The sequence below is a fragment of the Bos indicus genome, chromosome 11 (genome assembly GCF_029378745.1).
Source record: "Bos indicus isolate NIAB-ARS_2022 breed Sahiwal x Tharparkar chromosome 11, NIAB-ARS_B.indTharparkar_mat_pri_1.0, whole genome shotgun sequence".
NCBI lineage: Eukaryota > Metazoa > Chordata > Mammalia > Artiodactyla > Bovidae > Bos > Bos indicus.
The window spans coordinates 27,768,997-28,799,189 of record NC_091770.1 but is presented as its reverse complement, the minus strand read 5'-3'; the positions used below and the strand labels follow the sequence as shown (position 1 = coordinate 28,799,189).

At 44.3% G+C, this 1,030,193-nt stretch overlaps 7 protein-coding genes, 1 long non-coding RNA gene and 1 other non-coding gene across 21 annotated transcripts; 2 read left to right on the top strand and 7 right to left on the bottom strand.

Annotated features, from left to right (window-relative positions):
* Positions 1–15,699: 15,699 nt before the first annotated feature.
* On the bottom strand, positions 15,700–26,842 carry CRIPT (CXXC repeat containing interactor of PDZ3 domain). Its single transcript, XM_019970102.2, has 5 exons — positions 26,699–26,842; positions 24,444–24,509; positions 20,315–20,369; positions 17,063–17,166; positions 15,700–16,582 (listed from the first exon to the last, which is right to left on the bottom strand). The coding sequence occupies exons 1-5, from the start codon at positions 26,712–26,714 to the stop codon at positions 16,518–16,520; spliced, it is 306 nt and encodes a 101-aa protein (XP_019825661.1). The 5' UTR covers positions 26,715–26,842; the 3' UTR covers positions 15,700–16,517.
* An 87-nt stretch (positions 26,843–26,929) lies between these two features.
* On the top strand, positions 26,930–58,729 carry PIGF (phosphatidylinositol glycan anchor biosynthesis class F). Of its 4 annotated transcripts, XM_070798597.1 has the most exons (7): positions 27,097–27,239; positions 29,222–29,470; positions 30,847–30,938; positions 32,940–33,056; positions 47,037–47,145; positions 47,802–47,879; positions 58,410–58,729. In XM_070798597.1, the coding sequence occupies exons 1-6, from the start codon at positions 27,207–27,209 to the stop codon at positions 47,865–47,867; spliced, it is 666 nt and encodes a 221-aa protein (XP_070654698.1). In that variant the 5' UTR covers positions 27,097–27,206; the 3' UTR covers positions 47,868–47,879; positions 58,410–58,729. The 4 variants fall into 4 exon arrangements, with proteins under 4 accessions (XP_019825656.1, XP_070654698.1, XP_070654697.1 ...); XM_019970097.2 differs by lacking the exons at positions 27,097–27,239; positions 47,802–47,879 and adding an exon at positions 26,930–27,051; XM_070798596.1 differs by lacking the exon at positions 47,802–47,879 and having other exon boundaries at positions 27,119–27,239.
* Positions 41,486–47,042, bottom strand: LOC139185762 (uncharacterized). Of its 2 annotated transcripts, XR_011569239.1 has the most exons (3): positions 45,469–47,042; positions 42,887–42,952; positions 41,486–42,295 (listed from the first exon to the last, which is right to left on the bottom strand). It is a non-coding gene; the product is annotated as an uncharacterized lncRNA (long non-coding RNA). The 2 variants fall into 2 exon arrangements; XR_011569238.1 differs by lacking the exon at positions 45,469–47,042 and having other exon boundaries at positions 42,887–43,129.
* On the bottom strand, positions 55,797–95,832 carry RHOQ (ras homolog family member Q). The gene is made up of 5 exons (XM_019970101.2): positions 95,432–95,832; positions 94,816–94,874; positions 63,353–63,517; positions 62,947–63,042; positions 55,797–59,079 (listed from the first exon to the last, which is right to left on the bottom strand). The coding sequence occupies exons 1-5, from the start codon at positions 95,571–95,573 to the stop codon at positions 58,924–58,926; spliced, it is 618 nt and encodes a 205-aa protein (XP_019825660.1). The 5' UTR covers positions 95,574–95,832; the 3' UTR covers positions 55,797–58,923.
* TRNAG-UCC (transfer RNA glycine (anticodon UCC)) lies at positions 91,280–91,352 on the bottom strand. The gene has a single exon. It is a non-coding gene; the product is annotated as a tRNA-Gly (tRNA).
* A 228-nt stretch (positions 95,833–96,060) lies between the features above and the next one.
* ATP6V1E2 (ATPase H+ transporting V1 subunit E2) lies at positions 96,061–121,190 on the top strand. Of its 5 annotated transcripts, XM_019970096.2 has the most exons (3): positions 96,062–96,201; positions 97,200–97,386; positions 120,225–121,190. In XM_019970096.2, the coding sequence occupies exon 3, from the start codon at positions 120,327–120,329 to the stop codon at positions 121,005–121,007; it is 681 nt and encodes a 226-aa protein (XP_019825655.1). In that variant the 5' UTR covers positions 96,062–96,201; positions 97,200–97,386; positions 120,225–120,326; the 3' UTR covers positions 121,008–121,190. The 5 variants fall into 5 exon arrangements, with proteins under 5 accessions (XP_070654699.1, XP_019825655.1, XP_070654703.1 ...); XM_070798598.1 differs by having other exon boundaries at positions 96,061–97,386; XM_070798602.1 differs by lacking the exon at positions 97,200–97,386.
* Positions 121,191–153,813: 32,623 nt separating this feature from the next.
* Positions 153,814–158,952, bottom strand: TMEM247 (transmembrane protein 247). Its single transcript, XM_019969467.2, has 3 exons — positions 158,453–158,952; positions 157,193–157,546; positions 153,814–154,119 (listed from the first exon to the last, which is right to left on the bottom strand). The coding sequence occupies exons 1-3, from the start codon at positions 158,567–158,569 to the stop codon at positions 153,814–153,816; spliced, it is 777 nt and encodes a 258-aa protein (XP_019825026.2). The 5' UTR covers positions 158,570–158,952.
* A 100,706-nt stretch (positions 158,953–259,658) lies between these two features.
* Positions 259,659–352,258, bottom strand: EPAS1 (endothelial PAS domain protein 1). 2 transcript variants are annotated; one of them, XM_019970094.2, is made up of 16 exons: positions 351,659–352,258; positions 299,910–300,103; positions 290,780–290,931; positions 290,281–290,365; positions 286,795–286,913; positions 286,499–286,704; positions 277,484–277,590; positions 270,217–270,364; positions 269,351–269,565; positions 268,112–268,302; positions 267,474–267,584; positions 265,674–266,164; positions 264,589–264,715; positions 264,277–264,394; positions 263,893–264,066; positions 259,659–261,879 (listed from the first exon to the last, which is right to left on the bottom strand). In XM_019970094.2, exons 1-16 carry the CDS (start codon positions 351,682–351,684, stop codon positions 261,728–261,730), a joined length of 2,616 nt encoding a protein of 871 aa, XP_019825653.1. In that variant the 5' UTR covers positions 351,685–352,258; the 3' UTR covers positions 259,659–261,727. The 2 variants fall into 2 exon arrangements, with proteins under 2 accessions (XP_019825653.1, XP_019825654.1); XM_019970095.2 differs by having other exon boundaries at positions 299,910–300,100.
* Positions 352,259–452,367: 100,109 nt separating this feature from the next.
* Positions 452,368–994,773, bottom strand: PRKCE (protein kinase C epsilon). Of its 4 annotated transcripts, none has more exons than XM_019970093.2 (16): positions 994,674–994,773; positions 993,044–993,586; positions 783,827–783,890; positions 650,018–650,177; positions 647,918–647,952; positions 646,477–646,562; positions 643,263–643,392; positions 629,352–629,494; positions 625,643–625,739; positions 622,809–623,008; positions 620,040–620,213; positions 543,049–543,203; positions 490,619–490,757; positions 484,342–484,530; positions 480,702–480,848; positions 452,368–455,655 (listed from the first exon to the last, which is right to left on the bottom strand). In XM_019970093.2, the coding sequence occupies exons 2-16, from the start codon at positions 993,389–993,391 to the stop codon at positions 455,509–455,511; spliced, it is 2,214 nt and encodes a 737-aa protein (XP_019825652.1). In that variant the 5' UTR covers positions 993,392–993,586; positions 994,674–994,773; the 3' UTR covers positions 452,368–455,508. The 4 variants fall into 4 exon arrangements, with proteins under 4 accessions (XP_019825652.1, XP_019825651.1, XP_070654192.1 ...); XM_019970092.2 differs by lacking the exon at positions 994,674–994,773 and adding an exon at positions 993,798–994,415; XM_070798090.1 differs by lacking the exons at positions 452,368–455,655; positions 994,674–994,773 and adding exons at positions 475,467–475,496; positions 993,798–994,416.
* Between the last annotated feature and the right edge of the window lie 35,420 nt (positions 994,774–1,030,193).

Sequence of the window (1,030,193 nt, the reverse complement as noted above, 5' to 3'; positions counted from 1 at the left end):
GCAGCATGGGAAAACACTGTACCACTACTGTGCAGCCACTAACTTTTTATACCTACTCAAGATTTTTCCCAAAATGCTGATCATTTCTAGAACTATCTAGACCAAGAGTCAGCAAAATTTTTCTTGAAGGGTCAGGTAGTAAATATTTTAGCTTTGCAACTCTGCTGTTGTACAAGAAAGTAACCACAGACAATCTATTAATGAATAGTCATAACTGTGTTCCAATAAAGACGTATACACAAAAACAGGCAACTAGTCTTTGGGTCACAGTTTGGGTCATAGTTTGCTGACTCTTGAACAACTACATAGATGTAGAAAAATTGCAAGCTCATTTGAAAGGATTACGAGTTTCCTGGAGCACCTCAGCAGACCAGTTTTGGTGGGGCCGAGATGAGGGTGTATTGGTCCATTTGTCAGCAAACTGTGCCCTTTTTCTGCAAACATTACATAAGCAAACCTGGATGAGGTGCTGTCACGAGGCTAGGTGGCTTGCAGGCAGCAGACCTGGTGCTGGGTTCAGAGAGTGGTTAGTCTGAAGTGCAAACTACTTGCACAGAAGGAGTAAGCACACTAAGCCCATCCCAGTCTTTTCACATTTCCACCACTATGGTAGCTTTGTAAGGTAGCTTGGGGATTCTGGAGCTGACCTGACCAACCTCAAAAGGTAAAATTGTACACCAAAAAGTTTCATTTCTGTTCTAATTCAGATTCATTAAAACAACTCTTTTGTCTGGGTGAGTCAATGTGCCTGCCATATTTGCAGCTGCTGTCGAATGGACAGCACAACCCATCCTCTGTCACTACTGGCCACTGAGGCATGTGTAACGTGTGCCCTGAATTGAAACGTAGAGCTGGGCCCTAATTCTCTTTCAGTAGTCTGAACTGAAACACTAGAGGGAAGAAATAATTGGTGGTAGAGATGAAACCAAAAAGGTCGCGTGACCTCAGGAATTAGAATGGCCCTTTGTGGGCCTTGTGCCAGATGTGTTCCCTATAAAAGCAGAAGTAAAAAAGAGAAAGCGTTTCTGTTCCAGAGGACTGGCTGTTCTTCAGGAATCTTTATATTCCAGTGCAACCACTCTGTGAATTTATAATAGCCTCCCTTTCCCTTTTCTTGACTTGTCTTGATTGGGCCTTTTCTCAGTAAATCACATGGTGCTCAATCAGGCACGTTTCTTGCCACAAATGACATTTTATTTGGTGTTTCAGATCTACCACCCATGAATGTAAGATTCTACACATTCGACTATGATCTAACTTCTATACCTGCTGGAGGTAACAATCAAATTTTCCCTGTCAATGACTTTTAAACCTGTCCTTTCCATTCCCATGCTTCCCAGTATGGCCTAGTTTATCACTCTATCCGAATTTCAGCCACAGTTGTGGAAGGCTCCTCTGCCTCTACTCATTCCCTATTCTTATCCATATGTTGTCAGAGCTCTGAGATTAATATTTATAAAATCTACTTTCATCAAATCACTTCTCAGATAAAAAGTCCATAATGCTTTCTGCCTGCCTCCTGGATTCAATATGATATCAACAAACCAGTCTTTTAGGCTTCATAATCTGATCACACCTTATTTATTATATTCGTATCTCCCATAACCCTTCAAGATGAACTTCAATTTCAACCAGTTAACCTCCAATAACCTCTGTTAACATCTTTCTCTTTGTTCTTACTTCCCAATTATATTATCTATAAGAAAGGGTGGGAAGGAAAAAAAGGCTGTATCTGTTCTCTTCCACCTGATAGTCCACATTCCAAAGGGTTAAGTGTCTGAATACAATTAGAAACATGACAAGTATTTAAAGTACATGAAATTGAAGCTTCTAGATAAAGACAGTTGAATGAACAGCATATCTGGATATGATATCTAGGAATGAAACATATCTAGTTTTCATCCTTCTCAATCTCCCCACATAAAAATACAGTAAAGGAGTGCATAAATCCTAAGGATAAAAAGAGTGAAAAAGGATACCAAAAGAACCAAATTTTGGAGAGTAGAAAGCAGACAAATAGTAATGGACTTGGCAAACTTTGAAAGACCACAAATAAGTTAGTAAACAGACATTAAGTATAAGCACGCTCAGTTCAGTTGCTCAGTCATGTCCGACTCTTTGCAACCCCATGGACTGCAGCACACCAGGCTTCTCTGTCCTTCACCAACTCCTGGAGCTTGCTCAGACTTATGTCCATTGAGTCGGTGATGCCATCCAACCATCTCATCCTCTGTCATCCCCTTATCCTCCCACCTTCAATCTTTCCCAGCATCAGGGTCTTTTCTAATGAGTCAGTTCTTCGCATCAGGTGGCCAAAGTATTAGAGCTTCAGCATCAGTCCTTCTAATGAATATTCAGGACTGATTTCCTTTAGGATTGACTGGTTTGATCTCATTGCTGTCCAAGGGACTCTCAAGTCTTCTCCCACACCACAGTTCAAAAGCATCAATTCTTTGGCGCTCAGCTTTCTTTATGGTCCAACTCTCATATCCATACATGAATACTGGACTCTAGAATCCTCAAAAAACTCAAGGATTGATGGCATCTCCGGAAGAGGGGTTAAATGGGGTGTTGAAACAAGGAAGACTGGTTGAATTAAGGTTGTTTGAGGATCAGGTAGCTTCCTGGATTTCTCCTCTTCCCATACTCCACATCACTGGTTGATCATACCTCCCACACTCTGGCCAAAGTCTAGAGGTTTAGGCTTCAGAGATGGGAAAACAGATGGATTCTGGTTGGAGGAAAACCAGTCATGGTTGAGGGTGGGTAGTACTTAAAACAAGCAAAATAAGTGGATGCATGTATATTGAATACTAAGACTTTCTGCTTCTTCTGCCACTTTATCCTTCAGCCAAGAGAAACTGGAGGACTACTCTGTGCAGAATATGACCATCTCAAAAAGAAGTATCTAAATATACTGATTTTAGGAGTCCCTTTGCAAATACCTTAGATAGATCACTCCAAATCAGTGATTCTAAACTTAAGACACATATGGTGTATGGCAAAGTCTAGAGACATTTTTTATTTTCACAAAACTTGGTGGGGTGGGGCATTCTAGCATCTAAAGGGTAAAGGTTAGGGATGCTGCTAAAATATCCTACAATGTGCAAGAAAAGCCTCCTACAACAAACGATTACCCAATCTAAAACATCAATAGTGTTACTGCTGCTAACCTCTGCCTTACATGAAACTCATGGTCAACTTCTACCAACACGAGCAGAGTTTCCAGTAGTTTCCCCAAGAAAGAAAAAAAGAGCAGACACTTGAGGAAAACAAGAACAGAGACCTAAACAAACAGATAAAAGCACATGGAGGAAACAGAGACTGCGGGAAGAAAAAAACTACAAAACTACACTTGCCTCCCACTTCTGACCACGATGGACTACCAGGGACCAAACAATTAGGAATCCAGGCAAGTCTAGAAAATTGCTTTCTGATATTGGACAACAGGACTGCCTTTCACATCTAAGTCCTGGATTTGGCTTTTGTTTACAAGGATCCAGTTTTAATTTACCGAAGAATTTCCGCACTGATTTATAATGCCACTTGCGTCATATGCCACCTTTCCACACATGCATTCATCTACTCTTAGTTGCTCTGTTTCTGCCTTTGTGCTGGTATAATACTGTCCTAATAATTCAGTTTTATAACAAACTTTGATATTTGGTACATCAAGTCCCTCCAACTTATTATCATTCAAAGTGTCTTTTGGCCCTTTGCTCTTCCATATAAACTTTATGATCAGCTTGCTGAGTTCTGTCTTGTTCAATAAATTTTGTAACTTTCTCCAAAAGGACTTGGACACCTTTTGTTGTATTTATTTTTATATAGTTTCTATTATATATAGATTCAAACTACATTTAGTTTTTGCTGGTATGCTTAAATACATTCTGCTTTTGTATACTGATCTCCTTAGCAATAAATTGCATAAACTCTTTATTCAGTATAATAATTCATTGGGGATTCTTTGGGGAGCCACAACACACTGAAATACTGCAAACACTTGGTTTTGTTTTTTCCTTCTGACCTCTACACTTTTTTCCTCTTTGTCTTCTTTTACTGCACTGGCTAGAATCTCTAGTACAATGTGAACAGAAATGGTGAGTGACTTCCTTGGTGGCTCAGTGGTAAAGGCTGCACTCACAACGCAGGGGGCCTGGGTTTGATCCTTGGTCAGGGAACTAGATCACGTGTGGTGCAACTAAGACCCAGAACAGCCAAATAAATAAAAAGGTAGATTCTTTACCATCTGAGCCACCAGGGAAGCCCAAATAAAAATAAATATTTTAAAAAAGAAGTGGTAAGAGTAGGCATTCTTGTCTTGTTACTAGTTTTAAGGGTGATACATTTAAGACTTGACATGATGTTGGCTGTGGACTTTGATGTTACCTTTTAGGAGGTTAAGAATTTCCATTCTAGTTTTCATTGTTTGTTGGATTTTACCAAAAATGATCATATAGTATTTTTTCATTTATTTGTTAATGTGGGTAATTAATAGATTTTTTAAAATGTTGGCCAATCCTGCATTTCTGGGATAAACCTGCATTGGTCACAAAATACTATCAACTGTTAAGAACTGAGCAATTAGTTTTCTAATATTTTCCATCTTTGCTCATGACTGATAATGCTCTGTAATTCTCCTTTCTTTACAGTACTTGCCTGATTTGGGTAACAAGGTTATACTAGCCTTATAAAGTGAGTTGAGTAGTCCCACTTTTTCTCGTTTAAAAAGGTTTGTGTAAGTCTGGAATCACTTATTAGAATTTTGGTATAATTCTCCTGCAAAATTATCTCACTCTTCATGTTTGATTCTTGATAAAATTTCTTTAGTGACTATAGGATCTTTCAGGTTTTTAAATTTATTCTTGACAATTTCAATCATTATTATTTTTATAGGAAAATATCCATTTCATCTATTTTTCAAATATACTGACATCTGTCCACAGTATCCTTTTTCTTTGCTGTATCTAGAATTAAGCTCTAATATCTATTAAAATTGTCTATTTCTGATTTTTTAAAAATAAGTCTTGCTATAGGTTTTAAAGTACTTGTCTTTACAAAGAATGAACTTTTTGAGCTCTATTTGTTTCCTATTGTACCTTAGTTTTACATGTGATTCATTTATAATCTTATTTTTATTAACTCCTTCCCCTTACTTTCTTTGGATTTGTTTTCTAACTTCAGTTCAATTCTTAGCTCACTATCAGACTTTCTTTTCTTCCTAGATAAGCATTTAAAGCTATACACAACCCTCTGAATTCCACTTTAGTTGTATCCCACAAGTTTTGATAAATTATTTCATTATTTGATCTTAAGTAAATTCTAATTCAACTATGATTTTTTGGACTCAGTTATTTAGAAGCATGTTTTATCCAAATACAGTTGTCCCTCCATATTTGCAGGGGACCATTTTCAGGACCACCCCCAATACACCACAGTTTGCAGATGTTCAAGTCCCTTATATCAAGGGATGTAGTATTTCCATATAAACTATGTACAACAAGACAAGGGTGCCCACTCTCACCACTTCTCTTCAACTTACTTTTGGAAGTTTTGGCCACAGCAATCAGAGCAGAAAAAGAAATAAAAGGAATCCAAATTGGAAAAGAAGAAGTAAAACTCTCACTGTTTGCAGATGACATGATCCTCTACATAGAAAACCCTAAAGACTCCACCAGAAAATTACTAGAGCTAATCAATGAATATAGTAAAGTTGCAGGATATAAAATCAACAAACAGAAATCCCTTGCAATCCTATACACTAATAATGAGAAAACAGAGAAATTAAGGAAACAATTCCCTTCACCATTGCAACAAAAAGAATAAAATACTTAGGAATATATCTACCTAAAGAAACTAAAGACCTATATATAGAAAACTATAAAACACTGGTGAAAGAAATCAAAGAGGACACTAATAGATGGAGAAATAGATTGTGTTTGTGGATTGGAAGAATCAGTATAGTGAAAATGAGTATACTACCCAAAGCAATCTATGGATTCAATGCAATCCCTATCAAGCTACCAACGGTATTTTTCACAGAGCTAGAACAAATAATTTCACAATTTGTATGGAAATAGAAAAAACCTCGAATAGCCAAAGCAATCTTGAGAAAGAAGAATGGAACTGGAGGAATCAACCTGCCTGACTTCAGGCTCTACTACAAAGCCTCAGTCATCAAGACAGTATGGTACTGGCACAAAGACAGAAATATAGATCAATGGAACAAAATAGAAAGCCCAGAGATAAATTCAAGCACCTATGGACACCTTATCTTTGACAAAGGAGGCAAGAATATACAATGGATTAAAGACAATCTCTTTAACAAGTGGTGCTGGGAAAACTGGCCAACCACTTGTAAAAGAATGAAACTAGAACACTTTCTAACACCATACACAAATATAAACTCAAAATGGATTAAAGATCTAAACGTAAGACCAGAAACTATAAAACTCCTAGAGGAGAACATAGGCAAAACACTCTCCGACATAAATCATAGCAGGATCCTCTATGATCCACCTCCCAGAATATTGGAAATAAAAGCAAAAATAAACAAATGGGACCTAATTAAAATTAAAAGCTTCTGCACAACAAAGGAAACTATAAGCAAGGTGAAAAGACAGCCTTCAGAATGGGAGAAAATAAGAGCAAATGAAGCAACTGACAAAGGATTAATCTCAAAAATATACAAGCATGCAGCTCAATTTCAGAAAAATAAACGACCCAATCAAAAAATGGGCCAAAGAACTAAACAGACATTTCTCCAAAGAAGACATACAGATGGTTAACAAACACATGAAAAGATGCTCAACATCACTCATTATCAGAGAAATGCAAATCAAACCCACAACGAGGTACCATTTCACGCCAGTCAGAATGGCTGCTATCCAAAAGTCTATAAGCAATAAATGGAGAGGGTATGGAGGAAAGGGAACCCTCTTACACTGTTGGTGGGAATGCAAACTAGAACAGCCACTATGGAGAACAGTGTGGAGATTCCTTAAAAAACTGGAAATAGAACTGCCATATAACCCAGCAATCCCACTGCTGGGCATACACACTGAGGAAACCAGAATTGAAAGAGACACATGAAGCCCAATGTTCATTGCAGCACTGTTTATAATAGCCAGGACATGGAAGCAACCTAGATGTCCATCAGCAGATGAATGGATAAGAAAGCTGTGGTACATATACACAATGGAGTATTATTCAGCCATTAAAAAGAATACATTTGAATCAGTTCTAAGGAGGTAGATGAAACTGGAGCCTATTATCCAGAGTGAAGTAAGCCAGAAAGAAAAACACCAATACAGTATGCTGCTGCTGCTAAGTCGCTTCAGTTGTGTCTGACTCTGTGCGACCCCATGGACTGCAGCCTACCAGGCTTCTCTGTCCATGGGATTCTCCAGGCAAGAACACTGGAGTGGATTGCCATTTCCTTCTCCAATGCATGAAAGTGGAAAGTGAAAGTGAAGTCGCTCAGTCCTGTCTGACTCTTAGTGACCCCATGGACTGCAGCCTACCAGGCAGGCTCCTCCATCCATGGGATTTTCCAGGCAAGAGTACTGGAGCGGGTTGCCATTTCCTTCTCCAAATACAGTATAATAGCACGTATATATGGAATTTAGAAAGACGGTAACGATAACCCTGTATACAAGACAGCAAAAGAGACACAGAAGTATAGAACTGTCTTTTGGACTCTGTGGGAAAGGGCGAGAGTGGGATGATTTGGGAGAATGGCATTGAAACGTATATTATCATATGTGAAACGAATCGCCAGTCCAGGTTTGATGTATGATACAGGATGCTCAGGGCTAGTGCACTGGGATGACCCAGAGGGATGGTATGGGGAGGGAGGTGGGAGGGGGCTTCAGGATGGGGAACACATGTACACCTGTGGTGGATTCATATCAATGTATAGCAAAACCAATACAATATTGTAAAGTAATCAGCCTCCAATTAAAATAAATTTATATTAAAAAAAAACTAAGTACACCTTCCTACCATATACTTTGAATCACCTTTAGATTACTTATAATGCCTATGCTGCTAAGTCATGTCAGTCGTGTCTGACTCTGTATGACCCCATAGATGGCAGCCCACTGGGCTCCCCCGTCCCTGGGATTCTCCAGGCAAGAACACTGGAGTGGGTTGCCATTTCCTTCTCCAGTGAATGAAAGTGAAAAGCGAAAGTGAAGTTGCTCAGTTGTGTGGACTCTTCATGACCCCATGGACTATAGCCCACCAGGCTCCTCCATCCATGGGATTTCCCAGGCAAGAGTACTGGAGTGGGTTGCCATTGCCTTCTCCATATAATGCCTATAATACTATTTAAATAGTTGTAAATACAGTGTAAATGCTCTCTAAATAGTTGCCAGCACATGGCAGATCCAAGTTTTGCTTTTCAGACCTTTCTGGAAATTTTGGGGGGAATATTTTCAATCCGTGGTTGGTTGAATTTGTGGATGTAGAACCCAAGGATAGAGGGCCGACTATACACACTCTAAAAAAAATTATCTGTTGTTGATTTCTAACCTGTGTTATGATTAGAGGTTGGTCTTTCTGATATCAAATTTCTGAAAATTGTTGACATCTGTCTTATGGCTTAGTACATGATTTTTTGGTAACTGTTGTACGCTTAACAATGCATATTATTCAGTTACTGACATGATCTTTTCTGTGTCCATTAGATCAAGTTATTAACTGTATTGTTCAAATCCTACTGAATGTTTTATATTTTGGCTGTTTGATCAATTAGTGCAAAAAGTATATAAAATATTTCATTAAAATAGTTTCATCAATTTTTCCTTTATATATTTTGAAGCTATTAGCTTATACTAGTTATAATTAGTATATTAGCTGATATTAGTATATAACCAAGACTTGTTTTTATCTTCTTGGAAACTTGAACCTTTTATCAGTATGTAATGGTCTTTTTTTCCTCTAGTAATGCTTCTGACCTTAAGATTTACTTTCCCTATATTAATATAGCCACATCAGTTTTTCTTTTAATTAATATTTGCCTGGTATACTTTCCCATCCTTTTACTGTAAATGCACATTCAGCATATGGCTGGAACTTTAAAAGACCTGTGACAGAATTTGTTTCCTTTAACTGGAAAATTTAGTATATTCACATCATTTGTGTTAGAGATACATTTGAATTTATATCTTCCATATTACTTTGTCTCTTCTGTTCTCTAAATGTCTTTTCCCCACACTCTCCTTTCTTGACTTCTTTTGCACTGATATATTTTCCCTTACTCCATACACCTCGGTTTGGAAAATACGCTTTATTCTTTGTTAAGAAATTTCAACATGTACTGCTTTAAAATGTATTTTTTAACTTAACCAAGTTGAAAATTTGTAATATCTTTTTCTTGAGTACTTAATCTGACCAACTATTTTATTATTTTCCAGTATTTTAGTTATTAACTCCACAAACTACATGTTAACATGTTTCATAATCAATGTTTGTCTATACTTACCTGCATATTTATCATTTTCTGGAACTGACCATTATTTCTTTAATGGTCAGTAAATTAATTTCATTAATTTTGAGCTCATTTTCTTCTTCCTGAAATATGCCTTTTGGAATGTCCTCTACTGAGGATTTGGTTGGTTTAAACTCACCTGCTTGCCTAAAAATGTCTATCTCATTCTTGTTCTTAAGGAGAGATTTTAATTTTCTACCCCATGTCTTCCCAAGGCTAAGGCTAGGATAAAAACATATTCCCGCTGCCTTTTTTGTGTGTAAGTGGGGTTTTATAGTAAATCCACTGAAAACAATGCTTTGTAGGGATCCATGCTTTATGCACCTATGTCTAATCTAACCTTCCCACCTTGCTCAAGTCCAGGGCTTTGTCTTCTGTGCACATGATGCTTTAAGTAGGTTTTAGACACTGACAGATTGTTGGAACTAATGTACATTTTGGACTTCTTTTTCTTCGTTTCTGGGCTCTAAGAATCATTATTTCCTGCCAGTTGATACATATACAGAAATTTTATATACTTATATGAATATGTATACATGTAAATGGCACCCCACTCCAGTACTCCTGCCTGGAAAATCCCATGGACAGAGGAGCCTGGTAGGCTGCAGTCCATGGGGTCGCTAAGAGTCAGACATGACTGAGCGACTTCACTTTGAAACATGTAAATAAATATTTTCCAGGATTTTTATTGTACGACTAAGTTTCTCTGGCTATCTTTTCACAATGCTGTTGGAGACTTAAGTCCATCTATTTGATCTGTATGTCTAAAACTGCAAATCTTTTAGCAGGATGGAAAATTAAAAACCAAGAAAGAACACCATTGCCCCCTGGTGGAGGAACTTACTATGAGAACATATAAAGGAGACCCACTGTAACTCAACTTCTCATTTCCTCATTTAGTCAACAAGGCAGTCAAATCTTTTAACAGCTCATTCGAATCTGTCCCTTCATTTCCATTCTCTGAGTATCACCTTGGTCTAGTTTTGTTGTTGTTGTTGTTAGAATTGCTGTTTTTGAAACAGTCTCTCTCTTTAGTTACTATTCTTTCAATATATTTTCTCTGTACATTACTTTTATAATACTACATTAATTGATGGTTTGTTTATCACATTCTTGCTGATGGTTATGAGCAAAAAACTTGGAGCCAATAAAAGTAGTCTGATTAGGGATGAGAACACAGTATAGATTCAATAAATGTTAGCTGAATCGAAACAAGTATTTAGTATCAGTTATTCACTTACCAAATTCATCTGGGAGGCAGCATAAGCACAGAAGTCCCCAAGCTCTTTTCCTGCACTAACAGACTGATGAATGACATTCACATGTATCATTCTGTTGGCTTACTTAGATTTTTAAGAAACTTAAAACTATTTTTAATTGCAAAATACATGAGCAATATTAAACAATTCAAAGTTCTGCAATAATGATGCTGGAGACCCAGGTTCTCATTGTGGAAGAAGATACAAATATCAAATGGGTAAAGGCAAGAAAGAACCCTGTGCGGCTGGTTTGGAATTGAAGGTATTAGAGAAACTGGGGATTTCTAATAAATGTTTCTTGGTTCTTTCTGTTGATGGCCCTATAAGCAATGACAAGCCAGCAGGTCTAGATCTTAGTTTCTGAACACCATTGTCCACTGAAAGAAACTAAGAATCTTTGGAAAAATGGCTGATTTCCAGGGATGGGTGAAGGGAAAACAACACGATAAACTTGGAACATTTTGTGCTGGAGAGTAAGAAACTTCTCAAAGAACGATAAAAACATGTCAAAAAGACTCAGAAGCCAGCCTAGAAGGTCTCCCACTGACCAAATATGGAACAATTTGACATTAAAACAAATGAGAGTAACAGAGGAATAAAACAGGAATTTATGAGTTCATACTAAAAGAAGTGAGAAAAGGAATCTTTTCCTTATAGTAGAATGCCAACTAATAAATGAGGGGGAATGACAGAACTGGAAAACCATCATTTGGCAGCCATCAGAGTAACAATTCAGCCAAGAAGCATCACCAGATGCTAAACTTAGCATATGAAAGTTTGCTGAGAAACAGAGTATTTACAGTCTTAAAGTATCTCCCCACAAAATGCTTGCTAACTTAAAAGAAAAAATTAGAAACTTTACAGTGGAAAAATCTAGCAGATACCACCAAAAATAAGTGATCAAAATGAACAGCTTGTGATGGAACAACCAATACCATGATTCAGTGCACTCAAAAGGACACAGTGTCACTTCTATGATATTCTTGCCAAAAAGACATAAGCTCAATTTAATCATAAACAAACATCAGAAAAATCTCAAATTAAGGGACACTTCATATACATAAGTAGTCTATGTTTTTCACGCCCTTGACATTTCTGAGAGACAGACTGAAGAAGTGCTCCAGACTGAAGGAGACCAGAGACTTGACAATTAAATGGAATGTGTTATTCTGGATTGAATCCTGGACCAATTCTCCCCGGCCATTACTGGAACAACCAGTGAAATGTGGAAAATATTAGATACGCTGTATTAATGCGAATTTTCTGATTTTGATAATTATGCTGTGGTTATATAAGAAAATATCCTTATTCTTAGAGAATACACATTTAAGTTATTTGGGGTAAAGAGGAATCACCTGTAAGTAATATTCAAGTGATCAGAAAAAAAGCATTTATTCTACACTTATGATAAATAGATAAAGGGAAACCTTTTCTTTAGAGTAGTATGACAACTAATTAATATAGAAAGAATAATGCAGGTAGAAAAATCACAATTTGGTAAACATCACAGTAAAAATTTATTCAGACAAAAATCATCAAAAGATGCTAAATCTAGGAGGGGAAGGTTTGACAAGGAATAGAACATCAATCAACCTGGTCTCAAAGTTTCTCCTCACAAATTATCTACTAATTGCAAAAGTTAAAACAGGAACTTAACGATACAGTGGAGAAACTGGACAACATCTTACTCAAGTGATAAAATTAACATCACCAATAAGAGGTGAGGGGACATTCTGAGAGCCTAGATATGACACTGAGAGGACACATCAGTCACAGGATTTCAGCCCATACTACATAATCCAAATCTAACCATAAGGAAGAATCAGAAAAACCCAAACTGAAGGATAACCTATACTTTAACTGTCATGTATTCTCCAAACAAATACTATAAAAGACAAAGAAAGGCTGAAGAACTGGTCCAGATTAGAGTCATGATAATCTAACATATGATCCTGGGTTAGATCCTGTAGGTGTAAAAAAATTTACCAATGGGACAACAAATGGAACTGGAACAAGGACTATAGATTAGATGAAAATATTAATGTTAAATTCCTGAATTTGATAACCATACTTTACATGCTTGTTCATATGAAGTACTGCTGCTGCTAAGTCACTTCAGTCGTGTCTGACTCTGTGCGACCCCATAGACGGCAGCCCACCAGGCTCCCCCGTCCCTGGGATTCTCCAGCCAAGAACACTGGAGTGGGTTGCCATTTCTTTCTTCAATGCATGAATGTGAAAAGTGAAAGTGCATATGTAGTATTAAAGGGTATGATGTCTGCAATGTATTCATCATGTGGTCAAAAAAATGTGTAAGGAGACAGAAAATGTTAAAGGAAATAGGAGAAACATTAACAATCTGAAGTGCAGAACAATGTATATATTTCTTCTGCTTGAAATTCTTAAGAAATAAATATGTATCTATGCATGTAAATACATATTTCTAGGATATGAAAATTATTAGTACTCTCCTGCTCCCCCAGGTAAAGGAATTAGAAGCTAAAAAGTACTAGGTAGTTGGCATGAGGCTGTAAAGGGGTTAAGTCTCTCTTCTGAACCCTTAGTTCTACTCCACAGAGAAAAACCATCAGTGGCCTTCAGATGTTTTCTATTTGTATATATAAACTTCTGCACAAATATGTAAATCTTGTATTATTTTGATGACTGCATATTTTAATGAGTGAAAGTACTTAAGAAGTGCTCTGTTGGTATTTGTTTCTGACATACATACATTAAATACAATCTGAGATTAAAAAAAATGTTATTTAACTTGATAGAGGCTAGATATGATCTTAATCCTGTCATCTTAATGTTATATTTTCTATTTTTTAATTTCTTTAAAAATATTTTATGTTTATGTTTTATTTGGGGACTTTCTTCCTCTTTTAATAACTTCTATTCAATTTATGGCAGTCACATTGTTATTTCAACAATATGAAGATCTGTAACACTTACACTACTCTGAGGTATAACACTGACAAATATCTTCACAGAACAACCTGAGTCTGGCCATTGGATCATTTACAGTAGAAGGCTAGTCAGGCACGAATAGGAAATATGAGTTGTGGAAATCCACATCCCAGTTGATACCTGAAAAATGTACTTTCCCAAAGTTGACCAATATAGCTTTTAATGGATCTGGGTCACCCTCTTACCCAGGTCCTATTATGTTTCCCTTGTGCTGATTTTAGTTTAAAATCCCAAGCTAAAGCGTGAGAAGATACTTCTTGCCCTCAGAGCTATTGTTATTATATTTTGCAATTATCGCTGTGATATTTCTGGGTAAGGATAAGAACGTATCCTAGGGGGGAAGAAACCTTATAGATAAAATTAAACAGTTAAAACTTTAAATACTTTCCACAGTAATTTTAAAACAAATAAAAATGTGGTATCTATACCATGTGTATCATCACTGTATCTAGTCTACCATTTTATAGTGATACGTATTTATACTGCACTTGGCAATGGGGAATACTTTTCTTGGCCTCCCACAGTAAGCTTGTTTCAAAAGCAGAAGTCCTGTACCTCTGAAGGCAGCGAAAGAAAAGGCTTTGTCTGAAACCTGAAAGTGAACAGACAGCCCAGAAATAAACCCACACACCTATGGTCAATTAATCTTCAACAAAGGAGGCAAAAATATACAATGGAAAAAAGACAATCTCTTCAGCAAGTAGTGTTAAGGGAAAGTTGGACAGCTGCATGTGAATCAATGAAGTTAGAACACATAGAACACACCCTCTCACCATACACAAAAATAAGCTCAAAATGACTTAAACACTTAAGTATAAGACGTGATACTGATACCATAAAACTCCTAAAAGAGAAGGCAGGCAAAACATTCTCTGAAATAAATCGTACCAATGTTTCTGAGGTCAGACTACCAAAGCAATAGAAACAAAAGCAAAATTAAACCAATGGGACCTAATCAAACTTACAAGCTTTTGTATAACAAAGGAAATCATATACAAAATGAAAAGAACCTACAGACTGGGAGAAAATATTTACAAATGATGTGACTGACAAGTGCTTAATTTCCCAAAGACACAAACAGTTCATATAATTCAACACAAAACCCAAACAACCCAATCAAAAAATGGGCAGAAGACCTAGACACTTCTCCAAAGAAGACATATAGATGGCCAACAGACATATGAGAAGATGCTCAACGTCACTAATTATTGGAGAAAAGAAAATAAAAACTACAATGAAGTACCACCTCACACCAGTCAGAAAGGCTATCATTAAAAAAATCTACCAATAACAAACACTGGACAGGGTGTGGAGAAAAGGGAATCCGCCTACAGTGTTTGTAGGAATATAAGTTGGTACAGTCACTATAGAAACCACTATGAAGGTTCCTCAAAAAACTAAAAATTGAACTAACATATGATCCAGCAATCCAACTCCTGGGCATATATTCAGACAAAACTACAATTCAAAAGACTGACACATACAATGGAATTTATTACTCAGCCATTAAAAGAATGAAATAATGTCCAATTAACATGACGGCCTTAGAAATGACTGTACTAACTGAGGTCAGAAAGACGGATACCATATGATTTCACTTAAAGGCAGAATCTAAAATATGACACAAACGAACCTAAGAAACAGAAGGAGACTCACAGACAGAGAACAACCTTGTGACTGCCAAGGGGGCTGTGGGGTGGGGAGATGGACTGGGAGTTCGGGGTTAGCAGATGCACAGAAGGGATGAGCAACAGGGTCTCACTGCATAGCACAGGGAAGGTATTCAGTATCTTGTGATATAGCATAATGGCAAAGAACTTAAAAAGCAATGCATATAGATGTATACCTGAGTCATTCTGTTGTACACAGCAGAAATTAACACAACATTGTAAATCAGCTACACTACAGTTAAAAAAAACCTCAAAGCAGTCTTTTAGCAGTCTACATTATATATATATTAAAAAAAGAGTCAAAATGTTTGCTTTGTCTATTTATTTTTGGTGGGGGAGGGAAAAGAAGAGGAGGTTAAAAAAATGCTTGGTGTCTGCTTCAAAGCACTTTCCCGAAGAATGGTGATTCATTCACTATACATCATTATGGGTGCACAGTGTTCTTCTGGCTTTCGTGATGGCCTGAATTCAAGGTGATATGTGTTTTTCTGAAATCCAGTGTATTTTTTTGGACATATGTGGGTTGTCCCCTGAGTTCCTGTTCTCATATGAAAGGTATTGGCACTTTGGCTTCACAAATGAATAAAAAATAACATAAAAACAACTTTTGTTTAATTTGGGTCTGGGCTAATTTATTTAAGGAACTATTTAACAATAATGGGCTCAGATATTTAAATGCCCTATGATGCTGCCATTAATTAAGGAACTGCTGATCCTAAAACTACACAACCAACAGGGAATGAGGGAAGGATTACAAGTCTGAATGCCAAATTCAAAGCCATATATCAATAACTTCCTTCTTACTTTTGCGCTATCTATAATGTAGAGGGAAAAAGAATAAAAATTATATGAGTAATGATAAATTTAAAAGTGCATACAGAACCAGGAAAATATTTTTGTTAGATTTGTTACTTACTCCAGTTACATAAGATGTTTGTAAAGAAAAGCTTGAGGCAGAAAACTAGTTTCATTGCTCTGAACTTCTTGACAGCAAAAGAAAGAATACCAGTCTGCTTCCCTGGTTTACTTAAGACATGTTATCTTGTAACTTGAACATCTAAGTTATGCCTTGAAAATTCAAAGCAAAAAGTAAAATCATAGCGAAAACCAGAAATTTCAATACATCTAAACAGACGTTTGCTTGTAGTTTTTGGTATCCAAAACCTTTTTCCCACACATAGCGCAGATGCCTGAAACAAACAAACAGAAAACTCACGTAAGCAATCAAGTGTTAACAACAACTAATTATACCAATCAAATATTTAACTAATATCAAGGATTTGGTTTATTTAAGTCACTGCTGAAGGTAAAAAAAAAAAAGTTAAACAGCATCAGAAAAGAGAAAATGAATATACTTTTAACTATGACACATTCTGTATACTTTGCTTTAGAAAAAACAGCATTTATCTGACAAATAAGGTTTATGAAGGTTTCACTTTTCACTTTCATGCATTGGAGAAGGAAATGGCAACCCACTCCAGTGTTCTTGCCTGGAGAATCCCAGGGACAGGGAGCCTGGTAGGCTGCCGTCTATGGGATTGCACAGAGTCGTGTCGACTGAAGCGACTTAACAACAAAAACAACTACTACTCTTATACTGTGTTATCCAAATCAGTATCAAAAGAGGTACATTTGATATGAATATAAAAGTGGTATTAAGAGAAACTCACCCTTTTTGTAGGCACAGCCCTGGCAATAATGAGAACCCGGCTGGTGTACAGAACTTTTACAAATTCTGCAAGTGGAGAACTTATTCTTTCCATACGGATCAAACCTAGAGATTTTTTTTAAAGAAAGAAAAATATACAATACAATAGAAATACTCTTAAATAACCTCACTTGGCAACAAATGTGATTAAACTATGCCCTCTGGTCCCTCCAACTCTACAATTGATAGGCAGAGCACTCTTCTAACTGGCTACTCTCTTAACATACCTGCACACTTCTGCCCCTTCCATGTAAGCTGTATGCTTATAAAGAGTCATCTGTACTTAATCCCAAACCTGTTTATAATAGTTGTATTTGTCAATCTATTCATGTGGTACAATTAAATATTATGGAAACTCATGAAATGAAGAGTACAAAAAAAGTAACTGATTCTATTAAAAACTAAGTGAATACTTGAGGATGACCAGAAAAGAGTGAATCATTAAAACTGCTACAGCATTAGTCATGGGTAAGAAAACTTAAAAATTGAGAAAAAATTCTAAATGGAAGGACTTGGCACTTGAAAAGTTATCAGTTCTTGAGCTACTTTAAAGATATTGAAAATATATATTCTGGTTATGATTTATATAAGGCAAATGATAAAGCAGACTCATATTCAAAAAGTCTTGTCTCAATGTAAAATGACTGATGAAATATATGTACAGTTATATGGTTTGACTTAAAATAAGGTATGTGTATCTCTTCATGACTACCTAGTTTAGCTGATAATTTCAATTAACTGATGTAAACTTCTTTGGATAAAAAGTTTCTATTAAATGAAAATGTCACCTTACTGTAACTGGAGTGCAAAATAATTTCAGAGGAAATACTTCCCATCAAATTGGCAGTAACTTTTTGTAACTGAACTCACATACTGAACACTAACACTGTTGAGACCCGGTTTCTTCTCTTGGGTACAATACGATAGCTCATTTTCAAAGGTTAATTTTTCTAAATCCAAAATAATGTCACTTTACTTCCCACAAGGGAAGTTAAGAGTGAACCTGATTCTTCTTTTGAATAACAAGCTCAATTTGTTTGAACTTACAAATCTAGAGATTACTTTTTCTTAGAACTATATATTTTTCTAAAATGTACATTTTAATATCTCAGAAATCTTATGTACACTTCCCAAAGTGAGACATTTAAAACACCCCAAAGTAATAGCTACTTATTAATGTTACCGAAGTAAGTTTGGGAGCATAAAGGAACTAGGACCTAAAACTGTACGCTCTGTAAAAGGAACAACTTGGTCAATAATAACTGAATGATCTTAGAAGACATCAATAGGTCAGTCAACAATACACAATGAGACAATGCACTGAAGTTTAAGTCTATTATGCTATTTTATACTCATTATTTAATAAACACCTTTATGTGTAAGGAACTTTATGTATTAGCAGCTTTATAATTAAAAGCCAAAGATGAACTTGACAAAGCTTCTGTCCTCATCCAGTTGACATTTGTGAGAGGAGATAGACAGTAAGTAAGGAGACAACCACACTTTTAAGACAGTAATACCTGTTGTAGAGAAAATTCAAAGAGGATACTGTGGTGGACAGGAGGGGAAGGAAGAAGGAAGGAAGACATTTGTTTAGATGCTGCTTAGGGACTGTCTCTGAAAAAATGACATTTCAGCTGTGACTCAAGTAACCAGAAGGAGCCAGCTACGTGAGCTCTTAGGGATGAGTTCTAGGAAGAGGGCACAGTAAGCAAAACCTCTTCCAATGAGAGTGTGCTTGGCAAATCTGATTCAAGAGTTGGCTCAATGGGAAGTCACAGAGGTAGGAGGGGCCAGACCATAAAGGATCCGTGAGAACATGGCACAGGGCCTAGATTTTATTCAATGTAAAAAGAAACCCAGGCAAAGGAGTTACATATCCTTTAAGGAACCATGCTGACTATTTTGAGAATGAAGTATAGGGAATCAGAGAGGAAACAGGGAGACAGAAGTTATTACAGTATTCAGTAAGAAATAATGATGGTTTAGAAGAGGGTACTAGCAGTGAGATGAGCAGAAGAAGGTGGATTCAGGTTGCTTTTTGGTAGTAGAGCCATAGAACTCACTAATGGATATGGGAAGTAAATGAAATGAAGAAATCAGTGAGGAATTTTGGTTTGTACAAGTAGATTGAACCCCAGAGCCATGATGAGAAGACTATGATTAGACTGAAGGAAAAAGAGGATAACTGTCAAACATCAAATTAGAAAAGTCAAGGAGGCAACTGGATATATGTCTGGAGTTCAGAAAAGTCATGATGAGATATACACGTGGAAGTCATTAACATACAGTTTGAATTTAAAGGTGCTAGACTAAAGTCACTTGAGGACAGAGAGCAAATTTATAAATGGGGAAAAAATGTCTAGGATTGAGTCTACAAGTACTGGATTGAGAAGGAACAGTTAGTGAGTTAAGAGGAAAGGAGAATGTGGTATCTCAAAGCCAAGAGAATAAATAGCTGCAAAAAAAAGAGAGAGAGAGAGAGACAGCACGCTGTTCAAGGTTAAGAAAGGTAAGAACTGAGAAGTAGCCAACAGTTTCAAATTTCATGTGTGATCTTGACAAGAGTAGGTTTAGGAGTGTGGTAGAGGCGGAGGCCTGACTACAGTGGCTGAAGGAGTGAATAGAACTTAAGGACACTGAGAAAGTACTCTAGATATGGCTTTTGAAAAGTTCTGCTATAAAAGGAAGCAAGAAAATGGATGGCAGCTGGAAGAATTTATGGGGCTTTTAAAACTGAATATAGTAGAGCATAGTGTCAAAAATTGTTTTTATGGTGGGACACATTTTTATCCCCATTCCTCGGTAAAAAAGCAATGTTCAGGAAAGTTAAGGAACTGTTTTGACTTGCTTAAGGTTCTAGAACTAGACAGTACAACGTCTAGATTCAAATTTATGTCTGACTTTAGAGCTCATGATCTGTCCACATTTGTCTGCTGCCTGTGATTCAGAGAAAAGCTAAGAACTACTAAAAATAAGTACTATTTTCTGGTCAAATTATAAAAATAATACATAATATCTTCATATATTGATACAGTGAAAAGAACAGGGTGAAACCAATAGGATGTAACAGATAGCTTGGTTATACACCCTGGGAAGTACCTAAGTCTATGCTTTATTACAACAGAATGAGGCAAAACAAATTCATTCCAATATACTTAATAGTAAAAAGAGTGGAAATTTATCACTGCTGTACAGATGCTCTTTTACCTACCTTGCTTTTTTTGAGGTCAAAGCCTTATTTTCGTTCAGCTTTCTTCCACCACTTTCTGTATTGAAATATACATACACTTTAGTGGGTTATTTCTACACATTTCACATAATAACATAGCCATGCAACATATAACAATTAGAATGTTCATTTTTTGACTTCTAACCAATCAGTTCAGTTCAGCTGCTCAGTTGTGTCCGACTCTTTGGGACCCCATGGACTGCAGCATGCTAGGCTTCCTTGTCCATCACCAACTCCCAGAGCCTACTCAAACTCATGTCCATCAAGTTGGTGATGCCATCCAACCACTTCATCCTCTGTCGTCCCCTTCTCCTCCTGCCTTCAATCTTTCCCAGTAGTAGGGTGTTTGCAAATGACTCTGTTCTTTGCAATCAGGTGGCCAAAGTAATGGAGTTTCAGCTTCAGCATCAGTCCTTCCAATGAATATTCAGGACTGATCTCCTTTAGGATGGACTGGTTGGATCTCCCTGCAGTCCAAGGGACTCTCAAGAGTCTTCTCCAACACCACAGTTCAAAAGCAACTATTCTTCGGTGCTCAGCTTTCTTTATGGTCCAACTCTCACATCCATACATGACCCCTGGAAAAACCATAGCCTTGACTAGACGGACCTTTGTTGGCAAAGTAACATCTCTGCTTTTTAACAGGCTGTCTAGGTTGGTCATAACTTTTCTTCCAAGGAGTAAGCGTCTTTTAATTTTATGGCTGCACTCACCATCTGCAGTGATTTTGGAGCCCCCCAAAATAAAGTCTCTCACTGTTTCCATTGTTTTCCCATCTATTTCCCATGAAGTGATGGGACCAGACACCATGATCTTAGTTTTCTGAATGTTGAGTTTTAAACCAACTTTTTCACTCTCCTCTTTCACTTTCATCAAGAGACTCTCTAGCTCTTCAGTTTTCGCCGTAAGGGTGGTGTCATCTGCATATCTTAGGTAATTGATATTTCTCCCGGCAATCTTGATTCCACCTTGTGCTTCATCCAGCCCAGTGTTTCTCATGATATAGTCTGTATATGAGTTAAAAAACAGGGTGACAATATACAGCCTTGACGTACTCCTTTCTTGATTTGGAACCAGTCTGTTGTTCCATGTCCAGTTCTATCTGTTGCTTCTTGATCTGTATACAGATTTCTCAAGAGGCAGGTCAGGTGGTCTGGTATTCCCATGTCTAGAAGAACTTTCCAGTTTGTTGTGATCCACACAGTCAAAGGTTTTGGTGTAGTCAATAAAGCAGAAGTAGATGTTTTTCTGGAACTCTTGCCTTTTCAATGATCCAACAGATGTTGGTAATCTGATCTCTGGTTCATCTGCCTTTTCTAAAACCAGCTCGAACATCTGGAAGTTCATGGTTCACGTACTGTTGAAGTCTGGCTTGGAGGATCTGGGGCATTACTTTGCTAGCATGTGAGATGAGTGTAATTGTGCAACAGTGTGAACATTCTTTGGCATTGAAATGAAAACTGATCTTTTCCAGTCCTGTGGCCACTGCTGAGTTTTCCAAATTTGCTGGCATATTGAGTGTAGCACTTTCACGGCATCATCTTTTAGGATTTGAAATAGCTCAACTGGAATTCCATCACCTCCACTAGCTTTGTTCATAGTAATGCTTTCTAAGGCCCACATGACTTTGCATTCCAGGATGTCTGGCTCTAGGTGAGTGATCACACCATCGTGGTTATCTGGGTCATGAATATCTTTTTTGTATAGTTTTGTGTATTTATGCCACCTCTTCTTAATATCTTCTGCTTCTGTTAGATCCATACCATTTCTGTCCTTTATTGTGCCCATCTTTGCTTGAAATGTTCCACTGGTATCTCTAATATTCTTGAAGAGATCTCTAGTCTTTCCCATTCTATTGTTTTCCTCTATTCTTTGCATTGATCACTGAGGAAGGCTTTCTTATCTCTCCTTGCTATTCTTTGGAACTGTGCATTCAAATGGGTATATCTTTCCTTTTCTCCTTTGCTTTAGCTTCTCTTCTTTTCTCAGCTATTTGTAAGGCCTCCTCAGACAGCCATTTTGCCTTTCTTTTTCTTGGGGATGGTCTTGATCACTACCTCCTGTACAATGTCATGAACCTCCGCCCATAGTTCTTCAGGCACTCTATCAGATCTAATCCCTTGAATCTATTTGTCACTTCCACTGTATAATCGTAAGGGTTTTGAGTTAGGTCATACCTGAATGGTCTAGTAGTTTTCCCTATTTTCTTCAATTTAAGTCTGAATTTGGCAATAAGGAGTTCATGATCTGAGCCACAGTCAGCTCCTGGTCTTATTTATAGAGTTTCTCCATCTTTCGCTGCAAAGAATATAGTCAATCTGATTTCGCTATTGACCATCTGGTGATGTCCATGTTTAGTCTTCTCTTGTATTGTTGGAAGAGGGTGTTTGCTATGACCAGTGAGTTCTCTTGGCAAAACTGTTAACCTTTGACCTGCTTTGTTTTGTACCTCAAAGCCAAATTTGCCTGTTACTCCAGGTGTTTCTTAACTTCCTACTTTTGCATTCCAGTCCCCTATAATGAAAAGGACATCTTTTTTGAGTGTTAGTTCTAGAAGGTCTTGTAGGTCTTCATAGAACCTATAGCTTGTTCAGCATTACTGGTTGGGGCACAGACCTGGATTACTGTGATACTGAACGGTTTGCCTTGGAAACGAACAGAGATCATTCTGTTGTTTTTGAGATTGCTTCCAAGTACTGCATTTTGGACTCTTTTGTTGACTATGATGGCTACTCCATTTTTTGTAAGGGATTCTTGCCCACAGTAGTAGATATCATGGTCATCTGAGTTAAATTCACCCATTCCAGTCCATTTTAGTTCACTGATTTATAAAACGTTGATGTTCACTCTTGCCATCTCCTGTTTGACCACTTTCAGTTTGTCTTGATTCACGGACCTAACATTCTGGGTAGACTAGCCTATATCAACATTTTCAAAAATCTTCATTTAAAAGCCAGGTTTTAAAGACACTACTTAAAAATAAAACAATTTTTTACTAGGAGAATAAAATTTGAATAAAAGGCAATCATTATAGGAATTCCCTGGCAGTCCATGGCTAAGACTTTGCCCTTTCACTGTCAAGGGGGTGGATTCGATCCCTAATCAGGGAACTATGATCCTGCAAGCTTCACAGCATGGTTGGGGATGGGGGGCAGGGTGTGGTGGTGGGAAAAAAGCAATCATCTTATTCCTCAGACTCAATGTAGGACTTTGGAAATGGGTCTATATTTACTCTATCTAACGTAAAATCCAGACGCCACTACTTTACTGCCAGTGACATTGAATAGTGAAAATATTTCTTTTTGTTCCCTCTGAAAAAATCCTCACTGTATTTAATGATTATGATGGTGAAAACATTTAAATAATTTGTTCAAGAATATAAAAATCAGGTGAGGAAAAGAGGCTTTCAATACTAACCCTATGTAAGCTTAATCAAATGAGAGTTGGACTGTGAAGAAGGCTGAGCGCCGAAGAATTGATGCTTTTGAACTGTGGTGTTGGAGAAGACTCTTGAGAGTCCCTTGGACTGCAAGGAGATCCAACCAGTCCATTCTAAAGGAGATCAGCCCTGGGATTTCTTTGCAAGGAATGATGCTAAAGCTGAAACTCCAGTACTTTGGCCACCTCATGCGAAGAGTTGACTCATTGGAAAAGACTCTGATGCTGGGAGGGATTGGGGGCAGGAGGAGAAGGGGATGACAGAGGATGAGATGGCTGGATGGCATTACTGACTTGATGGACATGAGTCTGAGTGAACTCCGGGAGTTGGTGATGGACAGGGAGGCCTGGCATGCTGTGATTCGTGGGGTTGCAAAGAGTCGGACACGACTGAGCAACTGATCTGATCTGATCTGATGATGCACTTGTTGCTTAAAATTCATTTAATTATTTTGCTATTTCCTTTCTACCAAATCAGGAACCCTGACACATCACTGAAAGAATGAAATAGAAGAATATATTAAACTGTTGGGAGATCTAGTATTCTTTAATGCTTAATAAATAAAGTATGTTGTACATATAACAATATTTCATTTTACAAATAATGTGAAAATGAAAACATTATTCACAGGAAGTATCTGATTCAATATCTATGTTCTAAAAGGAAAAATACCTGTGGTATTCCTTGCACCATCTTTCCATGTATCTGGAGTAATAACAGTACCAAGTTTCTTTTCACCTGTTATAAAAAGATAGTAAAAACAAGGGGGATTAGTGTTTACTATCTAATAAATACACTACATTGTGCCTAAAGTTCACAATGGTATCACCAGTCATAATATGTACAAGCTTGTTCATGTTGGGGTCAGGGCCACTAAACTGAGACTTAAGGTATTAACTGTGGGCAATGGATAACTGACTCTCAAGTCAAATTTGTGGATAACAGGATGGCTTATAATAGGCTTCCTCTGTACGTGTATAAACAAATCTGATAAATCTATTCATTCCATAAATATTTACTAAGCATCTCTGATGTATAAGCCATTGTACAAAGTACAGAGAAAAGTAAAATGAATTAGATAAAGGTCTAGATTTCAAGTTTATAGCACACTGATTTCCCTAACAGTAGTCCTTAGTCTGAGTCCCACAGGTAGGCCACAGACGATATATGAATAAGACAAAACCATACACAAACTTTTTGTATATTCATTTTTAAGTAGACTATACTAAGTCCATAGTTCTCATCACATTCTCAAAGGGCTCAGAGAACCACCCCCAAAAGTTAAGAACTATTCAACTAAAATATAAGCTGGAAAATAAACAGTATAACAATTCAGAATTGTAGTGTTAGGAGAAATCCCATGGAAGAAAAAATAACCTTGATCAGGGAAATCCAGGAAACCTTTGTTGGGAAGGCAATAGAGAGGGTTAGTGGCAATAGGACTGATAAGAGGAGAAAAGAGGATGAAGGTAACCTGGATAAACAACACATCCGGGGGAAAAGCATGAAAAACTCAGGTCAGGCATACGAAACAGTTTGGTTTGGCTGAAGTGAAGAAAATAAGGATTAGTGAAAATGAAGTTTAAAATGTAAGCTGAGGCTTTATTGTTGGAGGGTCCTCCCGAATGCCAGGCACCAAATATAAAAACACCAAATTATTTTCTGTACTCTGAGAATTTAACAAAGAAACCATCCATGGTCATTCTTTCACCTAATATAAAAACTCTGATTCAAACTCACAGGCGTTTGTGTTCAAAGTTTTATATACTATGGGGATATAAACAAAACGGATCATGTTAATTATCACGATATGAGGACTTGAATCTTTTTTACAGAAGAGTCAGACATACCTAACGGTAGGAAAAAGGTATTTGAGGATATGACAGCTCTTTTCAAACCTATAACCAGTTTGTGACGTCAAAAAATCATATTTTCTAGAACTGTCAAGGGTTAGCGTTAGAGTCACCGAATGGCAACTATAAGGAGGAAAGTGTTAGTCGCTCAGTCCTGTCTGACTCTTTGCGACCTCATGGACTGTAACCTGCCAGGCTGCTCTGTCCATCGAATTCTCCAGGGAAGAATACCGGAGTGGGTTGCCATTCTTTCTCCAGGTGATCTTCCGGACCGCGGGACGGAACCCGGGTCTACCTGCACTGCAGGCAGATTCTATAGATTCTGAGCCATCAGGGAAGTCCATAAGGAGGAAGGACTTCTCTAAAAGCCAGTGAGAACTACAGGGACTTCTTTGAAGATGGTAAGATTCTCCTAGGCCCGTGCCTCAGTACTCTAGGCATTCATGCAAAGAGCACTTAAGTCATTGGGTGGGATCCTCGTTTAGGCTTGTTAGATAAAGCACAGGACACCCAGTGAGATTTAAATTTCAGATAAACAAAGAATACTTTTTCAGTAAAGAAATGTCGTAAAAGTGCGTGCTTTGGGACAAAGCACTTAAGAGTAGTAAGGAGCAGCAAACAGGGCCAAGTCTCAAATACTGCATAGGACATATTCACACTAAAAGTTATTCGTTGTTTACCTGAAATTCAAATTTATCTGGGCGTCCGGTACTTTTATTTGCTAAATCCAGCAACTCCAGATGTTGTGGAAGTGATTTTTAAGATCCATTCCAACCCTGAGGGTCTGTGAAGCGAGGGAGCCTGTCAAGAAGCAGTACAGGATGATAGCCGGGGTCGAGGGGAAGCAACCGAAATAGACAAAACGGGGGCAAAACTGAGACCACCCCGAATCCAACAGATACAGGACTATACGGTCATTGGGGAGGGGCCGGAATGGTCAAATAGCAAGACAGAAGGACAGAGACTAGAATCAGAGGCCTGTGGCCGAAGGAAAAACAAAGGGCAGAGTTCCCGGGGAGTCCGAATTAGGGTCTCCCAGCCTCTTTCTCCCGGAGAAAAGTCTCCTTAACTCACATTTTTCGCACACCATCCTTTCGCGATGATACCCTCAGCCGCAGAACAAGCAGCAGCTGGAAGATATCAACACTACAGCCAAGAAAGAACTCCCCTTCCGGGTTACTAAAACCCACTTCCGGCCCCACGGCCCTTCGCCCCGCCTATCCTGCACCTGGAAAGCAGCGGGAGGAATAAACGCGAGCGAGAAGGCGGGGCTGGCTTCTTGGTCCGCCCCTCCACTTCTGCGATTGGCTGTGAGGCCTTGGGTCTCCGCCCCACAGGCTGCGCCTGCGCGAGGCTCAGGGCAGTGAGAGGCACCTGATGGTGGGAGGTAGTAACCCTCGCTTCCGTTCGGCGGGCGGGAGAGATAGGTAAGCCCAGCCGAACGCCCTCGCATGTGAGCCTCCCGAGGCTGCAAGCCACTTTCGCCAACTGCCCAACTGGCCGGAAATCTCTGTCCCCGGCCAGTTGGCGCCTGCCTGCCCCTCGAGCGCCGCCCTTCCGGCGTTTCCCAAGGGTTGCCGTGATGGACTGGCCTCTTTCAGATACGTCTTTCTGTGTCTGTACCTCTGTTTCTGTTGGTCTCCACGTCTGTGTTCTTTATTATGCTTCTCAGCTCGTCCCTCGCTGCCCACACTCCGGTCGGCTGAGACAGGCTTAGGCAGAGTCCAGAGCGATACAATTTGGGATGAAGCTGCAGGTTCATGTCCCGCCAAGGCTCCTCTAGGAGTCGCTCAGAAGGGCCTTCTCTACCTCTGCAAGGCTTGAGGGCCTGGGTCAGGTCTGACTGCGGATGCCGGGTTCCTGGCCACCTGAGAGGGCACCTGACCAGAGTCGTCCTCGGCTGGCCAGGACCTAACACAGGGCTGGTTTCTCAGAAGGGCAGCACTGGACCAACTCTTTGTTCATTCACTCATTCCGCAAGCTATCTAAGTTTGGGTACCGCTCACTGTTTTAGGTCCAGATCTGCTTGGTCAGTCGGGATTCCGAGGGTGGCCCAGAAAAATATCTGAAGGGTTGTCTATTGAGAGAATATATTTTAGATCTCCCTCCCCGGCCCTCAGCTGAGCGTAGCACCTGTGAGAAACATTTCCTTTCTTGCCATTCATTCTCTTTTCGACCCCCTTGGTGCGTATATATCAGCGAGGCTAGGTTTTGAAATGGCTTTAGCACTTGAGAGCTTGAGACCTTGGAGTATTTCTTAATCTGTTTTAGCCTGTTTCCTTATCAGTAAAGTATTGATATTTGCCTTTGAAAAGTATAGATGTGAATTAATGAGAACGTTGGGATAAGGTGTGGATTCGCCCTTTTGCCCTGGTGGGTGTCCTGTGTGTGTGTATCTATAAAATATATACATATGCATATATATATATGTGTCTGTGTGTGTGTGTATATATATATATATATATATATATATATATATAGGCTTCCCTGGTGGCTCAGTGGTAGGTAGAGTGCTCAGTCACTCAGTCCTGTTCGACTCTGTGACCCTGTGGACTATAGCCCGCCATGTTCCTCTATCCACGGGATTTTCCTGGAGTGGGTTGCCATTTCCTTATCCACAATACCTGCAAAGCAGGAAACTCAGGAGACCTGAGTTCGATTCTGGCCGGAACAATTCCTTGGACAGAGGAGCCTGGCAGGCTACAGTCTGTAGGGTCGCAAAGAATCGGACACGACTGCGTGAATGAGCACATTGTCCATATCTATATGTATGTTTATAGAAGTTTTTCTGGACTGTTCACCACAGTGTAACCTGTGGACTATTACTTTAATAAACACCTTATTTAACATCAGTCCATACCATGTATAAGCTCTCTGTTAGGTAATTTGTAAATATGTACATACATCAAATATGTGTTTTATAGAAAGAAAGTAAATATTTTTCTTCCTTTCATTCATACCCTGCTTTTGGTTGGAATCTGGCATCTGTAACGGACATTGCCATTTTGGTATTTTTGCAGCACTGGGATTCCTTGGTTTAGCATAAAGTTCTTTGAAGGCTCTTAATAACACTGGCTACCATTTGAGTATTCCAGTGTGTACCTGGTGTTACTTGGCATTTGCTAGAAAATGTGAACTTCTGTGACGTTAGACAAAGGTCTATAATGGTAAAAAATGCCAACAGTCCAGCCAAAGTGTATTATGGGGTTCCTAGAATGCATAGCTTATAATTCCAAAAGGGCAAGTTATTAACCTATGTCCTTTGTTTTCACCTCTGATTTTGGCAAAGAAAAAAGGAAAGGAAAAGTACAATGGATGGCTTAAATAGTCCTAGCACATGAGCATGTTGCAGAAACTAAACACAAATATTTAAGAAATTACTTAATGTGTCCTTTTTTAGGCTGTGAGAACAGTTTGTACCATATTAGTCTACATGTATATTTCCACATATACATCTCCCTGTGCTCTAGCACTTAGACATTTTTGCCCATAGAAAACTGACTTTGGTTCATGGCTTATTTTTAGATGTCTAAGCATTTAGGACAATGCAAAAAGTCATTATTGTCTATGCTCTTTTCTTAATTTGTTTTTCATTAGATAGCCACTCAAGAAAACACCATGAAAGATACTGACATCAAGAAACTACTGTATACCCATCTTTTATGCATATTTTCAATTATCCTAAGCATCTTCATTCCATCATTCTTCTTGGAGAACTTCTCAATATTGGAGACACACTTGACATGGTTATGCATCTGTTCTGTTTCTGTAACTGCCGTCAATTTAGTATTGTATTTAGTAGTGAAACCAAATGTGTCTTCTAAAAGAAGTTCATTATCATACAAGGTAAGGCTTATTTCTTGATAAATGATTTTTAGATGTAGGTAATTTTTCTTTTACTTGAAGGATAAAGTATTAGTCAAGCACTCATTAGGCTATTTACAGTGAATAAAGAAGCTGATATTTTCACCCCCAAATCAGTAGTGTATTGCTTGCTGAAAGATTGTCCATAATGTTTGATAGATTCTTGCCATGAGTTCATTGGATATCATAGCATTGTGAACCTATATAGTCATGTTTTATGTCATCATAAAACATGATGAAGATAAAAACATGTAGCAATTGCACCTTTAAACTTTATAAGACATTTCAGTTTATTTTCGTGCATCTTTTGCATTTCTGAAAGATACAATGGGTTTTTTAGACATCATAAAATAATCCACCTTGGTAGCTCTTGTTTCAAACATGGCCTTCCTTGACTAAATAGTAGTTGAAGTTTCAGATATTGGAATCTATTTTCTGGAATATTTATTACAGTGTAACACAACTATTATTTGAAAAGTCCTCACTGAACATTATTCAGTACTATATGTATGCTATTAGGTAATTTAAAACATGTTTACTGCCCTTTGATATAAGAAGCTCAGTGTGTGTTTTACCGTTAGATCTTCTTGAAGTCAAGTAGGTCCCACACCCTGATTTTCAAACATGCAGGCCTTTTTTATAATAACATAAATATGATTTGGGGAATTATTTAGTATTGTAATTTTTTGTCCAGTTTTTCTAGGAATTTTGTTTTAAAATGAAAAAGATTTATTATAGTTGTTATTTTCTATAAGTATTTCACATGTAACATTATCACACAATAAGGACTATTTATTTTTTGTGTATCCTAGCACTCTTATTGGTAAATATTTCATAAATACTGCTTAACCGCACAATTCAGTACTCTTGCCTGGAAAATCCCATGGACGGAGGAGCCTGGTAGGCTGCAGTCCATGGGGTCGCTAAGAGTCGGGCACGACTGAGCGACTTCACTTTCACTTTTCACTTTCATGCATTGGAGAAGGAAATGGCAACCCACTCCAGTATTCTTGGGTGGAGAATCCCAGGGACAGAGTAGCTTAGTGGGCTGCTGTCTATGGGGTCGCACAGAGTCGGACATGACTGAAGTGACTTAGCAGCAGCAGCAGCAGAGGAACAAAAATGTTTTCTGACTCTGCTGTTGATGAGGTGTGTGGAATATGGAGGTCGATTCTTATCTTTTAGGCTTTTTAGAAGTGTTGTGCAAAGCATATGTGATCTGACTTCAGGAGCAAATCCAAAGAATAGTCCCCTGTACCACTCAGTGTGGGACCAAGTTGTATTTGTAGATAAAATTCAAAGTATCTGCTGTCCTTCAGGCACTCTTGATTCTTTAAATTGTTCATTTCTTTTTTTAGGTAACCAGATTTTTGAAATGCTGTATCTACTTTCTTACGTCTTGTTTCTTCTTTCATGTAATTTTTGTTCTATATGGAGCACCACTAATAGAGTAAGTCTGAAATGTGTATCTTAAGCCAATTATATTTTAAAACAGTCATTGGTAAAACCAAATGCTGATTCTGTTGGTGATTAGAGAAATAAAATGGTGTGTTCAGTTAATGGATCACAGAAGGATACTGAAATCATTGCCTTTCCTTGCCAGTGTTATTAATTTTTTTTTAAAGACAGTGAAATAACTTAATTCACTAACTGCTCCTATTACCTAGCCTTCTGTTACCCAGTTGCCTGAGGAGGGAGGTATATGAGAAATTGTCATATACCAGTAAGTGTATGATACTGGTAATCATAAGTCCTTAGAACCTCTAAGGAAACTGATTATAATGATACATATAAATTAGTTATAAACAGCATATCAGTTCGGTCAGTTCAGTCGCTCAGTCGTGTCCAACTCTTTGCGACCCCATGAATCGCAGCACACCAGGCCTCCCTGTCCATCACCAACTCCCGGAGTTCACTCAGACTCACGTCCATCGAGTCAGTGATGCCATCCAGCCATCTCATCCTCTGTCGTCCCCTTCTCCTCCTGCCCGCAATCCCTCCCAGCATCAGAGCCTTTTCCAATGAGTGAACTCTTCGCATGAGGTGGCCAAAGTACTGGAGTTTCAGCTTTAGCATCATTCCTTCCAAAGAAATCCCAGGGCTGATGTCCTTCAGAATGGACTGGTTGGATCTCCTTGCAGTCCAAGGGACTCTCAAGAGTCTTCTCCGACACCACAATTCAAAAGCATCAATTCTTCGGCGCTCAGCCTTCTTCACAGTCCAACTCTCACATCCATACATAACCACAGGAAAAACCATAGCCTTGACTAGATGGACCTTTGTTGGCAAAATAAACAGCATATCAGTTCCTAGTAAATGTGATTCTAAACTGCTCAAAAAGTTTGTTTTCTTAAAAGTCAGTAGATTGCTGTATTGGAGAAGGCAGTGGCACCCCGCTCCAGTACTCTTGCCTGGAAAATCCCATGGATGGAGGAGCCTGGTAGACTGCAGTCCATGGGGTTGCTAAGAGTCAGACATGACTGAGCGACTTCACTTTCACTCTTCACTTTCATGCATTGGAGAAGGAAATGGCAACCCACTCCAGTGTTCTTGCCTGGAGAATCCCAGGGTTGGGGGAGCCTGGTGGGCTGCCATCTATGGGGTTGCACAGAGTCAGACACGACTGAAGTGACTTAGCAGCAACAGCAGCAGCAGCAGCTTGCTGTATTTAATTACATAATAAGCTAATGTTTATAGTTGAAAGGTAAAATTTGACTAAATACCTTTTCTAAACTGAAAAATTTTTAATTAGGGAAAGCAGATTCTTGAATATGTGTTATGCACACAGTAGTTGAAGAAAGTTCAGCTTAGCAGTGATAAATGATCATGGTGAAATGAGTGATGTAATACACATACACACACATAGCTGTGTGTGTATATATTTGTGTGTGTGTGTATCTGGTTATATGTACACACAATAAGTTAATAGGCAGTTATTTTCTAGAGAGGGGACAAGCCCTTGGTAACAGGAAATGGTAGTTTTCTGTCTAATCCATTTAGAGTAGAGTGGATGTCTGGAGCAGTGGTTCTCCAAGTGAGGTTCTAAAACCAACAGCATCAGCAGTTTATCAAAATGCAAATTCTCAGGCCTTAGAAACTAGTTTACTAGTTCTTCATATGGTTCCAGTATAAGCTAAATTGAACCACTGGTTGCATAGAAAGTTCCAGAGACTATTGAGGAAAAAGTTAATGATCTAGAAGTGGGTTTTCTTGCAATGGACAGTTTCAGTGTCAAAGGGCATTTAACACTTCTGAATTCTATAGTTAGAGCCACATATCTGCTAGATTGTTTTTTATAGTTTGCATTTCATTAGTAACATTTTTTATAGTCATCATTTTGGTAAGACAGTAGGTTTATATTATTAAATCTGTTTAAATAAAAATGACACAAAATGTGTCCATGCACGTTTAACAGTTCTTAAAAAGTTAATGAAGGTTTCCTTTTTTCTAGGTTGGCTTTGGAAACATTTTCACTTGCGGTTATTTTGTCCACTTTTACTACCATACCTTGTTTATGTTTGTTAGGACCAAACTTCAAAGCCTGGCTAAGAATTTTCAGTAGAAATGGGTAAGTTTTAATTTTATATTCTAGAGATGTTTGAAGTATTAAAAAAACTGACTAGTTAGTATTAAAAAACTAACGAGGTCCTTTTCTATTCGGGGCAACTGTTTCTCAGCCCTGGATGGTTCCCAGAGATGCCTTCCGGGCCCACTGCAGCTGGGGACTGGGACCAGGGGAGGGTTGTGTGCACTCGAGGGGGACCCAAGCAAGCAGAACTAGGCCTCTCCCTCCACTTCAGCATGAGCAGCTCTGCTTTTCTTTTTTCCCCTGTATGGTAGAATTTCACTTAGTCTTTTGTGGAAAAAGAAAACTGCTACTGAAAGAAAACCTTGGAAACACTCCTTGGGGACAGTTTGTCACTGTGATAAAATTGGTGCCGATAAAATTGCTTCCATACATCTTATTATGTAGAATTGGCATTCATTAGCCAAAAATGTTTAGTGTTAACAACCATAGTTTCTTGTTCACCCTCTTTTGTGGTGAGACATCCAAGTGCAGGTTTTACAGGATTTTATTCCCTTAGTAGCTGTATGTATTTTTAGCATCACTAAGTTAAAATTTTAGTTTCTTAAAAAGCATTGAAATTACTTATATCAGAAATGGTTGAGTCATAACTAAGAAAACTAGAAGTTAGTTGGTACCCATGATTTTGTCCTATTTATCATCCAGCAGCAAAAACTTCTTGAGCCTTTAACTCTGTTTAGAGTTTGTACAGAGTTTGTACAAACAGAGTTTTTGGAGTCTGAATCAGCTGATTCTCTCCCTAAGGGGCTTGGATGTTCGAGGGGCAGGGATGAGAGGAGCAAAAACATAAGACTAAATTTGTGTAAACAGTAAAGTTTTAGGAACTCAGTAGCAGGGGAGATCCCTGAAGAGTGAGCTGTAATGGGGATGATCTATGAAAGACTTAGATCAGGAGTAAGAGATTTGGTGAGACTCAGGAAAGGGGAGACACTGCATGATAGAGGAATGAGTGAAATCATAGAAACTGAAATGAATGTGGTATTTTGTGTGATTTGGAAGAGAACAGCCCAAGTAGAGAGATACTGCTGTGTAGCGAGACTCCATACATTACTGACTTTTTCCTTTGGAAATGCATACTGTTGGTACCCCTTCAGGACCATCTTCTAGTGTTCATAAAGTCTCTAGAAAACAAAAGTGTATCACCGTTTGAATACCTTTTCCTACATCATTACCATATTATTCCAAATAGCATTGATTTCTTTTAGCATTTTAGTTTGAAAATTTTAAACAGTGAAAATCATTTGAAATCTTACTGGTTTGGATTGATGATTTATCCAGCTTTGATTTCTGTTTCTGATGATAGCACCGATGGTGCATTTAGAGTGATATTGTTATCTGATTGGACAGTCAGTTCTACTGTATGATGCATACCTAAAAATCCTTGCATTATACAGAACTAAGCAGTAAACACAGAGCTTGTGAAGAAAATGGGATTGAGGTGCAACACTCAGAAACTTGGTCAGTAACACATCATAAAAGATATTTGGTATTCAGAAGAGCATGTGCCCGCGTGTTCAGTCGTGTCTGACTCTTTGTGACGCTGTGGACTGTAGCCCACCAGGCTCCTCTGTCCATGGGGATTCTCCAGGCAAGAATACTGGAGTGGGTTGCCGTATCATCCTCCAGGGGATCTTCCCAGTCCTGGGATTGAACCTGTGTCTCAAGTAGATATGGGAGGGGTTGCGTCTTGTAAGGAGGGTTGTTAAAAAGTTAAGGCGGATGGTGGAAGGTGTGGCTCAGATATGTGAGGGGAACTGAGACAGCTGGGAGGCAGGTTTTTTTTAAAATAGTATGGAGATATAATTCAGACACCATATATGTCACCTATATAGTGTCCAATTCAGTATTTTTAATGTATTCACAGATATGTGCAACAGATATGTCAGTTTTGAATATTTTCATCACCTAAAAAAGAAACTGTTTCCTTTGGCTATAATTCCCTTATTCCTCTCCCCTAGCCGAAAGCACCCTGGAGAGGGAAATGGCAACCCACTCCAGAATTCTTGCCTGGGAAATTCCATGGACAGAGGAGCCTGGTGGGATATAGCGTGGGTCGCAGAGACTTAGCAACTGAACAAGCCCTAAGCAACCACTACTCTATTTACTGTCTGTAGATTTGCCTGTTTTGGACATTTCATAACAATGGAATCATATAATATGTGATCTTTTGTGACTGGCATTTTCATTTATCATGATGTTTTTGAGGTTTATCCACGTTGTAGCGTGTTGTTAAGTCATGTCTGACTCTTTTGCAACCCCATGGACTCTAGTCTGCCAGGCTGCTCTGTCCAGGGGATTTCCCAGACAAGAATTCTGGAGTGAGTTGCCCTTTTCTTCTCCAGGGTATCTTCCCTTCCCAGGGTTTGAACCCTGTCTCCTGCTTGGCTGGCGATTCTTTACCACTGAGCCTCCTGGGAGGCCAGTTGTAGCGTGTGTTAGTACTGTATTCCTTTCTGTGGTTGAATAATAAGGATGGATATGTACTGCATTTTGTTCATCCATTCGTCAGCTGATAGACATCTGAGTTTTCACTTTTTGCTATTCTGAAAAAGTTGCTGAAGGAGTCTGTGTGCAGATTTTTGTGTGGATATATTTTTAAATATGAAACAGTTTTTTATTTTATGTTTTTAAACTTTACTGAGGAATAATTGATGATATAAAATTATACATATTTAAAGTGATTTGATATACATTGCAGAATGATTTCAAGATCAAGATAAGTAACGCATATGGATAAATGTTTTTATTTTACTTGAGTGTATGCCAAGCAGTGGAGTTGTTGGGTCATATGGTAACTCCACATTTAATCATTTGAACAACCGCCAGACTTTTTCAATGTGGCTGTTCCATTTTACATGTTCATAGCAGTGTGTGAGGGCTCCAATCCCCCTACATCCTCACCAACAGCTGTTAGTATTTGACTTTTTAATTAATGCTATCCTTATGGGTGTGAAGTATTATCTATTTGTGTTTTTTATTTGTATTTCCCTTTTGACTAGTGAGGTCAAGCATCGTTTCCTGTTCCTATTGGCTGTTATATGTTTTCCTTGAAGAAATATCTCTTTAGATCCTTTGCTCATTTTTCAATTGAGTTTTTTATGTTTTTATTGTTAAGTTGTTAGAGTTCTTTATGTATTCTGGATACAAGCCCTTTATCAGATGTATGCTTTGCAAATATTATTTACTCTCTTTCTGTCTGTTGTTTTTTCACTTCCATGATAGTGTTCTTTGAGACACAAAGGTTTTAATTTTGATGAAATCTAATTTTTCTTTGGTTGCTTGTACTTTTAGAGTCATATTTAAGAACACATGGCCAAATCCAAGGTGTTGAAGATTTACTCCTGTGTTTCCTTCTAAGAGCTTTCTAATTTTAATTCTTAAATTTGGGTCTTTGATCCATTTTGTGTTAGTTTTTATGTATGGTGTGAAGTAAGTGTCTCCCACTTTATTCTTTTGCACGTGGCTTCCAGTCGTGCTAGCATCATTTGTTGAAAGGCCATTTATCCCTCTGAGTGATCTTGGCACCTCTGTTGAAAATCAGTTGATCATAAGCACATGATCCATTTCTGGACTTTCAGCTCTTATTCCATTAATGTATATCCTGATGCCAGTATAACACTGTCTTGATTAGCTGCTAGATGTTTGAGGAGTGTGCATGTTGTATGTATTCATACGCTGCTCAGTTCAACTAGGTGCAGTTTTTGTGTTCACTCAGTGTTTCTCACAGACAAAGTCACTCCTAGTGTTCTTTAATATATCAATCAAATTGGAATAAATTCAAAATTTCAAAACAAGCATTATAGCAGAACTGACTAAATATGTATAAATTCCTAATATTTTAAGATTAAATAAAGTCAAACTTTAAAACTGAAGGGAAACAGAGTAACCATTCTTAGTTTCTCATAGTAATTTATCATGAACTTATTATATAGACATTTTCTGAGCCTTTTTCTTTTGATAATTTTTTTGAAGTATAGTTGTATTATATGTTACAAGTGTATAGCATAGTGACTCACAATTTTTAAAGGTTTTACACCATTTTTAGTTATTATAAAATATTGGTTGCATTCCCCGTGTTGTACAATATATCCTCGTAGCTTATTTTGTACGTGATAGTTTATACCTCTTAATTCCCTGCCCCTGTATTGCCCCTCCCACCCTGAGAGTTGAGTGAGGTTATGAAATAGTAAGTGCTCAAGAAATGTTTGTCAACTGGATTAACAGTTGTCAGGAGACATTTGTATACTTCATGCTCCCAGTCCTGACTGCCATCTGTCTTAGTACTTTTCTTGGTTTAGGTAACAGACCAAGGAGTGCTAAGCATAGACAACCACAGGGAAGGAAGAATGGTTTTTACAGTATATTTAATGTAAAGTTGATTTGAACTTTGTCGTGGGGAGCTTAAGTCTTCATGCTTCTACCATACATTAGTGATATTTCAGTTTCCTCCTATCACTTCCCTATCACTTTTATCACACTTGAAGGATTTAGTATAAATATGTCACATGTCCAATTTTGAATGAGGTAGGAAATAATCTGATACAGTAACTTGTTTAATGTTAGAGTTAGCCTTAAATGTTCACTTTTATGCAAAAAATTTTAAAAATTCAAAGATCTGGTGATTCTGCACTGTTAGTATGAAATACCTAAGAAAAACAATGACTTGTGTGTTATTTTGAAATTATTTGAATATATTAACATTATTTATATTGAGTTACAACTTTAATTTAAAATAATGTTATAATTTAAGGAGGTTATATAGAACATATGAATAATACTTTTCTTCCTAACCAGTAATCATTTTCAGCAGAAATTAAAGTTCTGATTTGAAGTACTTATGCTATAGTTCGAATTCACTGAAAGTATTTTAAATACCTTAAAGTACTGATTGAAGATTTTAGAACTTTAAATTTTTATCATTCATCCTGTGTTTTAGTATACAAAACATAGTAGAGTATTTTCCTTTTGTTTTGCTTATTTAAAGTAGGCCCTTGTATTATTTTTGAAATATAACTAATTCAGGTGTTGAGTATGAATAGCTCAGTTTGGAATTAGGCTGAGATCATATGTTCTGTATAACCTCCTTAAATTATTGATTTTTGTAGAGTTTTTTTCCTTTTGTTTTGCTTATTTAAAGTAGGCCCTTGTATTATTTTTGAAATATAACTAATTCAGGTGTTGAGTATGAATAGCTTGGAATTGGGCTGAGATCTTGTTCAGTATTGAATCAATATTTTGTACTATTTTAAGTGAAATATCATTATATCCTAATTTTTAGTGTATTTATTTGCATGTTTAACACTGAGTAGATGATAATCAAATAAAGACTGAAGACACCAAAGCTCTGAATTTGAGAACTATGTAAGAGATGCATCCCAAGAGTAAAGGGCCAGTTGGACACTATTCAGATTGAATATGTAATTAAATGACACTGTTTTCACAAGACTTTTTCTTAAAGGCATGTAAAATTATTGTAAATTTTTTTTTTTTTTTTTTTAAAGAATGCTATTTTAAAGAGGCTTGAAGATAGAAAAGTCATTTGGTTTCCTAAAAAATTCTAGCGACTTCTTTTTGGTATACTTTATTACTGAATATACTCAATTTGTACTGCTGCTGCTGCTGCTAAGTCACTTCAGTCGTGTCCAACCCTGTGTGACCCCATAGACGGCAGCCCACCAGGCTCCCCCGTCCCTGGGATTCTCCAGGCAAGAACACTGGAGTGGGTTGCCATTTCCTTCTGCAATGCATGAAGGTGAAAAGTGAAAGTGAAGTCGCTCAGTCATGTCTGACTCTTAGGGACCCCATGGACTGCAGCCCACCAGGCTCCGCCGTCCATGGGCTTTTCCAGGAAGAGTACTGGACTAGTTTACTTCCATTTGTTGCTTTGGTGTTGTAATTATTGTGGGGCCTTTTTTTTTTTTCCATTTGTCGACTTCCTTATAAAGGAAAATAATAATTCGACTATCTTCATCCTACATTTTTCATTCAAGTTTGCTTTTTCTTTTATCAGTTTATTTTATGCTTTTATTTGAATGTTTCAGAATCTGATCACTTTTCATGAAATGAAAAAGTTTAATTTCTGAATACGTTCCTGAATCTGTGATTATCTTGCCAAGGTAAAGACAGCCTATAAGCCCTATTTGTATAGTGAAAACAATAGGCCTCTTTTTGCCATCTTTGTGTTGAAATGGACTTTATATTGAAAAAAACCACTGTGGACATTAAAAGTGAAAGGATGGTGAATGACCAATTTTTATATGTATTAAAATTAGGTAATTTAGTCTTAATGTGGGTACAAAAATTTAGTAGCAAAGAGGCATTGGTTTTAATATTTATTCAGTGGGGGAAGGGGAAAGTTTATGTAAGATTTCTGTAAATATCTTTAGCCACTAGGAGGAGTTGTTTAGTGCCTCTTTTTTAGATAGAGATCAACAGTTAAAAAGATCAACTCCATCTAAACAAGCACTGTTGTGGTGACAGCCTGTCTGAGCCATAGTATTTATTGTTAACTATCTCAGATGACTGATACAGTGTCTGGAACATAGATAGTAGGCATTTGAAATGGTTTATTTATTTCAATTAAGATTTGATTAAATGAATTTCAGTGGAGTCAAATAATGTGGACATTTACTTAGAACTCACTGTCACGAAGACTGATCTGTAATATTCAGTCACTTCTAAGTTTGTTTGCAGAATAGTGCACTATGTATTCTATTCTCAATCATATATATATATATAGAACTTAACTATGAAGAAATTAGCCATTAACCATCGAATTCCAATGGCTTTATTATGGAAATTTATAAAATGAAAATAAATCAATGTCAGTGCTGCTATAAATCAGTGACTAGAAAGGAATTTATGCTTTTTGTTTTTTACAAAAGAATATTATAAAAATTCAAATAATAGAAAAATATCAAAAGTTAAAAAGAACAGCTGTTACTAACAGATTTTATATGTTCCAGATTTTATCTATGAAAAAATATATGTAATTTAAAAATAAAACTGGTTATACTAGTCACTGCTTTATAATTTGCTTTACTTCTCACTTATGGGGCTGGTAGGGAAATGGCAGCAACTTCTCTTCTCTCCTTAAATCTTCCTAAACTAATCATTGGGAAAGAATGGGATCACCATGATTTAATTAGCCTAATCATCAGAAATGAGATGAATGTTGGCAACTAATCATCATTATAAGTATTCCATGTACCATGATTTAACTCATTTCCTATTGAGGGCTATTATCAAATTTTCATGATATAAATAATGTTGTTATGAACATCTTTGTACCATATAATTTTGTATACTTGTACAGTGATTTCTGTATACCAGATTTCTGGAGTAGAATTCCTAGGTCAAAAGAAGTTGATAGACATCACCAAATTAAAATTCTAATTTGAAATATATACACACACAATATATATACTTTATTATTATATACATATATATATATACACACACATATAGCTTCCCAGGTGGCACAGTGGTAAAGAATTGCCTGCCAGTGCAGGAGACCCAAGTTCAATACCTGGGTTGGAAGACCCCTGGAGTAGGAAGTGGCAACTCACTCCAGTATTCTTGCCTGGAAAAATCCATGGATAGTGGAGGCTGGCAGGCTACAGTCCATGGGGTTGCAAAGAATTGTACACATCATCTGAGCACATCTGACCTTATATCACACAACTGAGCACACACATCATCATCAAAACTCAAACACATGCAGACACCTCAGCAGAGTGCCAGCTTCCCTGAACCCCCATCAGTGCTGTTTATACTCTTTATCAGTCTCCCAGGGCTGCTGCCTACTGGGTTTTACCCAGGAAGCAGACTGTTCTACTATAGTTTCATCTGATTCCTAATGGGATACATAAGCCCTGGTCAAAATTTTTGTTAATTTGTAGAACCACCATTCATTAAATTGCAGCTGAATATTTCTGATTATATTGCAAAGACACCATTTCCCTTGCCTTGGCTCTCTGCCTCCATTCTTTCCTTCTGCCTCATGTCACCGAAAATTTGATAGAAAAGAACATCCAGTCCTCAAAATGCAACTTCAAGACTTAAAAAATTGATGTTGTTAAGATAGAAAGGCGGCTTCAAATAACACATTTGTTTTATCCAAACAAATGGGTAGTTTGGGCAGCCTGACCATATGAAGTATGGGCAAGTTGAAAAGAAATGGTCTGACAATGCCTAAAAACAAACTATAGAAGAAGAAAAAGGCGTGTAGAAGATAAGGAACTCAGCCTGGAAGAAAATACTACCCAAGGAACAAAAACAAAAAAGCTCCACACAGTTTACCACTGAAAAAAATGTTATTAAGGATATTAATGCAATAAAATAAGAGCTCAAAGATGAGATAATTAAAGAAAATGAGGTGGAGAAGGAAATTGAAAAATTAATGAAATAAATTCAGAATCCAGATCATACTATTAGATCATAAATTAGAAACATAGATAAATTAGAAAATCAAGTTGTAGCAGCAGGAAAGGTTTGAGCTAATCAAAATGAATGAAAGCTAATGGGGGTTGGGAAGAATAAAGCAATTAGAGAAGAAATGATAAATATAGAGAACATACAAAGATCACTTAAGACAAGTTCCAGTTCCAGTTCTGTCACTCAGTCGTGTCCGACTCTTTGTGACCCCATGAATCACAGCACGCCAGGCCTCCCTGTCCATCATCAACTCCCGGAGTTCACTCAGACTCATGTCCGTCGAGTCGGTGATGCCATCCAGCCATCTCATCCTCTGTCATCCCCTTCTCCTCCTGCCCCCAATCCGTCCCAGCATCAGGGTCTTTTCGAATGAGTCAACTCTTCGCGTGAGGTGGCCAAAGTACTGGAGTTTCAGCTTTAGCATCATTCCTTCCAAAGAACACCCAGGACTGATCTCCTTTAGGATGGACTGGTTGGATCTCCTTGCAGTCCAAGGGACTCTCAAGAGTCTTCTCCAACACCACAGTTCAAAAGCATCAATTCTTCAGTGCTCAGCTTTCTTCACAGTCCAACTCTCACATCCATACATGACCACAGGAAAAACCATAGCCTTGACTAGACGGACCTTTGTTGGCAAAGTAATGTCTCTGCTTTTTAATATGCTGTCCAGGTTGGTCATAACTTTCCTTCCAAGGAGTAAGCATCTTTGAATTTCATGGCTGCAGTCACCATCTGCAGTGATTTTGGAGCCCAGAAAAATAAAGTCTGACACTGTTTCAGTACCCCTAAAATACAAAGCAAAAAATAACTCAAAGATATGATAGAAGACAGTTCCCCCAGATGAAGGAATTACTGAGTGCATATATAAGGGGGTTACTATATCAATGAATTGGAGTTCAGAACAGAATATAAATACTGTATAAATATCATAGTTATACAGTGGGTGAAGGGAAGATGGAGAAAGATGCACCCCCAACCACTCCGGCTACCCCCAGATCCTGAGCCTAGTTGCTACAACCTCTTCAGGAAGCCTTAAACAAAATTCTACATACTAAGCAATGAGTCTGTACCTTATGCCTAGTCCTTTTTATCTTCTAGGCCCAGAACACTGACAGCCAGGCTTATACCATCTAGACAGAATACTGAAATGATTTCTCTCTGAGAAAAATGGTCCCAAAACACCTATAGATACTGACATTTGAGATTTCTCTTAACAGGCAGGGTTCCTACCCAGTTCCTGGAACAGTGAAGCCCATCAGTTGAATCATGCTATTTGTGTACAGTGATCAGCCAGCCAGCTGTTTAGAGTTTCACTTTTTTTGTTGTCTTTTTAAAAAGCACATTATTGAGATATAACTTCAAGCTATAAAACTCACCCATTTAAAGCGTACAGTTCAAGGGGACTTCCCTGGTGGCCCAGTGGTTAAGACTCCACGCTTCCACTGCAGGGGACAGAAGTTCAATCCCTGGTTGGGTAACTAAGATCCCACATAACGGCCAAAAAATAAAGCAATAAAATGTATAACTCAATAGTTTTTTTGTGTAGGTACTGTTTTGTAACTGTCAGTACAATCTAAGAACATTTCATCACCCCAAAAGAAATACCTGTCAACAGTCGTTCTCCATTCCCACCCTTCTCTCCCACCCACCCCCTTACTCTCCATCCCAGGTAAACACTAAAGTACTTTCTGTCTCTATAAATTTGCCTTTTCTGGACATTTCATATATAGTGTTTTACATTTAAGTAGAATGGTAACTGAAGAATCACTAGACATTTGAAGAACACCTCTAAGCTGAAAACCAGAAATGGAAACAACAAGAAAACTCAGTGGAAATAAAAGCAGTGTAAGAACCAGAAGATAACTTTAAAAAATATATATTTTTACATCCATAAATGTGAACAGGAGGTAATCAAAAGGAATATTCAGAGAAGAAAGCTTCTTGGGAATTAAATTCAACAGAAGTAGGGACAAAGTTGAAAAGATCCTTTAGTCAAACAAAAAGGCAAAGATATGGGAAATGAGTTAAAAAGTAAGAAGATTAGCGAATTAATTCATAAGGATAGTATCCCCAGCAAAAGAGTAAGAAAAACAAAATTCTTAAGGGACCTGGGCATCAAACAGCAAGTCTTCAAATGAAAATTTCAAGAACTAAAAACCTGAGAGTCTAAATTAAGAAAGCCCATGTGTATTTCTGGCATAATGGACGAAAAGACCCACTCCAAGACATGTTAATGTGAAATTTTAGATAACAAGAAATAAAGAGATGATTCTAGAGGCTCCCAGAAAGGATGGTGGGAGGGTGAGGTGTAGAGAACATGTTACTTACAGAGAACTGGGAGCCAGATGGCCCTGAACTTCTCAAGCAGGAATCAGAAAACAATGGAGCAAATGCCTTCAACATTCTGAGACAAAATGATTGCCAACAATGATAGTAAAGTCACTGTCAGACTTTAAACATCTCTAAAATCTGTTTTCCCCCTACATTTTCTCAGGAATATGTTAAAGGATGTACTTTAAAAGAAGGGGACGATAGAAGGAAGACGTCTTGAAATTCAGGAAAATGAAGACCCAGGAGCACTGAGAGAGGCAAAGGGAATTCACGAGATGGTGTAGGGCACTCACAGGAACACAGTTGTGCCTCAGGCTTTTTAATTTTAAAAAGATAGGCTACAGATTTCTTCTAATTTTTAATTTAGGTCTTGGTTCCATTTTTTTATGCATTTGTTGTACGTAAGATCATAAACACTCTTCATACATCAAACAAACAAAATAGAGGACAACCTCTTGGATATTTGCCCTTCCCTGGAGAAGGAAATGGCACCCCACTCCAGTATTCTTGCCTGGAGAATCCCATGGACGGAGGAGGTTGGTGGGCTACAGTCCACGGGTCGCAAAGAGTTGGACACGACTGAGCGACTTCACTTTCATTTTCACTTTTCTTGGATATTTGCCTTTATTTTAACAAATATAAGATGACCACAAGTGTGCTTATAACAATGAAAAAAAAAGTGTGACGACATGGATCTTGCCCCTTAGCCCAAGGAACTTGGAGCTCAGATTAGACGTGTACATAGATCTTATTAGACTTAACTCATATTGCTGACTGGATTTAAAACCTTCAGAGACTTCTTTTGACTTAAAAAATTTGACTTTTAAGGCTTTTATAAAATCCTAAGCCTAAATCTACCACAATGAGATACTGCTTCATCACTACTAAGATGACTATAATCAGTAGTAGCAAGTATTAGCAAGAATCTGGAAATTGGAACCCACATACACTACTGATGGGAACATAAAATAGCTCAGCTGCTTTGGACTATAGTCTGGCAGTTCCTCAAAAGGTTAAGCACAGAGTTATCAGCAAGTCTATTCCTTAGTATATCCCCCAAGAAAAATGTATGTCCACACAAAACTTATACATGAATGTTTATAGTAGCATTAGATGTAATAGCCAAAAAGTCAAAACAACCCAGGTGTCCATCAACTAATGTGTGGAAAAAATAAAATGTGATATATCTGTATAACAAAATATTATTTGGCAATAAAAGGGAATGACATTTTTACGTGCTACAAAATTGATGAACCTTGGAAACTGTGCTAAGTGAAATAATCCAGTCGCAGAAGACCACACATTGATTTCATTTGCATGAAATGTTCAGAATAGGCAAATCCATAGAGACAGAAAGTGGATTAGTGATCTAGAGGGAAGGGGAAATTGGGAGTGACTGCTAATATAAAGGCTTTTGTTTTGTGGGTGATTGTGCAATTCTGTTAATATACTAAAAACATTGAATTGTGCACTTTAAGTGAATCGTATGGCTGGAAAAGGTTTCTCTGTAGCATTTTTTTTTAAACTGTATTCAATAAAGCCATTATTTTTTTAAAAATCCTACTGTAACCTACTTTTCCAGTGTTGTTACCCATTCTTCCACTTGGGCTCAACCAATTTTACTTACGTTCTTTTAACCTACAGTATATCTCTTTCTCCATTTCTTCAAGACCAAATACTGCTCATTCTTCCAAATTCAGCTGAACTTCCTTTCATAAAAAAAGAAAAAAGTAAAACTCTTCTTAGCAGAAAGTAAACTCTGCTCTCAATTTTGTATCTCTCGGCAAATCACTTTACACATTGCAATACCAAGAAGTGTGTGTTTTGGTGAAAGGCAGTCAACATTTCTCAGCAACATAAAGTAAAAAATTACCTTAGACAAACCTTTAAATTGCCTGAATCGTACAATTCTGTCTTTACATTCAACTCACCAGTTTTTTCACCTCTTAAGACTGGAATAGATCTCTGTTCTGTTGAATGTTAGTTGAAGAAATTGACTTTTATTTTTAAGTGTTACACAAAATAGAAAAGAACAATTAAGCCCAACAAATAACACAGATTTGGATGTATGGGGATTGCCTCCAATCTTCTTCCAGCCCCAGTTTTCAATAGAAACAGGCTGAAGCTCTTAACTCGTGTAGGTGAGGGAAAGGCAGTACTGAGATGGGTAGGTGATGGGATGTTGGTTTATGGACTGACTTGTCATTCTGGATGGTTTTAATTCAGTGTACATTTTGTGTATAGTCATTAGCCTGTTTCTAAAGCAGTCATCTAACAAAGCAAATGTTTCCCCCCTTTACCACACTAACGGAAGAAACTGCTTTTCATAAACTTCGGAATAACTAAACACTGCATTTGAAACAATTGAATATTTGGACTCCAGTTACTGCATTTTTGGGGAGTGGTTTACTCCACTGTAATGAGATTCTTATTCCACCCAGTTAAGTGATCCCATTAGGGGCAGACTGAAGCCAAGATTTTCTAAGAGACAGATAGAATTATGTCTCTCCACCTTTACACTGTAAGATGTGCACTTAATAAATAAGAATGGTAGGCCAAAGCAGTAGATCTTTTGTAATGTTTTGTTCTCATTCTCTACTCCTTCCCCACCAAATAGAGTTGATTTTCTTAAATGAAATGTGCCATAAGGGACTAGTTGAATAAATGATGCTTCCTTGGGACAATGGAATACTAGTAAAACTGTTAACAGGGGAAGATACACAGCAAAACCGTGTTTATGACATGGTACATTTGAGTTTTGTTTTGAAGGGTTTATACATACATGTGTGCATATAAGTAGATGTGCATGTATCATTCTAAACAAAATTGTGTTGTTTTGTGTGTATACAGTATTTCTGGAAGGATATGTACTTAGTTGGTAATAGTCATTTCTGGGAAAAGGAACCAAAGTTGATAATAAGGGTGAGAGGAGGACTTAGCATTCATTGCAAATACTCTTTTGTATTATTTGACTTTCAGTATGTGTATATGTTACTTTTCCAGCTGAAAACCACTTATATCTTCTTGTCAATTAATTGTTAATGATTCATAGCAAATATTTATGTGTCAATTTGAGATGCTTATTTGAAATGAACAGAACATGTACGTATGTATGGTGTTAATACGTGCTTTTTGTTTGATTTCCCAGCAGCTGAGATCTGTTCCGCCAATGATTTATATATTTGTGTTTTACAGAGTTACGTCCATTTGGGAGAATAGTCTTCAGATCACTACAATTTCTAGTTTTGTAGGAATATGGCTTGGAGCCTTTCCTATTCCACTGGATTGGGGAAGACCATGGCAGGTTGGTTTCAATTCCTTAAAGCAGCAAAGTAAATGTTTGTACAGTGAGGGTAAAACTGATGACGCCAACGAGTGTATATATAAATTGTTTCATTGTTCAGTTAAGTAGGGATGTCGGTTCCCTCTGTCACTGTAATCTGGGGGACTTATTGGGGCCTCAGTGCTACAGGTATCCAGATTAGCCTGTTTCTGTCTTCCAGCACTGTTTAACATAGAGCAAAGTTGATTTTGAAATAAGTGTTTGTGAAATTAGAGGAAACTTATAAATATCAGATTTTTCATTTTCTATCACAATAGGGTATGGCTATTAAGCTAGGTGAAGCACCGTAAGTATTCTTTTATCTGCATTTTACAGATGAGAAAACTGATACCTAGAGGACGTATGATATTTCCAAGGTCACTGAGCTAGTGATGAATACATCTTTGTCGTAATTTTTAATGGCTTTGTAGTAAATCATTAGATAGTTATTCTAAAATTTAACAAATTCGCTATTGATCATTTAAGTTATTGCTAATAATAATTTTTACTATTATACTGTTATAAACGTTATGATAAAGATCTTTTAATCTGTATCTTAATGGATGTTTCCAATTATCAAGATAATTTCTCCTAAATCAAGCTTAGTATTAAAAAATAAATATACTTTCTTTTTCCAGAATGAGAATTTTTCTCTTGATTACAAAGACAGTATACATTTATTTAGAAAACTTCAGCAGTACTAATAATTATAAAAAGTAAGTAAAAATTATCAAATATCCAGCCACCCAGAGGCAGCTCCCATTTGTGTTTTGGTGACAATCTTTGCAGCTCTCTCTCTGTATACCTATTCATAGTACACATACTATTTTTAATCTGTTTCTTTCCCCTTCAGCAGTATATTGTGGAACTCGTTCCATGTCAGCAACAAGTTGCATGGGTGTAATACTGTATTATTTGTGTAAAATCATATATGAATTTCTTATGAATGGATATTTAGATTATTTACAGTTTTCACTATTATTAATTACCATAATTATCATAAAACATACATCCTGGCAGTTTTGTCCAGTTTTCTCCTTAAATTTTTCTTAGTTTGTCCAGTTTTCTCTTTAAAATAAATTCCTAGGTAGTGAATCTCTGATACGTGTCTCACTTTCCAAAGGCCACTGAGGGAGCTAGATTGTATGCCTTGCACTTAACTGCCTACTTTTTAAGTCCATTCTTTGTGGTTTCTATTAGATGTTGTGTTTCCCTAACAAATGAGTTGTTTTACATTCAGTAAGTCTGGTAGGTTGGCCCTTCCCTGTAATAGTTCTTCACCTACTTATATGTTATAGAAATCCCTGGAGGTTTGGCATGTGTGATGTCACTGATACCATTCCCAAGGTTATAGTATTAATAAAGGTTTCTTTTATATTCTCTTGGCCATCTCAGTGATTGCTGGGAAATAGAGATTCATTTGTACTCAAGTTACCATCTTATGAAACTTAATTTCATTCAATAGTGTCATAATTTCTAGATTGGAGGACAATCAAAATCACTGAAAAGTGTACATAGGAAATTGTGTCTTAATCCCTTATTTCAGATATATGAAATTAAATCTAATACAAAGTATCAGTATATAACGCACCATGGGCCATCAGCTTATGAGTTGGTAAGGTAACGTGTAATTAGCTTGTTAATTTGCATATAGATGGAATATTTTGGAGTGTAAAAGTTTGATATCTTGTTGTTGTTGTTGTTCAGTTGCTAAGTCGTGTCCAAGTCTTTGCCATCCCATAGACTACAGCACACCAGGTTTCCTTGTCCTTCACTGTCTCCTGGAGTTTGCTCAAACTCATGCCCATTGAGTCGGTGATGCCATCCAACCATCTCATCCTGTGTTGCCCCCTTCTCCTCCTGCCCTCAATCTTTCTCAGCATCAGGGTCTTTTCCAACGAGTTGACTCTTTGCATCTTAGACCTGTATAAATCGTCTTAAGACTATGCAGGGACATCCCTGGTGGTCCAGTGGTTAAGACTTCGCCATCTGGTGCCGGGTACATGGGTTTGATCCCTGATTCGGAAACTAAGATCCCACATACTATGTGGTGCAGCCAAAGGTGGGGGGAACGACAGGCAAAAAAGACGATGCAGAAGTAGATGTTGAATTATGGGGAGCAGATGCATCTGTCTAAAATCGGGTTTAGGTTTGTGAAGAAAATATATATTTCAGTTATTTACAATCCAATTATCCATTTTTGATTGTTTAGGCTTCTAGCTAGTGACTCTCATTTTTCTACCTCAATTCTTATTTACAGTAAGAGGTGAACTGGATCCAAATTAATGGTATCAGACTTTTAAAATTAATATAAATTTTCTACTTGAATTATCGACTTTAAAAAAAATTTCTAGCTAGCTAATTTAGTATGTAACAAATGTTGGTCTTCATTAGGAATGTTTCATTTGACTGGACTATTACTGGTTATTTAATAATCTTTACTATTGGGTTGTTTTAAGAGTATTCCAAGTTAATGAGCCACTTATTTACTATCATCTTTCAAAATTATGATAGATATGTATTCACTATCATCTTTTAAAATTATGATAGATATGTTAGAAGTGATATATAATTAATCATCTTTTATTCACATAATAATTACCTGCCCCTCCCCAGTTTAGTGATTATTTACTAATTTAGCAATTATAAACTAGAGAAATGATGTCTTTTTTTTTCACTTTTTATTTTCATCAAAGTTTTCTGTTCTGTTTTTTTTTCTTTGTAAACCTAACTACACAATAAGTACTCAGTGTGGCTCATGATGCTGACAGAATCTGCCAGAGAAACAATAAACCAGATAAAAGATTATGGCATTACTTCAGAATGGAGATTTTTCTAAAGTAGAATTTCAGAAGAAGAAAACCTCTGTCTATACTTTATTATTTAAACTTTAATATTATAGTATTAGGAAGAGATTTTAGTTCTGTATTCCTGTAGCCCAATAAAGATTTGATATGTTTGTGGTAAAGCAAGCTTTTCTGGGTTGTGATCTGATTTTACTCATGTTTAATAAAAAGAAGTAAACTTGGAGAAGCAAGAGTATCTGGTTAAGCAATTACACTTTCTTTAAAAACACATACACACAAACCACCTCACAAAAACTGTCACATATTGTAGTTCCATTTTTCTACTTTGTACTCAATCTGACTGTGTATAAAGTGCCCGAGGCCAAGCATAAGATTATATAATGATGTGAGTTCTGTATTGAGCAAGTTCAAGAATGCTTATAGTTTTTAAGTTGTTTCAGAATTTAGTGACTGGAAAGGCCCATTGAAAATACATAACCTTAATGAAAAGGTTTTTTCACTTAACTAATAGGAATTTTAAATAATTTTAAGTAATGACAATTGACGAAAGATTCCAGGCATCTTTATATAATTGGAGGAAGCCTTCCATTTCTAGGAGGCAGCAAGAGAATTTGGTGAAAGAGAATATGGTTGATGGCTACCCATTCTGTTGTTGGTCATCTTTATTGTTTTCTTTGAAAGTAATTCAAAGTCATCTTGCTTCTCTTCCCTGCCTTAATTATTACATTATAAACATTGAATTGTCCATAACCCAGACTGGCTTCTTCACCCCCAGAGAAAACTTATAGCTGCAGTAACTGACAAGATTTTTGACTATGGAAAATCTATTTACATTATAATTTGATGCTTCCATCTGCCATAAAAATAGCTAATCAGTAAGTATTTGTTGAGTTCTTACTGTGTACAAAGTACATATTAACTATATAAGCTATAACAGAAATATTACCAGGACTGGAATTTAATTGTTTGGTAATGATAATTTAGATCCAGATTGTGAGTTAGATTCTGATTCAGATTTAATATGCTCTAAATATTTTCAGAATATATGGTTATCAGCTTTTCATCTGGAAAATATCTTAATTCTTTACTTATCAAAAATCAGCACTTCACATTATTAAAACAATTAGTACAAAGTTAAGAATTGTTGTTAGTCATTCTAAACAAAGGAAATTTACATGAAGTTTTTAAACCCACATGTTTTATTAATAGGTAGATAACAGGATTTTTAAGAGCTGAGGCATCAAATTACTGGGTTCAAACCCTGGCTCTGACACTTGTTGCTGCTGCTGCTGCTAAGTCGCTTCAGTCATGTCCGACTCTGTGTGACCCCACAGACGGCAGCCCACCAGGCTCCCCCGTCCCTGGGATTCTCCAGGCAAGAACACTGGAGTGGGTTCCCATTTCCTTCTCCAGTGCATGAAAGTGAAAAGTGAAAGTGAAGTTGCTCAGTAAGTGTCTGACTCTTTGTGACCCCATGGACTACAGCCTACCAGGCTCCTCCGTCCATCGGATTTTCCAGGCAAGAGTACTGGAGTGGGTTTCCATTGCCTTCTCCGCTGACACTTGCTAGTGAGGATTAATAATTCTGAATTACTTAGTTTAGAACCCTACAGTTAACTGCTTAACTGATGTTATAGGCATTTGTGACCTATAAAAGGAGTAGGTTAATGACTGTTTTTTCTTAGCATTCCCAAAAAACTGCCAATTCATTATTTGAATTCTCCAGAGAATGTGCTTGTTTTATTCATTCTGCACAACGGTCCTTAAATTGGTAGAGTGGATTGTTAACTCATCTTTTTGTTTCTCTGGTATTTGGGTATTTAGGGTATTTGGATTTCACTTAATTTTCAATCCTATCTGACATTTCAGATGGCAATAGAAGGAAAACACAGTATCTCTTTATGTACCAGGCATGGGGCTTGGCACTGTCACACAAGTAACTTAATCCTGGTAACCATAGTGCAAGGTAGGTTTCATCCTCATTTCTACACATAAGAGAGCCAAGTGTCAGGAGAGGAGTATGCATCTTGTTCAGCATTTCTTGACTGATTAGAGGAAGACTCGGAATCCAGTGCTCCAGGACACCATGAATTCTCTTTATCCCTGTTCTTCTTTAACAATGGCCAGGGCTTAGATTTTTTTGAAAAAGGTCGAGTAATTATTATATTGTATTTCTTTCCCCACATGAGGATCTCATTTAAATGCCACAACCACTCAACTGGTAGTGTATGTTAGACCAAAAAATTTAATATATTTGTAGGAGAGTATTTGAAGCTAATAAATGAGGATTTTGTACCTAGAATACCAACAAATACCTTTAAACTCTGGACTTCCAGTTCTACTATCTCCAAAATGGAATTGAACACATAATCAAATCTCTTCTGAGTGTATTTGTTTCTTATAAAGTTAAAATGTAAAATGGATGGAGATTGTCTTTAAAACAATTTAAAATTGTTAAATATTTGTACTTATTCCCATCAGATACCAGATAAATGAGGCATTGTTGTATTTAAAAATTTTTTTTTTTGTTTTCTCTGGTTTTATCAGGTTTAAAAATTAATATCTGTGAGACATATATTCATTATTAAAAGTCACAGGTGCCACAGGTAATACTTTAATAAATTGATGCTGGAGATCATTAGGAAAATTAAATGAATCACAGCAAATAATGGTAGAGAAAGGGATGAAGCCAAGATTATGGATTTAATTATTGAAAGAGTGCATATTTTTAGGTTAATTGGTGTTTCTGTTACTAAAGGTCTTACACAGTGTTTTAGACAAACCAAAATAAAATACTAATTTATATGAATGTGAGTTACATACTTCAAGCATGGGAAAAATACTAATACTTAACTGATAGAAAGTGGTTTGCGATTTAAAAGGTGGGTTCATTGTAGGGCAGTGATACTGAAAATGATATGCCAGTAGGACTTCCATGTGATAGAGGAGAGTGCTGGCTGAGGTAAAACTCATTTGCATGGTCCTGGCAGGGACCTTACATCGTCACTTTAACAAGAAGTTCCAGCCTGGAGACTGTGGACCTCTCCACAAATAGCTCTTCCTAAATCTGTGTTCTTAGTCACAGGAGAGTGGTAGAGTAATCATGGCTCAGAGCAGAGTACAACCAACTCTGGACCAACCAACTCTGAGTTACAACCAAGCAGAGAAATTACCCCGATGAGTAGACTCATCTGCTCGTGTATTCTTACACAAGACGGCAGCATCTACTTTATGTGCATCTGGGAAACACAGCGTTAAAACCAGGTTCAGAAGAAAATACACACAATCATCTAAAACCAGGTGAAGTTTGGAAGTAAGTCGGTTTTGAAAGATGAATTGTATCAGTCATGCAAATGTAAATCTATGGTAAGCATGATAAACAAAACATAGTAAAAAGTAGTTTGTGTGAAATTTAGAATTGCCTGGGTTTTATCTTCATTTTTATCTGAAAGAGTCAGTAATCCTAATGGTTGTGGGTTGTTCTAAGTGTTTCTAGGTTTTCTGATCTGCAGATAAGTCAGTTTTCCCTTGAGATCTCTCAGATCACATACCTCTCCAAAAATTATATTGCAACACATTTTTTAAAGTTTGTGTTATTGAAATTTATCTAAAAAAGAATCTTAGTTTGCCCCTTAATTGCTTGGTTTATAGTAGGGGCTCTCAATACATAGTTTTGAATGAAAAGAGCCATTCAAATGGAGACTCTTAAAAATGATAGAAATTTCTGCTGTATATATTAGGTGTAGTTTTTTAGAAATACTTTAAAAAATAGCTTTAGAGATGGTGTATTTGAGGAATGATAGTGTTGTAGATTGTAATTACAACTTACTTCATATGTGCCTGTTTAAAAATATGAACTGAAAGATTATCCATTGTAACCCATTGATTGGTCACTTGTCCTATGTGCCAGACCTGTGTTTTAGGTATGATTGTGGGTACCACATAGGACTTTACCTCATTTGGTCATTACAGTAACCCTGTGAGGTGAGTTTTCCAGTGATCCTCATTTTGCAGATAAGAAACCAAGGCACAGAAAGGTTAGGCGACTTGCCTAGGGTCATCTTTTTGTTAACTTTTTTTTTTTTTGAAGTATAGTTGATTTACAATGTTGTGTTACTTCCAGGTATACAGCAAAGTGATTCAGAATATATATATGTATATATATACACACATAGAGAATACTATTCTCTACTACTTAGAAAATGCTTTCAAACTTTGTATATTAGTACATTTTCCTTTTCTAAAATGTAAAGCAGAGTTTTATAGCAGTGCCTGATCAGAAGAATGTAGTGTGGTCTTCAGGTAGAAACAAGCTTATATAATTTTGAAGTGTCTTTCAAGCAGCAATAATAATGATTTTTGTAACAGAAAAACACATATCTGTATTATTTCAAAAGTTTTTTAAAGCTTATTAGGGTGAAATTGTTTTATTTCTAAGAGAAAAATAACCTATTGCCAGTACCATGTACTAAGATCCTATGTATCAGGCCTTTGTTAATGCTGATTATTTTAAGCGAACACTGACTTTTTTCAAGTGCTGAGACAAATAAGGAATTATTTGATTTAGAGCAAGGATAATAGTAGCACTGTAAAGCAGGGCACTTTCTTCACATGATGTAGCTACTCATTTTTGTGAAGTTTTTCTTTTTGACAGTAACTATAGTAATTTTACCCAATTGCACTATATTATCTTTTGTTATGCAACAGAAAATTTTCTTTTATTTAGTGATTTTTTAAAAAAATTTTACATTTATAAAAAATTGGATAAAAAGATGGTCCTTTGGTGATAAACACGTGACTTTTACATGAATGTCTTTGAGTTTTCTATTTTCCTTAAACAAAACAAGATAATTATGTAGCTCCATCTCAGATGACCATCATTTGGAGACATGTTTATAGCAACGAAGTTGAATTGTCTGTTCAATAGATACCGTGTGTGTGTTTCTAATCCTATTTGTAGTATGAGGAACGATAAATAGAAACATCTCTGTATGTGAGATGATAATTTAAATGGAAAACTTCAAAATCTATGAAAATACGTGACAAATCTAGGATTGTTTGACAATTCAGTATGATCTGTTGCCACAGGATAGTTTTTAAATTGTTTTAAAGCAGTTACAAGAAGGTTAGTAGCAAGCTGTTTGAGGAAGGGTGGTTTGTTGGCAGCCTCCCGCCCCTCCCCGACCCCAACTCCCTCCAGTAGCCTCTGTGCCATTCCCTATCTTGGCTTATAAAAATCAGGAAAGTCTGCCCTTATATAAAGAAAATCTCTTGTTAAAAATGACTGTGTTACAGATAAGGATTACTTACTTTAAGGAAAATCAAGCAGGAGAGTGTGACCTGTCACTAGCAAACAGTGTCCACAGTTAGTCCAGCATTCTGATTTGTTGATGGCATGGATTCCTTGAGATGTTGAATAGCAAGTGTTTCAAACTTTAACCCCTCTTTAGGCAAAACTTTTAAACTTTCTAATATCTACGTCATTGCTGGCATTCCACTGGAGGTGAGGTATGGCAGCTATTTGAATAATGTGTGTGTAAATGTATCTTTGTGTTTGGAAACAAAGAGCCACACTGAAATGACAAAGTGATTAAAATAGAATTTAGTAACCCAAATTGGAATCTGGCTGGATTCATGAGGGATTGTGATTCTCCCTACACTTTGACAATGTGCTCTTTACCAAAGTGCAGGCACTCACAATTGGCTGATGATGCATAAACTCACAGCAATGAGAAACAGAGGAAAATCGAGTGTTAGTCCAAATGTTTACATAGAGTGTTAAATAAAAACTACTAAGGTAAGAAGTTCAATACTTTACATAGGTAGTAAACTATGCATATTATTTTATTTGTAACCCCATGTGTTGAGATGGGACACTATTAAAGTAACAATCACTTAAAAAGCAACAACCAACAAACGAGTATTCAATTTGGTACGTAAACTGAATAATTAAAATCAAATGGAAGCAATGCCTAAAGTAACTACGATAATTCACAATAAAAACCATTAGTTCAGGCTCTACGTATTGGAAAGATGATAATTCAACATAGGCTAACCTAAAATGTACCTTTAGAGATCGAATAAGGATATAAGCAAAATATTAAATAAGATGTCAGGAAGTCCCTAAAACTATGTTTAAGGACTTAAAACTGATTACTTACATGCAAAAAAACTAAGTTTGAATTCATTCATACATGATCTTATTTGAAGCACTGTATTTTCATTCACTAGCAAAATTCATGTCAGTAAGATATTTTTGAAGTATTTTATTTTCCAGATATTTCACTATGTTGTTCCAGTGATTAGCCTGAATTTCTGTGGAAACCTAAGTTTTAAATGAAGACATGCTTCTGAAAATAAGGCAACTTTTCTATAATCTGTTTATAAACAGAAAAAAAGAAATCTTTGGTTTTAGTTAAAGTGGCTGAAAGGGTTTTGCAAAAAAAAAAAAAAAAGAGAGATACTAAAGAACCAAAGCAATGGAAAGGCTCTTCATAAGCAATAAGCAATGGGAAACTCCAAACCCCACCAAGGTCAGTAGAGTACCTAAGGCACCTCAGGTTCAGATGATACAATCATCTTTGCTTAGAGTTCTAGTAATCTATATACAGGATTTTTACCATCTTAAGAACATGAAGCCGAAAAGGTAATGTCCAACAGTGATTACTGTAAGAAAGAAGAAAACCATAGCAGTTGCTAGGAAGAGAGATTAGAATCCATATTTAAAAGATGAGAAAAATGAGGCCCAATCAAGAAACAGATGACACTAGGGTTTGTGTTTCTAAAGTCCTAGTCCATTTCTCTTAGGGCAGGGCAAATTCTAGATTTTAACTTTATTGGCTAGGAAACCAAGTGTGAAGAGTTTCAGATATGTGAACTGAGGAAGAAAAAAATTCCCATCAAATCCCCAAAGGCAAGCTGGAAATAAATATATAATACTTTACTGTCTTAATTCCTTTATATCATGTGTTGGACAACTTGGCTAATATACTAATTGAGTTATACAGTTCTTTCAGTTCTATCTAAAAATAGCAGACCAATATTAAATGAGAAAGTTACATCAGATTCCATTTGAGCATACATAAGGCCATGATACTTAACACGAACCACCACTTCTTGGGAGAAAGAAGATATCCACTGTCCAGTTCAGGAGAGAAAGCTCCTGACCAGTTATCCAGTAGATTCTCCACTCTTCAATGGGGATGATGCTTATATTTTTAAAAAAACCTCTACAAAGCTCACATACAAGACAATACATCCTAGATTTGTGACTGCTATGAGCATTTAAGGCTGTCATTTTCAAGTATAAAAGTTTAGTGTTCCATTACCCAATCTGTGCAACAGACATAGCTGTAAGCTCAAATCATGGAAATTAACAGAAGCTCACCAAAGACAGACAGAAATCATAATTTAGGCAACAGCAAGTTTAAATGTAGGAAAGGATGGGGAAAAAAATTATGTATTAGATTATGCTTCTCTGAACTGCATCAGTTGTTCACACTGAATCTTTGTCTAACACACTGTCTGTTGCATGGCATTTGGACTAAGGTAGATCAAGAGCAGACCAAACAAGGAAGCTTAATTAGGTAACAGAACTATCATTAAGATGGTTCACCTCTAACACAGTTATACGGCCTGTTTCCCTAGAGAAAAATTAGAAATGGCTCCAGTATACCAAATGAGCTTCACAGATAAACATGAAAAAAAATTTTTTTAAAGCAGGACCTTTCACCTTGGGACCACCATGCACTGCTCACGGATGATCAATAAATCAATGTTATTTACTTCTGGCTAGAGGTAATATTGTGAAATATAACATGACTGGAGAAAAATGGGTATTTGGAAGCCAGCACATCATTTAACTTATACTCTAGATGTGTACATTAAGTTGTAGTTCTGTAACTTCTACTGTGGTTTCAATATCTATGTCTGAAAGGTGACATCAGTTTTATTATGAAAGCAGCTGCTTTGTTATAAATTCGATGTAACATGCTTGAATTCTAGGTCATTTGTCTTTACATGATTTAAAGTTTCTTGTGGTTTGGTCAGCATACATACTTTTTGTCTCATTTGATATACAAGCCAATGTGGAAATTAAAAAAAAAACTACCAACTAGTTCAGAGAGCTAAGTTGAGACCAGGATTATGACAAAGTCTGACCCAAAGTTTTTAATCTGTAATCTCAGCATGTATCTCATGCAGTCTGGGGAGCATCAAACTAAATCTACAATCGCCAGAAGCCTTGTTACAGTTGAACGCACATTAACTAAAGTGTGTACATTTTTAGTGTTCATGATAAATGCAGTTATGACCTTATTACACTTTTGGCATTCTTTAAGAAAGCACGTTAAGCTTTAATATAGAAATATTTAGGTTACACTTGTGCTCAAGTAATAGTAAAACATTTGTTCTTTTTGATCTCATACATTCTCTCCTCAGGAATGGCCCATCTCCTGCACGCTTGGAGCAACCTTTGGCTACGTGGCTGGCCTTGTTATTTCACCACTCTGGATATACTGGAATAGAAAGAAACTCACATACAAGAACAATTAATTGGAGCAAAGGGAGAAGAGATTTCTTTGTGCAGATTCCATAAAGACTGTGCAGAAATGTATATGGTCTAGGCCAGGCAGTTCCACTTAACAGCACTGTTTTTTTATGTAGTTACATGATGTGATTGTAGCTTTTTAAACTATGAAACCCCTGAGAGATTGTACCTTCTAGTTGAAATAAAGTATTTATAATAGATTGTGGCTTCAGATGCTGTTTGCTGCTTCTTGGACCTTTAAGAAACATTCTTAATGAACTTTTATAGAATTCTGAGGACAGGGTTGGTTTTTTTTTTCCTTTCAAGTTTTAAACTGCTTCATTATAAGAGGTCTGGGTACAGCTGTAGCATTTCATATGCTTTCTGAGAGAAATGTACAGTTTCCTTGGCCACTGAAGATGTTTCTCACGTAATCAAACAACAGTTTATACATCTTGATCCTATTCTTTTTTTTACTGTGTGTTTCTTTGGAGTTAAAATGGCTATGATAGCCTCATCAAAAACAGTCTTCAATCCCTTCTGTGTTAAAGCTGAACATTCCACATAGCAGCACGCACCTATCTGGGAGGGAGAAAAAGAAAAAATCACAAATATATAAAATCTTTTTTACACAACTGGTACCACACAAACATACCATTATAAGGAAAATCATAAAATGCAAAAAGAATGAAATCATATTTATGATTCCCTAGAGATAGCTAACTGTTAAAATATTAGTGTATATCCTTTCAGACTTTCTCTGAAAAATTATTTCAATCATCAAATGTTGACTGGATACCTATTAAATGCCTGGCACTGTTTCTAGGTGCTGGGAATCATGTCTATGAACTGAGCAAAAGAGCAAAACCCCTGCCGTGTGATGCTCACATTTGCCTAAGTTCTACTGGGGGAGGAACACATGAAGGAATATAGAAATGGTGGCACATGCTGTGGGTTAAACATGGAGGGAGAGGGTGCAGATGACAGTGGTGATGGTCAGTGAAAGCTGCTCAGCAAGGTAAAGTCTGAGCAGTGAGGGATACCTACTGGCAGGGTTTCCAGCCATAAAGAGCCACAGACGTAAAGATCCCTGATGCAGGAACGTGCTTGGAACATTCGAGGCAGGACGGAAGCCAGAGTGGCAGGGGAGAGGGTGAACAGGGGTAGTGGCAAGAGATGAGGTCAGTGAGGTAGCCTCAAGATAGTGACTTCGAGTAAGGACTTTGGTTTCTACTCTGAGAGGGGCCCCATCCATCCGTCCGTCTGTCCATTCATTGAAAACTTAGAGAGCACTGATTTGCCAAATCAGAGGAAGGAATTTGTTCCTTCCTACAACAATGAACAAAATTAAGTCCCTATGCAACTCTCAATGAAATGTATTTTAGAGGAAGAACACCATGGATTAATAAATATAGAGGTAGAAGTGGTTTGGAGAAAAATGGGGAAGGAGATAGGGAGTGGGGACAGGTCAGGCAAGATCTCATTGAGAGTGATATTGGAGCAGAGATCTAAAAGGAAGTGCTTTCCTAGTAGCTCAGCTGGCAAAGAATCCACCTGCAATATAGGAGACACCAATTCGATTCCTGTGTTGGGAGGATCCGCTGGAGAAGGGATAGGCTACCCGCTCCAGTATTCTTGGGCTTCCCTGGTAGCTCAGCTGGTAAAGAATCTACCTGCAATGCGGGAGACCTGGATTTGATCCCTGGGTTGGGAAGATCCACTGGAGAAAGGATAGGCTACCCACTCCAGTATTGTGGCCTGGAGAATTCGCTGGGATAGGGAGTGGGGAAAGGTCAGGCAAGATCTCATTGAGAGAATGATATTGGATCAGATACCTAAAAGGAAAGGATGAACAGTGTCTACATCAGGAAGACTCCCAGGCAGAGGAAGCAGTAAAAGGGCAAAGGCCTGGAGGCAGAAAATGGGAAATGGCATGGAGGCCGTGTGCCTGGAGCACAATGAGTGAGGCAGAGGTGGCTGGGCCTGGAGGCCACAGTGGGGGTTTCATTTATTCAAAGTCAGCTGGGGAGCCACTGAAGGATTCTGCACAGAGCAGTGAGCTAATGGAGCTTCTGTTAAAGACTCAATGGCTGATGTGTGGAGAACAGGTTAACAGTCACAGAAGCAGAAAGGTGAGTGAGAAGCTGTTCCAGTTAGTCCAGGCAGAGAGGGAAGGAGCCTGGTCCAGGCTGCCAAAGGAGGGGACAGTGAGGAACATAGGTATTCTGGATATATTCGAAAGCAAAAAAACAGGTTTTGCTGAAGTGTTCACTGTATGGTATGAGAGGAAGAACAAGGTCAAGTGTGACTTCAGGTTTTTAACCTGAGAAACTGGGAAGACAAGCCTGGAGGATAAAATTGGGAATTCTGTATTGGACGTGTTAATTTTGAGATGCTTACCACCAGGATGGACTTGTTGGATGAGAAGTTGGACTACCACGTCTGGAAGTCCAGGCTGCAGATGGGAATTTGGGAAGCTCAGTAGTAGATTGTTCAAACCACAAAACTGACAGAAGCTCAACAGGCCTAAGGACTGAGTGTGGATATAGAAGGAAAGACATCCAAGCAGCTGAGGGCTGATCCCTGGACTCTCCAACATTCAGAGACAGGGAGATGAAGAGAAGGAGAAGAGGCCAAAGAAAGAGGACAAAGCCCAAGAGAGGGCGTTCAAGGAAGCCACGTGAAAGTGTTTCAAGAAGGGACCAATTGTGCCAAATGCTGCTGACAGGTCTAAAAATGGGATCATAGTGTTTTGCAACCATTTTTTCCCGTTAAACTATAAGCATGAACATTGTAATAGGTACATTAGTATAAAATTTTAATAGGTGCAGGATTTTTTGTTTTTTGCTGTTATAAACAATACAGCAACTTTATGGCCATCTCTTTAAGCACATCCTATATAATTTTTTTAGGATATACTCCTACCTATGAATTGCTTGATCAAAAGCGTTCATGCCCTCAAGCCTTCTGCATGTTGTTGAGGCTGCTTTTACTCACTGACCAACAGAACAGCAGAGTACCCACTTCCTTGCCCCATTGTGTGTTAGTTGTTCAGTCGTGTCTGACTCTGTGCGACTGCATGGACTGTAGCCCACCAGGCTCCTGTCCATGGATTCTCTAGGCAAGAATACTGGAGCGGGTTGCCATTTCTTTCTCCAGGGGATCTTCCCAACCCAGGAATTGAGCCCAGGTCTCCCTCATTGCAGGCAGATTCTTTACCGTCTGAGCCACCAAGGAAGCCTTTGCCTGCTGGGACAGTGTTTTTGCCAATTTTATAGATGGAAATTGAACTACAGTTGACCACTAAGGAGTATGAACGTATTTCTTATCTTCTGTGGCAATCCGTGTTTTTTGAAGAATCTGAGTCCCTTTTCCTATTGGAGTGTATGAATATATATACATGTAGAATTCCCAACATATGTATACCTGTCGTTTTGTGATTAATCCATATGCAATGGGGCTCCTGTACACTAAGGATATTAACCCCTTTTTCTGCCATAAATGTCAAGTTTGTTGTATGACTTTTAATTTTATTTCTGGCATTTTGATGTATTAAATTTTTATGTAGTTAAATCATCAATGTTTTCATTTATGACTTTTACCTTTATGACATTTAGAAATTCCTTCTCTCCCAAGATGACAGAATTTAGTACTTGGAATTTGTAAAGTGACTTGTTAGTGAAACTATTTCTCTTTTGCTTTAGGAAACACTATTTTCCAAAAAGTTTTCTTGCTTTTTTCTGCCTCTTGATATTTTTAAAAAGACCTGATTAGATTTCATTTCCACAAAAGTCCTATTAAAGTCATAACATCTAAAAATAGAATCCAATAATGTTAGGGCCAAATGGAGAAAAAAGTGTGCCTTTCTTTGGGGAGAGGAAGACTCTAAGTTAGGAGGCATGTTGTGCATCAGAGTTATATTTTTAGAATCATAATATTTTCCACCTTTCATAAAAAGATTGCAACGCATTTCCTCTCCTACCTAGCCATAATTTTTTTGTTTTTTAACTGCAGATTTAAATTGCCCTCCACCTGCACTCCACTGCCTACTCCATGAGTCTTCACTGAAGACAGGGCCTGATTAAGAAGCCCCTTTTTCTGACACCTCTTTCTACACATGGCTTATTAGGAAAATAGTGTTGGCGGTGTAGCACAGGTTTAAAGGCTGGAGTCAGGTCTTTACTGAACTCAGCTCTGCCATTTATTACCTGGAGGACCTTACAAGCTACCTGACAAGTTATCTGACATTGCCATGCCTCTCTTTTCTCCTCCAGAGCAACTGGTCAATCGAGGATTAAATGATCGAATGCATGTAAAACACTCATCACAGTGCCGGCATATGGTAAATGCACAATAAATATTTGCTTCTATTACTACCTTAGCTTCATTTACATTTATTTTTAAAGTCTGTAAAAAAAAAATACATAAAATCTGTAAAGGTTGCATTACCTCTTTTGCTAGTTTCTGTCCTTGCTCCACACATATAGGTTTTTCCTTCATATCATTCAGTCTTGCTAAAGTTTTGGGGTCATCTCGGAGATCAATCTAGTTAAGAAAAGTTGATAACATCCCATCATAGCGTCAGTCTTTAAAGATAAAACATGTAGTACCATTTAACCCCCACATATAAAAAAAAAAAGATTACAATGGAACTTGATTTTTAGAACAGACTAATACAGTAATTGCTTTCTTTTGACACTACCTTTCCCAAAAGTGTGACAGAATTTATTATAACTAACAAGTGAGATTAAACACGTATCTCATTTGCTAAACCTTGGGGCCATCATCTAAGAGCAACATCATGAGGCAGGCCAGAAAGGTTATTCTTGAATGGGTAAAATCAAAGCATACATACCTGAGTTCCTATTAATAAAAAGGGTACATTTGGTGCGTATTCTTTAAGTTCTGGCACCCACTCCTCTTTCACGTTTTGAAATGAGGCTGGATTCACCACAGAGAAGCATATAAGGAAGACATCAGTCATTGGGTAAGATAAAGGCCTCAGACGATCATAGTCTTCCTAAGGAAGAAAGCAAAACCTCAGGATTTCCATCACTGTGAGTTTACTAATAAATATGCACATTAGATTAGATGGTCAAAAAGCATGCTCGGGACTATTCCACAAATGAAACACATGGCATTCTACATCCATCAACATAATTCCATTCATTTCTGCTGCTCTTCTTTTGGAAGTTCTGAACACCAGGGGGGTAAAAAGATGACAACATCATTAACAACTACAAGGAAACTTGGAGAAAATACATTGTGATGACCACAGTTCTCACTGGAAGCATCTTTAACCGAAAAGTTTGCACACAGAATTGATTGTGGCTAAATATCTAGGTACAGTCATGTATAATAACTAATATTCTGAATGCTACTATGTAAACATACCATGTTACTTATTTAATCCTTGTAACAACTATACAACATAAGAACCACTCTCTCGGTGTTGCATTTGCATAAACTGAGGCGCCCAAGTTAGATGACTTGTGTAAGGAAGCGTAATAAGCAAGTAAAGGAGACAGGATTCAAACACGGGCAGCTTCACTCTAGAATCCACGCCTTAACCACTATACATCTTCACCGAGACCTTAAATCTTTGTTTTCCCTGTTTATACAGTTTTCTTAATTGTGTGTATGTGTTACATGTGCATGTTGATGAGAAAAATTAAAGATAGAAACACATGGAATAAATCTACAGAATCCTTCTTACTCCCCAGTTTCCATTTCTTTCCTGAACTGCGGATTTTTCAGATGTGTCTTTTCTGTTGTTTTTTGTGCATGTATATGCCTACATATACATGTGCATGTATATGTATTTAAACATCTGTACATAGAAGAGACCGTGCAATCCATGTTGTTCTGCACCTTTCAGCATGTCCTGGAGCTGGTCCCAGACTAGAACCCGTTAGACTGCCATACGATTTTAAACTGAAGTGTAGCTCATTTACAATGTTGTGTTAGTTTCAGGTGTATAACAAAGTGATTCATATATATATAATGAGTATATGTGTGTGATTATGTATATATGTGCATGTGTGCATGCTAAGTCACTTCAGTGGTGTCTGACTCTTGGAGACCCTATGGACTGTAGCCCACCATACTCCTCTGTCAATGGAGATTCTCCAGGCAAGAATACTGGAGTGGGTTGCCATGCCCTCCTCCAGGGGATCTTCCTGACACACATATATGTAATCTATTCTTTTTCAGATTCTTCTCCCTCGTAGGTTATTACATGTTGTTGCTGTTCAGTCGCTAAGTCATGTCCGACTCTTGGCAACCCCATGAACTGTAGCATGCCAGGCTCCTCTGTCCTCCACTGTCTCCTCGTATGTGTGTGTGCTAAGTCCCTTGAGTTGTGTCCAGCTCTTTGTGACCCCATGGACTGTAGCCCACCAGGCTCCTCTGTCCATGGGATTCCCCAGGCAAGAATACTAGAGTGTGTTGCCATGCCCTCCTCCAGAGGATCTTCCTAACCTAGGGATTGAACCCACATCTCTTTTATCTCCTGCATTGGCAGGTGGGTTCTTTACCACTAGCGTCACCTGGGAAGCACTATTTCCTGGAGTTTGCTCAAATTTATGGCCATCGAGTCCGTGATACTATCTAACCATCTCTGTTTCTGCTGCTACCTTCTCCTTTTGCCTTCAATCTTTTGACAGACATACAATTTTAAACTGCTGCTTCATATTCTACAGAAGAGCTAACCATCAATGGCTGTTTTAACATCTCTCCATCACAAAAGGCAGTGAATATCCTGTTTGCTTAGATTATTTCCTAGGACACAAAATTCTGCTTGCTTACATTCCAGGGAGTGAGCAGAATCAGGATTCCATTTTTGTCAGGGCTAGCCTCTCATCTGGTTTCAAGGAAATTTTATTTTTGGCCTAAGCTGCCACCCCTCTTAAATGACCCTTCACTACTAGAACTGCATGAATGTGGAACTAAAGGCATATTAAAAATATCTTCCACTCAGAGTTTCAGTGGTAGTATTTCTCTCATGGGACGATTTTCCTTTCATGTCATCTTCTGACATTTTTCTTACTACAGTGTTACACTCAAGCATATTATTACCTCAAACTCTTGACTTTGGAGTTAACCCTTCTGGTTTTTTGCAACGCTTTCTAAGGGCACACGTGCAGTCTGGGGCCAAGAGTATTCAAAGATTTCTCAGGTGCTGGCTCAGGACAGGATGGGAAATGCCACCCCCAGTCTTCTTGAACATTTGTTTTTAAAAGTAGAGGCTTCTAACCAGTTTCAAAAGCAGAGCTCTAGTGTTAAGAAATTATTAATGAAAAAAAAAAGAAATTATTAATGATGAGCTCAAGTAGAATGGGTGTGAAATATGTTGGCACCCCAGTCAGTTACAAAAGGACTATTATCAAAAACATGTTTTAGAATCAGTTTGAGTCCATTCACGTAGAATGGGAAGCTAGTGGGAAGCTGCTGTAGAGGGCCAGGAGCTCAGCTCAGGGCCCTGGGATGACCTACAAGGGTGGGATGGGAGGTCCAAGAGGGAGGGGCTGTGTGCATACACACAGCTGATTCACTTTGTTGTACAGCAGAAACATGACATTGTAAAGCAACTCTACCCCAATAAAAATAAAAAACTAGATAAGCAAAAAACAAACAAACACATCAGTTTGAGTGTTAAATAGTACAATTTGTTGCATTAAGTATACTTTCTGTACTCATGTTAAGAAGGAGAATTAAAGGGACAGCATCTGATCTTAGCATTCTACCAGCAGCTGTCCCTTCCTGAGCAAACTTGCACACAGCATGGTCAGGGGAGGAGGGTGGGGTTCTTGCTACAAATCCCTCTTCCACCATATTTAGAGATCTAGTTTTCACAGAATTAGTAAATGAAGATACTATCTCATAGGATTATGAGGAATAAATGAGATAACGCTACTAAAGCACTCAGCAGAGTGCGAGACACATAAAAATCTCTTTCAATGCTTTAACATACATTCTTCAATCTCATGGGAAACTGGTTCTCCTATTTTCTGCCATCCACACAGGGTCCCATCAATCCCATATCAGTCCTGGCTCTGCATCTCTCTCTCTCCAACCACAGGGAAGAAACTCTTCTAGTGAGAAACACAAATTTTCCACCCTGGCATCAAAACACACAAATGAAACTAAGGTCTCTTGAGGACAGTATAATTTTCAGATTACTATAAAAGAATGATATATTATTACTGTACTAATTAATCATTTGGGGACTCAAGAGCCTTAAGACTATTTACAATGTAACCCCCCAAAAAGAATTATGTATTTTTCAAGAAAATCAAATTAGATTTTTTAAATGAAAAATTTATTTCATCAGGGAAACAGAACACGCATTCTTTCTCGAGGAGGGTATTGAAAGTGAAAGTCGCTCAGTCATGTCCGACTCTTTGCGACCCCTTGGACTGAATTCTCCAGGCCAGAATACTGGAGTGGGTAGCCTTTCCCTTCTCCAGAGGATCTTCCCAACCCAGGCATCAAACCCAGGTCTCCCTCATTGCAGGCGGATTCTTTACCAACTGAGCTATGAGGGAAGACATAAAAACTAACTGAATGGAAAGGTCTCTAGAAATGCTTAACATTCATCCAAATATTCTATAGAACATAAGTCTACTGCAAGCATTCTTTTCATAACCTCAATGAGAGACACGTGGGCACAAAGGAAGGAACCTAGACTAATCATTTCTACATTTGCTAAATTGTAGATTTTTGTTGCAAAAGTTAAAATATGAAGAATTGAGGTTAAAAAAAAAAAAAAAGACTAGTGTGTTTAGAACTCCTTGGAAAGAAATGTTACTTAAGTCTGAACTATCTAATATGAATTTCTTCTGCCTATAGTCTCCAGCTAAACCACCGGCAGTGATTATCAGAAGGAAACCTTTCTGCTTCCATCTAGCCTAAGTAATTAGAAGTCTAATAATAGATAACAAATTAAAAAAAAAAAAAAGATTCCCTGTGCATACTGTACCACGCATCATATACAATTATTTATATCCACTGCACAGTATCTTGAGAGAAGACAATGTGCAATTTTAGATTTGGGGATAAACAAATTGAAGCATGTAACCCTTTCCTCCCCAGCTATATATTTAAAATTTGACAACACAAAGAAAGTTAAATGTGGAACTGCCCTCTCTTTTAAAAATCCTAATTCCTTAAAGTCAATTCTCATGTCCTCCTAATTCACAAATTGATTATATTTTAGTCCAAAAAAACTTTTTTAAAGGTAGATGTTTAAACATTTCAGCCTGGTAATTTAAATATTCTCAGTGTATTGAAGACAACTGTCTTATGTCAAAAGCTGAGAAACAATGGTGAACTTGGTCAACAGGATTGCTGAACTGCTTAGTAAAAGCTCTAGTTTCTTAGAACTGGCTGAGTACCAGTGGGATCCATTTTCTTACAGTGGGTTCTGGTAGCTCAGTGATTGATTAGACTCTCCGTGCTCATCAAGAGTGCTTGACCTGTGAGGATGACCGGCTTCACCCTTCAACAGTATCACAGTTGACGATCTGACAAGAGCCCACACACAATGAGGCCAATGAAACATGCTCTGAGAGGAAACGAAACACCTTCAGTGCGACAGAGAACTGCGGCAAGTGGCCATCAGTCAGGAGACCCCTTTTAACGCCCAGTTCAGCCAGCAGTGCTCCTCAGGGTGCCCACTTTTGTTCCCTTCGTGTGGAGCTGGGTGCTCCCTCCCACTTTAGTGAGTTCTGTTTAAAATACATGTTTTTAGAATGTGTACACCTACTTCAACTACATATCCAAAATATGTACCTTAAGCAAACCACTCACATTGGGTGGTGTAGCCTCTGCCATGCTTTTTGTGGTATTCTATCACATACTGGTCATTGAAAATTAGCAAAGAGGTTCCAAGGACATGTACACACAAATGAAATAATCATCCCCTCTGGAGCTCATATTTCGTTGGGAATTCAAGACATGAATACAGAAAAAGATAGTCAGATACAGCAATGGGAGAAAGAAAAGTGTAGACGGCAGCAGGTGGACATATACATGCTTGATCAAAAAGACACTAGTAAGCAACTACGGTGTGTCCAGGATGTGCAACCATCAGGGAAATGAAGTCAGGACAAGATTCAGCCATTTCTAACTTGTGACACGCTTTATTTGCAAGATGCTCTTAAGACATCTGCATGCTGAAAACGTGGCAACGAGCTTGAATGAGCACCAACACCCATGGTGTGCCCGGGTACCTCACTAGGACTTTGCATACCTCAAAGCCATAGCCTAGAACAGAAGAAACTGTGCTGCTGCTGAGAGAACATGCTAAGATTGGCATTGAGGAGGAAGAATTGACAGAGACGAGACCAAAACATTTATAACGGCTTTTGCTCTTAGGGAGTTCACAGCAAGGGAAACAAACCTATGCGGACATTATATTACAAGTCAGAATGTGGTGAAAACCAAGGGCAGTAATTAGGAGGCGCTAAGAAAAGACAAGAGGCAGCATTTGAGCTGGCCCTTACAGGAGGGAGAGGACTGGAACATGTGTGACGGGCCAGCATGTGCCCCGTGTCAAACCACTTATGTCTTAGAGCTTTTGTTTACCAGTCTGTGAAATGGGAGATTATCAATGACAAGTGCTTTGAAGACTATAAAGTGCTATAAGAATATATTATGCTTCCGAATAATCCAGGATGTTACTTTAGAAAATATTTGTCAAAACCTGTTAAGAGTTTTCCTCTTTAACAACCTGGAACGAGAAGTGGGACCACAATTGAATAATTCTTTTAACAGTCAAGTCCCAGACTCCTACTACTTCAAGATATATAAAATGTAAGGCAACTGAGTAAGAATGTCCCTGACAACTGGTGGCTTGTGGTCAATGAAGGAGGAGTCGTCTCCATCTGAAACATCTGTTTCTGCTGAGAAGCCCAAAATAGGTATCAGGCATGGCTCCCGAACCACTCCAACCCCTGAACGGTGCTCCTCTAAAGCCAAGAGGACACATGGGCTGAAGCTGGCTTCTGAAGACGGAAAGCATTTTGTCAGAAATCTTATAAATGATCAACATTTCTATAACAATTCTCGGTAATAGCAGTCTATGAAACCTCATCTTCTTTGTGTAGCTCTTTTGTTCTTTTCGTGTTCATTTTGTATTTCCCTTTTGTGAAATATCACTTTTCAGCCCCTTAAAAATAACTTTCCAAGGAAGCTGGGTTGGGTTCTTTGGAGGAGTATTTTGGTAAGTTTGGTTCAAAATGCATTGACGATGACTTTATTGGACTAAATAAAATTTAGGGAGAACTTAATCGTTAGAAATTCCTAAAAGGTCATTGTTTTTCAAAAACTTTAAAAAATTTTTTTTTACTTTCTTAACATTGTTTTCCCTTCCTTTCTTCTTTTCTTCCACCCTCTTTACCTCCCTCCTTCCCTTTTTTAAAAAACATCTTCTGTTCAGTTGTGAAATGGTGTTTACTTATCATAAGCCTGATTAGTTCCTGGCGAGAGTTCTTGAAATTGAAGGCTCAGCTTCTAACTTTAAGCAACTGTCATCTTCATATATTTTGATTAGAATAAATCCATTTTCCAGTTAATGTACTAATTATCTAGGAGCTAGGGAACTATATCTTTGGCTTCTTTTCCATTATTATCTTGCTTTTGGCTGTCTGACTGATTGTAACTCCTGTTTAGGTTAGCTGGAGAAAAAAAGAGAGAAATGTAAATGTGTGGTAGCAGAAAGACAACCAGCTGGAGCACTGACTGTGCCGTTATCTAACCATGTCTCATGAACCTGCACTTCCTCATCTCTAGAAGGAGAGGACTGAACTAGATTGCCACATCACATGGTGAGACACGCTCAAACTAACACTTTTTACCCTTGTGAGCAGCCCTAGTAACAGATTTAATGTGGGTGGAGGTTTAAACTACCAAATAAAAATTGAGTTTTAGGGTACTGTTTTATCTAAGCTGACCCCCCAAGGCAGGGGATCAAGACTTAGCTAAATATGGCCCTTCGGCAAGCTTCATTTCCCCATCTGTGAGGGGAGAATAAATATAGCATACACATGTTAAGATAAATGAGAGAGCTGGTCAAGTGTTTTGAGCTCTTCAACAAGACAAGCCTGACTTTCCAAAAAAAGACAAACCACAACTTCAGAGCCAGTGCAATTTCTTTTGTGTGTGGTGAGATGACTTCCTTCATTGTAAAGGATTTAGAGCTGCAATTCTACATTGTCTGGAGCTATAATTGCAAGTCTCTTTCACTGAAACAGAGGTCAGCTGGCCTAAGGCAGTCAGAAGGATGGTCAATGGCAGGTCACACTTCTGTGCAGTGCGTTCCTTTTCTAACTTCTTTCGGTACAAATTTCACATTGATGGAACAGTCATGCATTCCTGTATTCCAACAAATACTACCCACTAGCTGCTAAACCCTGCGTGCTCCAATGAGAAACAGTTGCGTACCCGGCCCTCGTGGAGTTCACCGCACAGCAGAGGCACCCCACTAGGGCAGGACTCCTCCAGGTTCAGGGGACACCGGGAAAATGCAGGAGTTAATTCTGATTGTCAACATGAATGTGGGAACCCTGCCAGCACTTGGGGATTGGGAGCCGGGTGCTACCTGACCTGTGTAATGAAAACTGGCCCTGGTCCCGCATGATTGATGAGTGTATCTTGCTAGGTGCTGAGTGACTCTAGGACCTATCTCTGCTGCATATGAGACAAAGGTAGATTTACCTGGTGTTGCTCAAACATTACAGGAGTTACTTATCACTACCGAAAATTGTACACCACTGGCAATACTACTTCTAGTACCCTAACTTTTGGAATTATTGCTACAGTTGTTCAACTGATGACTTCATTTATGATTTCTTAAGTACTCAGCCCTGGGAACTTAGGAATTTAATACTGAAATAAATGCTTTTATTATGAATTACTTTCCTTTTATTTCTCCTTCTTACTACTGCCAGGATGTAACACTGATTTAAAATTATGTATACAGAGAGGTTATATTACCTATTCATTTGAAGATAAGTATAGGAGAACTCTATTTTTAAAATTGTTATCAAAAGGGGAGAAAGAGATTTCCCTGGTAGTCCAGTAGCCAACACTCTGTGCTCCCAATGCAGGGGGCCCAGGTTTGATCCCTGGTCAGGGAACTACATTCCATATGCCACAACTAAAGACCCTGCATGCTGCAATGAAGACCAAAGATCCTGAGTGCTCCAATTAAGACATGGTTGCTGCTGCTGCTGCTGCTGCTAAGTTGCTTCAGTAGTGTCCTATGCTGTGCGACCCCATAGATGGCGGCCCACCAGGCTCCCCCGTCCCTGGGATTCTCCAGGCAAGAACACTGGAGTGGGTTGCCATTTCCTTCTCCAATGCATGAAAGTGAAAAGTGAAAGTGAAGTCACTCAGTCGTGTCCAACCCTCAGCGACCCCACGGACTGAAGCCTACCAGGTTCCTCTGCCCATGGGATTTTCCAGGCAAGAGACATGGCAGAGCCAAGTAAATAAATAAAAGGTGGGGGGGGGGGGGGCGGGGCGGGGAGGAGCAGTGTGGATCCAATGTATCAATACCAAGGACTTCCCTGGTGGTCCAGTGGTTAAGAATCTGCCTTTCAATGCAGTGGATATGGGTTCGATCCCTGCTTGGAGAAGTAAAATCCTACTTGCTTTGGGGCAACTAAGCTGGCTCCCCACAACCAGAGAAAGACTGTGCACCACCAGGAAGACCCAATGCAGCCAAAAAATTAATAAATAACCACTGGACTGGCGGTCCAGTGCTTAAGAATCCACCTTGCAATGCAGGGGATGCAGGTCTGATCCCTGGTCAGGGAACTAAGATCCCACATGCGGCCAAGCACTAAGCCCACACACTGCAACTACTGAGGTTGTACGACAATTAAAGAGTCCATTCGCCGCAGTGAAAGACCCTGTATGCTGCAACTAAGACCCAAGGCAGCCAAATTAAAAAAAAAATATATATATATATATACATATATATATGAGAGAAACTGAGTCAGGTATTTAACAAATTGGGACAAAAATGATTATGAATGCAAACTGGGATATGCTGAGAAGGAAAAGAGCCAGGAGAGAGGGCAACCAGGATGAACAGCTTCAGCCTGGTTGGTGTGAAAAGACCTCCTGGAGGGAGTGATGTCTAAGCTGAGATCTGAGGGATGCGTTGAGGAGCCAAATATAAGATTGCAGGGGCAAAAGGCCCAAGACAGGAAAGCCCTGACGGATGCGAATGCAGGAAAGGCCAGCATGACAAGGTGAGACTGGAGAGGAAGCCCGCCTGGATCCTTAGAGCTTACTACAATGGAAAGTTATGGAATGAGTGTCTTGTAATTTGTGTTTTGTTTTGTTTTGTTTTTTTAAAGGCAATTCAGTCTGCTTTGTGGTGAATGAATGAGGTGGCCAGGAGTACAAGGAGAGACAGTATAATAGTAATTCAGGTGAGAAAAGATGGTGGTTTAGATTAAGTGGAAGCAGCTGATAGCTAGAGAAATGGTGGGTTCTATTCTGGAATTAGACTCAAGTTTGGGTGATGGATATGGAGGTTTAGGCCTTTAGGTTGGGGAGGCTTCTGGAATAATCCAGGGTTCAGTGTGTGCAGCTGGATGGGTAATGCCTTTTACAGCGATGAGGAAGACTGAGCGTGGAGAAATTGGCCCACAACTAGAGAAAGAGACCAGTTTTGGGCCCATGAAGCTCGAGATACTGAGTAGCCAATGGAAAAGTGTATCTGGAGAAGCTCTCTGCCTCTGAGTTCTGGACTCAGCTCTGGACGTCTCCTTTTGGCTGAACCGGACGCATCTGAAATTTCACATTTCTTCTTCCTCAAATTTTTAAGTCCTCCTAGGTTCACCATCTCATGAAAAGACATCACAACTCAATCAGGATCAAAACAGAACTCTGGAAGGCCTCAGTATCAACATCAAACATAAAGAAAGTCAGTCACTTGCCCAGCCAGTCTGTTGTCCCCTCTCCATATTCCCCACCTGGGTACCTCAACTCACCTTTCAAAGTTTGGTCTAAAAATCGCTTGGTCCAACAAACTTTCTTCAAACCCGCAATTCAGATTAAGGTCCCTCTGTAACACAATGTCATCCCATTTCTTACATTGTAATAGATTGCCTCTTTTCTTTTATCTGTATCCTTCGCAAGACTCCCTGAGGGCAGAGGACGACTCTTCAAAGTCTGGTTTATAGTAGCTGCTTTTAAAGTCTTGCTGAATGAATGAGGATAGCATGTGGGAGGTGAAGTCAGAAGAGCCAATTGCAGCCAGATCACAGAGGCCTGCACGTCCTTCACCAGCTACAAAGCTGGAGACAGTGGATAAAGCATTTGAATTCTCCACTAACAGGTGAATTTTTCAAGTTGCTGTTACCACTTTCAGCCAAGAACCCAACTGCCTGTCCAACCCATCTTCCTAAATAATAAGGTGAGCTCTAAGGAGCAAAGCCTCAGACTGAGCGATTCTTCTCGTATTTTACCTCCTGCTACTGTTTTTCACTGCCACCTTTTTTCCATTGTCTTGACACTTTTTCTACCCTGGATGGAGGAGATCATCGACTGTCTACCCAGCATCCTTTTCCTGCTTGTTCCTTCTTTCCAAAACTAGTTTAGTTCAGGACCTATCTCTCTTCTATCCAGACACATGACCCCATATTTAGCTTAAAATAAGTCTTGGTTGGATTTAAGCCAATCATGGAGTTTCATTCCTTACCCCTTGGCCAAAGTAAGTATGGAAGGATTTACCACTCACTGGCCCCATCTCCAATACTTTGGCCACATGAAGTGAAGAAATGACTCATTGGAAAAGACCCTGAGGCTAGGAAAGATTGAAGGTGGGAGGAGAAGGGGATGACAGAGGATGAGATGGCTGGATGACATCACTGACTGGATGGACATGAGTTTGAGCAAGGTCCAGGAGTTGGTGATGGACAGGGAAGCCTGGCGTGCTGCAGTCCATGAGGTCACAAAGAGTCAGACATGACTGTGTGACTGAACTGAACTGAACTGGCCCCATCTCTGCAGCCCCTGAAGAGTGTTCAGGGACTCTGCCCAATGCTGTGGTCCCTGTATCACAGGGGACCAGTTTTTGCCCAGGGCTAACTATTTCAATGCGGGCATGGATAATTTCAATGCAGGCCTGACACTTCCAGGGGAGCAGCCCTCCTGCCCTTCCAACACCTGAGCTGCAGAGGACCCTTGGACACTGTGGCTGCAGGTCACCTGGGCTTCCCGTGGGCAAGGCTGCCAACACAGAACTAGGAGTTATGGATGGGCCAGATCCAGAGGAAACACCACTTTTCTTGACTGTGGACTAAGACCTACATTCTTTGTCTTTGAGGCTGAGAAAGAGGCTGCTGCTGCTGCTGCTACTAAGTCGCTTCAGTCGTGTCCAGCTCTGTGTGACCCCATAGACGGAAGCCCACCAGGCTCCGCCGTCCCTGGGATTCTCCAGGCAAGAACACTGGAGTGGGTTGCCATTTCCTCCTCCAATGCATGAAAGTGAAAAGTGAAAGTGAAATCACTCAGTCGTGTCCGACTCTTAGCGACCCCACGGACTGCAGCCTACCAGGCTTCTCTGTCCATGGGAATTTCCAGGCAAGAGTACTGGAGTGGGGCGCCATGGCCTTCTCCAGAGAAAGAGGCTGATGATGACTGAAGTCTCTCATTGGCAGACACCTTTACACACAGACTTCTAATACACTAGAGACAAACAGCAAGAGAAGACTCAGGAACTACCCTCTGATTAATCCTGAAACGCTGGTTTTCTCCATGCCCACCGAGGCAGCCACGCTGCACAGAGGAGTTAAATCATAACTAGCAAACATATTTGGAATCTGAACACTTGAACTACACTCCCTGGCCAAACACGCGGTACAGGCCGATGGGGGAAGGAGGATTCCGGGCAGGTAGGCAAAATCAGGATGACCTAATGCCATTCACAAATACTGTCACAGAACAGACCCTTTAGGAAGTACACACAATTTCCGTTGGACCTTGCTGGAGGTGGCAGTTGTGCAACACTGTAAATGTACTGAAAAGAAGTGAAGTGAAAGTGTTAGTGATGTCTGACTCTGTGCGACCTCACGGACTGTAGCTGCCAGGCTTCTCTGTCCATGGAATTCCAGAGGCAAGAATACTGGAGTGGATGGCCATTCCCTTCTCCAGAGAATGGCCAACCTAGGGATTGAATGGGAGTCTCCTGCATTGCAGGCAAATTCTTTACCATCTGAGCCACCAGGGAAGCCCATAAATGTACCACGTGCCACTAAATTGTACATTTAAAAATGCTTACTGTTACGTTGTGTGAATTTCACCTTAATTTAAGGGAAATACATGGGTTTACAAGTGTGCAAAGCCAGGTCTTTGTGGGCACCCCCACACATGTGTACACACATACACACACACAGATTTCTATGAAATTCAGAGAGATGCTTGCACATGGCAGAAATACTCTTCTCCTGCAGAGAGTCCCTGGCAGAAACTCCCAAGACATCCACTCCTCAGGAGGTGAGTTCATCCCCATGACACGCTTCCACGTTGTGGAGCACAACTTACCTTCCTTCAGGCATGTCTCACACCCCCTACTCTGCCAGTTCTGCATAACCTGCTTCATCTTCTCCCTCCATTTCTGGTCCCCTTGTTCTGCAGGAGGCTCCCAGCAGAGCTCTTTGCCAGGCTTATTATGGAGTGACTGAAGCGACTTAGCAGCAGCAGCAGCACCACGCTACTTTAGCTCTATTTCACTTCACAGCAGAGAAAGCACAGCAAGCACAGCCTTGCTTCTGCTACCACACTAGTCCGACCAGCCCACCAAACCTTCGGCTCCCAATATACTGATGAGGAAACTGTGGCTCAGAGAAACTCATCACTTGTCCAAAGTCACAGTTGAGTTGGTCAGAAGTGAGGCAGGAAGGCAGTTTCTTCCATCAACTAGTATAGGACCCTCATGGCCTCTTTGTTCTAAGCAAGCAGTAGATTTTAGACACAGACCTTTTAAATCTCTGAATCATAGTCTTACTGGCTATGTGGCCTCAGGCAAGTTACTTACTGTTTCCATTTCCTTCTTCTATAAAATGGACTCAACTGTTGTAAGATTAAACAACAGACATTGAGCCTGTGTGGTGGCTGCAAACTTATCACCCCACCCGATGGCACACATTCTCTGTTCAGTTTCAGGAGATTTGATGCAAAGGAATAAATTGGAGGAAAAGGAGGATTGAGGGGAAAATCGACTTTGTGAAAAACACACGGAGAAATTTGGCTGCTTACTAAGTGCATGTTTACCACGGCAGGCAAGAACTGAAATTCGAGGTTTTACTAAAATAACTGAAGATAGCTAAATCAATAGACCCCAAAAGTATTGTTTTAAAACAATGGTTAACGAGACTTGAGAAGTGAAAAAGAGTCAAGATGCGTGTGGACTTTGATGTGGCCGCCCGGCCCTGCACTCAGCACAGGCAGTTTTCAGCTGCTGCCTGTAAAAGGTTCATTGGACCCACATTTGCACCAGCATCTTTGTGCTCCCAGAAACTCAGCCAATCCAGGAGCTGGATTGCCCACCACAGAGAATCTGGCTAGAAGAAGATGTGACACTGGCCAAACACACCAAGGGCCAGAGCAACAAAATCAAAAAGCAGCAGATGAGGAAACAACAAAGTTTTCAAGAAAAACCTCAGTCATTTCCAGCGGTTTCGAATGTGCATTCTCTTTCCTAGATCCTCTAAAACACTTGAAGGCAGCGCTGGGACAGGAGCTGCCCCCCAACTAGGGCAGAGAGCAGCAGCCAAGCCCAGGGCAGTGGGTGAAGTGCTGGGAGGCCGTGGCTGGAGCAGTTGGGCCAGTTAGCATGGGAGTGGAGGCAGTTTTCAACTGCAGAGGTGTGGACCCTAGAGTCTGGTCAAATTGCCAGGAATCTGTGAGGTTCCAGCTTTCAGCACCGCCCTAAGTCACCCACTAAGCTGAGTCCCATCCAAGCTGACATGTAGCCCTTTTACGGAGTCTGTGTTATGTGCTTCCTGGAAAATCAAACAGTGTACATCTCCTTTCAGAGAGCCACTAGCTCAGTTAAGCAATCTAGTAAGACCCTGGCAGCAGGGGAAGTCACTAATGAGAATAATGACTTACAGATCTGGAGCCTGTGGGCCTGGTCTGAGGCCCAGCATTGCTCTCCTGGGCTGTGTGTGTAACTCATGCAGGTCATTTCAGTGTGTCTGTTTTCTCATCCATTTAAGCAAACGCAGGAGGAGGGGTAGATAGTATCACCTACTTCAGAGGTTGTTGTTATGATCAAATGGGATACACAGGTCCAAAGAAGGCCCGCTGATGTAGGCAGAAAGAGACACATGTGCTAAGTGCCACAGGAATTCATATGCTATGTCTACCGCCTGAGGACTAGAGAAGGCTGCGAGGAATACCTTGTCCTACCCATCTTCCCTCTGAACCTCAAACGCACATGCTCCCATCACCTCCTCACCTAAGAAAACTGTCCTGACCCTCCCTGTCCCCATCCTCAAAGTGGAATTGCTCCTTCCTGCTTCCCAATGTCAGTATCTGGGGATGCAGTTAATAAATATAGGGGAACTATAGTAGGACATCCTAATAGTTTGACATAAAGCTACATGTTGAGAACTAAAGTCATGAAAATGAAACCATAATCGTCATTAGTCATCTGCAATATGGGTCATTACTAAGAGATCACATTACTAAGAAATCACTGACATGCTTGAAAACACCCGACTCTAATCAAGGTGAATAAAATGTAAGTAAAGGGAGCTGTAACCTAATCAGTTCAGTTCAGTTCAGTCGCTCAGTCGTGGCCGACTCTTTGCAACCCCATGAATTGCAGCACGCCAGGTCTCCCTGTCCATCACCAACTCCCGGAGTTTACTCAGACTCACGTCCATCGAGTCAGTGATGCCATCCAGCCATCTCATCCTCTGTCTGTTTTAGCCTGTCTGAAAAATGTTGACTTAAAAATCATTATCTATAGGGATTCTAAGTAGACTCTTGTTGTTGTTGTTTATTTACTAAGTCATATCTGCCTCTTTTGCAACCCCATGGACTGTAGCTGGCCAGGCTCCTCTGTCCATGGGATTTCCCAGGCAAGAATACTTAAGTGGGTTGCTGTTTCCTTCTCCAGGGGATCTTCCCAACCCTAAGTAGAGTCTAGCAAAGGGGAAATTGCATAACCAGAAATATTCATGCCCATCCAGCTTTGCCCAACAGTAAGATGCTGGACCTGGTGGACAAAAAGAGCCTGGACACTAGAAAGCCAACCTCTCACATGGAAGGGACAGTTAACCATACGGTTCCAGGATCCAGATGAAATTCATATAGCCTCTACCACCTTTTGTTCCAAAGCCTGAATCCCAAGAAAGCTTCTAATGAATTAATTTTCCCTGATACCTTAATACTAAGGGAAGGTACACTGGATAACAGGCACTGAACAGGTATTTATCACTATAGCTTTGCTCTTCTTATGTATGTTTTCTAACTATGAAAACAAATTGGAGAAGAATTCAGTTAAATCTTAGGCAACTGAACACATGCATCTATCTTTGATCTTTCCCAAATCCTCTGACATATATAGTAATTAAAAAAAAAAAGGCATAAAGCCACAGGACAAATTAAACAGCCACATCATTTTAGAAGGTAGAAAGCCAAAGAACAAGTAAGAACTGATATGCAGACCCTGGGAGCCAAATCCTGGATCCTGGGCCAACAACAAGGGGAAGTTATAAAGCACCTTGTTCTGCTCAACAGAACCCTTTAAAGGTGTGGGAGCTCGCACAGTGTGTTCTGAAAGGGGGTTGAAAGCGGCGCCACAAACAAGGGGTGGGTTGATAGTCTGCTTGTAAAGCAGTTACACCCCAGATACCGTTCTCTATCATGATAATGTTCTCCCCAACCCTGACAAAAGGCAGAGAGATTTATTTCCAGCAAAGTGTAGAACAGAGGGTTCCCTGGGTGGGAAGACACAGGGCCCCGTTGAACATACCTAACACACGGGCCAGAACAGTGGAGCCTAGCAGGACCCTCTCAGGCAGCAGAGTAGAAGATTCTTTTCTGGGGAACATGACCAGTGCAAGAGGAAGGACCAGGTTCCCCAGGGAAAAGGCCCAGACAGCTCACCCTACAGCAGTGGTTCTCAAATGGGGAAACAGGAAGTAAGGGGCGATGTTGCCCCAAGGGAACACTTGGCAGTGTCTGGGACATTCTTGATCATCATGACTGGGGTGGGAAAGACAATAGGGATGCGCTCAACATCCTACAGTTCACGGGACAGCACCCACAACAAGCTGTCCAGCTCAAAATACAATGGTGCTAGGCTGAGAAACCCAGACCTTCAGTAAGGACCAGAGTCATCCAGGCCCATGTATACACAGAGCTTTCCACATTCTCCAGTGTCACTCTCATAAATATAATTAGACACTTGAGAAACTGCCACAAAAGGCAGAGACTAAAACAAAAGACTGTGGGAAAACAAAAATTTCAAAAACCTATCATTAATATCCTCAGAGACTTCTGGTGTTTGCTTTATGTAACTTTATCTCTTTGTTGTTAAGGTGTCTAATGGTTTAGGATGTCTACCTTCTTTGTGAATTGTACCTTTTATCATTAAAAATATTCATCTTTATTTAAAATAAATTTTTTCAAAAAGACAAAAAAAAAAAATACCCTCAGAGAAATTAGAGAAGATACTCAAACCAAAAGAAAGCCAAGCCAAACTTAGAAAATGCTGAAGAAAAAAAGAAAGGCACATCCAAAGAACAGGAAAAGGTTCTGCTAGAGTGACATTAAACAAACAAATAATAGTAAGGGTAAACTTGAGGAACTCTCCCAAAATAGAGCAAAAAGACACAGAAAGGGCAAATATAAGACAATTGTGACTCAGCTGGTAAAGAATCCACTTGCAACGCGGGAAACCTGGGTTCGATCCCTGGGTTGGGAAGATCCCCTGGAGAAGGGAAAGGCTACCCACTCCAGTATTTTGGCCTGGAGAATTCCATGGACTGTATAGTCCATGGGGTCACAAAGAGTCAGACACGACTGAGCGACTTTCAGAGAACCACCCCAAAGCTCCAATATCTAAAACCTGGAAGTTCCAGTGTAACAGAAGAGATTAACTGGAAGTGAAGAAATCAAAGAAATAAACCAGGAAAATTTCTCAGAACAGAAGGACACGAATCTCTGGAGTGAAAGGGCTCACAACAGTTGGCTGGACCCTAACCCAAAGACCATGAGTGTGAAACTCCAGAGAGGAAAACCAGGTTCTTGACAATGAATCCAGATCCAGATTGGGATCAGACTTTCTGACAGCAGAAACTGAAAGTGGAAGACAATGGAGCAATGCCTTTAAAGTTCTGAAGAAAAAAATGATTTCTAATCTATTTTCAAAATGTCAATCAAGTATGATGGAAATAAAAACACATTCAAACACACAGGCAACAAAAAATTTGCCTACAACGCACCTTTTCTCAGGAAACTAATAAAATAGATGCTCTACCAAAATGAGGAACTAGACTATGCAGATAAGAAAAGTAAAAATAAGAATGTAATACATAAGATAGAGCCAAAGGGAATCCCAATAATGATGTAGGAAAATCCCAGGATGACAGCTGTGCAGCAGCTGGAGGCAACTAGCCCAGTCTGAAGCAGAACAGCAGGCTCATGGCAAAAGTCTCCCAGAAGAGACGGACAGAAGACTTGATACACTGGAACGCCTGGAAAGGCAAGTTCAGGATGAGACAGACATACAATGAAAACTTAGCAAGGGAAGAAGCAAAATAATTAGTAATTCCAGGGAAACAAAAAGTAGCACAAAGAAGGAAAAGTAATTATAGTACATTACATGGCTCAGCTGTGCTAACACAGCAGTAAGGATATAACGATGGGTCAATAATCAAACGAAAATGACCGTGTTGCTCCTGGGGATGGGTGGATGGGACGTGGAAGATACTCTGAAAGAGAGCTAAAGCCTCATCATTCACAGTGTGAAGGCAACAGAGGATTTCTTTTACCAAAATAAACTGCTAAGAATTGAAAGTGCTTGCCTTGGGGGAGTGGAAGGACTTTTCTACAGAGAAGTAGAGAGGAATCTTTTGTTTTTCCATAACAGGATCTTATAGAACTGTTGACTCTTTAAAACTTAAGCCATTTGTATATATAACTTCAATAAAACAAAGCAACCTTTTTTTATAAATTGAAGGAAAACAGAATAAAGTATAAAGAAGTAAATTTCTAAAAATATTCACCATCACTACCTAGAGCCAACAGATTAACATTTTGACAATTTTGTACCAATTTTTTTCTTACACATTATACATATGTATGTTTTTCAAAGTTGTAATCATGCTACAGTTTTGATTCCTGCTTTTTCACACTTAAAATACCACCAGCCTTTTCATATATCTTTAAATATCTGCTCAAAGCAGTTTTTAATGGCTGTGATTACTCTAATACACACTATGCTATCATTTAACAAATCCCTTTTTACTATGCATTAATGTGTTTATATTTATCACTGTTATAAGTATCACTATGAATAACATCATTTTATGTAAATCTTTGTGTACACTGAATGTTTCCCTGGCATAAATTCATAGAAATGGATCATTGAAAATGTAACTATCTTTGCCAAATTAACTTCCAAATGGACTGTATCAGTTTTTACTGAACTGATACAGTTCAGTACATAAAGCATCCTCTTCCCTGACTTCTGAATATCAATTTTTCTCATGTTCAATTTGATAAGTGAAAAAAGTTTTTATTTTCATATCTCTGCATATTGTGTGTCCATTGGCTATTGGCTTTTCTTCCTTGTGAGCTACTGGTTTATGGCTTGTGTCCATTTTTCCAATGAGACCACATGGTAAGTTAATCCCTCCACAGCCTTGTTTGTATCTGGATCTGTATGAATTAACACAAATCAGACCCATGGACCTGATGATGTGTGAATGCCTCAGTGAAATCAGGTTTCTATAAGTCTCAATGGCCCCACTGAGGGCTGAGCTCTCTGGGAGGCTCCAGGCAAGCAGCATGGCAGCCAGGCACCTCTATGACACTCCTCACACTCCTACCTTTTCTTGGCACATCCCATTTTCTGCTTTCATTTTGTCATATGGACTTCCCTGGTGGCTCAGGTGGTAAAGAATACACCTGCAATGCACGAGACCTGGGTTCCATCCCTTGGTTGGGAAGATCCCCTGGAGAAGGGAAAGGCTACCCACTCCAGTATTCTGGCCTGGAGAATTCCATGGACTGCATAGTGGGACACGACTGAGCGACTTTCACTTTCACTTTCATAGTATACATCTTCTCTTTGCAATAGACTCTAAGCTCCTACAGAGGATGGATCTTTGTGTTCCTCATGTCACCTATATTTAACAGATACTCATGTACCTAAGGGTGTGGATGGTGGGAGGTGGGGGAGGATTATGAACACAGGCAGCAGGAGAACTGGAACACTGAGAGTAGAGGGCGACCAGCCCCGACCCCTTCTGCAGGCTTGGGTGAAGACTGCACCAGAAGTACGTGACCAGCAGGACTTCAGAAAGCGGTTTCTGGGGTTCAGGCAGAATGTTCGTGTAATGAAGACTGACATATACGAATAAAAAGGACAGGCAAAGGTTATTCAGCCACAAAAAGAAATGACATACGGGTATACTCCACAACATGAGTGAACTTTAAGAACATGATGCTAAGGGAAAGAAACCAGACACAGGGTTACATATTGTATGATTCCACTTGTATGAAATGGCCAGAACAGGCAAATCCGCAGGGACAAAAAGCAGATTAGTGGTTGCTAAAAGCTAGGGGGAGAGGAGAATGGAGAGTATTAGTAGGTACAGGGTTTCTTTGGGGAATGATGAGGATGTGTTCTGGAATTAAATAGTGGTGATTCAACTTTGTGAATATATAGAACCTGCTGAATATGAATAATACCTCAACTTTTAAAAAGGAAAGAGGAGTAAACTTATACATCAAGCAGTCTGGCCCACGGGAAACTTCTGAGGAATCGCTTTGTTCATAATACCAGCTTCCCTAGACTGATGCTTCCACAATGCCTGACCCAGCAGCAGGATGTCTGGGCTCCCCACCAACCTCCTGCTTTTAACAGAGGGACACCTAACATAAAACACACTTAAGGGATCCTAGAGATCCAGACTTGCTGGAGAACAGCACACATCGTGTCTTGTATTTTATCCAAATAGGCCTGGAAGCCTTTCTGCTAATGGCATCCATGAGTTACGAAATGAGTTTTACTGTGCTTCAGTGGACACCTTACAATGACCTCCTATAACCTGATTTTAAAGAACTTCAATAACATCCAGACAGATCAGAATCCCCTTTAAAATGAGCTGATGGAGGAGGTGTAAAGTCATGGGAAAAGTACTCTCCATGATTATCTTTCTGATAATCCCCTAAATCCAACACACACCTGGTTGTGAGCTGTGCTGAGTGTACCTGCCACTTGCAGCCTGCTCCTCCCTATTCCCAGGGCTTACAATCTGGGGGCTGAGTAAAGATTTACACAAGAATAAAATGAAATGCTAGACTAGAGCCTATAGATGATTTTCTCAGCTGAAATGCAAAGAAGGAGTTCAATCCTTAAGAGGGCTGGAGCCTCAGAGGAGGAGCTCATGGGATGCCTGGGACTCAGAAGGACCTTCTCACTTTCTGCAGACTGGATAAAGCCCAGAAATTCCCTCCTGCTGGACAAGGCCCCCGTCTAGAGACCGCAAGAAACCCTCTCACCTCCAGCCCTTCCCCATTCCTCCAGGGCCAGGGAGGCCACGAGAAACACCTTAATTAGGAACCCTTCATCAGCTAACTGGGAAGGACAGCTCTTTGAAAATTAGGCTGGGGTAAATGGAATTTTAATCAAGCTGGACAATAAGAATTAAATGCTTTCCCTCAGTGGCAGCTCTTACAGCGGGCACACTTGAGCCAACTCATTTATAATCCCAACCATTAGCTCATTTGAAAGAGGATGGTCTTTCTACACTGGAACAAGTTCTGAAAAAAAGAAAGAGCAAGAGAGAAAAAAAGAAGGAAGAAAGAAAGGAATGAAGGAGGAATTCAAAAGTGGGGGAAGGGAAGGGGAATGGAAGAGGAGGACACTTACACAGACAGCCATGGTCAGCCCGAAAAGTAATTACAGCTGAGAAGAGTGTCTGAGTAATGGCCTGTCCCAGTGACCTGCCTGGGGAGTTTCAACACAAAAGGATGTCATGCTACCTGTTGCTTTGTAACTGATTTAGCACAAACCGAACCAGCATTGTCCTCAGGGGCGGGCCTGTCACCTCCCAGAGTGCTAACCTCAGCTACAGTGAACACAGCAGGGCCTGAGCCTCAAATCCATCTGGCTGCTTACAGTACAGGGGAGAACATGGCTTGACACTTGGGTTTCATCAAAGTATACTCATGGAACCTACTGTGTCCACACCCTGGGCCAGACAGCAGACCACTGGAGCCAAGGGCAGCTTAAGAAGTTCTGCTTCCGTTTTCTGCTGCTGATATTGCCTCGGCCCCATCTCCACCAGACAAGTGAGGAAGGCGGCACCACTGCCTGAATGATTCAATTCATTCCAACATATACAGAGCGTCCCAACTGCATGTAAAGAACTAGAGATGAGGGTGTATGTAGGCGTGTTTGGATGGATAGGGGTTAAAAGATGAGTAAGCTATGTACTGCACTCTGGAGACAATGTGTAAGTAGAGCAGGTATACAGCACGTGTGTGTATGTGTGTGTGTATACACAAGTGTTGGGGGAGAGGAGGTGGCTTGCTATGAGGAGATACATGACGTTCACAGTTATTCATTAATGGTGGCTCTGATACTTCAGTTGTATCCGAATGACCTGGAGGGCCTGTTATACCAGAGTTGTCCCGGATTTTCTGATTCAGGAGGTCTGGGTTGAAGCCTGAGTCTGGATGCCTAAACAAATTCTCAGGAGACACATGTTGGCTCGAGGACCACATTTGAGAATCAGTGTAGTTTAATTCAAGGCGTTCCCAAGTGGCGCTAGTGATAAAGAACCCACCTGCCAACGCAGGAGACGTAAGAGATTCGGGTTTGATCCCTGGGTCAGAAAGATCCCCTGGAGGAGGGTGTGGCAACCCACTCCAGTATTCTTGCCTGGAGAATCCCATGGACAGAGGAGCCTGGCGGCTATAGTCCCTAGGGTTGCAAAGAGTCGGACACGACTGAAGCAACTTGGCATGCACGCACATAGTAATTCAAACCCTTGCTGAGCATTGAGTACATGTAAGAATCCAACCTGGCACTTTGTTCACCTAAAATCGACCTGGAGAATCCTAGGCAGCTTAGCTCTTAGGAGCAGTTCATTGCTTGGGAAGGACAGAACCCAGTCCCCTCTGCGCCCCCTGATGAACAGGCACCTACTCCCTTGCCCCTTGTGCTGAACTGTGAGCTTCTAGCGGCAGGACCTGACCTGTCTTGTAAGCCCCGCCCCTGGCACAGGTACCGGTGGCCCAGACTGGTGCTCAAGGAATGTTTGCTGACTGAGTGAATGAATGTTTTCATCCAGTCCTGGCAGCCTCAGTGGCGGGATGCAGCCCAGGCTGTGGGATGTGGGAGCTGAGGTGGTGCCAACGGGATACTCAGGAAGGCAGGCAAAATGAGGCGCGGGTGGCAGAGGGAGCACATCCAGGGCATACCCAATGGAAGAGGGACAAACAGGTTGAAAACAGCAATTTTTACCTAAATAAGAAAACCCCTAAAGGGAGAAGAGAAAAGCCTGGGGCAGCCCCTATGGGATGGAAAAGACACCTGCCATTTGCTGGCTGTCACGGCCCTGCCCAGTTGCCGCTGCACACGTACTCCAGTCAAGTCAGGGCTGGCAGGCGAGCGGGGGTGGCAGCACAAAGGGGCCCAAGCACAGCCCGGTCCTCCTTCCCGGGAAGAGGCGACACAGGCACCGGCGCAAAGCTTCTTCCACAGCCTCACTGGCAGTGCAGCCTCCGCTACCACACAAGGGACGGCCTCTTTCAGCAAGAATGGAAGTTAATGAACACATGAAGAAAACGCCCTTAATCTCCCAGGTGGGGGTGCGGCGGGGGTCTCCTTAAGGGCCATTTCAGCAGCAGCCCCTGGTGTCCCAACTATAGATACCATCCCACCCACTCTTTCAACCAGAAAAGCAACAGGCCTGGAATACACTGTTAAATGAAATCGCAACGGAGTGTACATGATGTAGAGGAGACATATAACACCGTCGAGCTGATTCACGTGAGCGATTTAACATGAAGAACCCAGGCCTTGGAGTTGGGCGGTCTGGCCCGCAACCTTCGTTTTGCCTTTTATCAGCTGTTATGGTATGAACAAGTTACTTAACTTCCCTGACCCTGCACAGGAGACAGTGGCAACCGGCTTTCTTCACTCACAGAGCAGGTGAGAGGCCTCATGGAGGCATGACATGAAGCATGCTTTGTACCCTGTAAGAATACCATTCAATGACAAGGGTGTCATTATTGAAGCCCAGAGTCCACCCTCAGTCTGGAAAGGGCTGGCTTGTGTGGGGATGGGGACAAGAGGTGGCTAGGCCTCTACTCAGTCACTTGAAATGAAAGAGCAGGCCCTTCCCCCATGTTCTGCTCTTTCTATTAAAATCAACAAGCAACGCAGCACCAGGTTAATATCTCTCTAATTACTAAGCTGTCACTTACCAGGTGAAAAACTCCATAATTTAGTACTCATCCCTACTCCACATGTTGACACTGAGAGCAGGGATCTGGGGTACCATAAAAAGACACATTTGGGACACCCCATGCCTGCACTCCATGCTCTTCCTCTCTATCCAGAATATCAGTTCTCCGTGCACCTCTGCCTGTGTCACCTCATTTAGTCCATTGCTTCTCAAGCTTTCACTCCACAGGAGAGAAAAGAGATATATGTTCAGCACACAGTGGGTGGGGTAGAGGGGCCCTGGGGTAAGTGACTGAGGTCAGGCTGATTGAGCTGGAAGGGACAACCTGAGCCCAGGGCTGTCCATCCTAGGCCCCACCCAGCTGCCTTGAGGCTGAGAAAAATCCCTTACTTGGCAGCTGGAAAGCTCTGATTTAATAATCCCCATTTTACAGATAAGGAAACTGAGGTTTTGAGAGGTCAAGACCCTTGTTGAGAAGTGGATCCTGGCAGTCCAATGTGGGGGCCCACCATTGTAACCAGCCTACTGTGCCGCCTTCTATCTCTTCCTGCAAGCCAACAACTTCCAAAAGCTTGTCTGGACCACCTCCTCTCAGCTGGGACCATGTGGCACTTGGTTTCACACGTGGAGTGTTCCCTATTGCATAGGTGGACCTTTATGCCATCTGATCCCCCTTTTCTCCTACCCCAGAAGACTGACACACAGAGCCAGCCCTGAATCAACATCAGCTGAACTGAACTGGGGTGAAACCCCCAAAGCTGGCCTGGACCATCGTCACAGACTGAGTGCCAGGCCATTTGGGACCATCTCTAATCCTGATGGAACCCTGCAAGGTGGCCATTATCTCCCCACTTTATAGGGAGGGAAGAAGCTGGGCTGCCTGACGCTCTCACAGAGAGAGGAGGAGCGGGATTCAAAGATGTTCCAGACAATTCAATACCCATACATTTACTGCCAAGCCGCCTCCTCCCCAGGGGATTTGAGACTGCGAAGCCTCAGGAAAGATGCTTGAGACGGCATTGGGGGACAGACCCACAGGTGATACTAAAGGCCCCCAGGGTCCGAAAGAGGGGATAACACTGTTGGCCTGCTGCTTACCTACATGCCTGTCACTCCTTTGAAACTTAAGAGACTCCTACTAAATTTAAAAAGCTTTTTTTCCCAAGAAAGGGGGTATGCCAGAAGCTCTTATTTAAGAGCAATAACCCTAGTCTTTGGTTAACCTTTTAGCAGAAATGGGTTGACAGCCAAATGGGAATCAACTCAATTTAAGAAATATTCATTGGAGGCTTACCACGCACCAGACACGGGGCTACGAGCTGGAAACGTGGTGGAGAAAAAGAAATACAGTTGCCTGTCCTCACAGAGCTTAGAGGGAATGGAGCCAGACCTGCAGGCAGCAGATCTGGAAGGACTGAACTCAGGAGGGCTGGGAGACCCGGGGAAGGGCTCTGACGGCTCGCCACGGCCAGCCTGCCATGGCCAGCCTGCCACCGTGCGCAGCCTCCCTGGCTGGGTCTCCCCTCGCTTCCTCGTGCAAAGCAGCTGTCTGCCAGAAACTAAAAGAGGAACAGCAAACTGCTGAGGGCAAGGAAAGCTGCTCCTTGACCCAAGCATGCCAAATTAGGGCAAAACCAAGCCCTCTGACTGAAAAGAAATTCAGCTGAGGCGCACAAATTTTAAAGACATGTGTGGTCTTGGGTTTAGCTTCTTTGTAACAGCCTCTCTTTCCTCCTCCTTGTATATTGCTATTCTGTATCTGAGGCCTCTCAGTAGTACCAGCTGCTGCCAACACATGTGTCATTGCTAGAAACTGATAGCCCCATGGAGAGTGGCTCTGTTTTGTGTTGTTTTAATACCATTAGGGCTCATCTCTTGAAACCCCAAATTCCACAACAAAACCGCAAACACCCAGCTCCCCATAAGGCCTCCGACCCCTGAGCTTTAAAGCAGTGCTTCCCACCTTTTTCACATCCTGGCACACAGAGAAAGGACCGCATCTGCTCAGCTCCCTGGAGGCTGCACACTGCCCCGCCCCCCCAGAGCCGAGCGGATGCTATTTGGGCACACCTGTAACACCATTCCTGATACACCTGCTGCGGAGCTTTGGTTCCCAGAGCGTAAATGTCACCAAACTTCAAGAGAATCATGACAGAAGTGAAGCCAGATGGATCAGAGGACCACATCCCAAACCCGTATCAGAGTCCCAAGCCAGGGGACACAGGACCTTTGGCCACCGCAAAGGCTTTGGAGCCAAAAAAGGCCATCCACCTTCCCCAGACGGAGGTGGAAACCAGCATTCCCTATGATGCAGTGCAGGCTAGAGATATAAATAGCTTCTAAAAAGGTTAGCAAAATGCAGAGATGACAAATCTACAGTAGGTTACTAAGGGAAACCAGGGTGCTCAGTGCCAGCATCTCACCTGTTGCGGTTGATGTCTGAAAGGGACACTGCCGCTCCTCTCAAACTCTGCTCCCTGGCCCCTCAGGACGAGTGAGGGGGTATAGGGACCTGGAGGCCTGGTGACGAGAGTAGGCACTTCCTGAGTCCCACTGATCTTCCCCACAGACCCCTCCAAACTAAGGAAAACCTTTCTCTGGGTCTGGTTTTCACAAGCACACTCCCTCAACTCCCTCGGAAGGTTTCTTGAGGATGCTGGCCTGAAGGCAGGAGCTGTTCCATGAGTGGCGATTCCCTGGGCTTTCCCCTCCCCCTTCCCGTGACCCTGGGCCCTTGGGTGCTGCCCAAGGAAACACTGAAGGCGGGGCATTTCAGAAGGCGGGGCATTCCCAGGCTGCCGGCCCTGGAGATTCCCTTCTGGAAGGGAAGTGCTTTCCTGGGCACCCAGAGGGCTTGCAAGGGAGCCACAGCTGCTGGGTTACGACAAGAAAGAAACAGACCTTGCCTGTCCCTGATCCAACCCCCGGGGACACCTGAGCTAAGGTATTTATAGCTCTCCTGTATGCATCCTTGAACTTGTGTGTGTTCAAGTTAACACATATAGCAACAGTACACCCCAAAGCACACATATGGATGTGTACGCACTGAGGCAGTGACTAAATCTGGAACTCTTGGGAACTCAAACTCAGCCCCAACACACACCCTCTTGAGTGTGGGTATTCCGGGACCTGGGATAAACTGGGCGTCTGTCCTTCCCTCTTCAAGGTATCAAGTTCTGCCTTCCTGCCAAGGATTAAGAGATCAGCCGGGTGCTGGAGAGCAGCTTGCCAGGCAGCTCCCACCAGCTCATCTGCCAGAGCCCTTTCCACTTCCCCCAAGCTCCCTGTACAGAGGCAGGAGGGAAAAATCTCACCCTCTAGCCCCTCTGTGAGCAGACAGAGGGGCTGCAGAGCCGACCTCAGAGCCCTGAAAGCTGGGCAAGAAAGGAGAAGCACTGCAGAGGCCCAGGCCAGAAGCCAGACCCTCCAGCAGGCCCCAGGGAGGAGGAGGGAGTGTCCTCAACTTCCACTCTGAAAAGCTTGGCAGTAAAATATTGGGCCTGCTCCTGGGCCACCCAGGGTCTTGGCCCAGAGAGGGGGGCTTCCCTTTGGCCTAACACTGGTGGTATTGAGGGATGTGCCCAGGCAGAGCGCGTGACCAGACTAACACTGCCCATCACACTCACGTTCTCTCTCTCCCCGCCAGCAGCAGAGGTGAAGGGGGAAACTGCCAGCTCTGGAAGGCAAGAGGTCATCTGCTACAGCCACCTCTTGAATTGTTCTAATATGTTCTTTAATATATAAATTGGGCAATTGTTACATGGCTTTGAACTCGACTGGGGTCAAAGAGGGGACCCAATGGGACTTCCCTGGTGTTCCAGTGGTTAGGACTCATGCTGCCAATGCAGAGGGCTTAGGTTCGATCCCTGGTTGGAGAACCAAGATCCCACATGCCAAACAGGGCAGCTAAAAAATAAAAATTAATAATTTTTTTTTAAGAGGGAACCCAAGAGTAGGTGCCCAGACTAGGAGTCCCAACCAACCCGGGGAAGGTGCTGTTGCTATGACTCAAATACAGAGAGCACCCAAGTATACAAGTGAACAGCATACTTTATTTTTCAAAACTTTTTATATTTTTTTTCTGGCCTCAGGTAGGATCTTAGTTCCTCAACCAGGGATCAAACCTGGGCCCCCTGCATTGGAAGTGCAGAATCCAAACCACTGAACCACCAGGGAAGTACCCCAAGTGAACATCTGAAAGTGCTGAGTTCCTTCCCCATCCCAACCTACCTCCTAAAGTAGCATCAACTGAAACCTACATATCCCACTTGGTTCTCAAATTCTACACTGAACTCTTCATTTTGCTAAGAGTTCTATCATTGGGGATGTAGGTTCTGATCGAGAAAGGAAAACCATCTGACACAACAGGGCATTTAGAGAAGGGAGCATTCAACTGTGTCCATGTACCCATGGGGTACATGTGATGGGGACTGTGGGAATTCTGAAGGACAAAGTTGGCACCATGGCTCCACTCAAAAGGCTCTAGGATCTGGCATCCTAGTGGAATTTCTATCAACTCCAAGTATAACATGCTGCCCTCTTCCACCTGCGACCCCTTCACCCCACAAAACTGCCTACAGTGGAGCACAGTAATTTCTCCAAATATTTATTACACATCTACTATTATGAATGAAGGACAGTGTCTGCTGCTTTTCTACACATTAAACAATTTAAGTTGGCCTACAACACTGCAGTGCAGATTTTAATTATCTACATTCTTACTAGATCACAAAGAAGGTTAATAATGTGGTAAGAATCACAAGAACAGTTCAGCCAAGTAGAGATCTGGGCCCACGCTAATTTGGTTCCAAAGCCCATGGGCTTTTTTCTGGTGCCCATTAGACTTTAAAATTTCTCTATATATGTATATGTGTTTCTTGATCACTATTATTATTGTAAGATTAACCTGATATCAATTCATAAAGGCATGAGGCCTTAATGTCCAAGTATAACACAAGTACCTCCTATATAACACACATGGCATCTAATTCAAACACTTTCACTTATGCTGTCATTGGCCATGGCAGATCCCTCTCTTAAATTTATTCTTTGTAGCCCCCAGGTGCTTAGTGCAGGGCTAGGTATCATAGAGTTGCAAAGAGTGGGATATGACTGAAGAGCCTGAGCACAGACACACACAGGTACAAAGTGGGCACTCATTTAATCTCATTGAGGATTATGTCGCTAAGACTGCTTATTAGTAATAAATGCTTGGATGCTGAAAGATGAACTATTGCCAAGAAAAGTCTTAGACACTGGGAGAAACACCAAGGGGGCCTAGTCCACCTCTTGGTCAACAGAATAGGTGATCCACCGATGGGTAAAAACAGTAAACTTTAATCACTAATAGGTTGATCCCACTAGGTATACAGCTTACAATCTCCACTGGACAGAGCAGTTGACTCTTTGGACCTGGGTTCTTTCCTCTACAGGACTGGCATATAACCCCCAAACAGAGAACAGCTGTGAAGATTCCAGGGACCATGTCTAGAGACATACAAGCAACCCAATCAACCCAGGTGGTATCTCAGCACCTCCCATGGCTTCCTGTGTATATAACCACCTCTAACTAGGGCAGATTCAGACCCATGTCCTAACCCCAGCAACACCCTTCAGCAGTTGTGTGACCTTAGATCAGCGACCTAACTTCTTTAGGCCCCTTTCCTCATCTGCAAAGATAGTGGATTACCTATCTCATGGGGTTGTTTAGTGGAGAAGATATAATATTTGCATGTGGATGACCCTGGCCTGATATGTACGATAGAAGAAAGTCAGCAAATATTAGTCACATTTGAATGTGCACAGAACAGCTCTGACAGATACACGTCCTGTTGAACAGGGCTTGTGGTCAAAAAACAGTCATGGTGACAAGTAACAAAGAAAAGGGAAGAGGCACTAGTAGAGAAGTTAAAATTAGAGACAATCCTTAAAAACCTCTCTCCTTTCAACCCATAATTTCAACCTGTTGTTTACCAGCTGTACTTCTTAAACATTGGTCTTATTTGATTGAATGGGTTCTGCCTCTTGCCGTCCATGACAGAAGGAGTAGCTACAAGGCAGGTAATGAAAAGCGGCCCTGGAAAACTAAGAACTGGTTATACTGGGACTTCCCCAGTGGTCCAGAGGTTAAGACTTTGCCATCCAATGCAGGGAGTGCAGGTTCTATCTCTGATCAGGAGCTAAGACCCCATATGCCTCCAGGCAAAAAAACAAAATATAAAACAGAGCAATACTGTAACAAATTCAATAAAGACTTTAAAAGTCGTCCACATCAAAAAAAAAAAAAAATCTAAAAAGAACCGGTTATACTGACCTGGGTCAGTTTGGTGAGAGGGGGTGGCCTTAGGCACCTCTCTCTGCCAACAGTCTCTCTTTTGAGACTACTCTATAGAGTCTATTCTAACAGTCTCTCTCAGAGGCTCCATTAACTTCACAGTACAGAAACCAGAGGTCACATTGAGGTGCCCCCCAAGAAGACCTTTTCCAGAATCTAACCTGATACTACAATTCTGAAACCCAGATCTAGATGAGTTACAAAGAAAACCTCCTCTTTATTGACCAAGTATGTGCCAGACTCAACGTTAAGCATCTAGCATACAATATACGCCCAGGGGAACGGTCTGAATTTTTTACGCCCCATCTTACGCATAAGGAAGCTGCGCTGTTGGGTATTCCCTACAGACTCTCTCTAAGGCCCTCAACCGCCCACTCGTCCTGAAGAACTCAAGTCAGGATGACACATAGAAACTTCCATCTGAATTTTCAGGTCTAATCACAGGGCTGGATTTTGCAAAACTTCATCACACATCTTAGGCCCACAGCAAAAGTGGGTTTGGGAAAAGGGTGGAGCTGGGACAGAGTCAGAAAGGAGACTTCAATCCTTCAGAAGCCACCTCTACTTTGCCAATAGTGGTTAGAGACTGACAGGAGGAGGGTGCATTTCCTTTCTGCACAGTGATCTCTAGCAAAGAAAACCCAGACAAAGTCACCTGGCCTTCCTAGGGAACAACAACAACAAAAGCTCTTCCTCCCAGGTTCAGGCTGAACTCCTAACCCTTCCTTCCTCTCCCTGACCCAGGGAGTGGCTGGATGGTTGTTGTTTCTTTTCTTTTTTTCCCTGTGGTCCTCAGTAACACCACAAATTACGTTTCCAGGGACTTGAGTCCCAGAGTGCAATGATGTTGTAATAAACATAACCAGGACCAAATGCCTTCCCATCATATTAGATGATGCCATTTCCCACCAATCAGGCTCCTCGGGCAGGCAGACCACTCACCAATGAGGGACCAGACAAAGGCTGTGAGGGGAGACCTGGTCATCTGCAACTAAAAATAAGGGCGCTTCAGGATTGGCTGCTGCCACTTTGCAACAGGAGTTGGGACCCACACACCAGGCACCACACAGGAGGCACACACAGGCAAAAACTTTCAGCCCAGGGGTTCACATGGGGTGGGCTGGTCTGCCTTTGTTGCTGAGGTTTTATCTTTTTCCCAATGTGCTGACTCAAAGAAATACTCGATCCAGAGGGACCCTCGCAGACACACCCTCGCTCCTAGACACCTCAGTTTCTAAAGGCTCTTCGCGATCATCCTAAATTGGGGAAAGGAAGGGGGGTGTTGGCCAGGGCCAAGACACTCACCTGTCCCGCTGTGTCATAGAGTCCCAGGAGGTACTGCTTGCCCCCCACGGTGACGCTGACTGCAAGGGCAGAAGTGGGGGCGGGGAGAGAAGCTCAATTACCTAGACTCGGGCAATTCTGTTCCCCACCAGGACCCTCCCCTCCCAAACCAGCGCTCGCAGGCGGGAGCTCCCAGGGAGATGCCACTCCTTTTCCCAGGCTCACAGTGAAGTGGGGGTGAGGCTGGGATGAAGTGGCCCCCAGCTGCCCACTCCCTTCTCCCGAGTCCCGTAGCCACGTTTCCCCCTCGGGGTTTGACTGTTGGGAAGGCGACTGTAGGAAGGTCAAGGAGGTCGGCCCGGAGCACCGAGGGGGTTGGGAAGTGCCGGGAGCCCCGACGCGGGACGCGGGACTGGGCTCCAGGATTGGGGGGGCGGGGTGGGAAGAGGAGTAGGTCCAGCTGGCAAGGGGGCTGCCCGAGGGATAGCCTGGGGGTGGGGCCGGGCGCCCAGTGGAGGGCGCGGCGGGGGAGGGGCGGGGAGCGCGCGCAGGGGAGGCGGCGAGGGGGCTCATCCAAAGTTGCTCCAAAGTTCCCGGCCTGGGGAGCTGCCCCTTAGTCAGCACTTCCGAAGCTTACCTGCGTAGTGGTCGAAGACGGTGGGCACGTACTCCTCCGGGAAGGCGTCGTTGGCATAGCTCATGAGTAGGCACGTCTTGCCCACCGCCCCGTCACCGACCACCACGCACTTGAGCATCAGCGCGCCGGGCCCGTGAGCCATGCTGCGGCCGGCCGGCCTCCGGGCATGGTCCCCCCGGAGCCCCCGCCCCGGCCCCGGGCTTAGCCCCAGCCCGCCTGGGGGGTCCGCCGCCGCCGCCGCTCAGCGCAGCAGGGCCGACCCCCCGGCCCCATGCAGCGGCTCCCCCGGCCCAAGGGGAGGGGGCGACGGGCCCGGGGCGCTGCCGCCGCCTCGGTCGCTGCCCGGATCCCCGCCCGGGCCCCGGTCTCCGCGCCCGCCCGCTGCCCCCGCCGTTCGGCGCCCGCGCCCTCTCCCCGGCCCAGCCTCCCCAGGAGGATCCACTGGATCATAAGACTGGCCGGCCCCGGGGGAGACGGCAACTTTGGGGAGGGCAGCGGAGGGGAGGGGCCAGGCGGCTCACCCCGCCCCGCGCCGGGCAGGGGCCCCCTCCCCGCTGGGCCCCAGAGGAGGGCGGGCCCAGGCGCCTCCCCCGATTGCGGGCAGCCAGCCTCGCGCCCCCGCCCGCCCGCCCGCCTGCCGGCTCCAGAGCCCCGCGCCCCGCCCGCAGCCGCCGCTCTGCCCTGCCGGCTCACCCTAGCTTGGCTCCGCGCGGGGGCTGCGGGGAGGGGGCGTGGAGGAGGAGCCGAAGAGCAGCGTAGCGGGGAGGAAGGTGAGACTGGGGGAGGGGGGCCGAGAAACCCGCGCTCGGGCGGAGCCGAGGGCTCCTCGCGAAAGTGCCCGCAGCGCCCAGAAGCGTCCCAAGGCCCCGAAGCTGGGAGAAGACGTGGAGCCCTCTTGGGGGACCACGACGACTTTTATGATGACGCAATAGTCGTGCAAAATTATTCGTATATATTTAAACTCCACCCGGAAGGCAGGATCCATTCTATTAGCCTCTAAATGCACAATAGAACTAGAAATCGGGAAGGAAGAAAGGCCGAGAGTTTGAAAAAAAAAATTTTTTTTTTTTCGGGCGCACGGGAGTGACAGGGGAGGGGTGGCGGTAGTCCCTGAGCTGGAAAGTAGGAACTCCTGAATTGAGGCTTGGTTTCCCTTCCTTCCCCTCCACCAACCCAACCCATGCTGTCCACATCATTTGCTATGAAACTGGTGACTAAGGGAGTTACAGCATCTTGAACCACTGACGCACTCTCCACCCCCCGCCCTCCTTGCCAGAAAAGGTAGATTGGGCGACTCTGGATGCTGCGGGTGTACCTGTGCTCCCCCTAGAGGCGACATTCTCTGAGGCCCCTTTACAGTCCCAGTATCCCTCGAAGGTGTTAGGTTGGGATCCCTGAGGAGTGTTACACCCCAGAGCTCAAAGACATGGCCAGTGAGCCAGGCGACAACTCCTGCCCTCCCGCCTGGACGAAGCCTGGAAACACCCATCTGTTCACTGGCCAAAAGTGCTGCTTCTAAGTTTAGGCCTTGGAGGACAGGGGAGGCGGGGATGATACACTCCACGTTGACACCACACCCTCCCTCCCCTTGCTGACGCCAGATAAATCGCTTCCTGTCATCAGTTCACAGGATCAGAAAACGCTGTGTTGAGAGGCACCGCAGAGGTCAACCATACGGTCTCCCTGAGATCTCTCTCAGATTATAGGTAAACAAATTGAGACGCAGACAGGTGAAGTGGTTATCCCAAAGGTCTCCACCTCTTTTCAGCATTCAGGTTCTGGGAACACACCGTGGGAAATGCTCAGTTGGTTATGTACTCATGCCATGCTTCCGAGGCCTCAACCCTCAAATCCCAAATCTGATTTCCATTGTCCTGAAAGACATCCTGGCTTGTCAGAAGTTCCTTGTGGAGTCCCACTGGATGTCTCACCAGACCCCTCCATCGTGTTTGAGTGTGAGTATTTACACTGTCAGCTGCTTTAGATTATGCAGTCAATCTGAAAGACACTTTATATGTACTGAATGCCCGGTTAAGGAAGGCAGTTCAGTGTCTTGAAGTCAGATCTCAGTTCAAGGCCAATCTCTGCCACTTCCTTCTAGAGGGGAAGAAAGGAGGACTTAACTCCTTTGCCTGCAGGACCACTTCTTCAGGCAGCATTTGCTGGGACTAGAATTCTGAAAGGAGTCTATTGAGACAGGTTAAGGAGCTACTGCATACTCTCAGCCGAGAGAAGACATTTGGTTTCAACTTTGACAGTAGTCAATCCTAAAGGAAATCAATTCTGAATATTCATTGGAATGACTGATGCTGAAGCTGAAACGCTAATACTTTGGCCACCTGATGTGAAGAACTGACTCACTGGAAAAGACCTTGATGCTGGGCAAGATTGAAGGCAGGAGGAGAAGGGGACAGCAGAGGATGAGAGGATTGGACTCAATGGATATGAGTTTGAGTAAGCTTCCAGGAGTCGGTGATGAACAGGGAAGCCTGGCATGCTGCAGTCCATGGGGTTGCAATGAGTCAGACATGACTGAGCAACTGAACTGACTGACCATAGTTAGCAGTGTGACCTTGACCATGCCACTCCTCAGGGCCTCAGGTTTCTCATCTATAAATGTGAGCTTGTCCATAGGGTGTGATCAAGGCTCACCTTTGACAACTCTAGAGCTCTTCACAATGTACTCTGAAAGATCCTGGTAAAGGCTTTGGGCCAGTTGCTAGAGACATGGGGGAGGCTTTTATGAGGGATAATGAGGTCTGTTCCAGGACTGGGAGGATGAAGGCTTCCTCCATTCAAGACTCCAGCCTCTCAGTTCTTTTACTGCTTTTCAGAAAGGCAGATATTTACTGGGGATCCAGAGAGCTGGATGATTAGCTCCAAAACCTTGACAGATGGAAGGGTCTCTAGGTTCTGGATCCTTTGGGAGAAGTTCTGGGAATATCAGGACATTCCAAATGGGGAACTGATGTCAGATGAATCATGCAATGGTGACTTCATTGATGATGGTGACCTCATCCCTTTGGCCCGTAGAAAAGCCAAAACAGACTGCCAGGAGTACTTCGAGCTCTGGGTTGATTCCACCAGTTGTATATGGAGGCAGAGGGGAGTATTATCCCAGATGCCCAGGTCAGCCCGCTGATAGGTTAGCTAGAAGGACGAAACAGATCTCAACAGATAAGTACTATATAATGTGTTCAGTGCTGTAGTAGGGGATGAAGAACAGTCTTTGGGAAGTGCAGGAAGGCTGTTTGTACCTAGCTCTGGGTGTGCAGAAGGGTGTCATTGGCCTGGGGTTTAATAGGAGTTAGATAAGAATGCCTGGGAAAGACAGAAAGAAGGAACAGCACGCAACTTCTTGGGAATGCTGAGCCATGTAGGGTGGACAGAATGCAGGATTAGTGGTGTGAAAGAACTGATTTGTGTTTAATTGAGAACTGTGTGGTGCTACCAGGCCATGGGCCTCTGGATGCCACGTTAAGGGCATGCGGGGCCAACCTGGGCTGGGCAGTCTGTGCACTGCACAAAGGCAAAGGGAGAAATAGGATACCCAGAAAGGCCCACGTGATACCTGCAAAGCCATGACCCTAGCCTAAGGCTGTGTACACGGGAAGAAGGGGCACTTTTTTATCACAGAGGCCACTTTTGCTTATCAGACCTGTGCCTGTGGGGTGGCATCCACCCACAGAGGGACATCTTTTTAATTTGTTATTGTAAGTTTATTCACTAAGTCACTAAGACCCTGTGGACTGCAGCACGCCAGGCTTCCCTGTCCTTCACTGTCTCCCAGAGTTTGCCTAAACTCATGTCCATTGAGTTAGTGATGCCATCCAACCATCTCATCCTCTGTCATCCCCTTCTCCTCCTGCCTTCAGTGAGTCAGCTCAGGGTCTTTATCCAATGAGTTCTTTCTTTGCATCAGGTGGCCAAAGTATTAGAGCTTCAGCTTCAGCATCAGTCCTTCCAATGAATATTCAGGGTTGATTTCCTTTAGGATCGACTGGTTTGATCTCCTTGCTATCCAGACAAAGGCAGTAGCTAGGTAAACAGTGGCTCTGGCAGTAAGGATGTGATGAAGGGAGGAAAGGAGGATTTGCTGTGTGCTGTCACTGTGTACTGTGCCCAGGCACTGTCCTGGGTATTTGCTGCTCATTTCATAGGTCATCCTATTACACCCCCAAAATAACCACGCAAGATAAAATTCATAGAGAATACCTACTGGCTTCTCTATCCAAAACAACACCCTTTGCTTGTGTTACATGTTCTTTCTGTGATAGTGTGGTTTATTTTCTTTTTCTTTTTAAAAACATTTACCTGTTGATTTATTTGGCTGCTCCAGGTCTTAGTTGCAGCATACAGGATCTTTTAGTTGTGGCATGCAATCAAACCCAGGCTCCCTGCATTGGGAACATGGAGCCTTAACCCCTGGACCACCAGGGAGGTTCTGATCATATGGTTAAATGGTAGATGCCCTCTTCATACACATCCTGTCCTTGACCTCCATTGATTAGCCCTGGGCACCTGACACCAGATGGGATGACCAGAATCCTTCTTGAGAAGTTTGAATTTGGGATTCAAAACTGGTACTAACTAACTGGAAGATAAGAGCCTAAAGGCAGTGAGTCATTCCTGCTTCATGTTTCAGACATTTACAAAATAGTCAACTCAAGGAAATGAAGCAACAATGCACAGAGAAACAAAAATGGAGAGAGGTGCTCTCCACCCATCCCCCTTAAAAGTGGCAGGGATGACACAGGATATTTATGAGTTCCTGATTCTGGGTATCCCTGAAACTCTGTTGTATACTAGTGGGCTTCAGTTGGTCACTTAATAAGTCCTCCCTTCCTTTTTGCCTAGATGGTGTAGATTGGTTTTCTGTCACTGGTAAAGGAATCTTGTCTATGATAGTATTATCACTGCAGTCAAGATAGATGATGTGCAGAGAAATTAAGACATTTACTCAAAGTCATGTAGCTGCTAAGTGGCAGAGCTAGTTTTCAAAATAATTGGTCTGAGCTCATACTATTTCCCATGTTCCACAGGAAGGAGGCATTAAAAGTGTTCAGTTGGAAATGACAAGTTTAGAGCTATCTTTTGAGATGACCACTCTGGGAGTGGTGTAGAACATGGATTTAGAAGGGACCAGAGTGAAGGCAGAGAAAGTGAGGAGGAGAGAGGTCAAGAAGGTCTGGATCAGGCATGGCTGTGAAAGTGAAGAAGAAGCAGGAAGTTTAGATGACCAAGTTCACAGGGCTTGGTAACACAGAGAAGGGCTGGGGTACTCTGAGGTGTCTATGTTATGATTCCATTGACATATCCCTTCTCTCCCTTTTAAATCTTCTCTGTTTTATCCTCTTTACTTCTTTAGGTTTCTTCCTAACTTTTCGAAATTTACCAATCTCCTCTTGGTGATTAAACATGTGACCAACTGCCTAAATCAAGCTGAGAGTAGAACTCCAGAAGGTCACTAAGTTTCTAAAATGTATTCGCTTTCTGTCATTTTGTTTGTGTCCCCTCACATTTACTCCAGAAATGAACAACTGGATTCCAGTAGATCATTTGGTGTCATGATGCTTTGGGTTCCAAGGAATAGGAAAGTCAGCCCAAATGGTTTCAACAGCAAAGGGAATGTATGGACTTCTTTGATTGAAACAACCAGAAGTAGCTCAGGCTTCAAGTATGGCTTGATCAAAACCCTGAATCAATTTTATTTCCTGCACGTCTTTCAGTTTTTCTCTTCTCTCTGGGTCAGCGTCCTACTTAGGTTGCTTTCTCTCTTGAAAACAAAATGGTTACACCGGGTCCAGGCCTTACCACCCGTATACCACACTGCCCAGCAGGAGAGAGAGCTTCTCTTGATTCGCTTAATACACAAAGTTCTTGGACTTCCTCTCTTCAGATTAGCTGAGTTCATCACGGTGGCCAGCAGAATGTCAGATGCTCATTGCCTTAGGCCTGGGCTACTGGCTGTCCCGGAAACCATTGCTGGGACAGGGGCTTGGAACTATCCTTATTAGGCCGGTCAGGGCCCACCCCAAGGCCAGAGTTTTATTCCCCCTCAAACTCTATGTTTCCTGCGCAGTGGACAGTAGGCATGGGGGGTAATATATGCTGGGGAGGCAACCAACAATACCTATTACTCCTGGATTGTTGCCAACAGTCAAAGATTCAAGGTCTCCCCAAGCTATACTAGAAATAAAGAAAAAGCAAATTTCAAGGGAAGAGGGAGGTGAGAAGGATCCAAGTCAAATCTGTGATTTGTTTTAAATTTCAGTCAGTTGATTTGTCACTACATGAATCCAAGCTTGGTGTGAGTCCCTGATTCTTGGCTGATAGTAGTTACTCCTTTTCCCCTTCCAACTTCCTTCTTAGAGTTATTGGCAAGGAGGTAAAATGGTAATCATTCTTCTACCTGGTCCCTGCTGCTCTTTTATTTATTTGGCTGCACTTGGTCTTAGTTGCCACACACTGGATCTTTGATCTTTGTTGCAGCCCTCAGGATCTTTAGTTGGTAGTATGTGGGATCTAGTTCCCTGACCAGGGATTGAACCTGGGCCCCCTGCGTTGGAGGCCCAGAGTCTTAGCCACTGGACCACCAAGAAAGGCCCTCCTCTGCTCTTCAATTATGCTTCTTTCCTCCATACTTGCCCAGTGTCTTCAGACTGCAGCCTCTTCACTCCCCAGGGCTCTCCTGCTTCCCAGACTCCACCTGGCCCACCTTTGTAGCATCACACTGTGTGCCATACCTATTCCTCTTTTTCTTCCTACCACTAAAACCTCCCATCTGCATCCTTTTCTCTTAGGGGTCAGATGTAATGTATTACACTATTTTTTAGCTGAGATGTTAATGGCTTAAACACTGCAGCAATTTCTTAAAGGTCAGTGGTTTCTGATGATCAGGATGATTTAAAAAATCCAATACATCGGGCTCACTTGATTTCATTTCTACTTATGTTTCTAGAACACATCTAGATCTCCTTTTTTCTAGCTTGTTACATACTAGAAACTCAGAAGTAAATCCCAGCCTCTGAGAATTTTAGCTCAAGCACCCTTAATAATGTTTTCCCATTCTTCATTTCTAACCATCTTTTGCTGCATCCTAGGTCAGGAGACCAGTCATTATAACAGATGGCATTGCCACTATTGCTGAATCATAGAAAAGGACACTTCTTAGAGGCTGCTGGTACAGAATACTTCTATGATCTGGGAGTGGCCACCTCCTGTAAGGTTCAAAGGAGGCCAGATCATAGATCCATCTTCCAGAAATGAAATTAATGATTTTATTCCAGGCTTCAGTTCTAACAGTGCCAGAAAACCATCCAAGATTTGTTGATGATTATTTTTCCATAGTGGATCCTGTGGTCACTGAATGTTATATGCGCATTTTGAATTTGGGGAATCTTCCACTTTGTAAGTCTTGGTGGGAAGAAAAAGATCACTCTTGTGGAAGCTGTTACAGACTCTTGCTTTCCTTGTCGGACTCAAGAGCTGGAGTGACTACAGTTAAATACAGAGCGCACTCTTGCAGCTTTGGTGCTTGGCCCACAACTCAGTGCTGAATACAGGAAGTGGCATATAGGGTGGGTGGTGGTGCTGGTTGTGGTGTAATTGAGTTCCTGGTGCAGAACTGACCACTGTATACACTGACTGTCTAGAATTTGTTGGCAGCAACAATACCAGAAGTGGTTTTCTCATCAGAGCAGGTCCTGAGGCATATGTTGGGCGTGGTTCCTGTAAAGACAGTCCTGAGCAGCTTCTCTAGCCTGCCACTATCCTGTGAGCCACGCATAATCCTTAGAATTTCCTTTTCTGTTCTGTTAACCACTTCCAGCTTCTGTTCCTCACAACTCCAGCCTCCTGAGACGACTTTGGAGGACTGGATCGCTGTATTCAATGTGCCTCATGCAGTGCGAGCAGAGATTCCAACTTCTACCATACCTAAATCCCTGTTTTCAGATATTGAATGTAGTTCAGGACTGTGATTTCTGAAAGACAGGAACAAACGAGGCAAACTCTATTACCCTTTCTGCTGGAAGTACTTTCTGAATCGCAGTGCACAAATGAACCAAAGGTGACCTTAGTGGTCTTGCTGAGTTGAGGAGACTTTTCAAGACTGAGTACCAGAGAGGAGGGAGTATTCTCTTGAGTCCGTTGCTTATGCTAAGTTGCTCATCGTTCAGTTGTTAAGTGGTGTCCGACTCTGCAAACACATGAACTGCAGCATGCCAGGCTTCCCTGTCCTTCACTGTCTCCCAGAGTGTGCCCAAACTCTTGTCCGTTGAGTCGGTGATACCATCCTACGATTTCGTCCTCTGTTGCTCCCTTCTCCTCCTGTCCTCAGTCTTTCCCAGCATCAGGGTCTTTTTCCAACAAGTCAGCTCTTTGCGTCAGATGGCCAAAGTATTGGAGCTTCAGCTTCAGCATCAGTCCTTCCAATGAATATTCAGGGTTGGTTTCCTTTAGGATTGACTGGTTTGATCTCCTTGTTGTCCAGAGGACTCTCAAGAGTCTTCTCCAGCACCACAGTTTGAAACTGTCAATTCTTCGGCAATCAGCCTTCTTTATGGTCTAACTCTCACATGACTACTGGAAATAGTATAGCTTTGACTATATGGGCCTTTGTCAGCCGAGTGATATCTCTGCTTTTTAGTACACTATCTAGGTTTGTCATCACTTTCCTTCCAAGGAGCAAGCGTCTTTTAATTTCATGGCTGCAGTCATGTGTCTGCAGTGAGTTTGGAGCCCAGGAAAATAAAATCTGTCACTGTTTCCACTCATGTGCAGGCACAGAGTGAAACGCCACAGGGAGTTAAATTCTTATTGAGCTCTATGTTCCAAGTTTGTGGGTGGAACAGGAGGAGGTGTCTCCCTGGGGCAACCACTGCAGCACCTCTTCACATTCCTCTCTCCTCCATCTGAAAAAGAGTTGCAGATCCCTAGGATTGTGACAGTCTATACAGAAGACTCTTTCCTCACTATCCATCCGTTTATCTATGAGTCCAACAGATAATGCTTAAATGCTATGTACTGGACTCTGTTGTTGTTCAGTTACTAAGTTGTGTCTGATACTTTGCAACCACATGGACTGCAGCACACCAGGCTTTCCTGTCCTTCACTATCTCCTAGAGTTTGGTTAAATTCATGTTCATTGAGTCACTGATGCCATCCAACCGTCTCATCCTCTGTTGCCTCCTTCTCCTCCTGCCCTCAATCTTTCCTAGCATTAGGCTCTTTTCCAGTGAGTCAGCTCTTTGCATCAGCTGGCTTGGAGCTTCAGCTTCAGCATCAGCATCAGTCCTTCCAGTGAATATTCAGGATTGATTCCCTGTAGGATTGACTGGTTTGATCTCTGGGCAAAGTGTTAAGATGAGCACAGAGGGGGTCAGAAAGAGCTTTTCCCAACTATGTCATATGGAAGCCCCTGTGCACCGTGAGGGACACAGTTGAGTGGATACACTCTCTTCCTTGCAAGCCAGTAGCTTCCCTGCTTCTGGGCTTGAGCTATGTCTCTTAGCAGAGGTGAAGCCAGTCAGGACCTATAGCAGCGAACATTAAGTCAATACTAGAGGAGCATTTGGAGAAGGCAATGGCAACCCACTCCAGTACTTTTGCCTGGAAAATCCCATGGACGGAGGAGCCTGGTGGGCTGCAGTCCATGAGGTCGCTAGAGTTGGACACGACTGAGCGACTTCACTTTCACTTTTCACTTTCATGAATTGGAGAAGGAAATGGCAACCCACTCCAGTGTTCTTGCCTGGAGAATCCCAGGGACGGGGAGCCTGGTGGGCTGCCGTCTATGGGGTCGCACGGAGTCGGACACGACTGAAGCAACTTAGCAGCAGCAGCAGCAGAGAATCATTTGGCATCTGAATGCATCCCCTGAACTGGGAACAGGTAGCAAACATTGAACAAGCAGAGCATCTGCTCTTTCTAGGCTATCCCTGACCGTGGCCCACCAGCTGGAGACTTGGGCAGCCAGCTCCCTTAGAAAAGCTTGTGTCCTGGGGCTCCTGGATGACCTCAAGCCCACCCTCCACTTGCCTGGGGGCTTTCGAGGGGTATGACTACTGGCCTGCTCCTACCTCAAGGCAGCTTGAGGTTCTGGGAAGGGCAGGATGATTGGGGTGGTGTTTTGTGAATGAGGACACCTGTGGTTCACCTAGCATTTAACACAGCATTTGGCTTTCACAGAATTCCTCAGTAACACCCTCTCTGTAAACAGATGAGGCTTTGTGTCTTTATCCAGAGGGAGTTCGAACAGATTGTGAGCCCTTATCCAGATCACCCAGCCTGTGAGTGACATCAGGATTGAACCCTTTACCTCTGATGCTCCATCCATTGCACTTCTCATGACACCAGTTATGGCCCATGGGGGCATCCAGGGCAGAGAGAGGCCTCTTACTTCAGGGGCAGCCTGATTCCTACCCTCAGCTACCATCCCATGATGTCCTGTGACCGCCCAGCCCCTGGGGGCATGCTCAGTAGATATTAGCCATGTAAGTTGCTCATGCTTCCCAGGTGGCTCATAAAGATAAAGACTCTGCCTGCCAATGCAGGAAGACACAGGAGACGCAGGTTCAACCCCTGAGTCAGAAAGATTCCCTGGAGGAAGAAATGGCAACCCACTCCAGCATTCTTGCCTGAAAAATTCAATGGACAGAGGAGCCTGGCAGGCTACAGTACATGGGCTCACAAAAATTTGGATATGCCTGAGTGACCATGCTCCTCATATGTCATGTAGCCAGAATCTCAGACCACTTCCACCCACCCCCATCCCCACCTAGAAGAGATGTGTTTGGGGATGAATACTTCCATAGATCGATTGAGGGAGAATTTCCAGGGTCTGCTTGAGTAACACTGGTTGCCTTCTAAGGAGGTTGGATTCAATTAACTTGAGGTCAGAGTTTTTCGTTGTCACTTTGTTTTTAGAAGTACTATTTACTGGGCTGCACTGGGGCTTAGTTGCAGTATGTGGGATCTAGTTCCCTGACCAGGAATCAAACCCAAGTCCCCTGCATTGGGAGCACAGAGTTTTAACCACTAGACCATCAGGAAAGTCTGGAGGTCACTGTTGTTCAAATGTTTTGTATATTCAGTTCAGTCGCTCAGTCATGTCCGACTCTTTGCAACCCCATGAATTGCGGCATGCCAGGCCTCCCTGTCCATCACCAACTCCTGGAGTTCACCCAAATTCATGTGGATCTAGTTGGTGATGCCATCCAGCCATCTCATCCTCTGTTGTCCCCTTTTCCTCCTGCCCCCAATCCCTCCGAGCATCAGGGTCTTTTCCAATGAGTCAACTCTTCTCATGAGGTGGCCAAAGTATTGGAGTTTCAGCCTCAGCATCAGTCCTTCCAATGAACACCCAGGACTGGTCTCTTTTGGGATGGACTGGTTGGATCTCCTTGCAGTCCAAGGGACTCTCAAGAGTCTTCTCCAGCACCACAGTTCAAAAGTATCAATTCTTCTGTTTTGTATGTTAAATCACAGTTAACAAATACATTTTCATTGTGCACCAGAATACGTATGTATGTATGCATCATATATATGACAAAAATTTGACAAACAGCACTTAAGCTCACTACATGTAATGAATTTTGGATTTTCTATTCCTTTTGGTTTTACAGCCCACACTTTGAAAAACCCTATCTGGGAGCTTTGTTTGCTGGCTGGCTGGCTACCTGGCTGGCAGCTGGAGTGCTCAGGACCACAAAGTGATGAGAACTACAACTAAATGACAAAAGCAACCTGGTTTTTAAAATGGGCCTGAATAAACATTTCTCCAAAGAAAATACACAAATGCCCAATAAGCACATGAAAAGATGTTCAACATCACTAATCATTAGGAAAATGCAAATCAAAACCAAAATGAGTACCACCTCACACCCATTAGGAAGGCTTTTATCAAAAACACAGAAAATCACAAATATTGGTGAAGACATGGGGAAATTGAAACCCTTGTTGCATTGCTGGTGGGAATATAAAATGGTGGAGCCACTGTGGAAAATGGCACAGTTTCCTCAAAAAAGTAGAGCATTGCCATGTGATCTAGCAATTCCCTTTCTAGGTAAATACCTATAATAATTGAAGGCAACGACTGGAACAGATATTTGTACACCCACACTCAGAGGAATGTTATTCATAATAGCAAAAAGGTAGAAGCAACCCAAATGCCACTGACGACTGAGCAAAATGTGATAGGTACATACAATGGAATGTTATTCAGCCTTATAAAGGAAGGAAATTCTGACAAGTGCTACAACATGGATAAACCTTGAGTACATTTTGCTACGTGAAATAAGTCAGTCACAAAGGACAAATGATTCCACTCCCAAGAGGTTTCAAGAGTGGTCAGCTCTAGAAAAATGAGCATCAGAGAACTGATGCTTTTGAACTGTGATGTTGGAGAAGACTCTTGAGAGTCCCTTGGACTGCAAGGAGATCAAACCAGTCATTCTTAAAGGAAATCAGTCCTGAATATTCATTGGAACGACTGATGCTGAAGCTGAAACTCCAATACTTTGGCCATCTGATGTGAAGAACTGACTCCTTGGAAAAGATCCTGATGCTGGGAAATATTGAAGGCAGGAGGAGAAGGGGATGACAGAGGATGAGATGGCTGGATGGCATCACCGACTCGATGGATGTGAGTTTGAGCATGCTCCAGGAGTTGGTGATGGACTGGGAAGCCTGGCGTGCTGCAGTCCACGGGGTTGCTAAGAGTCAGACATCCCTAAGCGACTGAACTGAGGATGGTCAAATGCATAGAAACCGAAAGCAGTGCGGTGGTTGCCAGGAAATGCGGGAAGACCGAATGAGGAGTTAGTGTTTGATGGGTACAGCATTCTGGAGATGATTGGTGATGTCTGTCACACGACAATGTGAATGTATTTAATGCCACTGAACATTACTTCGGAGAAGGCAATGGCACCCCACTCCAGTACTCTTGCCTGGAAAATCCCATGGATGGAGGAGCCTGGTAGGCTGCAGTCCATGGGGTCGCTAAGAGTCGGACACGACTGAGCAACTTCACTTTCACTTTTCACTTTCCTGCATTGGAGAAGGAAATGGCAACCCACTCTAGTGTTCTTGCCTGGAGAATCCCAGGGACGGGGAAGCCTGGTGGGCTGCCGTCTATGGGGTTGCACAGAGTCGGACACGACTGAAGTGACTTAGCAGCAGCAGCAGAACATTACTTAGTGGTTAAAATGACAAAAATTTGTTATGTGTATTTTACCACAATAAGACAAAGAAAAAAAAAGGATTTTACTTTTCAAATGGGATTTCCAGCTTCCCTAAAATATGAGAACTTGTGCCCCCAAGTCCCCATTTCCAGGAGACTCAGAAGGCTGAGCCCTTTAGGCAGCAAAGAAAGGAAGGGGTTTTGTTCTGGAGGTGGGGGAGCCACCACTGCAAACCTTTAGCCATGCAACTTTGTAGCATATTGCTCTCTGGGAGAACTGGACTCCTTCCAAGTAGCCTTCCTGCAGATGTGTGAAAAGGAGAAACTAAGTTGTAAATTCTTAATGTACATTATTTGGGGAAGAAATGTCTCTGACCCTACCTGATTCTCTACTTTATATTACCTGCCTGCCTCTTGTGGGCATTAGCTTTCTCCAGTCCCAATCACAGCCTGCTTTGCCACTGGGATGGATTTCTTAGATTAAAACTGTATGTGTCCTCTTAGTTATCAGCAACTGAAGCAGAGATAAAGCTTTGTGGACACTTCTGATTTCCTCTCTGGGGGGACGGGTCTTTTAATTCCTCACCAAATGAACTCTCTGGCTGTTGCTTTCTCTATCCCCAGCTGGCTCTGAAAGGAGCAGTGTGCCTCACACCTGCTTTCCTGTATCTTCACACTGAGCTGAGCAGCTCAACTCTGTGGGTGGAGCTTCGGCAGGTGCTGCCAGGGCCAGACCCTGAGTCTTCAAACCTGCCAGCTCTGGTACCACATCTCCTTCCACCTCTGTTCTCATGTTCTTGTCCAAGCATCCATGCAGTCTTGACCTGGCATTTACTTCAAGCCAGACTCTCCAGCTTTCACCACCACCAGGCTAATCTTTCTAAACCCGGGTTTGGCCAAGTTACATCCCTACTCAAAACCTTTAATGGGTCTCCTTAGCCTCATGTCCCAGCCCTCAGTCTGACATTTCAAATCTTCCCCAACTGAGCTCCGACTTTCTAGACATCGCTCACTCCCACTGCCACTGGAGGCCTGTCTGCTGCTGCTGATCCAATCTGTTCTCTGCGCTCAGACCTCCTACACATTCCCAGCACAGTGCCTCTGCCCACAGCGTTCTCCCTGTCAAAAGACTCTCACTTTCTCTTCCTGCTTCTCAAGTGTCTGTCCTTCAATCCCCATCCGTGCCTCTCCCTCCGAGGTTGACCCTTTGCCCAGAGGACCACTCCTTCTACTGCAGTCTGCAGTCACAGTCATACAGCCTGTGTCCTCTGCTTGCTCTTATTCCTTCCTATGTTGGGTCCAGGTACCCTTCCACGTTTCTGAGCCAGAGTCCTTCTGGAAACCCCAAGGCATTGCTTCGAGTCAGGTATCCCTAACAACTTGATTGATTCTTATCTATTTGGAAAACCCTCCTTCATGAATATACCAACTTGCTACCTTTTCCAAGTGGTGGTGATGGTTTAGTCACTAAGTCGTGTCTGACTCTTGAGACCCTGTGGACTGTAGCCCACCAGGCTCCTCTGTCCATGAAGTTCTCCAGGCAAGAATACTGGAATGGGTTGCCATTTCCTTCTCCAGGGGATCTTCCCGACCCAGGGATAGAACCTGGGTCTCTTACGTGGCAAGTGGATTCTTTATCAGTTGAGCTACCAGGGAAGTGACCTGCATCGAAAGCATTTGTTGTCACTAATGGTGTGTTTCAAACCACCCGCTACATAGCTTAATGGTTGCAGAGCAATTTATTATAAAAGAGCCCATGGTGAACTTGGGAGGGAGGGATTTAGGCATTGGATCCCTTCATTTGCTTAGCCTTTTTCTTTTTTTTAACTATATATTTATTTGGCCATGTCAGGTCTTAGTTGTGGCATGTGGGATCTTTAACTGCAGTGTATGGGACCTAGTTCCCTGATCTGGGATCAAACCCTGGCCCCCTGCACTGGGAGCTTGGCGTCTTAGGCGGTGGACCACCAGCGAAGTCCTCACCTAGCTGTCTTGGAGCTGCTGATTGCTAACAGGCCACCCTGTAGTGTGACTTCCTGTTGACCTGTTGGTCCCTCCTATGACATCGTGGGCTTGGGAGGCAGGGCTGGTGTTTGCTTGTTCTCTATCTCTAGTGCCTACATGGTGCCTGGCATGTAGTAGATGTTCAGCAAATATTTGTCCAAAGACAGAAAAGGGGACCCCCCCTTTCCACATATTAAGTATTTTAAACCCCCCAGAGGAGTCCTTATTTTTCTGAATTTCCTCACCCACTTCCTGGGCCCTGCAAGTTGCCCCGGGCACCCTTCCCTTGCTCACTCTGTCATCTCTAAGTGGCTGGAGGCCCCGGTTTGGTGCTGTTTGTCCTTAAACCAGGGAGCCCAGACCTGGACACGTGACCTCTCAGACTTACAAATCCCAGCTGGAATGAGGAACAGTAGCATCAGGGTCTGGACAGGGTTCCAGGCTGACAGACACATTTGGCCCCCCAAGCATGCCTGCTTCCCCTCCTCCCTCTCGTGGTGACGAGGATTCTCCAAGGTGCACACAGGCTCCTGTAGGTGAGGACTGGCAAAGAGAGATTTCCAAGCCCACACTTCCTCTAAGAACACCTCTTATGCCTATGAATATAAATCATCAGCTTTGAAATGTCTTCTTCCCCAAGGTCATAAGGAGGGGTTTCTGGGGGTGCTGGTAATGTCCTTGTGCTTGACCTGGGTGCTGGTTACTGCATGTTTGCCTCATAATAATTCATTAAGCTGTATACTTTTCTGAATGTGTGTTATAATTCACGATAAAAAAAAAAGTACTCCCCCCACCCCAGCCTCAAGCCTTTAATCCAATCAATTCATGTTTAACGAGTCTGCATCCAACCCCTGCTAGAGAAGGAGATTTTTGTCCTCAAGGAATTTCCTGGAGGAAGCAAGGTAACTGGAGCATCAAAAGACTGTGAATTATATCTGGAAAATAGGCCATGCTGTCATTTTGAGGAGGAGTCCAGAGGTCAAGGAGGTAGTGGGACTCACATTGGGCCGAAGATGTAGATGTGATTTAGTTAAGTGGAGAGAAGCAGAGGAAGGCTGTTTAGCTGAGGGAACTCTGTGATCACAAGCTATGTGAGTTAGGTAGGGCTGAGCCTGCTGTGTCTGGGGGGCAGTGAAGAGACCTTGGTATTGAATAGTTGATGGGAGTAAGACCATCTTGAGAGCTTTGGGTGCTGTCCCCTACCAAGTACGGGCAGGACAGATGCCACTTACAGTGCAAGTCTGCCTTGTGGGACGGGAGAGTCCTGTGCCCTTGTGCAAGAGCAGACACGTATGTTTCATATTTCTTAGCTCCTTTTCATTGTTTTGTTTGAGCCACAGGCTCATGTGAGTTCATAATCCCCATCCCAGACAGACTGGAAGTTACATCAGCCAGATGCATTATACGGGCAGCTGCGTTCCTGCGGAGACACTTGCTCAATCCCTGACTTCTAGCCCTGCCCCACCGTGCAGCTGCTTTCAAGTCCCAGCACCAAGAGACTGATTAGAAGTGGGAGTCCCAGAGGAGGTATGAGAACTCAGGACTGCAATTTCAGGGACTGTTACAGGCTGTGAGATGACTCCACCTCACCCCCACAGCCCAAGAGCCCTGAAATTCCAGGACTTCACCTCCCATCACCAAGGATATGGCTGGCCACCTGAGATCACGGGTGAATATGCCGTGAAGCACTGGGAGGTTCTCAAGCTTCTTGCAGGGTTACTAAGTTGAATACAAGGAAGCAAGACTAGGACGTGTTTCTACTTACTTTTGAGAATGGAAATCAAAGCAGTCTCTGTACATATACAGAGGGACGATGATGAGGCTTAAAGCAGAGGAGAAGAGCTAGGTATAAAGCAGTAGCAGTCTAGTAGTGACGCTGATGATGATGGGAACTGCCAAGCATGACGATTAACTGTGTGCTTAGCATTATGTTAAACACTCACTTCTTTCATTTAAGCCTCACAATAATCCTATGATGTGCATGCTATTATTATTTCCACTGTACAGATGAGGAAACTGAGCCTTCAAGGCATGAGCTGATTCCCCAAAGTCATACAAATGTTAAGTGCTGAACTAGGATCTCAATTCCAGCAATCTTACTCCAGAAGATTACTTACACTGTGGAAGCCAGTGATGCCCCCTTTGAGCCCTGTCTGGACTTGGAGAGGATGTCCTCGCTTATGGACTAGAGCATGCCAGCACCTGTGGCCAGCGTGCCATTCTTAGAGACCATCTGGCACATTTTGTTTGCCCTGGTTTCTCACTAGACAACTTTTGCATTTGGCTTCCCATGTGACTCACATACAGAGAAAGAGGGCCATGACCTGCCAGCTTGACGGCTGTATCTTTCATTAGTAAATTAAGAAACTGGCTGCCTGGGTTCACACACGCATCTGTCTCTGATGGTTTGGTTAAGGTGGGCCCACCCCAGAGTTGAAGCCCACCGTGTGCCAACTTAATTGAGATTCTGGGTGTGCAAGCACATCCCCCAGCCCAGGCCTGTGTGCCAAGGAAATTCCTCTTGGCCTCCTTTTGGCGGGCTTGGCTCGCCTTCCCCAGTGACAGCCTGGCTCTTTCAATTCGAGCTGCCAGGTCAGACTGAGAGGGTCGTCTGCAGAAAGAAGGAAGCAACAGTGCCAGGTTCCAGTAGGTGTTCCAAGTTCCACATTCCGCCAGCAGACTCCGGCACCAGAGCAAAGGCTGGCCCTTGGCAGGGGGGCTGGTAAGGATTTGTCTGGTACATTTTTTCCTCTATACACTTAACCTGCAACTTCCTGCATCTCCCACTCTCTGTCTTTCATTTACAGTGGCTCTCAAAGCTGGTGATCAGCAGGGTTACCCAGAGAGCCTTAAAAAAAAATTTAATGGACTTGTCTTATTTAGGAACAGAGAATGTTTTGCTGTTTACTTACAAAAGCGCAGTTTAAGAAAAATTACATCCTAAAATAATGGAGAATGGATGGGCTAAATTATTTTCTTTTTAACTTCCGATGACAGTTTGCAAAGTTGAACCCAAAGTCTTGGTCTTTGTCACGAACATGGGTATGTTTTTCCGACAAGCTTTGGTGAGTGGTACATCTTTCGGGGACAGCATTTTTTTTTTTTCCAATTAAAAAAAACAGGTAACATACAGTCTACCCTCTTAACAAAAAATTTAAGTGTACAGTACTAGCTATATACGCATTGTTGTATAGCCGATTTCTAGGACTTTTTCATCTTGCATGATTGAAACTCTATACCCATTAAACAGCAACTTCCTAATTCCCCACCATTTAGCCCCTGGAAACCATCATTATACTTTCTGCTTCTATGAATTTGATTCTTAAGATGCCTCATTTAAGTGTAATCATGTAGTATTTTTCCTGTGACTGACTTGTTTCACATTGCATAATAATGTCCTCAAGGTTCATCTATGATATAGCATATGACAGAATTTCCTTGTCATATTAAGGCAAAATTATATTTCATTGAATGTATATACAACATTTCCTTTATCCATTCAATCATAAATAGACATTTAAGTTGCTTCTACCTCTTAGTTATTGTGAGTAAATCTTCAGTGAACATGAGAATGCAAATATCTCTTTTGAGATCCTGTTTTCAATTCTTTTGGGTAAATCTCCAGAGGTGAAATTGTTGGATTATATGGGATTCTTTAATCCATTTTGAGTTGATTTCTGTGTAAGATAAGGGTCCAATTTAATTCTTTTGCCTGAGGATATTTAGTTTTCCTGGTACCATTTGTTCAGAGAAGGCACTGGCGACCCACTCCAGTACTCTTGCCTGGAAACTCCCATGGACGGAGGAGCCTGGTAGGCTATAGTCCATGGGGTCGCTAAGAGTCAGACACGACTGAGCGACTTGCCTTTCACTTTCCACTTTCATGCATTGGAGAAGGAAATGGCAACCCACTCCAGTGTTCTTGCCTGGAGAATCCCAGGGACGGAGGAGCCTGGTGGGCTGCCATCTATGGGGTCCCACAGAGTCAGACACGACTGACATGACTCAGCAGCAGCAGTACCATTTGTTAAAGAGATTTTCCTTTCCCCATTGCGTATTCATGGCACCCTTGTTGAAGATCATTTTATTGTGTTTGTGTGGGTTTATTTCTAGGATCTGTATCCTGTTATATTGGTCTCTCTACCAGTACTATACTGTTTCAATTACTATAGGTTTGTAATATGTTTTGAAGTTAGGAGTGTGACGCCTCCAGCTTTGTTCTCTTTCAAGACTGTTTTTGCTATGAAGGATTCCTTGTGGTTTCTTTTTAATTTTAGGGTTGTTTTTTCTATTTCTTAAAAAAAATGCCATTGGGCATTTGATAGAGATTGTATTGAATTTGTAGATCGATTTGAGTAGTATGAACAGTATTAAGTCTTCTAATGAACATAGGTTATCTTTCCATTTATTTGTGTCATTAAATTCTTCCAACAGTAATTTGTAGTTTTTAGTGTTCAAGTATTTAGCTTCCTTGGTTAAATTTAGTCACAGTATTTTGTTCTTTTTGATGATATTATAATTGGAATTGTTTTCTTAATTTTCTTTTTAGATTATTCATTTTAATATTACAGAAACAATTGATTTTTGTATGTTGATCTTGTATGTTTCCAATTTTGATGTCTTTCTCTTGTCTAATTGCTGTGACTAGGACTCCCAATTCTATGTTGAATAAAAGTGGCAAGAGTGGGCATCCTTGCCTCATTCCTGATGTTAGAAAAATAGCTTTCATTTTTTCACTGTTGAGTATGAATGATGCTGTGTGCTAAGTTGATTCAGTCGTGTCCGACTCTTTGCGACTCCATGAACCATAGCCCTCCAGGCTTCTCTGTCCATGGGTTTCTCCAGGCAAGAATATTGGAGTGGGTTGCCATTTCCTTCTCCAGGGGATTTTCCTGAACCAGGGATTGAACTCATGTCCTTATGTCTCCTGCATTACAGGCAGGTTCTTTACCTCTAGCGCCACCTGGGAAGCCAGGTGGATGATGTTAGCTGTGCACTTTTCATATATGACCTGCATTATATTGAGGTAATTTCATTCTATTCCTACTTTGTTGGTTGTTTTTTTATCATGAAAGGGTGTCTAACTTTCTCAAATGCCTTTTCTTCATCTGAAATGATCATGTGATTTTATCTTTCATTCTATTAATGTGGTATATTGCACTGATTGATTTTTGCATGTTGAATGATCATTTGTATGATCATTGATTTTTATATGTTGAACCATCCTTGCATTCTAGGGATAAATCCCTCTTGGTCATGGTGTATAATTCTTCTAACATGCTCTTAAATTTAGTTTGCTAATATTTTGTTGAGGATTTTTACATCTGTGTTCATCAAGGATATTGGGCTGCAGTTTTCTTTAGTGTCTTTGGCTTTGTTATCAGGGTAATTATTGTCGTTCAGGTGCTCAGTCGTGTCCAACAATTTGTGACCTCATGGACCACAGCACACCAGGCTTCTCTGTCCTTCACCATCTCCCCAAGCTTGCTCAAACTCATGTTCCTTGAGTCAATGATGCCACCCAACCATCTCATCCTCTGTCATCCCCTTCTCCTCCTGCCTTCAATCTTTCCCACCTTCAGGGTATTTTTCAGTGAGTTAGTTCTTCTCATCAGGTGGCCAAAATATTGGAGCTTCAGCTTCAGTATCAGTCCTTCCAATGAATATTCATGGTTGATTTCCTTTAGGATTGACTGGTTTGATCTCTTTGCGGTCCAAGGGACTCTCAAGAGTCTTCTCCAATACCACAGTTCAAAAGCATCAATTCTTTGGTGCTCAGCTTTCTTTATGGTCCAGCTCTCACATCCATACATGACTACTGGAAAAACCATAGCTTTGACTATATGGACCTTTGTTGGCAAAGTGCTTTTTAATATACTGTCTAGGTTTGTCATAGCTTTTCTTCCAAGGAGCAAGCATCTTTAAATTTCATGGTTGCAGTCACTGTCTGCAGTGATTTTGGAGCCCAAGAAAAAATGCTGACCTCTTAAAGTGAATTTGGAGGTGCTCCCTCCTCTTCCATTTTTCGGAAGAGTTTGCAAGGAGTTGACATTGATTTTTTAATTTTTTTTTTTTTTTTTGGTAGGGTTCTCCTTTGAAGTTACCTGGTCCTGGGATTTTTTCACTGGGAGGTTTTGATTACTGATTCAATCTCCTTACTTGTTATAGCTATGTTCAGATTTTCTATTTATATTTAGTCTCGGTAGGTTGTATGTATCTTGGAATTTATCCATTTCTTTTAGGTTTTCCAATTTGTTGGCATATGGCTGTTCATAGTAATCTCTTATAATCCTTTTTATTTCTGTGGCACTGTTAGTAATGTCTCCTCTTTCATTTTTTATTTTATTTGAGTCTTCTGTTTTTTTCTTAGTCTAATTAAAGGTTGTCAGTTTTATCATTTCAAAAGCTCTTAGTTTTATTGATTCCCCCCCCCTCCATTTTTCTATTTCATTTATTTTTGCCCTAATTTTTATTATTTCCTTCTGCTAATTTTGGGCTTAGTTTTTGTTTTCCTAGTTCCTTAAAGGTATAAAATTAGGCTGCTTATTTGAAATTTTTCTTCTTTTTTTAAAAAAATATGTATTTTTGGCTGTGCTGGGTCTTTGTTGCTGTGAGCAGGCTTCCTCTGGTTGCCGTGTGCGGGCTTCTCATTGTGTTGGCTTCTCTGGTCGTGGAGCACAGGCTCTAGAGAGTGCAGACTTCAGTAGTTGTCATGCACCGGCTTAAGTCATCATGAGGCATGTGGAATCTTCCTGAACCAGAGATAAATCTGTGTCTCCTGCATTGACAGGCAGTTTCTTAATCATTGGACCACTAGGGCAGTCCTTTCTTCTTTTTACTTGTAGGCTTTTAACACTATAAACTTCTTTCTCAACACTGCTTTTGCTACATCCCAAGTTTTGGTATGTTGTATTTCATTTTTGTTTGTCTCAAGATATTTTTTAATTTCCCTTTTGATGTCTTCTTTGAGCTACTGGTTGTTCAAGAGCATTTTAATTTCCACATACTTGTGAAATTTCCATTTTTCCTTCTGCTACTGATTTCTAGTTTCATTGCATTGTGGTCAGAAAAGATGCTTGGTATGATTTTCAGTCTTTTTCAGTTTGTTAAGACTTGGTTTGTGACCTAACATGTAATCTATGCTGGAGAATGTTAAAATTGTACTTGAGAAAAATGTGTATTTTGCCGCTGTTCATGGAATATTTTGCTATGTCTGTTAGGTCTGTTTGATCTGTATCATTGTTACAGTCCTCTGTTTCCTTATTGATCTTCTCTCTGGATATTTTATTTATTATTGAAAATGGGATGTTGAACTCTTACTGTTATTGTGTTCCTGTCTATTACTCTTCAGTCCTGTCAATGTTTACTTCATAGTAGTCTGATGTTGGGTACATATCTATTTATAGTTATTATATCTTCTTGTTGAATTGACCTTTATTTTTATAAAATGTCTTTCTTTTACTCTTAGGACACTTTTTTACATGAAGTATATTTTATATAACTTAAGTACAGCCATTCCTGCTCTCTTTTGGTTACCATTTGCACAGACTGTCTTTTTCTGTCTTTTCACTTGAAAGTAAAAAGAATATGTGTTTCACGGCCTATGTGTGTTCTTAAAGTGAGTCTCTTGGAGACAGCGTAGGATTGGATCTTGTTTTGTTTTTAATTTCATTTAGCCACTCTATAGCTTTTGATTATGGAGTTTAATCCATTTACATTTTAAATAATTACTTGTAAAAGAAAGATGTGCTATTGCCGGTTTGTTCATTGTTTTCTGTCTTCCAGCATTTTTTGTCCCTCTCCTGCTGTCCCCATGTTTCACCGATTTGTTTTAGAGACATGATTTGGTTGGTTTTTCAGTTTTGCTTGTGAATCTGGATGTCCATTGCCTTCCTCAGATTTGAGGAGTTTGGAGTCATTATTTCTTCAAATAAGCTTTCTGCTCCTTTCTTTCTTTCTCCTCACCTTCTGGGACTTCCATAGTGCATATATTAATCCATTTGATGGTGTTCCATATGTCCCTAGACTTTCTGCACTTAAAAAAAATTTTGCTTCTCCAATAATGGATACTTTCAAATGGCCTATCTTTGAGTTTGCTGATTATTTCTTCTCCATAATCAAGTCTGTTGTTGAACACCTCTAGTGAATTTTTCAATTCAGCTATTATATTCTTTAGCTTCAAATTTTCTGTTAGGTTCTTTTTAATATTTTCTGCCTCTTTATTGCTAGTCTTATTTTTTCATATGTCATTTTTAAAATTTCCTATATCATTTGCCTGGGCTCATTAAGCATCCCAGAGAGTCTTTTTTTGTTTCTTTTCCATTATGGTTTATTACAGAATATTGAATATAGTTACCTATGCTATACCATAGGACCTTGCTGTTTAACCATGCTATATATAATAGTTTGCATCTGCTAGTCCCACACTCCCAGTCCAGCCCTCGCCTGCATCCCATCCACCTTAGCAGCCACAAGTCTGTTCTCTATGTCTGTGAGTTTGTTTCTTTTTTGTAGATAAGTTCGTTTGTGTCATATTTTAGATTCCACAGATAAGTTATATATATATGTCTTTCTCTTTCTGACTTACTTTGCTTAGCATGATAATCTCTAAATCTATCCATATAGCTGCAGATGGCATTATTTCATTCTTTTTTATGACTAAGATTCCATTGTATATATGTGTGTGTGAATATATATATACCACATCTTTTTTCCATGCATCTGTTCTTGGACATTTAGATTGTTTCCATGTCTTGGCTTTTGTGAATAATGCTGAAATGAACTTAGAGGTGCAGGTATCTTTTCACATTATAGTTTTGTCTGGATGTGTGCCCAGGAGTGGGATTGCTGGATCATCTGGCAACTCTAGTTTTTGGAAGAACCTTCATACTGTTCTCCATAGTGACTGCACCAATTTACAGTCCCACCAACAGTGTAGGAGGGCCCAGAGAGACTTAAAGATATGGATTCCCACGCAGACCCTACTGGCAGAGATTCTAATTCAGTATTCTGGAGTGGGGCCTGGAAAGCTGTATTCCTGAAAGGTCCACAGGTGATTTATACGTACATCTAGGTTTGGAAACCACTTCCAGTTAAAGGATTAGCGTCAACCTCTCCCACCTCCAGTTCTCTCCAGGGTGCCACTATCTGTCCATGAGTATTGTGTCTCTTCGTATCATTTGAGGCACTAAAGACCTTTCTTTTTCTAGGCAACCTTCCTGGATTGAATCCTGTTTAACCACAAGTTTCTTATGACTCCCTCAGCCCTCTCCAACCTGAAATGTGCCTACACTTTCCATTTTTGTATTAATTTGACCTTTCCATTCTCTCCACTTGTTATCTATGATTGAGCCATTGCTGGCTGGAAATCTTTTGTCTTGATTGTCTCATATTATTTGATGACAAAAAGGTGATGAGTGTAGTAAAAATGGAACTCTGGGAACCCAAGTTTGAGTCTGATTCTACTAGGGTATGACCTTGGACAAGTTGCTTTCCCTCTCTGGGCTTCAGTTTCCTCATCTGTGACATGAGTCGTGAATAAATGGTCTCTGTGATCCTTCCCTTTGGACCCTAACTCTATCCTTCCTCCCTTCATACACTCCACAGCTCAGAAAGTGGAGCTCCAGAAACACAGCTGAAATTCTGCCCTAAGTCAGAGGAACCAGAGGTCCACCAGTTCTTCCTCTACCTCCCTTTCCAGGAGCAGCCATGGCCCTGAGTGATGTCGATGTGCAAAAGCAGATTAAGCACATGATGGCTTTCATTGAGCAGGAAGCCAATGAGAAGGCAGAAGAAATAGATGCCAAGGCTGAGGAAGAGTTCAACATTGAGAAAGGACGCCTTGTGCAAACCCAGCGACTGAAGATTATGGAGTATTATGAGAAGAAAGAGAAGCAGATAGAGCAGCAGAAGAAAATCCAGATGTCTACCTTGAGGAATCAGGCAAGGTTGAAAGTCCTGAGAGCCCGAAACGACCTCATCTCAGAGTTGCTGAATGATGCAAAGCTGAGACTCAGCCGGATTGTGACAGACCCAGAATTTTACCAGGGGCTGCTGGATAAACTAGTGCTCCAGGGTCTGCTCCGACTGCTGGAGCCTGTGGTGATTGTACGCTGCAGGCCACAGGACCACTTCCTGGTGGAGGCTGCAGTGCAAAGAGCCATCCCCCAGTACACCGCAGTCTCCCACAGATGTGTGGAAGTTCAAGTTGACAAAGAGGTGCAACTGGCTACAGACACAACTGGAGGTGTGGAGGTCTACAGTAGTGATCAGAGAATAATGGTTTCTAATACTCTGGAAAGTCGCCTGGATCTCTTATCCCAGCAAAAGATGCCAGAAATACGAAAGGCCTTGTTTGGAGCCAATGCCAACAGGAAGTTTTTTGTATAAGCCTCTGGAAAGTGAAGCTCCTGTTGAACTTCTAAGCCGTAAAAGCATAACCTATTAGGGCAAAGCAAACTGGTAATATCTCCTCCTCTGTTTTGCCCTGGGATTAGTCTATCTTTATCAAATACTCTCTGACTAGCTAAAGGCATTATACTTTGGAATAAAGCCTGACTTAATGCTTATAAATCTAATTCCATTTTATCTATACATTCTAGAGCTCCTGGTCAATTCTACAGTCTGGGCTGAAAGAAATAGAGACATCTGCTCGTTAGCTCATCTTTCAGCTGAGATGTGAATGGTAATCTTGATGTATGCGTCTGAGTGTCCTAAATTTCTTTAATACGCATTTGAAGTGTGTTTTTCTTTTTTTGTTTCAGCTTCTTGTTCTTATTTTACTTAATAAGGTTTAGACCTCTTTTTCAAGGAGGGCCTGGCAACCTACTCCAATATTCCTGACTGGAGAATCCCATGGACAGAGGAGCTTTGTGGGCTATGGTCCATAAGGTCGCAGAGAGGGGGACACGACTGAAGCGACTTAGCATGCACGCCCACACAGAACTCTTTTTCTTGTGTAGAGGGTCAACTTCATGGGCGTATGATGAGTGCAGTCACACAGAGCTCCATGCTCAGAACTGCCCAGCAGTTGGGGTCTATGACAGAGGATGAGATGGTTGGATGGCATCACTGACTTGATAGACATGAGTCTGAGTGAGCTCCAGGAGTTGGTGATGGACAGGGAATCCTGGCGTGCTGCAGTCCATGGTGTCACAAAGGGTCAGAGACGACTGAGTGACTGAACTGAACTGAACTGAGGTCTAATGCTCGGTAGCTAACCGTCTTGAAGTTCTTACTTTTATCTTTGAATGTGTGCTTTATAAGTGAAGTCCAGTAGGACTTCAGTGCATGTGCCAGGGGCTTGGGCCCTGGCTCATGTGTGCAAGTACTAACTCTTGAAGTCTACTCAACTCTCTGGGATGGGTTCTTGAGCACCCACTTCTCAGCTCCCTGGTACTCCAAGATCCTGCCTTCCTCTCCCTCAACCAGTGAACACTAGTGCCCTCTGCCCCTGGTTAGGGCCCAGTGTATGCAGGGAAGGTCTGTATCCTTCATAGAAGCTTAGGGCTGGACATGATGGTGGCCATCTCTGCCCCAGGTTGGCAGCTCCATGGCACATCCAGCAGGGAACTTGGTGAGCATGGGTTTCTTACCCACCAGATACTGAGCACATCTCAGTGTGGAGGTCATGACCCTGGGATTCACCTGCCTACTGTGAATTGGATCAGCTAGCCTATTGGAATGGGAGATGCGTGGCTTGACTTCCCTGACACTTGGCAGAACACACAGATTTGGGGACTGGTGGGAAGGAGGGCATAACATTTGTTAGGGTTGATCTCTGGGTCAGGAAGATCCCCTGCAGAAGGGCATGGCAACCCGCTCCAGTATTCTTGCCTGGACCACCTCCATGGACAGAGGAGCCTGGAGGGATCCATGGGGTCGCAAAAAGTCAGACATGACTGAGCAACTAAGCGTGCGTGCACTACATGTTGTAGTTTCAGAAACAAATTTGCTTTTCTTAGAGTCAGTTCCTCTTTTCTGAGAAGGAGTCCATTTGGCCCAGCTCAGATCAGATGTCCATCTCCAGTCCAGTTGGTGTCTAGGGTCAGTTCTATGAGAAAAGGGTGTCTTTGTTAGCTGGACAGACTCCTTAAAAGATGTCATCTTTGTGGGCCCTTTTGAATTGCAAACTCAGTCATTCATTGAAAATTTTCTGAATGCCAGGAATGAGCTAGGCCCTGTGCTGGCTGCTCGGCTGCAAAGAAGACCATCTGGCCCTGTTCTTTCACTAGTTACGGACCCATTCACAGACGAGAACTTGGTGATGAAACAATGCAGAAGTGCTGTATACAGCATGCTGTAGAAATACAGTAGTAGGTGGAAGGAAAGGGCCACAGAAGGCTCTGGGGTGTTGGCAGTTGAACTGGGGAAAAACTTCAGGTAAAGGTGGGAGTCAGGGGTGGGGAGAGCATTTGGAAAGTCCCTGAGATGTGTAAAAGCAAGTTGTGCTTGAGGACCTGTGTGTAGTTCAGTGTGATGGAGTGTGGGAGTGACAGGAAGTGACGTGGATGAGGCTGAAAAGATGGACAGAGCCTGATTACATGATGCAGTGTGCCCTGCTCAGGAAGTAGATGAATGTGGGTAGGGGAGGCAGGGTGTAGGTGATGAGGGGTCACTGAAGGACTTTATTTTAAATATTTGACCAAGCTGCTTGGCATGCGGGGTCTTAGTTCCCTCACCAGGCATCAAACCCATGCCCCCTGCATTGGACGGGTCTTAACCACTGGTCCGCCAGGGAAATCCCAGAGAGCTGGACTTTCAAAAGATTCTTCTAGCACCGCAGTATGTGGAGGACAACATTGGAGAAAGGGAGAGACTGCAGGCAGGGGCCCTGTCAGAAACTGTTCATCAGCCCAGGTGAGAGATGACAAATAATCTCCCCATCTTTTTGGTGAGGTAGGTTAAATTTTTTGACACACAGGCTGGAAGAGGTCAGAGTCAGTGACCTGTGTCCTACCCACTCTCAGCTCCCTTCCTTCCATCCCAATAAAACCTTACACTTGTCCAGGGCTTGAGACTTTCCATCACAGTTTCATACCATCTGACAAGTCCCATTGGACAACCCCCCCCCAGCCCACCCTCTTCTCTCCCAGCCATCATTCCTGGCCCAGCAAAGAAAGCATTCCCTTTCCAGCTGCCTGAGCCCCCTTCCTCCTCCCCTTATGGGGACTCTAACCCCACTTCAAGCTCTATAACCCAGGAGTGTCTGATCCCCTGCCAACCCCAGTTCTGACCCTCTGAGTTGGCCTCAATCCATTATTGGGGCCCCAACGATCATCCATGTCCCCCAGATTGACATGAATTCATCTCCTCTGCAAATTCGTTGTAATGAAAGGTTTGGGGGAAAGTTGAGAGCTTTACAAAATTTCTCCCAGTTCTACTTCAATGTCTCTCTGTTTTCCAAAATGTCTCTTCCACAACTGCCTGATACTATCTCTCTCTCCCCAGCTTCCTCCTCAGCCTCTCAACCTGTGTGTTCCAGTCTACACCGTCATAATGTCCCCTCCACAAAACAAAACCCAGTGGTGGACCAAGCCTGCCCTCCCAGCCCCTGATTTCCAGGAACCAGAGCCTGGGTTGACGAGATCTTTCCCCTCATTGCCTTTATTTCCGGTCACCAGCTTTGTCTGCTTGGGCCACCATCTTTTTCAACACAGCTCTTTGTGGGCAGGAGTGTGTTTTCATCCTTGTGTGGTCCCTGCTGCCCTGTTGTTTTAGTGCTGACACTGGGGGTGCACGCTGTAGGGTCTGAACAGACATTTATGCTTGTTACAGTCTTCTGCCCTGGCCTGGTGCTGGTTTCTGGATGGAGGCTTCAAGCGTCCGTCTCCTCTTCAACAATGGATTGTGCCATAGAAAGGGATGCTTAGGTGAGGTGAGGGCCAGGCAAGGATGCCCACCCTGTAACACAGGATGGTGTTTGACAAGAGAATCCCTCTCTCCTGCTTCTGGCAGGGAAGGCTGCAGGTGCATGGAGTGTGAATTCAGTCAGGACTCACTTCAGTCAGAGTTGGTTCCTCCTGGACAAATCTGGGTTTTATTGCGTCCCTTCCCTCCCTGGGAAACAAACGGCGGGAGGGGCTTGCTTTGGACCTGGGTGCGAAGGTAGGGGGCTGTGGATGAGCTAGGTCCACCGCCATGAAGGGGCATCTTTCTGTAGCCCCAGGCCTACCCTCGACCTGCGGGGCTCAGTTGCTGGTCAACATCCTGTCCTTTCCGGCAGCTGTACTGCTGTCCAGATCTTTGCTTTAGAAATGTTTGCACTGGGCACTTTGTTCGATTAGTGTTAACCATCTTACCCTCAAGAAGGCGTGTTCCATGTATAAGTTCCTCAGTGCCTGTGAGCCAGAAGGAGCAAACTGTTACAACCGCAGGCAGGCACAGCCCTTCCTCACCGCTCTCCTCATTAACACTTCCTGCCGAGGTGCAAGGGAAGCTGTTTGCTGCTGACGCAGTCCCAGGCTGTGCTCCAGCCGAGGCTGTTCTGCAGGCTCACTCCCTTGCTCTGGGAGAACTGGGGGGAGCTGAACACCGGGTGGCCAGGCCCTGCCCCTCACTGAGGCCTGCTGCCCCAGGAAGGCCAGGATAACTTGGTGGATGGAGAGTGTGGATTTCAGCTGCCTGGAGAGCCGGAAATGGAGAGGGAGCTTTGCACACATACTAGCATTTCGGAAAATTCTGCAGGGCTTCCTCTCTGTCTCTAGGGTTCCAGGAACCCCTGAAGGGATCAGCAGACCTATACTGGGCCAACACCAACCCCCACACATCCGGGGAGCCAGTGCAGCCCTCACTGGACCCCCCAGAGAGGTGCTCAAGTCTTGCCGCCTTCCTCTCTTCTCTGCATCCTGTCCATACCCTCACGGCCCTTACTCTGACTTGATGCCTGTTCATTGACAACACTGTGCGTGCTCAGTCACTTTATTCATGTCTGACTCTGTGACCCTGTGGACTGTAGGCCATCAGGCTCCAATGTCCATGGGATTCTCTAGGCAAGAATACTGGAGTGGGTTGCTATGCCTTCCTCCAGGGGATCTTCCTGACCCAGGGATCAAACCCGCATCTCTTACATCTCCTGCATTGGCAGGCGGGTTCTTTACCACTAGTGCCACCTGAGAAGCCCATTGACAGCACTAGGAAGGACTGACTCTCTCCTGCCACCCCCACCTTCCCAAGCTCTCTCCCCTCCCCCCTTAAGCTCTATTCTAAAGCATGATAAACCCTCACTTTGTCACAGCACCCCAGCTTTCCTACACAACCTCACAGCTCACCTCGTGGGCTTTTCCTGCAGTATGGGACCCCTTTCACTATAAGGCCAGCTACTGCATTCTCATTGCAGATGCAGCAAAATGGATCCCCAGTTCAGAGAGAGTCTTGGCAGACCTTGGCCCAGCTCACCACCTACTCCTGTACACCCTTGGAGTGATGGAATTGAGCACATTTTTTTTTCGCTACTGGGAGATGAGCCCATAGAGGGTGATGTTTGACTCATCCTGGCTGCTACCAAGCCTGAGTGGATTCATGTGCCAAAGATTACACAAGATCTAGAACTTGAAGGGATCTCAAAAACCAAGTGTTCATTTGAATCTGAGGCTCAAAGGAAGTAAGAAAGTAGTCCTGGGTCATAGTCAGCTAATAAGACTCTTGGGACTACAAGCCAAAAACCTGATAAGACCAGGTTGTTGTCATTCATTTTTATGAAAAACTTAGTGTATAGGAACTCTAAAACTTTGACTCCCAAGAGGACAAATATGTTAGCAAATACATGCCTATAGCTGGTTCCTTGGAGAATCCTTCATTTCTCTTTCCCAGGGTGTCTGTCCTCAGAACACACAGGTCCAATGAAGGTTCAGGGAGAAGATGTACCAAGGGTAGGGGTGAGGGTATAAGGGATGTGACTTGAGGGGGCCTAGGGTTAGACTGGGGCCCTGGGTGAGGTCAGGGCACTGGGGACATGTTAGGGAGCAGAGTGGGTGGGAAGGTGGGCTTATCACACAGCACCTAGCCAGAATAGGTGCTCATGAACCTCTGTAAAAGAAAGAAGCGAGGGTGGGAGGGAGAAGACGAGCAAGTGGAAGCAAGCTGCACTGGGCTCAGTAGAAAGGAGGGAAGCAATAGGGAGCATGTGAAGATTCTCATCTTTTCTCCTTTGGAATTTGAGCTCTGAGTGTTCACTCAGTTACGTTCTAAGCAGCAGATCTCTTTTTCCTTCATTCATTCCACAAATATGTATTGGCTGGTTCCCAATGTCAGGCGCTCTGCCAGGCACCACATCCAGTTTAGTGAGCAGGGCAATTAAGCCCCAGGTTTTACAGAGGAACCTGCTGAGGTGGAGGGTGGGGCACAAGTGGGAGGGGTCAGGGCTGGGGGTGGTGGAGATACTGGCTACTGAGCAGGTAGACCACTGGTGACTTGGGCTGATCTAAGTACTATGGAGAAGTAAAGGTTTATGCTTAGGTAGGGAGCAGAGGGAAGCAGGAGGAGGCAGCCGTGCATCCAGCAGGGTGAGGGGAAGGGAAAGGATGGATGTTCTGAGCAGAGGGACCCACAGTGTAAGGCACCAGGCAGAGACAGCTCTGTTGGGTTGAGGAGCAGAGAGGAGGTCAGTGGGGCTTCACTGAGTGAGTGAAGGTGAGAGAGAAGGGGCAGGGCCAGATCCCATGTGACACTTACAGAATCTGAATTTATTCTAAATACAATGGGAAGCCACTGAGGGTTTGCAAGTATGGAATGGACATTTCATTTTACCAACTTCCTGCTTCTCTGTTCCCCAGCACAGCACTTGTACCTCTTCTTTACTCAAAAGAAATCCCACAGACCCCATGGAAATAGCAAAGCAAGCACCCAGTTATCATCAGCTCAGACCAATGGGCAGGTCTCTTTATAGGCAAGATTTTTTTTTCCCCCCAAAGCCTCTTTGTAAATAGCACTTGGGGCGAGTTGCTTCCCTTTTCCTTACAGAAAGTATCATTACCTTCACATTTGTCTTCAGTAGCAGGAACTACTCCCATTCAGGTGTTCTATGCTTTTCGTTCCAGTTTTGGGACAAACGCTTAAATGTACTGTTTACAGAAATCACCCTATCCAAGCACTTCCGCCTCCCATTCTCCTGACTAGGGACCCTCCCCTGACACCAGGATTGGTAAATCTAGGCTTTCGTCCCCCTCTTAACTTTTTGTGCCATTCCCTTGCCCATGGGAATCCTTTGGTTTTCTTTTAACTCTAGAGCACGTGCATCCTGCTGGACCACTTGAGTCATATGTCTGTCTGACTCCTCTTGCTTTCTAGAAGCTTTCCCTACTGGGCCCTGGACTTGTCACGCCCCTGGACTCAGCCCATTGGTTTGTTTCCTGTGTTGCGGAGTTTGAATTTATTTCTCTGGAGGAGTAATTGCCCCCTTGCCTGTGACATCCACATTTTCCTCACCTTGAGTCATAGGGGTCACCTGATCCCCAAAGGAGAGGGGACTGGGGACAGGGTGCTGGCTCTGGACCCATGACAATAGGAAGATCTGATCAGTGGGAACGGCACTGGGTATATCTTGAATGAATTAGTGAAGCCTGGCTCTGTGGAGTTGTGGCCTGGTCTCTGACTAATCCCTTGGTGCTCTGGATTGGGCTGACTCCTGCTCAGTCTGGCTGTGACCCTGGCAAGTCACATCTTCTGTTACATGAGGGACCAGGACCTGATTCCCTGGGGTTCCTCAGCCCCTCCAGTTCCCTACTGCTGGCTTGGCCCACTGTCGCTGAGACTTGACCTCTTCTGATCTCTCTCTCTCTCTTTGTTTTTTTTGATTGAAGTATAGTTGATTTACAATGTAGTTAGTTTCAGACATATAGTAGAGTGATTATATATATTTATTTATATATAAAAGAAAAAATATATATTTGTATATGTATTTTTCTTTTTCAGATTATTTTCCATTATAGGCTGGTTATAAGATATTGAATGTAATTCCCAGTGCTATATAGAAGGTTCTTGCTGTTTATCTATTTTATGTACAGTTTGTGTATCTGCTAATCCCAAACTCATAATTTGTCCCCCCCTTCCCCACCTGTTTCCCATTTGGTAACATAAGTTTGTTTCCTATGTGTGTGAGTCTATTTCTGTTTTGTAAATAAGTTCATTTGTTATCTTTTTTTTTTTTTAGGTTCCACATATAAACGATATCATATGATATTTGTCTTTGTCTGGCTTACTTTACCTCAGTATGATAATCTCTAGTTTCATCCATGTTGCTGCAAGTGGAATTATTTCATTCTTTTTTATGGCTGAGTAATATTCAATTGTATATGATATATATATATATATATGCCACATCTTCTTTATCCATTCTTTTGTTGATGGACATTTAGGTTGTTTTCATGTCTTGGCTAATGTGAACATGCTGCTCTGAACACTGGGTATCTTTTTGAATTAGAGTTTTTGGTCTTCCATATATACGCCCAGCAGTGGGATTCCTAGATCGAATGGTAGCTCTATTTTTAGCCGAAGGAACCTCCATCCTGTTTTCCATAGTGGCTGCTCCAATTTACATTCCCACCGACAGTATGGGAGGGTTCCCCTTTCTCCATACCCGCTCCAGCGTTTGTTATTTGCAGACTTTTCAATGATGGCCATTTTGACCAGTGAGGGGGTGCCTCATTATAGTTTTGGTTTGCATGTCTCTAATAATTAGCGATGTTGAGTATCCTTTACTGTGCCTGTTGGCAACCTGCATGTCCTGACGCTCTTTCCAGGCTTGCTTGTCTGGTGCCTATCTAGTTTGCAACTAACCTCTGACACATGCTGGCCTGTGGGGCCCCTGATCCTCCTCCTCTGGGGACTCTTGGTGAGACTGTACACCAGACTGTGTGGGGGAAGATAAACTACACATCTATTGGCCTCTCTCTCCATCCAAGACCAAGGCATGTTCCCAGGGAGCCTGTTTTCAGGGACATGGCTGGCTGTGTGTGTTGGGGGTGGAGGAGTTTGGAGAGTGAGGGGAAAGCCTTAGGCCTTAGACATTCCCACTCTGAAGACAGAGAGGAGAAGTAGGGCGTGCTCCATGCCCCCAGGCTCTTGCTCTCTGAAGAGAATCTACACTTAGATCTCAGAGTTGGGGGTCTTAATCATTGTTTTTATTCTCCAGGCAGCACCATCAGCCTGTGCATCAGGAAATTGGTGTGGTTTATAGGCCAGAGTTCTGGGGTTGTAGGCTCTGGTCCCAGGGTTGCCGTGCATTTACTAGCTTACTCCAAGTAACTCATTTGCCATCTTAATGCCTTAACTTTTCCATACGTAAAATGAGAAAGAGCCTAGTCTCACTGGGGTGTTTGGCAATGAAGTGAGATAAAACAGAAAGCATTCTGGAAAGGTAATAAAGATTCCCGTGTGCTCTGTGCTAATTTTGATATGGAACCTTAACACAATAAAATATTGTGTTATAAATGTTTATAAAATAATAAAATAAAATATTAAAATAATAAAAATATTTTTATTAGTATAGAAGAAACAGAAGATATTATAGAAGTTCAAAAAAGTTTTAAAAATCACACATAATTTTACCATCCTGATAGTTATCTTTTGATATTGTTTTTTCTTTCAGATTTTACAACAATATTTTCAAATAATTGTGTATAGTATGCCTACCATTTTGTACCTTGATTTTTGACATAATGGTGTCACTTGATCTCCATACCTTTCATTTTCAGTGCCTGCAAATTATTGCACCTAATGTGTTTTTAAATTCATTTAACTGTTCGAAGAGTAATTGTCATGAACTACTTTGAAGTTTTCATTATATTAATAATAAATGATATCATAATTAAAACATGACTTTTTAGTGAAATCAATCTGTATATAACATTTTGTGTACTTGTTAAATTAATACATACATCCTGCATTACTTCATAACACATACACACTGCATTAAAAGATTCGGAATAGTATAGAGAGAGCTTAAATCACTGGTAATTGTACCACTGAGGGATACCACTGTGAGAATGTGGCTGTTTGTCTTTCCATTCTTTTGCTATTCATATATTGTGTGTGTGTACATCCGACTGGCCTGATGGTGTGTGTGTGTGCAGTATTCATACTGATTTCTTGCCAGTTATTACTGTGACAGGCAGTTAAGAGCATGAGGGTTAAAAGGCTGGACTCAAGCCTCAGATTTTGTGGGTTCAAATCCTGCCTTTGTCATTTATCTAGGTCAACCCTTTGGGTAACTGCTAAGCCTCAATTTTCCCACTTTATTAGCTAGTCAGCCTTAGGCAGGTTCCTTCTCTAGGCCGAAGTTTTTAGAAGAGGGATTATAATGGTATCTGTCTCCTAAGGGTGTAAGTATCAATTCACAGAAAGCATTTAGCAGAACGTCTGGCACATAGGAAGTGCTCAGCAAATACTCCCTGTGGCCATTGTCTCACACATTTTCCCATGTCATGAAAGATTCTTGGAAATCATTTTAAACAACTGAACAATATTATATTGTTTTTTTATACTCTATTCACTTTCCTTATATGGTTGGTTAATTTCAATAACAAAGTGACTTTCATGTACCTAAACCTTTGCCCCAGTTTGAATTACTTCCTGAACAAGCACGCTAGAAATGGAATTAATAGGCCATATGAAGAATTTTAAAAGACCGTTTAACACATATGCCAAGTTGCTTTGACAGAAATGATTTTAAGGAGCCTTAAGCATAATTTTCAAACTGCAGCAGCAGTAAGTGCTATCTTGGACTTTTTTTTCTCTCTCCCCTCCTTTCTTTCTAGCCCAGCCCTTTAAATTGTAACATTTGCAGCCAAATCCTTCAGGATCCTACACTTTTGAGACAGTCCCTTGTTATGAAAGGGACCAGAGCCTGCGAGAGAGGGAGGGAGAGAGAACTGGTTTGAATGTCGCACGCCCAGATCGGTTTAGTAATTGTATCACAGTTGACAGATGCGGGAGCGGTCACGTGACCCGAGCATGACCTCATAGCTCCCGGCTCCCCCCACCCACTCTTTACGTCCACGGTTCGGCCTCCGGCACCCAGAGCGGACTCGGCGGCGGCAGCGGTGGCGGGAACTGGAGAGCCTTTCCATCACTCTTACTTGGCAAGCTGTCGAAAGACCTGGGGTTTGGAAACTCTCTTTGGTTCCCTGGGCGGACAAGGAGGACGCTAGGAAGCCCTGACTTCTGTAATCACTGGCCAGAGGGAAAATTGTACTGCGCGATTAGCAAGTATTTGCTGAGCGCAGCTGGGTACCCAGTTCTGGCTGCAGGCCAGGCTCCGTGCCAGTACGAATTTCATCTCGCTGAATTCTTTATATCAGCCTCTTACTGCTGAGAAGAGAGTCTTGGAGACACAGATGAGAAAACGAATGGCTTAGCTGGGGAGTGAGGACTCGCCCAAAGCAAGAGAAAACGAGGAAGCAGTGGGTGCCGCACGTGTACAAGAGGTGTTAGACCGCGGTCAGCGAGTCTGGGGAGGGCAGGTGGGGGCACTGCCCACCTGAAAGCTTCTGGAAGAAAGGAACGGTGACGCGGGATACAAACAAGTCGAAGAGATCTCATACTGACCGGACAGGCCATCTGTAGTGGAGAGAATGGATTTGGGAGGAAAGCTGAAAATAAAACAAGCGAGAGAATAAAGAAGACGGAGGAAAGTGTTGATAGGCTGAAGCGGGAGCGCCTCGGCCCAGTTTTCACCAGTCAGAGGCCCCACCCCCAGCCCAGCACTTTAAGGGTGCCCCCAGGTCCCTGGAGACTTAGGAAATCCTTAAAGGTGCTGATTTTGCATTCACTGAAGGCCATCCCCTTGCAGGCAAGAGCTAAGCTCTGTGACCCTGGTGCTCTAAACGTTTTTCTTGTGGACTCCATTTTTTTTCCGGAAAATCTGTGTACCCCTTTGCACATTTTTAGGAGCAAATGTTGAAAATTTTTCCATAGTTTAAATAGTTACATAGGGTGTACTTTCTGGTGTATGCAAATATTGACATTTAAAGATAAAACTGTTACAGTACTCTGAAAAATGTTTCTAAATGAAATAGTATAGTGATTGGATACCCAGCATAATCCTTTTAAAAAATACATGAAATTCTCCCTTAACAGTTGGAAAAATTTCATCTCTTTTTTCTCCTTGAATTTATGTTTCCTTCTACTTCCCCAACAGAATTTTATCCTAATACATTTTTATGATAGAATATCTTTTATTCACCCAATCATACTTCTCTCCAACAAAGCTATGTATATAAAAATGAATTTATTTAAAAATGTTCTTGTGACCATAGATTCTAAATATTACAGAATATTTTGTCTGGACTTGTACCATGACAACGAATCACAATTAATCAAAAAATGCTATTAGAAAATTTAATAGCTACTTCAGTTCAGTTCAATTCAGTCTCTCAGTCGTGTCCGACTCTTTGCCACCCCATGAATTGCAGCACACCAGGCCTCCCTGTCCATCACCAACTCCCGGAGTTTACTCAGACTCATGTCCATGCCATCCAGCCATCTCGTCCTCTGTCATCCCCTTCTCCTCCTGCCTCTAATCCCTCCCAGCATCAGGGTCTTTTCCAATGAGTCAACTCTTCGCATCAGGTGGCCAAAGTATTGGAGTTTCAACTTTAGCATCAGTCCTTCCAATGAACACCCAGGACTGATCTCCTTTAGGATGGACTGGTTGGATCTCTTTCAGTCCAAGGGACTCTCAAGAGTCTTCTCCAACACCACAGTTCAAAAGCATCAATTCTTCGGGGCTCAGATTTCTTCACAGTCCAACTCTCACATCCATACATGACCACAGAAAAAACCATAGCCTTGACTAGACAGACCTTTGTTGGCAAAGTAATGTCTCCGCTTTTGAATATGCTATCTAGGTTGGTCATAACTTTCCTTCCAAGGAGTAAGTGTCTTTTAATTTCATGGCTGCAATCACCATCTTCAGTGATTTTGGAGCCCCCCAAAATAAAGTCAGCCACTGTTTCCCCATCTATTTCCCATGAAGTGATGGGACCAGATGTCATGGTCTTAGTTTTCTGAATGCTGAGCTTTAAGCCAACTTTTTCACTCTCCTCTTTCACTTTCATCAAGAGGCTTTTTAGTTCCTCTTCCCTTTCTGCCATAAGAGTGGTGTCATCTGCATATCCGAGGTTATTGATATTTCTCCTGGCAGTCTTGATTCCAGCTTGTCCTTCATCCATCCCAGCGTTTCTCATGATGTAGTCTGCATAGAAGTTAAATACGCAGGGTGACAATATACAGCCTTGATGTACTCCTTTTCCTATTTGGAACTAGTCTGTTGTTCCATGTCCAGTTCTAATTGTCGCTTTTTGACCTGCATATAGGTTTCTCAAGAGGCAGGTCAGGTGGTCTGGTATTCCCATCTCTTCAAGAATTTTCCACAGTTTATTGTGATCCACACAGTCAAAGGCTTTGGGATAGTCAATAAAGCAGAAATAGATGTTTTTTTCTGGAGCTCTCTTGCTTTTTCGGTGATCCAGTGGATGTTGGCAATTTGATTTCTGGTTCCTCTGCCTTTTCTAAAACCAGCTTGAACATCTGGAAGTTCACAGTTCACGTATTTCTGAATCCTGGCTTGGAGAGTTTTGAGCATTACTTTACTAGCGTGGGAGAAGGCAATGGCACCCACTCCAGTACTCTTGCCTGGGAAATCCCATGGATGGAGGAGCCTGGTAGGCTGCAGTCCATGGGGTCGCTAAGAGTTGGACACGACTGAGCAACTTCACTTTCACTTTTCACTTTCATGCATTGGAGAAGGAAATGGCAACCCACTCCAGTGTTGTTGCCTGGAGAATCCCAGGGACAGAGGAGCCTGGTGGGCTGCCGTCTATGGGGTCGCACAGAGTCGGACATGACTGATGTGACTTAGCAGCAGCAGCAGAGATGAATGCAGTTGTGCGGTAGTTTGAGCATTCTTTGGTGGTGGCCGAGAGGAGCTACCCCATGTCCAAGGAGCGGCGGCTGCGCGGGCACAGGAGGGCCAAGAAGAGCTACTCCACATTCAAGGTCAGGAGGGGTGGCCATGAGGAGATACCCCTCATCCAAGGTAAGGAGCAGCAGCTATGCTTTGTTGGAGCAGCCGTGAAGAGATAACCCACATCCAAGGTAAGAGAAACCCAAGTAAGACGGTAGGTGTTGCAAGAGGGCATCAGAGGGCAGCCACACTGAAACCGTAATCACAGAAAATTAGTCAATATGATCACACGGACCACAGCATTGTCTGACTCAATGAAACTAAGCCATGCTGTGCGGGGACCCCCAAGACGGGCGGGTCATGGTGGAGAGGTCTGACAGAATGTGGTCCACTGGAGAAGGGAAAGGCAAACCACTTAAGTATTCTTGCCTTGAGAACCCCATGAACAGTACGAAAAGGCAAAATGATAGGACACTGAAAGAGGAACTCCCCAGGTCAGTAGGTGCCCAATATGCTATGAGTGATCAGTGGAGAAATAACTCCAGAAAGAATGAAGGGATGGAGCCAAAGCAAAAACAATAGCCAGTTGTGGATGTGACTGGTGATAGAAGCAAGGTCCGATGCTGTAAAGAGCACTATTGCATAGGAACCTGGAATGTCAGGTCCATGAATCAAGGCAGATTAGAAGTGGTCAAACAGGAGATGGATGACAAGAGTGAACATTGACATTCAAGGAATCAGTGAACTAAAATGGACTGGAATGGGTGAGTTTAATTCAGATGACCATTATATCCACTACTGTGGGCAGGAATCCCTTAGAAGAAGTGGAGTGGCCATCATGGTCAACAAGAGAGTCCGAAATGCAGTACTTGGATGCAATCTCAAAAATGTCAGAATGATCTCTGTTTGTTTCCAAGGCAAACCATTCAATATCCTAGTAATAGCTGCTTAAGGAAGCATAAAAAATAAAGCTTAATTGAAAATGTATCTCTTAATGAGGATGAAGTGCTTTTTTCCCCACCCAATTAGATCATATATCCATAGATGAATATTACTCATTGCCAGGAGGGGTCAAGTTTCAGTATTATTTCTACTTTAAAAAATAGATGCAAGAGCTGAGCTCAGAAACCTTTTCACTTACATAAATACTAACGAATGTAAGGAGTTTTGCTATAGCAGTGTCACTCAGTTTTATAAACTCTTTTTGAGTTATATGTCAAAAATCATATGGGTAATCATTAAAAACCTATCAGTTGACAGACAGCTAGAATAGATTCTCCTTCGCTTTGAATGAAAGCAGAGAACTGGAAGCTAGTTGATTTGCCCAGTCATTTAGCCACCATTCTTCTCCACATGGATACAGGAATTGAGACTTCTGCTTCATTGTGCCATACATGTTCCTTCAAGCCAGTGCACCGTGGGAAGATTCGGGATGGGTAAGAAGCATGATGCTCTTTGGGGAAGTGGGAGAAGGGTGACGATGTAAGGGAAGCAGGAGGGAGAACCAGCCGCCTCCCTCACATGTGTACTCAGATGAGACAGCTATTTAACACAGTGCTTGCGAAAGGTGAGGACTTGTCACGTGAGGCTCTTAAAATGGCCCATGCCAAAATGCCCCAGGGAGGTTCTTCATGTATGCCCAGGAGCACCAGTACCTTAGTTTTTGCTGGTCCATCATTGGAAAAGACCCTAATGCTGGGAAGGATTAGGGGCAGGAGGAGAAGGGGACGACAGAGGATGAGATGGTTCGATGGCATCACCAACTCTATGGACATGGGTTTGGGTGAACTCCAGGAGTTGGTGATGGACAGGGAGGCCTGGAGTGCTGCGATTCATGGGGTCGCAAAGAATCAGACATGACTGAGTGACTGAACTGAACTGAACTGAACTGATTGCTGGATGGATGAGCAAAGAAAGGGAAGGTGATGGGATGAGGGGTCCCTGCAGGGTCTGAAGGTCTCTTTGTAGGAGGAAAGATGCTCTGGGCATAGGAGACATCCCTGAGGGGTGACCACCTCTCTGTAGGGTCTTTCTGAGGAAGGGACAGAAGCAACAATAACCTGAGTCTAGGCGTACTGGCTGCTGTGTGTTTCTGATCCAGACTCTTTTCTTAGAGCTTTCCTTCTTCTTTTGGTTCAATCTACCTTGAGCTCTTGAAAGGCCTTCCTTCTCATTCTTCCATGAAGGGCCTCTGCGGGAGGAGTGGAGGTATCCCCACAGACCAGTCAGAGCAGAGGAGCTTAGTGGGGCCAACAAGAGGCTCAAGATGCTGCAGTCCCCATCTGACCCTGACGGAGGGCTGGCTGCTATGCTGGCTCTCTCCTCTCCATCCCAGGGCATGCTCATTCCTGACTGGCCCTTGGTGCCTTTGTCACTAGGAAATGGCCTTCTTTGGGCAGATACAGCACCATGAGCATATGAGGTGGGGAGCACAAGACACCTTTGTATGAACAGCAGTCTCTCCTCCAGACTGACGCAGCCCAGTGCCAAGAGGCATGGCTTGGCCAGGAGAGGGGAAGTTGTGTTTCAGTCCCTGCCTGTCCCCTTGGCTGGGCACCTTTTGACATTGCACAACCTCATAACCATGTGTGTCATTCTGCTTGTTCTGAGCCCACCCTCCCCCATCTTGGAGGGCTGTCCTTCTAGCTGGATTCACCAGTTCCTACTCAGCCTTTGAGGCCCAGTTGTGGTGCCACTTTCTTCAAGAACCAGCTCTTCCCATCCACAATCATCTCCCCCTCATCTGTTGTTGTTCAGTCACTCAGTTGTGTCTGACTCTTTGTGACCCCATGGACAGTGGCATGCCAGGCTTTCCTGTCCTTCACTATCTCCCAGAGTTTGCTCAAACTCATGTCCATTGAATCAGTGATGCCATCCAACCATCTCATCCTCTATCATCCCCTTCTCCTTCTACCTTCAATCTTTCCCAGCGTCAAGTTCTTTTCCAATGAGTCGGCTCTTCTCATCAGGTGGCCAAAGTTTTGGAGCTTCAGCTTCAGCATCAGTCCTTCCAGTGATTATTCAAGGTTGATTTCATTTAGGATTGATTGGTTTGGTCTCCTTGCTGTCCAAGGGACTCTCAAGAGTCTTCTCCAGCACCAGTTCAAAAGCATCAATTCTTCAGCACTCAGCCTTCTTTATGGTCCAACTCTCACACCCATACATAACTACTGGAAAAACCATAGCTTAGACTGGATGGACCTTTGCCAGAAAAGTGATGTCTCTGCTTTTTAGTACACTATCTAGGTTTGTCATAGCTTTTCTTCCAAGGAGCAAGCGTCTTTTGGGCTGCACTCACCATCCACGGTGATTTTGCAGCACAAGAAAATAAAATCTGTCTCTGTTTCCATTGTTTTCCCGTCTATTTGCCTTGAAGTGATGGGATCGGATGCCACGATCTTAGTTTTTGAATGTTGGGTTTTAAGCCAGCTTTTTCACTCTCTTCTTTCACCTTCATCAACAAGCTCTTTAGTTCCTCTTCACTTTCTGCCATAAGGGTGGTATCATCTGCATATCTGAGGTTATTGATATTTCTCCCGGCAGTCTTGATTCCAGCTTGAGTTTCATCCAGTCTGGCATTTCTCATGATGTACCCTGCTGCTGCTGCTAAGTCGCTTCAGTCATGTCCGACTCTGTACGACCCCATAGACGGCAGCCCACCAGACTCCCCCGTCCCTGAGATTCTCCAGGCAAGAACACTGGAGTGGCTTGCCATTTCCTTCTCCAGTGCATGAAAGTGAAAAGTGAAAGTGAAGTTGCTCAGTCGTGCCTGACTCTTAGCGACCCTGTAGACTGCAGCCTACCAGGCTCCTCCATCCATGGGATTTTCCAGGCAAGAGTACTGGAGTGGGTTGCCATTGCCTTCTCCACATGATGTACTCTACATACAAGTTAAATAAGCAAGGTGACAATATACAGTCTTGACATATTCCTTTCCCAATTTGGAACCGTTGTTCCATGTCCAGTTCTAACTGTTGCTTCTTGACCTGCATACAGGTTTCTCAGAAGGCAGGTAAGGTGGTCTAGTATTCCCATCTCTGTAAGAGTTTTCCACAGTTTGTTGTGATCCACACAGTCAAAGGCTTTGGCGTAGTCATTGAAGCAGAAGTAGATGTTTTTCTGGAATTCCCTTGCTTTTTCTATGATCCATCGGATGTTGGCGATTTGATCTCTGGTTCCTCTGCCTTTACTAAAGTCAGCTTGAACATCTGGAGGTTCTCGGTTCATGTACTGTTGAAGCTTACCTTGGAGGATTTTGAGCATTACTTTGCCAGCAAGTGAAATGAGTGCAATTGTGCAGTAGTTTGAACATTCTTCCCTGGTGGCTCAGCTGGTAAAGAATCCGTCTGCAATGTGGGAGACCTGGGTTTGATCCCTGGGTTGGGAAGATCCCCTGGAGAAGGGAAAGGCTACCCACTCCAGTATTCTGGCCTGGAGAATTCCATGCACTGTATAGTCCATGGGGTTGCAAAGAACAATTTTCACTTTCACTTGGAACGTTCTTTGGCATTGCGTTTTCATTGGGATCGGAATGAAAACTGACCTCCTCACCTGGCTTCCTGTAATTATCTGTCTATAAACATTAATTATACTGGAAATGATGGGGAGGTGTTTATACTAGAGCAATAGTTCTCAGCTAGGGGCAGTTTTGACCCCCATGGGACATTTGGCAGTGTCTGGAGATACTTTTTGTTCTTACAACTGGGGCAGGGAGCCTGTTACTGGCATCTAGTGGGTTGGAGGGCAGGGCTGCTGTTAACATCTTGCAATGCACAGGACAGCTCCCCCTCTTTCCAAGCAAAGGGTGGTGGTGGTGAGAGTCACTCAGTCGTGTCCAGCTCTTTGTGACCCCACGAACTATACAATCCACAGAATTCTCCAGGCCAGAATACTGAAGTGGGTACCCTTTCCCTTCTCCAGGGGATCTTCCCAACCCAGGCATTGAACCCAGGTCTCCCGCATTGCAGGTGGATTCTTTACCAGCTGAGGCACAAGGGAAGCCCAAGAATACTGGAGTGGGTAGCCTGTCCCTTCTCCAGGGGATCTTCCTGACCCAGGAATTGAACTGGGGTCTCCTGCATTGCAGGCAGATTCTTTACCAACTGAGCTATCAGGGAAGCCCAAGCAAAGGGTAATGTTGTCCAAAGGGGCAGCCGTGCCTAGGAGAAACTCTGGATGAGATAATCTCTAGTCTTGAAAATGCTTTATGTCACACTCTGTTATATCGTGGGGGTTTTATATTGTGTGTTTTTTTTTTTTTAATGTTGAGCATCTTTTCTTTCTTTTTTTAATATTTATTTTTATTTATTTCTTTGGCTGTGTTGGGTGTGCGGGCTTCTCTTTAGTTGTAGCACATGGACTCTAGAGCAAACAGGCTGTCTAGTTGAGGCTTGGACTTGGTTGCCCCGTCATGTGAGATCTTAGTTCACTGGCCAGGGATGGAATCAGGGTCCCCTACACTGGAAGGTGATTCTTAACCACTGGACCACCAGGGATCGTTGTGTTTTAATGATCCGCGTCAGTGTTACTTTGCAGCCAGATGATAAGTTCTTGGAGGACAGAGACCGTGTGTCTTGAAGGTCTCTCCTGCAAGGGGCCTAGCACACGATTCCTGCGTTTTTGGCCGACAGGAAGATGTAGAGGAAGGATGTGTGGATATTCCCTGGCCTGCCTCAGTCCTGCTCTCAGGCGTTTCCCATGAGCTTCTGCTAGGATTCTTTGCCAGTCGGACTCTTACTACATGATACCTTAAAAGCAACAACAACAAAACTGAAAGACAAGGGAGCCAGACAGGCACCGACTCCTTAGTAGGGCTCTGAGAACCACTGAGTCTCCAGCCTGCACCTCACCATGTGCCTAAGCTGTGGGCTCAGCTGAGAAGATGTTGAGAGAAATCATTAAACTTCAGGTTGTGGGCAGCTATGTATCAGCTTTCTCTATAGCGTGGAGCTAAGAATCCATGAACTGTTTTGTAAATCCATAAACACAGCCTGGGAAATCCCTTAGCAGGATTCTGTAGAAAGAGCTCTGATAGATTTCTCTCAAGTGAAGCGTCTCTCAGCATCAGATCTCTGTGTTTGCAGGGATCCAGAGCATGAAGACAAATGGAGGTCTACAAGCCACGTGTGTACATATCTTACAGCTATAAAGCAGGCTAACAAATTGTTAAATGTTCCAGCTTTCTGTCTTGAAAAATACATCTTCATGATGACCTGGAAGGTCAAGTTTGAATTGAGAACGCTCATATTTCTCTGGCCACTTGCTGGAATACTTGGTGATTGTGGGGAGAGTGGGCCCCAGGACCCTCCCGACCCTGCCTGTGGCCTGTCCCTTTATCCTTCACCCCCCAGCTCTGCCTCATTCTTCGAGGGGCCTGGTGTGGGCAACCAGCCTGCATATCCAAGTTCCAGTCACACCTCTTGTATGTGCCACCCACCAATTCAGTCTACCCTGTGGAGGATGAACCTGGGGAAGAGGATTTCAGACTCGAGAAACAGGTTTGGGACCTTTTGGGCAAGGAGTTCCTGGGTCCTGTATGCCTATGGTATGTTCTTAGGAGGTGCAGTGTGGTGGGCACATCCATCGGCCCTACAGTCTTTCTACCCTGTGGGGAGGGGTGAGACCAGATAAGAGTCAGCGGGGAGCCCTCTTATAGTGCTGGCTCAGAGTGAGGTCTCTCATGTCATATCTAAGGGGAGACTCCCTCCCAAAGTCGAAGCAGCTTCATCAAGTGCCCTGGGTCACCTGGAATCTCCTGGAGGCTAACCTTTCACCTTTATCTCCCCCACACACAGACTCAGCAGAAACCTCAAGAGCCATTTTGGAGGGTGAGAACTTTATTGAGATATAATTCATATACTGTACAATTTCCCACTTAAAGTGTGCAATTAGATGACTTTTAGCATTTCAGGTTTTGCAACCATCACCACAGTTAATTTTAGCACATTTCATCACCCGAAAGGAAACCCATACCTCTCATCTCCCAGTCCCTCTGTTCCCCTGGTCCTAAACAACTACTAGTCTACTTTGTCTCTCTAGAGATTTGCACATTCTGGACATTTTATATAAATGGAATTACAACATTTGTAGTCTTTTATGTTTGGCTTCTTTCACTTAGCATGATGTTTTCAAGGTTCAACCATGTGGTAGCATGGATCAATGCTTTATTCTTTTTTACTGCCAAATAATATTCCATGGCATGGCTGTCCCACATGGTGATTATCTACACATCAGTTGATGGACACACTTGGGTTGCTTCCAGACTGTTAATGGTCTTATCATGGAGCCTTTGTGATTGTACAGACTATGCTTGTCTATGGTTTTCCACTGGGCATCCCCTCTCAGTGATGCCCTGCCACCACTTCCATTGGTAGAGACATCAATACCTCAGTCGCTCATGGTGCCAGAGCAGGGCTGTTTTCCCTCCAGAACTAATGACTCCCTTCCCACATGTGAGTTCTCATGTGTGCCCCCCAATAGCGCCACTTCTACCCGTGTCTATTAAACTCCCTTGTTTAGGTTCATCTGCTTGGCTTTCTCTATAGGACAGGCTGGAAACAGATGCCAAGTTTCCTCCATTAGCTATCACTGAGCTCATGTTCCAACTCATGTAATTCTCTTCTCCTTAGCCAAATGGGAAAGCCCTTATGCTTCAGAACTCTTGGTTCCAAGTGACAGAAACCTAATTTAAATAAAAGTTAATAGCAACTGAAAAGCTTAGGGATGTCTCTTATTTCAGGTGGATCCAGGAGCTCAAATCATGCCAACAAGGTCTCACTCTCTCTCCTTCTCCTCCCTCCCTCTCTTCCCCTGAGTCTTCTCATCCCTTCTTGGCCCTGCTTTTCTCCATGTAAGCTGTATTCTCAGGTCGGGCTTTCCCAAGTGGAGCAAGACAGCCACCAATTGCTCTGGACATTTATTCTGCCTAATTAGTACCTAAAGGAGAGTTTATCTTTCCCAGGAGTTCCAGCAAAAGTCCTAAGTCTGAGACTCACTGGTCAGGCTTGGGTCATGTGTCCACACCAGAACCTATCATTTGGCCAAAAGATGGAATGTTCTGATTGGCCAGGTCTGGGTCTGGGGCCCACCCTCAATTGGAAGCCAGCCCACTGGAAATTTACAAAGACTGATGAACAGGGAGTTCCACAAAAGAAAATCAATGGGGAATGAACACTGGGTACACGTAGCAAATGTCACTGAAATCATGCTATAAACTGACCTGTCTGGGGTCTATCCTACTAACTTATCATACACGTTTAGATATGCCTGAATCCTAGTAGTAGACATACCTAGGCTGAAGCCAAGACCCCTGCTATATGTGATAAATTAATTTATGAGATTCTAGAAGTTTATATCCAAGATATTACTGTTCCTAAGGAGGGTTTGTAATTGAACATGAACAAATCCTTAGTCCAAGAATTTTTGCCCTGATAGTTGAATTACAGGCTTCCATAGCAGGACAGTGGAGAAAATATTTTTTAATTCAAGAGGCCTTTTGGAGGGACTTCCCTTTTGGTCTGGTGCCTCAGACTCCATGCTCCCAATGTAGGGGGCCTGGGTTCAATTCCTGGTAAGGGAATTAGAGCCCACATGCTGCAATTAAGAGTTCTCATGCCACAACTAAAGATCCTGCATGTTGCAACTGAGACCTAGTGCGGCCAAATAAATATTTAAAAAAAAATTTTTTTTAAAAGAGGTCTTCTAGAGACTGATGCGAAGTAAGTAGTTACACATCCTATAGTTACACATATAGGATCTGAATGTCTTTGACATCAGTTCATAGTATTTTCATTTCATAGTATTTTATCCATGCCACGGTTGAGTGGAATCAGGTGGGGGAGGTGGTAGAGGGCCCAGGAGTTATAGACAAGGCACCTGGATGGAGGGGAGAGACCTGGCTGTAGCAGCACAATATAGCTCTTCTCTGAGATTCCCCCCCTCCCTCCTTTTCTCCCCTCCTCCTTCCTTATTCCTTTGTTGCCATGGCAACTGATGATATGCCCTCATCCTCTTCCCCTCTCTGGCTGGATCCAGTCCCCAGGCTCCATCTCTCTGTCTCACCAACCTCACAGGGCTGTTGCCAGCCTCTCTCCACATCCCTAAGCGAGGGCACCCAGCTTTGCCCTCTGCCTGCAACGCACTCTCTTGCCTCATTTCTCCACCCCAGGCCCAAACCTTGCCCCTTCTTTAATCCTGTCCAGGCTTGAGTCAAATTCCCATTTTCCTTCAAGTTGTATGAAAATTAGATTTTTCCCATTCTAACTTGATTTGAAATGCATAAAGAGATCTGTCTCTTGAAACACCTCAAGGTGAGGCAATTTGTGAAGGGAAGAAACATCTTTTACTGCTGCTTCTCTGCTTAATGCAGGGCTAGAGTGAATCACATTCTATTTTTGTAACTAGGTGTATTTTCTGTTTAAAGAATTCCCCCAGCACATCTCTGAGTGAAACAGAAGACTATATCATAAGGGAAATCACATCTCAAGTTCAAAGGTTGTGAGTTGGTGGGCCTGCAGACTTTTGTTAGGTCCAGAGAGTGCCTAAAAAGATGGAGTCAACAGTTAAAAATCAGCAGGTGTCACTTAAAAAGACTGGATTCCTGGCTGCCCTTAAACTAGACACAGGGTGAAAATGGGCAGGAGGGTGGGAGTGGGGTGGGGGCTGCCTCTTTTGCACTGATTCTTCCTTTCTTGTTAGCTCCACCTGGCCAGCTCCCCTCTTTCACCTGCCCCACCCGAGCCAGTGAGTGAGGACTGACATGCGTGTCCCCTCTCAGAGATATTTCCCTCCACAACCTTTAGTGGGAGGAAGGGAGAGAATGGGCAGAATAAAAGGGCAGATTTTTCAGTTGAGTACCTTTGAAGCCTCTACCCCTAGGTGTGCACAATATAGAGAGATACAGCGGACCTCACAATAGCATTTGAAATACAGTAACATCACTCCTCACATTTATTATCAAAGCAGCTCTGAATCTCATTGACATCCAAACAGACGAGATAGATTTCTCAGCATTCTTTAAAGCCACTTTCAGCTCTGTGTTATACTTGGTCCCTGCTCAGGAAGCTCAGGCAACTCCTGAACCTGTCTGAGTCTCATTCTTATTGGCAGAGTGAGGATGGTTATAGTACTGTCTCACAGGGTGGCTATGGGATGAGATGAGTTGACATGGACGGGAAAGAATATACAGTAGCTACAGGGCAAGTGCGTGAGCCCTTCCCTCCTCTCCAAGACATCTTCACAGAAGGTTTGAGCTCAGAGTCTTCTCTCAGGCCGTCTACTGCATCCTTTTGTTCATCGACTTGTTCATTCATTTGCTCCTCAAGCATTGACCGAAGCCCTGGCAGTAGGGTGGTCCCTGCAGCACACAATTAGCTGCTCCAGCTGGGAGGAGAGTGGCTCCATGGCAGAGAATTTCTGGCATATGCCCTACCTAGGGGTGGGGGAAGCTCCCAAGGACACCCCCCCACCTCCCTCCCGCTGACCCCCACCTTCTCAACCAAGGGTTGCCTTGCTCAGCACTTTCTGCCTGGCTTTCCGGTGGCTCTCTTCCAAGACCTGCTTTCTGCCCCAGGACCCTACAAAGGCTCCTTTGATGCAAAGTTTGAGGCAAAGTGACTGTGTCATTTGATACAAATGAGGCTCATGAGGGTAAAAAGTGTAGCTTTATTCTCTTATTTGGGGATTTTCTAGCCCAGAGAAAAGCTAGCTGCTGAATGGGGCTGGGGAGGAAGCCAGGAGGGAGAGGAAACACCAAGAATTGGGAAACTCAGTGCTTGTGTTAGCCCTGAGATTAGCAGCTGCAAGCCCGGGGTGTGACCTGCACACCAAGAGGTATCTCCCACTCAGCCAGACTCTGCTTCCAGAGCTGGTGGGGGTATGAGCCCCGCCCCCCAACCCCGGACATTGTCTGCGCAGGGACCTTTCCTCCCCCCAGACCACCAGACTCAGCATCCTCAGCAGTTGGGCCTGTTCCCGTGGTCCCTGCCCCCTTTCAAAATGCATAGCACCTGTTCCCCTTCCTCTGGCTGATGGGGTGTCAGGGACCAGAGGGGGATTTCAGAGGATCCACAAAAGCCCCCTACCCCAGAAGGTCTCCCACACTCACTCGAGGGCCAGCCTCATGGGTGGACCACCACAGCACTGCCCCCAGTCTCTATGCTTGGTGGGGGGGGGATGGCCTGCACTTAGCCAGACCCCACAGTTGGTTCCAGGATCCTCTGTCCCCACCTTGAAATCCTCAGTGGTTCTTGAACAAGGGACCCTCACTGTCCTTCTGCATTGGGCCCCGAAGATCCTAGAGCTGAGTCCCGATTGCTTCACTTCTCCCGGTTCTTAAAGTCAGGTCTCTGACCCCTACATTCTCTGCCCTTCTCTTACTAACACCTCTCATTTGTAAAGCTGAGCCTGCACCCTGTTATCACATTGTCACCTTGAGTCCCTAAATCACTGACTCTTGGCAGAGGCGTTTGGGGGATTTGTCTCCTGACCCCAGGCACTTTGATGCCACCCCTTTGTTCTTGAGGAACCAAAATGCTTGCCTCCTAACCCTCTCTGTGATCCCTTCTTTTTTAAAGTATAGGAAATTTGCAAGTCCGAAGCTCTTAGAGAGCAGCAAACCTAGCCCTCCGAGGGTGCTTAATAAATACCAACTAATGAACCTGCCCCTGCTGCTCCTTCGGCTAATTAAATCTAAATGAGTCACAGACTTTAAATTATGCAACAAGGCTTGGCCAAAACAGCTTAAAAATGCGGGAGTCCTAGCTTTTCTACTGTGCCCTGTGGAAAAAAAATCCCGTCTTTTAATCATGCTTAACCTTCCTGAAAGAACAGTGGCAACCTTTAAATAATGAATGAATGTATATTAGCAAGATTTTCCCCCAAGCTACAACAGAGCCAGATCATAAAAGGGACAGAGGCAGAGACAGGCCTGGGGGGATTCCGGAAGTTTCTGGTGAACTGCGGAGTGCTGGGAGCAATTATTTGGTTGCTCAGAAGCCCAGAGCAAGGGCTGGTGAAGAGCGTGGAGGGGAGGGGTGGAAATATGGCCACTCAGTCTGTGCCTGCCAGCTGTGAGGGGGCTCCCCCAGCCCTCGTAGGGGCTGCACGCTCGCTTATCCTCTCTCCTCTCCTTCCTGTCTGGCCTCCACACCCCACCACCCACCCCGCACTCCCCCACCACCGCCCCCAGCCCAAGACCCTCCAGGCCGAGAGCACCATCTTTGCAACTGAACAAAGGTTGAATCACTTCACCTAGAGCAGAGCTTTTGTCACGTCCACATGTACAAGAGTCATTGAGAATATTGTCAAAAATGCAAATGACCAGTGGGTCCAGAGTGGGGCCTGGGATGCCGCACTTCTAAGATACCTGGGGCTGCTGGTCCTCAGATCCTGTGTTGAGTCACAAGGATTTAGTTTGTAATGAAGCTGAAAATGTTACAATCAACTGGGGCGGTGTTCAAAGTCACCAAACTCTCTGGACACGATCTCAGATCAATTAAATTGCAATTTCTGAAATCAGACTCAAGGCTCTTTGGTCCTATTCTCTCTACCCCCCCCCCTTTTTATTTTATTATTATTATTTTTTTTTAAACTGAGAGCCTAGGTAATTGGTAGGTCACCCAAATAAAGCCTAGAAAGCTTAACCAACTTGCTTGCCATCGCCTGTTGAAGTGGATTAGAAACGGAGATGGCAGGGAAGTTGGAAGCCAAGCCTGCTCCTCCTTCCCTCCTTGCAGATCTGAGCATTTCCAGGATCCTAGCCTGTCCCTGGGCTCAGGGTTGAAACCTATGTGATTCCACTGGGACAGCAGGCAAGATTCTTCTATCTTTCTCTTCCTAAGACTGCTTGAAACTTTATTATTAGTGCTTAACTGCTTGGGCTAGAGTGGAGTGTACTGTGTAGGATCTGTTATGCTCAGTCTTCAGCAACATAGTGTGAGTGGGATGACAGGATAGATTTTGGGGACAGGGCTCTGTTCTGCGGGATCTGGGACTCAGGAAGGGGAGGGACTCTAGAGGCAGACTGGCCTCCTCCGGCAACCTTGCACCGAGGGGTGTGCCCCCAGGCAAGGCTGAGGCCCTTGTTGTGTAAGATCCTGGGGCCTCAGGCAGAGGTCAAGAGGATGAAGGCAGAGCTGTTCCAGTCCTGTATTGAGAGAAAACTGTTACCTTCTTGCTGTGGTATGTGAGTGAGGCCTTAAGGCAGAAGTGCAGCCATTGACCAGACCCAGCTTGGCCACAGCTGTGCTCCACCCAATTGTCTCAACCCCGACAGGACTGTGATGCTGGGTCAGCACTGAGGCAGGGAGTGGGAGCTGGGCCTAAGAAAGCAGCAAGGTACTGTAGACACAGTTATTTGCTTATCCACTCCTCTCTTTCCCCTCCTCCCCATACTATCAGAATCTTAATTTTGTTCAAGGCTGCAACAGTGTCCAGGCAAAAAACTTACTATACTAAAGATGTCCTGAAGCTAGGAGCAGCAACATGACCAGTGTGAACCATGAGATGCAAGCAGAAGTCTCTAAGTGGATCTTTCTGGAAAGCTTTTAAGAGGTGGCTTCATTTCTTTTCCCCCTTTACTGACCAGGAGTTGATACCTGGAGCCATGGCAGCCATATTGAGATTATGAGGCTAAAAGCCATGAAGTGAGCAGGATAAAAGCCGTATGCTAAGGATGGTGGAACGAAAAGACGGGTCCTTTATGACTGGGTTCTCTATGACTTCCTAGAGAAATTTCACCATCACGGACTGCCTTACCAGGGATTTTGTGAGACATGTAAACTTCTACTTTGTTAAGCCACTGTGACTGGGTTTCTTTTACAGCTAAATGCAATTTTCACATGGGACGTTAGAACAAATGTTCCTAGATTGGAAATGGGAAGAGAAGGTCAAGGCAAGAACGTGGTCCCCAGGAGAGAGGATGGGTGGAGAATTTCCCCTTTTTAGGGGAGGGTCACAGTTGTTGTTATTCAGTCACTAGGTAGTGTCTGACTCTTTGTGATCCCATGGACTGTAGCATGCCAAGCTCCTCTATCCTCTACTATCTCCTGGAGTTTACTCCAATTCGTGTCCATTGAGTCAGTGATGCTATCTAACCATCTCATCCTCTGCCACCCACTTCTCATTTTGCCTTCAATCTTTCCCAGCATCAGAGTCTTTTCCACTGAGGCGATTCTTCTCATCAGGTGGCCAAAGTATTGGAGCTTCAGCGGCAGTCCTTCCAATGAATATTCAGGGTTGATTTCCTTTAGGATTGATTGATTTGATCTCTTTACAGTCCAGGGGACTCAAGAATCTTCTCCAGCACTACAATTTGAAAGCATCAATTCTTCAGCGCTCAGCCTTCTTTATAGTCCAACTCTCACATCTGTACATGACTGTTGGAAAAATCATAGCTTTGACTATACAGACCTTTGTTGGCAAAAGTGAAGTCTCTGCTTTTTAATACACTGTCTAGGTTTGTCATAGCTTACTTCCAAGGGGCAAGCATCTTTTAATTTCATGGCTGCAGTCATTGTCCGCAGTGATTTTGGAGCCCAAGAAAATAAAATCTGTCACTGCTTCAACTTTTTGTCCTTCTATTTGCCATGAAGTGATGGGACCAGATATTATGATTTCACTTTTTTTAATGCTGAGTCTCAAGCCAGCTTTTTTCACTCTCCTCTTTCACCCTCATCAAGATGCTCTTTAGTTCTTCACTTTCTGCCTTTAGAGTGCTATTATCTGCATATCTGAGGGTGTTGATATTTCTCCCAGCAAACTTGATTCCAGCTTGTGATTCATCCTGCCCGGCATGTCACATGATGTACTCTGCATATAAGTTAAATAAGCAGGGTGACAATATACAGTCTTTCCCAATTTTGAAACAGTCTATCGTTCTATATTTGGTTCTAACTTTTACTTCTTGACCCGCATACAGATTTCTCAGGAGACAGGTAAGGTGGTCTGGTACTTCCATTTCTTTAAGAATTTTCCACAGTTCATTGTGATCCACACAGTCAAAGGCTTTAACATAGTCAATGAAGAAGTAAATGTTTTTCTAGAATTCCCTCACTTTCTTCGTGATCCAATGAATGTTGGCAATTTGATCTCCAGTTTCTCTGCCTTTCCAAATCCAACTTGTATATCTGGAAGTTCTTGATTCATGTACTGCTGAAGCCTGGCTTGAAGGATTTTGAGCATATGAAATAAGTGCAATAGCACAGTAGTTTGAACATTCCTTATTTCCTAAGAGATTAAGTTCACATTCCTCAGACCAACATTTAAAACTATAAAATTTGGTTCCAAATCACTTTTACAGGTCTGTTACTATTCACCAGAGTGAGGATGAGCCTACTCCTCTCTTTGAATTAAGATCCCACACTGGTCTGAATTCAGGTGAGTTCTCCCTGCTCCTTTCTACCTGTCCCAGGCTTACCGGCCCCTGTGAGCTGCTCTTTTGAGAAGACTTCCGATCACCCTGCGCTCCAGGGCCCTCTTGTTTAATCTCCTTCATCACTGAGGTCTATGTGCCTGCTAGTTTCTTTACACTTTAGTGTGTATCAGCTGCATCTCCCCAGCAAGGCTGTGAAATCCTCCGAGGCAGGATTTTAGGAATGTATAAGTGTATAAACATCATGTGTTTTGGAGTCAGACTTGAGATCTAAGATGGTTTTGGGTGTGTCACTTAACCTCTCTGAGCCTCAGTATCCTTGGCTGTGAAATGGGGATGATATACATGTCTACCTTCCAGGCCTCCATAAAGCTTGTAATCAAGTACCAGGCACATTGGAGATGCTCTGGAAGGGCTTGTGTGTTGACTTGTTGCCTGCTTGGTAACTCCAGGCTGTGCCTTTTTCCTATCCTTTGCATCTCTCTTCGTTTTTCTCTCTCCCTTCCTTCTGATTTCCTACTTTGCAACTAAACTGGGAGGCCTATACCAAATCTGGGGAGTGACCATGAGTTGCTCCCATTTTTACTGAGGGCACATCTTCTCTTACTGGCTCCAGTCTTCTATCAGAGTAGGAGGAGGGACAGAAGGGAGATTTCATGCCCATTGCTAAGGGGGTGAGAAGAGATGCTAACAGCTGAAGGTTTATTTAGTCTTTCTCTAAAGATTTAATAGGAAAATGGGCGCATTTAATCTAGTTTTATCTGGCAACAGGCTGATTAAATAAATGGTATTATAGCACTTGTTTTTTTCCCAAACTCTCAATTCTATTTGCTCTAGCAGATTAAACATCTGGACCTTAATCTTTTTGATATTCTGATCTCCTCCTTCAGTTCAGTTCGGTCACTCAGTCGTGTCCTACTCTTTGTGACCCCATGGACCACAGCACACCAGGCTTCTCTGTCCTTCACCATCTCCCCAGGCTTGCTCAAACTCATGTCTCTCGAGTCAATGATGCCACCCAACCATCTCATCCTCTGTCGTCCCCTTTTCCTCCTGCCTTCAATCTTTCTCAGCATCAGGGTCTTTTCCAGTGAGTCAGTTCTTCACATCAGGCGGCCAAGTATTGGAGTTTCAGCTTCAAAATCAGTCCTTCCAATGAATATACAGGACTGATTTCCTTTAGGATTGACTGTTTGATCTCCTTGCAGTCCAAGGGACTCTCAAGAGTCTTCTCCAACACCACAGTTCAAAAGCATCAATTCTTTGGCGCTCAGCTTTCTTTGTAGTCCAACTCTCACATCCATACATGATTACTGGAAAAACCATAGCTCTGACTAGATGGACCTTTGCTGGCAAAATAATGTCTCTTTTTTTAAATATACTGTCTAGGTTTGTCATAGCTTTTCTTCCAAGGAGCAAGTGTCTTTTAATTTCATGGCTGCAGTCACCATCTGCAGTGATTTTGGAGCCCCCCAAAATAAAGTCTGCCACTGTTTCCATTGTTTCCCCATCTATTTGCCATGAAGTGATGGGACCATATGCCATGATCTTAGTTTTCTGAATGAGTTTTAAGCCAGCCTTTTCACTTTCTTCTTTCACCGTCATCAAGAAGCTCTTTAGTTCTTCTTCGCTTTCTGCCATAAGGGTGGTGTCATCTGCATATCTGAGGTTATTGATATTTCTCCCCGCAATCTTGATTCCAGCTTGTGCTTCATATAGCCCGGCATTTCTCATAATGTACTCTGCATATAAGTTAAATAAGCAGGGTGACAATGTACAGCCTTGATGTACTCCTTTTCCTATCTGCAACCAGTCTGCTGTTCCATGTCTGGTTCTAATGTTGCTTCTTGACCTGCATACAGATTTCTCAGGAGGCAGGTAACATGGTCTGGTATTCCCATCTCTTTAAGGATTTTCCACAGTTTGTTGTGATCCACTGGTGGCTCAGAGGTTAAAGCGTCTGCCTCCAATGCAGGAGACCTGGGTTCGATCCCTGGGTCAGAAAGATCCCCTGGAGAAGGAAATGGTAACCCACTCCAGTATTCTTGCCTGGAGAATCCCATAGACGGAGAAGCCTGGTAGGCTACAGTCCATGGGGTCACAAAGAGTCAGACACGACTGAGCGACTTCACTTTCACACACTCAAAGGCTTTGGTGAGTCAATAAAGCAAGATCTTCTCCTTCTTTTGCCTCAATCCTTGCCCCCCAGAAACCCAGATCAAATTAAGAGATGGTGAGAAGTGACCCATAGCAAAAACATTCTATTGAAACTTTAATGAGAAATGACCGTTTTATTACCTTCAAGTAAATACCTGCCACATGCAGCTACAAATGGGAACAGACGCATTGAATGGGGTGGAAAACAAGAAGTCACTGTGGACTGAAGTGCATGATAATGTGTCCTGACGTTGAATCCCAGGGTGGTCTTCTCTTTTCATGTATTTTCACTCAGCATCACTCAGACAGCCCAACAAGACAGAAATGTATTCTTTTGTTTCTCTTAAAGCAGAGCCTCATGCCCAGAAAGAGGAGGGGGTCCAAAAAAAAAAAAAAGATTTGACTGATTGCACAGCTGTGTCCATTCGGTTTGCTGCGTTATTCTTGAAGTCTCCTGCACTGGCCATCATTCTCAGCTGGGGCTGGTGGGGTCGGGCAGCTGACAACCTCCTGTGTGTGTGTGTGTGTGTGTGTGTGTGTGTGTATGTGTGTGTGTGTGTAGGGGATAGGGGAGTTGAACACACACACACTGGGCCACTTCATTTGTGCCCTCTGTGAGCCCGCTAGTGCCCAAAGTCTGTTCCTTTTAGTCGTTGCTGCCTGCTTATCTGTGTACCCGTCTGTTGTAGACAGCTATTAGCTGTGTGTGTGTGTGATCTGAGGGTTGGGCTGCGTGGCCTGTTTGGTTTTGTCCCCCCTCCTTCTACTTTTCCACTTGTTGTGGTTCTAATCAGACATCAGTGCCTCCTCCCCAAGGCCCCTTGGAGTATGCCCAGATTTTGCCCCCACCTCACCCAGGCCTGCACTGCTCAATGATTAGGATACCCGATAGGCCCATCCTGGGCTCCCTGGAGCTTCAGCATCTCTATTCTTGAATTGCATGTTGCTGAGGGCAGGCTCTGAGCCTGTGTGATGGACTGTGTGCAGTCCTGCTCAGGCCAGGGTTAAATGGACCCTTGCCAATGGCATGGCGATGCCCTCTTGACATGTCTGCAGAGCTGGAAGGCGCTTACAGAGTTTTGGCTCTTGTATTAGTTTCCTGTGTTAGTTCTGCTGCTGTCATAAATTGTTACAAATGCAGTGGCTTAAAGCAACTCATTTATTCTCTTACAGTTCTGGAGGTCAGAAATTTAAAATGGCTTTGACAGGGCTGCATCCTTTCTGGTGACTCTAGGAAAGAGCCCATGTTCTTGCCTTTTCTAACTTCTGTAGGCTGCCTGCATTTCTTGGCTCGTGGTCCCACATCACTCCCCGCTCTGCTCCCGTGGCCACATGTTCTCTGCCTCTCACCCTCCTGCCTCCCTCTTATAAGAACCCTTTTGATTACACTGTGCTTATCTGGATAATCCAGGATCACTTCTTCATTTTAAGGCCTTAATTTAATCCCAAAGTCTTTTTTTTTTTTTTTTTTATCACATAAGGTGACATATGGGAACTGGGATGTGGACCTCTTTGGGGGCCCTATCTCCCAGCCTCCCTCAGCTCCCCACACCTCAGACAAGATCTGTCTAAATGAGCAGATTCAGTGGATCCCAAGTCAGCCCAGTCACGGTATAATTTCTATGGTTCTGGAAAGGCTTTCTAAACCCCTTCTCCCTACAGATGCCTCCTTAACCCACTACCTTCTGAAATCCTCCTCTTGGAAAACAAAGCGTCTTCACCCACAGTGAGAACTCAGGCTTAGTACAAGGCCTAAACACGTTTCTTCACACTAAGGTGTAAATGTTTGACAGCAAACCTTTCCTAACAGTGAGTTCTGATTGGGGGAGGGGGGCACAGGTGAGGCAAGGTGGTGCCCAGTGATGGAGAGAGAGCGAAGGCACTTGGAAGTATGACCATAAAGTTTTAATCAAACAGAGCAAAATGGCCACAATGCAGAACAGGTAGTGCTTGGAGAAGAGAAAGAAGATCATCTCCTTGGTGACATAGATTATGTGTATGAAGATGAAGCAGTACAGGAACATGGCGAACTGGTTCTGGGGAAGCAGGAGGTCCTGGAGGCCTCCTGAGAACTGTGGGGAAAGAAGAGAGTGGAAACAACCAGCTGGGGCCTGGACACCAGGCAGACCTGGGCTTCCTTCCTGCTCTTGTCCCTTCCCGAATGTGACCTTAGGCAGGCTGTCTTCCTCACCCAAGGTGAGGGTAATTGTGCCCACCTCACAAGATGGTGAGGAGGAGGAGTGAGACAAGAATGAAAAATTCCAGGCAAGGCTACTGGCACAGAGGGGACTCATCAGTTTTCACTTCTTGAGCCTGGCCTTAGCCCTCCCGAGTCAGGCTGCCGCCCTCCTTTCTCTGTACGCTCCATGCAGCCTGTGGGTCCCACACGTGGGCAGTCTCTCTCCTACTCAGAGATTCCCAGATCTGGACACTGGGTCTTGAGCTAGTTCCCTGGAAGGTCTCCCCTGATGCCCCACCTTTTTTGCTGGATGGTGGCCCAATGAGAGGGCATCCCTTGGGCACAAATGACTGTATCTGATTTTCTGGGTGCTGGTGCGTGTCACATCGGGACAGGCTGCGGTCCTTCAGCCCAGGGTGTGTCTCTCCTGTGGACAGGTAGTAGATAGGGGATGGGGCCTCCCTAAACCCTCGGGGTCTTGGGTGTGGGGAAGGGTCAGTTTTAGCTGTCTGGCTGATTCTGCCTGTGTGTTGCTCTTTTCCAGGATCTATATGATTAAGGTCAAACAGATCCCCATTTAAACTGTAGAAAGCAGTAACATAGAAGTGGAGTAAAAGCTGATGTGACTATTACAGTCTGCAGTTAAGAAGGCATCACACTTATGGTTCATTCTTTAAAATATCTTTTCAACTCATGCCACATTTTTTGTAAGCAGGGTTGGTGATGCTCTGAATTCACTAGAAACATATTCAGAGGTATTTTTCAATACAATAACAACTGTCTACCTACTCACCCACCCACCCAGAAAAAGAGAGTTGGGAATTTAAAAATAAACTCAACTCTCCAAGGAAATGCGCAGGAAGCAAAACGCTTTTGTAAAATATTGTTAAAGGTGGGGTTTTGGACACAATACTGTTGAAACAACTACGTAAAATGTGAGGCAAACTGAATAAAACTGAGCAGGGCAGAAAATGACTCCAGTAAAGCCGCCTCTAAAATGAATGGTACGGAAGGCAGAAGACCAGAGGAAGAAACCCGGCGTTCTGGGCTGGGAGTGGAGGGCTGGACAGATACTGTATTTCTCTGCAGACCTGGTGCGGCTCTGTGTCCATGGACTCTTTGCCACTGTTGGTGGTCTGCAGGCTAATGACTGACATTTGTGATTTTGATAACAAACTGCATTTGTGAAACCTTTTAGACTTTTCAAAACACTTCCAATGGTCTCTTTTTTTAAGTGGAAGACAGAGAGCAGATAGGACTATAAAGATTTCCATCTCCTCCAGCAAGGAGAAAGATTTTCAAACTAAAAAGCAAGGATTTCATGAGCAGGAAAAACAAAAGATAGTTGTTAAGAGGCCATTGTGTGTTCATTGAGAGCAAATCATGCAAAGCCAACCTAATTTACTTTAAAAAAGAACATGGACCAGTCAGTTGGGGAAATGCTATCATATAATATCTTAATTCTGGGAAACCATTTGACTGTGTGTTCAGTACAGTTTTCTGGACAAGGTAGAGAAATGTGAGCTGGAGAAAATGTAACTCAAGGGTGCTGATTAATGGAACATTGCTAACCTGTAGGGAGCTCTTTTAGTGGTATTTACTTTAGGTCATATCCTCCTCAACAATTATAGCAATGACTTGGATAAAGCCAGAAGGCACGTTTCTCAGAACTGAGGATGACTCAGAACTGGGAAGCATAGCTAATACATTACATCCCAATAAAATTAAAAAGTGATGAACGTAGGTTGTTGCATTTGGGTCAAGAAGTGAATTGCATGAGTACATAAAAATGGTAATAGCTAACATTTATTGAGTGCTTACCTCAATGTGCCAGGCTCATTTCAGAGTGCCTCACATGTATTCTTTCATTTAATCCTCCCCACAATCCTATGAGGTAGGTATTGCCTTATAGATGAGCAGCTGCTGCTGCTAAGTCACTTCAGTCATGTTCGACTCTGTGCGACCCCGTAGACCGCAGCCCATCAGGCTCCCCTGTCCCTGGGATTCTCCAGGCAAGAACACTGGAGTGGGTTGCCATTTCCTTCTCCAATTCGTGAAAGTGAAGTTGCTCAGTCGTGTCCGACTCTTCGCAACCCCATGGACTGCAGCCTACCAGGCTCCTCCATCCATGGGATCTTCCAGGCAAGAGTACTGGAGTGGGGTGCCATTGCCTTCTCCGATAGATGAGCAGACCAAGGTTCAAAGAGGATCAGTAATTTGCCCAGTGTCATGAATTCATATGTTTCAGAGCCAGGATTTTAACCTAGAACTGTCTGATTTAAAGCTCAGACAGTGCTGCTTTAAACAATAACATCTTTCATTATTTAGTGCTTATGATGGTCCAGCCACAGTGTTAGGAACTTCCCATCCCATTTAATCACACACAGGCTTTCTTATCCCTGTTTAGGTTAGGGGGGAGTGGCCCATTCTTGCCAAAAGATATCTAAGTTTTAGTTGACAGCAAGGCGGTGTGATCCAATAGAACAAATGCAGCCCTGAACAGAGGAGGTGTGTGTCTGTGTGTGGTGGGGCCGGGGATGGTTTTATCAAAATCCATCAGCCAGGCTGCAGTGGTGGGCGTCGGGGCTGGGGGTGGGGGAGCATTGGAGGGGACATGGTGGGGGGTGTGGAGGGTGGGGGTGGGTGGGGGTGTCTGCAGTCTAGGTCCAGGCATCTTGTTTTAAGAGATGCCGAGAAGAGAGGAGAGGGGTGGGAATCCAGCCAGAGAGGAAATGTTGAGTTTTCCCTGAGGAGGAAAACCGTGGACAAGGTGGTTCTGGGACCAACCTTCCTTGAAGAGCTGGATCTGAGTTTAATTAACATGGAAGCTCTAAAGCTGTGAGCGGAGGTAGGGTGGCACGCAGCCACCAAATGGATAAAGTAGGCTTCCTGTGCAGGTTAGCGACGGGCTCCCCTCACCCCTAGTGTCCCGCACCCTTGGCCTCCGGGCGGGACCTGGCACCTACCAGGCGGGGCGTTGCCTGCTGCTGCAGCTGCTCCATCACCTCCTCGTGCTGCCGCTGGCGCTCGTTCTCTTCGTGCAGGTACTTGAGCCGCTTGAGCTCAAACTCCATGCGCACCTTCTCCAGCTCCATCTCGGCGTCGCGCTCGCGCACTGGGCTCCCCGGCGCCGCCGTGGCTGGGACCGAGGGCAGCTCCGCGAGTTCGGGTCCATCGCCCGCCTGTCCTTTAGTGGCAGCGGGGCCGGCCTTGGAGGACAGTACCTTAGGTGGCCCCGGGCAGCCTCCGTCCTCACAAGTTTCCATCTCCTCCAGGTAGTCGTAGGAGGAGTCTGGCTTCGGGGTGTCTGCCTCCTGGGGCTGGGGAGGCAGAAATGAGGGGATGGGAGGAGTCAGTATGGGGTGGCCCCGCCTCCCACCCTACTGTGCACCGGCAGCCCCAGGCACAGTGCCCCGGGGGTGCTTGAAAGTGTGTTATGAACTGAAAGCATCTAGACTCAGTTCTTAAGAGAAACTTACATGGAGTTATCAGGACCTTGAGAGTTAAGAAGGAGAGGGCAAACTGACAGAGGAATGGAGCCCTAAATTTCCAAGTGGGTGTGGTGGGGGAATTGAGTAGAAGTCTGTCTTCCTGGTGGTCTTCAAATCGCTGCTTGCAGGTGACTCACCCCATCCCCACAACTAGTTTGAGATCAGTTAGATACCCAGTCGTCTAGAGGTTACAGAGGGAGGAAGAAACCTAGGCTCTGCATTGAGTACCTCTGTATAGGAGGACCCAGATCCCCATCTGTAGGAGGAACAAAGCCACTCCCGCCCCCCACCCATGGAGAGGTAGATGTGTGTGTGTGTGAAAGTCGAGTCTGACTCTTTGGGACCCCATGGACTATAGAGTCCATGGAATTCTTCAGGCCGGAATACTGGAGTGGGTAGCCTTTCCCCTCTCCAGGGGATCTTCCCAACCCAGGGATCGAATCCAGGTCTCCTGCATTGGGGGTAGATTCTTTACCAGATGAGCCACCTGGGAAGTGGAGAGGTAGATAGATGGGGGGGATCAAAGCCAACTTCAGGTGACTTCACAATGTTGTGAAGGCTACCTGGTCTCTGGATGCAGCCAGGTGCCAGTGTGGGGACAGGGTGCATGTCACCCCCTCTTAGTAGCTCTCTGGAATCTCCTAGCTCTCAGCCCCTAGCTTGTGGTGTCCCCATTGTGCACTTCCTCCCCTCACTGGGACGGGCTGGGGCAGTGGGAAGAGGCATCCTCCTTACCAATGAAGCCCTTGGCTTTCCTTCAGACATGGGGTCATCAGGCGCCATCTTGGGGAAGGTTGGGCAACTTTCTCCTGCCCCTCGGCCTTCCATCATTTCCCTATCCTCCGTTGCCATCCAGAAAACCACAGCACTGCCAGTTGGGGCCAAAGGACATTTTTTGAGGCATTAACATTTGGCCTCACAAGATTCCACAGCCCAGCCGCCATCACAATCGCCTGTCCTCATAATAACCCACATTCCACTAGTTGCTAGGGCCCCTTTAGCAGAGATACCTTTGAGGTGCCTTTTATGAAGAACTACAGGGTGGGCCTTCAGCACCCCTAGGGACCACTTTGAAAACTAGAATTCCCCCACTTGAAACCCAGAATTCCATCAATTGAAGTTTCTTCTCCTGAAGTTCCTCTTTTAAATGCAGGCTGTATTGAGATGATTCAGAATTAGCTCCACAAACCTTGTTATGGGCTGGATTTTGTCCTCTCACCCCCCACACTCATATGTTGAAGTCCTAGCCCCCAGTACCTTAGAATGTGACTTCATGAAGAGATAAGGGTCTTTACAGAGGTGATTATGTTAAATGAGGTCATTAGGGTGGGTCCTTATCCAGTATGACTGAGGAAACGTAAACACAGAGGTGCACCTGAGGAGATGATGTGAAGTTGAGGGAGAAGATGGCCATCTGAAGACCAAAGAGACAGGTCTCATATTAGAGCTCTCCAGAGAACCAACAGGAGCCCCATCTTATACGTTCAAATAGAACTTATTAAGAAGGGGCTCAGGTGATTATGGAAGCTGAGAAGTGCACGGTCTCCTGTCAGAAAGTGGGAGACTCCTGAAAGCTGATGTATAACTTCCAGCCTAAGTCTGAAGGCCTAGTAACCAGGAGTGCTGCTGATGTAAGTCCCGGTCCAAGACCGATATCTCAGGCAGAGAATCAGTTCAGCATTCCTCTGCCTTTTTTCTCCATTCAGGCCTTCAAAGGATGAGATGATGCCCATCCACACTGAAACAGGCTAGTCTGCTCTATCCAGTCCACCAATTCAAATACTGATCTCTTCCAGAAGCATCCTCACAGACATACTCAGAAATAATGTCTAACCAGATATTTGGGCATCCCAGGACCCAGTCAAGGTGACCCAGAAAATTAACCATCAAAAGACTGGGACAGATCCTTCCCTCACAGCCTTTAGCTGAAACCAACCCTGCTGACACCTCGACCTTGGACATCTAGCTTCCAGAACTGTGAGAAAATAAACCACCGTCATTTACGCCACCCAGTCTATGGTGCTTTGCTATGGCAGTCCTAGCAAACTGATACAACCTCGATTTTTCCTTGAATGCATTGGGTGGGAACAGTAAAGAGATTGGGTACCGGGGTATATTTGTTGTCCAGTTTTGTGGAAATGACAAAAATCATTGTTGGTAGTTGGAGGCAGGGTTGCATATGGAGAGAGAAAGGGCTGCATTTGAATTCTAGCTTTGCTACTGTGTTTAGCTGGATGTCCAAGGGAAAGTTATTTCACATCTCTGAGGTTCCGTGTGCTCATTTGTGGAGGGATAAGGATTTGCCCAATCCCCTGCCCTGTGGCTTTCCCAGTGACTCAGTGGGCAGAGAACCTGCCTACAATGCAGGAGACACAGGAGACGTGGGTTCGATTCCTGGGTCAGGAAGATCCCCTGAAGGAGGAAATGGCAACCCACTCCAGTACTCTTGCCTGAAAAATCCCATGGACAGAGGAGCCTGGTAGGCTTCAGTCCATGGGGTTGCAAGAGTCGGACACGGACACCACTGAGTGACCAAGCTCTATGCTGCACTGTAGCACTGATGTGAAACTAAGCTACTGTCTTTGCCCAGTACCTGCCTATACAGGGGCTATGAAAATGACAACCACACCATCTCTATTACAAGAGGGTTTGTCACTGGAGAGAAGAAAGTGCTCAACGTCTACCTTCTTGAAAGGTGTTTTTTGGCCATGCCAGGCAGCTTGCAGTATCTTAGTTCCCGAACCAGGGATTGAACCCAGGCCACAACAGTGAAAGCCCAAAATACTAACCTCTAGGCCACCAGGGGACTCCCTGTTGCAAATCTTTATCTGAACCATGGCTTTCCTCTCCCAGAATTATGATGGTGACCATGGAACTAGCTCACAGTTACTGTGTAAGATGTTGATCCTGCCTCAAGCACTAGGAGTAGGATTGCCAGATAAATCTATTTAAGGGTGTCCAGTTAAATTTGAATTTTAGATGAATAATTTTTAGTATAAATAGGTTCTGAAACTTGCATGGGACATGTTAAAGAATTCTTTGTTGTTTATCTGAAATTCAAATTTATTGTAACTGGGGATCTTGTGTTTTCATTTGCTAAATCCTATGGTCTTAACTAGGAGAGACCTGCCCAGAGAAACAGTTATATATGACTAATGAGCTGCTATTAAAAATCACTAAGTGCTCAAGTGTATAATAAGTGGTAAATGTAGTTGTATCAGTTGTATATCAAACAACCATAAAATCTCAGTGATGTAACAACAATAAACATTTATTTAACTCAGACATCTAAGAGTTGACTGATCTAGGCTAGGCTCCTCTGGGGGCTTGGTCAAGGCAGCTTCTTCCTCTTCTTGGAGCTAGTGGGCTGGCCTTGACATGCTCTTTTCATGGCAATGGGAGAAGTACAAGAGGTCTTTGAATTGGCATACCATCACTCCCATCTTATGCTATTGGCTTTGGCTTGACCAAACTCAAAGTCGAATGATGGGGAAATGTACTGCATCCTTTTAGTGGGAAGAACTGTGAAGACATAGTGTAAAGAGTATCGATATGAGGCAGTAAGAAGAGTTGGGGCCCATAAAGCAATCTCCTGTTGTAGTCAAGAAGGTTGGTGCTGCTCTGATTGGAGCAGCTGGGGAAGGTTTGGTGGAAGAGGTGACATGAAGGGCAGGTAGGATTTGGGCAAGAGGATCAGCATGAGCAAAGTCTTGGCTGATAATTATTATCCATTTGTCTTTCCATTTCTGCTCTCTGCCCTTCTCCATCCTGCCCTTTCCCTAGGAGGTCATCCTCCAAGAAACTGCATGAATTCATTATGCAAAGCAAGCAAGATGTACTCTCATTTCCCCTGTCCCAAGGTAAGAACTGCCCATACCTGTGCTTAGGGGACTCTATAGGAAGCTGGGGAGATAGCTGTCATGAGCTTTGGGTTGGTTTGGCACTTCTTCACCATGAAAAGAATCTCCCCTCCTCCACTGAGCCCAGGGAAAGGAGGCTATAGTAAAGCCTCTTGAGGAACAAGGAGACAGGATCACATGGGGGCCCTCGGGGACGGTGCTGCCTTCAGCAGCCAGCACTGCTGCGTCTTCCTGTGCTTTGTCATTGTTACTTGGCTGGCTCTGATGTTGCTGCTTCTCTGTGTCACTTTAATCAACATCCTTTCTCACTTTTTTCCCTATCTCATAGCTTTAACATATGTAAGGTTTCTGCTTCTTCCCAATTTCAGCATATTGTAACTTGAGCTTCTAATAGCCCTTCCCAGCCCTGACTGCATGGCCTCTCTCTATGCAGTCAGTGTTGTGTCTGTCTTAACTGCCTTAGTCATCACGATTTCCTAGTTGACTTTCCCAAGAGCAGGAATCAGAATGACCTGCTTTGTCTCTATGTGGGCAGAGCTTCTTATTCTAGCTGCTGGGCAGCCCGTAGATTGGAAAGATGTCCAGCCCAGCTGGGCAGGCAGGGGAACAGTGGGGGGATGGGGAGGCAGGGCCATACAGAACAGTGTGCAGCCTTGGGTGGCTCCTGAGCAGGAGCTGAGGGTGGGTGGGGGGGTCAGTTTCCCTCAGAAGGTCCATTGGGTGCAGCAGGCACTATGTTGAAAGTTGATGGACAGATTCATATAGTAAAGTGTCAATTGTTTTGGCAAATAACCCAATGAGAGATGTGTATGCATATTAGTATGGCACTCACGGACTTCCATGCCCATTATCTCATTTGATTCTCAGAATGCCTGATGAGGCCATTTAAAGCAGGTGTAATTATTGCTTCCTGACAAGCAAGGAACCTGAGTCACACAGAGAGATGAAGTGATCAGTGTCTGAGTGCAGACGACGTTAGTGGTTGAGCTACAGCTGGAATGCGGGCTTCCCGTCTCCTTCCCTGATGTGTTTATACTAGACTATAGGATGGTCTTTGGGGCTCCAACTCTAAGAGGTAAGATGATTTTCTACTTCAAATAAAAGAAAGACAGGTGTACATGGATGTGTATTACAACAAGACTGGAAAAAAGTTAAATTTCCCCTAGAAGCAATCTGGTTAGTGCTGTATCCATATCAAGAATACTATGCAGATTTTTAAAAGAATAAGACTAAAGAAAAAAAATAACAAGGTAGATGCATTAGCACAATTATGGAATGCTCTCTAAGATATATTACTCAGTGGAAAAGCAAAAGCAATGCTTTCCTGTACATTAAAAATAGGAAAACATATTATTACTGGTAGATGCCTAGAATATGCCTGTAAAGCCATACAAGAAACTGGTTCCTGATGGCTGTGCTTGAGGTGGGAGGATGGAGGGATTGAGGATTTGGGATAGGACAAAGATATTCCTAACTGTATAGCGTTTTGTACTCTTAAACTTTTTTTTAAAAAAAGCAATGTGCATATATTATGTTTTCAGTTAAAATTTTTAAAAAGTGTCTGGAAGAGAGAGGTTTGCTCAATATGGGTAAAAGGAAGTTAAGGCTGTGTAATCTGTTCTAGTTGAAGAGGTAGGCATCTTTAAGCCACTGGATCATACTCATCCTACATGCCATCGCCCCACCTCTGTGGCCCCTCTCCCATCTGGGGTTGCCTTCACTTTCATTGGGGACATATGTCCAACTGCCAACATGTCCTCTTCCCTTTCTGGCTGCCTCAGCTGCAGATTGCTGGGATTTTGAGACATTTCAGCTCGGGTGTGCTACAGCATTTAGAGGATTGTATGAGTTTGAGTAAGCTACAGGAGTTGGTGATGGACAGGGAAGCCTGGCATGTTGCAGTCCATGGGGTCGAAAAGAGTCGGACGCGATTGAGTGGCTGAACTGATGATCGGGCACTAACCAGCTACCAGGTACTGGGAACTTTTCATGGATCATTCTGTGTAATTTTTCAGAGAAATCCTATGAGTTAGGTACTATGATTATCTCTGTCTTCACAGAAGTAGTAACTGAGTTTCAGAAAGGCTTAGTCGCCTGCCAGTAGTAATGCAGGTAGGATCAGGTAAAGCCTGGACTTAAGCACCAGAGTCCCTGTATTAAATCCATTCCTGCTGGAAATACTGAGAGCAGTTTCTATTTTCCTGACTGAACCCTGGCTGATATACAGTGAGTATGCAAGAGGAAGAGGAGACCTAAATGCTCAGAGGATTTGTTGGGTGCATCTGACGTAGGGACACATGCCCCAGGGTGTATGCCAGGATGTATATGAAGGAGTGTGTATGGCTTGCTTTCTGCATGTCCCCTTGTCCACCAGTCCCTGCTTTACCTGAACCCTCCTTACCTGACTATCCAAACCTCCTAATCATGGAACTTAACCAGTAACTGCCTACATGTTTGCTTCTTGCCCCAACTAGTGATTGTTCTAATCCTTAGTTCAGAACAGGTCCACCTGCTAGTTTATTAAAGGGAAATGTCCACCCTCGTGATGCTTGTTAACCAAAGGGGCTGTGAGGGCTGTACCCCAGCAGCTGATTTCCCTGGTAACTGATGAACCAACCTGACATCAATTCCACCTATAAATGGTAGCCTCCCTGACTTCAGGCGTGTAAGATCCCCTATCCAACAAACCGTTGATATTAACAGCTCTGTCTTTGTTTCCAGGCTCTTTCTTTGGCCTGCAAACTGGGCCATAACAAGACTTTCAGGCCTGAGGAGTGCAGCCCCACAGTATCTATATGAGCATTTTATCAGTCAGGCCCTGATCAGAAGACAGAAGCCACACAGAAATTCTAACAGGGAAGGCAGAATGTAAAGAATTATTAACTAGTGACAGGGAATTGGCTACTTAGGAGGTAAGACAACTCTAAATAATACAGGAATGAATTTGGGAGCAGTGCCTCTTAGAGGCTGAGATTCAGATCTCGCTGGAGAGGATGTGGCTGGAGTCATCGGGCATTGTTCACTGAGGTCAAGGTCAAGCTGGAAACTGACCATGGGGGTGCCAACAAATCTCACCTGGAAGCTGCCTAGAAGCTGGTGTTACACTTTCCAGGAGGTCACTGGAGAACCTTAGCTAGGAAACCTGTTGGGACAAGCTTCTCCTAAGATGCCCCTGAGACTCTGTGGAGATGAGTACCACGCCTAGCATTGAGAGAGGAAGAAGAAAGCAGAGAGCACCAGAGCCAGGAGAGGAGCCCTTTCTTCCTCTAATGTCTCTTCAGCTCAGTTCAGTTCAGTCACTCAGTTATGTCCGACTCTTTGCGATCCCATGGACTGCAGCACACCTCCCTGTCCATCACCAACTCCCAGAGTTTACCCAAACTCGTGTCCATTGAGTCAGTGATGCCATCCAACCATCTCATCCTCTGTCATCCCCTTCTCCTCCTGCCTTCAATCTTTCCTAGCATCAGGGTCTTTTCAAATGAGTCAGCTCTTCCCATCAGGTGGCCAAAGTATTGGAGTTTCAGCTTCAACATCAGTTCTTACAATGAACGCTCGGGACTGATCTCCTTTAGGATGGACTGGTTTGATCTCCTTGCAGTCCAAGGGACTCTCAAGAGTTTTCTCCAACACCACAGTTCAAAAGCATCAATTCTTCGGTGCTCAGCTTTCTTTGTAGTCCAACTCTCACATCCATACATGACTACTGGAAAAACCATAGCCTTGACTAGACGGACCTTTGTTGACAAAGCAATGTCTCTGCTTTTTAATATGCTGTCTAGGTTGGTCATAATTTTCCTTGCAAGGAGTAAGCGTCTTTGAATTTCATGGCTGCAATCACCATCTGCAGTGATTTTGGAGCCCCCCAAAATAAAGTCTGCCACTGTTTCCACTGTTTCTCCATCTATTTGCCATGAAGTGATGGGACCAGATGCCATGAACTTAGTTTTCTGAATGTTCAACTTTAAGCCAACTTTTTCACTCTCTTCTTTCACTTTTATCAAGAGGCTCTTCAGTTCTTCACTTTCTGCCATAAGGGTGGTGTCATCTGCATATCTGAGGTTATTTATATTTCTCCCAGCAGTCTTGATTCCAGCTTGTGCTTCATCCAGCCCCATGTTTCTCATGATGTACTCTGTATATAAGTTAAATAAGCAGGGTGACAATATACAGCCTTGACATACTCCTTTTCCTATTTGGAACCAGTCTGTTGTTCCACGTCCATTTCTAACTGTTGCTTCCTGACCTGCATACAGATTTCTCAAGAGGCAGGTCAGGTGGTCTGGTATTCCCATCTCCTTCAGAATTTTCCACAGTTTATTGTGATCCACACAGTCAAAGGCTTTGGCATAGTCAATAAAGCAGAAATAGACGTTTTTTCTGGAACTCTCTTGCTTTTTCGATGATCCAGCGGATGTTGGCAATTTGATCTCTGGTTCCTCTGCCTTTTCTAAAACCAGCTTGAACATGTGGAAGTTCATGGTTCATGTATTGCTGAAGCCTGGATTGGAGAATTTTGAGCATTACTTTACTAGTGTGTGAGATGAGTGCAATTTTGCGGTAGTTTGAGCATTCTTTGCCATTGCCTTTCTTTGGGATTGGAATGAAAACTGACCTTTTCCAGTCCTGTGGCCACTGCTGAGTTTTCCAAATTTGCTGGCATATTGAGTGCAGCACTTTCACAGCATCATCTTTCAGGATTTGAAATAGCTCCACTGGAATTCCATCACCTCCACTAGCTTTGTTGAGTGATGTTTCCTAAGGCCCACTTGACTTCACATTCCAAGATGTCTGGCTCTAGGTGAGTGATCACACCATTGTGATGATCTGGGTCATGAAGATCTTTTTTGTACAGTTCTTCTGTGCATTCTTGCTGCCTCTTCTTAATACCTTCTGCTTCTGTTAGGTCTCTACCATTTCTGTCCTTTATTGTGCCCATCTTTGCATGAAATGTTCCCTTGGTGTCTCTAATTTTCTTGAAGAGATCTCTAGTCTTTCCCATTCTGTTGTTTTCCTCTACTTTGCATTGATTGCTGAGGAAGGCTTTCGTATCTCTCCTTGCTGTTGTTTGGAACTCTGCATTCAAATGGGTATATCTTTCCTTTTCTCCTTTGCTTTTTCCTTCTCTTCTTTTCACAGCTATTTGTAAAGCCTCCTCAGGTGGCCATTTTGCTTTTTTGCATTTCTTTTTCTTGGGGATGGTCTTGATCCCTGTCTCCTGTGCAATGTCATGAACCTCCATCCATAGTTCATCAGGCACTCTGTCTATCAGATCTAGTCCCTTAAATCTATTTCTCACTTCCACTGTATAATTGTAAGGGATTTGATTTAGGTCATACCTGAATGGTCTAGTGGTTTTTCCTACTTTCTTCAATTTAAGTCTGAATTTGGCAATAAGGAGTTCATGATCTGAAAAGAATGGAGAAGGAAATGGCAATCCACTCCAGTACTCTTGCCTGGAAAATCCCATGGACAGAGGAGCCTGGTAGGCTACAGTCCATGGGGTCTCAAAGAGTTGGACATGACTGAGGGACTTCACTTAGCTCATGATCTGAGCCACAGTCAGCTCCCGGTCTTGTTTTTGCTGACTGTATAGAGCTTCTCTATCTTTGGCTGCAAAGAATATAATCTGATTTTGGTGTTGACCGTCTGGTGATGTCCACGTAGAGTCTTCTGTTGTGTTGTTGGAAGAGGGTGTTTGCTCTGACCAGTGTGTTCTCTTGGCAAAACTCTATTAACCTTTGCCCTGCTTCATTCTCTACTCCAAGGCCAAATTTGCCTGTTACTCCAGGTGTTTCTTGACTTCCTACTTTTGCATTCCAGTCCCCTATAATGAAAAGGACATCTTTTTTGGGGTGTTAGTTCTAAAAGGTCTTGTAGGTCTTCATAGAACCGTTCAACTTCAGCTTCTTCAGCATTACTGGTCGGGGTATAAACTTGGATTACTGTGATATTGAATGGTTTGCCTTGGAAATGAACAGAGATCATTCTGTCGTTTTTGAGATTGCATCCAAGTACTGCATTTTGGACTCTTTTGTTGACCATGATGGCTACTCCATTTCTTCTGACGGATTCTTGCGCACAGTAGTAGATACAATGGTCATCTGAGTTAAATTCACCCATTCCAGTCAATTTCACTTCGCTGATTCCTAAAATGTCTACGTTCTTGCAGTCTCCTGTTTGACCACTTCTAATTTTCCTTGATTCGTGGACCTAACATTCCAGCTCCAACAGAAAATTGGATTAAAGATTACTGAGCATGGCCCCGCCCATCACAGCAAGACCCTGTTTCCCCCTCAGTCAGTCTCTCCCATCAAGAAGCTTCCGTAAGCCTCTTATCCTTCTCCATCAGAGGGCAGACAGACTGAAAACCACAATCACAGAAAACTAACCAATCTGATCACATGGACTACAGCCTTGTCTAACTCAATGAAACTGAGCCATGCAGTGTAGGGCCACCCCAAAGGGACGGGTCATGGTGGAGAGTTCTGACAAACTGGAGAAGGGAATGGCCAACCACTTCAGTCTTCTTGCTTTGAGAACTGTATGATGTCTCTTCAGCGCCCTCTGCTGACAAAGCCTAATATCAGGGGCTGGCAAGAGAGATGCTTACAGGCCTTTGCTTCAGTATCAGGAGTTGGGCAATTAAGGGAGGATTTACAGTTGAGAGGCAATAAATTGATAACTGACATAGCATGTAGGTGCTAGGAATTCAGTTTGCTGTCAACACAGCTGCTTCAGTACCCCAGGGGAAGGTGCTGCCTTTTGAGAGGTTCACCCAAAATGATACTTCACAAGCCCCTTCCAGGTTCATGACCCTGTGCTGGATACCGAGGCTCATCATATGTACTTCTCACCTTTGTGGAGCATGTGATCTAATTGGAGAGGGACAATGCTTCTTGACATTCCCTAGGCACACTCGAGTTCACATGCCTTCCTGACTTTTTGCTGGCAGTTTTCTCAGCCTACAAAACCCTCTCTCCTTTATCTCTACCTATGAAAGTCCCTCCAGACTTCAAGGCCTATGCCAGCTACTGCCACCTGTGAAACTGTGTCCTTTGTTGAGTCTCCAGCTGCCTTGTGTTAAGTGACCTGGTGCTTGTCTCATTTTCCCTCTAGAGCAGCAGTTGGATGAGGGCAGGACATGCTGTCTCACTCACAGCAGGGGCATTAAAGGGTCAGTGTAGCCGATGGCCCTGATCAGGCTGTGGCTCCCTTCTGGCTAGTGAGTGGGAGGTGGGTAGGCCAGAGGGTCGGCCAGAGTGGCAGGCCAGAGGGTCAAGGAGCTGCATTTTCTCCTTTTCGTCCTTACACCCTCTAAGGAGAACCAGAGGCCTCACTTCTGACCACTTTCTTTGTTTGATCTCTCTACTGTGATATGAGTCAATTAGCAGCAGATGAATCCCCACAAAAGTGGATATAAATTAAATGCCTGGGAAGTATGGTGATGGGTGTGGGAACCTTGCTATCTAAAAGAATTATATGTATCATTTCACAAAGCTGCTTCCCTACCAATCTCTTATTTCTATAAATCCAATGGCTATTTACATACTAGGCTTACTGAAGCAAAGCCCATCAGTGGTGAAGCCTGAATACAGGTGCCCTTATGCTCTAACCAGGTGGAAGCTCCTGATGGGAGGCCTACTCCACTGAAGAGTTGGCATAAGGGTGAAATTCTGGACTTGAATTGTTCAGAGCTGGAAACGGGGCGTGGAGACCCTCCAGCTTGGGCCTCAGGGGCTTTCAGCCCTGAGGCTGAAAATTCAACCAATTTCTGAATAACTCCTCTGGGGTGGCAGGAAGGGCCCAGTGGAGAACTGTGGAAAATGTTCTGACCCAGGGATTGAGGTCCTGGGGTCCTGGGTCCAGCTCTGCCATTGGCTAAGCCAAGACCCTGGCAAGTTATTGGAATCCTCCAGGAATGCAGTTTCTGCACATAAGCACTGGGGCCATGAGACCTGTCCTGCTTCATACAGGCCTATTATCCTTGTCCCCACATTACCACAGGTGAGCTAGGAGCAAGATGGTACAGCTGCTATTACACTTGCCCTGAGCTGGTGTTCTAGAATGTCCTGAATGCAGTATGGAACGTCTCCCCTATGCTAATGCTGAAGTAGCCCCCCAAGAGCCTTGAATGTTTCATCAGACACTCCTTTTTCATTTCATGTAACTTAACATAAACTTATTCCCATAAAGAATGTTCCATCCTTCCCTCACCGCTACAAGAGGAAGGCGACCTTAATTCAGTGAAGCACCGTTGGCCGACATTGCCCCCTTGTGGTCCAGCTTGTCCTTACCGGGCAGCTTTCAGCCTAGGAGTTTTTCCGGAGGTTCTTCCTCCTGGTCATTTGCAGAATTCTCAGGTCACCCCAGAAAAGCTAAATCCACAAGTCCCCTGGGAGGCATTCCAGCTCAAAAAAACTCCTGATGGCAACCTGGATCTCCAGAACTGGCTGTGGAGTCTGTGTTCCAGAGGGGAGAGTAAGGTGGGTGGAACATGTCATACTCAGGAATACTCATCAATTGATTATAAACAGAACCGTGGGAATGAGACCAGCAAAGGAAGGAGCCATTGCGGGAGGGGGGGGGGTGGGTCTTTGTCCATGGGACCTCTAGCAGGAAGGAGTCAGGAGCCATCCAGTAGGAGGAGGCATAGGAGAACTATTTTAGCAGCGTCTGGCTTTGTCCTGGGCCCTGGGGTACAACACCCAATCCTTGCAGGGATGAAGGGCTACAGGGCTGCAGGCCCCAAAGTGGAATGACAGGCAGAAAATTAAGATACCAGAAGGGGTGAATGTGGCAGTGAATCAACTTCTGGGCTTGGAAAATAAGGTGACGGGGCAGGACCAAAGCACTCAGGTCTTGGACCTGGGGTAGCAGGTGGCTGGGTTTCCAGAACTGGGGGCTAGGTTAGAGCAGGCCTGGACCTGAGTGTGACCTATGCCTATAAATGCTATGTCATCTCACAGGAACTAGAGGCCTCTGGATAGACAGAAGTCTCCAGAGGGGAGTCAAACCTGTGGGAAAGGATTAGGGGCCTCTTGCTGTGAGTGAGGAGATGTCATTTCAGGCCAGTGTTTAGATTTTTACAGGGTTCCAGGTAAGCTGTGGGCTTGGCAAATTCTGAAGGAGCTTAGATTGTGATTCTTCTCTGCTGGCCCTAGCAGGGCCCTGGCTCCCCTCTGACGGCTCAGGTCAGCTCCCCCCCAGCCCCCGCACCCCCAGCTTGAATACCTGCTCTGAGCCTCAGAGTAACTTCCCAGCCCAGAAAACAAAGGTGCCACCTGTCACTTGAGAGGGGTCACATCTACTGACTCACACCTTGTGGTGGTGGCTGACGGAGGCTCCGGAGCATCTCCCAGGCATATTTGCACTCGAACTAATGTCAAGGCCTCCACACGCCAATGATGGAATTTAGGTGCTGAAGCAGAATAATGGAAGAGATGGCTGGGAGTTTGGGGAAGGCCCCTGAAAATTCCATGCTGTGCCACAAGATGACAAAACCTCCATCAGCTTAAAATCCCAGCATTCACAGTGGGAGCCTCCCTAAAAACCCACACGTGGGCCATGGCTATGGTGTCTCTGCTGGTGAGACAGTTCACTCTGTCAGGGACTGCTTAGCACCTGTGTCTCACCTGTGGTTTAGAGGTGTTTTTGATGTAATTTTTGCTTTCAGGTGTCATCTTTGAGCAGCATTTCCTGGAAAGCCAAGACTAAGGGATGCGTGTGAAGATCAAGTTCCCAGGACCAGATGGGACCTGGGAAGCACTGCAAACCTTCTCCCCCTCCCCTTCTAGAAACTCCCAGTTCACATCAGCATAATAAAGGTCTAGCCATGAAGGAACCTGTTTAACCTGCAAATTTATTTGCTCTAGACTCACTTTGCCTTGTGTGCTCCGTGCTTCCTGCTCTTAGAACTAGCTGCCTACAAAACTCAAGGGACCCCACCTTAGGGATGCTGGCTCACTATTAGAGGGTGGGCTGAAATGAGCTTTGACCTGCAGAAGCTGCCTGAAAGTCTCTGACTCTGGTGTGCCTGAGTTCCCAGCAGCTTCCAGGGGTTTCCACAGCAGCGTCAAACTACTTCCATTATCTATCTTGGCTACTACCTTGGCTCATCCCCCAGGGGGATTGGAAGCAGATTTAGCCACTAAAAATACAGGAGGACTAGCTAGGACTGATGGCAAAGCTCCAATACTTTGGCCACCTGATGTGAAGAGCCAACTCACTGGAAAATACCCTGATGCTGGGAAAGACTGAGGGCAGGAGGAGAAAGCAGTGGCAGAGGATGAGATGGTTAAATAAAATCATTGACTCAGTGGACATGAGTTTGAGCAAACTCCAGGAGATAGTGGAGGGCAGAGGAGCCGGGTGTGCTGCTGCAGTGCATGGGGTCACAAAGAGCTGGACACATCTTAGCAACTGAACGACATCAAAGCTAAACAAGTAATCGTGTTTTAGCACAAGCATATCTCATGAGGTGTGCCAACCCTATCTGGAAGATGCCTGAGAGTGTGGGTGCCTCTGGGAACAAGTGGACACAGAGCTCTACAGAAGACCCAAACTGGGTCCTCAGTATCACGCCCCGAGGCCTCCCCAGCCAGTCACTGACAGGCCTTGGGCTAGGGCTCCACAGGCGTTGCCTCATTTAACTCCCCTCAGCAGAGACTGTTACCATCACTCCTGTTTATGCGGGAAGAAACCACAGCTCAGAGAAGTTAAGTGGTCTGCCCACGTCAGACAGCTGTGACGCAGCCAAGTTGAGATCCAAACCCAGTTTCCATTTACTCCAAAGTCTGGTGTCTTACTTCCTCTTGGCCACAGCATTTACTGTCTGCCCCACACCTGTGGGCGGAACCAGCGACTCTGTAGCACCCCCTCCCCCAAATCATCTTCAAAAAGATCCTATAACCTTTCACCTCTCCACCTTCTCTAGACTCTCCGAGGTTCCCACCCATGTTCAACACCCTCCAAGTTTCCCAGTGACCAGTTGCTAACAATGTTCCCATCTGCTAACAATGTTGCTGGCCACTATGGAAAGGGGAGGAAGGCGGGGAGTGGCCCGTGACTCTATGAGACTAACTTGAGCCTTCCCTGCCCTCCCTCTTTGGCTGCTCAGTTCAGTTCAGTTCAGTCGCTCAGTCAGTCGTGTCTGACTCTTTGAGACCCCATGAATCGCAGCAGGCCAGGCCTCCCTGTCCATCACCGACTCCTGGAGTTCACTCAGACTCACGTCCATCGAGTCAGTGATACCATCCAGCCATCTCATCCTCTGTCATCCCCTTCTCCTCCTGCCCCCAAGCCCTCCCAGCATCAGAGTCTTTTCCAATGAGTCAACTCTTCGCATGAGGTGGCCAAAGTACTGGAGTTTCAGCTTTAGCATCATTCCTTCCAAAGAACACCCAGGACTGATCTCCTTTAGAATGGACTGGGTGCTCACCACCAGTCAAATGTCACCTTTTCTGTTCCCCTTGGACAATTTCCCTTTCTGCACCAGGCAGACTTCTTCCTTCCCAGGCCTGAGGGCACGTGGGACACCCCCTAATGGCACTGATCACATTGCAATGTTACCCTTGGGTCACAGGTTTCTGGACCTCTGGACTTTAGGTGTTTTTTTAATTAATCTTATAGAGAAATTTTTGGTTTGTCCAAAGAGACTCCAGACTTTTTATTTTCTAAATTGAATTTTAAGGAGAAGTTTTAGGTTCCTACGAAAAGACTCCAGGCTTTCTTTTAAAACAGAGACTGTGTGATTCATCTGCCCCCAGCACCTAGCATGGCCTCTGGCTCATAGCCGGGGTTCAAATGCATGCTTGTTTGGTAATAAGTGAGGCAAGACACACTGGGAATGATTTAAAAAAATAACAAAGAGATGTATCTTTACACACATCTTTGCTGTTGAAAATGAAGTCCGTGAAAGTTTTCTGGGAATTCAAAAGTAGTTCTTTTTCATGGGCCCTCCTTGGTTGGTTTTCAAGTTTGCCCTGAAGCATCTTGTCCAAATAGCCTTTCGCTGGCAGCAGTTCTACCTTCATCCAGAAGATGGCGGGCGAGGCCAGCAAGCGAGCTTCGCAATGCAGCCAGGCGCCAGGCCTAGGCAGGTGACTATTTTTTAACAAAAGATGCGGGCACCTGAAGCCTATTTGCCAACCCCATAAATGCGCATGGGCGACAAGAACTTCGGGATAGGTTCTGGTGTTGATCCCCGTGAAAAGGAGCCTTTTTGAAAGGGTGTTTCAGGGGGAGCATGGCAAGTGGTTAAAGGGTAGGTCCTCTAAAACTCTCCTTTGAATGGGGAAAACACTGTGGAAAATGAACTTCCTATAAAGCAGGCACAGCCCTCAAAGTCTCCGTGACTCAGGACGACGTGCTTTTTTGCCTCTTGAAGCTTACTTGCTTTGGAAATGGTTCCCGGCTCCCTGGCCACCTCCACAGGTGACTGGAAGCTTCTCTTGGGTCACAATTCCTCCTCCTCACAGGTCTGCACACTCCCAACAGGTAAGAGAAGAGCTTTTGACTTGAGCTAACTGGGAAGTGGTGACAACTGAACGAAATGGCAAAATGGGGAATTTCCAGCACAATAGGAATTTGCCAAATAGCTCTTTTGCAGGGCTGATGCGGCCTACCCACATCTCCTCCTAGAGGCCGCAGTGCTGGCGGAGGAAAGGCCAGCCGCCCCATGCGCCTGCCGGAGGAGCACAGGTGTGACCGTGGGAACCGTCTCCATCTTGCTAGGCCAGATACTAAGGCTGCAGCCACCCCCCTACCCCCCACCCCGCCATTTTCCTTCTGACCTAAATCTTCGCTGAGGCTGAGCTGGGCTCCCGGCCAGGGTGTCAGCTGTGGACAAAAGCGCCCTGTTTGGAAGGCTTGGCTACTGTGTTTTCCTATACAGCCCAACAAACTGTGTCCAACTCCCCCAAGTCAATGTGATAACGCAAAAAGATGCAAAAATGGCAGTGGCCTCCGGGCTGCCTTCCAGGAAACCAGAAACACTGCCCCCTCGTGTTTTTACCACACGGCAATGGGCTTGTTTATAGGAAGAGGCCCCCTGCGCGGTCTCCGCCTCTGGCTGATCACGTGGCGGATGCTGTGCTGGGTGCTTCCGCAAGCTGAGCTTGCCCTATTTTTTTCTGGCTGACTGGGGAAGCCGACCATTACTCACTGCTTCTCCCCCACCCTCCCCCTACCTCCTCCTCCTCCTTCCAGCTCTTCTGCCTCTGGCTTTGCAGGGGTCCCAGCAGAGGGCTGGAGTGGGCTGGAGACCAGGCGAGTTGTGCTGCAACTACCCACTGCTGTGTGGACTTGGGGAGACGGCTCCTCCAGCTCTTCGTGTGCAGGCTCTGCTAACGGCAGTAATGACATATGCTCTAACTTGCCAGTTGTTTGCAGGCTGTGTTAGTATGGTTGGTGCACAGGACAAACTGGGTGTGCAGTCAGGATGGGCACCGCTCTCTGCGGACCTGGAAGGAGGAGGGAAGGTGGGAAGGATGAGAGGGACTTAGTTCACGTTATGGGGGAGGGAGTGCCAGGCTGGGGAAGTGGTGGGAACAATGGCACAATGACAGGAATCCATGGAACATTTCCTAGGAACAGTGGGGACGTCATTCTGGCTTAATCAAAAGCTCTGTGATTGTGTGTGTGTGTATACACACCCGTGCAAGTGTGCCCATAACAGGGACACGATTCTGGAAATTTGGTTGGCAGCCCAGTTATGGGGGACCTTGAAGTCGCAGTTCATTACCTTGGGCAACATTGCAAGTTGACGAGCAAGGATCACATGCAAAGGAGTGTGAGGAAGAGAACGTGGCCATTTGTGTGAGAGAGGATTGGAGAGATCAACTGGAGGGACCCGTTCTGGAGGCCCCTGTAAGTTCCAGGCCGGAGAGGATGGTGTGAGAGACCAGGATGGCACCCCAGGGGACATACATGAAAACCATCATGTAGGAAGGGTCAGCAGGACTTGACTGAGGTTAGGCCTCTGAGATGGGAGGCTGCTGGGGCTGTGGAAGAAACCAGCAAGGCTAGAGGAGAAAGCCTGGTGAGGGGAGAACAGTTCAGCTTCAAAGGCACTCCACACAAAGTGACTGATTTCATTTGGCCAAAGCTGTAACCGGTGAGAAGGAGCGTGAAAGCCCTCAACTGATGGGACTCCTCTAGCAGGCTGTCCTCACTCTTCTGGTCTCCTGGGCCTTTCAGAAAGTGCCTTCCACCCTGCGCCTACATCCTGACTTGGCCTCTAGCTACCAGTCCGCTGAAGAAATGGGAGGCCGATCTTGGCCTAAATGGAAAGATCCAGGCTGTACCTGGGCTTCGCTTCACCGGGGGCTGCTGTTCCTCTTCCTGCTGAACCAGATTCAGCTGTTTTTGCTGGATAGGTTGACAGCTGAACCTCATCTGGCAGGCTCTGTTTTGGGAATGGAGACCAGGAGTTCTGCCTAAGAAGCGGGGAGAGAAACAAAGGTGGTAGATTCTTTTCTGGAAGGGCAAAAGGTAGCTGGAGGCGTTTTATCCTTCAATTCAGAGTCATTCAGACAGCTGCTCCTATGATTGATGGAGATGTTTATTTGCCGCAGTTTTCTTGGAATCGCTGATCTCTAGTAAATGCTCAGCGGCCTGCAGGAGAACACTGCTAGCATTGTGAGGTGTGCGTTTTCATTCTAACGGAGTTGCAGATGCAGGCAAGACATGATTAAATATAGAACTGGCAGGAGCAGATAGGTGTAAGTGCCCACAAAAAGGAGCTGGGTGGGGGAGGGAGCACCCGGCTCTGTGGCTCACCAGCCCCTTCCTCCCTCTAGACTTCAGTTTTCTCACCTGTCAAGTGAGGGTATTGGGCTGGAGGACCTCCAAGTTCCTTCTGTACCCGGAGATTCTACAGTTTATTTTGTGTCGTGGTCCTAGCCTAGACGTGGGTTCTGCAGGCAGTGGTGAAGAAAAACACCCAGACTTTGGCATCTGGAAAAGGCCACCTCAGAATTGGCCCTCGTGGGCCTCTCGAGAGCTTTTGAATCCGTCTTGGTCAGCTGAACAGAATTCTGGTCTTGTGTGGGCCGGCGTCGGTTTTCACATTGTCTGCCGTTTGGCTCCTATCACAAACTGGTTGTAAGAAGTAACTTTTGTGAGAGATGAGCAAAGATTAATTTTCAGAAAATTTTAAAAGCAATTAAACCCTTTTCTTCAAAGGGAACTTTATGTGGACTTGAGATAGGACGGATAAAACTCTGGCTATTCTGGGAGAGGGGCCCGAGAGTCCCCAGGCTCCTCTGTGAACATGCAGGCTCTGGAGCACGGTTTGAAAGTGACCAGCCTGAGGGTCAGACAGTCTTAATGACAGCTATGCGGACAAGTGAGGCCCCTGATTCCATGTCCATGTCATACCTTTGATTTTAGCAAAGGCAACTCAAGCACCAGCACATGAATGCCTCCTCTGTGTCTGCTGTGAGGCTTCTGGTGAAGACACTGCGTGCTGGTTCAAGCAGTGTCCTCCACGGAATGCCCCCGTGTGAGAAATTTCCCTCAGCAGTTTGTATGAGGAAAAACTTTCTTTTCCTAGGGACTAAAATGCCCTTTGGGTCTTTGTTTGAAAACAAACAACCGACCAATGAGCAAACACCGTCTCCCCTGAGAGGAACTTTTCCAAAATAAGATGTGTATCCCTTAATACGATGTGTGATTTCCTTGTGCTGTGTGGTAGATGCCGTGTGTTGCCGCTTGGTGTCCATCTCAAGCTCGTATGTGTCTTCCTGTGCCTCAGAGACTGTAAAGTTAGAAACACCGTTTCCGGGGTTCCCCTGCTCCTAGGATTCTAGATTTACATTTATTTCCACTGTTAGATGGTCTAATGTAGTGTGTGGAGGCAGAAGTGGAGGGAAGTCATTTTCATGCTGCGCTGGCTCTTGCTGGTGACCCGGGTGATTCTGGGTGTGAGAGTTCCTGCAGTCATGACCTCATGTCCAGTCACTAGCTCCATGGGTGTTGGTGGGCTGGCAGTGCCTCCCAGATTTTGAAACTGGAGTCATGGCAGTGTGCTCTTGATTTCAATGATTCTGTGTGTTGAGATTTGATTCTCTGCCATCCTGATTATGGCAGAGGCGGCAGCTCCCCTGATGGGCCGGTTCAGATCACTGTTTCTGATGGCCTAGCCTAGAGCTCTCTTCTCACACTCTTTCCACGATCCATTCTGTAAGCACTGAATCCCCTATGTTACAACATGTTTCCTTAACAAGCAAGAGTGATTTCTGTTTCCTGTACTTGAACCCTGACTAAATGTTCCATGGTTGTCAGGATGCTTAGATCCAGGTTTTGTTGCTTCCTGTTGAGGATTAAAGGGTCTTTGAACCTCAGTTTTCATATCTGAAGCTCTATGGTAGTAATAATCTTTTTATTTGTATTGTAATTGTTTCCATGTATCTCTCACCATTGACTCCTGCCTCCCTCCATGACTAAGAGCTGTTTGAGGTTTTACAGCTTACCAAGCCCTTTCTCCTTTTATGTTTTGACTCTTACAACTACCATGGGAGGTCAAAGGGAGGGTTTATTATAATCATCAATGCAAGCCCACAAGGTAATTGGCATGGTGGAGTCATGCACATAATGTGGCTGAAAAATGAGTGGAATGCTCTGGGTTGCTTGGAGGAATTGGACAAGGCTTTAGGAGGACACAGCACCTGAAATGTGAAGAACGTGATGTCTAAAGAGAGAGAGGCAGGGTGAGGGAAAAGCATGTGCACAGGCATGGAAGCCTGCACAGGCGTGCATGTTCAGAGGAGGATGCAAGCGTGAGTTTAGGACGGTTTGAGTGGACAGTGGGAGGGCTGTGACATGACAGGGACTGGGACTCCTGCCTGCGGGCGTTTGTTTTCCCCTGTAGATGGCCAAGGGGCAGGAAGCAACCTGAATGATCATACTGAGGCTGGAAAGGGCTGGAGGGGCGAGTTTAGAAGCAGAAAGAGTGAGCAGCCTATGATGGCAGTTCAAGGACTAGGTGACCAGAGATGGTGCTGGGGGTGGGAACAAGGGTATTGGATATGGAGGGTGAGAGGGAGAGGGAGTGATCTAGGATGACTCCTGGGTCTCTGGTTTGGACACCTGGATGAGTGGTGCTCACTGAGAAAGGGAGCTTGGGAAAAGGAGCAGGTTTGGACTTACTGAGTTTCAGATTATCTGGTAACCAGATGCCTTACATGGGTCTGAAGCTGGAGAGAGGTCTGTCTGGAGGGGTAGGTTTTAGATCACGTTCAAATGGTGGTTGAAACCTCGAGTAGATGAGGTTTAGGGAGAATGTGAAGACTGGGGAGAAAGGAAGATTGAGGACCATCACTGCTTAGAGAAAGAGAAACTTGGAAACAGGAGTAGAGAAAGATATAGAAGGAAAATTAGAGGAGGAGAGAAAGGTTCGGGGAGATGAATGGGGGCACAGTGTTGGAATTACGGGGGTATCTACACAGGTGGAACTCGGAATGTTTCCTTTGGATCACTGGTTGAACATGGTAATTCAGTTCAGTTTCAACAAATATATATTGAATACCTACTATACTATTCCTAGAACATGGGATTTTTCAGCAAATAATTCCATTCTAGTGAGGGGAGATAGCTAATAAAGAATGAACAAATATTTTTATAGCATGCTAGAAGGGTGTGTAAGTGCTATAGATTAAAAAAAAAAGACGTATTAAGAGGAAAACCAGGAATGTTGGGTAGGGGGTTGTGATTTTTAATCTGGTGGTTACATGTGAGCAAAGACTTGAAAGTGATGAGAGCACATGAATATTTGGGCAAAAGCCTGTCAGGCAAAAAGCATAGCCGGTGACAGGGCCTCAGGGTGGAATCTGCCTGGAATAGCAAGGAAGGCAGCATGACTAGAGGTGAGTGAAGGAGAGAAAACAGGAGGAGATAACATCAGGAGGTAAGGGTGGAGTGGAAGCAACCCTTCGAGGGCTTGGCAGACCCTTGGAAGGACTTTGACTTTGGGTAGCAATGGAATGTTTTGAGGCAAGAAATTATATGGTATGCCGCTGCTAAGTCCCTTCAGTCGTGTCCGACTCTGTGCAACCCCATGGACGGCAGCCTACCAGGCTCCCCCGTCCCTGGTATTCTCCAGGCAAAAACACTGGAGTGGGTTGCCATTTCCTTCTCCAATGCATGAAAGTGAAAAGTGAAAGTGAAGTTGCTCAGTCGTGTCTGACTCTTCCCGACTCCATGGACTGCAGCCCACCAGGCTCCTCCGCCCATGGGGTTTTCCAAGCAAGAGTACTGGAGTGGGGTGCCATTGTCTTCTCTGATGATATGGTATAGCTTATGCTATAAAAATACAGATTATTCTGGCTACTGCATTGAAGATCAGCTATAGGTTGGGGGTGGGGAGCTGCAGGAAGACCTGCTATTGGAGTAATCCAGGCAAGAGGAGGTGATATCTTGAGTTAGGATGGTGGAGATAGTCAGAAATATCAAATTATGGATCTGTTTTGTTTTGTTTGTTTTTTTCCCCCTTTTTAGTCCCCTCAGACTCTAAACTTTTTATTTTGTGTTCAGATATATCCGATTTGGATCTGTTTTGAAGATACACACTACAGAATTCCTGGTGGATTGGGATATAGGGTATGAGAGAAAGGAGAAGAGGAGTGTTCTGAGTTTCTTAGCTTGAGCAACTGGAAGGATGGCATTACCCTCAGCTGAGCTGGTGAGGATTGTGAGTGAAGAAGGTTTGGGTTCAGATGTGAGAAGTCTGGTTTTGCACATGTTGAGTTTGAGCTATCCACGAGGTACCTGAGTGTAGATATTGACTAGATATTTTCAGGGGCATGGGAGGGGTGGACTCCAGATTGTCTGTATTGAGGAGTGGATTGGAAGTGAGAAACTGGAGACTGTCCTATAAGCTTGGAAGGAAGGTATACTGTATGACTGCTTAGTGACGTGAGAGGGAAGGGATTGATTGGGAGAATTTTTTTTTAAAGGAGAAGCATGAGCTTGTTTACAGGAAGAAAAAACAAGGAATTCATAGGCTGACAAGTACAGAAGGGAAATTGTTCCTAATGGAGCCAAGGCCTTGAGGAAGTCGATGATAATGGATATATCTGAACATCCGGAATGTCTTGTTTTCTGAAGAAGGGCCATGTGAAAGGTAGACCGAGACAGTTTTCTAGGTAGTGGCAGTGGAGGGGCAAAAAGTTGAGAGATTTCAGTTTATATCTCTCTGAGATAAGAATTAGGGTCAACTAAAAGAGAAGGGAACTGAGGATGGAAGTTGAGGAAAAACACAAAGGTTAGAAACCTTGAGGGGAGTGGGAGAAGTTGAGTGGCTGCGAGTGGTGAGGGTGCAGCTGATGCTGGGAATTTGTGGAGCACACTTTTTCATTGCAGTGAGCTCTTCTCTAGCAGTCCTGAAAGTAGCCATGGTAAAGAAGGCAGAGATTTAGGTTAACCCAGGTTTAGGAGTTTATGGGGTAGATGTGATAGAAAGACAAGCAGATGATAGCGCTGGAGCGAGAACAATGGAAGCGAAACTATGTAGAGTGGGAGGAAGTGAGGTCAGGAGCTGCTGACAGAAGTGGAGAGCCAGGTAGAGTTAGGAGCTCAGAGGTCAAGATGAGGTCAGAGAGTAGGTGTAGTGGGAGGACCTGAGTGAGAGCTAGAGAAATCAAAGATGTGAGAGTGGATTATTAAGGTTAAGACTGTAAGGATGAAGTGGTTTTGGGTGGTTGTAATATAGGAGGTGGGACCAAGGGAATGGGCAGCCCAATGTGGATAGGAGGTGAAGGTCCCTGGAGCTGAGAACGTGAAGGACCTGGAGACTGGGATGCTAGCTATTTGCGTGGATGCAAAATTCCCGAGATGATGCCAGGAATTAGGGTGAAAAGGAAATCAGTGGTCTGCATGATCAACTCCTCAATTTCAGTTCAGTTCAGTCGCTCAGTCATGTCCGACTCTTTGCGACCCCATGAATCGCAGCATGCCAGGCCTCCCTGTCCATCACCAAGTACCGGAGTTTGCTCAAACTCATGTCCATTGAGTCAGTGATGCCATCCAGCCATCTCATCCTCTGTCGTCCCCTTCTCCTCCTGCCCCCAATCCCTCCAGCATCAGAGTCTTTTCCAGTGAGTCAACTCTTTGCATCAGGTGGCCAAAGTATTGGAGCTTCAGCATCAGTCCTTCGAAAGAACACCTAGGACTGATCTCCTTTAGAATGGACTGGTTGGATCTCCTTGCAGTCCAAGGGACTCTCAAGAGTCTTCTCCAACACCACAGTTCAAAAGCATCAATTCTTTGGCTCTCAGCCTTCTTCACAGTCCAACTCTCACATCCATACATGACCACTGGAAAAACCATAGCCTTGACTAGACGGACCTTTGTTGCCAAAGTAATGTCTCTGCTTTTGAATATGCTATCTAGGTTGGTCATAACTTCCCTTCCAAGGAGTAAGCATCTTTTAATTTCATGGCTGCAGTCACCATCTGCAGTGATTTTGGAACCCCCAAGAATAACATCTGACACTGTTTCCCCATCTATTTCCCATGAAGTGATGGGACCAGATGCCATGATCTTCGTTTTCTGAATGTTGAGCTTTAAGCCAACTGTTTCACTCTCCTCTTTCACTTTCATCAAGAGGCTTTTTAGTTCCTCTTCACTTTCTGCCATAAGGGTGGTGTCATCTGCATATCTGAGGTTATTGATATTTCTCCCGGCAATCTTGATTCCAGCTTGTGTTTCTTCCAGCCCAGCGTTTCTCATGATGTACTCTGCATATAAGTTAAATAAGCAGGGTGACAATATACAGCCTTGACGTACTCCTTTTCCTATTTGGAACCAATCTGTTGTTCCATGTCCAGTTCTAACTGTTGCTTCCTGACCTGCATATAGGTTTCTCAAGAAGCAGGTCAGGTGGTCTGGTATTCCCATCTCTTTCAGAATTTTCCACAGTTTATTGTGATCCACACAGTCAATCTAAGTTGGGGAGAATTCAGGCAGGTCCTAGAGAATCATGATAATAGGCAGTTGGGGACAATGAGATGGTTGGCTTAGCCGTGAAGAAGGGAGGAGATTTTTCCCAAAAGCTGAACAAGAATGGCCTGGTAAGTTCACTCCTCTTTCTGAGATTCCTCTGTATTTTTTGCACCTCTATGATAGCCTGTACTTCATTTGGCTGCCTCCTACTGCTGACCTTTTTCAGTCTTCTTCTTTTTCAATAGTGTTAGACCCTTGAGGGAAGGTATGATGTATTCTCATATTGGAGGTACTTAATAGTACCTCCATTTAGAAATGGAAAATTGGCCAGATTGTGACTGGTGTTATTTATGTTACTTGAAACAAATACAGAAATGCTTCATTTTCTGTCCATCAGTGTGTGTTCAACACAAAAACCCCATGCCCTAAACTCAAGGTCAGGATGGCTGGCCTCACATGGAAGATACAAGAGATATGAGATTCCCGTATGTGTCACCTCCTGGGACCTTGTGTCTGGAAGTGTCTCTGAAACCCAAGTGTGCTCAGGCTCCTGGTGACCTGACAACTGATGGGGAAACACAAGGAACTGGAAAAGATGCCAAGCACAGAAGTGGCTGCTGGAAACTGAAAACTCTACCAGAAGATCAGTTGTACAATGAACAGCAAACTACTCAAAGGAAAATATTTAATTTAAGGTGGGGCTTTATTTTCCTTATATCAGAATAATACGGACTTTGGATCAAAGCCTCTGGGACTAATGACAAAAAAAATTAAATTAAGTGTAATTATATGCCACTCAAAGACTCCTGGGAAGCCATTCAAATATGCAAGTGTGCTGTGTGAAAGGTGGTGTTGGTTATTCCTGATTGAGAAAGGCAAGCTGAGGAGGAGGTGGGCTGAGCGGAGGTAATTTCATTTGATAAACTCAATTACCACTTCTCTGCGACTGTAATGGGTTCTGCTCAAACAATGGAAAAATGATTAGGTGTTTTTACCCCTTTGATGATCCAAGTGAATAAAAGAAATAACTAAGTTTCTAGAACCTGGCAACTTTAAGGCAAGACCAGATCCTAAATTGTGAAAGATACTACAGATGCATTAATAAGTATTGGACTGACCCATTTAGCTCCCTAGTGGTAGCACATGTTTGAATGCCGGGGGCAGAGGAGTTTGGTTGCCCCTTGAAGGCAGGTACCATGCTTAATACTCTTTAGTATCCTTTTACCCTTGGCACAGACAATGGCCATAGTTGGTTTGGGGAATGCTCTGTTTTGTTGTTTTTCTGATGCAGTTGGCTACCTAGTTTTCTCCTTAGAATGGTTGTAAAAGGCAGTTTTATTTCCCACCATGATTCCATGTTAGCCCTTAGCGACTTAGGTTTCCATGTCTGCCAGGAAAAGTGAGTTGAGTGACTCCGTTCAAGGGGGCAATAAAATGATGCATAATAACTTCATTTGATTAAATTAGCAAACAAAATTATAACTTTTGCTAAAAACTAGTTATGAGTTGAGTTGGATTCGCCATATTCTTTTCATATCACTATGCATGCTAACAAATGTTTGGCCTCCTCAAGTTTTAGCCCCTGTCTTTGTCCTAACAACCTTTGGACCCACATGCCCAGCAGTTTCCTGACTGTCCCACAGACACTTCAGATTCACTCCTTCTCTCCACCCAGTCTCCTGCTCCCCTCCCCAGTTCTCCTGCCCAGCTCCTTGCAGTAGCCTCGCCTGTTGGTTCTTTCTCAAGCGCAGCGCACCTCTCTCAACTTTCCTTTAACTCTTCCTTTCTTCTCCAACTCCAGGAATACAGCTGTAACTCAGGTATTTGTTACCCATCACTTGCACGGGGGCAGCCGTTTCTCAGCTGGTTTCCCAGACTGTCTTCCTGCTGGCCCATCCTCTGTATTGTTGCTGGAATACTCTTTGAAAGCAAAAGGCAAATAAAACCAAACCTAACGGGATCCTACTGCACTTGGCATGGTTCTGGAAGGCACAGTCGCTGTATTAAGAGGCCTGATTTGAACCCCAGCTGTACCACTTCCTGGCTGTGAACCTTAGTTGCCTCACTGGTAAAACTAGGACTAAAAATAATCCCTACTTCAGAGGGTTATGGTGACAGTTCAGTGAGCAGACCAGTAAAGAGCTGTGCCTGGTACAGAGTTAATGTCCAATAAGGGCTAGTTATCTTTAGCCTTATGAAAACCCTTCAGTGTCTGCCCCCAGCTCACAGCAAGAGTTTTAACACTGTGCTTTAGGAGGGCTGGGGTTTGTGGTGTCTGAATTTTTTGTTATTCTGGAGGAAGGAGGGAGCATTAACACACAAAAGATTATTCAGGGTTTACTTTCATTTCAAAATTTACATTTACACTTTAGACCAAAAACACTAGTTTTCCCCTGGGCTTTTAAGTTTAACCTGCAAATTTCATAATGAGTCTAGCAGATATTTAGAATCGTGTTGAAGGGGGCCCATATAACATCCTCTAAAATATTCAAAATGCCTTTAAAATTCAAATTCTATTAAGTGCTGCAACTATCCAATTAATCAACAGTATCTTCTAAGGTATTTTGTAATTTTTAAAATATGTGAAATTAAACATATAAATAAGGTCATTTCCAATATTATTTTCAAAAATTTCCTGATATTCTTTATAGACCTAATGCATCTTAGAATTTTCAACTTAAAATCATTAGTCTAAAAGTAATACACATTATAAACTAGAATCAGAAGTCTAATTTGCTAGATACTGTAATATGTAAATCCTCTTAAACATATGGACTTGAATATATGGGCTTAAACATTATATGGACTTAGACTAACACATATTTTTTCTCAATTCAACATTTTACCTTTATGGATTTGATTTATTTATTTCTATACTTACTTAATTTTGGGTTTCCCTGGTAGCTCAGCTGGTAAAGAATCCACCTGCAATGCAGGGTACCCCAGTTCGATTCCTGGGTTGGGAAGTTTCCCTGGAGAAGGGATAGACTACATACTCCAGTATTCTTGGGCTTGTATGTTACCTTAAATAATCCACCTGAAATGCTAGAGACCCTGGTTCGATTCCTGGGTTGGGAAGTTCCCCTGGAGAAGGGATAGGCTACCCACTCCTATATTCTTGGGCTTCCCTGGTGGCTTAGATGGTTAAGAATCCACCTGCAGTGTGGGAGACCTGGGTTCCATCCCTGGGTTGGGAAGGTCCCCTGGAGGAGGGCATGGCAACCCACTCCAGTATTCTTGCCTGAAGAATTCCATGGGCAGAGGAGCCTGGTGGGCTATAGTCCATGGGATTGCAAAGAATTGGGTGCAACTAAACACAGCACATATTTAATTTTATTATTAATAAAATGTTTTTTGGCCATGCCACTTGGCTTGTGGGAGCTTAGTTCCCTGGCCAGGATTCAAACCTATGATGGGACATGGGCGCACATGGTGCTGCTGTGGTCACGGCAGCTGCTGGCCAGCTTTGGACCTTGAGAAATCCTGGTGACCAGAGCACCCTGGCAGCAAGGAGTCTGAGATGAGTGAAAGTCGATTCTTTCTTTCCCAGGCCATCTATTTGTGCTTGTTTGAACCATTTTCCACACTCAGATCAACCCAAGCCTTGAGATTCTGGGTCACCTGTGTGGATCCAAATGTTACAAGGGAAATGATGTCACTTAATTCTCTTGCAGTTAGATCTTCTGGGCCCAGGCAGAGGACGTGTTTATTTTGGAAAGGGACAAACTTTCACCCACTTGAATTCCTTTGCCTCCAAAATTAGTGTTAGGGGATGACCACAGGCGTTCCGTATTTCTTACCCTTTGTCTTGCCAAACAGATTGTAAATGCCCCCAGGGCCGCCTTTGACTTCTGTGTCCCTGGGAAAGTCCGCCTCCACAGGAGGTTCAGAGGAGCTCTCAGAAACCTCTAGGACTGAGAGACTGTTCTAGATCTTTTCTGACTTGTGTGACTTAGGAAGGTAATTTAACCTCTTGTATGTTTCCCATTCTTAAATGGGGGTTACACACATTAACTGCTTTCTAAGAGTACTATTATTATAAATTTGAAATGAGCTAGGATTTCAGTAAAACCATGCATTTATTTATTTGAAAAAATTATTGTTTTTTGGCTGTGCTGCACAGCTTGCAGGATCTTAATTCCCAAACTAGGGGTTGAATCTGTGCCCCATGCAGTGGAATTGCAGAGTCTTAACCACGGGACCACCAGGAAGTTCCTATACTTAATTTTTAATCTCCTAGTGTTAGGGTTAGGTCACCTGGTGGCTCAAATGGTAATGTGTCTGTCTATCAATGTGGGAGACCTGGGTTGGAGACCTGGGTTGGATCCCTGGGTTGGGAAGATTCCCTGGAGAAGAAAATGGCAACCCACTCCAGTACTCTTGCCTAGAAAATCCCAGGGACAGAGGAGGCTGGTGCAGGCTACTACTGTCCATGGGGTCGCAAAGAGTCGGACATGACTGAGAGACTTCACTTCAGTGTTAGGGTTGGGAAGATCCCTTGAAGGAGGGCATGGCAATCCACTCCAGTATTCTTGTCTGTAGAATCCCCATGGACAGAGGGGCCTGGTGGGCTACAGTCCATTGGGTCGCAAACAGCTGGACATGACTGAGTGACTCAGGACACACAGTGTTAGAAAGGCACTTATCCAATTGTATTATTTGTATTGTTGTATTTTAATTTGAGTGACTCAGGGCTTCTGACACAAGTTTCTCATCAATCATGGAAAACCCTGGCCAGGCCACAGGGCTTGATTCTTGCCCGTGATGCTGGAACACAGTTCTGTTCCCTGACCTCCAACTGGGCACTGTAAGCCCATTCCTCTACATCTAATAGCAAGTTACACATTGCCTAATTTTTGTGACAGTTTATTACTTTGCCAAGGTTACAACAAACTCTGCCACTCATTCTGTTAAAGTTTGCATTTTTAGACTTACTTGACATGTTTGAATGAATTTTGCTCCTGGCTCTTTGTGCAAAATAACTTTATAACCTCTTTGAATTTTATCATCTAATTTAGGAGCCAATAAACCTTTTTATCCCCTGCATTTTTCACTGTGGCATGGCTTCCACTAGAGCAGAGAGTAAAATGACCCACGGTCCTGACTGCCACTTCTGCCCAATATGGAATAACAGGAACTAGATTGATCCTCCTGCCTGAAATTCCTTAAACAAACAAACAAAAAACCCAGACAAAATACACGAAACTATACCTCTCAAGACTTTGGATATCAGGCAACAAAGAACAATAATCCTTGAAGGACTGATAAATGAGTAAGTCCTATAATTTCCCCAGCTTGCTGCCTGGGGAAAAATTTCAGGCTGTGGATTAGGGAAGGGGAAATCTAGAGACTGTCAGTCTTGAGTTAAGGAGATAGAATTGAAGTCTGGGGAGGCCAAGATGGCTAGACTTTTCGGAACAGTAACCAGAAGACAACTGCACACTGTTCCAGAGATCTATCGAGGGCCCCCCTCAAATGTGCTGTTGAGTATTGATCAAGGCATGTATGTGATGGAACTCCCCGAGGCCTGGGAAAGAACCACCTGAAGGTTTAGAGGATCAGACCATCACCAGACATCACATGTAGTCGAGCACAGTGCTTAGTCCCAGTGGCCAACTAGAAACCCCATAACTTACAGGGTATAGGTTAGAGTAACTGAGAAGGGTTTTCCCTTGGTAATGGGGAAAATGAACCGTAGACAAAATGCAGTTCTGGTTCATAAAGGAAAGGCCTGAATGAATCAATGTTTCCAGGTAACTCCATCTTAGAACAGAGCTTGAAAATTTTTGTAAGGATACAAAATATTCAGTACCCAGCAAGACAGCATTCACAATGCCTGGCATCCAATCAAAATTTTCTAGGTGTGCAAAAGAAGCAAATGAAAATACAGCACATAACTGGTAAGATCAATCAATTGAAACTGACAAAAAAATGATATGGATGATAGACCTTGTGAACAAAAGTTAAAACATTTACTGTAACAATATCCAGTATGTTAAAAAGCTACATAAAAGGCGGAACATAAGTAGACACATGGAAAATATATCAGAAAAGACTTGGATTGAACTGCTAGAGGTGAAAACTGTAATGTCTAAGGTGACTAATACACTAGATGGAATTAATGGCAGGTTATAAATTATAGAAGAAAAAATGAACTTGAGACAATAATGGAAACTATTCAGAATGAAACAGCAAAAAGACTAGAAAGGAGAAAAGAAAGGACAGAATCAGAAGGACAACTTCAAGAGTCAGTTATACATGCACTTAGTATACTGCAAAAAAACATGAACAGTAGAGATGAATGCACATGATAACCAAATTCCTTACTACCTATGGCAAAGAGAAAACCGGCTGAGCAACCAGGGGGAAAGGACAGGGGAACAAAGCTAAGAGTGATAACAGGATTTTCATTGGAAACAATGTAAGTAAGATGACAGTGGAACAATATCTTTAAAGTACTGAAATTAAAAAAAAAATACTGACATAGAATTCTTTACCCAGTGATATCTCCTTCACTGTGAAATAAAGATTTTATCAGACCTAAAAAAGCCTAAAAAAATTCATTACCAGCAGACCTGCACGACAAGAAATGTTAAAGGAAGTTCTTCAAGTAGAAGGAAGATTATATTAGACATTATCCTGGATCAATGTAAGAAATAAAGAACACCAGAGATAGTAGTAACTATGTGGGTAAATGTACAGGCTTTTTTCTTATTATTTAAATATCTTTAAAAGATAGTAGAATTTTAAAGCAAAAATAATAATGTGTTTTATAACTTGTAGAATTAAAATGTACGACAGTGATGGCACAGAGGACTTTCACATTAAGAAAGTAGAATAAGAAGGGCAAATAAAACCCAAATGTGAGCAGAAAAGGGGAACTGTAGAGATCAAGGAGGAAATCAGTGAAAAAGTAAATAGACTCAGAATGTAAAAATATCAAAAGCTAGTTCTGTGAGAAGATCAAGAGAAATGATAAACCCCGTGTCAGGCTTATCAGGAAAAACAGTACAGATGATTCCAATATTGGGAATGAGAGGTGATGTCACTTTGAAGAGTAATAAGGAAATATTATTAACAACTTTATGTCAGTAAATTGACAATTTAGATGAAATGGAAAAAATTCTTTGAAAGATACAAAGTATCTTCTTTTGACTCAATAGTTCAAGTATTAAACTGAATTTAAATGTGCTTTATGTTTTTAATTATTTAAATAAATAATTTATTTTAAAACATAATAATGAATTATGTTTTTAATCACGTACTGATTTTCACTAGGCTGGCTTTCTTTCCTGGTTTTTCAATCAAGCATGCATGCTTCTGTGTTCATGTGCCTGTGTGTGTGCCCATGAGAAACTTTGCACATGTTTTCTATAATTAAAATATTTTAAAAGTTTTATGAAAAGGAAGCTTCCTTTCCATGAATGTCAAGTGCCTGAGGGGAAAGGTCTGTCCTCCCCAAGGACTGAGTGTATGGATTTATACAACTTGAAACCACTGGAGTTCCCTTCCTGTTTAGAACTCCAAGCTTCTGAGTGTTTGCAGGGATCAAGAGAGTGCTGTCACAGGCTCTCGGCTGTGGGAAGTCACAAGTGCTCGTGTTGTAAGGGGCCTGCAAGACACGTGGGAGGGGCAGAGTTAGCACACTGAGTCAGCTGGGTGACTGGGATCTCCCGTGTTTCCTGGGGCTCTGCTCCTGCCCCAAGAAAGGGCTGTCAGAGCTGAGGCTGAGGCTCCAGTGTAAGATGGGGTGCTTTCCCTGGAGTCCTTGACAACTTGAATTTAAGACATCTTAGACTGTCCCACTTTAATTAGTGCAGACTAAGTGTAGTGCCCTCCTCTCTAGAGGGTCACTGGCTAGAAGCTAGGTGACTGCGAAAAGGCTCACCCCTATTGCCTGAGAAATGTTTAAACAAAACAAACAGGACCATTGGAGGAAGGGGATTGAGGGAGACTCAAAAAGGACACTGGCAGTGAGAGAAGCAGGACTGGATACACTGGAGTGAGCTGGGTGCACAGAGTGGGCTTCAGGAGGGCTGTGCCTCTGGTTTCATGAGTGTCCAGAAGCTGGAGAGAGAAGAGGAGGGGGCCTGCGATGCCTTGGTGCTTTCTGACACACGTGCTGCATAATATTCTCTGTTAACTTAAACTTTTAACATTCCTCTGTGGTTAGAGGATTTATTCTGTGTTTCAGATATTCATAGATGATTCTGACAAAGGGGGCTATGGCTGCCAGCTACATTCCAGAAGCTAATACCTTGAAGGATTTGTATGACAAATTACTTGATTTGTGTGTTACAGATAAGCTTACGAATGGCATTCCTATTGGATTATTAAGGGCTACTTAGCTTGTTTGGGAATGCCTCTGTTTGGAGTTTAATTCCGCAAGTCCCTGGGGAGCACACACTATGGGTCCCCAGCCTGTGCTGGATTCCCTGGGCCTGGGTTCCAGGCCCTGCCAGCAGGAGCTTTCTGTCCAGTGAAGGAAATGGGGCAAATGAGAGGAGGATCAATGAGAGACGAGATTGACAGAGTATGACTCACAGGGGCAGGGCCAGTGTTGACTGGAGTTTGGGAAAGGACAGATCCTAAGCCAAGTGGAGGTAGGATGGATACCAGAGGGCAAACATTGGGCTCCATGGTCCATTTGGCCACCATACGATGACTTTCCCCCTGTTATGAAATGTTCAACAACTCCAATGAAATTGACGTGATTGATCAACCAAGTGAATAAAAGTTAGTGTCTAGGGGTTTAGGATTTAAGGGACTAGAAACGCCTATGCGGCACCATCTGGGTAGACCCCTTAGGATCACTGTATGGGGGGTGGGCATCAGGCCCAGTGCGGGGAGGTGAGTGGTCCAGGGCCCCTGCCCATGTATTTCTAGGCACTGTTTTTTCCAGGGAGATGGAAGAGAGGGGGGTGCATTGGCTTTGGTCTACAACGTTGAGGTTATCAGTAAAAGTTCTTCAGCTTTCCTCAAAGGTGAGAGAGATCTCTTCAACTGTCAGATTGTGGGGAATGTTAGGTGATAACTCAGGAACACTGTGGGGAGAGGGTCCTATTTTGAATTCTTTGGTTGTATGCTCTTTTGTAAGAATTGGGGGTACCAGAAGACAGGGATGGGGTCCAGAGAGCCTGACTTTCTAGCACACGTTTCTTCATGGATTTCAAATAATTCTTTCTTCAGGCTGCATAACATTGCAATGCATGAACAGTTCAAACTTTAACAAGATATTAATAATGCCCTTGGATTGGAGAGCTGGGTTGTTACTGTTTATACACAGTATGGCCATGTCAAATTTAATGATTTCTTGAAGAGGAATGTCTTAGGTGCAAATCAGAAAACAATTTAAGAAAGGAAATCTGAGCCATGGTCTCCGTAATTGGGCACGAAAACTGGAAACCAGTGTAAGAATGGCTGCAGTCAGCTGTCCTGTCTTCCAGGATGCTCTGGAGTTTGTTCGGAACCCCTGCCACTGCCCCGTGTGATGTCCACCCAGCTGCTGTGTGCTTGCAGTGACTGCACTTTATTCTTCTCTGTACAGCACAAGAAGGGTGGGCCCCTCTCTATAATAGCCTGGTCAGAGAAACGGAAACCAGCAATGGTATTTTTCTACTTTGAAAAAGGATAGTTGACTTTGCAAAACCTTTAACTGATCGTCTCTATGCATCAAAACTTTTATACTCGATCACACCCATAAAGACTTCTGATTGGGAGAGGAGATGAAAATTAGGGGAAACTTTAAAGCAAAAGCTGGCAAGTCCCTGCCCACTCAATGGAAAAAGCAATGAGTACAGTCAAAGCACAAGATTCAACTGTGGTTTGAACTCTGGCAAGTTAAACACACACATACACACACACACACACAATAGCTAGAAAGTAAGGCAAACAGCATTTGCAGAGCTTCAGTGTCAGTTCTAAGGTAGAACTGCAGAATGTCTGCCTTGACCCCTTGCCCTGCTGAGTGTATAAGGTTTCCTGGTAGATGGGCAAAGAGCCTTTGGGTCAAGAACATTTCCTGGGTCAGGGAGGTCACTACCCCTGTGAGGTGCCTTTGGATGATCTTACTGTGGGCGAGCCCTTCTTCCAGCGGTGATGTCATCTGTCTCCCTCGGAGCTTCCTGTGGTGGCCGTCAGTTCTGCTCTGTGGAGCGACACCAAGCAGACCTCCCCTGTCTGTCCACCTTTCAGCCGCTTGTCATCATTGTGCTTCTCTCGAGTCTGCTCTTGTTCAGCCCAAGTGCCCTCATTCCTGCTTGTTCATTAGACAAGGTGCCCAGACCCTCGCCATCCTATTCTGTGTCCCACCGGGAAGGTCAGTCTGTCAATACCTAGAAAAAAGTGTGAGGCTCGTAATGGTGTTTCGGTGATAGGGCTTGATAAGCAATCCTACTTAAAGCCTCAGTAGGGAGGGGCAGCCTCCCCACAGTGACTTTTTCTTCTCTGTGGGACGGTGAGAGTAACAAACAGGAAAAAGCAGACCTACGATTCCACCTCACTTTAGTTATTTGCTGGCTGTCTAAATGATGGAGCTGGTTACTTTCCCAGGTCATTAAGTGTTGTGAGGGGGAGAATGGATAAAGGAGCATCAGAAAAGAAGAGTTGGGCCTAACCTACCTCTGCCCAGACAGAAAATAGGGTCTCTTTCATTGGCAGTCCTAGAATGTGAGAGTTGCAAGATTCTTGGAGGTTACTTCCCTCAAACAACTGATTGTCATATGACAAAACGAATGTCCAGGGAGCTTAAGTGACTTGCCCAAGATCACAGAGAGATTTAACAGCAGGCCCTAACCTAGAGACCACATCTCTAGGGTTCTTTCTATTAATTTCTGCTGCCTCTCCGTCTCTCCTCTGACGTTTTCAGACTCAACCTCTGTCCCTCTGACCATTACTCTTACCTGAAAGCTTCATTTTGAAAACTCAAACACCCGAGTCAGAAGATGCCTTGGCACTTTTTTTTTTTTCCCATGAGAATATTTTGTGCTGTGGTTTATGAAGGAAGCTGACTTTAGCAATCTAGGTGATGTGGTGGTTATCAAGAGAGAGCAGTGGCCGTTGAGATAGTGTATGTGTCTAAATATGTCAGCAGGTACAAGAGCTGTCTTGTCCCACTGGGGCTACAGGAAGTGTATTCACCCAAATATACAGGTCACAGGTAGGTCAGAGGGACAGCCCAGGCCCCAGGGGTCAGACCAGGCCCAGTGTGCTTTCATAGACATGTGACCTCTCTAGGGTGAGAGGAACAGTACTGCCCATCTCCAGAAAATTCCATAGTGTTCTTGTGGGCACTTGTAGAGAAAACTCCTTGAAACAAAAGTTCCACAGAGTCAAGGGCCATCTTTAATTGTTAACCTCAGGCCTCTCACTGTCTCTAGGATGCGTCGTGGACATTCCAACTCGTTCTTTTGTTTCTCTATGCTTTCCATTCATTCACTCATTCAATAGTTATTTTTGAGCTCCTGTTATGCCAGCAGCTCTCCCTACCTATCTGAATTCTTCTCTGATTCCATTAGGATTCAACCAGAATCACACATCCTTCAGGATGCCTTAGTTGTCCATCCTAGCCCACTGCTCTTGGAACTGCCTATGCCCATCATCTGCTTTGTACACAATGCTCTCAGTGGATAGGCTCTGCCTTACCAGTTGGATAAACAACTGGTTTAGCCATGTATTTGAACATTTGGTTAGCCATTTGCTGTCAATCAAATTTGTGTGTATTTTCACATTTCATTCTTATAACGTTAGGTTGGTATTATCATTCTCATTGCAAAAGGGAGAAAACTGAGGCCTCAGATTAAGAAACTTTAACCAAGAATGTTCTACTGTATGGCACAGGGAACTCTGTTCAGTGTTATGTGGCAGCCTGGATGGGAGGGGAGTTTTGGGGAGAATGGATACATGTGTATGTATGGCTGAGTCCCTTTGCTGTCTACCTGGAACTATCACAACATTGGTAATCGGCTATATGCCAATATAAAGTAAAAAGTTTTTTAAAAAAGAAACTTGCTTGTCACACGGCTGGTGGTAACAGTGCAAAACTCAAAAGTCTGGTTTGCCCATCTGACTCCTGCTTTTTCTCTTTCACCACTTTAATACTTAAATTTCCTTTTATACTGTATTGAATTGTACACATTGTCAACGACATTCTCATTGATTTAATTGTTCTCAAGTTTTCTGTCCAGTTTGATAGTTACAGAAAGACATAGTCACTTGCAAGCCATCACAGAAATACGGAAATTTTGGATTGTATTGTGGCCATTTTTGTTTCTAATGTTACTCTAATTGCTTGGGTTGAGCCTGGAAGAAGATGGAGAAAACAGATGAGATAGATTTTAATACACTACCCTTATAAAGCAGCTTATTAGTATACTATACAGCTATTGCATCATGCCTTACCCTCCAGAACAAGAAGTTTATTTCCAGGGTGAAGGAGGAGAGGGACAGTGCTACTGAGCTGGCCTAAACAGACAGATGACTTGATACGTGGCATCTAGTGAAATTTCTAAGTGCCTTAGCATCAATATTAATGCAGTTCAAGTTTGCTATTTAAATTGGGAATATGGTGGTGGTTGCTTGTTTTTAATGTGGCCTCTGGGAAGTCTCTACTCCAGCATGAGCTTAAGAAATTAGTTCCACTCTAATCTAAAAAATGATAAAATGAACTTATTTACAGAACAAACAGGCTCATAGATTTCAAAAACAAATTTATGGTTTTCAAAGGGGAAAGGTAGGGGGGCAGAGTTAGGAGTTTGGGTAACATATACATACTACTATATATAAAGATGGAGAAGCTCTCTACAGTCAGCAAAAACAAGACCAGGAGCTGACTGTGGCTCAGATCATGAACTCCTATTGCCAAATTCAGACTTAAATTGAAGAAAGTAGGAAAAACCACTAGACCATTCAGGTATGACCTAAATCAAATCCCTTATGATTATACAGTGGAAGTGAGAAATAAGATTTAAGGGACTAGATCTGATAGAGTGCCTGATTAACTATGGATGGAGGTTCATGACATTGTACAGGAGACAGGGGTCAAGACACCATCCCCATGGAAAGAAATGCAAAAAAGCAAAATGGCTGTCTGAGGAGGCCTTACAAATAGCTGTGAAAAGAAGAGAGGCAAAAAGCAAAGGAGAAAAGGAAAGGTGTTCCCATTTGAATGCAGAGTTCCAAAGAATAGCATGGAGAGATAAGACAGCCTTCCTCAGTGATCAATGCAAAGAAAGAGAGGAAAACAACAGAATGGGAAAGACTAGAGATCCCTTCAAGAAAATTAGAGATACCAAGGGAACATTTTATGCAAAGATGGGCTCGATAAAGGACAGAAATGGTATGGACCTAACAGAAGCAAAAGATATTAAGAAGAGGTGGCAGGAATACACAGAAGAACTGTACAAAAAAGATCTTCACAACCCAGATAATCACAATGGTGTGATCACTGACCTAGAGCCAGACATCCTGGAATGTGAAGTCAAGTGGGTCTTAGAAAGCATCACTACGAACAAAGCTAGTGGAGGTGATGGAATTCCAGTTGAGCTATTCCAAATCCTCAAAGATGATGCTGTGAAAGTGCTGCACTCAATATGCCAGCAAATTTGGAAGACTCAGCTGTGGCCACAGGACTGGAAAAGGTCAGTTTTCATTCCAATCCCAAAGAAAGGCAATGGCAAAGAATGCTCAAACTACCGCACAATTGCATTCATCTCACACGCTAGGAAAGTAATGCTCAAAATTCTCCAAGCCAGGCTTCAGCAATAAGTGAACCGTGAACTTCCAGATGTTCAAGCTGGTTTTAGAAAAGGCAGAGGAACCAGAGATCAAAATGCCAACATCCGCTGGATCATGGAAAAAGCAAGAGAGTTCCAGAAAAACATCTATTTCTGCTTTATTGACTATGCCAAGGCCTTTGACTGTGTGGACCACAATAAACTGTGGAAAATTCTTCAAGAGATGGGAATACCAGACCACCTGACCTCCCTCTTGAGAAACCTATATGTGGGTCAGGATGCAACAGTTAGAACTGGACATGGAAAAACAGACTGGTTCCAAATAGGAAAAGGAGTACGTCAAGGCTGTATATTGTCACTCTGCTTATTTAACTTATATGCAGAGTACATCATGAGAAACGCTGGGCTGGAAGAAGCACAAGTTGGAATTAAGATTGCCGGGAGAAATATCAATAACCTCAGATATGCAAATGACACCACCCTTATGGCAGAAAGTGAGGAGGAACTCAAAAGCCTCTTGATGAAAGTGAAAGAGGAGAGTGAAACAGTTGGCTTAAAGCTCAACATTCAGAAAATGAAGACCATGGCATCCGGTCCCATCACTTCATGGGAAATAGATGGGGAAACAGTGGAAACAGTGTCAGACTTTATTTTGGGGGGCTCCAAAATCACTGCAGATGGTAATTGCAGCCATGAAATTAAAAGACGCTTACTCCTTGGAAGGAAAGTTATGACCAACCTAGATAGCATATTCAAAAGCAGAGATATTTGGCAACAAAGGTCCGTCTAGTCAAGGCTATGGTTTTTCCAGTGGTCATGTATGGATGTGAGAGTTGGACTGTGAAGAAAGCTGAGCGCCAAAGAATTGATGCTTTTGAACTGTGGTGTTGGAGAAGACTCTTGAGAGTCCCTTGGACTGCAAGGAGATCCAACCAGTCTATCCTAAAGGAGATCAGTCCTGGGTGTTCATTGGAAGGACTGATGCTGAAACTCCAGTACTTTGGCCACCTCATGCAAAGAGTTAACTCATTGGAAAAGACCCTGATGCTGGGAGGGATTGGGGGCAGGAGGAGAAGGGGATGACAGAGGATGAGATGGCTGGATGGCATTACCAACTTGATAAACATGAGTTTGGGTGAACTCTGGGAGTTGGTGATGGACAGGGAGACCTGGCGGGCTGTGATTCATGGGGTCACTGAGTTGGACACGACTGAGCGACTGAAGTGAACTGAACTGATATATAAAACATATTATTAATGAGGGCCTGCTATGTAGCACAGGGAACTCTACTCAGTATTCTGTAATGACCTATATGGGAAAAGAGCCTGAAAAAAAAAATGGATATAAGTATAACTGAATCACTTTGTTTAAACCTGGAACTAATACAACATTATAAATCAACTATATTCCAATATGAAATAAAAATTAAACAATAAAAACATAAAAAGCTCTTCTTTATTTATGTGAAAAGGTTATCTATGTGAAAAGAAGCAAAATAAATGCATTAAAATTCTAATTTTGTTTGTCACAGAACAGTGTATAAACAGTTGATCTTTTCTTCTACAGGAGTTTAATTTTTGAAACACCCCCAATTTATTTTATCCTACTTTTTGTTATTTATGTATTATGTATTTTGCAAAAAATAATGCATTTCAGTTGTAGAAAAATCTAAAAATATGGAGACAGAGAAAAATGTCTCTACCTTGTTGACTCTAAATGGCTATATCCTATTCCACTGTTTGATGTAGCATCTGTGTGATTCAACCCTTAAGGGTTGGCTGTTTCTCCCCTAGCTGTTGGCCTTTGTAAAGAATGTTATAATAAACATTTTGCTCAGGTTAAAAAAAAAAAAAAAGACATTAGTTCTACTTTCTTGATTCAAAATTATTCCACCAAAGTAGGATCCTTCCTATACTGGGTGCCAGATCAATCTGTTTACATAGGTAATCATGCCATGTATGAACAAAGAGTTTCATTCCTTCCTTTCTCATCAGTATACATTTTATTTCCTTTTCTTGTCTTATTGCAGTAGCTAGGACTTCCAGTATGCTTGTGAAGAAGAATGGTGAGAGTAGACATCTTTGCCTTGTTCCTGATCTTAGGGGGAAAACCACCCACGTCTCACCATTAAATATGTTAGCTGTAGTTATTTGTAGATGTTCTTTATTATGCAGATGAAGTTCCCTTCTTTTCCTGTTTGCTGAGGGTTCTTACCATGGATGGATGTTAGATTTTGTCAAAAGCTTTTTATGAATCAATTAATATGATCATATGTTTTTCTTTTTTAGCCTATTGATGTTGTGGGTTACACTGATTTTTTTTTTAATATGTTGTTGGATTCTGTTTGCTTATATTTGTTGAGGATTCAGATTAAGCTGTTTAAGTCACAGCCATGAATAAATCACTCCCCTGTTCAAAAGCGTCAATGGCTCTCAAGTGCAGTCAACTAAAATCCACATTCCTTAGTCATTTGAAGCCTTCTATTATCTGGCCTTATGTACCTTTCTGTTCCTCTCTCCCACTACTTTCTTGATGTACCCTCTATTTCCCAAAACATGTTCTATACTTTCTCACATCTTGTGTTTGAACATTCTGTTCTCTTCATTTGGAACTAGGCATAATATTCAACTTTCCTCCACTCCCATTTTCTGAAATTCAGTTTTTCTTCTGATACCCAGCTCAAATTATAACCTTTTTTCCGTACTGGGGATTGTCTTTTTCATCTCTATCTCTTGAAACAGAATGTCTCATTTATCAGGTCCTTATGAAAGGACCTGGAATTTAACTTTGACCTCATTTCTCAGAATCAGACTTGCAGTCTTTGTTTTTGTTTTGTCTCCGCCCCTACTCCGCACCCCGCATATATTGAGATCATCTAGTCCAGCTTTTCAGAGTTTCAATTCCCTCTATATTATCTCAGAAAGAAAGTTGTTTCTGTGAGGAAGCATTCACTGTCTCATGACCTATCCTGTTGCTGGGTTTTGTAACTGTTAGAAGGTTTATGTGGTATTTACCCAAGTTTTGCCTACCTCTGACTTCCACTATGGGCTTAGCAGTCATTGGAGGAGCTTGTAGCTTTCGTGATATGCTTTTAGGGAGGCTTCATGGTGGAGTGGAAAGATCTTAGGCTTTAGGTTTGGGCAGTCTTGGGATCAAAGTCCACTCTGCTGCTTATTAACTGTATTGTCTTGGATGAGTCAGTGGATTTGTCAAAGCCTCTGTTTCCCCATCTTTAAAATGGGGACAATGATATCTTTCTAGGAGAATTGTTAAAATGAATGACAAAGTGTTTGCTTGAAATAAATTATGTAAAGCTTCAAGCACAGCACCTGGAATAAATTAAGTATTCATCGAATGAGAGCAATTATTGAGCTCCCACTGTGTACACAATACTAGGTATCAATGAGAATCAGATAAGTGTATAAACTAATCCTTCCCTCTTAAGACGCTTAAGGCTAGTTTCAATTGTGTCCTGAATTTGTTGCTCCAGATGGAGTGAAGTGAAAATTTTGTCCCTTCACTTGCCCAGGCAATGAGTCCAGCTTGGCAGATGAGGGTTGTCATTCCTGGCAGGGACAATGTCACAGGTTTCTGGCATCAAGATTGGCCTGATATATGATCAATTCAGTTGAAGTTTCCAGTGGTGGTTTGGAAAGGCCACACTGTCAGTGTAATGCTTGTGTGGGAAGGGAAAAGTGAAACAGACCCTCAGGGTTTACTGGGTGAGCTGAGTGAGCTGTGGACAGTGGGAGCGGGTCAAACAAATCGAAATTCCTTAGAACTTTCTTTTCACGTCATCAGAAGACTTTGTGGGGACAAGTATCTATTTTCAAAGACAATAATGCACAGTGATATCCAAACCTTTTCTTTCTTTCTCTTTTAACATTGGTGTGCTCTTCTCCCTCTTTCTTACGCTAGCACTCTCATTTTGTGACTTGTAAAGATAACAGTATGTAACTCATTTTTTTGGCTCAATGCAGTGTTTTTTGTTTTTTTTTTTTAAAGCTGTGAACTTGTATTAAGATTCTAAGCACCCTGGGCATTTTATTAAATGTTTTGTGGACTTAATGGCCAGTAGGTAATGGCTGATTTGAACATTTTCTAGGCTAACCTGCCAGTGGCTGATTTCTATGATGTACAGCTCTTGGGACTTTGCCACAGGTTGGAGAAGATGTAGAACTAATTCCTGTGGGAAACTTTGCTGCTTTTCTTGGCCCCCTTCTAGATGGAGGTTCAGTGGATTTTCATGCTGGCTCCAGTCCTGATTAGGCTCCTTAACTTGGCAAAAGAGGACATTGGCCCCACCTTCCACTTGGTTTGTGGCCAAAGCATATTCAGTCTTCCCTTAATGGGAACAATGGATTATCTTAAACCTCAGACTTTTGCCTTGATAACTCCAAACTCTGCAGCTCTATTCTTATCAGAAGCTTGTTTTAAAGAAATAATGTTCAAGGAGGATGACTTGAAGGATAAGCCATTCATCTGTTTCTCTATATTCTAAATATTATCCTAGAGCCAAAGGATATCATCCGATGGGGGCAGACTTGGACTGCGGTGTCTTGGTCATTCAAGCAGTTCATTTTGAGGAGTTGAAATTTGTCTATTCGTCCATTTGGGCCATTAGTCTGTGGGCTTCCCAGATGGTGCTAGTGGTAAAGAACCCACCTGCCAACACAGGAAATGTAACGAGATGTGGATTCAATCCCTGGGTTGGAAAGATCCCTGGAGGAGGGCATGGCAATCTACTCCAGCATTCTTGCCTGGAGAATCCCATGGACAGAGGAGCCTGGAGGGCTGTATTCCAGAGAGTCACAAAGAGCTGGGCACAACTGAAGCGGCTTAGCACACACACATTAGTCTATACTGAAGAAGAGCCCCTTGAAGCCTGCTATTGTATTCGCTGTGGGTCATTGTTGCAGGTGGAGTTCCTTCCAACGCACTACTTTGGGGCCTGAAGAAAATACTCCCTGGTTTTAGTATCAGTACGAGCTGTATTTCATCTGGGGACCTATTTTTACCTTTTAGAAACCAGCAGACTTGTAACCAGTATTACCCTCCGTGTATTTGCCCTGGGAAGCATACTATCAAATTTGTGTCTCTCTGCTTAGCATTGTGTCTTGTTCATTTGCTAAGTCGTGCCCGACTCTTTGCGACCCCATGGACTGCAGCATACCAAGCTTCCCTGTCTTTCACTATCTCCTGGACTTTGCTCAAGCATTCTGTCTTACTCCCTGCTTTTCTCTCGTTTGTCTGCTTTATTTTCTCTTCAATTCAGTCTTCTCATTGAAACCAAACTCTAGTTATACCATATGGATACATATAACTGGCACAAATCCCTTTATAAGCAGATCAGGGCAGGTCTAAATTTGTAAAAGCCTCCTCTCCCTCGATGAAGGTCAGCATGGTATGTGGAAAATTCCAGAGGAAAAAGCAAAGGGGAGGTATTCTCCTTAGAGAACAAAGGTCAGCATCTGTTTGCATCTTAATTCTGCAAAACTGTCCTCTCTCACTGGCTCCATGCAATACCTTCCAGCCACAGGGTTTACTTTTCTCAGGACGTCATGGCAGATGTTCCAGAAATGGAAGATGGGGCTTGGTGACCAGAAATGCAGTCATACTGGGTGGAGATTGTGGTCACAAACAAAGCCAAACACATCTTTTATCAAGACCCTACGTTCCCAGCCTGTCTCGCCTCTTAGAAGACCAGCAGCTGTTCTGAACACCCCTTACCACCCGCTCCCCCCACCCCACAGCATGACACAGCCTCCAGAGTTCCATGTACCTCTGGGGCCCTGCTTGTATCTGATTTTACAGATCTCTATCTTTATTTCACCCACAAACAGAGAGGAGGGCCAGTGAGCTCTGTAAAATCTTGATGAGAATTGGGGATGTACCTGGGATGACCCCTAGGAGAAGTCATGGTCTCCTCAAGCCGAGGATGTCTTCCTCAGCCATGGCCTGTCCTCTTGATGTGTCCTCACTCCTCATGCTCTCTACCCTTTTCTCAGCCAATAGCAGTCTCCCCCGAGTGCTATCCATCCTTCAGGGCTCACCTGAGTCCTTGGCATTCTGTCCACACCACTAACAGTTGCCGCTTCACACCTGGAATTATGGCAGCCTTAGGCCTGGAGCTTGGCCCTTAAATTCTGCTCTCCCTGTAGTTAGGCCGTTTCATTCGTCCATGGTTCCACTCCAGCTAGATTGTAAGCTTCTAGAGAACAGCACCGGAGAAGGCGATGGCACCCTACTCCAGTACTCTTGCCTGGAAAATCCCATGGACGGAGGAGCTTGGTAGGTTGCAGTCCATGGGGTCGCTAAGAGTTGGACGACTGAGCGACTTCACTTTCACTTTTCACTTTCATGCATTGGAGAAGGAAATGGCAACCCACTCCAGTGTTCTTGCCTGGAGAATCCCAGGAACAGGGGAGCCTGGTGGGCTGCTGTCTATGGGGTCACACAGAGTCGGACACGACTGAAGCGACTTAGCAGCAGTAGCAGCAGCAGCAGAGAACAGCATAGACCTCCTAGCCTTGGTCTTTCATCTCTCACAAACATTCACATGATTCTGAGCACCATTGGATACTCAAAAGTTTCTCTTCCTTCTCTCCTGTTCTACACTTCCTGTTCCTCCTGCTGTTCCTTCTAATTGTGGGGCTCTGTTTTAACCAGTTTTGTGGTGGTAACAAGTAACCTCCAAACCTCAGTGGCTTAGAAAACAGATTTGTTTCCATGTCATGAACACTCCAGGTCAGCTATGGCTCTGCTCCCTCTGCCTTCTCATCAGGGACCCCAGCCAAAGGCAAAGCCCTCATTTGAGGTGAACCATGGCTGAAAGAAAGAGCAGGGAAACTGGGAGAAACTCTTGTTGTCCCTAAAGCTTTTCTTCTGTCATTTCCATTCACATCCCATTGACTCAAGAAAGTGACACAGGCCACCCTGACATAGGTGACAATGTGAACCCCACCTGTAGGAAAGCGCTTAAGCCACATGGCAATGGTGAGATGTGTGATCATGTTTCAAGAAAGGGAGCCGAGAGTTGGGAGCAATGACACCTTTTACCACCGATTGCTCCTAGGTACTTGGTCCTGCTGGGAGCATCACATAAGGCAACGTGTGTCCATCTGCAGGTGTAGTCGTTTTCTGGCAGGAAATGGTGTTAAGTCTAGAGCCACCTGTGCCTCTTTCTGTTACCCATCTGCTTGAGGGGGCTGTATGCAGTTGAGAATAAGGGTCACCTTTAGAGAGAGAGTGTGTGGTGGTAGTTTGAGAGTCAGAGAGTACAGTACATACCAGCTTGAAGGCAGCCCTGTTTGAGCTCTTGAATCCATCTGACCTAATGCCTGGTTCATTACAAACTTTTTCCCCAACATACTTCTTTGCTGGAATAAGCTAGTTTCAGTTTGATTTCTGTCCTTTTTATCAGGAGTACTGATCTGTGTGGTGGATATGACATTTGGATGATTTTCTAAAAATGCCACTTCTGTTCCAGATCTGTTAACATAGCTTTTGTTTAAAAAAAAATTCCTTTCTTCTTTCCAAAAGTATTTACTGAGCAGAAAAATGTGCAGGGTACAATGTTAGATCTGGAAATAACAATTGTAGCTCATTATCTGAAGCAAGTTGTCCTTCAAGTTTTTCCAATTTTTGTTTAGTGTAAAAAAAACATTACACTGGGTTTCTCTTCAAAAACTCTTTAACAATGTATTTTTTTTCTGTTTTGTTTTCACCTAGTGTTCCTTTAATATGCAGGATAGTTTTCCATGGTTATAATCATAGTATAGCTCAAATTTAGAATTCTACTTTTGCTCTTAACATGAAATTGTAAGGTCTTCATATTCATAACATTAAATTTCTGTTTCTCAGCATGATTGACATTTTGGGGCCTGTGTTATTCATCATAGCATGTTTAGCAGGATCTCTGGCCTCTTCTCATTAGATCACATGGAATTCATCCTCCATCCCCAGCTCAGACAACAGAAAATGTCTTCAGACACTGCCAAATGTTATTTGCAGGGGCAAAATTGTCTCGACTTGAGATCTATTGCTGTGCAAGACTCCTTTGACTTAACACTGTAAATTTTTTTTTTTTTTTTTTTTTGATTTTGACTGTGCTGGGTCTTTGCTGCTGCATGTGGGCTTGTTCTAGTTATGGTAAACTAGAGGTTGTGAACTGTGGGGTTGTACTGTGCTGTGCTTTTCGCTAAACCGTGTCCAACTCTTTGCGACCCCATGGACTGTAGCCTGCCAGGATTCTCTGTCCATGGAGATTCTCCAGGCAAGGGTACTGGAGTGGGTTGCCATGCCCTCCTCCAGGGGATTTTCCTGACCCAGGAATTGAACTGGGGTCTCCTGCATTGCAGGCAATTCTTTACCAGCTGAGTTGCCTGGGAAGCCCGAACAGGGGCTGCTCTCTAGTTACGGTGCTCAGGCGTCTGATTGCGGTGGCCTCTCTTGTCCAGCATGGGCTTAGTTGTCCTGTGGCATGTGGGATCTTCTTGGACCAGGGATCGAACCCATGTTCCCTGCATTGGCAGGCAGATTCTTAACTGCTGGCACACCAGCGAAGTTCGAAACGGTAATTTTCTTAATCAATCAACTTTTGTGTTTGGACATTTAGATTACCCCCAATTTATTGATGATACAAATAATGCAGAAATAAATACTTTATACTGTACCTTCTTATTTTATACAATTTTTTTCCTGAGAATAAATTCATCAAGATCAGGAGGTGGGAACACTTGTAGGGCTTTGATACTTATTGCCAAGTTGCTTTTCTAAAGAATCCCACCAATCTCCCCTATGAGGTACAATTAATGAATGTAATTGTTTCCCTGACCTCTTGCTAATACAGAGTCTAATATGTTGTAATTTCAATGCAATTTCAGCTTCATGTGAAGAAAGGAATCTAGAATTTGGAGTCAAACTGGTCTGGATCAAAACCCAACATTAGCACTGATAGCATGTTGACCTCAGTGAGTTTCTCAATCTCTCAGCCCTGATGGCCTCTTTGTAAAATCAGTATAACAATCCATACCTTGCAGGGTTGTTATGTTCAAAGAAACTATTAACTGTTATTGTCCATTATCGCCTTGGATGCTCAGAATACCTCTCCCTATGAAGTAGTCACTTGTTTTATGAAGGCTGGAGAGGGGAAGGAATGTACCGGGATCACACAGGAGATTTGTGCTTCCCACAGAGGTGGAGGTTCATTGCATCATAGAGGTTGTTGCTTCATTTTGACCATCTGTACCTGCTTCCCCAGTGCCTACACCTGGAGGCTGTGGGGGCCATCAGAGAAAGGGGTGGCAGAGATTACTGTCCGATACCTGAAATTATAGGAGTGGTAGGCAGAAACGACAAGACTGATGGCTGAGCTGGGTGGAAACCTATAATAAAGGCTGTGGGTGTACCCAGGAGGCTGGGAGTACTGGGGCCCATAGGGTTAGGGGTAGAAAGCCTTATAGGGACTTAGGATGACTGCAGGTGAGAGCTCTGGAGGTAGAGGGGAAGACAAGGAGGCTTGTGGTTAATGAGTGTGTTGGTTAATGGGGACAAGGAGGAGCCAGGACGAATGAGGAGCCCAAGCCAGCACTGAGGGTAGCAGGAGGGTGCTTAGGAGCAAACGGTGAGGGGGTGAAGGAGGGCAGGGAGGGTGGGGCACAGGTAGAGTCAGGACACGGTGACAGGAGTGGCCCTGCATCCTGTCTTGCTGTTGCCGTGGGGGTGTTTGGACTAAGCATTTGTAAAGGAATTGATGGGTGGCTGAATGGACCAGAAATCTGACTTGAGCCCATAATAGCAGTATTATTTTTTTAAACTATATTCCTCTGCATAATTAAAAAAATTTATTTTTTGGCAGTACTGGGTGTTCATTGATGCATGTGGGCTTTCTCTAGTTGCAGCAAGTGAGGGCTGCTCTCCGGTTGCAGTGTATGGGCTTCTCCTTGCAGTGGCTTCTCTTGTCGTGGAGCACAGGCTCTAGGTGTATGGCTTTGAAGCACACGGGTTCAGTAGTTGCCATGCGGCATGTGGGATCTTAATTCCCAGACCACGGATCGAACTTGTGTCCCCTGCACTGAGAGGCAGATTTCTAACTGAACCACCAGGGGAGTCCACAGCAGTATTCTTGATGGAGGTGACAGAAACACAGCGTGTACAACTTTTTTCCAAAGTGGAGTGCAGTTGATTTACCGTGTGTCAGGTATACAGCAAAGTGGCTCCCCAGGTGGCACTAGTGGTACAGAATCTGCCTGCCGATACATGACGTGTCAAGAGATGCGGGTTCGATCCCTGGGTCCGGAAGATTCCCTTGGAGGAAAGCATGGCAACGCACTCCAATATTCGTGCCAGGAAAATCCTATGGACAGAGGAGCCTGGTGGGCTACAGTCCACAGGGTCACAAAGAGTCTGACACGACTGAAGCGACTTAACACATACACATGCATGTAAAGCAGAGTAATTGAGTTACTTTTTAGGTTATTTTCCATTTGGGGTTATTATAAGATATTGAATATAGTTCCCTGTGCTATACAGTAGGTCCTTGATATTATCTATTTTATATATGTGGTTTAGTTGCTAAGTAGTGTCCTACTCTTGCTATGGACTGTAGCCCGCCAGGTTCCTCTGTCCATGGGATTTCCCAGGCTAGAATACTGGAGTGGGTTGCCATTTCCTTCTCCAGGGGATCTTTCCAACCCAGGGATCAAACCTGGGTCTCCTCCATTGCAGGCAGGTTCTTTACTGACTGAACCACCAGGAGAGCCTATTTTTATATATAGTAGTATGTATCTGTTAGTTTTAAACTCCTAATTTGTGCCCACCTCCAATGTGTAAAGTCCATGGGGTCGTAGAGAGTCTGACATGACTGAGCAACTTCACTTTCACTTTTCCCTTTCATGCATTGGAGAAGGAAATGGCAACCCACTCCTGTGTTCTTGCCTGGAGAATCCCAGGGACGGCGGAGCCTGGTGGGCTGCCGTCTATGGGGTTGCACAGAGTCGGACACAACTGAAGCGACTTAGCAGCGGCAGCAGCAGCCAATGTGTAAAACCTTAGGCAAAAATAAAATACTACTATTCGTAGTATTCCTTGAAGTTGGAAAAAATTGCCCTGTGACCCAGAAATTTGACTCATAGGTGTGTGGGCCTCAAAATGGAGAACAGAGGCTCAGACAAAAACATGTACGTACGTTTATAGCAGCACTACTCACAATAGCCGCAAGGTGGACATAACTCAGATGTCCTTTAATGGATGAATGGACAAGCCAAAAGTGGTATATACATATAATGGAATGTTATTCAGCCACAAGGAGGAAAGACTCTGATACACACTATGTGGATGAACCCTTAAGACTTTATGCTGTATGGAAGAAGCCAGAGACAAAAGTCACACGTCGTATGATTCTGTTTACACAACATTGCGAATGCGCTAAATGCCACTAAAGCATGTACTTTATAGTGGTTAATTCTATGTTGTGTGAATGTCACCTCATAAAGGGTCACTCCCACATCTTTAGAAAGGACAGGCACATGTCTGGTCCTTAGAAACAGCCAGAAAGAGGGACTGCAAAGGCCACTAGGAGGCTTCCCTGTGCTGCTTTCCATGCATCCGTGGCGGGCTCTCACCCTTTGTGCAGGGAATGCAGCAGTTGATGGCACTAAGGTGCCTGAGCATGGCAGCCTCCCTGTCTCTCCGTCTCTGTGAGGATGTTTCCTTATTGACCCAACATCCATCATCCGCTTACTCCTGAGCCATTCAAATGCAGCGGAGAGAGGGTCATAAAAGCTGGCAGGGGGTGGTGAACAGGAGGCACTAACAATGCTGGGGTAAGACCAACTCTCGGGCCCAAACACAGATTAGATTTCAAGGGAACATAAAAAGATCTTGCCAAATAAGCCCACTTCACAAATGTATTAGGAATATTCAAAGTAAGCGCCACCTTTCTGAGGAGCTCCTCCTCCTAGCTCTTGCCTCCCGGATAAGTTATTAGATGAGCGATTTTCCTCTCTGTGTGCATCCTGCTCTCCTGTGCCATCATTGTCCAGTGGGCTCCCTGCCAGCACCCCTTCTTTCTGCTGTCATCCTCCCCACAGTCCACGTTTCACAAAACATCAGCCGTAAATGATAATTGGATCACGCCGCACCTTTCCCCAGACCCTTCAATGCCTCCCCAGCATTTAGAATTAATTCAGACCGTGTATTGGGGTCTGCAACTCTGTACCTCAGTGGCTGTCAACCCTGCTTAAGCTTTTGAATCACCTGGAGTGTGTTTAAACATACTGATGCCCCAGCTTTCCACAGACCAACTGAAGCAGAGTGAGAAGATGAGGGCCCGGGCAGGAGTATTTTCTAGATTGTATCTTTGCAGCCAGAGTTGAGAACTGCTGCTTTATGTGGTCTCATAGCTGCCTGCCTTTCTAAATTCTTCTTCATCACTGTCCCCTTCATTCCCACACTCCTGCCACATGGGCCCTCTTTCAGTTTCTCAAGCCCAGATAAGCTCATCCTGACCCCAGGGCACTTAACCTGGAATGCCTAACCCTTGAGTCTTCTCTTGATTGGCTCCTCCTTGCGTTTCAGATCTCTGCTCAAATTTCATCTTCTCAGAAAGTCCTTCTAACCTTCTGATCATTTTTTTTTTAAGTTATCTCCACAATTTTCTTCCCAGTTGCTTTCTAGAGAGTCACCTTATTTTCCTCTTTTCACAGCACTTGTCACCATCTGAAACTTAAAAGAAGCCTGTTCATATCCTGTCTCATAAGAATGTCAATTCCATGAGAAAAGAGACCTTTGAGAACAGTTTCTGAAATTTAAACTACAGTGGAACTCTAGCATCCCAGTATCCATGTCATTTCGACCTGGGCTGTTCATACGGCTGTTGAGCACTTTATATAGGGCTAATGCAAACTGAGATGTGTTGTAAGCGTAAAATACACACCGATGTTTCAAAGACTTAGTATAAAAAAATAAATGTAAAATACCATTTTAATAGTTACATTTTTCTTAATTGAAGTAATTTACGAAGTTGTGTTTCAAGTGTGCAGCAAAGTAATTCAGTTATATATGAATTACTTCCCAGGTGGCCCAGTGGTAAAGAATCCACCTGCCAATGCAAGAGACATGGGTTTGAACCTTAGATTGGGAAGATCCCCTGGAGCAGGAAATGGTGAACTACGCCAGTATTCTTGCCTGGAAAATTCCATGGACAGAGGAGCCTAGTGAACTACAGTTCATGGGGTTGCAAAGAGTTGGACATGGCTGAGTAACAGAGCGTACACACACACATATACACTTGTTCAGATTCTTTTCCATTATAGGTTATTACAAGACATTGAGTATAGTTTGCTATACAGTACGTGTTTGTTGGTTATCTTTTTTTATACATAGTAGTGTGTATATTTTAATCCCAAACTCCTAATGTATCCCTCTCTCCCCCTCCCCTTTGGTAACTCTTAAGTTTGTTTTCTGTGTCTGTGAGTCTATTTCTGTTTTGGAAATAAATTCATTTGTACTTTTTAAAAATTCCACATATAGGCAAATCATGTATTTGTCTTTTTCTGTCTGACTTGCTTCACTTTATATGATAATCTCTAGGTCCTTCCATATTGCAGAAGATGATATTATTTCATTCTTTTTTATGGCTAAGTAATATTCCATTTGTATGTATACCACATTTTATTTATCCATTCATCGGTAGTTTAAACAATTTTACTACATGTTTAAATAATATTTTTGTATATTGGATGAACTAAAACATTAAAATTAATTTAACCTGTTTACATTTTGTGTAATGTGGTTATTCGAAAATTTAAAATTATGTGTGTGTCATCTTAAATTTCTGTTGGACAAAGGGCAGTTCACTTTGCAGTGATGTGTTCCCTACTAGCCCACACAATTTGGTAGTCCTATTCTTGGAGTTTCTGTTCCAGGAATGTTTAGTGACCCTCACTGGTTCCCATTTCTGCAGACAACATCCCATGGAGTTGCCAAGTTAATGACCCTTATTACCATGGTTTGAGAACTCTCCCTGCTTCTGTTTTTTTCCCTCCCTTCCTTGCCATTCAGTTCAGTTCAGTTCAGTTGCTCAATCGTGTCCGACTCTGTGACCCCATGAATTGCAGCACACCAGGTCTCCCTGTCTGTCTCCAACTCCTGGAGTTCACTCAGACTCACGTCCATCGAGTTGGTGATGCCATCCAGCCATCTCATCCTCTGTCGTCCCCTTCTCCTCCTGCCCCCAATCCCTCCCAGCATCAGTCTTTTCCAATGATTAGTTTATCATTATTTTCTCCTTGAGTTTGCTGTAATCTTTTCTATCAACAATTGAAACTGTGCTGTTTGGCAAAAAAATTTTTTTTCATTATATCTTTTCTAAGAGCCACAAAAACATTTCAAAAACAACCAAGGGGTTGTTGAGAGCTAGACGGAACCTTAGAGAATATTTTGTAAATTGTTGTGTGTTGTTGTCATTCTTCAGTTACTAAGTCGTGTCCAACTCTTTGTGATTCCATGAACTACAGCACACTAGGTTTCTCTGTCCTCCATTATCTCCCAGAGTTTGCTCAGATTCATGTCCATTGAGTTGGTGATGCTAAACATCTCATTCTTTGCCACCTCCTTCTCTTTTGGTCTTTATTTTTTTCCCAGCATCAGGGTCTTTTCCAGTGAGTTGACTCTCTCATCAGGTGGCCAAAGTATTGGAGCTTCAGCAACAGTCCTTCCAGTGAATATTCAGGGTTGATTTCTTTTAGGATTGACTGGTTGGATCTCCTTGCAGTCCATGGGACTCTCAAGAGTCTTCTCCAACACCACAGCTCAAAAGCATCAGTTCTTCAGTGCTCAGCTTTCTTTATGGTCCAACTCTCACATCCATACATGAATACTGGAAAAACCATAGCCTTGACTAGATGGACCTTTGTCCATCTAGCAAGGTAATGTCTCTGCTTTTTAATATGCTTTCTAGGTTGGTCATAGCTTTACTTTCATGGAGCAAGTGTCTTTTAGTTTCATGGCTGCAGTCACTGTCCTCAGTGATTTTGGAGCCCAAGAAAATAAAATCTGTCCCTGTTTCCACTTTTTCCCATTCTATTTGTCATGAAATGATGGGACTGGATGATGATTTTAGTTTTGTTAATGTTGAGTTTCAAGCCAGCTTTTTCATGCTCCTCTTTTACCCTCATCAAGAGACTCTTTGGTTTTTCTTTACTTTCTGCCATTAAAGTACGTATGATAGATATGCATCATCTGCATATCTGAGGTTGTTGATATTGCTTCCAGCAGTCTTGATTCCAGCTCCTGATTCATCCAGCCTGACATTTCGTATGATGTAGCCTTGTCATACTCCTTTCCCAATTTTGAACTAGTCAGTCGTTCCATGTCTGGTTCTGACATACAGGTTTAAGAGACAGGTAAGGTGGTCTGGTATTCCCATCTCTTTAAGAATTTTCCACAGTTTGTTGTGATCCACACAGTCAAAGGCTTTAGGTAGTCAATGAAGCAGAAGTAGATGTTTTCCTGGAACTTCCTTGCTTTCTCCATGATCCAACAGATGTTGGTAATTTGATGTCTGGTTCTTCTGTCTCTTTGAAACCCAGCTGGTACATCTGGAAATTCTCAGTTCACATACTACTAAAACCTAGCTTGAAGAATTTTGAGCATTACCTTGCTAGCATGTGGAATGAGTATAATTGTATGGTGGTTTGAACATTCTTTGGCATTGCCCTTCTTAGGGATTGGGATGAAAACGGATCTTTTCAGTCCTGTGGCCACTGCTGAGTTTTCCAAATTTGCTGACATATTGAGTGCAGCACTTTCACAGTATCATCTTTTAAGATTTGAAATAGCTTAGGTAGAATTCCATCACCTCCACTATGTTTGTAGTGATGCTTCCTAAGGCCTACTTGGCTTCACACTCTAGGATGTCTGACTCTAGATGGGTGACCACACCATCGTGGTTATGCAGGTCATTAAGATCTTTCTTGTATAGTTCTTCTGTGTGTTCTTGCCACCTGTTCTTAATCTCTTCTGCTTCTGTTAGATCATTACCATTTCTATCCTTTATCGAGCCCATCCTTGCATGAAATCTTTACTTGATATCTCCGATTTTCTTGAAGAGATCTCTAGTCTTCCCTATTCTGTTCTTTCCTTCTATTTCTTTTCACCGCTCATTTAAGAAAATCTTCTTATCTCTCCTTGCTATTCTCTGGTACTCTGTATTCATTTGGGTATATCTTTCCCTTTATCCCTTGCCTTTTGCTTCTCTTCTTGTCTCAGGAACCACTTTGCTTTCTTGCATTTCTTTTTCTTTGGGATGGTTTTGTTCACTGCCTCCTATACAATGTTACAAACCTCTGTTCCTGGTTTTTCAGGCACTCTGTCTACCAGATCTAATCCCCTGAATCTATTTGTCACCTCTACTGTATAATCATAAGGGATTTAATTTAGGTCATACCTGAATGGTCTAGTGGTTTTCCCTACTTTCTTCAATTTAAGCCTGAATTTTGCAATAAGGAGCTCATGGTCTGAGCCACAGTCAGCTCTAGGCCTTGTTTCTGCTAACTGTATAGAGCTTCTCCATCTTTGGCTGCAAAGGACATAATCAATCTGATTTTGGTATTGACCATCTGGTGATGTACATGCGTAGAACCATCTCTTGTGTTGTTGGAAAAGAGTGTTTTCTATGACAAGTGTGTTCTCTTGACAAAATTCTGTTAAACTTTGCCTTGCTTCATTTTGTACTCCAAGGCCAAACGTACCTTTTATTCTAGCTATATCTCTTGACTTCCTACTTTTGCATTCCAATCCCCTATGATGAAAGGGCATCTTTTTTTGTGTGTTAGTTCTAGAAAGTGTTGTAGGTCTTCATGGAGCCAATCAACTTCAGCTTCTTCAGCACCAGTGGTTGGGGCATAGACTTGAATTACTGTGATGTTGAATGGTTTGCTTTGGAATCAGACTGAGATTATTCTGTTTTTTTTTTTTTTAATTGTACCCAAGTATTGCATTTCAGAGACTCTTGCTGATTATGAAGGCTACTCCATTTCTTCTAAGGGATTCTTGCCCACAGTAGTGGATATAATGGTCATCTGAATTAAATTTTCTCATTCCTGTCCATTTTAGTTCACTGATTCCTAAAATGTTAGTGTTCAATGTTACTATCTCCTGCTTGTGCAATTTACCCTGATTCATGGAACTAACATTCCAGGTTCCTATGCAAAATTATTCTTTACCGCATCAAACTTTGCTTTTACCACCAGACATATCTACAAATGAGTGTTGTTCCCACTTTGTCTCAGCCGCTTCATTCTTACTGAAGCTATTAGTAATTGCCTTTCGCTCTTCCCCAGTAGCATGTTAGATACCTTCTGACTTGTGGGTCTCATCTACAGGCATCATATCTTTGCCTTTTCATGCTGTTCATGGGGTTCTCCAGGCAAAAATACTGGAGTGGGTTGCCGTTTCTTTCTCCAGTAGACCATGTTTTGTCAGAACTCTTTGGTATGACCTGTCTGTCTTGGGTGGCCCAGCCTGGCATGGCTCCTAGCTTCACTGAGTTACACAAGCCCTTTCACCATGGCAAGGCTGTGATCCATGAAGGGGTGTGTAGTGACTTTGTTTAAGGTGACCAGGGAGATAGTTGGAGAGTCCACACTCAAATGCAAAAGTTAATAAGGTGTGTAAAATATGAAGTAATGTACAAGCCACAACCCCTCTGTTCAGATGACCTACATTATCAGTGGGTAGACAAGGCATAAAAACAGAAGAGGATGTTGCAATATGTATGCTTCATAACACGAGAGGGGAGAGCTCCCGGGGAGCTGCAGGCTGGGGCTGGTGCTTAAAGTAGACGCCCAGCTAGTAGGAGGCTTGAATGGAGAACTCTTTCAAGCAACTAATTTGTCATCCTCCCAAGCTTCATTGTGACCCAGAACCACAGGACAGTGGTTTGTCCAGGTTTAGACAGCTCTCAGAGTTGGTCATCTTAGCATATAGATACTCCCAAGGATGTGAGTCAAGTCCAGTATTAAAATCCTTACACTGTCAGGCTGATTGGACTTGTATGTTTATGAAAAACCAGGAAATAAACCCATTCATTCATTTTACAAGGACACTTAGAGAACCTGCTTTGTATCAGGCACTGTAAATTTAAAGTTGACCGAGACACACGGCCATGTGGTGCCCCAAGGAGAAGTCCTCTGAGAACAGGATAGAATGGAGAGGTGGAAAGGACTGGGGCCCTCCGTGGAACTGCTGAGCCTCTGAATACGCCAATCTTGCAGTTTGCTCTGTGTTTGATCTTATTATAAGGCATTATTAGTCAAGGTTCCTGTTGCTTGGAGCTGAAAATATCCTAATTGATAGGAACAGCATTCTTGAGGAGGCATTTCTACTCCTGACTGGTGTCGCTGGGCGAGTTTATCACATCACTTCAAGATCCCCACTGCCTCTGAGTGAGCCAAGCTATAGAAAGGTCAGAATTAGATGAGAAAGATGAAGATAAGGTTTTCCTTGGGACATTCACTTTCCACCAATCCCTTTCCTATCTCCCAGCTCCTTAGCGCCTCCATTCTTCCTGTCCTACCTTATCCAGCTTAGATTCCATTTCCTGCCATTTCAGGATCCCTCTTGCTAGTATCTTAAAACCCCATCCCACCTTGGTTTTACCGTCAGCTATCTCTGTATGTTCATGCTTTCCAACATCAAATACATACTTGGGACTGGTCAGCAATTATACCATGTCTCTCTTGTCAACTGTTCTTCTCACATTCTCCAAGGACAATTTAAATCCTTTACTGTTACAAACTTCCATTTCACTTCTCAATATCTCCTATGTTGCTAAGAAAATTGATGTTGTCATTTGGGAACTCTCTTCAATTTCCCATATAAAATCTATAAACTAACATATATTTATAACCACCTGTTGCTTCAGTCTACACATTTTTATAGATGAGATGCTCACTTTTCTTTCTAAAGCCATTCTTTCTACCTGGCTTGGGTCTCATCCCTTGCATCAATCAACCATTTCTCATTTTTAAGTCTCTCCCATCCTAAAAAAAATATCCTTTCTTGATCCCATGGCCTTTCCCAGCTATCACCCTATTTGTTAATCTCTCTACACAGTCAGACTTCTAGAAAGAGTTGTCTATATTTGCTATAAGGCTGTTGGGATTTTGATTGGAATTGTATTAACTCTATAGATCAATATTGGGAGAAATGATGACATCTTTAAAATATTGTCTTCCTATCCGTGAACATTGTAAAGTCTTTCATTTGTTTTCATCTTTACTTTTTGTCAGTAATGTTTTATGTTATTCTATGTGAAGGTCTTGCAGAACTTCTGTTAGATTAAGTCCTAGTTATTTGATACGTCTTTTTGCTATTATAAGTGATTAAAAAAATTTTTTTTTGTTTGGCTGTGAGGTGTCTAAGTAGCAGCATGCGAGATCTTCAGCTGAAGCATGTGGGATTTAACTCCCTGACAAGGGATTGAACCTGGGCCCCCTGCATTGGGAACACGGAATCTTAGCCATTGGACTACGGGGGAAGTTCTAATGGTATTTTTTTTTTTTTCAATTTAAATTTTCTGTTTCTTGCTTGTATATAGAAATGTAATAAAAATTGTTTATTAAACTTGTAGCAGCAGTCTTGCCTAATTCACTTATTAATTGTAATTATATGTCTGTATATTTTCACGTACAGGGTTTATATCATCTACGTGCTCAGTTGCTTCAGTCGTGTCCGACTCTTTGCGACCCATGGACTGTAGTGCACCAGGCTCCCCTGTCCATGGGATTCTCCAGGCAAGAACACTGGAGTGGGTTGCCATGCCCTCCTCCAGGGGATCTTCCTGACCCAGGGATTGAACCTGCGTCTCCTTTATTCCAGGTGGATTCTTTACCACTGAGCCACCAGGGAAGCCCTATATCATCCTCAAATAACATGTACTTCTTGCTTTCCAGTTCTGACTGGCTTATGTACTTGTTGAGTACCTCCAATACTATAATGGATACAAGTAGCAATAATGTGAAAACTTGTCTCATTTCTGGTGTTAGAGGGAAAGCGTTAAATGTTTCCCTATTAATTATAGTGTTTGCTATAGAGTTTTATTTTTAGTTTTTTCAGATAACCTCTCTCAGATTAGAGAAGTTCTCTTCTATTCTTGGTCACTTAGAAGGTGGTTTTTTTTTTTTTTTTTTCAATCATGTAGAAATTGATGTTAAATTTTATCAAATACTTTTTCATGATAGTATCTACGGTTATAGTTATATTATTTTTCTCCTTTTATGTTATTAAAGTGACAAATTATATTAATTAATCAACTTCATAGTCCTGAAACAAAATCAATTTGCTTATAATTTATCTTTTTGTATACCACTGGATTCTAGATTCAGTTTACTAATATATATTTTTAAAGTTTTGGTTATTTGTATTTTTGGCTGTGCTGGGTCTTTGATGCCAGTGGGCTTTCTCAAGTTGTGCGAGCAGGGGCTACTTTCTGGTTGCAGTGTGCAGGCTTCTAGTTGCCTGGCTTGTCTTTATTGTGAAGCACAGGCTCTAGAGTACACAGGCTTCAGGAGTTGTGGCACATGGGATCAGTAGTTGTGGTGGACAGGGTTAGTTGCCCCACAGCATGAGGAATCTTTCTGGACCAGGGATTGGGCCCCTGCATTGGGCAGGCGGCCTGTTCACCACTGGACCACCAGGGAACGCTGCTAATATTTTATATAGGAAATTTTCATCTATGTTCATAGTGAGATTGGCCTATCATTTTCCTTCCTTAAAACATCCAAAACGTCAGGTTTTGGTATCAAGGTGATGCTGATCTTATAGAATCAGTTTTGAAGCTTGCCCTCTCTTTTGGGTCTATGAAAGAGTTTGTATACATCTTCATTAAATGTTTGGTAGAATTCACTTGTAAGCATTTAGGCTTATAATTTCCTTGTGAGGTGGTTTATAGATTATATTTCTTTAATAGTAAAATGACTCATTAGATTTTCTATTTTGTTTTTTGGTCAGTTTTGATGTCAGTTTTTTCAGTTTCCTATTTTTCTAGGAATTTGTCCATTTCATCCAGATCTTCAAATGTCTTGGTTTAAGTTGTTCAGAGTATCTTTTATAATTTTTACAGTACATACAGAATCAGTGATGATGCTCCCCTTTTAATGCCCCCTTTTTATTCATAATATTAGGTATTTGAAGTTTCTTTTTTTACTTCAGTAATGTCACCAGGATTTATCAGTTTTATTAGTATTTTCAAAGACTCAGCTTTTGGTTATATTTATCTTTTCTGTTGCAAATACCCATCCCAAGCATTTGTGGAGTCTAGGGCAAGAGTACAAATGAAGGCTTACATTGCAAATGTTTACAATATATATTTAAAATAACACCATATATTGCCCCTTAACAAGTAAAACTGTACAACAATAAAATTGAAAACTATGTGAAAGCTGTGGTTTTTAGGGTTTGAGTTGGTAAAAGATCAAAGACAATTGAATTTAGTTTTTATTAGATGTATCTGGGTGTTCTAATAATGTTTTGATTAAGCATTTTTCTTGTTTTAAATAAAATTAATAATTATGGAGTTATAGGCAAGGCTTTCACATAATTGTGTTTGACAGTAATGCCAAATTAGACACCCTTTCTTGAACCTTTATAGTTCTCAATCTTTAAAATTAATTTTAACTGGAGAAGCTTCTCTCTGCTGAGGCAGTAGCAACTGAAATTTTCAATGAGCTACCTATAGCATTAATTCAATTTGGAATGAATAATAATTTGCATATAAGTACAATCATTGTAATGGGGTTGTTTAATATAACTTGTTACTGCAGAAATATAGTGATGTATTTTTATTTCATTAAAGAAATCCTTATAATTATAAACTAAAGCAATATCTGAATCCCTACGGTATGTAAGATCTTCTTTTCTCACACTTTTCAATGCTTAGACTTTACCTAAAAAACCTGAAAGCAGCATTGGTTGCTCATTTTTTAAAAAATTTCTTTCAATCAAGATTATATTTTGAACTATAATTGTCAGAAGATAAATTGTAAAAATTATTTGGGAGCGTATTTGTATGTGAATGCTTTCTTCATATTAGTGCAAATAGTTTTATTATTTAGATTTCTCATAACTTATTGGAGTGTCACATTTTTACATATTCTTATATTCTTATTCTTTTGACTAAAAAATCATTTTCACTACAAATTTTTAAGAGTTTTTAATCCTTTCTTTTTAAAAGTAAAACAGGCAAATGTTGGTCTGCCTGGTTTTTTGGTAAGTTTATCTGCAGTATTAATAGCAAGTAAAAGTTTATGCCAACTAACTGTGGGTTTGCAAATTAAAATCATCTTCCATCAGAGACCACAACGTACTCTTTATTTGAAGGTCTTGTATTGTTTTACTTAACTCACCTAATGTATTTATTATCTTGTCTAAATTAACTATACTTATTCTAAGAACGGGCTTCCCTGGTAGCTCAGCTGGTAAAGAATCCGCCTGCAATGCAGGAGACCCCGGTTCAATTCCTGGGTTGGAAAGATCCCCTGGAGAAGGGACAGACTACCCACTCCAGTATTCTTGGGCTTTCTTGGTGGCTCAGATAGTAAAGAAACCGTCTGCAATGCACGAGACCTGGATTCAATCCCTGGGTTGGGAAGATCCCCTGGAGGAGAGTATGGCAACCCACTCCAGTATCCTTGCCTGGAGAATCCCCATGGACAGAGGGGCCTGGTGGGCTACAGTCCGTAGCGTTGCAAAGAGTTGGGCCTGACCGAGCAACTAAGCACAGAACAGCAGCTTCTAAGAATGTTTAGTTTGTGTTTCCATCACATGTCCTGTTGTTACCACGACGTCAAATTTGATCTGTGTTTTATCAAGACTCTCCATGTATAATGCTATGTATAGTCTTTGGATTTTACCAAAAAGTATCATTATTTATTGGCACAGTTGGACCTGTTTCTCCTAGAAACAAATTCCAACCATATACTCTATGTTGGCACAAAGAACGCTTCTAGGTGTTAGACCAAAATTCTGGCTTATATGTCTTTTTATTTACCAGTCACACTGGTTCCATTGTCATCGGCTTGCCTCTGACATTCTTTTAAATAAGTTCCTTCATTGAAAGCAATTTCTGTAGTTCTTTTCCCTGAGGCAAAATCTATACTTTTCATGACAGGTGAAAACTCATTCCTGGTTTCTTTCTTCTGTTAGCTCAACTGTATAAATTAAAGATTGTTAAATGTAACTTTTGTGTTTGTTATAGTCTAGTTGAATAAAGTAAGCCTCAGTTTTATTATATGCATTTATTTTATGTATAAAAACTTTATTAACATAATCATCTTATTTTGATTTCTTCATCTTAGACAGTGATCGTTTCTTTTAAAAAACTCTCATATATCTTGTCACTGTAGTTCAGTTCATTTCAGTCACTCAGTTGTGTCCGACTCTCTGTGACCCCATGAACTGTAGCATGCCAGGCCTCCGTGTCCATCACCAACTCCCAGAGTCCACCCAAACCCATGTCCATTGAGTTGGTGATGCCATCCAATCGTCTCATCCTATAAAATCCCCTTCTCCTGCCCTCAATCTTTCCCAGCATCAGGGTCTTTTCAAATGAGTCAGCTCTTCACGTCAGGTGGCCAAAGTATTGGAGTTGCAGCTTCAAAATCAATCCTACCAATGAACACCCAGGACTGATCTCCTTTAGGATGGACAGGTTGGATCTCCTTGCAGTCCAAGGGACTCTCAGAGTCTTCTCCAACACCACAGTTCAAAGCATCAATCCTTCGGTGCTCAGCTTTCTTTATAGTCCAACTCTCACATCCATACATGACCACTGGAAAAACCATAACCTTGACTAGATGGACCTTTGTTGCCAAAGTAATGTCTCTGCTTTTGAATATGCTATCTAGGTTGGTCATAACTTTCCTTCCAAGGAGTAAGCATCTTTTAATTTCATGGCTTCAATCACCATCTGCAGTGATTTTGGAGCCCCCAAAATAAAGTCAGCCACTGTTTCCACTGTTTCCCCACATATTTCCCATGAAGTGATGGGACCGGATGCCATGGTCTTAGTTTTCTGAATGTTGAGCTTTAAGCCAACTTTTTCACTCTCCTCTTTCACTTTCATCAAGAGGCTCTTTAGTTCTTCTTCACTTTCTGCCATAAGAGTGGTATCATCTGCATATCTGAGGTTATTGATATTTCTCCCAGCCATCTTGATTCCAGCTTGTGCTTCCTCCAGCCTAGCGTTTCTCATGATGTACTCTGCACTTAAGTTAAATAAGCAGGGTGACAATATACAGCCTTGACATACTTATTTTCCTATTTGGAACCAGTCTGTTGTTCCATGTCCAGTTCTGACTCTTGCTTCCTGACCTGCATACAGGTTTCTCAAGAGGCAGGTCAGGTGGTCTGGTATTCCCATCTCTTTCAGAATTTTCCACAGTTTCTTGTGACCCACACAGTCAAAGGCTTTGGCATAGTCGATAAAGCAGAAATAGATGTTTTTCTGTAACTCTCTTGCCTTTTTGATGATCCAGCGGATGTTGGCAATTTGATCTCTGGTTCCTTTGCTTTTTCTAAAACCAGCTTGAACATGTGGAAGTTCATGGTTCACGTATTGCTGAAGCCTGGATTGGAGAATTTTGAGCATTACTTTACTAGCATGTGAGATGAGTGCAATTGTGCAGTAGTTTGAGCATTCTTTGGCATTGCCTTTTTTAGGGACTGGAATGAAAGCTGACCTTTTCCAGTCCTGTGGCCACTGCTTTGTTTTCCAAATTTGTTGGCATATTGAGTGCAACACTTTCACAGCATCAGCTTTCAGGATTTGCAATAGCTCAACTGGAATTCCATCACCTCCACTAGCTTTGTTCGTAGTGATGCTTCCTAAGGCCCACTTGACTTCACATTCCAAGATGTCTGGCTCTAGGTGAGTGATCACACCATCGTGATTATCTGGGTTGTGAAGATCTTTTTTGTTCTTCTGTGTATTCTTGCCACCGCTTCTTAATATCTTCTGTCTCTGTTAGGTCCATACCATTTCTGTCCTTTATTGAACCCATCTTTGCATGAAAAGTTGCCTTGGTATCTCTAATTTTCTTGAAGAGATCTCTAGTCTTGCCCATTCTATTGTTTTCCTCTATTTCTTTGCATTGATTGCTGAGGAAGGCTTTCTTTTCTCTCCTTGCTATTCTTTGGAACTCTGCAAAGGGTATATCTTTCCTTTTCTCCTTTGCTTTTCGCTTCTCTTCTTTTCACAGCTATTTGTAAGGCCTCCTCAGACAGCGATTTTGCTTTTTTGAATTTGTTTTTCTTGGGGATGGTCTTGAATCCTGTCTCCTGTACAGTGTCATGAACCTCCAGCATAGTTCATCAGGCACTCTATCAGATCTAGTCCCTTAAATCTATTTCTCACTTCCACTGTATAGTCATATGAGATTTGATTTAGGTCACACCTGAATGGTCTAGTGGTTTTCTCCACTTTCTTCAATTTCAGTCTGAATTTGGCAATAAGGAGTTCATGATCTGAGCCACAGTCAGCTCCCAGTCTTGTTTTTGCTGACTGTATAGAGCTTCTCCATCTTTGGCTGCAAAGAATATAATCAATCTGATTTCGGTGTTGACCATCTGGAGATGTCCATGTGTAGAGTCTTCTCTTGTGTTGTTGGAAGAGGGTGTTTGCTATGACCAGTGCATTCTCTTGGCAGAACTCTATTAGCCTTTGCCCTGCGTCATTCCATATTCCAAGGCCAAATTTGCCTGTTACTGTAGGTGTTTCTTGACTTCCTACTTTTGCATTCCAGTCCCCTATAATGAAAAAGGACATCTTTTTTGGGTGTTAGTTCTAGAAGGTCTTGTAGGTCTTCATAGAAATGTTCAACTTCAGCTTCTTCAGCATTACTGATCGGGGCATAGACTTGGATTACCATGATATTGAATGGTTTGCCTTGTAAATGAACAGAGATCATTCTGTCGTTTTTGAGATTGCATCCAAGTATTGCATTTTGGACTCTCGTTTACTATGATGGCTATTGCATTTATTCTCAGGGATTCCTGCCCACAGTAGTAGAGATAACAGTCATCTGAGTTAAATTCACCCATTCCAGTCCATCTTAGTTCACTGATTCCTAGAATGTTGATGTTTACTCTTGCCATCTCCTGTTTGACCACTTCCAATTTGCCTTGATTCATGGAGCTAACATTCCAGCTTCCTATAATATTGCTCTGTACAGCGTCGAACCTTGTTTCTATCACCAGTCCCGTCCACAACTGGGTGCTGTTTTTGCTTTGGCTCCATCCCTTCATTCTTTCTGGAGTTATTTCTCCACTGATCAGCAGTAGCATATTGGGCACCTACCTACCTGGGAAGTTCATCTTTCAGTGTCCTATCTTTTTGCCTTTTCATGCTGTTCATGGGGTTCTCAAGGCAAGAATACTGAAGTGGTTTGCCATTCCCTTCTCCAGTGAGTTTCCCTTGTGGCTCAGCTGGTAAAGAATCTGCCTGCAATGTGGGAGACCTGGGTTCAATCCCTGGGTTGGGAAGGTCCCCTGGAGAAGGGAAAAGCTACCCACTCCAGTATTCTGGCCCGGATAATTCCATGGACTATCTCTAAGAGTCACTCTAGTAGCAAGTTTCAAAGTCATTTCTGCTAAACCTAAAAATTTTCCTTAGTTTGTTGTTTATTCAACCTTTTAAAAAGTTTTAGTAATTATACGTATACATTTCGTGTACAAAATAAATTTTATTTTCTATTAACCAAGAACCTAAGTCTTTCTAGTCACAAGTACTTTTATAGTCAATCTGACCTTGAATATTGATTGTAAAATGGTAGTTATGTAATTTTTTGTCTGTTTGAAATAATTTTGGTATTAAAAATTAATCTTCTACCATGTTTTTCCAGTGGGAAACTGTAGACCTCAGTTTATATCAGATTGTGCTTTGTGAGAAGTATTCTGTTGCTGTGAGAAGATGAGTACCATTTCCTAGAATCATTGTCCAGTAAATACAGTAAAGCTATAGAGGGTTCTTCTTTCACAGCTAATATCCCAGATTTATGAATGCAACTTTTTCCCTTTTAATTGGTAAGGCTAGAGTTTAATTTGTTGCTTCTGAGTTGTGAATTCTGATCAGTTCTGATCAGTTCTTTTCATTGTCATTGTTTTGAACAGCAATCAAATCTTTTTTCTGTTGCAAAAGGCTCATCTGATGTGTTTAGATTGTAGATTTGAGAAGAATCATTTTCTTGCTCATTTTTACTATCTTGATAAAAAATGTAAGACTTCATTAAGTAAATTCTAATGTCTTTTTCTCATTCTGTTTTGGATCATTTGACAGATGTTTATTTAGTTTCATTGCTTCTGTTATTTAGAACCTTAAGCAGACCCTCACTTTGACTATTTTTCTATGACTTTTTTCTTTTCAGTTTTTTTTCCTTTCCTGAGTTCTAGTTTTCTATTTTTAGCATGATCTCCACTTCTACACATTCTCAAAGATTTAAAACATGAAAATTTAATGCATTTAAATGAAATATGTGTCCATATATATAAATATAAAATTGAATATATTTTCACCAAAAATTATAGCTAATATTAAAAATTAAAATTACCTTTAATATATGTGTTTAAAAAGTTACTTATTTTTTCTGAACTATGCTAAATTCTTTACTAAAGATAAAAAATAAAATACAGAGAATAATTGAACTATCAATATTTTAAATTTTAAGCAATTTAAAAATTGTTTATTATATTGAAGTATTTTACAGTTTGTTTAGGACACTAAATTTTTATTAATATATATACGTTTCTAATATGTGATGTTGATCTAGTTGCTCAACGGAAAACTCAGAATTACATTTTGTGCATATAGCATCTAGCCCCACATATATACAAATTTGAGAATAATATGAATGGCTTAAAATTGTAAAATGCTCCTAGGCCATTGTGATTACCTATTGTGAAGTCTTTAGTAATTTGTGAGTACTTCCAGAACTGCTAGTCAGAATATAAAAGAAGCAAGAAAATGTACACTCAGTGCTACTGGAAGATAATATTAATAAATTTAATGCAAGAATCCATTGAATTCATCCTGAGAGTTAGGGTTTGACAAGTTAGGGTTTGACAAATTAATTTGTGTTTCCTTTAGCCTAAGTGCTTTGTTACTTAAATCTTCCTTTCACTATAAAGGAGTATGCATCTTTCATATTGGCAGTGGCAAAGCCTATAAATCTTCCTGGTCATCTGATGCAGGGAAGGAATTCTCTGAGAGCCTGAATGATGTTAGTCACGACAGTGGATGTTTAAATTATGCATTGTGTTGGTGCCAAGCAGCAGATCCTAAGTGACAGAAGTGACCATGCACTCTTTAATAAATTGTGTGTGCGTGTGTTGGGTGGAAATCTGCTTTTTCTGCATATGGATAGCCAATTGTTACAGCACCAGTTGTTGAAGATATCCTTTCTCGACTAAATTACCTTTGCATTTTTGTCAAAAGTCAACTGACCATATCTGTATGGATCCATTTATGGACTCTTATTTTGTCCCACTGGTCTATTTTTCTATCTTTACACTGTCTTGATTATTAGTACTTTTTTTTTTCATAACTTCTTTATTGCTGTAGCTTAATGATGTCCTAAAATCATCTCATGTAGTTTTTCCAACTTTGTTCCTAGTTTTCAAGATCATTTGTATCACCATTTGATTTTTAGAATCAAATTCTGTAAAAAAAAGCAAGCTGGGATTTTTGGAATTGCATTGACTCTACATACCAATTTGGTAGAAATGGCATCTAACAAATAGTGAGTCTTCTATTTATGAACATATCTGCTTATTTAGGTTTTCTCTATTTTTCTTTCAGCATGTCAACACATTGCTTAGTCTTTAGGGTATAGGTCATAAGCATCTTTTGTCAAATATCTTTCTAAGTATTTCATATTTTTGATGTATTAAAATATTTTAAAAACTTTGTAATTATTTATACCTTAATACATAAAAGTATAATACAACTGACTTCTTTCCTACAATCTTGCTAAATTCCTTTGTTACTACTACTAGCTTTTGGGTTGACTTTGAAGGATTTCCGACACAGATAATTATGTCATCTGTGAATAAAGATAGTTTTATGTCCTCCTTTGCACTTTGGAAGCTTTTTTCTATTGTTGTTGTGGTTGTCGTTGCCTTATTACAGTGGCTAAAAGTCTAGTAAAATGTTGATTAGAAGTGGTGAGAACACTGCCTTTTACATTACTTATATTCTTAGGGGGAAAGTATTCAATGTTTTGCTGTTAAAATGTTAGCTGTGATTGCTGTGGCTAGGACTTTCAGAACCATGTTGAATAATAGTGGTGAGAGTGGGCACCCTTGTCTTGTTCCTGATCTTGAAGGAAATGTTTTCCGTTTTCCACCACTGAGAATCCTGTTTGCCGTGGGTTTGTCAAATATAGCCTTTATTATGTTGAGGTAGTTCCATCTTTGCCCACTTTCTGTACAGTTTTTTTTTTTTAATCATAAATGTATGTTGAATTTTGTGGAAAGCTTTTCCTGAATCAATTGAGATTATCATATGGTTTTTATCCTTCAGTTCGTTAATATGGTGTATTGTAATGATTGATTTGCATGTATTGAAGAATCCTTGCACCCCTAGGTTAAACTCCACTTGATCATGGTGTATGATCCTTTTAATATGTTGGATTCTGTTTGCTAGAATTTTTGTATCTATGTTAATCAGTCATATTGGCCTGTAGTTTTCCTTTTTTGTGTGATATCTTTGTCTGGTTTTGGTATCAGGGTGATGGTGGCCTTGTACAATGAATTTGGGAGTCTTCCTCTCTCTGCAGTTTTTTGAAAGAGTTTGAGAAGGATAGAAATTAGCTCTTCTCTAAATGTGGGATAAAATTTGCCTGTGAAGCCATCTGGCCCTGGGCTTTTGTTTGTTGGAAGATCTTTTATCACAGTTTTGATTTTAGTGTTTGTGACTGGTTTGTTACTATTTTCAATTTCCTCCTGGTTCAGTCTTGGAAGGTTGTACTTTTCTAAGAATTCGTCCATTTCTTTCAGGTTGTCCACTTTCTTGGCATATAGTTTCTTATAGCAGTATCTTAGGATCCTTTGTATTTCTGTGGTGTCAGTTGTAAGTTCCACTTTTTCATTTCTGATTTTACTGATTTGAGTCCTTTCCCTTTTTTTCTTGATGAGTCTGGCTAAAGGTTTACCAGTTTTCTTTATCTTCTCAGAGAACCAGCTTTTAGTTTCACTGATCTTTGCTATTGTTTTCTTCACTTCTTTTTCATTTATTCCTGCTCTGTTCTTTATGATTTCTTTCCTTTTCACTTTGGAGTTTTGTTGTTGTTGTTCTTCTTCCTCTAATTGCTTTAGGTATAAGGTTGTTGTTGCTAAGTTGCTAAGTCACTTCAGTCGTGTCCGACTCTGTGCGACCCCATAGACGGCAGCCCACCAGGCTGCCCCATCCCTGGGATCCTCCAGGCAAGAACACTGGAGTGGGTTGCCATTGCCTTCTCCAATGCATGAAAGTGAAAAGTGAAAGGGAAGTCGCTCAGTCATGTCTGACTCTTCGAGACCCCATGGACTGCAGCCTGCCAGGCTCCTCTGTCCGTGGGATTTTCCAGGCAAGAGTACTGGACTGGGGTGCTATTGCCTTCTCCGAGGTGTAAGGTTATGTTGTTGATTTGAGATTTTTCTTGTTTCTTGAGGTAGGATTGTACTGCACTGTTGGTGGGAATGTAAATTGATAAGCCACTATGGAGAACAGTATGGAGAATTCTTAAGAAACTAGGAATAAAACTACCATATGACCCAGAAATCCCACTGCTGGGCATATACCCTGAAAGTGAAAGTCACTCAGTCATGTCTGACTTTTTGTGACCCCAGTATTCTCCAGGCCAGAATACTGGAGTGGGTAGCCTTTTCCTTCTCCAGGGCATCTTCCCAACGAGGGATCAAACCCAGGTCTCCTGCATTGCAGGTGGATTCTTTACCAGCTGAGCCACAAGGGATATACCCTGAGAGAACCATAATTCAAAAAGACACATGTACACCAATGTTCACTGCAACACTATTAACAATATCCAGGACATGAAAGCAACCTAAGTCTCTCAACAGATGGATAGATAAAGAAGATGTGGTACATATATACAATGGAATATTACTCAGTCATTGAAAAGGAATGAAACTGGGTCATTTATAGTTGAACCTAGAGTCTGCTATACAGAATGAAGTAAGTGAGAAAGAGAAAAACAAATATCATATATTAAAGCATATATATAGACTTTAGAAAAAGGATACTTGTGAACCTATTTGCAGGGCAGGAATGGAGATACAGATGTACAGAATGGACTTGTAGAAAGTCCATTGGGGAAATGGCTGGGGAAAGAGAAGGTGGAACGAATTGAGCAAATAGCACTGACATATATACACTACCATGTATAAAACTGATAGCTACTGGGAAGCTATTGTGTAACACAGGGAGCTTAGCTTGGTGTTATGTGATGACCTAGAGGGGTGGAATGAGGGTCGTGGGAGGAAGGTCCAAGAGGGAGAGGAGATACACACACACACGCACACACACACACACACACACACACACACACACACTTATAGCTGACTCATGTTGTTGTACAGCAGAAACTAACACTGTAAAGCAATAACATTGTAAAGCAATTGCTAAGATGTTAGCTGTGTGTTTTTTTTTTTTTTTCCTTTTTTAAAGATGTAGATGCCCTTTGTCAGTTTAAAGATGATCTCTTCTACTACTGGTTTGCTTAGAGTTTTAAAATCAGGAATGGATGTTTAATTTTACCAAATGCTTTTTCTGTGTTACTTATATTATGGTTATTCTTTTCAGTGTGTTAAATCAGGCGATTCTTTGGTCATCATGTTGTTACCCTTTATATGCACCATTGGACTCAGTTTACTGAACGTTTTTAAAAGAATGTTTGCATCTTCATTTATGAGCTGCTGCTGCTGCTGCTAAGTTGCTTCAGTCGTGTCCAACTCTGTGCAACCCCATAGAGGGCAGCCCACCAGGCTCCCCCGTCCCTGGGATTCTCCAGGCAAGAACACTGGAGTGGGTTGCCATTTCCTTCTCCAATGCATGAAAGTGAAAAGTGGAAGTGAGGTCGCTCAGTTGTGTCTGACTCTTCGCGATCCCATGGACTGCAGCCTACCAGGCTCCTCTGTCCATGGGATTTTCCAGGCGAGAGTACTGGAGTGGGTTGCCATTGCCTTCTCCGACCTTAAAGGGTTAAAAGTTTTAGACATTTACTTTTAAAAATAATTTTTATTGGACTATGGTTTATTTACAATGTTGTGTCATTTCGGGTGTACAGCAAAATGACTCTGATATTCATGTGTCTACTCTTTTTTAGAGTCTTTCCCCAATAGGCCATTACAGAGTATTGAGTAGAGTTCCCTGTTTTTTTACAGTAGGTCCTTATTATATATATCTTTATATGGTAGTGTGCATGTGTTAATCCCAGTCTTCCAGTTTATCCCTCTCCCACATTTATGCCCATGGTAACCACAAGTTTAGTTTCTACATCTGTAACTCTATTTCTGTTTTGTAGATAAGTTCATTTGCAGCCTTTTTTTTTTTTTTTAGAGTCCACGTAAAAGTGATATCATATGATGTTTTTCTCTCTCTGTATGACTTGCTTCACTCAGTAGGACAGTCTCTGGGTCCATCCGTGTTGCTGCAAATGGCATTATTTATCCTTTTTTATGGCTGAGTAACATTCCATTGTATAATATGCACAGTATTTTCTTTATCCATTCCTCTGTTGATCAACATTTAGGTTGCTTCCATGTCTTTGGTATTGTAAATAGTGCTGCAATGAATATTAGGGTGCATGTATCTTTCAATTTATGGTTCTCTTTGTGTGTGTGTGTGTGTATATATATACATCCGGATATATATATATATATATATATATATATATATATGGATATATGGGCTTCTCAGGTAGCTTGGTGATAAAGAATCTGCTTGCCAATGCAGGAGACACAGGAGACACGAGTTTGATCCCCTAGATCTAGAAGATTCCCTGGAGTAGGAAATGGCAACTGATTCCAGTATTCTTGCCTGGAAAATTCCATGGACAGAGGAGTCTTGCAGGCTACAGTCTCCATGGGGTTGCAAAGAGTCAGACATCACTGAGCATGCTGGATATATGCCCAGAAGTGGGATTACTGGATCATATGTAGACCATTTACTTTTAATGTTATTAATCATATGGTTTGGCTCTCTTGTTATTTATCTTTGCTCCATTTGTTCTGTCTTCCTTTTCCTCCTCGTCTACCATCTTTTAGATTTATTGCTTATTTTTTATTCTGTTTTCTTGGTTCGATTATAGTTATAATTTTTTTATTTTGTGGTTTTAAGGTTTATAGTGTATATATATGCCTATTACAGTACACCTTCAAGTTATATTACACTGCTTTATGGATAGGATAAAAACTTACCGCATTTCCATTTCCCTCCTCCTGGCCTTTGTACTGTTGTCACACATTTTAATTCTACGTGTGTTGTAAACCTCATAACACATTGTTGTTACTTTTGTTTTAATTTTTATTTATGTTTTAGAGACTCTAAATCTAAGAAAATAAAATTTTAAATGTTTACTTACATATTACTCCTTTCTTTATTTCTCTATTTGGTATCATTTTTCTTCTGCCTAAAATACTTCCTTTAACATTTTTTTTATAATGAAGATTTACTGCTCAATAATTATTTCAGCTGTTATATTTCTGAAAAAGTCTTGTGTGTGAGTGTTGGTTTTTAAAAGGTTTTTGTTGGGTCTAGATTGCTAGGTTGATCTTTTTTTTTCCCCGTCAGTATTGTAAAGATTTTAGTCCACTGATTTCTAGCTGCCATTGTTTCTGATGAAACTTCTGCGTGGTCTCTATCTTTGTTTGTGTTTATATAGTGTGTCTGTTTTTTGTCTGCCTGATTTTCAGATGTTCTCTTTATTGCTGGCCTTAAGTAATTTAATTATGATATTCTTGGTATAGCGTTCTTCATTTTTCTTTTGCTTGGGGTTTGTGGAGTCTGAATCTCTGGGTTTGTGGTTTGCATTGTTTTGGGAGAGCTTTGGCCATTGTTTTTTCAAATAGTATTTCTGAGCTCCCTCTGCCTCTCCAGTTGTGTGTTTTATTCACTCAGTTCACTGAGCCTCTGTGTCTTTGTTTTCTCCCAGTCTTTTCTTCTGTTTCATTTTGGGTACTTTCTGTTGCTCTGTCTTTAAGTTCACAAATCTTTTCTTTGGCAATGTGTAGTTTTTTCTGTTAAGTCTATCCAGTGTTTATTTTTATTTCAGACTTTGAATTTTTCATGTTTCGAGTTTGATTTTTTTTTTTTACATTTTCCATGTCTCTACTTATCATACCCAATCTTTCCTCTACCTTCTTGGACATATGATATATAGTTATACTAACTATGTTAATGTTTTTGTCTACTAACTTTAATTTTTGTTATAGTCATATGTTTTTACTGATATTTCCCCCTGTATGAGTCATACTTTCCTGTTTCTTTGCATACCTGCTGATTTTTTTTAATTGGATCTCAGGCATTATGAATTTTGCTTTATGGGTGCTGGATATTCTTGTATTCCAACAAGTATTCTTGAATATTGGACTGGAATGTAATTAAACTATTTGGAAAGAGTTCAATACCACTTATGCTTGCTTTGAGTTAGGTGGCAATATCATAACCTCTAGTCTAGGCTAGACTAAACTAATGTACATTACTGAGGCAATACCCTCCTGAGTGGGGCTTCCCTGGTGGCGCAGCGGTAAAGAGTTTGCCTGCCAATGCAGGAGACTTAGGTTCGATTCCTGGGTTGGAAACATCCCTTGGAGAAGAAAATGGCAACCTACTCTAGTATTCTTGCCTGGGAAATCATATGGACAGAGGAGCCTGGTGGGCTACTGTCCATGGGGTCGCAAAAGAGTCAGACATGACTTAGCAACTAAAAAACAAACAAAAACCCTTCTGAGTCTGCTACCTTATATATTGTAAATTATAAGGTTTTTATTCTAGCTGATGGGAATACAAAATACTCTTAGCCCTGTGTAAGCTCAAGTGGGAGAAGGCAATGGCACCCTACTCCAGTACTCTTGTCTGGAAAATCCCAAGGACGGAGGAGCCTGGTGGGCTGTAGTCCATGGGGTCGCTACGAGTCGGACACGACTGAGCGACTTCACTTTCACTTTTCACTTTCATGCTTTGGAGAAGGAAATGGCAACCCACTCCAGTGTTCTTGCCTGGAGAATCCCAGGGACGGGGGAGCCTGGTGGGCTGCCATCTGTGGGGTCACACAGAGTCAGACACAACTGAAGCGACTGCAGCAGCAGCAGCAGCAAGCTCAAGTGATTATTTTCCCTCTATTTTTTGAGTAGTTCTTTCCTTAGCCTCAGTATGAATGCATGGATTTGTTCCCTGCTGAAGACTCAAGGCGGGACCCTCTGCAGATCTTTGCATGTCTCCCCAGCCTCCATATAGCTCTCTCCTCTGCCTTGTGAACTCTACCTGTTTTAGGCTTCCCAGATTCCCAGCTCTGTCTCCTCAGATTCTCAGAAAGTCTACCAGACTCTGCCTGGGTTTCCCACCCCACTCTGTGGCTTGAAAATGCGCTTTAGGCAGTAAGCTGGGGCAATAATGGGATTCACTTTGTTTCCTGTCTCCCAGGGATCCCTGCCCTGCACTGTCTGGTATCCAGTGTCTAAAAATTGTTGTTGTTGTTTTTGCCCAGTTTTTTTTGTTGTTGTTGTTGTGGAAGTTGGGAGAGTATATTTAGTTTGTATTACTCCATCTTGGCCAGAAACAGCTCAACTGGATTTTGAGGCCTCAAAAACACTAACCACACTCTTTTGAACTCAGTGGATATTGCCTTTCTACTTTTACAGTGAACTGTCCCAAACTTAGCCCAATACTCTAAATGACACATGGTAATTTGAGCGAAAGCCTATTTTATTTATTTATTTGGCCCCACCATGTGGCATGGATCTTAGTTCCCTGATCAGGGATTGCACCTGCACCCCTTGCAGTGGCGGCACGGAGTCTTAACCACTGGACTGCCAAGGAAGTCCTAAGCCTCTTTTAAAATCCTCTTTGGTTCTAACACTGTAGGTACAAAAAATCCAACTGGGCTTCTTAATATGCCTTTATTCATTCAGTGTTGATTTATTGCCTACTGTGAGGCAGGCCGTGTTCTAGGTACTGGGAATACAGCAGTGAACAAGTCATACGAGACTGCTCGCCTTTCTGAAACTACATTCTAGTGAAAGAGTGACAGATTTAATCATGCGTTGTGTGTTAGTGGCTCAGTTGCGTCTTACTCGTTGCAGCCCCGTGGACTGCAGCCTGCCAGGCTTCTCTGTCCAGGAAACTCTCCACGCGAGTCATCTCAGGGCTGCCCCAGTCTCTCCTTTCTGTATGTCTCTGCAGGCGGTTCTATCTGGTGCTGCTCTGTCCCTGTTAGAAACTGCAACTCTCGACCTCAGCTCATACAAACCAGCTGACTGAGCATTGCTCCTAAAACAAATGTCAGTTTTTTGTGCAGTGAATTATAAACTGGGGCTCCTCTGTTCAACGTTTTACAACGGATGCAGGCAGGTGGCAGGTATAGCTTTTTCATTTTAGACCTCGATTACCACACCTTGTGGGGAGGTCAGTTCAGAATGTTTAAAAAAAAAAAAAAAGGCTGTTGGCATTTGATTCTGGACAGAAATCAGTTATGGGATTGGGCTGAGCTGCTAGCCATGACTGAAGAAAGATCCGTCTGAGTTATTGAGCTGGCAACTTTAAAGCTATTGGACCTGTGCTATATTAGCTTTCTTTTTTCTTTTTTTGGTTGTTTACTTAAAAAAATTTTTTTAATTAATTAACTTTAATTGAAGGCTAATTACTTTACAATATTGTGGTGGTTTTTGCCATACATTGACATGAATCAGCCATGGGTGTACATGTATATCCCCCTCCTGAACTCCCTCCCACCTCCTTCCCCATCCCACCCCTCAGGGTTGTCCCAGTGCACTGGCTTTGAGTCCCCTGTTTCATGCCTTGAACTTGGACTAGTCATCTATTTCACATATGGTAATATACATGTTTCAATGCTATTCTCTCAAATCATCCCACCCTCGCCTTCTCCCAGAGTCCAAAAGTCTGTTCTTTATATCTGTCTCTTTGCTGTCTCGCATATAGGGTCATCGTTATCATCTTTCTAAATTCCATATATTTGCATTAATATATACTGTATTGGTATTTTTCTTTCTGACTTACTTCACTCTGTATAATAGGCTCCAGTTTCATTAGAACTGAGTCAAATGTGTTCTTTTTAATAGCAGAGTAATATTCCATTGTGTATATGTACCACAACTTTCTTATCCATTTGTCTGCCAATGGATGTAACCTAGATGTCCATCGGCAGACAAATATATTAGCTTTTATTTTGCTTAGTCTACCCAATTCAGACTAAGCTTCTTGGGAGATGAATCCTGTTAACATTCAGTTAAAGGAGAATTTGTATTGCCTGCCATATATATGACTACAGCTGGTCCATTCTTGTCTGTTTATACCAGCTACTTAAAAATCCTAAATAGAGGAACTTCCCTGGTGGTCCAGTGTTAAGAATCTGCCTGCCAGTGCAGGGAACATGGATTCCATCCCTGATCTGGGGAGGTTCCACATGCCTTGGGGAGAGTAAGCCTGTATGCCGTGATTGCTGAGCCTGAAGTCTAGAGCCTGCAAGCCACAACTACTGAAGCCCGTGTGCCTAGAGCCTGTGCTCCACAAGAGAAGCCATCACAGTAGGTCCGGGCACTGTAATGAAGAGAACCCCCTGCTTGCTGCAGCTAGAGAAAGCCCGTGTGTAGCAATGAAGACCCAGCACAGCCATTAATAAATAAATATTAAAAATCCTAATAAAATATAAATAAATATTTATATACATATAAATAATTTTTTGGCTTAATTATATATAAATTATGTAGTTACAAATCAATCAAAAATAACAGCAAAATACTAAAGATAGTAAAACTATTTTGGACACTCATCAACATAATGTGGTGACGTGTTGGTCCGATGATTTATTTTATGAAATGTCAAAATAACTTTTGGGCTCAGAAAGTCATTCTAAATTTGTAACTTCTGTTTGAAAGTCCTAATTTTAATGGCCATATATGACTTCGAACAGCTTTTGGCCAATAACCACAAGTCTCTCCCTACCCAAGTTGTGGCTGTTTGAGCCAAAAACTTAAGGGAAATATCAATATTTGGCTGGAGAGTAAGGGTTGGTCTATTTGTTATGTGCACAGTGGGTATATTTATTTTATTTTTATGTTTTCAATCAGGAGCATGAGAACTCTGGGCTTTATTTCTTCTTGCCCATTTTGGGCTATTCATTTGTGTGCTTGGCAGAAAGAAGACCTTGGAGAAATTAGCTGCCCAAATGTATGATTTCTTGGTCTGCCACGCTGGTCACAAAGCAGGTGCTCCCAGGACATTCACGGGCTGTCCGGGTGCTTGTCGGGACAGGAAGGTGTATACTCTGTCTAGACAGTGCAGTGGCTTCACTGTCCAGGCAGCTCTGGCAACCTGGGCCAGTCCAGATTTTTCCAGTTCTCTGTGACAGTCAGTGGCTGCTGATGACATGTGGGGCTGACAGTGACCCCTAAAACTTGGAGACGAGGGAAACAAGGGCACAGGCAGTGCTGTGAGGCCCGTGGAGAGTAGGGGAGAAGGGTGGATGTGGCTCTGGGACAGGTCTGAAGGCAGATGTGGGGTTAGGCTCAGGGCTATCGAAGCCCCTTCCAGTCCTTCTTGTCTGGAGCCTGTGTGCTGCAGGGACAAGAACGCTGAGTGGACACTGAAGGCCTGGATCCTGTGCCTAGCTTGTCATGGGACACATAGATTCCTCATCTGCAAAACAAGAGGGTGGGATGAATGAATGACGCATCAGGTCCCTTTGAGGACACGTATTCTGTGTTCTATGATCCCCACTTCTCTGTTTTTTCTCTCTCTGCTGTCACCACTTTGGGGGCCAAACATTGGTGCTGTGTGTGAGTGGAAGTAGGGAAAGGGTGGCAATGGAGGGTGGGGGCAATTTCTCCTCCTTTTGACTCTCACTCCTTCTCCTTTCCTCTCTCTTTTTCTAAAAATGGAAATACATTGAATAGTTGGTGTCCAGTGTTATGTTGGTTTCAGGTGTACTCCATAGTGGCTTGACATTTGCATACATCATGAGATGACACCACTATAGGTCTAGGAACCATCTGTCCCCATCCAAAGTTACCGTATTATTTACCATGGCACTTACGTGTGTGTGCTAAGTCATTTCAGTCGTGTCCAACTCTTAGTGACTCTATGGACTGTAGCCCGCCAGGCTCCTCTGTCTATGGGATTCTGGGCAAGAGTACTGGAGTGGGTTGCCATTTCTTCCTCCAGATAGTCCTTAGACTCTATATTATATGTCCGTGGTTTATTTATTTTGTAACTGGAGGTTTGTACCTCTTAATTCCCTTGACCTATCTCGCATCCTTCCCACCTGCCATCCCCAACCACCTGTTCTCTGTATCTCTGAATCTATGAATTTCTGTATCTATGAATCTGTTTCATTTTGTTTTTTAAGATTCCATATATAAGTGAAGTGTGGTATTTGTCTTTCTCTGACTTACTTCACTTAGCGTAATACACTGTATATTCATTCATGTTGTTGTAAATGGCAGAGTTTCACTTTTTATGGGTATATATACATCACATTTTTTGTTCATTCATCTATCAGTAGACCCTTATGTTGCTTCCATATTTTGACGATTGTAAATAATGCTGCAGTGAACACTGGGATGTGTGTGTCTCTTTGAATCAGTGTGTGTTTTCTTTGGGTAAATACCAAGAAGTGAAATTGCTGGATCCTATGGTAGTTCTCGGAGAAGGCAACGGCACCCCACTCCAGTACTCTTGCCTGGAAAATCCCATGGACGGAGGAGCCTGGTAGGCTGCAGTCCATGGGGTCACTAAGAGTTGGACACAACTTCACTTTCACTTTTCACTTTTCACTTCATGCATTGGAGAAGGCAATGGCAACCCACTCCAGTGTTCTTGCCTGGAGAATCCCAGGGACGGCGGAGCCTGGTGGGCTGCCGTCTATGGGGTCTCACAGAGTCAGACACGACTGAAGTGACTTAGCAGCAGCATGGTAGTTCTATTAGTAATTTTTTGAGGAACCTCCATACTGTTTTCCATAGTGGCTGCACCAGTTTACATTCCCAGCCAGCAGTGTGCAGGTCTCCCTTTTCTCTGCATCCTTGCCAACACTCTGTATTTGTTGGTTACTTGTCTTTTTTGATGATAGCCATTCTAACAGGTGTGGGATAGTTCTTCCTTCTTTCTTACCATCTCCTTTTCCCCAAGGTGAAAGTGCTGCAGGAATCTCAGAACTTGGAGCACCCCTATGTAATTTTAGAAGCTCATTATGTGAATTTTTGAACCAGGCGAGACTCTTCTTAACGGACAGCTCTTAGCTAGATAACCTGCTGTGCCGTGGAGAGAAATGCCAGGAACTTCACGTGAATTTGGCTGGGGTTGAGGTGACTCAGGGAGCTGGCTCCTGGGGAGGGAGTAGGGTGTGTATGTGTGTGACCTCACCTGGGCCCATGACACACCCAGACAGGACCGGGGCCAGCAGCTATTGGGGCTGAGGTAAACATTTTGAGATGCTTTCGTCAACAGAGCCTCAGCCCTGTCTGCAGCCCTCTGCTTGCAGAAGCCCAGAGAGGGCTGGCGTACTTCCACTTAGAAGACTCAGTTTTGTCTCCAAAAGTGGAGCCTGATCCTTTCAGCTTTCTGTTTCCAGTGCCTCTCAGGGAGGAAGGTAGTGCTGTCCTGGCCTCACCGGGCTCAGAGCGGTTATGCAACCCGCTCCAGGCACTGGGAGAGGGCCAGGCCCGCCCATGTTCTCTGTGGGTTGTGGCGAAGATGGCAGGGCAAGAGGCCCAGTCCTCGGTCTGGATTCCCTTCCTGTGGGCTGGGGTGAAGGGAGAGAAGGATGCTTGCTGGCTCTTCCTGAGAAGCTTCTGGGCTCAACTGATTCCCCCAGGACCCCTGGCATGTCAGAGGCCCCTCTCCCCACATTCAGCCTATGCTGCTCTTCTCCTTCATTCTCATTCACTCCAGACCATCATATCCCCCAACAGCTCTGGTGACCGCTAGCTCCCAACCCATGCCTCCCTGCTAAGCAGTGGACATATAGCCAGCGTCTCAAGGTCAGCATGGAGCCGAGGAGTAGGACTGCAGGCCCTGAGGGACACACCATGGCTCTGAAACAAGTTTTCAATCACTCTGTGCCTCGGTTTTCTCAGCTGTAAATGAGGTGATAACAGTACTTTCTCCAAGTGTCCACGTGAGGATTAAATGAAGTAATTCATCCGCAGCTCCTAGTTCACTTCCTAGCACCTCTTATTGTTGTTTCTCCTCTTCACCTTCCCCTCAGGCCCACCCTTGCTGCTGTCTTCCTCGTCCTGATGGTTGGCTCCAGGTTACGCGAGGCATCTCGGCCTCAGCCTGTCCTCCTGCATTCAGTCACCTCCAGGTCCCGGTGACTCACCTCCCCTCTGTTCCTGCTGCCACCATTTTGGTTTCAGACCTCTTCACCTCTCCTTTCTCCCACTGGGCTGCCAGCTGGGCCTCTTACCTCCAATCTCACTTCTTCCAGTCTCGTGGCCTTGTGACACAACCCCCAGTCACTCTCTGTCAGCTCCAAGGCCATGTCCACCCTCCAAGGTGTGCACAGCCTGGCAGCTTCTGGCCCTTTCCCACCTTCCTGGCTTCATTTCAGCACATGCTTCCCGGTAGCAGGCATGCCAGCCCAGCCCGTGCGTCCACACTTCTGCCTCTTCCTGTGGGTTCCGCTGCCTGGAGCACCTCCCCGTGCTCTTCCTCATCTGCAGAGTGCCTGCTTTTTCACAATCATATTAATAAATACATTTATAGAATCTAATAGTAGACACTGTTCTAAACATGCTTTACATGTATTAATTTGTTTCATCTTTTCAACAACCTTATGAAGTAGATGCTATTTCCAGAATGAGGAAACTGAGTCAGAGAGAGGTTAATAAATTGCCTGAGCTCACAGAACTAGTAACTGCGAGAAGCTGAGTGTAATCCCATGCAGCCAGCCCCAGAACCCGGGCCTGACCGCTGTACACCTTCCTGATCCTCATGGCACTGCCCTGCATGGGAGCCCCGCCCCCGCCCCCCACCGGCCTCTCCTGGCTCAGTTAGGCAACTGCTGTTCCTTTGTCACAGCGTTCACAGTGCTTTCCTGTGAGCCTCTGAAGAGCAAGACCATGCTCTGTTCAGTTCCACATCCCTGTTGCCCACCGTCCTGGGCACTTGGTGAGTGCCCACGGCTGCTGCTGCTGCTAAGTCGCTTCAGTCGTGTCCGACTCTGAGCGACCCCATAGACGGCAGCCCACCAGGCTCCCCCGTCCCTGGGATTCTCCAGGCAAGAACACTGGAGTGGGTTGCCATTTCCTTCTCCAATGCATGAAAGTGAAAAGTGAAAGTGAAGTCACTCAGTCGTGTCTGACTCTTCGTGACCCCATGGACTGCAGCCTACCAGGCTCCTCCGTCCATGGGATTTTCCAGGCAAGAGTACTGGAGTGGGGTGCCATTGCCTTCTCTGGAGTGCCCACTACATATTATTAAATAAACACCGAAGAGCCATAAGTAAAGTACCACCTCTGGGATTTTGATGAGATGCCTTCTCGTTTTCACCAAAGTTTGGCCCTTGCTTTCCAAAACTTATTTGGGACTTGCCTCCTCACCTACTTTCTCTCTCTTCTTTTGCTCAGAGTGTTCCTTCCCCTGTCCAAGGCCCTGGTGCGTGTGGTCAGCTCTTAGTTAGGTCTGCTGATGGCCCAGGAGTCACAGGGAGCCAGCAGACTCGAGGGAAGCCCTGGTTCTCTCTGTTTTGGGAGAAGGAGACTTGGAGGACTTGGGTCAGATCATGCCAAGCAGGAAGCGGGACAGAATGGAGATGGGGGCTGGGGGCAGGAGGCACAGAGCAGCAGTGGGTCATGTAAGGACCTCCCTCTGCTGCCACAGCCCCCTTCTCCCCAGTCCAAATGACAGAGTAGTAAGGAATCCATGTGCAGAAGTTAGGGGGCCAGTCTGCTTCCACATGACTGTAATCAAGGAATCCATATACAGAATAAAGGAAATGTCTTTCTTGCAAAGTATTCATTCTGAAACCAGAACTGTGCATCAGGGCCCAGGCAAGGCATTTTGAAGCCAATATAAAGTTCCCACAGCACCCAGAAGCTTCCGTCAGTCTGAGAGTCTGTGTTTCTGGGGGTGCTGACAACATGGCGCTGAGACTGAACAAGTTCCTCCTGTGTGCCAGGCACTGGGCTGGGCACCCTTCACACTAATTAGTCCCATGCCATCCTCACCGAGCCTCTAGGAGCTGACTCATGCCCTGTGTGCAAGGCGGAAACTGAGTCAACAGTTGGTTTGCCCACCCCAGGTGTCCATTGCCCAGGAAATCTGGTGGCTCGGATGCCAGTCACTCAAGATTTTAGACACGTCTCTTCAGTTTGTTCTGTCAGTGGAATGCCCACCTTGCCCTTTGTCTCTCAGCTCCTGGGAAGAAGTGAGGTCTGTGAGCTTCAGCCCTTCCTCCAGGAAGCCTCCCATCCTTAAACATGTGTTTTTTTCTCAGATGCTCCCTGCAGCCTCTACCCCATGCTTCCTGTGGAAGCTGAAGCTCAGAGAAGGCTTGAGTGCTCTCTTGGGTCCTAAATAGAGTCATTTTGGTTGTGCATGTATGCTAAGTCGCTTCAGTCATGTCTGACTGTGCAACCCCATGGATAGTAGCCCACCAGGCTCCTCTGTCCATATCATTCTCCAGGCAAGAATACTGGAGTAGGTTGCTCTGCCCTCCTCCAGGAGATCTTCCTGACCAGGGATCGAACCCATGTCTCTTACTTCTCCTGCATTGGCAACTGGGTTATTTTATTTTATTTTTTTACCACTAGCACCACCTGGGAAAAAATAGGTTGTGGATACATCCAAATGGCTGTGTCCAAATGTGAAGTGACTGGTTGTTTTTGTTACCAAATAATATGTCCCTCTCTCAGTCATCTCTCCCTCTGTTTGTACCTCATCTGTCCTCCCTGTACCTTGATCCCCACCCCATCCCTGACTTCCTCAGCACCCCTCAGCCCCTGTTTGACTCTCAGATCGCAGAGGATCCTGTAAGGGGTCAGGCAGAGAATAGAGCATTTGCACATTACTTTGTATTTTTTCAGATGCAAAAAGTTTAGGTTCATGTTGCTGTATTGGCTTTAGATGTTACTAAAATGTCCCTAATAAGGCTCTCTTCCAGAGTCTTGAACCTTGGGGATTTCCCTGGAGGTGTCCTTAAGATGGAGGGGCTCTCTGGTCACAGCTGGGCCTGATCAGAGATTAGGCTGGGCCACAGGTTCGCTGGGAAGTCAGTGTTCTCAGCCCCTGGGCCTGCTGGCTCCCTAGCTGACAACGAGAAGGGTGGGAGTGGTGCCAAGAAACCCGCAGGACACAAAGGAGGGCTCAGTGCACAGGCGGACAGGCCACCCCTGGGGCCCAAGTGGGGCCCTCGGGGCAAGTTCAGCCCATTTCTGGTGGTAGCTGGAGGGAAAGCACTCAGTGAGCCATGTGGGCTTTGCACCCAGGCCACTGAGCTCCAGCTTTGCCCCTTACTGCCTGGAGGACCTTGGACCAGCTCCTCAACCACACTGGGGCCTGTGTCCTCGTTCATAAAGGAGAGTGATGACACCTTTCCCTTAAGTTTGCTGCGAGGGCGAAATACCAATACGTTGCTGCAGCTGTTTGCCCTTCAGGTCTCATAATTCCATGGACCTGTGTTACCTGCACACTTATGCCCATTTCCTAGTATTTCTTCATCCTCCTTCACCCCAGACCTAACAGGACTGGCCTGAGAACATAGAAAAGTAATAACTGTGTTTCATATTTCCAAAAGGACTTTCTCTACAACAGTGGTGTTGCCTGGGAACAGGGATGGAAGAAGGGAGGGATTTTATATATATATAAAACTTTTTATTTTGTACTGTGTATAGCCAGTGAACAATGCTGTAATAGTTTCAGGTAAACAGCGAAGGGATTCAGCATAACATTGAGCTGAGTTCCATGTGGTATACATTTGGTTATCCATTTTAAATATAGCAGTGTGTCCATCCCAAACTCCCTAAGAAGGGAGGGGTTATAAGGGGCACAAGGAAACTTTTGGGGTGATAGAAACTTTCATGGTCTTGATTGTGGTGATGGTTTGTAGGCGTATGTCAAAACCAATTCATTTGTGTACTTTAAATATGTGCAGTTTTTTGTACTTCACTGATACAGTAAAATTTAGAGATGATTAAAAAGATATCTTAAATGAGCACAAAGGAGGAAAATATGCTTTAACACTACTTTCACATTTCATTGAACTACAACAGTATTAAAAATATAGCTTTGTCAGGGGTCAACTCAATAGAACATCACAGTTTATCTGTGAGCTGGGTTATTATGTGCTAAACCCACAATCATTGCAGACCTGTGCTTATGCTTGTATTCCTCACGCCTAGCCCAGAGCAGTGTGCCTAGTAGGCATGCAGCAAGATTGATGGTTGACGGATGGTTGAATGAATAGCTGTGAAAACTAAGATTCAGTTAAAAGAAGTGACTGGGCATACAACCAGCTCTTCTGTATCAAGCCTATTTCAAAGCAAAACGTTACCAGTAGTTCTCTCCTGTGTCCCCTGTCTCTGCCCTGCCTAGGGTGCCACGCAGGACCCTTGGTGATGGCCTTCCCTCCTTGCCTTGTCACTTGCACCCTGCCCCAGAAAACCTGCTTTTCCTGTACGTATTTCCGGAGGCCTTAGCTGCTATCTGACAGCTTCATCTGCACACAGGTGGAAGGGTGACGTGGCCTCCCGGAGCATGTATTTTCCATTCTGAAGGAATGCAGACCATGAGTGTCTTGTTCTCCTCATCTGCATGATGAGGAAGTGGACCTGATGGCCTCTGAAAGCCTGCCCTTTGAGGCACGCTATGGTGCTGTTACTCCTGGATGCCATCGTGAGGCCGGTGCCACATTCATTTGGATAGAGTTTAGATTCTGACATGATACAAAATTCAGATGGTATGATAGGGTAATTCTCCTCCCACCCCCAGGGTTCTGTCTCGTCGTGCCGGGTCACAGAGGTGACCACCCCTGCCAGTTCTTCATTTGTCTTCAAGGGGCATTCCAGCATATATAAATCTAGAATGAGACCTGAGGATGTGGGCTGGGTTGGGTTGACAGTCATTTGTTTCTAATGCTGAAATGCTACTATTTAGATGCCCCATAATTTCTCCAAACATTTTCCAACCCCTGATCTGTAGGCCTGAAAATATTGCTGCAGTAAATATCCTTGGACATGTATCTTTGTGCACAAGTGGAAGTGTAACTGTAAAAACACTGAAAGTAGAATTATTGGTTCAAAAGATAAATATGGCATTTCACTGTGTATAGATATGATCAGATTACCTTTCAAAGATATTTACAACTTCTACTCCATTCACAGTACAGAGTGCTCATCTTCCCACATGCCTGTACCAATAATATTTACCCAATATCCAGGTAATAAAACTTTATTGAGGTATAAAGTTAATGTAGAAAAGCACACAAATTGTAACTGTATAGTTAATTATCCCAAAGTGAAACTGCTTTCAAGCTCAGAAAGAGAACATTAGTGCCATCCCAGAAAGCCCCACTCTTGTGCTTTTTTGTTTACTAGTGTTCTGCCCAAAGGTGATCAATATCTAACTTTTAATACCATAGGTTGGTTTTACCTTTACCAAACTTTTGCATGGAATCGTACACTCTGTAATCCATTCCTTCTGGTTTCTAACACCCAGCATTTGTGAAGTTCATCCATGTTCCTGCATGTGGTGGTCGTTCATTTCATCGCTGTACCGTATTCCATATTTTAAATATATTGTGCTTAGTTGCTCAGTCGTGTCCGACTCTTTGTGACCCCATGGACTGCAGCCCGCCAGGCTCCTCTATCTATGGGATTCTCCAGGCAAGAATACTGGAGTGGGTTGCCATTCTCATCTCCAGGGGATCTTCCCAACCCAGGGATCAAACCCAGGTCTCCCACATTGCAGGCAGATTCTTTACCGACTTAGCCACCAGGGAAGCCCAAGAATACTGGAGTGGGTAGCTTATCCTTTCTCCAGGGAATCTTCCTGACCCAGGAATCGAATCAGAGTCTCCTGCATTGCAGGAGATTCTTTACCAGCTGAGCTACCAGGGAAGCCCCTTACTACAACTTATTTGCTCTTTCTTATATTTGGGAATGATATTTGGGTTATTTTAGTCTGGGGCCATGGGGAATCATGCTGCTATGTATATTCTTAAACCTGTCTTGCAGGACAAATTAACTTGTTTCTCCTGGGTAATTCTATGAGAACAGTTGAAGAGTATACTTACATTCGGCTCCCCTAGGTGGCTGTATCAATTCACCAACAGTCAGCCAAGAGAGCCATCTTGGGCTTCAGCTCAGCTGGGCAAAGCAGTATCTCTTTCCAATTTAGTTATGCTGAGATTTGGGGGAATGGCTGGTAAAGGCAGACCTTTTTATCTTGGTAGCACCTAGCTTATGCCTTAAAATATGACAGAAAGTTAAATATACTATTTTTTTTTTTACTGCACTCTGGTTTATTTACTTCCACCAGTATTGTATGAGAATGGCAGTTGCTTCATGTCCTCTCCAGAGCTTAGTGTTGACAGCTTTTTTCAACTTTAGCTATTGTGGTGGGTGTGTAAGTGGTTTCTCATTAGGGTTTTTATTTCATTCTCCTGAATTTGAGCTCCATTTTATATTTTCATTGGCCATGAAAACATTTGTGAAGTGTCTATCCAAGTCTTTCGTTCATTTTTTTATTGTTTGCAAAATTGATTTGAGGAGTTCTTTCTGTATCCAAGACATGAGTGTTTGGGTCGGATGTAAATATTGCAGATATTGGCTCCCACTCTGGATGGCCTTTTCATGGACAAGATGTCTTGCCTACTTTGAGGTCATAAAGATATTCTCCTATATTACCTTCTAGAAGCTTTATTTATCTTCTACATTTAAATCTATATTCTATGAAAATTTTAAATTTGGTGTGAAGTAGGAGTTAAGAATGTAATTCCCCCCTGCCCCTATGGATGTCTTATTAACTTAGTACATTTGTTGAAAAGACCGTTATTTCCTCTTTGGTCTGCAGTGTTAACTTACATCATGGAGTGAGTGTCTAGATATGAGTGAGTCAATTTCTGGACTGTCTTTTCTGTTTTATTGGTCTATTTGTATGTCCTTACATCATACCATACTGTCATAATTTTTTGTCATTTTAAAATAAGTTTTGATATCAGATAATATAAGTCTTCCAATTTTGTTCTTCAGTATTGTTTTTGGATACTTTTGGTCTTAGCATTTCCACATAAATTTCAAAATATGTTTTTTAGACTACAAACACATACACACACTAAATTCTAGTATTTTCATTGGGATTGCATTTGATATATAACTAAATTTGATGAAAATTGACATCTTAGATATATTGACTCTTCCAATCCATGAACATGAGATAACCCTTAATTTATTTAAGTATTTTATTTTTTTCAATATTTCTTGAAGTTTTGTATTTAGCACTCATGTACATCTTTTATATCTGTTCATGGACATTTTGTTTTTAATTGATTTAGCTCATATTACCATTTAAAAATATAATTTTCCAGTTATTTTTTGATAAATAAGAATAGTTGATTTTTGTATATATACTGTTGACTTCTGTAATCTTGCTGAATTCACTAATAAACCATAATGGTTTATCTAGAGATATATTTGCATTTTTATTTATACAATCATGTAGACTGTAAATAGTTATAAGGTTTTCTTCTGTTTTTTCTTCCTAATCCTCATAACTTTTCTTTTTCTTTTTTAATAATTTTATTTATCTATTGATTTATTTTGGCTGTGCTGGTACTTTGTCACTGCATGGGCTTTTCTCTAGTTGGGGTGAGTGGAGGTTACTCTCTAACTGTACTGCACAGGCTTCTCATCATGGTGACTTCTTTTGTAGAGCAGGGGCTTCTAGAGTGAGCAGGCTTCAATAGTTGTGGCGCATGGGCTCAGTTAGTAAGGAATCTCCCTGCAATGCAGGAGACCTGGGTTCAATTCCTGGATTGGGACGATCCCCTGGAGAAGGGAATGGCTACTCACTCCAGTATGCTTGCCTGGAGAATTCCATAGACAGAGGAGCCTGGCAGGCTATAGTTCATGGGGTCACAAAGATTTGGACATGACCAAGCAGCTAAATATAAACATATACGGGTTTAGTAGTTCTGGCTCCCAGGCTGTAGAGCACAGGCTCAATAATTGTGGAGCATGGGCTTAGTTGCTCTGCGGCATGTAGAATCTTCCCGCCCCAGGGTTTGAACTGGTGTGTCCTGCATTGGCAGGCAGATTCTTTACCACCGAGCCAGCAGTTGTCGTTCAGTTGCTCAGTAGTGTCCGACTTTTTGCAACCCCATGGACTGCAGCATGCCAGGCCTCCCTGTTCTTCACCGTCCCAGCCACTTGCTCAAACTCCTGTCCATTGAATCAGTGATGCCATCCAACCATCTCGTCCTCTGTCGTCCCCTTCTCCTCCTGCCCTCAATCTTTCTCAGCATCAGAATCTTGTCCAATGAGTCAGCTCTTCATATCAGGTGGCCAGAGTATTGGAGCTTCAGTGTCAGCATCAGTCCTTCTAATGAATATTCAGGATTGGTTCCCTTAAGGATTGACTGGTTTGATCTTCTTTCAGTCCAAGGGACTCTCAAGAGTCTTCTCCAACACCACAGTTCAAAAGCATCAATTTTTCGACACTCTGCTTTCTTTATGGTCCAACTCTCACATTCATACATGACTAATGGAAAACCATAGTTTTGACTATATGGACATTTGTTGGCAAAGTACTGTCTCTGCTTTTTAATACGTAGTCTAGGTTTGTCGTAGCTTTTTTTCCCAAGGAGCAAGCATCTTTTAATGTTATGACTCCATCACCATCTGCGGTAATTTTGGAGCCCAAGAAAATAGTCTGTCACTGTTTCCATTGTTTCCCCATCTATTTGCCATGGAGTGATACGACCAGATGCCATGATCTTCATTTCTGAATGTTGAGTTTTAGCCAGCTTTTTCACTCTCCTCTTTCATCATCATCAAGAGGCTCTTTAGTTCCTCTTTACTTTCTGCCATTAGGGTGGTGGCATCTGCATACCTGAGGTTATTAATATTTCTCCCGGCAATCTTGTTTCAGCTTGTGCTTCATCCAGCCCAGCATTTCGCATGATGTACTCTGCATAAAAGTTAAATAAGCAGGGTGACAATATACAGACCTGACATACTCCTTTCCCAATTTGGAACCAGTTGGTTGTTCTATGTCCAGTTCTAACTGTTGCTTCTTAACCTGCAGACAGATTTCTCAGGAGGCAATAAGGTGGTCTGGTATTCCTGTCTCTTTAAGAATTTTCCAGTTTGTTGAGATCCACACAGTCAAAGCCTTTAGCGCAATCAATGAAGCAGAAAGTAGATGTTTTTCTGGAATTATCTTGGTTTTTCTATGATCCAGTAGATATTGGCAATTTGATCTTTGGTTCCTCTGCCTTTTATAAATCCAGCTTGAATATATGGAAGTTCTCAGTTCACATACTGTTGAAGCCTAGCTTGGAGAATTTTGAGCATAACTTTGCTAGCATGTGAGATGAGTGCAATTGTGCAGTAGTTTGAGCATTCTTTGGCATTGCCCTTCTTTGGGATTGGAATGCAAACCAACCTTAACAGTCCTGTGGCCACTGCTGAGTTTTCCGTATTTGCTGGCATATTGAGTGCAGCACTTTCACAGCATCATCTTTTACAATTTGAAATAGCTCAGCTGGAATTCCATCACCTCCACTAGCTTTGTTCATAGTGACACTTCCTAAGGCCCATTTGACTTCATACTCCAAGATGTCTGGCTCTAGGTGAGTGATCACACCATCGTGGTTATCATCGAGCCACCAGGGAAGCCTCTCTTTTTCTTCTTGATTATGCTGGTTTGGTTCTCAAATATACTGTTGAATATATATGATGGTAATTGACCTCTTTCATCTTGTTTGTCCTGGGGGAAAAGCTTTTGGTATTAATTTCACCATTAAATATAATATTTTTAAGTCTTTTAATCAAAACCCTTTATCAGATTGAGGAAGCTACTCTGTATTCCTAGGGTGCTGAATTCCTTTTCCCCCCAATAATGCATTTGAAACTTTATTAAATATCTTTTATGCATCTATTGAGTTTTTCTTTATTCAGTTAAAATGTTAAGTTACACGAATCAGTTTTTCAGTGTTAAATTAGCTTTGTGTTCCTGTAATAAACCTACCTGCTCACAATGCAGTTTCCTTCCCATGTGTTCTTGTTTGGGCAATATTTTGTTGAAGATATTTGATTTGATGTTTTTGAGAGACAGTGGTCTCCTATAAGTTTTCTTTTTGTTAAATGTTTGCTATGCATTGGTATCAAGGATATGTTGGCATCAGAAATGAGTTCAAAGTGTCCCCTCTATTTTCTAAATGTGTTTGAGAAAGGGTGATTTTCCTCAAACATCTGGAAGAATTTAATGGTGAAGCCATCTGGGCCTGAAGATTTCTTAGTGGGAAAGTTTTATTTAAGGATTTGATTTCATTAATAAATATGGAATCATTCATATTTTCTATTTCTTCTCATGTCAGTGATTTTGAGTTTTCAAGAAGTTAGTCTCTTTCATCTGGCTTGATGGTAAAGTTTTTTCTCATATCCCTTTATAATCTTTTATTTTTTGATATTAGAAATTTATATCTACTATCTCTTTTGCCTGATACATCTTGTAATGTATTTGTAAATTTTGTCAATCTTTTCAAAGATTAATACATTAGCTTTGTTTATTTTTTTCACTTTTACATTTGTTTTCAGCTAGTGTTTCCTCTCATATTTTTCTTCATTTTTTTCTGTTAGGTTTAATTTACCATTTGTTGCCTAAATTCTTGATATTAATACTTATGTCATTGGTTTTCATCCTTTCTTCTGTTCTAATGTAATCTGCTGCTACTGCTGCTACGTCGCTTCAGTCGTGTCCGACTCTGTGCGACCCCATAGACGGAAGCCCATCAGGGTCCCCCGAACCTGGGATTCTCCAGGCAAGAACACTGGAGTGGGTTGCCATTTCCTTCTCTGATGCATGAAAGAGAAAAGTGAAAAGGAAGTCGCTCAGTCGTATCTGACTCTTCGTGACCCCATGGACTGCAGCCTACCAGGCTCCTCTGTCCATGGGATTTTCCAGGCAAGAGTACTGGAGTGGGGTGCCATTGCCTTCTCTGAATGTAATCTAAAAAGGCTATAAATTTCTCTGTAAGCATGGCTGTAACTGAATCCCAGAAGCTTTGACACATTGCTTTCATTAATATTCAAAATATAGTCTAACTTCATGTGAATTTTTTTTGACATGTGAGTAATTCAGAAGTGTACTGCTTAAAATTCAACATGTGATTCATAAGCTTACATTTGGTTATAGACTTCTCTTTTTAAGTATGTTAATTTTTTTCAGAAAAATTTGATTGGAGTATAGTTGATTTACAATGTTGTGTTAGTTTCAGGTGTATGCAAACTGCAGCAGTTATGCGTATATCCATTCTTTTTAAAAAAATTCTTTTCCCATATGGGCCATAACAGAGTATTGAACAGAGTTCCCTGTGCTACACTGCAGGCTCTTATTAGTTGTCTATTTTATATAATAGTGCGGATCTGTCATTGCCAATCTCCCTATTTGCCTCCCCACCCCTCCTTATCCCCTGGCAATCATAAGTTTGTTCTCTACATCCACGACTCTACTGTTTTGTAGATAAGTTCATTTGTACCTGTTTTAAGATTCCACAGACAAGCAATGTTAAATGTAATATTTGTCTTTCTGTGTCTCATTTACTGGTTATTGATTTCTAGTTTAATTTCAGTGTGGTCAGGAATATACTCTGAGTCATTTTAAACCTTTGAAATGTGTAAGGCTTGCTTAGTACTAATACTGTGACTTCTAGTACATGACTAATTTTAGTAAATTCCCTGTGTACACTTAAGAGTTCTGCATATGTCAATGAGGGCTTCTTAGCTGTATACGTCAATCTTTTATACCCTTATCTACTTTCTTATTGATATATAATTCACAAACCGTAATATTTACCCTTTAAAGTATACAATTCAGTGGTTTTTAGTATATTAACAAAATTGTGCAACCATTACCACTATCTAATTTCAGAATGTTTCATCATCCCCAAAAGAAACCTTCCCTATTTTTTCCTTCTTCCAGCCCTTAGTAACCACTAATTTTCATATCTATGGATTTATCTCTTCTGAATATTTCTTATAAGTTGAATCCTTTTGCATAAGTTGTGGCCTTTTGCTTTGGCATCTTTCACCCAGCATGGTGTTTCCATGCTGTGGCACATATTAGTACTTCGTTACTTTATATGGCTGAATAATATTCCATTACACAGGTATTGTTTATGTATTCATCAGCTGATGGATGTTTGGGTTGTTTGTATTTTTTTGGCTGTTATGAATAATGAATGCTGCTATAAACATTTGTTTAGAAGTTTTTCCGTGAACATTTTCAGTTTTCTTGGGTATATACCTAGGCCTGGGGTTGCAGAGTCATATGGTAATTCTATGTTTAAATTTTTGAGGAACTGCCAGATTGTTTTGTGAGGGGCTGTATCATTTTACATTTCCACCAGAAATGTATGAGGGTTACAATTTCTCCACATATTTATCAACACTTGTCTGTGTTTTAGATTTTAGCCATCCTAGAGGTGTATGAAGTGATATTTCATGGTTTTTATTTGCATTTCCCTAATCACTGCTGACCCTGGGCATCTTTTTCCTATGCTTAGTTTCATTTGTGTATCTTCTTTGGAGAAATGCCTAAAATTTTGCCCATTTTAAATTGGATTATTTTCCTCTCAATTATTGAATTATAAATGTCTTTCATATATGCTGAAATTAGTCCCTTATCAAACATATAATTTACAAATATTGTCTTCTGTTTTCTGGGTTGTCTTTAGTTTTTTTCTGCTTGTTCTATCAGTCACGGAGAGAGATGCGTTAAAATCCCCAATTATGATAATAGTTTTCTACTTTTCCTTGTATTGGTATCAATTTCTTAGGCTTCTTAGGTGTATACAGATATATAGTTATCTTCCAGTGGCATTTTATTGTTATGAACTGCCCCTCCTTGTTCAGTAATGCTTCTTTCTTACAGTGTCCCTAGCTGACATTAGTATGCTGTAACAACTGTTTGTTTAGTGTTTGTCCTGTTTTTCTTCCTTTTACATTCTCCCATCTGTATTCTTATTCAGAAGTCATGTTTCCTAAAAGCAGCTTATATTTATTTTTTAAATCCAGCCTGGCCTTTTACATTTATTTGAAATATTTCACCTACGTATATTTTCTGTAATCACTGGTATATTTAGAGTTAAACCTCGCATCTTATTTGTTTTCTGTTTATCCCACTTATCCTATGTTCATTTTCCTCTTTTTTCATCTTCTTTTGGGATAATCAGATTAAAAAAAAAAGATCTCATTTTCCTGTCCTTTTAGCTTGTTACACATTACTTTAAAACACACATCTTTGACTTATTAAAATCTAACATGAATCAGTACTTTGGCCCCTTAATTGCTGGGCACCGCAGAAACAAAACATCATTTTACTACATTTACCTTTTCCCACCTCTTGTACCATTGCTCTCATGCACAGTAATTTCACATTTATTTAAAACCACACAATATATTATCATTATTACTATTTTAACAGTCACTATTCACTTAGATTTACTCATTTATCCTTTGCTTCTCCTTTCCTCCTGAATTTCTCTGTTTATATCTGCCATCATTTTTAATTAAATATTTTTAAGAATAGTTTCAGGCTTATAGAAAAATTGTAAAGATAACACAGAGAATTACCATCTGCCCTGTACCTACTTCCCCCTATTCCTGGCATCTTACATTAGTGTGGTGTATTTCTTCCTATTAATGAACCAATTCTGAAATACCATTATTAGCTAAAGTATATACTTTATTCAGATTTCCTTGATTTTTACCTAATGTTCTTTTTTCCCCATCCGAGAAACCACATTATATTTAATCATTGTATCTGCTTAGGCTCCCCTGGGCTGTGACAGTTTCTCCAGTCGACTGATTTTTGATGACCTTGACAGTTTTGAGCAATACTGGTGAGGTATTTTGTAGAGTGTCCCTCGATTTGTCTGATGTTTCCATGTGATTAATTGGTGCTGTAAATTTTTGAGAGAAAGAACCACAAAGGCAAAGTGTCATTTTTATCATATCATGTCAAGGTTACCTACAATTAACAGGTCTCTCAAAATCTGAATCTGCCCCCGAAGGTGGGTAACTATGCCCATTGACCAGTTCCAAGAAATGACCACGTGCCCCTAGGATAGGGTGAGGAAGGAGTTGTGGATCGGATCTTTCCTCAAGGAGTCTGTCACCACACCCTTCTCAAAGTGTGAGCTTCATTTAAAGATGTGTCTTGTCTTTACAACATGGCCCTGAGCTGGAAGCCAAGCTATTTCATCTGGTGCTCATCCAGAGAAACCACACTTGTTCTGACTGACCCTGGAGAGGAAAGTGGCTGTGCTGGGTTCAGAGGTGGGGTGCTGGTTTCCAGCACAGTCACACCTTCCATAGAGGTTCTTGAGGGTATTTTGACTCTGGTGGTTTTTACTTTACTCACTGACTTCAGATGTGACTCCCCAGTATCTCCCAAAGAGAAGCAGTACTTCTGAAGAGACCATACGCTTTAAGTCCATATGAAGAAAAATGTTTTAAATATTTAAGTTCAACATAACTTGCACTTTATTCTGCACAGACAGAAGACTAGACTTAAGGTGCAGCTCTGGTCCCCCTCTGCCTGTCCTAGGTTTCATGAGCCACCTTCGTGATCCGATGGCCAGACCTGAACAAAGGTGTGAAATTAAGATTTTTCTTTATCTTCACCAGATATACTTAGATGGCATTATCCTCTAAATAGCTCTCTTGTGTGAGCGAAGTAAATGGTACTTCCTGTTATACTGAGCAAACAAAAGCTGACACATTATAAGTGGAGTGAGGTTTACTCTTGAGTATACTTGCGTTGAGCTGCTGTTTTTCTGAGTCTACAGGCCTAGTTCTCTATTGCTAAAAAAACAGTATTGCTCAAAACTGTCAAGGTCATCAAAAAGAAGTCAGCTGGAGAAATTGTCACAGGCCAGGGGAGCCTAAGCAGATACAATGGTTAAATATAATGTCGTTTCTTGGATGGGGAGAAAAGGACATTAGGTGAAAATCAAGGAAATTTGAATAAAATGTATACTTTAACTAATAACGATACTAGGGGGCCATCCAGAAAAACTCTTCTCCAGATATTTGAAGGCGGTCATTTGAGCTCTCTCAAAGTCTCTAGGACAAACTGTCCCAACTTCTCCAGTCAGTTGTGCTGTGGTTGCAAGTCCTATCACAATTTTAGTGGTCCTCGTTTGAACAAATTCTTGTTTATGTGTATCTCTATTAGAGTATGGTGCCCAGAGGGGGACAGGATATATTAGGGTTGCATCTAGCTCACGCTATTATGGAACTATCAGCTCAGCAATGCTGGTGCCTCAGTCACAGCTCCTTGGTGAGTGGGATGGTGGGCATAATCTCCCCATGGCAGAGGCCACCTTGGTTAGCACAGCAGCCACTCCATGTTTGAAGCCACAGCAGGAGTGGACACGCATGTCCTGGATTCCCCACACCCATCCTGGCCAACCTGCCTGCCCGTCTGATTGCTCTCGTCCAGATTTGAATCTTTAGCTGGAGCCCTGCCTTGGCCTTTAAGCAAGGCCCCCAAATGATGTCAATGTTCATGCTCAGCTGCCCTCGCCTCCACCAGGCTAATGAGGACGGGAAAACATCACTTTGTTTCAGGCCACTGGGTCCTCCGACCGCACTGTCTTTGTTCCTGCAAGTGCTGGGCACACCCACAGGGTTCAAAACCAAGGTCCCAACAGGCAGGGAGGGAGGGAGCCGCCCCCTGCACCCTCACACCTGACTCAGAAAGCAGCAAGCCCACCTTACGTTCAGTGAGTGCACTCATATGATGGTCCCTGGGTTCTGCAGGAGATAAGTAGAGCCTAGAAACCTCCATGGACGTGGTGGAGAAGCTGTGTGCCTCCCCAAGGCTGCAGGAGGGGTTGGCCCCCAGCCTGCCCGTGTGACTCTCCAAGAGGCCTCAGGAGAATACACAATCTCTCCCACTCCCTGAACCTCAGTCACCAGTGGCCGACCAAGGCTTCCAGGCTACGTGCCATCCCCAGGCTCTTGTCCCCAGGGGTTCTGCACATCTATCATTTCCCCATCTCCCACCCTCCCACCCTGTTCCTCTCATGCAGTCTCTGGAGCTCTGTCTGACATTAACCACCACCTGGGTGCCACTTCTCTGAACGCATCATCAGTTTCCTCTTGAACTGGAGCCTGGCTCTCAGCTAACCCTAACCCTGTCCCCCTCCCACAGCCCCTTCTCCTCCCTCTCCCTCTGCTCATGTGACTGGACGTTTGCTTCTCCTCAGCCGTCAACCTCGGCCTCCGGTGGTTCAGTTCTCAGTGCGTGTCTCTCCTTTACCTTTACGAGCAGTGTCTCCATAACACCCACCTCATGACCCTGACAACATCCTGTCTCCCTACTTCCTCTCACCTTCTCTGCTGTGTTATTTCAGCTGCCTCTGAAATCTCAAATTTTGCTTTTATTTTCAAAAGAAATTTACATACCGTAATGTTTTTCTTTCTGATGTACAGTTCTGTGGCTCTTGCACATGCATGAATTCTTGTAATGATCACTATGGACAGGCTACCGAACAGTTCCGTACTCCAAAGAATCCCTGTGCTCTCCCTTTATATTCAGACTTCTCCCACCCTTAGCCCCTGGCGACCAGTGATCTCTTCTCTGTTCCTTTATTTTTGCCTTTTCCAGAATGTCATATAAATGGAATTACATAGAATGAATCTTTTGATACTGCCTTCTTTTACTCAACACAATACTTTTGCAATTCATGCATGTTGCTACCTGAATCAAACATGTTAACTTTTGATTGCTGAGTGGTATTCTATGCTATCAATGAAGTACAATTGTTTTTTTTTAAATCCATACTTCTGTTGAAGGACATTTGGGTTGTTTCTAGTTTGTGGTGAATACAAATAATACTGCTCTAAATATTTGTGGGCAGATTTTTTTGTGTGTAAATTTAAAAATTTCATTTCTTTAAGATAAATACTTAGAAGTAGTATTGCTGGGTCATGTGTAAGTATATATGATGCCCCAATTTTAAGTTTCCTCTCCTCTGACAATGACTGTCTGCATGATTCCTTTTCTCTACACCTCACTTTGACTTCTCTTTGACCTCATTAGGACCTCTAATTCACTGAGCCTGCTTTTTTTCCACTGGCCATCAACCTCTTCATATTTTTTCTTCCCTTCTCACACAGTTTCATTTTCATGGTCTATCATAATAGTCAGTTTCTTAGAAACATTCCTTTCTGCCATCACAACACAAACATTCCCTAATATAGCTCATCTTTAAAAAACTGCCCCTAAAAAATCAGTAATTTTGCAGTGGAGCACTCCGACAAACGTGATCTCAGCTGAGTGATCAAGATTAACATCAACAGTGATAAGTCACATTGAGAGTATGTTGCTCTTGATATGAGGTGATGACAATGGCACCCTTGTGGTCTTCCTCCCTCAAACCCACAACCTCTCTCTAACCATGAGAAAAGCATCAGACAAATCCACACTGAAGCATGCTATTCTGTAAGAATATCTGACTAGCACTCCTCGAAACTGTCAAGGTCATCAACAACACAGAAGGTCTGAATAATGGGCCGTGGACTTATGATGGGATTATGGTGGACCATGAAGCTGTCTTCCCTCATAGCTCGTATGAGTCCTCATATGAGGACTTCCCTCATAGCTCAGTCGGTAAAGAATCTGCCTGCAATGCAGGAGACCTGGGTTGGATTCCTGGGTCGGGAAAATCCCCCGGAGAAGGAAATGGCAATCCACTCCAGTATTCTTGCCTGGAGAATCCCATGGACAGAGGAGCCTGGTGGGCTACAGCCCATGGGGTCGCAAGAGTTGGACATGACTTAGCGACTAAACCACCACCACCATGAAGCTGTCAGTCTAGGGAAGCTGAAGGACGCATGACAATTAGATAGAACGTGGTCTCTTGGATGGGATCCTGGAATAGGAATAAAAGGTAAAAGCTAAAGAAGTCTGAATAAAATATAGATTCTATATAATAAGAAACATAATACCAATATTGGTTCCTTAGTTGTAATAAAAGTGCCATAGAAAAGTTAGCGACAGAGGTAACTCAGTGCAGGAACTCTAATATTCTTGCAATTTTTCTGTAAATCTAAAATGATTCTAAAATAAAAGTTCATTAAGTGTTTAAGAAAAACTTCCCCTGACCCCTTCTGCCAACTCCACTCCATTTCTCTGCTTCCCTTCACAGGGAAATTTTTTTTTAATTTATTTTATTGATGTATAGCTGATTTACAATGTACTAATTTCTGCTGCACAGCAAAGTATTCAGTTATATATATATACATATATATACATTCTTTTTCATATTCTTTTCCATGGTGGTTTATCAAAGGGTATTGAAAATAGTTCTCTGTGCTGTTCAGTAGGCCTTTGTTGTTTATTAGTTTTTATACTTTAATTTTATTGGAGGATAGTTGATTTACAATGTTGTGTTAATTTCAAGTGTATAGCGAAATGATTCATTTTATATATTTACATATATCCATTCCTTTTTTTAGATTCTTTTCTCATATAAGCAATCACAGAATATTGGGTAGAGTTCCCTAGTATAGTAATACTGTGCTATACAGTAGGTCAAGGTCAATGATGATCTCCGTATTGCCAAACCCCAGAGTCATTTTTTTCCTTCTCATTTTGCCTGACCTTTCAGTTAAGTGTGAGACCCAGTTAACTATTCCTACTTGTTGAAAAAAACTGTCTTCTCTTGGCATTTGGAATACTGGAATCCTGTTTTTTTTTTTAATTCATTCATTCATTTTTGGCTGTGCTGGGTCTTGGTTGCTGTGTGGGCTTTATTCTAGTTGTGGTGAGTGAGGGTTACTCTCTAATTGCAACGTGCTGGCTTCTTATCGTGGTGGCGTCTCTTGTGGAGCACGGGCTTCTAGGGTGATCGGGCTTCTGTAGTCACGGTGCATGGGTTCAATAGTTGTGGCATATGGGCTTAGTTGCTGCGCTGCATGTGGGATCCTCTTGGACCAGGGATTGAACCTGTGTCTCCTGCACTGACACGTGGATTCTTTACCACTGAGCCACCAGGGAATCCCTGAAATCTTATTTTTTTTTTTTTTTTTCCTACCTGTTGCTACTCCACCAGCCTCCCTGCTGTCCCCTCCTCTCCCAGACTTCTACCAGCACTGCCATGGTTAGGGCTCTATCTTAAGGCTCTATTGTTTGCTCTATGCTCTTACCTCCCAGGTATAGTGCATCCAGTCTCAGGGATTTAAGTCGTTACCCTACGGGCAACCCCCAAATCCATATCTCCAGCCTCACCCCTACAAGGTAGGAACTGTTATCACACTCCTTTCACAGGAAAGCAGACACAGGCTGTCGGACATGAAGGGGCTTCCCCAAGGTTACTTGGCTAGAAGCATGAGAGGCAGGGTTTGAATCCAGGTCTGTGTGACTCCAGACGGGTGCTGGGAGTGGCCAGGCTGCCCCCACCCCCACTTCCTATCCTCCTTCCATCCCAGCTCCTGGTGCCACCTGCTCCCAGGGTTTCCTGCATGTACTGCTCATTCTGACTTTGAGCCTTTGTCCCCCGTACCCATCCACATCTCCTAGAATGACCCCCCACCTTCCTCTGCATCCTTTTTCTTCCCAGGTCTGATTGGGGGGATTCTCCATTTCTCGGGTCCACACTGATCTGTCCTGGCCTCCTCTGAACTTCCCCAGGACCGAGGATTCACCCTAAAGCAACTGAAGGCTCATTTGTATCTGTAAGATTCTTGTTTTCTGAACCCGAGATGGGGGTTCAGTGTGTACAAGCACACTGAGGGGGAGGGTGTTGAGATGTGATGTCTGTGACTAGGACTGCCTGGGAAACTGTGGGCCGTGGGCTTCCTCATACCCAGGCATACAGGAGTCTGAGTTAGCCAGGGTGGTTTCCTCTACTAGCTGGTAAACTCTTGGAGAGACCATGACTTTACCAAATAAGTATCATTAAAAAAAAAAAAACAAAACTGCTGTGTGTGTGGTAGGGTGTGGGTAGAGAAGTACTTCAAAACCCTTTTTTCCTGGGGTCTGGGAGGCCAAGGAAGCTTCAGTCTAGAAATGAAGGAGGTGGTTTAGTTTTCACTGAGATCACAGAGGCCAAGCAGTTCCTCCAAGGGCCACTGAGCTCAAAGGAATAATTTGAAGAAATGGGGTGATGCTGTGATAGTGATCATTTTAGAGGAACTGAAAGTGCCCTGCGGGGGAGACAGAGGCCGGGGACTGTGAGATGGCAGAGGGAAGGGCTGTGGGTGGGAAGGGCCTGTGCACTGGCTGAGAGATTGAGACCTGATGTCATGGGGCAAGGACGTGGTCCCCTTCGCGTGTGGTGAAGTTGGCCTCAGTCCCTGTGATGCTGGCCTGGGTTCTGCTCCCAGCCCTGCTGTTCACTCACATGTGACAGCAGGCAAGTCCCTTTGTCTCCCTGGGCCTCAGTGTTCTCATCTCTAGAATGAAGAGGTTGAAAAAATAGATGACAAGTTTGGGCTACATCATTTCCAGGCCGATTTTAGCACCTTGAGTCCATCTGGGACTAGTACATCCAGTACTGCTGTCTTAATGGGGACACCACTGCCTCAAGACAGGAAGAACCTGGTTAACCCGCAGCCCCCTCCCCCTCAAAAAAAAAAAAAAGATTCTGTGCTTCCAATGCTGGAGGCATGGGTTCAATCCCTGATTGGGAAAACTTAAGATCCCATGTGTCTTGCAATGTGGCCAAAAAGAATAAAAGTTCTTTTTCACATAAAGCAGAGGGTGGGCAGGGACTGAGGAGAACAGGGCTACAGAGGGTTGAATCTTGTATGTTGTGAAGGAAATGGGCCTGCACTGTATCTCTAGCGAAACCCACACTTCACCCCTCAACTCCAGTTTGAAATCTTCATTAGAGACCATGCTTCAGGAGAGGGTAAATTCTGCCCTACTCAGATCACAGGGAGCCAGGGCTGGCCCTTCTTCACCAAGAGGGGCTGCCTCCTTCCTCAGCTTTGGGTCTGCATGTCCCCACCCCTCAAAAGAGGGACTTCTTATCTGGAGGCTGTTAGGCAAGGTAAGCTCTGGGAAGGTGAGTTTTGCATGCCTGGAGGAGAATGTATTTAGAGTCAGGAGGAACCCCAGTGGCTGATCTATTGTTAATTCTTGCAGGCTGCTGCTCCTGCACACCTGGCCACGTAGGCACACACCTACTCCTGAGTGTTAGTCGCTCAGTTGTGTTTCTCTGCGACCCCACAGTGGTAAAGAACCCACCTGCCAATGCAGGAGACATGAGAGATGCAGGTTAGATCCCTGGGTCGGGAAGATCCCTTGGAGTAGGAAGTGGCAACCCACTCCAGTATTCTTGCCTGGAGAATCCCATGGACAGAGGAGCCTGGTGGGCTACAGTCCACAGGGTCGCAAACAGTCGGACACACTGAAATGACTGCGTGAGTGCAGAGTGTACCCGCCAGGCTCCTCTGTCTGTGGGATTTTCCAGGCAGGAATAATGGAGTGGATTGTCATTTTCTTCTCCAGGGGATCTTCTTGACCCAGGGATCAAACCCAGGTCTCCTGCATTGCAGGCAGATTCTTTAGCAGGGAAGCCACCTACTCCTAAGCCACCTGCATTAAAAAATTTTTTTATTTCTCAAAATCCTTCCCGTAATTTTCTGAAGGCAGGGACCATGACTTCTTTTCTTGGTGCCCTCCTAGAATACAGAAAAAGGGGCCTGTGGCAGAGAGAACAACACCTGCAGAAATATGGATGATGTAGCATGGCTTCCTGGTCTTAGACAGTTGGAAAGGTTTAATAATAGCCTCTTTTTCCTTCATCCAGCTTCCTGTCAGTTGTCTCCCAAAGATCAGTGCCTGTGTTCATTTTCTGTAAACTACTCAATAGTTGACTTTATAATGGTGCAGCCCATGATCAATCCACCAAAAACAAAAGCCACCAGCAGTGGTAGGATCAGAATACTTTAATAAGATATCAGTGTCAAAATACATTTCCTTATAAAGTTAAGCTCCCATATAGTAATAACATTGTCAGTAGGAATTTGACAAAATAATAATGTTCACGAAATCATTATGTTGATAGATAAGGTTAATATGAAGCTTGGAATATTTTTTCAGAGTGTTTTAGTAAAACTGCAAGGGTAAAATGCCCTTAATGCTGAGGCAAACAGAAAATCAAACACCAGCGCTTACACGTCAGTAGCCCTTCAGGTTGTGCCGCCCACTGTGCGTAAGGCAGGCTGCGGTGCTAAAGGACAATTTGGGCGACACAGTGACTAGGTAATTTTTTCTTGTGAAACTTAAATTTTGTTTTGTTTTGGGCAGTAAGTTCATCCAGGCTTACCAGATTCTCGGTTTGCTGTGTTTTGCTTTGTGTGTTTCTAGAAACTTGGTCGTTGTACCCATGATGGAAGAGTTCCATGTGGCCAGTATTCTGAAACAAGTGATACTGTCCCTCTTACTGGGGAGTTACAAGGCACTTTTAGGAGACTGTTTGCAGTGCCTCCTACCTCTATACGTCACTTCTGGGAACAGACAGACCTCAAGGAGGCCCAGGGGCCATCCCCGGAGGTCCGCTTGCTGCACCTTGACATTGCAGGGTGATCTGAGGGCCTGGCCCCATTGGGAAGGGGCATGAGGATGAGGCTGGTCAGGACCAAGGGCCCCCTTTCTACACCTTCACCCCACCCCCGGTTCAACTCCATGGGCTCCAAGGTGGTGAGCGGGACGTGCACTGGATCACTGTACTGTTTCTGAATCTGCACCGTATCGTGAATTCCCATCTAAACCACCACATGGTAGTTCTGGAAGTATCCAAATGTGCCACATGAAAGACCATTAGAGTCACATAGCTCAGTGCACTTGAAGGGCTGGCAACAAAATCTTAAAAAGAGTTAAAGCACTTCCCCTCCCTTAGATCGTCCCACCCCGACCCCTGACGTGCCATCAGACCCTCTTGGCAGTAATAATAATACATACATACATACATACAAAATACATATAGAACACAAGGAGAAGACAGCTCGCAATGCTCCCACTTAATGATTCCACTTTCTGGATTATTTGTCACGCCTATGGCATATCCCGAAAGCAAAAAGCCAACAGCGAGAGACCTTGAGCAAGGTTAGTACAGGCCCGTGGGAGTTCTGTACAATTCTGCAGTGTCAGCAACATCAGGAAAAAGAAGATCAAACAGCTTAAAAAAGATTTTAAAGTGATTTTGTGAGCAGGATTCCATTTCCGTTTCTGATATTACAAAGTACCCATATATATGATAAACACTTAACCCAGATATAAATTTTTTTCTTAAAAAACTCAGTTATGCTTTTGAATAATAATTAAAAAAAAATCCACCAAATGCAGGGGAAAAACACCAGTTTAAGAAAAGCCGTACTGTGCAACTTTCATAGATAACCACACACAATGGAGTTTACCCTTCACATTTCATTTCTTTTTTTACCCCCAAAAGTCATATCAAAATTAGAGCAGAGAGTTGGCTTAAAAAAAAAAAAAAAAAGATGGACATTTACAATACAGTGATTAGTTTTAAAAAAGAAAGGGCTGAGAGAGGCCAAAAATCAAGCTTAGAAAGCAAGATTATTTTGTTTCTCTTTGGCAACAACAACAAAATCTAGTTTTAGTTAAATGAAGCCAAAGCTTTCCCGAAAGGAGAACACACATACACCAAACTTGTTAATATGAATATTGTTTGTGTGTGAGAGAGACCCATGAATATTATAAATTAGGATTTGGGGAAAGAAAAATCTTATAAAATTTAAGAACATTTCCATTGACAGAGCAAAACATAGGTAAAACAATTATATTTTAAAAATATGGATAATAAAGTGAGCATCTTCAGAAAAAGGCCACTACTCGGTGACCTGGACAAGTTTGCCAGGTGAGTATATCTTGTAAAAAGTGTGGTGGTGTTAGAAATACCTAGTTGCAAAAAACAGACGGAGAACGTGAAGCTGGTGGGACGGCGTGGGAAGGGTGCCTGTCGGCGGGCGGCCCTGGCTCAGGTGGCCTGGTCCAGGGCTCGGAGGAGATCCCCTCCTTGGAGGAGCGTGGAGGTTCCCGGAACAGGCACGTTCACCTCACAGTCATATCTGGTCAGTTCCGGCAGCAGGTAGGGCTCAAACGAGGGTCCGAGCAGCCGGCTTGCCATGCCTGAACAGAGAGAGAGTGCTGTCGTTTAAAAGCCCTGCATCAACCGTGTGGGGAGGGTCTGTTCCCTAAAAGGCTAGCAGGGACGCAGCGGGTTCACAGAGCAGGAGGCGCTTCCAGTTTTCCTGACTCCGGGGCACAGTGGGGCAGCCCTCATTTCACTCTTCAGTGTTGTCTTTCCCTAGTCACCTACCCCGTGCTCGGAGCAGGGACCCAGCAGATAGCCCGTCTGCCTCTCTCATCAGGTGAGGGGCTGAGACCCAAGGCAGGGACAGAGTGCACAATGCAGATAGGACCGGGAAGGGCTCAGAGGGTGGGGGGGGCGGGTGGAAGGAGTCCCCACGAAGGCTTCCTGGCCTGGGAGGTGGAGGCATGAGCCAGTGCCTGGGCAAGGCTCAGAGTTGCTGACTGAGCCTGCCCCCCGTGCACTGGCAGCTGGAGGGAAGGCCGAGCAGAGAAATGGAATTCTGAACCAGCTGGTGTCTGCACACACTTGCACACACATCTACATGCACTCATATCATACACATGTGCCACAAGCACATGGGCACGTACATACATACGTGCACACACACACACACAGGTCCTTCAAAGGCCTGACTTCAGTTTCAGGATCCCCACCCTTGGCTGCTCCTCTCCTGCTGAGAAGGAAGATAAGGGGACATTCCCAGCCCACCTCCCACCTCCCACCTCCAGGGAAGAGAGGGCCTGGGTGCCTGGAGGCAGACCCAGAAGCCCTTCACTGGCCCCAGTGATGTGAATCCCTGCTTCCCTTCCTGACTTACGTGAAACATCTCAGCCCCCGGGCCCTCTCTTCCTTCAGTCCTCATCTCAGCCACTTCCTAGGGTCCATGCCTGCCTCCCCCACTCATCCTTGCTCTCCTGTGGACTGGGTGTGTTTCATGGCTGGCTGCAGCCCCACAGTAGAAAGGGGTACTTGCTCATCATCCTTTTCTAATCCCCTCTTCTTTTACTCACCCTCAGAACCGACCTAAATTTAAAAAAAAATTATTTTCCCCTGAAAAGAATGAGTTTCCTAGGTTCACAGCAGGGATAATAATGCTGACTACCACTTCATGCAAACATATACATGAACATATACACTTTGCACAGGTGTGGGCATGGTGAGTCCTTGCCAACCCATGGACTGTAGCCCACCAGGCTCCTCTGTCCATGGGATTTCCCAGGCAAGAATACTGGAATAGTTTGATATTCCTTTTTTCAGGGGATCTTCCTGACCCAGGGATCCAACCTGAGTCTCCTGCATTAGCAGGTGGATTCTTTACCCACAGAGCCAGCAGGGAAGCCCACACTTTGCATGCAGGCCTCTAAATTAAATGTGCAGGCTACTACTCCAACCTAAGGTAGGTAAGGAGCAAAGCTGAAATGTAAGCCCAGGACTATCTTGTGACTCTAAAGCCTGGACTCTGAAGCACTGAACAGCAGTCTGTCTCAAACCATAGTGCTGAGGAAATGACCCTCTTTTGGGGAAGGAGTTTGGTATGTTTCACCCAAAGTATGAATTACATTCCTGTTTACATAGCAACCTTTTTGTGATAACATATTACATAGGATGCTGATAGACTAAGGTGGGTAAGAGGCAGGCATTGGGTGGCCAGTCCTCCTAGAAAGCAAGATCCCCTCCGAGGGCAAGCGTGCCTGTCCTCCCAGCAGTGCGTCCTCATCTCAGCGTGATGCCCCAGTAGGTCACTGCATCAGGCATTACAGTAACACGAAGAACTGAGCAAAAGGCATAGGCTCTGGGGCTCTTACAGGGTATAGCCCTGGGTGTCACCTAGTCACTGGAGGGCTCCTTCTACAGCCCTGTGGACAGGTGGACTTCCAGTCTCTTTGTGGTCCCCTGGGGAGAGGAGGGCTCACCCCTCTCAAGGCAGCTGCCTTGCATGAGCAAGTTCATCCTTGTGCTGAGATTTGCCACCTTCTCCATCCCCTGGCTCCCACCCTCCCACAACGCCCAGGCCCTGGCACAGCACGCCTGTTCCTGAGTGCACCCACCTGACATCTTGTGAGCCGCGGGTAGGCTGTAGTCCTGGTACTGGGGGGCGTAACACTGAGCGGGGAACCCACTCTTGGTGGGCTCCCCCGGGCTCGTGGCAGACGGAGGCTGTGGCGGTGATAAGTGTCTCAGGGGCTGGCTCCTACCCCTCACGGGATTCTGGATGAACTCATCTGAAAAGGCCAATGTCAGGCTGATGGGACAGACTGTGACACCCCCAGCATCCCTCTTCCTCCACAGGAGGAACCCAGAGATTTCTGACCATGTCACCCTCAGGTGGTGAGAGAGAGAAGAACCAGGGTGGGCCCGGAGCTAAACCCCTTGCTCCACTGGCAAATGCCCTCTCCCCACCCGACCCCGCCACGGACCAGGACTGTGCTCACCATTAGGGACATTTGCATTTGGCAGCTTGTCCGGCATCAAAGAGCAGGTCCCACCACCCCTGAGACTCTTCATTCTCTTCCACATCAAATGCGAGGTGCTGCTGCCTGGCGGATCCCCCTGCATGTGGAAGTGCAGACATAGAGGGAGAGGCCAGAGAACCCAGTCCCAAACTGCGCTGGGGTGAGGCGGGCCCTGCTTGCTCTGAGAGACCCTCCCTGTCAGCCCGGGTCTCTACATTCAGCCCCGGCTCCCACCCAGCCTTCCCCAGGGCTATGGAGAACCTGCGGCAATGCCCCCAGGAGATGGCTCACCCCACTCATGTCTTGGAAGGCTTGCTCCTCGTACTCCAGCTGTCGCTTCAGCTTCAGCTTGTTGGAGAGGGCAATCATGGCTGGGCTCATCACGTCTGGACCCTGAGGCCCGAAGCCCTTGGCAGACCTGCCAAGCCAGAGAGAGAGGGCGTGAGAGAGTCTGGGGCGCCACGGGCCCAGGGTCCTCCCCGGAGGGCAGTCTCCCCCAGGGCCGAGTCCTGGAGGAGGGGGCGAGGGCCTGGGCTGGAGCTCTCCCTGTTCTCAGTGCGCTCTGCCTGGTGGACACTGATGGCTCAGCTGTCTGCACCTCCCCCGACACGTGCCCGTCTGCCGGGCTGGCCCCCGGCGGCCTTTGGTCCTGGCCTGGTTTGTGGCTGCCCAGCTCGGTGACAGCTGTCTTTCGAGGGCCGCTTCTGCCCCATCTCCCCTGCTCTGCTTGGACTGCTCCCCACCAGGGACAAGGGAGGATGCCCTGTAAAAGGCAAGGGCCTCAGGGAAGCCTAACCAATGGGCCCTGGGAACTTGAAGTCTGTTCCAACCATGGGACAGCCAGGGGAGCTCCCAGGGGTTGGAAGGGCCTTGTGGGGTGGTGGATACTGGCAGATGCTGGGAGGAGGCAGGACGGGGAGGGCAGTGCTGGGCTCCGGCAGCCAGTCAGGCGGAAGGCAGGGGCATCTTTTCACTTTCCTCAACTGGGCTTCCACGCTCGAATGAGGAAATGTCCCTCCGTGTTGTGTGTGTGGGCGGTCTGTGGCTCAGATAATGAACTCTGAATAAAAAAGCACTCTAGGAGGTAGTTCAGGAAGCCACTTCTTTCCCTGTCTGCAGGCCTCTCTTGGTCTCCAGCTCTGATAAAATGTGTCCCACGCGAGGCCTCACATATCTTAGGGCGAGTCCCCTAAAGCCCAAGCTCTCAGAGTTGAGAGAAGGCTAAGCGGCATATCGCACCTCTGTCGGATGGAAACTGGGGATGGGGCCAGGGGCCTTTTGGAGCCCCATACCTGCCCCTAGTGGGCACCTGTCTGTACCTCCTCCCCCATACTGCACAGCCTTAGCTGAAGCAGCCCAGCATCTCCGTCACTGACCTCTTCTTGAGCATGGCGAGATGGGGTGTGGCGGGGGGGAGCCCCAGGGGCGCTGCCCCCACGGCCTCTGCGTGCCGGTCTTCACCAGGCCACTTCGTGGGCCCCAGCTGTAGTGGTGGGTCAGGGGGCCACTGGGTGTTGGAAATGCCCCCCATGGAGGAGAGGGGGGTGTAGGTCTGACCACAGCACTGCAGCAGGGACACCCTGCTCCCACCGTCAAAGAAGGCGAAGGACACACGCCGCTGCTCAGGCTCCGTCTTCTTGCTTTCCAGCTGCTGCTGATACTTGTCCAGGAGGAAGGTGCTGTGAGAGGCCATCGGAGCCAGTGGCTGGAAGATGTTTGACATGGTGCTGAAGCAGTGCTGGGGGGCCGACTGGGGGGTCTCCGGCAGGAGGCTCTCCTCAGGGCAGATGGGGCTAAGCTGGAAGTCCTCTCCGTCCATGGGGATGTAAGGTGCCAGGGTCTCCAAATCCAGCTCGTTAAAGTCAGTCTAGAAGACACAGAGCAGGGGCAAAGCAGCTCAGCAGTGGGCGCTGCCTCAAGGACGCTGTCTCATCTTAGCCCCTCATACCCCCGCTCCCGCCCGAGGCATTCCTCCTGCACAGCCTGGCAGCGCCAAGGTCTTGGGGGCCCAAGAGAGGAAAACACAGATGTGTCTTCAAAGTGTGGAAGGTCTTCTGACAAGTGCTACCAGCCTTCCTGCGCATCTCCTTCCACTCAGTCATTCTTCCACACACCCCACTGGTGTCGACCCCACCTCTTCCTTCCTGCCTACTCTGATGAGCACGATGGCTCCTGGGGGCCAAGGGCAGCTTTGTCCTCATCTCCCGCCCGTGCCCAGAGTGTATCTGTGGACAGCTCGTAGGGTAACCGTGGCCCAGTGCTCTCTGTGGGACCTTCATTCAGATCAACAAGGACTCAGAGATGGCCCCCAGGTTCCCTGTATGGGCACCATAGGGAATTCTCACAAGCAGATGCAGCAAAACAAACATTTCACCCCTCACTGGGGGAGGTAGCTTATTAATGGTTACAATGACATGAAACGGTTAAAGAGAAGCAGCAGCCAGTTACCCACTTTCTCTTTTCAAGGAATAAATCTTAGAGTTCAGAGAAGAAAGTGCAGGGTTGAAGTAGGGAAAGATTGCAGAATAAAGACACAAACTGAGGAGGCAAGGCAGAAATTTGGATGAATAACCCAGAGTAAGACAAACAGGGATTAATACATTTCCTTTGGGTTTTGTGACATACTTACCATCCACCCACACCCTAGCCTGTTTACACAGGTTTTACAAGACTGTTTGGCCTTATGTAATATGTTTCTGAAAAGTTATATGTAAATAAAAATTTGTCAGATGTCATTTTAAAATGTGTTTAACATACGTTATTTCAAAGAATCCTAAAATGAAAATGTTTGTAAAGGGAATTGTTCCCTGTGCCTAGAAAAGTCTTATGCATCTGGACATGCTTTTTAAATGCAGAGCTCGTTAAAGAAACGTTCAGTTGTAGTTTTGGCATTCTGAGCTCTAATAAATATCCAAGTTAGTAGGATATAAATATATGGAGAGGTAAAAAGAGCTGGATTTGACACGGGTAAAGCAGAGGGCAGAAGTGGGAGGAGCAGGTGACCACAGGCTCCATTTCCCTGCACTCTCACCCAGTTAAGGGACCATGGCGTTGGCCAAGCTTTCCCACTAGTCTTTGCAACAAAGGGCCGAGGCTGCAGAGCATGGACGTAAGCCTTCACCGGCAGCAGCTGGTGGGCCTGGTGCACCATCCCAATCTTCTCCATGGCTACATACCTGGGTGCCACACTGGTCCTTCGCCTCTGTGTCCATGGCAAAGAGCTTCTCGATTGCTTCAATCTTCAGATTGTCATCTAGAGATGTGTAATAGTCTCCAGGGCTACTGGGCTAGGGGCCAGGAAGGAAGGTGACCAAGTTAAGGCTGTGGCACTGCTTTCCCCAGAAGTCCAAGGTGGAAGGAGAAATACATCTCTGAACCCACAGAGTCAACTCCAGTCCATGGAACAGGATTTGTAGAGAGGCCACTCCATATGAGCCATGTGAAACTCTCTAAGCTCAGTCTCCTCACCATAAAATGAGGCTGTCTTGAAGAACAAGCCAGACAGAGGCATGGCTGGCCAGGCTCTTTGCACCCAGCAGGATGGTTACTGTCCTGCATGGAGACTGAGCTCAGGGCTCACAGCTCTGAGTGACTTAGCCCCTGTCTCCAAGGACCTTATTCTGTAGATGGGGGTGGAGTGCCAACAGCAAGCATCTAATATGTGGCAGGCAAGTCTCATGGCCACCCTTGGGGTCTGCAGGAAACCCGAGGAAGAGGAGCACAGCATTGGGGCCTGGCCTGTCCACTCAGCCATCCGGCAGCAGCCAGAGGAGCTCACCCTCTCCATGACCTCAACCCAAGGCGGGGGACTCACCGTGGAGCAGCTGCTGCTGCTGCTGGCACTGGGGGTGCTGTTCCCCAGGGCGGCCGCCTGGGGCACAGTGAAGGCGGGCAGGCTCCCGGCCTCACTGTGGGTGCCGTGGCTCTTCACCTCTCCGGTCCACTGCTGGCCTGGGGGCAGGATGCCCTTGCCATAGGCTGAGGACTCCTCAAAGTTCGGGGTCCCTGTGGAGATAGGGCCTGGCTTGGTTAGCACCCACAACCACCGGGCTCACTGCCAGGACAGAGGAAGCCCGAAGGATGCACAAGAGTTCCTAAAAGGGTCTGCAGTGCACCTGGGCTAGGCCCTGGTGCACTGAGGCTCAGTTGGGTTAAAGAGGCCTTCAACCGAGGCTCTGCTTCAATGTACAGACTCTGTTTAATGGGAACACCCTCTTGGAGCCGCTAACTTTCAGAGATTAAATGTATCAGTTGCCTCTCTTCCCTGAAGGGTAATCTAGAATGCAGAGGAGGAGGTTATGAGAACTGGGCAAGTTACCTTGTTATTGCCACAAAACTGGGACGCTGCATGACTGCTTGGCCCAGGTTTGCCCTCTGTGACTCTCTGCAGTCACAATTCCCCTGTGGCTTCTCAAGAACATGTCTAGCAAGGCCAAGCCAGTTCAGAGCAAGTACAGGGAGGTGTAGCTATTCCTTGAGTGGCCACAGTAAGGCTTGGGGTGATGGTGGTCAGTTGCCACATAGGGAGGAAGGGGCTTCGCAGGTACACAGCAAGGGTCAAGAGCTGGAAACCCTGCTGGGGCCACCAGGACTCGCATCCCCAGGGGACAGGTAAACGTTTAAAGACGTGCATGTAAGGACTTACTGCTGGGCCCAAATCTGTTTCTCCATCCAAGTTTCTGGGATGATTTTTCCCAACATTATTTCAATATAGCAGCCTTTTGCCCCAACACACAATCTGTCTTTCAAGGTGGAGATCTGCCCACTCTGCAAAAATACGCCCATGGCTGCAGAGCAGATCCCTGAGACCTCTCCTCTCAGACTCCTACTGCCCATGATGCAGAATCGACCAGACCCCACCCGGATCAGTGCCTTGAGAGATCAGATATACGGCAGTCCTGAGCCATGGTGAGTGTATGTGCACAGCACAGGGTCTGGCCACACTAATGGATGATTAGCAAGACTCAGAGAAGGCACACGGCAGCTCTGCTTAAGGGAAATCCTCCCACCCAAAGAGAGTTTGATAGCCTCAGCCTAGCTAAGATGCACCCACCGAAATCCAGAGAAATGATGGTATCTCCTGCGGTAGGTGCCAGCTGGGCCAGCTCCTCGGGCTCCTCCTTCAGCTTGGTGAATAGGAAGTTGCTCTTCTCAGACACAGCCACCTTGCCACTGTTATCAAAGATGCTGTTCATGGTCAGCAGGTGCGGCTTAAACGGTGACTCTGTCTGATCCATGGAGAACACCACGTCGTTCTTCTCAATTTCACTGTTGAGATGAGAGGGAGCTTCAGACCCTCCACATTTTCCATCAGAACCCTTTGGCTCTCCCAGACACACTGCAACCCTGACAGCTGAGCCTCTCAGATAAAACCATGGGTATGGACAGGGTGTTAGCATTTTGTAAAGAACTGCACAGTGGTGGTTTGGAGTCCTGGAGCCTAGCGATGCCAAGAGCGCCTCACAGTATGTATCTGTCTTGGATGCTGCTTTTATGTTGTACATGGACTGTGTGGTGTGCACAGACCTGAAGGCTTCTGCCTTTGTTTCACCCCAGCACTGCCTTTCTCCAGCTGTCTTCTCAAGTTCTACATAGCTAGGGTGTTACCTCTTCTCCCCAAAAGTATGAGCAGTTCTCTTCCCTTGATCCTCATTCAGAAAACAGGTTAGGCTTCATCTATGTTCTAGTTGTCTCCCTCACATAGGGTGGAGGCATGACAGATGACAGACGAGAGGCAAGGGGCAGGAAAAGCGCCGTCAAAGGCAAATCCCAATGTCCCATCGTCCCCAGGATGCCCACCGCCAAGGACTCTAAGATGTGGTGCCCGGGTTCTGAGGAGCCTGGTGTCCCTGGGCTGCACTGTCAGCCTCAGGAACACCCTACCCCCAGCCTTGCGGCCCCCAGCCCTCGCACGCTCACCTCAGGACGTAGTTCACACACATGATGCACTGGGGCTGCAGGTTGCGAGGGTTGTAGATCACCGTCCCCTGTGTCTCCAGCCACACATAGCCCCCGTGCTTGGCAAGCATCCGGTACTGGCCGCTCACCACCTGACCCTTGGTGCACACTAGGGGAGGAGAAACGGGGCCTGAGGTCAGGGAGGCGAGGGCAGTGTATGGGAAAAGATGTGGAAGGATGAGCTGGAAGGGCGCTGAGAGCGTCTTGCCCAACACTTCATGTTAAACATGGGGAAGGTGGTCCAGAGAGGTTAGCTGATGTCCCTAGGCTGGCTGTGAGGGAGTGGCCATGGCCAACCCTTGACAGGTCAGCTCACACCGGCTCAGCTGTGAGCAGAAACCAAGAACACACCTGCCCTTTTTTCCCCTCAAGGTCAACGAGAGGAAGCCGCTCCACGGGGCACCAGCCAAATCCATGCATGCACCCAGGGTGCAAGAGCGCCTTCTCTGCCCCACACTGCAGGTGAGGGGAACCTGCAGGCAGCGTGGAGAATGCCTGTTCTCGGCAGCCCCTGGTAGCAGACCCACCATCAACACTCTGCTTGTGAATAAAGGCAGTTTAAAACAAAACAAAGCAAAACAGATATCCTGATTGTTTCAAGTCATTGGTCAGACCCGCCACCTTTAGGGCCACAGAAGGTTTGGGACCCAGAGCAAAGGCATAAACAAGCCTCCCAGGCTCCCAGTGGGGGCTGAGGCAGTACTGGGCCCCCAGCCACCTCCACACACAGCCTCTTCAAAGCCTGTGAGTCCTCTGCACTTGGCCTCCCAGCTGCCCAGCTAGGCTACCTGCATATGACTTCTTTCCTCTCCCAGAATTTTCTAAATGTTCATTTAACATTTGCTTTTCTCTATAAAAACACTGGAGAATGGACCCTGCATCCCAAGATGGTTTTCTTCCCCAGTCTAGAATGCTCTGACTGTTCCCATTAAAAAGGAATCAACAAGTCCCTTCAAATGAAAGTTTGCTAATGTTAGGATTTCTGATAGTTTTCTGAATTGCCCACTTACTTTCATTCCTGGGGAATTCATTCTTTTGAATCCCAGCTCAGAAACCCCCAAATCATACAGAACTAAGATGAGACATGCCAGCAGGATTAGGAAATCTGGGTTTTGGTTTCTTCATCTGCAAAATGGGGTAGTGATAATAATTAACAGTAATGAAAAGGCAGAGGAACCAGAGATGAAACTGCCAACATCCACTGGATCATGGAAAAAGCAAGAGAGTTCCAGAAAATCTGTTTCTGCTTTATTGACTATGCCAAAGCCTTTGACTATGTGGATCACAATAAACTGTGGAAAATTCTGAAAGAGATGGGCATACCAGACCACCTGACCTGCCTGTTGAGAAACCTGTATGCAGGTCAGGTAGCAAGAGTCAGAACTGGACATGGAACAACAGACTGGTTCCAAATAGGAAAAGGAGTACGTCAAGGCTGTATCTTGTCACCCTGCTTATTTAATTTATATGCAGAGTACATCATGAGAAACGCTGGGCTGGAGGAAGCACAAGCTGGAATTAAGATTGCCGGGAGAAATACCGATAACCTCAGATATGCAGATGACACCACCCTTATGGCAGAAAGTGAAGAGGAACTAAAGAGCCTCTTGATGAAAGTGAAAGAGGAGAGTGAAAAAGTTGGCTTAAAGCTCAACATTCAGAAAACGAAGATCATAAGACTGTTCTATACATCAGTGTCTCTTTTGCTGTCTCGTACACCAGGTTATTGTTACCATCTTATGGACTCTGTGGGAGAGGGAGAGGGTGGGAAGATTTGGGAGAATGACATTGAAACATGTAAGATATCATGTAAGAAACAAGTTGCCAGTCCAGGTTCGACGCACGATACTGGATGCTTGGGGCTAGTGCACTGGGACGACCCAGAGGGATGGTATGGGGAGGGAGGAGGGAGGAGGGTTCAGGATGGGGAACACATGTATACCTGTGGCAGACTCATTTTGATATTTGGCAAAACTAATACAATTATGTAAAGTTTAAAAATAAAAAAAAAAAAAAAAAAGAAAACGAAGATCATGGCATCCAGTCCCATCACTTCACAGCATATAGATGGGGAAACAGTGGAAATAGTGGCTGACTTTATTTTTCTGGGCTTCAAAATCACTGCAGATGGTGACTGCAGCCATGAAATTAAAAGACGCTTACTCCTTGGAAGGGAAGTTATGACCAACCTAGATAGCACATTCAAAAGCAGAGACATTACTTTGCCAACAAAGGTCCGTCTAGTCAAGGCTATGGTTTTTCCAGTGGTCATGTATGGATGTGAGGGTTGAACTATAAAGAATGCTGAGCACCGAAGAATTGATGCTTTTGAACTGTGGTGTTGGAGAAGACTCTTGAGAGTCCCTTGGACTGCAAGGAGATCCAACCAGTCCATCCTAAAGGAGAACAGTTGTGGGTGTTCATTGGAAGGACTAATGTTGAGGCTGAAACTCCATTACTTTGCCCACCTGATGCGAAGAGCCGACTCATTGGAAAAGACCCTGATGCTGGGAAAGATTGAGGGCAGGAGGAGAAGGGGACGACAGAGGATGAGATGGTTGGATGGCATCACTGATTCAATGGACATGGGTTTGGGTGGACTCCAGGAGTTGGTGATAGACAGGGAGGCCTGGCGTGCTACATGTTAGTAACTGTGGGGCAGAGGGGCTTAGAAATACTGAGTGATTTGCTGAAAGGCCCCCTCAGTGGAACTAGTACAGGACTGTAGTCCAAACTGAAGACCCCTAATCTGAGTTTTTTTTGGTTTGGTTTGTACTTTTTAAAAAAATCAACTTTGTGTGCTAAATTGCTTCAGTTGTGTTTGATTCTTTGCGACCCTATGGACCATAGCCTGCCAGACTCCTCTGTCCATGGGGTTCTCTAGACAAGGATACTGGAGTGGGTTGCCATGCCCTCCTCCAGGGGATCTACATGACCCAGGGACCAAACCTGAGTCTCTTATGTCTTCTGCATTCACAGGCAGGTTTTTTACCACTTGTGCAATTACCACCAATAGAAAATGCACCCATTTTAAGCATACATGTTTTGATGAATGTACAGACCCTTGTAACAGTCACTACAATCAAAGAACTTTCCTTTATCCAACCTCCCGAATTTCTTATAGCTCTTAACAGTCAATCCCCATTGCTCCACCCCAGTCCCAGGCAACCACCGATCTGTTTTCTGTTAACGATATATTGAAATCATCTTCTCTCCATTTGCATGGAAGTGGAATCATACAAGAGCACGTGCTCTTTTGCATCTGCCTTCTTTGTACGTAGCGTGTTTCCCAGAACCCTCATGTTGTTGTAGATGTTTCTGGCTTGCCCCCTTTAATTGCTGAGTAATGTTCCACTGCACAGAGATACCATTATTTATCCATTCACCTTTCAGTGGATGTTTGTTTTCAGTTTTTGGTTATGATGAATAAAGGTGCTATAAACATTAATGTACAAATCTTTGTATGGACATACAGTGTAGGTGTAGCGTAGGGGTGCGGTGGGCAGGTCTTATGGTACGGACACCTTTCCTTTCTTAGATACTGCCAAGTTATTTTCCAAAGTGGTTATATCGGCCTTGTCTAATCTTTTAAATAAAATCCTGTGCTGTAGGGAAGACAGATATCATTTTTTTTTTTTTTTTTAACATGAGGAAACTAAGGCCAGAGGGATTGTGACCTGCTTTACATCACGCAGGACAATAGTCTGGGCTATGAGACAGCCTTGTGGCCCGCAGCATGGTGCCCTCCTCCTACATTCCCCTGGGCGGCACTTCAGTGGGAAGACTGAATTGGTGGTTGCTGCTGTCCTAAATCATCAGGGACCCCTTGGCCAAAGAAATAATTCTGTCTCCCCTCATCTCCCTTGATCTGCCCCACTGAGGCTCCCCTGCTCTAGCGACATGATTCTTGCACAATTTCAAGTGCCTGGAGTGAACTTATTTATTAACTTATTAACTTGTTCTTAATGCAGACAAGATTCAGGGCTCTTATTCTCTTTGATTAAACAGTGCAGTGAGCGAAGGTTTTTAACTGCATTTCTAGCGACTGCAGGCGAGGGCCTGCTCTGTCAGTAGCACGTAATTACACCAGCTTTCTAATCATCTGCTCGTTAATGCCAGCCTGGGTGAGGGGCCTGCTACTTGGTAGATAGGCTTTTTATGGCCTTAATCTAGTTTTCCTAAGAGCACATACTGTCCTCACACAACAAAGAAAAACCAGCCCCCCTCCCCCAAACCCTTACCCTCCAAGGGTAACAAATGTATAAACTACTAATCCATTTGCAAATGATGGCTTTCAATTATCTAAATCTGGTTTGAGGCCTGAACTTCCCCAGCAATTTCAATGGTAAACCTTCACAGGCTAAGATACACATACATGCCTAAATTCGGGATGCTGGTGTGTAACCCTGGACCAGCCTCAAGCCTGGGCCCCCAACTATTCCATAGTATGAGCATGGGTCTGTGGTGCAACTTTATCTGCATAACTCAATGAGAGAGAAAGAGACAGAGAGAGAGTCGGACAAACACAGAGAAACCAATCGAGATAGATGGAAAGATTGAAAGAAAGGAAAAGAACTGTCTGGCACATGGAACTCTACTCAGTTATGTGGCAGCCTGGATGGGAGGGGAGTTTGTGGGGAGAATGGATACATGTATATGTATGGCTGAGTCTCTTTGCTGTCCACCTGAAACTATCACATTATTAATTGGCTATACGCCAATATAAAATAAAGAGTATTAAAAAAAGAAGGGGGAAAGAGAGACAGAAATAGTTTCTTCTGTTTAGCTGGCATTAACCCCATTTCCAGGCAACCCATGCAGATTTCCTTTTGTGGGTTCAGGCTGACTGGGTAGAGGCCTCCAAACTCAGAGCTGCTTTGCTTGGCTCCATCAGGGAAAGAAGGGAACCTGTGATTTATATTTGGTCTGTGAATTATCTTTAAGTGTGCCTATTGCTTAAAAACACAAAGTCAATAAAAAGTACCATATTGCCCTTGGATTCAGCAGAAAACTAAATTAGTATGACAATATTTTACCCCAGATCTTTTTTAAGGGTCAAAGATTTTCTAAGAGAAGGTAAAAAACCCTTTCATAGGCCTACTGAGAAGTCATCGTTTTTGTTCTTTAGGACAGTAGCTTCCTCCCCCTTCCAACCCCAGAAGATTCAGTCCAATGCTGTCCTGTAAGAACTCTCAGAAACATTTGCTAGTGTCCCTACTTTGATGATGCACCCTTGGCTGAGAAGGAAGGTTAGGCTTTTCCCCAGTTTTACATCTAAAGGAGGGAACCAGAAAGCCAGGCACTGGGGAATCAGTGGGAATCCCAGTCCCAGTATCAGGACGACTTAGGGAGCTGGAACTGCTATGGATCAGAAAAGCATGGGGAATCCCAGAGAGGAGGCTGGTGCCACATCCCACAGTTTCAAAGCTGGGGCAGGTTAGGGCTGGGTCACGTCCATGACACATCCACCTCCCACCCCCATCCCTGTGTCCCTGAATGTGGAATCTGGATTTTGGACTTTTTTTTTTTTTTTTGCCAGAGACCACAGTGAGAAACATCTTTGAGATATCATTAGGGGCCCTGCTGCACTGTCAGATTGAACCCTAAAGCCATGAGGATGAAGCACAGAAACCAATTAGAGAAGATCTTACTGCTTGAGAGAAGAGTAACTGTGCTTCTGTACAGTTTATGGGCTGCTGATCTGTTAGCTGCTCTGAACCTCAGCTGTCCTAACCTTGGGATAGATGGATGGATTTAGGAACAATGGGGAAATAGCTGTATTTCCATTTTCTTCATTGCTGCTTCAAGCCACTCTAATCCCTGGAGTCCAAGACCAGCAGGACCATTGGGAATCTTCTCAGACTAACCCATTTTAAGTCCTTCTGTAATCCTCTCAGCACCTCCATCTGCACTGGGGGCACTTTTTTGAAGCATTCTTTCCAGAATATAGTTTTTGCCCTTGAGTTTATCATTCACTTAGTGCCTATACAGTACCAAACACTACGCTAGATACTGAGGCTGAAGGTACCGGCCAGCTGGCTCCCAGAGAACACATAGCCCTCCTTCTCCCTCAGATATGAGATCCTTTAGGGTAGGGATCAATCCTATAAATTTCTATTTCCCCTAGTAGGCCAAGTGAGGAGGGTATGGCAACCCACTCCAGTATTCTTTCTTGGAGAATCCCCATGGACAGAGGAGCCTGGCAGGCTACAGTCCATAGCGTCACAAAGAGTTGACATGACTGAGCGACTAAGCACAGCACAGCACAGGCCAAGTACAGGGTTATAAACCCATAGTCTTGCATGTTGATGGGCTGTATGGATTCAAGAAAATTGTCTTGGATCATTTGCAAATGAGAAGACTTCATTGGGATTAAAGTCAACTGAAATGCAGTAGAACGGCTCTGTCTAATATGGTATCCATAAGCCAAGTGTGGCTACTTAAAGTTGATTAAAACTATAATTTAAAAATTCAGTTCTTCAGTTGCATTACACATATTTCAAATACAGCAAAGGTCACCCATGACTCTGCAGAGGAAGAACATTTCCACTCCAAAAAGTTCTTCTGGACAACCCTGCTCTAGAATCCTTTCATAATTCAGGTTTTTTTTTGTAAGCTACAAGGCACAATTTCCACATGCCATTATTGGGTTGCCTGGACATTCTCATCCAACTGAGTTCTCTTGATTCAGCAAGCACGCTCTTAAAACCATGGCCCATCTCGACTAATCCAGTAAGCTGGCACTGTACAAGCTCCACCTCTGCTTAGCCCAATGTCCCCATCCTTCAAGGCTCAACTCAAGTGCCCGGTCCTCTCTTTTCCCGAACTGTCCCAGCCCTCTTCTTCTCTGAATGGTGTACTTGCATCTAAAGCATATTACCCAAGTTGACCACGCTCTATGGGGCTGTTCCATACGTTTTTGCAATCTGTTAACTGCAGAAATGTGCCCAGTGGAGGTGGTAAGGGGGGAATGAGATTCAGCCCACCCTCCATTCTCTAGGCTATATGCCTTGGGGTGTTGGTGTGTCCCCTTATCCTATTTGCATCAACATGCCATATAGGCTGGTGGCAATTCTGGTTTTCTAACTTTCCTGAGGACATGAGTCTTGTATGCCGCACAAGACGGTGGGCCCTGTGACGAAAGTGATTGGATTTTCTTCCTTCTCACCAGTCACATTTCACTCAAGGCCAGATTCCACAGATGTATGGGGGTACTCCTGGAACTTACAGTTCTGGTGGCTTTTGGTCATGTTCTCTGAGTCCAGTGCATGGTAGAACTCATAGGCTGAGCGGCCAAGCAGCTCTTCAGGGTGGTAACCAACCAGTTCTGTGATTCTAAATTGAAAAAAAAAAAAAGCAAGGTGGGGAGATCATATGAATATGAACGGGGTGCAAGGACCTATATCCAGAATGTAAGTCAAATGCACACATTCAAGGAAACACATTCCAAACTTCCTGGTCATACCATTCATCCAAACAAACAAAAGTATGGTGATCAACTTGCAACTATGGGTCTACTGAAGCTCACTCTTCCTGCCTTTCCTGAATTGTGTTTGGAGAGGAAGGAAAAACACCTATCTAAGGGTTCCCTAACTCTCACCCCCAGACAAGCACACATGCATATTCTCCAGTGACCACTGGAAGGGGCTCTCATCAGCCCCCTAACTCCTAGTTTTTGTAGACAAGTAAGCAGAGATGCAGAGACAGCAGACAATTTACTTGATGTCTACACAAGTGTCTGGGCACAGAGCAAGAATAAAAATGGGAACCTCCTGATTATTCAAGCTTATTCTAGTAGAAGTCATTATAAATGAAAAGTGAAAATTACGTGATCCTGAGTTAGAAAAGCCCAGAGGTGGCCTTTCCATGTGTGTTAACCACAGGGCAAGAGGAACCCGGGCAGCAGAGGCTGGTCTGTGCTCAAGTCTTCACCCCTCAGGTCCTGCCTGGTGACCTGATACCTCTTAGACATCAGGTGTGCCATTATGGGTTCTCCAATTTGTCCCTCCCCACCTCAAGGAAAGGGGGGAGGGCATAAGGTGCCGAGAGGAACAAATACGAAATCATAGCTCTAGAAACGTGCCCCTTCATTAACACTCTGATAAATAGGCAGCTCTGAAATGACAGGGCTTGGCTGGGCGCTGTACAGTGTCTGCTTTTGATGGGAAGAGGGCAGAGAAAAGGCAGACGTGGAGAATCATGAAGAATCAGGTACCCTTCTAAGAACCCTCTGCTCCGCACAGGAATCATTAAAATAAACAAAGCCCTACCCAAGAACCACCAGATAAGCTGCTTCCCCACGTCATACCTAAACATATTTCTCATAATCTTTGTTCTCTTACGTTTTTTCTAATGGGCTTGCTGTCTTGTTTACTTAGCCTATCACGAGCTAGAAGCGATGCTATCTCCTCATCATTACAAGCTCTGTTTTGGAACACATGGCTTCTGGGGCCTGGCCCGGTCACCTGTCCACGCTGGAGATGAAAGCAGAAGCTGTAACTCCTTGGTCTCCTGTCTCTACTCCTCTCCCCCTCTCCATGTGGGTTTTGTATAGGTCAGACTAAATCATCCTAGAATATTATTTCTGTTCTGTCACTCCTCTCTATAATAAGCATCTCCAGCTTACCTATCACCAGCCACATCCAGAGGAAATAAACTCTGCCTAACTTCTAAGTTCCCCCAGAGTCTTATCTCCACCTTCCAAGCAGTTTAATTTGCAGCTGATCGGCAGCATGCCATATCTCCTGCCCTGGTATATCCCTTTCCTCCCAGTTTCCATTGCTGGCAAAGCTAGGCTTGCTGCAGAGCCTCAGGGCCTTCTTTCTCTGAGCCCTGATGATGACAGGGCCAGTTCAAGACTGCATCTTGTTCACCGAGCTGTCTCCAAGTCCCCCGTCTTAAGCCTAATCAGCGAACACAGTGTCACAAGGAATTATGTATTCTTCTTTCCACATCCTAGGCTGCCAACCCTGAATTCAGGAACCACATTCTCCTTTGGCCTCCGCGACGAGTGCTCAGTAAATGCCAGAGTAGCTGACCAACGGACTGATTTTCTTTGGGGGCCTAAGGTACAGTCAGAGCCCTGTCTAACTCAGCACTATTAAGGATCCCAAGCACTAACAATCCATTTTTCTTCCTAGAACACAATCACCTATCTTAGTGCACGACGGTGCACACACACAGCCTTCAGCGCAGCCCTCATGGTATTCAGTCCATCCTTCCTCCATTCCCTAAGGTGTGTCTGGTGTTGAACTGGGCAGAGAAGAGGCAAATTCTCTGCCTAAGTGAGACCTGGGGGTGAAAGGCTTTGTCAAACAATGGGCAACAGACCAGAGCTGAGATGCTTAGGTCTCAGCTGATTTAGGCCAGCAGAGATTTCTCTGGTGAGATTTCAGCAGTTCACTTGCACCAGCCAACTGGTTTCAGATGGGGAGGACCTGTCCCCTCACTTGGCCCTGAGCAGAGAGATCTTTGATTTCATCACCAACAGACATGTTCCTCAGTGGCTCAACCCTGGGACTGCCAATGGCACGTTAGCCGGAGTGGAGATTCAGGGAGAACGAGGAGATGGTTGAACAGAGCTGGTGCTTCCTTTCTTCCACCCAAGTAGCTTTTCTGATGGGTTCCATGTCTTTTAGGCGTAGCCTGGGAGTCAGAATCGCACCAGTAGGCTGTGCTGACAGTGGGTTGGCTGTTTACAGGCTCACCAGTTTGCCACAGAAACTACTTCCGTGCGTGCACTAGTTGTAGATTTCCTAGAGACCCTCAAAAATGAGGCTGTTCTGGGAAAGTCTGATTCTCCTCCATAAAGAGACTACACTTTCTTTCAAGATTAGAATCTTTAAAACTCTCAAAGTAAATGTTTATTATAATCAACCCCAAATAAAATATTTTCTGATCTAATTAGTATACTATCCATTCAGAGGACACAATGGCATGTTTTGGAAGTGGACAAACAAGGGCTTAGCTTCAGGATTGCCAGCTCTCTTCCCAGTAGCAGCCTTCATTTATCTTGTCAACTAAAATAAATATTTAACGTCTCCTTCTTCATGCCTTTAAACAGACGACTATAAAAACTGGGAAATACACATACCCCAAACACAATTGAAGAACATTCGAGTGGTTGAACTTCACAAAACCAGGAAACCCCAACTCAAAGCTAATGGTCGTTGCCCTCCTTCGGCAGGCACACCGACGCCAGCGGGGAGGCTAACGAACCCGGTTTGTTTATAGGGTCGGCCTCCGCGGCACACAAGGGCCCTCCCTGCTCATTTCCCTCTGTCCCAGGGAAGTCTCCAGAGCTGGGCTGTGATAACATTTCATCTGCTCTCTTCACCAGAGGCAGGGGAACTATTTTTTTTTTTCTCTCTAATTAAAGGTCCCTGACTCTCTGGAGGGGGGGAGAAAGTCATTTTGGGGTCACCCCATAAATTTCAAAAGTCAATTCAGTATGGCTGTTCTGTTTGCAGAGAAGAGGGACATGTAAAGGGGCTTAATTCACCAGACTTCAGAAGTAAAAAAGCACAGAGGTTCCTTTTTAATAATAAAGTAGGAATAGAACCGGATTGAGGATGAGGCCAGGAGAGGGACACAGACATTGACAGGCAGCCACAGGAGAGGCAGGAGGAAGAGAGAAAAAAAGAAACTAGAAAATGGAGAGGGAAAGAAAGGCAGTTAAAACCTGAAGTTAGTGTCGCCCCAAGTTAATATGTGGGTCAGAAGGCTAGGCTCTCTGGATTTCAGAGTCGGGTTTGCCTCACAGCATAAAATGACAGTTACTGGTCATTCATTGCTCTCTACCCTTCACGCTGCGAGGCCCTTTCCACGTGGACCAGCCGCGGCTGAGTGCTAGGAAGACATGGACTCTCCCGCGGCAGCAGGGTCAGGGCCGTGTGGCCTTGTAGGCAGAAGAGAGTCAGTGCGGGCCTGAGCCGGCTCGGCCGCCCACGAGTAACGAACGGGGCAGCGAGCTCCCTGCTTCGCTCCCTGCTTCACACGCTGCGCCTGGAGTCAAACAAGGTCTGGCTGCAGTTGTTACTCATTCCGTACACGGGCACAGAATTTGCTCAGTAAATTAATCATGTAAACAAGATGGTTAGAAGAGTATTTAAACTATTTGAGAGGATGAAAGTTTTAAGTACTTCATAACCACCTATTTGTTTTTGAAAGAATGCCTTTGCTAATAAAACCATCCTTCTATTCAGGCCTGCTTTCTTTCCTTCCCTCCTCTGGCCATGGCCTCTCCAAAGTAACACTGGGCTCACCTCATTTTGGTTTCTGTATGTGCTTTTTTTTTTTTTAGCTTTGAAACTGCATTTCCTTAATAATAACCAGACTATTCACCACCACAGATTTCAATGGCGTTTGTTTTAATGTATTTCAATCCAGATCTTCTTTGCTTTAAACAACACTTTTGCCTTGTGCTTCCCTCCAATAGGACATGGTTAAGTGAATATCCAGCTGGCTCTGCAGTTAATAGATAATTAATTTGCATCCTGTCAGTGTTATGTGTTACTGGTGGGGTGAATATATACATAGTGTGCATAGGGGGGTAGCCTGGTTCAACCCTGGACCGACTCTAAGTGCCACCAAATGCCGAAACCGCCTTACATTACCTTGAAACCCACAAGCAGGAAGGGGAAAGTTGCCTTGGATTGTAGCAAGAGAGAGGCAAATCATGCAGATGAATAACTTTTGAATTGTGAGGTCTATCACACTTGAAATCAATTCCAAAGAACTGCTTCTTCCAAGGAATATTTTGAACAGATTAGACAGGATGATATACAAGCATTTCTCATAAACACGCTCAGTCTTTCTTAGGACTGATTTCAGAACATTGTTTGGAAGAGACGCAGATGCACAAGAACATTTCAAGTGTCTTCTAAACTCCGGGACTTAAAAAACACATTATATATACTCTGCTACATAAGATCGGTAGAGAAAGGCTAATATGAAACTAAAAATATGTAACATATTAAGCTAAAAGATCACTTTGCATTTAAAGATGCTACCTATCCTCTAAAAAAAAAGAAGTAAAATAATTTGTTAAATGTATTTCAGTATGCAATTAAAGTATATAATCTTTTACTATTAATTTGCCCAAAGTCAGTCTATTTTCTTCTTGGGCATTAATACTATCACTTTTCAGGTGTTTTTATGTGTGTATTGCATCTCATGGTTCTCTATAATTTTACTGACAGTCTCCTAAAGATTCTCAACTATCCCTTACTTTTATCATTACCATTCCCAACTTCATCGTAGAAAAAGAGTTAATCATAAATCTGACCCACAGAATTTGAAATGTAGGCATCTGCATTCACTAAACTGTAACTTATGATATTATTACATCCTATGTTGCCCTGATTCAGTGACAAAAAGGGGTTGCCTTCAGATTCTTTATTTTTAAAAATTACATGACCCTCTTTGTTAATCTGAAAATTTTACTGTTATGATAACTCCCCCCACTCATACTTCTCTTATGCACATAATTTTCTTTTATAATTTATTTCTAAGATACAAAAAGACTCATAAAACACACAAAGTCACAGCTGGATTTTGTGTATTACAGATTTGCCCTGCTCTCCCTGATGACTTGGCTTCTTTCTGTTATTTTCTTTTTCCACTAGATGGCGCCTCCACGTGAATTTAAGAACGACCCCATCTTGAAGTTAAATTACTTGGGAACAACTTTTGTCTTCCTTTTGGGTGAATGGTTCATTAAGTTGCTCATGTCTCCAACTCCAGACCTTTGGAGATCAAGAATCATCTCTTTCCTTCTTTGATAGAATCAGTCTATGGCACTGAGTTAGATACATGGTAGATGTTCAATAAATAACACTTCATTAATTGGCTGCTCATTTTAGGAAACTATATGAATTGTGAATGGAGACAAATTCATTACACTGATAATCAGGATATTCTTCTTTAAACTTTCTGCTCAGTTTTACTGCTTCCATTGAGAGCAATTGATTGTATATACAAATAAATGTGACTGACATAAACTGTTATAGAATTCTCTTCTAACAATATTTGCTGTTTCAGATAATACAGGACTTGAGTATGGTCTTGACTCTCTATTAAGAGGAGCAGGATGAATGCATTTTGAACCATCTGCATTCCTTTATTCAATTTTAGATCTTTCAGGACAAGTTGCTTCTGGTTCAACTGATTTTGGAAACCTGAGAGTTAAGTAAGATTACTCTTTCTTCTATTTTACTTCTCACCTCCCTGCTTCCTGTCTTCTCCCTTCTCTTTTTCTCCATGATCCTCTTTTTTTCATTTGTTTGATTATGTCTGTGGTCTCAATACAACTAAGAAAAAGTACCAAACAACCTCAGACGTGATTCTGTGGGTTCTAATTGCCTTACATTTTCACCAGATTCTTTCTAACTTTCCCAATGGAAAAAGAATCCCTTTGTGGGAAATCACAGCCCCTCATGTGTGCCAGATGTCATTAAACCTAGTGAATTCCCTGATTAAAATGAATTGGTCCCCCTACTATGATACGTTATGTGCTGGATTTTGAAGCACTGATCTTGGAAGAGTAGTGTGTGTGTGTGTGTGTGTCTGTCTGTCTGTGTCTGTGTGTGCGCGCGCACGTGTGTGCATACCTGTGAGATAGCAAACATGAATGTGTGTATACCTTTCCCCATCCCAATACAAAAAGTAAAAACAAGATAAGCTACCCAAACGAAAAAATCCTAGTCCTTATCAAAGCAATTGAGAAGTAACACATAGGTGTTAAGGACTTAAAACAGTCACTTTATAAACTGTCTAAGCCATGTCTGTGCCCTTGTGAACTAATCTCCTAATCCGTTAAACACAACTTCTGTGTGGCACAGCCTTCTGTGTCTTTAAACGGCTCTGCATCCATCTCTCCAGCACCATTGAATTCAGAGTTTGGGCCATGTAATTAGGTTTTTGAAAGACAAGATTTTGCTGAAAGTGCACTATATCCAGCAAACCTTACAAGTAATATCCCCCTCCACACTCTGAGTCACAAAGCCCTAAATCACAGGTTCCTTCAAGTCAGGATCAACTCTGTCTACCAGACCTGAAGCAAACTAAGAAGTCAGTGCAGGGTCCCTCTCCTTTCTGGGAGGAGGGTCTTCCACACTCTTAGCCCCCCAATTCCTCATGTTATTTCCCCTTCTTCCTTTCATCCAAAGGATTAGATGCTTTCAGGAAATGATCTGAAAATTCATTCAAAACATGGTAAAGAGTGAGGAATAACTTCAAATTACTCTTTCCAGAGGAATTTTCCCTTCACTTTAACAAGGAGCAAAGTCTTAACACTTAAAAATTTCTTCTTTCCTGTTATCTAGGGATGAGAAGTTATTTTCTAGGACAGTAGGGTTTTCCCAGTGCTTCTGGGGTCACATTAGGGCTGTGCACATTACAAAACTGTATCTTCTGCCCAGAATGGTCCTTTGAATACAAAGACTGCATCTGATAAATAACCTCACACAGCATGGATTTCTTGGGTGCCTGCCTTTGCAATAGTCTTTCTCTCTAATTATCCTCATATCACAATAATGACAACATGAATAACCATAATAACTGCTGGCTGTGACAAAGTGCCAGGACATAGTCTTCATATGGGATATTTTCTCCCTATGAGGTTAGAGCACTTCTTTCTACATCTCGAACCACCCATTACATGCAACAGCCTTGAATCCAGCACTATGGTGGTCAGAAGGGGACAGGAATGACTCAAGGGCATTTTCACCAGAGTTCTTAAATCTGCCCTGGAGTCCAGTTCTAAGGAGTGGTAGCAGCAAACACCAGGTGAGTCCAGAATCAGGGGAGACAGACTCAGCAGAGCTTGGAAAGCAGAGCCCCATCCATGAAGAAACCTGCACCCCTGGGACACCCAGCAGAGGAGAGAAAGGTGGGTGGGCCTGGGGGTTGCTGAACAGGAGCTCCCTCCTGGGTTCTGTGGCTTCCTGCTGGTAGGATCTCCTTCCAGGCCCCCAGCCTCTACATATCTCCAGAAGTGGTTTCGGCCCCTTGAGTTTAACAGGGAGACAAGCTTCAGGGGAGGACAAGGACAGGGAGCAAGATGCCAGCAGGAACAAAAAGCCTCTCATCAGTTAGGGGGTTTGTGCTTTTCAAAGCACTTCCATGGCCATCACTCATCTTACAGTGATTCTGCGATACAGGTGGGGTAAGTGTGGATTTTAGAGAAGGGGAAGCCGCGATCTCAGGGTTTCTGGAGAAAGCTAGAAGGTGAGAGTGGAATGGCTGGAGCAGCAAAGAGTTTCCCCAAGAACTATGACTCTGGACAAACGTGGTGACTATGGATACTGCTGAAAGCTGGAGTCAGGTGGGGAGATTCCCAAGGGCACATCCCATCATGCACTAGATGTCAGGCAGCAGTGGCATCTCCTTGAGCCGGGCCTGCCTGGCCCAGCCCAGCCCCTGGCCTGTCCCTCCCTCCCTGATGGCAGCCATTGCCCATGGCATCCTTGCTTCTTCCACCTCCTGATCCACCCATGCTTCCAATGTCTGGGCACAGAGGGGAGGGCAGAGGCCAGGCAGTGGGGAGGAGTCAAAGCTGTTCTTCCTGCCCCTCCCATGACAACTCAAACCTTTTCCCTTCCTGTTTCGATCCTCACCTCGAGGTAAAACTAGAATGACATGGATTATATATATGGCCTTGGGTACTCTTTCAACTACTTTAATAAAGAAATAATTTAGGGTGGGGATCACAGCTAACACTGAACACTTCCTATTGGACTGGAACTTAGGCCATCTCACTGCATTAAGGTTCTTAACCACTACACTCTCCGGTAAGACAATTTTCCAACTGGGCCTGGCTTCAGGGATTGGAGTCTGGCTTAGTTCCCATCATCAAAAAGCCTTCCAACCGGGGATGGACATTGGCTGGAATGGAGGTGGCATAGGAGGAGCAGAGGAGGCTGAGGAAAGAGCTCACTAATGGAAGAGAACACACAGGAGTCACGTGCCTGCAGGGCAGCTTCCAGGCTCCCAGCGGGCCTCGGCCCTGGGTGTGCTGATGGAGACCTCTAGACCCTCTTTTCCTGGCAAGCGGAGTGGAGAGAGGCTTGGAGATCTAGAACAGCTCTGGGGTGACAACGGGGTCCAGTATGACCCTTGGCAGCACTGGTGGGATGAAACTGTGACCTGCCCCCAACAATACAACGTGTCTGCCGCAGACCTGCCCCTGACCACAGGCACAACCACACGCGCATGCGCACACACACTCCCCGCCAGGCCCCACCTGTCGTCGCAGTAGGTGAACTTCATGTCCATACTGTGGCGGCTCAGGAAGGTCTTGCTGTCCAGTGGGATGTCCATGTGGGATGGGTGCTGGATCGGCTCACACATGATGATGAGGCAGGACAGCAGCGGCTCCTTGCAGCCGCAGAGACTGCTGTGAGGGGGGCAGTTGTTGTAGACCTTCACCTGGCCCGTGCAGTGCAAGACCTGGAGACCAGCCGCGGAGGGTCAGACATGGGGCCGGGGGAGGGGCGGGGGGGGCACCCCGGGACTCCAGACCCAGGCCTGACGCCCTACCTTCCAGGTGGCTGACTTGAGGTTGACCGTGCGGCCTCTGTTGGTGACCGTGCACTTCATCCTCATGAAGAAGTCCCGCTCTGTGGACATGTCTTTGCTTTTCTTCCCAAAACCAGAGCCTGGATGGAGAAGGGTAGTGGAGCCAGCTGAAGTTAGTTCTGTTTGTAGTCAGAAGCGGGGAAGTTTTTCAGGGCTGTGTGTGTGTGTGTGTCCGTGTGTGTGGTCTGTGTGTGTGTCTGTGTGTGATCTGAGGAACTGCCCTGAGTGCTCTGTGCTGTCTGGCTGTGGATCAAGGCTCCCTCATCTCCAGCCTGTCTCCCCTGCAGGGTGAGCTCCTGAAGGGTCGGGGCTATTCCACTGTTTTATTTCCCGCTGCACCTCACACTGCAGAGTGGTCAGGTGATGAGTGACCATCGGCCATGATCTCAGCAAACCTCTCCCCTGGGTGGGCCCCATAGAAGGAATTCCAAAAGGACCATCCAAGCAAGATCACAATCGCTCCAAGGGGATTAGCCTCTCAGGTGGGAAATTTCCCTTAGATGCTCCTGTCTTTCCCCCATTCCTGTCCCTCCAGTGCCCTACTGTTAACCCACAGTGGCTGTGTTCAGGATCCCACACCATGCGCTCCCTTCCCAAAGTGACACAGGTCAAGGCTCATGGAACACTGCTGGTCCAAGTCTCCTGTAGTGAGCAAGTTCACCTTGAGGATTAACTCAGTATGGATCATATCCCTTCTCGGCCAGAATTAAATAAATCACCAAGACAAACAAGATTGCTTCCTTCCTTATGGTCTCCAAATAACCTGCCCACTCAGAACTTCTCCCACTGGAAAAAAAAAAAAAAGTGATGAATGCAGTAAACCCCCGAGGTGTCCCCCTGTCCATGTCTAAATTCTGCCATTCGGGACCTTCCAAGGTACACTCCTGCCCTGCTACCCAGCATCTCAGAACAACCCAGAGCCTTGTTTCTAATAGTCACACCCTCTCTCTGGGCATAGCCTCAGGACTGAAACCCCCAGGGGTCAGTGACTTGAGTGACACAGCCCCAAATCACTGTGTCAAATGAATTGTGGCACTTTTTAATCTGTCATAAACATCAAAAGAGAGCCCACTAAGTAACAGGCCAGATAGTGAATTTTTTTCTTTTTCTTATGAGAGGGTATTCCTCCCCATCACAATCACAGAATCATCTCTCCCATACTCAATGATGTCTTGCACAATTCTAGCTTCCATAGGTGGCGTTTGCACGTCATGAGACGTTCTTGTCTCTTGGGGTCCAGACGCACCACCAGGCCCAGCTCAGGTGCTGTGCAGCAGTGGGCGGGAGGGACCCATCTGTGGCTGTGGCATGGGTTATGGTTGTGGCCTCCTAACGTGTTAACATCGGGATTTTCCCCATCCTGTCATTTGGTTAATCTCTCTCCACACAGCTCCAATCAGATTACCCCATCTCTGCTCAAAAACTTCCAACAGCCCCCTCTGTCTACAGGATGAAGTTCAAGGCTCAATTGCCGGCCTTCAAAGCTTTCCACAAGCAGCCTCACAGCCTTATCTGCCTCTGGGTGCTCACACTAACCCTTTGCTTATAGATCACGAGTCCACTCAGGTCGGCACCTTCAAAGCCTTTGCTGATTCACTGATTTTGATCCCAAGTCCTCAACACAGGGACCGAGAGACCCAACATTCTACGCAGATCAACAGAGTAGCGTCATGCTGAGTCACAGCCCTGGAGAGCGAAAGGTCCTGGACTTTGCCTGGCCCAACACTGTCACTTTGAAGAGAAAGATTCCCAGGAACAGAGTGATGAAGGGACTTGGTTCAAGTTGTATGATCAGACTGAGGCAAGGTCAGAGGTTGAACTGAGACCAAGAACCCAAGGGTTTCCAGGGTAGAGAAGAAATAAGAGACTTTGGGGTTTTCTCAGGCTTCCAGTGCCTGTTTTAGGAAGGGATTCAGAAGGCCTGGCAGCCTTTTTCTCACAGAACTAAACAAGACTTTCTCAGCAACACAGAGAAGACAGTGAGCAGCCCTGAGAGCTCCCCAGCCTGCGCCTGACCAGAGCCAGGTGGCCTTCAGGAGGGAGAGCAGAGGGGCTGCAGGAGGAGGGGGCGGTGGGGCTCGGGGGAGGAGGCGGGAATCCTGCATTCTGCAGGCTCAGGTGGTAACAAGGCTAGAAGTAGGCTAATGAAATGTATGCTTTTTCAGCATGTGTGACAACAAGAGCAGAACCTTGTAGGCTTCATACGGCCACCTTGCCTCTGTCATTCAGGTTGGATAGTACACGCTCCATGTCAGTGACAGGTGAGAGCTGTAGAAAGGGATGTTAGACTCGGTACAATCTGTGCAGGGCAGAGACTGACTCTCAGGTTCAGAAGGGACCTTGAAAGCCATTGAGTTCCCTTTTTCTTAAAGCTTCAGTCCACTTGACAATATGCTCATTAGAGCTTTTGTGCGACTGTCCCCAGTTACAAGAGATGAAGCAGCCAGCTCCGACTGTCCCTGAAAAGTGCTTTCTGCTTGTATGGGCCCTTCCATCCACTGGCACCTGCTGGAGCCCCCGCAGGTAGAGTGCGGTGCACACCACCTTTCAGACTTTCTCCATCAAAGCCGCCTGTTCCATTTTTTATCACCCGGGGACCAGACTCCTTCCTTGGCTCCGGTGGTAGCTAGTCTCTAAAGGTGGCCCCAGTGAGCCACGTCTCACAGCATTCAGGGCCTGGTACAGCCCCTCCCACAGTGAACGGGCCAGGTCTGTAACTCACTGTAACCCAAGAGTGGCGCTGTACCAGTTCCAGGACTAAGCCTTCAGAGGGCCTGGCAGCTTCTACTTTTGCACTTTTGGGGAGTCCTGAGCTCCCCACAAGGGAGCTAAGAATATAAGTATAAGAAGTCTGGCTACCCTGGAGAGACCATGTGGAGAGGAAGAGGCTCCGATACCTTATGGAGTGAGAGAGAGCTCCAGCCTCTAGCTACGCCACAAGGTCCCAGAGGTGTGGGTAAGCCCCCGACATCACATGGAGCATAAGAACCACCCATAGAACCCACCGAATCATGAGAGACAATAAAAGGACTGTTTAACCCACTATGCTTGGGCAGTCTGTTACACAACCACCACACGGACAGCTGCAACAGTACCCATGAACATTTTGGCACAGACAAGCTTATTGGTTAGGATGGTGTCATTCGGAAAAGATGCTGGACACTCAGGTGATGAAACCTCCTGGAGATGGTGTCCTAACCCACAGGAATGCCCTAGGAGTGTGATCTCAGGCACCACAAGAGCCAGCAAAAGATAATTCTGAGTACAAGGTCCTTCCAGGGCCCTTGATCTCATCTCCAAAGTCCTGCTGGATTTTCTATGGGTGTCTGTTTTTTCTGGATCATGATGGCCATGATCTATCCATCCTACATTAGTACACAAAGGGGAGGCAGGTCCCTTCCCCACGTGGTGTTAAGAAGAAAAAAAACACACCGAAGAACACCTTACCATTTTTGAGGCTCAAGTTCTCACGGATCTCCTCATGGTCACAGGGATGAGTGAAGTCAAAGATACTGTGTCCTGTTAACTCTACCTGTTTCAAAAAACAAGGCTGGGATCATTATTCCTGACACTAAAGAAGTCTCCAAGAGGAGGCTGAGTCCCCTTTCAGGTTTGGAGAGAGGGAGGAGGCTGAGTCAGACCTTCTCATATTCCACTCGGCAGATCCATAGACACACAGGTGTAACAGAGGTCATGACAGACTTGGCTGACAAGGGTGGGCCTGCAATCCAGCTGGCAGAGCTGTCCGCCAGGATGGCCACTGGCAATGCTAGCCCAGTGCCAGGGGCTCTACGTTATTTCTAAGGTTTGAGGCTTGAGATCAGAGAGGAGGAGGGTGGGTGCATACAGGGAAAGGTCAGGAGGGAGGTGATCAGAATCTTCCACTAATTTCTACCCCCAAATGGAAACATTTTCCCTTTCTGAAGGAGCCCGAGGAGGGTGTCACCTGTGTGAGTCCCATGAACTTGCTGATGTTCTCCGACAGAAAGATCATGTCACCATCTTGGGTCACCACGGCAATGAAACCCTCCAAGGCTTTCAGATACAAGTTGTCCATCTGCTGGTCAGCGTCGGCTTCAGATTCATTTTCAGAGCAAACTGGAAAGACAGGGGATGGGGTTGAACAGTTTGCATCAATGTGGGGTTAAAGCAGATGTGACTGGTGTGCATGGGTGTCTTCCAGGGATAGCTCAAAGACATCAGATGGATTTTTCTGGAAACACATACTGCCAACCACCTAAGTGTCTGTCACATGCCCAAGGAGCAGGCATCTGATGAGCACCACTGCACGGAGGACACCCTGCTGGGGGCTTCACAGGCAGTACAGTTGCGGCACTGTACTTGTGGGTCACCGATGTCAAGGCAGTTACAGGAGTCGTCGGGACAGTCATTTTCCCTAATGGATGTTGAGCAATGACAGCATATCAGCCTATCACTGAGAATGCTATGTAATCTTCAAAACACCTGTGGGGTAGGTCCTACTGTTTTTTGTCTTATCTTACAGATGAGGCCCAGAGAGATTAAGTCATTTGCCCAAGGTTATAAAGGTTGTGGACTCAGGCAGATGAATCCAGAAGGCACACTCCTAACCATTCATCGGTTTTGGATTCAAATAACCACTGACTCTATTCCTCCTATTAGGTTATGGCTCTAACTGACATAACAAAGAGTAAGTGAAAACCTCGTTGAATATCAGTTTCCTCGTCAGCTAAACGGAGATTATAATGCCCACCTCTTGTAAGGGTTAGGTAAGTATGGAGAATGCCTAAAACATGCCAACTAGCATGAATTCTCTCCCTCTCTGGCTCCTTCTACAACACTGTCAGTGTCTTCAAATTGCTCAGAACCTGAATGGGGGCTGGGTGGTACACTAAGCCACAAATCTAAGTAAAAAATTCAGGGTGACAGAGGTGGGTGCCTAAGAGGAATATAGACAGTCAGTGCTGAAGGGTTCACAGGAAGAGGGGGTCACTTTGAAGTGGTCAGAGACAACTGTTGAAAGAAAGGCATTTGAAGAGACTCATGAAGATCAAGTATCTCACTCTGTTAAATGAAAGTAGGGCTTTCTGGGCCTACTGGCTTGGGCAGACACTGGAAAGCACGGAGGAGGCAGAGCCTGGAAGGAACTCTCTGGGGATGAGAACAGGTCCACCCGGCAGAAGAAGGAGGGTCTGTGCCCCAGGCTCATCGACTGGGTTCATGAGTCCAGTGGCCTGGAGGAGCGGCATCTCAGACCATTGCTTTGGGGAGATTTGTCCGGCAATGGCACGCAAGGTGATTTGGAGACAGTGAGGATCAGAGGTGTGAAGCCACAGGAGGAGGCTGCTGTGTTAGTGGCAGGCTGTGGAGGTGGTTGCTAGGGGCAACCGAGGAAGGCATCCACTCCCCAACCACTCTGGGGGGCCCTGGCCTATCAAGTAGACCTCTGCTGTCTGCAAAATATAGCCTCAACTCTGGCCCCAGCGAATAAAGCTCTCAGGCCCCAGACCCTTGGTTGTTATTGCTCAGACCACAGACTTTAGTTCAGCCCTGGTTCTCCTAGCTCATTATTTAACTCCAAACATACATTTACTTATAAAAACTACAAACATCAAGCCAAGTATGCTTACCTTAATTTACAGAACAAGAGGATCATAGAATAATTTGTCACGAAAGTTAATATTCACTTAACTAAAAAAGAAGTCATTCAAACAGACTATTGGAGGGAATATAAAATGCAACTGAATTTATGGGCCACTTGGCAAGAGACATGTGGATGCTGTGCAATCAAGTTCAAGGGCCTTCCTGCAAAGGCACTGGATTTATTTGGTTCTCTTTTCCCTTCAGCCACTAAATTTAAGCTCTGGGCCATACACTGTTATTCCTCCAGAAGAACAAATCCAAATTAGGAGATGTTCCTACCAAGGGGCTTCAGTGGCATCCCTGGGGACCAGCCACCTTCAGGACACAGCATCAGTGAATGTGCCGGGGTCACTGATGCTGTCCAGGGACAGGCCACCCTTCAGAGCCAAGAGCTGGGCCATACAGAGTGTTATCCTAGTGACTTCCCTCTGTTTTGCTAAAATGGTAGAACAAAATGAGGGAAATTCTTTCCTCTTCATACCCTGATTCAGGCAGCTAGCCTATGGGATGGGAGACTGGGAATGGCCTTTTTGCCATACACATGCCCATACCTGATCCCTGCTTAGGGTCCCTGCCAACCAACTGGTTAGCCGAACTGATGATAATGAAGCAAAGTTCTAGGTGTGGGTGGTGCCGTGGCCAATGTTCACACTCCTGGTTAACACTTAAATTTAAACAGGGGCTTCAGAAGAGACCACGACTTTACCTAGTGCTGTCAAAATGGAGCAAGCACCAGGACCACTGCAGGACTTGCTAAAACAAGGATTTCTGAGACCAGAGCAAAGTGAAAATGTGGGATCTCACACTGAAACATCAAACCATGCCCAGGGCCCTTCTAATGGTGGAAGTCCCCATGGGACCGCAGAGTCACAGAGTCATAGAGCCAGCCCTGGATGGACCCTGTGCCCAGCGTTCCTGATCCAGTAGGTCTCAGGTTGGGGGCAGGGCTTCCCAGGTGGCTCAGTGGTAAAGAATCCCCCTGCCAATGCAGGAGACACAGGTTCAGTCCTTGAGTTGGGAAGATCCCCTGAAGGAGGAAATGGCAACCCATTTTAGTATTCTTGCCTGGGATATCCCATGGACAGAGGAGTCCTGTGGGCTACAGTCAATGGGGTCACAGAGTCAGACACGACTGAGCGAGCATGCACGCATGCAGGTTGGGGGCTGAGAATCTGCTTTTCTAACAAATTCTCATATGATGTGAATGCTGGTGACCACAGGTGGAGACCATCACTGCCTTAACTTAAAGTCCTATAAGACACCCTAATGCTGGGAAACAGAGAAGGCAATGGCACCCCACTCTAGTACTCTTGCCTGGAAAATCTCATGGATGGAGAAGCCTGGTCCATGGGGTCGCTAAGAGTCAGACACGACTGACCGACTTCACTTTCACTTTTCACTTTGGAGAAGTAAATGGCATTGGAGAAGTAAATGGCAACCCACTCCAGTGTTCTTGCCTGGAGAAACCCAGGGATGGGGGAGCCTGGTGGGCTGCCATCTATGGGATCGCAGAGAGTCGGACACGACTGAAGTGGCTTAGCAATGCTGGGAAAATCAACATGTTTTGGCAAGTGGTGACCTATTTGGGGGACATAAGGAGAGATTTTCAGCACTGTTAAAAATCACACCAGACAGGTGAGTGCCTTCTCCAGACAGCAGAGGCCAGTCCTGTGATTCCTGGCCTAGTGAGAAGATTTTTCTTCTCTTCAATTTCTTTGATCTCAGTGGCAACACTGACTTCAAAATCTGGAGTCATCCCAAGACAACCTGATTTGGGTTAGCTAGGCCCAGAGGAAATTGTTCTGCTTAAAGTTTCCTGTTTTTAACAGTTCCAGCACAGCCAAACTGGTTTCCATCCGTGCCCAGTACACTTGCTTCCAGGAGGTGGTGAAATTGGCTGCAACAGCTGGCCAGCTGGACTCCAGGAGGGAGGGAGAGGGGCACACAGAGCCCACGAATGGAAACAGAGCATCTTGGGACTAAAGTCACAATGGCTGGGGGACCAGGAAGCCAGCAGGCCAGCCCCGAGGGGACCTGGAAACAACGGGGCCTCTTTCCTCTGTGGAACCATTTGCTCCCGCAGCACCTGCCTATCCTCCTGGGGACTTCGGACGGAACCTGGCCAGCTTGCTGTCAGCTTGGAGCTGAGGGTTGAAGCTGTGGGGCCGGAGGGAGCACTTTACCCGAGGGGCTGGGGCCCCAGGCACATCACCTGGCTGAAGATGACCCTGCCTTTCCCCTTTTCCTCTCTCGTGGGAGCATCAGGCCTCCTGAGGGGATCACTAATCTCTGACTCAGTGCTGGGCACACAGACAATTCACTCGCCCACAATGCAGCTATCACACTCCTGCCACATGTCTGCCCTATGCTGGGCACGAAGTCAGGCCATCTGTCAGCAAGTGTCACTTACTGGGTGCTCAGCCCTGTCCTCGGGAAAGTCAGGTGTAAGAGCATCCTTTCCCCAGAGGAATCTACAGACCAGTGGGGAAGAGACAGATAAGCCGCCGTAAAGTTGCACAACAATCCGGAAGAAACCCTGGGTGCCCAATGAAGACGAGCACACAGTAGGTGCTTGATAAACCCTCAGTGGACTCTTTAAATAGCCCTGGGCTCCGGGTCTCAGTTACTTGCTTCCCAGGACCCTTCAGGGTCTGACCCCCAAGAAGAGGAGCGGGTCATGCAGATCAGAGGCACTCTGCAGAGACTCAGTACGCTGCACCCGAGAGCACAACAAGATTCTTTCAAGCTAAAAATAGCCCCGGTAAACAGGCTTTGATGACTCCCCACAGCCAGGATATGCGCGGGCTGAGGTTTCGGAGCACTTTTTCCGGAGCACCGCGCATTTCCTTCAGGCAGCACGGCCTGGGTGGGGTTGGACCTGGGGCGGGGGGTTGGGGGGCAGCAGGAGCTGGGCATCTGGGGTGAGCAGGCAGTGGTGGGGCAGACGCTCCTGACCGGGCCCCTGGGGCCAGACAGGCCATTACAGGTGCTGCTGCGAAGGTTGCCAAGGTTATTTTCCCTTTGTTCCTACTCTGAGAAGTTCCAAGTGTTCTGACTGGTCCCCAAACCACTCTGATGTGATCCTCCTGGGGCATATGTGCTTGGCGGGCAGTCACTCCTTAGTTATTATCGAAGGGGCTTCCCTTTTACACTGATTCTTCTCCTCGGGCTCTCCTGGGCCCAGAGACCCATGACACCACTGGGCCCTGGATGTGCTGACTGCAAAAGCAGCCCAGTCAAGCCATGAGGAAACTATTTTTGAATGGCTTACCTGGCCATCAGCCCTACCTGTAAACGCTACCATCACCAGGTAGTAGGCTGGGGTTACCCTCGCATCTTTGGTAGAGGGCACTGTGTTTTATCTGACCTGTGGGCCTCCCAAAGGGCCTTGAAAGTCCACCATTAGAAATACATTTCTCTGTCCCGTACATGACTTACTGTCCTGTCTTACCTCTCTATATGACCCCTCATAACATACGGCACAGGGCTGGGCAGCAAAGACCTGCTGACGGACCAGACTTATCAACTTTAAGCTAAGGGAATGATCTGAACAAAGTATCTCTAGAAGAGACTGTACACTAGGGGCTCTCAGCGATCAAGATCCTGGCATGAATCAACCATTCAGCTCTTCTTCAACAGGACAGAAAGAGGCCTTGGTTTGGAGGGTGGGTGGGATAGGGGGTGAGACAGAAAGAAAGTAGGGATGAAAGCCTGGGAAAAGAAGTCTGAAAGAGGGGCAAAAGAAGGCACCAGAAACCGTAGCTGCCTCCCCAATTTTACCTCTGCTCTCACTTTTTCCTGCACGAGAAGGTCATGGTAAAAAGCTAAAATCACTTGTCCCACATTTTAATGCCTTTCCCTTGGTAGTCTAGAGAGGAGGAAATCATCATCTCTTATTAAGAGTGATGTCTTCACTAAGCAACTGTCAATGAATTAATCATAAACCTGACATTTGTCTTAGAAATCTTACTTCACATTGATCTCTAGCTCTTGTGTTAAATGAATTTGATTTTTTCCTCACGAGTGTGTGTGGGGGGAGTCAAAAATCAATTTCATAGTGAAAAGCCAGTTTTGCATATTTACTGCTGTTGAAGGCCCTTCAAATGCAGGAGTGACCCTCATTTGGGTACAGTTTGTGGGGCTCCTCTTGAAAGAGGATTTAAGACAATCAAGTGGTATTTCCACTGATGTTCCCGTCAGAATGTGTTCTGTTCTCAGCCCAGCGTGGAAGCTAATATCATAAAGCTATTGTTTCAGTTTGCTTCCTGTGATACAAATCTCAATCGGCCGCCGAGACTCCCAGCCTGAATTTCTCAGCGCTGAGGTTTCCTCTCCAACATTCCCACACAGAACAGCCTACTGTGAAAATCAAAGGGAAACGTGTTACTAAGTAAAGAAGAAACTTCTCTAAAGCAAAACCTGGTCTTTTTTAGCCTTTTGAACTCTGAGGTATGCAACCAGCTATTTCCTATCATAAAGGGAGCCAACATCGACGCTCACCTTTGTTAGAAATGCTTCCATCATGGATCTGTGGTTTATTTTGACTTAGGAAGGCTTGGCAACTCTGCATTTTGCTAGAAATTGCTAGAAGGTAGTAAAAGGACAGTAAGGGTTTACACTGGGTTTTCATTTACATCATTTCCCCCAAAAAACCTATACTTATAAATCTATTTACTTGATCATAGTTGGTTTTATCGCTAGGCTGTAACTTATCGAGAGCCTAATACATGGCAGCAAGAGGATAAGGATTTTAACAACCAACATCCTTGGACGGCACTGCAAAGTGAGTACTGGCAGCCACTTTGTGCAGCGGAGAAAGTGAGCTGGAGGGTGGTAAGGAGGTTTTCACAAGGCTGCAGAGAAGGAAGGCAGCCTGACTGAGGTTCTAGGGCAGGTCTAACTGCCCACAAATCCTGTACATCTTTTTGTTGCGCTGCATGTTTTAAACAAGCAAAATATGATTAAGATTGTCTCGCATACAATTTCTAAAAACAACGTCAATAACTGGTCTAAAGAGTGTGTGGCAGCAACGTGGAAGAGGGGCAGAGAGAGCCATCCATCACCTCCTCCCTCAGGTGATGCATGTTTCATGAGAACTGCTCCTTCAAGGACACCCAGATCAGATGACCAAATGTGGACACTTTTTATCCTTTTCTGTCATTTCTTTCCTCCGGACCGAGAGGACCAGAGCCAGCACGCTGAGTGCTCCAGTGGGCCCGGGGCAAAGCCCAGCCAGAGGGCAGGCACTTTGTGTCCACAACTTGCAACAGGCCCTGGGCAGGGATATGTGAGGTCTTGCTGTGGCCACTCTGGTCCCATCTCCCCAGGTGTGTCTGGCCCACAGGGGGCTCTCGCCAGCACATTTGCAGGCAGACATGCTCAGAGCCTCTGATACATGTCCTGTCCAAGCCAACCCTGAACCACTGATGGGGTGGGGTGGCTATGCACGGGAGAGCTTGGAAACCCAAGGCCGTGCACCAAGAGCAGGGTAAAAACAGCCACTGAGTGTGTAAGGACCTCCCCTACAGACCCCACTGCTCAGGGCCAGCCCCCGATGCCTCCGTTTAACTTTGGTTCCCCACCAAGGAAGACCCCCTTTCTCCTCAATCACCAGGCCCCATCCACATCTTCAGGTGATGACGACCAAGTCTGCAGAATGCTCCTGCCCTCCGTGTCTCTGTTCCACTGGATTCAAAAGGACTTGAACTCCAGGTGCTAAATGTGTGCCTTTGCAGCAAAGTTAACTTTTCTGTGCCTCACTTCTAATCATCTGTGAAATGAGCAGAAACATCCTCCAAGCCCAAATTTAGTCAGAAAGCTGTCTCAGGATTAATGTATTACTCCTTTTGGGGACCCCTGTTGGTGGAGGAACAGGGGTGATGGTGGTGAAAGTAGTGATGAACCCCAAGAAATCAGCGTCTAAAAGTGGAATTTCATTTTGTGTCTCAGTGTGGAATTTCAAGTACTGGAACAGGAAAGACGAGATGCTTCTGGGTGTGGGGAAGGGGTCTCTGTCTAGTCCTTAAGTCCTCCACCCCCTGTTCTGTGCAAATGGAAAGATGACTCCAACATGGCCAGACACGGCCCTCACCTGTCCTAGAGGACATGCTTCTTTAAAGGAAACAGGTACACCCACGCCCTGCGATGGCATCTCCAGGCCTTTCTTGGACGTCAGTCCATGGTTCCCTTTCTCTGCAGCATCTATGACACCACGCCTGCCAGTGCCTTGCACTGTTTCTTTCAAAGTATTTTGAGAGCAAGATTTCACCCTGGGTTCTCTCCCTCCTGTCTGCTCTTTTCTGAGATGCTTTAGATTTACCCACTGCGCTGTCATCCTATTTTCCGAGTCTTCCCCCCATATCCTTCCTGTGCTCCTGGGCCCAGAATAGCACATGGCGCTCCGGCCTCCCCGCCTCACACTGGATTCCCTCTGTTCTGGGTTTCCTTCCCAGAATAGCCACTGCATAACAGGATGGCAGAGTCCACCCTGCTCCAAGGTACATGGCTCACTCGGGAAAACTGAAAACCAAGCACGAGAGAACTCCCCCTGCCGCCCCGCTCTGCTCACCACCTCAGACGAGGCTACTGACGGTGCCACGGCTGGGTGGGGGCGGTGGGCACAGAGGGGCGCAGCCCCGTGCCCAGTTCCCTTACAAAACTGGCAGACTAGAAAGGACTGACTGACTATCTGTCTGTCAGATCTGATATTGGCAGAAGCCCCAGGCCTCCTCCTCCTGGTCTGGACTAACAGGAAATGGTATTCTGAAGAAGATGAACTCTGAGCGGGAAAAAAGTTTCATGACCTTGAGACTTGCAGAGATAGCAGGGAAGGTGAGAATTTGTGGGTTCTGAGGGGAGATGGTTATCTGTCTGGGGCTCCCCAGTGTGGCTGGGCCTGTGCTTCACAGACATTATCTCAGTTTATTCTTAAAGACACCCTGAGCAATAAGTATTCTAACTCCTTTTACGGATGAGGAAACTAAGGGCACAGACACTGAATAACCTGCCTGGCATCCTGGCTAGTAAGAGGGAAGGGTCACATGGGCACACCTCTGCCTTCCGGAGAAGGTGGCCGGCGGACAAACACTAAGATGTTCCCTAAAGGATTCATCCAACCTGGACTGGAGAGTGGATCTGCCAGCCGAGGGCATGGCAACTGGGAGCCAGCAGCAGCGGCTCTCACTCTCCCAGCCCTCTGTGTCCCCTCAGCTGCCAAGGGCTTCAGCCCATGATTGTAATCACCGCCAAGGCCACTGCTGGAAAGAGGTGCAATAAAAGAAAACTAAATGCTAAGGATGGCGTTGCTGTGGGTGGAAGGTGTGCAGAGTGGGGGTTCCTGAGGAGGAAAACCCCTGCTCTGTGCCCGTGGCCTTTCAGCTCTGGCTCCTGCATGTGAGAACACGGGGGTTGGGGCGGGGGGACAGAGGGAGGGGGCCCAGGGTTCGCGGCCTCACCAGAGGACAGGAGCTTGTGCGTGCGCAGGAAGCTGATGGCCAGCCGCATGATGGAGGCCTTGTCCAGGTGCGAGCTCACGCTGTGCGGCAGGGGCAGCTCGTGCGCCAGCTCATAGAAGACCTCTGTTTCCTTGCTCCGCCGGCACCTGGCTGCATCTCGGGACTTCTCCTTCCTCCTCTCAGAGCTGCTCCTACTTTGAGAGACAGGGGTTAGTCTCCAGAACATCACTGCCATCCCACCACACCCCCGGTCATCACACCCTCAGGACTCCCCCATCCAAGGCATGGCCACACTCGCCCGCTGGGCTGATGTGGGCTCACATCGGTCACCTGAGCCACAGGTGACAAAGAGCTCTGCCTTTGTGGATCTCGTGTCTTCTCAGCCGCCCTCCCATCCCGCACGCCATGGAGTCCACACCAGGGCTTCCAGTGGGTGAAGTCTGAGCAAAGACTTGCTGGTTGAGTCAATCCACTGGCAATGCCCAGGGCTATCTGGGGACTGAGGTGAGCGCCCAGGACAAAGAGGGAAGTGTGAGGAAGCTGTGGCCAGTGGCTTAGATGGCTGTGTCAAAGCCTCTGGAGAGCAAGATGAAGAACTGCTTCTGGAAAAAATGCTTAAACAACTAAGCCCAGTACTGGACCTTAGATTCCATTTCATATCAGTGATTTCCATCACAAAAATTGAAAACGCCACTAGAGCCCAGGAGCAGTCAACCAGACGGACACCTATCCGTCTGATGTCCCAAGCACACACCTGCCAAGGGTTAAAAAGGACCAAGCACAGACACGATTCCTCTCTGATCTACCAGCAGAGGCTTCCAGTCAGCCTCATCTCCCTTCGTGCAGGAGAGAGGTCCACTTGCCAGCTCTGTACATTTATATTATTTAAACTGATTAGCCTCAGTTTTCTCATTGGTAAAATGATAATACAGTACTTGCCCCACAGAGTTAATGTTGAGGACTGACATGTGATAACACGTGGAAAATCTTTAGTGCCAGGGCTATCCTGATGGTAAAGCAGTGTTAGCTAATAGTAATAACAAATTTGTCCATGAAGAGATGAGCATGAGAGCAAAAATGTTACAAAAGAGTACAGCAGAATCCTATTTTCATGGAAATATATGTTTTATACATAACACCTCTTATACAGGAAAAATCTAGAAATATAATAAAATACTAACGACTATTATTCTTACAGCTGCCCTGTGTATGGTGCTTACTATATTCCAGGGATGGTGTTAATCACTACTGCACTGGCTCCTTTAATTCTCACAACTAACCTTGGAAGTAGTTATTATTATCCCTAATTTACAGATGAGGAAATGGGTCGATGGAGGCTAAGTATTGTAGTCCCTCCTTTATTCGCGGAGATTCATTCCGAGATCCCCAGTGGACGCCTGAATGCACCGACAGTCCAGGAACCCTACAAGTACTGTTTTTCCCTGGACGAATGGGCAGGTAGCATATACGGCACAAACACACCGGACAAAGGAATGATTCACGTCCTGGGTGGGACGGCAGGAGATTTCATCATGCTTCTCAGAATGGCATGAGACGGAAAACTTACGAATTATTTCTAGAATTTTCCATTCAATATTTTCATCCTGGGATTGACTCTGCGGAACTGAAATCACAGAAAGTGAAACCACGGATAAGGGGGGACGGCCATTAATTCACCTGCAGCCTCTAAGACAGCCTCTAGGTAGGGAAGTGGGACCCTACACCAGGCATCTGGGCCCCAAACTCTAGGCTCTTACCCACCAATGATGTCCTGTCTCCCTATCTTCAAAAACGTTCATAGTGTCAGGTCAGTGAGGTGAGGAGATTTTTTAAGTGCTTATTCATATTTTCTTATGTTTCTATAAAGTACCTATATTGCTTGTTTAATAAACAAGTGTCCAATGATGCTCATAGCTCTCAAGGCCTCAACCAACCAGCTCCGACTTGCTCTGTCTATCCTTTCTCCTGAGAGTTCTAAAACCAAAGGTTACTTCTCTTTTTGTTTGGCTTTGCAGCCTGTTATCTGGACAGAAAAAAAAAAAAATCAGTATTTTTGGGATTCCCCAAATGTTGACACACCATCTCTCAAACCCCTCAAGATTTGGGGATGCCATCTCTCAAACCCCTCAAGATTTGGGGCAGAGGCACTGTTTTGACTTTACAACATGCTTTATTTAAAAAAAAAAAACAGAACACCCAGCGCTCCTTGGATGGATTAAGCATTGTAGATTCAGAATGCAAGAAGAAACTCCAACAGCTCTCGATGGTCTGGAAGAACCTTCTGAAAAACTGTGAAATGGGTGGGATTGTTTTTCTTGCCCTATCTCCCTTTTCTGTTTCCTTTACCAAACCTGCTTCCTCTGCGCCCACCACCCCCACCCCACCCCCGATGACTTTCAGCTGTTACAGCTCCGGGCCCTGTGCCCCGCCCATCCTCACACCCATCCCTCAGAGCCTGCCCGTAGGATCATTCTGCTTTCGCTCCAGCCGGTAGTGGCAGTTTGTATACTAGTCCCTCCCAGTTGCCTTTAAATCCTGACCTCTGATTGTGGAGCACAAGCGGTTGGTCAAGGTTTGCAGGTGTTCTGGACCAGGAAGGGAGGGTGGGAAAGAGGCAGGATGCTGTGACTGTACCCATCGCACCTGTGTGTCATGACAGCAGGTAAAGCAGAGCCGGTGTCTTTAGGACATTGAGTCCACTCTCCAGCACCTATGTTCACGCTTTCTGAAAAAAGCATCATCAACACGTGATCAGCCATTAGAAGCCTCTAGAGAAAGCCTGGGCTTTCCTGGTGGCTCAGTGGTAAAGAATCCGCCTGCCAATGTAGGAGATGCAGGTTTGATCCCTGGGTTGGGAAGATCCCCTGGAGAAGGAAATGGCAACCCACTCCAGCATTCTTGCCTGGAAAATCCCATGGACAGAGGGACCTGGTGGGCTACAGTCCATGGGGTCACAAAAAGCATTGGACACTACTTAGTGACTAAACAACAACAGTAACAAGAGAAGGCATCCTGAGTGAAACAGACACCAGCACAGGCTGTGACCTTCATGCCAAGATCTGCATACACAGTGCTTCCCTTTCCCATCACCCTTTCCTTGAAGTGGAAGAGCAGACAGAGAGGAAGAGCCAGGGAAGGAAAAGGCTGTCTGGAGTTGGCGCTCTGTCCGGCAATGGCCTTTGAGATTTGGCTCCTACTATGTTCCCTTCACCCTGCTTATTTAACTTCTATGCAGAGTACATCATGAGAAACGCTGGACTGGAAGAAACACAAGCTGGAATCAAGACTGCTGGGAGAAATATCAATAACCTCAGATATGCAGATGACACCACCCTTATGGCAGAAAATGAAGAGGAACTAAAGAGCCTCATGATGAAAGTGAAAGTGGAGAGTGAAAAAGTTGGCTTAAAGCTCAACATTTAGAAAACTCAGATCATGGCATCCGGTCTCATCACTTCATGGGAAATAGATGGGGAAACAGTGTCAGACTTTATTTTTCTGGGCTCCAAAATCACTGCAGATGGTGACTGCAGCCATGAAATTAAAAGACGCTTACTCCTTGGAAGGAAAGTTATGACCAACCTAGATAGCATGTTTAAAAGCAGAGATATTACTTTGCCAACAAAGGTGTGTCTAGTCAAGGCTATGGATTTTCCCTGTGGTCATGTATGGATGTGAGAGTTGGACTGTGAAGAAGGCTGAGCACTGAAGAATTGATGCTTTTGAACTGTGGTGTTGGAGAAGACTCTTGAGAGTCTCTTGGACTGCAAGGAGATCCAACCAGTCCATTCCGAAGGAGATCTGCCCTGGGATTTCTTTGGAAGGAATGATGCTAAAGCTGAAACTCCAGTACTTTGGCCACTTCCTTCGAAGAGTTGACTCATTGGAAAAGACTCTGATGCTGGGAGGGTTGGGGGCAGGAGGAGAAGGGGACGACAGAGGATGAGATGGCTGGATGGCATCACTGACTCGATGGACGTGAGTCTGAGTAAACTCTGGGAGTCGGTGATGGACAGGGAGGCCTGGCGTGCTGCAATTCATGGGGTCTCGAAGAGTCGGACACGACTGAGCGACTGATCTGATGATGTTCCCTTGGCTGCACAAATGTTTACTGACACTTTTGTGCTGGATGCTGCACTGAGAACCTTACATATAGTACCTCATTATAATCCTCTTAATGGGACAATTATGGGAGGCATTGTGAGCATAATTTACACATGTGGGAACTGAGACCCAGACATCATATTTAACTTCTCAAGGTCACAAGCTAGTGCCTGTATAAGCCCCTGGAGACGGTACAGTCAGGGAGCAGATACCTAGAAGTCCTGAGACACGTAGGTGCTCACTGTCTAATTCCATCCTCACCACCTGCATGTGAGATGGGCAAGGCAGGCACTGCTGTTGTCCCCATTTCACAGATCTGGAAACTGAGGCCCTGTCAGGTTAAGTTACTAACCTAGGACAGTTCAGCTAATTAGCAGCTGGGCTAGGACTAGAACCCATCTCTTCTCAGGCCAAAACATACTCTTTCTATTGCTTAATGGTAGGAGATAGTGGCTTTAGCAAAAATAAACAGCAACGTCTTAACATTGAGAAAAAGAAAGGTTGAGAATCTCACAGAGACTCTCGGTTTAAATGTCTGAGCTCCGCTTCAGGTACCTTGTTTTTACAGTAGTGCTCTGGGACCAGCATGACTAATTGGATTATCTAGGTAACCTCGACACAGCCCAGAGATAGCTGTCTAATGTTGACTCTTGGAAAAACAGACAGACGTGTAGCACTGCCATCACTGAATTAGCAACACGAAGAAATACAGCTAAATGTGAAGTAAGACCTGCCTTGACCCAACTGACGCACCCCGTTGACCTCACCCCATCAACCACAGGCTGGGCCTCTCAAGTCAACAGACCAAGGGACAGGGAGTTAGGAGGACTGGTTTTAATACACTGGTTAATACACTTGTATTAATACTGGTTTTAATACACTGGCAACCCATTATCTTGCTATCTGATGTTGAGATAGTACCCCAATGGCCTCATCTGTGAAACGGGAGCCTTCTCCTGTCTTCTTTGTCAGGATCAAGTGAGACAAGCATAGAAGGGATGGGAGTACTAGAAAGCTCTCCACCATGGCTGATATTAATGATCCCACTGCCAGGCTAACCTGAGCACTCGTCGCAGTCAGACTTTGGCCCTACAGCTGCTGGTCACCAAGTCACCACGTGTCAGGGCTGCAGTTTCATTTGTTGGTCAGGCTGATTTTGACCAGTTTGTTGGGTCATGTTGCTGGTCCTTAGGTCAACGAGGCTTCATGTCCTAAAGTACATATACCTTATTTTCTCTCCCTAGATGGGTCCTAGAATTCACTGCAAAGACCAGAATTTTTATTTTTTAATGATAATTCTAGACATGCCATGTTACAATTCTCTGGTTTATTTATTTTTTGGTAAAAATATATTTTATCTAAGTTTTCCAGATCATCAGAAATGTATTTCTCACTCCAGTTTATCTTTCTACAAAGTCCCTCTTCTTATCCTTCTTGGTGGCCTTCCTGTGACCGTGGGGTGGTCCTGTACAATATGCGGTATATGGAATATATAATTTGAACATGGCCCTGGTTGACTGTGTCCTTATGCAGACCCAGAAGTATTCACTGAGCTCCGTTCTGGACCTTGTGGCTGAGGTGCACATTCCTTGTTCTCAAGGAATATGCAGTCTGATTGGGGTGCCAACTTGAAACATCCCTGTTAACCAGACAAATAAGTACAGACAAAAAGCACAACAGGTGGTTCAGATGAGAGACAAGCTGGTGGCCCCAAGCAAGGTCAAGGCAGGCTCGCCAGGGAGGCTCCAGCTGATCCCAGAAGGACAAACGGCGGTACCCTCACAGTATTTGAGGGGTGCAGACAGCACTTTTTTTTTTTTTTTACATGTTATCTCACGTGAGTCTCATAAAATCCCTGAGAAATAGAAATCATCATCCCCATTTAATAGATGAAGAAGTGGGAGATGTAGACAGATGAAGTGACTTGCTAAAAACATGGTCTCAAACCTAGTTCTGGGTTCAAGGTCAATGTTTTGCCACTGGCAGCAAGGAAGCTGCTATTTTCTGTCTACTTTCAACATGGACCAGGCTGTGTTAGGTATTTTCCCACCAACTGGATGTCCATGTACACTACAGGAAGGAGGGGCGGGGACGATGGAAAAGAGACACTGACATAAAGATTCCTTGGTGGGGTGGGAGGAGAGGCTGCCTTAGGTGAGCATCCCACTCACCTTGGGAAAAGAGCTGGAAGCTTAGGAGTAGGATTAAGAACCAGTTGTTGTTCTGACTCACTGTGATCCCTGGACTGCAGATCACCAGGCCTCCTTGTCCTTCACTATCTCCCACAGTTTTCTTAAATTCACGTCCACTGAGTCAGTGACGTCATCCAACCATCTCATCCTCTGGTGCCTCCTTCTCCTCCTGTCTTTAATCTTTCCCAGCCTCAGGGTCTTCTCCAAGGAGTCAACTCTTCGCATCAGGTGGCCAGAGCTCAAAAGGGGTGTGAGTAGGAAGAAGGGGAATTGGGGCAGGATGCAGGCTGCATCACTCAGGGCTGAGAGTCTGGTGCAGGGCCATCAGAAGCAGCTCCGTGCAGCTCTGTGCTGCTCCGTAGAAGCCGCAGGTTCAGCCTATATGAATGTCTCTCTTCACGCTGCAGCTGGAGACCAAGTGGCATCTCTCACTTTGGGGGGACATTTTCATATACACAAATGTATATTCTTTCCAAGTTAAAATCTCAAAATCTGAAACATTCTATCTCAACTAAGGGAAACAACCAGGCAGCCAGTCAAAAGATAAAACAAAAATGACTGTCCTAAAGCTTCAGCAGATGCATGCTACAGGTTAAACAGGGAGAAACCTCTTTGCCCAGAGCTTCATTATCTTAGAAAGTCTCTAATTTTGGAGTCATTGCTCTAAGGATGGCTTAGGGATCCCTACTTAAGTCAGTAATGGAACCATTATTAGCCTGGCCTGGGGCCCCTGAGATATCACCCTCTACACCAAGGGGGTTGGTTGTTTAATTAGCCATAGTCTCCTGACCTTTAGTGTGATTAGGGTTCCCATGACTAATGCCTGTAGGCCATCAGGGTGTCAAAACAATATACCTGTTCCCTGTAAGGTTAGATGGCTTAGAAGCAGAATGGATTTTTAGCAGGTTAGGGAGAGAGAGACTGAAACTAATTGAGCCGGCTTGAATCAGTCTGTCGGCTGGTGGTGAAATTCTAAGCTGGTACCAATTTGCAGGAGGCTGTAAACGGATGAAACAAAGGTCAAATGCAACGGGGAGGGTGTCCCTTCACTGAGGCTGCACTGCACGAGGGGTGCCTGAAGGGAGGAATGTGCTCCAGATCCCAGCAATCAGGATCCCACCCAGGAGTGGCTGCCCTACACAGAGGGGTTGACAGCTTCGTGGATTAAATCAGAGCAGAACCAAAGCTGGTGCCACTCAATCTTGGCTGCTCATGGCAATCACCAGAGAAGCCTCAAAAAATGGATGCCTGACCTGGCATCTGGGGTTTTAAAGCTTCCCCTGTGATTCTCCTCTGCAGCTAGGGCTGGGAAACCACCACTGCAAAGCAGTGTGCTTTAAAAATAAAAAAGCTTTTTTTTTTTTTGGTGGAAGAAAAAAGGGAACTGATATTTATTGAGCACAGAGGCTAGGTGCATTTCATAAACATTCTCCTCTGATCCTTACATTATGCAGCGACACTGGTCCCAGTTTTGTAGAACGGTGGATCTCAACTTTAGCCTGCAGGAGAATCACTTGGAGGGTCTATTAACAGATTTCTGAGTCTGTGATCACGGGTCTTTGGAGGACTGAAATAAATGCAGATGTACTTAAACCTAACCACATCTCTTCTCCTATCATGGACTGTGTCCACCCTCATTATGTACAACAAATCTGAGGTCATCATCGTAAACCAAAGTTATTTTATCTAGGAGCTCATGTGACCATCAGTGCCCCAGAGGTATAACTGACAGAAAGAGGGAGGTGAAAATAAGGAGACAGATTTGAATCGAGGCTACATACAAGCCAACAACCCTCCAATACAGCCACCTGGGGAGAAGGCACAAACTTTATTCTAGTGAAATGGACATTTGTTGTTGCTGTTTAGTTGCTGAGTCATGTCCCACTCTTTGTGACTCCATGGACTGTAGCCCACCAGACTCCTCTGTCCATGGGATTTTCCAGGCAAGAGTACTGGAGTGGGTTGCCATTTCCTCCTCCAGGGGATCTTCCCAACCAACGGATCGAACCCACATATCCTGCATTGGAAGGTGAATTATTTATCATTGAGCTACCTAGGAAGCCCTAAATGATCACTGCACTAAGTATTTTGGGAGGTCTTTTAGAAAGGACCTCAGAGCCACACAAATCCATCATAATACTTCAGAGAACTAACTTGATTTCAAATTGCAAACAGTATTATCCTGTTTAGCCACCCCTTTTAGTCACAGACTTGGCTGTAGATGGATCTCAGTTGTTTGAAAGAATAAAATATGCCCTCAAAGATAAGGCCTTACCACAATTGAAGGCATTGAAAAGAATGGTCTTTGGCTCTGAAGGCAGTTCCAAAGGAGTGGCAAAAATGCTGTAGAAGAGGGTGGTGTGGCCAACTTTCTGGATGTGTTCTGATGTTTGCCTAGAGGCAGTAGTGAAGTATGGGGGACTCTATTACATAAGTTATATATTATATAGGAAAGGAAAAGGCATCAAAATTATCCAGGTGAAACAGAAGAAATTAAACGAGCAAATTCAGTAGAAACTGGGCAGATCAGACAGAACTTGACAAGGGTGGAAGGCACTATTCACTCTGCAATATGCATGCCTTGGGGAGAGGACTGGCCTCTGCCCTGAAAGAGAGCACAGGCCAACTGGGAGATTAGACTAATACTACAGACTGGGGCATCAAAAGCCCTGAAAGAAGGGATACAAAGAAGAGAGGAGGGCTCAAGAGGCAACAGAGGCCTGCCCTTAAGGAGGGATCCTGGAAGCGTCTTACTTCTCAACCTCCCCACCACCCCTGTCTTGAGGCTAAGCCCCCAGGCTGCCTGACCCCTCAGATGGTCTGTGCCTGGGGAGACAGGGCCTGGACTGCATTCAGCACTGACAGTAATGTCTGGGGCCCACCCAACATGGCCCTCTAATGGTCAGATCTGCTCAGGGCCCACTGGAGATGCTTATCTGGTGGCCTCCTAGGCCCCAGGCAGCCTTGGGGAAGAGAGCAGCAGACCCAATTACTGGGCAGCTCCGTAGGTACAGCCCATCTGGGGCTCCAGATAACCCAGCTCCTCACGTCATCTGAGGACATGTGCAGTCCCCAGCCCAGCGGGGAAAAGCATGCGTGCCCAGGAGTAACAGTGACGATCTGGCTCTATGCTGAGCTTCACCAAGTCCAGGACTTAGTGTCGTTCTCTGTTCAATACATTGCATTTGTATCACTCGTTACAGATTACAGCACACTTTATACATTAATCTGTAAATCTTACCCAGCAGGGCACAAAGAGCAAGTACTGTTATTCCCATTTTAGAGATGAGGAAAATAGAGGCTCAGAAAGGTACTGGAATGTGCGGAGCTGGAACCAAACCCCTGAGCTCTGACTTTTTCCAGGACACATAACAGAGCCCATTGCCAAGAAGCACTTGATGGTTCACACAATTGGAAACAGACCTTCATTATGCATTACCATCGCATAACCTAGTTTAAGATAACACTTTTTAAAAAGGCTTTGGTGGAAGGGTATTGCACATTTAGTGCAGGCAATTTTGAAAACACAAAAAGTACAGAGAAAAAAATTGAGATCTCATTGGATACATGGCTTGTTACTTAACATTTATCACATTTTAGAGAACTCTCTAAAGATACTCCTAACAGCCAGCAATGTCATACTGTATGGGTGGATCACAATGTGCTGCACTGTTGATCAAAGTATGGCTTCTAGTTTCTAGCTGTTATAAATAACACTATCATAACTACCTTTCTATCAGGTGTTGCCTTTTAATTTATACATTTTTATATGATATAAGACGACACATATCCAGCTTGCTGCCAGCTCCCCATGACTTTCTCACCATGATCACCTGTGGAAGTTGAAGAGATGAGTTTGGGAGCAGCATCTTCAGACCACAGCTGCCATTACTGAATGCAGAGCCCCAGAGGAGGTGCTACCACAGGGAAACAGCCAGAGAAGCACAGCGGGATGTGCATTACTGTCTCAGCAACTTTCCCTGTCCTCTGACCAGCTCTCTCAGGCTTCCTCTTTCCCTCATGCCATGCCCAGGTTAAAACATCTGAAGAGAGATGACTAATTGGAACTGAAACTGGAGAATCCAGTTCTGCAAAGATGGCCACTCCTGTTGGTCAGTAGGAACTCAGCTCCAGCGTAAAAATAAGGTGTTATTTCTGTCCGCCCTGATCGCATCATGTCCCATGCACCGAGAGAGAAGACTCCCCATAAAGAGGAGGAAAGTGAGCAGCCACCTGGCTCCCTACTGGTCTCTCCAGCCTCCGATGCCCACTCCTGCCTGCCCTACCGCACCGTGCAGACTCCAGCTGGGGGGACTAGTTAATCCCAGCAAGCTGAGGGGCTGCTGCTGCTGCTGCTGCAGCTAAGAAAGGACCACATGCAACACTTGTCCCTTGCTAAAGAACTCTCACCACACCGCCTCTGATTTAATCCTGACACAATCTGATGAGGTAGGCCTGTATCACCCCATTTCACACATGAGGAAACAGACTCCAGGGATGTTCGTGACGTGCCCTGTGTCACCCAGCAATGGAGCCAGCACTCAAACCTACCATTTGACCCCAAATCCCATACTGTTGATGGCAATCGGGCAACCTTCCCCAAAATGCTCACAGGCAGATCCCTCTCACGGGTTCAGAAGGTTTAGCTGTATTGGGGTGAAGCCCTCTAAGCATATTTAATGTGATGAGTCTTGGTTGGGATGCAGCAGAGGGAACATCACATTCACCCTCTTGTCTTAGGTCAGTCTCACCAGTCCCACAATAACCAACCAGGCCCAGTAGGATCCCCTTTCTCTGCTTGGAGATGTCTGTTTCACAAAGAAAAAAAGTTCCTACTTTGCTATCAGCATCTATAGACATCAGAAAAGACTAGGGCTTCCCTGGTGGCTCAGATGGTAAAGAATCTATCTGCCTATAATGTGGGAGCCCTGGGTTCAATCCCTGGGTTGGAAAGATCCCTTGGAGAAGGAAATGGCAACCCACTCCAGTATACTTGCCTGGGAAATCCCATGGACAGAGAAGCCTCGTAGGCTACAGCCCATGGGGTTGCAAAGAGTCAAACACAACTGAGCAACTAACACTTTCCCTGGCTTTCTACACACACACAGGTTACACATTCCACTCTTGATAAATGCTTTTCCTTGGTGCCACTTCCCTGGGCGTGAGGGTGTTGCCCCACACCCAAGCTGGTACCAGATCTGATCAAGGGTTTTCCCTAGGGCTTCTCTCTGTCAGCAGCCTACTTCCTCTGAATCCCACAAGCTTCCAACAGCACAATCTGTGGTTTGGCTCCAGCCATTCTGCCTAGGCGGCCATCCTGTTCCTACAACACTGCCTTCAACTAAGGGAACTGATAGAGAAATTGCACAGCAGAGGGATAAAGAAAAAAAAAGAAAAGAAAAAAAAGCCCTGCCCCAGATGTAAAATGATTCCCCAGCAGGAGGCAAGCACTTACCCTGGAGGGAGTGGGAAGCAGCTTACTGTCCCCATAGAGGCTAAGACCTAGCCCCTCTCTTCTATTCCCCACACCTTTCTGGAGGACATGGTCTTCATCCCTCGGTTTGTCTAATCACACTCATCCGGCAGGACCTCCCCAGGTCCGTTTTCTCCAGGAAGGCCTCACTTATGCTGACCTCTCCACCTCCCAGTTCAGAGACCCTGCATTGCATCATCAGGCCCTGACTTGTCCTCTACTCACTTCACTTCTGTAGCCTTTGTCTCCTCACTAGAACAACCATTCTGGAGGGAAAGGACCCCACCATCTGCTCCTCTGGTGTGCTCCAAAGCATAAACAGTACAGAGTAGTAGGAACTGGAGACATTAGATAAAAACCACTTAAATGGTTTCCATTCTGTGAATTCTTCAAAATTGCTCACTGTTCTAGATCATTCATGAAAATTCGAACCCAATTCTTAATTAGAATAAAAGATTTCCATCTAAGAAGAGCCCCAGTGCAGAGACACTTCAAGATGTTTGTGTGTTTCCCCAACTCTTTGAATCAGAGTTGAGGTCTAAACCAGTGCTGCTGACAGCCGCCCGTGGAGTCACACAGACCAGCACTTCTCAAACCTGCCTCTGCCTACAAAGCACCCCAGGACCCTGTTACAAAGCAGCTTCTGACTCACAGGTCTGGGCTGGGGTCTGAGGTTCTATATTTCTAACCGCCTCCCAGACGATGCTAATTCTACTGTCCACGTCCACAGTTTAAATAGAAAGAGACCCAAGGACACATGAGGCCTGGAGATCAAGGACGTGAGGGAGATACCAACGTCTGGCTGGGTCAGTGCTCCCCAGAGATGCCATCCTTATCCAGCCATAGTCACCTAAAGTCTAACAAGTTAGGTCTCCTCTTCTGCCAGGAAGCATCTGACTTCTTCTGTTTCTTGATAGGATTTCATCAAGCCCTACTTTGGAGTCCCTCTCCTCCTTCACATCTTCACCACTATCATCTCATCCCTTCTTGTCTCTTAAAACTCCATCCCTTGGGGGGCAGTTCCAGCCCTACTTCCCCAGACACTTGCCCGGCCACTCTCACTCCCTCCTCCAAGGCACCTCTCACCCACATTTCTCACTGGCCCTCCTTAAAGGTTTTCCAGTCTTGCTGGCTTTTCTACACAAATCTCCTGCTGCTATAACTAGACTGCAAGAAAGTGCCTTGGGGTGGGGCACAGACACAACATCATCTACTTCAGTGTATCCTTCAGGGAACCTTGGACCACAGCAGACAAATTAAATATCTGCTACTCGACTTTAAGGACAATTCAAGTGTGCCCTTTACTCATCTCCTTTGCCTCTCAGGGAGGAAAAGAAAGTGATCCTGGCTGTCTTGGCCTCCGTCCCCAGTCCTGGGCCTTGCTCCTCTCCCGGGAGCTGCAGCTGGGCCAGCCTAGACTGTGTTTTGTTCTCCGAGACTCCTTTCCCCTTAAGGGAAGAGTTAAAGCACTGGGAAGGCTGCTTCCCACTTGGAAATCTCCATTTCCTCATGCAGTGTGAACAAGAGAACATCTATGATCAGAGACCGAGTGAGCCAACTGCACAGGGAGTGAACTCGCTCTGAATGGGGCTGCTCTAACGCCAGCCAAGTCAAGTCATTAAGATGCCATCCCTGAGGTGCGGCCCCCAGCGTCACCTCGAGACAGTCCCTCAAATCTTGCCGGCAGAGGGGATGAATGGGGAGCCCAGAGCCTGCTAAAAGCAGGCTCTTTCATGAGCGGGGGGGCCAGGACCTCTGCACTGACACCATGGTTGGGGGGCGGGCGGCTGGGGTGCTGCAGAGGAAGCAAAGGAGAAGTCCTCTTGCCCCTCTACTTCCCTTCTCACTACACAGAACTAAAATTAACCCCCTGCTCTACACCGAACTGCCCAAATGATTGCTCCTCAAAAGGCAACCAAGGAGGGGGGAGAGTAGGGGCAGCGGGGGAGGTAATAACATTAGAGAAAATATGCACAATGCCAAAAATAATCACTGTGTCATGAGAAAACAGAACTGGGCCGCCTCAGGGGCCAGCGCTGGGTATATTCAGGAAGGAGGGGGCAGAAATTCCCCTGGCAGTGTCGTCAGACATTCTGGCTGGAAAAAAAACTTAAAAAGCCCCAAACTGGAACAGACAGTGGTCAGGGAGAACTCAAGTACAGAACATGATTTTAAGGGTTGGTTCTCTGCTCTTTATTTTAGACACTTCAATTTCAAAGAAAGAAGCATTTGTTCAGACTTCTAATCAGAACTGATGCCTGATCATACGTTAATAGTGGAATATCCACAGGATCTGCTTTACTAATCCCAATTTGACACCAGAACTTGCGGTGCCTGGTATTTAAAGTATTTCAGAACAGCAAGGGTCGGGGTGGGGGGAGGCACAGGTTCTCTCATTCCTCCTCCTATTCCATACCCCTTCTAGCCTCCCTGTTTATAGAACGGAGAAAGCAAAGACAAAAAAAAAAAAAAGGAAAGACAGAGAAAGGAACCCAGAAAGAACTCAAGATCCTTTCTCTCCTTTAGAACCACAATTTTCAGCCTGTTTACATGGTCACGTTAAGTCCCTGCTTTGTTCATTTCTGCCTCCTCATACTATGATGTGAAGTGAGATAGATATTCATGCACGTTTAGGAAGCTACATTCCATTTTTTTGTACAGAAGTCATCAAAAACCATGGGAAATGCCAAAGAGTCTTCCTCACATTACTATCATGCTCTCAAGTGATAATATTGAGTAATTTGGGAAATACGTTGTGTGCCCGCCCCCGCCCCCCCCCCCCCCCACCAGCAACCACTTTTTCTCTCCACTCATTCAGTAAGTATTTGTAAATCGCTTTTCATGTGCCGGGGCTGTGAGCAATAGAATGAAAGATGGAATGACCACACCTGACCTCAGGGATCTTGTAGAGAAGTGAAGAGTCAAGTCCTGAAGGAACGGCCTGGGGGTCAGCAGATGCCATGGGAGTTTGAGTGGAGAAAGTATGTAAAGCTGGACAACACGGGGAGAGCCTGTCACCAAAGGGGGAATTCGAAGGAGGAGCAGATAACAGGGAGGTAATCATGAGGGCAGGCGGGGTAAGAACAAAGATACTGCTGGGGAGTGAGCAGGGATGCCAGGGGTCAGGAGACATACTGGAGGTGGGTGCAAGACGGGAAAAGCCCAAATGGGGAGAATAACTTCACTCAGCACACAGGGCTGAGCGGCCAAGCACAGAGGAGGGCTGTCAACGATAATAAAGCTGCTGAGTCGGTAACCGCCGGCCCGACTGACCAGTTAGCGGTTGACCTAGCGGGCGGTGGGCAGTATAGAACCAGCCTGGACCCCTCTTCTTCTGGTTGTGCTTCTGCCACAGTGGACAGCAAATATGAGAACCCTTCTTCCTTGGGAGCAGAGCCAGGGGAAACAAGTCCCTTTGTTAAGAGTTCTAAATATGGCAGCAACCCTTGGGCCACCACGAGCAGGAGCCTCGGTCCAGCCCACAGAGACTTCGGCAAGGCATTCTTGCTGAACAGTTACTCAGACACTGCCCATGGGACAGAAAACAAACTTGAGCAAGGTCGCACGCCTCCTCGGGCTCCAGCGGTGTTGCATTTGTTTTCAGACTTTAGCCCCCATCCTCTAGCTGTTTTCCCTTGCCTCTCACCTCGTTGACCACGGATCAAGAAGAATACACTTCCAACCAGATCTCAGAGAGAGGACCGGCACACCAGCCCACCCCTGTTTTCCCCAAGCTATTTCAGCATGTCATTCCCCTATTTAAAAAAACATGGGCAGCTCCCTACTGCCCTCACCATGACGTTCAAGCTGTGGATGCCCCTCAAGGTCTTTTTCCTTACCTGAAATGCGATCCCTCCTTTCCTACATTCCAAACCCTGTACTTTCAGAACCAACACAGGCCCATCAGATCCACAGGTTTTCCTGGCCACACTACCCAGTCCACACTGATTTCCCCTCTCCTGCCGGCCCTGAGCAACCGGAGAGTTGTGTTGTTTCACTTAACTACAAGTGAGCATCACCTTAGTATTCCCTGTCTTAAGGATCTTCTCTGAGGACAAAATGTCAAGAGTTCATGTATCAGACGCTGGGGCTGCCTCTTACCCCAACAATGACAGTTTCGTCCAGCTCTTTCAGATATGGTATGGCAAGCTGGAGTGAAGGCTAAATCGGTGTGATCCCCCAGCAGTGGGATTAGGACGGCAGAGCTACAATGCTCTGCTGCTTTCCGGGTAGAAAGTGGGTTAATAAAGAGGTGTGAGGGTGGCTGCATTCATCACCCGGTTACTTAACATCCAGTGACTCCTTGTTCCTGGGGACCAGATCCTCATACCCTCGGGACGTTTTCATATGAAGCTGCTGGCTATGCCCGTGTCCACATCATGTTCAGTGTGCCAGACGCCAGGCAGCTTTCACTAACACCGGTGAACAAGCCTGGACAAGGGCAGCCCGCTCCTTCCTTGCCCCCCTGCCCCTCCCCTCCCTCCTCTTGCCTACCCTCCAGATGAGCCCAGGGAGGCTTCTGCCTCTGACCCCACCTCCCAGAGACAACAGAGTGATCTGTTGCCAACACCACCATCACCCAAAGGCCTCGTGTCACATGTGGACATGCCCTTTCGGGAGTCAGATTTCTGGCACGGAGGATGCTGGAGCTTGGCCAGGGTTCCACCCCTTCGGTGATGTAAAATAGAGGTGAGAAAATTGGCCAAGCCAAAAAAAAAAAAAAGAAAAAGGAAAAAACGCTACTAAACACAAAAACCCTAAGAGGGGGGAAAAAAACCCCATTAAAAACCCAATACAACCTTAAAGGCAAGCAAGAAGGGTTGGAGAATGACCTACACTTTGGAATAAACCATTAGCCCACACTTCAATCTTTAAAAATCTAGTCCCCTAACCTCAACCCTGCCCCCTAACATACCCACCCCCGACATACACACACCCCCCAGACTAGAAGGGGTTAACAGAACCCAGCTGCTCCTCTTATCTGGCTAACCTGCTAATGGCAAATCTCTGGTACTGAGATTCTACAAGTGATTTCTGCAAATCACTTTAATTAGAGATAATGTCATTTTTACTTCATTATCCAGCCTAGCAGTCAAAGAGAAACAAGTCAATATTATTTCTGTGAAACACCAGTTCTGCCCTTTAATGCTGACAGGTGACAGGGAACTGAAACTCCTGCCTACACCACTTTTCAGGAGATTTTGGTCAAAAGACTGGGAGGTTAACCCTTGGTATCCTGGGCCGAGCAGAGTGCCCCCAGCAGCCTTTACCCCAGCGACTCTGAAGCAAAGGCTGGTTTCTGTGTTTGGGACGAGGGTCCCCTGACTGTAGCATCATGTAACACCCAGGCAAGCGAGTGGAGCAGCACTGTTAATTCCACTTTGTGGGAAGCAATCATTAACATGTGAGTCAGCAGCTGAGAAAAGACTTTAAGCCCAAGGAAAAAACAGCCCCAAGTCCCTGTAGCCTCAGAGGCCACACTGGGTTTGATTAAACCATTTAGAAGATTAGCTGTGTGTGGGAGACCTGAGTGGCTATATAGTCCTGGTAACTCTCATGGCTTCTCTCAGCTGTGCCTGTGCTGAGTCCCTCAGTCGTGTCCGACTCTCTGCGACCCCATGGACTGCAGTCCGCCAGGCTCCTCTGTCCATGGGAATTCTCTGGGCAAGAATACGGGAGTAGGTTGCCATTTCCTCCTCCGGGGGAATCTTCCCAACCTAGGGATTGAACCCAGGTCTCCCGCATTGCAGGCAGATTCTTTACGGTCTGAGCCACCAGGGAAGCCCAAGAATACTGGAGTGTGTAGCATATCCCTTCTCCAGAGGGGGTCTTACTGAACCAGGAATTGAACCAGGGTCTCCTGCATTGCAGGCCTGGGACATTTCAAATCCTGCTGCCACATTGGAGGAGAAGATTCATTTCTCCAGAATCAAGTAAGAAATGCTCTTTGCTGGGTCTCTGCTTACTAGTTTCTGCTAATTATTTAAAAAAATGCCAGATGCAGCTCTGGTTTCATTGGAGTGACTTCTGATCGCCTTTGAGATTGTGAGAAACCTGCCTGCCCTACACCCACCTAACTGTATAACTCTGGCACATAGGAGAAGTCCTGAGGCAACCAGGGTTCTGACAAGCACTATCACTGAGCTCAGAGAGCAAGGACTCCTTTGCATTTTAGCCTTCTGTTAAGAAGGGTGGCTCTTTGGAATTTAAATCCCATTTGGCATTTATGTTTGGTGAGCTTTTGTTTTCATTGAGTCAACATTTACTGAGTGCCTGCTCAGCGCCAGGCCCTGGGGGATACAGGAGGGAAAGATGGGTTCCTGCCCGCAGTTTGCTGATGGTCTAGTGAGGGAGCCGGACAAGTAGGTCAGGGCCTAGGGCCAGACAGACAGACAGACAGCCTGGGCTTGGGGGCGCAGATGTTTCCTCTGTGACCCGGGGCAAGTCACTGAGGTTTCTCTAAACCCGTGTCTTGTAAAAACAGTTCATCTCAAAGTCCCTGCCTCCTGGACTCTTGGGCAGAGTAAGTGTTACATATGAGCAGCACGCTTAGAATCATGCCTGACGTGTAGCGTTGACTCTGTTGCTGCTGAAGTCAGTAAACAGAGCTCTGGGAGCACAGAGGGTGCCCTGACCTAGGTGAGGAGAAAGGGAGACCTATGGAAGGCTTCTCAAGGAGACAGTAAGGACAAACGGGAGTAAGCCAGGACAAAGAAGGGGTGAAGGGGTTCCCGACAAGATGGACCAGAACCAGGCCTGCTAAAGAGGGCTCAACTCAGGTTTGGGAACACAGGCCTTAACCAATTGGGGTCAACCCAGAATGGGGGGACTGTCCCTCCCGAGGTGTCCCAAGGTGCCCTCAGTAAGAAGCAGAAGCCTGGGTTAGCGGAACCAAGGGGCAACCCTGTTGTGGCATTTCTTCTATTTTCGCATTCCTAGTGCTTTGACAATGAGATGATTGTGTGGATATTACAAGAGGTGATTATCTCCATGGGTGCTGACCCTGTTCTGGCGCAAAGACCTTGCCTCGCCAGAGCCAAGACTTGTGAGGTCACTGCTAAGTTGTCGATTCTAGAGAACCTTGACAAACCTCAAAGCCACCAGGGGAACCTGCTCTTGGCAGGATGGCTTATTTTAAAAGACAAGCTGCAGTAAACAGGTGTAGGACAGGAGGCAGCCTGTACATTGGGCACTTTCAATTTAAGGGCTGTGCACTAAACTTCCCCATGTGCAGGGGCTGGGGAGCGGTCAGAGAAAGGCAGCCTCTCCATGAATCAGCAACCGACATCCACGCTGCTGGGTGCCATGAAGCCCTGGTCCTGCAGATCCTCTGTGGGACTGGGGGTGTGCAGGGCACTTCCTGCCATCACAGGGACAGGGGAGCACAGAGCTGATGGCCTCTGTCATGATTAAAGCCTGAAGATGGAAACTTGGAGGAAAAGTTTCAAGGAAACAAAATGTCACCAAGTCTTCTACATGTTACAACAAACCCAGGCGTCACAAATGTTCCAGGACCTCAAGCAAAATGTGTTGAGCAGTTACACTTTCCTAGTTGGATTTAAGTCCTCCTGTGAATGATTCATCTTGATGTCTAGTGACGAGCTTCTTGGCTGTGAGGAAAGAAGAGCTAAGGAAATGAAAATGTCTGATAATCCATGTGAGGCAAGTAGAGGTTATAGAGATAGCCAACAGTGTTTTCTCTTTGGGAAAGTTTAACAGACATCTTATTATTCCTTCTTGGAGACAAAAATAGAGAGGAGCGCAGGCCAGTGAACAGGCAAGGTCTCAGGGAAAACAGCTCATCTTAGCAGGAGGCCTCCTTGGCCCTATTACCTTTCGGCCATCAGGTTCTCTTGATCATCTTCCTGTTCTGCTCCAGGCCTCCCCTTTCCTCACCCTGGGACAGCCTACATGCTCTGCTCCTGCCTGGAAAGGACCCAGAGTGGAGAGGCTGAGTCCTAGGAAAGTCAGCACATTCTGGAAACCACGTCTCCCCCTCTGCTGTTGTCTAGCACCCAGATGACAATCCCCAAACCAGTGTCAGTAGCCAACCGTAGGTCTCCGCTTTTGGACACGGCCTAATCATCCAGGAATGATTTCTGGAAGTGCCCTTATTAAGGAAAAGAAATGTAATATGTAACTTGACTGAAAAAAATCCAGGAAACTCCAACACTCTATCGAGTTCTTACGACATTTTCTTTCCCCCATAATCCTTGGCCAAGTTCAAAGGTGAGCACTTTCCCAGAGGCTCATTAGGAATAATGTTTATTTCATACATTTGGAGGTTGCAAAGTTTGATTCCATCTTGCTTATTTGGGGAAAAAATAACTTTTTTTATGAAAGGAAAGGAGGGGGGAATGGGGAATGAGACAAGGGTACAACTGGGGAGAGAAGAAAGGTGCCCGGGGTGCAGCCTGGAAGGCAGACCTGACTTCTGAACCGTTCTCATCTCTGGTTTTCTCTGAAGGGTTATAACAGCAAGTCACCGCCCCTTCCACCCTTCTAGACCTCCTGACCCCATCTGTCCTCTCTACCTTGGTGGGTGCCTATGTTGAGGTGTGTTTTGATGGCAAATAGGATACATCCTTGTGCCTTCACAGAGGGTGCTATATAAACGAAATGTACAGATGTGTCGTGAGGATTTGTGGTCTGCTCATCTGAAGCCAGGATGCCCCGAACTGGCCTATCAAGCCAGGCCGTCCCTGACCACTTGGGTGATGAGCAGGGATTCTCAGTGACCAGTTGTTGGCTGGGGGGGTGTTCATGTTTGTGTCTCCTCTGTCCTTTCTATCTGGCTTCCTTTCCGCGCATCTAACTGGCTTTGCCACCTCCCATGTTTGCTTAGCGAGGAGCAGTGGGGGAGGGGTCACTGTGGGGGAATGGACGTACCTGGTATCTCCACCCACCGTATCTGCTGACCTGACCTGGCCTCCACTCATCCTCCCAGGTCCGCTCAAGCCCCCAGCTGAAGCCTTCCAGCAGGAGGTGCCCCTAGTTTCCTGGACGGGGTAACCTTGCTGTCTTTATCAGTCTTCTGGCACCATCAATATGCCAAGTATTTTAAGTTTCCTGTCACCTGTGCAGGCCAGGGTCACTAATGGTCTGGTCTGCATATCCACCTTAAGAAACTACGAGAAAGTAGGGCCGCAGGAGGCAGTTTCCTCAAAACCTAAGTTTAAACACTGTTGGAGAGAGTGGACCTAGAGTCTCCAAGGCATGGAGGGAGGAACCTTAGGAGCAGAACTCATCTTTGATAAGGAAGCTTGAGGAATACTAAGCCTCACCAAAGCTGTGGCTGGAGAGCTCTGCAGGGCCACCTCTGTGTGCTGCCCTCTAGAGGAGGGGCTGAGAACACCATTGGGATGCCCCGGCTGTTAAGAGCGGAGGAGTCCGATGAACTGACCCAGTGTTCTACCAGAACTATGTTCTACCACAATGACCAACCAGGAATACATGGAAAATCAGTGTGAGCCTCTTCACAGTTTCAGAACATAGTTTTCCTTTGAGCAAGGAGTTTTACAGGTCTTATTCCATCTAAATCCTAAATAGGTAATTTCTTTTTTTGATGTGGACCATTTTTAAAGTCTTTACTGAATTTGTTGCAATACTGTTTCTGTTTTGGTTTTTTGGCCATGAGGCATGTGGCATCTTAGCTCCCCAACTAGAGATTGAATCTGTACCCCCTTGCATTGGAAGAAATCTTAATCACTAAACTGCCAGGGAAGTCCCAATTGTTGTTTTTCTACAGTTCAACTTTAACTCAAATATTAAGCAATTTAACTTGTTTATTTAACATAAATATGAAGCAGTGTTTCAAGCTTCAGAATTCTTGGATTTGATAAACAAGGCTGAGCTCTTGTCTATAGTCTCTGTGGTTCTACAGATTGAATTGATGGTTGCTGTGGAATCTCTTGACTATTTTGGTTTGCTCTAAACTCTCCATTTCTATTCTGTTACACCCATATAACCAAGTTTTTAATTTCTAATATTCTCTAATTCTCCAGTACTATCCTGAACATTTATGTCCTCTCCTTACATAGATTATGGCTTCTTGAGGATTATTACCTTTTCTCTTTCCCACCGTGCTTAGCACAGTAATGGATACCTAGAAAGCTCTTCATATAAAATCACAGAATAGTAGAATTTTAGAATAACTAAAATATTAGCATTTATTCAGTCTGATCCAGTTCAAATGAGGAAACTGAGGCCTGGAGGTTGTCAGTCACTAACTCAAGGTCAGCACAGTCCCTCCATTTCTGGTCTTGGAGCTAAAACCAACTTTATGAACATTAAAACATACCCTCTGACATAGTACTAGAATGACTCTCAGTTTGCAGTCAAGGAAACAGAGGCACAGAGTATTTAAGAACTTATCCCAAATGTCTCAATAAATAAGGGCAGACCAGGGCCTGAATGAAGGCTGTGTGGCTCCAGGACTACTCTGTTAACACCACTCTACCCCGCTTCTCCTCTACAGAAGCCCTAAAACCACTCCCCCCACTTCCCCTCATGGCATTCACCATCTCCTGCCTTGGCTGCAATCATCTGTATGCTTGTCCTCTCCATGCCCCGTCCCCACTAGACTGTAGCTCCCATGGGTAGAAACCGAGATGTCTTCTTCTCCCTTGATCCTCTGGGGTCTCCAGCCTTCGCTACAGTGGATGTTTGTTGATTAAAACTCTAAGAAAATGCAACTAAAGTGTGCTAGACTAGATAAAGCAATTGATTTCTTCCTCTTAAAAAGCTTAGCAGAACTTTAATACTTGCTTTCATGGAGAAGATAGGAATCTATTAGGAGTGCAAATACCTTTGCCAAGCCCTCTCCACCCTGGCCAAATGTTGCCCAGTTGTTGCACAACTATGAAGTCCTGTGGGAGGTTTATACCAACCCCTGACCCCAGGCAGGTGACCCAGCCACTCCTTTCTGCAGCCTATTCATGGTTTTTATTCCCTTATCCTTTTAACTCTGTACAGAAAACTTCATCCTGGCCCATGACTGAAGTTAAACCTCTCCAAGAAGTCTTATTTCCCTGATACTAGACCGATGGGACTGGAAGCCACTGTGAAAAGCATATTCGCCACTTCTGGGCTCTTTCCACTCCTCCGAGCTTCTCCTGGGAGCTGCGGCGGGTGGGAGTCAATCCAGCAATGACTACTGGACTCAAGGGTTTCCCAAACCCACACAGGAGAGGAAACTGGGCTATCCCCAGGGGCCACCAGTGCCTGCAGGGAGCTGCCCCATCCCAGCAGCGCAGAGTCATTCCCATTTCTCATTGAATGTCACTCTTTTCTCAAATATTCAAAATAGCATCCATGCTATTCCAAGGCTGCCCCTTATGAAGACTAACTGAGCCCCAATTTTATAATTTTCTTAGCCGGAAATAATCACTACAGCTCAGCTATTTTCTCTCTTCAGGATTAAAATGGGATGGAGATGAGAGGCTTTCATTAACCTTGTACAGAGCTTTTTTCTGTTTCTTCTATATTTGGTGTCCTTGTTTTAAAAGTCCAAGGCCCTAACACAAATTCTGAAAATGATGATGATAATAGTATTTTGCTTTTCACCCATGCAGTGGCTATGGATAACTATAAGTAAGACATTCTGGAAGTGAAGGTGGACATCCTGATGGAGTTTTTCTGTAACAGGAGGCCAAACAGAGAAAACAGTTACGGAACTTATCCTCCAACACCTTCCTGATGCCACTGGTCCACAGACCAGGATGCTCTTGCTGAGAGATGGAAAGGCTGACCAGTGACTACACAGTCACCCTCTATTGACCTGATTCACCTGGATTCTTAGATGGACTACCAGGAGGGTACCACCCAAGTGAATCATGTCATCCTTCACCTGCCTATTAGACATTCTTACATCAAGACTATGAGCGCATTACCATGAAGGAAGCACACCCTCGGTGCCTCTCCCAGTCGCTTGCCACAAGAAAATACCTCCAACAGATGGAGCAAAATAGGACCCCTCCTCAAATAATTATCTAAAAATGTCAAAAAAAAAACCCCAGAAATATTCTAATATAATATTGGGTTGGCCAAGAAGTTCATCTGGGTTTTTCCATATGAACTTCTTGGCCAACCCAACACGATGTTTACTTTTAAAACCCTTTTTCATTTAAGACTCTGACTTACAACATCCAGAGGCACTGATCACTGGGCAGCAACAGGTCAAAGAAGCCACCTTCTTCTCTCTGCTTTCTGGTAGGGAAGTAGGCTTTTCCCAGGGGCCTGTCCTTAGGGGGCTTCTCTGCTCCATCTGGAAGGGTTCACTGACCCTAAATAGATTAACTGGATCATTCATCTTCTCTTTCAATGTCGAACAAGCTACAGAACATACCTAAAATAGTAAACAACTTCTCTATCAACGGGAATTTTCCAATCCAACACTACAGCTAAAGTCTCTACCCACTCTAACAGGAGGGAAGTATGGCTCATGCAGACTGTGAGACTGGCTCGGCTCCAGTTAAATCCATTTCCAGAGCAGAGCAGAAATAATGAGTTTTAGATTTCCCTGGTGGCTCAGGTGGTAAAGCGTCTGTCTACAATGCGGGAGACCCGGGTTCAATCCCTAGGTGGGAAAGATCTCCTGGAGAAGGAAATGGCAACCCACTCCAGTATTTGTGCCTGGAGAATCCCATGGATGGAGGAGCCTGGTAGGCTACAGTCCATGGGGTCACAAAGAGTCGGACACAACTTCACATTCACCCTTGACATCTAACAAAAAAGCCTCCAAAAGAGGGGTCTGCCTGCATGTTAAGCCTTTTATAAGGTGCAGTTAGTTCCCCACTTATGTAGTTGGATTTAATACACGACTTTAAAAATTTACTCTGGAAAAACCTTGGCATTAAAGAAAGATAGCGCTAAGTCGTGTCCGACTCTTGCGATCCCATTAACTGTAGCCTGCTAGGCTCTTCTGTCCACGGGATTCTCCAGGCAAGAATACCAGAGTGGGCTGCCATTTCCTTCTCCAGGGGAACTTCTCAACGCAGGAATTGAACCCAGGTCTCCCACATGGTGGGCAGATGCATTACCGACTGAACTACATAGAAAGCCCCATTGGCATTAAGAAGCTTCCCAAAGATGGACATTTTTCATTCTAACCAATCCCAGTCTTGCCCACCACAGGCATCGTCACAACCAAAGTGGGCAAAGATGATGCCATACCTTTTTTTGAGCACAATGTCTATATGTTAATTCCCAAACCAACGTGGATTTCTCAGGGTGTATATACTATTCAGCCAGGACAGCGGACAGACATCATGAAAGAACCTCCTTTTCCCCTCTGGAGGCCCTATGTTCAAGTTTTTTAACTATTAAATAACCTGTACTTACTAATCTATTTCATTTGATCTGCTTGGCCATGGTAACGGCTTTCAATGGCCAATTGAGTAATCCTTGTGTGATACATGAGACTAACTTTCAATCCCATTAATGGTTTCATAAGAGACCCACAGAGGGACTTCTCTGCGGTCCAATGGTTAAGAATTCGTCTTCCAACGCAAGGGGTGTGGTTTCAATTCCTGGTTGGGAAACTAAGATCTCATATGCCGTGGAGCAACTAAACCCACGCACCACAACTACTGAGCCCACATGCTGCAACTAGAGAGTCCACGTGCCTGCAATGAAAGATCTTACACGCTGCAACTAAGATCCACGGCGGCCAAAAAGTAAAGAGAGTTAAAAAATACACATGGAGCATCTTGGAAAGCTTTCTTTCCAACACAATGTTGGATGAAATATTCCTTCTTCCTTTCACCAGTTGGGCTACAGATAATGATACAGAAAGTATCATTTAAAAAGAAAAAAAAAGAGCATGACTATACACATGTTCATGGAGAAACACAGGTATCAGGAATGTGCAGAGAGAGTTGAGTTTTCTATACAAAGGTGTGGATGCTAAAAACCATAGTCTTTCCTCTCAAAACAATCCAGAAGGCAAGAGTCAGGAACACCCTTCAAGGCAATAAATATAAATACTCCCTGTCACTGCGTACTGGTTTGGCCAGAGACAGCCCTGGACAAATCTGTTCTCAGGGTTATTTTTCCCCATTTCCAACATACACCTTCCCTACTGATGTACTTTTCAGCCCTGCCACTTCATCTCTAATCCACCTCTCAACACAATCATGTGCCCAATTCAGATATGAAATGCAAATCACTTAAAAATGCATACACACAAATGCCCAGACACCTGCTCCCTCTTGTTTTGGATATAGAGGGTAGATGCACATATAAGCTCATCTTTTATGTACACTTATGAACATTACATTCTTTTCCCAAAAGATTTTTGGGAGAAGATCTGTAGTATTTTTAAATGATGAATGTGTGTTGAATATCTGCTACATACAGGTCTTGCTAAGTACTGTAGCACATTCAAAACACATAAAAACATAATTAATCTCACCCTTACTTTTAAAAAACAGCAGGTGAGACAAGAGATCTCCCTGTACACACACTAGCAACAGACTAAATATTTGATGTTGGTAGTGATGTGGGTCAGACATTGTCTGGGCTGGCAGAAACAGGAAAGATAGTGATGGATTATTCTAGAAGACAGGAATCACACCTCAAACAAGCAGCTTCCTTTGGTCACTCACATATAAAGTTTAGAAGATGCCTGACCTTTGTAAAACTCTTCTTTGGCATCCATTGACTCCCTTTGGGAAAAAAATGTATCCAAGGGCTATAACAATGGCAATGCCTCAAATAATTCACAATTTTCAGAGGGAAAATTAATTATTCCCTTGATTGATCAGTTTAATCAGTTTTCCACCACTCTCTTATTTCACAGAAATGCAGAAGATAGAAGTCTGTGGATGTCTTTGGAAGCCCTAGAGGAGCTATGTAAATTCAAGATGTTATCCTGCTCAATCTTATTCATTCCTCCTGTCCATTTACTAAAAGATCTCATCAAGTAAGGATGCAACTGCCTCTGGCACCTACTTTGCCTTTCTTAATTATTTATTGAGCACTGTTTTCTATTCATCACTAAACTTACTGCCAAATACTGGAATAACTCCTTTTTAGAATAACAAATAGTAGATGTAAATTAGACAAATAATGGCAGCTTACAAAAACTCCTTATTGACTTCATCTAGGTTTTAAACTTGGTAAGGGCCCCTAGTCAAGGATCCTGCCTTGCCTGGATGCCAAACAAAGACTAGCTGATGGCCCACAAGGTCCCGGCATACTCTGGGACCGCTATACTTCCCAGAGTTCCCAATCCACCAACCACTTCCCTCCTAGGCAGAGCAGACTTGAGCTCAGGCAAGGGCTCTTTTTCAAAGTAAACAGACCACTTTTGGGTACTGTTTCTCTTTTTGAGAGGATGCATTCATTGGTACAAGAATGACTCATTTCAGTTCCCAGGGAAATGGGTAGGCCTAGCTATCAGGAGCAGAGTAGAAAGGATTCCAAAGCCACCTCTGGGTTCAGAGGTCCTGTGATCGATTAATACTGCCTATCCCTAGGGGTAGATTAGATGAGGGATGCTCAAGGGCTGTGCACCTACCACTCTTGATACAATGGGAATTATATCGATACAGCAGAGGCTTTGGAGTGAGGGCCCCCTGCTTCAAATCCAGGCTTTGGCACTCTGTCTGTAGGACCTGAGGCCAGTCACTTTGCCTCTCTACAATTCACCTCTTCATCTGTAAATGGGAATAATTCCTATTTCATAGGGTCCATGTAAAGCAGTTATCCTCAAAGTGTGGTCCTCTGGCTAGCAGCATCAGTTATCATCTGGAAACTTGTTAGCAAGGCAGAATCTCAGGCCCCACCCAGCCCTCCTGAATAAGAAATTCTGGGGATGAAGCAATCTGAATTTTAATGAGCCCTCCTAGTGGTTCTGAAGCCTGTTAAAGTTTGGAAGCCCTGTTGTAGAAGTCCATGTTAAATTATAAGACCTATAACAGTTTTTTTAAGGACAGAAGTCAGGTCTTTCATCTTACGCACTGACCAGCAAAGTGGCCAGCTTACCACAGGTACTCTATACATTCTATGTCCTTTCCCTTTCTTGTCAAAATACAAGCTGCCAACACAAGAACTTAGCGGGTAGGGAAGAGCAGGGGGTGTGTATGTTGTTTCAGGTGGAGTAATTAGACAGTGGGGTGGTTCAAAGAACTAAGCAAGCCTGTGGCAAGATGTCTGGGGGATTTCCTCCCCAGGGAAAGGAAGGAGGATGGGCTCAGGTCTCTGGAGCTGATGACAACAATGATTATTCTCAGGGATGAGGGCTACTTATGTCTATACAACACAGTAAAGCAGGAAAGATCACACAGCAGGCCTGTCTTAGTTAAACCTCATCCAAAGAGATGACATTACTTCACCCCAAAGCCCTGTTTTTAGGTTTTTTCTTTTTTGAAGTATAAGTGACTTACAATTTTTTTTTTATCAGCTTCAGGTGTCAAGGGCCTCTATTTTAAAATTGCTTCACTTGTCCCCCAGTACAGACTTTGACAACAGGTCTACTGAGGCGGCTGTACTACATGTAATACTCGCACAACGCTCCCCTCCCTTTCACCTCTCACTCCCAACAAGCATTACCACACTGACAGTCTCACTTGCCTCACAAGTATAAACAATGGTGTGGTGATTTCCACCCCCACAGTCCGTTGTGTGTGTGGCAATGCATTTGTAAAGACAAACTGAAAATCATTAGGGAAATGCAGATTAGAACCACAGTGAAATACCACCTTGCATCCATGAGGATGGCTTTTTTTTTTTTTTTTTTTTTCAGTTTTGCTACACTTTAATGGTAGATTTTTTAAGGGATTATCTTTAGGTCTTGTCAGCTACATCAAACAAAAGGTACTGAGTACTCCACAGGGTACAGAGTGCTGCCAAGCACCTCAGAAAATGTACATGACACGGAGAAAATGTGGTTCTTGCCCCTTGAGGAGCTTACACGCTGGGTAGGGGTGGGGGTGGGCTGACAACTCACAGTCTATAAGAGCTGCATGAGGATGGCTTTTATGTGAAAACAACAACAAAAAATGGTGAGGATGTGGAAATGCTGGAACCCTTGTGTTTTGCTGGCGGGAATGTAAAATGGTACAGCTGTTACAGAAGACACTAAGGCAGGTCTGTAAAATATTAAACATGAAATTACCATGTGTGTGCATGCTAAGTTGTTTCAGTCCTGTTTGACATTCTGTGACCCTATGGACTGTAGTCCCCCAGCCTTTCTGTCTATGGGATTCTCCAGGCAAGAATATCACAGTGGGTTGCCATTTCCTACTCAAGGGGATCTTCCCAACCCAGGGATCGAATCCGCATCTCTTGTGACTCCTGCATTGGCAGGCGGGTTCTTTACCACAAGCACCACTGGGGAAGACCACACAATCCAGCAACTGCACTCCAAGGTGTATACCCTAAAGAACTGAAGCAGGGACTCAAACAGATATTTTATGCCCATGTTCCTAGCAGCATTATTCACAATAGCTGAAGACAGAAAAAAAACCAAATGTCCACTTACAGAAGAATAAGCTAAATGTGGTGTGTGTGTGTGTATTTTATATATATATATATATATATATATATATATATATATATAAATCAGTTAAGTTGCTCAGTTGTGTCTGACTCTTTGCGACCCCATGGACTACAGCACACCAGGCCTCCCTGTCCATCACCAACTCCCGGAGCTTGCTCAGACTCATGTCCATTGAGTCGGTGATGCCATCCAACCATCTCGTCCCCTTCTCCTCCTGCCTTCAATCTTTCCCAGCATCAGGGTCTTTTCCAATGAGTCAGTTCTTCATATCAGCTGGCCAGAGTATTGGAGTTTCAGCTTCAGCATCAGTCCTTCCAATGAATATTCAGTACTGATTTCCTTTAGGATGGACTGGTTTGATTTCCTTGTAGTCCAAGGGACTCTCAAGAGTCTTCTCTAGTACCACAGTTCAAAAGCATCAATTCTTTGGTGCTCAGCTTTCTTTAGAGTCCAAGTCTCACATCCATACATGACTACTGGAAAAACCATAGCTTTGACTAGACGGGACCTTTGTCAGCAAAGTAATATCCCTGCTTTTTAATATGCTGTCTAGGTTGGTCATAGTTTTTCTTCCAAGGAGCAAGCGTCTTTTAATTTCATGGCTGCAATCACCATCTGCAGTGATTTTGGAGCCCAAGAAAAGAAAGTCTGTCACTGTTTCCGTTGTTTCTCCATCTATTTGCCATGGAGTGATGGGACCAGATGCCATGATCTTAGTTTTTTGAATGTTGAGTTTTAAGCCAACTTTTTCACTCTCCTCATTCACTTTCATCAAGAGGCTCTTTAGTTCTCCTTCACTTTCTGCCATAACGATGGTGTCATCTGCATATCTGAGGTTATTGATATTTCTCCTGGCCATCTTGATTCCAGCTTGTGCTTCATCCAGCCTGGCGTTTTGCATGATATTCTCCGCATATAAGTTAAATAAGCAGGGTGACAATATACAGCCTTGATGTACTCCTTTCCCAATTTGGAAGCAGTCTGTTGTTCCATGTCTGGTTCTAACTGTTGCTTCTTGACCTGCATACATATTTTTCAGGAGGCAGGTAAGGTGGTCTGGTATTCCCATCTTTTGAAGAATTTTCCACAGTTTGTTGTGATCTACATAGTAAAAGGCTTTGTCATAATCAATGAAGCAGAAGTAGATGTTTTTCTGGAATTCTCTTGTTTTTTCGATGATCCAGAGGATGTTGCCAATTTGATCTCTGGTTCCTCTGCCTTTTTGAAATCGAGCTTGAACACCTGAAAGTTCACAGTTCATGTATTGTTGAAGCCTGGCTTGGAGAATTTTGAGCATTACTTTGCTAACGTGTGAGATGAGTGCATTGTGTGGTAGTTTGAACATTTTTTGGCATTGCCCTTCTTCGGGATTGGAATGAAAACTGACCTTTTCCAGTCCTGTGGCCACTGCTGAATTTTACACATTTGCTGGCATACTGAGTGCAGCACTTTAACAGCATCATCTTTTAGGATTTGAAATAGCTCAACTGGAATTCCAAGACCTCTACTAGCTTTGTTCGTAATGGTGCTTCCTAAGGCCCACTTGACTTCGCATTCCAGGATGTCTGGCTCTATTGTGGTTTTCTGGGTCATTAAGATCTTTCTTGTATAGTTCTTCTATGTATTCTTGCCACCTCTTCTTAATATCTTCTGCTTCTTTTAGGTCCATACCATTTCTGTCCTTTATTGACCATCTTCGCATGAAATTTTCCCTTGGTATCTCTAATTTTCTTGAAGAGATCTCTAGTCTTCCCCATTCTATTGTTTTCCTCTATTTCTTTACATTGATCACTGAGGAAGGCTTTCTTATCTCTCCTTGCTATTGTTTGGAACTCTGCATTCAGATGGGTTTATCTTTCCTTTTCTCCTTTGCCTTTCTTGCTTCTCTACTTTTCTCAGCTATTTGTAAGGCCTCCTCAGACAACCATTTTGAGTCATTCTGTCATTTTTGAGATTGCACCCAAGTACTGCATTTCGGACTCTTTTGTTGACTACGCCACTTCTTCTAAGGGATTCTTGCCCACAGTAGTAGATATAATGGTCATCTAAATTAAGTTTGCCCATTCCAGTCCCTTTTAGTTCACTAAATATGTATATGTAAATATAAATGCATATATGTGTGTGTGTGTGTGTGTATATATATATATATATATTCCCTGGTGGCTCAGGCGATAAACTATCTGTCTGCAATGCAGGAGACCCGGGTTCGATCCCTGGGTTGGGAAGATCCCCTGGAGAAGGAAATGGCAACCCACTCCAGTACTCTTGCCTGGAAAATCCCATGGATGGAGAAGCCTGGTAGGCTACTGTCCATGGGGTTGCAAAGAGTTGGACACGACTGAACGACTTCACTCACTCACTCATATATAATGTAATATTATTCAGCCTTAAAAAGCAATGAAATTCTAACACATGCAACAACATGAATGAAATTGGAAAACACTATATAGGCTAAGTGAAATAAGCAAGACAAAAAAGGATAAATATTGAATGATTTCACTTATGAGATACTTATTGTAATCAAATTCATAGAGAAAAATAGAATGGTGGTTACTAGTGGCTTGAGAGAGGGAGAAATGGGAGTTCTTGTTCAATGGATAGAGACTTTTCAACTTGGGATGATAGAAAAGTTCAAGAGATGGAGAGAGAGAGAGGTGATGGCTGCCCATACCCAACATGTGAGTATGCCTAATGCCAGTGAATTGTACACTTAAGAAATGGTTAAAATGGTAAATTTTTACAATAAAAAAAAGTACTTAACCAGCTTTATCCCATCATGACCACAAAAGGAACATCACGATGCAAACCTTTTACAGTCCTCCTAAACTCTGATCAAGGTAAATGCCCTAAATAAAAAGGACTCCAAAACCTCTGCATGCTTGAAAATCTAAACTGATCATGGCAGCAACACCCTTTCAAGACAAATAGAATTCTCAATTTACTTTGGCTTGCTATGCTATGAGAATATTTGATGTGAAAAAGAGACACAGCTGAAAATGGAGAATTGGCTGTGGCTTTCCGATGTGTTCACTCAGAGGCTTCAAAATGCCCATCCTTCTTCCCATTAATGAAGGTTTGATTCAACCTTTCCATTAGCCCACAAACTACTATTAAAAAAGCCATTTATCAGATTAACACTGAGTACTGCAAAAGTCATCTGCAAGCGTCGTGCTCTTTTCCACGTAGGGGTTGCCATGCCAACGGCTGCTCCATGTTCATTGTACAGGAGTATCAACTTCAACAAAGTCCTGCTTCATAATTCTGAGGACTAGTTCTATCCTGTTGTCCCTGACCACTTCCCAAATGTGCACACATGACAAAGACCCCCTCCTCCCTGCCCCACCAAATCAGGGAACGAAGAAAGGGAGCAATGATAAAATCAGTTTGCTAAATGTCCACATATTGAAAATGTTGCAAGGCAGACCAACATATTATTTCCTCTAACTCTTATCCCCATCCTAAAGAAGTACAGACAAAGAATTTGATGCAATAACAGTTTAGATGTAATTATTGAGAAAGGGTGAATAAACTGAAGGTGAGATTATAATTATGCAAATTGTTGTAATAGACTGTGCCTGAAGAGTGGACAACTATAAACAAAATCAGGTAAGATACTTGGATTCTACTGGTGCTAAATTTTGTTGCAAACTTTTGTTTTCAAGAAGGCCTGAAACCTTTTAAGTAAATGTGTTTAAATTGACTAGTAGTATCAAGCCTTTTGATTTAGAAGAAAGGTCTGAAACAGAGAGCTCTAGGAAACAATTTGTCCTGACTCGAAAGTAAATCTAACAAGCAATTACCAACCACAGTCAATGAGCCTAGCCTCATACTAAAAACTCATTGGTAAATCAAAGAAGTATCCAATCCAGTTTAAAAATGATTCACAGGGAACAAGCAAATGCTGTATAGACAACGGATTCCCAAATGAACAGGAGTCATATTATGTTAAAGTCTGCTGTAAATCTATGACACACTTCCAACCACAATCAGCAATGGAAGAGAAACAGCTCATTACAACTCTTAAACATGTACAGTAAGCTCCCTCCAATGTGAATGAGTTCCATTCTGAGAGTATATTGCTAAATTCAATTTGTTCATAAGACCAACTAAGTTTAGCCTAGGTACCCAACTACTAATGACACAACTGGCTACATAGTGCTGTATTGTAAAAGGTTTATGATACTTTTTTCACATATAATACATAAAAAAACACATAAAGAAATAAAACATTTTTGATCCTACAGTACACTACCTTGAAAAGTACAGCAGGAAGTACAACAGCTGGCACACAGGGCCTGGCATTGAGTGAACAGGCATGAAGAGTCACTGACTGGAGGAGGAGGAAGAGCTGGGAGACGATATAGCTGAAGGACCATGGGCAACAGCAGATGGAGGGTACACTGCAATTTCACTCATGCCTGACGTTTGCATCTTTGAAACTGCAACTTGAAGGTTCCTATGTACTGTACGGCTTTTAGGCAAGAGACAGAAACATTGTATTGATAGCATCTACTCCAGCTAAAAATTATTTTACTTTTATCTTCACCAATCTGAAAGATACTGTATATGCACTAAAGTTTAATACTATGAACACACTACTGTGTAAAGAAGGAAGGGTATCTTGTAAAAAGATACAAACAGGGTTACAAAATTTCAGGAGGGAATAATCAATTAAAATTTTACATGACATTTATTTGGCATCTTGGGCCCAGGAACAACACCACTGAAGAAAAACTTGCTCTTCTAGCTAGTGGCTCCTGGTTCAGGGCAGACATACAGGCCACATGGGGAGACGATCTTACCCAAGGGACACCCAGCCCAGCCCTGACAGCACTCAGTGCCCCAGCCTCTTCTATGTAATCATGGGAATTATTCTAAGCCTAGAGAAAGGCCTACATGGGTACAAAACCTTTTAATTTGTAGTTATTTCTGGGACACTAGAGCTAACACATTTGTCAGGCGTATACAAGAGATGCTGTTTTCCAAGTCTGTGAACATCTCTGGGCTGGTTAGAGCTTGTTTTCTGAACCTGGACATGTCAATGAATCGGTGTTGTATTATGATACATCTGTAAGCGGAAGCTGTATTAAATCTATGCACTGTGATAGCAAGAGAGAATATTGATACTTTGCTGTATGAGAAATCCATTTTCTACAACTGTATATAGTATGATCATATTTGCAATTACATGTCCATAAGTTACTGTATTGAAGAAAATATGTTCACCAAACTGTTTAGTCATTATCTCTGGAAGGTGGAATTTAGGTGATTTTTATTTTCATCTTGATGCCTTCCTGTACTATGACTTTTTACAGGGAACATATATACTTTTTATAATCAGAAGGAAACAACTAGTTTAATACTAATTTTACAGAAGAAACAACTTATAGGGTCTGGGGTGTGTGTCTGTGTGTCCCAGTCTCCCTAACTACCCTAAAGCTAAAATCTCCTTCTAAACATTTTGGGGAACACTGCCTTCCTCCCTTGGAGCCCGGGCACCCCTGGGTATGTCTGCACATCCCCATCCTCCCTCCACATCCTGCTGTCCATCCAGCAGTGTCAGGGAGCTGCCCCCACACTGGGGGCAGCCATTCAAGAAGCAAGGAAATATTATGCAAGAGCACAGGAAGTCAGAGGAGACAGGATTCTGGGCAGGCCTGGCAAGGAGTCTGTGTGAACTCCAGTGAACAAGCGGACTTTGCTCAGCGGGGCTGAAGCCAGCAGAAAGCCTTCCCAGGGCGGCAAGGGAGAGCCGTCCACCTCAGGTCTCCAGCCAGTGGGCGGCCATCCAGAACTTGATGTACCTGATGTAAGGCAGATAAACCTAAGTCTCCATATTTCTACTTCTTGGCCCAAGTTCAAGGTGACTCCCCAGCACTCATGCACCATGACTCACTTCTGTCCCACATCACTCTCCCCACTACTCCCCCCAAATACAGCATGACTCCATTCAGCAATTTCCAGGCCTGTTCCTCTCAAGGCCACCAGCTTTCCGACTCAGTCCTCTCTCTCACTGCCTCAGGCTAAGGGACTCAGTAGCTTCAGGTAGCGTATGTCCCTCATCTCACGTCAGTATCAACCCTGAGTACGCCAGATATGTTTATTTACACACACACACAAATCACAGAAGTAATAACCCCTTCTTTTGCAGTAGTTTATATTTTCCAAGCCCCAATCCAATTGGCAGAGCAGGGGTTATAGCAGCTATCTGACAGATGAAGAAACGGGGCTCAAAGAGGGTGTAGGAATGCTGTGTCTCTTGTTACAGGTGCTCTCATTCACCCCAGAAGCCTGCCCTGCTCTGCCCTGGCATTAGGAGATGAGACATGGCCTTACCTGGTAACACGACTGCTCCCTTTTGTAGAAACTGTGGGATAGAATGTAGAAACACTGTCCCATCTAAACCCACTTCCTCCTTAAGGAGGAGGGCCCTATTGCTGCCAATGAAGTGAGTCCAGAACCTGCTCTCTGGCATCATGCCATGCCCAGGACTGACTCTCAAGGCTCTGGCCCTCTCCACTTTAATAGAACCTCCTCTTGGAGAGGGGGAAATTACAAGGGAACTGGAGAGGCTTTCTTCAAAACCCTCTCTGATCACCTTTAACCTCCCTTTTTCCCTCCCTAAGGAGGCACCTGGAAACAGGAGTTGGGACCAGGCTCCACCTGGATTTACTTCACAATGGAACTGGGTCCCACCTACTGGCCCATTTTAAAGATGGAGAAACTGAGGCTCAGAGGTCACCCAGCTGGTTAGCACTCCTCTTTCCACTAGGCCACAGGAATTTCACTAGACATACAACAGGACATTTCCCAAGCAGAAAGGGCCTAGATTTAAGTGGTAGGATAGACAAGACCGGAGAGAAATGGGACTGAGGTCCTAGGCTCCTCCCAGTCTCCCTAATCTCCACTCCCCTACTCTCCCTTGCCTCTGTCAGAAGCAGACAGTGGTATTTTAACACATAAAACCAGCCACACAGGGGACACCACCCACCCAGTTACTGCCCCTGGCCCGACAATTGCTAATTGTGGTGAGCACCGACAGTGGCATTCTCCTGGGACTCTCTTGTGTATTTCCAGTCGCCACCAACACACAATGGCCCCTACTTCTCTGGTGTAAACATTGCCAAATAAGACAAACAATAACATCACCATGACAGAAAAATAAGGTGCCCAGAGAGGCAGCACCAGCCAGGGGAGAGAAGGTTCTGCTCACATGGGCTCTTCTGCACTCTGGCTTTGCAATCACATTTTTGTGTCTTTGTTGTTTCACCTGTATGATGAGAATGACAACTACTTCATCACAAGCTTTGGGGAAAAAAACTGAGCACTGAACAAATGTAAGAAATGATGCCAGGTTGAGGCCAAAGACCCAGCAACGCTGAAGTAATTATTTCACTTAACAAATATTTAAGGAGCTCCTTATAGGTGTCCAGCACCGCCCCCAAACACTAAAGATATGGTGGCAAAGAAGACAGAATGGCCCTGCCCTCAAGGACCTTGCAAACTAGTGGGGAGCAACAGAGAACAGACAGACAAGTGAATGACAGCATGCGGGGAGTGCTGTCTTTCAGAAAAAGAGAGAGAGAAGAGGGCTGGAGGTCAGCTGAGGGGCTCAGGGGAGGCTTCCCTGAGGACGTGATATTTAAGCTGAGCCCTAAGGCCCTGACAGCTGTCCACCTCAAAACGGGGCTGAAGGAAGGGCCAGCTCAGGCACGAGAGGTGTCAGGGACGGGGCAGGTGACAGATCTGAGGCTGGAGCGAATGCCCTGCCAAGTTTCATGGTCACTATGTGGCACAGCCAGACTCTTCACATCCAAAGCCTCTTCCCACTACCGGTAAGACCAGGATCATAGGCATCCCAAGGCATCAACGGGTCCCTACTTCTGTATCTCTCCTAGCAGGCTGCCTGACCTTTTAAACACCTTGGCTGCAGCACTTGGTCCCTTCTGTGCTGTGCTGTGCTTATTCCTTCGTCATGTCCGACTCTTTGTGACCCATGGACTGTAGCCCACCAGGCTCCTCTGTCCATAGGGATTCTCCAGGCAAGAATGCTGGAGTGGGTTGCCATTCCCTTCTCCAGGGAATCTTCCCAACCCAGGGATGGAACCCAGGTCTCCTGCACTGCAAGTGGATTCTTTACTGTCTGAGCCACCGTGGGCCTACAATTAGGTATTACTTGTAAGACACAGAGCAACAAGTGGGACCCAAGCAGAGGTGGCGCAGACATAGCCCTGTAGGTCTAGAGATCTGAGGGTGCTGAATCAAAGGGCAAATTCCCACTGCATCAGGATGGCAGCAGCCCTAGACCCTGGACCCTCATCTTCACAGATGAGGGGAGAACAGGCCAGGCAGGGAAAGAGGCATACCCAGGGTCAGACCATTTTTCAGGAGTCCTGGAAGGTTCCTTAGTCTCTTGATGCTATCAGATTTTCTCACATCTCAGGATATGGGAGAAATACAACTCAAATGTGGAAATCACTCTTGGCAAGAGCCCATAATCTTGGGGACAGCTGCGGGTGAGGGCAGTTAAAAGCCCTTGATAGGCTTGAGAGCAAGTGAGAGATCTCCACTTAGAGTCGGCTAAGACTCCCTCTCAGTTGCAGTCAAATCACTCCAACAGGCAGTGATGTGCCAAGTGATTATAATGCTGTGCTTGTTAATACCTTAATGGTCTGTACTTTATACTTTTCAAAGATCTTTCTATTGAGATAATCATTGCAAAAATGACTTTCAAAGCATAAAAAATATGCTTTTTAATTTGTCTTTTTTAAAAGTATTTTTTATTGAGGGAAAATTGCTTTGTGATGTTGTGTTAGTTTCTGCTGTACAACAACACAAATCAGCCATAATTATACCCACATCATCTCCCTCTTGTGCCTCCCTCTCCACCCCCATCCTACTCCTCTGGGTCAGCACAGAGTACCAGGCTGTGTTATGTAGCAATTTCTCACCAGCTATCTATTTTTACACATGCTTATTAAAACACTTTTACAATGCATGGTTTTAGGGAATTCCCTGGAGGTCCAGCAGTTAAGACTGCACTTCCACTGCAGGGAGGATGGGTTCGATCCCTGCTTGGGGAATTAAGATCCTGCAAGCTGTGCATCACAGACAAAAAATACATTTTTTTTTTTAATTAAAAAATAAAAGGCATGGTTTTATTGAAATCCTAGCTCATTTCAAACTTATAATAATAGTACTCTTAGAAAGCAGGTAATGTGTGTAACCCCCATTTAGGTATGGGAAACATTACCTTCCTAGGTCACACAAGTCAGAAAAGATCTAGAACAGTCTCTCAGTCCTAGAGGTTTCTGAGAGCTCCTCTGAACCTCCTGTGGAGGTCAGCTTTGTCAGGGACACAGAAGAAGTCAAAGGCAGCCCTGGGGGCATTTACAATCTGTTTGGCAAGACAAAGGGTAAGAAATATGGAATGCTTGTGGTCATCCCCTGACACTAATTTTGGAGGCAAAGGAATTCAAGTGGGTGAAAGTTTGTCCCTTTCCAAAATAAACACATCCTCTGCCTGGACCCAGAAGATCTAACTCCAGGAGAATTAAGTGACGTCATTCCCCTCGTGACATCTAGATCCATACAGGTGACCCAGAATCTCAAGGCTTGTGTTTATCTGAGCATGGAAAATGGTTCAAATGTGCACAAGTGGATGGTCTGGGAAAGAAAGAATCGACTTTCGTGGTCATCTCAGACTCCTTGCTGCCGGGGGACTCTGGTCACCAGGATTTTCCAAGACCCCACGCTGGCCAGCAGCTGCCATGACCACACCAGTACCACGTGTGCCCATGACCTGTCACCAAAATGACCCAAGTGGGAAAACAGCTTGCTTGGAGTTCAACAGTGGCAAAAACTGTCATTTTTAAAGGTAATTTTAGTTTGGAAAGGAAAAGGAAAAAAAGAAAACCCCAGAGAGGAGTAGGCATGGTGACAGTGTCATTGCAGATTAGCCAGCTTAGATCTCCCTCCTTTCCCCTCCGGAGGCCTGTCTGGAGCTGTGGGAGGCAGATGCTAGACTCAAATTCTAGCTCTAGCTAGATTAGGGTAAACGTCACCTCCTGGGCTGTGGGGTGTCTTTGGACGTTCCTTGAGGCTGCTTCCCAGGGACTGCCCAAGCCCCCAGACAGCCCCTGTGTCTGGGCTGCCTGCCCTGGGGTCCGTGGTTCCCCGCCACCTGCGGGCCTGGAGGACAAAGGCTCTGTCCACCTGGCTCCAGAGGGGGCCCTTCCTGGGCTGCTCAGACCCACAGTGGAGGGGGAGGGAAGAACCCCAGCTACCCCACCAGGTGACTCCAAAAGATGTTCTTTGACTACACCTGTCCAAGAACACCAGAGTTCAGGTTTTAGGGAATGGTATAGCCACATAACAGGAAAGGAGTAGGCCAAGGAATAGCTCAGCTGCCTCTTTGTGCAAAGGACACAATTCCCAGTGATTGGTACAAACTGCCAAAAAGCATGGATGCCTCTCTCCCTACAAACAGTGGAGCACTGAATAGCCTTTCACAGTGACCAGACTCAGAAACCTAGAATCTATGATGACAAAGGGCAAGAAGGGAGAGGATGAAAGCCCCCATCAAATTATTAGGGGGAAGCAGGCTTCACCATCAAAATGAGAACGTGAGATGAGCATCACACACTCATCCACAGAGCCTGATGGAAGCTATTTAGAACACAGCAAGTTGTCCCCTTCTGGTCTCCCACTCTGGACCCCAGGAGGCATTTGTTACCCTCAGGCATGGTACAGTCCAAAAAGAAATATATTCTAGAGCAAGCTGGGCACATTTGCAGATGACTGATTTCCTGAGATGCAGAGGGCATTTTCAGTCTCTGAGGTCATTCTTACAAAGGATAACCATGGTACCATCCACCCACCCTTTGGTGCTTATGCTAGAGTCAACTGGAAGATAATAGGTGTGCCCTGGGCATCTTCCTTAGGTTCAAATAACCCAAGAGAAGCAGGCACTGCTCTTGTGGCCCCAAGGCAGCCCTAAGTCCATCACGTCATGACTAAGATATCATGGTGTCCTCAACTTCTCAGCACCAGCCTGGGCCTGACCCCTTTCTCCCATACGTTTATACAGCTCCAGATTCAGTTCTGGAAGGAGCCGATTCACCAGTACTGCTCTGTACACCCTAATTATTCCTACCTCCTCATTTAACTCCAGCTGTTCACCCCACTGGAATGCCCAAAACCCATCTGCTTATCTAAATTCTACCTAATCTTCAAGACCTAGCTCTTAATGCTCCTCCCTTAAACCTCTAACTATTCACAGTACACAAGATCTACTTACCCTTATTCACACTCAATTACTATCAATCTTCCAGTTTGCTCAGTGTTTTGTCTGAGCTCTTTTTAACTTCATAACAAGACAGCAACATCGTAAAGATGGGGTGAGGACAACCTTTAACATCAACCATCTTGCATGATTTTAAACAAATCAGTTTAGGAATTCTCTGACTCACCAACTAGACTCCAAGCCCCCTGAGTGCAAGGTCCATCTAAAGCCTCTCTGAAACCTCACTGCACGGCACAGCACCTGAATTTAGTAGGTAGCTTAGAATGTTTGTACACAGCGATGATGACAGTAGCCCCCCAGACTTTACTACACGCATGGTGGGGGTTCCAGGAGGATGGGTAGGTTGATCTGAACAAAGGTTTCTGCCTAAATCGCTAATCCTCTGCACTAAGCCCAAAGTTCATAACATAAGATCAAGTTACTGAGTCTACAAGCAAATCCTGGGCACCAAGTGTGGGCCTCTGTTTTGAGTGCTGAGAACAGAAAAAGTTAACAGGGCTTCTGTTCCTGAAGGGCTTACTCCCTAAGTGGTAATCAGAGACAGACACAGACACACATACAGACACAGACACACATGCAGACACACACACACACACACACACACACACACAGAAAAGCAAGCTGTAACAGCATCATCCCAGCAGCATGATACAGACTAAAGGCCATGTAAATGCAGGGGGAGCCAGTGTGCTGCACCATTTAGACTAAGGGCCATGGGAATGCAGGGGAGCCAGTGTGCTGCACCATTCAGACTAAGGGCCATGGGAATGCAGGGGGAACCACCGTGCTGCAAATCAGGAAGGCTCCGTAGGGAAGATGATTTCTAACAGAGAATGGGTCCTCCCCTACACACCCGTTCCCACCTGACCATTTTAAACTTTCACCTGAAGTACTTTGCTGTTTGGCTTGCACTTTACCTTGGTGTATTGGGCATTCTTAAAGTGAAGCCCTGACTTCACAATACTTGCCTAATGCTTGCATTTGATGTAAAATCATGAGTCAACCACATCTGTCTATGGTCTTCTGTTTGTTTGTTTGTTTGTTTTTTCCTTTCTCTTTTTTCTCTTGTCAAGGAAAATTTAAAAAGGGCTCAAATCTACATGAACAAGAAAAGCATAGTCCAAGAGGCAGGCTTTCCAAGTGACCCAAGAGACATCGATAAAGCAACTGTATGTTTTTTTAAATTAAGCATGATTTTAGGGACTCAAAATGTGCAAGATGTTTACAAGGCACATAAGAAAATCAGACATCCTTGCCCTCCAGCAACATGCAATGTTGCTGGAAAGACAAGACCACATGAAATGTCATTAGATAACAAGGAAATATAATCAGGCAGGCTCTCTGGAGAAAGCAACCAAGAGCTAGAAAGGAGTGGAGGGGGAGACCTGGGGGACTCGGCCTCACATTAGGAAAGAGGAAGATACTCAAGTAGAGACAGAAATGGGGAGAACATCTGAGATGGAGAGACTGGGCTGAAGGAATAGAGGTGGGAGGGAGACCCATGACATGGGGTGAGAAAGTCCTTAGGGTACAAGGAGGAGACTGGCACATTTGGGGCTCAGGAGGCTCACTGGGTGATGGTGAATGGGGTGCTTGGCTGAAGTGGGGTCCCTTTTTGTCAGTGAGATGAACTCCCAATGCTGTGTGGACTGCCCTTGGGAAGAAAACTGGACCAAGGATCCATTTCCGCATTCAGGCTTTGAGTGTGTCGGCTAATCCTTGGAAATCTGTAAGAGAAACATGCAAATCCACAAAAGGAACTCCCCCGCCCCGCTAAAGACTCTGTGCTCCAAGGACATGACAACCCTGCCTAAAATAGGGCAGTAGCAGCACCATGCAAACCTGTTCTGAGAGGCTAGGAAAGCTATTGTATCTGAGCAGCCAGGCTCCCTCCCAGCCAGTCACATAGCAGGGAAATGCATGGGGGCAGGGGCTAATTTCCAGAGACTACCAGAAAGTTCGAGAAAGTGGGGCAGCCACACAGTGGACCAAGATTTCCCTCTGACATCCTGACCACTTCAAAGGGCCTGGCCAAATGGGAGAGACATGTCAGCTGCGCCAGGACATGCACAGCACAGGCAAGGAAGCCAGAATACTGTGAAGGGACTGGCTCCCAGGCCCCACCCACCACTAATTCCCCTAAATCCTTGGTACAAAAGAAAAGACAGACTCCTGCAGCATGGCGATACGGTTACTTTTATAGAAGTTTCCTTGTCGCCCGCGAAATGTGACCTTCATACTTCTCTTATCTTAATATCTGGATAAACACGTGTTGTGCAAGCACACAAATAAAGGTTCTAAAGGTGAAACGTGGTGTGTCCAGTAACACCATGCAGCTCTTGAACCCAGGCACCAGAAAGCCCTTTCAGCTCCAGAGAGGACTTCTCTCTCTCTCCCCTGGGCACCAAAATTAGCTTCATCAACCTCAGCCAGTGCTGGAGTGAAGGCTGCCATTCTAAAATAGCATCTGAGAACTCTTGGAAACACAGGAGAGAAACACAAGGGTATGTAGTTTACAGACGCCGAAGAGAGCAATTTCACTGGAGTGCTTCTTAAACCAAGTACAGAGGAAGGAGGCCTTATTGTGGTTTATTCTGAAATCTTGATGGAGTGAATGATATTCTTCTAGCTTCCTGAATTCCCCACATGGCATACTTTACATACTGTGATGTACTTAATTAAGCTTGATTATCTTCATTCAGAAAAACAGTGCAGAGGTCACATGTTCTTTAAAAAGTAGTTATCAAGCGACTTGTGCTTTGCTTGCACACTCCTATTCTTTCTAGAACATTCTGCAGAAACATCACGTGTTCCACTCTCCATACATTTGACCGTCCAGAATTGATTTTTCAAATTTTGTTTTCAAGTTCTGAAGAATGGGCCCTTGAACAGACCCTCCCAAGCACAATTTTCTGTTGTTTCCACATGGAATTCATAAACAGAGTGCGTGCACTTAAAGTTAAAGACATTCTTTCCTGCAACTGGGTATGACGTACTTTCCAGGATCTTTCTCAATACTCCAAAGTGCTTCAGCAACAGGAAGTCGTAAAGGTAGGAAGGAGGCCTGTAAATATTTGCTGTAATTACTCATTAGTAATGAGAGTGGTTAGCCCTGAAGTTTGAGTCGCCCCCTTTGTGCTCATGCTTAACTACCTTGTAACAGGAGCCCAAGGGGACACCCGGGTCCAGCTCTAGCTTTCACTGCAGATGGTATGGCTTTCTTCTTTTCACAGCTCAATTTGTCAAACACAAAATTAGGATAATGTGTTGCCCTTCTTTCTCTCTGCCCTCTACACAGAGGCAGTCAGAACAAATCTTATTCAAAGTGGTAACAATATGAAATCTTTCTTTTTTTATCAAGAGTAAAACACACATCTTAAATTGATGAATGCAGGGAAAACTACTAGGCCATTCAGATATGATCTAAATCAAATCCATTGTGATTATACAGTGGCAGTGACAAATCGACTTAAGGAGTTATATCTGGTAGACAGAGTACCTGAAGAACTATGGATGCAGGTTTGCAACTTTGTACAGGAGGTGGTTACCAAAACCATCCCCAAGAAAAAGCAATGCAACAATTCAAAGTGGTTGTCTGAGGATGCCTTACAAATAGCTGAGAAGAGAGGTGAAAACACACGTTTGTTAATACAAATACAGCATTGAGAGAGAGAGAGAACTGTCCGACTAGATACCCAGCATAGTGATTTCAATGATTATTACATAACCCCCCCCCCCACCAAAACCAAACATACACTTTGATGTATTTTTAAAGTATGTATAAAATGCTTTGGAATAGATCGAGGCCATGTGTCCCCTTATTTATAGGGAACCACTGATTCCACACAGTGATAGGTCATAAGCAAGGAGACTCAGACTGAAAGTGAGACCAGAAGAGTCAACTAAAGCTGTTACAGAATCGATGAACTTCTAAAAGACTCTCATATTGGCTGCATCCCCAGCAATTGAGAGCAACCAGCACCACAAGCAGGGTTAGTTAACCTCCAACATTACTACTGTGACTGCAGAAAATGGACTCATTTCCTCACTCATGTATTTTAGTGCATAGTCTCCTCCGATAAAATCATTAATCTGTTATGATTCCTAGCACTAACCTCTCAGGTTTGATTTTTTTTTTTTTTTAATTGGATGGTACCATGGAGATGGGATGCAGAAAGTCACTGGAGAAATATAAGGAGAGATTTCTAACAATCCACTTCCTTGGTTTTGTAGAATTGGGAAAGTAAACCAGACAGGGGCATGGCAAAATCAATATATACATTTTTAATAGAGTTGTTTTCCTTACTGACGTATCTTCTTTTCTGAAATAGCTTTCCACATGAGAAAAGGAACTGCTTCCCAGAGTCATTATCTCGCATAGAAGTTACTTGTAACTTTAAAACCGAAGAATTTTTCCAAGTGGTGGGGAGGGACACGGAATGTGCCTCCTAGGAACATGCAAAGGTTCTGATGGTCATGATAGATAAGTTTTTCTGATGTACAAGTGATCTCTGGAAACAGTCTAAGGTGGTCAAGCTAACTGGTAGTCTTAAAAAATTCGGGGAAATTAAAAAAGACCACTTAGAAGTAGGTAACATTCTAGTCCATTCCACACCTGTCTTGAGTCCAGAGGGCTCATAGGGCCCTGTCACTCTTCTTGAGACCGGACTATTGATGACAGATTGCACCCAATCGCTACCTGAAAGAGCTTCCCTGTTGGCTCAGATGGTAAAGAACTTGCCTGCAATGCGGGAGACCTGAGTTTGATCCCTGGGTGGGGAAAATCCCCTAGAGAAGGGCATGGCACTTGGCACCGCATTCCAGTATTCTTATCTGGAGAATTCCATGGACAGAGGAGCCTAGTGGGCTACAGTCCATGGAGTCACAAGAGTTGGACATGACTGAGTGACTAACATTTCATTTCATTTCTACCTGAAAATCATAGATGCTGTGAATGGCACGCCTTGCATGGCCACCATACACACAATGATGTGCAACCGCCAACATGGCTTGCCTCTCTCCTTAGTGATATATGTTCATGCAATTGTGTTTTAGAGCCCTGGGAAAACTCAAGAAGCCCTTCAAAGTTCACAGTGCAGAGGCCAATGGTGTGATGACTGTGAAAGCTTAGGACTCATCAGAGAAAGGGCCCTATAAAGATGTACCGTACTAGTATTGCAATGATCATAGCTATTCTTTATTCTCCCCTCCATTCTCTCCTTCCTGTGATTACAATTTCAAAAGATCAGTAGAGCCAGAAGCTGTTTTGTGCATCTTGATTTGGAGATGGCTCTTCAAAAGTTATGGAGGAAGAGCTTCTAACAGGTTCTTCTGCACAATCCAGTCTGAAGGTTACAGTAACTACTGAATTACTGCCACCTGTTAAGAGTGGGACATGGAGGGCTTCCCTGGTGGTCTAGTGGTTAAGAATCTGCCTGCCAATGCAGGGGACACGGTTCAATCTCTGGTCCAGGAAGATCCCACATGCCCTGGAGCAGCCTGGGCCTGTGTGCCACAACTATTGAGCCTGTGTTCTAGAACCCAGAAGCCAAAACTACTGAGCTTGCCTGCTGCAACTAGTGAAACCCGCTTTCCCTAGAGCCTGTGCTCCACAACAAGAGAAGCAATGAGAAGCCTGTGCACTGCAAGTAGAGAGCAGCTCCCGGTCCTTGCAACTGGAGAAAACCCCACACAGCACGGAGGAAAACCAATGAAAAATAAAGAGCTTCCAGGGCTTCCAAGCCTGCCCTTCAGATCTTCAATCGTTGTCTGCATGTCAGGGTCAAAACAAGTGATGAGTCACGAAAGAGAAAAGTAATTATAATAGTTATAAATACAGCAAAAGCAGTTATCATTTATAGAGTACTTGCCACAGGTCCGGAATAGTATTTATAGACATCTTAGGTAAGGTAAGGTGGTGTGGATCACTGGTTAAGAGTAAAGGCTCCGAAGGCATTTTGCCCCATTTGAATCTGAGCCTCGGCCATAGGCCATACTACCTATTTGACCTTTGGCATCTCGCCTTTCTATGCTTCAGCTCTCCCATCAGGGAAATGGGGATAATAACAGGGCTTATCTTATGGATGCTTATGAGGATTAAAAGAGCTCGTGCACGGAAAGTTCTGAGGATGGTGCCTACACAAACAAGACTGAGGGTTTTTTTTGTTTGTTTTGTCCTACTGCAGATATAATTAATATTAAGGACACACAGATTCCTAGTATGTAAAAAGACCTCCAGTAACTGTTTGAGGATGGTGGAAAATGTGAAGATAAAATCTCATGGCCATTTTAAGAAGCAGTAACAAAATGAGCCACATGAGAAGTAAGCCTGTGCAGGGCACTGAGCTGCCCACTCGCCCCCCCATTACCGAGGGCAGACGTGTGGGTGGACAGACAGGTGGGTACAGCTAAGGTTAAGCCACACTACAGAATTTTAACTAGATGCACATGCCAACCTCCTCCCCCATCTCCAAGACAGGGAGAAACACTGGCGGTGAAATGTGGACCTCTCTGAGACCTGAACAGTAAGATCCTGAAAGGTAGGGCAGTCACCAAATCAGACATTCAAGAGCAAGGGCTCACCTTCTCCAGATCACAGAACTTATGAAAGGCTATCAGTGCTGAACTGACTTCCCTTGTGGGGAACAATACTTATATCCCTAACACTAGCAGCCATTCAGAGACTCACAGACCACCCTCTGAAGCCCACTCACAAAGCCCAGATTAAGAAGCTCCCTGTCCCTTCCTGGTCTTCCTAGAGTCTAGGCTGTCTCCACGATTACCCTTAATGGGACCAGAATCTCCACCCCATCACTCCCAGACCCCTACTAGGTGCCTCCCTTCATGCCCCTCACCAAAGCAAGTGTGCAAAGAATAGCAAACATTCAACTCTGGGGGCCCTTCTGGCTATGGTGTCGGAGAATACCCCAGGGATGCTCTTGAACCCTCTACTTCTCATCACTCCTGACACTGACTGACTTTCGCTCAGAGCCAGTCTTTATGCTGCTATCAGGGCCTCTCCTGTGTGATTCCAGGGAAAACTAGGAACCCATTCTCCCACTCCCAAACACACAATACTTTTCAATAATTATGCTTATATGTGATTAAGAACTTCTTTAGCTTCAAAAGATTTTATCTCAATAGAAAAGTGACAAGCAAGCTGCAAGCTACCTATATTTTTAGGTAAGCTTCCTTGTATGTCCTTCCCTCCCCCCAAACAAACTAAACAACTTGAAGACCAAGACCACATCCCTTATTCCTTAATGTCTCCTCAACATTTTATCCAGAGAGGGAGTAGGTGTTCCATACACATTCGCATTCATATTGGTTTATATCATGGTATGAAAAGCAGAGCTAATTTCATGAGGACACTAGATATTAGTACTGGGAGAGTGAGGATAAAGGGTACTGGGAATCCTGGGAGCAAACACTGTTAACTTCACAATATTGGCAAAAGCCCTACCTGCTATGAACTACAAATGAAGGTCAGTACCAAAAGCAAAAGGGAAGATTCATTAGGCTAAAACAAAAAGTCATGTTGGTATGGGCCAGAACTGAGGCGGGAAAAAAACAGTACTACTGGAGAGATTTCCTGAGAGGTGGAAAAGCCTAAATCTTAAGATAACTAATGACAGCAAATATTTTCAAATGTATTGGGCTAAAATCCTGGAGTACTAAGAATTATCTAATTGGTTCTATTTGTAAACATTTTACAGAATAGATTCCTAAAACATTGAGGATTACCCTACACAGAGAGAGAGAGAGAAAGAGAGAGACAGACTGACTGATTTACGTTTGAAGTGAATTAAACAGTTTTGTCTCATGGTTTTCACTCCTAGTGAAACTGCCAGCGTATTCAGTACAGCCTCTTGGATGTCTCCACTGACAGGTAGTTCTCTACTTCACAAAGCAATCTTCTCCACTGGGGAACAGTCCTTGCATAAAACTGTAAGATTCCCATCAGCAATACTGAAAAAACCTGTAGTCACAGCATTCTTTAGAACTTCACAAAAGCTGTGTGAGTTAAATTTTATTCACGGGAACCTGTACTGTGTTACATCAATTTATTACATCCAGTAATGCAATTGGAAAGAGAGATCAAATGTTAAAGGGATGTTTATAGAAAACATATTTACATTGAGAAAAACTGCCCAGCAATATTTTTGCCTTTAGATTTGAATAAGAGGTGGACTTGATTTTACTTTAGCAGAGGAACAACTACACCCAGGGACAGGAGAGGAGATTTCTGATCCTCTTTCCATGGAGGCCCCACACTAAGCAATAGAAGCCTTCTGGGAAGGAGCTTTGAGCTGTCTAGCTTTGGGAATGGACTTTGATCCCTGAGCATCCAAGGATCTGATTTACATTTATCCAAACCACTCTCCAATCCCCATGTACGTCAGAACTTCCAGACTGTTTTCTCTTTCAGGGAAGGGACTCAAAAATTGTCTGATTAGGAAGTGAGTAGCCCAGACATTTTCTAGCTCTTCACAGTCCAGGAATCCTGATTAAAGAGACCTTCACTTCACTCCTGACAGGTGAGTGCAAAAAGTGAGTGCAGCACCTTAGCAAGCATCTGGCCATCTCTGATGTCAGCACGAATGCCCACTACCACTAAAAGAGCACACTTTGAAACCCTCTGTCAAGGCCAGCCAAACGTTTAGAAAGTAAACTCTTTATTATTAAACATTAACATCTCCATCGACGCATGAATGTTCTGGAACAAAACAATCCTGCCCACTTCTTGAACGCCTGTTGTTAGAAGGAACACTGTGAATGTTCCGTGCATCTTGCATTTGGGGGAAGAAGAGACTCTGCTGAACCAGAAGAATCACATTTTAAGAATCTATACACAGAATCCTAACCTGAAAGCCTCATACGGAACTTGTGAAGCACTTTGTCAAAGCTAAGGATCACCACTTACATGACACACCAACTTCCAATGCACTGGTTCACATATTTTAATTATACCTTGGTCCTTCAAGGAGCCTGCCCCCAGCAAACAGAGCCAGACTAGAAAAGTAAATATGTCTCAAAACACTTAGCCCAACATGAATTGGACAGCCTCTCACAGGACTCCGGATGGTGAGGGACACAAATGTTTGCCCTGCCGGTCTGCGACATAAAAACCAAGGCCAGTCGCAAAGCAGACAGGCAGGGCCACCGGCTCTGGCCTCCTGGACATCTCATAGGCAATCCCCACAGTGGTTCTGAAACCTGCTGCTCTTGCGAATAATTCAGAGCCTGATTACCCAACTTTTTTCCAGCTCCGATTCTGGCTCCCTCTATCTCTAACAAAAGAGGCACTACAGTTAGGTATGTCGAAATAATTTCTCCTCTGCTCCCAAGTTTCTTGAAACAATTAACATATGTAACAGCACAGAACCCGTGCACAGCCGCGCGGGAGAAACTGACGCTTCACACATCTGTCAAGACTACCTTCAGGCCCCACCTCCGCGATTGCAACATTCGCCGATAGGCATCACAGTTGTAAAATGTACAATAAGTTCCCTCACCGGGTCCGGAGCCCAGTGTGCGCGCAGAGGAGCTGACTATAACTTTGCATTTTGATTGTTCAATCATTGTTATTGGCAGGCTATACTGGGCTTGCAAAATGCGTTGGAATCTTAAAAGTCCCTTCCCTGCTTCGCTGCCCTTCAAAGACAGAAGACTCCAGGGGTGCTTCGAGGCCTCCCGGGGCGCGCGCCCGCTGCGGTCTCCGGGGAGCCCAGATCGACCGAGGCAAGACTTCGTTAGCCATCTCAGGCCTGGGGGTGCCGCAGTGACGCGGGAGGGGCAGCTGCGGCCGTAAACTCGGAGTTAGGCTCAATCCCCTCCCTTTCTCCCCTCCACTCCCGGCAATCCGGGAGCGAAGGGCCCGGGCGCTCTGCCAGAAAGGGCGCGATTTGCTCCTGTTTATCAAACCCTTATCGGTGCCCCGAGGTGGGAACCGCCGCTTTCGACCAGCGGATACACGGTTTCTGGCTCCGGTCCCGAAGTCGGAACACGAGTAAATCGACCCAAGCACTGAGCTCTTCGGGCTCCCAGGTTCGAAGCCGGTCACGCTCGCCCATCGCGGCTGGGTTCCTCATCTCCGAACCACCGTACAACCCCCCAGCAGCTGATCTCCGGAGGCTCAAATCCTTCAGCCGGCCCAGCACGCGTTCGATTACAGTTCCCCGCACCCCAGCCCCGCCAGCCACCGTCGAATACTGGGCGGAGAGCTCCAGCCCGCTGGGGCGGCACGAGTGGAGGTTGAGAGGAAAGGGGAGCCAGGCTGCAAGCCGCGCGCGATGGCAGGAGGCAAGGTGGTTCCCACGTCTGAGCGCCACGCCGTGCGCTCTCACCCTCGCCGGGAGAGGGCAGGAGGGCAGTGAGAGTTGGCCTCCGTTGCCTCTCACCCAGTGCCGAGAGGCTGGCGAGGGCAGGCGGGCATATCGTGGCTGCCCTTCTCTGTCCTCTTGGGAGAGAGACACCGGGACCTGCCGGGAGTGCCGGGTGTCGCCATCCCCTCCCCACACGCGAAGACAGCTGCTTTCGCGAGGCAGCCGGGCCCACTACCCACTCTCCCGCCGAGGCAAGCTGCGGGATCAGGAAAGGGACTTCTTCCAGCTTCCGTGGGGTCTGGAGCCCTGGAGTGGGTCCCTTCGCTGAGCCCTGGCAGCTCTGCCGGGGCCCGTCCCAGCGCTGCATTCTGCCTCCGGCCCCTTGCCAGTTCCGGGAGGCAGAGCGGGCAGAGTTCATTTAGAAGGACCCCACGGGTCCCGAAGAAAAGAGTGGATGCTGCCCCTCAAGTGGGCCGTGAGAAAGTCGAAAGTTGATTTGAGCGAGTCAACCAAGAAACGTTTCAACACGCTGGCCGCGTGAGTTTGGTGCGGGGTTTGGAGAGGGGTGGATTTTGGAAGGTACCTCGAGAGCACCTCCGACCTCTAGGGCTATTTCCTGGCTTCGTTGTCCGCTCAGATTCCCGACTCCTTCGGGCCACAGAACTCTCGACCGCGAAGCCGGAGCGGCGCGTCGCCAGACTGGACACCTGCGCTCCCCTGCCAAACCTTCCAAATCGTCCCTGGGTCCTCAAAGTCCCCTCGGCGCTCTTCTCCCAGCGGCGGTCCCGCGGAGCCCCGCCACCCGCACCCCGGACCAACTCCCCTACCGGCTCGGACGCCCGCTTACCTTTTCTTCTCCTTGTCAGCTGTCATTGTCGCTGGGGCCCTTTGAGGCTCCGAGCACCTGAGCTCCAGGGCCGGCGCGGGCTGCAGCCGCTACTTTCGCTGTGGCCCTAGCCCACTCCTCGAGGCCCACGCCGATGTGAAAGGTGCCAGGTGCTCGCAGGTCCCGAGCGTCCGCACGGTCAGGTGGAAGTTGCGGGCGGCAGGCTTGGTGCGGGGGAGGGGGGGTGGAGAACGGTGACGGGGAGGAACCTGTACCGGGAGGCGGGGTCGGGAAAGGAGTGGAAGGACGCTGTCAAACGCAAAAAAAAAAAAAAAAAAAAAAAAAAGTGGGGGGCGGTGGGCAGAGAGCAGGGGGCTGAAGTTTCTTTTTCCTTCGAAAAGGAGTCAGGAGTCCCTTTTCTGGGTTTTCAAAATACAAGAAGTAGCTTGAAAACGACTGGAGTTGGCTGAGTCCGGGGCCGGGCAGACGCGGAGGCTGAGATGACCATACAGTCTCAGGACACTGCCGAGGATTGTACGGCCGCCTCAGGAAAGCTGGGGCGGGAGGCGGCAGGCGCCGGTGCTGTGCGTCGGGCCGCTCCCGAATGTCGGGCTCGCGGGGCGGTCAGCCCACTTTAAAAACTCCGGCGGCCGGCGGGGGTGGGGAGGGCGCGAGGGGCGCGGACGCAGCGGGCGGGGGCCGGGGGGCGGGCACGCGCAGGCAGGCAGGCCCCGCCCCCGTCCGCCCCGCCCCGCCCGCGCCGCGCGCTGGGGCAGCCCACGGCGTCCCGGCCAATCGGGAGGCGCGGCCGCAGCCTGTGCCCTGACCCCGGCCCGCCCCGCTGCCCCCGCGGTCGGCTCAGCAGCGGCCCGCCCGCCCCGCCTCCGCCCTCTGCGGTTAGCGAAGTTGTTTATGAGGTCAGCGGGGTGGCGGGAGGTAGGTGGGACTCCGCACCGAGGAGGCGCACCTTGATGGGGCTAAGCGGCAGCGAGGACTGGGTTTGCGGGGGGTGCTTGCAGGAGCGGCTGTGCTCCCGTAAGCCCGGGTCCTCCCACCTCTGCCCTGTCCTTGGGACCCGGGCTCAACCGCGAGCGCCCAGGGTCCCGCGCTTCATAGAGCCACTCGGCGATGCCGCGCTCCCGTGTCCCTCGCCCTGCTGCCTGTGCTATCGGGCCCAGGTCGGGGGGTAATTCCGAGGTCTCCAAACGCTGCGCTCGGTCTGGGCGATGTGTTTTTCCGGCAGAACGCAGCTAGCTTAGCAGCCCCGAAAGAGAGAGGCAGGGAGACCAATCACTTGTGCCTGTCGGATCTGGGGAAACAGTGCAGTGAAACTGAATTACTGTTGCCTCTGCTCTTCTCTTCCTTCACCTGGCACGTCTGTTGCCTGCGGGGTTGCGCCGAGCTGGAGGGGATGCCTGATCGAAGGTCCTTCGGGCGGTCTGGCTTGCCTTGCCCAGCTCCCAACACCTGGCCACCACCGCCCGGGTCCGGGCCAGTTCAGAACTGGAGAAGCAGTCTGGCTCTACGGCGTGATCTCGGGATAAGAGTTGACAGCGTGTCCTCAAATCGCATAATTTCAGGGCTGCCCAAGGTATCTCCGCGGTCCAGTTGAATCCCTGGTAACGAAAAGACTGCAGGTGTAGGGAGATCAGAGGTCCAGGGGCCGTCAGAGCCCAAGGTTTTCCTGCTGCTCTTTCGGCGCTGCCAGGGACCCGCACCCGCTGGGGATCCTCTGCTCTGTGCTGCCGCTGACTGCTCTCCCAAGAATCCCACCCTATTCCCTACCTACATGGCAGCGATCCAGCAGGGATATTTCTGGAAGGGACCGGGAGGATTTTAATCTTTGAAGCTCATTTGAGACGGGCGCACGGGCTTCACAGGTGTGAGCTGAAGAGAAGAGAAAGCAAGGGTGGCGGAATTGGTCCACCCTGGGACCCTAAGCCTTGCTGTTCCTTTCCCCCCTTAGCTTCCCCACATTTTATACAAAAATAATCTGCTGTAAGGCACCTTCAGTATTGTTAGGCTAAGTGAAATAAGCCAGTCACACAAAGGCAAATGCTGTGTGATTCCACTCTTGAAGTTTCTAAACTAGTCAGATTCATAGAAGAAACAAACCAGAAGAGGGTGGTGTGAGGGATTCATGTTTAATATGCATAGAGTTTTAGTTTTGCAGGATGAAAAAGTTCTAGACGATGAACAATGTGAACATATTAACAATACTGAATTGTATGCTTAAAATGGTCAAGGGGGTGTTTATGTTTTTTAAAACATAATACAAAAAGGAAATATCAAGAAATAAGATACATAAGAAGAGTTTGGTATAAGTTCGTGTCACCACCAAAATACAAAATAAATGTGTTTTCCCCCTGGCAACCTGTAAGAGGGGTGGGAGTACTTTTCAGGAGCTTTTGGAAGGGACTGGAAAGCGGAATAGGCATAGGTGTAAAAACCAGCAGAGAACTGGGGAAACAGGCGTATTTTCTCATTTTCCTAGGGTTGCTGAGTACTGTGCACACAGACTTTGAAATCAAATATCAGGCCCGAAGTTAGGAAATTCAAACAAAAAATTGCAAATCCCTCTAGGGAACCTTTTCTTGGTGTTGGTGGGTTTTAAGTTCAGTTCAGTTCAGTCGCTCAGTCGTGTCCAACTCTTTGCAACTCGCCAGGCCTCCCTGTCCATCACCAATTCCTGGAGTTTACCCAAACCCATGTCCATTGAGTCGGTGATGCCATCCAACCATCTCATCCTCTGTCATCCCCTTTTCCTCCTGCCTTCAATCTTTCCCAACATCAGGGTCTTTTCAAATGAGTCAGCTCTTCGCATCAGGTGGCCAAAGTATTGGAGTTTCAGCTTCAGCATCAGTCCTTCCAATGAACACCCAGGACTGATTTCCTTTAGGATGGACTGGTTGGATCTCCTTGCAGTCCAAGGGACTCTCAAGAGTCTTCTCCAACACCACAGTTCAAAAGCATCAATTCTTCGGTGGGTTTTCAGAACTAGTTAATTTCATATTGGGCTTCTCCAGCCAAAGGATTGGTGAGACACAGTTCTCCATTAATTAGCAGTAAGCTTATTCACCTCACTTGGGACTGGAGTGGGAAAAGAAACAGGTACTTTGATGACTTTCAGGTGCCCAAAGCCTTGCATTCCCAGAGCAAGGAGAAATCTCTAAGTCTTCAGCTGTGCTTGCCAGTAGCAAAGTGACACCTCCAACCCAAAGAGAACATTTCAACAAGGTTGAGCTTATGAAATTAACTTATGTTAAAAAAAAGAAGAGGAAAGGTAAAGCATCAGATAAGAACACATCAACCATATTAACAGATCCTTCTCATGGCCAGCCTGCCCATCTTTCTAATCAGGATTTTTGCCCTCTAAGTGAAAGGTCCCAAGCTAAGATAAACAATTATGCAGATTTTGTGGAAATTCCAGTGAGTAACATTGAAGAACCTAGGATTTTGGAGTATGAGATTTGCCAAAGCCTATATAATTCCCAGAAGGGTTGCAGCCAGTCTTGCTTAAAGCAGAGCTGAGGGACCCAATGACCTCTTAAGATTTCTTCCAGGATTCAGTTCAACAACCTTTGCAGGAAGGAGCTGAGAATGTAAACCAGATGCAGGCTTGTGGCTAGAGTGTCCCATTTTACTTTTAAAGCCTATGGAGAACTAAAGGAGAAAAGCTTCATAAGATGATGGCAGGGAGAGAGAGAGCCCCAGATTCAATGTCTCTGCTGCTGCTGCTGCTGCTAAGTCACATCAGTCGCGTCTGACTCTCTGCGACCCCATAGACGGCAGCCCACCAGGCTCCCCTGTCCCTGGGATTCTCCAGGCAAGAACACTGGAGTGGGTTGCCATTTCCTTCTCCAGTGCACGAAAGTGAAAAGTGAAAGTGAAGTCGCTCAGTTGTGTCCGACTCATAGCGACCCCACAGACTGCAGCGCACCAGGCTCCTCCGTCCATGGGATTTTCCAGGCAAGAGTACTGGAGTGGGGTGCCATTGCCTTCTCCCTCAGTGTCTAGAGACCTTGAAGTTTTGGCCACAGAGGGCAGCAGAGGGCACTACTAGGCAAAGCTCCCAAGCTGCTTAAAATGGGAGCAAACTGCCCAGCTCCTAACAAATCTTGCCACCTTCTCCTTACTCCAGACTGAACTGCTTGGTGACAAAGGCTGCAGCAGCAGGGAAACACCCATCTTGTTTTAACTAGTTCCAAGACTGGGTCTCTGGCTTCCTCTCCTCTATAGAGCATAGCCCTAGGAGGATGGGATAGAGAAAAGGAGTTAAGTTACGACCTTGGTAGTTAGCTGGCACCTGGGATGCTGTGTGCAGATGGCAGAAATAAGACCTCAGTAATCTGTTAAAGTAATAGTATGGTCCAGGATGTGGTTGGAAATTATGTTGGAATATGTCTTCCCAGAAGAAGAGATATTAGAAGGCAGGGCTGTTTCTTTTGTATTTTACGACTTTCAGCGCATTATCACACATCAGGGCTGAAACTAGAGTGAGGTAAGAGAGGCTGTCAGAGTCATGCAAGTCCCTGCATGAGTCCTGGTGCTACCAGGTATGTTATCTCAAGGATGACCCATCTGGCCCTTGTCTGGATATTTAGTTGTTTTAGGGGTGGGAGAGGCTGCAGATTTGGGAGCAGAGATGGGAGGAAGGGCAATCATAGAGGCTATGACTCCTCCCCTATGGAAATAACACTTGAAATAACAAGGAACACTTGCACGTTACTCCCTCCAAAAGAAACCAGCTCTTAAGTTGTGACTTTACAAAATCTATTCTCATACTTCCCATCACTGAACTTCAGCACCAGTAAACCATACCCCCCCCTCCAATCCCCCACATCTGGATTCAGGCCAGAGCTGCGGGATGGTTCACATAGACATATGCTATATCTACTATTAAATGTTGTGATTCTTGACACCCTTAATCCAGAATTTGTCATCTTTCAAAGAGTTCTGTAATTTTTATTAAGGAAAGGATCAAGCTTTTTTGAATTCCTAAGTGCTTATTGATAAGAAGGATCCAGTTTTAAAGAACCACAGCCTCGGGACTTCCCTGACAGTCCAGTAGTCAAAACTCCGCTTCCAGTGCAGGGGATGTGGGTTTGATCTCTGGTAAGAGAACTAAGATTCCCATCTGCTGTATAGAGTGGTTAAGAAAAAAAAAAAAAATATATATATATATATAAAATCAAGAATCCCAGCTTTCCCTATGCCTCAACCTGGATAATCAATAACTATTGAGACTAATGGCTTCCATTTTTAGGTCTAGGGATGAGGTTTTTTCCATGAAAGGTCTTGTCTGTCCATCACACTTATTAGTCCTTCAACTAACAGTGAAGGAATCATTGGCCCATGGCTACCATGTATCCAGTTTCTATTTGTGTATACCCCACATTTCCAGATAATGACACACCTTTACTCTCTTTTTAAGACTTCTGAAACCAGTAAGAATAGTTTAATGTGGTAATGTTCCTATTTTCTCCCCTAAACTGTTTTTAAATTGATATATACAACATATATATTCTTAAAATTTTTTAATATAAGAATTGAGAGGAAAATCAGAGTCTAAACAATGAGTGTTAAAAGAGTTTGGTGATGGAGGGTGAGACAGTGCAAAGAGTGAGTGAAAAAGTAGGAAAAGCTAGAGTCTCAGCTGTGTATTAATAAGAAAGCTAGGGCCCCGAGAAGCACCACTTAGACTGGCCCATCTGCCAGGCTGGTGGGTGCCATTGCGAGGTGGTAAAATCACACACATGCGGGAAGAATGGTCCATAGAAAGGACACACCAGCCCCACCTTAGAGAGAAAAAGGCACAAGCAGAAGTGAAGGTGCTAATGTCACTAAAAATGATGATACTGGGCCCTAAACAGCACTACCCTGGAGCCTGGACAATTAAGAAGGATACAGAACAAGGGTCAGAGATACCCTCCTGACTCCTGTAGTGTGGGTTTGGTTTGTTAAAAATAAAGTAAGGTCTGTAACCATGTGTTAAAATGGGACTTTTTCTAGTTCAGTGTCAACTGAGTTCAGTCCCAAGACAAGAGGAACCAACTATCCTTTTTTCCAAGATACACAACTGGAGAAAGAGATTTTTGAAGATGGTTTTGCAGGATTTAGCCAGTGCTTACCTCAGGGAGTGTGTGGATGGATATAGGCAAGGACTAGACATTTGGTCTTGAGGGCAGAGTTGTCAAAGTCATGGAGTCCCCCCTTCCCAGGCCATGGAGGAAGGGAGAACCCTCCCAACCACTCCAGGTCTGGTCACTGGGGCTTACAAGTGACCATGTCCTGAGGTTGATGCCTGTCCCCTGGAGCTTGAGGAACACCTATGGGTAAGAGGCTGACTGAAGTGGCGTGATGCTGTTAGGGGGAGGACGAGGTTCTGAAGTTACTCCCTCTCGTCTACAGCATGATGATGGTGCCTGTAGCACGTTGGATTCCCCAGAAGCCAACTTGAGGGGGAGATGAGTGTGCAGGGAGGTTTAATAAGGAGCACTCTTGGAATTAGCACCAGTGGGAGGAACAGGAATTAAGCTGGATTGGGCAGAAGAAGAAGTGGAATCTCAACAAAGACCTCGCCCAATCCCCCGAGGAAGTTCTGAAGCTGGAACAGCCCTTCAGAGTTGTGTTGGAGGGGATAGGCCTGTGTACCTCTGTGCTGATCAACCATTGATTCTGGCCGCTCCCGGGGAAGATATCTGATCATGGGCACCAGTGCCTGGGGGAGGATGCCCTTCATTTCTAAGGGGAATCTGGGCAGTGGTCACTAGGTCTGTACAATGTTTACAGATATTGTGCAATATTTACCAAATTGGAATCCATAGGCTTACCTGTCTAGGATTTTAGAGAGGATCCTGTCCAAATATACTTCTTCAAGGAGATCCCAGCAGAAAAAGTGAAGGTGCTGCTGGAGGAAGAAACTATGGGAAGATGACGAGTAGTCAGCTGAAGAAGCCATGAGGGCTGCAATTGGAGGGGACTATTAGGGGAAAATCCAGCAAATGCACAAAGATAACAAAGACAGAAATAGCTGCGATGACCAGAGAAAATCAAAGAAATTGGCTTTCTATCTCTGGGCCTCAGTTTCCTTTTCTTTAAAGCGAGAGGGCTAGATATTTAGAGTTCCTTTAAGCTCTGCTGTTTGAATACTCTGTGCATCACTGAATTACATGATGGTTTCTGACTCATTAGCCTAGGCTGGCAGAGGTGTGAGACTATCTCTGGGTTGCTTAGGGTCCAGCCATAGACTATACTTTTAGGGCTTCCGTTTCCTACATGGGAAGAGAACTGCTTTGGGCATCTTGTCTAGGCAGATGCTCTGAGGAAGGGCGGTTTGACAGGAGTTGGTCTCCAGCATCTTCATGTCTCACCTCCCCTTGATCTCCTTATCATCCTGGCATCCTCAGTGCACTCCTGTGGCAGACAACAGGGCACCCAGCAACATCGACGAGGGAGCTTAGAAATGGAGGGAAATTCTAGTCACATCTGGCCCACTCTCTAGGTTTCAGTCTCAGAAAAGGAGAATGGGAGGGAAGGGCCACACAGCCTCAGAAATGGCTTTCCTTCCAAGTCATCATCACGTGTCCCCAGCAAACTCCCTGCAGATTTAAGAAGTGGTAGCAAGAAACAATCAAGGCTTGGGCCTAAGCTAAGTGAGGATAGTCTCATGGTACTGAAGGGGCTTCCCTAGTGACTCAGATGGTAAAGAATCTGCCTGCAATGCAGGAGACCTGGATTTGGTACCTGGGTTGGGAAGATCCCCTGGAAAAAGTCATGGCAACCCACCCTAGTATTCTTGCCTGGAGAATCCCATGGACAGAACAGAGTCAGACATGACTAAAGCGACTTGGCATGCACACATGGCACTGAAGGGATCTGGGTACTGCAGGAGTTTGATTAGGAAACATATTAATGTACAAAGAATGGGGGAAATGTTTGCCCCTTTATGATTTGCAGTGGCGGTGCAAAGACCTTTTCTACCTGTGTAATTCTAGGGTCTGGAGCTGCATCCTTCTGCAGAGTTGGTGTTAGAGAGGAGGGTTTCAGGGGCACCTTCTAAAGCACTCATGAATGTGTTCCTAAATGTGCTCACATGTACCACATATACATGCACACGTACCTCCCCAGGTGCCAAGCCAAGATATAAGTTTCCACACAAACCTCATTTTTAACATTTTATTTTTCTCCACTGCATACCTCTGTCTTTTCTCTTTGAAGAAAACCAGAGATGTAATGCTGAGAATGTGCCTGTAAATACTTAAGATTTTAAACTCTGAGGATTTCTCTTGGTTTCGCTCAGAGGCTAGTAGCCTCTGGTGCATGAGTTGGGGTCACAAGCCCAGCTATGATCAACATGCTCAATGATCTACCTGAATAGAATGAAGAGGAGGCATGGATGTTTCAAAACTTTTAGACAATGGGGCTTGGCACGCTCTATCTTAATTGTTCATTTTTTATCATAGCAGATTAGCCCTCTTATTTATTCTATCTTAGGCTAAATTAAAGAGTCTCTCCATCAGACAGTAATTTATGGTAGAGAGATGCCTTCTGACCTAGAAATATGCTGATAGTAAAGTTCTAAGTAAATGACTCCAAGGCAGAGAGCCCAGAGTTCATTGTGTACGAGAGCATTACAAAGAAAAGTTCATCTGCCTGAGGTATAATAATTAAGGCCAGAATTAGGCTTGTCCTGGAAAGACCCAAAGACAATTCCACGCTGACTTTACCTGTACAATGTACAGTGGTGAGTATTTCTCTGCAAATTCTAGGAGCATCTGTGGAATGGAACATGGGTGCCTGGCCCTGGGCAGCCCCTGGCTCAGGTTCCTAAGTGATTTCTCCCAGTGCCTCGTAAGAACAGTTTACCTTTCTTGTTCAGCTCAATTTTTACAAAACCTTCATGCCCTCTTTATACTGAAACTTTGTGCAATCGGCATTAGCATCAGAGCAAAATTCCTGTGGATTTTAGAATCTCCTGCATATTCCCCCTCTAAATAAGGAGCCAACTATTACAGCCTTGATGTTGGAGGGGATCTTGGTCTGTAGGTGTGTCCTTGAAAGTACAGATGGGTGGCTGTGAAGGCCATAGCATCTTGGGGATTAAATAGGGTTGAAGCAAATCGAATGCTTCCCCCACAGTCCAGTTATTTAGGTGAAGTAGCATGAGGAAATCCCTAGAGCTGGGAGGAGTGGATTTAGAGGGAGTCCCCGGCCCTGCAAATTTTCACTAAATTTCTTGCCTGGGGCAATCCCATCCCCCACTGGCCCTTTGTGCCTACTTCGCTTCTTCTTTCCACGCCTCCCTTTCTCTTTCCCTGTTTTTCTTTCCTAATGAATGTATCTTTTTTCTCCAGAAGTTTCTACTGAATTTAAGAGAAGCTGTCAGGACAAACGGATCCCAAACTGAATCACTTTGCTGTACACCTGAAAGTAACACAACACTGTAAATTAAATATTCAGCTCAGACAAAACCTAAGTCTTGTACGCTACACATTCTGTACATTTAAAAATGTAGTTTCTATTTGATATAATTTTTTAAAAAATCAGATTATTTTAAATTTTTACTAGAAAATTACAATGAAGTGGCATTTTTTTCTATTTGATATCATTTAAAATCAGATTATTTTAAATCAGTTTCTATTAAAATGAAGAGGCATTTGCTTTTCAGAGTCAGGAAAGACACCTCTCCCCTGCCCTTTGCTTGCTAAAGTGGCCTACTTCAGGAGGGGGGCCCACTGTCCCCCTCCCCACTCATTAATGTAGGGGTGTTTAGGTGAATTCCCTGCACCTGTCAGGAGCAGGTGGGTAGGGACAAGGGAAGCCTCTGGTTACATTTTTAAAATAGTGTTGAGAAAGAGGGAGGGAGCCAGGCAGGGAGGCCCACCTGACAGGAAGGGCAGGTTTTTCTGCCTCCCTCCCCGCCTTTGGTCTCAGCTAGCCCCACACCCTGTCACCTTGTCACCCCAGAGCAGCCAGTAGTCCAGCCCCACACATTCAAGGGCCCTACGCTGGCCCCACACAGCCTTCCCACTGAGTTTCTCTGTTCCTGGGGGACCTCCCCTCACACAGAAAGGAATCCCTTCTCCTAGTTCAGTTCCTGCATCCAGGCTGGGGGCAGCCTCAGTCCCTCAGCCAGTTATCAGCTGGGAGCTGGAAATGCAGAGGATGGCTCTGTAGGGAAAATGGACAATGAGTCCGGGGTCTGGGTCTGGCTCACTTGGGCAAAGCTGAGAGGTGGGTGCCAGGCACTCCCAGTGGCCCTTTCCTGGCCTCCTCTATGCCCCAGAAGGAGTCCCAGGCCCTGGAAGGGAAGCCATCAGGGCCTTTGGCACCCTGCCTGAGGGTGTGGCACCCTGCCTCACCCTCAGCCTCTGGTCAGTGCCTTCCTCAATGGGTGGCATGGCCCCTCCACTGGGCATAGATGTGGCTGCGTCTTGCTCTTGAATTATTCTCAGGCTTGCACACCTTCTGCCTCCCCTGCCAGGCCTCTCACCCAGGCCCTCAATACTTGCTGGCTGATTATTTGCCTCTTGGTGGATTGAATGACAAACCAGTCCCAAGGGTTCTGAGCTTGTCCTCAATCATCTCTGGCCTGACAGGTTCCCAGGATGTCTGGATCACTGGCTGTCATGGAAAGACTGATGGAGAGCAAGACACTGATGCTTTAGGATTGCAAGCCCTAGGACTGGGGCACACAAGGCCTTGGAATCAGGCTGACCTGGGCAGACTCCCAGCTCTGCAACTCAGCTGATATCCTTGGACAAATCCATTACCGGTTTCCTCATGTGTAAAACTGAGATGATGATACCCACTGCGAGGGATGTTTGAAGATCAAGTGAACTTTAATACATAGACAATGCTTAGGCACAAAAATTACCTACCTACTACCCAAAGTGTACGTGCAGATAGAGGCCGGCTTCTTGCATTTGTTTGTTTTTCACTCTGTGCACTTGTGAGTGTGTGTGTGTGTGTGTGTGTGTTTAAATGCGCTTTCATTCAAACTCAGCCTGCAGGGCTGGGTGACACACCGGAGGAGCACTAAGATCTTTCTTGATGTGTCACAGGTCTTTTCCCAATCCACCGACAACAGAAGTAACTCTTCAGTAAAAGCAACAACACTACTAACACTTCCTAAGGGGTTTCTGTTGCTTCTGCTTCGTGAGGAGGAAGCCAGTACCAGATTCTTATCCCTCTTCTCCTTAAGGGGAAATTGCCTTAGAGGAAAAAATGGAGCGTTTCAGCAGTGACTGCAAGCTGATCATCAGTCCCAAGTGTGTTGGTTTCTACTGTACGGTAAATGAATCAGATCTACATGTATATCTATATATCCCCACTCTTTTGGATTTCCTTCCCATTTAGGCTACCACAGAGCACTGAGTAGAGTTCCCCCTGCTATACAGTTAGTTCTCATTAGCTATCTATTCTTTACATAGTAGTGTATTTATGTCAATCCCAATCTCCCAGTTCATTCCCCACCCGGCTTTTCCCCACTTGGTGTCCATATGTTTTTCTCAATGTCAGTGTCTGTGTTTCTGCTTTGCAAATAGGTTCACCTGTACCATTTTTCTAGGTTCCAAAAATATGTGTTAATATATGATATTTGTTTTTCTCTTTCTGACTTCACTCTGTATAACAGTCTATAGGTGTATCCACATCTCTGCAAATGGCATACTTTTGTTCTTTATGGCTGAGTGATAGTCCATTGTATGTATGTACCAAATCTTCTTTATCCATTCCTCTGTTGATGGATATTTAGGTTGCTTCTTTTCTTGGCTATGGTAAATAGTACTGCAGTGAACATTGGGTGCATGTATTTTTTTGGAATTATGGTTTTCTCTGGAATGCACATCAAAACTACAATGAGGTATCCCTTCGCACCCTTGCCTCCTTCTGCCTCCAGAATGGTCATCACAAAAAAATCTACAAATAATAAATGCTGGAGAGGGTGTGGAGAAAAGGCAACACTGTTGGTGGGAACAGTAAATTGATACAGCCACTATGGAGAACAGAATCAGATCAGATCAGATCAGATCAGTCACTCAGTCGTGTCCGACTCTTTGCGACCCCATGAATCGCAGCATGCCAGGCCTCCCTGTCCATCACCAACTCCCGGAGTTCACTCAGACTCACGTCCATCAAGTCAGTGATGCCATCCAGCCATCTCATCCTCTGTCGTCCCCTTCTCCTCCTGCCCCCAATCCCTCCCAGCATCAGAGTCTTTTCCAATGAGTCAACTCTTTGCATGAGGTGGTCAAAGTACTGGAGTTTCAGCTTTAGCATCATTCCTTCCAAAGAAATCCCAGGGCAGATCTCCTTCAGAATGGACTGGTTGGATCTCCTTGCAGTCCAAGGGACTCTCAAGAGTCTTCTCCAACACCACAGTTCAAAAGCATCAATTCTTTGGCGCTCAGCCTTCTTCACAGTCCAACTCTCACATCCATACATGACCACTGGAAAAACCATAGCCTTGACTAGACGGACCTTTGTTGGCAAAGTAACATCTCTGCTTTTCAATATGCTATCTAGGTTGGTCATAACTTTCCTTAAAAAACAAAAAAAATAAAACTAGTATATGATCCAGCAATCTACTCCTAGGCATAAAAGTAACTTTTAAAATGATCTAGCACCATCTTTATGTCACGATGGCATAAATAGCATAGATATCACTACTGGCATTTCATAGACAGCAGGGGAGAGAGACTAAGTGAAGTAGCCAGCGTGGAGCACAGCATGCTGAGAAATCCAGGGCTCCTATCTCTCGGCCCTTTGTTTCATTTTGTTTGGTTTTCTCTTGTCACTGCTCCAGGCTATTCTTCGCCCAGCAAACCATGTTATCTTTTAGATCTCAAACAAGACCACTCAATCCCTGGTTTCCAACCTCCAGGGGCTTCCATCAGAAGTAGAATACAACCTGGGAGTTTACTAGGAAGAGCTGCTGCTGCTTCTCCAAGCTCCTTTCCTGCCCACCTCTCGCACCGCACTGCCTTCTCTCCGCCCGTGTCCAGAGCTCTGCCTTGCTGCCCCTTCCCCCATCCATCACAGGATCCTTCCAGACTTCCAGACCACTCTGACCCAGCCTGGTTCTGCTCTCTGGAGTCAAGTTTGTTTCTTGTCTCCCACCAGCAGAATATCAGCCTGGTGGAGTCAGGGGCTTTGTCTTGTTCATGCTGCCTTCCCAGCACCTAGCTTGGTGCCTGATACACAGAAGGTAATCAAGAAAGGTTGTTTTAATCAACCGATGTTATACTGCATTCATAAAAGAAAGAGAAGACAAAGTCCTAGAGAAAAAAAGTTCTGGAAGGAAGAGGTTATTAACTATGAGAAAGTATAATGCTTTGAATAACATGAAGATCTGCTGTGAGAGATTGCAGGAGGCTTGCTGGATCAGCCCCTCCCCACCCAATCTAATCTTCCTGAACCCCAGTCCTCTCCCACCCTACAGGTCTGATCAACAAACCAAATCCAGCAGTAACTCCAAGCAGACTCCAACTCTAAATCAGCCTTAACCCCAGGCCTGCCTTGTAGAAGTAACATCTCTAAATTTAACCCTGCCCTTAATCATCACCTGAATATAAGTAACCTTAACTAACTATGCCAACCATCCAGCATAACTGGATGCTGACATGGAGACATCAGCTAAAATCAGAGACTCCAAAAGCTGGGAAGGACCTTAGAGACCATTTAATTTCTTCCCTTTCTGGATAATACATTACAATTAATATGTGCTACCATTTATTTTCTACTTGGCCTCTTGGTTTCTTTTTCATTTCCCTTGTTCTCTTTCAGATCAACTATTACTTAATATTCCATCTTATTCCTTTTTTGGCTTTTTAGTTAACCCTCTTTTATTCTTGAAGTATCTAGGGATTACAATATGCATCCTTATCATGTATGTGTGTGTGTTAGTTGCTTTGTTATGTCTGACTCCTTGCAACCTCATGAACTGTGGCCTGCCAGGCTCCTCTGTCTATGGGGTTTCCCAGGCAAGAATACTGGAATGGGTTGCCATTTCCTTCTCCAGGGGATCTTCCTGACCCAGGGATCAAACCCAGGTCACCTGCGTTGCAGGCAGATTCTTTACCATCTGAGCTATCGGAAAGTCCCTCCTTATCACATATAAGAATTTAAACCAGTATCATTCTCTTTTACCACCCTCTTTCCCTGCTCTACTGCTCTCATATATTTTATTCCTTGAGGATATTGTTATAAGCCCCATGATACATTCTTGTTGTTGCTTTAGACAACTGTCTTTTAAAGGAATTAAGAACTGGAAGATTGTTCTCTTAAAGTACCTATCCTGTATAATAATAGTTTCTGGTGCTCTTCATCCTTTTCCATAGATCTTACAGAACCTCACAATTCTGTCCCCACTACCAGACATACTGTGACCTCTCTACCCTTCCACCCTTGCCTTCACAAAAGCTTCAAAATCTTCAAGCTTCTATCCAGTTCCCAGAGTGTGGTTGACTGCCAAGATAAAATTTAAGCATTTCAAACTCACTAAGGATGGGTCCAGATGGAGCCATGAGAGAGGAGAAGGCAAGTAACAAGGGGACCCTCCTTTTCTTCCTTCTTCTCCTCCTTCTCTGCTTCTAACCTCACTCTATAGGGCATCTGTCTGATCCCAGGATGCAAGATTCAATTACTATGTTTATTTATTGTTTTTATATCTGTTCCCTCCCAGGGGATGGGAGTCCATGTGCACCCATCCTAAGGAGACCAACAATCCAGTCTTCTTTCTTTTTCCTTCTTTTATCTCCTCTTTCCCTTTCTTTTCCTGCCAATCAGCCAACATCAATAAAAATGTGGGTTGGAATAAATGCAACTAGGTAGGAAAAGAGGATCAAAGAAGTCCTCAGATTCTGGTCTCTGCTGAGGATGTTGCCTCCAAGGCCATCTAAATATCCATCTCTAAGTATCATTTGAAGAGATAACAAGGGGACCCTCAGAGCTTTGGGAATGTACAGGTAAGGACAAACCAAAGGCTATGCTGATGTGCATGGATTTGAAGAGGATATAGGTAAACACCGGAGGAATCCTCGGGAGGGTTATGAAGGAAGAAGGGAAGCTAGGCACACGTCCCTCAGCTTGGAGGCAATGAATGGAAAAGTGCACAGCTGGCACCAGGCCAGGCTCCTTCCTGGCTTCCAATTCCCCTGGCACTTTATTCCTCCTCCTCCTCCATATGTGTCCCCATCCCCTCCAACAACTGACTTATACTCATCCATCAGAACATACTCAAGTTCCACTATTAAGGCTTCCACACTTACTGTTACCATTTCCTTTCCTCTTCTTCTTCTTCTTCTTTTTTTTCTGATCCAGAGTTGTGGAGTCAGAAAGATCTGTGTTAGAATCCCAACTTAACCACCTACTGGTTGAGTGACATTGGGATAATTCATTTTCCTTGTTGAGTTTTGGTATACTCATCTGTAAAAATGGACATATATTTTTCTTTATTTGGAAAATTCTTTATGAATGAATATAATGGACATACAATTAATATCCTGAAAATATAGAGATTTCATCTAAAACAACAAGAAATATGCAAAGACAAAAACAATAAGCGGATAGGCTCATGAGCAGATGATTCTCAAAAAAATGAATTCCAGTTGAGCTATTTCAAATCCTGAAAGATGATGCTGTGAAACTGCTGCACTCAATATGCCAGCAAATTTGGAAAACTCAGCAGTGGCCACAGGACTGGAAAAGGTCAGTTTTCATTCCAATCCCAAAGAAAGGCAATGCCAAAGAATGCTCAAACTACCGCACAATTGCACTCATCTCACACGCTAGTAAAGTAATTCTCAAAATTCTCCAAGCCAGGCTTCAGCAATATGTGAACCGTGAACTTCCTGATGTTCAAGCTGGTTTTAGAAAAGGCAGAGGAACCAGAGATTAAATTACCAACATCTGCTGGATCATGGAAAAAGCAAGAGAGTTCCAGAAAAACATCTATTTCTGCTTTATTGACTATGCCAAAGCCTTTGACTATGTGGATCACAATAAACTGTGGAAAATTCTGAAAGAGATGGAAATACCAGACCACCTGACCTGCCTCTTGAGAAATCTGTATGCAGGTCAGGAAGCAACAGTTAGAACTGGACATGGAACGACAAACTGGTTCCAAACAGGAAAAGGAGTACGTCAAGGCTGTATATTGTTACCCTGCTTATTTAACTTCTATGCAGAGTACATCATGAGAAACGCTGGACTGGAAGAAACAAAAGCTGGAATCAAGATTGCCAGGAGAAATATCAATAACCTCAGATATGCAGATGACACCACCCTTATGGCAGAAAGTGAAGAGGAACTAAAAAGCCTCTTGATGACAGTGAAAGTGGAGAGTGAAAAAGTTGGCTTAAAGCTCAACATTCAGAAAATGAAGATCATGGCATCTGGTCCCATCACTTCATGGGAAATAGATGGGGAAACAGTGTCAGACTTTATTTTTGGGGGCTCCAAAATCACTGCAGATGGTGACTGCAGCCATGAAATTAAAAGGCGCTTACTCCTTGGAAGGAAAGTTATGACCAACCTAGATAGCATGTTTAAAAGCAGAGACGTTACTTTGCTAACAAAGGTTCGTCTAGTCAAGGCTATGGTTTTTCCAGTGGTCATGTATGGATGTGAGAGTTGGACTGTGAAGAAGGCTGAGCGCCGAAGAATTGATGCTTTTGAATTGTGGTGTTGGAGAAAACTCTTGAGAGTCCCTTGGACTGCAAGGAGATCCAACCAGTCCATTCTGAAGGAGATCTGCCCTGGGATTTCTTTGGAAGGAATGATGCTAAAGCTGAAACTCCAGTACTTTGGCCACCTCATGCAAAGAGTTGACTCATTGGAAAAGACTCCGATGCTGGGAGGGATTGGGGGCAGGAGGAGAAGGGGATGACAGATGATGAGATGGCTGGATGGCGTCACTGACTCGATGGACATGAGTCTGAGTGAACTCCGGGAGTTGGTGATGGACAGGGAGGCCTGGCGTGCTGAGATTCATGGGGTCGCAAAGAGTTGGACACGACTGAGCGACTGAACTGAACTGAACAAACATTTCAAAATATGTTAAATATCATTAATCATAAATGTGAAAATTAAACAAGCGAAGCATATTTTGCTCATGAAAAGCTACCGCAGTTTCAATCTAAATTAATATTGCAAAGACATGTGAAGATGGACACTCTCTGCCTGATTATTAGCAATGCTTTTGGAATACAGTTTAGCAATACATACAAACAGCTTTGACAAGGCTGGTACATTTTGACCTAGTAATTTCACTTGTAGGAATCTATTTGGAGGACATACCAGAAATGAGGTCAAAGATGAATATTCACAGATGTTTAGATATTCATCTCAGAGTTATTAATAGGAAGTTTTTGAAAACAAATCTAAATGGCCATTTGTAAAAGAATGCTTACATTTGTATAGCGCATTTTAAAGTGAAATTGCACAGCTATTAAAAATAGTATTTTAAAAAATAATTATAATGATTATATAATGCTCATAAGTAAAATATAGCATTGTGTAAGCTGTGTAATACCAACTTTATGCAGCTATATTTATTTACACTTATGTATGTATGTCATTGGAAAAAAAGACCGAGAAACAGTCACACCAAAATGTTATAATAGCAATTTGAAAGGCTTTGGATGATATTATTTTCTTTTTTTTTTAGTGTGTTCTATATTTTTTTACAATAAGCAACTGTTACTTTTAAAATCAGAAAGTAAATTTAAAAGTCACAATTATGCAGTTTGTCCCAGTAACTTCTCTTCTTCAACCTATCCTGAAAAATAAACAGAAATCAGAGAAAGATATTGGTACATGATGTTATAGAACTATTATTTGTAATTTCAAAAGATAGGAAAACAGATGTCTAGTAGTTGGGGAAAAGCTAAAAAGCTAGTCTAGCTGTTTATCCTTATAATGGGGCACTGTTGGAGAAGGAAATGGCAACCCACTCCAGTGTTCTTGCCTGGAGAATCCCAGGGACGGGGAGCCTGGTGGGCTGCCATCTATGGGGTCGCACAGAGTTGGACACGACTGAAGCGACTTAGCAGCAGTAGCAGCAGTGAGGGCAATACAGATGATTTTAAAGAATTTTAATGACATGAAAATATTTTTGCTATACAGGTTATTAAAAAAGAATAGAAAATATTATATACATGTGATATCACATGTTTAAAATGAATTTTAAAAACAAATATACACACATAAATGCTAATAATTATATTTTTATTATTAGATGACAGATGATTTTTTTCCTTTCTTGTACTTTATTATTTTCATATATCAGGTCTATAATGAACACTAATTACTTTATGACCAGAAAAGAAAAAAAAAAACAAAAAACAGGAAAACTAACAATGGAGAAAGGGTGTGAGAGGAAATAAACTCCTATGTTGGAGAATGCAGCTACTGACAATTATGTTACAAGATCTCTGGGAAGATTAGATGAGGTAATGGACATGAATGTGACTAGCACAGTGCCTGGCACCCAAGAGGTGCTCAATCAATGTGAGTTCATCCCTCCTTCTCCCCATATGCCCACACCCATCTCTCTAATTCTGCACCCTATGTGCCTTTGGCAGCCTGTCTCATCTCTTTTGCTTGAGTAACATTTGTCTCCCCCGTAGTTTGTTGGCCCACCTCTTCCTGCCTTGCAAGGAGCTCCAGGCAGCCTTGCAGACCCGAGACAGAGGAACAGGAATAACACCTGCTTCCCTCCACCCTCATGACCCACACATGAGGTCTCTTCTCAGGGGTGACATCTACCGAGGTCAGGTTTGCATGGAGTCAAGGTGTGAGAGGGGAATTTCCTTGAAAATGGATAGTTCCTTTCTCCTCTTTCTAGTCTCCAGTCTAGAACTGGCAGAACACCCAGGTAAAGAAGCTAAGGGGAAAAGCGTATGGTCAAATGGCTCTAAAAAAGGTTCCCATGCCAACCTTTCCTCTCGCTGATAATGGTGTTCCATCAGTAGAGCTAAACAACAGGTCAGTAGTGCTCTTTGCAGGTACTTCTCACAATACAGATTCCCTCTGGGGACAAATATGTTAAGTCTCTAATCCCCCAGTATGCATATATTTATCAGCTTCCCTTCAGAAGGCATATGTATGACAGCCCCCACATATGGCAGTTAAGCAGGGAACTACTGAAGACAGGCATATCTGGGGATAGGGGTCTGGAAACTTGCCATCAGCAAACCCATAATAAATTTCCTACCATGTGCCAGGGACTACTATATCCTAGAAGATACACACTGACAAAGGCAAAGGTCTGGTCTTCAAATCTCTTGCTCTAAAAATGAAGAACTAATGAGACAAACTTGTGGAATATCAGCAAACACATATGGTCATAATTGAACTGCACAACTGACAGGACCCTCAGAGCTCTCAAGGTCGACCGTCTAATTGGTTACTGAGTGACTAGAGATAGAGAGCGTAAGTAATACAGGGCTCAGAGGTGGGTTGAGTAAGCTGGAAGAATGTGTACAGCACTGGAAGGGAGGAGAGACTGGGCCTTCAGGACAAGAAGGCCCAGAGCTGGGACGCTCTTGAGAGGAGTGGCTGTGAGCAGACTGTCGGCCGGAGGTTGGTGAAGAGGAAGAGGAAGAAGTGTGCTCAGGGGCATTGGGGTCAATTTTCAGAAGGCCCGGGAAACCAGTATGGGTGTCTGGACTTTGTCCTTGGACAATAAGCGGTGACTTGGAAAGCAGAAGTTTCTACAGATGATTCTAACACTGGAGGCAGAGGGTAGGAACTGATAGAAGGTGGAGACAAGGCGGTGAGCCAGAAGACATCCCAGGCCACAGTGTGAAGGCAGGGTGTGGGTTAGGACTGTGGACGTGGGAGGGAGACGGGAAGGACGGGGACGTTCAAGGGAAGGCTGGCAGGCCTTTAGGGCTGAGGGACGGCAGGACAGCCAGTCCCCTGCTCCCTTTGTAAATGCACTGCCCCAGGAGGACTCAAGAGTCCCCAGCGGCCGCAGAGGAAGCACATTTTTGACCAGGGTTTCCAGGAGTTGTGTGGCTAGCCATAGACTGGTACCCAGGGCAGAAATGGAGTCAAGGAGAGGGGTGGCCTCTTCTATTCTCTGGGACAACAATACTCTTCAGCCAGCCATTTTCTATGATTGAAATGAGGGCCTTTCTCCTGCCAGTCCCTCACCCACAGGAAATCCGAGTTTCTCAGAAGTCTGCAGCTGTGACTACAGTCTGTTCAATATCCAAGGGCATATTTAACTCAGGCCCCCTGGGGCCTCTCAGGAGATGACCACAGCAGCCAAGCACTGCTCATTCAACCAGTCAACATGGTTCATGAGCACCCACTCCGTGCCAGGCAGGTGCTGAATGCTGAGGATACAGAGGTGAGTGAGACAGGCTATAACTGCAAGGCAGCCAGACACCTGCCAGTCAAGGTCTGTGCCAGGTGTCACATAAGCAGAAGATGGGGCTGGAACAGGCAATGGGAAGTTTAAGAAAAGTCTCCATCATGGAGCAGGTGATGTTGAATAGATTCTTGAAGGAAGGGGAAGGGCTTGTGAGGTGGACATAGGTAGGAGGAAAGTGGATCACATTCCAGGAGATGCCCATGTGCCCAGTCTGGAAGCAGCCAGGACAGTATATCTGGGGAACTGCCAGTCATGGGTCAGCTGCAGGCCGCAGTGAAAGTATAAGGGATCGGAGAGAGGAACAAGGTTCAGGAATAGAGAATAACCACAGGCATCCCAACAAGTACATCAGGGTTATTCTGTAGATCCAGGGAAGCCACTGGAGCACAGATGTGGCCACCTGTTCTTGGACCTGCCTCTGGGAGATTTTTTTCCCCTCCAGCTGAGCTCTGGAGTCCAGGGAAGGCCCAGGTGGCTGAGGGACAAAACCCTCTCTGTATAACTCCTGTCCTGCCAGGCAGACTCCCACTGCAGACTTTGCACTGTCTGCTTTCCACTTAGAATGTTCTTCTTGCAGTGAAGTGACTTGGAAAACAGAAGTTTCCAAGAAAACATGATGCTAACACTAGCAGGAGAGGGTAGGAACCTGATAGGAGATGGAGACAAGGTGATGAGTCAGAAGACATCCCAGGTCAAAGTGTGAAGACAGGGATGTGGATTAGAACTGTGTACGGGGAGGGAGAAGGGAAGACAGGGAGGGCCCCTCCCCTATTATTGATTTCTCCACCCCCTCTACTCTTTTACAGCGCTCATCATCGCTCCCACAATATACTTGTTTATCACATCTATTTTGTTGTTGTTGTCTGTTTGCTAGAATACAAGCTCCAGGAGGCAAAGATCTTCACTTACTTCGTTCCCAGGCTTATCCCAGTACAGTACCTAGAACGGTGCCGGCGCACGCTCCTGCTCCGTAACTGTATGTGGAATCAGTGAATGAGGGAACGAATGAGTGAAGGCAGAAACCATGCAATCCCAGTGCGCAACACAGAACTTGGCAATAAGAACAGCTGTGATGATTAGGAGAAAGATGTAAGGAAGGAAGGGGCCAAGAAGTGAGTGCACCCGGGTTTCCAAGGCAAACCCCCAGCGTGGTTTGCACCCCAGCGTGGCGCCGACCCCCACCCCGGCCCAGCGGGGCACTTGGCAGGGCCCGAGGAGAACGTGCCACTCGGAGAATCAAGGCTTCCTTGGCGGGGCCGCCCTGCCAGGCTGCCCAGTCTTGCGTCCCGGAAAAGCCCCTCCACCCCCGACATGCTGGCCCAGCGGGTCCCAGCTCGGGCACAATGGCTCGCAGGAAGGCCGCGGCTGCATAAGCCTGGGCGGGGCTTTCAAGGAAGGGGGCCCCGCCTCGGGGCCTCCTCCTGATCCCGCCCAGAGAAGGAGAATGAACTTGGGGCACCCACATCGCCTCCTCAGCAGCTGGGAACACCCCTCCGCAGGTTTCTCCCGGACCCCAGGGACTTCTTACATAGGGCCCCAAGCCCTGGAAATAGCTCCGTGTTCCGGTCCGGTCCCCTTTTGTAACTTTAGAATTACATTATTTTAATTTAGATAAATTGAAATGTTCATAAATTAAACACAAATGTAAGAAGAGACTTGGGGTGTGAATACAAGGGCACTCAGCTCTATCTGAAATGATATTCTTTACAGAATAAAATGATTGGATGCAAAGGTGAAAAAAATATTAGCTTAATATGGGAGCTGCTTATATAATTCTTTTCACTTTTCTGTAACTTTAAAATATCTCAAGATTCAAAATAAAGAAAACACAAAGACGAGCAACAAGATCCATATTTTCTTTTCCCTGATGACTCCTTCGAGGTTTGCTGAATTAATGAATGTCCTGGATTCCAGTCTTGGCAGGGCTGTTTCACCAATTGGGAGATCAAGGTCACGCCCCCCACCCCCATCCCCGCCCACCCTGCCTCAGACAGTTTTGCGTGTAGAAAAGAGATTTGTGAGGGGCCCAAGGTATAGGAAGGGTGGAGGGTGGGAGGTCTCCCAAATCTCCCCACACAGGGAACTGCCCTGTTGTTCCCACAGAAAGGGCAGGCTTACTTTCTTGGCTTCTTGCGTGTTTTATTTTCTGCCTCTGAGCTAGAGGTCAATTGTTGCCACATGAATTAGAGGACAGAGGAGTTGGCTGAACAGAAAATGCCACCTCAGAGGCGGACTCTGCCAGGAGGGGTCCAGCCAGAGTCACCTGGTAAGTCAGGTCTGTTTCTGTTGCTGGAATCTCTGAGTGGGGATTTATGAGGGTGCTCATGGACTCCTAGGACACACTGAATCCAAGCAGCCCTAAATAGCACCCTCCAGGCCCCAAGAAAACACATGAAAAATGTGCAGATTCCTGTTTATCCACCATCCAATGAACGTACAAACCATAGGTTTTTTCCTGCTTTTGTGAGGGAGAAATCTTTTCTTTTGTTTGTTTGTTTGTTTTTTAATCATGTTCTGAGCATCTCATGGGATCTCATAAGGTTGGTGTAGACTTAATCCCATCTCTCTCTCTTTTTTTTTTTTTTTTTTTACAGATTTATTTATCTTTAATTGAAGGACAATTGCTTTACAATATTGTATTGTTTTTTGCTATGCATCAACATGAATCAGCCATAGTCAACCCCATCTCTTGAATCTCCATGAGGTCAATGCCTCTCTGGTGGTTTCTTTGTCAGTTTCGGCTGCTGTAGCACAATATCATAGAGAGTGTGGCTTAAACAACAGAAGTGGAGGCTGGGAAGTGGAGGCTGGGAAGTCTAAGGCCAAGGTGCTGGCTGATTCAGTTCCTGATGGAGGCCAACTTTCTGGCTTGTGAACAGCCACTTTCTTGCTTCATGGCAGACAGAAGCAGCTCTGGTATCCCCTGCTCGTCTATAATGGCACTAAAAATGTCACTAATAATGGCACTAATCCTATTATGGGGGCTCTGCCATCATGACTGCTCTAAACCTAATTACCTCCCAAAGGCCTTACCTCCTAATACCATCATATTGGAAATTAGGGCATCCACATATGAATTTGGGGGGACATAAACATTCAGTCCATAACAGATGGGAAGTGACTTGGTAGCCAACCCTCATGGGGACATAAAAACCTCATCTAACTAATGCATATGTAGCCTTCCTTCAAACTTCCCCCCTGGACACTCACTACCTCCACCCACCAGACAAAATTCTGCTCTCTGGGGTGTACTAAATCTGGCCTTTATCCACAAGGCATCCGTTCCCATATTTATAGACACAGTCTTACTTTCTCTAGGCTAAATGCCCTGGTTCCTCCCATACATTCTCCTATTCTCTGATCGACCAGGTCTGTGCAATGTGAATGATGCTCCCAGAGTACTCTGAAATTCCAAAAGATTGTTAAATGATCAATCCACTCACTAGCCATGGAAATGATGGCTTAAGATAAACCAAGCTATAAAATCACTCAGAGCTATTTATTTCCTGGTCAGCTGGGTTGGTTAAAGATAGAGTGACCTCCTAGAATTGTTTAATTTGCAACCCACATTGGACTCAGAAATTTCAGGACTTATTTACAAGAGTATTCATCAAATTACTCTCCATGAAAGTTGTCAAGTTTCAACTCCTCAGGACAACAGAAGGCTAAGGAATCCTCCCCAATTAATTAAAAAAAAAAATGGACAATTTAGTATGATCAGAATCCTTGAAATACATGTTCCATTTATGTTCAGATGGCCCTTCATATGGCCTCATTTTAGGGGTTGGGCACAGAATTCAGCTGAAGTGATTGTTGTGAACTGCAGGTATTAGCCAGTACTCTTGATCTCCAGGGAACTGGGCCAGAGAAGAGAGTTGTGTGGGGGCTAAGGGGAAGCAGGGGGCATGGGGGAGACTCCAAAGGAAAAGGAAAAATGAGTGCTGAGGGCCTTGACTTTCTTCCTGAGACACATCATCCTTCTGGCCTCACTTAGAGTTTAGTCCAGCTCCCTGGTGGCACCTAACTGTTTCTCTTCCCCTAACCACTCCATCTTCAGAAAGACTGTGGGTAAGTGAATGAGGGCCTGAGTCAGGAGCCATGGTTTTTAATCTGGGTTGCCTGCTGACTCAGTTTGAAGATAATTACGCTGGGTTGGGCACAGTGCAGTTCCGTGGGCCAGCCAGGCGTCATACCTGTCAGGAAGCCCTAGGGACACAGAACAACAGGGAAGGGATTTAAAGACCCAAACAGCTACTCATTAAAATAGGGTACTAGGCTCTGGGCACCTAACTTACCAAATGCCTCTAGGGCATGAGACACTTCTTGAAAATGCCTGGGTGGTTTCTTTCTGGGCTTGATGAGGCTTGAGGAGGTCCATATATAACACCCATGTATTCCCCATCCAAGTTCCCCATCAGCAGATGAAGGGGGAAATGTCAGCTCCATTACCTTCCCCCCTTCCAAGTTCTTCTCTCTATTCACACAGTTCCTTTGTGTGGGGAGGGCTGATAGGTGGGGATCAAGCCTGGAGAATACAGAGAACTAGTCATTTATTTCTAAGAAAAGAGGGTTGAGATGCAGGATAAAACATTTTGGTTAAGAATTGGCTGAAGAAGTTGGAAAGGAGTTGAGGGAGGCCAAAAAGTCTCCTGAGCAGAACAGGGTCAGAGCATTCAATTTAATTCCGCCGCATTTTGTGAGCATCCACTTATAACAGGCACCACGCTTGGGTCTGGGACAGACAAGAGGTTCAAGGTCCTGCCTCCTACGTTCCCCACTACCATACGATGCTGTCTGTTGGAATGCAGACATGAACAAGGTGCAGAAACGGAGGAAGGAGGAACATTTCTGCAGGGGGACAGTCTAAAGAAGGTGAGCAAATAAAGGGCGGCCCTGATCAATGGAAAAGCTTGGGAACAAACAAACAAAAAGCTCATACAGCATAAATGACATCCTGTTGCAGAGGCAGGAGACTACACTAGTTAGAGCACCCCTTAAAATTCCAAATGAACCACAGGTGTGTTTATGCTGGGAGGAATAATCTACCAGGGAGAGAAAAAAAACAATCCTAGAAAAGTCCCAAGTTGGCTAATTTGCCTGACCTGCACCTCTGCCCCCGTCACAACTGCTTTCTGCTGGACCAGACCCTGCTCGTGTGTACACTGCCACTAACATTCTAAGATAACCTTCTCCCCAAGGGTCCTTGCAAAAGCCTTGGCCCTTATGTCAACCTCCAAGAAGTCACGGTAGTTTTCCCAACCCCTTTGCAAAACTGTTTCACACACATGATCTTGAAACCAAATGGCAGGTCAGGTTTAGAGAAATTCCAGTGTATTGATCTTCCCTGTGAGGATTAGAATTATCTGCCCTTTGGGGCAACAAGTGCTTTCACCCTTGAGAGGGGACTGTCCTTTGTAGTAGCTTTCCTTCATCACAACAGTCCCACCTGCCTGACAGCACATCTGATCAGAGCTCCCAGGTCCTGACAGCTGCTCGCAGCTACCACGGCCACCATCATGCCCAGGCAAACCAAGGTGCTGGCTTGTGTACCCAGAACACACATGATTCTGCTCAGCTCTGCAAAGACATTACCTTTACCAGCACTCACGGGCCAATTACGGCCCATCTTGATTTAATAAGACATTAATGCCAAACAATGACAAAGGATTAACTTAAGCCAATAGAGAAGCCCACAAGCTCCAATGCTCCCTGTGTCAGATTGGTTTGCCTCCCCTGGGGCCAGGGCTGCTTCCCAGAGGCCACAGGGTAGGTGAAGGGAGTGGTATGTCTTATGGCAGAAAGTGAAGAGGAACTAAAAAGCCTCTTGATGAAAGTGAATGTGGAGAGGGAAAAAGTTGGCTTAAAGCTCAACATTCAGAAAACGAAGATCATGGCATCCGGTCCCATCACTTCATGGGAAATAGATGGGGAAACAGTGGAAACAGTGGCAGACTTTATTTTTCTGGGCTCCAAAATCACTGCAGATGGTGACTGCAGCCATGAAATTAAAAGACGCTTACTCCTTGGAAGGAAAGTTATGACCAACCTAGATAGCATATTCAAAAGCAGAGACATTACTTTGCCAACAAAGGTCCGTCTAGTCAAGGCTATGGGTTTTCCTGTGGTCACGTATGGATGTGAGAGTTGGACTGTGAAGAAGGCTGAGTGCCGAAGAATTGATGCTTTTGAACTGTGGTGTAGGAGAAGACTCTTGAGAGTCCTTTGGACTGCAAGGAGATCCAACCAGTCCATTCTGAAGGAGATCAGCCCTGGGATTTCTTTGGAAGGAATGATGCTAAAGCTGAAACTCCAGTACTTTGGCCACCTCATGCGAAGAGTTGACTCATTGGAAAAGACTCTGATGCTGGGAGGGATTGGGGGCAGGAGGAGAAGGGGACGACAGAGGATGAGATAGCTGGATGGCATCACTGACTCGATGGACGTGAGTCTGGGTGAACTCGGGGAGTTGGTGATGGACAGGGAGGCCTGGCGGGCTGTAATTCATGGGGTCGCAAAGAGTCAGACACGACTGAGTGACTGATCTGATCTGATCTGATCTGATCTTTTAAGGATGACTTCTGAGGGGAGGTGTGCCAGGGAGGGAAAGAGAAGGGATTGTTTGCAGGGCTGGAGCAGCAACTGCAGCTTTTATGCACCCAGGGATTTGTCTGCTAGAATAAGTCTGAAGTTGGCCATGTGGTGGTTTCAGCCAGGGACATGTGGAGCAGGGCCAGAGGACTGACCTCTGTGAGGAGAAATGTCTCCTGGTCTTTGGGCGGAAAGATACACCAGAGAATGTCAAGCAAATGAATATGATCTTATGGCTACATTGTAAACTCTTGACAGGGAGTAAAAGGTGCTAACCTCTCCCTGCATCTTCTACACTACTTAGAGTATTCCCCTCTTAGAAGCCACTCAGTGAAACGGTATTTGTTAAACAAATGAACGAATCTGTTTCCTCCCTACTAGAAATTCCCCATCTGGAAAGGGAAGCAAGTTTTGGGTGAGTCACAAATATTCCAATTGTTGTATCAAAGACTCTCCATTTCCATATTGTCTCTAGTTCTAGGAATTTGCTGAGAAACATAAGCACAGCAAGGCTTTGCTTTATAAAGAGACAATGCTCCCGAAAAGTTGAGTGTTAAATCAGATTTTTGGAAAACAATAAGTAGTTTAAACACACAGTGGGAATTGGCTATTTTAGGAATGCTGTGAATTTGTATAGAAAGTAATGTTAAATTATCTTAAGGTGAAATCAAGCTAAGCCACAGAAATCAGGCACGCACATGGATCCACTCACTACACCCTCCCACATCTTTCTTTATCTGTTCCTAAGGGAGCAATCTTGAATAAAAATTACATTACATTATTCAAAAATAAAATTCAGTGGGACTATTGCTCTTTAAAGTACAAACAAGTGATAGGAATTCTCCTTATCTTCCAGGATTATGGCTACTGATTCCCAGTAGGGGAAGAGGGGAAAATAGGCTGGTACATCTCCCATCACCAGTTGGCCGATTAGCTTCTGGGAAGCCAGTGAGTCACACTGTGACCCCTGTAGGCAAGTCATATGTACTCCTCATCAATGACCATGAATCTGCTCTCAGAAGGAGAGGGTGGGACCCTTGCAGGCCTCTGGACCGATGCAGCCTGGATTGTGGGAGTGGAATAGGAAATGAACAGGCATGGAGGGGACCAATTTCAAACCCCAAACAAGCTCCTTTAATTGGTTTTTGTGGCCTCAGCTGCAGAAAGTGGAGGCACTAATGTTCTTTCAGTGGGGTACAGTGTACAGGGCTGGGATGGGGTTCTCGCCAGCACCCAGATCTCTTCCTCTAGAGGTGAGGGAAGCACTGGGGGTCTCGGTGAGTGTGATAAACTAAATTATTCTTCCCTGAAGGAGGATTTTTAAGTAATGCTGGGCCATCCCACATGCTTTAGACAAAGAAATGTGAGCAGAAGTGACCTGGATCATTTCCAGGCAAAGGCTGTAAGAGTCAGCATCCATGGTCACCACAGAGTTCCCAGTAATGACAACGGTATCAGCCTGGATCCCAGAGGGACCATGGCACAGAGAAGAGCCCCGGTCAACCTGTGCTAAATTCACAGAGTGAGCAAGAAATGAACATCTGGTGTCTTAAACCACTGAGGCTTAATAAACCACTGTTTATTATCACAGAGTAACCTTGCCTATACAGATAGGTGTGTATGTAGATACAGATGGGGTGAGCATGAACCCCGTGAGAAGATTCCATAGAACCAAGGGACACGAGTAACCGGGCCAGCCCCTCAGGGAGGTGGGGATGGAAGATGGAAGATGAGTGTGCATCTCCCAAGTTACTCCTGAACCCCGAGGAACCAGGCCTCAAGGATATGAGGGCAGGCTTGTCTCATCTCTGAGAGATTAAGATAACGTTCAATGGAACCTTGTTAATAGTTCTCCCCAAGTGAACAGAATTTTCCTTTCTGCACTCTGACCTTTCCCAGCTGTCCATCCCTATCTGTGGATTAAGCATGAACTAATACCCAGTCCCGTGGTTCTGTCTCTCAAAACAAGCTATGCTCCAGATGCTGATCACGTGAAGCCCTGCTGGGAAGAGGAGCCTAACTTGCAAGAAATATGTAGGAGCAAGACATTGCAGAACCGAATGATAAACTCTGCAGTCCTTGTTTTGGTTTTGAGTGTGGCAAAATATACGTTATGTAAAATGTACTGTCTTTGCCATTTTTAAGCATCTGGTTTGGTGGCATGAAGTTCATTCAGGTTTTTGTGTGACCATCAGCATCATCATGATCACACCATCATTTCTGGAACTCTTTTCATTTTGCATAACGGAACCTCTGAACCCATTAAACTCCCCATCTCCCTCCTTCTACCCCTGGCAACGACCATTCTACTTTATCTCTCTGTGGTTTTGACTACTCTAGGTATCCACCATCTCTTTGCCTCAGGTTGAAGAACAGTGGTCTTCATATCTCTTTAACCACAAATTCCAATCAGTTAAATAAGTTGGCATACACACCACCAATGTGTTATCATCATTCATCTATACTAATACATTTGTATCACTCTACTAATGCATTAGGTATATTTTTAAACATATAGAAAGCAGTAGAACTTTAAGTTCTTCTAAGAAAATATTTTACATTGAAAAAAATTCAGACTGACAGAAAAGTTGCAAAAATAGTACACAGAGTTCCCATATTCCCTTCTCTCAGTTTCTCCTAATGCTACTATTTCACACAATCGCAGGAGCTATCACAACTAAGATAACAGGGATACAATACCCACAGCTGAATTACAGACTTTAGTTGGATTTTCACTAGCTTTTTCCACTAAAATGCTTTTTCTCTCCTGGGATCTAGTCTAGAACCTCACATAGCATTTACTCATCCTGATTCCTTCATCTCCGTGCCCAGTCTATGACAGTTTCTGTCTTTCTTAGTCTTTCATGACAGGGACATTTTGTAGAATTTCCCACAATTTGAGTTTGCATGAGATCTTTTGATGTTTAGATTAGTCATACATTTTTGGCAGAGACACCAATATGCCCTTTTCCACGTAACCTATCAAGGGGCTCTGTCAGATCCATACATTTTACTCCTGGTAATGTTCACATTGACCAGTTACTTAGGTGGGGTTGTCCTACTGTCAAGCTATGATTTTTCCCTCTGTAAATGATAAATATCTTGGGAGAGACACTCTTAAGTGAAGTGAAGTCGCTCAGTTGTGTCCGACTCTTTGTGACTCCGTGGACTGTAGCCTACCAGGCTCCTCAATCCACGGAATTCTCCAGGCAAGAATACCGTAATGGGTTGCCATTTCCTTCTCCAGGGGATCTTCCAGACCCAGGGATCGAACCTGGGTCTCCTGCATTACAGGCAGACGCTTTATGCAAATGTCCACTTTCTCCTGGAACTCTTGCCCACTGATGTTAGCATCTGTGTGGATCCTACCTGCAGTAGTTATTACTGTGATGTTCTAATGGTGACTTTTCTCTTTCCTTCATTCTTTCTACATTTATTATTTGGAATTCTTCCAAAAGGAGGGGCTATCTTTTCATTTCCATTTATTTATATTTGATTATTTATTTCAATCAGAGCAAATTCATGCCTAGTATGTGGTGATAATCTAGCATTATTTATTTATTTATTTAATTTCCCAAATTGCTCGGCTCTGGCTCCTGGAAGTTTCTTCAGGTGCTACCTGAAGTTCCTATGCGCTCCACCCTTAAAAGCAAAACCAAAAACAGACGTGCTCCCAACATTTGGAAAGCATTTCCTTGCTCTTTGACTCCACAAGATGCTTCAGGCTCATCTTGCATTTTCCCTGCCCCAGGCCTGGAGTCAACAGTTTCTTCAAAGAGGCCTGACTCCTTTGACGGGAGAATGGGCATCAGGTATGTTCCCTGCTGCTAGAGCGTCCTCACTTCGAGGCCCTCTCAGCTGAGAGACTGGAAATAAATGTATATATACTAATATAGGGATACACATTGTCCTCTGTTTTTTTCTGTATCTATTTGTACATGTATTTAAAAAACACAAGTGCCCATCAACAAATGAATGGATCAACCAGATGTGATACAAACAGATAATGGAACATAATTCAGCCTTGAAAAGAAATGAAATTCTGATAAATGCTACAACAAGGATGAACTTAAAAAGCAATATGCTGAGTGAAATAAACAAGACCCAGAAGAACAAATACTGTATGATTCCACTAACGGGAGGCACCTAGAACAGTCTTATCCATATAATCGAGATTAACAGGGACTGGAGGGAGTGGGGGATGGAGAATTATTTCATGTTACAGCATTTCTGTTTGGGATGAAGAAAAAGTTCTGGAAATGGATCGTGGTTATGGTTGCACGACATTATAAATGTAGTTAATGTCACTGAATCTTACACTTAAAAATGATAAAAATGGTAAATGTTATGTTATATGTATTATACCAGAAAAACAAGTGTTTGTGCTGATACCTCTGAATCCAGTCCCACACCACAGAGTTCATTTGGGCCTTCCCCTCCCCTGTTTGTAACCTCTTCTCTGACAGTGAGAGCACAGGCTTTCCTTATCTATAATGTGTTTACTTACTTGTTCGACCCAAGTATATCCATTTTCAGAATTGCTAATGCAGACCTCTGTGAGAAACAAATTTGCTAACCACATTACTTTGTGTAGTTTATTTTTTCTTCAGGCTTATGATAGCCAAAGAACTATTTCCAAAATTATGTAGGTTAGTTCTTTTCTTCTCCACTCCCTTCAGTGTGCTGATGTCATTCATTTGTAATATTGTTACATCACTTGTTACAATTTGTATTTCATTTTGAGTTTGCCCCACATCCTGGTTGGTTTTTTCTTAATTTAGATGCTGTAAAATTCACTTTTTATAACATTCTGTGCTGTGGGTTTTGAAAAATGCATAGAGCAGTGTATCCATTACCACAAACGCATGATACAGAACAATCCCATCACCTCCAAATTCTCTCATCAACTTCTGCCATCAACTCCTCCCAACCTCTGGAAGCCACTGATTTATCCTCTGCCCCTGTCATTTCCTGACCCAGGATTTCCTTGGTGGCTCAGATGGTAAAGCGTCTGCCTACAATGTGGAAGATCTGGGTTTGATCCCTGGGTCAGGAAGATCCTCTGGAGAAGGAAATTGCAACCCACTCCAGTACCCTTGCCTGGAAAATCCCATGGACGGAGGAGTGTGGTAGACTACAGTCCATGGGGTCGCAGAGAGTCAGACACGACTGAGTGACTTTCACTTCACTTCACTTCCTGTCATTTTGCCTTTTCTGGAATGTCATGTAAACAGAATCATACCATATGGAGCCTCTTGGTTCTGGCTTCTTTCACTTATAAAATACATTTAAGATTCATCCATATTATTGTTTGAATCAATACTTTGTTCTTTTTATAGTTCGTTCATTCACCAGGACATCTGGGTTTTTCCAGTTTGGGGCAATTATGAATAAAGCTGCTATGAGTATCCACAGACAGATTTTTTTACATGATAAGTTTTGTTTCTCTTGAGTAAATACCCAGGAGAAGGATATTTGCATCATATATGTTTGACTTTATAAGAGACTGCCAAACTGTTTTTCAAAGTGGTTGTGTCGTTTGCATTCCCACTAGAAATACGTGAGGGTTTCAATTGTTCCAAAGTCTCACCAGTACTTAGCATGAATCAGGGTTTATGGGTGTTTACATGTTCTGTTTTTGTCTTGTTTTAGTTTAATGTGTGGTGGTATCTCATAATGGTTTTAATTTAATGGTGTTGAATTTCGGCAGTGAGGATTATGGAGCCAGGCAGAGACCAGCCCATTGCATTCTGAACCTCAGTTTCTGGGGTCCCTATTCAAAGTCCTTCGGGTAAACAGGGAAACAGCAACACACCTGAGAAACAGTCCCATGTCTTTATCAATCCCTGTCTGATTTTCGCAACTAACTCCCGTCTGTACCATGCTTATGCATTTCATACTCATGAGCTCTAATCTTCATAACCACCCTTCAAGGTAACTAGCCACTAGGATTGCCTCCACTTTATAAATGAGAAAACTGGCTTGGAGAGACCAAGTCACTGGGCTGAGATTACCAGGACTCAAGTCTGGATCAGCTCCTTCTAGATCTTGGGTTTTTGCCATTAAATGTGCAGGATGGGGTGCCACTGTTTTCACAGTTCAATTAATCTTGACTTTATTTTCACAGACAAATACAACCACATAGTTTATTAATATAAATATATACTGGGTCTCTACTACAGGTAGGCAAGCCACCCCTAGGTTAGATGGGGGTTCAAACATTAATAAGATGTAGTTTTGGCCCTGATGGAACCACCCAAACACATACAAATTTGATAACTCTCAAATTTAAGTCTTTGGCCTGGACCACTTCCCAAAACTGCACTCACATATCCAACTGCCTATCTGACATCCCCACCTGGATGTCTAATAGATGGAAGCCAAACTCCTCCTCTTTCTCAACTCTTGCCAGCCCTTCTTGTCTTTCCCCTCACTTCATGATGACCCCGCTTTTCCAGTCACCCAGTCCTAAAGCTTTGGAGTCATCCTCAACTTCATTCTTCTTCTTCTTTTTTTTTTTTTAAAAACAAACAAACAAACAAAAATCCATGTTCATCCTCAAGATCTGAGGGCTTTACTTTGGAACTTCTCCAGTAGCTGACCTTGTCTCACCAGCTACAACACAAGTACTTTGGTCCAAATGGCTGTCATCTCTCCTTTTGCACTCTACAGTCTCTCTTGGGCACAAAGGACCTTGTTAAAATGGAGTCAGATATAGCCACTCCCCCTCTAAAAAATAAAAGCCAATGTTCCTACAGTGGCCTCTGGGGCTCTGCACAATGTGGTTCCCTATGGCCACGCTAACCTCATCTCTTACTAACCTATCCCACTCCACTCCAGTCACACTGGACCCCAATATTCCTACTGGCTTTTCCTGCTTTGGAGGCTTTGTACTTGTGGTTGCCTTTGCCTGGACTATTCTTTCTCCTAATGGCCATGTGGCTCCCTCTGCAACCTCCTCAGGGCTTTCTCGAGCCCATCCACACTGAGGCCCCTAGCCCTGGCCCCTGTCCTCCATGCACACACATTTTTACTCCCCTTTCCAACTTTGCATTTCTCCAGGGTACATACCACCATCCGACACATGTTATAAGTACAGGATGCTTTCTTTCCTTCTTTCTTTCTTTGCCTGGTCCTTTCCCACTAGAATATAAGCTATATCTGTTTTGTTCATAATGTATACCTAGGCAACAGAACAGTGCCTGGCAAATGGTAAGTCCTCAGTAAACAAACACTTGTCAAATGAAGGAAATAACTAATACAAAAAGAAAGAGACCCGTGTCACACATGAACAGCAGAATAGGTGCTATAGTGTTGCCTCAGAGAAGTGATTCCATCAGGTGGAGAAGGGAGAATGATAACTATTTGAGGAGTAAAGAACTTATTTTGTAATTCTGCATGCATACCAACATAGCCTGCATTTTCTACTATGTCTTCCCAATTCTTTACTTGTTTTGAAGCACTTAAGATTTAGACATGTGGAATTTAAAGTACGACACAAATGAATTTATCTGTGAAACAAAAACAGATTCTCAGACATGGAGAACTGTCTTGTGCTTGTCAAGAGGGAGGGGCAGTGGGGGAGAGAAATATTGGGTATTTGGGATTAGCAGATGTAAAATATTATACATACGATAGATAAACAACAAAGTCCTATGGTATAGCACAGGGGACTATATTCAGTATCTCGTGATAAGCCATAATAGAAAAGAATATGAAAAAGAATATATATGTGTGTAACTGAGTCACTTGGCTATACAGTAGGAAATAACACAACATTGTAAATCAACCGTGCTTCAATAAAATTCTTTAAAAATTAAAAAAGACTAGGATTTAGGAATAACAACTTAAAAATAAAATTACTCTCATCACAGCTGTGTGCTTACACACAAGCAAAAAATTCCTTATAAAAGCTGATGTCAAACGACCACTGTCTAATGCTCTATCCCGCTTCTCTGCTGCTGCAGGAAACCCTGTGTACCTGGGAGCAAGGTGGGTAGCTGGGTTAGGAGGGCCTCTTTCAGCACCCGCAGTGCCTGGTGCCACCCCCAGCCCCATGCTAGCCACTCATTGTCTCATCTGTTTCCTTTCCCTTTTCTTGTCCCTGGAGTGCTTTGAGGGCTTTGGCAGTCTTTTTTCCTGTCCACATCTTTCCCTTGCCAAAGAAATTTCAAACAAACTCCAAGAGTGAAATTGGGTACCTTTAAGGTGATGCTAAAGCTGAAACTCCAGTACTCTGGCCACCTCATGCAAAGAGTTGACTCATTGGAAAAGACTCTTATGCTGGGAGGGATTGGGGGCAGGAGGAGAAGGGGACGACAGAGGATGAGATGGCTGGATGGCATCACTGACTTGATGGACGTGAGTCTGAGTGAACTCCGGGAGTTGGGGAGGGACAGGGAGGCCCGTCGTGCTGCGATTCATGGGGTCGCAGAGAGTCAGACACAGCTGAGCGACTGAACTGAACTGAAGGTGAAACTTCTTTTTATGGCACCCAGGGAATTCAAGAGTGGTGGCTGCAGAGGCCCCGCCTATCAGGACACAGGGCAGGTGTGAGGCTTAACAGCCTGATTACAGACCATAATGAACCCACTCTACAATGCCCAGCTGGCTCTCAGGTCAGCAGGTGTGAGAGAGGGAAGTTGCTCAAACCAGAGGCTTCTCCACACAACAGAGTGGAAAGTCTCTCTGTCCTTCAGCCCCAAATCCAGATCCTTCCTCTCTGCTCTTTATGCCATTCTGCTATGCAGAGTGTGACTGCTGGTTTCTTTCCTGTCTCCTTCCTTCCCTAACTCAGGCAGGGCCCACCTACATCCCTGAGTCACTCACTCATTCAGTCAGCAAACATGTAATATTCTCCTACTTGGTGTCCAGTCCATGGCAGAGTCCTGGCAGGCCCATCCCTGCTCCTGTGGAAGGCCTGATCCTCAAGCATCCTGGCCTCATCTATACATATCTTGGGGCTAGAGCCTTAAAAGAAAGCCGGAATTCCTGAAAGTTTAAGGAACCTCCAGTTTGGGGCGAAAAAAAGTTTGGAGTAAGGAGAGAATGGGGGTAAAAAGAGAAAAAAAAAGAATGAGATGATCTTGGAGTGGGGACAATGTCTCTAGGGGGAAATGTTTACAAAATATTCTCCAAATAGTAAATGAATACATTTCAGTACTCCTCTGTATTTTTCAAAACCATCCTACCTATTCTCTAATTCTCTTGTCACAACACCCTTGTGAAATAGACAAGGCAGGGGGTAATTATCTCCAATTGATCGATGAGGCATGTGAGGCTCAGAGTGGGTAAGAGCCTCACCCGACCTTGTAGAGTGAGTCAGTGGTGAAGCTGAGACCAGCATTGGGGTTTTCTTTCACTTCCACCAGTGTCAAGGACATTATCCTATTATGATGATGTCATGGGAGGCATGTATATGTCTCCTAATTAGATTCATTTTAACCAATTAAGTATCATAATCATCTGTGGGGACATGAGGTGTAGCTCTTGCCCTAGCCTGCTTTGATCTGTGATTGGTTGGCCAAGATGATGGGCACCATGGTGATAGGTTGGCTACCAATAATTCACAGACTTCTGAGCAAAATTTTTATTAGGAGTAGTCATTATGGATGTTGGTATGGTTGAGATTCCTAAAATGTTAGTTGCGTGCCTGCCGTCATGGTTGCATGCCCTTGTTTTTCTCAGTTCAGTTCAGTCGCTCAGTTGTGTCTGACTTTTTGCGACCCCATGGCCTGCAGCACTCCAGGCCTCTCTGTCCACCACCAACTCCCAGAGTTTACTCAAATTCATGTCCATTGAGTCGGTGATGCCATCCAACCATCTCATTTCTCTAGAAATAATATAAGGCAGAAGCCTATGTCTCTGCTGTCATGAAAGCTCCTCATCTGATGAAGACAGGGTCCTGAGAGGGCCTCCAGTCTGAAGAAGGAGGGTCAGTGCCCATCTTCCATGAACCATTTATTTGGGAGGAGGGCCATGGTTATGCTGTTAGGGGCCTCTTGGTTTGACTGGTTGTGTTGGCAACCCAACCGGCTCTATAAGTTTCTGAGGGTTTCTGGTTCAGAACCCCTTCCTTCCTCCTTATATAGCTTGGTGTGCAAATTCCCCATCATTGAGGCTTTCCTGGTCAATGCCAGGGAGTGTGAGAGCCCAGGCATGCATCCTTGGAGTGGGGAGGCCCTTTAAAATAGAAAGAAGCCACTCAGCAGCACCAATTGCTGCCTTGTTGAGAATACGGGTTTAGTGTGACCAGATCTGATAGTTTTCTGAAAGAAACTGGAAGTAAAAATTTTAAGTGAAATTCCTCAGTATTTAAATGCTGGCTCAGGGACTTTCCCTGGTGGTCCAGTGGCTAAGATTCTGTGCTCTCATTGCTGGATGCCCCGGTTCCATCCCTGGTCAGGGAACTACTACATGACGCAACTAAGACCCAGCTCAGCCAAATCAGTAAGTAAATATTTTAAAATAAAATAAATACTAGCTAAATTTTTTAAAAAACACTGTAAAGTTCATTAATGTACATTTATGTGGAGTAGATTCAATTCTTTTCTATTTTTCCTAATTTTACTATGTTGGAAAATTTCTAAATCCAGGAAAGCCGAGAGAAGAATAAGATGAATACTTCACCAAGACCCACCTATTGCTAGTGTGTAGACCCACCTGTTGCTAGCACTTTACATTTGTTTTATTTTGCTTTCTTTCACTTTACATACATACACACTTTCTAATTTACTAAATGTTTGAGAGTAAATTGCAACCATATGATCCTTCAACTCTAGATACTACAGCAGGAATCTTCTAAGAACAGGATATATTCCTATATAACCATAATATGATTTCACATTCAAGAAATTACATATAATATTATCTAACATATGGTCCATATTCAAACTTCCCCAGTTATCATAATACCCTTTATGACTCCTTTTTTTCTTAATCCACAATCTAATCTAGACTCACACACATTTTTAGTGTCCTTTAGTCAACAAGTTCCCTGCCTTCTCTGTTCATGACAGGACAGTGGAGAAGGATCCAAGGTCAGCTGTTTGGAGATTGTCTCTGGGTTTGTCTGATTATGTACCCTTGCGAGCAGAAGGTCAGACATTTTGGGCAAGAATCCTACCTGGATGCCACTGGATGCCCTTTCCACTATATCACACCAAGAGGCACATGATGTCAGTCTGTCCCACGCTTAGTGATGCCAAGCTTGACCGTGTTGTTAAGGTGGTTTCAACCAGGTTTCTCCATGTAAGGTGACCTTTCCCCCTTGTAACTAATAGGTAGTCTGCGGAGTGAAATTTTGAGAGTGCCATCTTTGGTTTATTTAGCACTTCTGCAGGTATCTTGGGAATACAAACAGAGACAATGGTACAGCTGTAATCAGATGCCTGGTCTGAGGCCTGATTCTGAGGATGAACAAGAGTAAGTAAACTCCTTACAGTCTCAAGGCTAGTCAGTGGGTGAATCAGGGTTTGAATCATGGCATTCCTGAGTACTAGGATAGTGTGCTTTAATCCATACTGGCAGAAAGCAGATTAGTGGTTGTAGAGATTGGGAGGAGTGGGGATGGGAAGTGGCTGAGTAATGGGTACAGAGTGTTGAGAATATTCTGGAATTAGGTAGTGGTGATAGCCACAGAACACGTGCCTGTACTAAAAACCACTGAATTCCACACTTTGAAATGGTTAAAATGGCTATGTAAATTTGTGTTTATGTACTCTAGGCATACAAGAATTAAAATCTGTGTTTAGTACTCCTATGTGTAGAGTACTCCATAAAAGTACTTTTATGTTATGTAAATTTGTCTTCAAAAATGAAAAGAAAAAATCCTGTGCTTTTCTCCATACCGTGTTGACTTCCTGGTCAAAGATAACACTAAACATTTATCCGAAATGTGAGCAGATCTGTGGACAGTTGCTAGCCTCATTATTCTTCATTAAGATGAAAACTTGGAAATAACCTAAATATCCAACAATGGGACATCAGTTAAATAAATTGTGGACAGCCATTGAAGGAATGTTGTGGATCTGTTCCAAATTATGTCTTGAAAGAATTTTTGATGACATAGAAATGTGCTCATGATATAATGTTAAAGGAAAGAGAACAGGATGCAACACTATATATAATTACACGCAGCACACGTGTATGTGCTTAAAAAAGAGGTCTATATGGACATATGCCAAACTCTTAACACTGCATAGCTCTGGGGTTATGGGTTATTTATTTTCTCCTCTATACTTTACTGCATATCCAAGTTTCCTTTAGTAAGCATTTGTTACTTTTATAATTTAAAAAAGTACAGTAAAAGTTATTAAAACAAATTTAGCACAGTTTTCCCTGTACTCTTTCTGGCTCTGGGCATAGTTCCCAGGACCTCTCCTCTCCCCCGCACCCTGCCCAGATAAATAACAAGCAGATAAATATTTCAAAAGGTCCTGATCTCAGCTGCTGCCCAATTTCAGCAGCAAATTAAAGGGACACTGCCCTGCTCCCAGGCCCAAAGCTGGTTATGGCCCTGAAATGCCCTGTTTTTCTGGCTGGAGGGGCTAGAGTACTCCTCAGGAATCCAGACTTAGGAGAGGCAACCACTACCTGGGTGGATACAGAAGGCCCCCAACTCACAAGGGCTGTCCTGCCAACAGGCTAACTAACGCTTGATTGCTATCAGTCACTGACACCTCAGTGTGACTGAACTTGCTAGTTTCCTGAGCATGGGTGGATAAGAAGAGACATGCCCGCAAGAAAAATGACAAAATCCAACTTCAGTTTTTTTAGCTCCTTGGACACTGACTCTGAGTGGTGACGTTCATAAGTATACAAAATTAGCAAGGATTGAGGTCATTTCAAGGGCAGAGACACTCAGCCCGAGACACTCAGCCCTAGCCGCTCACAGAAACAACTGGGAAGCTTTTAAAAAAGACCAGTGCCTAGCACCACCCCTTCCCAAGATTCTGTTATGATCGGTCTCAGGTGGGACCGATCTTCAGGATTTTCTTAAACTCCACGAAGTCTCCAACCAGGCTTGAGAAGCAGGAGACTTAGGGATCTTCTTCCAATGACTGTTTGCTATTAAAAATAATTTAAAGAGTGATGCTAATAAGTATTCATAAGCACCTGACAATAAGTGATACCTTCTTTTCTGAGGAATATTTCAAGATGGGGGAAAAAAACCCCAAACATCTGGTTCACACTTGGGCATAATCGGGATTCGTTGTCCTAACAACGGAACTCAATCATTCCGTTGTTAGGACAAAAGCCATAGGATATGATCAGAGATGTAAAGAAAAATGTATTTGAAATGATGCTATCTGTAACATAAACATTTTGAGACAACATTATCATGTTGCTTCTGATTCCTTGAAACCTGGTACAAGTTGAGGGTTGGTCAAGAAATCAAGCAGGCAAGTAATTTTAAACTTAATACTGAATTTTTAGACTTGGCATGAGGATGGGTCTATACCTCTCTGTGTCTTTTGCTGTTTAGTCACTAAGTCATGTTCAACTCTTTTGTGACCCCATGGACTATAGCCCACCAGGCTCCTCTGTCCATGGGATTTCCCAGGCAAGAATACTGGAGTGGGGAGCCATTTCCTTCTCCAGGGGATCTTCCTGACCCAGGGATTGAACCAACTCTCTTGCATTGCAGATAGATTCTTTACAACCAAGCCACCAGGGAAGCGCCCTCTGTAAGTTGCTGCTGCTGCTAAGTCGCTTCAGTCGTGTCCGACTCTGTGCAACCCCACAGACGGCAGCCTACCAGGCTCCCCCATCCCTGGGATTCTCCAGGCAAGAACACTGGAGTGGGTTGCCTTTTCCTTCTCTGTATGTTAGTTCCTTCTATTTGCAAAGAGAGGAGACACATTTAGGCTTTTCAAAAAACCTAGCAGGAAATGACCTCAAATGTACCAAACAGTCAAATCTCAGAAGTCTGAACCATCCATTGGAAAATATTTCATTGTTTAGGATATAACACAGCTGTAGTGACATGGTCATTTAACCATCTCCTTAGCAAGGATGCTGAAGCTCCTTCTGTCAAATTCCATCATGACAGTGATGGGGTCATTCTCTGTCCACTGACTGTATTGACTTTCTCAGCCTTCCAGGGCAGACTTCCAGGAAGGAATCTAATTGGTTCTAACCCTTTCCTAACTCGTTAATTTGACAAATATTTATTAAATACCTACTCTGAACCAGACTCTTTCTAGGCACCAGAGATATAGCAGTAGGCAAAATACACAAAGTCCCTGTGTTCAGGGTGTTTACATTTTAGTGGGGGAAGACAAAAAAAAAAAAATTAAACACACATTCCCACAACACATACACATATATATGTATCAAATGTCAGATAGTGCTACGTGCAGAGGCGAATAAAGCACTTAAAGGGAGAGAGAGTGGGAGGTGGTGCCAAGTTTCATAGAGCAGTAAGGGAGAACCTCTCTGACAAGGTGAACTTCAAGGTGAGATCTGAAGACAGCAAGAGAAGTTTTCCAGGCAATCGAAAGAGTAGTTACAATGCAAAGTTCCTGGACTGGGGAGACAGTGAAGTGTGTTTGCAAGGAGTGGAGGGTGGGGACAGGGATGCAGCAAGGAGGGCAATGGGGTGGCTGCTGCAGGTCTCTGAGTGACCTGGGTCAGGGTTCTGGCTGTGATGGGTACAATGTGGCCAGGTAGAGTTGTCAAGAGTTGCTGATGGATTATAGGTACAGGTGAGACGGAGAGAAGAACCAAGGATGATTGCAAGGTTTTAACTTGAGTAACTGAAAGAATAAAGTTGCTAGGATAGAAAAATACTCAAGAGAGGGAATGAAGGAATGTCAGAAGTTTGGTTTTGAACATATTTAGTTTGGATGCTATTCAAGTGGATACTCTGGATGGGGGTTGAATATATGAGTAGCATTTAGGGAGATGGGCTTCCCTGGTGGCTCAGTTGGTAAAGAATCCACCTGCAATGTGGCAAACCTGGGTTCGATCCCTGGGTTGGGAAAATCCCCTGGAAAAGGGAAAGGCTACCCACTCCAGTGTTCTGGCCTGGAGAATTCTATGGACTGTATAGCCCATGGGGTTGCAAAGAGTTGGACGTGACTGAGCGATGTTCACTTTTACTTTAGGGGGAAGGTGTGGACTGAAGTATATATTTGGGATTATCAGTATATTCATGGTTGATTATGGGACTGAATGAGCTCAGCTAGAGAGCAAATATAGAGGGTGAAGAGGAAACACTGAGAGTTAAACCCTGGGATCTTTCAACATTCAAAAATCAAGAAAATGAAGGAGATCCTACAAAAGAGATCAAGAAGGAGCAACCAGTGAAGTTGGACATGAACCAAGAAAGAGTGGTTTTGGACATCAAAAGGAGAAATAGCTCAGGAAGAATGACCCCCTGTGTCACAAGCTGTTGGGAGGTGGAGGAAGATGAGGACTGAGAACTGACCATTCACTGTGCAACACAGTGGCCACTGGTGGGTTCTTCAAGAACGGAAGTATGGGAGCAACAGTTGAACTGGAATGAGTTTAAGAAATAAGGAGTTTATTCCTAGGTATTTTACTCTTTTTTATGTGATTTTAAATGAGATTGTTTTCTGCTTTCTTCCTCTGGTAGTTCATTATCAATGTATAGAAAAGCAACAGATATCTGTATATTAATCTTGTTCCTGCATCTTTCCTGATTTCATTTATTAGTTCTAACAGGTTTTTTTTGGTGGAAACTTCAGGGCTTTCTATATAAACTCTCATATCATCAGCAAATTATTACAGGTTTACTTCTTCCCATTTTGGATGCCTTCCATTTCTCTTTCTTACCTGATTTTTACAGCTAGGACTTCCAATATTATGTTAAATAGAAGTGGCGAGAGTGGGCCCCTCTGTATTGTTCTTGATTTTGAAGGAAAACCTCTTGGTTTTTCATCATTGAATATGATGTTAGTCACCCGTTTGTCATAAATGGCCTTTATTAGGTTGAGATATGTATTCTCTATACCTGTTTTGATAAGAGGACATGATCTCTTCCTTACAGGAGACAGCAAGTTTAGACAGCTCTTGCAAGGTGTTTTGAAATAAAGTAGAGCAGAAGAATGAGGCCATGGCTGAGCAGGGTTGTGGGCTGGAGGGAAGATCTTAAAGATGGGAGATAGACTTACAAGTGTTGTGCATTGCATCTCTGTGGGGCATAAATTTATACTTACTGCTGTGCCAGCCTAGGGTTGCTACACTTATTTCTTGTCCTTTTGGCTGTAGCCAAAAGGAATATCACATGGCACCAAGCCCGATGACCCCCTAGATGGGAAACTCTCAGGATGAGTACCTAGGCTTCCCTGCAGTGGGCAGTATTTCTGACCAGTACCTTGTATGGTCAGTCTGCAGTGATCTCTTTCTTGAAAGGAAATAGTATACTTTTAAATTAATATACAGAAAACACCTCTTCATTCACAAAACTGAGTGCCTGTTCTTCTGAGGTAATATGGTCTTTTCTTCACAGCTGTATCACGATGATGCTGATGATACTGACCAATATCAGTGCTGATCACATGCCTTCTCTTTTTAGTCTTCCAAGTCCCTTCACAGTTATATGCTATTCAAATATCTCAACCTCCATGGCTCAGACGGTAAAGTGTCTGTCTATAATACGGGAGACCTGGGTTCAATCCCTGGGTCGGGAAGATCTCCTGGAGAAGGAAGTGGCAACCCACTGCAGTATTCTTGCCTGGAAAATCCCATGGACGGTGGAACTTGGTAGGCTACAGTCCATGGGGTCACAAAGAGTCTGACACGACTGAGCGACTTCACTTTACTTCACTTCCATGGGGTTGAAAAGGTAAATACTATTTTCCTCATTTTACAGTTAAAGCCCAGAAGTGTTGACTTGACTGAGGTCACACAGGAAGCTGGTATTAGGGTCCAGGTGCCCTAATTCAAAGCCAATGATCTTGATCTTGCTGGAGTGGCCAGCCTACTCCAAACTCTGGGGTGTGAAAGAAAAAGTCTTGTCTACACTGAGACCCTGGCAGAGCCTGGGCCTCAGGAACTCTGTGTATGATCCATGCCCGGTAGTATAACGGGTATTGTTGGAGGTCAAGTCAGTCATCATCAGGAAGCTTCAACCCAGGCAGAAAATCCTACCCAGTACCTGAAGAGCCTGAGAGCAATCAGATCAAAATCTCATCTGACATGGGAACTCTGAGGCCATAGAGGCCAGTGATAGCCAGCCCAGTTCTTCATTCCCAACCCCCTGGCCTCTTTTCACAAATCCTCCTCACTCTTTTGTGGGGTTTCTCAAAGTTTTGATAGCAGTGGTGCTGAGGTCTTGGCCATTTCTTTTTTGGTTCTTTGGGCCCTGTCACTATCTCAGGCCTTGAATCCTACTCTAGGGAGGCTTTCTCCCTCCCAGGGACCCAGCCTCCTTAACACTCTGATGAATGCAGTCTGGCCTCTAGAGTTACCTTCATCCTCCTTCTTCTTTCTAGGCTTCTCCAGCTCGCTTCCCAGGGCTCTGAGAATTCAGGACCCTGAGGCCCTCCTGCCATAGCAAAGAGCAGATGCTTTTTCTCTTGTGGGAAATCAGTGCTCAAAAGGGAAAAGCTCAAAAGGGCATACTTTCTAACGAGGGCACTTGGGCTAACTCCCAGGGGCTCTTTGGGGACAGAAGGCCTTCACCATAGGCTTGGACACTCTCTCTACCCGCAAGCCTTGTGTACTGGGCTCTCCTTTTCAGTTACCCGGTTGCCCTTTCTGAGCACTCTGTCTCTCTCTCCCCTTTCTCAAACTTTCCCTGGCACATCACCCATCAAACTAACTGCGTCACTTGGAAAATGTGAGAAATCACTTCATAAAGAACTTTCCTGGGGACATGGACAGGTAAAAGGCTTTAAATAAATGATTTCATCTTATGCTTAATTTAAGAAGAACTATGCCCACAGTATCTCCACTGGTAAGGAAGATAGATGACAGATAAGTGGACGAGCTGAGCAAGCTGTCAGCACTGGGGTGAGTAACCTCCATGAGCCTAAGTTTCCTTCTTGGGATGCAAATGGGGCCGTGCCAAGGGAGGCAGCTCTCTGCCTGGCCCTGTGGAGAGGAGGGACTGGGAATCAGGCCAACCTGATGTCATCCGACATCTGTGTGACTTTGGGTAAATTACTTAGCTTCTCTGAGTTACATCCAGGAAATGGGGGTGACAATACATGTTTAATTTTTATCTGTTGGCTTTCCTGGTGGCTCAGATGTTAAAGAATCTGCCTGCAGTGGGGGAGACCCAGGTTTGATCTCTGGGTTGGGAAGATCCCTTGGAGGAGGGAATGGCAACCTACTCTAGTATTCTTGCCTGGAGAATCCCATGGACAGTGGAGCCTGGTGGGCTACAGTCCATGGGATCGCAAAAAGTTGGACAAGACTGAGCCACTAACATGCACACACACACACACACACACACACACACACACATTCCACATATATGCCAAGTGTCAGGCACCCTGCTAAATTTGAGGGATACTCTATAGGAGCAGTATGTTAGGAAGCCACAGGCTGTAGTGAAATAGGGAACAGACTGCCATAGTGGAGCAGGATCCAATTCACAGATGGGCTGGTCAACCTTCACCATCAAGAGCAAAGAGGTGCTATCGGCATCTGATGACACTGTGGTCAGGAATCCTGGAAAATCAGAATTCGACCCTGTTTATCATTTCTCCTCTCCTCCTTTCAGCTCCAGAAAGTTTCCATTGGAATGAACAAGAGCCAAACAAGCATTAAAATGACAATTATAAGCTATACCAGTGAAGAACAAAGGCTCAGTTGAATTTTTTGAAAGTTCATTTAATTAAAGCTACTTAATAGAATCCATAAATGGTTTCTCCTAGAAAAGTTATAAAATGCAGCATATTCTAAGACACCGAGAACAAGTGGGCAAAGAATCTGAACAGACTTTTCCAAAGATGACATACAGATGGCCAACAGGTATTTGAAAAAGTGTACAACTTCACTAATCATTAGGGAAACGCAAATCAAAACCATAGGAGAGATCACCTCACTCCTGTTAGGATGACTGTTATCAGAAAGATGAAAGATGACAAGTGTTGGTGACGAGGTGGAGAAAAGGAAACCCTGGCACACAAATTTGGGGACCGTAAACTGGTACAGCCACTATGAAAAACAGTATGGAAGTTCCTCAAAAAATTAAAAATAGAACAACCATGTGATCCAACAATTCCACTTCTGGAGTATATACAGAAATATATATCCAAATGAAATGGATTCAGGATCTCAGAGATACCTGCATCCCCAAGTTCACTGAAGCATTATTTTCAGTAACCCAGATATGGAAGCAACTGAATGTACACTAATTGATGAATGGACAAAGAAAGAGAAGTACCTACACACATATATATAAGTATAGGTACTTGATGAAATGGTATTCAGTCTTAAAAAAGAACAAAATCTTGCCATTTGCAACAACATGAATGGCCCTGGAGGACATTATGCTAAGTGAAACAAGCCAAATGCAAAAAGACAAATATTGCATGATCTCACTTATATGTGGAATCTAAATCGTCCAAGTCATAGAAAGAGTAGAATGGTGGCCACCAGGGGCTAGGGGACAAAGGAAATGCAGAGATGTTGGTCAGGGCTACAAAGTTTAGTTATGCAAGATGAGTAAATTCTAGAGCTCTAATGTACAACATTGTGACTATAGTTAACATTGTGCTGTGTACTTGAAATTGCTGAGGGTAAATTTTAAGGGTTCTCACCACAAAATAAGGGTAACCAAATGGGTGATGGGTATGTTAATTAGTTTGATTGTTGTGGATATTTCACTAAGTATATGTATAGAAAACCATCAAATTGTACACTTTAAATATGTACAACTCGTAATCATCAATAGTGCTGGAAAAACAAACCAAAAAAGCTGGATTGAAGCGTGAAACTTAGACTCTAAGCTGAAAAAGACTTTTTACTTCTCCCCACATCCAAATCCAAAGTTTGTAAGCTCACCAACTCTGTTTTCTGGGGCTGTATGGATGAAGTCAAGGACCAAGGGAAGGAAATCACCCAGATCTGTAGAGTAATATACGGCCAATTGGAAGTCAACTTCCCTACCCAGCTGGATGGGGAAAAGACCCAAAAGCAGGCACACACAACCCATGTATGCACAGCACCTCTGCCCTCTTCTCTATGCAGATAAATCAGTAGTTCTCTGTTGGGGGCCAGAGTGAGGTACTCCGCCCGTGACAAAGGTCATGAGGAAGGAGGCTCGACATACGCAAAGGCGGGATCGAGCCTCAGGAGTCCCCCTGGAACTCCTCGAGCATCCACCCCCATAACCAGAGCCTGCCTACTTTACTACTTTGTGCTCTCACCTACATTTCTGACTTTACGGGGGGCTGTCCCCCACCACCTCTTTCGGAGAAGGAGTTAACCTAGAGCTCCAATCAATAAAAACTCTTGGGTGTGACAAGAGTGTTTTAACCTACAAACTCCTCTGAAGGTTCTCTAGCCTGCCTGACAGGCTCGCTTCCGAATGCTCTGCTGGAGAGTTCTCCACTTTAGGCATTCAGATTGGTAACTCTTCTCAGAGGAGAGCTAGGCAGAGGGTAGACATGGAGGTTGTAATTAATTCTCTCTTCTCCTAAAGGAGTCAAGTTAGGAATCCGAGGCCCAATGAGAAACCACTGAGTGATCTTCAGCCAGCTGAGTGACAAAGTAATATTTGTATGTTACCACTGCTGATTCCCTTCCTCCAAGATCAACCCAGGAGGAACTCTGAGACAGAAAACAGTGACAACCCCCTGGGATGATAGGAGCTATTTTTATTTGTTGTGTCTGGTGGTGACTTAGGCCTGAGGCTGCAAGCACTCCGGCTTCTAGCACTCCGTGGGAAGACCAAACAGAACCAGAACAGTTGGCTGTCTGCTATGGCTTCTCTACCACCATTTCCTTGAATCAGACAGGGTCTTTCCCTGTGCCTCTACCACAGGGGTGAAATCAGGGCAAAGCAGGAGCCATGGGCTTGAAGGAGCTGACAAAACCAAGTGTAGACCAGCTGGCCTTCTTTCTCATCCCATCTCCTTCCAACCCAGAGCTGGTCTCCTCCTAATGTGTCTTTTCCTAATGCACTTCTGGCTCTGGGGCTGGAGGGGAGAGTGAAAGTCACACCTCACCTGAGAATTGTTTGTAGAATAAACAGTGATTAACTATGTTTTACAGATGGGAGATGGAGCTGCATTAAGACTTTAGTGGGTCCTGGGTACCCTTCCTTCATAAAATATAGTAAAAATTATTTGATGACCACATTAATATAAAGATGAACATAATCCAGACCAGATTCAATATTACAGTCATTATTATTGCATTCATTTTTTTCTTTATATTAAAGTGTGTGAAAGTGTTAGTCGCTCAGTCATGTCTGACTCTTTGTGACCTCATGGACTGTAGCCTGTCAGGCTCCTCTGTCCTGGGATTTCCCAGGGAAGAATACTGGAATGGGTTGCCATGCCCTTCTCCAGGGGCTCTTCCTGATCCAGGGATTGAACTCAGGTCTCCCACATTGCAGGCAGATTCTTTACCACCTGAGCCACATTAAAAATAACACATTTTTGTGGGCCCTCAAAAGTATCATGGACCGTAGGCACCAGGTCTTCTACAGCTAATGGATAGGGAATTGTGGTTTCCTGGTGCCTGAAGCTCTCTCCACCTTAAGGTTTATTCACTGGCCATCCCCTGAGCCTTTTGAAACTTTCCTGGTCTAGTGTCTGGCCCACCCTCATAATTATTGCCTGACATAGTAGCCAATACCCCAAGGAAAAAATGAACCCTAGACAAAATAGCTGGCCATTTAAAGATCTCATTAAAAAGGAACCAAGTAGAAATATTAGTCATCAACATACAATGTTTAAACTAAAGAACACAATAGATGGATAAATAACAGGATGGTTACAATTGAGAAATGACTTCACAAACTAGAAAATGAAATTAGAAAAAAAAAAAAGCTCAAACAGGAAAAGGAAAGAAATAGAAAATATGCAAAGCAAGTTTAGGAGATAGAAATTTTAGATGTGAAAATTCTAAGAGCTGAATAGTAAAAGTTATCAGAAAGACAGAGGTATAAATAGGGATAGAGAAAATACTTTGTAAAATAATAGAAATATATAACGTGAAACTTAAAATAACAAAAGAAGAACTGAGAAACCTCAGATTAAAAGGACCTGCTGCTGCTGCTAAGTCGCTTCAGTCATGTCCGACTCTCTGCGACCCCATAGACGGCAGCCCACCAGGCTCCCCTGTCCCTGGGATTCTCCAGGCAAGAACACTGGAGTGGGTTGCCATTTCCTTCTCCAATGCATGAAAGTGAAAAGTGAAAGTGAAGTCGCTCAGTCGTGTCCGACTCGTAGCGACCCCATGGACTGCAGCCTACCAGGCTCTTCAGTCCACAGGATTTTCCAGGCAAGAGGACCTAGGAAGGGCCAAACAAACAAAAAAAAAAAAAAAAAAAAAAAGGAAAGGAAAGGCTTAAATCTATTCACGAGCAGCAAAATTATTAAAGACCAAAATTATAAAAGCCTAGAAAGTCAATCAAGGTGCCTGGATATAAAAGTAATACTGAAAAGTCAGTTGCATTTCTATATACTAACAGCAAATAACTAGAAAATGCAATTGAAAGGAAGGTATCATTCATAATAGCATTAAAAATTATCAAGTATTCAAGAATAAACCTAAAAATAATACTGCGTACTTATTTGTCTAAATAAAGGTCCTCATAAAATGCTGGTTAAAATAATATTAAAGACCAGGGAAATAATATTAAGAGATATTTAAAAACCATAAATGAATGGAAAAATACTATTTACTGACAGGAAAGCTGATTAACATGAAGATGTCAATTCTTCCCAATTTGATCTATAAATTAAATATAATTTCATTGAAAGTCCATTTGTAGATTTTTGTGGAATTTGACAAAATAATTATATTTGGAATTTATTTGGAAACTATAGGGCCAAGAATAGCCAGAGATATGTTGAAGAAGATAATCAGGGAGAGAATTACTTTACTGAACATCAGGACTTATTTCAAACCTATCGTGGATGTGTGTGCAAGTCGCTCAGTTGCGTCCGACTGTTTGTGACTCCATGGCCTATACAGTCCATGGAATTCTTTAGGCCGGAATATTGGAGTGGGTAGCCTTTCCCTTCTCTAGGCGATCTTTCCAACCCAGGGATTGGACCCATGTCTCCCGCATTGCAGGCGGATTCTTTACTAGCTGAGCTAGGACAGTGCGGTTCATCTGTGGTCCAAGGTTGGAGAGACTGACCAAGGAGATAGAACAGAGAGCTCGGAAACAGATCCATGCAGCATGGGACTCTGGTAAATGACAGAGCTCATACATCCAACTGATAGGGAAAGAGGGCTCATCAATTAATGAAACTGGAAAAACATGTACTATAGTCAGAATAGATGAAATCAGATCCCTTCTTTATAACTCATGTGAATTGAAGACTTTAAATGCTTAGCAGAAAATATATGTGAGTATGTTTTATACCTTGGGTAGGGAAGGATTCTTAAAACACAAAAAACATAGGCTAAAATATGAGAAATGAATCAGTTTGATTACACTAAAATTAAGAATTTCTATTTTTCAAGAGATGACCTGAAGAGAGTAAAAAGACAAGTTGTAAATGGAAGAAGGTATTTGCCATATACACAACTGACAAGCATTAATATTATATTAAGAATATATTTATATATATATACAACACAACCATTTAAAATAAGATGATGGACCCAGTAAACCTCATAGAAATTTGGATAAAACACATGAACAGAGATTTTGTAGAAAAGAGGTATAAATGGCCAATAAACACATGAAGAGATGCTCAACATCACTGGTGGCTGGGAAAGCACAAATCAAGACTATAGTGTAATTCTATTTTGCGCCTAATCAACTGGCAACATACTGGTGAACTCATTTTTGAAAACAGTCTTGCGTTATTTCCTCAGGTTGAAAACTGACATAACCTATGCCCTAGATTTTCACTCACTCAACATGTACTCAGGAAACATGTGCAAGAGTATTCATAGCAGTTCTATTCACAATAGCAAAAACTTGGAAACAACCCAAATGTCCATCTACTCAGAGAAGATTATATTGTAGTATATTTTCACGTAGGGGTTAAAATAAAGAAACTGCAGTGACAGACAACGATATGAATAAAAATCAGCAATATGATATCAAATTAAAAAAGTAAGTTCCTCCAAATCACATGCAGCATGACTTTTCATAAAGTTACAATTAAAAAAAAATGCCATTTTAGGAATTAAATAGATACAGTAAGACTCTTCTAAAAGACTACAAAGGAATGAAGAATGTAGGATTCAGGACTATTATTTACTGTGGGGGTAAGGAAAGAAAGGTTACTTGTTAGGACGATTACCTAATGTGGGGGGAAGGAAAGGAAGGTTATTTGTTAGAAGCAACCATATCATTAGACGTAAATTCATAGAGACAGAAGTAGATCAGTGCTCGCTAGGGACCTGCGGGGATGGGGAAGGATGAGGATGATTGCTAACGCATATAGGATTTCTTTTTTTGGCAATGAAATGTTCTGGAATTAGGTAGTGGTGATAGTTGCACAACTTTATGAATATATAAAATCCATGGAATTGAATATTGGAAAGAACAGACTTTTGGACCCAGTGGGAGAAGGAGAGGGTGAGATGATGATTTGAGAGAATAGCATTGAAATATATACATTACCATATTAAAATAGATAGCCATTGGGAGTTTGACATAAGATGCAGAGCACCCAAAGCCAGTGCTCTGTGACAACCTGGAGGGATGGGATGGGGAGGGAGATGGGAGGGGAGTACAGGATAGAGGGGACAAATGTATGCCTATGGCGGATTCATACTGATGTATGGCAAAAACCATCACAATATTGGAAAGTAATTATCCTCCAATTAAAATAAACAAATTTTAAAAAGATAAAACCAAGAAAAGAAAAATGCCCATAACTGGTAGATTTAAAGTACTTTCACCAATTCTTTGATATTCCTCCCTTCCCTAGGTGAAGTCTAATTCCCCCTTAAGTGCTGGCTGCTCCTAGAGATTGGCTGCTAATGAACAGAACAGCGGACATGAAGGTGTGTAACGTCAGGACCAAAGGCAGTGCAGTTTCCTCCTTGCTCTCTCCTCCTTGGACCACTCTCTTTGTGGGAAGCCAGCCACCACATTGTGAGGACCCTCAAAGGCACAAATAGTAAGGAACTGAGGCCTCAGGCTAATGGCAGGTGCAGAATGGAATCCTCCTGCCAATAGCCATGGCAGTGAACTTGGAAGTGGATCCTCCAGCCCCATCAAACCTTCAGGTCAGAGTGCAGTCCATGTCAATTTCTTTTTTTTTTTTTAATTTTTAAACTTTACAATATTGTATTGGTTTTGCCATATATCAACATGAATCCACCACAGGTATACACGTGTTCTCCATCCTGAACCCTCCTCCCTCTTCCCTCCCTGTACCATCCCTCTGGGTTGTCCCAGTGTACCAGCCCCAAGCATCCACTATCATGCATTGAACCTGGACTGGCGACTCGTTTCATATATGATATTATACATGTTTCAATGCCATTCTCCCAAATTATCCCACCCTCTCCCTCTCCCACAGAGTTCAAAAGACTGTTCTGTACATCAGTGTCTCTTTTGCTGCCTTGTATACAGAGTACTTGTTACCATCTTTCTAAATTCCATATATATGCGTTAGTATATTGTATTGGAGAAGGCAATGGCACCCCACTCCAGTACTCTTGCCTGGAAAATCCCATGGATGGAGGAGCCTGGTAGGCTGCAGTCCATGGGGTCGCTACGAGTCGGACACAACTGAGCCATTTCACTTTCACTTTTCACTTTCATGCATTGGAGAAGGAAATGGCAACCCACTCCAGTGTTCTTGCCTGGAGAATCCCAGGGACAGGGGAGCCTGGTGGGCTGCTGCCTCTGGGGTTGCACAGAGTCGGACATGACTGAAGCGACTTAGCAGCAGCAGCAGAATAATGTATTGGTGTTTTTCTTTCTGGCTTACTTCACTCTGTATAATAGGCTCCAGTTTCATCCACCTTATTAGAACTGATTCAAATGTATTCTTTTTAATGGCTGAGTAATATTCCATTATGTGTATGTACCACAGCTTTCTTATCCATTCATCTGCTGATGGACATATAGGTTGCTTCCATGTCCTGGCTATTATAAACAGTGCTGCTATGAACACTGGGGTACACGTGTCTCTTTCAATTCTGGTTTCCTCAGTGTGTATGCCCAGCAGTGGGATTGCTGGGTCATAAGGCAGAAAATAAATGACCCAATCAAAAAATGGGCCAAAGAACTAAATAGACATTTCTCCAAAGAAGACATACAGATGGCTAACAAACACATGAAAAGATGCTCAACATCATTCATTATCAGAGAAATGCAAATCAAAACCACTATGCGGTACCATTTCACGCCAGTCAGAATGGCTGCGATCCAAAAGTCTACAAGCAATAAATGCTGGAGAGGGTGTGGAGAAAAGGAAACCCTCTTACACTGTTGGTGGGAATGCAAACTAGTATAGCCACTATGGAGAACAGCGTGGAGATTCCTTAAAAAACTGGAAATAGTCCATGTCAATTTCATGAGAACTCAGAGCCAGAATGACCCAGCTAAACCACTGTAGAATTCAAGCCACTACATTTTGGCATTGCTTGTTAAACAATAGATAACTAATATACTAACATAAAAATCAAAAGATAAGCAGAAAAAGTCACCTATAGGGAACATGAGTGGAATCTTGACCAATCAAAACTTCATTCAAGTGCCAACTTCTACTGCAAGTATCTCCTGGCTAATCTAGACCTTGATCGTGCCCCTGTGACAAGATGCTGCAGCCCCTGCTATCTGGGCCATGCAGTTAGTCCACATGGCCCTGGACTGTGCCAAGGCACAATCTTATCTTCCCAGAGCCAACCTTTGTATTTCTAGGTAGGCCTGACCATTCTGAAGGCCCTGCTTCCTTCAGGACACCCAACACTGGGTGGAGCCCATGGGAATATTTTTTGACAGAAGTCAGGGAATCCAAACAGTACTGTTCTCCATCTCATTCAAATTAGAGAAAGAATAGACATCCCCTTGAGAATACTGTCTCAGTCCAAAGAATGACGAAACAAAAAGTCAACAACCTTCAAAGGTTAGTGTTTTCACTGCTGTCTTACAGATAAGGAAACAGAGCCTCAGAGAAGTAACTAACTACCCCAAGTTTGCACATTGAGAAAACGCAGTATCAGTATTGGAGTTAATTCTGGGTATTGGCATCCTCTCTACATGCTGGGGGCAGTCGAGCCCACCAGTTATAGACTAGTGTGTGCAGTATCATCCCACTGGCCGGGTTGTCCCTCCCACCGAGGAGAACCTGCCAGCTCCTCTGAGCCTCTCCCTCCTAAACTGCCATCCCTCTCCTCTTAACAAACTGCCTTCCCAGACCCCCTCTTCTCTCCTGAACGCAATACGGCACCAGGGGTGTCCAGCACTGCTTTCTGAACATATTACCCCTTTCCTTGTGTGAGCAGGCTGGGTATGTGTTGCCTTTCTATCCACGGACCTGGAAATGCATCTCAGAGATTTCCCCTCCAGGGGCAAGTACTTCCTGTGTCATCGGTCAGTGGATAACACAGCCACACAGCCCCCACCCCTGGTCTTCTCAGAAGGTAGGACTCTGATTTCACGTGAGCTGAGACATCACAGCCACCTCCAAGGCAGCTGCCAGGTCCAGACCATCTGGCTAGGCTGCCTGCAGGGGATCAGCTCCACCTAGTCCATGCCTCTGTGGGGTTGGGATTTCTGAACCTACTGGAAGGACCACATAGTTTTGCACCAGAGCTGCAGAGGCAGAGGGGCAGGGGGAGGAGAGGAGGCCCTCTTCCTTCCTACTTCCTCCCCACCCAAGCCTGCAGAGCCCCTGGGGTTGGAGGGAGGGGCTGTCAATGGTGGGGGACCAGCCAGAATGCAGGCTCCCGGGGGGAGGGAGCAAGATGCCGTCTCTGCCACTGTCCCCAGGGCTGTAAGAGCCCTTTGAGATACCCAGGCCAGAGGCACCAGATGCCCAGAGCTTCTCCTTTCAAACCAAAAAACGCTCCTATGAGGAACACAGTTCTTCCACGTCACACAAAGGAGGAAATCACAAAACCGTCACTATTACCCTGAGTAAGGGAGAGGCTCCAGTCCAGGAGACAGGCTGGAAAGGTCACTCACCATTATCATTATCATCACGACCACCATCAACAGCGTCTTGCAGGCATGAGGAGCTGGAGAAACACAGGGATAAAAGGACACAATCCGTGTCCTCAGAAACATACAATCTAGTCAGGGAAGTAGGTACAATGTTAAAAAAAAATGCATATATTTTAAAGACAGCAGCTGAGGGTATAAGCTCAGATGGCCACTGTGCCCACGAGGACACCAGGAGCTCAGAGTAGGGAGGACTAACAGTGGGCTGCAGAGGTCAGAGGCTGACCTGAGGTTATGAGCATGGGAGTCTGAGGGTCCAGTCTGACGGTCTCAGTCAGCTGGTGAGGCGGTGTGACCTTGGGTTAGTTCATTCCTGAACCTTGGTTTCCTTATATTAAAAGCTGGGATGTTACTAATGCCTGCTTCACCACACCATCATGAGGCTTCAGTGAGATTATGTATAATGAGAAGTATCTAAATACCAAGGACCACAATGAATGCAAGTCACGCTTCCACCATGGTGGTGCCAGGTGAGCGCTCCATAGCGGGCCGCCGCTGCTGCTATTTATAGCACAGGTGGCCCTCGGTCTTGAAGGATGGGAAAGCACATCACCGGAGTGGTTTGAGCAAAAGTGCAGAGGCAGGACTCACCTAGTAAAGAACAAACAAGTCCATCGTGTTCCGTGTGGGTAAGTCTTCAGGAGGGGTTAGGCATCTGGCTGGGGTCTCCCAGAGACTCCTAGGCAAAGGGAGCCTAGACCTTCCATGTAACAGCTGTACCCACTCCCCTGGTCCATGTTGATGCCAGAGGGGCCCAGTTCTTCCTTCCAGAGAAGAGAAAAGCAGATTAGGAGGAAGGCTGTGCCCAGCTTTGGCTCACTCACTCCTGAGGCTCAGCTCCACCCTGTTCTGCTGAGGAAAGACTTAACAGAGCATAGGGTCCAGTTGGGAAGGTGAACAATCAGGTCAGCAGAGAAAGCCACCCAGAGGGACTTGCAGGATGGCGAGGAAATGGCTGTCAGGGCTGTGGGTGTTGTGGGTACACATGAATCCAGGCTGATACTCCACATACATATCCCTCCCTCCCAGACGCAGCTACAGAGAGGTCCACAAGGCTTCAGAGGGCCATGTTGGTGTTACATGTGCACCCAAGCAGTGCAGAGATGCACACTCATCTCTGGAGTTTCAGCACTACCTCTCCCACATCTGTGTCCAGTTCAGTTCAGTTCAGTTCATTCGCTCAGTCGTTTCTGACTCTTTGCGACCCCATGAATCGCAGCACACCAGGCCTCCCTGTCCATCACCAACTCCTGGAGTTCACTCAGACTCACGTCCATCGAGTCGGTGATGCCACCCAGCCATCTCATCCTCTGTCGTCCCCTTCTCCTCTTGCCCCCAATCCCTCCCAGCATCAGAGTCTTTTCCAATGAGTCAACTCTTTGCATGAGGTGGCCAAAGTACTGGAGTTTCAGCTTTAGCATCATTCCTTCCAAAGAACACCCAGGGCTGATCTCCTTTAGAATGGACTGGTTGGATCTCCTTGCAGTCCAAGGGACTCTCAAGAGTCTTCTCCAACACCACAGTTCAAAAGCATCAGTTCTTTGGTGCTCAGCTTTCTTCACAGTCCAACTCTCACATCCATACATGACCACTGGAAAAACCATAGCCTTGACTAGATGAACCTTTGTTGGCAAAGTAATGTCTCTGGTTTTGAATATGCTATCTAGGTTGGTCATAACTTTCCTTCCAAGGAGTAAGCACCTTTTAATTTCATAGCTGCAATCACCATCTGTAGTGATTTTGGAGCCCAAAAAAATAAAGTCTGACACTGTTTCCATTGTTTCCCCATCTATTTCCCATGAAGTAATGGGACCAGATGCCATGATCTTCATTTTCTGAATGTTGAGCTTTAAGCCAACTTTTTCACTCTCCTCTTTCACTCTGTGCCCAGTAAGAGTGGACAATTGTTCGAGAGAGGCCTCTGTGTGCCAGATGTGGAGGATCTTGAACACCAGGCTAACATTTGCATTGAGGAACAGGGAGCCATGGGTGGCTTTGGGGCCCCGAAGACACCATACCCCCATTCACAACACAGATGTGTTGGTCTCCAGATGCCTAGAGACCAAGGGACCCCATTTCCATATAACAGGCACAGTAAATCCTAGACAATTCTCTGAGAAACAGATGCCCTATGACGTGGGCATATACACAGACACTGATCCACACAAGCCCACACGGCGGGACACACATACGGAGACTCCCAGAAGTCCAGGCTATCACACAGAACCTCCCTGCCATCACAGAGAGGCCTCTGCCTCACCCCAGAGTGCAAACAGGCACTCATTGGCACCAAAAGAGGCCCATGGACAGCATAGCCTGGGGTCCTCTGGTTTGAGTGGGTGGGGGAAAGGGGGCAGGTTGACTGTCCTTCTCTCATAGGGGTCCATGGGAAGCTTACGAGGCAGTCTGTGAGCCAGGCCTTTGGCCTTGAGCTCCCTTGAGTGAGTCCAGGCCCTTCCCTGCAACATAGTGAGTCTCAAACAATCCCTTGGGCTGAACTTCAGCTTCTGCTTTGCCAAGTCCTTTCTGCATCTTGGTATCATCTGAGCCTCCGAGAAGCCCTGGGAGGCAGTAATATTATCTCCCCTGGCTGCAGAGAAGACAGGCCTCAGCCCAATCAAGGTCAAGCAGTGAACCAGCAGGCCTGTATCCCTGAACTTAACTCTCGAGTGCAAGGCCTTTCTCCCAAAGGACTCTGCCGGACCCACTGCTCTCCTGTCTCCCAAACCCCTCCTCTGACAAGCCTTACAGAAATGCCACAAGGATACAAGGCGAAGCTAAGGATTCCCCAAAGAAGGAGCCAGACACAGGGGCCTCTGCGGGAGCTGAGAAGAGCAGAAGAGGACGCAGCTCAGAAACCCCCTAGATCCCTCTATCCCTCCTATTTACTCCTTCATCCCCACAAAAGCCCTAGGACTCGCATGCTTAGGATTGGAGGGAACTGTGGCCACCTGCCCACCTCAGGCCTTAGCACTCTGGGGTGCCCTACAGGGAAGAAAGCCCACTGTTTGCATAAGGTTAGCTGAACTTGATGCTGGCTATGCTATAGCAGCCAAGACTGAAGTTAGACGTGAAGAAGGACTTTCTGTCTCTGAAGCAGAAATGCAATAATCTGTGGGTCCAAGGAGAAGAGGCAGGAGTCAAGATTCTGAAATTTATGAGGGCAGACCAACCAGGTTGGGGTGGGGGTGGGGTGAGGCCTGAGGACTGCCATCTGATTCTCTGGCTCTCTAAACCTGTTGATAGGAAAGATAATGAGTAGCATTTGCATTGCCCATCTTTGTTTACAAACTAAGCCTTAGCTCATTTTTTTGTCAATTAATGGGTTTATCTGGGAGGAAGACTGGTAGAGAGGATCAAGAGCCTGGAACAGCTGCCTACAGGCAAATGTAACTCCATCTTGTTCTCACAAGATGAGAGAATATCTTGGCTTGGAGCTGGTCTTTGAATTCCTCTGAGCCCCAGTTTTCCTGTTTGTAGAATGAGGATAATAAGTAGTGCCCACCCCTGCTTGAGGGTTAAAGGAAGATGTTAGCATGGTGTCTGGCACCCAAGAGAGTTCAGTACACGTTAGTTATTGGGTCAGGCAACTAGTTGTTGGATGCCCTGCTTCCATCTATAAAGTTGACTACAATATTGGCTTCAGTCCTCCCAGAGGCCCTGGGGATGTCGGGGGCCGGAGGTGGGGGGTCGGGGGGGGGGGGAACCATGACTGTCCCCATTGTATAGCTAAAGATTCCAAGACTCCAAAAGAGTGATTGCCTGCCCCAATCACATCGCAAAAACCCAGGGCCTTTGCCCAGATCCTCTGGTTCCAAGTCCTGCTTTCTTTCCTTGCACTGTTTCTGGATGCTGCCATCCTGTCATACAGTGCCCAGGGCAGGTGTGGAGTGTGGAATGCCCGGAAGGAGGGTGGGAGGAGCCATGGGCCCCTTAGCCTTAGAACTGGGTGCTGCTTAGCAGCTTCTACATTCACACAACACAGAGTCTGGTGAGATCTCCTCTGATGCAGATTTAAAAGTAATTAAAACTACAAGCTGATTTATGGTGACAGAAATCAGAAAGTGGTTGAAAGAGATGGATATATTGCACAATTTGGATGGTAGTTGCACCCAAATTGTCAAACTGAGATATGCATTTTATTGCATGTTAATTTATCAGATGATATCAAGTTTTGATACGGGGCTGAGTCCACTAAGGGGCTCAACTTGCTGTGCAGTTCTCTGTGTGGCAGCTTCAGGGGAGGGTGGACAGACCCCTGCCCAGGTAGAGATGTCACCTGCATCTGCTGGCAGAAAGCATACACAAGCATACCTTCACAAACATACACAAACCCAGATGTGGGGAAAGTGATGGGACAGGTCAGGGGAGTGCTGGACACTGGAAGCTAGCCTCAAAGGGTCTGCTCCAGGCTCCTGTTTGCCCCGCAGAGCTGGGCACCTATGAGGGCACCAGAAGAATGTGGGGTGGGAGAGGGGCAGAAAAGAACGTGCCCTGAGCCTGCAGCTGGAGTGAACTGGCCGTCACTCTAACTTCACTGCCCCCCAGCCATTTTCTGGGCCTCCCCCTCCTGGGAGCCCTCCAGAAGCCTGCTGGGCTGAATCGGCTCTCTGTCTAGGACCAGGGCATTCATCCACGAATTGAGAGGCTGGAGCTGAGTCAGAGGACAGGGGAAGCTTCAAGGACGTGAGGGAGAGCACGCTGGTGCTGTCCACGCCTCCCAGCCCGCCCGGGCCCAGCAGCCGTCTAGCCACATCCCGGGCTGCCCTGGGAGGCCCTCCACGCAGGGCCCATGACCACACAGGCTCCTGGGTGGCCCATGCTGCCCTCACCGCAGCCTGCCCACTGTGTGGACAGAGGGAAGGACTCTGGGTCTGGCTGAGGAGGAGCTGGGACAGGGTCAAATGCTGCAGGCAGGGGTGCGGTAGGGGTTGACCCCCAGGATTTTAAGATCTGTTCTTGGTATTGCAAAAAATTTGTGAGATGCATCATGGGGGAAAAAATTGGGGGATCATCTGCTATGCTGGCTTATCCAGACTGTTTATTCATTTATTTATCCAACAAAGTGTTTAACTGGAAGCTTACTATAAGCACTTGGACTATATACAAAGATGGATAATAGAATCTTCATTTTCAAGGTGTTTATAACCAAACTTTAGAGACAGACAGGTTACAACTCACAATAATAAAAGAAAGAAGGAAGTCAAGATGTTATAAGCAACTAGCAACAGAGGCCCACTATAGGGTGTCCATTGGGGCCTAAGGGGTTTAGAAAAAGCAGAGATGGGAAGGTAGGGCTGAGTATCAAGGATTGGAGTCACGAGAGCTGAGTGTACCTAGTGAGGGCACCAGAGTGAGCAAAGATGAGAAAGGTTGGAAGGGCACCATGAGATCTCAAATATCTGAACCTCTGAAGATGGTAGGTCTGGGTCTGACTGATGAATGGGGCAGGCCAGACCTCAGGAAGCCCACCGGTCCACCCCACAATGAGGAGAACAGTTCATCTTGGGACCCCCATCTCCCTGCTCTCAGTTGATTGGATCAGGCCAGGTATCTGCTCCAAGTCCTGTCCACATAATGGTCTGGCAAGAACTCTCTGCCCAAAGAATACTGGGACTGCTTGGGTCAGTAGATCCTTGCCCTGTGCCCTGGTGGTGGATGTTAAAGTAGAGAAAGAGAAAGAAAGATTATTAGTTTGTGATGAGAGTAAAAGGAAAAGGGCAGAGAGGGAAGAGAAAGAGTGCATGTCCCGTGGCAAGCTGAGTGCAAGAGCTGAACGCAGTGGCCCGAGTTCTGAGCCCCTAGATCGTACTGCAGCCTCCAAGCCCTGACTGCTGTCCACTGTGGTCTTTCTTGGAGGCTCTTCCTGGCTTTTTCCAGGTCTAGCCACACGGTTGAGGTTTGCATTGCCATCCTCACCTGCCTCCCCACACCTGCTGCAGGAGACCATCTGCTCTGTGCACCAAACTCCATAATGAATCAGTCCCCTTGGAGAGCAGGCTGAGAAGCTGGAGTTCTAGTTTACAGGCAGTGGGGCACATGGAATATATTTTGAGCTGTTTAGGAAGCAGTATGGAGAGTGGGATAGAGCAGGGCAAGGCTGGAGGAGGGAACGGAGGTTGAGAGGCTCTCTCTGGATCCAGGAGAGATGGGCTGAAACAGGATCTGGGTGGTGTCTGTGGGGCAGAGCACCATGAATGGTCTTCAGAGACCTTATAGAGGTGAAACTGATCTGATTTGGTGATAGGTAGATGGGGTTTGGGGGTAAGAGAATACAGTCAAAGACCCCTGGGTATAGAAACATGAGGAGGAACGGGTTTGGGAGAGAGACTGGATAAAGCTGAAGGAGCTTATATGACATTCCGGTGAGCTCAGGGTGGAGATTCAGGTCAGGACACTGAAAACTGGCAGGTGCGACAAGCATCTTTTCAACTGCAAAGCATGACCAGCCTCTTGGGTGGGATGAGATGAAGCCATAAGCTGAGTGATGCTATCTAGAACTCTGCCCTTCCTCTTGGGTCTAGATAAGGAATTTCCTGAAGGGTAGAGGCACCAAGACATCCAAATGTGATTGAGAGGACCCCATAAAAAAATGGGCAACAGGCTTGAACAGGAACTTCACACAAGAGGACATCCCAGCCAGCAATAAACACAGATAAAATGTGCTCACCAGGCTCATCTGCAACATTTATGGGCCCAGAGCCTCTAAGTCTAGTGTCAGCCTAGTTCATGTATATCTCAATATTTCAGGTATAAATTGAGTCAGCACACTATTAAGTGAAATCTGTTTCATCCTCCTAACCCCACACATGCACATTCACAGTGATCTGGAAGGCCAGGTTCAAATTGACAACTTTCAGATTCCTGGGAGTTCAGGCCTGAATGAAGGTGATGATTCTGGCGGATGAGGCCCCAGTCCCGGGCCCCAGTCCATTCTCATCTTTTCTCCACTCCTAGCAATGTCTTGCATTGCAGAGGACCTCACGCCTGTGTGGGTACAACAGCCAGCAAACTCCTGCCCTGTGACCAGCCTGGAGACTAGAGATGGTATCCACCCCTGGGATAGTCCCTCCAAGGAGAAGAGCCTGGGAAAGTTGCCAGTTTAGGCTCTGGAACCTGTTCTGAGGACACTGGGATAAGAAATTCCAGAGTCCCAAGTACCAACTACATCCTTAACTGAATAACTTAACCTCTATGAGCCTCAGTTTGGTCATTATAAAGACTCAATAAAATCTCCTCTACTAGGTCGTTATGAGGTAAGAACATTATGTAACTCTAAATCCTCATTCAAATGTTAGTCCAATAAATTTAATGGTGCTAGGCTGGGCATTAACCAGACAGCTTGGCCCCGGCTGTAAGGTGTCACCCGATGTGGTGACAAACTCAGGCAGGGCTGGGTTCCAGCCGAACCCCTCCTGCAGCCCCTGAGGAAGGGCAGGAGGCAGCTGACCAGCACCCGCCACAACCCGAGGGCCAGATGGGCAAGAACCCTGGTGCCCCCAACCCCCCTCAGGCCTTAGACTGATGCACGGCCTTGGCTGGGAGGCCTGACTGGGCTTGGAGCTCTGGCACCAGCCCTTAGTTGGGTAACAGGATTCTGGCCCCCGCAGTGTATCTGCCAACTGGGCTGGCTTACAGCTTGGGTTGGGTGGTGTGTATGTGCCAGAAGCGGGGAGACCTATTTTTGCTCCAGCCACAGGCCAGTGGGCCGAAAAAAAGGTTAAATTAAGATGACTGATTTTTTTTTTTCTTCCTTAATGTCTGAAGAGTGCAACTCACCTACTTTTTAACAGAAGTGATTAAAGAGCCTCCTCAGGGAGAACAAGGAATCCTGAATGTGTGTAGGTCTGCATGAGGCAGGCAAAGCAGGAGACAAGGTAAAAGGTTGAGGATAGAAAGAGAAGAAGGCAGAGGAAGGGGAGGGAGAAGGATGGTGTGGGGTAAGCATGGAGGGAAGGAGGAAGAGAAAGCCAGCACAGACAGATATACAGAGACAGAAGGAAAGAGGCAGAGATGAAGAAAGACGGCTGGAGAGAGGACAAAAGAATCAGTGGGTCTGAGGAGCACACTGAAGGAGGTCATGGGGTGATGTGTGTTCAGAGGCAACATCATCCTGGCTAAGCACTGTTCTAGCTCCTCAGTTACTCCTCTCTGCAACCCCACAAAGGGTCCATTCTCAGTGAGTGAACCCAAGCAGCCCATCACAGAGGAAGCTCTTCTCTATCACCCCAGACACGTCTCAGGCCAAGAGCACACACTTTTCTCCAGTGTCCCTGTCATTTCATGAACAAAAGCTGGAAGAATGTACCTGGTAAACAGCCGTCAGCCCACCTTAAGACACTCAGACAAGGAGAGGTATCTCCTTCCCAAGAACTTTCCAACACAGCCAGGGTCCCCAGCCCAGCCAGGGTAGACCTGACGCCAAGGCCCAGTGGGCAGCTGCTTCCAGAGATGAGATTTGAGAATGCCAGGGAGAGAGCCCTACCCCAGAAAAATTCTTCGGCTGCCAGTGAGGGCTTTGACCTTGACCTTCAGGTAACAGCCCCTAACAGAGCCAGAGCCAATCCCGGAAGTCTGGCTGTGGGGTACCTGGCAAAGTTTTCCAAGTCCAAATTTCCCATCCTAACTAGGGGTAATGTTCCTTCTTGCCCACTTCCCAGCATTGCTGTGAAAACCGAGCTGTAAATGAGTGTACAAGATCATAGCCTGGAGTTTGAATTTGATTCTGCCACTAACTAGTCAGGTGATTCTGTTCTCTCACTGATAATAAGAGGGGAAACAGGGCTGTTATGACAATGAGGAAAAGTAATTTCTAATGATCTTGCATGACTTGGTGGCCAATACGAAGTCCTTCAGTACTTCCCCTAATGTAAGCTCTGAAGCTAAAACATTGTGATTCCTTTGTGCATAGGTACTCCACCACCTTCTAGAACTCCAGTACATGTATTCCTTTGAGGGAAACACACCAAACCATGGTTAGTATCTTTTCACAACTATTTTTCCAATAGGATGGGCAGGTGAGAGCAAGTTTCTGATTTGTTGGGGGGTGGGGTGGGCGGTGGGGAGAATGAAAATAATCATAAAATATCAGCTTGATAGTGATTATCAGTATTGACTGGTAAATTAATCGTGTTATCTAAAAAGCCCAACAAACCCTAACTAGTATAAACAGAATATTGAATTCATTAATAACTGTAGGACTATTTTGAGCATACACATAATCTCTGGTTTTATACCCACAGCATTTCAGAATTCTGTAAACTGTGAGGTATTCAATGTACCTAATGTGACAGAAATGTGTACTATAACAGCACAGGAAAAATTTGGTAAAGATAGGCGAGAAATTGGTCCAAGGTTGGTCATTGCCTGGGTTCAACCAGGCAACAGGTCAATTGTTCAGTTGACAGACTTGTGTTCACTGAGGCTTCCAGGTGGCGCCAGTGGTAAAGAACCCACCTGCCAGTGCAGGAGATGTAAGAGATGTGGGTTTGATCCCTGGGTCAGGAAGATCCCCTGGAGTAGGGCATGGGAACCCACTCCAGTATTCTTGTCTGGAGAATCCAATGGACAGAAGAGCCTGGTGGGCTACAGTCCATAGGGTGGCAAAGAGTTAGACATGACTGAAGTGACTTAGCACACACACATGTTAAGATTCAAACCAAATATCACCTTTTCAGTGATGCCTTCCCAATCAGAGATAGCTGTACCATCACTCCTCATCTACAACCATTCTATTGCATTTCTCACATTTTATTGCAATTATTAGCTGCATCCTCTACCAAACTCTGAATTCTTTGAGAGCAAGAATTGCATCACATTCGACTTTGGATCACCAGCCCTTGGCATGTTACCCAGTCCAGAAAGGCATTCAAGTTTTATTGAATAAATACCCAGGCTTCCCTTCTTTCTGAGAAAACCAGAGAACAGAAATACTTAACTTCTAAAAGGATCCTTCTCATTATCAAAATAAAAGCCCTTTCACTTTTGTAGACTTTACAGATTATGAGTTATATACTGATTACTTCATTTATTCCTCAAAATAATCCCACGTGGTAGATAGGAAAGGTACTGTGCCCCTTGTGACTGCTGAGGAAAAGAACTAAGAAAGGCAAAAGGATTTACTCAAGGTCATCCAACTAGTGAGGATCTGAGCCAGGACTGGCGCCCAGGTCTCCTGAATTCTAGTCCAGGATAAATCTGCTGAGGTCTTATTGGGTCAGGGAAATCCAGGCCAGCTGGGGAATGAAATGGGGGATATTAATTTCTAGGGCTTTTTCAATTGTTGTTGTTAAGGATTATATACTTTTGAAAAAGAAAGCTTGTTTTTTTAAAAAAAAGCCTAATAGGTACAACATGCATAACATCTAAAAGCACGTGAGAAGGTTACAGGAATTAATTTTTAAGTTCAAGTATATCCTATTTAATCATTATCAAGTTGATGAATGAGAACAACAAAGCTGTTGTAAATCACAGAAAAATGTAAAGTCAAGAGTAGACATGACCTCGGCAGGCCATTGCGCCTCATTATCAAACAAATGTTGTGTTTTGTTTTGAATCACAATCATTGTTTAATTTGATCGTTTACATTAGGGAAAGTAGCTAAGTACTTTCTAATGACTATCAAGTAGGTGCCAGATCATCACAAACATTACTTCTCTCCATTTGTCATACAATAGACTCACATTATAAATAATCTAAGAAACTTTTGTTGTATCAAGGTATCCTGCCCTCTTTGGTATGAACACACACAGAGCAGTCTCTCTTTTTAATGGTGCAGAGTATTGCATATGCTTATATAAACTGAATGTTTATGACCCTCCAAAAATTCACACGTTGAGACCTAATCCCCAATGTGATGATATTTGGACGCGGGGCCTTTGTGAGGTGATCAGGTAATGAGGGTGGAAACTTAAATGGGACAAGTCCCTTGTCCCTTCTACTATGTGAAGACCCAGAAAGAAGACCTCTGTCTAGGAACCAGGAAGCAGGCTCTCACCAGACTCCAAATCTGCCAGTGCCTTGATTTTGGACTGCTCAGTCTTCAAACTTGTGAAAATAAATTTGTTTCTCATAAACCACCCAGTCTACGGTATTCTCTTAGGCAGCTCGAATAGACTAAGACACCATGAGAAGGAGGTATCATTATTTGTCATACTAGTCCTATTCTGAGAGACATTTGCATGATTTCCAATGAAGACTTCTGAATATAGAATGTGTACTTATGTCCATATATGAAGAATAAACTCCTAGGAGAGGAGATGCTCAAAGAGTGGGTGCATTGTACATTTTTATAGATATTTCCAAGTTGGCCTTAAACAAAGTCTGCCCCAATTTTCCTTCCCACCTACTGCTAATCTGCCCCCACCTCACCAATAATTAGTACATTTTTGAAAGTTCTGTACTAATATGCTGCAAAAATCACCAGGCATTGCTTTAATTTGCATTCATTTAAATTACGGATGGGATAGACCATTTCTTCATATATCTGTTGAGGGTTACATTTATTTTTTCTGCATTGTCTATTCATACTCTTTGTCTGTTTTCCTTTCTTGGTTTTATCTTTTCTCCCTTTTATATTTATGTATCTCTTTGAATGTTAAGGGTGTTTCCACCCATCCTGTCAACCAAGACTCCTATATCCAACAAAACCGACCTTCAAAAGTGAAGGAGAAATCAAGACATTCCTTGATAAACAAAAGCTGTTGGAGAAGACTCTTGAGAGTCCCTTGGACTGCAAGGAGATCCAACCTAGTCCATTCTGAAGGAGATCAGCCCTGGGATTTCTTTGGAAGGGATGATGCTAAAGCTGAAACTCCAGTACTTTGGCCACCTCATGTGAAGAGTTGACTCATTGGAAAAGACTCTGATGCTGGGAGGGATTGGGGGTAGCAGGAGAAGGGGATGACAGAGGATGAGATGGCTGGATGGCATCACTGACTCACTCGATGGACGTGAGTCTGATTGAACTCCGGGAGTTGGTGATGGACAGGGAGGCCTGACGTGCTGCAATTCATGGGGTCGCAAAGAGTCGGATATGACTGAGTGACTGAACTGAACTGAAGGAAGTTCAGTGACAATCTGAGGGACCATCTTGCAAGAAATATCTATGTCAAACTCTGGCACAAAACGGATGCAACAACCTGGGCAGTGGCTGAACTCAATAACCACTGGGTCAATGGATAGACTGGGCATGCCTGCTGTCTCCTGTCACTGACTTCAGGGAGTCCTGCTGTTGGCAGATGGAGGAATGCACCTATGGTGGCTTCTATGACTTCATGCACTGCAACTCATCCCCTGGAACCTTTTGCAACAGCTTTAAGGGTAGGGACCCAGGCACAGGTGCCTCAGGACTAGTCTTCCAAGACTTGTCTTACCTTAAGGTCCTTATACCCAGAGAGGAATCTAATCCTGTGCCCCAATAACAGTGTCTTAAACATTTTGTGTCCTAAGACTTCATCTCAAGACCAGCAACTAAGTCCATATTTTAAAGAAACCCTTTTTAGCTTTTCTCTCTCTATTGATATTTCCATTTTGCTCATACATTGTTTTCCTAACTTTCTTCAAATGTTCCTTCAGTTCCTTAAGTATCTTTAAGTTGGTTGTTTTAAAGTCTTTGTCTAGTAGGTCTGCCTTCAAGTCTTTCTCAGGTATGGTGTCTGTTGATTCTCCCTTTGAACAGGCTATATTTTTCTATTTCTTTGTATGCCTTTGCTTTTGTTGTTGTTGCTGAAAATTGGACATTTGAATCTAATAATGTGATAAGCCTGGAAATCAGATTATCTCTCTTCCCTAGAGTTTGCTGTTTATTATTATTATTATTTATTTGTTTATTTTTTTTAACTATTGAAGGCTGACTGTGTGCCAGGGATCTGCCTTAGGTATAAGCTTAAGGTCCTTTCAGTTCTCTTTTGAGCCTTCACCTCATCTGAGCATGTGTGGTCACTGTCTAACTTTCCCCATTTACAAAGTTGCTTTTTAATATGATAGTCTTTAACATCTCTGGCTTACAAAAGGGGAAAAGAGAAAAATGGAAGGGAGGTAAAAGAATACATCAGCCCTTTAAGTTTTTTGGAAGTCATTTCAATAGGAGGAAGAGGGACTTGCAACTTATGGGGGAGATGCAGCAACAATGGCTGGCAGCCTCTTCGTCTGCATTTCTATGATCAGAAGCAGCAGTCAACTATGGGACACAGAACTGTGATACTTGGAGGACGGGGTCTTTTTTTCTCACACTGGTTCTCACAAACTGTATGTAGGTCTCTTCTGGAATACGTGCTCTGCTGCCTGCCTTAGGACTGAGGGTGGGGGACAGGTCACTGCACCAGCCATAAGAGTTGAACTTGACTGAAATTAACAATTTATGCATGCTGTGCTAAGTTACTTCAGTTGTGTTCGACTCTTTGTGATCCTATGGACCATAGCCCACCAGGCTCCTCTGTCCGTGGGATTCTCCAGGCAAGAGTACTGGAGTGGGTTGCCATGCACTACTACAGGGGATCTTCCAAGCCTAGGGATAACAGCAATTTAATGTTCAACTTTTTCCTGGAAGTTGTATGCCTTCAATAGACTCCAGAGTTCCAAAATAGTTGCCTTAGGCAGATTCTGCCTGTGCAATTATTGTCCAGGTGGGGAGACAGATTCCTGGTGCTCCCTACTCTGTCATCTTCTCAGAATCCTTTCTATTTAGTTTTATTTTGACTAAATTTACATGAACATATTTGGAAGATTACACTAGTTATACAAAATTTATTATGAAAGTTAGCACCTATACCCCATACCTTCCACAAATTGCTGCTTCCTAGAGGCAACTAGTTTCAAACAAATTTAGTTGATTCATTTGGTATTTACGCCCACATTTCTAATACTGCTGTTTATTGATTTTCCAGTTCTAGGTATTGATTTCCCACAATGGAAGATGAGGATTTAGCATTTTTTTTTAACCCCTGGCCTGTCCGATCATCACACTTTTCATTCTTTTCTCCTCCCAATACAGTTACATCATAATTTGTTTTGATCACTATTCTGTGTTTACATTCTCTGTGACTTTTAAATGCCAGTTCCAGTTGAGACATATAGTAAACTTTGATTGCTTTATCTTTCTTTACATAGTATTTTCTTTTCTCTGGAATTAATACTTCTTTTATTTTCCTATTATTTTACTTTTTTATAAACTCAACTTCAAACTCTCTTCCAGCTGTGTAAATCTCTTATTACTGTGTTCAAACACATTTTGAGGTCTATAGACTGAATATTTTCATGGAATAATATTCTAAGTTTTCTGATCTGTTCAAGTCAGAAGTTCTCTTTGCCCTCTGGACTTGGCACATAGCTGTTGTTCTTGGAATTCCTTTCTCCATCATTTTGGGGATTTCCTTCTCCTCTTCCTTGTATTGAATCCCTTGTTTCCTGGATCTTCTGTTTTCCCAAAGTTTCTGAGAAAGGGTGTGTGGGAGACAATTTTTTAAGCTTGGATATCTAAAAATGTCTCTGTTCTACACAAAAACTTGATTGATGGTTTGTCTTGGATATAAAATTCTATGTTTAAAATATTTTAATAGAATTTTAAAACATGATATCATTATAATTTGTCTAACAAGTTTGAGGTTGTGGATTTTGAAGTCATTCTGTTTCTAAATGTTTATATGTGACATACTTTTTTCTTCCTTTCCAGAATCTTGTGAGATTTTCTCTTTGATGTTGTGGTTGGAAATTTCATGACAAGGGTCTCTTTAAAGCCAATGTGTTACAAACTTGAAGAGCCCTTTAATCTAGAATCTCATGAGTTTCTCATCTTTGGAATTTTCTTCTATTATTTATTTGATTATTTTTTGCCCTTTCTCATTGATCATCATCTCTTGGTATTCATGCTCTTGTGTAGTCCCTCCAAAGTTGAAAAGGATGACATGTGTGACCTGCTGGATGTTAGAGAAGTGATGATAGATGATATCCAGAGCTAATCATGAAAGACGTTTTCCTTGATATCTTGGATTACTTGCTTAGTGAAAATCATCTCAAGAAGAGAGTCAAGCTAACCTGTGAAGAGGCTCACATAGTGAGGAACTGAAATCTTCAGCCAACAAAGATCACAAGCTTGCTTATCCATCCTATCAGGGAGCCACCTTGGAAGCAGATTCTCCAGCTATAGTCAAACCTTATGAAAACCACAACCCCGGGCAACATTCAGCTGAACCTCATGAGAAACCCAGAGTCAGAACCATTCAGTTCCTGAACTCATGGCTGTATAAACTAGGCAGTTCTCATTCATGATATAAAGTCTGAAAATTCTCAGTATTGAATATCTATTGCTTCACAAGGCTTTAGAAAAGGCAGAGGAACCAGAGATCAAATTGCCAACATCTGCTGGATCATCAAAAAAGCAAAAGAGTTCCAGAAAAACGTCTATTTCTGCTTTATTGACTATGCCAAAGCCTTTGACTATGTGGATCACAATAAACTGTGGAAAATTCTGAAAGAGATGGGAATACCAGACCACCTGACCTGCCTCTTGAGAAACCTGTATGCAGGTCAGGAAGCAACAGTTAGAACTGGACATGGAACAACAGACTTGTTCCAAATAGGAAAAGGAGTTCGTCAAGGCTGTATATTGTCACCCTGCTTATTTAACTTATATGCAGAGTACATCATGAGAAACGCTGGGCTAGAAGAAGTACAAGCTGGAAGCAAGATTGCCAGGAGAAATATCAATAACCTCAGGTATGCAGATGACACCACCCTTATGGCAGAAAGTGAAGAAGTACTAAAGAGCCTCTTGATGAAAGTGAAAGAGGAGAGTGAAAAAGTTGGCTTAAAGCTCAGAAAACTAAGATCATGGCATCTGGTTCAGAAAACTAAGATCATGGCATCTGGTTCCATCACTTCATGGGAAATAGGTGGGGAAACAGTGGAAACAGTGGATGACTTTATTTTTTTGGGCTCCAAAATCACTGCAGATGGTGATTGCAGCCATGAAATTAAAAGACACTTACTCCTTGGAAGGAAAGTTATGACCAAACTAGACAGCATATTAAAAAGCAGAGACATTACTTTGTCAACAAAGGTCCGTCTAGTCAAAGCTATGGTTTTTCCAGTGGTCATATATGGGTGTGAGAGTTGGACTACAAAGAAAGCTGAGCGCCGAAGAATTGATGCTTTTGAACTGTGGTGTTGGAAAGACTCTTGAGAGTCCCTTGGACTGCAAGGAGATCCAACCAGTCCATTCTGAAGGAGATCAGTCCTGGGTGTTCATTGGAAAGACTAATGTTGAAGCTGAAACTCCAACACTTTGGCCACCTGATGCGAAGAGCTGACTCATTTGAAAAGACCCTGATGTTGGGAAAGATTGAGGGCAGGAGGAGAAGGGGACAACAGAGGATGAGATGGTTGGATGGCATCATCAACTCGATGGACATGAGTTTGAGTAAACGCCGGGAGTTGGTGATGGACAGGGACGTCTGGCGTTCTGCGATTCATGGGGTCACAAAGAGTCGGACATGACTGAGCGACTGAACTGAACTGATTGTTTCACTTGTTCAGCATTTCCTCTTCTGATGAAAGGAAGATTCTCTGGGGAATCATCTGTAGGGGTTAGAGGCCTTTCCTCCTCCCCTGACTCCAGCTCAAAAGATGAGTCAGATCTGATCAATGAGACTCATGGCCAGGACTTTGCTGGAACTATTGCATAGTGAATGATGACTCAACCCACAGAAGGTCAAAGCTTGGAGTTGCTGGTATTCACCCCAAACTGTGGAGAGAGCCTGCTTGAAAATGAAGTCAATAGAACAAAGAAGAGTCAGTAGAGAGGCAGTGTCTTACTGAACTGCTGGAAGTGTGGAATCTAGCATTGTATTTGTTGTCATTTCTGTTCAGTCGCTAAGTTGTGTCTAACTCTTTTACATACAAATGTTATATCAGCTCTGGAACCTCCCAGGTACCTGAACCAATGTGTTTATTTTTGTTTAAAAGAAACAGACAGAGGGAGATCTATGTCTTTTCAGTGCTGTATCTGCCTCTTTCCTGCCTCATTTAAGTGTTTTTTAAAAAATCATAACTGATGTTTCTTTTTAACAAGTTTTTTTCTGCATCTATAAAAATTATGTTTGGCTTATAATTATTAATATTATGAATTATATTAATTCTGTAATGTTCTCAACCATGGACAACGTTACAGGGCACGTTTGGCGATGTCTGGAGCCATTTTTGCTTGTCAGAAATGTGGGTGCTGCTGCTGCTGCTAATATGTAGTAGTGACTGTAGGCCGGTGCTGCTGCTAAACATTCTATGGTGAACAGGTTGGTACTCCACAACAAAGATTTATCCAGCTCCAAATGGCAGTAGTGCCCAGGCTGAAAAACTCTGTTAAATCGATCTCACATTACTAGCATAACCCAAATCACTTGATATTGTATCTATATATTTGATATGTGTTTTATTATATGTACTCTGTGCTAAGTGGCTTCAGTCATGTCTGACTCTGCGACCCCGTCATGCTCCTCTGTTCATGGGATTCTTCAGGCAAGAATACTGGAGTGGGTTGCCATTTCCTATGCCAGGAGAATCTTCCCAGTCCAGGGATCGAACCCATGTCTCTTACATCTCCTGTATTGGCAGGCTGCTTCTTTACCACTAGCGCCACCTTGGAAGCCTTTATAACGTCTACAGAATATGTAATGATGTGCCCTTTTTAATTTATAATATTTGTTATGTATGCTTTTTTTCTTTTCCTCTTGATTGGCCTAGCTAGAGGTTTACTAACTTTATTAATCTTTCCAAAGAACCACTTTTAAGTTTTTAATTCTTCTCTTTTGCGTAATTGTTTTCTATTTCATTAATTCCTGCTCTGATTCCCTGGTGGCTCATTGGTAAAGAAACTGCCTACCCATGCAAGAGATGTGAGTTTGATCCCTGGGTTGGTAAGATCCCTGGGAGAAGGAAATGGCAGTATTCTTGACTGGGAAATCCCATGAACAGAGGAGCCTGGCAGGCTACAGTCCATGGAGTCACAAAAGAGTCAGTCACGACTTAGCGACTACACAACAACTGATATTATTCTTTCTCTCTTTTACATTTATTGTGTTATTTTACCATATTTCCCCCTAACTTCTTGAGATAGTTTATTTCTGTTGTCTGTTGTTTCTGTAAGTTTTTACTCACTTGTTTCCTTGTATACCTTGTTATTTTTTATCAAACACTTGTAGACTACATGTAAAAATTATTTTGAGGAAATAGTTTTACTCCTAGAATAATGCTCCCCTCCGCTACAAGGGATCTTTGCTTGTTGCTCCTGTCAAGGACCATCTTAATCCAAGTTAAAGAGCTGAGATACGCTATCCTCCAGACTATGGGAAGGAGGCTGCAACTTGGTGCCAGAGCTGATTTATTTCTGGTTTATTCCACTCTGAAGACATAGTGAGCACTGCTTTAACCAGAGCATCTGATAACTTCTGATAAGCTCTTGGCTCTGACTTTTGTCCCCTTCTCCTGGCTCCATGAAGCAACTAGGATTTTGGGTCATCTCTATAGAGCTATTTACCCAGGTATATTATCTCAAGGCAAACACGGCTTAAAGTAGCTTGTCTAACTCTCTGGGTTGTCCTTGTCTCCCAACAATTCTTTAGTATTTGTCAAATTCTTTGATGTTTCTAAGATAGTTTTAAAAAAAATATTATCTTGCTTCTTCAGCTGTTCTCAGCAGGAGGGTAGATTGTAGACACCTACTCCATTATCAGAGGGGAATTCTTATTATGTAACTCTTATACCTTTTGACTTGTAAGCTTTATAAATGCCTCATCTATACAAAAAACTTTTAAAAATAGAGATTGCCACTTGTGGTTTCCTATTCTGCATGTAAGGGGCTTGGAAATTGCCACTGAATGCTAACAACAAATAAAAAGCTGAACAAACTGAATAACCAATTATTAGATCCATAAGAGGGATGAGGACACAGGCAAAATCACTGCCAGCAGATTAGAGGGATGGACAGGTGAATACAGGGAATCTCTGCTGACTAGAATAAAGACTTAAGAATAGAAACCCAGCACTGTGAGACCCAACACTGGAGTAGGAAAACTGTAACTAACAAATTGCTAGAGGCTCTGCAGACAGATTTGAGGGTTAAAAAAATCCAGGGGGACTCAGTCATGGGATGGTCTCACGGTTTTATAAATTTTACCTCCAAGAGTTCAACCAGGTTTTCATTGTAAATAACAGAGAAAAATTTAAAGATTAGAAACTCTGATTTACATAATGGAAGTACACTGAAGAAGGGATAGGTGAAAGTAAAATATTAAAAAGCTTCTATTTTTTTCATTCTTAACTAAACTAACAGATAACACTTTGTTAAAAATAAAAGCAATTATATATATACATATGTGTAATACTGAACTGTGGTGCTGGAGAAGACTCTTGAGAGTCCCTTAGACTGCAAGGAGATCAAACCAACCAATCTTAAAGGAAATCAACCCTGAATATTCATTGGAAGGACTGATGCTGAAGTTGAAGCTACGGTATTCTGGCCACCTGATGCAAAGAGCCAACTCATTGGAAAATTACTCTGATGCTGGGAAAGATTAAGGGCAGGAGGAGAAGGGGATGACAGAGGACGAGATGGTTGGATGGCACCACTGATTCAATGGACATGAGTTTGAGCATCTGGGAGATGGTGGACAGGGAAGCCTGGCGTGCTGCAGTCCATGGGGTTGTAAACAGCTGGACACCACTGAGCGACTGAACAACAACAACAAATGTATAATATCCTAAGGTAGGGCATGGAGACACACTCCAGTGTTCCTGCCTGGAGACTCCCATGGACAGAGGAGCCTGGTGGGCTATGGTCCAGAGAGTTGCAAAGAGTCAGACAGGACTGAAGTGACTTAGCATGCACGTATAATATATATATTAATATATGAAATGAATAACAGCAATGATACAAGGGATGGGGAGGAGGAAATAAGACTACTTTGTTAAAATATGGTTCTCATATTACTTCTGGAGCAGTATAGTGTTATTTAAAAAGTGGAAAATTATTTAAATGTATTAATATATTGCAAACTCTAGGGTAACCAGTAAAAAAAAAGCACACATACACAAAAGGACATGGTAAAAAGGGAGAGAAAATAAAATAATATAAAATGCTCAATTAAAAGCACAAAAGGTAGAAAATGAATAGCAGACTAAAATGGGAACAAAGGCAACAAATAGAAAATAGTAACAAATATGATAGCTATTAAGCCAACTATATCAGTATTCACTTTGAACATTAATGATATAAATGCATCAATTAAAACAGATTGTCAGAGTGGATCAAAACAATATGAATCAACTCTATGTTGCCAAAAAAAATTTAAATTTAAATTTTTTTAAATTTAATTAAAATTTAATTTAAATTTTAGTTTAAAATTAATTTAAAATTAAATTAAAAAAATTTAAATCCATTTAAAAAATACAATGATTCCTATAGATTAATAATAAATGAATGGAGAAAAATATACTATGCTAATACTAATCAGAAGCAAGCAGGAGTAGCTGTATTAAGTTCAGACAGAGCACACGTCAAAACAAGGAAAGTTATCAGGGATAAGGAAGCGCATTACATAATGATAAAGTGGTCAGCTCTCTAAGAAAACATAAATAACAATCCTTATTATGTATGCATCTAAAAACAGAGCAACAAATGATGTAAGGCAAAAATTAATAGAATGGAAAAGAGAAATGGGGGACTCCACTATTGTAGTTGAAGATTTTGACATCTCTCTGTCAGAAATGGACAAAATCAGCCGGCAGAAAATCAGTAAGAATGTAATTAATCTCAACAACACCACCAATTAACTGGATGTTAATTGACATCTATAGAGTACTTTATCCAGCGATAGAATGTACAGTCTTCTCAAGCTCACATGGAACATTGACTAAAGTGGATCATGTTCTGCATCATATAGCACAAGTTAACAAATTGAAAGGCGTTTTTCATGGCTCAGCAACAACCTTTCAGAGTCTGCCTGCAAAGCAGGAGACCTGGGTTCAACTCCTGGGTCGGGAAGATCCCCTGGAGAAGGAAATGGGAACCCACTCCAGTATTCTTGCCTGGAGAATCCCCATGGACAGAGAAGCCTGGCAGGCTACAGTCCATGGGGTCACAAGAGTTGGACACGACTTAGCTACTAAACCGTCACCACCAAACTGAAAAGAATGGAAATCATGTAATGTCTATTCTCATACCACAATGGAATTAAACTAGAAATCAACAACAGAAAGAAAACTGGAAAATCCCCAAACACATAGAGAGTAAACAACACACCTTTAAATAACACAGGAGTGAAAGAAGAAATCACAAGGGAAATTTTAAAATATTTTCAACTCAAAGAAAATAGAAACCCAGATATCAAAATTTGTGATGCAGTGAAAACATTGCTTTGAGGGAAATTTATAGTATGGAATGCCCGTATTAGAAAGACTCAGATCAGATCAGATCAGTCGCTCAGTCGTGTCCGACTCTTTGTGACCCCATGAATCGCAGCACGCCAGGCCTCCCTGTCCATCACCAACTCCCCGAGTTCACTCAGACTCACGTCCATCGAGTCAGTGATGCCATCCAGCCAATCTCATCCTCTGTCGTCCCCTTCTCCTCCTGCCCCCAATCCCTCCCAGCATCAGAGTCTTTTCCAATGAGTCAACTCTTCGCATGAGGTGGCCAAAGTACTGGAGTTTCAGCTTTAGCATCATTCCTTCCAAAGAAATCCCAGGGCTGATCTCCTTTAGAATGGACTGGTTGGATCTCCTTGCAGTCCAAGGGACTCTCAAGAGTCTTCTCCAACACCACAGTTCAAAAGCATCAATTCTTCAGCGCTCAGCCTTATTCACAGTCCAACTCTCACATCCATACATGACCACAGGAAAAACCATAGCCTTGACTAGACGGACCTTTGTTGGCAAAGTAATGTCTCTGCTTTTGAATATGCTATCTAGATTGGTCATAACTTTCCTTCCAAGGAGTAAGCATCTTTTAATTTCATGGCTGCAGTCACCATCTGCAGTGATTTTGGAGCCCAGAAAAGTAAAGTCTGACACTGTTTCCACTGTTTCCCCATCTATTTCCCATGAAGTGGTGGGACCGGATGCCATGATCTTCATTTTCTGAATGTTGAGCTTGAAGCCAACTTTTTCACTCTCCATTTTCACTTTCATCAAGAGGCTTTTTGGTTCCTCTTCACTTTCTGCCATAAAGACTAGAAAATGCTAAAATTTGAAAACTTGAATACATTTCTAAAACAAAATAAATGGTAATAATTGATTCATGAAGAACATTTTAAAAATAAATAAATAAGCCAATGAGACTAAAAGAAGGTAAATCAGTAACCAAAGCCTCCTTCTCTCAAAAGATACCAGACTAAGGTGGCTTTATAAGGAAGCTTTGTTTCAAAGATAAGAAAACATACAACTTGTTTCAGATGACAGAAAGAAAAGAAAAACTACCCAATCTATTTTACCAAGACATTAGTCAGATTTTGCTGTGATAGTGCTGTGCAACAAATTACTCAAGTCCCAGTGATTTACAGTTATTTCTTACTCATTTGTCTATGGTCACTATATACCATAGTTCTATCAGTCAATATAGGAAACATATTTAACTAAATTCAACACTCACTCCTGGGAAAACAAACAAACAAACAAGACCTCATAACAAACGGCTATTAGAAAGTAATATGAATAGAGACAGCTTTCAAAAACCTATGGCAATCATTATACTTAATATGGAAGCTATCAGTTCAGTTCAGTCGCTCAGTCATGTCCAACTCTTTGCGACCCCATGAATCGCAGCACACCAGGCCTCCCTGTCCGTCACCAACTCCCAGAGTCCACTCAGACTTACGTCCATTGAGTTAGTCAGTGATGCCATCCAGCCATCTCATCCTCTGTCGTCCCCTTCTCCTCCTGCCTCCAACCCCTCCCAGCATCAGAGTCTTTTCCAATGAGTCAACTCTTCGCATGAGGTGGCCAAAGTACTGGAGTTTCAGCTTCAGCATCATTCCCTCCAAAGAACACCCAGGGCTGATCTCCTTCAGAATGGTCTGGTTGGATGTCTCAAGAGTCTTCTCCAACACAACAGTTCAAAAGCATCAATTCTTCATTGCTCAGCCTTCTTCACAGTCCAATTCTCACATCCACACATGACCACAGGAAAATCCATAGCCTTGACTAGACGGACCTTTGTTGGCAAAGTAATGTCTCTGCTTTTCAATATGCTATCTAGGTTGGACATAACTTTCCTTCCAAGGAGTAAGCGTCTTTTAATTTCATGGCTGCAGTCACCATCTGCAGTGATTTTAGAGCCCAGAAAAATAAAGTCTGACACTCTTTCCACTGTTTCCCCATCTATTTCCCATGAAGTGACAGGACCGTATGCCATGATCTTAATTTTCTGAATGTTGAGCTTTAAGCCAACTTTTTCACTCTCCACTTTCACTTTCATCAAGAGGCTTTTTAGTTCCTCTTCACTTTCTGCCATAAGGGTGGTGTCATCTGCATATCTGAGGTTATTGATATTTCTCCCAGCAATCTTGATTCCAGCTTGTGTTTCTTCCAGTTCAGCGTTTCTCATGATGTACTCTGCATAGAAGTTAAACAAGCAGGGTGATAATATACAGCCTTGACGTACTCCTTTTCCTGTTTGGAACCAGTCTGCTGTTCCATGTCCAGTTCTAACTGTTGCTTCCTGACCTGCATACAGATTTCTCAAGAGGCAGGTCAGGTGGTCTGGTATTCCCATCTCTTTCAGAATTTTCCACAGTTTATTGTGATCCACACAGTCAAAGGCTTTGGCATAGTCAATACAGCAGAAATAGATGTTTTTCTGGAACTCTCTTCCTTTTTCCATGATCCAGCGGATGTTGGCAATTTGATCTCTGGTTCCTCTGCCTTTTCTAAAACCAGCTTGAACATCAGGAAGTTCACGGTTCACGTATTTGGTGAGAGGGGAAGGTAATTAATCATTTTCTGGAGTGAGAGAGCAAACCATCCAAAGATTTCCAGGAAGAGTTAAATGTTTACTGTGTTTGCAGTCATGAAATAAAGAGAAACCTGTGAAGCTTCCCTGGTGGCTCAGACAGTAAAGAATCCATGTGCAATGCAGGAGACCCAGGTTGATCCTCTGGAGAAGGAAAGATCCCCTAGAGAAAGGAATGACTACCCACTCCAGTATTCTTGCCTGGAGAATTCCATGGACAGAGGGGCCTGATGGGCTACAGTCCATGGGGTCACAAAGAGTCAGACATGACTGAGCAACTAACACTTTCACTTTTTCTTTGAGAGTCTGTGATTTTTCTCAACCAATTTTTAGCTGCCCAGGGGTAAGCTCAGTGACACTGTTGAATTTAACCAAGTTTGGGATTTTGCTAGACAAGAATCTAAGCCAGGTAGAGAGGAATGTGAAGATAACAGAAGAATAATAATGGAGAAATGATGGGGTCAGTGGATTGGAAGTCAAAGATTCCTTGAGGGGATATAAAAGTAGGTGGACTTAGGGCTAGAAGGTTGTGGTGGGGGTGTGAGGCTTGTAGTTGAGTTTCAGAAGTGCTGTAGTTGCTGGTATTGAATAGGAATGGGGTGACCATAACGGTGGGGGTAGTGGCTGAGCTGGAGTAGAAGCAAATTGGAGTTGGAGGCAAGGGGGACAGGGAATGGGGAGGTCAGCATGTTAGATGTGGTGGCCACATGGATGTTAAAACCTCTTAGAATGAGGGCAGGTATGAGAAACAGCCAGGAATAAGAATATTCAGTGAATGAAGGGAATAGCTGGGAGGTCTGCAGAAGGACAATGGTGGCAGATAATATGTCAAGACGAATTCACTGTCACAGAAGCTGAGATTTTGAAGGAAGGAATAAAAAGGCTTGGGAATGTCAGTGGAGGGCAAGGAAAACACCCACCCCCATTCTCGACTGAAGGAAACCTGCGTCCACTTGAGAGGGCTGCAGGGGCCAGGCAGCATTCTGGGAAGGACTAACGGTACAGAGGTCGAAAGCATAGCGGAGGTTTCTAAAGGTGGGGTTGAGGTGGTGGGGGTCCAATGGGTAGGCTGCAGAAGGAAGGATTAGCAGAGGATTGGATGAAACTGGGCCCAGTTGTAAATAATGCAGGAAGGTTTGAGGACTCTGGTGATGGCTGACGTAAGCAGGGATTAGTCTTAGGGAGGACTAGGACAAAAGAAAGCATTTTATTTTTTTAAATAGTTTTAGTATGGAGAAGGGATAGGCTCCCCACTCCAGTATTTTTGGGCTTCCCTTGTGGCTCAGCTGGTAAAGAATCCACCTGCAATGTGGGAGACCTGGGTTCAATCCCTGGGTTGGGAAGATCTCCTGGAGAAGGGAAAGGTTACCCACTTCAGTATCCTGGCCTGGAGAATTCCATGGACTGTATAGTCCATGGGGTCGCAAAGAATCAGACACAACTGAGCGACTTGCACTTTCAGTATACCTTTTAATTAATTTATGTAGTTTACCTGGCCTTACCATGCAGCGTGCAGGATCTTAATTATTGAGCAGGGATTGAACCCATGCACCATACAGTGAAAGTATGGAGTCTTAACCATTGGACCATCAGGGAATTCCTAAGAAAAAACATTTTAGACTTCTATCTTGGCTCCTTGGCTTGGGAGGTTGGAAGCCTGTGGTGATGAGAGCTTTATCCATACAAATGAAGGTAGATGACAGAAGTTGAGCTGGTTTGGGGAGGCCCATCCCTCAGTGGGTCCAGAACGGGACAGTAGGGAGGAAGGGAAAGTCCCTTGAGGTGGGTGTGGGTCATAGGCTCACAGCCCAAACCACCTCTACAGGCTGCAGTGGCTTCAGAGGGCAGCAGCCTCAGGGGCAAAAGTGTCTGGGCTGGCTGTTTTTGGACATCCCAGGCAGAGACAAGCTCTAGAGGGGATGGTTTCCCCAGCAAGTGGAGTTCTGTCCTCTTATCCCTGCTCACAAACAATAGATTCCAAGAATGCTGCTCGCTGGGGATGGGCCTAGAGGAGCAGTCTTGGTGGGTTATGTAAATAACAATTTCAAGGATCTCTCTCAGGCCAGAGTTGGGGAGGGTAGGCGCTAAGAAATGGCAGATGCTGGTCCTCCTAGGTCCTGAAGGCAGGCCAAGAGGTTTCTCTTTGCACACTGTCCTCAGGGGCGCCGCTGTGTCCTGTGAAGGACCATCCTAGGAACGTTTGGCATCTCTGCCGTCCCAGCAATCCTGCCAGGCAGGGGTAAGTGTCTCTACTTGGCCAATGTAAGAAACATGCCGTGTCCCATAGAAAGGCGCAGAGCTCAGAACATGCACCCCTTGCAGTGTACCTCCCTGCCTCTCATTCAGTTCTTTGAGCATTTATGGGGTGACTTCCACAGCAGTCACCCAGCTAGAAACCAGGACCCCCTGTTCATAGGAGGACAGTTTCACAGCCCTGGTTGTGCACCAGATCACCTTGAAAACCCTCAGGTCTGACTTCACAGGTTGAGGGGTGGAACCTGAAAATCCACATTGTTATTTGAATGATACTTGGAAAGGAAAATTTGTGTGGGATCCTCTTGGGTCACTAACTGGTGAAGAAGGCAGGTTTCCCTTTCCAGGCAGGCAAGAAAAGTGGAGTGGCCTGGCTTTGATCTCTCATAGTTAAGCAGGGGTGAAAGAGGCAGCCCCTGCACACCACCCCCTCTCCCCCAAGGTGCCTGAAATCCCACAGTCAGGTGTATTCCTTTGTTAGGTTTTATCTCCAGCTAAAACAGTCATCTCTCTGGGGTTGTAGGGGGGAGTACATCAGCCATTATCAGTTAAATACAGGCGAGTTTGTTGAATCAATGCAATGGGAGAGTAAACAACAATAAGAAAAACAAATCCTTAGTCAGGACCAGTTGTGCCAGCTCACAACTTGGCAAGTTACAGCTTGGGCAAGTAACAGCGAGAAAACCAGGCTGGAACCTGCCCTGGGAACATCTAGAGGAAAAGTAAGGAGGAAAAAGAAATAGGTTCAGAACCCAGGGCGCTGTGCTGGAGGAGCAGGCCTGGGGAGGGCCGCTGGGCCTCTGGAGACCCAGTGGAGCACACAGGAGATCCAGGGGGTCAGAGCACAATAGCTCAACCCCTGGACTGGCTCCTGGGGCAGGTAATGGGAGTCCCGAGGAGGGGGTCCCTGAGGAACAGGTGCATTGTGGACAAAGCTCCCCCCTTGGCCTGTGCCAGGGAAGGCTTCCCAGGGGCCCTTTAAGGGCAACTTAAAACAAGACCCTGATGCAGTGGAGGGTGGCTGGGAAATGACGGGCGTGAGCAGAGGGCCAGCAAGGGCACAGGCACCAGGCTGTGTAGAGGCCCCTCCACTGGGGGAGGGGCCACCCGGGCATGAGGCTGGGGCCTTGCTGGGCCAAGCTGAGGTTGCCCGGGCAGCTATCTGAATTCTTTGTCAGCTGTATTCCCTTCTGCAGCTTCGGAGGTGGTGGGATAGGTAGATGGAGGGCAGAACTGCTGAGTCACTGGGAATCCTGCCCTAGCTGGGCCCTCCCTGACCCCCAGAGAAGCCTGCCCCGAGGCTGCCGGGGAGGGAATCTTTTCCCTTCTACCCTTCTGGGCTCTGTGACTCGTCTAAGAATGACATTGACGTAAGACAGATTGACAGGAGGAAAAACACAGCTTTAATTATGCTGGTTCCGACGCAAGGAGCCCCACAAGAGGGGCTGCAAGAGGCTTATATACCACCCTGAGTTAAGGCCAGGGATAGGGGCCTGGGGCTGCTAGGCGGGGGAGGCAGCCCCGGAGGGTGACGGGGGAAACGTAAGGAAAACTAAGTCTGTCTCTCAGGTGGCGGAAGCTTTCTCTGTAGAAGCTCTCTTTCAGTCCTGAGAGGGACAGCCTCACAAAGGCAGCTTTCCTTTGCAAATGTAAATCTCCCCACAGAACAATTACCTCTGTTCTGTTTTTAGAGCTTCTCTCATGTCTAAGTTTCTTAGGGCTTCCCTGGTAGCTCAGCTGGTAAAGAATCAGCCTGCAATGCAGGAGACCCCGGTTTGATTCCTGGGTCGGGAAGATCCCCTTGAGAAGGGATAGACTACCCACTCCAGTATTCTTGGGCTTCCCTGGTGGCTCAGGTGGTAAAGAATCCACCTACAATGTGGGAGACCTGGGTTTGATCCCTGGGTTGGGAAGATCCCCTGGAGGAGGGCATGGAAACCCACTCCAGTATTCTTGCCTGGAGAATCCCCATGGACAAAGGAGCCTGGTGGGCTACAGTCCCTGGGGTTGCAAAGAGTCAAAATAATTAGCTCAACTTGATCCTTGTGCCCAAGAGGCAAATCTAGGGGAGGCTGATCCCACTCCCCTCAGGCCTCCTTCCCTTCCACTGCCCCTTGCCCTGAACACCTTCTACAAAACTAACAGGGGTGAGGGGAGGGCTAGAAGGATTCATTTATCTTGAAGGAAAGAGAAACTGATTCCCCGGGCCCAATTCCTGGGCGCCTCTAACTCTAGCCAAGCACCTGCTCTGCCCTGGCAGGATATTTTATCCCATTCTCAGAGGCAACTGAGGCCACACAGCCTCTCCAAGCAAAGTAAAAAGGCAGATTAAAGAATTACGACATTAAAAAAAAATTGAAAAAGAAAATTCCAAGAACAACAGGAAGCTGATCAGGAAGTTCCCATAGAAGATGAAAATATTTGAGAGTCGTGCTGAGAGCAGAGGCTGAGGGCAGAGGGCATTCCAGGGACATACAGCCGCAGTGGTGGTGGTCGTGCCACCCAATCTTCCGCCCACCCTTCTCCTTTCGCAGGGTGACCTCGGGCCTGCTGGCCAGGCCCTGTCCACTCCCAGGGGCCCCAGGAACACCTCTGCTTAAACAGGCACATGCATGCAGCTATGTGCACACACACAACAACTTTTACACATGTTCCCCCAGATCTGCCGGTGCATGCACGCCCATATGTGTGCTCATGTGGACAAATGCTTGTGCATGGGGAACCTGTCTATGCACATAGAGGCAGAAAGGGCAAACTCTCACAGATGTATTGTGTGTAGAACTGTAAAGAAAGTGAAAGTGAGATGGTAGGCCCTTCCTCGAACTTGCTGTCTTTCAGTTCAGTTCAGTCGCTCAGTCATTTCTGACTCTTTTGTGGCCCCATGAATCGCAGCACACCAGGCCTCCCTGTCCATCACCAACTCCTGGAGTTCACTCAGACTCACATCCATCTAGTCAGTGATGCCATCCAGCCATCTCATCCTCTGTCGTCCCCTTCTCCTCCTGCCCCCAATCCCTCCCAGCATCAGAGTCTTTTCCAATGAGTCAACTCTTCGCATGAGGTGGCCAAAGTACTGGAGTTTCAGCTTTAGCATCATTCCTTCCAAAGAAATCCCAGGGCTGATCTCCTTCAGAATGGACTGGTTGGATCTCCTTGCAGTCCAAGGGACTCTCAAGAGTTTTCTCCAACACCACAGTTCAAAAGCATCAGTTCTTCGGTGCTCAGCTTTCTTTACAGTCCAACTCTCACATCTATACATGACCACAGGAAAATCCATAGCCTTGACTAGACGGACCTTTGTTGGCAAAGTAATGTCTCTGCTTTTCAATATGATATCCAGGTTGGTCATAACTTTCCTTCTATGAAGTAAGTGTCTTTAAATTTCATGGCTGCAGTCACCATCTGCAGTGATTTTGGAGCCCCCCAAAATAAAGTCTGACACTCTTTCCACTGTTTCCCCATCTATTTCCCATGAAGTGATGGGACTAGATGCCATGATCTTAATTTTCTGAATGTTGAGCTTTAAGCCAACTTTTTCACTCTCCACTTTCACTTTCATCAAGAGGCTTTTTAGTTCCTTTTCACTTTCTGCCATAAGGGTGGTGTCATCTGCATATCTGAGGTTATTGATATTTCTCCCGGCAATCTTGATTCCAGCTTGTGCTTCTTTCAGCCCAGCGTTTTTCATGATGTACTCTGCATAGAAGTCTTTAACCACTCCTGTTTCAGGTGTCCAGGCTTCTGATGGTGTTTGGCTGAAAGGCTTCTCGCAGTGCATCCTCCACCCCCTCCCCACCCAGGGCAGCCCTTCTTGAGAAATATCCTAGCGCTGTAGTTCTCAAACTTTTTGATCTCATATCCTTTTTATACTCTTAAAAATTACAAGGACCCCAAAGAACTTTTATTAATGTGTATTATATCTATCAATATAGTGGCATTGTTTTCTATTTGTACAAATCTCTGTTGTTGTTGTTTTAGTTACTTAGTTGTATCCAGGTCTTTTGTAACCCCATTGACTGCAGCTTGCCAGGCTCCTCTGTCCATGGGATTTCCTAGGCAAGAACACTGAAGTGGGCTGCTATTTCCTTCTCCAGTGGATCTTTCTGACACAGAGATTGAACCCTTGTCTCCTGCATTGGCAGGCAGGTTTTTTAACCACTGAGCCACCCAGGAAGCCCCATGAGTCTCTCTGCTGCTGCTAAGTCGCTTCAGTCGAGTCCGACTCCATGCGACCCCATGGACGGCAGCCCATGAGGCTCCCCCGTCCCTGGGATTCTCCAGGCAAGAACACTGGAGTGGGTTGCCATTTCCTTCTCCAATGCATGAAAGTGAAAAGTGAAAGTGAAGTCGTTGAGTCTTGTCCGACTCTTAGTTACCCCATGGACTGCGGCCCACCAGGCTCCTCCGTCCAAGGGATTTTCCAGGCAAGAGTGCTGGAGTGGGGTGCCATTGCCTTCTCCGATGAGTCTCTTTACTGTGAGCTTAATATGGGACAGCTGGATATGTGCTCCTGCATGAAATCTCTTATGACACATTTTGGTTGAAGCATAAGAAGAAAGCCAAGTATTCCAGAGATAGATAGTTGGAAAGAGATTCTTTGTGGATGCCCTGTGTTTGGAGCCTCTAAAGTGTCTCCCAGGGCATCCTCCCCACATCCTGATCTTCATACCCTGTGCAATCCATCCCCTTGGGTGTGGGCTAGATCTGATGATTCACCTCCAAGGAAGTGAGTGGTACAAGAGGTATGGCAAAATGTGATGCAGCTCACTCGGAAGATTAAGACACAGAAAGACTGTGGTTTGCATCCTGAGGAGGCCTCTGTTGCTCCCTTGCTCTCAGGGAAGTCAGCTCTAAGCTGCAGGATAGAAAGCCGCATCTGGCAAGGAACAGAGAGATACCTCTGGACAAAATTCGGTGAAGAACTGAGGCCACTAATAACAAACTAAATCCTTCCAACAACCATGGCCTTGAGCTTGGAGGTGGGTCCACCCCCGGCTGGACTGTCAGATGAGACTGCAGCCCCAGCTGCCACCTCGACCAGAGCCTGTGAAACCTGAATGGGAGGCATCCAGCTAAGTCATGCCCAGATTCCTGACTTATTGTGAGCTACTGTGAGGTAATAAATGTTTGTTGTTTTAAGCTGCTGAGATTTAGGGTAATTCATGACAAAGCAAGAGATAACTAACAACTTCCACAAAACAATCTTGGAGACCCCCAGGAGTCCACAGCCCTCCCTTTGGTACTGCTACTCTAGACCCGATGCCTTCAGCTGCTCTGGTTTGACTCTCTCAGTCAGCATCTGCCCTTCGTACAGGCTCCTGCTCTCCGCTGATGTAAGGAAGGGGGCTGGTAAAGGGGGTAGGCCCCGTGCAGGTGACCAGCGACTGGTGATGTGCAAGTGATGGGCGCATAGCATCTGTTCTTGATGTTGCTCCTTCATAGCAGACTTTGAGGCAGTGGGCACAGCATGAGGGATCTGATGGCAGGTGGGGATAAATTTTTAGGTAATAGCCTGTACCCTCTGTAAGCATCCACATTCTACCCCCCACTCCCCCAACCCAGTGCCCTTTGGGGAAAGCAAACTGTGCCTGGCCCTGGGTTCCTACTCACAAATTATCCTATTTCCTATTAACATTTAGGTTAACAAAGACGGCCAGAATCCTTGTTTTCCAATCAGTGAAAAGTCTTCCATCTGAATCACCACAGGTTCATACAGGCCCATCCATCTGCCTCCAAAGTTTCTGCTAGTATCACAGCTGGTTTTACAGACAGAAAAGCTGAAGCAGGCATCCAATCAGGGCCACACAGTCTAGAGTGGAAGCAGATGTTCAAATGGAGGAGGGATTCCTTGAGCTCTCATCTAGCAGGCAGAAAGGAAAGTGCCTGATAGCTGACATGTCCCTGAGGCTGACTTTCCCATTCCCAAGAGTAACACCAGCGCTAACGACGATGCCTCATGTCCTGGACACCCAGGGTGGTCGAGGCTTCCATCGCCGGCATGTGCACCGAGGACTGGCATCTCCCACACCGTCTAGGCACATCGGCCCACTGCAGAGGAAGGCAGAAGACCCAGCAAACTGGAGACAGTGCTGGGGCTTCAGATAAGCCTCCCTTCTCCCCCACCCACAATCTGATCAAAGTTCTTGTGGGGTGCTTCCCTCCTCCAGGCTGTACGTCTGTGAGGACTGGGCTGGGCTTGCAGTACATGGCAATCCACAGAAGCTCAGTGGTGACTGCGAATGGATGAGGAGGTGGGCAAACATTTGAGTTAGGTCTGTGCTCGGGGTTAGAAAGCTTGGCTGTGGTGAGTATAAAGGCTAGTTTCTGATAAGTCAAGGTTAGAGAGTCAGTCTGGAGCAGGATGGGCCAGTCAACTTAGGAAGGACTAGGAAGTCAGGCTTTGTTGGGGGTCAGCTTCTCTCTGATGGGGTTTAGAGTTCCATCTGGTGGGTGTGAGAGGTCAGTCTTTGGCTGAGCTGAGAACACCATCCACGGTCAGTACTTGCCCCTTGCAAAGCTGATGAGTCTCTGTGGTGCTTCCCGCAGCATGTCTATCACCTGACCCAGAATGTCCACTGTCCTGAGCAATGGGTGAAGTCAGCTCTGGCCCCAGGAGTAGAGAGAGGTTCTGAGTAGCACCAAGGATCGCATTCTTGGGGATGGGGTTTAAGGTGACCTTGCTTTTAGGGCTTCCCTGGTGGCTCAGATGATAAAGAATCTGCCTGCAATGCAGGAGACTCAGGTTTGATCCCTGGAGAAGGGAATGGTAACCCATTCCAGTATTCTTGCCTGGAGAATCCCATGGATAGAGAAGCCTGGCAGGCTGCAGTCCATGGGGTCGCAAAGAGCTGGACATGACTGAGCGACTAACATTACTTTTAGGGCGTCGTCCTCAGCAGCTGGCTTGGGACGTAGACCCTGCATGAAGGGCGCAGGGAATAAAGAGACTTCAGGCCCCTGGAGGCATTTCCTGTTTTCCAGTGAACTGAAAACTCAGCTTCCTGCTTAGAATAGTCCATAGGGATGGTTTCTTTTTTTGGTGATGGGAGGGGTGTCTGAGGGTGGAGGATGCAGGCTTTGCTGGGCTTGAGGACCAGCTCTCAGGACTCTGCTAGGAGGCGGCACAGCCAGAAAGGTGGGAAAGGAGAGCGGTAAGAGTCCCCAGGTGCCTCTGCCTGATGCCCTAGCCATGCCTTCCTCGGTGCTCACATTCATAGTTTTTAGAGTGAGCAACGCAGTCTAATTATATCAGACAAATTGTATCATTTCACAAGGATGTGAAATTTCTCCAGAAAAAAGAAGCCAAAAGCATGCGGGACCTGTGTCGGGACAAGGACCAGGGCACAGTGGGGAGAGACGTCTTTGTCCCTGACTAGAGGCAGATGTAAATCACAGGGTTGCATCCTAGATCTGCTAGGGGCTGCCTGTGCAGCTTGGAGAATTTCCTGACTTTGCAGCACTTCAGAGCCCTCATTTCTCAGACGGGGAACCAAATGACCACCTTGCCAGTGGAATGGTGCCCAGCTGGCCCAAGGCAGGCACATTGGCATCCAGTCTCCTTCCCTCCATCAGAGCACAGAGGGCAGAGGGGTACCTGGGCAAGAGAACAGAAGTACATCTATGCCCACAGCAATCTCATCAGCTCCGTTTCTGCCATAACAGTGCACCCAGCAGCTACTGCTGACTCCACCCCAGAGTCTCTCCACCCTTCTACTGCAGGCACATCCTGGTCTCTAGTTACTCGCCCCGCTCTCGGTTCTTTCATTGTCTGTTGGGTACTGATTGGGTGATTTGGGAGAACAGATTCTCCTGCTTGGCCACACCTCCCTTTGCCTGTGGCAGCATTTATCCTCACCAGGCTGGAGGACTCTGTTCTTCCTCTGCCAGGGATCAACCTTGAGCCCCCACCTCACCCCAACATCCACATGAGAGACAGATTAAACACCCCCAAGCACTGCCATGGGTGGAGTGCAAAGCAGGGCCATTAGGGAAGGGCATTAGTATGGACCATGATTCTGAAGGAAGTATTGGCCAGGACAAGGTCCTTTGATCCCACCCCCATGGTGGGACTGAGCTCTGGGGGAGGAACTGGTGTTGAATAAATGGGAGGGCTACAAGGTGGGGGGACTACCCAGTTCAGCCCTTGTCCGTGTGCTGTGATAGTTCATGGACATCACCTTTAGTGAACAGTGCCCACTGGGATGGGCACTCAGGGGTGGGACCTCCTTACATAGCTGACATGGCTGGGAGCATGGAGTCACTGACTCACGTTGCCAGGGCGAGGGCCATGCTGAGGTCTACAACTCACCTGAGCAGTGAGCTGCCTCACCTTGGCCACTGCCCTCTCTTCCCTCCTGGTCTTTCTCTTCCTTTATGAGTCTGTCTGCCTGTTCATTCTCCCTTCCCACTCTCCAGCTGGCTTTTCAGGTTGTTATGATGGTGTCCTTGTCAAGGGATAAGGCTAGACCATATTCTTTAACAATAGCTTGATTTATAACAAAAAATCTTTAGCTCTCTGGTCTGGACCTCCATTTGTACCCTTGCTTCAAATCTTAGGGGTGGCCTGGATCTTCTAACACATTATGTACTTCACTTAATGGTCATGTTTATTGCTTACTGTCTGTCAATACCCCACTTCTACATAAACTCCGTAAGGGTGCAGATTTTTGTCTGTTTACTGCTGTCTAGATGAATGGCAGGCATATAGTAGGAATTCTATGAACAACTGAGGAATAAATGTATGGAATAAATGAGTGAATATTTCTGTCGTCTGTCCTGTGTGTTAATACTACATCCTGTTGAAGCAGCTTTTACTGGAGCTGAGAATCTGGGCAATTGATTTTATGTAGAATGGGCATAAGAATACAAGAGTTTCATGGAATTTTAAGGACTAAAACCTTTCATATATAGTTTATGAGCCTCAGTTTCCTCATCTATAAAATGAGGATAACTGGAATATCTATTCCATGTGATTTTTGTGAGCTTTAAATAAATGACTTGTGTGAAATACTTAGCAGAATGTCTGAAACAAAGACGGTAATACATGTTACTCTTAAACGAATAATAACCGAAAGAATAAAGCATGAAGAATGAGAATCTATAATTTGTGCCTAGAAAGGGACCTTTCAGAGCCCCTCACAACAGCCCAAGGGGGTGGTGGTGCTGGTGGTTTAGTAGTTAAGTCTGACTCTTGCAACCCTGCGGACTGTAGCCTGCCAGGCTCCCCTGTCCATGGGATTTCTCAAGCCAGAATACTGGAGTGGATTGCCATTTCCTTCTCCAGGGAATCTTCCTGACCCAGACATCTAACCCATGTCTCCTGCATTGCAGGCAGAGTTTTTACCGCTAAGCCACCAGGGAGGCTGCCCTAAAGTGCAGAAGGCCTGAGAAGTAGTGAGGATTACAACTGTTTCCTCAGCATACCGGTCCTAGAACCGAGGCTGGCCTGATCTCAACCCCCAGGCAGTGTCTACCTGACCTCAAGAGAGCAGGCAGTGAAAGCTGAACTCCCTCATCCTACACAAAGACAAGGAGCCTTTATTCAAGGTGAGGGCTGGGCCCTCTCAGAGACAGTACCGCCTGCAGAGAGCATCACACTTTATAGGATTCCATGACCTTGACAATCTTCTGCTGAGAAATAACGTGAGGGCTACCGCACTTCTCCTGCATCCTGGGGAAGGGCAACTAGGGAGAGACAGGAGCGACCTTTCCTTCTTCTCTCTGATTTGTGTTCCCCTCATTATCACATCTTGCCCCTCAGCACTCCTGGGGCACCTGCCACAGCCCGAAGCCATGAAGAGGCAGTGATGAGAGGGCACTGAAGGAATACGAAGATGTGGGTAGAAGAAGGTAGTAGTAGCAACGACACAGGAGGGAAGGGGGCAGGGGATGACCTTGAAAAGAATGATCTAGCCATCAAGGACATGACATAAACTGGTTAGATGTAACTGGGTCCAAGATGGCAGAAGATTCCGTTTCCAGTAGATCTTGAGCCTCATTATTTCTCACTGTAATATTAGGTTGGTGCAAAAGTAATTACAGTTTTACATCGTTAAAATTTGCCTCTTGGTATTGGAACACATTCTTAAATAAATGTGGTTATGTTATACATCACTTTAATGTGCATTTCTCATTTCATGGTTTTTTTTTTGCTAATGACATTACTTGCTGCTTATTTTAAATTTATTTTAGACTATAGAAATGACTTAGATAAAAATAAAATTTAAGCAATTTATTTGAGTTCAAAATGGGTCGTAAAGCAGCAGAAACAACTCTCAACATCAACAACGCATTTAGCCCAGGAACTGCTAACAAACGTACAGTACACTGGAGATTTAAGAAGTTTTGCAAAGGAGACAAGACAGCCTTGAAGGTGAGTGTAGTGGTTGGCCATCGGAAGTTGGCCATAGATAATGATGAAAGAAATTAAAGATGACACAAACAGATGGAGATAGATATATCATGTTCTTGGATTGGAAGAATCATTATTGTGAAACTGTCTATACTAACCAAAGCAATCTACAGATTCAATGCAATCCCTATCAAATTTTCAATGGCATTTTTTCTCCTACAGAATTAGAACAAAAATTTTACAGTTTGAATGGAAACACAAAAGACTCCAGATAGCCAAAGTAAACTTGAGAAAGAAAAATGGAGCTGGCGGAATCAGACTCCTTAACTTTGGACTACATGACCAAGTTACAGTCATCAAGGCTGTATGATATTGGAGCAGAAACAGAAACATAGGTCAACGGAACAGGGTAGAAAGCCCAGAGGTAAACCTATGCACGTATGGGCACCTCATCTACGATCAAGGAGGTGAGAATATACAGTGGACAAAAGACACAGTGCTGCCAAAACAGTTACATGTAAAAGAATTAAATTAGAATACTTCCTAACACCATATACAAAAACCAACTCAAAATGCATTTAAAGACCTAAACGTAAGACCACACACTATAAAGCTCTTAGAGGAAAACATAGGAAAAACATTCTTTGACATAAATCAAAGTAAGATCTTTTTTGACTCACCTTCTAGGGTAATGAAAATAAAAACAAAAATAAACAAATAGGACCTAATTAAACTTAAAAGTTTTTGTCCAGCAAAGGAAACCATAAGACAGAAAGACCCACAGAATGGGAGAGAATATTTGCAAATGAAGCAAATGACAAGGGATTAATCTCCAAAATATACAAATAGCTCATGTAGCTCAATATCAGGGGAAAAAAACCCAAATGACCCAATTAAAAAACGGGCAGAAGACCTAAATAGACATTTCTGCAAGGAAGACATGCAGATGGCCAAGAGGCATACAAAAAGATGCTCAACATTGCTAATTATCAGAGAAATGCAGATCCAAACCACAATGAGGTATCACCTCATACTGGTCAGAATGGCCATCATCAAAAAATCAACAAACAATAAATGCTGGAGAGCGTGTGGAGAAAAAGGAACTCCCTTGCACTGTTGGTGGGAATGTATATTAATATAGCCACTATGGAGAACGGTATAGAGATACCTTGCTGCTGCTGCCGCTGCTGCTAAGTCGCTTCAGTCGTGTCCGACTCGGTGCGACCCCAAAGACGGCAGCCCACCAGGCTCTCCCATCCCTGGGATTCTCCAGGCAAGAACACTGGAGTGGGTTGCCATTTCCTTCTCCAATGCATGAAAATGAAAAGTGAAAGTGAAGTCGCTCAGTCGTGTCCAACTTAAACTAAAAATAGAACTACGCTATTACCCAGCAATTCCACTCCTGGGCATATACTCTGAGAAAACCATAGTTCAAAAAGATACATGCACCCCATGTCCAATAGCCAGGACATGGAAACAAACTATATGTCCATCGACAGATGAATGGATAAAGACGATGTAGTACATACATACAATGGATTATTATTCAGCCATAAAGAGGAACAGAACTGTGCCATTTGTAGAGATGTGGATGTATCTAGAGACTGTCATACAGAGTGAAGTAAGTCAGAAAGAGAGAAACATCACATATTAATGCAGATATATGGAATCTAGAAAAATGGTACTGCTGCTGCTGCTGCTGCTAAGTTGCTTCAGTCGTGTTCAACTCTGTGCGACCCCGTAGACGGCAGCCCACCAGGCTCCGCCGTCCCTGGGATTCTCTAGGCAAGATCACTGGAGTGGGTTGCCATTTCCTTCTCCAATGCATGAAAGTGAAAAGTGAAAGGGAAGTTGTTCAGTTGTGTCCGACCCTCAGCGACCCCATGGACTGCAGCCCACCAGGCTCCTCCATCCATGGGGTTTTCCAGGCAAGAGTACTGGAGTGGTGTGCCATCACCTTCTCCAGAAAAATGGTACAGATGCACCTATTGGCAGGGTAGGAATAGAGGCACAGACATTTGGACAAGGGGGACAAGGAAGAGGGGAGGGGAAGAAATGGGAGATTGGGATTGACATATATACACTACCTTGTTTAAAACAGATCGTGGGAACCTGCTGCATAGCACAGGGAGCTCAGCTCCCTGATGATCTAGAGGGGCAGGATGATGGAGCGGGTTGGTGGGCAGGAAGGAGGTCCAAGCGGGAGGCGATATATGTATACATAAAGCTGACTCACTTCGTTGTACAGCAGAAACCAACACAACATTGTAAAGCAACTATACTCCAATTAAATAAACAAAACAAAAATGAAAACAAAACGAAACCGCCTCTCCAGAAACCCTTTCATGCTGCCTCCTAGCCATTGCCTCTCCTCCCCTAAGGGCAACCACTAGCTTGATTTCTAGCAGCACAGACTATTTCGTACTTTGTGTAACTGGAATCACAGTCCGCACCATGCCTGACTTCTCAAGCCCAACACTATGTTGTGAGCTTCATCTACGTTGTTGTCTGTAGTTGTAAATCATCCATTCGCATGTCTATCTAGTGTTCTATTGTGTTAATATAAAATTCCACAATTTATTTATCCAGCTGGTAAATTTTCTATTAAGTCAAGGGTATACATATTTGCTTCAATAGATACAGCCAAAGTTTTTCAAGGTAGTTGTACCAGTTTATACTCAAATCTGAGACATTAAAACTCCAATTGCTCCACATCCTTAGTGAAACTTGATAAGTCTGCCTTTTTAGGTTAGTCATTCTGGTGGATGTGAAGTGGTATTGCAGTTTGATTTAAATTTGCGTTTCTCTAATCACTGAGGAAATTAAAGACCCTCTAGTTTCTTATATCCTGATTTTTTTTAAAAAAATGGGTATTTGTCTTAAAATATATTTGCCAATGTACTTATCTCAAACACCACCGATGTCATCTTTCTGACACCCTTTATGCTAATTAACAAGCTACTGGTTTCCTTGAGAATCTTCCCTAGCATTCTTTATGCTAATAACAAAACCCCCAGGAGTTGATGGGAGATGAAAAAGAGCTGAAGCACTTGTGGTGGTGGTGGTTTAGTTGCTAAGTCCTGTTCAACTCTTGTGACCCCATGGACTGTAGCTTGCCAGGCTCCTCTGTCCATAGTAAAGAAGCACTTGTCAGATCAGATCAGTTGCTCAGTTGTGTCCGACTCTTTGCGACCCCATGAATCGCAGCACGCCAGGCCCCTCTGTCCATCACCAGCTCCTGGAGTTCACTCAGACTCACGTCCATCATGATGCCATCATGCCATCACGTCAATGATGCCATCCAGCCATCTCATCCTCTGTCGTCCCCTTCTCCTCCTGCCCCCAATCCCTCCCAGCATCAGAGTCTTTTCCAATGAGTCAACTCTTCGCATGAGGTGGCCAAAGTACTGGAGTTTCAGCTTTAGCATCATTCCTTCCAAAGAAATCCCAGGGCTGATCTCCTTCAGAATGGACTGGTTGGATCTCCTTGCAGTCCAAGGGACTCTCAAGAGTCTTCTCCAACACCACAGTTCAAAAGCATCAATTCTTCAGTGCTCAGCCTTCTTCACAGTCCAACTCTCACATCCATACATGACCACAGGAAAAACTATAGCCTTGACTAGATGAACCTTTGTTGGCAAAGTAATGTCTCTGCTTTTCAATATGCTATCTAGGTTGGTCATAACTTTCCTTCCAAGGAGTAAGCGTCTTATTTCATGGCTGCAGTCACCATCTGCAGTGATTTTGGAGACCAGAAAAATAAAGTCTGACACTCTTTCCACTGTTTCCCCATCTATTTCCCATGGAGTGGTGGGACCGGATGCCATGATCTTCATTTTCTGAAAGTTAAGCTTTAAGCCAACTTTTTCACTCTCCACTTTCACTTTCATCCAGAGGCTTTTTAGTTCCTCTTCACTTTCTGCCATAAGGGTGGTGTCATCTGCATATCTGAGGTTATTGATATTTCTCCCGGCAATCTTGATTCCAGCTTGTGTTTCTTCTAGTCCAGTGTTTCTCATGATGTACTCTGCATATAAGTTAAATAAGCAGGGTGATAATATACAGCCTTGACGTACTCCTTTTCCTATTTGGAACCAGTCTGTTGTTCCATGTCCAGTTCTAACTGTTGCTTCCTGACCTGCATATAGGTTTCTCAAGAGGCAGGTCAGGCGGTCTGGTATTCCCATCTCTTTCAGAATTTTCCACAGTTTATTGTGATCCACACAGTCAAAGGCTTTGGCATAGTCAATAAAGCAAAAATAGATGCTTTTCTGGAACTCTCTTGCTTTTTCCATGATCCAGCAGATGTTGGCAATATGATCTCTGGTTCATCTGCCCTTTCTAAAACCAGCTTGAACATCAGAAAGTTCACAGTTCACATATTGCTGAAGCCTGGCTTGGAGAATTTTCAGCACTGCTTTACTAGCGTGTGAGATGAGTGCAATTGTGTGGTAGTTTGAGCATTCTTTGGCATTGCCTTTCTTTGGGATTGGAATGAAAACGGACCTTTTCATTGGAATGAAACGGACCAGAGGGATGGTATGGAGAGGGAGGAGGGAGGAGGGTTCAGGATGGGGAACACATGTTTTAAAATTATTAAATTAAAAAAAAAACAAAAAACCGAGATGATGGTTAAAAAAAATATATAAAAAAAAAAAAGAAAGAAAACGGACCTTTTCCAGTCCTGTGGCCACTGCTGAGTTTTCCAAATTTGCTGACATATTGAGTGCAGCACTTTCACAGCATCATCTTTCAGGATTTGCAATAGCTCAACTGGAATTCCATCACCTCCACTAGCTTTGTTCGTAGTGATGCTTTCTAAGGCCCACTTGACTTCACATTCCAAGATGTCTGGCTCTAGGTCAGTGGTCATACCATCGTGATTATCTGGGTCGTGAAGATCTTTTTTGTATAGTTCTTCTCTGTATTCTTGCCATCTCTTCTTAATATCTTCTGCTTCTGTTAGGTCCATACCATTTCTGTCCTTTAGGGCGGCAGGTGGGAGGAGCTACCCCACGCCCCAACACCCGAGGCCAAGGGCGGCGGCTGGGAGGAGCAACCCCACACCTGAGGCCAGGGGCAGTGGCTGGGAAGACCAACCCCACATCCAAGGAGCCGTGGCTGTGCAGGCACAGGAGGGCCTAGAGGAGCTATCCCACATTGAAGGTCAGGAAGGGCGGCGGGGAGGAGATACCCCTCGTCCAAGGTAAGGAGCAATGGCTGTGCTTTGCTGGAGCAGCCATGAAGAGATACCCCACGCCCAAGATAAGAGAAACCCAAGTAAGATGGTAGGTGTTGCAAGAGGGCATCAGAGGGCAAACACTGAAACCATACTCACAGAAAACTAGTCAATCTAATCACACTAGGACCACAGCCTTGTCTAACTCAATGAAACTAAGCCATGCCCGTGGGGCAACCCAAGATGGACAGGTCATGGTGGAGAGATTTGACAGAATGTGGTCCACTGGAGAAGGGAATGGCAAACCACTTCAGTATTCTTGCCTTGAGAACCCCATGAACAGTATGAAAAGGCAAAATGATAGGATACTGAAAGAGAAACTCCCCAGGTCAGTAGGTGCCCAATATGCTACTGGAGATCAGTGGAGAAATAACTCCAGAAAGAATGAAGGGATGGAGCCAAAGCAAAAACAATACCCAGCTGTGGATGTGACTGGTGATAGAAGCAAGGTCCAATGCTGTAAAGAGCAAGCAACCTGGAATGTCAGGTCCATGAATCAAGGCAAATTGGAAGTGGTCAAACAAGAGATAGTAAGAGTGAATGTCGACATTCTAGGAATCAGCCAACTGAAATGGACTGGAATGGGTGAATTTAACTCAGATGACCATTATATCTACTACTGCAGGCAGGAATCCCTCAGAAGAAATGGACTGGCCATCATGGTCAACAAAAGAGTCCGAAATGCAGTACTTGGATGCAATCTCAAAAACGACAGAATGATCTCTGTTCGTTTCCAAGGCAAACCATTCAATATCACAATAATCCAAGTCTATGCCCCAACCAGTAATGCTGAAGAAGCTGAAGTTGAATGGTTCTATAAAGACCTACAAGACCTTTTAGAACTAACACCGAAAAAAGATGTCCTTTTCATTATAGGGGACTGGAATGGAAAAGTAGGAAGTCAAGAAACACCTGGAGTAACAGGCAAATTTGGCTTTGGAATACGGAATGAAGCAGGGCAAAGACTGATAGAGTTTTGCCAAGAAAATGCACTGGTCATATCAAACACCCTCTTCCAACAACACAAGAGAAGACTCTATACATGGACATCACCAGATGGTCAACACCGAAATCAGATTGATTATATTCTTTGCAGCCAAAGACGGAGAAGCTCTATACAGTCAGCAAAAACAAGACCGGGAACTGACTGTGGCTCAGACCATGAACTCCTTATTGCCAAATTCAGACTTAAATTGAAGAAAGTAGGAAAAACCACTAGACCATTCAGGTATGACCTAAATCAAATCCCTTATGATTATACAGTGGAAGTGAGAAATAGATTTAAGGCCTAGATCTGATAGATAGAGTGCCTGATGAACTATGGAATGAGGTTCATGACATTGTACAGGAGACAGGGATCAAGACCATCCCCATGGAAAAGAAATGCAAAAAAGCAAAATGGCTGTCTGGGGAGGCCTTACAAATAGCTGTGAAAAGAAGAGAACAAAAAGCAAAGGAGAAAAGGAAAGATATAAACATCTGAATGCAGAGTTCCAAAGAATAGCAAGAAGAGATAAGAAAGCCTTCTTCAGTGATCAATGCAAAGAAATAAAGGAAAACAACAGAATGGGAAAGAAGCACTTGTAGTACCTTCTAAATAAACACTGTCTATTTATCCAATCAGCTGGTCCCCAGAGGGTGTATTCCTGATTAGAACAGCTCCTCATCCTTCAGGTCTAGTTTCAAACATACCACCCAAGTCGTATCATTATCTAGGCTGAAGAACTCTAAATTGAAAACCCGACTTCATGATGTGGCTTCTGTGCTGTTTTCCTTTCCATCTCTCTGCTACTGTAAGCACTATGACAACACACACTTTGTGGTTTAGTAATTTTACTGCATGGAGATCTTCAGGCCCCTGGTAATCCAAGCACTGGACTGTACTCAGGTCCATGGAAATAGAGAAGGACTAGTCTTCCCATAGATTCTCTCTGCGAGAAATCTGTTAGACCTGTTGTTTCTCAGTTCAGGGGCAAAGTCACACGGATAGGCTTTCTTGAAGCAGCTCTGGAGCCACCTAGCCCTTGCCAGGGACCAGTGGCCATGGTTTTCCTGGAATAGGCATGGCATTGCTTGACTTCCTCTTCTAGAACATAGTTGGAATTGAGGGAAGAGGTTCTAAACCAGGTACTCTGATCAGCAATTGACATTTTTTATAGCTTCAAGGTGATTTATCGAGCACATGGATTTGGGGAGAATGAATTTCCTCATCTCCAGGACTCTGGAGCTGTCTCTTCTGGACCACTAGGCAAGGGATGTGTAGACTGGTCATATTTCATTCAGTAAAATGCTTGGAGATGTCTTCTGACCTTCTAAGAACAAGATCTTTTAATTTGATTTTCTTTTTATTTAAACTCAGACATGCTGGTGGGAAGCTTGTTTCTCCTAGGATGGTCATTTACCTAGAAACAGCTGTCTGAATCAGAGAGGAAAATGGTGATAAATACAACCTTCTCCTTGCTTCACTTGCTCCTTGCAAGAAAAGTTATGACCAACCTAGACAGCATATTAAAAAGCAGAGACATTACTTTGGCAATGAAGGTCCGTCTAGTTAAAGCTATGGTTTTTCCAGTAGTCATGTATGGATGTGAGAGTTGGACTATAAAGAAAGCTGAGCACCAAAGAATTGATGCCTTTGAACTGTGGTGTTGGAGAAGACTTTTGAGAGTCCCTTGGACTGCAAGGAGATCCAACCAGTCCATCCTAAAGGAAATCAGTCCTGAATATTCATTGGAAGGACTGATGCTGAAGCTGGAACTCCAAAACTTTGGCCACCTGATGTGAAGAACTGACTCATCAGAAAAGACCCCAATTCTGGGAAAGAGTGAAGGCAGGAGGAGAAGGGGATGACAGAGGATGAGATGGTTGGATGGCATCACCGACTCAATGGACATGAGTTTGAGTAAACTCTGAGAGTTGGCGATGGACAGGGAGGCCTGGCATGCTGCAGTCCATGGGGTTGCAAAGATTTGGACACGACTGAGAGACTGAACTGAACTGAATAACCTTCTTCTTGGAGTGGGTCTGGAGGTCCATGCTTACATCTTCAGGTAGGCAGATGAGGTTGCTGGTGGTGGAGGGGGAAGGGACTGAGAGGTGAGTACCTTCAGGATAATATACCTAAGTCATGGGAGGTTTCCAGCCTCGTGGGAGCTTCTTGGATTCCTAAGGTCTGAAGTTCTGAGCAGCTGGTCCTCAAAACTGAGTCTTGAAGAGGCCTGAATGGGTTGCAAGAAGATCTAGTCTTTTCTTCTCTAGAAAGCTGAGAATGAAGTGCTTTCGGTGCTGCTTGGCCATCTCCCAGCACTCCAAGGCAGCTTCATGCCCAGGCAGCCCAGGGCTGGCGCATCCAGTGTGCTCAGGCCCCCTCCACACTTCTGGTTGGCAGTCCCTGAATGCAGGGGCCAGACAGGGGTGGGCAAGGGCAGGATGCACATATGGTCATTTGCACATTTGTGCATCTTCAAAGGATAAGAGAAAAGTTGAAACCTTGTCTAGGTTTGGGAATTTGGAATCACTAAAGTCCAAAAGGCAATAAACTTCATTAGTGCCACCTTGCCACTCACCAAGGAGATAAAATGGAGCCCAGGAGATAAAATACTCAATAGGACCCGGAAATAAGATTTAACGTCATTGTATTTATTAGGTTCTGAAACAATACACATTCACATCCTTTTGAATACAGTACATTTGGCACAATAATGTTTACAATGAAATAACACTAATGAATGGCAAGAGATTAAAATTACATCCCAAAAAGAAAAAAATGTACAAATAAAGTATCACAATACAAAAAAAAATCCCTAAAGTTGAATACATTTTATATTTAGCCAGAATTACTTTGCACATAATTTAAAAAGAGGTAATTTTTAGCCTTCTTTTTTTTTAATGTAAGAATGCATTTTTTTCACCTTTGGAGGAAAAAAAAATTGTTTCCACTTCACAAAGTCCATAATGAGAGAATACAGGAGAACAGCTATCCTTCATATATTTTTTTGGCATTTTTTTTACACTCCCCTCCTTTTTTGTCTCAAAAAAAATAAAAAAGAGTGAGCAAGCTAGTTGGAAAGATTAGAAAGAATCCGCAGAAATGTAATAGTGCGTCTGCTTCCAAACTCTTGTGAAAACCGAAATGAAACAATGAGTATTCAAGGAACAAACAAGCTCTATTCTATAGACTACATAGGATTTGAATCTGCCTGTGTGAGAACTTGACCAGCTTTCAAGCAGGAGGCATCCCAGTCAGCCCAGCTCTGGGGCCTGGAAGGGGGCATCTCTGAGCCAGGCAACCTGCTTGAGTGACTGCTTGGAGCTGTTGGGTAGAATGTATTATTATTTGTCTTCCAACAAAAATGCCAGTTGTCCTGCAGGAAGGGCCCAACCCCTGCTGACATGGGAACATTTTGGACAAGGCCGTTCGGCATGACAGTTTAAGAGCGTGCTTGGTCGTTCAATCATCAGGGTGAAGGAAGCAGAGAAGAAAACAGAGAGCATAGTGACTCGTGAGTAAGATGGGCAGTATTGTCATGTTTTCCTAAAAAATGAGATGACGCCACCATGAAGATGTTTCTGTGCTTGTCCTCAACTCCGGAAGATAGTCTCCCCTTACTATGTCAAGTTACCGAAGATAAATTAAATTAATCTACTGTTCTTCATCTCTTCACTGGTATGCTGAACACACAAGTTGATATAGCATAATATTTGAAATTATAACAAGAACAGATAATAATTACACCTGAGTTTTTTTCAAAAATCAAAACAAAAGAGAAGTGAATGTCATCACTAGTAACCAAGGCCACGACTAGCCAGATGCAAATATGGACACCAGCTCTGTATGGGCTTGAGCTAGTCACCGTCCAAACTTTGAAACAACCATCCAGAACATTCCTTTCTCTTCCCCATCTCTATCAGGACATAATAGAGCACAGGAGAACTATATGTGAGATTTAATATAGCTTAATACATGTTTACATCTTTTAAAATAAACCAAAATGAAATAAACAATATGAAGACCATCCCTCCTCCCGCCCCCCGCCTCCCAGAAAAAGAAAGAAAGAAGGAAACACACCTTATCTCTCGGTAACTTGAACCAATACGCTTACAGAGTATTGCACCTGGACATTATTATAATTATTCTTTCATAGACTAAAGTTTATAATATGCCTGAACATGCAGCAGTTGATACCTCTAAATTCAATGAATTAATTCCACAGGCCTTGCAGCAAACACTATATACAAAAAATCTCAAATGTACAAAAGGCAAAAAGCTTCATTAGTGCCACTTTGCCACTCACAAGTATATATATTCAGGGGCAGCTGGGAAATCCACGTGCAATCGTTGGAATAGATTCCATTCCCTGCTAAGTCAGTTCAGTGAAATAGATAATCCAACGACCTCCGGGAAACATAACACACAAAGCCACAGAGAATCCTTGGAAATCAAAGAACGTAACACTGGTAGCATATCTACAGGAGGTAACATCACATCCATTAAATAGTGTCCACATGAGTTGCCCTTGCATGTCACACAGAAACAGCACTCTGAGAACATCTTGCCACCCTGTCAGTGTTCCAATAAGTCGCTCTTCAATCTCCTGATACCCTCTACATAACCCATGTTTAGCCTCATGCTGCTTGTTCCAAAAGCAGATATTTTATATTTAACTTTACATGTTTAATGTTTAAAAACCACAACACAGTAGTACTATCATTTGGTAGAAGTGCGCAAAAATCACACACTGCTGCAGAAAATAAATACAGTTGATGCTGGGGATTCAGGATGAAACTGGAGAGAGAATCTGGGAGCTGAGTTTTGCTAGAACCCAGGGTCTTGACCACTCTGTGGGGTAGCCATGGAGTTCAGGCAGAACTTGAACAACAAAGAGCTCTACTAGTTTCCTTTTCTCTCAATTCCGAGCCCCCAGGTGCCACGAAAGCATTAAGAGCATACACCGTGGATGATGATTTTCTCATTGTATATTAGCCCTTTAATATCTACCTGTATTAACAATGGAATTTATTTCTTTTGGCCAATTAGAAAGCAAATTTGATAATCTATTTTTGAAATGTTAATAGAGTTCAAATCAAATTTCTTTTTCTATGGAGAGCGATTTCTTCCACAAGATACATGCTTATACAACTTTGGCATGCCCCAAATCTAAAACCAAAGCAAATGACGACGAGCCATTCCAGAGCAAACCAACACAGGGAGCCGATCAGGGTGTCTTCCAACCTCACTCCTTCCTGGGCACGCCTAGAGGGCGCTCACCCTTGGGCTGAAGAAGCACCAGTCTCTTCTCTTCTGGATAGAATGGCAGAGGGTGGCAGGTGGTGGGTGGGGGACTGGAGTGAGGAGAAGCAAGAATTGTCAGGACTCTATGTTCAAAAACAGAGCCAGAGTCTTGCTTGCTTTTTTTCTTCCTTCTTTTCTTTGCAGTAAAAGACTTGAAGTTCCTTCCTTACCAGAAGCCCCCAAGGAGCAAAGCCAGGCTTGCCAACAGACCAAACTCAGCAGTGGGTCCAGTGAACTGCTGAACCTGCACAATTCTGCAGTACTGGTGAGACGAGAATCAAGAGTGCCTTCTGGTCATCAGGTGGAAGTGGGGAGGAGCTGGCCCCGGGGTGAGGGAATGCAATAAATAGAGGGTGGACAAGGGACTGGGCTCTGGGGAGAAGTAGTTCAAGACCATCTGATGGGAAAATAGGAATCTTCCCGCGCCCCTGCTTGCAGCATCACCGAACTTCACTGGGAGCGGCTGCTCAGGGCATCAGGTCTTCACCAAAGTAGGAGAAGCCTTTGAATTCCTCCTGGTTGATCTGCTTCACAATCGCTTCGTCCACGAGTGTGAGTACTGGCTCTTCCCGGGTAAAGTCTTGGTCAAAATTATTGACGTCTCTTTTGGTTTTCTGTGGGGAGATAAGAGAAAGCGCTGATTCTAGGCTGACCTTCCTCCCCAAGGCCCCCCACAGGGAGTGGGCATCGAGCTGACCAGCCTCTTGCCAAAGCAGACCTCTAGCTACTGGGAGCAGACATTGAGCTGTTTCAATGAGGTAACGATGAATGGCCCCAGGACCGAGAGGTGACGGAGGACTTGGAAAGGAAGAATGAGGTCAAGTGAGAAGGAAGAAGGGGTGAGAGGTATGATGGAAAAGCAAGGAAGTGGGATTCCCATAGACTGTGTGTGTGTGCATGTTCGGGCGTTTTCCCTTTTAGCATCTGCCCTAACCCTCTGGCTCCACTGAGTCCTCCCTTTCTGTGATCCAGGGAATGAACTTGAATTGCCCTTCTATGAGCTCTCCAGTGGTCCTTCTTCCATAAAGGTAACCATCACCACCCCCATCACCTTACCATGTCTCCTCTAGATGACGTCTTCTCTATATGTAGGGGGATGCGTGGAGTAGGGGTTGGGACCATCTTCTGGGAAGCCTGCCTTGATCCTCATCTGCTATCATCCTGAATCCTATTTTGTGCTCCCACATTATTTCTATTATTACACTCAAGACACTGACTTGCAGTGAATTGTTAATGCTTCTGTCCTGTCCATGAGCTCCTTAAAGGCAGAATCCTTGTCTGACTCAACCTTGGGTTCCTAGCAGTCCCCTAAACTAAGCACCTACTGAATGAGTGAATACATCAGCAAGCCCACCACTGACTCTCTAGGTCAGAAGGACCCATACCTAGTTGGAAGCTCAAGTTGCCAAAATTGCGCTTATGGTCTGTGAAGGGGTGGAGGGCAGTGATCAAACAAACTCTGGGTTTTGGAGAAAATCAGGAAGTAAGAATAATTCTCTGCCTCTGGGGGCTCCCTGCTGGGTTGGGGTCAGTATTCCTTTCTAGCACACACTGCAATGGTGAGAAAAACTTTCACAGAATAGTGGGACCTGGCTGAGACTTGAAGAATGAATTACCATCATGTTGGTAGAGATGGGAAGAAGGCACCTTGGCAGAGAGAAAGATGGGAAAAAGGCAGGAGATTGGGAACACGAAAGATGTGTATACACGACAATGGGTTGGTCAATCTGTTTGTGACAGAGTGCAGCATGGGGATGGCGGGAAATAAGGGTGGAGTCTGACTGACAGACCCTCAGCACCAAGTTCCCTCTCCCCTGCCATCCACAGCACAATACTGAGATGACTGAAGGAGCTCCGGCAATATTTTTTCAGACATTGATTAATTGGCATTATCCAGGATTCGTGCCCTGGATGATGGAATAACTCTTGTGGTGACTATTATTATTTGTAGAATAAATATTAACATATGCTATGTTCTATGGAAATCAGTTACCTAAAAATTTAGTGATAGTCTGTGTAAAAAAGTAGTCTTGAGACAAAGCTATATTTTGTACTCTGCTCTGGGAGAGTCATCATGCATGTCAGCAAACGAAAGGATGTGGTGGACACCCTGCAGTCAAGAAGACCTGGCTGATTTGATTAAGGTCAGTCTTCCTCAAACTTCCTCAGACTATATATTTTTATATATATATACACACACACACACATATACATATATATATATATGTGGACCATTTTATTTAAAGATTCTCTTAGATTCTTTTTTTGATGTGGACCATTCTTGAAGTCTTTATTGAATTTGTTACTGTATTGTTTCTGTTTTATGTTTTGGGTTTTTGGCCATAAGGCATGTGGATCCTGGCTCCCAGACCAGGGGTCGAACCCATACCCCCTGTATTGGAAGGTGAAGTCTTAACTGCGGACTGCCAAGGAAGTCCTTTTTTTTTTTTTTCTTTCCCTAAATAGTTTCTCAATATCTGTCCTGGGAGCGAAGGTCTGCAGAATGTGGTTTGGAAAGTGCCACCTTACAGAGCATCTTCATGTTCATTTGCTTATTGATCTTTGGAACAGGCAGGTGTTATTATCCTGATTTTACAGATGTGGAAACTGTGGCTCACAGAGGTTTCATCACTTGCCCAGAGTCACCCAACTGAGTTCAGAGTGAGGCCAGACTCAAGTCCAGCTCTCAGCATGATGCTTCTCATGGTGCAGAATATTTGGAGAGCTGGACACTGGAGACATGGGAAAACATGGGCAGGCTCAAATGCAACCAGGAGACCTTTAGGTCAAGCTTCTAGGCTGAAGTAAAGCCAGAAAGCCTTGCTAGTAAGCCAGTGTGGTGGGAGAGGGCTGTGGATCAGGGAGAGAGTGGTACACAGTGAGGTGAACTTGGCAGGGGAGTCTGTTTTCAAACTGTCCCAGATTGAGGTCAGAATCAGACAGACACCACGGAGAAGAGATGAGCTAATCTTTCCCATACTGCGCCCCCATCCATCCTGCTTGGCACCTTCTCTCCGGCCTTGAGCCATCAGAGCTCAGTAGGGCTCAGAGGCCTTGGAGGGGGGGACAGAAAGAGGACAGAGGAAAGCCACAGGGACGGAAACAGTACTTGCAGCAGAAGCGGGTGTGTGCCGCCCCTGAGATGAGAAAACTGAGGGGTGGCTCAGCCATTCCTACAGGAGGGCTGGCTCCAGGCAAAAGAGGATGACATGTTCTCCATCTCCAGTGTGTACAGAGCAAAAGGAAAAGGGGGCCCTGCATGGAGAGAGACTTCACAGGGGAACCACAAAGCCCATCTCCACAGTGATGCATGTGGGGCACAGGAGGGCAGCTGCCTGGGGAGAGGGTGTGAAGACTCCTCTCCCAAAGGTCTCTATCACAGGAGCGAGGGGTTTACTTTGATTGAAGAGGGGTAACAGCATGTGGCCCATGGTGCTGGGGGAGGAGCAGGATGGGGAAGAAGGCGACGGCAGCACGGGAAGCACCAAGTATCATCCCAGTGGGGGCAGAAGGAGAGGGAGCTGGTGAGGAGGACTGGCAGAGAATAGGGCAGAAGGGAAACTCAGTTTGAGCACCACTGATGGTGGGCTATATCCAGGACCTTTCAGGGGCAGGATCCCCTCCTTCCAGCCTCCTCTGCACTGGTCACTAATGGAGGAGGGGGGCTGGTGTATAGGGAACCTCGGGACATTTGTAAAGGCTTTGGCATTGACTCCCCTGTTTAATTTCTTGTGCTTCACCTTTCAATCATTTGAGTCCACTAGTCATGGAAACTGGTTTCATTTTCTGAGGTCAACTGAGTATAGTGATGGAGCTACGTTTCATAGGACGTCTGAAAGTCCCAACTTGCTGACTGCCTACCAGGGAACCAGGCTCAGTCAACACAGCTAGGGACATCTTTTTCCAGGTGCATGGTGAGCTGGCTTGGGGAGCAATCAAGCTCAGCTCTGGGCTTTCCAGGGGAACCAGAATCATTGGTGGCATGCGCGCGAGTATGCCATTCTTCAAGAACTCTATGGAAGAACCTACTTGGCTCATGCACCCCTTATGCTACCTGGTCCAGACCTTATTTCCCTTGGAGACATCTTAGATCCTTGTCAGTTATTCATTTCCATTCATATAACTTACAGTTTCTGACAATTAATTAACCTTAGAGGCTTGGGAGGTTTTCCAGAGCAAGTATTTCTGAGGAAACCCATCCCATGTTAATAGCATGTAGGCAGCCTCACATCCTCACATTTAGAGGACTGGGAACTATATCCTTTACTCACTGGTTTCACTCATTGGAAAGCTGCTGTTCCCTTAAAGAGCAGGTACAGGACTCATCTCCAGGGTTCTGACGGACAAAGTCCCTGTTTACCTGGATCTTCAGTCATCCCATTTGCCTCCCTTCATGTCTACACACCTGACTCAGCCCCCACCACACAGCCTGAGAGGCGACACTGGGACAGGGAACAGTCATCTAACTCTTCACACGTTGTCTCCTCCATGAAGCCCTTCCCACACCCTCTGGACCACATGGAGGGGACACCACATGGAGGAGGAGAAAGCACTGGCTGACCTCCCATCTTGGTACCGTCCCTTTCCTGGTTTGATGACATTGTGAAGGAAACCTCTTTGAGCCTGGGTCTTTCATCTGTAAAATGGGGGTGGTCCCAGGAGCCCTACAATAGCCTTGAGGACTGAATTAGATGCCAGATGTGCGGCGCCTCAGTGCAAATCCTGACACACAGTGGGTACCCAATAAATGTGAGCTCCTACCCTCTTAGTCTTAGCACCACGTGCCTTGGGCATGGCTCACGCTCAGCGTGGCTGGATCTCCAGCGTAGCCCATGGGCGCCATGAGCTTTGGAGTGCAGGGCTGCCTTGGGCATGCTTCATGCTCAGCGTGGCTGGATCTCCAGCGCAGCCCATGAGTGCCATGAGCTTTGGAGTGCAGGGCTGCCTTGGGCATGCCTCACGCTCAGCATGGCTGGATCTCCAGCGCAGCCCATGGGCACCATGAGCTTTGGAGTGCAGGGCCTGAGCTCACACTTCTCTGTGTGCTTTCAAATTCTGAACTAGTGCTGAGCCAGGGCCTGCCTGGACATCCTGGTCTTCCTCTAGCCACTGAGATTCTTCCAACAGTGCCCTACTGCTCTCGGAAAAAGCACCAGTTTCTTAATCACTTCCAAGGCCCTCTGGGATCTGGTCCCTGCTCACTTATCCAGTTTTATCTCCTAGGCCCTAGGGAACTGTGAAGTTTTTTGGATGCACTGGCTTCTTCCTGCAACCGAGCCTTTGATCAGCCAGTCCTCTGCCTGGAGCACCCTCTCCCCTCTTTAACTTCTGCCCCGTGTCCTCGTCACCTAGCTGACTTCTGCTCACCTTTTCCATCTTGGCTTAGAAATCCTGCCTTCAGGAAAACTTCTGTCTCTCCAGGTCTCTTCTTGGGGTCCTGTCATCTCCTCTAACTTTTATCACAGCACTTGCCACCCTGGGTGTCCACCTCCTTTTGTGATTAACCTGTGAGCTCCTGGGGGCAGGGATCAGGTTGAACTCAATGTTCCATCCCCAGGCTGGTGCACTGCCTGGCACATAGTGAGCGCTCAATAAATAACCGAGAAGAAACATTGAGTGCGTGTCTCTTGCTACCACTTTATCTAAAGCCACTGAAGTGATCTGGACCTGAGGCACTCTTGTGCCAGTGGGTGTTTTTGTTTAGAGAAGGCTGAGGACTGACTCACAAAGAGCCCCGAGCAGGGTGCCCTTGCCCATGGCAGCTCCACAGGGCCCTGAGAAAGCGGCCGGTATAGGCCTGGTTAGTAGGGTGTCTTCTGCCATCAGCAGCCAGCCTGGGCCACTAAAGTTCTTCAGTTGCTGGTATGAGACAGAAATGGAATGAACCAGGGTTTGGGCAAATCCCATCGAGACAGATAGGCTAAGAGAAGTTTGGGGATTTTGTGGCTATGTCCCTAACCCCCGCTATTGGTGTCAGGGGAAAACAACACTCCTCTTCCCTTTGGCTTCCTTCAGAAGTCAGGTCTTAGATCTGAGAGGTCTAGGGCTGACCTGGGGGAGAGCACACTTCTCGCATCTGCAGTGGGGGAGTGAGGCAGTGCTTATGGAGACAGAGTTATAGGTCACTCTAGAGTCTTCTGAGAAATCGCATCTGAGAGGCAAAGCTGGTGACCTGTCTGTTAAATCACCCTGAGGCCGTGGAGGGCCGGAGGCTCAACCAGCTGTGCGGACGGGGCAGGCTGCCTGCATGCTTGCTTCCTGTCTGGCTGGCGCAGTTCTTTCAGAGCCCTCACTGAACTGAAATCATAAACACAAGCTTTCAGAGAAGCCAGTGATTTCTGCTTCTGTCTTCATCTGATTATGAGGAGATAACAGATGACTTTGTTCTAAAGTGCTGAGAAAACTCCCTGGTCTTACAGGCCGGGGCATGGGGCTATAGGCACCGTGCTGGTCCCAGACCACCTCTTCATCTCTGCCTGGCATGACAGCAAGGGCACATGGGCAATAGAGTGACCACAAGCCAGGGGCCTGGCCCATGAGTGCAACAAGAGCCTGGGAGACAGACTATTCCTGGGGAGACGCGTCGTCTCAATGTGGTGTCCAAGAACCCAGCTTTCAGGTTCCAGCTCCCTCTTGAGTCTCCCAGCCTCCAGCCTCCCTCCAGCTCACCCTCCTTTCCCAGTCCCTGCAACACTTTCTGGAACATGCATTTTTTCCCCCTCCTCCTAATATTTTTATGTGTGTCACATTTTCCTTTCATATCCCTCAAGGTACCTGCTGCAAAGCAGGTCACACAGCAATCCCTTCATATTCATTTGCTCAAAATCCTTTTACTCACCATAAAAGTCAAACTCAAAATGCCTCCTAGCTTTGCAGTGTCCCAGTATGCTTATCTAAGCTCTATTTTCTTTGAAATGTCAATATGCTTATCTAAGCTCTATTTTCTTCTTTTAAATATCCTCAAAGAAAAAGGAAACATATAAATAATTAGAATGCTTGCTCAATATCAATTAACTAGATCTTTAGATATACATATGTATATGTATTTAGTTCAGTTCAGTTCAGTCGCTCAGTTGTGTCCGACTCTTTGCGACCCCATGAACTGCAGCACGCCAGGCCGCCCTGTCCATTACCAACTCCCAGAGTCCACCCAAACCCATGTCCATTGAGTCAGTATTAATTAAGCCCATATATTTTCAGAGTATATATGCATATCTTTATACACATGTTCACCTGTGAAGTTAGATGAAATAGGAATGTAAAACTGCATAGTGTCTTGCCTGACAAAAATAGAGTTGGGACACAAATTCAAGTTAACTATCATTTGCCTAGAAATTTCTCTCAACATATTCTTCTATCCCTTTCCTGATTTTCCTTATAGAAAACAGAGTAAGACACACAGAGGGCTGCCAGTGGAACCTTTCACAGCACCTATCTTGCCAGGGAGGTGCTCTACCATCCTTTAATCCATTTCCTTCTTAGAGTGTGGTGGCCAGAACTGATGGCTTGATCCTTGTCTCTGTGTTCTGAGCAATGCTAAGGGCAGCCAGTTTCTACTTGGTGGAAACCCTCAAACCACTGTCTAAGATAGTGTCAGTGATTTATCACTTATGGAGTAACTGTGATAACACAGTGATGCTCTGACAGCTTTACCAATCCAGTCTAACCTTGAATGACTTGAACTGTGTCTCCCTCAAAACCTATGTTGAAATTCTAAGCACCAGCACCTCAGCCTTATTTGGAAATAAAGTCTTTGAAAATGTAATCCAATTGAGATGAGGTCATCAGGGTAGGGCCTAATTCAGCATGACTGGTGTCCTTATAAGAAGGGGAAATTTGGACACAGAGCTCAGACATGTACAGCGGGAGGACCTGATGAAGAGACACTGGGAGAACGCATGTGAAGAGTGGAGGGATGTGGCCACAAGCCAAGGGACATCTGGCGCCACCAGAAGCTGACAGAGGCAAGGAAGTCTTCCTTCCCCTGCAGGTTTCAGGGGGAAACCTGATCTGCAGGCGCCTAGATCAAAGACTTCTCACCCAGAACGATAACATTTCTGTTGCTGTAAGCCACCAGTGTGTGGTACTTCACGGTAGCCCCTGGAAACTAACACAAACCCCAATCTTCTGAAATAGATTTTTCACATCTGAATGTCACCCTTGATATTTAACCTTGATTTCCTCTTAAGATTACCACAAATAACGATTCTGTGATTCACTTTTCTGGATCTCAGTTTCTTTACCAAGAAAGTGCTGGATCATCGAAAAAGCAAGAGAGTTCCAGAAAAACATCTATTTCTGCTTTATTGACTATGCCAAAGCCTTTGACTGTGTGGATCACAATAAACTGTGGAAAATTCTGAAAGAGATGGGAATACCAGACCACCTGACCTGCCGCTTGAGAAACCTATATGCAGGTCAGGAAGCAACAGTTGTAACTGGACATGGAACAACAGACTGGTTCCAAATAGGAAAAGGAGTACGTCAAGGCTGTATATTATCACCCTGTTTATTTAACTTATATGCAGAGTACATCATGAGAAACGCTGGGCTGGAAGAAGCACACGCTGGAATCAAGATTGCCGGGAGAAATATCAATAACCTCAGATATTCAGATGACACCACCCTTATGGCAGAAAGTGAAAAGGAACTAAAGAGCCTCTTGATGAAAGTGAAAGAGGAGAGTGAAAAAGTTGGCTTAAAACTCAACATTCAGAAAATGAAGATTATGGCAACTGGTCGCATCACTTCATGGCAAATAGATGGGGAAACAGTGGAAACAGTGTCAGACTTTATTTTTTGGGGCTCCAAAATCACTGCAGATGGTGACTGCAGCCATGAAATTAAAAGACACTTACTTCATGGAAGGAAGGTTATGACCAAGCTAGATAGCATATTGAAAAGCAGAGACATTACTTTGCCAACAAAGGTCTGTCTAGTCAAGGCTATGGTTTTTCCAGTAGTCATGTATGGATGTGAGAGTCGGACTGTAAAGAAAGCTGAGCCCTGAAGAATTGATGCTTTTGAACTGTGGTGTTGGAGAAGACTCTTGAGAGTCCCTTGGACTGCAAGGAGATCCAACCTAGTCCATTCTGAAGATCAGTCCTGGGTGTTCTTTGGAAGGAATGATGCTAAAGCTGAAACTCCAGTACTTTGGCCACCTCATGCGAAGAGTTGACTCATTGGAAAAGACTCTGATGCTGGGATGGATTGAGGGCAGGAGGAGAAGGGGATGACAGAGGATGAGATGGCTGGATGCCATCACTGACTCGATGGACGTGAGTCTGAGTGAACTCCAGGAGTTGTTGATGGACAGGGAGGCCTGGCGTGCTGCGATTCATGGGGTCGCAAAGAGTCGGACACGACTGAGCGACTGAACTGAACTGAACTGGGGATAATAAATCTACCGAGCTTGCTGATTGCATGACAGCATAAAAGTAAACCTCATGTAAACTAGAGTTTCCTTTAGAAAGTATTATATGAATGTCATTTTAATTCTGTCATCTAACTCATCTGCCATATCCTTCAGCTTTAAGTTGTTTTGACCGGGACCATTTTTAAAGTCTTTACTGAATTTGCTGCAATATTGTTTCTGTTCCATGTTTTGCTTTTTTTGGCTGCAAGGCCTATGGGATCTTAGCTCCTCCACCAGGGATCGAACCCCTACCCCCTTCACCTAGAAGGTGAAGTCTTAACCACTGGACTGCCAGCGAAGCCCCCTCCTTCAGCTTTTTGTCAACCTAAAATCTGACTGCCATGCCTCCCCTCTCTCTATCAAGATGCATATAAAAATATTGCATAAGGTAAGTTCAGGCTCAGAACCCTGTGACCTGCCCTCTACAAGCAGCCCTCTCATAAAGCTGACAGAACCAGTCTCACCAACACACTTTGCGGGTATGGTTGTTAAATTCATTGTTAATCAACCAGCCATGGTCACTTTTTCCATCTGGTTCAGGAAGATGATATCAGAGAGTTTCAACTGTTTTGCTGGAATAAAGATAGACAATGCCTGCAGCATTTGTCTGATCTATTAGTCTGGAAATGAAGTTAACTGGCTCCCAGCAATTATCATTTTCCCCTAAGTGTCCACAAACCATCTTCTCATAAAACCTTGTAGAAATCTGCTTTAATCACATCCATCTCAGAGTATCCCAAATGTCATTTTCTCTCTTTTTGAATACTGGGAGCCTGTTTGCCCATCTCCCATCATTTGGTACCACTGCTCTATTCTGTCAAATCCCAACCACCAAACAGTGGGCATGGTTAATTCTTTGCCAACCTGAGAGATAACTCACCTGGGCCTCTGAGATGGCTTTTAACCTCAGCTGCATAACAGAACCACCAGGGAACTTTAAATGAAAGTAATGCTACCCCCATCCCAGAGATTCAGTGTAACTGCTCTAGGATCTGGCCTGGGTGAGTTATAGCTCCCATCTGACTTCATTAGATATAATTCATTAATCTACTTCACATGGGTTTCAGTTCACCTAACAGTGGTTTCTGCCCTAATCTTTGTACAATGAAGATATTTCTCTTTGGGAAAAATTAGAAGCAAAATAACAGCCTTGTTATTTGTCCTTGTTTTCTCCACCCTGCCGGTGCATCAGAAACAAACAGGCATCTCTATGGACACCTGGGTTTCAACTCCTATCTCGTGAACTGGAATGTCCAGGGGTGGGGCCCAGACCTGGTTTTTTTGTTTTTCTTTTTTTAAGCTCTGTGAATGATTCTGATGTGCATCCTGGCCAAGCCCCTCTGTATAAAGATCAGTGGATCTTTCTTTCTTCTTTTTCTTAGTTTCAAAAGACTACTTTGTTGTTGGAAAGCCTATTTAGGGGCCTAACTGTTCTGATTCAGCTTCCCCTCAAGGTCACACAATATACTAGCATTCCTTCTCAATTCCATGCTATTTCTCACTTAGTTTATATTGATTGCTCTTTATAAAATCGGGACACATAAGAGTCTACCGGCAAGCCACACTAGTCTCTTTAGATATTGCCCTCTGAGAGGCAGAATAACCTAGTGAGTTAGCATGCATGTTAAACTTTATGGTCTTTGGTAAATCATGCAGTCTCCCTTGTACCTCCATTTCCTCATCTGTAAAATGGGGATATTAGTAGTCCTCATATACTTGTTATAAGGATAAGTGAAATAATGCTTTTAAGTGATGAGAACGGTACCCAGCAGAGAGTAAATATAAATTATTAGTAATGCTTCTTTGTCAATATTGATCCAACAGTATGAGGAGAACAAACAGCATCATTTTTTGGATGATACTTGATCTCACGTCATAGAATAATCATCGTTTTACTAGGGCAACCAGCGTGCGTTCATTTCCTACATAATCCAAACACTAGAACTCACCAGTCTACTCTCAAAAGCTAAGAGCCGGAAGTGTGGCCCACCCAAAAGGACCTTCCTGAATCTTTTATTGCCTTCCGACCCTTGTTGGTTTTTCCTCATTTTCACTGCATTTCCATTTACAGTATGTGCTTTTATACATCCTGGTGGGCTATCTTTAAACTTTCTGGAATAAAGTGAGATAAGAAAAACAAAAAGGAAGAAAGAAGATGAATTTTACTTCCAGCACTGCTGGCTGTGACATCATCTATCCTGTTCTCTGTAATGAGCAGGGGTGTGTGTGTCCACAGGGAGCTGTAGAGACAGGGGAAGGTGTGCAGTGCATGCCTCACCCGCTGATGCTGCCTTCAAGAACACAGACCCTCCCTTTCCAGGTTCTGAATTCCCAACAAATGACCCAGATACATTTTAATGCTGGATTTCCTAATTTTTGCCAACTAAGTCGATTAAAAAATAGAGTAGCCTGGCTGAATGGGTTGAACAGTCCTCCAGTTTGTGACCTCTATTTAGTAAAGTTGTTTCCACCTTTTAGGGGAAGAGAAGATCAAGACCCATTTGCTTTTTAAGCACAAATGATTAGCTTCATGGCATTTAAAAGTAGGAAGCCACTTGGTCCCTGGCCATTCTCTGGTCCACTGGAGACAGTCATGGCAGCATGCTGACCTCTGTGGCTGGCACACAGAAATGAGGAGCCACCCAAGTGCCAGGTCAAATGCCTCCACCCCCATAATCTGGTCCACAGCCTCATCTAAACTTTGTCTGAGGGAAAGTGGCTTCACTCCTGAGTGAATATAAATTATTTAAATGCATTTTTTACTTTTTTATTTAAATTTTTTATTTTATATTGGAGTATAGTCGAGTAATAATGTTGTGATAGTTTCAGGTGAGCAGCAGAGCAACTCAGCCATACTTATACATGTATCCAATCTCCCCCCAAACTCCTCTCCCATCCAGGCTGCCACCTAACATTGAGCAGAGTTCCCTGTGTTACACAGTAGGTCCTTGCTGAGTATCGATTTTAAATATATAAATGTATTATTATTTTTTTAGTGGACGAAGTCTCTCAGACCATCAGGCACTCTGAACAACCAACTACAGTTGAATTCTATCAAACCCACTGCACGATGGAATTCAACCATTTCCCCCTCTCATTATTGTTTGCCAGACTATAAAAAAATAAATCCACATTTTTTACAAATTCTATTTGAAGAGTTGCATGGGAAACTCCTATCAGCTACCACTAACTTCCTCCCTCACACCTAGCTAATACCTCAGTGATCAAAGGAGTTTAGCCAACTACAATTTGTCTATAAACTGGGGGTTTATAGGGGTGTATAGACTCAGTCTATAGACTAATGCTGAAGTTCGAATACTTTGGCCATCTTATGTGAAGAGTTGACTCATTGGAAAAGACCCTGATGCTAGGAAAGACTGAAGTTAAAAAGGAGAAGAAGGTGGCAGAGGATGAGAGGGCTAGATAGCATCACTAACACAATGGACACGAATTTGAGCAAACTCCGGGAGATAGTGAAGGAGAGGGAAGCCTCGCGTGCTGCAGTCCACGAGGTCACAAAGCGTGGACATGACTTGGCAACTGAACAACAATAGACTCAGTCCTCTGTGCTCTCCTTTACAGGGAAGGGCAGTTATCCCCGTTATAAAGAAGTTGTTACCAAACTTGGAACACTTGCTACGGTGCTTTTAAAACAAAATTATGGGACAACTACTTGAAGGTTATTTGGAAGTCAGGGGCCAGTTTGGAAACCTACAGAAGCTTGAAAGGGGCCCCCAAGACACAACTCCCTGTACCCCTTGCTCCCACAGAAGCAGGGAACGTGGTCCTTGATCAAGTGGGGAGTTTGTTGAGGTGACTTTCAAAGCTGCTTCTACCTTAAATTCCATGGCTCAATCATTTAAAGTAAGGTATTTCAAGCAAGACTTCTTGACCTGGGTTCCCGCTCCCAGGGCATGAGTGGCACATTTTCTGTGAGGGGCCAGTTAGTGACTATTTTAGGCTGTGTGGGCCGTGGGGCCTCTGTCACACCCACCCGCCTCTGCTGTGTGTCTCAGAAGTGGCCCTAGACGAGGTGTCAGTAGTGACCAGGCGTGGCTGCGTCCCAGGAACACTTTATTTATGGACACAGACATTTGAACTTCTTATAATGGCCAAGTGTCACCCAGCATTCTTCCTCAACCGCTGAAGAAAAATGTAAAGCCCATTCATAGTCTGAGGGTTGTGCAGAAAGAGTCAGTGGTTGGATCTGGCCAGTGGGCCAGAGTTTGCTGACTGCTGTGCTAGAGAAGGGACCTCAGGGCTTCCATGACCCTCCTAAAATACAGTAATGCATGTTGTGTAGATGGGCATATTTGGGTTTTCCTGGAGGAGTTCATTGTAGCAGGTTCTGGAAGGGGTGCTGACTTCACTGCTAAGTTAAGAACCACAGATTGAAAAGCTTCCCCTCATACAAGGCCTGAAATTCTCTGTGGAATAACTCTCTGAGGAACCACAGAGAGAAGAAAACCCTGAGAAGCAGTTTCAGGACTGGAAATGTCTCCACTTGCTCTAGGCCCTTGTACCATGGAGGCTCCAACATAGGGTGTTGCCTTTGGCCTCTTGGAGCTCCACGTGAAGGCTCCCTATGAAAACAGCTGGGAAAAGTCCCGACACAGACTATGTATCCAAGGCTGTTGCAAGACCAGGTGGAACCACAGTCACAGTATTTCTCTATTTCTTTTAGGGAAGGAGACATTCCTGGGCAATTCTGGGAGCGGTGCTGACACCTGACTCCTGAAACCCTCACAGCCTTCCAACCTCACAGGTTTGCCCAGGTCCACATGTGGGCACACTGTTGGCTGTGACTATTTGCCTTTAAAAGTTGGTAGTGAAAATACAGAGCATACATTTCAGCCAGGATTCATTTTGGCTCATGTGGTTATACACTGCTCATGTCTGCATTGTCTGTACAGAGCTCACTGGCCCTTGACGAGATTCAGATTGGAGTTTTCAGTGGCCTAGAGGTGTCTCCAAGTGCCCCAAGAATCTTGGCTCCCTGGCGAGGCAGGCAGGGTCTCGGGGCATGGTGGGACACCTACACCATCCGTCACTAGTGGTAACCAGCTCACAAGCAGTGGATCCTGCTGAGTGCCCAGGTGATGGCCCAGAGGGAGAGCTCTTCTCACACTGGGGAGCCTGCCCCTCTCCAAGACCAGACATGAGAGGACAGGAGTGTCTGTTTCCCTCTCAAATACTGCAAAGGGGCTTGAAATCATCCCTGAGCCCAGGAGGCCTCCATTCTGCTGCTAACAAGAAGGATCTATGAGCTGCTAATGTGGGAAAGAAATGTCCCTTCGTAAGGAATTGTGTCCAACCCAGGCTGGTCCCCCTCACATACCTGACACCTCCCTGTGCCCCTCTTTCCCAGCCCTCTTTGTAACCAGGGCTAAGAAATGACTTATTTGTTAACTGTCTCCTCCACAGGCTGGACATTTGGCTTGGGTGTCTGTCATGCATTTCCAGCACCAGCACAGAGCTTGGCATGGCCCAGTCCCTCCATGTGGACAACATAATAAAGCACAGCAACGGAGCCTTCTCTAGGCTGTATCACAAAGCTTACCTGTCTGATTTGTTTGACCTCACACCTACCCTACGGGGAGACAGTGCTGCCGCAACGGCCACTGGAGACCAGCACACAGCTTGCCCAAGGTGTGCAAGGTGGGGGAGCCGGGATTAGGTTCAGCCTGTTCTGACTCCGGGCTGTGTGGCTGGAGTGTGTCGTCCTGCCTCCCACTGAGAGGCACCACTGTGGTCACCTGTGCAAGAGGCTGAGGCTCTGAGCCCAGCCCGGTGGGCAGTCACTGGCTCTCACCAATAGTGTTGTTGCTGCATTAAAAACCAACCAACCAACCAACCAATAAGCAAAAATTGCCTTCTGCTCTGAGTCTCTCATAGTGCGTGAGGCTACCATCCCCACTAGACCCTTTGGGGTCATTTCTTCGACATGAAGGGTGAAGAGGAGCACAGTCCTTTGAAATTCTTCATTATGACCAAGAGTAGAAATACATTTTCTGTGTAACCTAGTGAACATCACCTCACTCCACCACCCCCAAGTAAAGACGCAGCTTGTACACTTTACCTTCACTCTGCGTGATTCAGTCTGTGTTCTAGTCTTGCTGTTTAGTTCTTTTCTACTGTACCCTACCCTAGTCAACCCGATCCTAGTCTTCATTAAAAATGTTTTCTGCCTTAACCTTCTAAATTGATTTTACAACCCACTGAGGGGAAGATCCAGAAGTCGGGTAAAGGGGCACCCAGCAGGGTGTCTGGAACTGAAAACATGTAGGAAATACAAGGTCGATACCCAGGAATAAAAAGTCTGAGGAGGAGACAGCATGCTACCTGCCATGGCCTGCCCTGAGCCTGAGCCCCCGGGCCAGGCTCTGCAGTGAGCTGGCCCCATGCGGCAGGGCGTGCAGCAGCAGGACCCGTGGCTGCTCCCACTGCAAGTGGGCAGACACAGTGGCAAAGCCAGCCCCGCTCTGCCTCTAACTGTGGAGCCCTTTTTCATTCATCATTTACTTTTCAAAGCAGTGTCATCATTGACAGCTGTTGAGTTTAGCTACTCTAGGGATGCTTTTTGGTACACGAAGAAACTTTCCAGTAGGTCCTGGCAAAAACCCTGATCTTCCAATGACCCATCTTTTCTCCCCATATTTATGAAGATGTCCTGGATGGAGATCAAGTTCTCTTGGCCCAGGGGGAAGAGAAGGTATTAGGGCTCTGCCTACTGGCTTTAAAATGGCAACTGTAAACACTCTAATAGATGCCTCTCAAGTCAAGATGAGGTCACCCACCTTCTCTTACCATTCAAAAATTTCAGGTTTCCTAATGCAGGATCTTATCACCCCAAATTCCTAGGTGCACACTGGAACAGATCTTAGGCCATAAAAAGTGAGACGAGAATTTAGAGATGGAACTGGGAGAGAAACATTCTCTGGAAAAAACACTTCTAGAGCTTCATTCATTCATCCCACACAGGCATACTGAATCCCTACTCTGTGCCAGGAGTTTTTGCTAAGAACACAGCTGTGAAAGAAACGGAAGCACATTCCTCCCCTAACACCTGACCCAGAGCTTGCTAATCGTCGCTGTAGGGTGATGGGCACACGGGGATTCTACTTTTCTTGCTTCTTTTGTGCATGCTTGGAATTTTCCATAATGAAAAGTTAAACATATGAATCTCACACACTTGATGCTGGGTGAAAGAAGCCAGACATAAGAGAGTACATACAACATGACTCCATGTACGTGAGACTCAAGGACAAAGAGAAGTCTCCTCTCCAGAGACAGAAAGCAGATTGAGGGCTGCTGGTAGCGAAGGCATCTGGGAACTGCTCGGACACAGAGATGTTCATACATTCATGTACAAGTGGTTACATGGGTGCATCCATTTGTTAAAACACATCAAAATGGATACTTTAAACAGGTGACTTTTAGGCTCTGTAAATGCGGTTATAATAAAATTTAAAAACCACACACATCCCTGCCTGCATAGAGCATGTTTACATGGAGTAGCTGGAGCTGGGAGAAATTGTAGGGACCACGCAAGTCCCTCACTTTAAGGGAAGGAGCAGAGAGACTCAGTGTCTTGTGCAGGGTTTCACAGACTCTCACAGTGGGGACCTGGACCCAGCCCTGTCCAGTGACTTCTGTTTAGCTCACTGCCTGTGATACACAGCGGAGGCTAAGTTCTGGAATCCCCTGCTTTGGGGGTGATGGTATTTTGAGTCATCTGGTGGAACACCCACGTCCCAGGCACCTGGGTACCTGTAGCCTGAATCTGTAATGTCTCTCTAGGAGGACCACCAATCCTGTTGTTTCCAGCAATAGTGAGGTGCCAGCTACTTATGGGGAGGAGGAAGGAGTGGCTGAAGTGCCCAGTCAAGATCTGGTTTATTTTCCAGGTCACCTCAGCTGACAATCCCCACTCCAGGCTTATCTGTCCATCTCCTTGCTTCAGGCAATGATCATATCTCACTGTCCCCATTATTTTGGCCCCTCCTCCATGCCTAGCTGGGCTCACCCACCTGAAATACTCCACTGACACCCAAGCTCTGTGCTCCAGGGAAACTTCTTTAGGGGTGGAGTAGGTCCCAGAAAGGAGGAGCCCAAATAACACTCAGGCTTGGAAAGATGCAGGTCGGTGATCCAGGCCTTCTCATTTTAAAGAGACTGAGGCTGATGTGCAAACTTAAGAAACCTTTACAAACCCAATGTGTGTTTGCTAGGCCCCAGAACTCTAGGATAATGTTTTAGCAAATGCCAGCTTGAGGGCTGGAAGACAGAGCCCATCCATGAGAAAAGCTTAATGTTCTGCTGTTACTTAGACGCATGTTACCCAGGCTTTGACCACTGTGCCTCCACCCCTGGCTGCAGGACGACCTGAAGCCTTGTCTGCAGAGATGGGCAGGTGGGTACTGTTCATCCACCTACGTGCCACCCCAGATGGGACCATCTACAAGATGGTGGGTGGGAAGTGGCTCCTGTGACCCACACAGGCCTGATCGGGGAGGAGGCTGTCTTCTAAACCTCAAGACTCTGATCCCAAAATTAAATCCTGGATTTTATCCTGTTGTGGTGGCTCAAATGGTAAAGCATCTGCCTACGATGCAGGAGACCCGGGTTTGATCCCTGGATTGGGAAGATCCTCTGAAGAAGGCAATGGCAACCCACTCCAGTACTCTTGCCTGGAAAATCCCATGGACGGAGGAGCGTGGTAGGCTGCAGTCCATGGGGTATCAAAGAGTCGGACATGACTGAGCGACTTCTCTTTCACTGTTTTCACTTTTTGTAGCCCTCAGGGATTCCGTGTTCAGTATCTCCTCCTGCTATCTCGGCTCCTTACGTCACACGGTGACATGAAAGTGTTCCATGTTCCTAGGGGGTTCTTTTCTTCTATGTTTACATTCCCCGCACCCAGGGCATCCCACAGGACACAAAGCACACACCCACGAAACACTGGCTAGAAGAGCCACTCTGAATCCTGCCCTTCTCTTTTCCCTGTCATGCCTTCTCCTAGGTAGCTCTCTCTTCCTAACCCTTCCTGGCTTTCTCTGCCAAGATCCAGCAACTCTCGAGAACCTTCCCTGACGCTTCTGCCCTTCCCCACTTCAGTCAGGAACAGCCTACTAGGTCCCATGCTCCCAGATGAGATGCGTATGTGTTATCTTAAGTGCTCATGGGGTGGAAGGAGACTAAATTCAATGTGCACTAATTTGGTGAATCTACGAAGATGAATGCCCATATAACAGCTATCAAGTCATAAATAAAAACTTTAGAGCTTATGGAAATGCCTTCCCCTGGGGTGGGGGGCTGGAAGGACCAGAGTGATACATACATGGGCCCTCCAGTCCCTGGACACAGGGATGATCCTGCAATCAGAATTCTCTGAGAGAAATTTACTGTGCAGAGTCAAAGACACCCCAGTGAGGCTGTTTAGCTTAGAAATACTTGGGAAGCTGTGACTGCTACCATTTTAGGGCTGGGACACTGAAAGTTATACAGCCGTGCTCAGCAAAGGCACAGTAAAGGCTGGCTGACGGCAGGAACAGTAGAGGTCATGGGCAAATCCACTGAATAAAAGGTGGGGAACCTTGGGATATTCCAAGGGGCAAAGGGCTTGAATACTGGTGTCCAGGGTGGCTCCTCCTTCTAAGAACTCCCCCAGCTCAGACCAGTGGCTACGCCAGCATTAAGCCTCAGGAGGCTCTCCGGCAGAGTCTAAACTGTGTTCTCTGCCAGTCTTTAGATGCCTTTCTGCTTGCGATGGATGGCTGCGCCCCTGCACACAAGGTGTTACCCTTCATCTGAATGCCTGGCTCCGCCACCACTGTAGATCAGAAATCTGGTCCAGAATTGCCTCCCTCAGCTTAGACGCCCCACTGTCTCCACCACCATCAGTATCAGCACCAGCCCCAGCACCCCCTGCATATCAAGGACTGTCCTAACCACTTCACATCACCAGGTTTTTCCCTCCTGACAGCAATCCAGTATGGCAGATTTTATCATCCCTGTTTCACGGATCAGCAGAAGTTCAGAGAAATGAGATGACTTTCTCAAGATCTGACAGCCCCAATCGGAACCTGGTTGTATCTGATTCCACATCTCAGCCTTCAAATATTAATATCACACTACCTCTTGCAATTCTGAACTCTTGATTCTTGGAATCTTGGGATAAGAGGAAGAAAGGCTATAACAGGCTGGGTTGGGGGTAATGAATGGAGAGAGACAGGAACTAAAATTTATCGAGAATCTATAGTACGCAAAGCATCTGAGGTTTGTAAGCTAATCCTGTAGTAATTCTGTGAGCGGGTATTCTCAAGCCCATTATACAGATAAGGAGGTCAGGGTTCAAGAAGGCTAGAGGTGAATTCCTAGGTTCATATGGCTATCCTATGACAGCAATTTTATTCCCGCCCAAGTCCCTCTGGGGTGACAGCCAGTGCCCTGTCCACTGCACCATGCCACCACCTGGGCCAACTACCAAAAACAGGATCCTGGACTTTTTCCATGCCCTCCGCCCTGGCCAGCATCCTGGTTCTTGGAGGAACTCTGCAGCTTCTTGGAGGCTAGGGTTGTCACTCTGGCATGGACATAGGCCAGTGGGCTGTCCTCATATGTCTGTGGGGACTAACTGGGCCCCCGTCCTGCCTGCCATGTGGAAGATGAGGACAGCCTCTCACGGTCTCTAGGGCTCTGTCTTCAAGATTCACGCTTTCAGGAGGTCTTCAGCTGGTGGGCTGGCTTTAGTGAAAGGGTTGTCTGTTCAGCAGGGCTCCTCCTCTGGCCGCTGAGTTGGTGAGGGTGTGAGGGTCTCAGGCCCACTTCCCAGTTTTCTCTCAGCACAGCCTGGTCATGCAGGAGCATGCAGGAAGGGCCTCCCTTGAGGGTCCCGCCATGCAGTGTGGATGGCTGGATGGAACAGATCATGAGGTTGAAAGGGGCCTCCGTGTCACCAGGCCTGAGGGCTCACCTACCTGGAGAGACTCCCCATTCTGGAGGCCTTACCTTAAAGAGGGACATTCACACTGAAGCAAACTTGAAAAGAGAGAACATGTACACAAAGAGTTTACTTGGCTGGCATTTCCCTCATTGTTTTTGGCTTTCACTGAGGACAGGTGGGATGTTGGGAAGGCAGACCTTTCCCTCCTCCACTGGCTTCCCCCCCATTTCAGCGCTATAATCTCAGAGCCTCCTGCTTTTGGGGGGCAGGGTGGGAGTATGCAGGAGGAGTGCTAGGAGTGAGCAAAATACCTCCAAGATCTACAAGGTCAGGTGATGCCCTCCAATCACACCAAACACATCACTCCTGGCCCCTACGGTCCCCAAGGAAGGCAAGCCCACTAGGAACACAAAAGCTAAAAGGCTGCTTTTAGTGGCAGCAAATGATGCCACTGTCTTGGAACCAAATCCCCAGGAAGACAGATGGTGAATTCCATATTGGAGAGTTTTTCCAGCATCAAAGGTCACAGATCCAGCTTTGCTGGCTTTTCTATTCCCCCACCCACCCACTGCTGTATGCCCGTGGTTGGAAGCAAGCCGCCTGCTTCCAACCAGAAGCTTTCTAATCAGAAAAACTGATTTGAGTGCATGATGGCACCAAGTCTCCAGTTCGGTGTTAATGGCACATCGCTTGTACAACATCAGTAGAGTATGGGAGTGGAGAAAGGGTGGACGGGAGGAGCATAAAAAGGAAAGTGGAGGAGGGAGGATATACAAGATAAGATAGTTGGGAGGAAAGAGGAGAAGGAAAGCTCCACGCAGAAGCAAAGGCCACTGAAAAATGTCCTAGGGTGGGGTTAGCGCAAAGGGGTGAAAACCTGAAGGGAGGAAACCCAGGAAATACTGACAGCTGGTGAGTCAGGGCAGGGTTTAGACAGGGAGGTTCAGGCGCCAGGGAGCAGAAATCTCAGCTCAGCAAACATCTCAGGAAGGCAAAGGCCTGAAGGGAATAGCAGCCAATCGAAGTCTGTGATGGAACCTGACCAGAGGCCAAATTCCAGCTACGAATCTGGACAATCTCCTCGGTGGTATCTTTAGAGGGGCGAGGCTTCCTATGGAGGGGATGGAAACCAGTTCTGGAAGCTGCTCTCCTGCCATATCCTCAGCCCTTGTGCGGGTGACCCGGGGACCCCAGCCTCCAGCTGAGCCAGCATGGGCAGAGTGCAGTTTGCTGCGCCCACCCGTGTGTAGGGCCTCTGTGTGGGGCAGTGGGGATGGTTAGGAACCCTGGAACACAGGCTGCCACGCTTTGTCACTGCATAACTCCTAGACTGGAAGACAGGACCTCCCCAGGTCTGTTCCCCCAGCACCCACTACCAGGCAAAACCAAGTCCTTCCTGAATCAGACAGGCAGGATGCCTGCCCCGCCCCACCTCACCACTGCCAACTGCTCAGGGGGCTCAGATTCAGTAGGGCCAGCACAGCAGTGGAAAGCAGCTCTTCAGCAGGCTTCTGGGGACTGGTGGCATCCTGGTGTGACATCAGCAGGGCATGGGCAGGGAGCAAGTAGAGCAGGCCCAGAACAGAGGAGCCCCGGAGTTCTCTCTGGAGCCCCAGGCCCTTGACTGAACACCCTGGAGATCTTCAGCCTGATGAGGTGGGGAGTCCGTACATAGCTTTCCTTGCTTCTGGAACACAATGTGCCCAGTGTCTTCGCTAGGCCACCTCCAAGGTGCATAGCTGGAGATGCTTGATCACAGACTTGCCCCCTCCCTTCTCACAGTGGCTTTTTCCCTTTGACTTGGAGTTTGTTCCTAAGATCTAAGAAACTCACACTGTCCTTCGCTGCTTGTGATCTGCCACCTTGGCTACTTGTTCCCAGTGTCAATCCAGTTTTTCTTCCTCTCTCTGTCAAAACCATTCTTCCGCGGTTCTCCTTGGAAGGCATCTGGTGTGTCCTTAATTTATGTGACACCTGAAGCCCAAGGAGAGCTTGTCTTGTGTTGGAACTCCCTGTCCCATGAGCAAAAGATGACATCTATGGGGACACACTTCAGCTTCCCAGGGTCTCCCCAATGACTTCTCATGTGTGGCTGTCTGTGGCTTATACTGACGCAGCTTTTGGAACGCAGAGCCCTGCTCACTGCTGGCATCTGAGCCAGGCAGGCCTCCACACCCCCAGGGAGAATCCTGGGATGGTTAGAGCGGGTGATGGCTTATAAACACCTGTGTGAGTTTCCACACTGGTCCAACTAGGGCTTTCAGAGATGAGATACAGTATATCCGTCATCGCAGTGGGCTTTAATTCAACTTAAAACTTGTTTCTATTACACAGCCCACAGATGACTCAGGATGATGCCATTAACATTTTTCAGAGAAGAGTTTTCAATCAAGGGACAGATTTGGGACACCTTTTCAACATGCTAACTAGATGAAGACTGTTCTTTCCTGATTTTAATATTTCTCTGGAGAGAAATCTCTTGTCACAAGGATGTAATTGTGATCAGAGATCTAAATAACTTGAATATATCTTGACTGCCCTATAGCTGAGAACTTAGTAAGGATCAATATCACTCAGCTCCAAACGTGACCAGAAATACCTCTCATACAATATAAGTTTCCTTTTTTATCCTTCCTTCAGATGATGTTCTAATTTCTTCCTTCAAACTGAATTCAAACCAACCAAATAAATGCCCTCTCCTGACCCCCAACAGTGTTGAGAGTGACTCTGGAAGCCTGTGAGGGGCGAGCAGGAACGTGCCCAGAGGATCATTTCCAAGGCAATGATGACTCAGTCTTTAGGAATGCTAAACAGTTGTGAACTTAGTGGGAGCTCCTGGATGGCCCCCAGAAGCCTACTTGAGCCCTTCAGTGAAGGAAGCAAGCAGAGTCCTGCCCTCTGGTCCAGGTTGGGGCTGTCGAAAGGCCCAGGGAAAGGAAGCACCGAGTTCTTGCATTCTATGTGGATAGAAAGAACCCCTGACCCAGGATGGACTTCTACTGCTGATTCCTGGGGAGCCGTCACCCCCTGTCCACAGGAGCACCCAGCACCCACACCCCTTGCCAGGGCCAGGGCTACAGCTAGCAGAAGGCTACAGCTCAGCCTTCTGGTTCATGCCCCCCACCCCACCCGTCTGTATCCTTGCCCATCCTGTGGGCCATAGAAACTGCACATCTGTCCTTCCTGCCCTCACCTCTCTCTGGGGAAGCCAGGGACTGCTCCAAGTGTCCCTGCTCTCAGGTGTGCACTTTCACTGTGCTCAGAGTTCAGACTGGAGGGTGGAAGCCCCAGGAACTGCTGGGGCTTTGGGAAGAGCTCCTGGAGACCAGCACTCCTTGGGGCTTCTTTGGCCATCTCAGAGCAATTGCCTCCACTGGATCCGAGCGAGTCGGCCACCAGACCACTCCAGAGAAAGATTCTGCTCCATGAATTCATCCTTTAAAGCTTCCTTGTGCTTTTACCACAAAGAGCTTCCTGAATTCCGTGCTTCCCCGTGGGCTCTCTGCAAAGATTCCCTGCCTTTGCCCCAGCCAGACCCCCGTTCCTTTCACACCCCTTGCTGATGATGGTCCCCTGGGGCTTGTCGCTGCCAGCCTGCACCCCCAGGAGGGGCTGCTCCTCCAGCCCTGCCCCTGTGCAAGCCTAGCATCAAGTCCTTCTGTTGACCTGGCCTCTAGACTGCAGTTTAAGTCATTCTGCAGACCTGCACTGTTTGACTGGGCCCTGTGCTCATCCTGGGCTCCTCTTTATTGGGCCTAGATTCCTTACTCAGGTCTACTTCCCAATTTTCTTTGGGTTTGATCAACTTAGATTAAACCTAAAATAAGTTTCTCCTCCTCTGCCTGGCCTCTGGTCTCCTGAACGCCTCATTTTGTCTGGGGAAACTTGTCAGTTCATCTTGTCCTAAAAGACCACCTGCAGAGACCCTAGGGATGGGGTGGGGCCAGCCTTTAGGCAGGTTGGCATGTGCCATAAGCCCTGTTCCAAGCTCACATCACAGGCTTAGAACAGCAGGCCCCAGAGCTGTGGGTGATGTTAACAAAGAAAGAAGGTACACCTGAACTTAGCCTGTTCCAAGCTGTGTGTCAGCCAGAGAAAATCATAAAAACTCTAGAAGGAAGCAAACAAAGAATGGTGACGGGACTATGTCCAGGGACCTTCCACCTGCATGCTCTTGTCTGGCTGAGGCCTGGATCACATCCTTCAGCTGAATCTTACACCCAATGTGAAATATTTCTAAGATCCCTGCACTGTCAACCAATGCCCCCCAGAAAACCTCCTGGAATATAGTGGATTTCCTCTCTGATGATTCCCAAGGCACAGGAGGGTCTTTTTTATACATGGAAGTGATGGAGAAGGAGTCAGGGCTCTGCCCTGTAACTTCCTTACACAGCCCCTCTTCACTCCCAGGACACCAGCCAGCTGGTTACCCAAAGTTTCATCTAAATGATTGCTTCATGAGGCTAGGATGCAAGAGAACTAAGAGTTTCCCCTTACACACACACACACACATGGATATGTGTACACGCACATGCACACGCATGCTTACACGCACCCACTCTCTAACTTTAAGGAAAGCACCTCTGACCCTTTTCCCTTCCAGAGGCAGGTCACTGCCACAACGTGGTCTCTGCTGTCTGAGTCAAGCCTGGACTCGACAGGCCTATTCCTCTTTCTAACCTCTGAGCTTCAAACTCAATGATTGCACCTTCCTCTGACTGGCATGGTCACAACAGGCGAAACGACCTGGAAGAAGTGTGTGCTGAGGCTGGAGACAAGGCAGAAGGGAGAGTGGGTCAAAGAAGGCAGAGACGAGGTCTAAAGAAATGGCATCTCACATAGCTGGGCTCCACGGGCCGCTCTGGGGACAGTCCTCTTCAAATGTCCACCTCTGAGTCTCAGCCTCAGGCTCTGTGCTAGCTCCAAACAATGACTGCGACTATCACTGAGTTAATATTTTTCTTTAAATGGACTCATTAAAAAAATGTTTATTTATAAAGAAACTTTGTATCTCTACCACACATAGAAAATCAGTATTGCCTACAATTTTGGTCAAGATAAATAAAATTTGATTAAAGTATAAAAGGTTCCTCTGTGTCCCATGTAAGTCATCATCTTGGTTACAGCTATTGGTTATGTATCTTTGACAGTAAACCCCCAGGGTCAACGAAATTCTTTTAGGGTGTCTCTTGGTGACCTTCTGCCCTTGTCATCTTGGTTGTGAAATGTGCCCAGACCCTCATCTCTGTGCACGGATGCCAGATCCACCCTCAGTGTGTACAAGCTACAGGCCTACTTACAATGCGAGGTTTGAAAGGCGGCTTGATCTTCTTCTGCTCCAGGAGCAGCCAGTCGATCTCCTTGAAGAACGGGTGTTGCTTGATGGCATCCTCACCGTTCTGCGCCGCCACGCAGCCCAGGCGCTTGTGGGGGTTCTTGGTCATGAACTGGGGGGATGAAGACAGAGAGAGAATCAGGAACAGAGGCCCGGCAGGCACAGGCACTGAGGGGAAGGTGGAGCTCAGCCAAGGCAGAATCTTTGGCGTCACCTCCCAAGCCCACTTTCTGTGCTTTCAGGAGCTTGGCCCCTCAGGGTACTCTTTCATCCTTAAGTAGGACTAACTATCCACCGGCCACCGCTCCACACATGTCATATGCATAAGACTGACTCATTCCATGCAATGCAGCCTTCTGAGGGACTAACACGATCCCTACTTTACAAGTGAGGTAGTTGAGGCTCAGAGAAGTTAATTACCTTGGCCAAAGTCAAACAGCCAGCGAGGTATCAAGTCAAGATTAGGAACTTAGACTTTTTCTAACCCTCTGATTTTCCCTCAGATTCTTAACTCTTCTCATCAGGGAGACTGAAGTCTGACAACCTCATACTAAGAGGTCAACAGCCCTTTTGGAGGTAAGGAAAGAAGACCAGATATTCATGTTAAGGTCAGTTTTCAAAGGCACTTCCTCCCTTTTCCTTTTCCTGAATGTAGGCCCTCCTACTAAAAAAAAATTTTTTATTTGAATTTGTAATTGCTAGCACAAAACCCAACATAGATTAACAGATAAAAAACAAGAAAAATAAAGGCTTTTGCTTCTCAATGCTTGTCTGTAAAAACCACATTGGTGTGTTTTGTACTTTTTGGCTGGTGTCTTGTGAACTCACACATCCAAGTGAAATTACTATTGCTACTAAATGAGTCAGTCCTGATGGCAAATGTGAATTTAATTGAGCAGATGTATAAAAATATAACCTTGAAAAAAACTCAGTGCTGGTAGGTGGAAACATTTCTGACAGCCAACCAAAATAAAGGTAGTGGTGTGTGTCTGCGTGTGTGTCAGAGGCTGAGGTTATGTCTCATGCGGTGAAGACTGAGAAGAAGAGCACAAAGTATAGGATAAGTCTATAATGATGGCATTTCAGGCTTCAGCAAGGGAGGGTTTTCTGGGTAGCAAGAACTTCCTACTGACTCCTGCCTGGCACTGCTGAAACCAAAGAATCTTACCTGGGCAGAGATAAGAGGGTGGAGGGGTACTGGGTAGATGCTTCTCATTTATTTAAATTATAATTTGTCTAAACTTTTTTCTCCATGGTGAGCTCTATGATATAGGCATCAGTCCTATCTTCCCAGCGGATGCTGGGCCGGATGGCTCAGTGCCTGGCTCCCAGGATGCACTCAGTACATTGAGATGAGAGAACCGCGGGTTGAAGGCTGGCCCTCGGGGCACGGGGCTGGGAAAGGGAGGAAGCAGGACCGCTGCTCACTGTTGCACAGGTGGTGCACTGCATACCTCTATGGTGCAAAGGCTTCTGGAGAGTTCTGCACGTAGGCAGCAGCCCTCAAGAGACACGGCTCAGTGGCCAGAGTCATGGAAAACCTGGCCTGGCCCTAGAATCAAGCGACAATGTGAGGAAGTGAAGTGTTCCAAGGCCAAGGGAGTAGAAGACTTCTCCTTGCTTCCTCAGCTCTTCCTGTCCTCCCACTTCTGGGAGGGGAAGTATCAGGGCCATGGATAAACACACAGGTTTTAGCGTCTCAGGAAGCTGACCCCGAGCCAGAGTCTCGTCTTTTCCCAGACATTTCGCCCTCACCAACCAGCTGACACAGGCACAACCTCCTTCTTCTCAACCTCTGCAGGTTGACGTTTCCTCTGTGCTGATGACAGTTGGACTGGATACTTCTTAGCTGCACAGTGCAGGGTGTTTAGTTGCATCTCTGACTTCACCCACTAGATGCCAATAGCACCCCTCCCCTCCAAGTTGAGACAACTAAAATATCTCCAGACATTGCCAGATGTCTCTGGGGGATGATGGAAGTGTGGGGGGCCGGGAGGGGAAAGGGCAAAGTCATCCCTAGGTGAAGACCTCTGCTCTGATCATTCATAATGAAACGGCCCATCTAGGGTACCGGCGGGGTGCTCACTGGAAGGTGTGTCAGGTTGGTGTCCGGGGCCCAGGGTGAGTGATCAGCTCGGCTGGGGGCATCCTAGCTGCCTCAGGTGCTACAGGGTCTTCTTTTGCCAGCGCCTGGCATAGTGTCTGGCACATCCAAGTGCCCAATAAATAGGTGTGGAATAAATGAGTGAGTGAACATATTCTCTTTGCTTCCTTCACTGCTCGTAGCCCAATTGTGACCACCTATGGATGTGTTTTTTAACTTATTCCCCACCTTCTCCTGCTGGATCACAGGCTCCACAAGGCAAGAATGATGGCTGTTACACTCACGCAGCGTCTAGCACAATGCTAGAGGAAAACACTGCGCAATGCACATAGGAAAGCACTCAACAGACAGTTGTTCATTGATCAAGGAATTGGAGGGAGGGAGAGGAAGAGAAATAGATGTGGGAGGCAGGGAAGGAAGGAAGATGAGAGAAAGAAGGGAAGAGGAAGGAAACAATGAACTGCAGAAAGAAGCAACATGTTCTGATGTAGCATTTTCCAAAACATGGTACGAGTCCCCTCCAGACACCTGTGAAATGATTTTAGGCCTTTTTACTATTTTTATAGGATGATTTATGTTAATCAATTATGTAAGTGATACTGATTTTCCATTTATGATAGTGATGTAATATTTCTGTATATATACAATTAGGTAAATATTGGGACTTGACTTGGAAAACAAGAAAAATAAACCATGATAGAGCAGGTATTTTGATATGGCCAATTTTGGGGCTGTGGCATGCTGACTCTGAACTTTGGGGTGTTCTGATGGGTGAGAGGAGCCAGGAACAGAAGTCAGGGTTCCTGGGCTGTCATGGCCTCAACCCAGTGGGGTGACCCTCCCCAGGTAAACTGGTCTATTTACATTCCCTGCACCTCACCTCCCTGAGCATTCCCAGGGGGACAGATAACTTCATTTACTTGCCATAGTACAAGTATCTCAATGTTGTAGCCATGGTTGTACTGAGCAAGTACTAAGCATTATCATCTGTAAGGGACTATTTTGCGGCGTGGGAAAGTCTATTACATCTGAGTCCATTGTGGTCACAGGGATCTTGAGAGGACACATCTTTTCTGATCAGTGTCGCTGTTGTCGACACAGGTGTACAGCGTCTCCCCCTCCCTACCTTTCTCTCTTCCCCGTTGCAAGCCCCAGAGGTAGACAGGCATGGGTGGCAGATCAGGAAAGGGGGTGCTACCCCCAGAATGTGAGCAGTAGGGGTGACCCCAGCACCACCGGGGTTGGTTCTCCCCCTCTGCAGCTCTGGAGGATACACAAGTGCACAGAGCTTTCCTCTGGGAATGCAGATGTGGTGCCCCTTGACCACAAGAAGAGCAATCTGCCCTGGGCTCGATTTCTCAACAGCAGCCCCTGTAGTACACCTGAACTCCCAGTGGTGACTGCCCTTCACCCCTTCTGTTGGGCAGAGGTGGGATGGGGAAAGGGGTGGGGGCAGGCGGAAGGCTGGGGAGCAGAAAGAGGGCAAGGGCCGATGACTCACAGCTTTCAGGATGCTGACCGCCTCCTTGCTGAGCCAGACCGGGTAGAGCACGTCGTCATGGAGGATGGACTCAAACAAATCGTCCTCGTTGTCAGCCTCGAAGGGGGGCTGCCCGGCCATCATCTCGTACATCAGTACCCCCAGGGCCCACCAGTCCACTGAGGGGCCGTACTCCAACTCCTGCAGGATCTGTTTGGGAGATGGGCAACATCAGGGCCCCCCTGCAGGCTACCTCCCCGAGGCCACGCCTGCACCACAAGTGGCCTTGCGAAGACCTGGGTTTCTATTTCCAGCTTGTTCTTCCATAGAGTAGGGCTGCCTTATAAAAATTTGGGTTCTAAATCAGCTAGTTGAGTGAAAATTGAGTTTGGGAGGCACAGTGTAGGGGCCAGGTTTCCAGAGTCAACACCCACAGTCTGCTTTCCAGTGGGAACAAATTACAGCTTCTTTGCTTGAGTACCAGATGAAGTTCCTGACTTGCATGGAGGGCCAGGTGAAAAAATTGTGCATATTCTCGACACTAAAATCACAGTGAGTGCAGCAAATTTAGGTCTCCCCTCAATAAAAAAGGGTGATCAGAACCTCAGTCCTCTCTAGATAGTGACAACGCTGAATTCACGGAGCCCTGGGCTCTTGGAAAAGAAACTACAGTTAATAAATCTCCCCACCCATTTGTGTTCTAATCATAAAGGACCACTATGCTCTTGCATATTCTGAGAAAAGACCCATTTCTATTATTCTTCATGACTCTCCTAAGGCCTTCTGACAAATCATTTTCCTTCCTTTATAAAGCCCCAGAACCCCTTAAAAAAGTGATTGAGTGCTATTTTACCTTTATAACAGCTTTTACATAGATTATTTTCTTTTTCCTAATTTACTGGTGAAAAAATTAAACTTTTAATTAAGTGACTTGCAGGAAATAAAGCCAGATTTATGCACTCATTCCAATCTTACTTCAGATTTGACTAAGTTCAAAGTTTGTTTTATCCATTACTAAATATTGTTAAACATGACACTAATCTGCTTTGTGGTATATTCATTATAATTAGCTCACAATTTTGTGCTCAAACATATAATAAACTCCATCAATTTCTTACCATATTATTTCACTTATTGCTTGTTAGTTTCACACTGAGAAAACCAAAGAGGTATAGATTTTAATTAGCTTAACACGTGGGTTTGTTTTGTCAGTGATCCTTGCATATTGAGTGGACTCCCTTGTTTTTATTTCAGGCATTCCAGAAAATTCTCCCTATTCCAAGAGCTCAAATCAAATCCTGGTTGTCTGGTGCATTTTGTCTTTGCATTTTTCTTTGACAAATCCTCCAAATAAGGATTTGCCACTTCTCTTATCTATGTTCTCCCTGCCTCTTCCTCCAAGTATATGGAGTCAGACTCGCTCAGGTTAATGCACTTAGCACATGATGCTGAAGACACGCTGACATCAGCTTCCTGCAGAATGGTGTGTGAGGACTCAAGTTTTACAAACAGAATCAGAATGTCAGTGCAGGAGAGGAACTCTGAGTCGAGAAGCTGCAGAACTTTTGGGAAAGCAAGTAAATTCCCCCTCCTAATTTTTCTGCAGTGCTGGCCAGGTGCTAGAGACAGAAGATAAACCAGGAGGTACCTAATTTCACCCCAAGTTTGGCATTACATTTCTGGGTGATCTCAAGCCAGACAGTTGACTTCCTCATTTATCAATGAGGCTCAGATCCTCAGCTTAACCTCACAAGATTAATTAAGATAGAAGATTCCGAAAGCCTACTGCAAATACAAAGCTCTATATAATTGCAAGGTGGTACTAAATCTAATCTTACTTCTACAAGGTTTCATCTCCATGTGTGTATAGTATGTAGCAGGTCAGAGCAGAAAGAATGCTGGGTTGTCCCCACTGCTAAGGAAGTGATGTTCCCACTCCACAGTGATATTTTCTTCTTATCAGTCAGTAGGACCAGGCGAGGTGCTGCCCAGAGACAGCGGGGCAGGTGAGAGGTCATCTCTAATTGCTCTCAGTGCTATCATTCTATAAAGAATTCCAAAAAGTGAAGGGAGGAGGAGCACGACTGGAGTGCACATCCTCAAAGGGGTGTATTCTAAAGACACCTCCCCAAATGGCAATGGTCATCCAGCCTGCGGGTCACCCCAGGCAGGTAACTTCTCAGGTCACCTATTTCAGAATGAAGCTCCAGCTCAGTTCTCAGATTACCAGACAGAAGACGAGGTTGAACTCAGGTATCTGGTCTGAGGTCTGCTCAAAATGCCCTTCTCAAGGTTGCAGACTGCTTGGGATTAAATCAAAAGGTGGGAGAAGCATTTTGACAACAGTAAAAAAAAAAAAAAAAAAAAAAATGCACATTTTAGGACTCTTTAGAACTTAGAATGAAAAGGAATGTGAGCAAATGCAGCCAACTTTAAATTATTTGGGGCTGGTAATCTGCTTGGTTAGGACCTTTGATGTCTTAGTCCAGTGGTCAGTACATGGTATCTGAAAGGTCAAAGATATAGGCTCCACTGAGAAGCCAGTAAAGCTGCTCGGTGCCAAAGCCAAAGTCTGAGCCTCCCTCAACCTTGAAAGACCCAGAGCCCCAGCCTGGCTCACTGTGGTATCACCTTCAAGGTCATGGTTATCACCAAAAGCTTTCCTCCAAAAAGATTTCCTGGATTTCTCCAACCTTTCTCCTAGTCTCTGGCACCCTAAGACCTCTGGCACCCTAAGACCTCTGGCCTTAAGATTTGACAGGCACTTTCCACATACTATCATGATTTTAGCTATTTTTTTTTTTTTTCATGGTCAACTGTCTCCCCAGGGCATCCATAAGCCACCAGAGGATAGGGGCTTTAGCAGTTTTCTGGATCTACTTGTGACTAGCCTGTTTGCAACACTCAGGGAGACTGGCTGCCAGGTGTGACCACTGTGTGTGTCTTCCAGGGCATGCTCCCTTCTCTCCTGGGCTCTGGGGACCCTGGTGCTAAGGTAGCTACCCGCTAACCTCAGGGCAGGGCTGGTACAGCTGGGTGTGGTGGGGAGGTAGCTTCCAGGTGACCCCGTGTGTGCTCAGACAGGATGGTGCTAAGGAAACCACCAGAGCTGCACTGCCCACCTTTCCCCAGGCGCCTCCCAAGGCTTCCTGTTTGGGGTGGCATCTTTGATAAAATCCTCCTCAGGTTTGACCCTAATTATCTGCTTCCAATCACCTTGTCATGGATGGAGCTGGTGAGAAGGCAAGTCTTCACATGCCCTGGGAGGGTACCTGGCATGGCAGCCAACCCCTAGATGGGTCAGAGCTGGGGGAGAAGAACAGGCATTGGGCCTAATGACGCCAGGCACTTCCCAGGGCTGGCCACCATTGTCTGGGGAGCAGGTGAGGAGATAGGGGAGGGGTTGTCATGGAGGTCAGCCAGGGGCATGTGGTGGAAAGAGAAGCCTCAGGGTAGAGTCAGTGCCTCAGAAGGTGTCTCTGGTTTCAGGGTTAGCCAGGCACCTCACAACCCCTCCTATTTGGATATAGGCTTATGCTTTCTGAAGCATTTCCATGCTCTAATCGCATTAGATTCTCAAAACGCTTGATGAGGCGGCTAGGGCAGGAATTATCATTCCCACTTGAAAGATGAAGAATCTGAGGGTCAAAAATATTTTGTGACTTGGTGAAGGTCACATGGGGGCTTTAGTGGTTAAGTCCAGCCTGGATTCTCAACTCTTAGTACTGTGCTTTGCCCACCCCACTGCATGACCCAACAACCATGATGACTGTGATGGAGCCACTGTTGACCCAATACTTACTGTGGTCTGGGCACTGGGCTAAATGCCTTAGTGGCATAATTTCATTTAACCTTCTCAGTGACCCTTTGATAAAGGTAGCAATGCCCTCATCAGCTATAATTTGCCTACAGTAGGGCCAGGAATCACTTGGCATTTCACACAGAGTGGTGGTGCTGCATAGTAGACACAGCGCAGAGCAAGAAGGCTCAGTGTCTGGGTCCCACGATAAAACAGAAACCACAGCTATCCATTGTGAGTTTTGCCAACGGGTTGCCTTTCATCAAAGTCGTGTGGGTGTTCTGTTCATCATAAAGTGAATGTTTGTCTTGGGCTGGGTCCTTGACTACTACACTAAGCAGTCAAGCCTTTGACTCTGACATCAATTCACCGAGGGCCTAGTACCAACCATTCTGATGACAAAGAGTGAATGAGGATGGTGGTGGAAAAACAGGTCTCAACTGAGAGCCCTTGCTTTCCATTTCTCCTTGAAGGTTAAACTCCTAATGTTTCCACTAAAAGAACTTACTAGTAGAGGCAGTCTGAAATCTCTACTCTTTTAGAAGATAGAAGTTCCAGTGAGACTTTACCTATTACCATCCTCACTCTGCGGACCTCCTCAGGCCTCCCTGTGTCTTATCTGGGCTGTAAAAACCCTCAACCAATCTTCTCTGGCCCTCTAGCTTCTGATATACATTCCTGTTGCCTGTCTTCTTTCTGGGACAGGTCTGATGATGCCCCTCCCTCCACTGGGAAAACTTCCGTGGATCCACAGATCCTATAGAATAAAGGCCCCTTTCCTTGGTCCTTTTTCCTAATCTTGCTCATTACTAAGAGCACTAAGAAATCCTCTGTTCTGGCCATACCATCTTCCTTTCTAAAAAAGGCCAAGAATGTTCTCATCCTCCAGGCTTTGCTCATGTTGGAGTATTACAAGTTCCTATTTATTTATTTATTCATTCAACAAACCATTACTAAGAGACTGATTTGTCTGCCAGAGATTAGAAACAAAGTCTCTGCCTTAAAGGATTCAGAGCCCAGGGACACAGAATCTCCTCCCCAACCCCACACCCACCCCAACCCTTCCTGTTGTTTTCGGGAATGCCCACCCCTCCCCACCTCTGCAACTGCATACCACCAAAGGAAATCCTGCTGACTCTCTGCAACTCAATTCATCCACCAGGTGCCCTAAGAAACCTTCCCTGAGTCCTGAGGTTACCATCTTGTGTACCTGTTTATTCTGCTGAACTAGCTGTCACTCTCTCGAGACACAAAGGCCTTTTAGGAGAGCCACCAGGGTCTCAGTCATTTTTCATCCTCACACCACTTTCTGTCTAGCAGGTGCTCGAACAGTGCCCACTGGAAGGAAATGAAATCTGGCTGTGCTAACTCCTACTCACCATGGACAATGCTTAAGGGGACTAGTACTTCCTTCTTACCTCACATGTTTCAGAACCCTTGAGACCATTTTTATTAAATATCTGTGACAGACCATGTCTTAAATCTGAATCATTCCACACCAGGTATCTCTCAGTCTGGGCAGACTGACCTGGAGAAAACTCAGAGCAAAGAAAACATATTATGATGAACAAAATATCTAAGCAACTTTCATAAAAGGCAACCCATTGGTGAGGCTCACAGTGAACATCTCTGATCTCCATTAAAACGAGGCTCAGATGCGCTCCTCTTCCTGATCAACCTTGTGTGCCTGGTATGCAGAATCCACGACACATTAGAAACGGCAGCTAATTTTTGGTTTTACTGTAGGCAATTGAAGCTGTATAGCTAAACTCCGCCTTTATCAATGGTGCTCCTTTGCTCTGGTTACTAAAAAGTGAAAATAGAACTTTCCTGGTGGATCAATGGTAAAGAATCCTCCTATAAATGCAGGAGACACAGGTTAAATCCCTGACTGGGGAGGATCCCACATGCCATGAAGCAACTAAGCTTATGTGCCACAACTACTGAGCCTGTGCTCTGGAGCCCAGGAACTGCAACTACTGGAGCTCACGTGCCCTAGAACCTGTGCTCTGTGATGAGGAAGCCATCACAATGAGGGGCACACATCACAGCCAGAGAGAGCCCCTGCTCCCTGCAACTAGAGAAAAGCCTGTGCAGCCACCAAGATCCAGGACAGCCAACAAAAATAAATAATTAAAAAATAAAACCCAGTACTACCTTAAGAAAAGTAAAAACAATAATACAAGTCAACAAACATTGCTTGGTCCTAGCTTCGTGATGCTTCTGGACTGGGATGAGATGGGATGCTCAGTGAGGGCCTGGCTAGCTTCAGGGAAAGGCCTGTTATTCTCAGTTCACCGTTCTCTCCTCATCACCACCACTTCCTTATGGAGAAATTGATATGCCTTTTACCTTTCCTTTTTTCCCTCCTCCCTGGAATTCATCCTGGTTTTCCAGAGCCTTCACCCAGCACTGCTAGATGACCCCAACACATGAGGATGAACTCAGGCCTCAGCACTGGCAGTGGGAGGATGTAGCCCCTTATCTTCATGGTCTTACCTCGGGAGCGATGTAGTCGGGTGTCCCGCAGAAAGTGGTGGTCGTCACACCATTCAGAATCCCTTCCTTGCACATCCCAAAGTCAGCCAGCTTGCAATGACCTTCTGCATCCAAAAGGATATTGTCCAGTTTCAAATCCCTATAAGACAGGGCAGAACCACATGATTAATGCTTCACTTATCCCAATATGACCTTTCTAGTTGGAGAGATATGCACATCTCAGGGAAATCTGCTACAGAAAGGGAAGTCTTCAAGGAGGCTTTACCTGCCAAAAACCGACCACAGTCCAGGGCTCTCACCCACATGGCCACCCCCCCAAAGATGACCCCATTTACTCCAACATGAGGGAGGAATTTCTGTAACCTCAGGAATGTCTAAACCCTCTTTGGTTTAAAAAAGTCAGCAGCTATTCATTGAAGCCCTACTATATGTGGAAATTTGTGTTATTCAGATCATGTGTTAGTCATAGGAATCAGCTGGAAGGACAAGAATGACATACTGGAGCCAGGGAAGCAGATAAAACACGTAAGAACCAAGTGCTACTTTACAAGGCACTATGTGAGTTATTGTTTTCAGTGGGGAGATCACTGATGGCTGGTGTAGGTAGGGAGGGCTTCCAGGAAACTGACTCTCAAGAGAAAGGACAGAACATGAAGAGAAAAGGTGAGAGGGAGGGGAGGGCCAGCATGATAGATGCAAAAGGCGATGAGGAGACCAGAGACCTGGGTCCCAGGATATAGTGAGGCAGGACAGGCATGTTGAAAACAACCATCAGGAGCCTAGGATACCAGGAGGAAGGAAGTTGACATTCATGGTGAAGGGCTGAGGATAACTGAAGCCCAGCCTGTACAAGCAGGAAGCATTTGCAAGATCAGCCTCCTGGGGGCAAGCAGGCTGAGGGGGGGAAGGGGCTGAGTGCAGGAAAGAAGGCACACAAGCTGCAATTCCCCGGACCCATAAAGCTGGGTGGTTCTCAGGCCTCAGCCAGTGCGGCTCCCACATGGCCAGTTCTACAGTTTGGGGTTCCACGTAAGACCTCGCATATAATCTAGGATTCTGGGTGATAAATCCCTTACCAGGAAAGTCTGCAAATTCTAGACCTGTCTCATAGAAAGATCCAGATGGAGGTCCTCACCCTGGGTCTCTCTCAGCAGTCACTCTGGGGTGGGGGTGGGGGGTCTTGCAAAGACAGCTGATTCCACAGCACACAGAGCAAGAGGGACCTTTCTCACAGGCCTGCTGGCGTCTGGACTTGAACTCCAGCCACCGTCAGGAATCCAGGCCTGAGTGCAAAGGTGCAGCAGGAAGCACTCTAAGGCTGGCCTGTCTTGCACCCGTGGCCCCATTTCCTCGTACAGCTGGGACTTCTTGAGAAAAAAGAAAGCACATAAAATGTGCTGCTCTAAGCAAATGCCTGGGAACTACAGAAAGAAGAGTGGATCTGATCAGCCGAGCCCCTGGGACCAGGGCTCATCAAGTCCCCTCTCTGGCCACTGTGTGTGGTCAAGGCTGGGTTCTAGCTGGGGCAATGAGGGTGGGAAATGACGAGAGGAACACGACCTGGGCTCAGGTAGCCTGGGTGATAGTCACTACAGGCGTTAGGTCCTGTGCAGGTCTGTAATCTCATGCGCTGGTGGGAAGGACTACTGTGGTGTGTCAAAGTAGCCCATCTTCAACAACTTTACACATGAGGCAACAGAGCGGGAGCTGGGAGTCCTGCAAACATGCGAGTGGCTGACTCCATAGCTCCACCGAGTTAGGGCCCCTACTTGCTCTCTAGACTGGAGCTGCCTTCTAAGACCCACTCCTGCCCACCATGATCACCATGGCAACACTCAGGCTGCTAATAACCAAAGCCTGCAGGAAGCACACCTGGTCATCGACAAACCACAGTCCTATTCTGAACAACCGACAATTAGGAAAAGCACTCTCTGCATGACAGTGGCAGAAACTAACCAAGGGAAGACGGAAGAGGTAAGTGATTTCTGTAAGGTGACAGGGTGCTGATGGAACTAGAACCTGAAGGTGGGCACCACTGCCTCTGGGTATGACACTCCCCCACCTTCTGGCCTTCTCAGTGACAGATTTTCAATGCCAGCCACCAACCCCAAATTTAAAAGGAGCCCCGCACGCCATTGATCAAAGCGCTCTCTTTGAAAATGTTCGTTACGTCACAGGAAAGACTCGTTTGCTTCTATGTGAATGGAATAGATTCAGTAGCTTCTGAGCCAGCCTGAACCTTGCCCTCATTCTGAAAATCGGGACTCAGCATTTCCGGTCCATCAGGCTCAGCCTTTCCTTCTGCTTGGGGCTCCTACTCAGAGTAAGAGAAGGTGAACCTTCAGTTCCTCCCTGTCTCCCATTCTTCTCTGCCCTCCCTTGCCCTGGCCCAGGCGCACATCATCCCTGGGCTCTCTGCCCCTCTGCTTCTAGGAGACTGAAGCCACTCCTGATGAAGGCCAGGGTGGCCCCCAGGGCGGAGCACATTTTGCTGGCAGCTGCCCCTCTGCTGTGGTGAAGGGAGGCCCCAGGCCAAAGCATCTCTTCCTGCTCTTGTCACTGGTGCCTGACATATTCCTCAGATTCCCCCTCCACCGTCTATATTTATCTAAACTTCAACTCCCCACACGAAACCAAGTCCCAGGGAAGACTTCATGATTTATGTTCCTTTCCTTTGTAACAGGAAAGATTAGCATAGCTTGAAAGACCCCTGGGTGCCTGAAAGGCCCTTGCTGCTGCTGAGTTACTTCAGTCTTGTCCGACCCTCAGTGACCCCATGGACTGCAGCCTTCCAGGCTCCTCCATCCATGGGATTTTCCAGGCAAGAGTCCTGGAGTGGGGTGCCATCACCCTTAGTGGAACTGTATTTCTCTGGGGGGTCTTCTAGTCTCAGTAAAAAGAAAAATACCACAGGGACCAAACATGTCCTGTCTCAGGCTCTCAGTGAGTTCCCAGGTGGGGTTTCAGGGGATGGCAGTGCTCAGGAAAGCCCAGGGCCAGGGTTGCTCAGGTGGAGAAAGAGAGAGGAGGGGCGGGGATGAAGACTGCTGGGGGAAGGGGGCAGCCTTGAAATTCTGCTTGCTGCGCAGCCGGTTGAAGAGTGTGGTCCCCTCGTGGTCTCCCTCCCTTCTCCAACCGCATTGCTGTTCCCTGCCTTTCTACTTGCTCTTCCTGCCCCAGGATTTCTCTCCTCTGGGCTTTTAGTGCTGCCTCTTTCTAGGGATGTCTAAGCTTCCCCAATTAGCGGGGTCAGAAACAGTCCTTTCCCAGCCTTGCCTTCTCTGCAGTCCAGTTTGCATGGGAGAGTGACTGAACTTTTCCTTTTGAGAGAAATTTCCCCTGGCCCTTGGGTCATGGATGAGCAAGGAGTAGGTACTTGCCAAACTTGTGGACTGACAGCTTTGCAAAGAGGGGCTCCTGCCTAGACATGAATCCTTCTCTATTCAATCCCCAAATACAAGGTCAGGGCACTTTTGAGGACTGGAACATTGTTTATGGGGTTGTTGTTCAGTTGCTATGTTTAACTCTTTGCCACTCTAGGTACTGCAGGATGCCAGGCCTCCCTCTTTCTCACTATCTCCCAGAGTTTGCCCAAGTTCCTGTCCATTGAATTGGTGATGCCATCCAACCATCTCATCCTATGTCACCCTCTTCTCCTTCTGCCTTCAATCTTTCCCAGCATCAGGGTCTTTTCCAATGAGTCAGCTCTTTGCATCAGGTGACCAAAGTACTGGAGCTTGAGCATCAGTCCTTCCAATGAGTATTCAGGGTTGATTTTTTTTTAGGATTGACTGGTTTGATCTCCTTGCAGTCTAGGGGACTCTCAAGAGTCTTTTCCAACACCACAGTTCGAAATCATTGATCCTTTGGTTTAAGGAATAGGTTTTTTTTTCTTTTAATAATGGAAACAAATACAGCAACATCCCTTTCCCTATATATGAGCCAATGTGACTGGCCTTTATTAAGCTGATCTAGTAATAGTTTCACTCAATCTTTTTCAATAGGTAATACATTCATGTATTCATGTGTAAAGGGCGTATAGGAAACATTCTCCCCTCTGCCTCTGTCCCTTCCCCGCTACAGGCAATTGCTTTTAACTTATTCCTTGTGCATCCTCTTGGTCACACTTTAGATGTAAATAAGAAAATGTGAATACACATTCATTTCCCCCCTTTAACTAACTGGGAGCTTGTTATATGCACTCATTTGTACCTTGTGTCTTTTACTTATTTACTGGATATACTGGAAATCTTTCTGTCTTGGTACATGAAGAGCCTCCAAATTCTTTTCTATGGTTGCATAATACTCCATCATATTTTGGGGGAGCCTGTTTAAGATGCTTCTAATATTGTGCTATTATAAATAGCGCTGCTGTGACTTAGCTTGTACATATGAAATCTTTACATATATGAAGGTAATTGTGCATATATCCTAGAAATTTGAGTTTAATAGTACAAAAATGTAGACTTTGATGAATGTTGTCAAACTGCTCTCCTTGGAGGTTGAACAATTTATACTTCCAGAAGCGTAGGTGATTGTTCCTGCTTGCTACCGTGGTGTGTTATCAGGTTTCTGGTAGTCTGATAGGTAAAAACAGTACTTCAGTATATATCCTTAGGTGTCTCTGTACGTTTGAGCAATTTTCCTAGGTTTAAAAGTGATCTGTATTTTTTTTTCTCCGTGAATTGTCTGTTACCCATTTTCCTTTTGTGGTGTGTGTTTTTTGTTGATTGTCAGGAGTTCTTTCTGTATTAGGAAACAACCTTTGTGTGGGCTAAGAACTGCAAATGCTTGTCCCAGGTTATTCTTTGACTTTGACATTGCTTATGCCAGTTCTTGCCAGGCCAATATTATTTTTGATGTAAGTGAACTGATGTTTAATTTTATAGGTTTTAGAGTTTATGTTTTCATTTGAAAGGCTTTGTTCTACCTATTTCAAAGTTATAAAAGCATTCTCCCAAGGGTTTTCACTAGTACTTTTATGCTTTCATTATATAAAGATAAGTCCGTGATATGCTTGGAATTTATCTTGATAAAACGTGGGGAGTATAGATCCAACTTTGTTTTCAGACTTCTAGTAAAGTGTCCTAATCCCATATGTTAAATAGTTCATCTTTTCCTCATTAATTGAAAAACTACCTTTATCAAATACTGGTATTAAATGTCCATATATATTTGGATTTATTCCTTTACTCTTCACTCTATAACGTTGATCTGTACCACACTTTTTAAATTATTGTAGGTTTAAAATATATTTTAATTGACAGTAGGGCTGGTCCCCTCCTTCTCCTTTTTCAAAAGTTCCTGGCTACTCTTGCTTATTTATTTTTCCATTTGAACTTTAGAATCATCTGTCTAGTTTAAAAAAAAATTCTTAGTGATGTTTTTATTGGAAACATGTTTAAAGTTATAAATTAACTCAGGGAGAATTGATCTTTCTGTGATGTTGAGTCTTCCAATTCAATATCATTGTTTGTCTTTCCATTTGTTCAAGTCTCGTCTGTGTCCTGTCGGAGCATTTTAAAGTTCTCTCTCGTAGATCTTTTACCTTTTTGTTACATTTCATGGCAGCCTGCCCGTGGTCCCAATATTCACTCTCACTCTCTGCCATAGTGAAAGAATGTTGATTTCTTTTAAGCCAAGCACACAGCGATGCAGCTATAAACTAGGATTTATAGCCTTCTTTAGAGCTGGGCATGGTTATGTGACTAGGTTCTAGCCAATCAGATGTGTGAAAGTCTCCTTGAAAGGAAGAGCCTTACTCTTCTCTTTCGTTTCTTCCTCTAGCCTGTTACTTGAATGTGGATGTAATGCCTGGATCCTAGCAGCCACCTTCAACCCTGAAGATAAGGACCCTGCCCCAGGAATGGTCACTGGACTACCTATACTTCCAAATAACATTCACATGAAAAAGAAAAACTTATATTTTATTTAAAGCACTGTTGTCTGGATTTTACATGTTAATTGCAAACTGAATCTACTTCTAAATAACCCAAGTTACTATTTTACATTTTACATTTCTATTGTATACAGTCTTGTCTTCCATTATATTTTCTATCAAGTTACACATGTTTGTACTAACTATTGATTTCTGCCAGCCATTCTGTGCTCTGACGCTATACTGAACTTTTGTTTTTGTAAAGGAGTTCTCCAGTTGATTCTCCTGGCTTTTCCAAATCATCTGTATTAGTGATTATTTTTATCTCTTCCTTTTCAGTGATTCTATTTCTAACCTATTTCTTCCATCTGGTTGTATTGACTAGAACCTTGAGAACAATGCTAAAGAATAATGGTGATAGTGAGCACTTTTGGTAGTTCCTGATTTTAGGGGGGTGCTCCTAGAATTTCCTCCTCAGGCAGAATACACTTGTCATGTGGCACCTGGATGAAGGCTATCTTCCTGTATTTCCCTACTAGATGGAGGATTTGTGAGAACTTCCATGGAGGCTCCATTTGTCCCCCAGCTGCTATAGATCCAAATGGGCTGTGTAGGGGCTGGAGGGAGAGTTAGGGAGCAGGTCACATACTGTCCCTCTGGTCCAGGGTTTCTCACCCTTGGCACATTGGATTGGCATTTGATGCTGGATAATTCTTTGTTGTGGGAGGGCTGTCCTGTGCGTTGTAGGGTGTTTGGTAGCATCCCCATCTCTACACATTAGATGCTCTTAGCAACCCCCACCCACCAATTCGTAACAACCAAAAATGGCTCTAGACATTGTTAAACATCTCCTTGCAGGCTGTCTGGTGGACAACTGCTCCTTAAATTTAAGTCTTAAACAATGATCAAAAGCTCCAAGATGGCCTGACCCAGAGCATGAAGCCAAAGAGGGATTTGGGAGCCGTGCTCTGGCTACCAGGAAAGGGTGCATCTGCCCATGGAATCCTCTGCCATTTCATCCTGGGAGATAAGAACCCTGACCACAACAACCCTGCTGACATCTGGCATCAACAACCACCTTTTTAAATGTATGAAGAAATGAATGCTTAGAAAAGGTGAGTTACTTGCCCAAGGCCACAGGTTGGTGAGAAGCAATGCTATGCTAACTCCACACAGCTGCCCGTGACCACCTTATGCCAAATACAAGACCCATCTGTGAGCTGAAAATCTCTATCTGCTGCTTGGGCCCAGATCCTTTGGGCTGGGAAAGGAAGGCTTTGTGGTGAGAAGGGGACTACAGAGTCTGAGAGGTCATAGTGGCTGACAGGGATGGGCTGATTTAGAGGCAGGATGGTAAGACCAAGGCTCCCTTGGGGAAGGAGCATATCTCTCTTCCAGAAATTTCAAAGACAGCAAGAAAGGAAATTCTCTAAACAACATAACTTAAAAAAATTCTGTAAAACCTATGGGGATGGCAGGGAGGCCTAGCAGTTGGTTTAAGGAGGGGAAAAAAACCCTAACTTTTCTTCTCTGATCAACTATACTAGCTTATTGTGTTGAAAAAAGGGAAAGGGACCTTTGAATGAAAGCAAAGGTCCCTACAGTGAGTTTGCTGTGAGCTGGGGAAGAAATGCTCTTATGCTGAGAAGTGAGGTCTTTCTACCACATCTGTTAGAAATGGGGCGAGATTAGCAGTAGGTCGAATTATACTTTTACTTTTAACAAAAGTATACTTTTAGCATGACATGGAATCAACTGTTGATATTTCTAGAAATGTATCCACGACAGTTTGAAATACATAATTTGGTTTCTTAGAATTGTACACCCCTACCCGCCCTCCCCATGGCTGTTTATGCACCTAATGGCCAAAGAAATTGCGGATGCCTCTGTGTTGTGACCCAAGATGCTGGGGAGGTACCCCCACTTGTCACTTCCTGATAGACAGTGAGACAGCTCTGTATCTAAATCCTAACTAGGCTACTTTTTAGTTGGATGGTGTTGGACTAGTCCAAAATATCTTTAGGACTCAGTGCTCTTTTCTGTAAAATAAGCAGAACACTACCATGACTGAATGATGTAACCAACGTGAAAGCTCAGGCACAATGCCTGAGACACTGTAGTTGCCCCAGTACTCTACGGGGATCTCGAACAGTCATTGCTTAAAACCCACTTGCCATGTAAGGGCAAGTCACTAGAATTTTTGAAAAATACTTATTACCTCGTATTGGGTATAGAGGAGCCTCATGGGCTGCAGTCCATGGGGTCGCAAAATGTTGGACATGACAAAGCAACCAACGTGCACATTCTACTGTGTATAAGCCACAGAGAGAGACACTGTGGGATGAAAAATAGAAGCCTATGCAACTGTAACGTATGAGAGAAAGCAACAGCTGACACTTAAAGGGGACAGAGACCGAAATTTTCAGTCCAGCCCAGAGAGAAAAATCACAGATTCCTTTCCCCTGGGCCTGAGGAATGACACCTGATGGGAACACCTACAGCCCCAGGGGAGAAAACAATGGGAAGAAGGTAGGGACTGAGAGGGGCGGTGTGGGGTGGGGCAACACAGGTGTTTCTAATCAGGACTGCTGTGACAGTGCCCAGACCCTTAGTTAGCAAACTGCTCAGGACCTGGGATCTCCGCAGCTGGGAGTGGGGCCCACAGGGTGGTTGTGGTTCACAGCTGTAACCTGTTCCTAAGCTCTGGGCTTACACATCCTTAAAGCTACCACACGCCTTATCTTTCTTACTCATCACAACAGCCCTAGGCAGCGGGTAGCACCACCCCCTATTTACAGATAAAGAACCTGGGGGGCGCAAAGCTTAGTGACATGAGTTGGGGTTGGCACTTCAGAAGTTGGGTACAGCCCTCTTTCCTCCCACAGCACCATCTAGACTGAAAATTTCATTCTTTGCCATTTGTAAAATTATAGTGCCCCAATTTGATGGGGCTTTCCTGGTGGCTCAGACGGTAAAGCGTCTGCCGGCAATGCGGGAGACCCGGGTTTGATTCCTTGGTCGGGAAGATCCCCTGGAAAAGGAATCCACTCCAGCACTCTTGCCTGGAAAATCCCATGGACAGAGGAGCCTGATAGGCTACAGTCCATGAGGTCGCAAAGAGTCGGACTCGACTGAGGGACTTCACTTTCAATTTGATGGTTAGGTTTCCCAGGAATAAAGGCCAAGAAACTCTTCTGTAAACCACAGAGCATTTAGCAAAGGGTTGGCACCCATCAGAAAAGAGTAAAAAAAAAAAATTGTTTTTCTTGACTTGAAAACGCGCCCTAAAGGAAGAGACCCATATGTGCCTGTCTCCTTCACCCTGGCTCCATTTATTTTAGTACCCTCACTTCCTGGTATGCGCACCCCACCAGCAGGCTAATTCCACAAAGCTCAGGCCTGAGTGCCACAGAAACGACAGTAAATTCTTCCATTTATGTGAAGATAAGAGATGCAAAAGATTACTTCTTGGGATGCCAAGTATTTGGATCACCAGAGAACAGGCCCTCAGGGGGAGGTTATGAAGAAACTCTGCTTGTTTTTGGGCAAGTAGTGGAGACTTGCAAATGACTGTGGTTAATCAGATGGGAATCCAGGCTCTTCTCGCAGATGACGTCAAACACTTTCATAAACTTAATAATAAGCTCAACAGAAAGACCATTTGCCCCTTCAATGCAGACTCCCCTCAAGATGGCAGCAAATGCTGGTGACCAGCTGTCATCCTTTCTCCCTGCTTTCTCTGCTGCAGCCACCTCCCATTTCTCCCAGGGAGACCACGGCACTCAAGTACGACCCTATGCCAGACGAGATGGCACATGAGAAGCCTAGCAGACTGCACCTCCTGCCTCTCCATCAAACAGAAAAGCATAATTTGCTCTCAGAATCAAGGTAAATGATTAAAAAAAAATCTCCACTCTCTGAGAGTTAATAATATTTCACTCTGGGCCAGTCTGCAGAGAAATCTTTCTCCAAGTCATAGGAAAAAGTTCATTCATTTAGGAACCAAGTCATAACCACCATTTTTTTTTTTTCAGATGCTTTTGTATGCCCAGGCTCAGTGGTACATCTTTTACACACATTATCTCATTTAATCTCACAAATAGTCTATGAATCTGGTCAGATTGTTATTCTCTCCTTCTTAAGGAGGAGGAAGAAGGGTCTCAGATGTCACTGACCTGGTCCAGAACCCAGAGGTGGAGAGTGACAGAGCTGGTGCTGCCTGACATCAACTCCCACTTCTCAATCCCACTTTGCTGTGTCATCTGGGGAGGGAAAAAAAGTGCTGTACCACGCTTGTGCCCTTTTGTGGGATTGAAAACACAATTTTTGCTTTTGGGGTGGTGGTTGCTGTTGACTCATGGCAACATGGTTATAAGATGTAACTGATAAGCTACACACTGCAGTTTGGACCAAATAGAAGACCCCCTGTCTGAAGACAGCAGACAACTGGAAACTTGAAGTGTTAAAGAGCATCCCTGTTCATGGCCAAAATAAACAGCCTGGGGCTTTACCTGGGCATTAAGACTTGGAATCACTGTCGAATCACTTGTCTGATCGCATGATTCTCCAATTACTTTTTTTTTTTTTTCACCCACAGTAATGAAAGCAAATTCTTATCCTTAATACTCACGGATAATATCCTGACCTCCACTGATGGGAAATAGGCAAGGAAGATGGGCTGCCCTGACCTGACACTTAACACTTAGTCACCAATCAACTTGGCTTTGAAATGGCTATCTGGGGTTCAGTGTACAGACCAGGACCAAGGACAATGGTGACTTCCAGCAAGCTGCTCTTCTGAGCTTTACTGTCCTCAACTATGAGGTACAAAGACTGGATACATTAATCCCCTAGGACCTTTCCTCTAAGATCCTGGGAAGCTAAGGCAGCTGGAACACACCAAGCTTGAACTTGCAATCCTGGCTGTTGGACACCACATGTTTCCCTTTCTACTCCTGAGCAAACCTTTGCCAGCAGACATTTTGATACAAAATGTAAATCTGACCACTCTCTCATACTACTTGCGTTCTTCAAGGGCACCCCATGAACTCGCTTTCTAACATGGTGTGCGAGATGCTGTGTGGTCTCCACCAGCCTGGCCTTTTAGCCTCATCCCTCAACATATCCCCTCGAAATCCAAACGTGGGGCCTGTGGGTAGTTTCCTAGATGTTTGAGACTGCCTCCTGCCTCAATGTCTTGGCACAGGCCCCACTAGGAGTATCTGTCTTCCACAATGCCCCACTCCATGGGGGCAGGGCCTGGGAATCCCTCCAGTGCCGGAAGCATCCTAGCTTCTCAAAACCTGTTGGTCAGAGGAATGAAGAAAGGAATGCATAGAGAAATGAATTTTGTGGATCATGGCTCCTCCAGTCAGATGATCCTATTTTCAGATAATATATGCAACTACTAAGATACATTGTTCTTTAAAAAAATACTAAAACTAAGGCCAAAACCCCCAGAGGCAGCTGAATCTAATGTTCTCTTACGCCTTCCAGTCCATTCTCTGGTTTCATGCAGGAAGAATCCTTTGTTGATGCCAACAGCTTCCATGGCAGTCAGAATGACACCTAAGAGCCTTACTCTGGCCTTGGGGCTGGCCCTTCCCTGCCTCGTTTGGTGCCCGTTTCCCCTTTGTCCAGCCACAGGGTTTGCGTGGCAGCTCCTCAAGCTCACTGAGCACTTTCCCGCCTCGAGACCTATCCCACATGGCTGTTTCCTCTCCCTAGAGAATAGGCTCCTTGGCATTCTGGTCTCCATCCCCTTTTCTCAAAGATGCCTTTCTTGGCCACCCTGTGTAAAGCATCCCATCACCTCTTGCCCCTCCCCTTCCTTTATTTTCAGTCACCCTGGTCATTTCCTTTGCAACGATGATTACAATTTGCAATTACTTTGCTTGTTTATGTCCTTGAGTTTACAGTTTCCCTCACATGAGATCCACGAGAATGATGTCTTTGTGTCTGCAACTTGTGCCTAGAGCCTTCAAAATGCCTGGCCTTCAATGTTTGTTGAGTGTCTGGATCCATATAATGGGCAGGATCCATATTAAGCCCATTCTAAGGACAGTCTACTCAGTGGCATGACAACAACTCCTAATACATCCATTGCCTACTTGGCCCTACTACATAATGCTTCAGACTATTTACTGAGAGGCCACTCAGGGTCTGCTTTAGAGGTAGGCCCCGAGGATACTGAGAGAGGACACAGTCCCTCTCCTCAAGGAAAGCTCTGTCTTCAAGACACAAGTGGACATGAGTCCAGAATACTTGGGATGGTAAGTTCTATACCAGAGGGACAAACAGGATACCATCACTGTCCTTAGAAGGCAAGGGCTGCTGGTCTTGTCTGTTTTGGGCCCAGCGATTTGCAGCTCAGAACCCAGCCAGCACTCTGTCATCATAGAAAGGGCTACTCCAGCCAAAGGACCAAGAGCACCCTTTCTGGGGGTATGCCTGGAGTCTGGCGGAAGTGGACTATGGAAGCCTAGTCAGGGCCCAGAATTCCCGGACAGGAAGGCCAGAAAACCACTCTTCAAACTCTTGTCAGGATGAGAAATTGCCATATTGTGAGTGTATGGCTTCCATGTCCAGCTACGCAAGGAGCCACGTGCTCAGAGAGTGATCAGTCCCTCACAGGTCAGCCCAGCCCAGATAAAGAGCTGAGAAAACGCAAATGCAACTCCAACAAGTTGAGGAGGATGTAGGGCAAGCACGTCTTCCTGCAAAGCGGGGGTCACCCAAGTTACTTGGAGGATGTCAGAGGCCTCCGGCAAGGCCAGGGAGCTGAAAATGGACTGACCTCTGAAGGGACAGAAAACAGATTTTATTATTCTTAAAAAAAGAAGTTGTATATTTATATTTGTTTAATTTGGCCACAGAAGGTATTTGCTTTGAGACCGAGTGGTGCTTTTCAGCTGATTAGAGGTGTAGGTGTACGCGCATGTGTAGGCATACAGGCTGCTAGGGACGGGTACCTGCTGTGTTCATGCCACACGTGTGTTTGTGGCCTTGGGCTAAGGGGGATGCACAGGTCCATGAGGACGAGGCAGGTCAAAAAGCTTCCTCTCTTTTATCAGGGAGGACATAATCTGGCAAAGTTTATGAAACAAAGACAATTAGAGCTGGGAGTGCTGGAGCACTGAAGAGTGCTCCACTTGATAAATATATATGAGGCACCTACTATATATATACTGGGGAGGTCCAGGTTGTGGAGTGAGGGCAGGGGTTGACCAGTAGTTCAACTTGCATAGTGCAAGTCTGAGATACCTTGGCAACATCTAACTGAACATGCTGACCAGGTGGTGATATAGGAAGGTTTGGGCTGGAGAATGAATGAGTATGGGTGGGATATTCTGAGAAGATAGATAGTATAGTGTGAGAAGAGAAGAAAGCTAAGATTGGTCTGTGAGCAAGCCCAGCATTTAATGGGTGGGACTTGCAACCAAACAACCAGAGAGGAAGCTCAGGACGCTTAATGTCCAGGAAGCCCAAGGAGGAGGGACAGTCTACCAAAGGGCCTAGTCAGTCACTGGCATGCTGCTGGGGGCCTCAAGTTTGGTGATCCAGCGGCTCCAAGTTCTTTCTATCCAACTTAGGCCCAGGGAGATACATTGCTTACCTTTATTTATATTTATGATATTTTCTCTTTATGCTTTGTGACTCCAATTCAGAAATAATAATAATAGTAATGATAATACTACTAACAATAACCTACTCTAGTATTCTAACCCTTTCCAGTACTCTTGCCTAGAGAATCCCATGGACAGAGGAGCCTGGCAGGCTACAGTCCATAGGGTCACAAAGAGTTGAACAGACTAAAGTAACTTGCTGCTGCTGCTAAGTCACTTCAGTCGTGTCCGACTCTGTGTGACCCCAAAGATGGTAGCCCACCACCAGGCTCCCCCGTCCCTGGGATTCTCCAAGCAAGAACACTGAAGTGGGTTGCCATTAACTTAGCACACACTAATAATAAATTATATATTTTAAGAAATGACTTGCCAAATCAACAGAGGTATCATGTGCCAGGGGTGGCCTGGTGAATAGTGTTAGTAAAGAAAAGAAAATGTCAAACCTGTCAAAGGGAAAAAGAGAAGGAATTTCCAAAATTTCACTCAGGAAAAAAAAATAAAGTAACAATTCTGCAAGTGACACTGGGAGATATGTCCCTGCATAAGACAACCTAGTGTCCACATAGGAAGAACTTTCATTCAGAGAAAACACACTGGATCTCCATGTTCTCCAGGAGGCTTCCAGGCTCTAACCGAGAAGGACCTAGCAGCTTTCCCTCCTCCTCCTCGTCGTGAGTGGAGGAGTAGCCCAACAACAGTCCAGTTTCCTGGGTCCCTCTCTCTACTCCACCAGCCTCACAGCCCTCTGGCTGCCCTCCCTGGCACTCCCTACCTACTGCTCCACTGGAGCGGGCAACTGCACTCAGGGTATATTTTTCACTCCCTTACCTTGAAAAATTACTCTCCCCTAAACGACAAGTCCTTCTGATGACTTGCAAATCTGTTAAGTGTCATTAAGCTAAGATGGGCATTTGCAGCTTGATATATGCAACTTCCCTCAGGAACCTCCATAGACTTGTCAGAAGACTGGAGAGTTAGTGGAGGAGATGGTGCAATACCACTTTCCAAATTCTGCCTGGAGGGGGCGGAGGTTCCCTCCAGCACTCTCCTAGTGGCCGCCTCTTTATCCCACCTCTGAATCCAGCCTGAGTCAGCTGCCTTTTTTTTTTTTTTCTTTTTTAAACCATAGGATCATTCTTGAAGCAGAATTTGGATTTTAGTGATGTCATTCAGTTAAAATTCAGAGTGACTTGGCCGGCAATCACCAGCTGAACATATCCTCACAGTAGAGCAGGTTGTTTGGGCATAGATATGGATGAGACCCATCTGAATATAGAGTTCCAAAGAATAGCAAGGAGAGGTAAGAAAGCCTTCCTAAATGATCAATGCTAAGAAATAGAGGAAAACAATTGAATGGGAAAAACTAAAGATCTCTTCAAGAAAATTAGAGCTACCAAGGGAACATTTCATGCAAAGAGGGGAACATAAAAAGAACAGAAATGGTATAGACCTAATAGAAGCAGAAGATATTAAGAAAAGGTGGCAAGAATACATGGAAGAACTATACAAAAAAGATCTTAACGACCCAAAACACCGCTATGGTGTGATCACTCACTTAGAGCCAGGTATCCTGGAATCCAAAGCCAACTGGGCCTTAGGAAGCATCACTACAGACAAAGCTAGTGGATGTGATAGAATTCCAGCTGAGATATTTCAAGTCCTAAAAGATGATGCTGTGAAAGTGCTGTACTCAATATGCCAGCAAATTTGGAAAACTCAGCAGTGGCCACGGGACTGGAAAAAGTCAGTTTTCATTCCAATCCCAAAGAAAGGCAATGCCAAAGAATGTTCAAACTACTGCACAATTGCACTCATCTCATATGCTAGCAAAGTAATGCTCACAATTCTCCAAGTGAGGCTTCAACAGTATGGGAAACTTGAACTTCCAGATGTTCAAGCTGGATTTAGAAAAGGCAGAGGAACTAGAGATCAAATTGCCAACATCCGCTGGATCACAGAAAAAGCAAGAGAGTTTCATAAAAATATTTACTTCTGCTTCATTGACTATGCCAAAGCCTTTGACTATGTGGATCACAACAAACTGTGGAAAATTCTTTAAGAGATGGGAATACCAGACCACCTTACCTCTTCCTGAGAAATCTGTATGCAGGCCAAGAAGCAACAGTTAAAACCGGACATGGAACAATGGACTGGTTCCAAACTGGGAAAGGAATACATCAAGACTGTATATTGTCACCTTGGTTATTCATCTTATATGCAGAGTACATGATGCGAAATGCGGGGCTGGATGAAGCACAAGCTGGAATCAAGACTGCCGGCAGAAATATCAATAACCTCAGATATGCAGATGACACCACCCTTATGGCAGAAAGTTAAAAGGAATTGAGGAGGCTCTCGATGAAAGTGAAAGAAGAGAGTGAAAAAGCTGGCTTAAAACTCAACATTCAAAAAACTAAGATCATGGCATCTGGTCCCATCACTTCATGGCAAATAGATGGGGAAACAATGGAAATAGTGACAGACTTTCTTTTCTTGGGCTCCAGAATCACTGCAGGTGGTGACTGCAGCCATGAAATTAAAAGATGCTTGCTCCTTGGAAGAAAAGCTATGACCAACATAGACAGCATATTAAAAATCAGAGGCATTACTTTGCTGACAAAGGTCCATCTAGTCAAAGCTATGGTTTTTCCAGTAGTCATATATGGATGTGAGAGTTGGACCATAAAGAAGGCTGAGTGCCAAAGAATCGATGCTTTGAAATGTGGTATTGTAGAAGACTCTTACGAGTCCCTTGGACTGCAAGGAGATCAAACCAAGTCAATCTGATGGTTTTATTTCCTATAAAGACGTACTGAACACTCCACAGTTGGTTAAATCTGTGAATATGGAACCATGAGTATGAAGGGTTGATTGTAACTTATACATGAAGTTTTTTGCATGAAGTTTATACATGAAGCTTGCATGTATAACTTTTTGCATGAACTTTTTGCTTGGTTCCTCTAATCCCTGTGCTGTTCAAGGGTCAACTGAACTGTACATATATATAATATACTGTAGGATTAATACATACCAAATATAGAGAGATGTTGGGAGTTGTATGTTGCCTATTACACAAAGTATGTCTGTAATAAAGCATCTATTATGATTAATATATATAATGAATATTTAGTATAATAATTTGTATATATATATATTCATATTCTATATAATTATTTTATGTATATATAGTATAATACATGTACCTATAGGATATGTTTTACATAAAATCAATAGAAGTTTTAGTTAACTTCTTAGACTATACTCTGTCATTGGTTCCTTCCCAATTTTGCAACTTATTTTTACCTACTGGTTTATGCTAACAGGGGTAGAAACAACAATTACACTTGAAGCCTTCAGTATATACAAATGTAAAATCTGCCACCTTATCAGGCTAAAAAAAAATTTCAGGCACTAAGAGCTTCAAATAGAATGTTATTAAACAAATGCTAATTTCCTAATCTGCTGATAACTGTCAGTTTTTAATTGCCAGCGATCAGCTTTTAAGATATCTATCTATCTATCTATATATATAGATAGATATATATATATCTCCACAACCACATCAGCTCTTTTTTGAAACATAAATGTTCTGATTTAATGGAAAATCACCACAGGGCACAAGTATAAACTATAAAACAATGAAAATCATAAACCCAAATGGCAGCAATTCTCAGTGAGTTTTATGACGTCAGACTAAGCAGTTGCCAACCTGAAAAGCTCTGCCCTGGGCCTCACAGGTGAGCTGGCTGGCTGGGGCCAAGGGGCAAGCACAGGCAGCTTCCTGTGGGTGGCTGCCAGCAGGAACCCAAGTTGGCTGGAGTCTCCGTGGGACAGTGGGACGGTCTGCCTAGGGCTAGGAGGTTACAGGGCAGAGACTGCCCACAGGTTTCTAGTCAACTTATTTCCCTTTCATAGGAAAGACCATTTATTCATGCATTCAAATATTTACTGAACAGCTACTGTGTGACATGTACTGCTCTCATTATGGATGAAACAAATTCCCTGCCCTCATGGAGTTTACATTCTAATATGGAAATTGATAATCAATTAATATAACAATAAATAACATGTTAAGAAATGAAAGTGCTATCAATATTTTGCCTGGGATGAACTCTGGTCCATGTCCTTGTTTCTTTTCCATTAAGCGACAAGCATTTATTGAGCACCTTCTAAGTGCGTGGGCCTTTGTGAGATGACTTCCAAGAGACAGAATTCTAAGATTTGGCTTCTGCCACCTGTAGGTGGAGCCAGGAGAAAATCCTAAAGCCACCGTGCTGCACCTCATGTAGAAGATCTCATCAAATTCTCCCCCAAATTCTCTGAAATGGGATTAACATCACTCCTGTTTTATGGATGGCAAAACTGAGACCTTGAGAGGGTGAACAGCTTGTCTAGAAGCCTATGGTTAGTGTCGAGGTAGGAACGAAGGCCTGCACCTTGCAGAGCGAGCTCCTAACCACACAGTCCACATGTGTCTACACTGGATGGTAGAGACCTTGGCACTGAAGGACTTCCTGAGAAGCTATAAGCTGCCCAAAGAAGGACCCACATCTGCTCCACCATCCACATCCTCCCCAGGCCCACAATGCCTGCCCCAGTGCAAGTGCCAAGAGAGGTCATTAACCCCGACAGCCTGGTTGTTCTCTGGTGCTGTCACTCCAAGATCACCCACCCAAATTTCCAGACCAGAAGGTCTTTTAGTGTGTGGTCATCCAGCTGATTTCTAAATAATGACACTTCATTGGCTTGTCAATCTTATTTTTAATGGTCAAAAGCAGTCTAGATTTGGGGCCCTTGGAAAACTGGCTAAAGGTCATGACATAAGGATTAGGGGATGTTCACCAAAACAGAGACTCTCTGTGATGCCATGGGAGGATTAGTAAGGCAGAGAACCAGAGACCAAGCAGGAGACTGTGATGTTTCACAGATGTGAGTTTAAAGATTACTCTGACTGAATTATTATCAAGAATAATGTAAAGACAGAGACTGATGCTCACAGAGCCGCAGGCCCCTCACCTGTAAAATGGGGATAACAATACTCATGCCAAAGGCTTAATGTGATGCTTAAATGAGATCATATGTGAAGAATTCATTATGGTTCCTGGCGCAGAGTGGGTACTTGACAAAGATCAGTTTTAATTCCTTTTCATGAGCAATTTCCAAACATGATCATTCAAACCACTAGTTTCTTACTCCTCTCTAACCAACCAAAAAATGCCTATCTGCCAGAGAAACAGATTTGAAAGTCTGTTGGATTTTTTAGACTTACTACATTCTAAGTGACACTGTAAAAGAGCAACACAGTGGCAAACCACCACCACCACCGACAGAAGGGAAAACCAGAATGAGAAAATATAAATAGGAATTGTAGAATGTGGGCTATGTTGCTTAGATTTTGCCTTAATTTTCCACTCTAGTTGACTTTGTTATGGGAGGAGGGGGTGGGTACCTTGGGTGTGAGTTGTGGAAGGGCATGAGACATTCAGGCATGTCCATTTTGATACTTCTAGGACTTTTGAGGCATGAGGCATGAAGGGCCTGTGAGCTGTTCAGACTGCGGTGTGCCATGGTCAAGTTTAAGAGACATGGGTGTATCCAGCCTCCTTGGTCCCTGCCCATTTTCCCCTTGATTTTCCAGCTTGCCTGTTGTGTCTATGATCTACTCTATCTCTGTCCAACAAATTCCTTTTCTGTACAAGTTAGCCAGAGCTGTGCTTACTATTAAGACCCTTGACTAACCCCCTCCCAGTCCCAGGCCAATCTAAATACCCCTCACTCACACGGGTTGCTTGTGATGACAGCTGCTCATTGTCAAAGGCTTACAAACTTGAACTATCTCAGGATCCAAGCCAATGATTTTGAGAGTGGAGAGGGCCTGCTAGTCACCATACATTCACGAAAAACTGTTGACCACTTACTCTGTGCCCAGTGCTGGTTGGGAGCTGAGACCGATATTGAGAAGAACAGTGAGGACCAGCAATACCAACTGCATTGGTCTTCATGCTCTAAGAGAAGGCTGAGGCAAATAACAGCTACTCAGTGTATGTTGACATGACCCAGCAGCTTAGAGGTTAGGATCAGATGCTGGTTTAAGGCTCTCTCCCTTAAAAAAAAAAAAAAAAAAAGGGTCTATACAGCTGTTTCTACTCCATCTTAAAAATAAGAAAAAACATTAAGCATATTATAAAAACCTAGAGGAATCCTCCTGTAGGACACTGTATTAAGAGATGAGGAATCCAGGGTTTTAGCAATCTGTGAAGAAAATATCAATGATGAATTGTTTAAGGGCAAGGATCAACGAGTTTGAACTGAACAAACCTGAAAGCTAAATAAAGAATCAAAACTAAAGCAGCAGAGCTACTGGGAAGGCCCAAATCTGTAGGTTTTTCTGGCCCCAAATCCTTGCTTTTTTCCATACTTTGCCCTTCAACTCCTAGGCTAAGGGTCTGGAAGCTTAAAATAGCACAAATAGACTCTAGTTTTTAAAGCTCAAGGACAACACCCATGTTTCAAAAGAGCTCATCTCGGGTAAGCCTATTAATGCTGGGCCTTAAGGAAAATGTCACTGAGCGAAGCGCGTCTTCACCGCCCAGGGCTCCTCGTCTCACCCCGTCTGTCCTGAGTGCTGCCCGGCCCCTAGGCATAGGGTCTGCTTCCCCTGTGCTCCCCGCTCTTCCCTCCCAGCTTCCCTGAGAACCTGGGGCACCACTGTTCACCCTCCAGGCAAGTGGGAAGGAAACTCACAGTTGCCAAACTCTTGGGGAGACCCAAGGATACTAAAGAAAGTTTCTGCTGGGAAAAAAAAGCTTCTACTCCAACACTACAATGGGAAATACAGAGTCAAGTATCAAGAAGCATGAAATAAAAGGTATAAATAGTAAGTGCTCATGTTTAGGTTTTTGCAGAAACTGTCCTCTGCCTAGAACACTCTTCCTCACTCCTCACTGGTCACCTCCCAGCATTTCCTGTAAGAAACTTTTATGAGCTCCTCCAGTTATGTTCAGTGCTCCTCCTAAGAAGTGCCAAGGTATCTGGACTTCCCCCACCATACTATTCATGACAAGGAAATGTGAATGCCTGTTTGTCTATCTCCCCCACTGGGCACAAGGAGGGGATGAAGCGACCCAGTCGAGTTCACCACTTCATCCCCACAGGACCTCTCACTGTGCCTGGGATAGATATATTCAGCACCTACTAAAAGTGTAATGGCTGACTTCATAAAAATGAACAGAGGTGCTCAGAGGAAACCCAGAGAGAGCTCTGTGGGCTGAAGGGGGTCAGCTTCCAAGACAGGCGGCACTTGGGAGCACTTACTAAAGAAAGATCCATGAGGTAACTTTCTTCTGGAAACTTAGTGTTGTCTGTGCCACAGCTTGGATGCTAAGCTGATAAAATAACCCTGCCTAGTAGACGCACTCTACAAGAACCAACCTGTTGGGCTATTAGTGCCATGGCTTGGCAGTCCCAATCCTGTTGCTTACATTTGCCCTGATGTTTGTACAGATTAACTTGCCTTGAATAATTTTTAACCATTTTAAACAAGTATTTCACTTAGATACAATGGAGACACGTACAACTGGATCTTGATTCACACTCCAGTTTATTATGGCAGTAATTATGTACGGAATGGACGTTGATTTTCATGCTTATTTAATCCTAATGTGAATTAGGAATGACTCATTGTCATAGGCTGAAACATTTGTTTTTCTCAGAGGGCGCTTACTTATGTACCTACTAAGGACCTTCACTTGTTAATTTTTTTTATTTTTGGTATGTGTTTATTGGCATGTGTGAACTTAGTAGAAGGAAATTACTTAAAGAGACTAAAAAGTTGAAAAATTTCACCAGTTACTTTGGCTAGATGAAGTGAATGACTAATTCATTTCCCTCTTGATGATATACTTAACCCTATCCAGGAAACTGACTTCTGTCTCTCCTACTCTCTTTAAGTTCTGCATGGTAAGAGCCAAACTCTGGACCAATATACAAACTTCAGAAAAGATTCCTTTCTTCCAGATAAATTCTCATTAACTCAAACTAGTAAACCCAATCATTGCTACCTAAAATGCAACCCCAAAGTCACTGGGGACCATGCTAGTTTTTCCTTTCTGTTAGAATATGGATCACTGAGTTCTATGGAATGTGTGAACTGTGTACAGAACATCCACTCATTTTCCAAAGACATTTCTACTAATATTTAGATAAATATGAATGCAAATCAACTGAATTCGAATTTTCTAAAGTTTGTATACATATATATGACGAAAAGGAGAAGGCAATGGCACCCCACTCCAGTACTCTTGCCTGGAAAATCCCATGGACGGAGGAGCCTGGTAGGCTGCAGTCCATGGGGTCACTAAGGGTCGGACGTGACTGAGCGACTTCACTTTCTCTTTTCACTTTCATGCATTGGAGAAGGAAATGGCAACCCACTCTGGTGTTCTTGCCTGGAGAATCCCAGGGACGGGGGAGCCTGGTGGGCTGCCATCTATGGGGTCACACAGAGTCGGACACGACTGAAGTGACTTAGCATAGCGTATGACTAAAGTCAGCGAAGTAGAATTCGAGAAATTGCTACAGAGAGAAGCGAAAGCGAAGCCACTCAGTCGTGTCCATATTGGGCAATTAATGGCTAAAGTGGGCAAAACAAATCATTACCAAAGTGTCTTATTTGTGCCCCAGTGAGAGAATCCAAGTGTGACATTTTTTCTAGAAAAGATTTAACTGTGTTTAAGGAGTTCTTTTTGAGACTCACCATATTTACCAATTACGTGGAGGCTGCTAGTGGAGAAATATTTTTAATTGTTCAGGGTCATCTGACATTATATAAACATACAACACAATTATCCTTATCATTCACCACAAGGACTATGTAAAGATCTTTGTTAGATATAATGGAAGATCAGAGAGAGATAAGACTTGTTCCCAGTCTTTAAAGTGTTTAAGTCTATCAAAGTTAGATCAATGAATGAGGTACTAAGGACCCAGAATATGACCTCTTTCCTCCACCCAGAGGCCCTAACATAAATGTAGAGCCATGGATTTACATGGTCTTTTTTTTTTTTTTTTTTTAATACAAATAGGGACATCCAATTGGGGAGTGAACATAGAATTATAGGGTAGTGTCAAGGGTACTGGTCAAATAAGGTTTCACAGAGGAGGGGGGACTTGAGTCTACTAATATCAGCTGATTAAATTGAACTATTCCTTAAGAGGTGGAGCAGGCAATGGCAACCCACTCCAGTATTCTTGCCTGGAGAATCCTATGGACAGAGGAGCCTGGCGGGCTACAGTCTATGGGGTTGCAAAGAGTTGGACAGGACTGAAGAAACAGCACGTTCCTTAAGAGGAAATTCTTCCCAGATGATTGTCTATTCATACTCCTCGTGGCAGCAATGCCACTGTAATTAGAAATAAAAATAGTGCCCTCATATCTTCATTTACAAGCAAACATTTAAAAATCAGGCTTCCCTAGTGGCTCAGTCGATAAAGAATCTGCCTGCAATACGGGAGACGTGGGTTCGCTCCCTGGGTTGGGAAGATACCCTGGAGAAGGGCATGGCAACCCACCCCAGCATTCTTGCTTGGAGACTGCCCAAGGATAGAGGAGCCTGACTGGCTGCAGTCCACGGGGTTGCAAAAATTCGGACATGACTGAGTGACTGAGCACACAGCATTTAAAAACCACATGTCTAACTAGGAGACTCAGAGAAATCACTTGACTGCTATCAGTTGCTTGAAATCAGCCATGCCTTGAGCTTGCTTCCCCTTGCATCAGTATGTACCTCATAAATCTCTTCATTCATTACTGGGAACCTCATTACTCTGTGCTTGAAAAGGTGCTAATCCTCACCACCTAAGGGGAAACATAATGTAATGTAAAAACCAATATATGTGCTTTTGATCTCTGTGATACAAAACAACTCTTCAGGATCCTAAACAGTAAGTTCAGTTCAGTTGGTCAGTCATGTCTGATTCTTTGCGACCCCATAGATTGCAGCACGCCAGGCTTCCCTGTCCATCACCAACTCCCGGAGCTTGCTCAAATTCAAGTCTATTGAGTCGGTGATGCTATCCAACCATCTCATCCTCTGTCATCCCCTTCTCCTCCTGCCTTCAATCTTTCCCAGCATCAGAGTCTTTTCTAATGAGTCAGTTCTTTGCATCAGGTGGCCAAATAGTAAACAAGAGAGAAATTGTTCATTCCCCCAAGAGAAATAATTCTTTTCTTTTTGGGTCTTGCTTTTGACTCTCTCCAAATCTTTTATCTTCATTCTCTCATTGAACCTTATTCTAGTCTCACTACTCCCCAGTAACTTCCACAACTGAGAGGTAATAGTTTGAGACATTAAAGGGTGTGACTTGCTTATCTTTTCACTCTGAGTTTCCTATGAGCAGTGTGTTGACCAAAAAAAAAGGGGGTGGGGGCTCAAGTGTTTTCCTTTGTAAAGCTTTTCCTTTCCTTGTATTTGCACATTTTTGCTAGTGAACTTGAGTAAACATATTTCTTAAACTTAAACATACATTACAAGAGAGGTTTCAGGCTATGACCACTGGGCAGTAAATACTGCCACAATGACCAACAGCAAGACGGTCTGGTAAAGTTTTCTAGAATCTCTCCTCCACTTTTACTAGGGAGTATTGAACTCAATTTTATAGGAAAAATAATTTGGCTTTGCTAGGTCTTCTAAGTATAATGGAGGAACATGCTTGTTGGCATAGTGCTAAGGAATATAGCCTGTGGTGTCAAAGGAACCAGGTTCCAATGCTGCTCCCCCACTTCCTGGTTCTGGAACCTCTTGTTTCCTGTTACAACTTGAAGTCTCAGTTTCTTCATCTGTAAAATAGGGACAATGCTATCTACCTCACAGGCTGTGTTCCCAGGGGTTAAATGAAAGAACAGATGGAAAAACACTTATTGCTGGGCATGATTTAATTTCTCAATAATCATTATTAATAATTTTCAATATGAGGAGCTTCACGTACCAACCCAGACTTGGGCAAGATCGACCCAGACTTGGGCAATATCAGAGGGAGACAATGAAGGTTATGTAGATTATTTTAGCACTAAGGTCAGTTTTAAAGAGACCTAAATATAAAACTTACTTATGGTCAGAATGGTAGTAACCCCTAGGATAAGGATGGTACTGACTGAGGAGGCATCAGCCTGCTGGGCTGCAAGAAACAGTCTCTATCTCAGTCTGGGTTACATAGGTGTACAATTATGTAAAAATTCGTTAACATCTGGGAAATGCATATTTTGCTATAGGCCTATTATACCTCAGTAAGAAAAAAGAACTAGGAAGGAAAGGAGGGAGGTGGGAGGAAGGGAGGTGAAGAGGGAGGGAGGGAGGAAAGAAGGGGGGGATAAAATGGGGGCAGGCATAAATGTTTCTCTGGTCTCTTTTGCTCTTAAGTAACCCACAAACCCAGTTTGGGAGAGGCCTAGTCCATGAATGAGCTGACTGATCAGAAAGAATTGTGCTCTTCCTTCTATGATCAGAGCCTAACTCCTGTTCCAAGGCACCTACGAGCACCATTTTTGGTATGTGATCAGGTGTATGAGGACAGGTTGTATGTGTTCAGAGATTGCATGCTGGTCTGACTTTAGTCTGAATATGCCTCATGACGTGTGCCAAACACCCACTGCTATATGATCCTTGTACTGAAATTGATAAGCCTGACCATCATCCCAGAATTTCACATCAACAAATTGATTGACATTCTCTAGCCATCCCCTACAAGCCCGACACAATTTCAGGTCCTATAAGTTCCCCATGGGCACCTATACTATCTCAGAGTCCATTGTGCTGTGTGGTACAGACTGGGCAGGTGTTTGCAGGCATCCACAAGTGGGTGTCAAAGATGGGGAGAGCATGCCCTGGGCACCTTGGTGTCAGAGAGAACAGACCTGGGAAACTTCTTTCAGCATGTAGGGTGGGGCCCCCCTCATGCCATAAAATGTTCAAGACAGTCTGGTCCCAAGAGGCCATAAACCATGCAATGTTTACTTTACGATGGGTGCACCAAAGTGGAAATGAAAATTGTCTGTCTGTGTGTTCTTAATCCTTTTAATCCCTAGAACACCAAACCATTGCTGGCATAAACTTCCCCATAAAAGACACTGAAAGGGTGGGGTAAGATGAAGGTGTTCCGGTTAGATCGAGTTGATGGCAAAATGACTTTTGAAAAAATGTGTTTTGTTTGAAATAAAATTTATCTGGAGAGGAGTGGTTTTCGTCTGGAAATGGATATTGCCACATGTTTATGGGAAACATATAGAAGATCACAGAGGTGGGAAATTAATAAGAATAGAAGATCATATTTAGGCTATTCTAGTTTTTACAATATGGATAGATTAACTATATCTTGATTTGATATTTATCAAAAAAGAAAAACATCCCCAACCCAACAACCTTTGGTTTTTCTAATATGGATGGTACCCTTTGAAAGAATATCCAATATAGTCTAAGAAGTTAAATTGTAGAACCTTGCTGAGTGGAAAAAAGGAGAGAAAATGTCTTCTTCTGTCTTCAAAAGGATTCAAAAAGCCTGATCTGGTTTCTTCAAGGTCTGAAAAGTCTGCAGTTCTGGCTGTACCCCACCTAAACTGCATAAGCCTTAGCAGCCAAAACAAGGGTCCTGTTAACTCATGACCTCTCCAAGCTTTAGGGTTGCATAATCGCAGAGCTCTGGAGCTGGGGCAGGGTTTATCTTCCTTGTGCTACTCACATCTCGGGCTGGACAGTTTGCTGCGGGGGCGGCCCTGTGAGTGCATCACAGGACGTTCAGCAGCAGCCTCTGCCTCTAGCCACACCAGCAACAGCACCCCCTTTTCAGCCGCACAACCAAAACTAACTCCAGACTGTCAGTACCACTGAGAGTCTTTGTGCCAGAGGAGCATCAGGGATCACCCACTCTAATCTCAGCAGGGGCAAAGAAACTATAGCCAATGACTGTGTTCCCAGCCTGATTTCATCGCCTTTTCCCCAAACAGGGCTGCTGTGTAAGAGTCAAATCCTTCTTTTTAAGTAGAATCAAATCCTCCTTAGTGCTATGCTAATAAGGAACCGAGTTTCTTGCTCCATTATCTAGAATGACAACACTTCTTGGAGCCTCAGGAACAAAGGGGCCTCATGGCTCTACCTGCAGATTCCAGCATGTTCCGTGCAGCGCCCAGTGAGTTTCCCATCTGCAAGCTCCCAGAGTCCTCCCAGCTGAAGGCCAGGGAATCCACAAATTTCTTGGTGGTGCTTTAAAACACATTGTAACTACAAATTTCACCTATTTGATCCAAATTCCAGCAACAGAAATTGAGAACCCTGAAGCCAAAATCAAGATTTGCTAGCTGACTTCCACTAACACACTGGGTGGGCTGCGGCCTGATAGCCCCCGGTTGATGAGAGCCCAGCGCTCTCTCTGCTGATGGGACATTGTGTGTCTCTCAGTCCACTGGCTCAGAAGGTCTCATTGCAGGAGTCTTCAACTTGCTAAAAAGTGATGGTTTCTGGGAAAAGAAATCACTGGAAACAGTATTACCTCTCCTAGAACTAATATAAACCTCACTGTAAAACCAGGCAGTATGCTAAAAGCTTGGTTCTTCCTGTTCAGCCTAGAGAGATTAGGAATTGGAGGAAATTCGGAAAACATGAGCCCCCAGGACCAATAAACCATATTTGGAACCATTTGAATATATTTTATATTTACAGGAGTTATATTAAAGATAGAATTTGAATGTCTTCTTTGACCCATCCCATCCCTTATTTATAAAGATTAAATGACATCATTTAGCTAGAGTAAAGAATGCCCTAAAAAGAATAGGCTAAATTGTTTCTACCATTTAGGAAAGGGAAAAAAAAGGCAAAACCAAACCTAACAAATCCTGTTTTTTTTTTTTTTTCCTTCACAAAAATAACAGAAGGAAAGCTGCTACTGTAATCAGCAGTGATTGCAGGCATTTCCTGTATTTTTATATCAAGCTGGTTGTTTTTTTTCCATTACATACCCAGTGAACTCCAGTTAGGTCAAGACTAGAGAAAAATAGGACCAATTATGCCTCCAAACCCACAAATCTGCCTACTTAACCCTGTTAATTTTATTGTGTTGATTCCATGGGTCCTGGTGAAAGAAAAAGCCCTATTCACTCTCCTCCTGCAGTTCCACCCCAGGTAGTCTCCAGCATCCCAAGAAGCATCTGTCCCAGACTGGGGTTCAATCACGTTGCTAAAATGAGAGGGTCCTAGGTCACAAATCTGCTTTCTCAGAAGTTACCAGGCTCCCTGGGGCCCATGCTCCAGGCCTACCTTTGGACAGGCCAGTGCCTAAACCTCCAGGCCCATCACTCGTGTCCATCACTAGGATTTTCATTCTCATGTTTTACCCTCAAGAAGGTAAAAAAGGTCTTCCTTTACACGCCTCACCCTATATCTCTTTGGCTTTAAGTCACTCTCTTCCTGATTTGTGTTCTGTGGTTACAAGATTGCATTAGGAGCCTCCTTAGTGAAGTCTGTTATAATGTAGTAATAATTAAACAGTCTCGTCGCCATTTTTCTTGTTACTTCAAGGATTTCTATGAATGGGGTACTCTACTGTGTCTCTGCCTTTCCTGCCATAATTTTAATATCTTGCTTATAATACCATACATACACTGGATTTTTCAGTTAACATGCAGTCAACATGGCAACATAATGGCCAGTATCTGTTCTCTCTTTCAAATCTTCTGAAAAGCTATGAAAACCTTCTTCACCAACCTGAAAGCATTATAAAAAGGCGAAAAGCTCTCTGGCCAACCTTGGCACTCTTTCCCCATCCCAAGTGCCCACTCTTCTTTGTTTGTGGAGTTTCAGGTAGGTTTTCTTCTTGGCAATGCCTCTCATGCCCAGGTTAAACAAATTACTTCATCGTCTTAAGTGACGAGGCCACAGAGGAGTCTTTCCCGTTGACAATTCCACAAAAGTGGGCTAAGGTGGTTATTCAAGATATTTTCCCTTAAGCTGTACCTATAAAGTTACTTGACTCTCTGACAGTTTATTCTTCAATTATCCATGCTATTTAACACTTTTTCTTATTGTTCATGTTAATTCCAATATCTGATGTAATAGTCAATTTCACAGACTATTAGAGCTGGGGTGGACCTTCAAGGTAAATAAAAGCCATTCTGGAATAGTTTTATGGGATTAAGGATTAGAGATGTTCTCCTAGCCTTTCTGCAGTTACCTTAGATGACCCCACGCTTGAAAGTACTTTCAAGTCAAACTTGACACATTTAGAATCAACCTTGTAACCAACTGACTAATATTTAGTGATTACTTACCATGTACTTGGCTCCACATTAAGGTATTATAAGTGAATAATAATAACAATAAATAATTATAAAGCCCGTCTTATGTGTTTTTCAAGGATTACACTTCACTTCATAGTCACGATAATCATACACTATCCCAGTATTTCCACTCCAGTATTCTTGCCTGGGAAATCCCACGGACAGAGCAGCCTGGCAGGCTACAGTCCATGGGATTTCAAGAGTCGGACACAACTTAGCAACTAAACCAACACATCCCAGGATTTCAGTGAGGACACTGAAGGTCAGAAGGGAAAAAGAATTGGCCAGCATGTAGAGCCAGGATCTCATAACCCCAGATGTGTCTGGTTCATAGGTATATTATCACCCAGCCAGGCTGATGCACGTTGGGGTCCCTGGAGGCTACTGGGAAAGGACTGCTGAGCTTGCTGCTGCTGTCCCCTTGCTTCCTGGACCTTATGTAGAAGGTCTGTCAGAATCCATCATTTCACAGCCAATCAGAAAAATCAGGGCTTTTCTGTCATGGGCACACATTATTTTTGCTACAAAATGATGTTCAGAAACCAGATTTACTTCCAAAGGAGGACTATGAGACACAAAAGAGATATTCAAAGTAAAATCTAGAGAGGGGTATAAAAATATTCAGAGGAAAAGCAATATTTTTGCCCTGAGAATAAAGTCTCCCAGGAGGACTCTTTTAAAGCAGATGATAACACTCATTTGGATGTGTAAACTCTGCTCTGTTTGCTTAGAAAAAAATCAGTCTGTTTCCTTATGGCAGAATTGAGAAACTCCCAGCCCCTGATGCCCTCACATGCTTTCTGGAGGAGCTAATTTGACAGGGTTCCATAGTCCCTTTGGACAGTCCATTGTTGGTTTTTTTATTTTTCCACTTTCCTTCAAACATTAAATTGGGTCCTTAGCTAATAAAGATAAAATCCTTTGTTTCATGTTCCTTCTTCTATGAAATTTGACCTACAATTTTCTTTACTGCTGGCTTCCTTTTAAGCAATAGCAAGAAAAACCACCAGAAATTCTTTAGATTCTCTAAGTGAAAGGTCTTTCTGCTACCCACAGTTTTGTTTTTCCCTCTTCAAATCTAACTACCGAAGTACATCCTCTTTGCTACTTGTTTTTCTTCCTTTAATTTTAGTATAGGATGTTCATGTTTATTAAATTACTAATCTTGATGGTTAAATTATGGTCACTGGCCAAGCACAGGGCAGAGTGGGGACAAACATATGGAGCATAAACCTGTCTGGTAGGCACGTGAAGGCTGTGGGTTAGGGTCATTATTATTAGCACAGATCATCAGTAAAATGGTTCACTTGACTTCTTTTTTGTTATATGTATTCATTTACTTTTTAGATTCCACATACAAGTGGTAACACACAGTATGTCTTTCTCTGTCTGACTTATTTCACTAAGCATAATACTCTCCAGGTTCACCCACGTTGTTGCCAATGGCAAAATTTCAGTATTTTCTATAGCGTAAATAGAGTAGTATTCCATTGTATATATATACCACATCTTCTTTATCCATGCTCTGTCAATGGACACTTAGGTTGCTTCCATATTTTCAGTTCAGTTCAGTTCAGTCGCTCAGTCTTGTCCGACTCTTTGTGACTCCATAAATCACAGCACACCAGGCTTCCTTGTCCATCACCAACTCCCAGAGTCTACCCAAACTCATGTCCATCGAGTTGGTGATGCCATCCAGCCATCTCATCCTCTGTTGTCCCCTTCTCCTCCTGCCCCCAATCCCTCCCAGCATCAGGGTCTTTTCCAATGAGTCAACTCTTCGCATGAGGTGGCCAAAGTACTGGAGTTTTAGCTTCAGCATTAGTCCTTCCAATGAACACCCAGGACTGATCTCCTTTAGAATGGACTGGTTGGATCTCCTTGCAGTCCAAGGGACTCTCAAGAGTCTTCTCCAACACCACAGTTCAAAGGCATCAATTCTTCGGTGCTCAGCTTTCTTCACAGTCCAACTCTCACATCCATACATGACTACTGGAAAAACCATAACCTCGACTAGATGGACCTTTGTTGGCAAAGTAATGTCTCTGCTTTTCAATATGCTATCTAGGTTGGTCATAACTTTCCCTCCAAGGAGTAAATGTCTTTTAATTTCATGGCTGCAATCACCATCTGCAGTGATTTTGGAGCCCCAAAAATAAAGTCTGACACTGTTTCCACTGTTTCCCCATCTATTTGCCATGAAGTGATGCGACCAGATGCCATGATCTTCATTTTCTGAATGTTGAGCTTTAAGCTAATTTTTTCACTCTCCTCTTTCACTTTCATCAAGACGCTTTTTAGTTCCTCTTTACTTTCTGCCATAAGGGTGGTGTCATCTGTATATCTGAGGTTATTGATATTTCTCCCGGCAATCTTGATTCCAGCGTGTGCTTCTTCCAGCCCAGCGTTTCTCATGATGTACTCTGCATAGAAGTTAAATAAGCAGGGTGACAATATACAGCCTTGACGTACTCCTTTTCCTATTTGGAACCAGTCTGTTGTTCCATGTCCAGTTCTAACTGTTGCTTCCTGACCTGCATATAGGTTTTTCAAGAGGCAGGTCAGGTGGTCTAGTATTCCCATCTCTTTCAGAATTTTCCACAGTTGATTGTGATCCACACAGTCAAAGGCTTTGGCATAGTCAATAAAGCAGAAATAGATGTTTTTCTGGAACTCTCTTGCTTTTTTGATGATCCAGCGGATGTTGGCAATTTGATCTCTGGTTCCTCTGCCTGTTCTAAAACCAACTTAAACATCTGGAAGTTCTATGGAAAATAATGCTGCTATGAAACCTGGGGTACATGTATCCTTTTGAATGACTGTTTTTGTTTTCTTCCATTGGTTTCTGCTAAGAGCAGATGTGGGTGGGGAGAATACCATCAGAATATCCCAACTTTCTTATTTCATAATTGTTCCAAGGTGTTAACAGTACTGGGTCACCAACAGCTCACCAGTCTGGTCTCACAGTTTTCATCATCGTCTTATTTTATTTGAAACTAGGATGAAAGCATCCAGGCAACAGTTACTGAGTTGCTTATTACTCTGGATGTTTTAGATTAGGATTCAAGACTTCTCCTGTGGGTTGTGGTTGCAATTCATATCCATGTAGGCACACTGTTCTCTGAGAAGTTCTAAAAGGCATCGCTCATTTGACAATCTCTATGTGCAGGAACGTGCCCACCTGCAGAACAGAGATAACCTTCTTAAACTGGCTTACCTCATATACAGCCCTTTCTGGGCAGCTTGGAGGACCCAAAAGGAGGAAAGGTCATGTTCCCAGACCTCCAACTGCTAACAATTTAAATTTGGAGACATACGAACAAAAGTGAAACCTTTCTAGACTGAGCAAGCTCTACCTCCTTAGCACAGTCTGAAATCCCATAAGCCACTGTACAAATAAATGCTCATTCACCTTTGGGAAATCTTACCCTAATCTTCCTGGCCCTGTAATATTATAAAGCAAGTTTTTTCTTTCTGTAACTTTAGGCCTTTGGTTCCTCATTGTGAGAAATTTTTAGTCTTATAATGAAAAACAAAACAAAAATAGAGCCTTATACACAAAGATGGCTGGGTGACATCATTCATGCAATGGACATGACCTTGGGCAAACTTCGGGAGACAGTGAGGGACAGGGAGGCCTGACACGCTGCAGTCCACCGGGTTGCAAAGAGTCCGACATGACTGGGCGACTGAACAACAATATACACAAAGATAAAAGGAAAGAAGGCAAATGATGGGAAAGAGCTAAGCTGCATTCCCTAGGGTACAAGCTATAATGAGGTGGTAATTACAGAGGGGCAAAGGAGCCTGTGTCTGATTCTAAGTGGGTTCTAAATATAGCTGTGCATCTTGCTTCCACCCAAAACACTGATTTGTAATTCAGACAAACACACAAATAGAACTCAGGAGCTATGAAGCCAGCACTGCTTCACACAGACAGCTCCTAAATCTGGCCTCCTGCAGGCAAAGGTGTATCTCTGATGGCTGGTACCCTGCTGTATGCACACAAATGCACCTTTGACAATAAAAGGTCCGCACTGGAGAATTCCATGACATCTGTAGGAAAGTGGGGCTTCTGGATTCCTTACACCCCTTGGTTTATTCTTCTAGCCATGGGCTCAGCGGCTCAGGTTTCTGGATAAGACACACTGGGTGGACATTTTTCACTGGGGCTTGGGGGTCTAATGAGATGTGGATTTTTTTGTGCAAAAAAATAAGTTAGGTTTTCAGACTCTCACCAATAGGACACACTTCCACTATCTCACAGGAACCTGGAAAAGATGGAAAGCAGAGTCTGGGAACAGGTCCTATTTGTGGAAGCTTGCAAAGTCCAAGGTGACAGGCTGAAAACTTTGTTCTGCTTTGGGTAGTGGATAACTTGTGAAATAAGTTCCCCTGACCCCTTCCAGGGCTTAGACTGATGCTTGATTTCCACTGTGGTCCAGGAGGGACATAGGATGGAGAAATGGCACTCCAGGGGTGCCATTCATATGGAGGCAAACTCACGAAATGTTGGAAACTTTGTGGAACTGCCCCTGCCTCTCCTCAGCAGCCCCTGGCAATAGGACAGGATTTCCTGGGATCTTCTATCTCTTGTGAAAAGGGATACCCAAATATATATTATTGAGGCCTGAAATCCTTTTTCTCCAAATCCTGCCCTTTTCTTGGTTTGGATGATCCAGATAATTGCTCTAATTCCTGCCCCCCCTTTTTTTAATTCATGTCAGTATATCACAAAATTCCCACTGAATCATAAAGTACAGCAAAGTACATAACTTGTTAAGTACAGCTTAACCTCTCTCGAGGTTAAGAATTTTAGATTTTTCTAGAAATTGTAACTCTAGAAGGGCACTGTTGTTTCCAGCTATATTGGCCAGGTGATGCCCAGCCTCTGGAAAGGTTGCAGCCTTGACTTAGAAAAGTCATGAACAAAAGTTCCCAACCAGAGAAAACTATACTGACAGAGAAATTTCCTCTAGGCAGACCTAGCTCTTCTCATATTTAGTTTGATGCTGACATATTCTCCACCACCATGAAACAGAGCCGAGCACTGTAGGATTCTTCTGTCAATGGATGTCCCCTGCTCATCTGGGTCCAAAGGCCCAGCCTGGTGTTATTCAGACTCTAAAGATGTAAAAGGTCTGTCTACTCAAAGCTATGGTTTTTCCAGGAGTCATGTATGGATATGAGAGTTGGACCATAAAGAAGGCTGAGCGCAGAATTGATGATTTTGAACTGTGGTGTTGGAGAAGACTCTTGAGAGTCCCTTGGACTGCAAGGAGATCAAACCAGTTAATCCTAAAGGAAATCGGTCCTGAACATTCATTGGAAGGACTGGTGCTGAAGTGCCAATACTTTGGCCACCTGATGTGAAGAACTGACTCACTGGAAAAGACCCTGATGCTGGGAAAGACTGAAGGCAGGAGGAGAAGGGGATGACAGAGGATGAGATGGTTGGATGGCATCACCGACTCGATGGATGTGAGTTTGAGTGAACTCCAGGAGTTGGTGATGGACAGGGAGGCCTGGTGTGCTGCAGTCCATGGGGCTGCAAAAAGTCAGACATGACTGAGCGACTGAACTGAATTTAACTGAGGAGTGAAGAGAGAGGTGGTAATTCATTCCCATTAAACCCAAACTGGATTCAGAAAACAAAAATACAGGAGACAAATGAATAAGGAAGTAAAGGAAAATGAATAATTCGCATTATCTAGAATATTCCTGAGGAGAAAGCTGCAGAGTTTAAGCACAATCACCTATCTAGCGCCCCCGCAACAGAACCAATGAATATGCAGCTAGTGTTCTATCAGGAGTCACTGCTTTATGATGGATGTGAGAAGGATGGCTGCCCTCATGTGGCCCCTGCTGCCTGGATCAATTAGGATCTCTTTTAGCCCTAGAGCAGACCCTCTCCAGGGCTAAGAGGGAACCCCGAATGTGAGAAATGTTAGGAAGTAGCCCCTTTCCTCACTGCCAAATCTACCTGGAGAGATTGGTCCCTATGGTTCAGGGCATTTCCCCTGCTAATGTTTAAATTCTCTGTACCCATCAGGTCCTGCCTAGAGTTTTCAGCTCAGAAAGGGATACTGAGGCACAGTAAGCTCTAATTTAGAGAAATTGATAGGATGACAACTGATAAACATAATAGCTATGATTTGGGCACTTGCTGTGTCCTAACCATATTCTGCAAGGAAGGTATTGATATAAACATTTCACACATAAGGAAACTGAGACTGAGAGAGGTTAATACATTTCTCAAGGTCATTTCTCTGTAAGTGATGAATCTGGGATTCAAATACAGCACTATCCGATCTCAGAGTTTTGTATTTAAATATGGACTACAGAACAAACAGGCCAAGAGAACATATTTACAGTAAGTGACCACAAAAAAACTCAATCCGGGACCATATGCTTACGTATTTAGGGTAGTTATTCTCAACTGTGATGCAGTGATAGAACTGGGGTGTCCAGGTCAGCTTTGGGATCAGAGAGTAACTGGATAGGACTAATACAGTAATTATGATAATGGTTAATAGTCACTGCCCACTGCCATACCGAACACTGCACTAAGTACTTTGATGCACAGCCCTATTTAAGCCCCACAACCTCCTTATGGGGGAGCAGTACTATGACTATGGTTCATAAATTCTAGAACACACTTTTTTTTTTTACATTTTAATAATTTTGAATTTAAGGTGCATCTTACAATTACAATTGGCAATTTTTCTTTTTAATTAAAAAAAAAAGCAACAGCAGGGGCAAGGGGAAACAAAAAACAAATGTAATTAATAAAAAATCATTAAAAATGATAGATATCAATCCTACTCTATCAATAATCACTTCATGTGTGAATGGTCTAAATACATCAATTAAAAGACAGATTGTCAGAGTGGATTAAGAAACAACAAACAGGACCCAACTATGTGTTGTCTATAAGAAACACACATTAAATAATAAAGATTCAGATAGATTAAAAGTGAAAGGATAGAGAAAGCAATACCATGCTGACATTAATCATAAGAAAGCTGAGCTATCTATATTGATTTCAGACAAAGCAGACTTCACAATATGAGAAATTATCAGGAATAAGGTACATTATATAATAATGGCATCAATTCTTCAGGATGACCTAACGATCCTAAACATGAATGTACTGAACAACAGAATATCTAAATAGAGGTAAAAACTGATAGAACTCAGAACCACAGTTAGATATACACCACAACCAGTGGGATATGTCATCAAAAAAGAGAGACAATGGTAAGTGTTGGTGAGGATGGGAAGAAACTAGAACCTTCACTTGTTGCTGGTGGGAATGCACAATGGTGCAGACACTTTGGAAAACAGTTTGACAGTCCTTCAAAAACTTACACCATTTGACCCAGCAATTCTATTCCTAGGTTAGATAAATGGAAACGTATGTCCACTCAATGACTTGGAGAGCAGTATTAATAGCAGCAGGTGGACAACCCAAGGGCCTATCAATTGATAAATGAATAAACAAAATGTGGTATACCAATACAACATAACATTCAGTTCAGTTCAGTTCAGTCGCTCAGTCGTGTCTGACTCTTCGCAACCCGATGAACTGCAGCACGCCAGGCCTCCCTGTCCATCACCAACTCTCGGAGTTCACTCAGACTCACGCCCATCGAGTCGGTGATGCTATCCAGCCATCTCATCCTCTGTCGTCCCCTTCTCCTCCTGCCCCCAGTCCCTCCCAGCATCAGAGTCTTTTCCAATGAGTCAACTCTTCTCTTGAGGTGGCCAAAGTACTGGAGTTTCAGCTTTAGCATCAGTCCTTCCAAAGAAATCCCAGGGCTGATCTCCTTCAGAATGGACTAGGTTGGATCTCCTTGCAGTCCAAGGGACTCTCAAGAGTCTTCTCCAACACCACAGTTCAAAAGCATCAATTCTTTGGCTCTCAGCTGTCTTCACAGTCCAACTCTCACATCCATACATGACCACTGGAAAAACCATAGCCTTGACTAGATGGACCTTTGTTGGCAAAGTAATGTCTCTGCTTTTGAATATGCTATCTAGGTTGGTCATAACTTTCCTTCCAAGGTGTAAGCATCTTTTAACCTCATGGCTGCAGTCACCATCTGCAGTGATTTTGGAGCCCCCCAAAATAAAGTCTGACACTGTTTCCACTGTTTCCCCATCTATTTGCCATGAAGTGATGGGACCACATGCCATGATCCTCATTTTCTGAATGTTAAGCTTTAAGCCAACTTTTTCACTCTCCTCTTTCACTTTCATCAAGAGGCTTTTTAGTTCCTCTTATTCAGCCATAAAAAGGAATGAAGGACTGAAACATGCTACAATATGTATAAACCTTGAAAATATGCTCGCTCTCTCTCTCTCTCTCTCTCTCTATATATATATATATATAAAAGCCAGTTACAAAACACTGCATACTGTATGATTCCATTTATATGCAATGTCCAGAGTAGGAAAATCTTCAGAGAAAGTCGACTGCCTAGGGCTGGGGGAGAGGATAGGGGAGGACCGGGGGATGATGGGTAAAAAACATGGAGCTTTTTTTGGAGGAATGAAAATACTTTGGTGAGAGTTGCACAATTGTGGGAATATATTAAAAACGTATTTGTATACTTTCAGTGGGTGAACTGTATGGTATGTAAATTAAATTGCAACAAAACTGTTAGAAAAAAGATTGAACTGAAAGGAGAAATGCACAAATACCTTCTTTTAGTGATACATCAAGCAGACAGGAAACCAACAAGGATATAGTTGACTTGAACAGTGCTGCCCAACTTAATCTATAGATTTCATTTTATAGCAGGGTACTGATAAATATGTAGAAACAGTTCTCCAGAGGAAATAAGCTTTGATCTGTAGCAGTTGATGATTTCCATAGTACAAATACTCCCACCATAGGTGATATCAACCTACTAATAAAATGTCACTGACCATGGAGTTAGTTGGGAAGAGATGCTCATAGCTCTCCCTCTTTGGTGGTTTAGTCACTAAGTCTTGTCCGACTCTTTGGGATCCCCTGTACTGTAGCCCACCAGGCTCCCCTGTCCACGGAGTTTTCCAGGCAAGAATACTGGAGTGAGCTGCCATTTCCTTCTCCAGGGGATCTTTCAGACCCAGAGATTGAATCTGAGTCTCCTGCATTGGCAGGCAGATTCTTTACTGCTGAGCCCCCAGGGAAGCCCCTTTCCCCTTTGGCACCAGCTCACAAATCAGATTGCTAAATTTTCAAGAGCTTTGTGAGCTGATTGTGAAATGCGGGTAGCTTGAAATCCACCCCACCCCAGAGGAAATATTTACACTATGGAAATCAACTGCAAATCAGGTATTTCTGCTTGTTTATTTGGAGTCATTTATCAGCCCATACTATCAAAAAACACCAGAGTTCCCACTCATGGTTCGTACTACATTACCAAGAGATTGAATGACTTTGGACAAGTCACACCACATCCCTGACTTTCAGTTTATTCACCTATAAAAGATGGAGCTGGAGTAGTTGACCTTCAAGTTTACTCACATCTCTGAAATTCTATTATATAGTCAGCCCCTCTTCCGTAATTCCCACATATAACACAACCAAACAGCACATCAGTGTGAATTCATGTGACTTCAGACAGTCATTCTATGCCCCTCAGGATGGGGTGGGTCCATGCCCTCCCCTCAGGTCTCATTGCTCACCAAGATTCCCTTTGTGTTTTGAGAAGCAGGCCTGTAGAAATTCCTTAGACCCAGAGACACTTCTGGTGCCCTGCCCACCCAAGCCTTCATACATCCTGTTCCCACTCTGTGGTCCACTCTCCTATGACCTCTTACTCTGGCCAACTCCTACTGACTCGATAGGGGCCCTCCTGGAAGAGATCACTACCCCGAGAAAACCTTCCTTGGTTTTCTTCATCCAGCCAAGCCATCTCTGCCATGTAGTTTCTGGCACCCTATCCTCTCCGGATCACCAACCTCATCAGTTTTTTTAAATTGTTATTGTCCATTTTATTGTCTGGCATCCCCACCCAAACTTAAGGGCTAGGAGGGCAGAGAATGTGTGTCTTTCTCTTTTCATGGTATCTGCATGAATACACCAATACAACTCCTGATACACTAAGGAGGCTTCACAATCATTGTTGACTGAATAAATGAGTAGGTCACAGCTCTCTTAACAACAGAGCAGTGCTCTTCCAGAAAAGGTACAAACTCAAACCAAAATCCCTTTTGGAAGAATGCTTTTGCATCAGCAGATTTCCAACAATGGAGTACATTTCATCTGAGAGATGCCCCATTTCAGAGAGGGTTTGGAGACATGGGGTGTGAGATGTTCAATCCTGATATGACCATGACTTTCTAAGCAAGCAGCCCTGATTCTCAGACTGAACTCCTACCCATATAGTGGTTACGGCCTCTGGAGCTACTTGTTTTAAGAGGGGGGATCTATGGATACATTAGAGGGCAGATTCACAGATTGTCATCTGATACTCAGAGTGCAAAGCACAGGAGTACGTGGGTATGAAGTCTCATGTTCTAGGACCTCTAACCTCTCCGGCAGGCGCCAGACACTCTTGCTACTTAAATTCAGTTACCTCTGGAGACTCACTGAGGTATCTGTAGATGCCATTTTTAGAGATTTATTTTCAGAATCTGTTGGAATTCCCAGAACAACAACCTTAGGATCTAGGCGCACAGAGCAAGACCCTCCAAAGCAGCCACTGTGTAGGGAGCTGAGGTCCAGAGAGAAGCAGTAATTTGCCTGAGGTCACTCAACTGAGGCAAAGCTTTATTAGAGTTCTGGCCCAATTCCTGGCCTCATGTTCTTTCTACCGTAGCACTTCATTGACCAGACATTGTGAAAAACAAAAAGACCATGGAATGGGGCAGTGCACACAGAAGGGAAACCCAGGGAAATGTGGGTCTAGCAAGAAGTCCGTTAGAAAGTTTTGCATCCCTGGGACCAAATATATTTAGAAAGTCGCCCCACCTCACTGGAGGTGTCCTGCTTGATACATTTGAATAGGTTGAGCCATGAACTCATGGGCAATTGGGCTAAATCATAAGTTCAGCATAACCTGCAGAAACTCTATAAGATCATTCAATCAAGAAATAGTTTCAGTACAATGTGAGAAAAACTAGAATATAATGGAACAGATGCAGTGTTAATGAGAGGAAGAAAGGACTAACTTTGCTTGAAGGGGCCAGGGGAAAATAAACTGAAGCTGAATCTTAAAGGATGGGAAAGAGAAAAAAAGAAAAAGTGAAGAAGAAAATCTGGTATTCTAGGAAAAGTGAGGGTATTCCTAGGTAAAGACAGGAGTCAATGTTTGGGATCTGGGTGATAAATGCACAGTATGTGTGGCTGTGTTGGTGAGGACACCTGCCAGGTAAAAGCAGAGCTCCACAGGGGAGTCTGGTGGGAGAAGAACTTGGGAAGGCAGGGTAGGTAGGAACAGAACTGTGTGCAAAGCCTGGAGAATGAGCTAGCGAAAGGGTCAGCTTGGGGATGGCTTCAGGTAAGAGGCAGAAGTGTCTGGGCATTATCCTGAGATAACACGGAGTCACTGCAGACTTCTGAGCAAGAAAATGCCCCAACTCCGCTTTATGACAATTAATGTGCAGGAATGGTGGGAGAAGGGAACCAGAAGCAAGGAGAGAGAAGATGGCAACAACCACCAGGATTAATCCATCAGCCTGTTACCACACAACCAAAATGAGAAGCAAAGCTAATTAAATGTGGCCCCTAATGCTTCCGAGGGCTGAAGAAACACCCCATCGCCCCCAACCAGCTTGAGTCATCTTGGACCCATCCAGGGCCCACTGAGACCTTGGGATCCACTCAAATGTCTGCGTAGACTCTATGTACCACGTGGCAGAACTATCCATTGTTTGCTAAAACAATTCCCTTTTTTTTTTTTGCAGTGCAATCATTAGCCAAAGGCATTGAAGAAACAAAGTCATCAAACTAAGCCTAGGAGAATTCAAGTTCTACTGTTGAATACATTGATAACACATGTTCAAGGATGTCTACATTCTATAGACCACTGCATGGCCATAAAAGCTACAGATACTGAATTGTGCTTCGTAAGACAGAACCCAGGTCCTCAAAGTAGCCTTTGTTTGGGAGACTCTAACCTGGCAAGATACTAGGTGAAACTTACCAATTGTCTACTCAACCACTTGTGAAATAGAATAACAATGCCAATACCAGCAGTGAGTACTCAGTGTTTACACTGTAACTGACACAATCACACAATCATAATGACTTTACACCTATTAACATGTATTTGATTCTCACAATCTCTCTTTGTGGGAGGTAATATCTCCATTTTACAGATGAAGAAACAGAGTTAGAGAAGTTAGCTGCCTAAGATCATATATCTAATAAGCAATGGAGACAGAATTTGAGCCAGCAGTCCTTAACCACTACATTGGGTCCTCAGCTCTGTGGTGAGTATCGTGAGAGACACAAAAGTAGTAGATAGCTCTCTGATCATTTTCTCTCACACACCACTATGTTGAAACACTCAGATGCATTTAATCAGGAATTTCCCTCTGGTTCCAAACTTCCTGTTTGCTCTGAACGTCCAATGTCAATGGAGTCAGAATTCTACTTCTGATCTGGTCAGCAATAACGTGGCTTCCTCAGAGGAATGTAAACTTGGCTTTTGTCCCAGCCAGCTCTGTCTCCATTCACTCTTCCTCTCTCCTTTATCATATCATAACGACTTCACCCCACACGGTCATCAGCAGGTGACACTGTATGAAAGGAGATCGGGGTGAAGACAGTCCCGTCTCTAAGTAAACCTAAACTCACCAAAAAGTGACTATCCCTGAAAACTCCACAATCATACTTAATATTCCTTTATCAGGAGGACAAGCCCTTCAATTATACAACACGGTAGAGGGATGAAATAAGTCTCATTACCAAGATGCACATTTTTGAAGTCAGCTTTTTTGTTGAAGCAGATCGTGTAAGGAACAGGGGGTGGGTGTAGGAGCTTGTGAAGATGGTAGGTGCCAAGGGAGCCCATCAAGGAGGCTGAGGTACAGAAAGTAGACTCGGTAGTGTTCCAATGCAGGCATACCCCGGGTGTTCCAGTCCTGCTGGCCACTTTCTCATGAGTTTCTCAGCACTCACTCATCCTGCCCTATGGTCCCTAGGTGCTTGTAGTACTGAAATAATGCCAAGGAAAGGCTCCCTCCCCTGAAATACTGCCTGACTCTGAGACCTAAGCCCTGTCCTGTTGGGCCCTTAGTTGGGCTCTGCACAGGGGCAAGCCTCACATGTCCACCACGCTGATGACAGGGTGTCATCACTGCCGGGATACTGGCACCTCCCCATGCCTCACTGGGTCCCAAACAACTTACAGAGTCCTTTCTAGGTCTATCAGTTTATTTAAAGCTTTCAATTTATGCCAGAACGGCAGGCCTGGCCATCTTATTTTGATATTTATTAGGAGCTCCATTTTTATCAGTTTCCATTTTACAGGAAACTGTGGCCATTTGCCCAGGGCTACACGGTTGGTGTCAGTGCTGGGACTGCACCCTGGGTTCTCTGTATTGGTTTGCTAGGGCTGCCAGAGCCAAGCACACACTCTGTTGGGAACAACAGAAACATATTTCTTCCACTTCTGGAGGCCCCAGCTTGAGGATTGGTTTCTTCTGAGATCTCTCTTCAGCCTATAAATGGATTTTCTCCTAGGGTCTTCACGGTCTCCCTCCATATATTTCTGTGTCCTAATCTTATTAAAACACTGGTCATACTGGATTAGGGGTCATCCTTATGACCTTATTTTACCTTTTACCTCTTTAAAGACCCTATCTCCAAGTACAGCCACATTCTGAGGTACTAGGAATTAAGACTTCAACACATGAATTTGGAGGGGACACAATTCAGTCCATAACATCCTCTGACTCCATAACCCTCCACTCTCCCCTTCATCCAACCAATATTTATAGAGCTTCCTAGGTGCCAAGGACTGTGCCCAGCACTTCTGAAAAATGTTTTCTGATGTAATTCTCCAAACAGTCCAGGGAAGTTCTCATTCCAATTCCCATGGTACAGTGAGGAAGATACACTTCAAACAGTTTAAGTGTTCTGCTCAGGAAAACACAACAAAGATGCAGCATATGCGGGATCCAGCCCCAGCTCTCTGACTCCAGCTCAGCGCTGTCTCCAGCACACAACTTTGCTTCCCACTTGAGGCAGCACTGGGACAGGATGACCTGACAGCGGTGGCAGCAGCGTGAGATCTGGCAGGATCTCCTTCTTTGGAAATACCATAAAGCCCATGAATAATAGCTGTATCTACCACTAGGGTTACTGTGTGATGACTAAATGAGTAAATGGGTGCAAAGTGCTCAGAATAGAGTCTGGCTGGTAACGAAGCCTAAAATGAGTGTCTTGCTATCGTTGTTGGAGAAGGCAATGGCACCCCACTCCTGTACTCTTGCCTGGAAAATCCCATGGACAGAGGAGACTGGTAGGCTGCAGTTCATGGGGTCGCTAAGAGTCGGACACGACTGAGGGACTTCACTTTCACTCTTTTACTTTCATGCATTGGAGAAGGAAATGGCAACCCACTCCAGTGTTCTTGCCTGGAGAATTCCAGGGGTGGGGAAGCCTGGTGGGCTGCTGTCTATGGGGTCGCACAGAGTCGGATACGACTGAAGCGACTTAGTAGCAGCAGCAGCAGCAGCAGCAGCTATCGTTGTTGTTGCTGCTGCTGCTACTGCTGCGATAGTTATTATATCTGTTATTATTTTTCACTTCTAGATAAATAGGTAGCTTGAATGCTCACAAATTATTTTTTCTCCTTCCCCAAATTACACACAAAGGCGTAAACACACAAAGATGGGGGAAACAACAGAAGAAAGACCAGCAATGTAATTTTGGAAGCAGAAAAGCAAAGGGGTGAGTGGGAATGGCTCAGTAGACCTGAGAAAGAGCTGCATCCTGAGCCAGCAATGGGATAAGTAAAGGACAATTAAATTTATGCTGTAGAATCTCCCATTTCCTGCTCTAACAAAGCTCAGGAATTTACAATAACTGTTACCTCTGGAGATGAGGGTGATGTAGATAAAGATCTGGTTGAAAAGCAACTATACACTCAGATTCTCTTCTTACTCTGCACACCCCCTTCTCTGCCTCAGAGACTTACTCTCTGGAGAAGAGAAACAGATAGTCTCAAGGACCAGGGTGGAATCAGGGAGAGTGCAGGCACCAGGGTATAGAACTAAAAATAGAGTAATTGGATGGATATATGTATTTTGGGTCTAGTTTGGAGAATGATAGCCTGCCTTGATCCTTGGAAACCTTTTCTGCCATGGCCACAGGTAGGTGTTTCCTGAGAGGAAGGTCTCTGGTTAAAGGCTATGTTAATAACTGGAAGGTCTAATATTTAGAGTCTCATCTTCTTTCAGTATGTTTCCAGTGTAGCTAATGTTCATACAAAACAGAGGCTGGGGAGGGATTGGGGAGATCCCTTCTTCCTTCCTTCTCAGTCTTCTAAGACCTGGCCCTTGGAAAATCTCCAAGGATGGACTACAGATTATCAGACTAAGTGAAGTAAGCCATACAGAGAAAGACAAATATCATATGACATCACTTATATGTGAAATATAAATTATGATACTAATGAATTCATTTATGAAACAGAAGTAGACTCACAGACAGAAAACAAACTTATGGTTACCAAAGGGGAAAGGGGTTGAAGATAGGATAAATCAGGAGTTTGGGATTAGCAGATACAAACTACTATATTTATAATATATAAACAACAATGTCCTACTGTAAAGCACAGGGAAGTATATTTAATATCCTGTAATAAAGCACGATAGAAAAGAATATGGAAAAGACCAAATATATATATTTGGCCACTTTGAATCACTTTGCATATACCAGAATCCAATCAGCTAAAAGAAAGGAAAAAACCCTTTTATTTAGAAATACTAGAAGCATAAGCTAAAAGACGGAGAAGGCGATGGCACCCCACTCCAGTACTCTTGCCTGGAAAATCCCATGGACAGAGGAGCCTGATAGGCTGCAGTCCATGGGGTCGCTAGGAGTCGGACACGACTGAGTGACTTCACTTTCACTTTTCACTTTCATGCATTGGAGAAGGAAATGGCAACCCACTTCAGTGTTCTTGCCTGGAGAATCCCAGGGACGGGGGAACCTGGTGGGCTGCCGTCTATGGGGTCTCACAGAGTCAAACACGACTGAAGCGACTTCAGCAGCAGCAGCAGCAGCAGCAGCTAAAAGAATTGCAAGCAGGTATCTTTGTGGAAGGGGAAATTGTTGGGGAGGAAGGGCAGAAAACAGATTTTCATTTCTTTAAGTACCTGGTAGAACTATTTGAATCTTTATGTATATCTCTGATTAAAATAACATCTAAGCTTTATAACACCTCACTGTGTAAACTTGAGTAAGTTACTGCCTGCTTTCGGTTTCCAAGTTCTGTATCTATAAAATGGAGTTGGATGAGATAGCCTCTGAGGTTCCCCTTGATCTAATATTCACACCATGATTCCTGCCATGGGAACTGATATCATCTCATTACATACTCAACCCTTAGATCCTTAGCAGTTTTACACTAAAGCATTAAAGTATCATTTTCTACAATGGGTGGGAGAATGTTGACAGCTGAGAACAGTGCTCAGTGGGGACAAAGATCCGCATGAGATTTTCCCCACAATCTCCCCCATAGACCACCAGGAAGGCAAGACTACAGAGCGCATCACAACTCTGTCTGCATTTCCTGGGTGGGCCTGGCTTGGAGGGCACAGTCAGAGACCTCTGTCTCCAGCTCTTCCTAGGGAAATCCTTCCCAAGTTCCTCCTTTTGGGCTTCATCCCCCAGCCCTGGAGAGGACTAGACATTTCACACTCAGGCTTATCTGAGTCTGAATTAAATCTTTGTTCCCTGCTCTTAGTTCTTCACTGACTTTTATAAACATCATCATCAACACGAAAACCTTTTCTAAGCACCTCTTAAGTAGAGTGACCTAGACAGGGCCAAAGCAGAAATGCCCTTTTCTCGCCTCCTGTCCGCTATGGCCTCTCAGTTCTGGCATCAGACATAGACCAACTCTTGGGGGGTGATGGTGATGACTCACTGAGGATTGACAATCTTGGAGAATTAAAGGAGCAGGAGAGCTTTATAACATAATTTCCACTCCTGCTGGTTGAAGACCAAATTTTAGTGCTCAATGTGACTAAAGTTAATCATCAATGATACCTGACATAAATTCCTCATCATTTCCCCTTCTTTTCATATCCTTCACTTTTATTTGTACAGTTCAACTTGTCACGACCACACTCAACTACCTTAGAGAGGAGTCAAGGCAGGTATTATCTGAACCTCACATGGAAGCCACTCATAAAGAGATCCAATCACTTGCTCAAGATTTTTTTGAAGGATTCTCTAGCAACTCTTCATCTGTTTTGCCCTGGATGGTTATGAGGTTGGTGAAGAGAGAACTGATTTTACTTTTCTGTTTAAATTTTGATTTTTCCTATGACTATTACTTCTGTAATTTAAAAAAACGGGGAATTTAGCTTTATAAAAACAAAGGAAAGAATTCATTCTTCTAGTGTTAAGACACTTGGCCAGAGGGGCAGAAGCCATGTTCTTTACCACCCTCTGCTGCGGTAACTATGACTGTGGAAGAAGATGCCTTCCTGTCTGCCAAGCCCCTGGTTCTCTTCCCAGGGCCTCCACTGCCCTCTGTGTCTGAGGTGGATCCCATCCTCTCGCTTCCTTGTCCCATGGACAGATGAGTATCCTGAGACTCAGCTGCTGTCCTGAGCAGCTCAGAGGAAAACAGATAAGCTCCGAGCATGGTGCACCATAGGAGAAAGTTCCCTACATCAAATTTCAGAAGAAAGTCTGCCTCTCAAAACTTCCCCCATCATGGTGTGTGTGAAGGCATAAGGGAGGAGAAGAAATGTTCAAAAGGCATAGTTAGGATGTGTGGACCCACAGTGAGCTAACACCTGCTCCAACCGCAGCACACAGAGAGTTCCTAGGAATGCTGAGCAGAGGAAACAGAGACAGTGCCCTGTGCCACCCACGTGGGGAACCTGACTAGAGAGACCCGGAGGAAAGTAGCCTGCCTGTCAGCCTGGACTCACCTTCTAGTGTGAGCCCTTGGCCAGAGGAACAACTTCTTCCCTTAGTTCCGGAACCCTGGCCAATTAGCCACTAATTAGTTTGTGTATAACTTCCAGCAGGAAGGCTGGAAAATTCTACTTCAACTTTGGCAATGAGGTTCTTCCTGCAAAATTTAGTCTTGCCAATCTCCCAGATAAACCCTTGCACCAAAATATGGTTGCCATCTGGGCTTCACAGGCGAACAGGCAGACACATGCATCATGCAGCCCTTGTGCTGGCAGCTTCAAACAAAGGAGCATGGGAAAGAGATCACGTGGTCCTAATTCATCTATGAAATGAGAAACATGCAGGAATGGGGCAATTCAGGGTCAAGGAAGAAAAACTGTGTGTTCCAACAGATGCTTCCAACACAGACTTTCAAAAGTGTACAGGTAAGAGGTAGCAGATGGTGATTGCAGCCATGAAATTAAAAGATGTTTACTCCTTGGAAGGAAAGTTATGACCAACCTATACAGCATATTCAAAAGCAGAGACATTACTTTGCCAACAAAGGTTCGTCTAGTCAACGCTATGGTTTTTCCAGTGGTCATGTATGGATGTGAGAGTTGGACTATAAAGAAAGCTGAGCCCTGAAGAATTGATGCTTTTGAACTGTGGTGTTGGAGAAGACTCTTGAGAGTCCCTTGGACTGCAAGAAGGTCCAATCAGTTCATCCTAAAGGAGATCAGTCCTGGGTGTTCATTGGAAGGACTGACGTTGAGGCTGAAACTCCAATACTTTGGCCACCTGATGCAAAGAACTGACTCATTTGAAAAGACCCTGATGCTGGGAAATACTGAACACAAAATAATCACCACCCCCAAGAATTAGAAAAAGAGCAGACTGAAGTCTTAGGCACTGGAAGACATGTAAACAGAAAAGAGGGAGAGGAATTAAGTAGAAGAAAAGAATGTGGCAAAACTGATCAGGAAACCTAAAGCTGATTATTTGAGAGAACATGTAAAAAAGATAAGTTTCTGACAAGATCAATACTTTGGCCACCTGATGCAAAGAGCTGACTCATTTTAAAAGACCCTGATGCTGGGAAAGATTGAAGGCAGAAGGAGAAGACGGTGACAAAGGATGAGATGGTTGGATGGCATCACCAATTCAATGGACATGAGTTTGGGTAAACTCTGGGAGTTGGTGATGGACAGGGAGGCCTGGCGTGCTGCAGTCCATGGGGTTGCAAAGAGTTGGACATGACTGAGGGACTGACCTAAACTGAACTGATGAGGTCGCAACCCAGCCGGACTGCAGGGTTCTGGAACATTAGAGATGAAAACAAGTATTGAGTGAACACTTACTACAAGCAGCATAATAACCTAGGCCGGCCAGGTAAGTGCGCCTGCATGGAGTTCTCAATCACAGAATAGGTATCTTAAGTAAAAATACAAGGCTGACAAAGGGAACTGGTTTGAAACAGAGAGATGCTGTCGCCCAAAGGAGGCATGATCCCCATGACAGGCTGAGTGGTCAGGGTAGGCTTCCAGAGCAGGGGCATCTTACACAGTCCTGAAGGCAGAACAGAACTTTTCTATACCTGTGGTCCCCACGTCAATTCTTTAAGAAAGTAAAGATTCCTGAATCCCATACCAGACCTAATGAATCAAAGAGTCTAGGAATGTTACCCTGGAATTGCTATTCTTTAAGAAAAAAATTATGATTATTATGGCAAATTTAAAACATTCACAAAAGCAGACATAATAGTGAACCCCTGTGTACCCAACACCCAGTCTCAGCAATCATCAACTCACGGCCATTCTTTCCCCATCTATATCCTGATCTAGTCCCCTCATTTAGTATTCTGGAATCTACCTTTTTTTTTTTTTTTTTAAACCAGGGACCCTTAGACAGTCAGACTATGGATGTGACTTAGGAGCCCCTCACTGAGCAAGATACAGATTGCGAACAAGGGAATTCTAGGTACGGTGGAGACAGAGACTTGGAGAAATGAAAGAGAAGGGCATCTGGGGGAGAATGGTCTCATCTGGAGGGCACAGACAGTGGGCTACACAGTTGGGGGAATAGTGATGAGGATCAAAAGATCACTGGGGACCACCAGGGCCCTTTTAGCATGCATGGTATCTTTGTGAGAAACAAAAAAGGGGTCTCCTCTAGGTGGAAAAAGCATCTCTTCCTCGGGCTGAAACCAGATGCACTAGCAGAGCAGACCTGGGTGCCAGCTCCTACTCACCACCTGGGCCCCTCCCTCCCGTGCCACGCCCAAGTCACGCAGCCGTGCACAGCAGCACCAGGGCCAGGGCTGATGGATTCTGATGGCCAGCAAAAGGGGCTGTGCTTTATCTAGTAAAGGTAGAAAGATGCTAAGAAGGGCACCATGTGACCATCAGCCTGTACTTGGAAAGAACACTGGGCTGCGCTGGAGAGGGAGGTAGACAAGATAGGAGGGAGAAACGCAAGAGGCAGTGGGGACTCAGGTCAGTAAACTCTTGCAAACTACCTGGGAAAGAAGGTAGAAAGCCTTGGAGATCATCTGGAGAGAGTAGTCTTGTGCAGGGATCTGGAGAGAACTGGGGGCTGGAGACAGTGATATGGGAGTCTCGGGCACACAGGTGTCATTTGGAGACAGGCAACTGCTGAAATTGCTCAGGGAGAGTATTTAGGGATGAAGGCCCTGGAAAAAAACAGTATTTAGAGGATGGGGGTTGGAGGGGAGAAGGATCAGGCCATGTTATATAGAGATTAAGGAGAAATGGCCAGGGAAGTAGAAAGGAGAGAAAGAGGGGACAAGTCTAGAACAGAGAAGTGTTCACAGGTGAGGTGAGAGGCAAGTATTCATCTAGGCAAGCAGAAAGGAAAAGAAACTAGAAATGTAAGGAAAAGTCAAGTTTTGGAGTACCAGGAATGACTAGTAAAGAGTATGGACAAGTGTCATGATGTATAGCAGGAGCCTGCTGATCAGTTACACTTCCTAAGTCTGTTACTTACCGAATATGGCCTTGGGCAAATTATTGGGTTGGCCAAAAAGCTTGTTCGGGTTTTTCTGTAAGATGTTATGGAAAAACCGGAACAAATCTTTTGGCCCACCCACTATTTAAGGGGAATCTCTGAATCTCTGCTGGTAAACTGTGGGTGATTATACCCACTCTGATAGGGAGTGGATAGGGATGATATCTCAGTGAATGACAATTCTTCTAGTCACTGGCTCCTAAGAGTGCACTGTCTTGTAGTATGGGTGATATTTTCACATATCTAATGCCAGTATCTCTAACTAGTTGGCAAGCTGCTTTGGAGGCAGAGATTAGGAATTTAAACTGAAGCCAAGGGTCATTTCTTGTTCATCTACTATGTGCAAGATAATATGAGGATGTAAAATAAGAAGGTCAAAGGGTTCATAAAGAAGCTGCCACGGTCCTAAGGGAGAGGGTGTGACATTCCCAAATTACAAATAAAGTGGTGCATGGAGAGACTTGCTCTGGCTGGTGGGACCAGGCTTCTAGCAGGCAGGCAGTATTGCATCAGGCTTCTGGGCTGGAAAGAGCAGGACAGAAGAACAAGAAAGTAGGGAATTGTCAGATGAGCTTGAGGCAAGCTAAGAACCTTGGGTTCCCAGGTGGTGCTAGTGGTAAAGAACCTGCTTGCCAATGCAGGATATGTAAGAGATTCAGGTTCGATTCCTAGGTCAGAAGGATCCCCTGGAGTACGGCATGGCAACCCACTCAAATATTCTTGCCTGGAGAATCCCATGGAGAGAGGAGCCTGACAGGCTGCAGCCCATAGCGTCGCACAGAGTCAGCCACAATTGAATGACTTAGACACACACATGCAAGAACCTTGGTAGGTTCAAGAGATCATGGGAAGTGAGGTGTACTGGGCTGTAGTAGATATAACCTAAGGTGACCCCCAATGTTTCACACTCTGGTATAATCCCATAACCCTTTCCCCTTGTGTATGGTGGAGAAACTGTGACTTACCTCCAACCAAAACAATGTGAAAAGGAATGTGATATCACTCACAATTATAAGACATCATAGGGCAAGGGCCAAGGGATTTGCAGGCATAATTAAGCTCCCTAAATGATTTGACTTTGAGTTAAAAGGGAGATTAGCCTAGGTGGGCCCAATCTAATCAAGCGATCCTTTTCAAAGAGGGTCCAGGCCTCCCTGAAGTTAGAGACTCAAAGCAGGAAAGGTTTTCACTCCTGCTGACCAGGAAGAAGCCACGTGTATTCTCCATTTGTAAGGAAATGAATTCTGCCCATAACCATGTGAGCCTGGAAGAGGAGCTCAAACTTCAACAAGAAAGTCAGCCTGGCTGACATCTTGATCACAGCAGAGAGACCCAGGTATGCTGTGCCTAGACTTCTGCCCTGTGGGAACTGTGAAATAATCAATGCTTTAAGCACCACATTTGTGGTATTTGTTATGCAGTAATAGGAAACAAATGTGTGGACTTGTGACGTGGAGGACCATAACAGCAGGCTAGAAAGTATGGGCTTTGTTATGCAGGCCATAGGGAGCCACTGACTATTTTGAGCAGAGGGAATTAAAGAAGCTGAGGGTTGGTTTCAGAACCCCTTGGAGAACATTTTTTTTTTTTAGTCAGGGCATTGCTCCCAGGAGCGGGGCCAGTGAAGTTCTGGTGAGGGATTAGTTTTGGGTTGAATCAAGCCAGCTATTCTTCAACCCAATTGAAGGAAAAAGGAGGAAGCAAATTCTAAAGAAATTGACAATCATTGAAAAAAACCTGAAGGAACTTTAGTGTCCTTGTTGCTAATTATAAATATTTACTCCTCCCAGAATTCCTGACCTCACAGAAGAGCCTGCGTAAGTAGTACTGCTCTCTTACTGGAAAATTTGTGTGTGTGTGTGTGTGTGTGTGTGTGTGTGTGTGTGTGTGTGTTCCATGTTTTCTTGGAAGGGGGACAAGGCAGTAGCAAGGGACTGGATGATCTGCAGAGAGTCACTTCCTGTGAGATACTGTCTAGGTCCCCTCCCCTCTTCCCTCCTAGATCATAAACCCTGAGACCCCCCAAGGAACTCCTCCTTCTCTGATTCTATCTGCTGGAGACAACTAAGCCAAACAAACTCAGGAAGTGGCAAGAGGTTGGGAAGGGGAGGAAGTTCATGGCACAGAAGGAAGAAGTACAGAGAATGCCCTGATGTTCAAGGAAGAGGGTTGGGGTGGCGGGGGGGGGGGGGGGGGCGGGAGAGAAATGAAGGTCACCCCAAGGTTACTTGGCACTGGGCCTTTAAAACGTCCTGCTTAAGCTTTCAATCAAAACTGGCACAAACAGTGGATCAGATCTCCCGGGGCTATTCAAATATTAACATTTACAGTGATAAACAGCCCCCCAAAAAGCCTTCTGTAAGCAAACTGAAACAAACAACTAATTTAAAGCGAGTTGCTAAGAGACCAGTTGGGTGGAAGCCAAAGTCAGTTCAAGCATCCAGAGAACTCTCTATTTTTTCGCTTTTGGGGAAGAGAGGAGGTGAGGAGAGGTACCTGTAGATGACTCCATGTTGGTGGAGGAACATGAGAGCTGATGTAACCTCTGCAGCATAGAACCGGGAACGAGGCTCATCGAATTTTCGGGAGCGCTGAATCTGGAACATGAGGTCCCCACCATTCACATACTCCATGACAAAAAAGAGGCGGTCCTGAATGGAGAGGAGAAAATGCCATTTAGCGAGTCCACTGCAGCTGCCCACACAGGCCAGCGAATGTACAGTGAGTTCCAAGTAACAGAACCAGGACTCAAGCAAGGGGCAGGGTGCACAGGTGGGGGAATTCTGGTAGCACATGTTCTAGAGAGAAGACAAGGAATCAGGGTATGAAGTGCTATTCTAAGATCTTTGTCTTTCACAGGAACCAGCATGGTCTAGTGGGAGGAGTCTAAGATTGACAGAAAGAAGACCTGGATCTCTGCCTAATTTCTGTTACAACCTTGAAGTGTGACCTTGGACAAGTCTCTGTCCCTTTGGAGGCTCCAGTTACTTTTGTCTGTGTGGTAGGTTACATCATGGCTGCCCCAAAGATATCCCAGTCCTAATCCCTTAATGTGTAAATGTTACCTGAGATGGCAAAAAAGAACTCAACAGTTGTGATGAAGTTAAGGATCTTGAGTTGGGGAGATTATTTTGGATCACCAGGATGGGCCTTAAATGCAGTCACAAATGTCCTTATAAAATGAAGGTAGAGGGAGATTTGAGAAGGGAGGAGAAAGCAGTGTGACCAAGGAAGCAGAGATTATAATGAAGTTGCCACAAGCCAAGGAAGGTGGTGCTGTCAGAAGGTGGAGCCGCCAGAAGCTGGAAGAGGCAGGGAAGGGTCTGTCCTAGAGCTTCTGGAGGGAGCATGCCTCCATCCGCACTTGGACTCTGGCTCAGTGACACTGGTCTCAGACGTCTGACCTCCAGAAATGTGAGAGGAGAGATTTCTGTTATTTTAAACCACCAAGTTAGTGGTGATTTGCTAAGGCAGTACTGGAACCTAATACAAAACAACACAGACTGATGAGATGGTGAGAGCCCCGCCCGTGGAAGGGCCACGTCTCACTTTGGAGGATGCTCCCTCTGGGATCTCCACCTTGATGTGCTTCTTATGGATTTTGCCCTCAAGAATGGCCAAACCATAATCACATCTCATCGGGGGTGGTGCCTTCTTATCTGCACATCATGATGATGTGGGAAGAAGACAGACTGAAATTTACTTTTTGTATAGTTTCCTGACTACTATTTCCTGAGCCTGTAGAGTGTGGGGTGCTATGCTGGGCAGGAGGCAAAAAGTTGTAAGCCATCACTGTCCTGAATGTTGCAGGGTGGGGTTATAAGTCTTAACCATAAGGCTTATGATCCAGGGGCAGAGACGGGAAATGTGTAGAATGATGAAAACTAAATAGGACCAGAGTGCCTTAAAGATATTTGGTGCTAAAAGGATTAGGACAAAGGGAGACTCTTTGAACTGGGGGTCCATGGAGGATTCCAGAAGGAGACAGGCCCTCCCTGAGAGGAGGAGGAGATGGGGGAGGCACCAACAAATACCAGGACATGGGAACAGAGGGACAGTGCTTGGGGACCGGTGAACTGACCAGGTCAGCCAGGGAGGAAGGTCCATGGAGCAAAGAGGAAGCAGTGAGGCTGGAGAGGCCAGAGGGTCAGAGTAAATTCTTAACATATAGACATAGTCTCAGCAAAGCTGCTAGGTGGATGTCAGCATATTATCTTTCATTAAAATTAGTAGAATCATTTCAATTAAGACTGAGTAAAAATCACAATTAGCAAAGGCTAATAGAGTTCTGCCAAGAAAACTCACTGGTGATAGCAAACATCCTCTTCCAAAAACACAAGAGAAGACTCTACACATGGACATCACCAGCTGGTAAACACCAAAATCAGATTGATTCTATTCTTTGCAGCCAAAGATGGAGAAGCTCTATACAGTCAGCAAAAACAAGACCCAGAGCTGACTGTGGCTCAGATCATGAACTCCTTATTGCCAAATTCAAACTTAAATTGAAGAAAGTAGGGAAAACCACTAGACCATCCAGGTATGACCTAAATCAAATCCCTTATGATTATACAGTGGAAGTGAAAAATAGATTCAAGGGATTAGATCTGATAGACAGAGTGCCTGAAGAACTATGGACAGAGGTTCATGACATTGTACAGGAGGCAGTGATCAAGACCATGCCCAAGAAAAAGAAATGCAAAAAGGCAAAATTGTCTGAGGAGGCCTTACAAATAGCTGTGAAAAGAAGAGAAGCGAAGGCAAAGGAGGAAAAGGAAGATACACCCATTTGAATGCAGAGTTCCAAAGAATAGCAAGGAGAGATAAAAAAAAAAAAAACCTTCCTCGGTGATCAATGCAAAGAAATACAGGAAAACAACAGAATGGGAAAAACTAAAGATCTCTTCAAGAAAATTAGAGATACCAAGGGAACTTTTCATGCAAAGATGGGCACAGTAAAGGACAGAAATGGTATGGACCTAACAGAAGCAGAAAATATTAAGAAGAAGTGGCAAGAATACACAGAAGAACTATACAAAAAAAGATCTTTACGACCCAGATAATCACGATGGTGTAATCACTCACCTAGAGCCAGACATCCTGGAATGCATAGTCAAGTGGCCCTTGGGCAGCATTGCTACAAACAAAGCTAGTAGAGATGAAGGAATTCCAGTTGAGCTATTTCAAATCCTAAAAGATGATGCTGTGAAAGTACTGCCCTCAATATGCCAGCAAATTTGGAAGACTCAGCAGTGGCCACAGGACTGGAAAAGGTCAGTTTTCATTGCAATCCCAAAGAAAGGCAATGCCAAAGAATGCTCAAACTACCACACAATTGCACTCATCTCACATATTAGCAAAGTGATGCTCAAAATTCTCCAAGCCAGGCTTCAACAGTATGTGAACCGTGAACTTCCAGATGTTCAAGCTGGTTTTAGAAAAAGCAGAGGAACCAGAGATCAAATTGCCAGCATCCACTGGATCATCAAAAAAGCAAGAGAATTCCAGAAAAACATCTGCTTCTGCTTTATTGACTACACCAAAGCCTTTGATGGTGTGGATCACAACAGACTGTGGAAAATTCTTCATGAGATAGGAATACCAGACCTGACCTGCCTCCTGAGAAATCTGTATGCAGGTCAAAAAGCAACAGTTAGAACTGGACATGGAACAGACTGGTTCCAAATAGGAAAAGGAGTACATCAAGGCTGTATATTGTCACCCTGCTTATTTAACTTATATGCAGAGTACATCATGAGAAATGTTGGACTGGATGAAGCACAAGGTGGAATCAAGATTTCCGGGAGAAATATCAATAATCTCAGATATGCAGATGACACCACTCTTATGGGAGAAAGACAAGAGGAACTAAAGAGTCTCTTGATAAAAGTGAAAGAGGAGAGTCAAAAAGTTGGCTTAAAACTCAACATTCAGAAGACTAAGATCATGGCATCCAGTTGCATCACTTCATGGCAAATAGATGGGGAAGCAGTGGAAACAGTGACAGACTTTCCTTTGGGGGGCTCCAAAATCACTGCAGATGGTGACTACAGCCATGACATTATTAAAAGACGCTTGCTCCTTGGAAGAAAAGTTATGACCAACCTAGACCCCTTATTAAAAAGCAGACATTACTTTGCAAAAAAGGTCCATCTAGTCAAAGCTATGGTTTTTCCAGTGTATGTATGGATGTGAGAATTGGACTATAAAGAAAGCTGAGTGTCAAAGAATTGATGCTTTTGAACTGTGGTGTTGGAGAAGACTCTTGAGAGTCCCTTGGACTGCAAGGAGATCCAACCAGTCCATCCTAAAGGAAATCAGTCCTGAACATTCATTGGAAGGACAAATGCTAAAGTTGAAACTCCAATACTTTGGCCAGCTAATGTGAAGAACTGACTCATTTGAAAGGACCCTGATGCTGGGAAAGATTGAAGGTGGGAGGATAAGGGGAAGACAGAGGATGAGATGGTTGGATGGCATCACTGACTCAATGGACATGAATTTGAGTAAACTCCGGGAGTAGGTGATGGGCAGGGAATCCTGGTGTGCTGCAGTCCATGGGATCACAAAGAGTCAGACACGACCGAGTGACTGAACTGAACTGAACTGAAAAATCACAATAATATATTATTCATGGAGCAGCCTTGACCACACATCTACTTTATAACTGGCATCTCTTTTAAACTAAGTCACCCTTAAGAATTATAAATTCAGACTACCTTCTGTCCCCACCACAACCTCCAGAATTATTCAAGCTTTACTGCTATTCACAAAGAGCCTAAGATCTAGCTTCTCTTCCATTTGTCTTGACCTTCCCCTTCAAAGCCTGGCTTATTTTCTCCCCCAGGTCCAACTGGGTACTCAGAAGTGTTCAGATCATCTATTCAATCATCTATTCAATGATCATTTGATGATGAGTGTTCATTCGATCATCTATTCCCCATTCAAATCCTTATTTCAATGATCAGGCCAGTGCCAACCCAATGAAACCAGAATTTCTGAGGGTGGACTCCAGCTATCGTAGTTCTCAAAGCTCCTCATGTGATTACAGTGGGCAGCCAGGATTAAGAAACACTCTCCCATCTGGTTGATGCCAAGGTAAGATACATGGATCATATGTTATTAGGGTTTTCCTCTTTTTCAAGGGTGTCCCAAGAACAAGGTTCTCAAACTTGTGCATCAGAATCTCACAGAGGTTTATTAGAACATTGGATTCCTCCTCTGCTCCTTCTGTCCTACAGAGTTTCTGATTCAGAAGGTCTCGACTGGAGCCTGAGAATCTGCATCTCTTAGTTCCCAGGTATGATAGGCTGCTGGCCTGGAGCTCTCACTTTGAGAACCAATGCCCTAGAGCATGGAGAAGGCAATGGCACCCCACTCCAGTACTCTTGCCTGGAAAATCCCATGGACGGAGGAGCCTGGTAGGCTGCAGTCCATGGGGTCGCTAAGAGTCAGACACGACTGAGCGACTTCACTTTCACTTTTCACTTTCATGCATTGGAGAAGGAAATGGCCACGCACTCTAGTGTTCTTGCCTGGAGAATCCCAGGGACAGGGAAGCCTGGTGGGCTGCAGTCCATGGGGTCGCACAGAGTCAGACACGACTGAAGCGACTTGGCAGGCAGCAGCAGCCCTACAGCACTTGGAGCAAGGCTTTCCCATGGCAAATATAGCCTTGTCATGCATTCAACACTACCCTAATCTAGCTGAACCATCATCAGAAACAGCTGCTGCAATACCAGTTCCTGGTCACCAACTTGGACTTGGGCTTTAGCAATCATGGAACATTTTCTTGCCTTTGTTTGAAAGAATCCAAATTTCTAAATCTCACCTCCCCACCCTGCCTCCCTGGCTGCTTTTTACTCCCCACAAGGCATTTAAGGACAGGGGCCATGGAGTGAGAAAGCAGAGCCTCTACCCTGATTTCTTCACTCACTGGCTGTGTGACCTCAGGCAAATGACTTCAGCTCCCTGTGCTCAGTGCTCTCTACTGTGAAAATGAGAACGAAAACAGGACCTGCCTTACAAAATTCTTATGAGGATTAAATTATATGTTAAAGTGCCTGGTTCATAACTGGGGCTCCATAAAGACTATCAATGATTATTTCTATAGTATTATAGCTAGTGGTATGACAGTTATTATTGTCATTATTGAGTCTTCATTTTCCCTACCCTTTCAGCATTATTTTTCCCTGATGACCTCCTCTCCCAACAAATGCTTGCTTTCCTTGGCTTTCAGCTGCTATTCTCCCTGTGGTGCTGGCAGGTTTGTTGTGCCCGCTTTTGTAGGCTTCTCCTTTCCCCAGCCATTAGGTGTCGGAATCCCACGAGGCGGGGTTGGACGCCCTCCGCTCTCCTCCCCTTTCTGTACTCGCTGAGTGATCTCATCCACACCCATGGTGTCTAATGCACCTTGACACTGATGACTCACAAACATCTCCCTCCATCCTAGGCCTCTCCTCCAATCCGGGAACCCATTTACCCAGCTGTGTTTCTGTCGTCTCTCTCTGATGCCTCAAAGGCACTCAATCCCAACATGTTCAAAACTGCTTCATAATCTTCCCCTGGCAAACTGGTCCTCATCCAGGGTGCCTGTCTCGGGGCAGGGCTTCACCATCCAGCCAAGTGTGTAAGTCAGAAGCCTGAAAAGCCATTCGCAATGCCCGCCTCCTCTTTATCCCTCTTATCCATCACCAAGTCCTTACTGCTTTTACTTTTTGTACCTTTGCACTTATTACCTTTGTACCTGTTACATTTGCCTGCTTCCTTCTGTTGCGGCCACCACTGTGGCCGCCATTCTGGCCCAAGCAGTTGTCATCTCTGGTTGAAATTCTTGCAGGTGCCTTCTCACTGGTGCTCCCTACACTGATTCCAGTCCCCACACCAAACACTGACCACACTGTGGGCAGAGTTACCTGCTGAAATGAAAATCTTATTACAGTGTATGCGCCTTCCTTTCCTCATTCTACTGATTTTTTCAAAGGTTTCATATTACTCTTGGAATAAGTAGAACACTCCCTAATATGCCTCATGGCCAGTGTGATCTGGCCCTATCTAATTCTCAGTCATTTCACTCCCAGCTGTTCCCTTCGCCTCAATCAGAAACTCCCTGCTGCCACAGGGCCTTTGCTCATGCTGCTCCCTCTGCTTGGCCTGTGTCTCCCTGACCTTTCACCTAATTAACTCCTCCTCATCCTTCAGATTTCAGTGCAGCCATCTTTTCTTCTAGGAAGCTGTCCCTGACTTTTCTGACCAGGTCAAAACCTCCTCTTACATGCAACACTCTCCAGTGGGGGGTTGATTTGTGTCACTGATTTATGTCTTTCTCTCTCAGTAGTCTGTATACTTCATGAGGGTAAACACTGTTGGTAACTCTGCCCTGTTGGTTTTTAAGGGAATTAGCCTAACCCCAAAGAAAAGTGCCTCTAATTCCCTTTAAAACAAGCATCATGTGGATAGAATAACTAAACAGCTCAGGGGGCTATAAGAGAAACAAAATCAAAAGAGGCTCTGATATTTATATCTGCAGTCTCTTACTGCTTAGGGAATTAAAGGCTTCAAGATGAGTCAGCCCACTGCAGCGAGCCTCCTGCCTATAGAAAGCGCCCATGAGCGCCCAATCTGACCATTTCACCCCCAAGGGGTCTGTCTCAGCACCCAGTGTTTGGGACAGCTTTAAACAGTTCTTTGGTTCCATGGCTAGATGATTTCACCTCCCCATGAGATGGCCAGTTCCTTGAGGAACATAACCTTAGACTTCCCAGCAATGCCATGGCCACTACTAGCTCAATAAAAATCTGCTCATCCAACATTCACTCCATGTTAGCACCTTAAGGGAGGGGTTCTCATTAGCTTCTCAGTATATCCCCAGCAACTAGAATGGAGCCTGAAACACAGTGGGTTCCTAGGGTGTCTTTGGTGAATGCATGAAGTCTTGAGTGCCCACCATGGAGAAGACTCTGTTTGCTAGAAGTTCAATCGTAAACAGAGTTGATTTCCCCATGTTATTTCTATCATTAACCTCATTTCGAGTTATTCTAACTTTAGGCCATTTGAACTTCAGTTTTAACTTACTTTTCTACTCAATACAGCTCAATGTGCATGGCTCCAAAGCACGGTCAACCCTTTTGACACAGGAGGGACTGCTATTAAAGCAAGAGAAGCTTTTCACTCCTCCTCCCCCCATTCAGTGAGTCTGGATTATTTCTGGTCTCCACACCTAAACCATTTGAGAAGCATGTTTTGATGCAGAGTGAGAACCTGAAGTCATTCTGGGAACTGCTTAATTACATAAACTCAAATCAAAAGAAAGCTGGCAAACCCAGCAGCCACTCATTCATTAATCCCCTCTTGGCATGGGTAGAAAACACAACAAAACAAAAAACCCAACTTCCTGGTAAAGTAAGCAAATACTTTTCTGAGGTAATCAAAGATGTTAAAAACCTTATTCTATCTCCTCCTCCTTTAGTCACACCTGAATGTCTAAAAAGTTATGGTCTTGTGATAGTAGGTAAACTAATAAAATCAGGAAAGAGATTATATGTCATGGCCATTTAGGGTAATAACGACCTGCAAGCTGGAAGGGCCACGCCATGTGCTTGAAATTCCCTTTGGGCTCCATTTTCCCAGAGTGCTAACCTTTCCTAACTTAGAAGGGAAAATCTGGCCCGCCCTGTTCATCTTTCAAGGTGTGATGGATAGCCAGAGGCTTCCTCTCAGCAGCACTGCGTGTACTGCCAACTGGATCTGTTTGGACACACATTCACCACAGTTTGTTAGCTGTTTACATGTGCAAAGATTCTATCGCTTTTAAATCAATTTCACATGACTGCCCAACAAAAGACAGGACTTGGAACAGTCCGCCTTTGATGCACCAGTGACAGAATGAATGATTTCTCTAACGCGCCACATCTAAGGGAATCAGGGAGCCTGACTTCTCACTTGCAGCATCTCCTTTTCCTGTCCATGTCTCCATCTTATAACCTATCAACTCAGCAGGTCTGTCCTGGGTGCCCAGACCTAGGGTAGGTGACTGGGGGATATGGAAGATGATATGAGCCATGGGTTTGGTTTCTAGGCACTAGGAACTGAACACAAGAAATCATACAAAGCAACATAAAATGCTCTGTCATTATGCGCTAAACCGTCTTGTATCAAATCAGACGTGAAACCTATGTATCTGCACCCTTAGCTTCTTAGGCCCTTAGAGAAGAAATGTCTATCATCCAGGCCTCAGCACTTACAAAAGATCATTTTAAGAAAAGGCCGTAAGAAAACTCTTTCTGTATTTTATTTTCCACAATACAACTGGTATTGATGGAAATGGCCACTGCCTTGGGATTTGGTTGAGACAAATCTAAATTATGTGAAAGACCACAGTTGAGGTCTTGAACGGCAGGTGGGAGGAGTAGAGGGCCTGGCAAGTTAGAAGCACATACTTCATGAAGGGCAGAGGTAAGGAAAAGTGATCACTGTATGTGGGGGTGAGGAGGGGAGGAATGAGGCAGTGAAAAAACTCAGATGTGGGTATGAAGGAGACAGACTGGGTGGGGGCAGGAAGAGAGATGGTTCTGAAAACACAGGCGAGAAATAAAGAACTCTAGAAATCTTCTGAGTTATAAAATGGCATAACTAAAGCTGATTTAAAAACTGTTCTAAAAGTAGAGTTCATGATGGATTGATGGAAGATTGCTTGAAGTTATTATCCCATCTCTTCTTTATTTCCACTGTATAAACCGTTTTATTATCTTTGAGAAAGAACAGCAAGCAATCGTTCTTCTCTATTATACTGCTTGGGTCAAAAGAAAGGAAAGATCCAATCACCTTGGGAAACTTAACTATTAAACTAATCTATAAATCAATTTTATTTCCTCATCAAGAAAGCACAGCCATCATTACAATAAACTAAAACCAGACACTCACGAGTGGGATTCTCCAGCTCTCAGGCAGACATACAATATGCAGACTAGAGGCAGAGCCTTGTTTAATCGGTGTCATAGACCGTCCACTGAGGTAGGTGAGAGAGAGATGGAGAATAAAAAGAAAGGATCTTTCCTCTCACTGAAGACTTACCTGCCAACTAACAGAGAATGAGCATCTTATCTGAATAATAATTATGATTGATTATGCAAATTTTTTTATGCAACAATAATATCACCTGAAACATGTTTAAAAAATTAATTTTCACACATTCTCAGTACTTCTCAGCTTTCTCCCATTGTGCAAGGCCTTACTCTAGAATAACGACCCTGTTGCAGTCTTTCCCCAAATTTAGATTTATCTCAACCAAATTCCTACAGCCATGGTCAAGTCCATCAATGCCAAGAGTGGTACTGAAAATACAGAATGGGTTTTCACATTGCTGTTTCTTATAACAATCTTCTATAGGCTACAGAGGGGTAGAGTCTACCCTTCTTTGGATAAAAAGGGAGAAGTATTTTCTTGGGGGAAAGTATTAACCTAATCAGAATTAGCCAAACAGCAAAACTTCCACACAGAAGCCTGCTAGTTGAGAAGGTATAAACTTCATTCATGTCCATCTGATACTTGTTTCCAACTGCTTTAAACTCTACTTATTTGAAGTATATAGGACACCCCAAGTTTAAAGTGACCTAAAAGCTATACCAAACGGACTCATTCAATTAAGCTCAAAAGAAACATTTCCTGCATCTGATTAGAGGGATTATTACACTTAAGCCAGGGAACAACTTCAAGTTACTGTCATCCTGCCCCAGGCACTCCCATCTGTGTGTGAAGGCCAGGAAAAGCGGAGGGCTTTGGGATCAGTACGTCAGAGGACACTTGCCTTTCATACGGTCGCTTTCATAGAGTGGTCAATATCTTAGGAAAATGAAGTTTCTATCACATGATGTGACGGGACATACAGGACAGCCCCCAAATAGGCTACATTTCAACGATGATAACCCTAGAGTGACCTTGTGCTATGAATAAGAGCAACATCTGAAGGTAAGTAGGCATAATGACTTGCTGTTCATTTTTCTCTTTGAAAATGACAGGGTCAGAGGGGTTTAGATGGGGAACATGACGATGAAATGGACAATGGTGTGGTTTTCCCGAGGCTCTTCCTTTTATTCCATCACATCACCAGAGTGTCAGCATCACCTCAGAGCACCAGGCTTTCTCCTGGTTCTTCACCCAAGAACTGCTTTCTCCATGAAGTGCTGCTCCTGGGGGTGGCTTCTGGCTGTCATCCTCTGTCACTGGCTGTTGACCTGGACTCCAGGAAAGCAGCAGAGCATCAGGAAACTCTCCCCTGACTCATTTGCCCAACTTAGCAGCCTGGTCATCTTGCAGAGATTTCACGTGTCCCTGCTACCCACCTAGAATCTAGTCTGCCCATTCTGGGCAGGCCAGATCTCTCTTTAATGATACCAAGAGCCAGTTTAAAAAGAAAGAAAACATTGGTTGCTCACTGGAGTCCATTGTCACCAGCAGTCAGCAGCTGAAGTTAAGAACTGAAAGAACACTCTTTGTGTTTTTAAGCACAGGAATGAAAGTATTCTTGTTCTAAGCCCATCTTCCCATCCAGCCAAGGCCCACATGTAGTCTTGTCTTTTATCAATGCTCTTTTCATGAACTCAGGCTTCTCTTCCCAATCTGGTATGTGATTGCATCAAACTCTGACTGCCCCAGAATATACCTTCCTGTGTCTCCAGCAGGATGTAAGACCCAACAGCTGGGGCTCAAGATGCCTTTTTCTGGTGTCTCCACATCCTCTCTAGGCTCGATGTATGTCTAGCTGGTAGAGAGGAACTAAATGAGTGTCTCTGGTCTCCAGCTCACATGCTAGAGATGGAGCCCAGGCAGAACTGAAGCAGCTCATGTAGTTGCTGGGCTTCCCTGCTGCTGCTAAGTCGCGTCAGTCGTGTCCGACTCCGTGCGACCCCACAGACAGCAGCCCATCAGGCTCCCCTGTCCCTGGGATCCTCCGGGCAAGAATACTGGAGTGGGTTGCCATTTCCTTCTCCGATGCATGAAAGTGAAAAGTGAAAGTGAAGTTGCTCAGTCGTGTCTGACCTCTAGCGACCCCATGGACTGCAGCCCACCAGGCTCTTCTGTCCATGGGATTTTCCAGGCAAGAGTACTGGAGTGGGCTGCCATTGGCTTCCCTGGTGGCTCAGTAAAGAATCCACCTGCTAATGCAGGAGACACAAGTTTGATCCCGAGGTCAGGAAGATCACCCAGAGAAGGAAATGGCAACCCACTCCAGTATTCTTGCTGGGGAAATCCCATGGGCAGAGGGGCCTGGTGGGGTACAATCTATGGGGTCACAAAGAGTCGGACACAACTTAGCAACTAAACAACAATAACAACAAATATAGCTGCTACTCTGATTTTTGGAAGCTTCAGATGTCACCTTATTACTTCCTGTGTCCAATACAGAAAGAAGCACCTACAGAGGTCACATGTGAGGTCTGATTTCCAGGAGGCTCACGCGTCTACTATTGTCAATAAGTCTGCAGTCCTGGGTGAGGCCAAGCCTCGAATCCTGTTATGGCTGCAATTGGTGTTGCTATTTTCTTTCCTATTGTTCTTTGTTTCTTTTCTTATTTGCTTAATTCTATTTAGAATGAAATCCTGCTAACCAATCAGGGGATTAGATGACCAGTCTATTCAGCAAAAAAGTAATCAAAGAAATGTTATTCCAATTTTACCTGTATGACACAACTGACCAGTTAATGTTACAACCAGCTGTCACAATAGTTTCTCTTTTCTTACTTTTTGTTTCCCAAAGAATATGCAAAGATCATGTGACAGTTTTAAACATACGCAAATACCAGGTAGCTGACCCTGAGGAGAGAAGGTACATAACTATTTCTCTTCAGTTGTGGAAAGGAACCATAACCTGCTTAGATGGAAATATTTAGGTTGAGCCCACCAAACAGAGAAGAAAGGAAAGCTGCCTCTTGCACCTCTAGCTCGGTGTAGCAGTCAGAGCTGATCCTACACTAGGATCAGGGGGCAACGATGTGGTGAGAGCCTCCACTTAGCCTGCAGACCAGATAACACACGCACAATGTGGTCAATGCAGCAAATATCCGGGTTCCCAATGAAACATTATTTCTCCACTTGGAACACCGGAAGGATGGCACTCTCCTTCATTCCAAAGCTTACCCATTCACGAGGACGTGCTCAGCCAACACCAACCTTTCCCCTTCCTGGTCTGGGCTCCAGAGCTTTCTGTCTGCATCGGTTTGAGTTTTTGGTTATTCTCATGCAACACTCTTTAGAAGAAGCAGGGCACAAGCAGCAACTGCTCCTGTGGCTCCTGCTGGACTCCGCTCATCAGATCACATGGTCAGTGTGGTGTCCCATTCTGAGCACCATCTTTGACACTGACAAACTAGAGTTCATCCAGAGGAAGGCAAACAGGAGGGGGTGAAGAAGCCGAGATCTGTAAGAAGTAGCTGAAGGAGGTGGCAATGCTCAGCCTCAAGAAACCCACTCTTAGAGGATGCTGACAGTCTGAACTGAATGAATGAATGAACAAATGCATCAGGTATCAGACAAAGGAGCAAACTGGAGAGGAACCCTCTTCAAATACTTGAAGGATTGACATGTTGGTAACCAATTGCAGGACTGCCATCTTGGTAATGACAACCTGTGTTACTGCAGACTAACTAAGAAAATGGGTAGAAGATAAACAAAGGCCCTTTTATCAAAGTCTAGGATAGCTCAGTTGGTAAAGAATCAGCCTGCAATGCAGGAGACCCTGGTTAGATTCCTGGGTTGGGAAGATCCCCTGGAGAAGGGATAGGCTACCCACTCCAGTATTCTTGGGCTTCCCTTGTGGCTCAGCTGCTAAAGAATCCACCTGCAATGCAGGAGACCTGGGTTCAACCCCTGGGTTGGGAAGATCCGTTGGAGAAGGGAAAGGCTACCCATTCCAGTATTCTGGCCTGGAGAATTCCATGGACTGTAAGTCCATGAGGTCACAAAGAGACAGGACTGAGCAACTTTCACTTTGAGGAAACGCTTTAGAGAACCCCCATCTTCTGCCTGGGTCCTGCTGCCTTGTTCTGCAGTAAGTTCCTTCCAACCTGAGGATGTCAGCCGTGGGTGGCTCATCACTTTGCAGGGTTGTTAACAGAAACCCTCCTTGTTCATCGAGGGGACTGGTCAAGTGAGCTAGCCAAGCCACAGAATCCCCTGAGAGCATTTTAAAGCATACATATTTCCAGGACCCTTGATCAGAGTTTCTAATTCTGGCTGGGCCCTGGGAATGTCCACTTCATTTTAAATTCCCCAGGTAGCTCCTAATGCTCAGTGAGGTTTGGGAACCACTGGATTGGACAACTGCCCTGGCTTGTGACATCAAGATTAGGTGATTTCACTGCATTTGGTTCTGTATCTTTTTGTGAGAATTTTATGTACTGTTAAGTCCAACCAGAGTATAAATTCTTGGACCAGTGGCTTCTAGTCTTCCTCCAGCCCAGGACTCTGACAGACAGGTACTCTTAGGAAAACAATGGCTTTCCACAACAGGAGGAATCTTCTGGAATGACTGGGGTCATGTCTCCTGCAACTGGCTGTGTTCTTACAATGCTCCACACCATGCTGGGCTCATCCACCCACTCCACTAATGTCATAATAAAGCACCTATTACATAGCTGATACTACGCTATACCATGGTTTTGTAACTATGGGGCCATATGAAATCAAATCAAGGGCCTGAAATTCCCACCCACAGTTAAAGAGCTGTGGTTTCACGACATAATTGTATTTCTTGTCTTTTCCTTTTTATTGGTCCCGCTTGGTTTGACTTTCGGTCCTAGAGACACCTTGTTGGATTCATATGCATGGCTGCCCCGAACCAAATAAACCATGTCACAATGGCAAGGAGGCTCTGCTGACATCACCACTGTGCTAAATCTCCTTGCATGTTCTGACTCCTTTAATAAAGCCGGAATGAAAATGTGCTAAGCTGGGGAAAATTGGCAACTTGGAAATAATACACTAACATTACCATACAACTCAATCCTGTGGATTCTGAACACTTGGTCACATTGTTTTAAATATTAAGCGGCCAGGCTGGTGGCTGTAGGCTGGCTGGAGAGGATTTCCATACCACTTCACTAATGCTTTCATTAGATGACAGATAGAGCGTGAATAGAGGTTTTTGATTGTTAAATTCTTTGATCTCCGTACCTTCACCCAGGTTTACTCTGAACCCCAGGCAGTGTGGTGAAATAAACTTGTAAGTATTTGGTGTAATAGCACAGGGGCCTCTCCAAGGAACTGTTTAACCTCAGCTACGCTATTGTAAGAAGGTGTGGGATTCCAGCATGTGTTGTTTTTTTAAAAAATCTATGAGTCTGCGTTCAACAGGCGTAGGTGCTTGTAGAAGCAGAACAAAAACAGCCTGTGTTTAATCTGTTCACAGACCTTTTGTTCTTAATGACCTGGAAAGGTGGTGAAATAGACAAAGCAAGTGAGTTTCAGGGCTGAGTCATAGCTCTTACACGAACCAAGGGCTGACGATTCAGAGAGGAGGCTGGTTTCTCTAACTGTAGAAATTCGTGATCTAAATGATTTGTTAAATGACACAAATGAGAAAAAATGACATAGAGAACCTCAACTGAAAGGCTTATAACTTGGCTGTAATCGGTCCCCATTTGTAGAATTCTGTCTGTGGGTGTTTTTGAATGTTCTGATAGCCTTCTCCACCCACATTCTCACCTGCGTGGTGCCATGGTCCAAACTCAGCCCCTGGACCCAGACTGCTTGTGTTTAAATCCTAGCTCCTCTACTCACTGGCTATATGAACTTGGACAATCAGGAGTGTTGGTTTCCACACCTATAAAATCAAGATTCAATAGCAGCTACTTCCTGGAAAATTATAATAGATTATCCGTAGCATGGGTTCTTGGCCCCCAAAAAAATGCTCAGGAAAACATTAGTTTCAATTTTTCATTCATGAGACTCGATTTGGCGGCTGTATATGGCTTGGTGATGAATGTTATTTCAAATCAGTCCATTCATCTTGTAGGTATAGAAACCTTTCAAAAAGGCTACAATCTAGTTGGAAGAATGAGAAACTCTAATGAAATAAGGGTTAACACCACAGGAGGGTATTTTATTATTTGTGGATTTGTGATGAAGAAAATAGTGAAGGAAATCTCCATGGAAGAACTGGGACTTAAAAGGGGAAGGGAATCAAACCAAGCAGAGCTTGGGCTTTCCAGGCGCAGGAGAACCATGAAGGCACAGAGGTGGGATGCATTTGGTAGACTTAAGGAACGCTGAGGAAGTCTAGCTGTTTGAAGCATCAGAGCTATCTCGGCCTTTTTGTTTTTCTTAGAAAACTACAATCTAAGGTTAATGTGAGGACACAATGAACAAGTGGAAAGTGACAAGGGCTATAATGAGTACCCACTATATATGAAGCTACTTTTCCACCGACGCAGCAGTCTTGAAAGCTGGTGTTAATATCCATTTTCCACAGAGATAGAGAGGCTCAGAGGAGTAAGTTAACTTGACTGAGGCCACCGAGCTGGTAAGTATGACAGCTAGAATTTGAACCCGGATCTGTCTGTCCCAAAGCTTGGGCTCTTTCTGTTACACCAGGAGTAACCCTCAGCATCATTCATTAAAGCTGACAGTAGAGCTCCCATTTTATATATCAAAAAATATGTGGCTAGGGTTAGAGACTCTGTGTTTAAGGTCTGCACCTTAAGCCTTTGCTCATTGTGTGTTTACAGAGGTGGTCTTGAATCTCTAGGACACAAACTGCTGATTTTTGAAGGAGCATGACAGGGATCTGTTCCTCTCTCTGGGACCCTAGACATCTTTAGAGTCAACATGAAATCTAAGTGAATACAGCGTCAAGCCTTCTATGCAATGGTCTGCTCTCTGAAAAACTCCACCATCTGACAAACACCACCACAAACTCCACCTGTGAAACTGCAGGGGGAAAACGTCCCCTGAGCAGGCAAGGGAAAACCCTGGTGCCAAGACCCACAGTATCCATGACAGTAGAAGCTACCACCACCCTCAAGTCCATGGGCCAAGGGCTACTCTATGACTCTGCTGGCAAAATTAAGGTTAGGATTTTAACCTTAAGAAAACTCCATTCTTCCTAGCTTATTGGAGTAGTCAGTCAGTCAGTTCAGTCACTCAGTAGCGTCTGGCTCTTTGCGACCCCATGGACCACAGCACTGCAGGCCTCCCTGTCCATCACTAACTCCTGGAGCTTACTCAAACTCATGTCCATAGAGTCAGTGATGCCATCCAACCATCTCATTCTCTGTCGTCCCCTTTTCCTCCCACCTTCAATCTTTCCCAGCATCAGGGTCTTTTCCAAGGAGTCAGTTCTTCGCATCAGGTGGCCAAAGTATTGGAATTTCAACTTCAGCATCAGTCCTTCCAATGGATATTCAGGATTGATCTCCTTTAGGATGGACTGGTTGGATCTCCTTGCAGTCCAAGGGACTCTCAAGAGTCTTCTCAGGGTGGGAAATAAAGATAAAAGAGACTGATAGAATTGATCAAAAAATTGCCAGCCTGGGGCTATTTAAAGCGGGAACAACAGTCCTAACTTCTTTCAGCCTTGAAGGTATTATTATATCAAAGTCACCAAGTAAAAGTAACATTCAAAACTCTACCAACACTTAAAAATACGTGCTAATTTTATTATATAGTATTCCTGCTGCTGCTGCTGCTGCTGCTAAGTCGCTTCAGTCGTGTCTGACTCTGTGCGACCCCATAGATGGCAGCCCACCAGGCTCCCCCGTCCTACTAGTATTAATGATAATATAATGATAAAGTCTGGAAAAAATTTTCTATCAAAAAGGTTTACTGATTTACAAGAGCTCATATTACCTTTGTAACATGGAAATCTGAATTTCCTGATAAATGCCAGATAAACAACCTGATTCAAGATAGTCGGAATTTTTTAAATGGTCAGAAATATATGAATGAGTATTATGTTTTAACCTATAAAGCACCATATAAATTTGTTATTGTTGCTGATTCATATAGTTCTTGTAAAGCACACACTTTAAAAAAATCCCAACTTATATAAAATACAATAGATGCATATCATACCATTACATTGACAAGATCTAGACTCAGCCTTCAGAAACCACTCCAAAGAACAGTTACATGACTGTACCAATTATGTGACTTGGATTTGGAGAGATTTCATCTTGGTAAGCAGTAGGTAAGGGAGGATTATAAGGGAGGATGTCTTCCATGTAAAAGGCACTGACTTGTTTCCCCACTGAAAAACATGCTACTTCTCCATTCAAGAGCCTTCAATCATTTGGAATAAAACCCAAATTGCCAGTAGTCATGCTTTTCAAACTTTAATATGCACAAGAGTCAACTGGACACTTTAAAAAAAACAACAAAAAACAATCCAGATTCCTGAACCACACATCCAAAAATACTGAGTCTGTAGGTCTAGGTTGGAACATGAGATTCAGCATTTCTAACAAGTTCCCAGGAGATGCAGTGCTGCTAGTCTAGGAATCACACTTTGACTGATCCCACTTTGACTACTTCAGGTTAGAACTGCCCGTAGTCTGGTGGTAATCTAAAAATTTCAGCCTATCTCACTACTCCCTGGGTGTCCCTGATGGCTTAGTGGATAAAGAATCTGCCTGCAATGCAGGAGACACAGGAGATGTGGGTTTGATCCCTGGGTCAGGAAGATCTCCTGGAGGAGGAAATGGCAACCCATTCCAGTATTCTTGCCTGAAAAATCCCATGGATGGAGAAGCCTGGCAGGCTACAGTTCATGGGGTTGTAAGAGTCACGCGTGCACAGCACTGCTTCCTACTTGAGTTGATTTTTTTTTTCATATGGCAACCACTCATTTTTCCTGTTCACTTCTGAACAATCCTGGCAACTCTGCTCCAAGTTCCTCCTCTCCACCTGTCAAATACTTTCTATTCTCTTCTTCCTTGGTGATGCCTTTTCCAGTGAAGACAGTATTTAGAAAACTCTTCCTCCTGTGAATTCATGGCAGTATTTAAACCACCCGTGTGATGACTAGTCATACCCTGTACATTATAACCTTATACCATAGATTTACATTATTAAGGCAAAGAGGGTTATTTAACTCAGTTTTTTTTTTTTTTCTTTAATCCTACTTCTTAAACTGGGCTTTCTCAGTCCTTGAGAGCAGGAATTATACCTTGCATATAATAGTCATTTGATTAATAATGACTGGTTAGATTTTCCAATCAATGTATTTAATTTTGGTTTTACTTAGGTAGGATTGCCCAAATTACTAAAATGGGTCAGTGGCATTACTCTAGACAAGCCGATTCAAAACCATTTCATGGTCTTGCTTCTCAGAGTGGCCCCTGAGGTCTTTTCTTAAATCCTTTATTGGACTAACTGAGCAGGCATGTTCAGGAGTTAGATGGCTGATTAACTAAGTGGCTCACCCCAGCGGAATATTTCTCTCCATCCTGGATACAAGCCAGCCTAGGTTTATACCCATTCATGACCCTGCTTTTAAGAATTCCTCAGGGGAAATCCACCCCCAGTGATGCAAAGTACAAGCAAACCACCAGAGTCTCACATGGACAACAAAAAATTTTTTTCAATTGCCTTCTGACTAACTCCTTAGAGAAATAATCAGTGAGCTGGTGAGGAAACTGTTTTCAACCACAGAATTATGTGAAAATGTGCATTCTCTTGCAATACTGACTTATAAACAATCCAATGCCAGGAAACTCTAAACAAATGCTTGGAAAAGGGGTATATTTCCAGATTTGCATGACTTTTACTGTTCCTCTCTGTTGCATCAGATTCTTGGTTTACCAAGTGGGAGGAGAGCTAAGGGACTATTTTAAAGTGAACTGCCTCCATAAGGATGGGCAATCCCGCAACTTTGGGCTTCCAGGCTCTGCTAAACTAACTGGAAGTTTGGTACATTCATTTCATAAAACCAACTAACCTCTGGCAGATAATTTTTTTTTAGCACTTACTAGATGCAAGACAGCCCAACAGATAAATTGTTCCCAAATTCCAAGATGGTGTCTACCCTTGAAATTAAACATGAGATTCCATTTTTTACCACCTAGGCTGGGTCAACATCTGAGTACCTGAACATGTAGTTAAAGTGAAAAAGACTTTAAAACAGCACAGAGTTTGCTCCCTTGGGCTGAGAGATACCCTCTCACCTCTGCCTCCCAGGCATGGCTGAAACTGTTTCTCAGGCTCCAAAGCACTACTTAAAACCATTCTTTTCTCGTGAAACCACTGCACCAAAATATTTTGATGGACAAGGCCTCACTATCTCGTACATGTCATCAGTCTGGCATTTGCTCAAATATGAGACTCTGGTAGTCTGAACAGGAACAAACTGGAAATATATTTTTATAAAGAAATACACTGCTTAGCCAATTCATAGCCAAGTCAAATGCTCAACTGTAACAAACTTTTCTGATTAATTTAAGAGCACATTTTAAAGCACATTGATAGTACCCATCCATTTGGGAAGTGTGCTGATTATAATTAACCTTATCACTTTATCATGGAAGGTTCTGAGGAAACTGCCTGGCAACCACCTGTGAGCAGTTCTAACTCCTGTCATCTTTTTGAATACATTCTGTATATTTCAGATTTACTACCAATTCTAATTGCCCACATTAGTTTTCTTTTGCTGTGTATCTGTGTGGATAATAGAAAACGCTGCCAACTTGGTTAAAACAGAAGCACTGACAAAATATTCATTAGCAAGAACTCTCTACCAACCCATGGGCTTCTCTGGTAGCTCAGCTGGTAAAGAATCCACCTGCAATGCAGGAGACCCCGGTTTGATTCCCAGGTCAGGAAGATTTGCTGGAGAAGGAATGGGTTACCTACTCCAGTATTCTTGAGCTTCCCTTATGGCTCAGCTGGTAAAGAATCCACCTGCAGTGCGGGAGACCTGGGTTTGATCCCTGGGTTGGGAAGATCCCCTGGAGAAGGGAAAGGCTACCTACTCCAGTATTCTGGCCTGGAGAATTCCACGGACTGTACAGTCCATGAGGTCACAAAGAGACTATAGAGTCTGACTGTCCAACTGCAAAGAGTCAAACATGACTGAGCAACTTTCACTTTCATTCCACCAACCCACAGGCAGGCCTCACCATAGGACTAGCTCTCCTCTTCTCTGTGAAGCCTTCAACCAAGTTCCCACGTACCTACCACCCAGGGTCAACCAACGACGACAGTTGCCGGCAGCCTAACAGCACAGTGAGAAACTTCTGCCCTGTTCTGATCACCCAAATGGAAAGTTCACGAGAGATGACAAACCGGTTCACAAACTATGCCCTGAGCACTAGACATAACTTATTTTCACGATTTATTTGAACAAATTGTACTGGGTATCATAGAGTTGTTAAATGAATATAAGCTTAGGATTCTCAATTGGAATAGGTGGTTCCTCTTTCCCAGAGATCTCAAAATTAAGATGCAACCTACAGCCTTGGCCACTTAACTTCTCCTTATCTGTTTTCACTCATAAATTTGGGGGAAAAGAATGGAAGGGCAGGAAAGCAAGATCTAAATAAAGGTAGGTGACTCTTATTACTTTAACATTTCCTTTGGGCTGACTTAAGCCAAGCCAGCACTCAGGTGGGCGTGCTGGCAGAATCAGGGGAAATAGCAAGACACAGGAAAGGAAGTTTATGAATGCTTCCCCTTCACTCAATATGTCACTGGGCTATCTCTTCTCCCTGAAGATCCCTAAAGCCCCTTACCACTTCCACATTCTTCCTCTAGATCACAGTCTGTTACTGATATATTCTCTTAAGGGAAATGCCAAGGTTAAAATGGCTGAGCTAGCGCCATCCAGCCCTTTGGAATGTCTGTGAAACAGTAATCTCTGGAGGGTTGCTGCTGGATCTTTGCAAATGGCTTCTGGGGTGGAGGGGTGGCATGCAACACAGTCTCAAAAAAAAGAGTTAAGACAAATTAAGCAGCAGCACTCCATCAGCCCCATGTGCATAACGCAAGGGTGCTTCAGCTTCCCAGGGGACAATACCATCAGCTAAAGCATGAATCAACTGGTCTGTTCTATTTTCTAAAGTTGCGCAAACACTTTCTTGGAATCAGCACCATGACTCAAAGCACCTGTGATCATTTATGGCTTGGAAATATAATGCAAATATTTCAGGATAATTTTCCAATTGGAAAATATTAAAATTTTCTTTTTCATATGTGTTTCTAACCTCTAGCGACATCAGATCTTGATCATTAAGATAAAGCCAACACATGTCAGAAGTAGCTAATTATAGAATAAGAAGGTTAAAAAGGGTTCTTCTAACGTCTGAACAGTAATTTCTTCAGATTACAACAGATCTTATCTGAACTATGGTCCTCACCCACAAATAAGAGCTGGCTATCTAGATGGGAATAATAACAAATTATTTACCAAAACTGCTGTGCTCCTTTTTTTTTTTTCGGATTGTGACAGACAGTAAGATAGAAGTGCTGTTGATGGAATCAGAGAAAGTCTGTGCGTGATATGACGTCTACTTTTGCTTGTTGGGAAAGAGACTATTTCAAGAGTATGTGAGAAGCTATGACAAACCCCAAACACTTTCTTATTGAGATTTTTGGAGGAGTTTAGTTCACCCGTAGACACATTCCTTGCTCTGTGGATACTAGATAAACAGCATTCTTTGAAGGCACAGGTCTTAAACAGGTGCTTCCCTCTTTCCTTTTCCCCTCTTAATAGGAGGCTTTTAGGTTTAAATAAATGATAAATTATATCAACCGCCCACTCCTTTACCCATCTGAATATAAGAAGTTTGGAGAACTATTATCAGACCCTCTATGATCCTAGCTCTGAAGTGTGGAGGAAGTAAAAATATTTTGAAGGGTCAAGAATACGCAAGGGTAAAAATCAGTTAAGAGCATGACCTTGCAAGTTAGAAAGTCAACACCTTCTCCTTCACACTCTGGTTAGAAATGAAGAAGGACATCTGCATGCTGTCAGCAACAGCCCTCCCCCCATCTGTACCCCCCACAATTTTTATAGTACTAAGGAGCCCAAAGAGAGAACCCAAGAGAATTAAAAAAAAAAAAAAATTATGCCCCTTGTAGTAGTTTATGTGCCACCAGGTTTTAAGCCAGGAGGCCCTTTCCAGTTCCCACAGCTTGTCACCCCAATCAGAATATAGTCAGCCTTAGAAAATGTTTCCTTGAACCTCCCTAGTTCTTCTTTCTATCTAATTGCTGCAGGCTGCTGCTGATCATCTAAATCCCTCCAGCAACTGGTTAAGCACTTGTTGCCAAGACTGTCCTTTCCATTATCATTTAATACCATGTTTTAAAGAAACCATCAGTGTCAGGAAATCTAATTAACTTGGGTTACCTATCAGTCAGTATTAAGAAACACATCATTAACTGAAATTCATGTGAACTTCTTTTATAAATACATTTAGACGATTTGGGGATATCAGAGGAATAACACTGTATCTTAAAGGCAGTTAGCCATTCTTACATACATAAAAATTAACAAGTTTGAGGACTAAAACCCCATTCCAGTCTCTTGGGGTTCAGGGAGAAACTAGGATTCTGTGAAGTCATCAGAAATGAATCTTTCACCCTCTTCCTGAGTTATTGGATAATTTGTTTCTCAAATGAGTTTGATAGGAAAATGCCACTCCAATTTAGAAGTCACTAGGAACGGAGATTGTTACTGCTCTGTCTGGCAAAACTGTGCAAATCCTTTCCTGCCCCTTTCAAGATAGTCACAGTGGCAGAATCCTGTGTCCCAGGAGCATGCTTGACTTCCATTTTCAAATGCAAGGAAAAACAAACAAGCTTTAGCTGCTTCAGAGAGCCTCAAATAGCTCTTTCGGAAGATGGGGCTTCATCTCTCATCAGGTGGGTTTTTGAAGGCCCAGACCACAGAAACTGTCTGGGAGTCTGTGCTCAAAAGTCCAGAACAATTTAGAAATTATTTCAGCTGTTCTCAATTTAGAAGTAAAACAAAAACACCAAGTAGGAACAAACAAACACATGCTTCTATGTATCTATTTTTAAAAGAAAAGCACTGCTCTGCCCCTGACTTTCTGTCCATTCTTTACTGCCTAACTTCAGGATCTTGCTCATAAAAAAAGTATATGGCAATTCCAAAATCTCTTCTTCTGGAATATCAGAAATTCTCTCATTCAGCTAAGCTGAAAGCATTTTGTCTTCAGTTTGCTCTTTCTGGCCCTGGATCCATCAAACATAATAACCAGTTGCTATTTCATCAATTTCCCCTGGTTGAGTATTGACGTCTCAGCTCTACTTTTCTGACTATGATCACCCTCTAGTGGCAAAAGCAGTTAACTGCAAGCTACTCGGCAACTGGATCATAGAGGGAGGGCGGGGGAGGGAAAAAGATGAGTTTTACCTCTCTGCTTTCTGATTTCCAAGAAAACATTAGTTAAATGAGACACATGTTTGAAGGATTGTATGCCATTGTTTTAAATGTAGGAAAACTTTCATTAATGAACCGAATTTTTATCTTTCAACTCCTAGCTAAAAGAATATGAGTGTTAAAGTGAGGGAAGATGTAGTCAATCCAAAATAAAACTGAACGTTATTACAATACAGAGAACCTCAGCCCTCATTCGGTCCAATTTTCCTATTTACCTCTTATTCCTCATAGTTTGTGTCCAGTCCCTACTTCCCAGGGAGAGTTTGAGAGTCACAGCAAGACTTTCTTGCCTTGCTGGGCTTCTTGCGGCTTCCTAAGGGAAACACTTGGCTTGAGGAGGCTGACCAGATAGATCAGGCAAGACACATTCCATGAGGCAGCACCTACAGGGAGGCCCCGTCACCAAAACACATCGACTAGTGGCACACTGGGTCAGATTTTGTTCCTGAAATGCTAAAATCCTGCCCTCTTGCTGAGGGCAGGAGCTGTGTCTATCTCACTCATCTCCAGCACCTGATGCAGTGCTTTATACCTAGCAGAAGAGTGAGAAATATTTTGTTCATGCGTTAAATGAGAGGAAGATACTGAAAAAGTGCTTGAGAAAGTAAGTGTGATGCTAATATCCAGGAAACTCTGACTTCCAGTCCCAATTTCCCCCAACAACTAAAAGAGAGGATTTAAAACTCTCCTCCAGGAATTTTAGATGTCAAGGAGGTTCACTAGGGGCCAGCCACCAGGCAGCCAAGTCCCATGGCGCCCTTGAATAAAAGGGGCTTCCTCTTGTATAGTTTTATAGAGTCCTCTGCTCTGCAGGTTTCATTCCCTTATTATAAACAGCCTGAAACCACAGCTCCAGGACACTGACCTCAGCAGAACAATGTACCAGAGAGAACTGGTTATCTGAACCAGAGAATAATGCTAAAACATTTATAGAAAAACTTAGAACAAATAGGACACAATTACAGAAAAAAATTAAAATCTGAACACAAGATGGACAGGACTAGACTGAGTATTCTTTTGGACACTGAGCTGGACACACAGATGCAGATACCTTCAATGTGAGCAGGGTTGAACATCTTAGAAGCATACAGCACTCTTCCAGAGCCCGGCTCCCATTGGCCCACTGTAACTCGGCAGCACTGGAGGGAAGGACTGCTTTGAAAAGCTTGTGCTGCACAGTGTGGGTACTGTTTGCCTTCACTGGTCTGGCCCATTTCCCCAGGATGCTGGCTCTCTCTGTCTCTGTGTGTCCGTGGGCTGCAGAGGGGTGGTAGAGCTCTGAGACTTACCCTCTGCTGCTTGGCACCCAAAGTCTCATCTACAGCAGGGATCGTGAAACCATGGACAGAGTCATGCAGGTTCTTGGACTGTCCAGGCAGTATGTATGGAAGGGAAGGGCTGTCTGATTTTATGTGTAATGATCATACATGAACTTGCTTCCTCGGTCATTCATTTTGTTAAGCCCAATTCTGGGAGAGTTGGGGGCTGAAAATGCATTGCTAAATTGAAAGATGTAGTGTGTTCTTTAGAGAAAAGATACACAGCAAAATCTCTCTCCTCCTAACATTTAAAAGCACACAATTCAAAGCCAAAAATATTCTCTGAAGTTCGTAAAATACAGAATAATTCAAGTTCAATTAATTCAATTCCTATTTTCCTTAGTCCTTCAGAGTTTTAAATTTTATTTAGTCTTCATTTTTACCATATACGTGGGAATAGTGCAAACACGTGGCCTTGGCATAAAGCAAGTTGGAAATGTCAGTTTAGCAACAAGAAATACTTGCTGACTCATCTCTGAAATGTCCAACATCTCTTGAATTTTAGTTTATTTAGAAAGTAATTCAGATACTGTCTTAAAGGATCACATCACAAGTGGTGGGCAGATGGCCCAAACCAGACACTGAGCTTAGAGAATATTAAGATGCAGAGGCACAGCAGAGGATAACCAAAATGATGAAATGCCTCTCCCATTGACCAGGAACCATTAGCAAAATCACTAATCCCTGCAGAAGCAAGATGAATCCCAACAGTCTTGAAGATGGTATTTTTTATGAATCAGATTCTGCGTCAGTCACTCCATAAGAACCAACTGATCACTTACAGCCATGCTTCCTTGAAGAAGCTGAATGACAAGGATCACCCTGGTTGATGGAATGATTTACAGACGGAGGTCACTATGCCCAAAAAGTCGTAAAAGAGAACCTTAGTGGCCAAAGGAAAACAAAGTGCAGGAAAATAGGCATCAATACTATTTTATTTCATTTAAAGGTATCATTTCAAATAATAGAATAAAGACTCCTTCCATGTGATTGAACTCATGGCAAGTGGTAAAGCTGTTGGAACATCTGGAAAACTGGCAGCGCCTCCGTCTGTCTTGCTGCAGTGGGGGCACAAGTTCCCTTTCACCACATGACGTGCAGTGTCCTGCATTAGCATCTTTCCCACAGTTTTCTGACTGGAAACAACTCTCACCCCCTCTTCCCTACTCCCTCCAAGTCAGGTTTGTGGGACTTAAAATTCAGATCCTTTGGCTTCTTCAGTTGAAGTTTGATTTGATCAAACAAATATTTAGCATCCTAAACAATGAGCTAGTTCCTCTGGAAACATTTCATTGCATCCCCACACAATGAGCGCCTGGACCCCAGCCAGTCCTGGTCCAGCTTTCCAGAGATGACTCCTCTTCTCTTGACCCACTGAAGGCCACTTAGCCCAGGACATCTGTGTCCTGTCAGAAGAGAAAGTTGAAGTCACCTGCTCCCTGCAGAAGCTGCAAAACCTGGCCCTCCCTCCAGCCACGTCTCCCATCTGTATGAGCTCCAGGCCAGTAAACCTTAAGGGAATTGAACTACATGGCATCTGAAGTTCCTTCTAGCTGGAACTGCAAAGCATTGGAAAAAAAAAAAAAAAGAATTCACTCATTATTTGACTGTTGCAAGGCTCTAAGCGAGGGCAAAGAAGGAGCAGAGGAAAGGCAATAGATCAGAGGCAACTCCTGAGGTCTGAATCTATTACATTTATCTGTCAGTCAGCTGGTGAGTAGCCTTTTGCTTCTCCTGAGTTTCAGCTATTACAACAAGAGCACTGTGAATGCCCCTAACACAGATATGTATCCTCAGATCTTTTGATAAGCCATTGCTCTTCTGATTCTCAGGGCCCCCAGGTACTTCAGCTCTCTGTCACCCGCACTGTTCCAACCACATCCTGACTTCCCTGAGCCAGAACCAAGCAGCTGAGCCTCCAAGTTTCGAGGTGATCCCTTGTAGCAACACTGATTAAAACAGCTTGGGATTAAAAAGTCCCAAGTTTCAGCCAGAGCATAAGTGCGTTCATGTGTTTTATATATGTGGTTTTTCTCATTGTGATTCCACCACTAAAACTGAAAAGGTTGAAAGCCACCTTTAAGAATGTGAGGAGGTGATTTCAGCCTGGTCACCACCCACTGAAAGGATGGTATGATGAGGACAAAATCTAACTCCAGGCTTGACTAGTATCCAATATTTATTTTTAGGTAAAGAGATAGTTACTCATAATGCATAGTAAAGTTTCTAATGAATAGTAATTCAAAAGGGAAGGATCTAAAACCTGATGCTAAGTCACTTCAGTCGTGTCCGACTTTGTGCGATCCCATAGACAGCAGCCCACCAGGCTCCGCCGTCCCTGGGATTCTCCAGGCAAGAATACTGGAGTGGGTTGCCATTTCCTTCTCCAATGCATGAAAGTGAAAAGTCAAAGTGAAGTTGCTCAGTCGTGTCCGACTCTTAGCAACCCCATGGACTGCAGCCTACCAGGCTCCTCCGTCCATGGGATTTTCTAGGCAAGAGTACTGGAGTAGGTTGCCATTGCCTTCTCTAAAACCTGGAAACACCTAAATTTACTAATTGCTGCCAATTTCTGTCTTAATACAATACCTTTTGAAAAAGGAAAGAGGTGATTTGAGGGAGGCAGGATGCAATCCCTCCAGATACTACTCATGAAACACAGCTTTATCAGAAGACAAACTAGCCCCATCCAAAAGGGACTGTATGCTCTGCTCACAAGTGGGTATGGTCAGGTGGCTCAGGGGTCACTGAGCTTGGTTCTGGCTTCAGTTTTCGGGGACAGATATTTGAAGATAAAGTACACCCAGAAGAGCAAGACCTAAAAGTGACTGGCCTGAAAGTCAAGAGATAAAGTTTAAGAATAGGTTAAAGAATCAGGATACTGATAGTGAAGAAGTAAGACTGAGAAAGGATATAATTATTGTTTCTAAATATAGTAATATTGAACAATCTATTGAACTCCTGCAGATGAGGCTTATCTGATGCCTCCTCTAAACAGCTTGTTTCCATCTTACAGATGAAGAAACTAAGGCCTAAGGTTACAGAGCATGTTTGTGTCAGAGTTAGGACTCAAACCCAGGTGATCGGACTCCTGAGTCCTGCTTTTAACTGTACAAAGGACTGGCATGTAAAATTAGACGCACTGAGCATTGTTCCAGAGGGCAGAACCAAAACTGAGAATGAGAGTCACAGCAATGCCAATACCAACCAGGGCTCCAAAAAGAGAATTTTCTAGCTAGTAGGTATCTCAAATGACTGACAGTTAGTTACAAGGTAATGGGTTTCCTACTGTAGAAAATGCGCAAGAAGAAGCTGCAGAAGAGCTGTTGATGAAGTTTTAGCCCTGATGGAGAGACCAAACTAGAGGATTTCTAAGAGAAGTCTTTGAACCCCAGGATTCTGTGCATGGTTGAAAATGCAGAGATTCTAAACTGGGACAGGAGTTGCCCTAAAGGTTGAATGCACGAATGAAGATTTTCATTCTGTAATTCCTGTCAACCTAACACCTCACCTCTGGGGGCTCTGTGTTCTTAGTGGAGGATAGGGTGAGCACATGATGCAGAAAAAAAACTCTAGATCAAGTGACATAGCACTTGCTGTTCAATCCCAAACCACCACTTACCATTCCTGCACTACAATTTCCTCAATTACCAAACTCGAGTGGTAAGAGGCGGCACTGGGTGTGGAGGAGTTGGTCCCCTAATCACACCGCCGGAATCTGTCTCCCAGCTCTGCATCTGGCTAGCTGTGAGTCACAAAACCACTTTGGCCTCAATTTCCTCATCTGAAAACTAGGAATGATAACAGGATTTACCTCCTAGGGCTGTTGTGAGAATTCAGTGTCTTAATAATCTATGGAGTGCTGGGAGCCGAGCTTGGCGCACGGCAAGCCTGAGAGAACTGTTAGCTAAAATGAAGATAATGGTAACTCTTTTCCAACTTCACCAGGACGTTGGGTAGGGGATGGGGAGACCTACACATAGGAAATAAGAAGAACCTGAAATAAAAAGTAGCTGTTTTATATTTAAAAGTAAGGTCCCTTAGAACCTGGTGAGGTCCCTTATTGAGCCCAGATTTCTTAGGCTGCAAATGATTAGTGGAGTCTGAAGACTGACAGAAAGATTCTTCCTCCTCAGAGGAGGACTGACTTCTCACCATGCTGTCACTGTCTTTTTTCCTCCCACCTGCAGTTACCTCTTTGAAATCACTGAAGCTCTTGACAAAAATATACTCTTACATTCCTACCGATGTCTCTTGTGCTGGTGCTCCCAGCCTTTGACATTCTCATCCTTGTAACTTCACAGGAAGTCGTGTGAGAAGCAGCTCTTGTTGAAGGGTTCACTTTGACTTCATTTTCGAGTATGGTGTTGGAAAACAATCTAAATGTTCATCATCTGTTGGAAAGACAACATCTTCTTTTCTCCATTCAATGGTCTTGTCACTACTGTCGAAAACCAGTCATGTAAAGGCTTGTTTCTGAGTCCTCAGTTCTGCTGCATTCACATGTGTGTCTGTTTTTAGGCTAGGGCCATGCTGTTTTGATTACTGTAGCTTTAGAGGAACTTTTGAGAACAGGAAACATGTATCTTCCCATTTTACTCTTCTTTTTCAAGATTGCTTTGGCTATTTGAAGTCCTTTGTATTTCCATACAAATTTTAAGTTCAGACTGTCAATATCTGCAGAGGTCTGCTGGGATTTTGATAGGAAGTGTGTTGCATATGTAGACCAATTAGGGAAGAGATGCCATTTTAACGATACCGAGTCTTTTAATCCATAGACATGAACTGTTTCTACCTTTATTTATATTTTCCTTAACTTCTCTCAATAATGTTTTGTATTTTTTAGTATATAAGTCCCCAGCTCCTTTGGTTAAATTTATTCCTAAGCATGTAATTCTTTCTGATGTCACTGTGAATGGAACTCTTTTCTTAAATTTCACTTGTGGATTGCTCACTGCTAGTATATAGAAAGACAACTGTTTTTTATATATTGATCTCACATCCTATGGCCCTCTTCTAGTCATTTATTAGTTCTAGTAGGTTCTTTGTGTATGTGTGTGTGTGTGTGTTCATTAACATTTTCTACATACAGGATCATGTTATCTGTACACACTGCCTTTTCAAAAGAGGCTCAAACCTTTGATATACTCAATGACCAAAGGGAAGAGGGGATCATGCTGACACTAATAGCTCCTTAGATTATATAGCTATTCTCTTTTCTCTCTCTTTCTGCACTGGAAATCATCCCTGAGTGTTTGTCTCTCACTTTACTTCAGTGATGCCTGAAAAAAAAAAACCAAAACACAATGCCTACAAAAGTTAAAGCACCAGAGAGATAGAACAGCCCCTAAGAAAGTGATATGTAGCATGACTTCAAATATCAGAGCCACCTTAAAATCCACGGCTGGTGGGAAGAATGGCAAGGACAGTGCCTCACACTCAGGGGATTAGCTGTGACACATCACATCTCTGGACCTCAGTTTTCTCATCTGTAAAAGTGAGATGAAGACTCCTGCCCTGCCTGTGGCCTCCCAACCATTATGATCTCGGCTCAGGGAGGCTGTGATAGCACGTGTGTGACACACGGAGGGATGGGGACAGCTCCCCACCACCAGGACTCAGCAGCCCAGGGTCGCAGTACCCAGGGCTGCTCCAGCGCTGTCCCCGGAGCTGACAGGCAGAGCCACGTCACAGCCCGTCTCCAACCCACTCCTGGTACCCTCGTTGGGAAGGTCAGATCTGAGGATCAAATGACATGAGCTGAAAGTGTTTTGAGAACTGCAGTAACAAAGAGAAGCTGTCACCAGCGTAGTTCCGGTGGGAGGACTTGAAACCATCTCCACACGTCTTTGTGGGCTCGACTCAGACAATAACATCCAACCCAGTGTGACATACAAGCTGCCCCTCCCTTCCGCCCCCTGTGGGCACCGGGTGGAAGTGCAGGGGAGGCAGAAGAGGATAAATAAGAACCAGGGCCTTTGTGGGGCTTCTCAGAGGGCAGCACAGGAGATGCCTCTGTCTGTGGTGGGCATTGAGAAAAATCACTGTGATTTTTTGTTGGTTGGTTTTGTTTTTTGGTTTTTCCTAGAAAATAGTGAAGCTTTGATATAAAGAGAAAGGGAGAAGACACACACAAAATATGCCAGTGTGCCTCCCAATTACTCCTGGGACATGGCTGGAAAAAACCAAATATCTACCAAGTTATGTTTTTCCGGGCCCTGGTGGCTGTGTCCTGAAATTGCCCCATTACCTTCGGAACCTCATCAAGGGGCCCTCGCTGGGGAAGTGGGAGGGAGGGGGAAGCTGAAGCCTTTGTTCCTCCCCCAACCCCAAGGTCACACCTAACATTTTATAATCCATCAGCTCCCACAGGAGGGGCAGGGAGAGACAGAGGAGGTGGGGAAGGCAGGAAAGGAAACCAAATGACCAGAAATGATATTTTCTCTCGGCTGCAACCCATGTGGTTGAAAGCCATTAGACTCGGAGATGATTACAGAAATTAGACACCTTTTGATGGGTGGGACACCAGAGCTGAGGTGTGCCCTGGGACAGGCATGCAGGGACAGCAAACACTCCAATAGCTTCTCACGGCTCGGGGATTAGAAGGAGGACTGGTGACTTAGATTTCGTAAACTCGACAATCACAAAAGGCCATAAGAAACGGCCAGTGCCAGAGTCCTGGTGGCAGTGCTTGTGTTAAGCCTTCCTGCTTTGGGTCTTTTCTTGTGAAAGGTAAACAGGATGGAAGGGAAGTGGCATTGTGGATTTCAGGCTGTGCATCCCTGGCTGTGAGCTCACCTGAGCCACGTCAGGAACAGGGCGGCAGAGGAGGCACCGGGAGGCCAGTGGAGAAAGTGCCAGGCCCCAGGGACCCCAGCAAGGGCTCAGCATTCCCCCATCAGGCAGGGGCTTCGTTTTTATCCTCCAGCCTCCAGCTCCGGCCCTGAGGACTGCGCTTCATGGCCCCTTTCATGGGAGCCAGCTCTGTGCTGGAGTCAGCAGACACCAGGGCCTGGGTCTGACCCGAAGGTCTTCTAGGCATGATGGGGAATCAGAACTCATGGAACATAAAATGCTACATCCTCAAGAGCTAAATGGCACAAGGCAAGAGGGAAACCAATGAGAGGAGATCTAGACACATGTTCTAGGACAGGTAGGATTTATAAGAGCTCACAGAAAAGTGGAGGCAAGGCCCCTGCACCCTTGGTGACCTACATGGAATCAGGTGAGGGTACTGTCCCAACAGTGACAAGGAGACCAGAAGGTATTCCCTGCAGTAGGCATAAAACTCACCAATGCGCCTACTGACCAGAGGGCTTCTTGGAAACCACTCAGGCTTAAACCAGCCTGGCTCCTCATGGCCTGGACTCTGATCTGGGCTTACAGTTTACTGCAAAATGTGTGTGTAAAGGGCTTTGCCTCAATCTGGTGCATACTCTCCCATTTCACTCTATCTCAGACCACTCTGAGTCAATAGAGGCTTAAAGGATCTGGAGGCCTGACAGAGAGCTGGGCTGTGTGCACTGGCAAGGTTGGAAGGAAACCAGAGCAGTATGATCCAGGGGTGGGGGCTTCCATCACAGTCTTCCCTCGTTGGGAACTAGTGACCGCTTGGGAAGCTTCTTAGCAGAAACTCTGCAGTCCTGGAGACCACTAAACAGAGCAAGGAGTGGGGTCAGTTAAACTCCAGGAAAGATGGGCTTGGACAGACAACTCTGCCCCAAGCTAGATCCAGAGGAGAAAGAAAGAGCCTTGTTGTGTCCTTCTGTCTGTCTGACTCTGACATAAAGGTCAAGTCATCTCCATCAGGGGATTCCACGGAAGGCCCTGGGATGATAGACTACAGGGACAAGCCAACCAAACAGTTTTTAGAACCTTTGTTGAATTCCTCCTCCTAAACTCATACAATGAAGCATCTTTAGAAAGTCATATAACCCACGGCCATAGGTCCGGCCTTTGCCATGTGGAGGTATGGAAAGGGAGAGTGCATTCTCTCTGGAAGGAGGAGAAAGAGGGCAAGAGTCATACTGAGTTGGGTCTTGCAGGATTGGCCGGTTTGCCCAGGTGGGGAAAGCACAACGTATTTCCTATCAAATGGAAAAGCTCACCTGTCAGACCCTGGTTTCCTTCACTGATACCAAAACCCCCATGCAGGGCCAATCACTCGACTCTCCCTGAAAAGGCCAAGCATTAGGAAAAAAGTGATCAAGGATGACTGGGCAGACATCTGTGCTGGGCAAACCTGCCCATCCCTCTGTGCTCCTTCATCAGAAAGCCAGCTGCCTAGGGGGAGGTGCAAGGAGAGAGGTGCTGGTGGGACACAGTGCGGTGAGCCCCACGTGGGTCCCTGTTGAAGATGAGGAAGTGAAAAAGTGGACGGGAGATTATAAAATATTAAAAGAACACAAGGTGGGAGCTTTCCATTTCATGAATACCCATAGGGCTTTTCCAAATGCTGCTGTTTAAACCTCAGGACAGCCTTGAATGGAATAGGCAAGGAATGTTGAACCCATTTCACAGATGAGGGAACTGAGGCACAAAAGGATCATCATCTAGCTATCCTACAGCTAGTCAGAAAAAAGAGAACACAGAACTTAATCTTCCTCTTCCTCATTTTCCTCATGTGCCCTTAAGCAAGTCAGTAAACCCTGCTGCAGTGGGCAGGTGGGCTTATCTGTGGAATTCTTGCCCATTCAATTTAGAATTCTTAATTCTAAATTAAGAGACACTGATTTTATGACAGCTGATAATAGTTAACATAAGTATGCGGCCTTCTAATTTTCAAAACACTTTTTACATTTAATGAGTCACCTCGCTGGTCTGGGTGAAACCAAAAGAGAGAATTGCATTTTAATATTCACTTTTCAGATTAAATTGTCTAGGATTTGTTTGGTATTTGAGAGAAAACATCCTGTATGCAGGTCAAATGTCAGCAGTCAAAATGGAGATATTCTGATGAGATTTTTTTTTTAGGCCATGATAGAGTCTCTGACAAAAAATTTCCCCCAAGTTTTTGCTTTTGAGTTATTCAGCTTTCTCACTTAAAAATAAATGAGCTAATTAATTAAGTAAGAGAAAGAGAGAAAGGGAACTGCTCTGATTTGAAGCTCTAAACAAGTGAAACAACAGACATTGCTGAGGTTTTGTCCTGAGCCACTTCAGTGTTTCGAAATGCACAGCTTCTCCAATATCTAACATCTAAAATGGGATTAATGGCCTAAGCTCTACACAGTCTCTAACTCAGTACATTATCCATAATGCAGCCACAAAACCCCTCCATGTGTGGGTGACACAGCACTGTGAGCTCTGGGGCTTGCAGATGGGGAGGTGACCTCCCAGGACCACATCTTCTTAGACATGTACTTTACCTTCTTGTTCCAGCCACGAGTCTTCACTGCTCTATAAAAGTCCACCTGCATCACCAGGTTAATTGTATTTATCGGCCCCTTGCCAGATAACCTGGAATGTGGAGTCAAGTGGGCCTTAGGAAGCATCACTACAAACAAAGCTAGTGGAGGTGATGGAATTCCAGTTGAGCTACTTCAAATCCTGAAAGATGATGCTGTGAAAGTGCTGCACTCAATATGCCAGCAAATTTGGAAAACTCAGCAGTGGCCACGGGACTGAAAAAGGTCAGTTTTCACTCCAATCCCAAAAAAAAGCAATGCCAAAGAATGCTCAAAGTACCACACAATTGCACTCATCTCACACGCTAGTAAAGTAATGCTCAAAATTCTCCAAGCCAGGCTTCAGCAATACATGAACTGTGAACTTCCAGATGTTTAAGCTGGTTTTAGAAAAGGCAGAGGAACAAGAGATCAAATTGCCAACATCCGCTGGATCATGGACAAAGCAAGAGAGTTCCAGAAAAACATCTATTTCTGCTTGATTGACTATGCCAAAGCCTTTGACTGTGTGGATCACAATAAACTGTGGAAAATTCTGAAGGAGATGGGAATACCAGGCCACCTGACCTGCCTCTTGAGGAATCTGTATGCAGGTCAGGAAGCAACAGTTAGAACTGGACACGGAACAACAGACTGGTTCCAAATAGGAAAAGGAATACGTCAAGGCTGTATATTGTCACCCTGCTTATTTAACTTCTATGCAGAGTACATCATGAGAAATGCTGGGCTGGAAGAAGCACAAGCTCGAATCAAGACTGCCAGGAGAAATATCAATAACCTCAGATATGCAGATGACACCACCCTTATGGCAGAAAGTGAAGAGGAACTCAAAAGCCTCTTGATGAAAGTGAAAGAGGAGAGTGAAAAAGTTGGCTTCAAGCTCAACATTCAGAAAACTAAGATCATGGCATCCGGTCCCATCACTTCATGGCAAATAGATGGGGAATCAGTGGAAACAGTGTCAGACTTTATTTTTCTGGGCTCCAAAATCACTGCAGATGGTGACTGCAGCCATGAAATTAAAAGATGCTTACTCCTTGGAAGGAAAGTTATGACCAACCTAGATAGCATATTAAAAAGCAGAGACATTACTTTGTCAACAAAGGTTCGTCTAGTCAAGGCTATGGTTTTTCCAGTAGTCATATATGGATGTGAGAATTGGACTATAAAGAAAGCTGAGTGCTGAAGAATTGATGCTTTTGAACTGTGGTGTTGGAGAAGACTCTTGAGAGTCCCTTGGACTGCAAAGAGATCCAACTAGTCCATCCTAAAGGAGATCAGTCCTGGGTGTTCATTGGAAGGACTGATGCTGAAGCTGAAACTCCAGTACTTTGGCCACCTGATGCGACGAGCTGACTCATGTGAAAAGACCCTGATCCTGACTACAGAGGATGAGATGGTTGGATGGCATCACTAACTCAATGGACATGGGTTTGGGTAGACTCTGGCAGTTGGTGATGGATAGGGAGGCCTGATGTGCTGCGGTTCATGGGGTCACAAAGAGTCAGACATGACTGAGTGACTGAACTGAAATGAATGAGATCTCATCAAAGTCAAGTGCCCTGGGTTCCCTTGGCCAACTAGAAATGAGATTTCTGTACTCTTTCTTTGGTGAGTTTTTAGAAAACAGCTCAGCAAAGAGTTATCAGATGTGGCCCAGCTCAAGGAGAGCCCATGGCTTGCATGGCCTGGCTTCCTCTTAATCCTGTGCCTTTAAACTTCTCTAACTGGGGATAAATATGGCCAGGTAGGCCGAGTCTCCAGGAAAAAAAAAAAAAAAGCCACAGGAGCTCTCCTTCAAAGAGATCTTGGATATCAGATACATCTCTCCTGACCTAGGAAGAATTCACTACAGGATAAGGGACAAGAGAACAAGGCTGAGCATGGCCCTTCCATGCTGAGTTGAGGAAAGGGGCAGAATGCTCAGTGTCAGACCCAGGAAGAGTTTTTAAGAGCTTCTTGGTGATTAACAGATGAAAATGGATATAGGGCTCTTTCAACGATGTTCACTCATCATAGAAATAAACAGAGAATGTGGAATACCTCTTGAATCCCATCCAACTCCGTGTTTATCAGAGGGTATTTTCAGGAGGATTCCCGAAGGGGTTGTGCCAAGATATTGGCCTTCAGAGGAGAGCTATCCTGAGGCTGCTGTTGGATAAACAGTTGACTTTTTCGCCCCCTTTTAAGTTTTCAACCAGGTATGTAAAATCCCTGACCAAGAAGAAGAACCTGAAATTAAGCCATATTAAAAAATAACTCTCCAGGCTTAGGTTTTTCCATCTTTCAATGTGATGTGTATATTAAAGAAATCCTAAAGCTGAGATTCTCAAACTTTCATATGCAGGAGACTCTTCTGGAAGATTTGTTATTAACAAAATCACCTGGGACTCAGCCCAGAGGTTCTGCTTCAGCAGATGACACTGATGTGAAGCCAAAGTTCTTAGGGCTGTTTTTTGAGAAACACTGCCCCATGGAGCTCAGTGTTACCACGTATTGCTGACAAATAGTCACATTTAGCCCTGGAGGCCAGACAAGGCCCAGGGCCCACACAGGGGTGCTGGAGAATGCCAAGCCAGCCTGGAGATGGGAGTCTGGTATCGGCCAAGCTTTGAGTAGCCAATTTGCCTGGAACACAGGATGGAAGCTGATCTTTTATGAATAGCATCTGCCCTGGGCCCTCACCCCACGAACTCCACCAGGATGGAATCCCAGCTACCGCTTGCTAGGCTGGGATTTACCATCAGATACCATCTTCCTGTGACAGCGGGGAAACCCTCTGTGAGTCAGACCTCCTTCCAGGAGTTGCCCTTGCCCTCTAGGTATGCTATTTTGGTCCCTCACCTGCTGACTCAGTTCCCCCTGGCAGGGACCCACACTGTAGGTCAAAACCCACATATACATAGAAACCAGTAACTGAAATTGTTTCCCAATACAACTCTTATCTTTACTACCTGCAGAAGATTCGGCTGTACTCTCATATTTTCTACCCTATTTTTTTCCATTAAAGAAAAAATGTTCATAGAAACACACTAAGTGAATTTCATGACCTACTAGTCAAAAACACAACCTGGAGTTTGAAAAAAATGCTGCTTTAACTAACCTGTAGTATACAGGAAATGTGATTTTGTGCATACTGTTCTGTAAAATAAAATAGTACAAACATACAACATAGTCAATACAGTACACCATAGGATAATCAAATACAAGCACAGGATCTAACATCCACTAGAACTGCTCGGTGTAGAGCCATGACTCCCCCCCCCCCTCCACCTGAGGAGATCCCCTTGTTTGAGGCAGGGAGGAGCTGAGAACCCCTAAGTGTGAGCAGCTCCATGGCTCATTTGTCCTAATTTATTTGCCAATCACATTCATAATCAACGAATGAGCATAAACGAAAGTTTTTGTATATGATGACTCTACGGCATTCCTACTGCTGTTAGGAGCTGCTGGGCATTCCAGGTTTCTACAGGACTTTGCGCTGAAAACACTGCAAGACATAAATACTAAACTGAATAACCACATGCTAAATCAGCAATCCCCTCCGCTCCAGGGAAAGACCACGAGGAGAAAATTCTGAGCACTGGCTGGCATCAGACAAGGGACTACGACAGGGAATTCCCTGGTGGTCCAGAGTTTTGGACTTCGTACTTTCACTGCCGAGGGCTCGGGATTCCATACTTGGTTGGGGAGCTAAGAACCCACAAGTCACGGCGCATGGCCAAAACAAAACGGGACTGTGTCACAGCTTATACGATAGCATTTATTACATGGAATGGCTCCAGCCAAAAATTGAGCTGTCACTCTGGAATCAGAGCCCTGAGAACCATGTGAGATTGGTTAAGACCATTGCTGGCCTTCTCTGAGATGTAACAACAGTCTAGGGACTAGCAGATGCTGGGGGAGGGGGCTGGGGGGAAAACTAGCACAGCCATTGGCCTGAGTATTTTGCAAGGAAAGATGCTGGAACCCCTCCATGAGAATGACAAAACCATTACATTGTGCCATACACCCACGAGGACACACAGCTGTGGAGCAACCACTCAAAGATGGCACTCTGGACCTGCTGATGGGTTCACACCTGCTCCTCCAGCCAGGGGAAGCAGATGGAGCAAAGACATTTCTGCTTTGTCATCCAGCAATGCAGCCTCTGCTCACAGTGGGATCTATGGCCCCACCATTGTCTCCATGGAGGTTGGCCCCTCCATGGTCCCAATCGCTCTACCCAAATTCTTCCTTCTGTTCCCCACCAACTGGAGAGGTGCCTGTTTTCACTGTCTCATGGATTACTTACCATAATAATTAGAGGCAGCAATTGCCTTCAGACCCACACATCTCTAGGAGTGTACTATGTAACTGCCCATTGATTTAAAAAAATTTAAGGCAATATATTACAAAAAGATATCGATTGGGCATTTCTAACATTACTTTTAAAAAATTTGAATAATTACCTCACTCTTCCCCTTCACGGGTGAACTGAAAGTTGTTTTTTTGTTTTGTTTTGTTTTTCTGCCGTATAAGCATGGCTATAAGAAGTCCAAACAAGCTATGAGTTATATAACATATTTCACATTTTTGGGGGCTATAATTAGAGTGATAAGATTATGGCAGTGATCCTAGAACAGATTAAGGACATAATTGTGATGAAAGAGGGCTTTGGGTCAGTAAAAGTACAGATCTGAAACTGTTTTATTTGACATGATTTTGGCACAAGGAGGAGTAATAATCCCATATTTACACAACACCTTTCAAAAACTGTTTTCCCAAAGGCCCCACCACAGAGTTTTCCCACTTCAAATGTTTAAGTTGGATGGGAAGTTGTGAGTTTAGAATGAAATTATAAAACAAAAAGAGTCTCTTAGGAAATCACCATGATTTTAAAAGGCTTGAAAAGGTAGGAACTACAGACAGGACAATATGGTTTCTGAAAGTTTTCTATGCTTTACTTCTATTAAAAATTCTATGCACAAAACAACAGCATGGATCGAGCGACGTATGAAAATCAAAATGCTGACCAGGGCAGTGCCTGTGAATAGGAATATACATGAAGAGGCCCAGAGTCAGGCTGAAGTCACCAGACTGATTTATCTGGGAGAACCAGGAGAGGGTTTTACAGCTGGGCTGTGGGAAATGAGCCCCTGCCCTTGCCTCTGAGATTTTATAAGATGGAGAGAAAGCTCCCATGGAAAGGCCTGGAGGAGATTGCTCCTCCCTCTGGCTACTTGACTGTACTGTGCTCAGGGCTCAGGCCACTGGTTGAAATGAAACAGAAGGACCAAGAGGTGGACATACCATGGGCTTCAAGTGGACAGGGAGGCTTTGGCCCTGGTTCTCCAGAGGCAAAGGGAAGAAGAATCACAGACTGGCATTTGTACCACTTAAGCCTGGCTGGCCATTCTACTCTGTGGCTAGACCGTATTTAAATTTGGAACAGAATCTTAGACTCTAACCTCTCCCATTTACTTTTGTTTGCTCTTCTTACCAAGGTTCCTTCTGAAAAAATTCCACTCATCTGGGTAGTAAATGAATGGGAAAAACTTTTTTTCTCACCTCAGTAACAATAAAAGGGGGCAACATTATGCTTTTGTGGCTAGGACATTGGAGGGAAAATATGAACAGGAATGGGAAATTCAAAGAGACAATATAGGTCAGCCATGGAAGCTTCTTAATTGGGGAATCAATGAGATCCACACGCTATAAAAAACCAGCAGGCACAGGCCCTTAATAAACAGCAAACTGATCAATTTGGACTCTCCTTTCACACTAACCTACTATTTTCAATAATGTTAATGTTAACTGGCTGGTATTCCCAGCAGTCAGCTTCTGGAGTTTAGCTATAGTTCATATATTAATAAATAAATAAACAAAAATACAATTCCTGGAAAGGAGACTGTCACATCAAACTGTATCACAACCTATGTTATAGAAGTCATACATTTTGGTAACAATCAGCGCAGAGAAGTTCAATGTCTTACAATGTCTTCAATGTAGAAAATGAGAGTCTTCAAGCTAAAGTGTTAAAAATGGAGACACAAATGTAGAGACTGGACTTGTGGATGCAGGGATGGGAAGGAGAGCGGGGGATGAATGGCGAAAGCAGCACTGACACCTATACACCATCACGTGTAAGACAGACCGCTGGGGGGAAGTTGCTACACAACACAGGGGGCCCAGCCTGGTGCTCCTGATGACCTAGAGTGGCAGCTGGGGGAGGGGAGAGAGGCTCAGGAAGGACGGATGTAGGTAGAGTTGTGGCTGATTTGCTTTGCTGAACAGCAGAAACTAACACAACATTGTAAAGCAATTTTCCTCCAATTAAAAAATAAATTTACAAAAAGAAAAAAAAAATGGAACCTTGCTTTTCCAACATGAAATTGTTGGGAGTGTGGTGCAGTTTTAAGTGAAATTCCTCCAGCTCAAAGAACTCTGAATTTAACTAAACAATGTAATGTAAACTGATCTCTACTTTGCTATGATGCACATAGAAAAGTATTCACAAGAAAACCCTTTGGTACTCTGTTGTTCATTCCTCTTTAAGCAGAAAAGCTCTTATTTGTGACTTGGCAATTAGCTCAGTAAAAAAGTCACTGCCTTCATGGTTACTCAAGCCAGTATTTGCTTGTCCGAGACTATGTGTCAAGATTCCTATAATTCCTGCAAATGCTGCAACTTTCTCATTGTAGTTTTCAGCCTTTCTTCTAGAAGCAAGGGTGAATGTGACCTGAATTTGGACAAGTGTAAGGAGAAACATGCTTATGTGATTTTCTTTTAAAATCCAGTATGTTCTTCCAAAGGGGCATGTGTGCTGTATTAAATCTATGCAACTTAATAAAAGCCCAAGCATCAGGAGATAACTTATGGAAGAAAAGACAGATGAGTGCATCCTTCCATGAGATGCATTTTGTTTCAATATTGCTTTAAAATTCTCACACAGGACATAGGTGTACCCAGGACTCCATAATCAAGGGTGATTATTTGCTAGTCCTATGGCTATTTGAACGGTAAAGAGTCTGCCTACAATGTGGGAGACCTGGGTTCTATCCCTGGGTTGGGAACATCCCCTGGAGCAGGAAATGGCAACCCACTCCAGTATTCATGCCTGGAAAATCCCATGGACTGAGGAGCCTGGTGGGCTACAGTCCATGGGGTCACAAAGAGTCAGACACGACTGAGCGACTTCTCTTCACTTCTTCACTTCACTTCACGGCTCAATGACTGGTACCAACATAAGACACACTTGAGACTGAGTTCTTGCCATGAACTTGAACACCTGGAAAACCTTAACTTACTTAGGAAATGAACACCTTCCGTCACTTACTCATGAACAGAAATGATTTTTGAAAAGTCAGGATATGACAAACAGAATGATTTATTTTGAATACTGCAAATATAAACAGCACCCTAATTAACTGAAAAACTTCTCATTCCTGGGACTTATAGTGACTTTTGCTGTGACCTAGATATAGGGTGCGGAGAAGGCAATGGCACCCCACTCCAGGACTCTTGCCTGGAAAATCCCATGGATGGAAGAGCCTGGTGGGCTGCAGTCCATGCGGTGGCTAAGAGTCGGACACGACTGAGCGACTTCACTTTCACTTTTCACTTTCATGCATTGGAGAAGGAAATGGCAACCCACTCCAGTGTTCTTGCCTGGAGAATCCCAGGGACGGGGGAGCCTGGTGGGCTGCCGTCTATGGGGTCGCACAGAGTCGGACACAACTGAAGTGACTTAGCAGCAGCAGCAGATATAGGGTGACATTTGAACTACACTTAAACTTGAGATTCATCAGTTCGAAAGCATTCAGAAATCAATCATGTTCAGAGTGCAAGGGTTACGATGACAGGAGAGCAGGGGCAGTGGGGTCTTCAGAAGTCTGTAGCACTGGCTGCCCTGATTTTAACTAGTCATTACCGATTTTGCTGTGTCATCAACAGATCTCTTTCACTGATTTTTTACCCAATTCTTTCTAGAGTCACTCTAGAATTCTAAACTCCAGTTTGGAAGACTTAGAGACCGATTCTGCCATTTCCCCACGACCATTAGCAATTTATAGTAACAGAGGCCTCCTGGTGTGGGGCTCTCACCACAGCCTGCAAAGTGTCCCTAGGAGCCCTAAGTCAGAGTCAGTGGTTCTCAGAGTCCCCAGGCCTCATCCACAGGGATTCAATTTTAACTGAACTAGGGTGAGGCCAGGTGGGTGTATGGCTCTAATGCAGCCCATGTGATTCTAACCTGAAGCCAGAATAGACAACACTGTTCTAAGGTATTCAAAGCAAATGGCCATCTGCCCTCCCATTACTCTCATATGTAAATAAATTGCAGTCCAATTACAGTTTGCCCCTTGTAATTCCTGCTTCCCAACCTGTCTCTTCTTTCCTGTAGAAACCTCTCCCTAGAAGGCCCCAGCTCTCCAGTCCTTCAAGCTAAATTCTCAACATCCTTCAAGGCCTGGTTCAGTTCAATTTAATTAATGTTCCCTGGTCACCCATGGAAGCCAGACCCTGTGTACGGCTTAGATGCCCAAGACACAGGACTTGCCTTCAGGGAGCTTCCAGCCATGGCTAAGAAGTCAAACTTAGTTCTCAGATACCAGCTAAGATCAAATGTCCTACCCTCAGTAGGTAAAAAATGGCAATTCCAGAAACAGAACAGGCCTGCAAGCATAATAGCTGGGAAACACAACCAATTCAAACAGAGGATGAACAAATCTAAGTCACCATGGAGACCCACAGAGAACTGCCTCAATGAGAGGAGATGGCAGTAGAAACCACAGACATCTTTCTCCCAGAACAGTGGTGAATTAGCAAGCTGAGGCTTGGGGCCTAATCAAGGCAGCTTTATCAAATGTCAGCATTGTCATCCTTAACTATTTCTTGAATAAATAAGAAAAGAGACACTTTAAGGAATACTAGGCAGAGCAGTCTTCTGGAAGAGGAAGGCTGAACTAATCCAAAGGTTCAGCTTAGACCCCAGGAGCAAAATTAGTTTTTTTTGTTTTTTTTTTTTCAATTATTAACATAAACCCATAATGCAGTCAGAGAAACATGGTCAGTAAAGATAAAAGGGATGGCCTAGATCGAGGTTTATTTGAGGAGAAGGACTTTTTTCCTACTGCCTAGCTAAGCAGTCCGGGGAGAGCATGGGTATCATTTCTGGGTTTGTGGGTATCTTGGGGTAAAATTCCCCTTGGGATGGACATCTTTAACGTCTATTAGCTTCTAAGAAGTGCTGTAAGCCCAATGGAAGAATTCGGAGATCTCAGTTCTCTCTCTCTCTCTTTTTTTTTTAAAATTTTATTTTATTTTTAAACTTTACAATATTGTATTAGTTTTGCCAAATATCGAAATGAATTCGCCACAGGTATACCTGTGTTCCCCATCCTGAACCCTCCTCCCTCCTCCCTCCCCATACCCTCCCTCTGGGTTGTCCCAGTGCACCAGCCCCAAGCATCCAGTATCATGCATCGAACCTGGACTGACGACTCGTTTCTTACATGATACTGATTAGTAAGTCTGTTGTTTATTTAACAACAGTTTTTAGGAACATCTGTGTGAGGACATAAGGCTCTGATGAGGCAAGTGCAATTGTGAAAAGAAAGCGGTGGCAAAACTGACAACTGGTTTCCAAGTTCCCTGGAACTCTCACAGAAGGAAGGTGTGAGAGGCACAGAGAAACTGGTAGAAGGTAGGAGAGCAAGAAATGGAAAAGCTGAAGAGAACCATAATAAATATCACAGCAAATTATATGCGTTATATAGTTTACTGAAGATTTCACATTATTCACCCATTGAATCCTCAAAAGTAGCCTTATTAGTTTCTGTTATCTTCATGTTGCTGATGAAGAAATTGAAGCACAGAGAAGTTAAGTCATTTGACCAAAATCACACAGCCAGTTAAAACAGAGATGGGACATGGCCATGATCGATCTTACTATCACTAAACGACATGTTAACAGTATATATGATGCCTACTACAAAAATTACGCATGGAATCCGTACTATAAGCCAGGAATCATGCTAACACTTCAAACGCCCATCAGTAAGACTAGGTCCTAACTTGAAGACATCATAGTCACTACAGCAAAGAGTATGAAAATTCAAAAAACTATGCTAGCATTTAAAAAACAAATCAAAATAAATCATCTATTTTTATCAATTCACTGTTTGGAGTTGGCAGAGCTTTGTTTATCATTATAAACTATGGCTAAGCCTGGAAGCTTGATGTAATGGAACAAGAACTTGACTTCCAAGGAAGTATCTGGAAAAAGTGTTGAGAGTAGAGGCTGTACTGGGGAGGGAGAGCATTATCACCATGCCTTCATTTCATCTTTCCAGATATTTAACACCCAGCTCCCCAGGACCGTGGCAAGTGTTGGGGAACACGTGGGAGGTGGGAACATTTGTGGGTCAGAGTACTTTTCGAGCCACTTTTGAAGCTGGTTCATTTTAAGTTCACATAACACTTGGGAGCTAACAGTAGTTTGAACTTTTGGCCTCCAAGATATCCTGCTCATTGGTAAGTAAACATGCAGTCGGGACAAATAGTTTTTATACAGCTCTTCATTATACAGTGATAAGATCTGGAGAAACGGTTTTTCCCCCCTAGTTTAGATTTCTTTATTCAGATTTCACACTCAGAAATTCCCCAAGCCACTTTGCCAAGACCCAACATTCACTCCTTCATCTGGGAACTTCAATAATTTGGCAATCACTGCCAGTATGCCTTTTTTTTTTTTTTTTTTTTTTAAGAATTTTAAATGCTATGTAGCCTCAACTTTTTTCCTCAGAATTACATCAAAAGTATAATTGGCTTATAAAGAAGATAAATATAGAGGAAGGGCCTCTAGCCAATCAGTACCACACCCAACTACCCTTCTTCCTGAGTCCTAGCTGAATTATTTCAGTCACTTTCCCAGACTTTTTCACACCCAAACCTTGAAACAACTCTAGGAGATGGTCATTACCACCCTAACCTCATTTATTTGCCAGCTTTACTGAGATGTAATTACCTTAAAACACTGCATACTACCTGTTGATTAAATACACTTTCATACTACAAGATGATTACCTCCACAGAGTTGCTAACACCTGCCCACTTATTTTTTTTTTTTTTGAGATGAGAACACTAAGGTTCAAGGAGTTTCAACAATGTGCTCAAAGTCAACCAGCACCAAAAATAGAGGTCACGAGTGTCTGGCTTTGGTCAGTGATCCTATCCTTTTTGCTAGAGCTAGGCTGCCATCTTTAAGACTTTCTCTCCAAATCCTCAAAGCCTCCTAATATTCCCTATAATCTGATCATGACCCAGACCAGTTTCTCTAGGTGGAAAGGTGGCCTCGGAGGGAACAATAGCCCCACCACATCCTGCCCACAGAAGTAGGGTTTGAGAGTTGTGGTTGTTTCCTTCAAATGTATTATTATTCAACTGAATAATGGCTTGAGTATTTTTCTCCTTCTTTTGAAAAATGGCAAGTAAAACAATACTCAGCTATAGTGTTACCAATCTGAGGATGTAAGCATTAGCCTGGGGGACATTTGAACTCCTTCAGAGTATTTTATGCAACAATGCATCTCTAAACCAAATGGCATTAGCGGCTAATCCCTTTTTGCCATGTCATATGGCGACAACACCTTCCTGCTTTTCTCATACCCAGGTCACTAGTGATGGATGAAAAGAGGTAAGGTTTGCTCACGGTTAAGCCTGACTTGTGGGGAATGGGGGATCCTTATCTTCAACTCTCACATGCCTTTTTAATTCAGAAACTGAGTAACACTTCATAGGAATAGCTATCCACCCCCGCTGCCTGTGGGAATCCAGCAGTTCCAGCAAGACAGAAAGAGAATTACGGCAGAACTCAAAGACTAATGTCCGGGGAGGGTGACTGTGGGTGGAAGGGGACCTGGTTTGTGCCCCTGGCAGAGCCATAGTCATCACTGGAACGGATACAGGAAAGTATGAGTCAGCAGGAAAGGGATGAACCCGAGGCAGGGAGACAAGAACAGGCTGGGTTTAGGAAGTTTTGCGAGCTGGCACCACCATTGGCCTGGGCCAGGCTGTCTGCATGGGGGTACGGAAAGTGGGATAGACAGGCTTCTAGTGATTTTTCACAACTTTCCCGTCAGCCATCCAAGGCCCTCTAAACACAGCCTTCACCTTTGTGTCTGGCCTTATCTTCACTAGGTCCCTATGCAGACTATCTGAGCATCCCTCACATTTCTGCTGCCAGAATCAGCCTCCACCTGGTTGCACTGTCCTTCCTCTTAGCAGTTCAAGTCCTGGCTCCCATCGGGGGGCCTTCCTTGACTGCCCCCATCCCAGAGAAGACACTCTTCTGTTTTAAAATCACCGGGCCCCTTAGTCTGTCCTCACCACATTCTACCTTGTCCCATTATCTAAGCTTTTACAAGACTACGTTCTTTCTTTTCTAGGATGGTCAGGGGAGTGCCTCCCTTCCCTCTGGCCCATCTCCTCCTATCCTGTCCTTAGCTCACTCTGCTCCAGCCACGCTGGCTTCCTCAATGTTCTTTGGGAATACTAGGCACACTCCTGCTCAGGGTGTTTGCACTGGCTACTCCCTCTGTTTAGAACACTCCTCCCCCAGGTAAATGGCTCACACTTTAACAGTGCTGATCAATTGTTACTGTAATTTATGAGAAAGGCTTCTGTGAATATCCCAGATTACAAGAGACAAACAAATCCCCTTTCTCAGAACTCTACTTCACCTGCCCTTGCTCTTGTTTCTTGCTTTGTTTTTGTCTTATCACCACCTGACATTGTGGGTTTTTTAACCTGTTTATTGTCGTTCCCCTCTACCCCTTTGAACGTTAAGTTCTACGAGGGCACAGATTTCCAGCAGATTTGTTCACTGCTGGATTCCCAACACTCAGTGCCTTGTATATAGTAGTGACATAAGAAACAGGTGCTAAAGGAATGAATGAATTTATAGTATTATAGCCCTTTTGCTTAGCATAGTGCTAGGCCATTTGTTCTGTGTATTTATCATATATATATGGTATATATCATATACAGACATATCATATACATGTAATTTACATTTACCCTTTACCCTTTATATATATACCAGCATAAATGCTCAACAGATATTTGTTATAAATGACAGTATTATTCTGTCCTTGTGCTCAGACCCCTGTTGGTCTATTCATTTCACATGCTCCTTCCCCAAGGCTGGGAGGGCACAACTTGGTCGGAAGAAGGGAGGTACTGGAGCAGGACAGCGAACAAAGACCAAGTGTCCTGTTATTACACTGTCTCCAACATTACAGTCTTGCAGTCTCTTCTCATAAGAGAACCATAGAATCATCCACTTGACACTTGGTTCAAGGACGAATTCCTGCCTGGCAGCCCTGAAAAGTTAAGAGGGAACTTCTCAGGTTAGTTTGCATCTTTCTATAAAGGGAGCCTCAGTAAGAGGCGTGGACAGTCATACTGAGCCCTGGCACTTGGTACCTCTGTGCTTCCTGCCACCTGGGAGATCTGGACCTCATTTGCTCTCTGTGAGAAAGGACCTCAGGTCCTTAGGGCCACAGAGAAGTCTCTGGGCTTTCAGTTCAGCCTCAATTCTGATGTTTCTACAGAGGTACTAAAAAGAAGCCCTCAAGTGTGGGCTTGTGAGGTGTGGGTGGGGACCTGGAAGGGCTGACCAATGGAGGCACTCTCTGCTGTGACCCCTGATTTTGCGGTCCTGATTTTGTTGGTCAGAGGAAAGGAAACCCCGTCTGAGACAAGAGGATAGGTGAGAGCTTTGGCTCTAGAAGGACAACTCAGGTGATCACAGGCTGCTTCTGAGACTAGCTCTTTGGATAAAATCCAGATTCATGGTTCCCTTCCCAGAACCAAGACCTGCAGAGACATGTAGTGATGCCACTGTGTGGTCACTCCAATGTCCAGGCAGTGTGTGTGCCAATGAGACAGTAGCCCCTGAAGTTGCAAATCTCAGTTTGTGCCACCAGGGATTAATCAAGTGACTATGAGTTTCTAATATGTGCCTGGCACTATGCTAGAACAGTGTCTCTAATCTTCCCCAAAATGCTCTAAGGTAAGTCAGAGCAGTTTACTTGCCAAAGGATCCCCTGTGGTTATGCAGCTGAGTCTGGATGGGAATCTTGGTCTGGGTTCTAGCCAGGCTGCCTCTCTCAGCCCATGGCCTCAGAGTTCTCCCAAGACCATCGGGGAAGGGGTGGGGGGGTGCAGGTTATGAGACTGAGCTGTGGTGGAGCCGCTCCAGATGTGAGAAGGACCAGGGGAGGTCTGTGGAGAGGAAGCAGCTGTTATTTCTTGACATTTGATGGAGCAGTTCCCAGAAACCTATAGATAATGTGCTCAGAACTAAGACCTGTGATGGGAGACACACTGACCAAGGAAGAACAAAATACCACATACATAAACACACAGATCCCTCCTTAAAGAAGCAGGGAAAGCCCCCAGTCAGTTTTCAGTCGCTCAGTCATGTCCAACTCTTTGCGACTCCATGGACTGCAGCATGCCAGGCTTCCCTATCCATCACTAATTCCTGGAGTCTGCTCAAATTCACGTCCATCAAGTTGGTGATGCCATCCAACCATCTCATCCTCTATCATCCCGTTCTCTACTCACCTTCAATCTTTCCCAGCATCAGGGTCTTTTCCAATGAGTCAGTTCTTCTCATCAGGCAGCCAAAGTATTGAAGTTTCAGTTTCAGCATCAGTCCTTCCAATGAATATTCAGGACTGATTTCCTTTAAGATGGACTGGTTGGCTCTCCTTGCAGTCCAAGGGACTCTTAAGAGTCTTCTCCAGCACCACAGCTCAAAAGCATAAATTCTTGGGTGCTCAGCTTTCTTTATGGTCCAACTCTCACATCCATACAGGACTAATGGAAAAACTACAGCTTTGACTAAATGGACCTTTGTCAGTAATGTTTCTGCTTTTTAATATGCTGTCTAGGTTGGTCATAGCTTTTCTTCCAAGGAGTAAGTGTCTTTTAATTTCATGGGTGCAGTCACAACCTGCAGTGTTTTCGGAGCCCAAGAAAATAAAGTCTCTCACTGTTTCCATTGTTTTTCCATCTATTTGCCATGAAGTGAAGGGGCCAGATGCCATGATCTTACTTTTTTGAATGTTGAATTTTAAGCCAGTTTTTTCACTTTCCTCTTTCACTTTCATCAAGAGGCTCTTTAGTTCCTCTTCGCTTTCTGTCGTAAGGGTAGTGCCATCTGCATATCTGAGGTTATTGATATTTCTCCCAGCAATCTTGATTCCAGCTTGTGCTTCATCTGGTCTGGCATTTCACATAATGTACTCTGCATATAAGTTAAATAAGCAGGGTGACAATATACAGCCTTGACGTACTCCTTTTCCTATTTGGAACCAGTCTGTTGTTCCATGTCCAGTTCCAACTGCTACTTCTTGACCTGCATACAGATTTCTCAAGAGGAAGGTCAGGTGGTCTGGTATTGCCATCTCTTGAAGAATTTTCCACAGTTTGTTGTGATCCACACAGTCAAAGGCTTTAGCATAGTCAATGAAGTAGAAGTAGACGTTCTTCTGGAACTCTCTTGCTTTTTCTATAATCCAGCAGATGTTGGCAATTTGATCTCTGGTTCCTCTGCCTTTCTAATTCCAGCTTAATATCTGGAAGTTCTTGGTTCACGGATTGTTGAAGCCTAGCTTGGAGAATTTTGAGCATTATTTTGCTAGCATGTGAGATTAGTACAATTGTGCGGTAGTTTGAGCATTCTTTGGCATTGCCTCTTTGGAATTGGAATGAAAACTGACTTTTTCCAGTCCTGTGGCCACTGCTGAGTTTTCCATATTTGCTGGCATATTGGCACTTTCACAGCATCATCTTTTAGGATTTGAAATAGTTCAGCTGGAATTCCATCACCTCCACTAGCTTTGTTCGTAGTGATACTTCCTAAGGCCCACTTGACTTCACACTCCAGGATGTCTGGCTCTAGGTGAGTGATCACACCATGGTTATTATCTGGGTCACTAATATCTTTTTTGTATAGTTCTTCTATGCATTCTCGCCACCTGTTCTTGATATCTTCTGCTTCTGTTAGGTCCATACTTTTTCTTTTATTGTGCCCATCTTTGAAATGTTCCCTTGGTATCTCTAATTTTCTCGAAGAGATCTCTCTACTCTTTCCCATTCTATTGTTTTCCTCTATTTCTTTGCACTGATCACTCAGGAAGGCTTTTTTATAACTACTATCATTCACTGATATTCACCATAGACTGGCGCTGTTCTCAGTGCTTTATCCAAGGTACTTCATCTACACCTCTATGCAGTAGGTACTAATATCTCCACTTTCCAAATGAAGAAACTCCAGCATGGAGAGGTGAAGAAACTTGCTCAAGGGTATTTACCTCATTAGAAACAGATGGTCTGACTCCAGAGCCCAAAATCTTAACCTCCATGTAGGCTGCCAAACACCCTGGAATTCAGAGGACTTCTGTTGTTGTCTTGGCTGTCACATGGGGCAAATCACTTGGTCTCTGAACTTGGATTTCCCCATCTCTGAACATGGAAGTTGGATGGAAGATCTCTGAGGTACATTCTTTCATGTATATTAACCGAGTGTACTTCTCTGACTGGCACTGGGCTCCTCTAGGGTAAGCAGAAATGGACAACCACAGTCCTAGCTGTCAAGGACCAGCCTGGAGGGATTCTCTCCAGCCAAAATATCTGATTATTCATAACAAGAGGACCCTTCTAGGCTGCGTTAGGAAGTCTGAACTCCTTGATTGGCCCTCCCAGCTCTGTGGGGTCAGGACCCAGTCTATTCTCCATCTGCTGGCTCCATTGGTGAGCACCAGTCTCTTCTGGCCTTCCTGCTAGGGCTCATGCTAATTCCTAGTCCCAGAAATATTCCTAAGGATCACCAGCTCATCCAAAGGACCCATCTCCTACCTCCTTCAAGACAGCTGCACTTTCCATTTTTCCAAACTCCTCCATCATTTACTGCAGGGCCCATCCTATTTATCATATTACTTATTAGCTTATATTATTATTCAATACATAAATTATCTTGTATATTTCAGTCTTATTTCCCAGATGTGGCTTATTCTTTTTGACTTCCCACAGCAAGTAATGTAAAGACATGCATGTAAAAGAATTCAGAGTTTGTCTGCAAGTTTCGTCAAGGTTTCTCTTTGCCAAGAAGAGGTTCTAAATTAGATTACCTTGTCTCAAGTCCACTCCTCTCAAAGGAGAGCTGTGTCACTTTGGGAAAGTTACTTAATTTTTTCAAGCCTCAGTTTCTTTATTTAATATAAAAAGGAAATGGTAATAGCACCTTCTTCTTAGAACTGTGTGAGGATTAAATGATAAAAAGCATAAAGATACTTGGCCAGTACCCAACAAAAGTGAAAGCTCAATATTAATCACCCTTATGACTGCGGTAGTCTCCAAAGATGGCCCCATTGGTACTCCTTCCATGAGGGGCATGCTCCTCCTATCAAAAGACAAAATCTGCTTCCCTCCCCTTGAGCCTGGGCTGGCCTTGTGGCTTACTTTGGACAACTGGATACAAAGAAGTGATACTAACTATGCCAGGTCTGGGTCTACCTGTTAAGAGGCCTGGCAGCATCTGGAACTCTCTGGGGGCAGCCAGCCACCATGCTGGAAAGAAGCCTGGGCTCAGTCACTGGAGGATGAGTACCAGATACATGGGTGATGCCTCCTGGCACCTTCCAGCCCAGCCCAGCCACCAGCTGAATACAGCCAAACAAGGGACACCAACTGATGCCACTTGGAGCAGAAAAGCCGCCTAGTCCAGTTTCCCAAGTTTCTGGCCCATAGAATACGAGGAATAATTTAGTTTTAAAAGCCACTAAGTTTTGAGGTGATCTGTTGCATAGCCTTAGAAAACTGAATCAATCAATATAAATATTGTAATTCAATGATCAAAATTCTCCAAGCCAGGCTTCAGCAATACGTGAACTTCCAGATGTTCAAGCTGGTTTTAGAAAAGGCAGAGGAATCAGAGATGAAATTGCCAACATCTGCTGGATCATTGAAAAAGAAAGAGAGTTTCAGAAAAACATCTATTTCTGCTTGACTGACTATGCCAAAGCCTTTGACTGTGTGGATCACAATAAACTGTGGAAAACTCTGAAAGAGACGGGAATACCAGACCACCTGACCTGCCTCTTGAGAAACCTATATGCAGGTCAGGAAGCAACAGTTAGAACTGGACATGGAACAACAGACTGGTTCCAAATAGGAAAAGGAGTGTGTCAAGGCTGTATATTGTCACCCTGCTTGTTTAACTTATATGCAGAGTACATCATGAGAAATGCCTGGGGTAGAGGAAGCACAAGCTGGAATCAAGATTGCCTGGAGAAATATCAATAACCTCAGATATGCAGATGACACTACTCTTATGGCAGAAAATGAAGAAGAACTAAAGAACCTCTTGATGAAAATGAAAGAGGAGAGTGAAAAAGTTGGCTTCAAGCTCAACATTCAGAAAACTAAGATCAGGCATCCAGTCCCATCACTTTATGGCAAACAGATGGGGAAACAGTGGAAACAGTGGCAGACTTTATTTTTTTGGGTTCCAAAATCACTGCAGATGGTGACTGCAGCCATGAAATTAAAAGACGCTTACTCCTTGGAAGGAAAGTTATGACCAACCTAGACAGCATATTAAAAAGCAGAGACATTACTTTGTCAACAAAAGTCCATCTAGTCAAGGCTATGGTTTTTCCAGTAGTCATGTGTGGATGTGAGAGTTGGACTATAAAAATAGCTGAGTCCCGAAGAATTGATGCTTTTGAACTGTGGTGTTGGAGAAGACTCTTGAGACTCCCTTGGATTGCAAGGAAATCCAACCAGTCCATCCTAAAGGAGATCAGTCCTGGGTGTTCATTGGAAGGACTGATGTTGAAGCTGAAACTCCAATACTTGGGTCACCTGATGCGAAGAGCTGACTCATTTGAGAAGACCTTGATGCTGGGTAAAATTGAGGGCAGGAGAAGAAGGGGACGACGGAGGATGAGATGGTTGGATGGCATCACTGACTCAACAGACATGAATTTGGGTAAACTCTGGGAGTTGGTGATGGACAGGGAGGCCTGGTATGCTGTGGTTCATGGGGTTGCAAAGAATCGGACACAACTGAGCGACTGAACTGAACTGGATTCTTATGATTAGGCAAACTGAAATCAATCAGTAAGTTCACACTGAAGGGTTAATAAATGTGAGACAAGTATTTTTTATCCATTATGACCCTAAGAGTTAAAGCAGGGGAAAAAAGAAAAAAGTATGACTATTACCTAACTCCTTACACCTCAAGGTTTTTATAGTCTAGCATAATGGGAAACACTATCACAGACATAATTACCATATAAAGCAGCAGAGGGGACATAGTACCATAGTTTAACAATCTTAATAAGTGAAAAGATGAAGAAATTGGACTATGTTCAGAAGGACAGGATTGGGCAGGGGGGTCCCAGATAACACAGCTATTTGTGCACAAAGAGACATTTTAGATGGATCTTGAAGGCTAATAAGACAGGAAATTATACACACACACACACACACACACACTTTAAAGAGACAGCGACTGAAAAATGCCTCTAAGAGCTCTAAATCCTCTCATGCAACTTTTCTCAGTGGGGCAGCAGGATAAACTCAGCTGAGGGGGTGGTCACAGGGCCTGTACAAGAGACTCAATTCCACCCCATATATCTGTGAGAATTTCAAGAACAACCCACCTGTTTTCTTATCCTTTAAAAGATGTGATAGTCCCGTTAAGTCCCACCACAGGATCACATAGAATTGAGTGCTTTGAAATCCAGAACACACTTTCCACACAAACATCAAGGTATAAATACTGAGGCTCAGAACTCCCATAGACCACAGTCTATGGTGACCCAAATACCCTCTATTTCTGAGCAAAGTCTTAAAAACCTTAGAGTGTTGTCATTTCCAGCATGGTTTGGGCTAAGTCCTCACCTGCTGATGGCGGGCTGGGCTGCTGCTCAGACCTGGTGCCTGTTCCAGGCTCACTAACACCAGGTTTCAGGGAGCCTTGGCCAATGCCCACTGAACCTATGACTTTCTTGAAATGGAGACACAGGCTTTCAGGCTGGTAATGTAACAAGCTCAAGGCTGCCTACACACTGGTAGCCCCCCATCAGAAATGCTCTCTTTCCCTTTGAGCCATCTGTGCAAATGCTCCAGTCTTCCAGGCCCGGCAGAGCCCCATCAGCTCTGCCTAGCAGACCCTGACTCTCCAGCCCTCCTGGAACCCCAACAATGGTCTGGCACCTAATTCTGGCCAATCCTGCTCTGCCCACTCCATTCCCAATATACTCTTCTGAAGGATAAGACTCACAGTGTATGAATCTTCTGCAAATCCCAACAGGCCTAGGACAGTGCCTGGGGCAGTCACTTAGTGATTAATTTTAAAGCCAGTTCTCTAAAAATAGGTGGCCATGCCACTACCAGGCAGTGTTTCTTCAAGTGCTGTCAGCAACCATCTTGCATTAAAAAAATGCTGATCCAAGTAATCTAGACCCACGGGTAGGGGGCCCTACCATCTGCCATTTAACCAGCTCCCTGGGAGATGCATGCACCCTAGTGTTGAGACCTCTGCCATAAGGGTGGTGCACTAATCCACTCACACAGCAGGGTCTGTCTGGCAGCACTCATAACACAGGGCGCGGGGTTCTGCCCCAGAGAGACCAAGGAGACCTCTCACTCTGGGGGGACTTCCCACCACCATGCCTAATGAAAGTAACGAGGGGTAATAGCTCCTGGTCTCTGTCTTGCTTCCAAACGCCTGTGTGGTGATATGTTGTCATTCCTGGTGCTAAAAGTGACCTGCCTAAGTCCATAACTAATGTCTGCTTCACCTTTTCTCCTCTGTAATCTTCCCAGAAATGACTGGTCTCCGTAATACTACATGTGGACCGCCGCACCGCACCGTGAGTGGAGGCCACCTGATCCTCGCTTCTACACCTTCATGCTGCCTGCAGACGAGAATGGGCCTTTCTCTTCCAGCTGGATAGCTCCAGTTCTGTAAATGAAACTGTGACCTTTAGCAGCAGCACTGATGATAACTGCTTCATTTTCCATACTTTCCTGTTTTCATTACATGACGAATTCTTGGCAAAGGATTTCTTTCTCACCGCCGAAAGCACTGGTAGGCCACAGCTGTGAAAGCCTGAGCTGGGAAACCTGAAATTTCATTAATATCGCAAAAAGCACACACCTTGGGAGAGAAACTTTACCCATGACTAATGAGAGTCACTTAATTAGGAGACTATAGAGAGGATTAAAACGCTTCATCCTTTTCTCTTAGCCTCCTGACTAGGAGCTTCTAGGGTTACAAGCCTTTTTCAAAAATCACCCCTTGCTTAGCCAGTGGACCTCTGAGCGTCAACACCCATCATTGCCTGGGTGTTTTTCAGCGAAACCTATAAAATCTCCCAAGTCATCTGGAACTTTCCAGGATAACTGGGATGCAAGACAAATACACAATATTTTAACCTTTAATGAATCTTATTGCTGGCCACAAGCAGAGGTGAAAGTTCAGGAAGGCTGGGGGTAAGGAGGTAGCCTGACCATACAAGGGTGAGTCCCCCAGACACACTCAGGCTCACTTTTAGAGACAAATGGTAGTTTCCTCAGCACAAGCCAAGGGTGGGAGTTCCTTCCATAGGCAAAGGCCGTCCTCTCTCCTGCCACCCCCACAAGGAACGTCGCCAGGAAAAGGAGCACTGGAGCGAAGCGGGCCGGGCGAGCCCTCAGATCCAGTCCTGGCTCTTCATGAATCACAGGCCCCAGGCGATTTCTCTCACTGACCTGTGCCTGTTTCCTCATCTATCAAAGGAAAATACACCAGTACCCAGCCTATCTAGTAGGTTCTGTGGAGATAAAGGGAGGCAATGACGCACAAAGGACCCCAGGAAGCAATGTGAGATTGCCTGTGCGCTACCTGCCAGGCACTGTGCTGGAGGCATGCATGTTATCACTAAGCTCTCCTGGAAGCCCGTGGAGGGGAGCACTACTATAGTTGTCCCTCGGCATTCAAAGGGGATTGGTTCTAGGACTGCATAGATACCAAAACCTGCCAATGCTCAAGTCCCTTATATAAAACGGTGAAGGATTTACATATGACCTACACACAAACTCCTGCATTTTTAAAACATTTATTTATTTGGCTGCGTCTGGTCTCAGTTGCGGCACACACAGGATCTTTGCTGCGTCATTGGGATTTTTGCTGTGGTACAAGGACTCTGCTTGTGGCACAAAGGCTCCAGAGTGAGCAATCTTGGCAGCTGTGGTGTGCAGGCTTAGTTGCTCCTAAGCACGTGGGGTCTTAGTTTCCCAAGCAGGGATCTAACCCGGCTCCCCAGCATTGAAAGGTGGTTCTTAACCACTCAACCTTCAGGGAAGATCGTCTCTGGATTACTTATGATACCTAATACAATGTAAATGCTATGTAAATCATTATGGGCATAGCAAATTCAAGTTTTCCTTTTTGGAAATTTTTTCCAAATATTTTCCATCTGTGGTTGGCTGAATCCATGGATGTGGAACCCAAGGATGTGGAGGTACTTCTGCTTTGTGGAGGAGGAAATCAAGATTTGTGAGCTTTCTCAATATCTGGTGTAAGTTTTTAAAAAATCAGACAAAATAATAGGTCTCTGGAAACTAAATGGTTGTTGTGAGATGCCCTGTCTCTAATAGGCTGAGAGATGAGGGTGTCTAAGGTGAGAGGTGGTTAAAAAAACAAAAAAGTTTGGATTCTCTCCCATGCTAATTGCAGTCAATTAGTAGGAGCTGTGAGGAGCAATGTGACTGGAATATAACAGAATCCTATTCAGGATTCTACAGCCATATGCTGAAAGGGGGAGAATGATGGATTAGCTGCAAGACACAAATCAGCTGATTTTAATTCCCCAAATGATTCCTGCTGGGCTTAATCACACTAGCTGTCACTACCATCCTTGCCACAGCATGCCTTTACTGAGCACTTATTCTCCCTAAGTGGGATTCTGCTATACATACATATGCATGCGTGCACACGCATGCACACACACATACATGCAAATGGGCACACACCGGTAGAAAAGCCTTTGTGTTGGCCTTAGATATTTATAATTGGCTTGGAGAGGTTAGTCGGGCTAGTCACGCTGTATATTCTGGGTGCCAAGTGAGAAGAGTCATTAATAAACACTAAAGGGGTTTGAATGAACCGAAGGATTCACAGAGGACATGGGATGTGAGTGCAGCAGCTGGAGATCTGGTTAACCAGAGAAGTGGGGCTTCGGCACCCCAAGCTAGGGGAACAGGTGGAAGGCAGGGATCTGCCCGGCAGCATCCAGAAAGTGGGCAGTGAAACTGAGGAGCTGACTGAGATCCAGCAGAGGACATTTTATTCTACAGGCCACTGGCAGGGCCCAAAGTCCCAGAAGAGGGTGGCAAAGTGGGGAAGCTCTTTCCTTGTGTTTGTAAAATTCCTTCCAGGAGGGGTCCATTTCTAATAAAAATCAGAATGGCTACCCCACTAAAATCTGTTGTTCCTGTTACTACTCAAAATAGTGTTTACGGCAAGTCTGCTGAAATGTCCATTCCTACACACACAGAGCTTACTACATCACAAGAAAAGCTGCACAACAGGATGCCCTACAGGTAAGGAATGCGAGGACAAGTGTAAGATACACACCCCAGGAAGTTCCTACCTAGCGAAAAAGGAAACACAAAATGAAAACTGCTACTCTCGGGGAAAAGAGACTTACTTGATCTATGGAAGACAAAGACAGCAGGGATCCTAGGGTTTGGACAGCAGGAAGACAGGGACTATCCCACATCATGCGGGACCAGCAGAAACCAGGGGTGGACTGGGAGATGAAAGGGGCAAGTTCATTTAAGTGGGTAATTCCTTTTTGCTGGGACATAATTACAGTGTGCTACAGAAAAGGGTTACTACAGCAGCAACCCTAGGAAACATTCATTCTGGCAATCTGAAAGGCAGTAGCTTTAGATCTTCTACATCCCCTAATCACCTCTGAAAGATGCAACCACTTTTGAGGAGTAACAGTGATGGAAGAGAAGGGACAGCACTTCACAACCTTTGGCACGGACACTTGTCAGAAAAGCCCACGCACGGGTGATTTGGGTAACTGTATCTTCTGCCCTTCTAGTAACCCTCACTGTCACATATCACTGCCCTGAGTGATTCTGGGGTGACAGGAAAAGCTAAAGTCAGACAGGCAACCAGGAAGACCCTCCAGAGAGGCCCAGTGTGGGTTTAAAGGATTCAGCCACTGACAAGGAGGTTCATGGCTGGAGCACCGGGGTTTTCTCTTTGAGTCTGCTGTGCCTCTGACTGTATCCTTATCTGGAAGGTTCTTGAGTGCTGTAATCTCAGTGGCAAGCACATTGTCCACGTTCTTAGATGATGGAGACAAGTAAACATACATGTTCCATCCCCAGGATTCAAGGACCACAAAGAGCTGTCAGCTCCATCCACCCACTCAGCCACCCAGCAGCTTTACAAGTGAGGACTTTTCACCACTCCCTGATGGGAGGTAGTTTAACTTTCCAATGGGTTTATAAAATCTTTGAGCCATGGTTTCTGGGTGGACTGTCTTCCTTACATTACAGCAAAGGCATTGAGAAAAAAAGCATGGTATGGGAGGCATTTACTCAAATATGTAGTTTGGGAAGGGGGCCGTTAATCACAGAGCCTTCTGTTACACGGACCCCAGTAAATCCCCCTAAACATTATTTCCTTCACTTACATTTTTTAAAAAAGAGAGTGAGCTGGAGGAGTTTGATATTTTCTTACAGTTTCCTTTTTCCTGACTCTCTGTACAGGATGATGTAGTTGTTTACTTTAAGGCTCAGGAGTCAGCCAGCATTGTATAAAAAGCTTTCCCACAAAAAAAAAAAAACAAAAAAAACCATAATAAGACAAACTCCATGATGTTTAAGCAATTAGCAACACATGAACTGGCTTGCTCATGCTCTCACTCCAGGATCTGCTCTTTCCTTCTGCTGCAGCGGCCACGCACCCTGGGACTGGGGAAAAGGGAAGACTTTCCATTTCACAGGGAGATGGGTGGGGGTTGGTGTGAGGGGTGCAGGCGAAGGAGTGGGTGTGGGGACAGTGAATAAAGAAGCTCTTCATTGGTCCCATCACCAACCCTTTGTGAAATTAAATTCCAAACCTCAGTATGCCTATCCATAAAATGGGGAGGGGGGATGATAAAACTGCAAGAAATGTGGTGAGCCAGTCACACCTGAAAGTGGTTAACGTCTTAGCTGAGGCAGCACAGCATGCTGAGCACTAGCACAACGGGGTGGACACTGCTTGGGTCCAGGTCCCAGCTCAGCTATTTACTAGCTGTGTGATTTTTGCAGAAGGTGCTTTACCTCTCTGTGTCTCAGGATACGTCTACCCTATAAGGCCCTTGCAAGGATTAGATTAATCAAAATATGTCAAGAGCTTTAAAAATGGTACATAGTAAATGCTGTAAAAATATCAGCTGCTATTATTTTGGGCTTACAGAAAACATTCTATAAATCTTCGGCGCTGGTAATGGCAGCAAGGAAAGCTAATTTCCACCAGTGGAGGGTATGGGGGAAGGAGGCACGGGAAGGGGCATGTCCCCCACAGAGCATATGGCAGGATCTGGAGAGAACATGTTTGGTTCATATAACTGCAAAGCAGTTCATTTATAATATAATTTTGTAGAGAGAAAATAAAGATTTCTATGGTTTTCATTACTCACCAATGAAATGTCTGATGACATCTTCTTGGCTATAAAACAAGATTTTAGAATGTTGAAAAGCACCAAAGTAGTGGAGACTCGGAGGGATTTCTCCCCTAAGCAGAGCTGCGTGCTGAAAAGGTGAGGCTGGGTTGGGTTACTCCCTGAGAATTCTCAACCTGGGAAGCGGAGGTCCTAGTCTGGGCTGAAGACGGGCCAGTGTTTCTGCAGATAACCTCGAGACTTCAGCCCCCTCTTGGCCTTGGTCTTGGGAAGGAGATAGGGTCTATGCTTTATCCTTTGAGTTAAACAGACCATGGGACTAGTGGCTGCACTTCCTGTCCTTGAGACAGACCTCACTGCCAAAGACAACAGGAAAAACGAGACTTTGGTGGCAAAATAACGATACGCAGACATTGTCCTCAAGCTCATTTTTACTACAGTGAGAATTTTTTTTGAGGCAATATCGTCATTTAGAATGCTAATATCTACAGCAGTTAAGATCTTTTTCATGATCTTGTTCTCCTCTCTTCCCTTTTATTATATACCTACAGAAGAATATATAAAATATATATTTTAAAGAATAATCAAAACAAACTTCCTTTTAGTCATGATGTGTGTATGCTCAGTCATGTCCAACTCTTTGGGACCCCATGGATTGTAGCCCGCCAGTCTCCTCTGTCCCTGGGATTTTTCAGGCAAGAAAGCTGGAGTGCATTGCCATTTCCTTCTCCAGGGATTTTCCCCACCCAGGGGTCGAACCTGTGTCTCCTGCATTGCAGGCAGATTCTTTACCCACTGAGCCATCAGGGATAGGAGGTGGTTGCTGGCCTTCAGAAGCTGTTTTAACCCTCTCTGATCACATCCCCTCCTCCACTTCCCACCAGGAGTAATCACCAGGTAGACCTTCCTGGTAATTATTGCCTTAAACTGTTTTTCTTTATAGTTTCATCACCTCTGCGTTTATCTCTAAACAATACATTGTTTAATGTTTCCTATTTGGGGACTTTATATAAATGCAGTTATGCTGCATAGCTCTTTCTGGGACTAACTTACATCTTTGGTCTGTGTTTCCTTCTTTGTCATCACCAGCTCTTCTGGTTGAGATCTTAGTTTTTAAAAGTGCCCTTTCTTTTAAAAGACATCCCTAAAATATCATGACAGCAACTGAACTGATTCATTCTGTTTCCTTGGATGTAAACTGTCTGCCATATTTTAGTAAGCTGTGGCCAGTCCCTCACCTTCTGTATTCAAATACTATTTCCATATATTAGAGTGACATTTTTGGTAGATTTAAAGATGGAAGAAATGCATTCAAACCTTCCAAATGATAATCATCCTCCAAAAGGAGGTATTTTCCCTTTAAGTTCCATATTCCTCATATTTTTTTGCAGTTTTCTATGTTTCTTCCAGTTTTGTCCAACTGCTCACACTCTTCTCTACTCGTCTTTCCTTACCTATGAAGTCTAAACGTCCATTTTTATGGGAATTGGGATTTTAAGTTTCACATCATTACCTTAACCTTTGAAAAATTTATGTAGATTTTGACAAAGCCCTCCAACTTAATACTTTTTGCTCCCACAAAAATGTCTATTTGGATCAAATGGGATTTTTACTCATAATCTTATAGAGTATTAGGGCCACTTCCTACAGATGAGGACGGAGCATCTGAATGTATGTATTTGGGGCTGAACTTAATGTCTTCAAGATCCAGGAATTAAGAAGTAGCTCAAAGAGCTAAAGAGAAGCTGCCTTTCAGGGGATGTGGATGCCCAGGAGTCACATGGTTCGGGGGCTGGAAGCATCCATCTATCGTTTAAGTTTTTGGAGGACCCTGTTTGTTTCTGCCCGTGGCATCCACGAGCTGCTGACTTCCTGTGTTTACCCAGTGCCGAGGACACTGGGCTCTCTTCAGTTCCCACGGTGATGGGCTGATCCCATCCGCCTCCCATCCCTCCAGAGGCTAATGTGGTTTAAAGCTGCAGAGATCAGCACTGAGACAGGTGACTGGAGGGAAGGATCCAAACGAAGTAAACAAGCACAATTGCCTCAGACAGGTCTTGCTCCTTGACACAAAATAATGAGACCACATGGAGCCCATCCCAAAGGTGCTAACAGACTATCACCACTGTGCTCCTCAAAGACGGATGGGATCCAGGGTTCTTACTCCTGTGACAAAGTCCTTCATGTGTGAGTGTCCCTCGCACTTGCAGGAGTGTGTGCACTCCTCCAGCCCACTCACAGCACTTCTTCCTCTGACATTCTAAGCTGATTTCTGCACCACTCAATTTTACACAGAATATTTCATTTTCTTCTGGCTCATCTGTGCTCGTCTTACCTTCCTAGATAGACAAGAAATTCTTGGGATAAAGGCTGTGTCTTTTTCCGTCACTGGTACACCTAGTAAGAAGCAAAAGACATACCAGGTACTGGGGAAATACTGGCTGTCTACTGTTTACTAAAGCAGGACACTTGTTCCCTGGCTGATGGGATACCTTCCCTGTGTCTTCCTCTCCCTGTACTGCTCCTCCCCTGCTACCATTTTCAACACTTCAGGTCTCAGTGACTCTGCCCAATACCTCGACCCTTCAGCCACTCCACCCAGCAAACCAAGTGCGTCTTGCCAACCCAAGGCTTTTTCCTAGTGAATTCTTTCAAAAACATTTTATGAAAGTAGTTGGCTTTTGCAAGATGAACAAATCACACCTGCATTTATGATGATTACTTTTTTAAGCGTATTTTATTTTCAAGTTTTCTTCTAGTGAACCTACTTGTACTTCTTTGTTACATTCCCTTTCGATTTATATACATCAGGAAATATTTCCCATATCTCCAATTAACTCCCTGAAAAGTAGAAAAACTCCAGGTGAATGAGATCATGGGAATATTTCAAAATGGATGGCAATGTGTTTCCTTTGGTTGCATTTGTGTGGTTTTAGTGTTAATGTTGGTACATCCCGGAGAAGGCAATGGCACCCCACTCCAGTACTCTTGCCTGGAAAATCCCATGGATGGAGGAGCCTGGTAGGCTGCAGTCCATGGGGTCGCTAAGAGTCGGACACGACTGAGCAACTTCCCTTTCACTTTTCACTTTCATGCATTGGAGAAGGAAATGGCAACCCACTCCAGTGTTCTTGCCTGGAGAATCCCAGGGACGGGGGAGCCTGGTGGGCTGCCGTCTATGGGGTTGCACAGGGTTGGACACGACTGAAGCGACTTAGCAGCAGCAGTTGGTACATCCAGAAAGCCTTCATAAATTAGTGCTTGATAAAGGAGGTTGAATTTAAGTCATTACTTGAAAAACAAAATTGGCATGGGTTGGATAAATGGTGAAAGAAACACAGAGAACAAAGACATCAGCTTCTCCAACCACTCTCATCCTCAGACTGTTACTATGCTGTGCCTTTTGCAGGATGAGCTAAGGCCACAGTCCCTATCATCATCCAATTCACTATCAGTGGGTCTGGCCCAAACCTATCTGTAGAGCCAGAAGGCTTCAGCTCTAAGAGCCAGGGCTGGGTAAAGAGCTTAGTTCCCTAGCAACCTGCACACAAGTGGTCCAGACAAAATGGATTACATACTGCTGATGAATTCCAAGTGAATATCCTATTGACCCAACAAAGGAGTTAATGTGTACCTTCTGCCACACTTCAGGAGTCAACTAAGAGAATTCTTTTTGTCTATGATCTCTCCTGGCATTCTCTTTGGATTGTCACAGTAAAATAAAATGCTCTGAAGGATTCAAAAAGTGGATGGTTCAGCTTCCAATTGCCTCTGAAAGAAAAGAGTCCTCATAATAGGAGGAAGAGGGCCTGTTTTTCCTCCTCTTGCTTTCTGAATACAATTTGGATTGCCTAAAATAATACCCCTCCCAGCAAGAGTTATTTCAGAGACCCTGGGTAATAGACATAAATAGTCTGATCACTTCACTATAAGATAACCAACTGCTGTTTTATTTATACCTTGGTCTCTTGAGATTTTGGTTTGTGATCATTAATCCTCAGGAGCCTAATATCCCCTGGGAACTAGGACAAAATGAAGTTTCTGGAAGCCAACTGCCTGGGTCTGCCACTTCCAGCTATGTGACCTCTCTTTGGGACCTCTCTAGGACCTCCTACCTAGAAGGTTGATGTGAAGATTAAACAAGTTAGTACATGTAAAATGCTTGACATTAAACCTGGCATTTAACAAGTACTACTAAACAATAGCAACAATAATATAAGTTGTTCTTTTTGTTATTATTGATCCAAGGATGACCCTGAAATGGAAGGTGATGTTATTATTGATCCAAGGATGACCCATCTCTCTCTCTCATTTCTTGAATTAGGATGGCAGCCTCCAAAGTGAAACCACCAGGGAGCAGTTCTAAGATGTTCTTTACTGGAACCAGGAACCTTTTCTTTCATACTGGGGAGTCAGCCCTAATATGTGACATACATCTCCCCCTCTCTCCCAGTGGCAAGAAGGAGACAAAAGATCCAGCAAGAATTCACTGGACTCTTTTGGATAAATAAAAGCACTCAGAGAAACCACATGGAAGCCAATGTCAAGGTGACCCACTTGTACTACCACAGCTCAAGCAGTGGGTCAGACAGTCAGAAGGACAAGCTACCTGACTTCTAGGGACACACAATCGAAGATGTGTTCTTCATGTTAAGTAGTTACACTTCTAAATTGACTAGATTTTACAATTGAGAAATAAAAATGATATAACAAAGCTTTCATCCTCTAGTTGGGCATAGACATTTGGGAGAAGAGATGGCTCTTGGTAATCTTTTGCTCGATGCCCTCCTGAAACACTTGTGGGATGACTAGACAGGTTAAGAGGTTGGGTCATAGCTGCAGTTAAGGACATCTGGACTCAGCTTAGGGGACAGATAATGTATATTTTATCCTTATGAAGCTAGGTTCATAAGGGGGTTCAAATCTACCAACAATGGTTTCTCAATTCTGTTTTGTGAACATTTAGCCAGCTGGTCAGAAAAGGTCATCCCTATAGGCTAACTTGTCTGGAGAGCCTGGTAGGTTATTGTCTATGGGGTCGCAAGAGTTGGACATGACTGAGTGGCTAACAGGCTAACAGAAATGTGGCAAAGCTCTCAGTCCAGCTTGGGGGTGGAGGACTTACCTATATAAAGCATATTGAAACTGTTAACTGAACAAGACAGAAGTGGATAAGACAGAGGCTAAAATTTATACTGCCTGCTGTGTGCTAGAAACTGTGCTGTGTTTTTATAAGACAATTGTAACACCTCATGGTAGATCTCCTGATGCGGGACCATTAGTCATTGAAAATGAGTTTGAATTCAGAACCGTGATGCAAAACAATAGTCTTGTGAACATAAAGGCATTGATCAAGGGAGGATCATTTACTGAATTGAACTTTGAAAAATGAACATTAAATAGAGCATTTTTCATATGATTTTATTGTTGTTCTTTTCTCGCTCATGCATCAGCAAGTTAGTTAGTAATGGTCCCATGTATGGTTCTCAATGAGTTGAGTTTTCACAGATCTTTAGAATCAGATTTAGGAATCTTTTACTGAAGATAATGTCATCTCCTCTCTTTGTGTCCTTCCCCAATCTTTTATTATGAGTGAGGAAGTCAATGCCCAGAGAAACATCTCAGTCAAGCATCAGCGCCAGGACTCAGAGCTAGAACCAGAGTGTCTTTCCTCACAAAGCCCTCTTTCCTGGAACCCATGTTCCTTACCAATGAAGAGGGCACAATGAACACAAATAGCCAAATGGGACATAGCCACCCACTGGTAAAACCTTCAAAGAATCAAGGTCCAGCAGGGTTATCTGAAGTACCTGAGACCATTGGAAGAAAAAGTTCAGGTTAAATGAGAAAATCCTATTGCTGGGCTTCCCTGGTAGACCAGTGGTAAAGAATCTGCCTGCCAATGCAGGAGATAAGGGTTTGATCCCCGATCCGGGAAGATCCCACATGGCACAGAGCAAGTAAGCCTGTGCATCACCACTATTGAGCCCGTGCTCTACAGCCCAGGAGCTACAACTACTGAGCCCACAAGCCATAACAGCTGAAGCTCACACACCTAGATCACACACAGCAAGAGAGCCACCACAATGAGAAGCCCGTGTAACACGAGAAAGTTGCTCCTGCAATTACAAAAAGCCCAAGCAGCAACAAAGATCCAGCACAGCAAAAACAAATAGAAATTATAAAGAAAGCCCATTGCTTAAGCTGAGTAATCTCAAATAGACTGGGTAGAAGCTTCTTCACAAAATGCCCCACATAGAAAACAACAGTCCACTATCAAAATTCAACTTGGATCTAAAAATAGGCACACACACAAAAATAATAATAATAAATTCTGAAATCCAATAGATGAGGGGAGATGGCGGGTCTGACATCAACCAATGAGAAAACCAGCTTTGTTTGGTGAATGGGTTAGATAACTTATACCTCTGGTTTTAGAGTTCAAGCTGAAACTTTTCATTTAAATTCAAACATTATGAACCCATTGAACTGTGGGCAAATGACACCTTAGAAGTGTATAGGTCACTTAACCCAACTGGCTGCAACCTAAGTTCTTGCTAACCAGCCTGGGGTTGTACAATTGATATTTGCCAGAGGATTAAACGCAGTGCTCCACTTCCTTCTCAAGCAGGCCCACCTTCCTGGATGCAGAGAGGAAACTGAACAGCCTATAGCAATTCTTCCTTCAGGAGTTCTCCTCCACCTCCTGACTCGCAGGCTCTTGAAGCAACCTCCACACAGGTAGATACTTTTTATTTTCCCCTTTAATCCAAACCACACAGAGCTGCCCCACTTGCTTCTTAAGTCATCACTGCCTATAAAACCTTCAAAGAATCCTTTACTTTCAGAATAAGTTCAAGCTCCTTGTTTCACACTTTAAGAACTCCAGAGCTTAGCCAAACTCTCCTTATGAAGTGGTCTTTCTCATACCCTCCCAAAGTGAGCCCGTTTTTCCAACACAACACATCATCACTCACCCTAAATTTGGGGTCAAACTCCTCCCTCCCTCAAACTTGCTGTGTCCTGCTCCTCAAGCTCCCTGAAGGAATTCCTGCGAACTCCCCACAGAGCACATTCCTCATCCCTAGTAGTCCTTCTCTCCCATAGGAGGCAAGGGTGGGGATGGTTGGTCTGAATTCCAGCTCCACCACTAAACTATGACCCTGGCCAAATGGCTAAGGCTCCCCTAGTCTCAGCTTCTTCCCCTCCCCAGAGAAAGGACAATACCTATACTCCATGAGACTTGGGTAAAATTAAAGAAGTTGGTTCTCGCACAAGCCTTGCCACTTAATAGGTGCTCAGTAAGGTTTTCTTTTCTCTTTATCACATACTACCTCTATTCTAAGTTACTGCTTATGTCTATTTTATCCTCTGTCCTTGAACGTAAGAGTCCTAGTTCCTGTTATCTCCCAATGGCACCTAATAAGGTTCTAGTACAGAACAGATTTTCATGGTCAACTTGCATGTCATTGGAGTAATGTTATAACCCAGCTACACTCCTCTATCTTACTCTTTCTATGGTGGAAAACCTTCCTCAGCGAGCCAAAGTGGTTTCTATTAATGATCCAACCAAACTAGAGACAGCACTCACGGAGAATAAAAGAAATGTATAATAAATTTTGAATCTACTTCCAAAATTCTATCTCTGCCTAAGTTCCAGGAACATGCCCATTTTAATAATGTAAGGACATATATAATGGAAATCTTCAAGAAATGATATCTGTGTATATAAACCTGATTCTACACAGATAGGTAAGAATCATCAAGACTTACTCCAAACTGTCAGCAGAAGTTGCAGTGGCTTTACACTTTTTTTTTCCCCCAAAGTATACTCCTTTCTCCAAATGGTATCTTACTTGGAATACTAACGTGAGAAGCAGCTGAAGGTACAACTTCTCCGGGTGGATAGCAAGAGGAACATGTAGGCCCTCTCTTCACAGCACACCCAGGGTCTGTGTGTTCAGGTGTGTGTGTGTGTGCACACGTGTGTGAATGCGCGCACACCCATACACAGAAACTCCTCAGGCACGTCCACAAAACCTAAGTCAGAAACTACAGCTTGGCAGAATAAGCAAATCATGTAGGAGGGGGGTAAACATACTCCACACTAGTGAAAAAACATCTACTAACAAACATATATACATTGTATATGACGTCAAAGGAATTTAAATCTCGTTCTACAAGATGCCAGTGTCAAAGGTTCTGCAAGTTGTACTCAATTTATGTTACAGAAAGAGAGAAACATAAACAGAAGGAGGCCGTTCTGCTGCATGGAGGTGAATGCTCTCTTTGGGCATCGCTGGGCAGTGCTTGATGGTTCACTTACCACTAACATCAGCTCCCCGGGAAGCCAAGCATTTACTGGTGACCTGCAAGCCCCCAGATTAAGGATTTCTCTACGGGAAGCCCTCGGATACTGTGAACTTTAGAAATCATTTGGTTAAAGAATATTTAGTGACAACAGAAATAGCTTCAGAATACATTTGGTGAGACAATTGAAAATATGATTTCAATTTTAAAAATATGTGTATAAACAGATTTGTACTTTAAAACTGGAAATATATACACCAAAATGTTAGTAGTCATTAGAACAATTCTTTCTGTTCTTCTATAAATTTATCAAAATTTCTACAATTAACAAATATTCTTTGTCATAAATAATAATAATGATAATTATTATTACACAGTATGTAGCATGTTGGTTCCCTGACCTGGGATCAAACCTGAGCACCCTGAAGTGGAAGCATGGAGTCTTCCCTGGACTGCCAGGGAAATACCTTACTATTATTTTTTAAAGGCTAAGGCCACTGGTTTTTGCAGGAGAACAAAGCAGTGAATTTACTACTAAATCTCTGGGCAGGTGGCAAGGTGCTCCATGATGCCCACGGCATGATACCCAGGGTACCTAGTAGATGCTCAATGAATAGTGACTGAATGGGCAGGCGTGAGGGCCGCGTCCTGCTCCAGCCCATTTTGTATATGTTCTGCACCCATCCCCCATTCCTCCTCTCTCCTCTCTCACAGTTGCAGAAAACAGAAACGTTTCCAGAAACAAGCTGCAAGATTCAGCTACTCTCACCAGCTTAAGGGGCATTTTTTTTGTTTTAATTCCAATCTCACTGAATCTAGGTAAAACAGAGCTGTCCCTCTGAGACCTTTCTCCTGTGTGGGGCAGCGTATGGGGAATGGGGAGGGGCTGGGAGGTGCGGATATGTGAGGTAGGGAACTTGGATAGGAGGGAGGTGTTGGAGACAGAGTAACAGCAGGTGAACAACGAGAGTCACAGGACACCCGGATGCCAGGCTGGGTTCCAGTACAGACTTGTGCGACTTCTCTGGGCCTCAGTTTCCTCATCCATAGAAGGAAGGGACCTTACTTATCTCACAGAGATGTCATCACAAATGTGTAGGATGGCCGAGCTAAAAGAAATGAAGGCAAAAGTGACTGTCCCACTTAAATGCAAAGATTCCTTGGAACAAGGAAGCTGCCTGAGGCAGCGGCATCTTGGATTACCCGTACATTACATCACATTCACACATACACACACCCAGGTATCTCTCTGCCCCAGGGGGGGCGTGAGCCATAAGGGACTCTACAGCCTTTCCTTTCATCATGCAGAATGCCTCCTGTATGTTACCTCCGTGAAGCCTTGCTTATGAAATCTGTGATCTCTCCCTCCCTGGGGTGGGCAGCCCTGGTCTGCTGCACATAGACATACCCCTCCCCATCACACACACACACTCATCCTTTCTCTCCTCCCCCTCCTCCCCACCGCCTCCTCAGTCCCCACCAGCCCTCCACAGGCTTCAAGTGAACAGAACTATAACCCACGACTCTGACAGAAGACCTATCACAAAGTCTTGTAAGGCCCCATAGTGATGTGCACACCGCAGGCCCTCACTGAAGACGTTTTGTTGGCTGATTAAAAGCCATGGCTCCATTGACCAGCTTGCTCTAGGACAGGATGGTCTTCAGAAGTAAAGAGAGTTTGCTGGAGTCTCATCACTTTGGCAATGGGCTCTGCCAACGCTAAGCCTGTACCCTCTACTGTAGACCTCATTTCACTGAAATCTGTTAGAAACTATGGAGGCTGTCTCTTTTATTGGCAAATATATTGATTCCCAGGTGTCTGCCTGACCCACAGACCATCGCACGGTATTGAACCTCTCAACATACTCTTGCCAGACCCTTGTCAATCCTATCAAAGCCTCATCAGGCACTCCGATACCACACTGCCCCGGAAGGCATGCTCTAGTACAAAAGAGACCCATGCTTCATTCTCAGCTCTTTTAACTTTAATTTGACATAGTCACCTCTTTAAAAAGAAAATCTACCAGTGGCCTAATTCTTACTCTGCTTTTTGTTTTAGTGTTTGTTGCTCTTCAGAATTGACAGTCATAAGAGACATCCGAGTTCCTTGAAACCACAATTTTCCCCCTGCATCATCAACACTCCTTTCCCAGCAGTTTTCACCCCCTGCTCACACAGCTTATTAAAACTCATTTAAAAAATATCTCCAGTTGCTTTTTAAGGATTTTTCCATCCTGCATTTCCCCCAGGGCAGCTAGGGAGATTGGATGAGGGAGATTCTTTAGTTCACCCTCTGTTTCCTTCTTAGCAACTCACACTGACCAAGCCCTCCATGAGTTTTCTTCCCAGGCCTGGCAGGAAATGCCAAAGGATCAGGGATGGGGACAATTACGTAGAAACTCTTATTTTGAATGAGAAAAAAATCATGACAAATTTACTCGTCAGATTTTGCTGGAAGGGATGATTTCACAAGGGAGATCATAGTCAGCAGCTCAAAATGCCTGAGAATTTTCTTTCTAATAACCAGAAAAACAAAAGCAAAAACAAGCCTACCCCTCATTGGCTCTCCCATCCTCAGCCTTCCATGGATGAGGGAAGGCAGAAGAGGCAATTCCTGAAATCATGCCTCCTCCTAAGCCCTGACATTAAGTAGCCCATAACTTTTAGAGCCCAAAGAAGTAGGCCCCCAGTATTGCCTTCCCCTCTCTACCAATGAACATCTGATTCTGCGGATGCAGGAACCTCCCTCTTCATTTCCCCAACATCCTCCCTTTCTTCCTCTCCTTCACTGCAGTTGTTAAGCATCAACATTTCCTTGGAAAAAGCAGGACACACACTGAGGTAGGAGTTCTAGTGTTGGAAAAATCACCATGAAAATGAGAGTAGGAGATCAGTTCTAGTCTTCATAAGCATCTCTTTTCCATCATCCTCTTTACAAATGCTACCCTTGCTTAAAGGTCCAAGTTAAGTGCCACCTCTTCCAGGAAGCCTTCCCAGTAGCCTTTGGCAGAGCTTCAAATGAATCACCTACAGAGCTCCACTAGAAGAGTTACTGTGCTGTAGAGTATCACTTGCTGCTTATCTATCTCCCCACTAAACAGCAATCTTTAAGCATTCAGAGTTAGTATGTTTTGAGTTGTGTAGCCTCAGTAATGTCTAGCATACAACAGATGCCCAATAAATACTTGTACATTCACTGAATTAATTATAGGCTTTACTGCAGTGGGTTGCTATGCCCCCCTCCAGGGGATCTTCCCAACTCAGGGATTGAACCCAGGTCTCCTGCATTGCAGGCAGATTCTTTATTGACTGAGCCACCAGGGAAGCCATATATTTTCTAAGCAAGAAATTACTGTGTGTATGAAAATATTAAATGTGCTGTTAATCTAATATCAACCATTAAAAATAAATTTAGAATATGAAAATTTTAGTTTTTCATCCATATCAACAGCTAGTACAATGCTTATAATTCTTTACAGCTATATCAAAGAAATGCAAAAAGGCAAAATGGTTGTGTGAGGAGGCCTTACAAATAGCTGAGAAAAGAAGAGAAGCTAAAGGCAAAGGAGAAAAGGGAAGATATACCCACTTGAAAGCAGAATTCCAAAGAACAACAATGAGAGATAAGAAAGCCTTCCTCAGTGATCAATGCAGAGAGACAGAGGAAAACAATAGAATGGGGAAGACCAGAGATCTCTTCAAGAAAATTAGAGATACCAAGAGAACATTTCATGCAAAGATGGGCACAATAAAGGACAGAAAAAGTATGGACCTAACAGAAGCAGAAGATATTAAGAAGATGTGGCAAGAATACACAGAAGAACTATACAAAAAAGATCTTAATGGCCCAGATAACGAGGATGCTGTGATCACTCACCTAGAGACAGACGTCCTGGAGTCTGAAGTCAAGTGGCTTTAGGAAGCATCACTACGAACAAAGCTAGTGGAGGTGATGGAATTCCACCTGAGCTATTTCAAATCCTAAAAAATGATGCTGTGAAAGTGCTGCACTCAATATGCCAGCAAATTTGGAAAACTTAGTAGTGGCCACAGGACTGGAAAAGGTCAGTTTTCATTCTGATCCCAAAGAAAGAAAATGCCAAAAAATGCTCAAACTACTGCACAATTGCACTCATCTCACATGCTAGCAAAGTAATGCTCAAAATTCTCCGAGCGAGGTTTCAACAGTACATGAACCAAGAACTTTCAGATATTCAAGGTAGTTTTAGAAAAGGCAGAGGAGCCAGAGAACAAATTGCCAACATCTGTTGGATCATAGAAAAAGCAAGAGAGTTCCAGAAAAACATCTACTTCTGCTTTATTGACTATGCCAAAATCTTTGACTGTGTGGATCACAACAAACTGTAGAAAATTCTTCAAGAGATGGGAATACCAAACCACCTTACCTGCCTCCTGAGAAATCTGTATGCAAGTCAAGAAGCAACAGTTAGAACCAGACATGGAACAATGGACTGGTTCCAAATTGGGAAAGGAGTACGTCAAGACTGTATATTGTCACCCTACTTATTTAACTTCTATGCAGAGTACATCATGTTAAATGTCAGGCTGGATGAAGCACAAGCTGGAATCAAGATTGTCGGGAGAAATATCAATAACCTCAGATATGCAGATGACACCACCCTTATGACAGAAAGCAAAGAGGAATTAAAGAACCTCTTAATGAAAGTTAAAGAGTGAAAAAGCTGGCTTAAAACTCAACATTCAGAAAACTAAGATCATGGCATCCTGTCCCATCACTTCATGGGAAATAGATGGGGAAACAATGGAAACAGTGACAGATTTTATTTTCTTGGGCTCCAAAATCTCTGCAGGTGGCGACTGCAGCCATGAAATTAAAAGACACTTGCGCCTTGGAAGAAAAGCTATGGCAAACCTAGACAGCATATTAAAAAGCAGAGACATTACTTTTCTGACAAATGTCCATCTACTCAAAGCTATGGTTTTTCCAGTAGTCATGTATAGATGTGAGAGTTGGACCATAAAGAAAGCTGAGCACTGAAGAATTGATACTTTTGAACTGTAGTGTTAGAAAAGACCCTGGAGAGTCCCTTGGACTGCAAGGAAATCAAACCAGTCCATTCTAAAGGAAATCAGTCCTGAATATTCATTGGAAGGACTGATGCTGAAGCTGAAGCTCCAATACTTTGGCCACCTGATGTGAAGAACTGATTCATTTGAAAAGACCCTGATGCTGGGAAAGACTGAAGGCAGGAGGAGTAGGGGATGACAGAGGATAAGATGGTTGGATGACATCACTGACTCAATGGACATGAGTTTGAGCAGGCTTCAGGAGTTGGTGATGGCCAGGGAAGCCTGGCATGCTGCAGTCTATGGGGTTGCAAAGAGTCGGACATGACTGAGCGACTGAACTGAACTGATGTTAATCTTGAAGAGCATAATGCCTTTATAAAGTAAGAATTATGCCCAGGAATTTTGTGTTTTTTTAGTTGTAAGAGGGAGGGCCTGAGAGAAATGAGGCTACTCTATCTCAACTGGAGTAGGAAGTCTTTTTACCTCCTTTTCATACTATATGTTTGCTACACAATTAAATACAGTTTTGTAGATTTTTCCAGCTGTTTCAGGTGATTCTAGCATCTCAAAGAGCATAGGGAGAATTCCAGTCAAACATACTGGTGTGAGTTGATTGACTTTGATTGAAACTGAAGTTACTGGCTTGAGGGCTTTCTGCCTTTTCTCACAAGCACTGGAGCCATTTCATTTGCTTTTTTCCTTCTAGATCCCATGGAGAATGATCAGAGCACAGGAGTCAAGGACAGGTGGGCTTGGCACAGAAGAGGCCACAACAGTCTTTAAGCATAACTTGGTCATTTAGTGGGCTGTGGTAACCAGACCTGACGTCACAATTGGCGCCAGAGGGTTTACACAATCGTTGCCATTGGTCACCAGACCTGGGACCCTACACACTTCCAAGTCCTGTCAGGCAATCTGTGTAGTGCATGGCCTGAAGCCATGTGCAGTCTCTCAGGAGCTTCTCAAAGGAATGCTTTCGTAGGGGCTGTTTCTTCTACATACCAAACAATAAAGGCTCACCTAAAAATAATTAAACCCGACTTAACACTATTTCTGCTCTCTGTGTCATAATTAAGCAAGAATGAAAGAAATCTTAATAGGATTGTAAACAGGTCTTGTGTTCCTTAATCATGTGTTTGAGACTTAGTCAAAAACAAGTTTACGAAGGCTCAGAAACACCCTCCTTTCTTTTCAGGAAAAGCGAAACTAAAGCTGTGCTGTACTATGGCCACTGAAGTCAGTTCCGTTCCCACCCAAGTCCTGCTCCCGCCCTCCCCACTGCAGGGCCTGGATCCAACTCCTTCCTCACCTCTGGACTCTAAGGATCACCCCCTCCTCTGAGTTCTCCTGGCTTGAACACCTCCACCCAGAATGTAACTACTCAAGGCTGTTTGCTGTGGAAGGTAGTATAACCCCCTCATGCTTTGTTGAGTAAAGTCCTCCACTTGACAATCACCTTCCTTTTTGCTGATAACTCCACACCCAGAACCTACCTCAGAGTCAGGTGAACATCAGTTATTCTTTAAAATCATGATGACTGGTTGCCATAGGAAAAGCCACATTTTCTAACTGTTAAGCTGGGAGCTTATTCAATGATTCCTCCTAAGATTTTTTTCACTAGTAGGCTAAGGTCCTTCAGTAAGATTAAGCTATGATTTGCTTTAGAAAAATTAGATGAACATACTATCTGTCATGTTAAGTGAGTTGCGCCATGGTCAACTGCATGGTTTGGGAATTGCTCCCGTAACTGTGGCCACCTGACATTGGCCTAAGAAAAATCTCTGAACTACAGAGAAAAGCCCCTTCTCTCCCAACCTTACCCTCTGGCCACTCAGACACCAATTTCCATGTCATCTGGTCACTGTTCTGCCACAAAGGAAACCCATGGTATCATTAGATACCGTTTTCTGCTTCAAGAGCAGTCACATAATAAGGACCCTAGCCTTGATATTCTAAATGCACAGAGAAGAAAACTGCTGCCCCTAAAGACATCAATCCCACCCCTCATTCACCAACACTGCAAGGAAGCAGAGCCTCTGCTGAGGCTCCCCAGGTCTACCACGTACAGGTCCCTACAGCTAGACTGGACCTCTCTCGGGATGTCGGACCTCTTGGCAATATGTCCAAAGAAAGCAAGCTGGTTTCCTGCTAGGAAACCAGCTCAGATAGCAAGAGATAAGGCGCAGCTGCTATGGGTAGGGGAAGATGGGGTAACACAACATGGTATCAGAGCAGCCCCCACTAAACTGGAAGTCCCAGAGATGAGATGGTAGCTCAACTGCCAATACCAAGTGTCTGTGGGTCAAAGACTTACTTCTCTGAAATCTGATTTTCACATTGGTGCAAAAAGAAGAGTAGAGGAGAGAATTAAAAAAAAAATCTCCCACCCCTCCATCTCTGAGAGTAACCAGCTACTATGTGTGAGGCCCTTGATAGGCACCGTGGAAGATAAAGAAATACAGGATAAGTTTCTCATTAATTCCGAATTATTCTCAGGTGGAGAAAAGAGGAAAGCTGACTTCATGACTGACTCCATAAGGTGCTTACAGATTATTTTCATTTCTTTACTGCCACCTTCTGGTCTCTAGACACCTCCATGGTAATTTTAAAATGCTACCTTAAATTTGTGATTCATGATGGATTTTTTTTTTTTTTTTTTTTTGACCATTCCACGTGGCTTGCAGGATCTTAATTCCCTGAGCGGGGACTGAACCCCTGGCCACGGTGGTGAAAGATCCAAGCCCTAACCCCTGGACCACCAGAGAATTTCCCATAAGGCACTTTTAGTGCTTGTTCACATCCTTCACCTCAGATGATGGTGCACAGATTAGACACAGTTCAGGTAGCCTTTATTCTATTTTCATTTGATCTGAGGGCAACAACAAGCTTAAGTGATTTGCCAAGTGACAAAAAGTTAGGAGCAGAGCAAGGATAAACCATGCCTGCTGTTTTCTCTAAGGAGCAAACACCAGGGTCATTCATTTGACTTTCTTTGTCCAGCTACATTCATAAAGACTTCTATCACCCTCTCATTCCTTCACAAGTACAGCCTTGAGTGGAAAATCCCTTACTCTTAAAAAGGAGAATGCTGTTCAAATATTCCCCGATCTTTTCAAGGGTAAAATCCATTCCATTTTACAAGGTCTTTGAGAAAAGAATGTAGGGGATCTATGATTGATTTTAAAAATTTTATCTGACAGTCAAAATACTAGAGTATCCTCCAGCACAACCCTCAGATGGCAGTCCACCAGCTTCCTCTTAAACATACCTTGGTCTGGAAGCAGCAATAGAGTTGGGTTAGGTACGGATGTTTTCGAGCCAGAGCCAAAATCCGCTTCTCTGTCATCGTGCAGTCTACATCATCATCCTGAAGGATGACATCCTTCTTTAGGACCTTCACAGCATAGACTTCATCTTTGCCTTTGAGCTCCGCCAACATGACCTGTAATTAACCAAAACCACCCCTGTAAGTCTATATATATAAGAGATTAAAAGAAACCCAAGTCAATACCAAATGCTTAAAAAACTAACTCATTTTATCTTTAACTTTAAACAGTATTGTAGTATTTAAAATGTAAAGACTATCCATCCCAATACAGCTTCTATAATTTATTTATTTTTAATCTCTAGCACTGTGTCCAGGCAAAGAAAAGTTCAATGCACATTTGTTAAACAAATTATATGAACATATTAATAATTATTTCATATGTTCATATAATTTGTCATACTTGCAATGAGTGCAGCCAGTATAGCATAGATTTTTTTAGCTGAACGTTATTTCATAAGCATTTTTCTGTATAGTCTCCATCATATCATAGTTGCTGATACTCAAGTATAACAGTTTATTTAACCATGTACTTCAAAGTAGTTTTATCCAATTATTAAGTATTATATAAATAAATTGCTTCAGGTGCTTTATACATATAACTTTTCCTTCTTTTAGATCATAGCCTTAAGGCTATAGAAAAGGCTATAGAAAATCTTCAAAGTGAATTATAGGGTTAGATGTGTACATTTCCTGACTTTCAAAAAGGCTATACTATATAATCTGCCACTAGTAATGTAGAAGGGCTTTAGTTTCACGTATATTCACTAATGTTGGTGCTTTCACATAAAAACCCTTGTTTATGTAATGAGTGTGAAATGTTTCCTCAATGCCGTTTTAACTTGTAATGAAACTAAAAATGTTCGTTTTCTAACTGTATTTCTTTTTGTGCAAATTATTGCCCTGTGTCCAGTTATCCACTGTTGTATACTACTATATTCTTTAGGAATCCTTATGAGCTTGGTATATAAAGTTACTGTTAATTTCTGCAAAGGTTTTTCTAAGCCTGCCATATGATTTTCTGTTATTTTTTCTATTGAACAAGGTCCTCTATCTTTTTGTAGTTGAATCTGTCCTTGTTTACCTTTATGATTTCTTCTACAGCTTTAAAGCTGGGAATGTGATTCCTTCTCCAGCGAGTGAATTAACAGCTCTATTTTCTTGAAGTTTTCCTATCATTTGATATTTTTGCACTCATTTCCCTACAAATGTGACAAGATTTTCTCCCATTAAATAACTTGTAAATACAGTATTTCAGTCATCAGAGCTAAAGAGCAGTAACTCAGAAGCTTAATGAGGGCATTCAGGATGTTACCCTGAAGACGTTTGTCACCCACATAAAATACAAAGTCTTTAAAACTGGCTCAAACTTTGGCAGCAATTTTTCTGAAGAAGCAACCCAAATGCTCCCAAGTCATCGAGGTTCGCATCCTGCTTACATCCTGTGGAAACCTGGAGCCTCTGAACCTGTTTCTTTCCCCTTGAATCTTGCTCAGAATTAAACCAGGTCCTGCTTACATTCCAGAGTTATGCCTCATCAGAGGACTGGGGTCTGCTTCTTACATAACCAGTCTCTGAAGAATTTGATTGCTTCAGCCTTTGCTATTAGAGTCAATCCCACCCATGACTTTTGCTATTAAGTCAATGCCACCCACAGTCTCAGGATGAAATGTGACAGGTAAGATGGCTGGGAACCAGAAAGCCACTTCCTTTGGAGAGAAGTGGAGCAGGTCTATAGCTTAGCCTGCAAAAGTCCAGGATGCATGAGGGCATGGGATCCCCAGGAGCTCCCAGAGCCAGGTACCTGGCTCCAGAGCATGGCCACCTTGCTCTAGGAGGTCCTAGAAAGGTGACTCCCATTGATCCCAGCCATGGCTTTGTGATAAGCAGGGAATAATCATGGGTCTAAGCTGAAATGTTAACCAGTTTCCTAGGTTCCCATTTGGCAAAACTAATACAATTATGTAAAGTTTAAAAATAAAATAAAATTAAAAAAAAATAAAATAAAAAATAAACTGGAGTTATTTCGTCCATCTCATCCCACCTTCAGAATGCTGGCTGGTCACATGAAGGCTTTAATGGGCACACTGCACCCATGCCCCAGATCACTGTGTTGGGCTCAGGGGAGCAGGAGAGGGGAAGGGCTCCGAGGGCAGTGGCCCCTGATCAAAGACCTGAGATGACTGTGTCCATTCTCTCGCCACAGGCGGAGGATAAAAAAGACATTTAGTCAGTGCCAGAAAAGTCACTTAAAATAACATTTAATTTATAAAGTAATACACTCTAAGATTTCCTTTGGGCCTCAAGTTCACTCAGGGCAGAGATGCTAGAATTAATTTCCAAAATTTTTGTAATGAATTAAAAAAACAGAATTTCAGATGGATCTCTGAAAGGAAGAAAGCTCTCATGACTATTACTGATAATGGGAGGCCAAGCACACATAAAGCAATTTAAACTGCTCAGAGTGCTTTCTCACTTGCTCTCTCCCTTGGTTCCTGTTCCTATTGGACAAATGAGAAAAACTGAATCCCAGAGAGGTGGAATGACTATCCTGTAGTCCTGCAGCCCGTGAGCAGCAGAACCCTGGCTCCTGTCTGCTTGGCCTCAGGCCATTGTCACTCAACCAGGAAGGAAAACATAACCAGACCAGCTGAAATGTTCATCACTTAATTTTGGATCAGACCAGCAGTTCTGCCCCTGCGTGCCACAGACCTTGCCGAAGCTGCCTTTGCCCAACACCTTGATGAAGTTGAACTCATCCAGGCCCAAGCGCTTGGCCTGGCCTTGCCGGACTTCACCATTTTCACCCAGGCTTGCCAGCTGACCATCGGTGGATGATGCCGCCCTGTGCTCCTCCCCTCGATTGTCAAATGACAAGGCCTTCCGGATGTTGTTTTCAAGTTCTTTTATTTCTAGGACCAAGAGTGACAAGATATTGCATTAGTGCGCACCTCACAAGCCCTTCCTGTTAGGATCTGATATTCAGAATGTTCCCCCCTGCACCATGACTCTCAACCCTCCCTCTGGTTTTTCACAGCAACAGATGCAGCGACGCATTCCTGTAAGTTCCTTCATTTGCTCTGCACACTTTCACTGGCACCTAATTAATGTACAGCAAAGCCTAGGAACACAACGAGAACAACATGGTCCCCGCCAATCCTCTCCTTCAGATCTGCCTTTTATTCTGGGACGGGGCCACCTCTCTGTAAGCCCCCTTCAGCTGGTAGCCTGTTGCATTGTTCTAGGTGTAGTGCAAGAATTCTGGCCTCCCAAAGGCAATAGGGATCCTTCAAGTTTCCTTTGAAAATTAAAACAATGGCTAATGGAAAACCGCTGTCACAGTAATTACTAGTGAGGTAATTATTTCAATAACCGGGACTAAGAAGCCTTTACCTTCTAAGGGACTTTACTTGGCTTTATTGCTGGGTTTATTCTAAATACCCATCTTCCATAAAGTTATTTAACTGAATGAGCAGTGGGCTTATCATTAACAAAAGAATTATGTCCCAAGGGTGACATGTTGCAAATTTATCTCAGATGGGGCAGGAATTCCTCAGCAGTTTCATAACTATGACACAGCCTTGTGCTGCTGCAGAGTATGTGACCTGAATTAACCTGGGGATGATAATGCTGGGTGACCCTTTGACCTTTTCTATTTGAGAAAACTTTGTTGTCAGCTATACATTCACCAAGACATACGCTCCTTTGTGGAGAAGTGGACATCTCGAGGGTAATCCAATTTTAAAAGATGCTTGTGAATAACTGGGATCACAGGAGGGAAACACGAACTATTAACCTTTGGGAATCAGAATCAAGCAGGATTGATCCGCTGCTGCTTGACATAAAGACAATTTTGGCTCCTTTACAGAAGGACTGAGACCTGTGAAGGCTCCACGATCTGCAGGCGTGACTTCTCTGAGATGTGCCGGGACAGAGTGCAAGGGAGAGGTGAGGACAGCTTCCAAGTCTACAGATATGTCCGTGCCAGCGCCGCGGTTTTCTATCACTTACTCTTAACTAAGTATAACTTTTGCTCTCAGCATACAGCTTCTGCTCATAACTTGCAAGCAAGTTATTAAACAAATTTTGGAAGACAGAACTTGGATGCTGGGGATATTAAAACTTGAAGAAAATATCTTTCTATGTGTTCTTACAACAGAGAGAAGAGGAATTGTGCCTTATTTCAGTTTGGTGATAATGCACTGTCTTGCTAAGAAGGTTTTCACATCTATTTGTCCTCACAATACGGCTGGGAAATACTGTACCTTCATGGACGGGGGACAGAGAGGTCCTGAGGGGCATGGTGTCCTGCCGAGGTGGGACAGCAGGCTGGGCAGGAACCAGGCCTACAAATCCAGTTGCCTCATGCTTGCCTGGGGTTTTTTTATCATATGACTCTGTCCCCTTGAAGCTCTCAAAGGAGCTCTCAGCCTTAAAAAAGCAAAACCTGAAAATGCCCACATTGGACAGGGACAGCAACTGCTTGTTTGGAGGCCCCGGGGAACCACTGGATTATTTACGAAGGGCTCAAACCTCTTTTGAAAGGAAGCAGAGTATAAAGGTGCAGAAAGTTAATCAGAGAAGCATGAAGAGGGACTCAGATCAATAATTTTGTGACCTCAGGACTGGCATACCCCCTGCGGTTGTTTTATTTACTTCTGGGGAAGAAGGGCTGGGTTGCAGTGATGACCTCCACAGAGGGTTCTATGGCAAGGCTTCTGAGAATGGGGTCCCTAGGCCATAAGGGGTGACATCTCACCCTTACCACTGACTTAGTTCCTGACCTTTGGACAAAACTTTTTAACTCTCTGCCTTACACTTCTCACCCTGTAACCTGGGGACAGTAAGGGAGCGTAGACAGAGAGTTGGCTTGAGTGTAGAATGAGGATAAGGAAGACAAAAGGGGCTATAGAACATCAAGGCACTATTGTTCTCACTTGTTAATGATTATCCCTGTTCTGCAGATACAAACATCCCTTCCCAGTGAGATCTGGTTCTGGTTACCAGAGGGGAAGGTCTAAAGTGTATACATCCCTCCTCAGTCTTGGCATCCTTGGATACTTGCAGAATTCAGAAACCTTTGATAACTTCCAGCATATTTTGATGGAGAAGGAGACATCCTGAGCTGAGCTCTAGAGGGGAGTCAGGTGTGGAGCTGGCTTCTCGCAGGCTCTGCCAGCTTCACCTTCCTATCCCCACCCACCCATCTCCAGACTCCTGCCCTGATTTCAACTTTTGGGTATGATGGTGAAGTTCAGGGAGGAAGGAAGTCAGATTCAACTCAACTGAGCGGTGCTGAGGGGGCTGGGAGCAGAGCTGGGCAGGGTGGTGAGAGAAGGGCTGCGCTCTCTGCCTCTCCTGCACGTGGAAGCTGGAAGATAGGCGAGAGAAAAAGAACCGCAGCTCTCCATCTCTCTCACTTCTACCCTGCCTGGGAGTGATGCCAGGGTGGCGGAGCCATTCAGTGCCACACTCTCAAGCCTTGGACTCCTTGGCCCTTCCAAGGACACAGCTCAGAGGTAAAGAAGCAAATCTGAGGGCCTCACCCTGGTCACAGGGCGAGGTGGGGGCCGACTTGGATCGATCTTCCTCAGACGGTGAGCTTCCAGAAGCAGGCTGCGGGGACTCAGCACCAGCAATGAGCTAGAGAATGGGAGAGAACGAGGGGAGAAAGGGGTCAGAAAGGAGATGGGGAGTTTCCCTAAAGTCAAAGGCATCAGGATGCGACGCCAGGGGTGGTAGCAGACCCTGGTGCACAGTAGCTCTTGCTGAATTGATCATCTGAAAGCAAGAGACTCAAGGTTTCCTTTGTCAATGAAAGGAAAGCAAACAAGTGACGTCAGCTCAACCTTACCCCTTCCATGAAACTTCTCTTGCCTACCCAAGCAATGATAGTTATCTCATCCAGAGCAAACTTGACAGCTGCTTGGTATTTATTCCCTACCGTGTTCAGCTTTATTTAACTTGGGATCTCTGCTCAGGTAGACTGTAGGTTCTCTGAAGGTTAAGAGCCTATCTGGTATTTGTATTGCCCCTGGGATCTCACAGAGTGATGCACACAACAGAAGCTCAACCAGCATTCTCAGATGTATCGATATTTGTCGGCAATCAGGAAATTTTTAGCAGGACATCCTCCATGAAGTCTATTTCTTGGCATAGATGCTGGTATATTCATACTAAGTTCCCATTAAGGGCAGAAGTTTGCACTCAAGAGATCACAAGCACTCTGTTCCCCTTTACTCTTGATCTACCCACTGTGCACACACGTCATTTCTGGATGATCGGCTGCTTGCAAGGGGCACTATGAAGGTAACTCAGGCTCCAGAAAGCCTGATGCTCCCACGTAGAAGCTCCCTCAGCTTCTGGCCAAGGGCACTTGTCTCCCATCCTCTCGTACTAACTAAAGGTACTACTTGGTTTGCTTGACTTTTTCCAGCTTTTGCATGAGAAGCAACACAGCAATAAAACTGTCAGGACTGAAGTCTCTTAGTCTCTGACTCTGCTCCTTCCTTATTTTCTCCATGTTGGTTTCTTAGCACCAGGATCTCCCAAATGCAAGACAGATAGACAATGCCTGGTTACTCTCATTACAGGCCATATAAATACAGGGGAGGGGGCAGGTGTTGAGTTTTCTCTGAAACGTTCCATGACAGAAAAGATTCCAACTCAGTTTACTTCTCAGTTCAGTCGCTCGGTCGTGTCCGACTCTTTGCGACCCCATGAACTGCAGCACGCCAGGCCTCCCTGTCCATCACCAACTCCTGGAGTCCACCCAAACCCATGTCCATTGAGTCAATGATGCCATCCAACCATCTCATCCTCTGTCGTCCCTTTCTCCTCCTGCCCCCAATCTTTCCCAGCAGCAGGGTCTTTTCACATGAGTCAGCTCTTTGCATCAGGTGGCCAGAGTATTGGAGTTACAGCTTCAACATCAGTCCTTCCAATGAACACCCAGGACTTTAGGTGTTCTCCTTTAGGATGGACTGGTTGGATCTCCTTGCAGATGGAGACTCTCAAGAGTCTTCTCCAACACCACAGTTCAAAAGCATCAATTCTTCGGCACTCAGCTTTCTTTATAGTCCAACTCTCACATCCATACATGACTACTGGAAAAACCATAGCCTTGACTAGACGAAACTTTGTTGACAAAGTAATGTCTCTGCTTTTTAATATGCTGTCTAGGTTGGTCATAACTTTCCTTCCAAGGAGTAAGCTTCTTTTAATTTCATGGCTGCAATCACCATCTGCAGTGATTTTGGAGCCCCCCAAAATAAAGTCTAACACTGTTTCCACTGTTTCCCCATCTGTTTGCCATAAAGTGATGGGACTGGATGCCATGATCTTAGTTTGCTGAATGTTGAGCTTTAAGCCAACTTTTTCACTCTCCTCTTCACTTTCATCAAGAGGCTTTTTAGTTCCTCTTCACTTTCTGCCATAAGGGTGGTGTCATCTGCATATCTGAGGTTATTGATGTTTCTCCCAGCAATCTTGATTCCAGCTTGTGCTTCCTCCAGCCCAGCATTTCTCATGATATACTCTGCATATAAGTTAAATAAGCAGGGTGACAATATACAGCCTTGACGCACTCCTTTTCCTATTTGGAACCAGTCTGTTGTTCCATGTCCAGTTCTAACTGTTGCTTCCTGACCTGCATACAGGTTTCTCAAGAGGCAGGTCAGGTGGTCTGGTATTCCCTTCTCTTTCAGAATTTTCCACAGTTTATTGCGATCCACACAGTCAAAGGCTTTGGCATAGTCAATCAAGCAGAAATAGATGTTTTTCTGGAACTCTCTTGCTTTTTCAATGATCCAGTGGATGTTGGTAATTTGATCTCTGGTTCCTCTGCCTTTGCTAAAACCAGTTTACTTCAGGCAAGGCACAGTCGTGTCTGCTGAACAGGACTCTCTGTAGATCCTACACACACGTGTGTTCAGCACTGTCATCACAGGTGTTTGTCCAACCTGCCTTCTGGGCAAGGCCTCAGCATTAAGGGTGCTGACATTCTGCTTGTAGCTTCAATGTCCTGGGTCCTGCTTCCACCAGTGGGACTGTCAAGAGCTGAGAAGAGCCACCAGAAGCACAAAATCTCACGTTAGTCAGGAGGAGAGGGTGTTTTTTCCTCTAAACCTTACAAAATAACTTTGTTTATTCAAAAAGTAAGGAAGAAAATGCTTAAGAAGATGGAAACAACCCAGACCTTCCCATTCAAGGGAAAAGCCTCCTCTGAGAGGCAGCAGGGAAAAGGTATGGGCAGCTTCTAGAACAAGAAGGGAAACACAAAGCCCTTCAGAAAGTATTTCAAGGGAAAATTTAGGGACAACATTTAGGAGCTAATACTGTCGAGGCACCCATTGTCAGGCTTGTTTTTTAGTAAAAAAAAAAAAAAAAATATATATATATATATATATATATATATATATATATATATATGTATGTATGTATGTATGTATGTATGCATGCACTGGGCAATGAGAGCCACTTGCCCATACCACCCTACCAGGATTTCTTGCCCAGTTAACATGGTTCCCATTTTTTCATTAACTTACTCTTTCAGAGCCCTCTTACATTTTTTAGGCTAGGAGCCAAGGCTAGGACAAGCCTTCAAACAAAATGCTAGAGATATCTTTAGCTCTGTTTACATCTGTGGGCCCTGACTCACCAAAATAACATTTTAGCAAACGGATCTTTTCCTACTGACATTCGGAATGTCACACAGATAGAGACAGGGCTTTGGTCACCAAAGACAGGCCCAGATGTTTCATGTCGTGGGACATTAACAATATTCCTCGGGCAGCCAAGTGCCAGCACTATCACAAATCTTCTTGGCTTGCTCCCTAGAAAAGAATGTATTTCCAGCTCTTCATCCATTTATCCTCATTATAGTGATACCAGAGGCAAAGTTCAAATGTGAACATTGCTGTCATGCCAGTTTTGGAGGCAGATAAGGCTACTTCCTTGTCTAGAATTGAATATTTTCTGGAGGGAATTCCAGAATCCTCACCTCGAAGGTGATGTACCCCTAAGAAACACAACACTTGAGACTTGCTTGGCTTTTCCTCACCTCTGGAATTGAAGGAGACTTCTGTGTTACCTGCATGCCTTTTCCTTCTTTGTTTTCTTTTAAGCACATGTTGTTTCAAGTCCAGTGTGTCAACCCAGCAGTCTCAGAATTATATTCCAAGGGACTCTCAGGAAATCAGCACGGAGATGCTGGCTCACACGGAGCTTCAGAAACATCACCCAAGAACCACTTACCTTTTTCCTCCTCTGGCCACTATTGGTGATCTTGTCTGGAGTAACACCCAGGTCAGCCAATACTTTAGCGATACCCCTGGCATCCACGCCACAGTTGGGAGCCACGTTGGTCTCACAGCGCCGGTGAACGTTCATCTTGCAGACTGTAAGGAGACACGGAGGAGAGGCTTCCAAAGGGTCATGGCCTAAAATGTTACCTTATTGTGCTCTGATTGTAAAAGGAACACACGTTCATTTGTTAGAATTTGGAAAATACAGGAAGACAAAAAAAGAAAAATAAAAAAATCACCCAGCGTCCCCTCACACAGATCTAAAATCAACCACCTCACGGAGATAATCAGGCTATGGATAAATAAAAATCACACTGAAATTTCCTTTCAGGGAGCAGAACACTGACCGTAGAATTTAATTGGTTTCTCTGAAGAAAGTTCATCTGGATGCTGAACCCGAATGGGCCCCCTGAATACAGTCCACTATATTTCTCTGCTGTAATGTGGGAATGTTCCTGAGAGAGGAATACTCACAGTAGACAGCCTCTAAAGAAGCTCACCTCTAAAAATGAGGAGCCTGAATAAGGTGACCTCCAAGGTCCCTTTCAAATCCAAAATCTGGATTCAAAGGAACAAAGGCCATGCTTGAATTTTGTTTTTTGTTTCATCTGCATCACTTAAGCTGACCTTGGTGCAGGACATCCAAGGTGAAAACATAAACTGTTTTGGTCTCCAGTCCAGTATGTGAGGAGCTTGGACCTTGTTGCTCTGTCCTAATGAGTAAAAAGCTGAACAAACTAGAAAATCAACAAGTCTTCTTGAGATTTAACAGAGAAGGAACATCACAGGGCAAACTGCTGCCCTGTGGGAGAGACAGATATGAATCATGACTTAGTGGAACAGAAACTCCCAAGCAGCAGCCCAGAGGACAAGCACCACTAAATGGTGAGCCGCTGGGGTCCCAGAGTGGACGATCTGTCAAAGACTCTAGGCTGACCCCGTCATAGGGTCCCCCCACTTTCGTGAGTTCTACCTCTAGTCGTTTGACCATGCTCTCACAGGGAATATTGGAGAAAGAAATCCCACACGCTGATCACATGGAGAGAGGGAAGGAACTTTGAAATACAGCAGAGCTCCCTGTTCTTAACAATGCTGGCTCTAAGAAGAAGCTATTTCATCAGAGATTAAACTACTGTAGCTTTATCAGATACTAAGCAACCTAGGGGAAGGAAAATACCCAACTCCAACCTGTGTTAGCTATCTTGTCCTATATAAGGTGGGGGAAACCCTGAGAAACATGTATACAGTTCATAGTTCAGAGAAACAGGTTCACAGAAAGACCGAGATCTCATCTCAGGACTACAGAATGCTTCCCCTCCCCCAACACCTTAGCACCGTGTTACTAAAGGCCTATTACTGCTGTTCCTGTTACTTACATGTCATGTCTGACTATCCTTCTCTCACACACACACATATGAGGCATATTAAAAGGCAAAAAACCAGTTTGAAGAGACAGGGCAAGAAGCAGAACCAGACTCAGACATGGCAGGGTTGCTGGAATAACCAAGCCAAGAATTTAAAACAACTATGATTAATATGCTAAGGGTATGTGTCAATAGAAAATTTTAAAACAGAAAAACAAAAGGAGAAATACTGGAAAAAAAGATATAGAATATCTAAGAAATACGGAACAGTTGCAAAAGGTGTAACGTGTATGGGAATACTAGCAGGAGGAAAAAAAAAAAGGGAAAAATGAACAAAAAAAATATTTGAAGTAAAAATGACTGAGAATGCCCTCAAAGTAAATTCAGATACCAAACTACAGACCCAGGAAGCTTAGAGAACACCAACAAATGACAGGAAAGAACAGGATAAATGAAAAAGAACAAAACCAATATCAAGCGACATCTAGGCATATCATATACAAGCTGCAGAAAATCAAAGATAAAGAAAAATAGTCTTGAAAGAAGTCAGAAGGAAATAACACCTTACCCAAAGGGAAGCAAAGACAAGCACTACATCTGACTTCTCAGAAACCACATAAGCAAAAGACAGTAGAGTGAAATATTTAAAGTATAATAAATCCCCTTCATATGAACTAGCTCTCTTCCAAAACCATGTTCATAAATCCAATTAAGTCCAAAAAGTTAGCCTAGGTACTCAACTAACACAACTGGCTATGTAACACTGTACTGTAATAGATTTATAATATTTGCTTATAAAAAATATAAAAATAAAACATTTTTATTCTTACAGCACAGTACCTCGTACTCTTGTAGTGCTATAGAACCTTGAAAAGTATAGTAGTGAAGTACAACAGCTGGTGATTCTTAGCAGTGACAGTCACATTAACACTGCTTTCACACTTGCTCCTAGACATCCTGGGCTTGAAATACAGTCACTGCACTGCTGTACTCTATACAGTACACCAAAGCACAACACTTACAGAGGAAGCACACACGTGGCAATGCACCCAGGCATGTGACTAACTTACGTGACTGGTCACGGGTACACTCCTTCACATTTTTGAAAGTTAGCGACCTCAAGGTTCATATGTAGGGGACTTACTGTATTGAGAGGGGGAAAAGATGCAGAATTCTGTTCCCTGTGAAATTATCCTTCAAAAGTGAAGGAGAAATAAAGACGTCCTCAGACAAATAAAAACTGAGGAACTTTATAGCCAATAGACCTGCCTTGCAAGAAGTGTTAAAAGAAGCTCTTCAGGAAGAAGGAAAATGGCTGATAGCATCCTTCAGTCGTCAGAAACTCAGATCTACACAAAGAAAGGAAGAGCATCAGAGAAAGAATAAGGGATGGTAAAATACAAACTTTTATTTTTTAAGTTCTTACTTGATCTCACAGATAATTTTTCAAGATAACAACAGCAACAATGTTTTCGATTATTATGCTTATATGCATCATATGTATAGAAAATACATGCTTACGTATAAGTGAAATGAATGACAGCAATGATATGAGGAGTAGGACAGAAGAATAAGAATTTCTTTGTTATTATAAGGTATTAATACTTGCACCTGGGGCTGCCCAGGTGGCACTAGTAGTAAAGAACCCGCCTGCCAATGCAGGAGGCATAAGAGATGCTGTTTCGATCCCTGGGTCAGGCAGATCCCCTGAAGGAGGAAATGGCAACCCACTCCACTACTCTTACCTGGAGAATCGCATGGACAGAGGAACCTGGCGGGCTACAGTCCATGGGGTTGCAGAGAGTCGGACATGACTAAAGCAACTTAGCCCACATGCGATACTTGCACTATCTGTGAAGTATTAGAGCGTTATTTGAAAGTGGACTTGGATTAGTTGTAAATGTATATTGCAAACTCTAGGGCAACCATGAAAATAAGTTTTAAAAAACAACAGAAGAATGGATATGCTAAGAGAAAAAATGGAATCTTATAAATTGTTCAGTTAAAACCACAAAAGGTGGGAAAATGTGAAAGACAAAAATAGAAACAAAGAGCGAGGGCATCAAATGGAAAACAATAACAAAAAAAGATGATTATTAATCCAAATATATTGAAAACCACTTTAAATGTCAGTGGTCTAAATACATTAAGTAGAAGACAGAGATTGTCAGGGTGGATCAAAAAAGAAACCCAGTACATATTATCTAGAATAAACACACTTTAAATATGTAAGATACATATAGACTAAAATTAATGTATGGAGAAAGATACACCATGCTAATGCTAACTAAAAGAAAGCAGGAATAGCTACATTAATTTCTGATAGAGTAGACTTCAGAGCAAGGAAAGTTATCAGAGATATCAAAGGGCACAATAAGGGAACAATTCTCCAAGAAGACATTAAAATCACACTCCTGGTATTTACTCAAATGAGTTTAAAATGTAGGTCTACACAAAAACCAGCACATGGATGTGTACAACAACTTTATTCATAATTATGAAAACTTCAGAGCAACTAAGATGTCCTTCAGTAGCTGAACAGCTAAATTGTGGTACATGCATATAACTGAATATTTGCCAGTACTAAAAGTACATTAGCTATTAAACCATGAAAAGATATGAAAGAACTTTAATTGCATATTACTAAGTGAAAGAAGCCAACCTGAAAAAAAACCTATACATTGTATGTAGCTCTTACTACATGACATGCTCCTCCACGACAGAAAAGCAAAACTGTGGAGCTGTAAAAGGATCAGGGGTTGTCAGTGGCTGCAGGGGAGGCAGGGAAGAATAAGTAGCCAAAGCACAGAGGATTTTCAGGACAGTGAAACTACTGTGTATAAATACTATAAGGATGGATACAGCATGTTGTACATTTGTCCAAACCCACAGGATGTCCAGTACGAAGAGTGATCCCTAATGTAAACTGAGGGATAATGATGCGTCAATGCAAGTCCATTGATTTAACAAATGTATCACTCTGGTGTGGATACTGATAGTGAGGAAGGCTGTCTGTGGGAGGGGGTAGGAGGGTATGCCAGAAATCTTTGTACTTGCTCTTCAAGTTTGCTCTGAACCTAAAACTATTCCAAAAGCTAAAGTCTATTAACACACATACACACACACAGACTTTCTGAAATAAAACCAGGCAGGATGACCACACCTAAGGGTTCTAGACTACCTGACCACTGACCTGGAGGAGGGATAGCACTGACCCTACTCTCTTTCATCTCCAACCCAGGCTTGAAGAGCTCACATGAATTACGTGGCTGAAGATGCCCTCAGAGCCAAAGGCAGGAATATGGGGGTGGGGAAGCATGTGTGCTGATGGGAGGGGAGCTTTCTCATGCAATATAAACAAAAAGAAAGCTCCACCACAGCCTGGCCATGGTGCCGCATGCATTGATTTATTACTAAAAATGCTCAAAAATCCTCAGACCCATGCCAGACTCCAGGCAACAGCACTCTGAATTCTCTGTCCCACTGCCCTTAGCAAAACTACCCTCTGACACTCAGCTCAGCTCATCTGCACATGTCCACCCATCCCATCTCATACAAGTTCTCTTCTGTCTCTTCTTGAGGTGACAGAATAGACAAGAATGAAGCAACCGCATGAAGAGAGACGATTTCGTAGCATGGGTCGTTTATCTATGTGATTTAGCCGCTGGCGCCCTCTGGTGTTGTAACACCAGACCTGTCCATCCTAATGAAACAAATTTGCTCAGGTTGACTGGTCAGCAAAACAAGAAAGATCTTTGGGGACTTCATTTTTCATTTAAAAAAATTCTGTTATTTCTTTGGGAGAATTTTGTAGTTGTCTTAATATGTAAGGTTAAAAAAAAAACAAACCCAGTGACATGTCAGTTAACATGAACCACATGAAAAAGCGACTTCGAAAGAGCTTTGAAAAGTCTGGAAACACGAGGGCAAAGCTGGCTGAGAGAAGAGAACTTGACATAATTTAAGCAGCCACAGTCGGGTTCCTGGAAGCTGGAAGTAACATCTGGAGGCCGCAGGTCAGGAAGAGAAAGTAAATGTTAGAACCAAAGAAACGTGAAGCTCATTTATGGTAATGCAAGGCAGACAAACCAGTTGAATCACCCCCTTCTCTCCCTCATCTGGACTGGTGAGCACCCAGCGCCAGTTCCCTGAGGATTCCCAATCTAGGCTGCTTCATATTGTTCATTTTTCAACCGCTTCACCGGGATGAGCTGCACTGCTGCTGCTGCTGCTAAGTCACTTCAGTTGTGTCCGACTCTGTGCGACCCCATAGATGGCAGCCCACCAGGCTCCCCCATCCCTGGGATTCTCCAGGCAAGAACACTGGAGTGGGTTGCTATTTTCTTCTCCAATGTATGAAAGTGAAAAGTGAAGTGAAGTCGCTCAGTTGTGTCCGACTCTTAGCGACCCCATGGACTGCAGCCTACCAGGCTCCTCCGTCCATGGGATTTTGCAGGCAAGAGTACTGGAGTGGGGTGCCATTGCCTACTCCGAGCTGCACTGCTGGGGCTCTTCAAAAAGGAAGATTATGATTCTGCTTCTGCCCAGTGTCTCATCACACATTCGCTGAGCTCCTACTCTGCGCTATAGGTGGTGCTGCCCTCAGGACAGACAGGGGCTGGGGCATGCTGACCTGCATTCTGGCTCCCATGTTTCCACCCTTTCCATAGCTGAGATTAAAGCTGGTGTTGCAGTGGGGTGGGTTAGGCTGTTTGGAATCCTCCCAAAGCAGGCAGAAGACCTTGAGAGAGAACAGTGACAAAGGCAGATGGGCAGGCCTAAGTGTCCTCCAGAAATCTCTACATGAGAGTCATATGGCCCTTGTGGGTGAGCCAGAGCAGTGGTTTGATAGCATAACAGGTTACAGCCAGCCACATCATGCTCAGGGGCAAAACACACACAACTGTGAGCAGGAAGTTGTGTGTTTGTGTCATGGAGGTTGGCAGGGATGGGAGAGTGCTTGATGCATACAGAGTCCTGGGCAGGAGACAAGAATGGGAGTAGCAGATGTACACAAAAAGGCTTAAAAGGATCCCAGCAAATTGTTAGCAGAGGTTAGGGCTGGAAACAGACATGGTAAGAGAATATAACGGACTTTCATATTTTTATACATATACTTAAGTCTTGCTAGAATCTTTCATAGAATTATTTGTGTATTATTTGTGTTTTTTTAACTCTAAAAATACAAATAAAAGTTGAAGATATGACAAGGAAAAGTGAAAGTCACTCAGTTGTGTCCAGCTCTTTGTGACCCCATGGGCTATACAGTCCATGGAATTCTCCAGGCCAGAATACTGGAGTGGGTAGCCTTTCCCCTCTCCAGGGGATCTTCCCAACCCAGGGATCGAACCCAGGTCTCCTGCACTGCAGACGGATTCTTTACCAGCTGAGCCATAAGGGAAGCTCAAGAATACTGGAGTGGGTAACCCATTCCTTCTCCAGCAAATCTGGAGATGACAAGGAAACTGTTTGTTAAAAAATAATAGTAAAGGGCTGATATTTTCAAAACTGATGAGAATATAAATCCTTTTTCATAACTTTACTGTTTTTGTTTTTTTTTTAATATCCATTTTTTTTAATGGAAGGAAGGAAGAAAGGAAGGGAAGGGAGAGAGAAAACCTTCCCTGCTTCCTATCTTTGTAGCTCCTATGCCACTTTTCATCACTTTCATTATGATTCTCAGAAGGTGGGCACGCAGTTGGAGTTAAAAGGAAGCCCAGGGTCGCCTAGCCAGGGGGCCTCCCTGCAACTACCCAGCCCAAGCAGTGGCAGAACCAGCACAGATCAGTTTCCCGGACTCCTAATCTGGGATCTTCACTGCTTCCAGCTCTCTGCCTAGGGGGTTTGCCCCAAATAGATGGCCTGATCTGTATTACCTGCAGGAACGGGAGTGACTCTCTCCCCCTTAGTCCACAAAAGCAGCCTCGGCTCACAGCTGCTATTAGGATAGGATCTCAGAGAGAGTCAAGAAGCCAGGAAGGAGACTCTTCAGGACTTTCCAGGCCAGGCCTTTTCCAACTGTACGTCATTCCCTACCTTGGCACAGAGCTGCAGTCAGGGTGGACAGGCAGGAGCAGGGGGCTCACCCCAGAGGAGGACAGGGAAGCCAGGGCTGCTGCAGGTGCTGCAGGGCAGACTGAATTGTGTAAAGAGGTCTGGCTTTCTGTTAAACTGACCCAGATGCTGGGTGATGTCAAGGCAGCTGTGCTGGAGACATGTAAGCTCACAGGCAGAAGAGAAGTAGGGAGCGGGGCGGGTGGCCAGGGCAGGTGAGAACCCCACATCTTCTTTAGAGAAGGAAACAAAAATCATAAGGTATTGGGAGTCTTTACCTCTGGGGAAACTGACTCCATAAGTCAATGGAGAAATAAAGCACATGTGAGAGGACTCTGGAGGCATTCACTGTGCAGATGAAGGTCAGGTTAAGGAAGCAGTAGACTTAAAATGAAGAACAAAAAGAGCAAATGCCTCAGTGATGCTAGTATTTGAACATCTGAAGCTAATTTTTGCACAGGCTACTAGTGGCTGAGGTGCTCAGACAGACCCTCAATGAGTCTATAGAGAGGTACAGCGCACCTGTGCCAGCACTTAAGTCGTAAGATAAAGGACAGGAGGAAGTCCCCCGGTGGTCCAGCGGTTAGGACTCTGCACTTTCACTGCCAAAGGCACAGGTTCAATCCCTGGTTGAGAAGCTAGGACCCTGCTAGGTGACCAAAAGAAAAAAGACAGCAATGAAACATCCTGCCTTAGTGCTGGTGTCTTTCTACCCTGATAAAGGAGCTCAGTTCCTCAAACACAGCCTCTGAGCACTCTCCAGGCGTCTGGCCCCTCTGGGCTGCGGGAGGGAGGAGGCAGCCTTGAGGGTGGTGGTGGGTTCCCACGGGTCCCTGGTCGTACCCCTCTGTGTGCACTGGTCTCCATCCCCGCCAGTAAAAGGGGGTAATAATGCTCTCTCTCCCTGGCTGACAGAGGGACAGTCTCTGGAAGAGTATATCCACCACCCTTGAACCCGTGTGGCTCAGGCAACTTCAGGCTGAAGGGAGAGTGACCAGGACCATCTCATGGATCCTTCTCTATAGATGCAAGCTTGAGAAAACCCCATTTCATTGAAAATACCTAAACGTTTTATCCCCAGGAGTGGGATGGGCAACAAAGCTGAAGCTATAGACCAGCAGGTCAACTGGCTTGTATCCCACCATGACCAGGGGATGGGGGCTCCAGCCCAGGAGGCCAAGCCAGCCTGATTCAACAAAGGTGAAGACCTGATGGAGTCTCCATAGACAGGAGAGGGTGTGGATCACAGACCAGAGGCAGTGCAGGAGCCAGCTGCCTGGGTTTAACTCCAGCTTCCTGGGGACTTGCTCTGAGACCCCAGGCAGGTCAGTAATTTTTGATTTCTTTTTCTTAGCAATCAAAGGAGTGGAACCAGACTTAGACCCAGATAAGAGGGGCCCCTGCCTAGGACCCTCCCAGCCTCTTCTGGCCATCACCCTCTCCACAGGATAAGGGGCCTGCAGGGACAAAAAGACTTGAGGTTGAAAAAGGATAAAAAGCGAGAAGAAAACACAGGGGGTTGGGGGGCAGTGAAACCACTCTGTAGGATACTGTAAGGGTAGATGCATGTCATTATACATGTCAAAACCCGCAGAGTGCCCAACACCAAGAGTGAAACTAATGTAAATTATGGACATTGGGCGATTGTGATATGTCAGTGTAAGCTCAGCAACTGTTTAACAAATGCATCTCTCTGGTGGGGGAGATGTTGATGCTGGGAGAGGCTGGGTATATGTGGGGGCAGGCTATATACAGGAAATCTCTGTATCTTCTGCTCAGTTTTACTGTGAATCTAAAAAATGAGAGAGAAAAGCACAGCAGAAGGAGAAAAGAAGCAAGAGGGAAAAGGCCAAGCCATGGTAACAGAGGACAGGACAGGAGTATCTGTAAGCCTCTGTTGGGGCCCTAAGTTCTGAATGGCCTCTACCTTCTCATCTCTGTGTAGCCTGTTCCTCTCATGTCCCGCTGGCTCCAATGACCAGGAATCCTCACTTGAGGCAGCTTCATTCTCCCCATCCTTTACTTGAGCAGGCTTAGGGTGCTTCCTGCCAAAACAGAGCTGAACACACGGTTCCCTGGCCCTGCCTTCTCCCGGGGTCATCCAGGGACCCACAGCTCTGGCAGCCACATCTGGGTGTCTGGGCTGCCTCTTTAAGTTATCAATATTTATGAGATGATGGTGTCTTCATTTAGATTCCCTAGATAGATCAATAATTAATAGAGTTACTTAAAACCAGACATGGTCTCATCGGAGTCCCATCCAAAGCAGGCGCGCTGCTTCCTGGCAAGCACTACACCACTCTCCAAGAGCGCATCACTCCTCTGCTGAAAGCATTCGAGACTCCTGCTGCACTGCTTTCTTTCTCTTCTTTTTGTTTCCATGTCACTTAATGGCAAAAAGGATTTTGGACAGGCCCTGTTTCTTTCAGGTCATGTGCTGGAATTCTAGAAAGGGAAACGACATCTGGGAAGCTCACACAGAACCTAAGATGTGTCAGCGACCAGCGCTTCCTCCCGTCCTGTTCGTCCTCACTTCTTACGACAGCTATTTCCAACCCTCCTTGCGCCTTCCACACCCCCCTTACTTCTCACCTCAACTCTGAAAAGGATCTCCTATTTCAGAAGTAAGGGAACTCACTCCCCACTGCTGCCCCACCCCGTAACTCAGAAGCCTGGCCAATGTCTGTATTGATCAAAGTTGGGGATATTAACAAGGGTTAGCTAATAAAATGAAATGGCGTGCTATTTATTGTCTTTCATCACTGGTAACACTCTAATTAATGTCATCACTACCTAATCTTTATTATCAACATCAGAAACAGAGTAATTAAAAAGACTTTTCTGCTCTCATGTTAGAAGTGCTACAGTCTGGGGTTGTCTTTTATCTGCTGACCTTTTTTTTTTTTTTAATTATTGTTGGAGCATAGTTGCTTTACAATGCCCTGCTTGCAACGTTGTGCAGCAAAGTGAATTAGCCATACATAAGCGTGTGTGTTAGTCACTCAGTTGTGTCCAACTCTTTGCAAACCCATGGACTGTAGCCCGCCAGGCTCCTCTGTCCATGGGATTTCCCAGGCAAGAATACTGGAGTGGGTGGCCATTCCCTTCTCCAGGGGATCTTCCCAACCCAGGGATCGAACCTGAGTCTCCTGCATTGCAGGCAGACTCTTTACAGTCTGAGCTACCGGAAGCCGTATACATATATCCCCTCTTTTTTGGATTTCCTTCCCATTTAGGTCACCACAGAGTTTCAAGCAGTGTTCCCTGTGCTATAAAGTAGTTCTCCTTAGTGATCTATTTTATACATAAATGCTGGAGAGGGTGGGAGACCAGGGAATCCTCTTACACTGTAGGTAGGAATGTAAATTAATACAGCCACTATGGAGAACAGTAAGGAGTTTCCTTTAAAAACTTAATTAAAAAAGGAACTTATTTTTAACTGCAGTGCCCTCAAAAGATTCAGAACTTAAATGACCATTCTGCCAGTCATCTCCTCCTAGACTCCCTTCCCTGACACAGGACATGTATCCATACCCAGGCCTGGCTTTGAGTCTTTCCCTTCACCAGGAGGAGGGGTATCCATCTCTCCATCCCTGTTCTATCAACAATTCCCTATCTCTCCTGGCTCACTAATGGTCTCTTTTTCCACTGTCTTTTTTGTGATTATATAAAATATCCTGAAAATACTTCACCTTCTGTTTTCACTCCAGCCTCTGCACTTGGGTGAGCATCCCTACCAAGACAGCTCCTGCTGAGTGCACTAGTGATCTCCTCATTGTTAAATCCAACTCCATGTTCCACCTTTTTTTTTCAGTTTTATTGAAGCATAACTGACCTACAATGCCATGCTGGTTCCAGGTGCACAAACATAACGATTCAATATTTCTATACATTACAAAATGAGCACCACAATAAGTCTAGTTACCATCTGTCACCATACAAAGATACTACAGTATTATTCAGTCTATGCCCCATGTTGTACATTTCATCTCTGTAACTTTTATTTTGTAACTGGAAGTGTGTACCTCTTAATCTCCCTCATCCCCCATTCACCTACCCTCCAGCAACCACCTGTTTGTTCTCTATATCTATGAGTCTGTTTCTGTTTTATGTATTGTGGTGCTGGAGAAGACTCTTGAAAGTCCCTTGGACTGCAAGGAGATCTAACCAGTCAATCCTAAAGAAATCAACCCTGAATATTCATTGGAAGGACTGATGCTGAAGCTGAAGCTCCAATACTTTGGCCACCCGATGTGAAGAGCCGACTCCCTGGAAAAGACCTTGATGCTGGAAAAGATTGAAGCCAAAAGGAGAAGAGGACAGCAGAGGATGAGATGGTTAGATAGCATCACTGACTCAATGGACATAAATTTGAGCAAGCTCAGGGAGATAGTTAAGGACAGGGAAACCTGGTGTGCAGCAGTCCACGGGGTCACAAAGAGTGGGACACAACTTAGCAACTGAACAACAATAGCAACAACAAGAAGATTCTATGCACGATTTGTCTTTCCCTGTCTGACTTATTTAACTAAGCATAATACCTCTAGGTCTACTCATGTTGTCACCAATGTCAAGATTTAATTAATTTTTATGGCTGAGTACTACTCCACTGCACACACGCATGTGTGAGTGTGTGTGTGCACACAACACCTCTTCTTTACCCATCCATCTGTTGATGGATACTTAGGTTGCTTCCATATCTTGGCTATTGTAAATAATGTTGCAGTGAACACAGTGGGTATGTGTATCTTTTCAAATTAGTGTTTCTATTTCTTCAGGAAACTAGCCAGAAGTGGAGTTGCTGGATCATATGGTAGTTCTATTTTCCCATGTTGTACTTTTTACTTTAAATAACTTTTTGGAAGCATTTGGCACTATCCATCACTCCCTTTTTAAATTTTTTAAAAAGTACTCTCAGTTCTTTCGGCTTCTATGATTCCACTCCGTGCTGCTTTCCCTCCTATCTACGAGGCCCTTCCCTCAGAGCGTGCAGTTCCTCTGCACACGCATCCTAGGATGCTGATACCCTACCTCATCCCCAGACTCCCAAGGTGTCTTCTTCTTTCTTCACTCAAGGTACTTATCCTGGGGGTGATATCTACTTTATAGGCTAACTACTACTCAAACATTGACAAATCCAAATCTAAATGCTCCATCTAGACGTCTTTCCCGAGTGTCACTGAGAATTTCCAACAGTCAGACAGCTTCATGTACTTTCCACTGGCGTCTCAAAGTTAACACGTCCCCAGCTCAACTCCACCATCTCTGCCTCCAGCCCTGCCCTCCCTCATGGGTTCCCTGTCTCAGCAAGTGGTGTCACCATCCTCCCAGCTGGATCTGATCCCTACAGACAATAAATCACTCATCAACACCTCCTAGGTTATTTTCCTTCTCTGTTCCCACTACAGCCAATACCTTATTTCCAATCTCTCACTGGGATCCTTTCAGTGACCAATCGGTTCACAGCTTCAGTTTCCTTCTTATACTTTAGCTCTTTCTCTAATTTTTCCACAATGGGAATTTATTAATGATGCATTCAGTAATAATAAAATACTGTTTTTATAACAAACTAATTTCATAGTTTAATACCTTTTCATTTTTAAGCTTAAATTTACTTAATAAAATTTTAATATTTAATAAAATAATAAAAACTTGTTTTTAAATAGTGTCTGTGAGGTATTCCTAGCCAATAGTTCATGGTTGTCCAACTCTGTGAGCAAGTTAGACTAGCTTGTGACACTGGACCCCAGAGTGTGAACTCACCTCCCCATATTATGTGGTATTACCTGTGTCCCTTAGTACACACATTTGAGCAGAAGTCAATTCAAAGGCAGAACAGCAGGAAATAAAGGAGGAAACTCAGACCCAGAGGTCAAGGTTCAAACCCTACCTCTGCTCACGAGCTACATGAAGAGGTTAAATTAGTCTCTGAGCCTATTTCCTCATGGGGGCCAGAGGGATAATATAACATCCATCACAGGTCTGTGAAGGAGCAATCTGTCTCACGTGACAGCATTTTAGAAGGCGTTTTTCTGAAAGTAAACTATGAACCACGGATGGTGACAGAAAAAATGTCTGTGACTTATTTCACAGTCTAACTCCAAAAACTTTTCTTCCCTTCTACTCCAGTGTATCTTTTCCTTAATTTTTTCCTGGACTTTTTCAGACTCATCTTGTGGTCCCAGCTTGTTCACTATCTTAAAAGGTGGAGTCACACTTTCTCTCTTCTGATTCCCTCTATGGAGTCCGCTGGAAGGCCTCTGCACAGAGACTGTCTGGCAAATGCTCAGAGTAACTAACAACAGCTTAGCAAGGGCTTGGGCCCAGGCCTTTGGTCAGCCCTGGAAAGCACTCTCGAGGCTCCAAGAAGAAAGATTCTTTAAGTGGAGGGACAGAGGGGCTCAGGTGCAAGGGGAGTGGGGGAGCAGGACCCAGCGCCTTACCTTTGCACTGCAGACCCTGCCGCAAGAGGCCCCAGAGCAAGGAGCCACAGTGGTCGCAGAAGGTGGGGACCTTGTAGTTGTGGATCCCGAACTTGTGAGGCATGTTGACACTGAACCGCTGGGAGCCCACCTGCAGGGACGGCAAATCACAGGGTCAAAGCCAAGCTCCTTGCTCTGAAGCCTCTCTGGGAACATGGTGAAGACAGCCTTCCTCCCAGGGCCCTGACCCCACTTTCTCTGTGGCCTCTGATCCCCTACCAGTCCCATCCGGGACTCCAGACCTCCAAATCCCATGGCACATAGCACTCAATCTGCACCTCACATTTTGGCCTTGAAGAGTTGTCATTAGGGGACAGGACTGTGGGATCAATGAGACCCTGGGGGCAGAAGAGGCAGGAAACATATTACTGTACGTACTGAAGACATGCTGGGTCGATACTAAGAGGAGAGTCGTGGTCTCCCAGGACTGGCCCCAGAGGGATGTGGTGACAACCAAGGTAAGAGGTAGGGAAGCATCCCAGGTGACTAGGAGGTCTGTGGGGGCAGGAGAGCTGTGTGACCCTCAGCTGCAGCCACTAAGGACTCTGAAGTATCAGACGATGGTGAGTGAGAATGATGACAAACACACAAGACTGGGCTGCAGGGTCAGAGAGCCTGCGAGTATCCAGGAGGGCAGCACAGGTACAGTTCAGACGCACACAGCACTCAGAGGAAGATACAGCATCAGAGGGGTGAGGAAGACCAACAGCAAGGACTCGGGGAGGGAGAAAAGGGAGAGAGAGAATCTTCCTATTAAAAGCCAAAGAGGAAGAGAAGGAAGGAAGATAACACAGAGAGAGAGCATTCTTGGTTAGTTGGGGAACGGCTAGAGTCCTAAGTGTGAGCACAGAGACACAAGACAGGATGAGGCCATCAGCCAAGTGCTTGTGGCCAAAAGTTCCAGGGAGCCCGTTGGCAGAGCCCCCTTTTAACGGGAGGGCATTACATGCTTGGTGTTTAGAGCCATGTGAGTGTGGGGTGTATATGTATGATGAGTGTATACATGCCTCACACTGCAGGTGGTTACACAAAAGAATGAAATTGAAGGTTCGTCCCCCGAGGGCTGTGCCCAGCAGAGGGCACAGTCATCACCCCAATGGGCCAGGAATATAATTAAAAGAGACTGGCTTCAGGGAGCAGCAGGACAGGCAACCAATTCCACTACACTAAGAAACCCAATCAATCCCTGGCAATTAATCTCCCTTGGGACATGTACCAAGTTTGGGAACACGCCTCATTGGTAACTTCTTTTTCAGTGCTCAATATGCCAGAAAATACAATCAGAAAGACTAGGTCACAGATTAAGCTGGGTTCTGTGCATTTCAAATCTCAACACTCTAGCCTGCATGGCATGAAGTCATAGGGTCTCCTTCCAAGGAGGTGTGAAAGAAGTTTAAACATCTGCAGAGGTTCACAATTGATAAAACTTATGAGATCATCTTTTAAAAACTTATTGAGACTTATGAGCTCCTTAGACTTCCCTGGTGGCTCAGATGGTAAAGCATCTGCCTAAAATGCGGGAGACCTGGGTTCAATCCCTGGGTTGGGAAGGTCCTCTGGAGAAGGAAATGGCAACCCACTCCAGTACTCTTGCCTGGAAAATCCCACGGATGGAAGAGCCTGGTAGGCTACAGTCTGTGGGGTCGCAAAGAGTCGGACACGACTGAGCAACTTCACCTATGAGCTCCTTAAGAGCAGGAATCATGTATTCCTCTTTGTTTCTGTGGGTCATGGAGCAATCATCTGGCATACAGGAAGTGCTCAATAAAATGTCCCTAAGAAGACAGACAGACACACAGCAAGGAAGTTACCTTTTTCTTTCATTTACTTAAGAAACTAATGAGAGTAACAGCATACTTATGGTTACGATCCTACAACAGGAGTCAGGAGAGCCAGGGGACAGTGACTTGCGATTTCCTACCATGACTGTAGAACCTCAGTAAACGACTTTGGTGCTTTGGGCTGTCTGCTTTCCAGGGACATGGGATACTCAGTCTAAGCCTCGTGACTTCCTGCTTTCCAGAGATGGTGTGAAATCAAAAGGAGATGGAAATGCTTTCCATAAAGATGGAAAATGCTTTGGGTGTCAAGGTGTCACTTTGTTGAATTGTTTTTAAGAAGCAGGTAGAAGACCCTGCTTCTTAAAAATAGAAGGGCCTCCTTTTGGAAGCCTGATTATAAACCTAACTGATTATAATCCCGTCCAGGGTCTCTCTCGCCCTAATGGCCTATGATTATATGATATTTATTTATTTCACCAATAATTAAAAGTATGTCTTTGAAATCAACTATCGTGAACACAGATAACTCCTCTACTCGCATTCACACCTGTCATTTTCTCTAAGAGGTTTTTTTACCTCTGTTAGTGGATCCACTCTTCTCTCAATTACTCAGTTAAGAGAAACCTGGCTTCAAGTCAAATATTCTTGCTTCTTTACCCCTAACAACTTTTGTAACAGTCAATTTGACACAAGTTTCTAAGATGAGGAGAACACAGTACAGTGGTCAAGGACTCAGACTCTGGAACAGACTGGCTGGCATTTTCACATACTAGGATGTGAGGCTTAAGGCAAGTTAATTTGACCTCTCTATGCTTCTATTCTCTTTGTTGGAAAATGAAGATAGATCTCATTAAGGTTGTTACGGCTTTAAATAATATATGATAAAGTGCTTAAATCAGGGCACAGTAAGTACCCAATGAATGTCAGCTATTGTTATTACTGTGGTTCTTCCAGCCTCTTAAGTGTTTCTTAGATTTGCTAATCCCACTCCATTCCTCCATCACCTCATAAAGATAAGGCTCCTGCTTGCGTGTGCTGTCTCTCACTCTTTATGAGCTGTGTGGAGCCCTTGACATGTCAGTGAGTCCTTTCACTGCTTCGATGAGATAATGACATAAAATAACTCAAATTTTCCTCTGGGCTTTCTTTTGGGGACCATACAACCCTTGGCATCATATCTACACCCACAAGCCCGACTTTGAGCTGCACTCATTCTGTAGATTGTACCTCATGCCGGAAGGCTGTGGACAACTCCCTTCATTTTTGATCAACACAATGAAGAAAGCAACAGGACCTCAGAGAGATAAGGTTTTTCTTGGGGACCACAGAGGAGGCAGTGGAGGGTGGGGATGGCAGGGAAGAAAGCCCAGAATTTCAATGTTATAAATATTTACCTCGTCGGGAGTTTCCTGTTTCTTTAATCCAGCACACTTCGTAATTATGAGCTCATGGCATCTCTTGTGGACCACGCAAGTGCAGACTGCAAACAGCAAAACATGAGAGAGCTGAGCGACAAGCAGGGGAAGAAAGGTTCCATCCCGCGATTCAATGAGGTCTCTGTGGAGGAGCGAGGGGAGCCCTGCCCCTTCTGTCTCCAATGCAGAGTCTTATTGTAATGCCCTACCTGAAGCCCTTTATGCAATCACTTCAAAGCACTCTGCCATCAGAGCCATTAGGGTTTCCTAAATGCTCTGGAGAAGAATGGACCATTTATATCCAAAGGGCATCAGCAGTTTTCTCTAGTTCCGGGAGTACCGATCAATTTTCTTGCTTCTCTATGCCAGCATCAGGAAACAATCGCCCAGTTGTGAAGCACTGTCAACCCAGGGTGCTGCTGCTCCCTGTGTTCCATTCAAGGTCCCACCAGGGCTGGCTGGGGAGGTAGGGAGGCCAGCAGCACGTGAGTGGGTGTTCTGTGACTTAGAAGTTCTCTAGCTCCTTGATCTGGATATACCTTTTGTGCCAAATTTAAAATTTTTCATTGTATGTAATACTTCCCCAAGAAATGGCTGACACTCTGTCTGTAGTGTCATGGGCCAGTGTGGACAGTAGGTGATGCCAGGAATCTAAGAACTGTCACATGTGTAAACTCTTTGTTCACACATTACCTCCAGGACACAGCCACGTCCCACAGAAGCTACCCCAGTCCCCCAGGGGTGAGGCTCAAGTCAACTAGTGGCTGGTCTCCCAGTTCCAACCACAGAGAAGTCTCAGCATGACCTCATCACATACCACCCTCCAGTTCTAGATAACTTAACCTTGCATTTGTCGTCAATTAACTGGGGAATAAACAAACCCTCTCATACTTTCAAGCAACTGTTAAATCTTTAAGAGCTAATGATGATACAGAAGAGATAAAAATAAAAAAGAGAGGGAGAGAGAAAGAAGCAGCAAGGACCATGAGTGAGACAGAATAAAACAAGCAGGGCAGGAAGCTTCTTCAGGGAGCTGGAGAGTGGGGAGCCTACAGAACACACAGAACCCGGTTCAGGACACGGCGGGCCTCCAAAGGGCATCTTCCTGAAGCTTTTCATCTCATGGGGAAAGAAAAAGGCACAACGAAAACATTGCACCAAAAGGCTGAGCCCCCGGGCCACCTGCAGATAGTGGGCCCCACAGGCACTCCTATACATCTACTCCCACACAGCTATGGTGGAGCGGTGGCCAGGCAGGGACAAAAGAAAATCGGGGTCTCGCTTTGCAGAGAGAGAGCGTGACCATGGGGGGCCTACAGAGCTCTGAGTCTCATCCAACCCAGCCCCTGTTTCCACGGGCAGTCGTGATCTGAATTGACCCATGGTTCCCAGGGATTTACTTCATACAACACCCTCTTACCTTGACATTGGTATCCCTGCTTTCCTATGACACCCCTGAAAAGAAGAAAACAGCTCTTTAAGAAAATGAATTCCAGTAGGTCAAAAGCCACACAAAGCCACCCCATTCTGGCCACCGCCCACAGCGTACCAAATGCTGAGTGGAGTCCACTCAGCAGTGGGGTAGTAATCTCACTCCCACTTGAAGGGTGCCTTAAAATGACTCCTTCTGAAGGCCATCAAGAACAGCCCCAGCGCTTGGAATGGGTGCAAGGTTTGGTCAGTGTTAGGGCTCAGTTTCCTATACAAACAGCCACTCCAGCGGCCCAGCTGTGTTCTGGAAAGCCCCAGAGACCCTGCTTGCTCTCCATGGGCCTCAAGTCATTGAGCGTGCCCTTCTTTGCAGACAGTTGTGGAGAAGGATTCTCGCTGGCAAGCATATTTCCTGAGCATTCCAGGAGAAGTCAAGGTTTATAGGGCAGAGTGCGGCCAGGACTGGGAGTTCAATCTACCATTTGGGTAAAGGCCAACATCACAGATTCCTTCCATGGCCAGCATAGGGTCCCCTAAGGCAGGTTTAGGGTTAGCCTGGACACAGGACAATCCAGCCAACCTGTCCTCAGGACACCACCACCAACTGGTCAGCTCCCTGCAGTGCCCAGTCCAGTAAAAGGAGCCAGAAGTCACTGGGGCTACAGCTAAGGGAACCCAGAGTTCAGTCGTATTGGCCATGGGCTTAGAGGAGACCTGAATCTCTAAGGTAAGCTTTCAGAACCTGTTCCCCAGTTCTTGACCAAAATACAGAGATACAGGTCAGACGCCTGTCAGTCCCAGGAATAAGATGTGTCTGTGGATGGAGCTGGGCGTTATTTCTGCTTTAATCAGGTTGACTTTGCTCTAAGCTGTGTCACCTTGGATGTCCATGCCAGCCTCTGTGACTAGTTTCAGAACACCACAAGGGTGAGACAAGGTGTTCCTGGACACCATGGGAATCCAGGGGGTCCTCAGAGTGCAATTTGAACATTCTCCTTCTCCACTGATGCTGCAGTATGGCCTTGCTCACTCTCCTCCATGGGACTGCCAACATGCGAGCTCCACATCAGTTCCAGAGAGCTAAGAGAGGGGCTAGGAAGGCTGAGCATGAGCCATTAGTTGTGCGCACCAGGGTGGAATCAGGTCTCTGACATATCCTAGCTGGAGGGCCATAGGCTGGTCTCATTTCTGAGCCTCAGTATTGTTGTTAGTGGAATGGTGTTCATAATACATAGCTCATAGGATGCTGGGAAGATTTAGAGATTTCCAGAGCCAAAGAGAGACCCTGACACAAGGTAGGTATTCATCAAAAGTCTCCCTCTAATCCCCAAGGCCAGTATTCCTTGTCCTTCTCCACCTCCCCAAAAGGCCTACTACTTACCTGTTTCTGCCTATCAAAATCCTAGTCATTATAAAAAGAGAATTGCCACCTCCTCCAGGAAGCCTTCCCTGAGTACTCCAGCCAATGCATCTCTCTTTTCTGAAATCTCAGCATCCTATCAGCACCAATGTTATGACAGTTACTAAGAACTGCTTTGTATTATAAATATTGGCAATGGAATATTTTTAAGCTTTCTATGGAAACATTTAAATGTATAAAAAAAATAGAGAGATGAATATAGTAGACCCTCAGGTACCTGTGAGTAGCTCCAACAATGATAAATTCATGGCCAGCCTTGTTTCATCTCTACCCCTAGCCCCTCACCCCTCCTTCCAGTTATTTTTTTAAAACAAATCTAAGAAATCCATCATTCTGTTGGTAAATAATCCAGATTCCCTCTCTAAAAGTTAAGAGTTCTTTAAAAAAAACCCACAATACCATTATTGGTTATAAAATCCCAACTCATTAAATATGAGATATAATATGATCCTACATATCTCCATATATAGGAACCAGGAAGCATAGTTTCTTCTTCCCATCTAGCCCCCCAAGCACCACTCAGCCTTGCAGAAAAGTCTTCTGTAGTCAGATAAAGAATTAAAGCACATAAGCATTTTTTACATAAAGTGTCCAATCTCCTGACCCATTCCCCCCACCTCTCGCTGCCGAGAAGTCTAACTGAGAGGTTTCCAGAAAAGAGGACCTTACCAGATGAAATCTCGGCAGTGGGAGCAGTAGGTGGGCTGCCGAAGGTACGTAGCCATGAACTTGTGGCCGTTGACCTGGTGGACCCTGCGCCTGACAGCCCCCTGCCGCTTCCTGGGCCGCATGCGCTCCCGAAACACACGTTCTTCATTGTCTTTAGGGGCTGAGGAGGGACAAGAGCACAGAAGAAAATACAGTATGGGTTAGCATCCCTTGAAAATAACCTTCCGTGGGAAAGCTACTCCAGCCCGGGAGATCTGGAGGTTGTGTGGGGGCAGCCTCCGCTGGTGGAGGAATTCAGGGGTCTAAAGAGCCTCACTACTTGCTCCAGTGAGTACGCACCACGTGACTGCAAGGCCCAGACTATGCACTTTCCCACAACAGCTGCATTCAGCATCCATCCCAACCCTACTCCTGCTCCAGGTGTGGCCGCTTTACTCCTCCCCACACCCACTACATGTTGCAAGGGTGTGGGGTCGGAGGCTCAGGTTCAAATCTACTGAACCTCCTGAGAAGGGACCTAGGACTGCTTGTGTTCCTCATCTGGAGCCTCTGCAGGCACTGTCCTCTGTCAGTGGGGATGATGGTGATGGCCCTAAGGCGTGTGGTTTGGAGTCAACGGCGTGACTTCCCTCCCCACCCAGATGCCAAGCTCAGAGAAGTAGCTGCCTAATAAACTTGACTTTTCTTCCTCTTCCCTCTTACCTAGAGTAAAGCAAAAAAGAAAAAAAAGCCTTTCCCTAAAGGTTAAAAGGAGAGGGAAATAGAACACTGTGAAAGCAGACAGTTTCCAGAAGGTTCAAGACCCACCACCATGGGCTTTAAGACCTACTGGAGACAGAAAGATCTTCCCCACTTCTTCCTTCCCTCCCTTTCAAAGACTGTCCCAAACCTAAGAACACCCTGCAAAGGGACAATAAAAATAATAATGACCATTAAGTACTGAATGTGCCACCACACATCCCAATATATACATTAATGCCCTAATCCCCAATGTGATAGTTGGGGGGCCTTTAGGAGGTAATAAAGATTAAATGTAGGCATGAGGGTGTACCCGCATAATGGGATTAGTGCTCTTATAAGAAGAGGAAAAGACCTGAGCTCGCCTGCTCTCTGCCATGAGAGGGTACAACGAGAAGGTGGTTGTAAACCAGCCAAGCAGAGAATCCTCACCAGAACACCGAGATCTTGATTTCAAACTTTCAGCCTCCAGAACTGTGAAAAGTAACTTTCTGCTGTCTAAGCCTGTATTCTATGGTATTTTGTTAAAGCCTGAGCAGACTAACACAGTGACAATACTAGCTGACGTCTGTCAAGGGCTTACACTCTGGTAAGTGTTAGTCACTCAGTTGTGTCCAACTCTTTGTGACCCCACAGACTGTAGCCCACCAGGTTCCTTTGTCCATGGTATTCTCCAGGCAATAATACTGGAGGGGATTGCTACTTCCTTCTCCAGGGGATCTTCCTGACCCAGAGATCGAACCTGGGTTTCCCGCATTGCAGGCAGATTCTTTGCCATCTGAGCCACCTTAGCTATGCACTCTGGTAGGTGCCATGCTAAATGCATTATGTGTGATAACTCATTGAAGCATCACAACCCCAGCTGAAGGGTACTGCTATTACCCCCATTTCTTGGATTTGCAAACTGAAGAATGAAGAGCTCAAGTAACCTTTTCTGTTAATACAGCTATCTAGTGGTAGAGCCCTAGAGAGGGGAATGGCAATCCACTCCAGTGTTCTTGCCTGGAGAATTCCATGGACAGAGAAGCCTGGCAGGCTATAGTTCGTGGGGTCGCAAAGAGTCGGACACGACTGAGTGACTAACACACACAGTGGTAGAGCCCAGATTCTATGCCGGAGAGGGAGAGAGAGGTCCCTGCTCCGCTGGCCACCTGTTGCTCCGAGGGACAGTCCACTCTGCCTACAGCAAGTCTCCAAAGCTCTTACCTGGTGGCTCTCATTAGGGAAGAGCTGGGCTGCCTGAGGCTTCCCCTAGCACAGAGAAGGCAGGCTAAGGGTCTCCTGCCAGGCTCTTGACACTCTCAAGCAGCCCTGGAAGGTGGGTAAAAATACACTGGGAAGGCTCCACCCCCCAACAAGCCCCCTTGCACCAGCCGGCACCCATCTCCCCAGCCTAACAGTGTCAGTCCTGAGGGGAGTCAACTTCGCCCCTCATGGACCTCTCTGAACACAAGGTTCCCTGCAGCGGTGGCCACATGTGTCAGTCAAACATCTGTTTAATCCAAGAGCATCTTGTCAGTCCAGAGAAGGTAGGGTGGGCAGAACATCAAACTGAAGGAGGAAAAGAACAATGTGGAGCAAACGTCCAGCATGTGCTTTCAGAGGGAAGCAGCCTCCAAGCAAATGTGCAGAACTGCTGACTGGAGGCTGCTCGCAGGGCTCCCAGGCTGTGCTCTCAGGACTGCCCCTGGATGACCCAGAAGGGGGTCTGCCTGTGGACCTCCTGCTTCATACCCCCCAACCTGAAGGGGTTTCCTTTTTAACTGGTGCCTATTGTTTCACAAAGTCTCTGACACTGATTACCTTCTGGGTATAGAAAGCCCGCACCACCTCCTACTTTCTACAACCTAGGGGGTAAGACCCAGATGAGCAAATTCTCAAGGAAAGGTCCTGCTTCTAATTAGAGATGCCTACATATGCACACGCATGCATAAATATGACAATCATCACTCAGTTGTGAAATTAGAGGTGACTTTCATTTCTGCTTCATACTTTTCAGTGTATTTAGAAAATTCTATTTTTAGAAGCTGGAAAAATGTGGTATTTAAAAAAACAAATCTTTTCAATAGTCCTTAGTTGCTACAAACCTGATGGACAAAAAATCCAAACTCCCCAAACTCAGCCTTGGGGTAGCTCAGGCCAGGGGAGCGGAATTCTCTTTGTACAAAAGCATCCGTCAAATTCTTTCACAGAAGGTGTTACCATGGAATACATATCAACAGTACGCTCTAATGCATTTAAAATGCAATTTGATTTACAAAGTCCTCAGATTTTATAGTCATCTTGATTCTGGACATTGTGTTTTCAGTCAAAATGGTGAGGACTTTAATCTAGTTTTCTCAAAGAAGTGCTGCCATATGGGGGGTTATAGGGGTCCCCGAGGGCCTTATTTCTCAACTTTTTATAGAAATGACCACAGTAACCAAACTGGACATTCTAAACTGTGTTTAACTGATTTAATAGATAAATGCAGCACCCAGTTAATTTAACTCCACTTGCTTTTTTAAAATTTACTTATTCTTTAATTAAAGAATAATTGCTTTACAAAATTGTGTTGGTTTCTGCCAAACCCCACTTACTTTTGAAAACCTGTTTGTGGGCTGCACTGATGCTGTGAGAAAAGCTGTATAAAATTTGTAGGGGGTGGGAGGTGGGGGGGCGTGGGGGGGGGATGGGAGGGTCTTGGGTGCAGGTTAGAAAGAGAGCCAAGGATAACCCCATGCTAAGGTCGGGTCTGTCTGATCTAACTTCTCCAAAATGTTCTGTTATCCTGCTCCAGAGCACATTGTGCATGGCCTGTTAAAAGTCAGCTTCTATGTTCAATATATGGGGAGACTAAAGGCAACAGAAGGAACAGGTAAATCAACTTTGTGTTCCAAGGAGGTTTGCACACGAGGCTGCATGAGAAAGGGGATGGGACTCCTGGCTGATGATAACACCTGCCTTCCACACATCTTTGGACAGGGGAGCTACAGGGCTCCTCAGCCCCATAGAATCTCCTTGTTGGGCCTAGAGAAACTGCTAGAAATGGATCACCTTCAACATTTCCCCTGATGTGAAGGGTCTCTCTCTATTAAAATGCAACTTCCATGGGGTAGTGGGTAATGCATGGCACGTGCATGCAGGAGCACAGACACCTGTATGGGTAAGAGAGGGTGCATGGTGCAAGAGTGGAAGAATAGACTATAAATGCAAGCATATATGTACATGTATGTGTGCAATATAATAGCAATATATATCAAATATCACGCATAATTCATTATATATCCATATATAATACAGCATGATATATTAGTGGCATTAACATAACTACATTATGACATAATTATAATTATATTAATAGCAATATATTATTATATAAGATGAAGATATGATATATAGTTTTTCTGAACCGTTTGAAGCAACACTTCACCCCTAAATACTTCAGGGTTTATCTCCTAAGAATAAAAACATTCTCTGACATAATCACAATATCAAAGTCAAGAAATTTAACATTGCTATAACTATCCAATAGACAGTTCATATTTAAATCTCCCTGATTGTCCCCTGCACGTGTGTGTGTGCTAAGTCACTTCAGTTGTGTCTGTTTCCTACCCTATGGACTGTGGCCCACCAGGCTCCTCTGGCCATGGGACTCTCCAGGCAAGAATACTGGAGTGGGTTGCCATGCCCTCCTCCAGGGGACCTTCCAGACCCAAGGATCGAACCCGCGTCTCTTCTATCTCCTGCACTGGCAGCGGTGTTCTTTACCACCAGCGCCACCTGGAAAACCCAACTGTCCCCTAAATGTCCTTTATTGTTGCTGTTGTTTTTAAATGTTTAATCCAGGAGCTAGTTAGAGCTCAAGGAAGTTATCTGCTTGCCATGTCTCTTTAATCTCTTAATAAAGAACAATTTTCTTGACTTATTTCCTTCTTATGACAAAGTTATGGAAAATATAGGATGTTGTCTTGTGGAGCATTCTACAGCCTGGATTTGTTTGTTCCCGTTTGACTAGTTTCCAACTCAATGGCAAACATACCACGGAGGTGTACATATCAATAAATCTTTAGTTGTAGCTAAGAATGTAAATGACATAAATATAAAATTTTTAGGAGGAGAAATATAAAATATTCATTCTTACTAGGAATTCTTAAAATACAGAGCTCTCTTGACCTATCATTGACATACCATTTAATGCCTAATAAGGAAACAAATTTGTTTTAAAATGGAATTATCAGCTGTTTGGAAGGCTGCTATTAAACTGATTTATTCATTCACTGCTAGAGGCAATGTCGCATAATATTTTCAGAAGCAATATTACAGTACATGGCAAACATCACAAAGAGATTCATATCCTCTGATTAGGCAATTCCTTAGTAAGTAACTCTAAGTCAATAATTCAACAGAAACTAAAAGTTATACACTTATAACTTATACATGTTCCCCAAGGCATGTCTAATCAGCCTTCAAACAGAAACAACTTGATATCTCACATTAGGAGAATGGTCTAATGAATTATACTACATCTATATCAATTTTAAAATGTTGAGAGAAGACTATGCAGGAACATGGGGAAACGTGATCTAAAACTGTGAAAACAGGAGGCACAGAAACACAAACATATTTACAGGTTGAAGGTAACATGAAAGAATTATTGTGTTAAACTAGGATGATGGGATTATATATTTGTATATTTGAAAAATGTTCTCTAATACTCTTTAATGAGATTTTTAATACATGGTTTCTTTTTGGCTGCAGTGCACAGCATACGGGATCTCAGTTCCCCAACCAGGAATCAACCACACCCCCTACATCGGAAGCTTGGAGTCTTAACAACTAGACTCCCAGAGAAGTCCTTTAATGATTTTTAATAGCAGTTCTTTCCACCTACAGCATGAGGTAATGGGAGGGTCACTCACGTTGCAGGAGTGGGGACTACATGGCATGAATGAGGAGGAAAGGGCAGCAGCTGTTGGCCTGGAGATCAGGAGAGACAAGATACGTTTTATCAGCTTCCCCAGCTGCCTGTGGTTCTGGGCTGGGTCACCCCGATTGCCCCGACATCTGTGACTTGCGCCGAGGCATGCTCTTCACATCCCTTCACTGGATGTCCTCAGCCATGCCCACCTAGGCTGATGGCTCATTTGCCACAGCCCACAAGGTGAAACCAGCACTGGTTTCCCTTTCTTTCTTTCCTTTCCTTTCCTTTCTGCCTACATAAATCTTTTGTTTTATGGCTGCATCTGCATCTACCACACAGCAGAAGGGATGACCCAAGTCAGGGAGAGGCCAACACAAAGTTGGATAACTTGTGAAACTTTCTGTGTAAATGAAGATCTTGGCTGCTCAGATATAACAACAAGAATTCACAAAGGCATGAAGCTAAGGAGACACCCTGTGAAGTAGCTATGAGATCTTCGGTAACCTTAATCTCTAACAACATTCCAAGAGTGTTTTCTGCTGGCTGTGATTTGCCTATAAGCTCAAATTCCTAGGGTCTTCTATACCAATGAGTATCTTACAGCCCCAAAGCTCAGAAGAATCTCTGACAGGCTGCAGGCAAGTGGCAGAAGAAGCACAAAGAACCCACACCTCACAGTTCTTCTTTGTTGGTCAGCCTCACCTGGCCCCTTTTCCTTGGGCTGAGACTTCTCAGTCTAGGCCAGAAGGACACTCACAATCACAGGGAGAGGCAGCCCCTGGCACCAAACCCTCTGCTACCTCTTCTGGTCTGTCTGATTATTGAAGGTCCCATTGCTTCATCAGCACCTCCCTCACCTCATCTCATGTCCTCCTGCATAAAAAGGGGGCTCAAGTGACAGGACTGAACTGGCATCCTTAAACTCAGTGCTCTTTGAATGCCTCTCAGTGAAAGAATATCTAGCAGGGAATTCCTAATAGGCTGATGGTTATGAATCCCCAGATGCTGGCACTTCCTTCAAGGGCATGTGTAATAAGGACTGCCAAGCCCAAAGTTCCAGCTCGCCCAAGACCCCTGACCTTGGAGCCTGGACCAGTCAGAAGGACCAATTTGCTTGACTGGCCACCTCTGGGCACCACTGTCATTCCTCACTGCAGGCGATCCCTCAATCAATTACCTACTCTTGATTTTGAGTGCACATAGGGGTCTTCTCCACAAGCAAGTGTCCCATGGGTGGTCTTCTTGATCTCTTCTCACCTCCTTCTTTTGACCTTCTCTTTCTACCACTATGGTTGAACTAGGTGCTGGGAGATTGGACAAATGTTGCCTTTACCCCAGACTTGCGTTATAACCTAGAACAAGTCATTTAATCTCTTCAGGCGTCTGTTTTCTTATCCATCAGGAATAGTACTGCAGCGCTCTGTCTAAACACCAGGCTGGCATGTTCTCTGCCCCAGGTGCCAACGTGACAGTTCTGATTGAGGGAAAGTGGAATACTCTCACCCATCCCACTACAAAACCTCCCCTGGCTGGGGTCCGACTGCCTCCAGACAGTTCAGCCCTGCCACTGTGAATAAAAGGGGGTCGGCTCCGTCTCCTCCCACCCCATGCATCAGGGGCTTTGGAGGAGCACACTCCACCTCCAGAGTGGAGTCCTGGGAAGACTGGGCTGGGTAAAAACACTGACTCAGCTCTAGGACAAGAGCAGTAAGAAATGTGACCAGTTTGAGAAAAGGCTGGGATTGTCCTCAGAAGGCTTGTCTCAGAAGCCAAGCAAAGAGTGAATCCAGTTTTCAAGGCAGATTATTTCACAACACAAAGAAAACAACTCAAACATCCTGATAGTTTTATCTAAATAACTGTCAAATCTTGGATGATTCAGAAGCTGAAAAATAACAGCTACCATGTATGGGCCCCTGTCATATGGTGAGCACCATTCCAAGTATTTTGTATCCATGAGGGGCTATTTTATATGTGAGACACTGTTACACATCCATAAAGTGCACTTAAAAATACACGAGGTGTTATTACATATACACAAGATACTGTAAGCAACTTAGATCTAACATCATGAGGTGCTATTATCCTCAACTTGCAAATGAAGAAACCAAGGGCTCAAAAGGTTAAGTAATTTGTTCAAGGTCACACAGCTAACAGTGAGTGTCAAGTTCAAGAATTCCCACCCTGACCCATCCACCTCACAAGGATGGCAGAATAGCTTGAGTCCCCAGTACCCAACTTTGTGTATGGAAGTCTCTTGCTGGCTGCTGCCCATTCACCTCTCCACACGCTCATCCCACTCTCAACTAGACACTTAGAAAATCAAAAGGGACTGATTAATTCACAAGCACACACATAATGGAATTTAATGCAGTGGTTTCAAAAAGCAGACATGCCAAGTCTACCAAGAAACAATATGTAGAAAAAGAGAACTAAGAAACATGTCTATAGTGTATATTTGTATAAAATGAGAAAGAGAAAAGGATAAATATCCTCAAACAACATAAACAGAAAAACACATCGAGACTTTCCAACGGGTTAAAAATTGTACATTCTAAAAAATGTTTATTAGGTGGATATTGGATGCCAGGCAGTATTCTGGGCACAGACTCTTAGCCATAATGGACGGTCCATAGCCACTCTCTAAATTATTCTTCTCAGATATTTTGAATTTGATCCTCAATAGGTGGGTCTCCACTAACAAAGCAAGGAATTGCCGTCATTGTCCAGGCAACAGTGGTTATGACTCGGGGGTGGGGAAAGCCCCTGAAGAGACTAGATGGAATTTTTCCCACTCAGTATCTGAGGAGTTTACTCAATAAATCTCTGGTTTAACTTTATGGACTTACTGTGAAAAATGCAAGATCAACGGAAACAAAACAAAATGAAAAAAACCTAGGCATTGAAAATCAAAGGAGCAGTGCCTTTTCATTTTATTTTCCATGAGGAAAATAGCTTATAATATTTTCAAGTTGAAATAAATGCTACATGACAGTGAGTTTTAATGATTAAGTAAATATTTACGTGATACCAAAGGCTATGTTCTACATGTTGTACTCACACAATACATTAAAGAAAATTTCTGTTCAAAACAGGAAAGAGGAAACAGCAATTAATTCCCCGAGAGAGATTAGTCTGAACTATCCATGTCTTCCCAGAGAACCACAAGACGTGAAGCAGAAACGTCTAGGAGGAGAGGTTTTGAATTGTCCGCATATGTTATTCTGTGTAATCTAATCAGAAGAGCACTGGTAGCATTTCAAGATTAGCATCTCAAACTTACTACAAATCATTTTCTTCTTCCTCATCTTTCCTTTCTGAATGACCTGTTCTGTATTCATGGCAGGGCATAAGCTCTTGTCCACTTAATTAAAATAAAGCTTAAGCTAGTTTGTGCTTTGTTAGGAAAAAAAAAAGTGAAAAATGTAGACACTTGACAGGGTAGAGAGAGTAGCACTAGGGTAAACTGAGGTCAGACACAGTGGTGGTAGGACAACTGGATGGTCACTGAGGCAGAGAAGGGGGGGCAGCCCCCCAGTCCCACCACCCAGGCTCCGGTATACATGGGGACATGGAGAACCACTGGAGAATAATGATCATCCTTAAGTAGGAAGTCCCCTTGCTTCCTGCCTATCCGCATTTATTCATTCCCTCCCTCCTCTATCCATGCAAAATTAAACCCTGGAGTTACACTGGAACTGCCACATGCTTCTGGGACCCAGGAAAAGTCACTGCTTGCCAGGAGAAAAACCGCAGAGCAAAATCCCTTCAGGCAGACCTGCTAAATGCTCAGAGCCTTCTCATCCTGGGAAATCAGCCAAGTGGGGCACCAGCCAAGGGTGGGGCCAGAGTCCTCACTGGTGCCAGTGATGGTCCTGTGATTCATATCACAGGAAACTGAGCTGTTGCTGAATTACTGGGCATCTGAGCCCTGAGGACCTCATGTCCATGATGTCATGTCCATGGTTCACGTTTCTAAAATGCTCTATTAAAAAATGCCTGTGGGAGAGCAGCGGCAGAAGGCCTAGCAGGACGTCTGTCCATTCCCAGCATGAACAGGGGGGAGTGTCAATGCCAAGTGAAGGCTGACAGCCCCCTTTCCAAATACATTACAAGCCTCTTAATGCCAAGGCAGGCAGGCCGAAAAGGTTATGGAATTATTTACTGAAAAACCCTCATCCATCAGTACTGTTGCTATCAGCTATTCCATAACATCCAGTCAGTGGCAGGCAGGATTCAGAAAGGTTCAAGCCGAGTGAGCTAAAAATCACACCCTTTAATATCAAGTGGTCCCTTTACCATCTCATTCCAGCCTCCACAGACCTCCTCAACTAAGTATATGCACAGTTACCCAAATTACCACGACAGACTCACCTGTTTATTTTCCCCAAACTCCTCTGATTGCTAAGGTAGTTCCATACTGTTGCTAATACTTTAAAGTTAAAATTAAAAAGAAAAACCATAGCTTTTCCCAGAGAGATCTTAGGTCCTGAGCAGGATTCCAAGGAAGATGGCCAGGTGGGTATTTATCAGACTACCTGAGAGAGAAGTCAAGTTTCAGGGAGTCAGAAGATAAAAGCAAAAAAATAACAGGCAATGAAAGACTTGTTAAGACAAAGGAGCTGGCTCAAGAAGATAAAAAGAAGTAAGGATGATTATTAAGTCATGAAGTCCAGGCTGGTGATTGGCCAAATGAACCCCACACCTTCCCAGAAAGCAGATGAGTTTGTCTTACTCTCTGCATACCTTCCTCCACACTGACCTTCCTTCCACCCTCCCTCCCAGCTAGTTTCCAGAGCAGGGTATTGGGAGGATGGACCTTCTTTAGGAAGCTTACCAGAGGTTAAAAAAACCCTAGATCATCCTATAGAAACAGCTATCAGGGCTATCAGCCCTTGGGCAGCCATAAGATCAAACCAATCAATCCTAAAAAAAAGCAACTCCGTATAGTCATTGAAAGGGCTGATGCTGAAGCTGAAGCTGCAATACTTTGGCCACCTGATGTAAAGAGCTAACTCACTGGAAAAATCCCTCATGCTGCAAAAGATTGAGGGCAGGAGGAGAAGGGGATGACAGAGGATAAGATGGTTGGATGGCATCATTGACTCAATGGACATGAGTTTGAGCAAACTCCAGGAGATAGTGTAGGGCAGAGAAGCCTGGCGTGCGGCAGTCCATGGGGTTGCAAAGAGTCAGACACGACTTAGCCAGTGAACAACAATCAAGAGCATAGTGCCCGTAGAACTTATATCTTTCCTCTTGGCTTCAAAAACTTGCTTAAACTTTTTCTGATAAGTTTTATGTTCCACTGAGATAGTGATCACAACTCTGTATGTAGAAAGAGGGATTAGGAGGTCAAAAACAATAATGCTTTTAACAAGTGAAAACAAAGCCAGAATCCAGCCCTGTGCCCCTTCAAGGCTCACAGGCTCTCTGATTACACACACACACACACACACACACACATGGTGTGACACCCCCCTCCCCCCAACGCCCCGCTGCTGGCATCTCTTTCAATACAGGGGACACTGCAGTCTGGAAAAACCAATGACATTCCCAGGATTGCTTCTTAGGGCCTCGGAAACTCCTGTCTCTCCATAAGTTGTCATCCATAGTGATAGGAGAACGTTGTAGAAAGAACAGCCACTATATGAGAAGGAAAATGTATTTCTAATAGCCCTACAAAACAAGAGAGACATCTGCTAAATTTGGAGTCTCATATCTAGAAACTCCTATACACAGAAAATCAAGAACAAAAGATGGGGGTAGGGGCAAGGGAAATTTTTTAAATTTCCAGTTTAATGAGACTAAGGAAATATTCTAAGGCCTCAAATGCTTAAGGGAGATCCAGTCAGCTTGGGTCTTAGTGCTAACGAAGTACAAGAGGAGATCGAATTCCCCAATGAGTAAGTTATCTCTGTCCAGAGGGAAATATTACCAGTCACAGACAGCAAGCTTCTTGCAGATATACATTCTTGGTCACCAGGACTCTCGGGAAGAAGTATTGATACTTACAGCTAAGCTAAGCTAAGTCACTTCAGTCGTGTCCAACTCTGTGCGACCCCAGAGACGGCAGCCCACCAGGCTCCCCCGTCCCTGGGATTCTCCAGGCAAGAACACTGGAGTGGGTTGCCATTTCCTTCTCCAATGCATGAAAGTGAAAAGTGAAAGTGAAGTCGCCCAGTCGTGTCCGACCCTCAGCAACCCCATGGACTGCAGCCTTCCAGGCTCCTCCGTCCATGTGATTTTCCAGGCAAGACTACTGGAGTGGGGTGCCATTGCCTTCTTCGATACTTACAGCTACTATAAATCAATTTCTCTCTGAAAAACCCAGCTCCCATCCTAGACCTTACAACCTCAGGGCAGCCCAGAGCCATGTCTTTACTTAGAAAAGAGGGCACTTTCCTAATCTGGAAATCTGGGCCCTGGACACAGTGTAGTCACCTGCCTGCCCTTTCAGGAGGTCTTGGTTTAAGCGTTAACAGGGTTAGTCAACAAAGGTTAAGCTAAGGTTAAGATCTACCACAGTCTTAAGAATCTCAAGAATCCTGAGTAGTGGATGAACACTGCTCCAGCCAAAGCACATCTCTGCCACATCTTAGCCGTGCTTGTGAGACTGGCTATCCCTAGCAGGTGTGAGATGTCCAAGAGAAGACAAGTGAAATCCTTCTAGAGCAAAGATTTGAAACTTCATTTTCTGGGAGAAAAAAAGAAAGGATTGAATGAGAGGTGTGGTGGCCAATCTCCAAGATGACCCTCATGGATCCGTGCCTCCTGGGACTCTGTGCAGGCCCCTCCTACACAACTAGAGTTGCCCTGCTGACTTGTAGAACCAAAGAGACTTTGCAGAAATGACAAAGGGGACTGCTGAGGCTAGGTCATAAAAGATACTGCAGCTTCCACCTTGCTCACTCTTGGCTCTCTCTTGGAAAGCCAGCTTCTGTGTCCTAGCACACAAGCAGCCTTATGCAGAGGTCCATTTTGGCGGAAACTGACTGGGAGAGACCTCCTCTGTCAGTCACACTGACTCATGAGCCATGAGTGTCAGCCATCTTGGAACTGGATCCTCCAGCCCCAGTTGAGCTTTTTTGGTCAGCCAGAGCCCTAGCCAACAATCCTGACTGCAACCTCACGAGAGACTATGGGTTAGAACCATCCAGCTAAAGCTGCTCCTGAATTCCTAACCCACAGAACAGTATGGGATAATACTATTTCTTATTGTTTTAAGCTGATAAATTTATGATAATTTGTTACTCAGAAATAGATATCTATAATTCAGGAGGTAATAGATAAACCAAGCAGGAAGAGACTTAGGGTAAACATTGGAAGAAAAATGTTTTCGCTGTGACAATTGTTCATTCACTTGGCCAATATTTACTGAGTGCCTCAGGGTGCTAGGTACCAGGCCTCTGAGTTATACATTTATCCCTCCTCTGGAGAGAGACAAAGGAAAACAAACACTGGTAATATTAAAAGCATGATCACATGGATCCTAGTGCCTATGAAAAGGTGAGTTAGGCTGACCTGGCTCCTGAGAGCTGGGAATTCAGAGATAGTGGCGTCCTAAAAAAGCAAATGATCCCTGCTACTTTGAGCTCCACTGTGTCAGCTTTTATCTTAAGCTTGAGGCTTTAAGCCCTGTTAAAACACAGATCCTCTGGGAGGGCCATTATGAGTTTAGTGTGGATGAATTTCAGATTCTTTTTTATACGTTGTACTGGGAAGGTAGAAAAAAATCATGTAGAACCTGCAGGGAGAGTGGTGTTAGGAGATAAATTTTGGAAATTTTACATTCCAAAGTAAGAGACAAATTCCATTTGTAAACAAACCTAGTAATAGAAATAATAGGTACCATTTACCATACAGTGTGTGATTAAAACATATCTTTGCTTCTTGAAGAGAGCCTACAAGATCGGTATTATTCTCCCCATTATGCAAATGAGGAAACTGGGGCTAAATAAATCTAGATGACTCACCCAGGCATACATCTTACTAAGTGGTAGAACCTGATTTTGTACTAAGGATTGTCTTCCTCCAAAGTTCACGCTTCCCCCCCATACTACACACATTAAATAACACAAAATGACCATTTTCTACCCTTTTCTGCCTGTATAGAAACCGGGAAAAAAAAACACTCAAGAAATTCAAGCTTGCTGTTTCTATTATTCTAACAAGTAGCTTATACATTTTCTAAAAAATGAACTTTGCTCCTCTAATGCTGTAAATGAAAAAACTGTGTGAAAAAATTAATAGCAGACTGGAAGGAAAGAGGCCCATTTCCTTCACGTGAATGTAGGGTTTGATGAGAAGTTCTGAAAGCTGTTTTGGAAACCAGACGTCTAAAGCAGCGGAAAATGAAAACTCATAGAGAGGTAGCACTCTCATCACACAGCTCACAGGCTGGGGGAGCTCAGGGGAGAAACAGGAATGCGACCATAACACACACTTGGCTGATTTGTACCACTTCCAGGCATTTCCTACAGAACCGTGAAAGGCAGGAGGAGACATGAGGTATGATGCAGAAACAGATATATTCATCACACAGGCCACAACCTCCCAGAACAAAAAGTTTCTATCTGCTCAAGCCAAGGAGGGAAGAAAGCTTTAGGTCAAGGTGTTCCCTAAACCTGCCCCAAGCCAGCCTGTGGTCAGCTGGAACACTGGGCCTTGAAGGAAAAGTCACTTTTTCCTTTTCTTCAGGTCAGTGCCCTCTTCACTCCTGAAGCTACAAAGATGAAAGTTAACCCTGTTGTTTTTTTTAAATAAACATTATCCTCTGTCTCCAAAAAGAACAGTAAGCAAAGGCCCAGACCAAATCTAGAAAATTAGAAGTGAGAAGCTAAAATAGTGTGTGTGTTTAAGGTAGAAGGATTAAAATGATGCTATAGCATTATACTGTTGGCTCCTTCAAATCACCTTCATGAGAAAAAAAGACTGCAGTGTTGAAGAGACAAGGCATCCTTCCTTTATTCTGGAGCTACTCTGGCCTCTCTGCTGAGCAGCCTGGCCCAAACAATTCATTGAAAAGGAGAGCTCTTATTGCATTTACTGCCGAATGGGTGTAACAGCGAAACAATTTTCTTCTGGTACTGGGGAAACTTGGGGCTTTTTATAAGCTCTTACAATGTCCTCCCCACCTTATTTGCAGCTCAAGGGGACAGCTATTTGATTTCTGGGTGAAAGTGACCTGTAACTTGGTAAATCATTAACTAGAACTTCTGGTTGATTCTCAACCTATCAACCTGAATTGTACACCTATTAGACTCCTGACTTGGCTCTCTCTCATGTTGATGCTCTGCTTGAAAGCCTCTCTGTGCTTAGTCACTCAGTTGTGTCCAACTCTTTACAATCCCATGGGCTATAGTCCACCAGGTCCTCTCCGTGGGGATTCTCCAGACAAGAATACTGGAGTAGGTTGCTATCCCTCCTCCAGGGGATCTTCCCAACTCAAGGATTGAACCCAGGTCTCCCAATATTGCAGGTGGATTCTTTACCATCTGAGCCACCTAGAAAGCCCATGAATACTGGAGTAGGTAGCCTATCCCTTCTCCAGGGGATCTTTTCGACTCAGGAATTGAACAGGAGTCTCCTGGATGGCAGGTGGATTATTTACCAGCTGAGCTACCAGAGAAAGCTCTCTAGGTATCAGAAATGGCTTCTCACTCCTCAAGGGGAGGAGTTTGATGTTGGAGTATCATGGCAAAGGAGTTCAGAAAAATGTTTTAAAGGCCAGAATAAATGGAAAAAAGGTCCTTCTTTCTTTCAGATAAGAGCCAGTCAATGGTCATTGTCAGAAAATAGCCACAGTTTCTCATCAAATCTGAATTAGAAAACAGAAGACCCTAAATTAAGTCCATTAACACAATTCCATCACTATTTTCTTCTAAACAACCTGAATGTTGAAGTCTTCTCCTTTGCATAGTCTCAAACTCCACCAGGCACCAGAAGTGTTTGGAGGGCTTGATGAAACATACACTGCTGGACCCATTTCCAGTTTCTAATCCAGCAAGTTTGGGGAGGGGCTGAGAATTTCATTTCGGACAAGTTCACAGGTGATCCTAATGTTGCTGATCCAGGACCAAATTCTGAGAACAGTCTGGACCACATTATTCCTTACCTGAATCAACTAAGAGTGATGCACTTATTTTTTCAAAATAAATTAGGGCCTGGCTTAGGATGGAGAAAAAACTAGAAAGACCATCCCTTCCACCATTACAACAAAAAAACAGACAACTAGATTAACGGACCAGAACGGAATCCAGAAATCAGCCCACATATATATCTAAAATTGATTTTCAACAAGGGAGAAAGGCAATTCAAAGGAGAAATTATAGTCTTTTCAACACGTGATGCTGGAATAATTGAATATCCATATGCAAAAAATAAGTCTGGGACTTCCCAGGTGGCTCAGATGGTAAAGAATCTGCCTGAAATGCAGGAGACCCAAGTTTGATCTCTGGGTTGGGAAGATCCCCTGCAGAGGGGAATGGCTACCCACTCCAGTTTTCTTGCCTGGAGAATTCCAGGGACAGAGGAGTCTGGCGGGCTATAGGCCATGGAGTCTCAAAGAGTCGGACACAACTTAGTGACTTACACATTTCATGCCTTTCATCTTGTACAAAAATTACCTCAGAATAGATAATAGAAAAACATGTGAAACCTAAACATTGGAGAAAGTTTTCATGACCTCGAATTAGATAGAGCTTTACTGGCTATGACTGAAAGTACAGTTCATAAAAGATGGATAAACTGAACATCAAGATTAATAACTGCTATTTAAAAGACATTGAAGATTAATAACTGCTATCTAAAAGACATTGTTAATAGAATAAAAAGATAAGTCACAAAATGAGGGAAAATATTTGCAAAATACATAGCTGGTAAAGCACTAATATTTAGAATTTATAGAACTCTCAAAACTCACTTATAAGGAAACAAACCAATTTTTTAAATGAGCCAAATATTTGAAAGACAGCTCACCAAAAAAGATATATGGATAGTAATTAAGCATGAAAAGATGCTGAACATTAGTTTTAGGAAAATGGAAATTAAAACCACAGTGAAACCACGATATTCCTGTTAGAATGACAAAATATTAAAATAACAACAACAATAACCTAAAACTTGAAAATATCAAGAGCTGCTGAGGATGCAAACTAACTGGAACTTTCATTACTGGTGTGAAAACAAAATAGTTTCTCCACTTCGGAAAACACTTCAGTTTCTTATCAAATCAAATATATGCTTACCATGCACGATCCAGCGGTCCCATCCCTAGGTATCTACTCAAATGAAATGAAAACTTATATTCACACAAAAACCTATATTTGAATATCTTTAGCAGCTTTATTTGTAATCATCAAAAACTGGAAATAATCCATAAATACTTGAACTGGGGGACGACTAAACAAATTGGTTTACATCCATACAGTGGAATTCTATTCAGCAAAGGAAGGAATTATTGATACAATCATCAACATGAACGAATGTCAAACGTAACACATCAAGGGGAAAAAAAAAAAAAGTCAAGCCCAAAAGGCTAAATACTGTATGTCCCATCCAAATGACATTCTAGAAAGGGCAAAACTATAGGTGGTGAAAAGGGATCAGTGGTTGCCAGGTGCTTTGGGGGGTGGGGGTGGGGAGGGCGGTGAGCAAAAAGTTTCACTATGAAACGGAAAGATAATGTGAGAACTTTGAAAGGTGGTGAAACTGTTCTATATTTTGATCACGGTAGAGGTTACCCGACTTATGTATTTGTCAAAACCCACAAAACAATACACTAGAACAAGCGAATTTTACTGTACATAATGGCAACCCACTCTAGTATTTCTGCCTGGAAAATCCCATGGACAGAGGATACTGCCAGGGTATAGTCCAAGGGGTCGCAAATAGTCAGACATGACTGAAGCGACTTAGCACACACGCACGCAATACCTTAATTTATAAAAAAGTGGCAGGGCAGAGGGGACTAATTAGGAAAGGTCTATGAAAGCTTCAGCCCTGTGTCAACAGCTGCTAGAGCTACGAAGAACTGCCTGGAGGATGGTTTAGAGCACATCTGCCTGAAGCATTTAACCAGCCTTTACGACTAAGACCTCAAGGGAGCAGAACAGATTGCAAACCTGAGTCTAAAGAAAGCTGGGGGGTCAAGTACAAACCAGGTCCTCTCTGTCCCTGCCTTCCCTGCTCTGACTACGCGAACCAGGTGGATCTCCTGACTGCCGCCCCACGGAAGTCACACTTATTCCTCCCAAGCTTCTAATTTCATCAGCCCTCCTGCCTAGGACAGAGCTTTCTCCCCTCTTCTAATCTCAATCTTCCCCACCCTTATAGACCTAAATCTTCCATGAAACTTTCCTTGCCAGAACAGCATCTTAGGACTTGGGGTCTTTACCATTCACTTTGATATTCACCCATTAAACAATTAATTATACACTGAGGGTTTGATGTAGTGTTCTCATTGTTCCCTCAACTGCATTGCTAGCTACTTTAGAAGTAGGAGCTCTTAAGACTTCTCTTGAATCCATCTCCCCAACCATCACCTCCAACACCTCTCCTGCCTAGTTCAAACTATCACTAATTGAATGAAATGCTGAGGAATCAACCACAGCAGGCAAGGGAAGCAATGTGGTATTAAACACATTGCAATTCATCTGCTCACAGCTCAAAATCCTCGTAAATTCTTCCTTTGCATACAAGGTGATTAAAATGTCTTTTCATAAAATAAAATCCATCCTTGGTTCTAGACAATTTAACAATCCCTAAAGGACCCACAATAGCACAGTAAGTACATGCATTTCTTGATGTGTAATTGTTTCCACTGTACTCAATTCCTTTCAAAACAGCACATTAAAATGAGGATTGCATTCTTTTTTTTTTGACAATAATGAAATGAATTCTATACATTGTTTTCCTCTAGAAGTCTTTGGCCAAGCATCTTGAGTTAATAGATACCCTCTACAGATGTTTCCAATTTTCATGCATGCTTGTGTTTAAATTAGATAGGTCAATTTAATTAGTCTTTTAATCCTGCAGAACAGTGATGCAAGAAGAACATCATGCTGGGTTACTGCCATCATATTCTGAGTCTCAAGTTACATTTCATTATTTGTTCTTTGCTTAGTTTATGGTAAACCGCAAATGGAAAATGCAATACTGATAAGAAAATTATTTTTTTCTTCAGAAATATTCCAAATGACATTTAAATTCTTTTGACTCTGTATTAAATTTTTAGTGATAAGGACACCATCAGCCTTCATTTCATTTGGATATATAAACTTTATTCAATAATATCACAGAGTCATGTGTGTGGGTGAGTTGAAGAATTGTTTTTGTCCCTGCCCAGAATCACTGGGGCTGCAGGAAGACCCTGTGACCCTCTGAGGCCCCCTTCAAAGTGAAGGGAGCATTGAAAAGGTTCGGAAAGTTGACAAGATCATCATCCAAGCTCATGATTTTGCCCAAGTCCAGCCCTTTCTAGTTATAGCCTAAAGGTACACGTTTAGGTATTATGCGCAGGTAGACAAAATAAAATAGACATGCAAATGCTACTATACCAGTGAATATAAAACAAAACCACTAGGCCAGTGGTTCTCAAACTATAGCCTGCCTCAGAATTCTGGGAGGTTTGTTAAAGCGAACCAGTTGCTGGCCCCACCTGGGTTTCTATTCAGGAGCTCTGGGTTGAGACCTGAGACCATGCATTTCTAACAAACTCCCAGGTGACGCTGATGCTGCTGGGCCATCAAGAGAGGGCACTTTAAGAATCAAAGACTATCCGAATCTATCTATGGTCCTGTGGGTCACCAGAATCAGCAGCGTATTCTGGACTGAGAGATAGGAAATAGCCCCAGAGAAAAGAGGAGCAACAGAGACTTCTTTAATCCATCAGTGCTCTGAACCATCCTTTCATCAAGACAGCCTCAGGTGGCTCCAGGGAGGGAGGCTCCCAAGGCGATTTTTTAATTGAAGTATTATTGATTTACAATGTTCGTTTCAGGTATACAGCATAGTGATTTTGGGGGGCAGATTATATTCCACTATAGGCAACTACAAGATATTGAGTATAATTCCCTGTGCTGTGGAGTAAATCCTTGTTGTCTACTTACATGATGTAGTTTGTATCTTTTAAATCCATCCTCCTCATTTCTCCTTCCCTCTCCCCTTTGGTAAACCCTCATGTATGATTGTGTGTTAGTTTCTCAGTTTAGTTCAGTTCAGTCGCTCAGTCGTGACCGACTCTTCGCCACCCCGTGAACCGCAGCACGCCAGGCCTCCCTGTCCATCACCATCTCCCGGAGTTCACTCAGACTCACGTCCATTGAGTCAGTGATGCCATCCAGCCATCTCATCCTGTGTTGTCCCCTTTTCCTCCTGCCCCCAATCCCTCCCAGCATCAGTCTTTTCCAATGAGTCAACTCTTCGCATGAGGTGGCCAAAGTACTGGAGTTTCAGCTTTAGCATCAGTCCTTCCAAAGAATATCCAGGACTGATCTCCTTCAGAATGGACTGGTTGGATCTCCCTGCAATCCAAGGGACTCTCAAGAGTCTTCTCCAGCACCACAGTTCAAAAGCATCGATTCTTCGGCACTCAGCTTTCTTCACAGTCCAACTCTCACATCCATACATGACCACTGGAAAAACCATAGCCTTGACTAGACGGACTTTTGCTGGCAAAGTAATGTCTCTGCTTTTGAATATGCTATCTAGGTTAGTCATAACCTTCCTTCCAAGGAGTTAGTTGCTCAGGTGAGTCCAACTCTTTGTGACTCCATGGACTGTAACCCACTAGGCTCCTCTGTCCATGGAATTCTCTAGGCAAGAATATTGGAATGAGTTGCCATTTCCTTTGCCAGGGGATCTTCCTGACCCACAGATTGAACCTGGGTCTCCTGCATTACAGGCAGATTCTTTACCACCTGAGATACAGGGAAGTCCATATGATTAGCTTCTTCCTATGTTCTTTCAGAGAGAGACCCTGGGAAGGGTTCACCATTAAAACACATAGAGGCCTTGGCCCCACCCTCAGAGACTCCCATCTAAATGGGGACTGGCCCTCCACAGGGGATGTTTTTTTTTAAGTTTCCCAGGTGATCATAACTGGGAATCAAAGCTGAGAACCACTGGTGAACCAGATCTAGGCTTCTTGGCCCAAAAGAAGCCTGTGTTATTCCTTTCCTTGACCTGCATCTGGTGATAAGAGCATTTCCACAAGCAAGAGATTCGTTTTATTCCCCAAACCAAAAGTTACAGAAAATGGCATTTCAATATGTCCCTTTCATTTTTCCAAAAAGGCAAAGGCACTAGGTAAGATCACAGGGGAGGAGTGGTACAGCTTCTGTGCCTTATTAGGAAAGTAGAAAGCTACGGGGAATCCATTTACCTACCTAAATATGCTGCACCCACATTGGCTGGCAAATAAGGGTCAGCAGGTACACAAAAATAACTAGACCTAATCCTGAATGACACGCACCCTCAGACTCACCTGGAGAGGCCTGAGATTTGCTGGTGCTCACAGCTTACCCCAGACAACTGATTCACAATCTCAGCAGGTGGGGCCCAGGCACTGGCACTTTAAAGCCACCAGGGGATTCTAATGTGCAGCCAGAGTGAAGAAGCCAGAGTGAAGACAGTAAGGGTAGGTGGTAGGGCCATTAAAAATCAGGAGAGGCCCAGGGGGACAGGGCATTGATCAAGCCAGAGGCATGTGACTCAGCAGCTGCCAGTGACACTGAATAAGTGTTTGGGTTCAATGTTTGTTTTGGGGGCCATGACTCAGAATTGGGTAGTGAAGGGAGGTATTCCAAGAAGAAGAGAGAAGGCAGGGGAGGGATGGAGAGGGGGAGATGTTACATCCTAATTGAAAAGTGCCCTGAACTGAAAGTCTGGTGATGGAGGATAAAGTCTTGCTTCTGAGGACTTTCCTGGTGGCCAGTGGCTAAGACTCCATGCTCCAAACTCCATGCTCCTCCCCGGTCAGGGGGCCTGGGTTTGATCTCTGGTCAAGAAACTAGATCCTGCATGCCAAAACCAAGTGTTTGCATGCCACAACAAAGACTGAAGCTCCTGCCTACCACAACTAAGATCTGGCACAGCCAAATAAAAATAAATAATAAAAAAAGTCTTGGTTCTGCCACTAACCATATACGTGACTCCAGGTGAGTCATTTCGCTAGCCTTGGCCTCAGATTCTCCCATGTTACATGGATAGCTGTGTGTTTTCAGGTCCCTTCAGCTTCTGAGATTTTCCAGGTGTTATAACAACATCACCTGAGTGTTCAGTAGACATGAGGTTGGACCCCATGGCAAAGGGGAAAAAGAGGTATCAGAGCTGAGTCTCTCCCAGGCAACTGAACACAAATGTTTAAATTTGAGGAGAGGTGGTGGAGCGTTATTTTGGAGCCCTCAATTATTTGAGAATTTCATCCTCTCAAACATCACTCAGAGATGTCAAAAAAAAAAAAAAAAAAGGCAGCTGACTTGATATTCCTGTCCAGTTTTCAGGGTGAACTCAGCTTCCCAAGTAAAACAAACTCTCATCCTGAAATCTACAGGTTTATTTGGCTACTGTGTTTTTGTCCTGTTAGTTTATAGGCTCCTTAAAGCAGGAACTGGTTATCTAATAGAACCTTCATGTTGTGGGGCATGGCTTAAACAAAGCACTTTCAGTGTTCTTACTTTTTCTACAAAAGTTCTGTTCCTGGAAAGCTGTGTATCAGTGGATTCCATCAATCAAACCCAATTTTAAATGTACATTGAGTGCTCCTGTGGTGAGTGCCTTTGAAGAGTGACTTAATTTCTTGGGTAATGCTAATAATTGTACTTAATTCAACTGTTTGGTAAAGCTAAATTTTAACATAGCAATTTTGATGTAAAATAGAGGTTGTTTTATGTTCCCTTAATTTGAACCCTTAAGAGGTTTGGGGTGTGTTATAATAAATTCTGCTGTAGCCTCTACTCCTTCAGAATATTTGCAGCAAAAGGAGGGGTGTTATACTATTAAAACTTTACTGTGCTCTGCGTGTTGAGCCACTTGCATATGCAGAACAGAAGAGTGATGACTTGCCTGTGCTACAAAGGCCCAGGAGCTGCACAGTGCAATGAAATAAAGAGAATCACTGTGGGCTGGGCACTGAGGTCCTTCCTTCTGCTCACCACCAGCCAGCTGTGTGCCGTTGACAGAGTATCTTTCCTTTTCTGGGCTTTAGCTTGCTTATTGCTATGTCAGAAATATTGGACTAGCTGGTTTCTAAAGCTCTCTTCAGCTCTGGCATTTTAGGATTTGGGGCTTCTTTGAAGAGTCTGGATCATCTGAGGTTATCAAATGTTATGGTCTCAGAACCACTCAGTTAGTGCTTTGATTCAGCTTGGCACAAACGTGGAGGATGAGCTGCAGGAGAACCAAGCTCTCCGTGTGCAGTTATGCAGGTTGCACCTACATGAAGTATTTGGCCTTGGCTACACCCACCCCCAGCACAGGCTTGTGTTACCTCACTGCCTCCCCCACCCCATTGTGTTAGGCGCTGCACGGTCTAGCCTGGCCCCGGTGAGAGCAGGACCTTTAAACCTAAGGGCGAGAAAGCACAAATCTTGTGGTTAAAATCAAAGTCGAGGGGCTGGGAGGTCCCATGACAAAAAGGCTATATACCCTTCTGGGCCCACGGGAGGTGTGGCTTAAGTGTGGAGATCATATACACATAAATATCACCCAGTTTCAGCGAGAAAGTCAGGGTAAAGGAGGATTTATGGAAGCCCAAAGACTTGCAAGGCAGAGGGACGTATTTGGTTGACTAAAACATTCTTTCGGGTTTTTCCATAAGAGGTTATGGAAAAATCCGAATGAAAGTTCCGGCCAACGCAATATCTAAAGAGATGACTGTGACTGGAAACATTAGTTACTGATCAGTCTTCATGAAACTGGTTCCTAGATGACCTGGTTCCTCCCTAGAGTCCTATGTTAAAGTTACAAAGAGGAGTAGTTCTCCAAACCTGGATGCTTATTGGAGTGACCTGTGAAGCTGGTACAGCCATAGAATCCTGAACCACTCCCCAGTCCCACTGAGTGACGCTTACAAACTTGTAATTTCAATCAGCTCCCTGGTGAATCTAGGGCCACCGACACAGCACAGACAACATGACAGGTTTGGAGAACACAGATGAGAGCCATCGTCTGAGTATTAGTTGAGGATGGATTGGAGAATAATTTACAATCATGATCAAGGGTCAGAAGAAGAGCAGGAACACCATTTAGGGCCTTCTGTCACAGTGGCCCAAGTGAACATGGTCCCAGGCAGACAATCGGAGGCCACCCAGTGGGCAAAGATAGCCCCCAAAATTAGCCCGGTAGTCTGAGGACATTTAATCGGGGGAGCTGAGTTCTCAAGCGTATTTACGGAATGCCAGTCCTCCCACTTCCCCTTCAGCTGCTACTCATCTCTGACCACCTGACACCTGAGGCCAACAGGAGTGTAAACCATGAAGATGGGGCAGACGCTGTGCCGATCTGCATCCCACCCCCTCAGCATGCGTCTCTCTCAGCCCTCCACGTGCTTGGAAAAGACGCTGTGCCGATCTGCATCCCACCCCTCAGCATGCATCTCTCTCAGCCCTCCACGTGCTTGGGGCAGACGCTGTGCCGATCTGCATCCCACCCCTCAGCATGCATCTCTCTCAGCCCTCCGCGTGCTTGCAGTAATCTTCTTTACTCCATTGCTCATTAGACACTTGGCCTGGGCCGTCATCAAATCAGGCATCTGGTGGTCCCTGGAGAAACTGGGGCAGAGTCCAGAAGAAAGCCTGGTGATGACTTTGAAAGCTATTTCCCACCTACCCAGCCGGAGCTCCTATCCCCAGAGAACGATCACAATCTGAAGCTACATCTGTGTGTGCTAAGTTGCCTCAGTCACGCCCAACTCTTTGCAACCCCATGGACTGTAGCCTGCAAGGCTCCTCTGTCCATGGGATTCTCCAGCCATAAATCCTGGAGTGGCTTGCCATCTCCTTCTCCAGAGGAGCTTCACGATCCAGGGATCAATGTTTTATTTAAAAAATAGGAAAATAGGGACTTCCTATAGGTGGTCCAGTGGCTAAGACGTCATACCTCCAATGCAGGGGACCTGGATTCCATCCCTGGTCACGTAGCTAGATCCCTCAATGCAACTAAAGATCCTGAGTGCCTCAACTAAGGCCCAGAACAGCCACAGAGAAGGATTTATTCAGAATGCAAAAAGCACAAACTTATGATAAAAATATAATCATATTAAAACCTAAAACTGCAAGAAGACACCAGAAATAAATTATAATGACAAGCCATGGACACGTTGAGAAGATATTTGCCACACATAATAGACTCAGATTTGGTAGTTGAGTATGCATCAAAAACTTCTACCATCAAGAAAAAGATGACCAACAGTCAGAAAAAAAAATAATAGCAAAGGATATGAATAGTTTCTTCTCAGGAGACATACAGCTGTCCATTACAGAATCCTTAACCTTACAGATAATCAGGGAAATTCAGATTAAAACAACAATGAGGTACCATGTCTTATTTATTGGTTGGCTAAAATTAAAACTCTGACATTCCTAAGTTTCGAAGAAGAGGTAAAGAAGCAAACTCTATATACTGTCCCAAGGTGGTGCAAATTAATATAACCATGAAGAATAATCTGGCAATAATGAGCTAAGCTGATAATGTACATATCCTACAACTTAGCAGTTCTTTCCTAAGTACATGTGTGTGCTCAGTGGCTCAGTCATGTCCAACTCTTTGTGACCCCATGGACTGCAGTCCACCAGGCTCCTCTGTCCATGGGATTTTTCAGGGAAGAATACTAGAATGGGTTGCCATTCCCTTCTCCAGGGGATCTTCATGATCCAGGGATCGAACCTGTGTCTCCTGCATCTCCTGCATTGGCAGGTAGGTTCTTTACCACTGAGCCACCTAGGAAGCCAAAGTATATACCCTAGGGAAATTTGCACACATATGTCAAAGAAATTCACACAAAGATGGTCACTGGAACACTGTGGTAGTTAAAAAACAAACAAACACCTAAAAACAGCTTGAATATCTTACCAATAAGTCAATGAATAAAAACTTTGATACTGTCATACAAGAACTATCATCTGGTAGTTAAAATGAGTGAACTACATATGTTAACACAAATATTCAAAACATATTCCCTTAAAAAATATTACAAAAGTTGCTTGTATATTTTTGAGATTAGTTGTTTGTCAGTTGCTTCATTTGCTAATATTTTCTCTCATTCTAATCTCAAAAATATACAAGCAACTCCTGCAGCTCAATTCCAGAAAAATAAACAATCCAATCAAAAAATGGGCCAAAGAATTAAATAGACATTTCTCCAAAGAAGACATACAGATGGCTAACACATGAAAAGATGCTCAACATCACTCATTATCAGAGAAATGCAAATCAAAACCATAATGAGGTACCATTTCACGCCAGTCAGAATGGCTGTGATCCAAAAGTCTACAAGCAATAAATGCTGGAGAGGGTGTGGAGAAAAGGGAACCCTCTTACACTGTTGGTGGGAATGCAAATTAGTACAGCCACTATGGAGAACAGTGTGGAGATTCCTTAAAAAACTGGAAATAGAACTGCCTTATGACCCAGCAATCCCACTACTGGGCATACACACTGAGGAGACCAGAATTGAAAGAGACATGCATACCCCAATGTTCATCTCAGCACTGTTTATAATAGCCAGGACATGGAAGCAACCTAGATGTCCGTCAGCAGACAAATGGATAAGAAAGCTGTGGTACATATACACAATGGAATATTACTCAGCCATTAAAAAGAATACATTTGAATCAGTTCTAATGAGGTGGATGAAACTGGAGCCTATTATACAGAGTGAAGTAAGCCAGAAAGAAAAACACCAATACAGTATACTAACACATATATATGGCATTTAGAAAGATGGTAACGATAACCCTGTATGTGAGACAGCAAAAGAGACACAGATGTATAGAACAGTCTTTTGGACTCTGTGGGAGAGGGAGAGGGTGGGATGATTTGGGAGAATGGCATTGAAACATGTATAATATCATATATGAAACGAATCGCCAGTCCAGGTTCAATGCAGGATACAGGATGCTTGGGGCTGGTGCACTGGGATGACCCAGAGGGATGGTACGGGGAGGGAGGAGGGAGGAGGGGTTCAGGATGGGGAGTATGTTTATACCTGTGGCGGATTCATGTTGATGTACGGCAAAACCAATACAATATTGTAAAGTAATTAACCTCCAATTAAAATAAATTTATATTAAAATATATATATATTACAAAAGAAAATGTACAGAATGATACCATTTATATAAAATCAAATTTACAAAACATTTATGGACACACACATATGTCTTTTATACAGACACATACATGCATACACATGAATGGGCTACCTCTGGGAAAGAGGAGGAGCAGAAATCTCTTCTCAAGGGAATTCCAACTGTGTCTCTTGTCTCTAACAGTGAAAAAGCTCTGAAGAAAACGCTACATTTTTATACTTGCAAACTAGTGGTAATGAGGTTGCCACTAAATTATTCCTGCTTTTTCATGTGTGTTTGAAGTATCTCCAATATCTGTAAAGCTTCTGTATGCCCACGTGCCAGCAAGCATTCATTCTGAATGTGACATTATCATACCTCAAGGACTTGAACTCAGTCCACTGAATTTGGAGATGTAACACAGGAACACTTGTGACTGTCCTGCACAGTGCAACTTTGAACCAGATACAATTGACAGATGAACTGTTGCCCAGGCTGGAGTTACTAGCCTGGGAGTAAGGTGCACAAATAGACACTTACATGTGAGCAATGCCTGAACAGTGTCTAGGGTGCGGGTGGGAAAGGGAGTTTCATTACTGCTCAGAGGAACACTGCCGACCTCACATGCCCACTGTGCTCTGACTTTCTCCTGCTTCTCAGCCATTTTTACATCTCCAAGTTTTATTGGGTAAAACAGACTAGAAAAGGAACAGAAATCTCATTGAAAGGAATGTTGACTGAATAGTCCATCTCCAGAGAAATAATCCTAAAGATATTTTTAGTTCTATAGAAACACTCTCATAATCACTACCGCCACAACAGATCTGGAATTATGAATGCCACCACTGCCACAACAAATCTAGAAACATAAATGCCTACCAACTGGAAAATAATTAAATGAGATTTCAAACTGATAGAATACAAATAATAATTATAAAGACTACATAATAAAATGGACAAATGTTTGCTAAAAAGAACATGGAGAAAGTACACTGAAGCTATAATCACATAAAAAGATGTTTTGATATTTGGCAAAACTAATACAATTTGTAAAGTTTAAAAATAAAATTTTAAAAAATTTTTAATCATAATAGCTATCTGAAAAAAAAACAAAAAAACAAACAAACAAACAAAAAAGATGTTTTCAAGTAGCTGAAGAACCAAAGATAGATAAAAATTAAAACAGCTATGCTAGCATTGTATTATCAACATTATTTTAACCTTTTAACATTTATTCCTTAACTATCTTTTTTGGTAACAGCTTTATGGGGACAGAATGTCCCCGTATTGTGGGTCACTGTGTCAAGAAAGCTGAACGCCAAAGAATTGATGCTTTTGAACTGTGGTGCTGGAGAAGACTCTTGAGAGTCCCTTGGACTGCAAGGAGATCCAACCAGTCCATTCTGAAGGAGATCAGCCCTGGGTTTTCTTTGGAAGGACTGATGCTAAAGCTGAAACTCCAGTACTTTGGCCACCTCATGTGAAGAGCTGACTCATTGGAAAAGACTCTGATGCTGGGAGGGATTGGGGGCAGGAGGAGGAGGGGACGACAGAGAATGAGATGGCTGGATGGCATCACTGACTCGATGGACATGAGTCTGAGTGAACTCCGGGAGTTGGTGATGGACAGGGAGGCCTGGTGTGCTGCAATTCATTGGGTCACAAAGAGTCCGACACGACTGAGTGACTGAACTGAGCTGAACTGATACCACTGACCTACTTGAAGCAGGTCATCAATGGTCTTTAGTATATTCACAGGTGTGCTACCATCTCTACAGATAATCTTAGGACATTTTCATCATGACAAAAAGAAACCCCATGTGATAATGTCACATTCAGAATGAATGCTTGCTGGCACACAGGCACACAGAGCCTTTACAGATATTGAAGGGTAAACCATACCCTTTAGCAGGCATTCTGCATTTCCCTCCCTCTTCCCCTGGCAATCACTAATGAAATTTCTGTCTCTAGCCTATTCTGGACATGTCATATAAATAGAATCATACTAAATGTGGCCTTTTGTGTCTGGCTGCTTTCACTTACCATAGTATTTTTAAGGTTCATCCATATCATAGCATGTATTGGTACATTATTTCTTTTTATTGCCAAATAATATCCCATTGAATGGATATACCATACTTTATTTCTGTGGTCCTATATTTACAATACCCTGGAGGAGAGCATGGCAACCCACTCCAGTATTCTTGCCTGGAGAATCTCATGGACAGAGGAGTCTGGCGGGCTACAGTCCATGGGGTCACAAAGAGTCAGACACGACTGAAGCGACTTAGTAGGCATACACATCTTTACAATAAGAACAACGGAGAGAGGTTTGGAGAGTCTTCCTTCTACCCTATTCTAACATGAATTACTTTGGGGGCTGAATGATGACCTTGTGGGGAGTGAATGTCTTATAGAGTCTAGGTCTTCTGGATCATAACTGGGACTTGGCTGTTGGGTAGGACAGGCCAGACTGGAGGTCTGGATCCAAGGATCAGAGTCTCTAGAGGGGAGAACTGACATCTGGTGCAATCTGGGAAAAGAGAAAAGGAACTGGGATCAGGGGCAGTGGGGCAAGGAGGGAAGGGCTTAGCACAGGTAGGAGGTGCTGGACAGGAAGAAGTTAGGAAGGAGATTCCAGGACAGAGGACAGGCAGAGGGGCTTACAGGCAACCAGCTTCCCAAGGAAGATCCAGCCACAGGAGGAGTGGCACAGGACTAGTTGAGGGCAGGTCCGGGCACATGGAAAGTCCTGGGACACTGAGCAGGAGGCCAGACCATGGACTTGACTATGGAGTCAGAGTAGCTCTCCGCTGCAGAAAGCCCAGTCAAGGTAGAGCTGGGGATACTCAACCAGGAATTTGAAGCCAGAGAAGGACAGGGGGAAGCAGAACTAAGAGGATGCTGTCCCTTGGATCCTATAGACTGAACCTGACTGAGGGACTACAGAAGTCAGGCAATGCAAATAGCTAGGACGACGGAAATAATTCAGTCCTTGTCATAAGAGCAGGCACCATTGATTATGCACCACGCATGGTGATAGGTGGTTGCGTATATTATCAGTAATCCTCACAACCACTTACAAGGAAAGTACCACTACTACCCTAATTTTCAGATGAGAAGACCAAAACTCATAGAGGTACAACCACGATACAACAGAAAGCGACAAAGCAGGCTGAGAACCCAAGTCTGATTCCAAAGCCTACCTCTCCAGTTCTGAGGGTGGCACTGACTATTTGCTGAATCCACAGCAGAGTAAAGGTCCTGGAGCACCTGGCCACTGCATAATCAACACAAGTTCACTTTGTCATCCATGGTGTGCGAATGTTGCCCCTGAGGGGTGGTGAGAGCCAAGGTGTGCCCGGGGCAGCATTCTGAACTACTCAAGAGGGTGGTCACAGACCCTCCTTCATTTGGACTTTCTCTCCTGGGAAATTCCATGCAGCAAGCAAAGGGGGATGAATCCCACAAATCACAGTGCTACCTTTATCACAATCTGTTCTACTGACCTTTAATTCATCTTCTCCTCCACAGCACTCCAGTAAGAACCTCTTACAACTTATGACTGGATATTTCCCAGGGCACTGGCGTGGATCTCAAAAAGATTAAGGGGCACCAAGCTGGCAGGATGACTCCCCCGTCTCTCACCATTGTTGACCTTCTTCTTTTAACAAGAGCTTGAGGCTGCTGTTCCTGGGATTAGACAGCTCTGTTCTCTAGTCCCTTGCCTTCTCTCCGCTCAAGTGAACAGACGTGACAGCTGTCCCTGCAAACCCTGGGAAGAGCTGAGCCAGCATGTCCCAGGGTTCTGAGTTGGGTAACTTACAATTCATTTCCATAAAATTAAAATGGAAAATAGATTCAGGTAAAGCGAGCCAGAAGACAAATGAGAAGACAAGCAGGCCAAGCGGCCTTACTGCATGGTCAGCCACAGAGTGACCGTGTATGACTCACAGCCAGAGACGGTCTGATCAAGGGTCCTGAGGGTGTGGGGTCCAGCGGTGGGCAAGAAGGTGAGAGACACAGGGCTCCTTTGCAGAAGGGCTCTGCAAACTCTGGTCACTCTGGTTGATATTCACTCAACACCCTATACTCCAGGAGGGCCTCTGTCAACTTCACAATCCACCGTGGCCATGCAGATGGGGGACTAAGAGCAGCCCTACTTGTTTTGTGCTTACTAATGACTTATATGTGCAGAGTACTGAATTCAGTTCATCTCTGCGCTTATCATCACTGCCATCCAGTTGGCCACACTCATAGGTATAAGTGGCCATTCATGTGGTCTCCTTGAAGGAGAAGAAAAAGCCCTTCACCATGTCAGTAGCTTATGTTCTACTGTGAGCAAGTTGTTCTTTTGGGCACAGGGCCTGGGACACAGTACATGCTCAACCAGTGACAGCTGTGCAGTGTGGGCCTCCCAGTCCTCCTCTGGGACTAGAGTTCTCCCAGAACACACCCTACACTTAGTGCTCTGGTGTGGTAGTCATTTCCCTGCCCGATGGGACCAACCTAGGGCAGCTGGAGGCCCATGGGAAGTATATAGGGGGCTGGAAGTGCAGCAGGAATTGGAAAAACCATTCCTGGAGAGGGAAAGGGCAATGAGAGGGATGGCTGGAAGCAGAAGACCAGCATCCTCACTTTACCGAGTGCCACTTCTGTATCTACTCCTAAGTGGCTTCGTAGGCAGAATTTACCCACCTAATATCCAAGGATCTACAAGTGAAGCCATTTGCGTGGCTTTTTTCTTTTGTAATTAAGTATTCATTTACATAAAGTAGAATGCAGAGATCCTAAGCGTCAAGTCAGCGAGTTCTTACAAACTTTTACACCAGTGCAGCCACCACCCTGAGCTGAGCTGTCTTTTCTGTACTGGTTGCAAGGAGTCCCATGCACAGCTCACACATCAGGAATGCCCACTGAGGAGACATGCCCTTCCCCCACAGCCTGATGCCTGTGGCCATCCATAAGATACAAAACAAAATAGCAATCAAGAAGCCTAAAAGGAGTAAATGGAACTAGAACAGTGAGGCAGAATGGGGGTGGGTAGAACTGAATCACCAGCTCAGTGATTCAGTTCTAAAGGCTGTGGTGTCAATGAATCTGGGCAAGAATCTACAAGCAATGGCTCTTTGTTGGGGGGAGGGGGGCGGGTCACAGTGACTGAGCACTGGAACTGACCCCTGACACCAAGGTTCTTCCCACACCTGACTCAGTTTTCTCCCCACATCTCACTGCCTTGGAGTAAATCACATCACTGCTCTATGCCTGAGTCTCCAAACTCTGTAAAATGATGCTCTTGTGGACTGAATGCTCTTTTATGTCTTTTCTGGCTCCAGCAACTTAGTTCTGTCTGTGATCTAGACAGGGCAGTTTCATTGCATGGGGACTCCAAATTCTCCCTTGTTGACTTAACACAGACACAGCCTCTAGAGCACCTATCTGGTGCCCTCTGCAAACATGGACTCTTCATGAAGAGGACCCAGGAAAGCAGGTATGGAGGCTGGGTTTATGCCAAGAGAGTGTAACTCAGCTGACACATTTTTATACTCTTGTGTCATCTGGTGAGAACTTTATCTTCCTGGGTCCTCCTCAAGAGTATTTGGGACAATGGAACTCAAAAGCATGTAAGAAATAAAAAAGAACTCTGGAAAGAAGAAATTCTGATCTGTGTAATTTCACAGATTTTCAGTTTTTATAGGAAAACTAGTTCTCATCTTGTATGTCTCAGTTGTAACTCATCTGCAAGCACCACGTCAAATGCCACGTCCTCCCGGGAAACCCCTGGCTAGCAGGGTGCATGGACAATTCCTGCGACTTCTACTCACAGCCTTCTTAATGCCCATATACCCTGTTCTCTCTCTATATATAGATGATTATGGTCCTTTTAATCTTTCATAGGCTGGTTAAGTACTTTCTACATGGTAAGTGCAAAAATTCCCTTTTTTTAAAAAAGTGGAGGAATAAATAAAGGAGTGTTAAATTTAGGAGAAACTGAATGATGTCCTTTAACACAGGAATTGTCCTCTTATAATAAAAGTAGACAAGTAGAAAATTACCTACAATGAGCTCTTAAATCCTCCTGAGTCTTCATTGCTGTGTCCTAGCTCATGGGATGCAATTATTCTCTTTGGCTAAAATGATTTGTCAATTTACAAAATACTACAAAAGATGAAAGATTATCTGAAATAAATCATTTCAAGTATTTGTGTAGCACTTTGATCACTACCTACTCCAGTATTCTTGCCTGGAGAATTCCATGGACAGAGGAACCTGGTGGGTTACAGTCCATGGGGTCACAAAGAATCAGACATGACCAAAATCTATAAAAAAAGAAAGGGACGGCAGCAGGCTTCCAGGGAGGGGAACTGAGAGGTCAGACAACTTTTATTTCACTCTCTAAAGCACTCCTCCATATTATTCAGTCTTTTCCTATAAGCACATGCAGTATTTATTATTTAAATAATGTTTAATCAAGACTGAAGTTGACAGAGAGTTTTGACATCAATACACTCATTTAATTATGTGTGTATAATAATACATACAATGCATTTTATTGTCAAAAAATTGAATCTCAAGGAGATTGAATGACTTGCCCAAGAATTAATTGTAGAATCAGAAAACAGCATGCTTCCCAAAGCACAGGGAAGAAGGGAATCCATAATCTACTCACGTTCTAAGCCTTTCTAAGAGGACCTCATCATCAGGCCAACATGGTTTACTAAGCTCATGGCCTGTGCCAGTCCCCGTCAGTCCCCTCCTGAGAACTGTTTCAGAAGCTTTCACATCACAAAGGCTGCCTGTTCCTCCGTATATGACATATACACAAAATGTACATAAGACTCAGTTATGGCACCTAAATGGATTCTAAGAAGGAAATGTTGCCTAAATTGTTATTTTTATTCTCACCTGTACAATTTGGAAACCATCAACCAAATGATGTTATCATGGTTACCATCCCACCACATGTAGATCTTTTCTAGGCATCTCAGGGTATACTCAGATAGGCACTGTCTTTGGCCAAAATGTTTCTTTAATAGGTGTCTTTGGAACTTAACTAACACAACGATTCATTCTGTCAATGCTTAACAGATAGAAATAGAATCCTTATTGGATTTGCCTCAGATGAAAATAAAAAGTAAAAAAAATATTTGTTTTTAATGCCTGTATTAGCTGGTTTTAGGAAAGGCAGAGGAACCAGAGACCAAATTGCCAACAACCGCTGGATCATCGAAAAAGCAAGAGAGTTCCAAAAAAACATCTATTTCTCCTTTATTGACTATGCCAAAGCCTTTAACTGTGTGAATCACAATAAACTGTGGAAAATTCTGAAAGAGATGGGAATACCAGACCACCTGACCTGCCTCTTGAGAAACCTATATGCAGGTCAGGAAGCAACAGTTAGAACTGGACATGGAACAACAGACTGGTTCCAAATAGGAAAAGGAGTACGTCAAGTCTGTATATTGTCACCCTGCTTATCTAACTTCTATGCAGAGTACATCATGAGAAACGCTGGGCTGGAAGAAGCACAAGCTGGAATCAAGATTGCTGGGAGAAACGTCAATAACCTCAGATATGCAGATGACACGACCCTTATGGCAGAAAGTGAAGAGGAACTCAAAAGCCTCTTGATGAAGGTGAAAGAGGAGAGTGAAAAAGTTGGCTTAAAGCTCAACATTCAGAAAATGAAGATCATGGCATCTGGTCCCATCACTTCATGGCAAATAGATGGGGAAACAGTGTCAGACTTTATTTTTCTGGGCTCCAAAATCACTGCAGATGGTGACTGCAGCCATGAAATTAAAAGAGGCTTACTCCTTGGAAGGAAAGTTATGACCAACCTAGATAGCATATTCAAAAGCAGAGACATTACTTTGCCAACAAAGGTCCGTCTAGTCAAGGCTATGGTTTTTCCAGTGGTCACGTATGGATGTGAGAGTTGAACTGTGAAGAATGCTGAGTGCCAAAGAATTGATGCTTTTGAACTGTGGTGTTGGAGAAGACTCTTGAGAGTCCCTTGGACTGCAAGGAGAGCCAATCAGTCCATTCTGAAGGAGATCAGCCCTGGGATTTCTTTGGAAGGAATGATGCTAAAGCTGAAACTCCAGTACTTTGGCCACCTCATGCAAAGAGTTGACACATTGGAAAAGACTCTGATGCTGGGAGGGACTGAGGGCAGGAGGAGAAGGGGACGACAGAGGATGAGATGGCTGGATGGCATCACTGACTCGATGGATGTGAGTCTGAGTGAACTCCGGGAGTTGGTGATGGACAGGGAGGCCTGGCGTGCTGCAATTCATGGGGTCACAAAGAGTCAGACACAACTGAGTGACTGAATTGATTAAAAACAGGCATTTTCTTTCCTATATTTCTCTCTCTAAGCAAGAGTGCTCACACTCCACGGACTAAGCTAGGGTGTCATGCCACAAGAAGAAGTGACAAATTCAAAATAGCAATTAGGTTTGGTTTCTAAGAGTTTGCTTCGATAGCTATTTGGAAAGACAGACCCCACTGAGCCAGAACTTCCAGCTAACCACAGCAGCCTCTTGCCTGAACCTCTTGTTTTAATCACTGTAGAAGAGGTTTCAACCCCTCCAGCAATGGGGTCTTTCATCCCCAAGAATACTCTCCCCATAATCAGTAAATTTATCACTTTCTTAGCCAGAGTGTGCCAGGAAAGGCTGTCATATCACAAAGGCCCAGGGCTCAAGTGAATCTTAAAGCTTGTCTAGCTCAGTAACTTTCCATCCCTTGAAATCCCTCTAGGCTCCCCCAGTGCATGCTTGAACTGCCTGATGACCAGGGGGCTACTCCAGAAAAAGTGATGTAAGCTCCCCTGATCCTCATCCCCTTATAGATAGAACTGTGCTGGCTGAATCCTCCCTTCTCTCTCCCTTTTTAATTCAACCACCCTTCAAGGCCCAGCAGAAGTCCTACTTCTTCCTCAAACTCCTCCCACTGACCTCTGTCCCTCCTTTCCCTCAAATGCTGCTCCGTCATAAACAGCTGTCAGTGCCTAGTTGATACAGGTCTGTAGTATCTCCCAATCCAGATATTAAGCGTCTCAAGGCTGGAGACCATGTCTTTGCCTCTCACCTGCCCTCATGTCACCTGATCTGCAGATGACTACACTGATGGTGTTGAGTGTGCAGAAGATATCCCGGTCGCAAAGTTTCAGTGTACACACTGGACACTGACTTCCAAAGGCTCAGGTCTGATGCCAGCCATCAAAAGGGGTTAAGTCAGACAGCAAGTGGCCAGTAGTGCATCTTCAAGGGGTGAATCATGCTACTGCTTACCCTTGGGAACAGGTGTCTAGTAAGTTTATTAGTCAAAAGGTGACTTGTGTTTGAGACCATGTGGTGTGTTTGTATGTGCATGTGAATTGGGGGCAAGCATGGGAGTGTCTGTGTTTTTGAATGAATGCAATTGGTAGCGAATGTGTGCAGGAGTGAGCAGTAAGTGAAGGTAGGTGTGTATGTATGATATGCATGTGGTATGTTGGTGTAGTAAATATGAGTAATGTGTGTGTGTCAATACAATCAGGTGTCAGGTGAGTGTGATTACATGTGTGAGTGGACACAGGTATCCTATGTGTATATCTTTGGTGAGTGCATGAGTGTGCATGTACAAGTATTTGTACATGGCCCTGGACACAATCACTTTTGCTCTGATTAACATGCTCTCTGCTTCTTCCATTCCTTGGATCTATTTGGATTGACTAAGCCAAAGGTTTCCAAGTATTTTTGACTGTAAGTATAGGTAAAAACTTTCTGACATATAGGTTTATTTTCTTATAGATTATAAACAGGTAGTACTGGCAGTCTATATGCTGAGTATTAAAATGAAATCATTCTTTTGTTTCTTAGGTAAGAAAATAGATGCAAATGGAAGTGCTCTTGTTTGTTTCCTATTTCCTAGCGGCGCACATGGTCCGAGTATGAGCTGTAAGCAGGTTCTACTTCAGATGCCATGCCCCTAAACCATATGACCCCTAATCCGACTTCTTACCTCTCCCCTAGATACACACACATACACTCACACACTCACACTCTTACATACCTCCTGATGAGGGCTGCTGCTGCTGCTGCTGCTGCTAAGTCGCTTCAGTCGTTTCCGACTCTGTGCGACCCCATAGACAGCAGCCCGCCAGGCTCCCCCGTCCCTGGGATTCTCCAGGCAAGAACACTGGAGTGGGTTGCCATTTCCTTCTCCAATGCATGAAAGTGAAAAGTGGAAGTGAAGTCGCTCAGTCGTGTCCGACTCTTAGCGACCCCATGGACTGCAGCCTACCAGGCTCCTCCGTCCATGGGATTTTCCAGGCAAGAGTACTGGAGTTGGGTGCCATTGCCTTCTCCGCGATGAGGGCTAACATTGGATTATTCAAAGCAAATGCCAGGAGATGGGCTGGAAATGGAGTCTACGTTCATCTGCACATGAAGACAATCTCCAATTTGCACTGCTGATGCCAGTTTCTAGGAGCCATTACGAGAGGGACAAAAGGCAGCAGCCAGGAAGATGCAGAGGTGAGCTCCAGAACAGGAAATCAACTGAGCAAGGAGACTCTTTGAGGTTATACAGGGGGCAAGTGGGTGTGTGGGTGCCTGTTTTCTGAATGTACTTGCCAGCCCAGCATGGTGAGGGGATGGGTTACACCCACATCTCAGAAATGACAGCAGATACCCACAACAATTTACAGCAAGCATGACTTAACAGTGCATTAGCTAACGGCTGCTGGAATCACTTAAGTAAAACACTTTTTTTTTTTTCAGTCAATGCATTTTTCTCTTAATGACACAGAGTTGGAAATGTCTCTGAAAGCGTTAGTAATCTAATGAAAGAGTGCTCAGATGCTAGTCTCCAGGACAGGAGGGTATAAAATGATGACAGAGCAGCAAAAAGGTCAGCTCCAGGGCCTGACCACCTGATATTAGGGCTGCTAATGAGGGAATGTAAATGGTGAGTCCTGAGGATGGCAGTGGTACTGGCTTTAACAAGCCTGTCTCCTGTTTGTCACTACTGGGGTGCTACCAAGATAAACCTTAGGATGTTTAATAATAACATTTCACATTTCCATCACATTGCTCTTTCTTCAGACTAATACCCATTTCTTTTACTAAGGACCCACAGTGACCGTAAGAAGGAGGCTCAGAGGAATATGATGTATAGAGGTCTGTTTTCACTTGCCTTTTTTTTTTTTTTTGACATTTTCCAGGAGAAGAAATCACTTGGTAAGTGACAGGCCAGCACCTCCTCCACCCTGGCAGGATGCTCTGGGCTGGATCTCCCTGGGATTGGATGAGGTTGGAGCCAGTGGGGAATTAGCCTACTGCGCTGGATTCCTGAGTGCTGACTCAGCCACAGAACTCTAAGAGCAGAGCTACAAGCAGCGGTCCATGCAATGCCCACCACGCCTAGCTGGGCAAGAGGACCGGTCTCTGCCCCTGGAGGTTTACAACATCATATATCATGCATGGGGCTGATGTTTCTGAGATAGTAAACGAGTGAGAAAGAAAAGTGTCATGATTTTGTATACATACATTTAAGCAGTTTAAGCAAACGTGTACATTTGTTCCTTTTGTTCCAAAAGTTGCTGAATAAAGCACGACACAATGAATTTATGGTCAAATAATCAAGAAACGGCTAAGTTTAGGTAAAAGAGAAGGGGGTCCTAAGTTAGAAAAGAATGAAAACTGAAGGCCAGAAAGTTTGCTCCCTGAATAAATGGCTTTTGTAAGGATTGACAATGGTGAGAGGGGAAGGTACCAAAATATTAAAAAGGGATGCAGAGGCCAATCATAAAAACATGGGAAACTCAGGACAGGTATATGGAGCAGAAAGGGAGAACACAGCTTCCACTTCACCCAGGAGGGTCCTGGAATTTGCCTGTTTTCCCAGAGTCACTGTGAATAGCACCACCTCTCAGTCTCAACTGTGTCCTTTCTTGGAGGATAAACTACTCATCCTGGTTCTCAAGAGCCCACAGGATGCACTGAATTGCCAGACAGCACCTTCTTTGGCCAAGCCACCTACAATGGTGTCTACCATTGTAATCCTCTCCAAGGGGCTGAAAATCTCCCTCTCAGCCTGTCCTGAGATAGGCAAAGCTCCTGTTTCCTCCTGAGTGGATGGTTATCATATGAGGTTCCAACTCTTCACTCCTAGGGCCACACTGGCTCCTGATGACACTAGAGGAATAGGGCGGAGATGGGGGTTGGGAGGTGAGGAGGAGAGAGAGTAGAGGTGAGGAGGGAGGGAGACAGTGAGAATCTGGGGGCTGGAGCCCTAGGAGGGACATGGCTGGAGCTCACTGTCACCATGGGGAAGCTGGCAAGGGTTGGGGGAGGACAGGGCCCAGTGAGACCTGTTTTCTGCTCCAGATCCTGCAGCCTTTTGCTAAGGCTGTTTTCTCATCTCCACGTAAGAGTTAGTAACATCTATTTCCAAAGTCCATGTGACCTTTACAAAATAATCATTTTAAAGCATCAGGCACACAGTAGGCACTCAAGGAGTGATGTGTACCTAAGAGCATTTTTCCTAAAATCAAACCACCTAAAACAGGGGACCATCGAGTGTTAGCCCTTATTCCATAAGACTGTGGTTTGGATCACCTCAGGCAGAGACACGTGGGATGTTTCTCGGTATTCTGCAGGTGACCTCAGTGGTGGACCAAGGAATAGGGCTGTGCTGGGGCACCAAGAGCATCTACTGCCCACCCCCAGCTGTTTTTATTGAATTACTACTATAAACTTACACACAAAAAGAAAAAAAAAATAAGGCAGATTTTAAAAAGTGAATGGAATTTGGATCTTTTCTTCCCAAAGGGAATCACATTGCTCATCCCTTAGGGCATCAGTCCCCAACCTTTTTGGCACCAGGGATCAATTTCATGGAAGACAATTTTTCCATGGACTGGGGGCAGGGCGGAGCAGGGTGGTAGATGGTTTCGGGATGATTCAAGTGCATTGCATTTATTGAGCACTTTATTTCTATTATTATTACATCAGCTCCACCTCAGATATTAGATCCTGGAGGCTGGAGAACCCTGCTGTAGGGAGCACATCTCCTCTTTCGTATCACTGCCCAAAGGATCCAGAAAAGAAAGTCCAAGCACCTGTAGGATTCAAAATACAAGCACCAGAAGCCTTGTACCTGTGCTAGGCCCAGGTCTCCATGCTGGAAATTCGCTAGCTCAGCCCCACTGATTATTAATAGCCTGAAAGTAGAAAAAGGACAGTCAGAGCTACAGCTTTTGTTTCTATTCCTTTTGATTAAAAACATGTACCAGTAAGAGGCTGTGGTTGGAGGAAGTCTCCCAGAGCTGGGAGGGGGCACTGATTACACCTGCAGAAAATCTGTGGGCTCCATAAACCATGCCTTGTAACTTGAGTTGAATAAGGCCATAGGATGCTTAACTTAATAACAGCAATAAAAATAACGTTTAAAAATAACAGCAATAGTAGCCTGAAACTAACACAACATTGTAAATCAACTATACTTCAATTTAAAAGCTCTAAAAAACAAAGCTCACCTTGACAATATTATGACCAAGTCATGATTTTAATAAAATCACATAATTTTCCGTAAGAATCAACATGTTCACTAAATTAACTACTGTAATTAAAATGTACAAATAATTTTTGAAAAAATAACAGAAATAAGCAATTGAAGATTATGGAAAATATTTGTTTCAAGGTGGATCAGAGGCTGCCTGCTGCCTTCTCTGGCCTTGGGCAAAGGAAAATCTGGTCGCATTTTTCCAACCGCCCACCATAGCCACACGGGGGCGCGCGAGTCAACGAATGATCTGAGCTTCCCACAGGCTTCCTCTCCGGAAAGAAACAACGGTGGAGGAGGACATCGGTGAGCAGAGAAACCTACTGGCTAATTCCTTGCTTGGCCCACTTCCGCCAAGGCAGTGACTCAGGCTGATTGCTCCCGGGTGTTTCAGAACCGCGTGGGTGCCAAAAGGTTTCCCCTGTCTTCTAAGCACTTTCCCAGCACCGTGGCCTGGGGCACTGGTTATTGTTGTTACACCCCGGGAGCGGGCGGGGTGAAAAGAACTGAATTAATAAATGAAATCCACTCATAAAATAACCACCTGACCCGCCGCCGGAGGGAGTAGATGAATACCCCCAAAGGAGAGTCTTGGGGGGTGGGGGGCTCTGGGGGTGGGATGTGGAGGTGGAACAACAGACTGTCAATATGAACTGAGAATCTCTTTAAAGTTTTATTATCTGTCCCTTTCCCCACTTCAGGATCCTACTGTTTTTCCCTCCCACGCATAATTCAACAGATTTTATTAGCAATTGATCTTCAGTGACTCTTTCTAGTACATTCAGCTTAGTTTTCATAGAAACGTTTTCTTTTCATGCTCTAATTTCATTAGATTAACTGTGATTGGATCAAAATTATGTAATTAGAAGAAAAACAACAAACACAAATGACTTTTGATTAGTATACAACTGAAAGGATGGAGGCCGGCCGCTGAGCCACTAATGAGAGTCTTCAAAAGTGTGCTCTTGGGTGTCAGAAGGAATGGGAGGCAGAGTGAGTTTGGCAACTCTGTAGAGGGGAAGTGGTTTAAGAGAATACCTCCTAACCTTTGGTGAAAAGGTCTGAAAAGCTGCAGACTTGGCATTTATAACATGGGCAAATTTGCTAGATAGACATGCAACTCTTCAGAAGCACATCTGATGTCCAAGCAAGGAATACCTTCACCAGTGTAGGCTTTTATCAGTCACTGAGCTGGCTACCACTTGCCTGGGTTAATTCGGTTTCACTACAGTGCTGCCCACATCCTAGGAGTACACGCAAATCCCTGTTTCCCTAGGATTGAAAATTATTACTAACTGAAAAGGCAGACACATTACATGAAAAGGAAAACAATACAGTTTTTGGAAGAAAACGAAGATGGATATACCATAATCTTCAGGTAGACAGCAGTTTCTTGAATAGGACACACACAAAAGTGTTATCCGTAAAGGAAAAATATTGGATAAATTGGACTACCTCACTGAGGGCTTCTATTCACCAAAATATATTCTTAAGGACTGAAAAGGCAAGCAACAGATTAGAGGAAGGGACTTGGAATTCATACATTCAACAAAGACTCAGCTCTGGAATATATAAAGGTCTCCCACAAATTAAAAAGAAAAAGGCTGACAATCCAATAGAAAAATGGGCAAAAGACTTGAGTAGGTACTTTTAAAGGAGGATATCCAAACAGCTACTGATCATATAAAAGGTGCTCAAGAGAAACACAAAATTGTAAGAAATATAAGCTAAAATCAGAATAAAATCAAAAGATGAATGGATCAACAGATATGGTACATATATACAGTGGAATACCATTCAGTCTTAAAAATAAAGGAATTTCTGACACATGCTATAACATGGATGAGCTTGAGAACATTATGCAAGTAAAATATACCTGTCACAGAAGGATAAATATTGTACAATTTCACTTACGTGAGGTACTTAGAGTAGTCAGATTCACAGAGAGAGAGAGAGCAGAGTGGTGTTTGTCAGCCGTGAAGGCCCAGGAAATGAAGACTTGGTGTTTAACGGGTACAAAGTGCCAATCTGTAAAACGAGGAAAGTTCTGGAGTTGAATAGTGGTGATGATTGCACAAAAGCGTAAATGTACTCAAAGCTGATGAACTGTACACTATAAAATGGTCAAAATGGTAAATCTAAATGCTATGTATGTTTTACCACAATAAAAAAAGAAGAAAAATTACAATGAAACACATCCACTAGAAATGCTGAAAGTGGATTAGGGATGTGTTAACAATAGCAACTTTGGCAGAGTCATGGAGCAACTAGAACTCTTCATACGCTGTTGGTGGCAGAGTAAGTTGGTACAGCCATCTGGGGACACTGACAGAATCTACTCAAGTTGACAGTGGCCACCGCATGACTCAGCAGTCCTACTCCTAGGTATGCATGCAACACCACTGTGTACATTTGTTCACCAAAAGATGCAAACTAGAATGTTCACAGCAGCATTATTTACATTGCTTCTAAACTGGAAATGACCACGTGCCCATCAATGGTAGAACAGATAGATATTCCCACAATTCCATGGCAATGAAAATGAGCAAACTACACACAACAGATGAACCACAAAGAAGGCTGAGCACCGAAGGACTGATACTTTCGAACTGTGGTGCTAGAGAAGGCTCTTGAGAGACCCTTGGACTGCAAGAGATCAAACCAGTCAATCCTGAGGGAAATCAACCCCGAATACTCATTGGTAGGACTGATGCTGAAGCTTCAATACTTTGGCCACCTGATGTGAAGAGCCAACTCATTGGAAAAGATCCTGACTCTCAGAAAGATTGAAGGCAAAAGGGGAAGAGTGCAGCAGAGGATGAGATGGTTAGGCAACATCACTGACTCAATGGACATGAGTTTGAGCAAACTCAGGGAAACAGGGAAGGACAGGGAAGCCTAGCGTGCTGCAATCCATGGGTTGTAAAGAGTCAGACACAACTTCATGACTAAACAACAATACACAACAGCAGGGATGAATCTCATAAACAGAATGCTGAATGAAAGAAACCAGATACAAAAGAGTGTACAGTCATCATTTGGTATCAGCAGAGGTGATTGGTTCCAGGACCCAGGCAGATACCAAAATCTGAGGATGCTCAAAACTCTCCGTTATCCATGGTTCCACATTCACAAGTTTAACCAACTGTAGATCAGTGAAAGTGAAAGTTGCTCAGTTGTGTCCGACTCTTTGTGACCCCTATAGTCCATGGGATTCTCCAGGCCAGAATACTGGAGTGGGTAGTCTTTCCTTTCTCCAGAGGATCTTCCTTACCCAGGAATCGAACCAGGGTCTCCTGCACTGCAGGCTAATTCTTTACCAGCTGAGCTACCAGGGAAGCCCAGTAGATCAGTGGTACTGTAGTATTTATTGGAAAAAAATAAAAAATACATATAAGTGGACCCATGAAGTGCAAACCCATGTTGTTCCAGGATAACTTCATATCATATGAATCCACCTTTTTAAAGTTCAAAACCAAGTAAAACTATTCTATGCCCTTGGAAGTCAACATGGGGGGAGAAGGAGGACAATGACAGGAAAAGGCATCGGGAGGCTGGTCATATTCTGTTTCTTCATCTGGATGCTGATCACTTGGTGTATTCACTTTGTGAAAATTCACTGAGCTGTACACTTATGCGCTAGGCATTTTTCTGTGTGTATAGTCACTTTAAAAGTTGACATAAAATTACAAAATCAGACACATGTAGCACTGCATATAATGAAGCAGTCAGTTCAAATCCTAGAAGATGGTGCTGTGAAAGTGCTGCACTCAATATGCCAGCAAATTTGGAAAACTCAGCAGTGGCCACAGAACTGGAAAAGGTCAGTTTTCATTCAATCCCAAAGAATGGCAATACCAAAGGATGTTCAAACTACAGCACAATTGCATTCATCTCAAATGCTAACAAAGTAATGCTCAAAATTCTCCAAGCCAGGCTTCAACAGTACACGAACTGTGAACTTCCAGGTGTTCAAGCTGGATTTAGAAAAGGCAGAGGAACCAGAGATCAAATTGCCAACATCTGTTGGATCATAGAAAAAGCAAGAGAGTTCCAGAAAAAAATACCTACTTTTGCTTCATTGACTATGCCAAACCTTTGACTGTGTGGATCACAACAAACTGTGGAAAATTCTTAAAGAGATGGGAATACCAGACCACCTGACCTGCCTCCTGAGAAACCTGTATGCAGGTCAAGAAGCAACAGTTAGAACCGGACATGGAACAGCAGACTGGTTCCAAATTGGGAAAGGAATATGTCAGGGCTGTATATTGTCACCCTGCTTATTTAACTTCTGTGCAGAGTACATCATACGAAATGCTGGGTTGGATGAAACACAAGCTGGAATCAACATTGCCAGGAGAAATATCAATAACCTCAGATATGCAGATGTAACCACCCTTAAGGCAGAAAGTGAAGAAGAACTAAAGAGCCTCTTGATGAAAGTGAAAGTGAAAGAGAAGAGTAAAAATGTTGGCTTACCACAACATTCAAAACACGAAGATCATGGCATCTGGTCCCATCACTTCATGGAAAATAGATAGGGGAACAGTGGAAACAGTGACAGACTTTTATTTTCTTGGGCTCCAAAATCACTACAGATGGTGATCGCAGCCATGAAATTAAAAGATGCTTCCTCCTTAGAAGAAAAACTATGACTAACCTAGACAGCATATTAAAAAGCAGAGACATTATTTTGCTGACAAAGGTCCATCTAGTCAAAGCTATGGTTTTTCCAGAAGTCAAGCATGGTTGTGAGAGTTGGACTGTAAAGAAAGCTGAGCACCAAAGAATTGATGCTTTTGAAGTGTGGTGTTGGAGAAGATTCTTGAGAGTCCCTTGGACTGCAAGGAGATCAAACCAGTCTATCCTAAAGGATATCAGTCCTGAATAGTTGTTGGAAGGACTGATGCTGAAGCTGAAACTCCAATACTTTGGCCACCTGATGTGAAGAAGTGACTCACTGGAAAAGACCCTGATATTGGGAAAGACTGAAGGCAGGAGGAGAAGGGGACGACAGAGGATGAGATGGTTGGATGGCATCACTGACTTGATGTACGTGAGTTTGAGCAAGCTACGGGAGTTGGTGATGGACAGGAAAGCCTGGCATGCTGCAGTCCATGGGGTTGCAAAGAGTCGGACACGACTTAGTGACTGAACTGAAAGTATTCAATTATGGAATATTTAGGACACAAGAATGTGGGAAAGTCAAGACCTAATGAAACACTGGTGGAGCAAAATAATGTACCTGGCTTCAACTAGAATGTAATTCACCATCAGGGAGTCATTCAGGAGTGGGGAAAATTTAGGTCAACAAGCTGATGGCACCAGAAGGTGCTGTTAGGGCATTTACCACCTGTGTCATTCATCCTAGCGTCTAATCACACGGTGTCTCATTTTGTTATGTAAAGGTCTGGTGAGTGTTCATCTTAACTATAAGCTCCCTGAAAGCAGAGACTCTGGTGCTGATTCTCTGAAATCAACCAGAACCTAGCACAGGGTTAGGCGTCCCACAAGAACAAAGACCACTCGTTCAGTATTAATATATATATTAATTAATATACAACACTAGAATTACGTAACAATGATATAATGAATTAAATGCGTTGTCTGCTAATGCAGGGAACTAGAAATGTTAGATTGTCTATCCAGGGGCAACTTCATAATAAACTAAGAGCTTTGGCTTTGAAGCATGACAGATATTGGGCAGGTTTATATAATATCCATGACCTCTGCTTTACAACCTCTAAGTGAGGAGAGTTGTGCCCTTATAACGTTGGTATAAGGATGAGATAAATTATATGAGATAAAGCTGAGGAAGTGGGGGATCTAGGACACAATTATGTGCCTAGCAGCATACACGCAAGTACGGTAGTTGTCTTCTCCCAAAGTCTGTGTAGACTTCTGATCTTAAGCAGGTGGAATCTGGATCCTTCCTCGTCCTACATTTCCTCCAATCTTCCAGAAGGTGGCTCCTGGGGTAGGGGCACTCTATATCACGCCTTTCTGACCTATCTCCAGGAATCCCTTTTGCAGCTACACTTTTTTTTTTTTTTTCATGAATCAGATGCCACTTGTATGATTTTACAGTTCCAGTCTTGATGAAGGCCCATAACTCGTGAATAATTTGATACACTCGTTAGGGCAGGGGCTGGTTATAAAAAGCCTTACAAATTTCTGAGTACAAATGTACTGATGCCACACTTAGTGTTATCTTTTTCTCCATCAAGCTCTTTCCTTTTCCTGACCCAGCACCCACTGAGAGCCCCCTACTGTTGGAGGAGCAGGTGCTGGGATCCCACAGAGGGGGACACCGTGGACTGGGGCATGGGGAGTCCAGGGACAAAGATCCTATCCAGTCTCTGTCATCCTCTGCCTGTGAGATGGGGGGACCACCGAACTCCCCTCTTTGGCCCTCAGTTCTCCTACCTAAAAAGTGAGGAAGGAACTGGATACCCTGCTTCCTTCCTGCTCCAATACTGGATCAGTTCAGGTTCTTTCATTCACAAGTAACAGAGACTAAAAGAAGCTGCTTCTGCACAAAGGGGAATTTAATGGGAAGACCCTGGACCATTTCATAGACTCCAAGGAGGACCTGAATCCCAAGCCATAGGATGAAGAAAGCAGGGCTGCCCAGGACACCCCAACAGTGGGAGTCTATGGGGTTGTCCTCTCAACATGACTCAGACCTAGGCAGGCACAAATTTTTGAATCAACCAAAGATAGATGAAGTAGATTCTAGGTGGAATAAATTACGTGAGTGATGGTGATTGGCTCCCAATGACAAGGCAGCAGAGTTCATTACAGAGTAACTGGTATCCCCTCTGCAGAGAGAAGACAGGCATTCAGATTGGAAGGTGGGCAGCAAGAGCCTTACCTGGATCTGCCTGTGTATCGGGGAGGCCACTGGGCATACAGTTCAATGAATGTTCCCATTCTCCCCAGTAAGGGGCATGGTGGTATCTGGGGAAGGAGTTGAAATCAGGTTCTAAAGACTAACTCTATGATTATTTGTAAGATTTACTGAGCATCCAACATGAGCCAGCAGGCACTGGCCTGGATCTGCCACTCACAAACTGTGTTCTTTTGGCCAAATTTTCTGAACTCGCTAAGCCTCCATTCCCTCATTTTAAAACTGATGAGTAGTACCAGGTCACCTGCAAATCTTTTATCAACCATGTGCTCTCCAAACACTACATCTAACTCAGCTATCTTTAGAGTCCTCGTGCCCTCACTGTGGATTGTCACACAGAACAGTCATGAGGTGACTGATGAGCTGCAAAGAAGTGCAGTCTGACTGCCAAAGAGACCATTACCAGACCAGAATAGGAAGAGCAGGGTTCGTATCTTTCACATGGTACTTTTCAGAAACCATAACATGTCTCCTTTGGTTTGCCCATTCATTGATCCACTGAATGACTGATTTACTCAACAAATTACTGGGTGCTCACTTTGGACCAGACTTAGAACTCAGTTCAGTCGCTCAGTCGTGTCCGACTCCTTGCGACCCCATGAACCGTAGCATGCCAGACCTCCCTGTCCATCACCAACTCCTGGAGTTTACCCAAACCCAGGCATAAGTTAGACCAAGACCTCTCCCTCAGGGTGCTTGTGCTCTATATGAAATGCACAGCCTAATCACTAATCACACACACAATGAAAGTGAAAGTGAAGGCTGCTCAGTCATGCCCAACTCTTTGCAATCCCATGGACTGAACAGTCCATGGAATTCTCCAGGCCAGAATACTGGAGTGGGTAGCCTTTCCCTTCTCCAGGGGATCTTCCCAACCCAGGAATCAAACTGAGGTTTCCTGCATTGCTGGCGGATTCTTTACCAGCTGAGCAACCAGAGAAGCCCCAGTCACACAAATAAGGCATGATAAGGGAGAACAGAGCATATTGTAGGTAGAGGGGAAGAAGCCAAGAGAAAAAGCAATAAACAATGCAAGAGAAAGAGAGGAGATAATTGACAGAGAGAGGATCTGGAGGGTAGGGGGAGGCAGATGAGGATGGAGCTGGAAGAAAGCAGTATTTTCTTCAGTTCTGGAAAAATCACTAATGTTAAACAATTTTCAGGGCAGAAAGAACCGTTTGATAAGATGAGTCTTCTGTTTGGTTTTAGAAGCAGTCAGAAGTGGGAGCTCTACTTACCATCTTAACATCTGGCCACACCCCCAGATACCACCTCCTTCTGCTCTGCAGGGGCAGAAGCTCTCTGCATCTTTTCTTTTTTTTTGGCTTGATGCTCCCTTAGTCTTGGTATCACCTGCCCGAATTTAGTTCCATGGGGGTATGAGTGGGAATTGAACATGGTTGAAAAACCGCAAGGAGAGTACGTATGCACAGAGTAAAAAGGTTTCTATATGTGCATCTTCCGCTGGGAGAAACTGCTTCCCCATCATTCTCTGGTGTCTCAGACTCAGGCACGACTCATTTTTCACTTTTCCATTCCAATTAGCTGCATATTTTTAGCACGTGTTATATAAGTCTCATCTGCCCAAATTTGTTGGCTCAGGGCCTCTCCTTCCTTTCATTTCACTGGTGGATTGACCCGCGTGGTGGGATGACAAGTCTGTAAATAGCCTGCCCGAGGAGGGGTGGACGGAAAGAGCTCTGGAGATGAAGTGAGGGTTTGTATTTGGCATGCCAGGGCTAAATCCAGCCCTTCTAAAAGGGGAAGCAGCAAGAACGCACAATTCTGAACTAAACGGCAACACGTTAGAAAGGGCTGCTCCGCCCACAATGAGCATGAAGAAGCCTGGCTCAGACAGATGGGGCCAGGATCTCACAGACAGGTCTCCTCGACTGCCTCTAAACCAGGCTTAGAGGAGGCCGGCCTCAGGTCCCGAGTACACCGCGGGCTCTGTCCGAATAATAATATGCAGAATAATCCTCTATAATTCTATGCATGGGTTGCAGGCCTTTCTAGGAAAAATAAAAGCTCATCAGCACTGTCAGTGGGTGGCAGGAAAAAGCATGAAGTGGGCCTGAGAAAACCCTGCCCTCAGCTCTTGTCATTCTAGGGAAGGTGCTTCACCTCTCTTGGGGTCAGGATCATGTGCTAAAAATATCTACATCACTTTTATACACGAGGTTGTGGAAGGACTAAAATGGAACAATGAACATGTACAGAAAAGTACAAGGTTACATTCAAATGTAATGCATTATTGCTATGAGTCTGACATGTAATCCATGATTACACACCCTGAGTTAAATTTGCAGAGGGCACTAGGGCTAAGCCATCTCCTCCCAGGGATCACAGTATAGGACAAGCTCCTCTAGAAACCAGAGCCTGGAGAGGAGAAGAGAGGATACCCTAGAAGTCAAGGGGTGTGGTGCTGGGGTATGACTTTAGTGTCCCCAGAGAACACAGAAAAGCTAGACAGGTCCTGGCTCAAAGGTAAGTCTCCACATCCATTGAGATCTTTCAGCTCATCCATCCATCCATCCTCCTCCTTCAGGACATGTAACGGGCAATAGATATCATGGAAGTTGCACCTCTGAATGAAGCCTTGGATCAAAGACTTTACAGAGTCACTATACAGAAGTTGTTCCAGAGCTAAAGAAAAATAAAACTGTATTCTTCCTCAGCCTATACCAAGAGTGGCAATTATATGTTTACCTATTTAATGAGAAGATATTAAATAGGTAAACATATAAATATTCAAATCCAATGCAGGAAAGAATATCAGCATCTGTGAAAATCAAGTGACCTCCTGCTGATTCGAGGTTCTGGAAATGAAACCCCTTCTCCAATGCCCCTCAGTCCGGACTGTAGAATCAGTAGCATACCTTTGGACCAGCAGCTACACACCATGTAGAAAGTTAGGATCCTTGGGTCAGAGAGGTCTGAATTCATGTGGCTTTTCTTGGTGGCACTGGGGAAAGTATTTATTTTGTTTACCCATCAGTTTTCAATGTGTAAAATGAAAACAATATCTGCTTCACATGAGGATTAAATTTAAATAATATATATATAAAAGAACACATTTTTGAAAAGACAGATTAAAAGCTTGGAGCCTGGCACATTGAACAGCGGTCAATGAATATTAACTTCCTTCTCTTCTCCAGGTTCCAATCTCCAGAGAAATCCAACAAGATTTGTTAGCTCACCAATTATATCTTTACTCTCTAATCTCCTTTTTCTTGAATGTATACACTTACATGTACACATATAAACTTTGTAACACCTATGACTCTCCTGTGTCCTACTTTTCAGCTGAAACTTCTAAGTTCAAATTCTGTTTCCAGTAACCCTTTCTAGTGGCTCTGGCCCACAGAAACCCTTCCTTAACACTTCTGTCTGTAACTGTCAATACTACTCATTGACACTCATTGGAAAGAGACATAGTGACGTAAAACAGACAAAACAACCCTGACTTTAAAAAACTCTCTGAATCCCAGCCCGTGTCTTTCAACTGGTACAACAATAACTGCTCTGCCTACCTCACAGTTTTGCTTTAGGCTCAAGCAAAATTACCTGTACAAAAGAGCTATCTAATCTGCCATAACTATGTAATACAAGGTTTCCACCTCTTCATCCCCAAGACTGTCACCACCACTCCAACAACTACTGTCATAAGCATTACCTCCAGCATGACTATCACCATCCCCAGCATTGCCATAATCAGCACCATCATCATTACTATCATTATCACCACCTTCCTCATCATCATAACTCCTACCACCAGCATGATCACCATCATCACCATATTACTGCTCTCACCATCACTACCACCATTATCACCACTGCCATCACCGTCATGATCACTACCGCCACCACCACAACTACTGCCAACATCACCGCAACTCCCATGACCATCATCATGACACACAAACGATCCTTAGGATGTAGGTACTCATTTAACTCGTTGAATTCACTAACTCCTTCCCGACTTAATATGCAATAGAAATGTGTGTCAGGCTTTGAAGAAAGTGGTTATGTACATCAGTTGCCCTGAAACAAGGAGAAACACTTCTTCCCCACACATCCTTGGCCAGGGCTCTGAAGAAAGGAGAATTCAAAATTAGCCAACTGAGTTCCCATGCATATCATTGCAAGCCCCAGCAACTTAGTCGGCTGCTTGCTGAGCAGTTGACTGAAAATTCATGCCTGTCAACCCTGACATTTCTCAAAATTTCTGAGTTATTTATACTGTACCGGTCTGTGAGATTCAAGTCCCTAGATTCTTGGGGTGTAGGTGTGCCCAGTTGTGTCTGACTCTCTGCGACTCCTTGGACTATGGCCTGCCAGGCTCCTTTGTCCATGGGATTTTTTCAAGCAAGAATACTGGAGTGGGTTGCCATTTTCTTCTCCAAGGATCTTCCCAACCCAGGGGTTGGACCCACATCTCCTGTGTCTCTTGCATTGCAGGCAGATTCTTTACCCACTCAGTCATCGGGGAAGCCCCTGGAATGTAGGAGAAACTGGTAAAATGCTCTTCTAGAAATTTCCAACCCAAAGTGGATGGCAATGAGGTACCTAATATTCTGCCCACTGAATTCTCCGAATCTGATCCTACTCACTTAAATTAGCCTTGACCACCCTCCCCACTGAACCCCACTCTCAGGGTACCCCTACTTGGGGGTCAAGAATGTCTACCCCATCATTCTGTCTGCTTATGAAGACCCTGACATCCATGACGAAGTCCCACCTTGGCTGGAAGTTGGCACAGGTTTTTCCAGTCCTCAATGATTGACAGTGGCTTTCTCTCATCAACATCACAGATCTTAACTCTTGAGAAAAGTAACCTCAGACTAAGTGATCCTTGACCAGCCTGTGAGTTCCCTGAGCTTGCACTCCAGAATTATTCCTTGGGTTCATTGCTGAGCTGGCTGTATCTAAGGAACACAGTGAATACTTGCTGATAATAACTGATGATAGAAAGGCAGGATGCTTAACAAGTGAAGTGAAGTGAAAGTCGCTCAGTCATGTCTGACTCTTGCGACCCCATGGACAGTAGTCTGCCAGGCTCCTCTGGGATTCTGGGATTCTCCAGGCAAGACTACTAGAGTGGGTTGCTCTTTCCTTTTCCAGGGCATCTTCCTGGGGTGTCTACACCCCAGGAATCGAACCCAGGTCTCCTGCATTGCAGGCAGATTCTTTACCAATTGAGCTACAGGGGAGGCCCCATGCTTAACAAGGTCAGGTGAAATAAGTTAGCAGGACAATGTGTCTACAAGAAAGGATAAAAACCCCACCCTTCAGTACAAGTCAGAAGTCTCAAAAATGAGAAACTGGACATCTTAAAGAATAGCCCTGAGGTCCTAGTTGCCTGATATCAGGCTCCAGATGGTCCTTTCTCTTTCAGGATTTTAGCAAGCTCACCCTTGGGGCAAGGTTGCACACCCGAGAGACACCTGCCCAGCATTATCTGTCTTGGTCTTCAGTGTTCTCAGTTTCCATTTACTGGGCAACCCAAGAACTCTGGCTGCTCAGCCCTGGCTGCCATGGCCCTCAGGTTGGTCCCTTATCCTCTGTGCTCAGAGCTGTCTACACCCCAGCTGGCTGAGGCATCCAGGGCTCTGCTGGTTTCTGCACAGCCCAGGCCAGGCCTGGCTTTGGTCCCTGGCCTATGCTGTCCACCATGTCTGCCCTCAGTCCACGCTCTGCATTCAGCCTCCCATCTCCCATCTCCCATCAATCACTTTCTGTGGAACTCTTTGCTGCAACTGATACAGGATGAAACACCCATTTTTCTCAGTGCTGTGTTTGAGGTCAGTAATAAAATGGCATTTCTAACTAACATTTACTTGAGTGCATACTATTTGTCAAGCACACTTCCAAACCCTCCATGTGTGTGTTCAACCCTGTATTACAACTACTCTGTGAAGAGGGTTGGGGTGAGTACTAGCATTTTTCCCTAGTGAGTTAAACAACCAGCCCAAGGTCCCCTGATGCTGGGAAGTGGCACAACCCAGTCCAATCTGGGCGGGAGGCTGCACTCCCAGCCTCTCTGCCATTCTGTCTCCATAGAACACCCATTACAGGGAAGAATGCTTCCTTCCAACTGACCCCAGCAATCACGGTTTCCTTAATGTCTCCCTTGCTTTCAGTCCTTCCTATTCAAAAACAATTGGTCTGGTGAAGAAAGCCTCAAGTTTGGCATGAGGATTTCTTTCTTCTGGCAGTGGACATATTTGCTTTAGCTATCCCCAAACAGAAGTACATTTGTTTTCCTTTTGCTACAATGATCAAGAAACCAATTACTTACCAACTAAATGGCCAGGCATGAAAGTCAACTCCACTGCCTTTTTCCACCTACAAGGAGAGGCTCCATGGAAGTTTCTATAGACTTAAGTCCCAGGAGAGAAAGGAGAATGCAGTCCAGTGGGTTGGGTCCCTTTGTTTTTCGGGAATCAAGGCTTGTGGGGGGAATGTTCACACCCCCCTCAACATCTCCAAGGAGCCAGGACGTAGCAAACTCATGTTTACATATTAATTTATCCATGCTACTCTTCTTGATGCTTCCAATAACCCCCTCCCACTGCCCTGAGAACATTCAGCTCAGGTGAGCTAGTTCCCACACATCCCTACCTCATTCCAAGCTCATTCCAACCACCGTACCTTTGCTTACCAGGTTCCTCCTGCCTGGAATTTCCTCCCTCACTTCCCCTCTGATCATACAAATCCATCCTTCGTGGCCAGCTCCCATGTCTCATGGAGCCTTCTGAGCCCCTCAAATCCTGAGGGTGAGCTCCCTGCTCTGTGTTCCTACCTCATAAAGTCTATGCTACAAAAGTCAGTGCTTAACTGTACACCATCACAGGGTATTTCACATGTCTTCTCAACTGGTCTGGGAGCAGAAAGCATGTGTCTTGTGCTCGTATGTCTACCACTGATTCTGAAATGGGGCTGGGAATACACACTGGTGAAAAACACACTTGGCTGGCTGATGAAAACTGGATGAGGGGGGCTTCCCTGGTGGCTCAGTGGTAAAGAATCCATCTGCCAATGCAGGAGACACGGGTTCCAGCCCTGGTCTGGGAAGATCCCACATGCCGAGGAGCAACCAAGCCCTTGTGCCACAACTACTGAAGCCCGTGAGCCCTGGAGCCCACGCTCCACAACAAGAGAAGCCGCTGCAGCGAGAAGCCTGAGCACCACAACCCAAGAGTAGCCCCTGCTCGTCACAACTACAGAACAGCCACAGGAGCAATGAAGCCCCAGTGCAGCTCAAAACAAAGCAAAGCTGGAGGAGGCTCTGGGCTTCAGCTGCTCTACCTCCAAGGCCAGTGTCAAAAATGACTAATTGCAGGCCAGAGTCATAGATCCTACCAACCCTTGGTCCCCCATGGCATCTTCTCCCCAGACCTCCAGAGATGCCATGCTGTAAGCTCGGGGTGGGGTGGAGGGCTCTCAGTGGCTCCTCCTGGCCACTTTTCTGGGCACGTGCACACACTACAGGTTGCTGCTGCTGCTAAGTCACTTCACTAGTATCTGACTCTGTGTGACCCCAGGCAAGAGTAACACTACACGTTAAATCCTCCCAATTCATCCAGCACTTCTATCTCTGAATCTGAACACTGAAAAAAACCTCAAGAAGAGGTAAACTGTGTCATACCATCAGTCCAGGGATCCAGGCACCTATAATCTCTGCGTTTCCTAAAAAACTTTAGTGCCAAAGTCTCTCCCCCAGGGACTTTCTGAAATGGTCTCCTCTCAGCAAGGCCTACTCCTCCAATTATTGCTCCCCATACAAATAAAGGGGAAAGTTCAAAAACGCCGTCTCCCCCACCCCTCTATTATAAGCACAAAGGCTCAAGGTGTGTTCCTTCTCTTTATCCTGCTTTACAGAAGGTGTGTGGTACTTTCCCGCCTCTTGCATCCTAAAGAATTGCCAATCCCTATAAACCCGAGATATCAGAACATGATCTTTTGTGTGCTTATTATCTTCATAACTAACATGTGACGGATGTAGCCTAAAGTTCCAGAGATTTAATGTAAAATCAGAGTTGCAAAAGAAAGGATTGGTGTTTCTTAGGTGCCCAAGAACATCCTAGCGCAGAATGAGACACACATTTCCACTGTGCGGTCTTGGCTCCATGATAATCTCCAGGCAACCAAAAGTCAGCTGCTTAGCGACACAAGCAGGAGGATCAGCCTGCATGTCTCTATTAAAGAGCGGCTGTGGCCTGGTAGGAAGCACAGATATGAGCTGGAGTCACCCTGGGCAGCCAGCTGTCAGGCAGAGACCAGCCACATGGGCTTGGGGTGAGGGCAGCCCGGGAGGAAGGCATTTAACGAAGATGGTTGATGAGAAGGGAGTTGGTGGCAGGGTGTCCAGACAGAAGAGGGGCAATTAGAAATGAGGTACAGGGAGGGCAGTTAACCCCCTGGGGGTGGGGGGCTGAAGCATTCTATTTTCCTCTCTAGATGCTATGCCCCTTAAGGCTCTGAGGGGCCTTGGCTTCAGAAAGGTTCATGGTCAGCTAGGAGCTCAGCCAATACAAAGAATTTGGGGACCTCTATCTCAGCTCTTTTCCACTGAATCACACTAAATATAATAGGAAAGCTAACAGAGATTCTTAAAATCATGATTTGACAGGTTTTTATGGAGCTTGAGTTCTACCAGATGCTCTGAGGGACAGAAATAAGAATCCAGGATCAGAGAGCATATGGTAATTTCAGACCTAGATATATGGGCTGGTGAGCGGTTCTACCACTAACCAACTCAAGAACAGGAAAAAAATAAATAAATAAAGTGCTTCACAAGCCTCAGCCATAAAAGAGAGATAATTGTACTTGCCCTGCTTATCCCTGGGCTGTTGTGAACATCAGATGAGAAAACTGTATGTCTGGAGGAATTTTTGCCATTCCATGGGGCCAGTATATTAATATAGCTACCCTAGGAAGGAACTACACTGGGTAGAGAAGAGGTCAATATATCAAACAACACAAAGCAGTAAGCAGGTGCAGGGAAGCTGCAGGGCAAGGGAACTGACAGATGAGACTCTTTCTCTTATTGCCCAGTCTACTCACCTCCAGCCTGAAAGCTGGGCAATGCAAAGTACAGGAAAAGCAATTCACACTGATGCGAGGGTTCCTCAGGGACAGGAGCTTTGCAGTAGGTCGTAACTGGTCTGTGTCCTGAAGCAATTCCATGGATTTTTATTATTCAGGCCACAGCAATCCCCCAGGATCAGACACAACCTCAAACTGATGTCAACAGAGAGACGCTCATGCCATCTCCACCCCAGATCTTCAATTTGACCTCCCAAAGGAACATCAGCTCATTAGCAACTGCATTCACACCATGGGGTACCCTGAAGAAAATCAAGTCCCAAAGAGGAAGAAGTCCCTGATGTAGAAAGAGTTTGTTTTATAGATCTCAGAGCACCTGCCCTCCTCTAATCTCATTTGAATCTTAGTCATTTCCTCCATGTAAGGGCATAGATGGATAAATATTTTATGATAATTCTATGCCCACTGCTGCTGCTGCTGCTGCTAAGTCACTTCAGTAGTGTCCGACTCTGTGCGACCCCAGAGATGGCAGCCCACCAGGCTTCCCCGTCTCTGGGATTCTCCAGGCAAGAACACTGGAGTGGGTTGCCATTGCCTTCTCCAATGCATGAAAGTGAAAAGTGAAAGTGAAGTCACTCAGTCGTGTCCAACTCTTAGCAAACCCATGGACTGCAGCCCACCAGGCTCCTCTGTCCATGGGATTTTCCAGGCAAGAGTACTGGAGTGGGGTGCCATTGCCTTCTCCTTCTATGCCCACTACCAAACCAAATATCAAAATACAGACATCAGTTAACTGCTCCATTTATTATATATGCAAATTAACTCATTCCCCAGACAATAAATATATGTCGAGTGCTTTCTGTAAGCTAGTGGACATCACTCCAGGAGAAGATATCAGAATGAAGACAACCCTAGGTCTCCCCTCAAAGGTCTCACAGAAGGGCTGTGGCCTGGTGGTGTTCTGTAACTCCTCCTTTTTTATAGAACGAGGTGTGTGAAAAGTGATGATATTTGATCAGCACACAGAGGTAACTGAATGGAGCTGCTCACAATGGGTCCAGGGGTTCTGGCCACTAGGACTACCATGGCAATTTCCCCCTTAACCCTCCCATTCCCCACCTCTAGCCCAGGCAACCACCAGGCTGCTTTCTGTATCTATAGACCTCCTTACTCAGGACATTCCATGTGAGCAAAATCATGTAACATATGGTCTTCTGCATCTGGTTTCTTTTATTTACACACACTATTTTCAAGGTTCATCCATGGTGTTGTGTGTATCAATACTTCATTCCTTTTTACAGCTCCATAATATTCCCTTGGATGACTAATTCACATTTTATTTCTCAGTTGTTGGAACATTTGAGTAATCTGTTGTTTTTCTTTTCTTTTCTTACTATTATGAAGAATGTTACTGTGAACATTAGAAGTTTTTATGTGAATGTATATTCTCGTTTCTCTTGGGATTATACTTAGGAGTGGAACTGCTGGATCACATGGTAACTCTACGTATAATCGTTTGAGAATGTTTTCCAAAACAGCCGCACCATTTTACATTCCCCTCTTTGGTTAATTATCAAACAGTTAGAAAGTCTCAAGCTGAGGCCTTAGTGTATACTCATCTTCTAAATGTTTAGCCTCAAGCTAATGTCGATTCACTCTCCTCCATGAAATCTCAGAAGCAAAGTTCTCCTCTTGTCAAAGGGAACCTTGCCTGTGAGTTGCGCTGTCCTGCTTGACCACTGAAGAGGAAAGCTGCGTCCTTACCTTCCAGGGAACTACTAGTTCTTGCCCTGGCAGCCTCAGGGCTGCAGGAGATTAACATGGCAGGGTTGTGTCTGCACTGGCTGGGTCCACGTGCCTGCACCTGGAAACGAAGACACAGGAGACGCACCAGCCAGCCCGAGGTCACCTGGCACCCAGCAGGGTCAGGATGCACGGAGCCAGGTCCTGAGTCCGAGTCCTTCCTCTTCCACTGCACAGAGTCCTCCCTTCGCCTCCTTTCCACATCTACTGGGAGCACTTATGCTTGCCTGAGCATTGAGAACTCCACACATGTGTTTGTTTACCTCTTTTGGAGAAGTTCTCTCATTTATTTCCTCTGCTTTTCTTTGTCAGAAGGCCCCCACGCATACTGAGACAAATGTCTACAGGCTGTTTACTGTGGGCTTTTCTCCCCACACTAGTCTCAGGAGGCCTGGATTTGGAAAAAGAAAGGTGGCTCCTGACAACAGCCTACATTCTCTTGAGCTGCCTCCTTACTCTTCCATGGCCTGTGTCTCCTGGTGGCCTTGCCCACCCCAGATTTTCCCAGCATTATCCAAAGCATGAACCCGACCTCACTGAGCACCCCTGGGTGCCGGCTTACCCAGGAAACAGGGACAGAAGGAGAGGCATGGGCTCCCCAGAGAAAGAAGGTCCCCCATTTTAAGCCAGAAATGGAGCATCCATACACACTTGAGTGGAAAAGTATCAAATCAAGCGAGACAGGAGGGTGGAGGCAAACGCCTTCACAAACACGGGCTTTCCTGTGGTCACCATGGCCATGTAATGTGCAGATCATAAGCTTTGGAAAGGAAGGGGATCTCTCAGGCCAAGCCAGGCCTGAAGGATCCAGCTCAGCCTGCCCCCAACCTGGTCCTCTCAGCTAAACTGATGCTGACACCTGTCCACCTGCCTTCACTCCCTGGTCAGGCTGCCTGCCTGCACCGCCTCATCCCATGAGCCCAACTCATCCTCTCTCTGTCCACCCACCTCCCCTCTTGTCTCCCCACCTTGATGTCCTCTTGTTTTCTATTAAACTAAAGTGAAACCAGCTGTTTCCACGTAACAACCTTGATTTACATAAACTGCCTTATCAAGCCAAAATGGGCTGGCTCCAGGCCTAACTGTTCCGACATGCTCTTTGGGTGCCTGTCCAGCTCAACTGTGACACTCTGGGCACTGCCATATCCTGCAGTTCTGCCCGGGTGGGCACCTCCACTCCGTTGAAGCAGCTCTGCTCTCCGGCCTCCACCCTTTCTGCCCAGCCTGCACTTCCCATGCACAGCTGCCTCCCAGTATCCTTGGTCCACACACTGTCCGTGTCACCTCCCCTGGCGTTTGTTTTCATCTGTTGTGACATCTCTTGAATAGCTACCTTTTAATATTCTTTTCGTCATAAACACTATACAAGATTATTAAAGAAAATCTGGCAAATTGAACCAGAATGAAAGAAAAATTATTCAAAACTCCACCATCCAAACAGAACACTATGTATTCTGAAGTACTTCCTCTGGTGGGTGGGGCGGAGGTGTGTGTGTGTTCATATCATACATCTTGCCTTGTTGTTCAGCTTTTCAGCTCTGCCTCCCCCACCATATTCTCATTTAAATGGGAAACCCCTTGAAGACAATGATTGACAAGAAAAGGGAACATAACTTGAGCCGTAAAATGAGTTGTGAAAACTTCCAACCTCCAAGATGTTTTGTATGACAGTCTGCAAAACACAGATGAGCTCATGGCCAGGCTCTGAGGTCTTGGCTTCTCCTCTCCTCCCTACTTGTCAACTTCAGCCCCTGCCACCCTCCTGTACTCACCTCTCCCCCCAGTTTCCCCTGCCCACCATGAAGGACTCGAGCTGGCAATAAGCCTGGTCCATGGAAAATGATTCCTACAAGTGCCGTGACTTTCCAGCTGGTGGACAGATTGGTTTACTACACATTGCCATGAAAGCTTCAGGGATTTTGAGCTGAATTTGAATCATCTGGTTTTAAAGCAACTATAGAAACCTTAAAATGATTTATATGGTGACTTTTCCCTCCTCCAATTGCATTTATTGTCTGAGCTCTTTGCTGGTCTTTAATCCTACGTGGTCTTTTATGATTGTCATCCAAGTCTGAGTTTTGCAAGCATAAGCCTTAATAACATCAACAGTAACAGTTACCTTGACCTTGACCCTTAAACAAGTCTCAGTGCTTCTCGATTCTGGTCATATTTTCTTCCACTGTCCTTGAAAAATGTTAGTTGAATAGTAGAGACTTAACCTCAAAAGTGTTGTTGATAATCACTGATACAAAGATCAAAGTTTAACTAAAAGTAAATGAGTTATAATTTTGAAAAAGTTAAGAGTAAAGCCCTGTTAGAGACTAGACATTCAGAGATAAATCTAAAGCCCTCAGAAACTTTCCACTCATGATAGAGAAGGAAATGCATCACTTACCCCTTTTACATCTAGCATGTGAAATATTTCTGTAATATTAAGTCAATTTTTGAATAATAGACACTTTTTAATGAGGCTTTACTGTGTTTGGATATTATGCTTCTTTAAAAGAATAGAGCATCTAAGATTCTCTATTTGGCTAAAAAAATCCTCAGTGTGAGAGGATGTGAAAATTGCCCAAATAAAACAATATTCCTCCAGGCTTACCTTTCTAAAGTAGGAAATTTCTTCAATACAAAGGAGTCTATTGCTCTCTCTTGTCCTAAGAACTCTACACCCTAGACAACTTTAAAGAAAAAATAAGTATCGATAGCCAAGACCAACATAAAAACGACCTGATCCCACCTGGGTCCTTGGCATCCGGAGAGCTCCTTCTCAACATAACCATGTCCTCTCACGTAAGTCCCAGAACTATGCCTTCCAAATTCTGCCCTCTTCACTGTAAATGGTAAGCTCCCTTAGACAAATTCAGAAATTGTCCCTGCTTCTTCCTAGCTGATGACAATTCTGTTTTAAGGGGGTTTAGATGCTATAGAAGTTACCATGGCAGGTGGGGTGTGGTGGCCATACTCTCTGGGTGCTCGCAGATTTCTGTAGTCCACTCACATCTCTTGCCATTTCCTATTGAGACCAAGGTTAGACATAACTGAGTCACACCAAAACAAAGCCACCACTTGCTAATCTGCAAACTCAGAAAAGATTATACGGGTTTGGTAAAACTTCAGGGAGGCTTGAAAGTCTATATCCATCCCTAAGAGGCTCAAATGCCTTTCATTTGTCCTCTGTTCACTCTTCAGGTGGCAAGTACTTGCTCCTAGAAAGGCCCCCTGGGAACCTCACTCTCTAATGACAAGAAGCCAAGTTCTTCAGGGTTCACTGGAGCTTTAGTGAATTCTAAAATGCTCATACAAAAGAGCCAATTCCCAGTCTTATTAATATTTAAAACCTTCCTTCTTGCAAATTCATGCCATGGATCCCTAAGATGTGCTTAGTTAGAGGCCAACAAAAACAGATGCTCTGGCTGGACATTTTTTTTTTTTTAATATAATTATTTTTAAAACAAAACAAACAAAACAAAACAAAAAAAAATGAAGACTCTCACTAGGCTGAAAGGACAAGCAGCCCAACTCCTCCAGTACTTTAAATTATTTTGCCCAAAACTTTGGGGCAAGGGAAAGACAATAATCTCTTCAGTCTAAAGCACATTATGGCAAATTCTAGCAGAAGGATACTTTTTCAGGGGCTGATAATAAGGGAAAATAGAAATTTGAGGCGGGAAGCCCAAGAAAGGGTTCTCTGTTGGGTATACATGTGTAATCCCCAAGAGCTGGGTGCTTCTGGAGAGAAATGCATGGTATTCATTCCTTTCCATGTATGCCAAGCCAATAAAAGCAACACACAATTAATTCACCATCAATGAGAGACTGTACGGACTCTCAAAAGATTTCTAATCAGATTATGGCTCGTCAACTTCAACGTGAAACGAGCATCATATTTGTTGTTGAGAGCCACATGCTCTCCTCCCAGTTCTTCCCAGTGCAGGCTAAAACCAGAACTTTAGAAAGTGGGTCATTTAATCAAGCAGCCTCACTACACAAACAAGAAACCCAGGACTGGAGAGACGAGACGGCTTGCCCAGGGTCATGTCACTGGTTCTAAGAGCAGTGGAACTCCTGGCTCACAGCGCTGTTTACACTGTGTTCAGTGAACTGTGTTCTCCTTTTGACAAAAGAGTAGTTCAGAGATACTAAAGCTGGATGAGGAACAGAGTTGCCACCATAACCGACAAAGGACGCTTTAAGACCCTAGAACTGCTTCGTTTGAGAGAAAGAAGCTGTAGAAGAAAATAAAAGCTGCTCTTTCGTCTCTGAAGGGCTGTCAGTGTGGAGGACATGACAGATGTGCTCTGTAGAGCTCCAGGGGATTGACCAAAGCCGGCAAGGGTGAAAGCTGTGCACAAGCAGGCTCTGGGTCCGCTTCCAGGAGACGCTTCTTATGAGAAGCCGAGTCCCACAAGGCCTGGGCTACGTGCTATTCTGTGGGGAGGTGTGCTCACAAACGGAGACCCTCATACACATGATTGGTGTGAAAAGGGAGAGAGTACTGGCACCCAGAGGTTTGGATGTCACCTGCAGAAATAATATTAATGGGAATCCTCCTTGGGGTGGGAGTTTGAACCAGGCCAGCAGATCTAAAATATTGTTGATGGTTGCAATTTCTAAAAATGCTTTCAAATACAGATTCCTGAAACCAATGGGTGGAAACAGGCCTGGAAATGGGTAATTTAAAAAACATTGTATGTTTCAGTGATTCTCTAAATAGGGAACCACTGAAATGGATCAGTGGCTCTCATACCTTTCAACCATAACTCACAGTATGGAAATCATCTTTGCACAGAAACTGGGGATATGCACATTTACATAACGAAAACAGAAGTTTCACAAACAATTGTTGCCCCTATTACACATGAGGCACTTTGATATTTTCTATTTCATTTTGTATATTTTTATAAAATGTGGGTTAAGATTCGCTTAATTCATTTTATGATCAACTCAAGAAAACACTATATAAATTTCAAGAAACAGAAGAGAAAGGTGAGAAAAAGAAAGTGTGCCCACAGGAAGAAGAAAACATGGGTTTAGATTCTCTTGGCATTTGGCATGTGGTCTGGTTGTTTTAGGTACAGATGAGAAGGGACCAAAGAGAACCTTGAAGGCAGCACTCATTCAAAAACAAGTAGTCAAAGAGGTGGTTACTGTCATTAAAAAACATCACAGGTAGGCAGTTACTGAATCCTTGAGAAGCAAAAACATCTGAGCAAATCTCCATGTACATGAGTTATCTTCCCTTGGAGAGCTTTGGAGAGGCAGCAAAGATCAAGCTAATCTATGCAGCTTAATTATGTTAGTGACTGAAAAGATGTTTTCTTCCTTTGCATTTGCATTATGCGAAGAAAATGGCTGTTAATTAAAAATGTAGCAAAGCTTGCCCAGAGTCCAGTGTGCTCTATCATCCCATGGTGAAGGAGGCCCCTCCTAGGCTCACTGGACGGCCTTACCGGCCAGTGGCTACCCTTCATGGTGAAGAGCTTGAGCTCACCTAAGGACATGCAGATGTCTTGTGCCACTACAGGGAAAGATGGGAGTTGCATGTCTCTCCCACCCATTTCTTTGCTTTTATGTCAACTTGCTTTCATGGATCCTCCTTACCTGATACCTAGATTACTAAACATGGTATAGCAGAAAGCCCTAGTGATGCTTCTCACATATGCATGTGTAGCACCTGGATCTTGTTAAGATGCAGAGTCTGAGTTGGTCTGGGTGCAAGCTGAGAATCTGCATTTCTAACTAGGTCCCAGGTGATGCCCATGTTACTGGCCCCTGAACCACCACTTTGACTAGCAAAGACCTTGATTTTGGAGTCAGGTATATTAGGATCTGCATCCCTACCCTGCCACTTTCTTTCATGCAAATGTTTTGGAAACATTTTTAAATAATAACTTTTATTGGGGTAGAGGGGGGGTTTCTGTTTATAATAGTAATGTAGAGAAGGGCAAGTTATTTTACTTCTTTGAACTCAGTCTCCTCTGTAAACAGAAAATAACAACCCCCACCTTTAGGCTGAGGCTGGGGGGATAGTGAAAGCTCTAACCCATGCTCTCTGCTGCCCTTACAGTCCTGAAAGTAGGATCTCCCTGCACTTTCCACTCCTCCACTGCCTCTCTTTTCTAGTGCACTCTGACCTCTGCCCTTGACTTCTTCTTGAGACTGTTCTCCCCAAGGATCCAACAACCACTGTTCACTTTGATCACTCTTGAATACATGAAACTGTTAACAACCCTCTCTGTTCTCAAAATGCTCTTTGGTTTGGGGACCAGCCCCCACCTCATTCTACTATCTCACACTCACTCCTCTGATCAGTCTCCCTCTGTCCATTCCATGCATTTGGGGTTTCTTCAGGTCCCCGTCCTTGGCTTTCTGTTGGATTCTTCCTACACATTCTTCCGTGACCACCATGGCATTACATCCTCCAAATGCTAATCCCCAAATCAAGATCTATAGCCTGGAGCACTCCTCCCAGCCACAGATTCAGAGAGCCCCTAGCCCTCTGATTACAATGTCTCCAAGACATATCCAACTCCATGCGTCCAGACAGAACTTGTCACTTCCTCCTGTGTTCCCATAGGTAGCTCCAGGCTCTACCATCCACTCATCTTATTAGCCAGTCTAGGCACTCGGGTACTTACCCTCCACTGGGCTAGCACCATTATTTTTTGAATTCACATATGAATGTATTATCTCCCTAACATCATGTAGCAAATGCCTTAATGTCCTTATAGCACCGAGCATGATGCAATATGCATATCTATAATTTAAGTCACCAATAAGTTATTTCAGGAACCAGAATGTGAATTACACTTTGCTACACGTGCAGAGAAAACTGTGTCCACTAACAGCTCTTGGCATTGTTAATAGTTTCCACTCAAGAAGAAAAGTACTTCCATTAAGTTCGTAGGCCACAAATTAAATCTCCATAAATTCTGCACCCCCCCCAAAAAAATGGGGCAAGGGGAGAAATCCTTGTTTTTCTAGGACTTGAGGAATAGATACTCAAGTTTTGGCTGGCTGGCATTATGAGGAAAGTCCTGGAACCATCATGGATGAGAGATACATGCTGAATGACACTATAACCTTTACACATCTGGTTCCTCTCCTTGACTATACACAGAACACCTGGATGGCAGGGGTAATGCCTGCAGGTTATACTGCTAGAAGTCGGGCTGTGCTCACTCAGTACATTTGAGCTGTCGAGTGAGTGAGTGGGTGGATGAGTGAGGAAATGGATAGGTAGATAGAAAAAAAAATACTGACGCTGAAGTAGGTCTTTCAACCACAAGTCCTGAAAGCTGGGACTGGTGAGAGTAGGCTGGTCCTCAAAGACTATAAGCAGCTCTCAACAAGAATCACTTAATCCTGGGAACATCGGAACTCCAATGTTCTACTGAGTCTGGAGCAGGAGCCAAGACCTTCACCTCGTTGAATGAAAGGAACTCCATCTCAGCAGCACCCCTGCTGATTTCTGACTGGACTTCACTTACACAGTGTGTTCACAGGCTCTGTTTTACTTCTTCTGCCTGCATCTGGGGGCAGACAAGACAACTATGATGAAGATACATATCTAGCTGTCTCATTGAGGTCAGCGGCTCCTAAACACCAATCCTGTACATTTCAACAATGCCATCATGTCACTGCTGTATCCCCAGTGTGGCCCAGTGAAATGTGGGCTTGAACTTCACCAGGACACTCATTCCGGGCTCTGGCACGGGTTGACTGGTGACCCCCAGAAGGCTTCCGGGAAGCAGACAGCAGACGTCCGTAGGGGTCCTTTTCAGATTCCTCAGCGAAGTCAGCCTAATTCTGTTATTTCCAAACTCTGTTCTGTCATTTCCAAACCTTTCCTCTCACAGACTCTTTTCCCTTCAAAGCTTTTCCTTTGAAATCTACTCTATGTTAGAAGCCTTCAAGTTCTATCTGGCTGAAGCCAGGGGCCAAGAAGGGATCCTGGATGCTCAAGTGGTGATTTCTGCCAAGAGATTCCTCTAAGCTACATTTCTGAGGCCACTCTGTGCCGCTCGCAAAGCCTCTGCCCCAGAGAGGCTGCCCTCGGCCTCTTGAATTATCCCTACTCCCAGGAGCTTCACACACCTTCTCCCTACAATGGCTTAGACTCAGCCTTTGAAGCCAGGGTCCTGCAGCATGTGGCACCTGTCCACCAGGCCCCGTCTACACTCCTAAGGCGGAGCCCCTCCTCCACCCAGCTGAAGCAGAGCAGGTCCAGGGTGGTGGCCCTGTGTGACATCTTCCCTATTTCTCCCTTCTCCTCCACCACCTGGAGCTCACTCAGAAGGAAGTATCATTGCCCTGAAACTGAGGAGGCATGGATTACAGGCCCTCCATCTGTCAGGAACTAGTTGTATGGCTCCCGGCAGGACATTGACCTGTCATCTGCTCTCTGATCCAGGATCACACCCTCCCTATCTTTCAGAGTACTGTAAATATCCAACAATACAAAAGTACTTTGGAAAATGCAAGGTTTTGTTACTACTATTATTCTAATACTGTGACCAATATGTGGGACTTCCCAGGTGGCTTAGCCTGCAATGCAAGAGACACAGAGTTCAGGATCCCTGGGTCAGGAAGATCCCCTGGAGAAGGAAATGGCAGTCCCTTCCAGTATCTTGCCTGGAAAATCCCATGGACAAAGAAGCCTGGAGGGCTACAATCCACGGGGTCACAAAAGACCTGGACACAACTAAGCGACTGTGCAAGTAAACCACAACGACCATATGTGGACCTCCCTCTCCCCCCAGAAGCTCTGTCTGGGGGAGAGAGAAAGCCCCCCACGCACACTCACGCCCTTAAACTCAGTTACCGAAAGGTTCGGGCAGCACTCTCCTGGCTGCCTGGCAAGCCAGAAATTCTCTACTTTTCTCCCATCTGTCAACACTCTCATCTGTAACTACTGCACCTCGTTGTTTCAGTCATCCTTCGGCCTGGAGGATTTCTGAAGTCTCAGGAAACAGGCTGACAGAGGCTCTAAGTGGTCATCTCATTAATCCATTCTTTGCCTCCAGGCAGAGCTTGCAAAGAATACTCCTGCAAAGCAACTTCTCTTCAGGTCTCCAGGGTTTAGGGGAAATGAGACCATGCGCAGCACAGGGGCATGGCCTCTTAGACATGGAGAGTCCCAGTCCGTCAGGCCACATTTGGGATCTGCTGACCCATCATCCCGAGAGATGTCCACACTCCGGGCACACACCATGGTGCATATGGACAGGCGATACTCGCCTCCGGTGCTGGGCAGGCATCAGCCACTCTACAGCTCCTTTCCTCAACCAGTCATGTTCTGAGAAATGTTGGGGAAGTGGGGGGCTGGAGATGGCGTTTATGGGAAAAGGCAGATTTTGCTTACTTGGTTTTAAATGACCCATGCCTTCTTCACGTTGATTGAGAAGCATTTTCCTTGGATTCCAGTCCAAGGAAATTCATAAAGAAAAACTCCTTTAGGCTGAAAATGCCAGTGGTCAATATCTCTTGGGACACTGAGGTGGACGATGCAAGCCTTTCCTTAAGTCTGAGCCATGGCACACAGATGTGAGCAGCCTACAGTCGTCAGCCCAGCTCTCCAACCCAGAGAATCTTCACCTGTGAAGAGCAGTTTCAGTGTTTTTTCATTTTGTGACATCACTTCTTGCCTTAGTCTCCATCCCTAACCTTCATTTCCCTTCACAGCGTGACCCTCAACAAGCTGCCTTCAGTATACACTCCCTACATGGCCCGCTGCTGTGCTGGGCATGCAGCTTGGGGCTCTGTCCAGCATCTGCTCACTGCCCTGTCCACACTCACAGCTCTGACCCCCAAGTACTGACTTTGCTCTTGCCCAGCCTCGGGATGTTCCTCCCCAGCTCCTCCACCCTGGCCCATTCTCATTAGTTGGGGTAGTGATGAGGAGAGGACTAAACTAGTATCCACTGAGCACCTGCTTCATGCTAGGCTCTTCAACACACACCGGGTCATGTGATGCTTATAACTGCCTTCCTGAGGAAGGAGAAAGAAGTTGGGGCTCTGAGATATCAAGAAACTCCCCCAAAGATCCTGAGCTGATAAGTGGGAGAGTTAAGATCTGACCTGCAGCCACATCCATGCCCAGCAGCCTGTGTCCCTGCCCACCCAGTGACCGGAATCCCAAGGCAGCGCTAGGACCTGAGGGCACGCTGGGACCCCTGCTTCTGCGCTCTCCAGATTCCTCACTGCCACCTCCTCCCACTTCCCAGTTGTTCCCAGACCAGGACTAAGCACACAGCCCCCGAGACTCCAGAACAGCCAGTTCATGATGACAACAGTCTTCAGAGACTACTTTGTGGGGAGGCTCCAGTTGTGCTTGGCTACATTTTATTAAAAACAGCAACTTAGCAGTGGCATTCCTAGAATCATTAACTACACATGGAACTTAGAAGTGATTAATCTCGGGCGTTTTATTTTTCAAGTGCCCTTCAGCGTGAGTTTGGGTGCCCCGCTCACACATTCCTGGGCACTTGACTGGGTGGAGGCAGGTGGGGGGAATTTACTGGAAAGGGTCGTTGACAGAAATGCTGCCCTATCGCTTCTACCTTGCACAGAAGCAGAAGTGAGATTCCACTTCTATTTGAGGGAGGAGGCAGTAGGCTGTCTCCATGGCAACCCTGGAGGAATAAGGACCTAAAGAAGGTTTGGGGGAAATTAAGTTGTGGTTGTCCACGTGTTTGGCCTTGTCATGGGCAGTGGCTTGGAATACCTGCCTGAAGGAAGGACACAGGTATGGTGATGCAGAGGGGACATTCCAGGAATGACTCCAACAAGCACTGCACGACTGACTGACTCCTACCTACCTGGGTGGTTTTTCTAAATACTTCACTGTGGATGGTTAACCCTGCCAGGAAAGCTAAGCACACGTGTGTGTGTGCGTGTGTGTGTGTGTGAAGACAGAGAGAGAAAGCGAGAGAAAGGAGAAGGGAAGGAGAGGTTGAATAATTTAAAACATGTTTTCAAGCTTATTTCCCTACAGTTTTATTTGTTTTTTGCTGATTTTATTTGCTCTAGTTTCTATTTTAATACTTTTTAAACTTCAGAGCCTTCTCAGCTATGCACTTTAGGATCATTTTAGGCACAGTGTTAACACCCAGCTACAGGTTGATGACACCTTGACAGTCTTCCTTAACATGGAATCACAATGTTTTGTATGAGGCAAAATTATGACCTACAGTGTCAGCAAGTCTATGGACCTGTCAATATCACTCCAATAAGATGTGAGTGCATCCCAGTCCTGTTAGCCACTGCTACCGTGACCTTCGGCAAGCTCCTAAGCCACTGTGAGCCTCAGTTTCCTGGGGACAATAATCTTCTTTCATCTCATAATGGCAGTGTGACCATCAACTAAGACAATGACAGTGAACACACTTTGTAAACATAATATAATCTACAAGTGGAAGGGAGTGGTGTTATTATATCATTAATAATTATAGGACTTAATGCAAAGAGGTTGCATTACTAATGACAACAATTTTTTGGCAAAGCAGTTTGCTGTTTTTCTTCCCTCACCTTTTTCTAAGTTCAAAGAGCCAGTGAGAGACAGAAGCCTGCCTGCATGGCCTGCTGGCTTCAAGGTCAAAACTCAGTCATGCATTTTCATGGGGCACAAAGAGGAGCCAATCGATTAGACACAGAAATCAGAGTGTTAAGTAGAAAGCTGCCTGAACAGATGACCGCAGGGCTCAGAGGACGAGGAGGGAGCCACAGCCTGCCTGCTCCCCTCTCTCCAGGGTTTTGCGGACCCTGGAGGATAGTTCATTCCTCACGGGGAAAGCAGAGCAATGCTCACTCAGGGAGGTCCTCCACTTTGCCCAGGTGGGATCTCATTAGCCTCCCTCAGGCTTGCTCCCATCTGGCTGGTGCTGAGACACTTGTGAGCGTGAGAAGGAAAATAGAGCCTGTGCACAGCGCTCTCAACGGGAAAGACATCCAGGCCCAGCAGCATGCCTTCTAGATCCTCACTTCTCACACAGGGTCCCTGAATAGCAGCCTCAGCAGGACTGGCCGCTGAGCAGACACACGGCATCGCAGTCATGCCCTGACCCACTGAGTCAGACTCTGCACCGGTCTGCGATGCCCAGGTTACTTTTGTGCACTGAGCATTTGAGGAAGTGCTGTTCTGGTAACCCACGAGCCAGGGAGTGGGGTGGTGGTGACAAGGGCGAGACTCCCTGGCGGGGTATCTGCTGAACTGTTTCCACCTGCCTTAATCCTGATGAGGCCGCACATTGTCTGGTAAGGAGTAGGATCCCCATGCAGACCATGTCAGTTTTCAGCAAGAAGCCGACAGGCTGGACGAGCCCCTTCAGAGGAAGCTCTCTCCTTCTCTCCATGCAGGCCAACCTGCGGGTCAGCCCCTTTGGCGCTGTGGGAAATGCGCCTTTCCAGTTGCTAGGCCTTTGTCCAAAGGGCACTGAATGGCTGGAGTGGCCACTTCCGGTTACACTTCCTTAGCACTCAGAAGCAGACTGCACTCTGAGCCTTCAAGCCGAGACCCTCGAGCCCTCCCCCATCCTCCTCCCACAGGCTGCACAGCAGCCAGCCTGCTCCCACAGCCCGGGGCCTGGCTGCCTCCTCAGGACTGGTTTCTTCCCAATGCCTAGGATTTGCTTTACCATCTTCTTCCTGTGTCTGGGAAGCAGGCCCCTGTGGCCAAGGACACGACTGGAAAGTGGAGGGGAAACTGAAGGGACATGGAGAGATAGTCAGGGCCACTCAACTTGAATGCAATTCTTTCCCTTTCTGAACCAAGTTCTTGAGTTCTTGGTTTTTCCATCCATTAACCAACCATCTGCACTCAGAAAATGTATCCAACATCTCCCTGTGCTTTTCCTATCTCCCAAATAAGGTTATAATTACCCTTCTCACTTAGAGGGTTGAGAACATGAAACAGAATTATAAGAAGGGAAAAACGGAGTGACATGAGAGATCATTCTGGACAAGGTTTTCTTTACTAATATAGACACCAGGCACTGATCTCAGCACTTTATAAATCCTAACCCACCCAACTGGCACAAGGCTAGAAGCATATACTGCTGGTGTGTCCGGTTTAGGACAAGGCACAGGGACCCAGAGAGGCAAGGAGTTTGTTGATGGTCACCCATGTGGGGAAGTGCAAAAGGGATGCTGGGACAAGAGCAGGCTCGGATCTGCTCTGCTTGGCTTGGGAGAGGAGGCCCAGGGCAGTTCTGGGCCTTGGAACCAAGCCTCCCACTTGCTCTAGGCTATTCCTCTTTCTTTAGGATAGAACAGTCTGTGGAGCAATCAAGGTCTTGCAGACTAACTATGGAGGAAAACAGGAGATGTGTGCGTGACAAGTCAGCCACACCCTCGAGGGCCACCTCCACAGCAGGAAAACACCTAGCAAGACAATTGGGGAAGCCCTCAGGGGAATGCCTTCTAATATGGCTATCTTCCCACCAGGGATAAACCCAGTCTAGTCCAATTCTTTCCTAATTCTGCAGGAGAGTAGCCCCTGAAGCTCTTCAGAAAACACAGAAGGGCCTCAAAGACATTCTTAGCCTCCGAACCCAAACATCACCCAGTCCCTTCAAATATTTCCTCAATATCCAATTGGCCTGCCTCTAATTTCTGAAAGTCGCTCAACAAGGGGCCAATTGATTTCTCCCTTTGCCAACTGCTAGTGCACTTAAAACCCATTCACTCTCTCCCAGTCAGATGCTCCATGATATTTAAGACTCAATTTTCCTCTCTTCCAGGCTCTCTCCTCCATTGCTGATCGAATCACTTCAGGGATTTTAACCTTTGCTCTTCAGACCCTGATGACCCTCTTTCTCCCCTCTTCACCACACTTAACCCTCCCCTCCCTTGTTCTGGAGCCCACCAGGGGCACCACCCACAGCAGTGCCTGCAGGGGCTGTGAGAAGGATGCCATCTGTACCCCTTATTCACCCAGGGCCCCAGCCAGGACCTCTGGGCCTGGACTGATGAGTAAGAGCCCAGTGCTGCCTTGCAGGCAGAAAGAAAGTGAAAGTGAAGTTGCTCAGTCGTGTCCGACTCTGTGCGACCCCACAGACAGCAGCCCACCAGGCTCCTCTGTCCATGGGATTTTCCAGGCAAGAGTACTGGAGTGGGGTTCCATTGCCTTCTCTGCCTATAATCACTACTGCTGCTGTTGCTAAGTCGCTTCAGTCGTGTCTGACTCTGTGCGACCCCATGGACAACAGCCCACCAGGCTCCCCCGTCCCTGGGATTCTCCAGGCAAGAACACTGGAGTAGGTTGCCATTTCCTTCTCCAATGCATGAAAGTGAAAAGTGAAAGTGAAGTCGCTCAGTCGTGTCTGACTCCCAGCGACCCCATGGACTGCAGCCTACCAGGCTCCTCCATCCACGGGATTTTCCAGGCTGGAGTACTGGAGTGGGGTGCCATTGCCTTACCTAACACTAAACCCAGTAGCAACTAAGCATATGCCCCACACCCAACATATCTGCAAACTTCTATGAATGTTTAAAACCTTCAGAAGATTACTAAAGAGATGGATCTCTGCCTCAGCTGCCTGCTGCCAACATGAGTATCTGTCACACAAAAGGAAAGATACTCTGACAGGCACAAAGGAGGAGAGAAAAATCTCTCCAGAAGAAAGTAAATTTTCCTTGCAGGCAGACCCCCTGCCAAACATTGGCTCAGCCCAGTTGGAGTAGGGTGGCATGGGACCAATCTCCAACAGTGCTGCCCCTCTGCCCCAGTCTCAGCAGGCCTTGCTCACTCAGTCAGGAATCTCAGAAACTGTTGGAACACAGATGCCCAGAGCTCCCACCTGAGAGAAGGTGGAGGGCCAAAAGCAGCAGATCACAGCCTCTGCTCCCACTGCCCCTTAACCGGGAAACATGTGGAGGGATGCGGCACCATGCAGAGTCAGAGGAAACTGCCCCACACATAACCAGGATCACACCAGCCAGGCCTGTGCTCAGAATCAGATGACAGATATTCAGAGGGAATATAGGAAACACTAACCTTCCCCCGACCCAAATTAAACTGCGCCAGGCCGAGCACTGCACCACAGGGAGAAGAGGCTCAACTTGTTTTAATTTTGGGTGTGTTTAGGCTTTGCTTTAGTAAATGCACAATTGCAAATCTCCAGAGTATCTCAGAGCAGTTCTCCAGCTGGAGAGCTGTAAGGGTTTAATTAACCTAAATACCTGCGACTTCCTGCCTCCAAAAACCTGTTCTCCAAAACTTGGCAGTGACCTGGCCCAGACTATGTCTGTTGAACAGCACTAGAACCCCCGACTTGGCATTTCTATGCTCAGCAGTGGCCCAAATGAGCAGGAAGGATGCTCAACAGACCAGGAGCTCAAGACTCTTCAACTTGGACTTAGTGACCAGCTTTTGTTGTTTAGTCGTTTGTATCTGACTCTGACCACATGGACTGTGACCACATGAACTGCAGCACGCCAGGATTCCCTGTCCTTCACCATCTCCCGGAGCTTGCTCAAACTCATGTCCATCAAGGAGGTGAGGCCATCCAACCTCTGTTGTCCCCTTCTCCTCCTGCCTTTAATCTTTCCCAGCAACAGGGTCTTTTCCATTGAGTCAGTTCTTCGCATCAGGTGGCCAAAGTATTGGAGTTTCAACTTCAGCATCAGTCCTTCCAATGAATATTCAGGATTGATTTCTTTTAGGATTGACTGGTTTAATCTTCTTGCAGTCCAAGGGACTCTCAAGAGTCTTCTCCAACAGCACAGTTTGAAAGCATCAATTCTTTGATGCTCAGCCTTCTTTATGGTCCAACTCTCACATCCGCACATGACTATTGGAAAAGCCATAACTTCGATTATACAGACCTTTGTAGGCAAAGTAATGTCTCTGCTTTTTAATATGTTGTCTAGGTTTGTCATAGCTTTTCTTCCAAGGAACAAGCGTCTTTTAATTTCATGGCTGCAGTCACCATCTGCAGTGATTTTGGAGCCCAAGAAATAAAGTCTCTCACTGTTTCTGTTGTTTCCCCACCTATTTGCCATGAAGTGATGAGATCGGATGCCATGATCTTTGTTTTTTGAATGTCGAGTTTTAAGCCAGCTTTTTCACTCTCCTCTTTCACCTTCATCAAGAGACTCTTTAGTTCCTCTTCATTTTCTGCCATAAGAGTAGTGTCATCTGCATATCTGAGGTTATTGATATTTCTCCCGGCAGTCTTGATTCCAGCTTGTGCTTCATCCAGCCTGGCATTCTGCATGATGTACACTGCATATAAGTTAAATAAGTGATAGTTGCTCAGTCATGCCTGACTCTTTGCAACCCCATGGACTGTAACCTGCCAGGCTTCTCTGTCCATGGAATTTTCCAGGCAAGATTACTGGAGTGGGTTGCCATTTCCTTCTCCAAAGTTAAGTAAGCAGGGTGACAATATACAGTCTTTATGTATTCCTTTCCCAATTTTGATCCAGTCCTATGTTTCATGTCCCATTCTAATTGTTGCTTCTTAACCTGCAAACAGGTTTTTCAGGAGGCAAGTAAGGTGGTCTGGTATTCCTATCTTTTTAAGAATTTTCCAGTTCATTGTGATCCACACAGTCAAAGGTTTTAGCCTAGTCAATGAAGCAGAAGTAGATGTTTTTCTGGAATTCTCTTGCTTTTTCTATGATCCAACGAAATGTTGGCAATTTGATCTCTGGTTCCTCTTTAGCCCAGCTCATTACAAGGAGAATTTATATTAGATTCCAGTATGTTCCAGTAAACCATGTCATGTACCATACCTTGGATGTGTGGGTGGGGAAGGAAGGCTGAATTGCTTCAGTGAAAGCAGCCCTCCCCCTCCACAAACACACCCATAGGTACATGCACACTTGAGCATCACACTGTTCACAAACACAGCCTTCCAACACTGAGCCTCTTAGACAAAAAGACCGTAAAGGGAACTCCTTCCCATTGTGGGAACTGCATTTCACTCTGTGACCTGCATGTCCCAAGAACAGAGCTGGGTCAGCAGTGCAGGTCAGGCTGTGTAAACAGGGACCACGAGGGCCAAGAGCCAGGCCTCATGCACCCTTCGGAAAAGGTCAGTGCTTTCGTATCACAGCTGAAAGGTTTACCCCCTTGCCTCCACCCTACCTGCCTGTCTCCCTTTGTTCATCCCAGCACCAGTGGGGGCTTCCTCGAGAGCCCCCGTCATCCCATCTATCTCTTAGGAAGAGCCTGCAGGGCCGTGATGCAGGGCCCAGTGAAGGCCCGGCCTTGCCTGGCTTTCAGGGCTTTCAGGAAAGCACTCAGGTTCCAACGTGCTGAAGCTGTCTTTTACTGGATGACAGGACATTTTTAGCTGATTGTTAAAGTCACAGTCTACTATAGCCCATCAACAACCAATTTGGCCCCAGTAAAATGGATTCCAATTCCCTCAGCACTAGTCTCCTAGCAATCAGCTCATCAATATACATAATGTTTAGAAGCTGGATATTGATTGTGGAGTCTAATGGACTCATTATTCAGGGTTCTGCTTGACCTCTGGACGAACATTTTATTGGAGCTTCCCTCTCCACTCACTACCAAATTCCAAATGGGGGGTGGGGGAAGGGTAGCAGGGATGATGGAGAGGAAGCAAAGAGGTTCCCGGGTTTGGCCATAAATCAAGTATGCTCATGACCTGGGGTTTTGCCCAGCCAATGTGAAGTAGCCTGTAATGCTGTCAGCCCCCAGCATCACTGAATTAACAAGGAGCTACTGTTGCCATAGGATACAGTAAGCACCCATGGTGTGGTTTACTCTGGGGGCAGCCAGCAATCCTCTGGGTCACAAATGCTAGCAGAGGCACCTTAGAGTCCCTGCCAGTGTCTGTACAATGATCAGCAGCAGCACCAAGCCCTGGCCCTCAAACACAGCCCCCACAGCCCAGCTCCACAGCATCCCTGACTCTTCGCCTAGGCCTGGGGACACCTATGCACAGCACAGGGGCCGCTCCATTGTTCCTCCCAAGTCCCTGCTCTCAGAAGCCTGTCTCACGCAGGGCTGGGGGAAAGGTGAGCTTCTGAGGCACAGAGCGGGGGGCTGAGTCACAGAAACGAAGAATGCTGATGGGACAGGCAGTCTGGCCTCCCAGTGGGTCATGGGGAGACTTTTTCCACAAAGAGATTAGCTAGATTCTTTTTCCTCCTGATAAGATCCCGAGCAGAGTCTGCTGGTAAGCCCTGACCATTTAGTAGTCATCAATTGCCAACATCCGCTGGATCATGGAAAAAGCAAGAGAGTTCCAGAAAAACATCTATTTCTGCTTTATTGACTATGCCAAAGCCTTTGACTGTGTGGATCACAAGAAACTGTGGAAAATTCTGAAAGAGATGGGAATACCAGACCACCTGATCTGCCTCTTGAGAAATTTGTATGCAGGTCAGGAAGCAACCGTTAGAACTGGACATGGAACAACAGACTGGTTCCAAATAAGAAAAGGAGTTCGTCAAGGCTATATATTGTCACCCTGTTTATTTAACTTATATGCAGAGTACATCATGAGAAATGCTGGGCTGGAAGAAGCACAAGCTGGAATCAAGATTGCTGGGAGAAATATCAATAACCTCAGATATGCAGATGACATCACCCTTATGGCAGAAAGTGAAGAGGAACTCAAAAGCCTCTTGATGAAAGTGAAAGAGGAGAGTGAAAAAGTTGGCTTAAAGCTCAACATTCAGAAAACAAAGATTATGGCATCCGGTCCCATCACTTCATGGGAAATAGATGGGGAAACAGTGGAAACAGTGTCAGACTTCATTTTTCTGGGCTCCAAAATCACTACAGATGGTGACTGCAGCCATGAAATTGAAAGACGCTTACTCCTTGGAAGGAAAGTTATGACCAACCTAGATAGCATATTCAAAAGCAGAGACATTACTTTGCCAACAAAGGTCCGTCTAGTCAAGGCTATGGTTTTTCCAGTGGTTATGTATGGATGTGAGAGTTGGACTGTGAAGAAAGCTGAGCGCCGAAGAATTGATGCTTTTGAACTGTGGTATTGGAGGAGACTCTTGAGAGTCCCTTGGACTACAAGGAGATCCAACCAGTCCATTCTGAAGGAGATCAGCCCTGGGATTTCTCTGGAAGGAATGATGCTAAAGCTGAAACTCCAGTATTTTGGCCACCTCATGCGAAGAATTGACTCATTGGAAAAGACTCTGATGCTGGGAGGGATTGGGGGCAGGAGGAGAAGGGGACGACAGAGGATGAGATGGCTGGATGGCATCACTGACTCGATGGACGTGAGTCTGAGTGAACTCCTGGAGTTGGTGATGGACAGGGAGGCCTGGTGTGCTGCAATTCATGGGGTCGCAAAGAGTCGGACACGACTGAGCGACTGATCTGGAGTGCGGAGCTAAGACATTTCACTTCTTGGCAGAGAAATGAACACACAGAGCCTCCCGTACACCAAATAAGCCCATCTCTCCCTCACAAAACTTTGATCTCATCTAGAGTCAATACAAAAACACATTTCCAAACCATTGCTTTATTTTCACATGTGAGAATTCAGTGTCCTCAATTACATTTAAAATTCCACAATTGGAGGATAGGTGCATTCAGTAACCCTACCTTCTCTTCTCCTCTACCCCGAGGTTTGCCCTGGACTATACTGGGCCCACCCCTACCATGTTCATTGCAGGCAGGGAATTTGTTGTCTTTGTGGTTTCAAGAGTTTGAGGTTCAGACACAACTCGCTTCATTCTACGAAACTATATACTTTTTGCATTTTCCAAAGGAGCTGAAAATCTATGCTAATTTTTTTTTTACCCAAAGGAAAAGTTTTGGACCTTACATTTGTTTGTTTTTAAAAGTGTGTGAGCCAAATAAAATACCTTCCAGGCTGCAACCTCTCATGTATAAAATCTCCCAAACTGTGGGAGATGTAATAAAAGGGAACAGGAGAGAGGGAGCTTGAGGATGTAGTAATTCATCTCCCAGGAGGAGGCTCCAAGGTCTCCAAAACTTGGAGCAGATTCTTGCTACTTTGCCTTTGCATTTTAAGTCACTTTCTGGTCCACATGTCTAGATTTCCCAGACATCCCGTGCAAGGGTGTCAGATTTAGAAAACAAAAGCACAGGATATCCAGTTAAATTTCAATTTCAGATAAACAATGAATACTTTTTTTGTGTTAGTATGTCCAGTACAATATTTGGGATATACTCATCTTTAAAATTATGCAGAGCTAGTGTGAAGTTCAATGTGACTAGACAGCCTGTACTTTTTCTACAACCCCAATCCTGCCAGCTCTTGGAGTTTTTCCTTCACTCACGGCCCCAGCTACCATGACCCAGGGTTCTGTCCCCATGGTGGGGTTGTATTGCTGATGCAAAATCATTTCTCATATTGCAAGAGAAGAAAAGGAATGACGTTAACAAAAACAGTAGTTTTTAAAGCTTACGTTAAGTGTCTCAATATATCAAATAACTTCTGAATTTAGAGAGCCCCGTGGTATTTTACTGTAGGCTGGGCTCTCTTGGAGGACCACTCATTCGCTGGTTTCTTTAAATGAAGTCCTTCTAACTTCTTTCTAGTCAATACCCTTGGGCTTTCAGACCACTGAAGATATGACTCTATTGCTAGTGACTTGCACTAAAAAACATACTGAAATAAAATCATTTAGGCTAGTGTTTCCCCAACTCAATTATATTCTTTGGAACTCTATTCCTGTAGGATCCTCCTGGGGGAAAAAAAAAAATGGTTCTGTGGTTGAATAAGCAGGAAACTGCATACTGCCTATGGCCAGCTGGGAAAGTCACTGCGAACATGAGCATATGAAAGGCTTGAGGAATCTTGTGGGGGAAACTCTGAGCTGCTTATTCCAACATGAACCAAACTCATCTGACCACAGATCGCAAAGGCTGCCACCTCCCCCATCTAATCCCTATTAACCCTACAGGTAACAATTGGGATGCTAGAAGCTGATGAATGTTTCTCAAACACAACCAACCCTTTAGACAGTATTTTTCCCTATGCCCTGGTTTAGGTTCTGAGTTTGAGTTCTTCAGAAGTGTTCCTGGCCCTGATCCCAGACTGTTCCATCACGGTCTTCTTTCAAAGCCCACCGAAACTCCACCTGTTCAACAAAGCCTCCTTGACCTCCTGGTCTCTCCAGTCACACTGACCACTTCCTTCTTTGTTTCTCTGACTTTTTGTTCAGCAACTAATCCCAGCACATCAATTCACACAGCCCATGTCCTCAAGACGTTAATCCAGGTATGCTGATTTGATTCTTCTGCTACTGTTTTCTGATTCTGTTTCTTTATTTGTTGGCTCCTCAACCAGGCTTGAAGCTACTTGGGCTGACACTTCTCCTGCTTCACAACAGCCCCTATTTCAAGATGGGCCAAGCACCCAATAGGCCTTTGTTAAATCGTTTTTGACAGAAGCGTGTCTATTCATGTACCCATGTTCTAATCATGGCTGATTTCAAAAACAAAGGATGGCTCTCCTAAAAGAATCAGGAGCTGACTTCTCTCAGGCACCATTAAAGATGAAAAGTTAATCCCAGAGTTGCCTTCTGAGCCATGCATTGTGCACACCCTGGCATCAGTAACCACTGCCCAGCAAACAACCCAACCCCAACCCAAACCAGTGGAGGAGGGAAAGACCTGAAAAGACCAGAGATTTCCATGACACTGAAATGATTTCCCAGTTAGGGAAAATTTCATAGATCAAAATATCCAAGAATGATATGTCATCTACAGCCTTGAAATTCAAATGATTTCAATTCTTCTGTCCTGGGGAATACCATTTCATTATCCTAAGGCACAGATAGCCATGTACTCTGATAAGGAACAGATTGCAAAATGACCTGCTCTCCAATGCTGAAGTCACAGGACTCTTTTATTTAACGGGCCGGGAGGGGCTTCAGGGTTTTACAGACATTGTGCTGTGAACTCCATCACAAATCAAGGCCTGTGTGATGCAGACTTCTAACAATTCCACTGTATATCCATAGTCTTCAGGGAGCTTTCATCTTTACCCTGAGATTTCTTAAAAAGAAAAATCTGGGCAACAACAGAGGAGTCTCTAAAACACATAATTGGAAATCTAAACACATCATACAAATCAACTGTACACACACTTCATTGTCCCAGAAGCATATTTCTTTCCATCTCAAGCCAATTACAAAAAAAAAAATTCCACACTCAAAGCTTTAAATAAATAGCCCTAGTTTCCAAGGTGAAACAGAATCTCCTTTTGAATGATAACAAGTGATAAAAATATCAGTTATAAGCCAATTTTTGTAAATCAATTATTTTCTAAAATGCACAAAGGGCTTTCCAAGAAGGCTCATGGCAAACTTCATTGGATTCAGTTCCCAGAAAAATATGCAACTGGCTAACATTTCCTGGGTGAAAATACTGCCAGGTCTGAGCACTTGGTAGTCAGTAGGAAACACTTTAACATTCTAGACTGCTAATGCCTTGTTTGTTCCCCTCTCGGTCCCCAAGCAATCAATTAAGAATACGCAACACAGACGCTCATGCTTTGCAAGCACAATTAATAAGATTTGGATTTTGTAGACATTTCTATATCTTGGAAATTTCAATGAGATTTCAGGTAAAATGGGGTCCAAACATATTCAGTTAAGATTTGATCAAATCACTCCTCATCATTCAGAACTTACTCAAAGTGTCAACTCCTCAGAGTCCTTCCTGAGCCACACCAGCTAAAGAACATCCCACTCCATGCACAGGTATAATACAGTTTTCTACCACATTCCTGATTTTACATTTCCTAAAGTCTTTATAGTACCTGTATCACCTTCCTCATCAGTTTAATGTTTACTGTCCATCCCCCATCAGTAGAAAACAATGTAAGAGATCACCTTTGTACTCATGTCCTCTGCCTGGCCCAATGCTAAATCCCTGGAGCCTCTTTCAGGGCTGGTGATGGCTGTTCAACTCTCACTACCATCCATTTCCAGGACTTTCATATTCCCAAACTGAAACTCTGTGCCATTAAGCACTGAACGCCCTCAGCCTCTCCACCCCGCAACCTCCTCAGTTCAGTTACTCAGTCGTGTCCGACTCTTTGCGACCCCATGGAAAGCAGCACGCCAGGCCTCCCTGTCCATCACCAACTCCCGGAGTTCACCCAGACTCATGTCCATCGAGTCAGTGATGCCATCCAGCCATCTCATTCTCTGTCGTCCCCTCCTCCTCCTGCCCCCAATCCCTCTCAGCATCAGAGTCTTTTCCAATGAGTCAACTCTTCGCATGAGGTGGCCAAAGTATTGGAGTTTCAGCTTTAGCATCAGTTCTTCCAAAGAACACCTAGGACTGGTCTCCTTTAGGATGGACAGGTTGGATCTCCTTGCAGTCCAAGGGACTCTCAGGAGTCTTCTCCAACACCACAGTTCAAAAGCATCAATTCTTTGGCGCTCAGCTTTCTTCACAGTCCAACTTTCATATTCATACACGACCACAGGAAAAACCATGGCCTTGACTAGACGGACCTTTGTTGGCAAAGTAATGTCTCTGCTTTTGAATATGCTATCTAGGTTGGTCATAACTTTCCTTCCAAGGAGTAAGCGTCTTTCAATTTCATGGATGCAATCACCATCTGTAGTGATTTTGGAGCCCAGAAAAATAAAGTCTGACACTGTTTCCACTGTTTCCCCATCTATTTCCCATGAAGTGATGGGACCAGATGCCATGATCTTAGTTTTCTGAATGTTGAGCTTTAAGCCAACTTTTTCACTCTCCTCTTTCACTTTCATCAAGAGGCTTTTGAGTTCCTCTTCACTTTCTGCCATAAGGGTGGTGTCATCGCCTATCTGAGGTTATTGATATTTCTCCCAGCAATCTTCTAGCAATTGTTATTCTACTTTGTCTCTATGGATTTGACTACTCTAGGACCTCATATCAGTGGAATCATGTGAGTTGACCGTGTTGTACCGTGTGTCAGAATTCCATTGCGTGGATACACCACATTTTGTTAATCCATTCATCTATCAATGGGCATCTGAGTTGTTTCCACCTTTTGGCTATCATAAATAATATTTCACTGAACATTGGCACACAAATATTTGAGTCCTTGCTTTCAGATTTTTGGAATATATACCCAATAGCAGAATTTCTTAATCATATGGTAATTCTATGTTTAATTTTTTGAGGAACTGCCATACTGTTTTCCACAATGGCTGCACTATTGCACATCCCTGCCAGTAGAGCACAAGGTTCCAATTTCTCTACGTCTTCTTCAACATTTGTTATTTTTTGTTTGTTTGTTTCTTTGGGTTGTGTTTTTTTTTTGTTTCTCTTTGCTAATTACATTTTTATCTGAAGCAACAGTTCCCGTTTATGTCCATTATAGATGAATGGATCTAATGAGAAAAAACTTTTCACTTGGGTTACTACCCAATGCACAGAGGTCATGAACAACTAAATAATTTACCTTTCACAGTTCAGCCTGGGCTAACAGCACAAGGATTATTTCTGAATATTTGGAAGCCACCTCCCCCTAGAAATATAAGCAAGTAAAGAGAACCAACTGCTAGGTAGCTTTCTCCCCATACTGGTATTAACGTTTTCTGCAAACAGCCCCAGCTGACAGCAAGTGGAATCTCAGGCAGGAACTGCTCTGTGCAGCACTAACTATAGGCCCTGCCACTTCTGGAAGTGCATAAAAGGGACTTTGGAAACTGTGTGGTGTTGGCCATTAAGACTTGGAAGGAATGAGGAGTGGAAATTACAGCCATCTGAATGCAATTGCCTGGCTTTATCTTTGCCCAACACTCCAAGAGCCTATAAACATCAGTGGAGGGAAAAGGGTTTAATCTCCAAAGACATAAAATTTTCAGAGCTATGTGACCTCTGAAAGAATAAGGCCATCTGAGAAAACTATTTCCTGAAACTCAAATCCAGGCTTGGGGAATGAGGCCACCAGCCAAGGCTCAGTCTTTCACTTTTCAAAATGTTTGCACATCAGCCTTTCCCACTGGATTTGGATATTGGGGAGAAAAAAGCTGTGGCCAATTTAACTGTATCTCCCTGGCCCTTAGCATAGGGATTGTCACCCAGATGGGAATGAATACATAGTTCTTAAAACAATAAATGAACACACGACACCAATCTAGAAGAGTGCGGACTTTTCTGATCCCAGAGATGGGAGAATGTTGTCTTCCTGATATATTCTAGCCCTGACAAGATCTCATGGAGTAGGCTTTGTGTCCTGTGAAGCCCCAAGAGAGCAGTCCTTCACAGAAATCCCTATAATCGTCATGTGGGTTCATGTGTAAAATAAGCTTTCTCTACCCGGCCCTGGAGCCAGCCATAGGGAATAATAATCTGGGTAGAATGGCTTTCAATTCCCTTTCTCTATTCCCTAAACCAAGGGTTCCCAACCTCCAGGATCTAATGCCTGATGATCTGAGGTAGAGCTGATGTAATAATAACAGAAATAAAGTCCACAATAAATGTAGTATGTTTGAATCATCCAGAAACTCCCCCAACCCTCAGTCCTTGGAAAAATTGTTCCACAGAAGTGGTCCTGGTGCCTAAAAGGTTGGGGACCACTGCTAACCCATGTCTGTGTCCTACTCCTCCGACTCCCACATGGGTACCCCTTTTCAACAACAATAGTGGAGGTAATAGGGTCAGCAAGAGTCGGCTTCCTTTACCGCTTTACAGTTTCCATTGGGCTCTCAACTGCATTAGTTTATTTGACCCCCAGCACAACCTAATAGGAAAACCAAGGAGAGTGGTTTTCAGTCATCTGATTTACCAAAGGTACGTGAGCAATATGCTGTAGAATGAAGTCTCCAGGCTCCAAAAACCCAGTTCTCTTTCTGTGAGTGTCTTTCTGTTCCTTAAACATTACCAAGCACATATTAATCTCAAAGCCAAAACTCTCACCCCTTTAGGGCTGTTCTCAATTACCCACTGAGAGGAAAGATGGCTCCTAATGGACAGATTCTAATCATGCTGATATGTTAATGATTGCAAGTGATTTCATGTGTTTGTGGTGTATTAAAATATGTCTACAAATTCATGCATACTCCTCTCTCCAAGAGGTGAAGCTTAATTCACCTCTTTGAGCTTGGACTGGACTAAGTAACGTGCCTCTAAGGAATAAAAAGGTGAAGTGATGATGCGTAATTTCAGAGACTAGTTCATATGAGCTAGTGGTCACTGTGGCATCTTCCTTGCTCTCTCCAATCACTGTGGAGGAAGCCAGCTGCCATAATGTGAGGACACTCAACAGCTCTATGGAAAGACTCAGGTAGCAAGACTGAGGCCACCTGCCAACAGTTGTATGAGAGAATCATTTTGGAAACCTTTAGATAACTTCAGTACCAGTCAGAAGATTGACTGGAATCTCATGAGAGTCCTTGAGCCAGAACCACAAAGTTAAGCTTCTCCTGAATTCTTGACCCACAGAAACTGAAAGCAAACATTTATTTTATAAAGCAACTAAATCTGTGGGGTCATCTGTTATGCCTCAACAGGAACCTAAGACAGTTTTCTACCACTTAGGAAATATATATACTTAAAGAAAGTTTACCTTTAAAAAAACTTTATTTTTATACCACTAATCTATGCTTAATTAAAATTTTAAATATATATAAGAACTTTAAAAATTACTCATAGTCTTATTTACATAACTAATTTTATCATTTTGATATAACTTTTCATGTTTCCTACTTGTGTGTGTGTGTATTGGTGGTCTTTATTTTTCTTACAAAAATGAGCTCATATTACTTAGAATCTTTTTGTCATTCAACAATACTGAATTCTATTTCAAGTCATTAAAGTTAAAATTTCAACAGTATTTTGAATAGTCACATAGTATTTTATTAATTATATCAAAATGTATTTAACCAATTTTTTTTAATAAGTGATTTAGCTATTACCAATTAGCATGAATGAGGCTGCAGTGGGAAACTGTCCATGTGTCTTCTGTGGGCTTGTTGGCTGTGTCCTTTGCATAAATTGATACATGTGGAACTGCTGAATAAAAAAAGGTATATACTTCTTAAATGAGTGCCAGGCACACTAACAGATTATACCAAAGACTGGAAAAGATTTATATCTTCCCAGCAGTTTATTATTTATTGTCCCTCTTGGATAAACTCTGGCCAACCAATTAAAAACCAATTCTTAACTCAAAGAATTGAATCTTTAGTGATGTAGTTGCCAGCAGCTGGCAGACCAACAGAAAGATACTTGGGTGGGTGAAGGAGCTTTCCTCTCAAGCTATGCACCATCTTGCGAAGTTCCCTCCATCTAAGTCACCACAGAACTGACTTTGACTCCTCTTTCTTCAGCCTGACAAACCAGGAAAGAAGACAGAGATTGGCTTTGCCATGAAAGGCATCAAATGCAGTTGTGGAAAATGTGGCACCATCTCCTGGTACGGTGCATTGAGGTAGTCATATTGTCCTTGTAGAAGGACTGAGAGATACAACTTCCAGAAAACAGGGTAGAGCAAAAAGCTCTTTTTCTCATGGCCACTTAAAGTCAGGCTCCCCCGGAGCCTGTGTAGACCACCTATAAGCAGAGTGGGGATGGCCAGGACCATTGAACCAACCTACAAAGAGCTATGTGTTCCTCAAAGAGGTTAAGTGACTTGGACAAGGTAACAAAACCAGGTTGGAAGTGAGACTCAGAACCCAGATCCTCCCACACCCATCCCCCTATGTGGATGACCACCCGGGTTTAGGCACGTTCAGGACAAGAATTATAAAGAGCTGGGATTCCCCTGAAGCATCCTCCTTCACCTTCCTCAGTGAGCCACAGCCCACACCCCCACTCCTTTGGATCCCCTGATCCATGCCTCACCATTCTATATTAGTGTCTCCTCCCTCTTGGCCCCAAGAGGGTCTCCTTCCTCTACACCTGAGAGATCTCACCTTGCTGAGATGACCCCTGCGTTCCTAACAAACTGGTTTGGGCACCATGCCCTCTTCCTCTTGATTTCCCCAGTCCCTAACACAGCATACAGAAGGGCTTGATCAAATTCGACTCAGCGGACATGAAAAGCTGGCATCATCAACCCTGAATACCTCAAGAGTGACTTCAACCAAATGAATAAAACGCGATAGCTTTGCATAAGCTCCTAAAAGCATTTTCCCCCTAGCCAAATTAGAGAAGTAAAGAATGAATTAGGCTTCTCCTGGTGTCCTGTTAGTCCCTTTAAAATCATCACACGGCTGCCTTGCTTTAGTTGGCTGTACCATTTATCCCCACAATCCAGAGTCCATACAAGGGACATTGGGATGCAAAGTGACAACCAGACCTCTGCACAGCAAAGGCCTTTTTTTTTTTTCTTTTGAGAAAGTCCCTCTTCTATTCATTGAAAAGTTAATAGTTTATGAGTGTCAGGCTCACCACTGCTGGGAGATACTGTTATTACAGCTGTCTATGTTCCAGGGATGGAGAAGGCAATGGCACCCCACTCCAGTACCCTTGCCTGGAAAATCCCACGGACAGAGGAGCCTGGTGGGCTGCAGTCCATGGGGTCGCTGGGAGTCGGACACGACTGAGCGACTTCACTTTCACTTTTCACTTTCATGCATTGGAGAAGGAAATGGCAACCCACTCCAGTGTTACTGCCTGGAGAATCCCAGGGATGGGGGAGCCTGGTGGGCTGCCGTCTATGGGGTCGCACAGAGTCGGACATGACTGAAGCGACTTAGCAGCAGCAGCAGCATGTTCCAGGGAAGCACACTTAGTGACCATGAGTGAAAAAAAACAGAAACCAGTTTGTGAAAATGTACCTGATCAACACCATTTACTCTGGAAAAAACTTATTTCTCAGCCAACTATCTGTTTGGCATGTAGCGAAATCTTTACAACTAACATCCTCAACGAGCACCTCTGTCTGCCTAAGTCCCTAGTTTACCCAGGTAGAAATGGAAGAAAAGATGACACAGAGATCACTTTTTAAAATGAACATTTTTTCTACTTTAGGGGGAAATGGAAGGGGAGTACTGTGTACCAGGCAACACAAAATGTTTCATATACACTGTCAAGTCCCATCTTCATCAAATGGAGCAGATTACATCCAACAAGAATGATTCCTAAAAGACTTCATAAGTGACAAAAACCAGCCACAAGAGAACATGTTCTCTATGATGCCATTTTTATGAAATCTTAGAAAATGTAAAGTTTTAGATTCATCAGGCAGATAAGTAACTGTCACTGGCCAGAGGTGAAATGAGGGAATTGACTGCCAAGGAAGACATAAGGGAACTTTGAGAATGATGGTAATGTTGATATCATAATTGTGGTGGTGGCTAGAGGATTGTATACATTTGTCAAAACTCAAATTTACACCTAAAATTGCTAAATTTTATTATATGTACAGTATATTGCAATAAAACTGATTTAAAAAAATTTTAATCCCATCTTGACATCAACTCTGTGAAACTCAAACATACTAAGTAACTTGCAGAAATCTGCCCTCCCTGAAATACTGCCAGGCTGCCTCCACTTAGAAGATCCTTCAGTATTATTATAACACTTTCTCGCTCTATGGCATTCATCTATTTTTGTCCCCTTAGGTTTCCCCTCTTCATTTTTACTGTTACTGTTACTGGATGTTTAACTTCCTCTCTGTTAAGATGTCTCTATCAGGCATTAGCCAGATATTCACTGCTCAGCAAAGTAATTAGTTGCCTTAATCTTTATCAAACAACCTGTTTCCTTAATCACGCTAAAGAAGACAAGTTCCAGGCTTTCCCTCAGTAGTTCTAGTTGTGAGTGCTTGCAGGTTAAAAGCAGAGCTCTAAAAGAGACCTTCAGAACTGATATGACAACCCTCAGCATCTTTAATCCACAGACGTGTTAATGAAACAACTATTACCTACCCATCTTGTGCGGCAATACGGAGGGACTGCAGGGTGTGGGAGGGTGGTCATCCAGACAGAGCTTGCTGGATACTGAAGGCCAGCTATGTCCAGGGACATCACATGTTACGTTTAATCTGAGATACGTTTGTATCCATTTTACGAATGAGCAGACTTAGAAGTCTTTCACCAAGAAGCAGGAAGGAAGGATTATGGCCTTACAGCCCCAGACCCTCTGGAGGTCTCCCACTGCTGGTGGGGGCACTGCTAAGGACCCGAGGGCCTACAGAGAATGAACAAGCCCTGGGCTCGGACAGCCAGCCTAGCTGTAGGAAAACAACTTACACTTCAAGCGAGTCTTTGCAGCAGGATCGATGTGTGTCTGAGCAAGGGTGGCACTTGCAGTGGGAGGTGGTGGCGCTTGGGGAAACCCCCAGTGGGACATGAGTCAGGCTGTGATAAGGGAGAGAGAGGCTGATCCCAATGACCAGCCTCTCCTCCAAGTACCCTACATGCTGATCGCACCAGACAGCAGTCATCTTCATGGGCATTTCCTTCTCTCAGCAACTCTCCATACAGCTTCTCAAGGCACAGGTCACTTCCTTCTTTGTTTCCACCAAACTGCCTCCAGGTGTTCAGCTGGGCAGTTCACCTTGCCAACTTTCTCTTCTCATTCTTCTGTAGTTGAATCTATAACAGCATTCAGAGTTCTGTGAACCCTGCAGAGAGGCACAGTCAGCCCAAACTGGGGGCCCCTTGCAACATTTCTCTGAACAGCTGAGCAAGGCTGATGGTTTTAATGGGCAGGAGGCCTGGGCTGACTTTCACAGTAATGCCCTGAGCCACCTTGGGATGCTGCCCTCGAGAAGTCATTGGCCAAGAGAAGCCCCAAGGGGTACATCATTGACTATTATGCATTTCTGCTCCCTCTTTCTACAAAGAGCACAAAGATACACATCAAAGTACCATGCAGTGCAAACTGTGAGGACAGTCCATCTGCCATCCATGAGAGCTAGGAAATCCAGACCTCATCAGCAGCCAAGGGTGCTCCTGCACTCTTACGTCTATTTATACAGATACATGCTCTAGTCTCCAGAAATCCTTGCTGTTGGACTGTTAGCATCTCCAGAGCATCCTTTTAAACCAGGCGGGCACTCATACACCCAGGAGAATAGAACCAAAGAGTCTCCATCTGGTTTATGCTGCTGCTGCTGCTGCTAAGTTGCTTCAAGTGGGTTGCCATTTTTTATATCACAAACACCTAACCAACCACCCCATCTTCCCAAACTAGCCTCCCACACTGGCTGGCCTCCATTCTCAAGTCCTCAGCCTGCTGACCTAAACTTCTGACATAAGCATTTCTCTCTGTATTTTGCATTTAGGGTTTCCCTGGTGACTCAGATGGTAAAGAATCCGCCCACAATGTGGGAGACCTGGATTCGATCCCTGGGTTGGGAAGATCCCCTGGAGGAGGACATGGCAACCCACTCCAGTATTCTTGCCTGGGGAATCCCCATGGATAGAGGAGCCTGGCGGGCTACAGTCCATGGGGTCACAGAGTCAGACATGGCTGAGCGAATAAGCACAGCATTTAACTTTCCCCATTTCTAATTTTCCTCCCTGTTCTCTCGTCCTATGGAAAAGGAAAACCTCAAGTATCTAGTGAGCTCCTGTACGCCCAGCCCTGTGCTGGCACAAGAGAGAAGCACACAGGTGCAGTTTGCTGCACAGTGAGTTCAAGGGCCTACGCGGACAGATGTGAGGGCTGAAAGGGCCTTGGAGCAAAGCATACACATGCCACTGGAGTGAAGGAAAGCAGTCACCTCTCTCCAGGAAGGTCAGCAGAATGTGAGCAGAACAGGCTTTCTGTTAGCAGAGGGGAAGGCCTCTGGACAACAGAACTACCGATGAGCAATGCATGGAGCTGGCGAGGCACAGCGTGTGCTTGGGGACCTGCTCAGCCAGAGACGAGAGTTTCTGGAATGACAGATAAGGCTGGAAATGGAGACCAGATGTCTACTTGTGGAAGCCAGGACCAATGTAAAAGTTAGCCTTTGTCTTCCAGGCAACAGGAGGATATCAAAGGTTTTCTGAGCCACCGTGCTGTTTCAGTGGTGATGAAAGCAGCGGCAGCAGCCTGTGTAGGAAGAACTGGAGGTGGGAGTGACTAAAAGCTGGAAACCTGCACAGGAGATGCTCTGTGCCACCTGGGCGCTCGCAGTTGCCATGGGGATAGGAAGCCGGGAGCAATAGATGCAAAGGGTTTTTCAAGGAAAAAGAAGACTGGAAACAATGGAGGGAAACAGTCCAAGATAATGGGGATGTTTAAAGTGAACCCTTATCTTTTTTGGGTGCTTAGCATTTAAAACCCCTTTATATCTGGGAAGACCACATCCCCCCATGACATGCTTCTTGCTATAAGGCGGAGCCCATGTCTTCCAGAGAAGCTAAAGGAGCCATATCCCCACTTCTTGCCTCCCCGTCCCTGGGTAGCCACTGTTCGGGTACGTGACCTACTCCACCAATCAGACAGTCCCACAGGGACTTTGAAACTTGATGGTGACCACCCTAAACCTTCAGACCACACAGCCCCTTGCTCTGCTGAGCCACGCTAGCATGTCTGAACAGAGATGCTTATCAGGCACATAACCTGTGCCTGCATTCCGAGGACTGGACTGCAAGGGTTATGAGAGCAGAGCCCACAGCTTCTCCGGAATATGAGCACATCTGTTGCCTCACTGCCACTCCTCACCCCCATACCAATCACACCACCTTGGGCAGGGGAGCCGCTCTGTTTATGCCTGTAGACCCATTTGGATTGCATTTTGCATATTCATAACTTTTTGCCTTTTCATACTGTTCATGGGGTTCATGGCCAATACTTTGGCCACCTGATGCGAAGAACCAATTCACTGAACAAGACCCTGATACTGGGAAAGATTGAAGGCAGGAGGAGAAGGGGACGACAGAGGATGAACTGGTTGGATGGCATCACCGACACAATGGACATGAGTTTGAGTAGGCTCTGGGAGTTGGTGATGGACAGGGAAGCCTGGCATGCTGCAGTCCATGGGGTCACAAAGAGTCGGACACGACTAAGTGACTGAACTGAACTTGCATATTCGAGGCAAAATCTGAAAAGCCCCTCATGTGAGTTAAAAGTCCTTACTGCTGCAGTGATTAGAAGATTATGTAAAAATATTGAGAAATAGAGAAATAAAAAGGGTAGAATAACATAAAAATATTTTTACAATTTTTTTGTTATAATGGGGAAGAGGAAACAAGGCTGGCCAGGCATGAGCATTAAACTCTTAAGCTAGGAAGAGGCACATGGGGATTTATTATACTATTCTATTTTGATACTAAAATTTCCTATAATTAAAACTTTAAATATTAAATAATAACTATCAAAAATTTAATAGTCATTTAAGATTATCTTTGGAAAAGATCAGTTTTCATTCCAATCCCAAACAAGGGCAATGCCAAAGAATGTTCAAACTACAGTACAATTGTACTCATTTCACATGCTAGCAAGGTAATGCTCAAAACCCTTCAAGTGAGGCTTCACAAGCTGGATTTAGAAAAGGCAGAGGACCCAGATATAAAGTTGCCAACATTCACTGAATCATAAAGCAAAGGAATTCCAGAAAAAGATCTACTTCTGCTTCATTGACTAGGCTAATAAAGCCTTTGACTGTGTGGATCACAACAAACTGTGGAAAATTCTTAAAAAGATGGGAATAACAGAGCACCTTATCTATTGCCTAAGAAACCTGTACACAGATCAAGAAGCAACAGTTAGAACTGGACATGGGACAACGGACTGGATCAAAATTGGGAAAGGAGTATGACAAACTTGTATACTGTCACTCTGTTTATTTAACTTATATGCAGAGGACATCATGCAAAATGCCGGGCTGGATGAATATAAGCTGGAAACAAGGTTGCCAAGAAAAATAAAAGCCTCAGATATACAGATGATACTACTCTACTGGCAGAAAGTGAAGAGGAACTAAAAAGCATCTTGAGGAGGGTGAAAGAGGAGAGTGAAAAGGCTGGCTTAAAACTCAACAGTCACAAAACTAAGATCATGGCATCTGGTCCCACTGCTCCATGGCAAATAGAAGGGGGAAAACAGTGGAAACAGTGATTGATTTTCTTTTCTTGGGCTCTAAAATCACTGCAGTGGTGACTGGAGCCACAAAATTAAAAGATGCTTGCTTCTTGGAAGGAAAGCTATGACAAACCTAGATAGCATATTTAAAAGCAGGGACGTCACTTTGCCAACAAAGGTCCGTATAGTCAGATCTATTGTTTTTCCAGTAGTCATGTATGGATGTGTGAGTTAGACCATAAAGAAGACTGAGAACCAAGGAATTGATGCTTTCAAACTGTGGTGCTGTAGAAGGCTCTTTGAGAGTCCCTTGGACAGCAAGGAGATCAAATCAGTCAATCCTGAAGGAAATAAACGGTAAATATTCATTGGAAGGACTGATGCTGAAGCTGAAGTTCCAGTACTTTGGCCACCTGATGCGAAGAGCAGACTTATTGGAAAAGACCCCGATACTGGGAAAGACTGAGGGCAGGAGGAGAAGGGCAGGACAGAGGATAAGATGGTTGGATGGCATCACTGACTCTATGGACGTGAGTTTGACCAAATTCCAGGAGATAGTGAAGGACAGGGAAGCCTGGCGTACTGCAGTTCATGAGGTCACAAAGAGTTGGACACAACTTAGCAACTGAACAACAACAGATTATCCTTGAGAACTGAAGAACCGATGGAGAGGGGATTGAAATCTCTGGTGACTCTGTGGTAATTGCTTAGGACAAATAGGAAGCACTGAATTCCATGTTTTTAGAAAAATCTGGGATTTAATGATGTGAAACCTCCATTTAATAAAGTATTTACAGAGAAAACAAAAGGCACTTCAGTAAGGGAATCAGTACAAAGGGATTTGAACCCAAAGGGCACAGTAGTGGTGGTGGTGGTGGGGTGATGCCCTCCACTGCACAGCTCTTGTGCTCCCACCCCTATCCTGTTCTGGACGGGAACTGGAGGAGGACGAGTGGTTGACACTATGAAATGCCTTCATATACACAGGACACTGATCAGTTGAGTTCAGTTCAGTCGCTTAGTCATGTCTGACTCTTTGTGACCCCATGAACCACAGCACGCAAGGCCTCCCAGTCCATCACCAACTCCCAGAGTCCACCCAAACCCATGTCCATCAAGTCGATGATGCCATCCAACCATCTCATCCTCTGTCGTCCCCTTCTCCTCCTGTCCTCAATGTTTCCCAGCATCAGGGTCTTTTCAAATGAGTCAGCTCTTTGCATCAGGTGGCCAAAGTATTGGAGTTTCAGCTTCAACATCAGTCCTTCCAATGAATACCCAGGACTGATCTCCTTTAGGATGGACTGGTTGGATCTCCTTGTAGTCCAAGGGACTCTCAAGAGTCTTCTCCAACACCACAGTTCAAAAGCATCAGTTCGTCTGTGCTCAGCTTTCTTTATAGTCCAACTCTCACATCCATACATGACCACAGGAAAAACCATAGCCTTGACTAGACAGACCTTTGTTGGCAAAGTAATGTCTCTGCTTTTCAATATGCTATCTAGGTTGGTCATAACTTTCCTTCCAAGGAGTAAGCGTCCTTTAATTTCATGGCTGCAATCACCATCTGCAGTGATTTTGGAGCCCAGAAAAATAAAGTCAGCCACTGTTTCCACTGTTTCCCCATCTATTTGCCAAGAAGTGATGGGACCGGATGCCATGATCTTCGTTTTCTGAATGTTGAGCTTTAAGCCAACTTTTTCACTCTCCTCTTTCACTTTCATTAAGAGGCTCTTTAGTTCTAGCCAGAGCATAACTTCAGGTTCAGTCAATCAGAACATGGAAAAACTTAGGGAGTCAGAAACATGCTTGTGATTCTGTACAGTCATAACTTCCACCTTTCAGCAAACTAATTTAATCGTCTAACTCCCATTTCCTGGTTCCCAGGAAGGCTGCACATAAATCCACTTAAGGCATGTCTGCTTGCCTTCCTAGTGTTAATAAGAGGTGCACACCCCGATTTGAGTGCTTTATCAAACTGCCAGCATTTTCCCAATGCTTAAACTCAACGTTCAAAAAGATTTGCTTGAGAATGACACACACATGCTACAAATTCTTTGTTAGATGGTTGAGGTAGAAAATTAAATTTGATGAATGTATAGATAACTAATAAGGACCTACTGTATAGCACAGAGAATTCTACTCAATATTCTGTAATGGCCTTATTGGGAAAAGAATCCAAAAAAAAAGAGTGGATATATGTATATGCATTACCACATTAAAGATTGAAGGCAAAAGGAGAAGAGGATGAGATGGCTGGATCGCATCATTGATTCAATGGACATGAACTTGGGCAAACTCCAGGAGATGGTAAGGGACGGGGAGGCCTGGCATGCTGTAGTACATGGGGTCACAAAGAATCGGACCCAACTTAGCGACTGAACAACAACATTACTGATTCACTTTGCAGTACACCTGAAACTAAAACATAGTAAATCACTAAACTCCAGTAAAAGTTTTTAAAAAATAAAATCAATGAACCATGCACTATAAACTCTAAGTTCACCTCTGAAGTTGTCTTCTTTTCCTTCTTCTGCAACATCTAATTTCTGAAAGGTGTTAACTACTGGTCCAATTCTCATCACTATCTCTAGGCCTTTGTCATGGCTGTAAATCCTCCTAAGCAGGAATCCTCCTTCTCCTGTCTTCATGCATTTCATGCCCTGCCTCGCTGCACACTGAAGTCACTCACACAGAAGTCTCCTGCCCTCACGCCCCCCACAGGCCCCTCCTCCACTCAGGACACCCTCACCAGAGGCTCTGATTCTCCTGTCGTGCTGCCCTTGTTTCCCTTAAAATAAATGCAATTCATTTTCTGTTTCTTTAACAGATCAACACACAGGAGATGTGGTCCACAACTCATTAATATTTTATTATTGTTGTAACCTCTACTAGTGATTACAAAGCTTCCTCCTTAGGGGTCTAAGGATGACTCTCAGGCCATCTGGATTCCTAAGCGAACCCTCTCTGTCCACACAGGCTCACTTCCCTGGGCAGGGTTTTTTGGTCCTTCTTGAAGGGCAGCGTGCCATCCTCCCTTTAAAAAGCCCTATCATGTCAATGGTCTGTGATGTGCCCTATGAAGGTCATTGGAAAGCTCAATTCCTTGGAAGTAAAACAAACTATTTTCTCAAAGGTGTTCCTTGACTTCCTCTTTAAAATAGCATTTCTCACATATATTGAGAAATAGTACTTCTGCATCTTGTAAAAGTGGGGCTTCCCTGTGGCCAAGTAAGTTTGAGGAACCCCTGCATGCTGTATCCCCATTGGGAGATTCACACACACATGAGCATGGTAAAGACTCTGCAATTGAGACATGTATATTTTTATCATCTCATTTTCCCTAATAACATCCAGTGAGAGTGGAGTTCTCTAGAACTCCCCCTTGAGATGCTGCAATTATAGCTAAACAGTCCCAAAAAAGCTAAGCAGAAGCCAGAGGGCAAACCCATGGCCTTTTGCTACTCTTAACTCTTTGCTGCTTATTATTACTATTATTTGCTGCTGTCATCAACACACAACCCCAAAAAGATTCCCAACCATTCCATGCTCTAGCTATAACCTCGTTCTGTGCTCTTCAGCTGACTCTGAAAATTAAGGTCTACTTCTACTAACCACTGGGCCTAGAGGATATGAAGGACTGGTTTTCAAGAATTTCTGATGTGTCCCTGCACATCCTCATATTCCTTACAGTGAAGGTTCCAGGTGTGAGTTAGGTTTGGCCACTCATATGTACTTTTGCAAAATTTGGAAAGAAACATGAGGCAGAGATCATACTTCTGTGGTTGCTGCTCTTTTCTTTCCTAAGCAAGCAAAGTCCAGGAGGCACCTGGTTCTTCTGTGACAGTTTTAGCCAAGGTGCCAGCTTCATGGGTGTCAGGAGGCAGAACTGGACACCCGCTTCCACGTCTGGATCATAGCAGCACAGCATGGTTCTGGTCATGGGAGCCTCTCCATCCTGGCCATCCCAACATGGTTGTGGAGAAGCTGCTTGCTGATTGTTAAAGAGGCAGCCGCTTTCTTGGTGCTCCAGTTCCTTGGCATGACTTTGAGACACCCATTTCTGAAGCTTCTACTAGACCTAGCTGTGTTTTCGAACTCTCCATCAGTTTTCAAGACATTTCATTCTCTATAATGAGTCCCTTCCTCCTGAAGTTTGCTAGAGTGGATTTTGCTTTCTGTGACTGGATCTCGACCTACTCTCCAACTCAAGTGGTGTCCCAGAAAGGGTGGCCTAGCCTCTCAGTCTCATCTTGAAGGCAATGGGATTCCAAACTGAATCACTGTCCACATTCCAGGTGGGAGCCTCCCAAATGGCAGACTGTAGCAAATGAGGGAAACCTGCAGAGCTGGCTTTCTGCAGCCAAGCATATGCATCTTGGGTCAGATCAACATAGATGTCTGCTTGCCAAGCAGTAAGGATGCCAAACTCCTTCTAGAGCAGCAACTGTATATCAGTTCAGTTCAGTAGCTCATTCGTGTCCAACTCTTTGTGACCCCATGGACTGCAGCATGCCAGGCTTCCCTGTCCAACACCAACTCCCAGAGCTTACTCAAACTCATGTCCATCGAGTCGGTGATGCCATCCAACCATCTCATCCTCTGTCGTCCCCTTCTCCTCCTGCCCCCAATCCCTCCCAGCATCAGGGTCTTTTCCAATGAATCAGTTCTTCGCATCAGGTGGCCAAAGTATTGGCGTTTTGGCTTCAACATCAGTCCTTCCAATGCATATTAGGGACTGATTTCTTTAAGATGGACTGGTTGGATCTCCTTGCAGTCCAAGGGACTCTCAAGAGTCTTCTCCAACACCACAGTTTAAAAGCATCAATTTTTTGGCACTCAGCTTTCTTTACAGTCCAACTCTCACATCCATACATGATTACTGGAAAAACCATAACTTTGACCTTTGTTGGCAAAGTAATGTCTCTGCTTTTTAATATGTTGTCTAGGTTTGTCATAGCTTTTCTTCCAAGGAGCAAGTGTCTTTTAATTTCATGGCTGCAGTCACCATCTCCAGGGATTTTGCAGCCCCCCAAAATAAAGTCTCTCACTGTTTCCATTGTTTCCCCATCTATTTGCCATGACATGATGGACCGGACGCCATGATCTTAGTTTTCTGAATGTTGAGTTTTAAGTGAAATTTTTCACTCTCTTCTTTTACTTTCATCAAGAGGCTCCTTAGTTCTTCTTCGCTTTCTGCCACTGTACATAGAAAGCATGTGAAATCCAGACAGAAGAGTTTACAGGAAGAAACTAGACAAACCCATGTCATTTAAACTTCTAATTCCAACCCATGTTACTTAAACTCTGAACAGCAGACCTCAGTTCTGCCAGGTGGGGACAGTGACATCATTTAGCTCATAAGAAGGAAGAGAGTAGACCTGAAAGGTCTTTGAGAGGGAAAAATGAATTCTATTAAAAGGATGGCACTTACTACTACTAATTAATATTGCCACTAGCATCCAGAAATCATAACCAAGAAAAGAATAATGACCTTCTTTCCATACTTTAAAACAAACTTGTTAAATCTTTAATACATAACATTGTAGCACACTGCATTTAGAGACAAAGTTTTATGAGCTTCATAAAAAAAATCAGAGCGCTGAAAATGAAATGCTTGCTTTAGGTTATAGCCAAGCACAGAAAAGGTTTTTAAGAATCATTTCACTTCAACAGGATTATCAAGACTCATTGCAGGGTTATTGATTTCATGTCAGTTGTCCTTTTATGCCATCCTGCAAATGTCTGGAAGATTTCCTATATCCGCATAGTTCTGAGTTTTTGTTGTTGCTGCTGTTGTTGTTTTTGTTTTTAAGCAAGCATCTCTCCTATTTCTTTAGTTTTCTGACACCACAGGAAATCAATGTGTCAGGCTAGTTTCACTGCTAGCCTTAAAATGCCATGTCCCTTGGAAGCAAACCCTCTTGACACAATCTCTAAGCACTGCTCTAAGTTAACAGACAGCCATAAGGCAGGGGTTCTCAGGAAGAAATGGTCTAAACAGGCAGGAAAGAAGGCAGCAGCCAGACCAGAGGGAGAAGCTCAGAGCTCTCAACATGCAGAGGGGGAGTGGTTAGGAACTGGGATAAGCACAGGAGGGGAATGAGAGTCACCAACAGCCCGAGGTCCTGGGACTGTGGACAGTTCTGTAATCAACACACCATGCATTCCAGGGCCCAGAACAGAGGACTGCCAGCATGTGGGGCCCGGAGCCCATGGGTCAGGCAATGTTAGGGTTACACCTGTCAGCAAGAGCTGGGTCTGTGGCGAGAGGCCCAAGCAGGTCTCTCAAAGAGGAGGAAGAAGAGGATGGGTGAGGGAGGAGGGAGAGCCCACTGATCTGGGAGCCCTGAGGGGAGGATTCAGGTCCTGAAGAGGGCTGGGGTCAACATCCCTTCCACACCTGATTCTCGGATTTATAGAACACAAATGCCCTCATTAAAACAAAACAAAATACGTAACTCCACAAGATTTATTTAAGGCTCCCTAGTCTGTGGGGTCACACAGAGTCAGACACGACTGAAGCGACTTAGCATGCATGCATGCATTGGAGAAGGAAATGGCAACCCACTCCAGTATTCTTGCCTGGAGAATCCCAGGGACGGAGGAGCCTGGTGGACTGCCGTCTATGGGGTCACACAGAGTCGGACACGACTGAAGTGACTTGGCATGCATGCAATGCATTTAAAATTTAGCTTTCTAAATTGTCCGATGCATAACATTTTGGGAAAATGGCAATATAAACACCCAAACCCCACAGATCTGCCGATTTTCTTTTAGCCATAGGAAAAACCACTTCACACTGCACCATGAAATCAGAGGAGTTACTCTAATGCCTAAACATTCACTTTAGGATGTCTGAAGTGCTTGCTTTAACTAGAGAACTAAACCCCATTTGTCATCAACAACAGGGGAAAAAAGTTGGTTATAGTCTAGTGTTGCACTACCGAAACAGCAAAGAGATGTACGAATTCATGTAGGTTAGCTGCTTTTTAAAATAAAGTTGGCTGCCCTTTTTTTGTGTGTAGGAAGACATATTTGAAAATACACATAGCTACCCTTTCCAAACCCAATTAATGGCAACAGCTTTCCCCATGGACAGTAAAGAGTGAGCTGCAAATACAAACATCCCAGGCAGGAGGGCTCTGAAAGCAGGGCCTTCGAAAGACAGCTTTGCTGTATTCTCTAGGATCTAAAAAAAGGGAAGCTTTGTCAGGTCCCTTCCCTCCAGACACACACATCATTTTATTTGGAAGTCACATGGTGTGATTAAATTTAACTGGGTGGAGTAGTGGAAAACCACAGTATTAACAACATAATTCTTTTTGAGGAGAGAGTCTGCCAAGTGCAAAAGAGATAATTCTGAAAGCTTTGAGCCGCTAGGCACTGGCTTTCAACATTTGTTTTAAATCCAGGGGCATCTAGACAGAAGCATCTCTCTGCTCACTGTGGCATGGCATCTATAACTGAAACGCCAGAAACTACCTGGATCTCCATCATTTGGGCTCCTGGTGAAAGAAATTATGACGCATATAGAACTGATTACATGCAGCATATGTATGGATATAAGTACCCATTATATGTATCCACGTGTCCAGGTAATTACTGGAAGGTTATCCAAGAAGTAAACAGAAGTCATCTCTGGGGAATAGAACTGATTGGGGAGGCGTGTCTTTCACTCTACACTCCACACTCTTCTGTCCTAGTAGAATTTTCACCACGAATGTTATTTTTTTAATTAGAAAAACTAGCTATGAATACATCACTTCAAGAGCTCACAGGCCAGGAACTTTGGAAAGCTCGGTGTCAGCCCTGCTCATCACCAAGAAACTGTAAAGGCAGAAATGTTTCATAGCTGTAAGATTTCTTACAGTTTATATGGCATGGACTGCCTCCCTTTATTCCTGTAACATTGTCAAAGATATCAAGACAAGGCACTCCCGAGACTGCAACTACTTCCATTTTACTTCTATAAAACAAAGGTTCTGGAGGCTAAGGGTCCTGCCAGGGGCCACTGAGGCTGTAGCGAAGGCAGCTGGACTTGATCCCGGGCCTCCCTCCTGACCACTATCCTGTCTTCATACCGTGCATGTTGGTCAGGCCACTTCTGAGTCTCTCCACCAATAAAAAGGAGACACTATCACAGGCACCCTTTCAACAAATGAGTAAATAATATTCGATTTCACCAAAGAGGAAACTGAAATCAGAAAGGTCAAGTAACCTGCCTGTGACACACAGGACTTGAATCCAGAAATCCTCTCACTCTACTTCTTGGCTGCTGTTCCAGGCCACCTCTCTAGGCTGTCCCCTCCACCTAATACAGTGCTGGTTTCAGGCCTCCCGATGTTCACACAAGTCTTGATTTGTGACAGTTTGCAAAAACACACATACAAGAAACTGTGCGGTGGGAACAAGGGCCCATGGGCAGTCCACAGAGCCACCCACTCTCAAGGCATTTTCCAAAACACACCTCCTGTGCCCCAGAAGGCCTTGAGCAGCCTTGCAGATTCCAAGCTGCTCTGCAGAAAAGATTAAAAAACAAAACTAAACCCTCAGCTCTGCAGACACTGACAACTAGAAAAGCAATTTTCAAGGAAAGATTCCCAGGCCCTTTCCCCAAAGTTTGAGCCTGAGCACCTCTCAGGGCTTGGCATGGACCATCTCCTGCCCAGCCCCTGGCTGTGCTGTGACATCACCCTGTCCCCACACTAGCTGTGCAAAGTGGACTTGCCAGCCCAGCCTGCCCTTCCTCCCAGCAGGGAAGAGGACAACTCCTTTCTCAGGAGCTTCTGATGCCATCTGCACTGGGGCAGTGGAGTAGCTCTGTGGGTGTGAAAGCTCACTTTCAGGGCTTACACAAGAATAACTATAAATATGTGGGGAAAAAAAAAACACACAGTGTAAATTTAACTCCTCCCACCTAAACAAAGCAACACCCCACAGGACCAAGCAGGGAGGAAGAGCTGATCTGAAGAGCAGATACAGCCCTAGCATGGGGCGGGGTGGGGGGTGGACGGGGCGCGGTACCTTGCCCCAGAAGCCTTCCACCAAGGACTGGCTCCCACAGGAGCCAGGGATGGAGGTAACAAGCCTCGGGAACTCACCCACATCCCACGGGAGGCCAGCCAACAGTCATCCGTGCAGAGCCCTCAGAGTCCACTCTGTAATGCTCTGCAGCTTTCAATCAATGCAAACTCAATGATCAGTTAATCTCTACAAAATCAAAATCCATACTTGGCTCTGTTCAGGAGCAATCTGTTGAGGGTAGCCTCACATGGCAGGGCTCAAGTGCAGTGGACACACACGACGCTGGCTGGAGGGCAAATACCTAAGAACAGTATTAAAATATGAATTTGAATATGTGTGGATTTTTGTTTTAACTCCACTAAGATTTAAAGCCCAGAGAGCCAAATATTTCAGCAGTGACTGGTCCCCACCACACACTGCTATAAAGTGTGGTTTTAGACCAGTATTGCCAGATGAACCAATGGAAAACCTTTACACTTCCAAGCAGTGGCCAGTCTATTTACAAGTTCTAAGCCCTTCTGAATGGAGCCTGCCTGTGTCCACACAGGGTCATTCTGCTGGCCGCAATGACAGAAGCCAGACCAACCCTGGAATCAATGGACTTAGAGGGGCCATGTGAAGATTTAAAAACAAAAGTCCAGCACAGACCGAAAGGTGCACGCAGGAATCAACAATTCCAGTTTGTCAGGCCAACTCTTTCTATTCACTTTCTTCTTCATCCTTCTCCTCCATTTGCAGACAGGTCCTCAGGGTCAGGGAGTCATTGAGAATTAGGCCAATTCTCTAGGTAATTCTGGAAAGAAAAATGCCCTCCAAATACCGAAGAGAAAGCATTTGAGAGGAGACCAATCAACATGTTATCCTGCAATGATAACGTTCCAAACATCATATTCCCCCGAATCCTTGAAAGCAAGACCCTAACATCTCTTTGTATTCTTCAATCCCAGCAGCTGACCCGACAGCACAAGATAACTGACCAATGAAGCAACTCCCAGGAGGTCAATGCCTCAGACCACTGTGTGATTGAGAGCATCGGGTAAGGGGTCACATCAACCCCGAGGCTCCCCTTCACAGCTTCTACAAGGAGGTAAACCAACAGGACAGTCTCTCCCTGAAATTCAGAGCCTGGTCTCCACATGTTATCAAGTATATCACCATGAAATAGGAAGAAAGTAGGTGAGACAAGTCACCAAAGAGAAGAAACCGATATAATAGAGCAATCTCATCTCTAAGCTGTAAAAGCTATTTCCTTATGTTTGGTTTTTTGTCTTTCCATGAAAACACGTTTCCCTTCGCCAGTCAAATCTGGCACACGGCTTTCTAGAAATAATTCATAAATCCAACAGAAGGCAGAGAACGGTCCCTATGGAGGCTGTGGGAGAATGATGCATGGAACTCCCTCCACTCAGAGGTCTGCAAGCTAACACCAAGCTTCTGGTTGACCTGCACAGCTGCACGTAGCCCTGGGTAGCCTGGAAAAAACACTTATCACTCAATCTTGTTCCTGCAACAGGACAGCATTTAAGATTAAGAACACAGACATTAGAACCAGGAGGGCTGTGTTGAAATCTTGGCTCTGCCTCCCACTGTGTGACCTAGTTATTCCATCACTTCAGGCCTCAGTGTCCTCATCTGTAAAAACAGGGATGATAACAGGACCCACCATATAGTGCTACTGAAATGATTACATGAATCGCTATACATAACATGGCTAAAATAATTACAGGAATGCAGTAAGTGCCATATAAGACTTGCTATTATTATTAATTATAGCTACTTAATGCACATTTACTGAAGACCGACTAAGCACTGTGACTAAAAGATTTTTAAATTGCAATAACAATAATTACATTCATGAATTTCTGACTTAGGTACTTAAAGGGTATCTGTACTATATATTATCAAGAATTAGAAGGCCTGGGAATTCTATCAATCGAAAATATACACACCTAGACCTTTTTCAACATGTATACCTAGATTACAACACTGACTTCATCCTTGGTCTTTCAGTACGTATAGGACAAACTTGAAACACAGCATGTTTTACCTATCAGTTCAGCTTCTTCCAACAGATACAGCACAGAGCAGGGGAAGGTGAACACATTAAGATGGAAGCTGCAGTGTATGAAGGCAAACGCACCTTGAAATCTTGAAAAAGCTGTTGTAAGCCCTTAATATCTAGTCATACATGCTGACCTATAAAAATGGGACAAGTTGTGTGCTTCTTTGCAAAACTGCATTTAAACCACCCTAGTCCTTTGCATCTAGCCAGTACCTACTTACTTATCAACAAGTACTCTGCTGCATTTATTTTTCAAGGGACAAGATATTCATTGTGCTCCTACTGAGAACTAGCTGCTGTGCTAGGCACTTCTCCACATATACTTCCTGACCTCACATAGCCATAGGGGCAGTAAACAGTCTTTAATCATAAAGTTATAAATTGAGATAAATGTCATGAAGGAAAAAGCCAGGGTTATGAAAGTGTATAACAAGGAGTCCTAATTAAGACTGGGCTCAGCCAAGTCTCAACCCAAGATGTGGCATTCAAAGTGAGATCTCCAGTTCTGGCAATCAGACTACATTATTTGAACCAAATGTGCCACTAAAAATAACAACCAAAAATGCTGCATAAAATTGTTAAAATTCTTCTCTGAAGTATTAAAAGTGTAGACAAGATAGTAGTAAATAGCTAGGGAAATAGAAGAAAAATAGGAACACAGGGAGGCACTTTGGGCATTTGTGAATCCTGGAAAATGAAAATTTAGAAGATTTTTCAAGATCAGGAGGACAAAAATAAAAGATTAGGGCATGCTCAAAGAAGAGGTTCAAATGACAGACTCTCACCCTCAATATGCTACGATCCAAAAGATCCCAAGCCTTAGAATAAAGGTATGACTGGAAATAAATCCTCATATAGATCTATGAAACTGGGGAGACAGTTATAGACTGCACATTTGTGCTGTTCCCCCGCTCCACCAAAATTCAAATATTAAATCCTAAGCCCAGAGTGATGGCATGTGGAGGTGAGGACTTAGGAGGTGATTCAGTCATAAAGGTGCAACTGTCATGAATGAGATTAGTGCCCTTATAAAAGAGATCTCAGAGAGATCCCTTGCCCTTTCTACCATGTGAGAACACAGCAAAAGAACCAAGGAGAAGGCTCTTAGCAAACACTGAATATGCTAGCACCTTGATCTTTCACTTCCCAGCCTCCAGAACTGTAAGAAAATAAATGTCTGTTGTTTATAAGCAACCCAGCCTATGGTATTTCTTAGAGCAGCCCAAACAGACTAAGACAGAAATAGCAGCCTGGGTGGACTAACACAGAGACTGAAGCCCGACATTTGGCTGAAGTTGGACTGAGATACTAGGCACCTGCAGAAGCAAACGCTGGAGGAGGGTACCTTCATAACAGGTCACAAATAAAAACGTCAGCACAATGAGTTTGCAAACCCATCTAGTTCAACCTCCCAGGGATTGCTGGAATCCCTTTAAGGCAGAATGTAAGCCAACATCTGTATGAACACTTAGGGTGATGAGAGCTTACCACCTCCACAAAGCAGCCAGTTTAGTTGTGGGAAATCTTTATCATGACCTTACCCCACTTGTCTTTACTGTTTTTCTGATCAATACAGAACACAGTGAACCTATATTTATATAACCACCATTCCCATGGAGATACTTGACTTGAGGGGCTTGATACATGCAAGGTATCTCTTTTATCAACCCTCCTCCATCAGAGCCTCTGGACACCTCTCTTGCTTCCTCCAGAGCTGGGCTCTGGTGTGCCAACATCCTCCTTAGCAAGCAATACCAGAGCCAACCTCCAACTCAAAGAGTCTTTAACACAGTTGTGAACACAGAATCAGCAGGCTTTAAATCATAGCACCTTGAGGCAATGGATGAAAATGCTGAATTGTACCACAAATATCGGTGGTTGAACCTTGGACTCAACAGATAAGGAAATCTGCTTTTGTTTTTTTTTCTTTTCTCCCAGACTCTGCTGTACCATTTCTGCTCTAGGTCTCACCTGGAGGAGTTGGTCAAAGGCCTGTACATTCCCATCTCTCAAGCCTCTGTCATCCACATGCTATATCTTGCAGTATCTGTGAGTGATAGTTGCTCAGTCATGCCTGACTTTGCAACCCCATGGACTGTAGTCTGCCAGGCTCCTCTGTCCATGGAATTCTCCAGGCAAGATTACTGGAGTGGGTTGCCATAAAGACCATGTGCACCTGTTAGAGATATGTTCTCTCTCTCCATACACACACATATATGTACACACATATATTTCATAGTTAATTCATATATCTATGTGTATATATATTATATATATATAATATATATATATCCTCTCACTGAAATAAGAAAAACAGGATACTGGAAACATAGGCCAAATAGATTTAAGCTATATCCTCAAATTAAAATGGGCCAGAATCAGACAAACAGAATGAGGCACTTAATTCCCAAATATCCCCAGTTGCCATCTGTTCAGTGGTATATTCTGAAATCTGAGATCCAGGGCCAGCAGGGAGCAGAAAGCAGGAATCCTTCGTCTCTGTAAACAGTGGAATGCAGTGTTGAGAACGATAAGCTACCAGCTGCATATTAATCATTGGAAATTTAGAACCTGTCACTTAAAAACAAGTGAGGCCCCCAAGTTTGATATTTGACACACCCTGTGGCCACGCCCTGTCCAATCTGTCTCTTCCAAAGACCCAAATCAGAGTTAAAAGAAAGAAAGCAGGGAGTCCTGGAAAAGTGGTAATTGGCAACCATCTCACACGCAAGTGACAAGTGGGAAAGACAGCTCCAGGAGGCTTTGCCCAACTGGAGGGAGTTCATATCTGATTGCTGACAGCCCCCTCTAGGCTGAGGAGCCTTTTCCTCCATTCAGCCTTGAAGATAGTAGGGTGGGAGGCGAGAGGACAGGTACAAGTTCAGGGCAAGAAAACGCAATCACCAAAGCCCCTCCAGCTTCTTCCTTTGGTCATCAGCAGGAAGGAAGCCCTCTGGAGTTGTGGGTGAAGATACTACATGGCAACCTGTCCAGAACCTTGGGATCCAGCATTTTGACCAAAATATCTTATAGGCAGAAAAGGGAGGGAAAGGGAAAGAAGGGTCCCAGAGGAAACAGTTTGAGAGATGGAAGATTGGAACAAGTCTGGATCCTAAGGAAGAAGTTATCCACATGGTGTGATTTGATAGAACTTTTATTAACAATCTCTTTAGCAACAATTCCTCTACTAGGCACTTATACCACGATTTTATCTAACCTCCCAATATTGCTCTGAGTTGCAGATTATTGCCCCATTTATAGAGGGAAGGGTTAAGGTGCAGAAAGGTTAACAGTGTCATCTGTCCAAGGTCTCTCTCTTTCCCAACTCCTTTCTAAAATAGCTTAGTGCTTCCCTCTAGACCAAAGCCAAAATATATCTCCTCCCTTGAAATGCCAAGGTGAGAGACTCATTTCTTGTGGGTAACAGGTGTGCTGTAGTGCACAATGCTGGGGTCATGCTAAGACAGCAAGGTGTTGGGAGAACTGCTCTCAAGGACGACTGATGAACAGGGAACTGAGTGGCATGGAGTCTCCAGGGAGACAGCACAGTGGAGCCAAAGGCCCTCCAGGAGGAGGGAGAAAGAAGCTGAGATGCCTCGAGAGCAAAGATAAACTGCTGACTTTCATTTGGCAAAAGGGACACCCTGAGCCCTAGACAACAGAAAAGGCACACAAGATTCTGAACTTCCATCCAACAGCCACGGACTGCTTTCCTCAGCAGGTGTCATGCTGGGGCCAAGCTCCTCAAACTAGCTATGGTCGTAACATATCTGTGTTTCTGATTCATTTGTTCGAATCTAACACGTGGTCCTACTATGTGTAATTAATAGGTAGCCCGTATCTTGAACAAGGTATCATCTGAGATTAGCAACACAAACCTGTCCCCACCCTGTTCAATAAGGTTAGTCCATGGTGTTGCCCTTGGATGCTGCGTGATGTTGAGTTGTCACGAACTTCTAATGCTTTCCAGTCTCATCTTTTCACCAGCTCAGCAGCCCCGAGCAACACTCTAGGGATTAGGTCGGGAGACTGAGGGGTGGCCATCCCACATGAAGACAGTGGGGTGTGTCATAAGTAGGAGGGCTGCCTCCTGTAATCCAACTCCAATCACTGCTGGTTCTACAGCTCCAGCCAAAAACCCTGTAAAGAGGTAGAGCTGGGTGGACCTTAGCACAGTGGTCCACAACCTTTTTGGCACCAGGGACTGGTTTCATGGGAGACATTTTTTCCAGGGACAGAAGGGGGTGGGGATGGTTTTAGGATGATTCAATTACATTTATTGTGCACTTTATTTCTATTATTATTACATCAGCTCCACCTCAGATCATCAGGCATTAGATCTCAGCAGTTGGGAACTCCTATTTTAGCAGTTCAGTTCAGTCGCTCAGTTGTGTCCAACTCTTTGTGACCCCATGGACTCTCCATCACCAACTCTTGGAGCCTGCTCAAACTCATGTCCATCAAGTCGACGATGCTTAAAAGACCCAGGTTCTAATCCAGATTTTCCAACTTCCAACTAACTATAACCCTGGGTATAACATGTTACTTCCAGGTGATTGAGTTTCCCTTGAGAAGAAGACAACTTTGAACCAGGCAGCCACTAAGGACCCTTCCAGCTCTCCAGGTGCCATGCTCTCCTCCAGACTCACAGCTCCATAGACCACCCACATGCTTAGGATATAGCAATTTATGTCTCCAGCCTAGTCTTCTCCCCCAAATGTCAGAGCCAACCATGCAGCTGCCTGCTTGACCTCCACCCTTAATAACTCCCAGACATCTCAAATTAAATATGACCAGCACAGAGCTCTGAAACCCCAACCCTCACAGTCTCACCCCGTCAGTTAATGCCAACTCCATCCTTCCAACTGCTCAGACCAAAGACCTTGAAGACATCCCTGATTTCTCCCTTTATTTCACAACTTACTTCAAACAAGTCAATAAAATTCTCAACTTACCTGCTCAGGTATATCCAAAATCCAACTTCTTATTATCCAACCACCACAATTCAGGCCACTGCCATCTCACTGCTGGCCTGGTTCATGGCAGTGGCTCCTAATAGACCCCTCCACTGTCCACTTTTAGGCAGTAGCCTGAATGAGCCTCCTAAAACCCAGACTGGCCACTCCTCTGCTCAGAACCCTCTGGGGGCCCCGCCTTTCTTGAGAGCAAAGGCCAGTGTCCTATCTGTGACCAGCCCTGCACGTCTGGGCTGGCTCCCTGCCACCTCTCTGACCTGCTTTCTGCCCTTTGCCTCCCTATCCTCTCAGCTCCAGTCGCATTTCCACACCAGCAGGACCTCTGCACTTGCTGTTTTCTCTGCCCAGAATGTTCTTTCATTTCTGCATGGCTCATTCCCTCATTTCCTTCAGGTCTTTACTCAAAGTTATCCCTGGTCCCCTAATATCTCAGAGTCCTCAACCCCTACAGTTCATATCCCCCTTTTCTGCTAACTTTCTCCCTAACAGTGACAATGATATAACAATTCCTTATCTTAAAGGTCTATGATCTGTCTCCCCCAGCAGGAGAGCCACGAGGGCACAGATTTCTGTGCGTTTTGTCCATATGGCAGCCTCAGTGTCTGCACTAGTGCCTGGCACACAGTAGGTGTTCAGTACATTTGTGGAATGAGGGAGGAGCTCTGTGGGTCACTGTCTGGCTGGTCTGAGGTCCTCCAGTTGTACCTTCTCCACTTGGTCATCAGACTCAGATAGAAAACATCTCAGCATCTAAGGGGATGATTCCACCAGGTGTGCAAGAGGCCTGTGTCCCATCTCTGGGCACAGTCTCTGCAGGGGACCATAGAAAAGTATGCTCTTCACCACTGACCTGCCTTTCAGAGCCACTACTTTGCACTCTCATCTCTGCAAAGGAAAGTACCCACTAGGAGAGTTTTGTCTCGTTGTTGTTTTTTTTTTTTTAATTAATCCCATGTAAACTGTTCAGCTGTTTACCTGAATTCCGTTTAACCTCCTACAGAGATGTTTCTCAATCATTTGCTCTCCAAAAGTCAGGAAAAAACCAACTCCTCCTCTAAGATGGTTTTATCACCCTTGCTGCTGAGAAAACACAATTTCTATCAAGAGAAGCAGCACAAAACAACAGAGCAATTATTTATCATTTTTTCCCTCAGTGCTGGCTTATCTAACCACAGGTCTCACAGGGAGTTTAACAGGTAAAGGATTTGGGCCATTTAAATGCACCTTCACACAAAGACACTGGGTCCCAGCTGTGGGTGCACATGTAAACCTGCTGGAACTTCCATCTGTCCCACCAGGGAGGGCATAAAATGCTCTTTAAGCCAGTTCAGTTCAGTTTAGTTCAGTTGCTCAGTCGTGTCCGACTCTTTGCGACCCCATGAATCGCAGCACACCAGGCCTCCCTGTCCATCACCAACTCCCGGAGTTCACTCAAACTCACGTCCATCGAATCGGTGATGCCATCCATCCATCTCATCCTCTGTCATCCCCTTCTCCTCCTGCCCCCAATCCCTCCCAGCATAAGAGTCTTTTCCAATGAGTCAACTCTTCACATGAGGTGGCCAAAGTACTGGAGTTTCAGCCTCAGCATCATTCCTTCCAAAGAACACCCAGGACTGATCTCCTTTAAGCCAGAGCCATACACAAATAAGGTTCTCCTGACAGGGACGGGGGCAGGGGGTGGGGTGATGCCCACAGCCCAGACCAGCTACATGGGGGTCTGAGAAAGAGGGTCTCTTCTCATACAGGTGTCTGAGGTGCCCACTTTATCGTTCCACATCCAACTGCAGTCCCTCTGAAGAAACAGGATACCTCTGATTCTTTAAAGACGAGAAGTATCTGGAGGTCCCTGGAGCATGCCACTCTCTGAGAAGTCCCTTCCAGAGTGTCCCTGCCAGCCAGCTCCCACTGTCTGCCCAAATGCTTCTGGGAACCGAGCACCACACCTCACTGTCTTCTGGGAAGCCTGCTCCTCCCAAGGGCCACTGGTTCCCTGGGTTTATTCTCTTTGAAGATCTAGGGTCTTTATAACCACTGAATCTTACTATGCACCCGGTATTCAACTTGCTTTTCCTCATTGAATCACCATGGCTCAGGGAGAAGAGGCTGCTGCTGCTAAGTCACTTCAGTCATGTCCGACTCTGTGCGACCCCATAGACGGCAGCCCACCAGGATCCCCCGTCTCTGGGATTCTCCAGGCAAGAACACTGGAGTAGGTTGCCATTTCCTTCTCCAATGCAGGAAGGTGAAAAGTGAAAGTGAAGTCACTCAGTTGTATCTGACTCTTAGCGACCCCATGGACTGCAGCCTACCAGGCTCCTCCATCCATGGGATTTTCCAGGCAAGAGTACTGGAGTGGGGTGCCTGCCTTCTCCACAAATTGAACTAGGTACCCTTTATTTTTCTTTGCATTATCTGGCAACACTACTCCAAGGCCTCACTCCACTCCAAGACGTGGAACATGGAAAAACAACATACCTCTTAGGTATAGTCAGTGGCTGACATTTTTCGAAGTCTTTTCAATACTCTCTCTAGATTTTACTATGTCTGAGAGGAAAGCAGGACAAATACCTCTCCACCTTCATTAACCAGTTGAGAGGAAGAAAAGCAGGTAGCAAACAATGGAATGAAGATCAGGCAGGTCAGGAACACAGCTCTAATCATTCTTAAGCCTATCTGTTGAATTAGCCCAGGAGACTTTAACCCTGGTTCAACCTTGGAGTCACCTGGGGAGCCACCAAAATCCCACTGATGCCTGCGTACTCCTAATGCCTGGGCATCTTTTTAAAAACATTTTACCAAAAAAAGTAAAGATACATAAAAGTAGACAAAAAAGGATGGTGAACCCCCAAGTGACCAATCACCCAGCTTCAGCTCTGGCCAATCTCATTTCATACACCAGCCCTGCCCAGTAGAATTTTCTGCAGTGATGGAAATGTTCCACATCCACGTTGCCCAATATAGCTGCTAGCCACATGTGACTAATGAGTACTTGAAATGTGCCTGGGGTCACAGAGGAACTGCATTTTCAGTTTTTAAAAATTTTTAATTAATTTCGATCTAAGTAGCCACAGGTGGCTGACGGCTACACGCTGGAGAGCACAGATCAATATTCTCAGCTAGTTCTCTTCCCACCATGTTTTTCTGAAGCAAATCCCAAACATCATATTATTCCATCCATGTATCAATATCGAATCCCTTGGACTACAAGGAGATCCAACCAGTCCATTCTAAAGGAGATCAGTCCTGGGTGTTCATTGGAAGGACTGATGCTAAAGCTGAAACCAATACTTTGGCCACCTCATGCGAAGAGTTGACTCATTGGAAAAGACTCTGATGCTAGGAGGGATTGGGGGCAGGAGGAGAAGGGGACGACAGAGGATGAGATGGCTGGATGGCATCACTGACTCGATGGACATGAGTTTGGGTGAACTCTGGGAGTTGGTGATGGACAGGGAGGCCTGGCATGCTGTGATTCATGGGGTTGCAAAGAGTCGGACACAACTGAGCGACTGAACTGAACTGATCAATATCGTTTAAAGCTTTCCATATGATTCCAAAGTGAAACCACAGTTGGAGGCCAATGACTAGCCCATCAAATAGTCAATACTATGACACTATTTACTTAGAAGACAGACTTTCAGCAACTTCACAACCTTGAGAACAAGGTTCTCAACCTTGAGTGCACATCTAGTTACTTGGGGATCCGGGCCCAGGCTTCACCTCCAGAAATTCAGGGTTTTCTGTCTGAAGATAAAACTTTTTTCTTTCCCTCCCCCTCCCTCATTCTTCCATAAGCTCTGCACGTGATTTGAATGTGTAGTCAGAATGCAGATCCACTGCTTTAATATCTTTCTATAGAAAGAGGGCTCCACAGATTAACAGTATCAGCCATCACCTGGGCGCCAGTTAAAACAGCAGAATCCCAGGCACACCCCAGACCTTCTGAATCAGAAATTACATTTTGACCAGCTTCCCCAGGTGACTAGTATGCACATTTAACTTGATAAGGGCTATTTTTAAATAGTGGTTCTCAAAGTGCAGGACTTACTAGGAATATAAATTATTTGGCTTCACCCCAGACATAGAGACACTAGGGCTAGGGCCCAGCAGGCTGCTTGCACATGAACCAGTCCTTCTGGCAACACTGATACATGCTTGGATTCAAGATCGACTACTATGGAGTCTAGAACACAACTCTGTATTGCCCAAGCAGCAAGTAGTGAATATATACACAGCAATTCACTTCCACAGAGAAGCTGAAGCCATCCTCAGGCTCCCAGGCAAGCAAGTACACATCAATTAAGATCTCTCTTTATGACCTATGACACTGGACACGTAAGTGGGACTGGTGGGGAGGAATTAAAAACAACGCCACCTGGGGTCCTCAGAAAACAGCCCAATAATTGGTGTTCATAAAAATGTCCAAAATACTAAACATGTCAGTTGTGTTCAGTACATTCTCCCTAAGAAGGCAACTAAGTTTACATTTTAGAAATATTTCTATTACAATGTTTTACATTTCTTTCAAGGGGAAAATGATTGCTAAGAACAAACTTTTGCATGAAGTATTTGTATCTAGGGGCTGAGGGCAGAGACAAGAAGAAAGATTACACTAGAGTAGTATGGCAGGACCCAAGACTGCTCCCCAGAGCGATTACTGTGAAGTTTTTTGAGGTCCCAAATTCTTCTGACACTGGAGCAAAGCTATAAACCTTCTGCTCTTAAAATGCACATCCAGGAAATACAGAAAACACTGCACTCTATGTCAGAGGATTCAAGGCCTCTCAGCCAACAGGCTTGAGGCTGAGGACGCCTTCCTTGACCTGGAAAGCAGGCCTGGAGAACACAACACAGCTCTTTTAGGGGTCCTATCTTTAGGTAGGAAGTAGCAAGAGGCACATTACAGAGGCAACTTGGTGGGTGGCCCTGAGAGCTTCCATTTTGAGTCAAATTCTTCCAAACAAAGTAGTCAGTAGGGGGCTGGGATGTCAGGAAATGGGGAGCCTAATTCAGTATACCCTCCTTTCCAGAACCCCAAGCCCACATTGATAGAACAAACCATCCATCTGGCTGCCTTTTCCCACAGCTTCACAGCCCCTCAAAGCCATATACTGTCCCCAGCTGCTTCCTTTCCCTCTAGCAGGGTCCCAACAAACTCCAGAGAGGGGTCTATGGAGGCTTTGGTACCAGGGACTAGACTAGAGAACCAGAAAGGTTGTTTTTCAAAATAGTTCTCAGTCAGAATGCTCAGATGTGCGGCAGGAGGGTACCTGAGCTTGCAGTGCCGATGGAGCATCTGTTGAGCTAGGAGTCCGGGAGCAACCAAACAAGTGATTATGATCACACTTGTGTATGTGAGCATGCGTGTACATGCGTGAGTACTGGTGCCACGCAGGCCCACACTCAGGCCTGGGGCAGAACAGAGTTAACTTTGCTAATAAGCTGCCTGCTGTGAGTCCGAGCACCAACCAATGCCCTGAGCCTTGCACCCTTATTCACACCACCAGTGGGATGACCTGGGACTATGTTTCCTAGCACTGCAGCCCTTGGGAAGGAGCCATAAAGTCATTGACTCAGAGTCCAGCTCCAGGGACACAGGAAGCCAAACGAGCCAGGCTCTGCCTCTCAGACTGCCCAGAGGGGTCGTACCTGATGCCTTCTTGTACTCGGTACAGTCTTCCCTCCTGACAGTCTGGCTGAAGGTAGTTGACACCACAAAACAAAGCAGAGAACAACCTCAGAGAGGCCTAATGCATGGCTGAGTTGTACGACCAAGGAGTTCTGTGGGTTTCAGAGAAGAGAGCAAATCCTGCCAGGGACGGTGCAGCACGTTCTATGCAGGTGCTGAGAACTGGAAGGGAGAGAGAGGAACAGACTGTTGGGGGAAAGAGGAGGTAGTTATGTACAGTAGGAGGCAACGTAATGAGGAATTCAGATGAACAGATTTAAAATATTTATAAGCTCAAGGCAAAAACGTCAATGAGTTAAAAGGTATGGAGGGAACAGAAAGTCTTTTGGTCCCCTTCCCATTACTCAGAGGTAAAATTTTGTGTGTACACAGACCTAGCGTGTATGTATGTATGTGTGTTTCTTGTAGCACAAATGACATTACACATATGATTCCAACTTACTTTATTAATTTAGCCATTTATTTTGAAAATATTTCCCCATTAATATGCATAATCAGCCTAAAAATTTGTAATGGCTGCTTACTATTCCATTATGCTATGCTATGCTAAGTCGCTTCAGTCGTGTCCAACTCTGTGCAACCCCATAGACAGCAGCCCATTAGGCTCCTCTGTCCCTGGGATTCTCCAGGCAAGAATACTGGAGTGGGTTGCCATTTCCTTCTCCAATGCATGAAAGTGAAAAGTGAAAGTGAAGTTGCTCAGTCATGTCCGACTCTTAGCGACCCCATGGACTGCAGCCTACCAGGCTCCTCAGTCCATGGATTTTCCAGGCAAGAGTACTGGAGTGGGGTGCCATTGCCTTCTCCAAAGGTACAAAATGCTCCTTAGCTCAGATATTTACCTTGTTTTCCTACATTTCTCTGTTCCAGATCTGCTGATTTGTCTCTACATTACCTGAGCAGGTTTGCCCATGGGATAAACCTGCAACTGGATTTCTGGGTCAAGGGAAATTCTAATTACATCCCTATCAACAGTTTAAGTGGCACTTACTGAATACCTACCATATGTAATAAAAAAAGAATAAAGGAGATCTTATTTTAATGACACTGAAGGTAAACTGATCTTGGGCACCTGACCTTGAGTAGGAAGAGGCCATTTATTGAGGGATGGGTTTGAGGGCATTTCTACTCTTCCTATATTTTTTTCTGTTGTGTGTACATGTATTTTTTTATGATAAATATTAAATGTGCAACCTAACACATGGGTTATAAAACATTACTGAAGAACAGGTAACTACATGGCATATTTACTCCAATCTATTATATATCATAAATTCTTTTCACTGTCTTTGCCACAACCCAGTAAGTGATAAATTATATACATATTAATTAAAAAAAAATCACCCTATGCTTTTTCAGAATTAACACCCAAAGTTGCAAAGTTGCCTTCGGGAGTGAGAACCAAATCAGTCTCTTGCCTCAAGCCGACATCCACCCTAATATCAGCCCCACCACCAAGGAGCATTCAGTTCAGTTCAGTTCAGTTCAGCCGCTCAGTCGTGTCTGACTCTTTGCGATCCCATAGACTGCAGTATGCCAGTCTTCCCTGTCTATCACCAACTCCCAGAGCTTACTTAAAATCATGTCCATTGAGTCAGTGATACCATCCAACCATCTCATCCTCTGTCATCCCCTTCTCCATCTGCCTTCAATCATTCCCAGTATTAACATTAGGCAATAGCTCAGCTTGCTGCTTTCTCAACCAGAAAACCAGTGAGTAGGAAGCAGGGCTCCCCACTTGGGCTCTGATTTCCTGAAAAGCCAAATCCTCATTGCTTTCCCTACCCAGACCCTTGCTCTGCTCCCACTCTTAGCAGAAATGAAAGTCTTTCTGCGACAACCCACAAGACTTGGCATCAAAGACCTGTATTACTCACTGGTTCCTGCCCACCCCCTTCAAAAAAAAAAAAATGCTTGTCCAGGACACGGGTTAAGGAGCAGCCAAGAAGAGGTCATTGATCTCTGTCTCCAGGGCTCAGCGGCTTTGGCACAGGGAGGGGCCAAGGCTTTCCAGATGTTCCACTGAAGGGCTGGACTGGAGCCAGGGGAGCCCTGCAGATCTACAAAGAGATGCCTGTTCCCCAAGTGTGCACCATGCGAAATCAAAAGCTCTCTGAAGAGTCACTGCCCAAGTGGGCAGGGCCTTCCCAGAGCTTTCTGACTGTTCCTGCTGTCCTCACTCACTCCATGTCCATGGCCGCCACCCAGCTCTGGTTCTCCACCACTTCCACGACACACCCTCCCCCAGCCCTCTCAAGCACACACATTCCCCCCAAACTACCAGCTCTGGTTTCCACAGCAACAAAGCAAAAGCCAGTTGGGTTTGTAAAAGCAGCAAATTTGACAGTGACCATGCAGAAGGAGGGAAAAAAAATAGCTTGGGAAATGCTGGTCTCACCCTAGAAATCTGCCCTCACAGAAGTGCCAGCCCATCAGGGGGCCCCAGTTACAAGTCTAAAAACTGAGCTCTCAGATCCCCAGGGCACAATTCTTTTTCTCTGGCTCCACCCACCCTCTCTGGAAAGGAAAAGGCCAGGGATACACTGAACAATATGCTGCATCAGTTTGAAAGTTATTTGAATAGGAAGCAAATCTTGAATACAGCATTTGGATGATTACATAGCAATGATATCATGACTACTACTAACACCACTGGCTTAGTTATTCACTGAACAAATATTTTCTGAGCACCTACTACGTGCCAGGTACTATTCCAAGTTGTTAGACATGCAATGATGAACAAGATAAAATTCTTGCCCTCTGGAGTATACTTTCTAGAGGGACAAACATAACAAGTGGACAAACAAATTATAATTTCAAAAGGCACCAAGTGCAACTTAAAAAACAGCTCAAAACAAACAAACAAACAAAATATATTCCCAGAGAGTATGTTTTGGTGTAAAAATGGAGGCAGTAGGATAATGTAAAAAGAAAACTAGACTTTTTGTAAGCATGTATGGTGTTTTACTTTCAAAATGTGCTTTCATGAATGTCAACACATTTTGCCATCACTCACTGTAGGGATGCATCATTGTGCTCATTTACCCAAGCAGAAACAGAAGCACAGATGTGAAAAATGAGTTGTTTCAAGGTCCAGTAAGTTTCATTCTTTGGATTTTCATTTATCAGCTGGCCACAGAGAAACTGAAAAGATCAGCCACAAAGTAGGGGGAGATATTTGCTTTGCAGGGGGTGCAATGGTCAAGAATCCACCTGCCAATGCAGGAGATGCGAGAGATGCAGGTTTGACCCCTAGGTCAGGAAGATCCCCTGGAGAAGGAAATGGAACCCACTCCAGTACTCTTGCCTGGAGAATCCCATGGACAGAGGAGCCTGGCAGGCTACAGTCCATTGTGTTGCAAAGAGTCAGACACAACTAAGCGACAGAGCACACACACACATTTGCAACAAACATAACTGCCTCTGAAACAGTAAGAAACAGGCCAGAAGCATAATAGAAAAATGCACCAAAGGAATGAATAGATATTTCTCAGGAAAGATCAAAAACCTGTAGGTACATGAAAAGATTCTCAATTTCATTAACAGTCAGAGAAACACAAATTTAAAGTATAATGACATACCACCCACCACACTAGCAGAAATTTAAAAGTTTGATAACACCAAGTATTTGTGAAGATATAAAGTAACTGGAAATTGCAAACAAGTATATTTATGTCTGGTGGTAGCATCCATTGCTACAGTCACTTTGGAAAACAATTCATCATTACCTAGTAAATAACTTATCATTACCTATTGGACATACAAAGACCTTTTGAACTATCAGCTCCACACCGAAGTACATAATCGAAAGAAATTATAGGTGCAATGTGCCCCAGAACAGCAAAAACTTGAAAATAACCCAGATGTGCACGAATAGGAGAATGGGTAAATGAATTTTGCTATTAATAAATGGGATAACGTGAACTATAGTCACATCAATATGGATAAATCATCTACCAGGCTCCTCCGTCCATGGGATTTTCCAGGCAAGAGTGGGGTGCCAGTGCCTTCTCCGAAAGAATATATAGAATGGTACTATTTAAATAAAACTAAAAAGTAGAGAAGACAAAACAATATATTATTTAAGGAAATAAGCACATAGGTGGTAAAAATCATTAAAAATGCAAAAAAAAAAAAAATTTAGCACAAAATTCAGAATAGTATTGGGTTGGCCAAAAAGATGTTACAGAAAAACCCAAAAGAGCTTTTTGGCCAAAACCAAATAGTTATCTTTGGGGAAATAAACGCAAAGACAAGGTCAGTGAAGGGCCCCAGAGGCTGCAAAGGTACTGGAAATGTTCTTCTTTTTTAAATTTGGCTCATAGGTACATATGACCATAGTGGAAAGGAGGGAGGGTAAGATTGATTTAAATTAATCCTAAAAGACAGATTGATTTAAGGGAAAATGACAGAGGATATTTTTTTCTTATGTCCAACAAAAACATTATCACTTGTTGGTTTTCTAAGGCAAGGAAGCCTGGTGAAGGCCTCACGAAGTATAAGAAATGAGTGTTAAATCCTAAGGACACTGGTTTGACTTCTGCTTTAAAAAATTAAAAATAAAAGCAAAATAGGTCCCTCTTCAGGCAGAGCTAGGTGATTCTAGTTGGCATGGCAGTAGAGTGGCTACAAGGGCCATAATTACAGCCAGGGAGAGGTCGGCAGCGAGATGGCATCTATAATTAAGCAGGTGAAGTCTGTTTTCCATGCTCCAGGCACACTGCCGATGGCCCCGGTGACCCCTCACCCCCATTACAGGCAGTTCTTAACTTTCACATGTTTCGCCTTCAAACAATACACTGGCCAAACAGAGACAGCTGCCATCAGACAGCAATGACATTTCACAACAGTGCTCTCTGCCTGCAGAGACCTGGAACCCCCTCCACACATTTACCACGTACACCTGGACGGCAGTCACTCACTAATTCCAGGAACAAGCATTTCCTAAGCACCCCTGTTCACTGGCACTGAGACCACAAAAGGACAACAGAGGCCAAAACAGACACAGTCCTGGCCGGCTTAGAGTCTAGAGAAGCATTTGTGCATTTACTGAATATTTTATTGCTCCTGCCCCTTTTTGTTAGGAATGATGGATAAGGAAAAAGGGAAAAGACTGGCTCTTGTGATAAGATACATCTTTTCTCCTTTAGAGAATACAGCAAAATCAGCAAAGGGTCCTCGGGGGCAACAAAGGGTCCTAGGTAGCCTCAGCTGTACCCTTCTAGCATTTAAGGAGGTTGACAGGCTGCCCAGGTGACCAAATGAGAAAAGAAAAAATAATAAGATGCTGGAATTATTACTAAAAAATTGTGCCTACACAATGGGACATGATGAGAGGATTTTATAATATACTTTTGTTTTCCGGGAATGGAATCTCCTATCATAACATTTAACTCAGTTATTCAGACTTTCAATTCTTTGCCCTTCAGATATGTTTGTTTGTTTTTTTTTAAGTAAGGTATCATGCACAAAATTAGGGGACTGCAAACCTGGCTATTGGTCCTTCATGCATGAGAAGGTTAATAACGCTTATGATTTCATCTTTCTAAAAGGGTTGATCTTTTCTTTTCTTTGGGGGGAAGAAAGAGCTGGCTATGTGATGGCATCAAAACCACCATCTATGTGAAAGCTCTGAAGGTAATTTCAAGCATTAGGCAAAAGGTAGGTCAATGGTGGGGGAAGGCAGTCAACCACCTTCCTAGTGTCCTCACCTCACATAGGCAGTAAATGGTTTAACCTGTTCACAGCGATCATCAACCACCATAGTGAGAAGCTATCCACCCAAAATCAAACCCTTTCTTGGGGCAAGAGGCTAAGAGGCAAAGAAACCTCCATTTCTTTCTACTTCTGTAGCTTCCATGTAATGCCCTCATAAGTCTGAGGAGAAAACCATTACCTCTCAGCAGACATGACAAGCATGATGAAATGATGTTTTCCTTTGAGTCAGGGATCTCTGTTGCTCTTTTCCTTCTCCCAGATGGGGCTGCTCACAGACGCACACCAATGAACCACTTTTTAAGTGAACTCCACATTCATCTCCATATAAGAGAGAATTAAGGAGCAAAATTGGTGTTACAAGAGGTTATTTCTCTTAAAAGCAAGGCTTCCAGGATAGGTTCACACAATTTGGGGTCCAATCAAATAGAATCCTTCCTTAGATCTTTGGAAATAAGATTCAAATTTCAACATTTCCATTTTTGACTAAATTTTCCAGAAATAGAACTATTCTGTATATCGATATTGAGGTCCAACTTATTCTCTTTTCCCAGTATTTCACTCTTTTTCTCTACCTCTTTTTCCACGTAGACCTTGGATTTTTTTTTTCAAACAAAATAAACAGTTGTTTTATTATCCTCCATTTGTAGATGCGTAATGGAAGCTATGTTACAGATAATCTGATCTTCAAACTGGGGCTCTGTGATAACCTAGAGGGGTGGGAATGGGCAGGAGGTAGGAGATTCAAGAGGGAGGGGACATAAGTACACCTATGGTTAATTCATGTTGATGTAGGACAGAAATCAAACCAAGATAGTAAACCAATCATCAATCAATTAAAAATAAATATATATTTTTAAAAGAGAGAAATCTTTTCTACAACTTTTTTTAAATGCTCACTCAGTTTCTATTTGAATACCTACAGAGATGGAGAGCTCCCTATTTACTGCTGAAATGTACTTAACTGCTAATGAGTAGTTACTAAACGAAGCTTAAAGTTCCTCCCTGTAACTGCTACCCCTCTGGTCCCTGAGCTGCCCAAGAGCCACAGGATAAGTCTTTCCCCTATTCCTCTTCACTACACTTTAACTTCTTAAGATACCCAATCACATCTCACCGACTACTCAGGATCCCATGCTTCATTGAGGAATGATTGAGTCTTGCTCCTTGGTGTCAAGTATAGAGAGAGATGAGGAAACACTGTCAATGACTCATACCTGTATTCAGAAAGTCTTCAATCTGGGAATCCAAAATCCCAAGCATTCACTGAATCACGCATCTTAATGCCTTTGATACAATCCAGTTGAGAGCCAGAAACATGTAACAATTCGTCACCTTCAACTGACTGGTTAGAAGCAGGGCCAGAAACAGACTCCAAGCTTCTGATTTCAGTAAAGGGGTTGCTCACACTACACTTCATCATAGAGCTGTTTATGCTGAATGCAGTATAACTAACCAGGGGCCATGTGCCCAGCATGAGGAGGCCCTCTGATGATGAAGACTCCTGCAGACTTGCTTGGAGCCGCCACGATAGCTAGTCTCACAACGGCCTTGGGTGATCTGAGTCCTCAACAGACAAAAAGGTCCAACTACAGAAATGGCCCTCGTTGCCAGTCTGGCTTTGTGTAGTCCAGATGGCAGGACAGCGCCCTGGGCTCAGCACTGCTGTGTCACAGGGCCAGCCAGGAGCCTCACGTGCACTGAGCCGGCTCTCAGCTCGAAGCCCGTGTTCCAGAAGCCTCTGCCCTTGGATAATTTGTGGCTCACTGGGGTAGGCAGGGTACAACCAGGACTCTAGTTATAGATACAATATAAATATCTGAGTACATGCTTGTATGGAAAGACACTGAAGAGTGTGGGAGCAAAAACAGTGTGTGAACCGGTGGGTTGGAGTGGGCCAGCTGGCGTGGGAAGGTCCCCAGGAGGAGGCAAACTTGAAATCAAATTTTGAAAGAACAGAGAAGTAGTTGAATTAAAAGGGAGGGGACAGGATATTATAACTGGGGACTTGGTGTGCGTGGAGGCCCTGAGGTGGCCTCAGAGCACCCCTAAGAAGTACCAGGCACAGTTTAGCCATTCAGGTTCACTCCCACCCATGAAATTGACTGTATACTGGAATACGAAACAGCCGATTATCCAAAGCAAGGTCAGACCAAACACCTTGTTTATCTCCACAGTTTCCTTTTAAAGTGACACTTTGTCCTGTTATTTCATTTAGGCACACATTCATTTGTGTGACAAGTTAAAAATTACGCCCCTACTGTGTACCCAGCACCTAAAAGAATTCCCCCTGCATTTCCACCTCCATTAAAGGCAGGTGCAACTTGCCTGCCTCAGTGGAGGATCACAGAGAGGTAAGTTCTAGCAAGGTCCCTGGGTGAGTTACTTTAATTAAAGCCCCAGGAACCGGGAAAAAATTAGCACAGTGGGGTCAAATTCAAGCACCACTCAATACTTGAGGGTATTTATAGACAAGCAAATACAAAAACAAAAAATCCAATATCCTGACTGGTTGCTTTTTGTTTTCGTGGTATAAATTGGTGCCTGTTCTCCTAGCTAAAGAACACCGATGCTATCCATTTTGACCTTCTGCAGGTGATTAAAGCTGGGACTCGAATACCAGGGCCCAGGGAATTGCCTACCTCCCTAAGAATATGTCAAGTGCCCTTCCAGCCTTTTTCCAGAAGAAAGGACAAGGTGGGGGGAAAGATACTAAACAAAAAAGGATAGAAAGTTCTTGATTTTGAGGGCAAAATGATTGGAAGTTGGGGAAGAAAAAAGCAGATTTCTCTCTTAATTTTCAATCCTACAGAAACTGGTTCAGAGAGGAAATCACAGGTCTTAAGAGTCTCTCACTATTCAAAGTGTTGTCCAAGGACGCGTGGCAGGGGCATCTCCTAGGACCTAATGAGAAATGCAGCAACTCAGGCCCCACCCCAGGCCCACTGAATTGAATCTGCATCTTTACAGGATCCAAGGGATTCACGGTCTTAAAACTCCTTAAGCCTCAATTTTTCCATCTGTAAAATAGGGATAATGAAACAGCAGATCCATTTAGGCTTTAAAATAATCTCTGTACAGAGATTTGGCTTAAAAATTTTTGTCCTCTCTCCCTTCCTCCTCCTAGGTGCCCAGCTCTGAGCAAACTTATCTTGGTTTTAATTCAGCCCTGCAGAGGGCCATAGGGTCATTAGTCCCATTTCTCTCTCTCTTTGTATACCAAGGAAGCCATGGAGGTCCAAGTGACGCAGCTGCCTTGTGGCCAGACACACCCTAGCTTGGGAGTTCCTCGAGGGCAAGACCTACATCTTTTACATCTTGGTTTCTCCAGCTCTTGGCAAGGTGCCAGGCAAGCAACAGACTCTCCATATACATCTGTTGAATCAGAAGTATATCCAGTAATTAACTAATTGTGGAACAAAAGCTAAAGTGCAGGTGTCTATGAAATCCTAGTCCCAGTAACACAGAGATACACCTGAAAGTGGACTTAACTTCTAACTTCATTCTTTCTGACAGCTGCCAAAGAATTTACACCTGGCTATTAGTCGAAGCCATGAGTTCCTGCTGCAGAAAACAGTTCTCTAAACTACATCACTATTAATTTTCAGGAAATGGGCAAACTTGAGTGTCTGTAGAGTATGAATAACCCACTGGCAGCCAATGTGCTAGGCAGAAGGGACCGTGGAGATGACTAAACTTGGAACAAGCAGCAGCTGGCCCTAAACTCTGGAGAGCGCTGCCTAGTGCTACTAAAAATACCTGCACAGGACTGTCCGTTCAGAGGTGAGCAGCCTCTCAGCAGCAGGAGTCATGAAGAGGCCAGCAGCTTCCCGGAATGAACGCTCTGTGAGCATCATTCATCCATCACATGTTCCATGGAGTCTGGCTACTTGGTCCACCTGCCTCTACATGTCAGAAGCACATGGTCCTTGGAGACAGGCACATGCTGACAGCATCCTTAATTTCAGCATATCCCAACTCCAGATCAGAGATGTCTTGAGTGACATGAAGTGGGTGTCATGCGTTATTTCTGAGCTCGCTGCCCTTAGACATTCATGCTGTGGATTAAGCAGGTCATTCCTCTCTACCTAGGTCTTCTGAAACCTGCCGCAGCCTGTGTTCATGGGCAAGTCAAAGGCTTTTTGTATATGGGAATGGAAACATTTCTACCTAATTTTTCTGTTTCAAATTTTCTAATTGTTTAACAGCTCATGCACATCACATGAGAAAGAAAACCAAGATTACAGACATTGACAAAAATGGTTCCCCCTTTTCTGATTTCACCCTTTCCCTTCCCCAGAGACAACTCTGGTTCCCAGCATGTGGTATATCATGCAAAGACAGCCCACACCCCCCCAAGCATGTCCATTAGAAGGTGCCTAGGGGCAAGGATTTCTGTTTTCACTATTCACTTCTCAGTCCCTGGTGTAGGGCTTCCCTGGTGGCTCAGAGGGTAAAGAATCTGCCTGCACTGTGGGAGACCAGGGGTCGATCCCTGAATCCGGAAGATCCCCTGGAGAAGGGAATAGCAATCCACTCTCATAGTCTGGCCTGGAGAATCCCATGGACACAGGAGCCTGAAGAGCTAAGTCCATGAGGTCAGAAAGACCTGGACACGACTGAGCGACTAACACACTTTCTGTGTCCCTGGTACTGAGAAGAGTAACTGCCAAAGGTGCCCAAATAGTGCTATGTTGAATGAATTAGTGTGTAAGTCATACGTATGCCCGAAAAGTTCACATTTTGGAAATCAGTTCACGCATGCATGTGTGCTAAGTTGCTTCAGTCGTGTCTGACTCTTTGCAACCCTATGGACTGTAGCCCACCAGGCTCCTCTGTCCATGGGATTCTCCAAGAAAGAACTCTGGAGTGGGTTGCCATGCCCTCCTCCAGTGGATCTTCCCAACCCAGGGACTGAACCCGCATCTCTTTCATCTCCTGCATTGGCAGGCAGGTTCTTTACCACTAGCGCCACCTGGGAAGCCCTAAATCAAGTACTGCTGCTGCTGCTGCTGCTAAGTCACTTCAGTTGTGTCTGACTCTGTGAGACCCCTGAGACGGCAGCCCACCATGGAGAATCCCCCATCCCTGGGATTCTCCAGGCAAGAACACTGGAGTGGGTTGCCACTTCCTTCTCCAATGCAGAAAAGTGAAAAGTGAAAGTGAAGTCTCTCAGTCGTGTCTGACTCTTCTCGACCCCATAGACTGCAGCCTACTAGGCTCCTCCGCCCATGGGGTTTTCCAGGCAAGAGTACTGGACTGGGGTGCCATCGCCTTCTCTGAGTACTACTCTGCCTTTATTATATCTTCTGATTGGATGTGCCTTCAGTGGACAGTGGCTCTGTCTCCTCAACCAAGAAAAGAGGATAACTGTTATTACCTGCGTTTTAGGGTTGCCATGGAGCTGACGAGAGCATGTGGAAGTACTGGAGGTTGTCATTTATTGACTGAAAACTCCAGAAAGAGCAGTCCCACTATACCCTGTTCTCCCAGTAGCTTACCCAAACGATCAAACACATCATGGTGCTTACTGGTGTAGTGTTTGCCTTATTGTTTAAGAGTACAGATGCCCTAGAGCAGGGACCATCTTCATTAACTCTATACTCCTAGGGCCTAACATTTTTTAGATAAGTAAATAAGGGACGCTTCAAATGAGGGCCACTGAGGAAGAAGGTGAGATAGGAGATTCACAGACATTCGTTCTTAGCTATATGTATGTGCACAAAAAAACACACCTTCCCAGGCCTCCAAAAGCTCACACCAAAGGTTTATAACACAGGAGGAAGATAAAAGGCCCAGTGTAAGCAGCTTGAATAAGATGGTAAATGCACTTGATTGTGAGAATGTGAATGTTTCAATGAAGCTAGGTAATAAGAAAAATCAATAAAACTGTCAGCACTGGCCAATTTCAACTGGATAAAAGAATAAAGTAATTGGTCCTGAAAGACAACTCTCTAAATTAAGTTAGATGAATGGAAATACCCTTTTGTTTTAAGCCAAATCACAAGGACATCAACAGCAGTAAATGATTAAATTATAAGCCACTCTGACCCAGTATGATCTGAGCTGCAAACATGAATTTCCCGAAACGATCTTCTTTGTAAGACACAGAACTGATGTCTAGCAAGACAACAAAGACAGAATAGGAGGCCACACCAGGATACCCGGCGCTTGCTTCTTGACTAAGGATCTATTATAAACCTATTCTTTCTATTAAACTTATTTATTCAACATGACTATTCCTCCTTCAATTACTTCATTAGTAAAACAGGCGCACAAGTCAATAGAAAATAGAAAATGCACATCTACGCTCCCATAATGGCCGAGAGGAAGGAGGCTTTGGTAGCGATCCTAAAGAGCTCTGCTCTCCACACACTCAGGATTCAATTCTGTTTCTCATCTGCTAATGGTTGGCATTTGGTGTTGTTAACTGTGGATGATTCATTTCAGAGGAACTGCTGTGCATCTCGAGCCTGTTTGGAAGGAAATGAGGGTTTCTTGGCTTATTTCTCATCAAGCATTTTAGCATTGTCTCTCTTTGTGACATTATAAACCCCTTAGTGGGAGTTTGGTCCTCACTGCTTTCAAGCTGACTCTCCCTGTCTCATCTGGTACATATGGCCAATTCCAGGAACAAGCATTTATTCCATCAGGACAAAGGAGGGAGCCAAAAATCTGGAAATTAATAGGCTCATTCCCTGAGTCTTGAGTTGCAATAGCAAGTGAATATGTGGGAGAGGGGGCGGGGCGAGGTACACATTGCAAGAATAATGGTTTTGAACATCTGGCTTTGGTTAATATTCACTCTTATCAAATGCTGAGGCTATTTTCTGTTCTCCACATGCTACTGGAGAATCCAACTTGTCCACGAATATCTGGGGACCCTGTGGGGTGAGCAGGATCATGACCTTATTGCCAGAGGCACCTCACAGGAGGGAGACCCATCAGCTCCTTGGAGTAGTGCCTGACTTTGAAGTCCCTTTTTTGGGTGGGTAAGGGGTCCCTTTAACATATAAAGCAATGTTTCTCATTAGAGACTGAACAGAACTTGAAAAGGATGAGAGTGTCAGGGCTTGATGCAGGGACACCAGCCAGATAGGCTGGAGAGAAGGAGAAGGCTTAGGGTGGTAGCAGGCTTACCATGGGACTCCATGAGATTGCTGAAAAGACCACAGAAGACCACAAAGAAAAGACCACAAAGAGATGCCTGTAGTGGTCTTGTCCTTCAAATCACCCAAGGCCTGTGCTTAAAAATGTACTCTCTGCCATAACCCAGACTTCGCCATACTTGGCCTAGAACATTCCTCCTCCTTAGTGGCCAAGGTGAGTGAGAGGCCTTGACCATGAAGACACATCCAGAAAGAACTGCCCTCAATCTTCAAACACAGCTTAATCATTTATTTTATTTCCTTGTTTGAAAATTTCTATCTGCCACACTGTCTTTGTTTGGAAGCTCCTTGAGAATACAAATGGCATCTATTTAATTTGTAGTGTCTATCCTGCTGGACATGGAACAACAGACTGGTTCCAAATAGGAAAAGGAGTACGTCAAGGCTGTATATTGCCACCCTGCTAATTTAACTTATATGCAGAGTACATCATGAGAAACGCTGGGCTGGAGGAAGCACAAGCTGGAATCAAGATTGCCGGGAGAAATATCAAAGACCTCAGATATGCAGATGACACCACCCTTATGGCAGAAAGTGAAGAGGAACTCAAAAGCCTCTTGATGAAAGTGAAAGAGGAGAGTGAAAAAGTTGGCTTAAAGCTCAACATTTTGAAAATGAAGATCATGGCATCTGGTCCCATCACTTCATGGAAAATAGATGGGGAAACAGTGGAAACAGTGTCAGACTTCATTTTTTTGGGCTCCAAAATCACTGAGGATGGTGACTGCAGCCATGAAATTAAAACATGCTTACTCCGTGGAAGGAAAGTTATGACTAACCTAGATAGCACATTCAAAAGCAGAGACATTACTTTGCCAACAAAGGTCCGTCTAGTCAAGGCTATGGTTTTTCCAGTGGTCATATATGGATGTGAGAGTTGGACTGTGAAGAAAGCTGAGTGCTGAAGAATTGATGCTTTTGAACTGTGGTGTTGGAGAAGACTCTTGAGAGTCCCTTGGACTGCAAGGAGATCCAACCAGTCCATTCTAAAGGAGATCAGCCCTGGGATTTCTTTGGAAGGAATGATGCTAAAGCTGAAACTCCAGTACTTTGGCCACCTCATGCGAAGAGCTGACTTCTTGGAAAAGACTCTGATGCTGGGAAGGATTGGGGGCAGGAGGAGAAGGGGACGACAGAAGATGAGATGGCTGGATGGCATCACCAACTTGATGGACGTGAGTCTGAGTGAACTCCGGGAGTTGGTGATGGACAGGGAGGCCTGGCGTGCTGTGATTCATGGGGTCACAAAGAGTCAGACACAACTGAGTGACTGAACTGACTAACTGATTCTGCCTTACCAAAACAAAGAGCTTCAAAGCTGTCTTTGATAATGATGACATGATGCTCTCTACGCAGAATGGTCTTCCCACTTCTTCCTTGTCAATCTGGTATACCTAACTTTTCCTTTTCAGCCTTCAAGCTTTGCTTCTTTCTCGAGTTTCTCTGGGTTATTCTAAAGCTTCAACTTATTCCCGTTTGAAGAACTCCTGGTAACACCAATTAAGCACTCCACGTGATATTACCTTGCATTTGTTCTCTAATGCTTTTGTCCTGCAGGTGTCTTGGATTCCTAATGGAATTGCAAGCCCCTTGAAGGCAAGGGCCATGTGCTCTTACAAACACCATTTCTCACTTTCCACTTCCCAGTCCTCAAATTCAGCATGGACACCAAACTTGGCGTATTTACTAAAATGCATTAGTGAATACTCTTCATCTGAATGAATGGTTCTGCTTAATGATCTGATCATCAGAAGGCACTGGATTAAAAAATGAAGAAATTCTAAGGAAAACAGTACAATTCTTATTAGCTAAAGATTCAGTGGGACTCTGGAATCGGAAAGATGTTATCTAGATAAAAAGCACCAGTGGCAGAGTGTCGAGAGGAAAGCCTGCCTCTCTCTTTCAACCCTGAAGGCAGCGTTCTAATGCCTGCCATGGACACCAGGTAAGAAAGATGATTAATCTGCTGGGATTTGAGTCTGACCAAGACTTAGTTATGGATACACCTTACAGACAGCCTGAAAAGGAGCTGACCGTTTCTAAACTGGGACCATGCAAGTTTTCATTTCATTTCAGTGGGAAAAAGATCTGCTTATTTATGAAAGGGATTCTTTGGGTCATCTTTGGATTCAAAACTAAAAACTTTACCTTCCTCTTTCTATAAAAAGCTTCCTGAAGAAAAGAACTAAATTGTTAAAAGCAGTGAGGAGGTGTTTGCCACATAGGCATGGGGGGACTCATTATTGGGGCCCTAAATGCAGGCAGGGCCCTGAATCATAGCCGGGAATCGGCACCAACAGGGCCTTGTGATCAACTGTTCGGCCTTGGGCACTTGACCTCTCAATGTCACCATCTCCCGCCAGGAGATGTGTGTACTTGCTCTACACACATTATCATCTTAGAAAGAAGCAAAGCATGTTTGATCATGTCTACCAGTCTGTGCAACTTGAAAAAAGTCTAGAAGAGAGCTGCAAAGATGAGATAAGATTTCTAAACTCTCTATTCAGAAAGGTTAAGGAATTTGATTGATTCAACCTGAAGAAGAGAGATTTAATAACCATCTTCGAATATATGCAGGCTTTTTACCCAGGGCTGATGAGAGTGTGGGGACCACATGTTCTGTCTGCACTGAGCAGAGAAGGTACAAGCCCAGGCTTAGGAAAACAGACATTTTTAGCATTAAGGGAGACAAGACACAGACAAGCTAATGAATGTTCTTCTGGGGAATACTTCAGTGGGCAAAGGGTGGTGACGAAAGAGAAAGAAAATGGGACAAAACTATGGGAAAGTCCAAACTCTGCAAAAAGCAATCTCATAGCCCCTGAAAGATACGGATATTATTCTATGAATTTCCTCTTTGGCACCTTGCTGTATTCTTGGACCTTTTGCTTATGCCATGCCCCAGAGTCAGAAACTTGCCCTCAAACTGTTTCCCTGGATACCTTGCCTGCTGCTCCTTCCGGAGCACTGGGTTAGAGTGTTGCTCACCTCTCTGCCTTCAGGTCTCCAGGGCCTTGAAGGTATTATCGAGCAGCCCCTTCATGTGAGTACTCTGTCCTTAAAGCAGTCCTATCACAGTATCAAAACCTACTATACATCCTATTAGCCTCATTGATGGCTGAGAAATCTGAAGTTCTAAGCTAGGAAACACTGGAGCTAGGAGTTAGGACTCCATCAGTCAGTGCAGTCCACCGGTCCACTGACTGATGTCTTTCTAAGGCTCTCTCTTTTTACTCTCTCCTCTCCTCTCCCAGAGAGGAGACTGACTGCTTTCTGAAGCCTGTGGCAACAGAAAAAAGAAGACAGGGCTTGCTTTTTCACCCACCTCTTCATCTTCTACTTCCACAATTTGTATTAATTTCCCAACCTGATCTAACTGCAGTATTTATGACAGATGTGTTGCAAAAATCTTTCCAATTGCTTTTATCTTCAGCATTTTATTGGAGAAACAGTTTGGGGACCCAAACATACCACTGAGATACTGAGATCCACTTCCTGTCCTTTATATTATTGTCTAAACTCTGAAAAACTCTCCTGGGTGAACATGACACCTGGATGGAAGGTGGGAGAAGAAGAGCCTAGAAATCTCTAGGTCAGACCCTGATTGCCCCTCCTCTGGGAGTCTGCAAATAATGGCTCATTATCATATTACTATAAAGAATAGAAATAATATACAAATCACATCACAACAAAGGGAAAAATATTAACTAATGTCTACAACAGGAAATAATTATTTGCACAATCGAGAATTACATACATTGTTTTTTATGCTTCTGTTGCCTAGGCTTATTATGCTCTGATTTAAGTATCTGGTGAGTCTGTAGTGCTGTATTTACCAGGAAGCCCCATGATCATTGCTGCTGCTGCTGCTGCTAAGTCGCTTCAGTCGTGTCTGACTCTGTGCGACCCCATGGACTGCAGCCTATCAGGCTCCTCCGTCCATGGGATTTTCCAGGCAAGAGTACTGGAGTGGGGTGCCATCGCCTTCTCCGTCATGGTCATTACCTATGATAAAAGCAAACACTAAGAGGCACCCGGTGCTTCTCCAATGATCCAGTGGGTAAAGAATCTGCCTGCAATACAGGAGACACAGAAGACGTGGGTTGGATCCCTGGGTCGGGAAGATCTCCTAGAGGAAGTAATGGCAACCCACTCCAGCATTCCTGCCCGGAGAGTCCCATGGACAGAGGAACCTGATGGGCTACAGTCCATGAGGTTGCAAAGAGTTGGACACGACTGAGCAACTAATGCATAAGAGGCACCCAAGTCTAGAGCAACACAGAAAACATTCTGAGAACGTTTACTGCATGGGATAATGTAGGTAAAGTCCTTGGCACAGTACCTGTCAACCCCTTCTACTGGTTATAGATATTAGCCAGCTTTCAGCTTGAGCTCTGATAGATGTCTATTCAAATTATACCAAAGATCAAAACTGCATGACCAGAAATGACCTTAACTGTTATCCAGCCCGACCCCATATGTCTGAGGTTAGGTCGCCTGGTTTAGCTAAAGCTCATACCAGTCAAATCCCATTATGATGAACTACACAGGACATGCAAGCAATGGAATTTTATTAGACAGTTAGAAATCACATTAATTCCAGCTCTAGCAGACGTAAATGTCCAGGCTTTCCACAGTGTGTTAGCAAGAAAAAAGAATCCTTTGGCACATCCCAGGAGAAGGGGGTGTATTCACACAGCCTCACCCCCACATCTTTCCCTGAGCTCTTTGCTATTTGCATGTGGTGTAAAGTTTGTGCGATTGCTATGAATATCTTTTTTTCCATTGATGGGACTGACTGGAGCACTTGAAATAGGCAAGCTGAAGGGATGCTTGATGGCAGAATAATAGAGCAGTGAAAATGTCAGCTGTGCCTCATTGCAGCTCTCTTTTTCACCTTTTCTCAGAATACAGAGTCAGGAATTTTCACTAAAGAGAAGGACTTAAATAAGAATCAATGAAGGTCCACAGTCTGGGTGTGACAAACCTGTTTTTCCCTGGACGCTTACCATGCAATCAAGGTAGCAAACGTTGGGGCTACTTATTCTCCGTTCCTCTTCTCACCCTCCCAACCGTTCCAAAAATGAAACTACCTTTGGACCACGAGTCCTCAACATCCCAGACCAGGACTGGGAGAACAGACGCGCAGAACACAAACGGAACGCACCAAGATCAGCTTCTAGGAAGAGATTGCTGGAAGTCTCTCCCACTATCCAGAGAAAGAATTCCAAATCCAGGAACAGCAAGAAAAAAGAGGAGAAAACTTCTCCTTTTCTTCAGAGCAACACATGCTAGCACTTTACTGAGTCTGGCATGTGTCAGCATTTCCAAAGTAAACCCTGTTTTCTTTAGATGAAAGAGATAAAAAAAAAAATAGACTAAGAATTCAGTCCAGTGAAAACTGCTTTGGTCATTCACATGCAATAAGCTGTAGAAGCAAGAAGAAAAAAACCAATTGCCTCTGATTTATTTATTCATTCATTTGTCCATATCCTTTCCCGCTAATGTAAAAAAAGGACATCTTCTATAATTTGCAAGTCATTAATTTTTTCAAAGGAAAAATAACCAAGCCTCCCACTGATTGCCCAGCATATTGGCACAGGAAGTACATATTTAATTAATTATCCTGTTGCATGTAGAATTATGTAAGGGAAAAGGGGGATTGATTTTTCCCATCAAATGTTTCACCCATATTTCCAACCAGGAGACCACTGTAATACTGTGAAGTATGGTAAATTTGGGATCAGTCATTATGTTTAAATAACACAAGGCTTTACCTTACTGGGTGCTTTATTTCTTAATCCCATTTTATTATTTTTTTGCACATCTTGAATATTTCATACTAAATATTGTTAAATCTTCAAATCTTCTACAATAGTTTTCTATTCTGGGCTGTTCAGAGCTGACAGTAGAGAAGGAAAGTTGGAAATGCCAAAATATAATTGCAATAAAGAGCAGAAAATAAAGAGACCAATTTTGGAAGAATGTTTAAAGTTTTAAACCTATGCCAAATAATTGAAATCTATTGTAAGAGGACTGACTTCTATTATGAGCTCCATATACGCACAATTACTGAATTATTCTGAACACCTGTTGAAATCAGGTGTTAACAGTCAAATAAAAATCACCAGGCACACCTGTCAAGTGCATCTTTTGACCAGCTCCTTTGAATTTCCTTGCATAATCCCCCCTCCATTACAGAATCTTAAACTAGAGCTTTTTCCCTAAAATTTTGGGGTTGTGGCTTTGGCTTATAATCCCCAGTATTCCAGGGAGATGCTGTAAAAGGCCCAAGTCTTCCAGCCAGGAGCTGTGCCTTTCCCTTTGAACCACAGCCTCTAATCCCCATCTTTTCTCATTGCCAAGAGGAACCTGCCTTGCTCATCCCATCTTTCTGCAGTGACATTAGAGCCAACCGTTCTGTCCCCAGCCCTCATAGAGAAGAGGAGAGGAAAGATGGTCCCTATAACTAAGTTTCAGTCCTAATTCCCAACCTCCTTAGAGCCCAAGTCTGCCACCACCTCCCTGTTCTCAAGTGCATATGTTTATCCCAAACTCCTCATTTATCCCTCTTTATAGAAGTAACATTTCTATTAAAGCTCTAAAGAAATAGGAATCCGAAATTTGATACCTCATTTATTTCATTTCTGACTACCCTTAGACCAACTGGTTTTACTTCCGTCCCACTGCACACACACAAACCCCATGCGAGCTTCCCAGGAGAGGCAGCCACCCCTCCAAAGCCTGCCTGGGCATCTGCGCCTGGGAATGCCTGCTTTACTGGTCTGACTCTGTAAGACGAAAATCTTCCCTCAGGTCCACCAGAGCTAACAGGTGGCATGGCTGGTCTCTTTTGGTACATAGGCGTAAACATCTTCAAAATAACCTTTTCCTCTAAACGGTGCCAATTAATTACATGTCGCTGTAATATGTCCCAGCCAAAGATGGAAGGGAGAGACCAAAAGACAAAAGGGTCAATGGACGAGAACAATGACGAGAGGTCACACTCTCCTACCTTCACCTGACGACCCCGAGAGATCAATGATCACATACACTCTTCCTTCTGGCTCCAGATCAATCTGCAATTAAGAAAATGACAGTAACTCTGTTAGTGCATCATGGGGGCAACCTGAGAGTTCATGACACTTCCAACCCAAACTGCTAAAACCTAGAGTCACAGCTCCATTCAATCCATCAACCTACAACATGGAGAGTGCTGGGTGAATTAGGCATGAGGGAGAATCAGCATTTATGGAATGTCTACTATGTTCCAGATGCACTAATGATGAGGTTTGCTACATCCCCAACAGGCAGCGCCATCCCATGGGTCCCCACCTGGAAGCAGTTTTGCTGCACAAGCAAAACGTGACACCAGGAATTGCACGGGGACACTTGACACAAGGAACACTTATGGGGGGGACACAAAAATATCTGGAGACGTTTTTGATTGTCGTGACTGAAGAGGGAGTGGTGCTACTGGCATCTAGCAGGTGGAGGCCAGGGATGCTACTAAACATCCTGCAGCAGACAGGACAGCCCCCACAACAAAGGATTATCCAGCCCAAATGCTGACAAAATCAAGGTTAACAAACTGTGTTATCTCATTTCACAGGTAAGGAAACTGACTTCACCATTCCAGGGTAAATGGCAATGCTGAGATTCAATGCCAAGACTGTCTCCAGAAGCCCCTATCCTTTATATGACACAAATTGCTCATGGGAGATTAAAAAAAAAAGCAAAAGACATTATTCCCACTCTCAAGGTGTTTATAATCTCATTGGGAAGTTAAAAAACAAACAAACAACAGAGAACAATGCCAAACCCAGCTTAATGATGAGGAACAGAAATTAACTGATATAAAGTATTCTGGTGAACCTGAAATCAGTATAAAAGAGCAGCCTGGGCAAGAAAGGGAAGGCATTCCAGATGAAGGCAACATCATAGGCAAAGGCTGGGCATGTGAGTGGTGCTCGTGCAGGACTGAAGGACCCCATGCTCAAGGGTGTGCTGGCACCTGTGTTTAGCAAACCCCAGCCTCTACCAGGGTTAGGAAAAAGCCAATCCTACTAAATTCTCACCACCAACCTCCACCCACCCTCATACCCTCGCTCCCCACCTCCCAATCCAGCAAGCTACTTCTATACAGAAACAGGCTGATGAGCAAGGTCAGAGGAGCTGGGCCTCTTGTAGTCAATATCCTTCCGAGGTCTGAGCTGTCCTTACAGAGAGTGTGTTCTCCATGAGAGTAGCGACTCCGGAAACCCTGGATCACCAAGTAACCCTGGTAGCCACCCCCGCCTTCCATCTGCCTGTGCAGAGTTCCAGTTGGCTCAGTCGTGCCAGGCTGGACTCCTCAACAAGCTGTGAGTCTCTTGAGGGAAGGAACTACTAGCCCCTCCCTTTTTTGTCCATGGTACAGCAAAGAGCAGGCACATATTTAGCAAGTACTACTTAGGAAGGGTCAGCCTGGTGAACACCTCCTCCTCCTCCAAGGTCAAGATCAGTTATTGCCTCCTTTCTGAAGCTTTTCCAGATATTCCCAAGTCAGAATGAATTACTCCTCACTTGTGTTCTCATAGTACACACACAGATCTCAATCACGGCCCCTATCAAGCTATAATACATTGTCAGTATGTCTCTATCATCAGCCTGACAGAGACTATGACAATCCTATTTGCACCCCCAGTGTTTACCTTACTGTCTGCTGGTCAGGAGACACACCCAATAAACCTCTGCAGAAGTGGGGAAAGGCTCTGTGTCCCAGAGCCTATTCTGGTATTATTGACTCCTTCAAGCCCCTTCCTTAGGCAGGAAGGAAGGTAGGTCATTTGTACTAAAATGATATTCCAAAGAGGCACGAGGGGAAGAAGAGGTAGCTATACCCGGAGCACCGGAGACTCTCTATGAGGTAAAAACTCATGGTGAACTAATGCTGTTTGGGTCCCTGCCCCCAACATCTTGCTCCACTCCTAATCCACATTCCCTGAGCCATGTGTGAGCCCCACTTTCTTTCCTGACTCAGCCTTTCAGTGGTTGAGAGGGCTGACAGTTTCCCTCAGAATTTCAGTTCCACCCACAGGGGTCTTTGATGCCCCTCCCTGCCCCAGATGAGGCCCCTGTGCTCTTTTAGGCACATTCTCAGGGCAGGGAGGGAGGGAGGCAGAAAGCTCTCAGGTAGCTCCACAGGGGCCACTCACTGAGCTTGAGATCTTGAGTTCGGGGTCCAAATGGGAGCCAAATACCACACTGATGATGCCAGGAGATGACTCTCTGCACCCCTTCTGCCCCAAGAGCCCATGATTTCAGGTTTTTGGATAAAGAAAATGTTCTCCAGCGTTCTTACCACTAGTACTGTCCCCTGCCACAAGCATAACCTGGCCCCTGCAGCGAGTTACAAACAGGAAAACCATCAGTCGACTCCACTGAACAGAATCCAACCAAAATCCCGTCCCTGCCACAGTTCAAAAGTCTCAGGGGCCCCCTTGTCCAAAAGCATGGAATTTAAATAATGTATGCCTCTTAGAGATTAGATCATTCCTATTAAACCCTGCCGGCAAAATGAAACACTTTCTCATATCCTCCAAGTCAAAGATTTCCCACGACTGTGGATTTCATTGGCAAAGTACAATGGTATCTGAGAAAAGCAGGGAGGGAGACAGCAAAGGAATGAGATGGGCCGCGTGGCCTATCGGAAGGCAGGCTGCATGCCTATCTTTGCAAAAGGGGAGCGAGAGCTTGTGTCAAGGGGGAACAGGTCATTGATGATAAAATGTATTAGGATATTAACATTCAAGATAGCAATCAGAAACCATTTTAGCACCCACTGCTGCTTCAATGCCGATGAACTGCATTTCTAAACAGAAAAATAGAAATTAAGCTATTAAACATGCCAAGAGCAACAAAGAGCTTTGCAGCCTGGGCAGATGGCCGCGGAGTGCTGGCTGAGCCCCAAGCAAGCTGAGTGAGGAGGCTCTGAGAATCCATCCAGAGTGGTGTGACTTCGACGTGGATGACTGGAAGGGTTATCTGGTATAAAAAGGGGTGGAATGCGTTGCAACTTCATGGCCAAATTAGCTTAATCACAAATTCTGCTCACAATTACGTGCTGCGGATAATGAAGCAATGTAGGTGCCCAGCCCTGCAAAACCCCTGCAACCTGAAAGCCAGCATCACCACCAGGCAACTGGCACTACATAAAAGCAGGCCTCCTCCTGCCGCCCAACCATCCCCTTCTCGTAGTTCCTTCTCACAGGCTTCAGGTTCCTCCCAGTTCTCCAGAGGCAACCCCATTTGTCAAATCGCCTTGAATCTCATGCTTTTATTTGATACACTTTCCCTGATACTATCTCCGTTTTTGACTATGATTCTGTTTCAACCTTCAGCTGAGGCCAGAAGCAAAGCAGTAGAACCAAGGGGGAGATAAACACAACCTTTAGAGTCAGATCAGGACTGAATCCCAGTTTTGTCACTTACAGGTCAGTCAATTACGTATTCTCTTCGAACCTCAACCTCTATCTCTTCATCTGTGAAACAGGTTGCTGTGAAAATTCCACAAGACGCACATACAAAGCCCTTGGCACTTAGGAGCTACTCAGTATATAGTGGTTAAGAGTGAATTTGCTGGCTCTCCGGCCTGAAGCAAGAAACTAGCTCCTCTAAGCTTCAGAGCGCTCCTCAGTGATATGGAGCAATAACAGGTCCTGTGACGGGCTGTCCTGACATAAAATGCAAAACCTATGTACAGTTCACAGCAGGGTGCCTGGCCCAGAACACTCAGTAATTGTTGCTGCTATTGTTATTAAAGGCTTCCCAGGTGGCTCAGTGGTAAAGAATCTAGCTACCAATGCAAGAGATGCAGGAGACTCGGGTTTGATCCCTAGGTCAGGAAGATCCCCTGGAGGAAGAAATGGCAACCCACTCCACTATTCTTGCCTTGGAAATTCCATGGACAGAGGAGCCTGGTGGGCTAGAGTCCATGGGGGTCACAAAACAGTCAGACACAGCTTAGTGACTGAGCCTGATGACAGTTGTTATTCAAAAGTCAAGTATTTAAATTTGCTACTTAATCCGATGTGATGTTCTTTCCACCATATCAAAATCTCTGTCCACTCTCCACCCCCGCTACAAAGCATTTTCTTGCCCAAAGTTGATGTTATTTTATGTATTCCAGTACATCTGATGATTTTACAGTGCTTTGAGTTATCAGACGTAGAACCAAGGTGAGAATGTTGCACCCTCCCCTAGCAGGAAACCCAGGGGCAAAAACTGGCTATAGCCCCTGTTCATCAGAGGGTCATGAGGTGATTGAGATAAGAAGTGGAGGATGACCACATATTGTCTCTACTAGGCCTGGGACACTGTATTGAGTTTTTTACCTGAATTAGTTCACCTAATCTCTTGTGAGGGCTTCCCTAGTGGCTCAGATGGTAAAGAATCTGCCTGCAATGCAGGAGGCCCAGGCTTGAGCCCTGGGTCAGGAAGATCCCCTGGAGAAGGGAATGGCAACCCACTCCAGTATTCTTGCCTGAAGAATCCCATGGATAGAGGAGCCTGGGTGCTACAGTCCACGGAGTTGCAAAGAGTCAGACACAATTGAGCAACTAAACAACAACGACAATCTCCCACACATATTCCCCACTTTTCAGATGGAAAAACTTGGGTTCAGAAAACTTTCAGTGGGATTCCCACACAGTGCTGCTGCCTCGAGCACACAGGAGAGATGACTTTGATAGGGTTCCATCTCAAGCCCCATCCAGCCCAGAATGGGCAGCCTCTGGCTGTCCTCTGTGGGTGTCCTTCTCAGGTACAACTGACCTGAATACCTCGTCTATCCTCTGCTTCCCTGACTTGGGGAAGGTCTGGGCATAAACAAGATCTCCATTCCTGCAAATTCGGTACAAAGCAACAGCGAAAGAGCTCAAACCATCGAAACCAGCAAAAAGCCATCTCTGAAAAGCAAAAAGACCTGCAGGTACTCTTTTGGATGGTGCCTGACCCTTCACAAAGTCCTTCACAAGCATTATTCATTGATCCCTCACAATTAACCTGTAAGGTAACAAGTATTATTAGCAACATTGTAAGGATGAGAAAACTGAAGTTAAGGAAGATAATCAGGCTAGTGAGAGCACACACAGCTGCAGGGGCAGTGTTCACACAGTGGTCTCTGGGGACCAGTCCTCTGGAGCTGAACAGTCAGGGATGAGCGGCAGAGTCAGAACCTGCCCCCTCAGCTCCCGACTCTCAGCAACCTCTATTCCTCCCACCACACCACACCTGTCCAGCAAGAACTCTGACCACTGGGCTAGCACCCCACCCATGCAGCCGCTTTAGCTGTCACTGCTGCGTGCACTGTGCATGCCTACGTTTGGGGGCAGTGGGGCTTGAGACAAAGGAGGTAAAAAATTCATAGTCAAACTTCCTCCTAACCATAGGCTCCACTTTCACTGAAGACCTCGAGGCAAACCTCTCCTCAGAGCAGCCCACAAGGGTCACAGAGGCCCCATCTGAGTTTCATTTCCTTTTCCATCTGTTGTTAGGCACTAGGGCCTGGAAAGAAGCAAAAGGGAAAGAGTGGGTCAGAAAAAGATGACTCCAGGAAGGAGAAGGAGGCTGCACCGCCCCTGTTACACCAATTAAGTCCTAGATAATAGACTGTTTCTTGTATTTCCTGAAGGAGGGTGGGGAGTGAGGGAGGAGGAAGTGGGAGGAAGAAGGAGGGAGAAGACTCAGGGTTTCTTTCTGAGGCAGAGGACCCACTTCCCAAGGCCTGCATTCTCTTTACTGCTGGCTCTTCTCCCCGGAGACCCCCTGGGCACACTACCATCCCCAGAGGCACTGGGCATGGAAGAGGCAAGCCAGACCTAGCAGGAGATCTTCACGCAGCAAGTGGCCTGCCTGCTAACCACTGCTTCTGGAAGGCAGTAAACGTGGAGACCGCAATGGCTGCTCTCAAGCAGCTGCTGGGTGCTGATTTTGGAGTTAGCAGCCAATTAAACTAAAGACTCTTCATTAGAGGAGTTTGCTGCTAGCTTGATGGGTAGAGAGCACCGGCTGGTTAAAAAGCAGAGGTTACACATGTAATTAAATATTTTTAAGAGTTCCACTCAGTTCACAGGCTTCCAACAGTACTTACATTCATGAAATAAGGGGAAAAGAGGATGGCTTCTATCTCAAACACCTTCCGTGGAAGTGCAAAGATATTATGCAGACTTTCGTGTATATCCTGCAGGGCAAAATTCTGCCTGTCCAGCCCACTGGAGGGATTTAATAATATTTATAAATGTTGGCGCAGTGGATGAAAAGAGGATCTGTACAACTGAATTATGGAGATTATTTACTTGGGAAGCCATCACATAACCATGTACATGCGTGCTCTGTCATGTCTGACCCTTTGTGACCCCATGGACTGTAGCCTGCCAGACTCTGCTGCCCATGGAATTTTCCAGGCAAGAATACTGGAGTGGGTGGCCATTTCCCACTCCAATATTCCCCACTCCAGGGAATCTTCCCAACCCATGGATTGAACTGATGTCTTCTGCATTGGGAAGCCATCAACCTGTACACGAATGTTCCTAGTGGCCTCATTCATAAGAATCAAATGCTGGAAACAACCCAAATGTCCAAGAACAGATCAATGAATAAGTAAACCAGGCCGCATCCATCCGATAGACTTTTACTCAGCAGTGAAGCATGAACTCCTGGTACACACAACAAACCGAATGCTACGGGAAAGAAGCCAAATACAAAAGAGCACATACTATATGATTCAATTTACATAATGTTCTAGAATAGGCAAAACGAATCTATCATGACAAAAAGACTGTCAGTGATCTCCTGGCGGTGGAAATGAGAACTGGATTCAATGAGGCATAGAGGATGACTGAATGATTTTGAGTTTTGTATTTTACAATGGTAAAGTAAATATTCAATTTTTTTAAAAAGAGGCACAGAAGAACTTTTGGGGAAGATGAAACTTTTCTGTATGTTGATTAGGTGGTGGTGACATGAATGCATACATTTGTTAAACCACATCAAGCCACACACTTAAAATGGATGCGTTTTCTTGCATGTAAATTATACCTCAATAAAGTCGTTTTCAAAAAAGGAAAAAAAGAAGACATCATTTCACATAAGGATTGCTCTACAATTTTTCTTTAAAAAATAAATCATCTTCCCACCCTCAGGGCATTTAAAATTTCATATTCCATTTTTAAAAATAAAAGGGTTCATTCAGAGTTTTTCAAGAACACATCTGTCACCCAACATAATGTACACCTACCTGTGTAGGCATATATTCACACACCCACCCACGTGTGCAAAACACTCACAGCCACCTTCTCTTGTCTTTCTGTGATCAAAATACAGTAAAAGCAAGAAAAACATCCAAAATGTAGGTTCTCTGCTGAATTATTTAAACCTGCCTTTCTGTGTGTGGATCTCAATTTCCTCATATGCAAAACAAAACAAAACAAAAAAATAGGCCAAATGTTCTAGAATGGCTTTTAATGACCTCAAGGACCTAAATATCCATGATCAGGAGACACTTGAATAAATCATGGGAAATCATTCAGTAGGTGACTATGCAAGCCCTATAAAAAGAAGGAAAAGATCTAAATGTATTGACCTATATGAAATTTTCTCTGGGTTATAGTAAGTGGGAAAAAATATAGTGTAATGGGTATATTATGCCAGGCTATCATGTGAGTAAAATGGGTGATCATATGGGTATACAAACACACACACACTCATACTCGTTAGGCAGAGATTCTCTCTAGAAAGAGTCTTAATCAACAGGGATAGAAACTATAGTATTGAGGGGCCAGCAATCAGAAAAGGAGCATTATTCCTTACTCTATGGTCTTTTGAACCATTTGACTTTTAAAATCATGTTCCTAACCTGTTTGCAGGGCAGGAATAGAGATGCAGACCTAGAGTACGGACCTGTGGACACAGTGGGGCAAGGGGAGGGTGGGACCAGTTGAGAGAGATAGCATTGATATATATATATACCGCCATGTGTGAAATAGCTAGCTAGCAGGAAGCGACTAATAGCACAGGAGTGCAGCTCAGTGCTCTGTGATGGTTTAGAGGGGAGAGATGGGGGATAGGAGGGAGGCTTAAGGAGGAGAGGATATATGTATACACATGGCTGATTCACAATTTGTACAGCAGAAACTAACACCGCATTGTAAAGCAATTTTACTCCAACTGAAAAAAACCGTGTCCTTGTGTGAACTTGTCACAATATTTAAGTCAACACCTTTTTTCACTACCCATTTCTAACCTCCAGTCCCCCGGAGAGTAGCTTGCTTCCGTTCCCAGACACATCTTATATAAACGCCCCTCAAAACTGGCTGACACATTGCTTGCCCATCCGCCGTAACCAGGTCCTAGATACCAAGAGAGCAGCAGCCAGCATCTCCGTGTGGAAGCCCTGTTGGCTGAACTGGAGGCCTGTTACAGATTCCAGCTCCCCACCAGCCACAAAAACGGAGTCAACTCAGCTAGCACCTGCTTCCTCTTTTCAACAGGCTCAGAAATAGACCCAGAGAGCTGGCTCCCTCTGATGACAGAGGTGGCTAAAAACAAATAAGTCTGTGTATATAGATGCTTTCCTGAGCTGAAAAAAACATCCCAAAATGCCAAATCTAATGCCAAGGGGGTGCGATGGCTTACAAAGTATCGCCAGGTCAGGGTGTCATCTTCCTCTCTTCTTTCAGGGATGACAGTGTATGTGTAAACCATGAGCAGATGCTGAATGCAAACAGTAGGAAATGCAACCACTTACCCCCAGTATTTTGAAGTGAAAAATACTCACCACCCATCTGCACTTTGCATTTTGCTTTACAATGCTCTCTCTCACTGCATATACTTGTATCCATGTGTTTTATTCCATGTTTCCTGATTTTCACACTAAGCCAATCACAGTGAATGAGTGTCAAGGCTCTGAAGCTGGCCTAACCCCAGCTCTGCCTGTCACAAGCTGTGTGGCCCCTGCTTCAATTTCTTCACCTACACATTTAGAATGTCAGTGCGACCTGTTTCGGAGTGTTGTGAGGATCAAATGAGAGGGTAAAGCACTTGGAGTTGGGCCTGACACACTGCTAGAATCCTCTCAATGTCAGCTGTCAAGTCGTTAGGGTTATTGCTTGCCTAGACTTTGAGACCCTCTGGGGAAGAGTCACATGTCCCTTTTAGGGGGAGGAGGGGTCCACAGTTCTTGATCCAGGACTGGGCACATGGCAGCCTTGATCCAGGACTGGGCACATGGCAGGGAATCAGTAGAGACTCCACCTGGAATTCAACGGATCCACATAGAACAGAGCCAAGCCCCAGTAAGGAGCTCAAGATTGTGCAACCAGAAAATTTATCTCCAGGCCAGGAACCTTTCTGTCTCTATAATATCACAACTTAGTAGGACCTTCACCAATGGCTCACAAAGGTGTTCAGTTCCTGACTCCCTTCAAAACCTAAGACATTATAACTGTTATTTAACACTTTGAGAATCTCAAAAAGAGAGACTCTTTTATTCATGCTAATAATCACAAGTCTAATAAACACCCTTTACTGAGCACTTCACAAATGTTATCTGGATGAGAGAGAGTCTTATCTTAACCATTTCAGGAATGAGAAAACAGATTCAGGGATTTCAGTGGCTTGCCCACAACCTCATAGCTTGAAGAAGGGGAGCCTGCATTAAGGCAGGGCTCTCCAACTCCCTATCCAATGCTCCTGTTACCTTGGGCCCAATCAAAGGTAAGGACTCAAGGAGATCTTGGAGAAAGAACACATTGTGAGCTGTTCATGGAGCCCATGCTGTGTGCATGAAGGCAGAGTTGCTTCTTGGGAACAAGAATAATGAAAGTAAAGCTTTTTCATTGCTCTTGGAGTTCATAGTTGAAGGAACACCAATCCCACAGCAAAACCACTAGGAGGTTTGGACTATAAAACACAAACACAGGGCAGGATGCCCAGTTTCAGGGAGTAAATGCCCTCCTAGAAATATTGCTGTATTGAGATTTTCTGTATAACAAGTCCTATTTGCCACTGCTTTGCATTATAGCATCATTAAGTGACTTCCCTGGTGGCTTAGAGGGTAAAGTGTGTGCCTGCCTACAATGCGGGAGATCTGGGTTCAATCCCGAGGTCAGGAAGATCCCCTGGAGAAGGAAATGGCAACCCACTCCAGTACTCTTGCCTGGAAAATCCCATTGACGGAGAAGCCTGGTGGGCTACAGTCCATGGGGTCACAAAGAATCGGACACGACTGAGCGACTTCACTTGCGTCATATAGTTGGAACCATGCCTGATGAGGAAAAGAAGGGTTTTATAAAAATCACAGAGGCATGAAAGCTAAGATTTATAAGCTACTTTGAAAACACTTGGTTCAAATAAGCAAAGTAATGCAAATTTAACTAAGGGTAAAATTTTTTTTCTTTTGCCTATCAAATTAGTCAAAGTTTCTTTGGGGCTATGTATTCTTGAGCTATTTGTTTATTAAAATATAAACAAAATTAAGTACCATGATGTGTTCAGTTTTTAAAAATCAAAGCTACATGTGAACTTACAATAAGAGGCAGCAGTCTCTTGCCCCATACTCCCCAGAGGGAGCCAATTTTAATAATTTCTATTTGGGTTTTTCTAGCCCTCACTACAGTGTCCTTAAATAATAATGTTTATACCTCAATTTCCGGATTTCTTATTTTAGACATTCGCTCTTGCCTTGCTGCTGTGATAGATGAGGATTTAGTTTACTCACCACCTCACTTCACTTTCCTCCCTCTACAAAATAATTACACACTGAAATTCTCAATTCCTTCTCTATTCTTCTCTACAACTGCAAAAAAGCAATCTAAATGTCAATTTCTCGTTTCATCAACTATAGACCATGTCCCTTGACCTTCCACATTCTAACTGGAGACCATGAATCCTTCCAGCCCCACCCCTATCCTTCACATGTTTACTGTTCGACTATCAGTGTGGACAGGCGTCCCAGGTGGCTCAGTGGGAAAGAAGCCAACACAAGAGACACGGCTTTGATCCCTGGAGGAGCAAATGGCAATCTACTCCAGTATTCTTGCCTGGAAAATCCCGTGGACAGAGAAGCCACGTGGGCTGCAGTCCATAGAGTCACAAAGAGCTGGACACGACTGAGTCACTAAGTATGCACACATCAATGTTAACAATACTGATTTTCTTTTCTAACTGTAGTTGAGTTCCATGTTTTGTGTATATGTTGGTTTCAACACTTGAAAATGAAGTAATAGTATTTATGTAAAATTATAACTTTGTAAATGATATCACATATACTTTCTTTTCTAGGAGTCCAATGTGACACCCCATATATCACTCAATGAAGACTATGCTGCTGCTGCTGCTAAGTCGCTTCAGTAGTGTCCGACTCTGTGCGACCCCATAGACATCTGGCAGCCCACCAGGTTCCCCCATCCTTGGGATTCTCCAGGCAAGAATACTGGAGTGGGTTGCCATTTCCTTCTCCAACATAATAGGCTCTGCTACTGCTGCTAAGTCGCTTCAGTCGTGTCCGACCCTGTGCAACACCATAGACGGCCTCCTACCAGGCTCCTCTGTCCCTTGGATTCTCCAGGCAAGAACACTGGAGTGGGTTGCCATTTCCTTCTCCAGTACATGAAAGTGAAAAGTGAAAGTGAAGTCGCTCAGTCGTGTCCGACTCTCAGCGACCCCATGGACTGCAGCCTACCAGGTTCCTCCATCCATGGGATTTTTCAGGCAAGAATACTGGAGTGGGGTGCCATTGTCTTCTCCGAATAAAGAATATACCTGGCATCAAATTCAAATGGATTGCTTTTTTTTTTTTTCCCCACTCTACCAATTGCCTTTCTCAGATCCTTAAGTTTCCCCTGGGTTCCCTTTTTTAAGGGTCTGCACTTCTGGTGACCTTCACTGTCCATTTTTCCCTAATCTGGGCTGACTGCTCTCTGGTCTCCTGCACAGTTGTAGTACCATGATTCATTTTCACCGCTCTACTGCATGCAGTCACTGTTGCTGGAATCCATCATCTTCCTCGTTCTGAGTTATTCCATTGTTTTTGCCAGTAAAGTACATTCTGATTGATATATTGATTAAGAATGCATAGAAAGCCATCTTTCTAAGACCTTGCATGCCTGTGTTCACACATGATTGATAGTTTAGAGGTTAGATATAGAGTTCTAGGTTAAAAAAAAAAATCATTATTAGAGGTTAGATATAGAGTTCTAGGTAAAAAAAAAAAAATCATTATCAGAACTTTTTTTCTAACATTGATATTGCCAGTGAACTCTAATATCAGCCTGGTTGCTTTTGTTTAGTAGGTGACATTGTTTTGTCTTCACTCTCTGGAAGTTTCAGGATCTCACGCCATGATTAGTAACGTGTGGTTAGTAGTCTGCATTGTGGAAGTTTTAGGATCTCTTTTCTATCCTCAGAGTTCTGAAATTCCATGATATGTGCAAGGTATCTTTTTTTTTTTTTTTTTTTGATTCATTGTGCTTGTTCTTTGGATTTATTGAATTTGTGGGATAGGTTCTTCTATGTGTCCTTTGCTATTGACTTCTTCATTTTCTCCATGAAATTCCTATTATTTGGCATATTCCACATATAGACCTTCAAACAGTCACTTGCTTTCAGCTGCACATCTCACTTCTGCCTCTGGGGTGACTGAGTCTCCATGCCTGAGCTCCCTGAGGGTTCTGCAGAACAGCTAGCTCTAGGCGGGGCTCTGGTACCCTTCCACACATGTTCTGAGCTGTGGCTCCTTTATATCTCTATTCCGTCCCATGGTTGCCACCTGCCTTCTCCTTTCTTTTCCCAGAAATTCACTGAAATAGTTTGTTGATGGCATCTTTCTCTCACTTATTGTTATAAAATTGTATCTCCCATCATTTTACTTTTCTATTATTTAATTGGGACCTTGAGAAGGCAAAGCAATCAACGTATTTGCTCCAAGGCCACCTTGAATGAAAATTCCAAAGACATATCATCTTAAATGATATTATCCAAGAGCAGAGGAGAAATAGACCCCCTTATACACTGCTAATGAAGTGCAAATTGGCACAAAATTTGTAGGGCAGTTTGCCATTATATCCTTTGACGTAGCAATTCCATTTCTGGGAATTTATCCCAAATCACACATGTGCAAGAAGATTTAAATACAAGGATCATTATTACAACATTTTGAAGAGTATAAAATTAGAAACTAATTGTCCAATAATAGCAAACTATTTAAATAAATTGTAGCATATTCAAATCATTAGATACCATGTCATTGTAAAAAAAAAAAAAAAACTTGTAGAATTATACTTAATGGCATGGAAAGATATGCAAAATATGGTATTAAAAATGGAAAGAAAATGAAATGACAAAGGAATAGGTATATTATGACCCAATTTTTAAAAAATAAAATGTTATCCACAGAGAGTGAAATAATGTGTGATTTTTCTTTGTGTATATTCATAGCTTTCTAAACTTCGTCTTTTCTTCTACTTTCTACTATAACTTTTGTGATTTAAAAAGTCAAACAATAAACTTGTTGCTTGAATGACACTGTGTGGCTCAGTCCCCTCATTTACAGGTAAGGAAACTGAGGCAGAGTAAGGTCAAGCAATCCACTCAGACATCTCAATAAATTATCTATAGCTGAAAATAAAGACACTCAGTTATCCCAATTTTCATTGCAGAATTCCTTAAGTGAAGTCATTCAGTCGTGTCCGACTCTTTGCGACCCTAAGGACTGTAGCCTACCAGGCTCCCACCTCCTTGGGATTCTCCAGGCAAGAGTACTGGAGTGGGTTGCCATTTCCTTCTCCAGGGGATCTTCCTGACCCAGGGATCAAACCCGGGTCTCCCACATTCCAGGCAGACACTTTAACCTCTGAGCCACCAGGCTTCCTTAAGAATTCCTTAAGGTGCAAGGTAAAAATGGGACAAATTATGTTCACTCGACATGCTTCTAAAAAAGCATAATTTTCTGGTCAAATGTTTCACAGCACTACTCAATCCTAATCACTAGTTACAAGGGGTTAGTAGCTAGGCATATTCCTCATTTGGGGACAGTTAGAACATCTTAAGAGAAGCTTCAGTAGCTCAGCCAAATAGAATGTACTAGTTTCAAAATCGTTTGCTTTGATTAAATCTCCTTCTTTATACTATGATGATACCCTTCCTCCATTTTTGTGGGATGATGTGGCCCACATTTTTATACCTTATATACAGTTAACTTTTAAACTACCTTCCATGTAACAAACTTTCCTACCAGCATAGACTTTGTCAACCAGGTAATGATGAAAACACTTCTGCTATGATATAACCATACTGGGCTAACATCTAGCCACGTGGTATCACTATCTTTGTTTTTACAGGCATTCTTAGGAATATATTCTCTCATTTGTCCTCACTGTCCTATAATTTTTTAAAGAAAATTTATAAAAAATGTAAAATGCTGGTTCTAAAAAAACCAAGCATAGACCTCAAACACGTAATACAGAGGAAAATGGAATTTAATAGGCAGGTCAACATCAGTAAAATCTTATCCTCAATTAGATATTAATCAGTTGGCTCTGTTTAATTTTGAAGGAAAACATTAAATTTAAAAAATTTTTAGATTTTGTGCCAAAATAGTAAAGAAGATAAAATAAGTTTGATACAATTTCTAGTTTTGGGGGATAAAGCCTACCTTAACATGTAACCTAACAAGCATGTGTGAATGTTCAACTGGGCTTTTGCTATAAAGAAATGATTATGTTGGTTTTCAGATACAAAGAATACATGAAAGCAGGAACTATTTCTTCTCTAAAAATGAGCAACTCTCCTTAAAATTCTACTTGTTTTCTACACATTTATGAAGTTGCAGGCCTTGTAAAATGAACAGGCAAATACAGTTGGACTCACAAATCAGACATGCATGTGCTGAAGTCCCACCAACATCTGAACTAGAAGGAAAGATATTTCCTGAAGTTCATAGCAAAGGGGATCAGAAAGTTGTCCAAACTTTGAATGCTGGAATAGTTCTGAACCTGTGACTTTCTCTTGTGGACATCAGATCTCCATATATTTTGGACAAGTATAGAAAAGACCTATATCACATGTATATTGTATTACAGACCATACGAGAGGCGCTCTCAACTCCATCCACTTTGTGAGGATACTGTAGGGCTATCTTCAATCACTAATTAACAGAGGCAGGGATTGAAATAAGTAGAAGAGAGCACACAAAAAGTCCAAGCACAAAAAAGTCCTTAGATTTTCAAAGGCATCAAAGGAAAATAAAGTTCAAAAATTTTAAGTCTATCCTTAGAATAGTCAGTGCTTTGTTCACTGCCCAGAGTATATGTAACAGAAAACAAGTTTCAGTTAATAGATCTTTTCTAACCTGTTAAACCTTTTGTTGGTTTCCCTTCAGAGTATTTCGTGTTTTATTTGTCAAAAGGCGAGTAAAAAATTTGGGTTTGGTGACTGAGTGTCCATTTATCTAAGGTCATCAAGAAAGACCTTCTTAAAAAAAAAGAAAGGCCTTCTTGACATTCAAGGAGTCAGGCCTGCAGATTTCTAGGAGGAAAGCAGGAGTGTAACGAGCAGAGGGAAGAGCAAGTGCAAAGGCTGGGAGGTGGGAGAGGACCTGGCCTTCGCCAGGGTGGGAGATGGGGAGACAGGAGCAGGGTGAGGAAGGTCACCAGAGACAAGGTCCCAGAGGCGGGGGTGTGGTGAGGGCTGGGCTTTGTCGCTGAGTGAGATGGGAAGCCAGAGGCAAGTCTGAGCAGAGCAGTGATGTGCTGTGACTTGCACTTTGACAGGATCACTCTGGCTATTGGGGAGAATAAACCTTGGGGGCGAGACAGGAAGCAGGAAGGCCAACTCAGAGGCTGTCATGATAATCCAGTTGAGAGTTGGAGGCTATCATAATAGTCCAGGGAAGATGACAGCATGACTAGGAAGGGATGGGATAGTGGAGGTGAGGGGAAGTGGTCAGTTTCTGAATATATTTTGAAGGTGGAGCCAAAAGGATTCCTAATGGATTAGATGCAGTGCCTGAGATAAAGAGAGGGCTCGAGGCTAGCATGGAGTTGTGGGGCCTGAGCAAAACATGAAGCTGTCCTTGGACAAGCAGGAGAGGACCAGGAAGGAGGCAGGGCAGGAGTGGACATCCGGAGCAGAGGTTGGACAGGTATGGCTGGAGACACCTCTGAGACAGCCAAGGGTGAGGGAAAGTCCAAGCTTAAGATCTGAATTCAGAAGTCCCTAGCAGAGAGGCAGTACAGAGCTAAAACCCCTGACCCACAATCTGATATCCAAAATGCTCTAAAAATTAGACTTTTTTGAAATTTGAGTCAAAATCCTTTGCCACAAACCTTGACCCAAGCTGACACATGGCTATTTATTGTCTCTGCTTATTCCACTTAGTGTGAAAATCTATACAATTGTGTTATAGAAATATTAATTTGTTCAATCATAAAGGACTGCCCCAGAATCTGCTGGGGTTATTATGGAATATACAGAATAAATTCTAGAAAACACAAAATTCTGAATTTCTAAATAAATCCGGGCCTTGAAAGGGCTGGATAAGGGATGAGGATCTGTAGATTGGGCCATAAGAACAGAGCGATTGGGAAGATGAGAGGGACCAGCCCAGATGACTGAGAGACCTCCACACAGAGGCCCGCCTCGCCTGCCCCAGGTGGACTCTGCTTTGATTTCATTCTTCCTTCCTCCAAACCACCACACCAAACATGCACATTCATCCCAGACTTGTGGCAGATTTTTAGGCCTTGATTTTTAGCTTTCTCTGTGTCTTCAGAAGAGAAGGCCAAAACTCTTTCTATCCACCGTCCCCGCCCCACCCCTACACCCCCATACACAGTAATTTTTTTAAAAGCCTGATGTGATGTTGACTTCATGTATCACTGAACTTGCTGTATCTGTTACAAGATGGGGTTCATGTCGGGGGCCTCACAGGTGGCTCAGTGGTAAAGAACCTACCTGCCAATGCAGGAAACACAGGAGATAAGAGTTCAATCCCTGGGTCAGGAAGATCCCCTGTAGGGGGAAATGGCGACCCACTCCAGTATTCTTGCCAGGATAATCCCATGGACAGAGGAGACTGGAGGGCCACAGTCCATGGGGCCATAAAAGAGTCAGACACAACTGAGTGGCTGAGCAAGCACACACGCATGGGGTTCATGTGGTGAGGAAAAAAATGTAGAAAAATTGAAATAATGCTTGAAGTTAGCACAAAGGCATTTCCTGTTTCTGGGAAGCCTATCTGCCTGCTGCTGTTTCTCTAACAGATTGAATATCCCTCCCCTGACCATTAAACACCCTGACTCCAAATTCAGTCAGGACATAGTGGAAGAGGAGTTGCAATGGGCACCGCACTCCCAGGCCTGTTGCAAGAAAACAATGGAGCAAGATGCTGGGTGCCGGAATCCCCTGAGCAATGTGCTCTCTTGGACTGCAGACAAGCAAGATCCCCACAGGGGAACACTCATGTGTTCTGAGGCAAGACACAGGAAAAGGTTAGGAAGATTTAGAATCACAGCCAGGTAAAGTTGAGGCTGACATAGCTACTGTTACGGAAGCTGTTATTCCCATGTTTATTCTTGTGTACAAATGGTCTAGAGCGGGCAGCTCAGCTGGAGATAAGTTAAACTGTCAGCAATTAAAAATAAAAATGAAAAGGTGTTTCCACTCACCAGTGCATCTAGCCCACCAGTGGACCCAGGTTCTGTTGCCTTTGCAGGCCCCGTGACTCCACCTCCTTCACCCACTTTTCTTGCCCCAGATGCAGCTTCTTAGGAAAACCTCTATATTGACCTAAATTGTTGGCCCATTCAACTTCCAAGGAAGGAAAAAAAAAAGAAAAAGAGACAAGAAATCTCTACCAGAAATTCCAGGAGCCCCATCATTCATAAATAGATGAGCAACATTCAATGAGTAAGAAAAATCCCCCATAGAGCAGGGGGTGCTGATAATTAAATATGATTGGAAAATTGGTCATTGGTTATGATGACTGTTGAAACTGGCTGGTGCATAGAAGAGAATCCATTATTCTATGCTGTCTACTTCTATATGTATTTGAGATAAAGAGATAAAGAAGAGGAAAAGGAGAAGGGAAGAAAAGAGGAAAAGAGGAAGGGAGGGGGGAAGTAGAGAACTTCAATATCCCACCTGGGCTTGTGGTCCACAGCTCATCCTAGCCTTTCTTAAAGACCTTATCTGGGGAGCAGGGTACCTCATTTAACCCAAGTCTTTCCCACTTCCTGTCTCAACCAATCTAACCCAATGCCCTACTGCAGACACAGGATGATTAAACCCAAGCCATAGCTGTCCATCTGGTCTTTGCCCCACCTCCTCTGAAGAGACTCCCCAAGCCCTTTCCCTGATCCCCTCATGCATACACGGTAGGCGGTGGGTGTTTTTAATGTTTTGGTCAGGATTCACATTGATAAGTGCTTTGAAGAAAAAAGAAGCTGATCACTTCATCCTTTCCTTACTTCATAGAGATATTTTCCCTGACTTCAAAGGCCGTCTGTTTATCTTAGATGATTAGGGAGCATTAATGGAACTAATTGTGTTAACAATGTGACTGTCCTGCTGAAGCCTGCAAATTATCCCTCATTTACTTTGATTGCCTCAAGATTACCTCACCACCACCAAACCCAGTAAGCTTTCATATGACCACACTAGGCTGTGCCCCGGTAGTGAGCCAGAGTGCAAAGTCAGCCTTCTGCAGGGACTGAGGCTGTGGCAGCTTCCAGAGTATGAAGTAAGCCTGCTAACCCCTTGGCAGTGCCAGGAAAAGCCAGTGATCTGATGGGCATCTACCCTGATAGTGCAAAGCTTGTGCCATGTTAGCCAGGCCAGATGCCCTACCCTCACTCATCCCCGGGGCTGTGACCCTTTGGCTGGCATCTTGTATAAACACTCTACCAGCATAAGAACAGAAACAGCTGCCCAGAACACACATATCTCAGATGCCTCTGAAACTGCCGACAGAGCTGGGTGAGCCCTCAGAGGTAGAACTGGGCTCAGGGAACAAACTGGGAAAGAAACAGAATGCAGCCAGAAGAAGGGATAGAAAACCTGAAGTTCCCTGTCACAGATGGAAGATGCCCCCCTGGAAGCCTGCAAGGAGCATCAGAGCAAGCAGCAGGGGCTGGCAGGGTGGGTGGGGAGGTGCTGCCAGGGCCCACTCATGGCTGCCTTTTTGTTACCTTCACCCCTATGACTTCATCACTGTGAATGAAACTCCTGGAGTGTAACACAGACCCTAGTACCCAATTACCTAAATATGAGAAAATTCACCACTTGTTTCTTGAAATCAAGTTACTCTGATTCTTTCGTTCACAAAGCTATGGGTGAATCACAGGTTTCTTAACTCAAGGGGACCCAAAGCTTGCCAAAGCCTCCCTGAGAAAGTGATTTCAATAGCTCAGCCACTTGGAGTGAATAATTTTCCAACAAATTCCCACTTTTTGTCATCCAAAAAGCAGGTGACAAACCCAGGTGTGTTATCTGAGGCAGTGGAAAGGATGTGATTGTCGGGCCAACTTCTCAAGCCTTAAGAATTAAAGACCTGGAATTCACTCCAATGCTCAGAGACCTAATGGAGATCACTTCACTCTCTGCCATGCTACCTGGGCTACAGGGCTTGATGACTGGGAGCCACCACAGCAGGAAACTGGGCTCTTCCAGAACAGCTTCCCATTCATCTTTGTCTCCCCAAGCAACTGGGGTAGGGTGGCAGGAACGCATGTCAGTTATAGGATTCAATCCTACCAGGATTCAATCAGAAGAGTGAAGAAAAACTTCACTTACCTGGTGTTAAGCTTTGTTTGGGCCATTCAGTATCAGTCATAGGACCTCACAGAGGACAGAGGTCCCGACCTTTTTGGCACCAGGGACCACGTCCATGGCTGGGGGCAGTGGGGATGGTTTAGGGATGATTCAAGCACATTACATTTATTGTGCACTTTATTCCTATTATTATTGTATCAGCTCCACCTCAGATCATCAGGCACTAGATCCCAGAGGTTGGGGACCCCTGTCCTAGGGGATAGTACAATTATTAACATGAGCTTATGTTCTGTATAAGGGAATCACTGCCAAAATTAAAAGAGGTAACTCGCTTCACAAAGAGAACATTAAAAAACAAATGCTCTTAACCAAGCCAAAAAAAAAGAAGTTAGTCTTATGAGAAAGATTTAGGCCCTGGTTGTGCAACTCATTCAGTGAATGGCATTGATTTGTAACTCTAAACCCATGGCATCCCCACCTGCACCCCTACCACCACCTCAGTGGCCAAGCCACCTGAATTAACCAAGTCGAAGGTGCAAAGCCTCCCTTGGCACAAAGCTCTCTACTGCCCAGAGTCCTTATAGGGTGTCCAACCCCAGGAAAAAAGAAGAAAGCAGCCATGCAAGTCGGGGATCCTTGGCAGTTACTGTCCACTTCCAACAACAAACTCATCCACAGACAACCCCAACCATGCAGGCAGGAGGTGGGGAGCTCCGGCAATGCTTACCTACAACTCTATCTACTGGGGCCACTTGTGGGTTCGCGATTTTGGCTGCCTTCTCATTTTTCCCAAGAGCCACAGCACTTCTCTCCAGAGCTGGCTCAAGTTTCATCCTCTGGAAACCAGCTGCTCTAAAAATGCCATGTGTGTGCGTGTGTGTGTGTGTGCACACATGTGTGCACACATGTGTGTATGTGCGTGTGTGCGCACATGCGTATGCACGTTTCAGTTGTGTCCAACTCTGTGACCCCATGGACCATAGCCCACCTGGCTCCTCTGTCCATGGGGATTCTCCAGGCAAGAATCCTGGGATGGGTTGTAACACCCTCCTCCAGGGAATCTTCCTGACTCAGAAATCGAACCCACATCTCCTGCACTGCAGGTGGATTCTTTACTGGCTGAGCCATCGAGGAAGCCCCTAAAATGCCATCGGCCTTCCCCAAACTACAAAATTCCTCTTCTCCCTTCTGGAGATGACAGGAACATCTTCTTTCCTGTCTCTCTGTGCCTTTGTATACACTCATATTTCATATGCACAAAGCTTATATATACTGACTTAACACAATACCTTCTGAAAAGATACATACAAAGAACTTGGAAAGAGAGGGCCCTGGACAACCACCAGACTATTCTGCAGCCTGTTCTCCCAGGCCCTTCACCTGGAGCCATCCCAGATCCTCCCACACTCTGCCCCTCCAATCTCATCAGTCACTGAGCCCCTGAATCCTTCTTCATAATCTTCTGTGCCTACCCTTTGGTTCCATGCCCACACTTGGTGCCAGTCCTCATAAAATATGCCTGATAACCTAGATCTTCCTCATTCTCAGCACTAATCTACCCTACTGGAGTCACGACCCGTTTACAATACAGTTGTCATCATGATGCCACTTTCACCAAAACGCCCCTTGCCCACGGGGTGACATTCAACTCCTCAAGATGGCAGCCCACTTCTTCTAAACTGTCCCTGTGCTCCTCTTAGTCCTTATTTCCCACTGCAAATGCCCAGCGCTGCAGCCAGGCTCACATAAGCACCCTGCAAGCTTCCCAGGCGTGCCTTACACTGGGGTCTAATGCTTCCCTTCCCGGGGTCTCGTCTGTCTCCTCCCGCCTCCTCCAGCATCTTCCATCCGAGTCACTCCTTTGGCATGGAGCGTTGTTTAAATGGCCAGGAACTGTCTTCTCACTTGTATCACCAGTCCTCAAAAGTACTTTTTCAAGGTACTTCATCCTATATTCTTCCTTCCCCAAACCCACCCCCATCCCTCGACTTCTAGATTTAGAAAACATCCCACAAAGAAGTTCTTCAATAAACACGTGTTTGCTGTTTGCTTCCACTCCACGCTGTGATGCTCCATCTTTTCCTTTAGCGTCTGTAACTTAGAGATCTCTTCAAGAAAATTAGAGATACCAAGGGAACATTTCATGCAAAGATGGGCTCAATAAAGGACAGAAATGGTAGGGACCTAATAGAAGCAGAAGATATTAAGAAGAGATGGCAAGAATACACAGAAGAACTGTACAAAAAAGATCTTCATAACCCAGATAATCATAATGGTGTGATCACTCACCTAGAGCCAGACATCCTGGAATATGAAGCCAAGTGGGCCTTAGGAAGCATCACTACGAACAAAGCTAGTGGAGGTGATGGAATTCCAGTTGAGCTATTTCAAATCCTGAAAGATGACGCTGTGAAAGTGCTGCACTCAATATGCCAGCAAATTTGGAAAACTCAGCAGTGGCCACAGGACTGGAAAAGGTCAGTTTTCATTCCAATCCCAAAGAAAGGCAATGCCAAAGAATGCTCAAACTACCGCACAATTGCACTCATCTCACATGCTAGGAAAGTAATGCTCAAAATTCTCCAAGCCAGGCTTCAGCAATACATGAATCGTGAACTTCCAGATGTTCAAGCTGGTTTTAGAAAAGGCAGAGGAACCAGAAATCAAATTGCCAACATCTGCTGGATCATGTAAAAAGCAAAAGAGTTCCAGGAAAACATCTATTTCTGCTGTATTGACTATCTCAAAGCCTTTGACTGTGTGGATCACAATAAATTGTGGAAAATTCTGAAAGAGATGGGAATACCAGACCACCTGACCTGCCTCTTGAGAAACCTATATGCAGGTCAGGAAGCAACAGTTAGAACAGGACATGGAACAACAGACTGGTTTCAAATAGGAAAAGGAGTAAGTCAAGGCTGTATATTGTCACCCTGCTAATTTAACTTATATGCAGAGTACATCATGAGAAACACTGGGCTGGAGGAATCACAAGCTGGAATCAAGATTGCTGGGAGAAATATCAATAACCTCAGATATGCAGATGAAACCACCCTTAAGGCAGAAAGTGAAGAAGAACTAAAGAGCCTCTTGAGGAAAGTGAAAGAGGAGAGTGAAAAAGTTGGCTTAAAGCTCAACATTCAGAAAACGAAGATCATGGCGTCTGGTCCCATCACTTCATGGGAAATAGATGAGGAAACAGTGCAAACAGTGGCTGACTTTATTTTTCTGGGCTCCAAAATCACTGAGGATGGTGAATGCAGCCATGAAATTAAACGACGCTTACTCCTTGGAAGGAAAGTTATGACCAACCTAGACAGCATATTCAAAAGCAGAGACATTACTTTGCCAACAAAGGTCCGTCTAGTCAAGGCTATGGTTTTTCCAGTGGTCATGTATGGATGTGACAGTTGGGCTGTAAAGAAAGCTGAGTGCTGAAGAATTGATGCTTTTGAACTGTGGTGTTGGAGAAGACTCTTGAGAGTCCCTTGGACTACAAGGAGATCCAACCAGGCCATCCTAAAGGATATCAGTCCTGGGTGTTCACTGGAAGGACTGATGTTGAAGCTGAAACTCCAATACTTTGGCCACCTGATGAGAAGAGCTGACTCATTTGAAGACCCTGATGCTGGGAAAGATTCAGGGCAGGAGGAGAAGGGGACGACAAAGGATGAGATGATTGGATGGCATCACTGACTTGATGGACATGGGTTTGGGTGGACTCCGGGAGTTGGTGATGGACAGGGAGGCCTGGCGTGCTTCGGTTCATGGGGCCACAAAGAGTCGGACATGACTGAGCGACTGAACTGGACTGAGCTGAACTGAGCTGAACCTAACTTAGAAGAGGTAATCACTTCAATTTCTAGGTATTCAATGTTGAGTAAAATGACTCTAGACACAAACAGACAATAATTTTTAAATGATATACCTCCTGGAACTTCCCTGGTGGTCTAGTGGTTAAGACTCCAAGCTATCAATGCAGGGGGTCCAGGTTCAATCCCTGGCTTGGGAATTAGATCCTGCATGTGGCAACTAAGACCCAGGGCAGCCAATAAATAAATAAATAAATATGTTTTTAAAAAGCTATACCACCTTTCCATATATTAACCAGCTTCTTTTAAAATTTATTTGTAATTGAAGGATAATTGCTTTACAGTATTGCATTGTCAACCAGTCTCTAAATAGTACAAAAAGGTTGTGTGCCTACAGCCTATGAGGTTACCATAGGGCATGGGTTAGTAGGGGGGAGTCTAAAGGGGGGAATTAGCCCAGAAAGCCTTCTTAAATGAAAAATGCAAATAAATAGAGGAAAACAATAGAATGGGACAGACTAGAGATCTCTTCAAGAAAATTGGATATACCAAGGGAACATTTCATGCAAAGATGGACAGAAAAAAGGGACAAGGATCTAACAGAAGCAGAAGATACTAAGAAGAGGTGGCAAGAATACACTGAAGAACTATACAAGAATGGTATTAATCACCTAGATAACCATGATGGTGTTGTCACTCACCTAGAGCCAGACATCCTAGAGTGTGAAGTCAAGTGGACCTTAGGAAGCATCACTACACACAAAGTTAGCGGAGATGAAGGAATTTCAGCTGAGTTACTTAAAATCCTAAAAGATGATGCTGTTAAAGTGCTGCACTCAATATTCCAGCAAATTTGGAAAACAGCAGTGGCCACAGGACTGGAAAAGGTCAGTTTTCACTCCAATCCTAAAGAAAGGCAATGCCAAAGAATGTTCAAACTACCATAAAATTGTGCTCATTTCACATGTTAGCAAGGTAATACTCAAAATCCTTCAAGCTAGGCGTCAACAATACATGAACCGAGAACTTCCAAATGTACAAGCTAGGTTTACAAAAGGCAGAGGAATCAGAGGCCAAATTGTCAACATTCACTGGATCATAGAGAAAGCAAGAGAATTCCAGACAAACATCTACTTCTGTTTTGTTGACTATGTGAAAGTCTTTGTGTGGATCACAAAGTGTGGAAAACTTGTTAAAGAGATGGGAATACCAGATCACCTCACCAGTCTCTTGAGAAACCTGTAACCAGGTCAAGAAGCAACAGTTAGAATCTTACATGGAACAACTGACTGGTTCAAAATTGGGAAAGGAGTGTGTCAAGGCTATACATTGTTTCTCAGATTACTTATCTCATATGCAGAGTACATCATGCAAAATGCTGGACTGGATGAATCACAAGCTAGAATCAAGATTGCGGGGAGAAATATTAATAAACTCAGATATGAAGATGGTACTAACCTTATGGCAGAAAGCAAAGAGGAACTAATAAAGAACCTCTTGATGAAGGTGAAAGAGGAAAAAGCTGGCTTAAAACTCAACATTCAAAAAACAAAGATCATGGGATCTGGTCCTATCACTTCATGGCAAAAAGAATGGGAAAAAGTGGAAACAGTGACAGATTTTCTTTTCTTGGGCTCCAAAATCACTGTGGATGGTGACTGCAGCCCCCAAATTAAAAGATGTTTACTCCTTGGAAGAAAATCTATGGCAAACCTAGACAGTTTATTAAAAAGCAGAGACTTTGCTGACAAAGGTCCATGCTATGGTTTTTCCAGTTGTCATGTATGGATGTGAGAGTTGGACCATAAAGTAGGCTGAGTGCCCAAAGAATGGATGAATTCAAATTGTGGTGCTGTAGAAGACTCTTGAGAGTCCCTTGGACAGCAAGGAGATCAAACCAGTCAGTCCTGAAGGAAATCAACTCTGAATACTCATTGGAAAGACTGATGATGAGGCTGAAGCTCCAATACTATGGAGGGGATGACAGAGGATGATATGGTTGGATAGCATCACTGATTCAATGGCCATGAGTTTGAGCAAACCCCAGGAGATAGTGAAGGACAGGAAAGCCTGGCGTGCCTCAGTCCATGGGGTCACAGAGAGTCAGATACAACTTAGCGACTGAACTTGTTCTAAAAGCTTTAAAAGTCCTGAACACAGAGTCTCCCTGACTTCCCTAGCCTAAGCTGGACTCCCCCAACCCCTGAGGCTCAGAGATCCTAGCTTTGTGCAGTCCTATGTAAGGTGATCTGTTAAACGAGCTCTCTGATAGTGAGGATTTCAGCTCTTTGTCATGGGGGAGAAGAGCCTCGGCCAAGTTTCTAACCCTGGCCTCTGCCACTAACATCCACACGACCCAGAACAATCTGTCAGAGCCTTAACTGTCTTAACCGTGAACTCCCATAGGGGCATGGAAGAGACCTGCCACAGTCATGCGTAAACCAGAATGTTTAGAATAATCAAGAACTCAACAAATAAAGAGACTGAATGAAGCTCTCACTTTGAAAACCCAAAATTTAGCCTTTAGATTCTGAAAAAAGACTTAAGGACAGGAGGACCCCTAGGCACCTCAGTTTCAAATAACAAAGTTAAAATCTTCAATTCTGTAATTCCTATTGCCACAAGTCACAACTTCTCTTGCTGGCATTTAATATTCTTTAAAACTCGGCCCCAACTGGAATTCCCAGCTCTTTCTCCCACCCCCTTATGCTTCAGCCATATTGTCCTCCTACTGTACCCAGTCTTTTGCGTTCTACCCTCCCTTCTTCAGCACACTTTGTCCCTTCCAAATCACCCCCTGCCAAAAGCCCAAGTAAAATCTAAACTTTCAGGCCTTTCTCCACCCAAAACTGCTCTCCCTCTCAACATAGGTCCATCAAGGGCAGGTCCTCTCCTATATTCTGAGTCCCCTCTCCCCACTGGGAAAAAAGTGCTCAGTAAACCTGGATTTTAAATGATGTGATATCCAGAAAAATTGAGACTCCCTGATGCTTCCATTACTTTCAGTTGGAGGATCCCACTGAGGATTCAGCCTTGGCTCCAACCCCCTGAAAACATCCTCCTTTATTTTGCTGGTGAGCTCATCTCATAGAAGTGCTACATCCAACTTCCATCTGCACTTCCCAAGCCAGTGATCACTTCCAACCCCCATTAAACTCCCAGGGACAGGGGAGCCTGGTGGGCTGCCTTTTCAAAGAAGCAGCCACCCCAGATCCATACATCATGAAGACCTGGCTGCGCAACGACATGGCCCACACCTGTCTTGATGCAATTATGTCCTTGTGCTATCGCTTCCCTGCAGTCTTACTATTGCTCTCCATTTACCCAGAGAGCTAGGTCTGAAGTTTTATAGGAAAAATGAATTAGGACTTGCTTTATATGCCACACTTCTCAGCTCACCAACATGGTTTTCAAAGCTTTTGCTGGTGACTCTCAAGGCTCTGAGGTAAACAATTTCACAAACCAGCCTGCTATACAGTGTCACCCAGAACTAATCTCCATCCTCCCGCCTCCCACATCCCATCCATTCTATGTGTATGCTGCCTTTCCATCACCTACTCTCATCCCTAGCCCAGGAACAGGGAAAACCACGTGCTAACAACCAGCCAGATTGGCAGACAGTGAGCAGGAAGAAAAGAACCATCTCTGAAACCGTAGGCTCGGAAGCACAGAGCAGTCACATCTCCAGGGCTGTAACTGACAGCGTGTCCTCTGGAATTAACTTCTACCTAGACTCATAAGAGTGGTGTTCTCCCTGACCATCCCAGAGGAAAGAACAGTGCTCTGGGCCAGGTGAGTTCTTAAGAGGAAAAGCCATACAACATAGGGCAGAAAGTGGATCCGGGAGCAGGCTTCCTGAGCACCACCTCCACGAAACAGCAGAGTGACCTTGGGCAGTCAATCATTCCTCATTCTCAATCTGCAGACTAGGGATAGCAGCAGTACTTACCTCATAGCATTGTTCTTAACTTATATAAAATACATAGAAACTATGTCTGACAGAGTAAAAATGTATTCTTATCATTAATAGCATCATTATGGTTATTATTATTACTTCCTCTCCTTTGCTTTATTTGGGCAGGAAAGCAAATGCCTCAGCACAGATCTTCCTGTCACTGGACACTATACTCCAAATCCTTTTTCCCCCCACCTCTTTTTTTCACCTCCGTGACCATCTCAAACATTAAACATCCATTCAAGCATGCAAATCATCAAAGTGAACTGCTCTCTGCTCTCACTTGCTTCCTTTCCTCAGCCAACACCCCAAATTTCTTACAAGCTACTGGATCCACTTGGTGGCAAATTCAAGAATGTTTATACAGGTTTTTATCATTACATGTGTTTCAGAAACAGTCATGGTGAGTGCTAAAGCAGGGAAGAGGAGAAAGCAAGGCATTAAAAAGATCAAAAACAAGTCTCTGCCTCCTCGTCTTAAAATTTCAGTGGTAGATCTCCACCAAAGCCAGAGGCCCATTGAGACTTCTGTCCTGAATTCAAACTGTCGGCTCCAGGAGCTGGTCCAGGAAGGAGATAAGGCAGATGGGAAAAATTGAGGATGAAAGCAGGGTAAAAAGTTGAACCCCAAAGTGTGAGATGAACCCTTTAGATTCATTTCATAACATAGTTTCTGAGACGTGCCTACCAGAGTGCTGTCCTTTCTGACAAACATCTGTTACGGTGACTGAGACCCAGCGTAGTTTATTCATTCTTTGCTAAAACTTCCGTTGGGGTGTTGATCTCATAAATGTTATCCTTAAGGCTCAGATAGATGAAAGTCAACGTTCAAACCCAAAAGGGGGTGTGGAGCAGCCAGACTATCTATCCATCTTCTGAAGCCAAAGAGATAGAAATCTACAAGTCACAGGATTGATTTTTGTTTACGCCTTTAATCCCAAACATTTGGAATGACCACTTTGATGTAACAAAAACATGTCCCATGAATGCCAAAAAATAAAAACAGAACCTAATTTCTATGTAGCAGACAATAAAGGTTACCGGCTTCCTTGGTGGCTCAGAGGTTTAAGCATCTGCCTCAATGCGGGAGACCCGGTGTTCGATCCCTGAGTCGGGAAGATCCCCTGGAGAAGGAAATGGCAATCCACTCCAGTGAGGATCCCCTGGAAAAGGAAATGGCAACCTACTCCAGTATTCTTGCCTGGAGAATCCCATGGACAGAGGAGTCTGGTAGGCTACAGTCCACAGGGTCGCAAAGAGTCAGACACGACTGAGAGACTTCACTTTCACTTTCACTTTATGGACCAGCTGATTATGCAAAGTGATTGTGAAATTCCTACTGCACCCAAAGGAATAAAGGCACCAAATCAATGCCTGACTTTTTTCTTCTCATACTCGAAAGACCAAACTCATTTAAACTCTGTAGGACTTCAGGGTTAACAAGGAGAAAGTCCAAGGAAACTGAGCCTCTCCTGATTCCTACCACAGAGAGATGAAACCCTGCCTCTTGTTTGTCCAGAACCCTGAGAGCAGGCAGGCATCAGGGGCCCCTTCTCCTGGCCCTCGGAGGGCAGGTAGAGCAAACACTGCCCTTTCCTTAAGACTCAAGGACTCCATTCCTGGCTTCTCCTTTGTTAACTGGGTGGTGTCAGACAAGCGACTAAACCAAGTTAAGCCTCAAGAGCAGCACAGTTTGAGGGTTATCTGAGGAATTTAAAAGATAAAGATATTTGAAATTTGGTGCTCCGCAAACGTATAGTCCTATTACATAACCTGCAACACCCAATAAGAAGTTAGCTGCTGCTGCTCCTGCTGAGTCGCTTCAGTCGTGTCCTACTCTGTGCAACCCCATAGACGGCAACCCACCAGGCTCCCCTGTCCCTGGATTCTCCAGGCAAGAGGACTGGAGTGGGTTGCCATTTTCTTCTTCAATGTATGAAAGTGAAAAGTGAAAGTGAAGTCGCTCAGTTGCGTCCGACTCTTAGCGACCCCATGGACTGCAGCCTACCAGGCTCCTCCGTCCATGGGATTTTCCAGGCAAGAGTACTGGAGTGGGGTACCATTGCCTTCTCCGAAGAAGTTAGCTACATACTGCTATTATTCAAAAGGGTAGGGTTGCAGCTGTTGGCAGAGAGGAATGCCAGAGGGAGGCCTGTCCCTCCCCTGGGGCATATACCTACCCAAAACACACACACACACACACACACACACACACAAACACACCCTACAGAGATTCTGTCACTTGAATAATTTCCTTATAGAATAATCATTTTCCTCCATTCTGGATTTTTAGTAATAGTTATTACAAAAGTTCACAGTAGTAACTGTAAAAAAGAGAAATTTTAAAAAATTACCATAATCTCACAACCCATAAATAATTTGCAATGCATTTCTTCCAGCCTTTCATAGCCGTTTGCATGTGTATTTATACATATGTTTGTATGTATATGTATGTATGAGTGATTTTTTAATAATAGCAAACATAACAAATACTTACTATATGCCAGGTATGGGATCAACCACATGATTTTAGTCATATAATCCTCTCAACAACCCCTGAGTAGGTACCATTCATCCTCCATTTTACAGATGAGGAAACTGAAACTCAGAGAAGTTAAGAAACATGCCCAAGGTCACATAGCTTTTAAGTAGCAGAGCCTGGGTTCAAACCCAGGCAGAGTCTGCTGAGTCACCAAACCAAACATAAAACATAACCTGCAAATGTTACCACTTATATATCTTGAAAATCTTCGCATTTTATTCATTATGTTTTCTAATATCATGATTACATAGTCTTCCACGGTATGGATGAGCCAAGTTTTAATCACCTGTTGAACTTGACTAATATCTGTGTACCCACAATATACTCCAACTGGGGATACTTATTTTCTAGTGTTTCAGTAATTTAAATAACACTAAAAAGAACACCCTTTATACATATCTATGATCATTCTTACCATTCTTAGAAGTGGAATTGCTGGGTCAAGAGAACTGCATGGTTTTAAAGTTCTTGATATTTTTTGCCATATTGCCCTCCCGAAAGATTTCGTCAGCTGCACTCCTGTTTGCAGCATCTGAATAAATTCTTACATCTTCATCAACAGTGGTGGTATCCTTATTTCATTCTCAGAAACATTTTCAAGTGTAACAACTCTGAAGTGAATTACCCTTATCCCCTTCTTCTGACCTAGGTAGTTCACCCTCTACCACTTAGGAAATGGAGGCTCAGAGGAGGGCCAGGGAGGCAAGGGGAACATGAGAAGGCAGGGAAGGGACATCTGATGCAGGGGAGGGGGAGGCAGTGCAGCATGGGAGGAGCCAGAGGCCAGAGCAGGGTTGAGGATGATATGACAGAGGGGAAAGCAAGAGCATGCCAAAAACGAAGTCCTGGCACTTAAAAAATAATTATAATAATCAAATGGCAGGAGCTTACAAATAAGGAAAAGAAAGATTAATTGAAAACAAAACAATCAAAAGCCAGAAGTTTCACAAGAAGGTTGGAGTCAGACGAGCACTGAACTGCTTCTGTCTGGTTGACACAGAAAGTCAAGTACGCCTCTAGGTGTGAGCAATAATGAGGTCCCAAGTTTTATACCTGTGTGCTACATGCTGGAGAAAGTGCACCTGGTCTCATCCCCAGGAAAAATCACCGAATGATTTCCTAGGTCCCCAGGGTGCCCAAAAACATGAAACCTCACTGAAGTCCAGAGGATAGTCAGCAAATTCCATTCAGCCTGGTCATGTAGGGCAAATTGTCCTTCCCCATTCACAGGTCAGTCTGGGACTCAGGGAAGAGGGAAATGGGGCCTTGAAAGTAGAATCCAGAGATCATATACTCATCAGAGAAGGCCACACAGCAAACCTCCAGATTATGCAGTGTCAGGCCGTGACAGTAGTAGGAATTTCGGTAGTTGTGATAAGAGGCATACAGATGAATAAATACAAATATAAATAAAGATGTGCCTTTTCAGTACTCCTCATGGGCCAAGAGAAAATGGTTAAACGAGAGACCCATCTCCATCCAGGATGTGTCCTGCCTTAATTGCCAGACTCATGGAGGTGCCCATGTTAAGACTTTTATACCACTGAGACTGTGAGCATCCAGGTGCTGTGGATACCATCACTCCCATGTTTTCAGAAGAGAAATTGAAACTTGAGGATGATTTACCCAAGATCATCTAACCAGAAGGTGACAGAGGCACAAGTTCTAATAGTAATAACAACCAGGAGTGCTGATTTTCTACTCTAATTCTATGGCATTCCTTAACCATACCTCCTAGTTCTTTCTTATAAATGAAACACAGAAAGTGGTATATTTGCAGGAGTACTCTATCAATAAAACAATCTCCCTGCATGGGGGTTGGAGACGCTGACTGTAAACTTCAGGTTATTTACCTGATGATTTTAATTCACTTAGGCCACCTCCCCTCTGAAGTGACTAATCGATTAGGACATGCTTTTTGGCCCATGGAGGGAACCCAGGAAGAAAACGACAGAGATCCAGGGTTGGAAAGCTGAAAGGAGGCAATGAAATACAAAGTAAGAAGAGGATTCCAAAAAAAAAAAAAAGAGGATTCCTTAAGACTTGTGTCCAGGGAGGGGATGGATCTGGGGCAGAGGATTCAAAACACCTAGGATCACAGTCCGCCTGCTATGGTCACAATTCAAAGAACACACAGCTTCTTTTTGGCTCTAGAATCAGCACTTTACCAAAGGCATTTCTTGTTAAACACTGTGTGTGTGTGTGTGTGCGCGTGCGCGTGTGTGTACAAATTATATTTTTGACCCTGAACCACCAAAGAATGAAGAGAAAGGGGTGGGAGTGGGGGAGGGAAACTGCTGTATCAAATTTCCTGCATAATCCTCTTATGAGATTAGAGCCTTCTTAAATGGTAATGAGGTTCTGGCTTGGGAACTAAATTATACCACTGGGTAATTCTCCTCTGGGGGAGAGGGGCATGCTTGAGTACATGAAGCAGGAGGGAAGCACAGACTTGTGATCCCTTGTTCTAAGTGGGTGCAAATCGAACCATTTCAAATCAGGAGCATGGAGCTTTAAACCTGAAAGGAAATTAGAACCTAACCCAATGCCCTTGTAGGTTCACTTGTGGTGAAGTCATACTGCCACAGCCTCCAAGCCTGGGACATGGGATGGTGTTCCCCACAACCCTTCTTGGGTCTCTTCTCTTCAGGAGCCATCCAAACAAGCATGGCTTGTGGCTGAGGTGCTTCGAAACTCTCCTCCCTCCACCCCCTCCTCCCTCTCCACTCCTCCTTCCAGAGAGTATAAAGCGCCCGCAAGACACTGTCCAGGGCTAGGATATTTCAGCAACTCTGTTGCACCAAATATTCTTGGCGCCAAAGTCCCTCCTGAATGTGCCTGAGGCCTGAAAGAATCAAGATGCCTGGCTCGCACCCTCAAGCAGCCCAGACCCCAGGAGAATTGGGACTGGACATTTCCTTTCAAACTAGTGGGGATGCAGGATTATCCATCTCTCCTTTTGCACATACAACTACATATTTTGTCTATGAGTTCTGTCTTCCTGGTTTTCAGCATGAAAGATACCTAAATTCCCACTGGAGGAGGAGTAAACTCAGACCCCTGCAGCAGTGCCAGGAATGAAACTGGAGATCTGAACAGAGGCAGGGCTCTGACCTCCCCAGCTATCCCCTGGAAAGCTTGCCTTCTCATGAGAGCACTTCTGCAGAGTTACCTGGCAGCCCTTGGGTGCAGGGCTGGGGGCCAGGGGCCACCGGTTACTCTGGTCTGCCGGCTCTGTCCTTCCTGGCTGGTTGAATTTGATCAAAACCAATCAGTTTTCCATTTCCAATCTCTAGCTCTGGCTTCAAGATTCTTCTTAATCTGTCAGCAAAGTCACACTTGGGTTCCCAGCCACCTACCACAAACCGGGTCATCGATTGCTGGGAGGGGTTGTTACCCCATGCTAATCTGCAATCGACTCACTTATATCTCATCTTTTTCTCAAATTAATCTGGGGACAGGGGCTGGGAAGGGCCTTTTCTGATTATTCTGCTGACCCTAGGTGCTCTGTTTCCTGTTAAGTGTCAATTTAAATGGTTTGTGTTGAATTCACTGAAACTATACTCATTTTTGAGTTATTGTACATGCTCTTGGAGGCTAAGATTTCACAGATATGCACTTAAACTCACCTATATTTATGCCCTAACAGTAGAGAACCAATGCAAACATTCTGGGGTGCATGGGCTATGTGCCATATCAGGTACTTTACACCATCGCAAAGATTCCTGACATACACTCTACAGAGTTATTTCTACTTACAGAGGAAAGCTCCTGACAGACCATAATCTGGACCCTGCTCTGCCTGCTCCTACCCCCACCCTTTGCTGTGCTCTGGCCTTGAGTGCTGGGCCTGAGTTTCCGGATGACCACCTTGCACCTCCCTGAGGCCAAATTTTCCCTTCTATGACACGGAAAGAAAGGCTCCTGAGGTCCCTTCATGTCCCCACATCCATTTAGCAGGGAGTTGGACACAGGGGAAAAAAGAATAAAACTGCCCCTCCCTTCCCCACCCGCCCTCTGCTCAGGGACAAACCCTGTCCTCATTAGCACCTGCACTTGCTTTGTGCCCAAGAGTCACCAGTGAGAGCCATCTGCACGCTCCAAAGCCATTAACCCTGTGAACCTCCTCCTGCTCACGCAGCCAGGGGGTCACTTTTAGGTCCTTTTAAAAAATGACCCATGACTGGCCAGCCCTAAGGTCCTGGCAGAGAGAAGCCTGGGAGCCCAGCCCAGGACCTCAGAGAGATGCCTCAGGGAAGGTGCAGTGGCCTCCTGGCTGGGGATCATGGTGCTGAATGAGACAATAACAAATTCCCTGAAGTTTTGCAGCCTGGAACTAGATGCCAGAGCTTATTAACTCCATCCCCAACAAGGTTCATTCCTGGGCTGCAAGTGGAGCCAGGAAACCCAGAAATGGAATTTCCAATAGCCATTTTCTTCCAATTGTCCGTGTTTTTTGCAACCAAACTAAGAACTCTCCTTAAGGTACTTGTCACCCTGCCAGAGCACCTCGACCTTAATATGCCCACTGGACACTGAAACACTCACCTGGTATATTGTTATTTTGCTAGTGTGTGTTGTTTCACATGTATCTTTCCACCCCTAGATCATAAGTCACACGAGAGCAGAGGACAATGCTACTAACACTTCTGTGTCTTCATCCCCACCACCTCACCTCCTGTGAGGCCACCTGTGGGCTCCAGGCCCTGTGCTGGGGACTTCAAAAGACACAGCACACTTCATGACGATCACTTGCTGAGGTACTACTGCTATCATTTCATTGCACTGCCCACGTTCCAGGCATGCTTGTTATGTGTTTTGCATCTACTAATTCATTTGCTCCTCAAAACAAGCCTATGTGATGGGCACTAATATTACCCTCACTGTACAGCAGAGGACACTGAGAAACAGAGAGGCTAAGTCAGCAGCCTGGGATTATCCAGCAGATGGGAGGAGAGCCAGCAGTCCTGGAGTCGGAGCCCTTCACCATCGCAGTGCATCGCCTCATGCCCTGCGGTCCTTGGCACAGGGCTGACACACACCAGTGCTCCATAAATACTGGCTTTACTGGCAGACAGTTCCTCAGTTCACTCTTCAGTTTCATGTTTCAGCTAGCCTCTCTGCTGCCTATGATAAAATTTCCTGTATGTGGTCTGAGATCCATGGCTTCTTCTCTCAGTGGGTAATAATAATCCTTTGCATTTGAACAATGCTTTACATTTTTTTCAAGTGTCAACAGATCACCTCTCCCCCAAACACAAATCTGAGGATATTCTTAGAAGGTAAGTAGAATAAGTGCATGCAAGCCTCTTTTTCAGAGGCGGAATTTTTACTCAGAGAGGTGGCATGACTCACCCAAAGTCACATAGCTTTTCAGGGTTGAAGCTGAGGTTAAGGCTAAAACCCAGGCTTCCTACCTCTTGGTTCACTCTTCTTCCCACCTTGGGAAGAAATGACTACAAACACTGTCAGGAGATTTGCCCTGTAATGGAATCCCTCAGACAGGAAAATGTGGCTATGGATATGACTGGGGCTGGGGGATGGGGCTAGAGATCAAGAAAGAGAAATACGAGAAGATGTGCATAAGTGTGGACATATCTGTAACAGCTATCATAATTTTATTTTTTAATTTTTTTTTGGCCACACCAAGCAGCATTGGGATCTTAATTCCCCAACCAGGGGTCAAACCCATGCCAATTGCAGTGGGAGCATAGATTCATAACCCTGAACCATGAGGGAAGTCCCAGCTATTACAACTTTAAAATGTTATTTAAAACATTTTAAATAGCACTGATGGCAGTCAAGCAGAGACATTACTTTGCCAACAAAGGTTCATCTAGTCAAGGCTATGGTTTTTCCTGTGGTCATGTATGGATGTGAGAGTTGGACTGTGAAGAAGGCTGAGTGCTGAAGAATTGATGCTTTTGAACTGTGGTGTTGGAGAAGACTCTTGAGAGTCCCTTGGACTGCAAGGAGAGCCAACCAGTCCATTCTGAAGGAGATCAGCCCTGGGATTTCTTTGGAAGGAATGATGCTAAAGCTGAAACTCCAGTACTTTGTCCACCTCATGCAAAGAGTTGACTCATTGGAAAAGACTCTGATGCTGGGAGGGATTGGGGGCAGGAGAAGGGGACGACAGAGGATGAGATGGCTGGATGGTATCACCAACTCAATGGACGTGAGTCTGAGTGAACTCCGGGAGTTGGTGATGGACAGGGAGGCCTGGCGTGCTGCGATTCATGGGGTCGCAGAGTTGGACACGACTGAGCGACTGAACTGAACTGAACTGATGGCAGTCAAAAGACTTAATTTTTTTATTTTAAAAAATAGTATCAACATTTAAAAATAATATTAAATCCCAGTGATTCAGAATTCAAGAATCACAAAAGGCTATGCAGTTAAAAATCTCTGTATCATGGGTTTTGATTCCAGGGCCCATCTTCTCCAAGCCCTTCTCTTTTTTCCATATGATCCTACTGTAACAATTCGGAAAGCTTACCTACAAGCCACACATGATGGCCATTTTTTCCTCAAGCCATATATGACAATAGATTATATTTTTATTTCATTGACAATAGATAATACATGAACACTGTTCAGGTTTAGAAAGTACCAGAAAAAACAATCATAATGAAAAATCAGCATCCTTTTTCCCTCTGGCCCTCAGTTACCCAGAAACTGTTACTTTTTTTTTTTTTTTAATTGGATGCTAATTACTTTACAATATTGTATTGGTTTTCCTTTATTCTTTTCAGTGAGAATTTATGTATTTAAAAGCGTATCCATACATTTTTCCAACTCAGATTGTAGACTGTTATGCACACTTTTCTGCATGCGTTTTTTTCACTGAACAATCTATCTTAGAGATCTTTACATCTGTAGTTACACAGCTCCTTCCTTTTAATGGTTACATAATATTTCATTGTATGGACATACTACAAATTATCTGATGGATCTTTAGTTGCCTCCAACTGTCTGCTATTAAGAACAATGCTGCAATAACCATAGATCATGGCTGCGTCGAGGCTGCCAGGTCTCCCCCAATATCTGTGGTCCCTTTCTTCCATACAAGAGAATTTTATAAAGGCCACAGTTCCCAACCTCTCTTACAAATAAGTATGGCCATGTGAGCAAATTCTGGCCATGAATGTAAGCAAATACATTATTTGGCAGTTTTTAGGAACTTCTCTTGTGAGAAAGCAGATGTACTCCCTTTACTTGCTTCATCTTTATCTCACCAGGAAAATTTGTGAAATGAACAAAAATAGTTACTGGTGTCCTGTCCAGGGCCCACTTCTGTATTATATCAGACTTAGGTTGTCTTTGAGCCACTTTGCAACTCTGTGAGTGGTAGAATACTGTCAATAATATAAATGATTTCCAATCATAAAAATACAAATTATGTCAGTAGAAATGAAGTTGATATTGCAGTAAATATTGGCCCAAATTTGCATCTAATTATAAGCTCATTTCAGCACTCTTGGTGGCCTATATATGTGTATGTTCAGTTCTCCTTTAAACCAACTATGACATCTTACTAGCCCCCTCATTGAGTTAAACAAAATATTTACAATGCTTTTATTTTTACATTTGCATGACAGCTATGATTTTATCTTTAAAAATTATCTTTTAATAATCCTTTACTTCATCCTGCTGCTTGGAATACAGATGGTTCCATCTTGGACAATGAGATTAAGAACAACAAAAAGAGCCCACGTCCAAGACCTGGAAGTACTCCACCTATTTTAGACTTCATCTAGACTTTTATGTGCAAGAATAACACATGTCTATCTTCAGTGACTATTATTCAGAGTTTTCTGTTAGAGTGAACCTAACAATGAAATGACTTCTAAGAGAAATTTTTACTAATAGAATATGTCATGATTTCATCTTTGTGCAGCTGCAAATTTTACTTTAGACTGTCTTGACAGACATTATTAATCAATCCCCCCAGAGCCCTTACTCAAAATGCTTCTTAAGGTCACAGTCTAAGTGGTCATTAGTATCAAAAAGAACTTTGAATGACATTTAATTACCAGTCTTGCTACAGGATAACAAATCAGCACAATTTTCTCAATTGTCCAGATTCTAACATAAACTTACTGATTTAGACCCCATCTTACTCCTGAGAAGATTTAGATCAGAAAACTATAGGCACCTATGTGAAGGCCTGTAGAATTTCAGGACAGAGGGTAGGGAATGTCTCAGCCATTCCCAGCAGCCCAGGATACACCCCCAGTCCAAGGTCCCAGCCTCACAACAAGTTCACTCAAAATCTCATACCCACAAAAGTCACAGAGGGAACAAGTCACCTGGATGGATGAGTACCATTTGGTGCTAGATTCTGAGCCAAGGTACAGTCGTGATTTAGAAATACTGGCCTGCCAGTGGGTAGGGCGCAGGATATACAAAGAGATCCCAAACAACATTTCTACACGTGCCCATCCCAAGTACAGCTGGAGATAAAGCACTAAGCTAGGATCAGGGAAGAAGCACCCCTTCCAGCTCTGCTCTTAGTGAGCCTTCCTTCACTGGGTCTCAGATAACTCAGCAGAGATGGCACTAGATGATTCCCAGGCCTAAAAGTATATACAATATTCTGCCTAAAACAAGACACAGTCTCAGCAGCCTTGAGAGCATCTTTAGCCCAGCAGGGCCAGGTACAGAGACAATCTTCACATCCACCCCCACTCCCAGGCTGTGGGGGCTTCCAATCCTGGTAGTTCCTTGGCCGCTAGCTCAGTGGCAGAGGAAGGGCTGGCAGAACTCGTGACTTTGATGTCCTCTACAGTCTAGAGACTGTACACAAACAGGAAACCGGGAGAGGTGATAATTGTTTAATCAGCTCTCCAGCAACACCTGTTGTGCTGAGTTCCTCTAATATGAAAAGCCAGGCGTACAGGGAATAACTCTTATCATGGTTAGTGTTGATATCGATGTACCATCAAAGATGACAGGAACAGTATTCCCCTGACAATTTTCTACAGTTCCTTTTATCAAACTTCCAAGCCTACAAATGTCCTTTGATCAAGTAGGTACTCATCAGGGTAAAGCACACATTGAAAGTTGAAAAGGAAAGAAAGACCTGGAAGGCTCACTCCTTGCCAGCCAAGCACCTACAACTCAAGTTTCGGACTGGACCAACTTCCAGAGAAGTTAACTGGTGATAAAAGCTGTGGTAAGTAGGTGGGATCCTAAAAGTTATAAATGATCAGAGAGGGAGTGACCATGCGCTGGGGTGACCCAGAGTACTCTGGGTAAGCTGAGTTATGAGGGCAGCCTTGTAGGATGGATAAGACCCCAATTCAGTAAAAGAAAGAGCATTTCAGGTGCAGGGGGTGTTACAGTGAGGGAGCAAGAGTAGAAATGTCCCCTGTATTTTCAGAAGGGTGACTAGTCCGGCTGGAGCAGAGTTTGTATTAAATACAGGGAAGAAAAAGAAGAAACAGAGGTGGGGGCTGGAGCATTGGTCCTCAAACTTGTGTGTATACTAAAGGGTTTGTTGAAGTGTAGCTTGCTGGGCTCCACCCCCAGGGTTTCTGATTTAGGACTTCTGGGGTGGAACCTCAGGATTTGCACTTCTAACAAGGTATCAGGTGTGGTTCAAGGACCATACTTTTGAGAACCACTTGACCAGACTGTAGAGGGCCATGAATCCTGAACAGCTGGGAGCTCCAGAAGGTCTTTCCCCGGGGGAAAGATGGAATGGGAGTGGTGCTTTGTTAAATTTGCACCCTGCTCTTTTCCATTTCTATGAATAGCTTTCTGCCCTTTTCTATTGTCTGTTTTTATAGAAATGGGATCAGTAGACATCAACCACTACCTATCACCTCTACCACACTCCCACTTCTCATTTCTGTGTGAAACACGTTGCTTTAAACAGAAATTAGCAGTCATGATTCTGTGCCATAAGCAGAAACCAGAAAACATGGTTTGGTTGAAGATTTCACTTTCTTTAAAAATGCCAAGTGAGTGTAAGAAGCCCAGCTGGGATCATTCCAGTGTTACTATTTGCGAACACCTACATGCCAGACACAATGCTTCATACTTTATGTACATTATTGCAAGGTAGGGATTATCGTTCTCATTTTACAGATGAAAATCCTGAGGCTGTGACCAGGTAAGTGGCTGGCTCAAGATCACATCTGATAAAAGATGGAGTCAGTATGCAGAACAAAGGTCTACCTCCTCTCCAGCCCATGCCAAGCCTGCACCCTGTGGCCTGTCCTGCTCCATCCACCCAGACCTGCAGAGAGCTGTTAGATGCTGCTTCAGCCCTATCTCATCAGCCTCAGTGAGGACTGTCTACAGGGTATCTCTAGGCAAAATGTGCATAAGGACTCAACTTCTAAACCAGCCTCTCAGAAGTTCTGAGTGTAAAGCCCCCATCCCTCTGCAAAAGCTCCTGGGATTTCAGGGCTTCACCAACCTCTCTCCTTAGTCCCCTGATATACACACATGGTCTCTCCTGGCACACTCTCTTCGCCTCCCTCAGGTCCACCCTCATCTGCACTCAACCTGAGAACAATCAAGTCATCTGAGTCAAACAAGCCAATCACAAAAGGAAAAATACAGTGATTCCAATTATACAAGGTACTTGGGTACTCAAATTCATAGAGTCATGGTGGTTTCTAGGTGCTGGAGGGAGGGGAAATGAGAGTCAGTATTTAATGAGTACAGAGTTTCCTTTGGGGACAATGAAGAGTTCTGGAGGTAATGGTGGTGATAACTGTACAATGATAGGAACATACTTAATGCCACTGAACTGTATGCTTAAAAATGGTTAAGACAGTAAATTTTATGTGTATTTTACCATAACTTAATAAATGAGTGAATGGCGAATCCAGTGATAGAAGACAACTAGATCTCCTGAGTTCTGGTCCAGCTACCCCCAGTTCAGTTCAGATCAGTTGCTCAGTTGTGTCCAACTCTTTGCAACCCCATGGACTGCAGCATGCCAAGCTTCCCTGTTCATCACCAACTCCCAGAGCTTACTCAAACTCATGTCCATCGAGCCAGTAATGCCATCCAACCATCTCATCCTCTGTTGTCCCCTTTCCCTCCTGTTTTCAATCTTTCCCAGCATCAAGGTCTTTTCAAATGAGTCAGTTCTTCCCATCAGGTGGTTGAAGTATTGGAATTTCAGCTTCAGCATCAGTCCTTCCAATGAATATTCAGGACTGATTTCCTTTAGGATGGCCTGGCTGGATCTCCTTGCAGTCCAAGGGACTCTCAAGAGTCTTCTCCAACACCACAGGTCAAAAGCATCAATTCTTCGGGGCTTAGCTTTCTTTATAGTCCAACTCTCACATCCATACATGATTACTGGAAAAACCATAGCTTTGACTAGATTGACCTTTGTCAGCAAAGTAATGTCTCTGCTTTTTAATATGCTGTCTAGGTTGGTCATAACTTTCCTTCCAAGGAACAAGCACCTTTTAATTTCATGGCTGCAGTCACCAACTGCACTGATTTTGGAGCCCAAAAATGTAAAGTCTGTCCCTGTTTCCACTGTTTCCCCATCTATTTCCCATGAAGTGATGGGACTGGATGCCATGATCTTAGTTTTCTGGATTGTTGAGCTTTAAGCCAACTTTTTCACTCTCCTCTTTCACTTTCATCAAGAGGCTCTTTAGTTATTCTTCACTTTCTGCCATAAAGGTTGTGTCATCTGCATATCTGAGGTTATTGATATTTCTCCCAGCAATCTTGATTCCAGCTTCTGCTTCATCCAGCCCAGCATTTCACATGATGTACTCTGCATATAAGTTAAATAAGCAGGGTGACAATATACAGCCTTGATGTACTCCTTTCCCAATTTGGAACTAGTCCATTGTTCTATGTCCAGTTCTAACTGCTGTTTCCTGACATGCATACAGATTTCTCAAGAGGCAGGTCAGGTGGTCTAGTATTCCCATCACTTTAAGAATTTTTCACAGTTTGTTGTTATTCACACAGTCAAAGGCTTTGGCATAGTCAATAAAGCAGAAGTAGATGCTTTTCTGGTATTCTCTTGCTTTTTAGATGATCCAACGGCTGTTGGCAATTTGATCTCTGGTTCCTCTGTCTTTTTTAAATCCAGCTTGAACATCTGGAAGTTCATGGTTCACATACTGTTGAAGCCTGGCTTGGAGAATTTTGAGCATTACTTTGCTAGTCTGTGAGATGAGTGCAATTGTGCAGTAGTTTGAGCATTCTTTGGCCAGCTAGCCTACATTTCCTAAAACTACTGTTCACAGAGATGCAGCAGGAGGGGGAAGTGGACATGAGCTGAGGGAGAGATGGACATGCTTGAGCATGGTTGATGGGGCAGTCCCACTGATGTGCCAATCACAGAGTAATAACTGTATATGTGTTGGGTGCTCTTCAGTCCCCAGGCTTTCTCACACATGTGGACTCGTCTGGTTGATGACCTGATGACCTGGCCAGGGTCCCCAGAGCAAAACACCTAGAATATACTTTCCCAATGATGTACACGTGGTAAAAGAATTTTCCCCATGAATCTTGGAATGAGAGCCCCAGCCTCACTTCGTCTGCTAAAAGCCCTTGAACTCAGTTTAGGAAATACTGATGGAGTGGGACATGGGAGCCCAAGGACATTGGCGTGGACACACTGGATGGTGGTGTGACCTTGGGCAAGTTCCTTGGCTTTGCTAAGGGTCATTTCTTTCCATGTGACACAGGAATGGTGTGATAGGAGCAAGAAGATAGTGCATGCAAAAACTTAGCACAGGTTTTAGATAAGTGAAAGTTCTTCGAGGAGCTTTAATTACAAGGTCTGTTCTTTTGAGACCAGGTCCTATCCTCCAGAAGTCATGGCCCAGGAAGACAGATGAGGAAAGGGAAGAGGCAAGTAAACAGCAGAATGGTGGGCTGAGTCGGCATGGAAGCTGAACCCAGCCGAGAAAGAAGGACTCATCTCAAATTGGGTCACTTTTCCCCATCAGGCTCTAATTTCTTATTAAGAGGCCGTATGCTTAGAGGTGAAGAGCTTACAACCATGCAGCTAGCCTGGATTTGAGTCTATGTGTGATCTTGAGCAAATTACTTACCCTCTCTGTGCCTCCTTTTTCTTATCTATAAAATAGTGATCATAAAAACAAGGTCTAACTCACAGGATTCCTATAAAGATTTGGATAAATATCAATGGTCAAAATGCTCAAAAGAGTATCTAAAAAGGAAATAGAGATATTTATGGCTTGCTGCTGCTGCTGCTAAGTCATGTCATTCGTGTCCGACTCTGTGAGACCCCATAGACGGAAGCCCACGAGGCTCCTCTGTCCCTGGGATTCTCCAGGCAAGAACACTGGAGTGGGTTGCCAGTTCCTTCTCCAATGCATGAAAGTGAAAAGTGAAAGTGAAGTCTCTCAGTCGTGTCCAACTCTTAGCGGCCCCATAGACGGAAACCCACCAGGCTCCTCCGTCCATGGGATTTCCCAGGCAAAAGTACTGGAGTGGGCAGCCATTGCCTTCTCCAATTTATGGCTTAGCTGGTCTAATTATTAGGTCCTTGACTTTGCTTTTGTTTTCTCTTCTCCTTTGTTTCCAAATATTTAACCTAATTCTAGAAGGATTTAGGCAGCAGATCTGGGAACATACAGTAAGTACTCAAAAAAATATAAAATTAAAGGAAAAAAAAACACAATTGATGACGTTAACTGAACACAGAATTTAAAGGCTTAATAAAAAATCTCCCAATGAAGCAAACAAATATCAACACCTTTTGAAACAATCAAATCTGATTTCTAGTCAGACTTCCTGAGCTAATTTGCCCTAATCTCTGATTTCTGACATCCAGACACCCACACAATGGAGCCTCCTGCCAGAGATTTAAGACCCTGGGTCTCCATATTCATTGGGTGGATAGGGAGGCAGAAGAGCCATCTTTTCTCTCAATGTGAGAGCTTAATTGCTTTCCAAATGGAACCATTGTCCCCCTCCACCACTGCATTGACCAGCTCCAAAGTCCATAGAGCTTTAGGCTTCCCCAGCGCTTGGTCCTTCCCCTATCCACAGCCTTCAGCAACTTGGTGTAGGAGAAGTTATTACTAATCAGGATAAAGTACTGAAAGACCATTAGAATATCCTGAAGCTACCTGGATGCAATTCTTTGGAAAGAATAGCAAGGAGAGATAAGAAAGCCTTCATCAGTGATCAATGCAAAGAAATAGAAGAAAACAATAGAAAGGGAAAGACTAGAGATCTCTTCAAGAAAATTAGAGATACCAAGGTAACATTTCATACAAAGATGGGCACAATAAAGGACAGAAATAGTATGGATCTAACAGAAGCTGAAGATTTTAAGAAGAGGTGGCAAGAATACACAGAAGAACTATACAAAAAAGATCTTCATGACCCACATAACCACAATGGTATGATCACTCTCCTAGAGCCAGACATCCTGGAATGCAAAGTCAAGTGGGCCTTAGGAAGCATAAGTACAAACAAAGCCAGTGGAGGTGATGGAATTCCAGTTGAGCTATTTCAAATCCTGAAAGATGATGCTGTGAAAGTGCTGCACTAAACATGCCAGCAAATCTGGAAAACTCAGCAGTGGTCACAGGACTGGAAAAGGTCAATTTTCATTCTAATCCCAAAGAAAGGCAATGTCAAAGAATATTCAAACTACACCACAATTTCACTCATCTCACACACTAGCAACGTAATGCTCAAAATTCTCCAAGCCAGGCTTCAACAGTACATGAACCATGAACTTCCAGATGTTCAAGCTGGATTTAGAAAAGGCAGAGGAACCAGAGATCAAATTGCCAATATCCAGGATCATAGAAAAAGCAAGAGAATTCCAGAAAAACGTCTACTTCTGCTTCATTGACTAGGCTAAAACCTTTGACTGTGTGGATCACAACAAACTGTGGAAAATTCTGAAAGAGATGGGAATACCAGACCACCTTACCTGTCTCCTGAGAAATCTGTATGCAGGTCAAGAAGCAACAGTTAGAACAGGACATGGAACAACAGACTGGTTCCAAATTGGGAAAGGAGTACATCAAAGCTGTATATTTATAGCCACCCTGCTTATTTAACTTATATAAGAGTACATCATGTGAAATGCTGGGCTAGATGAAGCACAAGCTGGAATCAAGACTGTTGAAAGAATTATGAATAACCTCACCGATGCAGATGATACCACTCTTAGGGCAGAAAGTAAAGAGCTTCTTGATGAAAGTGAAAGAGGAGAGTGAAAAAGTTGGCTTAAAACTCAACATTCAAAAAACTAAGATTGTGGCATCTGGTCCCATCACTTCATGGCAAATAGATGGGGAAACAATGGAAACAGTGATAGACTTTATTTTCTTGGGCTCCAAAATTATTGCAAATGGTGAATGCAGCCATGAAATTAAGACACTTACTCCTTGGAAGAAAAGGTATGACTGACCTAGACAGCATATTAAAAAAGCAGAGACATTACTTTGCCAACAAAGGTCCATCTAGTCAAAGCTATGGTTTTCCAGTAGTCATGTATGGATGTGAGAGTTGGACAATATCAAGAAAGCTGAGTGCCAAAGAATTGATGTTTTTGAACTGTCATGTTGATAAGACTCTTGAGAGCCCTTGGACTGCAAGGAGATCCAACCAGTCCATCCTAAAGGAGATCAGTCCTGAATGTTCATTGGAAGGACTGATGCTGAAGCTGAAACTCCAATGCTTTGGCCACCTGGTGCGAAGAACTGACTCATTTGGAAAAACCCTGATGCTGGGAAAGATTGAAGGCAGGAGGAGAAGGGGATGACAGAAGATGAGATGGTTGGATGGCATCACTGACTTGATGGACGTGAGTTTGAGCAAAGTCCAGTTGTTGGTGATGGACAGGGCGGCCTGGCATGCTGCAGTCCATGGTGTCACAAAGGGTCAGATATGACTGAGTGACTGAACTGAACTGACCTGGATGCAATACGCCCAGGTCCTTTCCTCCAGCTTCGGGTCACCAGGTCTGGGTTGGGGCCTGAGCATCTGTAGGCTTTAGTGCTGCTCCAGATCATGCTGATGCTTAGCCAGGGTTGAGACCCACTCTGCTGTTTTCCCTAACAGCTCTTCGCTTTAGCTATACTGCACTAAGCTTGCTGTACTGGATACAGCTCTTTCATAAAGCTCTCATGTGGGTCATACACTGAGCACTGATGGCAAGCAAGACATTGAACTGAATGGTATGTCAGCAGAAACAAAGATGAATCAGCCACAGACAGCACACTGGGACCTCCCCGTGCCCACTCTCTCCCACCTCCTCCATCCAGTAATGGAGAAGTGAGTGAATCTGAGGCTGGGCTGAAACTTGTGATCAAAGCCCCTCTCCCAGGATGGGGTGAAGACAAGGACCGAGAAAACTGACTTCAAACTTTGTTCATTTAAACAACATACTCCCTGCAGAATCTCTGCAAGTTTAGACATAATTTTATGGGACTGCCCTTCAAAAAGCAAAATACATTGTTTAAAAGTAACTAAATTTATAGTGTATACAATATTTTGGGGGGAAGCACTTCGTTACTAAAACACTTCAGAAACAATTTACTAAACATTTATTCTATTGGCCTTAATTCAGTGTAGCCCACAGTGGCTGAGCCAGCACTCATAACTGCTAAGGATGGTGGCAAGTCCAGGACTGTCCAAATCTAAGCCGTCAACAAATACTAAAGGCCAGTTTATAGCTGGAAGCAGAGAGTGATTAAAGTTACAAGTCTCCCAATGACTACTCTCTTAAGTCAAATGTTATAAGCAGGGCCAAAGGGATTCTAGCAAACCCTTCTCTCTGACCACACCAGTGGGAAAAACATAGCCACAGGCCACCTTGTGACGATAACTCATGGCCAAAGGCACACTGCCCATGGGACAAAATCCCAGTGGGGAAGACATACTGAAACTTGACGATTCGGGGTTAGTGCCAGGTCCTACAGTCCTGCACAGATGCCGAAGTGCCATCCAACATTTCTGACCTGGGATTTCATTTCAGATGACTTATTTTGTATTGCAAAGTGGTCCAAGCTAAAGGGCCACATCATCTTTACAATTCTGACACCTGGGCCTACACCAAATCTTGTTCTTTTGCTTCTAAACACTCTCCCTTTTCTCCAGGACTTGTACTCAGTTCAGTTCAGTTCAGCCACTCAGTCGTGTCCGACTCTTTGCGACCCCATGAATTGCAGCAAGCCAGGCATCCCTGTCCATCACCAACTTCCAGAGTCTACTCAAACTCATGTCCATCGAGTCAGTGATGGCATCCAGCCATCTCATCCTCTGTTGTCCCCTTCCCCTCCTGCCCCCAATCCCTCCCAGCATCAGGGTCTTTTCCAATGAGTCAACTCTTTGCATGAGGTGGCCAAAGTATTGGAGTTTCAGCTTCAGCATCAGTCCTTCCAATGAACACCCAGGACTGATCTCCTTTAAGATGGACTGGTTGGACCTCCTTGCAGTCCAAGGGACTCTCAAGAGTCTTCTCTAACACCACAGTTCAAAAGCATCAATTCATTTGTGCTCAGCTTTCTTTATAGTCCAACTCTCTCATTCATACATGACCACTGGAAAAACCATAGCCTTGACAAGATGGACCTTTGTTGACAAAGTGATATCTCTGCTTTTTAATATGCTATCTAGGTTGGTCATAACTTTCCTTCCAAGGAGTAGGCATTTTTTAATTTCATGGCTGCAGTCACCATCTGCAGTGAGTTTGGAGCCCCCAAAATAAAGTCTGACACTGTTTCCACTGGTTCCCCATCTATTTGCCATGAAGTGATGGGACCAGATGCCATGATCTTAGTTTTCTGAATGTTGAGTTTTAAGCCAATTTTTTCACTCTCCTCTTTCACTTTCATCAAGAGGCTCTTCAGTTCTTCTTCACTTTCTGCCATAAGGGTGGTGTCATCTGCATATCTGAGGTTATTGATATTTCTCCCAGCAATCTTGATTCTAGCTTCTGCTTCATCCAGCCCAGCATTTCTCATGATGTACTCTGGATATAAGTTAAATAAGCAGGGTGACAATATACAGCCTTGACATACTCCTTTCCCACTTTGGAACCAGTCTGTTGTTCCATGTCCAGTTCTAACTGCTGCTTCCTGACCTGCATTCAGATTTCTCAAGAGGTAGGTCAGGTGGTCTGGTATTCCTATCTCTTTAAGAATTTTCCAGTTTGTTGTTATTCACACAGTCAAAGGCTTTGGCATAGTCAATAAAGCAGAAATAGATGTTTTTCTGGAACTCTCTTGCTTTTTCTATGATCAAACAGATGTGGACAATTTGATGTCTGGTTCCTCTGCCTTTTCTAAAACCAGCTTGAACATCTGGAAGTTCACAATTCATGTATTGTTGAAGACTGGGTTGGAGAATTTTGAGCATTACTTTACTAAATGAGTGCAATTGTGCGGTAGTTTGAGCATTTTTTCGCATTGCCTTTCTTTGGGATTAGAATGAAAATTGACCTTTTCCAGTCCTGTGGCCACTGCTGAGTTTTCCAGATTTGCTGGCATATCGAGTGCAACATTTCCACAGCATCATCTTTCAGGATTTGAAAGAGCTCAACTAGAATTCCATCACCTCCACTAGCTTTGTTCATAGTGATGCTTCCTAAGGCCCGCTTGGCTTCACATTCCAGGATGTCTGGCTCTAGGTGAGTGATCACACCATTGTGATTATCTGGGTCATGAAGATCTTTTTTGTACAGTTCTTCTGTGTATTCTTGCCACCTCTTCTTAATATCTTCTGCTTCTGTTAGGTCCATACCATTTCTGTCCTTCATTGTGCCCATCTTTGCATGAAATGTTCCCTTGGTATCTCTAATTTTCTTGATGAGATCTCTAGTCTTTCGCTTTCTGTTTTCCTCTATTTCTTTGCACTGATCACTGAGGAAGGCTTTCTTATTTCTCCTTGCTTTTCTTTGGAACTCTGCATTCAAATTGGTATATCTTTCCTTTTTGCTTCTCTTCTCTTCACAGCTATTTGTAAGCCCTCCTTGGAAAGCCATTTTGCTTTTTTGCATTTCTTTTTCTTGGGGATGGTCTTGATCCTTGTCTCCTGTACAATGTCATGAACCTCCATCCATAGTTCTTCAGGCACTCTGTCTATCAGATCTAACCCCTTTCATTTATCTCTTCTACAGTATAATCATAAGGGATTGAGAGAAGCCCCAGAAAGACAGTAAGGACTTCCTTAGTGGCTCAGATGGTAAAGCGTCTGCCTACAATGTGGGAGACCTGGGTTCAATCCCTGGGTTGGGAAGATCCTCTGGAGAAGGAAATGGCAACCCACTGCAGTACTCTTGCTTGGAAAATCTCATGGATGGAGAAGCCTGGTAGGCTATGGTCCATGGGGTTGCAAAGAGTTGGACACAACTAAGCAACTTCACTTCACTTCCAGCAAGACAGTAGGAGGGGCAAATTCATGTTTCGAATCAAACCCCATTCCTGCCAGAGACACTCAGAGGGCTCAAACAAACCTTGTGCACACCAGGACCCAGAGACCCCACAGAGACTGGGACAAAACCTTGTTTGAGCCTCTCCTGTGGAGGTACGGGGTCAGCAGTGGACTGCCGCAGGGGCAGGGGCTCTGGATGTGGCAGACTTGGGTATGGCATGAGCCCTCTTGGAGGAGGGCACCATTAGCCCCACCACAGAGCTCCCAGAACTTACACAGGACTGGGAAAAAGACTCTTGAAGGGCACAAACACAACCTTATGTGCACCAGGACCCATGAGAAAGGAGCAGTGACCCCACAGGAGACTGACCCAGACTTGCCCAAGAATGTCCAGAAGTCTCCAGTGGAGGCGTGGGTCGTTGGTGGCCTGCTGCAGGGTTGGGGGCACTGAGTGTAGCAATATACACATGGAGGAGGTCACCTCCTTTTGAAGGAGGTCACCATTATCTTCATTTCCTCCACCATAGTTTGTGAGTGAAAGTCACTCAGTTGTGTCCGACTCTTTGTGACCCTGTAGACTACACATTCCATGGAATTCTCCAGGCCAAAATACTGGAGTGGGTAGGCTTTCCCTTCTCCAGGGGATCTTCCCAACCCAGGGATCGAACCCAGGTCTCCCGCATTGCAGGTGGATTCTTTACCAGCTGAGCTATCAGGGAAGCCCACCATAGTTTGGCACCAGATAAATAGCAGGGAGGGAACACAGCTCCACCCATCAACAGAAAATTGGATTAAAGATTTACTGTGCATGACCCCACCTATCAGAACAAGATTCAGTTTCCCCCTCAGTCTGTCTCTCCCATCAGGAAGCTTCCATAAGCCTCTTATCTTTCTCTATCTATCTATCTATCAGAGGGCAGACAGACTGAAAAGCAAAGTCACAGAAAACTAATCAATCTGATCACAGGGACTACAGCCTTGTCTAACTCAATGAAACTATGAGCCATGCCATGTAGGACCATCCACGATGGATGGGTCATGATGGAGAGTTCTGACAAAATGTGGTCCACTGGAGAAGGGAATTGCAAACCACTTCAGTATTCTTGCCTTGAGAACCCCATGAACAGTATGAAAAGGCACAAAGATAGGACACTGAAAGATGAAATCCCCAGGTCGGTAGGTGCCCAATATGCTACTGGAGAAGAGTGGAGAAATAACTCCAGAAAGAATGAAGAGACGGAGCCAAAGCAAAAACACCACCCAGTTGTGGATGTGACTGGTGACAGAAGCAAAGTCCGATGCTGTAAAGAGCAATATTGCATAGGAACCTGGAATGTTAGGTCCATGAATCAAGGCAAATTGGAAGTGGTCAAACAAGAGATGGCAAGAGTGAATGTAAACATTTTAGGAATCAGTGAACTAAAATGGACTGGAATGGGTGGATTTAACTCAGATGACCATTATATCTACTACTATGGGCAAGAATCCCTTAGAAGAAATGGAGTAGTCATCATAGTCAACAAGAGTCCGAAATGCAGTACTTGGATGCAACCTCAAAAATGACAGAATGATTTCTGTTTGTTTCCAAGGCAAACCATTCAATACACAGTAATCCAAGTCTATGCCCCAACCAGTAATGCTGAAGAAGCTGAAGTTGAATGGTTCTATGAAGACCTACAAGACCTTCTAGAACTAACACCCCAAAAAAGATGTCCTTTTCATTATAGGGGACTGGAATGCAAAAGTAGGAAGTCAAGAGCTACCTGGAGTAACAGGCAAATTTGGCCTTGGAGTACAAAACAAAGCAAGTCAAAGACTAACAGTTTTGCCAAGAGAACGCACTGGTCATAGCAAACACCCTCTTCCAACAACACAAGAGAAGATTCTACACATGGACATCACCAGATGGTCAACACTGAAATCAGATTGATTATATTCTTAGCAGCCAAAGATGGAGAAGTTCTATACAGTCAGCAAAAACAAGACCGGGAGCTGACTGTGGCTCAGATCATGAACTCCTTGTTGCCAAATTCAGACGTAAATTGAAGGAAGTAGGAAAAACCACTAGACCATTCAGGTATGACCTAAATCAAAATTGTCCTAGAAAATCTTAAATCACCCACACCATAAAGTGTGTATACTGTGTATTGCTTATGTTTGTGTCCAATGAACTTAATTCACCTTGAAGTTTGAGAACCACTGAGCTGGATCTTTATGGAAGGAACACAAGGCAAGCCCCTGTGTATTCACAAAGCTTTCTGCTTTTAGAGATTTATCAAATCTGCTGCCATGAAAGGGGGCTGGGTGAAGTATTATGAAGTGTTTCAGATTCCCTGGAGGTTTACTCCATTTGTTTAGAATTGTGCCTTAATACATTTTAATTTGTTTATCGTGTGAAGATTAAGTCAGAAGACAGCCTCATCCTCAGTGGGAGGTAGGTTGTCAAAGGCCTTGTAACACTCTTACTCTGTTGAGATTTTCAAAACACACTCACATTAATGGCAGTTGTTCATCTAACCTCATACATCATCATTTTTAAGACGAACTATTATTTTATCATTAAGAAAGAAAAATAATGTTGCCAATTAAAGTATAACAGACATTTGTACAATGTATCTGGAATTTATAGATGCTAAGGCACAAAACTGCATCTCAGATGCAATAAAACATCATATTGCTTTTAAACCTGAGCCTAGATGGTGTGTATTTTCATCCTACCATCATGGAGGCTGGAGTAGGTCAGCCACACCTGGGGGCCCAGCTTGCTAGGTTCAGGTGTCTGCTCATTGATCTCAGAGACCACGATGGAAGGATTTGAAGCTGAAGAGTGGCCGTTTTTAGTGCCTCATTAGAGCTTGGATTTTGAAATGAATTTGTCAGGGATGCATTTGGAGAGGGAAAGACTGGAGGAGGGAACCAATTCAAGGGCTCTTCTAGAATCCAGACAAAGGTGGTAAGAACGGGAAGCAGGGCATGTTCACTGGGATGGAGAGGTGTCAGGGCTGATGGTGGGGAGATAAAGGGTGCCGTTTGTGAGCTCCTGGAGAAGGGCCTGTGGAAGGCCTGGGGGGCACAGTGAGAGTGGAGATTCTAGAGGAAAGGAAGTGAGGTCCCAGAGAGGACGCCCTTCCCTCGTATCTCTTGGCAGTCACCAGGCAAGTTGAGAGAGGGAGGCTACTGTGAGTCCTAGGATGGTGCTTGGAACTGGTCTGGAAACTGAGTCAGGGTCCCAGCTTTGCTGCCAGTACCAGACCTGGGACTGGGGTCAGTCTAGCGCCTCTCCTTCTTGCCTTTTCTGCAAAATGTGGATGATAATATCTACCATCTAGGCTTAGGTTTAAAAGCAATATGATGTTTTATTGCATCTGAGATGCAGTTTTGTGCCTTAGCATCTATGAATTCCAGATACATTGTACAAATGTCTGTTATACTTTAATTGACATTATTTTTTTCTTAATGATAGATAAAATAATGGTTCATCTTAAAAACGATGATGTATGAGGTTAGATGAACGACTGCCATTAATGTGAGTGTGTTTTGAAAATCGCAACAGAGTAAGACTGTTACAAGGCCCTTGACAACCTACCTCCCACTGAGGATGAGGCTGTCTTCTGGCTTAATTTTCACAATGACAAACAAATTAAAATGCATTAAGGCACAATTCTAACCAAATGGAGTAAATCCTCCAGGGAAGCTGAAACACTTTAGAATGTTCCACCCAACCCCCTTTCATGCCATGGAGATCCTAGAGCAGTCCAACATCACCCACCTTGCTTGTGCTGTTCTCCCTTCGTGAAATCCCTTTACCGGCTAATTTTTATCCATCTACTGAGACTTGCTGCGGAATCTTCTCTGACATAAGTCAGCATTGGTGTCTGTGTACTGTAATGATCTCTTCCGTCTACCTGTTAGGGTGGATCTGAATCACTTGGTGGGAAGGAGCTGGGACCCTGGCTCATTCATACCTGTGTGTGAATGGATAGCACAGTGCATGGTGCACAGGAGACAAACAGTAAGTATTCAGAAGGCAGGGGGGAAGCCAGATTTACTAGCTCAGCTTCAAGCTCCATCCCCAGTTTTAATGATGGGTGTTTTGTTCTGCCTCGAACTCCATAGGATGAAACTTCCCATGGGGCTAAAAAGCATGGCCTTGACCCCTGCCCGGCAGCCAGTTCTGCCAAATCGTGGTTCTCCCTTGTCCTTCTCTCCAGTCTTTAGTCCTGGGCAATGGAGGCTACTCTTGAACCTGAGTCCAAGACTAGGTTCTCAGTGCCTGTTGCCAGAGCCAGCAGCCAACTCCCCATTAAAAACTCCTTAAGTACCAACCAGGGGCTGTGGGTCTGTGGGACTCTGGCCACCCCGGGCCTGGCCTGGGGCCAGGGCCAAAGACACAGGCAACCTGACTGCTCTCTGGAGTGGGCACCTAGGGTGGGGCTCTGGGGAAGTGCTCCTACCTGGACAATGGGATTCAGGCCAGGCTTCCCATGTTCTCAGAGCTGATATCCCACAGTGCTCACACTTGCCTCTTCTGTTCCTTCCTATCTCCTGAAAATACCCAAGCCCCACCTTACCTAATGGCCTGTGCCTGAACTGAGCAGAGTTTACAACACAGCTTCATACATAATTTATCACCCAGACTGGTGCAATTTGCCTCTCCTCACCCCGACCCCACCTCCCGCAACTGTATCTCCTCAACATTATATAATAGCCAAGTGAACTAGGTAGGAAATCCCTGCTGGCTTGGCAAGCCTGGAGGGAACTACCCACATACCTGTACTCCCCCTCCCCAGGGCCACCAGCGGGGACGTACTACTCCACCCTGGCTTTCCTCACCTTATGAATGAGAAGTCCAGATATCCAGATGCTAAGGGCTTCCCTCCCTCAGCTGTAGCCTGGAGATGCAACACCAGCTCCCGATCCTGCCTGTGCTGGGCAGCCCTGGCCCAGCCCTGCTTAGACAGCCATGCGTATCACAACATACAAAAGTTTATTTTAAAAGCACCTGTTGCTAAGGGTGCTCCTATTGCTAAGGAGTCAATGCACAGTACAGAGCAGCGTGACACATAACCCTAAACTTCACTCTCAGCGTAATTCAGGCCCAAAGGATATGTTTCCCCCACATCTCCTGGCCCAGGTGCTCAAAACCAAATGCCAGGAGGATGTGTGGCTTGTGCTGCTTCAGACATGGAGACCAATCTGGCTTTGGAGAGGGGGGAGTTCAGGAAATCTAAATTCCTAAGAGAAGCAGCAAACTAATTAATTTGAACAAGTCTTTCTTTCATATAATTGAATGCAATAGAGTCTTGCATAACCAAGTATATTTTTCATCAGTGTTAAGCAATCACTTTCTCACTTCTCTTTGCATCCCAACTCCTAGTTCAAAAGATACTCATGAATTTGTGTGGAATTGGTGGTTACAATGGCAGCTGAGGAACATTTTGGAATATCAATTCACATTACTCTTAAATGTGTGTAGAATCAGGTCTAGACATAGCAAGAGAAAAGTGATACTGACTGTATACTGACAACTAAATGGATTAGAATCCTAACATTGTGAATACTATTATTTTTATAAAAACATTTAATGTGATTTAATTTCTTTTTAAAGACAAATTAAAATTTTAACCTTAAGTACTTTAACATTTAATAGTCACTAATTATACTGACATTTTTGCCTTTTCATTTCATGGATAATTTTGAATATTTTGGAAGAAAAATAATTTTTTGAAAATAATTTTAAAAATTTTAATTTATTCCAATTTATATAGATGATTAAAAATAATCAAGTTTTATACTATAATCAAGTATATAATCAAGTTTTATTTTTATATTAAAAATATAATCAAGTTGAATATCATTATAATTTACTCTATAATTCTTTAGATCACAGAGTATGAGATCACAGTAGAAACAGAAAAGAAAGTGGAGCTTGGAGAAAAGAAAAAAAGAATAGAAAACCAGTAATGAAGGAAAATGTTACATTTTTAAAAACTGAAAACACTGAAAGAAAAAAGATACTGTTGAGCATGGCCTACATACAACTTGAAACAGAATATTACAAATTCTTGATTTAGTAAAGAGTCAAGACTTAATTACTGATCAAAACGATGAAAATTAGGCAGAAAAATATTCCCATGAAACATGCAAGCCGAACTTGACATTTTACTAATAACTTTCAATCATATAAAACTCTGGCTTTACACATTTTTAAATTTTGTTATTCTGCAGGTATATTTATCAAGCTAGGAAGCTAGACTATATTTAACAGTAATTTGTTTAAATATTTAGATACATGGTATGCAGCTGGTCCCATGTAAGACTGGGGGCAGTGTGTGTATGAGTCTAAGCAGGAAGCAGCGTGTCTCAGCAGTAAGAGCACGGACCTTCAAGTTCAAATCGCAGCTCAATACTTACTAGCTAGATGACTTAATTTCTGGCAACCTCAGTTTCCACCTCTGAAAAATGGACATGGTAAAATCTAGCTTGTATTACTTGTTTCATAATCTAAATTCCCCTTTCATAGTCTTTAATTCTTTTATTCCTATTTCCCATCTGCCTTTTACAATCTCATTTAACCTAACTCAGAGCAACAGTAGTTTCAGCCATGCACTTCATTTGCACAAATGACTCTGCTGCTCTGCTCCTTGATCTCCAGCTGGGACAGAGTACATAGAGAAATGGCCCTGGAAACTTCATTAAACTTGGCCTCACCAAGGATACCAAGGAGCTGGCTCCCAGGTTTATCACATTATACACCTCCGAGACTTCTTCATGGAAATGAAGATCAGGAAGTGGGAACGAGGCTATATCCCTGTCTTTTTCCCCCCACCCCCCACAAATCCAGGGGCTCAATAAGCCCAGCACGTGGTTTTGCTGTCTTGACAATTTGCATTTTCCTTCCAGCTAAAATCCAGCCAGATACCAAAGCCACATACAGAGGCCTAGACCCCCTCCGCCAAGGTACAGCATGGCAGCACTTACGCTAAAAGCAGAACACCAAAGGCACCATGGCAGTTCCAGTTCCACAGGACAGTGAATTGCAAGGCAGCCCCTCCTGAGTGTACAGAGTCCCAGCTGTCTGTTCCAACAGGGCTCTGCTCCAGATATGAGACCCTCTGAAGGGCCCAGGTGCAGGGCCTGTTCAAATGCTCAGTCTCTCTGAGGGGCCCCACCACCTTCTAAAGCCATCAACAGGCTCAACTGGTTTGCACAGGGAATAAATTGAGAAGGACGGTGATTTCAGCCCTGGGCCTAGAAGAAGCCTACTGGGAAGTTACAAATAAGGCATAAGATATGGCCCCCAAGCTCTGGAAAAGACACTTGTGAGAATCAACAAGTGTGCTATGCATCACTTAACTGGGTCCACAGGTGTAAACGGGACTGTTGAGGCAAGCTGTCAATCCCAGTCATGGAGAGCTGAGTCACTCCAATAAGAATGTAGGGATCCATGGCTCTCCCTCCCCCACCCACCTGGCCAGCTGTCTGGGTTTCGCTCAAAGAAGACTGAGTAATGTGGCAGAAGGAGTAAGATGACCAGGTCTTGACCTTCACTAGTGGCCAGCTGTGTGATGTCGGCTAGCAAGGGTGTAGAGGAGCTTTCTCCACATGGACAATGAGGCTAAGAATACCCACCCCAGCCTGTTTCACAAAGGAGCTAACAGTGAAAATATCACACACTCCACTCTCTCCCCTCTCCCCTCTCTGCAAGTCTTTGTCGTCTGAAACACCTTGGACCCTCCTAGGCACACTCTCTCCTGCATTGTTATATCTCAAATAAACAGCGAATAGAGCTATGTGACCCTGAATAATTTTTTCTTAGCTACTTTATTATTTTTATTTGTAAAGTTAAAAAAAAAAAAAAAAAACCCTCATGACCTTTCCAGCTCTACAATTCTTGACCAGAGCCTGGGCAAAACACACAACAGCTAATAACAATGGCTTGGCCTATTGATCTAGGCACGCCAGGCACTATTGTCAGCACTCTACCACTATTTACTCATTTTATCTCCCCAGCCACCAGTGAAGTAGATATGGTAGTGACCCCATTTAGCAAATGGAAAAGCTGAGGCCAGAAATGTTAAGTTGACTCGCCAGGAATTAGACTGCCCAAGTTAAAGCAATGCCTCCTCTCAAGTTCAAGGTCAGTGATAATTTCAGTTTGGTAAATATTAAATGCTATCATAAGAAATCAGTAATAGCCAACACTTATGTATGTATACCAGACATTGCTTTCAGTGCATAATATATATTAACTCTTTATCATCTTGTTTATACACCAGGACATGAGCATAGAGAATTAACTTCCCAAGATCCCATCTAGTAAGGAAGCTAGGATTTGAATCCATACAGCCTGGTTCCAGAGCCTGTGTTATCAAGCAATTACACTAACTGCACCTGGGCATTTTATGAACATAGAGAGGGGTGACTAACCTGAGGCAGGGGTTGGGATGGAGACCCTGGAGGAGAGGTCTAAGAATTAGCTGGAGTCATGCAAGTTGAGCAGGAAAGGCATTCCACACTGAAGGAACATCAGGGGCAAAGGCACGGAGGTATGAAGAATAATGGCGTTCAAAAAAATGCAAATAAGACTGGAGTGAAGGGAGATGAGGATGGGAGAACTCCTTAGAGAAAACGAACTGTGTTTCCTTATTTTTTTCAACTTTCCTGAATGCCTGAAATTGTTTGTAATAAGAAAAAATTTTAAAGTACTGTCATGCATCAGTGGAGATCATAAACAAAGAAAAGCATAAATCTGCAGTGGATAGATGCATGGAGTCCAAGGGCGCTGCCCAGCTCTGCTCTGCTCCTGGCCCCCTGGGTGGTGCTGGCAGACAATCAAGTGAAAAAGGGCTCAGAGCACAGGGGCTGGTTGCCCGGAAGCCCCTGGGGAGGAAATCAGAGCCCAAAGAGCCAGGGTGTGTGGTTCTGAAGTTCAAGCCAGGCAGGGAGCCCGGTGCAGCCAAGTAGCAGATAACAGTCTGGGTAAATTGAAAATGTTCAAGCATTCAAGGTTCAAGGGAGAGCCACAGGTGTGCAGGAAGAGGTGGAAGACTGGGGTTAAGAAGCCTGAGGTCAGAAAAGGCCAGTGCCAAGATGCCTCAAGAGTAGAAGCACAGGTGCAAGCTCTAGTCCCTGAGGCAGACACACCTGCCCAAGCAGGACTGGGAATGCTGAGGCCAGGGGCCTGGCTGGCTCACAAGCACAAGGCTGAGGTCTCTGGAAACCTCAGTGGGGTAGGACCTGGAGGGGAGAGAGAGGGACTGACCTCACCTCCCCAAGAAGGTGGAAGCAGGCTCCTCAGCTGGCAGCAGTCTTGGAAGGGTAGGTAGAACAGAATAAAGAGAACAGTTTGGAAAGCAATGACAGCAAACCAACTGTAAAAGCTGGATCTGAATTTCTCTGCTCTCATTACCTCTGTAACCTTGAAACTTCTTCTTTGAGGTTCAATTTCTTGAAAAAGAAATAGGGCAATAACAGCCTCTCCCCCTATGTGGTTCCATGAGAATTAACTGATGCTGCACCACCCAGCACAGTGACCAAGCACATAGCATGTGAGCAGAACACAACAGCTCTAGTTATGGTCACTAGATTAGAAATGAAGAACGATGGTGGCACTCCAGCCACCCAAAACTGGCACCACATGAGGAAGACAGGAAGTCAGAGACCAGCAGAAGGGAATGAACAAAGCTGTGAACTATCAGAGATCAGTCACACTTCTCCCCTCAGGGACGGTGTTGTTGGGCAATTGTCACACTCTTCCTAAGATTTCTAGTAACAGCAAGACCCAGGTTCTTCCCCAGGCACTTTGAACCACAGAAAAGCTTTGTACCAGGGACTATGCTAGAATAAGGCAGGAGCTGGAAAGATGAGCTTCTAACTTCTTTTGGGCTGATTAACCCTTCACTAAAAGATAAGAAGAAACCCAACCCCAAGTGGAATCCCTTCCTGTCTATGCTGGCAATGCATCTGCCATTTTAAAAAACAAAAACCATTCCCTGAATAATTCATTATTCAAAGGAAACATCAGCCCAGAGTGCTTCACTCCATTTATTCTGGCATAAGCACTAATCTTGATCCCTGTGTATGTTTCTGAAAAGGATCCACACGAGAAATCACTTTTTAAAACATCAATATCCGAGAAGGCAAGCAGAGTTTAAAAGGGCCATAATTCATAAATCAATGATGCCACACTTGAGGAAGCGTTCTGTATCGACTGGTCAACAATTCCATTTGCAGCAAGTTGAAACATCTGCGGCTCCCTGGGTCTCCAGCCAGGGTCCCAGGGCTGCTGCCCCTCAATAATGAGGCAAAATTTCAGCAACAGTTAGAATCATGTTCTTTGGGATTCAGGAACTGAGGTGTGGGATTACTGTGGGTTTTATCTAAATCTATCAGTTTCTGTTAATGCACCAATAACCAATCTGAAGCAGGCAAAAACCCAATGATTTACAGCCATGACTCAGCACCCTTTTTGCCTGGCTGTTAAGCAAGACTGTTCACAAGTCCTCATCCTTCACAGGCACCTGCACAGGTTTTGGCTGAGCCCAAATCCTGGATGCAAACCCAGTGTTCCCTCAGTATCCATCAAGGGAGTTGGTCCCAGGACCCATCCCTGCCTCACCCAGGGGACAGCACAACTCACACCTGCTCGAATCCCATCATCAGCCCTGTGTACCCTCAGGCTGCACATCCATGGGTCCCACATCTGCAGATTCAATCAACTGTAGGCCGTGCACTGTGCTTCCAGTCTGCAGTTGGGTAAATCGGTAGATGCAGAACCCACAGGTACCGATCCTATGGATACTGGGGGCCAACTGTATCTGTGGGGAAATTTAAACAATTGTTGCTATTATTGATGGTTCCTGATGGCCTCAACCAAAACGCACAGTCGTTGGCATTGATCAGAGCTGTGGAAACAGAACCACACACCTGGCATTGGCTAGCTGCCCCACATATACTTATTCAGAAGTAAAAGGAAGGGCACCAGGCAGAAAATCAGTAAGTGGAGGCAGCCTTGTAAGAGTTGCTTTTTGACACAAACCCCACACTGCTGGAGGAAAACAGCCTGAAGCTATTGATCAGGAATTCTGTGGCACAGAAACCAGAGAAAGAACACCTGTGCGCTCTCAGGGTGCCCAAGGAGCAAGGCTTGGGGGAAGTTGAGATAAAATTTCTTCTTCCTTCTTCCTCTCTCAGCTTGCTTCCCTTCCCCAGGGCTGTCTAACCAAACACAGAACACAGGCTCGCAATGGACCAAAGAGATCAAACGAGAAAGAAGAGCAGAAGCCCAGGAAATAGACCAAGAGCCAATGGGATTCAGAGTTGCACTTCTTCACTGCTCATCCAAACAACAAAGAGGAAGGATCTCTCATAGCTCTCTCACAGTCAGCAAAGAGCTTTCAAGTACATTTTAGGTATTGAATACCTCTTCGGTGACCCGTTCTAAATCTATTCTGGAACAAGGAAAGGTAAATTATACCACCTACTATTTTAATAAGTGTTATCTCATGCAATCCTAAAAAGAATTATGGGATTATTGGAAGATAACCCCGTTTTACAAGTGGAAAGCCTAGGCACAGAGAGGTTAAGGAAATTTCCCAAGGTAACACAGCGAGCAAGTGGTGGAAGTGGGACACGCACGTGGGTAGTCTAGTCCACTCTCTGGTGGAATAAGCTAAATAGAGGTGAAGAGATGTGAGGGGGTGTTTCTCTAGCTTTGTGTTTAGGATAGTGAAGGGAAGTGCTACTGACAATAACACATATTACTGAGTCCTTATAGTGAGTCAACTGAGCCCCTTCCAGTCTGTGGTCATTTATAACCCCTATGGGGTAGGCACCCTTGTCTTCATTTTATGGATGAGAAAACTAAGACCCAGAAAGGTCCTCCAGTGGGTTTGTATGAGAGCCAGGATTCCCATCGAAACAGCTGGGGTGGGAGTCTATGCTCTCAACCAGGATGCTCTGCTGGAATTGGCACTGGCCATAAGCACCTGACTTTTAGCACTGCTCTGATATCAGCAAGGACGGACCTGAGCACAGGTACCTCACGCCTAGACCAGGCTGCCTTCAAGGACAGAACAACTGCTCTGCAAAGCTACCCATAAAGATGGGGAGTTAAATTAGCTCTCAGGATTTAATTCAGCAGGTACTTGGGGAGTTTCTATTTGGTTACTTAATTGACTCCATTCTTCAAGAAAGAAATTAAAGAAATAAAGGACTTAGAGAAATTAGGGCATTATACAAATACTGTGCATGTGGATCCTAATGACCCAAAGGGGTGCCTGAAAGAAGGAAGCAAGACCTCTTGGGCTCAAGACTGGGCTGACAGGCTGCTATATGGGCTCCACTGGGCAAAGGGCTCTGAACTGGTTCCTCCAGCTGCTCCGTTGTGGCATTTCCCCCATTGGAAGCCTGAGAGCCAGACTTATAGCTCCTACGGTCTTTTCTACGTCTAGGGCGAGTTATTCCAAGTGGTAGATTTCAGTCTTTCAGTAGCAGGATCCTCTTTATCGGAAAGTCCAATATCTACTAAAATGGAAAGAGAGAACAGATCTGGAGGGAGTGAGGGATGGGGACCAGCGGAGTGTAGGCCACCGTGACCTACCCCAGCCATTCCCATAATAGGTCATGGGCACTTCTACAGGCCAATTTATAAACATCCCCTTGTCAACAAATTGAGCTGACTGTAGATGACAAAAGGGGAGAGAGGTTGACTTGGCCTCCTCAGAAGGCCAAGATGCTTTTATTGTTGCTGTTGTTCAGTCATTAAGTCATGCCCAACTCTTTCTGACCTCATGGACTACAACACACCAGGCTTTCCTGTCCTTCACTGTCTCCTGGAGTTTGCTCAGACTCATGTCCATTAAGCAGGCAATGCTATCTAACCACTTCAGCCTCTGCACCCCTCTTCTCCTTTCGCCTTCAGTCTTTCCCAGCATCCACGTCTTTTCCAATGAGTTGGTTCTTCACATGGGGTGGCCAGAGTATTGGAGCTTCAGCTTTGGCATCAGTCCTTCCAATGAATATTCAAGGTTGATTTCCTTTAGGATTAACTAGTTTGATCTTGCTGTCCAAGGGACTCTCAAGAGTCTTCTTCAGCACCACAATTTGAAAGCATCAAATCTTTGGGCACTCAGCCTTCTTTATGGTCCAACCCTCACATCTATACATGACTACTGGAAAAACCACAGCTTTCACTATATGGATATAGTCAAATACATATTTGTTTTTTAATAGATGCTTTTATAGAGGTCTTGAGTCTAGTACAAGTCTCATGTTTTCTGGGATTGTCCCCTAATCCCTTTCCCACCCCCACCCCCCAACCATGATCACTACCATCTGGGCCACAAAAGTCAGCTGTTTGGCTAAAAAATCAGCAACCTTGAAAACGTCCAAGGAAGGCACAGAAGAGATACAAAGTGTGTTCACAAATCAATTTGCCAATGCCCAAAGCTTAGTACATCCCTCCTCAAGCATGACAGCCTTCAAAGTCTGCAGAAGATTCAAAAGGAACAGAAAAAAGTAGAAGGTTACCCAAGGTTGCAAGCACAATGGCCAGAATGTGTGTAAATACTGGAGTGGCCCTGTGCTGCTTTGGATCCCCTGATATAATGGCCATTTCCTGGAGTCCCATTTCCTCTCATTGTGTTTCAGTGGAACAACAATGATATAGTGAGAAGCGGCTCAGTCACATAGGTTATTTTAATAGATACATCCTACAAGCCTTGAAAACCTGTTCTAGGCACTGATAACAGGGCTAAATATATCACAAGCTCAATAGTGAATCTGAGAATCAAAAACTGCGAGATTGGAACACACACGTGTGTGTTTTTTCTCAGCACATCCTGCAAGTTTTCTCACATTCTGGCCCCCTCACACAGATTCACAGGATCCTTCCCACTGAAGCCTGGTTTAAACCACTGCTCTCCAGCAACACTGGAGAATTTTGTTGCACTGATTTATCTCTTTAGCATTCCTCATTCAGCTGCACATCTGAACTGAAGCCTGAAGGATGATGCTGTCATTTATGGATATGTGTACTTTTGCAAATATACACATACACAGGAGAAAACTCTGAAGACCTAGTTACAAAGCGGCCATCACAAAGGCTGATCCCCCAATGACTTGGGAGCCCTGCCAGATCTGTAATTCACGGCTGCTCTTGGGATTTCCACTTGCAACATCAGAGACAAATCTGTGGCACCCCGGGTGGTTGATCAAAGTTCTCCTTTCCTTCCTGTCCCTCTAATATGAGCAAATGCACCATTTGGGTGTTCGATTTGTAAAGCTAATCTAAAGACAAAGTTGTCTCTGCCTTCAGAAAGACACTGATACATTAAAAAAAAAAGATATCCAAGCCTTTTAGAAAACACAGATTTATAAACAGCAGTATTGCTGGCAAAATATCTTAAAGCAGTGATTCTCAACCCTGACTGCTCATTAGAAATATCTGGCAGTAGGGGTACCCTCAATTGTTCCTGCCTCCTCCAGGTGGTTCTCATGGGCAGACCGGTCTTAGGGGAACACGGGTCTTTGGTGTGATGCTTTTGCAGAAATTTAAGTCAGTGGTTCTTCATCTTGGTTGCATATTAGAATCCGAAGAAAAAATTTTAAAACATCAATGGCTGGGACTCACCTCCCCAATGATCCTGAATTAGTACAGGATGGGGCTGAGCCTCGATATTTGAAAATTATTTGAGAATTCAGTCATGGTTGAGGACCACTAGTCTAAGTCACTGCACCTCTCTGATTCAGTTATCCTTAAACACACAAAGATAGATAGGAAATCTATCTTCAGACATTTCTCCAGGTCTAAAAATCCAAAGAACAGCAATGGTTTGCCTACCTTAAATAGGAAATAAGTAATAAAGGCATCTGAGTGAACAACCGAATTTGATGTCATGATGCCCACATATATCCCTTTCAGGCTGAGTATCCCTTGGGTCCTCATGGGCAGTTTGTTCATTTCATTTCACACACTGTTGAAACAAAATCATTTATCTGGTTTCTAAACCAACAGCAGATTAGAATCACACAAATTAGAAGTGATAGAGGGGGCAGGTAGTAAAGAGGAGCGAGACTATTAGCAGCGGGTCCCCTGACTGCAGTGAGAAGTGAGTGCTAATAGGGAAGAGACAGAAAAACTGAAATCAGTAGACACAGCACAAAAAAAAGCATGAAAGTCAGGGTTCATTAATGAAAGGACACTGTGGACATCAAGGGGCTACATCACTGATAATCCTAAGAATAGTCCAGAGTCACTCAGAACAAGTTAAATTATGCTCATGATAACCTGGCTATAGAAGCTGAAATATAGGTGATGACTTCTCTCAAAAATAGTAATAATAAACAGCAAGTATGATAGAAGGGGTAACTTGAGCTATTTGTTAATTGCTGCCACCCGGAATGACTCATTTCCTGAAGCTCCCAGATAGCCACAGACTTCTGTAGGAGACCTTTTAGCAGAAAGAGCTTCAGCTTGACCAAGAAGAGATCTGCCTCCCTATGGGAGTCAGGAGACAGTGATATCTGAGACAGGGAAATGGTCATGGATGCTCCTGATGCTTGGGCTTTCTAGGTACCAGGGCACAGACACAGTCCTCCGAGCTTTCACTGAAAACAGGCACAGTTGAGCCCTGGGGCATCCTTCCTGGCTGGTAGAACCTGATTGCTCTAGGTGGGCCTCCCATTAAATGTAGCCCCAATGCACAGGGTCTCCATGCCTGCCATTCCTTGCTGAGAATGTCCACACTAACCACAATTCAGACAGTTCTTTTAAATGCAAAGTCCTGGGATGGAGAATACCCAAATCCCAACCACTTAGCTAATTCATCAGCCCATTTCTGTTTATACAGTAAGGCCCTGGTTTTCACATCCTCCCCACCCCCAACAATGAAATATGGAACACAAATATATTACAAAGATAAAATGGGGCACCCATGACCGAAGGACTCTTGGTAGCTAAAGTCTTGTTACTACTCCCTCTCATCAAAATTCCATGAAACACTCAGTTAGGAAGCCATTTGGCAGGGACTTCCAGGCCCCCCACCCCAGACCCCTACCCAGGGGCTCAGTCCTGCTCTGTGGCCAGCACTGCCCAGTGTTGATTGCTAGTGTGGAGCCCCCAGCTGCTATTCTGGTACAGCTGAGAACCCCCTCTTAACATTTTATTCTACTAGGCTTTTTATTTGCTCCCCACATCCATCCTCAGGCCTATCTGTGTCTGCTAATCGAGCTCTTGTGTCTTGAATCTCATTTTGACCAGCTCCTAAGTCTACGTTTATTAGCATACAGACATCAAGAAGTGCCCGCCAGCACCCTTGCTCCCAGCAAAGTGTACAAACCATAGCCGGACTCCTCCCAGCTAGGGGGAGACACACCTCACTTCCAAATGACCTGGCAGAATTTTCTAAACCCATGAGTGGGTAATTCACTAAAGGCCTGCCTCTATTGGATGGGCAGGTTCCAAAACCCATGGGGTCCTAGTTCCTGTTGAAATCACCTGGGTTTTATCACGTGAACCAAAGCCTCAAGTGATTACTATGAACAGATGAGTTTGAGGTAAAATTGCTTCATGGTTACTTATGAGGCTCAGAAACCAGAATGCCTGGGCTTGAATCCTACTCTACAATCACAACGTCATTTTGTTCAAGTGACTTAAGCTGCCTGAGCCCTTAGTTTCCACACCTGTAAAGCAGAGGCAATGGCAGTGGCTGCCTTGCTGGATTGTTGGAAGATTAGGAGGCCTAGAGGGTGCACAAAACACTTCAAGCCCACCTGGCACATGGTAACCCCCCGAGAAGGTTTGCTGCTACTAATAATGAAGTTAGACACTTGCCAGAGCCCCCACCTCTGACTTCTCACACTAAATACTCTGCCTTCAACATTGAACCTCCAGCACCCAAGATTACCCAGATCATGCCCTGAAGACCTGTCCCATTCCTGGAAGCAGCCTCCTTGGATCTACCTAGTCTTACTGCAGTGAAGTGGGTCATGAGCAGATGAAATCTAAAAATAAAATGGCTAAAAGGAGATACAAGCAGTAGGCAGAGAGAGACAGAGTGGGGAGTGATGATGGTGTACAGACAGAAGATGTGGTAGGGACACACTTCACTGATGCGACAGTTTTCTAGGAAGCCCTGGAAGGTGGTTAAACAGCACCTGTCACTTGAACTGTTTCTTCACTGTGATCCCCCTCCACCCCCAGGGATGTAGGATGAATTCTACCATATGGCCAGATACACAGGGACACTGGGCAGTCCTAGCGAGCCTGGACTCCCTGGAATCCAGAGGACAGGAGCAGCACAGGGCATAAATAAGTCACTGGAGGACCACAAGCCATGTTCCCTGTACATTATTTATTTCAACAAAGATCCCAGCAGGTGTCAGTGGAGGCCTCAGCTTGCTGGAGAGAAATGGTATCTACTTGGCCCTACAATGACCCAGCAGGGCTGTAAGACTCTCAGTCCCTGGGCAGCACCAAGGCAGCTAGGCCATAACCTGTTCCTGCCCCTGCAGCCGATCCCTAGAAGGTACTGGGCACAGTCACAGGTAAGCAGGGAGATGGTTCAAGGAAACTTCATGACACTGTCTCTATATTCATTATTCCAACAGACAGCATGGCCAGGACTCCCAGCTACTGCCAGCTACCAGGTGCAGCTTGGGAAGCAGAGGTCAGAGTTTTGTTTCTGGTTGAACCACTGACATCTGCTGTTCCTCCAGGTTCCCATAGATTCCCCAACCCCCTGATGTCAATGGCTGTCTCTCCATGCCACTGGCTCTGCAGGAAATAACACCTGGAGTTCTGAAAACAAAATCAAACTCAACAAGTAATGTCTGAGTGACACTGAATAAGAATAGAGCACTTTTCAGTAAGACCCCTCCCATCTGCCCAGCAAGGGGGCCCTGACACTGTGACTTCCCATCCCATCAGTGGTCCTCAAATGTCTGCCAGTCACCTCCGCCCATGGTTTTCACACTCTATCCTTACCACTTACCTCTTTTTCTTAAATATTTTACTTCTGAAGAACAGCATTATCATACTACTTAGGAAGACTAGTATCATTGGCTATAAATAATTATTTTTTATGCAATGAACACAAAACAATATTCTTCCAAGGATTTCCTAAGTTTTCAAAGGGAGATAAATATTACAGAGGTGTTACTGACAATGAAACTATGAGCCATGCTGTGTAGGGCCACCCAAGACAGACAGGTCATGGCAAAGAGTTCTGGCAAAATGTGTTTCACTGGAGAAGGGAATGGCAAACCACTTCAGTATTCTTGCCTTGAGAACCCCATGAACAGTATGAAAAGGCAAAAAGGTATGACACTGAAAGATGAAATCCCCAGGTCGGTAGGTGCCCAATATGCTACTGGAGATCAGTGGAGAAATAACACCAGAAAGAATGAAGAGACGGATCCAAAGCAAAAACAACACTCAGGTGTGGATGTAACAGGTGATGGAAGTAAAGTCCAGTACTGTAAAGAGCAAGATTGCATAGGACCCTGGAATGTTAGGTCCATGAATCACGGCAAATTGGAAGTGGTCAAACAGGAGATGGCAAGAGTGAACGTAAACATTTTAGGCATCAGTGAACTTTTGGACTGGAATGGGTGGATTTAACTCAGATGACCATTATATCTACTACTATGGGCAAGAATCCCTTGAAGAAATGGAGTGGTCATCATAGTCAACAAAGGAGTCCAAAATGCAGTACTTGGATGCAATCTCAAAAACAGCAGAATGATCTCTGTTTGTTTCCAAGGCAAACCATTCAATATCATAGTAATCCAAGTCTACGCCCCAACCAGTAATGCTGAAGAAGCTGAAGTTGAATGGTTCTATGAAGACCTACAAGACCTTCTAGAACTAACATCCAAAATAGATGTCCTCTTCATTATAGGGGACTGGAATGCAAAAGTAGGAAGTCAAGAGCTACCTGGAGTAACAGGCAAATTTGGCCTTGGAATACAAAACAAAGCAGGTCAAAGAATAACAGAGTTTTGCCAAGAGAACGCACTGGTCATAGCAAACACCCTCTTCCAACAACACAAGAGAAGACATGGACATGGACATCACCAGATGGTCAACACTGAAATCAGATTGATTATATTCTTAGCAGCCAAAGATAGAGAAGTTCTATACAGTCAGCAAAAACAAGAGTGGGAGCTGACTGGCTCAGATCATGAACTCCTTATTGCCAAATTCAGACTTCAGTTGAAGAAAGTAGGAAAACCACCAGACCATTCAGGTTTGACCTAAATCAAATACCTTATAATTACAAAGTGGAAGTGACAAATAAACTCAAGGGATTAGATCTGACAGACAGAGTGCCTGAAGAACTATGGATGGAGGTTCATGACATTATACAGGAGGCAGTGAACAAGACCATCCCCAAGAAAAAGAGATGCAAAAAGGCAAAATGGTTGTCTGACTAAGCCTTACAAATAGCTGAGAAAAGAAGAGAAACTAAAAGCAAAGGAGAAAAGGAAAGATAGACCCATCTGAATGCAGAGTTCCAAAGAATAGCAAGGAGAAATAAGAAAGCTTTCCTCAGTGATCAATGCAAAGAAGTGGAGGAAAATAATAGAATGAGAAAGACTAGAGATCTCTTCAAGAAAATCAGAGATACCAAGGGAACATTTCATACAAAGATGGGCACAATGAAGGACAGAAATGGTATGGACCTAACAGAAGCTGAAGATTTTAAGAAGAGGTGGCAAGAATACACAGAAGAACTATACAAAAAAGATCTTCATGACCCACATAACCATGATGGTGTGATCATTCACCTAGAGCCAGACATCCTGGAATGCAAAGTCAAGTGGGCCTTAGGAAGCATCACTACAAACAAAGCCAGTGGAGATGATGGAATTCCAGTTGAGCTATTTCAGATCCTAAAAGATGATGCTGTGAAAGTGCTGCACTCAACATGCCAGCAAATCTGGAAAACTCAGCAGTGGTCACAGGACTGGAAAAAGTCAGTTTTCATTCCAATCCCAAAGAAAGGCAATGCCAAAGAATGTTCAAACTACTGCATAATTGCACTTATCTCACAGGCTAGCAAAGTAATGCTCAAAATTCTCCAAGCCAGGCTTCAATAGTACATGAACCATGAACTTCCAGATGTTCAAGCTGGATTTAGAAAAGGCAGAAGAACCAGAGATCAAATTGCCAGCATCCACTGGATCATTGAAAAAGCAAGAGACTTCCAGAAAAACACCTACTTTAGCTTTATTGACTATGCCAAACCTTTGACTATGTGGATCACAACAAACTGTGGAAAATTCTTAAAGAGATGGGAATACCAGACCACCTTACCTGCCTCCTGAGAAATCTTTATGCAGATCAAGAAGCAACAGTTAGAACTGGACATGAAACAACAGAGTTGTTCCAAATCAGGAAAGGAGTATGTCAAGGCTGTATATTGTCACCCAGCTTATTTAACTTATATGCAGAGTACATCACATGAAATACCAGGCTAGATGAAGCACAAGCTGGAATCCAGATTGCCGGAAGAAATATCAATAACCTCAGATATGCAGATGGCACCAACCTTATGGCAGAAAGCGAAGAACGAAAGAGCCTCTTGATGAAAGTGAAAGAGGAAAGTGAAAATTTTTGCTTAAATCGCAACATTCAGAAAACTAAGATCCTGGCATCAGGTCCCACCACTTCATGGCACATAGATGGGGATAACAATGGAAATAGTGACAGACTTTATTTTCTTGGGTTCCAAAATCATTGCAGATGGTGAATGCAGCCATGAAATTAAAAGACGTTTGCTTTTTGGAAGAAAAGCTATGACCAGCCTAGACAGCATATTAAAAAAGCAGACACATTACTTTGCCAACAAAGGTCCATCCAGTCAAAGCTTTGGTTTTTCCAGTAGTCATGTATGGATATGAGAGTTAGACTACAAAGAAAGCTGAGCGCCGAAAAATTGATGCTTTTGAACTGTGGTGTTGGAGAAGACCCTTGAGAGTCCCTTGGACAGCAAGGAGATCCAACCAGTCCATCCTAAAGGAGATCAGTCCTGGGTGTTCATTGGAAGAACTGATGCTGAAGCTGAAACTCCAATACTTGGGTCACCTGAGGTGAAGAACTGACTCATTTGAAAAGACCTTGATTCTGGGAAAGATTAAAGGCGAGCGGAGAAGGGAATGACAGAGGATGAGATGGTCGAATGGCATCACCGACATGATGGACTTGAGTTTGAGTAAACTCTGGGAGTTGGTGATGGACAGGGAAGCCTGGTGTACTGCAGTCCATGGGTCTCAAAGAGTCAGACACGACTGAGTGACCGAACTGAACTAAACTGACACTCCAGGGGCTTCTCAGGTGGTGCCAGTGGTAAAAAAAAAACTGCCTGCCAAGGCAGGAGACACAAGAGATGTAGCTTTGACCCCTGGGTCTGGAAGATCCCCTGGAGGAGGGCATGGCAGCCCACTCCAGTATTCTTGCCTGGAGAATTCCATGGATAGGGTTGCCCAGAAACAGACATGACTGAAGAGACTCAGCACACATGCATCACTGACACACTGGCCCCAACCTGATCAGATATGATCAGGTTTCCTTGATACGATCAGAAGGACTGAAAAAACATTAGGAGAAAAGAAGAATAATTATTTTTTGGAGTTAGAATTATATGCAGTGCAATGCCCAGGTGTTAAGTGTACAGTTGGCTGTTTTACAAATGGATACACCATGTCACCAATGGCCCAGTTAAGGCAAAAAACATTATCATTATTCCAGAAAGTTCTCTCATGCCCTTTCACTCAATCTCTCCTGATGACCAGAGGCAACTACCATTTTCATTTCCATCCTCATAAATTAGTTTTTTCTATTCTTGAACTTCATGTTGATGGCTTTTTCATTGTTCAATAAGTTTATTAGATAATGTTATTCTTTTGTATGTGTTTGAAACTTTTCATAATAAAAAGAATTTTTTCAGTCATGGAACACCCTGCCTTTATCTACAGTCTTCTCCAGAGCTTCCAATGGAATGAGACCTACAATTCGGGGCACCCTGAACTAACAAAAGGGGAAGATGCCAAATTAGGAAATTGGGCTCTGACTTTGCAAATCCCAACATGATGCTGATTATAGCATTGATCTGCCAAATTTTCTCCCCTAAATCTCAACTAATCTGATTATTTTTTAAGCTCCCCATAAAAAGTCTTCTCCTAGACCAGCATTCCTTCACAATCAGCCAATTCTTCCTCCTCCTTTGGTCAGGCTCAGTGCTCCTTCCCATCCACATGTGCCCCTCATCCCCAGTGTGGGTCTGCTGTTCACATGGCTCCTTCTGAGGGACCTCCCGCCTACCTCTTGCCCCGTACCACCCTTCCTCAGGACCCCACACAAGGCCAGTAATTCTCCTCTCCTGTAAAATCAAGTTTATGCTGCACATTTGCACTTAGCCTTCCTTGCCTTCTGTTGTTACCTATCTTTTAATATGAACACACCTTATCTCTCCAACTAGACCCTAAGCTCCTTAAGGGCAAGGGCAGAATTATCTTGGCATCAAAGAAAAGATAGTAGAGATAGAGGTAATCATGTGAATGAAGGTATAAGTGACTGCCTACAGATTCAAAGTGAAAATGAAAGTCACTCAGTCTTGTCCGACTCTTTGCAACCTCATGGACTATACAGTCCATGGAATTCTCCAGGACAGAATACTGGAGTGGGTAGCCCTTCCCCTCTCCAGGGGATCTTGCCAACCCAGGGATTGAACCCAGGTCTCCCCCACTGCGGGCAGATTCTTTACCAGCTGAGCCACCAGGGAAGCCCAAGAATACTGGAGTGAGTAGCCTATCCCTTCTCCAGCAGATCTTCCCAACCCAGGAATCAAACCAGGGTCTCCTGCATTGCAGGCTGATTCTTTACCAACTGAGCTATAAGGGAAGCCCACAGATTCAAAGTTTTGGCCTTAAAGGTAAAGAAAGAAAGAAATGGTGGCAGCCCCATATCTTCAATGATGGCATTTTATATGCAGACCAACATTGTTTCTGTCAATTTTTATCACAGATCCTGGGTCCCATTCTTAGAAGCTCAGACTTTACAAGTCTGAGTAGAGCTCAAGAGTCTGTACCTTCCCAAGCTCCTGGAAGATAATGCCAGTGGTTCTGGACCACTCCAAGAGACATCCCATCTATGAATACAGAACAGGATGGGTTACTGAACATCCTTACATCTAGAAGACCAAGGAAAATGGTGTTCCAGCTCCAGAGCCTAACTTGAGTTCTGTTAATTCTACCTGTCTCTGGAGGTGGGAATAAACAGCAAGAAAACTATTTCCAAACAATCAAAGATGACACAAAGTGAAATAAATGCAGATAGAGGTAGATTCCCAATGAGGGCCAAGCTGAACCTCAGGAAAGGAAACCACAATTCCTGACCTGGGTCCTTGTCCTGTTTCCCTTATAATATTACACCGTGGTGTTTTCCTATGCCTGGAAGGAAAACCCACAGTAAGGTAAACTTCAGGGTGCAGATTTCAGGGTGCAGCAAATGTGTGCAAAAATGCATGTAATGATTAGAAAATGTTTTAAATAAAAAGGCTAACCACAGGACAGCAACCAGCAGGATGATGCTGAGGAAACTGGCATTCTTACCACAACTACTGAAAACCCCAAGTATTTGTCCTCTGCGACCAAGGAACAAAGGGGGTGTTGACATGGCTGTGTGTGAAGGAGGGGGAAGACATTCCAGCACTTACAGTTTCAATTGAAAATAAACAAACAGCCCAGGCTGCCTGAGGACCCAGGCTGCCAACCACCAGCCTGGGAGCACAAGCTGGCCGCCAGGGCCAGCATACGGCTATTTATATTTGTAATCCAATTTGGATGGGGAAGGCGCATGAAAATAAATTGATTATCTTGAAACTGTAAGAGCAAAATTTGCCGGGACAAAAAGTAATGAAATAATAAAGAGGAAGTACCCAAGTAGGTCAACCGAGGGCATACTTCTTATGAACTGTTTCCTATCTAGTTTGCTTTCTGGATTCAGACCTGAGAAAACCATGGCTAACAAGTTGCCAGAAATCACATGCCAGGGGTTCGCCTGGAGGTCCAGTGGTTAAGAGTCCACCTGCCAATACAGGGGACATAGTTCCAATCTTTGGTCCAGGAGGATTCCACATCCCACAGGGCAACTAAGCCCATGTGCCACAACCACTGAGCCCGCACTTGGCAACAAGAGAAGCCACGGCAATGAGCAGCCCGTGCACCGCCACTGGAGGGCAGCCCCCGCTTGCCACAGCTGGAGGAAGCCCGCACGGTAACAAAGACCCAGCCCACCAAAAAGGAGAGACAGAAAGAAATTGAAAAAAAAAAAGAAATCACATGCCAACCTGCAGGTGAAGGTTTGCTGAGTTTTCCCTCTGTGTGTGTGTGTGTGTGTGTGTGTGTGTGAGCATGTGTACATATGAGTACACATGTAATCAAACAAAATAACTCAAGAGGTTATATGACAAAGAGCTGATTATCTCAATTCAGTCTTTAGCTTGTGAAGGAAAAAGTGGGTAGTTCATAAAAAACAACCATCTTTCCCAAATCTCAGGGTCAAACAAAAGCATACATTATCCTGAAAACACTGGCCTTCTATCTTTGATCTCTCTCATCCCCACTTCCCCGAAGGCTGGATTCATCTCTGCCTCTCCACGGTTACAATGGCAACCATTTATTAAGCATGTGGTATATGACAAGGACTGGAGGTGTACAGCCTGGAATGGCCACACCAGTCCTGGGATTGGGACTGTCAGCCCATTTTAGAGATAAAGAAACTGAGGTTCATGACCTAAATGACTTGCTCAGATACCACACTGCTACCAAGGAGGGACTCAGAACTTGAACCTAAGTCTGTCTTGGTCTTGTTTCATTAAAACACACTGCCACCATGCAAGGATGTGAAGACAGTCCCCCAAATCAGCACAGATTCCCAGGGAGTGGGCAGCTGAGCCTGTGAGTGCTTGTCACGCTAGACTCAGAAGAAGGATAAGAACAAAAAGACAATAAGAAGAGGCATGGTGAAGCACTGGTAACCTATTCAAGGAAGTATCCCTCCCTTAACTCAGCTCAAAGAGTTTCTACAGTGGGACTTCCCTGGCAGTCCAGTGGTTAAGACTCCATGCTTCTAATGCAGGAGACGTGGGTTCAATCCCTGGCCACAGGGATTGAATATGTGTACACATGCTCACACACACAAACACAGACACACATATACAGAGAGGGAAAACAGCAAACCTTCACCCGCAGGTTGGCATGTGTTTTCTTTCTTTTTTTTTTAATTATTTATTTATTTCCTTATTTATTTTTCTGCGTGCTGGGTTTTTGTTGCTGTGTGGGCTTTCTCCAGTTGTGGCTAAGGTTCCACATGCCATGTGATGAGGTCAGGGAAAAAAAAGTTTCTATGGCATATTTAAATAATCCCCAGTTCATAAGCTGCATATATGAAAGATGTCCTTTACTATGGACTTTACCTTACGGGTCCCATGCTGTGCTAAGTCACTTCAGTCATGTTCCACTCTTTGCAATCCTGTGGACTGTAGCCCGCCAGGCTCCTATGTCCACAGGATTCTCCAGGCAAGAATACTGGAGTGGGTTGCCATTTCCTCCTCCAGAGGATCTTTTCAACTCAGGGATCGAACCTGGGTCTCCTGCACTGCAGGCAGATTCTTTACCACTAGCACCACCTGTGAAGCCCTTACCTTGTGGGTAAACCTAACAAAATATAAGGCTTTTGGTAACGCTCAGATGTAATCAAAGCCTAGCCCCAAACCTCATCTTACTTATTACCTATTGATTCTGAGGGATGATATAACCCATCTAAGACTCAGATGATATTTTCCTTTTAAGTGAAGGGACTTGGAAGGGGATGGATCAGGCAGAACCCTGGACCAGATAACCCGGTCCAGGGTTCTCCAGTCAAGTTTAGTTGCTTTAATACTATGTCATTGTGAAAGCCCCATATTAACTGCTGGTGGTGAGCTGCTCTGGTCCCATGCCTTTGATGAATAGAAAATAACAAACAAACTATCTTTAAGAAAAGGAGTTGATTTCAATGGTAGAGGGAGAGGAAGCTGATCAAAGGTATTAAAAAGCTGGGAATGATCATTTAAGAAAAATGTGGCTAGGGACTTCCTTGGCAGTCCAGTGGTTAATAGGCCATGCTTCCACTGCAGGGGGCAGGGGTTCAACTCCTGGTCGAAGAACTAAGATCCCACATGCTGTGTGGTGTTGCCCCCAAAAAACAAAGAAAAATGTGGCTAAAGATGGGCTTCTGGGGATGAGGTGGGAAGCAGGATTCAGGGATTGTCATTTAATTTCTAAATTAAGTGATTCTTCTGTAGGAGTTTGTGATGTGATGTGTAAAGCATTTCAAGAGCACAAGCAATGTCTGCAAACACTTCCAGATTTTTCCCAGCTCTAAGCTGAGACAGTTAAGCTGTCCTCAGTGGCTCAGCAGTGTCAACTGGATGATCCGGTTGAGAAGAGGAAAGAAATTTGTGTTTATGGTGGTGTGTGTGTATGTGTTTATGTATATGTGTGTGTGCATTTAAGTGGTGACCTACTACATATAGGAAGAAGGGAAGAAAGCCAGGGTAAAACCATGGGTGGAGGAAGCCATAAACTTCCATAGATGATGGGTGGTTTACTCTATCATCTGAGAGCCAGCTGCCAGTCAGGTGATACAATCTGATGGCCCCAGATGCCCCCCATGGAAGGTGCTGATGAAATGCAAACCACACCCCTGCCAGCAACTGAGCATCCTGGAAGCCAACCCTACAGAAGTTCGGGGGCACCCTTGCCCTTTGTCTCCCACCTGCATCTAGGGAGAGCAAAACAAGGGGTTGAGCTCGGGAGGCCCTTCTTTCCTAAAGCCACCACTCTTGCTCCTGGTCATTTCCCTACCTAAGGAGCTCCAGCCCTTTTGCCACATTAAGAAATGTAGATTCATGTGAATGTATGGCAAAAACCACCACAATATTGTAAAGTAATTAGCCTCCAATTAAAATTAAAAAAATTTTTTAAAAAGAAATATAGAAACAGAGGAACAGGTTAAAAGACACCTTGGGGATATAATCAGCAGAATTCAGAATGCAGGAAACTTTACAGGGCAAATCCATTTCATTCTCCAGGGGATCTTCCCAAACCCAGGGATCCAACCTGTGTCTCCTGGATTGGCAGGTAGATTCTTTATCACTGAGCCACCAAGGAAGCCCCATTTCTTCAATAAATACATAGCAAAAACCAAAAAAGGAAAAGAAGACAATAAAAATCTATGAATGGAAAGAGACTTTAAAAAAATCAACCAAATGCAATATATGGACCTTGTTTGAATCATGATGCAAACACATTAGCTCCTAAAAAGTTTATAAGACAATTGGAAAAATTTGAACATTGACTAGATATTTGATGATATAAAGGAGTTCATATTTTCTTTAATGTGGTAATGGCATCTTGATTACTTTTTTTAAGTGCTCTTGTCTTTTGAGGTAGATACAGACATATTTACAGATGAAATGTATGATGTCTGGAAAATTCTTCAAAATAATTCAGGTTGACCAAAGCTAAGACAGCATCTCTCTGGCTTCAGTCTCTATCTTCATATGTGGGCACAGTAAGGGCATAAAATGTCATTAATAGGCTATGAGTAAGCTATACATTTGCACCCAGAAGATTATACTAAAACCCTCATATCATCAATGTTTTTCAGGCTAATGAACTTCTGGCAAACATAAATGTATATTATATCTCCTCCAAAGTAAAGAAGGACACAAGAAGAGCTAACTTAGCTCCATATTGGATTGAAAGATAGAAACCTTGACCATATTATCTAAAAATAAATTGCTTTTCAAATAGTGTTGGAAATGTGTATAAGAAATAAAATGCTCAGAATACACACCCTGGGTCCCTGACCAAGAAAAGCTGTGCTTTGTGCCCTGAGTCAAGAGCTGAGCAACTCAGGGATCCCTTCCTCTCATGCAGTGGGCTTATCACACTGACCTTAGCGCCACTCCAGTGGCCCTGACATGTCTGTGGATTCCACAGAAACTCGTTTTAAACTATATTAAATTGCGTCTTTCAGTTAAACTCTAAGATAGAGTTAAACCCTCTACCTTAGAAATAGAAAGGAAACAGAAAGCTCTGTTCCTTTAAAGACTAAAAGTCTGACCTTCAGTGAATTGATGCACTTCTGCTTTTGTGTTAAATGTATGTGTGCTCAAAGATACGACTCCATCATATTTAATATATGTCATTCCAGTGTAAAATGTTCTCTTCTACCCAAAGGTATCCTGGCCATGATGATCATAAATCAATAATGTGTAAAGTTACATTATTAAAAAGCCACTTCTGGCATTCCACCATGTGCTTTTCAAAGATGGATGACTAAACTACAAAAAAAGATAAATTGTCCATTTGGTCCTCATTTTATTCCTAACATGTAAAAATCATTTTTACCTGGACTCAGTGTTGTAGGTATGGTGGGATACAAGTGGTAAATTTGGAGATTCAAAAAATTACAAACCACAAGAAAAGTAGGCTTGTCTCTTTGAGCCATTTACTTTGGGTCTGTTGCTGGGAATCTATATATTAAGTAGAGTTAATATGCTATGGAATCTTGGGCTTCCAACACCACATTGTTTGATACAATGACTTTGAGGTCCTTGAATAAAATATATGTAAGTACAGTTCAGTTCAGTCGCTCAGTTGTGTCCGACTCTTTGCGAAATATGTTGCTATTACTATTATAGGAATGTAAGTAACAAAGACTGTTATTAGTATTTACAAAATTAAAATATAAAATAAAATAATCCAGTTGTAAGGAAACTTTGGAGAGAGGGAGAAGTAAAACAAGATTGGCCATACATTGACAAATATTGAAGCTGGCAGAGTGCATTCATTATACTGCTTTTTTATATACATTTAAATTCTTCCATTGTAAAAGTCTTTCAAAATGCTAAAAAAATGAGTTACAGTAATGAGTAATATTCCCATGGGATAATATAGAGTTTTTAATAAGATTTTAAAACTGTAGTTAAAATAATCCAATTTAAAATAACTCATACTACATACACATGTATTAATTTATGTGTATATGAATGGGCATATTTGTCTATATAAGTTTATAAACATAGGAAATCTCATGAAATCATATACACCAAGCTTTTATCAATTCTGTTTTGTGAGGAGGATGGAACTAGAGGGAGATACTCTTTTTTTTACTTTACATGCTTCTGCACTGTTTCAGTTTCTTCCATCAAATATGTCCTACTTCTCAATGTACAGGTGCAGTGTGGGAGTGGACACAGTGCCTCCCTGGAGCCCCCAGCCTAGCTCTCAAGGGCTCTGTACTCTGGACCTCCATCCAGGACACAAGGCTCGGCTCTAGACTGGCTGCCATTCCTTGCCTAGGGACAGCCCCCTCGCAGTGCCCCTCCTGTGCCCTCATTCACCAAACGTTCTCCTCACATTCAGACTTTCAAATCCGAGCCCTGAGCTGGACTACCTCAGGGCTCAAGGGCCGCCCTCTCTGCCAGATGGCCAGGACCTGACAGCACTTTGCCACTTGTGTATAGTCAGTACACTTACAGAGGAAAACAAGCCATGAGGCACATACGACCTAGGAGGCCTACTACACAGTTAAGCGACTTAACCTTTCTGAACCTTGATTTCCTCATTTGTCCATGGGCATTCAGGTACCTACCTCACTGGACTGCTGTAAAGATCAGCCACGGGAAAGTAGATTGAGCCCCCTGCACCTGTTTCAAAGGCTCTGTTTTGTGTAACAAAACAAAGCCTCTGAGACACAGCTGCAAGCTTTAGGAGAATGGAAAGGGGACCTGTAAATACACTTGGATCCATACACGGGAAAGAACACTACTCAGAACTGCTCCTTAGCTAAAATTTTAATAACAGAAATAATGTGCTGGGGTCAGGAGGAGGAGCGCTGAAGGTCACACTCTGAAGTCCCACTAGGTGGCAGTAGTGTTTTCTTGCTGTTATGCAAATAGAAGGAGGGCCATCCGAAGGGGAAAACATTCCTCTAAGGAGAACATTTCCCTATGAATGTCCCCATAGTACTGAAACAGAGGTTAGCAGAAGAAAATGCACCGACTTAGAAGAATATCCGTCAGGACCAATGATGAAACCCCATCCAGGATCCCTTGGTAGGGGTGGGTAGGAATGTTAGGAATACTGGGGGGAGGGGCAGTAGAGGGGATGATGAGCAGAAGTGGAGGTACCATTGCAAAGACAGAACTCTAGTTGAGAGTGAGAGCTTCCTAGAAGTCCAAATCCTGACTCAACCTTCCTCATCTGAAGAGGAACTTGAATGCAACCAAAGGCAATAAGTTCCCCTGTGGACCTCAGTGACCAGGTGTGTCCTCTTGGGAGATCAGTCTCCAGAGAAACATGGTTGGAAGAAAAAAGCCTCTCAGGTTTTCATTCTTCATGTCCCACTGCCTAGAACCTTATACTGACCCCCACCACCACCCAGAACCGATCAAAACCAAGTCTGAACTCCTCTGCCTGGTGCCAGTCATCAGCTATTGGTCTGAAGTCCAGCCAGTGACCTACCAGCCAGTGCACTTCAGAGAACATTACTTCACTAATGAAGAAAATGAATCCCAAGAGGTGAACTGACCGGCTACTTCCTCAGCCAACCCTTCCCTCAGCTGGGCTTTCTCATCTGTGTTGTACTGAAGCCATCTTTTCTCTCAGAAAAGACAGCAGCTCTGTGAGGGTAGGAAAAATGTCAAGGTAGCAGAAATACTGCAAATTGAGATTCTGGTAGGAGGGAGTATAGGGTAGTAATTAGGAATGTGGAGATGGGGTAGTCTCTGCAGTCAGGCTAGGTTCAAATCCTCTCTCCTGAGCTAGCTGTGTGACCTTGGGGTGGGGCGGAGGGCGGTTAAACTCTCTGGAGATCAGTTTCCTCATCTGTAAACAAGAAATAATATCACAGACAGTATATAGTGTGTTAGTCGCTCAGTCGTGTCTGACCCTTTGTGACCCCATAGACACTGTCCTGCCAGGCTCCTCCGTCCATGGGATTTCCCAGGCAAGCATACTGGAGTGGGTTGCCATTTTCTTCTCCAGGGGATCTTCCTGACCCAGGGATTGAATCCCTGTCTCCCACATTGCAGGCAGACTCTTTACCATCTAAGCCACCAGGGAAGCAGCTCTAGTACATGGAGATGTTAATAAAGATTAAATATCAGGCATGTAAAGCACTGGAACTGTGTCCGGCAAGTAACAGAGCCAAGAGAGGAGTGTGTTCCAGTCCAGGTCCTGCTGTGCATCAGCTGAGGGGCCTGGGCAAGTCACATTAGTTCTTGAACTTCATTTTCTTCACTGGCGAAATCAAGGAAGAGTGAGGGCAGGAGACAGAGGGTTATGTAATGTCCTCTGAAATCCACTGTGGGTTTGAAGTTCCACGCTTCTCTGGAATCCTCATTCCTCACTTGCCACAGGACATATCTAGCGTATGAATATGAGGGGAGAGAAATTCAGGTACTGATTTTGTGTACTTAAAACTAGCCCAGTATCAACAACTACCTCCAACATAACCTTCTCAAGGATCTTCCATGAAAACCCCACTCCCAACCCATTCCGTTTTAACTAGGTTAGCTTCTATTGTTTTATGCTCCCTATACTTCCTTATGTTTTAGGCTCCCTACACAGCCTAAATGTAACTGGATTCTTGGTTGTGGATTGCAATCCTTATTTTGTAGATGGGCAAACCGAGAGTCTGGAAGCTTTTGCTATTCATTCAAGACCCCCAAACCAGTAAGTGGCAAGACAAGAGTCAAACCTGGTCTGTTTCACCATAAAACCTGTAAGATCTTTTCTCTAAACCCCATGTAGTTTAATATTTAATTCTTGATATCTATAAAAGGGTCTTTATATGTGTGAGTTATGGCGAAGAATTCTAAGGAACCTAATATCCAAAGCAAACACTGGAAAGGAGGCTCAAAGCTGCCCATGCACGGCCCCCACTGCCCTCCTCCTGCCATCCCCTACCCAAAGGGGGCACGGTGCTAAATTTGTGCTTGTTGTCCTCTTGCTTATTTTCTCTTCTTACCGTTGGATTAAGAAGTGGAATATATTTACAGAAAAGTGCACAAGGTGATGGCACTGTGTGACCAGTGACCAGCTCAAGAAACAGAATGAGTCTGTAGCACCCAGAGGCCCCTGAGGCCCCATGGTCCCAAGACCTGCACACTTCTCCCTAGGCCATGCTGCTCCTAAAGGCTCCTTACAAAATAAGATGATAAAATGAAATTGCAATTTTTAATTTCTACAGTTTAATTTCTAATACATTTCTAACCCGATGAACAATTTCATATTAAGGCTGGGATTTTTCTCATAAGCAAGACACTCGATCGGTTGGAAAGGGTTAGCATTCTGAGCTCTTGGGAGGAGAATTATGGTCCAGAAAAGAACCAGAAACAGTCATCTATGAAAAAAGGCCACAAGAGGCTGGCCTCCTCCAGCAGTTTTCTCCAAGGCACTGGAACCATCCTTGGACTTCTTTAAATAAGATCAGAGTGCCACGGGGGGTGGGGTGGAGGATGAGGAGCGGCAGACAGAGCAGCATCATTAAAGCCTCATGTGTGGTTTTGATGAGATCATCTGAATTAAGTGTTCTCACACAGGCATGGCTCAAGTCAAAGTAAATACGTTTGCAAGCAGACCACCTACTGGAAAATATCAAGCCTGGTGGTGGAGTTAAGACTGAAGTCCCCTGAGGAAAATCCAGCCAGATTATGAGGATGAAAATCTAGGCTTGGTCAGTTTGGTGGGATGCCCTGAGAAAGCTGCTCTTTGTCCTCCAATCTGCAAGCTCCTGGTTATTCATTCTCCTCAGGGGGCAAAGGCAGTTTTTGTTCCTCTCAAATCGGCCGGCGTTTATTGAGGGTGTGTGAGGATGAATGCCTTGTATAATGTCTGATCCCTGACCTCAAGGAAAACGCCAAAGGAATGGCTCAGAAAGTAAGAAGAGTCTAAGTATGGCGGAGCTGGTGGCCAGGAAACAGTGTCTCTAGAAAAAGGGTTGAGTGGAGGAGGTTGGAACCAGGCCTTAAGCAGGGGTGGGGTCATCATCAGATTGTCTCTTCTCAGAGTTTCACTCTTTACTACCATAGTAAGTGCCGAATCCACTGTCTAACTAAAATATGAGAAAGCACAATTGTAATTCTATAACACGCCAGTGGTAAATGAAATCCAAAAGCTCCAAGAACTAGTTCAATCCTACTAGGCTCTATTATAACCCTTCAAACTTTCTCCACAGTCCATGAGATTCTGAGGTTGGGGAAAGAGAAGCAGCTTGGGTCCCCTGGTGCCGTAGAGTAGGCAGAGAGGAAATGCCCTTAAGTTACCACATGAAACCCAAGTGAAGCCTCCCTGTTTCCATGGAAACTGCCAAAGCCTTCACTTCATTGGAACTCAATGTTCTGAAAGGTGCGTTCAGTGTTCCTAATTATCGTCCTCTCAGTAGCCAACAGCAAGGTTTTTTATGGCCATTTTGGACAAAATGGATATCTTTTTCCAATGAATATGAGCTACTATAACCCAAGGCCTAGCCTGGGGTGTCTGGCCCTTCCATGTTCAAAGATGATGCTACCTCTGTCACAAAAACCTACAGCGACGTGTGCCCCTCACTGTGCCGGGACTAACTCTCTGCTGTATTTCCACACTTCATTCTCCACGTTAGGAACACATTATGGTTATAGGTTATATAGTGTTTTTCACTTCCAGACTACCAACTGAAGAAGCACTCACAGCATACAATTTATAGATTATATTTACATTTCTCATTTGTGGATTTATCACATTAGTTACTTTATATAGTATGCATATCTAACCTCCATGAGTAGACCAGAAACTTCTTGAGTGAGAAGAATGACTTCACTTTTCACTGTGTCTCTCGCAGCCCCCAACATGATCTAGATGGTGAGTCCTCCTGAAATAGACAGGTGCATGACACAGCATGCCTATCCTGGATGGCTTTCAAACCTTTTCCAAGTTGGTTTTCAAAAGCTCAGAACCCCAGCCTGGAGGACTGGCGAGGAGACTGCAGGGGGACAAGAATGCAAGTCGCAAGTCGCAAGTGGGTCTAGATCACACTTCCCTGCAGGCCTCCTTCAGGGAACCTACAATCAACCTCAGCTGGAGAGAGGAGGGCTGCAGTGGCGCCCAGGCCCCAGAAATCAGCCAGCAATGTGCTCTTCAGTGAGTAGCCAAACTCCGCCATTGCTTTTTTGCCACCTCCTGGCTTGCTTTAGCTGACTCATGGCCAAGCACTAGGACCTGATGACTGAGGTCTGCATGATGACCAGGACTACATATGGATACAGTCCTGGCTACCCAAGACCCCTCAAGAAAGGAAGAGCATGACAGGGACCAGTCCACAGGATACTGGGGGAGAGGGGCAGGACCCAGAGAGGTGGGCTCAGCATCAAGTCTGATTCTCTGAACAGCTGGCAGGAACATGAGGCCCAGAGAGCTAGATTATCAGTGCTGCTTTCTCCAGGAAAGAAGAGGAAAGAGGCTCTGAGGCAGACAGAGCTGAGGTTAAACAGTGAGTAGCTGTGGCCATGGGCACGTTTTTTATCTTCTGTGAGTGTCACTGTCCTCCTGGAAGAGATGTACAGATGTGTGAGATAATATATACATAGCACCTGGCAGATAATAACATACGCAGTACCTGGCACATGTCTCATGCATGGTACATGTTGGTGCTCTTCTGCCTTCTATGCCTAGGTTGAGTTTTTATTTATCTCAAAAAAATAGAATCGTTCTAATACAAAACACTTGGGGGAAATCCTTATCTTGGGAGTAAAACACGAGTTTTACTGGTGGGGTTTACTCTAGTCATGAGTTCCAGACTAACCTGATATGTGATTTCATACATTCATCAAATATTTATTGAAGTGCCTACTATGTGCCAGGTACTGTTCTAGATGATTAAGATCTATCAGTGAATAGAAGAGGGAAAGAGGTCATTGCTCCTGGGAAGTCTACATATTAACAGTAAAGAAAGTAAACTGTAGGACATTTTAGAATGTGATAAGTGCTCTGGACAAAAAAAAAAGTAGGATAAGCGGGATGAGGGTGGAGAAGGAGGTAGCAGTTTTAAGTTGAGTACTCAGGATTGCCCCCCGTTTTGCCCGGTCATTGGAGCCAAGAATTGAAGGGAGAGGTTCTGATATCAGAAGTGATCCAGGCAGAGTGATGGCCAGTGCAAACAGGAAAGGTCTGTTCTAGGACCAGCACAAAGGCCAGGAGAATGAGCTGGGAGACAAAAACATAAAGTGAAACCAGAGAGGTAGGGGTAGGGTATATACAGAACATGCAGAGACTCGTAGGCTGTTAGAAGGATTGGGGTTTTCACCCATGATGAAGACCCATCATGGAATTCCAAGCAGAGGAATAACATAATGTGAAGACCATGTGGGCTGGAACAGCAAAGGTAGATGCAGAGATAACAATGAAGAGGCCACTAGGGTCGATGACCCTGGCAGGAGATGGCGGGGGCTCAGAACAGGGGGTGGAAATGCAAAACAGGGGTCAGATCCTGGGTTTTTTTCCTTCTTTGACCTTGAATTTTCCATTCTGTAATAGTCTCAGCATCCCCTTTCCATATTCCAGGGAAGTATAAAAATCAGTAGAAAACAATAACTATCTGGAAATGTGTAGGGCTACTTCAATTTAAATGCCTCTGGAAACTCATGGTGGGAAGAGCAAATTCTTGCTGGTGGAAGGATTTCAGGAGCTTCAAATGTACTGCATGAAGCATGAGGCTGAGGATGGGTGGGGAGGGGGTTCCTCAAGGAGTCCATCTTTCCATGTGTCTGCCCTCACACACACACACAAACACACACACACACACACCCACACACTCATAGGGTAGGAAGATACAATCCCTGAAGCAAGTCAGGAAACCAGCTAGGATGCTTTTTAACCACGTGACCATAAGCAACTTATTTAAAGTCCACAAGACTTAGTTCCTCCCGAGCAAACGGGATAAAACAGGGACAAATGAGGCTTAAGGGACAATGACAAGAACAGATGTGGTTTCGGTGCCTGTCACAATGCCTGGCACATAGTACAGTCTTAATAAAGCTTAGTTCCTTCTTTACTGCTAATCCCCCTTAGGGACCAATCCCACCTTGGGAAGAGAAAGCTGTGGATTATCCAGAATGCAGACGAATCCACTGGTAAATAACTGAGAAGCATCTACACTGCTATTGTTATTTTACTATCCTGTTTACCATGAATAAAAACAACTTCCTTCACCACACCCTGCTGGGACCATGTCGCTGTGCTTCCTCGGGTCAGCATGATGCCCTGAACTCAGGGACAGCCTTCAGAATGGGAGGAGCAAGGCTGCTGCTCAGAGGCACGTGGGGAAGGGTGTACTGGCTTGGCCCTCCAGGAATGGGTCAAAGTCAGGGTAACCAGACCTTTCAGCTTGGATCATCTGTCAGCAGGCAAAGATGTAGAGAAGATAGTCCCAGACGCCAAGGCCTGTCTGTCTCCCAAGACCTGTGGCTCCAGAACAACTCTGGGATAGACCACTCTTCCCTTTGCCCTGCTCTGGAGGGTCACACAAAAACACACACCTGACTCCTAACATCGACTGCTGCCAAGGCAGAATACCACGTGCTTTGATATCATGGAGAAAAAAACACAGATGGGAAGGAAAGGGATTCAGTAAAAAGAAAGAAAACGCAGCACTCAGCCTCTAAAGCTGAGGGTGCCTTGGTAGCCCTGCTGGGATCCTGCCCGGTTCTGTGTTCATAACTCAAGTTCAACACGTATTCAGACAGGCCCTTCACAAGCACAAGGCTGGAAGCCGCCAGTGGCACGGTGAGCCACCCTGCCAGGCCAGCATCAAATCACCTTCCAAAAGCTTGAGAAGCAGCTGCTGAGAGAGGGGAGGCCTGGAGGCTGTGAGTTAGTCACAGGCCCGGACCAGCAGGGCTGGCCCTGGAGCTCCAAGGCGGACACATCCCTGACTTCTTCCAGTTCCCTGCTCCTCTGAGAGAGGTCTCACCAACTGAGACAGCACAGGGGGCCCCCAGATGAGCAGCAGCAGCAGGAGGGGAGGGCTGGGGGCCCAGCAGGGGGTTTCTATTTCTAACCTGATGTGGCAGTCAGCAGCAGCTGCAGCTGACAGCAGCAGACAGCTCTGACTGGTGAGGAGCACTCCCAGTGGGGATGGTGCTAAGGACCAGCCTGTTAGGTGCGGGGGGAGTGCCTCAGTGCACTTCCGCCCCAATGCACTTTCTCCAGAGACGGGTGGCTCTGGGTCCGTGAGTGCTCCCAGCAGGGCAGGAGTGCTCAGGGCAACCAGGGGAGAAAGAACTGGGAAACTGGCCTTAGGCTGCTATGGAGCAAAAAGGGGCTCAGCAACTTGGGTCTTCTCATCATTTCAGAAGCACCATCATTCCCAAGGCCATTTGCCTTTGCCTACTTGAGGGCATCCTTCCCTAAAAATTCTAGAATGACGATGCCCAGAGAGGCCTAAGCAATCAGTTCATTCAAATCCTTACCTTGAGAAAAAAGAGAGGCCTGGGCTAATAGGTAAGGAGGTGGTGCGTCCTAACCACTAGGGCCGCACATCTGGAGTCATGAAGAGAGAGCATGAGTCCCAACTCTGCCTCTCAGTGCCTAAGAGTTCCATGAGCTTCCATTTCCTCATTTGCAGGAGGAGGGTGATGACGGCACCCCCTTCACACAGCCACTAGGAAGATCAGCTGGGTCGTGTCTGTGATGTACTACACAGTCTGGGCACAGGAGTAGTGACTATCGCTACTTTCATCACTGTCGTCTTCAGCCAAGCCACACAGCTGCCTAGGAGCAAACCTAGATCTGGGTCTCCCCTGCCCACCTACCACTCCCACCTCACCCCATGCTCCTGCAACCCTTTTCCTGGGAGCATCCTAGGGACAGTGACATAGCCTCTCTGCCTGGCTGTGGGTCACAGGAGCTAAGGTAGTTTCTTGGACTTTGATAGCCTGGAAAGGAAACCCCTTCCAGGGGCCAGACAGCCAATACCCAAGGAAGCCTGAAGGGGAAGGGACAGAAGAGCCAGGGGAGACCTTTGGGCAGGGCTTTTGCCTTCCCAGGAATGACAAAGCTCCCTGTTTCTAGAAAGCCTTGGTATTCAGCCCAGACATCACACCAGCCACCTGCCATCACCACCCAAATTGAAACAAGCTTGATTCTCAACACCCAACAAATAGGGTACCCAGTAGGCTGTCACAGGTGCAGAGGGCCATCTCGGGTATGGCCCCAGCACTGCCCACTTTACATTTCTCCAGTGCCTTTCCCCGTGAGGACAGGAGAAAGCCCATTCTCCAGCTCAAGCTCCTGCCCCTGAGACACCCTCCATGATGGCCTTTCCCATTCAGAGTCTGTTCCTCAGAACCCGCAGCTTGGGCCTGAATGGAGCTGACCACACAGCAGATGCTCAAATCACGTTTCCTCATCAACAACCTTTGGCTCCATCACTTAGCGCTTTGGGGCATGTTGGTCTGGCACAGGCTGCAAACTCCCTGAAGGAAGAGCCTCTCTCTCCTCTATTTCAAGTGTCCCAGACAGCCCAGGGCTAGGCAAGGTGACCAGAAGATAGTCAATAAGCTTTTTTTTAAACTGATAAGTGGAAATGGTCAAGAAACAATTGGGCAAGTGAACAAAATCTGCATTTACTGGGATATGAGTCTACTGCATTTCCTTCTTGCTGTGACTCTTGGAGGCAGACAGGGGAACATCACTCACTAAGAGTCCTAACAGGCTCCTGGTTCCACCAGCTCCCTTTTCTCTTTCCCATAAGTCTCTTTGTTTCCCTTTCTCCTTCAGTTACTTTTACTGCCCTGGCTTTTCTTTTGCACTCCAGCTCTAACTTAGGCACCAGCATGTCTGGGAGCTAATTCTGACTCTACTGCTTTACCTGGTTGAAGAAGTCACTCAGTCTCTCTGGGCCTCAGTTTCCTCCTCTGTCAAACGGAAACACATTTCCAAGAACAGTTGAGAGAATGAAATGAGACAAGGAGGGATTGCCCTCCCTTCCTGCCCTCTCTGGCCATCTACATCATGCTTTCAGAGAGGAGTGGGCAGTGGTTGGCCCCTCAAGGCAATGACCGAGCATCCCAGTCAGGCGGCTGGAGTTTATACATGTGGTTCTAGCTCCACTCTCTTCCTCTCCACCCCCAGCAGCCTGTGTAAGATCTGAGACTTTTGGGAAGGTTTTCAGCAGGGGCAGAAGTAGGCTGGGGGCATCCAGAGAGGAAGGGACACAGCCTGCCTATCCCTGGTGATGGGCAGCTCCCCCCACACACCCATTTCCAGAATCACCCCAATAGGACCACCCCACTTCCTCTGTGTCTCAGGCAAGTGCAAAACCGGAACAAAAGTTCTGAGAAAAGACAAAGGAGGAGGAAGAGGAAGATGGCCAGGATTCAGTCCACGTCACAAAGGGCGGCTCGCACGAGGAGGAGAAACCTGGGCGGCAGAGCACACACAGCAGCATTGTGCCTGTGTCTCTGAGGAGCTGGCAGCTGCAGGGAGAGGTCAACCTGGGGGCCGGCAGGTTCCCTATCTCTGCCTGCTCGCTGGGCAGGGAGGCGGCAGCATCGGGAAGAACAACCTCTCATTTGCTGTCTGCGAGGCTCTTCCCCAGCCCACTGTGAACAGCAGCATCTGCCAGGAAAAGGATCTGCTTAATGCAAGCCCTATATAAACAGATTCCACTTGTTCCTTTTGCTTTGCCTTCTTCCTGAGTCCTTCCCTTTGTTTTCCCTTTCACTTCAGATCTTCTAGGTCATCTCCATCTTGGCCAATACAGGACAAGACAGGATGTCAGCCTGGGAAAGTCTAAAATGACCATCCTCTCCCATTCCCATGCTCCCTATTCACCAAGGGCCCCCTAAATATTTCAGCGACCCCTCCTCATCCCTGAATTTAGGGGTGGCCTGATCCAGTCCTGTAGTACTCCAGAACTAAGAGGACTGCCCAGAGAGAGCAGTATAGTGGGTTCGACGTCAATTCCTAATGCAGCCAAACTGGCCAGCCCAAACAATGACCAAACTTAAATATTTTCCACCCACATTAATCAGCTCAATAATTCCTTAATGACTTCCTAAGAAAAGTGTAAAAAAAAAAAAGCCCTTGTTTGTTTTGATTTCATTGGTCTTTTTCACCCATGGTTAAGGATTTCATTGTCTTCAAATGGCAAGAAGCAGCCTGGATTTTTAGGAAGGAAGAAATAATTGGCTGCGGATGGGGCCAGTGCTAGCAACCCACAGGTCAAGAGGGAGAGTGCGGTTATAGGGCTGGCATCATGGTCCCCGGGCTTCTCACTGTCTCAATTTCATCATCCACCTATGAAGTAAAGATAACCATAGCCGCCGCCTGCCTAAATCACAGGGTGTTTTTGTGGGTTTGGGGGTGGGACCATGGCTGTGCCAGTCTGGTCCTCCTGGGAAGGTATAAAGCTAAAAAGAAATTCAGGCTGCTGAGAAAACAGAAATTCATACTCTTGCTGCACTGCAGAAGGGACAGCATACACCTGACATCTCAGACTCTACCTTCAGTGTTACCATCTCTGTGACTGAACAGAACTCAAACACTACAATCTTCACGAATTTGGGGGCAATACTCTTACTTTGGAAACAGAAGAGCGACATCATGTCCCTAAAATAAAAAAGCCACAGCCAGGGTTGTGTTTTCCAGACAGAGGAAGCAGAATTTCCACCTTCTGGATGCATCTGGATAGTAATTCCAGCTTGTGCCTGACTGCTCTGCACTTGACCCCAGGGAAGAGAAGTGGGTGGGAATCAGAATATCGCCTGCCCAAGAGGGCCGTCCTGAAAATGAATTGGAACTCACTCTGAAGCTAGCGTTTCATGTCCCCTATACAAGAACCAGCTAGGAGAAGTGACAGGAGTCCTGTGAGCGTAAGGGGACAGTGTTTCCTAGCCTTCCTTCTTGCAAAATTGTATATCCTTGATGGCGATCATGTGTGAGTATTTACTTGGACATCCAGGAGTGAGGATGTGACTGAGTAGGAGGTAGGTACAAGCCTGCTGCACTCTGATAAGAGCAAGGAACCATGGAGACTGGGACTGTGTACATGCTTCTGTCCATCTGTCCCTTGCTTTTCCTCCTATAGTTTTATCCAGGGTGCTGGAATTTGAGGGTTTGGAGCCAAGTATGCACTTAGCAAAGGCTAACCATTCACATGGTAATCTATATATGATTGATCCTAGATCTGTGGTTGGCCCCAACTAGCAAAGCACACCAAAGCACACCATCAGATCAGATCAGATCAGATCAGTCGCTCAGTCGTGTCCGACTCTTTGCGACCCCATGAATCGCAGCACGCCAGGCCTCCCTGTCCATCACCAATTCCCGGAGTTCAGTGAGACTCACGTCCATCGAGTCCGTGATGCCATCCAGCCATCTCATCCTCTATCGTCCCCTTCTCCTCCTGCCCCCAATCCCTCCCAGCATCAGAGTCTTTTCCAATGAGTCAACTCTTCGCATGAGGTGGCCAAAGTACTGGAGTTTCAGCTTTCGCATCATTCCTTCCAAAGAAATCCGGCAGGCTGGCTTAAGCCCAGAGAAAAGAGAATAACTTACAAACTCAGGAAACAGAATCCCTCCACAATTCTGCACTGTTAAACAAACTTAATGTCAGTGAGAGATAAACTAGTCTTTGGAAGAAAAAAAAAAGCTATTTTTTTTCTTCATTTTGTTGGGGCCCTAGATCCTACTCATTCCATGTTCGTCAGGCAGGGGCTATTCACCAGCAAATATGTGTGACTATGTGCACACATGACACTTACATGCACACACTAAAATCCACACATGTGTGTGTACCAATAGGCATGTACAGATACACGTGCATATACATATACATACATGTGCCTGAGTACCCACACAAACCCACACAGACATACACATAAATACAGATGGACACACACACACACATGCATGTGCACGCTCCTTCCAGCTGGGCTAAAGGAGAAGCATCATGATATGCAGCCATAAAACCTAACAAATGAGGTGGAAAAGAAAATGGCAGCTAGAAAATACCCGTGAGGAGGAAGGAGAAAAAAAGCTCCTCGAAATGCAGCTTGACTCATAGTTTTGAAGGCACAAGGTGGGCGAGGATAAAAAGACCTTCGTCAGGAGCGACAAAGGAAGTCAGTGCAACAGTTGGGGCTTGCTGGCTCCCACACAGCACAAACCCAGCCAGACTCCAGATGATTAAAAATGAGCTAATCTGATTAGGGAATTGTAAATGTGGATGGATTGCCCAGTTCACTGATAAATAGGAACAAATAACTTAAATCTTGCCCCACGGCTCTGCTGCCAAAATTGCCCACAATCTGCTAGACACAGAAACCAGGGTTTGACAAGATGAATGTGTCCTCAGGAGAACAATCAGATGATAGATAAATATTGGTAGCTAAGTCCTAACCTGGCAATGTGGTTGTATAAAGATGTCCAATGAGTTCCAAGCCACCAATAACCTGCTGCTGCTGCTAAGTCACTTCAGTCGTGTCCGACTCTGTGTGACCCCATAGACGGCAGCCCACCAGGCTCCCCCGTCCCTGGGATTCTCCAGACAAGAACACTGGAGCGGGTTGCCATTTCCTTCTCCAATGCGTGAAAGTGAAAAGTCAAGGTGAAGTCGCTCAGTCGTGCCTGACTCTACTACAAGGCACACACACACCATTTGGATATAAGAAACAGTGTCCGTGGGTGTAAGATTTGTGCCAGGCTGTGTGGTAATGACTATAATTGCTGCTGATATTCAGAGAAGGGACAGATAACTAGAGGCAAGAGTGGGCTTTCCTTCACCTGGCATGGGAAACACACAGAGGAATTGGATAACACAGGGAAGTTACCCAGATTGTTATCCAGAGATAACAGTATCCACTCTCTTGTTCAATATCCATTCCCTTGTTTAGCTGTTTGGAGCATTATTCAGGTGGGGGTCCATGTAAGAAGGAAAAGAATTATCTACTATTATCTCCCAACTCTGAACTGTCCCCTTCAAACTCTGCCATATTCTCCCATCCTTAATCCAACTATCAGTTGCTTAAGCTTTTGTGGAAGAAAAAGAGGGGAGGAAATGCTGAAACATCTTTCATTTCTCAACCAAATTGGATAGCACCTGCAAGAAGGGATCCAGCTAATGAAATGCGATATGGTTCCTTCCAAAACTCATCCCCCAAGGGATTCACACACAGACCATGTCATTTGGGGTTAATCGGATGTCTCTACAGATAATTAGAATCAGGCCAGGCCGGACCAAGGAAAAAAGCGCTCCCACAATGTCCATTTAGCAATGTAATGGCTTTTAGAGGTTCTGTCCTTGTTTTGACTTTCTGCTACCAACACAATTGTCAAACATCTTCAGAGGTGGTCTCGACCCATAAGAAAGCATCTGAGTGAAAAGACTGTGAAAAGCTTAGCTTCCTCAGATTTCCTTATCCATGACCGTAGACATCTGGGTTTGGGTAACAATCCACAGGGCCTGGCCAGTATTTTTGCATCTCACCAGGGCATTGGCACAGCTGCTCAAGGAATAGCCTCTCTCCAGAAAGCTTTTGGAGGCTTGGCTCCCAGAATTTTAACTCCTCTGCTTGGTACCATGCTAAATTTTGCTCTTTGCGTTATTTCTGCATGAATCCACTATTCCCCAAAAGAAGTTTCCTACCCTCAGTGTTTCTAGCTCTGAGAGGCAAACACCTGTGACAACTGGAAGGGTAGGATAAGAGATCTTCTTAACTCCTAAAATAAGTCTTCCTCCAGTAAAATCATACAGTTAAGAATGCAACTCAAGGATCCTTCCCAGCAGATGCCCATGCCAAGTGGCTAGCAAGTCAACAGAACTTCTGCTGAGAATGAAAGCACATTTTCTTTAAGGCAGTTTCTTTGATCCTTAATAGAACCTGAGAGCAATACTTAGAGAAAAAGTATGGTCCACTAGTTTGAGTGTGCTGAATTAGAAAATTATTCTACATGTATAGCCCTCAGTATCACAAAGGCTATGCTAGAGTCTTCCTGTATAAACTCACTGTAATAGGTACTTGGTTGATAACATACTCTCTTTCTACGTAAATGAGAAGACGCAGGAAATCTTCTCAGAATGAGAAGACGCAGGAAGATCAAGACTTTGGGATAAATACAAGGATGCTGAGATGATACATATTCATGACATCAGCACTCTTCCAAATTCTGAAAGTGCTTAAAATGGCCCATTAAGAGGCTAATGAAAAGGGGACAATGTTGGGCAGACATTTTACTTCCCTCTTCCTTTAAAAAAAAAAAAACAAAGAGAATCAATGTATTGAGTAAGGAGAGATAATTCCACACTCCTTCCAGAAGGGAAGTATTTGAGAAAACTGTTGCCTTCATCTTATTCTTGTGATTATCTGTGCAGATCCTATTCAAGTAAAAAGTACATCTCCGTGGAAGGTAAGCATGAAGACCAAAGTAGTGTTCATGCTTAGTCACTTCAGTTATGTCTGATTCTTTGTGACCCTATGGACTGTAGCCAGCCAAGATACTCTGTCCACAGGCTTCTCCAGGCAAGAATACTGAAGTGAGTTGCTATGCCCTCCTCCACAGGGCCATGTTATTTTTGCAAATTTACTCACAAGAAGTCAGACCTTCCGTATTGTCCCACCACTAGGAACCTGAATGTAAATGGAAGAGGTGCCTCTATGAAGTATGATGTAAGAGGCTCAGGATATGCCATTCAAAAAACTCCCTCCATCCATCAGCCCATCCTGGCATCTAAAACTCCGTTAAGATTCATTATCAGGAGTTAGACAGTTACACCCCAAGCTTTTTATTGGCTAACTGTGATTTGTTTATCAAACTTCTCTCAACACTTTTTCTCTGCCTCTCTCTGTATCTCCATTAATTCTCTGGGAATTTCTCTGATTTTATTCAAAGTAGACTAGAAGGTGTGCAGACTGCAGGAAAAAAAGAGAGTGGGACAAACCTGAAGGAAGCCACAGGGCTTTCTCTCTTACTCAACTGAGAAAGTGCTAGAATGGCCTTTCAATTCTTCTCTCAGAATCAACAGAGATCTACACAGCATCCTGAACCAAAAGGTAATAGAACACTGGTGTAAATCCTTCAGATTAATAAACAACCTCCTCTTTCCTTCTCCCAGTTGATTGTCTTGGCTGAAAGTCTAGGGATGAGCAGGAAATTTAATTGACTATGGAGCCTGCAGAACTACACACTTCTATCCACCGCAGCTCAACACTGAAAATCCCCATAAACATGGATAAACTTGGGTACCTTCCAGCAACACAAGGGAACTACCATGCTTGCCAGAGTCCTGAAAGAATTTCTCCCATCTCCAGCATCTAAGTTTCCTAGTTGCCACTTGGAAATAGGTGGGTGGGGGGCAGGGCAGTGGTTGGGTGGTGATGTCAGGTTGGAACCAACCTCCGGACTTGCAAGTTCACTACATTAAGGTTCTTGGTTATTTCAGCTACCTACATTTACCCAACGTAATTCTCTTTTCCTAAATCAGTCAAGACTGGCTCTTCTGGCTGTAAGTGGAAGCGGGGAGGGTGGCAGGAAAAAGGGGAAATCCCCTTCCGTGCAGTAATGCTCTGTGTTCTGAAAGGCAAAGTCTGCCAAGAGTCCAGTTCTTGGAAGCAGCTCCGTGGGCAGCCCAGGATCCTGCTGGGTGGTCTCATCTTTGGGCCTGGGATGTGGGGGTCAATGGTCCAGAGTTCTATTTCCACCATCAAAATTTCAGCCAAGATATTTGATCTCTTTTCATAAGCCCTTTCCCCCAAATGAAAGGGAGAGAGAAAAGGAGAGAAAAAGAAATAGAAGAGGACGACCACAATATGGTGGAGAGAAATACCAGGTATTGAATGAAGACTTTAGCCACAAACTGTAAAAGGCACTGCTACACAGCATAGTGGTCTATAAGGAAGGGGTAGAGTTTGAGAATGAAGCCAGGTTGGAGCTTGGTACCCTGTGAATTTGATGCAAATGAAGCATCTTCTCAGAACTCCATCCACAGGTCACACCTGAGAACCCAACCTGCCTATCCCATAGACTTCTTTCCATAAACGTATTGTTTATGTTTTCAATAAACCTCTTCATAGAGTTTAATCTCCATGCTTTACTCATCATGTGACTTTTTCTCTTTAAAAAAAAAATGAAGAGAAAAAAACACTGAAGAATAAAGTACAAATTAATTAGAAGCACATGGCTAAATTTCTCAGAAAGTTATACATGGCTTAAGAACATATTAAGAGTGAAACATTTCCTCCATCCAGGCTTGAGGATTTGCTGAGAACAAGGTCCATGTTGGTGGGTGGGTTTTAAGGATCTGGCATCCAGAACTACCCCAGGCCAAGGTCACAGGGAAGAAGGCTGGGGCTCAAGTGGGGCCCAGGTTCTTCAGCATGTCTGCTTCTGACAGCAAGAGAACCAAGAGATGCCAGAGGTTCCTTTTTCTCTAAAGTATTCAAGTCAACCCATTCTTCACGATACAAGGGCAAGATCACACAGAATAAAGGAAGGAATTATGGATATTTTTGATACACAATTTCAACTTTTTTTTAATGTAGTCTAATTCATCTCCAACAGAACAGATGGCAATTTCTTTCCACTCCAAAAATAACAGAACTCCTTCCTTTAGCCTCTGGCATGGACATAATTTGAATTTACTTCTAGGTGAGCTTCTAAATGAACAGCTGAATTGTTCTCAATTTTTATAGGTTTTCAGAAAATGGATAAAAAAAAATTGGAGAATTTAAACTTGCTGACACCCACCTCTTTCACTCAGCTTTAGATCTGAATTTCCCTGTGTTTAAGGGTCTTGACTGTCACACTACACTCATCTGAGCTGCAAATATTAACTTTCATACATGCATACACATACAGGTCAGGCCTAAAGAATGAACCCTGTTGATGGTAGATTAATTAGTTTATCACTTAATTATTCCTTAAATAAGGTCCTATTTTGGCTATCATTGTCAACTATAATCATTTATTTCTTTGAACTAAAATCTTCTACCTGCATTTACAGGCTCTTAGTAAAACATGTGCTTAAATTTCCTCAAGTAGATTAAAATTTAACCCATCTAATACTGCACAAGTGTAATTTACATGAGTCCACAGTTTCACCTATTGACATGCACACTGGTGGGCTCTACTTTAAGAAACTCAAAATAAGAAAGTCAGCATTTTTTTAAAAAAAAGATAAAAAGATGACTATTCTTGGTGTGGAAGGCCTCTTGTTTCCTCCAAAGAGGAGGTTCCTCCAAAAAGTCACCAATAACAAGAACTCCTGGGGTATTATAATTGAAGCACTGGCCTCAGTCCAGTGGTGGGTGCCCATAAGCCTTTCTTGAGAATGAGCACTCTGTAAAGAATCATCTATAGCATTTGCTCTGAAGGGATCACACTTCATGACCTCAAAGAGTCCTCCCAGCTCTGAGGGTCTGTGATTTGATACTAAAAATCAAAACCAATCTAGAACATAAGCAGTATGGAGGGGTAGGGGAAGAACACAGTCAATTCAGTAAAAGATTTCAGATCTAAGTGGAGAAATACCAGGCATGCAGGAAAGCATCCATCAAAGGAAACAATACACAAAGCTCCCAATCTTTTCACTTTGGCTTGGGATTCTTTCAATAAGGGTATAATTCTTCCCTCTGCCATAAAAGACACACTAGAGCTGGCCTTTCTGCTCACTGATGAACTGAGCAGACTAAACTACATGGCTCTTATGTCTTTCCTGACTCTGGGGTTCACCGAGTCTGGACCAGAGGGTGGCAAAAGAGTCTGGGGGGACCCCAATGACTGAAGCAACATTAGGGAGTGCTGCCAAGTGAGGCTGGAGAATCAAGCCCTAGGTTGGATATTACAGAATCCAAATGAGCAGACTTTGAGAGACTAAGGGGAGTCAGTGAGAGCTATGGTCATCTCTAGAGGACATCAGGGGAGAGAGATGGGACATGGCCAAAGACTTGACATTTCCCTTACTTGGCTGTATACCACTGAGTCTGGGTTCGAATGATGGGGGTGAAGGATAATATGAAATCATTTCAGCCCCTACCCTTTGGCATAAGCTTCTACCAGACAAATCTCTGCTGTTTTGTACTGCTAGGGAGTCTCATCTGAGGAGAAAACACCTCTCCCATCCACACACCCAAGCCAAAGCACATCCAAGATCTCCAGGGGCCAAAGAGAAGAAGCGCCTTGCTGCTGCTGCTGCTGCTGCTGCTAAGTCACTTCAGTCGTGTCTGACTCTGTGTGACCCCATAGACGGCGGCCCACCAGGCTCCGCCATCCCTGGGATTCTCCAGGCAAGAACAATGGAGTGGGTTGCCACTTCCTTCTCCAATGCATGAAGGTGAAAAGTGAAAGTTGAAGTCGCTCAGTCGTGTCCGATTCTTTTGCGACCCCACGGACTGCAGCCTACCAGGCTCCTCCATCCATGGGATTTTCCAGGCAAGAGTACTAGAGTGGGGTGCCATTGCCTTCTCCAAGAAAGTGCCTTAAAGGGCTCTAAAACTACTCTGGGCCTAACAGCCTGAAAGCCTCCTATAACACAGGGGTTCTCATCTCACCTGTAAAATGGGCTGATAGGTATCTGTTTGGTTGCTGTGCAAATTACAGAAGTAATACACTTAAAGCACTTAGACCTTATCTTAAATTTCAGCTATTGTAATGATGGAGAAATTAAGTCATCAGTGTACTTTCAGATATAAAGTCCCAGGTGAGAGCTGATTATATCTTCTATTTATGTATTTATTTTCATGGAAGTGGAATTTAATGAAGTAACTTTGCCATACAATATATCTTTTTGACATCCACCTTCTTTGTCTTCCTAGGCCAGCCCTTCCAGAGATAGCCAAACACAAGAGGACAAGTGGATCCCATTGATAATACTGTCCTTCAAAAGCTTCAAACAATAAAAATCAATCCTGGTGTTCCAAGAGGCCACTCAGTTCATCTCACCCTGTTCCCAGTGACAGAGGTCAACAGGAGCCGAAGAGAGACGGAGCAGGGGCAGGAATTTAAGCCGAAACCCAACTTAGCCGGTCACCAGCTTTCCCTGTACAGGGGGAGCAACTTGGCATCATCCCCAAATACACAATCACTTTGCATAGAAATAAACACATACTGATCCAGAGGTCCAAAGGCAGCAAGAATCCAAAATCTTTCAGAAGTAAAAGAGTTTATTAAAATTGGTTCCTCCTCCATTCATGAGAATGAAAATCTTTGTGTAGTTTTCAAGTATTTTGATATGATAAAATGGCAATGGTACACGGCAGCTATGCCCCTGGAGAGAGGCTGAGCAGAAAGTCAAGCAGGGGAGCTCAAGTGAAGGGTGGAATGGAAACAAGAGCTGGCTTGACCCTCCCCTCAGTCCCTTATCTGCAGTATTCCTGATGGGTAGTAAGAACTCACTGGAAGGTCCTGAAAGGAATACAGGCTGTAAAAACAAGATCTGGATACTGCTTTTATTGGAGAAGGCAATGGCACCCCACTCCAGTACTCTTGCCTGGAAAATCCCATGGATGGAGGAGCCTGGTAGGCTGCAGTCCATGGGGTCGCTAAGAGTCGGACACAACTGAGCGACTTCACTTTCACTTTTCACTTTCCTGCATTGGAGAAGGAAATGGCAACCCACTCCAGTGTTCTTGCCTGGAGAATCCCAGGGACGGGGGAGCCTGGTGGGCTGCCGTCTATGGGGTCGCACAGAGTGGGACACAACTGAATCGACTAAGCAGCAGCAGCTTTTATGGGACTGATGGGACAGAGATAGAACTGGTTCAGGTAGAAAAGGGGGAAAAGGGTGTGACTCCAGGGACAGACATAGCAGCATGAGGCCCAGAAGAAAAATCTTCGGGATCAGGCAGGAAAGTACCTATCTCATACAAATGGCCAGGGACTAGCAGGAGGCCCAGGACAAACTTGAAACTGAAAATCCCAACAGGCACGATATGGGAGAGGGAGAGATCTGTGGCCACGGATTGGACAGGCAGCCAAGACTCAATCCACCAGATCCCAAAATAAGGCCAGCTGAAATCTTCCTCAACCTTCCTCAAGCATCTAAATCTTCACAAGCCCCAGTCTCTCCAATAAGATGGACACAATAACAGCACACACTTCTGGAAACTGTTTTGAGGATGACATAAACAGAATGTAGGTAAAATGCTAGGGACAGTCAACACTTAACAAACGGCAGCTCTTGATATTAGGAAAAGTTATAAAGCTAATCTACTAGTGTGCAATCTCTTCTGAACTTGTACCTATCTTGGATTCATTTTTCAAAGTAAAACTACCCTTTCTAGACTTCAAACTGCTTGAAAAAGTGTCAGAGTAAAGAATAGGTACTTTAAGGCCTCCATTAACATAGACCAAGGGATAGTGTACTAAAGGGTCGCTGGTGACAGAGACAAGACCAGCTCCAGACTCTGGAATCAGACGTGTGTCTCCTTTTGTGCCTCTGGCTGCCAGGACACTCAGCACCAAATCTGATCCCCAGACAGGGTAATTATATGCTGGACAGTGGGAACCTGGGGAGACAGGATCCACATTCTTTCCCTGGGTATAATCTCACCAAGACCAAAGAGGCTTCCCCTCTGAATTTCCACTGGAGAGGCTCCATCAGGATTTCTCTTCTGTCTACTCTTCCAGCAAATGATTCTAAGTTCCTTTTGCATCAAGTCAGAGCCCCAAAAATCACATACCTGGATCTTGCCAGCTTAGCCACTGGCCTGATTACCTTTACCATGTCACAACTTGGCATTCAATCCTCCCAATTCTTAAAGGTTTTTGTGGCTGATGGATCAATGTCCACTATATCCCTGAATCTTTTGTATAAACTCCTACATGAAAAAATGATTTTGGGAAAATGTGCCAGGAAGAATTTTGCCTCCCCTCAGGAGCTGGTAGATTTTTCCCTTTCTGATCAAGAGAGCTATGTAATTAACCTGGTTTTCATTTTGGCTTGGCTGCCAAGACGCTCAAAACCAAATGTAGGGCTCCATCAGAGCAACTAAATTAGCCACTTCTTTCTTTTTCATGCCTTAATTTTCTATTTATGTTTGTTAACTTTCTTGTATAAGGTGCTTTCACCCTTCGTAGACAATGGCAGGGTGAGGATCAAGTAAAAGCAAAACGTTCTATCCCTAATATTTTCACCTTTTTACACTCTGCCTCCTCTAGGAAAAATTCCATGAGCATCCCAGTCAACAGGGATACCTTCCTGCCCAAATTCTAACAGCTCTCACAGCCCCTTCATGCAATGCTTTCAAATAAACGCAGCCTCTTATCTGTGCACTTAACTGGCACCTAAGCTAGGACCTTCAAGGTCTGTGTCCTGCACTTTTTAGCAACTCCCATAAAATCCAACTAGAGTCACACATTGAGGACTAAAAAATATCAAGTGCTTGGTGGATCATCCAGTTCAGAGATTCTGAGGGGTTTAACCCAGGATTTCCCTAAGATTATCCACCTCCCCACACCTAACTCAAAATGCTGAACGCCTGACATTCACTCAGACTTTGAAGAGTACATGATGCCATGGCAAAGATGATCCTTGTGAATACTTTTAGAAGATTACTCACCCACACTGAATAGCTATTTCTGTCTTACTCCTAAGAGCATAACCAAGGCGCTTCTATACTTAAATCAAACGAGTGTGATAACTGACATTTCAGATTACAGCAAAGAGGAGGCCTGCCCTGAAAGAGCAGAAGCTAATTGCTGAACTTGAGGAGTAACAACAGGCCTTCTCCCAGCCGCTGCCACCCCTGCTTCCCCAGGAAGCTCAGGTGCGAGGGCAGAGGCCCAGCCTCCCAAGGGCTTAGCAGCGTGGAAGCCTCCAGGCACCGAGCGCCCAGCCAGCCTGGGCTCCTTCCAACCCGGTCCTGACACGATAAATCAGAGCCATCTGGCTGGCCCCTCTTCTGACACACGTGTCAGCGCCTCCCTCCATTTCCATGCCCCGTCTGCCTAACACATTCCTTCTGCGGAAGGAGTTCGCTCCCTTTCAAAACGGAACAGCTCATGTCAGAGTAAATGGATGTACTTTACGCCCCAAGAGGTACTTGGGGAAGTACCGCTCAGCTGGCACCGACTGACACTGTCTCATTCCAAAATATTCATCTCCTGCATGTGTCTAGAGCTGGGACCCTCACTGTGGGGCCCAAGCAGGAAAGGGCACCATATCCAATGGGAAAAGGAGAGTTTGGAAAATCACAAAGTTTCCCTTATTTATATATCATTTTTTTTTTTTAGTGCTTAAATATGCTTATTTGCTTTAAAACCTTCAATTTTGAAAACTGGCCTGAAATTGTTTATAAAGTTATCATGCAATAGTTGGAATAATTCTGTTAAGTTTCTTTGTCCAAACATTGTAATGGGGGGTAATACAAAAAATTAACATGTCACAGAAATTATTTCAAAAACATATCATTTAAGTATATAATTTTATATTATTGATAGCAAGATTTGTATCATTTCATAATGCAATCTCTAGAACCATACATGTGTCTTTGATTTGTTTCATTGCCAGGATAGTATAAAGAAAATTGAAGGTAGCAATATGCCTTGCTCAATTTACTCAACTCTAGTTCATCAAGAACAGACCTTGAATTTCTAACAGCCAGAAAATGTTACTGAAATGCAAGTCCATGTGCCTGACACAGTGAGGCCAAATGATACCAAAACGTTGGAGTCTGGAACAGAGAAATGTTTATCACAGGGCCATGCAAGGAAATGAGTGGCTCATGCCATAAAAACCCCAAATGCCCCTGAAAGCTTTCAGTAAAGCCCTTTTGTAGGAAAGGTGAGGGTGGGGTGTGGTTAGCTGTTGCAAACTTGGTGTCAAATCCTTTGTTCTTGAGGTCAAGTCACGGTCAGGTAAGGATGTTCCTGTAAATCTTGACCAAACAAATGTTATTCCCTGTTCTGATAGGAAAGGGCCAGGTTGTGGCTGAGAGGAAGCAGATCTCAGTTGGCAGCTCCCTCAGGGTCAGGTCCCCAGATCCTGCCCAGCAGTCATTGCTGAGGGAGCCAGGCACCCAACCCAACTAGCCCTCCGGCTCCTCAGGCCACCCAAACAGAGGAGGCCAGGTCCCACAGTCTATGACCCAAGCAGACTGCCGCTGCTATTAGGCTGCAGAGACAGAGATGGGGGAGAGGTACACCACCGCCTCGAGGCCTGGACCCAGCCAGTGGGCGACCTTGATGAGGGCTCTGGAGCCCTGCAGGACACAGCCCCCAGCCTGTTACCTGGGTGCTCCAGATCACCCGCTGGTCCAAGACCAGGTAAACTTAGGGGCCCCCAGAGAGCAGGCCGGGATATGCCTCTTACCTCACTTTCCACCTGAAGACCACCATTCTACCAACCATTGGCTGAATTACCTCATTAAGGGTTGCTCTTTGACAGCTGGTGGTTTGTGGGCAGGGCCCACTGCAGTACCAACCAATAGCTCAGCAAGACCACTAACAAGTCTTTCATTGACAGTTGGTTACTTGAAGGCAGGGCCACTGCAGCACCAACCAAGGGCAAAGCAGGACCACTAAAGGTCCAGGGATAACTGTTGCCTGGTAACAGGGTGTGGGGCAATGGTGCACAGTGACGGTAGCGTGCTAAGGGCTGCACTCGGATGAATTCTATTACAAGAATACTACCTATACAAATTAGTTTCAGTATTAGTTGTACATGAATCGTCTTTATAGTTATGCAAATATTTTAATTTTCTTAATTTCTTCATATTTTACTAGAAATTAAATTTTGTTACATATTTCATTTTTTTTAATTAGAAAAACACTTTTCTCTAAATTTTGAAATGGTATATTTTAAGCTGACTAAAAGCATCCAAATTAGGTTGTTTACCATTTTTTAATTGAAGTATAGTTGATTTACAATACTTACAGATTCTTTTCCCTTATAGGTAATCACAAAATACTGAGTATAATTCCCAATGCTATATAATATAAGCCTTGTTTGTTATTTTCTAAGTTTCCTTTAAATGACTGAATTCACTTTGTCATTTCAAACAATGTGTAAGAGGCAGGAGATGCTTAAATCTCAAAAAGTACAAGCTTTAAAGACAAGGAGGGGGGCAAAAACTTGTACATAAATGTTCAAAGCAGTATTATTCATAATAGCTCAAAGGTAGAAAGAACTCCACAAACTGTCCATAAACTGCTGAAATGATGAACAGAATGTATTATTGTATTATACCCATTATGATGGAAAAGTATTCAGCCATAAAAAGGAACAAAGCTTTCTTGATACATGCTACAACATAAATGAACCTCAAAAACAACATACTAAGTAAAAGAAGGCATTGGCTAAAAGTTAGTATTCATAGTCTTGCCCAAAAGCAGATAATGATGATGACGACAGCAGTAACAATAACATTTATTAAGCACTTAATATATGCCAGGCATGATTCCAAATACTTCTTGTACATTAATTCATTTCACATTCACTGTAATCCTATGAGATCTGGACTATCTCTCAAATGAGAGAACTGAGGCACAGAGAAGTTAGGTAATTTGTCCAAAGGTTTCCCAGTTTCTAAGTGTTGTCCATTCAAGATACATAGCCAGGCTGTCTGGTTCCATCACCTACGCCCTTGCCCACCAGCCCATTCAGCCTTACTTCTTGATATTAGCCCTTCTTAAACTACACACTTGGAGAAGGCAATGGCACCCCACTCCAGTAGTCTTGCCTGGAAAATCCCATGGACGGAGGAGCCTGGTGGGCTGCAGTCCATGGGGTCGCTAAGTCGGACAAGACTGAGCGACTTCACTTTTCCTTTTCACTTTCATACATTGGAGAAGGAAATGGCAACCCACTCCAGTGTTCTTGCCCAGAGAATCCCAGGGACGGGCGAGCCTGGTGGGCTGCCATCAATGGGGTCGCACAGAGTCGGACACGACTGAAGCGACTTAGCAGTAGCAGCAGCAAACTACACCCTCGGCCTTACCTACATGGCCTCTCCTTTGTAGTTCAACACAGCTTGTGGATTCTATCTTTTAGGGCTTTCTCATTTGGCACCTCTGTGCTTTCAACATTCTCTTTCAGTGAAGTCCATCTTCGATCCTACACCCACCGGGAGCTTTCCCTTACACCTCTCAAAGGCAGTTCCTTTTGTTTTCACCAGTATTAGCTTCCATCAGGGCTTCCCTTCATTGTGCTCAATTTCAACAGTGGCCCTTCCTTGCCACCCTAACCTCTTTGAAATTGTCCTTTTTTCCTTTATAAAGAAAAAAGGATTGATTTACCTCCTTTATAACTGATTCACTGAAATGAATCCATTCTAGTTCAGGAATGGGTAAGCTTGCAATTATGGATTGTTTGATTGAACTGCAATGAAACTCTCAATCACCACTTTTATTTATTTGTAGCGACTTTACTGAGGTATAACTAATAGACAATAAATTGAATACCTTTGAAGAGTAAACTTTAAGTTTTGACATACATATCTATTCCTGTAAAACCGTCACTATAATCAAGATAATGAACATATCCTGCAGCCCCAAAAGGTTCTTCATCCACCTCTATGATATCTTCCTCTTGCCCCTTCTGCTGTTTTGCTTTCTGTCACTATAGATTACTTTGCATTTTTAAGACTTTTGTAAGAATGGTATTATAAGATGTATTCCTTAATCTAGCTCTTTCCATCCAGTATAATTATTTTGGGAATCAGCCATTTCTTCTTTACTGCTCAATAGTATTCCATTGTATGGACATACCACAATCAGATTATCCATTCATCTCTTGATGGACATTTGAGTTGTTTTCAGTTTGGGAGTATTACAAATAAAGTTGCTATGAATGTTCCTGTACAAGATCTTGTATGCACATATGTTTCATTTCTCTTGAATAAAATACCTATGAATGGAGTGACTGGATCATATGATAGGTTTAGGTTTAACTTTTTAAGAAACTCTTGAACTGGTTTCCAAACCTGAAACTTTACATCTTTCCATCATCTCAAACCCACCTCAGTATTTCTTTTCTAGTTAAGCCATCAAAGCCCTGGGCCAGGAGCCTCTTTAACCTCTTCTTTCATCCTGCTCCATTATCTGGTATTTGAAGACGTGTTTGTTTGTTTGTTTGTTTGTTTCAAAATCCAAAAGCCTAAATAATAGGGTGGCTCTCCATCTGATAAGTAAATGTATGTCTCAGCTTCAACCTGACTCATCCCCATCAGTCTCACCAGGAACTTGGAGTGAGCATCATGCTTTAAGAATTTTGAAGCCACCCTTCCCTGTGGTCAGTCTATATAATTTTTGGCAGTTCACTGTATGTCTAGTAAACACCCAGAAGCTGATGGTTCCAAACTAATTAGCCACACCTTTTTATTCCACCCAGCAGTGGAAATCCAAAGTCTCCCCTGATCTTTCCAACACCAAACCTATTCTCTCCCTTCCTCCTTTTCCTCCTGTTCCTCTTTACCCTTCCTAATTCTCCACGTGCCAATCAGTTCCCACTCCCTATAGGAGGATTCTCCAGATGACTCCACTGCCCAAGGAGCTCTCCCTCCCCTAATTAAAAAAAAAAAAAAGTCACTGTGTGAGCCATTTCTTTGGCACTCCCAAAACATAGTCTCTCATTTCACTGGGCAACTAGATTTGAGTCCCTGTTAGTATGTGTAAACCACAGTGCCAGGGCTAAGAAGGAAAAGAAAAACCAAATGTAATTGCTATCCTCAAGCACCATTAAGTACAGGTCAGGGATAAGACATAGTTACAATTGAAATATTTCTAAGCAGCATGGTAACTGCCATAAGACATTTAAGCCAAATATCGTGGTGGTCTGCCAGGCAGGAAAAGGTGAGGAACAAGATGTGGACAAGAGTGTCCCAGGAAGACAGCAGCCAGAAGTAGTCACGGTAGAATGAAGCCCCCTCTCTTGGGCAGGTTAGATGTATTGACTTTCAGAACCATTTCTGAGCTTTTGTATTGTGTGCTTAACCTAACTCACCACAAAGATACCCGCCTTCTCTCCATTTCCTGGGCTACAGTAATGTATCTGCTGCATAATTACTGAGTGCCACTGTGTGCTAAATAGCAAGATGGTGAACATCATCACTGCCCTGAGGATCTTCCTGTACAGAGGAGGATAAGAAAGAGGCAATAGCCCTTTATAATCCAGTGTGGTAGGTGTTCTGGTGGAGCATGCTGGATAGATGCACAGAGGGGGCTGTCAGGGAATTGGTGAGGCAGCACAGAAAACTGCGGAGCTGAAATGAGGCCAACAGTCAAGCTCTCTCCTCTCTCTTCCAGGCCCTCCTTGTGGATCACCTAGGGCATCTCCATGCACTGTGGGTCACAGTGTTGCTGCTTGGTCCTGAACCTTGAACTAGTAGTCCAAAGCCCCCAGAAGCTCCTGACAATCAGGTCCCTGTCCAGAAAGGCCCTCCCCTCCCGGCAGCCTCATGATCCTATCCTCAGCCCTGCTTGAAGTTGGCAGCCCCTCTTTGCGCCATGCTGTGGCCCATATGGTGGTACAGATGATGCTGTGTGACGCAGAACAGCTCTGCTTTCCAATCCACGTCAGCCCCAGCCACGGGTACACTGTGGCATTTAAATTGTAGCAAGGGACCTTTGATTTTGATTGGGAAGCTAAATTAGAAACTGTAACATGTTTGAAACACCTACATGAAGAATAAGCACGGAGGCAGGGCTGAGAGGGAGCCAGGCACAGCACATCAATATTTATTCATCATACCTCTGGCAAGAAACCAGGCCACCCAAGGGGACTAGGTGTGTGTGAGCTCCCAGAGCCTGGAACTCCAAGGAATACTTCTCCCCGTAAAGCCTGGATGGAGGCTGGATTATTAAGAGAGGGAGAAAGAAAAGCCTGTGGAGAATAAAACACACATCCCAGACACTCTAGAACACCCACAGTCAAGAGGCCTTGGGGCCAAGGACTCCCTTGCTGACCCTGGGCAACTGAGCTGCTTTATAAACATCTTCTAACAGATACATACTCCCACATGAAAGCAACTCAAGGATCTGGACGTCACATGCCTGGCCTCCTTGCCTCTGCAGATCAAAGAAAATAGAGGAAAGTAAAAGAGCATCTGTTTCTAAGACAGAGACATCTCTAAGCCCCTGCAAGAGGAGGCACTCTTCTCACAAACCAACTCAAAATTCTCTTTCCTGACTTTAGATGTACTTCATTAGCTTTTGGTAACCAACAGCAGCTATCTATCCCCAACCCCCTGAAGATCCCCGGCTCCCCCCCACAACCAAAATAGCAAATTCCAAGGGAAAAGTACCTACTAGTCAATGGCAATGTGGACACAGACCTTTTTTGCATCCTGATTCAACAGGAAAGACTTTCTGGAACAATTGGGGAAAACCTGAATATGGTTTGAGCATTAGATGATATTGAGGCATTACTATTGGGTTTGTGAGTTGTGATAATGGTCTTGTGGTTATGCAAGAAGTGTCTTTATTTTTTAGAGATGCAGTTGGAAATATCTGGGAGGGAAATGTTATGATGTCTGGGCTTGGCTTTAGAATACTTCCACCAAAAACAAGATGAAGCAAAAATGCTAAAAATTTAGATGATGGGTAAATGGAAGTTTGTTGTTCTACTTTTCCAACTTTTAAAGGTGCAAATGTTTTAATAAGAAAGTTTTTTAAAAAGAAAACAGGCAGGGAAGAATTCTACAGGCACAGCAGCCAGTGTGAGGCAGACCACCAGACCTCAAGGGAAGAGATGGAAAATGTCAAATGCAAACCAACAACTCAAATAGCCTGGACCAACCACCAAAGGGTCTTGGATATCCCAAATGATAGCCAACCACAATAATGAATACTCATAATTATGACTATCAACATCAAGAAGATATTCAATTACTTTTTTAGTATGCTAGAATATAAGTGAAGAATGTTTACCTAAAAATATGGACAGAAACATTTCTGTTTCAGTTAAGTGCTTTCATGTAAACTTTCAATCTTTCGGTACAGTTGGTTATCAAAGTGTAGTCCTAGGACCAGCAGCTTCAGCATCACCTGGAAACCTGTTAGAAATGCACATTATCAGGCTCCACCCTAGACCTCCTAAATCAGAAACTCTGGGGTGGGGCCCAGAAACCAGCGCTGTAACAAGCCTTCAGCTGATTCGGATTTAACCTGTGGTGATTTAACCTGTGGTACAAGGTCGACCCAGCCTTACTCTGAACCCGTTGTATAGACAGCAGAGACATGCACGTGCAGACAAACCCTGCTCTGCAGCCACCACCAGGGCCAGAAAGCTGGTAGTGGGGGAGAAGCAAAACGACACAGGCCCAATTAAATGCCTGCACCCCGGGAAGCCCTATAAACCCTGAGGAGCTTCCCTCAAGTCAGTGCTCCAGGAAGCCCCATAAACAGCGGGCGTCCCATCTGCAGTTCAAAGGATGCACATTCTATTAAAACGGATTGTAAATGGCTTACATAACCCACTAAATCCCAACCTCTGGGCAAACCCCACTGACAGCGCTGGGGCTGGCTGGCAGCTTCTGCAGACACACAGAAGTGGGGGGAGGTACTGGGTCAGGGTGACCCGACTGCCTGTCTGTATGGACAGGGACGAAAGATAACAGGCCTGCAGGTGTGCAGATGAGGAGGTGGGGAAGGACACGCATGAAAAGCAAGTCCCAGCTTCTGTGTTTAATTCATAAAATCACAGAATGTTCCAGCTGAATAACAGAGATTGCTGAGGCCAGCTCCAAGTTTTATAGGTGAGGAAACTGAGGCTCAACGAGGCCTTACAACTAGTGAGGGCATGGAAGAAGGAAAATCCTGAGTCCCAGTGCTGATTTGTGTCATTAAACATGAAGAAGGGGACACAGAGGAACATCTCAAAGGCTGTGGGGAGGGGGCTGGGCAGTTTTGCACAGAGTTTAGTATAGACTCTAAAGCCAAAGTGCTTGAGTTTCAAACTCAGCTCCTCTACTTACAAGCCTTGTGACCTCAGATAAATTGACTTCTTTGTGCCTCAGTTTCCTAGTCTGTAAAATGGGGATAATAATAACACCTGCCTCACAAGGGAAACCAATGCATTAAATCAGATGGAGACTTAGCAAACAACTCAGTACATAAGAGCACTCATTAATTATGTCAGTTATTACACAGGATATTAACTTCTTTTAATGGTAGGAGTGGTGGCATTAGGGGTGGGATTACAGGAACGGTTTCTTTCTTTTTTGTGTTTTCAAAAACTTCTAAGGTATATACATGTTGCTTCAGTAATTTTTTAAAAGTTAATTAAACACATTTTGTCTGCACAACCTGGTACTAAATGCTGTGGAGGATTGGAGAATAGAAGCCAAAGGCTCTCTTTCAGAGACCTGATTTCTCACACGTGATTAGAGAAACAAGAGAAAATGCTGAGGAATGAAATCAGTATATGATGTTAAGTGAAGATTATATATAACAGATACATTTACATCTATATAAATCTAATTACTTACAATTTATATATAAAAGATTATATATATGTATCTATGTTGTGTATAAATATGCCAGAAAATTTGGAAAACTCAGCAGTGGCCACAGGACTGGAAAAGGTCAGTTTTCATTCCAATCCCAAAGAAGGGCAATGCCAAAGAACATTCAAACTACCACACAATTGCACTCATTTCACATGCTAGCAAAGTAATGCTCAAAATTCTTCAAGCTAGGTTTCAACAGTACATGAACTAAGAACCTCCACATGTTCAAGTTGGATTTAGAAAAGGCAGAGGAATCAGAGATTAAATTACCAACATCCATTGGATCATAGAAAAAGCAAGAAAATTCCAGAAAAACATCTATTTCTGCTTCATTGAATACACCAAAGCCTTTGACTGTGTAGATCACAACAAACTGTAGAAAATTCTTTAAGAGATGGGAATACCAGACCACCTGACCTGCCTCCTGAAAAATCTGTATGCAGGTTAAGAAGCAAAAGTTAGAACTGGACATGGAACAATGGACTGGTTCCAAATTGGGAAAGGAGTACACCACGGCTGTATATTGTCACCCTGCTTATTTAACTTATACGCAGAGTACATCATGTGAAATGCTGGGCTGGATGAAGCACGGGCTGGAATCAACATTGCTGGGAGAAATATCAATAACCTCAGATATGCAGATGACACCACCCTTATGGCAGGAAGTGAAGAGGAACTAAAGGGCCTCTTAATGAAGGTGAAAAAGAAGAGTGAAAAAGCTGGCTTAAAACTCAGCATTCAAAAAACAAAGATCATGGCATCTGGTCCCATTACTTCATGGCAAATAGATGTGGAAACAATGGGAACAGTGACAGACTACTTTCCTGGGCTCCAAAATCACTGCAGATAGTGAATGCAGCTATGAAATTAAAAGATGCTTGTTCCTTGGAAGCAAAGCTATGACCAATGTTGACAGCATATTAAAAAGCAGAGACATTACTTTGCCAACAAAGGTCAGTATAGTCAATGCTATGGTTTTTCCAGCAGTCAGGTATGGATGTAAGAGTTGGACCATAAAGACGGCTGAGAACTGAAAAATTGGTGCTTTTGAACTGTGGTGTTGGAGAAGACTCTTGAAAGTCACTTGGACTACAAGGAGATCAAACCAGTCAATCCTAAAGGAAATCAACCCTGAATATTCACTGGAAGGACTGAAGCTGAAACTCCAATACTTTGGCTACTAACTCATCAGAAAAGACCCTGATGCTGGGAAGACTGAAGGCAGGGAGGAGGAGAAGAGGATGACAGAGGATGCGATGGTTGGATGGCATCACTGACTCAATGAACATAAGTTTGAGCAAGCTCTGGGAGATGGTGAAGGACAGGGAAGCCTGGCATGCTGCTATCCATGGGTCGCAAAGAGTCGGACACACCTGAGTGACTGAACTACAGAATACTGTATATGTATATGTATATATATTGTGTGTATATATATATTTATAAATATACTGTATACATATATATATGTTGTGGGTATGTATGTATATACATACATACATAGTTGTTCCTTGGTGTCTACAGGAAACTGTCTCCAGGAACCTAGCAATTACCAAAACCCCATATGCTCAAGTCCATTGTATAAAATGGTCTAATACAGTCTTCCCTCTGTATTCACTGATTTCGCATCCACACATTCAACCAAGGGCGGATTGGAAACACAGTAGAGGATCCTGGTTGACTGAATATGTGGATGTGGAATCCGTAGATACAAAGAGCCACCTGTATACATGTAAACATGTAGACACACACACACACAGGCATGAAAAGATAGAATCAAGGACAATGATAAAACCCAGATGTCTCCATTAAGTATTCCACGCAGGGAAGAAAGTAAACAAAAGCACAGACGGAGGGTGTGAGGAAGCCCAGGACCGGGCAAGCTTCCTTCCTGGAAGAAGCTCCTGGAGCAGCACCTGAGAGCAGTTTGGGATCAGAATGATGAAGGGGCTTGCTAAAGATCACACAATGAATCTGTGGCACAGTTGGCCCCTCTTCAACAAGGTGACATTAATCAGTGTCAGACTAATTCGCCGTTTGCCTACCAAAAACCTGGACGAGTAAAGGGACACAGTATGAGTATGTTCTGAAGTGTGGAAGTTAGGAGGGAAAGGTCTAGATCAGGAAAAGGGGGTCTGGCTGGGGCAGCCCTGGAAGGCGGTCCTTGGAAACCCAGAGGCAACATGGGAACACTGGGTACCAAAGGCACCAGGGTAATGCTGGGTCCACCTCATATCATAGGCTAAAAAGGCATCAGAATCACCTGAAGGCTTGTTAAAGCACTGGTTGCTGGGCTCCACCCCGCAGTTTCTGATGCAGGAGGTCTAGGGTGGAGTCTGAATGGTCAGAGCAAACTCAGCCTGTTTCCCCAACTGGCTCTGACTTCATTGTCAACTAAAGAAAACAGGGGTTGGGAAGAACCACAGAGATCTCTCATTTTAATACAGTTAAATACATGATTATGGAAATTCTATATGCAGACTTCCATCTAGGCACCAGTGGGGATATAAACATAAGATATGGCTCTATTCTCAAGGAATGTGCTGTCTCGCTTAGAAAGCAGGTGTATACAAACAGTCCTCATAGAATGATATGATACAAAGATAATTAACAGAAACTGAACAATTACCGGATGTCTCACACACACGTGTGCTCTTTATCTCAGTTAACATTATTACATACCTTGTGTCATCTTGGTCATGTCTATGTCAGATGATCTCAGAACAACCCTGCAGTGTACACACAATTACGATGCATGAAAGAGATGAGAGGAAGACAGGAGCATGGCCGGATGATGATGATGGAAGGTCATTCTCAGAAGAGGGAAGAGTAGGAGCAAAGGCACAGAGGCTGGAAAGCTCAGAGAGCCCAGGTGAACTGAGGATGGTCCAGTGTGGTGGCAGGGAAAGGGTTCATGGGGAAAAGGATGGGAAGAGAAACCAGAAAGGAAGGTAGCAAGAGGCAGAGGGTCTTAAACACAAAGCTAAGGAATCTGAACTCTCAAGGTAGTAGAGAGTCTTGGAAGTTTCCTGAGATGAAGACTGAGTGACCAGTTAGGCTCTGGTGACAACACTCAGGCTGGGTCTGCAGGCAGACAGGCCACTGAGGGGTCTCCATTATAATTTCAGCAAATGATGTCAGGCCTTCCCCAACCCATGCCACCAACCAAGCGTGTGACACTGACACACATGAAGCCATTCCCACACGCAAGCGTCCCGTGCACTTCCATGTATCACCTCATTTATTCCTCAGAATCGCCCATGATGTAGATATTAATACATCTCCATCTTACAGGGAGAGAAAACTGAGGCAAAGAAGTGTTGAATAACTTGTCTAAGATCGAGAACAAGGAGCTCTGCATCATTTCACTTAATCCGACAACCCTGACCAGCTCAAAGAAGTCAAGGAACTTGCCCAGCTCAATCACTCTGATTACAAAGCTGTACCCACCTAGGGTACAGTCCCCTCCTAGGGCAGTGGGGCTGCAAATGGTGGGTGGAAAGGAGGAATCCTGAGTGGTAAAAGTGACAGGACACACACAAGGTCACATATTGTATGTGTCCATTTATATGAAATATCCAGAATCAGAAAATCTATAGAGGCAGAGAACAGATGATTATTTGCCAAGAGCTGGAAGAGGGAGGAATGAGAAGTGACTGCTTAATGGCTACAGGGCTTCCTTTCTGGGGTGATGAAAATATTCTGGAACCACATAGTGCTAATGGGTGCACAACACTGTGACTTTACCAAAGGTCACTAATGGGATGTTGTATATCATATGTTCAGTTCAGTCCAGTCCAGTCGCTCAGTCGTGTCCGACTCTTTGCAACCCCATGAATCGCAGCACGCCAGGCCTCCCTGTCCATCACCAACTCCCGGAGCTCACCCAAACTCACGTCCATAGAGTCGGTGATGCCATCCAGCCATCTCATCCTCTGTCGTCCCCTTCTCCTCCTGCCCCCAATCCCTCCCAGCATCAGAGTCTTTTCCAATGAGTCAACTCTTTGCATGAGGTGGCCAAAGTACTGGAGTTTCAGCTTTAGCATGATTCCTTCCAAAGAACACCCAGAGTTGATGTCCTATAGAATGGACTGGTTGGATCTCCTATATCATGTGTATTTTACCACAAAAAGGGTTCTTTAAAAAAGAACCCTAACCGGAAAGAAAAACCCTTGGGGTGTAGGGACAAGGAAATTGTGGAAGTTGACACATTATTCACTGCTTAGCCAAGAAACATGAGCCATGCTGAAAGAACTCAAGCTGCAGACAAAGTTTCCTTTTAATACAGTTTAAATATTATCCGCCCCCCGCAAAAGTCCTCATTTTTTAACACAATTTTTGACACCTACAAATAACTCTGGAAGAATGTTAAGTGTGGGCAAAGGTAAGAGGCATTTCTACTGACTTCCTTTTTTTCAACTGATGTCCTAGCTTCCAGGAGCACATGTGATGGAGAGGTGGTTTAGTGCAGCCTTTGAAAGCAAAGACTTTAGAAACAAAGCAGAATCATGTTCAAGTCTGGGTTCCATCATCTACCAGTTGTGAGAGTCTGGAGAATTCTTTGCCTCACTAATAATAGTACCTGTATTTCATAGGATTTTTATTAAAAAAAAATAATGTGAGATTGCATTCATAAAGTAGTTAAGTGCTCATTATGTGGGTTATAATTTTATAAGTGCTAAAATATGCAGTTCACATCTTATGAATGCCATTCCATATCTGGAACTGTGGAATCCCTCTTGGAGACTGGTGAAACCCTCTTAGAACAACGACATGCCTTAATTTTTGTCAGTTGTTCAGCTGAGTGGTTGGTCTGTGTCCTGCAGCATAACTGCACCCTATAAGCTTTGAGTCCCATGCCAATGACACTCTGTGGTGGACACTCAATCCCAACTCAGCTGAGACCCAGGGAGCTAAAAATTGCATAATCCAAAGACTGCACCTCTCAGTTTTGGACTATGCTGTGTAATCTGTGTGCAGCATATTTCCTTCCTGAACATATTTTGTTCAGTCTGACATTGACAGGTTGGCTTTTCTGAGCACATTCCCACAGTGGGTCAGGGAAGATGATTCCAGAACACATTAAAACTGTGTTCCCTCTGTGTTTTTGGCATCCAGACAGGGTGCACTGCACCACGTACTCAGCCTCCAAAGGCACAATGTCTCTCCTTGCTCCAGAGTTACATTTGCTGTCCAGTCCAGCCCCTGCAGCGTCTAGGTGAGGCTGTCTTCCCACCCATCCCCCTGTCCCAGCACAAAGCCTCCCCTGCTCAGCACTAACTTCCTGTCGAATAGAGTTGATTAATGCATGTGAGCAACTCTGAGAAGTCCTAGGTTAGAAGCAGGACAGGGGAGATAACAGATTGGAAAAGCCAGAGGATCTGCCCTCTCAGTGAAGGCTGGGTAAAGGAACACCAGGGATTTGAGACACACCGAGACCCAAATGTAAGGAGGGATAACATTTTGCAGAGTCAGGGGTGCTGGCAGTGGCTTGCTTGCCAGGCACAGGGGTTTCTTTAATGAAATCCAGAGAGCACGAGAGATGAGCAACACATGTGTGAAGCTCTCTCGCATGCTCTCACACACACTGCCTGAAGGCACAGGAGGTGCGGGGAGGCAGGCAGGCACGGTTTCACAACCTAGTTATGCCACTCACTAGGTTAGAGCACCTTGAGTAAATTATTTGCCCTCTTTGAGCCTCAGTCTCTTCATCTATAGCTTGAAAGTGATCTTACATTCCTTACAGGATGGCTGTGAGTTCTGCCTGAGATCAAGAATGGGAAATGTCTGGCACAGGTCAGAAGACTTCTCTCAAATTACCTGCCAGCTGGCATTTTAGGACCTTGAAATGCAGACACGTAGAATACTGGGTGAACGATTAGCAACGAGTTCCTGGTGAAAATTACCCAGTTGTAGCAAATCACATATTTGATAAGGGGTTAGTATCCAGAATACGTAAAGAACTCTTCTTTGGACTCAACAACCAAAAACAAAGAAATCACCAGATTAAAAACTGGACAAAGTGTGTAAACAGAAAGTCCTCCAAAGAAGATAAACAAATGGTCAATAAGCACATGAAAAGATACTCAGTATCACTAGTCTTTCTGTGTTTTGTGTGTGTGTGTGTGCACGCTCAGTTGTGTCTGATTCTTTGCCACCCCATGGACTGTGTAGCCTGCCAGACTCCTTTGTCCAGGGAATTTATCAGACAAGGCTACTGGAGCGAGCTGCCATTTCGTACTTCAGGGGATCTTCCCAACCCAGGGATTGAACCTGCATCTCTCGAGCCTCCTGCACTGGCAGGTGGATTCTTTACCACGGTGCCAACTGGGTTCTGGCCCACGAGTCATTAGGGAAATGTAAACAGTGGCTACTATCAAAATAACAAAGTATTAGCAAGGATGTGGAGAAATTGGAACCCTTGTGCATTGTTGTAAATGTAACATAAAAGGATCCAGCCACTATGGAAAACAGTATGGCGGCTCCTCAGAAAGTTAAACGTAGAATTACCATATGATCCAGCAACTTGGCTTCTGGGTAAATACACACAAGAACTGAAAGCAGGGTCTCGAAGAGAGATTTGTACTCTCATGTTCACAGCAGCATTATTCACAAGAGCCAAAAGGTGGAACCAACCCAAGTATCCTCTGATAAATGAATGGATAAACTCAATGTGGTGCATACATACAACGAAATATTACTCAGACTTAAAAAAGTAGGAAATTCTGACATATGCAACAGCATGGATGAACCTTGAGGATTTTATGTTCAGTGAAATAGCCAGTCACAAAAAGACAAATAATGTATGATTCCACTTATATAAGATATTTAGGGTAGTAAAAAAGCATAAAGATAAAAAGTATCATAGTGGTTGTCAGGGGCTGGGATAGGAGAGAATGCAGAGTTATTGTTTAACAGGTACAGAGTTTCAGTTTTACAAGATGAAAAGAACTGCAAAGACGGAAGGTGGTGATGGTTGCCCAACAGTGTGAATATATTTAATACCACTGAACTGTACACTTAAAAATAGTTAAGATGGTCAGTTTTATATTATGTGTATTTTACCATTACTTTTTTTAACTTGCCAAAAATAAAAGTACACAGTTATTTCATGCTGTGTACTATAAAGATGAAAGCAAATGAGAAATAAATTGTCCTGGCCTCAAGGGGTTACAATCTTTAGGAAAGAAGATAAACGCATACAGTGTGAGTCAGGGTACCATGCAATGTGGGTCAGTATTGGAGAAATCAGAGAAGCCAGTCATCAGTGCAGCTGCAGAGTCGGGCAGGGTGGGGCTCAAATGATGGAACTGAAGCCTTAAATGGTAGGGAGAGTCTGGAAAGGCTCGGAGATAGAGGAGGTTATCCAGATCTAGAATTGGGAGGGGAGACTTCAGAGCAGCAACGTGATGACATGTTCCTCCAGACGATGATAAAATCTGCCTCCTTAGACAGAAGGAGTTGTGTTGAGAAATCACTTGGGCAGACAGGTTTCAAAAGAGATGTGTAAAGGAGTCTTGAATAAAAACCAGGTTAAATGTCCATGTGATGCTGCAAGGAGGAAAAAAAGGGGGGCATCCAATGCTCTGGGAAAGGTGTGTGATACAATGTCTAGCATTTACCCAGCACCACTTTCTTATTATGTTCCAGTGCGTCCACAACAGATGGTAACATCGTCCACATTTCAGGGGATAGAAGCTGCAGTAGGGAGGTGAACAGCTCCCTTGGTGATACACACTTCATTAGCTGAGAGTTTGGAACGAATCCATCCATTCCTGACTGCAAGCACAAAGGTGTGAACTCTTCATTTTCTTCTTCTTTGGTCTATAAATATCTATCAGTATTTAGTGAGCACCAACTGCATGCCAGGCACTCACTCTTCCTGACATGGAGGATGGGAAAGACTACAGAAGGAGCTGACTTGGGGAGAAATTCCAGGAGCTCAGGTTTGGGCATCTGAAATGTGAGAAGCCTAGTGGATACCTAGGCAGACGGATACATGAGTCTTAGAAACAAGTCTAAGCCTTAGAGGGAAAATTTTAAGAACTGTCTGTATATAGGAGATATTTGAAGCCATGGAACTGGATATAGCTGACAGCTTTCCCTACAAACAAAAGCTTGAGAGAAAGAAAGAGTTGAGGGGCTGGAAAGAGAAATTCTCAGTAATGAGAGGCAGGTATACTTGGGATTGCTGCCTAATCTCCTTCAGTTCCACTGCCTGGTTTCTCTTAACTATCACACGTGAGCACACAATCACTGAAATTAATTTACAAAAGAGATAAAGCATAATGCATCTTAATAGAGTAAAAATCCATAGGTTTGTGGCTTGAAGTATAATGACTTCTTAGGCTATCCACTTAAATTAGCCCAGTGACTCAGGGCTAGAGAGAATTGAGACAAGGTGGATGAAAAAATCAGATGCCGACCAGAACAAGCCAAAATACAGAAACTTAAACTCTGATTCTCAGAAAGAATGCTAATACCGTTCTGGTTTCCCCATCTCACTTATGTCCAGATACTGGGGATATTCTAAGGGGCTGGTCCACATCCGTGGGATCCCTGGGAGACTAATCAGGTGGTATGTCCACCCCCCAGGTATCCTATTAACCACCAGAAACAAAACTGACTGGAATTAGAAGTGAGATTAGAATTTTCTTAATGCTATACCCACTTCTCTTCGGGGGAAGTTATCTATACACACCCTAAACAGAGAAAAACAAAACCTTCACATCTCTTAGTGTAAATGAGAAAGCTTCCTCAAATTACAGCAAGATCCAGAGGTCAGATACCCGTAGGGCAGGGTGAAGAATGTGGATAGGGCATGAGAAAGAAAAACTGTTTAGAACAGGGATGAGAAAGGTAAACACACGAGAGCAGATGGGGAAAGGAAGCCTCAAAGACTGCTGTTCTAAGCACAAGTTCTGAGGCCTGGGCCAGAGAGGGGCAGCAGAGCACAGAGAGACACAGGGCAGCTGGGCGCCAGGGCTCCCCTGTCCTGGCCCTACCATTGCCTCCAGCATCTGCCTCCATCCCTGCAGGAGCGGACAGAATACTCAGAATGGAGTGGTTTATAAAACCCTCGAAGAACGGACAAGGACAATTACAAGAAGTGACTGATTTCAGAAGCCCCAGAAAGCGGTTGTCCTTGCCCTGCAAACCTTCCCTCTTTAGCCAACTACACTTCACCCTGCAGCAACATCTAAAATTCTACTCCGGGCAATTCATTCCCTTTGGTTCAACAAGAAAGCACATCAAAAATCACCTGGAGAACTTTGAAAAATATAGTTTCTAGGGTACAACATGAGGATCACAAATCATACTCTATTTTTCCTCATATCAAAAAACACAGCTGGTATCTCTATTCCCATTTTACAGATGAGGAAACTAAGCTCAGAAACATTAAGCAAGCAACCCAAGGTTACCCAGCTTGAGATGGTTCAGGACTTGAGCGCAGGACTATCTGCCTCTTTCCATACGTTATTTATTAGATGCACTATCTGAAAAAAAGTCAACGGCCAAATCCACAATCAACTTAGCTCTCAGGAGTCAGGCTCCTTCCTGTATGTTCAGGTCTCCGCACCCTTCACCAGGGCCCAGCAATGAGGTCATTCTGGCACTCGGACCATCTCTGGCCAGGCCAGTTTCCTATTTTGATGGCCCAGAAGCTGAGAGAACATCTGTAGGAACCAGGGCCGGAATCGAGCTCTCTGCAGAATCTGCTCATGTGGGTGTGCTGGCTCAAGCTACTTGGACTAAACAGAATCTAAGACCTCATGCTTGGGGCAAGGTTTTGAAAAGAAACTGGGGAGAAGGGAGGGGGGATGCCCACGCCCACAATACGGATGTGAGGAATAAGTAAATGTACACAGTTGCAGCCAGGCAGGGCGGGATCTGAAAGATAAACCAGAACTGGCTCAGTAGGAAGGGATGAGCTAACTTCCAACATCAGCTTCTCCTGGTTGCTTTCTCCAAAGCAACTTCAAAGGCAGAAAAGTCTAGTCTGGAAGGCTCCTGGACCTGTCTGTGAGGAGTGGGGAAGAGCAGGAGAGGAGAAAGACTTCCATCAACTTGCCTTTGGCTGACTCTTTACCCCCAGTTCTTAGAATTTTAACCTGGCCAGACTTCGCAGGTAGCTCAGTGATAAAGAATCTGCCTGGCAATGCAGGGACATGGATAGGTCCAATTCCCTGGGTCAGGAAGATCCCCTGGAGAAGGAAATGGCAACCCACTCCAGTATTCTTGCCTGGAAAACTCCACGGACAGAGGAGCCTGGTGGGCTACAGTCCATGGGATCACAAAAGAATTGGACACAACTAAACAACCAGCATTAATAAAGAGAAAAAATACAAGACTGTTTAGACTGTTGAACTCCACCCTCTTTCATGGATAACTCTAAGGCTGTCTCTCTGAGACCAGCCTTGGCTATGTCACCAGGTTCCAGCTGTCAGTCTCCTCCCTCTCAGACCCCTTCTGGCACCTGAGTTTATACCTCTTTCAAGGAGGCAGGTGTAGAGGTTCACTCGGATCTGTCAGTGCCACAGGCCCAATACAGGCCTTAAGGCACCTGTTTCTATCTCTGAGAGGAGGTGGGGAGTACCTGCAAGCTGGGGCACACGAGTCCTCTGCACTCTGACCATAGCCTGTCTTTCCAACATCGCTACAGCACAGCGCACCCCCAGCTGCTGTCGGAGGCCAAGGAGGTAACAATCCTTTGGGGGATTAACTGGGAGACCCTCATGTCTCACAGCCTCAAGCTTGGTGCTGGAGGCGCAGAGCCTGGCTGCACTCCCTGGCTGCAGTGGCTGTCACACTGGCAGCCTTCCCGGCTAATCCTGCATAGGCTGTATTAGCATCGAGCTTCCTCCTGAACCTGCCCTTTGAGACCACAGCCCACAGCCCATCAGCGTTGCCATCCAGCCCAGGCACAAACCCAAAACATGCACAAGTCCATCTACTGGGCTGTACTGGCAAGATCTTCAACCTGACTGGAAGACACTGGCCGGGGACCCACCTTGTCAGAGCCGGAGAGCAGGCCTCATTCCACCATAGCAGTGCTGGCTTCCCCAGAGGAGGCCCTGCTCTCTCTCTGCCAAAGCCAGGCCCCATTCTCCTGGCACTGTTTGCCCCAGGAATACCCTGATGCTCATTCCTAATGGGCTCGAACTCCTGTCCCACTCCCTAAAACTGATTGAGTAGTTTTGTGAAACTTAAAGCTGGACATGTCAGACCAGTTTAGCTAAAAGCAAACTATCAACAACTGCCAGGAAATGTTTCTCAGGAGCTTTATTACAACTAGAGTCTCAGGTTCAACCTTGTTTCCAGAATATGTATTTCAATCTGATTTCCAACTCATCAAAAATATCCATTAGGTACAGTACTGGAATACCCAAGGCATGAGCGTTGGCATGTATCGTTCAGGGTGGCCAGCATGTAGTTTGACACAAAGAGGAGTTAGAAAAGAAGGGTGAAAAGGCAGACCTTTCCATTAATTTGGTTACATGGGTCATGACCACACCAGCTAATTAACTACTGCTTTACGCAGCAGGGTATGTATAGATCTTGGTATATGGTAGGGTGAGTTCACCCACACTGTTCTTCGAAATTATTTGGCTCCTCTTGCCCTTTATGCTCCCATATCCCTTTTATACTCAGACTGTCTAATGCCGTAAAAATATACGAGTTTAGAGTCTGATTAAAAAATTGTATTACTGGCCTTATCAGATTCATTTGGGTAGAATTTCTATCCTTATGTTTTCCCATTCAAAATCATGGTATGTCTCTCCATTTATATAGCTCTTACATTGTTCAATAAAGTTGTACAATATTTTTTCTGCAAAGGACTTGCACATCTAAAAATATATAAGTGTAAACATATATATATATATATATATATCTCCTTTAGAGGCTGAACACACAAAGGTTTACTCTGACCCCTGCTTTTACCTGCATCTTAGCACAAAACTGCTTCCAGAACCAGTGACTTCTTGACAGACACAGATAGAAGGGATCCCACTGGGATGGCTGAAGCCAGCTTCCTAATACCTCAATTCCACCATTAGAGCTGTTTCTGTTTTAGTTTGTAATTGGTAGGCAACTTTTTTTTTTTTTTTGGTAAAAGCATTATTTCAGAAAAAATAAAAATGTTTACAGCTTATGTATATCTTTAATGAGATGCTTTCAATCAGAAAATGGGATAGGGTTCTACAATTGAATGTGTTTCTAACTTCCTGTCAGTAGGGACTTCTATGAAGCAGAAGGCTACCAAAACTTCAAAAGCCGCTATGTCATTTGTATATTCTATAGTGTCTCCTCATGGTGCTGCCCCTTTGAACAGCTGTGGTGTGAGAGGGTACCCGGTAGAGTTGTGGTGGAGCAGGGAGAAATCAGAACACTTAGGGGTGCAGAAGGGAATAATCAGACAGGAATGAAAAAGCAAAATGCCCCAACTGTATTGAAATGAGCTAGAAGGGACTGGGGAGGAGTTTGGGAGAATAAGGAAAACAGACTGGCATGAGACAGTCCCCTGGGGGAGACTCCTGGAGCCAATGACAGGAAGGCTATGTGGGGAGGACTCACAATGGAGAAGGGGAGGAGGCATCTGAGTGGATCCTAAAGAAAAAATTAAGTGACCAGGATGAAGGAGCAGGGGGGAGGGCGGTGGGAGTAGACGTTAAACATTGTGAATGCTCATACTTTCCCACCCGCCTCCCAACCTACCAGCCTCTGTCACCCACACTGTGCCCTAAGCCCTCTGCACCAATCCCAGATTCCCCCCACTCCCTAGAAAGCCTCCACCCCTGACTCTGTCAAAGAGAGGGGAGCTGGGACACAGACTCCCTGTGTCAGTCAGATGGTGGCGGCAGCAGAAGAGCCACTGAATCACTCATCTCGGAGAAGGCTCGTTCACTTCTCAGGGAATGAGAGTAAGTATTCTTGAATGACTTGAGTACTTTGTGGGTCTTCATTCTTGCTATTCAATTGTGGTAGTATCTCAAAGCTATGTAGTTCATCACAACCTAAAATGTGGTGCTCATCAAGATGCAGATCTCATGGTCACTCAGGCTTGAACAGCATCTAAGATCAGGAGTTTTCTGTTGTTTATTAAAGTATCATTTACATGCTATAAAATTCACCCTTTCTTGTGTATGGTTCTATGAATTTTGACAAATATATACAGTCTTGTAAATACCACCACAGTCAAGATATAAAACAGTCTATTACCTCAAAAAACTTGCCCAATGCACCTTTGTAGGCAATCCCCAACCCCTACCCCATTCATGGCATCTGTTTTCCAAACCTGTAGTTGTGCCTTTTCCATATACACAGGATCATACAGTATGTAGCCTTTTGAGTCTGGTTTCTTTCACTCGACACAATCCTTTTGAGTGCAATATCAGGTTTTTAAAGAAGATAGGAAGAAAAAGAATTAGAAGGAACTGGGCATTAGCTGAGTCCTCAGATAGACCCCAGAAGGTCCAGACAAAAGAAAGCAGGAACCGTCAAAATACAAACCTTGGCAGCTAAGGGCTACCCCTAAATAGAAAGGGCTCACATTTGTTGTTGTATAGTTGCTCAGTTGTGTCTGACTCTTTGCAACCCTATAGACTATAGCCCGCCAGGCTCCTCCGTCCTTGGGATTTCCCAGGTAAGGGTGGGTTGCCATTTTCTTCTCCAAAATAAAAACAGCTCACATACACAGACATAAAAAGACACTAGCTGCCCAGGAACAAGGGAGGGTAATCCAAGGAACAGAAAGTGTGGTCAGAAGACACACTCTTCAGTGCACTGTGTGATCTTGGGTAAGTCACTTAGCCTTTCTAAGAGTCACAATGTCCTTCTCTGTCCACTGGGGCCCAGACCCACCCCATCAGAGTACCACATCTCCCTGGCCACAGTACTGAACTCAGGGACAGACCCTCCCAGGGACTTCGGCTGGAAAGACATCTCCTCTTATCATGCTGTGGGTTCCTAAAATATTAATAATTGAATATAAGCCTGGGACTGCAGGTAATCATTTCTGCCACCACACAGAAAGAACTCGTCTGGGAAAAGAGTCAGCCAGAAGATGGCAGCCTAGAAGGACAAGACAGCAATGTGATTAAATCAATGTGTGAGTACCCCCATCTGGCTTTGTTTCCATCTATCCTGGACCAGACTGAACCAATACAGTTCCTTTATTTGCTTAATAAAAGTAATGCATATGCAAGCTCCCTGCTCAGAGACAGGGCCACAGACACATGATATTAAAATTCATCTATTTTAAACTGCGAGAAACATGATTCCCAATCCTATGCCTTTAAAAAGCTATCACATCCTAATTCCCAATAACCCTAAGGCCTAAGGCAAAGTATTTGTTAGGATACATACACATGACAGCCAAACATCCAAGACCTCGCAGCATCAATTAGGCCTTCTAAGAGACTGAGGCCATCTCTTCCTAAGATGCCCAAATCCAGTACAGTTCAGCCAGTGCTTCCTGAGAACAAGGCACAAGGCTAGGATCTGTGGCCGTAAAAGGGTTAATGAGACACAGTCTCTGTCACAAGGGCAATTCAAAGGAAAGCAAAGAAATTCGCTTGGCTTGGGAAAGTTAGAGTAAGATCCTTGAAGACATGTAATTTGAGAAGGGATGGGATTTCAAACAGTGGAGAAGAGAAGGAAGGGCAGAAGCAAAAGGAGGCACTGCTGCTGCTGCTAAGTTGCTTCAGTCGTGTCCGACTCTGTGAGACCCCAGAGACGGCGGCCCACCAGCCTCCCCGTCCCTGGGATTCTCCAGGCAAGAACACTGGGGTGGGTTGCCATTTCCTCCTCCAGTGCATGAAAGTGAAAAGTGAAAGTGAAGTCGCTCAGTCGAGTCCGATTCCTAGCCACTCCATGGACTGCAGCCCACCAGGCTCCTCCGTCCATGGGATTCTCCAGGCGAGAGCACTGGAGTGGGGTGCCATTGAAAAGAACGCACAGAGGAAGGAAATTCCCACCTCATTCAGAAAACAGCAAATGTGCCCTTTGCTTGAGGTGTAGTTTATCCACTGGTAGAAAGGAATTAAGTCAGAAAGACTGAGTAAATACTAAAGAAGATTCTAGTTGCTAGGCAAGAAGTCATTATTTAATCCTAAAGCAAAGAGAGAACCCTGAAAGATTTGAGCAGGAAAATAACATAATTAAAACTGTGCTAATTAATGATTTTAATTAACATAATTAAAACTGTAAATCTGGTAATAGTGTGGAGGCTGAGATGGAGATGAGAGAGATTGGCAGCAGGGAGGCCAGTTAGGAGGAAAGCCCAGGAGTGCAGGCAGTAAGTCACATTCGCCCACCCCAGGACTGCAGACCAGAGGATTTGGGTACCAGAAGCTCTCAGAACCAACAGACAGGACTTTCAAACAGCTATTGAGGGAGAATAAGGTAGGGGTGGTGGAGGAAGAATAAAAAGGGCACAAACCAGGGAGACCAGAAGAATGGAAGTGTGGTTATCATCATGAAAGGAGGTTAAGTTTATTAAATGCACTCCTGGATTTGTTGAATTTGGGATGCTGGGGTAATGCCTGGGTTGAGATGTCCAAGGAGCATTTGGAAATACAGACAAGTTAGCAGATGGGAAATGCCTCAGGCCCCAGAGGGAGGAAAGGAAGAGCTGTTGGGCAGATGGGGTCCCCGAGCAGAACATGGAGAGCTTTCAAGAGAGGATGGTGGGGAGAATCAGCAGAGGGCACCTGGCTGGACTTGACTCTCCCAGCCCTGACTTTCTACAGCTTATGGCCCCAGGGGAGAAGGGGAAGGGGCCATAGTGGCACCAGTAGTGGCAAATGCTGGGGAACATCTACATGTTAGGGATGAAAGGAAAGGTGCCTGTGAAAGAGGCAGAAAAGGAGCCGAGAAATCAGAGGAGAACCAGTATGACTCTGCCAGGCAGCTGAGAGGAGCCATGAGCCCTGGACAAATGGGCCTCCACTTTGGGCCTCAGTTTCTAGCCATGTGGACAGACACACTTCTTCCCACCCTGCCTCTCAGCCCACCCGTGTGGAAGGTGGACAGGTAAGCAGTGCATGAGTGTTCCAAGGAAGAATATATAGTGGCCCAGAACTGGCAGGCCTTAATTCCAACAAGGCGAGAAGGGAGAGAGGGGATGACTCTCTGAGGAGTGTTTGGGGGCTCCTGATTCATCTAAAAGATAACAGAAAGCTTAACCAAGCAGCAGGCAGTCTATAAGCAAGCCAAGACGTGGGCCAGGGGTAATTCATGCTCGCTTGCTCACCCACCTCCCATCAGGATTTCATCTTGAAGACAGCTGTGTAGGAGGAACGTTTGGTCTCAGGTTGGCAGCGCTGGCATAGCCACATGCCCCAGGGGGAACCTCCAGCCCCCGATGCTGCAGGAGAGACACTGGTCACCAGGTTCAGACCTGACAGCCCACAGCAGGAGAGGCGTCCACAACTGACCACTGCCCATCCCCCAAAGGCGACAGCTCCCCGTCTTCCCTACCCAACCCTTCACTGTTTCCAATCTCCAAAATCACCTCCTCAGAGAAGTTCCTGACTCCCCGTCTCCAAAATGATCCTTGTTTCTATCAGAATTCTAAATGCCTGAGGCTGCAAGGCCCAGTCACTTCTCATCACTGTCCAGTGTTCCTACTCGTTCATTCTTTCCATGGAGCTGCTGCATACTATGGAGGATGCTAGGGGAAAGGCAATGTGTGGAGAACTGGAAGGAAAGAGGTTCAGCCTCTCACATTCTCTAGAAACTAGACTGTGAAACGGCACTGAGAACAGCCCCTCGGTGACCACGACACCCTGTAGGAAGTGAGAGGAGCTGTAGAGCGAAGAGTGATGCCTACAGCATCAGAGAAGTCAGGGCAAGGGGCAGACTCCAGGGCAGGGGGCAGACTCCAGGGCAAGGGGCAGACTCCAGGGCAGGGGGCAGACTCCAGGGCAGGGGGCAGACTCCAGGGCAAGGGGCAGGCTCCAGGGCAAGGGGCAGGCTCCAGGGCAAGGGGCAGACTCCAGGGCAGCGGGCAGACTCCAGGGCAAGGGGCAGACTCCAGGGCAGGGGGCAGACTCCAGGGCAAGGGGCAGGCTCCAGGGCAAGGGGCAGGCTCCAGGGCAAGGGGCAGGCTCCAGGGCAGGGGACCCTGGAGGAGGTAGCTTCTCTGTGTGATTTGCCTAACAGATTGAATTATCTGTAGGTAACTGATTTCTTCCTATGTCCCTCTGTTCCTGGCACGTGACAGCACCAAAGCAAAAGGCCTTAGGCAGTGTGATCTATCACAAGAACGTGGCCCCACTGTCACACAGACCTGCCTGTCACAGAACAGCTCTCTGGTATGGGGCAAGCAACTTAATCTCCCACAATCGCAGTTTCTCACCTATGAAACAGGAATGAGCATATGTATGTCAAATGGATACAGTAAGGACCAAATGGGACATATATGGAAGGGCTTAGCATAGTAGGTGCCCAATTAGTGTTACTTCCCTTTTCCACGTCCCCCTTCCCCCAGCTTGAGAATCTGAGCCTCCGTTTTCACAAGAAGCATCTCCTATCCTTGCTCCCATCCTTCCAAGGATAAGGGGATGGCCTACCTTCCTCATTCATTCCCAAGTGCATCTTCAGACAAAATGCACAAAACGGTCATGTTCTAAGAGTTATTTTTCTCTTTGGTGAACACTTTGCTTTTTTGTCACTGGCCACCTCCCCTGAGCTCCTTTCCCTTCCTATGAATCTTCCCAGAGCCAGCACTTACACAGGTGTGTGCCAAGCACCTCCACACCCGCTTTAGTCACTACTCCACTTCCTGCAGAACAACCCTCTGAGGTGAATACCATCATTAACCCCCTTTTTTAGACGATGAAGATGGATACATAGAGGTTAAAGGCCTTGCCATGGTCACTGAAATTACTATGGAAAGGGGCTCAAGCGCAAACCCAAACAGTCCCCATCCAAAGTCTGTGTCCTTAGCGCCAAACTGCACTGCCTCCGTGTCTTACAGTTTCCTTAGGTTGCTCTTGTTGTCGTCATTTAGTCACTAAGTCATGTCCGATTCTTTACTGACTCCATGGACTGCAGCCTGCCAGGCTTCTCTGTCCATGGGATTTCCCAGGCAAGAGTACTGGAGCAGGTTGCCATTTCCTCCACCAGGGGATCTTCCTGACCCAGGGACTGAACCGCTGTGTCCTGCACTGCAGGCGAATTCTTTACTGCTGAGCCACTAGGGAAGCTCAGGTTGCTCTTAGTAGGGACTAAAGCACTCTGAGACATTAACTCATGTTGAGGTGACAGTCCCCGAGGACTGTATACAGCCACAGGAGAGCCTGCAGCAAGGAGCATATTTAACTCAGAGATACCAACCTCTAGTGGAGAGTATGATGGTGGACAGGCTTATCACAGACCCTGGCCACCCCACAGGATGACAGAGCACATGTTGCAGTTTATGTACATCCAGTGATCTGTCCACATCTGCAGCAATCATTTCTGCCAGAGGCTGGCCTGGCCTAGTGTCACAGGTTGGGTCCCTGGGAAGCAGACTCTGAGATGGAGATTTGTGTGCAGGAAGTTTACTGGGGGCTACTCTCAGCATCCACCACCGAGCAAGGAGTGATGATGTGGGATGGGGCCCCCTGGACCCTGACACAGCCACCAAGGTCTCAGCCAGGCTTCAAGGAGCTCTGTGGGGAGGATGGCCTTATAGAGTCGGAGTTGTCCCACAGTGGGGAAAGGGGGCGAGACCTTGTGACGTCCCAGAAGCAGGTCATTTCATGGGGCTATCCCCAGGGAGGGGCACACCTGAAGCCAGAAGGCTCTCCTCTGAAGGCAACAGCCTGCAGAAGAAGGGACTGTAGTGACTGTGAGCCATCAATCATCCCACCCAGCAGCTGGGAGGATGAACGCTTCAGGTGCCCAGGGGGTGTGTTCACCTGCGATCCATCACTAATGTTGAGGCTCATGGGTTATCTTGACACTGAGGCCCAGGCCAAAGTCCTGCTGCTCCCAGGAAGAGGGGAGCACGGACCTGGGCACTTCCCTCCTCTCCCATGTGCCTGACTCCAGAGGTGCACCAAGAGCTGGCTGTTCCCCAGACACTCACTTACTTCCAAAGACCAAGCCATGCAACCTGGGTGACTGCACACTTGCACACAGAAACACACTGCCTTTCAGGATGGCACTCCTTACCTAAGATGAGGGTCAACTGTCAACGTGGAACTGAACTTCCGTCCAGTGCTTTCCATCAGCCTGTACTTCCAACCCAAACAACTGAAACTGGGCACTTTTTAACCAATTCATGATTACTCAGCCTCAATGGCACATTCCACACTGTGCCATCTGTCATATGAGAGCTCCTGTTTTATGGTTCAGTTAAGCTCAGTCGCTCAGTTGTGTCCGACTCTTTGTGACCCATGGACTGCAGTACACCAGGCTTCCCTGTCTATCACCAACTCCCAGAGCTTAGTCAAAATCATGTCCATTGAGTCAGTGATGCCATCCAACCATCTCATCCTCTGTCATCCCCTTCTCCTCCTGCCTTCAATTATTGCCAGCATCAGGGTCTTTTCAACTCAGTCAGTTCTTCACATCAGGTGGCCAAAGTATTGGAGTTTCAGCTTCAGCATCAATCCTTCCAATGAATATTCAGGACTGATTTCCTTTAGGAGGGACTGGTTGGATCTCCTTGCAGTCCAAGGGACTCTCAAGAGTCTTCTCCAACACCACAGTTCAAAAGCATCAATTCTTTAGCACTCAGCTTTCTTTATAGTCCAACTCTCACATCCATACATAACTACTGGAAAAACCACAGCTTTGACTAGATGGACCTTTGTCAGCAAAATAATGTCTCTGCTTTTCAATATGCTGTCTAGGTTGGTCATAACTTTTCTTCCAAGGAATAAGCGTCTTTTAATTTCATGGCTTCAGTCACCATCTGCAGTGATTTTGGAGCCCAGAAAAATAAAGTCTGACACTGTTTCTATTGTTTTCCCATCTATGTGCCATGAAGTGATAGGACCTGATGCCATGATCTTAGTTTTCTGAATGCTAAGTTTTAAGCCAACTTTTTCACTGTCCTCTTTCACTTTCATCAAGAGGCTTTTTAGTTATTCTTCACTTTCTGCCATAAGGGTGGTGTCATCTGAATATCTGAGGCTATTGATATTTCTCCTGGCAATCTTGATTCCAGCTTGTGCTTCATCCAGCCCAGCATTTCTCATGATGTACTCTGCATATACGTTAAATAAGCAGGGTGACAACATACAGCCTTGACATACTCCTTTCCTGATTTGGAACCAGTCTGTTGCTCCATGTCCAGTTCTAACTGTTGCTTCTTGTCCTGCATATAGATTTCTCAGGAGGCAGATCAGGTGGTCTGGTATTCCCATCTCTTTAAGAATTTTCCAGTTTGTTGTGATCCACACAGTTAAATGCTTTGGCATAGTCAATAAAGCACAAGTAGATGTTTTTCTGGAACTCTCTAGCTTTTTCAATGATCCAACGCATGTTGGCAATTTGATCTCTGGCTCCTCTGTTTTATGGTACAAGCCCATAAAAAGTAGGGGATAGCAGTGCCTTTAAGGAGATTTTCTTGCAAAGCTGAGACCACCCCAAGAACTATTAACACACTGGATGGCATGAGACTCAGAACTCAGAACTCAGAGTTCTGAGAAGGCAGGGTTCTGCAGGCCTCAGGCAGCGCATGACTCAGCAGATGGAGAGAGACCACAGGGTGACGGGCAGAGCCATCTGGAATCCACATTTCTCTAAGACCTGAGCCCTACCTACCAACTGGGGGACCTGTTGTCTGCCCTGAGATGACCAGAAACCCTATATTATCTCCTCTCCTTCAATAACAGTCTGTCCCAGGGAAAACATAAATTTCATTTATGTGTATGTTAATCTCTCAGTTGTGTCCGACTCTTTGCAACCCCATGGACTATAACCCACCATGCTTCTCTGTCCATGGAATTCTCCGAGCAAGAATACTGGAATGGATTGCCAAGCCCACAGGGGATCTTCCCGAACCCAGGTTTCCTGCATTGCAGGCAGATTCTTTACCGTCTGAGCCATCAGGGAAGCCAAAAAAACCAAAGCATAGTGCTAACTAATCACAGTAATCAACTGGCCCTGAAACACCTTACCGATCCCTAGACTATCCCCAGGATGTACCTTCTGCCTCAGAGTTCTTCCCGATTCAAAAGCACCCAAGCTTTCACTATTTTCGACATTCCTATTTCCTTCATCATCTCAAAATTGTCATTAACAGTCTCTGTATGTGGTTTCACACCAGTGGGATTTGGTTCAGAAAAATCTGGGGAACACCATTTTCATGGCCCATGAATGTAAAAATTTATTTTTAAAACATTTTACAAATAATAACTCTCTGCCTTCCATGATTTGTTGGGCATACATACAAAGTTGATTTCCTTTTCATGGGAGAAGTATCTCTTAAAAGACAGAAAACAAACCAGCAGTGATCAAAGTTATTGACTATTAAAACTGTGGTGCTTTGTAAAGCCCCAAACGGCAATTTAGGTTTGATGCCCTGGGCAACACGACTGTACTACCAGTGCTGTTCTTTCGATGTGTGGTTTCCATTTTCTCCCTCCTTTCTAATCCAAGGTTAACAAGGGGACTCACGAACATCAGTGCTGGTCAGTATTGTCGAACTATAAAAATATAACCCTATATCCTTTAAAAAATGCAAAATACACCTGTGGCCCAAACACCTCCTTCATAGGGATGTGTTTCTCTCCTAAGAACACAGAAGGGTCTAGAACCCTGTCTCCACTTTGGTAGATTCCTAAGCCACTGCCAAGTCTACCCACCTTGGGGAAAGATGAAGGTACCAGTCTTATCCCTGTGAAGGATGACCAGAGCATCTCTCAGCCCCACCTCTGCATCAGAGTCAGCATGCAGGCTTACCAGTTAGACTATCAATATCCCTTGGACTATTTTCTGCTCAAACTTGAAAAATAGACCCCAAAGAGGATGAAGCCTCTGGCACAGCCTCAAATCTCTAGTAAAGATTCAAAAACTGCTGCATTCTTGAGTATACCACTCCCTCCAATACTGTATAAAAATTCATATAAGCCAGAGGTCACTGATTATAACCTTATGGGGCCTGAGTAATATCTGTCAGGCTACTGATATATGACAGGGAGAAGGAAGACAGAAAAGAGAATGAGAGGGAGAGACACAGATGCATCCAGTGGAAGATGCAGGCAGGAGCCCCTCAGCCAGCATGGAACCACATCTATGTCACTATGTCCCCGTTGGGAACATACTCTTTGACAATAAAAGTGATGCAGCTGATCGTGCTAGGAGGGCATGTGCTTGAGTTGGGGTGAGTTCCATGGAGTCTTCCATCCACTTTCTCTCTACTCTATTTTGCTCAATCTTTCACAAGCCAATGCAGGGACTTCTGTGGTGTTCCAGTGGTTAAGAATCTGCCTGCCAATGCAGGGAACATGGGTTCAATCCCTGGTTAGGGAACTAAGATCCCACATGCCACAGGGCAACTAAGCCCACGCCCTACAACTGCTGTGCTTGTGCACCACCACTAGAGAGACGGCGAGCTGCAGCAAAAGATCCTGAGTGCCACAACTAGACCCAATGCAGCCAAAACAGTCAAATAATAAAAATGTTTTAAAATAATGTTACTTAAAAATAAAGAGCCAAGGCAATAAGGGACTGCATTATGCCCTCCACTGCCCTAACTGTCTCACTCAATCAGACCAGGATTCCTAGTATCAGTGATGTGTGTCAGTCCCTTTATGTGCCCTGGGATGAGGAATCTGAGCCCTTGAAATGGCTCTAAAAGAAGGAGTGGAGGGACTATCCCAGTGGAGCAATGGATAGGAACCTGCCTACCAATGCAGGGGCCATGGGTCTGATCCTTGATCTGGGAAAATTCCACATGCTTCAGAGCAACTGAGCCTGTGCACCACAACTATTGAAGTCCATGAGTTCAAGGGTTCATGAGCCACAGCTACTGATCCTGAGTGCTGCAACTGTGGAAGCCCAAGCACCCAGAGCCCCTGATCCACAACAAGAGAAGGCACCGCAATGAGAAGCCTGCTCACCACAATGAAGAGAGCTTCAGCTCACCGCAACTAGAGAAAGCCCACATACAGCGACAAAGACCCAGTGCAACCAACAGTAAATACATAAAAAGAAGGGGCCCAGGCTCCCGAGTCATCGTGGCGGTCACAGACCTTTGTACCATAGTAGAGAAGGAGGTCCCTGGTGGGAAGGGGAAAGAAGGGGGTAGAAGTGGGAGAGAAGTGAGAGCAGAGGGGAAACCTCAGGGAAACAGCGCAGCACAGCCTGATGGTTAAGAGCCAGTGCTCTAGGGTCATTGCATCTTGAGTTCACATCTCTGCACCACTATCCATTAACATCAGTCTCCAACCACTTACTCGGCCTGTCTAACCTTAAAGGAGGAATGACAATAATACCCCCTCACACAGTCATTACAAGAAATAAATGACGTGAGGCATGAAAATCACTTAATACAGGGCCATGATAAGTCATAGTTGTCGCGATTTCTTTCTCATATACTGAAAAAAAAAAAAAAAAAAAAAAAAACCATGAACTGGTGAGGAAGGACTTGAACTTGAGTTGGATAATCTGGACTCTTCAGTTCCCTGTTTGTCAAATAAGGGGCTTATCATTAAGGTTTCTTCCAGGCTGGATATTCCAGAAGTCTATGACTAAGAGGTAAGACTAAAATGTGAACGTTACAATTCTAATATAAAATGCCATCCCAGAGCTCACTTGCCGCCATCAAAGGGGGCTACGTGCATAACAGGGTCACATGAAGAGTGAGTGAGTGTGTCTGGTGTGGGAGTGTTGAGAGAGGGGTGTGGCGGGGGTGGGGTGCCACTGGTTAACCACAACTGAAACTGTTTGCAGTGTTATTCTTGGGTTTTCTAGACCAGCATCTAGAGAAGTTTCTGGTCCTCTAGGTACGAAGCAGGCAATTAGGGCCTGGTTAAAAACTGTTTCCCCGGAAATCAGGAGGGAGAGATGTCTCTTTACCCTAACCTTGATTCTTTGCCCTTTGAAGCAAAAACCCAAAGTGCCTTTAATCTATATAGAAAAGCTTCTCATCCATCATCTCACTCTCTTTATGGACTACAAAAGGCTTTCAGAAAGGATGTGAAGTCACACTTTAAAAAAATATACTTAGAGCACAAGGCATGGTGTTTACATAATACACCTCCCGCAATGGCACCCCACTCCTGTACTCTTGCCTGGAAAATCCCATGGACCGAGGAGCCTGGTGGGCTGCAGTCCATGGGGTCACTGAGAGTCAGACATGACTGAGTGACTTCACTTTCACTTTTCACTTTCATGCATTGGAGAAGGAAATGGCAGCCCACTCCAGTGTTCTTGCCTGGAGAATCCCAGGGACGGGGGAGCCTGGTGGGCTGCCTTCTGTGGGGTCGCACAGAGTTGGACACAACTGAAGCGACTTAGCAGCAGAAGCAGCAGTAGCCTAGTTTAGAGCAATCAGGGATTTACCATCAATAGTGCATCCTTCTTGGCTACCCAGAGTTCTAATACAGTGTGAAAATGCACGCTCAAAGTATGGAGCCAAGGAGAACAGACCACTGTAAAGGCAAGGAAGCAGCATCATCATGGCTCAACTGACAACCCACGCATCTGGACAGACTGACAGATGTTGCACAAAAGCTTGGCTAAATCCTCTAAGCTACTGGGAATGCCCTCCCTCCCAATCCAAATCCTCTTATCCCCTAAGGCAGGGCTCAACACCCCTCCCCCCTCCTCCTGGACCACTGGTAATAATGCACCAGTGATCTTCCCCATTAGACACCCGCTCACATTTACTGCCAAGCTTCCACTGGACATACAAAGCATTCTGCCATTGCTTGTTTTCTGTCCTTGATACACAGCTCATGCTCATGAAAGGACTTCCAAACAGTTTTATTTTATCTCCCATTTCACCTTGCACTTGGCACACACTGAATAAATAACCGGAGCCTACATGTGTAAGTAAACCATTCTTAATATACACATAACTCTCTTCTCAGGAGAAGATAGCACTACCAGCCTAATAAAGATCAACCATGTCCAGTCATAGAAAATTAATTTCGCCTTAGGCAGGTAAGTAACTGTACGATGACATGCATCCAGGCATACATCGTTACCTAGAAAATTCTCCCAATGAATGGCAGGTCCATTAACAATAAGAAATAAGGCCAAATTTTAAACTGAATAGAGCTTGACAATACTAAGCCTTCACATGCATTCTTAAACCTGTCTCCTATGAGGAAAGTGAGGCTCAGGAAGGTGAAGTGACTTGCCAAAGGTCACCCAGACAACACACAGGAAAATCAGCATTGGAATCCAGTTGCAATTCCCTTTCCACTGCCCTACAGCCGCCCTACAAGGACTCCCCATGTCACCTGGGGAAACAGGGCTGAAGTACAAGGCACCACTGTCAGAAGCCAAAGGCTCCCAGGATGTATTTGATTCATTAAATCAGTAATATTTTGTGTAACTAAATAGATCTGAGAAGCAAAACTAGGCAGTAGAGATCCCAGCACACTGTCCAATAGCTGAAGCCAGGCAGTGGTAACTGGAGATCTAGAGTGTTTAAACTGCTCACAAAACAAAAACGAAAATCAGGATCTCCTAAAAGAATATAAGAATAGGCCACGTCATCACAGCATGAGAAAATTAAAAGAACATGTGCTGGAATGTTCAGCTCAAAACCAGTAAGCTGTCCTCAATAGCAGAAAATTCACAGTGGGCAGAAGTGAATGGTAAATTGTAACCAACCACAGAGCAAACCTGGAGAAGGCGATGGCACCCCACTCCAGTACTCTTGCCTGGAAAATCCCATGGATGGAGGAGCCTGGTAGGCTACAGTCCATGGGGTCGCTGGGAGTTAGACACGACTGAGCAACTTCCCTTTCACTTTTCACTTTCATGCATTGGAGAAGGAAATGGCAACCCACTCCAGTGTTCTTGCCTGGAGAATCCCAGGGACGGGGGAGCCTGGTGGGCTGCCGTCTATGGGGTCGCACAGAGTCGGACATGACTGAAGCGACTTAGCACAGAGCAAACCAGTTAGGAAAAAGGACAGTCCCTTCCCAAAGGATAGCAATAAGCAACGCACACTTCACCTAGAGCCCAGAAGCCCAGAAGCACATTTGTGTTGAAAATTAATACTTAAACCTCAGACCCTGAAAGATTCCTGGAGCTCATGCAGGTACCTTCTAATGACTACCGTGAAAACACATGTGAAATGAGTTCTGGGCTCACAGGGACCTCTCTCCCCATATTGCATATTTTAACAGGGAGGATTCACAGTATTTTCTCCCAAGAATCTCCAAAAGTGGGAAACCACATGTGTAAACCATGTGGCCTGAAAGCTCCAAGAGGGTACAAGTCACCTCTCATACATGGCTTGTTTCCCATTGTCAGGAAATGGAGAAGATATGCTATGAACTTAGCTTCTCACCACCGACAGTGCATTCCTGGGCTTCTATGAAGAAAGCCAAGAGGTGCCTTTGTTACACACAAAAGGTGAGATTAGAACTCCAAGTGGAAACAGGCCAAATCTGTCACCAGCACTGAGTCACACCTGGTTAGTACACTCAGACTCAAGAGTCAGACCATGCAATCATTCCAGGAAGTGAAAGGATGTTTTCCCATGTGCTTTCTGGCCTCTTCCTGTTTCCCAGGGGAGACCCACCAAGACCATCATCCTGAGTTCAGCACTCTCTTCTGCCTACTTGCAGTGGTTACCAAAGTGTGTTCTGGGGATCCTTAAGGGTACCTGGGGCTTCCCAGGTGGCATTAGTGAAAGGACCTACCTGTCAGTGCAGGAGATATAAGAGACGCGGGTTCAATGCCAGGTCTGGTAGATCCCCTGGAGGAGGGCATGGGGGCAACCCACTCCAGTATTCTTGCCTGGGAAATCCCATGGACAGAGGAGCCTGGCAGGCTACAGTCCACACGGTAGCAAGAGAGTCAGACATGACTTAGCAACGAACGCACCAAGGGTTCCTGAGACTTTTTCAGTTGATGTGCAAGGTCAAAATTATCTTTGGAATAATACAAACACATTCTTTTTGGTCTCTTTCACTCTTGTACTCTCAGGAGTGTCTAGTGGAGTTTCCAGGGACGATGTGACATGTGATACAGCAACAACGTAGAAACAGATAGAAGAATCCAGCTGACTTTTATTAAGTCAGTCATTGAAGAGACTAGCAAAACTGTAAAACAATGTCATGCTGCTAAGATTTTTGTTGTGGAAAATGTAGTTAATATTTCACAAAACTGTGCTTTTATGTTAACATGTAATGAGTTTTTTTAAATTAATTTTAAAGTGTATTGGTTTTAATTTTCATGTGGTAAATATTGACAGTTCTAACCCACAAAAACAGAAAAACTCTCTGGAGTCCTCAGTAATTTTAAAATACTTAAGTTGAAATCATTTAAATTTTACTCTTGAGACCTAAAAGTTTGAGAACCACTAGTTCATAAGAAAGAAGCTCTCATCCCATCTGTATAACCCTGTTGCTTTCTGTCCTTCAGACCCTACCCATTCTTCAGGGTCTAGTTCAAACTCCATACCCTCCTCCCAATCCCCCAGATGACCCAGACCTCTAAGAAAAATTCCACCCTCTAATCTCCCTGACAACTAGTTTTTCCATGCCATCTCGCATTTCATCACTCTCTGCCCCGTGACATCCCCTGCATTACTGTCCTGGGTTATGTAACTCCTGTTGTTATTTAACTTTCCCCGAGGGTGTGTCTTGCTTCCCAAGGCAATGTGTAACTGTGAAAATGGGTCCCAATCCTCGCTCTTCCTCTTAACTAGCAGGCTGACCTTGGGCAAGTGACAAAGCCTCAGTTTCCTCATTCCAAAAATGCAGAGTAAGCAAACTTTCTGTGAACCACAGCCAATTACCTGCTCTAGCAATACCACTTAGGATTTTTCTGAGAACAAACAGCTGGAACAATCCTGAGCTCCATGCAAGGTGCTGGTGTGCAGGAGGCTGAGCAGTTTTTTTCATAACTGAGCTGCCATGACAGACAGAAATGGCATGAACTATCACCGACACTTATTGAGTGAATGAGTGAATGATGCATGAATCAATGCACAAAGTTGAGGTCTTCTTATTGGGGTACAATATGTCCTTCCCAGAGTGACACTAGGAAACAAGGGAGGGGAAAGAGGGCTACTGGCTTTCAGTGAGTGTGAATTATTGGCACTTAGTGGGCAGGGCCCTACCGAAGACATCATCCACCCAAATGCCACAGATTCCTATCTCAGATGTGAACTTCATTTTCTCAGCATCCTTCTCAGATACCTCTCAGGATCATAAGCTTCTCACTCACTCATAGAAGACGGTTCCCCAGTGTTTCTTCCCAAGCCGCTCCTGGTGGGAGGAGGTCTTCAGGGTATCCTTAAATCCCTAGGAGGAATGCCAGCTCTGCCAGCTTTCCAGGTAGTTAGTTCCCTAAACAACCAACAGGCTGAAATGATGGTGCATCACTTCGCTTACTCTGAACTCCCAGAAAGGAAGTGGCTGCTCCCAGCTTTGGGGGTGTGTCTCCTTCACCTAGAGCACCTCATCACAGTTCTCAGCCCGCCAACCCCACTCCCTCACTCACTCTCTGGCAGGCAGCCCACAGTGCCATCAGAGAGACACAGGAAGCAGCCAAGGAATGCTGTTACTGTGTGAATTCAGATTCCACCGCCTTGGACTGTGATCCCTGGGAAGGGACTTCAGCAAATAAGCCCTGTATGTACTCAGGACAGGCAATTTGAGTATTTTAATTGTTTTCCAGGGGGCCATGACTTGTTTGATCTAAAGCGCAAAGGAGGAAGAGGAAACTTCTTCCAAGCCATCACCACATGCTACATGTGTATAACAACCATGTACTGCGCACATATATTTCAGATGTACCACACCTTGAAATATCTGTTAGACAGAACCCTGAGCCCTGTCCTCCCAATGCAGCCCACCATCCGTTCATCCACTACCCATCCACTCAGAACACACTTTCCAAGCGCCCAGTGCCGCTTTCCCAAGAGTGGGAAGAGCTGATGAGACAAAGACGGGCAGATGCCTAACAGCTCTTCCCATGGTTCTCAGGACACCCTGGGGATATGACTTAAAGGGATGTCAGCACTCCAACTTCCACTGATATCCTCCTTAAGAAAAACCTTTAAAATAAGAAGCACAGTTTATCCTCTGACAATGAAACTGTAAGATCAACACAACAATGAATCAGCACAAAAATTTAAAAGTCAGTCACTTAGCTAGTGGGAACCTGAGCACAGAGAGCTCAGCTCAGGGCTCTGTGGTGACACAGACTGTGGGATGGGGTGGGGTGTGGCAGGGGGGAGGTCCAAGAGGGACAGGGTATATGTGTGTATATACAGCTAATTCATTTCATTGTACAGCAGAAAATAACACAACACTGTAAAGCGACTATGCACCAGTTAAAAAAAGTCAATCACTTAGAATAGATTTCAATCTGATTCAATGCTTTAACATAAGCTCAAAAAGTAAGAGGCTGGGAGAGGCAACAAAGAGAGCAAGGAAAGAGGGACATCTCAAAGCATATGATGACAGTGCCCAGCTCAGGCCTGCCTGCTGGTGACGATTTCCTTTGGTGGGAATGGATTCCTCAGGTCTTCTCCACCTGTTGCTAATAAACCCTTTTTTCAAACTTTAGACTAACATCCAATTCTTGTAACAGGATGAACTGGCATCCCGACATTATATATCCATTGTAAACACTCCGTTACCATTAGCTCCCCCAAATGCCTGGAACTTCTCTCATGTTCTAACCTAGTGGGTCCCAGCTAGGGGTGTTCTGCCCTGGAGGCAGGGGGTGGGAGGCATCTGGTAATATCTGAAGACATTTTTAGTCGTCACAACCTGCAATGAGATTTTATTAGTATCTCGTGGGTAGAGGCCAGGAATGCCACTAAACATTCTATAATGCACGGAACAGCCCCCACAATAAAGAGTTGTCTGATCTAAAACGCCAGTAGTGCTAAAGCTGGGAACCCTATAAACCCACAGCCTTGATTTGCAAGTTTGAGAATCTTGGTAAATTGGCCAAAACAATGAACACTGCCCTAAAAGGGTTGTTGACAATCAGCCATCAGCCTCTACAGGCTCTGCAGAGAAGGAGCCTCTTCTTCAATGTCCACAAGATATACAACCTGGAGCTGGGCACAAAGGCCATAAAGGCCAGTCACCATAGAGCAACCCTGTGATAACAGGCATCTCGGCCCTGTCCTCCACTTAGTTAGTTAGTTAACAGACACATTTACACAGTTGGAATGTCATTTGCTCAAAAAAGTAATGACCAGCTTGTAGGAGCAGCCAAGCTAGTGGGTACTGAGCCCCTCAGCTGCCTCCTTTCCCATCACAGAGGAAGAAGCAAAAGATGTGACTGTCAGTCATGACAACTTCAGCAGACTGAACGGTGTCATCACCACTGAAAACACGAGACAGTAGGAAACAAGACTCAGGACCCTCCTCCTCAAGTCGAGACAGATTAAAGATCTCAGACAGAAGGGACATACTGTGTTCCGTGGGACCTATAGGTATGCACAAAGACCATTACGCTTTAAGGGGAACCCAACACTGCTTTTCTTACACAAGCAAAATGCTCCAAACTAAGACAAATAGAAAAAAAAAAAAAAAAAGATGACAAATAGCTAGATAGATGGTTGATGAATGGACTGAGATTCCAGTGTCTGGTGTCTAAGGGTTGCTCCCAAACTCATAGGACCTGCTCTCCTTCCAGTCCAATGACACTGGAAGTGCTAAGTCGCTTCAGTCCTATCTGATTCGTTGTGACCGCATGGACTGTAGCCTGCCAGGTTCCTCTGTCCATGGGATTCTCCAGGCAAGAATACTGGAGTGGGTTGCCATGCCCTCCTCCAGGGGATCTTCCCGACCCAGAGATCAAACCCTCATCTACTGTGACTCCTTCGTTGCAGGCAGATTCTTTACCACTGGGCCCAATGACACAGACACCCCCAGAACCGGAAGCCAGAGAAGCTGCCCTCGGGATGGAAAACCAGAGGATTAAGCTCCTCCTCCCTCAAGCAGCACCGTCATCCTCTTCTGGGTCTAGTCTGCGCTGGGGGCGGGTGGAGGACACACTGGGAGCCCCATCTGTTCCCTCAAGGACCTTGAACAGGTTGGGGCAGCTGAACTATCACCATGACATTGGCCTTGACCTTTGAAAACTGGAGAAACGACCCTTCCTGAGGATTCTAATGCTGCCTCTATGTAACAGCTGAAGGTGGATAAGACATGAGTACAAACAGGGAGGGAGGGGAAAGGAGGGTTTGCAGGCTTCAAAAGGCACTTTCCAGATTAAAAACGGAAAACTGGATTTGAACAGGTGGGACTCTGCTAAGAATGTGCGGCACGGCCTTGAGAGGAGAGGCCCTTGTACCTCCTCCCAGCAGGGAGGGGTTCAGGGGTGCCTTGAGGTGAGAGGCTCCAGGGACAAAGTGCAGAGAGGGAGGACAGGCAATAAAGATGGGCTTTATGGACTTCAGTTTGCCTTCAGCTAACACTGCCCGACCTGTCCCAAACCATCAGACCCCAACCTGTCTCAAAAACAGGAGCAAGAGGAAATAACTGAGTCAGCAGAGAAAGGCAGTTTATGTGGTGAGAAAAGACAGCAAGAAGGAAGGAAAGTGGAACTAGAAGGCAAGAGTTAGCAGTAGGAGAACAAGATGGCTTAGGACACGTTGATAAACAGTAAGCAACCTCCTCCCTCTCCCAGCATACACATACACACACACACACACACACACACACACACACACACAATGCCATTATTCATCAGGAACCAGTGACAGCTCTCAGCTCAGGAAAGGAGGCACCATGGTGTGATGTACACGCAAGGGCTCCAGAACCCAAGAGACCCAGCTCAAAGCCTGCTTCCACCACAGAGAAGCTGAGTGATCTGAGGAGATGTGGTTCACTTCCTGAGACACAGTTTCCTGTTTTGCAGGATGGTGACAAGGCCTTCCTTCGAGAGCTGTGAAGCCCAGGTGGTCTGAGTAAAGCAGGGGGCACTCAGAATCCATCTATGTATAGTCCTTCTCCATCCCATCTTCATCCCCTCACCGTTCAGACTTTATTTCTGAAAGAGATGCCAACTCCTTAGAATATACTAGTCTGTTTCTATGGAGACAGTTGACTGACACTCCTAGAAAACTCCAGAAGATGCCAAGTCTTTGTGAGAGACAGTAGGCTCCCCTCACTCCTCAGAAGCTCCATGACAGCAAGGGACAATGGATAGATGGAGCAGGAGGTGAGGGTTTTCCTCCAAGAGGAAGACCTGGAATTGATCAGAGAGAAAATCAACCATGTACTTAAGGACATTGATTTCCCTGAGGATCTGAAAGCAGGTGACATAATTTAAGATTCTCCAATTCCTCCTGGCGGTGTCAAAGGGCACCAGGTGCTGAGGGAGTCAGAACAGATGGTCAAGAGAAGCTTCCTCTTGGCAGAGCTTACGTCTGGCCGCCCATACGCGGGGAAAGTCCACGGCAAAGGACAACAGAGTGCAGATCAAGGGAGGCCAATGAAGTCACATACACGACTGCATACAGTCAGCACTCAAAAATATTTGTTAACGGAGTGAATGAGTTCTTCACTCAGTTCAGAGCTCTGTGAAGCCCAGTCTCCTTTTCTGCCAGGGAACAATTCCAACCTGTTTCAGGGAAAACAACAAAACCTGGGAAGGAAGCTGAAAGGGCTGGAAACCCTGAGGCCAAGAGGTGAATTGCCTAGTGGTTGTCAGTCAGCGCCACCCAAACACACAGACCATGAGGCAGCAACCCGCTGACTCACAGATGTGACAGATATCAATACTCTCCGTGGCAGTGCTTCAGGTCTGCCTTGATTTTAGGGACACGGAAATTAGACTCCAAGAATGCCACGCGATTCCAGGACAGACTCAACAGCCTCAAGGCCCATCCCCAGAGTCAGGGAGGTCATCTGTTAAGTTTAACCTGGATTCTGCCAGGCTCCTCCCCATATAGTCTGCACTCCCCACCTGGAAAGGACATCACCTCTTTAACAGTGGCTAGCCAAGAAAACTTTTTACTAGACCACAGTAAAACTAGGCAGGGAGGGGAGAACAAAGACAGACAGCCAGACATGGTTTTGAGTTTTTCATAACGTTGAATATATTTAACTTAAAGAGCCGTCCTTTATTCTGTGATATGTCTTACTTTTTCATTTTTTATTTCTTTATTTTTGGCTACGTTGGGTCTTTGTAGCTGCGAGAGGCCTTTCTCTAGTTGTGGCGAGCAGGCTACTCTTTGTTTCTGCGCTTGGGCTTCTCACTGTGGCGGTTTCCCTTGTTGCAGCTTGAGGGCTCTAGAGCTCATGGGCTTAGCAGTTGTGGAGCATGGGCTTAGTTGCCCCAGTGCATGTGGGATCTTCCCGGACCAGGGATTGAACCTGTGTCCCCTGCGTTGGTAGGTGGATTCTTAACCACTGAACCACCAGGGAAGTCCTCCTGTCTTTATTTTTTTTATTTTCTATCTTGAACCCACAAAGTCCTTTCCTACCTCAGGGCCTTTGCACATGCAGTTTCCTCTGCCTGAAACACATCGTCCATTCCACTTCCAGCTCCTTCTCTCCCTCTGTGTCTCAGTTTCTTTGTCCCTTCCACAGGGAGGCCCTCCCAGACCATAGTACTGGAAGGCAACCTCCTCTCTTCAACTCAATCTTAGCCCCTTGTGTTTCTTCAAACCCCTTCTTAGGACGTGTTATTTATTTACTGGCTTCTTTTATGTCACTCCCCCACTCAACTTTAAGTCCCATTAGATCAGGGGCCATTTCTGTCTCATTTGCCATTAAACAGCCACGACTTAGCACAGCATTTGGAGCATACCAGCTCTCAATAAATGCTTATCCAATCACTGAATGAAAATGCTCTGTTTATGAAGTAATTACAATGGTAAATTTATTTTTTAAATCATTGCTTGGTAAAATTAAAAGAGCATAACTCGAGCATGATGCTTTCCCCTTTGGGGGGCGGGGGAGAAAGGTGGAGGGAGAGGAGTCATTTTATTGTTCCAAGAAATGCAAAAATTCGCAAACCAGGACTTCCCTGGTGGTCCAGTGGTTAAAGCTCCACACTTGCAATGCCGGGGGCAGAGCTCAATCCCTGGTCTGGGGAACTAAGATCATACATGCTGTGCAGTGCAACCAAAGTAAAAGAAACGTTTACAAATCAATGCTTTATAGAATAACTCATTTTGTGAAATGAACATAGTTTGGGGTCCCTCTGTTAAAACCACAGACCTGCTTCTGAAACAGGTACCTGTAAACAAAATGTGTGCAAATTCAGATCAATTTCCAGAGAGACTCACTTTCTCAGAGGTGTTTTATCTTCACTTCTCATTACCCCAACATGGAACACTAACGTCACAGCTTTAGGGTCTTCTGCCTTCCCCTTTCCTTACCAAGCTCTTTATTATGTACGTTTTAATTTTTCAACCCATAAACATTCATGGGTTCCTACTTAAGGAAATGCTGATGGATCCTTTCTTTTGAAGAATCATTTTGATTACAGTAATGATCCCCCTCTGTTGTGCTGATTTGGATGTTCGGTTACTGAGTCTTCTTATAACAGGGTTTACCTGCGTACTGGATGGCTCCTCTGGGGGGGCCTAGCCTCACAATCAGTGATCAGTAACGCAAGAAGAGGACACTTCTCCCTGCAGCGACACAGGAGTCTCCATTTCCACCATGCATTACACAACCATGTAGGGCACGCATTATCAGTCACCCTCAGGCTTGTGCTCTCCTGTAGCTCTTCCCATCTGGCCAGGCGATGGGCTACAGAGGCCAAGGGCAAGATGTGCAAAACAATGATGCCCTCTGTATGTGTAGAGCTCCCTCCCAAACACATTCTTCAAAAAGCAAGCACTCACTTCTATAAGATCCGTGGGATAAGGATGACTGCAGGTCATTTACAGGTGGAGAAACTGAGGCCCAGGAGATGAGCGAGCTTACTGAAGACAGCTCTGTGAGTCAGCACCAGATTAGGGCTAGGGTGAAAATGCAAAGGTGTGAGAGCCTTGAAATCATGATGTAGACTGGAGATGCAAGGCAGCAGTGCTATCATTCTCATCATTGTGCCTCCATTCAAGATCTCTGAGTATTTACCAAGTGTCACCTGTTCTCCCAGGATCAAGAAGGCAGGCATGTGGGGAAGGGGGGATACCAAGATAAATGACACATGGTTCCTTCCCATCGAGGAAAGAAAGTGGCCTGGACAAGTTGACCGTCTCTTAAACAAATCTGTAATGCATTCTAGAGCCGTGCAGCTGGGAGCCCAGAGATGGACAGCCTGACTCTCTAGGAGCAAGGAGGAGGGGGCATTTGACCTATAATTTGAAGGAGGGCTTCGATGGGTGGAGAAGAAGTGAAGGGTCATTCTGGGCTGAGGGAACAGTGTACCCAGGCCATGGCAGTGTGACACACCATGAAGGGACTGTAGATGTAAAGTGAGAGCAGAGAAGGCCAGCTGGCCAAGAGCCTCGCAGGAGTCACTAAGGAGACAAGACTCTTCTGAAGGCCACTCACAGGAGCCACCTCCATTAGAGCCATTGAACAGGAGAACAGCAGAAATAGATTTGGCTAGCAGTTCACAGGAGAACCTGGGGACACAGCTCAGTGAGAAAAGGTAATTGTTCAGACAAGTGGCAGAGGGGGAGCTAAACAGGAGATCTGCCCTTCTCACTTAACCTTTCACCTGCAAAGTGAAATAATATTTGTCCTGCCTCCTGGTGGGGCTATGATAAAGTTGTTAATAATAATTAAAATAGAATGAAAATGATAGCCAACATAAACTGAGAACTTATATATTTTATTTAACAAATACTTAGGGAATTCTCTGGCAGTCCAGCGGCTAGGACTCTGCACTTCCTCTGCAGAGGCACAAGTTCAGTCTCTTGTCTCGTAACTATGGTCCTGAAAGCTGCATGGTACGGCCAAAAAAAATTTTTTTTTAATTCTTAGATATCATTTGATAGGTATGAGGCATTGTTCTAAGTACTTTACAAATACTAGTCCATTTAATCCTCAAAACAATGCTGTAAAATAAGGATTTTAATTACCCCCACTTTACCAATGAGGAAATTGAGGCAGAGAGACGTTAAATGACTGACCCCAGGTCACACAGGCAGTAAGTAATGGAGCTGTGATTTCGATCCAGGCAGTCTGACCCCAGTCCCTTCTTTGTCTTCTGCTTGCCATGTCTCAGCCCTGTGGTAAGTTACCTTACAGCCACTGTGTATTACTTTGGTTCTCAAAATGACTCTAGGAGGTAGGCACTCTTTGTGCCTGTTTTGCAGATAAAGAAACTGAGACGCAGAGAGAACCAGCACTGTGCCCAAAGTCACATATCTATTATAGTACACGGCAGACATGCAAACTACATCCTGGTCTGTGAGACTGCTTTTAACTGCTCTCCCCCTCCCTTCATTCTCAAAGTATGAGAAACAAAGGGAGCAGCAACCTGGAGGAAGGCTGAATGCTGAGAGCAGTGGGCAAGAAGCTGGAATAGGTTTTCCCACCAAATGTTAAGCAGAGAAGAGAGAAGACACGCTCCCCCCTCTCTCCCAGCAACCCCACTCAGCCTGGCAGACAAGTCAGGCCTGTTAGCTGGGCAATAAAGCACCCCAATTCCCTTGGGGGTGAGGGTCTGCAGGCCACGGTGCTGGGAACAAGGGGATGGCAATGACATCTCAGTCAGGCCTGGGCTTCATGGATCGGTCTTGGCAAAAACTAGATGTCCGTTAGCAACAGCTGTAAATCCCAGTGACAGCAGTGCCCCAGGCCCCGGGCACACTCTGGGCCAGGCTGGAGCCGCAGAGTCCAGAGCCTTCTGCTGTCACTTCTCAGGACTGGGAGTCCTGGCCAGGGGCCTGGCCATGTAACCATTTGTCTATGGACAGGCTTCCAAAGGAGGCAAACATGTGGGAAACTTTACAGAAGGAAACAGCTAAAAAATATATTCGGTGGGGTTTAGCCAAGACGAGGCCATTTAGGGCAGTGATTCTGAAGCAAGAGGGCAAAACCACCATGAGCACAGGTTACAGGTTCTGAGGGACTTTGAAGGAGCCCATAAAAGGGGTTGCATGTCACAGGCTGTGGACTTCAAAGCCAGACTCCCTGGGTTCAAATCCCAGCTTGACCACTTACTAGATAAGAGACTTGGGGCATGTTCCTTAATCTTTCTAGACCTCAGCGTTCCCCCTAGTTATATGAGGATAATGACAGTACCTGTCTCATCAGGTTATGAGGATTCAGTGAGTTAATACACAGAAGGTTCTGAGAACAGTGTATCACACCAAGGCAGTGCTGTGTGTATGCTTGTTAACTAAGATAAATAGGCTGGGGAAACATGAGACATCTCTCCTCTCACAGTTGAGGACACCATCATATCCAAGTTCATAGAGGCCCGGGCTGGGGAAGAGATGCTTCTGTTTCTTTTAAAAAGAGTGTAGATATTTTAAAAGCTGGCAGTTACTGATCTGGCATCATGGGAAAAGTTGCAGCTACTGCCACAGCAGCGATCCTAAGGCAGGGCATTGGAATCCAGGATGAAGTGGCATGGCCCAGAACTCTTCAAATTCCTGGGGTATGGTTTACACTAAAGCTTTCAAAATTCACACTCAGAAATATCCGAAATCATCTAGTGCACACCCAGCCCACTGGGCAGGAAAAGAATCATGCTGAGGGCTAGAGAAGGGCCTTGTCCAAGCTGGCTGGTGTGGGAAAGGAGGAAGAGCCAAGGGCTGTTGGATCTGGGGCACCTTTGACCACCTCAGCCTGCTGGCCATGCCCCAGGGAGGCTGGGAGCCCAGCATCTAGGTCTCGGCAAGGCTGAAGCAGCTGCCACCCAGGCCTGGCAGGGTCTGCCATGCACTGGCCCCAGCCCAGATTATTCCAGACCAGCACCTGCCACCAAGCTCTGGCAGTCCTCAGAGGCCTCAGGCTCAACTTCCTCTCTCTCGGAAGTGGGGACTACAGGTCCTCACCACCCACATATTCACACTGGTAGTGGCTCCAGGCCCGAGCACGAGTCTAGAAGAAGCAGCCCAAGAAATTCCACAGCCTCACTTGTCTCATCCAGACTGATTCTGTGTTCCTGACTCAAGCCAGCAACTCTGTTCATAAAACTGGCTTATTAGGAAAACAAGAGAAAACCCAGATCTCCAGGGGCCCAAGGCAATCTTCAGTCCCATCGTGTGCGCCCATCCACGTGGGGTGTGGAGACCACAGCTCCTTCCTCCTTGTGACTCTGACACCTTCAACCCAAAGTCCCGACGATGACCATAACTGGCTGATTCAAGCCAAAAGAGGGGGAAGGCACATGGGACATGGTCCCAGAGGTTTCACAGGCCAGCCTTGAAGAGTCACTTATCCCTTCCATCCATCTTCTACTGGCCAGAATTCAGCCACCTGGCCACACCATCCATAAGGGAAGCTGAGAGGTGCAGTCTGGGTGTTTGCCCAGGGAATGGAAGAAACTGGCTTTGGTGGACACAAAAGCCACCTGCTGTCATCATCGTCACATCTTTGCTCTGTGGCACTTGATAGTCCTGGTCTGGAGCCCCAGCTTAAAGTGGCGAATTACCCTGCCCAGGTGACAATAACGGGAGTCCAATGGTCTCAATGCCCAGGCTATGACATGCAGGAAGGAGTGACAGCAACAGATTATACCAGGCCAGGAACTCATCGAGGACAGGGACTGTGTGGCGGCTGTGCAGCAGCGTTCCTCGCGTGTGGCCTGTCACTGAGCAAACCTCCCTTATGTATATGTCTTCTGAACACAGGTCTGGGTGAAGGGAGGCCTGGGGCCTGCAGGGGTGCCAGGCACCAGCCGTCTTGCAGGAACACTATGGTCTGACTCACCAGAGCTTCATGCCTGGGATTCCCTGAACCACTTTGCAAGGGGAGCGGGAGGAGCAAGGAGAAGGGGACAGCCAGAGCCATCCCCACCTCCCGCCCCCATTCCCAGCTCTCACGTCAGAGGCAGACTCTCACCTCATCTGTGTGGGAAGGAAGCAGGAGCTGTTTCCATTTTATTTCATATTCATCATGCACTGTGTCCCACAGACGTGAGAAGCCCCAGGAGATGCAGTCTTCCTCCCCCAGTGAAGCATTTCAAAAGCAGGGGGCCAGGAAAAACGTCGGTGAGAACACTCTTGACTTCAGGGGAGAAACCAAGCCCCACCACCAGCCAAGGGGCCAACAGAGGGGAAAGATCAAAAAGGAAGCATGGCTATTAGCTGGCTTCATGACCTTGAGCAAGTGACAGATTCTCTGTGTCTCCATTTTTTTCCCCATCTGTCAAATGGAGATAATAAAAGCTGTTCTGAAGTTAGAATGAGATAATCAACGTGTAAATGGCTCTGGAAAGTATAACACTTTATATGGGAATATAAGGTGTTATTATCCACTCACCCTTCCTGCCTCTCCAGCAAATTCAGATGTTTGATAACAATTGCAATCTGGAGAAGGCTCCATCTCAACGAGTTGAAGCAGTGCAACAGCCTCCACATTTAAGAAATGGGTCCTGAGGCAGGAACCTGTGCCAGACATAGGTCTGGTGTGTTCTGGGACACACGCTCTCATCAAGAAATATGTGCACGAGAAAGAGTGAACTGTGATCCATGAGGCACTTCCCCTGCATAGAAGCCAACTCTCAGACTCAGGTACTGTTTATCTTTGAACTGTGAGGAATACACAGTCAAAAAAAATCAGACTTCTACGCTTGGCCTGGACCCCAGTCCTTGGGGGAAAGGAGCTATTTCCCAAGCAAAAGTGGAAAACCGACTCAACTTTCCACTGACCCATGAAAGGCAAAACAGGTTTCTGTCTCTCATCACTTACTTGGTTGGGGATCTTCTGCATATTTAACCACCCTGATATGCCTGTTTCTTCCTCACAAGAGTACAGAATGGGGAAGCACTTTGGCAACTAAAAGATACAGATCAGATCAAAGGTATTTCTTGCTATCAATCATCAAATTTCTTCCCTATGAATTCCCTGCAGCGTTCTCAGATCCTCTCACACACAAAAGACAGGGGTCCCCATTCTCCTCCTGCTGGAATTTAATTCATGGCGGTGGCACCCACCTATCCTGCAGCCAGCGTAAAACGCTATCTTGAAATGAACAAGAGAGAAGACACTGCTGGACTGAGGCAGCAACCGACACCTGCAAACTGTTCATTCAAAGCAAAAGCAAAGATCATTCTGTATTCCAGGCTGACTCCTGCCAGGGCTGAGCCCAGATTTCCAAATACCTTTCCAGACTGGTTGACAGATTGGATGAGGCCTAAAACAAGGGCAGAGAGGGAAAAGAAGGGAAAGATGAAAATGAAGAAAAACAGGACACTTTCCACGGCTTATTTTCTCATTACCATCACCATGCACTTATTTCCTCTGTTTGAACGGGGGAAAAGTTTTCCATTGAGAGTCTAGGGCAATTCTGTGTAATATTTCACTTCATAGCCTACTTTTCTTGCCAACTATGACAGCAGCTGTTAAGTCCTAGCCTCCCCACCAGCTCTGTGGCATTTCTACCCTGGCATCAATTCAGAATCCTCCCCCACCCTACCCACTAAGTCCCCAGGCTTCCATTTCTTCTTCTCCTAACCCACTCCACCCCTAAACCTTCACCTTGACACATTTCTGTCCAGGTGAAATCCCTGGAAGAAATAATTTCTGGTCCTCAAACAATGGCAAGTTCAAGGAGGACCAGAGATTCCTTTATCTGCAAAATATCCTATGGAACAGAGTGAACAAAGCATAGGAAGCCAGACACGGAGCTCCAAAGTGTACATCTAACTTGACACATCTGATGGTTACATAGGCCGGCTCAGCATCCAATCTCAGAACCATCTTCAAAAAGCCCCAGGTCCCACCAGCCACTGAACCAGACAAACTGATTATCCTCTGCTTCAAGGCAAGACAGGAGGCTTAATCAGGTCAGCAGCATTTGATCTGAAAATAAGCACCTTCTTTTGACACTCCGTGGATGGGAATTATGCCTGGTAAAGCCACCAATACCACCATCATGTCAGGGGTAGTCAGCTGAGAGGAATAATTAGAGTCGAATGCTATCAAAGCCACAAAATGAAAGCAAGCCACCCATCAGTCCAGAAGCCAGAGCCTTGAGATTGATCTGACAGGGGAAAAAAGACAGATTTTGACATTTTTCCCTGCCTTCCTCCTTCCGTGGAGCCTGTAACCTATACAGTGAGACTCAGGGGAAGGACTCATGGGAAGGGGAAGGTATGTTGAGATTACACCCAGCCTACCCTGATGGGTACATAAGCCCAAGCTTGCAGTCACTCCTATGTTTTCTGACAAGCCATCGTTTCCAGCTAAAATTTTCCACTCCTGGACTTGATTCAAAGGTGAATTTATTTTGGAAAGTCTGGGCCAATTTTTTTTTGCAACTTAGGGTTTTAAGAAGGCGAAAGAAAGGCTGCTACTCCCCCCAACCCCACATAAAATTATGTCCTGTGAATACAGCAATAATAGTTCAGGTCCCTAGGGTTACAGGGGGCCAATCTCCACAGATCCAGGGACAACGTATGCATTAAATGTGGCGTGAAAAGATACTCCTCCAAAAGTAACAGTGAATGAGGGACTCAAATTTCATTTCAACCTCTCCAAATAGTGACGATAGCAAGTTGTAGGCGCTTGTAAGCTTTAGACTTCTCAAAATACTTGATGCCACGATTTCATCCGCACCACGTGGCTTCCCTGGGGCTACGAAAGAGCCAGCCCTCCTGGGTCCCACCTGACAGATGGTAAAATGGGAGTAAAAGAGGGGCTGAGAATGATGAAAGGTCATGTTATATTACCGTTGGTAAGTTCAAGACCACCCTCTTGAACCCTGGTCCTCCCAGGCCAAGTTTTATAGGAGTTACAACAGAATCTTAAAATATGGCACTGAACCATGGTATCAAAGTTTCTTAAAATTTGATTATCTTGTTTGGTATTTTCACAAATTAGTAGGAAGAGACTGACATTTACTGAGCATCCACACCTGCCAGACACAATACCAGGTATCTCATTTTCACAAAACTTCTACAACGCTGGAAGCACAACACCCACCCATGCTTCAGAGGAAGTGGATGAGATAACCCAGGTAGTACACGCAGATCTCGGAGACACTGCAGGTTCAGTTCCAACCCATCACAATAAAGCAAATACTGCAATAAAGAAAGTCACACGAATTTTTTGGTTTCCCACTGCATATGAAAGTTATGTTTACTCTATATTGCAGACTATTGATCATCATAGCATTATGTCTAAACAATAATGGCCATACCTTAATTTAAAAGCACTTTATGATTAAAAAATGCTAAACACCATCTGAGCCTTCAGAGGTTCATAGTTATTTTGATGGTGGAGGATCTCACCTCCATGTTGCTGGCTTCTGACTGATCAGAGTGGTGAGGCTGAAGGCTGGAGAGATTGTGGTAATTTCTTAAAATAAGGTAATAATGAAATCTGCCATATTGATTAATTCTTCTTTTCACTTAAACATATGGAGGTCACTGTAGGGTTATTAATTGGTCTAATGCCAATATTGTTGACAATAGATTCTCAGAGAATAAGGAGGCCTGAAAAGAGGGAGCAAGACAAGGGGAAGAACCAGTCAGTGGAGCAGTCAGAACACACAGATTTATTGACAAAGTTCACTGTCTTATATGGACATGGTTCATGGCTCCCCAAAACAATTACAGCAGTCACATCAAAGATCACTGATCACAGATCACCGTAACAAACTAATAATCATGAAAAAGTTTGAAATATTGTGAGAGTTACCGAAATGTGACACAAAGACAGGGAGTGAGCAAACGCTGTTGGAAAAATGCCACCCATAGACTTGCTCAGTGCAGGGTTGCCACAAATCTTCAATTTGTAAAAAAAGAAAGAAAGAAAGAAAGAAAAATTTATCTGGGAGGTGCAATAGAGCAAAGTGCAATAAAACAAGGTGTGCCTGTAATTGGCAGAATGAGTACTTCCCAGTGGGTACTTTAAGTAGCAAAGGCCATGTCCTCACATCAGAATGCCAGGCTCAGGAAAACTCAAAGATCTCAAGTAGCATTTTACATAGAAAAATCACTTTAGGATTTGCTAACAAAATCTAAAGACTTGTCCCTCCTTTCCTATCCTTCTCCAACAGCCCAGTCTCTGAAAAGAGACAGTCATGGTCCAAAAGTACAGAATATTCGGGGGATGAGGAACGAATGATGTGGAACCATCTATAAGCCAGAAAACTATCTCCTACATAGTAATCCAGTAGTGGCCTTCAGATATACTACACTGAAGAGACACACATAGTTGGTTTTCCTATATTTAATTCTAAAAACAATAAAAGAAATTAAGTGGAGATAAAATACTAATAATCTTAAGTATTAAACACTGCTCCCTGCCATGATTTCCTTGGCCATTTTCAATCTAAGTCTGTATCACCCATGAGTCTCTGGACCTGCACCAAATAAATGCTCAGTAAGTGCTGGCTGGATGGGTGGATGAATGGATGGAATAATACTGTTGTCAGTAATAATGCCTCCCAATCTAAGTGGAATTTAAATCTGTGCTATTCCAGTCATTTGATATTTGGAGACATATTTGTCATTTTAATACTTGTAATATAACTCAAGCTATTTTAGCTTTATCTTCTGTGAACATATGGAGGAAAGAATATGAATGTTCTGTTGCAAGTGAACAGGCTGCAGAGTTAAAGATAGTTTTCCAAAGATTGTGACAGAAGCCCAATTATTGTCTTTTTAAAAACAAAACAAAATAAATGTTCTAGGAAAGAATCTTCACAAGCACAAGTGGAGCTTTCTATTTAGGATGATAAAAGAAAATCTAAAGAAGAATCAGTTCCATAGACAGTGGGTCTCTGTGTGTCCTTCAAGCAAGAGGTACTCACAAGATTCCACATGAGCCCTGCCCTCCAGGAGCTTCTAATTGATTTGTTCATTTATGGGGTGGAGAATACAACTTAGGGGGAAAGGAAATGGTGTTGTGGTCTCTAACTCAGTTAGGGGGACATAACAATAATTACCAGGAATGCAAAAAAGAATGACACAGATGTTGAGGTGCAACACATTCCATCCTTACTAAGGACAGCTAAATTTTAAGATTTTTTAGTTAGCAATAAGGACCGACTTCCTGAACAAGCAAAAATCCTTTCCAATTGTAGTGGAGTTTTCCATTCTTCCATCAGTGTAAGGTTTTCAGATGGCTCCTTCTAGGGTGTTTCCAAGGGAGGATGAAGGAAAGGGAATGGGGACAGAGAGAGGTAGCCCTTGTCTGCGTTCAATAAGAGAAGGTCCTCTTGGATTTACTGTTTGTGCAGGGGTTACCCTAGAGCTTTACTTAGGAAAAGGGGGGAGGGGGATTTTTACTACTAAAAAATAATAATACTAATTTGGATAATCACTGTTGTAGAACATTGGCTAAATCTCATTCATTAGTGATTCAATATATATTTATGGAACCAGATACAAAGCTAGGTGCTTTAAATAGCCAAGATATGGAAACAACCCAAGAACCCATTAAAGGATATTGATTTAAAAATGACATGTAAATGAAATGATTGATAAGAGGTTAATATCTAAAATACACAAACAGCTCATATAACTCAACATCAAAAAAACAAACAACCTGATTAAAAGATGGGAAGAAGACCTCAACAGACAATTTCCCAAAGAAGACAAGGCAGATGGCAACAGGCACATGAAAAGATGTTCAACAGCACTAATCATCAAGGAAACACAAATCAAAACCACAGTTAGATATCACCTCACACCTGTCAGAATAGTTGTCATCAAAAAGAACACAACAAAAGTTGGCAAGGATGTGGAGGAAACAGAAGCCTTGTACACTGTTGGTGGGGATCTAAACTGATGCAACCACTATGGAAAACAGCACGAAGGTCCCTTAAAAAACTAAAACTAGAACTATCATGTGACCCATCAATTCCACTCCTGAGTATACACATGAAAGAAAACTAAAACACTAATCTGGAAAGACATGAGCACATCAACATTCACAGCAGCATTATTTACAATTGCCAAGATATGGAAGCAATCAAGTGTCCATCATCATATGAATGGAGAAAGAAGATGTGGTGTGTGTGTGTGTGTGTGTGTGTGTGTGTATGGAGTACTACTCAGCCATAGTATAAATAGAATAAAACTTGCTATTTTCAGCAACATAAATGGACTTAGAGGGTATTAGCTAAGCTAAGCTAAGTCACTTCAGTCGTGTCCAACTCTGTGCGACCCCATAGATGGCAGCCCACCAGGCTCCCCCGTCCCTGGGATTCTCCAGGCAAGAACACTGGAGTGGGTTGCCATTTCCTTCTCCAATGCATGAAAGTGAAAAGTGAAAGTGAAGTCGCTCAGTCGTGTCTGACCCTCAGCGACCCCATGGACTGCAGCCTTCCAGGCTCCTCGGTCCATGGGATTTTAACGAAATAAGTCAAAGAAAGAAAGACAAATACTGTATGATATCACTGATATGTGGTATCTAAAAATTACAACAAACCAGTGAATATAACAAAAAAGAAGTAGACTCACTGCTGCAGAGAACAAACTGGTGTTTACCAGTGGGGAGAGGGAAGGGGGTAAAAGAAAGACAGGGGTAGGTGATTAAGAAGTACAAACTATTGTGTATAAAATAAACTAGAAGGATATACTGTACAACATGGGAACATGGCTAATATTTTATAATCATGATAACTTTTAAACTTATGAATCACTATAATGTACACCTATAACTTATATAATATTATACATCAACTATATATGTGTATTTAAAAAAAAAGAAAAAAAACAGCATTCTCTCATTAGCCATGGTTTCACTTTCTGCAGTTTCAGTTACCTGTGGTCATCTGTGCTCCAAAAATATTAAATGGAAAATTCCAGAAATAAATAAGTCATAAGTTTTAAATTGCACACTATTCTGAATAGGATGACAAAATCTCATGCTATCCTACCCCATACTGCCCATTTGTCTGTGGATCATGCCCCTTAGTCACTGAGTAGCCGTCTTGGTTATCAGATCAACTGTGGCAGTATCTCAGTGCTTATGTTCAAGTCACCCTTATTTTACTTCATAATGGCCCCAGAGCCAGCAAGAATAATGATGTTGACAATTCAGATATGCCAAAGAAAGTCATAAAGCCCTCCTTTAAGTGAAAAGGTGAAAGTTCTTAACTAATGAGGAAAAATCATCGTATGCTGAGGTTGCTAACACCTATGATAAGAATGAAACTTCTATTTGTGTGAAACTGTGAAGAAAAAAAATTTTGTGTTAGTTTTGCTGTAGCACCTCAAACTGCAAAAACTATAGCCATAGTGTGTGTTATGGTTTATTTCCGATGGAAAAGCCTTAAATTTGCTCAAGAAATTTTGAGAAAGAGACTACATTCATATAACTTTTATTACAGTGTATTGCTATAATTGGGTCTTCCCTCATGGCTCAGATGGTAAAGAATCTGCCTGCAGTGCAGGAGACATGGGTTCAGTCCCTGGGTTAGGAAGATCCCCTGGAGAAGGGAATGGCTACTACTCCAGTATTCTTGCCTGGAAAATTTCATGGACAGAGGAGCTTGCCATGGGGTTGCAAAGAGGTGGACACAACTGAGTGACAGACACTTCACTTCACATTGCTGTAATTATTCTCTTTTATTACTAGTTATTGTTGTTAATCTCTTATTGTGCCTAATTATAAATTGAACTCTATCATAGATATGTATGTATCGAGAAAACAGTATACCTAGGGTTTGATACTCTCTCAAGTTTCAGGTACCCACTGGGGGTTTTGGGACATATCCCCTGTATATAAGGAAGACATACACATAATGGAATATTATTCAGACACAAAAAAAGAAGGAAATCTTGCCATTTGCGACAACAAGGATGAACCTGCTAGACATTATGCTAAACAAAATAAGCCAGAGAAAGACAAATACTGTATGGTCTCTCTCATATATGGAATCTAAAAAAGTCAGACTCATAGAACCAGAGAGTTAAACTGTGGTGCCAAGGGCTGGGGGTGGGTTGGCAGAAAGAGGGGGATGTTGGTCAGAGGGTACAAACTCCCAGTTATAAGATCAATAAATGCTGGGGATCTAATGTACAGCATGGTGACTAGAGTTAATAACACTGTACCATATACTTGGTATTAGATAAGAGAGTAAATCTTAAGTGTTCTCACCATAAAAAAAAAAAAAAAAGTAACTATGTGAGGTCTGGAGATGGGCACTCCAGCAACCCACTCCAGTATTCTTGCTTTGAGAATCCCATGGACAGAGGAGCCTACCAGGCTACAGTCCATAGGGTCATAGAGTCAGACACGACTGAAGCAACTTAGCACGCACATGTGAGGTGAGGAATATGTTAATTAATTTGATTGCAGTACTCATTTCACAGTCATTTCAGAATGACCACAATGTATACGTGTATTAAAACATTACATTGTACACCTTTAAAAAAATCACATTGCATAACCTAAATGCAGACAGACCTGACTTAAAATTTTTCAACTTTATGGTGGTGTAAACATGTACTCAGTAGATGCTGTACTTTGAATTTTGATCTTTTTCCAGGCTGTCGGTATGCAGTGTGTACTCTCTCGTGATCTTGCGCAGGGAAGCAAGTGGCAGCTCCCAGTCAGCCACTCAATCACATGGGGAGGAAACTGATAAACTCACAACCATTCTTTGCCCAGACAGCCATTGTGTTTTTCACATTCAGTACAGTAGTCATCAGATGACATGAGAGTCAATCCTAAAGGAAGTCAATCCTGAATACTCATTGGAAAGACTGAGGCTGAAGCTGAAGCTCCAATACTCTGGCCATCTGGTGTAAACAGCAAACTCATTGGAAAAGACTCTGATGCTGGGAAAGACTGAGGGCAGGAGGAGAAGGGGACGACAGAGGATGAGATGGTTGGATGGCATCACAGACTCAATGGACATGAGTCTGAGCAAAGTCCTGGAGATAGAGAAGAACAGGGAAGCCTGGTGTGCTGTAGTCCATGGGGTCACAAAGAGTCAGACAAGACCTAGTGACTGAACAGCAACAAAGCTTTGTGTTAGATGCTTTTGCCCAACTTCAGGCTAGTGTAAGTGTTCTGAGCATCTTTAAGGATGGCAAGGCTAATTACAATGTTTGGTAGGTGAGGTATATTAAAAGCATTTCAACTTGATACTTTCAACTTAGTATGGTTTTATCAGATGCAACCACATCGTAAGTCAAGAAATACCTGTATGTACAATTTTTGTCAATTATACTTTAACAAAACTGCAAAAAAAAAAAATGGAGAAAAAAAAGAAAAACTAGATCCCAGAGATCAGCCTTCAGGAGGCATAAATCCCACAGCTCGGAATAGATACAGCGACAACCAGCAGACACCTTACATATGTTCTTATTTGATCAGCAGCACAAGGACTATATATGTGGTGTATATACTACCATCCTTACGTTACAGATGAGGACATTAACACTGACAAAGGGAAATCACTCGTCCAAGCGCTGGGACTGCAGCCCCAGGCCACCTAACACCAAAGCCTTCTCGCCAGCTACTAAAACCAGGTTGATTCAGACTGCAGTGGATAACTCCCCATTTCAGGTTTGCTCATCTTTGTGTTTGCTTTGTGATTTTATATTGTGAGGTGATTCCTAAATTTCAGATACTAAGGAAGGAAGAAAACAATCTAGACCCATCGATGTCTCTAAGAATCCAGGTGTTTAATAAAACACCCATGTAAAAGATGCGTCTTTATCATCCTGGAATATAAGTGGGAATGGGAAGCTGCCTGGACCAATAAGAAGAATTCCGCCTTCACCCGGGGCCATGCCTGGGTTAACCCAAAATGAGGTGAACAACACTTGCTGTCTTCACTGTGTTACCCTTCTGGTATGGCCTCTTCTGCAGTGAAGGCCTTTATTGCCCTAGCAAGCTCTGCACTCCCCGCTCTCTAGATCAAAACTGTGCCCCAAAGATCTGAGGAATTATTTACCCCTTAGTGCCTCTGCAAGTCATTGAGACTTACTTGCAAGGGCAGATGCATTTTAAAGTTCTGTCCTTTTATAAAGGGCTGGAGATCTGACCATAGGTGGACTGACCGGGGCATTTTTTTTAGCATAAGAAAGTGAAAAATTCTCTATAGTAGCTACCATCCATATCTGTGTAGTTGCTAAGTAGTGTCCAACTCTTTTCGACCCCATGGACTGTAGCCTGCCAGGATCCCTTGTCCATGGTATTCTCCAGGCAAGAATATTCGAGTGGGTTGCCATTTCCTCCTCCAGGGGATCATCCTGACCCAGGATCGAACCCACATCTCCAGCATTGGCAGGCAGGTTCTTTATCAGTGAGCCACCAGTGAAGCCCCTAAACCTGAGTTTGTTTTTGTTTTGCATGCGTATTCATTTGTATTGTTTTAAAATTGCACATAAGAGATATCATACAGTATCATACAAGTCTCTTGTCTACTCTTGGCTGCCCTAAACCCACTGCAGTGCTGTGGCATGGGGGTGGCAGGAACAGAGCATCACCGGGAGGATAATGGGATCATTCACAGGAACAGCAGGAATGTTGCTTCCCAGTGCACAGTTGTGACCACCGAGCATGAAGTGCAGTGTATGAGCAGGACTCTCGAGGAGCGGGGCAGGGACAGAGGGTGGACTAGGCATTCTTTGAGTTCCCAAAGCTGGGTTGGAAAGGGAAGAGGATTACAATGACCAGACTCCCCTTGTCCTGAAATGGACAACCTGACACTGAATCCCAAATACCTGTCCATTGCTGGGAGGTAACAATTCGAAGACACACCCTCTCTGTGCCTCAAATTTCTCCCTAGAAATGCTCCATTTGCTACCTGATGATTGCACTTGAGCCCCCACCAACGCCGGTGCTGTCCTCACTGGCTGCAGTCATAAGGCCCCTTCTCCAGCCTGAACTCTCTGATAACCAAACAGACCCGATCTACTATTTGATTTCCCACATTCACTGCACTCAAAAGGCCTTTCTCCAGTGCGAATTTTCTGATGATCAAAAAGACTGGATTACAAGGCAACCCAATCTGACTTTAGTTCTTCCAGTTTTTACAAAAAAAAACACAAAGCACGTGTGTGTGTGCACACACCCAGACACACACACACACACAAACCTGAAAAGCAAAATGGAATCCACCCCGTAAGATAACAATAGTTCCTGGAATATAACATTTTACATTATATATTTTATTAATATAATAATATTAATAATACATAGCATTATATATTAATCTCCAACACAAACCTTCATTTTTCTTTCTCCCTTACGATATTATTTTCCTAGGGCTGCCACAACAAAGAACCACACATTGGGTGGCTTAAAACAACAAAAATATATTCTCTTGCAGTTCTAGAAGTTACAAGTCTGACATAAAAGTGTTGGCAGAGCCATGCACCCTCCTCCTCTGCCTCTCCCAGCTTCAGGTAGCCCCAGATGTTCCCTGGCTGTGGTAGCATCACACCAATCCCTGCCTCTATCCTCATGTACCCCACTTCTCCCTGGGTCTCCCTCTGTGTCCAACTGTCCTCTTTTTATAAGGACACCAATCATATTGGGTTGGAACTCACTCTAAACAACCTCACCATAAGTTGATTACCTCTGTGAGGACCCTACTTCCAAAAAAGGTCGTATTCTGACATACGAGGGGTTAGGACTGCAACATATCTTTATTGGGGTGGGGAGGACACAATTCAACTCATAATACCCACCTATGAGAGAGTGATGACCTCAAGGTCCTGCAAGGTTCTGGTCAGAGCAAGGTTCAGTTTCATGTCCTAGATTATCTCCAGGCAGCAGAAGCAGAGAGTCAAATACCATGAAGAAGTCCATCACATCACAGACTGACAGCACCATGCTTCTCCTGCGGCTCCCTGAGCTTCAGACCTCTTCTCTTCTGTCTTTACTCAACTGCTCCAAGGAGCTCAAACACCTGACCCCAGGCAGCCTTTTCTGACCTCCCAAGTCAAAATCTCCTACTTCAAAATGTCTTCATACCATCTCTCCTTCCCTCATTGCCCTTATTGCTGTTGCAATTTTCCATTTGTTTGGGGATTATTTGATAGGTGTCTCTACCCACCATCTGAGTTGGAGCACCTCCCTGCTTCACTCACAGCTGTACTCCTGACTCTTAGCACAGCGCCTGGCTCTTAGTGGGGCCTCAGACTTAGTCCTCTGTCCTTGGAAAGAAACCTCAGTTAACCATTTCACCTCCAGCCCCAAGCAGCCTGGTTAGCTGAGGGCAGTCATTAGCCTCGTGACCTAAGCCTTCCTCCTTCACGGGCTGGGCCCAGACAGCCTCCCCACTGCAGCTCAGCCTATGGCTGCCAACCACCGAGAACAACCAGAGGCCTCTCATCCAGGGCAGCCCTCTTGACTCCACAGCTCCCCCCACCCTGCATCCAGCCCTCATCAGTGTGAAAAACAAGTGTCTTCCCTCCCACCAGACACATGAGGTGACACTGGCACTAGAGCTTTCCAGGGCGTAAAGGGTGTTTCCACTTCACGCCTTCCTCATCAGCTGGCAGCCACACACATCTCCTCAAAGCCACTACCTTCTGAGGAATCAGTTTCATACTTTTAACAGCCTGCTCAACCCTGAGCACTACATACACCAATCTGCTTCTGAAATTCTCCAGGACCGTCAAAATCATGGCAGGTCTCCTTGAGATCGGTTTTTAAAAGTCACCATGGGACCCCTCTTATGGTCCAGTGGATAAGAGTCGACCTGTCAATGCAGGGGACACGGGTTGGATTCCTGGTCCAGGAAGATTCCATGTGCCACAGGGCAACTAAGCCCATGCCCCCCAACTACTGAAGCCTCTGAGCCCTAGAGCCTTGCTGCACAACAAGAGAGGCCATCACAATGAGAAGCCCAGCATACCGTGAGTAGAGAGGAGCCCCTGCCCACTGCAACTACAGAAAGCCTGCAGGTAGCAAGGAAGACCCGACACAGCCAAAATGGATTGAAAAAAAAAGTCACTATGGCTGAAGGAAACTTGGCCTGTGTATTGATGAGGACAGCAGAGCTACGCCTAGAGGAATCCAGCTTGGGGCCTGGTTCTGCAGCCCCACCAGCAGCCCGTCAGCCCAAAGGTCTCTGTGTGGTACCATTAAGGAAGACCACCTGGTCGTTGCTTCACTCTCTCACTCTATAACTCATAACTCATTCACACCCCACCCCTGATTCAGCCAATCTTTTTCAGTTCTTATAGTATCAAAGGAACAATTTAAGACAATGGGATTGATAGAGGGGGAAAAAAAAAACAGAGGTCTCTCTTGTTCCTATACTTCAGCATCTTAGAGATGCTAGAGAGACACAGACAAGGAATCAAATAATGAAAAGACAGTGGAGTGAATGCCCCAACAGAGGTAAGAGCAAAAGGACTATGGGGGTGAGTCCCTGGGGCTTTGGGGAAGCCCCTCCTTTGCTTACCAGGGTTTCCCTGGTAGCTCAGCTAGTAAAGAATATGCTTGCAATGCAGGAGACCCTGGTTCAATTCCTGGGTCAGGAAGATCCACGAGAAGGGATAGGCTACCCACTCCAGTATTCTTGGGCTTCCATGGTGGCTCAGCTGGTAAAGAATCCATCTGCAATACAGGATACCTGGGTTTGATCCCTGGATTGGGAAGGTCCCCTGGACTCCAGTATTCTGGCCTGGAAAATTCCATGGACTGTATTGCCCATGGGGTCGCAAAGAGTCGGTCACAACTGAGCGACTTTCACTTTCACTCTTTTGCTTGCAAAGGCCAATAAGACAGGGAGGAGGGTGGGAAGGGGTAGGGGTCATAAGGCAGAGTTTCCAAGGGAAAGAAAAAGATGTTATGGCAATAATAAACCACACCACTCGCCTGTGGTGTAGGGTATCCAGTAAAAATAGAAATAGATGAAGCTAAAAAGATAAAATGGAGGGGCAGTTTATAAAGGATCTTATAATTAACTGACAAGGCATAATTTGTTACCACTCCTTAGACAACACATAAATCTTATCGCAAGACTAATGGTGAATTTTGAAGGTCATGGATGTTCATTCTTTCAAAAGGAGTATAAGCACACATGCCTCCCAATATGATGCCTGTTCTATTCACCTCTACGTGCACAACCCGATCCTAAGAAACCCAGAGGACTCCCAGCCACACAGCTGCCCTTGGTTGCCCTCAGGGACTTTCTCAGATTGATGGACTTTCCAGATGGGTTCCTAAGCTCTGTGCATCTGCAATCATGCCCAGATACAAGAATTTGGATCTGAAAGACGGAACCTCATCCTTGTCGTTTCCTGCTCACATTGCTGACCTCCCTCCCCTCCTTTTCCCCTCTTTCCTCTTCCCTGCTCTCTTCCTCTATAGTTCTTTTTTTTTTTTTTTTTTTCTGTGCTCACTGCTGTTTGCAACAGCTGCTGAATTTCACATATCTGGGAAGTCCATTAACGTGCTGTTTACTTGAGCACCACATCGTTAGCAGAGATGTTGGGCAAAATCAAAGCTGTCACCCACCTCCCCCACCTCCAGGGAGCCATATCCCTGTGCCAACTTGAGGAGGAAGGAGAGGGAGAACACTCCCTCCAAACAGCCCCTTCCCTTCACTCCCAGCCTCCAACTGGAGATTTATGTTTTATATCAAGCCAGATTATATAAACTTTACTAAATCCAAATAACAATTTGGGATTCTGATAGAAAAAAGGTTCCATCAAATTCATCCACCCATAGTCTAGGTACTTTCTGCATATCTGTGAAGTAGATAATCACACACAAAATCCTATTGTAACCACTTGGCCAGAAGCTTGCCCACAAAACGAGAGTGGGCTGCCCACATGTGCACGTGGCACCCAATGGTGCATCTGGGGAAAATAAAGCCAGCACAGGCTTGATGTCCACGCTAACTGCAGCTGCCTGGAAATTAAAAATAAGTCTACAGGGAGATGACACACGCTCACAGCTCTTTGGAAACTGGTCTGTTTCTTCTGTCAAAAAGCTGCACTCCATTCACAGTGGCTGAGAATGAAATGCTCAAGAGTTTCAATGTTCTCAGCTTCTTTCAATGTAGAAAACAAATACATATACAATTAAAAGAAACTGGGGACAAATTTCTATCAACCATCAGGAGTATCTGGGTGCTAGTTCATCAAAAAAAAAAAACTTTCTGGCAATCGGGGTGGTCAGCTGGGCTGGTCTGGAAATTCATTCAGTCTGGAAATGGGACCCTCAAGGGAAGGGCTGGGCTAGGAAACAGGAAGTTCCTTCCGGTCAGCTCCTGAGAATGGAGGTAGGTGAGGTCCCAGGACCTCCAGGTGAAGCTGGCACCTGCAGGAAGCTGCCTAAGGTGTGATGTAACCAGGGCTGGAGTGAAAAAAAAGAGAGGCTGGAGATGCCCCATCCATGTGCCAGCCAGGCCACATGGAGCAAAGAGCAGGAGTCTGTACTATGTTGGACCCAAACTCTTTGCTTTTTTGGGGAGCTTCCAGTTGTCATTTCCACTCTGGTTTTGTTTGGTTGGTTGGTTTCATTTTGTCTGTTTGTTTTTGGCATATGGTTTTGTTTTTGACTGGGAAAGTCCTTATCTGCCCTGGTTAAATGAAGAAAATGGATTTACACCCATATTTTTATTAATACCAAGGCCAATAGAGAATCAGAACCCCATTAGGAGGCAGAAAGGGCAAGAATGTGAGCCAGACCAGAATTTTCTGAACCTCAAAAACAAAAACAAAACAAAACCCTCAGGATCAAAGCCAAGCGGAATGCAAGCAGGTGGGCAGCCAGGAGGACAGAGCAATCGTGACACTCCCACCCCCACCTCCCAGGCTTTGAAAGGAGAAAGTAATCACTTGTAAGCTACACCAGAACATTTCATTTTATACAGAGGCATCTTCCCGAGCATTAGAGCAAAATCCACCTTTGATCTCAGGGGATAATCCTCGGTATCACCCTGGACATGAAGGGAAGAGCAGTCATAAAAGAGTTTGCCTCCAGCTGTGCACCAAGCATGGCCCTTTTTTGGCAGGTACAGAAGCCAAGGGAGAAAGGAGGTTCAGAATTAAAAGGAAATGGGGTTCAGATTTCCAAGGGGAGAGCAGGAGATCTGTGACCAGGGTGCAGTGGTCACATGATCAGTCACGTGACCAAACCACGTCCTGAGCAACCACTTCCTGGTCCTTACCTGCAAAGTCAAGATTTTAAATTATTAGAGCTCTTCAAGTTTTGTGATGAATCTAAAAATGTTACGAAAGGCCTGATACTTGAACAAGAAGCCACTTCATGGCCAGATTTCACCGCGTGGAACAATCTGACAATCGGCATTCTCAGCTTCCGGTGAGAACATACTAGCTGGAAGGGAAAACTGAGATCCGAGTCTCAGGTCTGCACTCACCCTGGCTGTCTTAGCAGCGTGCTGTCACACTGGTTATTCCAGAAAAGGCCTAAATTTTTCAAAGAAAAGGAAAAAGGATGCCAAGTGGCACCTTCCTCTGCCCTGTGGCCCTCTGGCTTCTCTCCTGAGAGCAGTGAGAACTTGGAGAAGCAGTAGCAAACTCAAGATGGGAGATGGAGAAATTGAAGAAACCCTCAGGAGAGTGAAGACACACAAAGCATTGCAACCAAAATCCAAAATGTGAGGGCAGGAAGAGAGGGGGCGTTCTGCGCTGCCTCCTGCCAAAATTCCCATAGGCATCTGAAAAAGCAAGGTGTCTCTTTTGTGGCCCCAACAACTCTACTGTGAGGAACTGCAGCTGATATTTAACAGGGCCCCCAGAAAGCCTTTTTCATAATTTAAAAAAGTAATTATTTTAACCACTGATGTGTATAATAAACTCTTGTCAGCCTGACATTAAAATCTGTTTCTTTTCTCTGCTCCCCACCCCCTTCCCCACAAAGCCCTTGCTTCCCACAAGTGTGGGACATGCTCTATTATTGTTATTTTAGGATTTCTTCAAGGAGCTCTGTGATGGGCAGCTATTTTGTTCAGTGGAGGTACACTTATCTAACACACATACCATCTCCCTGTAGGAAAGGAGAGAAAGACTGGAATGCAATTGGCCTCTCCACCTCCAGTCTGGGTTGGGATTCTCTTCTAGGAGTGGTGAAGCTTTTAGAAAACTCATTATGGGGATAGGAAAAATCCAAATGTCAAGATCCTCAAAGGCTGAGGCAAAAGACCAATGTTGGGGGAGGGGGAGGAAGAAGAGAAAAATTGAAAAACAGGTTTTTCCCCTCTAGCTATACAGTAACTTGCATTTTGCACTTTGAAAGAATAAACCCAAGCTCCTGGGGGATGTTTCCTAACAGAGCAAAAGAAACAGTTAGAATGGAAGATGTGCCCATCTTGTAGGTGAGTTCCACCAGGACAGGGAACGTGGCCAAGCCTCTTGCATGAGCAAGTTAGCTCTACAGCCAAACTGAAGGAGAAAGGAGGCAATTCTGTCTCCAAAACACCAACTTGCCCACGTGACCCCTGCTCCATAACTTTCTGTAGCTCCCACTCACTCTGAGCGTGAAGTCCACAATCTTCAGCCTTTCTTTCAAAGCCCTCCACACTCCAGCCTCCCTCCTGATCACATCCACGCCCAGATATAATCCTGTCCAGTCTGGCCAGTCTTCTCTTTGTCTCATGGACACATCATGGTGTTTCCAGGACACTGCCCATCAACCTAGGATGCTACTGCATTTCTTATCTATCTATACAAACACCCCATCATTCAAAGTCCCACTCTTGTTTCCGTGAAGCCTTTCTCAACCACTGCAGCCAACACCAACCGTGCCTCTCCCCTCAGAACCACAAAACCAGCACACGTGCATTTCTCATATAACTCTCGTCTCCTCTACTTTCACTCCATTCCCTAGATCCAGATCCAGAGGTTGAAATCTAGGGAGAGGCAGGGTGAGGAAAAACACATAATTGTTCCCCTGGATACTAACAGAGGGGAAATAGTTATTTCCAGACCATTCTCCTATAGCCATTCTATATACCCAGATGACACTTTAGTCCTTAGGTCAGAGAAAGTCCATCTGGGATGGCAGAGCTATCCCTTAGTTTTGGAAACAGCCATAAAAGGACAAATCTCAGGACTTTCCCAACAGTCCAGTGGTTAAGACTCCATGCTTCCAGTACAGGGGATGCAGGTTCAATCCCTGGTTGATGAACTAAGATCCTGCATACCATGCAGTGTGGCAAAAAAATGACCTCAATCTATACATTCTCCAGGGGAAGGTTCCAGAACTGGGTGTGAGCTTGCAGTTCCATGGCAGAAGGGCACAGCAGAGGCCAACAGTCACAAAATTGTGTGTCCACAGGTCAACTCGTCCAGTTTCTAGTCTTCAGGGAGGGCTGCGAATGATCCTCATGAATTAAAAATCCCCACGAGATTCATGCTGCATTCATACAATGAATCTTACGTGATTCCCTTGAGAATCTCAGTTAAACTTCTTTCCTGGCTACCCACCCCACAGCCTGCCATCTCTTCCAGAACTCGTCTCATCCAATAATGGTCCTCTCTTCTATCTTCCTGACTATTCCTTCTCTTTCCTCTGCTTCCTCGGGTGACCTGGCTTCTCGATTCATCCTGCCAAGAAGTGACCGTCTACCCTTCCCTCCTTTTCCAGAGGGACAGTCTACCCTCGCTGCCTCCCTGCCACATCTCCCGTTCATCTCCTCAACCTCCTACAACTTGGATCCTGCCCCTCATCACCTCACTGAGAGCATTTTCTCCCAGTCTCCAGACAGAACATCCGCTGTCAGCTCTGACAATCTCCCCGGCTAGTGTGAGACCGACAAAGCCCTGCTGGGTTCCCTGCCCACTCTGAACTCTCCACTCTCTGCCTGTCAACTGTCTCCTAACCCTGTCCCTCTCCTGGGCATTCCCCAAGGCATGGGCCTTGCCCCACTGCTCCTCTGCCTCTGTCCCCTCTCTCCACGTCACTGCATCCACCCCCATGGTTCTAATCAGCATGCTGGCATTCTTGCTTCCAACGTGGACCTCTTCTTCCAGAATGCCTCAAGTTTTAACATTGGTGCTGAGCATCTCCACCTACAGCTGCAAGGACCTCAAACTCAACATATTTACAAATTTACCTTCCTTTTCTAATGTGCTTTATTCCTAAGCTCCCCCTCCTGTTGAAAGGCATCACCCTCCCTCCAGTCAACCCTACCAGAACACTGAAAGCCATCTCTTCCCCTAACCATCTCCCTGTAACCATCCATTGCTACCTTCTACCAACGCCCCTACCCTCACCCCAGTTCTTATAATCTGTCCCTGACTTCTCACCCCACAACTATTTCCAAGTTCAGGCCTTCTGGTGAGCCTGAGGCTCCTACAGAATCTCCCATTAGGCGTCTAGCCTCCAGATCTCCAATCCTGCCCTCACATTTCTGCCAGAAGCATCTTTCTTCCCAGGTTGAAACAAGGGTGCTTTCAGAACTTTGCTTACACTCAGTTTGAAATCCCCTTCACTGCCTGCTTCTCTAGTACTAAACCCCATCCTTCAAGGCCACATGCCCAGGAAAACTTCTCCAAGAGAGTCTTTGTAACTTACCCATTCTGCATCATTCCATAGTCGCATGTTTGGTATTGGAGTGTGTGTATGTGTGTGTTACCTTCCTTGGACTCTTACAACAGAGTGCTTAGGTCTCTTTTAGTACTAAGGTCACCATCCTTTTCCAATACTTTTCCCCATGAATTAAAAGATACCTATGGACAAGTGGAGTCATGGGTTGAATTGTGTCCCCAGAAAGGTATATTGAAGTTCTAAGCCCTGACACCTGTGAATGTGACCTTATTTGGAAATAGAGCCTTTGCAGATGTAATCAAGTGAAAATGAGGTCATTAGGGTGGGCCCTTGCAGAAGGCAATGGCACCCCACTCCAGTACTCTTGCCTAGAAAATTCCATGGATGGAGGAGCCTGGTGGGCTGCAGTCCATGGGGTCGCAAAGAGTCAGACATGTCTGAGCGACTTCACTTTCACTTTTCACTTTCCTGCATTGGAGAAGGAAATGGCAACCCACTCCAGTGTTCTTGCCTGGAGAATCCCAGGGATGGGGGAGCCTGGTGGGAGGCCGTCTATGGGTCACACAGAGTCAGACACAACTGAAGTGACTTAGCAGCAGCAGCAGCAGCAGTAGCAGCAGGGTGGGCCCTCTATCCAATGACTGTTGTCTTTATAAGAAGAGAAAACAGAGGGAGGGAGACAGCCATGGAAAGACAGAGCCAGTGCTTGGAGTTCTGCTGACACAAGCCAAGGAAGGCCCAGGGCTACCAGAAGCTGGAAGAGGAGGGAGTCCCCTCCAGGGTTCAGAGGAAGCCTGACCCTGCCAACACCCTGACTTCAGACTTGTAGCTTGCAGAACAGCAAGAGAACACACTTCTGCTGCTGTAAGCCACCCAGTTTGTGGCACTTAGTTCCAGCAGCCCTGGGAAACTAACATAGGTGGGAACTATGTCTTAACTCTCAGTATCCACAGAGTCCTTGATACTCATTAACTTCATGAACAAAAATGAACCAGGCATATCGAGGAACTCTGGCCATGAGTGCAAATTTTTCCAAACATTAATCCCTGAGACTTGAATGTAAATGCATACTTAAACCATCACTTCCTAGGACAGAATTACCGATCCACAATCACAAGAACCTCAGCTCTGTATTTTGTGTCCAGAAAGAAAAAGAGATGGACTGAGTTTAAGCCACCTGTACCCTCTTCATGGCCTCCCCGAACCTGATGGAAACATGGGCAAAGCAGCTGGCAGGTGTCCTGCAAGGGAGAGCAAGGCTTCCCTCTATGCGAAGTTGTGACCTTGGACTCATTAGCACAGGGCCCTGTTCCACTAAGCTTGTTGTTACTGTTATTATTATTGTTTAGTCACTAAGTTGTGTCCGACTCTTTTACAAACCCATGGACTGTAGCCTCCAGGCTCCTCTGTCCATGAGATTTCCCAGGCAAGAATACTGGAATAGGTTGTCATTTCCTTCTCCAGGGGATCTTCCCAACCCAGGGATGGAACCCACATCTCCTGTATTGGCAGGCAGATCCTTTAACACTGAGCCACCACAGAAGCCCAGTTTCACTAAGCTAACAACCTCAAATACCAGCCAGCAGAGACAAGATTTACTAAAAGGGGTGTGAGGAGTGGAGGCTGATAAGGACCCTGGCTCTCCTCACACACAAAGTGAAGTGGAGCATAATTACCAAGATGTCCATGCTGACACCGAAATGCTTGGAATTAACTAAGTGGACCCTTAAACCAAAGGCCTTTTGTGAATAAACAGGGTGGGGAGAAGGTGGCTGAATTTGCCCAATAGTGAGTTTTTCTCTTTTCTCTTTCTTGAATGCTGAAAACCAACATGCTGGGGGTGTTCCAGAAAAATCTCTGAATGGAAAGAGGGGAATCACTCTCTGAGCCTGTGTCACTCTGTCTGTCTGTCTCCACCAGCGCAATGGTCATAAATAAGACTCGTGAGTCACAGTGAAAACCCACAACCTCTCTGGAGACACAGCAGGTGTGTGCAGTCCTGCTCCTGTGAGAAAATCAGGTCCGGGGGTGGGTGGGGGCGGCTGTAGAACACGCCCCTCATCCTGCCACACAAATGCAAACCGTCCAGCTTGGAAAGGAGAACCGCCCAGCCTGGCCATGGCGGAGGGACACGGATTGCCGATTGCCTAAAGCTCCCTCTTACCGCTGAGTGTGGCCTTTAGATCCTCAGTCCTAAAAACTTAGTACTCCCCTCATGTGTGATTTTAAACAAAACAAGTACCAAGCCATAAGAGAAGGAAGTTCAACATAGTTCAGGCTTTTCCCACGATGACTACTTTGAAGCTTTTTGGTAAATACCCGGGCTGTCCACAATTGCCTTTCCACTGTCTCCTCTCCAACCCTGAGAGCGCAGGGGTATTGTCACTTAATCATTAGACACAGAGAAAAAAATCACCCTGCCCCACCCCCATCAACCCCAACTCTGAACTCCCTTATTTCCAGCTCCCACTCTATCCGCTCAACCCTCTTTGCCAAAGAACCTGTTCTTCAGCAACCACAGATTATTCTTTTAACTTTCTGATATGCAAAATCTCTAACAGGTATACATCATTTAAAAGGTAGTGAAGTTCTGGTCTCCAATCTGATTCACCCTTTTACCAATAATCTAGCCCACAACAGGAACAGAGGTTCTCACTTGGGTAAAAATGAAGGTGCAGGGACTTCCCTCCTGGTCCGGTGGTTAAGACACTCTCTGCCAATACAGGGGGGGTGGGTTCCATCCCTGGTAGGAGAACTAAGATCCGACATGCCAGGGAGCACTGCAGAAAGATTAAAAAAGAAAAAAAGACGGTGCAGGAGGCCCACCCTGTGAGATACCACATGCTTCCTCCATCTCCTGCCTCCGATGATGTAAGAACTGGCGTTTCACCCGCCATGTCATTCTATATGTGACTGTGGTCAAGGACTGATAACGGGTGGGCTTTTATCTCCCAAGAGGAGCAGCACATGTGATTTGTAACAGCTGTATTTCTTCTTACCCAGATATCTTTCCCCAAGATGTTAAAAGTCATATAAATTTAGAGCTATAGGGAGCTGAAGGAAAGATCTATGAATATAATCTGACTCTTCATCAATAAGACATTAGTTCAACTAATGACCGAACTATGGATTATCATACTGCCCAGTCTGCAAGGGAAAATAAATAGATCGAGCTTATAATTACAACTTCCAAAAGTATAAAGTAAAAAGTTTTCAAAATTGTTAAGCAAAAAAGGGAAGAAGCAGAACAGTGTGCATGACAATTATCTCATTCACTTTCAAAAGATACATACATAATATGCTTATAAAGATATTTCTGGAAGGATATACAAGGAGCTAATATAAAGGCTGCCTCTGCAGAGTGAGACGGGAGTCTGGGATAAGAGGAAGGTCATTTTTTGCCATCTGCCTTTTTACTGTTTGAATTCTTTACAAAGTGCATTTTTTAAACCTTTTTTAAATATTATAAATATATAAATGCATAAACACAAATGGGCTTCCCTGGTGGCTCAGTGGTAAAGAACCCGCCTGCCAAAGCAGGAAATGTGGGGTTTGATCCCTGAGTTGGGAAGATCCTCTAGAGAAAGAAATGGCAACTCACTCCAGTATTCTTGCCTTGGAAATCCCATGGACAGAGGAGCCTGGTGGGTTACAGTCCATGGGGTCACAAAAGAGTTGGATACAACTTAGCTACTAAACAACAATAAACACAAATAAAACAAAGATTGCACATTTTAAAAAAAATTTTAACAGGGAGAGAGATCTCAAAACTGTCTCACGCCTGCATTTCAACAATGAGGAAACCCAGGTCCAGAGAATAGCCAGAGGGTGGCTGAGGCTGGACCTCTGGCCCTTCAGTTCTTTCTGCTCTTCCATAGCATTTCCATATTCATGGGCCTGTTCTGGTTCCCAGAGTGACCTGAAATCTACTCCCTGGTAAATGAGGCCTCACTGTTCTTTATTTCATTCATAAGATATGCTTAAAACAGGGAATCTGAAATCTAAATTTTTTTGTAATCAAATTCTATTCCCAAGGTGTTACAAGAGTTGTGCTTAAATCTCTCCCTTCGTGAAAAGCAAAGCAATGATCCCTAATTTATTTAGGTTTCTTTCACCCTGTTTTTCCTTTATGAGGTTTACTTTAAACAGCACACAGATGGCTCATCAGTGCTGCAACATTTGGTTCATTTTCTCTTGTGTTCTTAGGTTCTGGCCACATCAGCACGATCTGCTCTGAAACATGAGCTCCCAAAAGGTCATCACCAATTCGCTTATGTTGTTGATGCTCAACTAATGAATTATACTTCAGGCAGGCATTTCAGAAGCCTTTGGATATGACAGCCTTTTCAGCTGATGCACTTGACCCCAGGCCCAAGGTGCATTTGCTATAGGTGCCATTTATAAAGTGATCATAACAAATCATTAGAGTGTATTCTTCCAACCCAGATAGGAAGCTCTACTGGAAATCCCATTCTGCTTGCCTTATTTTTCTTGACTTAACCAATGCACTAGCTGAAGTATTATGCAAGTCCGAGAGATGTTAAATGTTTGATCTCTTTCAAGAAACCCACAAAACCAACACAATCATTTGGTGGTTTAGGCATTTGCCATTAAGAAAGCCCAAACTGAGGCTCTATTTCTTATGCATAATGTATTCATCCGAGTTAAATTCTCTTCATCTTGATAAATTCTAGCCTCTCAGAATGGTTATTTTATTAGGCCTTATCTGGGAGTTAAGGGGGGAAAAAACAAGGAACTATAACAAGGGAGTTTTACAATTTTAAAGAAGAAAAGGAATTAAAACCAAAGTTTCTGCATCCATGAATATCAGCTTCTTCTTGTTGATACCCTTTTCTGGAAAAGTATGAGCTATAACATGCTATTCTAGGACTTTTCTATTTTTTTAATAACAAAAATCTTTACCTGACCACCCATTAATTACTTGAAAATATTTCTTTCTGGCCTCCAACTACTCAGGGACTTCCCTGAGCAATTTCCTTACCTAAAATTATGTAGATAGGCTGTGTAACAGGTTGCATCATTATCTGAGTCAAATTAACATCGGTATTAAAATAATGCCAAATCTGAAGGCTCCCCACATGCTGGACCCAGGAAGATGGTCCTAGGAGATCTTCCATCTTGAGGCATATGAGAAGGCCAGACTGGATGTGGTGAGGGGTGCTCTGACCCACTGCTCCATCTCCTGGGGCCCTGTGCCAAAAAGGCTACCAGCCACCCCCATCACACTGGCCTCCAAAAGCCTTCCAGGCGCATCCAAACACAACTTTTGATGCCAGAGTAGAAAAGCAGGTGTAAGTTTAGCCCTGGTATTTCAAAGCACAGGGCAATTGCCTTATAATTAGGACCCCTTTTCTGAAACACCAGAATGATGTCTTAAAATTAAAGACTACCTTTCTTCTTCTTTCAGGCAGCCTCGCTTGTTTCTGAGGTACTCTTATACCAGCCATTGCAAGCATCAGGAAACTAGAATTATTATTCCCACCTCATGCATGCATTTGTGCTCAGTCTCTTCAGTCGTGTCCGACTTTCTGTGATCCTATGGACTGTATTGCCCACCAGGCTCCTCTGTCCATGGGATTCTCCAAGCAAGAATACTGGAGTGGGTTGCCATGCCTTCCTCTAGGCAATCCAGGGATCAAACCCACATCTCCTGCACTGCAGGTGGATTCTTTACCTACTGAGCCACCTGAGAAGCCCTTATTGCCACTTGAAAGATGAGCAAAATGAAACACAGAGCAATGATGACATTGAGATGTAGCGATGAATCTTCTAAAAATGTTTCTGAAGGATAACATTTCTGGAAGTGGAATTATTGAGTTAATATGTACTTTTCATTTTGATACAGATTAATCAAAACACCCACCATGGAAGTTGTTCCAATTTACACAGCTATTGTGCATGAATGTCTGGTTCCCTTCACCCTCAAAGATAAATTTTTATCATTCTGCTAGTTAAAAAATTTTTAACTACCATTCAGATAGTCTAAAAAAAAAAAAAAAACACTTTGTTTCAGGTTGAGTATCTTTCTATATGAGTCATTTTTATTTCTTTTTTCTGTCAATATTCTATTCTTGTTTTTCCCCATTTTTTATTATGTTATTGATCTATTAATTTATTAGAGCTCTTTCTAAAGGATATTAGGACTTGGGTTGTATATGTAATTCTCTGTTCATTGTTTCTTGACTTTCTGATGGTCCATGAACCTATCAGGGACCTAGCCTCCATGAGGTATGAGTTTTTTTAGTCTTTTAAAATGTAATATATCAATCTTTTAATTTATGATTTCTAGGATTTGTATTATACACAGGAAGACCGTATTACCACAGGATTTTTTAAAACTTCTGTCTTCAACTACTTTTAATATTTAAATTTTTATCCATCTGGCATTCATGTTGGCATAAGAAGTGAGGTATTGATCCAATTTTTGTTTTTCCAGATGGCTACCCAGTTGTCCCAAACTGTTTTGTTGAAAAATCTATCATTTTATTTTCTGATACATAATGCCACCTTCATTTATAGACAAAGTTTTAATATAATATTGGTATCTAGTTCTGGATTCTATTCTACACTATTGATCTTCCTGTCCATTCAATTGTCAGTATTATACTATTTAAATATGTATAACATATACATATTTAAAACACGTAATATCCTACAAAACTAATTCATCTTAATTATTCTCACATATCCTTGCTATAAATGGAGTCTGCTTCTATTCTATCTACTATTTTTAAGTTTGTTCTTCTCTAAAGCCTTTTTGTATATTAATTTCACGTCAAACTACCTTACTGCATTCTCTTATTTTTTATAATAAATAGCATGAGTGCGCATGCTAAGTTGCTTCAGACGTGTCCAACTCTTTGTGACCCTATTGATTGTAGCCTGCCAGGCTCCTCTGTCCATGGGATTCTCCAGGCAAGAATACTGGAGTGGGTTGCTGTATCCTCCTCCAGGGGATCTTCCTGACGAAGGGATCAAACCCATGTTCTGTGCAGCTCCTGCATTGCATGTGGATTCTTTACCACTGAGCCATCAGGGAAGCCCAATAAACAGCATTATCACTTAATATATAAGTATATCATAGGCACATAATTATAATTCCACCTCTTGCTTTCCATATGTATACTTTGTCTTGTCCAAGTGCATCAGCTAGTACCTACAGAACAATCTTTTAATACAGGCAATTGGTAGTAGACATCCTTAATTTGTTGGCAGCATGACACTTAACAACTCATGTAATCCTGCTTGTCCGTATTCTGCAAACCTTAGAGGAGAAGGAAAAGGGAGAAAATCAAATTGCCAGTTTCTACTCTGGGATGTGGGTGAAACAGAAGCAAGGGAATTATGAAGAAGGAAAAGCTTTTCTCTAGGACCATCCAACAGCACTGCCCCTGCTGAGTGTCTCTGGATTTCAGCTTGTCTTCTCCTCCCCTTTATTTATTTTTTTAACTTTGTTTATTTTTTTCCTTCTGCTGTTCCACACAGCATGTTGGATCTTAGTTCCCCAACCAGGGACCAAACCCTTGTCCCCTGCAGTGGAAGCTTGGAGTCTTAACCTCGGCTCCTCCAGAGAAGTCCCCTCCCTCCCCTTTATTTGCCATGCTTTATAGGGTCAGGTGTATATTTTGTGGATGACAAAAAAATAAATAAAAAATAAGTAACTAAGATTCCATTCTAAAAACTTCCAAGCATGATTTCCTACAAAATCTCCTATACTTAATTTTATTTTTTTTAATTTTATTTTATTTTTTAACTTTACATAATTGTATTAGTTTTGCCAAATATACTTAATTTTAAAATAACAATAATAATCAAAACCTGCTAAGCTACAACTTGACTCTTGAAGCTACTAGGTGGTCAGGGCTCTATCAATGGAAAGGTAGCAACCAAGCTGCCAGGGCAGGACCTTCACAAGCTCTATTATATGTGCCACAGCAGAGGGGTCTAGTGTACTGTGAACAGAGTGTCAGCTAATCTTCAAATACTACCCAGTCCATGAAAGCCTGAGTCACATCCCATCTCCTTTACAAAGCTTTCCCTCAGCCCTGTACCCTGTGCCTGAGATGTTGTTAGCTGCCTAGCTCGATACCATCTCCCCTTCTTCTTTAGTAATAAACCTCCTGAATTTTAGCTGTGCACCTGACTGGCTAGAATAAAGAATATATTTCCTAAGCTTCCTTACAAAGGAGAAAGTATGCCCTTCTTCTCTTTCTCCTGGAATGACTAGGTGATAGCTGGAGCTCTAGCAGCCACACGACCATGTGAATGAGGACCACACACTAGGGATGATGGAGAGGTGTAAGATGAGTGAAGCCTGAGTCCCTGAAAGCATCATGGAATACCACATCAGTTCTGATCAAAACTTCTATCCTTTGAGAAAATAAAACCTAGTGTCTTTAAGCCGCTGTATTTTTAGGTTTTCTATCACATACAGACACACTTATTCCTAAATGGTACACATTGAGTGGGACACTTAGTGACCACCATATAAGGGCATCTCAGGGCCCTTTCTTGCTCATGAGTAAGCCTTACCTTCCCCTCAACTCTGCTCCCTGAGGTCAGGGATTTCTCCATCCTGCATAATGCCAAGGGCCTAGTCAGTGTCTGAGACACAGTGCATATTCAATAAGTATTTCCTGAATGAGAAACTCTGAGTGACACAAAAGAAATGCCTCTTAGTCTTCTATGTTTTCCATAGTGTTATCAAGGACACAGGGGTAAGGAAAACCTTTCGTTAATCTAGGAAACCTGGCAATGGTTTTGTTCGCTTTAATCAACTCCCCAACACTCCCTCCTGGCAAAACGGTCATTATTTGAATAACAGTAGTTGAGTCTCTTCTATTTTCAGGAAACTTATGCTTAGTGACTAGCTAGAAGTGAAGAAAAATCACAGAATTCAAATGAGGGCACTCATGCAGATGGGTTCATTTTTTTTAAAAGTTAATCCACGGTGAATATAAGAAACTAAACAATGTAGCATCTGATTCAGTCTCTGGTACAGAGAAAGTTTTCAACAGACATCTGTTGAATGGATTGCTTACTTTCATTTTTTTATTACATTTATTTTTTCCTTATTGCTCTTTCCTTATTTCCTTATTACATTTAATTTTTCCATCACAGACAGAAATGCAGCTCCTCCCTTCAGAGAAGTCTAAGAAGCAGTGACCAGTGTCTAAATTATATGGGCTCCTTCCCCTTTGTCTTGGTTTAGCACCTTCCAGATCACAAAACAAAGGGGATGTGAGGAAGAAGCTGAGGGCAGATACAGTTGGAACCTCCATATCCATGAATTTAACATCTAAGGATTCAACCAACTGTGGATAGAAAACATTAAAAAAAAATATTCCAGAAAGTTCCAAAAAGAAAACCATGAACTTGCTGCATGCTGCCAAAGCATCTACACACAGCATTTACATTGTGTTAATGACTATTTACATGTAATTTATATTGTATTAGGTAATCTAGTGAGACTTGAAGTATGCAGGAGGATATGAACATATTACATACTGCAAATACTTCACCATTTTGTACAGGGGGCTTGAGCACCCACCAATTTTGGTATCTCTGGGGGGTCCAGAGCCAGTCCCCCTCAACTCTTCTCTCACTAGTGCCCGAGCCATATCTGGCATCCTTTCTCACTCTGGATCTAGCGTCTCCTGACCTGTAATTTTCTACTCTTTCTTTCTCTTCTGCAAGGTGAACACTGACAGGACACTACCAGCCACACAGATCTTATTTGTAAATTACAAATGGTGCTGGGCGGAGCACACAAGTACCATGCTTACAAGTCTTGGGCACATGGATCACTTCATGAATACATTCTATAATGTACCCCTTCTTCTGGGAGACCCAGTGCCAAGTCCGGGCACCTGCTAGGCAAGAGAAACGAGAGTCAAGGTTTAGCCCCCACCAATCCCCTGACTATGCACCCTGGTACAGAAAACCCAGATCACAGCCTGGCCTGGCCCATTAACTCACATGTGGGTTGTGAAATCAGGTTAGTAGATCCAATCAACATTATTTAAATTAATCCATAGGTTATTAAAATGATCAGGTACCTCTCACAGAGTGAAGATAGGTATTAATCTATTCCTCCTCATCTGTGCACCCTGTGTCACAAGACAGAAAGTATTGCCTACTGTGGGTCCAGCTCAAATCTTTGAAAACCCCAGGCTGATGCTTGCCTGTGGTGGTCTTCTGAGTGCACATGAGACAGGTCTTGTTCTCCCACATGAAATCGCAGAAGCAGGCCTGCCCATTCCTCAACTCCTTATGATTCCTTCACCTGAAGCCCAGGCCTCTCAGTTCACCAAAAGGACCCAGGTTCAAAGGCAAATTTCCTGAAAATGGGAACGCACAGACGTACAGTCATACTGAGCTCTAAACAGTTGACAGCAGATGTGTCTAAGACCAAGTTCTGATGAAGTGACCATCAAAATCATCGCATTATGGAAAGGAGGGGAGGGAAATGAAGCTATCCCGCCTCACTTCACAATGTTGTCCAGCACTGGGGTAACTTCTCGTCCTTCCACCCCTCCCAGCCCCAAAAGACCAAGCCAGCTGTACCCTGAAGTCATTTATGGTGCTGCATAGCACGGAAGACTGAAATTTCTGACTAATAAGGCCTCTGGTTGACTGGGGGCTCTGGCTTCCCACGTTACCTCTGTCCCCAGAACACCACATGGGATTGACAACTGGCTGCAAATCGAGCTGCCCATCAATGGAAACCATATGCCTGGCCAAGCGATGGGAAAACAGGAGCACCTACTCTTACAGGCAGGCACTGGGTCCCTGTTGAGTGCAGCTAAGAGGGGAGGGAGTACTGGGGACTGTCTGTGCACTGTTCATTTTCTTACACTTATTCTTTTGGCAGCAGCTCTAATGACTCGTTCAAGGTAAGAAAACACTTTCTGAAATGTCCATAAATACCGCTCCCAAGAACCATTTCCCTAGCTCACAAGAAACATTAAGGCTTGATTACATCTCATCTCTCATTCTTTCCAACTCAACTGGAAGGTACTTGAGTGCAAAGACCTGAAGCATCTTCGTCCTGCTGACTAAGCCCACTGCTAGGTTTAGAGTGACTATTTCCTAGCATCTTGCTCCTCAGGTATTTCTTTTCCTTATCTCACTTCCTCCCTATTCCTGAGAAAGGTAGGACTTGCAGAAACAGAGCCTGAAAATAGTTTTGCCTCTTCCTTGCTTCCACAGAAAGATGTCTCACCTTTCCTAATGCTACATGGCTGACTGCTTCAAGGAAAAAAAAAACAAACTGCTACAGTCTATGGGGGTGCTAATTAGAATCAATTAAAACTCAGCTGGCCTGCCCTGGCACTCAAGTCTCCTACAGGACTCGCTCAGCCCTTATGGAAATCAAAGAGGGCTGCAGAGACTAAGAGATTCTGCAGCCACAAGAATACCCACATACTTTCTGGCTGTATCTTCCCACAAAGATGGCCAGCCAGCATCACTGCACTCAGGAAGTAAAATCATTGCTGGATTTGTCAAGAGGACAAAATGTCCTAAGTTGCTGAGGGCATTATAAATTATCCTCCATTAAAAAATAAAAAAGTAACTATGTGAGGTGACAGTTACATTAATTAACTGTGGTGATCATTTCACAACATATATCGAACCATCCTTTCGTATGCTTTAAATATGTGTGTATGTGCTTAGTCACTCAATCGTGTCTGACTCTTTGTGGCCCCATGGACTGTAGCCCACCAGGTGCCTCTGCCCAGGCTATTTTCCAGGCAAGAATGCTGGAGTAGGGTGCCATTCCTACTCCAGGGAATCTTCCTGACCCAGGGATCAAGCCTGGGTCTCTTACATCTCCTGCATTGGCGGGCAAGTTTTTTTTTTTTTTTTTTTAATCACCAGTGCCACCTGGGAAGCCCTGTTTTTGTTTGTCAATTTACCTCAATACAGTTGGGAAAAAAATTTTTTTAACTATCCTCTATTAAAAAATAAGCAAATAAAAGATGGAAACTATTGCTTTTTAAAGGGCAGGCACAGGGATAAAGACTTTACAACTATACACACATGACCATCAGGAAGATTTATCACATGTCCACTGAGTGCCAGAAGCTCAACTCACCAAGGCAGAAAACTACACTAGGAAAGTCATCTGGGAGCCAAATCACCCCTTCACCACCACATAAGTGTCACTTTGAAAATTCCTAACTCACACTTGTAGATCAGCAACCTACACAAAGTCAGTGCCCATTGAATTTAAAAAAACAAAAAATCAGGTTATGGAGTCCAAACTTATCAAATGGTACATTTATCAACTGTACACTGCTGCTGCTAAGTCGCTTCAGTCGTGTCCGACTCTGTGCGACCCCATAGACGGCAACCCACCAGGCTCCCCCATCCCTGGGATCCTCCAGACAAGAACACTGGAGTGGGTTGCCATTTCCTTCTCCAATGCATGAAAGTGAAAAGTGAAAGTGAAGTTGCTCAGTCGTGTCCGACTCCTAGCGACCCCATGGACTGCAGCCTACCAGGCTCCTCCGCCCATGGGATTTTCCAGGCAAGAGTACTGGAGTGGGGTGCCACTGCCTTCTCTGCATCAACTGTATACATGTAGTTTATTATATGTCAACAATGCCTCAAGAAATTCGTTTTTAAAAGAGGTTCAATTAGTCAATTTATAATTGTTTGAAAAAATACTTATATTTTAATAAATGAAACACTTCTATTTCATAATAAAAACAACCATCAAGTTTGCTCCCCATAAAGAACGCTGGTTAGGGATTTGAATGAGGAGCAAAGCCTGTATCCACAATGATGGGGTAGTATAACTGGGGAGGAAAAAAACACCAGATACATGCAATGGTTACTAATAACCCAAGACAGGATGTAGTAAGTGCCAAATGAGTGACCCAGACAACACACATTATTGGAGTGTATTGTCCAGGAGTAGTGACTGCTGACTGCATCCACTTAGGGGGAGCCCAGCCACTCAGCTGTTTTAAACACAGGGTGTGTGTTCCTTTCAGAGTCTCGGTGTTTGGATTCCCATAGGCATTACCCATTCCTGTCCACTCGTGGGCCTGGCAGTTGTGTCACCAAGAAACGACCCTAGCTTCTGGCATTTCTGGTGTTGCCCCCAGGCCAATGGAGGGATAACCAACACAACTCAATAAATTTTGGCATATAATAATACAGGTGAAATTGCCTAAACAGTCTAAAGGGGCATTAACCTTAAGTATAAACACTGAAACCAAAATAGATCTGATTGGCCTCCAGTTAGGCACATAAACGCCCACTCAGCCACTCTGAAAACTCCATGACTTGGTTTACAGGTAAATATAACAGGACCCATTTCTAAATGACAAGTTAAAAAACCACTGGGCTAAAATCTAAAATAACTACATAGCCCTAGATATTCAGTCACAATTATTTCCTATCATGAGACAAATGAACAGTGGTTATAAAAACCATAGGAAGAAAATACTCTGCCTTTAAATTACATTTTATAGGTTGTCTTATCTAAGTTACCAGAGATTTAAAATCTCTAACCTCTAACATAGTGCCTGGAATACAGTAGGTAGTCAATAAAGGTTTGTTGAGTGAAGAACAAATATGATACATAAGAACTTTAGAGCGTCTAGGACAAAACTCTGCTTTATGTGTACTAGTCAGGTTTTTGTTATAAGCACCTGGAGACAACTATATCTTGTTTATTTTCATGAGCTGAAATGTAGAAGACTGTTGGAAAATCTCTACAACATGGCCATTTGTACAAAGGTTTTTCTATTCTGAAAAATCACTCAACAGCAAGGTGCCTTAGTTACGGATGTGTGTATGTATCTGAGAGTGCATGAGTCCTGCTCTAATGGCAGAAGAGGGCCGTGCTCTATTAGCCTGCTTTATTTTACTTTCCCAGCTTGTGTCTCCATGTCCTGTGCATGTCAATAGCTTGACTTTAATGGTTAACTCTGGGCACCATAAAACTATTAGTCAAAGGAACAGGTTTGAGCCTAAAGGGCAAGGGTGAACATCCTTATATTCATATATTAGCTTGTATCTGGGATATTAGAAGTATGAGCCTCCTGTTCCATTCTCCCTCCCAGTGAGGGGAGAGAGGGGTATACGGAGCCTCTTCTATCAGCCTGAATACTCGAGGATCTCCTGACTTGGAAAGAAAAAATCTTGCAGTGAGGTCTGCCGTGATGGCTAGCACTCACATTCAAACTCAACAAAGCTGGCAGCCTCTAGAGATTTACGGTTCCAATATCAACCCACCCCTCCTTATTTGTCTAGTGACTTTTATTGTTTCTAGAACAGCCATCATCAAATCTGTGAACGCTTGCTTCAAATCTGTAAGCTCACTCTTCATCGCAACACACACCTGTTGTAATTCTTGCTCTTTGCCTCTCTCTCTCAATACTTACTACAATCTCTCTTAAAGACCTCTATTAACATGGAGAGATGCTCAACCTCTTCCCAGATCTAATAACATGAAATAAACGTGCAGGAAACAGGTGGAGCTTGGATTTGCAAAATAGACTTCTCATGACCTCTGCCCTTCATGCCGCATAGTCCTTGGGTCAGACCTGAAAGAGCTGAGCTGAGCCGGCCTCTCTGCCCCAGGTGGCAGGAACCCAGGTAAAAAGGGCAGGAACCCACCCAAGTCAATCAACAAACCCATAGCAGCGTCCCACGCACATCTGCAGGCTCCAGGCTCCCAGCTCTTGGTGGTCATCTGCTTCCCACACCACTTCTTCATGGAAATACCGCATCTGTGCCTCCATCCACCCCATCTTTCAACCTATTACTCGAGTTCCACTTCTCCCAGGACTTCCCCGACTATTACAGCCCATATACCCATGAGCTTGACCTTCTTAAATTGACAATGCTGCCTCTCAGAAATCACATGCTTGGCACTTACTACAAATGGACTTAGATTTTTATATAGGCGCACTTTATTTTCCCAACTGGATTGCAAATCCTGAGGGCAGAGTTTTCCCTAGCAAAACTACCTTTTGCATAGTAGACATGCTCTAAAAATGTATGAATTAATGTGGAATAAAAACAAAATTGGGGCCTGTGCCTACCCCAACTTGGGTCCCAGAGGAACAAGTCTCAATCCCAGTGGAAAAGGATATTTAGGCTTCTGTGTGCCTGAGGTTGAGTGTTTACAGCAAGAGACTGTCTATGGAAATCCAGGGGCAGATTCTGTTGTAGTCACATTGCCATTTGCTGCTTGCATATTTATGAAAAATTATCCTTTTGGGATGAAATTTTCCATGACTGGCTTCTGACCCAAAATGAGGGTGTTTCTCTCTCTCCTTTTTCTCTTTTGGAAAATTTGAACAATATCCAGTCAGCCATGTAGAAGTTGGGCATGGGTGAAAAAAACAATGACATGTTTTGTCTTTCAAAATCAATGTAAGCCTTTCTTTAGCGTGACCAATTAGAAAACAACTAAACTTCAAAATGAGAAACTTTCTACTTGTCTAGGCTTCATCAAGGATGAAGCTTGTTGATAATGAGATAATGGAAGGAGAAACAAGCAATGGAATGAGAAACAATTGAAATATGTATCTATTCAATTTACTTGCACTGTCTCACAAATGCCCACAGATACACGACTTCTGAAATTTAAAAAGACATTGTATTTGTGAGATCTGAATCCACTGAGCCTGAGCTTACACTCAGAGAAATGAAAAAAATTTCCAGATCATTCCAGAATAAATTTCTGGATGGTAAATAATTTAATTATCTTGGAAGAAGAGTTCCCTCCGAATTTCCCTCAATATAAACATTTTTGCCTTCTAACTTCACAACTGTAAAATTTCCTCATCTAATACTTGTTTAACACTTGATTTACCCAAGTTCATTCTATGCCCTTAAAACCAGAAAAGTTTAGAAACAACTGGTCCCCTTAACTAACATGTGCATTTTTTTTAATTTGGCAAGAGTTGTTGCACGTATTTGCAATCTGCAGAACGTGACAACATAGGACAGATTTTTAAAACCTGATCCCTCTATAATGCTACCAAAATTATCCATCATACTACTAACAGACACCAAAATAAAATTTAATATCTTAACTTTGGTTTCTTCTATTTTTTAACTTAAAAGACATTTTAAGAACATTTTGCACTAGATAATTCAAAAGAATTATATTGTATATTCTGAATGCATTTGAACACAGGTAGAATGGTAAAGAATCTGCCTGCAATGCAGGAGACCCCGGTTCAATCCCTGGGTCGGGAAGATCCTCTGGAGAAGGGAATGGCAATCCACTCCAGTATTCTTGCCTGGAATATCCCCACACACAAAGAAGCCTGGCGAACTACAGTCCATGAGGTCACAAAGAGTCGGACACGACTGAGCCAGAATACTAAAAGTTTAAGCAAAAAAAAGAAAAACCCAAAATTTCAATATGAAGTATTTACATACACACAGAATCCAAGAAAACTAAAAACAGATAAGGAAGGCAGAAAAGTCAAGTAAGTGGAAATTCCCTCATTACAACAAAGATGCAAAGCTTTTCTCCTGGATCAGTGGATGAACCACCACCTTGATTGATTTGGTCCTAAAAGATTTTTCTGACTCCTGTAAAATCAGGTTGATAGTCACATTGTAGGGGCAGAGAAAAGGGCAGGAGAAGTTAGTGATATGCTCACCTCAGTTCCCACTATCTCTTCAGACTTTCCATCACTGAATTGACCTTTCAGTTGTCTTCATGTTCACTACTTAAACAGCCCTATCTATTCTGAAATGAAATTCCCCAAAGCAGATCTAAAGCAGCCATCAAAAACCCACAAAGACACCTGTTCCTCTGAATTACCCATCTCAGGAGAGATCACCCAGAGCCACGCCACTGCTCAAGTCAGAAACGTGAGGTTCATCTTAGATCCTAGCCACCCTCACTCCCCACAGTCCACCCACCACCAGTTCTGCCCTCTCCAATCATTAGCAGCCCTGCCAGCTCCCACTCCAAGCCACCAGCATCTCTAACATGCTAACTAACTACCCCAGTCCCCTAATTTTCTGGTCCATTCTTCAGGGTGATAAATATCAAATCTGGTCAAGCTATTTCTCAGCTTAAAACCCTTTCCCTGTCTCCCCTGTTACCCCAGAATAGAATCCAAACTCACAAATTGCTATGCAGCTCCTCATGGCCCAAAGATTAACTCTCAAGGAAAGAAGGGAGAGAAGGAGGGAGAAAGGGAGGGACGGAGACAGCAAGAGAGGGAGGGTGGTGGAGGGAGGGGCCAGCTGACAAAAAAACATTACTCTAGCCCACACCTCCAACCCACTCCCACCCGCCAGTCCATCTCACAACAGTCATGTTTCCAGTTTCTCATTTCAGGCCTCTGCTAAAATGTGACCTTCTCCCAAAAGCCTCCCCCTATCCCACAATCTAGATTGAGGTCCCTTTCAAGTATCCCCACAGCCAACATCACAGTGCTGTTCATACTACATAACTGCCCATTTACTTATCTGTTCCCCATCTGAGTAGAAGCCCTCAGAGGTCAACGTACATATATCAGTCATGACCCTAGTGATACCCCCAGGACCTAGCTTGATGCCTGGCCCAAGGCAGGGGCTCTCTAATGATTTATTGAATGAACAAGTGAATGTTCTAATGATCTAGAAATGAGGAAGAGAAAAGGAAAGAACAGAGATGCTTGACACCTCCCTCCTTCAACAGCTAGCAGTGACGGACCACAGAAGGAGGGGCAAATGCTGCCTTTACTCGAAACCTCCTGAGAACCTGGACTGAGCTTTTCACTGCCCTCCTTATTGAAGCAAATCTTCCATCACAATAGAACAATGTCGGTGTCGGACAGAGAATGCAGAAGGTGATGGTATCCGCACCTGCCAGCACCACTTCCCAGCTTTCCTTTGGTGGGTAGGTCATAATTTACTTCAAGCAGAACCATCCTCTCTGTCCACACTCCGGCCTGGAATGGAGTTATCCTCTTACTGTAAAAATATGGTCTTCATGGATGTCATTCTGAACTGCATGTGTTAAGCAAGGAAAGGGCTCTGCACTGTTAAATTGTTTCAGTGGTTTAAACGGTTTTGTTGTTCTTGTTTAGGTTTTTAAAAATCTTCACAGGAATATTTCAATCACTGTATTGCTTGCCCTGTGAGGCAAACGATTATCAAAACCCAGGCTACTGGGGGAACCTGCTCAGGTGAGCTATAAAACATCCACAGGGCTGAACATCCAGCAGAGAAGGGAGGGGAGAGGCGGACAACCTGAGATTGGGGATGATTCTGGTAATGATTCTCTCCAATGAAGCTGTCTCGGGGCTCCCTGAACTTCCCCATAGCCCAGAAGATCTCACTCTGATAATAAATAATTTCTCACCACCCCCACCAAAAAAAAAAAAAAAACCACACACCTGGCATCCATTAACCACCATGATAATAGAGCCAAGGGAGAAAGTCAATGTGGATAGGCCAGCTAAAGCTGCTCATGCCTGGAGTGGAGGCAGTGACTTTGATGAAAAGCAAAATGCTGAGATACTTTCATTTCCGCAATCAGAGTTTTGCCCCCTCTCCAGCTCCATCTGCCAGGTGGGAGCCTCCTGGTAAGTGGTGGTCTTTCACCTGGTGGCCTCTGTGAGCTGAAGGCCAGCTCCCAGAGACCCTGGGGAATTCCCAGCGGTGCTGGCTCACAAGAGAGGCCTGAATGCTTCTTGCATGACCTTCAGCTCAGCCCCTCCCCAGCCTCCCCTCCTCTCAACCTCAGATGTGCAAAGATAACCGTGCCAAGTAGATCAGCTTGCTGTAAAGGAACGAGGCCGGAGGGAAATAAGGGGTGACCAAATGAGGAAATGCACCAGTGAATTTCCCCAAACCACATGGACCTTAAAACTTGTCAGACCGGTTTAAAATTAGCCAATACCCAAGAGAATTTATTAAATGCAACTGTAATGATTCATTTAGATTCACTCCAATTCTGAAACCAAAAAATGACAGTGAAACGACTGTATTTACCATCCCCCACCCAATACGAGTCACAATCTCCCCACCTCTCCTGAGATGAGATGAAGGCATGAAAGCAAAGACAGTGTCATGTGTGGCCACTGTCAGAAAAGCTCAGCTGAGACGAGTTGAAGGCTTAGGTTTGTTGGGTCTTCCTGGTTTGGGAAACAGTTTCTAGAAAGGACACTGCTTTATGTAGGTATATGATGTGCTTTCTCGTACCGGTCCTCTTTTGTTTTGCAACATACAGCACTCTAGACTATTCTGTTTGTCTGTAATTTATAAGGAGGTCAAGCCCGCAGGATCTGTTCACTTTCTCCCTGGTTGGGAGAGAAACTCCCAGCCTCAGAAAACTTCCATGCCACCCCTTCTTTTCCCTCTCCAATACTTAATGAACCTCGAATGAGAAGCAGGTATATGAATGACCTGGGGAATTCTTTGCCTTACTAAGGCACATGTAAATTAAGATACTGGTCTATAACAGGCACGATCCAAACACAAAAATCTTGCTACCAAAAATAATCACTCCTCTCACCCGCTTTCCAAACAGTTCAAACACCTGCTTCCCTTTGCCTTCAAATCGTTTTGAGGTCCAGAGTTCTGCTAAATTCCTCAGAGGCACCAGAAGAGGAGTTCCTAAGTCTCTTATCCCTCCACTCCCACAAGGCAGAACCTCCCTTTTGTCAGGAAGCAATCTCTCTTTTCCATTTGATTTTCCACAAAGAAGCTGGACTTTTATTTTCCCTTGGCTTCCAGTCTGTGCTTTGGACAGTCCCATAAAATTCCTCAGTCATTTATGGCCTGTTTTTCCTTTAAAGTGGAAAAGCACTAATCCCTCACAGACACGGGAGACAAGCGTTTCAAATGTGAAGTAATCTAGAAATATGTCCATTCAGCACAGGTGAGTTGGGTCCTCATCCACAGCTGAAGGTTTACATGAAGTCTTGACATAGTCTCAGTAATAGCCTGGTCACAGGTGAGTCCCTGGTTTGAAAGATTCCTCTTGGCCAAAAAAGCTCATCTTCACCTATCACTGACATCTGAAAATTCCAGAGGCAAAGATGTCACCCTCTGGGTGAAGGATTGCTTCCTCAGCAGTCTGTATAACTCATTATGTGTGGACAGCCCAGTGTAAATGGCTTTGTCAGCTAAAAGGAACCCAGGAACCCTGACTGGGCCCCAGCCTTGGAGGGACCCTCAAAGACATGAAAACCTGGAAACAATCTTTGCCTCCCTCACGCTTTTTAACTGCAGGTCAGCTCCCAGGATCACACTCAGATCTTTGCATGTAGCTTTCCCCCAATCTCTTCTAATAAACACAAGAAAATGAAAAATTAAAATATGCCTCCACCATAGAGTTAATCGGGACCAATAACCCAGTGACAAATGATTTCTGAAGAGGAGGAGCAAGAGTTAAATGGATACTATTTATCCTGACCTGAGTCAGGAAGGAGGAACCATGGGCCTCTGGTCTCAGCCCATGTAATTCTATATGAACAATCTCAGGAACCATAACATTAGCTTGGCGACTGCTTTATAAATGTCACTGTCTAAAGACAGAACAAGAATGAACTACTAGAATATCATGTAGAAAATCCTACGAATGAGACCCCTATTTGCACTCCTTTTTGCATGTAAAAACAACTGTCCAGCCTCAGCTTCTCTCCCTTCTTTAGGGTCAGAGGCCTATAAATAACACTTGGGATTCCATTTTTAAAAACAAAGGTTTAGACTTATTTATTAAAAGATCAACAAAAACTAATAAGGATCCATCCCTTCCTGCTCACCATATCAGTCTCCCTTGGTCAAGAGCCCCAAATATATATTTGCTTTAAATATAGAGGCTAGATTTCAGTTAGTACTTCCCAAATGACAGTACTTTAAGAGATATAAGGACTGTCCCCAAAAGAGTGGTGCATAATCAAATGAGTTTGGGAACACTATTCATTCCATTGCCATCCTGAAGATTAATGGAAGTCCTACAATAAATGTTGCAGCTTTATTTAATCCATTGTTTGCCAAATCTACTTGACATGGCATTCCTTTTTTGAATGTATATATTCTATTAACTTCTCCTATTCTGTAGAACATAGTTTGGAAAAACCTACTCCAACTTGAAAGGAAGGATCCTGACAGTACAGCAAGCTGAATTATAAAGTCAATGTATCCTGACACTCTAGAGAATTCTGGAAGTGAGAGGAAGAAAAAGGGGACTCATTTTCTTTACAATTACCCCTCATTACAGTTTTTAACATCCCCTTGACATGTAAAGACCAACTCCAGGGAGCTAGGCAAATGGTCAGCTCACCAAAATGGTAATCTACGTCAGTCAACAGCTGAAGAACAAATTGAAAAGATAAGTAAATCAATCAACCTCCCTTACTAAAAGTTTGAGACACGTGGTACTGGCATTAACTTATGACCAGTAAACGGGACAGATGTATAATGACGTGATAGAAGCCTGGTAGTGGATGATGGTTGGATCCAATGTGGTATAGCTATACAATCACCTTGATAGGAATCAGGAAACCTGTTTTCTCATATTTTCTCTGTCTCTACTGGAGTTTTTACCTTGATCAAATCACTTATGTTACAGTTTTCCATCTACACATAAGGATTAAGTGGGTATCTATTATTAAAGAGCAGTTTTTGCACAATTTCAATTAGAGGAAAAATGTTCCATGAACCTTTCCTCCATCTGCTCATTTCTAAGAAAGAGAGGAGGTGGTGAAGCAAGAAGAGGGGGGAAAAAGAAGGTAGAAGGGAATTCTCATTCATTCAAATGCCTTTTGAATAGAGCTTCAGTGTATAAATACATGATGGTATAAGATGTATAATGGTGGTGACTTCCCTGGTGGTCCAGAGGTTAAGACTCTGAGCTCCCAAGGCAAGGGTTCCACCCCTAGTCAGGGAACTGGATCCCATAGGCCCCAAATAAGATCTCGCGTGTTACAACTAAAGATCCCATGTGCCAAAAAAATGATCAAACATACCACATGCCAAATAAATAAATTAATGAATAAATAAATAAAATGTATAATGGTATTGATATAAATACCTTCTGAACCAGGCCCTGGGCCTCCAAGACCAGTGTGTTTGGGAGACAATATACCTGCACATGTGCACTAAAGAGCCTTCTCCAAAAAAACCAAGAGAGCCAGGTACTCATTCATCTGCCCCAGCCTCCGATTCATCATTTAACTTCCCTAGGTCTTTTCCTCAAATGTCAAATTAAGATGGAGAACATGTATTTACTACTCTACAAGTTTGATGGGAGAATCAAGAGGAAAAGTACAGTTTTTTTAATAAATGTATTAACCTTATGCAGTGTTACCCAAGACCCTACATTCCTGATCAAAAAGTGTAAAACTGTCCTGTGCTGGCTGAAACCCATCACGTGTCACAGGGCACGAACTGAGCTCTCTAACCTTGAACTCCAGATGGTTCAAAGTCATGAACCCTGATGCACCACTATCTAATACTGACTGCCATTTGCCGGGGTGTCAGGACATGGGAACTCTTGGAGAACACAAGATATTTCAGTTCATCAGGTCACTTTTGCATCCTACATAGTTGTGAATTTTTGTTCACTGAGAACCAGTAAAGAAGGATTTTCAGAAGCAGTCTATCCCATTCTTCAATAGTCACCACCTTTATGGAATTTTGGAGGTGAGAAAACTGGAAGCTTATTGAATAGAGAGAACCCTATCTTCTTTCCTTTTCATCTCCCTCTTATTGGTACTCATCGCAAGTCTATTATATCAGAAATTGTGTTCTTGACCAATGTTTCTCAATTTTTAAAAAAAATTTTACTAGGACCCACAGTTAGAATTGGGCTTCTCTGGTAGCTCAGTTGGTAAAGAACTCGCTCATAGTGCAGGAAACCCCGGTTCGATTCCTGGGTCGGGAAGATCCCCTGGAAAAGGGATAGGCTACTTACTCCAGTATTCTTGCTGGAGAATTCCATGGACAGAGCAGACTGGCAAGCTACAATCCGTAGGGTTGCAAAGAGTTAAACACAACTGAGCGACTTTCACAGCCTTACTTTCACAGTAAGAATTAAGGTCATCATATAAATAAAACTCACATAAAACTGAAGCAGAGGTTTTCTAAAGTAATATTTACCTTTACTGCCTGTGATGCATTCTGATCAGTTTGATATTGTTCTATTTCCAACTCTAAAATCACTGTTTAAGAGCCATCTAAGTGATCTCATGACCTCAATGGATGGGGCCTGACCCTTAGTTTGAAAAACTCAACTAGACAACAACATCAAGAGGTGTTATCCTCTTATCTCATGTCTTTTCCCATTAAAAACAAAAACAGATCCTCCTATGAAAGACAGATAAAAGTTCTCAAAGTTTTTAATCAATTTAAGTTTAGAAAGGGTCAAATGATGCTCGCTTGCCTAAAATTCAAATCCCATCAGAGAAGACGTATAGCAGTCTTAAGGATATATGCACACCCACAGGGCTACCCCTTCAGCCATCAGAGACAAGCTATGATCTGGATCTCAAATAGTGTCAATGTAATGTATCCATATGATTGATAACTATCAATGGAGTCAATTATACCCATTACCTGGATTATATCTTGTAATATACATTTTTGTTTTTACAGATCCCACCTGCCAGGTAGCTCTCTAAAAAGAAAACTTCACTCATTTATACCTCTACCAAAATGGTTAGGACAAGATCCAGTTTCCTTTCACTCTGAACCTTATGTGATCAGTCTTTTCAAGTGGGCATTACTTCTCCCTATCCTATTCCTGGGGGCAGGTGCCAAGACCTCTCTTTGGAGTCCCCACTGCACCTAGCACACACACACACACAGAGCAGGGCAGTAGGTCACACACGTGTGGTTCGTGTGCTCTGTCTGGGCTCTGAATCTCTCCTAACGGGGAAGGGCTTTAAAATGCACTCTCGACGCACCTCATTTATTTTCCAGGCACTCAGGAGGCCTTCTCAGTCTTAAAAACTGCTGCACATCTTACCCACAGGGGACGACCACGTGACTCCACTTTGCTGATCCTTTCTGAATCACTGTCTTATCTGTCTTCCTCCCCTTTTCCCCTTAAAATAGTTGGCGTTATGTTTGTCTGTGCCCAGTCATATGATAAGCAGTGATAAAGACAAAAATTTTAAGAGCCAAGAAGGGATAAGGAAGCAAAGAAAAGGAGACATGTTCTCTTGCTTGTGGGGGTGGGCTTCCAAGACGCCTGTTTCCTAGAAACAGAGCCAGCAGATCAATTTTAAATCTTCAGCCCCAACAACTTGAGAGTGAGGCAGACTGTTTGGCTCAGAAACTCAAATGCTGCTTACCACTCAGTGTTATCAGGGACTTGGGGAGATAAGACCCACTTTAGTCCCTGCCAGGGGACAACCTCTATCCTCAGTTATCCCGTCTGTAAATTTCCCATGAAATGCCACATCCTTCCCCCAATTCCAAAGCAGTTCATCACTGCTTAACTCATGTGGGACAAGTTCCACTTTTCAGAGGTAGAGTAAATGAGTCTTTCAACCGCACAAGGCAAGCAGAGCAATAAGACTATTCCTGTTTGACAGCAGAGGAAACTGAAGTTCAGAGAGGTTACATTTCTTCTCCAAGGTCACACAGCTCATTAGTGGCAGAGCTGAGTTGATAAAGGACAAATAAGCCACTGTGAATACAGCATTTTGTGAATGTATGCTGGTCTCTAAGTGCTTGAAAGCAGACAGCAAATACAAAGTTGGCAAACCACTGTCACTTTCCTCGTCACTCATTATAATGAAAACTACCATCTATTTGAACATAACCCTCATATAAAAAGCAGCCCCACATGGAAGCCACCCTCTAACAAACAGAATCAAATCAGCTGGACTCTGACAACATCATAAGTCCCAAGCCACATAATCTACAATGTATATTTTTTATAATAGAATTAGAATAACAATAATAGCTAACATTTTTAAGTGCTTATCATGTGACAAGCAATTTTCTAAGCACTTTCCATGCATTATATGACTTATTCCAAACAACACAATTAGATATTACTGAGTTTATTTTACAGATGAAGCATCAAAGGCTCAGACAGGTTACCCAATTTGTCAAAAGGTCTCACAGCTGGTTCAGTGGTACAACCAGGATTAGAACCCACCTCCCTCTAATGCAAACCCTCTGCATTTAACCATGACACCACCTGCTTCAATGTGCAGTAGCTATGTTGCATCTTTCCCCCTTTTCTTAAAGTCAATATATATATAAAATAATAGGGTAAACTTGGGGTTGGGGGTCAGAGGGGTTTTATGGGACTCTCGGTACGGCCTTTCCAATTTTTCTATAAACCTAAAACTGTTCCAGAGCTTCCCTGTGGCTCAGTGGTAAAGAATCTGCCTGCCAAGCAGGAAACTTGGGTTCAATCCTTGGGTCGGGAAGATCCTCTGGAGAAGGAAATGGCAACCAACTCCAGTATTCTTGCCTGGGAAATCTCATGAACAGAGGAGCCTGGCAGGCTACAGGCCATGGGGTCACAAAAGAGTCAGACACAACTTAGTGACTAAACAACAGCAACAAAACTGCGCTAGAAAATAAAGTTGATTAATTTTTTAAATGCTGAATAAAAGTAAAAGATAAAAATCTTCCCAGTGTACCAGCACCCCCTCTTGCTTTTTTCTTTTTTAAAGCACATGCAGATGTGTGTGTGTTATTCTTTAAATATTACATTCTTTTCTGTCACAGGAGGAGACAGAACACTCAGAACAAGTATCTAAAGAGCATCTATTTTTTTAGGTAAATCTTACTGTATTTAATGTTAAAATGTTCCGACCCAGCAAGTATCTATTATATTCAAGGCAACATGCCAAACATTAACACAAAATGGCACGTGTTTTTCCTCTCCCCTGGGACCTTTGCTACCTCTGTAAGAGAACATAGGGAGTATGGGATCGTCTACGCTAGACAGCAATACTTGTAACCGGGGGGCACAAGTGGAAAATGTTACCAGGATTCCAAAGGCCAAAAGGTAGCCTGGAGAGTTCTAGAAACAATGCCCCAAAAAGGACAAGACTTGGCTGGGTGGTAAGACTAACCAAGGAAGACAGACTTGGGGGATCAGAGCACCATAAAACATCAGGCATGAAGGACAGAAACAAGCCCTCATGGAGGCAGTTCCCAGCACAGAGGATGTGGGATCCATTAAACGGGGCAGAGAGAGGGAGGGAACCATGCAGGGCTTTTAACGTCTAGCAGGATAATGGGGCTGGACTCTATCCTATAAGCTGCTGGGGTGGAGGGAGACTGTCCTTGGTTCTGAGCACCCAGAAAGGGGATTTAGTACCACTATACAACTCCCACACAAATCCTCTGGATTCCAGAGACCCAGACTAATAAAGATACAAAACCAGTTCTAACACTATCATCATGAGTTAGTGCTCAGGCACCTGGAACTTAAATGCTATCGTTTTCTCTAAGATGAAAAATAATATTAATGCTTTTCATAAACTAGGCAACTAAAGGTTGAGGCTGTTAAGTGAATTTTCACAAAGTCACAAAGCCACAAAAGAACCAGACCTCCTGCTCCTGGGTGAAGTCTAAAGAAAGACTTGAAGGAAGGAAAGGACTTCTCTGACTGAGGAGAAGAAAAAGGCAGTTTCTGAAAACTGATCCATAAAGAAGGGAAGATGAGCTATCTACCTCATTCAGTTTTGTTACTTCAATGCAAGTTATATAAAATGAAATCTGAGCTTAAAGACCAGGGTCTTAGAAAATTAACAAGTAAATGTTCCTTACAAGTATATAAGTATATACACAATCTTTTCAAAAGACTGGCTATTCTTCTACTCTTGGTAAGTAAGTAAGTGAAAGTCACTCAGTCGTGTCCGACTCTTTCAGACTCCATGGACTATGCAGTCCAAAGAATTCTCCAGGTCAGAATATTGGAGTGGGTAGCTGTTCCCTTCTCCAGGGGATCTTCCCAACCCAGGGATCAAACCCAGTTCTCCCGCATTGCAGGCAGATTCTTTACCAGCTGAGCCACCAGGGAAGCCCAAGAATACTGGAATGGGTAGCCTATCCCTTTCTCCACCGGATATTCCCGACCCGGGAATTGAACCGGGGTGTCCTGCGTTGCAGGTGGATTCTTTACCCGCTGAGTTAAAAGGGAAGCCCAGCAACTAAAATGTCTGGGTCAAAAGCAAAGTCCTACTCTCTAAGTGGAGAAGCTTTGGGTGCTGCCTATGAGCTGGGACAACAGAGCAGTCAGTGTGCACTGCATTGAAGGCTGGGTTTACAGAAGAGACACACAGTAGGGCAATGAAGGCAGTTGCCTTGGCCCAGAGAAATGGGGGTACACCTGAAAGTGAAAGTCGCTCAGTCGTGTCAGATTCTTTGCGACCCCATGGACGGTATAGTGCATGGAATTCTCTAGGCCAGAATACTGGAGTAGGTGGCCTTTCCTTTCTCCAGGAGGTCTTCCCAACCCAGGGATCGAACCCACGTCTCCTGCATTGAAGGTGGATTCTTTACCAACTGAGCCATGAGATGAGCCCTGGACCACAGCAAATCTGGCTGTTAAAAAACCTTCAAGACTCAGTTACTACATTAGGCCCACAAGCTAAGGAGGTGATGTTCAGATCAAAATGCAATGCTGTCTCTGCTTTTTAAAAAGGTAAGAGGGGGACTTCTCTGGTGGTCCAATGGCTAAGACTCTGCCCTTCCAATGCAGGGATGCAGGGGGTACAGGTTCGATCGCTGGTTGGGGAACTAAAATCCCACATGCTGTGTGGCATGGCCGAAAAAGCAAAAAGACAAGAGGGAGCAATGTGTTGGGAAGGTCCATCCATCAGGACCAAAGAGAGTCCAAGGGCAGGTCATCTATGTTACTGCAACTCCCACCAAGGGGGTCGCCTAAAGAAGGGCCAAGAGTGGGGTTCTAGTTCTGCATACATGGAATTAGCAAACCTCAAATTCCTGTTGCTAGCTCATTTCAGAGAGGGAGGGAAGTAGGGATTGAAAAAAGGTTTTGCTTAAGACTCCTTAGTTGAGTATTACTGAGCAAAATCTTAGGACAGAAGCACAATTTTACCTGTATCTGGTAATAAATATTAATTGCAGATATTTACCAATAATAATTAACTATTATGTTTTTAAATTTGCTAGAAGTTGGGTACTTTTATTGGTTTGGCTAACAAGTTCAGTCAGGTTTTTCCATAAGATGTTATGAAAAAATCTGAAGTTATTGGCTAATCTACTATGCTGCTGCTCCTGCTGCTGCTAAGTCACTTCAGTCGTGTTCGACTCTTCACGACCCCATGGACTGCAGCCTACCAGGCTCCTCTGCCCATGGGATTTTCCAGGCAAGAGTACTGGAGTGGGGTGCCATTGCCTTCTCCAAACCTACTATATTACTTATCTAATATTATAATAACTCTACAAGATAGCTGTTATTTCCCTTTTATAGATAATGAGACTGGTACAGAGAGGTTAAATAATTTTCCCAATAGCATGCAGCCAAAACTGATTAAACTAGAATTCAGTCTAGGATGGACTGACTCCAAAGACTACACTAGTTTTTAACGTTCATGAATTTGGACAAGCCACTACTCAATTACATGAAGGATGCTACAAAGCTATTCTTCATCTCTATTAAGTCTATCAAGAAACAAACAATAGAAAATTAACTGGAAATATGGCATAAGAGATTGAGGTTAGCCCTCTGGATAGATTTCCTTGATAATAAATAGTTCAATACATCATGAGAGATTTTGTCAACACTTTGCTCTGAGCAAAATTCCTGGAACATAGAAGGTATTCAACATATATTAGTATTTGTTGAATGGCTGGCTGGCTAGTTGGCTGGCAGGCTAGATGGATGGACAGATTAATGAATGAATACCAGGTTCTATGCACTGTTCCCTTTCTTTGGCTATCTCATTGTTTGAGTTTTGTGTGTATATTTTTTTTAGTGAAGCAATTATTTTTGGATTGCATTCTTACTTTAATCTCACTAATTTCTTGACTTCCCTCATAACCCAAAATGCTAGAAATGGCCTAACATTCTTTATGCTCTTCTTTCAACTTAGAGAGACTCCCTTGTCTATCTATTCAGATTCCATTTTCTACGAGGACTAGATCCAAATCTTGCCAAGAAGCCCCTGCCATCTATTAGAATCGACAGTGATTCCCTCTCTCCTTCAAAGTCCCACCGTTCTTTGACTTCACTGTTTCATAAAAGGGTATTACTTTTGAATCCCCAAATGACCCACTTGACGAAAGTCCATTCCTTCTTTTTTCTAACTATAATGCTTTACAAATTTGTCCACAAAACACTAGTTCTATGGTGCTAATAACATGTATATTTGACTCTGTAACATTTCCCAAATTCTTTGATCACAGCAACCTGAAAACATTACAAGACTCCAGTGTTTTGAAAAACACGCTAGCAAATACTGGCCGATCACATGCTCCATCCTTGCCAGCTGATTGATGATTCTATTAGCTTCCCAAAATGGCCTAAAGGCTCATCAGTCTGGAAGGCAGAGAGATGGATTCATAGACCCTGCATTCTATAAATTCTGCTTGCTTTATTTGTTTACAGAATATCTTTCAAATGGCTCAAGGATACAGAGAGAGGGCTCCATTTTAAAAATATTAATCAATGTGTTTTTGTGGGCCTTGAACACTAGGCAAAGAAGTGAGCTTTCAAAATGCATTTGTGCTTTTGATCACAACAAGAAAGAAAGATGAGAAGGGGAAAAAGCAGACACTGACAGTTTCTCAGAGGAGATGAGAGTTAGCTTCATGGAAAACAATAAAGATAAAATATTATCCTGCACTAGTTGAACATAGTCAAAGCCCCAGATGCAGAAAGCCAAGTCAGGACCATTGTTTACAGAGGCCTTACAAAGTCTCTAGCCCACGCTCTCCTGCTCTCATACATGCGGAATCTAAGGTCCAATGCTACTGCGTAATAGAAGTCATCTGACTCACCATTCAGTGAATTTCTCGGGGAAAGAAAAAGGTGTTAGTCAATCCAACCCTGAAGAGGTGAGGTTTAGGTGTCCCAAGACTCTGAAAGGCTTGTGAACAACTCTCCTTCTTAGTTGTAACTTTCCATACTAGTATATTTATGTTATTCTTTGATTAATATTGTATCTTCTACTAGACCATATACTCCATGAGATCAGGGATCAGCTTCAAAGTATTCAATGAATATTCGCTAACTGGCTGAAAGGATGGCTGGAACAATGAAGAAAGACTCCTCTTTGTCCACTGGTTAGAATCTTTTGTGAGTTCCACCATCTTTCTTTTCAGTACTGGACTGGAAGATGAGTTTCTAAGAGGTGCAGAATCTAAGTCAGCCTGATTAAAGAGCGCTGTCTATTTGAGACTCCAAATAGGCAGCCTTTTACTCAACCCACAGATGAGTGAGTACGTTAGCCTGCTCCTTCTGAGTGGCTCATATTCTGACTGGTGGGGAAGACGCCTGCTTAACATACTTAAGATGTAAGATACTTACATCTGAAAGACAATGGGCACCAAGAGGTGCTCTCATCTGAAAAAAACAAACACATTTATTCAAGAAGGTCATAAGCAAGCTCCAAGTCTATTTTTTCCTCAATAATTAATCACAGGTGCACCCACCTTGATTTTTCCAAATTCTTCTTGAATCTGATTATATCCGGAACTTGGGACAATAGCTCAATGAGCTTATTCCTTGCGGGCAAAGGAAAGTGACCTGTCTGAGACTTCAAGGTGAGGTTGACAGGACCAGGACGGGAGATGAGGCCCTCCCTAGGTCTTCATTCCTGAACTTGGATCTGGTGACAGGCTTGTGACCCTCCTCCTCCCAGGCAATAGATACTACAGAGATCAATCAAACTCTGTCCGGAATTTCCATTCTGTTTAGAGGTCGGCAAAGTTCAAAGACAATAGTCTGTCCCTGTCCCCTCTGTTCTCCCAGCACAATGCAGACTTCTGCCCACTTTTCATGAGTTACTGCCAGAAAATTAGATTTCAAACAGGTGCAGCCTGCTGATTAGCATTATAATAGATTGTAATTACTTAACAAGCCCGTATATACCCAGAGGGACTTGGAGAGAAACACAATGTTTTGCCAAATGTAGCTTTTATTTATGTAAAATACTGCAGGCCTGCTCCAGAGTTCCAAGTGAAGACTCTGGAAGCTTTGTCTGCATGTGTTTCAATGAGCTCTGAGTTCAACCACGAGAACGTAAAATTTCACTTCTCTTCTCGTTGCTGCCAATTACAAAAGGTGTTGTCTCTAAAGCCCTTAGGAGAATTTGAACTTGATTTTAAACTCTGCAAAGGGAGAACAAGTGGATCTTTTCTTTCTCCCCCTATCACAGCACTCTGCAGGGGTCCTCAGTACCCAGAGGGTACACAATTCCGTCCTTCAGAAACCTCAGACCATCATTTTGCTCTGTAATGGTTATTTGGCATTTGGAACCTTTATTTTTTTTGTGACAGTTCCCACTTGTAAAAATGGTTTGACAAAGACCTACTGTATAGCACAAGAAATTATATCTATATCTTATAATAACCTATAATGGAAAAGAATCTGAAAAAGAATATATATAAAACTGAATAAATCTGCTGTACACCTGAAACTAATACAACACTGGAAATCAACTATACTTCAAATAAATAAATAATGCTTTGAGCTTTTACAATGTGTGTGTGTGTGTGTATATATATATATATACACACACACAGTAAACCATCATATTGTACACGCTAAAAGTATACAATTTTTATTTGTCAATTATGCTTCCCTGGTGGCTCAGATGGTAAAGAATCTTCCTGCAATGCAGGAGTCCTGGGTTGGGAAGATCCCCTGAAGAAGGGAATGGCAACCCACTCCAGTATTCTTGCCTGGAGAATCCTCATGGACAGAGGCGCCTGGTGGACTACAGTCCATGGAGTTGCAAAGAGTTAGACACAACTGAGCAAATTTCACACACACACACACTTCAGCAGGCTGAGGAAAAAAATCGAAAAGGAAAAAAGAAACCTCACACCTGATGGAGACGCTTCAGCTTGGTGCAAACTGCCTCATGGAAATAATACAGCATTCTCTCATAAAAACACCTTCCAGGATCCCATAGATTTTTATAAAATAAAATATCCCTTTCTTCTACCATTTCCTTACTTCTTTCAACCATACAGAAAGATTGATTAAGGAATTCACTCACCTGCTTATCCTACTGGTCTTCCCAACTCGATTCCTGCTCTTCCGAGTCAGGAATGATACTATCCACCACTTTGTCTTCCCAAGCCCCCACTGTCTACCACAACACTAGACCACAGTCGATGCTAGGGGAATACACCTTTGTTTGATTAAAAGCTTTCTTTAATTCAACAATGTGCCAGGAATTGAGTACCAAGATCAGAGCGGTGAATAACAACCTCTGCATTTATCTAACCTCTGTTCTTGTGTTCGAGATAATCAATGAGGATAGGCAAATATATACTTTATAAGACAGATAAGAGCTAAAAAGTAAAAATAAAGCAAGAAAAGAGCATATAAAGTGTCAAGGAGAAGGGTAAAAGTTTAGATGAGATTGCCAGAAAAGGCCTTACTGAGACTGTACCAATAATATTTGAGTAAAGATTTAAACTATGAGTGTATCTGAGGAAGGAATGTTCTAGAAAGATGGAATAGCAGGTGCAAAGAACACAGTAACTATACGGGTACAAGTGGGTGAATATGACTGGGAGAGAACCAAACAGGTGAGGAATACTTGGTGATGGGGTCATAGAGGTTGTAACCGGAGGCCTGGACATGGTGGCCTTACAGATGGTGATAAGGACTTGGGTTTTTACCCTGAGAAGTTTGTGAGCAGAGTGACATGATCTGATAGAGTTGGGGTAGGGGGCGGGAGCCAGTTAGAAGTTGAAATAATCTTGGTGTGAGACGGCTGGGACTTAGGCCAGAGCAGCGTCAGCAGAGGTATGGAAAGATGATCAGACTTGAGACTTATTTTGAAGGCAGAGAAAACAGACACTGCTGAGGGATTGCATATGGAGTGGATGAGAATGCGAGGTGTCAGGAATGGCCTGGGCAATTGGAAGGGTGGAATTGCTATTTCTTGAGATGAGGAAAATTATGAAATGCTTAAAATGGGGAGAGGAGACATCACATATACAATTTGGGGCATAATTGAGTTTGAGATGCCCTTTACACAATCAAATGGCCATGACAAGAAGGCAGTCACCTATACGAGTTCTGAATATCAACAGCAGATATGGGATGGAATTAGGAACTTAAGAGACAACAGCATTGGGAATTATTTAAATTCATGAAACTAGATTATTCAGTACAGCAAAACCAAAACAGAAGCTCCCAAATATCCCTATTTCCAATTAATCATATACTTCAATAAATACTTAACCTTTGACTTCAGCAGCCACAGTTCTAGACTTTCCAAAACAATTTCATTTCAAGTAATTCTATTATTAAATTTCCAAAAAGCCAATTGTTAAGTATAACTAAGTTAACATTATTTTTAGACAATGTGAGACTTCTCATATAAATACATTTTATATGTATATTTTTAGACCATGTGAGACTTCTCATATAAATACAAAGGGAAAAATATCTTTCACTGGACCATATGTTCTGATTTAAGATTCTAAAACTATGAACACATACACACAACCCATTAAATATTAATAAAACTGTTAGAACATACAGTAGCCTGACCCCTTGCTAAGAACTTTACACAGATTCCCTTATGTCTCACAACAACCCTAAGAGGTAAGAACTATTATATTTCCATTGTACAAAGGAAGAAACAGATTTCAAGAGTGTAAGTCACGTGCCCAAAGACATACAGCTAGTGAGTGATCCAGGCATCCTGCAATTAGAGCTCATGGATTCAGGGCAAGAGGCCTACTGAGGAGCTAGGGAGCTGAGGGTCTCAAATATTCATTAAATCTGCTGCCGGTCAGACAAGCAGCCAAGGCCCGACAGCATATGAGGCCCGTGGCCCTTTAACTTCAGGGCCCACTGTCAAACAGTGTTCTGTGGGAGCACTGGGGCAAGAATTGCATTGTTAAATAACCAATTACGTACCATGGGAAGCAATGTTTCCTTAGATATTAAGTATAGGCTTTTCCCGGTGACTCCATGGTAAAGACTCCACCTGCCAATGCAGGAAGTGGATTCGATCCCTGGGTGGGGAAGATTCCCTAGAGGAGGGCATAGCAACCCACTCCAGTATTCTTGCCTGGGAAGTCCCATGGACAGAGAAGCCTGGCGGGCTGCAGTCTACGGGGTAGCAAAGAGTCAGACAAGATCAGCGACTAAACAAAAACAACAGCAATATAGGGGTCAGTAGGGAATCAGCAGGGAGATACTTGGAGCCCCAGTTGCTGGGAGAGTTCAAGGCATAGGTGCCCACAAAGTGGGTGTGGACTCTTCCCAGTCCTTCCACACTGCTTTCCGGACAATCCCACCTCACTCTGTCTAAATGATAAGAGAGGTCTCAGAGATCCTCTGAGAGATTGCCTTACAAAATCCCTGAAGACAGAGATGGGCCTTTAAGCTGTTTATACCCACATGTGCTCAGGCCACTACCAGAACAGATCTGAGCAATTTCCTGGGGTAATTTCACCAGAACACGGGTATGTCCTCAGGCTCTGTCCAGGGCATAGCATCTGGGCCACTAGGCCCCTCTCCTTGGCTTCTGCATTGGAAGATTCTCCCCAAGGGCTTTGGGGTCCAGGGGGTACCCCATCCCCCTGAACCCAACCTCTCCAAAAGGGGCATCAGCCTATCTCCCAGTGTCAGCAGGGTGGGATAATTTTTTTTTTTTTTGCCACTTTATTTTTTTAATTGAAGGATAATTGCTTTACAGAATCTTGTGGTTTTCTGTCAAACATCAACAAGAATCAGCCATTGGTACACCCATGTCCCGTCCCACCCATCTCTCTCCCCATCCCACCTTTCTAGATTGTCAGAGTCCCTGTTTGAGTTTCCTGAGTCATATAGCAAATTCCCATTGGCTATCTATTTTACATATGGTAAATTTCCATGCTACTTTCTCTATACATCTCACCCTCTCACTACTCCCTTCAATTTTTAAGATTCTTTTTTCATGTGGACCATTTTTAATGGCCTCTACAGAATTTGCTACAATATCGCTCCTGTTGTTTATGTTCTGGTATTCTGGCTATGAGGCATGTAAGATATAGCTCCCCAACCAGGGATCAAACCCACACCCCCTGCATTGGAAGCAGAAGTCTTAAAGACTGGACCACCATGGACGTTCCATGGTTGGGATAGTTTTGAGAGACCCTGTCAATGGGCTACTTTGGAAAAATGAAACAGAATCATGAGTGCCCCATTCCTTGCCAAATGAGACTCCCCGAATGAAAAACATTTTGGAGGCTATGAAAAACTGGCTTCCTTAGGTCCTGTATAATATTCAGACCAATAAAGACCCCTCTCTAGGGCCTAGCCATGGTAGGTTTAGGGGGACATAACAACAATAGCTACAGTGGTTAAACATTCACAGAGCCCTTGGCTGATGTGCTTTACCTGGTCCTTCCATCCCCAGGACAAGCCCGTTGCATTACAGGTGGGAACGTGTCCCACTGCCCACGTCTTACAGAGGCAGAAACAGAAACACAGTTTAAATGGCTCCCTAAAGGTCTCACAAGTGGTTGGTAATAGAGATGAGATTCAAGCCCAAGCAGCCGGGCTCCAGAGCTCTGCCCTCAGGTGCTCCACCAAACCACCTGTCAGAAAATGACTTTCTGTCATTGCCACTGTGATGAGGGCCTCTTCTGTAGCATGAAGCATGGGAGCAACACCAACCAAAGATAACTTCAGAGTCTGGGGACAGGAAGGAGAGAACTGAGCAAAGGATATAGCGAGCAGACTCCAGAGTGTGACAGGACGAGACAATTGTAACCCACATGCTGTACCCGCCCTCTCTGCCATCCTCCTGCTCCCCTAGTACCCCACCATCTGTCCTAAATGCGAGTGCTGCTCCACCAGCATCCATTCAGGAATCCTAATGCTTCTAGTTTACCCAATCCTGCTTACAAATCTTGCTTTATCCATTTATCCAGGTGGGCCAGGCAAGAATACTGGAGTGGATTGCTGTTTCCTTCTCCAGGGGATCTCCCCAACGCAGGAGTCAAACCTGGGTCTCCTTCATTGCAGGCAGATTCTTTACCAACTGAGCTACTGGGAATTATACAAGTCTATTCACGGGTGAAGAAGAGGGGGTTACAAATTGAGAGAGTAGCACTGATATATATACACTCAGTTCAGTTCAGTCGCTCAGTCGTGTCTGACTCTTTGCGACCCCATGAATTGCAGCAGGCCAGGCCTCCCTGTCCATCACCAACTCCTGGAGTTCACTCAAACTCACGTCCATCGAGTCAGTGATGCCATCCAGCCATCTCATCCTCTGTCGTCCCCTTCTCCTCCTGCCCCCGATCCCTCCCAGCATCAGCGTCTACCATATGTAAAATAGATAACTGCTGTTTGGGCACAGGGATCTCAAGCCGGCGCTGTAACAGCTTAGAGGGGTGGGGAGGAGGTTCAAGGGGGAGGGGGCATATGTGTACTTGTGGCTGATTCACGTGGTTGTATGGCAGAAGTCAATACAATATCGCAAAACAATTGTCCTCCAATTAAAAATAAATTTTAAAAAATTAGACAATTAAATTTTAAAAAACAAATCTATTCAAAAATCTCAGGACATTTCTATGCACAAGATCTTGGTATATTCATTATCTGAAGCCTTCCCCTGCCTGCAGTTTCTATTCTAATTCAGTGTTTCTCAAGGTATGGGCTGGTCAGAATCTCCAGAACAGCTTGTTCTAAATGAGAATTCTGTCCTAAACAACAGAATGGAAAGCTCTGAAAGTGGGGCAGGAGGACCTGGATTTTTAATGACCCCACCCAGTGACTCTTGCACACTGAAGTCTGAGGAGAGTTATCACCTCTAACAGTTTTGGGGAAGTGAGCTACAGCAATTGTGTTTCATGGGATTCTGCTCTGAGTACAGGTGAAATCTGCCCATCTCTATGCAATGAGCTTTCTCTAAAGCAACCCCTTTTGTCACCATAACAGGTATGTCTCTCATTGTCTGGGGAATAACAATCTCAGTCTGGTTTTAAACATTCTAGAATCCACCTCAATTTTCCAAACTTTATCCCACGGTTTCCAAGGGGTGGAATCATTAGCCCCCATAGTACTAATGATTTTAAGAGGCACCTGAGGTAAGCTTTTCATTTTCATTTAGAGACAAACGTTTAGTTTAATGTCAATAAAGAAAAACTGTAACTACCATATCCAAACCTGTCATTTCACAAATACTGGGGCTTAAGTGGGAAATCAAAGAGCTACTGTTTTAAAATATTAAGTAAATCCATCATAGCACTGGCAGTACTCAGATAAAAGTCTTAAATTTGGGGAGCCTCACCTTCGGTCCTCTCCTGACAGGCGCCCTCAGTTTCAGCCATGCGTTTCTGACCCAGGCACGCTCCGCCTTTACTCCAGCATGTCTGTGCCCATGGAACACTGTCTTCTCCCATAAACACCTCTTTAAATGTTACCCATCGTTTCACCCCCAATTCAAGTCTCCTTCCAGGAACCTCTGGACTCTTCCAGCCATCCCAGCATACTCCCTTTTGGAACTCCTGTAACATACTTAAGGTACCACTAATTTAGAGCCTAACTGCTACTTAAGGGTCTATGAGTATTCAGTGTTATTTCCCTAGTGAAATGAAGCCTCCTGAGAGTAACCCATGGTCTCTTTCACTCCTGGATTACCCAAAGAGCTAAATGTTCCTGGCTGGATCTGAGTGCAAAACAGAACTCAGTGAATACCTGGGAATTCATCACGCAGCTGAATGAAATGTTCCACAGTGATGAGAAAGGTGGCTGTTGCATGCCCTCTGCATCTCCTTACTCCAGGCCAGATTTCTCAGCCACACCTCTTCATTACTGCCAGGTGAAGAGCGCAGAGGCTGGAGCCCAGGAAATTCTACCCAGAGGTGTGATTCTGTGGGTGTCCCCTGGCTGACAGGGATGGGAAAGGTGACCTTAGCCATCCCAGGTACAACCTGTCTGCTTCCACAGTCCAGTCACGTCTGCTGCTGCGTCCTCACCCTCAGTTGGAAGAACCAGTGCGGCCGGACCATCCTCATGAAAACAATTCCAGACAACAGAACCAGCTCCACTACTTGATTCATCCATCCTGTGACTCTGGCCTTTCTGTATCTCAAGTTTTTTAATCTACCAACACCTAATTCACACTTGTTCACTTTCATGCATTGGAGAAGGAAATGGCAACCCATGCTAGTATTCTTGCCTGGAGAATCCCAGGGACGGGGGAGCCTGGTAGGCTGCTGTCTACGGGGTCGCACAGAGTCGGACATGACTGAAGTGACTTAGCATAGCATAGCATAAGGCAAAAGAGACACTGATTCTGAAAGCACTTTAAATTATCATGTACAATAAAAACATCAGGGTCACAGCACATGAATCTGCAGGAAGACTTAGACTAGGAGACCAGAGGGCCTAGTTCTCCACTGAGCAAGCTGTGAGCAATAGGAGCTGTGGTCCCTCCTTCCAACCCTGCCCCGTCTGCTTGTCTTGTGACCTCAGGAACCCACTTAGCTGCTCTGGGACTCAGCATCCTTGGCTGTGAAAACTGCCTATCACTAGTGATCCAGTCCAGGGCCAAGTCCAATGTGAATCTGAGTACCTCAGAGAGTGACAGACGACCAAGACTAGTGTCCAGTGCATACTTCACTGGACATGCTCCAAAGTGAGGATCATGAGCCAATGTACCCAGGATTTGGGTGGGCCCCGGCAAAGCATCATCAGAGACACTCAGACACCTTTCCCTCCAGCTAGCATCTGTTTTGTGGAGAAAAGCAGACGTGCTGTTCACCCTACCTGCTCTCCGCCTCACTGTCCAACTCCATCTGAATACACGGCAAAAAGCCTCATTTCCTCACTACCATAGTCATATTTTTTTCTTCCCCTTCCTGTCCTAAAACAACAACTTGAAAACCACAGATTTTGGTGTTAAGATCTGGCTTTGAAATTAGTTATCCCTTCAGCTCCCCCTCAGAGATGCACCACTTTCATGGGTGAAAGGACTGAAGGCCAGTGGACAGGAAATGGGAAATGAGTGGGAACTCCGGTGGTGGGAGGGGGGCAGTGGCCAGGGCCATTGGTGAACTGGAATGGAATGGAATGACACTGTGTTCTTTGGGATTCCATAAAGGTTTGCCTGCTTCCCAAAGTGTAAGCCACAAATCTCCCAGGGTTGTACTTGGTGTGGTTTGTTGGAGCTTCCTTGTAAGCCCTGTAACCATGGTTTCGGGCAGACTACATCACAGCCAGGAGCATCAAGGGGAGACGAAAAGCTTTTTCCTATTTTCCCAGAAGATTCCATCTCCTTAAAAAAAGTGTGTGTATATATACATATATGTGGGTAGGTATATATATATATATATGTATGTATGTATGTATGTACGTATTTATATGTAAGGTGATATGCCAAGGTGATTCATGTGCAACCTTTGACCATAGGACATCATGAAGTTATTTGTTTTCAATAATTAAACATCTCTCCACGAGGATCAGGTATTCTCTGCGTAGACCAAAGAACCCTAAAACCATATACACCCAGAGTCACATCTGTTCTCCCTGGAAACATGTAACAAATATAAAAATAAAGAAAATCATTTCCTAATTTAACACCTTCCCTCTAAAAAAGAGCTAAAACAAGGTTGCTTCTCCCTGTTTCTCTGAGTGCCAAGGTTCAATGCATTTGGTTTAGAGTGTGTGCACAAGGCCTATTACCAAGCCCCTAATATTTTGACAGTGTAATCAATTAACTTGGTCTCAAAAATAGTATCTCATGGCACAGTGTCTTGAGAATCAAAACAGGGAAACATGTAACTTTAAGTCGGATTCAAAGCACTGACTGCCAATTAATCACAAGCCGAACCGTTTGTAGAATACAGTGCTAGTTCCGGATGGATGGACAATGCATTGGGCAAACCCAGCTCGGCCCATGTTTCTGGGACCCTGGAGGGGACTAGAGAAGACATTTTTCTCTCCGCATGTCAGAAGATAAGCTAACTGCCAGACAACAGAATAGAAATGAGCCAGCTTCATCCCGGAGGGAAAAATAAAACAGCTCCTCACTCGGCTACTCAGGACAAAGCCAGAACGTGCAAGAAGCCTTCAGCGTAGGGCTCCACGTGCCTCTCCAAGGACTGAGGAACCCACCCACACACAACCAGCCCACCACGCTCCTGGCGGAAGGAGCCGGCTTCTCCGCCAACCTTCAGCACCAGCAGTTTGGGGTTCCCAGCTTTCTAAGTCCCTGTAGCGCCCGCTGTCTGGACAGGGCAGAGGACCTTACCCTCTTTCCAAGACTCATCTTCCATGCCCCAGTGGCTACTTCTCCCCAACTACTAAGTGGAATGTGCTTCCCCAAGGTAATTGAGACACACACACACACCCCAAATGGCACTAAATCCCTGAGCCCCACGACCAAAGCCAAGGTCGTGAGTTCTGCCCCTGGAACCCCACAGCCTGGTTCCTGGACCAGGAGGCGCCCAACTCACCCAGTCCTCGAAGTGACGGCTCCCGTTCTGCAGCAGCTCCTCAAACTGGATGGTGCAGTTGGCCACGAAGTCATCGTAGCCGATGGGGGCATCGTGGAAGACAGCCAACTCGATCTTGCGCCCGTTGCACACATCAGTGACGAACTCGTCGTGCCAGGCCGGGCTGTTGGTCTTCTGCTTGGTGGCCGTTTGGCCGATGCGCGAGTCGTCCACGTTGAGGGCGATGTAGGGGTCGAGAAGGAAAGTCTGCGGCCGGGGTCCCACCGCATGGCGCAGCGACCAGGCTGTGGGTTTCAAGCTCACGGCCTCGCAGATTTTGATCTTAAGAAGGCCATTGAACACTACCATGGTCGGGGCGGGGAGTGGGGGCCGGGGTCACTCCGTCCGCCCAGAGGGCAGGAACGAAGAACCGACGCCGCGGCGCTCCGAGCACGGGACTCTTGGGTCCCCTCTCGCCCCACCCCACACTCTCCCTACACCTTGTAGTGTTGCGCCCTGGCGCGGGCGATTCTCAGCCAGTGCATGTATTTCCTCGCCGGGTTCCTAACGGAAAACAAGGAGGGGGGAGAGCTGGGGGACGTCCGTGTTTGGAGAAGTCTCTCCCCCCGCCCCCCCCCCCCCCCCAGCAGCACCTCCAGAAGAGGAGACGAGCTATCGGCTCCGCTGCAAAAGCCGCGGGGGCTGTCTCGTCGCCTCGCTGGCTCTCCGGGTCGGGGCTGCGGGGAAGTGGGCGCCGAGCCGGGCGCTTACCTACCTTTCCGAAACATAATCCCCGGGAAATTTCGACTCCAGGAGGGGGAGGGGGCGGTGAGACGGGGCGGGGACCAGAACGGGGGCGCAGATTTCCACCCGGATCCTCTTCGCACACCCAGCGCCTGCCTCTGACCGCGCGGGGCGGGGTATGGACCCAGGGATGTGCAGTCTACCCGGAGGGATGCATGTCCAGAGGAAATGGTCCTCCTCGGAGCCAAATTTAAAAAAAAAAAAAAATCCACAAGCCACAGGGCCAGCCCGGCCGCCTCCTCCTGGGCGAAGCCGCGCCGCGCCGCAGTCGGCGATCGGGAGGCGCCAGGAGTCGGGAATCTCACATCCGCGCGGGCTCGAGAGTCGGGGTGGCCGCGGCTCCGGCTGGGGCGCAGGCCGGCACCGGGCGGTGCGCAGCGCGGCGGGGCCGGGACTGCGACTCGGCGCGGCCCCACCTCCCGGGCGCCGGCGCCCGCCCGCCGCGCTCCCCGCGTCCCGGCTTTCAGCTGCCGCTCGCTCGCTGCCCGCCCGCTCTCCCCCTCGGTCTCTTCTCCCTCCGTCGGTGTGCGAGCGAGTCTCCCTCCCTCTAATGCAGGAAATGCGCAAAAGACGTCAGTGTGTGTGTGTGTGTGTGTGTGTGTGAGTGTGTGTGTGTGTGTGTGTGCACGCGCGCGCCCGCGCGCGCCCTGGTGTTTGGGGAAATAGAAAGTTTTGCCGGTTGGGGGAGCAATACGGGAAAAGTGAGCCCAGCAGAGGACTGTCGAGAACTGGCGAGCCTTTCGGGGTCGCGGCGGCCGGCGGGGGAGCAGGACTGGGACCCCGCGCGGGACCCGGGGGAGTGGCGGCCTTGGGGGCGGGGGGATGCGGGTCCGCTGGCTGTGGATACCTGGTCTGTGGTCTCCCGCAGGAGACTAGAGGGCCACGCATCTTTCCAGGCTCTGCGGCCAGCACTGTCTTTTACAGCCGGGAGCGGAGAGGTGGCAGGGGTCGCGCTGCTGCAGAGGACTCGAGACCCTCCCTCGGCCCCACCCCTACTCTGACCGTGGCTGGCCAGGGCAGCTTGCGGGAGTATTGGTCGGTCTGTCTGTCATTCTGTCCGGAGACGCTCTGCTCTGCGGTGGTGGGGGAAGGGGGGAAGGGAGGGGCGTGCAAGGCTCTGTGTGAGTTTTAAAACACTTATTCTTTCTTCCCTTTCTTTGGGGGCACTCTCCCTTTTGGGGGTCTGTCCCAAACTTCTCGGGCTGCGAGAACTTGTTGGCAAGAGAAAGCTTAGTAACACCCCGGCTCGGTTCGTGTGTTTGTTTATATTTTACAAAGTGACTTCATATTTACTCTAGACTTTGCCTGTGCCCTTTGGGGGGGGACAGGGTTCTGATCAGCGCGCTGACAGCGGCCGTCCCAGCTGCGCGAAAACGGGGCGCGTCCTCCGGCGGGGACTGGGGGTTGTGGGCTGTGTCCGTGTTAATTTCCTCCGTAACCTTTAAACTCTCGCTGGAAGCCGCGGCGGCAGCTGATCACGTGAGGCGGGCCCTGGGCTGCTGGGGAAGAATTTCCTCCGCGGGGAGCCAGGGACGGGGAAGGCGAGGGACGGCCTGGCGCCTGGGGACGCGAACCTGGGAGGGCGGGGCGGAGAGCGCGGAGGTCCGGGGCGCGGCCCTGCCTGGAACTGCAGGAGGACAGCCCTGGGAAGAGGTCGTCTCCGCAACCTGCGAGCCGGGGGGCGGGGGGTGGGGTGTTGTGCAAACGGAAAAAGAAAACCTCGGCCCTCGCCCGCGTGCCAAGTCAAGTCAGGGAGTTTGTAGGAATCGTGGTAAGCTGTGTTTATCTTTCGACTCTGGTTAGCCCAAGTTTAAAACCCACCTCTCGATCACTTTTTCTCAGTGGAAAAAAAAAAGGAAAGTTATCATTGTCTGTGGTTTAGAGGCTTAAAAAGGCTTAAAGGCGCAGAAGGAGGCAGACCCCTGGAACGACAGGGTGCTAAGTGCCGCAGACAGGTTGCAAAAATGATCAGAAAAGTCCTGGGCAGATCCTCTCCGAAGGCCTCCAGCTACTGCGCTCTCTCGAGCTTACCAGTAATTTCACGCAGCCCTCCAAGTTAGACGGAGCAGCAGGGTAGAGAGAGCCAGCCTACAGTCAGAGACAGAAGAGTCCCGTTCCCATGGAAAAAGTCTGGATGTAAAAGTTTTGCCTTCCAGGGCCACTCCCACCAGCTGGAGGCATATTTTAAAATTTGTCAGTTTGACAAAGCACAGGTGGGATATCTCATCGCTGTTAACTTTATTTCTTTGATCATCAGAACTTTTTCCTCCTCGCTTCTACCACCATTCTATTCTTATTAAGCATGTTTCCCCCTTCAGGGAGCATGTGATGGGCTTGATCTTCTACAAATGCGTTTGGAAGCCAAGCAAGAGCTAGAGAGAGATTCGTAAGATGCCTGACAAAGAGGCAGAATTGAAGGGCTACCAACAAACTGGCCATCAAGATAAATAATATTTTAATATGATATTTTGAAAAAATAAAAATGAATGTAGAGTTCCAAGATGCACACAATATCCACATTTTAAAATAGTTTTAGATATTACATTAAAATAGTATTTGTATTGCTGAGTTTCTGGGCACCCCTGAAATTTCGTGCGGGAGAAAAGGGCTTCCTTTGCCTTGCCCCAGCCCCGTCTCTGTGAGGAACTGGAGAACAGCATAGATTTCATGAAGGAGGAATTCTTGAGTGTTTCATACCTTTTCTCTACTATTTTCTGAGTGAGTCCTATCTTACCAGCAAACAGACAAGTACAAGGATTGAAGACAGTGGTCAAAATCCCTCCTCTTCTATGTTTGTAACAGGAAATATATTTAGAAATAAAGACACACCAAATTTGAACTTTTGGCATCTTCTTATGTCCCCCCTCCTCCTCCCCAGGCAAGAACCCCAGTGTTATTAAATAGGCCTGTTGCTGTCCCAGGGACTAGGCATTCTTAAAACCAATAACCTACAAGTTTCTAATACCATTTCCCTGGACCGGGGTAGGGATACAGAAAGGCTGCATCTGCCTCTTAACAGACTTCTTGTTGCACCATGTGAATAAATTGTACTACAATCCTCAGATGTGACCAATCCCAGGGTGACCTTTCCTTTCAATTACAAGTCTTTCTGCCTGGGGGTGGAGGAAGGTGGGGTAACTCAAAGACTTGGCCAAACAAACTTTCTGTTTTGTGTTGGAAGAATATTTAAATAAAAAGGGAGAATATTAGTTGTCTATATAAAAACATTGCTAATTTCCTGACAATTATTATATCCTTATTTCTAAATCAATCTCTCACCATTCACCTCTCAAACTTAGCTAAATGAAAATATATATCCTCTAGGGGCACCATGGAGATGCCAGATGTGAGTCTGTTTAGAGGAAAACCTTTAAATTTACCTGCGGGTGGGCAGTTGGATCTAAAATAACCCACTGCTCCAGATTTCATATGAAAAGAAAAACAAGCCATTGCAGGGCAGAGGTTTTAGAATGTAAAATTCCAATCAATAATTACTGCCTACTTCATCCTTCTCTTGGCCCCTGTATAGTCCTGAAAGACAGGACAGCCCTGGGTATAAAGTGAAAGTGAAGTCACTCAGTCGTGTCCGACTCTTTGTGACCCGTGGACTGTAGCCCACAAAGCTCCTCTGTCCACGGGACTCTCCAGGCAAGAATACTCTCCAGGCAAGAATACTGGAGTGGGTTGCCATTTCCTTCTCCAGAGGATCTTCCTGACCCAGGGATCGAACCCAGGTCTCCCACATTGCAGGCAGACGCTTTAACCTCTGTGCCACCAGGGAAGCCCTTAAATATAAGAATACAGTCTCTCAGAAAACCTCCTATAGAGACACAGAACTTCAGATCCAAGTACTAACATCAAAGATTTCAAAGGGAGGAAAGGAAGCCAGGTTGAAAGAAGAAGGGGGAGGAGGCGGGAGAGGAGGGTGAAAGGGGTGGCCTTACAGACGTCTCCTGCCACCTACAGATACCCAGGCATTATGGGACTTTTCCCTGGGCCTCCAGAGAAGGGAGGACTGGAACTCGGCCCTACCAGAAATCAGACCAGACCAGAACCAGAATTCGAGTTCTCTGCCAAGAGGAGGTGATCAGTCTCCAATCCTCAGCTCAGGCTGAGGGCCCTTCGACCAGATTCCTGCGTCCAGGACCAGGGGACTAAAAACATCCTTCACAGGCTACAGTCTATGGGATTGCCAAGAGTCAGATACAACTTAACAACTGAGCCTACTACAAAACACCCTTTAGAATCCAACTATGGCCTGGTTGTTTTGTTATCTTTGGGAGAGGAAGAGGAAGAGAAAAAAAATGATAGAAGAGTTTGATAAGGACGGTGACTCCTTTTAAAATTAAGGATCTTAGGGACTTTCCTGGTGGTGCAATGGTTAAGAATCCACCTGCCACTGCAGGGAACGTGGGTTTAATCCCTGGTCCGAGAAGATCTCACATGCCTCAGAGCAACTAAGCCCATGCACCACAACTACTGAGCCTGCTTGCCACGAATACTGAAGCTGGGCGCCTAGTGTCTGTGCTCTGCAATACGAGAAGCCACCATAATGAGAAGCCTGCACGCTGCAATGAAGAGTGGCCCCCACCCACTGCGTCTAGAGAAAGCCTGCACACAGCAACAAAGGCCCAGCACAGCCAAAAATATAAAATAAAAATTTTAAAATAAATTGATTAAATTAAGGCTCGTGAAAAAAGGCTGGTGGAGCAAGAGTCCCCAGGGCAGTATGATAAGTTGCAAATGGAGGGCTGTACCAGCCTCTGGGAGTGCATGAAAGAAGAGTCAACACTTCGCCTGAAGTTGCCTGGGAAGGCATCACCCAGCAGGCCTAGGCTTTTCAACAGGAGTTTCTTCAAAAGCAAAGAGGAGAGAAAAGGGCATTGGAGGCAACAGGAACAGAGTGTAGAGAGCTCAGGTAGGTAAGAGCATGGCTGTTTGGGATGAGTAAGGAACCGGGTGTGCCTGGCCTTTCAGGTGAGAGGAGGTGAGCTAGGTTGGACTAAGGCCTTGTAGAGCCTAAGAAGGAAGCTGGAACTTCCTCCTTGAGCGACACTGATCCTTCTAAGGTAGAGAAGCAGCATAATGGGAGTTCATACTTTTAAAAAAGCAATTTTTCAGGGATAGGTACTTTCTCTTCCATAATTTTCCTCCAAAAGACTCACCCCAAACACAGGATGTCAGGGAGACAGAAGATCCAAGTCTGAGGACACTTTACCCTCCATCTGATCAAAAAAGAAACAGTCTATGGATATTGTTGAGCTGAGTAGAAGGAATCAAGGAGGGGTGTCCAAACCTTAGACTAGCACATTCAGATTCGCAGCCTTGTTGCTCTGCTGGTCTTCGCCATTCGTGAGATGTTAATGGCTTCTGCAAAGGTCTGCCTGGTTAGGGTCTCTCATAGATTCCACATGTGCTCTGTGGAGCAGATTCAACCATCTGAGCCCTGTGATGGGAATATGCAGGAGCACAACAAAACGAAAACCATGTAGAGTTTGGTTGGCCCTGCCCTGGCCTAACTCCCACCTGAGTTCCAGCCCAGCTTCTAGTCCCACCCTAGGCCCACCCTCTTGTTGCTGGCCCATGTCTGGCCTGCCATGTCTGCTTATGTTGGCCCTGTCTCTGCTCTGAACTCTGTTGCAGTGACTCAGAGACAAGCTTCAGTCACACTCTACAAAGAGATGAAAGGATCAGAGGGAACTCTAGAACTTAAAAGTGCATAATGGGTGGGAAATGACCTGCTATCCCTCCCTCCTCAGCTCCCATGACCCTGAGCCCTACTCCCTCAGGTGCCATATGGAAAATAATATCACATGCCACATTGTCTTTGGCTCTGATGTTGGGCTGCATCTTGGGACTCTGAAATCCATAAATTCATCCATCCATCTTTACTGAGAACTGCTACGTTCAGAATACTGGGGCAGGTGCTCTCAGTGCAGTTCAGTTCAGTCGCTCAGTCTTGTCTGACTCTTTGAGACGCTATGGACTGCAGCACGCCAGGCTTCCCTGTCTATCACCAACTCCCAGAGCTTACTCAAACTCATGTCCATCGAGTCAGTGATGCTATCCAACCACTGCCCTTTCTGTCATCCCCTTCTCCTCCTGCCTTCAATCTTTCACAGCATGAGGGTCTTTTCCAATGTGTCAGTTCTTCACATCAGGTGTCCAGAGTATTGGAGCTTCAGCTTCAGCACCAGTCCTTCCAATGAATATTCAGGACTGATTTCCTTTAGGATCGACTGCTCTAGGGAGGACAAATAGATACTCCCGCTCCTTGATGATTCCTGCTCTGGCTGGGGAGATAGGAAGATCAATTCAGGTAGTCATTCATTTATTCAGCAGTCAGTATTGAATACCAAGTCATTTAGACCACTGGAGAAACAAAGATGATGACACATAATGACACTTTATTAGTTGGGATGGGCCAGTTCATGCTGCTGTAATAAGCAGTCCCCAAATCCCAAAGTCTAAAACTAACAAAGATCTCTTCTCACACAGCTGTAAGTCCATGGTAGGGTTGTCCACATAAGCATCTTCCCCACTCCTGCATGTAGACCAACAGAAAAGTCACTTTTGGGGACCTAGCTGGTCACAGGCAGAGAGCAAAAGAACCCTGAGAGGGTGTTAGGCAATTAAATAGCCCACTCGAAGTGCTAACCTCTATGTCTGCTCACTAGTTGTTGGCTAGAACCAGGCACATGGCCTCTTTTCCTCATATGCAAGTGAGTTGAGAAGTTCTCCCACCTGCAGGGTGAGGAGCCTGGAATATTTGACAAATAGCACTGAAGACTGCCTTAGACACTGTCTTCAAATAACAGGTACACAGAGATAATTCAAGGTAGCACATGGTAAATGGCAGATAAATGGCACAGTCAGAAAGTTCTGTGATCATTTAAGGGCACATGACCATCACAATCAGAGTAAGACTATTTGCAACCCAATGGCCCTGGGTCACTGCATACAGAATCTTCCAGTAACTGGAGAATCCAACTACCAGACTAGCAACCACCTAAGCTCCTGTTCTTCTTCCCTTGATACATCTAACTTCTCAGAACCTGCAGGTCCTTCAAGTGACTTCAGATCCGAGTCAGCACTAAGGAAGCATTTGGACTCAACAGAACGAAGACTTGTTTGCTTTACTCTGCAGGATTTGGGAGATCACCTGGCCTATATTCTAAATTCTTACTAAATTCTTCTATTAAATGAGGAATCTCAGTCCTAGAAAGGTTAACTGCCTTGCCACACAAGAAAATTTTAAAAAATAATAGTAATAACCAAAACACTACTTAGAGGTCAGAACAAATGCTTGAACTTCCTAGTTGAAGTTCACTCTTCTTCTACATTGTCATACTGGAACTAATGCAATGCATGTAATGATAATAACCCCAATCCCATTTTAATTCCTTGGAAACAAAATTTCTATAAACCTAACGTCCAAGTCTGTTTTAACGTACTGACTTGCAGTTTAACTGGCCTTGGTGAGGTACAGCATTTAGACAACAGTAATTCTCAGAGAACTCTAGTATTGATAGAGTTCTTCCTGAAGTTGTTTTGGTGACACATCTTAAAAACAAAAGGACTCTATTATTCCTCAACTTCTCTATTTTTACATCTTCTCTGGTAACAGCAGTCAGATGTATTTTCAGCATATGATTTTACGATACCTGCATCAAGTGTAACAGCTGTTTCCTGAGGCTCCCTGTGGATATTTTATCAATTAGCAGAATGATGGATCTGACTGTTCAGATTAGGTTATAGATCACTAACATGTTCTGGACATTTGGTTAAGCCATTTCCACCTGGTATTGGAGAAGACTCTTGAGAGTCCCTTGGACTGCAGGGAGATCAAACCAGTCGTTCCTAAAGGAAATCAGTCCTGAATATTCATTGAAACTACTGATGCTGAAGCTGAAGCTCCAGTACTCTGGCCACCTGATGTGAAGAACCAACTCATTGGAAAAGACCCTGATGCTGGGAAAGATTGAAGGCAGGAGAAGAAGGGGATGACAGAGAATGAGAGGATTGGGTGGCATCACCGACTTGATGGACATGAGTTTGAGTAAGCTCTGAGAGTTGGTGAAAGGCAGGAAAGCCTGGCATGCTGCACTCCATGGGGTCGCAGAGAGTCAGATACGACTGAGCGATTTAACTGAACTGAATTTCTAATTTACTTTTCAGGATCAAGGACTTGGGGCTCCATGGCAGGGAATATTGCCTCTCATCACCGATAAGGATAACAAATGTATAGGTATAACAAATGTAAAATGAGAGCTGGTTAAGCTTACAGGTTCTTTTGCAACCAATGTGCAATGCATAATTGGCAATTCCTTCTCTCCTTCAATACCCAAACCCTCTCTGAACTCAGACCTTATTCCTCCAGCGGAAGCTATGAATTCTCCTCCCTGAACTCCGCCCCCCCTCACTTCTCATTGCAAGGCCAGCACTGCAGTCTCCTGTCTGGTATCTGTCTTAACTCTGTTCCTTCTCTAAAAAGTCTTAAAGTTTGGAGATGCAGTTTGGGGAGCAAGCATCTCCATACTTGCTCCCCAGTATCTTGGACATAGTAGGTACAACTTTGCACTCTCCAAGTATTTGTCCCAAGATCTTGTTAGCCTCACCCCTCCTTACCCAGATAAGGTCCTTGGCCATGGTTGGGTCTCTCTGCACCAAGGCAACCAGGGACTGTAGTGATGAATTTCCCGGGATGCTGGGCGGGTCGCGGTGGCAACTCAGAGCCTGCATTTACGGCGCCGGGCTCCGCGAGCCGACAGCGCCCTCTGGCGGAAGTAAGCGTGCCCAGCCCGGTTTCTCCGGCTCTTTGATCGCCTCTGCTTCCTCCGTCCGGGGCTCCATGTGTTGGGAGCACTAGGATATCTTTTAAAGTGGAAGGGGTAGGTCAAGGGGAAGACAACATGGTATGTGACCATTGGCTTTATCCACATGCCCATCGGGAGCAGGGGAGAGATCCAGTCACTAGCTGTATGAAGATGCTGTGAATATTGTGCTGTCTTTTTTTAAAATTTTTTTAAGGACTAGGCTTCTCAAAGTAAAGAATTCTGTTCCTATCGCTGCGTTAGAGCAATAGGCCATCCGTTTGCCAGTTAAACCCATGTTAGGTCCAGGAAGAACAGAAATGAAGGCGATGGGGGTCCAGATTTTTGAGGAGCAGGAACTCAAAGGGCCTCCTCACTGGCCAGAGACCAACCCTGCTTTTTTTCTTAAGACAGCAAGTCAGTTCCTGAAGCTGAGGTGAGGGTCATGAGAAATGGCCAGGGAACCACACAGGAAAAGTCACATCCATAATGGGAAACACTGGGAGCAGCAGATCATTGATGTCCCCTCAGAGGTTACTCCCCTCATTCCAGCACATAACTTGGTTTCCTTGTATGAAAAAAACACAGATGTCATCAGCTGGGGGCTGACTTGACTTTGCCACTTAACCCAAAACCATTTAGGTAGCGAGAAAGAAGGAGTGTCATTTCTCCATCCCACCAGTTGTCATGGAAACGAGTCCCTCCAGCTCAAGCCCCAACTTGTGTTGGATCTATTACACACTCCTCTGTTTCAGAGACTGCTGCTGGTCACCCCTTGCTCCTCTCCTTCTCCACCATTCTTTCCCCTCAATAAGTCTCACCCATCCTAAAAAATATGTTGCACTCTTCATAACCTCACATCTCTCTCCAGCTACCTTTCAAATTTCTTCTGCCCCCTCCCTAAAGTTAAGCATCACATACTCTCACATTCTCTACTTCCTTACAATCCACTCCCTCAGCCTGTGCCATGAGAGTCACTGAGCCCTCTCTCATGGAGGGTTCCAGTCATTTCTACCCTGCCCAGCCTTGTTTTGGAATCTACCTGGTTTGGCCACTCTCTTGGCAGCATAGGATGCTGTTTTCTCCTCCCTCCTTGAAATGCTCTCTTCCCCTGGAAATGCTCTCTTTCCATGGTGTCTGAGCTCTCCAAAATGTTCTCCTTACCTCCATGGCTTCTCCTCTTCAGTTTCATTTGTTCTTCTCTTCTTCTGCTTATCTCTTAAATGAATTATTATGTAATAATTATCCTGAAAAATGTTGTGCTGTGCTGTGCTTAGTCACTCAGTTGTGTCCGACTCTGGGATCTCACGAACTGTAGCCTGCCAGGCTCCTCTGTCTGTGGGGATTCTCCAGGCAAGAATACTGGAGTGGGTTGCCATGCCCTCCTCCAGGGGATCTTCCCAACCCAGGGATTGAACCCAGGTCTCCCACATTGTAGGCAGATTCTTTACCATCTGAAGCAGAATGCTAAGACAATGCAAATATTTTCTTGATGAAAATGTCAGGTGAGTGACCAAAGGTACTGTAAACCTTGAAAGAAGAGAAGATCACTATGACCTAGAGTGGTAAGGGAAGCCCCCTTGGAGGAAGAGAGATGGAAAGTGAGCACAGACATGGGCTACCTTATCAAAGAGAAAGGGCATTCCTGGTGGAGGAACATGCCACTAAATGCCCGAGGGAAGAAAAAATTTAATCCAAAATCATTAAGCATCTCTTTGTGACGCAGGACGTAAAATTAAAAAAGAAGAAAGACATGAGTCCCTAGTTTAACTTTTAGTGTATGTTCCTGTGAAATGATTAAGAAGCAACATAAGGTAGCCTTTGATAGAGGTCTAAGTGGTAGAAAGAAGGGAGAAATCCAGACAGGCTTCCAGGAGGTGGCAGGACTTGTGGGCTATATTCTGTTTGAATATAATTATATAATTCTGTTTAAATTAGGGTAGGCTAACTACTCTCACAGGTATACCCTCAAATGTACAAAAACTCAAATACAATAGATGTTTATGTTTTGTTCACCCAACAGTAGTAAGTAGGATAACAGGTCAGAGGGGTGGCCCTGTTCTTCCCAGGCTGCAGCAGTCACTCTGGGGATTGTAGCCAATGGACCCATCCAGAAAGAGAAAAGATCATGAAGGATCATGGAGCCAGAAAGGCCAGGTTGCTCTCATCCCATTGGCTATGACTTAGTCACGTGGCCATGTGTTAACTGAAAGGGAGTCTGGGAACCAGTCTAGGATGAGGAGAGTGTGTCTCTTTGGTGAGCAAAGAGTTCTATTTCCCACTTGGTTCTTCCCCCTTTACTGGAGATTAGGAGGATCCATTTGGATTAACCTATGTGCAAATTTCATCCATTCTTCATTTACCTCATTCTTTTGTGTTAAAAAGAGCTACAAAGACATTGCAGTTTGGGAAAGAGATGCAAGTGCAACTCAAAGTAGAGGTGAGGAAACAGGAGAAAGCAGTGTGCTGGTGTCTAGAGAGGCTATCACCTTCTGGAATAATGGCCCCCTCCCTGCCCATTAACAGCCCAAGTTTCCCTCAACTTCAGTGCATGTTGTGGCATGGTGGGAGACATCACCTACTGTTTCCTGGTGGGGGAGCATGCACTCAACCCCCAAGTGAACTTGGTCAAGGTCTTCCCTCTAGCTGACCTTGGAGATGCTGCAGTGCAGTGTGGGATGAAATTGTGGGGTGGTGAGCAAGTCACCAGACACAAACATCAGCTGTAAGGCTATTCTGTACTTGGAATTTTTAAGGATGCTTTTATATCTATCTTTCCCATTACTCTGCAAGCTCCCTGATTCGGGGACTGTGTGTCAGATTCCCTGGTGGTATTCCTAGGTCCAGGACAAGACTAAACTCTCAATAAATGTTTGTTAAGTGAAAAGATGAAAGGAAGAAAGGATCCTTAGTTATTGCTTGGCAGACCAGGGGTTCTCATTAAAAGCCCTCAGCCCTGTCATCTGGGCAATCTGGGCAGGCTGGCTGGTCCTTTCAGCACAGTACAGAGTGGAAAGTGAAAGTGTGAAAGTTGTTCAGTTGTGTCCAACTCTTTGCAACCCCATGGACTATGCTATTCATGGAATTCTCCAGGCCAGAATACTGTAGTGGATAGCCTTTCCCTTGTCCAGGGGATCTTCCCAACCCAGGGATTGAACCCAGGTCTCCCCCATAGCTGGCAGATTCTTTACCAGCTGAGTCACAAGGGAAGCCATACAGAGTGGGGTGGAGTCCAATTTGGAAGCTCAGGGACTTGGTTCTAGGATCTTGGGCAAATGATCTGCCTTTCAGTGGGCCCTGCTTGATTCAAAGGTAACAGGGGTTTGTAACAACCGCCTTATAGAATGACAATGGGCATTGTGTTACAGCCAGGTACAGTAACTGCCTCTGAATGGGTCTCAGGAAATTCCTTTACAGACTGACTCCCTAAGGAATATTACAAAAAAAAATAATAAAATCCTTTCTCTCTCTAGCACTGACAGACCTGGCCACTGGATAGTGGGGTTTTGGTGTGAAGGGTCCAGGCACACAGAGGTTTGCCCTGGGCCCAGCACTCCACTAAGAATGGCCCTGAGGCCAGATCTGGAGTACCCCTTCTTATCTACCGCTCCTCCCTACAGTAAGACAGAGGACTGCAGAAAATATTCAGGAACTTGAAGAAAAATACGAATAATAAGGAAACAAATCATGCGGCTAACCAGCTTCCACTTGTAGCTGCGGTTGAGCTTTCCAGCCATTTAACCCAACTGGAACCCTCGATGGCTGAAAGTAGTGATTATTTATCTGTGTCTCTCAGAGAAACAGAGTCGGGCTACCTGCATAGCTGAGCTTCTGGAACACGGGGTGAGCTGGGGCAGATGGCAGAGCTCAAAGTGCAGACCAGATGCATGCTCCTTCTGCCACCCTGGACACGGCCTCCCCTCCCCTGTCCATCAGTGCACAATTGACACACACCTTGCTCAATTCGTTTAGGCTCCCACTCTGACTCCCTCATCTGGTGAGAACCAGGGTACATGCCAGTGCAAGAACTGCCCTCGCCAATGAGGAACAGAGCGTGTCGTTGTGGTTTCTCTCGAGCAAGAATGGAGAAGTGGTAAATGTTTCTCATGTTGTCCTCTGGTGAGTCCATGCGTTCTGAGTTTGCTTGTGCCAGAACTTGAAAATTCAGCAGCAAAGAGGGTAGGGCATGTGAAAAGGCAGGGTGGAAGGAGAGGGGTAAGTGACCATTTATTGCATCATGAGTCCCACTCTTCACTTCTTAATGTAGTGGTAGTAGTAGTAACAATAGCAGCAATATTAATAATCATAATAGTTCTTTCTCTACTGGTTGAGAACTCTGAGCCAGGCATTAACATATAACAACTCTTTAAATCATTAAAACAACCCAATGAAATAGGTATTACCATTTTTCTCCACTTCTAAGACATGGTTTTAAAGTTACATTTTAACATTTTAAAACCCATGATAAGGGAATACTATGTTGTATTATAATGACTAGTGAAAAAATTTTTTATCTCATAGTAGCACTTTAAATTTGGCTTCCCTGTTAGCTCAGTTGATGAAGAATCCACCTGCAATGCAGCATATTAAATTAGGGTGCATTTTTAAGATGAAGCAAGTAAACTGGAGAAAAACTAAGCGATGTAACCAGGGTCCCACTGCTAGGAGGTTGCAGAGCCAGGTTTCAGACACAAGTGGCCCAGAGTCTATCTGTGTGTTTGTTTTTGCAACCTCAGGCATCCTGCAAACATTTCCTCTTAGGTCTGTCTACCAGGAACCAGGCTCGTGATGACTACATGCTCTGTAAAACAAGGTATATATATTTTTTCATTCAGATTGATTTTGTTTTAACTTTTCATATAACCATGATTCTATTCTGTCTCCTACAGGAAACTCTGATTTTTGTTGTTGTTCAGTTGCTAAGTTGTGTCCGACTCTTTGGGACCCCTCCTTGCAGCACACTAGGCTTCTCTGTCCTACGGTATCTCCCATAGTTTGCTCAAACTCATGTCCGTTGAGTCAATGATGCCATACAATCATCCCATCCTCTGTCACCCCATTCTCCTCCTGCCCTCAACCTTTGCCAGAATCAATGTATTTTCAAATGAGTCTGCTGTTTGCATCAGGTGGCCAAAGTATTGGAGTTCCAGCTTCGGCTCCTGTCCTTTCAATGAATATTCAAGGTTGATTTCCTTTAGGATTGACCGGTTTGATCTCCTTGCTGTCCAAGGGACTCTCAAGAGTCTTCTCCAGCACCACAGTTTGAAAGCATCAATTATTCAGCACTCAGCCTTCTTTATGGTCCAATTCTCACATCCATATGTGACTACTGGAAAAACCATAGCTTTGACTATATGGACCTTTGTCGGTAAAGTGATGTCTCTTACAGAAAACTCTGAATTTAGAAACTGCTTGAAGAAAAACAGAAGCCCATTTAAACCTGCCTGGGTGGGCCTGCAGTAAGGGATAGGCATCAGAGATATTTCCCAAGAGAAAATCCACCCCTGTAGTTGATTTGTATTTGGACTTCTGTTACTTTTGCCTTCTGGCCTCAGTTTTCCCAACTGGAAAATGAGGGGCCTGCACCAGTTCCAAACTTTTTTGCTGGTGCATCCTTAGCATTTTAAACATTTGAGCACAACATCTTCAATATTTGTAACCTCTTTTTTATGTTAAAAGAGTGAAGTGTACTTCTTTGTGTGTATGCTTCTATGAGTTTAACACATGTATAGATTTGTACAACCACCGCCCTGATCAATACAGAACAGTTCCATCATCACCATCATTCCCTTGTTTTAACGTTGTTGAATTTCTGCTTCCCATGAAGCCTCTTTCAACCCACGATCAGGTCTTCATCCTAATAGTGTTGCCTTAACCCGCCTGCCGGTGCAGGAGACATAAGAGACATGGGTTTGATCCCTGGGTCTGGAAGATCCCCTGGAGGAGGGCATGGCAACCCCCTCCAGTATTCTTGCCTGGAGAATCCCATGGACAGAGGAGCCTGGTGGGGTTGCAAAGAGTCAGACATGACTGAGAGTGACTTAGCACCAGCACTAGCATATAAATGGAACCATATAATATGAACCTTTGGAGACTGGTTTCATTCACTTAGAAAAATGAGCTTATCCATGTTGTTGACCATATCAATAATTTGTTCCTTTTTATTGTTGAGTAGAGAGTCATTGAATAGATGACTATGTTTTACTTAGCCATTCATTCACTGAAGGGCATTTAGAGTGTTTCCAGTTTTGGGGTTTTTGTGTGTGTGTGTGGTAATTATGAATAAAGCTGCTATAAACATTCATGTATCTGTTTTTGTATGAAGATAAGTTTTCATTTTTTAAGGGTGGATTATATAGTAAATACATACTTCACTTTATACGAAAGCGTCAAACTGTTTTCAGAGTGTCTGTGCCATTTTGCATTCCTATAAGCAATGTATGAAGGTTCCAGTTGTTCTGCATCCTAACTAATACTTTATATTTTCAGTTGGGTTTTGTCGTTGTTTTACTTTAGTCATTCTAATAGTAGGTGTCTAGTAATATCTGTGATTTTAATTTATGTTTTCGTAATGACCAATGAAGCTGCATCTTTTTTTGTTTAAAGTTTTTATTAAAATATAATTGATTTACAATGTTGTGTTAGTTTCAGAGGTATAGCAAAATGATTCATATATATATATATATTTAGATTATTCTCCATTATAGGTTATTACAAGATATTGAACATAGTTCCCTGTGCTTTACAGTAGATTCTTGCTGGTTATGTACTCTATATATAGCAGTGTGTATATTTTAACCCCAAACTCCTAATTTCTCCCTCCCACCCCAGTGTTGAGCATCTTTTCGATGTGCTTATCATCCATCTATATATCTTCTTTGGTGAAGTGTTTATTCAACACTTTTGCCTATTTTTAAACTAGATTGTTGTTCTCCTACTGTTAATTTTTGAAAATTATTTACATATTCTGAATGCAAGTCCTTTGTTGGATATATAATTTATTAATATTATCTCTCAGTTTGTAGCTTGCCTTTTAATTCTCTTAACAATGTCTTTTGCAAACAAAAACTTTTAATTTGGTGATGTCCAGTTTTCCTTTGTGTTTCTTTTATGGATCATTTTTTTTTCTCTTTTTTCAGACATAAGTAAAGAATCTACCTGCAATGTGAGAGACCCAGGTTCGATCCCTATGTCAGAAAGATCCTCTGGAGAAGGGAACTGCAACCCACTCCAGTATTCTTGCCTCGAGAATTCCATGGACAGAGGAGTCTGGTGGGCTACATTCCAAGGGGTCACAAAGAGTTGGACACGTCTAAGGGACTAACACTTTCACATTCTCAAGAACTCTTTGCTTAACTTTTTCTCACATAATTTTAAATAAAAATTTATACCTTTTGGTTTACATTCAGATCTATAATCCATTTGAAGTTAATTTTCCTATAAATTATATTCTGATGTCTTGATTGAAGTTCTTTCCTTTTTTTGTAAGTGGATGTCTTCTTGTTTCATTTGATGAAAGGACTGTCCTTTATCCACTGGCTTGCCTTCAAACCTTCATTAAAAATCAACTAATCATGAATTATAAACTTTAAAATGATTTAAATGGTAAACTTTGTGCTATGTGAATTTTATCTTAACAAAACTATCTTAAAAAACAAATTGATCATACTCATGAGGATCTAAGACTGTTATTTTGTTCTGTTGATCTACCTGTGTAAACTTTCACCAGTACCACATTGTTTCAATCACTTAGCTTTAGGATAGATAAGTCTCAAAAGTAAGTAATGTGAGTCCTTTAACTTTTGTTTTTCTTTTTCAAAGGTCCTTTGCCTTTCTACATATATCTTAGAGTCAGCTTGCCTATATCTGCCAAAAATTCTGCTGAAATTTCAATTGTTCATCCAATAAAAAATTACCAGGTATGCAATGCAGCAAAGAAATATGTTCCATGATGAGGAGAAAAACAAATCAATTGAAACTGATCCAGAACTGGCAGAGATGTTACATTATCAGATGAAGACATTAAAATGGTTATTATAACTGAATGCCGTATATTCAAAAGCTTAAATAGAGAGAGGAATATTAAAAAGACCCAAGACAAACATCTGTTTGCAAGTCAAGAAACAACAGTTAGAACTGGACATGGAACAACAACCTGGTTCCAAATCAGGAAAGGAGTTCGTCAAGGCTGTATATTGTCACCCTGCTTATTTAACTTATATGCAGAGTACATCATGAGAAATGCTGAGCTGGATGAAGCACAAGCTGGAATCAAGATTGCCGGAAGAAATATCAATAACCTCAGATATTCAGATGACACCACACTTACGGAGAAGAACTAAAGAGCCTTTTGATGAAAGTGAAAGAGGAGAGTGAAAAAGTTGGCTTAAAGCTCAACATTCAGAAAACTAAGATCATGGCATCTAGTCCCATCAGTTCATGGCAAATGATGGGGAAACAACAGAAACAGTGATAGACTTTATTTTGGGGGGCTCCAAAATCACTGCAGATGGTGACTGCAGCCATGAAATTAAAAGACGCTTACTCCTTGGAAGAAAAGTTATGACCCACCAAGGGAGCATATTAAAAAGCAGAGACATTACTTTGCCAACAATGGTCCATCTAGTGAAAGCTATGATTTTACCAGTGGTCATGTATGGATGTGAGAGTTGGACTGTAAAGAAAACTGAGTGCCAAAGAATTGATGCTTTTGAACTGTGGTGTTGGAGAAGACTCTTGAGAGTCCCTTGGACTGCAAGGAAATCCAACCAGTCCATCCTAAAGGAAATCAGTCCTAAATATTCATTGGAAGAACTGATGCTGAAGCTGAAACTCCAATACTTTGGCCACCTGTTGCGAAGAGCTGACTCATTTGAAAAGACCCTGATGCTGGGAAAGATCGAGGACAAGAAGAGAAGGGGACAACAGAGGATGAGATGATTGGATGGTATCACCAGCTCGATGGACATGAGTTTGAGTAGGTTCCAGGAGTTCATGATGGACAGGGAAGCCTGGTGTGCTGCATTCCATGGGGTCACAAAGAGTCGGACATGACTGAGCAACTGAACTGGACTGAACTGAACAAGACAAACATGTAGAGATATAAACTACAGTATCTGAGGAGAAAAACACATCAGATGGAATTAATGGCAATGAAGACATTGCAAAAGAAAAGACTGAGTGAATTTGAAGACATAGCAATAGAAATAACCCAAAATGAAACACAGAGAGAAAAAAAATTATTTTTAATGAAAAGGTAATCACTGAACAGCTAAAAATGAATGAATAAAATTATTTTTTAAAGTTCAAAAAAACTATACAGTGAGAGTTGGGAGTGAGGGGTATCTTCTGGGGCACTTTCTGAGGAGAAAATGATGAAAAGAAACAGTTCTTTGATAGTATCTGAAATACTACTGCTAGTGATTATTTTTCCTTTTGAATTAATCATTTCCCATTTCTTTTAGATTAATACATTTATAATGCAAAGACCCTGAGAAGGATTAATACTTGGACTCACATTGTTGTGAGTTAGTTGGGCAGCTCTCTAAAAGGGTTCGTGTGGTGTAATGAGTTACATAGTGGCCCCCTAATATGTCTACATCCTAATCTCTGGAACTTGATTCTTAAAACTGTGACTGTTACCTTATTTGGGAAGAATGGTCATTGCAATGTAATTAAGTCAAAGATCTTGAGATAAGAAGATCATCCTCTATTATCTGGGTAGACCCTAAAGCCAATGACAAATACCCTTCTATAAGGGAAGCAGAGGGAGATTGACTGACACAGAGGAGAAGGTGATGTGAAGACAGAGGCAGAGACTGGAGTGATGAAGTCACAAGCCAAGAAAGCTAAAGGATGCTCACACCACTGGACGCTGGAATAGGTAAGGAAGGATTCTCCCCCTAGAGCCTCCGGAGGGAATAAGGGACTGTGGTTGTCTTGATTTCATACTTCTGGCCTCCAGACTGTGAGGGCGTGAAATGTCTGGTGCTTGAAACCTCCTGATTTATGGTAATTTGTTGCAGTAGCCACAGGAAACCAAGCTAGGTGGCACACACTTCCTGGGCCTTTAAATGAAATCAAGACCCAGGAAGGGACGCCCGCAGGTCACGGAGAGGAATCCACTGCTTCTCCAGAGTCAACCTTTCTTCAGAGTCCCAGCCTCAACCCTCAGTGAGCCAGTTAGCCTGTCCCTAGTCCATACTCAGAGATGAAGTCAGGACTTCTCTGGTGGTCCAGTGGGTGGGACTCTGCCTGCCAATGCAGGGACATGGATTTGAAGAGCCCACATGCCACGGAACTAAGCCCATGCCCACAACTACTGAGCCCAAGCTCTAGAGCCCACAAGCTGTATCTGCTGAAGCCCAGGAGCCTAGAGCCTGTGCTCTCTGCAACATGCGAAGCCGTTGCGATAAGAAGTCCACACACTGCAACTAGACAGTGACCCCTGCACATAGCAACGACAGAAAGGGTGCATGCAGCAGTGAAGACCCAGTGCAACCAAGATAAATAAATAAATGATAAGGTAAGTTTTGAAAAAGAAGAGGAATTCAGAACTCCTTCTAGTCACATGTTTCATTCCAACCCTGGCTGTAGACATTGTTCCTCATCTTGGCTGTTCATCTTTCACACACACACCCTTGGGCATAAGGGAGTCAGCTATGTAGTGGTAGATGGTTCAGTACCAACTTTCCTCCTTCATAAAGAGGGGTAGCACTCAGAGGGCCCTGTCTCTCTAAGGGCCTTCCAGTTTCTACAAGAAGGACACATTTGGAAGATTCATACCCCACCTCTTGGGGGAACCTGCCCAGTTAACTGACATAGTTGGAGGTACTGGCAGCTGGGAATGGAAGCTAAGAGCAAAGGCACTCGCGTGCATTGTGCAGGTCCTGTGATCTTGGCCCCGTGCTAGGTGCTTACGTGTATGACCTCGTTCAATCCTCATGAGCATTGCATGAGGTAAGCAGTAGTATCTTTCCCAGTTTCATATGGGGAAATTGATGCTCAGAGGGGAATGATGTCACACTGTTTCTAAGTGATGGAAACAGGATATGGTGGTCTGTTTGGCTCCAATGCCTGTTTTCCATACAAGAAAATGCCGCCTCCCGGTGGAAGTCAGGAAAGGCTCAAGACTGAGGGCAAAGAATGAGTGTGAGATGCCTTAGATGCTGGCTTCTCTGTCACTTCCTTCACTGTAAGAGCAGAATGTGTTCAGAAGGGAGCAATGAACTCTCTGATGAAGTGTGGCTGGGCTCATTGCTTAAGGAAGACATGCCACATTGAATATGAAATGACAGAGCTTTAACATCGCGCTCTAGAGACCTGAGCTGCTCAGTAAACCCCGGGACCATGGGTCACTCAAAAATGAAACAATAAGGGCAGTTGCCTATCTCAGGCTTTGGAGCTTGTTTCAACCCAGGTTTGGTGAACAGGAGAGTGAACCAAAAGTCGATTTGAAAAAGGAGGCAATTCTACTGACTTCTTTCTCTTCTTCCACTTCACCGGTGCTCCAATCCACCTACCCTCAGCCTGCAGAACACACTGCCCTGGAAGAGGTGTATTCACCCTGTTTGAGCTGGGCTTTTAACTTTCAGATAGTGTCACTGGGACCAGAGCCAGAGTCTCCATTTCCCTCCAGTTCTTACGAGGAGTTTTCTAGTAAGCACCAGCTACACTTGTAAGAGAAAAGGGGTTAAGCCTACCATGAAGAATATACGTTTTTAAACCGTCAAATTTATTGATTATTGTCACCAATTTCCCTCTTGCACCCCACGGTCTGGGAAATGATGCTTCCTTTTCACACTCATCTCACTTAGGAGGTTATTGCCCTTTTCCAGGAAAGGAAACTGTTCAACTATCTGATTTTCACTCCTGCAACCACACACTTGTTCCTTCGGGTAATTTGGTTGGTTTAGAAGAGGCAGGTGGAAGACAGTCTTGAAAACATTCTGGAAACACACAGCAACATTGGTCTCTCCTTCACTGGTCTGTTTGCTCTATTTAGCTTTAGAGTTTACCGAATCTCCCCTGACCACTGCCCAGCAGGATCTGTTTCTCTGCAGTTCAACTTTCCTTGTGACAGTTCTCTTAGAACTTGGACTGGATCCAGGTTCTGAGTCCCTGCCTGACCAGTTACCAGCTGTGTGCTTCTGGGTGAGTCACTTAATGGTTTTGTGCCTTCTCTGTACAAAAGAGGCGAGTCATCCCTGCCACCTACTCGCAGTGTTGATCTTAAATGAGAGATCAAACAATGTAAAAGCACACTGAAAACTCTAGAAGCCTGTGCGGAAGTAAATAATACTATTGTGAAGTATCACCTTAGCCATCTCCTCATGCTCAGCGTTCAGCACTGGTCAGAGATCTTGAACTCCAATAGCTTATGATTTGATGTAGAGAAGACAGCTCTTTATACCCATTTACACTAACAGCTGAGCTGTGGTCCACTCTGAGTTGCAAGTAAATATCCTAAAACAGGATTCTATACAGTGGGGTGGTGGTGGTGCTTTCAGATGTCCCCAAGGAGATATCCCGTGTTCCCATGAGGGAACCCACACAGAAACATTTTGTGGGAGCCTCCTGTTAACTCTTTTAAGAGTCCCCTGCTCATGTGGATCAGTTATGACTGTAAACAAATGCTTCACTAGTAAGAATTGTAATCCACATCTACCTTTTTTTGTTTGTTTGTTTGTTTGGCTGCCAGAGTCACACAGAGAAAGGCTGCTCATTCCTTCATAGGCTGCATAAAAAGTTTCTTTCTTTTTTTCCCCCAGATTTCTCAGTGTTAGTATATAGAAGTGCAACTGATTTCTTTATATCTTACAACTTTACTAAACTCACTGATTAGTTCTCAGGTTTTTGATGGCATCTTTAGGGTTTTCTACACGTAAGATTTGACTATGCCAAAGCCTTTGACTGTGTGGATCACAATAATCTGTGGAAAATTCTGAAAGAGATGGGAATACCAGACCACCTGACCTGCCTCTTGAGAAACCTATATGCAGGTCAGGAAGCAACAGTTAGAACTGGACATGGAACAACAGACTGGTTCCAAATAGGAAAAGGAGTACATCAAGGCTGTATGTTGTCACCCTGCTTATTTAACTTATATGCAGAGTACATCATGAGAAATACTGGGCTGGAAGAAGCACAAGCTGGAATCAAGATTGCCAGGAGAAAATATCAATAACCTCAGATATGCAGATGACACCACCCTTATGGCAGAAAGTGAAGAGGAACTAAAAAGCCTCTTGATGAAAGTGAAAGAGGAGAGTGAAAAAGTTGGCTTAAAACTCAACATTCAGAAAACGAAGATCATGGCATCTGGTCCCATCACTTCATGGGAAATAGATGGGGAAACAGTGGAAATAGTGTCAGACTTTATTTTGGGGGGCTCCAAAATCACTGCAGATGGTGACTGCAGCCATGAAATTAAAAGACTCTTACTCCTTGGAAGGAAAGTTATGACCAACCTAGATAGCATATTCAAAAGCAGAGACATTACTTTGCCAACAAAGGTCCATCTAGTCAAGGCTATGGTTTTTCCTGTGGTCATGTATGGATGTGAGAGTTGGACTGTGAAGAAGGCTGAGTGCCAAAGAATTGATGCTTTGAACTGTGGTGTTGGAGAAGACTCTTGAGAGTCCCTTGAACTGCAAGGAGATCTAACCAGTCCATTCTGAAGGAGATCAGCCCTGGGATTTCTTTGGAAGGAATGATGCTAAAGCTGAAACTCCAGTACTTTGGCCACCTCATGCGAAGAGTTGACTCATTGGAAAAGACTCTGATGCTGGGAGGGATTGGGGGTAGGAGGAGAAGGGGACGACAGAGGATGAGATGGCTGGATGGCATCACTGACTCGATGGACGTGAGTCTGAGTGAAGTCCGGGAGTTGGTGATGGACAGGGAGTCCTGGTGTGCTGTGATTCATGGGGTTGCAGAGTCCGACACGACTGAGCGACTGAACTGAATTGAACTGAACATGTAAGATCAGAACATCTGCAGAGAAAATTTTACTTCTTTTCTATTTGGATGCCTTTTATTTCTTTGTCTTGGCTAACTGTCCTGGCTAATATTTCCAGTACCATGTTGAATAGGAGCAGTGAGAGTGGGAACCCTTGGTTTTTACCTAACCTTAGAGGAAAAGCTTTCAGCCTTCTACCTTTGAGTATAATGTTAGCTGTGAGGTTGTCACACATGGCTTTTATTATGTTGAGGTACATCCCTTCTATACCCAATTTATTGAGAGCTTTTATCATGAAAGAGGTTGTATTTTGTCAAATGCTTTCTTTGGTAACTACTGAAATGATCATATAATGTTTATCTTTCATTATGTTAATGTGTTATATCATATGTTCATATCATATATTTATCCATTTCTTCTAGATTGTCCTGTTTGGTGATGTATAATTATTCATAGTCTCTTAGGATTCTTTATGTTTCTGTGATATCATCTGCAATGTTTCTTCTTTTATTTTTGAATTATATATTTGAATATCTTCTTTTATTCTTAGTCTTGCTAAAGATGTGTCAATTTTGTTTATCTTTTCAGAAAAACAGCTCTTAGTTTTGTTGAGCTTCCGTAAGACAGCTATTCTGAATACTTTGTTGGGAAAATAATAGATCTCCATATCACTGGGGTCAGTTACTGGAAAATTATCATGAGCTTGTGGTGGTGTCATGTTTTCATGATTTTTCATGTTCTGTGAAGTTCTGCATCGTTATCTTGGTATTTGAAGTAACACTCATGTCCTCCAGTCTTTACTAACCTCTTCCAGTGTGTCCAGCTCATTTACTTTGTTCCAACTGCTTGCTGATACACCTCCTCTGGAAATCTGGACTTCGACAAAGGATCTCTCATCCATAGGTGTGTGTCTAAGATAATGTTTTCCAGGGGCTCTCAGTCCATGGTCAAGAGAGGTTGAGCCCATTCATCGCTTTGGGGTCTATATGCTTATTACTTGATGCACAAGTGTGCAAAATTCCTCCCAGGTCCCTTGTCATGACGCTGGATCCCACAGCTCCCACAAGGCACTTTTGTCCATGGATGGATACTGAATTGTTACTGTTGAGGGGACACGATGAGGGAGCATCTTATTCAGCCTTGATGCTGATGTCACCCTCCTGGAAGATATTTGCATACAGAAGCCAAGTCCTCATCAGACTCCCCTAGTCCAGACAAAAATACCTCAAGTGCATTCCACATATGATAGAGCTTTTACCCTAGGGACCTCCTGGTTGTCCTTTTTGGGAAACATTTAGGTTTTTCAGTGTCCCTTAAAGTTATGTATTGCTATGAAACTAATGACTCTAAAACTTAGCTGTTTGAAGCTTTAACTGTATATTATTTTACACCATTTCTGAGTGTACAATTCAGGGATTTTTAATGTATTCACTAAAGGTTGTGCAACCATCATTACAATGTAATTCTAGAACATTTTCATCATTCCAAAAAGTCAGGAATCCACAAATAGCTTAGGGGTGGTTCTGGGCTCTGGGTCTCTCTTAAGGTCCCAATCAAGAGTCAATCATCTGAAGGTTGGAATGGGACAGGAAGGTCTGCTTCTAAGAAGGCCCATTCACATGGTTGGCAAGTTATTGCTGCTTTTTGGCAGGAGGCCCGAGTTCCTAAAAGGCTCAACTCCTCACTGTGTGGACCTCTCCATAGGACTGCTCGAGTGTCCTCAACATATGGCAGTTTGCTTCCTCTAGAGGTACTGATCCAAAAGAGAAAGCAAGAGGGACATAATAGGTTTTATGTCCTAATATCAGAATCACACACTATTATTTCCTTCTTATTCTATAGAACCCAGTTCCAAAGCAAAGCCCACACTCAAGGAGGGAAGTTTGGCTTCACCTTTTGAAGGGAGCAGCATCAAAGAGCTTGTGCACATCACCTAAAACCGTGGTTTTCAGACCTGGCCACAGTGGCCAAGATGAAGTATGATTAGTGTCGTTGGCTGTCAGGCTATCACTCCCTTGATCTGAATTTTCATCTTTTCTTAACACAAGTACAGTGCAGTTGTCACATACATAAGTATGTAGGCCCTGGAAGCCTGCCCCTCTCTTTCCTACCTGATTGCTCTCTGGTAAGTCACTTAACCTCCAGGTTCATTTTCTGTAAAATGAAGATAACAGGAGCCATTTACAGAATTGTTCTGATGATCCTGGAAATGCTTGGCTAGTTCCCAATACATTCTCAGGAAGTGTTAACAAAATTCAAGGTGGCATAGTTTCTTAAGCAGCCATTTAAGTCAATTAAGAGGTCATAGCCAACTCAAAATTACAGTTTTCTTTTCATCTTATTAAACTATGAAGTCTATTCTGCCATATTGATTTTCTGTAAATACATTTTAAATTAATTTTTTTATATTAAGATAAAATTCACATGCCATACAATTTATCATTTTCAAATGTACAACTCAGTGGTGTGTAGTTTATTCACAAGATTGCATAACTATCATCACGATCTAATTCCAGAACATTTTCATTATCACCCAAAGAAACCTCATACCTCTCAGCAGTCATTTCTCATTGCCTCTATTCCTACCCATGACAATCATTAATCTCCTTTTGTCTCTATGGATTTGCCTATTCTGGATATTTTATATAAATGCATTTATACAATATGTGGCCTTTTGTGTTTGTCTTCTTTCACTGAGGATAATTTGTTGTTGTTGTTGGAGAAATATTTATTGTCAACTTTTCTAATTCAACAAAAGGAAAAAATTTTCGTATAAATTAAAATATAGATAAAAGGATGCACTTCTTGAGATTAAAAAGAAAATAATGAAAGTAAAAGATAGAAGAACACAAAGGGGGAAAAAATGTCAGTGATACAGAAGTCTAGAAAAGGCCACAAAACAATCTGATCTAATTAACCCTCTCTGGCAGTAAAAAGGAATTCACATGATCTAAATCAATTGTTAAGTGATTGCCTAATTTATTCATAGATTCCTCCAATTAGGAAATAAAGACACAGCCCTGAGGATAATGTTTTTAAGGTTCATCAAGACTCTTGAGAGTCCCTTGGACTGCAAGGAGATCCATCCAGTCCATTCTGAAGGAGATCAGCCCTGGGATTTCTTTGGAAGGAATGATGCTAAAGCTGAAACTCCAGTACTTTGGCCACCTCATGTGAAGAGTTGACTCATTGGAAAAGACTCTGATCCTGGGAGGGATTGGGGGCAAGAGGAGAAGGGGACGACAGAGGATGAGATGGCTGGATGGCATCACTGACTCGATGGATGTGAGTCTGAGTGAACTCAGGGAGTTGGTGGTGGACAGGGAGGCCTGGCGTGCTGCAATTCATGGGGTCGCAAAGAGTCGGACATGACTGAGCGACTGATCTGATCTGATCTTGTAGTATATATCAATACTTCATTCCTTTTAATGGCTGATTAATATTCCATTGTCTGGATATACTATATTTTACTCACCTATTTGTCAACTGATAGTCAATTGGGTTGTTTCCCGTTTCTGCTATTACAAATGCTGCTATAAACTTTAATGTACATGTCTTTGTATGAACACGTGTCTTCATTTCTCATGGGTATATATCTAGGGATGGAATTGCTGGGTCATATGGCAGGTCTTTTTAATTTCATGGCTGCAGTCAGCATCTGCAGTGATTTTGGAGCCCCCCAAAATAAAGTCTGACACTATTTCCACTGTTTCCCCATCTATTTCCCATGAAGTGATGGGACCAGATGCCATGATCTTCATTTTCTGAATGTTGAGCTTTAAGCCAACTTTTTCACTCTCCTCTTTCACTTTCATCAAGAGGCTTTTTAGTTCCTCTTCACTTTCTGCCATAAGGGTGGTGTCATCTGCATATCTGAGGTTATTGATATTTCTCCCAGCAATCTTGATTCCAGCTTGTGCTTCTTCCAGCCCAGTGTTTCTCATGATGTACTCTGCATATAAGTTAAATAAACAGGGTGACAATATACAGCCTTGACATACTCCTTTTCCTATTTGGAACCAGTCTGTTGTTCCATGTCCAGTTCTAACTGTTGCTTCCTGACCTGCATATAGGTTTCTCAAGAGGCAGGTCAGGTGGTCTGGTATTCCCATCTCTTTCAGAATTTTCCACAGATTATTGTGATCCACACAGTCAAAGTCTTTGGCATAGTCAATAAAAGTTATGACCAACCTAGATAGCATATTCAAAAGCAGAGACATTACTTTGCCAACAAAGGTCCGTCTAGTCAAGGCTATGGTTTTTTCCAGTGGTCATGTATGGATGTGAGAGTTGGACTGTGAAGAAAGCTGAGTGCTGAAGAATTGATGCTTTTGAACTGTGGTGTTGGAGAAGACTCTTGAGAGTCCCTTGGGCTGCAAGGAGATCCAACTAGTCCATTCTAAAGGAGATCAGTCCTGGGATTTCTTTGGAAGGAATGATGCTAAAGCTGAAACTCCAGTACTTTGGCCACCTCATGTGAAGAGTTGACTCATTGGAAAAGACTCTGATGCTGGGAGGGATTGGGGGCAGAAAGAAAAGGGGACAACAGAGAATGAGATGGCTGGATGGCATCAGCGACTCGATGGACGTGAGTTTGAGTGAACTCTGGGAGATGGTGATGGACAGGGAGGCCTGGAGTGCTGCGATTCATGGAGTCGCAAAGAGTTGGACAGGACTGAGCGACTGAACTGAACTGAACTGATGGCAGGTCTAATGTTTAAATTTTTGAGGAACTGTTTTCCACAGCATCTGCACCATTTTTTACATTTCTACCAGCAACGTATGAAGGTTCTAATTTCTCCACACCATAAATAACATTTTTTTTTAACAATCAAAATAGAGGAGGTACTTCCCTGGTGGTCCAGGGGTTAAAATTACATGCTTCCAATGCAGGGGGCTTGGGTTCAGTTCTTGGGCAGGGAACTAAGATCCCACATGCAAACAGGTACAGCAAAAAAAAAAAAAAAACAAAACAGAGGAGTTCAGGATCAACTTTATTAAATTTCCCGTTATTGAATTCAGGTACTTTTTCAGAAATTTGAGGTGATTTTGAACCCTGGTTTTCCCAATCCTATGTCTTTATTTGATTTATTAACCAACCTGTTGTGTAGAAACATTAGCTTAATTGGAACTAGATGGGAACCTAACCCACATTTCTTTATCATTTCCACAAAGGTACCATGAAAGACATCAGACATTTTGCTTACAGCAACAAACTCTTGATCTTACAAATTTTCTAGATTATAATGATAATATATAGCTTTTTGTAATATAGTTATAGCTTCCCTGGTAGCACAGCAGTAAAGAATCTGCCTGCCAATTCAGGAGACATGAGTTTGATCCCTGGGTCAGGAAGATCCCCTGGGGAAGGGAATGGCCACCCACTCTAGTATTCTTGCCCGGAAAATCCCATGGAGAGAGGAATCTGGTGGGCTATAGTCTATGGAGTCGCAAAGAGTCAGACAGGAGTTAGTGATTAGACAACAACAATATAGTTATAACCAGATTATAGTGAAAAAAATAATTCACAGAAAGAAATTTAGGAATTAACAAATGAAGTCTTATTTAAGATAAGTAAAAATAAAATGAGCGACTTTTCTGAGGTTAGGGTAGTGTCAGTAGCAGGACTTGAATCCCGTTCCATTTTTCACCTTGCTGCTCTTCATGTCATTCAGAGCAGAGGTGTAGGGCACAGTCACTTGACTGTTGGCAGGGCAATTGTTTAGTTTGCACAGCAAGCTTCTCTTCAGTTCTTTCCCCCTCACCAGAGTCGCAACCTAGCTGTGGCATAACAGTTCCAGCGAATCTCTTCTGGTTCTTTTTAATCACCTCTTTTTTTTTTCCTTTTTTTAAATTTTATTTTTTAACTTTACAATATTGTATTGGTTTTACCATATATCAACATGAATCTGCCACAGGTATACACGTGTTCCCCATCCTGAACCCTCCTCCCTCCTCCCTCCCCATACCATCCCTCTGGGTCGTCCCAGTGCACCAGCCCCAAGCATCCAATATCATGCATCAAACCTGGACTGGTGACTCGTTCCATATATGATATTATACATATTTCAATGCCATTCTCCCAAAACACCCCACCCTCTCTCTCTCCCACAGAGTCCAAAAGACTGTTCTATACGTCAGTGTCTCTTTTGCTGTCTCGTATACAGGGCTATTGTTACCATCTTTCTAAATTCCATATATATGCATTAGTATACTGTATTGGTGTTTTTCTTTCTGGCTTACTTCACTCTGGATAATAGGCTCCAGTTTCATCCACCTCATTAGAACTGATTCAAATGTATTCTTTTTAATGGCTGAGTAATACTCCATTGTGTATATGTACCACAGCTTTCTTATCCATTCATCTGCTGATGGACATCTAGGTTGCTTCCATGTCCTGGCTATTATAAACAGTGCTGTGATGAACATTGGGGTACACGTGTCTCTTTCAATTCTGGTTTCCTCAGTGTGTATGCCCAGCAGTGGGATTGCTGGGTCATAAGAAAGTTCTATTTCCAGTTTTTTAATGAATCTCCACACTGTTCTCCATAGTGGCTGTACTAGTTTGCAATCCCACCAACAGTGTAAGAGGGTTCCCTTTTCTCCACACCCTCTCCAGAATTTTAATTTTAAAATAATATGACATTTTTGGTCTTCCCTGATGGCTCAGATGGTAAAGAATCTGCCTGCAGTGTGGGAGACCTGGGTTAGATCCCTGGGTTGGGAAGATCCCCTGGAGGAGGGCATGGCAACTGACTCCAGTATTCTTGCCTGATGAATCCCCATGGATGGAGGAGTCTGGCGGGCTGCAGTTCATGGGGCCGCAAAGAGTCGGACACAACTGAGCGACTAAGCATGCATAAAATTTTTACTTAAGTGCTAATAAATCATATTTTAATTGTGTATTTTAAAACTTGTGAATAGGAAAATTTACTAGCCTATATTTCCTGTAACTCATATTTTCCCCTTTTGTAAAAATCCTTTACTGCTTCTTTATTCACCTCTTCTTTCATTCATTATTTCACAGAATTACCCCAAATGATTTTATCACCTCCATGTGTTTCTTTTAGTACTGTGTTTATATTTGTTCAGGCTCAAATGCCTTAACTCCTGTAAATTATTTAGACTTTGTCTTACCTTTTTTTTTTTTTTTTACTTTTATGGCAAACTTGAGTCCTATTTCATTTAACTTTCCAATTTGTTTATCTTTGTTTATCCTATCCAACTTTCCAATATCTTTATCCTTGGAGAAAAAACAAGCAAAATAAGGGTTGTTATGAGTTTTCTTTCAGTCATCTGCAGTTTATTCACTATCTTTCCCAAAGAATGTCCTATTCCTTTCTTTTTCACTTTCTATATTAAAACATATTTGTTAAAGTCTTCTTTCACAGTTCTCCCACATAAAAAAGTAGGAGAAAATACCTTAAGTACTGATATGAAATAAGCTCCAGGATATATTGTTGAGTGAAGCAAGACAGTACAGAATCATAAACATAGGCTACAATCTTTTGTGTAAAATTTGGAAAAAAAATATAGCGCATATTTCATTGATTCTAAAATGCATGTATTTTCACACTTTGGATGTCTCTGAAATTAGAATTCATTGTATTGATGGCAAATAGTAATTTATTTGGTAGTGATTTTTAATTTTTTTCTTTTCTAGTAGTATAACATACTATAATTATACTGTATGCATAATATATGCCACATAATATAGCATATCATATAACATATATATATATATATATATATATATATAGTATGCTGTGCTATGCTCAGCCGCTCAGCTGTGTCCAACTCTGCAACCCCATGGACTGCAGCCTGCCAGGCTCCTCCTTCATGGGATTCTCCAGGCAAGAATACTGGAATGGGTTTCCATATTCTTCTCCACAGGATCTCCCTGATGCAGGGATCAAACTCACATCTCCTGTATCTCCTGCATTGGCAGGCAGATTCTTTACAACTAGTGCCACCAGGGAAGCTCCATACTTTATATATATATATATATATATATATATATATATATATATAGTATATAAGCATAATAATGGTACATTTTGTAATCAATGGGATCGTACATTTGATAAAGTACATTATTTCTTTTAATTGCACATGCAAAGAAGTTTCTCTAGGAGAATTCGTAAGAAACTGGTTAAAAAAATATTGCTCAAAGGGAGGAAAACTAAGTGACTGGGGAGCAGAGGTGACAGGATATCTATTGCATTCCCTTTTGTATCCTTCAATATTTGAATCCCATAATTATGTTAATAAATGAAAAATTGAACAATAATTCAAATTCTAAAAGTGCAACAGGACTTGGGTCCTCCTGCCACCGTTACATTCGTTCAGATTTGTGCAGTTTTGTTTGTTCCTAGTCATGACTGTGCCATCATATATCCCACTCTCAACCCAAGTTCAGCACTGAGCCTGGCCAGGCACTCTCCAACTGACATCATCCCTTTTCCCCAAGTTTTTTGTCACTTTCAAATCACCAACCAGATCTTTATTGGTTAAAATTGAGTTCACTATAGCTGTTCCTCTCATTGCTTCCTTCACATTTCTACTGATGAAATTGTTCCATAAGGCAAAGCATAAGTATATCAGATGCTCTGCTTTTATGAGATGTTGACTTTCAGCAGAACCATCTAGCAGCATCTAGGGAGAGGAGGAGAGAAATATCTTGAAAGGAAAAAAAAAAAAATTTTAATTGGCACCAAAGCACTTGGCAACCATTAAATTACCATGATAGCTCATACATGGTGTTTGCTAAATAAGCCAGGAGGCAGATGCAATGAATGACTCTAAGATGCTAGCAGTAATGCGTGTCACTAAACCAGCATTGCTGATTCATTCCGATTGATGATGATATTTAGAAATGCAAATAGCCACTTCCCAGACCACTCTGAATGTTTTCTACACACAAAAGTAGTATTAAATCTCAAGTAGGCAAAATCAATTCTAGCAATGTTGGATGGCCAATAGTAGCTACCAGAGCTATGCTGAGATATCAGGCCTATTTAAAAAAAAAAGCTAAAAAAGTTCAATACAGAATAGAGGAAGAATTTTCAGGGCCAGAGCTTTCCAGTTTGATGTAGATAGGATCCAACTAGCTAGTGCTGGTTGGGCATGGATAACGACAGATTCCAGGGTGATTACCATCAGTTCTTGTTGGCATTTGTGGTTCCCTCTAATCAACAGGCTGCTGCAAGGTGAAGAAAGTTTAAAGGCCCATTAGTAAAAGGAACAATTTTCAGTGGTTTGTGTGCTGGGGTACAGAAAAAATACTTGCTCGAATTAGGACAGACCTACTTTTATATAAATTTACTTTTTAATAAGGTTAATTATTTAACAAGCAACTGACATAAAACATTTCCTTGTGATGAGGATTTTTAATATCTACTCTTAATCATTTTAAAATATACAATATAATATTGTTCACTATAGTCATTATGTTGTCCATTACATTCCTAGAACTTGTCTTTTAACTGGAAGTTTTTGCTATGTTATGAAATAGTCTGGGAACATTATTTTTAACATGTAGTTTAATTTGATTGACAAATATAGTCTTTGAATATGCACTCTCACTCATCTAGACTCTCTTTCTGAACTCCAGTTCATCCAGTTTATTTACCAAGAGGTTATTTAAAACATTTACAAAAAAATATTATTGGATAATTTGCTATGCAGCAATAGATAACTAATATGTAAGAGTTTAGTTGTAGATATAAAGCTAGTTGGCATAAAACTAATTTTTTTTAGTTTGTGATACATTTATTTAATAGTGCTGTATAATTTTGGGTGAATTTGGGTGAGTGTGCTAAGTTTCAGTTTTATCATCTTAAAATGGAAATAAATATATTGTCCAACTGCCTCAAAATTATTTTAAAAACAAAATGAAAAAGTTTATAAAGTAATTGCTAGAATATCTTACAAATATTAAGCAATCCCTAAGTGAAAGCTATTTTCTTTTTTTTTTTTTTTTTGAAAGCTATTTTCAATTAATAAATTATACCACAATAGTCAGGCTTCCCAGGTGGCGCTAGTGGTAAAGAACCCACCTGCCGTTGCAGGAGACTTAAGAAATGTAGGTTCCATCTCTAGATAGGGAAGATCCCCTGGAGGAGGGCATGGCAACTCACTCCAGTATTCTTGCCTGGAGAATTCCATGGACAGAGGAACCTGGCAGACTACAGTCCATGGGGTTGCCCAGAGTCTGACACCACTGAAGTGACTTAGCACATATCACAACAGTCACACACACACCACAACAGTCAGTGTGGCTAGCAGGAGCTATTTGGCCACCTTTAGGATGGCCATGTTTAAGGTTAAGCACCATAAAACATTATATTTAGAAAGTATACTACTATGGCTCAGTCCTCTAAGTTTTCATGTTCTTAAGTTAAGAACATGTTGAGAATTAGGCCAGTATAAACACCTTCATCAGGCAAACTCACTTAGTTGGGATCTTAGGTTCTAGATTGTTGTTATCGTTCAGTTGCTAAGTTGTGTCTAACACTTTGTGACCCCATGGACTGCAGCACATCAGGCTCCTCTGTCCTCACTATCTCCTGGAGTTTGCTCAAATTTATGTCCACTGAGTCGATGATGCCATCTAGCCATCTCTCCCTCTGCTACCCCCTTCTCTTTTTGCCTTTGATCTTTCCCAGCATCAAAGTCTTTTCCAATGCGTCAGCTCTTTTCATCTAGTGGCCAAAGTTTTGGAACTTCAGCTTCAGCATCAGTCCCCCCAGTGAATATTCAGGGTTGATTTCCTTTAGGATTGACTGGTCTGCTCTCCTTACAGTACAAGGGACTCTCAAGAATCTGCTTCAGCACCACCACAAGGACTGGGAATCACTATTTAAAAAGTTCTGCCCATGATTCTAATGTGCATAAAATTTTGAGAAATACTAGCTAATGGTTTCTAGAAATAGGCCTAAAAGTTATAAGAACTATAAATCTGGGTTTCCCAACTAACAAAAAACTCAGAAAGTTATGAAAGGTCCTTATATATGGAATACCTACTTCTGCTAAACTCTCTAACTTTCAGAATCCAACAGGAGTTTCTCAGTAAACTGTCTGTATTTTCTTATACTCAGGTCATGGTCCAGTCTAAACAAAACACCCACTTATGTTGTATGAACATTATGGTTTAGCTAACTTTTACATTATTTGCTAAAGCTTGTGGGTGGCATTTTCTCAATTTTAAAGCATTCCTTTAGGGTAACAAATACTTAGAGTATTTTAAGCTCATACTTTGATCATCTTTCACTGTGAAGTTAGGCCATTTTTCTACAAAGAATGTTTTCTGACTGTGGTAATGGTGGGTTGAGGAAATTTTATGTATGTAAAAAGACTGGTGGTTTTGATACCATCTGTTAGCTAGTCTCTTGAAAAACACTTGGCTGTGGTAGAGTTTTCTTCATAATCAGAGAAGCAATCATTTTTCTGTGTGCCATTATGATGGCAGTTGCCTACAATAACAGCTCTTAAAGCTAAGTGTCATATTTAATCAGGGACTAGTATCTGCAATATGTAAAGAACACTCATAATTTAATAATTAAAAATCCAACTTGAAAATGTCAAAATATTTGAACAGACATTTCATCAAAGAGGATATGTAGGTGGCAAATAAACATATTACCAATAAGTGTTATTTAGACATTAAAGAAATGCAAATTAAAATTCAAATCAGATACTCCTATACACCTGCTGCTGCTGCTAAGTCGCTTCAGTCATGTCCGACTCTGTGCGACCCCATAGACGGCAGCCCACCAGGCTTCCCTGTCCCCGGGCTTCCCTGTCCTCCTATTAAATGGCAAAAAAACAACCAAACAGACAAACCTGACAATATCAAATCCTTGTGAAGACGTGGAGCATTTGGAACTCTGATGCATTGCTGGTGGGAGAGCAAAATGGTACACCCACTTTTGAAAGCAATTTAGTAGTTTCTTATAAAGCTAAACACTCACTGTGTGACTCAGCAATCCTGTTCCTAGGTATTTATTTACCAAGAGAAATGAAAACTATGTCCACACAAAACCTGTATGTGAGTATTCATAGCAGCATTGTTAATGAGAGCCAAAACGTGGAAAGAAAACACCTTTTCATCAGTTGCCAAATGGCTAAACAAACATTCTCACAATGGAATGCTCACTGGCAATAGAAGGAAACAAACTACCGAAACATGCAACAATATAGATTAATCTGAAATGCCTTCTATTGGGCTTCCTTGGTGATCCAGTGATTAAGAATCCTCCTGCCAATGCAGGGGACACAGGTTCGATCCCTGGTCAGGGAGGATCACACATGCAGTGAGGCAGCTAAGCCTGCACCACAACTTCTGAGCCCACATTCTAGAGTCTGTGAGCTGCAACCACTGAAGCCTGTGCACTCTAGAGCCTGTACACTGCAACTAGAGAGTAGCCCCTGCTTGCTGCTTCAAGAGAAACCCGCATGCAGCAACAAAGACCCAGTAAGTGGGTCTTTTCCACTTTTCTAGTAAGCGAAAAAAAAAAAAGACTCAAGTGACTACATAGTGTGTGAAGTAGCTTATATAACAGTCTGAAAAGTGAAATTATTGGGACAGAGACCAAGCATTGGTTCCCAGGGGGCTGGCCATGGGGAAGGAGGTTAACTACCAAGGGACATTTGTGTGTGTGATAGAAATATTTTACATCTTGATTGTAGTGGTGGTTACATGAATGTATATGTTTGTCAAAATTTAAAAGTTGAGTTTTACTCTATGTAACTTATACTCAATAAATCTGACTTAAAAACAAAAACAGGGCTCCCCTGGTGGCTCATTAGTAAAGAATCTGCCTGCTAATGCAGGAGGTGCCAGTCCCATAGCTGGGTCGGGAAGATCCCCTGAAGAAGAAAATGGCAACCCATTCCAGTATTCTCACTTGGGAAATTTCACGGACAGAGGAGTCTGGCGGGCTATAGTCCATGGGGTCGAAAAAGCATTAGATACAACTTAGCATGGATGGAGGAGCCTGGTGGGCCGCCGTCTATGGGGTCGCACAGAGTCCGACATGACTGAGCGACTTCACTTTCACTTTTCACTTTCATGCATTGGAGAAGGAAATGGCAACCCACTCCAGTGTTCTTGCCTGGAGAATCCCAGAAACAGGGGAGCCTAGTGGGCTGCCGTCTATGGGGTCGCACAGAGTCGGACACGACTGATTCGACTTAGTAGCAGCAGCAGTAGCAGCAACTAAACAACAACAACAAAAATATACAAATTTGGACATAGACTGGTCTGACACATGATGCTTTCTAAATTTCAATTTCAGTTCATCTATGAAGCTTCCAGTATTAAAACTCTGAATGAATGTTTCAAATAAGCACCTTGCAGGATAGTTCCAGCTATTAAGCTGCAGGATGAACTCAAGGTACTGGAAACCAAGTACTGGTTCTGATGTATAGAGTTTTCAGACATGGCTTCCTGTGGTGAAAAACAAAATAAATCTGGGCCCACTATCCTGCCTTTCATTCCTTCCCCACAACTCAACCAGCCACGTCATCATTAGGATCCTAAAGAGTTCTCTGGAGTGTCTATGTTTGGCTCTCAGGCTATTCAATGGATATT

Excerpts from the sequence above, each read along its gene's own strand:
- TMEM247 (XM_019969467.2), bottom strand. The coding sequence starts at position 158,569 with ATGGCAACGGAGGATAGGGAAATGATGGAAGGCCGAGGGGCAGGAGAA. Across the intron at positions 157,547-158,452 it reads GAAAGCCAAGGGCTTCATTG|CCCCAGGAGGCAGACACCCC; the intron begins GTAAGGAGGATG and ends CTGCCTCCCCAG. Across the intron at positions 154,120-157,192 it reads AGCAGGCAACGCCCCGCCTG|TTCTCAGGAGGCCTCCAGGA; the intron begins GTAGGTGCCAGG and ends CTTTCCCCACAG.
- ATP6V1E2 (XM_070798598.1), top strand. The coding sequence starts at position 120,327 with ATGGCCCTGAGTGATGTCGATGTGCAAAAGCAGATTAAGCACATGATG.
- EPAS1 (XM_019970094.2), bottom strand. The coding sequence starts at position 351,684 with ATGACAGCTGACAAGGAGAAGAAAAG. Across the intron at positions 300,104-351,658 it reads GCTGACAAGGAGAAGAAAAG|TAGGAGCAGCTCTGAGAGGA; the intron begins GTAAGCGGGCGT and ends TGTCTCTCAAAG. Across the intron at positions 286,914-290,280 it reads GAACTTGAGCCTCAAAAATG|GCTCTGGTTTTGGGAAGAAA; the intron begins GTAAGGTGTTCT and ends TTCTCCATCCAG.
- PRKCE (XM_019970093.2), bottom strand. The coding sequence starts at position 993,391 with ATGGTAGTGTTCAATGGCCTTCTTAAGATCAAAATCTGCGAGGCCGTG. Across the intron at positions 620,214-622,808 it reads GCAAAGGCAGCTTCGGCAAG|GTCATGTTGGCGGAGCTCAA; the intron begins GTCTGTGGCACG and ends GGTTAATTACAG. Across the intron at positions 455,656-480,701 it reads CGCCTTTCAAACCTCGCATT|AAAACCAAAAGAGACGTCAA; the intron begins GTAAGTAGGCCT and ends ATCTCCCCACAG.
- RHOQ (XM_019970101.2), bottom strand. The coding sequence starts at position 95,573 with ATGGCTCACGGGCCCGGCGCGCTGATGCTCAAGTGCGTGGTGGTCGGT. Across the intron at positions 63,518-94,815 it reads TCTATGACACAGCGGGACAG|GAAGACTATGATCGTCTGAG; the intron begins GTGAGTGTCTTG and ends TTTCTTCCTTAG. Across the intron at positions 59,080-62,946 it reads GACAGAAACTAGCAAAAGAG|ATAGGTGCGTGCTGCTATGT; the intron begins GTAATGCAACCT and ends TCTCCCTCCCAG.
- PIGF (XM_070798596.1), top strand. The coding sequence starts at position 27,207 with ATGGACTGGCCTCTTTCAGATACGTCTTTCTGT. Across the intron at positions 27,240-29,221 it reads TTTCAGATACGTCTTTCTGT|ATAGCCACTCAAGAAAACAC; the intron begins GTCTGTACCTCT and ends GTTTTTCATTAG. Across the intron at positions 47,146-58,409 it reads ATTGGGGAAGACCATGGCAG|GAATGGCCCATCTCCTGCAC; the intron begins GTTGGTTTCAAT and ends TTCTCTCCTCAG.
- CRIPT (XM_019970102.2), bottom strand. Across the intron at positions 17,167-20,314 it reads TTGACCTCAAAAAAAGCAAG|GTTTGATCCGTATGGAAAGA; the intron begins GTAGGTAAAAGA and ends AAAAATCTCTAG. Across the intron at positions 16,583-17,062 it reads GGGCTGTGCCTACAAAAAGG|GCATCTGCGCTATGTGTGGG; the intron begins GTGAGTTTCTCT and ends TGTTTGTTTCAG.